The sequence below is a fragment of the Cardiocondyla obscurior genome, linkage group LG01 (genome assembly GCF_019399895.1).
Source record: "Cardiocondyla obscurior isolate alpha-2009 linkage group LG01, Cobs3.1, whole genome shotgun sequence".
In the NCBI taxonomy this organism is placed as follows: domain Eukaryota; kingdom Metazoa; phylum Arthropoda; class Insecta; order Hymenoptera; family Formicidae; genus Cardiocondyla; species Cardiocondyla obscurior.
In genome coordinates, this window is record NC_091864.1 from 12,815,325 (window position 1) to 13,762,500 (window position 947,176).

The following is a 947,176-nucleotide window of genomic DNA, read 5'->3' on the forward strand; positions in this document are numbered from 1 at the left end:
GCTTCGCATTGTTCGCCAGGCGGTTTACTGAGCTCCGCTAGAATCCTGCTGCGCGAATCGCGAATTTCCAGTCGATGGATTTAGCAAATAAAATGAATTCTCAGTTAGCGTGCCATACCTTTTTGTAACGCAAACCGGCAGCCATGCGTACGCGTATATCGCCAATACCACGACCGTCGGTTTCCATTTTCCGGCACCGTATTCTTTCAGATAGCAAAATGCAGCTCTTAAAACGTAAAAGAATTCCTTTGTAGAGACTGAATATTTTCATTTTTCCGATGCTCAAAAGCATCGGATGAGCAGAAATAGCTCGTAGGGTCCACTGAATCATGTTTGCATGGCATTGGAACGTCACACCCTCCTTCCACCCAAGATAAAACCTAATATAAAACATCCCACTTTTTACCTGAATCGACTCTGATAAAAATTCTTTATGCATCCGCCTGAGGTTTATCTCGTCTTAGAGATCCTAACGGGATGTCACGTTGCCATAAAGTAAAAAGAAAAAAAAAAAAATGGATGCTGCGTTTGACAGACATAATTATTCGCGATACGACAAAAGGAGAAATATATACCGTGGTTCCTTCTTGCCGCACGAGCGGTATGATAGCGCGCACGCCTTAGTACGACAGAAATGATGCCATAATGCTGTATTAGAAAGCGAAAGGGAACACGCGAAAAAGCGATATAAATGCGTATATTTGTTCGTATCGAAGGTTTCTTTTTTTTTTTTTTCTTCTTCTTTTTTTTCCCCTCACGACAACATTCGTCACGCGATCGATCCGCGTCGTGGAATCCACCTATTTATTAACTCTTTCTTTCCTCTGCGGTTTTGTACGGTGTCTCCTTAGCTGCGTTATTGCTCCCGTTTATTTCCACGATTCTTTTTTTTTTTTTTACCGATCCTGCACAGAGTCTTAAATCTATTTTATCTTTCTTCTTATCTAACGGTACATGAGCGTCGTCTTTTTACAGAATTTGATCCGTCGCGGAAAGTCGGACGTGTTTGGGGTAATTAAAAGTAAATCATGCCGATACTGCCATATGTATTACGTAAGAAACAGTCATTTGGTACGAAACTCTCACGAATCCGCCTTACAATCACGTTGTTTGCCATCTCGCGACACTCTCGAACTCTGTCGTCCCCGCAAGCTTAGCCCGTTAAGTTTCTTACTTGTCGGACCGATTATTACGTCCAGATGTGCCGATCACGATTACCGCTATGAAAAAAAAGAGGAAAAAAAATGTATAGAGTCCACTGACGCCTTATTTATTTTATGATTGAGTATTCTCAATATTCTAGCTCCCTCTCGTCCACGACAAATTGATTAATTCAATTTCTCAATTAGAACATGCGCCACGGCGACAAAAAGACGATTTCTCTGCGGCATATCATGACAAAATTTTAATTAACTTTTACATTAACCGATTAAAAATCACTTGCGCGCGAACAAAGTTTCGAGATTTATTAGCGCTTTAATTTTACTAAATCCAACGAGTTCTTTTTACGTAGAATCTCTCTTTTCTTTTTTTTTTTTTTTTCTTTTTAGCGTATCTAAGTTTGGAGTGGTACACATAGATCTAGTTGCCACCGAGCACTTAATTTGGTTTCGATTCAGAGTAAAAGAGATTCAATTCGGTGGAAACTCGCTTATTTTACCTCAATATGGCTCTTACTTCGATTCACTCCTGAGTCAAGTCCGATGGGTGGCCCGTCGCTATATTTGTTTCGTTCCGAAACTAAAATCAGATTGACGCGCTCGGTGGGAACTAGACCGTAGAAAATCAACCAATAAGGATAATAAAGATAAGAAAATTAGTGACGATAGTTAGATATAATGCCGATCATGATCAAAGAATTTAACTCCTGTATCTCCCCTTCATAACTTATTCAATCAATATTCCATCGTTGTGTTATTTTTCGTTTTAGTTTACATCTTTTATAATGTGGATCGATTAGACTCCTCCGATACTTCACACGAGCCTTCAATCAATATCTATGTCTAACTTTCATAAAATATAATGTTACGAGACGCTTTATGTATGTATAACGCTCCTGTTTTTTTTTTCCTCCCCTCTCCATTATATCATTTTAATCTCTTTCGTATAAACCTCTGTCCAGTGTGAAGTAAACGAGGAAGGACCTAGAAATGGGGGGCTCGTAATCTTTATTAAATAATCGTACACGATATAGATGAAATTGTTCGTTAGATAGTAATTAATTGACCTCGTGGTGTCGCCTGCCTTAGCTTTTACTGCTAGTTTACGCTTCACCACGCGGCCAATTAACTGAGTCTGAGAGAAATTAAGTGCGAAGAGAGACGAAGAAAAAAAAAAAAGGGAAAAAAAAAATAATAATTGTAATGAAATCATATTTTATAAGAAGACGTAATTCCGTAAGAACACTTATAGCAATGAAAAGTCTGTCTAATACTAGGCAAAGCCCATAGGCCAGGTGGACGAATGGAAATAATTTTAAAAGTGGATTAATATTTAATAATAACGATAATATTAACAATGTTATTTTTTAAGTGTAAGTACTGTCATCCCATCCGTTCCTCTTTCCCTCGTCCTCCTCCTGCTTCCTGCTCCTCCTTCTCTTCGTCCTCTCCCTTATTGTTCCCTCAACTGATCTAGATTACATATATGTGTATATATCTCCGTCTATGCACGAACCCACAAAATACGTATATACATGTATATGTACTTATATATAAATATATAGATATATTATACTCGCTCGCGCAACTGCGATAAAACGCATTTGTTTCGGTTCTTTTTCTCACTGAAGTGTTTTATATCATTCTCCCCACATTTTCCTCCTGAAATTTCTAAAAAATCAATTCCCCTATCGCGTACATGTATAATCGCAACGATAACGGGTTCGGCTAAACACAAGCAGCTTCTTACCGGATGCAAAAGATGGAATATATCCATGTTATCGCTGTTGCGGACATCAAAGTAATTACGTTATTCTTAATTAACGGGAATTAATAATTGCACTACATTAGTATAATAACAAACAATAATGTATGTCGTCGCTCCTATTCTGTAAATAAATACTATACCGTCTAAGGAAACGCGTTTGAAACTTCTTTGAGATATTATAACGAACATTTCTTTTATTTTATGCAATTGTGGAGTTGATGGATTCATAAAATTGTACGTCGGAGTAACGAAGGAAGATTAATTGCATTTTATTTATATAGCAAAATGTAGTGTGCATTCGTATTTTTGAGTTACAAGCCGCGATGTAACATCCTCAAAGGTTAATCTGTAAATACTAGAACATCTAACTATAAAAATTGCATTTTTCTTTTATTAATATTATCATTTGCAAAACAATACTTTGCATGTGCCTTCCATATTTCACATATACAATATTTATACTTTATAAAATATTATTATCAAAAATATTCATCTTTTTTTTTTTTTTTTTTAATTTTATGAACGTAGAAAATACTTTATACGTAATGCATAAAATAATTAATGTTAATACAGATACCGATAAAATTTCTATCAATTTCATAAACATTTCTATTAAATTGTGCTATATAAAAATCTCTTTTTTAAAAAGACAAACGCTTTAACATGGAATGTTAACGATCCAAAACAATTTTTTTAGCTGTACATCAACATTTAAGAATTAAAAAAAATTATAAATGAAAATAAGTTGTTTGAGCTTTATATTTGGAGTTACAATAATTTAAAGAAAATGTTTAAAATGTGCGTATATATATATGTAACTCGAAAAATAAAGCCTGAATAATTTATAATTATATACTCTTAACTACTTGCTTCATTCTAAATTCATTCCTGAAATTATTGGTACATCAAACCTGTATATCTTCAATATAATATCAATATTGTACGAGGTTAATTATATTATTATATTTTAAAAAAGTGAACCAAGTTATATTTAAAGCTTCTGTTTTCTCACTATAGTTGTTAGTAATTGATATGTAAACTTTTTGCAGTACGCATAATTTTTTTAATGCTGTCTCTTACATTCAATAACATGAATTGTAAAATATATAGAAAAAAATTATTTCATTATTAATCTGCATTAAGATATAATTTTATTTAAATATTCTACATGTCTAATAAGAACAGGAAATCTTGTAACGATTGATTAATTCACACCTATCAGTCTATAAACTAAAAAAGATTTTCTATATATTTTATTAATGCATATTATTGAATGTATAGTAGCACGCAAAAAAGAATTAATCTACTTCAATATATATATTATAGGAGTTAGTCTTAAAAATTTCTTAAAGTTATATTTTCATATTACAAATTCAGTATAACTACTATGAGAAAAAAGTGCCTTAAAAAACTTTACTACAGCATTTATAGTGACACTGTCGCATATTTTGTTTGAAAATCACACGGATTAATTTTTTCATAATTTTTTGTAACAACGAATGGCATTGCCATGCAAATTTATTGAATTTTAAAAATAGTCTTACCTATTATAATAAAAGTTGTTAGCTGACTATTTTCTGATAAACATAATATAACTATAAATTACTTTTAAGGAAAGGCTTGAGGTATTTATGGAAGGATTGGTTAACGCTTTCCTGATTTAAAGGACTTTTCATTGCCTCGTCAAAGAGACGTTGATACACGTTGCCGTCATACGCGCCAAGCGCGGATGCGAGAATTTCGTCGCGAATATCGAATCCATCGACGATACCGACAGCATTTGGACGGATTGCAGCAAGCATCTCTTCGAAACGTGTTTGGAGCGCCGGGACATCTTCATTATTCAAACAAGAAAACTGTAATTACAAAGTACATATTATTGAAATGGCTTAGTATTTATCGAAATTACAATAAATTTAAGTTCACGAAAAATTCACTGACCCGAAGGAAGTCTCCAAGCCGTTGTAGTACCCAATATATCGCGTACAATTCACAAAGCTGCATTAAAACTTCGTGAAGCTGTTTAGACACGGATGTCAATCCTCTAACATTTTCAACGAATCTCATCACTAAGAAAGCTCGACAATGAGATTCTGCACAATGTGCTAATTCAATGCTAGTTTGATTCCACGCGTCTTCTGGTGCCACACCACTACGTATTCTACGATCCATATTTTCCGTTGCCAGACGAATTTTGCTATAAAAACGTTATATAAATTGCAACATTGTATGATGCTTCATTTTTCGGTCATTAATATATTCTTATACATGACAGTAATTGTTCCTTTACGGATGTTTTTCATGTAGATATTTACCCTGCAGCAACGGCTTGATGCGCTTGCACAATACACGTTAAAGTATTTTTCCAAGGACGCTGTTTTACTCCACGTGAAAGAACAGCTAAATATCCAACAGTTGGCGGTAATGGTTCACCGCCAACAGCTTGCCTCCAAGCTTTCACCAAATATCTAGCCGTTTGTAAAAGTAAAACTGTGTTTTCGCCTTCATAAGTGCAAGTAGCAGTCACTAAACCATAAGTTGCCGGCAAATTGCTCGCATCCATATAACCATGGCCACCGCATGCCAATCGTAATTGTTCAATGCCAGTAGCTCCGTCTGATGATGCAACTGCCTTTAGACAGCAAGCCAGTGCATGTAGCTGCAAATATATCAATTAAATTTAAAATCATTCTTTTTAGTACAAAAAATCTAAAACAGTAAATATTTTTATACAATTTTTGTTTTTTTAAATGACATATTTTAACATACCTCTGGTAGTCTTTCTAGCTCTCCTTGATCTAATTCAGCGGTCACATTATTGTACATCTCCCAAATCCATTCGGCACACATTCGAAATGCAAAACATGCAGCAAGATTGGGAAACAATTTATATTGTTGAGTAACATAATTCATAATCTGCGATTCTGGTTCACTAAAATAAACAGAAAACAACATTTAAAAATTATATTAAGATAATTTAAAACATGTAAGACTTTTAATAAAAACAAATGTATTCCAACAACTTTACTACAGATAGCGATATGTTAAATGTTAATTAACTCGCTGTGAAAAGGAACTTGTTCAAGATAGAACGATAGAAAAGAAATAAATTAACATGAATATTAGACACATTTAAAGCAATTTACAAATTAACTCAATGTTAAATTTTTATCAAAATTTAAATATTTTAAATATTGATACTTTACGTGTACTTCTCGTTGAATATATAATCGAATATAAATTAAGGAAAGTAATAAAATCTTTAGATAAATTTTTTTAATTAATTATAAATATTAATTTATTTTTGTTTACGTACTCGGGCTTTATCTGACTCTGTCGTCTTACTGCGCTGTATCTAATAGCTATTGTCACCGCCTTCGACAAATAATTAGAAATATCGCGTACTAATACGACTCGAACGAACATCATTGTACCGTAGGTGAGTTTATCACTAGGCGCTTTTACATAAGTTCCATCCTCTAGTACCTGAAAATTCGAATAAATAATTCCTTTAACTTCTCCATTAGGTTTATTGTTACATAGTCAATCGTAAATGCCTCGTTCTCTCTCTGTTCCCATTACCTGAGAATTTTTCATCAGCATGTGCTCGCGCGGTATTCTAACGTTCTCAAAACCAAGGAAACCGTTATTAGTTGCATTCATTCCTAACTTAGTGCCAATTTCACCGATTTTTATACCTGAGAATAAAATTAAATCATTTAATGGCGAGTTTATTCGTGAAATTATGATTTTACGCACCTGGTAAAGGTTCATGCGTATCTTCGTCTCTGAGTTGCACAATAAAAGCATGGATGCCTCTGCACTCTCCTTTTGTATATAATTGTGCAACGACAATTGCATAATTTGCCGTATGGCCCACTGAAAGTATATCATTTTCTATGAACCTTGGAAAAAAATCCAAATGTATAATTATTTTGTAATAAAAAACAAAAAAAAATAAAACTTACAACCACCAGGCCACCACTTGTACGCTGTTAAGGTAGGACTATTTAATACAAATTCTTTAGTGTCAGGATCGTAAGTCGCTGTAGTCTCTAAACCTCTAATGAACGTACCATGGCCAAGCTCTGTCTAAAAGCATTTTTTTTTATTCTAAATATTCTCATTAATAAACATTTTTTCTTCTTTTATAAAACAAAATGCACAATTTAAATTTCTTTTAGTTCTGTGAGAAGTCTTAAAACGCAACGCTAGTATCGCTGACAGCAAATCATAATACGCTGAAAGGCAGATATGACAACGGCAGCTAGCGAACGTGACTTTAGCGTCGTGTGCGTCGAGTTTCACATGTACCGCATGTATATACCGCGCCGGCCGGATTGCCGATGACTGATTTCTCTCCGTTCTCTCATCCTCTGCCGCTTAGAATTACGTACGCTAGCCGCTGTTGCCACAGAAAACGAAATATCTGTCCTTCGGTGTACAACTGTTGTACTTTGGCTGATAAATAGAGATAGTGATGGAAGTCAACTGACGCGTAGTTAAAAATATTATATGACATTATATAATATTAAAAAAGTAACATGTTCGCGGCTAATAAAAAACATACCTGGGCATAAGTACCAATGATATTACAGCTCCAAGCCCTGGATATCCAGTATCCCTGCTGCTCGACAGTGCCCTGTCCCATTATAGCAGGTATGAACATCACATAATGCAAAGTCAATGGATTGCCGTCCTTCAATATCGCTGAGCCTAGCATGCCTCCTAAAATTTGTCTGCAAAACAGTAAGAATACTTCATCAAATAACGCTTCGTCAGACTTTATAAAAGAATTTCCTTCACGTGGAATATTAAACTTTGCATCAAACATTTTATTTGTGTATCTTACGAGAAAACATCCATGCCGCCTTTTCCTGAATCGTGTAGCTGTTGCACTTTCTGTAAAACTCTGCATCCTTTCATTATCGCTTCCTCGTAAATTTCTTTGTGACTTTTGTATTTTGCAGGGATCTTGTCGTGTAGAAGTGGATCGCTTAGAAAGAAGTTTTCTGCAAATAACAGTATTCAAATTACTACTTAAAAAGTAATTCAGCAAATTCTTATACTAGAACATTAAGCTAATTTAATTAGTATGCTTTAAGATATCATGCCGGAAATTAAATACGATTGAATAAATTTGAATGATAAAATGTATATATATATAGCCGCATTTCAGGGTGAAACGGTTTAGATAAATGATACAAAGCTCCGAAGTAGTTTTACGTCGATGTTTCATCAAAAGTTGCACAACCAGTTTCTAATTCGACGAACTCTCGTCATGATTATTATCGAGTCTACTTCACGTGAATTTTGAACTGTGTCATAACATCCTTGATATAAATAATTCTACAAATACGATCGTAAATTAGTTAATCAACAACTGGACAAAACAAAATCTTGTTTCCCTATCTCACGTAATTATACATGTTATTAATAGATTTATGTTTAATGGAAGAAAAAGTACAACAAGAATGTGTAAGACGTTCTGCAAGTCATTTGCAAGTATCTCTTATAATTTCCGTTAGTGTTAGTAATGGCAAGATATAAATATAATAAATTGTAAAGTCCAAGTATATGAAATATGAAATTCAAAACAATTACGCGTGTTAAGCGCGTGTAATATTTGTACAAGATGATGCTCTGCTTTTTTATGCCTCTTATCAGCTGAGATAAGAAAATCACGGTTTAACAAATTTGTGTAATCTTAATATCTTAATTTCTTTAGACATAATTTGAATTTTAAATTAAATATTTTAGTATATAAATATCTTTTTAAAGAAATATATCAAGTCATATTGAAATTTATTGTCACATATAAATTCTAATTTTCTTCATATGTGTAACAATATATGACAAAATACTATCAGAAGTGACAATCGCAAGAACCGATATACTTATCAATTAATTTAAAATTCGCATTATCCTTTTTGGAATTAAGAAAAAACACTTCAAAAAGGAATTGACAGTTACAATCACAATTTCTATCAATTATAATTATTGTAAAAACATTGTAAAAATGTTTATGCATGACCAATAACTTTAAATATGTTAATGTAAATTATTCAATTAAAAAAAAAATCGCTAGGATATTATTTGTAATGAAAATAACAAACCTTGACGCAAATAGTATTATTAAAAAAAAAATAATAATAATAATTTTCTCGTATGATGAAATAATGAACGACTGCTCGGTAAAGTATAAACTTTTTTCGCGGCTTCCACACTTTTTCCCCAGTAATTCAGCCGTGCTTGTAGGAAACGCTAGAAAGTCGGGCGCATTTCTCGCCATAAAACGAAGTGGCTTTTAACGGAATTACTTCGCGCAACGGTATAATACAAAGTTCCCTTCCTGCTTCGCAACATGACCGTTACACACGTTACATTCAATTCGCGATTAAATTGCCATAAATGTGACTCGATCGTTCCTCGCGTGACAAATAAATAAACATATCGGTGGCTCGTGCAACAAGTGACAAAATCGGCGCAGGAATAAACGCAATACAGATATACTAGATGTTATAAAATATGTAGACGTTTGGCGAGCGTAGACATCAAGATCCGGCGCGCTCTTTATCACGTAAGAATGAGTAAGAGCTGATAAAGCAAGCGATTAACAGGCCGGCGGTTGGGCGTTGACATTTCGCAAGCGGCTCCTTGAGGGCAAGGACGAAGAGCGGGGATTCTCTTGCCGATGATGTAGATGCGGTCGGGCTAATCAGAGCAGAACGACGACTACGAACCTAATTCGCGCCGATGAGACGTCTTCTCCGCGCCGCTGTCCCAGAGGCTCGTCAACTCCGTGGGATCGAAGCTGCATCTCTCGCGCTCGCGCCGCAGATCCGCGTTCACAGTAGATACCATCGTTTCCTGGTAGTTGACTTGAGGTAAAGCAAGCTCGTCACGCGGTCCAGGTCGCATCTATCGATCACCGGATCCGTGCGGCTATAACACGCGAATCAACGCTGATCAACACCGGCACCCCGATTCGGACTCGGCCACAAAGATTCACGTCGCACCAGTCTACTTTAACTTGATAACGGACGCAACGCGCCAACTGCGACTGATACATCGGCGCTTTTGATGCGATTGTCTGATCGAACGGGCTGCAGACGCGCAGACGCGAATTCAACGACCGACATCGCCATCTAAAGATCGCCTACGTTTACTTCTTCGCAATGGTCGATCTTGTAGAAGTCTGTATTTCGTTTGCCGTATCTTACCTCGTTTTGCTTTATTTTAATTTTTTTTTTTAATATATTTGGAGATTGGTTTATCGTCGGCTATTGGGAGCAAGTAAAACGAGTTATCGTAACGACTGCTAAATATTCAGTATTGTTGCTCGAAGACGAGTCAGACGGAAATTAATTTATACGAAGTCCGCTATGGGCTGCTACTTTTTTCACTTCTAATCAGACATCGTGGTATAATTGAAATAAATGTTATTTTTATCACTGACAGTGGTACAGATTCGTAGAATGTCTTTATTAATCCGAAGATGCAAATTCGACAGTTATTGGCGATATCTGAAGCTTGTTAATCGAATACAGTGTCACGAACTTCATGCTAGATCGTTAACAAACTTTGTGTTTGCTTTGCGAACATTTTGCAATACACACGTGAGATTGAACATTGTAGGTAACGAGACGAAAAAGTTTTTAGATTATCTCACGAATGAATACAAAAACCAATCTTGGAGGGACAATAACTTCATCAATTTTATCAATTTAAATAGTTCTTGTGATTTGCTGAAGGAGAGGATTCAACTTGTTGAAAATATTCAGAATTTGCATGAATTAGGTAAATGGAGTATGACTGTTACAATTGACACTGTTCACAGTAATTTAATAAATTTCCTTTATAGGGCAGCAGGATAAAGAGATGGAAAAATTAGTGGCTGAAGAAGAAGCTTTGTATATAAAGCAGCTAAATGAGCTTGACGAAAGATTATTGGATGAAATACTGGCAAACCTGTACAAAGAATCATACAGTAGCATTATTATTGAGTTAACAGCTGGTGTAGGTGGTCAGGAAGCAATGCTGTTTGTTAAAGATTTATACAATATGTATATAGGCTATTCTAAGTACTTAGGCTTGAATGCTGAAGTGATTGACATAGAATTTACTGATAACATGGGGATTAGACATGCTAGTATAGCAATATCTGGTGCCCAATTAGATAAGTTTCGATATGAGGGTGGTGTACATCGGGTACAGCGAGTACCAGTTACAGAACGCCTAGGCAGAGTACATACTAGTACAGTTTCAGTAGCAGTTTTGCCAGTACCATCTGAAATACAGATTACAATTAATGAAAAAGATTTAAAAATAGAAACAAAGAGATCGTCTGGTGCAGGTGGTCAACATGTGAACACTACAGATTCTGCAGTAAGGATAACACATTTGCCAAGCAAGCTGAGTGCTTCTTGTGAAACACAAAGATCACAAGTTAAGAATAAAAAGGTAGCAATGGACAAACTCAAAAGTCTGCTATATCAGCAGCAATTAAACAAGCAAACGTCATTCTTGAGCGAGTTACGACAGAAACAAATGGGAATGGGATTCAGAAATGAAAAAATTAGAACTTATAATTATAACCAAGATCGCGTGACTGATCACAGATTGGATCAGAATGGGACTCTGTACAACTTAACAGAGTTTATGCAGGGTGGAGCAGCTCTAGAAAAACTGGAGAATAAATTATATGATGAGATACGGAAGAAAACTCTGCTAGAAATAATTAAAAAATTAAAAACACAATTAAAGTGATACTAATTGTTTCTAAAACTATAATTTTTATATAAAAGATTGTATATAAGGTTTATTTTATATAGGCAAGTCACTGTACAAAATATAATTTAAATAAACATAAAGAGAAATTAATAAACATGTGCAGATTGGCATTAATTATTTATTTTAATAATTCTTATATTAATTACATATTTTAAAGCAATTTTACTTTATCACATTAAATACAAAAGTACAAATACAATATACAAAATCCATACGTTCATAATTTTTCTAGATCCACACGTTTTCTTAACTTATAAAAATCATGAAAAATGTCATAATTATTTTATGCATGTTTTTTTTTTTTTTTGGATTTCATATACGTTCTTTTTAGCCAGCTTTAAGCAGATTGCACACGCAATATTGCTATCTGAAGAGACTTCAGTATGCAGCACAATAGCAATCCGATCAAAAATTGTATTCATTAAAATAATCTTAACTTATCTGTACGTAATTTTAAAATAGGGACTTTTGTACTTGTGCAGATATGCGAATTTTGAAACGACTACTTATCAGAGATTAATTCCACCGTCTTTCTTTATTTCTTCATTCATGAAATTTGGTTTGTCATCCTTTTCATTTTCTAGTGAAACAGAAATATATATTTATAATTACATTTATTAACATTAATTTTGAAAATTAAAAATTAAGTTAATACCTTTCAGATCTGGTTTTATATCGTCGTCTTTTTTTATATTAATGTTCATAATGCGCATATCCATTTCTTGACCTTTTTCCAGACGTAATCGCTTCGTAGATCCCTTTAACATAAAAGAAATTTTAAGATTCATAATATATATTGTCTGTAATACAGTTTAAAAAAAAAGTATTATCAGACTAAATATCAAACAATTTAATATAAAAGTGATTACTTTGTACAATCGATTATCTCTGCGTCCACCTTCACCTTCATCTTCACTATCGCTGTATTCATTTTCTCGTTGTATTTTTTTATCTAAATCGCGTTGGGGTAATCTTTCATCAAGATTCTTTTCCTCAATTTCTGCATCTTCAACAATAGCACCATCTTCTGGTATTGCTTGAACTTGTACGCCTGGTGCATGAGGAAGCATTCTCAAATTTTCAAACAGTCTTGTTCTATAATTATAAAAAAAAAGATTATAAATTAATTTATTTATAATGCATAAAAGAAATAACGTAAAAATAAAAACTGCATAGAGAAATAGAAATTAAAACTTACTTAATTTTATCGAGATATTCGGAAGTGTTTTGATTTGTCATATTTGAAGGGCTAATATGCAATTTAAAGTCAGGGCCAAAATATTCAAAATAATCATTATATGGAAGTTCATTAGCAATTTCACATCCGAGAGCCACCGATGTTTCATATGTCCAGCATCTAGATACATTTCTAATGGTGTAACCGCCGCCTCCCACCATCAGAAAGGGTAAATTATATCTTTTCACGAATTCCACGCACTTGCCATGACCCCTCACAGTTAAATTAAAACATCCCAATCGATCCCCTGCATTGATTAATTTCTTGTATTGGTATCAAAGTTGTGCAATTTCATCGTAATAATAGTAGCTTCGAAAAAAATGTTACCTGTTAGTGAATCTGCACCACATTGTAAAACAACAGCAGAAGGTTGAAATGTCTCCATGACTTTAGAAATAATAGGAACAAATATTGATTCGTAGCTTTCATCATCCATACCATCTCTTAAAGGTATATTAACTGCATAATATTTGCCCTGTTAATAATAATAAAAGGAGGCAATATGTTTTATAGTGCTTTAATACTTTATATAAATTATAAATATTATTTTCAAATTGTTTTTACTTTTCCTGCTCCTATATCACGAAGATCTCCTGTTCCAGGGAAATACTCGCCATACTTATGAAACGAGACCGTCATGACTCTATCCGTTGTATAAAAGGCTTCTTCCACGCCATCACCATGATGAACGTCGATGTCAATGTACAAAACTCTTTGATGATATTTTAGCAATTCTAAAATCCCAAGCACAATATCATTTACATAGCAAAAACCTGAAGCTTCACTTTTTTTTGCATGATGCAAACCACCACCCCAATTGATGCAAATTTCTGAGGCTTGCTTATTGAGCTTTACAGCAGCAGCTACAGATCCACCGGCTGATAACTGACAAAACTCATACAAACCATCAAAAACAGGACAGTCTTCTCCTACATTAACTGTAATACATAAAAAAAAATTAAAAAACTTTTTAACAATATAAATCAGACATAGTAATTATATTTAGTAATAATATCTTACAACGTTGCATTTGCTTGTTATATTCTGCCATATTATCTGGTCGTATTGATCTCAGAAATCTAATATAATCATCACTATGGAACTTTGTCATTTCTTCTGCTGTAGCTTTATGAGGTCGCTAGAGAGTAACAAGATATAAATACATTATAAAAATCATATTTAAAATTAAATGTGTTTCATTAGAAACTTAAAGTTAAATAAAAAATAATTTTAAAACAGTTCTTACATATATCTCCATCTTTCTGTAAAGACCATAATTTAGGAGTAGATTGTGAGTCATCCTTATACGATGTGGCTTCATAGGGTGACCTTGGCCATAATAATAATTTCCTATGTCACCTGGAAAGTGACAGAACATACATCTAAATGTATCAAGCATATAAAAAACCTCAAATATGGCATTATTAATCAATGATTTGCTCCAATGGAACTACAGTATACCGAAATACATTTGAAAATCTCTCACAACTTTTCTATAAAAAACCATATTAAATTTCACTATATTAAACGAATTATCGATTTACACTAAAAACATCTTTCAAAAATGTAAGACAAACCGAAAAAAATAACTACATCAAAGTTTAGCTTGAGTATACGGTAACAGCAGCCTTGTATATAAGGTAATTGTGTAATTGAGACTGACGCTACGGTCGCGCGATGGCTCAGCTGAGAATCTGTCGGCTTAACGATATGAAAATCGTATTATCGAACGTAAAGATCACGTAAATATCAATTTATTGCACTGAAACAATCACATTTGGTGCTATGCTTCGTATTTATCATCGATCGAGTGAAAAAATGGGCGGATAACAGCCGAAATGTCGAGTAAGATTAAACAGAGGTGGTGCATGGACGTAAGCAGTACAGGCACAATACGATGAGCTTTCAAGGTGTGCTTCTGTAGTTTCACTCCGACTTTCTTGATACTCACTGTCATAGTAGTAACAGACGCGTTTCTTAAACGGCTGCATGGCCATCTCCACGAGTCCTGCCCAGGTTAAAATCGGACGAAACACTTGATATAGAATTACACGAAGACCATGGATAGCAACTTAGACTGATAACTGTATTGGAGTACATGTGTTTGAATTCGCTTCGATTCGCTTGCAGTGCTTCACAGTGCTTGCACCCTAATGGTCGAAACCAGGGAAAACTCCCCCTCTTTGAAAGATGCCAGTCAGTTTTTAGCGACGCCACCTGACCTGAGTTAGAACTAAAACCAGCCACATGACAGTGCGGGAGTAAGTCGCGCTACATTCAAATCGCAAATGACTTCAATATCGACTAGAAATCTCTAGTAATCACAGAGCGCACGTTACGCACGCGTTTTATGTTTAGGCATTAATTTAATTAATTAATTTTTTAAAGATAAATACGAAAATTATAATTGAGTGATTTAATTCAACGGATATCGCGACGTAATCACATTAGGTCCATATTCGCGATAGATCGACGTTATCGTTACATTACATTACAATGCACGTTAATATTTTTATCACGCCGTCACCTGTGTAGAATAAAGAAAAAAAGATGCGGCGCACGAGATGTGTAAGCGGATATGGCGTTTGCTGCGACGACGGCGGCTAGCGTACGTGACTTTCTCCGTTTCGTTCCCTCCCTCGGCCGCCGAGGACGTGCGAGGTAGTGGTGAATAGCGTTCCCTCATTGTCAGTCTCGACGACCGGCACTTCGCGACACATCTACGCGCGCGCTTCGTGTGAAATTCGACGCACACCACGACAAGGTTACGTACGCTAGCTGCCGTCGCCGAAGCAAACGCCATGTCTGCCTTTCAGTGTTACAATTCCGCGTGTGAGATTTTAATAAGTGACAGCCCACGCGCGATCATAGCTTACTATCCGCGATTTTCACGAGTGTCCTGTGCATGAAGGTAGGACCTGACAACCTGAGAGGAGGAGCAGGTCCCGGATGGACATCGGGCATCGGCGGAACAACGTTTGGGTAATTATCTTTTCTTAATTATATTAAGATAACATTAATTTTTTTTCTTTTCTTCGTAATTAATTATTATTTAAATCATATTTTGCATTGTAGTTTTTGCTTGTATGTTACAGAATATCATCGTACCATGGCATCATCATTATCCGACTCCGCCCGCGTCGCATCTAAGGTAAGTAGTTTTTTTCTTTACAAAGGCAACGAATCAACAATAAAATATTATTGTTTTTTCAAATGTATAATTCTGATATATAACAATATATTACAACTTGTAGAATTGTTGCCTACAGTAGAAGTACCGTAGTTAGAAAAGTAGTTAGTTTGCAAGTGGAAACTTTCTCAGCCACTTGCGGCACGAGATTCGTCTTTCTCGGCCACTTGCGGCACAGCTGACATTTTCGTTAATTTTCCTATTCGATACGATGAGAGTAAAAAATATTCTGTAATTCGTAAAGCGAGAAAACTAATCAGCGTTGCGAAAAAGAGACAGTATTTCGAAATAAGAAGCAATAATAAAAGTAAACTTATTCTTAACACCAATTTCTTTAGACAGGATTTTTAAACGTTCCTAATAAATGTGTGATCTAAAAGTATAAAAGTAAGATCAACAAATTAACGAGGCAATTAAACTAATATTAATATTATACAATATTAAACGGTATAAATATATCGACAAAAAAACAAATAGAACAGCAATTGGCATTATAAGTCGTGAAATCTTTTCTTTTTTTTTTTAACAATTTGTAGATAACGCAGAATAGAGAGAAGCCAAAAGAAACAGAACGCAGAACATATATGTGTGAGAAAAAAGTTTCAGGAAAAGAGACAGTCATAAAAGGTTCAAGTAAAGTCTAGCTTTCTCTTGAAAAGTTGTCATTTTGATACGAAAATGTTTTCGTTTTACATAGGCAAGCCGTTGAATATAGCAAATTGTAATAAACTCTATGTAATACAAACAACATCTCCCGTTCTTCACGGAACTCTCGTACCCGTAACGAGGCGTATCCGAGAGCAGGAGTTCAGCGGTAATATGTAGAACGTTCGGTGATTTAGTCGATAAACATACAACAAGATCTCATATTTCTCTTCTTTTTTTTTTTTTTTTTTTTTCTTTGTCTTAGCCGCGTGTCCAAAGGCACACACTTTTTTAAATACACACGCACGCACGCACGCACGCGCACATACGTACAGAACAGACACACATCTCAGTATAATACAGCGATATACAAAATTAACGTTTCGTAATTTTCTATAAATGTCGAGCGTCATCCCGCATCGGTTCATAATGTACAAAGCGCATATGCGAATGTATCGTAGTATATCTGTGAACATGCACATATTTAAGTATATACGCAACCCTGCTTCGACACTAGAAAAATCTACGATCGGTATTCGTAGTCCGTTTTTCATTTCAAGAACGTTTTAAGTAATGCCTTAAGATGCTAATACTTCCGTGATTAGTTTACAATATCTCAAGACAGTAGTTAAATTAATCTTAATTAAGAACGGACTATAAATACTAGTTTACGTCTCAACGAGTTAGAATGGAATTGTCTAGATCGAATCTAGATTATCTGGAGCTCTGTTGCATGGAGCTATCATTAAATTGTCCTATCTACATATGATGAAAATGTGAATCGATTGAAACACTTTGATCTTTCGAACGCATTCTGATGTTTAGCAAAAAAAAATTGTGTTCTGATTGTCAAAGAAACAATATTGTTTTAATAATAGATTTAGGAAAACTATTATATAAAAAAAAAGTATCAGCTATTTCAACGTTATATACTCGGTGCTAGAAGTGCCTCTAGACAGTTACGCTTATTTGAAATACATTCGATTTTATATCCAAGATATCTATTAGATAATATTACATAATAACATATATGATATATGATACCAAAAAATACATTGCAAATGTAATTTTATTAAATATTAAGATCTAACATACTTTTTTTTATTCCTTATTTTACCGTTAAAGAATCCAATCGCTTATCTTCGATATAAATGCAAAGTTTTGGAAGAAAAATGGTCGTAGAAAAAATTAATTTCAGAAATTTCACGAAACTATTTAGTTTAAAAAAAAAACAAATTTATGATTTGTTTTAAATAGTTTCTTTTTACGCGACATAATTAAATGCATTTAGAAAAGTCACACATTGAATCGCAATTGTTTCTCTATATCGTGATCAAAAATGTGTTAGCGAACAATTCTACGATAAGCGCATTTAATTCTGTTCATCTGTTCATTTGACGATCGATGACGATGGAGAACAATTTTGTATTTTAGCACACATTTTGATATCGATCACGTTCGCCACATTTGATTGATCGCGTAGAAATTATGGAAATCGTTCAAATATGCGCCATGTAACAATCGTAGTTATCGAACGAGACAACTGGATGTACAAATATTCACCGACGTCAGGCGTAGATCCGTTCAATATAATGAGTTTCATTGATTAGTTTGACACCAACTGTTGGCTACGAAGTCAACTTGATCTTAGCCAAGAAAGGTATTTCTTTGAGTCAGTACACATATCAGCAACAATATCAAGAGGAACAGATTCGATCTGATGCTTGGTGCCAAACCGCACTGATCTTTGATCTCGCTTTCGCGAGTATGCGAGCGTATACACGATATTGGACGTTTCCTTGTAAGACCGGAAAATGCCTTCTGACAGACCAACGTGTTATTTTCATAGATTACCTCTTCAGGTTTGACGCTATGTATCGGCGATGTCGTGTCGCCGCAATCAGTATTTACTACTACCAGAAGCATGCTAGTATTTGTAACCGGCTGCACTATATACCATCCTTGTTTACAATTTTCACCTACGTCTCTATCGAATGAGTCGAACGAGGCATTGCGCAAATATAAGTATACCTGTAAATTTAATGCATAAATCTTAAAGTATATCCACAAGAATTTCATCAAAATCAAAATAATAACTTATTTTAAAAGAACGTATTTATAAATATTGTAATTGTTAGGAAAGTTATCTTAAAAAAGAGCAATATTAATCATCTACAGTAAATTTTATTATAATTACAATAATTTGTTTTTAAATTTAGACTTACCTCTTGATCACACACTTCTAGATATGTACGGTTGATCACAACATGTTGCTTAAAGAATAATTTTTCATCTTTTGGTTCCATTGGCGGAAACATTTCTTCGTTTTCATGATAATCGTCATGAACGGCTGTTTCATCATCGCTAAGATAACTATACGCTTCCGCATCATCAGACTCTACTAAGCCTGTTTTTGCCCACACCCAAGCGATTTGACTAATCACCCATATTATTGCTTTTTGTAAATGCTTCCATGGCTGTAATGCAATATTTTATTTTACTATTTACTGTTAGAACGCATAAAACTTCGATATATACATATAATTAGAAATAAATAAATAAATTATTATTGCAATTGAAACCTTACAGTAAGTAGAATGTTGCCAGCATTCTTGCTCGATGAAGTCTTGAAACACACCGCCTGATAATCATAAACTCTCAATTTTTCAAAGACACCATCTCGAACTAAGCTTGTCATTATCGGTCCTCTGACATCGCCGAAGAATTTACCGACATTCCTTGTTTCGTCGCCGGCAGCGATAATGTAGCCATTATTGTCAATAAGATAACATGCCCAGACATCGCCACAATGCTTATTACCATCGCAATTACCATCGCAATTAAATGTTATATTCTGAAGAAGCGCTTGCAAAGCAGTATGCTCGAATTGGAAGCCAACGACCACGGCTGGCGCCTTTTTTTCTGTAATTTTATTTTTATAGATTTAATCTTATTCTTTTACTGTGCATATAATTTAGATTCTTTCGTTTTTTATTAAGTTTTATATGAAATAATTATTAAACTTGTACAATTAGGAAAGAAATTTACGATAATTAACTTATTTAATTATTCTACTTTAAATTCGAAAACTGGAAGCAATAGATTATATTTTTATTTCGGTAAGAATTTAAATATTAACTTACTAATAAATACAGCCCGACTAGCGGTAACTATAAGAGTGCTGTTGTCTTCACTTTCGTCTTCGATTGGCACGGAAAAAACGAAACTGTCCGGATCTATATAGTATTGCTCTACCGCTCGTTTATACCAGACTTCGTCGATGGCACGAGGATATAGTTTACTGAAATGATCTTCTGGTACCGTACCCTCATCTGGGGGAAGAATATCTTGCCACCTGGTCAGCCCGCTATGTGTGGCCATAAATGCCAGGATCACTCCGAACCGTTGTTTAAATTGCTCCCTACGAGAGAAAACACTTAAAAAATAGCGATTCAGATCATCCGCGATTTGAGCTGGCATTTACTGGTACAAGAATCATTATATTTTAAAAATTATGCCGCTTGGTATGCAACTATACATATAAGTTATACATATCTCCAAATGCATACATAAGCTAGCAGCTCTTTTGCGCCATATGCTTTTCGAAGAAAAAATTCAAAAAGAAAAAAAAAGACGAATTATATCTGACTAAAAATAAAACATAATTTTACCATATAATAAATAAATAAGATATTAAAAACTTGATAGAGAAAGAATTAGTTTTTTTTTTTTTCGTAGTATGGCGCAAACGAACGAATAATACTTTTAAAATAAAAATGCTATTATAGAATAATCAAATATTCGGGAAAATCCTCTTGCTTTCGCAGTATCGCTCACGAAGCATTTCTCCTTTTCAAGCTTTTCTTCCTGAAAGATAATAATTACCCTACGAACTAGTATGCGTCAACCTTAAAACTGAAAGATGAAAAAAAAAGCAGAAAGAAAACGGACAAAATTGTATAGCATGGTATAGGAATAATGAGTAAGTATTTTATGAAAGAGATAAAGCAAGTATAGCAAATCAATTTTAAAAACTATAAAAAATATGATCTACTTATTTTACGATAAAATTTAATATACAGAGTCTTTTTTTTAATATAAGTTGAAAAAAGAAATAAGATATAAACCTAATTATATATAATAAAATAATAAAGTTAATTTTTTTATAAAAGGTAAAATGTGGAGAAAAAAAAATGAAGGAAAAATAGAACGAAAAAGAAAAGAGCAAAAAAAATATATATATATATGAATATATAAAGAGTTAACACTCGTATTATTATATAATATATGATACAAATGATTGATAATTAATTTGTTACTTTCTAAGAATGTAAGGTGCGTTGTGATGGAGTTACCTGGTCATCTGATTCATCAGCCTAGCTAAAGGTCTGCATGGCGTCAAAGTGGTAAGTACATTAGTTAAAAGGAATAGGTGAATTTTCTATCCTCATAGAAACAAGAGAAACATGACAGAGATAAATATAAAAAAAACAGCTGCATAAAATAGAAAAATGAAATAGAACACAAGACGAAGTACTTGTGTGTAAAAATAAGCGCATGTAAATTTTGATTCTGATAAAACAATGTAGAGAAAGAGTGATATCTCCGTTCTAAAGGTTGAGTGACGATTAATCGTTCTATTTTTATTTATATCTACTATCTTTTGTTTTATTTATACAATTTTTTTATTTCCAACGGATTATTCATAATTAAATAAGTATTCAATATCGAATGTTCGCAATGCACTTGAAATTTGACTCTATCAAGTTTTTGTTATAGTTTTGATCAATAGTTCTTAATAATTATAATTTTAATCGTAATATTATCATTATAATTAAAACTTTAAATGAGAACAATGTAATCATTATAAAACGCGAGTTTGTTAGAAGATTTGATCGATTAATCGCGCGCTAATTTATGCAAGTAATAGGGAAAAGGAAAATTTGTTCGTTTCTTCAAGTAATCTAGTCATGCTGTGTAAAGCACTCTTTCGTTGACTAAGAAATAGAAATTATGCTTACTCAGAGCTTGGATCCTTGGCACCGGGTGGAGTCTGCTGAGCGAACCACTCGGTTGCCTTAGCATCGTATACCAAACTAAGTAGCAGATTCCTGTCACAATAGTACGAATTCCTATCGGCCTTATAAGGATTAGCTGTTAAACATAAAACAAGTTAAAATATTAATTATATTCCAATATCATTCGACACAACAAAAAAATACATTAATAAATATAACAAGAGATCACTTAAATAACTAAAAAAAAATCGTAACTTACGATGAGAGCTATGACTGGAACTCGCAGCGGAGTATTCCGGCGGTTGGGATCGCTTCATATCAATCCACTTCCAGCCTGGTAGGCGGGTACGCTCCAAAAAATGTAGGAGCTGTAACTCCGAGGTATTGAACCTGTGTTCACCCTCGTAGTGATACCTGACATTTGTGCAAGAAATTTGTATAATTCATAGTTATCGTATTAATTTATAGCCATATTTTTCTTATGTCTTGCATGTGTATATTTTATTTTAATGTTAATAAGAACGAACTTTACTGACCGAACTGAGAATTATCGAAAGGGCTCTTTCAGAACTTACTTGCAATACATCCAATGGGGGTGCACCCGCCAGTTACTACCCGCGAAGTAATCTGTCACGTTTTTCCCTACAATAGTTCAATTCGTTCAAATTTGATATAGACGATCGAAGACAGCGACGAAAGCCTCGATAAATTATTAAGAAGAAATTTCTTATTTAAATAAATTTACAATTTCAATCCAGTAGATAGTATTATATTATTAGAAGCTTTCGTCGCTGCAAATACTTTACTAAAATTAAAATACGTACCTTTAGCGTGAGATCGATGTATTTCTTCGATAGCGTGCACGCGGTAATTCCCGAAATGATCGTGTTGAGGCAAACTGACTACGATCGTGAATGGAGTATCTGTTATTCCTACATAATAATAATGTCTTTTCACTCTTCCGACGCGTTTCTAAAGCAAAAAACGAGCAGAGAATGTAAAAATGTTTGATCATAAGTATCTATATATGAAAATATATTTACTGTGTTGAATTGTAACAAAGAACTTACCATATCATCGTAATGATATCTTGTATAAAGCGTAGCGCTACTATTTATCTGATTTACTATTTGGTGACGCATCTGTAAAAAAAAATGAGCAACAAATTAGTAATTACTTATTAAGAACACATGTAAGTTTAAGCGACAATTTTACCTGAATAAGTCCTTCATTGAAATCTCTGGGACCCTTATCATCATCTGTTAATTCAACTTCCGCCATATCGACGCTATTATATGCTGGCTTTAAAATGCCCTGGAACTATTTTTGAATTACAAATATTATTTTCATTACTTATATTTATTCTTATTTTATTATATCAAAAAAATTTAACGTTACCACTGGTCGAAGATCGGGATGAATTAGAATGAAACCATTGTTGGTCACGATGAAAGCATACCCATTGACACCGAGCTGCTCCCACGGAGAAGATAAGAAAAAGATTATATTATCATGATTTGCATTTAATATGTCATCAATTGATGCATTGTCGGCGTCATAAAAGCTATAATGAATATTAATAGCAGTTTCATGTCACTCTTCTTAATAGAACCACCGCATTAAATGTAAAAAAAAAATTAATTTTTTATCTAAAAGTTATAAATTTTAGCGTAATAATAGATTTTATATTATAAATGATTTTCTTTTTAGATATTAAACGTTTTATTTTATGTTCCCTCTAAAATCACATTATTATTTAATTAATAGTATTAATAACTGCTAAAAAAATAATTTGTTCTTTTTAAATTAAATTAAAATGTAAAACATACCATGTGTGGAATCATATATTTTTGAATTTCTTCAATCGGTACGTCCGTGCCAGCAACTCCAAGAAGATTGGCGATCATCGTCTGCGCAGACAATTATGGATACTTTAATTAGGGAACTTGCATTATGTTGCATTGCGTGACACCTCTATCATATACCATGACAATGTTATTATGTCGAAATAAATTATGAATTATCATTTCAAGTCGCATAACCAGAAGCGTATCTACCTTCTCCAACAATATTCTATCACAATGAGTTAGTCTACGTAAACACATTTCAGTATATCAAAAAATTATGTGTCAGAAATAACCACCTCTCGCGTGTATATAATGGTGAGCATGATCCTATAATAATTTTCAGTGATAAAGAAATATGATATTCACAATATTTTTGAAAAGTAACAACATTAAGAACATTTATTCAAATTATTTGCGTAATAATAATAAATTAAAATCTATTACTGCACAATTACACTCGAGTCAGAAGATGTCGCGTAAATATTCATTAAAATTGTATAAAAAATTATTTTTATTTTAAAAATATGTAAAACGTGCGCGCGAGAGGTATGATAAATAAGAGTATGGATATCTTGCGATTAGATGTAATAACTAGTTCAACTACTTTTAATGAATGTGTGTGTGAGTGCATGTTTGTAATAATAATAATAATAAAGATACATAATGAAAATTCTATAATTAAAAAACAAATTCTCTCTATAATTAATTAACAACATTGGACGCAGGCTACCCTAAGTGTTAAGTTCAAGTAACAATTCTCCGTTATTTCAAAGTGACGACCTTTCTCTTTCGATTTTAGAAAATAATTTAATAAAATATGTAATTTTTATTATAGAAATAATACCAATTATCAGTTGCACGTAATAGATAAATGTTTTTCGTTGAGTTTGAATGTTACAAGAGTGTAATACACAAGTGTGTGACATTAATTAAGATAATCTTGAGAGGTCGTCGCTTAAATTAGTTCTACGAATGTTTTTGACTAATGAAATCTAGCACTCAATAAATTGCCAAAATTCGTATTATTCGTATTATACGTGCGTGCCTGCTGTTACTCGTAATAAAAGAAGCAAGTGCCTGGAAAAAATAATTTTTACTACTCTTATTGTTAAAACATATCATTAATCACATAATATTTTTAAATCTATGTTTTCTTAAAATTTTTTTTTAATGTTACTAAATTCATTTAATTAAAATCCACTCATTTGCTTCTTTAATTAAAAATTTTCTTTTTTATTATGTAAATATATAATAGTCACTGCAGAACGATCTCTACGAATCAATCTTTACGTGGATGTTATTTTTCACCGAACGCAATCCAACAGGCGGGCAGAACTTTGCCTTTTTTCTACTCGTCTCGACATGTTACAGGATAGACTAACGTACCTAAACCTACCTAATAATGACTTGAAATAATTCAAGTAACTAATATTAGAGATCAACATAAGATATCACAGACTCGAATTTGGACCTAAAAGAGATCTATGCGCGTCTACGACCTTGTTCCAGCATCATTTACATCGTAATATTTTTTTATACATAATAAAATAATTAATAAATTGAAATACTTCTTTCTTAATAGACAAAAAAAGTTTAGAATAATTGCAACAGAATTTAAATAATATTTTTCTCAAAGCTAGAATTCTTCGAAACTCAACGAGTCCCACGAGTAATAAATTAAGATCCGTTAAATGACAATTAAGGCTGATAGCAAAGATGAGGTCGTAGGTCGTCGATCGCACGACAACGAAAGATAAAGATAAGGATGTACTATATGCATCATAGAACAATATGGCTGATTTTTTTTTGCTTTAACTGCCAACCTCTCTTGTTTCTGTCACCCAGTATGCTTCGTTCACCAGCACCTGCCTTGTGATGTTCTGTGGACAAACAGGAACTTAAAACCGAAGCATGTGCAGCGTGAATATATACCTCAAAGGAAACACGACGCCAATTTGGTAACTTTTATCTCGTTTGTCATTTGATGATCATTAACGAAAAAAAAAATCACAATTACGCGTTTAAAATATTAAAACATTTATAAAATTGTTGCGAAGAATGTGAAAGCACATGAAAGCTTAAACAACAAAAAAAGTGAGTGATATATGATGATTTGTAAAAAAAAAAACTGTTGCTTTGTCTTAACATAACTTAATTAATCCTTTAAGTTGTCCTTTAGTTGAGACGACTGTCGCTCTTCTGTCACTCGACTTTGGACTTTGTAAAATAATAGGCAAATAAAAATCTTACCGCGTTCTCACGTCGATCAAACACCGGCATGCTGACTGAGGTCATTAGCTTGTATTCTTGTAGTCCACTGGTTTGATCGTGCAGCCGTTTTTGCTTCTTCACAAATCGTCGATCCTGTTCTTCCATATTAAAATATCTCTTGTTCCTGTGGTAGAGCAAGACACGCTCTTTTTGCTCTTCATTTTCGCGCTGCTCCCACAGCCAATCGGTCATTTTCGGATCCGTCACGTCAGCATAGACGGGCGTCCAAATGGTTGGATGATCTGTGCGACCTAATACTAAAGGTCTCGCCATCACCGGTACATATTTTAACACCTGCCAAAATCGAAACAATCAGTAAAAATATATTCTATTCATTTAAATACCTTGAAAAAAATTCTTATTTGTTATAATTTTATATATTTAAATTTTTATTTGTAAATTTAACATATATAAATTTCTATTATAATTTTAATATTACATCTTACCAGTTATTTTTAAAGACTAGGATCTTTATCAAATTTGAAAGAAATTGAATCTTGCTTCACTGACCTCTTCTCTAACTTCCGCTGCGGTGCCTAAATGTACGTAGAATCCTCTATTGGCGCAGGCCATCCACTGTACTTCTCGGACATCCGTAGCCTCCCGACCGATTAAATAAGTAAATACTCTAACAGGCATATCGGCTTTAAATGGGTCTCTTGTATTGTTTTTCCAATTATATAATTCAAAAATATCTTTGAAGTTATATGGTACACCGTCGGTGATTAACATGATTGCCTGATTGCATCTAGCACCGTCCTGTTCGTTGCGGAATGTTTCGAGCAACTCAAAAGCGGTTCTCAAAGCCAAACGAAAGTCGGCAATCATATCCGTACGAAGATTTAAAATAGCTCGTTTCAACTCGCGTATATTTGCCAGATTTGCCTGGACTAAAGTGTCATTGAAGCACGGCACTACCTGTAAATATGTCACAATTAATTAATAATTCTATTAATATAATATTAATTTTTTATTTCTTTAAATTGATAAATTCAATTATTTCCATTTGTTTTTACCTGTTTAGTAACGTTGGAAAATGTAATAATGTTGACAAAATCATTATTACCGAGGGTGTCAAGAATGTTGTTTATTACGTGTTTGGCAATCTCTCGCCGTATTCCAGTCATACTACCGGACGTATCCATTAAAATAAGAACATCCTTTGGACTAGTAGCTGCTTCGATGTACCAACTTCTCGTTCTACAATCAAATAAATCAACTGGGTCCATATACCAATTCATGGCAGGATATTGACGCATGAAACCAGTTGCGCTGCCGAAGTATTGCCAGGACAACGATGGGTCTTGTTCATAATTGTTGATAAAAGTACGATCAAGTGCTTCGGACCATTTAACTGCCCGAATAACATCCGAAGCCCATTCATACACATTTGTAGGTACATGGACCGCCGACATATTAAGATTCACATGGCCACCGAAATGAGGACTGTATTCAAGATCAATAGTATTGTTTTTCGCATTAATAAATTCGAAACTTTGTGGTGGGTCTACATCGGGCGATGATAATGCTGATGTTTCAGCCACATCCATTATTCTCTGAAAGAAAAAAACCCTCGTTATTGCATTTTAAATATTTTAGAATAAATAAGATTAAAAAAAAAACCGCACCTTGATAGCCGAGATCTTGGACTCCATCATCTCCTTGATGTCCTTGGCAATCTCTTGGACAAGAGCATTTCCATCACGTGGCGTAACATCCGCCGCTTTATAGCTATCCTCAAATTTATCTATGTTCGTCACCAATTTGCCCAACTGCGAAAGCTCGAAACCTAATTTGTCCGCCCATCCTTTTACTCTGGCAATAAAAGAATAAAATAATCATACTTTAATAATAAGAAATTTTGTAAAATAACTAAGTAAAATTATTTCGTTATTACTGTATTTGTAAACAACTTATTTCATTATTCTCATTTTCTTTTTTTTTTTTATCACGAAGTTAACATAATAATTTTGCAATATTTAATTAACCATTTTTTAATACATAAAATGCAAATAAAAATAGCATAATAATTTAATTTCAACGATCAATAATAACACGATTGATAATTTTTGCGATATAAATATTCAATAATAAACAGTTCTCGCAAAATTTTCTTTTATTTTTGAAATTTTTTTACAGAATACCATTATTACAGCAATTTTATCAAAAAATGTAGTCCTTCACGACTGACCTAAATCATTATTATCATTATATCTACTGCTTCATTATTATATACGAATACATACAAAGTGATAAAGTGTGTTATTATTCGAGAAAATGTAAAAAAACTTAAGAAATCGTGAATACGTAGGTAGACAGATGATTGCCAGACCACGAGGTACTTACATATTATGAGAGATGCTGTCGCTACAGTCGGGTGCCTCAATCAGGATCAGGATGACGACGACAGGTATGAAGCAGGGCCTCATAACTTTCTTTGACCACCTGCTGACCACTTTGGCCCGCTCCTTAGGGGGTTGTTCGTACGCGAGAACACGGTAGACACAACTAAAATTCGTGTTTCACATTAAGAATGCGGTTGTTCTGCTCAACGTCGATCGTCGCCGTTGTTGTATGCGCACTCACTAACTTGGTCGTGGCGACTCACGCGGAGCTTACAGCATTTGATGTCTATAAGCGTTTTCCAGGCATATCGATTTTCTAGTCAGACTTGCGCACGGAAAACACGAGTAAACGACGTGCGACCGGTGCGACTACGCCAACTATCAAAAATCAGAATTAATAAGATTGTTTTCTTTATAGTTATCTTTCGATATGTTTGATATTTTGATTTGATTGCCGCAGAAGTGATAACCGTATTAAAATAATAATTAAAGAATTAAACTTACTACTGTTAAATTTATTACTATCTCGAGCAATACGTTAGTTAGTTATAATCATTCGTCACAGGTTTTCTTGGGGCATCTTCATTGTGTACATGTTGTATAGTTTTAAGTGTCATTGATGATATTTATAATGCACGATGTATATCGAGAATTATTCTTCATGTTTCCAATTATAGGCAAAATGTAACAACTACAATGGATTATTATTTTGCATAAAATCTGTGAAAAAAATAAGAAAAAATCAGCTGTAAAATATTTTTATAATTTAAATATTAAATGTTGTAAATTAAGAGATACGCAACTAATTTTCATTAAGACATATTAAAAAAAATATATGTACATTGACACAAATCTGTTTAAAAAATATTTAATTACGATTTAGGGAGAAACATTACTTGTTATCATTTTATTAATAGTTTATTATTTTATTATAAAGCAATACAATTACCATGTTTGTTAAGGAAAATTAATTTGCCATCATACAAAGATGTATAGCATCTTAACGACAGTCATACACAATAGAGAAAAGGACATCATCAGTGCAGATCCTCCACAGGTATGATTCTCGTGATCTGGGATATATTCCGAAAAACAGTTCTTCAACTTGCGTTTCTTTAGATTATTTAGTGGAATTTTATGACAGGGTTTATCATCTATACCATTTGTGTATTCAAGAGGTGAGATACTAACAGGTCCTACTTCCAATCTTTTATAGCATGTTGGAAACAGGCTGTTCACTACGACCAGCACCAAATTAGTGTGTCCCACCTACAAATTATTACACAATTATTTTTTTATAATTTATAAGATTTTTATATTATACATATAAAAAGATTAATTAATTTTTATTATTCATGCCTGGCATTAAATGTGCATAATGCAATAATTGGATTTAAAAAATTAATCATTATTTAATCATATAAACTTAAATACAATGAGATATTTAAATAGCCAGAAAAAAATTGATCTCAAATATAAGAAAAAATATTTACTCCCTGAGCGTAAAAAGGGCGCGAACAGTATTTGGGATGGGTGGTAACACCTTTAGCAGCAACAGTTCTATTCAACATGTAAAGTGTGCGCTTTTGATCACAGGAATAGTGATAAAGATAGCGTTTCGGTGGTAATGGCGGAGCTGGTAGATCCTCATCATTATGAACTTTGCCGTGAATGCCAGGTAAATTTACAAATTGGGTTGCAAACCACATCAATCGTAGCAAAAACCAGAGTAACAACCTTGCAGCATATTGTAGCGGCTCCATTAAGCTATTGGCGGAGTTTTTAATTTGCTGGAACGGTTTATCTCTTTATAAAAAATTTTTTTTTAATCAATGAAATTATTAAATTTCTTTTCAACATATATTACTTACAACTTCTTGACACCATGCTTGGTAATCATAAATATCGACCGGATTATAAAGACCTTGATTGACCATAGACATCATAACGGCACCTTCTTGAGTACCCATAAATTGCCCAGTGTCGTTATACGCTTCCGAAATCACTACGTAACCATTCTGGTCTAACAAGTAACAATCGATCCAATTATGGCTACAATTCATCTTTGGATTCGTTGTTTCTGAAGTCAATGTAATGAAATGCTTGTACAGATCTTCCATTAACATTTGAAAACCTACTACGGCCACCGGTGCTTTTTTGCCGCCATCCTTAGGCGATAAACTCATCGAAACTGTTACTATTGGATCCATGCCTGCTTCCCGTGGAACTATAAAAGAAATTATTTTAATTTAATGTAATACATTAAACTAAGAAAAAAAAAAAAAAAAAATCTTACCGGATAAAGAAATACTATTAGGATTTAGCTCATTCTGAAAAATCGCGCCTTTATACCAAGGCTCATTTACTGCTCGTTTATAAAGATCACCAAAAGCAAGGCCTTCAAACGATTTTGGTAATTTACTGCCTTTCAAATAATGCCATCTAGTAAGACCGCTTTGTGTCGCGATAAATTTAACAAAAATTCCATAGCGATGTGCTAAATCTCGAATTCTTGGGGACAAATTCTCTACGTAGTCACGGTGGAAGCTATCGTTCGTTGCTTTAGCATCGAACACAAGTAACTGCATAAGTTCCTTATTGCAATAATAATCGTCATGCTTGAGTGTTTGCCTGCCACAATTAGGTTCTTCATCGATATTTTCATCTATGGACGGATAAGCCTCGTATTGTTCAGACCAACGCCAACCAGGTCGATTTATTAGTGCTAAGAAATGGCGTAACTCGTTTTCCAGACTGGTGAATTTATGTCCCTCTAGGTAATGATAACGACAATATATCCAACTAGGATGTATGCGCCAATTATCGCCCATAAAATAATCCGACACGTTTACATTCATGTTCTGGTTTTTGCGAATTTCGTCACCAACCTTGAAAAATTTGGCATACAATTATTTACGAACATATTTAATATTGATCATGTTATATTTGTAATTTTTTTATTTATAATTATGTGTTTTTACCTTAATTCTCGTAGTTCCATAATTAGATATAGCAACTGCAAGACTGAATGGTGTGCCAGGTAGAGGCGCATAAAAATAATCACGTTTCTCGAGATTGACCCGACGATGTTTATCGTAATGAAATTTCACAGGAATCCCTATCATACTACCTCGCTCGTGATTCACTAACGCTGATCTCAACGCCAGTATTTCTGGACCAGGATCTCTGTTCATTTTCAATTAGTAAATATTTTAAGCGAAAAAACTTAATACATCTTATACAAAAATATAAGATGCTGTTTCTTTTTTTTTTTTTTGTTTGTTAAATAAGTAATTCAGTATTTTGCAATTATTTAGAATTTTTTTACCTTGGTCCGCGCCCATCGTCTAGTATCTCTACTTCTGTGAGGTCAATGCTATTATAATTCAACTTCAGTTTGCCTTTGTAAACCGGGCGGAGATCTGGATGAAATATTACGTAGCCATTGTTAGACACAATAAAAGCATAACCGTCCACGCCGAGTTTATACGGCAACGTAAGTTTGCGAATATCGCTGATCGGGACATCTGTGCCGGCCACGCCGAGTAATGTGTCATTCGTTGAATTTGTCATATTGCGATCGAACACAGGAGTACTCACAGAAGTTAACAGTCTATACTCTTGCCAAGCGGTGGTATTTAGAGTGGACGGATCTTCCTCGATATTTTCATCCTTGTGCAGCTGCACAGAGCAATCACAAAATTAAAAAATAATTTTAATATCAATACATCATTCTTCTTACAATTTTCATTAAAAGGAGCGAACAAGTCGCTAAGATGGAACAAAAGCATAGGGGCACGCTATCTAAATCCACTCTCGGTCACTCCAATGCCGAGATATACAGAGCGTGTCTCGGAATTAAGAGTACAATCAAAATCTTGCAAAAATTGATTACAAACGCATGTAATAATTTTAAATTTAAAATCTAATATAAGAAATTTTATCATTAAATAGTACTTTTTTAATTTAAAGTTTTTGATTGCGCGCTTGATTCCGAATATTGTATACAGCAGCAACACTAATCTAACAACGGGAAATAAATAAAACATAACTGAATAAAAGTAAATCTGATAAAGCCCAGCCAACAGGGTACTAAACCTAGCTCAAGATACCAAGTTCTCAGCCTGCTAATAATACACAATCGGTTGGGGACTATTCGGTGCATCGATTAATCATATCCCAATACCTAGCGATTAATTACTTGCAGGTGTTTGTCCAGCTCTTCGAGTTGATACTTCGGCGAAAAATTTGAATAAAAAAAATTGCATTACATATAATACGATATAATTGTAAACAGAGCGCTTAGAAAGCTTAGGAACAGGCAGCGGGGGTACTTTCTTGATTATATCTAAACCTGCTGTATGTAGATTGAGTCCTCGTTTATTCGCACGCCCAACTGTTTTCCCTTCAGATATTTTTGTAGTCGCGACTTTTGTTCCTTATGCTTCATCACCAGCCACAGCCAAGCGGCAAGTGCCGGATTCTGATAGGATTTATGTATATTTATTTTATTCCTTCTACATATGCTTTTCTTTTACGAGACATTTAGATATTATAAAAAAAAGTTTAAAAAACGAATAATTATATACCCATAATGATAAACAAACTGCAATTACAGATTAAAAAAATTAATTTATAAATACTTTTTTACTATAAATCATAATAATACCTTCAATTTTCACAAAGTTTCTTTAAACATAATTGAAGGTTATAATTATTTAACATAATAGAACATTTTTTAATTATTATTGATAGATAGATAGTATCATAATTAAAATTTTTACCGTGATATCGGCGTAAGTATGTGTCCACATGATAGGATGAATATTCTGAAGCACCAAGGGACGTGCTACAACTGGGATATATTTGAGTACCTGCGCACGCACTTCCTTTTGCGTATGCACATATTTATAGTCGCCACTATTCACACACGATTTTTCCATCCACTGATATTCATCCATTTTTGTTGCTTCCTTTCCTATAAGATACGTAAATATCCGCACCGGTAGATAAGTACTGTTTTCTTTCATATTCCATTTTTTAAATACCTAAAACAGAATATCATGATCATAGTAAGATTTACATTAAAACAAAAATTAGAAATTAAAAGATAATCATGTTATAACCTCCATCAGATTATCTTCAAGTTTCCCTCCGGTAACATCATCAGTGATAAACATAATGAGCTGATTACATGGTGCATCAACGTCACAACCGCGCTTTTCTCGATATGTTTCGAGCAGATTGAATGCTTTGTTAAAAGCTTTTGTAAGATTAGCGATGCCCTGTGTATCAATCTTTTTCATAAATTCCTTGAATGTATCTAAATTTTCTGGAGTAGCTTGAATCAGCATATCTTTAAAACACGGCACCATTTCAGTTGGCTCGTCGGAATATTTTATTATCGTGACGTAATCATTATTCGATAAAGTTTGTAGAATCGAGCTTACTGTTTTTTTTGCTGCCGTAATATTATCATTTCATTAAAATAAAGTAATCGACACTGTTTAATAACTTGCATATTATTACTTTTTAATTAAAAAATAAATTGTTGCAATAGACCATTAATAAAAAATATATTAATTTATTAAACTATTTATTTCTAATTCTATTTTCTTAATAAAATTGATTTTCCATACCAATAGTCTTTTTCATGCCAGTCATGCTACCGCTAACATCCATTAGAATGATGACATCCTTGCTACATGTGGCCGCTTCGATAAACCAACTACGTGTCCTGCAATCGTATAAATTAGCAGAATTTTCATAATTATCGTCATCTTCATCGCTATCATCATCGTCGTTGTCGTCGTCATCGTCGTCATCATTTTTGGCGTTCATACGCCATTGCATAGCAGGATATTGTCGGAGAACACCGGTGACTGAACCAAAATATTGCCACGACAATGCCGGATCAGATTCGTAATTTTGACGAAACATATCATCTAGTGGTTCAGTTTTTGAGATATCTCTAATTACATCTTCCGTGAGATCATAAACGTCAGTTGGTATATGAACCGATGAATAACTCGTGTTTACTGGAATATTGTAGAAGTGCGAGTCCGAGATCAGTTCCATATCTCTAAAATCAGTTTATAACATTCTCTTTGTTGATTTATTTCATTGTATTTCTCAATTATTAATTCTTTATTTTCAATAGCACATAATTTTGTTATGTTTATTAGTAATAATTTATACATATTTAAAATTACATAAATACATAACTTTAAAGATTCACTTTAAGTCTTTCTATATAGTATTGTGCAAATGTAAAAAAATTTTTATTTACATTACTTATTCTTAATTCGCTAAAGTTTTTGCCGTTATTTTAACAGTTCTAAAACAAGTTTTTGTGAAAAGAAATTTGAAGACAAGAAACGTACAGAAGCAGAATAAATTGCTTACCTGTACACGTTCCCATCCCTCTTACAAGATTCTTTCTTTGCTGAATCATGTCCGATGACAGAGCTGCATTTGCTGGAAATATAGGAGAAATTGCCATCAGCGAAAGATGGGTCCCAATTCTCTGCAGCCTCCTCAGCTGCTAGTCGGATACAGGTGACCGCGTCCATCTTTCGGCGCAACATCCTACCTACATTTTCACTAATTATGTTGACCAAATCTTCTCCGGACTTATTTTCAACTCGCACGTTCATGCTTTTGTATTTCTAAAAAATTCATTAAATACTACGTGTTTAATCCTTTTTTTTTCTGCGCAACATTAGATAAATATATATTATAAAAATTACAAATAATTGTAAAATTATTTAAAAATATAGTTAGAATTTTTTTCTTGTAAAAGAAATTGAGAGATTCTTCGAATTTTCTGTATTTGATGTTTATCATTTTAAGTTAATATGCACTCACTTCTAAAAATTCTTCGGGCTGAGCTATTTCGTTTGCGAGTTCCCATAACTCGGTACCCAACTTGTCCGCCCATCTGGCCACTCTTGAAAAAAGAAATTATGAATCAATTAAAATATTTTTTAAAATACGATATAATTGTTTGAATATTTTTTCTAATTCGTTTATGATAATGTATTTATTCAAAGTACGTTCATGACTTTCACATTCTGTAGTGTATTACTATGCGGAACTCACATATGCGCGTCTTTAGCCAGACACAAGACGGACAGCAACACGAAATAAAAGATGAAACATTGACCTGCAATCGTCGGCATGAACAAAAATCACAGCGTCCGTTTTCTTTTTCTTTTGCCTCGGCAACAACTAGGTTCGTACCCCTACGTTATATTTCTAAGCTCTCTTTCTAAAACAAATACAGATTCGTATAAGCTCACGAAAACAGATTAGCAGTGCACTTGAGTAGTAGTGTCTACTGTGGAACAAACCGGCTGCGAAGTTCACCTACAGTCCGATTATTTTTGGCATTTGAGCAGCGCCGTCTTGAAGCTCTAAAGATTCCTTCTTGCTTTCTAGCGTGGATATTAATAAAATCATGCCGGTCGGTCAAAATAATATCTAGAAAGAAATTAAAAGAATTGTTAGTAATTAATATTGATCGCAAAAATATTTTAAAGTAAATTTATAATAATTTACGCTTATCAACTAAAAATAATAAAATACCTTTAAAAACATGCATATCAAAAATTACTTATATATCTCTTTACAATTTAATTATTTTTACAATTCCAATGAATTAATTAAGTTAATAAAAAAGTTGTGGATACTTATAACATTCATAATCTCGATTCGAAACATTGTAGTATTTTTCTTCATTTTTTGTCAGTACGTTTTCTTTTCATATTTCGTTTGTTATTTGCTTATTATATGTAAATTAAATTGGATAATAAGTTACTTCACGAAAGCACAAGAAAAACTAAATAAGTTTTTTTTTAATTGATCAAAAGAACGTAGAAACAAATTGTGCAATTATCCAGTGTTCGTGTTCTTGTATTATTGCGTGATGCAGTTTTTACGATTTTGCAATCATTATACACGTGTGTAATCGAAGAGCTAAAAGATCCTCAAAATTGCGAATAAACAAAGAAACAAAATTTGTCACAAAAAATATAATATGTTGCAATATACGTGTTACACTATAATATATATATATATATATATATACTAATTATAATTATATCTAAAAAAAATTTACCTTTATTTGCTCGGTCGAAGGTCGGTGGATGGACACTGCGGTATATATGGCCCACAGAGTGAGACGAGATAGGTACACGACAATAAGCCGTGAGAGGAATAAAGACCGTCTTTACCTGGACATATTAATTAAATATTAAAATTAAATTAAACCTTAAAATCGCCGACTTTACAGCTGATTTTTCTATTTAAGAAGATATTAATATTACGTTTTTCTGTTTTTAAGTCGACGTTTTTAAGTTTATGATTAAAAGATGTTTTTAACACTGAAAGAAATATTCACGATTAAATATTCACGATAGAGGTTAAACTAATTACTTAAATTTTGTTCTTCTTTTATTGTCTTAAGATATTGAAAAATGCCAATATGACGAAATGTAAAAAGAAACAGCAATGCATATCTCATATGACCCAACGTAAAAATTAAAAGCTACTAATTTGGTTGTCAAATAAGAATAATAGTTAAGAATAATTAAACAAAATTGTCTTGAAAATTGAGGTTACACTTAGAAATATTACTCAAGTATCTTCGTGTATATTATTTAAATTTTAACCTTGTTTAATATTCGGTGCATAACAAGAACAAAATAATACAGGAAGATATTCAAGTACGTTTTTAGAGTGTACTTTAACATAATAAATAATCGTTACAATTAATATAATGAAGTATTAAAATTCTTTTCAAATTTGGCAATGTCATACATGCTTACTAGCTGTAATATCTAACAGATATAACGCATGCGCGTTTATCAAGAATGACATGTTTTTCTGTTATTAGCAATCGCATTTAGCTCCTATCGTTAGTTCATACTTGTACAATTCACAGGAAGAACAGTAAAACAATAGCAGAGTTCAAAAATCAAAGAATAATTAATAAATATGAATTTAAACGATACTAATAAAATGCAGCGAGTGAAAAAGAAGACTTTCAGACGTAAAAAACAAGACAATACTGACAGTGAGTGGGAAATTGCCATCCTGGAAAACTGTGAACTGCTAATGACGCGCTTCCAGACTAATGCTAAGGGTTCACTCGACATCAGAGATCTGGCTTCTTATTACGGTATCTGTAACGCAACAATAAATGGTATTACGTATCTTTAAAATGTGATATGTATATTAGTGCACTGTATGTATAAATTTTGCGATATGTATATTAGTGCACTATACGTATAAATTTTACGAACTTTATTCAGGTCAACAATAATTATATAATTAGTTATTATTTTAAAAAAGTATTACTTATACATATGTATAATAAATTATTTCTAATTTAAGAAATAATAATACATGTAGTATATAATTAAAATGTTTCAGTTATTATTTTTATATTTTATTCAAATATACTGTTATAGTTTTACAAATATGTTTCTAATACAATTGCTTTATTTGAGAGATTCTTATAAAAAATATTACATTACTCTATATTTTTTATTGAATTAATTTTCTTTATAACTATAAGCAAAAATAATCACACGTGCATATAAGAAAGCTAGAAATAGCAAAAAGCAATAAAGCATAATGCAAATGCAAGTCTCGGTAGCAGGTGCGTGAAAAAACATTTTATTTAAATAGGATATCACTTCATTATTTCAAGACGTAATCAAAAAGAAGTTTGCATAATGTCATAATAACTTGTTCAGATCGTCAATGGTAAAAGTATTTGGCAAATATTATTTGTAAGCGTGTTTATACTGAAAAATAATTCAAGTTATGCGACATATTAAAACTCCACTTCACATTTCAATAAGTTTAATATGTTTAAGAACATAATTGCCAAAAAAGTAATATAGACAGAATAATTTCAAACATCAGTTTGTTTCGTACCGTTTGGACTGTCCGCATTGACCAAGGTGGGGATTCCTCGGTGGGGAACAGGTCTGCAAAGGTTCAGGGAGGGAACTTCATGCCGGTGTTCACCCCGGGATTGATATTGATTGCGAGCACGCGGGACCGGTGTCGGGTAGTCCGAGGTGAAGCGTACGTCGAGCAGCAGGTCGATTGCTGAGACAAATAAAAAATGCCTCCTGAGTGTGAAGAAATTGAGATTCGCGACATGTTGGAAAAGAACGACTACATCGAACGAGCTGTTCCGAAGAAGTCATCAAAGCTTTGCACGTTATGCGGTGCGTGTTTTCTACCTTTTCCTTGAAGTTTCTAAACTTTGGTATAACACAAGTACTCAGTAAAAATTTTGAATTCATATAAATTGCTCCAATTTCATGAGATTATTCAATTATTACATTATTTTCAAAACTTAATATTTCGGATTCTAACAAAAATTTTTTTTAAGTTTATTTACATCAATGTATTATTATAGTTAATTAGAAAAAATTTATAATATTAAAATAATCCAGAAAAAAAATTTTTTGCAGTATATTATGTTCTGACTAATTTCACGTATCGATCTATGAAGTATCGCAATGTATTTGATACGTTACAAATGCTCAGTTGATGAAGGAAACCGATAATAATATTGTCAATGGTATACATTGTGTTTAGTTAAATGTAAATGCAAAGAAAAGGAAACAAGTTTTATGTGTAATACATATATGAATGTGCTGTGTTATACCAAAACAGTTGGTCAAACTTTAGTCCACCATAATCAATTAATAAAATCTAGAAATGTATCTACAATTAAGATAGTCACAGAACAAATTAATATTGTTATAAAAGACTAACAGAGGCATAAAAGCGTAATTCTTAATATTAGTAACATGTTTTGTTGATAAATTAATTTTAAGTAATTGCCTAATGTTTAGTAGTTAAATAGCTTAGATCTTTTATGTGACATTTAGATATAACGTACGAAAGGTACGTTATCTCATACATGTAATAATTTACTACAATATCGACGCTTATCTTTGTAGACAGGTGAACCGATAAGTTTGCACAGATGGATCTCTCAATTCATATAGCATGAACACTTTTATTATTGGAACATATATCGTACGACTGTGATAAAAAACAGCTTTATTTTCTTCCTTCTTTCTAATTTGTCTTTCTTTTTTCATTTACTTACTTCGCTTACCTAGACTTATGCAATCGCACATTATGCTACATTGGTTCCCGTAAAACGCGATTAATGTTTATTCTGATGTCAATCTTTCATGTGCTGCTGTCATGTACATAGGAACTTCGTTTCAAAGTTTAGTTGATGATCGACGCCGGTTACGTTGGGTACTCGAACAAGTTGGGTGCCGAAATTTTTCAAATCATATTCTGTGAATAGAAAAACATTTATGAGTTATTCTACATTATTTTTATTAAAAAATATAAAATTTATATCTAACAACCTCAGTCGCAAAATTCGAAGGTATAAGAAATTTTTCAATGTGAGATTTCCTTAGATTCTTTTCTTTTTTTTATAAATTTCTAAAATTTTGTTAAAAAATAACTAAATTAGATAATATATCAACCTTCGCTCATAAAAAAAATAAAGAAGATCTATGAGGCTTGCTTCTTATATAGAAATAATGTGCATTTGGCGCCAATCAACTGACAAGTACTTAACTATTTGGACGGATATTTATCTTGCCCGTTTGATCTACCCTAGCATTTTCCTTCCGTTTTATTATCATACCTTTCAAACTATCACGAAGTAAATATATTTTTATCTTGTATGGTTTTTCGATACCAGCAAATTCAAAGTAAAGAGTTAGATAGCAATCGATTTACTAGAAAAACTGAATTACTTTTTAATCATTTGCACATCTTTAAATATCTCCTAAATAGTGAAAAATTCTAGAATTATTACATTGTGGCATTGCAAATTAGTTAATTATAAAAATCTCATATGTATTATTTGCTAAAAAAATTGTTGCATTATTCATATTACAAATTGTAAATTAAAATGTCTTTATCTTCCACTACATACAATCATGTGAAACATTGCCTAAAGCTCTCAATCAACATTAAATAACTATAATTAAAGTTTCCGCGAATCTGTATTTCAATATACATTATTTTATAATTTTACGACAAAATGAATGTAACAATTTACAAGTATTTTGCAATATCTAAACATAATATTAAACATGCCAAGACAATTCATTTTCCACTTTTACCTCCTTGTTCATAGATAAAATGATTAAAATTAAGATAAGATATGGAGATATTAGAAAACTGTCTCTGGAACAGTTTCGATCTTCGGAAAATGAAAAGTCAAACCTCAGGGAACAATACCTCGGCCTTTTTCTTTGAGTGACCTAGCCATTTTCAACTCTTTTAATTTCTTCTACCCTCCAAAGGTAGATACTCCGGCGGATAACGTTTCGCTTAAACCGCAGTCACTTGCTCGTGCCAATGTAACAGGCTGTAATAGAGTAAGATTGTAATAAATGAACGGTGAATTAGTATTGGCTGATTGACCGCACGACCTTCCGTTCGCCGGCGCGCGTTATGTATGAGCGCCGGCCGATCTCTCCTGTCACGCCGTGTGAACCTCAGCATCGCGGCGGACCAACGAGGTTAATTAGTTCAAAGTGGCCTCCCATCTGCGCTACGACGACGGCGAGGCGACGTCCGGAGAGAGGCACTCCGACACGATCCGAATACCTGAATAACGTGACAGTGCGTGAGAGACGCCATTAGAATCGAGTGCCGTTCCGCGAAATTAATCTCGGATAGTTGCAGATAACGAATCATCATCTAACATTTACCTGCACCGTGATTATTTTCCTTATCGCCAGTACCGTGCCTCCGCTCGAGGCGTTTCGTCGCGAACTTTATTCTCACTGTGCCGCTCCTAATCATAGTTTCCTTGGCGGCGTCGATCGAAGAAGCGGTTCTTCCTGCCGTAGGCAACCCCTTTGTCGGCCCGTAAGGAAGTAAGTCACAAATTCAAATCTCATCTCTTGATACACAGCGACAACCTCCCGCGATCGTAACTTCCACAAGGTGTACTTATTTTACTCCAATCAACGAAATGATCGATATTCAATTCGAACTAGATTTTTAGCGCGGGATATATAATTTTTTTTCTAATAAACCCTTTGATTGTCTTTTCAAAAACATTTACATCTGACTCTTAATTCTATTTTTTTTTTTTTTTCCTTTGAAATTATTCGGAAAAGAGGGATAAATATTTCGCGTACGAATATGGACGTTTTAACGCCAAGCCTTGAATATAAAATAATATATTTAAAACGTCGCCCGTCTCTCGAGCTCGCGCGTTTTATCTCGGCCGGTTGTCATGCGTATCAACCAGCTGTTCGTTCGGTAAAAGTTGTGTCCAGTTAGGTTAGGTGTTCCTTGGTCGCGCGTATTTGTCACGTCGCCGACCACCTCTCTCGAGGATGGTGCTCTCGTTTGCAGGATTACCTTCCTTCAAACGATTGCTGTTGTTCTTCTTACAATGCTCGTTATGTAAGTCGCGCGTAAAATATTCATTGAAAAACTTTTACGGCTACCCGGCATGTTATCACTTCTTGAATAACTTATCTTTCAATAACCGGTTATTAAAACACATCCATTTAAGACAGCGAGTAATTGTTTTTAAACTTGAAAAGCCTTCAAAGTTTACAAAGAAAATAAAAAAAAAAGAGAATTTTTTTAAGACATACTACTTTTAGCAGCCTGAATTGTTAAACTGATTGGTATTTTAGCAAAATAATTTTTATGTCACTGATTCAGTTTCTATATTAAAAAATTATGATGCAACACAAATATTAATAAAGCTCTGAAGTATTCAACAGCCATATTACTATTGTGATTGTACGTTAAACATATTTTCTATGTTGAACAAAGTTAATAGTTTGCATTCTAAATGAATTACGAATAATAAAATTTCTTGACTTTACAGCAATTTTCTTTTTACAAAGTTTGACTACGACGAGCAGAAATTAATTACGTACATACGTACGCTTGCTCATCCAAGCGCAGCGAAGCAAGACGCAGTCATTTTCGGGGAATAATTAGATTTATTAAGACGTTAATCGTCGGATCACGCTTGTGTTCAGAATAGCGTGATTGCGTGTTCCTGCTATGTACCGTTTTCAAGCTGAATCGACTGTCTCCTCGTTATTTGTTACGAGTCGTCGTCGTACAACGCGCAATTGTCAGTTATCCCTCTATATTCCGTATAATTTTTTTTTTTTTTTTTGAGACGCATATTTCGACATTTTATTATTCTAAGTATGTCCTTCGAGTCTTTTAAAAGTAATTTTGGTTTTACAAATTCAACTTGTATATTTAAAATTACTAATTCTTCATATATTTTTTTCAACACATTGAGAAAAAGAATGACTAAAAATGATGTGTGTTCACGAGCTGCCAATAAAATAAAATTTTTAATTGATAAAGACGTGTTTCGACGTGCATCGAAAAAAAAAATTTGAAGAATTAGTTTTAAATATTCGAATGGAATGTGAAACATAAAGATAACATTTAATTTGAAAGAAGGACGTACTTATTATGTAAGAAAGCGAATATGTGTATATATATATAGAAAAGAGAAATACTATTGAGCTTTTGTTCCTCCAGGTCATCGCGCAATGGTGAGCAAACTTTGGTGCCAAGAGATTGGACGAAGATGGAGACAGGCAGTGAGACAAAAACCTCCGCAAGCACGTGTATTGTCAGAACCAAAATGTCAGTCGTACGTGGCTATCTGGTATCTGTACTATCGCTGGATCATCTTCCTCGTTTGGGCCGCCTTTGTCGTGTGTTCAATATTCGAGTTCGGCAGCTACAAACCGCTGTTTCAATGGGAGAAATGGCCAATTTATTTAACCAACTGGGACATGGTTTTGGGCCTTATACAGGCGCTTGTTGGTGGTATTCTCGTCTCGAAACGATGGCGATTGCAGAAGATACCAGGTTTCGATCCTTGCGGTCTCAAATTGGAATCTACTGAGCGAGTGTACTGGTTTCTGTACGTCGTCACTACCAATATGGCCATTGGTGTAACGGTGTGTTACTGGCTTGCCGTGTACAATCCAGAGCTTCATCAAGTGGATCCGCTCAACATTATGATGCATGTGTGCAACAGCGTGCTGATGCTGATTGATTTATTTGTTACCAGCATACCGTTTCGCCTACGAAATTTCTGGTGGTGCCTATCGATCGTTCTATTCTACGTGATCTTCTCTGTGATCTATTACATCGCCGGCGGTCTCGACAAGCACGGCGTCCACTATATCTACAAAGTTCTTGACTGGAAAAAACCGGTGCGGACATCACTTGTTTGTATCGGTGGTTTCACGTTCGTGACGGTGTTACATTGCGTCGTTTGCATGCTGGCGAACATCAGAGACCGCATCTATCGCAAGACTGCCGAGAAATTCAATAAACCTGCGCAGATAAATATAATGGATGATAAACCGCTTCCAGAAAAACAAGCAGAAGTTTAGTTTAATCGATAAAATTTTATATAAAAAGAATTGTTTCTATCGATCTAATATTCTCTTAGCAAAATCTCAAGGCATTAGACTAATTTATTATTGAGCAAAAAAAAATAAACAATGCCTTTTTGACGTGGCTACATTTGCGAAGAGTTCTTTTTTGTTGAGCGAGCTTTCTGTGGTCATCTAACTCACTTGTAGAAACGATAAGTATTAATAGAATGTTAACAGTGTTTGATGAGTGATACAAGTAGGTGATATTTTGCAACGACTCCGTGAGCTTCATCTTTGACGATATATCTAACAAAATAAAAAAAAAAAACAATAATTATTGTTAATAGGATTAAAATATCGATATAAAGTTATTTCTAATTTGTTGATCCTATAAAAGTATTCATATTTATTAGAAATGGCATAATAACAATATGTACAAACCTGATATCATTGATGAGTGTTCTAATTCCATTATTAGTTCTTTTTTCTAGATGCAAAATAGAAAAAAAAAAAAATAGACATTTTATAATTATTTTAATTTTTCAATATAGTATATATATAAACTGAATAAGGAAAATCAGTATATTTTACTTCTTATTTAATGCTACGTGAAATTACTTGTCTTGTGTTTTTGTAATATTGAAAAGCATTGAATATATTTTTATTTTGAATATATCTTAATAAAAATTATCACCTTTTGCTTTGAACACTATTAAATTAATTTCAGATTACGAATGTCGTATGTAAGATATACATATTTTCATTGATATTAATAGCTAATATTAATTATAGAATCAAAAATTTTTAATATTTATATCAAAATTTAGGAAATTTAATAATATATAACGATTAATAAAATTTAATTAGCGTCATCGTTATCATAAATTATTTGGAAAGCTTGAGATGTTACTATTAAATAAGACGATGCTAATCGAAAAGTATGTAAAAGCAATATGCTTATATGTGAGGCTGCACATACAATTCGGAATGGTTAATGTAATCGTAATTTGATTTAAGAAAAATTTGTTTAGAGCTCAATGTTATGTGTTTTAAAGAAAACACAAAAATTCAAGAGTTCCTATTTAGATAAATTTCTATTTTATTGATGCGTCTATATACAATATTATATGATTATTGTATGTGCAGCCAATTGGTCGTAGCAGATAAATATTTTTTTCCAATGGTTACTGATAAACTATGATATTGATAAACTAGATTTGCGCATACGTAGCAAATAAATGCGCAGCATAAAATAATCGAGAATTGTACGCGTATAGCTTTTTGTACATTCCTTTTTGTACATTTTTTAAATTACAATTTGCTATAATAATTCTTGATGTAATTCATTATTATTAAAAAAAAACCATTAAATTGCATAAACCTGTAACATGATATGATAACGTGATAACATTATAATATTGAAGTATATTAATGAATAAATGATTTTATATATTTATGCACGTGTGTGTTTTAAAGAATAATGTATTACTTATAAATGATATACGATTTTAAAGTGCATCGAATAACGACAACAATGAAACGCACAGATAAAAATTTTTATGGAAAAATATCAACGATTTATTAATAAAATAACGATTTAAAGCGAGTACGGGCGTAGTACAAATGAATATTATGCTGAGGCCAGCTCCTGGATCACAGATCGTGTGTTAAAATTACCACGAAAGCTATGTTTAATATAATAACGATCGTTATCGTTAAAACTATTATGCCACTCTTAAGTTATATTGAAAATAATTGCGATTATCACATCATGTCCAAAATAATTTTATGATCACTTGGTCGAGAACACTTTATCACGAAAATTATTTGAGACCATAATAGTAAAGATAATCACTTGCGTTCATCGCGAAAATCACTCGAGACCGCGCAAATTACTGGTACTCTCGAATGGACTGGAGTCTAATAACAGCACCTGATATTCCGTACCTGCAACATCGTCCTGATAGTACATCGACGGCAATTCTTCTGTGAGCAACAGACCTTCGCTCAAATCACCACTCGCGCCCAGAACAACGTCCGATGTTTCCGTTATTACCGAATTCGTCAGTGCACTATTTTTTTTCAGTTTAGACCAATCAGAATATGTTAGATCTGTTCTTGCCGAACCTTGCTCCTTCGACGATACAATTTCCTTGTCAATTCGTGCATCGTTTCGAAGTATTTCCGAACTTTTCAGCGAAGTATTCAATGGTGACGGTTCTAATTCTGGTAGACAACTGTCCTTTTTTGATGAGGTGTCAAGGATGACGGCATCGCACGGAGTCACCATAACCATTTGCTCTTCGACGGCAGCAGGAGAACTAGGGGCTGAGCTGTGTACAGTATACAAGACGTAATCTACGTCGTCATTATCTGAAGATGATTTAGTCATCGAATCGTCACAATGTATGTTGTGTGCTTTTAACATGTGCTCGCGAAGATTTGTCTCACTGCTAATCAGATGGCCGCATACATCTATCGGACAACGATATAGCCACTCCATTTGATTCTCATCCTGGGAACATCCACTGGCATCTTGTTTTTCAACGTCGTTTTCTTTTGCGATCGTCTCTGCAGCATTCATCAGTTCTGTGTTCCATCGCTTTGATTTGATCGGTTTCATTCGTGAGTAATGAGATTCTCTCGTTTTCGTACGTTTCTGATTATCGCAAGACCCTTCAGACATATTACTGGTTGCCTTCAAATTTGGTTTGGTTTGCTGGTGCTTCTTAATATGTACATACAAACTGCTTTTGGCGGAAAATCGGGCAGCACACATAAAACATTGAAAGAAACGACCTTCCGTATGTGTCAATCGATGTTCCTTTAGATGTTCTGAACGCATAAACGCTTTACCGCAATCTGGAACATCGCACACAAATTTACGCTCGTTAGTGTGCTTTTTTTGGTGACGTTTAAGCTTACTAGATGATGAAAAAGCCCATTTACAGTCTTGAAAAGTACAGGGATAAGGTTTGTAGCCAGTGTGAGAACGCATATGGGCTTTAAGTCGACATGGTTTGTCGAAAATTTTGCCACAATTCGGCCACGAGCATTTAATGTCCACTTCTTTGTAACTATGTGATCGCTGATGTGACGTTAATGCATTACTACTGTAGTAACGTTTGCCGCAACCCTCGTGCTGACACACATAAGGTGCATGGCGTTGATCGTGTGATTTCATGTGCATTTCCAATGCACGCTTTGTTTGAAATTTTTCTCCGCAATCTGGCACTTGACAAATAATTCGATTAGGACGACTGTGCAGTTTTGCGTGGCTCCACAAATTGTAAACAGTGGTGAAACGACGATTGCAGCCTTCCACTTCGCATACGTAATCCTTACGCTTCAAATGTGTCTCTTTATGTCTTTTCAACTTGAATTCCGAATAAAAAGCCCAAGTGCAGCCCTCGAAGTCGCACTGTAAAAATATAGCCAATTAAGATAATCGCAAATAAAAAAAAAACACGATTGAATACTAAATAATTTCAAGAATTTCACAAAATTAATTTTAAATAATTTTAATTGCTGCAAAATTATCTCTGTAATGAACAAGGTTAAAGGAAAAAAAAAAAATATTAAAATACTTTTTAGAATATACCTTAAAGGGTCTAATTCCATAATGGCCTAATAAATGACCTTTTAGAGTATACAGTCTGCCAAATTGTCTGTTACAGCCGTCTCGTGGGCACATCCACACTTTGTCATGTTCTGTAGCACACAAAGGCTGCAAGCTATCGTCGGTGATACCTAGTTCTTCCAATGCATTGGATATAACAATTTCATATTGACTATTTGGATTATTATCAGTATTATACTCAACTGTGCCATTCCAAACTGCTGCAGAAGTATCAATTTTGGGCAGTTTTGGAAAATTACCTGTTGCTTCAATCAATTCTGAAGTCTTGCCCTGATAGATTTGCTTCTCTTTACCAGTATTAATAATAATTTGTGTTAAATTAGAAATCTTGTCGGTGGATATAGCAACCACAGCCATCATGTTGTCCTGTGAATCTGTATCAATGGCAAAACTCTTGCCATTAATGTGCTTATCCAATTTTTTCTCCAATTGCTCTGTCATTTGTCGACGTTTCTTGATAATACGAGGTTCAAGCTTCGTCTTTTTCAGTTGTTTAATTACCATACCACGCGTGCCTACGTCCATGGAATTTGTCATGGTATTTAATGAATTCTCTATCGTCGGTAAAGTCTCGACAAAGAACCCCAAGGAACTTGTTGAAGATTCTGCTACAGTCTCTTGTTCCGGTTTTATATTTTGCATCTCGTTCACGACTACGTTTATCGGTAGTTGATTGAGAGTTGCCTGAGTGGATTTCTCACAGGGCGTTTCATAACTCTGTGCTGGAATTTCTGTCTTTTGAATATTTCGTTCAATATCTTGATTTTCTACGTTTAACGTTGGTTGATTACTTGCAGACGGCAGAATCTCACCGGCCACCATCATGTCATCTGGAGTAAGTGTTAATGGATCTAATTGACAGTCCAATTGAAACTCTGGTAGTATAAATTCGTCAACAACTTTCTCACATGGTAGTTCTAGTAGCCGATTCTCGTTATGTGTCAAATCTTGTAGTATCGGATCATAGCTTGAAGACAGGTTAAGCTTCTTTGTATCCGTCAGATCGATGTCAATAGGCAAGCCATATGGATCTTTACTCAGAAAACAGCTGTGTGATAATACCTCTTCACCTAGATACCGATCTACACCCTCCACCATTTTGGCTGCATCTAAATCCATACTCGATGGTACCGGCGGTTCTGTACTACGCATTTTAAGCCATTTCTCAAAATCGGCTACCGTTTCAAAGACATCGACGCCTTTTCCAGTTTGCCAGGTTTCATTTTTTCTGATTCTTCGATCTCTCTTACTAACCTCTCCTGTCCTCGATGAGGCAAAATATGCATTCGTGGGCGAGTGTTCCGCTTCCTCGCTCTCAGAACTAATCCTTTCGCGACTACGTTGTCTTGACGTGCAAGTGGCAATAGCGGCAGTCGAGGCTCCTCTGCGAAACATTGGTGGTCTGCTCCGTGACCGGTACTGCGGAGGAAGCCCACGTTGGTACGGAGCGACAACGACATTCGATGGAGCATTATATTATTTTTACGGCAAGAAGGAACTTCTCCATTCCAGGAGTCCGAGGTGACGGCCCGTTGCATGTGCAATTATCATCGAGTACAACTGTCCCAAGGCTCCCTTCATCTTTTTTACTGATCCTCTCCACGGTAGAATGTCCAAGGTGCAACTCGTTCCTCTGTAATCTGTTCTTTACATTGGACAATCGCGAGTTATTCAGAATCGCGCGGTGCGAATCAAAGTCAATATAACCTCTTACCATGTTCTTACCATGTACGTTGCTGCGATGGGCGGGCGGACGGGCGGGCAGCAAGCAGACAGTCTAGAAAACAGGATATCGGATCGATACAGCGGTTATGTCTGATAAGGAGAGCTGTCCGGTGATAACGATAATCTGGAAAGCTTTCTCTGCAATTTATTCGTGACTGTGAGAAAAATATTCACGCGTTATTGTACGCGACACACTAATCTCTCCTTCTTTTTCTCTATAGATAACAATAAAATATAGAAATGACAAAACAACACAATACTCGTGAACGAGCGAAGTGACGCGAACGACACGCGGTTACCGCTGCCATCTAACACTATTCGCATTTAACCTGTGACGTGTTTGATGGCTACGGCCGATAACAAAGTTATTTCTTTTCCTTATTTTTTATTTAATTTTATTTCGTATTTATTATTTTTTTCTCTTTTGTTGTCTCTTCTGTAAATGTAATTAATTGTTGACAAAAAGAACCGTATCAAGAGGCACGGTAGTGCCTCGCGCCAAGTATAGGCACAGCGCACTATCGTGCCTCTTATACGCGAGTAAAAAATTATAAAAAAAAATCTGGCCCATGAGGGGATCGAACCCGCGACCTTCGCGTTATTAGCACGACGCTCTAACCAACTGAGCTAATGGGCCAACTAAAGGTAAGCGTTAATATTCTTTACTAATAGAATATGTTTTATAAATATAACAAGATGAACTTGAGATAAATTTTAAGAATTACAAGTAAAACTGACAAACAAAACTGACAAGTAAAACTGACAAGAAAATAGATTTATGATATATGCCACAAGTTTGCAATATTTTATTTACATTTATGATTTAAAATAAAATTATAAATAATTTCTCCTACATACATATTTTACATCATCGATTATTTCTAAAGTACCTCATTTCACTATACATGCATATAATCTTCATAAATATATTTTATATTAAGATAACATTGGTAGAGATATAGTTTTATCAGAAACTTTGATTCTTTTAAAAGTTGGCCCATAATCATAATCATCTTCTGACTCTGTAGAACTGACATTGATAGTTTCATTATACTTAGGTTCAACAGATAACTCTAATATTTCATCGTCTTCGCCAGAACACACATTCACATCAGATTCTATGTCGCTTTTTTGATTCTTTGAGGGAGATGCATTGATATTTAAATTATCTTCAATATCACTGCTATAATCAGAACCATTATTAACACAATGAAGGAAATTTAGCACATTAGTACATGAGGAGTCATTTTCAGTATCACTGCTAGACAGATTGCTACAATTCAAAGTAGAAGAAGCATTGTTTTTCTTAATGCTCATTATATTCTCCAATATATTTGATCCTGAAATTTCATTTTTATTGGTAACAAATAGTACAATATTACTGTTTAATATTTTAATTATAAACTAACCTGTATTGGATATTTTGGAGAATAATGAAATGTTTGTAACATCCACATTTTCAGAACCTGACGGTTTGGGATCTAATGTTTGAGTTTCATCGAATTTTTCAAACAAATTAATAAGCTGGGAACGGAATTTTATATAAGACTCCACTTTATGGAAGCATGTCTCACACAAAATGGGTTTACCTATTTCTGATATCTAAAAAAAAAAAAAAAAGTAATATTTTACGTGTTAAAATGTCATATAAACATACATATAATATACTTTACAAGAATTATTATACTTACTGTGTAGCAAGTAATTAATTCAATAGCCTTCTTCAGTGTTATGTTACTATTAGATTCTTCATTTTCTTGCAAGCTTATCAACAATTTCTCATCAAATACATTTTTATTATTATTTTTGCAGGATTTTTTACAGCAGATGCAATTAATATCAGACTGCAACAGAGATCACATACATACACAATTATTCTCTACTCTTAAATATTTTTAATTATTTTTTAATATTGATTATTTGTTCTACATAAAAAAACTTTAATTAATATCCAAGATTTATATTCACCATTTTTTCACCAGGCTATCAAAAATCAATGATGATCCAATATGCAATACAGATGCTTCTCAAGTTTTAAATTGAAGAGAGAGAGAAAAGTATATCAGCACAAGGCTCAGCCGGCTGCTGGAAAAGAACCACTGATAAAATGTGCAAAACAAAGAAAAGACAAAAGCTGCACTCGTTCAATTACGATTTTCTATGCTCCTTGTTTTTTCTTTCTTCTATTCAGATATATTTCCATATCGTTTGGACTGTTTAAAGCATAAAAAGCGTGACAGAATAAATATAGGACGTGAAGCAGAGGAGAGTGCTGGTGCTGCTACTGCTGCTGGCGAGGTCAACCTAACCTGATGCGATCAGCAGGCAGACCAAGACAGGCAGGCAGACAGTGACAGACGTCAAGCGAGCACATAGACGTACTCCTTTTGAAGAGGTCAAGCGTCGCGAATGACTCGGTCGTAACGTTAACGCGAGTTATGGCGAGCCGTAAGAGGACTGACAACTCAAGCCGTCGGTCGTCGTTGCCGCAACGTCACTTATGGCCCTCGTCGTCCGATGAGGAGGATGAGGCCAAGACGTCTAAAGAAACCAGAGGGTCGTCCCGTGTAGAGACGTGCAAAAATCTCCCGTCGACGTCTAAGAACGAAGACGTCTTTAAGCAATTGTCGCCTGACGAGGAGAAGATGGTCTCCGCACGTCCGGACGCTCAGTCCAGGAACAATCCGTCGCCGAAGTTGGACCGCTTCAACAGAAGTCGCATCAACCCTGCCGAACACTCGACAGGTTAGATTTCACTGTCATTGTATAGTACAATTATTATAATTATTATTCGCTTGTATTGATCGATTGTATTGATCAAACGCTTGTATTGATCGCCAATTGTTTCGTCTCCTTTTTGTGTTCAAAATTGTGAGAGCTAAGAATGATTATTTTACAGATCAAGACGTACCGTCACGTCGCGATAATAACCCTTTCAGCTTCAAGGCCTTCTTGAAGAACGGCACACAACAGACGAACTATCAGAACACCGGGGCAAGGCCGAAAGTCTACTCGACTTCGTCGAGTTCTAGCTCGTCTAGCAGCGTCACCGTCGACAATGACAATGTTGGTAGCGTTTATTCTGCCCGAAACCCAACAAAACTACCAGATTTTGTACAGGATCATCTTGTCATCGAACAGTGTTATTTGAATCATGATCCAGTATTACCTGACGTGGACTGTTTGCCAGATTTTGCACAGAACAGTATGCAGCAAATGCCGTCTCGCTGGCGCAATGAGACTAAAAAGAATGGCTCTGATAATTTATGTGACGATCTACAGTCGTTTGATCTCACCGATACGTTACACAAAAACGTACCACACAGAGATCATTCTGCACCGAACGAAATAAATTCGTTTGTTTCAAATCACTTGAACTTGCCCCTTCCTTATGATTACTCTAAAGAAGGTACTTTGTGCACATTTCACGTTTTTATTATATTCCTACAAATTAAATATAAAATTATGAGAAGATCTTTTAGGAGGAATTCAATCAATAGGAGAAGAATCAAGTGTACCCAATTCTCTACCAGATTTTTTAAGTGATGGTCCCATACATACAGATTCCGATCCTAATAACTCGTTGAAAGCATCACACAGAACGGTAAGACTACAATGTAATACAAAAACTTAATAGATAAAATAATAGAGAATATAAAGTTTGAGAATTTGTTGCAGCTTGTACGCGAAAACGCAACATTACGCGAAGCGTTTAACGTTGTTCAAGGCCAATTTTTTGAAACATTGAACAGGTGATTATATCTTACTACATTATATTACTGTTAAATATTAGTAGCTTACATAATTGGTGAATTAATTTCAGACTTCGTTCATTGGAGGCAGAACTGTCGTCTAAAAAAAAAGTCGAACATGAAGAAGCTGTGCACTTAGAAAAAGCAATAGAGCAAGTCGAAGATAACTTAAAACGAAGTACAGTAAGTATGAAAATCTGCATTCCGAATTGTAAATAACAGTTAATACATGTTTATGACATGTGTTATTGGGAAACGACGACAGCATGCTATTTGTATTTCGTAGAAGCGAGCAGTTGATGCCGAAAGCACTGTTATATCATTGAAGAAAGAAATTAAGACTTTAACGGTCAGTATTCTGTATTTACCCAATTGTATTCACATAAAATAAAAAACTAATATATTGGTTCATTATTCTGTTCATTTAGGCAGAGATATCTTTGTTACGGCTAGAGAACAGTGAACTTCGAGCCAGTACTTCAACAACTGGACAAAATGCAAAAACAAATGCTAGTGCTAACATGAATCGTACAATTAGAAGACTTGCACGGGATTTATTCGCGGCTGCATCGTCGGCAGAAGTATCTCTCAGGTACTCTTAAAAACAATTTGCCTGAAATAATTTATAATTCTTAATAACAATGCATGTTCTTTCGAAATCGATATTTTTTTTACAGACAATTAATGTCCGGCGTGGATAATCTGAGAGTACTCGCATCGACTCTTGAAAATGTGGACAGGATAGAAGACTGGACCAAAGATTTTTTATCTGATTCGGATGAAGACAATGCCACTGGTCCTGCAGTATAATTAGAAATAGAAATTTCTTTCTCTCTATCTATTTTATATATTCGAGTTTCAACACCGTTCATCCTTTTCTCACTTCATCATGTATCTCATCTCATAATTTTACTGCGCATTTACTAATGACAAATTGATCTATGCATTAATCGATTTAATACGTTAATGCAGCGCTCGGAATTACTAGCCCAGTTCGGCCGATTTCTGATTGTCTCCGTCTTCGGTCCCCCACTATCGTTCGAAGCTCGACGGCCGGCTGCCCGGGAGACGCTTTAACTCAGAAGCGTTCCTATGTATATTCGCGCTGGAATTATACACTTTAATAAATAATTATTCTTTTTTTTTTCTTAATTAATAACTCATATAATTACGTACATATTAATAATTTCTTATTATCATTTTTATTATTTTTATTAAATTACTGTGTGGCCGAGTTTCAAACATATAAAAATGTATTTTAATATATATAATTTTATATGTTTGAAGCTCGGCTACACAGTAAAATAATGATTAAAATAATAAAAATGTTAATAATAAGAAATTAGTAATATGTAATTATATGAATTATTAATTAAGAAAAAGAATTTTATTAATTATTTAATAAAGTGTATGATTCTAACGTGAATATAAATAGGAACGCTCCTAAGTTAAAGCGTCTCGCGGGCGATCGGCATCCGGTCGTCGAGCTTCGAGCGATAGTGGGAAACCAAAGGCGGAGACGATCAGAAATCGGCCGAACTGGGCTACTAATTCCGAGCGCTGCGTTAATGCATCGCTGCGCAATGTTATTGATGCATTGAACGGCAATGAGAAATCATTATCCAATCCACTTGTTATCCATGTTCGTTGCAGAATTTTTATTCTCGTTTTTCATGCTATCCAGATAAATATCGTAACACAAAATCGCTTCAATCTGAATATATGAATACATATTATTTATGAAATACTTGTTATATTTTTGTATTTATAACAATTTGTAAAATTTATTCAGTCGACATTAAGATGCAGAAAGACTTACAATGATATCGTTATCGTAACTTTTTTTTTTATTAAAGAAATATATTTTTTTAGTTGTATATTGTACACAATTGAAAAATGCAGATTTTTTTGCAGTAATTGGGATCTCGTATGATATTATCGCAAAGCTGACATTACATTAAAAATGTTAGCTTGCACGCATCACGCAGCAACTCAGCACGTGACGCAAAATATATTTTTTACAAAAGAGATATCGAGACTCATACCGTACATACGATATGTATACATAAAACTTTAAATAGAGATACAAAACAGATGTGTATATACATACATTTTTAGTCCGAGTTCAGTCCATAAATTATCGATAAGTTCAGATCCCAATACATATATGTATTTAAATAAACGCAATATACGCGTAACACTTTGGTATTTATATACAATAAATGAGATATATATATACTTCTATACACATACAGGGTGAGTGAGCGCGACAGGCGACGGTGCTATTCGCCTAACTTGTCTTGATTAATTCCATTTATTCTCAAAGGCTCTATACCCTGTATATACAAATATATAATTGCAGATGGTGCTCAAATTTCTAACTTTTTTTATTTGGTATCTAAAACAAAACAACAATTTAAATAAAAAGTTTTAATAGTATAAAATTAAGAAATTCAAAAAATTAGGTCTTTTTTTTCTTTTGACAAATAAAGAATTTTCAATGTTAATACTTTTTTAACATATTATACAAATTTTTTTAATTGTAATTAACGAATTAAAACATGAACTCGTAAGCAGTGAACAATAAGTCATAACGAGAACAAATATATTTAATTTATTCAAGTCCCTCGAAAATACTAAGAAGATCAGTCTGCGTTTCGGTGTGACTTATTTGTGTATTTAACCAGGATCTATAAGTTCCAATGGGAATATTGCAATCGGCTCCACAAATTAAGGATTTTGTTTGAGTCTCGGTAGAAACTGTAGTGTCATCGTGTGACCAAGCAGTCTGAGTCTGTATGTTGGACAATCCTAAATCGGAAGAAAGCATTTTGTCGCATGTCTGAGTGTATGTATTGCTGTACAGTAATTGCTCCATGTTATCTAAATTATCCGTAGTTTGCGTTTCGATGTTTGAACTCAAAGCAAAAGATCTCGATAGAGATTCGGAATAAAAGTATGAACGTGAAAAGGCTTGCTCGGTTTGCGTTTCTATGCTACTAAATCGGTCATCAAATGTCTTAGCGGTTAACATAGGATCTGCCTGACACATGCCGTCGGTCGAAGCGAAAGAATATCCTTCAACTGTCGTATCTTCGTAAGGCAACGTCATTAAAGCGACTGTACTTTTCGGTACGCCTTGAATTAAAGAATTATGATTATGGTTGTAAAATGTTTCGAATTCTGTCTGAGTCACATTATCGTTAAATGCTTCAAACATATCCTTTTCTGGTATCGTTTGTGTGCCCGAAGTACTTTTGTCTTCCCAGAAATCTTGTAAACCCACGTCATGACGCAACGGCAGCGGGCTAGCCGGAAATAAATTGGTCGACGTAAAATTATCTCCGAGATTAAGATCTCCTTTAAGCAATGTCTGCTCTGATTGTTTCAATTTTACATTGCGTTTGTGCATTTTTGATGAATTTACTCGTGGTGTTTGCGTTTCTATCGATTTTCCGGAGATCTTTTCCTTAGAAAGATTATTAGTCTGCGTTTGTTTAGATATTCGACGCTTTGCGTTATGTAAATTATTATTGTTAAATTTTGAAGGACTTGATATTTTCTTGCTCTTTTTGTAATCGTCCGTTTGCACTCCAATGTCACATGTACTTTTTGTTGTGGTACTAATATCTATGCAATTTTTTTCAGATTTATCTGGATTGGGCAATATTGTAATAGGTTTGCTTATAATTCCTCTTGATAAAACGATTTGCATGGTCTTGAATTTAGTATGTCTACAAAAAGATTACAATATATTAATAATTTTTTTATTCAATTCCATTATATATATATCGATAATTATTAATTAAATTATTAATTAAAACGTATAATATAACAAATATACCTTGAGTTTCTATATTTTTCTGTTATAACGTGCTGAAATCGTTTTGCATGTGTAAGCAATGCTTCATATGTGATGTAGGTTTTTGAGCAGGAGCATGTAAATTTAACGCCGCAGTCTGTTGCATGTCCATTTTTAGCAGACTCGGTAGAAAAACTCTTGCCACACCGATCGCACACATAGTTTTTTTCGGCATGCACTTTCAAATAGTGCTGGAAGAATATAGTGTTATACATATCCATAAAATTAATTTTTATCTTTTTCTATTACCAATGATACAAAATATTAAAATAATACATACCTGTTTCAGATATTTCATGCTGCTAAAGTATCTTTGAGAATTAACAGCATAGACGCACGACTGCACCGGGCAATGATAACGTGCATTTTCCTTCGCAACTTTATCCAAATTTTTGCTCTGATGCACTTTGAGATCGTGTAATCGATAGCTAGGCTCATTTCTGAAGACGAGTTCACATTTTTCACACTTGACATCATTGTTTATTACACTTAGTTCTTCCGGTAGCGGGCAAATCTTCTTCTCAGGTGGCAATGCATCAATTTTCATCAATTGGTTAAATACTTTCGACATTGTAAGTTATCTTTTAACGCGATTTCACGTAAACAGACTTTCGCCGGCATGCTACGCAACGTCAGTGAAAGAGAGATATGTATATACATCTACGTTTATAATCCGATGTAATCGTGACTGATAATAAAAAAATGGAATGCAAAAAACAAAGATTACTTTGTTACGCTATCATTTTTCATTTCCTCTCATTTTACTTCTGCACTGTGTTTCTTTCACTTGAGGTATCTACGATAATTAAAAAAAAAATTTTTAATGCATTAAAAATGTATTTGTTATAAAATACTTGTTGAATTCTAAATATGATAAATATATATTGCATGCATATTTTTTTTACATATGCTAGCTTAGAGTAACTTTTCCTGCTTACATGTTTTAAACTGGAGCTGCTGACATAATTCCAGATGCCGTATTTGCTGTTACATTATGGTATCACTTGAGCTTGTCGCAGCTTTTTAAAACCATCCTAAAACGAATAAAGGATTCACATTTAGAACACTGACACAATTATTACTTCTACCCGCATGCATCTCTCGGGGTGCGTTCAGGGAGACGCTGTTAACACTACCAAACGCTGTCAACTTCATTCACAGAGCCAACAACGCGATAGCGGTAGCGTTCTCTGTAAACGGTAGATAGCATAGCGTTAGGCGATACAGCACCGACTGCTAACCTCTTCGGTGTTTTCACAAATAAAAATGTAAAAAAAATTGATGATTTTCATGTTATTTAATAAAGATTGGAGCCTCGAAATCACCGTAATTCGTCCATCATTTATTTAACTACAATTATTTCTCTATATACATTTTTTAGTAATATTAACTTACGTCAGTATTTAGATTAACAATTGCAAAAAAAAAAATTGCGACACTTTTAAGACAACCGTGGGCACATTATCTTTTTGTGAATTTCACGCACTTTATCTTGATCTAAGAAACGGTTGCGACGCCGAAGCATCAAATAAGGAGTCACAGTGTTGATATGACAGAGAGAAAAATTAGAATTGGAAATTCAAGGACATGCTATGATCTCGAAGTTCTCGAACTGACCAGCTGACTGTTTATTTGCGTATGTACTTTAATCGTGTGAAACTATACATATATTTACGATTCTGTATAATTAATTTAAAAAATAATGAAAAGTACGAATAAGTGGTAAAACAGACGGGTTTAGGATCCACCAGTGTGTAACACAGTGTCGACTCTGTGTCGACACTGTGTCTCTTAGCTGGAAAGCACCCATGGACGAGGTTTGGTTCCACTTCTCGAATCAGCTCGAAACGTTACAGGTAATCAGATTTCTCTCAGATCTTTTCGCATCAGCAATTGTGCGTTATATAATATTTTTAGTTACAATTGTTTAATTGATTTCGAACTGACATGATTTAAAATTATCTTTGTTTTCAAACTTTGTTGTTATAAATAAATGATTTTAAAATGTACAGAGAAACAATATGTTTTTGTAATAAATTGTAAAAATTATATCAACTTTATATATCATTTTAGTTAAAAATGTTGTGTTATATTAGGCATTATATAAATAGTTCAATATTACATAATGTTTTGGCATCTCATACTCTCATAATGTGCCCATCACTTGGCATAAATTATAATTATTCATAAAAATCTCAATATACTACATAAAAATAATTTGGGGAAAGGTTCAAGCATCAGTAGTGGTGCAACAAGGACAACAATGGTGTACAGCATGGCTAGCCCAATTGCAACAATTCATCTTAGAACTTTGCAACGAACAACATGTCCAGTATGCCAAAGACATTGTATTAAACATGGCCACTTCTATACAAAGAGGATGGCAAGAAATACAATTTCAGTATTACAACACTCAATGGAATACAATAGATTTTTATCGCCAGTTAGGAAACTTGTGTGTTAATAAAGGTATACTGCATATTTGACAATACAATTAAAAGTAATATTTATTCTATATAGAGTCAAAGTCAATTTTAATTACATATAAATTTGTTTATATTCCAGTTTCAAGGAGAGAAGCAATATTTTGCCTGACTGGCCTAATGTTTGGAACTGTAGCTGGCTACTATATTGGTATAAATTGGAAACCTACCTCTCAACATGTACATCATATAAAAACTATTGCTTGCCATCATTATTACGGTATCGAGGTATATATCATACGATATTATAATTTTAGTTTGAATATAATGCTTTACTTATTATTACAGGGTGTGTTATTAATAGAAGACTCCGAAATGCCAGCCATTAAAAAATCGAACGATTTACTTATACAAGTTAAAGCTGCTTCACTTAATGTTATTGATACAAAGATATGCTCTGGTTATTCTAAGATTTATAGAAAGTTACTTAACTCAGGAGTAAGTTAACTCTTAATGCTCAGCGATATTTAATTGCGACACTATCGTTATAATGCATGAACATATGTATTTATTTAGAAACAGAAAGAACTACCTGTAACTTTAGGGAGAGATTGCGCAGGAATTGTAGTCGACATTGGACAGGGCGTTATTAACTTTGATATTGGAGACGAGGTATTTTTAGCCGTACCATCGTGGGCTTCTGGCACGATGGCGGAATATATCATTGTTCCAGAAACGCAAGTAGCAAAACGGCCTAAAACATGTAATTTTGAAGCCTCAGCCAGCCTTCCATATAATGGGTGCTTAGCGTGGGACGCTTTAGTTAATAGATCTATCATTAAAGAAGGCAACGCCAAAGGAAAACGGTAATATTCTTGACATTTGACACCTTCTTAATTTTGATTGTCTGAAATTAATATAATATTATCGTTATAGAGTTCTCATTTTCGGTGGAAGTACTCCAATTGGTTGTATTTTAACACAATTAATTAAGTTATGGGGTGGATATATAATAACCGCATGTCGAACGGACGCCGTGCCTATAATGAAGGCACTGGGTGCCGACGAAATTATTATAATGAACGAAACCGACATCGAAAAAGAATTACAGTTACACGATAAGTATGAAAAAGTTCTTTGCATAAAATTTATAATACATTTTAAATTTACTTATTTAAATTAAAAAAAATTTTAATTTTATTAAATTTATTTCATTTAGATATGATGCAATTTTTTTTACTGATAATCAACCTTTTCAAGAACATATTTTAAAGAAATATTTACTGCCTCATGGCTCTTATGTATCAACTGTTCCTGAGCAATTGACGTCAGACTCGCTAGGATTAATTTGTGGGAGTATATTTGCTGGATGTGTTAGAATAAAATTATTGGTTCAGGTATTGGATTATTTAAGTTTATTCTAGTTAATAATCATCGATTATAATGTACTACTGATTGATATATTCAATTATAGTATATGTTTGGATTTAACATGCATCAGTGGAAAGAAGGAGCTAAGTTAAACGTTGCATATTTACGAGCATTGTGCGAGCTGACGGATGCAAATCAATTGCAAACGGTTGTGGACAGGGTATACGCACCATACAATATCGAGCGAGCATTGCTCCATGTTTTAGATCCGAACTCTATTGGTAGTACGATTATAACGTTTCAGTGACATTATCATTGAAAAAAAACTTTATATCGCGATTATATATGTTTTGTACATAATTGTGTATAATTTTGGCAGATGATCACTGCCTAATTCTATTAATAAACCTTTATATCATTGCAAAAAAATGGTAATTTAAGCGTGCTAAAATAAAGACTGATGTAATATAATTAACAGATTAGTCATAGAAAGATGCTTTATTATTTTTTAAAGTCCTTTTCAAGTTATAATTAATAAGAAATTAAATATACGACAAAGATATACAATGATAAGTAAATGTAATGATTTTGATCATACATGAATTTAAATGATACACAATTTTTGAAATTTATATCCAGATTTTTATAAAAATATGCTGCGATATATTACTGTTGAATTCTTGCTACGATAGATTTTATAAAAGTATATTGTACACTAATATTGTATATATTTTACAAAATAAATAGAAAAAAAATTATATTACGTTTTCCAGTTAAAGTTGCAAATTGTAAGTTTTTGAAAATGTTCAAAATATGTATAAAACATTATTAAAATAATGTTTTATACAAGGCATAAGTGCGCTATTAACATTGCTGTTCTTGCAAAACTTGTAATATTATTTTCACTTTGCTTTACCGCGAAATTTACTGTTACCTGCTTTTGCCTTTTTAGCAGACACCTTTTTTTCTTCCGTCTATAATAAAATATTAAAAAAAAAAAAAATTTATTTGATTCAAAACAGTATTAAAAATTTTGTGTTTGCATATAAAAGATACTTTACCTTTCGCTTTGGAGTCGGAGTCGGGTTCGGCACTACTTTGAAGAACGAGTCTAATCGACCCTGTGTGGATGTGTTTCGAGCCTTATGAAGTTTCTTAGAGCCGTTTCTAATTCGCTCCTCATTAAATTGTTTATCACCGCATAAAAACTTCACCAGGCCTTCTTCATCTGGTTCAGACCATTTTAACTTGTAAAATAAAAGATTATTTAGTATGTATAATTTATCGAAATAAAAAAGAAAAGCTATTCAGTATAAAAATACCTGAACTTCATCTGCATTTGATACTTCAGGTTCTTGAAATAATAATCTTGCATCTTTATAATTCCAATCTTCTGGTACAATATATTTTTTGGTATCTATATTTTCAAGAATTTTTTCTATGGACTTATGATTTTTTATTAACTCTATTGCTCTTTTTGGACCAACACCTTTGATACTGTTTGTATAATCGCAACCCAACATGATGCAAAGATCGATAAACTGAAAATTATAAATTATTTTTGATCAATTAATTCACTAACAACATTATTAAATAAAATAATTAAAATGCATACCTGATCTTGGTTTAGTTCCAAATCTGCTAAAACTTTATCATAATGAATTTCTTGTACAGGTAATTTCCTGGCTTCACTTAAGGTCAAACGTCGTAGTAGCACATTAGATCCAAAAGTAAGTGCATCCATATCTTCTGTAGCAGTAGCAAAGACTTTACCAGCTTTTACCAAGGCTGCACACTGTGCTTCAGCCTCACAGGGTGCCTACATAAAAAATATCTATTAAGAACAAACAAAATTATAATTTTATATAAATACTTACATCAATGTAAGGAATGCCCATTAACTTTAATAGCTCTTTAGCTTCATCAACATGAGTTTTTGTAACTTTAACCAATCTTCTGTTAAACTTGTCTATGGCTTCCAAATTTCCTGTAATAAAAATAATATCTACTGTAAATATCTTTCATAATTTTATATAAAACATAATTTTTTCTCAGTTTTCTCATTATTCTCAGAGCATTACAATCATAAAAACAAATTAAATTTGTTAATACCATCTTCTTCAGCAGCTTGCAAAAGTTTTTGTGCTTCATCTCTTCTTTCAGCTCTCTTAGCTAATTCTCCACCTTTCAGATTTGGTGGTTTTCCATCAAATACATACACAGGCTTTATTCCTTGTTCTACCAAGCGTATGGTACGATAGAATGTACCCATTAAATGGCTACAAATAACAAAATGTACATTATCGAGTTCTTAAAGATTGTGTGTTGTTGATTACGCTAAAAAAATATACCTAGTTGTTTCACCATCCGCGGAAACAAGCTGGGACCCTTCGCTGCGCACGGCTATGAGAAACTGATACAAACACATTGATGCATCGATAGCTATTTTGCGACCTGAAGCCAAACAGAATGATATGGTGTATCATCAAAGCTGATCGTGGTTCTTGATTAAAGGTATAAAATCAAACGTACGAAAGACAATTACATACCAAAATAATGCTTCAGTTCTCGTTCTTTAATTGCTCCTGGAGCTACATCAGCTATTAATTTCGACAAGCCCAAAATACCCATGTCGGCGGAATATTTCTCACGCTCGTAGAAAATAGACGACGCGTCAAACAACACTGAACAAACACGTTCTGCGAAGAAAATCAGAGCGAACGCACCTTAATTTCCCGCCAATATACGACTACGACTCGTAGCCTACGACATAAATCTGTTATGTCGCTCTTGTGCGTTGAGCTTAAGGAATCGTCGTATGTATGTCAGTATATATTTATTTATGTCAGTTTGGCTGTCGTCAGATCATTAAATCAATTATAATTAGTTCGTCGTTAAACCATGCTGGGATAGTATTTTCAAGCCCGCTGACAATGTGCTTGCTGTCGTAAAAGAACTTGACAGGCAAAAAAGTATGTTTTTGTAGCTAACATTCTCGCAGGTACGTACATTCGCTATTTTTCCATTAAATTACTTTGAATTTAAAGACAATTTTTATAACACTGTTACGGTTTATTGCTCTATAATTATTAAAGGTAATTATTGAGGATAAGAATCCCATTTTTAAGGGCTATATCCTTCTTGATCGACTTACTCGTTTTCAGGTTAAGTGATGTGTCTCTGAGAAACGAGAGAAAACAAGGATGTTACATCGGCCCCACAATCTTGTTAACTTTATTCGTAGCGTAACATGTCGATATCATGCCGACCAATTGTGCATATTGCATGCTGGTCCAGTTAGAAGACACGCCAGTATTTTAATTGTGCCTAAGTATGGTACACAACACAAAGTAGATGAATTCCTTAATTCTCAAAAGGTTTTTTCTAATAAAAAAGTAGGTAGACATGAGGACTGCAAATGGATCTGTGTGACAAAATTTCTATCCAATGATGGGAAATCTAATAAGGATAAATCTGAGGTAAAAACTGAGGAGGTTCAACAGAGAATAATAGAGCTGAATGAAGAAAAGCTAGGTAAACTGAAAGAAAGAGTATTAGATATAGAACCAGTTGCTTTTGATGAGAAGAAGGAAGAAAAGCAGTCTGCAGAACAGCAACCAAATAAATCATTGAAAGATGATATGTCAAAAAAAGGTATAAGAATCCAAATGCTCTTTATATTTTGAATGCTAATTTTCTAATTTACAGTGAAAAGAAAAATCAGGGTTGATAAGACAACATCTTCTCTGGAACGTAACTTTATTACACCTGTGAGGGCTATGTCTGATTTTTTATTAAAACCGTCTGACTTAGAAACTTTACCAAAGACAAAAAGACGTTCTCCCTATGAACTTGAACCACCTATTACAGTGTATTGGAGGAGAGATGTTGAGGCTAAGTAAGAAATCTGATTAAATAAATTTCTATAAGTTGTTGCAATGTGAAAAATGTGAAACCAAGTATTTTAAAGTTTTACCTTTTTAGAGCTTTAGAAGTCTTGGGATCAAAAGAAGCTTTGCAGAAAGAACTTTTAAAAAAGGAAGTAGAACAAAAGATCTACCAGCAAAGTATGTATATCTAATTTGACATGTTTATTTTGCAAGATATTTTAATAGAAATACTTTTAGTGCAATAATAATTAATATAAAAATTGTAATGTAAATTTTTTGTTTTAGATGTTTTTACAGTTAAGCGGAGATTGAGGGACTACAGACGGGAAATTGGTAGTAAGGCAGAAATAGTTCAGAAGGAAGGTCTGTTTGGAAGATCGGGCAAAGTGGTATTGACTGCGATTGTTATGTATGTATTGAATTTATGCGTTTGTATGTACGTACATTTCTTTGATTAATTAATTTCCTTTTCCTTCCAGAAATTCTTTTAATTTCTTTTGCAAATTAATTGCTTGGTTATTAACTGGTTCGTATAGTATGTTTTCCGAGTGTGTACATTCTGCTGCGGATACCTGCAATCAATTGATTTTAGCGTATGGTATTCACAAATCAGTACAGGTAAATTAACTATTCGCGTAAATAGTCTCACGATCTCATTTTCAACGTTAAATTATTTTATACAAATTATTTTCGCGTAAATAGTCTCACGATCTCATTTTCAACGTTAATTTATTTTATACAAATTATTTTGCAGAATCCAAATCCCGATCATCCCTACGGTTACACGAACATGAAGTATGTCTCCTCATTGATATCAGGCGTGGGAATCTTTTGCGTCGGTACAGGTCTTTCTTTCTATCACGGAATTCACGGTCTTCTTTTTCCCGCTCCATTAGATACGCTTTTTTGGGCGTATTTCGTTCTGGGTGGATCTTTATTGTCCGAAGGGGCGACTTTAATGATAGCGTTACATTCAATAAAAAAAGGCGCGGAAGAAAAAAAGGAAAGTTTTAAGCAGTTTGTTTTGGAAGGGCAGGATCCATCTGTGAACGTTGTACTCATGGAAGACTTCGCAGCTGTAAGTCATTTTTACTTTCTAAAAATATGCGTTCGGAAAAATTATTGTGTTATTTTTTAGGTACTTGGAGTTATTGTCGCAGCTGGATGTATGGGCTTGACCTCGTATTTAGAAAACCCAATGTTCGACGCTATCGGTTCACTTTTGGTTGGTGGATTGCTCGGCGGGGTGGCGTCTTTTATAATCTACTCGAACGTTGCTGCACTTGTTGGGAGAAGTATATCGCAAGAGAATCTTGATAAAATTAATGCTGAATTAGAAGCAGATATAATGGTAACATTGATATTTTAATTAACTAGGCACTACAAAGCGCGCATTATTTATTATTTAATTTTTCTTAAAATTAATTTTTAGCAACTATAGATAGTATAGATATATATCTTTACGTTATATTTTTTGTACGTTTTAGGTTCGTGCGATTCATGATGTGAAAGGGATCGATATGGGTAATAATTTAGTGAGATATAAAGCTGAGTTGGATTTTGATGGGCGAGAACTTACAAGATCATATCTAGATAAGCACGATCTAATTGCAATGCTCGAGGTATCAATATTATATATTTTGGAAAAAGTTTTATAATAATAAAATATTAATGATGTGCAATATTTTGCAGGAAGTAAAACGTATGCAAAATATCGACGAATTAGAGGCATTTTTATTAAAACACGGCGAAAATATTGTAGATATGCTTGGTGGAGAAATTGATAGAATAGAATTAAAACTGAAGGTAAATAAATATATTTTATATAATAATATATAGTAATATATATTATGTAGAGCTATATAAATACCTAAATTAACTTAAAATTATTAATTTATTGATAATATTTTTCCTTTCAGAAAAATCACCCAGAAATACGGCATTGTGATTTAGAAATTCTATAAAGACTTATAGTATTTGAAGTTAAAACTAAATAAAGCTGGATGTAAATTTTATTTTAATATAATTACTTAGACAGATGTCTATCGTACGATAAGTTTTATTAAGTATGTAATTGTAAAGGTAATTCAACTTTTGTAATAATTTTATAAATGCTATACAGATCTTGTAAAAATTACGTATTACTCAGTATAATAAATCCACGAATTTCTTAAACAAATATGTATATTACTAAATATGTATTCTATATTTCGGAAAATATTAAAACAAATAATTATTAAGTCATTTATATCAAAATATAAATTTTCAGATAATATCTTTATGGGTGCATTCGTTATGCCGAAATATTTCACGTGTGTTGTGCAACAAATTTTTTTAAATGAGCTGATTGTCTATAGGCTAAAAACTTTTGCTTACTCCAGAATTTTACCATTTTGCAGCCAAATTGAAATATTAGCCTATCGATATCGCTCATGGAAGTGACCCCCATGATGTTGCCGATCAATAAACAAACGGATAAAATTGTTGTAAAATGTACGAACAACCGAAAATGACCGAGTACTATGCGAAAGCAAGTTCCTCGGTTTGCTACATTTTCGTAGGAGCGAGAGGTTGATTGGCTGTCGCACGCGGGAGCCAATAGAATAACACATGGCGTCTCAGACAACCTCAGCCCATTGGCGTTTGTCTGGAAATACGTACCTACTGCGCGACGTGCGGCTAAACGGTTCCTCTGCGTTTCCCTCAGGACCAAATAAACGATTGGTCATCGGCAGTGGACTCATCGCGTCATCTTTTCGCCGCACGTCAAACATTCCGCAATTCCGCACTGTCCCGCACCGACTTACCACGGCTTGCGGTTTATTGACTGGGGTAGGCTTGGGCGTACGGACGAAACGCATACGCGACGTAACGTGTGACGCAGTTTATCGGGAAATCGCTTGCAATCGCGCGGTGTCGAGCCGCAACGAAGAGCCGAGGGATCTGCTGCGCTGCGGCCAGGGTAAGTTCTCTACGCCCCGAAATACCACCGAAACGCGGCCATTGCTCTTCGCGGTCGCTCGTACGCGGAAACGCTTGTCGAGCTTTTGCCAGCCCGCGTCTCTGGCCAGACGAATTCGTTTTCCCAGAGTATTTTCGGCGCGAGAAACGTGAGAGCTTCGCCGCTTCATGGCGGAACGACGTCATGTTGCTAGCACGTCGCACTTTCGATCGACGTCGTTATCTAGTCGCACGCCACCCATTTTACCCTTAAACGATTTCTTTTTCCTTTCCTTTTGTAGAAAAATTTCGATTGCGCTCGTGGAACCGCGTCGCTCGTTCCCGCGGCTCGTCGTCTGAGCACGTCGCGCGAAGACTACCTAATACCTATTACCTTTTTCACCAAGTGCAACTCTGATAGCACGTGCGTTATACCAAAAACTATTTATTTTGTTCATAGATTATTGACGCTGTATCCACTACAGTCCCTTTCTCTTTCTCTCTGTTTCGCTCGGCGATAAGTTGCAACCATGAGCTATGGTTACAACAAGTACAGGTAATATACATTTTATTAATGCTTGTGAAGTTTTGCGGGTTTGGTAGGTAAGATTTATACAAACGCTTTATTAGATTATTTTAATGGCATTTTGTTTGAACATTTTGCATTTCAAGCGACTTTGTTACCTCTGTCACTTTACTGCATTTACATATATATTTTTTCTTTTTTTTTTTTTTTTTTAAGTATGCTTTAACATTCAAGTATTTGCAAATTCTATTTTGGCGGGACGTTCACGTTTTGCTGTATAAGATGTAATATATAGAAAGTATATCAAAATACGAAACATAAAAATTAAGAATAAATACGATGCAAGTGTAACATGGACATGTTTCGATCGGTTTTTTTTTTTATAGCTCCAATATGAGTTCTCGCGGTCGCGGATTTAGTTCTCGCGGAGGGGGTTCTTATAGGGGACGGGGCGGCGGCGGAGGAAGCGAATGGAACGGTGGGTCAACGGGAGGAAATGTATCTGGCAGAGGAGGATACTCATCTTCCAGAGGTGGCAGATTTAAGTATTCAACTACGAGCTATGATTCTAGATCCAAGTATAATTCAGGTAATAGTCATTGGACTTTCAATAATAAGATGTATTGTGTAGTGAACAATACAAGAAGGATTGTATGATCATACTTTGAAACATACAATTAAACTGATCGTGCTTTATTTAGTATTAAAAAATGTTTCGAAGTGTTTGATTGGACAATGTAAATAGAAATCTACATTTTGATGCATTAAACGAAGTACAGGTTAGGTGGGAGACTACGATACTTTATAATATGTATACATTATACATTGGTTACATTTTTAAAACAGAATAAATTAACAATATATTGACTTTTTGTAGGGTCAGAGAGATATTCAAGTAGAGGTGGTCGTGGCGAACATTCCAACAATTATAAGAGGCCTCGAGTAAGAACACAAAATTGTAGAAATTATAGAAAGTTTATTTATGTTTTATAATTTATAAGTCGTTCTAAAATATTGTTTTTTGTAGGACTCGTATTCTGGTAGAGACGACCATCGATCATCTAGTGAATCAACGCGCAAAAGGATAAGAAGTGATTCTTATCAGGTATGTATTCTCCCCTCATCTCTATAATATTCTCTTCATACGTTTCATCTTGTGAGATAATTAATAATTTGAGAGAAAAGTGTAGTATGGCATCAATATGCAATGCTTTGAAGTTGATTATGAATATTTTCTTAGTTGAATTTTTGTAACAAACAATGTCTTTTTTTTTAATAGAAGAGTCAAATATTATTTTTATTTTATTTATTGTAATTGAGAACGATGGTCCTGAAAATTTGTCGCTTATCGATTAAAGTGTAACGTATTACATGAGTTACACAGAAAAATGTTAAATGATTTCAGGACACTCGTAGATAAGAAAGATCGGTATATTTTATTTAGACGAAGCATTCATAAGTTATCATACTTTCCTTTCAAGCAACGCGAACCACCGGCTTCTCGAACACTCGTTCTTTTTGCGTTGGGACGCTACTGCGGTGGAACGCTACAAAAACGTCCAATTGTTAAAAGATGAATCGTTAAAACATGAGATATATACCTAGATGGTATTTATGATATTGCTCGCTGTCCGCATATATTAAAGTTCGAGAGATATTTGAAAAGTCGATGGAAAGTCGAATGAATATAGACGTACGTGCCGAATTGCATCATATTATTTCCCGTTAGAGAGCAGTAAGCTCAATTGCCGTAATGAAAATAGAGAGTATAGAGAAATTGTAGAAAAATAACATGTACAAAGTTCCCAGGCATTGCCTCATGGCATGGGATTTTTCACGAATATATCATCCATAAACATCGTGTAATCAAAATTATGTCGAATGCTAAATTACAAGAGTATAAATTTCGAATAACACTTATAAGTTCGTAGATCTTTCCAATTATATTATGAGACACGTTTGTCCTTTATCGACTTTACGTTAAATATGACAAAAAGGGAATTGGGAAAGACTTATTATCTAATGTATGCATACCCCTATAGAATGATGGAAAATACTTGACATGCATGATATATATATATATATAGGGAAGATAAATGAAAAATGGCTACATGGATGTACATACATATATATATACATATATACATAATGTTATCCAAACTGTCATTATCAAATGCAACCACGCACAAATATTCGTAAATGATTACGTACGTACCAACAACTTTGTTACTTTCATTCGATTATCGTTCTCGTGATTACGAAAGATTTGATGCACCTAATAAAAAAAAAAAATAATTCAACCATGTTGGAAAGGTCTATCGAGAGAAAATCGTTGAGTGGCGAGATAGAATTTATTAGCTCGAGGGAAGCGAGCGCTGCTACTACTCCCAAAATTGCTGGTGTGAATGAGATTAGCAAGTTTTTCGCACGATTACGCGAAGTCACTTAATGAGACAATTAGGGATTCTCAATTGTTTAGGGAAAGTCAAATTATATAGGTGATACGATGAACATAAAGTAACTACAATTATTACTCCCACATGCGACTGCGACGGTCATGACATGACTGAACGATAAACATTAGCACTGCATGCATGTGACAACCGAATGATGAAATGCAAATGGATTTAAAAACTGAAAATAGAAACATATCAGTTAATTGTTATATCGACAATTGTACCGTTAATCGATCAATCCAGTTTTTTATTCGGTTGAATTAGTCAGTTAGCCATTTAGTCAGAACATTCGATCAATCCATCAATCGATGTCAGTCGGTTAGTCACTTGATTAGCCCAGTTGGACAGTAGCAATTAACAGTTAAACGTAGATATATACGTGTTTGTAGAAAGATCTACAAATGATAAACGGTAGGAAAGGGAATAAGGAGGTGAGAGAGAAGGATGGTATACATAAGCCACACATACGTGTATACTTATGTATAAATATATGCATATATTTGTAGAATAAAATATAACAGACAAAAAAAAAGAACAGGAAACGAAACAAAAGACAGAAATGCATGGAAGGAGAGCACAATTAAATTTGATTTGGCAGGGTGGAGGTAGCGGTAGCGGCTCACAGAGGTATTCGTCATACGGTTCATCTACATCGGCGCCCTACGACGATAATAAGGGATCGTCATCGTCCGCTGTATACGAGGACAAGAGACAGAGCGAACGCGCGTCATCGTACCACCGCTCCGAGGATCGTCACTCTGCATCACGGAGTTATGCGCCACCACCACCTCCTCGGATTAGCGAAATGGCACCGCCACCGACTCAGAGATACAACTCGAGTCGAGGAAGAATATCGCATCAGAGCTCAAATTACAGAGGTCGGATTTCGACCCGCGGCACCGGCGGTAGAGGTGGTGCATTTCATCGCGTGAGCTCTCGATCGGACGTCCTCTTGGCTCGCAAGCGTACTCTGCACTCACTTGACTATCGTCGAAAGCTGATAGGCTCACGCTCGCGAGACTACATCCAGCGTGTCCGCGTGACTACCAAACTACGCAGGAGGTAATTTATTAATACAGTCACTTACCGAAACCAAAAAAAAAAAAAAAAATTGTACGCAAACCTTCGTAGCCTGAATATCCTTCTTCGAAGTCGGTTCATGCAAACCGACTCTCGGTCGATGACCTGAGTGTCGCAGGACAATGATTTAAGTGAATTTTAACGACGAAAACGAACGAATACACGTATGCGTGAATAAGTGCCTAGTAAGTAGATCACTTGATTGATAAAAAGTTGAAATGCGAACAACCTTGAAACAAATGTTCCACTGCCGAGAGAAAGAGAGAGAGCGTTTTGCAGGGTTCTAATAAAGAAGAAAATCAATGATGATACGTATAAACGCAATATACGTGTGTATGTGTGTATCATCTAAACGCAATCTAATAATTTCGATACGAGAGCTAAAATAATTGTACTTCATTCGTCACGAGATGTAATTCTCTTTAAAGTTCATAACGGTATGACTATACTATATTCATATAATTTTTGGCACGACCGAGAGTGTGGGAAGAAGTCAGAAGCGCGATGAAAAAAAAAAAAAAAATATATATATATATAAAATAAAAAGACAAATGAATAGACACTTTTAGCGTACACTACGAAACGCATTTTATATTTTGGGACATAAAGCCGAGATATTAAACCGATTCGCGATATTTTCTACGTATCATATATAAGCAAGTTTTGCTCGATGATACAACGAAAGACAAAGAAGCACGAAAAAAATATAAAACTGGAATGCTGGAAAATAATATAAGTCAAAACAAAATTGCTGTGTCATTAGTAGCGGTACTACTAGGCTACCCGGAAGTAAAAAGGAGTCGGGATCCGGAACCAGCTTGAAGGACAAGGATAGAGAGATGGCCAAAGCCATTAACGCAGAATTTTCCGATGATGATGAAGATGATAATAAGAGTAATTGGGACGACGAAGAAAAGGTAATTTAAAAGTGGCGTTAAACAAGCTTACGAAGTGTAGCGTTCATGTAATTCAATAGATGATACATATAATGTAAAACTTATTTTATAATTTTTAATTGCTGATTTTTAACTAAACAGTCTGATATCTGTCTCGTCAAATTCTTGCTAACGATAATTTCGTCGAAAGTTTTTATAAGTTTAACAGCATATTAAATATGTAATATATTTATATTTTTTTTAATATGATAATATTCTCTTACACAATTAAAAAAAAAAACTTTTGCTAATAATATTTGTTACGTATCAACATTATGTAGCCGCACGAACGCGATGAGGATGAGGATATCGAAGAGGAAGAGGAAAAAAAGAAAAAAGAGGACAAACGTAAGAAGGAAAAACAAGAAAGAGAAAGGCAACACACTGAAGATGAGGAAGAAAAGGATGATGATATCAAAGAGGAGGATGATGATCGAAAGCGAGAAGTGAGTTATATCAACTCAATTTTTATCACTACTTAAATTAATGTTATTATTATCATCTTTCTATTTATGTTTATTAATTTTATTGACTGTAGGAGGATGAAGATGACGATGGTGATGAAGAACGTGACGATAATGAAAAAGCGGAACGTGACAGAAATGCAGATTCCGAAGAATTGCCAAGTAGACGAGACGGTAGAAAATTCATAAAATTGAAGTGTCCGCATTGCGCTCATCACAGCGTCACATTCAAGGAATATTCGCTTCATTTATTTTCCGGCCGTCATAGTGCGGCGATGAAACGCATCGCTGCTCGACATAAGGTCACTCTTACACGTATGCGAGTTGTTCAACGGCAAGAGCAGAGACGCATCGAATCTCGTGATGCAGCACGTGGTACGCTACCATCTCGCACTATGTTCTGTGCCATTTGCAAATTAAATTACCGTTCTTTAAAAGCTGCTCATCAATTGTCCGAATCTCATCGTCAAATGAAACGATTCCTCACGCCATTCTGTCGTGTTTGCCGTGTCCAATTCCGTTCACCAATGTTCTTTGAGACACACATGTGTTCCTTGGAGCACATCAAGGTAATGGTATATTTTAACAATTAGTTATTAGACTTTTTTATTTTGATATATATTAATGCAAATCTATCTTTTTTTTTTTCTGTCTACTAGAGAAAAAGTATATTGAGAGAAAGAATGAATGCAAATGGAAGTGGTGAGGCAGAAGCGGACTCGAGCGCACCGGAAGAAGATGATAAAGAAGTGAATCTTGATAATTTTATGACTTTGGATTCTGTAGGTGATGTAGACGGTGCGTAACAAACGTGTAATAAAAATTCTAATTTATCTTTTTCATGGTCAAATTTAATATCCCGTGCATTTATCTCTAAATGTCTAATGTACCATCGTTGCTTGCAGAAGATGAAGAGTCTAGTGACAAGAAGAAAGAAAAGACTGAGGGTGAAAGTTCGAGTGAAGCGGAGAAAAAATCGAAAGGCAAGCAAATGATAAAAGTCGGTGCGGAATACATAAAACGTGTCGAAGTACAATATTGTGAGTTATGCAAAGTGTATCTACCACGGAGCGAGAATACAGAGCGGGCAGTCGCTCTACATTGTTCTACCCGTAGTCATCTTAAACGGTATGTTATATCGATATTTAATAGGATAAATCAATAGATAAGCTAATTGTTATTGTGACGTTTATAATACCGTGTACATATATTTTCCAGATACGTACGAGATAATGACGATAAGGCACTTCGACGTCAAGCAGAAAGGATACATCTGCAATCGTCATCAGCAACAAATGCGAATTCTACCAATTCTACCGTGACCAATAGCACATCGGACAACGCCAAGACTTCTCCTATTAATTCCGAGCCTCAAGTATCTGCTACATCAGCGTCTAATGTTGCTGATAACAATAGTGTTTGCGGCACAGAATACGTTAAAATTGAAGAAGAAAAATCTAATAGCATAGAATCTGAAAAGAACGTGAAAGACAGTAAGAATAATCAAGGGGATGAAGATGACGACGATTACCGCGCTCATGGTAGCGATAAAACTATTTGGGATGACGTTGACAAGGATTTAAGCGACATTTTAAGAGAAAGCGAAGCGGGGGCGAAATCGAGCGATGATGAAGATTCGCGTTACGATCGTTTTCGCAATTCGGACAAGAAACTGGCCGGAAAAGAAAAGGAAAATGATAAAAACGAAATTCTCGAAGATAAAGGCGGTAATAATAAAATTAAAGATATTAAAAATTGAGCTTAAAAAGACGGATATATCACCCAATTTATTTAATCTATTTTCAGATCGTTACCGTTTTTTCTGATAAATTTAATCTCTAACACTTGTTTTATCATAAATCAAATCAATGTATATTTTTGAAATCATCTTTTGTTTAAAATTATTTTCAATTTTGCGTGTAACATACTTCACATACAAAATATTTATTCATTATTATATGTTCTATTTTGTCCACATTCTCTTTTTTTTCTTTCTTTGGATAATTTGTATTAATTAAAATATATTTTCACAATTTTATTATTTTATTCAACTTTTAATGTATAGGTATTATCATCCGTCATATATTGTTTAGATAGCATCAGTAACATTGTCTAAACGTAATTATACATGTACACAAAACGTGAAGCAATTAAATATGCAATTTTCCGTTTTCAATTGTTAGTGTGGAGAAAAGTGTGTGCGCCCAATCAATGTGTGCGTCTTATGTAAGCACAATTTATCTATAGATTTTATTGATCGTAATAAATTCCACATTCTCTAGGATCGTTATACAATTTTTTTTTTCGGCCAAACTTTGAATCGTGATTTTACGATTTAGATGTAAGAACCATTTCTTTACGACTGCAGTGAATGCAATTAACAATGTAATTTCATTTTATTTTGCAAATAAACGAACGAAAAATTTTAGACTTGCGGTATTGTTAATTTTTAATTATGTAACTTTGGCAAAATACCTTTTTTTATCACTATATAGATTCCGATTTTACTTTGAAGGTATTATTTTAATTCTGAAAGCATCGCGAATTGAAGACGAAGGGTGAAAACGGAAATGGTTGTGTCAGCAACTCTTTATATTGAAAGTTTTAAAACTCTCACCGATTACGTCTACGTGTTTGGTAAGCTAGCTCACGCATGCGTATGGGGATCAGTTCGATGACACGTCTTTCCGCTTCCCGATCATTCCTAAATCCTGATTCGTGATGGGATCAGTCAATAGTCGTCAAGCGGTCAAGCTTCGGGTTCGAGCGACCTGCGGTGGATTATCGAGTTCACGGGACAACGTGCGAAAGTCTGAGAGGGACGTTGATGCAACGTAACCTCATCCTCTTTTGTGGTGAGTTCAGTTCTTAACGCACGAGGCGTCCAGCACTCCAGTTTCGTTTCTCCAGCATGGTTGCATTGAACTTGATCCTCGACTTGGTAAACGAGACCTAAACTACTCGATAACGATGGTATTGACACGGGGATTGCGGTCGCTGTTCGTCGCCGGAATAAATTACGCATGCAAGTACACGTCCAGCTCCGTGATGCACGTGAGAGCTGTGTCCACTATGCAACCGCTCTCCAAAAACAAGGAGTGAGTAGACAGAATTTGGAATGCTAATTGCTATTTTAAGTTAAACATTTTTTTTTAGGTGTCTTTGACAGAGTTTGGAGCATTTGGCGATAATATATCAAATATCTAGAAAATATTAATTCAACGAGCTCGCGACGCGTGGATATGTTACGCTATTTTATTCGACCGAATCGTTTGCTTATCGTTTACGTAATTAACTTTAGGAAATTAATTCTTTCAGCGCAGACAAAATTCATACAATATATAATTAGCTACGCGGGTTGATTAATAAAATATAATCAGCCAGGTGATTAACCGCAGATGCGAGCAATTCGAGCCTCAACGGTGGTGAGCACCTCGCGTAATTTCGGACCCGGCAATTTTCTCAGCCACTGGCTGTTCAGCAGTAGAGCTTCAAATTTTGCAATTTATTTTTCACGATTTAACAAGTTTAATCTTTTCTCAGCTAAGCAAAAAGTTGATTAACTGCTGCGTTCGTAAAAACAGTTGAGTAAGCGCTTTGAAATCAGTGATTTGTTATTGAGATTGGTTTCTTAGATTCAATGAAGAATTGAATGCAAAAAACCAATGGCCTTAAAGAGTCACAAAGTGCTTACCAATATTCATTTCTATGCAAATTAACTTTGATCTCGTTCCAATTTATTTTTTATTATTTTTGTTGAGTACAATGTAGGATTAAAATCAATCTACATTGGTAGAAATAAAGCCGTTTTTCTGTTCAACGCAATCATTGCTAATGAAATACTGTAGGTGCTACTTGGCAAGTTGATAGCTGATAATCAGAATTTCGTCAAAGTTACCTTTTAGACACTTTCTATTTCATGTCGAAATAATTAGTAAAGTTAGTACTGTTAAATATTGTTAACAACTTTCTCACTTTGAAAACTTTTTGAAAAAAAAATGCCTTGTGAAACCAGTTACCAAAAAAGTTATCTCTAAGAAAGATTAAAACAAAATTTTGATTAAATGGCAAATAAAATAAATACTGTATTTTATTTAGGGTTACTATAACATTTGTCAAAGCCGATGGTGAGAGAATAAAAGCAAAGGGGCAGGTGGGAAATAGCATTTTAGATATTGTGGTGAATAACGATATCGACTTGAGTGGTTATGGTACGAACATTTTACATTTATACATTATTTTTATTTTTAATACTTACGAACAAGTTTAACGATGTTTTCCATTTTTAACACAGGAGCTTGCGAAGGAACACTGACGTGCAGCACTTGCCATTTAATTTTTTCCAAGGATGTGTATGATGGTCTTCCGGACAAACCCACAGATGAAGAGCTGGATATGCTGGAATTAGCACAAGAGCGAGGCGACACGTATGTTGAAAAAATTTATTTGAATTATCTTCTTTTTTTTTTTTCTTACTATTTAAATATTTTATCTGCGAACCAAAGATCTATCCACGAGAGATACATTCGAATCTCACTTTATAATGTCTTTTCCATTTATTCATGAGTTAGCTTCCTGCATTTGTCCCTAAGGTGTTTTAAATAAAATTTGGTTTGAATAAAATTCTACTACAATAAAAAAAATCGTTTAACTTGTTATTCAATTCGATGATTTCAGTTTTAGTTTCTGTTCTAATTTTATTTTACTTCCTAAAATTTTTTTAATAACTTCTTTTATTACTTATGTATCGAATGTATCTTTTTATTTGTCACTGCATATTTATTTGTAGTTCAAGATTGGGATGCCAGATAATAATGACAGAAAAATTAGACGGTATCGAGGTAATAGTGCCAACTGGCATTAATGATGCAAGACAAACGTGATGATTCGATAAGGTCTTCAATTGATACTTAGATAATTAATTTTAGATCTGTTTTATAGTTAGTTCAATTCAAGTTTAAATTGTCTTCTTCTCTATAAATACTGCAATAGAAATGAAATTTTTTCTGTACATAACAATTAAAAATTATATTCAGATTTAAATCTGTAAAGATCTATTTTATAATTAAAAAAAAATTGTATATATTAAAAATATATAAACATACACAACAATATTTTTTATAAAAACTTTTAAATTCATATTTTAATGAAAAATATCGAAATATAAGCAATGAAACAAATAAAATTTTTGTTTGTATTCTCGAAATCGGTCAAATCCATTTCCAAAGATCAAAGTCTTATGAAAATTCACTTGTGAAATATTATAAAGTTTACGTTATGATTTTTACTTTTGTTATAAAGCGTACTTAATCTAATGATAAATGAGGTCGTATGATAACAATTTTGCAATTTTAGTTATTTTCATGGCTACGATAAAAATAATATTAAAGAATAAAAATAAAAACACATTTTTGAGATAAATCAATGAAACATTAATGAAAATATACTTAAATCAATTAGAAAAACCTGAAACCTGCCGTCGCCGAAGCAAATGTCATATCTACTTTTCAGTGTACATTATGATTAAAATTGTTTTACACCCACAACTTCATTCGCAATACATATCCAGAATAATTTATTTTTTCTCTTTTTAATTAATAACATACCAAATACATCTACTGTTATTACGTAACTATCAGTACATAAAGCTAAAACACTTTTGTACTTTGTGCGTTATATATATGAACCCAACAAATAACTTATTCACATGATTAAGTTATTACATGCTTCTTTACTTGCAAATGTATTATTACTACACTACTTACAAACGCGGTGATGTGTATACATGAACGTTATTATGTAATTTACATATATTCAATTTCGTACCCTGCCCATTTAAGTTACATTTCTAGAATATATCTCATATATATTCCTGTGCTATGTACATATATGTTTAATCGAGTTGTCTCTTGGGCTACTTAAATATCCGAAGAGAGAAAGTTTATTAATATTCTCGTTTTAAATTTCTAATTCAGTTTATAAAGACACAAGAGAGTCGCGAATATTTATATACTTTTTAAATAAATTGATTATATAAAGTCAAATATAAAAATATTAAAAAATAAAGCTACAAATAAGGAATTTAAATATAATACAGTTAATAAAAGATTTTAATTAGTTTTTAGATTTAAGTGTTCGACAAACTGTTTGAAAGATCGTGGCTAAATTTGCAGAATATTAGTAGAAGCTCCATTTCTACTGATCACATATTTTCGTTGTTAAGTGTCAGTTTGAATATCGCTATTAAAAAAAAAAAATTAATAAAGATATCGGAATAACGAATAAAGGAAAAAAATTTTTATGTATAAGATTTTAGCTTTGAATTTTTAGATCCTTTAAAAACTCTTGAATCATTTTTTTTAATATTATTTTTTCTTTTCATATTTTTTGCAATGTCCATGTATAAATTTATTAAAAGTTGTATTTGTACGTCGTGATTATGTAAAGAAGTAATATACGCAGTAATTTTAGAGAATACGTAACTGATAATGGAACTTTTACCGTATTAGTAATAACACAACGTGTTGTGTCATCCTTTTGAATTATCGAGGAGTGTCTTTATATAAGTCGTTACTACATGATTTGTATTATGACTCCATGCAACATACCATAAACGTAAATTTTCTATGCTTTCCTTTTTTCTCAATTGTACTGAAACTTTTGATTGCTCTGAATGACATGATTGTTACATATTCATATACGTAAATCCCAATTTATTTTATAATAAAAGAAATAAGATGTTTTCTAAATTTATAAAAATTTGTTGCAAGCATTTTTTTAAAATGTAGCTATGATATATTTTCTTTTCTTTGTTTAGGAAGATATATTATGATGATTAAATTACATGAAACAATGATTTGATGTTTAGGGTTTAATAAATGCAAAAAAAAAAAAAAAAAAATAACCGGAATTCTAGAATCTTAAGCTTTCACTCACACATGTGAAAATAATCTAGGACTAGAGATTCTGCAAGATAAGTACAAATAATAATAATAATAATAATAAGTGATAACATGGCAAGATTCACATACGTGCCAATTTCTCGTTTCGTCTCCGAGGCTTCGAAGGTACATACATATTGTTGCATATATGTATACTGTTGAAACTCAATTGTTTCAACAATCGTAGTTGACAATAAATTGGGGTTTGGCAAGCGTTACGCACAATTTCATGCAGTTTTGTCCATAAGTTACACTTGATATGAAAAAATTAACAAATATATTTTTAGATTAAAATTTCTACCAGAAAAAAAAAAAGGTCGGTATTTTATTCTTAATATCGAAAACTGCACGAATTTTGCTGATTGTTCAATATTCCAAGAGTCATGATAACGAGATATCGCTTACATACCAAAACGCAGCGCGTTCAATACAAGGAATTCTTTTTTTTTTGTTCGCGTTACGCAACAGGAACCTGTTACTGCTGGTTTCGATGATAATTGTAAATAAAGCATAAATCGGCAAGTTTTGGTCGGAGAATCGAGATGATTTTCGCATCGCAACAATGTGGTGTTATTTTTTTCGGTGAATATTATGTACAAATGTATATATATATATATATATCTATTTATATGCATACGCTCTCATGTACATATGCACTGGTAAAAAAAAATGAAGCAAATGAAACCTGCCTGGAAAAATTGTAATTGACGTTATACAAAAAAAAAATGTAACTCATCAAGGCCAACAAGAAGTAAACGCTATCGACCAGTCATTAAATCATGTTAGCTATAATACTAGCAGGATCAAGACAGTTCGGATTCTGGCTACGCGAGAACTATGTATCTCAAGGAGAAAAACAAATAAAAACCTTATGATTCGAGTAATACTGGTTTAATGACCTGGGCCGTAAACATGGTCAGCGGCTTTGAGAGTGTAAATTCCAAGGACGTTCAATAATTGCCGGAATAGTGTGAAGGATAGGCAAACGAAGACGCTGGTGAAATTTTGCTCGGCAAATTCTAATTGGCCATTTGACATTCCGGAAATATTTCCTTCTGAAATTAATCATAAAATCGATTTTTAAAATGTGAAATTTTTATTAACAGCAATTTGAGATGTTAAAGTTTATTAGAAACGAAAGTTACGTTAAATGATATTGAGACAGAAAAAAGCGCACTGCCATGATCAATTATCTTTTTAATTAAGAAAATAATTTTTAAATATACGTGCAAATATTTATTAAAACTTTTTTTTTATTTAATCACTTGCAATTGGTCGTTCTAGAAGGTTTAAATTTTAAAAAGTACTTTTTGATTAATCGTTAATAATTTGTAAATATTATATAAATTGTATATATGTATATTTATATATGATAGGCCGCAGATTCGCGATATAATTCATCGCTATCGAACTGACGCGGATTTCCTGGTAGATGCCTTCTTATCGGCCTTCGTCAATATCTAGAAATATTACATATCAAAATAAAACATAATCGCTAAGTAATAAAACGTTGCAATAATGACGATAACGTTACAATAATTAATAACATATCGATAACGTTTTGCGACATGTCGCAATAATAAAACGTGAGATAAGCAGCGACAGCCTTAACAATTTTTTGGTCCCTTCTTTTTCGACAATATTGAGAAGAATTTCTTTTTTAAACAATTTCAAGATCTATTTTTACATAAATATCAATCTAAGACGATCTCTTAGACTGTCTCTGTCGTTGGTCAAAAAGTACGTCTCTAAGTAGACTCTTGGACCCTGAAATCCCGCTTTTTTCGTTTTTTATGTCATTTCCTTAGGTTCTTAAACGAGAGTCGATAGCTCGTGCGGGCTGTTGGTGGTAGCAGCACTGCTTAGATCGAGCGTAGCCGCCGGCAGGCCGGGGCTCACGCTGCCGCTGGTCTCGCGCGGCAAGTGCTGCGACCTGTTGAGCTTGCCGCCGCCGCCGCCGCCGTTGGGACTCGGCGGTGACCGGTCGCCGGGCGTCGTTGGTGGTGTGGCGGTAACGGCGGCAGCGGCGGCGGCAATCCCACCGCGATGCGCTAGGTGATTGTGCTGCGAACCGGCGTGCGGCGACGACAGCAATAACGGCGGCGACATGGAGGATACGTGTCGCTGCTGATGAGAATGATGCTGATGCGGATGGTTCTGGTAGGAATGAAGACCGCGGCCGAGCTGGGCCAGACTGACGGCCGAGTGGCCGCCGCCACCGATCTTCGATCCCGCGTGCAACGCCGGCCGCAACTGCAGTTGCTGGTGATGATGGTGATGGTGCTGCTGATGATGTTGCTGATGTTGCTGCGAGTGTCCCTGCTGGTGCGACTGCTGCTGCTGCTGACGCTGCAGCTGCGCCGCGACCTCGCACTGCTCGCGGGCGAACGCCTTCACCGCATTCGTCTTCTCCTACGAGTCGTACAAGGAAAGGGAATTATTATGAACGCTTCTTTTAACGCTGAGATTTATCTCGATGATCTGGAGCATTTCCGAAACCTAAGAGGCGCCTTCGTGAAATTATCATTTAAATGATTGCTTCGAATACGAGCTTTTACTTTTGTATTTTAATTTAAAAAAAATTTAATTTAAAATTTAATTTAATTTAATTTAATTTAAAAAAAAAAAGAAAAAAAAAAGAAGTTATCGATAGGTATATTAGAAGAACCTTTGGCCGGCGACGCTACGAGCAAAGCGAAAATTCCCTTTGCCGTGTGATTCACGCAGTGGCGAGGTGACGGCGAAATTTATCGCAATGGGAATCGCAGTTACACAAAATCCTCCGCTTAAACGCGCAATTACGTAAGGCGAGTCGGAGTATCGTGCCAGGGTCACACGAGCGACATTAGGCGGGCCGTCGGCACTTTTTCGCGAGGCAGGAACTCGACGGCGGACACGTCCGTCGCGTGCACGCACACACGCGCCGCGGCATCTCGCGTACAAATCCAGTTTGGAATCGAATTACACGGTAGAATGATCACCGACGTAAATAATAGCGTGATAATGACATCGACCGTTGCGGAATATGCTAATGAGGCGCGGCGGGGAAAGATTAAGGGCGACAGGGAGAGAGGAACTGGCGGCGGGGCGAGAGGAAGAGATGTGCGCGGACCGGTGTGTCGGTCGGTGAAATACGAGAAAATAAAGAAGCGGACTGGCTACGACGCGGAGATCCGCGTATCGTGACGATCGAAAAAATTTGCACGCCGTTAGGTCGCTGGACGAAAGAAGGGCGGAAGAAGGACCAAAAAAAAAAAGAAAAAAAAAAATATATGAATGCACTTTCAGGCGCACTCACTTTCTGCCATACGAAGACGTTGTGGACCATGGCGCACCCGCAGAAGACGATGCCGAGGCCGATGAAGACCGACGTGACGATCGCCGGTGTCGAGTGGAACTGGATGAACGTGTACAAGATCATACCTGCGGATCAAAATTTGTGAGATTAGCGCGACAACTTTTTCGAGGGAGCTCCGAAGATGTTCGGGGTCGCTCTTGTTACGTGGGTCCTGACGAGTGACTCTTCAAGTGACTCGTAGACGCCCACGTGAATCTCTCCGGATGCGGGAAGAAGAAGAGACGGCGTTCTTACCAGTTAAGAAGACAGGGATGCTAATGAAGAAACCTCCGACGGCGCACACGCGGCTGATGGACGATTTTTGCAGGTACTTGTTACTCCTGGAACAGACAAAAGCCGGCGGGCGGAGATGAGTTTCGCGGGTTCTTGATAATTGCCCGAGTTACAAAAACGCCGCGTTTTCAGTGTAATTACAATTCGCGGGAAAGCCATGAGTGCAATTCGGAAACCGGTCGAAATCTTGCACGTTGTTACAAAATTATATAAAACGTTTACAAGGCAAAAATAAATAAATAAATAAATGAAAAAGAGGTCTTTTTGCCATCACTCTTTATCGCGATATCTAAAAAAAGTCGCGTCGGAGGAGCGAGAGTGCCTCTGGAGTGTCTTGTCTCCAGAGATCGTAAGTCAAAATATTCCGCCGCTCGGCAAATATTGCGTAATATTGCGAAAGTGCAGCGATACGTTCTGCATAACGGTATACGTACTCTCCGAGCAGATAACCCGCATCTTCCCGTCGCTCGTACGTTCTCTGTCGCGCGCGAGTCGGCTCCGCGTTTAGGCACGTTCTGATCGGAAAAGAGCCAGGACGTGTCGAATGGATTTATGGTCTCGGCATTAATGTGGTGCCAGGAAGCGTTTTTCTAGCGCGGCCTAATCTCTCTCATGCGCCGCAGTTAGGCGCGCCCTCGTCGTAATCATTTTAGGTACTCCATAAATAAATCCGCTGGCCACAATGCCCCCCCTTGAGGCGTACGTGGCGATAAGGACTGTTACTTAAGGTCTTCTAACAGCTCCAGCTCGCTCTCGGATTGGAACCGAATTAGAATTACCGCGGAGCCGATAACGCCGCGGCCGCGCGCGAGGCTCAAATAAATCATCTGCCGAGAAGGGGGGCCGATAATTGAATAGAATCTTAACTTATCGCCTCGGCGGGTCTAATTTACGAGAAATTCAATCTCACCTCGAGAAGGATGATAGACAAGAGAAAAATATTGTGCCAAAAACCGGTTCGGCGGTTATTCATATAAATTCCTTGCAAGCCGAGGGACTGCCGAACGTCTCAACTTTTATTTGCTCCGCGCGAGCGTCCCGGTATGAAACGTGACGCAACCCTGGAGAAAGAAGATATCAAACGAGCAGGTAATTGAAATCGTCTTCGGCAAACGTTAATTATAGTTCCGGTAACTTATCGCGGCGCAACGCCGCCGCGGTAGCTTACTCTCGGAAATAAATTACCACCGTACCAGAAGCCGCGGAACAATGGTACTTCTAATCGCTTCGCATGACCCGCTCGTGTATCCAAAGAGATCGTTGACCTCGTAGGGCGGCAGCCACGGCTGCGTGGGAATTCCTCATTGCACCTTATAGATGACGCTTATTTAGTAGCGGCACGCAGACGAAGATTCGTGAGCTTCGCGGAGAAAACACGTTTTGGTACCGGGAAGGATGCTACGCCGACTGCCATTCGTCTTGCGGGTGCGTGAGAGAAATTATTAAAGCTGCGAAACACGCGCTAAAACGATGCGTTTTAATGGTAATTGCCATTGTTAATTGTCATTTACAGTTGATCACTTTGTTATCCTTGATAATCAGCCTATTCGCTACCGTGCTTCGTTATTTCTTATCTAATTTTATCATTTTTTATTATTATTATTTTTTTTATTACACTCTGATATTCGCCTGTGCCATATTTACTTGAAAATCCTTTTCTCTCTCTCGTTTTGTTTTTTCTCTCTGCTTTATTCATTGCCTGTAGCGTTTTACAAACTTTATTTCTCAGATCGCGAGTATCGTTTGCGCACCTTCACACTCGTCATTCGTGCCGCTCTTCTTTTCTCTCGCGCACGGTGAAATTATACAAGCCCGAGGTGAATAGGCGCGGAACGCTTTTGTTGGTCCATCCTTGGTGCCGTCGTTTGTCGTCGCGTTCGTGCATCTCTCGCCGGGTATGAATGAACGTGCGCCGAACCAAAGCAACGCGTCTTCCCGCTTAATGCGCGCGAGATGAACGGGGTTTTGTCGAGTGCCGATAGAGGCGAGTCATTCCGGAGCACGAAGAGTGACAAATCACGCGCCAACGGCTGCAGCTTTTACCCGTTATACACAAGTCGAGCGGATAAACGGAGACACTTTTCTCTTTCATCGAAACGACCGAGAAAGAGTACGGTAATATCTAGTAACACTGCGTAACGCTTCGTGCACTTTCCGCGACAGCCCGTGGCAAATATTTCTCAGACACGTCACGGCATTACTGGTCTGATTTTTTTTTTTTTTTTCTTTTAAAAGAGCGGGATATTTTGCGGAGCGGCATAAAAATCTGTTCGGTTAGTTTTAACTGAATTAGGGAGTTTAAAAGAAAAAAAAAAATAAATAAATAAAAAAGAGGAAGATGGTTAGAAATCGCGTTACAAAATAGCATAAGTCATTAGGGACTTTTCCACACCTGGCATTCATAAATTGAATGTCTAAGAGCTGCAATTTTCTACTTTGCAAAGGAAAAGACCGAGGCGTGCATATGCATTTTCGCGCGTGCTAACTGTTAAGTACCATTGTCGAGCACGACGATGAGCGCGCGGGATTATACATTCCGTCTACTTTTACATAATAGAAACCTTTCGCACGAAAGCAGTTTGTAACAGACGCCGCGACCGTTTGCTCGCACTGTATTCTCCGTATCGACCGCTACAATAATTATCCTAGGACATACAACAGTTAATTGAACATTATTAGGAAATCCTGTAACGGTCGGCGTGAAAAATAGAATTTTTTTTTTCCCATCTAGCTGTCGCGTGCGAAATGCGTTTTCTTTTACGAGGCTGTCAGAGCTCTTCTTCTTCTTCTTTAAACTTCCCGATGCCTGACCGCTATACATTGTGAATTTGTTTGATTAAATTCGAGAGGCACATTCAAGAAGATCAAGGCCAGCGGACGCGTGCGCCTCGATCCCAGTCGAGTCATTTCCACTTAACATATTTCATCAAGACTACGTTTCTTCGGCAATTAGCGCAACTTCCCGATACCAATCAATTACGCGCGATTATTTCCGGGAAACCAGAAACCGCTCGATGCGAGCGTATCGTCGGAAACATTGACCCCGACATTCACCGGTGGACCAAAATATCCGCGGATATTTATAAACCGGTGAGGTTTATTAATTAAGCGCGACCAGCGCGCGTGCTGCGACGCTTTTAATGACCGTGGGGAAAATTATGCGTCTCTACGCGCGCCTTATATTCATTACCGGGGCAGAACACCCGGAGAATGCCGTTCCGGAGCAAGAATCCCTTTGTGCGGCGATACTCTCGCGTGGTCGTTAGGGCACTGAACAGAATACTCTCCTATTGACAACAACAGCATACAAAGATCTAATTCCGACGACTGAATCTAATTTCGTGGACGTCGAACAAAATTTAGATGACCGTCGTACGTCAGTTTTTTAATTTTATTTATTTATTTATTATTTTTTTTTATGAATTCTAAATTGGAGTATAATAAAACTTTAATAGTTAAAGCAAACGACGTTGATTCAAACCAATAATTACTTTTCCTTCTCTTTTTTTTTTTTTAACACATTAAACTTATTCCTTACATTTATTTACCGGTATTTGTTCGACCGCCTCAACTAGCCCGAGTTCCTTTCTCAAGCGAGCAATGAAATAAACACGACGCGGATCTCATCCTGCGAAGTTATTCTCCGGAAACGCTCTTCTCGATTAGAGTTCTTGTAGCCCCCCGAGGAATAAATGCGTCGTGCCGAGCCCCGCGTCAGTCTAGTTTCTCGTGGAATCGGAGGCGAGCTCTTTCCCGTGGGACGATCATCTCTTCAAGTGAACCGTGCGCCACGCACACGCGTGCGCACGTATGCGCGACTGGGTGCGTGAAGAGGCGCGTGATCTGTTGCGAAACGGTTAAGCCCGTGGAACGTTCCTACGAACCCGGCACCCAATCGCGACGTCCCGTGCAACGACACCGTACACACGTGCACGCAAGCGTGTCGCGATCATCGAGCCCTTCCTCGTTGCCTTTATACGGTCCGCCGCGAACCATGTGACCGATCCGACGGTGCCGCGCCGGGGTTTTACAGCCGCCCCGGCACATTTCCGGTCTTCTTCACACGAAGAGTTATCAGAGGCTATATAACGCGCCCGTTACTTCAGTCACCGCGAGAGCAAGATGACATCGTGCCCGGATTTGCAGTACTGTAATTAGAGCGCGTTTCGTACACAACACGACGACGGGAATAATTCGCAGTACCGCAAAGTACGATTGCACGAAGCGTACCCTGAGCGACAGCATGCGAGCGCGTTTAAAGACGGGTTTCTTTTATTCCCCTCGCAACTGTGTCACACTCTTACCGTCGTTTCAAACACGCCGTAGCTTCAGAACTTTGAGCATCGTGAATCTCCCCGCCTTGAAATAAATCGCTCTCCTATTTATTTTATTCGATTACCATTCCGGGACTCTAAGCGGATCTCTCAAAGTCGTGGCGAATCATCGGCCGGTCACATCCGCATAGCTTCGCGGCATCGGCATTCGCTGCGGTCGCGCGGATGCGAGCGGTTACCGGATGATGGATCATACGCTGATCACACGGCTTCGCCGCGGATGATGGATCATACTCGCGCGCGCGCGCGCGTGTGCGCTTTACAATCCCGCGATCCTTCCTCTCCCTTCCGTTCCCACCGTCCTTCCTCCCTCGTCCCGTTCCCTTCGCGCCGCCTCACCTGCGGTCCTCCTGCTGACAGGTGTTCGTAATCCGTGTCGCGGTCGGGAAAAAAAAAAAAGAGAAAAAGATTGACCGAAGGCGTCTCAACGTGCCCCGCTGAATTTCCTATCTCCCCGCTGCCGGGCCGCCGATATCGGGCAGAAAGGACTTAACGATGGGAGCCCAGAGGCCCCACGAAATTGAGGGTGCCCTCGCTGCACCGTTCCCCACCGCAGCTTTGCGCGACAACCGTTACGGCCACCTCCGTGTTGCACCTGTTCGCATCTCCGGGCACCTCTCATCTCGTCGTACTCGGGCATTGTCAGCGCTACGACCCGCGACGAGTGACAGCGTGACCGATCGCTTGTCACCGTTGCTCGCCGATTCTCTCGTATTCCGTTCGTGGGCGAGGGGATCACCCTCGCCACGGCTGATCGATCGGTTTTTGAACGAGAAATATTACGCTGATCGATATCGTGGCGGCAACCGGACGCTTCTCTTCCCCCTCCTTCTTTGCGGTTATTACAATGAGATGCGTTAAAGAAAAAAAAAAAAAAAAGAAATATATATATCCGACTTATAGTAAAAAATTTTTTTAAGGAACATTATAAAACCCGTGCTTGAAATGACTGAATTAATGTAAGGAAGATGATTCATTAAAATGTAAGGCAGTTAAGATACTCAATTTCGCGACTGGGCTCTTTCCACCCGAGATTGCGTTGGGCCGCATTAATCAACCTGAGTGTACCAAAGGCACGCCACTTAGACGACGCTGACGGTGCGAATAATCGCTCCTCAATGCGCCGTGTTTTGCCAAGATATTGTGGGTAAACGGCACGCATCTCGCCGAGTGTTTGAACGCGAAATGTATATGCGCTCACCGGTATTTCGGAGAGGAAGGTTCCAAGAACCGCGAGAAGCCCTCGAAAGCCCGTTTCGAAGCCCGCGGGGGATCGAAATTGCGCGGTTTTGACATAATCCGGAGATCTCGATTGGGAATTAAAAGCCCGAGATCGTATTTCTCATTTTTGATGCCTTTCGCGTTTACATTTCCTACATTTCGCAAAAATACGATTATGTAAACAGGCCCTGGAGGAAAGTGAAGGGGACCAAAAAGAGTTTTTCAATCGCTCGCGTTTCGGTTCTCCCGGTATTACCCGGGTATCGTTGAGCGAGGTCGTAAGGCGACACTTCACGCACTACGGTTTAATAAATATGTCGGAGCCTCGGTCGTCCCGAGCTCGTTTCCTTCCACCCCGAGGTATAGAGGTAACACGCGGCTCCACCTCGCCGCCGAATTTATATATTTCGCCTCGTGCGTGCCTCTGAAGTCGGGAGGATTTCTTCCACGAGGAGCGCGGCCGGACGAGGCACGATAACACGGGACCCAGAGATCCGAGGGCGTGGAATGCCAAGTAGTAGGTACTTGAGAGGAGAGAGAGCCGAACAACGCTGGTGTCGGCTAACGTGCGCGCCGGAGACGGCTTATGTCGGAGACATAAGCTGACGGGACATAAGCCAGACACCGTCTGAGGGAATCGGACCGGGTTGTTTAATATATATATATACGTGCGTAAGGGGATGCTTTTGCCGGTGCAGATAAGATTTCCAGAACGAATCCGCGGCATCCAATTCGCGCACGTCGCGAAGAAGCGCGCAGATTCCCAGAAGTACCTGCCCTGTAACCCACCCATTTGTACGCAGATCTTCGAAGAGGTTTTTTTCGAGGTTGACGTAATTGCGTGATTAACGCGCGCGAAGGAAAAAAAAAAGAGAGAAAGAGATAAAAGAGGGCTGGCGATTCCAATTGTATAGACGATCTTAAAAACGAATTTTATTAGTCTTCGTTGAAAACTCGCTGACGTTATTCGCGGACAAAACCCGAGCAACAGTCTCTCCGCGTTATTTTATCTCTAGGTCATCGTTCTTATTCTGCATGCGAAGAAATTTCTGAGCACGCGATGAAAAAAGAAAATAATCGTATGACTCAAGTAAGGGCAATGAACATTACTAACGTCTTGTTTCTGAATTGGCATAAAATTTTTTTCAGCAGTTTCGTTAAAGTGACACGTTTATGTGGCGATTATTAATAATCGAATCTATTTTCTATTTTTCAAATTTGACAAATGTACGTTGGATTAAAATAAATGTGCTAGCCTAAGGTGAAGATTTATAATCATTACTTCTATTAACGCTAGCAGATTTAGCTCAGATAACAAACGTTAGCCTCGATCGAAGCGTATCGACTCCGGCTCTAATGTTACGACGGGAACATTTCATATTGATGTCTGGTTTGGTGTTTGCTCAGCGGCCACGGTCAGATTTCTTGCTTGGGTCTCACAGCCGAAGGCATTTACGCCGTGAATGACGAAAACCAAACTCGGAAACCACAGCTAATTCCGAGCGTTCGTTGATCAAAGCGGCGTACGTTAAATTTTTGTGACGTACAAAAAAAAAAAATTACGAACACGACGAAATTGAGATCGAAATAAAAATATGAATAAAATACTCGACAAATTTTTGGAGATTATAAATTAAGCTTTTCTTTTCAATCTTAATTTGTATTTGTTATAGTGAGATTAAATAAAAAAGTAAAAAAAAAAAAAAATTGTTTGTGTTCAGCTCGTGTCTTATTTATGAGTTTTTGTTCACCTATATTCGAGACGCGAGGCTGATTATTCTTTCACGAAGTATAGAGGCATAGAGGCAGGGCGCACGGCTATAAGGTTTCGTGATAACGCAAGACAAAAATAGCACGTGCTCTGATCGATCGTTGCACTTATCAGTTGGCACAGAACATTGTTTAAAAAGAAGCCGTTAACCCGTCACCTACATTCGGTTTATTATGCATACAAGCGTCGATACACCTTATCAGACTTCCGTTCGCGTCTTCTATCTGCCTGCCGCTTCACTAATAAAAAAAAATTAAAAGACTCAAAACTTAGAACTTTAACGTTTCACATTTTACATTGAAAAAAAAATCGACCAAAATACTTGGTAAAATTGTAGATTTAATTCAAATAACAATCACGATAAAACAAAATAGATAAAATAAAATAAAAATATTAATTTCTAAAATTAATAAAGTTTTCACATCGTTGATGATGAAGAAACTCAATTAAAACAGGTTCCATCTTCCTGGAATGAACTATTTATGTCTTTCTAAGTGCGTAAATTTTTTCGGAGAAGATCCCAATCGTTCAAGTTAGTTATCCGAGGAATTTCCGTCTTAACCGAGATTTCCTTTGAAACTTTTTAGGTTTTATAGCCGCCTTTGTGGCGTATAATCTCTCTTTAGATATATTCCAGAAGTGGAAATTGTAGGGAGTTCGAAAAAGTGGGAAAGACGAGGGTCAACGGCGATAAAAGAAGGCAACGGAAAAAGGAGCAACTGCCGTGTTGATAAAATACTTGAGACAATTCACAAATATTGGCTAACTCACCGCGGCATGCTAATTTAACGTATTTTCTCAAGCTCCTACGTTCGGCGCGAATTCAAGCTCAAGTTAAGAGCGCTCGGAAGAAAGAAAGAAATATTAATCGCGCTAGTGCAGTTGGAAAGTTTTAACAGTGTAAAGCGCGACGCCGGTGGACAGATACCGCGAGAGAAATAAGAGGAAGCTATCCCGCGCGTTCTTGCACTCTTTCAGTTTTTCTTATTCATTCTCAAGCCGGTCATTAACGGGCATCTACCTGTTCCGCCATTCTACCAACTCGGGATTTCCTCGTCCTTTTCCGCCGCGGCGAAATGAGCCCTACGCACTCTATTACGTATTCATTATATTTTTAATTATTCGCCCGCACAAATATTCTCAGAATTAAATTAACGAAGAAAGGACGAGCGAATATAATAATATTAAAATATATGAAAATAAAAAAGAAAAAAGAAAAAAAAAAAGAAAAATACAAAATTCTTTTGTGACAAATTGCTTCATTATGAATAAAAAAAAATGCTTTAAGAAAAAAATAATGTGCATTCTCGTCTGGCAGGTGTTGCTTTTATCGCACTTTTACATTGTTCTTTGCGAAATCTCTTATACCAGCAGCCTACAGTTATTCGAGCCCTACGTTATTACCCCGGGGAAAGAAGTCACGCTTCGGAAGAGATACAAGTGCGATCGCATCAGAGTCCCTTTAACGAGGATAATTTCGGGGTGGCGCGACGTCGCCGATCTACCAACGTTTGCGTTTCGCTCTGATTCTACTCGCGTGCAATTTCGTGCGGGCATACCACGCACACACCGCGCGAAGGTGAATTTTTGCGCCTCTCCCCGTGAGAAGGTACGCTCGTACGGTAAGACACTGATATATCTTGCCAGGGAGCGCCCGCCGGTACCCCCGCGCGTCGGATACGAGATCCACCCGTTGTATATTCGAGTGCGTACACGTATGGGGCACGCATGGATGACTGGGAACTCATTCCATCCCAGCGCGTGGGGACGTTCTTGATCGGCGACGTGAGATTGCACGGGGAGGAACACCCGCGAACGACCTTGATCCGCGCAAAATCCCTCGATCCCGCGGGAAGAATTCTTTCTAAACGCGGGACTGGGTATCCCCTGTTAGATTCCATTATGCGAGTCCCGTCGCTTCCCGTGTAATTACCGCGTCGCTATTCGTACGCGAGGTTCGCAGGCACTGGCGGAATAAAACTTTTTTTTGTTCGCTCGATGTTTCGTCTTTTTTCTTTTTTTTTCTGGACTTTTAATTAGTACTCCTGAAACGTTAGATTTGCTTGAACGGACGTCAAATCGTCGAACGCAAATGCGAGTAAAGTTTGTAACAATCGCGAATTGGAGGGACCTTGATCTTACAATTTACAATCCCTGAACTGTACGGTACAAGTGCGAACCGGTCTTTAAATGGTTTCGTAACGTCGAGCCGGGCTCAGAGGTCACGAAGAAGCGACGACGGGACGTTATTGCGCGCCGATCGTTCCGGATCGGTTGTTTGTCGTCGAATGCACAGGGAATATCGTCTTCTTGCCACGTTAATTAATTGCAGATCGCGGCCGACTGCGCGGAATCGCACGGGCCCCATTACAGCTTAAAAATAATTGAACTGGATTCCAACGTGTCAAGGCTGGCGCATCGGCCTCGCATCGGTCCTTTTCATGTCGTTCATTAGTCATCGCGCTGATCTCGCGATAAACTCGTCAACGGTTGGAGAATCTTTCGGAGCCTTATTAAGGTCTGTTTATTGCGCGATTGTAAAGATATTAAAATGCCGAGGTATCGATAACGGAGAAAGCGACAATACAAACGAACCTTTGAGATATACGAATACCAAAGGAAAAAAAAAATGCGACTTACCGGTGGCCCTGGTACGAGGTTTTCACGAGCTTCACCGCGAAGAGGAACTGTATAGCGCAGACCAACAGGCAGCAGAGGTTGAGGGACAGGGCGAGGGCACACAGCGCCAAGGTGACCTCATAGACGATCACGAACTCCTCCGGGCTGATAAGGCTGTTGGACGTGACCGTAAGAGGCGAGATCTTCAGCAGGAAGATGACTGACAGCAGGGCCAAAAGTAGGGAAACTAGGCACAGCAGTCCGAGGCTCGTCAGCATCTCCTTCACCCCGGCCTCGTCGCTCCGATGGAGATTTCTCGACAGGGACGAGGACCAAGACGTGTTGAGGGGTATCACGGTCGGGCCGCCGGCCACTTGGCCGGCCACGACGGGAAGCGCGGACGTGGCGGGCGCGGGTGACGGCGTGGCCTGGCTCGGCAATCGCGACAGCCTGGAAATATCGAAGCCGCCGTTCGCCTTCGGCCTGTCGTGATGCAGAACACCCGTTTGCGAAATCACGGTGTGGCCCAGCTGGCTCGCCGAGACGTTGTGATTGTTTCCGTTGCCGTTGCCGCCGCCGTTGGTGCCGTTGACACCGCCGACGGGGCTGACGCTGTTGACCGAGTGCTTGGAGGTCGACAGGATCGACACGTTCAGCGCGTGCGAATGATTCAGGCGTTGCGACAGATTGTTGACGCTCAGCTGGGAGTGGTTCAGCGGATGCCGGTGAGTCGACGACGGGGTCGTCGCCGACTGATGCGCATTCGACACCGCCGTCGGTCTCGCCACGGAGTCGTACACGTCGACACCGCGGTGCCCGGTGACACCGCCGCGCGTCCCGGCGCTTCCGGTGTAGTGATGGTGGTGAAGGTGCTGTTGTTGCTGCTGTTGCGCCTGCGGCTGAGACTGTGGCTGCTGTTGATCCTGATGCAGCGAGCTGTTTTGCAAGTGATGATGGTGGTGCCCGCCGTGCAACGAGCCCGAGCTCGTCTGGTAGTCATTGTGATGATGCCTGGAGCCCGTTGACGACGGCTGCCCCGTCAGTATATGCTTCAGCATTACTCGACACGCTGGTGTCACGCGACGTGAGGCTTCTTCCCTTTTCTCCTGACAAGGTAATCCTCACATGGCGACCCCGTGACGGAACAGAGTACTGAATCGCACCGAGTCCACCGTGTCATAGCACGTAGGTGTTAACTTCGACCTTCCTCAGACTAGATACGTCACATCGGAGGACGTCGCTTCTTCCTTCATCACGCTGAGCGTCAAAACTAATCGTCCGTCGAGCTTCCAAGTCGCATATCACTTAACACAAAGCACGCAGCACATTAAGTTCAATTCTCTTCAATCTAGATTCTACGAGTTACGTGCTCACTCCTCTCTTCTCTCACTCTGCACGAATGTTTCATAGGAAAAACTTTTCTCCAAACTACGCGAAGATCGATCACGAACTAGCTACCACGCGGTTTCAACCTCCAAAGTTTCACACACACTAGATCCTCGTAGTAAAATAAATTACTCTTTAAGTTTATCCGGCCCGTTTCATTATAAATATATAAAAGCACGTCGTTTAGAGCCGCGGTTTAGCCAGAAGTGACTCACGCTCGTCTCTCGCGTTCGTTTCTTGCGAATCAGTCTCTTAAAACTAGAATCATGAATTGAATCAAAGTTCCGGTCGAGCGCTACGTTCCCGGGCTCAGCGAGTTGCTGCACACCAGTTGCTCCACCATGGCGACGGCCTTTACCAGGCGACGGCGATTCTCTCACGTATCGGGTTCACTGCGTGGAGTTGTGCGACAACGGGCGGCAAAACGGGTTCGCTAGGGGCATGATCGGGGGTCGATCCACGAAGGACCTTTCTTCTACAACTCTCCTCGGTTCTTTCCTTATCAACGGCAACGCGATCGGGCGCGTTAAGGCGGCTGCAAGCACGGCTTTCCACCACCGTCTTCGTCTCGTCGGGCACGCACAAGCTCGTCAGCCGGCATGGCTTCCGAGATGGTGCCGGCGGTGTCTCTGGAACAGGTAGGAGAAAATAATTAATGGACCGACTGCTCACTCTCCGCTGTCGGTCGGAATAGTCCCGCCGTAAAAATAAAAAAAAAAAAATAAAAAGGAGAGGAAAAAAAAAATAGACACGAGGTATAATCTATCTAGCGCGGTGGAACGAGCGTCTCTTTTTCTCTTTCTTTCTCTCTCTCTCTTTTCCCCACTTCGAATCTCCGCGGGCCGAAATATGCCAGTGGTCATACGCGGTGAGCTCTGTGTCGAACGGGATGGAATTTGAGGTATTTCGTAGCTCCAATGAGGAAGTAAATACACGGTGTGCTCAGACGGTGGCCAGATTAAAAGCGCCGACCGAATGGAGCGAGCGGGATTGTTGTACATTACAGAAGCGAAGAGTAAAGTAGGTAAACCACATCGCTCAAACGCGAACGAGAGGAGAATGGTCTGCGTTTTAACAGACCACAGGCCGGACGCATCGTGACAGAGCGGCTTTAAAGCGCGGCCGTCTCTACTAACACAGAATGTGATGTAAAAAAAAAAAAAAGTTCTGGAATCGAAATTATCATCGTGGTTTTTGCCGGCGTCCGCCGATCAAACCGTAAAAGCTCCTCTCGAACCTCTCCACGATTTTTGACGCACTGCTTAAAATACGTCGAAGTATCTACGTATATTTATATCTTGATAATAAAAAAAAACTACACTATAAAAATTTTGCGTGTTTCGTACGCAAATCTTAAAAAAAAGAAACCAAAAAAATAAATTAAAAAAAAAAAAACAGGCTTGATGCACGAAGAAAATTTGATATTAGTTTAAGTATTGTGGCAGACAACGGCTGGCCATGATATTTAATCTTACGATTCCATGACGGTCCGCAACTACCGTGGCACTACGATAATTCTTAGTGCATTTAAAATGTACGTTTTTCGTGCGACCGGTCCATATTACCGCGGAATCTGGGAGTCCTGGGGACGCAGCGTAATTAGATGATCACACGCGGTGGTGCGCGTAACACTTAACGGGCAGACGATGACCTTTAACGGCGCACACGGAAAAGTCTCGGTATGTGGTCGAGAGGCAGACACTTATCTGATCGCGAGGAATCCGAAGACAAATTGCCGGTAATCGAGATAAGCGAGCCGCCAGGGAAAACTGATCAATCCCGACCGGCGGCGGGCGGCCGGTCGCGAGGGACAATCGCGTCGATACTTCATTTACCGCGTGCTCGCGTTATTATCACTTTCTACAACCAACCGACGCGGAGGGAAAGAGGAAAGGTTCGTTGTTCATACATTTCCTCTCACTCGGCACGAGCGGGTCACGCGAGCTCGTCCCCTCGCTTACCTAACGGCATGCGCGCAACCATCCACGGTGCAATCGCAATTAGAAACTCTCCCGCGGATTCTGGGAAAGAATTTTCTTAATTAGAATGCCCGAAAAAAAAAGAAAAAAATTAAAATAAATATAAAAATATTGAACTCGAGGAAATGATTCTTAAAGTCGTTGGCATATCAAAGATAATAAAATGCAAATAGTTCCGACAGATTTGTTCAGTAAATAGTTTATTTGGATTTAAATTGATACTTTCACGTAACTTAAGAGTTTTCTATTGTCGAAATGTTTATTTAAAATGTTTAATTGATACGTTACGTTAAAGTAATTATTATAGTTTTCTTTTTGCGCCCTGATGCATATCAAATGAATTAGAGGAAATGGAGGGGAGGGGGACTGTTAGCGCGATGGCAAAAATGACTTTATTGTCTTGTCAACCGATTCTATGTGCAGCGATTAAATGGTCGGTATGTATACTTTATTGAACATGCCATTACTGAGAACCACGAAGGGACTGTCATTCCGGATCGATGAACTCGATTATAACGCGGCACCGCAACGCCTACATGTCGCATTGGAAAACATGTTTATAGGTGATTTTTATTTCTCGCTTCGGGAATAAAACAAGATATTTATGCCCTGCGTCACGCCTTTCTCCGAGCGACTCCGAAATTTGTCCTCGCGGTGGCAGGTTTGGGCAACGGAGCTAGTTTCCGAAACGAGTAAAAAGAGATGATCTCGGTTCGCTCGCCTTCCGTGGTCTTTTCGTATCGTTATCTCCATCTTCCGTTTTCCATTTCGCTTGGAAATTGCGTTTCGGTCGTTCGCACCAAAAGATCGACGCTATTTTCCAATCGAGCTGCTTTTACGCGCGCTAAACTGTGTGCATTACGAAAACCGTTTTGAACCTATCGTATTATACCTTATTCCGCATCGCCGTATTTTACGACACTTCGTAAAAATAGAAGAAAGCGCTAATCGGCACAGGTTCAGATCGTTACCGAAGAGGATAAATACACAAAATCAAAGCTACGTCGTTATCGCGGTTTTAAGCGCGAGCGTAAAGCAATTAAAGTTTCCCCCGTGTTCAATTTAACGGTTTCTCCTGCATTTAACGCAAAAAAAAAAAAAATTTAAAGACCTCTCGAGTAAAATTGTGGCGTGAAGTTATTCCCCGGCGAACTTTCCACCGCGTTATCTTCCAGTAATCTACTCGAGGGCTTTTCTCGCCTCGTTCCAACTTGAATGCACGTGACAATCGGTCGTTTTGCTTTCTTCGGCCGCTGCTCAGTCTACAGAACGCGATAGGCTGCATTCGACTCGCGAGAGAAATATCTCCGTCCGTACCGTATACGAAATCGACATTCGTCGTTCATGAACCAATTACACGTTAAATGTGATCCTACGTGCATCTCGTCGTCACGGTACCCTGAGTCCTTATCGAAGGAAATCTTTGTGGCGTAACATGATTCGATCCCGCAAATTCTTCCCTTTTCCCTCCTCCCCTCCCCCCCTTCTGTCTTTCTTTCTCTCTCTTTATACACTTTTATCCCTTGCCGCTGCACGATACATCGGATCGCGTGCTACGATCCAGAACCGCAAGATCGGCTATCGTGGGCCTCGGGCACCTCTCTCTGTCTTTCCCTCTCTCTTTTCGTTGTCAATAGTCAGGCTTGACTCATAGAAACGGGTTCCGCTCGCATTCCGGACGTCCAGCCTGCCGTTCGCGGCAGAAAGCGCATCGCCGCATCGATATCCGCGCACGTGATAAGCGGGATGCGGCGACTCTCGGGAATCGATCGCGGTACCGAATTTTGATAACACTTTTTCTTTATCACGACATTAGATTTTCACTTAAAACTTTCTTTTTTTTTTTTTTTTTTCGACGTTATAACTCTCGCGACCTCGAAGCTGACCTGCCTCTGATTTTTATTTAATTAATCGCTACTCCACGATTTTTGTTTCTAACTTTTGTCACGTAACCTTTTTCGTCAAGAATATACCTACGATTTTACGTTCTGAATAGCCGCCGCGTTGATCGACGTGTTCCTTTATTTGGTAAATTGATTACTCGTCCGTCGCGCAAGTATCGATGGGTAGGTTGGAAATAATCGGTAAAGACATCCGTCGTTCGCGATTGTAAAGTGAAAACAGCGCGCGGGCTTGAGCCGCTTGGTTCGCTAGACCAATGCACGATGTATTTAAGTTCGCCGACTCGTGCGTCTCTCGCGTTTATTTGCGGCCGCGTGATTTGCATGGAAACAGAGAGACGCACGGGCCCGAGGAAGTTGCTTATTAACGGTAACCAGGATGTTATCGGCACGATGCCATTGACATCATTATCGTCATTCCCATCGTTTCGCTCGGCGGGATTCTTCGGCCGGAATGGACGACGTTCGCTTAGCACTGATTACTCGCGAGTTCATTATTCCCCACCGATTACGAACGCCTTTCAATTTCCAATCGAATTATTCTGGAACGTATTGCAGCCAATTTGTGTCGAATGTCATTTTATGCACTCGACGGAAAAAAAAAACATCGATGAAAGTTTGTTAAAAACTCAACGGAAATTCGCGTGGCAATTTAAAGAAACAAGAAAAAATATATATACAGTAATGTAAAAATACATTTCACGGTACGGGTTTCTCGAAGAAATAGGAATTGAAGAACTTTGCATTTTGCCTGTTCCGTTTGCAGATATTGTTTCAGCGCTCACCGCCCGCGGTCAGCGAAATTATGAGATTACGTGCTCGTGTGAGGTTTCCCCCGGCTACGATACCGAAGTCCTATGTGCACGTTCTTATCCAATTTCACGACTTCGTCGTCTTCCACCGCGCCAGCCCGCGGCTTCGCGTTCCTTCTTTTTATTTCCCGTCGGAGTTCGCGGCCGACGACCGGCTCTCCTGACGTCCCTCCTATCGCATCCGGTGATCGATATTCCCGCGATTAATAGATCCCTCATAGGAACGTATGCTTCTGTTCTAACATACATTCGAATGAAAGCGCTGCTTTAATTGCGCCGCAACTTCATCAGCGCTTGCAAAATATAATTTTTTAATTTTCCATTATCAATCAATAAGCCGAACAATTTTAACATTGGTTCAAATTATCTCAAGTTATTTAAGAATAATATTAAATTATTTTAATTATTTACAAGGTCTTGTCTGACTCAGTAAAAAAAAAATTTTAAAAAAATTTGTGTTAAAAATTTGCGCGAGATCAACGAAGTTGCGGTAATGATCTAGCTTAAACCTCGGTGCATTCCCCGGAAGACCGTCACCGTGACGATACAACGTAATGTATGTGGCGACGACTAATATTTCCGATTGAAGAACCGATGGAATCTGGGCCTTTATACTATACAGGCTTCTTCCAGAGCACCTAATGACCGTGTATCTCGTGTGAGCCAAGTGCTTGAGTCACCGGCGCGCAAGGGGACACCATAAATACGCTCGTAACGTCGTTGTCGAAATTTATTTTCGTTGTCCTTAAGGGCGGATGGCCGAACCTGTCGGTGTACTATCACGAGCAAAGAAGACCCTTCTCTAAAAACCGCAGGCATCGGGGGGGGAAAACCTTCGGGAGTATATAAAGGACGTGGAAAGAAAGTGTCTCCCGGGGCGGCCACTCGATACCGATCTCGTCGTTTATCAGCCTCCAACGAAGATGGAATTGCGGCACAGTGCGTGTTTGCATTATACGCGCCGCGAGATCCGGCCGGTCGCACGCTGCGCGCGTCGTGCAAAAACAAACGTGTTTCAAGCCGCGGTCGGAAACGCTCGATTTAGCGCAACGCGATTTAACATTATCGCGCAGCATCACGGATGAATTGCGGCGTGGAAGGAGCAACACTCGGAGCATTTCCGTTTTCGCGTAACGGACGGTCGGCGCAAATAGCCGGCAAGGGAGAAAGAGGACAGCGGGATAAAAAGAGAGAGAGAAAGAAAGAGATGGAAAAGAGAGGAGAAGATCATCCAGTGCGGATAGATCCGCGGCAAGGTCAATGATTTTCCGACCGCGGACCGATGAACTTGCGCCGGCGTACGTACGTACGTACTATGTGCACCGAGGTCCAAGCGTGGAGTCGAGCCCCGACATGGCGACGAGAGGGCAAGAAAAAGAGAAGGAGAAAAAGGAAGAGCGAGAGAGAGAGAGAGAGAGAGAGAGAGAGAGAGAAGAAGAAGAAGAAAGATAGAGAGAGAAAGAAGAGGAGAAGGCAAGGTCGTTGCTTAGATAACAGTTGCAAGGTACAGTTGGCTCGCATGCCTGCAACGTCGAGACGAAGAGAACGAAGGGATGCAAGGAGAAAAAGGGGCGGCCGAAGGGATCGACGTGGCGAACGCGAGGGAACGAAAAAGGAACGACAGGAGGGTGGGAAAGAGGGAAGAAGAAAGAGAGAGAAAGAGAGGGAGAGACGCCGTGTGTCCCGCGCCGGTAAAGGAAGAGAAGAGCGTTCGAATAACGAGCGAAACGGGGCCGTGTAAAGGGACGGGCGGGTGAGAGGGAGATGCGGAGCGATCAGGAAGGGGGTTATGCTATCGGCGTGATATCTTTTCCTTTTTTCTTCCGTCGAGCCGCCGCTACGGTTAGAGGAACGATGCGAGAGCGCAGTGATGTAAGAGAGATGTACCTATATATACCGAGAGCGGCCCTTCTTCCTCCTTCCTTCTCCGCCGCGCACGACCGTAGGGTCCGACCTCTTCCCTTGACGCCGCACGTTTGCCCCCTCCCTTTTCCTCGCTTACCGTGCGCGTTCTCGTACCCTTCCGCGCTCGTACTCTTCGCTCTTCCCGTCCCGAACCGACCTGGGGCCCTATACATACGCGCCCGGGCCCACTGAATTTAACGTGGCAGGTGCCTGCTGAATGGACGCGGCTAGGCCGTCGCAACGGGCCCTTTTTCTCCTCTCGCCCGCTTCCCTCTCCTTATTTCATCCCGATGGCGCGTCTCTTTGCTCTGCTTGACTCTCTCTGTCTTCTCCGTTCACGGCTCCTCTCGATCTTCCTCGCATCTCTCTCTCTCTTTCCTCTGCCGCGACTCTGGCGGATGACCAGCGATCGCTCCCGCTTGCATTGTGGCGCAGAAGGAACGCTCGACGAGCGCTCTCAATCATTTAATAGAGAGTCACTTTGCGTTGACAAGATCCTCGGTTTCTCTCCCGTCATCTCTTCCTTCCTCGTTTTATTTCTTTTTTTTTTTTCTTTTATTCTTCGCCGCCCCGGCCGATGCCGGGTGTCCACGAACGGTTTTGCTAAATCTCGCCGCCGCTTCGCGGAATCGCGTGCGCGAAGCGAGGATGAGCGGATCCGAGATCGCTGTTACCTGCCGGTCGGGTCGGCATTGCTCTCTCGAGAAAACAGGTGGAGAGGTAGGCAGGTAGGCAGGCCGGCCCGGGACCCTGATAGACTACGCGGTGGCTCGCGAACGAACGGCATGTCATTCCGCGAGGCGCGGGGAAGGAGGGAGCGAGGTGGAAACCGTCGAGGAATTTGGACGTGCACGAGGTAGCTATCTCGGGACGCGTAAAAACCGGCCTTCATTAGACGGAAATTAGCGTATCTCTCGCGCGCCGCGCCGTCCTCATCCTTCCTCATCCCGCGATCTCGAAAGGAGCGAACTCGCCGAAGATGTACGGCGGCTTGAAAATCCCGCCAGACCGTTCCTTTAATCATTAATAAATCTCTTCAGCGACTTCCTAACGGAACGGACGATCGCGAGACAAACGCCGCGGTGGAGAGTAAAGGACTTGGATAAATCTTCCCCCTCCGTGATTTCCGGAGAAAATACAGATGATAAGCGAACTGTTAGCGTCGGTTTAGTGTTAGCGGTCTATTCCGTCTTCGAGCTCTCGCAGAGCGGCTTGCGCATCCGTTTTCAAACGAGACTCTTCGGCAGATGAGAAGGCACGAGCGACGGGGAAGGGCGCCTTCGCCGCGGGACCGGGCAAAGGTAAGAGAGTGCAGCGAAGAATTGTGAGAAAGGGGAGAAAATTGCAAAACGACATACCGTGCGACCGCACACGCCGGGAGGATAATTCCACCGCGCGGGACTGAAAGCCGCGCGCAGTTTGGCTGCACGCCAGCGTTTAAAATGTGTTACAACACAAACGTCTCGGTCAGAGTCGTTAAAAAAAAAAAAAAAAAAAAAAAAAAGAAAACGAGAAAAAGCGACGGGAAGGTCCGCGGTTAAATCTAATTGCGCACGGCGGACAAAAACTGTCGACACGCGGAATGAATCCCGAGTACCCGAGAAGAAGCGAGTTGTTTCTTATCGAAATCTCAAGGATGTTGCGCGAGGTTCCCGCTGCGCGCGACTATGCCGGGGCCGCAACTTTTGCGCAAAGTCCGCGTTTATCTATTTTTATCGTCGGTTTATATTATTAAGTACATCCTTCCGCCGAAACGGCTCGTAATCCTCGGCTTTCGCGCGCGATTCTCGTCCCGCGCGGTGCACGCGATCCCGGGCCGCGAAGTGTGTTAATACGCGATTTACACGGGAAGATAGAATTATTGGTGCCGTCGGTGCCGAGGTAGAGACGAGGGAACGGGCCGTTGCGGTTATCGCGTGAATACGACGCCACACGCTGCCACTTTGCGGGGAAAATCTCGCGGAGACTTGACGCGTGATCCGCGAGACCGAGGAGAAAAGAAGGTGAACGTTGAAGCTTGAAACGGAAGCGCGTCGTCTCGTATTCCTCGAGGATGAGAAGTAAAGAAAAAAGAAAAAAAAAAAAGAAAAAAAAAAAAACCGCAAATCGGATCGCGACAGAACTCGGCGTTGGTTGGGCCTTTCCTTCTCCCTGTTTCTCGCGGGATACGATCGCCGACTGATCGACGAGCTTAGGACAAAAGTATCGGGTTGCTGTACCACACACTCACGAGGGATCATCTTCGTGACATGCCTGAAACTTAATTTGCTGGCCACATGTTTATAAATTCGTGGCGTAAGATCCGAGATACGGACGGGCGCGGTTAAATATCACAGGGAGGGAAAAGAAAGCGACTTGACGTTTTATTCTAAGAATCTCGTTGGAATCTCTTCCGAGCACTGACGTCCAAAATATTCATTTGTATATCAAACGCTAGGTGTACGACAAAACGTCTCTTTCAAAACGTAAGCGTTTTCAGATCGTAACCGACTACGGGCGGGAGAACGAGCGAAAGACGAGACGACGCTGTACTTCGAGAGGGACAGATATCCGTATCGAGGAAGGAGAAAAAGGTGCCTCGAGTGTCCTCGGGAGCGCATTCCTGTTGGTACGACACACCTGCCGCAAAAGCCTGCAGATTGCGTCTGTTATCGCGATTAAACACGCGCGCGCGCGCATCATTGTCGGCGCGTGGAAAGTTAAATAATACCGCGTGCGCAGTTTTCGTTGCTACTTTTCGAGTCGGCGAGCGACGTTCGCGGCTCTCCGGTAAACGACAAATCCGTAAACCCGTCTCGTGCCTTCTTAATAATACGACCTTGGGGTCCCGCGAGCCTTCGCCGCGAACCTTCGTTCATCCTCTCTTCATCGGGACGTAGGCAGCGCGCTCGTCCGACTCTAAGACCCGGCGACTCGACCGGCGACAGCGTCTCGTCGAAACGAAAGTCATTTCCGCTTTCAAATTGAATCTGCGGCGTCGCGACGTCAAACGAATGGTCCCCGCTTGTCTAGTAACGATGGCAATAACGATGCGGGGAAGGAGAGGACACGTGGCGAAGACGCGCGGGTCGGTTCGATCGGCGAGAAATGGGTCGCGCAAGCACCGCGGTTCGGCGAAAACGACAGAAACGAGCGCGCGGAATCGCGCGATGGTGACGCAAGACACTAATCTCGTTCGTGACCTCATTACCGCGTCCTTTCTTCCCCCCGTTTCCTCATTTTCTAAATTACTGGCCGGGAGCACGCTATCTCGTGAACTTCGCCAGCCCGAGGTTCGTGAATCGCGAATTCTCCGCGCCTGCGAACCGAGAGTGAAGCCGATTAATCCCGCGATCAAGAGTCAAGCCCCGGCTTCTCCGAGTCGCGCGTAATTGAAAGAAATCGAGGAGTAATTCCGGAGATAATCCCGGAATAATTTCAGCCCGGTCTACGAGGGAACCGAGGGATTAAAAATTCTGCGACGACCGAATTTCGTTACGTCAAGGAAAAATCATTGTGTAAATGTTGATCCGACGAAGAATTAGGGCGTTGATAGGTAGTGCAGTCTATTTAATGCATATAGATACCGCGTGAATAATGGAATTACTAACCGCGTACCATTAATCGCGAAAATGACATCGGCACCGCGACGCGAGATATCGACCACCTGGTTTTTCGGAGCGGCATCGCGATCTAAAAACGTTCTCCAGAAATAAGGCGCTTTTAATTGTACTTCGATTCTGGGTCATTGGTTTAAGCGTGAAAATCAATTGGCGGCGAAAAAACCCGAAGCTTTCGATTTGAATTAAGAAATGGAAACGACTAGCGTGAAATAAGACTACGTTCAGCGGAACAAACCGCACCGCAATTTGATATAAAGATCATGACTCTAGACCGGCTTTTGGGCTAATAGGATTCTTAATCTTAACTGATTATAAAAGCATACACCAGTAAATATTATAGCATTATTACAAAAGTAGCATTTCTGCTAATCGCAGTACAGGGTTTTGGCTAAAAGAAAAAAAAAAAACGTTTTTCTAATAACGTTTCCAATCGATCGCAGAGTTACCTGCGACTTTTGCGAGCCGTGTCGCGGCCGGAGCACGCAGATTCCCCAAAAAATGCGAGCTATCTCCGGAATTCAGAGTCGAACGGCGAGGCACCGGGGTCACGGTGCTGGTTTCGCGTGCGAGCGTGCCACCGTCGGGCTTTCCCACATTCGAGGCGGCTCATTTTCGGCGCGGAACGTCCATTAATAAATTTCCCAACGAGAAGGTGTCGGCGAGCAAAAAAGAAACCCGAATCGGAGCGGGGCGCCTGACACGCGCCGACAAAACATCTTTCGTCATTCTCTCACGTTTCACGGGACGGTGTGTGACATTTCGGCTTGACAAATAAGACGTGATTGTGATTATACAGAGAGACAGAGATAGAAAGAAAGAAAAAGAGAGAAAAAAAAAGAATGGAAAAACGCGCGCGACGGACACTTAGACGGCGTTCGCGCTCGTGCATCTTCGCGGCACAGAAAGTCCTGAGCTCACCGAAATTATACCGGTTTCGGTATGCCGAGAGGAGAGGCTCGAGACACGCCGCGAGACGGAGAACGAAGCGCGAGAGAGAGGGAGAGAGAAAGAGATAGAGTGAGCAAACGAGCGAGCGAGCGAGCGAGCAAGCAAGCAAGCGCGAGACTTCCGCGCGTTCGAGGCTGCGCGGGTCTATTCGCGGCAATTTGGCGAAAGGAATCGAAAACGCGCGTTCCCGCGGGCAAGAAGAGATGGCGGGTGGCTTATAGGGTAAAGAGAGAAAGAGAGAAGCGCAGAGCGAAAGGGCTCCGTCCCTGGTAAGCGAAACCGGGCGGGCAGCTAACTCACCTCGTGCCACATTCCGCTGGGCTGTACTGCCGGCATTTCCGACGACGAAGCGATGAGGTTCACACAAATCCTGCCGCCACGTGAATCCTCCTCCGCGGCGAAGTTTGAAAGAAAGGTGACGAGACCTAATTATCTCCTGTCCGCTCCTTTTTCCTGCTGTGGCTGCTCTCGCTGCACTCGCGCACGTCGCTTTTCAAATTTTCGAACTCTCGCACACACACGGGAGAGAAAGAGAGCGCGCGGAAGACGCACGAAAACGAGGGGGCGGGGAACGCGCGCGTGGAGCGCGTGCACGCACGCACGTGAGGGGCACTGCACGAAACCGCCGACCGACCAGCCAGCCAACCAACCAACCGACTAACCAGCCAGCTAGCCAACGGGGCTGCTGCCCGCATACCGGCCGCACACACGCGCAGGCTCGGCAACGGGTTTCTCACGGGGCGAAAACGTCAACCGACACTCGGCGGCTCGAGGAGCGGCAGCTGCTGCTGGAATCCTCGTAGCCGGTAGGCAACACGTACGTCTCACGCGCGCTAAGACCAACTCTAGCAGTCCGGCCGAGCGATCAGGGCGTACTGACTCATGGCTCATGCCTCGGGCCTCTGGCCCGTTGCCGTTCGCGCGCTCCTTCACGGCGCTAGGGCCGTGCCGCGGTAAATACAAACGGGGATTATAATTCCGCAGCGTAATAAAAAATAAAATAATCGTCTTTCGTTTTTTTTTTTTTTAACTAGTTGGTTTTACACGCTCAGCTTAAAAGTTTTCAGTCTCGATTCTAGAGCCCGTTCTTTGTTCCTGTGAGAGAAAAAAAGAAAAAATAAATTTTGATTAACTAAGTTGATCGAAAATAAAACACTTTGTTAAAAAGTTAGACACGTAAATTTAAACTTTGATACGTTCAGTTCTTTTTGTAAATTGACAGCTTATACAAGGCGCGCGATAGCGGTCTCATCTCTAAATATGAATCAACCGTAACTTTATTTCGTAATATAATCGCTTTTTTTTTACAGCAAAATGTCTCCTTTTTTTCTTTCTTTTTTTTTTTTAGTGAAGTATAATGAATACACTTAAAAGATAATATGCGCATGGATATTTATCGTAATCATACATCAATCAAAAATATTAAAATTATATATATATATATGTGTATATATATAACTGTTTTGTTTTCTCAATAAAGATAATTTACAACATACATCTTTCTTTTTTTATCCTTATGTCTTAGAGTTAACCGACGATTAGGTGTTTTCCTCCGAATTGTAACATGTCTCACGATGTGAGTGCACGATCATGCACAGTCCGCTATAAACAAGTTGTATACCACATGCTTCTCAATTATCACGCTACAAATTTCTAAATTTGTATTACAAGACATATAACGCTTAATTATAGTAGTTTTTTTTACCCTACGATCAAATGAAACCAACAAGGATACAGTGCGCATCGGTATACAAGTTAAAGAAAGCTGTTACCGTCTATTCAACGCTCGGTATCTATAAAACTTATATAAGAACCATATTTGTAAAACGGATCGTCAAACCGTGCTCTTCGAATATAACGCGCGGATTCCACCGATTCTTCAGCCGTACGTCTCATTTTACGTGTGACACATATATGTAATTTACACATATACATAAAGTAATAACGAAATCCGTGCAAAAAGCATTACATTCATTCCCAACGGATTCAAATCGTTCCTTTATTAAGAACGTACAAATAATATATCTTGCTACAAGATTACAATTGGGGGAAAGCAAAAGGGATTTAACTGTACTGCGAATACACCCTCGATTGATTGACAAAGCCGAAAAAGCGATTTTGTTAAATATGGTTGCAATCTATCTTCCATGCAGACTCCGTTCATACTCCTAAGAAACGTCGTAAAGATATTACATAAATGAACTTTTGTAAATATCGTGTTATCTCCAAGCAACCCGATAGGTTTGTAAAGTAATTTACATAAAAAATGTGACACCAACGGAGCTACAGTCGATTTTCTCGTATTTCGACGAACGTGAGATACTGGATTGTAAACAGAGCACATCAAAGAGGATACGCGAACAAAGAACCAAGATCAGCGATATAAAAAAAGTGATAAACTGATTGCAAAACAAGTGGTAATGATCGTACCATCGATAATTTTCTATCTATCGTCTAAAACACGGACAAGTCTGAATCTAAATAACAAAAACTGCAAATTGAACGAGTGAGTAGTGTGTATTCCGATAAGATTGAGAAAAAGGGGATAGAAGAAGGAGGGAAGGATATAGTTCATAATTTTTTGACAGCCAGTTACCTCAAGTATCTCTTACGTACGTGAACGCAAGAGGTAAATAAGGATAAAATTAAAGGTAATATTGGAATAATAGTATTGCGGATTGGTGGTTAGCTCATAGACACTTGTCCATTGGAGAGTAATCTCTCAACGGCGGCGTTTATGTCTCCAAACGTCGCAATTAATGCTGAAAAATAAAAAAAAAATACATATATTATAACAATACGTATTATAATAATACATATTATTAAACGTTAAACATTATTCAATATTATTTAATATCAAGCATCAAAATGTAAAATAATTAAACTATATTATTTCGAAAATATATCATAATAAAGAAAGAATTTATTTCTAAAAAAGAAAAATTCTGGAATCTAACCTTGTAAATTAGCATCTCTATTAAGAAAACCCATAGCCGTAAGTTGTTCTAACTGTGCTCTGTAACGTTCCTCTGGTGGAGGTACAGATTGACCGTCAACTTCTACACCTTGATTTAATGCCATTGCAGAAACCTAATACACAAATAAAATATAGTTCGATATGTAAGTATGTGATACTTACGTAAAAAATATAAAACGTTGAGTGTTGCGTAAAAGATATAAAGAATGACTTTTATTATATCAAAATTGCGAAATATATTGCAATACATAATTTTCTTATTCTCATTGTTGAATATTGTATTGTTTTAAAAGTACATTATTACATATTTAATTAATTCAATTTAAGGAAAATATTATCTCAAAATCATTACTTAAAAAAAAAAAAAATTAAATTAAAACTAGAAAAATAAAGTGTTCTTACCATACGTGCCATAAAATGGGAAAACGTGTCTTGCTGATTGCTATCCGATGGTTGGCTGGTCGGTACACTGGTATTTGTGCCGCTCGTTGGTGTTGTCGGTGCAGGTGGGACTGTAAGGCCCATACTAAAACACGCACGCACGTAAGTAAGTTTATAATCACGTGCTAATGACACATTTAAGACTAGCTGTGCAGCATAAAAATCAAAACAATTACTTTTCCACGAGTTCGGGAGCGACGGTGCGCAATTGCTCCATACCACGTTGTATCTGCATTATAGCTGCCAGTGCGTCTGGATTGGTGACAACGCTTTGTATCTGCGGGTTTTGCATTTGTTGAATGAAAGCGGGCATCATCGCGCGCATCTGTTCTTGCATCTGTGGGTTACCGCGAAGAAACGGATTTGCCGCGATCACACGGCTGGCCATCGCAGGGTCGGCCGCCATCGCCTCCAGCATAGATCTTGTATACGGAGCATTTAGCATGTTTCGCATTAACTGTGGATTCTCCATCATCTGTGCCGTGAGGCTCTGCATACCCGGCGAATCCAGCAGACTTCTAGCTTGACCTTGTTGTTGTCCTGTACCACTTTCAGTCTGATTTTGATTCCACGGATTTGGTAGCGGATCCCGATTTTCCTGGCCCTGCTGTGGATTCTGCAAGTCTTGATTGGAACTGTTCTCCACCAGAGCGGCAAAGGGATTACGACCGTTTGTCGCCGCTGCTAGCATTGGCTCCTGAATATCACGATACATACGACGTAGCGCACTGTAACCGCCAGGTATGCTTTCTAGATTAGATAAAGCTCGATCGTGTGAGCGCATCAGTTCTTGTAGCATCGACGGGTTACGTGCCAATTCCATCGTTTGCCTGAGAATTAATTTTCATTAATAACATTGTGCAACTAAAAATATCTAGTTTCCTAACATATTAAAAAATGTTGACTAGCCCTCAAACAACTAACTTAAATATATAAATAAAACATACATTTAATATGTCGAGAAAAAACACTAAAAATTTTTAATCACAATTAATGTAAAAAAAGTTTAAAAAATAATTTAATTTGAATTAAGACTTACGTTTAAAATATAATTTTTTATATTGTGTAAAGTGTATATACGATTCATAATACGATTAATAATTCATATATTCGAATACATACAAATATAATATACGACCATTGTATTCAAATTAAGTGGATTTTGATTGTAATTTAAGGCGTTCTACTACTTACCGTAAAAGTTCAGGATTATTTAACATATGACTGATTTCCGGGTTACGTTGCATCAATTCTTGCATTTGGGGATTAGCGGTGACCAGATTGCGCATATTCTCTGGATCGTTCATCAAACTCTGCACCAGCGGATTGTCGAGCACTTGACGCATCGTTTCCGGATTTGAGAGCAACTCTCGTTGCATGCGTTGTTGTAAGTCTATGAAATTAGCCGATCCTAAGCCAAGGGATTCCATGCCCATCAGTCCACCCAAACTCCCTAAGCCAAACGGACTGGCACTGATATCAGCTATAATCAAAGCATATATGTTTATTATACATCCTTGTATAACATATTCAACTGCCTAAAAATTATTGCAATAAAAATTTCTAAAATTAAATTACGAATTACTTTTACACATTTCTAAGAAACTTTTTCAGATGTGCTATAACGTGTAATTTATAACGTGTAATTTATAAATTATACAAAATAATTGATATTTTTTACTTTATTAACTATTTACGTATTAATAATTGAAGCATTCTCAAAATAAAAAAATTACAGAACACTTCATAATCTGTAGATAACAGTTGATATGATAACACCATAATTTATTATTATTATTATTATATTTAATTAGAGCTAAGCCAAATAAATTACCCTGTGGTCTTGAGGTTGAATTGGATTCCTGATTCTGTGTACTGCTAGCGGTACGCGGTGCTTTGATCACCAGATGCACCACTAGACCATCCTTGATGTTGTGCGTGTTGAGGGTCTCGTGATCCTTCATTATCTTACCGGCGAAGATAAGACACAGCTGATCAACCTGTGCATTGAACTTCTTGGAGACCGCCTCTTTGAACTGCCGGCACGTTCAGCGGCGAAAGGAGCAGCGAGGCAAGGGAAAGAAAACGACAAAAACAAATTAAAAACGTGCCGAGCTAACCCGGTCGGCGTTTGACAGCTGATGCCTGGCGGTATGCCAAGAAAGCAGCGACAGCGCGGGCCACGAACGGCGCCGGGAAGGACGACGACGGCGGTGCCCGCCGTTACTATCGTCGCGAACTCACCTCCTTGATCGTCGCATTTTCCTCGATCTCGACGCTCTGCTTCTCTTTCGGGGTCTTGACGTTGACGGTGATCTTCTTCGAGCCGCCCTCCTGCTGGCCTTCTGCCATCTTGAATCGGTAGATGACTCGTTACTTTCGACGCTCGCGCGATACTCGTTCGCTCGCTCGATCTCTCCGTCCTACTCTATCCCGCTCCGCCTCCCTCTCTCTTTCTCTCTTTCGCTTGGCCTCACGTACCCACCGGAATTGCGCACCGTGTAAATACACACCCACGGCACACGCACAGCGCGATACCGACGGCACTCCCTCGCGCACCGAAAACGCACGTCCGCGGCACCCGCCGACGTTGCCCAACGGCGAAGGTACTGGCTCGATCTTTTTTTTTCCACCTATGAGGACTACGATTTCGGTACGGGCTACTCGCAAGAACTAGCAAGACTTCGCGACCGGACGGCAACAAACATACACACGATGCCGGATTGTTACGCGCGCGGAACGGACGTTCCGGCGCGTCTTTCTGTGCTGCACGAGTCACCCGGTTTCCTAGCGCGATCGCACCCTTCGTGAACAAGGGCCACGTAAACTAGACCACACGACGATGATGACGACGGTGAACGGCAACGGGTTGCGCGGTGAGGTTATGTCACGCTGCTGCCACCATCGCAACGCGAAAGCACCGCGTCGCGACGCGCGCGCCCACCAAGCAAAACGCGTATCCGCCTGGCCACCCCCTGCCCCTGACGATCTGAAGTCGTATGCGACACACGTACTACCTGATTTCTTCCCCTCCTACTCCTTCTTGTCCCTGAGGAATGATCGGATCGCGACCGAGGCAGTCCACTTTTTGCACGTTATTACAATGATCAGGCACAATTACTCATATCAGTACTGTCATCTCACTTCTGTCGTTTTTAAATAGTACTGGACTTTTAAAATTCTTAACACTGAAAAACAAATGCGTTTCAACAAACCTTGTCAATTTTTTTTTCTTTTTTTTTTGTAGCACATTGCACTAAATACTCAATCTGTTTGTTAATTACTTATCTTATCATTTCATGTATTTTGCTTTTATAGCATATTTTGTTTTATTTTTATAACTTTCTAAAAAACCGTATTTTATGGGATGGCCAAATATATTATTTAGTAATATTCAACACTGAAATAATTGTATAGAAGCGACCGAATAAAGTGTAAAGTTATACATATTTCTTTTCGTGCACGAAATTATAATTTGGAGTTCTTTATTATTTTAACGAACAAAAATGTGCTGAATGAAGACTTATTTGATTTTGTGTTTTTAAATCTTTAGTGTGTCAAAACGGGTCTGCAAATGGCTGCAACTAGCTGATTAAATAGTAGGGCTGGAGAGACGCGTTGGTCTGATTATTTAGAAACGTTTACTTAAAAATACAATCTTTTATAACATAAATGGCATACGAATGATTAAAAAGAGGGAAAAAACGACGTTCTATTACTCAAGGTTTTTCTGCGACAGAAAATGACTTTCTGTATCGACACCGATGTAGTAGCGGTTCAAGAGTATCCCGTCAATTATCCATTTCATATGCACGGGTTTCCAACCCCTCTTGCCATACTTGCTGTTGATCGGCTGAGAATCCGGTTGAGTAGCATCTGAGCAATGGATGATATCTCTGAATGAGATTAGCGATAGATAATCACGCAGGTGTGATACATTCCGCTCAACCATAGCTCTTAATCGATGACTTCCATTTCATTTGAAACGATTCTATATGTTCGAAATTAACACCTGCAAAATATATATTAAGTATTTGTATATTTTACTGCAAGCGTTATCCTCGAAATTCAGTTTTATTTCAAATTATAATGCTAATATTACATTACGCAATAATATTAAATTTAAATGTAATATTTACAAAAATTAATTATCTCGTGATAGCGTGATCTTAAGACTAAGAAAAAAGGCGAAAATGATAAATACCTGCACTTTTCGCTAACCCATCGGGACTGAAAGTCATAGTTTTTCTGTCCTCCGGCTTGCAACCAGTCAGGAGAGTCACAATCGGTAGCTCTCCATCACAAGTAGAATCAACGTTCACTTGATGAATAAAGTAATAGCAACACTCTATTATTTGGAAAAATAACCATGCTTCCTTATCCTTTGGTCTTGGTCCTTTTATTAATGGCAGCGCTAAGCGCTCCTGAGGTTGCTGCGCTCGTAAGAATCTTGAGCCACGTCTCAATTGGATCTCCAGCCATCGCGTCGCTTCTCTTGCCGGAGCGCTTACACGTTTCACCTCATCCAAAGCAGAAACAACTGTAAATGCGATAGAAGTATTTTTGAACAATTTATCTTTAAATACATCACCACATGAAAATTTTAATACAAAGTTCTCTCGTTTTATATTTCTAACAGTATACTCACCAACTCCAGGAATTATCACCATAAATTTCTTGGTATACATCAAACGTTTTAGAGCTGGCATATACTTGGCTAAAACCTTATGATCAGGAACAAGGATCGGCGATATCGGGACTCTTTGAGACTTCAATTGACTTTCCAGAGCTCGAACCTTGGCGTTCAGCCACAATTCGCCCATGTTTCTCATAAGCTTTCCTTTTGAACGTTCTAACTCGAAGTTTTTCTCGTCTAAACTTTTTACCTTTGGAGTGTTTGAGGAGTTCGCGTCTGTTATTACAAACACTCGTTCAGTTTGATCGTATTGTACCCTCGAATCCTCCACAGAACAAAGATAATGTCCAAATTCAGCGAGTTTCAACACCCTCAGCAATGTTTCTTCCCGCTTGCTCATTCTGTGTTTATGAAGTATTTGCCAATTGAGAGCTTTGTGAGTGTTTTCCAGCAAATTCAATCCTCGAAGATCGATATCCTCTGGTAAAGGTATCGTTTTCACGCATTCTTTCAATCTTCCTACACTGGATAGAATCGTGGAATCTCCGTTTCCCTGCACAAGAGTTTCGACGTCTACGTCGATTAAATTTAACAAAATTGTAAATCGTTTCAACAATGTCCGCGAACTTTTGGCGCATATCCTGACGATGTCGGGGTTACTTCGCAGCCAATCACAACACACTTTAATAGACACGAGAATCTCCTTCCCAATCAATATGTTCAGAATATCATCCGACTTTAAATTTTTCTTTTTCATCTGTGTTATGTAAAAAATGTCCGTGTTGCACAAAGGGTCGTTACCTTCTTCGAAGGTACTAGTAGAATTTGTATTTGTGAGGGTCACGGTAGTGCTTGAATTCGTTACAGAATCCTTGTCAACTATTACTTTCAAGTCTATTTGTTTATCGGTTGCATGCTGTTGGCCATTAACCAAATAATTAGTACCATCTTTATCACAATTCTCTGTTTTCTCAACGGCATCGCTGCCATGGCCGTTTATCACTTCTTTCACTTCTTGCGTTTCGTTTTCAACAATCTGGATCTTATTTTCTGGGAATGATTCATCGTCATCCGTATTATCATCTGACAATATATCGTTACCCTCACTCAATACGTCATCTTCCTCTGTCTCGGACACATCAGAATTAACTTCGTCACTGGAAGATGCGAGTGTTGATTGATCTACATCACTCGCATCCGAATCAGAGCTGGTTTTTCTTTTTCGTCTACGAAGTTTATTGAGAAGACTTTTTGATTTGTCACGAGATTTCTTGAGACCCGATTTATTTGCAATTCCATTATTTGATAACTTAGCTTTGTCGCTCTCGTTTAAATCGAGTATATTATTGTCTTTGTTTAATGTAGAGTCTTTTTCTTTCATATGATCCCCATTACTTCCTAATTCAGACGACGGATGATTTTCCGGTGCATTTTTCAACTTAGTGCAATAAGTATTTTCTTTTACAGCTCCTACATCAGTTATTCCTATGATTAATTCTTGCAATTTTGTTATTATAAATTCTAGCAATTGCGACAGTATCGCTAAAGTTATAGCAACGACGCCTTGTACTTCGTTGGATTCTTTGTTTTTTAATCTAGAAATTGACATTAAACATATTGTCACGATCTTAAACACCATGTCGTCTGTTAAATAAAGTGTTGGTCTGTTTTTACAATTTTGAAGATATGTTTCTATGTTATCCACATTTTCTAGACAATTTGTGTTATTTGACTCGATTTGATCCATTGTTAAACAATTCTCTATATCGGTTAAGAGATCCTGCCAAAAAGAAAGTATAATATGTAAAATGTGAAAAATGTTTGTGTCAAATGATTAAGTAATTCACATGTTTTATTATATACCTGACACTCTTGATTTATCTTGTCAGAATTTGGATTTTCGTAGTCCCATAAACGTAATAAAGAAAATAATCGTGATACACAATGGTGAATAGAATTGCTTTCATCTGTATAGCTGGATTGAGTGATAATAATTTTTTTCAAATTTCCTTCCGCCCCTTCAAACGGTTCAGAACACAAAACGCTGCAAAATAAAAACTGGTATTAATAGTTGCTTGTGTAATTCTTAAAAAAAATTAATAAAACATATTTTATTATTAAAGAGTATATCATATATCATTAAAAAATAACTTATTAATACTAACCTTCTCATGTAATGATAAACTGCATCTAATCCATAATTTTTATTGCCCGCTATAGTACCAAGTTGATTGTGAGGCATACCAATGTTTGGATCAATGGCTATAGCCATCTGATAATACCTATTTGCTATCATTGGATCCCAATTTGAATTTAATTCTAATTTGTACCTACTCAAATCTCCAAGGCATACCAAGCTTCGATGAATTAAGCGTATCACACATTGTTTGAGCTCCTTTGAATGAGTTTTAGACTGCCCTGTCTTAGTTCTTGTCTGTTACAAAATTTTTTTATTGTATTATTATAACATTATAATGTTATTTTACTTTCAAACTATTATAAGTTAAATTAAACATAAAAAAAATTTCTTACACATGATAAAATACTTTCATTGTGAATGAAAGCAAAGTCAACAACACCAACAAGATCTAAATCGTATTCTACTTGCAGTCTCATTATCAAATGATGATAATATCCCACACCACCTGCCAAATGAACTGAGAGCAGCATTTTCTCCATATCATTCCAAGTATTACCCTAAAATGTGATTATTAATAATTATTTTGTATTATTCTACATTACAAATTTATATTAATATATATTTTAAAAGAACAATTTACTACAATTTATAAATCCATAAAAAAATAGCATTCTATTATACATCTGTTAAATACTATATTATTAGTTACATTTATCAATATGTCATTATAAGTATTACCTTTCGTAATTTTTTGGCTGTGTATACAACATCATAAAAAGCTTTTCTCCACAGGAGCGCCTCTATTTTATGTACATTTCCAACTGGGTCTTTCAATATCAGTCTCTCACAGTAATCCTTAAGTTTCATGCGCTGAATTTTTCCCGATGATACAAATATGTCGCTCACTGTCAGAGCACGATTCTTTTGCTCATCCAATTTCTTCACGATCTCCGTCACGCTTCTTAACAAATAGTATATGTGTATAAGTTACATAAAAAAATATATTAAATATAGATGCAGATAAAAATAAAACCAGTGAATGCTAAAACATAGAAATACGTCGTTCGAACGTTTCGCCGACCTAAAAGCGAATTAATCGCGGTCAATATTGTCGCGAAATTTCAGCAAGAAACAAACGTGCGAACGACGAACAAGCATGGCGATCGGAATAGTGGGTTAGGATGCACGTCTCTCGCAATCGCTTTGCCTCCATTTTCTCCGAATTTATTTCGAGAGTGTTCCTCTTTCGGCTCTTGTTCAACGCGGAGATTACTTTCGCAACGGGAAGCATCACTTACTTATGCAGACGTCTCGTGACTTCGAGGCAGTCCGTCGATCGGGCTTCTGCCGCAGCGTTGAATGTTCTTCTCATTTTGCACTACTCATGACCCGCGTTCCGGCTGACTCGTCGTTACTCATTGCTCCGCGGTCTCCTGGGACGCGCATCTCCTCTGTAGACCGAGATACCTCGACATTCGTCGCTCGCACGCCGACCATACGTCGTTTCGCAGCTACCTGTCCGCAACTCCGCACAGCAGTGTCCACTCGTTCACTGTCCAAGTCCACTTCCTTTTTCCGTTGTCCTAGCCGCAACACCCTCGTTCGCCGTCTATCCATTTGTCCGTTCGCAAAGACCACGACTTTCCGCCAAGTTGATGCTGCGAGTCGTTGCGCGTCACGTAATTGAATGCAGCGAGTGGTCGCAAACCTAATTGGTGCATCCAAAAGCGTAACCGCTCATTGAGCTCTTACATTTGATTGAAACATTCTTTAAAATCTAAAAATATCAATCAAAGCAAGTATGATATATGCTTCGGCGACGACGACTAGCGTACGTGACCTTGTCGTGGTGTGCGTCGAGTCTCACACGACGCATGTATGTACGTACGTACGTGTGCGTAGTGCGCCGGTTGCCGAGAACTGTGGAGGTGGAACACCACTACGCCTCTACTACCTCAGGTACACGACCTTAGTGTGGTGTGCGTCGAGTTTTACACGTACTGCGTACTTCGTGTTAGACTCGACGCACACCACGCTAAGGTCACGTACGCTAACCGCCGTTGCCGAAACAAATGCCATATCAGCTTTTCAGTCTACGTACGAATGTATCAAATAAACAAGTGTTAGTTTTGTGAGTGTGGGTATGTACATTGGACGTTTGAAATCCAGAAGGTAAACAAAGTTTTACATACAAATAAGCATAAAAGAAAATTTATAATAAAAAACTTATGTTATATAAATGATAAATAAAAGTCTAGTAAATGTTCATCGATTTTAGAATACCTAAAAGACAATTATGCGTAACGTGGAGATTAAAGCTGTAGTTAAACAGGACCTTGATGATCTCATATCGAAAGTCGAACAGTTATCTGAAACTCCTCAGGTGAAAATTGAGCAGCATGATACGTTTTTTAAGGCGATAGACGGAAGATTAAAATTACGAAAGTTTGAGGTTGGTGTAACTATTAATTTTTTAATCACTTTTCTATTTTAGCAGATTGAAATGTACATATCACTCTGTGCAAAACTATTCTCAAGATACGATTTATATTTAAATAAATATAATTTCTTTTTTTTTTCATTATATTATATTAATATTTTAATACAAAACTTATTGTTTTATAGGATGGTACTGGAGAATTAATTTTCTATAAGAGACCTAACATACCAGGACCAAAGTTGTCCACTTATAATAAAATAGAGCTAAAAGCCAATACAGTAGAACCAATGACAGATTTGTTATCTCAATCCAATGGTGTGGTAGGAGTTGTTAAGAAAACTAGACTATTGTATACTATAAAACAAAATCGAATACATATTGACAAAGTTGAAGGTTTGGGTAATTTCATGGAGGTAGAGGTTTGTAAATTTAGTTTTGTTACTCATTATTAGTAGTCATATCAACAAGAGTAAAGACAATTTGTAACAATATATACTTTGTTATAGTGCATTATGCAAGAAAAAGATGAAAAGAGTGACTATATTACATTCATTGCTCAACTAATGAATACACTAGATATCAAACAAAGTGATTATATTGAAAATGCATACATTGATTTGCTTAATTTATAAACAAATCTAGTTCTATTCTAGAAAAGGAGTTATTTCCTGGAGTATAAAACCCCAAAGGTACTATTTTTTTAAATAAATTGTGTCTTACTGTAAAAAAGAATTATTTCTTACTGAAAGAAAAAAATAATTAATTTCTAATTAAACTTTATCGTGTTTGTTCTAGTTATACTGTAGTTTTAAACCATCCTACATACTACTCCTCTACGTTTCTTGTTTGCTCTGGTTTAATTATTTTAACAAACGAATATTGTCTTCAAGTCACAACAGTCCGGATCTTATTTTCCGGAGTCGATTCATCGTCATTCGAATACTACGAACTTGTAAACGCAATACATGCACTGCTCTTCATAATTGTGCACATCAGTTACACAATCTATTTACAATACCCGCGGTCATTGTCCTGCGATTGAACACGCTCGCGTTAGATGCCTCCACCGTTCTTTTCATCCGTCGGTGTTTCCGCATCGAGCAATCATCAATATATATTACCGATCAAGCGGGCTTGTGCGACTTGGTCGATATCGCTCTCAAACGTGGAAAACACGTAAACGATGACGGACGCAGAGCGGATGATAGTTGTGACGTTTTGAAGCGAGCGGTTCTCCCGTCACGTTTATCGAGGAAATAGAGTCCAGTGGCGGTAAGCCCAGGACGAGGAGAAGTCGCGCGATCGAAGAGACATCGCGAGGAGGGTTGTCGCTGCACGAAAAGGTCGACTCCGGCAGCGGTCCCGTGTTTATGTGTGTGTAGTGCGCGCGTGTGATATGCCGGCGCCCCACTCTCCGGCCATAATGTACGGTTCGTCCCTTAAAACCTGACTTCATCGCCGCTCACACCCCCGGCGAGTCCGAGTCGAACACGCCGCCGTGTCCATCCTCGCTATGCGCATCGCGCACTAACAGCGTATAAACGTCGTCGCCGAGGTAAGTCTACTTCTCGCATTTCTCCACGCACGCAAAAATTTATTTTTGTGCGCGTCCTCCGATGATCGATCAGCAAGCGTGCGACGAGTGCTTTTCGGCTTCGCCTTCCTCCCCCTGTCGAGGGCGGAAAATCGAGGGTGCATCTCCAAGGGTGAACCGACCTCCGGATGCTCCGAGATTGAACGCCGACACTGTGAGGAAGTCGATGTGGACGCATTCTTGCATATAGGGCTCTGAATTCGAGTGGATGATGGATCTAGTCTAGCTTGTTTATCTTGTGGTTCTGATGTAATTAATTATCTGCCATGGATTACCTTGCGGTCTAGAAAAACAATTGCGATTGTAATCAGTAGGAATTTATCGGTGCTATAATTTTACATTCAATATATAATCCATAACGTTCAAGAAGCATATGAAAATAAAGATCAATTATTTTCTACTTAACACATCACTTGAGCTTCAGAGTCTAGTTTTTAGAAAGCCTGGACTATTTATTTCTAAGATTATCTGAGCAGATAAATGTGTTGAATTGCCATTTATGTAACCACATTTTTTTTCCTTCTGTTTTTTCTTGTTTTTCTTGCCAGTTGCTTCAGCTAAAAACATAATATAATATAGATTAAAAAAGTGGGACTTTCATGTATAAGTTTATATTATTTATTCTCTTTGCTTTTCTCTAAAGTATATATTAATGAGTAAATATAATACATATTAGATTTACTCATTGATATACATATATTTAAAAGCAATTGAATGAACCTGTTTATTCATTAACTAAATAATATTATTTGAAAAAAAGTGATCTTTTGTTGTAGCCTTGAACACACATAATTTAGTGTAATTTATAAGCACTGCAGCAGGCAACATTAGTCAATGACAGGAATATAAAATAGCACAATGTACGTCATGGGGCAATAATCATTGGATTTACAAATTAAAGATTGATTTCAATTTGATATGGTCTAAGACTTTGTTATTTTATTTATTTTCAAAAGAAGATTATAATGAGCCAAGAAATTAATAATTTATAAACGTGTACATTTATTTATAAATTAAGATAACTGAAAACTTTATCCTTTTATTAAATTTTATTATTATCTGAATTAAAAGTTAGAAACTTTTTAAAATGTATATTAGAAAATAGATTGCTAAATGAGAATAAATTTAAGGCTGCTAATGCTAGTGATGCAAACATAAATTTGCATATGTTGCATTAGTTACATAAATCACTGTAAAGTTGCATAATGTTTTCAACTTTATTTGACTTAACATACCTTTTGCATTCAGCGTTTTCTGTGCCTGTGCAATCTTTAGACTTATGTTTTTGGCTTGTGATGGTTGTAGCATGTACGCGCTGCAGATGCAAACCGCTTGCCAGGGCGAGGGAACTGGTGAGCCCGATGATCCTAGCGGCCTTCATCAAGAACCAGTGCGACCTGCCACCCAAGATTGCAGCTCTTTCGATATTGTCAGAGCCACCCAGGTAGTTTATGTGTATTTTAAATTAACATTTTTAGAAGATAAAAATCCTACAGACTATAAAAAGTTTACAATTAAAAATATAAATGTAAGATAATCTTGAAATATATTTGTAGTATGGAGCATTGGAACGAGTGACACAGTTGGTGGAAGCTGGTGCCGACGTGAACCAGCCGGATTCGGAGACGGTGACGCTATTGCATTGGGCTTCTATAAACAATCGCAAAGATATTGTTAAATATCTTATTGCGAAAGGAGCCGTAGTCGATGCTATCGGTGGTGAATTGGCTTCTACGCCATTACATTGGGCCACAAGGTCAGTATTTTAATACATGTAATCAGTATTATTCAAATTAAATAGTAATATAATTTTAATAAAAATAATTAAAATTTTTACGTAATTTGTAACACATAAAATATTCTATATTTTTCTGTAGTTTTTTTAGTTTTTACTTTAAAAAACATGTTTATAAGATAAAAAAAAGAAAGAAAAGAAAATTAATCTTTGATTATATCTCTAGACAAGGCCATCTCTCAACGGTTGTAATACTGATGAGAGCGGGTGCTGACCCTACTTTGAGGGACTCTGAAGGCTTTTCTTGCATACATTTGGCGGCACAATTTGGCCATACAGCTATTGTAGCTTATTTGGTGGCAAAAGGTGTTAATCCAAATATGCCAGACAGAAGTGCTATGACTCCTCTTATGTGGAGCGCCTATAAAGTCAATAGGTACACAGAGCAACAAATTATTTTTTTATGAGTAACTTATTTTTCCAACAGAATATCTTTAATTTAGTTACTTTAAAGTCTTTCTTTTTACAGTTTAGATCCAACGCGACTACTATTGACTTTAGGCGCGTCACATTCACTTACCGATAATCTGCACGGTAACACAGCCCTGCATTGGGCCATTATAGCAAAAAATAACACTGCAATATCCACCTTGGTACAACACGGAGCCTCACTAGACCTGCCCAATTTTCAAAATGAAACGCCAATGACGCTGCTAGGTCCTCATATCGGTGCCGCGTGGCTAGGACATAAAATCAGTCATGAGATTAAGGAAAAGCAAGGTCGCACAAGAACATGGTGTAGAGATAAGGTAATGATAATATGTCGTAAGTGTGTCATAATATCTTTTTGTGTCTTCGATGTTAATACTTTTTTTAAAGAAAAAATTGAAAATTTAATCTAGATTTAATTTTCAATTTTTTTAATATTATTATCGTGTTTTTTTTTCTTGCAGAGAATTCGTTGGTACTGTATGGTCAGTACACCATTTATAGCGTTTTATGTAATCGGTATGGTTCTACAGAGTGGATGGGATTATTTATTAAAACTAGGTGCCTTTATCACCCTTTATGTAGCGGTGTATTTAATGAACCATTTCGTGTTCGATGAACGGCTGTTTCATATTTTGCCAATGTCGATTTATTTGGCAACTAAGGTGGGTGCTCCGAATTGAGTTTTAGATAATCGAGAACTTTTACGTATTTATGATTAGTTTCTGATAAGCCGTAAAAAAATGTGATAAGATACGTTGTCGATAAGGTGATACACTCAGAAAGTCAGTGTTAACCCAATATTAAGTAAATATTGCATTAATACTACAGAAAAAAATTAAATATAAAACAACGTACAATAAAAATATAAGTTTAATATAAATAATAAAAAACAATTTTTTTATGACTATATACGTTTTTAATATATTCAATATAATTTTTATTTTTTAACACACTAATGCATCACGATTAATACGTTTATTAACTGTATGTTTATTTGTTGTTAATTATAATTACTGTTTCTTTTGTTTTTTTAGATGTGGATATACTTTACGTGGATATTCTGGCTGGGTATTCATGCAGCATGGTATTTATGGTTGTTATTAGTCGGTGGATCCGTTCCTCTTTGGATATGCTTCCTGCAGTCTTGGCGAGGTGATCCCGGAGTTATCACGGCTACTCATGAGGATAAATTAAATGTAAATTAATATCTTATTATTTAAAAACTATTTTATTTGCAAGATTATGAAAAATGTATGCATATCTTTATTTGCAGACGATAATTGAATTGGCTGAGTCAGGTGGTTTTGAGCCACAATGGTTCTGCAGTAGTTGTCTAGTCCGAAGACCCATGAGATCTAAACATTGTTCCACGTGTGATCGTTGTGTAGCAAGATTCGATCATCATTGTCCATGGGTTAATAATTGTATTGGTAAGTAAAGCACTTTAATATAACACTTAATATTAACACACTTTTTTCGTAAATTAATGCATTAATTTGTTTTACATCGGTTTAGATTTAAAAATTAGTTTTTTTTTTTCAATTTTTTTCTGTTTATTTTTTTGTCTTGCTAGAAAATAATAGTTATACTTGTTTTATAAAAATTAAGATAGTAAAAAAAAAAAATATACATTATTACATCCTATATGTTTCAGGGGCGCATAATCACAAGTATTTCCTTGGATTTGTGGCGTCATTGCTAGGATTATGCATCGTTATTTTGTCCGCCAGTGTACAATACTGGCAATTTGAATGTTGGTCGAACTTAACGAACGGTCATAGCGCAGACAATTATCTAGTAGCTGCAGCTACGTGCGACGCATGGGTGATGTGGGTAGCAGCCAATACGTCTCTCCATTCTTTCTGGGTTGGAACTTTGTTGGCGTGTCAATGTTATCAGGTAATATTATAACTTGATTTGTCAAACACGTTATATTTTATAGAATATCATCGACAAAATGTTGAAAATAATTTTAGTAAATATTGTGAGTGATTATAGTTATATTTTTTGTTCTGTGTTTGCAGATTATGGTCCTGGGAATGACAACGAATGAACGTATGAATGCCGGTCGTTACAAACACTTTAAGCAAGGAAACCCGTTCCATCGTGGTGCCTTGCAGAATGCCGCTGACTTTTGCAACTTCAGTTTTTGCGGAGTAAAAGCGAAACCTAGCTCGGACTGGTTGCACAGTTTCGATCTCAAGCAAAGCATCGAAAAGTTACCCTTGCTTGCGCAAAAAGATAATTTTCAGTATGTTTAGAGATCTGTAAGCAGCCGTGAGAAGCTAATTGTACACGCATACATACACCATATCACTTATGCCTGACGTACTCCTTGGACCACCAAAGAGTTGCTGCAAACATGTAAGTGGTTTTCCAATACGGCAGTAATTATGGACATTCGCGTATTCTCTAAACAGCTCTATTATACAGCAATCGCTGAATAACAATTTTTTGACCTGTACGCCATAAAAGACTACTATATTAAGAATGTGCATATCTCACCTATTCTATACTTAAAGATATCGAATAATAAAACGATATAAATGCACAAATTTTATGATTTAAATTAATTTTTTGTTGCTGAAATATGATGGATACGAAAGAATAAATTTTTATATTATATGTTTAAAACTATTATTTTTGATAAATGGAGAGAAAGATAAAAGAATTGCAAATTAGAAAACTAATTTATAATTAATAGAGCTACGAAATTCTTCAATCGATTATTTCAATTTGTACATTCATCCTATTTGTATCTCTGATATTGAGATTTATTTTTATTAAGCTCTATAGAATAATTCTTTACATTAAACGCATATTGTAAATATTCATCTTAAATCGTATTCATTTTCTGACACTTATTAATCATTCCACATTTAATTTCAATATTGCGATTTAAAACAATAGCGTTTTAACTCAATTTTTCAAGAAGTAAACGCACTTAGAGCTTGAAAGTATATACTATTCAGTGATTATAAATCTGATATTTCTAATTGTACAAGTAACTCAGTCTACAAAATTACAGCTGTTACAATTATTTTATTATCAACAGAATAAATAATTGGAAATCTATATATTTCTTATTAATGCAAATATTCGAAGAATATTTCAGCATTAATTCTCAATGAAATTTGTAATTTATAACTGAACAAAAATTAATGCGTAAAAGTGTAAGATAACAAAATTTAATAATATACAAAAAAAAATTAAAATTAAATATTGCAGATATGATGCAATTAAAAAATCATATAAAGCGCAAAAGTAAAATAAATAATAATGATGTGGGGCCTATATGACATCGCTATAAATGTTATAAATTATGCAAATTAGAATGCGTAAGAAAATCAAATGCTGTGCGATAGAATTATAGCCAAAAGAGAACTACATAACAGCTATTTATACTGTTTAGTCTATATTGTTCGTATTTGTAAGAGAGTCTACCTGACTTAAGTGCCATGTTATGCTTCTTGAAATGCATTTATGTACACGTCACATACTTCTGTTAAGATCAACTACTATTCGTATTGGTTATTGTTGCGACTAAAATGTAACATTTAATACAACACGATATTTGCGATCACGAATCAATATTATAAATTATTCATAATATTTATTTAAGAACTGTGTTATGGCGTGTGTTATATGAAGTATATCTCGTAAAAAAGGTTTGGATCACAAGTCGCTTTTTATATGTTGAAGAAAGAATAAGTTTAGAATATCTTTACGCAACAAAGAAATTATTTAACTCAATTAAATACGGCAGAGAGCACGCTCCATGTGTATTTTAGCATTTAACTCCAAACTGATAATTCTTCCAAATTATATGTACAAATTATTGCTGAAAAAGAAGAAAATTGTTGCTTGTACATTCCGACGGACTGTAACATTTTATAATGAGAAAATGTCAATTTATAGAATATCTCATGAAATCTTTCCGAATAAGTTAATTGATGAAAAGATACAGAGTATTATTTTTTAAGTGCACTCGTAGAATTAAAACTCATAGAAGTAAAAGTTATTTAAGTGCAATGTAAAATAATTTTTTTTAAACTTTCTGTCTTAAAAAAAAAGTATATTTACATTGTTTTATGTAATATTTATTTTGTCTAAAAAATAGTTTTAATTTGACTCTTAATTTCGACGAGTGCACGTTAAAACGAATCGATCAAAGGTTGGATATTTACACAATATAGCTTTGATTTATGATTAATGTAGGTACAAATACATTTAATATTCTAAAAATGCGTTCTAAATTGCGTATACTGCTATTGGAACGTTAGTTATAGTAATATTTTCTCATTTATAAGAAAATCAGTTTATAAAAAAAATCATGAATTTGATTCTTTATTTGTATATAAATGTTGGATATTTTATTTGATGCAACTATATACAAATATTTTTTTTTTAATTTTAGTTTTTTAACGTAAGGATCTTTTATGATACAAGCAAATAGAAGTCTTCGAGGTCATTAATTGACATTTAACTTTAGGTTCGATTTATCGATTGTATTAGTTTATACAGATTTTCATGCCCGACGACTTCTTGTACAGGACGATAAGAAACATTCGTGTACAAAATGTTGACGAACATACAGATAGTTTTAATATGGGTATACTTGACATAGCAGTCGCACGATTACTTGCAAACCGAGTACTCCATGTCAATGTTGTTAGCAGAAGATATATACGTGTATAAATATTATAAAATATAGCAATATAGAAGATACAATCGATTGTATTATAATATCATTTGTCGGATTATTACATTTGTCAAAAGAGTTTACGTCGTGTCGGACGGTTTCATTCATAGATCATTGTATCAATTACTTTTATTTGTCAATCTAGTCTAAATGAGATTAGTAGCAAACAATAGCATTGATATATTTTGTTAACTATTGTGTTGTGATTACTTCCCGTATGGGAGATCTAACCGTCGAATTAAGCTATATTAATCCTAACTTTTTCTGATGTATCACGTAATATTTGGAAATCGGGATCGAAGTCGATATAATTTCGCCGAGTTCTTAATTAGTGGAACGAACAGTGTGTTTCGCGTTTATTTGTATATGGCAAACGAAACGCGACAATTGACGTGAGTGTTAAGATTCTCGGGTAAATTATACCGATTTCCATCCTCGCAAATCATGAGTATCAGTGCATCGTTAAACGAACAAAATGGTACGATACAAAAATAATAAGACGTTTTTACAACCGCGAAATATACATGTAGCACCGTAATAATGAATGTTATTAACACACACGCACGTTTCTATCGCTACGTTTTCTTAAGCTCCAAGATAACTTTAAGATTTTAAGATAAGAAATATATTTAATGATAAAAGATTACAGGTGGGTTCACAGATTATAAAGTTACGATTCACGATGCGACACCTTATGGTTACTGTGATTTGCGAGGTAATACGAAAAAAAAGAACAAAAAAAAAAAAACAAAAAAAAACAAAAAACATGTAACACACATACATTAAATGTTCGAATTGCTGTTAAATTTTTGACGAATTATAACAATATATACACGAGATGGTGGTGCGTTATTTACTATCTTTTTAAGTGATAATCGTCCTATTCTGCTTCCAGCTGTTCAATGTAAATAAAAGTCTAAATATGTCTAATACTTATTTTATTTAAGAAAAACTTTGAAGATATGCATGTTTTTTTTTCTGAAAAGCAAAATTTGTCCTTTTTTTTCTATTTCACCTGCAACATATTACTGAGATAAGTAAACCTCGAAGTCTTTCTAATTACAAGCCATTCTTGCTTTGCAATTGACTTCTCTTCGCAATAATAAATTCGTTGTTGTAATCGCCACGATTATTTCATTATGTACTTTTAGTGAATTACTTAAAAATGTAAAAGTGTTATTTTTTAATTTATTTGCAATAGGTTTCTGTTAACATTCTGTTAATGAATGGTTTAATAAATGTTTTTATTTTTAATATTATGAATGCTAGAAGGTTTTCGTCTGCGATATTTAAATCTCGTATAACTGATATGACTTGAATGCGCAACGCATATACGACTGTAGATCGCATTTGTCATCGCTTTCGTTCCGAGTTTGTGTTACAGTTCAATTTGCGTTATTTGACGTTAAGGTTATTTTTATTTTTCATGTGTTTCGTTACGAAGAAATGTGCTTAACATGGTCACCGGAGAAGATTGTTCTTGCGCTGACACGACGGAACCTTCCAATCTAACATCCTTGCGTTCAGATGACATCACTTCAGCCATAAACTCTGATGTAAATGCAATATGCACTGGAACAATCGATGTGAAGAGCGATACCGCTGCTGAAAAACCCAAAGGCACATTTTTTACATGTTCTTAAACGTTCTGCGAAATTTCTTTTCCAATATGTATAAAAAATTTGTGATTTAGTTTTAAATTTATACGATATCCCGTTGTCAGCATTTTTATTATTTATACAATTATTTGTATTCTGTATGTAGATACTGACTGCGAGTGTTCCGATGCATCGTTGGTCGCAACTTATTGTGTACCCGCGGCAGCTGAGATTCCTGTTCCAGGGAGACCAGATCGCCAGTCTCAGCGAAAGAAGTCGAGAAGTCGGCCACCTGCAGCGCAACTTAAATCGAATTTTCCATGCCTCTGTAACAAAATGTAACGCCGCTGCGCCCATTTTATCTCATTAATCCATTTATTTCTCAAAGCAGATTTATCGTTCCAGCAACGGCTACGTTTTGCCTGTGAAACTTAAGGAAGGTACAAGATGCTGTGACATACACTGAAGAATATGTGGAATAATGGTGATCACGTTTTTTTAGATAAACTGCAACGGCGTCCATTCTGGAGTCGCTGGAAACGACAGGGTAACGGCAAAGGGGACAAGATGTACGAGATAAATCTGAAACAAGTTCAGTGTCCTCACTACGCTAAGCCACGTGTAAACAGTGCGCATAAACAGCATCGCAGTTCGTTGCAACCACCACACGAATTTCAGTCCTACATCCCCTGTAAAGACGTGTCGGAGGGAATACCAAGTAAAAAAAACGAGTTCGGCAAATCGAAATCACCTAAAAATCCAACAAAAACGAAGCTTAAGGGAGAAGAAATTGCGGAGAAGATCGAGATATACTATTTTGATCATGGAAGCTCCGAGTAGGTGACAATTCGATAAGAAACTTGTTAAATATAAAAAACTTTTTTATATATTTAACAAGTTTTTTTTATATTTAACAAAAAAACGATTTTATTTCGTATGTTTTATGCACCGAGCTTTCCTCATTTTTCAGAATAAATTTAATTTCTAAATAAATCTAAAGATCAAAGAAACGATAGTCGATCACACGGATATCTCTCTTTCAGATATTATCGGACAACCGACTGTCATCCCGTATTAATTACGGACAAATGCGCCGAAAAGACCGATCAAGCGGCAACTCGCTTTTGGGCGGAAATCTTCGGCACGATTCACATCGGCATCGCCTTCGTCACGGCCTTCATTCTGCAGCTCCTGCGTTTCGTGCTTTACAGCGTGATCCGGCCGTTAACCATCGGAATACTTCAATTGATAGCGGACTACTTTCTGAAACCACTGCTGTCTATTCTATTCAACGCCTTTGTGCAGCCTGTCCTGATCTTGCTCTACAACGTCGCGACGTCGTTGAAAGACCTATGTGAACCAATTGCCGAGGCGATGGGTCTGTTCCTAAGGGAGATTGCAAATCTCTGCGCCGCATTCCGGATTGTGGAGGTGAAGCACGTTCATTCGTCGACTACTGCTTGCACTTGAATTCGTAAGCGAAAATTGAGGAAAGTCCTGAGAATCGAGCTCCGGTAACTTGACTAAAAGTTCCCGAGGGATTTTAGCGAGATCCGAGATCTCAAGGCGATTCAAATGCGGAGGAATCCACGACGCACGTTCATTCATCACTAAAAACGCCAATGCCTTAACACCAGGTATATATTTGGTATTATTTTAACTTTACAATATTATTATTGTGTCATTTTTACAGAACAAATTATCTCTTATAGCAACTAGCTTTGTCAATAATAATCAATGTTCGTTCTTTGTCACTTTCGCGCGTTCTTTTTCTAGTTCGCTCTCTCCAATCTTCTTTCTTTCGTCTTTTCTCTATCTCGTGTATTTTACCGTTTGATAAATATGTACAATCTCACAAACAACAAACGGAGGAACCTAATTACATCATGTAGTTTTTCACACTTTGCTATGTACAAGTACTACTAGTATATCTTTTCTCGTTTTTACAGAGTCGCTTTCTCACTCTCACTCTTTCTCTCTTGCACTCTCGCTTTCTTTCTCTCACTCTCTCATACTTCGTCTCTCTTTTACCGGCCGATCGTATCGCAATAAATTTTATTTTTCGCATGTAATCTACAAAAAGAAAACAAAAGGAGACAAAAAGAAACCGAATGAACGAAACGCCTATCGTCACCTAGTCTCAGGAACTGCAACCTCTGCTCACTCGCTATAACGCATCGCAGTGATCTAGGTGGTACTGCTAGTGTTCGTGGTGGTCGGAGTCTCCTGGATGGCTAAGGTCTGCGAAGGCGCGGATGTCGAGTCACCTGCAAGCCAGGAAAGGGATCAATAGATGTAAATACGAGCGTGTATCTCTCTCCGGACCGTATAACGTAATATACTAAATATACGCTTAATGCACCGTAATCGAGTTCGTCCCCTAATCGCACAATTGACCCAATAAGAGAGCCTTCTCTGTGGCCTAAATATCGACATATCCTTTTGTCAATAAATCGAGCACCTCGGGAATTGAAGCTACTCTCGCACAGTATTCCACCACTCTTTATTCGAATAAATTCTTCGCCTAAATCCGAGCTTATCTTAACTTGGTTCAATCGTCTGTTTAGTTAAATTATAGTAATGAGAAGGCTCCCTGAAACGTGACTTTATTTATCGCCAAACGAAGAAATATCCCGCCGTTCGAAATGCGCAATCCAGTCTCAGATCTCTCGCTGGCATTGCGTAATCGGCATCGATCAATACCACATCGGCGGCGGTCGCGGCGGCAACGTAGAAAACTTACCCAAGAGGGCGGCCTCTAGGTCCCCCAGGATCTCCGTTTCCTTGGGGTCTATAAGGTTGAAGCGTTGATTAAGGAGCGTGAGGTGGGCGAATACACAATTGAGGTGAGCGTGCAACCCCAAAAGCGCCACCTCCCTGAAGTGGCAGTGGTAGATGTGTGCCACTACGTGGTACAGTAGCCGCAGGATCTTACGCACTATCGACTCGAACGAGCTCGGGAATTCGTTTGCTGAAAAACATTTTTAAAATAAACATTAGTTGTTCCTTCCTTCGTGCCGCTTTGATTATATAACGCAAACGTATCAGATCGATAATAAGCCGGTCAATAAATCTATCTCAGCGATGATACGTGCTAAATTTGTAACGCTTATCGATTAATTATTTTAAAATGTGCGGAGACGAATTAATTGCATAATGTTAAACGGACAACTCACCGTACTTTGTAGGGAATATAGTTTCGTCGCTAACGGTGCGTTGCGTAAATGTCATAACGTAGTCTATATATTGTGGCGCCGCAACCCTCGTTTTCTTTCCTTTTTCGTCGAACCATAGATACGTTCTGGAACAACAAAACAATCGTCACAAATCGATCGGCTAAGCCGAATGTGAAACAACGTGACGTAAATAAATTCGATCAAAGTCGCGTTGGCGAAAGATATTAACTTCTTATCAGGAACTCAACGGCACGACGACTGGGAACTTTACGAAGATCACATTTATACAACAAAAAAAATTTTACACCAAGAATTATTATAATGTCACAATAGCTGTGGACCGTTAAGGAATTCTAAAATATATCTAACAATTGTGTACCATGGTACTTAGAGTAGGCTGTTTCAACATTCAGGTAAGTATATCTTATTTTTATCTTTTTTTTTTTTTTTTTTTTTTTTAAATAAATGAAGATAAACATATGTCTACCTGATAGATAAATTCGCTAGGACGTTGGTACAACCGGCTTTATAATTTCATCATGATAGTCCACAACTTCTGTGACACAATAATTCCTAACATAAAATTTTCCCGTGTAGATCGGAAGGTAAAAAATTACGACTTTGGTACCTTAAGCCGGGACCAGTCATGTCGGGGCAGCCCGTCATAGTGCAGAATTCGGATATCGTGCCGTAGACGAGATTAATGTGGTCAAACAATGCGAGGGTGTGCGACGCCAGCCACTCGTTGTAGTCCAGGCCGGGTGGTAGATCCACGAGCATCCTCAGGTCCAGCTCGGGGAGCTGCCTTTCGAGGGCGGCCTCCTCCAGGTACAATTTCGGATCCTCCGTGGTTCCCGCATCCTTCTCCTTTCGTCTGGCCTTTCTGGAAAACGAGAGAACGGTCGTACGGTCAGCGTGACGAGCTTCGAATAAAAGACTTTCATTCTCAAACGCTTAAGCCAATCAAGCGGAACCACTGGTGTCGCGTGTAAAAGGCGCAAATATGCACATGTAACAGCACAGCCTCGTGTGTGGGTGGTAATCGAGGGTCCAAAATTGAAATTGATCCTCTTGGAGAATATCGAGTGTTCTTCGTAGAATTTTATTGCCGCGAAAATCGAAGAGTGACTCTCTCTATCGCAATTAAGATTCGATTTCAACTGGTTATACAGCGAGAAAAAGAGAACGCAAGGGGATGAGAAATATCGGCTCTGTTACGGGAGGCTATTCTTGAATATTCTTGAAATAAGGACCCTAGCTGTCGTATGCGAAAAGCTGTAATATGTGTTAGTTATATGAACTATAGCCTTTCGCATACGACATCTAGGGTCCTTATTTTATGAATATTCAAGAACAGCCCCCTTTAACTGGTGCTGAATGTTTAATTAATGGGAAAGAAAAAACTTGACTACTATTATAAAAATATGCCAATCATAAATATAAATAATATTAAGTTAAGTAACACCGGGTGAGCCGGTAATGCCGTTAAAAAAAATCTCGGGAAAAGTCGACGGAAATGTTGAGAAATTTTTTCGCAACGCATCTCATCATTGCCGAATCGCAGGTGCGCTGCTAATTTACGGCCTTTGGATTGACCGCGGCAGATTAAACACCGAGTTTTAGTCTTTAATCAGCTGACATGAACTCATTGATCAAATCGGCGAATTATCTGATTTGCACGATTACCCTCGACGCTTCTCCGAGTCTATTCAATTTGTCTTTAATTTATCAGCGAAGCAGAGCTTGTTTCTCGCATCGCGCTTTCAAGAACGAATCAAAGTTCCTCCACGTAAATAAGATGTTAGAGAATGTTCCCGCTATCGTTTAATTAATAGTCTTTCGACGGAAAAAGCCGCGAAATAACAAAAAAGATTATAAATAATTGATAAAATCGGTTGCAATGCGTTATTACCATACATGACATAGATTTCATCTCATTTTTGGTAGAGCGATGACATAATATAAAAAACTATATTTTGCATATAAGTAATAAATGCACAGGATATTTCAACTGCATTACGATACAAAATTTTAATCAGTATATACTTTTGAGTAAAAAAAAATTTTTTTTTTTACGTTGAAACAACAGGAAGCGAGTTTTAGATAAGATTAATTAAAACTAATTTAAATACATTGATGCTGAATTTTCCGAGTATACATAGATAACAAATTTTTAATTAACGTTTGATGCCACAAGATAAAACAAATTATGAACTGAGACGTTGTTAACTAAACTCTTGCAAAAGAGAAGCGTACTCCAAGTAATTTGTTATCGAAACTTTATTCGAGAAGTACACATTCTGTGCATTTAATACATAAATAAATTAATATTGTCAGTAATATCGTTTAAAAATAGTCACGTATAAATATATATGCGTACAAAATTGCAAGGTAATATAATAAAATCTTATTACCACGCAGGTGCAAAAAAAAAAGAAAAAAAAATTTGGCACATATGTCAAAAAAAAATTTAAAAAAAGCGAACTATCCTCTTTCTACTAAAATAATCACCATTAACGTTATTATTAACATTAAATTATTATTAAGTTTCTCCCATTCAAATAAGTTAAAAGTAAAATACCGAGCATATTTCTTTCTACTAATTTAATAACAATTAAAATTAAAAAAGTGAACGACCAGTTCCTTTATCTGCGCGTGAGAGGACTAAACATAATAAACTGGCTTTCGGTTTGGAGCTTGCTCGGCACGTCGTAACATTCAGACTCCCGGCGAATGAAAAATGCAATTACATGCAATAACGATAGCAGCGAGATGTTCAGCCACGTCTACACGATACAAAGCGCTCGCACAAATCTCTCTCTAGAAAGCGCACATGCTCCTGGAAGGAAGCCGCATCTCCGCGTACAAGGAAAGAGGCACTGACGCAAGTCAGCCCAGATATACAAATTCATCATTCTCCAATGACGTGTGTCTCTAATCGCGTAACAACAAGTCATCCCGTACAATACTCTCGCATCCATATGACGCTACGCGATGCCTCGGGCATGTTAAAAACAATTTATCTCGACGGACACTCGACTCTGCCCATTTCAGTCCCGCGTACCCCGTGTAAGAAGATGCGCTTTGATTAAGGGGCTAATTCCACGTTCACGGCACGCACATATGCACATATCTACATCGACATCGTTTACGATGCGAGGAGGCGGGAGAGGAAGGCAACCGGAGAACGGAGGAGGATAGGAAACTCACGCGACTAGCTCGCCGAAGAGCCGGATCTTCCTGTGGCAGGTGTCGAGCAGAGAGAGGCGCGAGGAGGAGGCGCTGGCCGTGCTACCGGCGCCGGTGCCGGCGCCGCCGTGGTGAACCGGCGTCGGCGGCGCCGAGACGGTGGTGGCCGAGGACGCGACCGCGGCCACCGCCGCCGCTGCCGTCGCGGCGGGTACGGATACGGATGCGGATGCGGAGGAGGGCTCCCGCAGGACGGCGACGGCGCCGCGCGCCGGTGAGCGTAGCATCGCCGTCGCCCTGGCCGTCGCGATCGTCGTCGCCGAGGACGATCTCCTCGGCGCGCCGCCCTCGTGCCCGAGGATCCGCTCACGCACGCTGGGTAGGCACCAAATCTTGTTCGTTTCTCATCGAACGTCGGCCAGCACGCGCCGCACAGCTTCCTCCGGACGCCTTCCTCTCGAGGGACCCGGACCGTGTCGAGCGATTTCTTTTTTTTTCTCTCCCTCCGTCGAGAACGGCTCGAGGAGTATTCGCCGGTGACCCTTGGTCGCTTCGGTGCACCTGGCTCGGTTAACGACAGATTTGGCAATCGTTCAGATCCGCCGCGTCCAGATATTGATTTCCCTCAATGAATTTCTTCCTTCTCTTGCCCCTCCTCTTCCTTTCTTCCTTTTTCTTCTTCTCTAAAATCCCGTTCTCTCTAACGCTCGCGCACTACAAACGCGTTCAAGTTTCTTAGCAACGACACTTTCTCACTCTGTGCTGAAAAAACGAGGGAGCAATCAGCAGATCATTTAATACTCGAGCATCTCAGATTTTTTTTTTTTTTTTATTCTTCTACAGAGCTAGGAGACCGTAAAGCTGCTTAAGCATCATTCGATTCTCACGTATCTTAAGTGCGTTCGATAAGTCCACGTGCGTGAGTCTCAGATTTCCTCGAGTAATTCCTTCGACTTAACAGACCCTAATTAAATTAATCTCAATCTCTCGGCCGCCTTATTCGTCATCTTACTAGATCCGACGTGATTCATTAGTGGTGCAATGACGATTTATCCGGCTCGTGTAGCTAAAAGTACGCGGGAAGCCGATGGAAGCTGCAGAGGAGGCTTCTTGGAATTACAATGCATCTCGCGAAAGATCGTTCACCGTCGAATTGTAGGAAAATATCGAATACTCGCTTCCGGCGGCAAGTCGGAAAAGCCGAATAATAATTCACGAGTGCGACTACTCTGCGGATTAATGCACTGATTGTCTCGAGCTTCCATTTTCAATTTTCACTATCGCGGCGGGCAGGTACGAGCCCGCATACGTATCAGACTATTCTCAGGGAATCTACATTTCGGATTACCGATAAATCGCATTCCTTCCCCTCTCTCGCGTTCTCTCTTTTCCACGTTTCTTTTCTCTCTATCTCTCTCTTTCTCTTTTACGGCGTATTTTCCGGTGAGCTAGAAAAATTTGGGCAATACGCGCCGCTGGCACGACGCCAGGCTTCTCACTCCTCTATCGAGCCATCGCCGCGAGTTTGTCGCTTCGGTGTCTTCCGGGGGGGAAAAAAAAAAACGGGGTTATCAACGTGCACGTGCGTCCGCTATGCCACGAGGAGAAATATAGCCGCGCGTCGAGAGGATTAACGATTTCGGTCGGCCAAAATAGAATCGATGATCGTCTCGTGACGAGTATACCTTCGCCGGACGAAAGGTGGCTAGTTCGTGCCCCAACTTAACTTTTCGCGCATGTGGAATTACGCCACCCTGTCCCGCGATATCCCCCAAACGTGCAGCAAACTCCGCGGCTTATCGCGCGGACAAAGTTTGTTATCGCGAGATCTCGTCGGCGCTAATGGGCCTCGAATGCGGGGGATTATCGGCGAGATCTAGCCCACATCGCGATACAAAACGAAGATAAAATATAAATGTAACCCAAGTACGACAAAATTTTATTAGTCCGATAAATCGATCTCACGAACGTGAATCCTATTTACCTCATAATTTTAATATTTAATTAATACGTCTAGGCAAAGACTATTTTCCGCGTGAGGAGAGTACGTGCGATACTCCGTGTGAGGAGAGCACGTGTCGCAGCCGGTTTGTCGGTCGTTTCCGGAAGTTCCGCAAAGTATTCGGGCGTATTTTTTTGGCTTTATTCTAAACGCGAGTGCCGGACAGAAACGCGCGAAAGTGATGAATAATTTGCGCGATTGTAAAATCACGGTCGGGGTGTTCGCGAGTGACTTGTGCGCGAAAGGATGACTCGACACGTCTCATCTGAGAGGAGGAGCAGGCCTGGGAAGGGCATCATGCATCGGCGGAGCAACTTTTAGGTAAATATAATTTTTTTTTTTTTAGAAAATCTTTATAAAAATAAAGCTTTACCTTTATATTAATTTAAATACTAACATGTCTACATTAATATGTTTTATTTTATGTTACAGTCACCGGCAGAACTCTACAACTCCGCTGAAGCTCATGCAGATTGGTAAGTCGCATGATTTCTTTTTTCTTAGTTTGTAATCGGGTCTCTTGAACCGATAATACGTTGTCGACGATAGATTACTCAATTATAATAACGCGCACGAATTGGGACCTTTTGAAAAATAGCGCACGGTTTGTTCTAGTTAAAGAAAAAGAAAATTGCACGGCGCCAAGAAGCGCTCGTGGATTTGATTCTGGCGGACGCTCGTTTCGCACTTTGCCTACATTTTTATTTTATTTTTTTCCATAAAAGCTTGTTTTATTGGCACAAAAGTACACATTGTTTCCGCGAACGTTATTTCCTGCCGCGAGTTATCGGTGCAGAGGTAAAACGCAAACTTTGTGCTATATAGCGGAACTCTCATAACACACACGACAGAAGGAAGGGAGAGAAAAAGAGAGAGTAATTTATGCTTTCTGAGATTAAAACGATGCATGCGATCGCCGTATTTCTTTTACGATCTGCTTTCCAAAGAAAAATAGGCGCTCGGAAAATATTTTAAAAGATAAAAGAACATAGAAATAAATGTTGAAACCTCGAGGTCGCGCGTGTGTTCGCCACGGAAAATAGTTTCGTGATAATTCACGTGAATTAAATAGAGATCTCTCGTAAGACTACCTTCTTTCAATAATTTACAACCGCAATGCTGCAATTTGCTAACAGTAACGGAAAAAAAAGGAAAAAAAAATCATAGTGCGCGCCAGAGACTTATCAACCTGGTTACGCGGCCGAGCGGAAATTCGAGCGTCGATGCGACGCGAAGTGAATGAAATCAAGCCAAAACAACCGTCGACAATTTCGAGCAACTCGACGAGGCCGCGGCGGCGAGTCCTTGATCGTGACCCGGGAAAGGTTACGTCGGTCTTCGTCCGAAATTTAAATCGCGCAACCTGGAAGTGGGACGATTCACTGGACGAGCAAAAGCTCGGCTTTTCCCTTCCAGCGCGAAATTTATCGGCACGTTTCCTTCGATTTGTACGTCTCGAAATACAAAATTTATGCGTCGTATATATACATATATCATGTGTTGTAATATACATCGAATAACATTTTCGAGGGAGCGAATGAAGCGCGTTGGCAAATTCGGGAATCCATTTCAGGAACACTAACGTCTGTTTATCCCGTGGGATTTACGAAGTGGGACTTGCTTAGAGTTAAATTCAGCTCTCTCGACCTCGATTCTGGCAGAAGGAATTCGTCACGGCCGGCCTTTCGACGAGAATCCCGCAGGATTGAATGAGCAAATAAGGAACCACCATATTTTCTCGTTCCCCAGAGCGGGTTCTTGAAAATTTGCTTTTAAAAAATTCACGAGATTTCAGGCGGAAGGTACACGCATCGGTCTACTTAACCTCTGGTTTACATTGTCTCAATCTTCGTTCTCTCAATCTTTTATCTCTCTTTCATTACGTAATAACCACCCTGTTTAATTATTCACAAACTCTTTTGGAGGTAACTATATTCTTATTCCCTCTGCGGAAGCTTATTGAGCTGAAGTAGCGAAATTATTGCGGCGTAAAAACGCTGACCGAAAATTCTTTTTTCCATTTTAATAAATGTAAAGTGCACCGTTAAATTTTCTATAATTATGAGGAAAAAAATGTTTATCATTGTTTTACGTACGAGCTGGTAAAAAAAAAAAACCCAAAATATGGTATAACTCGATGTTTCTCATTTTCAAAAACAAAAGGTTTCTCTGAATATACATTTTTTTTTAATTTCAACGATCAGTGGTTCGTTCCCTGAAATCTACAAAGGAAATGTTAAAGTTTTATGCGGTGCAGAGATTTATGCGGTTGAATTGCGTCGCAAAATTCATTACATTATAAAATGGTTGAATTATTTTATTCCCGCCGATATTTCTAAAATTTTAATTTATAATTATTTATTATCGATACACGGTCAAGCTGTTATACTGTAAAGAAATTGCTATAGTGTCATAGTAGTAACGAAATTACATAATTAAAAGACTAGCCGTTGCATGGAACTTAGACTTATAATTCTTTGATCGTCCACAACCACGGTAACACCATAGTAATCTTTAAATACAAAACTTTCTTCGTGTAGACCGCACTAATTAGTCTGTCTAAAAAAAAAAAATTATATATACGTTACGAACATTTTCTCGAACTCGTCGCCCCCGTCCTACTCATCTCGCGCGTTTCGCCGGTACTTGTCGTCGAATCGCGCTTTGTTATCACGTACCGCATGACTGACGGCGGGGCGGAAAGGCGTTTTCTCCGCGAAATAAACGAGAGACAAAATCGAACCCTCCGAGAAGACGCGTGCCGGATCTTCCTCCGTCTAACAATAAAATTACGGCGATCGTGCACATTCAAGTCGTTCCAAGATACATTTTGCGACCGCGGGATCGACTTTTTTCTTTTTCTTTTCTTCTTCTCGAAGCTTGTTCTTCCGGAAGTGGACCTCGCGTGTCACGACCCGACTAAACCTCGTGTGATGCGACGCGTCGCCATCAAGCGCACAGACGCGACTGCCGAGATCGCGGGTTCCGATGGTCACGGAGTCGTCGTTATCGGAGGGAGGACGAAGGGAGTTGGGCTGAGGCGCGCCGAAGTGCAGCCGCGGGTTCAAAACCGATGAGCACGATAACAAACAGCGCGGCGGTCTCGTTACGCCACGCTCGCTGGAAATACTCCGGCAACTTTTAGATTCCCCGAAAGCCTGAGAGGCAACGGGGAAAGGATAGTAAATCGTTAACGAGCAGAAGAAAGCGGAACTTGCCCGCCCTGATATATTTATAACTAGAAAAACGAGAATGGCAAAGGTTACAGAGTGAAATTTAATCCTAGCGATTGCTAACTTTTCAAGTAACAGTGACTTTAGACATTTTTGTTGAGTAGAATAATATTATCCGAAGTAGACTGGTTGATAAATTTTGTAATTAATTTTTTTTTTTTTTTAAGGTATTTTGTAATATATCTGGTATGTTTCTAATTCTTAATACATTTTCCGGCGTTCGAAGATCGAAAAATGCGCGAGGCATGAAAGCGCACGAAAATAATCGGGAATTTATTCTCGACCTGCGTCTTAAGATAACAATTGTAGCTTCTGCAATTACAAGCTCGAGTGGATACCCATTTTTCTTCAATGAACGTGTTATTTATAGCAGAGAGCGATCAATCGATTGATTGCACAGGTCAGAAATATCCAAGTAACGTGTGCATGCATCGGAAAAGGACTTCGTCAAACGAACGCCAATTTTCATTCGCGCAATCGAGTCAGGCCGGATCGCGTCCGCGACGATCGTGGCCACGAGAGTGCGGCGGGGACTCATCATTTACCTCTTTTCCGGCGAGAGAAACGAGATATCCAACGAAATGTCAAACGAAATTAGTTCCGGCTGGTCGGAGCGTCCCGGCGGGAATTTCAGAGCCACGTCCAGGCTAACTCGATTTATTCACGGAGAGAACAGTAAAACTCAGTCATTTCGTCGCATTTTTCTCCTCTTTCTCGCGTTAAAAGTTCAATCGCGCGGCGCTTTAAAGGGATCAAGGTGCGAAGGGTTGAAGAGAAGCGAAAAGAGAGAAGAACGTGCGTTGGTAGGACAAGGGACCACCGTGCGGTAAGCGAAAGGGAGCGAAGCAGTGGGCGCGAAGAGCGGCAATGCGACGGTGGTTGCGCCACCGCCGAGGCGGCGTGCGTCGGATCAGCTGTGAGTCGGGTAACACGAATCAGCTGACTGTCGACTGGGTGGACGCGTGGCGCGGCAGCGAGGGGTGGCGCCTCGACTCTGCGACAATCAATATTCCGTTCCGTCCCCCGCCACCCCTGTCTTGCTCGCGGCTCTGCTCAGCGCGCGCTCTCTCACCCGCTCCGTCTCCCCCCGACCGCCCTCTCCCTCACGCGGGTTCGCGTGTCGCTTCGTATCTTTGTGTCGCGTATCACCGATGCGTCTGACTCACATCGATTCCGCTCGCTAAATCTTTAATTCCTTGTCCTCTTCCGGACACTTTCCGAACGTTTTCAGCCGTAAAAGGTTGGAACGAGACGCGGGCCTTTCAGGATGAGAAACAGACGCGCGTTTCGGTCCCCGCGGGAAATCCTACGCTGTTGCAACCGGTCGGATTTGAGCGATCCGTTTCCAGGATGTATATAATCTTTCGGAGATCAAAGAGCACGTAAATACTCCGGGTCCCGGAGTGCGAGGAAAAAATTCACGGTTCCGTGTGTTCGAAGGAGCCTTGCGGGAGAAACGATTGCGGAGCGTCTATTTTTGCGCCGGGAATTATATTCGAATCGTCGATGATGCAGCGCGCGCCTCAAAATAGCGAAAAGGAATAACTGGCTCGTTATGCCATCGCCGCCTGCGGCAAAAGCGAAAATCGTGACGCGACAGACATCACAATACGAGAAGACTGTTATCCTCGTGACTATTTCGAGCAGTGAAAGCCGCCCTTGCAACAGTAGAGTGATTTTTGATAGGCCCCGATCGAGTGGTTCTCCCCTGCACGGTTTATCCCGTACGCTTATCACGAAATACTAGCGGGCCGCGATTACATCCGGTTGAGATAAAGGGAGACGCTGTGTCGATAATCGCCGGGAGATTATCTAATTAGTTCGCCGAAATAATCCACGTCGGTAATTACGGCGCAAGGTTCTCGAGATTAAACTCCGCGGCCTCCGCGTCGAGTCCCGAAACGAGCGCGAGCCGGCGAGATAACGATTGGAGCCAAAGAGACGCGGGTCCTTGAGGCCGGATCCTGCACTTTGGCCCCGAACAACGCGCGAGAGAGATCGTAACCATGGGGAAGTAATTATCGAAACGACCGGCGAGGCGGTCCGTGGGGGAAGGAGGAAAAGGGAGAAGAGGGTGTTGGCGCCAGGCGCCATTCGGAGGCGACTAGTTACCTCGTCTCCAGGATTACATCCTTACAGGATGCGAATCGATGAACGGACGGACGTCGGCGCCTCGAAGGCGCCGCGCCGCGTGACGTCACGGAGCTACCCCATCGACAAACATTTCCTTCGCATCGTTTGTTTACCCCTCCATTATGCGCCACTACTCTCGCGAGGGCGATTCGCCAAGGAACTCTCGCGGGCGTTCTCGACCTCCGTCCTCGCGCGGCGTCTGCGAAACCGGAGCATCGCCGACACGCGTGCAAGAGCGACGTTCTATCTACGAGAAAAGAAATTAAACGAAACGGATCTTCGGTGATCCAAATTGAGCTCCGATGGGAATGAGTTGCGCCTCGCTTGTTCAGGCCGAACGAATTCCGCGATGCGTGTCAATCTGACTTCTATCGCGCGATCAATTTGCATGCAAACGCTTCTGCTGAAACGCTTTCCCACCTAGCGACGTGTGGCACGGCAGTTTGCGGTTCCCCTGTGGTTTCGACGAAATCAGCCTTCCACGTCTCACCGCACCTGACATCTCCCGTCCAGAAGTCCATTAATCGGCTCGCGTTCGCGTCGCCCATGAAAGTATCCCTCTCGCATATCGAACTTTCCGGATGAGAGATCGCGTCACGAGACGCGTAACTTTCCGCGAGCGAAGGAGAAAAGATCGCGACATGTATTTGCGATTACGCGGACGAGTAATCGCCTTCGGTGCAATTAATCGGTCGGCAACGCGATATCGAAGTAAATGTCAAGCTAACTGTGACGTCGCGAAAAAAAAAAAAAAAAAAAAAAAAAAGCAGCTCAAACGTAGGTAACTGCTGGACGGTTTCTTTTCGCCGTGACATTGTCCCAGTGTCAATGTCGGTATGTTAATCAGTCTAATGAAAACGTGTGATCCAATTCGGGGCGCAATTTGCCACGCGACAACAAAAATTGGCACGCACACGCCAAACGAAGGCATTCTCCCGTCGATCTGTTCCGCTTCATTTCGCTTAGCGCCAAATGAGCCATCAACGCCCTCACGTTTCGACAATAAATGTCACGCCGTTACGTTGACGTGTCGCTATCATGCACGCAGTGCCGCTAGATCGTAATAAATCTCATGGTTTCTCTCTCTATAACGCTATGATATTAAAACGCATGAGATACGTGCACGTATGTATAAATTCTACATTTATTTCAACATCGACCGTGTGATATTTTTTGCATGCAAAAATTATCATTTGCTTTCAAGAATAAGGTCCCTGAAATGCATTATTATTTCTCCACTAACGCGTGGCAAGGCTACAAATCAGTGTTTGCACAAATGCTCGATCACGGCCGAGTCTATATCTTCAATTGAACATGGCCATCATTAAAAAAAAAAAAGAAAAAAAGAAAAAAAAAACGGGGTCATGTCGTCGTCGCTCGTCTTAATTTCGCTATCGATCTAAGCGGAAGATATCGAAGTGTGAAACTTGCCCATCCAATAGCACGTCGTTAAATGCAAATATTGACGTAGCCTTAATCGTATACCACGCTATACGCTGCCGCAATTTCGGTAAAGACGCAGATATATTCCTGAAAGATATGACCTCCCCGGCGGGACCGCGTTTTCGCGACCAAATGAAAGAAAAAGTCTCATAAACGCGGTGACGGAAAAAGCTTTGCTTTTCCTATGTATTTCCTCAAATACTTAGCGTATCTGCATTTCCGATGTCGCGGCCTTCTTTTATTACTTCCTTCCCTCTCATTAATGACTTTAACAATCTTTTTCAAGGAGACCGCTTTTTCCTTAAATACGAAAAGTTCTATAAGTTTCTTCCATGAATTTGAATCTTAATTCACCGAGACTTTTTACATTTAAGCCACCTTGAAACTTAAATATATCCCTCGCACTAATTAAGTCTTCGGCAACTTTGCCAAGGAAACATCGTCTGCAATTTTATTCGCAAGATAAAGCACTACAGACAACGCGCGCGAATACGAGTAAGAATCGATAGTTAATCCCACCGATCCTAGTCAAGCGATAAAGTTCACGGTATGATGAAATTATGACGCACAATTCACGGCACTTTGCGCGGTGGTCCGAGGCAATACAAATATTATGGCCTTTGCTCTCGACTTTAATTTTTACTTTGAGAAGAACGCGGCTCGCACGGCTAAAAATTCCTAACGAAGAAAAGAAAAGAAAAGAAAAAAAAAAAGGGTACACGTCGGACCGCGTTACGAAAGTAGAGCGTTTTGTGACCACATCATCGTATAGTGTGACGAAAAACCGGTACGCGGCATCTTCGATGAGTTTCGAAAGCCGCGGAAGCGCCCGGTCCCTTTTTTTTTAACACGTCAAAGCGCGTGACCGAGGGGGCACGTGCTGTGACACGTCACACACATCCCGCAGAATGTGCCGGAGAGAAAAGTACACTTGTTTCTGAACTCAACCGTAATTTGAATCATAAATAATTCTAAATATTTCTAACAGCAAATATGATTAACTCGATTACGTTTATAATTATTCGACGACATTTATCGTTAGAGTATCATAAAATTATTTATCATTAAAATGATGATTGGGTCTGAGAATAGCTATATTTTCCTCCCAACATGATCACGTCGCTCGTGAAACCGCGACGTGACAGACTCTAAGTGCGAGGGAAAAACACAGCCGTCCCGAGGAAAACGGTAATGCTCAGCGTATTCCGTCTTAATATAGAAATAAATCCCTCGTATTTCCGTCTCCGGATTTTGAAATTATTTCGGGATTACAAAACTCGCACCCGTAATAGAACCTGTCTTCGTGTTAAATTTAGATTTCGTGGTAAGCGATCGAGGTTGTACCGGACGCTTTCATTGCTTTCTAAATGCGCTTTGGAAACGAATTCGCGCCCGCGCGACTAATTTCCCCGTGCGCGATAACGCGCGTTTTCCAGTTAAATCGCGGAGGATTTCTAAAGTCCCGAGAGATATTATTTAGCTGACGATTGTACAGCGCGAGAGATAACGTCGCTAAATACTGCACGTCATTAAAGTAAATAGCGAGAAGCAAGCTGTGCAAACTGAATTTACGCCAGGGAACAGTCGTTCAATAAGACGATTCATTGTAGCCCGATACCAACCCCCCTCTAGTTTTCCTTTCGTATTTCCTTTTGAGATTTATTTCGTGAAACTGCACGAGAGCAGCCGTTCGCGCTCTTAGCATTTCTATCACCTCCTCGTGGCGAGAGTGTCTCGTCTTAAACCTCGTCGGGAGGAGTAAAGCCTGCTCGTCTTTTTATAGAAACAGCTTCGCCGCTTGATAAAACGGTTTCGCGCATTTTCGCGAACCACCTCTCGAGCACCCTTCTCGTAATCCATTTTCATTATTTATTTATTTATTTTTATTTTATTTTTTTCCTTTTTCTTTTTTTCCACCCGCGATATCTCTCGCGAGCAGATCGAGAAGTATGACTAGAATACGTTTCCTTTTGTCCGAATATCTCATAGCCGCATAAATATCGTTTTGTTAAGTAGCGTTTGTCCTGCGTGCGCGCCCGTGTTGCATAACAAATTGGAGGAGAAAAAAAAAAAAAGGGAAATGAAAATAGAAGACGTTAGCATTGTGAAATAATTGCGATGACGCAAGTCCGGTTGTCGAAGAATGGATTGAAGGTAATTGCGTTATTCACTTTTGCGTTACACTTATTTTACGTTGTCGGATCGTTAACAAAGTCCGCGTATCAGCAATAGAACGACGTATCTCTATCTTTCGACTGAAGATAACGGCGACTTGTTTAAACTAAAAGACAGCCGTCATATCAAAAGACAAAAATAATAGCGCTTCGTTCTTTTGTGAAATACAACGTTTTGCAGCCGAAATCAGCACGGTAATTTTTAATCGTAGTATTAGATATTACGATACGAGAAAGACGTATAAAGAAATATGTCTAAAAATCCAAGATCTAAATCAACTCGAAATTTTAATACTGCCTTGTGAGAATTTTGCTTTATTGTCCTAACAAAGATTTCAATCGTTTCTAAGTGCCTTTCACTTTCAAATGTCTCACGTCTCATAAAAACCGAGAATCGCAATAATTATTTATACAATGATATTAAATTAAAAAAATAATATCGCCGCGAACGGCTTTTTCCATTCAAAGTAAAGCCCGATAAGATAACCCGCTACTAACAATGAGAATTGAAACGAACTAAAAATTCGTGTTTCAACTTCGTGCAAGGCGACTCGTTCCGATCGTGCCGACAAATATCGTCGACGAATGAACACTTTTGGCGAGCGTGCACCGAAATTATTGACGGAAAGCGTAACGTCGATTAGATCCCCGCAGGAACGAGAAAGAACGCTAATCACCGACGTCGCGCGCGCACATCGTCGTGAGCGTATAAAGAACCGCCGCTGATTTCATTGTCGCGGCAAGGCAAGGAGAAACTGACCTGCAGAAACACGTGACGGTATCCTCGACGTCAATGGAGAGCGACGTCTCGATGGCGGAGTACTTGAGGACCTTCCTGTTCCCCAGGCCGAACATCGGGACGCGAGCGCGGCGGTACCAGGGAGGTGCGGGCGGATGGGCCTGGGGCATAAAACAACGGCGTGGACGAACGAGGGGAAAAGGGAAAGGAGAAAGAAACGGAAAGGTGAGAGATAGAAGGAGAAGAAGGAAGAAGTAAAGCGTGCGTCTACTCCGGCTCCGGTTGATTGGTCGGAATTACACGACTGGCCGGCCGCTAGGCCAGCAACGGAGCGCAGACTGACATAGCCGTTTTCCAGGCAGCAAGCAGGCAGGCAGGCAGGCAGGCAAGGCAAGGCAGGCAAGGCAAGGCAAGGCAAGGCAGGTAAGCTACCGTTCGCCAGGTACCACCACCGACCGTCCACGTCGCGGCTGTCCTCTCCTCCGCCACCGTTGTTGTCGCCATCACCGTGGCAGACGTAGAGAAAGCGGAAGAGAGAGGGGACGAGACACGGTTTACATCGCCGGAGGGAGAGAGAGGACCCGCCGCGTTCAGGAGGAAGCGGAGGACAGGCGGGAGGCGGTAAGAAAGACGAGAGAGTACTAAGGGGCTTCCTCAGGCCGAAGTACAGCGGGGACTCGCCGCTACAATTCCCTCCGTTTTCCTCGTGCCCGGCTCGTGTCCTCGTCGTAATATAATTAACGATTGACCAAGCTAAAGCCGGACAAGTTCCCGGCGTCTATAATATTACCCCGAGCTGCGACGCAACGCGAGAGGATCCGATCCTCGGATTCCTAGTCAAGGGCTCCGCTGTCTGTTACACGACAGGGTCGTTCCCTGGCGAACGCTTGGCAAAAAGGAGGGTCGACAAGATGTCACAGGAGAATTAACTTGGATCTGGAGGACGATAGAAGCGAAGGAGGATCACTTTGTTTCCGATAAGCTATATAAAGCTGCTAAAGTACAGAAGCCGTCACGAGGAGAAAACGCTCGTTTCCAAGGTGATGCTCCAATAACGTATAAATGCGTTTGTAATACGGCAAATAAATAATAAAAATTAATTCCGCACGTACGAAAAGCGCGATATAACATGTGACCCGTATACACGTATGTCGCAAGTTTGTATCGCGCGGTTATCAAATATCCGCGCGCTTGCAAAGTTAAACCCACGTTAGAAATAATGTAAACAAAAATTGGCCGAAACGCGACAGCGTGGTGCATGCACGCCTAAAAATTTCAACAGCGAGTCACTTTTGACCCAATTTCCGTTGTCTCGGAGGATTAATCAATAAAATACATAAAGGTTTAATCGCCGACGAGTTGCCGGGCTGCTTCTTCGCTTATTGGCTTCATGTCAATACGCTTGTTTGCTATATGGAAACAAATATTGGACACTTGCGGGCCACACGGAAGAGCGCGCCGAATCACCAAAACGGTTTTCAAAATTCAAGTATAATCTCGCGCCGCGATGTTCAATTATCGGGGAAAGGGTGCGTTTAAAGCCTCTTTACGCAGAAAAACGAGTGCACAACGATAGCGCGGGGTTATTCCGGATAGATAGATATTGAAGGTGAAATATGTTTCTATTAATTGCGACACTGCAAGTGCTAATCTTGATAGCGCATCCAGGGCTCGAGACGCAACCGATATACATATACATGCATATTACAACACGTGGCGAAATTAATATATTCCATCTGTGCAAATATACGATGCAGGTTTACCAGTTTCACGCTGCAAATGTGAAAGGTTAAGGCCACTTAGCGGTGCGTGCGGAATATCTTCCCGCGCTTGGAGCTGTTCACCCCGTGACATCAATTTTTTACGCATAACCGACTACGTCCCGAGGTATAATAGAGCGTTCGATTTTTAACGAATTAATCATCCACGGCGGAATCTCTGACAAATTCGGGAACGACCTCTCTTTCCAAAGAGACATAAAGGAAACGTGTTCGACACGCACTTTTTTTTCGATCGCCGCCATCGATTTTTCTTAATTTCAGCCCGAAGCGGACGTCAAGCGTGCTCTGGTAAAACAATGGTCCTGTGGTCCAACCACTCGAGTTTTTGATTCTAATTAAACCTAAAATGAAAATTGATATTGCAGCGCCGAAAACGGGGCGTTTATTCCCGCATACATCGTGGACCAGAAATTTCGCGTCCGCCGACGGAAATTAATCACGTTTGCAACAACTCGCGGACGAATAATGCGAAAACGTGCGGTACGTGCGGTCGCAGAAGCTGCAAGTTATCGAGAGAAAATTTCGTCGGACAAGTCGGGGGATACCGAAACGAACAGCCGCGGTTTGCGCGATGGAACGTTGAAAAACGGACCAGCGGTGGAATATTACTAAGAATAAAAGCGGTAGTCAGCAGTTAAAAGAGAGAGAGAAAGAAAGAGATACAATATATATCGATGCTAATTACGTCGATAGCGGATAAATATCAAGGTACACCACGACCGTCTCTAACTGTCCGAAATACGGTCGCCAATTGCGAGCGAGTGCTACAAGGAAGCTATTATTAGCGCACGTTGGATCGAGAAAATCTGGCGACACGGTTGACGCTTAAATTCGACAGCTATTAGTAGTCGCATTGATCGAAAGAAAATCATGTGATTTTACCATTATCGCGAGAGAGAGAGAGAGAAAGAAAGAGAGATAAAAAGTCCAATGTTAGCTCTCGAAACAATATAAAACAGGTAACTTAATGGAGCCGAATTTTGCGTGATAGCCGGCTTGATGGGACGCTATTATCGGCCCTCCCCTGATTTCTTGATAACAGCCGATATCGATTACTGATAGGGAGCAGCGGTTGTTATCCGGAGGAGCGAGAGTATTCCGCGAGGCCGATTATTTTTACTCGCTCGTCCGTGAATCGGCCGACGTTTCTCTCTCCATTCACGAATATGGCTTTGCCGGCGGAGGACGTCAGACGACATTATCGTGAAAAATGAGTGCGAAGATAACGAGGGTGAGAATGAATGTCAAGTAAATGCGACGTCGACCTGGGCATTTACAGGCCGCGACGTATCCTACGGGAAACCTTTGGCTAGTCGGAAAAGGAACACGATCCCTGAACAAGTGTGCCGAATAAAATCAAGAACGCGGCCTTCAAGCGGCCCTCAAACAATGGCATACGTATATGTCGATCTAATGATACCAAAGGGAGGAAATATATTTATTCCGGTCTTATTATTCAGTAATTTATCATCGTTTGACGACATCCACCTGTTTTTTTCCCATCAGCTGATTAACTCCTTTGCAGGCCGGTAAAATAAAGCGGAAAAAGTAGCCGGAGCCGCGCCACTGAGAAAACATGAAAAGCGACCGTTTTATTACATTTCTTTCGATTCGCACGCGTCATTAAGTAAAATAAAACGCCATGTATTCTGGAATTTTGTACGGATGAAAGTAAACTCATCGAGCACCGCAACCGTGCTCTCCGATCGATCAAAAGCTTCAATGGAGCTTTAATTGAACTCTTTTTTTTTTGTGTCCCTTTAATTCTCTCCGTGTTGTATATTTCAGTAACTGGTCTCGAATAAAAAATGTATTTTTTTTAAACTGTAAGATTGAGCGAAGATTAATTTGATTGTTTAAGAAAATTAATTCACAATTTGGACGTCAAAGGGATTCACGAAGTTTATGTTTGGTTCATGGGAGAACTAGTTCGTGCTGAACTTCACTGTGATTTTTCGGGGTGCACGGTGAATGACTCGACAATGGAGCTGTGGCGATATTTTGTGATAACCACGATAACTCTGTTTACCCGGAAAAAAATTCGAGATGTGCAATCGCGAGCACCGATTGACGCAGTTACCACGATCGTAAAAAATCGAGGATCAAATACTGTTATCGTGTGAAATAAAGCTATAAATGCAATTAAATTGAAAAAAAAAAAGTAATAATAAATAAAAGAGTTCTTGTTCGTTCGTTCGTAATTGTTCCGAGCGAGGATTATTTCGAAACTCTCTCGCAACATCGAGCCGGATAAAGCTAAGAAAACCGAACGTGAAGTTAACAGTAATTAAGGTACGTATTCACTTAATTAGGATAATTTCTCACGAAACGCGATCGCTTTTTCGTAATGTTTTAAAACATTCTCGGTTAATGCGCTGCTCCGTTTTTTGCTATTATTTGAGGTTTAGCTTACATAAGTCTGGTTCCATTTTTAGAAATTGCAATAGTCGTCTTTTAATTGCAATTAATAAACAGCAAAAGAACGTTAATTTTTTTTTTTAATGTAAAAATATATAGTTTAAAATAAGAATTGATTCAGAACGAATTTCAGAACAAATTTCTAATTAATATCAAATCAAAATAAGACACAAATTGCATATCGATCTTGTGAAGACGACGGTATCGGATTTGGAATTTATATAAACTAGAAACTGCGAGCCATGTGCCTCGCAACGGTACACGAATGGCGGCTATAGTCAACAAGTAAATATTTGCGCAATAAAACACACGCGTCGGCTCTTTACATCTTTACGCTTCGATAAACGTATTGCGCCGCGTTATGTAAAGAAATATTAAAAAGATGAAAAAAGAAAGAAAAAAGAAAAAAAAAAATGTTTTTCCTGATATTTTATTCCAGTAGGGACGAAAAATTCTCATAAACAATTAAAAATTAATAAGTTGCGCTCGTGCGTTTGCGAATCCCCGGAAAATTCGTTTGATGTTAATTATGCCACATTACGTTCGACGTTATTAAACCGAATACCAATATCACCGAAGTAAAACACGTGCGAGAGCCGGATAAAACGGATTGACACGGCAATTGCCTGATACTCTCGAACGTAGAAATGAATATATTATAGGCACGTGATTAATTCACTCAATAAACCGTTCTATTGGCATACTTATACCTAATTTACCTATTATTCATGCGCTCATGCCGTTCGGATCGCACTATTATCGATACAAAATTATACATAAAAATAAAAAAAAATAAAAAAAATAAAAAGAAGATAAATATATTACGCCGATCAATTCGCTGGTTCAAAACATCTTGCGATCCGAGAGAATTTGCTTTCGAATTAAATGTTTGACGGTATAATAAAGAGTCGTAATTATCGCGACACGTGTCGCCAGCTCGATACATTGTAATTATCGCTCATTCTCGTCTGAAATTAATTCTTTCGGCCGCGAACGGCTCGCCTCGTCGCAGACGCTCGAGAGCAGGTGTAAAAACACGGCGATTCGAAAAACTAGTATTTACTTCTTTAACATCTCTTCGTTAATTGAAAACAGCCCGCGGGCGCATCGCGGCAGTTTTTCAAACGGTGATTACATCGATTAATCATGCGAGTTAAGCATCTTTATGAGTCACGTTCGCGCGGACCTTTTCCCGTGCTCGTACAAACGGATTTAAATACACCGAAATGCTAATCGAGATTAATATCGCGGCGAAAGAGCGAGCCAAGTACCGAAATCCTTCGAATTGACCCGAAAGCTGCGCGGAGCGGCAAAAGACATAAATAGATGAATTAGAAATCGGTTGATAAAAATTCCGGATGAAACGAGATCTACTTTAGATACGTTTCGCGTTATTTGGGCTGCCTTGGCCCTAAAAACTAAAGTTTACGTCTCGAGTTTTCGCTCACACGACGCTCTATCCGCGAGGGGGAGGGGTTCTCCAAGGATCGCAAAGAATCAGCACGCGCGACACGTCGCGCTGGAGACGGTTAGGTCACGAGCGCGTTTTGGCGGACGCGCAACCGTGCGTGAATCACCGAGCAAGCCAATCACACGGCGAGAGATCAAGGTGAGTCACCGCCACGTTCGGATTCGCGCCAGCGACCAGAGACTTTGCTCGCTCGCTAGAGACACTCGGACTGCCGTTTCTAGCCAAGTATTATAAATTAACAAGACACTGCCCTTCGCGAAGGTACGCACGGTACCGAAAGCGTCAGAATTTTTTATTCTTTATTATTTTCTTTTTTTTTTTTTTATTTTGTAAGAGAAAGTATATCAATTCTTTTACTTTGCGAGATAAAACAGTTCGCTGCTATAATGTTACAAATTGTAGGCGCAAGATTTTCATAATGTGTACTGAACGTCTACCGACCCTTGTGGACCGATAACACGATAACGATTTACACGATGCAGCGACGTGTTTACGCTTTAACGACGTCCGTTTAACTCCGATGGTAGATACCGCTAATTAAATCTTTCAACGGAAAGGAAAGCGCCCGGGTCTAAGAAGTCGACGGGTTTTAAAGCGATATCATCACCGAAATAAATGCGCATAAAGTGCAAAACGTCGTTAATTTTCAAGAGCTAATCGGGCTCGTCAGTTCTCGCGGCGGCGCGCGATCGGTTAGGCAATCATTCGAAGAAAGGAACTCAGGGAAGAAACTTTCTCACGAGGGACTTACTTTTGAGGAAATCAATCTCATTTTTGAGCACGGCTAATTTATAGCTCCCTTAAAGTGTTCCATCAGCTTTTCGAAACGTTATAGAGATTAGTTGATCATGTGAATTAATGAAATACCCGAGGCACGAGCGCCGTGAGGCTCTCAAGGCCGGATTTATTTGCCACCGCGAAGATGTCCGTGATTAAAATACGCGACCGAGAGCGCGGCCTTACGAGATCGATTACAAATTCAACGGTAAAGCGGAATGAAATCCTAACAATTACTCGGCTCCATTTCGTTGCGGCGGCGAAATTACCGGCGTGCAAATTTCAATATATAAAATAGTACATACGCCGTGGAAACCTTATGCATAAATTTTCCGGCGTAGAGCCCGCGCGGGGAGCTCAGCGAAGGCAAGCGGTTCCCACCAGCCGGAGAGAATGGGACCGGAGGATCGCTGTTCCATCATCGATTCAACAATAATTGTAACATGAATTCTTCTTACGTTATACGAGCGGTTCGCGTGCTCGCGGAATTAAGCTTGATAAATGCGACTCCGGCGTATTTGATATCGGCCCCTGCTATCGCCAAGTATTATTGCGTGCTTAACGATACGCGGCGAATAAGAATATGGAAATAATATTTTTCTCAAAGATCCACGGAGAAACGTATTGCCCAGCGTGTTCAATTAGTTGGCAGGCCTTTCGACATTTCTTTTTTACGCACGTCGCGCCGTTTTTAATTTAATTTAAACGCTGAAGCTCCGTAAATAATAATTGTAAAAAAAAAAAAATAATAATGTATAGTCATTACGTAACAAAATTATAAAGAAATATTTATATGACAATCGCGCCGCGTATTTATTGTGATAATTATATAATAATGTTTTTGCTATCGCTAGCTGGCGGAGGCGATTTCAAGGAATAATGACGTAGAATCGTTATAGTATACATCTCTCTTTCTCTCTCTTTCTCTCTCTGTAAATGTGTATTAAACATTCATATTTCATAATGTTACAACACACACAGATCTGTTTATTTCTTTTTGGTCGAAAGATCTCAACAGATGCACGTACGTTTCGATCTCGTGTACGTAAGCGAGTTCGCGCATCCGAAAAATTCGCGTAAGACTCCAGTCGTCCTTTGAGACGACTCGTACTTGCCGTCGAACTCGTAAAGAAAATCTGCGTCGCGGTATTGCGAGAGCAAAGGGGAAACCGCTAAGTAGTTCATGTAAACCGAGACTGCCCATGTGATTCCAAAGCCCACACTAACCCCGATTGACGCTAAGCGTGATTAAATGGACTTTCTTTCTCTGTCCACCATGTTACGGACGTTCCCGGAAAACGTTCTATCGATACGTCAATACACCGGAAAAAGAGCTAAACGCTTTTATCGCCCTATACCCCATTGATGTTTTTTCATCTTCCCGCATATATAACAATAATAAAACTTTTCAATACATTTCTGTTGTTCAAAGTAATATAAAAGAAAAAAAAAAAATTATAATAATAATAATTACGCTCTTTTTGTTTTTTTTTATTATAATGAATAATATACTTAACTTTTCGACAAATTTGAAATAATTCTTTCTCTAAAAAGTTAAACCGAAGCAATTCGTTCTCTCTATAGGAATTTAAATCAGATGTGCTATTTTTTAAATTTTAGTTAAATTTAGATGAAATATCTTTGCAATATTAAAATCTTGCTTTAAGATCATAAAATTCGTTTAAGATATTAAAACAGAATATTTTCTTGTCTATTTATGCTTCTTGTGCTTGGCGGGCGACAATGTTAATCGAGATTAAATATCGCTGTAATAACGTCGCTTGAACTATCGTTGAGGAAGAAAAGTCGGCCGCGAAGAGAATTCCGTCATTAAAGTCATTTTTCCGCCAAGGCGGCCGATGTAACGAAAGGAAAGAAGATGAAATTCGTTTATAGCGAGGTCCTCAGTTCCTTCCACGATTGCAATCTTTCGTGTCGCCGGCTGCGAGAGAACGGGAAACAATGAGCCGGAATAAGCAAATAAAAAAAAAAAAAAAAAAGCAGCACGATGGCGTTAAATTAGAAAAATCGCGCGCGTTTACCTGGTGGCAGAAAGCTCGCGAATGTTGATAAAGAAAAGTCGCTTCTGCCGGAAGCAGACCGCCGCGAATAAATACCAAGATTCCACTTTTCGCTTCGACGGACTTTGCCTCACAGCGGAACTTTGTGATTGAATTACGGAAATAAACAATGTCGGAGAAGCGCTCGTCTTCAAGTCCCGATGTAAAGTTAGCAATCGAAACTGGACTCAACGTCGAAAACGAGGGAAGGGAGGAAGGAAATAAGAGGGTTGAAGGCATCTAGGTCGAATCTAGCGGTTGAGAAGAAACGACCTTCGCCCAAGAGGAAGAAAAAGAGCCCGACGGCGCGTTGTTTTTTTGGCACCCTGTAGGTGCACGCGTCACCTCGCGCGAGCAACGATGACGAGGACGTTCTGAGGCGGCGCGACGGAAATCCGCGGCGCACGACGACGACGGAACCGACGGACGGATCCTCGGTTACTTTCTCCTCGCGAGGAAAAGGCGAACGCCGGGATAATCGCGCGAGCGAGACGGACGAACGGCGCGCGCGCTCGCTCGATCGCTCGCCCGCAGGTTAACTCAGGTTGGAGGTTAACCTCACGCCGGAGGAACGGAGCGGGTCGAAACACAAGGCCACGGACGGATCGGACGGCGCGTAAAGACGAGGGAGAAGGGGAGGGGGAAAAGAAAAAAAAAAAAAAAAAAGGGAAGTCTTTTATATCGCCTCGGTGAGAACGCGAAAGAGAGCGAGAGGGCGAGAGAGAAAGAGAGCGCGCGCGAGCAAGAAAAAGACAGACGCAGGACTTACCCCATAAACCAGTCCACGGTATCGCGGAGATACTCGGGTAACCTATCCAGCTTGGATGATTTTCGTGTGGATCACCGTCGTGAGGAAAGCAGCGCGCGCGACAGACGGGGAAAACAAAGTGTAAATCTCCTTCTTCCCTTTCTCTCACTCTTTCCCCACAGTACCAGCAGCACCGCGGTAGTAGTCAGGCGGTGATGGTGATAGTAGTAGTAGTAGTAGTAGGCAGCAGCTAGCGGCGGCAACGGCAGCAGCATCGGCGGCAGCGGCGGCGGCGGCAGCAGCAGCAGCAGCGGCGGCGGCGGCGCACGTTTCGCGATCTCGTGAAATCTAACATGGCGCGGCTCTATTGTCACCTGTTCCCGTCATGCCCCGCTGGCCGCCGATTCGCCTGCGACCCACCACCGCCGCCGAACGTCGGCGTCGTGATCGCGATCGGGCGCACCGATCGGCCCGAGCCCCACGGGCGGGTACAATCACGCGGTAGCGAGAGAACGCGCGCCCGACGATCGGAGTCACTTTGGCTCTTCCCGACGAGCGACGGCACGCACAAGAACGCAGCCACAACCCTCTCCGTCGAGATAATCGAATCCCGCGACGTGCACTGACGCGCACAGCTGATCCGCGTCTGACGTCGACCCGCGCGCCTCCGTCGTCGTCGCCCGTGCAACTTGACGTCTACGTCAAACGATCGGCAGGTAGCACCACTTACCAAGCGCACCGGAAAACGGCGAATTTCTAGAATAGACTAGTGACGATACAATTAAACGAAGTATTAGCATTAATTAATTAAATTATTTACTTTTTTTATTTGCGTAATTAATTTGAAATTATTTTCCCGAATATTTAATATCTAGTCATATCCTTGCTGTTGCACAAACTCTCGAATCATAATTGCTACAGAACCGCCATCTGAAATGTCGTGCTGCTTGGGTGACGTAGCTCCTTTGCACATTTCGCCTTGTCTCTTCCGGTGTCGGACATTGCGGAGATCAGTCGTGTGTTCGTCGTCGTCTTCGCGGTAAAATGACGTGAGTATATGATCCTGTTTATTAATCGCGATCGTTGGGGTAAAATTTGTTATCTTATTGCGAATAAACGCGTTGAACTGCATTTATTAATCGATATATATTATTTTTTAAATATTTCTTGATTTATTATAGCTATTGGTATAACCTCACACATGTGAGGTTGCGTTGCAATATTGAAATTTGTGCACGCTTTATACAGATTTGCATTCATTTCTGATATATATTAAATAAAACTAAATTAAATTAAAAATAAATGCTACGTTTAAGTTAACAAGTACTCGTCGATTCAACAGAAATTTTCTTCGTATTTGCACGTGTCTGTATGTGAGCGTCATTTTACTTGCAGGTCAAAAGTCTCTCGTGACACTCTTTACGAGTGTGTAAACGCTGTGCTTCAGAACTCACAAGACAAGAAGAGGAAATTTTTGGAAACGATTGAGCTGCAGATCGGTTTGAAGAATTATGATCCACAGAAGGACAAGCGTTTCTCAGGAACCGTCAAGTATGTTTCTACCTGACTTTGAGGCATTTTTTTTAACGAAGTATGTTCTTTATTAAGAATATGCAAAAATTGTCTCATGCTATGTCAGGAAGCTAGATTTTATCTAGCGGACCTGCACCCAGGGTCTTAAATTAATTGGGGAGGTATTTATACCGATATTTAAATTATACAGGATTATAATCCTGTTGGTAAGTTAAATCGTGAAATGTAACATTTATCTTTCAAGAATTATTTCTTTTCTGCCAAAGTGATTCTTTCATTAAGAGCAATCAATTTTCAAAGGATTAAAGAAAGAGATAAAGTAAAAAATCTTAAATTTTATTTTAATACAAAATTATAAATATATCTTTATTCTAAATCTTAAATTTATTATTACTTAATTTTATTATTTAATTTTTTATTCTTTTTTTTGATAATTAAATATATGTAACAAGCAAGTGCAATACATTATATAATTTTACAGTTAAAAGTTTGTTGAACCACCAATGTTCCATGATGTTTTATTATTGCATGTATTATCTGAACAATTTGTGTAGTAAAACATTTAAATCTGAGAACATTGGGATTCAGACTAATTGTTCGTAATTACAAGTGCAATATAAACTTTTATTTTAGCGGTATAGTTTTATTAAAAAAATTATTACAGCAGTCATAATTATGTTAAATTTCTAGAAGCGCAAGCGGGCTTATTTAAATTTTGATCATTATTGATTTTCATTACGTTAGGTTGAAGAATATTCCCAGACCAAAAATGCAAGTATGTGTTCTTGGTGATCAACAGCACTGTGACGAAGCAAAAGCTAATAATATTCCTTATATGGATGCAGAAGCATTGAAAAAACTTAATAAGAATAAGAAGCTAGTAAAGAAACTTGGTACGTTAATGTGTTTTAAATAATTATTATTTTAAAAATTACGTTACCTTCCCAAAAGCACCATCATTGCTTATTATTCAAACAATGGTGGTCGTCAAGAGGAAGGAGATTAAAGGTTCTTCACTAGGTGAGGGTAATGTGAATCGTATCATTACACCTCAATCCGTGTCGATACACTTGTATTATTTAAAACATTTATTTTTGATTATTTTGTTTTTTTTTTTTTTTTTTTTTCCACAAAAATTTGTTTAAAATTATTGATAAAGAAGTAATTTTTTTAAAAAAGTTTAATGCTTACTGTTAAAATTTAATAACGTCACGTGTTTTCTTTTTGTAGCTAAGAAGTACGATGCGTTCTTAGCTAGCGAATCATTGATCAAGCAGATCCCTCGTCTTCTCGGTCCTGGTTTAAACAAGGCCGGTAAATTCCCTGGGCTGTTATCTCATCAAGAATCGATGGTTGGCAAGATCGATGAAGTTAAAGCCACCATTAAATTTCAAATGAAAAAAGTGCGTGGAAATACTTTTAATTAAAAGCTTTTTTCTTTTTAATAGTCAATTTTGTTCATATTTTCTATGATTTCTTTTATTTTACAGGTGCTGTGTCTCTCGGTAGCTGTCGGACACGTTGAAATGACCCCCGATGAGTTGGTGCAAAATGTTCACCTCTCGATAAATTTCCTGGTTTCTTTGTTGAAGAAACACTGGCAGAATGTCCGTTCGCTTCACATTAAATCTACTATGGGACCACCACAGAGATTGTACTAAATTATACTGATACAATACATGTTGAATATATGTCCCTTGTAATAAAATCGAAAAAAATAATTGACAATTTTGTTCTCTTTTTGTTACCTTTGTAACGTGAATCGATTTCAATTCTTAGAACCTTAATCGAATATGTTTGTATAATCATGCGCCGTGCTGTAAATATTTGATATGATTTTATAACGTTTAAAGTAATATGAATTGGTTGACGGTTTGAAAAATTTATCGATAAAGAGATAAGCTTTATCGCAGAAAAGCGCTGTGTCAGAAAAATATGTTCACGTTATTAATATGAATTATTTAAAACAAAAGGAGAACCAGAATAATAGACTTAGCTTCCTTTTTTTTAGCTAAGTCTATTTTTATACGCTTTGGAAGTAAAATCAATTACAAATTGTGAATTAAAGAAAATTTATAACAATATCGCTCATACAAATCTACTTAGCGATAACGTATCTGATATATTTTAGATGAGCAATTCGAGATATTCCAAGCTTTTTTTTTTTTCTGCTTTGGAATTCTCTTTGTCTTTATCATTCACCCAGCTACCTGTGCTAAGGTTTCTTAAAACCCCGTTGGAAAAGTATGTGGTAGGTAAGGGACCTACGTGTCGCGAGACAGTATAGGCGATAAAGGATGTAGCCGGGCCCTGAATCCGGTTCACGGGATGCATCTTTGGGGACCGCGTTTGCGTGTAGGTCGCGGATATGTGTGCGTGGGTCTTACCGAGGTCTACTAAGCTTGAACAGGCACGCACCACAGCCACGCTATTTCCAACGATCTTTGTGGGGGCAGTCCGGTGGCGGTCGCTGCGCTTTGAAGAGGCACATGGTTTTAAGTTCCGCCTCGTAAGCAGATGCCTATGGAGCACGAGCAACCCGCGTTCAAGTCTCATCCTTCCTCTTTTCGTGCTTTTAAACTCGCGAATTTCTCCAGACGATCACGCGCGTGTCTCTATTTGCCTTCTCGTGGGCTTTTTTTCGGCGAATATCGATGGAGTGAAGTGTTTGGGTAAGTTGGAACGTGCTGTGATGCTTGCCTTTGAAAGCCGGTGATAATAATGGATCGTCCGTGATCCTGACACAAAATTTTGTGCCTCACGTTACTTTCAGCTTATATTTATCTATTCGATTAAGATAAAATTATAGTGCAACGTGTACGAATATGTATAAAATATATAGCTACTGTCTGTATATAATCTTTTAAGAATTAATTAAATTTAGGACAAAGATAAAAATTGTATGTAGTTAACTGTTAATGAAGTTTATAATTAAGCGGTTGAAGATAAAGGGAGATTTATTATCTTGGTAAATGAATAACGGGCCGTCAATTTTTGTTTAATTTTTACACACGAACGTAATAGAATCAGTTTAATTTTAAAAGAAATAATTTCAATTGAAACGTGTGAAAAAAGCTAAAGGGAAGTAAAAATAAATGAGATAAGTATAATTGATAAATAATAGGTGATAATACTAGTCATTGAAATGATTTACTGATACGGAGACCTGCTTTTTATTTCCGATAAAATGCGACAGCTTCCGCAAAATACGATAAGCACGTAACTTCGAGAATTACATCTAGTATTATTTTCGCATCGTGATAATCAAGGTGATAAATCGTTGATAATCGTATGCGTTATTAAATCACAACGTTAGAATTTAATGATATGGTGATCGTCACGATACAAGATTCCGATCAACCGGTCGTTTTATCAGACAGGTGAAAATGATTGACTAATATTAATTAATAATGTTAATTAAATTTTACGAAAAATAAAAGAAAACTCAAAAATTTTTATCTGAAATTAGCGCAAATGCAAAGATCACGTCTTTTGGAGGAAATCGATCGTATGCGTCGTAATTCGGGGGAGGCTTTTTTTTTTTTAAATTGGAGAATAAACGGCTTGAGTCTATCTTAAAAGTTTCGAGGATTCAGATAGCGATATCGGAATGCGGGATTATCAATGCGGAATGGAAAAATCGGCGATTGCCCGCCCGACTTTCCGTCCTTTTCCCTGCGGGGCAAAAGACAAAAATTGAATACGCCGAGGGTGAGGGAAAGGGGGGGAGGGAGATCGAACAGGCGGCGGCGCTTGTATTTGATTAATAAAGTGGCCGCAAAAGAGTGCACTCTTCTCGAACGAGTGGACTCTAGCCCGTTATCAGCGATATCAACAATTCAGAGCGGCGACAAGCAGCCAACTGGGCGGAAGGCTGTCAACGAGCGCGGTCGAGTTGGGTAATGATTATCAAAAGCGAGGAGCCAACAACGAGTTGTACCAGCTACTTCTCCACAGTTACCGAGAGACTCGCGGACCGATACAGTATCGCGCGCGGTATCGTCGCGTAATTATCGGCTCGCGATCGCCGGCGATTGAGTGCTGTTAAACTGTGGTAATAGAAAAAGAAAAGAAAAATGTAATAAGCAGACGCGATGCCTCGAAGTTTCCGCGTATAATTTCTACTCCACGTTAACGGTATTGGGTGTACCGTTGCATCGATTAAATATCAATATCGATTAAGTATACAGTATGTAATAAATATTGATAATGCGAGCGGTAGAACTTTAGAGCGCGATTAATCGGTGATCTCTTTCAAAAGCGGTCGGAGCGAGTCGTCCCGTCGCGGCCTCGCAGTTTCCATTATTGTACATTTTTATTCGTTTCAAATCCATAGCCTCCGACGGAAACGCACTTCCTTTCGCCAGTGTGGAAATGCGCGGCAGAGTCCAGAAAGACGAGTTCCGAAGAAGAAAAAAAATGCTGGATGCATCCTGTCGACGATGACGCGGTCCTCCGAGCGAATGTAAAAGGAAGCAGATATGACTCGCCGCGAATCGCGTCGCTTTCCAAATCATTTCCGCTCTGTGTTAACCGGGGATGAGTATTATTTTAATAGAAACCTTCGACTCTTGCGTCAGCAATGATACTCGAAGATAATGCGTTGTTGCTCGCCGCAAGGGAAAATCTCGGGAAGATTACGTGTTTCCGCGGCAGAAACGGCTTCTAAGTTGAAGCGGACGCAATTAAATAACTGAAAAACAAATGGAAATTATTAAAACAATATCACGAAGTGTCGACATCGCGAAATCGGATCTTCGTTAACGGTATAACGTAGGTTTTTGTTTACCGATTCAGCGGATTTGCTTACGATTATCTGCTGTTAAATTAACCGACACGCGAGTTGAGCCACTTCGCGACGGCTGGTGACGTGCGATCAGTTTTGCTCTGTTTGCAGCATTCATTAGAACATGAGCATCCTTGAGAAGCGCCCGATAGTGCTCGTTCTTGCACTCCGTTTCCTCTGCACGCTCTGCCACGATGACGCACTTACGCCGAGAGGGACAACGATCGCGAGATTGGACGACGAGCTTAACTCGATGGAGAACCGAGCGATGATCTACGAGAGGCTTAGCAGATTCGTGAAAAATAATGTCTACGCCACCGTAGAACCGCTGACCACCGGTTCTCCGGTCACTGACGGCGATAGGTCTTCATCATCTACGACGGTCGATCAAAGATCCACCGTGCCCGACGACACAACCACCGTCGACAGTACGATCAACACGACGATCTGCGATCCGACGTGGCCGATAAACGCAAGCGGTAATAAAAAAAAAAAAAAAACGATTGCGCAGATATGACAATTAGATTAAAAGATTAGAGAATTTATTTGTTAAAAACGAACGATTGAAGAAAATAGAATTGCGTATCTCACCGTCGCGCCGTAAAATTTGAAGAACAAAGGAATCTTCGTCGGCACTTGGAGTTATTAATGGAATGCAGAGTCATCAATTTGTATTCTTGCGTGATTGTTAGTAATAGTTATTGGAGAAATTTTTTTTTTTTTTTACGCCAAGAAATATATACAATAAAACTTAAATTATACCTTTTTGCAGAAATTAATCACAATTATTCGACTTTTTGAAGAGTTAGTAATTATTTTGTTACCGCGTCTCGTTCCGTGTGTGAATACACAATTCACATTTTGCAATTTTGTCTGCAGCAGATACGAGGGAGGTGGAGAACTTGGTGGTGAATAAGGACACGGAATGGATCGCTCTCTCATGGGAATCTCCGTGTAACGTGACAAATGCCACGGTGATATACTCCATCGAGAGATGCGACGAGAAAAATTGCACGTGGACGAATGAGACTGTTACTTCCTACAACGCCACTGATCTCGAACCGTGCACGCAGTACGCCTTTAAAGTGAAAATCCTTACGGAGTTCTGGGAATCTGACGGAATTAATCTATCAATCGTCACGAACAATAACAGTGAGCGTACAATTGTTTAAAAATAATACCTAGATTTAAAATAATAATTAAAGTCTTATAAAATATTGAGAGATTAATTAACGGGTTCTTACTGTGCTAACTTTTTTCAGTTGCGGAAATCGGGAATGTGGTCTCCCTAAACGCGACGACCATCAGCGTGGACACTATTCAATTGACCTGGCAGCCGCCCGCAACGCACTCGATGTGTATATCTGGATATTCGATCACCCAGTGCGACGAGACGTCCTGCAACGAGACCGCGGTCTCCAACGCGAATTACACCGCCGGCGACCTCGAGCCGTGCACGGAATATCGTTTCACTGTCAAAACGGTGACACCGTCCGTGGAGTCGATCGGCGCAAACCAGACCGCGAAGACAGCTTCGCCAAGTAAGCTTGAGCCCTTCCGGAGTTGGCGGAAAGGCGGAGAGCGAGAGCGCCTGTGAAATTTGCGACCAATTTGTTTCTCAAATTGAAAGATTATCTTATCAAGCTTGACGAATATATCTTCTCGAATGAGTTCCGGGATTGTTCTGTCGGAGCAGAGTACTCCACGTTAGGTTCGCTTTCCGCCAATTCTGGAACGATTGGCCTTGATTCTCGTCAAAACCTGTCTCTAACACACGGACAATTTGCAGAACTACCGAAGCCGCAGGCCTTTAAAATAATACCCAGCAATTTTTCATTGACCGTCAAGTGGGAACCGCCGGAGACCGGTGCAGCCTGCCTGAAGCATTACCGCATAACTATGGATTTTAACAAATACAGCGAGAACACCACGAACACGAGTATAATAATTCCGAATCTGCACGCTTGTAAAATGTATAAGGTATATATCAGTGCTGTAAACAAAGATGACGTGGACGGGGACATGATAGACAAAAGTAGTACTACGAATCAATCCAGTAAGCAATATTAATTTAGGTTTTCTTTCTGTACACGTATCATGTTAATATTTTAGCGCAAAGATCAAATCTGATGGAAAACAATATTCTTTGACATTTCAGTAACGAATCCACCAACATTACATCCTACTACAGGAATAACGTCAGGTATTAAAAGTTTGTCGATGATGTGGGTTATTCAGAAGGAGGACAATCACTGCCATTTATCTTCCATAAGAACTATGTGCAATTATACCGAAACAAAAGGAAAAGGCTACACTCCCGAAAATCGCGTGGTGCAAACGAAAATAGAGCCCGATATTGCCGCAGATCCCACTGTCGAACTGAACGTAACCGTAGAGGGTCTAAGTCCTTACACGAGTTACACATGTAAAGCACACACGACTAACGTCGCAGGATACAGTGACTTGAGTGACGGAGTCAATGCCACGACATTTGAGGACGGTAATCTAAATTCGGAAATTAAAATTCTTTGCGAATAATTAAGTATCGTTATATTGTAGAATATATTTAATAATTGATTAACGTAATGTTTATTAATTTAGCGTTAATTAAATTTTATGTCATGATTTTAGTTCCATTTCCACCGCAGCAGCTCTCCATCAAAAATGTCACGGATTCTCAATTCTCTTTATCTTGGTTTGAACCGGAATATTTGCCGGGTTACTTAGAAAAATTCGAAATCGTAATCGATTGGAATGTACGGTATTCGAGTCCAAATTGGTGCCCTAGTGAAGAACAAGATCGCCCTATAACATTCAATGTAAGTGGGAACATGTTAGAGTACCATTATTTGGAGGCAAAACCATTTACAGATTACGAAGTATATATGAGAGCGAAAACAGGGGAAGGATGGAGCAACAACAGTCATTCTCAGATATTTTTAAGCAAAAGCGGAGGTAGATTATATTTTTTTGTGTCTTGATTTTGTTATAATAGAAGATTATTTTCAATTTTTGAAATGCTAAATCACTACTTTATTGTTTAGTGCCAGGGGCAGTCTCGAAATTTGATTCCTTGTCCATCAAGATTAAAGAAAATTCAACCAATCCAAATGTGTTAGACACGATTTTAAAATGGGGCTTTCCGTGTTCGTTAAACGGTGATTTCGAATACTTTAACGTGTCAGCGTTTGGTACCAGAGACGGATATCCACCGCATCATGTTTTTGAGAAAAACAAATGTAAAGATTACTCTCGTAATAATTACATGTGCTCGACAAATCTCAATGAGTTGAAAGGAGAGTATAATTATGACTTTACAATATCCACAAAAGTTAAGGATGTCGATACACTCGGCCAACCAATTAGTCAAAGTGTGGTATACCCTGCTGGCAGTAAGTATCAGTCGAAATTTAAATTATATTCAGCTTTCATTGAATTTACAATTACAATTCGTGACGTTTTCGATTTTTCTTCAAATTTTCCACGATTTAATTAAGATTTTTTTAATTGCAGTACCGCCACAGCCCACAACTGAAGAAATCAAATCGATTACATTAAATCCGTACAAGATTCACAGATCTACGACAACCGCCACTATTCTGTTGCCCTTATTCTCAAATGCTAGCGGTGACATCAAGTATTACGCTATTATGGTAGCGAAAATGGAATATAATGAACGACTGAATACCAGGTTCGATCTGAAGAGCAAGACTTGGCCCAATGCACTATCCTGGGAGGAGGCGATGTTAAACGATTTCTCAATCGCGTATCAAGCGACAGACCTGAATTGGAGTCCTTATCGTAGGTGATATACTCATAGACATGCGCAGAGACAAATTGTTTACGAAGCGCTAAAAACCCGTAACGTAATCGTGCATTATTAAACATTACAATTTTGTTTAGCGAAGTACATCGTCAAATACGGGGATCTAAAAGCTGTCAAGTTTACGATTGGCGATGATATCAACTGCAAAGAGGTTTCGTCCAACATAAAGCAACGGGTGTATTGCAACGGGCCACTTAAACCAGATATGTGGTACCACGTCAGAATGAGGGCGTTTACTGAGGGTGGTTACGCTGATTCCGAAACATTCGCGATAAAAACAAGTAGGTATCTTGTCGGTAAATCGTCTGCAAATTATCGTCCGTCCAATGTAAACATTTTACGTAACAAAAATGCGTAAAACATACATTATTTTATCCATTTTCCTTTTAATTTTTTACAACACTAGACGCAGAACTGGATATCGCCCTCATAATCGGAGCTGTTTTCGCAATTTTCTTTCTGGGAATATTGGTGACGATGATGCTGCTCGTGCGAAGATGTTCACCGCACATGTAAGGCGATTTCTGCAACATACGTAATAGTTAAAAAAAAAAAAAAAAGTTATTAACACATAGCGATGTAAATATCTTAATCAAAGATACTAGCGACAATTCATATCATCAAGAATAATTAAAACTCGTTCTACATCGCGCAAAGCACAGTGGGACAAGATAAGGTTTCTGCAACCGTCTGAAAAAGTGTCTAAACGGAAAACAACTTAATTAAAATTAATAGCAATAATCAGGTTGGATCCGGAATTGTACGGTGAATCTCGAAACGACGCGCGGACGGCAAAAACTCACGCAGACAGGTGCCTCGCGCCTTTATGAACAATGATCGATATTTATTGTATGACTCAGAGAAGAACTATATAGTTAAAGCGTGAGCAAGGTCACGCGATACACGCACGTATATCGCACGCTAGAACGTACAGTACACTGCGGTCGGTGCTCGAAGTTCAAACGCGGAGCCACCGCGTGCCGTTTACTCCGAAAAGTCGGTCGGTATTCTTAAATAGCATACTCGAAGAACACGATCGAGCAAGACGTGAGACAATAGTGGCAGCGCTGATCGACGGTGAGATTGGCTATGACTTTGGCCTTTGCGAAGAAATCGAGTCCTTGGGTCCGTTTCTAGCCAATCGCATATGTTTATTGCGTAAGTTTTCGTGGTACTCCTACTAAGTGAATGAGCTACCCACGCAGTGCCGGTGAAGGAAAGATATGCGTATATACGAAACGCGGATGCTATTGCGCACTTCTGTACGCGAACTCTCTTCGTCGAAGTCGCTACCGGAAACATTAAACATATTCAGCGACTGGTCTTTTAATCTCCATTACTTTACATACATGTATATGTATTGCTGCATATGGTATATATTAATTATTACTATTTTGTCGTGTGCGCGGCTTTGTCATTTTATCGTGTGATATATACAGGTGCACGAAAAATCTTCTCTTCATTTTTAATTAACAGACAGCTTTTGTTAAATGTGACATTGTATTGTAGATGGTTTTAAAAAATTTTTCTCTCTCTCTCTCTCTCCCCTTCCCCCCCCCTTTTTTTTACGAGAGAAAAGTTTTTTAACACATGCATATTCAAGTGCATAGTTCTTCGTACTTATCTTATCCTTATTATTTCTTAATCGCGCGTTTATTATTAATTAAATAAACACACGATAAGATTAATGCATTTTTTACATTGTACATTTTAAAATAATTCACATTTACTGACTTTATTTCTATTTCAGAGTGTTTCGAAGGTTTCTTCACTCTGACATGCCTGGCTCGCCCGTGCCTGCTCCGTTCACCAGAAAAAAATTTATCAGTCATTGCCAGCAATTAGTGGACAATCCTGGAAAGCTAAGCAATGAATTTCGGCTGCTTCAAACACTCAGCGTTGACCTGCAAATGCCTACAAATACGGCCTGCTTGCAAGCCAATCGAAAGAAAAATCGCTACTCCGATATTTTGCCCTGTATGAATTAACTTATCTCGCGATTCGTGTTCACGGACATTCGCGACTTGTGGCAATTTATATATGATTCATGCTTTCAGATGATTTCTCAAGAGTAAAGCTGGATGTGATAGACAACGATCCAAACACGGATTATATCAACGCCTCGTTCATCAAGGTAAATATTTTGCGTACGCACGTGATTGACGTTTGCATATTAACTCGATAATCTCTCTCGCTGTTAAAGATCAAAATTATTTTTTTTTAAGCAAAAGAATTATAAATATTTGAAGGATCTAAATAAATGTAATTTTTATTAAAAAAAAGAAACGTTTACACTAATTATAATAAGATGTATATATTTAATGCAAATTTATTTGACGCCAGGGATATTCAGGAGAAGACGAATACATAGCTTGTCAAGGTCCGAAAGAGGAAACCACATATGACTTCTGGAGAATGGTCAATCAATATAACATAAACATTATAGTTATGCTGACGCAATTAGTCGAAAAGGGCAAAGTCAGTTATGATTATAAATTATAATTTACACAATATTAAGTGCCATTTGTTATATATTAACATCTTTTTCAGGAGAAATGTCATCAGTATTATCCGACGATAAAGGAAACTTTTCGATATGAAAACATGATGATACGGTGTACGAGTGAGTTGGATTTTAGGACGCATACCCAGAGAACGCTTGTATTACAAAAGGTTTCTTTTCTTTAAAGTTAAAAATAAATTTTGAGAACATTTTTATGGAAAGAATATCACTTACAAAATAATATAATTAATTACAGGACAATAAAAAAAGAACTATCACTCACTTGCACTTTAAAGACTGGCCTGATCACGATGTGCCCGAAGATTTCGATGCAATGATAAATTTTTGTCAAATAATGCGCCGCAATATTACGGCTAATAAAGGTTTCATCGTCGTTCATTGCAGGTATGAGCATATTTTCTATGAATAAAATTATTTTCCACTTTACCGTTTCAATTGTGCTGTGATTAATTAATTTTTTTTTTTATAAAAAAATGGTTACAGTGCAGGGATTGGAAGAACAGGAACATTAATAGCGATAGATATTCTTCTGCAACAAATTCGGGATAATAGGAAGTTAGATGTATTCGGAACTGTATATAGATTGCGACATCATAGAATAAATATGGTACAAAGAGAAGTAAGTAAATATACATAATCCAATCGCACAAAAATAATTTTTTAAATTGCATTTTATAAAGAGAACATTTTTATCCAATTTCAGAGTCAATACGCTTATATATATAATTGTATAAAGCAAGTACTCAGGAATCCATATTTCTTAAAAACTTGTAAGTATCTATTACATTACTACGTTTTTTCAAAAGAATTAATTTTATTTTGTATTGTTGCAGACAAACCACCACCAGTTGAGCCAGTATATGAGAACACCTCTAAGAAAGCCAAAGATACAACCAATTCAGACACAAATCTAGTCAACAATATAGAAATATGTATGTAATATATATTTAATATAAATCTTATACGTATACAAATACTCTATTTTCTATAGCAGACTAGACATTCTTTACTCTTATGGTATTATTAATAGTGTTAAAAAAAGCACGATAGAAATAACACTAATTTATTTTGTACTACAGAATGAGAGTCTCTCCAACTATCTAATACGTGATGAGGTAGGAACAAATGCTTGGATCGCGTCATTCTTTTTCGCTTTGCTTTCCTTTCTTGCTTCACACACATTTTATTTACTCATACGTCTATTTACTTTATATTTTCTGAGCTAACATATGTATAATATATTCACTGCTTCTTACTGTGTATGTGATTGCGAAAAGAATAATTTTTCAACTGATATATGCTTGCGATGATCATTTATGAACTGAAAGTAATATAATTTAGAACGATTAAATTGTGATATAGCCAGTTATTACTTTTTGCATCACGGAAAATTAACTGTTTTTATTATAGTTTTTTAAAACGTTTTAATGTTAATGTTGTTTTAAAGAAACCATAATCATCGAACTGCTTTTTTGAGCCAGTTCTATATTGCAAGTGCTTATATTATTATCTAATTCTTAAATTTCTAATGTGCTGCATGATTAATATTGTTCTAGTAAAAAAACATAACTCTATGGAGTCTCTGGAATCAATCTCTTCCAATCTTTTTTCTGGGTCAACTTCAACAAACATAACAAATAGCGGTAAGACTGAGATATAATCTTATAAGTTTAAATTATTACGTATTATATTGAAATTTTACTGTCGTTTATATAATACAACAGATTTTATTTTACATAATTTTATTTTAAGATTTGAGGCAATGCAAATCAATGGGTGCCATAAATATAAAAACTCATCACACTACTGTAGGTAAGTAACGTTATCTTGAATCAAAATATGCATTGCTATAATAATTTTATTGTAAGAGTGATGTTGACAAATGCTGTTTTCTAGGAAAATATCGAACTCTAGATTGTATCTTTAAACTACTGAGAGATTCGTCATCTGAACTAAATAGAGAAAATTTAATGCAGGAGAGTCTTCCATTATTAACTTGTTCAAGGTCTACTGACGTACTTGGCGATAGCATGCAATGCACGACAAATGGTACGTCCGTTATCTCTTAAAAAAATTTTACATTATACGATTGTTTCATTATATATTTGACAAGTTATAAATATTTTATAGATACAACTGATGACTGAACTGTATACACTTATTTATCAAGTTGATAAATATTAGACCAAAGCATAAACTAGAATTACTTGTAAATATACCTCTATAGAATATTAATGTACATATTTATTTCATTGACAATTTTTTGTAAATAATTACAAATACAGTACATTAAATGCCAGAATATATTATGTGATATTACCATTGTTCTATAAATTCATGCCTTGAATAATCTCTAGTTCAATTAAAACACATTGTGAATGCCAGAGATGGATATTGTGAAATAGAAAATACATTTATATAGGTAAATCAATAGGAAATAAAACATTTTATAAAATTCTTGAAAACATTATTATTGATAAAAAAAAACTATGTACACACTTAACTCACATAATTTTGTACAATTTTATAATTATTATTTATTTTTAAGACACATGGAATCTAAATTGCAACAAAGAACTTAAAATGTATTCTTTGTTCAGAGCTTAATTTTTTCCACTTAATGTCTTGCATTGAAATAAATACTGTCTAATAACTGTCTTCAAAATATGAAAACATCCATATATTTTGGAATTAATATCGATATTTAGTAGAGTAATCTTTAGGAGAAACAACTAAACCTCTACCTTTTCTTGCACCTCTATAAACTGTTTCAATAATGTCAATCATTTCTTGCTTGTCTTCCAACGTCCAATTAATTTTATTATTGTTTCCTGTACCTAAATCTATCATAATGTGTTTGTTCCTAAAGAAAAACATTACTGTACATGGATCGTACAGTTCATACCTACAAAATGAATACATGATTGTGATTTTATTATAGGTTATATATAGGTAAAAGATAAACTTGTAATATGTTTTAGATTTTTTAAAAGATAAATTTTTTACTTACATTTTATTAAAATCTGGCACTTTTGTGATATCCACCAAATAAATAACGGCAAAGTTCTTGACTTTCTCGGCAATGTTATAGAGAACTTCATCCATTTTCATACACATTGGATCCCAATCATGCCCAAAACGAATTACCTGTAAAGGGCGGCATTATTTTCAAGATATAAATTCTAATTTGAAATAATACATGTCGCAATCGACTAAATGTTTATTATGTTAATAAAATAAAAAGAATTTTTTTAATTAATTGAATAAAATACTCAAACTCACTACAACTCTATCTTCTTCCGATAGAATAGCTTGATCAACCTGGTAGCCGTTTTCCAAATGCGATAGCATATACGACATTTTGAGGAGTATTAAATGATAACTTATGATTATAAAATAATAGTTTTGTTGATTAAAATAATTAAAACAATATTTTGAGGTTAAAAAGAGTATCGTCTCCAGCTAGTCTTGAGGATCTTGAGTGTCGACTGTCTCAACTAGACGGTGGCGGCTCGTAACGAATTTTGTAGAAACTAAAATAAAATGCTTGCTTTTTCTCTTTTTTTTTTTTGATTATATACATATATTTGATATTTTATTTTATTTGATCTCAAATTAAAATTTGTCCACGATTAAACATACTACTGAAATCCTTTTCACCATAATTGGACATATTTTAACTTAATATAAATTATACATATGTGTTTATATAAATTAGTACAATTTTAAATTATTGTAAGTTATTGAGTTTTGTATATGTAGTTATTATGTAATACGCAGCGACTTAGTTCATCGTGATAATCTCATTTTACTAATTATAAACATTTGCTTAATTTTTTTTTTAATTAAAGAAATTATTTATGGACCACGGAGTTGAGCTAATAATGCTTCATTTTTACGACATTCAATAGTAAGCTGTCTAACTGCCGCAACATATTTGCGTTGCTGCTCTACAAGAGTAACAAGTTGCCTACTAAGTGTATCTCGTCTATTTTTTTCATCGGTACACCGTTTCTCCACCTAAATATACGACAAATATAAATTACAAAAGGTATGTAAAACGAGAAATTATAATCATATCACTGTTTCTCATATTACCATTGTCTTGTTGCGTTTCACTCCTGCAACAATTGTTTCGAATTGTTTTAAAAATTGTTCTTTGCCGCTCGTTGATGCCATAGCTCTGTAACAAAAAAAATGTTGAATTAGATATTCTTAACATTATAAATATATTAAATCTATTTATAATACTTACTCATTATAGTTATCTTGAATAGAATTTAGTAACGATAACTCCTTGCTTATATACAGTTTTGTATCATCAAGGGTATTATATAATGTGTAATATTGCTTAGTTTCTTTATGCTTAGCTGAAACTGTGACAACATGCTTCTTTAAAAATTTTGTTTAAAAAAACTTCTTTGAAAATAGTTATTTTAAAAATATATCTAATTAATTAATTAACCTTGATTATAAAGTTCCATAAAACGACGTTGATATTGTGTTAGTTCAGAACGTCCTGGAACATCGTCTAATTGTCGTGTCAAAGACGCGATAACTCTATTCTTTTTAGCCAATTGCAATCGAATTTTTGTTATAGTTTCCTTTTGCTCTTCATATTCTTTGACACAGTTCTCTTCTTCCACCGGAGCATCGTTTTCAATCTCTTGCAACATATCTCGAAGAAGATTTAAGTCTGATTTACATTGCTCTCGGAAATGATGTTCTTGTTCTTTCAGTCCCTCATGCACAGATAAAAGTTCTTCTAATCGTTTGAAAATACTGAAAGTCGAATACAAATTTTTATTTATTCCATGTTTATTAAAAAATTGTAGGAACACGAAAAAATATTGTCTCTAAGAAATTAATACTTATTTTTACATTAACCGATTATAACATTATTTCTAAATACCTGTCATTATCATTAATTTCAATTTCTCGAATTTTTCTAAATGAACGCTCAATGGTTTCTCTTCTCGCACGATATTCTTTCACTTTCTCTACTATTTCAGTAAGTTTATCAGATAAGTTATCTCTTTCCTTCGTTAATTTGCGTACTCTAGATTGCAATGTCGTTTTTTGTTTTTGCAATGCAATTAGAGCACGTGACGAATCCGTTGCTTCGCCATCCTGCATTAATACAAAAAAATGTCACGTTTTGTATAAGTAAAAATATATTTTATACTTAAACTTACCTCTATTGTAGATGTAGCCATGGTTGCATATTTTTCTGCCACTTTAGCAATTTCTTGTGCTTGTATGCCAACAATATTTCCAACTGTATTTATATTTAAACGTGTCTATATTAAAATATAAGATTATTATTTAATTTATGTTTCAGTAACATAAAAAAAATTTACATACCAAATTTTCTTCTATGACGGATAGATTAGCGGTAATTTGTTCAGTCGTGTTCTAAAAAATATGAATTAATATAAACTTCTCTATTAATTCAAGAAATAAATAAAATAAAAATTATAAATTCATAATTAATACCTTTTCATTTTTTTCGTTACTTGACTCAGTTTTTAAATCATTATTTTTAGAATCAGTCAATGGCATTGCTGACATATTTTTAACAGCCTCAAATGGAGCTTCATATTCTAACAATGTACCTATAAATTTATTTGATTCATCTTTCACAAAATCTTCTTTTTGTTTGAACAAACGCCGCGGTTCGTAAGCTTTCTAAGTAAAAAACGTGAAATAGCACATTTTAATTACATATTCAATATTTGAAATACAATTGTGCTTACAGCATTATGCATTAAAAAAAAATAATTTCCACCTTAACTAAACGTAAATTTTTTATGACGTTCTCATTAGCCGTTGCTCCAATTTCAGAATCTTCACTAAAAAAATGCTTTTTGTGAAATTGATTCAATGCAAAAGCTCTCACAAAGTCTGCCATCTCTTGTCGCATTTCCATAGAACGTTTTACTAGCCATTGAATAACTGGAAATATATGAATGCAATCTAAACCTTGTATCTGATGTGGTTCTATTCGATATGGACAGTTCATTTTGGGCAGCATAACCACAATTTTCTCGGTCAAGGAACTGTAATTTATGCAATGTCAAATATCAATTATTGTCAAAGAAATTTTCTAAATAAAAAAAAAATGTATGAAATAAAAAGACCTAAGTAAAATCTTAATGTTTCAACAAATTTACCATGACATATACATACATTTTCTGACCAATTGTGAGATTCTCTTGGAAAAGTAAATCTACATCTACATCAAAATTGCATGATTCTATGCACCAAGTCATACCTCCAACAACCTAACAAATACATCATATTTAAAATTACATATAATAAAAATAAAATAATAATAATAAATAATTTTTGAACCTTGTCAAAATTTGATAAGCCTTTGATTCTTGCCCTAAAGTAACCTGCTGCAACAAGTAGATCAATAATCTCTTGAAATTTAGTAGCCTGTTCTTCATCTTCACGTACATCAACCTAAGGACACAACGCTTAAACGATTAATAAAATATACATGCTTAAACTAGATAATAATTTTGAATTATGTACGTCTGATACATTCATATGGTAGTCATTTGATACAAATAAAATATATAATCTTACCTCCGAGCTTTCAGAACTTCTTAGCAATCTTTTCGGCATGTCATTCAGCATATTGTAATTTTTCAGAGACAAAACGCTGTTATATATACTTGCAAACAACAAATTATTATATTTTATATTTAGGAGTAAAGTTGAAACAAAAACATAACCTGTCAACGTCGACAGAGAAATTGGAGACTGTTGGAGACTCCACGGTTATCAACGTTGGGAAATTAACTACCCACCACTAGTACCACTACCCACTGAAACAGTTGTTATTATCGTTGACTATAGGTGCATCCGGAAGTGCAACCGATCATTGCTGCAAATTTTTGTCAAAGTTCTATGCGATGTAAGGCATATTACAATAAAAATACACACATAAAAAAAAAATCAAAACTAACACAAAATATATACATAAAAAAATATAATAATATTCATCAAAAATTATGTGCGTTTGTACGAATGCATAAAATAAACATCAGGTATGATACGTATAAAACTTTATTTTAAAATAAATAGTATAAAATAATTTTTAAATATGTTATTATATAACTTAAGAAAAAAATAAAATAAAATAAAGAATTTCAGCTATCTATATACTTATTTACAGCAAAGTAAGTGCTTGCAAACAACAATTTAGATTCAGTTTTATTTACGCCAATGCATGCACGCTGTATTTGTATCTAAAATAAAAACGACTAAACTAAAATCACATATTGTTTGTAGTTATGGAAACTTCCGATCTTTTTGACGACGTGCTCTCGTTACTGGGCTGCTGATGGGCGAGGAGATGCTTTCGTTCGAATAGAAAGATTGAAGATGAGTCTTTCTTTTGGGACAAGTAAGTTTTTTGAGAAAAGCCACTTGTATTTATATTATTTTTATTTCTATCCTTAATATTTTGCTGACTTGACGTAAAATAAAATATCTTTTTGGATAGAGCATTTATATGCCTAAAAAAAAAGTTTGTATAAATATATATAATTGAGCGCTTAGTAAAAAAAAAAAAGGGATTTATATTAACTTAGTAATAATATTATTAATATTAACTTAGTAATAAAAAAAGGGATAATTAATTTTTTTATTTTTGTACCTAGCAGAGCATATAATTTTTTCATCGGAATCGTTTAAGAAATCACTTCTACGTGGATGGAATTCTTTAGCAATTAACGTTTTGTCTACTAACCGTCTTGTTCTGCAGCATACCGCCTGTTTGAATGCCTTACGATATTTGCAGCTCATCAAAGTGTACAGTATCGGATTGACGGTAGTACTAAAGTAATAGAGACACCCGCTCAAAATGTAGAGCCATTCGTTTAAGTCGGGATAGTAATCAGATTCCTGTGCGTAGATGTAAACCAACCGCTGGGTATGAAAAGGAGCCCAGCACAAAAAAAACATAATAACAACGCCTGAAATTAATCACATACAAAATTTATAAAGTTATCAATATCATCATTTTATACTTAGTACTATTATTATATTTGCTAACTTTAATTTTAATTATTGCACAATTAAATTAATTATTACAAGAAAAATAGTAGTATTATCGTACTTAGCATTCTGACGATGGATTTTCTAGATTGTCGATGAGCGCCGTGAACGAAGGCATTTTCTATCGGACCAAGTGCCTTTTTAGTCCTACTCTTGATCTGCAACCCCATCCTTGTGTACAGCACGAAGATTATAAACATCGGTATTAAAAAGAATACGATGCAACTGAGCTCGTAAAGCGGAAATTTTGGCATATCAGGCAGAAGCATCCCGCAAATCGCCGAATCAGCTGAATAATTTCCTGATTCTGAAAAGAGCGTTCAACGTTTAAACGTAAATCGAATTAATTATAAAATTATTTTTAATAAATTGTGCTAATTTATGTAAAAGACAGAATTTAATAATACAATAAGCTCTTAATAACAAATTAAGACTAAAAAATTTGAATAATTTAATTATTGAATAAAAATTAATGTTTAGGTTTAACCTGGTGGATATTCGACGAAATTGACTTTGGTATAAATCGCAAACGGTATGGCTGCAACCATTGCGATCAACCAAACTGCAACAATGATTCGTGTCGATCTTTCGAGACTACTGATCGAATAGACGTGCAACGGATGACAAATGGCCAAATATCTTTGCACAGAAAAAGCGACGATCGTAAGAACTGACACGTAGGATGACCTGTCAAAATTCCGGATTAAAAAGAGTGTTAGAAATCTTTGCGAGATGTAAAGAACCAGACAAAGTAATATTTCTTACATTTCTGACACGTACGCCCGGGTTTTGCAAAGCATTGTTCCTAGAGACCATGGATATTGCTGCCAGAAAACGCCCAGCTCATTGGGTAAACCTAAAATGTAATTAATTAGCATTTAATAAATTTTTAATTTCAATTTTTGCTGTACAAATTCTTTTTTAGCATTATTATTTAAATTATTTTAATATACTACATATATTAAAATAGCAAAGAAAAATAGTCTGCTTTTCAAGAAGAATTATTATCATGTTCAAAAGTCTTGCAAATTCTTCATAATGACGTATAAATATGAACGTAGTTGTTTCCATCGGTAAACAGACCACCGTGCAGATAACAATCGTGATTGTACACATGAAACGAAGATTAATTTTAAGTTTTATCTATGTGCGTCAATGCTAAAAAGACAGGAGAGCATTTCAAGTTACTATGTGTATGTGATCACGATAATAGATAACATACAATAATTGATTTTTTTATCCTGGTGAAAGATCACTTGTGTTGCTCTTTAAAATTAAACAAAGTATTGATAAAAATTATTTTAATTGAATCTTTGAATATTCTCGATTTGTTTTCGTATTAATTGTTTTCGTATAAAATTTTATCGATAGCCTTAACAAAAGGAATCTTATATTTTTTAAATAATTTATTTTTATTTTAAATAAGCAAATAATATTTTCTGTTACTTTACTCTATTGCAACATATCTACTATTTCACGTTATTCTAACGGGAACAATTTGGTCAAACCAGTTATCGTTATCAATCTCTTTACCAATTATCAAAATCATATTATCAGTGAGCGAAGTGCCATCGACAGTTAACGAGCCGCTAATTTATTAGCCAGAGACAATTCAGTCGTCGACAATGTTTTATACTTTACAATAAAACAAATAAACTTTTTACTCGCACATACGTAATCGCATCATGTTTTTTGCTGCCATTAGAAGCTGTATTCGAACATAGATTCACAATCAATGGATTTAAAGGATTATTCTAACTAAGATGTTTTTTTTTATATTTCTTTGGCAAGTAAATAAGCATGAAAAGAACGGAGCGTAAGTTACGTGAACTAAAATTCAAATTTAAGAAATATTAGCCTACAAGAGCAAATGCTTAACATACAATCGCGATTGAAAAATTTTTGTGCCCGAATATTTACATGCTACCTTTGTTCGCTTACCTAATATGAGTAGAGTAAGATCAGATATGGCAAGACTGAAGAGGTAATAGTTGGTGGCAGTCTGCATGAACGAATTACGGACGATGACTATACAAGTAATGACATTGCCGAAAACTCCAGTGATGAAGATCATTATGTAAATAATTGTAAGCGGTATCATCAGTTTAAAAGATAAGTATTTAGGCCCCAAAACCATGCTGAGATACTCGGCTTCGGTTATGTTGCTCAGATCCCTGTTCCACCAGAAATCGAGTATATCGTTTTCGTCCTGATTCTCCATGTTCGGAATTCTCGCAAGGATATCACACTTATTATTTTTTGCTTATGTCTTGGTATCCTGCACGCAAACAAAGAAATGTTAGATCTCGATAACCCGTCAGTAAATCTTCTTTTGCTGATTGTTAATAGGTCACTCACTTGCGGCGATGTACCTCGTAGAATACTCGCGGAGCAAGGAAGCTAACACAGCGTTTTATCTTATCGAATCCCAAGGCTGCAAATGCCAAAAGTAATTTTATTTTGAATGCAATATTCGATTGGTCCTTTGAGAATAATTCTCTTTAAAATAAGTAAATATAAGAAACATATCACGCTTTTAATTAACGTTCGAATATTTTTGCAGTGTTACACAAGCTGTGACCAACGACCATCACTACACAATGCGGTAATTTTCACTTTTGTTTCTCTTTTTATTATTTTTACCTATTCGAACTTCCATGCAATATATCCGGAACGTTTACAGCAATTCCACTTTCCACAGAGTTCCACTTTCAACTGTTACAAACGAAATTGAAATATCCGTTTGGTGGTGAAAAACACGTTAATTGTTTATAATTTAACGTTCGTGGGATATCATAAATATACATGGAAAATGCACGTTTATGTTTCAGGTGAAACATGTGTCTTTACGGATTATGCAAGGACATAAAAATGAACTGTTTAAACTCTTGATCCGACACCACTGAATACTTAGATATTTATCACGAAGAAAGTATTCAAACAATCCGTCATCCGCGATAGAACGTTGCCAAGTACGAACTGAGCGTGATCTCGATGATACCACTACAAACACCTGTCAGCTGCTTCATCTGTAGATTCCACTGATAGCGAATTTTCTTCAATACAGTTTCAAGAAAGAAAAGTTAGTTTAAATATTTCGTATGTCTGTAAGTACAGAATAGTTACACTTACTTTCGAAGCAGTGTGGTAGTCTAGAGCGGGCGGCTCAAGTCTAGTAACCGCGGAATTACTGGTTCGATTCACAACGTTACGTATTTTATTTTTTTATTATTATTATTTTTTTTTAATTTTTACATTTTGGTGTAAAATTTAATAATTATATATCCTATTTTATTATTATAATATTATATAAAAAGGAAAAGTAATAAAAAATGTAATATATTTTTTTATAAAGTTAAGTATTTATTTTATTAATTACATATTAAGTCGATGTAAGTCGTTTTTGCTAACGTCTTCTCAATGCAAAACGAAATATTCGTCGCATACAGGTTTATTCTACATGAAAAATAAGAAGTAAATTATTGCAACAAAAATAATGGAGTAAAACAATTATTCCTTGCTTCAAGAAAATTTATAAACTAAAAATAATTGTTACGTTCTTTAAAAGTTTAAATTAAAATATTTTGACATTTTTGAAGAGAATAAATCACATCGATGTTGTAGGCAATAATACTTTTATTATTTAAATATACAAATATTAAAATTATTTTCTATTAAGTTGTAAAGTTTGTTATATAATTTATATGTACATTTTTACATATGCATTTTGCATATTATACGTAAAAAAAAAAGTCTTGAACTAATGAGAATCAGATTCACTGGAATCTGAATCACTTTCATCGTCGTTTATTTCTTTATTAGCAGGACATCTATTCGTATTTACAAAAAGCTCTTCGTCATCGCACGTAGCATAATTTGTTACTATTGAATGTCCATTTCTCTTTGGATCCTCATCAAATTCTGACGGCCAATAATTCTGCTCACGATACCATTTTATGTGCTCCTGAAACCACATATTTATTAATGAAAAAGTGAACTTTTTAATGGTTACAAAATAATTAATATAATAATAAATTACCTTCGTGAGAATTTTAACAATCTCTCCTTTGACTTTTTTGCCTTCCGCAATTGGTTCGACAACGATATAGTCACCTCTCTTCACCCAAATATTTTGCCTAAATTTGGTGGGCATTGAGACGATATAATGTTCTCCCGATGGTGTGACAACTTCATGAAGATTGTGACCGCGAGCCTGGACAATTCGTACGATGCTTTGCGAATCCGTAGGAAGACTCATATCACCAAGCTCTTGAAAAACGTATTTACGCTTCGTTGCTACAGACGACATTGTGATTCTTGAAACTAAATTAAAAATACATAACTTTTATTTTTTCCCTTTTATTAATTAATTTTATATCATAAAACAAATTATTTTTATTTTTAAAAATTACGATATAAAATTGTTTTTTTTTTTAAATTGTTCTTTGATTATCGTTTAAAGTTTTTTAACAGACTGTGGCGACTTTTCAACGGCGGAATTCGTATCTGATTTAACTTTGCAATTTTTCGCATTGTGCCAATAGCCTAACGAGCCGCTGGATTTTTCCAAAGCGGCCCAAATATCTAAACTCTCGCCAGGTGGTATCTCGTATTCGTTCTGCAAGCCGTGAGGATTCGATGGAGTTTTGCAATCGTGAGACGATTCTTTGCGAAGGACGGTATCAACTTCCACGGCGGCGAAGAACGCTACCGACATTGGTAAATCTCTCATGCCCAGTTTAGAAGCGCAGAACGACCTCGTTAACAAGTTGGTTACGTGCATAGCCAGCGCAGCGTTATATTTGTATCTGCTTGGAACCAGATATCTCACTTCATCGTGAAACGACAAGCAGAATCTGGCGTTATCTCTCATCAACCATCTCATGGAGACCAGCATTAGATGAAGAAAATCTACCGCACCGCTCTGCACCACCCAATTAATTTTGGTGGGCAAAAACTTATCGTCATCGTTAGTATTGGTAATCTCCAAGGCGCGACTCAATCTAGCGTTAAGAAACGGCGTGACTGGGTGCTTACTGCCAGCAATTTGTTCCAGTCGGTTGAACATAGCTGATTCCGAGCCTCCTATCCACTCGCTCTTCTGAAAAATATCCTGCAACGGTTTGCCATGCAATTGTGCTATTCGATATGCCTGAGACAGAGTGTGAGGAATATTTTGCAAATCTTCGTTCATGAATTCAGTCTTCAAGCGAAATATCTTTTTACCCTTGGTAAGAGTAAACATCTTGCGTGATTTAGAAACGGCCTCGGCATCTGTCATAGACGGATTAAATTGCTTTAACAATCGTTCGGCAAATTTCTGGCCGGCGCCGTAGATGCGGGCATAGTTGATGACTTTGGCATGATCGCGCGAGATGCCGATGGCCTTGGCAGTAACACTGTGCATATCGGTGCCGTTGGACTTGGTACCGATGAGAGTCATCCAACCAAAAGGCGTTGCTCCGTGAATACGTTTGTAGTGTGCATCTCCGATGATTGATGCAATCCACAGTTCTTGACTATCCACATCGGCGCCAACGATATTGTATCCTGGCGGTGCTTGTACCATGCATCTGAGCTCGGAACCAATTCGTTCGGCGTGTGCGTTTGACGCAGTCATCCATGTGCGCTCCACAGCGCGACGTGTCAAAGTACCTGAAACGATTACCTGAGGTATTATTGCGCCATAATGTGTATGTCGTTTCATTTTCTTGATGCTGATGGGCAGAGAATACTCGTCTAGCCACACCACCAGCTGCGACATGATTCTGTCGCGATTGTTACGCCAATAGGATAGCATGCGAGCAATTTTTAGAATTTCGGCAGCGCTGACGTCCAAGCTAGCGAGTACATTTTCAGAGAATTTGTTGAGAAAGTCTTTGGCAAGCGGATTACCGACATTGTAGTTGGCACCATCTTTGTGCGGCAGCTTGAAAAAGTAGCAACAATTATCGAGATCAACGTTGCACCATACCCCGGTACCCTTGTATGTTTCGGTGTAAGGCTCGACTTGTTTCTCCTTAAATCGCCAAAATTCTGTTTTGTGAAGATCGTTTTGTACATCGATGCTTAAAGTATCCATCGCATCGTTGGAAATGTCTCTAGATAAATTAAATGCTGGTAAAGGACATTGTGTTAAAAGATTCTTCAATGGGAGTTTAGTCTCAATGTTAGAATTGTCGTTATATGGCACTAGAATTCCCCAGCCATGATCTTTTATGTAATGCAATGGATATTTCTCCCATGTTAAATGCAAAAGCTTTGGAACCACTTGCATGGAAGTACTGATATTCTGTGCACCTGGTGCCCAGTCTTCGTCGCTTTCTTTAGGACAGAGCTTTCTGTACCATGCTGGATATCCCGGCATGTGCGGCATTCTAGCTGGTAATAAATGCCTCGTTTCCTCTAAATACGCAAATTCTTTTATCAAAGAATTTTCTTCTTCTTCTTCATCATTTGATAAATATTTAATATTTGACTCTTTAACGTTATCCGTTATATTTGTCTTTAAGTCAGTTTTTACTTTCGAAAGAGATACTTTACTTTTCATTTTAATTTTCTGTGTGCTCCAATCTTGATCCCACATCCACAAATCTTCCTTATACTTCTCAGCGTGCATGAGATGACAAACTGTATCGGCTCTCTTAGCGAGAGTAAGTTTCGTTTCATAGTTTAAATCATCGAATGTTGATTCTGATTCCTCTAAATATCTCTGCCAATTAGAATTTACCGGTAAGTACGCTGAGCCGAGTTCCAACATTCCGGCGAGAGTAACTGGATGAGGAAACCTCTGTGAAAAAAGCGGGAAGAGAATGCATAGTATATTATGTGTAGCAACTACATCGGAAGCGCAGTAAGACATTAACATATTAAAACTATTTTTAATATCTTCGATAGTACCTTCAACAAATAAATCTCTTGCTTTTTTACTTATCTCATAGCCACAATACAATTTGTGTACTTCTGTTAAGCTGTTCAACGACGTGATTGCCTGCCAGTTCTCTTTCTCTGCATTTACTTTTTTAGACAATAATAGTGATCTTTGGTAGCTGTTAAGACCACTGACGCATATGTGTAATGACATGGTGTCAAGGAAACGAGTTCCTGTGCCATTTAACCAATACTGTTCCTTAATTCTACTTCTATCATATGATACATTATGACCTACAATAATCTTTGGTGTCTTTTGATGCTGAGTTAGTTTATATCCATGTTCTTTTTGGCTACTCTCCATAGGAACAAGCATACTTGGAGTGAATAAATGTGTATCAAATGTTTGATTGATATTTTGTGCTAAAGTATTTGACACCCAACCATACCAAGCTTTATTACTGACTGCAGTAGCTAGAGTAGGTAGAGGACCTTGTTTCATACAAACTTCAACATCAAAAATTATACCCTCTTCTAATGGATAATCTACACTTTCTGTTGTACCATCTGGTGTATACCTGGTCCATCCTTCTTTAAAGAGCCACTGTGTTGGCATCTTGGGAATGTCCTTAATAATATCATTTATAATTTTTAAATATGACTTAGTTTGTGCTTTCCCAATATTATAAAAATGATCCTCTATATCTTTTCCTTCCAGAGGTGGTAGTTTCAAGTTTACATCTGGTACTCTAGTTGCATCTTCTACATTTATACCATATGTACTTAAATTTTTTTTTATATTATTAACTTCTTCCTTAAGCAGACAATCTTCTTTCTTATCTCTCTTGAACAATTGCTGGTGCAGCTCTTCAGACAACATTTGTATATTTATTTCATTAACTCTAACATTGTCTTTCTTTGAGTTTGAATCAATTCTATTTATTCTGTTTTTTAATTCCTGTAAATTTTGAGAATTATTCTGATGTAGCTGTAAATCTGATGGAGTTATTTGCACATTTACATCATCAACTTTTATACTTTTAAATTTTGTATCTGAATTGGCATCTAGTTCTGTGACAGAATTCTTTAATGCTGACACATATTTTTTTGTAACCGACTTGTGGAAGCTCTCTTTGAGATTAATAGATATCACAGGCGAATTAGAAGGAAAATTAGTAAGAGAATTGTCGTTTTTAGAGGTTAAGTCCTGTCTATCAGCTTCTACGTTTTGGTCGTTCTTCAAACGCACTCGTTTCCATTGCGTCTTCTTAAAAGTTTGAATGCCGTCCTGCGTGTTTGTATATTTGTGCCGAATACAAATGTCAATCAAACGAATCGTTAGTCTCATCGCTTCGCTTTCGGTACGAATATCATGCGGCTACAATAAGACACGTGCTTCGATAGCCTTCGGCTATCGAAACCGTATACATTAAAATATTTTGCAAAAAACATTAATAAAAAGAAAATAAACTCTTACCTAAATCAGTATCAAATTAAACAAACTACTTTTTCTTTAAGAGAACGATAATCAACAACAAAATCGTATTTTGACGAAGTGCATCAAAATATAAACTCGAAAGTGTCCCAAGTGGTCTGAAGACTGACGTCAGACGCAGTCATGCTGTTTCAAATACGTTGGCTATCCTAAAAAAGGTTAGAATTAAAAATTTTCGCTATTAAAATTTAATAAATTCGAAGGATTTATAATTTACACGAATATCATATATATATATAATTTATATATAACTTATATATATATATAGACATATATACATATATATAATTATTATCTATATATATACATATAAAAGATAGTACACTGAAAAGCAGATATGGCATTTGCTGCGACGAGCGGCTGGCGTACGTGACTTTCTCCACTCTCGGCCGCCGAGTGCGGAGAGGTGTAGTAGGCCGCGTTCCCTCTCAGTCCTCTGTAACCGGTGTTCCGCGATACTTCTACGCGCGCGCTTCGTGTGAGATTCGACGCACATCACGCCAAGATCACGTACGCTAGCCGCCGTCGTAGCACCACGAATACCATTTCTGACAGTGAATGTATGTACATTTCGTTTGAAAATCTAGCTCACATATATCGATTCTCGTATCGTGTTCGTGACGGCGACATCTCGGCGTCCGCCTAGGGAACGCCAGTTTGTGTTCATCATGGCTTCGACGGGTTAGTTGTTGCAAGACCTTAATTTTGCGTTTTGATTTGCTTATCGCGTTGCAACGGTAAAGCGTATCGCGGACAGAAAATCGTCTATTTCTTAGTTTGCGTGCCCGTAAATGCACGTCAGGATTTACTCTCAATTCTCTTTATGTTCCTGAGTTTGCATGTCGCCGCTATTTACGTGAACGTCGCAAGTGCTCGTGGAGTTAATTGCACGTTATTAACGGTTTTTTCTTTATTTTCAGAATCTCTAGTGTGCGACACTCTCGATCTGAGTGGCCAGAGCCTTAAAAAGCTCAGCCGATGCCCCTCGGATGCTGACATTAGCACGTTGATCATAGATGACAATGACCTGCAAAGACTCGATAATTTAGATTCTTACCATAGAATTACCAAGGTAATATGTGCAGCCTCAAGCGAAAATCATTATTAATTTATTTATATAGTTCTAAAGTTTTGTATTAAAGCAAGACTTCTATAATTAATTCTTTTGTTGGATTGCTTTTGATATTTAAACTTACAAAGATTTTATAACTATAGATTTGACATAAAGTTTCTAAGGTCTTTACAAGATTTATATTTCTATATGTTTTATAACACAAAAATGTGCATAAGATAAATTGTAATAGTATTTAACAATACTGTGATTTAAAATTATTTTATTTTACAAATAAATATAATGTACAAAGTTATATTATTAGACATGATTAAAATACATGTGCTACAAAGTTCTATTGCTTCCAGCTTTCAATAGTCAGAAATCAATTGCTACGAATGTATGGTGTTTCAAAGTTACATAATCTTGTTACACTTAATTTGGCAAACAATGGTATACTTACAATAGAAGGTATCAAGGATATGATCAATTTACAGACTCTCTGTTTGGCTGGGAATAATATCAAGGTACAATACAAGTGTTATATTATGTAAGATACATGCAATTATATAATTGTAGTAGTGTGTTTGTAATAATAGTATATATTACAGTCTATTGAACATCTACACACAAATATCAAACTAGAGCATCTAGATTTATCTGAAAACAGCATCAGCCATATATCAGATATATCCTACCTGCGAACTTTGAAGGTATATCAATATATATATTATTTACTTTATATATTTTTCCATAAAATGCAACAAATACTTAAATGCTTTGTTAATTTATTATTAGGAACTCTTTTTACATAACAATCGCATAATAACACTGCGCCAATGCGAGCGTTACTTACCCACATCTCTAGAAACGTTTACTTTAGCAAATAACAATATTACTGATTTAAACGAAATGTCACATCTGGGAAATTTAAAAAATCTGGTGAATTTTTCTATTGCTAACAATCCGTGTGTTAGTATAACAGGTAACAGTATGTATCCTTTTCATAAAGCACACGTTAATCACGCGTTCTTATTTCATGTAGCATTTAGGACAACTTTTCTCGATGTAATTTTTTAATATTAATTATAATTGTACAAATTTTTATTCTTACTGATATAGTATTGTAGCAGTTTTTTTTTTAATTGTTATAATTATTAAATTTTACCAATTAAATATAGCTTTTACAGTTCTTAGATATAAAAAAAAAATTAGTTTTTATTAATCGTAGCATCATTACAATAGCATATTATTCTTAACAAATGGTCTGTAGTGGATTTGACTATCGGCCTTTTGTTATTAATTGGTGTATGAGCTTAAAATCAATTGATGGTTATGCGGTTGATCCTCTAGAAAGGTGGGTTTTCTCAGAAATACATTTTTACATAGTTTATACTATATGAAAATTAATATATCGAACTTTGATGATCAAAACTGATTGGCAACAACTCACTTTGCTTAGCTTGAAAGCAGAGTGGCTGTATTCTCAGGGACGAGGTAGACAATTCCGCGTTGGTGAACACGCCTTACTTGCTCAATATCTTGCGTCTGTCTGTCCACTTTCGGGTGAATCCTTAGAAAACGAGACAGACCGCAAACTTAGACTTATATTGAGCAAAGCTCAACATCATCAACAGCAATTGAATCAGCAAAGTGATACTGGAAGCTTGAGTAGCACCATGAGTCCTTCCCCAGCAGCTAGACGTAGACTTAGCCATAACAGGACAAGTTCTCCCAGACGACCTAGTGAGTTTAATAAATCTATGATTTTTTTATGTAGTGCCATACGAAACACTCTGGAATGAAATCTTTTTTTTCGAGAATTCTTAGAACTAGATTTACTCATAGTTGCGACAAGTGAACCAGTACTGATTTAGATTGTTCGGCCGTCAAATCCGTCCAGTACATACATACACCTTAGTTATGATCTGTTTTCTCTAGTGCCAATGTTGACATACTGTGAAGATAAATACTTACAATCACCAAAATTTTATGAAGCAAAATACTGTGTCTGCCATATTCCTTGCAAAGGTATGCAAGGTTGAGGATTTATCACACATCGAATAAAATCATATAGTAGAAATGTGCAAGAATCTAAATTTATTTTTAATGTATTTTTATTTATCAGTACAAATTAAATTGAGAAAAAGAGAGGACAAGTAGGATTTACAGTTTATTTTTAATAATGTATACAGATTTTTCAAATGTATTATGTATTTAATATTAAATACATATAACATATAAACATTCTTATTTTTTTTATTACTATATTGTTTTAATAAATATTATTTAATTATTTTTAATGATTATGTATAGATTCATGCACATGCCTGTAGCTCTTTTCATGCATAGTACTTTTAACGCAATTGCTTCTTTAGGCTTATAGTGCGAACGACCATTAGCCGATGAAAGCAGTTAAAAGTATCAACGCAGAAGCGTTATATTTAGAAGATTTCGTTAGCGTAGGATAATTTAAAAGGACTTACGTCTTTTTTGAATAGCGTTTAATTTTAATTAATAGATTACACATATCGTTCGCATGCTTTTGCTAGCAATGCTAGCATCAACAATTTTTCAACACACAATTAAAAATATAAATGTGATAGAATTTTTTTATTGCACATATTAAACATTTGATTATAGCACCAAACAATATTTTACCAGCTTCGTCAAGGAGCTCCTTGAAAATGAAGTCACCAGACCGAATGGTATCCAGTTGTCATACTGAAGCTATGGTTTCTTCATGTCATGGTTTATTAAATGATCACGAAACGACTTTAATGACCCAAAGCTTAGATCCTAATATGCTGTCTGGTACACTGAGCAACAAAACATCAAACAATAGCTTACAGGACATGGAAGGTAATTATATTTATATTATATAATTGACTGAATCAAATTAAACAAGATCAGAATATAATAAAAAAAAAAAATTTGCCATCCAGAAACATCGAGCCCGCTGCAAGCGGCAACAAAGTTAGTACCAGTACCAGAATCTCTGATGAGTCCAGATTTTCGTCCACCATCTGGTCTTTCGCGGCTTTTACCAAAAACGCCTACGCCAAGTAAATTAAGCTCTCCTTGTCAAATCACAATACCTAGTAAACCATCCATGGACGGCGATGGAAAGGCAATTCCGATCATAAATACCGTTAATCCAATGGCAAAAACAAATTTGAGTAACGTAAAAGCGAATGCGCTTGTAAAAAGTAATTCCGCAACAAACTGCTGTGTTACGAGACCGAATATAGCGAAACCGATTATTACACACGCTAACAATAAGTATCCACACAGCGTGAAGATTAACAATTACGTTCAAAGCAAGACATTACCTGCGAAAAGAAGCACGAAGAGTCCCAATTTAGCCAGAAGTATACAGCGACCGAAGAGCGCAAATGAGAGATTCAAAAGCAATTTGAACAAAGACGAAAAAGATGGTGATGCGGGAATCCAAAGCAGTGATGAGGATAGTGAAGTATGTCAAGCAAAATTAGATAGCATTCGACATAGAGCTATCCAAAGAAGACAAGAAGATAGTAACAGAGGTCAGATATTAAAATTTTTGAAAATATTAGAGACGCATTGATAATCACTTTGTAAGTAATGGATATTTTTTTGCAGATCAAGATCAAACAGAAAAAGCTGCTATCTGTATTCAACGAATGTGGCGAGGTTATTTTACAAGGAACCTTAATAGAAAAGCTACTAGTATGTTAAAAACGATTGACATGTTAAGAACGAATAAATACATCCAGTAAGATTTTATATATATACATATATATAAATTTCTTTTATGTATATTATTTTATTTGTAGAATAGACATGTACATGTAAAAATATTTTACAGGAAATTGTCGACAGACATGGAAGCTACAAGAACCGCTCTCGAAAGCGAGCACAAGTTACAATTATTACAGATGCAAGCGATCAATGCGTTGTGGAAAAAAGTAGTAAGTTTGCAGCCAGGTAGTAATCGAGAAAACACCTTCGGTGATGCAGACAATACTCTACAGCCAAACGCGGATGTTGTCAGTAATCTCGCACAAACATGCAATCTACTTCATACGCAAGTAAGCTTTTACAAGCCAATTTTTTTTACTTACAAAAAAATTATATAAAATTTTTCTAACGTCTTACCTTTTTCATCAGGTTCAACAATTACAAGACTCGATGGTCGAGATAAAGCGTTGCATGTCCAGCATGAAACCGAGACCTGCTCTCGTCGATAACGGCGTCGCTACCCAAACGGAAATATCTGCCGTGCATACACCGGCAGGCGAAGAAAACACGTTTCCCTATGGACGCCCTAATAGACCGCAAAGTCTGCCGATACATCAAACGATACACGAAGGAAACGAAAATAAAAGTTTTGCGTCGAACTTAGTGGATAGTGTACTAAAGAAAGTATCACAGTCCACCGACACAACAGATGACGAAGTTAATACTGATATTTTGAATTCAAATGAAAATCCCGATATGTTGAATGAAAATCCGGAGATATTTAGAAACTGTGAGGAAATAATAGAACCTGATCTTAAGAAAGCTGTTGAAACAGCGAATGACTATGAAGACATAATCGAGAATGCAGCGATAGATGGTGAAGTATGTGAAGAAACATTGTGTAAGGAATTACATAATTTAATTGAAACGGAAAATGGAGCAAATGTTTACGAAAACGAGGATAATGTGATTAATGGGGAGGACAAGGAGATCTGTTAGATTTGATTTTGTCGAATCGAATTCTTGCACCATATGCCTTGTGAGTAACACAGTTGCAGTAAGATGGTAAGTGCAAAGTGATGAAAGCGAATGTTTAAAAAGAATGCTCATTGTAAATAACAAAAGCTAATTCTATTCGTAACATTATTACAAAACGTGATTTAATTTTAACTGTAAACCATTTTACTATAAAAGAAAAGGGGGATACTTTGAACAACAAGCTGCCACTCTGACCCAATAAAGTATTTGTATAGGTTTAATACAATAGATCGACAAGAACAGTACAGTATAAATACTATAAATGATAGTGAAATTTATAACATTGACTTTAAAACATTTGTCAGTTTGTACAACTCTCGATTTAGATTATAAGATATATTCCGTAAAACAGTGCTCGGAATTAGTAGCCCAGTTCGGTCGATTTTTGATCGTCTTCGCCTTCGGTTCCTCACTATCGCTCGAAGCTCGACGGCCGACTGCCGATCGCCCGCGAGACGCTTTAATTCAGAAGCATTCCTATGTATATTCACGCTGGAATTATACACTTTAATAAATAATTAATAAATTTTTTTCTTAATTAATAACTCATATAATTACGTACATTAGTAATATGTAATTATATGAATTATTAATTAAGAAGAAGAATTTTATTAATTATTTAATAAAGTGTATGATTCTAACGTGAATATAAATAGGAACACTCCTATGTTAAAGCGTCTCGCAGGCGATCGGCAATCGGTCGTCGAGTTTCGAGCGGTAGTGAGGGACCAAAGACGAAGACGATCAGAAATCGGCCAAACTGGGTTACTAATTTCGAGCGCTACCGTAAAACATTCATATTATATAATATTTGTGTGTTATTATAAAAAATTTTATAAATTTTCCGTCCGGGTTTTTTTTACAGTAGCACGTACAAACGCATAAAACATATAGCATGGATTTTAACCAACCATCGCGAACTATTTACGCGTTTACATTCCATTAATTTAATCTTTTTCACCTCAATATAATACTTTCATATTCTAATAAAACCATATTTTAATTTTTTTTAAATACATAAAACTGCATTAAATATAATAATATAATGCTAATAAAATATATTTTTATTTTAAAAGTTTTTTAGCTCTCTTACACGTAAAAATTTATTTATTTATTTATTTATATACAAAGAGAAATATTACTTTTAAATACAGTACATGTAATGAACATATTGAAAAAGAATAGCAAAAATATAATTGAATCTAGTCAATATAGAATAGCTTTTACATTTAGATACATTGTAGATATTTCAGAATTGTTAAAAAAATATTACTCAGCGTTATGAAATAAAATATTCATTTGAATTTGTATCGTTAAGTAGCACGATTAAACTCACAAAAATGTAACTGCATTTCTGTAACTATCAGTTCCATAATTATTGACATTTATATGCGACAAATAATTGTTGATCAAACAGTTAAATATTCTGTAAACTACGCACATGCGAGCTTAATAAATTAATATTGTACATCAGTAGGGTATTTTTGCATCTATAGTCTCAATCATCACTTTTTTTCTTCCCTCTCATTAATTTAAAACTTTAAATTTATTACGTGGTGATGTATACGTAGAATTAGAATGTATTCATGATGATTTTAAATTGACAGTTAGAATAAAAATTATTCTTAAAACAGACTTTTCAGGGTTTGTTCATTAAAAAAAAATAAAAAATAAAAAATGTATATATAAATATAATTGTGATGTTTATTTTATATTTTCTAATTTATAAATTATAAAAAAAGTATCATATTTTTTCTTACACATAATGCGCTATTTATTTCGCATTTTACATTTATATCTCGTTTAAAAAAAAGATATGCACAGCCAGAATTAAGCATATGCTATTGCTTGAATATTAAACATGCATTAGATTTTTTTGGTAATTTTTATTGCGTTTTTGATAGAAATATATTTAAAGTTATATACTAATCACAGATAATATCTTTTTATATGTACATACGTATACATTAACGTTATGTATAAATACACATATAACGTTAATGATAAGTACTATGACATATTATACATTGTTATATGACATATTGAGTATTGATTTTTACATTGATTGACTGAAATTGAACATGCTGACCTACATATAAAAGTAAATAATTTGTAAAAAAAAATCTTATTCTTCTTGTTACCGTAATTTTTATATTAATAAGAATAACAGAGTTTTTGAACCAATTTCGTATTAACTTTTACCAAAAATTTAAAAAAATAGAAAAATTAATTAAATTCTTTTATCTGTATTTACATTAAAATTATTAAAAAATATATTTATTTAAACATTTTCTGACAGGCTTTTTTTTCCTCATTTACATAAGCGGTTTGCTTTTTCTTTAGTGTGTCTATTTTCTCTAATATAGTCTTATTCCCGGATATCTCATATGCTTGATTGAAATCTCTTAACCCAAGTGTGTACTCATTTGTACAAGCATAAGCTTGTCCTCTTCGGAACAGCGCTTTACTACTCATATTATTCACTGTCAAAGCCTGATATAAATAACGTATTAAGACAACGTTATATTTGTGATTTTCTTGTAAAACATAATTACTTACCTCATTACAATTATCTATAGCTTTACGATACTCTTCCTGCTTTAAATATACAGCAGCTAAATTAAGAAATAAAGCTAATTTAAGATCCGCCAGTGAGGAATAAAATGTATCAGACATTTGTTGCTTGCCCATCCAGTTGTAATATCGTAATGCTTTTTTATACTTTCTACAAGCCTCCAAATAATTCTTATTTAGAAAATAACTGTTTCCAGAATCTTTTATTTTCCTTATTACTGTCTCCATATATTTGTGCTAAAAAATGTGAATAAATCCAAATCAAAATTTAATTTTATACATTAGCATGCAAATAAGCTTTAGTAATATACAAGTAATAATTTTACAGTGAGCTTGTCGACATGTTGAGAATAATTCCAATCTTCAGGATATGGTGTATAAATATCCTCAGTTCCATCATTTTCTTCTAATCCCCAACCTTCACCTTTCTTTATTTCTCCACAATCAACAATACTTATTTTCTATAAAGGTCGAATAAAATAATAATGTTACATATAATATATGATAAATTTAAGAAATTATTATCTATGTAATTTAACTAGACTTACCTCAATTGGTCTATCTTTTTCAGTTTTTACTTTACTAATTTCTAACACTACACTCATGCCTTTCACAACCTTTCCAAATACCACATTGGTATCATCTAAGTGTGTGGATGGGTTAACAGTAATAATAAACTGAGAACTGTTGGTATTTGGCTGACCTTCATTTACCATGCTAAGTAGTCCAGTAGAAACATGTTTCAATGTAAAGTTCTCATCATCAAAGTGAGGACCATAAATACTTTCTCCACTACTGCCATTAAAATTGACAATATCACCACCTTGGATTGCAAACTGTGAAATGACTGTAGCAATAAATTATATATAGATATGCTAATAAATTCTCTTAATAAATCAAACCTGAATCCCTTTTATCTTTAATAGCAAACAGAAATTTAATTTGTAATTTATAAATACTGATTGCAGCAACAAAAAATATGTCAATTGAGATAAATTACTATACTACTGTAACAAAAAGATTATCTGAATAATTGGCAAAGTTAAAATAAAGTTTCATCGAGCATGATCGAGTAGGAAAATGAACATTCTAGATTATAGTAATGAATACCTCTGTGAAAAATAGCTCCCTTATAATGCAACTTTGGAGCCTGTATACCGGCACCTTTTTCGCCAGTGCACAACGCACGGAAATTCTCTGCCGTTCGTGGAACGACATTTTTGAACAGTTCTATTATAATTCTTCCCACTGCAAAAATACAGATTCATAATTTATTCGACCCGGTATTTACGCAGATATACAAACCATAACCTCGCGTGTACCTTTCTCGGGACCAATTGCTAGCTCCAGGAAGACCAAAGGATTGTCAGGATTAATGAGCGATCTGCTCTTTTCTTCTTTCGAAAACTGTTGCATATTTTTGACACAAAGCGAGCCAAACGAAAAAACATGCGATCAGCTGAGCTGCAAGAAACATTCTAACTGGCGTCGACGGTCGAAGCATGCGTAATAAAGTTTGTTCTCAGTCGCTGTACTAGAACTGTTCTGAACTGGACCAGTGCAGACGAGTGCTACCTAGTGTAAAAACGTAATTCTTTGTTTAAAAAATATATGAAATTTAACGTATTATATTAGGAAAGCACACTAAAAATATGTAATAATTAATATATTTAGTTTTTATTACATAGAAAGTTGCTTAATATAAAAATTAAATTATGATTTTATATGTAAATATAAATATTTTTACTTTTTATAGTAATATTTATGTATCAATTAACATTTCAGCATATTTCCCTTTTTTCTTTATATGTCCTTATGATTACTACTTCACCGTTCATTTTTATTTAATCCTCGATTTCAAGTAATGGAGAAATCTGTAAATAAAATACAATTAAACATTTATTATATACTCAATATTGTATCAAGTATAATAAATTTAAAAAATATACATGCTAAATTTAAAAAGTATACAAAAAATATACATACAGAAATTAGTATTAAATCAATAATTTTATTGTATAATTTATTATGAAGTCTTACATAATATTCTATGTAACAGGTTTGTCCATTTTCAGTTTCAATAAGATACTGAAAACACAACAAGCCGGCTTTATTAGTTCTCAAGGAAACCTTTTTAGAGCATGATAATGCTTTCATTGCCGGTTTAATATGCATCAATTTGAATATTGATGTTGCTGTTAATGTACATTGAAAAGTGCCTATCAAATCACTGTTGTGTGGCAAGTCAATATGGCAAACACCACCTAATCCTTCTGTGCTAATTCTGAAGTAAGGTTTTTCTGGTGATAAGCACAACTAAAATACAATTATTATATTTTAATGTTTAAATATAAATTTTTAGCTACTTTAAGGGTTAAATTAATGTTGCCTATTATACCTCAACCACTTCACTAGTTGAATCTAACTCGCCCATGACATCTTTCAATAATTCTGTTTGAAGTACTACTTTATTTACGACGTCTTCTGGTTTAAAATGAAAGTCCAACATTGTCTCTACTTCCAAAGTTCTCAGTGAGCAGTCTGTTATGACACTGTCCTCTTCAATGATAATGCTTAAAGGATAACCTGTGCCCTATTATAAATAAAATTTTTTTTTAAGCTTAAAACTAATCTAAAATGATGAAAATTATCTTGATTTGATTTAGATGTCAAGTTTACTTGATAAAATATTTGTAGGGTGGCAGAATCTTCATGGGAACGCAACATGCAGAGACAGTCCACCAGGATGCTTAAACTTAATGAAAATATTACATCCTCTTTCAGGTCATACTCATCAAAAACAGAAGACGGGATGTATGCTGCACCCTGCATACATTTCGCATCCTCAACTGTAATTTTTAATCCATTTTCTTTGCCGAGACCAACAATAGCTATCTAAATAACAGCATGTTTTTCATCAAATTCCAGTAAAGAATAAAGATACACTTTTGGTTCACTGTCAGTACCTCCTTAAAATTGATAGCTTTTAACAATTGTATAACAATTTTCAAATTTGCAAATCCCATTTTTCCAACAAACACATAATTTTCTATGTTAGAAGGCATCTTGATTGTTTGACACTTGATACAACGCGAAACTGTCAAATCGTAATTGTTGATGCATCAATTGTTTTTTATCAATATTTATCAGCCAAACTGCCAATACGTGTTTATAGATGAAAGCAAGCCGATTTATTAGCTGCATCGAGTCCTAAAAAGACGTAACGAGTCACATATGTTTTTTTTTTCTTTCTTTCAAAGTTGCCAAAGTCGTTCTTTTATAACGGAATGCATTTCATACATACACACATACACAGTGAACAAGCACGAGCCGGTACTCGTTACTTCGGTACCTGTTGATCTAAATTTCTTCAGCTAAACAGAAGTTTTGCATTTGAATCTCCTGCAAACTGAAATGCTAATTAGTAATTAGTTATTATATCCTATGTGTTTTTAAAATACGATTTGCATATGTTTCTACCAAATCACAGACAAATGCAAGAAAAATAATGTTAAAAGTTTGTCAGTTAAAATGTACGATCGCTATTAGTCAATTTGGTTAAGACTACATGTAAAAAAAAAAAAAAATTAAACCGATTAATTAAAATTATGCATTTTATTTATTCATGCAATTTTTTAATTGTGATTAATCGATTTATTTATAAACTTATAATTAAACCCTTCAATATGTGCAAGAGCTTTAACTTTCTTAAATTGTTCTTGCATAACTTGTAACGGGCGCCAATTACAAAACCCTAAAATTAAACGACCGTTTGAAAATTGAATAATAAACATGTTTTCGCGAAAGACGTGGCAAAATTCATATGTGGTGCAACGTTATCAATAACAACACATCGCAGAGTTTCAAATGAATCCTCACATATATTGTCCCGGACGCGAACGCGACCTTTACTGTTTTAAAGAATAGGTTAGAATAAGCATCTTGTGCCTCAAGACTTTGATGCCCGTGGAAGATTTGTACATTATTTTATACAAATCACGATGTTGGTTCCGACAATTAGAAGAAGTGTGTCGTGTAATCTGCGACGAGTTGCCGCATGTGTCATTTATAGAAACAAAATACGAACGAAAATCACATGGCATTGCAACGAGGCGAACTTGTTGTCCATTTCACCTCGAAATATCACAGTCTGCAGAGTCTACAGCACCGATTCGGATTCTGAGTCGCCGGCTGCTTTGCCTATGCTCGTAGCCGGCGCCGATGCGTTCTCGCCGTCTCTTTGGACTCCGTTTTGTCTTTTGTATCTGTCTCTTACGACTCTACCATACATAGACAAAGAATTTCTTATATCTGACGCCCTTGCTGGAGCTAAATACGTATGAGACTTTTCAAAACTGATTAAAAGCCGTTGTGCAACTATTCTAAGGTCGATAATTATATTTTTGCATTTGTAGGCAACAACAGTAATATCTAAGGCTTTAGCAAACAAAGATTTTGATTCCTTGGAAGGCCTTGTAGCTGAAAATATGATTGAAGTATTAAGGGCAAAGATTGAAAGCCTTAGCCCTTACCAAAGATCACTGATTGCGGTAAGAGAGGAAGATATTACATTGCATTTCTTGTGCAATGTTGAAGCTAAGACAACAGGTAAGAAAATTATTAAACATTAACATTAGAGTACCATTCTAATACACATGTGTGTTGTTTACAGGTGAGGAGTCTTACATTGAAATTAAAACGATCTGCCATTATATCCCAAATAAGGCTGAACAAAAAGAAATATTAGATTCAATTACTTCATTTTCAGACCTCTCTAAGCTAAAAGAATTGCTAATATGTAATTATGTTTTTACTCGTAAATATGTAAATAATGTTGGTGGTCCTTGGATTGCAACTTTTATAAATCATTACAGTGTAAATGTCTTACAATAGAAATATCATTATTTGGAAAATAGTTGAAAGTAAAATTTGCTTAATTGTTTTTAATCGGTCATTTGTTGTTGCCTTAAAAAAATAAGTGCTCTGGCATTTATATAACGTAATTTTATATTTTTCAATAAAAACATGCGATACAAGATTATTTGCAGTGTATAACGTATTTCATGTATATATAAATTGTATTTCATTTATAATTAAAACATATTAATTAAATTTATATATTATGCATAATAAGTTAGATATTAATGGTTTCTAATATTAGTGGAATATAATTTTTAATGTGCAACAACGATGCGCCAATACGAGTTCCATTTTTCGAAACAGACACAACCAAAGATCCCTGTAAAATAAAATTCCGCAATATGAATATATTTAAGGTACGCAAATGATGAAATTTAGATATTTTACCTGAGATATTTGTGGATTATATATCCAGCATTCATGTTTGGAGCTTGCAGTTTGAAACAAATTATTTTGTTTTGTAGGTACAGAGTTAAAAAAATGTACTTCTAAATCGTCTAAATTATATACTGAAATCTTAATGATATTTAAATAAGGCTCCATAAATAAGGAGATCACAGCTTTAGCAGAAATATCAGCTTTCTTGAAGTTTATTTCAAAAGATTTAGGTGAAAAAGCTATTAATTTATTTAAATGATTAAGCGTAGATGATGGAGCTCCTGTAATCATATTGATGTACATAATATGATTTAAAAACTTGTAATTTGTATTGTAAGAAAAAAACCTTTGTATTTAATAATTACTTTTATAAACTGCATCTGTGAGGCGGAAGGGTTTGGTAACGGTTAAGGCAAACATTGGAATTTGATTACGTTCTGTCCCCTTTAATAATTTGTCTATTGCTGCAAATATAAATTAAATAATATTATTAATAGAAAATATTGAAATTATATATCAAATTTTTTCATGCTTACATTTTCCTACTTCTTCAAATACTTTGATAATTGGGATATTTTTATTAATATATTTGCTGAGATGCATAGCATATAATCCATATTTGCTATTTATTCTTTCATAACTAGGACGATGACTAGATGTCGAATATGCTTGTATTAAATTTCGTAAATTTTTTCCACTTTTATACTCTTTGACTTTTGGTATTTCGTTATGAATATCAGGATTACATTCTCTAAAAAGCATTAATTTTTTTATACAATATATTTGAATATTTATTCGTCTTAACGATATCATTATTCTTAATTTTTTAGTATTTATATAGTAATAAAAAATGATTAAATTTCTTACTTTGGTGGTACAGTTTGGCACATATCCAATATCGTTACTAAAAGAGCTGGATCATTTTTTAACGATATCGCTAGCAATTCACTCTCGCAAATTGCATCTTTTCTTAAATAAGATGCAGGCGCATCAACAGCAAGCATATAACTTTCTTGCATCTTAAAACCATGTCCAGCATAGTAAAACAATCCTACATAATAATAAAATTTTAATAAGAGAATTATATTTCCGTACAATATATTTACAAAAATTTACCATAAACTCCTTCCGTTAAAACTTCACCAAATATTTTTATAGCATTTCTCATCTGTTCAAGTGACAAATTTGCAAGGCAGATTACTTTAAAATCTATTTCCTTTAACAAATTGCCAATTTTTGCAGCATCATTTTTAGGTGTCTCTAGACACGCGTGATTATCGTAATCATCATTTGCAATAATTAAAGCTATTTTTGCAACTGCTTTTTCACGAGGAAGATCCAACTGTATAAATAGAAATTATATTGTTATAATAAGATTATAAGCAAAATTACGATTATAATTTTTATTCAGAATTTTCGTAAAATAATGGATTTATACGATATATAATTTTTACCATAATATGACTTCTTTGAGTGATTATTTCATTTATTTCGTTGCTTATGTAACAATGATATTTTCCTTCATACTTAGAGTTGAAGTGTTTTATCTGAAATATTAATTTTCTTTTTTTATTATAAAATACATCTTTGTTAATGTAAAGTATACTTACGTGTAATATATTAGATGTTTCTCCTTCTAATTGGGTATTATCTCTGAACCATTGATAGTGTGGTTCAGGATGACCATGTGCTATACATTTAATTATAAATTCTTCGCCTTCTTTAATTTCTAAGAAAGCAGGTGGTTGCTGCGTTATACCCACAGGTATACGAGATATATTTACAAAAACTGATTTTGTTTGTAATACAGATGTTACTGTCTCTTTATCATTGGCGACTTGTAAAATTTTGCAATTATACTTTCCAGCTTGGTCACAGCTATGAGAAATCATAATACAATTAACTTGTCCCATTACATTTAGGCAATATTTTTACCTGTTTATAACGATATCAAGTTCACAACTTTGCTGTTCCTGCAGCTCAATATTATTATGACACCATTGGTAACTTGGTGATGGTATACCAGTAGCCTTGCAAGAAAGACGAAGTTGCTGACCAAAAGGTATTTCTAAATTATCACCTTCTATGTCATCAGTGGGTTGTTTAATAATTATTGATGGTTCTAATAAAAATTTAATAAAATAATTTATAATTGTCATGAAATATTTTGTTCATAGTTGTGTAAATTTGAATAATGTATACCTGGATAATGTAAGACTGACAAAGCATTATTAAGTTCACAGTCCTTGAGTAAGGTGCACAGTATTCCAACTGTGCACATTTTTATATTTAGTTCAAAAAGTAAATTGTCTGCTGGTGTTTTTCCAGTTCCAGTATTTCGTTTTAATGACTCCACCCATAAGTTTCTAAGTACAGCAAATATATAAAGATTTGTTAAAAACAAGTAGTTGACTTTTATCAAGATTATTTGATGTGTTTATTGTTACCTTTGATATCCAAGTTGTTCAGCTACGTGACGAGCAAGCAGTTGCCAGGTTGAGTTTTTGTTTAACTCGTAAATTAATTGATTGTATAATGTTGATGGAATATGCTCCAAATATATGTCTTCGTTAATTTTTGCCATTTTTATAAAATTATTCTTATTACTTATCTAAGCACAAATAAAACGAGTAAAAATAATATCCTGTCGACGTTGACGTTGCGAATTTTCTGCTATCAAATTGACGTATTATTCATCGCCACTATCATTTTCCTCAATGTGAAAAAAAAACAAATTAAAAAGAAATACGCATTCCACAGGAAAAAAAATTAATTCATTATTTATGTAATTTATTTTTTTTTTAACATGTACGTACATGAGAAATGTTATATTTTATTAAAAAAATGCATTTATTAATTATATATAATTTTATACAAAAGTAACATTTTTTTTTTACTTGAGAGTTTTTAGTGGCGTCGATATTGGTATCGCCATACTACAATATGATAAACGCTGAGTTACATATCTCTTGGCGGTAAGGAATTTAGAAGTCTGATTGAGTTGCTAGTTTAGACAACGGACATCCGAGGGACCTAGTGTCAAAGAGACAGAACGGCGTCAGGAATACTTAGGAAGTGGAGTATGGTGGAGTACTTACGTCAAAACGCGTCAAAGGAGATATTGAAGTAAAGTGGATTTTCGCTAATGTTTTTGGTTATTTATAGCCGTCTCGTTCTTAATGAATTTGAATTAACGTAAGTAACATTCAATGTGAAAATCACATATTTTCGTTATTCATACTCAGTTTAAGCATGTCTGCAGTTTCTGCTCCATTTCCAAGCTACTCTCACAACTTATAAATATTAATTATTATTTTCTAATTGTATCGTTATTTTCAAGTTTGTTGTAATGTTAGATATGCTAGTTCGGTATGCAAAATCTTTTGACTATATAATAATAATTAGTATATTTAATACATATGATTATTGGAGCAAAAATAATAGAAAAACTGTTTTAGTTACAGGATTGTTAAAATAATTGGCTGAGATAGTTGAAAACTGGGTTTAAAAAGTGTACTGCAAGTACTGGAAATCTATGGTTGATGTTATACATACTGTAGATTTTCAGTACTAGCAGTGAGTTTTCAAACATAGTCATAATGTCTTCAGTACAGCGTGCATTTGCTCACAAGTTAAATAAGCAACATGCTGCTGATGTAAGGAGACAAATTGCTACTTCTACCTCTTATTCCCGAGATTTATCTAAAAGTGGTAGCAGTGTATCAGGATTTTCTTCCACAGTAAGCAGTTTCTTTTGGAAAATAATAAAATAAAAATAAAATAAAAAATAAAAAATGCAGTTAATTCTTAAGTAAATTAATTCTTAAGTAAATAAATTTATTAATTTTTTTACAGATGTCCTTATGTGAGGTATTAGAACCACTTGATTATGAAGAATTCTTAGCCCAACATCAATCAGTGCTAGATCGTGATCCTTTAAAACCAATACTAGACTTTCCACCAAGGGATGTTGAATTGAGAGTTATAAAGAGAAAGATTCGAACCGAAGAGCCAATTGTACCACATGAATCAATGTAAAAAAAAATATATAGTTAAAATAATTTTAATATAGTTATTTAAAACTTTTAATTAATTTTTTTAACGCTTGGTTTCTAGTGATACCGTATCGCCTTACGTGAAAAGATGTATTGAGAGTTTTACTTCAGATTGGGTCGTAATACATCGCAAATACAAAGGTAGAATCTCACCTATTGCCAGAGACAGATTGCTTCAGGATACACCTAGACAAGATTTCGAGGTATTTAGTACTGAAAATAAAATTAACTCGTGACAAGTAGTAAATAAAAGTAATATGTATTAGGTAGATCAAGAAGATGCAAATGGCTGTGTATCGCCGAGCGAAGAGGATGACTTGTCCAATTCCGGAGATACTCCGAGAGGATCCTGGGCAAGTTTGGATTTACGACATTCGCAACATGATCCTCTTTTACCAAGTTTATTAGATCGAGTTTGTCTCGAAACGATCGATCAGATGAACGAACAAAAGAGATTAGAAGATCGACAGGTATATATCTTAAAAAAACAACAAGTTTGTTTGTTTTATTTTAATAAAATATTTATTTTTTAGGAAGCCTTATTTCCGCTTTATTCTCCTCCGACTTCTCCTGACGACGAGTGGCAAGAAATCAGTGTTGCGCCTGAACCTACAGAGCCTTTTGCTCATAAAATTCTTGTGAAGTGTCTACAATTAAAATTAGAACTAGAAGTGGAGCCTATATTTGCAAGTCTCGCATTGTATGATGCCAAAGAAAAGAAAAAGGTATGATATTTTTATAATTAAAATTACAACTTCAAGACTGCATATAATCTTCTTTGCAAATTTATTATATTTTAGGTGTCGGAGAATTTCTATGTCGATATGAATTCAGAAGGATTAAAAAGAATGCTTGGAGGGCATATTGCTTATAGCGATGCAAGCACTTTAGCTAGGAGTTGCGTATTGAGCATTAATAAGCCCAGTCCTGATTTGTTTCTTGTTATACGGTTAGAGAAAGTATTGCAGGGTGATATATCAGAATGTGCTGAACCATATTTACGTGATGATAAAAATAAAGATAAGGTAATAAAATAATAAAATAAAATACATTGTTACTTTAAAATATGTGATAATTTGTATTCTATGTTATTTATTATTTTATTTATTTTCATAGGTCAGAGCTGCCGCCGCTGCTGCATGTGAACGCTTGGGACGTTACAGAATGCCTCTCGCATGGACTGCGATTCATCTGTCTGGTGTAATTGGAGGTGGTGGTGATACAGACAGTACTGGCAGCGCAGGTTCTTTAGACAGAAAGTCGGGCAGTCTAGAACAGTGGCGAAAGAAAGTGGAACCGCCGACTCGACGAGGTTCGCTAGAAAGACGAAGTTCAGATAAAAGGCGTAGTTGGTCACCGGACGATTTTGCGAATTGTCTCGAGAGTTTTAGGTTTGTATAATGCTCTCTCCGCGTATTTTTTTTTTAATGAAAAGACTTAAATAACATTTTATATTTTTGTAGGCCCATTACATTAACAGTCTCGAGTTTTTTTAAGCAAGAAAGTGAACGGCTTCGCGATGAAGATCTTTATAAGCTTTTGGTTGAATTACGAAGACCTGGTTCTAATTTAAAACGATTAAAATGTTTACCAGGGATATTGAAACTTGATCTTAGTCCTAGACCTGAAGAACTGCCGAGGTGTCTTGACCCTGATCTTAGAAGATTAGTTCCATATCCGGATGAAAAGAGTCGACCGGTTAAAGAGATACTTGAGTTTCCAAGCGAAGTTATTTCACCAGATTTAACGTACCGTAATCTTTTGTATCTTTATCCCAAGGTACATATTAAACAAAATTAATTCTATAATTAATAAGTTATTATTAATATATAATTATAATTCTATAATTAATAAGAAAAAATTAATTAATTATTTCTTATTAATTATAGAATAAAGCTAATATATATTTTATTATGCACAGGAAGCAAATTTCAGCTCTAGAACAGGTTCAGCTCGTAATATTGCCGTAAAGATTCAGCTCATGGGAGGGGAGCAAGAAGCTGACGCGCTTACAGCTATTTTTGGTAGATCGTCATGTCCTGAAATGACACATGAATATTTTACTTCCGTATCATATCACAACAAAAATCCGAATTTTTACGACGAAATTAAAATGAGACTACCCGCTGATTTAAGCGCAAAACATCATTTATTATTCACCTTCTATCACATTAGTTGCCAGAAGAAAGCGGAACAGCCAAACGTTGAAACGGCAGTTGCATATACAGTAAATTTTTATTAGCAATTAATAAATTTAATAGATTAAGTAATTTTATTAATATATTAATATTTAATATATAAAATTTTATTTATAGTGGTTACCGCTTTTAAGAGACGGCCACCTTCAATCAGGCGAATTTAGTTTGCCTGCTATGCTAGATCCGCCACCCGCAAATTACTCCTACATTGCGCCCGATGTTCTTTTGCCAGGCACTCGATGGGTGGACGCTCATCGAGGGGTTTTTACAGTCATACTGGAGCCTGTTTCTAGCGTTCATCCACAAGACAAATATATTGATAGGTAATAATTTTTTTTATTTGTGTAAAGTAAAATAATGTATTAATTTATGGTACAATTATATTACAGATTTTTAGCATTATGCGGTTTTTTGGAAACTGGTCAAGTTCCACCTCGTATAGGCGAAGCAGGCATGGAATCAGAATTGAAATCAGCTCTTCTCGAATTAGCGCGTGCCTCGCATTCCGCTTTAGTGCGATCTCTTCCTCAATTATTGGATCAATTGCTATGCCTTCTAGTACAACCGCCAACATTACCATCTCAGTCGTTGAATGTCGCCGCTACTATATTCGAGGCTCTCGGACTGCTTGTGCGAAATATTACCAATTTACCGGACGGTCAATTAGATGCGCATGGAAGACACGCTCTTTTAGCCACCTACATAGCATATCAATGCTCTTTGCCGAGCATGACTCATAGTGGCGGTGTTGCGCGAGCACACAGTAATCCCGATCTGCCTTTGGAAGATTTAGAAATGGAAATCCATTCGCGAGGCTTGGACAGAACAGCATCAATGCGGCAGGAATCTCCTTCCATCAACAGTCATCCCACTAGAAGACTTTTACATGAAGAACTTGCTTTACATTGGGTTGTTTCTACTGGTCAGGCACGTGAACTGGCTATAACGCATTCCTGGTTTTTCCTGGAGTTGATAATGCGTTCAATGGTTGTTACACAAACGGAAATGGCATCTTTGGAGGCACCGCGAAAAGTGAGATTTTCACCGCAGTTTTGCGATGACGTTGCAACACTCACCGCTGCATTAACGTCCGAAGTAATAACGCGCTGCGGCAAAGAAATACGCGTGGCATCCAACTTGATATCAAGCCTTGGTAATTTTTTGTCCGATTTATTATCTGTAATGGACAGAGGATTTGTTCTGTCGCTCCTTCGTGCTTCCTGTTGTTCGCTGTCGGACGCGTCAATGCATATTCAAGACTCGGCAGCATTGTACGCTTTGAAACTCGATCTCGTGAGAACGGTGTGCTCGCACGAACATTATGTAGCATTGAATCTTCCCTTTGGTACCGGTTATACATCGGGATCCGCTCCGGCATCACCTAGTCCATCGACTGGAAGTTCAGGCAGTTTAATATCCACTCTCGTACCTGGAGATAGAGCACGGTTTTCAGAACTCAGTCAAGAATTCAGACAACAGCACTTCCTGGTCGGTATCGTTCTATCTGATTTAGCAAACACTTTAGAGATACCTAATCCAATGCTACAGAACAAAGCTATTGGAACCGTTCGACATCTTATGAGTTGTCACGATGCTGACTCGCGATATTCTGATCCTGCTGCGAAAGCTAGAGTTGCAGCGTTATATTTGCCGTTACTTAGTATTTTGATGGATGCCTTACCTCAACTTTATCACTGGGATTCTAAGGACAAAAGTGTTTATCCAGATGAATCCGGATCGATCACGCAATCGGTAGCACTAGCTATTGCTGGTGGAGCTTCGGTGGACATCGCAGGTAATCAGTGCCGTGTGTCTTTAAGCTCCGAAGCTACTCGACATCTATTAATGTGTGCCTTATGGGTGCTGAAGGGATTAGAGCGAACTGCTTTAGCGCAGTGGTGTTCTGAACTCAGTGCAAGACGTATTCTGAGCTTATTGCAAGTATTAAATATCGCTACCGCAGCTTTTGAATATAAAGGCAAAAAAGCACTTAAAAGATTGCCACCTCAGGCAACAGTCACTAGCGATATTAGATCGCGATTAGAAGACGTGATTCTCGGTCAGGGAAGTGCCAGAAGTGAAATGATGCTACGAAGAAAAGAGAGAGTGACCGGAGACAAATTGAGATGGCGTAAAGATCAGATGCCTTACAGGTATAAATATTATTTAATTATAATTATATTATAATTATATTATTTTATTTTATTATTTTTTTTATTATATAATTTTAATTATAATTAAATTAACATTTATGTAAATATAAATATGTCAATTTTATTTTAAGATCTTCCGAACAACCGGAAGGAAGAGCTGTGGAACAAGATGCCCATATAGAAGGAGCTTTAGCAGCTGAAGCTTCTCTTGTCGTATTAGATACTTTAGAATCAGTAGTTCAAGCTGACGGTGGTGGAGGTATTTATCGATTTTTTATTTTACTATTTAAAAATAATAAAAAATATGACACTTATTTAAAATATTTTAGGTGCAGTTGTTGGTGCAGTATTGAAAGTATTATTAAGAGCACTGGCTAGAAACCAAAGTACATCGGTACTTCAACACATGTTTAATACACAACGGGCTTTAGTTTTCAAGTATCATAGTGCGTTGTTTGACGAGGAAAGTGAGCGTTGTGGAGATTTATGCTTAACATTGCTCACTCGCTGCAGTTCGTTTTTAAGCGCTATTAGAAGTCACGCAGCTGCGAGTTTATATCTCCTGATGCGACAGAATTTTGAAATTGGAAATGTAAGTTATCGTCAAAGTTTACTATTGTGATTTAAAATGTTGTGGTATATTGTTACTTTAATCTTATGTTTTTTACAGAATTTTGCGCGCGTCAAAATGCAAGTCACGACTTCCTTATCTGCGCTTGTTGGAAGAGGAAGAGCTCCTAGCGAAGGAGCTTTACGTAGAGCCTTGAAAACGGTGTTAGTATACGCTGAAAGAGATACGGAGCTTGCAGATACGAGTTTTCCTGAACAAGTAAAGGATCTGCTGTTTAATCTTCACATGATTCTTTCTGATACCGTCAAGATGAAAGAATTCCAAGAAGATCCTGAAATGCTCTTGGATTTAATGTATAGGTAAGATTTTTTTTTATTGAAAAATAATAATAATAATATTATTTTTAATATAATAAACTACACAATTTTTATAAATTTTAGAATTGCCAAAGGTTATCAAGGATCGCCTGATCTTCGTCTGACTTGGCTCGCGAACATGGCACAGCAGCATATGGAAAGGAAAAATCATACGGAAGCGGCGATGTGTTTGGTACACAGTGCCGCTTTGGTAGCGGAATATCTCCATTTACTCGAACCTGGTGGCGGTGGCCGACCTGTAGGAGCTGTTGCTTTAAACGCTGTAACACCTAATGCTTTAGAAGAAAGCGCTGTCGGCGATGACGTACTAGCGAGAAGGGAAGAAGGGCTTTGTTTAGGCCCTGATTTTTCAGAAAGTGGATTAGCAGGTTTATTAGAGCACGCGGCTAGCTCTTTTCACGCAGCTGGAATGTATGAAGCTATTCCTGACGTTTATAGAGTGTTGTTACCCATAGCGGAAGCTGCACACGATTATAAAAAGCTAGCTAACATTCATGGGTAAGCACATTAAATTATTAAATGTAATGTAAAAAATGTATTTTTTTTTTCTCGAATTTACTTTATAATTTTAAATTACTTGTTTTTAGTAAACTTCACGAGGCATATACGCGAGTGGAACAATTAGCTGGCAAACGTGTTTTTGGAACATATTTTAGAGTTGGTTTTTACGGTGTTAGATTTGGCGATCTTGCCGGTGAAGAATTTGTTTACAAAGAGCCAACCTTGACGAAACTTCCAGAGATATTTTCGAGACTCGAAAATTTTTATGCTGAGAGATTTGGCACCGATAATATAGTCATAATAAAAGATTCGAATCCTGTGGATCCCAGCAAACTAGAATCAGACAAAGCTTACGTACAGATTACTTATGTGGAACCGTATTTCGAAGCACATGAGCTTAGACATAGACCTACAGTTTTCCATCGGAATTTTAACATAAGTAAATATTAATTTATAAAAAATGTTATTTTATTTGTTTTAATTATAATAACTAATTTTTTAAATGGTTTTTGTTTTTAGAACGATTTGTTTATGCTACACCTTTTACTCCTGGTGGCAAAGCTCATGGAGAGTTACGTGAACAGTGCAAACGAAAGACTATATTAACAGTAGCGACACATTTTCCATATCTGAAAACTAGAATTCGAGTCGTGGCTCGAAAACAGATAGTTCTGAGTCCTATTGAAGTAGCAATTGAAGACATACAGAAAAAAACTGCCGAGGTATTGAATAATTCTTTATATTTTAATAATTTATAAGTTTTTTTTTAATTAAATACATCTAATACATTTTTATGTGATCTTAATTAGGTGGCCGCTGCGACTGCTCAAGAACCACCTGACGCAAAGATGCTGCAAATGGTTCTTCAAGGCTGTATTGGTACGACGGTCAATCAAGGACCTGCTGAAGTAGCGGTCGTATTTCTTTCTGGTTTACGCGAACAAAATGCACAACCGACCAGATTGCAGCACAAGCTTCGTTTATGTTTCAAAGATTTCCAAAAAAAATGTCTCGATGCATTGCGGCGTAACAAGAATCTAATTGGTCCTGATCAACGGGATTATCAACGAGAATTGGAGAGAAATTATCAAAGATTGACCGAAAGATTGGCACCCCTCATTGCTTGGAGGTAAGAAGTTATAATTAGAAAGATATTTATCTCTTTAAATTTATTATGTTAAATCTTTTTTTTTTTATTGTTACATAGTGGACCGTCCTTAATTAATCAACAAGCTGTATCGTCGACTTCTCCGCGCTGGTAGAAAAATTAAACACTGCCATAAAAGCTTACCAAAGACTAATATATCCAATTAATAATTGTGTACGTGATTGTCATATAGCTAATTTTCTACTTGCAATACTATTACGAAAAACATTTATATATTAAATCCTCGGTTTTTAAGACACATACAAGTTATTAAAAAATTTAAAATTGAAGTGATAGGTCTGGGACATATTTTTTAATTTTTATACTTATGTGTACTTGATATAATTACAAGTGATTTTTAATACGACCGGAAAATTGTATTTAGAATTTGTTTTTTTTTTAAATAAGTGATAAATGTATTTATATATGTAAGTGTTTTTGTAAACATTATATTAGTTTTACGTTTATTTATTAAAATTATATTCAAACATAATTTTAACATTATAATATTAAGTGGTAGTAAATATTTAAATATGAGAACGTTAGTAATGTGTTTTCATATTAATTAATTAATTAAAAGTTAGTTTATCGTTGCAAATTACATGACATATATTCATTGTTTATGTTTATTACATCTCGGCAATATATATATATCGTAAATATAAGTCTTGATATTATGTGGCCACTTATACTTTGTTAAAAAAATTTGAAAAATCTTCTCATCCCCGAAACTCAGCGTGTAATGCTTGAGAACAGATATTACTGCCTCGAAAAACGACGTCGTTCGATGCGCTCAAATTCACGTGCACTGAACGGAAACAGTAACGATATAGACATAAACGTGGATATACCGAATGTATTGAGTCTCGACCGGTAAAGCAAAAAGAGAGAGGACCGAATAAAACGTCTTAAAATGTCGTAACGGAGGCGAGAGAGAGGCTTCCATATTGGAGGTCTCAGATAAAAGGTTTACCTTTGAACTCGGGATGAGACTTCTCGAAGGATTTTCTCGAGGAAAACTTTGATCGCGTTAAGAGATTTCCTTCGGGGTACCGGGGAGACCGCGTCGCGGAAAATTCCTCTCGAAGTATTCTCTCGCGATGCGGAATCGCGCGAAGGAGATGAGGAAGGAAGGGAAAGGGTGATGGGCGCAAGGCATGCGGGGGCAAAAAGTATCTCTCGAAATTCTCCTCGTTCGCGTTCTTCTCCGGCGGCCCTGTTTATATTGTTCACGGCCCATTTAACTCGCAAATGCGCCGACAATTCTCCCCTATTCCTACGCCATTTCGCGTTCTCTACCGCGTGTCTTCTCACAATCTCTCATTTGGCAATGTATTACTATTAATCGTCGTTACTTTTCCCCGTTTGACTTTCTTTCTCGTCAGACGCAACGGAGGAAAATCTCGACGTTTCTTAATACTTGCTCGGGTGGTCGTATTATTATCTGAAAATAACACATTCAATTATACAGAATTTGCATTCGTGAGAGATTTCCTGAACATCTCTTTGCATTTGCTCCGCGGAAGTTTCTTGGGCCTCAAGGGGCTCGCGGGGGAAGAGGGGCAATTGGAAAATGCGAAATATTTGAATCAGCCAATAGCGTGCGAGAACGGGCTGCGCGAGTTAGTCTTGTGCCGGTCTCGTCGGATGATAGTCGTGTCGCGGGCCCGTTCCGGTATTTACGCATTTATTCGTCCGGAAATAGTGGTTTGTGCTCGCAAGATGCTAGCCATAGTGATCCTTATATCGGATTCATCGTCGCTGTGCGTGATTTGAGACTGGAACGTGTTCATTTACTTCCCACGACACATCGAGTGAAGGCCCCTCGATTGAGGTTGCAGCGGCACGAGCGGGGATGGAAAGCTCTGGCGCCGAACGATCACGCGAGAGGGCGATGCTGTACAGTTTGGTAAGTAATTCTATTATGGCTGCTAATTTATCGCTTATCCATAAATCGCACTACTTCATGTCGTCAAGTTCACGATTGTCTGATTTATCGTTACTCTTACGCGGCATGACGAATACGCGCGCATTTGTCATGGACCATTAACGAACCCGAAATTAAGGTACAAAACGGTGGAATCTTTTGCGATTTATTTCACAGCGAAATGCGAGTTGTTTGGGATCGCAGCGGCGGATCTCCCATTATCTCTGAGATACCGCGTGAATTTTCTTCGCCACGTTTCCCGACGCATGCCTCACGGTCCCAAAGAATCATTCCCCGTCGCCGCGAGATCGCTGCCTGAAGTCGAGCGCGGTTGTTAAATGCTATCGCGGTACGTGTATCGAGTTCGCGAGGCAGCCGCATAAATGAGAGGTGGATCCGCTTGTCTCGGAAACGCTCGCGAAATTCTGCGGTAATCTTGCACTTCGTGCTCCGCCCGCGGAGAAAATTTATTATTTCGAAACCTCCCCGAGTTAGTTAATCGTTCCCGTGGTCGCGCAAATACGACGACGGCAATACCCGTCACGAGCCAGAGGAGACTTCATTCCCACATTATCTCTCGTATTATATACCACAAATTAATGGCGTAAAGAATTCGATTAAAACGGCGCCGTAATTAACTCGGCTATTTCACTTAACTGCTCGCATCGAAATCATGTTGCTGTGGCGTATATAATTCCTGCAGTTTCTCTCTCCGGTCTCTCCCGCCATTCGCGCGCAGCCTCCGGCTCCAAATACTTGTTCCGGCTTGTTCCGCGCTTTTACGTCTCGCGAAACGCTTCGCCCGCCGCGATTATGTTATCGTCGACGGGGCTCGGGCGCGGAGGATGAAGGGCAGTAGGAGGAGAGAAGCTCTCGGTCCAGAAGGCGCGCGAGAATTTCTCTCTGTCTCGCGAAATGACGGTCGTACCTTCGTGATGAATTATTTAGCGTTATGCGCGTCGCCCCTAGGGATACACCGCGATCGATACCGGTTCCGTTTGATTACGCACTGCCGAGTGCGCGAAATTAGCAAACTTCCCGGCACGATATCGGTATGCTCGGTTTCGTCTCTCCCCCTCCCCCCTCCCCCTCTCCCTCCCTCTCTCTCTCTCTCTCGAGGCGAATGCGTTAATTACTTTTCCAACAGCGCGACCGACGAAGAGCAATTTTCTTCGTGTTGTCTTCCGCGCGGCGCCGGAGAGTTTCTCAGACGAGCGTCTGCTCGTTTCCGCTCTCGGTTCGTCTTCGCTCTCGCAGGAGCTTCGCTTTTTCGTCGCTCGCAGGCCCCATTTGCGCGCCCGCGCCGCGGCTTCTCTCCCGTAATCTTGTGAATCGCGCGAGGGTAGCCCCCGCGACGAGGTTCTCGCGGAAACTTTCGGATCTCACACCGCCGCTCGCGCGAACAACGGTGCGAAGTTCACCGACCGTATAATCCAAGCTTATAATATTAAACCTGCAACAGCAAAACTGTAGCTTCGACATTACGAATTCCTAAAAGTCGCAACGACATTTCGTAATCTCGACATCTCGAGCTCTAATCGAACGGGACGGTCGCGGCTCTATCTCGTTGAAATTTTCGGAAAGAGCATATAAAGACGTTAAAAACACGGAAACGCATTAACAGCTTCGTCATATTATATGTAGGATTTTTTTTTTTTTTTTATTGTTCTTAATGAAATATCATTTTTCGTAGAAATATTAATTTTTATTAGATTATTTTATTTCGCTATTCCGAAATTATCATACATTTTTCGTTCATATTATTTTACATAAAATAATGGAGATTTCTTTGTCTCTGAGACATTATTTGATTTATGATTAATTAAAAGTAATATTCAGTCTGTATTGAATACCGATAGCTTAACAGTACTTTCTGTGGAAATTTTTTAATACTTTTTTTTTTTTTTAATTGGTTAACTACGCGTTGATTATTTATCGATCTAGAAATATGTATATTTTTATGATAAAACAGTAAATCTACATACTTACATAAATTTAATTTTCTAACGTCGCAACGTATTTTTTAAGAAAAACGCATAGGTGAAGATAAGGAACGCGCGTAAGATAGGTCATGTAGCACTTAATCCTAATCAACTGATTGTTCGCCACGCCGAGGTGAGCGATCCGATGCGATCGCCGGCATCTCGACCAGAAGATGTAGCGATTTGAAACGGAGCATCTCGAAAAGCTGAGATTTCTTCGTAAGCTTGAAATCCTTGTCTTACCCGAGAGCTTTTTGAAAAAGCATCCGACAAGCTCTCGCGTTAGCAAATATTCCAATTGCACTTACTGTCATACTTTAATTATAATACCTACTCAAACATAATTTGAGAGAAAGAAAAAAAAAATGAAAATACAAGCGTTCGTCAGCTATACATATAGCGAAGCACGATGCAACGCGATACAGCTTTACGTCCCGCGCAACCATTGCACTTACTTGGAAAGTAATCGCAAGGCATTTGTATGTACGTGGCGGATTTCGACGACAAGTCACCCGCGATTTCATCGGGGATTTAAAACATTTTTATCATCTCTCTTCCTCGTCATAAACATACACATGTTTCGTCGAAAAGATTTCGGGACGTGACGAGTATTCTCAGCCGCGGCGCACACTCGTTTCGGGGGAGATAGCTTCGTAAGACACACGTGGAACACTTAAATCGCGTAGTCGCGTACCGATCCTCCCCTTTATTGACATTTCGCGTACGTGCGTGGATAGGAAAAGCGACGGAGGCAGAGAGCCGCGATTGTGTAAAGCTCGTTTGTCGTGCGGAAACGCGTCGCGAGGTACGACAATAAATAGCGAGATACGAGTTGCCGGCGCGAATCGTGTACACGGGCCATATCCATCGCGTAGACGATGACTTTTAGTGCACGCAGATTCTCGCGGTTAACTCAATTTTACGAAGCCATTGGGGTGCACGCGAAAGGAATATGAGTCCAGAATTCGTTTAGCGTTTCGCGCCATTATGATTTTCAACGACAATTGCAATAGTTGCTTCACCTCGAACTCTCTCTTTTCGCGTAAGAAAGATTTTAATTTAATGAAATTATAGCGCGAACAGCGCGTGCTGCTTAAGATCGATGGTGTCGAGAGAAATTTGAATAATTATCAAATTTCGTCGCGCGATCTCTTCGCCGGGAATAATGAATGCGATTCTTTAAACGGTGTAGAAAAGAACGCTAGGGCCGGTAATTGATTTTCGATGGACTATTATTCTTGGTATTTCAGAGAAGTGCGGTCGTTCGAGCGATACCTAAATGGTTTCCGATGGAGCGCTTGTTACTTCATTTGCAACGCATGAATACCATCCGCAATTTTTACGATTCTGAAACGGTGAATAAAGAGCGTGGCGTGAGAAATATTACGTGCTCATCTAACGAATTAAGCGGTGAAAAAGAACGCGCTCTCTCCTTTATCTATCTTACTCTCTCACGCGCTCGTATGTGTGCGTGCAGCTCGTTGTACATATGTAACTGTTTGCTTCAATTATAATTTACGAAGAAATATTTCTGCCGCGCTAAAAAGATTATAAATATGAGAGAGCTTGGAAAAAAATGGCGCAATAAAAAGAAATGGTATTGTATCATTAAAAATTGACGAAACATCTTACATATTTATGTTTTTGTGGACATTTTTTAATTTTAGTTAAAAATATTATCTGAAACATTAATCGATAGAAAAGATATTGAAGGTAAATTTAAAATTAAACACCCTTTTCTTTAAAATAATCTTTTTTTTTTTTTTCTTTTTGGAAAGCGCGCGAACGTACGTTATAATGGATCGCTCACATTCTACGGGTCTTTTGTCTTCGAATCTCTATTTGCGAGCGAGTTCAATATATGATTTAAAAATGCCGTCTCTCGATCTGTACGTCGCATAGATATTGACTCGGAGCTGTTGCAATCACGCGTCAAGACTAAGATCCGTTGTCATCGTGTAATCATTGCTTCTGCATGCGTTTAAATATTTGTCGTCGAGCGTTTCTCTCCCTATGCTTTACACGTATTCACGGCTACGTGTAAGGAGTACATGCATCCTACGGTGTACATTGCGGCTAGCACTGGCTCTACATTTCCAATCGTCTGTTTAGCTCGCGGTAGTCTGTTTCAATTATACGCTCGAGGAAATTTTGTGATTTTTCTTCAAAGAAATTTTCCCTGCGGATTCGTAACGGCAATCAGCGCGGAGTGGACCGCGGATGTGCACGTCGGGTTTCGTTAAAACCGTCTCTATTTTTCTGTATTCGTGCTACTTCATATAATGAGGATAATCGGGGCTCGCATCGGCCCCGCGGTTTAATATTTTACTTGACTCGCAGGCAGGTTTTGAAAACTAGCCTGATTAGACAACGAAGTGGCTCGCCGCGATCTTGCCCTAATGAAGAAATTGAGAAATTACACGGGAACGGTAGCTAACTCGATTTAGGGCATCCGTTGTATGGAGCGCTTCGTTAATCCGGGAGACGCATCGACTTCGCGGGGATTAGGGTAGTTACATTTAGCGCATCTTCAAGGCTGCTTTTACACCTATACGAGCAACCATCCACCACAGAGCTCCTACTTCCCGTATCGTATATCACGTCTCTGTATCTCTGAGAAGAGACGTTGAATCCGTCGCGTCGGAGGCACCCCTGCCGCTTTTGGGAATTTAATCATACAGTTCGAGTAACGCGCGCAACCCCGAGTAACGTCTCGAAATCCTCAATTCGAGCTCGGGAAATTGCGGGCGAAGGAGAATACCAGATTTAACCCTTTTAGAGCAAGGAGAAGTTGGAAAGAAGTTTCCCGTGAGTCAGGAGAAAAATTTTATGTTGCGAATATATTTAAATGCCGATTCGTCATGAAAACATAAAGTTGATATCTTTATTAATATTCCTGAGCGGTGATTTCCTAATAGATTTAATCTGCATTACCGTAGCCCCAGGGTGCTCTTCGAGAATTTTCGCAAATATATTCGAATCACAATTCACGATAGCTAATATTTATCGGTGGATTCCTTTTTCCCGCGTGAGCGAGGACGTAATTTTCTTTTTCGCGATGCGGCGTGACGTGACGGCAGGATCTCAGCTGTGAATAAATGAAGGTGACCTTAAAGGTCGCACCTCCACGAGATGTTTGCACGTAATTTTTTTTTTTTTTTTCCCCTTTTCTTTTGCAAGCGAGAGGAGGCGTGCTTAGCTTCGTTTTCCTCGTTAATCCTTGTGCGAAAGTCCGCGGCAAGGGAACGAGCCTCTCGCCTTCCTTCCTTTGCGTGTTTGTCCGCTCTTATTAATTTACAAAGGCGTCGGAAGCTACGAGAGAGGCGAAGATGCTGGCGAAAGGAGTACTAGGACGAGGGATGTTAAATAAATATCCACAGAGACGAAGACGAAATTCGGGATACCTGGGCACCAACCACCGCTAGCCAAAGTACCGAGCGAAGCAGAACCGAGTGGTATAAGACCGTGTTTAATTTATTTCGGCTGCCAAGGACCCAGGCATTAAACTTCCACCATTCTCTCCTTCCGCCTATCTTATTTGCCTTACATTCGTCACCGGCAGGACTGCGTTTCGCCCGAGGAAGGCTCGTGAAGCCACGGCAGCCACCACCCGTCTTTCTTTCTCCATCCCTTAGTCACTCGACACGAACAAGACGCTAAATGTCATAATTAATCTGATCTCATTAGAATTCAGCAGTCTGCGATTAGTTCCAGGATGCTGTGATTTGTCATCCGTCAGAACGAATCCCGCGCGGAAAGTATTTTCGTGGATTAACAAGGGTCGCTTAATGCCAATTTGCGGAAATTACACAAAGGATCGTTTAACGTCCGTTGGAATGGAATCGATGTTAAACAGCAATCGTTAATGCGATCTGTGACGACACGGTCTCGCAAAAAAAGAAAAAAAAAAGGGAATAAGCTTTAAGTAGTAGTCTCATGAATTTGCCTCGCCGCTTCGTCGTCTCACTTTCTTCCATTGACAGTATTTACATTCTATTGATTGCTTCAATATTCAAGAAATCAGTCTGCACGGCACCAGTTTAGACCGGTTGTTTCATTCGGAATTAGTATTCCGCCTGCGTTGCACGAGTCAGTCTGCTACGGACGACGTTTGATTTCTTTCGAAAAATTCACACTGCTGTAGATTGACGACTACAATTTTTCAGTGCTCGGCTGCGAGGATATATGTTCTATCGCACGTACACAGGATCGGATTAAGGTACGAGCCAGTCGGAAAATCGCGACGGAGATCAATCACCGGGAAATAAACAGAAATAGAATCGACGCCAGATAATCGAAGCTAATATTAAAGATCTTTCTTTAACTTCATATTAAAATATACTTTTGATTTTGGATGAGTCAAATTTACCGAAGGTTCCTAAAATATTCAAGGTAGTAAATCAATAATTTAGAATCATTGAACTGTAGTATTTTTGATTATTTAGCAGGCAAAATCAAATAGTTCAATTCAAAGGGCTTATTTGGCGCGTCTCAGCTAGTAAAGTTTGACGATAAAAATTAATTATGAAGTAGCCGTGAGAACGAATCGTGATAAGAAAGTGTAAGTTAGAAAATGCCTCCACCGTCAGGCTAAACCGCCTACGTGATGAGACTGATACTCATCGATACCACGAACTATATACTACGAACTAGACTCATATTTATTGATACTACGAAAAGCCGAATTCGGCTTCCGTGTATTTAATTTTTTGCCGATGTCACCGAGTTAAGTTTAACGCATTAACTTTCCTCTCGCAGCCAAACATCTTAAGTACGGAACACGCGCCTTGAACACGATCCATGAGAGTACTCACGAAACTTCGTAATTAACTTTATTCTCAATAAGATTTACTCGTTATTTTTTAATTTTTAATTTTTTTTTTTTTACCGGTTCGGATACAAACGCAAGTGGTTTCACGATGTGAAATTTTCTCTATCGGATGGTTAAAAATAGTGGCTATCGCGAACCCGTTTCATTTTTCACCGCGTGTATAGGTATAAGAGGTAAGATTTCTTGTCCTCTCTCGATCCCTTCATGGCCGTCGATCCTTCTTGCGCTCTTCCATTTTTTGTCTCCTTACATCGCGCGCTCGTACTTGGAATTCATCGTTCTTCGCCGTTCTCTAGCACTCGGTGCTGTTTCCGCGACCTCTTATCGTACTGTCGCTTGCCGCACATACATACCTATGTCCTGCGATGCCGTTTCTATCGCATTACGCTATGCCCTTCCGCGCTCTTTGTCCGCTTGTGCACCCTGCTGATTTGAGCTGCTAACCGGATTCGCATACGTCTGAATTTATCTCCTTTGGCAGATGTCTCTCTATCCCCACACGTGTACTAGACATCGTAAACGCTCTCTTTGTCGGATGCATTTTTTCGTGAAAACACGTCGCGTCGTGTTTCAGTGAGAGGTCCTTTATCATCGTTAGACGTATTAACAAAAAAAAAAAAAAAAAAGAAGTCTGCTACGAGACAAAAAGTGGAAATTAAAAACTGAAATTATAGTTGTCCCGCAGTAAACGATTTATCGGCAATCTGTAGCTTTTATAAAAGATGAAGCGATCTGATATTTCTCTACGGAGGCAATAGCTTTAAATTAAAGAGGCGATTACAGCTAATTGCAGCTTTGTGTCCCGTTATACGATCGTGACGTGCGCGTTCTTTACGGCCGTGAGATTTGCGAATATTTGCGAAGCGGCGTTGCTTCACCCGTTGTGTCGCCCATGTGTGTAACGGACAACAGAAAATCCCCGTGAAGAGCCCGACAAGCCAACGACGGATATTCGCGCCGGGTTTACGAGCCGTTTTATTGCGACAGTTTGCACGGGCGCTGGGAAAAAAAAAAAAAAATGTGATGAGCAGGCAGAGGTCGCCGCTTTAGCGCGATAAATTGGCAGGTGATAACACCGACATCGCTGATGCCCGCGGGAAAAAACTTTCTTCCTTGCAGCTTCAGAGAGAGAGAAAGAGAGAAGTCTTGACACGTCGCGGAAATATCAGACAGCCGAAAGTCCCGCTCGGAAACGTCACGCCGCCGAGATTTTTCTTTTTCATCCTTTTATTCTATCGCGATATCGATGACGCGCAAACGTGACCCCCGTCGCCCGAGCACGGCGAGGTCTCCCAATTCCGCGACGGTTGTTTTATCAGGTGCGTAATTCCGATCGTCACGCATCGCTACGAGAAAACGTTTCGTTTAGCACGCAAATGTTTGTGAGTTGTTGGCGAAGGAAAAGCAGGCGCGGCGCGGACGCAGAACTGTGCAAATTCAATTTTGTCGCCGGCGGTATCGGTTCTCCCGTGACAATTCGCCATGCATAACATCGCGAATTCTCGGTGCCACATGGCAACGCGCATGACTTCCTCTTTTTCCACGGTGGACGCGCGATACGATGGCGCCCATTGTTTTGGGACGACGCCAGGGGGGAAAAAAAAAGTGCTCGCCTAGCAGAACGGTTCTTCCGTGTAATTACGGGCGCACACACGTAATTCACAGGGGGGTGCGCTTTGTACGCGCCGCCTTTGTTTAGTTATTCGCGAAGCTCTCGCGAATTATAAACGTGCGCATTTACTGACGGCTCGCTCGGAAGCGCCGGTAAAGAATGGACCTTGTTACGTCTCGTTAAGAAGTTTCGCGGAAGTTTCGGCCCGCCGCAGACGCCGATCGCCCCTTAATAACCACGAGATGAGTTTACGGTGTACAAGCAACCGGATGAGAAGCAAGAAGCAACCGCCCCGGCTATGCTATCGGAGCTAATTTATATTAAATGTTAACCCGCTCGCGTTGCTGGCTCATCTTTCATCGCAGCGGCGTTCATCGTTCTTCTCCCGGGATAGCGAAATCGTGATCGATCACGCGTTACTATTATGCATTTGTATTTTATAATAGATGCGCTATCAAATTTCCGATTTACGAGAACGCTCGTGCTGCGGCACGTTGTAATTCGCGCGGGAGAAAAAAAAAAAATGCCGCCGTGGCTCGCGCACCCTGCGTTCGTTCCGAGCAGCCGCGAGTAAATACAGCTTCAAGCGGGGGTGAAATTTTAATAATGTTGGCCGTTATTGTCAATCCGGGACGAGGAAAATGTCGGGGCGGGGAGAAACTTTTATCAGGCTTAAAAATACGAATCCATCGATATTTCCATACAAGCGCGGGTTTATACAGCGATGCATGTTTTTTTTACGCGGCGAACGTCTCGCGGGAATACACGCCGTTGAAATCAATTGGGGCGATTCGTATTCTGACTTGCAAAATTTTCACGGGGCGAAGGGAGCGGGGAAGGGGAGACGCGTCGAGGGACAGCGCGACGCGAAGATTCCACCCGTCATAATTACAATTTATATTTCCCGTTATGCGCGGCTAATGGCCCGGAATGTGAAATGACGTGGCTTGCCGAGGGTGGGAGGGAGAGAACGTCCCCCTTACAGTGCTTTGTGGTGACATGTATCTTCTGAATCAATCGAAATCAGCGAGCCGCGTGCATCGAGCACCGATGGTCAAACCGGTCGGCGGCGTTCCGTGCGAATATCGCGCGGAAATCGACCACGCATTTCACGGTTTTGCACGCGCCACGTCTCCTTGTGTCCGTGTACGCGTTTGTGCGCGCGTTCCGCGATGACGGAAAATGGGCGCGTTTCGCATGAGCGCACCTACGACGGCGCACCGGCTGTATAATATACACATTATCTTTCGGAAAACCCTCAGAGATGCACGTGCATTTAATTGAATGAAGAAACTCTCTCTCTGTCGAGATTTTCTCGCTGTGTTATTTATTGCGTCACAATCAAAATCCAACATTCTCGTCAAAAAAGATTTTTTCTTTTTCACTAGATGGAACTAGATTACCGCACGGTTTCGCGTGGGTTTTCAGCTGCTGCGAAGCGAAGTCCACATCCCTCTGTGCTTTTAGGCCGAATCAAAGTTTATTATTGTACGATTCTACGCAGGTTTCGCTTGATAGTACCGGTTCTGTCTAGTAAAAATGGCTTTTGACGGATTTCGTGGGGTTCGGATGTACGTACGTATATATGTCGCTGATACATTACGATTATGCGATTGCGTTTGAACAGGCAAATACGAAATAATAGCGCCGAATTAACGTCATGTTATATAGGGAATAATGCGGCGGCATTGCAGATGAGGCGAGTTTGACGAACTACGGGGGAACTACAAATGTTATCGCATTAATAATATATGTTATCGATTAATATATTATTGTCGCGTAACATATTACGGCCACGATGCATTACCGTATATGGTATCGTATATGCGGGCATTACCATTTATTATTTACCCGTTACATTTTATTCGGTGTCACGCGCAGACCGCCCGACGTTAAATTTTATCACATGCATATTATATGAGGGATTGGGTTAGGGTTCTATTATATTTTCCAATATCGCGCACTATACGTCGCTTAATTGAACACGCGCGCCCGCTTTGCGCGGGGTCTCCCGAAAGCGTCGCTATGCATTAAATTCCATTGGCCGGCCTGGCCGGATCGTTCAGTATTTGACGATTAACTTTGGTGATACAGAGGATGCAATTACTCATTACCTAATTTACGACGCTCGTAATCTCGTCCACGATTAACGATTCCCCCGATCATCGGAAACGATAGAGAATTTATGGATCCGCTCATCAGTCGTGACGTAATCATCGAAATTTGTAATCACGCTTATCGACAAGATCGTTCTTTCATTTTCTACGTGTCTCCGTTTCCGTCGATTCGAGCTCGAGGGTGCCTTCCGCTCGTTTTTTTTTTTTTTTTTCCTCTCCCTTCGTTTCTCTTTCTTCGTCTGTTGTTTATTCGCCGCTTTCCACGTCCGACAGGCCTCACTCGTTTCCCATCCAGATACACTTTCGACGAAGTTACCGTCGTCTATTACCCAGGACGATCCTTTATAGCCGTTATTTACGATTATTATTATTGCACGGTGATGGCTACCGCTATTGCATGGCGGACGCACATCGAGAAACTATTCTCAACGAAGAAAGCGAACGGTGCACTGCGTTACGAAAGCCGCAACCTCTCGCGCGCTTTTTCTCGGCGCAATTTACAATTTGGTTAAATTGCACCGTTGCAGATAACACGAAGGCCTCGCATTAATTATTTTTCAATGATTTTCAGGCGCTCACTTATTCTTATACTGCGATAATTTGGTAGATCGTGGGCGTGGGCGCGCGCCTGTGTGCATTAACAAATATGTAAATACACTTCTTCAATCTCTCACGTCGACGAAGTAAACAGCCGTTGTAGAGTAAGTTAACACTCGAGCTTGTGGCCATATTGACAACATTCGGTGCTGCGAAGCGTGCGAAAAATTAACAGACCCCTCTATGTGGCGTTTATCACCTGGTAAAATTGGCTTTTTGTTTACACAACGCGGCTAGCTTTACTCGTGTCACCATCGCGGCTTGTTAAAGCTGATCACACACGAAACAAGTCATCGACGTGAACGGATTTATTACAAAAATTGCCGTTGCCATTTTACATCTTCGTGCCGCGCCCGGCGTGTATTTTGCACTGTTTATTTTCACATTTCTATTTTCGCAGCGGTATGGATTACCATCGGATATTTTCTTGTTTTATCCGGGGGCAACTTCGACGTTGCGCTTTCCGGTTTCGACGTGACCCTCTTCCTGTCCATTTTTACATAAAGCCGCCAAACATCCCTCGTTCCTGGAAAATTGTACGTCGGGCTCGTTATAAGTCGCACGATCGCTATCGTCGAATACGCGTGCGTGCATCCCCCTCGTAATCCGCTTAATAGCGGCGGGGTCTATCAGCAAATCATTATTTTAGGCGGACAGATATCACGCGCGATTCAAGATACCGAGTACAATCCTACGTGAATTCGATGCGTCTCGCGTGCGTTTATAAATAAGACAATGAGCGGTCGGCACGATTAGCTGGGGAACAGGGGTGATGTAAAAAAAAAAAGAGGGCGAGTTGGAATTCGAGAGGATGAAAAGAAAGAGAGAGAGAGGTAGAGAAAATGCGAGAGAGGGAGAGATTGTTACTTATGAATAATATATATTGTAAATGGAAATGTAGCTGGCAACCTTTTTCTGATCGTCGTCGTCTGCACACGCACGCGTGTATACGTGTACGTACGTTCATACGCGCGCGGTCACGCAATTTTTTCGCGCCCACGTCACTGTTGTTGCCATGCTATTGTTCCGTTGTTGCTGCGTCTGTCTTGCGTTGTTGCGTTACCCGCGATCAGGAATCAACGTATCCTCATCGCAGTCCGATTTTTTTTTTTTTTTTTTCCTCGTACATACATGTGCACCCACCGTCTGCCAATCGGGGTTGAGATCGTCCTTCCACTCGCGATCGAAAATGTCAGCCGCGAAAGAGCGAAGGAGAAAGAAAAAGGGGAAAAAAATCACTCATGTACGCACGCACCTACTCACGCACTTATTCACTCGCTCATTCACGTACGCACGCAACTGGTGAAATTTCACGCGATACCGCTATTTTTTTCATTTATCCGCTCGCCTGCGATTTCGCCGACCACCGCATATTCTCGATTCAGCAGTTTTAATAAGTGAATTATGAACGCGTCGCAGCAGTTCTCACTCGAAAAATGGCTTCTTCCGGCCATCCGGCGTCGTAATGGAAAGGTAACCATGGCAGGATAGCGATAGGAAGGATCGTAATAGCGATAACAGTTACGTGGCGTCCGGAGATGAATGATGTGCGAGCATTTGCATGGTAAACGCAGCCGAATCGCGACAATTAATTTCTCCACGGAGAAATATTAATATACCTCGTGCGACGATCAACATTTACGCTTTACCACCTTTATTTTAAATTTCATATATTAAAAAAAAAATTTTTTTTATTTTTCACAAAGTAATATCCTTTTTATTATTTTTTTATTTGCTAAACGCTTTATGAATACAAACATATTACTTGCATCCTCTGTAGTTTGCAGTTTACTTTGATGTTTATCAAAATCGTTAGATGCCTGATTACAAAAAAACGTCTTTTTTTTTTCTTTTTTTTTTTTACCTTAACATACGGTATTTTTTATCGCGACATAAGATTTTAGAGAATCATGCTCGAATATCCTCGAGTTGTTTTCTTTCTTGAAGAAGGTGAGAAAAGATAGTAAGGTGATCTTGAGAATGGCGTAAAGTCGGCGTAAAAATGTAACGTGCGTGTATGTAAATAGTGACGTTGGGGACGACGGCAACGACGGCGATGACGATGACGAGAACGACGATGTCTATGAGAGTAACCAGAATGGAAAAGGGACAGCTTTAGGGGATGCGGCGAGATCGGTGGTAGGTAAAGGGGGTTAGACTGCGGGATGCTGGGGGCGGGGGGATGGTTTTACCGCGAAGGACGACGATGGGAAGTCCTGGAGAACAACGCCCCGGGGAATCGTTTTCTAGGGAAAGCTTCGAGAGCTCACTGAAGCTACTTCTCCGCGCTCTTGGATTTCAAGCGCGATGGTGCGACTTTGATTCGATCGTACGTGCTCGAAACGCACGTGCGATTTTGATTCGATCCGCGTGCTCGAAACGTAAGAAATTAAGGGATTTCGTGGAGAATATGGTTCTTCCAAGACACAAAAAAACGGGAGTTACAGTTGTTCCTTCACGATTGCTTTCGTATAACCTTTTTTCTCGCGTCAACGACGGAAATAGAAATCGATATATATAAATTCGTACTTAAATTACTGTATGGTTAACTTTGGGAAAAAAAAAGAAAACGTTATACATTTTTTATTTTGCTACGAAACTTCGTGTTATTTTTTTTTTTTTTTTTTAAGTAAATTACTTTGTTTCAAAAATGGAAAAAAAAGTGTAAAAATAATACGTACTTTTATTTGAATTGAGGTATTTAATATAAGCTGTTTTAATAATCCAGCGGAAACGTTGTAAAAGTATCCGCGCATATAGAAATTCGGTACAAAAGTTTTTTTTTTTTCGCACGTATATTATATTTATCGCTGTACATCGCGGTATACAGTGTAACCAAGGCGTGCAATAGAGAACGCACAAATGGACTCGACGTTTCTTTGAGAGGAAATCAAGGGCGAAATAGCCAGTTTGTTGCAAACCGCTTCCATCCATCGTCCGCCCGCAAGAGAAGACGAAAGTCCCCCTATGATAACCGCGCCGTGGCACATAATTAACATTTTGACAAACCCGGAACGCCGCGTGCTTGTACCTCGAATATAGTACTCCTCGTTGTTTCTCGAGATGTCCTCAGGTCATTGTGATTCCGTTAGCTGCAGCTCAAACAGCTTAACCGAGGATACATTTCGTATGCAAATGGGAAATGTGTTCCAGAATAAGCTTACGTCTCTGTAGCTGTTACGGATCAGCACTTACTGCATAAATCGTTTTCCAGGCAGGTACGTGCGCCGCCCATTCGTTCTCGATTTCGATCGGCTATTTGACCTCGATCTGGAAGTCCACTGTCGCAATCGACGGCTATGTTTCGCTTTTCGTTGAAATCGATGGCCCCGATAATAGCGCACTGATAATTGAGCGCTGTGTTCAACTCGGTTGCATATGTGTGCTAGGTTATGAAATATTTTTACTGTGCAGAATTCCTCTCTTTCATTTTTTTTTTTTTTTTTTTTTAGATTACGTTAAAGTAAAATATTCAACATATTTTCGATTGCTCTGCAAATTTATTTTGCATATTAATTGCCGTACATTTTTTCGCTCGTATCTTTCAATGTTCTCGGAGTCTCAAATTCTTTAATTTTTATATTCCGGAATATCCGATTGACTCGGCAGCCTTCCGCTTTTGGACAGAGCTTTTCGGATTTTCTAATATTTAGTTCGTGGCGTCTTCTTCAGATTCTCGAATTGCTGGCGGTCCCCGAGAAATGCAGAAAGAGGTAGTTTCTTCGCGTTCTCGGATGTCGGTTGCACGGTTCCTTGAATCCCCGAATTGCCGCTTTTCCGGCATTTGCGGTTCTCGGTTTCTGCTATTTCCGGAATCACATGTGAAATACACACAATTTCGAGGCGGAGAGCGACGAAAAACCCCCTCCTCCGACTTTCAACCCTTCCTGTTTTACGTGGAGCAAACGTCGGTGCCGACAAAGGTACGGCTGATGATCCGACTCCCGGTGACGTGTTTTCACGCTTTTCTCGCCGCGTTTTCGTCGACGCAAATTCCCAGGGCGCGTTTCGGCTGGATCAGAATAGGGAAACTCGAGGCCACCGCTACACGCCGTTGCCGACGGTGGTCCCCCGTGTGCAAGAAGGAACTAAGTTCTAATCGAATCAACGACCCTCTCGCTTCGATTTACCGTGCACGAGGAGGACGATGCGGGGGCTGGGACACACCGCCGGGACGCGCAAGGATGAACTCGTCGAACTGTCTTCGAAGGACGGCGAGGCGGCAGCTGTTTCTTCACGTCGTCCTTTTGTCGCGTAAACCCCGTGCGCGGAAAATATTATTTGCTTTCTTGCGGTGCCGGGAAGTTTATACCGTCACCGGAAGTTTAACTGCGCGCGCGCTCTTGTCTCCGGACGCGTCGGTAAATCCTGTTTTCGGTTATATATCTTCTCTTAAAAGTGGAACACGGACGGTACAGTCCGGTGATCGCTGGTGGAATCCACATACTTTGTAAATATCTATTTACCTTAAATATTCACGAACTTTCGGACTTTCGCAATTGACGAGATTCAAACGATCCCTGTAGTCCGAAAACTCGAAATTTTAAGATATACAGCGCGCGCTGGGAGTTTTTCCGTGTCCGTCGAATGTGATGATCCGCTCTTATAGTGGGTCTTATAGTACTTGTACAGTAGGTAAAAGGCTTAACGGTGCGCGAGTCCTTTGCATCGCCGATGCAACTGGGACGGCATCGTAATATCATCCTTTGAAGGTGCTTTTTCGATGAACGGCGTCACTGTTTCCTGAAAGCCCTTATTTTTTTTTTTATTTTGCCTTCGTAACACGGCAGCGGCCGTTCAATAATTCGATATCGGAGATTTAGAAATTTTCACCCCCGAGACCCTCTTGTTATTTCGGTTTGACAAACTCCGGAAAATTGCTGCCTTTTTTTCTGACCTTTTCTCTGGCTTTTTATTTACGTCGCGAGACCCGGTCAGTTGGTCAGACGATCAAACGCTAACGCGAAATGCCGCCGAATTATAAACTGCGATTCTTTTACTCCTTCAATCAATATTCTCGCGGCCGGATTCGATAAGCGGGGCTAAAACAGCGCGATATCGATATCGATGGTAGCGCGTGACCCAGGCGTCCTCGTAAAATGTCTTTCTCGCCATTCTTCCCCCATTTCGTTCTCTCTCCCTTTCTCTCACCCTTTCTCTTTTCTTCTTGCTACTTTTACCCTCTATGTTGCCTCCCCCTCTTCTTTTCTTCTCAGCGTAATCCGACATGAAAAATTGCGTTTCTCCGGCACGCCGTACGCGATTCTTCGCTTTAAAGAGCGAAAATCTCGGTGACTGATATTTCATTCCCCTCTTTTTTTGAGGGGTCAAAAGCGCCGGTGGCGGGTTGACGTACGTAAGATAAATACACGTACGTCCTAATTGCGTCCGGTGCGATAAAGCACGATGCGCGCGGTGCAGTTAAAAATTTTCCCGGCAAGTGGGATATTTTTGTCGGACCGCTGCGTCACCGCGTACGGAAATCCTGTAAATCTTTTTTGTACGCCTGGCTCTTTAGCCGCACGAATTCGCGATTTCGTCTCGATCACTCGCGCGTAAAGGAAATTAAACCGCCGAAGTGTTCCGGGACTTTCTGTGAGCGTTCGTTATCGATCGCCCATCTATTTCTACCGTGTCCCCAATTATTCCAATGACCGCTCTTTAATATAAATTCACACCTCGGTAAGAAACATTTTATTCTTGGTGAGAGTTTTATCTTCTTAGCCGGCGGCAGGCCTGTCAATCCGAGACACTCGTAGGAACGAGGTTTCGCGCTCTGTTCGTCCAGCTGCAGTTTCTATTTCCACCCATGTCCCGTCCTAGAATCTATATACACCTGGCCGTATCTATCGATATCGATAGCTATCGGGCACTTTGCAAAGGGGCTACATAATCTGACGTGAAATATTGCGCGAACGGGTTATAGCCTTATTGTGCCCGTCGTGTGTATCCCATATATGCGTTTATGTGCACGCATATGTATACATGCACGTGTGTATGTGCATATCCTATGCTAATATAGGAATACGGGCCGCCGTACGCGTACATAAACTCGCGCACATAGTTGAGGAGTGTGCGCACATACGTGGCTACAGGTTATCTCAAAGCTGGCCTAGAGCTATCGCGTAGGATTATTGCACGCGGGAAATCAAACAAGACCTTTCTCTTCCGAGGAAAGCTCCGTAGAATGATAATATTTTTGTGAAAGAGAGATAAAAGAGAGGATTCACCGTGCGCGATTTATAGTACGTACTGCATTTACTCGTACGTGACGACGTTTGTCATCAGGACATCGGAGCGGTAAGGGCGGAAACGAAATAACATTTTACGGTCCGTGCGTGTACGCCGAGATCAACTACACATTAGAACCGCACAATTCAAACATTGCAAATTGAAACATTTGGTTTAAATTAAAATTAACCGAGCCGCAATATCAACTTTGTTGCATAAGCGTCAGTCAAGGGATTTATTGCGGAATACATTGTACTAAGCAGAATTACTGAAATTTACCGGATTAAATACATTGCTAATTTCATGCAACTAATTTTCAATGTAAATATTACATATAAACACATGCATATTTAATTATATTTAGTAATACCGAATTATATGGATATACTGCTGATAAATATACTACAGATAAACATATTGCAGATAAACATATTGCGTTGTTTGATATTGTGACAAACGAAAAACTTTCTGCTTAAAATGACTCAAGGCTGGTATACGACACTAGGGCGCGGCACTTTAATTCATTAGGCATTACAGAAAGACGCGCATCAAACAAGAAAGTTTACCTTTCCTCGAAGATGCATGTTGAAGCACCTCGAAAAAGTATTTTACATCCGCGGAGGCTCTGTATTTTCTGTGTTGCACGTAAACGTGAAATATCGTTTGCATTGGCCGACGCGACATAAAGATCTACATAGATCAACCACCGGCTCCTTTTGTGCTGCCCTTTGCTCATGTTCTGCTTACAGCCCTCTTGTCCTCCGCGTCCAAGTCGAAAAGCTGCCGGGATGTTTGCTTTCTCTCAATTTTTCATAACGCCAGGTCAACTCGTACGTAACGGTAGGCGCCTCTCGGTATGCGGCCCTTTATTCTCCGCGCGCTCTCTTTCCAAACTACCGTCCGCGTTTTCGCAGAGAAACGCGATTACGTCGCGTCGCAAGTCGAGCTACCAGTTCAGCCAGGGGCTGCTGCATTATTAACCCTTAACTGGCGCGCTTTATGCCCGCGCCGCGGCGAACTGGGTCGAAAGGATTCGGTTCCGGCAATTTTCCCTCCCGCGTCCCTCGCGGAACTTTGGTGGTCGGTGTATCGTGTTCACCGTGAAACTGTTGCGTTGCACTTTCAATTTTCTCTTTTTTTTTTTTTTCCCTCCCCGCTCGTAGAAGCGCGACGAACACACCCGACGTCGTATGCAATTCTAAGCGCCTTCACTCACCGTTACGCCGACATATGATTTCCATTTTGTCGCAGCGGGACGTGCGGCAGTGTGCGACGATATCTTCTCGCCGCTACCTAACGTACCTTGTAATTAATCTTTTCAGCTCCGACATTTTTTTTTTTTAACTGTACGTTATTATAGATTGAGAGAAATGGTGATTACGAACAAACCCGTGATACGCGCGGTACTAAAATAAAATGTACGTTTAAAAAATTTTTTTTAATACATTTAGTATGATCGATAAAAAATTGTAACGTGTCTGTTTTTTAGGAATTTGTTAATAAATGATTCTGCGATTCGCGTTAGAGATCCCTGGAAAAAAAATGTAATAAACTATCTGGCAGTGTAATTTCCCGCTCGAGTAGACGATTCGCGAGACTAATACCGCATTATATCAGTGTTACCGTTAATGTCCCCGCGCCTACGCGCCAACATGAAGATGAATTTCGATAAAAAGAAGGCGCACTCAAACGTCCAACGGCGCTTTTACGGGTGCAGTTAGCGCGCATGATAAATTGGGTAGATACGTTATTTAATTGGTGCCCGTGGTCAGTCAGTACGTGATTATTATTGATGGCTCGACGGCGGTGCTGGTAATAGTACGGTGTGTCATAAATTTCACGTTACGTCGATCGAAGCGAATAAGTGCACCTAAGAAATATCTCGGCGTCATTATTATCGATCAACCCGAATTTATCGATCGTCGAATAATCGCCGCGGGTAGCGGGTGCGTTCATCCCCCGTACGTGCTTTATTTTCCTTCTATTATTCGCCGCGACGACTCGCGCCCCTGCACGGTGGATTTGCTCGTATTACGGAGTGGATACGGACGACTAGCCTCGTATACGTGTCCGCAGGGGATAAATTTTCGGGGGACTGAAAATGGACGTCTGTATTTACTCTCGAAACCCGCCGACGCCACCCTTAACACTTGAAGCCCGATCACGATCGGCGTTATTGTGTTATATCGCTTCCTCACACGGAAGGTAAATAAAAAATAAAATTTTTTTTTTCCCTACGAACTCGTTAACATTCCAAGGCGCGTTGTTCGGATGTAAGCAATAGCTTTTAAATGTATAATTTAAAATAACTGGACATTACGAAAGACTTCGGGTGCATCATATACTTTTGCTTGTTATACTTTAAAGAGAGTCATTTTATACGTAATCAATTTTAGTCAAAATAACGAACTACGTTGAAGTTAATTTAATATTCGGCATATACAAGTTCTTTTGTAACGCGTTAAAATGTGTAGTGGTTGAGAAATGTACATACGCATACATGAACAAAGGCAGCGGCCGGGCGAGCGGCGTACGTGTCTGCCTCGCGCGACTTTGGTATCACCAAGCCAAGGGTGCATTCCTAATCCGGCAGCCGGGTAGATAACACACAGATAGCGAAGCTCCGTACATATGTTTTACATACGTGATTCTCGTGCACGCAAGTCGCGGTTCTGCGCACGTATTGAAAAATAATTCTATACAATAAGCAAGGCTGTCGGTTTAGACGGATTAACTTTTGTAATTACTTAAATTACTGAGCGTATATATAACGCGAATACTTTACACATAACACTTTTTGTTATATATAACACTGTGGTTTAATCCTTTGATTGTATCTACATATTCTTATAATATACTGATTGCTTAATTTTATAATCTAAAGTATTTTTATCTCATGAGTTTGACTTTGTCGCCGTAGGTGGGTTTATTTTCTCTAGGATATTATCTAAACCAAAGTTTTGTTCTGTTTAGGTAACAATCTGGGGAAGCTTCGTTATGATATCGAATAAACGAACAGCAGCTACATCATCGGATCAGGATCCGTTTCTCGGTAGTGCCGTTTTAAGACGTTGAGTGAAAAACTTTTATTATACGATCTTCAATAACGGAGTACCGTACAGTAACTTGTGGAAGACTTTAATCAATAATTAATTCTCGTGATTATAATTGATTCAAGTGCGGTTTTCGCAAGTGTCTTGTGCACGCAAGGAGAATACTGCCCGACATCTCAAACATCCCGAGAGGAGGAGGAGGTCTAGGACAGGCATCGTGCTTCGGCGGAGCAACGTTGAGGTGAGCATTATTCTTTAAATACATAAGATAATTTTTTTTAAATTATTTATCAGATTTTTGTACTGTTTTAACAACAATTAAAAGTAATAAAAAATTTAATTAGTAAAAATTAATAACTTGAAAAATATTTAAGTTATTAGGAATTTTTCCAGATAATAGACACCTTTGTATTTCACTATATAATTAAAAACTAATTAGAGGTGTGTAAGAAAAATTTTTTTTTTAATAGTTTTAATTATTTTGCGTTTCTACAATTTATATTTTACATTTATATGTTACAGTATCATCGTGGCTGTAACTCCGCCGCTGCGCATCGAAACGGTGAGTTCAGAAATTTTTTTATATCCCTGTTTCTTGTTATAATCGGAAATTTTACGAAGGTTTATTCTGTCGGCAAACATTCTGTCGCGGAAAAGCTGCGATTTAAATCTAAAGTAAACGAGTTCCGTGCCTTTGTATCTCAAATCTGAGTTAAACGCCGTTATCTACTTGTCGTTTTCACAAATAGGGGTTTGATTGACTTCAACCTCGAAAAAGAGGGCGCGAGATGTGGTCCATTTACTTTTGGGACAACCAGCTGCGCGCGTGAGATTTGTGTTTTTGCCGCGGACTCCCGTTCTCTTTCTTTCTAACCCCTCCCCCTCCTCCCCCGGTCGAACGTGCATAAGACGTCATTCCGCGTCTTCCAGGGTGGTCTATCGTCCCGCGCGCATTAGGGCGGCCGAAATTTGTCGGGAACGATCGGGTGGTGGGTCGAAAGAAATGGCACGAAGAAGTAGGAACGACAAGTTCCTTCAGCATTGGGGCGGTAGAAGAGGGTGAGGCTTTCGGTCAGTGACAGATGGTGGTTTTATGCCGGGGAAAAGGGCGTAAGGGAGGTGAGCAACATCATTCGACGATAAGACCACTCTCGATCGGTCGTGCAACCGTGAACAAGGATTTAAAAATATTATTCTAGCGGATGACGCTACACGCGCTACGTGAGCTCCTATTATCGTTAGAATATTCGACTTCGTTTACCCCTGGTTGATTATTTTCATGCCGGTTTATGCCGCGGACGTGAACGAAAATATTTTCACACCGCGGAAATGCTGCTCGCGTGGCGTGTTGCTTTCGATTTCTTCGACGTAACCGCGCATACGCTGAATTTTAATTGCCGCGAGACTTGCCGAAGGACTTTACAACAGTTCGACCGCTAACCTTCACCGCAATTACCTCACTTCCTTCTTTTTCTTTAAAACTGAAATTAATTTGAGATGAAAAAAAGTGATTTTTATGCATGCATTTTGTACTTTGCGTATACTTTGCTGAAACATTGTGTAGTCACCGCGCCTCGCGGATTAAACTGCGGTTAAGACCGTCAAAGTCACTGGTAGCATTGCCAATAGATTTCCGGCATATTAAAAGAAGTAAGCTTGCGGGATAAACGTAGAGTAAACTTGTAGCGACGTGCTATACGGGCAGCGATGTTGCCCCGGGATGCTGCGGGCATTAAAGGCAAACCGTTTGACAACTGTACGCTACCGTGTACTTTGTATTCGCGCGTCTGGTGAACTTACGAACTGTAGCCGCGTGTTGCAAGCCCTCGCGAACGGAATAGTTTGTTTTGACCGCGCGCGTGACGTATGTACACACCTCTTAGAGAGCCAATTAAGCCGCAAGTTCTGAAGGAATGCGATCACATCCGCTTAAGGCTGTTAGTTCGTCGCTGTAGTCCATTTGAGACTTGATACCGCAAACGAGAAATCGTATGAATTTCCTTTTCACATTATACAAGATAAATGGATGTCCGCGTATATCGTTACGTCTAACGAGATAAAATTGTAGGGACGTTTGGTTGAGAGGATAAAAATTAAATAAGAGAATTAAAATAAAAGAGGAAAGAGTGAGGTTTATAAAATATTTAGAAGAAGCTTGGAATAATGTCTACTTTCAATTTAAGTCTGCTAAGAATTTAAATTTTTATTAGAGTTTCTATCGATTTATCTGGGTTTTTTTTTTTTTTTTTTTTTAATTGTACTTTCACGGGGTTTAAAAATAACTGGGGAGTAAATTATTTATTCTAATTCAACACAATTTTCATTAGTGGAAAAAATTTTTTGTTTTAAACAGATATTACTAAATTTTTATCAAACTTAAAGTAATTTTATGCGCATAAATTAACCCGTTTATTTTTAACGACACGATTTTAACTCAACCAAGTGCATTTTCCTCGACCTTCTTGAGAATCTTCCTTGCGTGGTTCTTCGTTGTCCATTGAAATGTTCTATCGCGAATTGCAGGCAGGAGACAATTTGTCCCTTCTGCATTTCGTAAACTTGTTCCCCCGCGGTGCAATATACCTCTCCCACCTTTCGGCCTCTCGATTTTACTTTTCTCGCTCTTTCGCTCACTCTTTCTTTAGCTTTTTCTCTCGTTCCCCTCGTCGTGCCGATCTCCCTCTATCTCTCTTTTCCCCTTTCTATCTGGTTATCCTGTGGAGCGTGTACGATATCCATTTCGTGCGGATATTCCGTGGCGGATTCCAGGCACGAAAGCCGCCACCATCCCGCGGGAGTATGTCGGGGAAACGCGAAACGTCAAACGGGTTCGCCCTCTCCTTTCCCCCTTCTTCTGCATCTGCCTATCCGATCTCTCTGTCTCTCTTTCTCCGTCTCTTGCCCCCCCGCATCTATTTGTATCTCGTTCTCTCCTGCCACCTATCACTCCCTTCGCCCATTCTGTCTCTCTCTCTCTCTTTTTCTCTTCTCTTCCTCTTGCCTGCCTATCCACCGAAAGGTGGTGGTCCCGGGGATGAGACTGATCCCACGAGAATATCAGGAGCTATCGAAGCGAACCGAGGTCGGATGAGCAATGCCGCTCTCTCTCGACGTCGTTGGTGCGGGTGCTACTGGTGGGATCGATTTTTTTTTTTTCCACCCCTGCCTAGGGACTCTAAAGCACGAACCCGCCGATCTGCGATCGGGAACGAAATAAATGCGGCAACTCACGAAACTCTGTGCCTATATACCGCGCTAGCAATGCTCTCCGATCCAGTGGATCTCTCGCCTTTTGTGCGCTAATTTACGCGCATATTGAATCGCCCGACAAACAACAAAAGGCATGTAAAATTACGTGCGCGCGATTAAACTTTCAGTGCAATCATTCACTGCATTATTCGAGGGAGTGGTTCTATTAATTGCCACGTAAAAGTATTCAAACGTGACCATATTAAATTACTCTTTCATTACGAATGCTTGTCCAATTCGAGGATGTATTAATTAGTCGTTCAAATAGCATCAATAATTCACGTACTACGCTTGGGAAAGTCTCACTGCTGATAGCTTCGGCGAGGCAAGCTATGAAAGGGGATAGAGCGACTGTGCTAGGTTGCATAGTCCGGAAGGGCGAAATTAATTAAGCGGTCGAAATATTACCGGGCATAATTGGGCAGTACAGCTCTGAAGCTTTGTGAACGGACGATAAGGTACTTCTGGTTTGCGTGCACGATTTTTGGCGGTATAACAAGAGGGATTGGTGGGTCCGCGTTGAACAACGGTAATTCCGAGAAAATAGGCGTCCGGGGATGCCCGCGTCGATATTGAGATTAATGATTAATGGAGTGGCGTTCGGGGTTCTAGTGTCGTTTAATCGCGGGCAATTCCCATCGGTAGCGCATTTGCAAAAGCGCACAAGTCCATCAGACGCGCGCGCGAACTTGATTTCACAACCGACGCCCTGCAGGATACATTTAACGAGATATCATCGGTTGTAACATTAACACGATGAATATTTTAGCGATGCGACGATATCAATGTTTAATCTCGCGCCCCGGCCAGGGGGATCGAATATACTGAATTTAAAATCCAGTACTTTGATACGAAGGACTAATTATTGTACCTCGCGTAAAGTCCAAATCTCCTGGAAAAATTTATTCGACGTACCGCCGCCGGTCAATTTATTTTAAAATTCTCCGTCAAAGTGCACCTGCGATTGAAAGTCAATATGTCGGATGCGTATATTGTATTATACATATATCGGCACAGAGGTATCTTTCTCTCGCGATTGGCCATTGATAAATTTAGCGAAACTAGGTCCGCTTTAATCCCGGGATTATCTGCATATCGATCGCCTCATTGATTGAAAGAGAGTGCGGTCACGTGCGGCCAGAAATTACGGACCCTATATTCGGTGTAATGAAGTTACAGAGTCACGTGTTGTTAGGGGACAGAGATCCGTTCCGGATACGCGGGGGTGCTAGTTCGGCTGGTTTTGTTCTCAGGAATAATCGATTCGCCGATTCTTCGATCCCCGCGCTGCCAGATGGCAAAATAAATTAACCGGCCGAATTACAGATTGGCAGCTATCCCGCCGCGTGCCTAGTCACTTCCGGCTTAATTGCAACCACCGCCCCCTAAATTCCAATCCCTCGTTACTATTACATTTACGTTCGGATGAGAAGAGAATGACGTCGTACATTTTCGAATTTATTATATATTACATTTTAATTGCGTCACAGTAATTAATCATGTCTCCAGTGATCACCCGTAGGTAGAAATTAACAGGCGCTTTATATTTTCTCTCTTTGATATTTTTCAAGCTACTGAAGAATTTTTTGATAGGTCGATAAAAAGATTATTTATGAAAGATCGGAGATTAGATTACAATAAAACTAAAGGTATACATATAACACCAAAATATTTTCTCATCAAAACCAAAAATATAAATTGTATATTTGTTTTATTATAAAGCCATTATGACCAGCAATGGCAGTGCTTTGAATATACGAGTTTTTATTTTCGTAAAATAGGAAACACGCAAGTTCACTATTTACACAAGGAAAATGGTATAAATTGCTAGAGTGCAAAGAAAGTAAAAATAAATACAATATAGTTATTAATATTGCATTGATGTATCGGTTTGCAGAGTATTTAACAAAAACAAATAACGTTTGACTGTAAATTATAAGAGTGCTTACAACTAATGCACACGATTGTGAATTACGAACGACTACATTAATAGAAATAAACAGAGACAATCGTGTTTATCGTAGCTTCTGCTAAACTGAAACGATGTAAAAGGAACATCGACAAGTTAACGCTCGCCCATTCGCTTAATAACAAACATCGACGGATAAATATTGATTTATTGCAAAAGAACATTACGCATATCGAACGTTACACATAAATGTACACATGTACGCGCGAGAGCCGAGATATCGAGAGAACGAGAACGAGAACGAGAGAGAGAGAAAGAGAGGTATAGATAGAGATAGAGAGATTGGATATCTCTGCTTGACAGTTATTGCATCAGATATCGAGCGTCTGCAAAAAAATATTTATAACTATATCACATTTACTTTTTCCTTTGCGATATGTCTCTGAATGTGTATTTTTATTTTTTGCAATTTATTAAGCATAATTTGTGTAGATTTTTGAAACGAGAAATTAATATTTATTATTTTATTACATTAATTTTCTTAAAACGGACTCATATTTCTTTATAGAACTGTTGATTTTTCTCTCTGCGGATCAAAATCCACGGTTTCCGTTTTATGTTTGATAGTATCAAAAAATACCTTCGACTATAATACAAAAAGATGCATCAAAAAGATTAAAGTATCACAAATATCGTTTAAAAATATTAGGTACTTACTTACACTTGTAATGCGTATATAATAAAATCTTAATAATTTAAAAGCAACTGAAAATAAATGAGATTTATGAGAGAGAAAATAACTTATATGTCTATAAGCTACTTTAACATTTTATAATTTGTGTCATAATTTAAAATAAAGTCTTCTTAATAATTTCATACATCGTATATCACGATAAATCTATATATTTTCATTTTAACATTTTATTACTCACGTATAAAATCGATAAACATTGCTGACAATATATTGTTATAAATGTTTTTCCAAATAACACATTGAAAAATTGGTATATATTTTCTAATAAATAATATAAATTGACAAAAATATTAAACTATTCATTGATTGATTCGCATGCTTTAATTAATAGCTTGATGAGGCTGGCAATAAAAAGCTACTATTTAAACATTTATTATTTATTTTTAATAATATACATTTTTTTAAATTAATTTTTTTTTATAAATTATGTAAAACATAAAATTGTAAATTCTGAAATCTAATGCTTCTAAAGGTAGTTTAAAAAAAAGAAAAAAAAAAACTTGCGAAGATAAAGTAATAAGCGCAGCATAAAATTGAAAATATAAGAATATTTTATTATTTATTAATTTATTATGCGCTTTATTGTACGCGTTACATATTTAATTTACTACACAGAGACCGATACAGATTTTGCTCGTTACTCGCAGTTTTTACTTGCTTAATCATTATAATTATTAATTCAATCAAAACGTAATTTCTCTCGCGATCTACTTTTATGTCGAGGGTGGTGGCGTAAAATCTGTAAAATAAAGTCTGCTAAAATTGCAGGGAAATGATTGCCGTCGCGTACTTGACTCGACGGTGAGTATCCGTGATTTCGCCGACGTCGGTTATTGACAATTAACCCCTCGCCCGATAAATAAATACGAAACCGCCGTGCACTTCAGCGAGATTTAATTACAAAAATTCACCGATGCGTCTCTTGTGCACACACGTGCAAACACGGAGGTAGACAGGGCCCCCGTGTTACACGCCGTATAACATCATTGCCGTGGGTAAACGGCGGGCGCGCGTCGTGCCGAGAATATTACGGCTATATCACCCAAGCGGGCCTCGCCACTACGGTTATTGCCGGTGCAGGACTAGCAATAACTTACTGCGCCTCGATGTAGCGCAATAATTTATCGCTAATATTTTCCGTCGTGGACCGCCATCCCCTATTCTCCGGCCACCCCCCCCGGCCGTCCTCGGTGCCCCCTTCGCGGCCGCTTTCCGCCTTCTCCGCTTCGTTGAGGTCGTCGCTTTTCCTCGGGAACATAATTCACGATTCCAGCGATTCACCGCCAACGTTTTATGGAACCCTTCTATGGAAGATCCGCGCGGATCGTGGAAGGATGCTCGTCGAAAGGTACGGCGAACGTTTTATGGTGGTTGATGTGCACGCGACAGTATGGGAGGAAACGAAGACGTCTCCGCAGTATTTGACGGCTGGCGAGATATGGAAGGACGAAAAGGAGAAGCGACGTCGATGACGAAGAACGTGGACGTGTTTTCATCGGATTTGATGACTATACGGTATCTCGCGAAATCGATGAGCGGGAGGGAAAAGCCGGGCGTTACGAGGGGATGCAGCGAAAGGATGCTCCGTGGAATTTGACGAATGGCAAGATGAGACGAGACGGATATAATGCTTCGTGGCGACGAAAAAGCGAGAGAAATATGCCGAGGACGAGGAACACGACTACGGTTGAATCCATATAAGAAGAAATTAGAAAAAGTAGTGCTCGTATTAAGTAGGCTTCGAATGGTCCAGAAGACGATTTTAATTCCTTTTGTTTAATAATATTTATAGATTTTAAAAAATCTATTTCTATCTTCAAACCCGTTGATCTCGAAACATTACGTTACTTTGCGATTTGCGTTCATTTTTTTTTTTTCACACGTTCCTACCTAATTATTATTTTATTATTTTTTTTTTATTAATGATTATTACATATCTTTATTATATGTATATTATACTATAAATTACATATCTTGTGCAATGATCGAAGCACCGCGCGCGCGAGCCGCGTACGTCGTCGAGATTACCGAAGGTCCCGCGGTTGTCGTAGGTTGTGTCGTGGCCGGCCGGCTGAGCCGGGCAATGTCCTCGCATCTCGCGCGCGAGACACGCACACGCACACGCGGACACGGCTCGTTGCTCGGTCGCTAGCAGAGGTATGAGAGTAAGGCGAAAGTAGGTCACCAGCGCGTCCGCTGGCCTACCTCAACTGCGTGGTCGGCGAGGGGGCATTATGCCCGATGCGAAGACCGCGCGCGCGAGCCACAACGCTGCTCGCTACGCAGCGGTAACGCGATGGACGGCCTGGTCCCAAAAATTTCGTAGCCGTAGTTGTTAAAAACTATTAAATGTAAAATCGTTTCCTTTTACGTAGAAGAAACGAGGGTAAATGACGCGCGTGAACCGTGTCTTGTATATTAAATTTGAGATGATACATATTTCCTTTAACATTTCCTTGTTTATGCTTCTGCTGGGATCACTAAAAATTATTATCTTTATGGTTAGAAGTGGCGTCATGTGTCTCTTGGGGATGTCGCGTACGGAATTTGATGCGAGCGAGACTCGAGGAAGAATAGGTTTGAAAACGAATTGTTTTTGATGTAAGGAGATGGAGGGCGCGAAGCGGAAAAAGGGGCGAACAGTGAAAATCAAAGGGGGGGGAGATGTTCCGCGGAATTATATCCGCTTCGGGAGAGGTGATGTTGTAGAATAGAAGGAAGCGCGGGAAGCGTTTTTGCGGGATTCAAGAGAGTCGCGGGATCGACAATTGCAAGCTGCAACGCTTGGAAAAAAGTCGACGCGGGCAGACTAAGTTCCGCTGAATGGCGCGGGTTACACCGACAATATGGATGAAGAGGAATCGGAAGAAAGAGAACGGCGAAGAAAAAGAAGGGCGGGAAAGAAAAGAGAGAGAGAGAGAGAGAGAGCGAGAAAGAGAGAGAGAGGCAGGGAGAAACGTGCGGAACGACGGAGAAAGTTTCATCGAACTCGAAGGCCGTGGAGAGTCGTAAGAACACAAGGAACGAAGACATACGATGACAAGAAAAAAAGCATGCGGCGAGCAAGGAAGTTTTATGGAATCTCGGAATCTCGGGGACAAGTTGTAGGAGGAGATGACTACAAGAGAGAGGCAGGAAAAGGGAAAAGGGCGAAAGGAGTGAGAAAGAGGAGCGAAAGGGAGGGCGGGTGAAACGAATCCCGGTGAAACCGCGTGTAACTTGTCCAGTATATTATAAGGTAACTTATGACCGACCGAAATGCGCCGAACAGACAAGTTTTATAAACTCAAAGCCCGGAAGGCAGATTGGAAAAAGTGTCAAAGTGATAGTATAGGGGGAGGGGGAGCGAGGGCACTCTTGTTCGAAATTAAGATTAAAGTTGGAAATTTATTATCATTATTATATTAATTTTCCATGCTACTTTCGAGGAAACTTATTACTTGTGAGATGATCACATATTCGGCCGCTTTGCTTGACCCTGCACATTTTTAGTCAGTTTATTTTTCGACATTAAGTACTCAATGCGAGAAAGTTAAGAGCGCTATTAACGCTTGTCGGTGTCATAAATTAATCTGCATTTATCTGATATCGTCGAGTATTGTACGCCACCGGTGCGATCGAGTCTCGCGTCAGTATCTCTCAAAAATGACATCAGACTATACCGGCGTATATTCAGCTGACGCCATACATTTGACGGTGTACGACACGTGTACCTTGCAGCGAGAAATGAAAGGGAGGAAAAAGAGAGGAAAGAGGAAAAAAAAAAATCGGAAAAACGAGAAGGGCAGTCGGCGATGCGGAAGGAAAGGACGGAAAACGTGTCGTTGAAGATGAGGATAGGACGATAGATCGCCCGATCGTCGTCGTGCGTTCGATCTGCAGCAGCGAAATTTCATAATCTCCGACACGCGCGTGTCGTCTCTGTCAGGCGGGGAAGGGGTGAGGAGCGGGGTTGAAAAGAGGGAGAATCGATGGAGGCGACGATCCTGTACGTGCTCAGGACAGGGTAGATCGATGTCGTGCACCTCGCGGAAGGACCCTTCCTTTCGTCGTCCCGCCGCGGAATCTATCATCCTCATTTTCGGCGCGGCCGAAACTTCCGCATTTTAAAGTTGAGCGAGCGAAATTTCTCTCGCGATGCGCAATTTCGTCTTGTTCTTTTTTTTTTTTCTCTTTTCTTTTTTTTTTCAAGAGTTTAATCGAGTTTGAAGCTCACGCGCTGTCCTGTTAAGGAGCACCATATATAGGAAGTTTCTCAAGGCGAGTGTCGGCAGAAAAGAGTAAAAGTGCTCATCCGCGCGGAGGGAGATCGTAATCGTTCCACTCATGTTAGAAGCCTCCGTCCTCGTCAGCTTCTTTCCGAATTGCCCTCGAGTAACATTCGATATTCGATCTTATCCTCAGTTTCTCGTGGCTTTTGTCTGGTTGGACACGCCGGGTGTCTCGTCTCTCCATTTAACCGGGATATTACTATTTCACGCAATTTTTTTTTACCGGATAATACGGGGCTAACAGTTCTAATTAATAAATTATTATTTAATAATAATCTCGCACAAAGAACAGTTTAATGAATTTAATGTCAGGATTAATAAATTAATTATGAATTAATGAGAATAAATTTTTGTGGTAACTATCAATTAACGGCCAATTTGGGATATTAATTATTTATTTAGAGCCTGATTAAATAAATTATAAAATAATAACTTTTGTTCCGTCGGAGGTAACTAGATACCTTACAAAGATATGAAATAAATTTTCATATCTTTAAAGAATTTCGATTACATTGATTTGAGCAGTGATGTGTAATGAGGTAAACGGATCTTTACTTTTGCCATTTGATAATCGTCCGAAATATTCTTTGTACGCTGCCGCCTTTGCCGCGGCTTCTCTATGCTCGCATTCTTTTATTGTATCCGGAACGTCTACGGGGTGTCTCGATGCTTTGAGAAAAAGAGAAGTTATCGGGAAAGGGTAAAAGCACACGGTAGGAAGGATAGGGTGGGAAAGAGCTGAGGATATTACGTATCCGCTCGTATCTTTCAGCTCGATTTCTTCCGATATTCCTCTGTCTCGTGGAAGCCGCCCGGGCCTTTGAATGGGTATGAAAATTATTACACCCGCAGGGCAGGTGCATTCTCCGTTGGCGATTATTTATCGACACCCGTTAGATAAAGTACTGCTTCTTCGGAGTTCAATGGAAATCCGAATCATTTCGCTGGAAACGTAGCCGACGTAACAACGTATGCATATTAGAAGCTAATGTCTCAGAATCGGCATCCTCGCATTTGGAAAAGCAAGGATTATCGGTTCCGCTTGAAGACCTGCATAATTCCTTTTACATATTAGAAAAAAAATTCAATTATGTTATAACAATAAACCTTCTGTTTCCCTGTTCTTAGCACAAGTGATGTAATATTTAAAAAGTTTAGTTTGCTCGGTATTATAATAGTATTTTTTATCTTAATGAATTACATATAAAGATTTAATGAATGCAATTATAACAGATTTTAATGATTATGAAAATTACTAATTAACTGGCTTCTACATTTATAAAATGTTTATCTTTTCAGAAATATTTACGATAATGGATATTATAATTTTATTGATAATTTTTGACATTTATTTTTCGTTATAGAGTAAATTATTTCATTTATACGTAAATATACACGCGTATGTGTACGGAACAAAATATAATTTTGTTACTTTGTGCAGCATACTGTATGTTAAAACCGCTATCGAGTGTATCCCTCTTGACAAGATTTACACTTTAAAGTTTAAAGTTAAATTCGAAATTGAATTTAGTACCAAAGCACAAATACCTATCTATCAAATTAAAATTTAATTCACTTTTCAATTGGAAATATCAAGTGAATCGATGTAGGGATTGTCGTAGTCCAGATTAGCTTCGGATTTCTGTTTAGTTAATGCGGAAAAGCAGTAACGAATTTTATTTTATTTAAATATTAAAAATACATGCAAGAGAATCTACAATTTTACATTTACAATTTTACCGTTTTTAAAATATACCAATAGTCTCTAAAAAGATACTAGAATAGAAAGAAAAATATTTAATTAAAAAGTATTTATAAAATAAAAAAGCTGTCACGATTTTTATTAATATTATTTGCGACTAATATAAAAAAAATTACGATTTAGTCTTCTTTTTTTTATTGCCAGTCGCATTGATCACATATAAGTTGACATAGTACTGCGAACATTTTTTTATTTTGATATATAATAATGCAGGCAATAAATAAGCGATATATACCGCATCGATATACCGAAGCTTTTGACTTTGGTGTAAGTTCTTTATTACCTAACCGGATGTTTGCTCAAGTCGGAAGCGATAGTATCCATAATGTCGAAGCAGAACAAAGTGTAAGAGCGAAGCGTTAAATTGAGTTAAGTTAGTTCGTAAGTTATGAATATTGGCAAGATCCAAGAAATATATGTATATACCGCGGCCTTTTTTAAATCTTACATCGATGGGGCACTTAAAAAGTACTTCATATTTACGAGGTTAACATTACCGATGCTTGCAAAGCGTCATTTTCGTTCTTATTACGAACTTAGATTTCAGTAAAATTTTTGTGATCGATAAAACGGAAAAAAAAAAACAAAAAAACAAAGACTTAAGTAAAATGAAACGAAGATAACAGTCGTTTACACCACTGAGAGTGTAAATCGCGATTCTTCTGTTCGTTAATGGAGAGAATTCAGATTTAAAAAGTATGGTACGTGAATAAAAATCCGATAGTATGTAGAGACTCGGCGCGTTTCTTGATTACCAGAATGGAAATGGAAATCTGGATTTCCTCGGAATGCCGGTAGAATTAGTAACGATCGTGTCGGCGATAATGTCACCGCGATGGAGAGGAATTTTAATATTGCGACTGTCAAACGCCCGCGAGAATGCACGCTTAATTTACCTTAGCACGCCCGCGAACACGGCGATTATTTCCATTTATCCGCGAAGGAATTCGAAGACACTCGTATTACAACTGTTACAGGAATTCGTTCAATCGGCGTAACGCGTCCGCGCGATATTATTAATAACAACGGCGATGCAAATAAACCAGAAAACCTTATTCGTTCAAACTCACTGACAATTTTAATTCTATGTTAAATATTTAAATTAAAAATAACGACGGAGTCGCATTTTTTTTTTTTTTCGAACTTTTATCGAGGAAAGCACCGTACTGAAGAATCGAAAGTTACCAAAACTAGGAAGGACATGATTAGAGCACTTAATATAGCGGTAACAGATAAACTTGATAACGATTCTTTATTAGAGATTCCCTCGAACTCTGTCAAAACTTTTCGCTGATCAACTATGATAGCGAGGCGGCGGGGGCGGGGCAAACTGTGCCGAACTTCCGGCTCAACGTAATTATTTACCGTAGCGCGCACTCGGTATAAATAAATTAGTGGGATCGTTTTTGGATGGGCCGTTAAGACAGTAGCAGCAGCTGAGGCTCTCGCAGTTACTTGTTCTCGAAGGAAGACCTCGTGAGTTTAAGGGCGAGCACGGCAAAGCACGTGAGAGTACACGTGCTAATGTTCCAAGTGCAGATATTCAAGAATGACTTTTAGGAGAATCGATGTCCCAAACCGTCTCGCGAGCATCCGGTTGGCGGATATGCTCGAGTCCGGAGGGCGGGGGTGGAAGCGAACGGGTGTGATATCGGTTTAAATGCATGTGCGCGCGCGGCAGAGATGCGAACGAGATTTTCTGCAAGATTAAATGGAAGAGGAATCACCTGCGAAATATGCATCGGGAGGATACCGGGTCTCGATGCTCGGGGAAAAAAAGATCGTTCGGAATTGACCGTTCCATTTATTCGACGATAATATCTCCTCATTCCGTCATCACGCGAGCATAATCGGCGTTGTCGAGAGAAAAATGGGTTAAAAAAAAGGAAGAGGTTAAATAAAAATTACGTGACCACACATTTAAGCTCTAATTTTCAAATATTTTTTATTAAGTGAGATATTCTTAGACGAGATACTCTCGCGCTGAGTATTTGAAGGTAAATATTTAATACAAGCAGATTCCGAGGGAGATAACTGTGTTTAGTTACTTACACGTCATTTTAAAAAATATAGATGACTTTAATTGATTAAAATAATGTAAATTTATTGACATAAATTATTTTAACGTTGCACACACGAACGACGATAAATATTTCGTTCTCGGGAATATCCAAGTATCGCGTAAAACAGCAATGTGAAAGTATTCTTTTTCGAGAGTCGCCGCATCTTTATTTCCGATCGGTAGACGAAAGGATTATCTAGAAATTGATGGATCACCCGTTAGTAAGCGCATCCGCCGGGTGCAAATAGTCGCTTGTGGCTACCGGGCGGGGGTAGGTCGGGGATCGGGGGGTTGGTAACGCGGACGGGACGGGGTATAAGGTGCCTTCAGCCACGAAGAAGCGCAGTGAAGCGAACACGTGATAAGGGCCACCCCCAACCGCGCGGCTCTACCGTTGGAGTAGCGGGGCCGGGATAGCCGTAGGGTTGTTGGGGATGGGACCTCGGGTGCGAAATCGAAGGGGCCAGCCGTCAATTTATTCCAATATTTAGAGCGAGAGTCGAAAGAATTAGCCTTCCGGTGGACCCCCGGCATTTTCACCCGTACTTTCCACCCTCGCCACGTCCGCGAGGACGCTCTCTCTCCTTCCCTCTTTCTCAACACTCTTACCCCCTTCTACGTTGGTCCATCGGACTTTCAACGAGTCGTTTATACCACTGCTTTACCCCTTTCGGGTCGGTGTTCATTGTGAAGTCGTTTGGGAGCGAAGCTCACCACGAGAGAACACCGGACTTTCAACCTTTGCTACCGCGATTGGATGTTTTCAAAGTCGCCGAGGGAATTCTGTGAGTCAAATTGTAGAAAAGAGAGCGAGGGACGGCTAGGGACGAGCAGGGGGGAGGGGAGGGGAGGGAGGGTATCGGATACCTCGTGGATATTTCAGGAGAAAATGTTTCTGATGCTATTTGCCGAGGGATCAGTCCACTCGCGCGTGAGTAGCAGTTCTTGAACTCACGCAAACGTCTGATAGTCCATGCATCGATCCTCGATGAAGAGAGATCTTTTTACATTCGGTTCCGCGTACCGCGAAACAAACGTTTGCGTAATGGAATTTCTTCTTATTTGGTATACCAGTCAATATCCAAGGAGACAGTACATAACCAATAAGAGAATAAATATTTTTATGTTTGAAATTTACATTGTAGCTGGAAAGTTAAATTTTTTTTTTTAATCAATTTTATTCCGACTTATTTAGAGGTCAGACATCCACTCGTATTACTCGCAATGATACCGCGTAAGCGGGCAACTTATCGTATTCTTCTTGTCGATCGAATTCCATTATCGCGTAATTCGGCGCCGGGAATTTGAGCGTGAAATAGTATTCGCCGAAGTTATCATCCGTGGAAGAGAGTAACGCGCGCGAGTTCTTCGGCTGATTTATCCCGAGGAACGACCTTTCGAGGCCGGACCTTGAGATATTCTGCCGCAAAACTTTGCGCGTCCGCGAAATTATTACACCCTGCCGCGAGAAGAACGAAGAAACTTCCGGGAAAATTCTTCCGCCGCGCAAACTCTTTAAGAGCAATGACTATAGCTACTGGCTACTGAAACGACATTACGCATAAATAATCATTGAGTGATTATCCGAATGAGGACGAGAATAGAAAGAAAGAATATTTTATTTTATTTTATTTTACTTTACTTTATTTCGCAAAGAAATACACAACTGTAACATTAAAAATATAATACGTTTTGCAAGCAATTTTATTATCTTTATCGTTCTGTTTTTGACTTAGTACATAGCATACGCGCGTACACACATATACACACGGAAATAGCCTTTTTATTTTTTAGTTTTATTTTTTTCTGTAATTACGTAACTGTCAATTATAATGATATACAAAAGTGTTTCTTCGATATTAAATTTCTCTTTAATTAACGATGAAAGGTTGTACGAAGGTAATCTCGTTATTAACACCCAAATATAATTAACGAGATGGTGAATCAAATAGAGATATCATCGCCCTCTGAACTCCGTCATGGAAGAGACGTTGCAGACGCATTCTGACTCAGCATCCGATGTTATAACCCCAAGGTTTAAATTTATTGTCAGTCCCGCGGGAATTTTCTCTGAGCTTATTTTGACAAGCTTACACCGAGGTTAATTCTATTCGCGTACTTTCCCCGCCTTTCGCCCCCGCCGCGCGTCTCCGGCGCGGCACCGCCTCGCCGATTCCACGAAGCTTTTTTGAAAATTGCCTCGATTTTACGTGCGCCCCTGATTGCGTCATCCGTCGTGAAATCCTTTTACGCTCTTCAAATCTTCGCCGCGGGCTTTCCGCGAGGTAGCTCGCCTGAAATTTCTTTTCATGGTCACCGTCGTTTCGCGCAGACCGCCGTCACCGCATAGACCGCCCGAGGTTTTCCCACGCTATCGTTTAATTCTCTCGGTTCGCCTTTTTTCCGCCTAATAAACGCCGTCAGCTTCTTGACAGATCCCCGGGCAGCCGGCGACTCTGCTGCAGCCCGACTTTTTCATCTCCATTCTGCTTTTTAAACTTTTCCCCGTCTACTCCGCGCGTTTTTCGCCCGCGACGAACACTCCCATTTCAAGGTTGATTATACTTTCAGTGGAGCGTTAGACGGCTAGGATTCTTCAAATATGCATAGGAGCCGCTGGTTCTGCACTATTTCTTCATTCCGGTAAATCCGTTTTCAAACTAGGGCGAAGGTCCACATTGTAAATTGCAATTGAGGCTTGCGGCGGAAATGTATCTTGTATCATGTTTGCTAAGTAAGACGCAAGAAGATAACATCCCACGATAACATTCAAGTTTGTGTAAATTCTAACGGAAGAACCTTATCGCGTATCACGCAATAAAATAATTTTTATCCATTATATTTATATACATGCAATAACTGCTTATTGCAAACGAGATAAGACGCGAAAAGGTCTGCGTTTCTTTACCTGGTTCTTTCTTTAACGGCCACGTTCACTCAAATATTTATTTTTTAATTCTTTCGAAAAGTGCCTCAAGCCTTATCGGCGATCGCGGTCGTGTAATTCCCCTTCGTTGCGCCGTATAATGCAGTATCGCTCGGTAAAGTTCTCTACTGAAACCGAGAGAGCGATTTGCGTTGTTCTAAACGTCGCACTTGTCTTCGACCATTTGATAACGCTGCCTGCGGTTCCCTAGGTAACGCAAATTATAAGTTTCTGCCCTTGAGGTAGGCGAACGACTCAATTTGCTTGTTCGACACGGCGTTTGCATCTAATAGGTTTCGCTTACACGTGATCGTGTTCTCGCATTCCTGCATTCCCGCGTACGTTGTAATAGCTCGCGAATTTAAATGATACCGTCTGAAAGCTGGCGGCGACGGCAGTTTAGGACCCGGAAAGTTTCGATATTAATAAATTACATACGTATAAGTTAATTAAAAAAGCTCGAGCCCGCCTCAAAAAGGCTTACGTTAAAAGCATAGTTGATCAAGTGTGATCTACTTCGCGCGACGCCACTTTTCCCGGCAATTTAATATAATTTCAAATTGTTTAATTGATCCCGGACGATGGAATCTGAAAAAAATCGAATTAAAGCGCCTCGTCAAATAAATAATCCTTTGCTACTGTTCGACGAGCCAGTGTAATCACTTTGCCGTAATTGCTTCTCATTCGCATTCGTTTCAAAGCCTATTTTAATACAATCCACGCACTATTGTCGAATTGAAATGCGCTGCAAACGTTTTGACGCGTACTTTGATTTCGTTTCGATATCACCTCCGATTTAATTGGCACTACGAGATTTAATTAGCGTCTAACTGTCGTGCCGTCAATCATTAATTTACGATTAAACTTCGATATTCTTGAGCGTTACGGCGAATTAAATGGAAGTCCGCTCGTAATATCATTTCTACGCCAAGATCGTAAGCTGGTTCAGCAACTGCACTTTCATATGGTAATATTTGCATTCGAATTAGAAGGAAAAGCCATTCGCATTAGGTTAATTGCTACTCCACGTCGCAAATAATTACGGTGCTATCAAAGTGTTAAATGACCAACAGCATATGCAATATTTCCACATGGGAAGAACGAGAGTTAATATTCACTTTATCATTTTCCAGCTGGCTGTACATTTTTTAATTGTTTGAGAAAAACAATATCTTCAGTGAATGAGAATCACGACGATGAAGTAATTTCATTCAGGAGATCCGTTTATGAATTTAACTTTGACATTTAACGGAATTATAGATATTATTAATAAAGCAAAATTTAATAATGTGCTATTGCAGTAATCGATAATCGTCCCTGTAACTGATGTTATTTTCGATTAGCGGTTCTTCGGGAAAACAATCGTCGGCGTCTGATTTCCCGTCTACGACGTTTTGATTTACGGGTATACGGATTTATTTCCGTAAATTGGCGTAGCAGCGCGACGGAACGTTTCCGCTCGCGGAACGCCGGCGCGTCAAATCCGCGAATAATAGATCCGCCGTGTCGACTCGTCGATCTGTAAGCTGACGAGGTTCCGTTTGCGCTTTCGGGACGCGAGACTTTTACCTCCGCGCGTATTTCCGATCGCGTGTACGCGCGATCGATTCCTAATCCCCGTCGTGTCAGCGCGGAGCTCGAACGCTCGCAGCTCTCTGGACCTTGTCTAGCTTCCTCTGCCGCTCGAAATTGGCGCCGGGTGTAACGGCCGGTTTCCGTGGCACGAAATCTCGCATTACGTTTATATACGGCGGCGTATATTACGCGCACCCGCTCTCGCGTAATTCGTAACGCGAGCCTCGCTAGGCGATGCATATTGCGCGAGTAGTCGCCCCGTAGACGGCGAGAATGTCCGCGGACAATGTAATCCTATCCCGGCACGGGAAAGTCGAGAAGGAACAGAAAGAGGGAAGAAGGTGAAGGAGAAAGATGACGCGGAGAAGGTGGAGAATGAGGTGGAGGAGAAGGTAGAGCGCCGCCGGAGAGTACGGTTAAGTATATTACAGAAATTGCCGCGGGTGACTGGTCCATTTGTAAATGAGATTGAGTCACCGGTTACGGCAGTCCCTCGTCGTCGGAATATGTACTCGCTAACGGAGAGCCCGCGGCTTACGTGAAACTTGAGGAAAGAGTACGAACTATGTATGTAACCGCTGCGACGAATAAGCTTGTCGTGTAACGAGGAAAAATTAGATTTACGTGTAAGACGTTGTGGAGGGAAGGAGAGATGACGGCGGACGGAAAATGGAATGCAATGAACGAGATTTTCACGCCGAGAGTATCATCTTCGCGCGAACAAACATTTTTGCTTCAGGGATGATTGTTTAGCATTCCATTATTGTAGTTTCTGGGTTTTTTTTTTTCTCTTTTTTTTTCTTTCTTTATTTTTAAAGCCCTAGCTTTTGCAGAAACGCGACGATAAATATAAAATGTATTTCAAGCGGAAACTTTGCGCGGCTCGACTTTGAATTCAAGAGTTTTTCGCGAAAAGCTCTTTCCAAAGATACGGATTAAAGACGGTCGTATTTAGCATCAGAGCTGCATCGCGAACGGGCCTTACGTCTTTGTATTTTTTTAATTCTAATAGATTTTCTTGAATGCCTTTTCCATTTAAGTTAATAAATCCAAATGATAGCAACGCTCCGCGCGCACGGACGCTCGCATTGTGCGAATTCTGTTGTGTGTGAGAAACGCGGTATCTCTCGGATCATACTGATGGATGGAGTGCAATCTTCCCGGCCTGAGTTCTCACAGAAATAAGACCACTTTCCCTCCGTTATCGTGCGAGTCACGCGACGTCGTTTTCACTTCTTCTTTTTTTTTACCTCCCCCTCGTCTCCTTTACTTTTTATAAACATCCATTTCTCTATGTGGTCAACGAGCAGCTTGAAGCCAACATTTTCCGTGCTTTCAGCATCGAGCTACGAGTTAATTAGTACTCCGGTCTTGTTCTCCACCCTTCCTTGCGCTCATTTTTATGAAGCCGAGCATGTTTATATGAGTGGTCGTTAGTCAACGTATAAAGTCACCTCAAGACGTATTGGATTTTTGGTAAAGAAATGCAATAACCGTAAAAAAAAAATACGACCTTAAAAAAACCGGAATATCACTCGTTTCACCGTATCAAAGTTATCGTTTTAAATTATTTGAAGGATGTTGTATAAAAATGAACAGCGAAGAGATGCTTTCGTTAAGAACTATAGATTTCTAATTCTACGCGGATATACAGCTTCATCGCGCTCCGGAAGCATGATTCCTTCGTCAAATAGCGATTCTACACGCGTCGGGATCGCGATCGTCGAGATAATGGGAAATATAAAAAAGGAGAAACAAGGAGACTACGCCGGAGAAGAAAGCGATTCTCGCGGAATAATATTTCTTAGGGGCGAGAAGTGTTGCAAGGGTGATATCCTGATCTAAACGTAACTATACCCCAAGGGAGGCGGGAAATGAAATTCCTAGCTATCTCGGTACGTGGTCAAAAATAAAGTGAGACTCTTTACTCGGTCGGCCACGTGTAATGGGGTGGAAGAGGCGGAGAACTTTCGTGGAATACCGAGTAGAAAGCGGCAAGGACTTCAATCTTACCGTGCACCTGTGTGTATAGGCCGGTTCACGAATCCACGGTTGTTTTGAAATCTTTTATATCACGTCGACACCAAACAATGAAATAGATAACAATATAAAAAACGTTAAGAAAATTGTATTATTAATACTTTAATTAAAAATATAAAAATTTTTTTTTTTTTTTAATTAGGAAACATATTGCAGTAATCGAATTTTAAAGAATGCTTGATTGAAAATGTAGTATCACTGTGGTATATACGGTAACTTACGGTGCAAGCTTCGGTTGAAATTGTGGGGAAAAGTATTATCGATCCTGCTCAGAGTCGGGCGACTTCCCTGCGCGCTCATTTAAGGATAGATGAAGTCTCATCGTTGCCGGAGAACAGGCGAAATTTTTCCGACGTTAAGTACACTCGTAGATATAGCCGAGTGGTCTCGAGGGCTTGAAATGAAAAAAGTTCGCGGCACGTGCTTTCCACGCGCGAGGAAGGAAGCGCGAATAATCCGCACAGGCGATTTGCTAAATCGGATCTTTTCCTTCTGCGCTCGCTCACTCGCTCACTCGTACGGTGAGACCGATCGACCTCGCTTCCTCGGCTGCTTCAGGCGAGTGTCTCGCAGCCTTGTCCTCGAAGACCTGTACCTGAGACGTGATCGAAAATATAATGGGGTAGTTATATGCAAGTGAGGATACGCGAGGGGTATTTTCCGTCTCGCGGTGATAAAAAAAAAAAGAAAAAAGAGAAGCCGTGTTACAAGCGAGAACGATCGTTTTACTCAATCGTGCCCTTCGGTCTTTCTCTTTCTCTCTCTCTCTCTTTCTCTTTCCTCCTTCTCTCGCGTTTTCACATCGATGAAAGAGCTGAGCGCATAACAAGGATCTAGATGGTTTATAGGTGCAAAACGGGTAACGGTTGCCTGCCGTGGCATTAATGTTGGGATTAGGTCGAGGCTGTTAGTCCGCGTCGATGCCGGTGGATGCGATGCGAAACTCCATCCTGAACTGGCAGCGGCTGCATTCTAGGATCGAACGCGCGCCGGCAGAACCGATGGCACGAACCGACGGCCTTCTCTCTTACCTTCTCTTCTTCGTTCTTTCGGCACGCAATCCTCGCGGGCGTTCATCCGAGCGCCAGCGCTGGCTTCCAGCCACTCTTTAAACAGTCTAGTGGCAAACGGGTGACGAGACGAGAGGGCGCGAGAGAGGACTGAAGAAGCGCGCTGCACAAGGGAGGAGAGACGGACGGTGAAGAGGGAACCCTCTAATGGGATATCGATATATTCATGGAGGCTCATCTCCAGTAGTCTCCTTTCCTCACTTCGAGGGAGAGAAAGCACTCCCACCTCGCGATGCATGCCAGGGTGAGATAGGGTGCCAAGCTAATTGTTTTTGCCCTCCTCTCGCGGTGCTCGCCTTCGTCGCCTTTCCACTTTCTTTCTCTCTCTCTCTCTCTCTCTCTGTTTCTCTCTTCTACTTTCTTCTCTTTTTCTCTCTCAAAGATTGTAGGACCTTCTTTCGTCGCCGTCTCCGCCGCTCCTTTTCGACTTCCTGCTTATTTCTGCTCTCTATCTACTCTCTCTTCTTCCACTTGCCTTCGTCTCGTTTTTGTGATCTTGCTGCAAGGAGGTAGAACCATCCTCGGCCGAAAGGATCGTCGGCGTTTAGTAGATCACTCAATGCGCTCGCTTCTTCTTAGTTTGCAATGCAATAAGCGGGCTCCGACGATGGTTCGTCTCTTCTCTAGTAGGGTAATTAATATTCGGGCACACGGGAGGCAGGCTGCGATTGTTCGTCAGGCGATGTTACAGCTTAAACTTTTTACTGTTATCGCTTACGTATTGTTCCTGTCGCTTCACGATTTGTCTCCACGTACTTCGAGCGTAACGTGTATATCTACTCACAAACAATAGAATGAAATAAGAAATACCGAGATCATTATCTTGGCATTAAATTATCAAGAAAATTTACCTTTAATATCGCAGACATAACTAATCGCAAAAAAAAAAAAAAAAAAAAAAAAAGATACTTTACGATGACCTGTACTACTGCGCGAGAAATAATAATTTGTTGACGGTTCGGTCGCTTTTAGTAGAGGTTTTGGGCGCGGAAGACTGTAGAAAATAACGAGGAGCGTGTAATACGATGCGACAAATACATCGGATCGGGGCTTCGGAAAAGGGTATCAAGGGATTAAAAGGGAAAATCGCGGGCGCCAGTCGAAAGCGCGCAAGTTCGTTGCGCTGCGATCCAATTCCCGTCCGACTCGCGGGCATCGGAGGTATTCTACCAAGTTGATTGAATCATCTGGTTCACGATTCCTTCCGACATTCTGTTCGGATTGTCGGTAAAGCACTCTTACCGCCTGCGCGCAATCTCGACGGATTCCTAGGCTCGATCAACACTCTGCTTCAAGTTTACACGTCCTATTATACGGTGCGCGAAACAAAGCACCGACCTCTCGCTGCACACTGCCTATTATCTCAACGACTAATTGAACAGTCTCTGTCGCCGAGAAAAATGTAACGAACAACGATGCGTTTTATTCGTGAGAGCATATTACTCAAAGATTTTTTAAATTAATCTTAATCGAAGAAATGTATTGATTCTACGTGTCATTCAAAAATATCAATTACACGTTTTATTTTTAATTATTTTATTATTTTTATTCAGTTTAATTTAAGTATTATTTGAATTGAATTATTTTATTGACTAAATTGTAGTATTTAATAAAAACCGCGATCTAATTTTTCCATTATACAAATTTTTATTATCAACGTATAGCATTACAGGGTTCTATTATTTACATTTTTCTTCTGAAATTGATTTTTTTTTTTTTTTTTTTGTCATTAATTTCTCTCACGTTAAATTTCAATGGCACAAACATTAAGCGGTATACAGCTATTGTTGCATATAAACCATTGGGCGTATAATCGCATTTTCAAACACAACCGATTGTCTTAAAGCTAAATCGAGAAGTATATTAGCCTGTCGGCTAGTGGACGCGTGTACACATCAGGTTGCCGTAAATCAAAGGGCCACGCGCGCGCTCTGGAAATGCCATAGTCGCGTGGAACAAGCCCCCGCGGCTGCTGAACGCCAGCAATCTCGCGCCGATCAAAATGGAATGGATCGCTGCAACGAGGCGCGTCACCCGACTTGCCTCGCGAGCATTATCGATTGACTCCAGGCGTTGACGTCGCGTCACTAATTAGCGGAGCACATACGCGAAATTATCGCCGCACCCCCACTCGTACGTCGCCGGAAAGAGCTTCGGTGCGCTCAGCTGGCTCGGTATGGAGCGTAGCTCCGCGCGAAGGCAGTTAGCGGCCGGGAAATTGGTAGCCCCCGGCTGTTTAACTCGCCTGTTCATTCCCGCTATGGAATACCGTCTCTAGCGTGACTACCACGTGTTTGCTCTCTTTCTCGCTAGCTTCCTCTCTATTCTGTTAGCGTAACGCCATGCCGATATATTCAGGAGCGCCATCGAGCTACAGGCGGAGTCCCCGCGACGCGCCCGGCGTCTCTGCGAAGCCACCGCAGCAGGTAGCACGTTTCGTGGAATTTATGGGACTTTCGAACGGGTCCACTCCATTATTCGCGCCGGGAATTATTCTCGAGACACGACGAATACGGGGTAGAACGGGCACGGTCACTTAGATCTCCCCCGCGCACCTACCGCGCGCTCTAGCCACGGGCTTCTTGTCGCGGCTTTGCCGGAAATGCGCCCGCCGGCGCTTCAGGAAAGTATCGCGCTTCCCGAGCTTTCCGGTGACTAATTAGAATAAAGTCGGGCGCGAGCCTTGGCACCCCCCCCGGGGGGCAGAATAAGGCGTCTAATCCGCCGCAATTTCCCGCGGCGGCGATTCCGGATGATTACGCGGAATCGCGCGTGCGCGATTTACAGGAATTGCTCTCGCCGGAAATTGTACATTTCTTCCCTTTCTCGCGGCCAAAGCGACCGTTGTTATTGTATTCCGCGATAGAGCCGCCTTATTTCGCGTTACAGTCATTACGTAATGAAGCAAGTTTCAATCTGCGCAAAGAAATATTTCAACGCGCCGGTTTTCGTTGAGCCAGCGGAAAGAAAAGCCATTATCTTCGCCGCGTGATACTTTATTTCGTTTCGCAAAGTGTTTTCTCGGTAAATAAACTGCGCGTCCCATTGCTTTCGACGCGAGCGTTGTGCGCTTTCAGAGAAAAGCACAGCCTCGGCTCTGCGGTCAGGGCAATTGTGGTCCATGCGAGACGAGACACTTTGCACGGCGAGTCCTTTTCCGACCTGTCTTTTACAATCTTCCGCGGTGCGAGTCGCGAGAAAGAGGAAGCAAAGTAAGGAAAATCACCATGGACATCCCAGCGAGATTGCGGATTCGAAGGTCGCTTCGCGAAACACGTCGGGTTCAATAAGCTCGAGTCCACCCTTCCCGTAAAGCGAAACTTTATAGTTATTTCATCATTTTCTACGCCACGCTCGCCGCTCTATCTCTTTTTCGCCCCCTCGTGAGATACCACGAGCTCGTCTTTATACGCGGAATCCCACTGTAATCTTTTTGTTTCACGTGGAATCACGTGAGATTTGAAAAGATCCAAGCTTGCGAGCCTGATCCTTGAGGCTTGAACTGAAAGCCTTGGGGCGCGAATAAACATCAAAACGATGAGGAATATGAGTAGCCGAGGAGAAAATATTCTTGTGAATTTTGATATTTTACGCGCATTACTATGTTTAACATAAAAAAGAGTTTTGAGATATATCCCCAGCAATTTACGATTCAATTTTTTCATTCAAATAATCTGAATCACATACGTTATGAGTATCGTACTTAAAATTTGAATTAAAATTTTTAATACACGTGAGTTATAGACGTGTTATTTTAAAGGTGTCTTATAAGCTCGGACGTTTCTTCCTTATGCTCCAGTTTTTCCACAAACGGAAAATAGGTGTGTTATGAAAGAGGAAAGGGGAGGGGGGGGGATGGATAAAGTATATGATAAAGTTAGTCAACTCCATAAGAGTTATCGATTCGATCAACGCGTCGGTTGACAGAATCATCTTGCGGCGTATCTTCTACCAGCGGAACCCTATGGGGTATTGTTCACGCTGGCAGAGATTGTCGGTCGGTGAGTTCATTTTCGGAAAATAACTTTTTACGAGCTATCTGATAAGTTTTCTTACTCCACGGACGGCGGCGGGGAAGATTTTGCGGATACGATAAGTTCTTACTGTCGAGGCAACTCCCTGTTGGCGGGGGTACCGAAGAACGAGGGGTCATTCTTTATCATAAGGGCGAAACGATCCTTCGACATGGATCTAAAAGAAGAGATAGCGCATCGTGTCACGCAACTTTCCATCGTGGTTTAATTCCATAATTATTTCATCGGTGACATAATAATGCTGTGATAATAATGCGCTAATTAAGCTAATTAATAAAATAGCATTAAATCACGACTGACCGCGATGCAAAAATGATGCAGGATTTAAAGTTTTAGTATTCCCTGTTAATAATAATTCCGCTTTACTGTTCCGGACATTTAAAATGATAACGTCATGGGCTCGCATGCAAATCGCAATATTATATTTATAACGCGAGATATGACGACTGGAAGTTTTTCGTGGTTGATATTTCTTCATTACGAAGAGAGGAAGCTTCTTCTCTATTTTCTCGGAGACAATCGTGAAAACCGCGCGACACGTAAGATGAAAACGGAGTATATTATTGGAAGACGGGGCTAGCCCGGGACTTTGTGAAATTTCGCACCAAGTATCCTCTACTTTCTTCCGACAATAATTCTAATTCGCTCGTTATTTACTGTGAAACTTTAGCAACTGCACTTTCAGTAATAACCGCGATTACTCGAAAACTTCGGTGCTTTCTGGTCTCCCTCAGAATCCTTCTTAAGGAGATTCTTCTTAAAAAACATTCTCCGGGACTACTTGAGCGCAATGTGACTTTCGTCAAGCGCCAATCTGCGCGAGTACCGTAGAGAGTTCCTTTTGTACGTATTTTTCGCTTTCCTCCATTTTTTTCTTTCTTTTCTTTTTTTTTTTTCTGTAAAATTCAAATTATTAACATTAAGGTGTAAGGAAACCAACGGGAAAAGCTGATTTACGTAGTTTCACGAGATTTAATAATTTGATATCAAAATAACTCAACTGACGGACCACTTCCGACTATATTCCTACGTGACTACGACTGCGTTTATATTGCTTCTCTCTGGCATAATAGCGAATCACCTGAAGATATTTCGCTGGAAAGGAAACAAGGAGGCGAAGGTCGCGAAAGGTTGATTTAAACTACTGACAGGAATCTAGTTGCGTATTCAGATTCCGCGGCTCTGTTTTCTAATGCCTGTCAGAATTCAAAAAGCGTACTTTTTACGGAAGATATACGAAGCGTTTTGAATATTTATAACGATTCGGTTTCATCGCTAAAGTAATATGTGAATTGGATTTTTATTTGTAATTGGTTTGATATCGAATGAGGTATTATAAATGAGATAAAGGATAAATAATAAAATTTCAAAATAACACTTTAGTAAAGTATGCAGCTTGGCTTTATTATTTATCAGTTTAGTTCATTCGGCTTAGTTAGCGAACAAAGCGAGTGCTCACTAATAAATGAATATGCGATGCTCCAAATTTATCGATCGCATTTGCAAAAAGAACGAAGTGTCCCGAAAGGCGGAAATGGTAAAGTTGAATAATCGCAAAGTTTTTTCCTTTAATCTAGCCAATGCGGCCTCCTTTGCCTCTCGTTCCCTTAAAACTTCATGCTCTTTTCATTGGCGAAGGGCGAGTGGTTTCGACTATTTAATAAAATCTTTCGTGGATTTGTGCAACGCCGCTGCGCCACGGATCAAAAACTCGGAATTTCCCCTGTGTTGACAATTTTTTCGAGAATTGCTTTCTCGTAGTTTTCCATCAGGAACAAACTACTACCTTAAGAGAGATTGAACTGTATACTAAATCTAACAAGAACCTTTCTATCTAAGTGGCTCGCGACTTTTCAAAAGTTTTACGTATAACAATGATAACATTGAGATTTATCTGCGAGATGCATAATGCTAAAAAATTCATCGACTCTTAAAGACATGCAATTTACGATTCCGAAACAGAAACTATTATTAATATTGATTTAAATCTCGAGCGAATTAATGAAGTATAATACAATTGTTAAGAAATCTATTATATTAAAAGGAAATGAAAGAAATTAGGTAAATATCGTTCGAGATAGATATTATTTCTATAAGAAATTTCTGCCCGCATATGTCTCCCGAAGTAATCGCGTATGATTATACATTCGGCAGCGAATTTTCCGTTCGGAAATCACTCACGTGCGGCCGTGAGATGTAACCGCCAACATCATAATTCCTTATTGGTATGCGGGCTTTCTGTTTGCCAATCGCTTCCACGTTTCCCAAGTTTGTCAGCGAGAGTGAACGCAAATGTGTTACAGTGATCGTGACTTGTCACGGCGAGGGGACTTGAACGGAATCGACGACCGTTCGAACGGTTATTAATTTAATTCAGTTATTAATTCCCGGCGCACGGCAGGCAATTGTTTTTGCGGGATATTGAAAACTGCTTTATAAAATATGTGTTACGCGCCACTATGAGTTTTCTACGGTTGATAGAATATTCATTTTACATTTGCGGACAAAAGCGATTATGCAATTTCGACGCCTCGTATTAAATGCCTGCGATTAAACAGCATTCGATTATTATTCGTGACTGGCGATTTGTATTCGCGAGAACGTAGAAACCTCGGCTGAATGAAAATATGAGGCTTGATATTAATTCTGAGCAATTACCTCTCACTTTTCGTGACCAATGAAAATCTGATTTAATCCGGTTTCCATGTAAATGCGTATTACTTACGCATTACGCGTAAACAAATTGTTCATTTGATCGTAAATCTTTTTCAGCCGGTGTTTGTTGCATTTACTGATGTATCTTTTTAGACGATAATATAACGTAATTCGTAAACAATACGTACGTATACATGTATCTACGCAATAGCTTTATCAATCTTTAAAATATTAATTAACGCTATTCTGTAGATTCTTTTGTTGAAATTTGTATTGTAGAATATCGATTGAAATTTACATTATCATCTCTTTTTGCTTTTTTTTTTATTATGATTAGACATTACAAAGCGCGCGCTTTGGGCGCGTCATTTGCTCTTACTTTTGCTATGTTAAAAAATATTATTTTACATTTAATAATTTTCGGCAACAAACTACGAACTTTAATGTGATTACGGAAATTACAAACGATTAATCTCATCGACGAATACCGCGACGCGCCCTGCCAGTTTCAAATTTGTAATATATTGAAATTAATATTCGACATAATAGTTGATATAATATTCGGTGTATAAGCTCTTTTACAACGCGTTAAAATAAAGGTTACGGCCGGTCGGGCGGTCTCGCGCGACTTTAGTGTTACGAATCTCGCATTCTTTTGTCGGCGGTTGAGCGGAACGCAGTTAGCTGAGGTCCGTACATACGTGGTCTGGAAGTATTTACATTTAATTTGGAGAAAAGTTTCGGTGTTACGTTCAGATAAATAATAGTAATTAATGTTTGCAAAATATTAATAAAATTTAAGCTGACGTTCACTCTCGCGGCAAAAAGTGAGCCAAACGAGAGATATGTGAGGGCATATCTATCTCTCTAATCGGAGAGTACTCGAGTGACGCACGAATCGCTTGGAAGATCGCTGGTGCAGCGTTGTTCCTGTCGCCGGTTGACGGTGCTGTTGGGCGAATGATATAATACTGGTACGTCACGTCGCCGGAAACTGGGTTCTATCGATTTCGTATCAGTTCCTGGCATCTCTTGCGGGATATACACAACTGCGCGCACGTTTGCACGCACCCTCGCATGCCATAAGTGTGCAAGCTACCATATGTGTTAATAGCATATGATAACTACACTCGCACACGTACAAATATGAGCGTACACGCTCTCTACATTTCTCTCTCTCTCTCTCTCTCTCTGTTAGGTGAAGAGGTGACAAAGCAAAGTGGAGAAGGGAGTAATAGCGAAGGGGGGTAATGGGTGAGCCTCCACCTTCGACTTCGAGCGCTCTAAAGCTCTCCTAATGTCGCGTCGTCTACAATTCAGTTGTGAGTTCGGTGCTTGACTATTGTCCTTGACAGTCTTATGTAGGCCACCCCAAATCAATTTTAGCTAACGTTAATTTGTACAGCTGTAGTAATATATTATATTTCTTTTTGACAAAAATTTAATTCGAAATAATTAAATTACATAAAAACTCGTCAAAACGAAATTCACATATGAATACCAGGGACGTTTAATTATTCCATTAAAAGGTAGATTTCACAGATTACTGCCATAAAAGTATCGGAATAAAGTAGTATTTCTCGCAAGCCCCGAGTAGGATAAGAGTGAAAAAAAGAAGCGTAGAAGGGTCGTAGAAAGCCTCCTCATGTGGCGAGACTAAATTGAGGATTTCATCGAAGGCGCTCGTAATCAGTAAGCAGGCATGGAGTCGTAAGATAGACTTACCTGAGCCGACGGGAAAATGTCATTATCAGGCTCGGTGTCTCGTGAAACCGATTCGAATCGGTGCTCGTTACGCCGCCCCCGGGACGGATACTCGACCCCGTTGAAAGGATCTCGAGGGCGTCCTTTCAGACCAGCGATCCTTAATTAATCTGGAAATCGAATCAAGGAGAGGTAGGAGAGTCACAGAGTCGGCGTGCCGATAGATCGGATCGAAGGGTGAGGGAAGATCCGTTTGGTGAATCCGAGACGGTTTATGTGACCGCCCTACTCTTTCGATGGTTTCCTCGGGAGGATCGTTCTCTCGCTAATTTCTCCATTTATTGTTTACCCCCGTCCCTCGGCTTCTCCTCGACGTCTCAAACTGCTCTTATCTTGGCTGCTCTTAGTTACTTACACAACTAATGTATATGTATATCGAGCCGCGGCGACTGATTTTCCGTCGCATAAACGTCGGCAAAGGAAGCCGTTGAATCACGGAGCCTCGTACAGCCATGCCACTTTTGCCACGCATATCGATTTACTTTTTAATACGATAACGACGAAATGATTATGAATGTTACGTAATTAACGTTCGATAAAGTCGAATTTTACGCTAAAGAGGATGTCTGGTTAACGAAAAACGTAATCCGGTTGGTTTAAATCATCGTTTTTTTTTTTATTACTGCAATCATCTCGACAATGACGGACGATACTATCGATCGTGTAAAACTACAGAGCATAAGTATCGCGTCACCATTTACTTCATACGCAAAACTCTCGCATGCTTCGATGAGGAAGTTTGAATGTGGAGAATATAGTCGAATTAACCACATACTTATGCTACACACGTCGACGTTGAGCCGTACATAGGTTTACGACTCGTATACATTTATGTCTCTTAAACGATATTTCTGGTCTGACAAATGACAGATATATTTAACGGACGCGACGTTTCCGTTACCTTTCCTCCCCCCCAAAAAAAAAAATATAAAAAAATTTTTACTTCCGCGAGCGTTCACCGCGAATCCCGATATACCCCCACGTTACTTTCATCGTGTTCTCCATCATTCTCCACAGTCCTTCCGTCCGCTTAATTATACACGACAATTTGTAATGCTAATTCACAATTATACACTATGTACAATCGTCGTGCGTCCGCCGTTCCGACCTACTTTACGTAGTGTTATATTGCTATCTCCGACTTATATACGGTATTACTGGGATATTCTAAACACTGTGTATGTACACATATGAGCGAGGGTGTATATTGCGCGAAAATCCGGAACGCGCTGAAGTGTATGTCGCTCGATTGACACGTATAGAGAAAAGCCGGCGATGGTGACGTGAAAACGCACGGGGGAGATGGAGCGTGCACTGATTAGCACGAATTGTTAAAGATACCGGTGGCGTAAACTCTTCAGCGTTATCGTCGATCGAATCAGCACACCGGCCGTCATCAAACGCGCAAAAGTCAGAAACTGTTGTAACGAAGCGCGTGAATCACGGTCATCGTCCAGCAAGTTAAAATCGGGTAGAGTCCAACGTTTGACCTCGTGCCCGATTTCGGGGGTTCTTGGGCGAGGCGCTGGTTGCTGGCGGCCAGAGTCGCGATCTCGATGGTCTGCAGCGGCTGATAGTTGGCGATTCCTGGTAGGGTCGATTGGCAAATCAGTGTCAGGCTGCCACTGGAAAAGTGGAACCGTTCTAGACGCATCGTCAGGCCCAACCGCGTCGTGGAGACCAGCCTTCCGTCTATGTTGCCACCTCCCCGTAAATTCTTGGTCAAGGCTCTGTTAACCTGTTTAACAACGAGCCACAAAGTTTTAAACTACGATCGTACAATGCTACGCGAAATACGTATGTCTGCTGTAGCCACATGTTACCGAGATATCTAATACGATAAGCGGAAATAATGACGACACTTCTAAAACTTCGTTTAATATATTAACTTTCTTCGAGTTATACAATATTTTTATTATTTGAATATTTTCACCGGTATCGCGAGTCCGCGCGACTCCGTCCGACTTTCATCTTGAAGATTTAATTTGTGATTCGTAGCTCTGCATTTATTGAGACTTGAACGTGTCAATTAGCGGGCGAAATAAAAATGCCCACGCGAAGTGACCTCACTTGACAAATTGTCGTTGAATAAACCGAGTAGTATCTCCTCACGAATGACGGGCGCAACGCAGCATTGAATAATGGGAGTTATGTGGTTCCTAGTTTACCATTCCCGCTTAACAGCCTGCGGAAGCGAGCTTTGGATTACGTTGCGCGATTAATTATAAAATTTTCTTTTCGTTTTGTGTCTCTCGACATTACAGCAAAGCTCTAAAGCAGCCAAACAGTTTTTTAGGAATAAATATTCCTCCGATCAATTTCAATAAAATCATATCAATAAGCTTTTCGAAGCTATCGGCGTATTAAATTACTATTAAAAACTAAAAGCGTCTGATGCTAGAAATTGAAAGCGTGCGCTTGTTCAATAATTTAGACAAATAAAGAGCCGTGATTCGCGCAATACAAACTATCTGTAAAGAGCGGAAATTTAAAAACGTGTCTTGTACACGACGTACGGGATCTCGGAAAATCGTCTTCGATCGTTTCTTTCTAACTCATGTGCCCTTCGAATTTTACTAACGGTTACCCTCGCTCATGAACATTATCGACTCACCTCTTTACCGTTCAAGATGAACGTTAAAACTGCCGGGGGGTAACTCAACCCCGATGTGCACTCCGCTTGGAGGATCTCGCCAACTTCGTAAGAAGGTCGCACCCCCTCGAGTACCGGAGCACTTCTAGGCAGTACAGCCACGCTCATATTCGTCTCTCTGTAATCTGTGTCAAAACTCGGCGCTTCGGATGACACCTCGCACCCGTAAGACCCTGCCAAGTCAACTTTGCCTGTAACATTATATTAAGAAAAAACTAGACGTTACAAACTTAAAAAAAAATCAAACCATATGTTTTTTCCTTTTTTTTCAGTAAATAATTAATGAAATAACAATATAATTCTTTTTAAATTAATTATTTTTAAAATCAACTAAAGTAATAAATTTTGAATATTAAATTTAACTCCAATAATTTGTATAATATTTTAAAAGTTTTTTTATTTTATTTTTTTTTTATAGAAAACGATTAAAATTGATATATGAAAATTTTGTTATTTTTTAAATATAAAAAAATATAACAGTTAATGCAATTTTGGCTTGTAAACTGATATCGCTCACCTTTGCGAGTGTTCGAGCCCAGAAGTGACACTTTGTTGCGGTCACTCTGGCTGAGGTCGATGTAGAGTCCGCTGATATTTTGAGGTCGCTTGGGAATCGTCGATTCCGGCATGTATCTAAAGATTTCCTGACCATCTTTGTACCACGTTACTGAATACAATTCTTTACCTCCAAGATCATACTCGCATTTGAGTAGTATTCTTTCCATTCTTGGATCAGCGATGCTGGGCACGTCTAGTTTTCGTATTTCCAATTTGGCTTCTACGCAATAAAAAAAGCAAAAGTTCTTTTTCACATTTAATTATTAATATATTAATATGGACAAAACATTATAATGTCATACGTTGCTGCAATATTATACTATAAAATTAATTTAACTAATAATATTAAATTGTTAATATAGAGTTAATAACGTTAAATTTGATTAATTAATAATACGGAAACTTTTTCGTTTAAAACCAATATATTGATCTAAATAAAGCTCAATTTTAATTAGAATTAAAAAAAAATGAAACACAATATTGATAATAAAATTTTCTTAAATTTTTATTATTTAGTATTTTTTTACGTTGAAACATATTCCACGATTTAATTCATATTTCTGTGATATACGATGGTACGATAGCCTAAAGCTCGAGCAGTTTTGTAATTGGCTGGTAATTATTAAAGTAAAAATTAACCCATATTGACGCTGCACGTATGAGCGTGTGCGTGAAATCGGTATTCCCGAAAGATTTCAGAAAATACAGATATTAGTGGAAAATTTCGAACATCCAACGTAAATCTCAGCGGAAAATGGTTCTGTGATAGTTGACATACGCGCATTAATTTATTTAGTGTGCACCCGCAGAGCAATCGGGACAAATGCGGTAGTAATTAAAAATATTCGATCAACCGAACGCAATTGAGTACTCCAAAGCGGCCTAAAATTTCAAGTGGCGGTGAGAGCCAATTATTATCGTGCAAACCTCTTTAGAATGCATACAAAAATTTCATCCACGTCCATTCTCTCATTGGTTATGTGTATAGTTTATAAAGCCCGGGGACAAATTACACGCACTAAATGATATAGTAATATAAATGTATATCAATTAGATTCAAATGCACCAGTTTTTTTTTTGTTGAAGAAACTTTAAATATTTGAATATATTATAATAAAATTATAACAATATAAAGTACGGTAAATTTTGTTTTAAACGTTATTTCAAGACAATTGTGATTCCAACAAGGTTAGCAAAATGTCGAGGAACGCAAAATTAAAAAGAGGAAATCGATCGGTGCACATATTTATAGTCATTTTTTTCCCTGCGTGCGTCAATACACACTAAGCTGCAGTCACATAGTTACATGGCATTTATTGATTTATTTTGAATATTCTATTTTGATAACACTCAATTTTATGGCACATCGATGTTTTACATCGTTTCGAGCATCGTTACGTATTTTTCTGTTAAACAAGCCGGGCCATAAAACCAATATACGTCGGAATTTCGTGCTGAATTCCGTTTTGCCTTTATGGATATCCAGTTCTTGTAACACGTATCCGATTCTCACAGTCGTCCTCTAAGTTTTCGTTAATTTATATGGATGTTGGTGATTCAACGCAATTGTTTTTTCCTTTTTTTTTTTTTTTTCTCTTTTAACCGGGATTTTCTGTCAGGCTAACAAGTGGTCTCGCGGCGGTTTGACCATTCGCTTCGCAAAACAGTAACAAGTCTTTTTAAATAATTCGTCGGCCTTTCAAGGCTTTGTACTGTAGTAAGCAGTAGTTACGGGAACACAATAGAGCCCACGCGGACCCCTTTGACCCCGTCCTGTTAGTCCACAGGCCGGTCGTGCCATGTGTACTGTTGGTTTCGGAGTGCAAACTCCAGGACGAAACCGCGGTTCCTTGTTTCTTGCCAGCGCGTGCCTCTGATACGAAGTATTCGTTTCGCACAAAATAAAGTACATTGTATTGGGATACGAATGCCCATTACGTGCTACTTCAATGGCGCGTAAATATTACGGCACGCTGAGTGCGTAAATGCGCGGACAATGAATTCATTAATGACAAACAAGTAAAATAATACGAATTTATTTTTTAACGTGGATGTCCGCGTAGCTAGGTTTTGTTTGACGAATAAACGCACCTTCTAAAATAATTTTATCGTGCATAAACCCAAATGAGTGTTTAGAATAATCATTAATTTCAAGACAATTGTTCGCGTTGCGCGATAGGACGAAAATGTGGAATGAGACGATGACTGATTCAGCGTTGACTAGTTCAGTTCGTTGGACAGCCTGTCGGCTGACTCAGCTCTCCTGAAAGTATGATATCACAGCACACTAACAATAAGTGATTCGCAGGTTTTTTTTGTTTTCCTCAATTGTCTGGGTATTTTTTTTCTCCGCTTGCAAACACGCGGGCTTTTCTCGCGAGCCAATTAAACCGGCAATTAGCTTAATAATTAGCGATTTAATTAATATGCCACGCGACATGACGGACAGACGGACGGACTGACTCTCAAGACAATAGCGAGCCGAGCACATTTCGAGGTCGGCGTACTTTCGAGGGCCGTCGACTCGCGCGTACCTGATTAAAGACTCCCACGCGTATCAGGGAATCCCGAAGGATCAGAGCGGTGCGATTCCTTTGAAGTTCGAGGATTGATTCGCCTCGTCGCGGCGTTCGAATACGACGAATACGAGCAGGACACAGGGCTTCCTTATTCGTCGTGCCGCTGATCAAATGCAAAGCCGATACTTGGATTTTATTCCATGCCGTATCCGGTAAGGGTCTAATTTTACCTTTCTCCAGCTTTTTCACAATGATTTTATCGTCACACGCTGATTATTCCAGTTAAATTGTTTCAACCATTATAATTTACTCATTTTATTTATTTTTTGTGCATTAAACTCACGATTGATGCACGAAAAAGAGTATTTGATACATATATTTTATTTATTTCGAATATTGCGTTCTAGAATTAATTTAATCCATTTTAAAATAAATTTCTTAAATAAATGTATTTTAAATATATATATATATTTTTTTTCTTTTTTAATACAGGCAAACAAAAGCTGATATTTCATTTTATAATAAAGCGCATACAACTTTATTCGTCTGTCTTTATTCAAATAAATTTAATAAAAAATCGGATATGCGACACGTATTATTTTATTTGTTTATCGTTTTATATAATTCGCGGGGCTCCCAAATATTGTGTGGGAAAACTAAAGAAGACGTCAGTGATTTATTATGAATAATTTATGATTTGAAATGCCATTTATTTTCCGTTTGATATTATTTCTCGGTATATGCGCCGTCTCGCCTGCAGCTGTGCAAGTACGGGCTTACAATTCAGGCTTATAGGAGCGCAACAGCCTTCGATGCATCGAATACGGCCAAGTTTTCCTTATTCATTGCACGGTTGATCAAATGCAAAGCCGATACCTCGAGTTTCATTCCATTCCGCGCGTTTTACACCGCGCGCGGCGGCGAATAAAAAGTTTCGACGATTCATCGTCTCTCGTTTCCACGCCTTTCGTAAGTAACGGTGAGAATCGTATCTGTTCTTTATGTCTTAGTATATCTCATTGGCGGCGTTATGCAAACTTTTCATAAAGAAACGTATCATAAAGAAAGACGGCCGGTGAAAGGATATAAATCTCGCGTCGCAGAATCGATACAGGAAAGAAGCGCGGGGACACGTCCGCTATATGGTTTTAACGTGTCGTTCCGTGATAATCGTTTTTGATAAAAATTCCAAAATTCGCATTTTCTCGCGATACCGGTAACACGCCGCGATATTCCGCGTACTGAAAATAAATAGCCCGGCGCAATAACCGGCGCATTAGTCACAGCGAGCGCGTTATTGTGTTGTTTACCCTTTGTCCCTTTCGTTTTTCCGCGGCCGCGGAACCGCCGACTGCGTTTCTGGCTGTCGCGAGCAACAGTTTCCCGCACACGGTGTACAACGAAAGCCTTCCGAATTCGCGCAGACCGCGCGACAAACGCGACAAACTATCGCGCCGCGTTAATCGCGTTATTTGCCCGCTAATTAAGCACGCGCGATAAATTTGCTTGCCCAGGCGGACGGTGGGGTGTTTATTTGCACGTTCGCCACACATCCACACATCGATACGTTTTCCTCGCGATTCTTTTTTACAACCCCGCCCAGGCGAAGAGTAACCGACGATCGCAACCGAACGTATTTATACTGGATTGTTCCCTTTTTTTCTTTTATTTTCACCTTTTATCTTCTTTTCTTTTCTTTTTTTCCAAAGATGCATTATTATAGAATCAAGAGTTCCCGCGAAACACATTTTCTGTTAAGTTGGACTTATGTGCGCATCGCGATTTATGAAAACCCCCCCAGGGGTGCGCCACGTTTCCGCCCCGTAACACGGTAAAACGTTCAATTTTGGGAAATTTCTTGCGGGATGTTAACAGCAGGTGCAACCGCCGCGAGTTAATTCGAGCTCTCCAAGCTTTGTTCGGCTTGAAACGATTCGTTTCGGTGGGAACTATTTATTTGCGTGAGAGTTTGAAATAGCGGTAAACATTCGCGCTCGTAATTCGAGTTCTCATTCTTTCGTAACGAGACTATTGACCCTATTAAGATTCTAAGACGTGTCACTCTTAGCGTTTTGAATCGTTGCTTCAATTCTGTAGGTTTAAAGTAACCCATTCGTTTCTCTTGAACGTTATTTTGCTTGAATTGTATACGTATTTATTAAAAATTTTGTGTATTATTGGGCACATTGTTTAGTTTAATAATGAACTAATTTAAAAGAGAATATAAATTGCTTAAATAAAAAATTTGCATGAATACACGGCGCGGAATAAAACTGCAATACGAGTTGCTGTTAATTGCTTGCATTTAATTTCGATTGTTCGTTTATTCATGAATATCGATCATTCGTTGAACCTTTGTACAATCAAGGAAAGAACGCCGTTATGAAATTTAAAAACAACAAGTTGCACGTAATTAGATAGATGTTTAATTTTTACGTTATAATTAGTATAGACCCTCTTCAAGTCTTTTAAATTCAAATTAAACACAAACATGAGTGGCTATCTTAAATTTAGAAGCCGCTGTTATTTTCTGCAAATATGTCTAAATACTTTTCTTTTTTTTTCTTTACATAAACAACTTGGTCTTGCGTTTATAATAAAATTTTTATATTACCAAAAGACGAAACTCGCTACATAATATTCAACCCAAAGAAGGACGCGAGAAAATTAAAAATTTATTAAACACAGTTTTGCGAAAAGAAGCGATTTTGCATATTTCATTTCTCAAGATATAAAATCTTCGCTACTCAACGCAATATAGAGACAGCCTTCTGGAGGGAGCACGGCGACGAGGGACGAACTGATTAACACGAATTGCTTGAAAATTCAAGAACGGTTGTGGGAAAACGGCTGGGACCGTTTTACGAGATGTGGGCGGGTCGGGAAGTCAAATGACCAGTAACCGGCGCGAGTTCTTCGAGAAACGTCACTCCGCCGTCGAGCATTGTGCTTAAATGACTCACACGCGCGCACACGCGCGTTCAGCAAACCTCGCTTACGCGAGCAACGCTCCCTTCCGCGTGTACATACACGCGTGCGACGCATTTAATAATGCACCCACGCAGCGAGCATTCTCAGCAATCAGTTTGGGTAATCTTAAACGTCGGGGGCTGGGCTTTATCGTACATGCATATTCGCTACCGGCGCGATAAGCGCGTGTATATTAAAGCTCCCCTGCCACTCGTATGGGCAAAATGAATACCTATGCGATTACACAAAACTATCATGTGCTACACGATACGTTCGTGTAACGACCGTTGATTTTCTCGTGACGTATTGTGCAGACGATCGCCGCGGGTTTAGGAAAAACTTTTTTTTTGCATTAGTGAAACGCCTCTGCGATATCTTGATTCTTCTCGGCCGTGCAACGTCTTCTTTAAAGCTCTCTTCTTGTTAAAGACCAGACGTATCCCGGTTATCCCTTCAATAACGACCGTATTCGAGCTGCGAGCGTTACGAAGACCATGCGGATGCAGTTAACGACGTAATTGGTCGTTTTAATTGGTCATATTATTGTTTACTGCCGTCGAACGCGTCGCGGGCTCTGGCGACGTATACCTTCCTTCCTCGAGCCGTGCAATTCCCCTCGTAATAATTATCGGCGGCCGTCGCGAGCGCGCTAACACGCGTAATTCACTCGCCGCCTCGTAACCGGGCGCACGCACACGCATTTCGCTTCGGAACGTACGGCGCAGACCGAGCATCGCGGACCGGAACGTGTACGCCCGCAATTGGCTGAAATTAGTGACGACATTGTTCAGTTTACTCTCCGTCCCCTGCAATTGCCCCTTTAATAGTCGCGGAGGAGCGTTTCTTTACGACACACTCGGTCCATAATGCCCGGCTCGCCGTCAGCCGGGAGATGGAGTGTCTTATTGATGTTCATCAAAAAGCGCTGCGACTCGAGTGACGTTCGAGTATTGCCTCGCATTTTCTTTGCGAACCTCGAGAGCGCCGCGAAAGGGACTGCCCGAAAGACGCACTAATTATACGCTTGACAATTGATGGCTACTGTAATTTGAAGGGAACGGCGACTTAAAGCTTTGAGAACGTAATTCTTCCCGCCCTTTACAAATCTGTACATTAGTTTTATTTTATGCGTATATAAAAAAAAGCTATTGACTGATTTAAATCTGCTTCTTTAATATTTAATAGTAAAAAAAAAAAACTAAGACAAAAAAGAAACAAGCTCGTTAAAACTCGCTTTGTATTTCCACAAAAAGCCACGTGCCTCATATTTGACGGGTATTACCTCGTAACGCGATATGATCAAATTTATTATGGCTGCATGAAGAGAATCGCAGCAATTAGCTGATACACGTGTACGCATGTAATCAGCTTTCGCCGATGAAAACTGTTTTCTCAAGGAATGAAATGTGACGAAGAGATTGCGATAAATGGACACCTAATTAAGTACTCGTTAAATACTCAAACGAGGACAAGGTATTAGTTGCTAAGGAATACGCTTAGTCATTTCAGCAAGTAATAACCGGACGTAGTCTGCGGCGAAAATTAATTGCTTGTTCAAAAATAAAATCGGACGAGTCTCGCTCTTTAGCTCTAAACAAACTCAACACCTGTATTACAATGTCGGCAGCCCATCGAAAGACACGTCATTAGTTATCCATCCAACAAAAGTCTTTTATGGGCAAAAAAAAAAAAAAAAGAAAAAAATTTAGAAAATATAGGAGGAGGAAAGTTGTATAAAAAAAAGTTATAACTTTTAAAAAAAACTTAACAATACGTGTTTTCGTGTGCGTTAATTGGTTGTCATTCTTCACGCATGGGAATAGAATGGCGATCGATATTGAAAGGGAAGAAATCGTCTATATAGTTGGTGAGATATTACCCGGGCAGTGTTCGTCGACACGAAAAACGTGAGCAGGATTTAATTCGGAACTAACGATGGCGGATGCGATAAGCGGGAGAGGAGAGAAGAGAGAAAGAGAGAGAAAGAGAGAGAGGTGGCGGTCCGATAATTGCTTCTCAAAGCCGGGCTATTCTATGTCGCTCTCGCTCTCGCTCTCGCCGGGCGGTATTCTAGCCACGGGCTATGCATTAATTCGGGAACGATCCCGCGGGAGGAGTAAGGAATGTCGTTATGGCCGACTCGAGCCACTGCCACCGTTGTGCGCCTCGTTCCTCCAAGTTCGGATAATTGCTTACGAATTTACCCGGTGCGCGAGCGCGCCGACCTCGTGTAGGTTTTCTTGCCCAGCCGCTGTCGCCGTGATACTGACAGCACGTGGTGGTTACGGTCACTACTCTCCCGCTTGCAGCTGCGCCGGCGAAGCGGCGATGCAGGTGCACGAGGAGAGAGACCCCGGGTCGTCCCCCGGGGCGGTCCGAGGGACGCCGCAGCCGAGGAGAGACCTTTGTCGTCCTCCGTGTAAATTAACCATCGGATGCAGATCGGCGGAACGGTATTTATGGTGTCTCTTACCACAGAGCGACCGCATGATATTAAGGTATGACTCGCATACCTTCATTTACCGGTGAAATCAGAAACAAATTTCATGAAATTCGAACGATGTGAACGACGACGTGAGAGTCCACAGTTGTACCCGCTTATTAATTTAGAATTAATTTCTTATTTTTTATTTTATTTTCTTCTTTTTTTTTTCTTAGCGGCGAAAATATTGCGATGCAATAACTTTCGTCTCGTATTATATCGCAAGTGAAGCGTACGTAAATAGTTTGACGTATTTTTAATTCGATTTATATCTATACCGCTTTCAAAGCAAATAACTGAAATATTACTGGATTCGAAATGATCTCTTTTAACAAGCGACGTTCTCGCATTAACTTTAACGTTACGGCACAATGTACTTTGAATAGAATGCCACTGACACAATGTCGCCGGCTAAAAAGTTGTATAAAAATTGATGCCCGAGCAAACGGCGCATCAACTTGCATAAATGATATCGAGATACGCGACCGACTCGGAAAAAGGAAGCGAACTTGGACGTTCCGCCTGTTTCATCTATTATGCGAGCGGTGGCTCAATGATCTCTCTGCTATTCTCGCAAATTTCTCCCCCGTGCAGCAACGCGATGCAGATGCAAGCACGACGTTTGAGCAAGAAACGCAATACGGCATTATGTACCGGCATTGTGTTGTCTACTACCGCGCAAAGTAAACAGCAACGGGGGACAGAAGTAAAGCAAATTTACGGTAATGAAACTGCAGTAAAGTAAGTTGTAGCAAAAGGAAACGTAATTAAATCTGTCTAATTAATCTTTCGGTCGTGGTCCCACACGAGTCCTGTAATTCGTATTCCACCCCTGTGTGCCCATCTTTCCTCAAAGACATTTCAAATGACGACTATCTCGCCCCCGTTTGTTTCGCGTATTTGATTAAGAAGATTCGACCGAGTTACCTCCACGTTCAATTTGCCGCCCGAATAAAATGACAAAACGTCGACATTGCCAGCCCCGGCATTGTTTGCGATTGCTTCCTAGCTAAACGATTTACTTCTAGTTAAACGGCCGTGCTTTGTGATAGCATCGCAATAAGTATCCAATCGCGAGAATGGCTTCTAGTTTCTTCGCGGAGAGTGAACTCGCCAGCGCGGATAATGCTGGTTTTAAACAAAGGGATCGCAACGAGAAGCACGAGCGTGGCTTTAAATTCCATTTCAAGGTGCCTCTTCGAAATGATTTTTCTCACATTTATACGGTTCTTTTGAAATCGTCGTTGCCGCGCGCTACTCTCGCGATGCGGATCCCGGAGGGGCGTACAATTGCGGCGCATCAGACTGGCGGAATGACAATGTGGGTGGAGGGTAGTAATCACGACAATAGAGGAATAACCGTATCCGCTGTTGCCTAGTTTCATATAACGAGATTGCCGATGATAGCAATCGCGGTTGCGGCGAAAGGAGAGGGGTAACCGGGCCCTTTTGAGCCCCCTAATTAATGCTCTGCGCGCGCGCGTTCGCGGAACTCTCAATTGGACGAGCTTGATGCTCTCGAAATGTGACTATTCGTAATATCGCGTGTACATGTCAAACTTTAGGCGCGTAAAACAGAGCCGGGTTGTTCGTTCGTTACGCGAACTTTCGTCCAATTTGTTTATTGTAGCGACGAAGCCATAAGCTCGTTAATCTGCATAGTTAATAAGAAACTATCGCACGCACAACCCCGCGTTTCGCAACACTCAAATTCCCCGCTGCGTTTTATTATTTTAAACCGCGCCACTACCGACTACGTTATTTTTTTACTTATTTTTACTCTTCTCGAAATATCTATCTGGCATTAAGATGCTCGGACCACGCTTTTAGATAAAACAACATTGTATAAAGAAAAGTAAAGTCTCGGTTAATAAAATACTTCATACAAAGATTAATTCTAATTTTATTTAAAATGTATAATCGACCGTTTTTATCGTACATACACTCGAAATATTTTTACAATTACTTTCAACGTCGGCCAAAATTAAATTTTTATCTCTCCCCTGCAAAAAAAAAAAGAGTAAGAAAAACTCTGCAGCGGATAAAAATAGACTGTTTTCAAGTCAACAATGAGAGACAGGGTGATAATCGAGCTATCGTAGGTTCCACGCAACACGTTCGTCAATTGCGCTTATCTCCCGTAGCTCTTTCCACCGCGAGCGGCACTCTCGCTAGACCGTGATTTTTAATTGCGCCTGCCATCGCGGCCTTTTGTCCCGGCAGCCTTTTTTCCCTTCCGCGGCGACGGTGCTCGACATCGGGCACGATAATAAAGTCCCATCGGGACGACGAGATATACACAATTAGCGCGCTTGTGACATCGTCCCGTTGTCTCTGGACGCCCAGGCACTCGCTGGTCATACCGCATAACCACTCGAATTCCGCAACGAGAGGAAACTCCGCCGCGATTGTTTCGGAATTCGTTTCGTGCGGCCGACGTGCGGAGATACCATCCGCAGCGCGATATAATATTTGCTCTATCTTTTTCTCGCGCACTACTCATTGTGGCGCGTCTCTCGCACTCCGCAGATCCCTACGTATACTTTTCCACCTTTTATATATTTTTCCCTCCCTTTCCCCTTTCCTCCGCTTCAATTCCTCGTACGCGGCATGTGCGTTTCTCTCTAATTGCGTGGGACGCAATCCGTCGGATGATAGCGTCACGGATGCGCGCATGCGAGAGTTACCTCAGGACTCGATACGACGTTCCGTGTCTACTGCACCAGATAATAACGAGGTAAGCGGGGGCTTTAACCCCTTCCCCTCCCTCGTTACGTGCCGGGTCGCAATTATAATTTTATTGCGGCGGAAACGCGGCTTACCGAGCCCCCTTCTTGCCCGGCTAATCTTCCCTCGTGTATTTTTTTTTTCTTCTCTCCCTTTCGTGTAAATGACTTTCAACGAGACAACGCCGATGACGCTAATGGCGACCCAACAATGACCGTCGCGCGCGTTGGTATTTGGCGTTCGATCGCGACGGGAGGACAGTTTCCGTTATCAGACACCGAGGACCGTTCTACGCGAACGTTTTCGTCACGGCGCTTTTGAAAAGCATCGTTAACGGCTGCGATCCGGGTCAAACGTTTCTCGCCCCCGGATGCCGTGCTTCGCATGTACGCGCGCGTGCTGCAAGCGGCGCGTAGAAATCCGCAAACGCGTGTTTCTCGCGAGCGCGTTTGAGCGAAAGCTCTCGTCGGCCGTCGACCGCAACGTGCACTCGAAATGTAATGCATAGACGTGCTCGCGTGTACGGGGTTTGGTGCGCATTTATATGGCATGCGAGTGTGTGCGCGCGCGTGTGTCCATTCGCGCACCCGCGGGCACGTGCTTGTAATTCGATTATTAATTTAATAATCAATCATCGACCGGATGGGAAATCGCATTAGTGACGTCCGGCTAAATCACCCGCGAATCGCCCAGATGGCCGCAAAATGGTGAGAAAAAGCTACGCGTTTTTTTTTTTTAATATATATATATATATATCTCGCGCGGAATCAGCTGCGACGCGATGCGTGTATGACGTTTGTCGATTCGGGCATCAAGCACTTCGACTGCAGAGTGAAAGAGGCAGCGATGTGCGCGTTTCGGAATTTGTAAATCTCCAAAATTTCAAAACTCGAAAAAGTTTAGAGCTTTGAAGCCGAGAATTATCGATGTATGTTTTTATATAAAAAACTATGACACCGAGGATCAGCGATAATCAGATTCGCCGGCAGCAAACTAGTTTTTATTAATCGAACTAAATTAAGTTGTTTAATAATGAATTTATTTAAAGCAGAGTTCTTTGAATTAAAAATGGTACGCGAAAATCGTCATGAAAAGGTCACCAAGGTCCAGCGGGTACAAAAACCGCGTCGCTTTAAAACATTTATACAAATTACACAATGTATAATACGAAATGCAGGATTTTGTGTCCTCTATAACGCAAAACGTTTTAGCGGGCTTCCTGCATTCCCTGAACTGTTAGACGAAAATGAAACACCGCGGGGGTCTGCAATCGCGTTGCATCTGCAACTCCGTAGACTTTCAGCGCGCCGCGAAACATCCACGTGACGGGGATTGTTTTCCCGCGTCGATTATATCGCACGGATATGCCGAAATGCAGTGGCCATGCACACGGCATGCATGCACGATCGGACGGGGAGAGGGAGGGAGGGAGGGAGGAAGGGAGGGCAGGAGCTTTTAAGCGAACGCGAGATCGACAGCCGAAAGTGGTGCTCCAACGTGCCGGGCCCGCATCGTCGCTCTCATTTTCCTATTGTTTCTGCGAGCGACGTCGAGCACGCGGCCGAATAATAAATGCGATCTTCTCCTCTCGCTCGCTCTCTGTCCGGTCGTGGAAAACTCAGTTTTGTGGACGTGGACAATGGCGATCGAATGTACGAACCAAAACGGAATTTCTCCATTTTCTCTCTCTCTCTTTCTTTCTCTCTCCTTTTCTCCCCCTTTCCCTTTAACGTTGTCAATTACGCGTCTCGCTGCCACAGAGTCAGTAGAGAGTGAAAGAGAGGGCCCGTCGTCTACTCCGTCGCGATTATTGTTCTGTCTCGATTATGCTCGAGAAAGCCACTCGATTAACGTCACACGTGCGCGCGATTATGACACGAGTCGCGGAGCTTCATTAACGTGTCGCCGGCCTCTACATCGCGGATCGCGGTTCGAGTGTTTCGTTACGGCCGGGCAATAAATACGAGACCCGCTTTTCAGGAAATCGTCCGTTTAAAATCTTGCGTGAATTTTGCGGCGATAGAACCCCGCGCTTTTATTACGTTAACAAAGTGGGGACAAATGGCGTGTTACTTTACAATTTATTTCACGACATAATTTACCTCAATTAATCTATATCACGATCCTAGGAATTATTTTACGCCGCCGCGAGGCAATTAAAACTGTATCACGTGGGCTTCTAGCGTTCACTCGTTGCCTAACGCTTGCGTCATGCTTCTTCATCTTTTCATTTAACCCGGAATTGATTTGCGGGAGGAGGTAACGCGAAGTGCACTCGTCTCGATTACCGCAATTGCTGGAAGCTCACGAAACGTCACGGTGTCGCCGCGCGCGCTTAGCTCAATGGGACAAAGCGGCGTGAGAGAACGATGATCGATAGGCTGCTACGCGGTGCGACACGGTCGATTACGGTAATTAAGCGCGGAAACAAATATGAAATTAATACTTGCGCTTGTCCGTCACGAAATGGTCCCACGGGCGCTATTAACCGCACGCGACGTATGCGCGTACGCTACGCGTGTGCGTGTATGCACGTGCACGGACAACGGGCCGGCTGATAATCGCGGGTATCAGTTTGCGCACAAGCATTATGGATGCTATTGTTAATTGCGGCCATTGTCGAGTGGCCAGGTATTCCGACATTCGCCAAAGTTAATGCCCCATATTTTCGATCGGCTGCGCATCACGGGGCGATAGGCGCGATCGGGACGGAAGAGGTGAGCGCGGGAAGGAGGCGAGACAGAGGGAAAGTACGCTATTGTGCGTACCGATTGAATCGAGTTGCTCCGCATTGTCAATTCTGGCCGAGCGCGACTCGTTTGCTTCGAAACTAATAGTTGCACGCGACACCGTTTAAAAACCGCTTTCACCCGCGCGGCCTCCGCGTGCACGAATAATGGCTGTTTTCTTTTTCCAAGATTTACGACATGTGATGCAGTCGTTGTGGCAAACGAGCGGTAAGAGTTTTAACAACGTAATATATATTTTTATACACGTCGCGTCTTTCAAGGTAACGCAGGTGCACGAGTCGCGTATGATCGCCGGCACGTCCGTAAATTATACACATAATTATATCGTCGGAGATTATCTACTCCGCGCGTCAACTGATCGTCTAAGCGATTTCAATTGCCTCCCGCGCATACTTATTAACTCATTCTCATTGAATAGAATATTATTTAATTATAAAGTGGCTTTACATAAGCCGCCACGATGTAACGCAGTCGAGCGTTTTAAGCGAGTTTCGGGAGTTTCCCGTGTAAGTCCTTGACTCGCGGCTCTTTCGAATTAATCGCCGGCGCGAGATTGGATTTGCCGTCGGCTGTAACGGGAGCGGGGGGATTATCTTAGGAGCAGGCCGGAATCAACGTCCTACGGAATTGAACGGATGGGTGCCCGGGCGACGCGGCTCGGAACATGGTGAAACCGTCTGTCTTATTGTCAATGCACGTCGCTCCTGCCGGCTTCTGCCCCGTCCTTACCCCTCGCGTGTTTACGTATGAAAATGATGCACTCCGGCGTGATGGGCTCGGTGCATACTGTTTCCCAAACGCGACCGACTGCACCGAGGGTCCGACCGACTCCTCGCACACGCGGGAGTGACCCACATTATACGCGCTCAGTTAGCACGCTGTTATTATCCCTTCCCATCCGCAAGGCCATCTTGCGAGATCATTAATCTCCCACAGAACCCTCAGAAAAGCCGCCATTAAGGGGAATTATTTGAGAAGTACATTATTTCACCGACGATACTTACAAAGGGGGGAGTTCTTAGACGTGGTTCATCTACATGAGCGCCGGTGAATTATTAATGTTCCGCGGATCGATAATTCGTTGACCCTTAGGGAAAAAAAAAAAAAAAAGAAAAAGAAAAAGCACGGTCGAAAATAACATACATGCATATGTAACCGCGCGCACGTGTAAATTGAAAAGGAAAGAATAGAACGGATGCTTCTTCTAAAATATTGAGTTTTTCCAGCCCGTTGCTTCTTTCACTCCGGCTAGACAATTGCGCATTGCATAATAACGAAATGCATCGTTCTAAAATTTAATTTCTTCAAGTATCTATATTTAGAACGCTCTTTTTGCACGTCGGATATTCCCGTTTATTCAGTAATATGTTAGCCTCATAATCAATCACGGTCTAATTTAAATTCCCGGCTTAAACGTTATGGCTCTCGTGATTGTAAAACGTGTGCTTTACAAATTTCATTATAAAATGCGAAAGTTACACGCGTTACTTCTAAGTTTATTACGCGAAACGCAAGCTGGCACGACTTTCCCCTGCCCCTATCCGCGGTGGCTGCAATATTTGTGCACTTAACGTACGTACGCCGTGCACGGAATGTTATTAGGCATGATAATAATTCGACTGGAATACCGCAAACCCCTCGTAGCGACCGATCGCAGCGCGGCGATAAGAGCGAATTAATTCCCTTGATGTTAGCTTCGTTGAAACGATCCTACTCGCGTCACGCATGCATACAGCAGTTTACATTCCTCCTCATCTGCTCGCACTACAAGGAGCCGTTGGGTTTATTTTCACTTCCGCCGTTGCGGCACAATTTTGTTAAAGCTTTATAAGCCGATCCTCGGCACGGCCTTAATTTAGTTCGGCCGACATTGAAGTAATACATGGAATTAATATTTCACGGCATTTTAGAATTGCTTTAATTGGTCGAAATATTTGATCTTAAAAAGTCAAAACGGCCTTGCGAGCTGAGTGTCACGAATCTGAAATAAATGGCAAAACCTTCGCCTCAGGTGCATTTTAATCTTAAGACGATTAATGCTACAAATAGCGCGCCGTGAAATTTTCACAATCAGTATAAATTAAAGGGAAACGCGAGATTTCGTTCTTCTTCTTTTTTTTTTTTTTTAACTATTTTACCGTTATCTTCAATGTTTAATCTGCATTACGTATGTATTATAAAACTGTGAATATTACAGTCCATTCAACGCTGGAGCAAACTTTTGCCATTGGATCGTGATTCTCGGCAGCGTTTGTGTCGATAGAGTCACTTGGGCTCTAATCCGCGGGCATGAGTTCGAATCTCGCTCGCTAATACCGCCAAAGAGGCGCAGCCAGATGAGGCTATCGGCTGGTCACTCTTGAAAATATGTACTGCGAATAGGTGGATATCGCAATCAAATGTAGCTACAGCTAGTAGGTATTAACAGTAATCTCACGTGACTGCCTTTTCATGCTCCCTGCGTATTATCTGCAAAACGGTAGCGCCGAGTCGCAGCTCAATTCACTCGATAATAAGTTTTAATCAATGCATTAGCAGCCTTTACAAGCATACTTTTGCCGTGGCGCCTTTTAAAAGCGTGCACGCGCTATTCGCTGCTGAACTCGATTACGCAATTACACAAAATAATCTGCGACGAAATTTCAACTCGTCGATCAGTCACTTGCCTTCGTTGTTTTACAAATACCTATTACACTTGTATTTACAATATTATATTGCCTTGCCATATTTTATACAATTTGCGGAGTGTATCAGAGATAAATGGCTCTAAGTATCTGAATTTTTATTTGCAGAACCAAACGAGGGTCTTCGCTAAAGCGGCTTAACCGGTCCGCGGCAAGAGCGATTTCACGAACGACATGGTGAGTCGACCAATAGTGAATTTTTAATGAAACCTGGCCTAAAGTTCGCCCCCTTCCTCGACAAACACCGACGATCGGCTGTGGACGTCTGAGATTACGCGTTTGAGCGCGATATTCTAATGGACGGCAGGCAGTCGGCCTCTCTCGTGCATTTAGTCGAATGGGTTAAAACTGCGGTTATTTGCAGTGCACTTCGATCGAATTGGCTGCCGTTTGCATAATCTCCTTCCGTTTCCCGCACCGCGGTGCATTCGTCTACATCCGCACGCCTTTCTTTCACCGGATCCTCGCTCTTTCCCGTCTTTTCCTCCTTTCCTGGGCGCTTTCCTTTTTTTTTCTTTTTCTTTTTTTTTTTCTATCCGGTCGTACCCTTCCACCCACGAAAACCACGATCGCGTTTCTTTGTTCAAGGCAGGCGAGGGAAATTTAGGTTCCTTTACGATCGCGCTTGATTTATATCCGCCGATCGTTCGAGTTTCACGACGTGCACATCGCGTTTCGCGCCTCGAGGGAAGCTTGATCACGTAGTAGTCGGTGGTCAACGGCGAGACGAACGATCGTCGCGAACGAAGCGTCTCAATCGCGACTTCTTGCCGGGATTGGATTTCCGCGGATAGACCGCGATTACGCGAGCCGGTCGTCGACGACGATTTCTCGGTGGCGCGGATGATACGTGACCGGCTGCGACGATCTCTCTTTCGAGAAGACAAATGACGAGCCATGATCGCCCTGAGTTCTCCACATAACCGATTTGAATAAATTTTCGCACGAGCGTAAAAATTGCCGGTTTCGCCTCTGACAAACACGTACACACGCACACAGGTAACCTGAAATTGCGAGATTGTTTCCGCAGCGTCACGTAAAAATATTTGTTTTGAGAAATTTATACGCGTCCCCGGTTAGACATATTTTCTTTTCTTCGAAGAAAGCACTCGCTCCGTAAAATAATCTCGAAACTACTTAAGTGCCGTTTCTTTGGTATACAAGATCCTCCGATAAAGGAGACTCGCCGGCAGGCGCAATTTATGATTAAAGATCACGTATAAAATTATCATACTGTAATCACGGGCTTTTGCGCGAAACGTGACGTGCGTGAATTTAACGAAAATTCATGGCTCAGCATGAAATCATTTCGCATTACGTTATGAATAGCGCAGGTCGCGGCTCAAAACAATAACCGTTAATGTCCGCAGTAATTGTTCGCTGCATATTATAAATATAACTTAATTGCTGGTAAGCAATCTGCGAGATATATATGTATATATATGTATATATATTTGTGACAATTTCAATCGGCGCGAACGGCATTGCGTGCTAAAATCGCGATGTTCTACGAGTTCGAGCGCTTTGCACACGAATTTCGTCGGTTATACCAAGTTTGTCGGAAGACGACACGAAGTTCTTGTTAAATTGTCTTTGGTATCAAGCAATTCTGACATATATATGTGCATGTTTGTGTGCGCGCGCGCGCATGTACAATATACATACATCATTGTATATCATTCAAAGTGAAAATTTCTCACCGAGCGTTCGCTTTAAACGTCGCTGAATATTTATGATCCCAATCTCTTTTCAGCCTACGATAAAACGAGGTTTACCGCGATAATAGCGATAGGATGCGCGTGGCGTATCCGCGATGACTTTAATAACTAGTTGCCGGATTAATTGCCTCACTTTGTCACCGTTAATTTACCTATTAAGCACTTATCGGTGAAATAACGTATCACTGGCGCGACGCACGATTATTCATTATGCTAATTGAGTGCGACTCTGCTGTGAATAAATCTTACTCACTCTTTCTCGCGATCGTGTGTAAATGCGGTCATAAAGTTTACATCAGCGCGAAAGGAAAGCTGTCCCGCAGCCATTCAAACCTCCCCGTTATAATTTAAAAGCGAAGTCCCGCTATATCGCGCGAAATTTCGAATTTATTTAAAAAGATTCAGAAAATCTCAGAAGGATTAAAAGTGCGCTGCATCAAAGAATAATATGTAAATCGCGGTCTTAAAATAACAAGGGAAGGGGGAAAAAATTATACAACGAAGGGAGATAGAAAGAGAGAGAGAGAGAGAAAGTAAGTGTGAGGAGAGGTGAGAGGAGTGTGTGTTGCTTCGGCGAGATTAAAGCTGCCTTACCTGTCGTCAGGGACGAGTAGAATAGCGCCGACAGTAGTATGAGCTGCATTTTAGTCAGACACTTGCCGCACCTGGAACACGATTCGTCGCCGAGCGAAGCGGCGCTCCACTTCTTTCCCGTCTGCACCCTCGAGTACTTCATCGTTCACTTGACATTTGCACCGGGTGGGGCCAGAGATCAAAGGGGGGCGGATAATCGCGCCCGATTGTGCCGTTTGCCGGATAGAAAAGAGAGAAAAAAAAAAGAAATGAGAGTTATACCGCAGAATCCGCGTCGTCCGGAAAAATTCCGCTTGATCGAGACCGCCGCGGAGCGCGTCGCCGTGCTCTCGTTCTTCGTGCTCGAGGAGGGAGATGATCAGCGATTCGACGACGTCACGTGCTACGGAGAAGATCGTCGACGTCGATATTCCTCGATATCTTGGAAACAGTCGGGCGGCCGCATTTAAATGTTGATTTCGTTCGAATCAGCGGAATTCCTGCGCGCTCGCCGATTCGTTCCCACCCGACGTCACGTCCTACCTGACTCCGGCGAAAGGAATTCCTCGTGCTTTTTAAGAAGATTCCGAATACCAATCACGCCGTTTAGCGTGAAAAAAAATTCCACTCACTGCTCGGATGGAATGTGCGGAATTTCTCGACCCTCTCGTCGTGATTTACTTTTGCGTCCCAGGGTTGTTTTTAATCTGTTCTTTCAGAAGATCGCCGATCGAAGGCGCGATTATGATAAAAGACAATCGTTGCGCCACTCGAGTATGAAATCGAAATTGAATTATCTCGCCGGATTCCTCCGTCTAACGCGGTTTGTGCGTTCAATGGGAAAACTCTCTCGATTTTTCGCGGGCAGAAATGTTTTTCGACACCGCCACGTGTTTTTCGTGGAAAGCCACACGGGCAATAAGCGCACTTAGCCGTCGTACATCCGCGCGAAAGTAGTTTCGCTATTACTCCGGCTTACTTCGGTCATGCCACAGAGGTCTTCTCGGGCTTAACGATCCTCCTTTTATCGTCAGTTGTTAGATGGTGGGCGCTATTTCCGCCGTAAACGTTGTCCCGTAATGTTTTTCTTTCGTGCTCGCCTCCCGCAACTCTCTCTCAGGCTCCCTCGAGCGCTTTCGCGAACTTTTTACGCGAAGGCTCGTCGTCTCTTTTCTTCCCCTATTTTTTTTCCTTTTTCCCCCTTTCTTTTTGCGCGCCCGACGTTGCCCAGGTGCGCGCTACTGAGCACACGTATATTTCCTCGTCAAACGGATATCACTCCCTCACAAAACTCGTCCCTCTTTCCCTCTTGCGTAGCGAAACCTACCTTTCTTCGTATATGCGCGCCCATTAACGGTCCGCTCTCCCTGGTTTCCCCCTTCGTTAATTAGCGCGAAATGATTACTTGCCGTAATTCAAACATCGATGCGTTTCTAGAGAAGTCCGAGCTTCGAACTCCTTCCAAGATTGTATAAGCACGCTCGAAACCGAAACGAACGGATTCGCTTTCCCTTACCAGCAGCCCCTCATCGTTGATTAACCGCGTCTCTGTCGATCGCGGTTCGTTAGTAATATCAAAGCAAAAGCCTCGGCGAGAAAGCGGAGGGTAACACCACGTTGCAAATTTTATCCGACCACCGGCCGGATTACTCCACATCCGCGTTTCTCTCGTTCCGTTCTTCGTCTATTACGCGACGTGAGAGGGTGAAAAAGGCAAATCATCAGAGATCAGCGTGCGCGAATTTTTCTCTGCGTTTATTTCGCAGTTCAATGAATTTTCCTCGATTTTTTCCCACTAGCGCGATCCCTTCTTTCCCGCGAATCGGCGAGATCTTTTTTGACATTTGCAAATTTTTTCGCGTGCGAAATTGAGTTCTGACGCAAACTGCGACGCACCCACGTGACACTTTCGTTCCCCGGGCCACGTGCCGCAATCTCTATTGTTCACCTTTATTTTCTCTCAACGCGATAAAGTCCCGTCGCGAGCGTGACTTCTCGCATCGCATACAATTGTCGCTTTAATTGACACGTTTCTCGGGTTCGTCAGCTGCCGCTATATCCTCTTCACCAGTGGTTCCCTCCGTGCATCCTCGCAAACGCACTATCACACTGTTGATTACACCTCCTGCGGATTGCACCGGCAATTAAATCTCCCGGGCTTTACGGCCTTCACGTTGACAGATAATGTTAAAGTTAACCGTCACTGTTAATGTGCGTTTTTTCGCAATAATCGCTTTCTTTTCTTTCTGTTTTTTTTGTCTTTTTTATAATCAAAGAAAAAAAACGGCGATTGTTACTCTATTTCGCACCGCGGTTGATGGGACCGGAAGTTAGTCTCTGCAAACATGCGTGACACCGTGGACTCGCGGCAACGAGCACCGGCTCGTTGGTTACAGGTTACACGAGAACCTTTACCATCGGCAGTTCGTAGTTGACAGAAACCCTTGGCGGGAGCGGTGCAGCGAATAAGGTGCCACTCCCACGCGCGCATGCTCCTCCACCACTCTTCGAATCGTGATCCCCCTTCTCTCCTTCCTCCTTTTGCTTATTTTCTCCTTTCCCCCTCGTTTGAGCTCCCCGCTCCCTTCGGCCGCCCTTCTCACGCGTGATCCCCCCATTTACTGCATTTTCAAATCATTTTCTCTCGCTCCCGTTTGCCGAGGCTGCCTTCTTTCGTTTTCCTCCCCTCGGCCCTCTCCTCTCTTGGCCGCCTCCACCCGTGCAAATGCACGTGGTGTCGGCCGCGGGAGTGGGGTAATCCATAAACCAATTAATTCGGGTAATAAACTCGACCGGAGGGCGACCTATTCGGACGACCCTCGCCTGTCCCGAGAACACATCGCCAGATCCTTTTAGCGACTTTCTTCGACTCGACCCGCCTTTGTTCGACGTAGTAAATCGGCTTGTCACATCGAAAGCTATCTCTCTATCTTCGTTGAAACAAGCTTAACCCTTTGGCCGCGTATGGTATGTCAGAGGGATGTAGAATCTGTCAGAACGGAACGATGGATTTACGAGAGTACGCGCGGATTTACGGGAGCGTTGCCCTCCTTTTTTTTTTTTTTTTTTTCCCTGTTTTTTCTTTTCTTTTCAAGTCCTAATTCTGAACTAATTTAAAACTCATTCCCCCATAACTTTTCAATTGTACGTAATTAAGCGGTAAATATACTGATTTATACATCATAATGATGTTAACGAACGATAGTCGTTAAATAATTGAACATTATTAATATATTAATTTTTGGAATAGGAGAGAGACTCTTCCACATAAGTTATAAATTGTGAAGTAATTAATTATTATTTGCATTATATAAACTGCAATTAATAATATTGGATAAAATTTGAAGTAAGATCGACTATTTTATCGAGATTAATTTACAACGGGGAATAAAAGATAGGGAATTATACGCAGACATAGAAAGCTTGAGATATCGCGCATTCGGACGACCGTCACGATCCGTTTTAATTTGTTAAATATATTCATTGCTCCCGTCCCCGTTAGAGTCTAGACGCCGTTTGCATAAGTTTTCGCCCTGACGGCCGTTCTTTATTCCCCGGGCCCAATGAGGGATTATTAAAGAAAGTCGCTCTCCTAGCTGTGCTGCGTAATAAATCAATTAGTTTAAATAAGAAGGGCCCGGGCACGTAGACATCACCCGGGGAGCGGCGACGTCGCGTACCGTGAAACAACGCCGTTCAGCTCTTGCGAGCACATTATTATGGCCCGCACGATGGGCGAACCGCCGTCGATTGCGCCGATGAATTAATTGCGCGCGATCGATTAATTAAAACGCCAACTCACCGTCAACGTGATCCAAATGCCGAGCGGCGGAAATATTATTTCGACCGCGCTGTTAGCAAACCGCGAACGATGAAAGCGAGGGCTTTTAAATCGTGCTAGCCAACTGGTTCGTTCGTCGCGAAATCGCGACGTTTAACAACAAGACAGTCTTTCGCGCCTGTCGTACTTCCGCTACTTGGACGGAACTACCGTGCGGTCGGTCCTACGCCGATCATATGGTTTCGCTCTCGCTGCGTGTTTTGGCGCCGTCGTCGCGATTCGCCGAGGTAGATAGATGTCGATTCGATTTAGGTTCCACCACGGCTCCTTCGCGAACAGCTCGGATCCCTCGCGCGTTGAGAATGGAAGTGTTCGGCGCTTGCATACATTCGAACGATTCGCGCTCCGTCCCGAGAATGACAGCTGAGAATTATCCGTTGCATAATACACGCCACATCCCAGCGCAGGATGCCGAGATCCTGGGATGCGAATTGTTGGTGAATGAATTAACATACTAATTACATGGCCCGTCAAGCACGCGTTGCGCGATTTCACGGCTTTGGTAACTTTGCAACAATGATGAATCTTTCGTAACTATGCTAAATAGATCGTGACGCGCTTTTGTCTTCTCTCTATACGTCCATGCTTCTATTTTGTACAGTTTAATATTCTCGAAGATGCGTTAATAAAAATTTGAAGGTAAAGAAGTTAATAATTAATTTATAATAAAAAAAAAATTTTTTATATGAAAACTTTCCGGCCTAAAAGTTTTGAAAAATGCAAAATTACTCAGATTATTAGATGCTAAATATTTAAATAATAACACGTTCAACGTGAACGAATTCAATTAGCTGCAATATATAATGACATTAAATGCTATAACAATTGGCAGGAAAATATGTTTGAGCCACGCTTTTACCTACCTCTGATCGTTTCAAAAATTTTTAATCCAACCGCAGCTTTCACTGTGTGTTTCATTGACAAATTGAATACGAGAATCGTAAGCGAGCGGAGGCAGATTAATGCGATCCACGAGTCGCTGTCGCTTGTTTATCGTGCTATTGATTTTGCCTGTTCGATTGTTCAGAAAAAGCCCGAGAGATACGCTTTTCAATTATCCCCCCGTAGCAGAAGTTATATTTACAAATCGCTTATGTCGCATCCGATCATGCAATTCTTTGTGCTCGTACAATGGATTCTTCGGATAAGTCGACACTTAAATTCCTTTGTTATCAATTTTTCTCCGTTTTTTTTTTCTTATGCTTATTACATCATGCATTTATAATTCAGTATGAGCTTACTAGGGTCATTTTATAATATTCATTATGTCAGACATGTGTTTCATTAAAAAAAGAAACTTATTCGGATTTATTTCATCTCTTATTCTCGAATATATCTGGATCATTGTAAATCCACGTTGAGCGTTGGATTATTTGGCAATTTTTTTTTTTGTTTTACTTGGGGTATCGAGATTTGGATTTAGGGCTACATATTAAACCCCGCGTCGCCTCGTGGTGGGATCCGTCACAGAAACGGTTCATTCGGATTTGTTTAAAGCCAGCTTAATCCCGGGGCGCGTTATCGCTCGCATCCGGTATTTTTCTTCCTATCCGAGCGCAGAGACAGCCGCCTTCCTGGTGGTTTTGAACAGCCACGTCCCGATTGTTATCATCTGGTCGAGGGGACGGATGGTGTCGCGGTGTCGAGCCGGTCTCAACATCCTGAGCGAAACCCATTCGTCTCCGAGACTCATCTCGGCGGTCTCACCCTCGCGGCAGCTCGTTTATACGGCAACCAACCCCGGCTGCGGTGGGTGCTCCTGCCTGGCAGGCGCCTTCAAATTCAAGCCCGGTGCGAGGTCTCTGCCCCCAAGCCTAATCCGTTCTCCCACCTCTGTATCATGAGAGTGGCGATGCAGCGCTGGCCTTTCTAGCAATATATCATATCAGGTGTGTTTATCATCTTTTACTTTCGTTAGATATATCACTTGCATTGCAACTTTCGAATAAGATAAGTTGTACAGTTATCAGGGTTGATATTAAAATTTGACAAGAGGGCTGTTAAGCGTTAAATATGTATGCCGTCCTATATATTTCTGCTTTGTGATTAGAGAAACGTGAGTAGTTCTCGGACAACCTATAGATATCCGCATTTACATGCTGACGTTTGCTCTCGTGAAGGATCGATGCGTGATACGAACTACTTCATATTACGCGCGAGGACATGTGAGTGTGCCGTCGCTATATCACCTCTTTGCCCTTTCCTAGATGGAGGTGGCGTACTCCTGTCTAATTTGAAAAGCCCTGTAACCTGAACTAATGGACCACGCGGGAGAGATCAATCTGCGTTACCTTCGCGCGAATTATTTTTCCAGAGATACGACTGTCTGCGCGCTTTCCATCGCGTAGTACGCACGGTATTATTGACGCAAACGCTACAAAATATACGAAAAATTCAGCGTCCACGTCAGAGGTGACTTTTACGCCTTGGGCCATTCTACGTTCTGCTGGCCTTTGCGGATTCATAATTTAGCGATAACATAAATGCCAGATGCATCGGAAAACGCGAACTACGATCCCTTCATGATTAGGAGCATCGAGATCGCGTTTGGTTATTTTAAAACCGCTTGACACGCAAGTAATGAGAAAATGTCATGTAAAATCCACCGGATTAATTTTTTGGTCGAAATTAAACCGATGAATTTTCAAAATTCGCCGCTCACACCGGAAGCTATGGCCCTGAGCAATGCGAATTGAAAACGACGAAAATTTTGCTGGCAACTTCACAAATTGAGATGCAAATTACTAACGATGACCTTTCCCATAGCGATTCCATTGCAAGTAGATTCGAGTGTTCCTTAAATCTGCAAAGTTGGACTCTAAACGGGAATAAGTTTACTTAAACGATTTCTCCTCCGCGCTGTTAAACGTTTCGTGAAATTCAACGTAGTAAAATTTTACAAAAACCAATTATGATCATTTTTTTATCTTCTTATAAAATATGGATACTCATGCGTATATATGCACATGCACATATATACATATATAAAAAATAATGTATATACATATATATATATTTTTTTTTTCTATACAAGTTCAATTTACGAGAGTCCAGTTTTACACGAAATCTCTCGGAAACGCGTTAATAACATAAATCGGGAATAACGCGTGTCAAGCGTTACTCTGATACAAAGCCGTCACGCGATTTCACCGTGCTTTCCACTATTTCTATCTCTCGTTATCCTCCTAGTCTCACTCTCCCTCTCTCGGCATTGAAAAGTTATTTGTTTATCGCATAATCCAACACCGTAAAATCCAGCAAACGACGCAAATAATTTCTTCATGTAAATTGTGAGCACTTGTCATTCCGCGCGTTTTCTAATTTCCACAAATTTCGGTTTATCCGAATTACGGTTTACCCTTCGGAATCGCGTTAATAACGTGACCAGCGAATTACACGCGTTCACGCGATGCCGCGCGCGATCGCGTTGTCGTAACGCGCGGATCTTATGTTAGAGCGCGGGTCCCGCATTAAATTAGGGAATTCATTGGCCGAAACGCGCACGACGGACGCGCGTCGAATCGACGCAATTCCGAAACGATTCCTTTTTTTTTTATCTGTTTTTATTTTTGCACCCCCGATCTCGCCTCTTTCCGATGTGCACCCCGGGCGAGCGGGACTTCGGCCATTCCGAAGTTTAAAACGCCCGAAATCGAACGGCGACCAATCGCCTTTTTTATTATCGCGTATCTCGGGGATAATAGCTACACGCGGGTGTATCTCTCCCTGGAGAAGCGTGTATCTCTGCCGCATTTATTTCAACCGCGCCGAAAACCCGGCGACTACAAACCGCCCGGCTGTAAAAACCCGATATTAGAGCGGTACAACCGTAGTTGGGTGTGCGCACGAGCAGAGCGTGAACTTCCCTTTACAAATTTTATTACGATTACACATATAAATGTTATATATATGTATACACGTTATTTTATATGGCGTATAATATTTTATATGGCGATATATAATTTCATATGTAAATAAATCTCATTCATTTTTACGATTTCATAATTCTCGTGTTACAACGCACGATCGTTATACGCGCGTTTACAATTTTTGAATTATATATTATTATATCTTTTTTTTTTAAATGAGGGTTTGCTCGCATTTTGTGTTCTCGGCGTTTGCAGATTTTCGGCGGCGATAAGAAAAAATGCGATTTAATTCAATGTCGTTACCCAGTATTGGGTGCTTTCTGTTTCTTTTTTCTTTTTCTTCTTCTTCTTTTTTTTTTTTTTCCCTGCCGCCTTGATACTCGTAACGGCGCTCTCTCAGGAGTCTCTAAGCCCTCCATTTTCGTTTGTTTGAAAAATTCGCGTCGATCTACACTGCGTGGCGGCGGAGTAATGGCGGTGCTTCCGCTAAAATGTTATTTGAACGACAAAGTGGTTTGGTTGCGCGGCCTGCGGGGTGTTATATTATACACATTTACACGTTTACACAGGGCGACCGGCATCCCCCGCTTTCAGTTTACACCGGCCACGTGTCGTGGCACCCCGGCCAGAGAGCGTGAAACGTGCCCCTCACGCCCGTGTGTGCACTTGCGTTTCACAACGGTCACGTCGTGTGCACACGTATGCACGCTACGTGTACATCGAACGCGAACTTTCGTGCCCACGTACATACACATCGCGCGATGTACGCTGGGCGCACCGCGCGCTCCCCATTCTTTTCCGTATACGAATTCTTAGCTCGATTTCAATTAGAGCGATCGAAAATCCCGGAAAGCCTCACGAAACGTGGGAGAGAGATTAAAGTTCCACAATGGGATCTAATCTCGATAGAATTTTGTTTGGCGGCCAATCGCCGCAAATTACTGGAAGTGACGTTATTGGTTTTGATTTTTGCCGACGAGGTGCCAGATTGATCGGAGGTACCCCGTTGTTAAGAGCGAGGGTGTGGTTCCGGAACACCCTGTGAACCCAGACGCGGACGCTGTTGCGCGCGCGTGTGCAGGTGTGGGTGCGCGCTCTGGGGTTCCGCTCACGCGTGTATGCGAAGCTAAACAATACACAGGGTAGGTTTGTGGAGGCTGGTTCGCTGGATTTGGTAAGCTTCGTACGCAACGCTCGTGTACACGTTTGAACGAGGGTGAGGAGGTTCACGGCGGTGGAAAATGCAACGTGGCGTGGCGTGGCGCGATGCAGGATAGAGGAAGGAGAGAGGCGGTTTGGTGATAGCGGTTATTGAATTATTAATTAAGCTGGTTAATTATTAAACGATAGGTCGCGAGTGCCGGCAGTCAGCCAGCCAGCCGGAGCTTCGCCTATTTGTTTCTGGTACCGACCACTGTTACTACGACCGCTCTGCTGATTTCCTCCTGGCACCTTTCACGGAACCTCAGCTTCGATGTTGAGATAAGCCGAGAGGCGATGATGGTCTTTCCTTGACGCCGCAATTTCGCTCGACGCCAGTCGATTTTTTCGGCGCAATATATTATGTCCGGTTGATATATTGTCGCGACTATCAACTAAACTGAACGAGTTCGATGTAATGAAAATCGTGCGTCAATTTAATTAATTGCACCCGTTTGTTTAACGTTAATTACAAAAAAAAAAAAAATATATATATATATACAACAATTAACTTGGAAAAAAATCAGGAAAGGAGAAATAAAGAATTCGCGGCATGTATCGATATTTGCTGCTGAGAAGAACGCTTTAAAGTGGAAATATTTCTATAAAATTAAACGCGCTATTTCTTCGTTTATCGGAAATACCAATACATCAATAACGATAAAAATGGCAGAAATAACAGGGAAATAACATTTTTAGGAAAAAAGGAAGTCTGTACGGATCATGTACCAATATAATCTTCGTTTTTTTCCAGTGGTTTTATGAAAAAAGAAATTGTCTCTGAAAAATTTAATTTATTAATATTCTACCTGACGTGAACATTTATGTAGATGCCAGCCTTGACATTTCTTGCGAAGTAATCTTTTAGAAATTTCCTGTCAAATACGTACGGGGACGATACATCAGCCTCCACATGCTCTTTAAATTCTGTTTAGCGTTTTTTTGGCGTTGTTTTTAGCGGGTAACCGTTTGCCGTCCATCTAAAAACTAAAAAAAAAAAAAATAATAAAAAAAAAAAACTCGGAATGGACGAGACGAGGTGAAAGTATAATGATATCCCATTGGGGAAAGAGAACTATAAAAATTTGGAATACGGCCGGGAGCGATACGGCTGAACGACAAGAAGCATGCCTGGAGGAACGAAGCTCTCTGCGGGACTCGACAGAATCAAATTACATGATATGGACCGTAAAATAAATAGACGAATATTCATTCTCTCTCACTTGATCCGCTATCTTTTCTTTCGTTTTTTTCTTTCTATTATTCGCAGCTAGTGTTCGCTTATCGCTTTTATGTTTCTCCTTTTTTTTTCTCTCTCTTTCTTTACTTCCTCTCTTCGCTCTTTCGAAAGAACATTTGTTTGCTCTTTCATCATGCGCGAACGTGTGCACGTCGTGCGGATCTCATTTTTTGAAAATTAGAGTAGTCCCAGGGTGTTTTGCATTGGCGACGCATGTTGTTGAACACACCACCGACGTACAGGAAATTATAGCAGCTCGCACAGCCCCGTCACGAATTTCAAACAATAGCTGAACTGACTGAAAAAGACATTCGCGACAAATAAAAATTACAAACGCATAGAGAATAAAATTGATCTAATTCCATCTTGATATAATATTTGTTCGTATTATATAAAAAATTAAAAACAAATTGTTTTTTTTTTTTCCAAATAAAAATTGAGTAGAAAATAAAGACAAATAATTTTTCGAATTAATTAATATACAATAAGCACGTTAAACAGTAAAACGGCAACGGTTTACGTTTAATCGCGTTTGTTGCAATTAGTATCCTCCTTTCGTGATTGCGGACTTTGTCATTTTGTTCGCCGAACGAAAAATCTCCGCGGCCAATCACGATAATTGGCCCTTCTTCGGCGAGCCCGCTTACGTCCGGCGTCCCTGCGATTCGTCCTGCGGCGCAAGGAGACCATGTCGCGAGATAACGCGAAAGGCAAAACTACGATGCGGAGGACTCGAACCGATCAGGTTCAGGACTGGGACAAAACCTGTAATCGAATCTCTACCCGTCTAGCTGGGGAAACTCTCTTTTCTGGTCGTACAGTTCGACGAATTTTTTTCTATCTCGCCGGCCAAGTCCCGGGATAAACCCGGTTTCCGAAAACTACCCTCTATCGGAGTTACGTGGTTATCCCGTGATTGAGTTAGCTAACTTTTTCGAATGGGGAGAATATTCTCATCGGCGGCAAAACTTCCGGAAAAAATGGCGTACGCTGTCTTCCACGCCGTTGTTCAAAATTAATTGCTCGAAGAGATAAAACCGAGACTTAGTTACTGAGGCGGATGGATTTTATCTCCAAAGGGGTTTTTACTGACTGATTGAAACGTTATCGATAAATATTGGCTCGCGTCCGGTGTCGTTTCCTTTACTTTTATTCTGTCCCTATCGATTCCCCAGGATGGTACTATTTATTTTCCTTCTTAATTGATTACATCATTCCTATGAGCCGCCAAATGGGCATGACACGTTTCTCCCTCCCCTCCGGATCGTCCCTCGAGCCGGTCATCGACTTCCTGTTTTATACTGAATGCAGTCAAAGGATTTATTACCTTCGGCAATTATTATTTTCCGCTTGCAGTCGTTCGCTAGATGCAAATTGCCTTTTTGTATGTCCTGTGCATTGTCTCGCTGTGCACCACCGTGTATTCTCGTTTCATCCTTATGACACATAAACGCCGATAGCGACGCACGACCGATACGAAATTATCCGAGCTAGCGGGATTCTGTGCGGTGAATAAAATCCACGACAACCGCGACGAGTCTTCTTGCCCTTTTCCCTTCTCGCAATTCGCACACGTAGCCCGAAGTCCCACATTTTTTTTCTTTTTTTATCACCCCTGCCTGTCATCAGTCTATCCGTCTATCCCCCGCTTTGTCATCCTCCTGCCGCGAAGATCCCGCGGGAAATTTTAAACTGAGCCTGCCCGAATGAGAGAATAGAAGGGAGGAAACAGGGTGAGATCGTATCGCGGGGAGACGGAGAATAAGGCACGGGCAAAACGGGAGAAACGTCTTCGGTTTCGTCGCCTGCATACTGATAAACCGTATTGATATCGCCGCCAGAAATTTAGCCCTCCCTTGCGACGATGATACTTCTGTTTCAAAAGTAACGATCGTCGCAAAGACAGTACCGCTCGGCCAAATTGAACTGTCGCTATTTCGTATGCCAATCGGAACAACCGTTGTCGTTGTTATCGTTTTCGTTTTGCCGAGGAGCCCATCCGCCGCTAGTTTTCTTGCTTCGATATCGAAGTATCCACGACCGCTCGCGAAAGTAAATCAGCGTCGCAACGGCTTTAACTGCGGGGCGTGAATGGGCGTTTAATTAAAATATTTAATTGAAATACAGATTTATGTACATCACATTTTCTAACGCTCTCTTCTCTTGCAATATAATTCTTTGCAGACGCGCAGTGAAAATATCTAAGCGGGAATAATACCTCACTTCCCCTGCGGGCATTTAAATGGCGCGCTGTATTTCACTTTTAATAAGTCAAAATAATAAATTTGCGGCGAGTGGGTCGGCGTATTATAGGCGAGAGAGAGACTCGCCGGTCAGCACGAACCGGCATCAGAGTCGGCGATAGTAAAATTCGAGAACTCATTTTGGGAGATATTGTCGACGGGATCAACTTTGAGCGGACACCATCGGCCGAATACAGGCCGAAATATCGCGCCACGTGTTACCTTGAAAAATTAATCGTTCCCGGGCTCCCTCGGGGTCGGGCTCTCGACCAACCTCTCGCCATTGCCCCGTCGACCCCCTTCGGCCTAGAGGGGACTAGTTACCCGTAAATTCTAACAAACGCGACGCATCGTCCTGCCCGGGGGCATGAAAATTAATGACAGGGGCGTGACAGGGGGTGGTACCTCCGGTCTATACCCAGGGTGTACGAAGGTGAAGATAGATCAGACGGGGGTGCGGCGGTGCAGCAATAATGCATACGGACACGCGATAATCCACGGAAGGCCTTTCTTCCTCTCGTTAACGCGCCGGCCGAAAGGCGCACGTCAGTCATATCATACGTAACTACCGGCTCTGCGTGACAAGGGTCGTTTTACGTCTTACCTTACACTTTTACAGCCGGTTTTACCTCGGATAAGAACGCGCCCGTTATGCCGAGCGTCGGCGAAACACAAAGTCAACATTTCGCGTTGCGTTCTGTTATTCCACCGGGGGTGGGATAAACTTGTCACGGCAAAATTTTTTTTACATCAAACGCAGCTCTGTAAAATTATCTGTTGATTGATTGCTTATTGTTCAAATTACGTAAATGGGTAATAAGTTTTGTCAAGTTTCTTTTACACAAAAATATCGCGACATTTTCACGGATATTTAGAGCTTTTTTTTTCATTCTTCTTTCAGTGGACATTCATTAATGGATATTTGCTACCGCTTTTTTTTTTTTTTTTAAATTACGAAGAGGAATAATTGCGAAAGATCGAAACACGATATTGCACATCTGTTCCACGTATTCGTCGAGGAAATAATGCTGTAAATAATTTTGAAAAAACGCCAAGTCCGGAGTAATACTTGCGGAACAAACGCGATCGCGTAATGTGTCAAAGGCCGGCAATAGCGTTGGCGCAGCAGGAAACGCACGAAATACTTTATGTCGCGTGAAAAAAGTGCGTTATACGCTCGCACGTAATCTGATAAGTGCTACCGTCGTAATTGTGCGTACACCATGGGGCTGTATAGGTGCTCGTAAATTATGTAACGGCCGACGACTGCGCTGTATTCAGGTCGTATAAGTCTACTGCCTGATGGATTATCTTATCAGAAATGAATGAGTGCTCTATTCTTTGTTACGCTTGATTACTATTTCGTACGACGTTTGAGAAGGAAAGAGAGAAAACGTAGATCGGGCATGATTACGTTTACTGTAATAATAATAATAACCATAATGACAGTGACGAGATTAACAATAATAATTATCACTAATTCGTATGCGCGCGCTTTGATGCAGCTGCACTTCGGACAAAAGCGCCATTACGTAATGTTTGGCATTAGCGCGGCGACTATCCCGGTGTAGTCTGCGAAATTTCGTTTATTCATATATTTTGGGGAACAGAAGAAAGTATGAAAGGAACACTAACGTGGGTGTTTAGTTTCGTCTCGTGACGCCTTCGTAATACGCTTCTCGAGAAGAAGAAGAAGGACAAGAGGGAATTAAAAATTTAAAAATACTCATGTCAGCTCTTTGTATATTTCATTCCTTTAATTATGCATCAAGAACTCCTGTTGTTTGTAGCCTCCGAAAAGTGCTCCTAACAAACCCCATTACGGCGCGGCGGCGCCGGCACGAGGCATGCGAACGGAAAAAGAACGAGAGCGCGACATTGTCCGAGTGATTACGTTTGTTCATGATTAATTCAACGCGCTCGTTCGCGCTTCCCCCGTTCGCGAAAACACGCGCGGATTATGAAGTCAAGCGTGACGGAGAGCCCGAATACTTGCGGATGCCGATTGCGTGGTCTATCGAGACGTGCCGTCGTGATGCCGCGCGTACGGATGCGGAACACAGCATTCGGTTATTCGAGGACGTGTGGCGAGAAGGCGAGATGAAAAAGAGCGGAACGCGAAAGCGCGCAGGACGCAACTGGAGGATGCGAGAACTGACGGTGAGAGTGCGATGTGCCATCGCGCTTAGGAGCGGCGATTAGAAATGCTGCGGTGGCCATTGCCGATCATTCGAAAACCACCGCCCGCATAGTAATTTCCTGGCGGAGTCCTTCGCCGGAACCTCTCGCCCCGACCCCTCGAACGTATCCTCGCGGCATCCGGATAATCAACACCCGTACTTCCATCCCAGGAAAGCGTTTCATTCCGCAACTCGGCGTTTCGTCTCCTCCACCCTCCGATTGAGAACAAACCAACAAGAACGGTTCGCACCCGCTCGTCCATTCCTCCCTTCGCTGTCCTCCGGTTGGCTAATTGCGGAATCGGCCGCGTAATTTGTGTATATAAATATTTCATGTACATCGGCAAGCGGCAAAGTGGGCGGCAAAGTAATATTCGTATTTAATGCATTTAAATTAACGGAGAATATTTAACGAGCGAATGCAATTAATAGTCGAGTGCGACGCTGCTTGCACGCGTGCATCTCTAGGTCTGCGCAACCCCGCCGCAAATAAACACATGATTATTAATGAGATGTTAATATTCGCAATGCACGTACAGAATCAACATTTGAAGGGATCATAAGAATGAAGTGTGCGACCTAAATTAACTTTGCTCGCCTGATACCGTTCCTTAATCCCCTTATCTCAGATGTTCTGCGCTCTATAGAAATCTTAGTATCTCATATCCTTTGGGCTGCACTCTTTTCCCAAGTCAAGATAAAGAAAAATGGTCGAGGAGTATCTTTCGCTACTTAGCACGATCTATCATTCTACGGTTACATTTTTTTAACACTGCACTTGCAAGATGCATTTGCACTTTCTTAAATAAAAGTATAACACTAGGTAAATACATACATAAAAATTCAGAAACAAATGCGTTTCGGTACGTTTTATATCGTTAAATTACATTCTTACGTTTTAAGCTGATATGTGTCACGGTAGTCCCGAGTGGAAATTTATTTAATTATTTTTAGTTAGATAATTATTCCTAGCTAATAACGAGCTAGAAAAGTTAGATATCAAAATGTTTTTTGTCGCGTGCTGGCCTACTGCGCGTACTGATTTATGCCATCGCGCGCTTAGACTTTAGCTCACAATCAGACCTAGAGATAAGTCAAGACGCGTAGTAATCTAGTAGGTACGCGGCGAGAAAATATTTAAATATTTAGTTTTTTCTTTTAATTACATGATTCTTTATATGGGAACTCTGAGAATATTAATTAAAACATATATTAATTAAAGAAAAACTACATAGAACCTTTAACAAAATTATTTGGATTTTGCAAAAGTATTGGTGCATTTTTCGTAAAAATTGTGATTTAAAAATGATGTATGTTAAACAGTAAAGTACGTTTTTATATTATTTTTTTTAAGTCTTAATTAATTGTAAGCTACAACTAAGCTTAATTACTGGAAATTCTCTGCACAGTTGGAACCTTGAGACGGTGAAAAAGATGAAGCGTTACACGTGGCAAAAAATTATGTTTTACGTAATTAAAAGTAGTGAAGTAAAACGAATTTAAAATGCAATAACTGAGGATTGTATATAAATATAATTGTATGTATTGTCAATTCCTTTTTTTTTTAGACAAGAAATTAATTGTGAATTATGTTTAACATATTGCGTTTTAATCTACGTGCCGCTAAATCTATTCGCGTTACACATGCGCCTCGTAAATGCGGCGCGATGTGATTCCGACGCGATGTCAGGCTCTCCGAACGCACAATTTTTTAACGCGAAACGCGCTGTGCAGGTAAGGACAAGTAGTCACTTATAGTTTCTGTCGGCGTCTGCTATCGTGCTTGCGACCTCCTTTCGCCGAACCATGAAAGCTATACTCGGCGACGTTGCGAGGGTCCCATGGAGGGTTGCTCAATCATTCATAAAATGCACGTTTTAGAGAGATCTTTCCTCCCGGAGCTTAAATATTCAACGAGCCATTCCTGCCACCCTCTCCTCCTTCCCCGAGCTGATTCCCGGTGGACTTCGTCTCTCCGCGAGTTCCACCATCTCCCCTTCTTCCGCCGATGCCGACACCAACCCTGCCGTTGTCGGCCACCGTCAACCCTACCTTTCACGCCCATTTTTCGCCGGTCGGTCGCCCAGTCCAGCTCGTAAGGGTCCCTTGGCCTAGCGACGCGACACGTCGAGGCTTTATTTTTTACGAACTAGCCGACCTCACCGGCAAAATATCCCGCTAAATCTCACCAACGAGAATTTTGCAATGCACTCAGGCCGCCACTCGGTTCGTATCGTCACGATCAAACGCGCTGTAAAATAATACACCGAGAAAACTTATGAAAACTTTATGACGTCTGCCACGCGTTCGAGTAGCCGTGAAATTTTTAAAGTGCCGCCGAGATTTTATCCTGATGCTCGTGTCACGAAAGATCGGAAAGTAAACTGCATACTTACGAATCAGCGTAAAGGAAATATCACATTTGCCAGACTGAATTATTGCTGCAATCAGTGCGACTAAGATATAATTTTTTTTTTTAACTTGCGCTGTTTTTCTTGTTTCAGTATTAAAAAGAAATTAGTAAATTTATTTATAACATGTACAATATAATTTCCTGTTGCAAAGCAGTTCTTAGTTTTTTTTTGCGTTGATCGTTATTTCGCGTAAGGCCTTAAATCCTTGCCTGGAAGATAATAAATGCTCGGATCGTGCTAGAAGTTTATAGCGTAGGGTTAAATAGCGGAAAAGAGCGATCGTGAAGCGTCGGCTTTACTATAGGCGGTGGAACCAGCCACTATCTCGGTAAATTGTGCACACAAGATGTGCACATAAGATGGTGACGTCGTGCGGCGTAGCGAAGAAGCCAAACCTTGTAATGCGCCTAAAGAGACCAAGAAGCCGCGGGATTAGGTCAAAGCTCAGGTGCGAGAGAGAATGAAAGAGGAGAAGAGAGAGAGAGAGAGGAAGAGAGAAAGGAAGGAAGGGAGAGGAAGAGAAAGAGAGAAAGAGAGAGAGCCGAGCGTATACGGGGAATGCTTCTGAAAAGACAGTGTCACTTAGACGATAAAGTATATTTTTATAATCCAAGATTCAAGCGAAAGAGCAGTGTTCCTTTTAAAAATAAAGCATGTTTTATGCGTATCGTGCTTCAGAAAAGATAAAAAAGATTATTAATGCCAGGTGTGAAATTAATAACATACATGCTACGTATGCTGCGAGAAAAATAAGAAATTGATCTAACATTTTAGACAAATAAACGTATTATATTTACGGCAAAGTTTACCGAATGACTTTATCGTCATATTATTATCGCGAATAAAAATAAAAATTGTAAAAAAATATCAAAAAAGTATGATATTGTTTGCAAAAACTAGTAAAGAGTGCTTTTTAATGGCAAAGGATTTAGAAAAAAGAAATTAAGTTAATTCAGAGCTGCATGAAAACGCAAAGGTCAAAGGGAAAGGTTTCCTTTAATTGAGAAAAGTAACTTAAAAGGAGCATTCTGTAATGAATTATATATCGTTCCTCTTTTTCCTCTCCTTTGGTTATTGGTACAAATTTGATTTTTCTTCACTTCGATCAAACAAACGCCGTACTAATTTGTTAAAGCTCGTGGCGCGGGCGAATTACGCGTAATTAATTAATAACGGCGGAGTAAATTAATTTTGAGTCGTGCGCGCTACGATTCGGGATCCAGCAAGTCTCGATTAACGAGCAAATGTTTAGCCTTCTTTAATTACGCGTCCGGCTTTCAGACGCAGTTTGGTGAAAATTGAAAATTGGTACGCTGTAATATCTCTCGCCTCTGTCGATGGTACTAAAATCCACGTATTGGGATTAAATACATTTTTAACTACGGTTAAACATTCACGCGGTCTGAAATGCGAAATCCGGCGAGATTTCGACATTAAAAAATGGCGAATTTCGGTTTTTATTATATAATTTTCTCTGAAACAAAGATTCACTCATTTTTTAAATTATTTACATTCTGTTGATTTTCCAATTGAACGATACCGAATCACTTGTATTGCGCAATGTATTATACGATAAAAATGATAGAGGACGAAGAGAGAAATACACTCTTTATAGCTTCGTATTTTATGAGTTATAAAATCATGTTAACTGTGTGTTACATAGCGCCTCTGTGTATAGTTCAATATTCTCTTGAGCACAATATTTCTTGCCAAATTATTACGTATAAAGAAAAATTAACAGGCACGAAAGCTTTTTAAAACAATACTTTGTTATTATTATTAAATTAATGAAGCTGAAAGTAGAATATGCGATAAAATAAAACTAAATTCATCGCAATATATTTGCAACGAAAGTTAAAGCTATACATATATATATATATATTGCGTAAGAACATTACAGACAGTTTTTTTTTTTTTTAAATCACGAGAGAACATCGAGCGGCACGAAACTAAATTACTAAAGCGCTCATCAGCAAGAAGGGACCGAGGCGAGAAATAGAATAGAGAGGATGCGAAATTTGTCTATCGACCGGCTGGAAAAGTTACCCTGTAAGGAATTCCACGTAAGGAAGGTGCCACGGGACCCAGTTGGATAAGAAGGGGGGTTGTTTCATCTCGGTCTCGCCCAACTCCCCGTTCCGACTCCGGCGCTGTTTATATTTAATGTAGCCCATCCGGGATCCGGATGCGCCCCTATCCTGACAGAACTTCTATCCCGGTATCCAACCTGGTCTCTTCTTCGCCCGGCCGTCCCTCCTCGCGCTCCGTACGCCCTCAATTTCGTTCCCCGTTTGGACGACCTGACCCGTGAAAAAGCATATCGACTCGCCTGATCTCTGCCACCGGGGGATTAATTTTTTCCTCCCTTCTCGCCAGTGCTTAATTTAGCGTGAATGGCGAGTACCGCGCGCCCCCGGCTCGGAGACTCGTAAGGGCGAGTAGTCGCACCCTGATAAGTAAATTTCGCTCCGAAACGAAGCGTTTTGTGCCACTGGAGATTCTAGAAAACGAAAATATATTCGTGGTAATTAAAAATTGAGAAACGACCGCGAAGTCTCTCATCGATTCGAGAGAGAGAGAGAGAGAGAGAGCGCGCGCGCTTCCGGGCCAGCTTCTCTTGACGATGCGTCCGAGGAAACGGAATTTTTCTCCGGTTCTTAATTAATAGTAATTATTTCTCGGGACTCTCACGGATGTCCCGTGAGGCGTAGCAAGATCAACGAGGCTAGTGCGATTCAGGAATTAAAGCAGGTCAGACCCCCCTCCCCCGTTTGCTTGGTTACGGCTCCTCGTGCATTTCCGACTGCGAATTACGAGAGGTTTTACTCGCGGCTGGGGGCTCACGCGAGTGCGGAGCGCTAACGAGGCACTGCGTTAACGCCGCGCGCCTCGCACAACCCTGCCTTCGCCGCTGCCGATTTTCCGGAGTTTCTTTTTTTTCCATCTTCCTTCTTGCCGTGCTTTCCGTCGCGACAAAGCCTGTAAGTGCCGTGCATATTTATGCGCGGCTTCTTGCATCCTCTGCCGCTATGCACACAAGCGCGCGCGCGAGGCTTAATAAGAAAGCGGGGCGTATATATCCGCAATATACGGGCGATCGGGTGCGCATCCCGGATCGATTTTGCACGGGCCTTTTACGAGGACCTCACGAATCTCTCGGGAAGAAGAGTAATATTCTAGACGTAAACGGCGCGAGTGCGAGGGTCGCACGCGCTGGGGCTGGCTGGGCTAGCTGGCTCGGGCTGACTAGCCGGATGTACCTACGTGTCGCTGTATTTTATATCCTTAAAAGCACCCTCTTATCCGGCCGTCCGCTTTTACGCCGGAGACGTTCGAGAGTCCTGAAAGGTTCTCCTCGTTTTACCTGTCCGATTATTTATTTATATTTATTAAGTTACATCCAGACAGCGACATGGACGGATGCGTTCATGATCGACCGAGTTTGCCGTCTCACCGTAGACATATTTACGAGCTTATCTCGAAATAAAATTAATCAGTTTTGTTTCATTTACATTTTACGAACGACGACGTAATCCGTTCTCGCGTATTATAAGTACTCTTTAACGATCGGCGTCGTGTCTTCTCATAATTTTCGTCTTTTTTGTCAGGTATTTATCGGGTATTACGTGTATTGTTTTATACTTTCACCGGAGTGTTTTTTTTTTTTTTTACGAGCTACCGAAAATCTTGTGACGATCATTTCCTCTTGTTAAAAGTACATAACGACTTTAGAGAAGGGATTATCGTATCGACCGCGTGAAGAAAGGAATTTTAAAAGGACAATCATTAATATTTCACGTCCTCTTTTCCTCAGTTTGACACGTATTACATCTTCCCGGTATTGTTGTTATAGTTATGACCGTTTTACGGTTTAACCAACGCTTTTGCGTGTTCAAAAAACGTGTCTTGTATTTGTATTTGTATTTTTCAAACGTATTCTCGCGGCGGCGGCGACGGCGGCGGCGGCAATGCTTTCCTCTTTACGCGCAGAGTGCACGCCCGTTGGCCCTAAAAGCCGTCCGCATCAGGAATTCTCGGGGGCCATTTTTCGAGGTCCTGGGCCGCGCACACCTCGAGACACGACTACTGAATAATATTTCAGCGAACGCTGGCATACGTTACCCTGAGAGCGGCGTCTCTTATATATATACGTCGCTCCTCCGCGCCTGCCGCAGCAAAATATTTGATGACTACGTTACGACCTGGATGCTGCGAGTCATACACCACAGCCGTCGGAGAGAAGAAGCTACACTCCGACATATTATCTTAATTGTAGTAATACCGTTGGTCTGGCTGGGAAAAAAAAAACAAATTAATTGTCAGAGAGAAAGACGATGTTTGCCGAATTAATAACGCGCGCGGATTCCGATAATTATACTTTCGGACGTAATAAATAGACGAATAATGAAAAGTGCTTTAACTAGAAGTAAGAAACAGGACGGGGAGTATTTTCTTTGAAGGTTTCGGTGGCATATATTAACATAGTAGAGCGCGTCAGCCGCCGCTACTGAGATTTATATTCGTTTTTGGCATTGCGCCACGGGATAAAGAAAAGTAATGCATCACGCGCGCCCCGCATGGCACGGAGGTTCACGCATCTCGTGAGAGTGATCTCTCGCGTAACTCGCTTTATTCTCCCGTCAATTTCTTCAAAGCGGGGACAAAGTGGGATACCAGAGCGGCTGCTCGCAGCGAATCCGCCCTAAGTGATTGTGCGGTGTACTATCGACTACGAGACACCTTTCAGCTTGCGAGTCTCGAGGGGGTGTCGGTGGCGGCTGGCGGAAGGGTAGCAGGAACGGAGCGAACGGCCGCACGAAGTTCAAGACGGGAGATGGGCGCGGAGAGATGGAGGCGAGATATAAGGATCCCCCTAGTTATAAGGATCGCTTAGCACGCGATTGTCTTCCTGCGGAGTGCCTTTAAGAGCTTTAATCATGGAACTTCGGCGGAAACGCACGTCGTTAATATTTCGCGATCGCGAGCGAGCGCCTCGCCTTGCTTTTCAGTGGCCTTTCGTCCCTCCTCTCTTTCCCTCTTCCGCAACATTCCCTTCGCGTCCGCCTATCAGCAACTTTTTAATCAATCATCACCGCTTTCGCCTTCATCGCGTGAAACAATCGCGCGGGCGGTTCAGCGATGCGATGAGTCACCTAAATGAAGTTTCCCGGCTGCTAGACACTAATTTCTTCTCCTAGGAAACGGGAACGTCACTCCTATCCGCCGGTACCGGTTCGATTCTGCGATACTCCGGCACCGTGTTGCTGGCGCCGCTTGTAACCTGATTTATTACGGGCGTAAGATATTACGAACATCGATCGACAAACACGTTATTAAAAGCGATAAGCGATAATCAATTTTGACGGCGGAAAAAGGAGGATTATTCCGTGTTTCCAAAGGGGGAGACGTCGCGCCGCGCAAATAACATCAGCGCAACAATTAAATTAATATCGACGCCGCAACAATTAAATGCAACGTATTGCAGGTCCCTTTGCGGCCGCGAAAAAGATATATTGATATTACCGGGGCTCCAGAAGTAATCATAGATCGAGTGGGCACACTCGTACGGTGGCAATCGGTCGTTCGCACGGGCGCACCTGCAGCTTGTCACCCCCGGGCTCTTCTTTTCTCCTTTTTCCATCGAAGGTGGAAAGCAGACGACGACGACGACGACGACGACGACGCGCGACGACGGCGGGGGGTTAATTTCCTATACTGGACGTATCCAGTGGTAAAAGTGTCTGGATTTTCCCTCCAAGTGTTTCCGCCCCGTCGTCCCGCGTCGTCGTCGTTTCTCTTCGCCATTCTTCCCGCTTCGTCGCCCGCACGGACCCGGTCGTTCATCCCGATCGTCGGTAGATTCCCTCCGGGGGTTTACGTATGCCGGACGCAGTTCGGCACCGATTCATCAAAAGCACCTCCCACCCGTTTTTCGCCATTTAAGAAAAGAGCCGCCACCGGTCGCTTCCGGCAAAAAGGAAGGCGGCGGTGTCGTTAGGGGCAGACTCGCCCTCACGGTGGACGGGGATTGCGAAACGATCGAGACGCGACGAGGGGAAAGGATATCCCCCTTCCCACCCCCTCCCCCCGTCTCTTCTAATAGAGGTGTGCTCGAGAGGGCATCCGGAGATTGGAGCTTGCCAGCGAGCCAACTATCGTTTCCGCGCGTCTCGTCCTTGCCGTATCTACGACGACGACGAAGACGGCGACGACGAGCGCTGCGGCCGAATTGTCCGCAGAAAATTGTCTGTCGGATGTTAGATACCCGCAGCGGAAGTTTCTTAGTGGCCGTTACGAAGAAACGTAACATACTCGCGGCAATGATGAGTGGATACGTCCGATACGAAGCGCGATTGTGTCTAGAAATACGTTCCCATCGTTACCATCTTACGTTTACCTGATGTCAGCAGTATAAAGCACTTAAACATATAAAATATATTAGATATTTTTTTTATCGATAATAAATCTTGTCTTACTCAATTATATTTTACATATGTATAGAATACTTATGTGAAAATATGAATATGCATTTTCACACAAAAATAGTTTGCGTAAAAAAAAAAAAAAAAAAAAAGATAAACGATTAATGATTACATCTATTACGAATTATTCTTACAAATGTGGAGCTCAAAGGTGTCTAAAAAGCATCGGCTCGCTTATGTGAATTTAAACGAGTCGATTGATAGCCTCGCGCGGTTTTAACCCGCGATAGAGCACGCTGATAATTAAATGTTTGCGGCAGGTCCGAGAGACTTACCTCTGCAGAAAGTATCGATTGTCATCCGCCGTTGCCGAAGCGGGGACATCCGAGGAACAATCGTCCAGGAGTAGTCAGCGAAACTTCTTTTCCACCCGGCTATTCCCCCGTGTCTTCCGTACATATTGTCAGTTTCACTGTCAGTGCTTGCTGCTTGTAGACTCTGTAATTTCCGGCTGCCACTCGGCCTGTTCTTATTTCCCGTCACGTTCGCCACCCGCGCCGGCCCGTTCCGCTTTTCTCGCCACGAAGGCGGCGACGGCGATGCTGGTGGCAGCGGGCGGCGTGTCCGCCTCGTCCTCCAGGTGTAATGGAGCTGAGAAACAGATAATTACAACCCCTCTGACCATCCCGCGCGCGGCATGGTCCGGGCGTCAGCTTTTATTTCGGTCCCTGACCCTACGTCGCCCCGGTCCGTCGCTCGACCCCCTTCCAAGATTTAAAGTGCGGATTCGTATTCATTCGCCAGCTTAGCGCTAATATTTCTTCGTTACAGCACCCGCGTGCTTCGCCCGCAGCAGCCGGGAATGAAAGGCCGTGCGAAGCAAAATTTCGCGGAGGTGAAATTTCCCACCTGCGCGTCACTCGCGGTGGTTTCTCTATGCCGGCGAATTCCGAGCGATTAATCGTAATTTCAGATTCGCCATAGGCTTCGAAATTAAATTTGCGGCCCGGGTTGGGAGTCTAGAACTGGTGAAGCCCAAATTTTGCGACTTGTTAATTAAAAATCTGAATTACGGCCGCGTCCGTTCACGCGTGCTGCTACGCGCGCCTTCTGCATTTCATAAATTAAAAGATTAAAAATCAAGCGCGTTTAAAGAAAAAAAAAAAAAAATGAGAGAGAAGGACGAATATTATTAAGTTTGTATGAACGTTATAACACGAGAGAGAATATTCTTCGTAGAATTTTCACCGCTACTTAAAAGCACACGCGAGCGCAGCTAAAAAGTTTCATCGGGGTTATTGCCATAACGATTTTGAAAATTAAAGTGATTTGCTGGTTTCTCGTGCCCTGCCTCGTGCTCTTTACTAGCTTTTTCCTCCTTAGCTGGTACTTTAAGTGTAATAGAGCCGAGAAATAGATAATTATCCTTCTCTGACCTACTTAGCGTTCGCATCCTTCGAACCATCTTCGTCAAAGCTTAAACGATCATCTTGAACTTCAATGTCGCGCGATGCCGAAGACACCATTTCGCCATAAAAAGCACCGTGTATCCTAAATACGTTAGAAAGATGAATTATGACAGGCGTAATCAATTATACTGAATGTATCTTTCGTCCCTTTTTTTTTCTCTTTATTAATTAACTGCCGTATTTTTAGTGTCTTTTGTTCACGCTTTCGTGCGTTACAATTATTGCCGTATCTTCATGCTTAATTTTTTCTTTTTTTTTTTTTCTTTCTTTAACTAACGGTAATAACGTAATGCTAGTTAAGCCCCTTAAATTGCTGTTTTGTAAAGTGGCTGTAATTAGATTTTCCTGCAGTATAAGTTTCCGCTGCAGTCGCGAGTAGCCGTTGTCACGGCGAAATTGATTGCAATCTCAAAGCAGCGAAGTTTGATGGAAGTTGCTATTTCTTCCTAGTAATGTTAAAAGACTAATCGAGTCGTATCGGTGGAGACAAATTGAATTCTGTCTCCGGAAAGGATTCGCGCGGGGGAATAACCCCATGGCGGCAACAGTCTCGCATTATCCCGCCGATGCATTCAACCCTTTCACGACCACGAGGTCCAACGAGTGTTTCTCCGTAGGTATCTGCGGAGGGGTGCGCGGCCGATATAACTGGGAATCTCCTTCGCAACTCTGATCGACAAAGTTCCTTCTGGCGGTGCCGCGAGCACACGGACGCAAAAGTTAGCACGGGAGTCTACCCAGTATCCTTCCGCATCTCTCCCGTGCTCCCTTTTGGCCGCTGTGCCCCCTTCGTCCCCCGTCTCATCCTGCACACGTTACACATACGATCTGTCTCGTTCTTAGACAGGCGGGAGCGCTTCTCGCGCGCGAGGATCCCCCGGCGCCCTAGGAGCTGAGGACGCGAGCAAGTTTCGCGAAGATGGCCCAACTTTGATAAGATACCGGTTTACTCTGCACACCCCGATTGATTATCTTTCTCCGCGACATCGTCGCCGATGACGGATCTGCACACGGTGCCGTATTCTTTCCGCGCGGCGTAAAACGATCATTGAGGACTCGAGACCGAGAGGAGCCTCGCGTAAGACTTACCTTCGCGAGATCGCGATAAATGATCGTTGAATCCGTCGAATAAGTGCGGCTTAGAAGTAAAGAAAATTTGTGACAAAATCGAAATAAATCTTTAGCCGATTGAAAACCGAAAATAAACGCTGCCGAAGAGCATGCGGCGTTTGCGTTGAGTTTGATAAGAGAACGACACGACGATTGGAGATAGTTTGTAAAGTAACATTTTGCAGTCGACATTTTAATGCAAATAGATTACCACAATCGGCGCGTTTTACCTTTGCAGTCGCTTTTTGACGCCCGGTTAAGCGGAAACTAGGAGGCACTCGAATTCGATGCCGAAAAGATCACTTTGATCTCGACGCAGATCGGGAGAGCTCTCGCTCGTCTCATCTACTCTGAAGAAATAGACGTTCCATTCGGAAAGCCACCAGGCGCTTTCGGCGAGCAACCCGAAACCGCGACACTCTATATGTGTGCCGGCGCTCTCGTGTAAATAATGTCTGATCAAAGTTAGCCCCGAGCGAGATCAAAGCGAGACAAGCGCGTTTCACACCGGCGGAAATGATCACCGATCGCCAGTGGATGGTTCACTCGCGTCAGGCCTCATTAGAATCAATTTCCGCATGCGATATCTCTGCGGCGTTGTGTTGCGGTGTCGTGGCATTAATCATACACCTGCACGTGGTCTCCCGTTCGACGTCGATATTTCCCGATGGCACCCTAAGGGGAACTTTAACCAATACCGTCAATATATCCGATTCGCTTCGTACATATCCCGACCCAGACAAGGACAATTGTAAGCTTTTCTCTGTCCCCGCCTTTTGTCGATGACACATTAACAGATAATCTTCTTCTTCGGCAGATACATTCGATAGTTTCGTCCCCGTTGGAGGAACCCTTGCGTTGATCCTGGATTGATAACTGGTAGCGGCTGCGGCTGCTAGTATGAGGCGAGGTGCAAGGTAGACGAGAACGAGGACGAAAACGAGGATGAGAATGAGGACGAGGACTAGGACGAGGGCGAGGACGAGGACGAAGGTCGGTCTGCGAGGCGCGAGGGCGGTACGTATGCGAGGGAGAGCGCAGGATGAGTTTGCGATTAAACGCGATTATAATTAAGGATAATGGAGTTTCAGCTCGGGAGTTCCCGTCGACTCGAGTCCCTTCGCAGCTGGCACCGTTATATCGAGTTCCCGTCGTCAGCTCCGACCATTCTCTTCCCCTCTTCTACTCTCTACGTCCCGCCTCTCTTCCTTTTCGTTACTACGAAATGCTTTTGGTCACCTAGACGCACACACATTTACACGCAGACAAATGTTAAATTTTCGAAATGTGTGAGTGCACATTTGTTCACATATAGCAGGCGAAGGTATAGTGGCTTACTCACTAATGAAGACCACCATCATGGCTTCTTTCCCGAATAAAGCAATGGGAATCGCTCTTCTGGGACAGGTCTCCCCTTTCTAGGCACGTACGAACATGTCTGAGACGGTAACGTTTCCCGCGGGACATCATCGATGGCGCGACGCGATTTTCAACTTCGACGTCCTCTCATAGGATTTTTATGCGTGATAAGAGTTTGGTGAGTTTTTTTCTCGAGATAAACTTTAATTAAAGAATCACGGAGAAATAAAATCAGAATCGTATACTTGAAAATTAATTTATACATATAAGCATGCTCAGCTAAGCCAAATAAAAATTGAGTCCATACGAGTTTTAATTTTGTAATGTAAAAAAATGCAATAACATGATATAATACAATATTTTATATATCTTATTACAAAATATTTTAAACGAGAAATATATTTTTATTATATTTTCTTTATAACTTTTTTTTTATTATTCGAGACTGTCAATTAACTGTATACCGAGATCTTTAGAAATTCGGAACAGCTTTAGCAGATATTCCTTCTAACATCTGAAGATACGGAAGATACATTGACCGTGTTTCGATATTTACTGCCAGTACTAAAAATCTATACGCGACGTAAACTGGCAGTGAATATTGGAACGCAGGCAGTATCAGCATAAGATAGAACAGTCAAGTGAATGTTAACACACAATGTTAACACAATGTTAACACATTGATGTTTAACAAAAGTTATCTTTTATACATAGATAAAGTATAGAAATTTATTACCAGCTATACATTTATTATTCTTTGTGTATTAAAACACAGTGAAATTCTTATACTATACTAATACATGTATAAGAATATTAATGTTATTCATAAATATGAAACAGTTATGTGATAACGTTTGTCACTGTTTGCTGACTAAATAGATCGGATTGTACAGCATTAAGAAACATGGGAACGCTGTGCTGTCTTTGCAAATATTGTTCGATCAGACTACCCAGATTTGCAGAAAAAGCTGTCTCCAACATTTCTACACCTTCTTCACCTACGTGGAAAAATAGAAAATCGTCTGGTGACTCTGCGTATTGACTCGATAGCTTGTAACAACCCTCTTTCGTTCGATCTATCCTCCAACCGAACAGTTGATAGCATGCTTGACGGTACTCTTGCGAAGATGCTTTAAAAGCCTCTTTCAAACGTGTTATTTTTATTTCATGTGTTTGTTTCAACTCTGCAATTTCTGTATTAAACGAAAGAAAATAAATAATACTGTTCTATATATAAATATTTTAATAACGACTTTTTTTTATTTACCTTGCATCTGTAACGACGAAACAGTCGCTCCAAAATTTCCCGAGCCTACTTTGGCACGAAGCTCCTCTACCTCTCTTAACAAAGCCGCTTGCTTTTCTTCAGCTTGCTTCTCCGCTATCGCTGCGGGATTCATCGTGAAGTGCAAAATTCGTGCGTTACAGTTGAAATCGCCCTTCAACGCGCGATGTTCTAGCTCGCCTTTCAATTGCTCTATCTCTGCTCTCAATTTATTGCATTCGTTCTTCTGAGTATTAGCCTCAGCCGCTTGAAGATCTGCTTCTAATTTGTTGATTAAGTCCCTAAACAAATTTTGAAATATTTTCTTTTTTACGAAAAAATTCAATTTAAATGAAGATGTACAATGTATAAGTTAATATGCAAGAGTATACCTATATCCGTCTATAATACGTTCCAAAGACGGTATTCTTTCATTCACCGCATTGTTACAGTCCACTGTTATCTCCTTCTCGTACAAATCTAATTGCTGTCTATAACTATCCCTTTCTCTAGTAACAAGAATCATTTTTTTTTGGAGCCTGTTCACAAGTTTACTCATTTTCTCTTTGGACAATGTCATATCTGCTGCCAGTTTCTTGGCCTCGTCGTAATTTTTAGACAAATTTTGCATTTCTCGCATAACTGCATCCAATTTCGATCTGAGTTGACCTTCTTCTGCTCTTAGATCTAGCTCAGCTTGTTGAAGTCTATTTAGCTCTCGTTTTATTGCCATTGGCCCACCAATAATGCCAATTGCTTCGTATTCCTGTAAATGATGAGCAAGCTCGGATCGCTTCGCCTCTAAAACTGCTACTTGTTCCTCAACTTTTTCAGTATGTTCTAATCTGTAACAAAACAGGCATTGTTAGCCAAGTATAATATTTTATCTTAAAAATGTTAAAAGTACCTTTTTGTCATATTAGCCATTTGTTCTTCTAAAAGTAATTTCTCTCTGACTGACTCTTTTAATACTGTAATCGTTTTTTTTGCCGAATTCAATTCTTTCTCCAGATCGTTTGCTCTTGCGGCTCTTCCTACTAATAGTTTACCCTCTTCCCACAGTGCTCTTTCCGATTCGAGTTTTTCTAATTTCATTTTCATACTCTGCAGTTCTACATTTTGTAATTCGTAATCCTGTTGTATTTTAAAATAATCTTTCACTCTTTCCTCCAGTATTGCTGTTCTAGCTTCTGCAGTTTTCAATTTCATTTGCAATTCGCTTGATTCACTGACATCCTTAGGAGGTGGAGATTTTTCATTTTCAGAAGCACTTTTCAGGTTCTCAGATAATTTTGCATTTTCATTCAATAATGATGCCATTTTTCTTTCTAATTTATTTCTTACCTAATTAAATTCAGTGCATTAAGATTAAGCTCAATAAAAATACATATATCACAAAAAAATATAAATATATAATATGAAAAATAATTACTTGAGACCATTCTTTCTCTGCAGTGTCTTGTGCTTCTTTCACATCTTGAATTGTCCGGCGTGCAACATCAAGTCGTACTTCTAGCTGTTGAATAGTTTGTTTATCTTGTTCTGCTTGAACTTGCAAAAGACCTTTTTCTTTCTCAAAGACTTCTTCCATCTGTCTACGTATATTGTGCAATTGTTGTACAGCTGCTTCTTGATGCATTAGTCTGGTTTTTAACGATATAACCTAAAAGATAAGAAATGTATTTAAAAAAAATTTTTTCTAAATATAAGATATAATTTTTATATTAAAATTATCTTACTTCTCCTTTCATGCGTCGCCATTCCCAAGGACTACCCGGAACAGAATCTGATTGAGTATTATTTATAGATGTATCTGATTCATCTATTTTTTGCCGTTTGGGTGAAATCATGCTATCGTCTGAGTCCTCCTTAAATTTCGAAGAAATGTATCCAGTTCCCGAGAAGCGTAATGGCACTCCAACGCTTCTTCGATACGATTCGGCCCCGGAACGTAGATCTTTTATCATATTAATGATACTCGTCGGATCCTGGTCACTCATCTGCAAAATTATATTTACTTGTTTACGATATAAAATTGCCAAGAAATCACAACGCTAATTACAATATATATAAAACTATAAAAATAAAAGGTTTGCTTTTACATTTTAACAATGATTTATAATTATATACTCAACACTCCGACTACGCTTACATTTATCTTATCCTTTTTTTTTTTTTATTACAACTTTTACAGAAAAATATATACGAAATACAGCTGAACAATGCCGGATAGAGTTAACTAAATAATAACATATGATCGTCAGTGATACAGAGGAGAAACATAATTCAGAAACAGTGACGACTAGAAATAAATGGCGTTGTGAGTAGAATTTATCGAAAATTCCCTATATTATCAGAAATTGCCTAACGCAGAAATTCCCAGCTGCATTACGAATCCTTAAAAATTCTCCGTGATCGCAGCCGAAATGCACAGTGTACGTCGTCGCGGTTCGGTATGCACGTCTTCCTGCCCTTTTCATAATCCTCGTAGGCTAGTTTGAGTCAGCCGTTGCAGTGGTACGTCGTCGTTGGGTGAAACTAGCTCCGAGGATGTCCAAGAAACAGGACAAGGTGGACAACGGCATCGTCTCCGTGAAGAGCAAAGTGGGTGTGCACGTTGGGTCATCCATCGTGGCTGTAACGACACCGAACGTTTACAAGATTGCGCATTATTTAAATTGTTTTGCAGTTCGATGCCGACATCATCAGGTTCTCCATGAATCGTAATGAGCCCATGAGTTATGAGGACTTTGGAAAGCTACTGGCGGAACGGCACGATTTGGGAGCAGACTTCAGCTTTTCAATCTGGTACACAGATACAGATGGTGATCCACTTCCCATCAATAATGATAACAATCTGGCTAGAGCTCTGGCGAACGCCAAGGGCCTCCTCAGAATTTTTATACACAGGAAAGGTAGGATTTTTCAAGCTGCTCTGTACTTTCGAGTTCAAACAGAATATATTGTGCATTTAATTTAAAAATATTTTGGTAATTATGAAGAAGATGGACCTGTGACCTGTGGTCCTTGAAAATTTGTTTACATGTAGTTATCATCCTGTACAAAAGAAAAAGTAATTGTGAAGGAGATGGGCCTATTTTCTAGTCTTCAAAAATTTAAATATTTTATGTTAATAAAATTATTGCTATGATAGGTGATGGAGCATGGGATAATGGATATGGCACAATAAAGCCTAAAAATTTGATATCTAGTATTTTAGGTGGCACACCAGGAAAGCCAAAATCCATAGTTATTTCAAATCCACATGATTTTCGGCAGGTAAGCTCATGTGTTATTTATTTTTTGATATACAAAGTGTTCAGTTCATCTTGAATTATAATTTTCTACTTATAAATTTTGGAAGTAACAAAAATCGGATACCCTGTATTAATTTATTAATTACTTTATCATTTACATTTACTTACAGGTATCTGCAATTATTGATGTTGACATACTACCAGAAACTTGTCGACGCGTGCGTTTGTTGAAACATGGGTCTGATAAACCTTTAGGATTTTATATCAAAGACGGCGAAAGTTTTCGTATACTGCCACCGTCTGCTGGTGGGGGAATTGAAAAAGTTCCTGGAGTATTTATCAGCAGACTAGTACCTGGTGGCTTAGCGGAAAGTACAGGGCTTCTAGCCGTGAATGATGAAGTTCTGGAAGTAAATGGTATAGAAGTTGCAGGCAAAACACTTGATCAGGTACATAATATATTTTTCTTTAATGAGATAATAAAGAATTATTCTAAATAAACAAAATATACAAAGCAGAATATTTACTTTTGTTTCTTTTTTTTTATTGTATTGATGTATGAAATAGGTAACAGATATGATGATAGCAAATTCTTCAAATCTCATCATAACCGTTAAGCCAGCAAATCAAAGGGCAGCGTTAACGGCACCTCGTCGTGGTTCGTTCTCACGTAACAGTCAGTTGTCATCAGGAAGTCGACAATCCACACAGAGTGCCGGTAGTGACGAAGAGGCAGACGAAATTGTCGATCTTACAGGTATGACGATGCAAGACGATGCTTCAGCATCGTCCACTCAGCATCACCACTACCACCATCCTCATCATCCCCATCAAAATTATGATCAGGGTGTACTGCACCTGTAGGGAGTAATACGTTTTATATAATATTTACAAATATTACGAACTTAAAAATAACAATAAACGATTAATAATGAAGTATCGAGATACAAGTAATATACAAGAGAAATAATTTGCTGCGTGCTACTGACACTTTTGGGTGGTGATGTTTCGTATATTGCAGAATTAAGAAAAATACTATTTTGATACTTTGTAACCTATCGTTCATTGTTATTCTGGTTGTTTATTGCTCTAGAACATCGTATATTAGACTGTACTATCGCGAAAGAAAAAAAATTTAGGTATAAATTTTACTGTCTGACAAATAACGTATAATTCCAAAAGCAAAAAAAGTGGCCTTACATGATATATCATTCCAAGTAGTTTTAAAGAATGATACAAAGAAAAAGAAGTGTTCTCTTATTGATGCAGTCACACGACTATTCGTGCATCTACTTCGTCCACTCCACCGCATGTTTAGACTGTTAAAGTTTTTGAATTTTAATTTCATTTTATCTATGTTATCTGTTATTTGGGAATCGAAGATTAAAGAGTAACGCTTTTTAAGACAGTAAGAATCGACAAAAATGTCGCTAATAACGATTGTTACATGTGTAAAATATCGTTCTTTGCGTGCCTTCACCGAAATGGAACTAATATGTTACAAAACAATATTACATTCCAATTGTGCTTACACTGTTGAAGAGAAGGAAAAAGTAGAGTCGAGATATTGTTTTTAAGATATCTATACTGCCTTCGTAGCTACACGAGTCCATTTTTATATACGCTCAAATCCACTTTTTCTACTTAATTCGAAAAGGCGTGTACATATATAAATATATACAAAGAAATATATATTCATATATATAAATATATATAATATTTTAGATATTTTTCTATTGAATGTATTTTTTCCGTAATCGCAAATCTATCACTGGACTTCCGCAATAAGCGCTATCTTTAACGAGCCATATTGTTCCATTGCCAAATTATTAATCGCATTAATTGTATTATCAATTTCACGATCACTATGATGTACACTATATATACATTCTTTTTCTAATTTTGAATTACTTTAGGTCGAATGTCCATGCGTCATAGATTATGTATAATACCTAAAAAGGAATGTTTTCTTCAAAAGATGTTTATGGGATGTGAATCGAAGAGTGAAAGAAAAAAAAGAGAGAGAATATGTGTATATGTGCATGATGAAATGATAGAATGAATTATAACATCAGTATCATTGTAAAATAATAATTTTAAGTTTAATCTGTACGTATTTTATCGTTTGAAGTAAGAAATCACTTTTGTACTTAACTAATTATAGTATGGACTAGACACGTTTGCAAGAGGTACTTATTTGTTTGTACTAAGTGCTTTATTGAGCCGTAGTTGTTACTTGGAGATATATCAGTGCTAAATTAGCGTTTGCGAAATGAAATTAGATTATATTTTTACGCGGTTATGTCACGTTGTATTTTTTAGTACAGAATAAGAAATAGTTCATAAAATGTAAGGAAGAAAATACTTATTAACGCTGTAATTCTTTTTAATGGCAGCTTATAAAATAAAGATATTTTATTGTATTTTTTTTTACCATCCTCTTACTCACATAATTCTGTATAAAACGTTTCTCCGAATCGTATTTAATACTGATGTCTTTTTCTTTATAACGCGGTTACTATGGTGCATAAATAAAATATGGTGGAGCTCAAACGCTTCAAACCAAAATCTGCATCCTTGCATGGAAGATGACGTTTGCAAAAATTAAACACTATACAGATGTTTATATAAGTTGAAGGAATTTTTGTTGAATATTGAATTGTGAGAGTTTTAAAGCGCCAGGAAGAGATGTCTTACGCCGAGCACGGACCTCGCATTTTTTTGACGGGTGGACCAAGCAGCGACGTACCTCTGACTTACGGGGATTATGTTCTGCCGAAAAAAAGATCGGAGGGTCGCCTAAAGTTGTATGACTCGTGTACGGACATTCGAGCTTGGAGCCCAAATGTCTTGGAGAACACGCGCTACTTCCGCGAACTTAACGAGCATGGCAAATCTACGGTTCGTTTTCTTACATATGTATTTGCATTAATTTTTTTTTTTTTTTTTTTAAGTAAAAATAGTTCTCTTGATTCAAATAGCTGCTTTCGGTTCTCTTTGTGTGCAGCCAGAGAAACTGACACCATTCAGCGTGGTGATGGAAAACATGATAACACTTACGGCTCAAGCTCAGCGCGATCTTCACGTAACGCGACGAGAATTACTGAGATACAGATCCTTGAACCTCACCCCGGAGCAACGAGATCATCTGGAGAATTTTGTGAGGACTTCTCAAGTGCGTTAAGCTTTTCAGCGGAATAGTAATAGTCTTTATTCTACAGGATAGAACTACCGTCGAAACTGACAAGGTGGAAGAGATGAAAATTGGATCTATAACGAGACCACTCTCTCAAGAGAGATGTAGACTATTCAACGCAAACAACATTGTGTCCTCTCAACATTTTGACGCTTATATGTGGATATATTTTCGTCCCGACAGGTTTCGATATAGCAGAGACGACCAACCTCAACTAGCACATACATGTATCTTAAAAAATTACCTGAACGTAAAGCCATTATTGGAAAATAATGCTTATCTGGTGTCGCGCGTAACATCTTGCAATATATTACCCGGGGAAAAAGCTACGCGAGGTAAAAGTCTCACGCTGCAAAATACAAAATTATTCCATTAGAGCATATTCACTAAGTGTTTATTTTAAATACTTATTGAAAATTAAAGGACATAAGATTTTTGCTGTACTCGTCACAAGAATTTTTTTTTTTAATCTCTCTTAAAAAAAAAAGAGCATGCTGAAACGATTCGTTGCAAGGTGCAATAAATTTTGCAGACTACAACAAGCAAGAGACTTTCTGCATCGAGTGTGTAGATGCGTCTATTCAGGTCGAGCGAGATATATGCGAAATGGGTGTGCAAACAGAAGAATGCAGAGATAATGACATTTACGACAAGCAATCTAACGTTGATTCGCCTTCTAGTCAATATTACGAAACTGGCGAGAGCACATCTACTTTCGAAAGTGAGTTCGGGATAAACTTGGATCCCGAAAGCTGCGAGAGAAACCATACGGAAGTAATTATCCAAAAGGATTCGGAAATTATCGCTCTCAAGAACGAGCTTGATGTACGAGAACTGATAAAATGATAGAAACGAGCTTTCGGAGTAATGAGTGTGCCATGTACACTTTATTCATTTTCGCTTTTCAGATGAGGGAAGACGATTTGAAAGATTTGCAGGATTTAAATAGGCATTTGCAAACGTTACTGAAAGAAAAGGACGAGGATTCGAACATTCTGAAGCATAACGTTAATGTAATTTTTTTTTTTCTTTAGTAAATCGGTACCCGTTGCCGAACGTTTTAATTATCAAATTTATATTACTTGAATTTCGTATTCTCCAGACCTTGCAGGAGAAATTGAAAGTAGCGAAAACCAGCCAGGACAACAAAATCGCAGACCTAAATGCAAAAGTAATAGCGTCGGAAAGTTTCGTACGAATAGTATTTCTTTTTCAGCGGAGCCTTTATCCATCTTTTTATTCTTTTCCGCAGCTTTCTTCTGTCGAGTATCTGATGGATCAGATGAAGATGGAACTGATTAGAGAACGTCAAGTTTGTTATTCCCAGTCTAAAGAAATCCGGGAACTTAAGATAAAAGTTGAAGCGGCGGAATTACATTCTATGGAAAACCAGTCACTTATGGTACGTTTGCGTGGAAATGTAATAATAAATGCCGCGCGAAACATATTCGATTAATGAACGCCGAGTTCGAATTAATAATTATTAACATGCGTAAATATGTGATTAGCGGAAGGTGAGGGAAATGGACCGTTTATCGAGAGAGGCGGAGAGCTGCGGTGACGCTTTGAAGCAGATGAAAAATGTCTGCCTAGAACGTGATATGCTTCAAAAGCAAAATTACGAGCAGAGTTGCACGTTGGCGGAGAGAGAAAACGAAATAAAACAACTATTGACGTTGATAAAGCAAACGTCTGATAAGGCTGATACTCGCGAGGTGCGTCATTTGGCTACGTGCGTCACGTCGCGATCCATTAATTTTAACGTCGATTCAATTAATAATAGGAAATAAATTATTCGACAACGCCGCTACGATATTACGCGTACCGTACCCGAATTTATAATTAACGTAGATTAGTGTAAATATAATTAAATATCCAAATTGCAGATTACCGATTAATTTGAAGATGCTATCACGGAAAACCATAACTTTAAATAGCACGGATTATAGAAATAATTTTTAATAAAATATTTTCCTCATTTCGTAGATGCGCAGGATACATTTTCCAAGTGATCATAAAATCACAGACGACGAAACAAGATCCGTTGATCAATGAACTTCGGTTACTTCTTGTTTAAACGCGTTGTAGTTCTAAATCTTGAATCATTTTTACAGAAAAATGTACAAGTAGATATTTATATGTAATTCCTTTTTTTTTTTTTTTTTTACCACGGAAGGGATTCTTTGTTGAGATTTTGTATCTTTCGGTTGTTTGCTTACGTAGAGTTCCTCCACTAATACTTTTCACGATCAGGTAGAGATGAGCGGCGTAGTGGCCGACTTGAGAAATGAGATTCAGGCGAAAAACGACAAGATCTCGCAGTGTGAGATGCAACTGGTTTGCATGGAGCGGGAAGTTGGTAATCTAAGTGACATGCTGAAAAGTAGTCTGAATAATTTCGACGAGGCTAAGATAGCGTTCGAGGGCGTATGCGATTACACCAAGTGCGAGCACGACGCTTGCTTAGACGTGCAGAGCGCGGTGTCCGCTTTAAAAGCGTTCGTAACCGAATTGGAGGAGTGTAAACTAGAACGACGTAGTCGTCTGCAGAGGATAGATAATTTAAAGGCTTATATGGCATGTTACAGCCAAGAGACCGTTGGCGAAATTACAGACACAGATTTTGATACCGGACGCGGATCGATTCAGCTTGCTGCAGGTACGTTCTGAGACGCGGATCTTTTCGTCTTCCCGCAATTGTTGCTCCAATAATCCGACGTCGTATTCACGTCAAATCAATCCGCCGTTATTACAGTCCGGATCAGTGGCTCTTAAGAAGGAATTACGTTTTATTTGTTATTTCTTTATATAAGTCGGTCCGTTCTAATACAACAATGCCCGCCGCGAACTGAGATATCAATCTGAGGATTAGCAGTTCAATCTTTTCCATTAAACGTTTTATTAAAGTTCTTTGCTTAATTTTTAACGTAGATACCAACGTTTCACCATTTACATTAACGTTTTATTTTATTTATATATAATTTTATATACATACTTTCCTATTAATGATTTTATATGCAGTTTAGTATTTTGAATTAAATAAGCAAATAAATGATATTATAATAACGTTACACTGCATGTGGGAAATAATTATTTGTTGCTGTCAATAAAATATATGATATTGATTTACGTCAGATTTTATAATATTACAGAAGGTGTTTCCACGCACACGTCGAGTAACGGTGATTGTCGTTCGTCGAAAGAATTAGTTAACGTTCAGATTCAATCGGATGACGTTAACACTGTAATAACATGTTCCGAAAACTTGAACGAGCTTAAGTTGAACGAAATAATCTCGTATAAAGATATCGACCGTGCCCTTGCAACACACATGAAACGTTCCATTGATAAGATACATGAAATATCCGCGGTGCTTCAAGGTATTGCGTTTAGAATAATCTCGCGTGATACTTTTAAAGCGATACGTGGCGAAAAATAATATGACGAAAATTTATTAAGGTGCCGGAGATTATCACGTAAACATTGTCAACGAGTTGACGAGACAGCAACAGGAGCTGCGAAAGAGGGATCTCGAGGTTCAGGAGCATCTGAGAAAAAGGATGTTGGAGAAAGAGCAGATGCTGGAAACTGTAATAAACGAAAGGGATACGAAGATCGAGAGGCTGCGAGAGAACCTCGTTGCATTGGAAACTAACGTTTCTTCCTACCGCGTGGAGTGCGACCAGTTAAAAGTCGAGAGGGCTGATCTCGTCGATGCGAGAAACTTACTTTTGAAGGAGAACGAAGAACAGGATGAAGAACTAAGGGCGCGCGGCAACCAGATACGTAAGTTAGCTCGGCAGATAGACGATCTGAAGCAGACCGTCGATGATTTGCGTGGGGAAGCGAACGATATCAAGAATATGAAAGAAAAGTTAGCGAGTTTATTATTACTTTTGTTTCTATTGTTTCGGGATCTGTAATTATCAAGCTAACGTTGTTGATTTAATAGATTGACCAATCTGCAGATGAGCAACAAGGATCTTGCAGATACGCTTGTACAAGCAAACGAGACTATCTCCAAAAACAATGAGATGATATCAAAGCTGGAGCGTAAGGATGAGAAGAACAGAATGGCTCTCACTCACGGAAGCATTACGTACGACGCGATGATAACTCAGAAGCACAGTGATATCGTGAAACTTCAAGATGAAAATCAATTGCTACGCGATCAGTTGGAGGAGGTGGAAATTAAACTCGCTCAGAGCAATGAAACGATAGTATTGTTGAAGAGAGAAATCGACAATATGACCGCGATTAATGTCTTGCAGATTAGTCTGTCGGGTTTGGACTTAGATAAGGAAAGACTGTCAGCGAAAGTAGACTGTTTGAAGAACGAAATAGCAAGTTATCAGAATTCGACAGCATGCGTTGAAAGCAGACTGCAAACATTATTACACGGAAATGAGACATTGATGGTGGACATAAAGATTTTGAAAAGTACTAACGATCAATTGTTACATCCTTCGGGCGACACAGTAATGTCAACGCTAAAAGAAGCACTGTACGTGCTTCCCAAAAAAATTTACGAAACAATTGTGCATTTTCAATCAGAAATTAAGGAATGTGATAAAGAGACGGAAGGCGTATTCGTAGAATATTTAAATAAAGAAGTTGTCGAAATCGAGGAGATCAATAAGAAAGAAAAGCAACAGAAAAAAATATATGCCGATAAGGTACATATAAAAGTGTTCAAAATATTTTTTTTTCTTTTTTTTTCATAAAAAAAATTTTGTCAAAACTATTTTCATTTCGATATCAAGTACAATCGCGTTGATACTATTTTCTTATAGACTTGTCAGCAAGATGAAGATTTATTAAATTCTATTGCTGAAGAAGTAAATTCTAATTTTAAAAACGCTGCGCATAAGTTAAAATTTCTCGAAGGCCAATACGAAGAAAAACTGCAAGAAATTAAGAACTTGATGGATGACGTAAAACAAAGAGATCAAGAAATAAAGATCCTTCAGGAATACATTACCTACTTGCTGCAGAAAAACAACGTTCTACAAACTAAAGTTAAAGTACGTAAGTTTACGTATGTATGTATGTATGTATGAAATGCGTTACGTACATATGCATGTATTTTCTTCTCTTTTATACCATCAAACATAAAAAAAAAAAATTTTTTTACTATTTAATAGTGTCAAATAAAAGAATATCAGAACAAACTGACGTTACAAAAGAAAAAATACGACAGCAGTTTGAACGCTTTTCGTAAAGAATATAATGAAAATGTCGAGAGATTAGAAGCGAGATTTAAAGACATAAAATATGAGAAGAGTTCGTTTGATACGGAAAATTGGCTGCAGGTATCCGAAGAAATCGATTAATAATAAAAATGTGTGAATTGTGCATTTATGCCAAACAAATTTTTCGTCGAAAGTCAATTTTTTTAAAACATTTAAATTCAAATTAAGCTTAATCTTTCCCTAATTCATCGATTCGTACAACCCTAATTAATAAATAAAACTAAGTTTTTCTTTCTAAGTCGCTGAATTTGAAGGAGCTGTCAGAGCTACATAATCGAATCAATATTTTGAGCTCCCATGCGGCCAGGAATACCGAGTCAAATGCTGAACGTATCGAAACTAAGAATTCCCAGGAGCACAGGTTTTATAATAAATTCACTTTGCGTAAGCAACACCCAAATAAGAATAGACCGTCTTCGAAAAAGAAGACGAGTAAAGAGGAGTTTTATTCCAAATATTTTAATGTTGAAAACAATAAGATCGCAATAACGGAGTTATATTGTAAGGATTCAAAGCTTGAGCGGAAACATAGGTACATTTTTTAGATTTAACCGTTTAATTTTGAAGCAAACATTTTAATTACACACTATTTTCGCAACAACAATTCAGTTCCTCCGTTAATGAAAAGAAACTACCTGGCAATACGGAGTCGCCTAAGCCTAAGACAAACAGATCTGTGAGTATATAATAATTACTTTCAATTACACTTTTATTTCTACGTAACAAAGTGACAACAATACGTTGCAGCTTGACTGGCAAAGGGAAAAATTCATCTATCAATGTAGCATGCATTACAAATTGAACAACGCTCGCTGACATGCATACTATGGTAATTCACAGCAACGAGATTTCGCGAAAAGAGATGAGAAGACGAAAACCCAAGACTCTTATTTATCATCGTATTTTAGTATCGCACGCGCATTAAAGAGTAATGATGCATGATTTTTTACAAATAAAAAATATTTATTACTTGCCCTATTTTCATGACGCACATACTATATTTTTGAAGTTTATTTTTTTAGGTACTTATTAACTGTTATTATTTGTTTAACCGAAGTTACACTCGTGTTATTTCATTTGTATAAAAAAAAACACACATTTAATATGAACTTCATGATAAAATAAACTTTTTAGAAATTTTATGAAAAGAAACCTTTTTTTCCATTTCGACAAACTGTTAATAACACATTAAGTGTATACGATAAAAAGCTGCTTGGATGTAAGAAATGTCTGTATTGTATGAAAAGGTACATCTTAGAGTATGTAAAGTAAAACTGCAATATGCTTTAAGCTTTCGCTGTAATGGAAGTTTGTGTACACATGCGAGCACATCTATATATATATATATATATATATGCGTATAATAGGCGATGTTCTGGTTACATTGCTTAAATACAACTTGCAGAAACTGACAGAAACTGACGGAAAATGTTCCTTTGAGCTCGACGGAACTTAGAGTCGGAGAAAAAAATCTCTCTGTATCGTAACACACGCGTGTGGCGAATGTACGCGGACGACGCGTTTTGCGGTAGGACCGGAGGCTGTAAATTACGTCTGCAGCATACAACGCGGAGTTTACCATCACTTCTAATGCACGAAGCACTCGGTGCAATGCGCCGCCAGTTGCGCTTTACGATATTGCAAGTGTACAGACAATGGCGAATCCGATTACAGTCAAAGGAACGCATCTATAATTCCATTTTGCGAGTAGTAATGTGACTACTCTGCTCATTATCGTCGTTATGCAATTATTTCCTTTCCTCGTGACACCTATAATATGTATCCTAATATTACCGAAATACATTGCCGCACGGATTCGCGTCTTTCTATCGTGGAAACTGCAAAGAAATGTGAACTTGCAAACAAAGATATAATTTCAGGAGCTAAGTAAAACTGTAGCTTATTCTTTTTTATTTTATTTTTTTTTAATCAAGATAGAAAGAAAAGAAAATAGAGAAGAATCACTGTTTAAAGTTTAAAATATGCCCTTTTTGTTATTAACGTTAATACATGCATAATCCAACGTCAATCTGGATTGCACAGCTAATGGGGGTGTTCGCGATGTTGGGTCCAAGGTGGCCTTTTGGCATGAGCCAAACGGCAGGCAGTCAAGCAAGTAGACACAGGTAGTTCTCTCTCTCTTTCCTCTTCTACCCCTAGTCTCTACCCCTAGCTCTCTATCTCTCGTCCTCTGCTCACGAAGGGCGAGAAGGTGAGGCGCCTACGGGCAAAGGGTGAGTTTACGAGGCTTGCGCACTCGCGAGCCCATCCGGCGCAGCCTCCGGGATCCTTTCACGGGGCGGTGGACGCGCGCGTGCCGCGATATATAGGCGGAGGACGGAGCTTGTCGGTCGGTCGGTCGCCCTCGCGCGTCAGGCACGTCGCAACCCCCAACACCGTGGTATCGCGGGTCGCCGGGTCTCCCGACCATGAGAAGAGGACCGTCAGGTGCCGTCGCCGCCGGCCGTCATCACGGAACGTCATCTCCGCCAGCGTTTACACCGCACGTGTCCGCAACACCGCCTTGGTCGTATTAGAAATAAAAATCAACGCCCGCCGACTGTTGTCGAGGACCAAAGCGAGGAAACCGGTGGCGTGCACCGACGTATCTCTTCCGGCGTGATCTCGCGACCGTGGAAGACAAGAAGAGGGAGTGTGGGGAATAAATAGGAGCCGTATCGACAATTCTTGAAAGAGACGTGCGAAACGGCAGGAAACGGAAGGCGGTGGTGATAATATACGGCATGCGGTCTTGAGAGCACGCACGAACAGGTGGCGGGGTGGGATCTCTTGCGGAGGACTCGGTGGCTGGCGAAAAAGAGGGCGAACGCGGGAAGAGTGGAAGTACGACGCGCGCGACGAAATACGTGCAGGTACTATGAAAAGGAGCACACTTTGAATTTTCTTTCATCCACTGATCTTTCACCTCTTCACTCTCGTTTCACATTCCGCCCGCGGAGGAAAAAAAAATTCGAAAAGACTTTTTCGTAGACGAGAGAACGCCGTCGGTTTTTTTTAATTCGTTCTTTTTTTTTTTTTTTTGCAGACTTGCTTCAAATCTGTATTAAATTTTTTTTTCTTTCTTATTTTGCTCAATTCTTTGCAAATGCGCTTCTCGAGTTTCTTCCATCTTTGATCTTTCGCCTCTCTGAAATTTAACTATCTTTATTCAAGTATAGATAAGAAAAAGTTGCTATCACAACATTTTACTGTGCATGCAAATAATTTAGTAAAGTGGATTTTAATGATATTTAGGAATTCAAATTATATCTTTCTTATCTTATTTCACTGGCACTGTGATTAAAGATGACAATTCAGGAAACGAATACAAAACGAAAATAATTTAATGTCCGAATATTATAAAGTAATATACGGAATAGTTGATTATAAAATTGGAAAGTGTACAAAGATATTTTTAATATGATATATCCAGAGTGTTATAAAAAAAAAAAAGGAAAAATGAATCTGTATGGCCTGAGTGTATTTATCGGAAAAATTCTTAGGCTACGTGTGGCTTTATTTAAAAACCTGTCGTATAACTCAGATCACTATTTTCACTTGTAAACAGAGCACTTGCGAATCTCCTCCTACTCTAATCATTTTGTCGGCGTAAATGCAGCAGTATTTATAAACCATAAGATGGACTATAAAATATTGATTAATTTCCATCGCTTGCAGAGTATTATTATTACGCATAAAATTATGATATAGAAATAATACAATAATTATGTATAATATGTAAAACTAACAATTTTACAAGCTGTTTCCTTGTGATTTTTCAAAGATAGTAAAATCAATTTTAAATTAGGCTTATTAAAATTATTTACATGTAACAAAATAACTTTAACTTTTAAATTTTTATATACAAGTATTCTCTATTTATGCATATGTATATCAATATCATCATCAATATCAATATCAGTTCTTCATAATTTTTATAAAAATAAAGAAATATTTTATATTCTAAGGTAATATAAAATATCATGCGTAAAGTATTCACTATAACCTTTGATCGATTAATGATTCTATTCTTGCATAGACACACCAATGTATCCGCAATGGTGCAATTGTTTTTTTTTTCTTTTTTTTTCCTTTGAATGCTGTTATGTTTCTTTTTACATCGATCGATCTTTCTCCTCATTCTACATACAAAGTAAGGTCATTGTAAAATGGATATGTTCTACGGAATGTATCATATTTTATATCAGAATATAACAGAATAAATTGTACAATATTTCTTGTAGAATGTGCATTTTTGGTAAACTTACATTAACAATGTCCCATAAAAGATTGAGGAGAGTCAATTGACGTAAAAGGAAATAATTTTATTTGACAAAATTGAAAAATTTGTTTCTTTATCTTTTTCTTCCGCTTTATAGCGATAGCGTTTTATATATTGCATGAAAGGAGAATCCACAAGTGCTAGAAAAGATTTTGCTATTTCCAAGATACTGAGAAAATAGTTGTGATGCTTCTAGATTCGTGTATGTATATCCCAGAATTTATACAATTTTCTTTATTGAAACAAATATAGCACATCTTGCTTAAAAGTTATTTTATTTATTATATTTTTTTTTAATTATAAAATTATATTAATTAAAATTAACGCAATCACTATTTCTTGATTAGACTACGTTCACTTAAATCACGGTGTAAAAGATGAATACTTTAATATTTAATAAACTTATTGACACTTATCGTGAAATAAACGGAAAACGTAAAAAAAAAAAAAAAAAAAAAAAAAATCAAACGTCAAGTCAATTAGTAGGAATCGGAAGTAATCGTAACGACTATCATTGAAATCGTGTCAACGTTAAAGCTATTAAGTACTCGAGAATATCGATTTTAAACATAAATAGCTTAAGATGTTATTTCCGCAATCGTTTGCGTACGCCGTTTCAATTTCCTGCTTATAGCGGCTGCAGTTCACACGCAGTCGTTTTTATTTTGCGGAACAAATACTTCCGACGCGGCATAATGAACGAATTAAAAGCTCGGAAGCGATTTGTAAGGAGGCAGCATTGAGAATTGAATTAACGATACCGTGTGCGGAAAATCAATTTAATTTAGTCGCTATTAAAAATTTGTTGTGCTTTAAAAGATGCTCCCGCGGCATCGTCGCGCTCAGCATCGGCACGACTAGTTTTCGATGTTCATTCAGGGATGGAAATAATTTCCGTTACGCCAAATCGGCTCGACCGTAATGTTTACCCGTTATAAATTAATGAGATTTCCCTGATTTATACAAATTAATGCTATCGGTGCGTCCCTGCCATGAAACTCGATAATACCTTGTTGTACGGAACACGGTTGAAATCGGACGTCAATATATTTCCATAACGATAAACATATTAATAGATATTAATGGTATCTGTCAACAATATTTATCTCTGGTGTTCCCGTTACTACCATAAATCGGACACGGTGGTAACACGCGACTCTGCTTTGGCTAACAATTTTATTGATATAGATCCGCTTGCGCGCTATTTGTTAATCGGACTCTTCCCTCCTCGTTGCAGATGCAAACACCACTGATGTATCTGCGACGTTCCCGAAACGAGATCGTGACGCATTCTCGACACGCAACATCGACGTGTTATTTTCTACACTATTAAAACTCAAACAAGGTAATTTGGACAATCAATCACCGCTGTGAAAATCGACTGTGAGGGAGCGCCCTTTTGATAGCGACCTGTAATCATGCTCAGTCCCAAAATGCAAAAAACTGGTGAGTAAATCTTGTTTTTTATTTATTTTGTAAAATAATATTCTCTGTCAAAAATTAAATTTTTTTTCGTATAACGTAATTAAGCTTGAAATTAACAGCCGCGTATGTTAATAAATGTAAGGGTGTAGAACAAGTTTCAGATTTTTTCTCAATTCTTCGAAATAATGGAATTCAGGTCGTGTTATAATAGTAATTTTGAACATGCTGTTATGAAATAGAATAAAACCACGCGGTAAAATATTGCAGTGATTGTGGATTTGCGTATTTCTATAAAACTCCTCGATTTTATAATCAATATTGCGTAACGTTTAATATCCGAATACGCATTGCTGTTTAATAAAATTGAAAGATGACAAATAAATGTATTTCATAAATTCTCATTTAGGAATTTATTTAGCTGCTTTTAAGAGATACGACAGGCATTAATCACCATTTGTGTGATCGAAGCCCACAAAGTGCATTTAATGCATGGTGTACTAAATCAAGAAATAAAATTCGCGGCATAGATTTTCCAATGGCACTTTGTCTTCAGCAGAACAAATAGTATATATTATATTACGGGCTTATGTATTAAATATAAAAGCGTGAACATCAAAGGTTTTCATGCACTTCATTCTCGGAACTGTAATATTTGCATCACGAAAGTTTGTTCTCTCTCATCGAAATTTACTGTGGAGTTCGCTTTTATATAAATCCATTGTTTCCAGGAACATTTTTCCACACCATATCGAGATTAGATATTTCGCTTTTGTGTAAAGGTATAAAAATACAAATAACAATCAGCACCGCGGTCCCGATTCGCGTTTCCATTCTCGCCGTATCATTTTTTTTTTTTTTTTTTTTCTTTTTTTCGCGCGGTGTACGTACGACTCGCTGCGAACTTGCGGATACACGAGCAGATACGGATTATGCTAGTTTCCTCGTTTCACGATGAAACTTCGGCCTCGGTTTCTCCGAACGGAACAAAGTTTCTCAAATGTCGCGTATCTTTGCGTTAAAGTTAAACACGCGATCGCGACAGCTCGCGAGAAACGACCGCTCCATAACGGCGCGAGTTCCGGCGTTCACGTTCGCGTTGGTCGATCGAGCCAGCTCGCCGCGGCAGTTAAACCGAAGTTACATTCTCGCGGGCTGAACTGGTGACTGTATCGCAATCGGAGATTGATATCTAGTCTGGAAGTAGCTGCGATAGCACGCGGAACCGACGCAAACGATTCATTCGCGAGCGTTTAAACTTTCCATTCAACTCCCGCAGATCGATGGTTGTACAATTTTTCAGTCGCGAATCGCGAGACCGTCCCTACAGGGGTTTAATTTTCTCTCGATTTTTTTTTTTTTAATGGTACGGTTTCTAGTCGCGGAGATGTTCCACTACGCGTAGAAATATTAATTCATCGTTACGAACAAACGGTGAGACCGTCGCTGTTTATCGCGGTTTATTAATATTTACGAGCGATCCGATGCGGCAAACAAGATTTGCCGGTACTTTGAGCGCTAATATTGGAACGGTCGCATAGCAAGATAATTCGATACGTGATTGTGATGCAGCGTATTGTTGTGTCATGAAATACCGGAGATACATTGCGAGCGCGACTTTGCAATTCGGATGTAATTTTGTGTTTACATATGTTACGCTGATTTGCAAGTGACCAAATAGATCTTTGTCCATAATTAATATAATCTCGGAAACATCGCGGTGTAAGAGTAAAAGTCCAAGACGCGCTTTGAACGCAAACTCAAAACTCGTTGGAAAAAGTGTAATTAATGAGGTAACGTAAATATTTTAATTATTTGCTGCGATATAAGTGAAAATGTTTTTGCATTAAGTTTTTATAAAAATCTTCAAATAGATTTTTTTTTTCTTTTTTTTTTTACGCAAACATAACGTTCTCTGTAAAGTTTATTTCGCAAATATATTGAGCGAATTCTCGGGATAACATTTCGCACGCGTTGAATTCTTTAATATACACGTCCAGATTTGAATAATTGCGTACTACTTTTATTGCTTTATTCACAAAAGCTTCGCGCGTATGATATGTTACAGTGAGGGTAAATGATTCCCAGCTGATCATGCTCTCAGAGAAAGCACATTACGATCACTCCCTGTCAGGATATTTATACAAGCGGACAGCTGACTCCACCAAGTGGCAACAACGATGGTTCGTTCTCTATCAGGTCAGTAAATTGTTTGGGTTTGAATTACTGTCATAGATTGTGCACACGTTCCCGAGGCAGAGCGATTCAATTCGCGTGATTCAATTTGGAGATCTCCGTCTAGAATCAGACACCGGAATTTGTGTTGCAAAATAAATGCTTCTTGCTTTTTCGTTAATCATCAAATCATAAGCTCCGTTTTTTTTTTTTTTTTTTTTTTTTTTCTGAAAAATCGAACTTTGCGATTAGCATTATTTCTTAATGGCACCGAGTTTAGTAATTTTGCCGAGATTAATCGGTAAAGCTCTCCGTAAGAAGTTTACACGACGGAAAAGTTATCTCGAAGTTATCATCGAGTCCGTAGTCGAGGCATTATTTTAAATAAAACGATGCCATACTTTAACGCGGAATTTTCAATTATTAATAGCTTTCGAATTAAAATAACGACAATATCGAAGTTTTGCGTTAAACTTGTGCCTCGCACAAAGCATCCTCTCTTCGATTCTTGGAAACTTCTTCGCTCACGAGGATGCTGTCTACTCGTGGCCTCACAAACTTCGAAAATGAGGCCTCATTAACTGCTACAGCATGTTTCGCCGGGTAGCCGGCTAGGTAATACAATTAAGGAAAGAACTTACGATATTGTTCGCGACAGATATCTCATTACTTAAAAACACCTATGCCTCAAGAATTCGGGCGTCCCTTTTTTTTTTCTCCTTTCTCGCCACAGTCCCCTGAGTCAGCGGTAAATCTTCTCGTTATATACTTTCGTGATCATGATGCCGCTCAATTACGACGCAGGCACGAAACTTCTAATTATTTTCTTAAAAGTCGCGTTATCGCATCGCAAATGAGTTTCGAGGTTCTTTCTCTCTCTCTCTCTCTCTCTCTCTCTCTCTCTCTCTCTCTCTCTTTTTTCTCTCTTCTTTTTTGAAAGAAAAGTTTATTGTCCGATCGTTTAACTAATTTTAGTTTTAAAGAAAAACAATCTACGAAGTGTCGTGGGATTTGCCACGCGTACTTTACCTATCCGAGCTTAAAGTGACTTACCTATATACTGGAAACCAATAAGTAGGAACGGATAAATACAGAAGGTATTGCCGTCTTCTTTTCGTTTTTATAGGATTAGATAAATACAGAAATGTACAGCTCCATTTCTTTTTATTTAAATAGGATTTCTGATAAAGTAATAAAGTGGAATATCTCGTTGTGTTTGCAAAAAGCTCGTCGAGCGAGCGAGGATATCGTCGCGAGTTGAAACTATTGTGCTATAATCAAGTATTTTGACGAGACGTCTCGAGTAGAGATAACATTGAGCTTGAATTCGCTCACGGACTTGATAAATTTATCTTAAATCTGTGGAAAAAAAAAAAAAAAAGAAAAACGGATGCTCACAGCGTAATTTCATGCGAGAGTGCTTTCATTCTTCCGGAAAATACGAGTTCCAAAACGATAACAGTAAATGCAACGAAACTCCCTTTTGTTGCGCTCGGAAAATTAGGTACATATAATTTCCGAGATACAAGTTAAGTTAATCTAAGTGTCTTTTTTTTCCCCCTTTTATTAGTTTGGCAAATAAATTTGTTTTATAACATTTTATTTCTAAGCGCCACGGCTATTGTCGTAAAGGTAACATTGTACATACTTGTCGGCGAATGTGCAGCAGTCCGTTTTGTGATTCTCAATTAATAATTTTAGCAAATTTCCCGGCGTCGAGTTGACCTGAAATCCGAGCATAGGTAAAACTCTATGAGTATTACAGCTAATTAAAATTTCGTTTGTTTGCCAGATACTATTTAAACCGCCGATTACAACGTGACGCTTGTCGATAATGTCATGTCGCGAAATCACAAAAGCGAAATTGTGCGTTTCGAGTTTGTATCGTATAACAGCAACGCGAATTTTATCCGAGGGATTATCCGAAACGTAACTGGCTTTATGAAATGAGTGCACGTACAAATGCAATATTCGTTCCGCAAATCTTGCGCCGACAACACACGTGTGGCCCCGTAATTTGATTTAATGTAAACCAGACGATATTATTGTTTTGCAGCATTTATTTTCTAATAACGCGCCTAGTATTTGCAAAATACTCTAGTAGACATAAAATTAAACTGAACGATTTTCAACAATGCGTATTACAAGCCTGTTATTTCGGTAACGGAAGATAAAGGCGCGTTTGGATTAAATTTCGCGTTAACACACATCGCGCGGAATAAAACGCGTGAGGATAAATTTTAAAACGCATACAGTCTTAATCACAAGTTAAGTTTTAATTACTACGTTCTACCTCCGAATATCAGTGTACATTTTCACTTTGCAGGCGCAGAAAATGGTTTCGTGTTTTGCGCCGCGCCCGAATAAAGCTACGTCTCAGTAGAAACAGTCAGGCTGCGGTCAGACATTCTTGTAGGTGGAAAACTAGCAGTGGAAGTTTAAAGAGCGTTATATATTTAAGTTGGCTTAAGTCAATTCGACGAATAAAATTTTCGAGGCGCAGAGTATTAAAGTAAAATTTTAATGCGAAACTGCGACATGGTTCTATGTATTCAGATACGAAACATTAAATATTATGACATCATTATTTTCCGTGTCCGCGCTCATATAAAAAAAAAAGAAAAAAAAACCACAGATGTTCATTTTCTCACGTTTCCCTTGTTGTAAAAGAAAAGCGAGCTTTACCATATACGGCTATGACGTCTGTTACAGAATCTGCTATTCTATTATGAGAATGAGACCTGTTCACGACCCAGTGGCGTCGTTCTGTTAGAAGGCTGTTATTGCGATCGACTCATCACCGCCAAAGGCAAAGAGCCGGATAAACAGGTATGCAATGTGTTGCTTCGGCAAGCGTCTCTCTGTGCAAGAGACGCACCTCTGCACGCGAACAAAGAACTTTAGTGTTCTAAGTGTACTATTTTGCTTCCACTTCCGCTTGAATATAACATATATGTTTGCTTTCCACTTTAATATTATAAATGTGCCAGTAGAAATTCCGTACGAGCTTATCAAGTTATCGGAGTTGTCGAAGTTTATGAAGTGCATCGCGTCTTTAAGTTCTTTTCTTTTTCTAAAAACATAAATTTACATTTTTCATAAAACATGAACGAATATTGTTCCAACGTTTTACGTTCCGGGGAAGAGAAATTTTTGCGACATTAATTAAACTTTTTTTTCACTTTTCTCTCTGAAGCGCCGCAAAAATTGACTCGCATGAACCCGACCGTGTTTCGCTTTTTAAGATATTCAATTGTGCACAGCGTTATTTCGATGTTTCGAAAACCTGTGTAAAAACCATAAGTTTTTTTTTGCAACACGCGTATGCACTTTTTTTTTTAGAGATATGAAAATTTTTAAGGCAAACCACGGTTTGTAAATTAAATTTGTTGAAATGTCGTGATGCGGGCTGAAATTCTCTCTGTTATAAAAAAAAAGCGTTGCAATTAAAATTAAATGTGGTCGTTTAATTTCGAGTCTATTTTTATCCAATATTGAGCTGGCTTAGTACAGACTATACGATCAAAATTGAATGCATTTACTAGGTGGAATAATTCTTTTTTTTTATATATAAATATAGCAGGAAAATATTTCTAATTTATCATTTGAACATCCGCCATTATAAATCTGAAATCATTACGATTAATGGTTATTTTTCGAGCTTTCATGCGTGGATTCTATAAAAGACGAGCATTACTGTTAAACTAATGAATTTGAAATCCGCCGGGCAATTAAAGGGTTCATCAACGACATATGGCCGCATGAGATAATAAGGATAGAGAGCGTATCGATTTTCCCGCAAAGGTCACGTGATGCAGGCCGGCTTTCCCGCTTTTTCTAAAGATAAATCGACCGTTCAGTTATTTTCTTTTAGTCTCCTAGACAAGGAGGAAATTGTTTTTTTTTCCTTATCTACTTTTGTCGCAGCCAATAAATCGATTGCACGCGCTTGTTGCGAAAATAATGCGTAACTCCGACGGATACTTTAACAGCCCTGACTTTGTCTAACATCGCAATTATCACTGAGCGATACTACAAAGCACATCCAACGTGCCGCTACGATCCGTAGAATTTGTGTTCATTTTTCCTCATATTTCTAAATCGCAATTTTCAATTTTCAACGATCTAATAATTTTCAATAACGCTTTGACTCGAGGGTTGAGTTAAAAAAAATGAGCTTTGGCACCGTTTAAATTTTATAAGTCGACCGAATAAATAAAAGTAAAGATGCTAATTTAGTTTTTTTTTTCTTTCCGATCGTAAAGTCGCTAGTCAGAAATCGACGTCGGTTTCGACGATGCGCTCGCGTTACGTCACACTCGTTGCAAAAATAACAACACTTCCTTTCACGTCTGAATATACTCATTCCGTTTTACAATTCTATTGTCTATCGGTGGCGTTGTGAGCCTTCTGCGAGATGTGACGACACGAGATGCCGGTGGGTCCAGTTACGCGCCCTTTTCACGCGGACGTGACGCTCGTCTCCCTGCCTTATCTTTTTTCCAACGGAGAAACGTGTTTATACTCGGTAAACGTAAATTATTTAAGGACGTCGAACGCCGTTTACGAGTAAAGTGGCATGCGCGTCGCGGGAGACTGCAGCGAGGTGAGATTATCCGATACTTCGATACGCCGCGCATTTCTTCCTCATAATAGTCTCGTGCACGGCTAGAGGCCGTCATATCTTAGGAGCGGGCTTTATTTATATATTAAAGAAAATCCACCGTGTATTTCTGAAGGTATAAGCCAAACGAGACAATACATTTGTTGTACAAGAGCAAAAATCTAATTCGGTACAATTGGACGGTTTTTACACGAGACGTTTAGCTGTAAATCTTCGACGTAGCGCGAGCACAAACAAAACCGTCGATTGTTCCGTACGCGTCTACTTTTAATTTAATACATTTCACGGCACAGGTAGTTGCCAATTCAACAAGTAATCGTCAGTAATTAAAATCACCGGCTACAATAATATTTTGTATTTATTTTTCCTACTCATATATGCGTGAAAAAAAAATTATTTCCATATTGTTTGTACGAATTTTACCCTGCACGAGTAACTATTAACTGATGCGTAAAAACCGCACGGATCGAAAACTATATAGATATATATTATATAAGGTACATGTAGGTATATGTATATATATATATTACATAACGTGAATATATTTTATGTTACTGGACGAGTGAAAATGTTTCTCCGTGAAATGTTGTTGGATTTGGCGCGTTTGCAACAACAGGGATACACATACATGAGTGAGAGGATCGTAAAAAATACGGTCCACTGTACTTCCAATATATCGGATTTGTCACGGCGAACGCGGGAATCGGGGGAGACGTATATTTCATTTTCGTTCGAACGGCCTATTAATTGCATATTTGTCCAGAATTACCAAATGTTCCCTATAGCTACGACCGCATAATAATTCCATTTGTCGATCACGGTGACAAATAATTATGCAAAACCTCTGAATTAGCATTCCAGGGCCCAGGCTTAATCTGGTCCGTGTTCGAGCTATTCCGATGGCGCATTGAATGGACTTTCCATTTCCGACGTACTTTCTCGGCGTAACGCGGGCCGCTTCTATTGCGTTAAGGCTTCGAGAAAATTATGAAAATGCCCAGTGAAAGGTTTACGAAATGAACGGACCGTTTAAACGGTCCGTGATTCTGACGCGTTGCGATATTAATGTATTACCGCGGTTTACGCTTCGAGTGAACCGTGCTTGGGCGTAAACTAATTTCCCTTCCACCGAAAAAGAACGACGGTAATCTGCAAGGTACGCCGGTCACATTTTCACGTCATTGAAAATTGTTATCATTAATCGTTACAAATTACCAGTTAATTTCAAACGTTAAAATAACTTGGCTGTTATTTAATTAATTCAAATATTGCTCGGCGAATAAAACTTGCGTGTGACGAAGTCGCATTAACCCTCGACGGTCTCTTGCCTTTTTAATTTTGCTATCGCGACCTTAAGACGCGGATAAATGTGGATATTCCTTTCTAGGAGAGCACGTGCTGGAATATTCTATATCTCTGCCGGAGGCAGCTACTCTGGATTCTTTGCATTATCGAACATTGCCATTTGTTGTACGGACCATACATTTTTCTTTTGGGAAATGACTGGGTTGCTCGTTATCAAACGTAGAGCTATTTGTCTCGTATTTACCTTCCTTAACAGTAATGGATTTTGCGATTAACCTCTAATCAGGACAGTCATTGTAATAAGTTTGCGACACGGCGAACAAGAGGAAGTAATCGCGTCTTGATTAATTATTGAAACTGCTTGCGCACTAAGCGCTCGAATGTCGCGTATTTAAACAGCGTTCGCTATCGTTTTGTTTTACAAACTTTATTTTTTTAGTCTATTTCCAACAGTGGGATGTTGAATTAGATTTTGGAAAGTTTAAATAACGGTCTGATAAGAGTTACCGATAGATTACTTTTTCTCCCTGCATCAACGTGCGAGATATTTTTCGCTCGCTTATGGGGTCAAGGGTGGCGATTTTATATAATGTTGAGCGCGAGAGTTAAATCCGACGTTTCTTAATCGAGCATTCTGCACGCCCGAGCTTCTGCACACTACTCTGCATACAAAAATACCACGGCATTACATTTGATTCTCTAATTGACGCGCAAATAGCGTCAGCCGCTATTTTGTTATTTTCAAGTCACGGCCTCTTCTTCTTTCTCTTTCTCCCGTCGCGTACTCCTCATTAATATTACATAATCTAAAAATACCACGCCAGTAACTCCGCTAATAAAAGACAATGTCGCCTTTTCACATTCCGTTTTTCTATCCTCGCGGTATAAACGGGGAGATGTGAAAATTATATTTTCGCGAATAGATAATTGTAAAGTAAGTTTCATGAAAGTTTTAACAATGCTATTTTTAAAACCGGTATTTTTTTTAGATTTTATGTTGAAAGAGATCCGCCGGAAACGCCTCCATATCTGACATATCTTTGATAGCTACAATCTGCTTTCATAATCATGTGCAAGCTGTATGATTATTATCATCGATGTATGTTCTGACGCTTATCCGCTTACGCGCTCTTGAAGCACGGTAACAGATAATAGATGCCGGAGAATATCACAGTAACAACTTCCACCTCCCACATGCCGCTGACTTCTCTAATTAATTGTTTTCTCGTGATAACGCAAGGTAATGTCAGTTCTTTATCTTTATCCATTTGCGTCCTTTCCACGATCGCGATCTAATTTACGCACAATGTCGATTTAGTGACGCGACTAAAACATCTCTCCGCATCTCTTTTCTGAGAGTGTTTTTTAGAAAGTTTTTACGCGAATCCGAAAATAGCAATTGTTCTATTTCATCAAGTGATTCTACGTATTCTCTAAAAGCCTGCAAATTTCAATTTGTTACAGAGCCTGGAATCGTGTTGTGTTGTTTGACATAGAATTCTGGTATAGAAAGGTTTTTTTTTTTTTTCGTTTTCACGATTCCCAATGTTTGAGCGATCAATTTTTTAGTGGTCAATATTTGTATTTACTTAAAATATTATATTTGTGCACTGTATCCAAAAGATTTCGATTTTATAAAATGAACTTGTAACTTGAATCGTCGAGTGGATCGTTATCATTATATGGGGCTTCGAGTCCACGCATCGGTCGGTCTCATTATTGCGCTTCTAGTTTTAATTCCGGTAGCCGTGTAATTAATTATTTCCCCACTGTAATACGCAACAACCAAAGTTCGCTAATTAATGTCGACGTAATTAACATTGGCGCGTTAATGTTAATAATAAAACCGATGATAAATACGGGGCCAAGGAGTAATCGATAACCGCTATAAAGATACAACGCGATAGAAAGATTAACGCCCCGAAATTATTAAGCGCACAAAGTGTTAGATTTATAGAGGTGCAGTCAATTATTTCGCAATTTGAAAGCTAAGAATGCGAAACAGGCTATTAACGCTAAACAAATCAGAGGAAACGATTAAATCGTAGGAAAGACGATAGGTGTGAAAAACGAGCGAAATTTTCTGTCAGCCACGTGTGCGTTCGTGTTGCGAAAGATTTTCAGATCGTCGAGAAATATGAGAGCAGCGGGCGGGATATCAGAAACCCGTGTGGAATTGCAATTTTACGCGGGAGACTGCTCCGAGGGTTGTTTCTTCCAACCCTGTGGGACGAAACTTCAAAAATAGATTCCACATGATGATCGGTGTTCATTCTTCTAGAATTTTTTTGTCCATACAGAACGTAACTATAAAAAATACAAAAAAAAAAAAATTCTCTCCAGCGGAAAGCAGATCGACTGCCCTGCGGAGCGTCGATTAATTAGATTTAAAATAAAATTTCACTCCGCTGTGTTCCCGGGAAATTAAATTTTAAGTCTAGAACCGGGTATAATGATTCATTGCGTTCTCTTTTCTTTTTTCTTCTTTTTACCCTTGCTCTTCAACATTTTAGTATTAAGTTTGGATAAAAGCAAAATTTTAAATTTGATTAGAGCGAGTTTCAAGCCAACATTACTGAAGTTGAAGTCTCGTTGGATTGTTGAGAGCCTGACCATGCTACTTAGGTATAATTACCTGATGGCGACGCGGGGCAATAGCTATGGCAGGCCGCGACAAATTTGCCCGTTAATTGATTCCAGGAGAGAAGCCCAGTGACAATCGCGCCCGCTCGCTCTCACGGGATCTAAACGTCGAAGTTGCGCGGCACCACCGTGATGTGCGCAAAGTGGCGTAAATGTAACGCGTTTCCGATGCATTCGTGGTGCTTTAATTCGACGGGTGCCATGTCGCGCGATGACAATTGAACAGGCGCTGCGGGAAAAGGGCTCGAAGGGCCTGCAACCAGCTTCCCGATATGCACGCTGCGGCAGTACACAGCGCTGTGATGTGTGCTGCATCGTGAGATTGCACGGGCCGTTCTCTCACTCCATCGCGGGTTCTTATCGTCAATTCGCGGAGCTGTAACCGCCATCGCGCGCCGATAACTGCCACCCGTAACACCCCGCGTCTCTCTCCCTCCGTTCCCCCCGAGCTTTCGCCGTGAAATTAAATCTATTCGCGCGAATATATCACGGGAGTTAAATTCAAGCCGCGCCACTGTTACAGGTTACAGGAAACCAGCTCTACCTCACCGTGTTAGCTAGAGGTCAAGCGTGACTCGAATAGATTTGCGTTTCCCGTCATGTTTCTTTTAAACCGTCAAAGCGCGTTTGACGAGTATAAATATTTCTCTGGCACGGAAATTGAACCTTGCATGTACGCGCAGCGATCGTATTATGCGAAAGGCGGGTGTACCTTACGTTATTACTCGGCTTATCGCCAAATAACGTTTTACAGGTTTCATTTTATTTTACAGAAACGCTAGCTAGAATACGTTCTATAAAAGAAGAATTTTTACGAGGTGTGTAAAATTCACCGATCTACTATGCATTATAATTTACATTTCAGGATCAGCCATATAAATTAAGTAAAGAACTTTTACTGCTCCAACAGATTTTGCAACTCATATCGCATTAGATTGATTCGCGGCTGTGATCGGTTTCGACGTTTCCTCCGCGCGTGAATGACGATTACTTATACCGGTCTAATAAATTTGCAATTATTTTATTCGACACCCGATGCTCGCGCGATATTCCGACCGTAGCGAGCTAAATATTGGCAATTCGCGCGAGGTTGTATCAGAGTCAATCAATGGCGCTTCACAATACTCTTGAATGAATCCATCACCAACTACGAAGATTAATGGGCAGTCGCCGTCAGAGTAATACACTCTGACCATCCGATACATAACGATGCCATCGAGTACTTTCGTCCAATCGATCGATTTATATATGCCTTTCGATCGGCCTGTAAATTATTTCTCCTGCATATATTCGAGTGCGCGTACATAAAATTAAACGTACATTGTAATTATCAGAAGAAATTTACATGTAAATAAATGGTAACAACTGCTTCGGTAAAAATCAAGTCGCTATTTATGCAATACTTTTAATTTACAAAACTAGTTTCCTTGAATTTACTGTACCTCGTAAGAACTGGGGGTAACTTTTCCAACTACTCGCTCTCTGGTTAAAAGAGTAACGCAAGCATTACAAGTTCGTAATCATTATCGAAGTAAAAAATTCTCGGGAGGTTAATAGAACAACTAAGGATGCTTTTTTTTTTCTTTTTCTTATTGTCGCGATCAAAGCAAAGGGAATAATCAACAGGAGGAAAACGAAGCCAAAGAGGAAAGTCTATTTCGAGGGGAAAATGTTCCGGATACTAAACTGGGGAAATGCTGAATTTTACATCAGCCGACTGCCGTTGATGCTATGACTACGCGGATGCTGCATGCACACGCGCGGTACAAGGCTACGGAGTAGGCCGTCGAAAGGGGGTTAGAGGGACACGAAGATGAGAAGGAAAGAAGGAGAGAGGTAGACAGGGAGGATAGTAGAGGAAAAGGGAAAGAGCGAGCGAGTGAGCGAGCGAGCGAAAGAGAGAGAGAGAGAGAGACTGCACTCGAGACCGGTGTGGTTTGATCCCGCCTGTTGCTGCGTTGCACATAACATATACATATAAGTACACAGGCACGAAAGCATGATATATACATAAGAAATACATATATGTATACATACAACCTACACATGCCTGCTTCTTCCTCTTCTCTCTCTCTCTCTCCTCTCCCTTTCTCTCTTCCTCCTTTATACATAGATATGCAGGTGAGCGCCAACCGCCACCACTCATGTCGCCCCACGGCCTTATTCTCACTCTCACGTCCTGCCTCTCTACGGTCGCCGCGCGGCTTTGGGCTCGACGTTGCTGGTATCACCGCAGCAACCGGCATAGCATCAGAAGGGATGAATCGATTCTGTTTCTAGCTAAAAATAAGCTCCTCATGGAAGCTTACCTCGTGCGAAGCAGCTTCCACGCTGCTTATCTCGTATCTTTCTTCGCCTTCCGCCCCCTTACGCGTCACCCATCCCCTTCTGATTTTCCTAATTACGTTTTTGCGCGGTACTTATTTGAAACATGAAATTCAACTTACGCAAGTCTTCTCGTAACATTTAGCGTAATGACACTTTGCGTAGATACGGCTAGCACATTCCGTTCTGACACGCACCGTTAATTTATCGTCATATCGATTTTAACTATTTCACCGATGGCTTATTTCTAGCTGCAACGTTACTCTTCTTACAATACTCATTATTCGTTATGCAATATTTAATGTTGCATTATTTTATTGTTAAAATGTTCTACGAATTTAATGAGTTATACACATTTTTTATTGATTCCATTTTTCTTTATAAATTAATTTAATTAATACCGTTAATTCAATCTAGTAATAATTTCAATATTTTTACATAAATTTATGTATTTTATTAAATTTAAATTGCATGTATTTTGGCCAAATTATTAATACGTATATGTTTTTGTCAGTTGTTAAAAATTATTTTAATACCTCGATTCTATTTTAATGTTTTCAATAATTTATCATAATTGAAATTATTTCTTTTAATTTACCCTAACCCGGGCAGTAAATAATTTATTGACTTTTCTTTTGCGTCATCCTACTTTCATGTCGTTTTCCCATCATATCAGTATCCGGATCAACTGCAGCCAATACTTTCCCCGAGGGACACTAATTTCTGTCTGGAACGGAAATACGTTGTGTTAATAATACATAATGCAAAGGGTCATAGGAGTTACACAATGTGACAGCAGTAGATGGAACATCCGTCGATCAGTCGAATATTTTAGTAACTACGTACCACTGCTGTAATTATTCATAGTAACTTTGATAGAACTAGAGACCATGGTTTGAGGGCAATGCGAGAAATGTAGGTCGTAAGTGAGCGTCGAGTTAGAACGAAATAAACCGGGGAAATCTGAGAACAATGTTCTCAGCTCGACAAAGAACTTCGGTGAAATTTGTCCTTTTTCACATACCCAAAGCTTTGTTTCCTACCAATGTCATATAACTGCAGGACATTCCTTTCCCAACATCCAGTGCATTATACATTATTATAACAGCTAACTAACGCTTGGAAACGAAACGCCAGTAACAGCAATTCCCTCTTTTTTTTATTTTATTTTTTTTTTTTTAATATTTCGCTACTTTGAATAGACCGAAATTATTTCTAAATTACTCTGATCTACATTTGTTTAATTAAAAATTCGAATTTTTCAATCAAATTCAATCGAGTTACGTATACAATGATACATTTTCATCGTTTATATAATCAGCCAATAAATTAACTGTTACACATGTTACAATGACACGAGAGTCATTATAAAAGTTTTTAAGATAAAGTATAAATAGTGACTTGCACAATAGACGTTATACATCAAATGGAGAATTTTAATCTCTCTATGAATATGTTAAATAAAGTTCCAGTTCATTTCATCAAACCGTTTTTTTTTTTTTTTTTCGTATTAATATTTAAACATAATTAAACTTTTTTAAAAAATAAGTAAATTTAATGTAACTTGAGGATCATATTTGCAGAATCGTATACTAAAATGTATGCTAACGGTACGAGTACATATGATAATTTTATACATTCTGATAATAAAGGTCAAATTACTTACTATATAGTTCAATATTTTGATTATATGTGCACTCTCTACATTAATATATGCATCTGTAATATGAATCTGTACCTCTCCTCTTTCCTCCCCTTTAAAATACGTTAATTACAAAATAATACCAAAGTGTAAAATAGTTTGTACTTCATTAATACACGAAGTATTAAATTCAAATGACGATATATATTATTATACGCCACTTCATAATTTATTTTATCATATAAATGTCTTTTGCATTAAAATAAAAAGCATTTTGCTATTAACACTCAGGTAAACGTAAAGTGTTATACAATTGTTAGAAAGATTTCTATTAAAACCTTCAGTGGATAATTTTCAAAATTGCCCAACTCTACATGCGCCTAGCGCAAAAGCACTCAAGCGGTTAGTTACAAACTGCAAATTATCACGTGGCTTTTTAATCCATTATTAAGAGCCTGCTTTTTATTCTATTTTTTGTGGTAGCCCCTTTTTCGCTTTACGTTGGAAACCAATTTTCACCGCCAACGACCTACCATCTCGTCAATCTTCTCCACGCATTTACACGTACGCACACGTAACCCAACTCGACCCGTATACATATTACTTCAATATGTAATAATGTTTTTATTATTATACATTCGCGTTATGGCCTGCATTACAGGAGCGCGTAATTCAATAATTCTCGATTATTCTCGCAAATTGTAATTTCAATTTCTATTACATTTAATTCGAATAAATTGCAATGCAAACACTGCGAGCTAATAATCAATCGCGTTGATCATTTAGCGCATCGCTTACTATTTATTTGTGTGTACATATATATATATATATATATATATATATATATATATATATATATATTGCCCGTCGGATAAACGGGAACATCTTCGTGACCCAGAGTGAATTGTTTTCTCCCTTCCGTTCTCAAACGTCACCCCTGGCATTCATTTCAATTTCCCAACGGCCAGAGGATCCGCGCGCACGAGTCCCGAAGTACGCAATTTACCTTTGTTTCGTACAATCTAGAAATAGTGCATTAAAAAAGTTTATTAGGTGTTCACGTGAATATATTGCTTTATCGCGGTCCATTTTCTTACCGGGCTTTATTTTGCATTAACCGCGGCAGCTTCCGGCTCTTAGTATGCCGCGAGTGCGCTTTGCAATGCTTTCGCGACGTGTTGGGAATATTATCAATTGGTATACGTGGTCCTTTGATAATAGAAATTTTGAGCTTTCCCCTCTCCCTCCCCCCCCGGCTTTCTCTTTCCCAAGCGACGGAAACGTCTGTTGCATTTCTAACTGACGAGAGGTGAAACGTATCGGAAAATAGTGTTGTTCGAAACGCAGCGCATCTGCAGTGTTCGCAGCAACGAAGATATATCCGGAGATATGACGTCCGCGGCGCGAGTGATTTTATTGAAATCTCATGTCGCGCGCGAAAATCTATAACAACCCCGAACGTGTCGCGAATCGTGATCTATGGCCCAGTGGTAATCCCGGAAAGTCAGCGATCATCCGCGAAGTTATGTGAGAAAGTCGGACGGGAATGCGAAACGCAGTCATATATGACTCATTATTCATCAGTTTTAAGCCCGCATGCAGAAAATCTTTCGGATTAAAACAGTTGGATAATTTTATTCCGCCGCAAAACAACGTCGCAACGTAAATGTGAAATTCATACGTTGGAAACTGTTTTTACGAGTTTATTAAATGTAACAGAAATTCGCTCGTGGACACGTTTAAAACACGAATAAAGGATCAATAATACGCCTGTAAAAATAATAATGAACTTTACTCTTTACGTAATTTTTATTTTATTGCACGCATTATTTATTAACGGGTGCCCCGCTTTTGTTCTTGATATCAGCGAAATTTTATTCCGCGTTCAGCATGAATTATTTCTTTAGACACATTTTGTGTATACATTATTTTTACTATCTTTAGATCTTTAAAATGTTCACCTTTTATCCTACTGTTCTTTCGATTCTTTTATTCGTCTGCACGGAAAGAGTGATAGATAGACGGATAGATAGATAGATAGATAGATAGAAAGGAACTTTTCTTTTTTATTATTTCAGACACGCTTTCGATTTCTTATACGTGCACGAAATATAAAAATTGCATTTTAAGACCGTCGTGCGACCCTCGAATGGCAGTTTTTATTTAAAAATTTAAGAATGCGAGCACCAACTTTTGCAGAGATTCACCGTCGCGCAATATTGATTTTGTTTATTACACGAAGGGGAAAAAAAAGTTTTTATTTATCTGCGACAGTGATAACGTAACAAAGATAAATATCTACAATATTTTTCTAAAATTGAATTCAATAAAATTATTTCAGTTTTTGATTCATAGGTAATCGTATTCTTAGATTGTTAAAAGGTCACATATAATTTATTTTACCTTTTTATTGAAGTACTATTCAACGTAAAATACACATAATTTTATCAAAAGCCATATATTTACATTAAAAAAATGTAAGTATGTACACTACAGCGGAGCATAAATGGCATATGATGAAGAATAAAAACAAAATAGCTCGTTTTTATTGTATATTTCTGGTTTGATAATTCAGTAAAGCATTTGTTTTTAGTTCTTTTCAATATTACGTGCGTAAAACAATCTAATTCTTCGAATCTTGTTAATATGCAAAATATAAATTCTCGCGTATATTTTACCAGTGCAGGTATTTTATTAAGCGAGGAGAATTTGTCTGTTTGGTCTTTCTCTGGTTCATTATTTGAATTTGCGCTAATTAGAAAAAAGAAAAAAAAAACTCGATAACTAATTACAGTCTTGGTGTTCAAGTATATGTATAGATATTGGAATCAATTTGCGTATCTCAAATCGAGAATTCGTAATTAATAACCGAGAAGGCTAAATAGAGCGGCATAAAATACCATTATCTTTGTTGAACTTCCGGTACATAGCAGAAACGAGAGCAAATTGTTTTTATAAAACGCGCATTAAATAATAAATTAAAATTACGATTGGTACAGTCTTTTTCGCCTAACACTAATAGCTTGCGGTTAGTGGATTACTCCAATATCCTTTGCTACTGACGCAGTTCCATAAAAGAGGAAGATTTACGATTCGCCGTAATGCAATTGCAGGGTGGTATGCTATAATTCTGAATTAAGTAAACAGTTCGACCTTGATTTAAACGAATTCGTGCCGGGAGTATTCCACCTCGATGGTAATCGCATTTTAGTAATGCACGTATCACTATCGTAATTGTCGGCTTTGTAAATGTTTAATATATGTAAAATGCACAAACGAGATTTAAATCACAAGGTAAAATCTCTATTTAAATTATTTAAATAAGAAATATGCAGGAAAATATCTAAGTGTGTTAAAGAGTTAGTCGGTTGCAGTTCTCTGTGTAAACAAAGCCAAATGGAATATGCATCATCTAATTTAAATGCAAGTTGACACGAGTTTCGCTCCTTGATAAGAAACTTAACAGGTAAAGAAGGTTCCTGAATGTGCTATCAAGACGAGATGTTTCTATTTTTCTCTCTTTCTCTTTCTTTCTTTTCTCTTTTTGTTTCTGACACGATATCGCTAGAAGCTGTCTTTAAGTAACTGTTGTAAGATAGTTAACCGTAGCCGACGATAACCAGTCATGTGATGGATTGCCACTTTAATGTTGGTTCACTACGTGTAATCGACCGGCAATTCCAATCTGTCCGCGTGTGTCGTTTTAAGTATCGGATGTGAACGTAAGGAACATATCTCGTGGATTTATCAAAAATAAATTCGACAAGTTGGATACTTTTTTAATCTTTGAAAAATAAATCTTTGTATAAAATCTAGAAGTTTATAAAAGAAAAAAAAAACTTGATAAAACAATAACCTTCAATCTTTGTATTACAAAAAATTTAGAGAATATTGAATTTAAGTTACTAGACGAAACCATGCGCGTGCTACGCGCGCGCTATTATAATAAATAATATAATAAATAAAACGATAACCAAAGACATGTTGACACGTTGGGAAGAAGTAGACGGTAATTACTGCATTAGTTAAAACAGTTTCAAATAAGTTTCATTTCCGTGAGCTCGTTGAAATGTTAGTACGAAATAAACTTCTCTCATGTTGCAGTTTCGAAAGCAAAAAGCTTGTCAAATACACGAGAGAACTGCGACACATTTACGCGGTCTTACTATTATTTTCCTGTTCTCAAGAGGCCTCATCTTTTAGTCGTTTCTGTGGAAAAAGAGAAAGAGTTCTCGTATCGTCGTTAAATGCTCATGTCCCACAGAGATTTGAAAAAGAATATCTATCCTTTTATCACCGAGTAAAGAATTACATTGATCGATTACAACATTCTTCGTATAAGAATTTTCTTCAATATAAGAATTCAGTATAAGAAATTATATTATTATAAAGTTATCCGCGCGTTAATAAAAAATATAAAATTATTAGTGCGATCGGAATTTGTTAAAAAGAAAAAAAAATTATAAATTTCTTTGAATTGCCGACATATAACCACAATGTGGCTTTAGAATAAATTTTAGTAACTAAATTTTTTCGTATACATTTACGATCTGGAAAATTTATGCATGTTACAAAGTATCTAAGAAATCTTGCACGGTTCGCTCGTTGCATAGTGCCAGCATTGCAGTCTCATATATTACAATGAAATTCTAGAGAAAACGTGTAACCATAAATGCAAAAGTGTAAAAAACAGTGTGATGCGCAGAATACAAAAATGTACCAAAGTACTATCAGAATATGAGAAATAAAGAGAAAACTGAAAATCCAAAACTAACATATGTATTTTATTACTTAAAAAAAAAAAAAAATTTATTCCAGAGAAAATATATTTGACGCAGATTTACCGTAAAAAGTATGCGAAACGTTCGCCAAATTGCGTCAAATTAAATCCTTTATGTAAATCTTTTAAAAGTACATTTTTTGGATATAAAATAATTCGTTATATAGGAAATAAGATCTCTGATTAAATATAAAAACGATAATAATTCACTTACAATGTATTCATGTAGATTTTTTGTTTGTTCTGTTGCATAATATCGTCAAAGCATAGCCGATAAAATATCCGTCGGATATAGGATTACATGTAAATGAGTTCTCTTCGTCTTCAGTCGTAAAAAAAAAGAAAGTAATTAAAGAAATGAATCCATGGTCAATGGATTTGATCGAGAAACCGATTTCTATTACGAGCAAACATTTGGAACGATGGCAAGATAGAGAATCGCTTTAAATTCCTTTATTTTCTTTTTTTAATTTTTTTTTTTTCCCAAGAAAACAGATAAAATTTTCCTCATCTCAAATAATGGATTATCTGAATGACTGATATCTTTGAACATCGAAAATCGATAGCGCTAACTAATGGCGTTTTCATAATTGAAATTGTACTCTGTCTGTTCCGTGACCAGCGCGGACTCAAATTTCAAAGTAATATCATAGAAAGCACTTACTCGGACTTGCCTTCTTGGCAATATGGGTCATGAATATTCACTCGGATAGTCATTGTTATTATACCTGATGCCACTTACAATTGGTCCGCTGCTCATGTCTCATGTACATAACGCGCGCATGTCCGACAATGTATTGCGCGAGCCTTTTGTCGCGCGATTACAATAGGACGTTACAACCATTGCGGACATTTTGTCCGTGTTGGCTGCAACGTTCGAAGTGTATAACACTGAGCTACGTTAACGAAGCTAAAGTAATATCGATGTGCCTTAATTAGCCGCATCTCGCGAGCGCTCAAACGCATACACACACATATACACACACACGCACACCACCAATTATGCATGTAATGATCCCATAGAAAGTTAATGTGGCGCACACGAAGTCAATTTGAAGCATATATCTGCTGCCAGATCGGTTGACGTTGACGTAAATATCCTTCGTCACGTGAGAGGGCATCTCTATATGAAATATTACATACGTACTACGTTTGTCGAAAAGTATAACAAATTATAGAAATTTGAAGCGACAGCGCTTTACCGATTTATAGGGCGATTAATTCACATGTAATAAAATGTATAATATTTTATGTTAAGCTTGGGAAACATTTATCTCTTTTTTTTTTTTTTTTTTTAAATCATTGAATTAAGCGAGATATAAAATTCGTCGTGGTATTAAATAATTCGATTAAATATAATTAGTGATTTCTGATCGCTTATGCGGTAAGTCCACGTCGAAATTACAGATATTCGATATATGCAAATTACCGATGGAAATGCATTTAATCCGATTGTTCGAGATAACCTATCGACATATTGTATTTTAATACACTGCTGGCGTTAGCACTTTTATTTCAAACACATCGTCACCTCAAATTTTAATTAATTAATGTACCGGTGCGCAATGCGTTGTGAGCCACGTCGAAAATCGATGTAAGCCACGAACGAAAATTAACTAATGCATTCCACAATGACAAACTGCGGAAATGGGATAATAAGCTACTTTATAATTTTAATATACCTAAGGGTCATAATCACCATATCAGACTTCATCTTCTAATTGAATCCATGTAAAATATCGTTTTGCGTTTGCGCCATATAGTTCTGAATGCAAACAAAAAGTTTCCCCCCTTTTTTTTTAAACACACTAGAGAGATAGAAAAAAATCATTAAAAAAACCCAAGACAATACCATTTGTGTAATTAAATGTGCCTGTTTTATTCTAGTAGAACTTGTCATTTTTTGCTTGGTAATCTCATATATCATAACAAATGAAAGAGGCGGTAACGGCACTCTCATGTAATCACAGTTTTTAGTTTGGTTAACTTATTTATAATACTGTGCATTTTTCCCCTTGAGAATCTCTCTCTCTCTCTCTCTCTCTCGCTGTCGAGATAAAACGCACGAAAGAACTTGTGAATAAAATATTACATTATCCTGCTTTTTATCAAGGGAATATATGTATTATACACGTAATCAAATTAAAAACATATCTTGTGTAGTTATAAGAAAATCTGAATATCCAATGATTCCTTTGAAGTGCAAGAGCTTGCGGCACAATAAGAGAATAGAGAGACATTCGCGCAAAAGCGCACTGTCGAACACGCCTTGTGTATATATAAAATTGGTCCGAGAATTTTCTCTAAAAGGGTAAAAGCGAGATTCCTTCTCACAATGAGAAGACCTTTTACCCACCTTTCGGTTGTTTGCCTCGTGGAATGTTATTGAGTACAAACGAACGAACTTTACTCACCGAACTTTATCTTAGGATGGAAATTTTGCGTTACTAAAGCACGTTACACAATGTGTTCCACCCTTTAATTCAATAAATTTCAATTTTTTTTTAGATACCCATTTATCAACTTATTCATTAAGCAAATTAAAAAGATAACACTTTAAAAACTAAATGAAAGCATAAGACCACCATTTAAACATTTTATTTTAATATTTTGTTAAAAGTAATATTTTGATTTAATCAAAATATAAATTAATATTTACTTTTTAATATTTAATATTTTTAGTTTGTTGCATAATATTTATAATTTAAGATATTATTAAAACATTATAATATGTTAACCAATTTCTTTTTCAAAAACTGTTAATGATATATCTAACATAAATACCTTTTTCAAGCCTAGCGCTACTTCTGCTTTTTGAATCCTCTACGGCTTACGTTACGAAACACTGTTTTAAATAGGTAATGTAATCTTCCGCGAGGGTACATTTTTTATAACTCATCTCGCGTGTTAAAAAAAAGAACAGATAATATCGTACGAAAATTTTGTAATTCGTATCTGTTATTACTTGACTATATGTATAATAATCCATTGTTACGAAACTTTCACGATCAGTAGGTATGGATTAAAAAATTGCCGAGTGAAATCGTTCAAAATGTGGCCGCGTTCTTGCGTGCAATTCTGATTTGCAATTGTCGTCCAGCGAAATGAAATCCTGATAGGGGCCTGTATAATTAATGCTTTTGTAAAAGCTATCGTGCAAATAAAATCCCGGGATAAAGTCGGGATACAATGCGACCGTAGAGAATGGTGCTAGATGGTACCATGCTTTTTGCATTATGCGAATATTTATGAGGTAATTTAACGAAATCTACGAGAGAACGGATTTTCGGGATTTGTACGAATGCGCAAAACTAGCGAAGGTCCGTGCTTAAATTGAATCCGGCCGGGAGCGGAGGTATGCCCAGAGAGAGAAAGAGAGAGATTCCCGTTTGCCTCTCGACGCTTTAAAATTTTGTCGATTTATACTTGAACGTGACGTACCGTACGCGAACAATGCACAAATCAAATATTGCAATGGGAGATGCAGGAAAGGGTTGCGCTTTTTGGTTACTCCATCGTCGTCGTCAATACCGTGCATTGGAGATAACTAAATTTTTTATTGTTCCTATGTTGCAGCACTGTTTCGCGATATCATACAGGAGGGAGAACCAACGGCAATACGAGCTAAAAGCGGCCACAGAGACGGACTGCAAAGCGTGGATCGATGCGATACGAGAAGCTAGGTAAACGACGGCTCGCGCCTGAATCGAAGATCGGGGCCGATTAAAACCGGCATTCCGGTGTCACTTTGATTCACGGATATTTCGCGTCCCTTAAATCACCACGATCGTCCCGAGCACAGCGGGCTGCATTTCAGAGCTCTAATTAGATCCACTGCCGGGCCGTTGCGATTTTAATCTCGCATCGGTGATTAATTTCGTCCAAAGAAAATTTTATTTCCGATCGGTTATCTTTACGTCGCCGATATCATCGTTTCTGCTAGAGTTGTTAAATGTATTGAATTCGTTTCGACATTTCTTTGTAAGCCCACCCGTTTCCTTTTCTGAGCAAATTAAGCGCGACATGATTAAATAAAGTTCATGGCTTTGTTAAAGATATTTCTTTTCTTTTTTTTTTTTTTTTAGATTTAAATCAATAATACACGAGAGACCGGAAAAGTTGATCTTTATTATTGATATTTCAACTCGGTTAAAAAGTGATCCCCGACAATAACGTGAGCGATACAAAAGCACCGTTTATTCGATTAAATTACAGGCAATTTGTATAATTTTTCGGTATATCGCGTTTCACAGAGGCAGAATAACAATTTTATTAATATGGCTTTTTTTTTCTTTTTAAAGAGCGAACAAACTCTGCACTGTCTTTATTTTCGCGTTTAATAAGTTTTCTGTTTTTAATAAAGCGACAACAATATAATCTTGAGTCCTGCAATCGGAGACTTCACGCTCGACTCTATTTTACAAAATAAGAGCAAGTTAACGGAATAATTTCATAATGAATAATACATTTCACGGGCCAATAATTACTTTCGTTCTCCGACATCGGTCTATTTTATCCGCACTTCGCTGTAGTCTCTTAGTCTATTATTCAGAAGACTCCCTTAATCTCGTTGATGCGCTGATAAATACGCTTACGGGCACCGCATTAACATCGAGCCGTCTCAGCCACTACCTCTCTATTAATCCCGGTGCCGTAATTGTGCACATTAACGCCGAAGTAATCTTCATCATGCTATCAAACACGTCTTATGGGCCAGGGGGTGAACTGGCCGTAACAGCTGGTTATTGCGGAAATCTTGGCAAACAGGGTCAGCACGCGGATGTGCAGCAGTATTAATGTTACAAGTGCACCTCTTACTGTAACTAATTCCAAATAATTCCCGCGACAAATAAAAATAATTATGTAAAAGGCCGTTCACGTGTCTCTCGTATTTCTTGTGTTTCAAGACAAATGTTTTCTCGCGAATTTTCTTCGCTGACGATTTAGCAACCAGTTCGATTCTGCTTACGAATACGCTCGGCTATACAAACAATTCGACAAGTTTTTCCGCCGCAGATGTTTCTCTCGAGGGAACGTGATCCTTTCGCTGACGCTCACAGATGTATCAAATGCCACTTTAACGTTTTGCACCACGCCCGGCGTAATGCTTGCGAGCGTGCAAAAAACGACGGTCACGTACTCGTATTTTTGTCTTTTAAAAATTACTAAAGAAAAATAAGTTACACGTTTATACTTTAACCTCAAGTCAAATTTGCACGTCGTCTTCAACATTTTTACTTCGTCCGATCGTTCAAAGTATTATTTTTTAATTAAAATTAATAAAATAATTATTTTGTAGCCGTTCAAGTATTAGTTTTAAATTTGAAAAATAATGACAAACTAAATTGATTTTACGTTACTTTTTAAATCTGAATCGTAGTTCAAGACAGATAATAAGCTTTTATATTAAATTATAATATAATTTATCTGATACTGCTCATATAAGAAGTACGACGTTTTATTTTCTTGAAATATTTTACTATGAAAGACGCTATGCCCTACCGCGCAGTCCTCATTACTAGCCGACTTATATACGTTCGTATCCCTGAGGAACGGCTGCTTTCTCAGATTACTGCTATCCTGCACCATAATATGCATAGATAATGATATCCGTGTAACTTTAGTAATTTTGCCATGGCATACTCGAAAATATAGGGTTGATACTTCTTCGAGTATCCCGTATCATAGATCGATCGATAGAGCGATAACTTTTTCACGTAACGCGAGAGATCCTGTGTGATTTGCGTAGACTCAGACTTTCTCGAAATACTGTATAAGTTCGCGTTCATGGATATTCATGTTCGAATAATTCGATATGAATAATTAAAATATAAATTTAGACGCAAATCCTTCATATTTGATTAAAAATACACGCTGCGCTGTACCGGCTACGAAAATTCTAAGTTTGCGAAAAGAAATTCCGGGTAATTTTGAGAGGGCTCTTTTCATAATTGCGAAAAAAAGTGTTAGATCCAAAATAAATTAACTCCACTCTGCAAGTTTAATCGCATACTTTTTAAAACCGTAATAAGGTAATTTAATAAACGAAATTCGAACATTACCTATAAGAGCTAAGAAAATGAATAAATCCTTGTTGCTTGAAGAAAGTTATTTCTTTATATAAAATATTATAGTAATTTTTATTATAATTTTGCAGCAATAGTTAGTATAAGAAATATATACACGTAGGGTATCATCTTTCGCGACGTGTTTTTCTCAGGAGAAAGATACTTTACGGCTTGCTTCGTGTTACATATCATTTGTATCACTTTACTTACGGAATCGCTAAGTTCGGAATTTTGCACCCTCTTCTTCATCGCGGATTATATCAAGTAAAATGCAAATGTCAAATGTCGTTAGTTACATGCGACAATGAAAGGGATTCTAAGAGAACTTACTGATTATTTGATATTAGAAGATCTATTTGTTTAATTTACAATCAAAATAATCTCTTTAAAGAAGAATTTTATAAATCATAAAAAGATTACAGTGATTTTAAATATGTAAAACTTTAAAATAATTTAAACTTTTTTCCTTTATAAAAAATTCACATCCTGCACGAAAGTCCGTTGTGTATCACTGTTAAAAAAATAAAAAATACAAAAATCATAACTATACGTGCGCGTTTTGTTTTGCCGGTTTTCAAGTCAGTTAAAAAGTATTAAAAAAATTTTGTAAAATTTTCTGTTTCTCGCTCGTTTCGTAACTGCAAACGCGAAAAAAAAAACCTGTAATTCGTTTCCACGCAACATTCCCGGAATGTGCACTCCGTGCGTTTTTCCAGGCCACATACGATCGAGCGTTTTATTTTCCTTTGTATCACGGTGCTCCGTTTAAATAACACTTTTAAGCGGCACGTGAAATACAGGCGGCACGAGCGAAGTTTAACTCCTTTTTCTCGGGTATTGATTCCAGCTTCAACAAATTATTGTTACAAAAGGAGGAACTCGAGCAGAAGCACCTACACCTGTTGCAAATCGTCGAAAGCGAGAAAACGGCTAAGTGGCAGTATACTCAACAATGCGAGGAATTGGCGTCGGAAATAAAAAAGCTTCGAGCAGAGGTTAGTAATATCAGTCACGTTAGATATTTACCTTACGATATTTTTTTCACGGTAATTCCGTTCCAACCTACGTACAGTTTCGCTATAACGACTGTGATTACATTTCGATACGGTAACTACATAACTTCATAACAAATAGATTTATTTGCGAATAACCTTCCGAACGTTATCCGAGAAATTTTATTCTTATATTTCATCCCTTCGTTACTTTCGCCCGATATTCAGTTGCGATAATCAAATTAATAACGTATCGAAGCTAATGTAATTATTATGTTAAAAAAAAAAGGAAACGTTCATATTTTATTCAAGCGTTCGTTCAATATCTAAACCAATTTTGCTTTCCTCGCCGAAGCAGCGTTTCCACTTCATTTATTTAAAAGAACAGGGGATTATTATCCTTATGGGATTATGGATTTCGTGATGATTCTCATTGTAGCTGTGCGCCCTGAAGAAAGATCTAAGGCCTTCGGTAATGCCGATATACTCCAATCGACCGGCGGTTCAAAGAACCATGTCTCAAGGTACCGCGAGTTTATGCAACCATCTGTATCATCCATACGGAAGCGGTATTCACGGTTCTGAGTGCTTTGCTCCGGGATTACGCGAGATCACGGAGGGCTCTATCGAAATGCAGAAGGTCAAGAAGGTCCAGAGCTTCTTCAGGGGTTGGCTCTGCCGACGACGTTGGAAACAGATTGTTGAACAATACATCAAGAGCCCGCACGCCGAGAGCATGCGCAAACGGAATAGGTAATTTTATTGTTGCTACCTTATCACACAACCGATGACGTCTACCTTGTTCGCGCACTTCGCTTTTCCATTAACGATTTGTCGTGCCTTTGCTAGTTTCATAGTTACGTTCCACGCGTCTGCCATTGAAAATGGCAAGGAAAATTAACACATTGAGTGTAACATTAAAAACTCTATAAAAAAAAAAAAAAAAAAAAATTAATCAAAGTTGACTACCGTTTCTTTCTTTTAATATAATTTATTATTTTACTTTTATCGCTAAGAAATTTTCTGCATATTTCATTCATTTTACGATATAACAATAATATAAAACCAAGACGGTAATTGATTTCTTTTAAGTTGCAGTATCGATGAATGATCGACGCGTATCTTTCTTTTTCTTTTTCTAGCCTGGTATTTCAAATGGTGGAGGCCGAGGAGGAGTATACGGAGCAGTTAGAAATTTTAGTAAGCTGTTTCCTGAGGCCTTTCAAGATGGCTGCCAGTTCAAAAAAACCCCCATGTAGTCACGAGGACGTGAATAGCATATTTTTGAATAGCGAAACCGTGCTGTTTCTCCACCAAATCTTCCTGAAGGGTCTCACCTCGCGCATGGAAAGCTGGCCCACTTTAGTTTTAGGTACGTACTACATAAATTAAGTAGTACAGGTCGATATATCGGACGGCGCGTCCACGCTCCTAATGTATTTGGAGAAACGCAGAAGGTTTTATGATTTCTAATCTATTTATATATATTATTATTCGACTTTCTTTCTCTTTTTACGGTATCAAGTCAAGCAAATATTAATTTTAAAAGAGAATTACGTTAGGATAATTTAAACTCACGACGTGATATTAACACAGGTGACTTGTTCGACATGCTGCTACCGATGTTATCCATATATCAAGAGTACGTGCGAAACCACCATTATAGCCTTCAAGTGTTGACTGAGTGCAAGCAATCGTCACCTTTCGTAGCGTTGCTCAATAGGTTGGAGAACAAGACTGCCTGCCACGGACGATCCCTAGAGACCTTTCTAACATATCCTATGCATCAGGTAAGATTGACACGCGCGGGAACCGATGCAGCTGCTTCCACGCAAAGCGAGGAAGACCCGATAAGTGCCTTTGAATATAAATGGTATTGCTTGCAATGGTGTTGCTATCGCTAAAGGAAAAAATATCGTTGATGAATACCTCAATGCGATATTAATTTCTACTGTGCTGCTCCTCTCGTAACAACGTGAAATCTCGCGCGGGGAAAAAAAGATAGAAAAATCAAACGATTATCTCGATGACGAATACTGGTTCGGAAAAAATCGATCGTGAGAAATAGTTCGGAGGCTTCCTGAATATTGCATGAGATCTAACGATCTTATAAGATGAACGGAATCGACGTGGAAAATATGCATTCCATCTGATCTCTCCGCAGAATGCAGAGAATTCTTTCTGAATTTATTGACGAAATAATTTCCGCTTTATGAATTTGCTTTGAACGTAATAAAATTTTTTTTTTTTCTAGTCAACACTGCGATCTATTGTACGTTAGCTTACTAATAAATTTCTGCTTTGTCTTTCTGCTTTATTGATATCTCTGTTTCTAAAAAAAAAAAAAAAGAAATAATAATAAAATTTGAAACTTCTTTGACAAACTTTGCGCCAGGATCACTCTCCTAATTTTTTCTTCTCTTTTTTCTCTGATTTTAGTGGAACTTGAGCAGAAGTTCCTTAATCCAGCTACTTACTTTATTCGTTTAGATTCCAAGGTATATAATTACTTTGCACGAGGTACTGGCGCATACGCCATACGATCACGTGGAACGTAAGAGTCTTCAAAATGCCAGGCAACAATTGGAGGACCTCTCAAGACAAATGCACGACGAGGTATTTGTTGATTAATATTATATAAACGGTATTTTTAAATTCGTTAAGTTTTAAATATTTAGTAAGTGTTTCCCACTTTTTAGGTCAGCGAAACTGAAAATCTACGAAAGAATTTAGCAGTCGAGCGAATGATTGTTGAAGGATGTGATATTTTACTGGACGTCAATCAAGTCTTCGTCAGACAGGGTGAGTACTCTCTCTTTCTCTCATAATCTTTTATTTATTCTAATTATAAAAATATTTAAATATGACGTTATTTGCGCAACAAATTTGAATAATTAAAATTATTTGCGCGCAATTATTATTATAATTTTTTACTTCTACCTTAAAATTGAATCTAACGTGTCGCGTGCAGCATACGTTGATAAAACTGAAGCTGCTAGATAACTCGCGTATACGTTTTACGATTTATCCCTAGCTGGGAAACTCGCTTTTAGACTTGATCACTGTCGGTAAAACTCGGTAAGCTTCTCCATCGTTGAAGATAGGGAAAACGGAAGCCCAGGTCAAAGGGCGCAAACGCACCGTTACATGAATCGATGACGCAACTTGGTCGCGTCGATATATTTCGCACTCGGTTCCATCTCGATCCTGCGCAATGTGTCCTGCCAGGACCGACGTACTGTTTTACTACTAGCGGATTTTTGTCGCAAAAAAATTCTTACGCTGGTTGATTATACAGCTTGCAAATCGCGACGTAATAACAAACATATAAAATATTACTTAATTTGAATTGTTATTTAATTAATCCTTTCAATTTTGATTGGAATAAAACAACACTTTTGGCATTTAGTTGCAATTTTAATAAATTGAAGCTTATTCAAAATTAAATACGGTATAAAAATTCCAAATCTTTGAGATATTCATTAATAATATTAAATAAAGACTCAAATAATGAAACGTTGAGGAATCAAAAATCAAAGATTAAAATTAATTCATATTTAAAAAGAGTTGTGTATGTATTTAAAAAATTATGTTAATTATATGTGAAATATAGAATAAAAGAGAAGCGTTTTAAAAATTACGTTTTGTAATAAAATGTTGCGCACTTTCGTTAAAAACGGTATAAGTTAAAGTAGTGTAAAATCATTTTAAATGTAAATAGTAAGTCTTGGTAAACCGGTCTCATAAACACGGTCCTGGCAACCCTCGTGCTTGACGCTACATCACATGGTTATCACGTAAACGTCTCTCGGTCGCCAACGGGAAAGGAAACCATCCCCCGAACGTCATCCCTCGTTCGTCTTTCGTCGTGGCAAAAAGCTAACCGGTGTGAACGTTAAGTTGCGTTCGATAACGACGGAAGTCTCATTTTTTTTGAAAGCTCGTCTCTGTGGGGAAAATAGTCGACGATATTACGAGTTTAGGGGTCGATGAACGAACGGACGAACGAAAACAAGCGGCGGCATTGCCATTTTGTCGGCTCGTCAATCCGGCACGGCGGGCCGGAGAAAAAGAAAGTTTCGCGAGTTCATTAATGCATAATCGATGGCAAGAAAGATGGGACCAAGCAACGTGTGTGATGCTGGTAGTAGGGACCAAGGATAATCGGCTGAATCTAAGAGTCAGCTTAGTGTCTGAATGTACAGTGTAGGTAAGGTAACACGCATTCCTTTTTTTTGATGGTGTTGTAAGAGAATTTCGATTGATAGCTTAAAAATTATAAAAATAAATTCTGTACAAAAAAAATTAATGAATAAATAAATACATCACACACTGATATCAGACAACTGTGAAATTACGTTTTTCGTTTTCGGTTTCACTCGATATGTTTATAAAAATATAACCGTGTGGCTTCTCTTTTCTCTTTCTAAATAAAAAATTAAATACAAAAAATGTAATTTAAATTGACCACTGAGTCGTTAAAAAAAAAAAAAAACTGTAGAAGTTAAAGATTATTTTCTAACATTCTCATAAAATAAAAACTGTCCGGTTTTTTCTGAGTTTTTTTCACTTGGAGGAAGACAGATAAATTCGACAAATGTTGCCGGCGTAATCCCGGCGAGATTTTGGTTTACAGTTGCAAAACAACATGCTTCGCATTATCTTCGGTGCATTTGGTATTGGATACTGAGCTCCGCGAAATAACTGATTTCAATTTCCGTATGACGTCAGCACCTCAAGCACGATATTGCGTATTTCGTATTCACCGTCGCAACATGTCCGTCATGCTATTTTTAAATGCGCATCGACAGCTTTCCCTAATTGTATTGATTGTTTCAAAATAGCTCGTTACTACCGGGCCGACACGTCAGAAATAATTTTTACCGAGTGTTATTTTCCCTAACGAGAGCTACGTTTCTCGACGATTAATAACGCGAGCGACATGCATATAGTCAGTCAGCTAATTGTGCGCAGCTAATTTGATGATACGCCGGTCCTTTTAGGTACGCTTATACAACTTGTGGACAAACCGCGTGGTGCGCGAAGCAGATTAAGCGCTACATTCGGTGGCAAAGCCGCAAGCGACAGGGAAGCTGTCAGGCAGTGCTTTCTCTTCTCGAATCATCTGTTGCTCACGACTCGTCAATCCGACGATGACGGCCGTTTAAGTTTAGTCCCGCAGATTGGCAAGATACCACTTTCTGACGCGGTGCTGATTGAAGATCCGAGCGACCAGAGTGCTACCGACGACGATGGTAATTGTTCACTTATTGATAAAGTAACGAGCTAGTCTTTTTCTCTCTCTCGCTCTCTCTCTCTCTCTCTTTTCTCTTTATCTCTCGATATTTCTTTAAAACGCAAAAATGTTTCATTTAGCTATTATAGAAGCAATATTAAATTTTCGATAAATTAAGAATATAAAGAGATCAAAGGATATCATCTACAAGTATTTTGTAACTTAACGTTTTTAGTTTATTTTAGATAATATATTTGAGTGTATTTTAATGTAATTTTTCTTGATAAAGTGACTGAGTCTCTTAAAAAGGATAAAAAATCGGGAATTTATTCAATGCTACAAGGTAGCGACCGTAAACTAATTTTAGGACTGTCAGTATGTTCGATGTCAAGTGGCATTAGCGAAAACAGCGGAGGCGGCAGCTGCAGCGGGACCTCCCAGTTGCAGAATCGTGACTTCAAGATTGTTCTCGATATAAAATCCGGCGGACAACAGGTGACCGTTCACCTCGTGGCGCCTACAATACAAGTAAGCTTCAAATAGCTCGTAGTTATATTCTATAAATGGATTTTTTAAATCTTTCGCGAATACGCATTTCTCGCTATTTATTTTTTTTTTTCGTACAAATAAATTCAAAACTAAAGAAATTAATTTTCTAACAAAACTCTCCCCAGAATATAATTAACGTGCAAAATTATTTGAAATGCATATTATCACATGCGTGACGTAACGAAACTTTTTACAGGAAAAAGCAGCTTGGGTCAGTGATATTAGTCAATGTATGGATAACGTTCACTTCAACGATCTACTTCACGGATCGCTATCGGACACCAGCTCCGTCACGATGCCGCAGTCCATCCGGAACGATCCGAAGCTGTTTAAGGACGACGTGGACATCAGATTTAGCCGAACTCTAAATTCCTGTAAAATACCGCAGATTCGCTCCGCGACACCTGAACGGCTGTTACAGCGACTGACCGACCTCAGGTTCCTCAGTATCGATTTTCTCAACACGTTTCTGCTGACGTACCGAGTGTTTACCGACGGCGTCACGGTGCTGGAGGCCCTCAAGAAAGTTTTCTACGAAGCCGAGCCGCCAGACGCGCAAATACCCACCGGATCCCTCGTGTAAATATGATAATAAATGATAGAACAATTATCAAGTAAAAAAAAAAAAATTAATTTAACTTCGTGAATAAAACGCATTTAAATATTTCCTGTAATTATATTCTAGATCCCTAGATGTATTAGGAGGAAATGCAAACGAAACACAGTATTCCGAGGACCGTAGAAAATGCTTTTCGCCGAGGCGGACTAGTGGTGCAAGCTCAGTATCAGGTATGTACGTTTAAGTAATTTTTTCAATCAAGAAACTGTAATACATTGTTAACAATTAAGATATAAAATAATCACGGCTCTCAATTATTGCACGTAGGATATGGATCGGAAGTGAGTGATACTCGCGATGCAAAATCTCATGGATCCTACGATGCTAACGCGAGCGGGCACAATTCGAAACCTTACTGGCGATCTAGTTATAAGAAACGTGAGTAGACCTTTAGCGTGTGTCGCGATTATTTGCAATATAACATTATAATTAAATTTAAATTTTTAATTACAATAAAGTACTCGAGAGTAAGAAAGGGGTGTATAGAGGTGCGATTTACAATTTCTTGTGTTTAGTCGAAGAAGAACAATCGCTCGGACTCATCTCCGAGACTCCGGCAATATCAAGACGTAGTCCGACGCCGCAGGTATCCAACCCATCCAGCGCGTTGCAATCACCGGCCATGCCGCGAAAAATCAGCATTCGCGTGGATAACAAGGACACCGACGACGACGGGTGTCACCTAACGATACCAAAAGTAATAGCTGTGTCGTCTAGTTCCGAGACACTCACAGGTATTTATTGTGAATGACAGATTATTATAATGTAATCTTGTAAAGCTGCAGAATTCGAATTTCATATAAAAATAATAATGTTAAAATTAAATTTAAATATTATGATATTTAGAGACGAAAAGGGAGAAAAGTTCTTAAAGTATTTTAATACCGCGGAAACTTGAACGAAATGTTTGAATGATTTATCTCTTATTTTGTAAGAACGTAATATATTGCTAATGTACGAGAGAAAAAATTTGGAACATAAGACGTTACAGCAATTAGCGCACCGTCTTCGCCGAGCAATTTAAGCTCCGTAACGCTAGTCGGCTCAACGGAATCTGGTTCCGGTTCCGGATCAGATCCAAGCCCTCAAGAGGGTGGTACTTACTCACGCCGTGTCTCCGAAATAGAAACGCCTGTCACAACAGAAGCGGACACGAAAGGTAATCCTTGATTCGATACAAATTTGATATAATTAAATAATAAATCAAATTAAATTGAATTACGTATATGATTGCGCGCGGTGTCGCTTAATTAGCGCATATAATTAATCCATGAAAAATCTATTATAGACGTGCAATTTACTTACGACGATATATCGTCACTGTTATCGCAATCGGCCGAGTCTGTGAAATCGGATACACCGAAAACTCCGAAAACTCCGAAAACTCCGAGAACGCCAAAAACGACTAAGACGGCGGATACGGCGAAATCACCGAAAACGCCGGATAATCCAAGAACGCCCCCGAAAACACCTAAAACGCCGAAAACGCCAGACACACCGAAAACACCGGACACGGTAAGAACGCCGGAGACACCGAAAACACCGAAGACACCGAAAACGCCTATCTCTCCGTTGATAAGGGAAGTCAGGGAAAGCAAAGAAGAACAAACTATGCTAAACGACAACGAGAGCGTAACCTCTCTTAAATTAATCAGTCAATCGGCACAGCAGGGTCAACAATATTCGGAACACAGGGCATCAATTGCTTCCGCTCCAGCATCCAGTGGACCAAGAAGCGGCTCGGTCTCTACTATAACATGTGTACGTACAAAAAAAAATGTGCAAATCTTCTTTGAAGTTTTATCTAGTAAACCACAGTAATTGAGAAAAAAAATCTTTTATTAAATAAATTAATAATTTATGTAATAATCGAGAACCAATGTAGTCTAAAAGATGCTTTTAGTTACCGTTTTTTAAATATTTTTAATTTAATTTCACAGAATTATTGGGTAAGCAGACGGTCGATGCACGACGAGAGCTCCTCGCAACAAAGCAGTTATCAGCATGACGTTCAGGTTTCCAGTAAAGCCGGCGTAGTAATAACTAGCTTTCGCCAGAGTCATCGAAGGTTCGTTTTAATAGCTACGTTAAACGTGTTACCTGCATTTTATCGTGTCTCTGAAGACATCGGCAAAAATTATCTCTATTTCGTTCTTGCTGGATGTTGAGTGCCATTAATGGCAATTTTCGCCTTCTAACGCATGATAGCTTTTTCTCAATATCATGTTTTATTTATCAAAAATATAATTAAAATCATTCTCAGAGGGAGAAATTAGTAGAAAAAAAAAAAAAAAAATAAAGAGTAGTGTTTTATAGTATCTTTAGCATTTTTTGATAGTTTAGTCCATAAGATAATAAATAATTTAGAGTTAATACATAATTCCCCCGCTCTGTGCAAAAATTTATTTTCCAAAACCCGATGCAAAATTTTTAGATACGCTATACAAATTGTGTTTTTTAATATTTGAGAAAATTGTAAATAATTGTAAATACGTTAAATCTTTTATATCTGTATTGTCAACAGAAAATTTTTATAAATAATTCAGAACTCATTTCGAAGCAGTATATGCATTTTAATGAACTTGTAAATATTTCAATGTTCTCAATTTCTTTTTCTAATTAACAAATAAATGCTATAATAATTAAAAAAATCACCCAATTAATAACTTTTGCTCCACTTCTGTTTGACAAATTATATCTCTATCACGGAACTAAAGTTAAAACCCCCTTAGATCAGGAAGAACTCCCGCTGCTGTTTCTACTCAACCATGTTTCATGTATTGTTTTGTGTCATTCATAGCATTGGACCTGAACCTATCTGGTAAGTGGGCTCATTTTGAAAAGCGTCATTATCCACTTATTGCGTGTAGCATGGCTACAATTCTGCTTGCGGCATCGTTGTAAGCTAAGCCTGAAATGTCTGCCTTCTATTCTATTACTGGAAATCCGTAGCCTATCGAAATTTATTGATTCCGTAAATTAATTGTGATGTGAACCTAAATGCGTTTTCTCCTTTGCTTGGCTGTGTCGCTTATTGCATACACACGATTTAATTTATTCAGTCTATTTCTTCATCATTTAGAGAATGCACCCTAGTGAACGAGAGAATGGACCAAACGAAATAGAAATAGTTTTTACCCGATAGTCGCCTTGTGCCACTTGTGTGCTTATAGTGATGGACATTCCAAAGAACTTTCGAAATCGACAATAATTATGGTGAATTCGAATCTTGATGCTATTAAGATTTATTTCTACTAAAAATAATATTTATCAAATCTTGCCTTTAAAAAAAATTTTTTTTTTTTGAGTAAAGATTTTTAAAATAAATTTAGTACATCTATAATTAAATGCAATGTTATTGTTTCAATATATTATTTCATATTTATAGCATCGAAAATTGAACTCGCCGAGACTGTGCCACACACAGTTATAATCCTTACTCAAAATATATATTTCATAGCGACACAATAATGAAAACAGCAATTAAACAGTATCTACACAGCTGACTTATTCGATATCTTGAAGAACTTTTGCAAAATCGAGATGCACATTAAATTCTATTTGCTTAAATCACGACGCTTAGTGCATAGTACGATACAGTTCAGATATTATTTTGAAACATAGAAAAATAGCCAACACCGGATCTTTCCTCGTGCCGTTCCTTCAGCACAGTAGCATGCTTTGAAATATAACATGAACAACCTGATCGTCAGGTGAAAACGATAGAATCTTGCCTAATGCAACGTAGAGTGTAGAATAAACGCATAGATCAGCCAAGACGATGGAAAGTCGAGATTTGACGATTATTAGAATTTGATTTCTATTCTCGTGACTGCCGATGTTCGTCGAGACTAAAAGCAATTCTGAATTTAGGAGCAGCACATCCACGGCGGCGACCGCGTTTGCCATCGCGACTTCTGCCTCGAGCAATCCGCCAGACAAAGGACCGTTGACCGACGGGAATAATCGAGGCCGAGATAGGAATAGGCGGAAGGAATCTGTGATGTCGACCGCTGCGACAATGAGGGTGCTGAACGTCTTGAGGCACTGGGTGTCCAAGCACGCTCAAGACTTTGAGATGGATCAGAAGTTAAAGAGCTTGACCATCGAATTTTTGGAAGATATCAATTACAGCCCAAATCTGCTGCCGGCTGAGCACAAGGCAGCTACTCAACTCCTGCGATTAATCACTAAGGAAGAAACCGAGAGTAACAAGGTCGATCTTAAAAAATTGTTAACACCACCGTCAGTAAGTAATAATAATAATAATAATTTCCTCCGATTAATACTAATTAATAATGACGATAGAGTATTGCGCACGACCAAATTTACGAAGAATGGATTTTATTAAATTTACCCGAGTAAAAATTTATCTAGCTAATCTGATTTTGCAGCTAGTGATTAGATCGCGCAGATTAAATATATTTCTTAAGTAGTGACTAGCTTGGTACTAGCCATAAATTATAAGCGTAAATAGTTAATAAAGTATTTTTTTTTTTTTTAGATTCCAAGTAAAGAGAGCATCGAGACATTGTCTGCACTTGAGATCGCGGAACAGATGACGTATCTGGACCATCATATATTCGTCAATATCGCTAGCGAGTAAGTAGAATTTTGCTAAGTTACATCCGAGGTTACATCGTTGCTGTTTAAACACAAAGGAATTTTTATCTTGCAGAGAGTTTCTCGGGCAAGCGTGGATGAAAACGGATAAGGCGACCCGCGCTCCTCACATCCTTCTCATGACGAAGCGATTCAATGAGGTGTCGCAGCTAGTTGTTTCCGAAATAATTCGTCGTTCTAACATGTCGGCCAGAGTTGCAGCTATCGAGAAATGGGCCGCGGTCGCTGATATCAATAGAGTTCTGCATAATTATAACGGCGTTCTGCAAATTTGCGCGGCCTTTACTAACACCAGTGTATACCGACTAAAGAAAACTTGGGATAAAGTTTCTAAAACGGTAGGTTTATCGAGAATTTTCAAATAGCTTATAAATATATTTTTCGTTTATAATTTGTTCCCTTCAAATTTATGTATTTTTTTATGTGCTAAACAGCAATATTATATTTTTTATAGCTAACCGGAATTTACCGATTGTGAATTACTCATTAATTTTGTTAATTTACAGACAAAGCAGACGATAGAGAGACTGCAGCATATCGTTTCGTCCGATGGGCGCTTTAGAAATTTAAGGGACGCCTTGCACCGATGCGATCCACCCTGCATTCCTTATTTAGGTCTTTACCTCACCGACCTCTCGTTCATTGAGGAGGGCACTCCAAACGTTACCGAGGGTCTTTTAAATTTCTCAAAGATGCGAATGGTAAGCGACAGTTCTCTTTTTTTTTACAAGTTATTAAAAATTTTGAAAATTTAAGGACGATTTACTTAAAATAATAATATAATATAAATATATTAATTAATTATTTTATGCCATTATGACATTCGCAATCAATGAAGTTACGAGAAAATACTACGTGCCTTTTCAGATTTCTCACGTAATCCGCGAGATACGGCATTTTCAGCAAACTCCTTACAAGATCGAGTTAGTTACTAAAGTAACCAACTATTTGTTAGACACGACGCTCTTGCTAAACGAGAAGGATTTGTATCGTATGTCTTTGGATCTCGAGCCCAGAACATCCAGGTTGAGTAGTTCTACTTTAATCGATCTACCACCTACGGGCAGCCACGTGTCTACAAAATAAATTTATTTCGTCGTGAAATTCTACGAAGCAACCGAGCTCTACCTTCATTTCGCAATGAACGGGAAAGAAAAATCTAGGTTCGAGGGATTCAACTATTTGTTGTGTGTGTGCGGCCGATTGACGACGATCGTGAACGCGATTTCGTCGTGTAATCAGCCCCGTCCATTTCTGTCCACCTTCGCTTGTAATGTAACGTCCATTAACTTCCGTTGTCGTTTCAAACTTTGTTCTCCAAGACATATTTGTGCAGGTGTTAAGTATAAGTAAATCGTACAATGATCTCATCGTCGTACAGAATCGGCCTCCGACTCGCGAAAGAAAATCGTTATCGTTTAGTAAACTTAGCGGTTGCAGAAAATTGTGAACAAAACATCTGTGTTAGTAGAGTTGCTATTGAAACTGTCCTTTAATTAACTTTTTTTCTTCCATTATCGCTAAAATTAATTTTACCTTCTATTTTAAATTTTAAGATAATGAATGTTCTATTTATATTCGAAGTTTAGAAAGAACTGACAAAGTAAACCGCGCTGATTTTAACAGGAGCATTTAATAGCGATGTACATAGATTTCAGAAGATTAAATGCGCGTGTAATGAAATCTGCAGAAACTAAAAATACAAAATATTATTTAATAAGGAATGTAGGACTTGCTCTCGCGATGATATAATTCCGCTTAATTTCTCCGTGTTGCCGGCAAGTTAATAATAAAAATATAATTGAGGAAATACGGCCAGTTTAATCTGTCCGATAAAAGTAATTTATATTTTACAGAATATCCGAATTTTCTACAAGATAAAAGCTAAGTTAACACTGACAAAATAATCTTGATAAAAAAAAGCATTATTTATTTAGCCAAGCTCAATCGAGCCAGTATTATTGTGCGAGGCATAGAAGCAGTTCAAGTGGAGTACGTTTAAGAGAATTAATGAGAAGCGTGAAAGGTGATTGAAAATTATATTCTGACAATCAATAGCGTAAAGATCGCTGTTTACCGTTTAATTATTACTGCGAGTACCAGAGCAAAGAAAAAAAATTAACTCGTTTGACAAACAACTGAAAACAGTTAGTTAATCTTCAATTATTATTTCTCGAAATTAATACGAAAGTATAATATCTATATTTTTGTCAAATTGTTTCATTGAGATGTCTTGAATTTTGCCTCTGACTTCGATAAGTATTTATGAATTTCAAAAATCCAAAACTGTGTTGTATATATATAAATATTCTTTGTCTGCCAAGCGAGATATAAATCTTATATAAAAGAGTACACATATCAGCTATATTTAACATAATTCCAGATTAATGTCTCTCTTGTTCGCCTCTATATTTTTATTCAGTATTTGTACCAGTGACAAAACACGACCACACAATTTAGAATTGGGATTTTGTTTACACATACTGTAGAAAAAAAAAAAAAAAAAAAAAAAAAAGGGAGAGTTTTACGCGGGGTCTTACGCGAAAAATTTATACACATATTTTGTATATACAATGTATACAACCATCTATTTTTACGTTTGTTAAAAGATCTTCGGATGCATTTCTGCGTCTGTAAACTTAATGTTCCCGCCGTACAAAGTGCACACGATATTTTGAGCTCAAATCCGGAAATCATCGCGTGTAAACCGCGCGTTTCTAATAATCAGTTACGCGAGAAGAGAGGTTCCTTTAAAAGTGCCGCATTCCGAAAAGCATCGTGGGGGTACGCGCGTTTGCATCTCTTAAAATAAAGAAAAAAAGTCTCACAACTTGTGCCACGCAAATCGACATTAGAACAGCGTGTTGTAGACAATTCAATCAGGGTTTGGCACATAAAAGAAAAAAGAAAAAAAAATCTTTATCTGCGGTTGTCAAAATGATAAAACTTGATATTTATATTCTCTTATCGCAAAGTCTTCTCGAAGACGACGTGCGACCAATTAACTAAATATCGTGCTCCTTACTCTTATCGAATTATAGCGGTTGTTAAAAGTCGATTCGACTATAATCTCTTGGTGATTTACAGATCACACGTCCTATGTCTCCTAAAAGTACTTCTAATTTGCTGTTAATTTTTTTAACGAACAATAATTTGGTACCATTCGTAGGTGGATAATAGAACAGACAGAGATGATTTCTTAATTTAGACGATTAGACGGACTTTAAAACTTTTTTGCGTATAACTGAATAGATTAATGTGACCGATTTTCAATAAAAATCTTTAGACATTTTTGCTTACTGTAAGGAATTAACGATATAAATTCATTAGTGTTTTAATGAATATAATTAAATGTATATTGAGCAGTAATGTTAAAAGTTAATGATCGTAAAAATTATTTTAGAAACATTGCGTAGATTTTGATAACTATAAAGAAGAGTATAGTGAAAGAATACTAACTAATGTGAAAGTTTAAAGATACTAGAAAAAAAAGGGGAAAAGAAAAAGAAAATGAAATATAATTCACGATCTTTTTCAGATAATTTTATAATTACACGGAGCGTGTCACTGTCACAATCATTAAATATTAATGTTCTTTAGGATCTGAATATTCGCTCAAGCAGCTATACATTTTTAATACTGCATGTGATATATTTTGACTGATCTCATTTTATCGTAACTACGCATTTAAATTAATTTTATTCATAAACATAATTAAACTATAAAATTTTTTCATAACTTATAGTCACAACATTTTTAATTATTTCATATCGTATAAGTACCCAGAGTGGAAATTAAGCCTAATCGTTATCTAATGACTAGCTAGCCAATACGTGATTTATCTCGTGGCTGTCTAGCAAAACTGTCTAGGGCTGAGCCAGAAGCGCGCGTTAGCATAAATCAGTACGCGCAGTAGGCCAGCACGGGACGAAAAACGTTTGGATATCTAGCTTTTCCAGCTCGTTATTAGCCAGTAATAATTGTCTCGTTACAGGACCGGCGCAGGAATATATCTAATTTCCGCGATCTAATCACTAGCTGCAAAATCAGAATAGCTAGATGAATTTCCACTCGGGACATTTCGAAATAAAGTTTTTGAAATCTTATGAAATTTACTTTTAAAAAATCTGAAATGTTAGATTCGAAAATGTTTTAATTAAATTTCTGCATATTTCAATTTTACTAGAGATTACAATCAGCAAGATACTTTTCAAAAAATAGTATTGTTAATCATTTCTTGTCCAATAATTTTTTATCAGAACCTCGTGCCAATTTGAAAGAAGATTGCGCGAAAAGTGAGAATTGATTGCATCGGTAACCGTTGTGAAATTGATCCTAATTAGTGACATTTGTTTAAATTATTTATTCAGTTCGTGTTGAAAAAAGAAAAAAAATAATAAGAAATAAATAAAATACTCACGTAATTGTGACTAGAGTAGTGATTAGTTGAACTCGATGCAATCGATGTTAAAATGTCAAAAATAACAAGTTTATTGTAATTCAAGAGTTCCAACATATATACCTATGTAGATCACGTCGTATAGCAGAGCTATCTAGACGTTCACGAGTTAGTATTTCTTGATTATGCCCGTGTGTTCTTTTACGTGACTTTCTAAAATTAGGCAGCTCTGTCATATAATATGGAAGAATATTTTCTACAGTATACAAAACTGGAATATTGCAATTGGCTAACATCTTTATAAATCTAATAGATATAGTATATTCTCAACCATCCATTTGAAAATCTTATCGATCATTAAGTAATGTCATTAATTATTTTTGAATAGCCATTTTATTTTATAAAAAAAAAAAAAAAAGAAAAACATTTATTTAAAATGGAAATGCCAGTCATAAATGTTTAATAAGTATCTGTGTTATGTGATATAGTAGAGAAATTGTTTAGCTAGTTTAATTATTAAATTTCTATCATTTAATTAAGATTACTAATTGTTATTATACGGGGACGCAAAAATGTCTTTCCTACGTCGATTTTTTCTGTCAAAGTGCCAACAAAATTGCTATTCTGGACACCTATTTGAAATTCCGACTAAAAATGCGAGCTTTTAATTAGCAGAGTTCGTGATTGGTTTATCGCAATGCAATGAAATATTTTAAACTTATTTTCCAGTTACTTTATCACATGTGTATTCACCCGATATTAAAAAATATAGAAAACTTTAATATTTCACAAACAGAAAAAGATGAAAGGGAATTAAATGTAAACGCTTTTATGTAAAAATAAGGGTACAGTATACGGCGAGTCAATTTCAAATTTTGCTAGTTAAAAATTCACATTTGCAATCGGAACCATAAATAATTCCGGTGCCCTGTTTCGGTGATTCAGCTCCAAGTGTACCTTCAAACGTTCTAAATATCTCGTTCAGAAAAAGAAAAAGGGTTGCGATCTTTATTAATAGTGCACTTTCGCACAAACTGTAACATGTACTCGTGTTTACTCGTGGCACGCCGTTAATAATCTCACGTGAACGCTATATATAGATATGGATATGTGTCATATACACTTCCTTGTATATATCTCTAGTTACATATTGAACATGCATTGCGCTAGTCAGCCATTATCGTTGTTGATAGATCTTACTATACGAAGGTTGATGATTATCGATTGATGCGATTACTATTAATGTCACGCCAAAATGTAACATTGCATTATCGCATACGTATAAGTAAGACATAGTGCACTCAAGACATACGGGATTTTAAGATCTTCGCGTTCTCGCAATCAATATGACGGAAAGAAAAATGATATAGTATCTACCTAAAATAATTTTGTGCCATTTTACCGCGTTAACGAAGCAGCGGGATGTTCTTATTAACCGTATTTTTAAGCTATTAATAATAATCGTAGGACAATGGCTTAGCGAAATATAACACGGAAAAGTGGCAAGATTGGCGCAGAACCGCGCAAGAAGTTCCAGAATTCCGTTCAATTCTCGTGCAGGTACAAGTTCACGGGATCAAGTTTTATTAATTATCAATTATTAACAATTGCGGAATTTTTCAAAAGAGCTCGCGATAATCTCACGCCATATTTTATAATGTTGAGAAGAGAAGTGATTTAATTTTTTTGAATATTTGCCAAAAATATCATAAAAAAATATGGGATTAATTGTATGTAACTGACGTACATAAAGTGATAACTTTGAATTTTAAATTATCCTGCACGAGAATTTTAAAAACAACATGGAGGGCTTTCAAATAAAATTATTTCAAAATTATCAATTCGATACCAATCACAGATTTTTGTATAATACATACAGACATGAATCTGGACGTAGTATCAATCGAGTATAAATAAAAATCATGTGCATGAAGCACTCATCGCTATTCTAATCACAACTAACAAAATTTTTTGATTCCTGTGCATGTATGTGTCGTTGAACATTATCATGTAATTACTATGACTAACTGCGGGTGCTACAAAGTACCGTCTTAACCAAAGTTACCTCATTTCTTAATGTCGATGCGGCACTATAAAGAAAGTTGTCTGTTTAATTCTTCGACTAAAACTTATCTCACAGCTGTGTAGAACTAATCGAGCCGACTCGTCAATTGCGACAGTATCTACAATGCTATTAACATATTTCATATAATCTTTAAACATAATAGAATTTATTCCCTGCAAGACCAAAGAAAAAAAAAAAGAAATAAAAAAAATGACTTATCGGTAAATATAAGTGTAAGACAGAAGAGAGCAAGACTTGTAAAAAAAATCTTTAACTATTTCCTTATTATACATAAATTAATGATGGAGATGCAAACGCAAAGTAGAACGAATTAATAATAGGAAGAATTTCAAATTGTTATTTTTTTTTCCTCAAAAAAAAAAAAAAAAAAAACATTTAAATATTTAGTATTCAATTAATTTAAAATCTATTACAATTAATTAATATTTTTAGAAAAATATGTACGTCTAAGGAAAATTGAAAGAAAATTATATATGCAAAGTATCTTTAAATATTTTGATATACAAGGTATTATTTGTATTACGTTTAAATACGTACGAGCAGAATCTTTTTGGTCCATTTCTAGTTATTCGGGTTAAGTGCGTACAAAAGGTTAGAGAGATTCGAGCAAGATTTTTTAGTAGAGAAATACTATACACACACGCGCACAAAAGTAAAAAGTTTGGCTCGCATTCTCCGTTCTATTTTTTGAGTAGCACTCGAAGTAGACGCGAGGAGCGTATTGTTGGAAAAGAGTGCGAGTAAGGCTTTAGATCCTCTTCAAGTTTTCGCGTGCGTATCTTTAGCCGTAACTCCTTGAATAGCCACGGGATTCTACTTAGCGGACTTTCACACTTTTCTTGTTAGCTCGATGAGAAGAAAATATTAAACAACAAATGTAGATTAAAAAAAAAAAAATTTGTTTCTTTTTTAATGTGCAGCAGCGTAAAGAAATGTTCGTAAATAATTTGTGTGTAATTTTTCTGACATGAAATAGTAATTATTTAAAAAGGAAAAAAATCTCAATTTCTGGATTCTTAAGATTTCAAGTAAAAGTTATAAAAAATGATACTTTAATCTTTGCTTCCAAGCCAACACTTCAGATATCTATTTCTAATGGAATATAGCTTCTTTGCATTTTAATATGTGACTTTTGCGGATACATTTCCAATTCTCCTCGTACTAACGATTCAAAATCTTTGTATATACATAACCGCTTCATTTGTTTGTTACTATTACCTGTTAATACATGTTTAATATACGAATATTACTATTATCGCGTGTGAGTGTAAATGTAACGAGTATGGAGTTGCGTGTCGGCGTATATTTGTAAGTATGCAATGATGTTCCTTCAACTAAATTAAAGCGGAAAGCTAATCGATCACAAATCATCAGCTGGTTGTGAGTAAATGTTAACTAAGTATCAACCATACTAACGCAGAGACTTAAGTGCGCGGCGATAACTGTTGGGCAAGACGGACTTTTTTTCCACAGATGTATAGATTATGCTAAAAATAACTGCAACTGTTTAAGACGGGACGGTAGTTATTTCCTTAAATACTGTACATACAAAAGTCTCTTTACGTTCTGCATAGCGTACGAAAGCAAATTATATCGAGCTTTAGATAAGATGTAAGAAATGCGTAGCGAAGGTCATTTTGCTCAACAGCAACGACCGCGGCTCTCTCGATACTATTTTGACATGCAGTGTAAGTAATGTTATTGTGACTTGACGTATTATCGCTAATCTTGTTCGGACAGAATCAAAACTAAAAAGAAAAAAAAACAAAAAAAAAAGTCACTCAAGGATTGAATCAAAGAAGAAGGCAGTAGCAGTATCATAAATATGACAAAAGTTAAAAAAGATTTAGCTACACAAGTGCGCTCCACGTCTAAGTGCATACGCACACGAAGTCTCGTTATTGTCTTTGATTCAATCAAGATTTTAATGTTATACATGTTTGTAAGCCACTAAGAGAACTATTATAAATAGTTGATAATTCTTGTTGTTCAAAAGCAAGGGAAGAAAAAAAAAGTAAAGAAGAAAACGAGAGCGAGGAGAAAGTAATAAGAAAGGCTAATCTCTATTCTTGAATATTATACAGTAATCGTTAAAGCTGTCTATTGTCTATCAAATATTTTATATCTTCGATCTGTATACATTAAATAGAAAATATTCTTCTGTATAAACTCCTCTTGCATTTTTTATCAATTATCCACGTCCACACTTAGCATTTCATCAAAAATAATTAATACGTCACGTGATACTTTATAAAATTGTTACAAAAGTCGACAAAAAAAAAAAAAAAAAAAAAAAAAACAAAGATTTTTGTAAAATTAGATTAATGCAGATTTCGCATCCATTAGTTAACGTTGTAAATTTATCGGCCTAAATAAATTTTTACCTAACTTATTATCGCGGATATCATTAGGCTTTTTGTGGAAATTGAAGTATCCATTACTAATTTCATCACAGTAACACATGTTTTCGTGAGTATTATCGTTGGCAACAGAAATAATGACTCTTAGATGTAATAACCGTCTTAATCGGGTCACGCGGCCGCACAGTGTCATACTTCATCCGGATTGCCGGCGCTTTGGAACAAATTGCTACTTTGCTTACCGAATGTGCGGAGTAATCCAGCGTGTAATTGCGGCGACTAAGTGGATAACGAACCAAGAACCGTAACACTTAATTATCACAGCTGAACACGCGATATTGCAAAACGGACCGTACATGGGACTCCCAGCCGCCATTAAACCACGGTAAAGCCGCCGAACCATTTCGGGAAGCGGGCAGTTTCTGAACTCGCAAAGCGTACATCTATATGCATTCTAGACTCGGCAGCCTTACTTTTCCCGATCTCCACTTTCCTCCCAGTCTTCATCTTTTATTCTCGTAATTACTCGAGCAAAGCTATTGTATAACTGCGCACGTTTTCTTTTATCTTAAATTACTCACGCATTTTATATCGCTCTATTTACCCCGCGGAGATATTCCAATAAACACATTTTTACAAATTCTGATTGCCTTAGTTCAACCGTAAAGCCAAGACTTTTTCGAATTACTCAACTCTTTTAATAACACAATCTTTATTTACCAAAAAAAAAAAAAAAAAAACTCTAAGATTTGTTTTGCAGTTAATGAAAGTACTGAGTTTTAGAGAGAAAAGTTGACGCACGTCTACTGTAAAGAGTTTCATGTATTTGCATACGTGGAATGAGAAAGAGGCACGTGCACGATTGTTTTCAGCCACGGTTGCACAGCTTGCGCATCCGTTGAGGTTGGCTTGGAATAAGTCGTGCAAGAAAATTGCGACTAATTAATTACCAGAGATTAATGAGAGCCTTCCTTGAGCGCCCAAAGACGCGCTATTTCATTCTTCGCGAGCTAGCCTCGTCAGTGAGATGGCCATTTGGTTTTCTCGTGGCGCGAGGGTGGCCCAGGGAGCAACAAAATGCCCTTGCTTTTCGTATTCAAGCCTGTTCGAGCGAAACCGTTTTACACCGATGGCGACGCCTCGATGCGAGTCGCGGCTTTCAGAGTTATTAAAACAATCCATTTACACGCAGATACGACGGCGCGGTAGATGTATCTTTTTTTTTTCTTTTCTCTTTCTTTCATTTTTCTCCTATTGCTTTCCTGCTTTTATTTCGTCTGCGACTTTTCTTCGGTGACGCGTACTACTCCGCGGATCCGCGGTCGCATTCGTTCGTTCCGGTTGATTGCGATGGTAATGCTCTGCAGCAATGCGACCGCCGACGTGAAAAGACGTATCGTTTGTCTCGGGGCTGTCTTGCGGTTCCTTGAATGATGCAAGGAAGTATTACGTGGTTTACGTGTATGTCTCAAGTGCGAGCCCGTAATTCTCGCGCGCGCGTGCACGGAAATGCAAATGCAAGAACATTAATAAAAAATAGATATCGAATATGAAGAATGAAAACCGCCGCGTTATAAGGAAACTAAAAGAATTCGAAGTATTTATTTTATTAATTACTCCCTGAGTTAAGATCATTTTTAATGTATCGCGAGTTTTTAACTAATGGATACGTTGGGATACTCATCGATTAACTCAATCACTTGTACTTTATGCAATCAACATAAAAAGAACTAATATAAAAAACGTAATATAATTAACGTCCAAGGGTATATATAATTTACATTCAAAGGCACGAGGAGCGATTAAAATATCGTGTTGTAAAATACACACGTAGTATATTCGTAGTCCGTTGCTAAAAATTATTAAATGTAAATCAGCTTTCTTTAACGTAGAAGAAGCAAGAATAAATAACGCGCGCGTTCTGTGACGTCGAGTATTATATAAATTACAAATGCAATTTCACGATAATTTTAAAAAACGTTTAATATTCTATTTTTTTAATGTGGTTCATATTTCTTCGATGCGACATAACGAAACGCCAGACGGAGCAATGAAACGTCGTACGTTCGCACCGTGCCGTACAAGTATTAATTTTAAGAATCACACGAAATGAAACCGAGTGTCCAATGGAGATAAGGCTGCACTTAATTAAGCAGCTGTTAAGACCTCCACCGAAACGAGCGCGCTGAATTTATAGCTCAGCTCCGTCTTCGTCACTCATCTCGATCCCGCGAAATTTCCGCGGGAGATGTTCACCGGAAGATTGCAAAATGTATACCGCCTGGGCTAATTGGTAAAAGCCAAAGTGTCATCAACGAATATAATCCAAAAATATATACAACCGATCAAATATAACGATGAATATTGAACGTTTTGATATTAACGTCGCGAGAAGCGCGCGTCGGTAAGAATATAATCCGCTTCCTGTGAGCTTCTAATTCGAATATAATTATTGGAAACGTGAGAGCGCGGCAGTTGCTTATGTGCTCCTGTCGTTAAAATAAATGTCGAGCTATTAATTTCGGGTCGACATCGATTAACGGTCGCTACCAACCGCGAAATAGTAATGACTCACTTCATATTTTCCACACTAAATCAACGTTATCATTTTGTACATTGCGGTCGCCAAAAGCGTGCATTATGATCGAATCGCTGCATCATCGATGACATTGCAAGTGCTCATGAAAGAACCACACGTTATATTATACAGTGGCAAATCGGCATAATACTGTTGATTACAACGAATCGGTCTAACGGCCAATGCCCTATTATTTACAGCCTGGCTCTATCGCGATACGATTTCATCGGTAATCATCAGAGTGAGATTATCTCGTGAATATAAACCGGCTATTGTATTGTTAACAATAGCCGATGGAAACCCGCATTTTAATGTTATGTCAATATTATACTACAGCTGCCCAGTTTTACACTAGTATCGACGGATCGCCGGCTTTCCCGTTTAGCAAATACACATATGCGGTTTCCACGGATGTGCATAAAATGGTTTCTTTCGTCCATTAAATTGCATTTGCGACCCGGAAATTTAACGAAGAGAATTTCGATGTATAATTGATGGCCGTCGCGCAATATCGCTCACTTCGCGATTACAAATAAGTGACATTTAATATAGTTAGTCAGGGCATGCGAAAGTATTCTTCCGTGTTGGACGTACAAGAAAGAAAAAGAAAAGAAAAAAAAAAACAAAAAAAAAAAGAAAGAAAGAAAAAAAAAAGCAAAAAAGAAAAACAGGTTTTCTTTGAAACGGGAGAAAAAATATACAAGGATTTGGGTAACATTTGCGCGTATTCAGCGTGACGCTATAAAAGCGGGAGCGGTAAATGTCGCTGGACCGCGCGTTGTCGGATAACGAGAACAAATTGGACCGTTATTAATTGCAAGCTCGGCGGCGCACGCTTTTAATTAATGCTCTTTTAATTAAGGCCATGATTATGATTCTGGTATAACGGGAGCTCGTTCTGCACTCTCGTTTACATCACGCAAGTATTTTGATGTATGCAACGCGCCCTTGCCTTTCTAGGCTCTTGTTTCGATTTGATAAACAATTTGATGTAGACGAATTCCCTAAAACGGCTTTACTAATAAAAAGCGATCATCCGCAGCGATATTTACATATTTCCCAAATATTTGGCCACTGCGCCCCATTTTTCGTAAAAATCTATCTAGAAATTACTACGTACCTAAATTAAACTTAAAAAAAATACGTCGCGTAAAAATATTTTTGTATACGTGTATTTTTAACTATCGCGTGCATTCTGCCCAAATTAAGATGCAATATATTGAATGAAATACCGCGCGTTGTGAGCGTATACATGTGCCGCGACCACGCGCGTGTAATACGTATACGTATAGTGCAAAACGTGCTCACATATAAATAGAATAATTTTGCATAATAATATATAAAAATTCAGTGATGCACGCGCACACGTATACGTAGAGAGAGAGAATGAGAGAGGCAATTTAAATGGCCGCTTTTAAAAAAGTCTTTTCTCGCTTTTTTTTTTTTTATAACAGGCATAAAGTGTTCGTTCTGAAAAAATAATGATAACAATAATTAAGCTAACACAAAAGTAAGAAGAGACGTATATCAAAGCGGAAAAAAAGCTGTGAATATCACATTGTGACTGATGTCAGTAATTTATGAAATGGCTTTTAATCATTCCCGTATCAGACCCTTCGTACAGTCGTCAAATGCGTATGATATGCGCGCATTTTGAGCACTTTAATATTTATTTCGCGTAACGGGTTGTAACATTTTTCAGATGAATAAAATCTTTGAAGCTGCCCACCCGCTTTCAACAATGCGCGGCATTTGGATTTGCGCAAATGATAAAATTAAATTCTTCTAATGAGAGTCATTCCTCCCGCTTTTTTTGTTTTTTTTTTCTTTCTCTCTGGCATTTAGTTACGTCCAATGACTCGTCAATAATGAGATTCGAGCAGCCGATCAAACGGAAATCGGATTCGTTCGAGTGGGAAGGCACGGCAGCGAGTGTACGGTTTACAGTGCCGGATGCTGAATAATTGTACACTCGTAACAACTCGTACCCCAGGCACTTTAGTTTCAATTGGGCGTCGCTTATTAACTAAATATTCGGGTCGAGTACGGACCGCGACCGCGTGTTGAATCGCGCATATCGAAATGCCTCCGTAGGTCGTCGGTATCCGATTGTTTGTTCCGTCCATATCCGATTATCCTGACCAAAACGGCCCCGCGAAACGCGCCCGGATGTGCGATTTAGATGTACCCGTTACCGGTGGCCGTGCAATTTTTCACGGCACCGAGCTCTCGTAATACCCCGGGATCTTTCCCTCCCGTAATTAGCAAGGATCCTACATAGTTCTGGAAACGATGCGAAACGCCCGCGTGGTTGGACGTAATAATTAAAAATTGTCGGTTATTAAAACGCTTGCATCCTCTATTATATGCGTATTATTTTGTGTTTTTATAAGCGCCCAGTGCTTTGAATAAAACTGATTTGCGAGCATTTTACGAGAGAAAATTTTATTTACCTCTAAAGAGATACGCTCTTCTCTGTATTCCGATCTCTCTCTCTTACTTTTATTTAAAAAAAAAATTTTTTTATGATTCGTTTTTTCATCACGCCTCTTTAATTTTTTTTTTTTTTTTCGCGTCTTTGCTAAATGTAATTTTTGCCCTGCAGTGAAGGTTCTATAAAACAAATCGTACCAGCTTTTCATCTCCCCTGCGAAATAACGATCTCTGTCTATATAACTTTTTTAAAAACAAGTGAATCTATCTATTTTGATCAAACAAAATTTACGCGGATCGATGTGTACCTCGCAAATTTTCGATTATCCGAGAAAGTAAGTGGGGCGAGCGCCGTGACACCGTCTGTTCGCAAATTTACGACCAGTCTGACAATGTCGGGGAAACGGTTTGCCGCTACATTTACATAGCTATGTACGGCACCTCGAAAAACGTAGTTCCCGGACCGTTTCGGCCAGCTATTTTACGAAAACATTGTATTTACAGCAAAAGTAGGGCACCTCGAGATATTATGCGAGCGCTATAATTTTCTTGTTCCCGCGTAAATGCAAAGCACGTATTGCCATCTTCCTCGCAGTCTCAAATCGTAAAAGCAGCTACAAAATTTCGTTGCAGACTTTCGTTTAAACTTATCCACTAGTACGTATGTGTGCAACGCGTTTATAAAAACCGGTTTATCATATCCATACAATGTTTAATTAACACTAGTAATTATAATTTCTTTCATGATAGTTACAATTGAATAATGTACGGCGTGTTGCCAGTTTACTTACATTTGTGTCTTCCGGTTAGAATAAGTTAGATTATTGTCCGTCCTTCCATCCTTCCTTCCTTCCTTCCTTCCTTCTGCGGCAGTAGTCTGGATTATCCTGACGTGTTGTAGCATCCAAAATCACTTGGCACTATATTACACTGCTCTGCGTTTTTTTATAATAATAATTACAATCATTATCACTAACACTCGAGAGACAAACGACCGAAAGAATGTCCGCGACTAAACTGAAGTGACCGACAGTAATTTGGTCCTTAGAGAAAAAGAGAACAACCGCGAAGGAAGTGAGACAGTCGATATCCGACGACCGCCATTATAAGATCTGCACCTCGCCCGTCTTCTTCGTCGCGGCTGATGTTCTCATCGATGCTTTCGAGAACCCCGTGCGAAAAGGACAACGGTCAATTAACGATCGAGCCTATATCGACTGTCACTTCAGTTTAGTCGCGGACAATCTTTTGGTCGTTCGTCTCTCGAGTTCGCGAAGGAACGACCACGATTTTTCGACCGCGAGTAAGAAGTTTCGGTTACAATGCCCTTTATATATCATTTGAGTTTCACTTGCATCTCGAGAAAACGCTGCCCATCTGCGACGCCTAACGGCCGGCGCGGGCAGCTCTTGCTTTTACTCACTGTTTTAAATTGCTAGTAGGATATACATATTTAATTTTACTTCAACATTGACAATGTAGAATAGGGTAACAAAATCTGTGCCGGGTTTCATAAATAATGAATACAAAAATAAAATTAATAAATTATAAAAAATAATTCGTAGCGCGAGCGAATAATTCCTTTTCTTTCATTTAACAATTCGAAATGCGAGTAATTCCTGATAACGAATTGTTAACTGCGCGCCGAAGTAAGCGTAAACTGCGACGGCCGCACGATTCAAATCATTTCATGCATCCGCACTCGGAATTCGAGATTCGTATTATCCCGTTTAGTTCCCAAGGCGCTTCCGTTATCGCGAGGGTCAGTGCAGAAATTACTTCATTATAATTTATAGTTCCGGGAATATGCAACCGGGAAAGTTAATGCACTTTGTGCACGATTTCGCGTGTTGTATCGACTATGCGGTAGGTGTTAAATAGAGGTTCCTTTTTGCGACGATTTCAACCGCACGTGAACCGCGTATCTAAATAGCCAAAATATTCGTTAGTTAATAATAAGACCATTTAGACGTGCGCACTTCATCATGTGCGCGATATACTTTATATGCGCTCTACGACACACAGTCAACTCGCCAATTTTCGCGAGTTCCTTATCGTGATTCGTTAATTACGAGAATGCGCAACAAAGCTAAGAAACAATCTGAGCGTCGAACGTTGGTCGTGCCGTGATTAATTGATTTTATAAAACATTAGATTTTTGTTTAATTAATTTTAATGTCGAATCCAGTTTCATCCAACTTGTTGCGGGGCAAAAAATTACGTTTCACTTATCTGAGCGCCGTGTAATTCTCATTAATATAAAGAAACTTAATATGAATTTTGTGTTTAAATTTTCATTATTATAAAGCATACGTAGCCGCACTGGAAATATGAACGAATAAGAACGAAGTGTGTTGCTATGCCGGTGTTATTCTAGACACGCGAAACGTAAAGTACACAGAGCGATAGAATTAATTAATAAATTCTAAAAAATTAAAAGTACAATTAAAAAACAAAGAAAAAAAGAAAAATTATTGACCCCATAAAAATAAATAAAATCTCGCGAGCTGCAGTTAAATCAATTTTCCGAACTGAATAATTAAAACTCAATTGTCTGTGCAATTTATTACCATTACGGGCGATTGACTAGCTATACCGTCTTTGATTTCACGTCGAGTCGTTGGTCCGTGGATATTCTCATTTCATTTCCGCGGATAATTTACCATTATATCGCGAGCCAAGAACGAGAGATATAACCGTAGACAGACCATCGGTTTTCGTGGAGAGAGCGCGGTCGTCGGAGATTTTCTTTCGAATCTCTCGCTGATTCTCGATGATCCGCTTTAACGCCGCCACGTAAGAGCGGAAGAGAACGAGAGACGTGGTTTTCATCCATCCCATTCCTTCCGGGGTTTTCATCCTTCCTGTTTTTTGCGAAACCAGTCTAAATGCTAATTGGTTTCTCTGTTTCAGTCCCGTTCATCGTTCCCTCCTCGTCGTCGTTGCCGTCGTCGTTCCTGTATCTGTATATGTAATCTGTCCTCACGGTGAGAAAGCCAATTTTTCTGAAGCAATTACGATATTACCGTCTAACGGAGTTTATTCTCCGCTGTATTTGCCCGTAAAGATTGAGGGAAGAAAACGCGGCGTTTGAAAATATCTCACGCGGCTAAATCGAATTTTTTTATTCTAGACTTTAGTTATACTAAACGTTACAAAGTGTGTGCTTCGCCCGCGTTATTTACTATTACATCTTCGACGTTAAAAAAGAAAATTATTTTCACATAATTATCCAGTAACTTTTATATAACTTTTTAAGACCAATAAGCTACACATGTATGTGTCTTACATTAATCTCGTTAGGTTGATTATCTTAATTACATGTGATCGTTTTAATCAGGAAATACCACAGCGTGTCCGCCAGGTGCAAATTCGTGACACGCAAATATTCGATATAATATTTCGGATAAATTATTTTTATTACAACGTGTTGAACTTTGCTGCAGTCGAAATACACAAAGGTCGCGCTAGCCGACGTTACGTGTCTCGTGCGACTTCATCGTTACCACTCAATGCCATTATTTCTTACTCGTCAGTCGAGCAGGTAACACGCGTTCTCGCGAGTGTTCTGTACGCTGAAGAAGAATACGACTTGATACTCGAGACTGAAAGGGGGATCAGACCTCGGAGAGACATTGTGCATCGGTGGAGTAACGTTAAGACGAGTATCATTTTTATTTGTAAGATATTAAATTTTATGTTATCGCGATCGCTTTGATGTCGAGTCTGTGGGTGAAAATAAGCCGAACGATACGAGCGCCGAGACATATTCAATAGTTAAAATCCCGTAATGGATTGAAAATATCAGCGATTATAATATTTGGCGTAAATTTGTACAACGCGATGCGCGACAAGATGAGGTGTGGAAAAGGAGAAAGGGGGGTACAGATCGCAGCGCAGGCAACTTACGTGTCTCACACGATAATCAAGTAATTGAGATGGTCGCTGGTCGAGCGTGAAGTTAATCGGGCCTGTACGACGTACTATTCAGTGTATAAATTCCTTTGCGACGTGTTAATCCGTCTAGAGGTGAGTAAGGTATACATATACGCAGCAAGGTCGCGCGCTCGAGCGGCGTATGTACGTGACTCCGGTGCCTCAGGCGATGTGACGTCACGCTCCTCGCAGGCAATCGCGCGTGAGCCAGGTACAGCAGTACCTGCTCTTGCTGTAGTCGCGCTACGCACTGTGCAGAGGGCAGTACGGATCGGAGCGTCTATCGTGCGCGGTCGTGTACTGAACTTTGATACTCTTTCTTTTCCCGTTTAGATTAGACATCCGAAGAGAAGCGAGCGAACTCACATCGCCGATATTAATGAAAGAACGAACCGCAGTCGGTTCGTCGGGTTTACCTCGGTAGTGGCCGTCAAGTAAATGGGCAAGAAACCATTTGTTGAACGCGAGTGTCGCATAACGTCGCACGAAAGACTTTAATAATTAAATAGCCCACGCGCGATTGTAGATTATTGTCCGCGGGCTTCGTGATGGTCCTCTGCGCGGAAGGAAGGTACGACATCTTAATCTGAGAGGAGGAGGAGGTCTCGGAGAGGCACCTTGCTTCGGTGGTGCAACGTTAAAGTGAACATTAATTTTATTTGTAAGATATTAACAGTTTTATATTATCGCGATCGCTTTAATGTCGAGTCATCGGGTGAAAACTAGCCCAAAAGATACGAGCGTCGATTTAAAATAATTATGATCTATTTGGCATAAATTTGTACAACACGGTGCGCGGCAGGGTAAGGTGAGGAATAGAAGAAAGGAGAAAGAGGGGTACAGATCGCGGCGCAAGCGATTTACGTATCTCGCACGATGATCAAGTGAATGAGGTGGCCGCTGATCGAGCGTGAAGTTAATCGGGTCCGTTCGATATCTTTGCTACGCGTTAAGTTGCCTAGAAGTGAGTGAGGTACGCAGCAAGGTCGCGCGCGCTCGAGCGGCGTACGTGACTCCGGTACCTCACACGATGTGACGTCACACTTCCCGCGGACAATCGCGCGTAAGCCGGGTATTGCGTTTGCTGTAGTTGCGCCACACATTGTGTAGAGGGCAGTAAAGAACAGAGCAGAACGGAGCTCCTGCAGTACGCGGTCGTGTATCTAATTTTGATACACTTTTTTTCTGTTTAGATTGGACATTCGGAGAGAAATCAGTGAATTTACGTCGCCGATATTAATGAAAGAACAATTCGCAGTCGGTTCGTCGGGTTTTCCTCGGTAGTGACCGTCAAATAAATGGGTAAGAAACAATTTGTTGAACGCGAGTGTCGCATAATGTCGCGCTAAAGATTTTAGTAACTAAATAGCCTCGCACGATTGTAGATTATTATCCGCGGGTTTCGTGAGTGTCCTATGCGTGGAAGAAAGGTACGACATCCCAATCTGAGAGGAGGAGGAGGTCTTGGAGAGACATCTTGCTTCGGTGGAGCAACGTTTCGGTAAGCATAATTTTTTATTTATATAAAATTTATAGTTTTTTGATATTTATTTGAATAGCTTTATTGTCTCAATGAAAATAAAAATAGAAAGTTTAATAAATGCAGAAAGAATTTTTACATTTTAAAAAAGTTTAATTTATTAGAGATTGTACTTGGATAATAAATAACTTTATTATACATATGCATACATTATTTAATTGAGAAATTAGTCACAAGCATGTAAAATTTTTCTTTTTTTTTTTTTTAGTTTGTGGGAGTTTTTCTGAACGTCTCTACAATTAATATTTTTTATTTGTATGTTACAGTATCGTCATAGCTGCGTAACTCCACCGCTGCGCAACGAATCGGTAAGTCACGTATATTCTACAATTTTTTAGAATATCAAAAATGCCAGACGAGTAATTAATTTTGTGCAATTTTTGAAGAAATACTGTATCTCCTTAATTGGATTTTGGGAGGGTAAAACGAATATTTTCTCACTGACTATAAAATCAATATAATTAAGGAAGATTTATACTCGTAATATTTCTCTACAAAAGAAAGGAAAAAAAATATCACTAAAGAAATAATTTTACGTAGTTTAACTGCAGACTGCACGTTTTAAATACCACATATAATTTATAACGCATCGAAAATATTAAATATATAAACAGTAATTGGTTCAATTTTGATCCAATATTAGATTTTAAGTGATAATTAAAAATAAGTACTTTACTGCTAACTATCAAAATTTATACAATGTAGATAAACGTAAATAATTTTAGCGCGACAAAAAGCGTATTAAAAAAAAAAAAAAAAAAGAAACGAGGAAATAAAATCGTGACATCGCGAATTTGCACATTACCGGACTTTTACTTCGCAGTTCGCAGTCTTTTTAGCTAACGACAAAGTGCATAATCAACGTGGCTCCAACCGTATTGCGCAAAGCTTTCGGTACCGATATTTAGTCGGTACGGCAATTTTAGCTGGTAGCGTTCTTTCGCGTAATTATCGGACGAAAGTCGATACAATGAGTTTTATCGCGGCATTGCACAGCCACGCTAAATGAATGTCCACGCAGCTATGGCCGATTCGGTTAATGCAGCAGTACTTGCCGGGGGTGCATGGGTTTTATAGGCACATTACAATACGTGTATGACCGTACATATCGTGCAAATTCGCACATATCGCATTATTGGCCTAACGAGTATTCCAATTTCGAAAAAAAAAGAAAAAAAAACTGATTAGCCCGTTGCGCTCTATTCGCGTCGATGCGCATATTGTTCGATGTAATCAAAAGCGTCGGTTATTAATTATTTCCACGTCTGATGTTTTATCGACGAATGCGTTTATGGGAGAAAATGATTTGTAATTCAATTCGCAAAAAATTCGGATATGAAGTTAATTAGGAATTACCGGTATAAAAGTAAAAAAAAATATTACGTTATTCCAGCACCGCCGGGATCTTGAGTTCGTTCGGTAATAAAAAAAAAAAAAAATTTGTTTTAATAAAAAAAAAAAAAGAAAAAGGTAATTGATATTACTTCATACATACAAACGTAATGTATGTATCATATAAAAATTGATTGTTTCGTATAATTAAATAATAAATGTTTTTTGGATAGAATTATTAAATGTACATGCGTTTTCCGCTGTCAATCGTTGTTCTTCGAAAAAAAAGGGCACGGGCGCGGTAGTTTGTGTAAGATTTATCTTCGGGAGCTTAAAATACGAGTTCAACAAAAATCAACGTTTTTCTTTTTTCTTTTTTTTTTTTTTTGTTTGGTTATATTTTGACGCATATTTATTGTTTGAACGCGAGGCTCTGTTTGCTCGAAAAATAACAGACGGATATGGTTGCGTGCCAGCTTTTCCTTAAAAATAATACTAATCTTATTTTACCAATAGAGCTATTAACTTAGAATTATACCGCAGCAGAGTTTTATCCCTGACCGTCTGCTCGTAACACACCTTACACTTTGCACCTTTGATTTCACGAAGTAAATAATATTCGGTAACAATTAACGAATTTCCATAATTCATATAAACAACGGGCTGAACGAGGAATACAACAAAGCCTTTGCGTGTAGATACGGTACGTTATGCTACTTGTCAATTGCCGCAACTTCGATTAAACGATAATGCGAATTCATTATTAACTCATTTTGAGGAATATATTAAACAATATTTACTCCGTTTTCCTCATTTAATTATTATAAATTAATAATAGGTATCACTATATAATTTATTTCTAATTAATTTGCACACTCCTCTTTATGTATGCATAAGGTAATTTATTCATTATGTCGTTCTATTTTTACATCATGTTCAGAATTCGTTGCTCATTAATATAATCAATTAACAAATCAATACCGTTTTTTTGACGTTATAATATATTCAACATTAGTAAATAATGATATTAATAATTTAATGAAGGAGCGAAGATCCATTAAAGTGTTTCGCATGAGAATGTATGTATAAATCATTTTTCTAATTAAAAGTACTTTTTTTTTCTTTCTCATCCGCGGTAAATATCACACGAAGTAAAACGCATTACCCGTAAAATCTACCTCGAGATGCCGAGGGCATCCGTTCAGAGCGTTCTGGCCCTCGTTCCAGTTCAATGAATTCATTAATTGAATAATCCTAAGGTTTGAGCCGCTCAAAGACAAGCACTTATCCCCGTCCCATAGCGGCTACCCTCGATTCCGTCGCGTCCCGCGTTATATATGCAAATTCCGGAGCGAATTTGGTGTAATGGTCTCTCACTCGTTCCTCGCTTTGAGACTACTACCTCCGTGCCGCTAGCGAGAGCCCAAGTCTCTCGTCTCCCCTCTCGTCGAGGGGTAACGAGCTAATGCGAGAGCAGTTAGACGGTGCCGACCCCAATTCCGCAGCGCGCCCCCGCAAATTCATTAAGCGATTGTGATTTCATCCACCGGCGCACTTTTACGCGTCTCCGTGAAAGCACCTCGTCGTACGGGGCGGGAGGGGGAGGTGGGGGGGGGTCGTAAACGCCCCGGGCGGCCTTTATCAACTTAGCCGTGCCGCGAGTTTACGTGCTCGTACGTGCCGCATTCCACCTGAGCGTTGTTCCGGCACTTTCGCGGAAACAGTATCCCCCGATCTCCTTCGATCTCATTTCGTGCTACTTAACGTTGCGAGCCGGCTGCCCTCGCAGCGGATTCTCGGTGAAGATCTTCCGGCTGCCGCGGAAATTGTCGCCGTGGAGGACAAGCGGATAAACACGCTCGCGCGTCTTTACCTTGCGAGCCGTAACTCTGACTAATGCCGTAACGTCTCCGGAATATGCATACTACAGTCTTCGAGAATACACTCAGGCTCTCACGCTCGGGATTACGCCGCCGCGTCATGAATATTCCGCGGGCAGCTTCCCCAGCAGCAATCGCGAATACGCTCACTATTTCCTTTTTCCCCTTTCCGATGAGCGGCGTACGTTAAAGCGCGATGGATTATAACGGCGCTCGTCTAAAAATAATCAAAGAGACCCCGCGCCGTAATTTTTGCGCGAGAAAGAAGCGCATTGATCCCTTTAATCCGGAATCCTCGGAGAAAAGTCAACGCGAACCCTTTTGCAAGGTAAATGCAATTCCTGCGACAATAATTCCGATGGCTAAGAATATTCACGATGAGAAATATCGCGGCGAGTGATTTGTTTTTATTCGCATAAATTATTTGCTGTGCCGTGGTGAATTTCGCATTTTCTTCGCGCTTAATCAAAAAACGCGGATTACAATTTTTTTTATTCGCTCGTCGCGAAACGCTTTCTCGTTTCGTCGCGAGGTACCACGCTTTTATAATTAAAAGCACGACGAGCCGCGTGAAGGCGCTATTTCCCGGCATATGCGGGAATGCGGCACATAAATCCGGTTGTCCTTCTGCGCGAGAAAAACTGTATGCTCAGCTGAAAAAAGTGTTTCGCCCTAGGCCGCGCGCCGAATCACATATGTTCTAGTAGTGGAGTGTGCCGTCAAGTCCTGAAACGGCGAAACATAAAATATTCATGCACCACGAACGAAACATTATTTCGTAGCTTCAACTTAATTATTTTTCGAACGGGAAGACGGGAGAGAATGAAACGGACGGTTCCCACCGCGGCGTGATCCGACGTTTTGAGCGGCTGACAAGCGACTGGTATATATTGTCATAATGAGGCCACGAGCAGGGACGCGGTTATTGTCAGGTAACCGTATATACGACACGTCGGATACGTATGAAAAGATCGGACGGTCGATCAACGAATCTATTCATCGAATACGTTCACGTTTCGCATTAAGAGCGAATGCAGCTGCTGCTAGTACAAATTCTATTAACAATATATCGCGGAGTTTCGCAACGACGTGGGCAATACGAACATTCGCCGAAGATTTAATTAAGTCAGAAGTCAGCGCAAGCGAAATTAGAATGCCGAGTAAGAGGCACGTTTCGTCGGGGTTCAATTGTCCGCCGGAGAAATTTCGATTCGCGAGATACGGTTGAACTACTCATTGTGCTTTTTTTTTTTTTGCTCGCCTTTTTTTTGTCCGTTAATTACGGCTATCGCAAATAACCAGGCTTCAATCAAAATGTTGCTGAACGTTGCACGCGCGTAGCGTCACCGGCGCTCGTACGCCTGGCCTATGTAATGGAATACTTAAATATTTAACCAACAGATGCCAACCCGATTGCGCTCCCTACTTAATTATGCCATTAATCTGACGCTTTTATAAAATATTTCCCCTTTGCGAGAATTATACAAGTGACGCGAAACGGTACTGTTACACCTGTCACGGCAAACGCCGTATAGTTTATCACTGATACACAATATACTACGGGGAGGGCGAAACGCGCACTTGCAGATAATTTATATTGCATTTGCAATTCTCACAGACACGCCGATGCTTGAATTGCGAATGAAACCGTCCACTTTCGTCGGTAAACTTAAATATTACACGCTGTTTGCCAACAATAATCACAAGCAATTGCGGAACAACACCGGACAAGTAATTTACTGTTGAGGCTTCATATTCCAGGTTGTCCGTTTGTTATTAGCTACGTTTTATACAGACACTTCGTGCCCCTTAATTAAAAACCCACTAGTAAAATTGCATTTCTATATATTCCTGCTGATATATCGTGCTTTTATTGGGTCTTTATAAATTGTTACCAAACGATCAATTAAAATAGAACACTTCAACTTAAAAAGAAAAGAAAAGAAAAGCAGCTGCTGGCAAAGATATTTATCAGACAGCTTCGTAGAAATGATGAAAAATCGAGAAATATTTGTAAAATTGAAAACTAATACGTATTAATGAAATATGATTTAATGAGTATTGTTGCATCTTTAATTAATATTCCAAATTCGAAATTGGTTCGCAAGTTATTGTTATTATTGTTATTATTATTAATATCATCGTTATTATTAATCGCAGTATTTCAAACTTTCAAATATCATATTGCAATAGTTATACGCGGGATTTTCATAGTTACGATCGCCGCGTGCGAGTTTGCGCGACATGGATATGAATATTGGCGTCAATATTCAATTTAGACACACCGTCGTAGGATTGCGCAGTACCGAGTAGAATTCACAGTCGGGATTAATAATTTACGACCGCGTGGACATCGCGCGGAGCGAGCATCGCGGGCGTAACTATTCGCGTAATTGGCGTCTTCATTAAAACTCGTGTCTAACACTTCGGGAGAGAAGCTTACGCACGGCACAATCGATGACGGTAGGAATCCACATCGTCGATATCTTCGAGATCACTTGCGCCTTTAGTTTTAACGATTTCCGTTGCGATATCAAAGATCGACGATTTTTTTTTTTTTTTCGTTTCATCGAACAACGATACGCAAAGATATAATTATATTAAAACGGACGTTAATTCTATGCGGCGCGGTCCTTTGTTCGCGTGCGTATTACGGACATTGTCCGTGTAATTATCTCAGGCACATATAACGGTATCACGCGGATAGTATAGCTCACCGCGCGTCCGGCCATTATTGCAGTGTTAACTCGATGGCGAATGCCAAGCGTGTCTTCTCAAATGCACGCACATCAGATAGATCAAAAGGTTGCGGTATTGTATCTTGGAGTAGCCTAGCCCGCAAACCTAACTTTAGAACTGAAATTGCAAACTGGTAAAGGGATATGTTGATCCGTCGAACGGTTTGTCTCATGTACGTCTGTATATCGCGCAAACGTATTATATGATCGTGCAAGTTGATATACGATTTACGGTGTTGGTCGTTAATTAAATTAATGCGAGTTTCATTCAATTTCAAAAATATTTTATCACCTTAATTTCCAGAGACGTAAATTAATCCTATAAATAAAATGAAAGCTATGCGATCGTTAAAGTATGTAATAATGTATAATTGTAGTATATTGGCTCTAATATACTTTGGCGAAATAGAAAATATGCTTTACGGATAAGACCCGTTCTTGGTGGCGGAACTGCAAAGAGATCACATTTCTACTTACACTGTGAAAAATAGGTTGACTTTTGCGATCTCTCTTTCTCTCTCGGGTTGCTTGTATACATTAAGAATATTACTTGTTCTTAATGTCTTTGCTCCGCACATCTAAATATATGTTCTTTTTTAATTTTGCGGTGACTTCAAGAGTAACAAGATCGCGATGTATCTACGGTACAATATTTTTTTTTTTTTTAAATTAGGACCACAAGAAAATGTAAATTTTTTTTTATTTTTATTTTTTTTTTACACGAAGGAATCGTATATACGGAATACTTAAAATGCGTGACAGACACACGAGACGAAATCTAAGTAGGAAACTCTCTGCTTACAGCAAAAACTTTTATCTTGCAACATAATTTAAATCCAGCAGCACAATTTTATTTACATAAAACCAGTTGTGCAGGTCGCGCGTTTGTTTTAATAAACCTCTTCGCGGTTCAATTGACAGCTATTTTAAAACAACTGGTTAAAACGTCGGTTTAAACTTTAAACAATATTGTTGTTTTATTTCTATTCGCAAATAAAAAATATCGTTGCTGTGAAACATAAATCATGGGAGCGTATTAAGGCCCGTTTTTGTTATCTTATGTTATCGTTCGCGATAATCGTCGGTATCGTTGTCGTCTCGCGGGAAAATTATTAATTGCGACGTCTCATCAATACGTAACGCCGTCAGAGGCGACGTTGCAAAAAGCTGTTGTCGCAACGGATTACGATAGCATCGCGAGGTTCCCCGTATGAAGAGAAAAATTCAGTATCGTGCTGCAGCGGATTGGGAATGCACCCTCTCGCGTTAATATTATTTCGAACGAAACGAGTTAAAAGATAGATTTATGTTGCTGCGTACTGAAAAATCTCGTTTTTTTTCCTTCCAACGTTCTCACTTTTTACGACACTTGTTTACGGTCGCACTTATATAAACTATTATGATTTAACGCTTATATCGCGAAAGCGATTGTCGCTCTGAACAAAATTTGAGAATGGCGCTACGGCGCAGATTGGTTACTCTCGCTCGTGGTTGGTTAGAGCTAAATTATTGCCGCGCTGGGAAGTAATAAAAACTGGCGAGTCAGACGAACGCACCGGCTGTAAAGCATTACGTCGGAGAAATTGGAGCAAGCCAATTCTAGTACTTTAATTAACATTTATTATTACGTTTCATCACAATTGAATATAAATATATAACTCGAGCGAAATATATAATTCAAATTGACATTTTTTTTCGATTATATTTTCAATAGCGAATTTGCATTCTGTCTTTGGCTTAATCTGAATTGTTTATATTCTCTCGGTACGCATGAAAGAGTATGAATATATGAATATAATGGAAAATTTTTACAGAAATGCAAATTTTTTCTTTAATCCTTTTTTTTTTTAGAGAGAACATTAAAATTATACAATGCAATAAACTATAAAATAAAAATACGTATTTTGCTCTACATATTATATTTTTATAATTACAAACTTAAAATTACTAAAAACGTGATATTTAATATTTATTGTTAATAATTAGTTATAAATTAAAAATTTTGCTAGATTACAATTTTTTTTTTTTTAAATATACATTGCAAAAAGGCTTGGTCGTGCTGACAATATTGCGAGAAAGATTGATTTCTCTTTGGTCTATATGCCAATTATTCAATCTCCCAATCAGTCCGTCAAAAGCCGCGGGGCTTTCATAAAACCGCCAATGCAGTACTCGATAAAAGGCGTCGGAAAAGTTCTCACTTGTAGACGTTACTAGGTTCGCTGCGAATCGCGATTGATTTTACGGACTCGGCGCTAAACGGATTAACATTGAGCGGAATCATATTTGTGCTCGTTGTTCCTCGAGCGTGTCCACGTACTGACCTAGATCGATTCTAATCCGGTCGCGCCCGTTCGACCCAGGGCTTACATCGAAATTATTCCCGTTGGCAGGCGACCGGTAGACCGGGGAGAGTCCTTCGATCGCGTCCGCAGGTTGCGAGATATCTGGCCCGTGCGCCACTAAGTACGGTAAGATATGAGGAATGGCCGGCGTTATGTATTCATTGACCGCGCGCAGTTGAATGCCCGACGGTCCCTATCGGTAAGCGCATAGGAAGACGCATTTACGCAGTTACTCAGGGCGCTGTTTATCGACAGTGGCTGCATCGGGGCCAACTCCCGGGATGCAAATGACTCTCGTACGTCACGTCGATAGTATTATCGCATCGGCAGACAAAGGACTGTGGTACTTACCCGTCAGTGAAACGACGGACCCCCGGTGCAAACGGCGGGACGACGAAATGCGGGCCGCCCTCGCCGCGTTGTCTTTATCGATGCTTCTTCTTACGTGCTGAGGCAACCGACTGCCAGGAATTTCCGCGCGATTCAGAAGTCGCGGGTAGAGGAAGCGGATAACTAGGACGAGAGAGCGGAATTGAAACACGTTCGACGTTTCGGGACAGTGATACATTCTCGTCGCAGTAAGATACGTGCGCCAGAATATAGCCGTTATTTTTCACCGTTGAAAAATAATCACGATATCCACGTTAGTATAAGTAAATAAATGAATAAAACACGTCGAAACAAAATATCTCACATTCCCACGGTTTCTTCGCGACGAAGTCTTTTCGAGACCGACAAAGTTGAACCAGGTTATTAATTCTCACTTTGTGCACGTGGAGCTGAGCTTCAAGATAAACTCAATCAAATATTTAATCATTCAATAAAAAAAAAAAAAAATTTTATGGTCACCGAAACGAATCATTATATAAATAAACGATCCAGTTTTTTTTGTCTGCGAATTTTCGATAGGGCAATAATAGGAAATATCGCGGACGATGAACGGCAGAGGAGTATGAGTCGCGGAATAAGAGTTCGGTGTGTCTCCCACAAATAATCGTTATTTCTTCTCCTTTAATTGTCTTAGGAATTCTGGTACAATTGGATCCAACATAAACGATAAGTCGGTACTGTTCGTATATATACATTAATGGTACGTTCGATACTTTAACATCCTTCGAGTAGTGTCGCTAAGAGCGCATCGGTTGATCGCTCGTGTGCTAACAAGTAATTGATCTCGTACAATCGGGTTGAACTTATTTGCTACCAGTCATTCGCATGCAACTCTGACGCGGGCGTATTAATCGCGCCCGCGTTCGAGCCGCTTTTTTATATCTTTCCGGAATATACAGAAGCAGGATTAGCGGCATCCGCGTGAGCGAAAGCCATTTACAAGTACTAACGAGGACAGATCTCATTCGGCGTATAAAAAAAAGCACGGGGGGGAGGGGAGGGTGGAACGGAGTGGAGGGATGAGTCCAAGAGCGTAAAGGCAGGGTGGGAGCGAAGGGGAGGTGCGGCGGTGATTCTGCAAAACTCGTGCTTGACGACGACCGACCGAACGACCGTCGTCAAGAACGTGTCTCGTCGGGAACTCTTTTTCAGGAACATACAACCACGTCGCACCTTCTTCTCGTCGTAACGCAGATCTCTCGCCACCAGATATTAGACTCAAGGGTGCGCAAAATTTCATCGCGCTTCGCGTTGGAGTATTTGACCTCACCTGCTACTCAGCAAAATTCTTAATATTACCTCGGCGCACCTACCCTTACTCCCTGTAATTCAGTTTGAAAGTAAGTTAATCCTTGGCGACGTAGGGATTAATATTTCATACGTTTGCACTTCGGTGCTGCGCGTGCTTATATATTTTGGGAGAAAAGACGCGGGTGAAAACTGTGAGAGGTTTCGTATTGTTTCTTTTTTTGTGCACCCCCTGTCTCATACCGAACAAATCGTGACGCGATATCAACGCGGATCGGAAATCGGTTTCTTATTTACAAGATTGTGCCGCATTTTCGCTAGCTGTTTCGTCGAGAGTCGCCTCTGAATTTTTTTTTTCGCGATGGTCGGCTCGCTCGGTGATTGAAATCATTTCTCTAGTTTAACTATATCGATTGATTCTGCTCAGTATGATAATCATGGCGATCACACGTTTTATATTGTGTCGTCCACTATTTTTTTTTTTTTTTTTCTCTTTATTTTTCGAGACTCTTATTGATATATTCACGTTAGGAAGAGGTCATTCGTTCAAAGTGCATCCAGAATTTTTATTTGGACCACGATTATCGATACTATGATACTGATTTATAAAAGTCTCGCGTAACGATTGCATTTTAGATGACAAAGCCCTCAATCGATCTAAGAGTGTAAATTAGTAAGAGTTACATCGTGGTTCTTAATCATGCCGAAGAGAGTTACAGCGATCGCTTTTTATCATTACATTCAAAAAAGTATGTACAGTACGGCTATTTATGGGTCGATCGTGTTGCTGATAATGCGTATCCGAGGCGTATCTTTAAGGCGGTATTCGGCACGAAAACTATTTTTGCTCGACGGAAAAATAGAGCAGATAAAGACCGTCAAAGAAATTCCTTTCTATTTTTTACTGCTTTTGTTTCGACTTGTTTTACGCGAGCTCGTGCAATATTAAAAACTCATCGCATTATATATACATAATCCGATACTCAAAAAGCAATATAAATCTGAAAAAAAGAACCGTAATAAAATTATAATTGAACATACAAATGTCGAACGATCGTTCAAATAAATTAATCCAGTTACAAACGTTACGATGACATTACAATTTTGATACATATAGGATTTTTAATAGACTTCTATACATTAAATTTAATCCGAAATCTTTGTATAACATGTTCTAAATGTACCGGCAAAAATATTAATTCGCAAAAAAGGTAATACGTCAGGTTATAATAAAATAGGAATACTATTGGTAGCTAGACGTATTTATCTTTACACGGTATTCTAAATTTTCAGTAAATTCAAATATAAAATGTACTTCATGTCACAAGCACTAGATATAATTTTCTAGTTATTTATAAAATATGTCATAGGAATAAGCTATCAGAGTATCTGCTTCGTGATCTTTTATTGATAGGTCTCTCTCTTCCTTTCTCTCTCTCTCTTTCTTTTGTGGCTAAATACTTCGTTAGCGATACGATGTATATTCTTTGAAAATATAGCACGTTGTAATGCACTGTGGAACAACATAGTTCCATATCGCGCGCCGTAATCACGATTATGTGCGCGCCTCGGATTCTCCCGCCACGCCACGACCAACCCACGCGCGATCGGAGATCTATGAAAACGTATACACGGATAGACCAGTACGATACGATTCTTTAATTACTTAAAGCTTAACGTTATCTTAGCGTGCGCAAATCCGCGCGCATTGTCCCTCGCGCTTTTCCGCCGTCAATCCGGGACACCACTTATTTTTCGCTGCCGCGGTCTCCGCACTCTCCCGTCGATCAACTCACTTAACAATACGACGACGCGTCAGCTCCAAGCTGGGATCCACCACTTTTGACACGCTGAAAATCTCGTGCCGGATGCACACTCGGACGTGCGAGCGATTCGCGGAATCGAATCGCGATTGAGGTATTTGAAGACCTCAAATACGCGCGGATTTCGAATACCCGAGCTGAAATCGGCGCGTTTTGAACCCGAAGGATTCTGGGAGGAAGAGGGGAGCTTTCTATCGCGCCGAAATCCCGCACCAAGGGCTTAGCACGCGCGTCGAATTAATCGTATCCGCGGTATCGTGCCATCGCGAGCCTCTGTTTCCCCAGAATAAACTTTCCCGTCACTTTCCGCGGCCGATATATTTCCCGGCGCAGCCTCGGATGCCGCAACTGAACGCCGGATGGAACTTTATTCGAAGAACATTCCGAGCGCGTCAGCTGGTTGCGGTAACTGCGACCGCGCGGTCGACCGTCGACGTGATATAATTTCGATCATCTTGGATCAGAATGCAATCAATTTAGTACATACTTAATGCGCGCGAGATGCGATAGGTTAGACGGTCAAATTGTGACAGTCCTCTCGGCGGGAAGAATTTCAGGAAGAGTGCACGCGCGAGTGAGATCGCGTCGGAAAATAGAGTCGCATAAAACCGAGCAGAGTTGATTTACGGTACGAGAGGAAAATAATCACGCGAGATTAATATCGTTAATTAAATATGCGGGCGGAACGCGGTATTACAGCGAGAAAATAGATCGGTTCAACTCCGTATCGACCAAGCCGACATTTCCCTCTTGCGAACGACGGTACGTCGAGCTTAGTTATATAACTTATCGAGTCTATCATACACGCACACGGATACACGACGGTCTCGCGGCCGTAGTGAGGATCGACGACCCCCGGGCTCGTAAATTCGGCGTCCTGAGATGCAAATGGAACGCTGGGCGAAACTGCAGGCGTTCTCCCCTGCCAAGCCACGAATTCCGCATGGCCCAGGCCGCATAATTCAGAGATACTTCAGTGGCTTTTTCCGTCTCTCGCGATAGGTGAAAATCGATTATTGTCATAGCCGATTCCGTTAGCCAGTTTTCCGTAGTAGGCAGCGGGCACGTTCGAGGGGAAATATTTATTCGGCGAAACTTTCGCGTGGCGACTCGAGTGAAAGAGAGCGCAAGAACCTTCCGCCCCCGCGGCGAGAAAACTTGCCGGTCTTGCAAACAGCCCGAGAGAACAACGTGCAATTTACAATAACAGATTTATATTATAATGTTTTTTTTTTTAACGCAAACATGTTTTTTTTTATACATTGAGATAGATCGGATTAAAAATGAGTATTTAAATTTTGTCATCTTTGTAGCGAGAAAAGTAATATTAACAAATATAAAGTTTAAATGATTGACATAGACAATTGCGCTCGCACGTCGAAGTTGAGAAAAAAAAGAAATCGTATTTAAAGCCAGTGATGCGCAGTTTCAAGCTGGAGTGAACATTCTGCGGCTTATGAGACATTCGTATGACGCGTCGTATATACAGGGTGTTCAGTGTAAGGTTTCGCTCGCGAAAACTGTAGGTTAATCACTTGCTGACCCCGTTCCCTAAGCAATTGTTGTCATGCGAAGATTCCGCCTACCCCTTCAAAATATACCCTCGCCCTCGATTGCCGCGCCCAACTTACAGCGTTCTCCGTACTCATTCTTCAAGAGAATTAATTTTTTTTACTCGGTAACGATCGCGAATTTCACAAAATGGTACGTGACTTTTTGACTGCTAGTCTTAATATCTACCTACAGTTTTCGGGAGCAAAATCGTATACCGGACACCCTGTAGATATACTCATTTAGGAAGTTTGCACGGGTGAGAAGTAGGTACGACGAACCTCAAAAATATTTGTTCTCTTCGGGGAAGAACCGGTACCGCATCCGGCGACCAGAAATTGAGTGGAATTCCACGCGGTAGTTTTGTCGGCGTATCTAGGTCGTCGGTTAGTCCGACCGGACACGAAAACACATTGGTTCTTACCTCTCGAGATCCGCGACAGTCAGCTGCGTTCGGTAATAGATCTCCACGTCTAGGTGATCACTGTCCGGAGAAAAGAAATGCTAATCTCACGAATGTTGACGTAAGAGAAACTATTCGTTCCCGTTGAGACGTGTTAAAACGATTTCTCGGGACGTCGCTCGTCCTCGAGAAGGAGCTCGTTCTGTCACCATCTGACTTTTACATTCCCGAATTCGTCGTCTCGAGTTAATGCGGCGTTGTTTCGCGATTGTTGCATCACGAGTCCCATATATGTGACGAGGCACAAGACACGCGAAAGGTTGCTTTAAGGAAACGCGAGTCAGACAGGGGCTAGCCGGATCCGTGCTCCGGAAGCGAGAGAGCGAAGCGAGCGGAGCTTTTTTACGCGCGGCTGCTGCTAACGGTGCCGCTCGTCGTCTTCTCTATCGTCTATCCGCGCACTTTTCTACTCCGGCAAGCCGATCGCACTACGGAAAGAAGAAGAGTTGATTTATAGAGTCTGGCAGGTGATGGTTAGCGCGGATGGTGCTTCCCGCCTCTTCCTTCTCTCTCGGTCTTTTCTCGTCCACCCCACCCTCGTCGTCGCCCCGATCTCGCTTGGGTGAAACTATCGGCCGTTACTCTCTTACTGCAGCGCCTCGTGATCGACCAGTCACCTTGCGAAGGAACCGGCGTGCAGGAGCAACAGGAGCAGCGCGAGCGTCCTCGTGGCCGCTCCGCTGTTGCTGGAGTTCCCGTGCTGCATAGCCGCTGGATGCTCCCCTGAAACCCAAGAAAGCCGCATACACATAAATTATTTTGTAGACGGGGACTATGTAGTCAGTCAGGGATGAGGCGAATGGAAAATTTACATCACAGTCTCCTTGTTTCCTGTTCTCTGTCTTTTTCTTATTTTCTCTCGATTTTGCTTTTCTTTTTTCTTCGGTCGTCTTTTCGAGAAATTTGTGCAAATGCGAAATCTGTGATGAAGACTTTTAGATATATCTAAAAGTCAAAGATATATCTTTGAATTTCATTGAACGAATTTAACGTTGACACTCTTATGGCACTAAGTGCTTTGACAACGCATAGAGGAAAAAAAAAATTCGAGAGATATGGACCTACGAAATTAATTAAACAATGAACCATTAATTGCATTCAATGAAGTATATTCGTTTTCATAGCCGGAAGCGTTTTGGAATAAATTTCTGCATACGCATGCATAGTATAATCAAAGTAATACTAATGTTTATTAGAATAATCACGAATAATTAATCGCAATTGCGCAAATTAGAAACGCATTAGGTTGTACATTAATTATTGCCGGTAACAAATATTTGAGAATGTCACAACGGGAAGCAAATATAGAGATTCGGTTAACGTGCTAGATTTTCGGATTGCGTTACAACTTCTAATACTAAGCAATTATTAATACATTTAAATTGAAAATTTACGAACGGTATCATGGCTTGTCGTATCGATTTCAGAATAAACCCATCGCTCGTGAATTCAATAATTCAGGGAAAATGATCACGTTGACACAGGTATCGTAAAAGACATAAAATATGTATCACGACAGCGGTGCAAAAAAAAAAAAAAAAAATAATAATAAATAAAATAAAATAAAAATAAAAATTCCAGCGCAAAAATCCGGCATCTTTACCAAAAGTTTCCGCGTGCAGTAGCAGACCATACGGATTTCCCAAAGTGTTCGCACAGAGGGACGAAGTCACAGATCTTCCGCGTATCGATTTCAGATAAATCAAATATTTAAGCGGACATTACGTTAGATATTGCAATAGCGCCACTGTTTGTCGCTGATCCTCGCTTGCAACAAACAGCGAAATCTCAGAAACTGAGATTCCGTCCAAATGTTGACGCCAGAGGCATTTCCGCGTCGCGCGTTTCTCAAGAGTTTGTCGTAACTGCCGTCACCGATACGACGGCGTGCATTTGCTATAACGGAAACGCGCAAACGTTAAGACGGCGCGTATAACGTCGCGTTACAACTAACTTCCAATCTCAAGGCGGGTATAGATACCTGCGGATGCCACGGGAATTTCTAAACGAGAACCCTCAGGTGCTGTATCGGTAATCACTTACTGGTGGCGCGAACTTGCTGTCGAACTACAAGAGTTCTTCCCCCAGTTCTTACGTCGAGACGAACCTAGGTGCCTTATTTGAGCGTAATACCGAAGTTATTATTAATGCGGCGTGTTGCGCGCTGGTATCGAGAAAGTTCATTATCACGGCATACGTTTCAAAGTACGCGGGGATACTTAAGTGCGTTATTTATGCAGTTTCTTAGTAATATTAAATTACAAGCGGATTGCACTGCACGGCGCGCGGCAGCGACCGATTATATTGCCACAACGAGTTTCTTTACTAAGATTTGCACTAATGAACCCGGCGCTTATTTAACAAGACTCGTATTTCGTGACAACCACTCTCGAAGGGAAAAAATCGCAACGGGAAATAACGGGACGATGAAAGTCAGCGTGAGCACTCGTGTAACTAATAATTAATTTGAAATAATTTTCTCGAACTAATTTTTCCTCGTGCGAGGCAACGGGCGTAAGTTTCCCGGGAACAAATTTCTCGACAAATTGCCGCCCGTGCAACAGCTCGTTCGACGCTGATCGCGCCTAAGAGGGCACGCTGAAACTTGACCGAAGATTGATGTAAGAACGTCGCGCCGGTAAAGGATCAACGGAAAAGATCAAACGGCCGCTTGCGCTCAAGCTCGAAAAGGTCGAATTTCTTTAGTGCCCCCTACACATCGTATTCACCTACACAACCTCTTACACTCTTTCCCTGCGCGCATCCATCCAAGGGGGATAGATTTCTGCGCTGGAACGCATTTTTTTTCCTCTCTGCCAGCGTCCGTCTGGAACGCGGGCTAATTTACGACTCGCAATTCGACGAACGACCGCGCGGCCGCAAGAAGCGCTCATTTTTCAGCGAAAACGAGCATCAGCGTCTCGAGGGTAGAAAAAAAAAAAAAGAAAGTGAGAGGAGGCAAAAGGGAAGGGAGAAAGAGCGACTCGCGAAACGACAACTCGCGGAGGTAAATCGACAGCAAGTACGAAAGGGGGTGAAATTGCCCAGGGCTTTTCGATGAAAGACGACATCGACGATACACTTCACACCTTCGCGAGATGTAACATAACAAGACATAACGCTGAGTGCTCGCGCAAATTCGAAATGCATAGCGGTGTTGTGGCAATGTTTGATATTTTAATTTTTTATACGTAAGAGTGCATATAAAATCATATTTATCTATCTTTTCCTTTTACTTTGAAAGTATACATGGAAAACTAGAAATGCAGTTACTAAAATAATAATTTTTATTAAAACATTAAAACATTTTATGTTAAAACGCATGCAGGACGCTGTTTAATCGTGCACCCTGCAAAAAATAAGAAAATAACGAAGAGTAAATTAGTCTGAATGTACTATATTATAATATTACATTTTGTACACCGTAATTTTGTTACTCCTATGACTCTTACTGGCGCGCTTTAATTTAAACAAACATAATCAACGCGAATCTCGTAGTCGCGAGATCAACAAATATGTAAACGATGGTCGAAATTGATAGATAAATTTTTAAATGAAATAAAATACTGAAATGCGACGATGTTTTTGCGGGATAGCACAGCGCGGTTTTCGAAAATAACATTTAAACTTTTTAAATGTAAAAAAAAAAAAAAAAAAAAAAAAGAGATAGATTACCCAGAATAACGTGGGTGAATTTTGGGTTTAGACGTGCGAGAGAGCTTTAATAGAGTTAAGATTATTACGTCACCGTGTATTTTCTCAAGTGTTTGTAAAAACCGACCTTCCACTCAAAATTCTCCTATTGATTAAACGGCGGCGGTAATTACGCCGATATTTTTACAGATGCCACGTCACCGCAAAGTTGCATAACATTGGCCACGTAATATTGGCCGAGCTCTTGAATCTGAGCGTTAGTAACAACGGATAACGCGGTTGACGTTGATAGATTAACCTGCAGTCCGGGGGTAATAGCCGAAGAGAAAATTCCCAATCCCGATACGATGACTATGACAATCGTTCATGAATTCTCGATACGTGAAATCGTATATAATGAGTTTTCCCACGCAGGGGTCGTGAAATTCGCGCGATTACACGCGCTTATCGTAAGATCGGTTTTTGAAACTTTTCATATCGCGCACGCCATTTGTTGAACGGTGAACCCAACGTGTGCAATAGAAATATTTTACATGTCCTGGTCATTCGCGCCATTTGGTTTTGGCCTTTTCAGAGGCGCGCTCGGCTACATTTTACCCAAATAATATGATTAACGCTGTATGGCGAGTGTCATTGCCGAAAATCTTATTATTTTTGTCGCGAAATACTCCTTAGCTCCGCCAGAACACCGCAGCGCGCTGATGCAATTATCCCGGTCACACTAACCAACGCTAAGTTGAATATCCGGCATTGCGGCGCTGCAGATAGTTAAACATAGTTAAACTTTAACCCTTTCATCCTACAGTCTTGTTTAGAAATTAAAATAGATTATCATTTAAAACGACCACAATTTACGGGGCCATTTCTCGAGGTACTTTCGGGCACTGCTAGTGCCTCTTTCGACCAATTCACCTTGCAGAATTTAACGCCCGGCTCGAGCTCACGGGCCTTACGCCGAGCACAGATTTGTGCTACATTATTTGTAATGCTCGCGAGCGATCGATCATAAAAGTAGACTTCGGCTGCGCCAGCATAATCGAGGTTCACGCGAAGATCCAATCAAATTCGATTAATCGTAGGATTGGCAATTTACCGAGGCTATTTGCGGCCGCATTAGCGCCTCTATGGCGATTGTATGCGCGGACATTCAAAGGCTAGGCTCAGATGTACGGGATCAATTAGCAAATCAGCTGTCACCAATGTTTACTCGTGACTGATGAAGGCGGCGATATCTCGCAGCGGTAGCGCGCAAATCCGACGTAGATACATAATAGCGAAATCAAGGCACCGAAAGGCGGATCCCGGACGGTGATTCGGTCCGCGCAATTTCTACTTTAAGTCAATCGTTTTCAGCTTCCGCGCGCGTAAACAAAACGCTGATTTCATTATACGACACTCGTCGTTGTACTCCCGTACGTGAAGTATGTTAACTGTCAGTTAAATGGATTCACTCGCGCGGAAACAGACCGAGCGACGTTGAACGCAAATTGGGGAACATTTCTGTCACATTCAACGGTACGTCGATTATGAGCTACGATACTTCGTGACACTCACGATTTTGCGCGATATAATATTCGGTTATTTTACCATCGTTTTTAACCGCCATTGAGAGCGCAGTCCTAAAATTATACGTTGACATGACGAAAACCACAATCAGCTCGGTACGCTGGAGCGGGAATGCAAACGTGCACTCGGAGCTATGCGAAAGTTTTACACCAATGCGTAATTAACATTAAACTACTTTACATTTATGAAAATTGTTTGCGGTAAATTTGAAATTAATTTTCTCGCCCTGAATTGTTGTTCGGCTTTTCGCGTAACAGAGGAGCGCAATGAATATACACTCGCGCCACGTGAAATGTCATCGAAATATCTCGGCGCAATAATCCGCGTATCTCCGTAAATCGCGGGGATAATTCCGCGCAGTGGCGGTGTTTAATAAACCGCGAGATAGCCCGCTCTCGCGCCGAGGGAGTGTCCGCTTTTTATGTTTCCGCGACTTTTCGAAGTGCGGCCGCACGGCCGCTTAAATCACGGCCGAACTTCCGGAAGCGCGCCCGGGGCGTACTCATCCCCTCGTCCTTGAAAGTAAAATATATTCCACCTACATACGAGGTACCTATCCCGGGTCCTCTGACCTCCGGCCAGGGTCGTCAACCGCGGATCTCTCCTTTATGAAAATCTCGATCATAAAGCTCGTCGAAGTAGTTTTCTTCTACTATACCGGAAGCATCGCGCCGCAGTAATCCCATTAAAGCGGCCTTATTTGCGGCAACGTGACTGCCAGGACGAGAAAAGGAAAGAACGAGCACTGTTCTTACATGGCGTAGCGCGCGCGAGGGGAGGAGGGTGGGGAGGGGGTTCGTGGTATCCGCCAAGAATTATTGCGCGTTTTTTACGCGACATTAGCGAGCGGGCATCCGGCCCGACGGCGAATAGGCGGCACGTTAATACAATGTAGCCACTACGAGGGGCACACTGCGTCACGAACGGGCTTGTAACGCCCGTCGACCTCCTCCGGGCTATTCATCTCGAAAGGAGGAAGCACCGCGAGGGTCCAGGAAGGAGGAAAACCCGAGCGCGTCGGTGGGCCGTTAACTTCGTCCTCGCGGTAATCCCGAATGGAGGCGTACGCACGTATGCTCGTCCATTGTATATCACAAGTGTGAAACCCGCGAAGGCTAGCGAAAACTCGAACTTTAAAGAACTCCTATTCGTCGACGATTGAATTTAAAACGCCAAAGTGTCGAATTCGCCCCGGGAATTAATGCGAGCCGGAGGGGGGAAAATATATGAGACCGCGATGCCTCAGCCTTTGCTGAGCTTGAACAAAATCTCCGCGGCTCTCTTACTTGATATTTTAATGCGGAACGCGAAAATGTAAAATTTATTCAGAACGCCATGATAATAAAACATTTCTTTATCCTGAATAAGAAAAACTCAATTAGAGAGCCGTCATAAGAGACGTGATGTTTCCATTGATTATAAAAACTGATATTTTCCGTGTTTAAATATGCCGAGAGAAATTACCCAGGCTCGGCGAACGTAGCGTTACATCGAAAACGAATGTAAGTCACGGATCAGTGATCCTTTCAGAGAAATGATTACCCTGCGAAGTGCAGTTTGTTCGGGCGGGGCAGTAAAGCCACGTACGTGAACGCAATCCGGCGCTTTCTCTTTGTCTAGCACCGAAGGCACGAGAGCTGCTCCGGGTTTCCCGACTACCGTTACGACGCGGTGGAAGCTCATTGCTGCAGTTAACGCAAAGAATTCTTGGAACTGCGCGTGCAATTAGTTTCCACCGCGAATCGATCGCGGCACGTAAAGCGGTGCCGTGTTCCGTCCCAGGTAATTCGCGTGAGTTATAGCTCGAAAACCCGAGAAACGCACGTGTGATCTTGAAAAATTGCCTAGCGCAACGTATCATCAGTTAAATATTTTTCCACGAGTCTGCATTTTCGTTTTCGCGACGAGCCCAGAGGCCATCGTAAATGATGGACCGACATTATTAACAATAAGTAAAAATGATATAGAAAACATTGCTCGTTCGTAATTAAATTCACGATTAAGTGAAGACTGGGTAGAATTTTGATAAATCACGGTTGACAGGCGTACAGACGATGTTGTCGAATAATAGAAAATTTCTTCCCCCACCTATCGCCATCGTTCGTTCTTATTTTATCTTCAAATGTGCCGATGACATTTCCGGAAAGGATTTTGAGAGAAAATTCACCTCCTGCATCTCGTGCAAATCGTGACAAATGTGGCTGCATCTGACGGAATTCTTTTTGTTCGCCGCGATGTAATGGAACGAAGATCTAATTTCGCGCATTGCGCCACGAGTGGACGTAGATAGATCCGATTGGTCGACTTAGCGCAAACCGCAAATGGCCAGGGCGATCAATCTCCATCGAACCTATTTCGACCGGATCGTCGAAGGTTTCGCGCGGTGACATTAAAGTTTGATTGCTCAACTATGAATACTCGAATGACGCGAATACTTGAAGTATCAACAAAAGGTGGAAACACGTTTATTCCGATACGATAAAAGCCCTTCACTCGACATTCTGCTTCTCGCTCCTGCGCAATTTTTTATTTTTTTTTTTATTTTTTATTGCTGATCTCCCGCCTCTCGACAATATTGCGTTTATGCGCAAAAGCGAGCCGTCTGTAGCTCAGGTTCGGGTATAGATTTCAGAGCATCTGTCGACGTATCGCATTCACAGTTATCGAATGACACAATGCACATACGCGTAATTTGAGCTATTGCGGTATGGTCAAAACAGCGAACGTGTTCCGCGGATAATGTTGGATGGCGGTGGACGCTGAACGTTTGCTACATTGATGAATAGTCAGATATCTCGTTATGTTAACAAATCGAACTGCGATAATTATGCGCACTTATAATATATCTGTCAATATACTGACTCCCGTCTATCAATAATTCGGCTCCTTTTACGTAATAATTATATACCTTTTTTTTTTTTAGTCAAAGATCTCCGGTTATAATTAAATATTCACAATTCAAGAAATCGGATATCACGTGTATATACAAAATACAAAACAGCACATTATTTAATCCTCTCTCTCTCCTCCGCTCGTCGTATTTTGATTTTATCTGATTTAATTTCATTGGATTGAGTTTCATTCTTCAGCTGCGCCATTCGCACAGAGCGCATGTTATCAAATAGCCATTTGAATCCGCGATAGAAGAGGCGCCCGGGTATCGCTTGGTCGATCATAACGACTCAGCGATCATAGACGTAAATCGTTTTGAAGGCGAAGAATGGACAAAAGGGAGAGGAAGTTATATCGACAAAGGGTGCGCGGGATCGCGGTGAGATAGTCGGAAGAAAAATTTCCACGCCGAGAAACTCGCGGTGGCGGGAGAATGGATTAAAACTTCCTCATCGGCATCGGGATAATTGGTTTAGTTATCGGATCCCCCGGCAACTGTATCGTCAGCCGATGCCTCGCCGACTATCGACGTCGTTTTCTATACCTCTCCGCGTTTTCCACTTTGTGTCTAGAGAGACACAAAGCTTCTCCTTTAATCTCGCGAAGTCGCACCGCGTCTGCTCCTTTCCGGTTCGCGTAGTTCCGCAGTAACTCACGCTCGAAATCATCCATCCGACTTTTCCCCCTGGTACGGCGTTTTCCTTGACCCGATGACGGACATATTTTACACCGACGACTTTCCGCGAGACCTCGCAGGCGGAAAAATACGGGGGATGGGGAGGGGAAGATGATGCGCATTATTTTAGCCACCAACGTTTTGCCAGGCGTGCGAACCTTGCGAAACGTCTGCTCTAAATATTATACAAATGAACATCTGGCGATTCTCAAACACAATGACACACGCCGCACGTACTAATATAATTTAAAACAGAGAGGCGGCTAAAAATACATATTTAATTTGAATGGTAATTTAAATCACTGCTGGTTCCGGCGGTAATCAATGCTAATTTTAATATACCTAATTTAAAAAGACCTTTTTTTTAGAAAGAAAAAACCTCTCATAAAAAGTATGAATAAGAAATTGAGAATAAAAACTGAAAACACATTTGTCGTACAAAAGCAGCAGGGGGCGGGGTTTTAAAAATAATCCTGCATTCCGCGACCTGTCTTTTAAATTCTGTTAAATCGCGAGAACGAGTCAGCGACAATCACGGATTCGAGTGTCACTTGTTAAAGCTGCAATATTTTCTCTGGCGATAGAAACGTATAAACCATATATATATAATCAAAAAGTGGCTCGTGCGTTAATGCGAATGAGAATGCTGTTGTTAATTGGCAAAGTATCGACATGCTCGAAACATTTATTGGCCGCTGTATAATGCAACGTCAAACTGCGATATCAGGCTGCAATTTGGCGGCGGTTACCGGCCGTCGTTTTCCCGGACGTCCGTTGTGCACGATGGTCCGTTTCCATTTGCCTTTATCCCTTTTAATATCACTGCTTCCGTGTCCAACAGCTGGGCGTTAAGCAGATCAACGGTGCTGTCCGCGGAGTTAACGACGAAATGCAACGCACGTGACGATATCAACGGAATATATATGTCGCCGTTGCTTTAACGTTCGCTGCATTTTCTCTCTTTAAAGTTTGGGGGTATTATTTATTATAATTAGATCGCAAGTTTATTAAATTACTGTTTGTCAAATAAAATAAATTAACATATATAGATTTTCGTTAATTTATTATCATTAGGTTTATTACATTAAATTTGCCCAAATAAATCGTTTCGTTTATTAATTTGTTTTGCAGTTGAATCGAATAAACTATGAAATCAGCTTGCGCAAATTATTTCGATAAATAAAATGGTAAAAAAGAAAAAGAAATTGCGTGTTGTATTGTAGGTGTAACTAATGTTGTAGAAGGTCATGCTCGCATAGAAATAAGTAAAAGAACGAATACGTAACGAGAACGGAACTGGCTCCCTATCTTTCGTGGCACGATTGTCGTTGACAGGATCCATTTCTCGACGACAAAATACGGTGACCGATTTCGCATTATCGCATCGTGTCACTGCATTTACGTGGCCTTAATTATGCGAGCGACGTATCTGTCGGCACGGGGTGCGCGGTCATTTATTGCATTCAACTCGTCGTAAGTAACGACTGCTTCATCGCGAATGCATCGGTAACATGTTTTTGATAAGCCGGCAGAGTAAAATAAATGTAGGGCAAATATCCGTGCATCTCGCAGCGAAACTGTGCTTAATTTCCATAATTTATTTTCTTATACAAAATTTACGTTACTTTTGCGAAGTTCTTCAAACGTACCTTTAAGCTCTCTCTACGTTTAATATATATATATATATTTTTAAAGATATATATTTCTTTCAATAAATTTAAATGTAAAATAAATAATTTAACACTACTGATTTGTGTCACTAAGATAATCGGGTAAAATATTTCATAACTCGTTCGATTAAAGTTAAAAAATAAAATGTTCTTTGAAATTGACGACCAGAATTTTTAAGAGATTTGAAACGGTTCGTTACGACTTCTATTTCCTTTATTTTCCGTGCGAGGACGACCTCGAAGTGTGCCGGAGGATAGAACTTTATCCTTTCCGAAGCATTATCGAAACGGACGGCGCTATCGAAACGAAAAGAACATTGTCGTAAGTGTTATCGACAAACGCTTTTTTTTCTTCTTCCTCTTTGCCTTTTCCTTTTCCGGAACCGTTGTCTAGGAGTAAAATTGCGGCTGCATAAATTTAAAACACCTATGCCGTGTCTTAAGATCGTTTGATAGAGAGGGCAGGCCAGTTAATCCTCCCTCGTTCCATAATGCGGTGGTCTTTGATACGAAGACCTCAGCAACGTGGACGAAGAGACAAGTTAAAATAGTAAAAGTTTCCTAACTACGTCTGCAATCGTTACGGTGGCGAAATGAGGTAACTTTAATTGGAGCATGTAAATATACTCTGGCACCTCGTTTACTGCAAACGTTATACTTTCAGAATTAATTGCTACTTATTTATACCGGTTACGATTGTGAATTTAACAGAACTTTATTCAGCCCTCGTGAAAAGAATTTCGATGTCGTTACTTAGACAGAAATTCAAATAAAAAAAAAAAAACTTTTTTTTTTATTATTTAAAGATAACGTCAACAGTAATCAGAAGATCGAGTATGCAAATGTGGAAAATACCGGGTGTACCGATGAAAGTAATCCTCGACAAGACCTCGATTTGTCGATTCCAATGAGAAGTTTTTCATCCATCATTTAGCTTATCTCAGTAACGGCTGTCGCGCACGCGAATGGAACATAGAATCATCCTACCTATAATTCGTTGTCAACATCGGTTTTAGCTTAAAATAGAGAACAGAGTAATGGCGAGATAGTAAAAAAAAAAAAAAGCTCAACGGTTATCCCGCTTAAGAACGCGTTATATGTTGATCGACCTACCGCGATCAGGGCGCAATCCGCGGATTGCAAGGCTTCTATGGAAAACAAATTGTTTTCCCATTGCGTTACCAAGTGTAAGCCGCACTCACTCTAAGGCTGAATTCGTGGCAGCGATCCAGGCTGCTAATGAAAAAAGCGTGTTCTCGACAACACCGACCGTTGCGAAATTGTCGTGTTTCATTGCCACTCGAAACGAAGAGAAGTAGAAATCAATACCCGATATATATAAAATGCGACCAGAAAGTCTAGGAATCGTTAGACGTTTTTTTTTTATTATTTTTTTTCTCCCCGATTTCGATCGGTATTAAACCTGGCGAGACAAGCGAGCTGAAATAATAACTCGAATAATGCCGACAATAACTTGAAAATATCTAAAAATAATAATTTAAAAAGAGCAATATCAAAAATTGGCTAGTTATAATATAGTTTTAGAAAAATGTTTCCGTATAATGTGGAATAATCGGATAATTCAGCTCCTTGACGGAGCGAAATAAATCTTGGAACGGTCGTTAGACGTCACAGATTGTTAACTACAAATGACGCCGGTACTTTGCTTTTTAGTCATTGGATGTTCAAAAAGAGGTGCATTAAAAAAGTTTAAAAGAGGATTACGCTAATGGGCAACTCGTATCGTAATGTAAAGTACGACACGGCAACACTCTGGAATTAACTCTATTACCCCTAATATTATCATTTTACCTCTTTCAACGAGTATTTCGCGCTTTGCGTCAAATCACAATCAGAGATTACAAAATGTTCGGCACAAATAAACCATTTCCCTATAATCCGTTATATAAGCCTGTTATAATTCAATGATGCTTGCGTACTGTAACAGCTCGTACATTTTCCCAGGAGTTTATTATTCCGCTTGCAAATACGCCGGCCCTCGTGAATTTCTCGCAGCGCGTTTTAACGCTCGCGTTAATTGATTGTTTGCTTTATTACGTTGCGTTCTTAGCACTTGTTTATTATTGGCCCGATTGCTTGTATCGCGCATCAATATCATAAAGCGCAAAGAAAATTTATATTAAAAAGTTGCACGTATCACGGCTCCCACGATATTTTCGAACAAATGATGTATCACCCGCCGAACGTCTCTCTCTCTCTTCTTTTTTAGCGCGCGATAAAACGATGGGCGTGAAAGTTATGGTTAATGTCTATAGAAACTTTCGGCACCGAAGAAATAACAGAGAAAACTCGACACGAAGAAACTCCTGGGATCATCTTATTACTACATCGCGAGTGTCGCTTGTCGATCAAGTTCGAGACAGAATGAGGGATTACGAGTGGCAGAACGCGCTGAGCAAATCCCTACTCTGCAAACTGTCAATAACTCGTTGTCAGTCGCAGCACGTATCGTGTCTCAAAACGAGGCGACCGTATTTACGATGCGATTTCACGACGTAATAAAAAAGAAGGGGGGAGGGGTGGGAGGGGTGTACTGAAAGTAAATCGAAGAGTCCATAATTCGTCTCCGTATAACCCGTAATTCAACGCCGGAAAGTGAGATCACTCGCCGACCTTGCTTACGGCCTTTTAAAATTAATGGCGAGGTCGTATGAAGCTTAGGAAAATTGTCGTTCTCGAGGCATCGAAGGGGAGGCTCGATGAATATTTTAGATCAAGTTCGACAGGGCGAGAGTACACCGCTTAATTTGTATATATACTTCGCCCGCGCTCGATATTAATTTAATGACTCGAAGAGGGATCGATCTAATAATTGTGATCTTGGTAATAAAGCCCAGGCAGCCTATCGGTTCAAGCCAATTATTACACGGAGCACACGGCGCATCGATTCTCGTTGAAGTGGCACGAGGGTTTGATGCAAATGGCAAATAAATCGTTTTCGCATTATTCTCCTTCTGTAATTCGACAAGTTCGATTGTTCGACGTCGATGTCACATTCGTTTCTAAAGTAGGCGTTGACATCGATCGACGTCAGGTAGGAAAACAGGCGACGGCAACTCTCGATCACTGTTGCTCGAAAGGATGATTAAACGAGATTCGATGACGGTCATGCGAAAGCTCAGGATAATTGACCGTAGAACAAGACACGTTCGACAATTCGTCGATTAATCCCAGTCGCGTTTTCGAATTGCGAGATGATACCGGACGAATTTCGAGGTGTTGATACGCGAAGAGGCGGACCCGATGAGTAACGAGGCGATGCATGAAGAAAGGCGCGGCGAAGTTCCCCTTTGCGGAAGTTTGTCTTTCAGGAAGATAAATAGAAGCGAAGTGGGACATGAACCTCTTTGAACCTCGTTGTCCATCCCGCGAATGTAATGTGGAACGACGACGGTGACGGGAGAATTTTCAACCTCTCCTCTCTCGCGCCCTTTTTTTTTTTTTTTTTTTTTTTTAAACCCCTCTTTCTTCCGCCCCTTCGTCGTTTCTCTCGGTTGAAGACGGAAGACAATAAATCCTGGTGTGCAGTTACGGCACGGAGCACCGTTAACTCCCGATAATGGTTCTGTATTAGTTTCGTCTCGTTTGATCGCGAAACTTTTCTTATTCTTGCGCTGTCGGGAGAGAGTCACGTCTGGCTATAGCTCCGCGAGTTCTACTTCGCTGTTGCGCTACGAAGGACTCGAACCGAACGATCAGCTTCGATCGGTAGGTGCGCATCATTCGCACGATTGAACATACGCGATCGTGTGCATAAGGGCCTTACGTGTGCGTCGGCTCTGTCGCCTCGATTGCTCGTCGGGCAAATTGAGGATTTGTTTGCGTTGGCATCCGCGCCGGTTGTCTTGATAAATCCTTAAGCTGTCGTGTGGAAATATCGTTCCGCGTAGCACGTGTGTTTGCGAGGAATCTACATAGCTTTAGAGCGAACGTTTCTTCATATCTGGGAATTTTCATTTTGCGCAAGATATAAAATTATAATTATAATTTGCGGTTAAACAATTCATCAGTAGCAGTAGAACTCTACTTCGATCGTAACTGCACGGAAAAGGATGTCACAGAAAGCATGTCTCTTTATTGTAGTGTCGACGAGTAACTCGCGAATGATAGCGATGTCGTAATCTTAACTTTACGAGGTCCTCGGTGTGACGTACTATGCCGATAAGCAAGAATTTATCAAGATTATGTCGCGGCAATTTAACAGTTATTATATACAAATCTTAGAGGAAGCTTCTATAGACGGATATAGTTTTGAGAGTTTAAAATGGAAAAAGATAGGGAAATATTTTTATAAAACTAATACACAAAATGAAAAATATATACCGTGTCGTAATCGTGTTGTTAAATATTTTAGAGCGAATAAATGTTTTCATTAAAGTTTGGACGATGGCTTTATAATGTTTTTCCAAAGAAATATCTTCCAATAATATTTTCATATGCAATGCTATAATAATTTGGAATATTATATTAATGTAAAATATTTTTAAGAGATGCTAAAAAAAACAATACTTTTTTTTTTTTACCAAAAATCTACTAAAATAAAAGCGAGTAATAATAAAATGAAAAAGGGTCGTTTCATAATATTATAATCAAATAGTAAAAATATATTGTTTCACGTGCACTGTGCACGTTAATTATTCAGTTAACTTTTAACGGCCGGTAAAAAATATTACACAGTACGTGTATTTGAAAACAAAATAGGGAAAAAAAATTTTTATGACGTTGTATCCCATAATTGATAAATAATTTCAGTGAGGTTACAGGGAAAACGTAATTTATCGTTCTACGCCTTGTCGAAGAACTTGGCAGCGTTTCAGGTCGTTGGAAAGTTGACCGAGGTTGCACAGACGTATCGACATTTTCTGGCCGGTTGCAATCCCGCTGATAAATTACACGCTATTATTTTCGCGCAAGTTGCACGTGCTCGCCAATTTAATGACGAACGTTCGTATACATATTAATAGCTATTTATTAGAAAAACATACAAACACCGCCGCTTCGATTTGGAACTGATAAATTAAATTACTTACACGACTTCTTCTACATGTATTAAAGCTTTGAACCGTTAACTTTTATTCTGTTTAATTAATCTTGTTTACATTACGTCCCAAAAAAAAGTTTACATATATTAAAGTCCGGTAGAGAAATTAGTGCAACGAGAGGGTCAAAGTTGGAAAACTGAAGATATGAAAAGCGACGACGATGCGTTGCGATGAAAAATCGCAACTTGCGACGACGATAGCGTTTCAACGGTATAATCTGCAATTGCAAAATCATCGATTCTGCATTAGACCACATGAGTAATGATAAACAAGGTAGAAATAATTTAATCAGGATTGCGGTATGGCGTAGCGTGGCGGTTTGTCGATGCGGAATCGCACAACGTGCCGGCAGATATTTCGGTGACTGGCGAGCTATTCAAACGGACTTCCGCGGTTCGGTAGCGGGGCAGAGGAAGGTAACTTGAAAACACGTATCGCCCAGAGTTGCTTGCCTATCGCGGCTAATTACGCGTAATGCGCCCACCGGCCGCTTTGTTGTTACACACCGCGAAACTCGTTACCGAAATTTCACGAGTTCCGCGCGCGAGTTATTACGATCGTGCGTTATACGTGCTATCTTGCGCTTTAATCTCTGTGCCGACATTATCCTTCTAGTATTGTTCCGATGGGAAGTCTTCCTAGGGGAAGTCGAACTTGAATTTCAAAGAGAGAGAGAGAGAGAGAGAGAGAGATTTATCCCTGTCCCTACTTGCACGTGTATCCCTATTATATACTACTATCCTTAGACTTTGAGAATAATGCATATTCTATGTATGTATGTATAGCAACGTTCTCGTAATTTACTTCTCTCTCTCTCTCTCTCTCTCTCTCTCTCTCTCTTTCTCTCTTTCTCTCTCTCACTTATGCACGTTTCCACAATTTAACTCGCGAATATTATAGTACATCACGCAGTAACGAAGTCCTTTGATAAGTCCCACGGAGATTATGAAGACTTACATTCCTGTGCCGCTTTCTGTATGCATTGACCAGCGGGCATTTCTCGAGTACGCTCTCAACGATTCCTTTAGCATCGCATATAATTTCCGTGGAAAGATGTCGCAAAAATAAGTAAATGCGTTACGAAAAATCGTTTTCGCTTACAAATCGGTTGGAATTAATTAATTCCATTTTAAGTCGTCGAAAGATCCTTCTGTTTATTGAACTGAAAAGTTAATTGAGGCGCTCGTGGATATCTCGCGCCACAAATATTTGTTCCAAATCCGCTGCGATGCGCTCGCCGCGATTTACTTCCGATGACCGCGGTGGTAGTTTCCGATAGCTGCGGTATTGCTTCCGATAAGTTCGTATTATCGTAGTAGGAATCGAAGTCAGTTTCACCTCGAATGTCGAAAGGGCGCGGGAAAGCGTAGGTAGATATATATTATTCGTGTATAACAATCCGTAAGATTTCTTTCGCCGTCAAGCAGCCATTTGACGTGTATATCTCAAGTGGCAACTCGCGTGCCACGACGCGTAGATACGAATGTAGGAAACGTGAGCGCGATGGAAAGAAAGAGACAGCGTTTTGGCGAGTGGGATTTGCATGGGACAATATCTCGTCTGATTTATTCCCTGGAGACCAGGAGGGTGGAAAAGGGCAGACGGAGTCCGAAGGATTTATTCCTTCGGAGTTTTACGCGCAGTATCCGCGAAACACGGAGAAATAAAGAGGAGACGTTTGTCCCCACCTCCTTTCTTTGCATGGCAAGAACATCCGGTTTATTGCCAGTTGTATGTGCAGCACGCGCGACACTGGGCGCTACGCGCCGAGCGGATTTCGGCGCATCGACGCGGTGGCATCGTGCGCCACGTTAGACAATACGCGCGAGCGCGTGTTTATGGCCTTTACCGTTTAGTTTATCGGTAGAACACTTTTCTCGGGCCTCTACTTGAGCCCTCGTGGGATTTACGGCCCGGCCCGTAAAGTCCAACTCTACTTACTCTCGCCTCTACCCTTCCCTCCCCCCCTTCCCCTTCGCGTCCCGCCTGTGACGTTCAACATCGCGACGCGAGCTCGCAATCGAGGGTCGTGACTTCGCTCGCCTGTGTGCTCGTCAGCGGATAATGTCTACCGACGACTCGTCCGCGGCTCGTTTGCGATGTCGACGTAGACTCGTTTCGCGGCAATCTCAGTGAATTGCCGTAAAAATACTCGCTCCCTTTCCCCGTCGTCCCTTATAGTCGCCCAGTCCTAAAATGTAATTCTGCCTGTCACAACGGTTTAAATGACATTATCAGAAAAGCCATTTCGGCGCGATACAACACGACTATTGTCTGCGCTACTTGTAAAGGTCTGTGTGCTCAGTGCACAATGTAACCCTCGACAAAAGATTGCTTTCACACACCGCTATATCTGAACTTTTATACATACGCACATACGCGATTTCGTAGTTTGAGGTCAACGCGATAACCATCGGAACGAGGGGCGATAGTGGGTTAAAGCGGCCGAAATGGGTGACCGGGCTTTCAGAACTCAGTAATTTTTGTCCTCGCTCCATTACATTTTGACCTGAAAGTAGGGACGGTGATGATTACGTTAGTTTGAAGATAAACACCGTAGAGATATAAGCGCAGTTTGCCTTAGATATTTGGATACTGTTCCTTATTAACAAATTACTTTCGAATGCTCTCAAACTAATTGATTTGTTTCCCGAGCAAAGCTCTCAACTTTTTGTTAACAATCAGCAAATAATCTACTTTATGCGATGTAATAAACAAAATTACGATTATCTTTCGACGGCACCGGCATCATTTCTATTAGTTTTTAAACAAGGCCACGGATCTAATCTCGATGACTCTGCATATATGCGTGAGAGGTAGAAGGGAACGGTAAGAAGTTAGTTGGAGACTTCATAGTTTATCGTTAGATACATACATACATATATATATACATATAATATACATATATATTTATATATATATTTATATACATGTATACATATACATATAACTAAATATATATATATGTACATACGCTTAGTTGACGAGAGTTTCATTCCGGTAAGTTCGCGCGGGTTTCCCTGTAGTAATTACTTGTAAATCTCTTACGAATAACGGCAAACGCGAGATTAATTTCGTCTAAGAGTACATGTAATAATTGGTGTCCGCGCTGCAGAAAATATGCAGTTAAATCGTCAAATTAATTTTAAATTGTTAAAATTAAGTTCGCGTAAAACGAAACGTTGAGCGAGCTTTCAAGAAATATGAAAAGTTTATTATATATTAATACATCAGCATGCTGCGATCGGGCGGGCTAAAAAGAAACTGCGCACATTCGGGGGGGAAGGGGGGGTTTAATTTTTCTTCTCGAAATTCCAGCTGCGCTTTCTTATTTGTGTCGAAGCTGCAGAAACTTTTATTTCATTTTACCGATTCTACAAGCATCAGGATCAAATGTCTAAACTTTTTCGCCGTGTACGCATACAAATGTACATGCACAGCTATTTTGCTCGAACGTGAATTATTTATACAAACGTGATTGAATTGAAAATTGTTTCTCTCCAACATCCCGTGAAGCGGAGGAGAAGCTCCTTTATAGTAATACTTGAAACGTTTCATCGGAAACTTGATTAAAACTGATACAAAGTTGTTAAGATTAATTAATTGATTTTATGCTTTCGCGTACCTGGCAGAGTCGATGAAAAGCTCCATCAAATTTAATGATAAATGTCGTATTTAATTATATTCTACTCTTTTGATGCACGCGATGCATGCATACACATGTGTGCATACACATATATGTAACGAAATAAATTAAAATAAAATGATAGCATTATATCAATGGTTATAACCAATTGCATTGGTAAGACCGCCACTGTTCTTTCTACATTCACATGCCCAAAGCGTTTGATTTCAGAAAAGATATAATTTGCTGAAAACCCACGCGGTGAGAGAACAGTACAAAGCCTTTTTGTGGCGACACGTTGACACGGGTAGATATCGCTTTGTATTTGAATGTATCTCTCGGGCAATTTTAACGTATACAGCGCATTTTATCCACGTTGACATATTTACATGCGTTTGAAATTTTATTCGAAATGTTGGTATCGAAACCATCCAAAAAAAAAAAAAAAAAAAAAAACTGTCCCGTAAAGAATCGATAATTTTGCCGATATTGTTGCAAAAAAAGATATACGAAGACACGTTGTGACAGTTTGACGATAATATTGCGGATTTTCGATGATGTATGACTTTTTAATTCCCGACTCACCATTGAGTACGTGGACAAGAACGCTGGCTGATTCGGCTGTGGATGGCGCACAGGTATAATTGCCGGAATCGGCTGGTAGCGCTCTGCTGATCAGAAGACGTGACGTTCGCGTTTGCTTCTCCGTCACGACGCTAATGCCCCCGCGTTGGCTGTAGTTTATCACGTTATCACCTTTGTACCTAAACAATTATCGGGACGATCCATGAAGTATTAGTAACCATCTAATGTAAAAAAATTAATTAAAACCAAATTCTAAGTATCTTTATTAAATTATTTAATGAAACACGGGACGGGGATTACACTCGTGAGCATATGTATAATATTTATACGCCAAAATGTGAAACACGAGAGGAATTCAGAGCAAAACGCGAGAGCTGTGAATTCTAAAGACCGCCGCCTTAGAGGGTGGACCCCAGTGGAGATTTACTTCGTCGAAGATTCGTTTTTACGCGCGCTCGTGTTGAAATTTTTCGATAAAGCAGATTGTATCGAATGGAGGTCACTGTAGATTTGGATTTCGCGAAACTCAGCTGTATCGAAATACGGGGAACAAATTCAATCCGCGCTATCGTCAAGGGAGAACGCTCAAACTCACCAATAGATGAAGGATGGTGGTTCCGGCGTTTGCAGCACGATGCAGGTCAGATTGATGTCGCTCCCGCTTTTGATGTAGAGCTCCGAATTGCCGTTGATCTTTGCCTTCGAGACTGCACACGGGGACAGAACAAAGTTAAAGTGGTTTTTGGCCGAGGAACGTATGGATCGCCGAGTAAAGCCCGGGTTAAGAAGTATGACCGCAATTTCGTTTAAACCGCCGTAAAGCTGCAATTAACTCACGTCGAACCGTTCGAAACTGGCCACTTAAAAATTCATTTAAGAAACAATCGGTCACAAAAGCCGTTATTGAAACACAGCGGAGCTACTTGTAATTGTTTCAAAATACAACTTTCTAGTTCTCTAATTTTTTTTTTTTATTTTTTTTACTTTTATTGATAAGAATTAAAAAATTTGTTCTTTTATCGTAAAATTAGTTATGAATTTCAAATACTAATTATGACGTTATAATTTTAATTATAATTTAATTTCGTATTTTTAAATATTTTCTTTCAATCATTGAGATATAATTAAATCAAAATTCGGAATTAACTAAAGTTATCGACTACATTTTATTATGTCGTAAAAGAAGAGATGTACGTACGCACCTACTACACTCAAGTTGAAAGCCTGACTAATTTTCGGCTCTGTCGAGACTTGACATTCGTAAATTCCGCTGTCTCGCACTTGCGGCGAACTGATTTTCAGGGTCCACTCGTCACTACCATCGCTGTGTAGCGATTGGAAACGCTGGTCATTTGTATATGTTAGAATGCCGACAGTGAGGATATGCAAATCCCGCTGTCTGATCCACGAAACCTGCGCAATCAAGAGACACAAGCTATTATAGTAAAATACACCAAATTGGTCATTCAATCGAAAACCCCGGTATTGTACTACGCAAATTCTAGAGTTACAGTAAACGTACATTACGCATAATGTAAAAACTAATAGCAAAACTCAACTATATTTTAAAAATAAAACAACTATATAAATTTATATGAACAATAACGTAAAATTTTATATATACTGGGTGATAACTAAGTGATAAAAAATTAATGAATTATCGATTAAGACTTGCTTCGATCAAGCTCCAAGCAATCTGATAGATTATTAACTTTAATGCTGTTGGCCACGGAATTTCCGCGACCAGACCATGTGCGTTTGGCTATCGCGTCGCGTAGCGGGCAAGCGACAAGCAGAGGCAAGGTGCAGAACGGCGTTGTGTCTCCCGCGCGTTGTGCGAGGGCATTGCCCGGCCGGCCGGCCGGCCGGCCACGATGCGACCTACGACAATCTCGGCGGCATACATTGAAAGACGCGATGTTTGGTCATCGCATCGAGCAAGATTATTGCGCGTAGCGGATCTTTACCCGCGCCGAAAAGTAATTGTATTTTTAAAACTGATTTTACAAATCTCTTAGAGATAACATAAAAAAAAATTACGTCCGACGTTAACTCGTTTCTTAATTAATATCAAGTTTTACGTTTGTAAATTTATAATTTATTGATTATCTTAATTAGTACCGTTGTCCTTTTTTGTAATAATTGAACGTTGCAAAACGTGCAATTTGCCGTCGCGTTGGAGTAATTAATTCAGAATATTTAATGAATTTTTTCAAAATAAAAGAGATTTAACATTTTAGAAAATTGTTTTCTTGTAAAGATTTTTTTTCAGAATAAATAATTATATTATCAAATGTCTTATTAAAGATAAATATTAGTTACGTATTAAAAATTATATTTAAAATCAAGAATTATGATTTTATGCATATTTTTCATCTTAGTATTTTATTTGTGTGTTACAGAATATCATCCGATTATAGTGTCTTCGTAGCTGAACTCCACCCGCGTCGCATCGAACGTAAGTAATAAATTTTTGTTACAGAGGTAACGAATTTACAATAAAATGTTATAGTTTTTTTATGCATTTCAATATATTACAATATATCACAATTTGTAGACTCGTTGCCTGCAATAGAAGTAGCGTAGATTTGAAAAGTAGTTTAGTAGAGAGACGATTCGTCTTTCTCGGCCACTTGCGGCACAATCGACGTTCTCGGCCACTTGCGGCACAGTCGACGTTTTCATCAATTTTCCGCAAAATAATAAAAAATATCGTTGTTTTAAAATTCGTATATGTAATTTATCGTAATATATTTCATCATAATAAAATCGCGATAACTTTAATCTCGCAATAAAAATTTAATTTATAACAAAAAAGTAATAATGATTAAAACTTACAAATTAATAACAATTAAACTGACGTAATATCTACTCTCGCGGTATAAAACGAGCCAATCGAGAGAACGAATCGGTATCGCGAAACAGCGGCGGCAATAAATTAGATTCGATCTACACGGCTTTTTTGAGATAGGATGTACATATATTTGCGAATATACCTACGTAAAAAGAGGGAAATCTTTAATTGACACCTGGCGAACGGGATTCTGTCACCGGGGCAAAATCAAGGCTTAGGCGAAGCGCAATCAGGACGGTCGTGCTAATTCTACGGATCGCAAATATAAACGTCCAGATGCATGTGCGGGCGCGCGTTATTGAGGGCCGATGGCGTGGCTGTGAATGGCGGAAGCAGGGAGCTAAAGGGAGATCCGCAGAGGGGCGAGGAGGTAGGGTGCGAGAGAAATTTGATTTATCGGCGATTACGATCGGTGATTGGACTCTGACAGGTTCCTGTGCGTCATGCGGTGATGCATGAGCAGCGGCCGATAACGCGTAATGTCACCGTTCGCCCGGGTGACCTATGCGCCTACCCGCGAAATTACTTTGCATTAGGACCACGAGTGATGAATACCGGGTTAAACAGCGGCCCGAACAGTCCGCTAATCCACTAAACCGCTTGAAAAATTGGCGCCGGGACTTTTATGTTTAGTATGCACAATACTCTACCCTTTATAGCGTTTGCATGTACCCCACTTTGCTACTTCGTACGGTCGAACAATGACGGGACGTGAATTAAATGGGCAGTGGAGTACAAAAGTAGTTTATTAAAAAAGAAAAGAGAGAGGAAGAGAGAGAAATTTTTAATACAAATTTTGAAAAGGAATATAAACTATTTTTCTCGCAAAAATGAGTGCACTTTTTTATACCCTTGGTAATATAACATCAAAGAGATCCTCACACAAAGAGTTAATTTTCTTTAGCACAATTATATTGTGTAACCATTTAACGGATGTCAGTTAAATATACATTTTCTGATTATTTCTGGCTGGAATAAATGTTCCTCAGCGCGACGATCGCAGGAAAAAAATTTTTCGATGTTAACAAAATCACGTGCTAATACATGTTCGTAATTTTCTAAATTTGCCCGAGAAAACGTGGGTATTCACGTTTAACCGTAAAGAGCCATACTCTACTCTGCGAGTTTGCAGGTGGAAATAAGAAAAAAAAAGGAAGGAAAAAAAAAGGGGGACGCGAAAAAAGCGTTACAAAAGCTTTGGCGCGCGAAGATGTGAACTAGGTTACTGTAAAAGTGCGAGGCGATGTCGCGTGGGTAAATGAGGAATGAACTCGTATACGAATTGCAAGTCGCGCAAGTGCATTAGCAAAGAGAGCGACGAAGTTTGTCGAGGAACGATCACGGATTAATGCCTCGCCGACGCCGTAACTGCGAATTTATTTGACTTCGAATCGCGTGATTTCGATCGTGGGGATTTTCACGCGCCCGCACGTACGTTAAATTTATCAACGCCGCCGGAGAGTTTCGCCCGAGAAAAAGATACGCGATAGAATTTGAAAAATACACCTCGCGCAAAATAATAACGTGGCTGAAAATTTTGCGTTCGACGAACGAGTGTGCACGATTTAATTTTGCAACAACAAATTTGTTGTGCTTTCACTTCATTGAATCCCTTCATAATGGCCGGCTTTAATCACGAGAATTTGTTGACGCATAATCGAACGTTAAAACGTTCACCGAGCTTTGCATAATTCACTTAATAAGAAGATTAATCGGTTTGATAAATTTTTTTTTTTTTTTTATCTCTAATAAAAACACGAACAACATTGACCGCGCAGCAAAATTATTTACTACCGAAGATTCAAGCGAGATAATTACGTTAATTTATTTTACGTTTTACAAAACAAGCATAATTGTTGAAATCAAAGTAGTATTGCGACATTTAACAGTCTTGCGATCCTAATCTATACTCGCGAAATGCAATTGCGTTCCCGAACTTGAGAGCTGTTATTACAACGACGAGCTCTTGATAAGGAAACTTGGAACTTACCGCACGATCGCTAAGATTGCGCACCCTGCAGTGCAGGTAAGCGGATTGCCCAACGGTGGTTGTGGTCTCCCTCTTTGTCGTGTTGTCGAAGTAAGGCTGACTAAAGGGTTGATCCCAGTAAGAGGACGGATGGTGCTCCACTACAGATCGTCCGTTTTTGGCCGCGCATTCTGTCAAAAACAATAAGGCACGTTAGTAGGATTTATTTATCGACTTTTACGCTTCAATGAAATTTTTACGTGAGAAATATCGGATTTTAAATAGATCTTTTTATAAAAGCGTTCTAAATAATCGAGTCTTTCGAATACCGATAATGGCAGAATCTCCGATAGCGGCGTAATTAACCAAATTAATAGACATTTACGGTGACATCGAATTACATAAGTAAAAAGGTAATTCGTATATGTAATATTCAAGCGTTTTACCGGCGCAAATTAGAAATCGTCAAAATGCGTAATTAAGCAAGTAGCTTAATGACACATCGATAATTGCTGGGAGCTCGTGCAAATCGGATTGCGGCGCGACAATGGGATAAATTATGCGTTAACCGGCGAGATGTGTACAAAGCGGAATTTCTGATCGAAACACGTAGCGTGATTAACTACACATATAAAATCTCGGTCACGTCGTGCTTTTGTAAGGAAATCGATTCTTCCCGCTCGATGATTCTCATTACGGAGGAGTTTCTGCCAAGCTCGTCCGGGTGAATTTGAAACGACTTGAACTCACTCGGTACGGGAATTCAAATTCGAAACCGGTTCGACGACGTCGAATGAACTGAATGAACTATACCCGGGACACCCTTCGAGAGTACCACCTCGAAAATTTCTGACGTACTACTGCGAAGTATATTCGTAAAGTTCTCACTCGAAGGAAAATCTATGCGTAGACACTGCGTGATTTACAAAGCCGAGTGATCAAAGCCTATTCATTAAATAAAATTAAATGTCGTAAAACGACTTGACTGCCGCTGTTCCTTTTTATATGAATTTAATTACGCTTTACATTTAATTTGGAGCGCGAAAGACTGCAGTCGTAAAAATTCTTATGCTATTTTTTTTTCTTTTTTTGCAAGTTTTTTCAGATCAGATTTAACATTGAATATAAATAAACCCGTTGACAACGGTTCATAAAAAAGATAACGATAAAAACACAAGATACGAACTGAAAGAGATAATAATAAAATAAAACTATTATTGACGTATCAAAATTGTCGTCTCATTAAAGATATTTAATAGACTTCGAGGAAGAATTTTCCAGCATCGTCCCGAGTGCAGCTGTTTTACAAAGTAACGATCTGCCGGCGTGGCGTAAAATTCATGCAACAGTCCCTCATCAATTTTTTTTCCACCCGCGTCCTCATCTTTCTTCGACCACTCGCCTCACTGATTACTTTATTCCGAGAAAACGATACTCTTGGTGGCTACGTAAAATCTCCCGAGAAAGCCTTTAGTGCATTATAAGACGAGCAGAGAAAATTTACGGAAGATACCGCTAAAGAATCTTTATTTTCATGTTGATACTCTATAAACGAAATATATCCTGGAAGCGGTTGTTACGAAAACTTTAATTCCTCTCTATAAAAAATTGACGCGTTACGCATTTATTTAATATGTCCAGGTTTAATTAATATATCTAGGCAAAGACGGTCTTCACGATTTTCGAGATCGAGGACGACATGGTGGAAGCACCGTCTTTGTCTGGACATACTAATTAAATATTAAAATTAAATCGAACGAGAGTAACGAATAGATAGGCGCGAGGGGGTCGGGGGAAGGGGGGAGGGACGGAGTGAGAGCGAGCGCGAGCCTACGTGCCGCGCGCCTAGGTATATTCCCCCACTACTCCCACTCTCGCTTTGTCCTTCTCCAGCGGTCGCGCGAGCACACACGTACTACGCACGGCACAGCAAGCACATGTCTCCGTACCGAAAGTAATTCGCACTTCCGTTTAACGAAAAACCCTTCCAGCACGATAACTACGATTAAACTTGATATTTCTTTATGTTACAGATCGACGCAGTTGCATCCGCCGTCGTCAACGAGTGTCGTCACCGCCGATATTAAGATATATACGAACCGCAGTCGGTTCGTCGGTCGTCCCGGGAGTTCCGCTAAGTATTCGGGCGTAGTTTTTCGACATACGATTTTCTTCTAAACGCGAGTGCCGAACATGGGACGCGCGAAAGTAATCATAGTAAATTTTCGCGATTAAAACCACGGTCGGGGTGTTCGCGAGTTACTTGTGCGCGGAAGGATGGCTCGACACGTCCCATCTGAGAGGAGGAGCAGGCCTCGGATAGGCATCCTGCATCGGCGGAGCAACTTTTAAGTAAGTATAAATTAAAAAAAAAAGATCTTTTTTTTTATTAATCTCATTAATTAACCGACATGTCTGTATTAATAATTTCTTTTTTATGTTACAGTCACCGGCAGAATCTTACAACTCCGCTGAAGCTGCAGATTGGTAAGTCGCATGATTTTTTTTTTGTAATTTGTAATTAGGGTTTTAAAATTTTCTCTGCTCCAGTGCATTACTCAATATAAACGAAGTAAAAATTTCATGCAGCATATACGCATCTGTAAATATCAGTAGCGATGGTTACGCTGCGCATATTATTTTACGTCATAAAACAAGTTCTCCTTTTCCTCTTTCGTTAATACATTGAGCGCTCGGTATGTTTCGCGTGATTGATGTATTATTCAAATTAACAATCGTGAAATTCTTCGGCGTCAAAAGGGGAAATCCGCTCGGAAATCCCTAACCGCGGAGTCGAATCGTCGATATTTTCCCCGCTCGAAATACCGCGCGAAGTTCCGCAATGCAGTACAAAAAGCAACCGATTCCAATCGCCGACTGTTAATCGGGTTTTTCGTGTTGCAGCCGGCACGACGAGCGTGGCCGGCAAAAAAAAAAAAAGGGCTTAAAAACTGTAGGACGGGTCAGAGCGCGCTTGAAAGGGATGAGTTTGTTAACCCCGACAGTGCTCTTTCTTCTCTGCCTGAAAGTTCGAGGCGAAGGAACTCCGACGGGGCGAGAAGCTTCAGGTGTTTGCTAATGGCTCGCGGCGCTGAAACCAATCATTCGTCGAGAGCCGTCTTTCTCCATTTCCCGTTTGTTCAAACGTGACGTATTTTTTATCAGTCTCGTCGTTTGCTTGGCTTACGTTTCCATATTAAACCGTGAAAAAAAAAAAATATCCGCCGGTAAGCATCGCCGGGTCCAAATATTTTAGTTTAACGTCAAACGTCGACTAGCTGCTATTAATTTCTTTTATAATTTAAGAAAAGACGTGACGCAAAGAAATTTAATTTAAAATTTTCACGCAAAAATCTCGGCTTTTTCGCGCCGTGCAAGCTAAAAGTTGTTTTCGATTGAACAATAAATGACAATGAATAATGCTTTAAGCCGCGATCGCCAAATTGGAACGGAAGTGTCTTTGAAGTTTAATTGCAAAATAAATTATAAATTAAAATAAACAACTTTCGTCTTGGTGAATCACGCTTCATTTACGGTATAATTAAATCGTAGAAATTGAGTTTCCGAAAAGGTTTTCTTTTGATTTTCTTCAAGGCAAAACTCCCCGTTTCTCAAGGCAAAGTAGCAGCTGTAGTCTAGAGTGACGATCGAAATGCAAAAAACTTAGGTACCCTAAAGCCATATCTCTACTATTTTGTCGTTGCGCCGTTCTTAATGTAACTGACACAGCGAAGACGTACAAAGAATCGTCTTTATACATTGGCACAAAGGGCTTTTATCCCCTTCATGTTTCGCTTGTGATCGTTTTTTTAAAGTATCGTTTAAAGTCCAGCTATGTCACAGAGATAAAGTCCGACTAAAAATCAAATCGGTTGCATTAACAAAAAGCACTATAAACAAAGAAGTAAGAAAGGGAGAGAGAAAGATGAAGAGAGGACGAAGTAGATTTGTTTGTTTAGCTCTTCAAGACAAACGCGACGGTCGCTCAAATGTATTTGTTAGCTACGGGTGCAATCCGTTTGAAGAGATTACGGGACGAAGAACGCGGAGAATGTTGTCGAGGCGTCTGCTTTTCGCGAAAGTAACGCAACACTCCTCGTTGAAATCCAAGTAGCTTATGTTCCCGGCCTCTCAGCCTGTTCCGTCGCGTGGAGAACTTGAACGGAGCAATGTATCTTTGGATTCAGGACGTGCCCCGTCGAAAAAGACAGAGACAAAGAGAGAGAAAGAGAGAGGGGGGAGAGGGGAAGGTACGCAAAAAATTTTTCCTACATAATCTGCAAAAAAGTTAAGAGAAAAGTTTTCATTTAAGAATGTGGGCTGCCTTTGACTGTTCCCACTCACGTTTCTTTAGGTGGCGGGAGTTTGTTACGTTAGTAACTTGTTGGACAGGTCATTTTTTTGATTAAGTATCACACGTGTTCTCCCGCGAAAAATCCATTAGGTGTAAATTAAACTCATTATCCGCAGGTTCATAAAAATCGTTTTATTCCGATATTAATCGCGACGAGTTATTTAATAACATCGTGGTTGTGGAAAACCGCTGTCGTTTGAAAGATATCAATTAACTTTTCCAATATAATAGCGTATCTATCGAATAAATTGAATACCAATTGTCATCGGTATTATCGGGAAACACTTTCGAGAGATTAAAAGCGTAAATTTTGACTTTAAAACAATATGTAGCGATACAATTTTTACAAAGGCGAGAACGCGAAGTGAAAAGAATTAAAAGTTGAAATTTAAGTAAAATCAAATATCATCAAATAACATTTAATGAAAACATTAAAGAATTTAAATATAGAAAACCTACGTGGTAGAAATTTAAATAATTACAAAAAACGTATTTTAATTAATCGTAATGTAGCATCTTAAATAAAAATAAAGAAAAAAAAATTAAATAGTTTGCCGTTGTTTTTCCACGACGTTGTTCTCGAACATACGAAAGTGGAACGTCTTCGATCTATCGAAAGGCGCGGGCACGTCTTCTCTTTCCCGTTTTTTACCTTTTATTGCATCGAGTTACTGTACTGGAAAGTTACATCGAATTACACCGCAGCACATCTTTCCTCAAGTGAAAGGTATTAAATATTGAGTCGCAAACAATTATTTTCTAAGCACAGCTTTGCAATCGATATCAACGAGAAATAGCTAGACACATGCTTTAGGCAACAGGATTATAATTTATTAGAATAAATTCAACCTATTTAAAAAAAAAAAAATTGATTACTTGTTTTTACATACTTGTACTTAACTTTTCCAGAAAAGTTTGTTGTAAAATTTATTTTTAATTATAAATCGTTATAAAAATTAATAACGTTCGGAAAATTTGTCAAGTAACTTCAACACGTGCACGTGTTTTTAATACAAATGGAGAGGTGCGCTTGTAGCTACGATCGCTAAGAGCGAAGGAATTAAAGGTGGGATTGCAAATCCGACGTTTTTAGAGAATAAAATCCATGAAGGAATGGAAGTAATTATAAATGTCAACACAAAATGGTATCATCGCGAAACGGGGACGGTTTAAAGCGCTTCATTAACAAGAATGGATGAGAAGAATGAGAAATCTCCCAGTAAAACCGTAAAACAAAGCACGGGCCTTTACTTATACTATTTTGTAAACTCGCGAAAGCTGCGGTCGGGCGAGTTTTGCAGGAGTTTTACGGTTCGACGAGTTGAGAAGCAATAGCAGGCCGTTTTAAAAGGAGAGTACGAGCGTAAAGTAAAATGGAAGAAGGTAGATTAATTCTTCCGTTTAAGTAACGCCCGCAAATGTTTACGGCTTCTGAATTCTTAATGTATTTGAAACTAATTGCCAATACCACGTGGTAAAGAAAGCATTTTATACATACATCTTTTTAGCGAATATTCGAGTTATTTCACATTTCTTTTGTGATTAACAAGACAAAACGGGGCTGCAAAGCAACAAGTTTATAAAAAACCTGAGTTGCTTTATCTTTAATTAATGAGATTACGCGAAGTATATCGGCGGGTGGGCAACAAATATTACACGAAAATATATATGTCGTACGTTCGTGATGAACATTGTCATAAATTTTCGCAGGGAATAGGCCGTTGCCTGTTCACCCTCCTTGCACTCTAACTCTCGTATCCGTCGTATGTCCGCGCATCTATCAACGATTTAAGGGTCGTTACTAACCGTAAGCGAACCGTAGCCTATTACGATGCAGATTCGGGCTCGCTTGCAACTAAAGTGACTGGGATTCACTGATGAAAATTTTGTGGCGACACGCGTCGGCAATTTTAAACGCGCGTATATCCATCATTAAAGAGGAGATGTTCGTTTTCGTTTTCAACGGCCTAATATTCCCAATGTTAACCGAATGCGTAAAGGGGAGAGACGCGGTAACAATGTTTCATCGTTTATTAAACGGCGAAATATTCGGTCTTCTATTCAGCGCGCATTAACTCGACAACGTGGAGCGGGAGTAGTTAGAATCGTCCCGTGAATCGAGATGGGAGATGTTACGAGTAAGATGTTTCAACATTGCATCTATTCAAGGAGCATTAACTCGATATCGCGGAACAAGAACAGCCAATGTCATCGTGCGACTCGAGAGCGATGAGAGGAATGTTAGGTGCACAAGATGTTCCGCCAGTCGCGCTCATTTATCGAGTATTAGCTAAAATGTCCTGTGACTTCGCGGCATTATGGGGGATGGGGAAACGCTTGGCGGCAAGATGTTTCGGTTTCATTCATGGGGGAATTAACTTGATTCCCCGGCACGAAAACGAGCTGCAACTGAAAGAGAAACGCCCCCCGCGAACGTAGAACAGAATGTAAAAGCTGGAACGCGGAACTTCCACCGTGCAACGGTAGTTTCCGCGTAAACGTTGGCGCCTCTAATAGACATTTAGAAACGGAAAGTTATTCAACGAATTTACGTAATAAACTCTCATGGAAATCGTATCTATTCGTCGCTATGGCCCGCCGCGCCTCGTGATATTTCGCGCGATCAACTTCGGGCGCTTATGTCGTTCTTCTCTCCGCGACCTCGAAGATAAAGTACCGAAGGGAAGTTAAGCTCCTTATCGCGCGGGCCAGCAAACGCCGGTCGCAACCGGACCGATCCCCCGCACGGTCCGGCGAATCCGAGATTCTTTTCCAGGCAACGATTTTGCGAATGGATTCGACCGTATTCATCTCCATCGCGACAGCGATCGTTTTAACCGCGCGAGAATGGAACGGCGCCGTCCGCAAACAGAGGACGGGGGCGGTTGCTTTTAAGTAAGTGGAATACCCGTGGATGCCTAAACTTCCGGAGCGTTTGTCGAATAGAAACGTCCGCCGAAACTTTTCCAATTTCTTGCGTCAAAGGGAATATCCGATAAACACGGCCTCTCCGCCGTAATTAAAAGTACGCAAAGCCGCGGAGCTTCGAAGGCGAGCCGTGCGAAACCGCGGATCTACTTAATCCCGCAGATCGACAGAGACGCGAGAATCCGCAACATGGTTTCTTCGAGTTGCGAAACGAATCCCTTGTTGCTGTACGATTGAACAACTTTCCCACGAACTGTGTCACCAGATCGGGTCGGAAAGTAGCAAAACGCTTATGTAAAGATTTCTAATATTTAAATTAAATCTGTATTCAATTACTCATTTTACATTTTACTAAATTATTACGTTGATATGTAAATTTAATCGCGTAAAGCCTACGTAAAAATGATCAAGTTTAACCATTAAAATGTCGTATCCAATTATTGATAATCCTCGGGCTACTGAGCGTCGTAATTTCACAGTCAAGTCACAATCCCATAAACTAGCGTGTCGTAAAAAAAAATGCGTTTTTTTGTTATGCATTAAAAAACATACATGTAAATGGACGATGGTTTGGAGATAGTACGTGGCGAATATTGTTTACAAATTTAACGGCGAGTTTTATACTTTGATTGATACACGGATTTAAATCCGATATGCGGATTTGACTCATAGCGCAATTTAATATTACACACATATATATAAAAGATCAAGTGATATTCGTTATTTTTGCCAAACATATACGTTATATGTATTTATTTTACGTTAGTTCTCAAGTTGAAACAATCATTATACGCGAAAACGTATTGGAACGCGCTCTGACAATTCACAGTTTATTTTATTGTAGGTATATCAACGGCGCGAGTTGTTATCAATTGCTCTGCCGAAATACAATGTTACGTTTTTTAAGAATTTCCTGAGAACATTGATTGAATACTATTATTAATTGCCGCGATAAATAAAATATAGATTTTTAGATAAAAATTCCACCAAAGTATAAAATCAATTTGATAACACATAGAATGCGCGTTTATTTAAGCGCGCGTTCGTGGAATGTAATCGAGACGATGATATTGTCGAGATAAATTCGCGATCGATCGGCTTACAATGGGGACCGGTCGGCGGGCGACTTTCTTGAAGTTTTATCAGAGCCAGGCAGCGGATGAGAGCGCGGTTTCAGTGTATATACGTTGCAATGATAATAATAATAATAATAGGGTACGTGCTGGATTTATTGCATTTTTCGGCTGCGCGACAATGGCGGGGTTAAGTATAATAGTCCATATCCATATTGACGCGCGTAGAACTTATGCAGAAGCGTTCCTTGCCCGTGGTAACACACTTCCAGTCGGATCTTCGACAATGGGTAACGTCAGAAATATTGCTTTCAATAACGCGGCAGAGGGCGGAGGACATTTCCCGCCCAACCAGCTCTCTTTCGATCGGAAGGAACTTTAATAAACGAGCTTTCGCATCCGCGAGAGTTACAATACCACTCGCTTGACGTAAACGCGGGCATGCGCGCGTACGTGTGGGTTCTCCTTTGCCTTGCAAATTTCGTAAACTTGCGCTCTCGTTACACGCGTCGTACGTCAACGAGCTCGCGCTAGAGACGAAAACGATATCGTCTCATTCGAAATTGTATTATTGCGAGCAGGAAATCGTTTCCTCGCGTGGCTCCGCCTTTCATACGGATCGGGGAAAGAAAGTCCGAAGTCACGCATAAACGCACGTGATGAATATTCTAGTATAAGCTATCAGCAATTCATTCCGCCGGGAATAAATCTGAATTTCTCCGAGAAAGAAGAATGATTGTTCTCGAAGGAAGAAAATTTGTAATAAATCAGATACTTTTGCAGAAATCCTATTTCACGCTGTAATTGACGAAAAATATAATATCAAACACATTGGAATTGTATTTGCGAAAAATGTTTCGTAAAGGATAATGATAATTATTTTACCTTTTTTTTCATTTTTACGTATCTATTAATTTTTTTATTTTTCTTTTTTTTCTTTTTCTCTCGCGTTATTCTCTCGCGTTAATGTTAATGCACGGCGACTAGGGTGTGCGCGTTTCTAACTAGTGCGTGCCTCAATAGTCATCCATAAAATTTTACTTGGCCGAGAGCAATGCAAATTCCGAAGTATCGAATCCCACAAAAGCGTTGCATGTCGTGCGTCATTAGTCGCGTGGGACACGAGAGTTTCTCGTTACCGAATCAGTGGGCTCTAATCTTCGTAACGTAAAAAAAAAAAAAAAAAAAAAAAAAAGCGTGTCTTTGATGATCGAACACCGGAGGACGCGTTGTCACTGCGTGGCATATAGATTTTTGCACGAACTGCTGGATAATCCTATCGATCTAAAACGCGTCGCCGCGCGACTCGATCGCGATCAGACTAACGGCGCTTTTATCGAAAACCTGAAAAACCCTTCATTAATCCTAGGCACGTTTTTTACAAGCGGAACTTGATTGCTCGACACGACAATCGTAAAAAAATGGCAACGTAAACATATATATACGTATGTATAAACATATTATTATTTCATATATTTTACAGCGTAATTCTGATCGCAATAATAATTATCTTATTATCGTTACCGAGGGCTGTACGGCGTTATAATTAAAAATTCCAGAGCGCTTCTCAAAAAAAGTTCAGATCAACCTACGATAAAACGTAATTTAATTGCGAAATCACGTCCCACAATTACAACAGATTTTACGCAACACATCGGCCATTAATTAATCCAATAAATGATTGGAAAGAATTGGAATTCACGTCAACGTGAAATGAGAAATGTGCAGCCGCATTTAGCACTGCAGCAAAACGCGGTAAGATTACATACAAGCCATTGTACCGTATTGTGTAGCAGATATCAAATTAAAGCTGTGCGATAACTTACGTGGAATCCTCCACGTCGGCGCAGCTGCGAGATGTAACTTCGCCGTTTCGATTTTTCAGCCGCAAATCTTGCGTATCGGGGAACTAGTTTACGCACTGCTTTTCTTTTTTTTCTTTTTTTTTTTTCCTAACGCGAAAGTTTTCACTTAACCGAGCAACGCGTCGATTTAATAAATTTCGAAACTTGCTACGTTATACCATTGAACAAATTGAACGTGACGTAATTGCGAGCGACAAAGGAAAACGTAATTGATTACGACTACTTAAACGTATCTTGAATTAAATATACTGGCCGGTCATCGAGTTGACCGTACGGCGTAGCTTTTTTTAAATGAACCGAAAGGCGCGGTTGGAAATTGCCGTGGCAAAGTGCCTCGGGTCGTGTCTACCAGGGTAGAGCAATTTCGTCGATTCGCGGCACGAAGAGGGAGGGTGGAGTGGAAAGGCCGTGTGATAGAAAGATACGGGGAAAGAGAGCGAGGCGAGGTGCCGCAGCGCGCGAGAAGAACAGACGCGAAGGAGATATAGAAACGAGAACTGTCACGGACAAACCTTCGGTCAATTATAAGTTGCTTCAGGACGTGCCTCGCTTACGAAAGGCGCCCGGTATATCCTTAAACCGAGGCGTAGATAAGACCGTTCGTTGCACGTCGAAACGCAAAAGGTTGCACGAGAGGGGCGGGCGCGGCGCGATCACGCAAACAGATCGCAACGATGCAGACTCGAATAGTCTTCTTCTGATCTCCCTCCGCTTTCACGTTCAACCCGTGAGAAATATATATCTATATATATATATACATATATCTTCCTCTACTTTCTTTCATTTAATATTTTCCGACAATTCACGAAGATTAGCGATAGTTAAACAGAATGAAGAATAATGGTTCTCATTAATTATAATCAAGATTACTCGTGATGTATTACGTAAAAAAATTTTTTAATTAATAAGTGGCATGGAGTTTATAGCCGCGTATCGCAATCTGATATCGCGATAATGATTATAATATTGTGAAAAATAACTTCGCATAAAACATGATGTATTAGGTATAAAAAAAAATTTTTTTATTAAAAGATTAAATAAACGAGGGTGCTAGTTTACTTTAAGAATTTCAGTCTAAAATAATTGATAAAACAAAGATAAACTTAGATGCTCCGTGTCGATAATTTTACTGAATATTATTATCACACCTTGCGATACAAATCATTTCGCTCCTCTTCACACGCAATTTTCTACAAAATCTAAGTAAATAATATCGCTGTGTACGCAAGTCATTCCGCCGAAATGCTCTTTCTAGGAGGCAAACGGTTAACGTAAATGCGATTTTATCTAAAACCTCGATACCGTCGGGCAATACAAAGAAGAAATGGAACCACCGATCTATCGAATTGCCGAATAACTGTGTCGAGGTAGAATCGATTTCATTGGCGTTGCACCGATTTCTTCGCAAACTTCATCGATATCCTACGTTTTTCTTTTTACTTGATATTACTTCGCAACTAAACGACGAACTTAAAAGTGTATGGGAAGAGAGAACGAGTCTTCGTAGATCGCCATTATCGTATTCTCTGCTTCCTACCAAAAGCTCTGCATAAAGATCCACATTATGTTCGGTATTTTGCGAGAATACTTTATCAGTTAATAAGATATAATAAAACCGGAGAATAATCATTGGATTTAGTCTCGCTTCTATAATCATATTCGATAAAATATCGAGTAAGTCACGTAAACTTATGAAATAGTAACAAAGTACATCTTCTTATAAGATTGATTTTTTAAATTATTTTTTTTTATTAAATAATTACATACATAACACTTCTTGTACGACGCATTTAATCATGTAAACATTAATATAATTGTTCTCGTAATTTTTTTTTTTTTCAAAATAATACTAAATTGATTTCGGCAAATAATATTATTATCGCGATTTTTATCATTAATTAATCTGTGCAAGAGTTTCCAACAACGAATACTGAGTGGTTCCAATTGACTTCGAGGAAATCCGATAATCAAAGTTACGATAAATGGCCTTTCAACCGGACAAGAACTAACTTCCTCATTAAATTCGATTGCAATATGAATTACCGATTGTAAAAAGATTTCGATAAATTTTATTGAAAGTTAATTAACCAATGACACAAAGGAGCACGACTACATTATGCCAACTGAAACATTCGGCAAGACGTATCAGCGGGAAATTGGGGAAGAGTCGATTTCGATACCCTTCGTTTTGCCGACTTTAATACCGCTATTTTATATGACCTCTTCTCGATAGCGTATAAAGATGGGACGAACTGAGATGTAGTATAGATTCGTATCGTTGGACTTCGGCTGCTCCTTTGAACGTCGACAGCCTCCTAAGGGTACTATCGTCATAAAATGTTTCCTTCGTTATTTTCGTACCGAGTTTTTCGTATCAAGAATTGCTGACGCTTATTTCTTTTCTAGTCACGCGTGTAAATTATTAAAATCGTAAACAATTCGAAAGATGCTCACAAAATGTATTAAGTAGAAGATTTAAGTACTGCATTGGGAAGCGATATTTTGTTAAAAGTAAAATTAAAAAAAATCTATTTAAAGAATGACATTTTAAGGAGAATGTAAAAAAAAAACTATGAGAAGTCTGTTCTAACAAATTTTACATCGCACCTTACGACCGTGAGAAATGATTTAAAAGATCGAAATGATAACGTAAACGTTATACGAAATCAGCATAGTTCATCGCGGTTGTCGCGGAGCGATGACAAATTTTGCCGGATTATTTTGTTAAAATTCAGGAAAAATCCGCGCTTGAGGCAACGCCGTAATTGCCACGGTGTATTACAAGCTCAGTATGACATACCGCGGCAGTTAGTAACATTTTTCCAAGCCGTTGGAAACAAAGCTGGAACAGTTTTCCGAGCGCCCCAGGATTTATTTCTTGTTACTACTGTTACCACATGGCACGATATGCCATTTTCGAAGCACACGTGTCACAAAAATAACTGTTGGCCTTTGAGACAAAGCCCCGTCCGTTTATTCTGGATCGCAGTAATATAAGCAATACGGAAAATAATTTGCATGTAAAAATTTTACTCACGCGCCAAAGGAGTGCCAGCTTTTAATACTCTTTTTGCGGTATAATAGTTTTAGTTAACTGAGCAGAAAGCCACGTACACGTTACATCATTTGAGTATTGCTGTCTGCATTGATATCCGGTTTGCATATCTCATCCGCAATTGTTGTAATTGTTTTAATTGTGAACAGCGAGCGCTTTTTTTTTATTCCTGACCGTATAAATTAATTTAAAAAGAAATTGTTGGAAAATATTACCATTGACAGCGACGTTTGTGACATTTGCTCGAAGCTAGTTATGCAAATGACTCAATTTCGTGAGTCAATGCGAAAATCAAGTGGATTCTTCGGTTCGTACAAAAGTTTTGTCACCGCGCCGCGTCGAAATCGTGACGTGAGAATTGATGTTACGTCAAATGTAGAACAGAAAACGATGTTGCAGCTGTTTCCCTGACTGCTATTTGCTCGACTTCATCGTCACTTATTTTTTTCTTTACGCGGCGCATCGGGACCCTGTTGTATGAGAATTAAGTACATGCGCGTTGCTTTGACTATATTTCTACCGCGACATTTCGATACTCTACATCCGTCTGGAATTCAAAGGTAGTCGACATCGCGCGCTCGTCGACCGCGACGTAATCGTACAAGTAATGCAGTCGTTAAAGCTGCTCCGTACAGTATTTCAACAATTCGACGCTAAACCAGGAACGTTAGTTGGCAAATATCCAACTAGCCTTCATACGGTATATCATTCCCGAGGTTCACGTTCACCGCATACGAATAAAATAAGCGATTGGCAAAGATAGACGACATCAACAATTGATACCCGGTGCCAGTTACTCCGATTTCGTTTTAAGCAGGAAACTGTTAATGTGCCAATAATATTAAATTAAAGAGCTCATAAAAGTTGCCTCGCTAAAACCGAAATGTTTTCGCAAGGGAAGTTGACTTAATCATAGTCCACGTGCCGAGAACCTAGTCATAACGATTATTTTAATTTTAAATAAAAAGTATGACACATTAATTAAAGCGCCGGACTTTTTAATCAGAGCCTGGGTTTTCTGTGCTGTTAATAATAATTATTATTAATTTTATTTCACCGTACATTAGTATCTCAACTCAGTGAGTTAAAAAGTATGGTATTTTTTTTATGAAAGTTAATTTTTTCTTTTTTTTTTACGTTTTCTTTTTTCTTTTTGGCAAATCCAACATTAGCCGTTTGAGAGAAAATGTTTCGTTGATCTCATGTCGAACTAATTGCTGCAATGGTAACGGTACAAAGAGAAACATTTTAGAAATACGATACATAGAGAAGTAATTAGACGAAACATCTAGTCGTTAACGAACGGTCACAATAGAGACAAATTAGAGTAGAATACGGTATTTCGATGTTAGTTAACTAACTTTACTCTCTTTTTTGCTTGGCATACCCGTCACTCGTTTCGAATAGTAAACGTTCCGCTAGCAGGTTAAATAGCGAGAAAAATGCAGTTACATTTGACTACTGTTGTAGTTGAGTATGTTTTTTTGCTTGTACTTTTCAGCATATTCATGATACAGATTGATGTTATTTTACCAATTTACATTTAACGAACGTATTCTATTATTTTGATAGTGAATAACGTATAGATGTAACAATAAAATATCTGAAAGAGTAAAAAAAAAAAAGAAAAAAAAGTAAAATGATAAAAGTTTTAAATATCTCATATTCAAATATCCTCATAAATTTTTAAACTTGATTAATGATTCAAAAAAGCTATTCGGTCTCGATTAAAAACCCAGCATTATTCATTCCATAAGCTGCATTAATTCCTACCACAGTTTGTGCATTAATAAAGATGACAATGCGCTATAAAAAAAATAAAAATGGATTAAATATAAGTACATCTCAAAGTGATGCAAAAAAATAATTGTTCGAATTCGGTAATTATTCAAGTTAAGCTTAACTTAAGCTTAATAATTCATTCATATCTCCCAACTAATCGCACCGTTTAGATAAAGGTCGCAAATGTAAATTAAGCTATTTCTAATTAATGAAGGATCAGATTACGCTTTACGGGCTACCTAGAGTGAATGCGGTCTGTAATAAGACGTGCATCAGCCCGGCAAAAGTAAACCTGTCTCGCACAAATATAATTATGAAGATAGATATATACGGCGAAGGAGCCCTTAAAGGAGGCCATAACTGCCTCACGATTGACATTCTCCGGTTAGGAAAGGCTGACCTCTGTAAAGCTAATACCTTAACTTCTACCCAAGTTTTAGAGTTTCGGATAAGGTGTTCGATAATTATGTTCTTAAATTATCTATTTAGAGAAGTACCAAACGTTTTATCAACAATTTCTTTTTTTAATCGACGAAGTATTTTATTCGGAAAACGAAAAATTAGGTTTATTCACGTAATGTAATTTCGGTGAAGCAAAAACGTTAAGGTTGACCAATTTTTCTAGAATAAACGTATTTTTACTGAGATTGGGCGATCTTCTCCGTCTTAGAATTGAACAAATAAAATGTCGGCCGAGCAAGGACCAGCGAGCATAAACTTTTCCCTCTCTCCCTCAACCCCCGCGAAACGGAGAATTGCATGTAATGTACCGTGGCACATACCGTGTATACGCTTCCCTCGCGAGGCTACGATAGGTGTTAAAGCCGGCTTGAATATTCCCTTATCGTGATCGTTGCACGAAGAGCACGAAGCTTATCAGTAATCGGCCCTTGTGTGGGACACGGAGTCGTGTCGCGCGCGGAAAACGGAGGTGCGGAACTTTTTCTGCTTTTATTCATCTAATTTTTTTTTTTTTTTCTTTTTTTTCTTCTTCGTTCACAATGAGAGAGGGTGAGTCATGCGTTTGCGCTACTTACTCCGAGACGTCGTGATTTAACGCCGCGACGCCTCGGATCGCGAATGACTCCACGAACGAGACTTTCTTTCGGTCGCTGAACGTGGAAACGCCATTACACCGCAGTTCTCGTGCATTTAACGCAGTTTTTTTTATTATGACTTTTATTCCCTGATTTATTTCAAGCTCAAATACACCGTGAAATAGAGACGTTGCGTTGAACTGAATTAATTTTGCAACAGAAGTGACGGCAAACTCCGTGACACACCGGGTGAGATAGATATTTCCCGCGGAGAAAGGTCAATAATAAAATAGATTCGAAAAAGAATACCCTGCCTTACGCGAAGCATAAGTTTATGATTATTCTGTATTGTTGATAATGTTAACCGAGGCGAACATTTTATCAGCGGTTATCCTTAATAAGCAAAAAATAACAAATGAAAAATCCCAGCGGATGATAACTGGTTTCCACTTTTCCAACCTACGAACATTTCTCAAAACTGAAAGCTGATTCTTTCCTTGATATTTTTCACCGGCTAAGAGAAATCTATAACTCTCATCACATCCTTGCCGGTCGGTATCTTTTTCCAGCGAGCTCCCGCACGTAAACATCTCGATGATTTGAACACTAATAAATGTTCTGTTTTTGACGATGCGCTCCATGTTGCAACAACATTCTTTTGATGCGCGTGTGCAGTAATAAATTGTAAAATAACAAAAAATATAATTGTGCCCGCTAATCAACAAACGTACATTTTCCCGTTGAAACATAACGGAGCTTACGAAAAATTCAGCTCGCATTGTTTTCCACCGCGTGATAATGCTGAATTTATAATACACGTAAGATGATATTTTAATTTTTAATTAAACATATTGTAACGTCGGGGAAGATATTTAGAGAACTTTTTGCAAGCATCTCTTTGAAAAAACCGTAGAACCGTTTTAAGATTGTACGGTAACGAATAGTCCGCGTTACGCTGTGAGCTTGCATTATAGATGCCAGCGAGTTGCTGCACTATAGTCGTTAAAATTCGAAACTTCGCCTATTATCCATAAATATGTTTAATTACGAACACGCAGCTGCATCACGGGCAACATGCGAGTCGTACGAAATGGGTCAAAACCTGTAACGGGGTAATGGAATATTAGAAGATCGGGTATCGACGTGAATTCAACAGGATCATAATTTCGCGTTGCACACATTCGCGTCGACGAGTCAAGTTCTTTGTGAGATAAACCTTTTACGAAACAAATACCCGCCGAGTATTTTTTTTTTTCTTTTTCTATTTTTTTCGCGCCGTTAATCTCGACGCGATATTGCAGTCGAAATTGTCTTAGCCCGGCCGACACTTTACATTTATTATTAATTCAAATTACGTCTCTCCGACTGGCCCGAATTTCCAGCACAAGTCCGAGTGAATTCTGTTTTAACAAGAGGAATTCTTAACCGAGTCGGTATCGCGTTGTCAATTGAAACTACGGAGACACTTTCGTTCGCGCTGGTGGCCTTTATAATTTATTGTGGGTAAAGTGTAATTTGCGGGAAGTGCACTAGCACAATTTACCTCTGTGTACATGTGTATACATGTATGATTTTTTAATCTCTGAATTTAATGTTATTATCTCGGGAACCTATATACTTGCGAGTACGTAAGAATTCAGGATCAAATCTTTTTACAATCTCAAAGTGCTCTTCATCATTACCGATAAAACGGCTTTATGACGGCGAGACTTATACCAATAGTGTTATTTCGTTTCGCGTCGTCTCAAGCGTAGGTCGCTGTGACCGAAATATAGGTTTGGAGCATTGCCAAATTTAGACCTTCCACGGAGCTAGCGAAATTTAACGAGCCCGGTAAGACTATACGGGTCCAGGTCGAGATTTAACATCTCCGTGAATTTTCTTCCTGCGAGATATTAAAAAGAAGAATTTCTTTGTCTCTGGGAAAAAAAAAGAAAAAATAATTTAAGATATGGTAATTTCTTCGCGCAGCTCTTTCGGCATGATTGATAATGCGACGTTAAGACGGTTAAATTTGTTATCAGAAAGGAAATATTTTAAATTATGAGTGACAATTTAAATTAATTTTGTGCTATTAATCTACCTGGGAAGTTGTGTACGAGAAAATTCTGTCCTCGATATACTCCAATTAATGCCGGCCGTAAACACTTCGAGATCCGTATCGCGATAGTTTCACGCTACGCCAACACGAAATAAGGATAAATTAGTATATTATTAATCAGTCTGCACTTCGCTCGAGGGCCGTCATGATTTCGCGTTATCGATGGAACGCCAGTAGATCTCAGATTTCCGGCGCCGCCGCGCGTTCTCACCGGCAAGTACCGATGTTTCTGCCGGATTAAATCCCGAGGTTTATCTTAACACTCGATAAATTATGCAATTAATTAGGGGCCGGGCAATTAAGCGGAATCAGATGGTGTACGAATTTAGGAGGGCGTAATTCTCGTCGGGTGGGTGCGTGCGTGAGTCGGAAGCATAAGGCTCAAGCCTTAGGTTGAAAAAAAAAAAGCAATTATCTTTCCCGAGGGTGGCCGGACACGGAGTGGTTTCGTGCGGCTAACGTTTTATGATCGGACGAAATAGGAAGGTGGCTCGCTGCTGAGAAGTGGACTGCCGCGTCGGAATTTCGCGAGAGCGTGCGATACGTGGGGTGTGCCGACGCAGATAAATTAACGAGCGTCACGATAATTAGAAACGATGGTCTTGGCGGTGCGAGGAAGCGGGTCGTCGCCGTTCCCGGCGAGTCGGAAATCGTGTCAGGCGATTAAAGCGAGCATTAAAATTTGTTTTGCGCTATATCAAAGGTCTCGTCGTTAAACGCGGATTTACCGCTGAAATCACTCTTTTCGGAATTAACGGTGGCATCCCGCGAGACCGCGGATGCCACCGACGTAATTTACTTTAATGCAACATTACGTTTTTTTTTTTTTTTTTTTTTTGGGGACGGATGAATCAGTGTTTGAGCACAAAACTAACTCGGTAACGTCGAGCGGTCGCCAATTATGCAAATGCATTAGTATTAATTGAGAGAGTTGCAAATTAAATTTATATTTGGACGATCTGATAGAATACTTTTTCGTACTTTGTTTAACACGCGACGTGCGCGACATTCGGGCATCCCATGTCGTTACCTGACGTAAAATATGTTCGTATCGCTTCCCACGCGATTGTATTTCACCGTATGCGAAGTAATTTGGAACAGGCTAGGCATAAACTTGGGATGAATTCTCCGGAAATGAAATAAAGAAGTTTATGTATATATCGCTCGTAAAACATTTCCAAGATAAAGTCCTCCGTGGGCAACTCCGTTTCTGTTATTCTCCGGTTCAGCTGCGAGTCTTTGTATAGCGTGATAATTTCCGAAAGCAGTAACACGAGTCATTGGGTCAATAACAATCATCGCTGACCGTCGCAAACATACTCCGATTCGTCTTTTGTTACAAAATACGTGAACACAGAGATAGGCTGAATTATCGCGCGCGACATCTTCAATTAAAAAAAAAAAAAAATTGCCGCGTGTTAGAGGTCAACTTTACTGTCAACGACGGCTAGTAGCCATTCGGGATTCTGTGCCGCGAATCGATACACGCGTCTACTGGAAATTCGCTCGGTGCAACGCATCCATTACAACGTCAAGCTCATTCTCCGTATGTAAAGCAGACAGCGCAGCGCGGTGCGGAGCTCAGTCAGTGGCGAGGAGGGCCTTTATTGGCTGCCAGGCAAGCACACCGGCAACGTGCGTAAACATGAGAGCGCGCCTGGGCCATTGCGTGGCAAACAATGACCGTTTCCCGTCAGAATTTTAGTGGAGAATTCCGTCCGCCCTTGGTCCACGACGAGAGACCCGAAGAATCGCGCCGCGCGCGAAGTAGCGGGAGTTCATCTATCGGTTTGATTCTTCCTTCGCGACCGACGAGTCGCATCCGCCGGCTCGGTGACCGTAAAATCGCATTACAGTCGCCATCGGAGCTATACGCCGTTAATACAATATAACCCAATCCCGGAGTTACCGAGCATTCGGTGAGAGCCCGAGCGACGGACCCGCGAACGAAATTGACCCTTCGCGAGCACTCCGAACGCGTGTACTCCGAAACTTTGCGGCGCGCACTGCATCCGATCGCATTTACACCTTCAGAGGTTTGGCACAGGGGATAGAATGGATAGCGAAACTCCAATGTAACTCTTACGTAACGGGGCGGCAATTCTGGCAATGACCAAAGTTAAATCGTATGTACAGGAAGACCTGGGTGCTATATTTGTAATTCGTGCAAGTAAAATATATTTATACTTTTCAAAAAAACTAAAGAAAAGGAAGAACAGACAGCGTCTAGCAACGTGTATTTTTAACTTTTACGTATGTACCTACAATAACGCGATTTAAAAAATATATAGCTACTATCCCATTTCTCTCGAAATACTTTTCACTATATTTATAACACTTTATACGTATGTTTAAAAAGCATATTAATGATAGATATAATAAATATAGAATTCAGGAGTAAAAGCACACGCGCGACATCCTTCTCGCTTCGCATGCTTTATGCTGTAATACCTCTACCACGTAACATAATAATATATTGGTGTTAATATACACATCGCCAGTACATCAAAACCCGTCTAAAATCACGGCAGCCTTTTCTTTAACGGGAAAAACTACTGCAGGTGCACCGCTCGCGTCACGCATGTTCCGAGCCGGCCGTTTTTCTCCGCGTTAAAACTATTTACGGCTGACGTACGCGGCCCCCTCGTCTCGCCGACAGTTGCTCGATGGATCGATGATGGATGCAGGTTTCTATCAGTTTCCAGAGATCACCCGGCGAAGTGAACAATGATCGATCGCGCGCGCGACGTGAAAAATGAAAGAGCGCGCAACTAATTGCGAGCGCACGAATAAATTCGTGTCCCTATCATGCGCACCGTATGTTCGCCAGGCATAAAAAAAAAAAAAAAAAAAAAAAAAATACGACACCGTAAGTACGAGCTCGGATGTGTTGGTGAGCATGTGCGATTCCGCGTACATTAATTTTCCACGCTGCCGTGTCGCGTTCGGCTCCGTCCCCGGATAACTGTGTAACACTGTGTTCATGAAACGTTCACGCAAAAAATGTTTACGACACGTGATCGGTCACAAAAGTTCAACGGCAGAATGTCCCTGTTCCGATTGAAGTACGCGTATAATAATAATAAACGATACGTAATAAATAATTTTAACGCTTCAAATAATCGTGCGTTAGTATATATATATTTTGATTACTAACAGCGTCCAATTTTGATAATGATTTGAGATTACAATTGCGTTAAAATAAAGTCATCGTGTAATTTCACGGTGTCATATAAAGTAAATACGAGCTTAAATGATTTTACACTCGCGCCTGATCGAGGATAGAAAAATCTGTTATTTAAAAAGAGAAAATTTTATCTCGTCGGATCTTTGATCTGTTAGATCCGCAGATGTTATTACACGTTCGTTGAACCTGATTAAAATCTAGTCTACCAGGTGGGTGGATTTATCGATAAAGATAAGTTTTATTCGAAAAAGAAAAGAAAAATTATGTTCTGTTCGGAATCATCTTGACGTGTCGAATAATCTCAAACCCATTCATAATTACAACATCGCGATTTTCATGCCGCAAAGAGCTTTGTAATGGTGAAGCATCTATAATGATTTAACATCTTCCTGAAATGCCAATATTCTTATGATCGAATAAATAACGAGTCTTGACTGGCAAATAATGAAGACAAATTACTTTTCTTTGTAAGATAATGTTGCGGAAATTACAAATTAAAAAAAGATCGCGCTGCAAACATTATATTAATTTGATAAAATTAAATACGACGCAATACATAATGCTAATAATTATTTCAGGCAAATTATTTATTTATTCGCTAAAACACATTGACGGCTAAAATGTAGTAAAGCGTATTTATCGTTTACGAATCCTTTGAGAAACGAGAGCAATATTAAAAAAAACATCTCGTAACACCTCCTTCGATTTCTGAGAAAGAGTCTATTCGCCAGACGATTCCCTTTGATACTTGAGGGCTCTCAGTCAGGAAATACCCTGTTCCATGCATTCGAATAGGTATTGACTAAAGAACCGACTAGCGTCCCAATGCAATTACGATTACATTTTTCCTCTTGCTGTTTGAAATGTTTTCGTTAGAGAACCACTCAAAAGAATTTGCAGTAAAGCCCCTACATCCATTACAGATAATACCGAAAAGCGTTAATATCTCGACTTGTAATTAAAAAATTTTTAATATAAAAAAAAGTTTTTTTTTTATTATATATATTAGTTACGTGATCGCGCTATTAATTTTATGGAATTAAACTTAACATTAATAGGGCAGTGTAATTGCTTCGCTTGAAATACCGTTTTCGCGAAATTTACAACAGATTTTTTTAACGTTTGATGTTTCACCCTGGGATGTTTCTCTTAGTAATTCAAAAATAATAAATCTAAAGCGCATCGATTTTGTTTTACTTGTTTTACATAAGATATCAGTGTATACATGACTAACTGATTCAATTTCAAAACTAGTATACTCGTAACTCGGCTACACAAATTGTCTCATTTCTCATGCTATTCAAAACGCGATTAAATTTACGCTGCTAGAATTTCAGTTAAATACACGTTTTAATTAGACAAGTTTTTAATATTCTTGTTTCATTATTTAGCGTGTACATACACGTGTATGCATACGATAAAAAAAAAAAAGTAAAGAAAAAAAAATTATAATTTAAAAATAAACATTTACCGACGTAGAAATATTGTTTTAATCATTAAATGTAAAGAAATAATAGCCATCAAACGGTTTTACATTAGAAGACACAAACTTACGATTATTAAAAATGCTTGCTTTTCGAATCAATATTAATGACATTATTAATGTAACGTGCCTTCAGTTACATTAAACATTAGCATATTCCAACTGATGAATTTTTCGCCTGTCGTCTCCCAGAATGAGACACGACTGTCTATTGGGACTTTAACAACGAACTTTCTTATTATCCTGCGCACTCCCTTGCGATCCGGCTGACTCTCTTGCGGTAATTAAGCTCGGTGAACGAACTTCTCGCTGTGCGAAACTCATATCGCGCAAGTACATTCCCTGCCTCGGGATTATCGTCGCATTTTTATGAGCCATCAAACTTCCATATTTCTAAAGTTATCCAATCCCGGAGGAATATTTTATTGCAGTATTGTTTAGCATTTAATTTTCAATCGTTATTGAGTGCTATTAAATATTTTCAAATTAAAGAGTACCGTAAAAAATATAAACTTTTCGCTAGCATTTGGATAAATTTCCATACATATTTTTAGCGAAATAATAGAATAATTGGGTTATCTTCAAGCCATTTTGCGTGCCAACACTTGTACGTACAATGGCGTTGCTGCTAAACCGACTGAAGTTAAACTGGCTTTAACTGTCTTTTCGCATGCATTGACCCGGAAATGAATCCCTCCAACCGCTGTACATACAAATATCGCCATAGAATTTACCGCAGAGTGACAGTACTGTTGAAACAGTACGGTAAAGCTTGCCGCTTATACGCGCCTTTCGAACGCATTTCCATCGATTTCGAAACGCTCGCTAAGTAACTCATACGTACTCCCGCGACACGGACACATTTGCAAGGCAATGTAATCGCGGCATAATGAATCATTTCGCGCTTACGAGTTCCCTTTTCATGCACGATGTGTGATAGGTGCCCGCGATTGCGTGTGCCCGTAAAGTGCACACACCAGATGGTAGATTCTGTTGCTCCGACAAGTATCATTAATTCGAACACGCATTTCTTTTTTAACCAAGATTATTTGTTCCGTGATTCCAGCAGAATTCTTTGACGATCCGAGACACGTTTATATACTTATTTTACTTATACAATCCTGGCGGATTGTTTAATTGTGTCGAAAAAAATAAGAAGAAGCAGAAGTAGCTCGGTTCTCTTATTTAAACGAGAAGCATAAAAAAAATTGAGACTGAGAAAATTCGTTGTAAAATTCATTAAATTCATAAGTTTCATATACACGTAGAATATATTTGAATTAAAAAATGTGCATTTTTTTATAAGAGAATTTTATAAGAGAGTTTCTTTGTGCAATTATACGACTTGAAACAACGTCTCCGAAGTATCTCGATACCAGGCAATGATATAAGTCAACGATAAAGTAGACACTTTAAAGATATAACGAGTTAAAAACATGTATCTTTTATAAGAGTTCGTTGGTTCAATTATACGATCTAAAGTATAACGTCTCCGGAGTAACTTCATACAAAGCAGTGATATAAGTCAACGATAAAGCGGACACTTTAAGAGATATAATTCTTAAGTATCTTACTTTACGATAAATTTTTTTTTCTTTTTTCCTTTTTCTTTTTTTTTTTTTTTTTTGTATAACCACGGGAAGACCATTCTTCAAGATCAAAGAGACGGGACCACAAAGTGTCTTCGTCAGTCTCGAACCGCGCGATGATAAAAGAAACCGAGCCAAAGCCACACGAGTTAAAATCGAGAACGGTACGGTGGAGTTTCGATGCGCTCGGGACAGCTTCATTAGCGAGAGAAACACGGTGCGAAGATACGGATATGGCGCAAGGCCGGCTCAAAGCAGAGTCTCGTTTCTTTTCGAGAGAATAGCTGGCGCGCTTGACAAGGAAAATTTCGTCGACGTTATCAACAGGAATCACGCGAGGGATGCACACGCGCGCGTTCAATCCCGCTCTCTACACGGTCGTGCTTAATTGTCCCACCCGCCTCCGTCTTACACGCGTCGGTCTCGAATGCCGAGCGTGGTGGCTCATTGGGAAACAACGGCAAGTTCCATACGTACACGTACGCGAGGAGGCGGCGGTACGTTTTCCTCATTCGGGATATTCTATGCCGTCCCGCTACCATGAGTTCGTTAAAGCGCACGGGCATTCCGTGCCGTGAAATCGCAGCTACGGAACGTCGCGAGCGTACGGAAATCCGTGAAATTTCGATTTTATTACAAAAGACAACGGGACGGGTGTCGCAAAGGCCAAATTACAGTCGCCCAACGTGTTTTTTTTTCTGATGTTGTTTTTAACCATTTAATTTTTGTCTACGTCCCCGCGCATACATCCGGACTTTATTAAATCTACTGTTTTCATATGTATATTGTAAACGCTCGAACAAACTGTTCGTACTTCTGCCTGTGATGAATGAGTAAGTGCGATATTTGTGTCCGAATCAATCTTGTGCGGTAAAACATATAAATGTTTTATTGTGCGAGTTTAAATTTTAGATTTTACATCAATATTAAAATTACTTGAGGTATACGATTCAGCGGTAGTTAAATTACGCACTAACTTCATATCGATTTAATTGCGCATGCTTTATTAAAACATGATTTATCTATCACATTGGATTACTGATAATTATATGGAGCGTTTCCGTTCAGCGACACGTCGATTAATGAGTAGTCATTTCATTAATGAAATACTGGATAACAAGCGGAAAAACACACGCCCGTCAATCAAAATGTATAAATAAATTGCTTGAAACATTCGATTAAAGAATGTTCTTTATTATATAAATCGTTGCCCGGTTTAGTGAAGTTGAATTAAAATATTGATCCCCTCGTTCTATTTCTGGCATTCGTAATTAATGATTAAAAATAAAATTATATGTAGATGTAATAAAATATTATATCTTTAACGTGCCACGTTATATTTTAAGTAAAATTGAAAATTCTTGATTAAATTTAAATTATTCAATTTGGTATGCGTCGCGGGTATAATTTGTCAGGTTTCGTTATTATGGACACACCTTCCCCAGTTCACGATAGATACTAAATTGAAAAAGCTGAAAGGCATTAACATGAAAAATGCCGCATGCTATTAATACGAGCGTTCCGTGCCGAAAGCCATAAAAAGCGAAGCCTCGTAATATCAGTCGTCGTCTTCCTCATCTTAACTCAACGGGGCACGGCTTCAATAAAGAATAAATAAGCGTCATTAAGCCGCGGAAGGAGTTCGCCGATCGCTCGGAGATGGAAAGGGCGATCGCGGGTTAACGAAGTTGCAGAGCGAATTATTCCGGTTGTTTCACAGTCCGCTCGTCGACACGAATAGCCTCATCGGCCTCCGTCGCGACGGTAGGAGAAAACGGCGGCCGCTTGTTAAAGCGTGAGATACGGGCCGCTTCCTCGCGAAATAAAGTCACGATGCAAATTCAGGCCAGAGCGTCGCGGGGCGTAAAGAGCAGACGCGTCGGCGGCGGAAGCAATTTCCATGAAACATTCCCCCGAATGAATGAGGGCCGGAGGGTAGAACGACTTCGAGTACTCTGTGAGAGAGCCTACCTATCGTCGACACTTTTATTTTCGTCGCTTCTCTTCTCCGCGATTTTCCATTGTCTTCCTTTCTGATTCCACCGTCGACCTCATCCGCTGTTTCGCGCGTTCTTCTCGTTCCTCCCTTATTGATCGCCGCCTCTCTCTCTCTCTCTCTCTCTCTCTCTCTCTCTCTCTCTTTCTTTCGCGAATGAATCTATAACGTTTCTCGAGAAGAAACTCGTGGCCTCGTTATCCCATCGCTCCGTCTTCTTTTCGTGATTTGATTTTCTCGTACCGCAAAGAGGTTTTTCTGAAATTTTCGAAATACTTCGCGGTGCGTCTCTTCTTCCGGGATGGTGAAAGTCGAGAGTCGTCGAGCCGCAAATGCAACTCGACAGTCGACTACACGAGAAAAATAGCGCTGGATGGTCCATCCACCGACGTTTCAGCCGAGTGCATGCACTCTAAATGCATAGGCTCGAGGACGTATATACGCTTTCTCCACAGTTGTCAGAACGTACGACATTATCGCAAAGAAAAGCGATGTACTGCCATTCTCGATCATCACTGACACGTAAACGTAACAATATAGTAATATAATTTTAAAATGCAGATTTAAAAGTGTAATGACTTTTTTCAAAAATAATTACACAAAATAGTAGTATTTTTAATACAAGCGTGAAATAAATGAAAGATGTATTACATCAAAAAAATAATTTGTTAATCATCAAACTTGAAAAATATTTATCGAGTATGTTATCCGAGATGCGTATCTGTCCGTGAACCATTTAGTCGTTAGCAGATCCCGGTCATTTAAAGCCATCTTGAAGAAACTCGCGCCACGGCCGGAACTTGAATGTCTCGAGATCGAAAGTTTCCGCGCTTCCTCGAGAGGAACTTCGGATTACGCTTCGACGGGAAGGTGAAATGGGCTTGAATTCCACCATCGAATTCCGGTCGAATCCGGATTGGCTCCCTTATCGCTCGAAGATATCGTTTGTCTTTTAAGGGACATCGATATCTGTGTTTGCCTCCGCCGCGCGTTTGTCGCACGCCGGCAAAAGCAATTGGAAAATCTGGCAGAGGATTCGCCGAAGAGATCGACCCGACGAGATATATCCGACTTCATCTCGCGCAAAATCATGGGAGGCGTTCTACGTTAAGTACACATCTCTCTCTCTCTCTCTTTCTCTCTCTCTCTCTCTTTCTCTTTTAGACTCTTCTTCAAGCCTGCTCGAAATTAGTCACAAAGGGAACATGATTTCCAGCGCAACAATATGTACCAAACTGTTGTCGCGTTTAAATACCGGGGCCGGCATTAAATTTAATCGCGTTTAACTTTGTTCAACTTCGCGACTCAGTGGACGCGCGCGTTTCACCAACCGAACTTCCCCGGCGAACAATAAACTTTGCGTGTAGACCTACGACAAAACAGGAAACCCAGGACGCATCATTCTTAATGTATTACGTGACGGAGTCACAGATCGAAACGCAGCGCGTTTCCGGAAGGGCGCGGCGTCGTCGGAGCGACTATCAATCCCGAATTTAGAACAGCACGCTGGGGGCACGTTGTGTGCATGTGAGCGCGAGTGGATGTGTTGGCGAAACGCGCCCGTCGTTCCGGTCGAAGGAAGTCGTTAGTCCATTAAGATTCTACAATGCAGCGCGGTGTTTCCAGCCGCCGACCGCAGTAAGCCCGAGCAAGTTTCTGGCGCAAGACGCGGAGTCAGCCGTACGTTTATGACGGTGGTGTTGCGGATAGCCGACCTCTTGACCCGGCCGGTGCGCGGCGCGCATCGGCGTGGGAAGCTATTAAGTCTATATGCCGCGGATATTGATTCGTGATAAATTGAATTGCACCAGTAAAAGCCAACAGTACGCCGGCCAGCGTCTAATTACCATTACGAATAATTAATCGGTTACTTAACGTCGATTGTACCTTCAACTAGCTCGCCATTCTTGGTACAATATTTGATGTTAAGGTGCTGGCTGCGCCAAAGATCGCACATCGATTAAATATCGCGCGACACATACATATAACTCTAGTATATTCACGTCACGCCTTGTTTTTCGTAAATAACATTACATTAGTTTTTTTGCTAAAATATCTATTACAAATAATCCGATTTGATTTGAAAGACCATCGCGAATATATTGTTCGCATATACCGGTTCATTTGAATTTAATTTAATCGCCGTGAATATTATCTCGATCGTCATTAATAATTCGCGTCACACACGAATTAACGTACGATGACTTCTCATTGCTCTCGAGAGTATTTGAAATTCAAACGTCTCTCGCACGCTTTTTCGCAAAGAAGGTCGAATTACGTTTCGTTCCGAAAATGGAGTCTTCTCGAACATTCCGACATCGGATCTCACTGTCCAGAATATCCGAATCGACTCCCGTTGTCGTTTAAGAAAATGGCTTAGCCGTTAGGAAACGCCTCGGCCTGCTACCCAAAGCAATTGCAGTGAGCTCTCTTTTCACCGGGATGATACTGCCGACGTGTAGCCAACGGGCGCGGTGGACCAAATACAATATAAAGCCTAGGAAGGCGTTTTTTCGTGCTATTACGGAACCCGTGCGATTCCAATACCAATACGACGGCAAATCGTGTGTTTTCCCTCCACCGTATCACATAATATTATCCCTCGGGCTCGTGCAGTTGCATAAAAACATTCTGACGGTACGATTTTTCTGCACTACGGGGAACGGGTCACAACTTCGTTCTAACTTAACCAGAACTTGCCAGACGCATGTATCTTATTCGCACCTCATATACATATATGTAAGAGGTGACAAACGACCCAAATGACATTCGACCTTCGAAGTTTCGTAGTTTATAACATCCCCGCGAGATGAACTTTTCGTTACACTTTTTTCTTGTCCCGTTGCAACTGCAACGGCGAATAAATCTGTATAAATTTTGATAAAGACATAACGCTCCCTTATCTCCGCTTTTAAACACTAAAAAGACTCGACATAATAAACCTTTTCTAGCACGTGCAGATTATTATAAATAACGGTGATATCGACATTCGCGCGCGCGTACACGTGAACTACGACGTATTCGAAGTATTTGGATTAAATCTCCCGGTATCTACGACGATCCGATATCCCTTAGGAGACGTTTCGTCCGACCGAGGCAATCAGACGAACTCTCTCTTTCACGTAAGCGATACTCGTACCTCTATTCGCTTATGGCGCCAGGTGATGTTCCAGATACAAACGGGACTTCTACCCTCTCAGCAGTTTTCGCAGATAGGTTCTCTATTTTAACCCCTCGCAATCAAGACTATGTCATAAACACCGATGCTGTTAGAAATACAACACAAAAATCGCGAATTGCATTTTATAGAAACAGCAGAGAGCGCAACATATTTTTTTTTTTTTTTTTTTTTTTTATTGAATTAACGAATATCAAATAAATCCGTAAAATCTATAAAAATAAAATCGCGCTTTTACAAAATAACTTTCAGCCAAATGGAGTCGAACCGGCGAATGCAAAGATTGAGGCGACGACAGAGAACGCGAAATTTCGTCCCCAATATGTGTCGCAAAAAAAATTTTTGCCGCTGATTGCTACGAAAACCAAAACGAGCGCATTCACGATGTTTCCCGCGGGCACAGCTCGTTCGCGCACATCGTTGCATCGACATTCTATTCTGTGCTGGCCTCAGCACGTCACGTCTTTCGGGTTATTTCGGAGAGGTTGGCGATTCGTAAGTTCATCCAGGTACCATTAAACCTCGCGAGGGTAATCGAGAATTTTCTGTGATATCAGTGACATTAGTGGCGACACTTCTTCAGTCGCCGCCTCGCGGAATTGTCGATCCGCTGTTATCGCGCTATAGCGGGGCTATTAATTTTCGACCATCACCAAGTACCATTTTCCAACGCGACATTTTGCGAAGCGATTTTATTAATTTGCAAATACGCCGGTTTATATCCTAATGAAATAACGCTCTGTGAGATAATTGTAAAAGCAACGGTTTATGTATTGCTGCGAAATTACACAAGAATCGTTACGGTAGAATATTTCCGCTGGAATAATAACGCGAATAATGTATCACAAAGTGGACAATTGGATTGGGAGATCAATGATGCGGGCATACGTGACATGCATGATCGACTTCAATAACGCAAAGCAAACGAGATTATGAAATCTTCGATAAAATCCACGAAAGCAAGAATCGAGCACTCGCTTCGACGCTATATTATATTTGCTCTTCTAAGAGAAAGAACCCGAGTTTCTCCTCTTTCGTCATGAACTAGTTTCAAATCGCTGGCGCATGAATCAGGACGCGTATATTCGTTTCCGGAAACCCACTCTGAGTTCCTCAGTTCGTCTTATTTTTCCCCTCTCGCCCACTCATCTCACGCCCAAGAGAAAGTTTTCGTGTCTTCCGTGCGCCCTCTCTATATACTTTGACGTGCTTCAAGAAAAACCAAAAGACACATCGCCCTGCACTTAGGTATTATCCTTCAGCTGAAATATTTTCGCGATACTGATGGTAATACGGTACGTAATCGCGTTTTGATTGCTTTAAAACCAATTTTATTCGGTTAAATCGGTAAAATTATGTTAGTTAAAAACTTGAAGAAAAAGAAAAAAAAATGTGAAAATAAACTGCGCATTCGAACAGTTGTCAGATTTTTGCTAATTAATGCATTTCATTCGCGTTTCGTTCTAATATATTGCTGTGTGTAATCAAACGGTTGTCGAATGTCGCCATTTTCACGTGCTAGCACTGTCGCGTCCTCGAAAAAGCATTAGAGCTGTAGATCGAGAACTATTTGTAACGCGCTATTTGCCGAACGAGTGATTGGTATTTATTGAAGTTGCAGCAAACAGAACAGCTTGTCACTTCCGAACACAATAAAATACCAAGAGCTCCGCATACACAGGTACATTTAATTCATCCAAACGTCTTTAAATAATCGATGGGACATTCAACAACCTTCCGACACGTGTCGATTCCTCCCAGATCGGCGAAATACACAAAATTTTCTGAGGATCGCAGTAAAGCGCACGACGACATAAAAGTCAATACGCGAACGAGCGAAAATAAAATATTTTATACAAGCTGCTTAATCAGCTTAATGGCCCGTATGTAATTTTGCGAATGGTTACTTCTAACTGATCAAGAATAAATTTTTTAACGGCTATGAGTTCATGACCTGAAAAAAAGCATAAATAACAACTTCATAAAAAAATATCGAAATTTTGTCGCACGGTAAACCCTCTTCAAATTTACAATTTCGTGTGCAATTGTGCGCTTGAACTTATCTTCCAGCCGCCGGGAGAGATGTTCGAAAAATATTTACACGATGCAAGGTAAAAATCCTGTAACACGGTACAAGGCAAAAATCCTTTTACAATGTTAGAATATCCTAGTAGGGAATCGAACAAATCTGAAAGCTACGACTATTTTTGCCGCGTCGCGCTGCGGCGAACGCGCAAGCAAGGAAAATCAGTGCGTATGGAAATCTATGAAAGCTCGACTTCCGCGTGCTCGGAGAAAAAACTCACTGCATTGTACGACGTAGCAGCGGAGTCGAAGCAAAGACGGGCAAAGCTGACATCCCGGGCGTGGGTGCATGCACGTAATAGGAAAGCGTACGCGCGGAGAGGAGTCAGAGAGATTCCTAGAGAGCCAGGGGAGAGGCAACAAAGAAGCTCGAGTTCTGTCGAGAGGTTGGCACGCGACGCACGCAAACGCATATCTACGCAGGTGTTTCACGAGTTCGCCGTGCCGGCCTTACATAGCAACGATTTGCGGCCCAAACGTGAAATGCGTAATGCGATTGCAACGAGAAGCGAAACATTTCGACCGGGGCTTCCTTTGGCAGCTGCTAGCGTTCCCTGCTGAAGAATTCGATACGAGAATGCGCGCCGAAAGTTTGTTAAATTTTTCATAAGATAAAAATTTATATTGTACAGCTAAATTACAATTATCGTTCTGTATTTTTAATTATTTATTTATTTTATTTTATTTTTTTCGTATCTATGTAACATTCGTATTATATTTTAGAGCAAAAAAAAATTTTTTTATTAATTCTAATTGATATTCCATAATGCTTTCGTCTTTCAATAATCGTGGATCAAATTATAATCTATGGAAAATACGGACTGACAATTTTTGTAATTATCTGTACCCGAATGTCGCTGCGTCAGGAAATAGAAAAGGTCAACGGAGCTTTCATTCGTCACGATCAGAATCTTTGATGTTTTGATAGAAATGTCGACTGCCACGTGTGTCAAACATTACTTTTCTATCCCGATATCCAAAATACCGTACGCATATCTTGCTACGTCTTTTTGCCTTTACTCGGCATAGATTCACATCGCACCATCGCATGAATAAAATAGGGCGACAGGTGCGTGTGGGCGACAGCACGCGACGCTTCGAGAGGGTGGTATAACACGAAAACCAGAGCAATGGGCACGAACGGCTGCCAATAAATACCTCGCGACTTGAGAATTAATCGTATGTAAATATAAAGAAATTCATATACTAACGTGAATAAACGTGAGAGTTAGTTGCTTAAGCTTACAAATTTTTTTTTAATATAATAAGAATTTTAAAAAAAGACGTATAACCAAAAAATATGCACATGCTTAAATAACTAATTTTTTTTAAATCGGATTATTTTAAACAAAGTGATTAAATCATTCTATTCTAACAAATGTAACATATAACACAAAAAATTAAATAATTAAATTTTTTTTCAAAGAGTTAAATTTAATACTATTAAATTTTATTGGATTAAATCAATATTCAATTTTTCGCAATTTTTTTTATAAACCAGTGGATTAAATTATGTTTTAAATTAAATTCTTCTATTCTTCGCTAAAGAATATATTTTTATTTATACTCATATTATTTCGTTTTTAATTATTATTGGTGCCATTGAGTATTTTAGGTTTATGTATATTTCCGAACACAGTGAAAAATAGTACCTATGTCTTTACACTGTTCTATGTACCATTCATTGTACCATACTCGTGAGCATGATAAAAAAGGCTATCACAGAAGCCTGTTATACATATAGCAATATTTACATAGAAGTTTATTAAAGGGAATCGATTAGGGGGTCAAGGAATGTCCAAGTAGAACGACACTATACATATTGCAGCTACGTTTATATACATCTATCGCTTCCGAGCTGACAAGTATGAATAATCGAAGTGCTATTCGCGGAAATGCGACGCCATTCTATTTTCCTATTCTCGATCGAGGCGAACTTGCGACAAGAACGGGTTATTAAACCGGTGCCAACCAATAGTTTAATCATTCACGAGACTGTAAAGAGACGGCGAAGAAACGGAGCTTCTCGCGGCAAGTACGTAACGGCTCGGGCGCAAACGAGACGGAAGTTAAAAGGATTCCGCTCGTGTGCTAGACGGAATTAATTACGCAACTTCGATCCAAGTGGTCCAGGACGCCGCCGTTACGGAACGTGCGCTTTTATGCGGCCCATGGGAGAGTAGACACGCTTTTCGCTAAACTTCTAACACGCGGCACTTTAGCTCCGACGATGAAACACAGCCGCGTGCGTCTCATCTCCCGCGTGAATATGCAAGGCCACCTTTCTCCCTCGTGCCCCTCAACTCACGTCGTGAAAGCGATATATCTCGTTTGCAGGATTGATAAGGGATAAACGTCGCCGGAAATATTTTCTCGGGTAAGCATTTCGACAGGAGGTGAGCGGCCGAAGCATCGTTCCCCGACTTTAATCTTTCACGAGATCGGCACTTGAGTGGCGGGGACTCGCGATATTCGTGGTATTTATTCCTATAAGTTCTTGACAGACGCGGATCTATAATTCAGCAACCGACAATCAGAGAGACGAGGCGCTGGCTCGAAGCGCGGTTGAGGTACATTTATTTTGAGGCGCTGTCAGAGCTCGCCGCCTCTTCCTCCTTCCCTCCTGATTCATCGGCAGTGAGAAAAACCAGAAGCTCACAGCTTGGAATATTTATGCCAGACGGATTTCAAGGATCGAGTGTTTGAACCGATATTGAGGGGACGGACGAAGGGAAATACATACGAGATACGTCGCGAACCGAGCAGCAGTATAAATGACCGTATAAAACTTTTAAAAGAAATGCAGCTCGTGTCTACTTTCGCGTTGTAGATTAGAACTACTGCTTCTTGGTATTTGAATACGAATGTATAGCCATCCAAAAACACTTTGCTCTAAGCAGTAGCGCCATTACTTTCGATAGTATATCGAATATTTATTATTTGCTTTAACTAAAATAAAAAAAATAAAATAAAATAAAAATACATATTAAAGTGTAAAATTGTATCTAACACATAGAAAAAAAATTGTAAGTGAGCCATGTGAAAGAATTATTTTTTTTAATATTTTTTTACATTTAATGTACATAATAACATAATTTTTGACGATAAATGACCACGGAATTTTCGGGACCATGCCGTACACGTTTGTTTATCGCGTTACGCTGCGTAGCGGGCGGCGTCGTGGCTCACGCGCGCGGTTTTCGCTTCGGGCACAATGTTCTCGACTTACCAGCCACGCAGTAGTTGAGGTAGGCCCACTGGTGACCTACTTTCTTCCTACTCTCGCACCTCTGTCTGCGACCGAGCAATGGGCCGTGTACCGTGTACCGCGTGTGCGTGTGCGTGTCGTGTCTCGAGCGCGCGGTACGAGGGCATCGCTTGGCTCAGCCGGCCGACCACGACACAACCTACGCAACCGCGGGACCTACCACACAATCTCGGCGGCGTACGCGGCTTGCACGCGCGCGGTGTCTGACGTTTGCACCTAATATTTCAATTATATTAATTATTAATATTTTTTTTGCTCTTATTTTTTTATTCAAAATTGATCTTCGAATCTCTTAAACACATCTAATAATAATAATACTAAAGATTAATTAAAAAATAATAAAATAATAAATATTAAAAATAATAAAAATTAAATTGAGATTTTATATGACAAAGCTACCCATGTCTTTACAAAATAATATCTTTAATCAATACCCCACGATAATATTGAGAAATAGAAAGAACTTTCCGATAAAACAAAATGTGAGCTCGTTGTAAGGAAACTTCGATAGCTCAAAAAAAAAAAAAAGTAGACGATATCATGTTAAAAGTAAGGATAATAGAGTGACGCGGAAGTCTTTTGATGCGCGTGCACAATTTTTTTTTTTTTCCTGCCTCGAGTTATTGAATATCTGCTCGAGAAGTCGGCTCGGTCGGGAAATCACGATGCCGACTAATTGCTAATAACCGGCGAGCAAATATTACTTCAATCACGGTTCCTCGATAACGTCGTTAAAGCCCGGCGACTGCTGATTGCGCGACGAGAGCGCGCGGAGTAGAGCGCTTCGCTCGCTCGCGAGCACGGCGCGTATGACGAATGAATCGAATCGCCGAAAATAACTGGATAAAGAAATTTCGCCGGCCGAGTTCGCGAGCTGGTCGCGACCACATCGATTCTATCGCGCCGGCGTTCTACCAGCGGAAATCCCCTTTTCCGCCATGCACGACGTCGCGAATTGATAACCGATAATAATTCGGGGAGGCTCGCTTACCAATTTCGCGTCTACTCTCTCGCCACCCCCTCTTCCTCTCCTTTTTTCCGTTATCTTTTCTCTGCCTCTTTCTCCCAGCTGCTCGTTATGTTTGCTGTCCCTTTGAACACCCGCGTGCACCGGCTGAAGCGATATCTACTCGGGATTATAGCATCGCATATCCTACGTATGCACTCGGCTGTGAACTGCATATTGCTTTGAACGTGACGCGGCGCGACAATAAACGGACACAGCGCGAGGTATCGAGCTGCAGGCTACGCTCGTCATGCAGTTATGCACCGTGAGAGTCTGTTACTTTACGACGCTTGGATATAATTTCTGATACTGTGTCACGTAAACAATGGTAATCTGTTCTCCCGCACCGAGGACGTGCAAGTTCGACGCGCGATGCACGCAACGCCGCGCGACGCAAGTCAACGAAGTAAACAACTAATGCCAAACTATTAGCCAACTCTGAAAGCGCCTGTTAGTATATACAATTTACTTCAACTATCGCACGCCTAAGACTTACAGCGTTGTAATAAACTAGCGGTACATCCGAGATTTTTCTATTGCCTCGTTTATTATTATTATTTTATTTTTATTTTTTTTCCGTGCGTCGACATATACATATAAATTTAAAAACATCGCGGAATAAAATTCGAAATATTAATATAATATCCCAGTCAGATTTTATACAAATGTGCACCGTTATAAATGTTTCGGCCATATCCGCAATTTTTAATTCGTAAAAACGTGATCAGAGACCGTGTAGAATTTTTTTTAAAACCACTGATTGTGTTGTCGTTCTCTGAAGCGTATACATAAAAAGCATCATCGTGCAAAATTTTGGGAAAGCTGCGAGACACCGCGTTGTTTCATCGTCGAATACCTACGCTGATGTGAAAGTGATATGATTTCACCGTGATTTTCATTTCGCCCGTTATCACGTCGCGCGTAGCGTTTGCAGGTCGAAAGAGATAATTTAGCAACGGGGTACGTGGCAGAAAATTCAATTACGCGCCCGTGGTAATTCCACCAGGTCGCATATCATTACGAATTTCGACGCGGAGATTGTCTAACTCGCTTAGTTGAAGATCCGACTGCGCTCGATGTGTTTCGTCAGTATCTCATTATAAATTTTCAATGGGAAGATAGGTACCGTTGTGGCGCACTCATAACACGGAAATGTGATGCATAGCGACGATAAGCATTAAAAATACTGGCACGTAAAATAGCATATTCCTCGTAGCAATTATAAGCATTAAGTTTCGATTTTTTTAGAAATAAAAATAAATATACATTTCTGCGCTAGATTCATGCAACGTGTGCTAAATCATATAAATAATAAATGTCGCGAATAAACCTCAAAGGTATAAATGTTATAATTCGATTATGTATCAAATTTTGTTTTACACTTCGTTTTGTAACTCATAATTTTAAATGTCTCCCCCCCCCCAAAAAACAAAAAAAAAATTGGTTTGAAATATACATACGTGCATTATGTATACGCGAACAAATACACTTAAAGCACCTTAGATGACGATTGTGCCAATTAATTTTGCAGTGGCAGCGCGATTGAGACAACGATAATTTCTTTTATTATCATGCTTGCAGCTCTAGCACAATAGAATACTATATTTGGTGTGTATTATCGCGTGCGCGGATAATAGAATTCGCGCGCGAACAATCGCGATCGCAGCACAATAGCATAAATCCCGGCTTTTCGATTAAAATCCAAATGGCTTGTGGTCCTCGATCGAAGCAAAAAGGGGAACAAGAACAAAAAAAAAGAAAAAAAAAGAAAAGAAAAGAGAGGAAGAGATAGAAGAAAAGGAAAAACCGATCGTTCTAAACGCTCTCGTCGTATTTGCTACACGCGCGGTGGATGGCAAACGCGGCAGCGCTCGGTCGCGCGCTGATGCAACGCGCATTTTCACAATACCGACGTAAAGAAATAGATTTTCCGCCTAACGAGACGGAAACTAACAAATACCGCAGTGTGAGGTCGTGGCACGCTGCCAACCGTACATGATAAAACACACCATGCGCGCATTTTTTATTTTTACTCGCTTTCTTTTTTACATAACATGCGGGTGCACCGAGCAAAATCTTTTTCGTCCACCGCTCGTCACGCGTGCACTCATCGCCGCGCACGACAGAAAAAAATCTCCAATAGAGATAGGGGAATAAAAAGAAAAAACAAATTTTGTTTCTGACTAGCTCTCGTTTCCGGTCGTCGGCCAAAAGCAATACATTACGATGGTAATTTGAAAAATTCGTCGACTTATAAATGCGGCATGGTATGCGAAACGACGCAATGGTACTTCTTTTCATTCACTAGCGACGAAGGTAACAGTTTGTGTGTAAACTCTGAAAATCGGTGAAAAATTTCCACAAAAAGAGTTTCGTCGATGAGGAATTATTCTCTCGGAAATAATTTTTAACGTGAAATTTGTTGGCCGGGTTTTTTTATTCTACGACTTATAAATATCGTAAATATCGTTCTTTTTTATTATTTAGGTGAAAAGTTTACTTCCGGTATTGAGTACCGAAATGAAATCTCAGCGTCCGGCAACCTGTCGTACTTCGTCTGTATATGTAACGTCGTTTCGTCGACTCGGCAACTTTTGCTGCAGAATGACAGAGCACAAAACTTGCATGCATCGTCGCGCACGGGGTCGTAACATTTGCATAAGTGTCAACAAGTAGTTTGAAAAATGCAAGGTGAATGATGTGGTAAAAGTACAAAGGAAGAAAGGGAAAATCGTGATTTCGTGGATTATCGACAAACTTCACGGATGAGATTGTCCTTCAAATTCGGCAGAGAATTTATTTTTCAATATGTCGAAGTACATCTTATTTACGGGAGGGTAAAAAAAAAGAAAACTTCTTTTCTTTGACAGAACAACGAGCTAACCATTTTCCAACAAAATTAAATTTTTAATGAATTAATATATAAAAAATACATATATTATAAATAAAGCATTTTTAATACTTTTATAAATACTTTAGTTTCTAAAATGGAAAGATCGAATGTAACACGTAGAATTAACGTGAGTTCAATAATCTATTGAGGGATTAACTACATGCAAAATCAATTCTGAATGGTATAGCGTGTCTCGTTTTATCTAAAAATCATCTCGATCCATCACGGTTAATACAGCATTCTAGTCGGTGCAATTTAATCTTAATCTAGTTCATTACCCACACACTTTAGCGAATGAAAAGTATACCACAGATCGAAGTGGCTTCTCTCGAAAATGCGGCTCGTCATTTACACGCAATCCCACGAAATCCGTTTCTTTCAAGATGAATGCGAAAAGCGCGACACGCCCACGTTATACAAAAATCAATTGTGCTCGGGTCAGTTCGGTCTAACAATTGAGCTGACGATTTAAGAGCACAATACAGACACTCGGAGCAGATTTCAAAGAAACGGTTGTAAGAAACATTACTTTTATTTTCTCTGATGTACTGAATTACATAGTGAAGCAAAATATGTATTCAGAAATTTTTTTTTTAGTAGAAATTAATATTTCCTACGAATTAACTGACAAAAATCTACAATACTTAATTAAACATAGGTTAAATCCCGTTATTTTCCGGTAAATTAAATTTTTCAGAATACGAAAATTATGTCATCAGATATTTTTGCGAGTTATCAGCTGCAAATTCCAGCCAAAAATTAATAGAATTATTTTTTATGAAGGTATGCTGATAATTATGGTTATGCAGTTAATTCTAATTAGATACGTATTATACATGTATTATACATATGTGCATCAAAATATGCAGACATTCGGGTTTTTTTTTTTTTTTATATTCTTTAATCGATAAGTAAAAAAGAAGTAGGGGGAAAAGGAGGACATTTGTACCGTGTACAGGAAAAAGAAAAGTGCACACAATACTGCCAGGGACAGTTGTTTTGCTAAAAGGATCCGACGGCTTGACACGAATTGCCCGACATTTTTCTCGATACATGCGGATGTTTTTATGCACGGCATGCATGCGCTTTACGTGTTTCGTAGTGGAAGCATATCTGCTTCCATGATAAATATAATTCAACGTACACTCTGATTTACATAGGTCTTTTATTATGCAGCCTATTCTTTTTCCCTGCGTAACAAATGCGGGGACCTGCACTCGCAGGCGTCGTAAAAACTACGAAAGTTATGTGAACCCATTGCCGCTATTATGAGTACCATCAAAGTGACGGGTTTTATTCCGAAAATAGACGCTGGTCTTCGTGATAAAATGTATCTGTATTCAGATCGTAGAGCCCAATGTACGGCCCAATTTACTGGACTTTCGGTTTTGTTATTGTGTCGACCGCGCGCGTAGTACGATCTACTTTTTATTTTATTTTTATTTTTATTTTTTTTTCACAAAGCACAATGGATTAGAAAAACTTCAAAATAATGAGTGCATTGTATATCGTGAAAAATAGCGTTTGGTTTTTCTGTGATATTTCGAATTTGCTCCGGGCAGTAACCTACTTTCCCCTTATCGACTTATATTATAATGAAGTCTACAACGTGCAACGCCTTCGCACCACGCTCCATTAATCACCGGTTTCAATACTAACGCGATAAAAATTAGCAACCGGAGGATGCTATTTATATATTGACGAGAATTCTCGATAATTGACATCGCGTGAATTCCCGACGTTATTTTCAAACACATGCAAGCGCGTTTGCGGCATGCCTTTCACTCCAGCGCGATATTAAATAGCGGAAAACATCGTTGCACGTCTTCATTAGCAGAAACTTTATAAAAGCCGTATATCATTTCGCGCGCCGTGTCAACACGAAATTCGCGAGAAGTGAGTTTCGCCTAATATACCTGCAAAGAGTAAATCTGTAGTGTTATTAAATTTTCTTTTTAGTTTTCTTTTTTTTTTTTAATCCCCCTTTTAACTTTCTTCAGAACCGAGATGACTTTAGCACGAAGTCTGCTCCTTTCTCTTTGTTTGTAAAATTCGATAAGCCTGTCATCCACATTTTCTCTCTTCTTCTTGATTGAGAAAATCCCAGGGTGGAGTAGATGTCTTTGAAAGACAGCTTTGCAATTATCTCCAATGTTCTATATTTTACGCGCTAACGAACCGCTTTGTTGCCGGACATAGTAGACACCGTCACGCGTGACAGTTCCAACTTTGAGACCATATTGCAATTTCACGATGGTCATGGGAATCGTGATAAGAATTCTCGTTACCGTACATTCGCAAATCGGCAATAAAGAACCATATACGAAGATGATAAAGCTCAAGAGAGATCTTCACGCAGGAAGCAATTTCTGTTCGTATTGAATTCCGAGAGTAAAAACGCGCGGGGGGAAAAGAAAAAAAGGAAACTATGAAAAAGTGAATCCATTTTTATTATTGGCAATTCTGTTTAAAAATTCATATCGTCTATTATACAATAAATTGCTTTTAACAATATATTATTATTTTTAAAAATGATAAAATTAAAAAAAAAAAGAATTTTAATACTTTTTCGAAAAGTTTTATTTCATCAAACTGTACGCTAAAATATGCTATAAAATGTCTATCAAACTATCAATTTATATTAATGGATATGAAGCTATATGTCTATATGTTGGATATATGTATGTAGAATTATATAGATTACGTATTTTTATGCATATTAATAAAATCAGACGCTAGTTAAAACGTCAATGTATGAATAACGTATAATATTTTAATTAAAGTTAAATCTCTATACAGTATTAATACAATATTCGTATTAGAGTCTAAACGATTTCAGATTTTCGTAATAATTCACGATACTTATTATAGAAATAGTCGTTGCATCGATCTTGGGATCGGCATAAAAGCGAGACAGCCCCTGCACTCACAGGATAACGTTCCGGGAAAAGTTTCGCGAGGAAAGCAATTTTCCGCTATATCGAGTTCGTGAAAGCGCGCTGGCGAAAAGTTCGCGTCCGGAAGTCGCTACGAGGTGGTGCGGAAATAAATCCAAAATATGGTGCGCTCTTTGCGAGGTGAGTAAGGATCTTACGCCGTGGTGCGGACCGGAGTCGGCCGAATGCGGGTCAAAGGATTCGAGAAGATGCTTCAAGGACTGTTACCATTCTTCAGGCTCGATAAGAAGCGGAAAGAGTCGCGTTTGCGGAATGCATGCGAGGAGTACGCGTTATTGCACCGATATCAAAAGCATCGGAAACGTAGTTTTGTTCGGACGATATTTACGATACGCGGTTGATAATCTTTAAGAGAGAGGGAGATAGGAAAAACCGATCTTTTAAGAGAAACGAACGTTAGATATATCCGGAAAACGAAAAGACGGACAATCGGTAGCAACAATTTCGCCGCAAACCGTTCGCGCGTAATCGACGCGTCTTTCTCGATAACGTTTTGCTGCACAACCTATTTTCACGTAGTGCCACTCGCGAAATGGATCGCGCAAAACGCGAAAATGTTTTATGGCTAGTGGCAATTTTTCAATCGCAATACCACCATACCACGCGCGTATTATTACCGTACGATATACCGCGTGGCTGACCAGTTCGATCGTTTCGCTAAGAATATTATTTACAGAACTAGAACAAAAAAAGCTTTGCACAGCATCGCTGTGCTCGGAGAGAGATACTACAATTTTCGATTACAAGTGTACAGGATGTCGCACAGATGGCATATTTTCATTGAATTAGTTTAGATTTTTAATAACGTTTTTTTATTATTTTATTTAATTAAAATTTAATATCTACAATATAATTTTGTAATTTATCTGTTACAGATCAAGACGAACTCCGCTCCTGTGCATCGTTCAGTAAGAAAAAGTGCCGCACGTCGATATCAGTAATTATACGAACCGCAGCCGGTTCGTCGGTCGCTTCGGGAGTGCCGTTAGTTATCGAGCGTTTCTTTTTTACGATTATCTTTTTACGGGAGTGCCGAAAAATAACGCGCGACAGTGTTTAATAATTTTCGCGATAGTAATTGATCCGGGCGCGTTCGCGAGTGTCTCGTGCGCGGAAGGATGGCTCGTCACGTCTCATCTGAGAGGAGGAGCAGGCCCGGGAAGGGCATCATGCATCGGCGGAGCAACTTTTAAGTAAGTATAAATTAAAAAAAAAATCTTTTTTTTTTTATTAATCTCTGATATAACTGACATGTCTACATTAATATTTTCTTTTTTATGTTACAGTCACCGGCAGAATTCTTCAACTCCGCTGAAGTTCATGCAGATTGGTAAGTCGCATGATTTTTTTTTCGTAGCAAATTATTATATATCCTGCGTTATTGAACAGTCGATATCCTGGCGTGATGATTAAATATCGTAGCTCTTGATATTTTCGTAACATACCATACGTTTGTCTTCTCAATCAAATATCGGGGACTCGAAAGTGGTTGGACATAGAATCGGATGTTTCAGAATTACGGGCGTATCTGCGCGCTGATAAGACGAAGCGATTCAATCAGATGAAGCGACGTCGGGTTGTAGCGCGAAACGTACTGTGCACGGACTAACTTATTCCCGCCTCGATCACATCAGGGATCGTAAACCAGATCGAACGGCATAGATTACTTTCGTAATTCGAAAACGTTAACGTGAACCGATTGTCGATTAACGTTGACGCTGTTTTACAGCTGGCGCAAGCACGGGCTTGAAGCCGGGCACAATCAATTCCACAGCGAACGATCCGCGTGCCCATGCACTATAAATAGCGTTGTGAATTATACTCAGAACGAGCGTAAGTTCGAATTAACTTAAACCCTGCAGCTTTGATGATATTATGTTATCTACGAGAGTATCTAACTTATGCAATTAACTTTGCAAATAGGTTGTTCATTATATTTTAATTTTAGTAATATTATATACATATATAATCGTGAAAATTAGTTTCATAATTATTTCTGTAATCAACAGTAGAGAACAAGTTGCGCGTATTCTCAAAAATTCTCCAAAAACAGTCCTTCTATATATAATGCATATTATCGTAAAAACGAACTCCGTCTAAATTTACCTACCAGCAAAAGCGTTTACGGAGGAAGTTAATACCAGTTGAAAAACGTGCCCCGCCGGGAGGCAGCCAGTAATTAAGCCTGACCAAATTAGGTAATAAAAAAAAAAAAAAAAAAAACTTTGCTCGAATATATAAACAGTGTCAACTGCTCGTCGTCGCTGCGAGTGTACACTGAAAGGCAGATATGGCATTTGTCGCACCTCACTACTTTTTCCATCCGTCCTTTCAATCTCCTCTCTCGGCCGCCGAGAACGAGGGAAAAAGTAGTGGAGCGCGGCAAACGCTATATCTGTCTTTAAGTGTACACGTATTTATTCCCGCGGGTAGCTGTGCGCGCTGCAGTTTAACTGCAACGTGTGGAAGTATCTCAAGCGACTGGTCTACAAACGTCACGCGTGAGTTCTCTCGAGATCATCGCGATTCACGCAAATGCGGCGATTCATCGGGCTGTAATGAACTACAGTTTGCACGAGTGTCAGCTGTGAACGAACGAATTTATCTGGGGGGGACTGAGTTATGCCTGCCTTTGAGCGTCCTGCTTAACGGTCAGTTATACGGCGATATGACCTCGCTCGAATTTGTTCGAGAGGGCGAATTCGCGAATTCGCCGAGATATTAAACGCGTGATTAACCGGGATACCTTGTTCGATACGTATCGTAACTACTTATCGGCCCGCGCGAGTGGCATTATCGTCGCCGCGAAATGATGTTCCGTCATAACGCGCGGTAATCGAAAGTCATCCTCATCCATCGAAGTCTGTATTAAGGTAGTAAGTACTCGCGCCTGTGTGTGCCACCCTCTCTGTGCACGACAGGAAATCCTTTTGCCGCCGTACGCTCGCGCGCACAATCTCGATCAACGCCGTCGAAAATCTTTGATCCAATTTTAGAGCCATCGCTCTCCTCGGCCGCCGTAATCCCCTTTCTGTTCTGGAAGCGATATAGGTGCACGCCCGTAGCTGCAGCTGTCTGCGCGTATATAAATTTACCGGACACATTCGTGACGGCCATTGAAGGAATCGCTTCCTGTTTCCTCGGCCGAAGTGGAACGAAGACATTGATAGCTTGCTAAAAGGCATACCGGACGGAGGCTGCCACCTCTTGCCTGTCAACTATTCTACTTAGATCATTAATCCTTCGCCCCGATAATAAAATAAGAAAAAGCATTTCCGCAATCTCCTTTAATAAACTCCCAATAAAATCATAATGCAATCCTCACGCGAGGATTTATAAATTTTATATAATACACGTAATCAAATATAAATCAAATTAACTTCTATAAAGTTTAGCGCTAAAAATTTATTTTATGTTACTAGACATTACGGAGCATTACTTTTGTTTCTTTTACGTTAAAGAAAACTATTACATTTGACAATTTTTGGCAATAAACTACGACATATTTAAACGCGTTTCGTTCCTCTAAATTTAATTTATATATTTATTCGATCGTTAATTATATTCGTCTTTTTTTTTAAATTAATTACAAGTGCAAATAATTGAATAATCGATAAATACCGCAACATATCCGCCAGTTACAGATTCGTAAAACATCAAAGTTAATATTCGATATAATATTTGACATAATTACACGGCATATAAATTTTTTAACAGCGCGTTAACCTGCGTAGGGGTGAAATACACAAACAAAGGTCGGCGGCCGGGCGAGTGGCGTACGTGCCTCGCGCGACTTTGCTATCATCAATTTCGCATTCCTTTGTCGGCGGTCGAGCACCGCCGTACACATTTAACAGAGCTTCGTAAATACGTAGTCGAAAAGTACTTACGTACATTAAATTTGACGGTACGAGCTATTAGCTAACGCGAATTAGCTTTTACGATTGATCTTTACGCGGAGAATACTTACTGTGCGAGTACTTGGCACGAAATTAACGATTACTACTTTAATTACGTTAGCAATTACAACATCAATTCGATACATTCGATTTCTGATTACATTACTTTACAACGCCGATTATTTTATGTAATACGATAAAGTTTACAACGTGTAAAGATAGAACGTGTCTACAAGTGATAATCAAAGACAAACTGAGTTTGCACCCATTGAAGAATTATTATGTAATCTTAGCCTTCTGGAGCTGATATCAGTTGTAACTATAGTTATAGTAACGTACTCTGTCACGTATAATGGAAAGTTCAGGTATTCCCTTGCCTGGTGAAGCCTGAAGGCTACGATAATTTTACGGCTCATTTGCATAATACCGTCGGCCAGTCACGTGAATCACTTTGATAAGCTCAATAGTAATGGTTTGCTTTCTCTCTCTCTCTCTCTCTCTCTCTCTCTCTCTCTCTCTCTCTCTCTCTCTCTCTCTCTCTCTCTCTCTCTCTCTCTCTCTCTCTCTCTCTCTCTCTCTCTCTCTCTCTCTCTCTCTACGCCCGTCTCTACGTTCGATTGTACTGGGATCTCTGCGGGGAGTTTCGATTTACTGTTCGGTCGTGCCGACCGGCTACACCGCAATTCAATTTTTCAGCATTCGCTATGATATAAAGTAGAATATAGACAAAGAGTTGCCACGGATATTCTATGTGTCCGGCGACAAAGGAAATTAAAAACGCGTCATCGTTATTAAAAAAAAAAAAAAAAAAAAAAGATACGTGGACGGTATCAAGTGTTTGAGCGACACAACATTCAGATGATGCTGTAAAACTAACTGTCTAAAGGACTATTCGATTTTTCAGACGTCTCTTAAATGTCTCACGGATATCTTTTGCACTTCAGTGACATTGCGACAGTCTCGATATAGTATTGTACAATAAGCTATTAAAATGCGAATATTAAATAAACCGTTGTTCTCGCTGTCTGTAAACTACGACTATTTTTAAATACGTACAATATTAGCGTTGCGCAATTAATCTAATGCTTTTGGGAATAATACGTGTACGCCGGGCGCATGGAAAGTTAAGCCGATACCGAAGTTAATAGCGTGCGTGCAATTAATTTTGACGTTTAGGGGTGACGGACGACACGCCGTGCAAATCCGCGATACATCCCCGCTTCTGCATAGATTATACGTATACGCATGTAATAACATCGACTCTCCTCTCCCTACAACTTGAATGGAACAGCGTGGCGTTCTTGCGGCGTCTCGTCCGCCCGCCCGTGACGAGCTCAAGTTTGGCAAATTGGCTTCTCAACTTACTATCAACCGCATTCCGCAAACGTGTTACACGTCCGCTCGATATCTATAATTCTGTGGTGCAATGCTCGTCGGGAGAGACGTCGAACTATCAATGTTACAGCATTTACATTCTATGTGCATTTAGCTGTATCGCGCGAATCGATGTATTAAGAAATTCGTGGCGGGTCTCGTTGAGATATCCTACGAGTGAATTTACTTACGAAATCGATTCTCTTGGCAGTTTGTCAAGAGACGGAGAGGGAAGGTAGGGGGGGTTGATAAGAGAAAATTGCGGAGTCATATACATATACATGCATGAGATGAAAATAATCGTCTATAGAGTGGTACAAATCCGACATCAGTATAAAAAAAAGCAATTTGTATTTCTATGTCTCTCATTGTGGGATGAATTATCGACTCTTTCATTTCATCGTAATAAATATTACCCATTTTACCGCTTCAATGAAAATACCTCTTTCAAATAAATTCTGATTTCATCGATATTTTCGAAACACGGTTTATTACAAAAAGCTGTAATTTATACAGTTTCCATTGGCGATACGTAACGTTTAGCAAATAAATAAAGGTGAAACTTTTCGCTTAAATTACGAGCTCAGAATGCAGAATCGCAACAATAGATTTGAAGGATCGTTCAAATTTGCTTGGTTATAACATTATTGTGTTGCCGTAATTAACTTTCGCTCAACGGTAACGTGCAGAAATCACGACGAAATCGGAATGACACACGGATAAGTCAACAAAAAACGGAGTCAGAGTCAGTCGGCTACTCGCAAATAACCTGTCGGTTAAAAATTCAATTTTCCATGACGTTCGTAAGAAAGTTCGCGTTCCTCGATGGAATTTCCGGACACCTCATTCCTCGATTTACGGGCCAGAGGTGGCATACGATGAAAGTCACCCGGAAGAGCGAGGAAACGCCGTTGGGGAAACGAGGGAAATTTGTTCTGCTAATTCGGGGCGATGTTTATTCTCCCAAAGCTAACAGCCAGTAGAACCTAGACGCGTTAATTACAGAACATGTCTAATTCGGTTTGTAGTTTTTCGAGGTCTAACGGTGTCGCGAAATTATATTAAAGTTTTTTCATTTATATGGAAATATTATACATATAAAGTTACGTGGCTTGTATCAAACTCGATAATTTGTCTCAATATTTACATTAATCGTCGCATTTATTTACAGAAAACTTGTGATAAATTAATTAGTTAACTGTAATAAATTTATTTTAAAATTCTTACAGCAAATCAGTAGTGCTATAACTCCAAGTAAAATAATTTTAAGTAAATTATTCTTAAAAAAAAGAAGCAAGCGTTATAAAAATTATTATAAACTATATATAAAACTTTATATACATATAAGTTTTCAATAATATAACTGAGTAATCTGTGCCCTTAATACCTAATAGAATTTCTGTTTGAAATGCAATTTCACGATGCAGGAAAATACCGTAAATAGAATTTCCTTGCATCGGCAATGTGTCTGTATATATGTAACATTATGGCCCCATATTATTCATCATTCCTGGACGTGGCAAAATTTCACGTAATTTATATACGGTTTACTCGTGAAGCGTGTTTATGACGAACGAGTGAATTTCCGTTACATGTCCGATACGACATACGATCGATATCTTCTTTAAGGAACGTGCTAAATGGCGAATCTTTCAACGTTTAAAAACTCAAAAAGAAAAAAAAAAGGAAAGAAAAAGAAACAAAGTTACTTGATCTCTTAACGGGAAAAATGTTAGATCACTGAAGTAAACCGCGATCCGCAACTTGCACGACAAAGTTACAAAGGGACGTAGTTTGGTATAAGAACAACTTGAAATTCTTGATCTCAACAATCAAACTGTTCATTGCTCCTACCGACTGTTCTCGATTTAATGCAATTCAGAATACATATAGCGAATTATGAATAACTCGGTACGTCGATAGAGTTCGCTCTGAAATTATTGGCAGAATGCCTTTCGTCGAACGATCTCGAGCGATCTGGTTTAAAGCGCTTTATTCATGAGTCCATTCATTGCATGAAAATCAATCGAAATGCGATAGCAGGCTACAGTATTTAAGAATACCAGAATATACAAGAAATTATTCTACCTTTTGGTCATCGTATAAAATAGAAACTGTACATTATCACTCGAAATGTCATAGCGACATGACTTTCTCACAGACAGTATTTTCGACTAAAAAGAAGCATAAATATATGATTAAGACGTGGTTTCGTCTTTCTTATAAATATCCAGCTAATTATTTTAAACTGTGAAAGTCCCGATCAACCTACATCGCGAAACGTCGCGCAGTAGAAAACAAAAATTTTGGTCTTACACTTGAATTTAAAATGCCAATACATTCAATACGTTAATAAACCGCATCCTATAAAAGCTGGTTATCTCGAAGCTCATTAAATCGCAATATTCTGTCGAAAATTGGGTCTCCCTTACAGTATTTTATTCGTGATATATATTTCGATATAATCGCGTTCGCGTGTGTGGAAAACAATACATCGTATCGGTGTGGCCCATTTTACCGACACATTCACGCTTTGTTCGAATGAGCGACAGGGTGTCGTTACACCGCTTTAAGTTTATTTGGGCCATCAGGAAATGGAAAAAAAAAAAAAATTATATACATATATGTATATATTCGTTTATCCGTCGTGCACTAAATTATACGCGCCAAACTTTATTTGAATACTTAAAATGTATTTGTGCACGTGCATCTCGTAATAATCGGTTTTAAATTATGATTATCAATGTAATCATCTACTTTATTCAATCGTGAAATTACGGAGCGTTGATGCAAATTGAAAAATTTATTCAAAAACGAGGGCGTGAACCGTTATACGATATTCTAAAACTATTAAAAAAAAAAAAAAAAAAAAAATTATACCTCCTGCTTTCTACTTTATAATTTCATTTTCGAGGAACGATCCCTCTCTCAAGTTTTAATACGTTTCATAATATCTTCTTTAATATACAAGATTTAAAACTTTTAGAACTTTTTTTCACTATTATTATGCCATTTTTATAACAAATTTCTCACTTACTGCTCATAAAATAAGTTCTTTCTTACACAAGTAAATTTACATGTTCGCCGTCAAAGAGAACAATTGACGTGAAGTAATAATAGTTACTGTAAGATCGTGCTCACCGATTTGATGCGACAGGAACGTTATTAGGGACAGCACGACGCACAGCCATCCTCCTCGATGATCCTTCATGCTGGGCATTTGTATGAACGATATCGGACGGCTCTTTTCTTATCCTCTTCCGCGAGTGACGAAAACGCCAATGACAGTGACGACGACGACGATGATGACGACAACACGACGAAACTGATCTCGTTGTGTCACACTCGCCGCTCTTTTATTGACAGTTACTCACTGCAGCATCCCGGCACTGAACAACATCCGTGAACGACGTACACATCACCGTCATTCTCTCGTATCTAATCGCGTATACACCACTCGTTTTTCGTGCGTTTTATCACATGTCGGCACCGATAAGACCCGTCATTTGCCCCGCAGCGACGATCGTCGACAATGTCGATTATTGTTTTCAGTGATAACTGCCCGCGAACGCAACCGCACTTCTCTATCAAATTTTTATTTTCAAGGCAACTCCCTCCCGATGACGGGAGATTCTTTTCTCCTTTGTGGAGATTCCTCTTCGGCGGGTCTCCAATATTCAAACGAATCGACAGGCTATCAATGTGCTACTTTGATAAGGACCGTCATGCTCCGATAATCGTCAATGAACGAACCAATGCCCGTTTTCCTAATCTTCTTTGCGTTTTTTTCTTTTGAGATGACTCATGAATAATCTGCTTTCGAATCTTAGACCTCGTTCGTTTTCTCACAGTGACGATTTTACTTCCCGTCAGGATCGCGAAATCCTGTAAGGGGACAGGTCGACTTTTCGCGCGTGTATTAATGCTCGGGCGAGCTCAAATCACGAAAGGACGTCATCGTAAGCGCGCACGGCCGGAATTTCATTTGCGAACACTCGCTTTCCCACGTACAAGCTCGTGACACGGCGGCTGACAATTATTGTCAGTTCAAGTAAGTACATACGGCGCCGCCCGCATTCTGGCCCGCCCGAAAATCACCGAGCGCGAAACTAGGTTGACTTTCACGGATTTAGAACCGCTTCGATTCACGGGACTTTTCGTTGCTTCTATACTTTAAAGAGTCTCGCGAATTCGCGCCAAAGGACTATTCGCGACCGTGCCAAAGTTCATGCAGCTCTGTTGTGCTCACGGCAATTAGGATTGTCCCAAGAAATTTATTATTAGCACCGTACGCTTTTATTCACGAGTTACGTGCCATTCTTCAAGTCCGTGTAATGATACCTAAGGGATCTTCCGACTTTTCTAAACTCACATTGAAAGTAATTAATTACCGTGAGACATGCGCGTCTTCGTACTTTAGATACTACGTTAATTACCTCTCTTCCAATTTACTTCTTAATTGCTCGTACAGTGCGATTTATGCGCTCTGGCACGTATTCCCCGGACTTTACGCGAGAGGTATGTTTGATATGGCGTGTCAATATGGAAAGGCCTTTTTTTCCGATTCACGTCGAACGAGCCTTGAATCGCGATGAGATGCTACGCGGCGCGTTAAACTACTCGATTTCGAAGCACCGACAAATATTTACGAAATCTGACACTATTCCGAATCGTTTTTTTTTTTTTCCGCCAGCGGCGTTACGAAACTCGATCTCGTCCGCAAAAAAATGTAAGGAAATCCGCACTCTTTCGCGTACCACGCACGATCACTTGTTTCGAATAACACACTGGTTCTTAATTAACTCTTGCCCTTAGTTCCGCCAGAGATCCAAGCACTTCACGAGATCGCACAAATTAGTTTTCGTGTCGTAATTGACACGACGGCGTATCCTAGATCTGTTCGAGGCACTGAGAATGATCCAGCGCTTTTCCGCTTCACACCTTAAGACGTCGACCCTCTCGATAGAATTGCATTATTTATCGGACACGGTGCGCGCCAAGTTTTACGACCCAGCATTATCGATTGTCCGAACGACTGGCCGAGGGTACACGCTTTAATTCGTCGGCGGGCTCATCGTTTACGCCACAGCCTCTACGCCGCGACAGTCGGTCTCTCAAAAGTTCGCGAGACATAGAATAAATTTGTCCTCAGAATCCTTTGATCGTCGGAGATTAAGGGAAACTCCGTTTTTTCCCCCTCTCTTCTTCGTTGGTTCCACCGTCACGTGAATCACCGTCTCAGATTCTCTCAGATTTGTTGCCGCGCGTGATTGAAGCAGCCTCCGCATACGTTGAATCTAGTACGCGAAGTTTAAAGCTCCTTAAGGAGCTCACGTCAATGATTTGATCGATCTGAGATGAGGACACGAGCGCTGGATTTTAGGCGAGCTTCTAATCCCGGCTTAAGAAACCTCCGTCTTCGGTTGGTAGCGTGTCATCGCGTACCTTTCCATGAGTTGCGCTCCATTAACTCGCAGCAAGGATGTAAATTAATCGCAGATTAATCTTGAATCTTCAACTTCGTATAATTTCTTTCATTGTTTTCGCTCACACTTCGTTGTACGAACATTACTGTCCCGGAAAGCGGGTAGCGTCTTCGTAATGTACCGGCCTGTAACAAATTGAAAAAAAAAAACAAATTAATTCATTATTTTAAATACACAATTCTAATATCGTAATAACTGTACGAAATAGCCGAGATAAAAAATGATTTAAATCCGAATCTCGTTATCGCAAATTAAAATAAATCTAAAAAAAAAATACGCAGGTTTCATTCGAGATTTATTTGTCACGGTACTTGTACCGATGGATTTATAGGTTTGATGGAAATCCTCGGTGGCCGACGAAAGTCCGGCGTAAGGTATTTAAACGAATCTCGACAGTTAGAATGTAGGTACAAATCCCAAGATAGTTAAAGCGTCTTAAGCATCTTGTATGTATTCGTCCAATTCTGCACGAACGAGATGTAATTGGGTCTACCTTCTCTCCCCCCTTGTGCTTCCCTAACGCCCGTCTCTCTCGCGAGCTAACCCAAAGTTCGCAGCCGGGGAGAGATATACCAGCGTCGTCTACCAGGTGCACTCTCAAGTCCCTCGGATTAAAGTGCCGGAGCGCGAGTGCCGCAGAGTCACTCGTATAACTCGGTAGTTTAAGATTGACCGCGGAGTGACTCGATTACGACATACCTCGGAGCTTCGAAATTCAGTGGATTTTAGGATTTACTACACCCTCCCGGTAATCAGCTGCATTCCCTCCCCCTCTCGCTCTCAAGCCTTTTTCCGTTCTACGGATAATTGGGCCGACTCAGCTAAAATCTAACCAAGTGAATTCTTCATTTCAATCTCTCCGGAGAGCCCTAGAAGCTTGCTACAAAAAAAAATTTTTAATATACCGAAAATAAATTTTTTGAACGGATTTACATGTTACCGGGAGACATAAAGTTTAATGAAATGTAAATATGCACCGATACGACGAATGTGCGCGGGAAAGGTTATAATAATTAAACCCCATTTGTTATTGAATTGTTAGCTCGCCGAATGTATTTCTGCGCAATTATATTTCATGACAAATCAAGAATTTATATGAATATACGCGAATACAAATGTAAATATATATAGTATATATAACGTCACGGGATGAGCATTGCAGGATTTGTACATCCAATTTCCAGACGACAGGGCTTAATAACCAAGGAACTTCATACGTATGCGTGTTAATTAAAGTACACACGCGTTACCCGAATTTCTCAAACTTTAACTACTCCTCCGTTGACCGAAAGTTTAAATAGCTCGCTGCACATTCGGCTGGTACGAAAGCGAGGATATAGAAAGCATACTAAACCAACGGCAAGAGACATGACCGTTTGCATTAGATTTGTAATATAAACATTAAACGTTCAATTTTGTAACTATGCACGAACGCGTTAATTAATATATCATTATACGCATAAATGTTGCATATAATTAGGCCAAGTGTGCAATTTCAATTAATTGATTAATTGACTGAAATTATTTATCGAGGCGGCAAATGGTCGTTGCTTTGCGAGGGGGAGAGAAGGAATACATTTATCCGTTACGTAAAAATGATCGAAAGAAGATACGGCGGAGTTGACGAGCGATATTTCGACGTTAAGGACGTTAAAGGGGAGATGAGAAAAAGCTAACTGCTCCGCTTTGGAGCAGCTCGGGAATTTCTGTTGAACTCGAGAGATGAAGCAATATAACGTCTCGTACGAAAGCTAACGGGAAGCGAGAGCTAGTTCGATTACCCGGGAATTGGTCTTTCATCGTCGCTCTAATTCAACGGTTACGTGGCAGCTTTCCGGAAGACTCACGCGGTTACAGCTTTACAAGCAACTAACGATTGCAACGGTTGCGAAGGAATATACCGGATGGAATACGTTGACCGCTTTGGCTCGCGACCAACCAAGCCACGTGAAAACGACTGGATGCTGTGTTGTGTAACTCGTCACGAGGGTGAAACAAAGATCGTAATAATGATTTAAGCGGGAGAGTGAAAGAAACAATCTTGCGACGTGGCAGCAACGTAATTAACAAATTTTGTAAACCGCGAACTTAATTTAAAAAATCTGTAATTATCTACGTTTCGTAATCTCTTTCCTTAAAAACTTAACAAAGAATATTTCTCGAAAAGTTATTTAAAAATATGTAGAATAATATTTTAAAAGTATTTTTGTTTACATCCAGCACATTTTAGAATTTAACAACCAAAGTTAATTTGAATTAGTTACGGTGTGAGGTAAAATTTCAATTTTGTTTTTATCAATAAGCGTATAATTCAAGAAAAATTGTGTAATTAACTGGATATTTTATTCATAGAAAGATCCGAAAAAGAGAGCAATTGGTAAAACGGACAAACAAATTTTGCGCACATATTTCATAATTGTCGTATTTATCATTGTTTACAACGGAACTTTCGCTTTGTTAAACACAATTACGGCAGAAAAGAATCATAAATAACTTAGCCACCTGCAAATCTGACCATCCGGTTGTCATGAATATTTAACGACTGTTGCAAGCACGTCGCGCAATGCGAAATCTTTCTCGTTCGCGCCGTGCTATTGCACTTTGCGTTGGTTGACCTCCTTTTTATCCGCAACGCCCACAATTGCCAGAAATTGGAAACGACCCAAACGTTACAAATGATAAGTGCACTAACTTTTCACTTTCTCGGAAAAATTATTTTTATTGGCTTATTCAATGAGGCCATCGCGTAAATTAATGAGCTTGTTTGCAGCACCGATGAAAGTCTCTCCAGTATTTCGGGATCGCATAAAGAAAGCAGTTTCACATTGAGATTTGGCAAGGAACGATGAGTCAAAGTAATTTTTTGCGCGTATAAAATTATTCCGAAAACAAGATATGCGATATCGCAGCACGCAATCCGTTTCTCGTTATAACACTTCGCGAATTATGTCTGCGAAGTGCGAGCTTGCATGTAATCGACGAATGAAGCAATCCTCTCGTGCTGTATAATCATAAAGTTCGTAACTACCTTTTCGCACGGTCAATTGGAAACTAACCGCTCATGCGGTTGCCAAAAACCAAGCCGCTATATCGTTAGCACGGTCAGCTCAAAGAGAATTTCGTACGTCTAAGGAAATCTGTCATGCTTCGTTATATGTATATTTGTCACTATTGTGCTTTCCCAATTCTTTGAATCAGTCTCATTTTTACATTTTATTTAATTTCAAATTTAAAAAAAAAAAATAATAAAAGACTTATTATAAAAATTCTTTATATTAATTTAAAACAGTCTATCACGCTACATTAAAATTGGATTTTTTTTTTAAATAAAACAATTAAAATAAAATAAATGCTAAATATTGCAATATATTTTTATATAATATTTGCAACAGTTAAAATATTAAAAATTATAAAACTACACCGTTACTTTTTGCTCAAATATGTCTGTAAATTGTAGATACAAGAAGCAAAGAGATAGATATAATAAACCTGAGGTCGGCGAAATACGATGCGAATGTATGCACGTTTATTACTTTAATCGCCGGAGATGATAGTGCGGCACGAACCGCGGTATCCCAACAACGATATAACGATGGTGCAAATAAGAGTACGGTTTCTCGTTAGTTGCGATTGTAGCTGCGTTACTGTATGGTCAGCGACGAAGTGCTTTTTGGTACAAACCGCGATATGGCTCTTACTTAATACAATTTCTCGTCGCTTGTACTTGTCGCGCGCACAAAATTGTCGCGAGAAATAATTAAGAGAACAAAAAAAAAAAAAAAAATTTTTCCCCGGAAGAAACTTTATGCGAAGCAGATGACACTCATTTAAATATTAAATACTGAAACTTCCAAAGAAATGTTTCGATGTTATAAATCCTCGATCCACCACGTGGATCTAACGTTTAATTTTTGGTCGTTTATTTAGCACAAGTTCAACTTTGTAATTCCGATTGATGAATTCAATTTAGACGTCCGTATTTTCACTAACAAACTTACGCTCTTATCAGAACGGGATTTTAGCCGTTGGACGCGAAGCGGATTTAAGTTGCCCGGCGATATATAGGGTGATATCACTACGTGGCGGCTTGCCCGCGACTGAGAGAGCTTTCGGACCAACCCCGTACGAGTTTCCCGGATCGGCCGCGGTAGCGCTGCGTAACCGAATCCACCCCCGTTTTCTCTCTCCCCTAACCGTCTCACCGTTCTCTCTCTTCCGTCGTACGTTTCTCTTTCTCGCACCCCATGTCCCAGCTTCCGTTGCCCCCACGACAAAAACAATTGCCTCTCTCTGCACGCCGCTGCTTCCCCGTTCGTACTGTCCGATACGTATCTGCATTCTCTATGTATTAGATAGTAAAGTGGCTCGACTCTCACCCTCTACTGAGAAAATCTGGAATTCTTGTCGTATTTAAATTAGCGTTCTCGGCGACAGTGCTTAATGCCGGAGAAGGTGTGTCTGTTTCGCGTACGACATCCCGAAGCACTTTTTCAGCTCGTCGCGGGCGATAAAAGAGGCAAAGTCATATGGTAAATTGTAATTAAAAGCAAACATCGCGAGCTTACCGAAGCTGTAGTTTTATTATTTAAGATACTTAACATGGATTAATTGCATCAAATGTACCTTCATATTTTTTCATCAATTAATGGTATTACCGAGGTACGGAAAAATGATAGATTTACGGAATTAGCAATCGCTTCGTTTAAAACTTGATAAAACGGAATAGTTAATGATGATTACGATGTATCCAATTACGAGAAAATCGTGCGATGTTGCGGATAAATCGATAATATATTTATTTACGCAAAACGTTCTTGACAATGATATTCATTGAGAAATTTAAACGGCAAATTTCATCGGGGAATTTAAAATACGCGTTATTGTCAGCGGAAGATCCAACAGCGGGATATGAGCAACTCCTCTTAGACCGATCCTTCAGCAGAATATTTTTTTCGAAATTGAATTGAACCGGTAGCAGAAGATACATAATGCATCAGAGGGCAAATATCTCGCGGCTGACAGCTGTGATTTATTCGTTTGATTTCGTTAACAGAACGCGCACTGAGGTATCAGAAATAAAACGTTATATACTCCGGCAAAGAAAAAAAGGTCAATCGAATGATGTTTCGTGCCGAGATAATTTAATACGAGCTGTTGTTTTCCCTGTCATCGTAAAAGACATTCGAGTGGCGGTGGTTTTGCTCGAATCCGATAATTGAACACTTAAGCTTTTACGTCGGTACGACCGACGCAGCGTCATCTTAGATCCGAGGACGTACGTAATTTTTCCCGGGGAGAGCATTTCCGCCAGAAAAATCACACGGGCTTTATATGCGTGCTCTAAAGTGTACTCTTTAACGCGAGCGTATCAGGAAGTGAGCGCCCGGTCTCTTCACAGGTATTGACTTTCTAACAAAAGCGCTCTTCCGATAAAGCGTCAACTACACGCCACCCCGGACGACTCACCCTACCTGCCTATGCCATGTTGTCCTCTCACCCTTCCTTCCGCCAGTCTGCTAAGCCTGCAAGCCCTACAGGTATTTCGATACACTCACACCGTTTGCGCCGACCACCTTCTGGCGTAAAATAATTAATTTTCAACGGGCAACAAACCATTAAAGTACTTGGACTGCCGTGCGCATGTAATTATCGGCATGCGTTAGAAACGTGATATTCTTTTTGAAGCCGGCGCACCTTTGTGCCGAATAAAAAAACCGAGATCGAATGCTAATTGAAACCGAGAGTCGTCAACTCGATGATAAAAGTTCGGTTCGCGGCTCGGGCGATTCGATTCGTGTCGGTGGTTTTATTCTTTTTGCTCTCTTAAGAATTGAATTTCTGAATCAATTTTAATTTCTCTTTTTTGTTTTTTTTTTTTTGTATGAATAATAGATGTCAAAGAGGAAATTATGTGTCGTACTTTGATAAATTATTTGGTGGGTGTGCAAATAAATGTTCATGATTTTAACAGAAGTAAAATGATTGAATATCCGATAACAAAATAAAGTGTTTTGCGCAGATTCGTGCTTTAGGATTTGTTTTAAAGTTGCACGTTACAGACATCTGATTCCATTTTGATTAACGTTCTGCATGGTTAATGCTTCGTACCGATATTTGATCTCTTTCCTATAGCATAAACAGTCGGCAATCGCATAGCAGTCGATTAGATTTTACGCTTGCAATTATTGATTAATTGTCGACGATTAATAATCTGTCATTCGTGCTAATCATGATAATTCAATGAATGTTTCCTGTCAACGGTTTCCTCGAGGCAATATATTTCACTTAAACATCTGTATACAAAATGGTCAGTACGTTTGATAACGTTTTATGGAAAAATGATTTATGCAAGCTGTGTTGGTGGTCTGTACTATGTCCAAAAGCACACATTCTATGCGGGATAAATGAGCTTATTACATTTTGTTGCCTTCCCTGCGAGTACACAATTGCGGCACACGATATTTCCATATTACCCTGAACAATGTATTGCCCCAACATAATGTATGCGTATATATACAGAGCATTACTGTTCCTGACAAAATACTTGTTAAAATCATTACTAGCTTCGTCAGAAACAGTAATGTTATATGCGTGCATTGTATACACCAACATTGGCGTTTCGGCTCGTATTGACATTTTACCCATACTTGCGCAATAATAATAATAATAATGCACCCACATGTTCAAATGCATTTGTCTGATTTTGGATTATTTCTAATTAAAGGACTGCCTAATTAAAATACTTAATTAACTCTGTCTCCACTTTATATTATTATACTCTATATTATATATACTATATCTAAAAAAAAAAGAAGTTATTGTACGTAGGATTTTAGACATGTGGGTGACGTTACATGTAAAATCAATACTCGTTATAAAATTAAGTCATCTTTAATAGACAGAATAAATAGTGCATATAGACAGGTACGATATAAGTAGATGGACTATGATATAGAAAAAAATTGATGGCTACATATTTCTTATATGTGCACGATATATTTTTAAATAATTGTCTTTCTCTTTTTATCTGCGGATGTACAGCCACTTTAAAATAAATGGCTTATCTATACACATACGAGTGCAGAGGCATATTAATATCCGTGTATGTACGTATAGCCGCATAGCAGGTACATGCGAAATTAATTCGTAAAATCGATCGCAATTTCTTTTTAACAGATGCGATAACCAGCAAATGCCATTTAAGTGTTAATTGCATCGATTTCGCTCGCGGATAATTCGATTCTCGTATCTCTTTCATTATCCTCAACCTCGTACCGTATAATTCATTCCGCAGCAAACAATTCCCGATATGAGATTCTCTCAGGTTGATAAAGCGAGGATATCACGCCCGTGTTTTCTATAGTAACAGATTAAATCTCCAACGCGAGGGAAGATTTCTCTTAACTCCAATTATGCAACTTTAAATCGCGCCGCTAACAGTTGTGTTTTGAGCAATGATACATTGCGCGTACGATAACTTTTGAACAAATAGTTTTCTATTAATTCCCCTCGTCAAAAACTTCGCGGCGAGATGTTTCGCCAATACGCCGTTTGAAAGTCGCGAGTACGGCTCGCGAGTAAATCTTGGATTATGTAAAGGATTGTACTGTAAACAGTATAATTTAATCTTTTTTCGATTTTCCCTGACCTACTTCGTTTCTCACGCAAGCCGTTATCCTTGTTTCTTTTTCCTATTTATTTTTTACCTGTCTTACTGCAAATTGAAGCGGAACGGATAAGTTAATTCTCTTGTTTGCCATTTAAGTTTTAGCGGCCAGGAGTAAAAAAGCTTATTAACTTATCAGTAACATTGCTTGAAAAATCATAGCTAATGTACGAAATTGCTTGAGATATATATAATGGTACATCACAAATATAATGAATATAATCTATAATTATAAATACTCTAATAATCTAATTTTTTTTTATGCATATAATACGATCATGGGAAATGTAATTATTCTTTTTATAAAACGAATAATTTTTGCTAAAGTTAGTAAAAATAATTTTTTAGTTAATAATTAAAAATATCTCGAATTATCGGAACTGAGTTAAAATATAAATATAGTTTCACCAAACTAAAACAGACTTCGTTAAGTTAAAAAAAAAAAAAGATTGAATTTATTCTAAAATATTAAACAAAATTGGACGTAACTTAAAAAACCAGAGATTAGTCCCTTTTCATTAAAATCCCTCAGTGTCTATTTTTTTTTTATCGCTGTGCAAACAGTAAGTTCTATAATAAATTGATGTGAAACGTGCGAATACAGATTATACGAGATTAAACCCGAGCAAATTCGGCGTTTTATACTTTATTTCTAATTACGCCACGCTCGCAATTTTCTCAAGAGGAGGCCAGTCGGTTGCTTCATAATCAGACTTTCTTCGCCGTTATTCCTCTCGCTATTTCTCGTTATATTCGCTCGCTCCGCGCCTCCTTATTTCTGTGATGCGTCCCCAACCCCCACGGTACCCTGTCGTTCTGCTTCTGCGGCACTGCATAATACCACCGCGAGAGATTATCTTAATGGCGTCACAACTTTCCGACGAGCATCATGTTATCGGGCCTTTAATACTACGTTAAGTACCGCACTTCTCGCAGAATCGTTGGGGCGCTAGGACGACTCGCAAAAAAATCTCCGCGCCGCTGCTGACGCGAAACCTACGTTAAGATTATTTTGCACTATCTCGTCTTGGCGTTTATCCGGATGCGCATTTTGTAATCTCCATTAGTTTCTTAACTTGGCGAATTCACTTGCTTCGGGGTAATCATTAAGTCCGCCAGTGGCATTATTTTCATGTTAAATCGAGTTACTTGCGCCGAGAGATATCACCAGTGTGAATTAAAGCGAATAAAATTATTTACATTACATCGCAATGAAAATGCAATATTATCAGACGAGATAAATCAATTATTTTTGCGAACATTAAAATTACATTAAAATAATCATAATACGATAAAAATGGGATAACGCGATTGAGATCGTATACGTAATTTATTACAAAATAGCTGTAAAATTTATAATCATAATGTAATGTCGTTAAAAAATATAACATGCATTAAATGTTTTAATAATCGTTAATAGGAAATAATTAATAATACATATGACAAATCTAATTATTAAATACACACAAACGGATTAAATTAATTCAGATTTATAAATACATAAATTTAAAATCTTAAAATAGAGACAAAAAGTTTAAAAACATTTTAATAATACAAATTGAAATTGTCAAGCTAAGAATTTAAGATTCGATCAGCGTAACATTTAAATTTAATATGTAACGTAAGCAAAATAATAAATAAAATTGAAACTATAATAATAGTCGGGCTTTAAAATTTTCATGTTTTCTTTTAATAATTAACATGGTTACTAATATGTGTATCGATTTAAACGGAACAAGAAAACTGCAAATGCACATAAATTTGCCTGAATGGCAAAGGCCATCAATACTGGTTAATAAGTAATTCATTCACATTTGTTCGAGCTTGCTTGGTCTGACATCGACCTGATTTTGCTTTTTTTCTTTTTGTTTCGTTTTTTATCCGCAGAACATCTGTCATCTTTTTCTTGTGACAACCGTCATGCACGGGAAAGAAAGCTGGTCACGACTTAACACTGCCGCGCGGTACATACGATGCATTTATTAACGCTCGAGTAACGGCGGGCGTGGTGTCATGCACGAGATTACGTGTCGGTTGTTATTTTCCTGCGGTGAGGCGCGATAGGCGGTATACGGAATCACCTGGCGATAATAAGGTATGTCGTGACTGGAAAGTTGTAAACAGCCCCCGAGTATGATAACGGCGACGAGATTCCTGGGTGCACTAAACGACACTCCGCCGCTAACTCGTGCCACGCGTCTCAAAAGGCAACTCTGAGATAACGATCAATCCAAAAGGTGGATGAAACGGGGCCGATCGTGCTCCCCGGTGGTTCTATCGGGACTTTTTCCGCGACGGTCTTGGAACGGAGATCGCAGATAAGCGATACCTTCTGTACTCGCGGACCGGCCAAACGACTCGCGAGCTCGTAATTCGCGATTATCAATACGAAACGCAAGCGACGTTCTCTATCCGATCGAAATTTCCTACTTCTTGCCAACTCCCGTGTCACGCGATAGTCTAATTACCGTCTACCTGCCCGCCGCACCTGACGTTACAACGGGCAAGAACGGATTACGCCGGTTCCCTGCGATTTCGCCGGTAATATAAGCAACATACCCCGTGCCCTCGTCGTTGTCATCGCCGACGACGAAAGTTCGGTTTACTCACGACTACACTCGCCTGGCTCTTCTTCACCTTCGCCGCAGAACTACGGCTTTAAATCATAACTACGTACCGTCGTTTAGAGTGGCGCAAGAAATGAAGACAAATGCACGGAAGTGTTATGAAGAGGAAACGCGATAGCTGCGGACATGAAGATTCGTTGCGTGCGCGCTTCTTGACGGTCTTCAAGCGGCGCGACTACCGACCGTGCGAAAGATGAGCGAGGAGAAAGCGAACTTTTCAGAAAGTGAGCCGGCAATCTCTTTCTTTCTCTCCCCGGCATTGTTGATGAAAATTTGAACGGTTCTACCCGGACGGTCGTTTCACGTCGCGCCGCTTCTCCGTATCTCCTTCATTTCTCCCCCGAGGAATTTTCCGAAAGTGTCTATCCGAGAACGTTGTACGGAAGTTCGGTCGTTCCCCAATGAACATCGGTCGGTCGATTAATTTTAAAACGAGCGAGCGGCGAAGTCCGTCGTTCCGTTTGCAGACGCGTAACATCGTCGTTAACTTTCGGGACCCCCAGACTCGAGCGACGTTATTATTACCGAGTTAAACCCTAAGCGACGAGACTACCACCGACGTACGAAGTTTAATCGTCGATTTACCTCTCCTGCCCGGAATCTCGTATCCCGTGAACCTCGAGTATCAACGTGTTATACGACCGTAAAGTCTCGTTACGCGCGGCTACCTATTTTTCTCCCGCTTTTTTCTTTTTTTTTTTTTTTCTCATTTATTTTTTTACGACAGACTACACTTATATTATAGGTGCATAACATGCAAGTATTGTGCACTGTCCTGTAAAAGTTTTATATCATAGATGTCGAAGGATAAATTAAGAAAGATATTACAATTTCCAGATTTTTAATTGAGTTTAAAATATAAATTATACATTTTAAATCAATCCAGACATGAAAGTAACAAAGTTTCGAATGAAAATCAAATGGCCCTTGTAACTTCACAAATACATTTAACATTATAAATACAAAAGGGCTCCGCGGAATTTGTCTTGCAGAAGTTTCCGTTGGAAGCTGATTAATCAAAACTTTAAATAAAGAATAATTGATTTTACTTAAAAGAAAAATAATTTTAGAATTACCCCCATATTAAGTCGTTATCGCAATTATTATCGCACGAAAGCTTCGTGCTGACGTAGATAAGCCGTTCGTAAAACAGAATCGCGCGAGATATTAACCACTTTTCGTACAGTTTACAGCCCGTAAATGAGCTGCAGCGCAACGGGGTAAATGATTTCGAATATGCCAAATAGAAAGTTGCGATTGTTGGGCAAATCAATTGCGATCGAATGCTGCTAGACGGTTCATTATCGGAGGGAAAGAGATTCCCGGCGCAGATAATAGATAAGCTACATCGAGTGCGCTTCAGCATGAAATTCAACGTGAAATACACCGGCAGACGAAGACCTCTGCCATTTGAATGTGGGGACACGCGAAAGGGGGAGAACAATGGTGCCGCGTGAGTAATGTTTCAATTTTTTTTCCTAGGATCCTTTATGTATATAACCACGAATATATACGCCGGATCTAGGAATACAAAAGTCGTCGTATATATCCGAAGACAGTACGGTGCAGCCTCCGATCCCCACTCGATTATTCGCTAAGTAAATTTATTAATGGCGTAGGGCTCGCTCGATGTTTTGTCTCGATAAAAAGAGAGTCGTTCCGCGCGTGATACGGTAAAATCAATTTCCTGCAGGCGCGGTAACGCCGTAGCAATTTTACGAGTTGCAAAAATAAAACGGCTTGTACGCGAAAACAATTATTTACCGAGAAAAATTCGTACTTATTCCCGAGGGTAGGGAAAGAGAGAAAGAAAAGAAAAAGTGGAATAAAACAAAAAGCGTCGCTTTAACGTCGATACGTTTGATTTTTACTTCATAAATAATTTAAGAAGCGTAATAAATATTAACAACGAGCGTCCGTTCTGCACAAATCACCCTCTCGGCTTTCCGTATGAAATTCTCTCCGTTGAAGAAACAATTTTCCGAAAGTGTGGCACTTACACAGCCTTTTTTCTGTCGCGGTTTCGATTACAGTAATTTTCACACCAGCGATACGGCAAGTTTCAAGAGTGGTGCGTGATTAGCCGTCGGCGCGCGGGAAAGAGAACTTGATCGGCACTTCTTGTTTTCGGCGCGTGATCGTTAAAACGCGAGCGTGCACGCGACGCATAAATTGTGATCCGCAATCGCGCTTATCGGATTATCGAGCGTAACGCAACGCATTAGCTTACTCGAAGCGAGTGCCCCCGCAAGCCCGATCCCATAAATATTGGTTAAAGCTGTCCGAAGTTACAATTAATCCTCCCTGACTTTTTGAAAACGGAAAAAAAAGGGGGAAGAGAGAATAGGTGGCGAGATCAATTACGTCCGCGTCTCACGAGCCGTTATATTTTTCAAATACAAAAACGAAAATATATCACGCGCTGCTTATTAATGACAGCGGGGAAAATATTTATCATTTCGCAGATTTATAATGCAACGTCGATATACTTAGAAATAATCCTACGTACAGAAAGAAGTCTCGTGAATTTTACAGAATTACGGATCCGACGTCGAATTTTCACGTTAAATACGGCGGTGTAACTTTTTAAACGGATCAAGTCGCCGGTGACTAATGAATTTTAAATTTCGAGAGAGACAAGATTATAAGGGCTCGCGTGAAAAATTGATTTTCTAAATTGTGCTTTTTCTCGCGAAAGTCGAATAAGGTACGGGAAAGAAATTATATCATAAATAATTCACTCACTAGTTGCATATGGCCGCGCATCGCTATTTCCATCGACGTCAATTTCTGGTTCGCTTCGAAATTTCAGAAAGACGATTCACGGTGACGCACATCGGCGCGCACCCCGCAAATTGTGAATTGCGTGAAATGCAATCAGCTACGATCGCGCGCACAAATTTACACGACAAGCAATTTAACATTACGCTGCCGACGTGTATTTACCCTCCGCGCGCACGTTGGCGGGTTCATTTTTGGACGCGCGACGGGAAGAAGGCGGGAAACGGGCGGCTGATCGTTGGGCCGATTAAAAAATCGTCGGTAATATTTCAATTTTGATAGGCACGGCGTTCGTAATATCCGCGCAATAATCCCTTCGTCGATCGCGAGCAATTAACAAATACCATCGCATTATCGAGTGAAAGCGCGTTATCGTCAACGTGTCGGACGCCTTCCACGGCAATGCTTCCCGATTACTCGGCTGTCAAAATGGAAAATATCGAAAGGAAAAAGTACCATGCGCAATTTTAAGTCTTAGACAAATTTTTTAAACCGTGAAAATTCTATTCTTCGCTCAACGTTTTGGTCGATACACCTCGGGAATCGAAGAGGCACTAAAAAGAAAGCGGTAAAACAATTTCGAAGATCACGTAATTTTTTTACGCTCGCTTTGTGTCACTTTAACTATGTTAAAGTGTGAGAAATGTGCCGTTACTGTTCTTCGTGCCACGAAGGAGTTTGTTAGAATCCTCGTTTCCGCGGAATGCAAATTAGGGAACATATAACCGTTAATGCAAGTCATCGATGTAAGCACGTGGTTTAATTAACAGTTACAACCATTAATTGACGCGATATTGTTGCTGCAGTGTGCAATCTATTTATGAGCAGATCGAACAATTAATGCTATTAATATACGCTAATACATCATAGTAATCACTTATTTAATAATAATAGATTTTGGATAACACTGTAATTAATGAAATGCAGAATTTCCTACATAGTTTCTATGTATACAATTGAAAGTCAGGACAGGTGTGCACAAATATGCACGTTATTTCTCGAACAATTGATACAAACTGTATTCAAAGAATAATTATAACTAATAACATTTTTTTTTAATATTCCATATTTTATTTCTATTAAGGATATTTGAATTAAATAACAATATTAATACATTCATTAAGCGATCTCTTATTTAATGATATTCAACAATTATCTTTTAAACTTTGTCAAAGTTTTTCTTGATTATTTCTACAACGTCTTTTTATCGTTGAATACGATCAGATAAAACGGTGGAAAGATTTCAATTCATTCGCTTTAAAGGGCGTGAATTCGCGAAGGCGTAAAGATTTATTCATTGAGATCAAATAAAGCCCGCACGTGCATTTTACGGTTAATTAAAGACCTGAAACTTTGCGCACATCTCCAAAATTAATTCGCACCATAGAATGGAGGGTAATTAAAAAAAAAAGAGAGAGAGAGAGAGAGAGAAAGAAAGAAAGAAAAGAAAAACACGCGAACAGTTTAGATTTCGTGAAAGGTCGGCCGGCAATCGTCGAGCGTCAACGACAGGAGGGTACTTGCGTTGCGATTTAAAGAATGGAGTTTCTGCACAGCGGCGTGATATGTGAAATCGACGAACGCGCTCTCTCGGACTCGGGAATCGTTTCATTATTCAGCGAGCCCACATGCAGTAACACGCGTCCTTCTCAGAATTCACGTGCGAGCTAGAGAAGCGGGTAAAGCAGGCTGGGCTTCATGTACGTGCTCGAGGGTTTTTTTTTTTTTCTTTTTTCACCTTTCTGTAGCTTCATTATGTATAAAGTGGCGGTCAAACTGCTCTCTCGCGACTCTCCACGCAGATTGCTTCCCGATTAGAAATTTCCACCGATCTTTTGGTCGTGTGTTCTTCGCTGGTCTTTTTCTTATGAAGGTTTTTCACGTATAATGCGTAATTCAGGAGCTTTTAATATTACATTTAATTCTGCACTGCGAGGCGATAGATTCAGCTTCCTTCCTCTTCGTACACTTCCATCTCCATAGTAAAATTTATGTCAGCGATTTGAAAAATTCCGAGCGTAGCAATTTTCAATATAAAAATTTCACGAATTCGAATATTCGGGCATTATCAGTAGAACGTCATTTTCATCGTTCCATTAATACGGCCGGCTATTTTCAAACGGCAAGCGAGGCGAAATATTCCGTAAAGCGACGTTCTTGAACACGGCGCTGTATTATAGACAGTGTTGTCCCGTGGTCCGTCGGTTATCTTTTCATTGCCGCGTCTAAAGCCCCAACCACCATTGCTTTGCATTTTGTTCTTTTTTTTTTCTTCTACGTCGATGCTTTTCATTCAACAATATCACTGACCACTGCCGTGATATAATTCTATTACGTAAGCGAATAACCAATAGATGGTATCACCCGAACCAGTATAGCAAGCAAACTTCAAAGTATCGAGCAAGTCAATAGTTAAAGAGCTAAAGCCATCGACAAAAAAAAAGAAAAAAAAATCGTAATAATATCATATTCATTAAACGACTGTATAGATTACTTATTGTGAAATAAAATTCTAAATGAACTGACGTAAGTTATGCGAGAAACGGAAAATGAGATTGTCACTTATTTAGCCACGTTGTAGAATTTAATAATGCACGCGGGAAAGTTAGTAGGGTGACTGAAGTTATTAATACAGTAATATTTTAATTGCACTTTTGCCGAGCGCTTAAAATCATTCCCGAATGATTTTTTTAAAGTCTCGGTTAATTCGAGATTCTTACGCTGATTTTATGGTTATTTCAATTTTTCGGGAATTAAACGGGGCTACCGAGCTGCAGCGGCGGGGTATTTCGGAAAGTTTCCTCGCCGCGTAAACGAGAGGGAAGTTATTAATCTCTAGGGCAGGACGGCGCGGAAACGATGTCTCTTAGTTTGCGCCGCGTTAATGTGCCCGGCCGGAAAAAGAGAGATCAGGGAGAAATGAAGCCTGGGCATAGGAAATTCATACATTTCGTGCTCTTGTATTCGACCACTTTTCTGCTGTTCTTCTTCCTTTTCGCTCTTTTTTTTTTTTTTTACCGCGGTCCCTCTTCCCATCGTTTCCGTTGATTTTTCTCGCTTCTTTTCCACCGCTACTTTCTCTTTTCTCGCTCCATTCTTACCTCGAAAATCGATAAGGGCCTGAGTTTACAAACATACTTTTACCTCCTCACGATTACATGCCTGACGTAATATTGCAAATAAATCCCTTTGAAGGGAAGATTGCGACGGTTTTTTTGAACTCTCCACTCTCTTTCTAATTAAAGGTGATATAACGTTAGCTCGAATTAATAAAATGACACATCTTGGTGAGCGTGAGAATTGACAAGCGTGACTTTTAATTATTTTGATTAATTGTTTTGTACATATCTCTCCACGCGTCTCCCTTTAATTGGACGAGATCGTTATTTTAATTGCGCGATATGCATTCGTCGGTTCGTCATGTCTGGCCAAGATCACTTTGGCTATTATTGCCATACGAGTAGCATTGATTTTATAATTAATTAGTCGTCGTGTCCTATGGACGCTAGTGATCACACAGTGTAAGGTTTGACTAATCGTCCAATCAATTAATATAATGACAGCAGTTGATACAAAGTCCCTCCCGGGGGTGGGATATTCGTTCGCGTGTACATTAGCGATTTCCGTTTAACTAGTTTCAAAGCAGGTGCAAGATAGTGTGTACGTACAGCTATGATTAAGCGCGTATACAAAGGCCGCCCTACGCGGTTGATAAAGGACTAATGCTCCTGCAAAGTGTACGTGATCGACACACCCGGCGTGCGATAAAATTAATAACGGTTTTTCGATGCTCGTTACGTCGAAGGATTTTCGTTGGCACGATGACATAAATTATTCGAGGTCGTAGGGAGGCGTGTTTTTATCCGACGCAAATTTGCTCGCCCGGCTACATTAATTGCGCCCTGAAAGAAACATTGAGATGTCTCTAACTAGATTGGGCTGGGTTTTATGATAACGCGTTTTATTTTATTATTCGTACGTGCTGCGCGCCGGCCGCGAGCTGCAGCGTCGCCGTGGAAGTTTTTAAACGTGAATTAACAGTCTGCCGGCACACCGGCGTGTCGCGAGAATAAGAATAACAAAAATTCAGATCTGCTCTCGTTCTCGGTCGCTCTCATCTACCACGAGGCGCGCGGGATGAAAAACTTGGCGCCAGCTTTGACCATTAAGTCCTCTCCGGCACCGAGGAAGAATACTTCGGTATACCTGTGACCCACTTTTCGCACAAGTCTCTGGAAAAGTTCTCCCGGCGTGTCGGGGACTCTTTATAATTCACCCGATTCCGCTCGTTCGAAAGTGTTTTCGGGGGCGCGATCGTTATCGCGTAATCAAAGGACCCTGTTTCCCTGCGTGCAGCCGCGATTTAATAATCGCGCTGTATCAGATTCGGGGCTCGCGCGCGCGTGTGCGCTCTTTGAAGTCGAAAAGTCGCAGCGTAATCGCCGCGTATGTTACGCATGCCGCACGGTGAAACAAACGAGTTTGATCACGTAAACATGCGGGCGACCTGGCCCCTTTGACGTCCATTTCCATCAGAAGTTTCCTCGCGAATACACGTAACATTACGCTTCTCTCACAGGCGATCGTATCAATGTACGAGCTTGATACAACTTCGCGAATTCGCCTCGTGTTTTTCATTAAAGCTCAAGGATGACTTTTAGGTCAACGAACGCGCGCGCCGGTTTTCGAGATTACAGCTGCCCCCGATGTGTCGTTAATTCACGCGCATACGTAAATACGTAAAGCACCAGCGGAAGAGATTTGTAAGGTGCTCGGAGTTTTACATCGCCGCCGGACGAAAAGTTCCTTATTAAGACGGACTGAATACTAACTCAGTTGGAAAATTCCCGAGCGCGGTTAAAACATTCGAATAATTTTTGTTGGACTTATCTGGGACTTTAATTTCCGCTCAATTAATGATTCAATTTCCTTTACGGTAATTCCGATTCACTGATATTCGTTTGAGAGCGACGAGAGATTTGTCCGCCACTTCCGTTCCGCCATCCGATCTACGCGCGCTTGCGTCCCCTACTTCCTCTCTTCGTTACATCAAACTTTTGCAACACGATGTTGTATTTGTTTTAATTAATTTGCTCTGTCACACGCCCGTGGACGGTGGGGCGAAACGAAAATCCTGCATGCGTGGCGAGAAGCGTGCGTTTGATACGCGTGTTAATCGAGCCGCTGTCGCTGCCAGCCAAACGGCTAGTAAAAAGGGATCGGTCGCAGCTACATCGCGTAGCAAATTTAATTTTTTTCGCCTGTTAGCCGCCTTTTGGTTTATTTTACGCTATACCGATATCTACGTGCGTTGTTTGTTACACACAAATGTTAGGTATAGCCGCGATGCATCGTGTTTGCTCTATTGCTTTTCCAGTATGTCGCATCGTATTGCACAACGCAACGTGTCCACTGACTGAAAATGATTAAAAAAATGCCCGTGTCATGATTTTTCTCTCCCCCCCCCCTTCTCTCCCCCACCCGTGGCCTGTATATTGTTCCGTAAATGACAAACGCGTGCGTGTATGCGTATTGTACGTGTATCGGATAGCTAGGCATATACATATACTATGTACACTATATGTGAATAATCTGCTGTATGCGACCGACTGCAGATAGGATTTCCAATCCGTTTTCAGTTATCCGTGAGACTAGATTTTCTTGGCTATTTTTTTTTTGGTTTTTTTTTTTGCGACATTACTTGAAAAAGAAAGGTAACCGACTTACACACATGCGTTTAGTTTTGCGAACATCAGAGGACGAATGTTTCCAGTATTGTACGTACATATTTATATGTCTTAAAATCTGAAGTTTACTACTCACGGAGAAAACTCGTTCAATAATAAAAGCCATCGATTTTCGCTTTCATTGGACTTTCAATTATATGCCGGATGCGATAAAGATTTATTTGATCCGTCTCGCGACGTAATGCGAAAACGATACAGGATACGCTCGCGTAGTGGATTGCTGTCAGATTCCGGAGAGACGATTGTAGCGTAAAAAAGTGCGCGTTGCGCCGGCTACCACACGGTCGATATACACCGGTACCGCTGACAGGTTTCGATGGAAACGGAAGCGCAGATAGTCCGCCTCTTTACGGAAATGAAGCAATCGCCGAGAGCCGGCGCGGCGGTCTTATTGCCCTCCCGGGCTGCCGTAACGCCGAGATGCCATTGACGCCTTCTCCATCACGCGAAATAAGCTCGAACTTTTAACCGGGAATAGAAATTTATGCGCCAGAACGGCGGCCCATAAACCTCTCGACCGACCAATAAAAACTACGTATCTGGTCATTTCAGAAAAATGTAGCGTACGAAGCGTCATGAAAGATGATGCCGTCGTTGGTAACTGCTACGTTTCCCCGGACGAATTGATTTAACGTATTTGCATCAGTAGTCTAACGATGATACTGGTTTTTCAATTAACAAACGTCGATTATTTCGCAAAGGGGAGAAAGTTCGTCGCTGCCGTTTTTTCCCATTAAACCGGATTCGTCCGCGATTTGCGTGCACAAACAAGGGATCACCATTCGTTGTTCGTATTCGCTGAAACGAGGTCACAGATCTCTCTCACTTCTCTCTCTCTCTCTTTCCCTCCTTTATTTTTTTATTATTTTTTTCTTTTTTTTACTTTCTCGTTTTTATTTTTTTTTTTCTCTACTCCGGTTATTTTTGCCATTTATTTGTAGAATATGTAAGGAACCAGGGACACAAATAATTTTATCCCAGGAATTAATGAACGAGACGGAGAAAATTGAGCGCGAGATATTGTAGACAGGTCAGGGTAACGTGGATAAAATTTTCCTTCGATAGAGCGAGAAAATCTCGGCGATTTTCACGACAACGTTGATCGACGAATCGGTCACTATGACATGTAATACATTCACCGCAGTGCTACGAGCGTTTTCTTTAATTCCTTTTTCTCTCGCGCTTCTTTTACTTTTATTGGCCATCGGCCATGACGGGGACGAAAGAAGTGGAGGAGGGAGGGTCACCGAGAATGTGGGAGAGATAAAGAGGAAACTTTTCGAAGCACTTGAAATACTTGGCACTTTGGAATTCACTGATCTCCACGCGACGAGGTAAATCTGTCGGCTAAAGAATCTTTCATCCTTCGCCATTCTCCACTTCTGTCCGACCGGAGTTTAATCAAGATTTACCTTTTAGTAACTGGGGATCTCGCGGTTAAAAGAAAATCTCAGTTCAATTCTTTTTCACATTGTATACATTTGTTATTTTTCATTTTCCACCATCTGGAAACTGAAATGTCTTATACGTAAATGAATTATGCATTAATTTTTCTTTTTCTTTTCTTTTCTTTTTTTTTTAATTTACAGAGAGTTTTAAATTACATAAGTTTATAAAATTACGTGGGACGCTTGGTTAATTTTTGCGCATATTTTTATAACTTTGTTATCGACATCGGTGAGCGTTATTACTATCATTTTTGTTACTCAGTAACGCGGAAAATGGAAAACGCCAATTTACACGAGACTTATAGCAGGGAAAATTTTGTTCATTAAGTTGATCAACAATTTAACTTTTTTAATTTAATTTTCCGCTGTGTGTGTTGGAAACGATACTTGCCGGCTGCGCGAAATAACTTCCAATTTTGATTGTGGGATAAAAGTACAATTGAATTTAATAATGGCAATGGAGATAATCCATGAGTTACCGACGCATCGATTTGCGAAATATATTTCGCGAGTTTTAAATGCCGGACGGTAAGTAAGCGGAGAAATTTTTGTTTTTGTTCTGTATTCAGCGGAGTATTTAAAAAAAATCAAATGAGCTGGATGTTCAATCATGATAGTCGTTTTCGTTAGAGGCAAATTGTTTGTCTCTTTTCTCTGGTAAATCTAATATAAAATAGATCTATCTTGAGGCTCGGGGTGGCATTCTCGATAAAAATAGATTTATCTGGTTTAGCACGTGAACCATTCATTCATCGTGTCCGGTGACTACCGCCAGATATACGTCTAGACATGTTTAATCGATTGTCACTTTAGGGAAGTTGCATCGCGCATATGTGTCGATTAAATGTCACCTGGATATACATTCGCCGTGCGAATGATTGTACCGTCCTAAATGTTATACGCTCAAGACGATTTTAGAGAGCTTTTCTCGCAAAATGTCGCCGCTACTGGTTGCATCGTAAAGACGGCCGTAATGTCTATCCAGTGGACACAATGGGCCATATTCCGCGTCGCGAGCATTTACCGTTAAACGTGTGGCTATTTTCTCCTAGGTTTTAGTGCCACATTTAGAATCGTCCGCGGGCCGATCGTAAATAAAAACTCAGACTCAGGTGAGAGCGTTCACGGCTCGACAGTCTAAATGCCTCCGTGTCGTAACAATGAATCATCTCGCGCCTCGAGTCTCCGCGTGAATTTTTTTTTGAATATATATTATTTTGGGCCGTATATAAAATTATACCCTGGTCGATAATGTGATTTACCTGTCACTTACCCCCGGCGGAGCAGAAATGTGCAATTTATCAGATTCAGTGACTATCAATTACTCGTGCAATTAGTTTTCCTACAATAAACCAATGATAAGTCGTTCCTCCGTTTAATAAATCTTAAAATTATGAACTCGCTATACGCAGGTGTCGTGTAATCAATCATCCCGACCGTTCTTAATAACAATGTCTTCTATACGCATTGAAAGTTTAAGAGCTTTTCTCGATCGTTGATTGGGAATATTTACAAGCTGGGATGAGTTCGCAAAAAATGTCTAGGAAACGGAGGGAGGGGGGCGAAGGAGAAATGCGAGAAGATAGGGAGCTAGAAAGGAATGAGATCAGAACGAGACGGGAAATAGGAAGGAAAGAGAGTGAGGGAGAAAGGAGAGAGGAAGGAGTTGCATTAGTTAATTAGATTGGGCAGGAGGCGTGACGTCGTAATTATTGCAACGTGGCTTTAGCTACCATGCTTGCCTGCTTGCCTGCTTGCCTACCTGCCAACGTTCCCTTCTGCCTACAGGTCTGCCTGCCTGCCTGCCTGCCTGCCTGCCTGCCTGCCTGCCACGACAAAGTTATTAATTGCTTCCTACCATTCTAGTAGCGCTTCGCGCGAAGTAAACCCTCGACCCCAACTCCGCGAGGCGTTTGTTCGACGCTTCTATCCTCTCCTCCCCCGCTCCGTTAGCTTCAACATCCACCTACACTCGTGTAATCGCTATCGCTATTCGTCATTGCGCTCTCTCGCTCGCAAAGGGTATTCTTCCAGCAGACAGCTTGCCGCTGCTTAATGGTAACGCATGACTGGAGCTCGCGCGAATTGTCTGCGCAGTTTTCAAACTGGCAATCTATCCGCATGAATCTCGCGCCGCGGGTATCTCTCAACCGTGTCCGTTTCAACCATGCTTCACTCGCGCCACCGTAAATCTAAGGAATATTTTTATATCACAATTTTTACAGAGGCTCGCAGTTAATTCCGCGCATATTTTCATTTCGAATCTCTCCGCCTCCCTGGCGGACGGGGAAAACGTAAAAGTGTCTTAGTCCGAGAGGTTATGCAATTTTATTCTAGATAAAGCGAAAGATTAAAATGCGCCGAGTTTGTTACGCAGCCGTAATAATTCATCGCGTTCATCTCGAGTAAGTGTACCTTTGATATTGCGTCTTACTTTCGCGCGACGAGTCCGCGAAACACACCTTTGGGTGATCGTGATAAAAAAAAAAGAAAAAAAAAAATGTTGAAACTGAAGTGCATACGGTATCCTAACTTCCGCTTATTATTATACAGCGAACTCGCCGAAAGTTGCCTTATCAATCATCACGCGGCAGAAACTTATAGAAAACGCTGTGCGCGTCTGCATCGTGATTTATAATCTTCGATAACTTTTGCGTAAAAACGGAAGGTGGCCTGCGCTTGAGAAGCCCAACTTCGCTGCACGCGCTTCTCCAGAAGGTGTAGTCCGTCTTTGTGTCCTTTTTTGGTCTCCCCTATTTTTTTTTTTTTTTTTAACGCCACCGGTTAAGGCAAACGCCAGACCACCTGCGGGATCGTAGATAAAGTGATAACGTTGACGGGCGAGAGCTCGGCGATCCCGCCGCCGAGTACATCGCCGATCCGAAGGTAATTTTAACCGTCAACTGCAGCCAGCAACGCCGGTATCGCCATTAAAGCGCAATTTTCAGTAGCCAGGTAAAAAGACGTAGGGCTTTTTGTGACGTCGCCATCAGGTGTGCACTCAGGTAAGTGGATAAGGATGACGTCGCGGAAAGGTAAAAGCGCGGATCCGGCGTGTAGATATTACAACGTGTACTTTTTGCGGGGGTCCTTTTTCCGCACGGAAAAGCGGAGGGAAAAAAAAAAGAAGGACCTTCCTCGTTTATCCCGTAGATGAAATTTTATCTGGTATTTCGGAATTATTAATGGCTCGTCGATTAACCGCGCAATCACGTGTTAAAAAATACACAGTTTCGTTAAATAATTACCGTATTGTTTGTACGGACATCAATGATACATCGCGGTTTTCGCCCATTACGAACGCCCCGGAAATAATTCAGTAATTTAATGCTCTATGAGATACCATGTTTAAATGATCATTGCATAGTTAAACGACGTAATTTCACAATAAATTGCTAAACGTACGCGCGAATATAACCTGCAAATGTACACATCTATATTCAAACAGGGCCCGTATAAAAACTGTAATGACGTATGCCGGGTATGAGCAAGAGTAATCAAGTAAAGTTCAATTCGATCGATTTATTCTGATCGATCAGCCGTCGCGCGCCATGTAAATTGAAAAACAGCGCTGACATACATGCGCAACGAGCCACGTAGAATACAATACTCCATTTTTTACACGGTTCGATCTCGGTGCGGCATGGGGGTGGCATTCCAATCAACAAAAGGACAGTTTCGAAACAATTCACCCTCCTTTTTTGCCGTTCAATTTTTGCCGGACTTTGCCATTTCCATCGCGCCGCGTCGCGCGCTTCGGCTTGTTGGCGGGACCGGCGCGGGACACGTTGCAATCGTACGTGACGTTGGCGCGATTGGCACTTACGAGTACCTCGATTGAGTATCTCCGCTCGCGCGGAGATCGCGCGCACGAATAGGAAAACGACTCGCCAGACGTATAACATAACGAAAACCAATATCCACCGCGATATCCGCGCGTGTACACGCACTATGAATCCAATTCCGTGTAAATTCGCGACTGAGTAGAGAGCATCATTCCACGGTTCGGTTCTCCGTGACAAAGAGCCACTACGTGCAAAACTGCGCTAAAATCCCGCTAGGCGGGACCAACTATGTAAAATCCGTCGCGGATTATTCGGCAAATTGATGTAGAATGATTTTCTCAATATTTTCGGACGTGTGCAATTTTAAAGCCGAAGCCTGCAACATTTATCGTTAAATATTTTCAAATAATACACGTTACATAACGCGCACATTTTTAACTTTTATTATGATATTGTATTAAAATAGACTGGCACGCGCTTCATATTGAAAGCTCGCATATTGCATGTTTCAGAAGAAAAAAATTCAATCGTATTTATTGCACTTTCTCTTTCTCTCTCTTTCTTTCCCTCTGATATAGGAATTATGTGCGTCAACATTTCACATAAGGGCTGCTCACATTTTTCGCTGCAAATAAAATGATATTTCACTCGTGATGGATCGTCGAAGCGACTCGCAGTGATTGTATCGCGATTTACCCTAGTTAAGAATTGAGCAAAATTCAATATGCCGTAATGTCGCACGCGTCGCTTCTCGTCGCATCCGTAATCTAATTTTGTATCATTGCGCGGAATCAGGAGCATTCTTTGGCATTTGACGTTGCGAATTACTAAAAGGCTGCATCCAGCTATATCCGATAAATCGAATTACTCTCCGTGAATAACGCAGCCAATGACTATTTCCTCATTGATTGGATTATTCATTTTAGAACAATGTCTTTATTAATATAGAAATAATAATTTACCAGTGGACCAATAAAATATATCTTACATTACATTTTCAATACGTTAAACGTTTTCATGGAAAAAAAAAAAAAAAAGATTTGCATAATTAGAATTTTAATTTCCATTAAATATCCAATTATTTTGTATTAAAAGCGAGACCTGTACATTACAGCAAATTTAATAAATACGGACAATAAATTTAAATTACTTTTTTTTTAACTAATCGAAAACGAAATAAAATAATTATTGATGTATGTTTTAATTTTAATCGATTGTAATTAAATTTAAAAAATTTTCGATGTACATATTTCGCAAAATTGTTTCATTATTTCGGGTAAACGTACTACGTACGTCCTACTTTGCAATAAATATAGTTCTAGGACGATACTGTGCCGCGCGTTCGATGATCGAGGGATAGTGGGACAATTTTCAAATGGCACGGCACGCGCCGTGCACGCGGCACACGTCCTATTTCACGTTTGACATCGGCGTCGTCACGCGTCGGGTCCCTTCGTGTAATTGCAACACAACGCGGAAAGCGGAGGTGGGAAGAAGAGCGGAATGTAGAAGAAGAGAACTGCCGCGACCGAATAGTGATTTACTGCGCGCGAGGAAGCGTAGCCAAATATCGATGTAAACGGTACTGATGCGTTGGAAAACTGGATTTACGCTCTCTAACGGAAGCCGTAAATAAACGCACCGCTCGAAGTGTGTAGACATACGTATATACGTGTCTACGTCGAAATATAAAATGGCGAGTAAATAAGGGAAATCGGTCGATCGTCGATGCCGAGACAATAGCGTGTGCGCGCGTGAACTATCGTATGAAAGTTTTTGTCTCGGACGAAGTAAATTGTATTTTTATATTCGTCAAATAGAGCGGTTAAAAAAAAAAAAAAAAAATTAATAGTTTCTCTTCCGCAAGCGAGTAATGACGTTTATTCGACAACACGTGATCGACGAGAAAGAAGTTGTACTAGTTTTAAATACGCTCGCGCGATCGCAAATGCGATAAAAATGACTGAAACGTTTTGTTATCAAAATGGTTATCCCCGTTTACAATCTGCCTATCGATCGCGACGTTATTAATATTTTAGCACATTTTTCGATGTTTATATCAAGATTAAATGCTTGGGAATTTATTAATATATTATTGCTTACATCATTTGCGATAATTTTGTAGTTAACTTGTTAATTTACACGATCGCTGATGAACATTTTAGCTTATATTCTCATTCCGCGAGTTCGGCGACCTTTTAACTTTGGGCTTTATTGATTTAATGTGAAGATTACGTTTAATGTCAGCGTGAAATGAAAATTATACGGCCATATTCAAATATAAATGTTCTCTAAATATACGTAAAGGAATATGAAATAACAGTTCGTCTTTGTTTCGCGTATTCCGAGCTAAATGTAAATGTCTGATTTTAACGTTGCGTTGACACATGCATATAATATATACGTATAAAGTCATCTGCGTATTAAATTTCTAAAAGCCATTGTTTAAAGTTATGAAATAATTCTAGTAAACTCGGTGGCGAAATATTTAATCTGTTCGGTAACAAGTCTTTATTATCATGAAAAGCTGAAAACGAAAAAAAGAAAAAAAAAACGAACGTGGGATATAATCTTATCAGCTTTCACACTGGCGGTGCAAAAGTCAAGCAGCAAGTCTAAAAAAAAAAAAAAAAAAAAAAAATGTAAAACACATCCCTAACAATAATCGCTAGCGTGACAACTTGATTTAACTCTTTTACCGAGAGACGCGGCGGAGGTCTTTTCGCGAGAAACATGATTTATTGATGCAATTCGGGGCACAATTGCGAATCGTCAGCGGCAAGCTGTCGACTCTCGGTGGTTGCAGCGCTGTGAATCGATGTTGAAGCCGGTTGGCCGTTCACTCGTACGGGCGAATGTTATAAAAAGTCACAAAATGTCGCGTGGTCATGATTCGCGCTAAAGGCTTGGATGTATCGGTACACGAGTAAGAAATTTCGATACGGTAATGGACGATACTGTCGGAGCCGGCTGGCATGTAAGCGTGTGCATGTGTTGTTACGTGGCCAACGTCGATAGGCCAGCAGCAACAGCTGCTAGCAATCGTCCCCGGGAATTGGGGGTGAGTACCATGGTCGCCTCGATTCCCAAGAGTCCCGCGCCAAGTTGAACCGATATGAAATTTGATAACCTTAGGTTCTCGTCAGAACGCCGTTGCGAAAGGGCCCCGTACTTCTTCGCCACCCTCCGCAGTTCTTTGCCATTTAGGTTTATCTTCCCTCCTCCGCTGCGCTTCCCCTTCCGGTTTTTCGCAGAAGACACCGATTTCTTGCCAAAATCAATTTCGATAAGTAGCCGGCCGCCAATCCTTGCGAGACGCTCCGACCGCGGCACATCACCTTCGGGCAGTCCCTCCATTATTTCTAAATCGAAGTGGCTTCGTAATTTACTTTACACATTTTATGAGGAGGCAATTTTCTCAGAGCGAAGTAATAGATAAGGGTGATTCGGCATGTATATTCTAATGCGACGAGTCGGGTCCTAATCTGCTGAGAAGTTATCTCTTTCGTATCCCATAAAAATGTAAAATTTTAATAAGTAAAATTTTAGTACTTGGACGCGGATATTGTCAGCTGTCAAATACCATTCTTATATAGTATATTATATAATTTGTGTTATTATCTATAGTTCTCGTGATGAAGAACCGGAATTAATTAAATGAAAAAAAGTCGAATAACCCAGAGTACGCCGTACCGGGGATAAGCTTTATCCCGCTCGCTGTATGAAAGTGCTTCAGCGATGGTTGCAAAGTTTTTCCCGGGGATAAAGGACCGTAAAAAATTTCATGGGTTTGAGCGGTCGGAAGTCCCTATGCACGTTTTAAGCGCTACGCTCTAAAATTCACTTCCAACACTGGCCCTGCTTCTCTCAGTTCTTATGACGCTACGCGATGCGATATTACGACCGTGCAAATGAATTTCTAAGGGTGCTTGGTTGCGTAGGATCGTTTAAAGTATACTTTATCTTTTAATTTGGTTGAAACTTTAACTTGCGTTTCTTCTCTCCTCTTTGATTTCGCGATCGATCGAGTGGTTCGGAAATACCAAGAGAAACACAATCTCCTACGGCAATACGTGTCAACCTCATCGGTAACAAATTACGTTATACAATTAGAGAAGTTAGAGTAATTAGTAGTATCACGTACTAGCAGTTAGTCAAACTGCATACAAACATACCAAATATTGTTATATTCTGTGTATATATATATATATATATATATATATATATATATATATTAAATATTAAATTGTATTTATATTATTTTACAAAATAGTTTAAAGTGTTAAAAAAATTCACATTTTTAATAATCCATAACGATATGACGCGCAGGAATACTGATATTTATATAACCAAGTAATGAAAAAAAAAGTTTTAACAATTTTTTTCTCACACATTCTATTGAATCTTTATAACGATTTTCGAATGATTCTAAGCTCACGTAAAATGTCTCGATTAAACGTTGACGTATGTGCAAAAGTCAGGTCTGTTATGGCTAACATTCGTTGGGATATTTCGCTAGATTGCTCCGGCGAATCGATACGTATGCGTCGACAGCTATATGTATAACGTGCTCGTCGTTTCGTTGCTTCTCACGAGCTCTCTAATCGCTCCCCGCGGTCCATTCGCAAACGGCACGAACCTCGCGTGGAGTTAACCCATATATTCGATTTATTCTAATACGAGATTCCGAACACGGCTCAAAGAATGCATAAGATATAAAGCTTCGCGGGTTTCCCAAAAGCCTTGATATTCGGAGCCGCGTTGGCGCTGAATAGGAACCTTTAAGTGCCAGGGGTAAATTTCCTCTTGGTGGCCGTATCGCTCAACGACGATGAAAATCGCATGGTCCCGCTCCGATGCAATATTTATCGTCATCGCGAAAACGCGAACGTTTCCCATTTACAAGCACGCCCCCGAGAAATGCACGCTCGAGCTGTGTACTTTGTTTAGTCGATATCTCATACGTTTTCTTAATTTAACGCGCGGTGCTTTCGACGTAATTCATATGATTTTCTTAATTGGTCAGTTTCTTAGCGATCGTAACTAAACATTTTGTATTGAAATATCGCTGCAAAAATTTTTTTTTTTTACGTAAGAAATTTAAATTTGTTTGAAAATAATTATGAGAAACGGGATGTATTTTTGAAATATTTATTTTAAAGCGTATATGTTTTTGAGATATGCATATAACTTCTTTTTTTCTCGACGTATTTACAACCTCGTTCAGTTATAATGATTTGTAAACATTTTTTAAGCTTGATTTTTTTATGCCGTGAGGCGAGCCGAGCGTCGCGATAGCGATACAGTTGGACTGAGATATTACATCGTCAGTTTGGATATTTAACCACGTCGCAATGAAGCTTTATCCACTGGCCCTAACTCGCCCTATATTTCCCAGTTGGTCCATCGTGTAACTCCTGTCTCGCGTGCGCGATTTTCCCCCTCTGCCGCGCCACGTCGCCGCATTTTGCAACGTTTATTAAATCGCTGGTTTATCCACGCGCGTGTCCGAGCGATTGCGATCGGCGAATTCGACGCCAATTTTGTGAAAATCATGAGAGGGAACGTCGGCAAGCCGCCACCCGGCGGCGATTTGCTGTTCAATTTCGTGATCCCCGCGAATTTCCATCGTTTATATTTCCGCAAAATCCGCTATATCCTTGCAGCTTCGTAATATTTTCAACTGGCGGCGGCACGCACCATCACGTGTGCACACCGCTACGTTGGTCACAGCAAAAAATAAATACGAACGGAATTAGAGCGGGGGCGCGACTGAGATATATATATATCGGAGTGTGACAAAGGGGGATCGCAATAAGCTCTCGTCGTCCCTTCGCAGCCGTGTGGTTATCGAAATAAATAGCGTACGAATAAAGCGAGGCGAAATCCTTGGCTCGGCCGTGCGCTTTTTACGCCGACCGCGCCGCAACGGGTTCGGTAAAAAGGCCACGGGTGAGGATCCAGGGAAATCCATTGTTGTAATCTCCGTTTAATTACATTGTCCGGCTCAATGAATAGCCCCTTCGCCGGTGGCTGCCGGTCCCTTTGTTTTCGTTTCGCGGTTTTACAGATTTGCGTGTGCCGTATGCCGCGCTAAACACCCCCGCTTATTTTTCGGTTACCGCGGCTTATCATAATTTATATTCGGCCATTTCGGACGTCGCGCCCGCCCCGGATCGATCCGGAAAATTAGCGCCGCGACGTATTATCGGTCGATGTAACGATATGCCATTTCGGGATTACCACGGTTGCACGTGTACGTACGTATCCGCCTGCGCCCCACCCGACGCCCGATTACGAATCAACGCGCGCGTGTACATTCGAATGTAATAATTCCCCCTAGCTTCGGATGCACTCTCGACTGGTCCTCGCGCGGTATATCCGCCTCGGCCGAATTATTACACCGGAGTATAACGTGTACGAGGCCGCATTGTTACACTGCAATAATGATAATCTCGCGGAGCACAGCCCTCGCGATCGAGAAAGCCGCGTTTGCCGATATGCCGCGCCGATGCAGCCTCCGCGAGGATATTCGACGAGGTTCTCGTAGGAAATGAGGACCCTCATCCCCCTCTCTCCCGAGAGAAGGGAAGAAAAAGGAGACAAAAAGGAAGAGGGATAGGAAAGATCTGACCTGCGGAGTAACGGCATACATAATATAACAGAAACCGGGGCCGGCTCGCGATACATCACTCGCTATAGTCACGAAGGGGGAAAGATACTTTATCCTTTCGCGATGACGTTGTATGGCGATCCACGACAGGGAAGCGCCTCGAGGGGACGGTCATGTCTCTCGCTTGTTCTGTTCCTTTTTCGAGCGGCGTCAACACGACACGAAGTGTCTCACCTACGGGAGCGTTTTGCTTGTTTAATCTCGGCGTCGTTGTTACTGATCAAATTAAAAGTCCTTTCAAGCGTTTCAGCAGAATTTTAAATAACCTTCTGACATTTAAATGACCGATAGAGCCTTTCACTGCCCGGCTGATTTTCAGTGATCAATCTCATCAGAATCCTGATTCTCTTCAAGCTATCGTTATACGGTTGTTGAACATATCGAACGTACGGCACCGATTCACTCGAGTCCGCCGTGTTATTCGTGAAATTAGTTGCGGTCACATGTTTCTTCGATTTGCACGTACGTCAAAGGCGAGCGGTAATGCATGTCCGTGGCATGTGTAAACAGCGAAAGGCATAGAGCGTAAGATAGAGAGACGGATGAGAAGGAAATGCTGCGAAACTCGAGCAATTAGAACTAGTAAAGGCCGAGTATTCAACGAAACTGCGCTTAAACTTCCTCCTCTGCGTCCGTTTCCATTGATTACACTCGGGCCACCAAGGGAGATGAGTGGTACACCTCTGCTAAAATCGTGATTACCGTATCAGAAATTTTACCATCGTTCTAAATTAAAATATCGAAACGCTGTGCAAACGTAGCTTAATACCGTACAAGCGGCATCGTTATTTTTATACACGTTCGGATATATTTTGAAAATAAATACTAGCAAATGATATACGATAAACATTGAAAGTTAAACTATAAAAAAAAGTTCGTTCTTAGATGTAAATATACCGCCGGACATTTGCTTTCGGTAAAATTATTAAAAATTTACATTAATTACTTAAGAGGTTTTTTTTTTTTTAATTTGTTTAAAACTGAAATAAAACGGCAAAGAATAATATCGTCGTAAACATCTGTCTTCTTTTTGCTTGGTGCATCGCACCATCGCGAACAAATGGTGGCAAGTAATACGTAACTGGGCGCGGATTGCCCGAATAACATTACCGAAATGTTTATGCGGGACGGAAAAAGCGAGCGTATGCTTCCGAGGTGCGGTCGTGTACGCCGAGCCAAGTTTGCAATTAAAATTCCGCCGCGGCGATATGCACAAACGTGAAATTCATCGCGCGCTCGCGCTCGCGCGCCAAGCCTTTACGCGCTGATCTGCTTTATGGAGCGATATCCAGGTCGGTACTTATGCTTGCGGTATTATCCCGAGTAACCGTCGCGCGATGCAAGAACGAAAGACGGAAATCCGCGACGGCGAGACGTACACTCGGACGTGAAAGTCGTTGGAGCGTCGCGCGGTGTAAGCACCGCACGGCTTTGGGTCACTTACGCCGCGGTAAATTGTACCATTTATTACGTGCAACGACTGCCCATTTCCGCAACACTCAGAGGTTGACGTGACGCACGACTTTGCAGCATCTGCGTTAGCATTACGTGAATGCGCCTCTTAGACAACATCTTAACGAACCGCGGCGCGCCGCCGTTTAGAGAAATTCTTCGAGTAACAATCGGAAATTAATACGATATATTAATTAACATTAAAAACAATCTTCATAAATTAAACGGCAAGCGTGAAGTAAGTTTCGCTCGTCACTTTGGTTTTCTTCGAAATTGGTATAATGCCAGAAACGTTTCGTTCTAAAACGGTTGAAAAGTTCGTTTAATGAAATTTGTTCGTTGCCTGAACGTTCTACATGTCCCGGCTTAAACTTGGATACGAAAATACATAATCAAATCCGCGTCAGATGCTGCAATACGTCGCAGTGTATCGTTGATCTAGTTTGCACCGTGAAGTCTGTACTGAGTAGATAGTTAAGCGCCGGTGGGATGCAGAAGGTGAAAGAGCATCGGATAGCGCGGATAACCGAAAATCCAGAAGCTCTGTCTCTTGACGAGGCTTAGACGCTGCTGCGTGCGCATGCGATAGCACGCAATTATCCGAGTTAGGTTGCAATAAATTATACGCACGCTATCTTAATTAGCGAGCATGTAACACTCGTGCAGAAACGTTCGCGATAAATTATACAAGATCCGTGCTTGCGTATTAAAAAGTAACGAAATAATCAAAATTACTCGGGCGTATATCCAAGTTTTCACTACGCTTCACCGCGTCGGTTTACACGCGAGGCTCGCTGCATTAAGAAACTAATGTACAGCACTTGCGTTTTATCACTTGCCCTCCCGCATCAATTGCGTAAATGTATGTTCACGCAATCGAATTCATCGCGCGTTTAAACGCGTCCTTTACGCGGCGATCTAGTTTATGGAGTGATATCCCAGTCAGTAGTTAGTCGATGCATTAAGTAGGATAAGCGTCATAATGCAGCGTGGATAACTGAAACCCGACGCGGCGATGGTCCAGTATTCTCTCGTATGGGAAAAGTCGTTACATTGCGCATACGTACTTGCATACCTGCCCCGACTGCTTGCCTGCGTGACGCGCAACCCACACATTGCCGCGTTCGTACCGCCGCCGCCACCCGCCCTGCGTGCGTTGTGATAAATTATACCGTTTATTACGGCGCGATATCAGACCATCCACCCACCCCCCTCTCTCCCCACCTCTTGGTAAACCCGTGTACACGCTGAACGCTACCAATGTATCGCGTGAATTTATGGTAGCGCCGATACCACGGTTACGCTAACCTACTTGCGGAAACGTAATGCCTATTACGAGTGGCTTTCGTAATGCATTTTTTATATATTATTACGATTACGATAGATTATTGTTATATCCGACAGTGAAAAGTAACGAAGAACTCTTCAGGGATTTCAAAAAAAAAAAAAAAAATTGAGTAAATGATTTGTCACAGTAGGCAGAAAATTCGAATCCTGTTTTCACGTGCATTCTGATTAATTACAGTAAAGTACGTACACCGGTATATACTATATTCAATGTATTAGGCGTTATTACGAAAGGCATGGTGCTGCGACTGTCGGTAGAAACGATTTAATATCCCGTTGCTGTGGAATCCTTACCGTTCCGAGTCGCGAAGATTAGAGAATAGTACGGGAGTTAGAACAATCTTCGTCATGGCAGTAATGTCGTGGAAATAAGGGCGTAGGTCGTCGCTGTGCGACACTTGCTCGCAATTGCGAGCATGACGGAATCGCATAAAGCACAGTGGCAATGTGCCAGTACAACGCGACTGGAATGTCACGTACGCGGGAGCCGCGTGGAGCTTTCTTACCGGGATTCGCACTGCCTCGCTTATTCCCGCGGGTAAACCACTTTAGCGAGAGAAAGAGAAAGGGAGGAAAAAGGGATGAGTAGCCGCGCGTGCATGAATCGCAAATGGCTTTCGCGCCGTTGTTGCTGCAGGTTATTCCGTTTATCGTGCACAAATATCGCGAGTCCCGATGATAAATTTATTCTCATCCGGAAAGCGTGCTCGGCCGTTCGGACAATGTTATTGGCCGATTTGCCGTGCGACTCGCGGGATAAATTGTTGTTTCCGATATAGGAGGCTGGACTGGTGGCCCTGACCCCCGTGCCACGTGTATTATTTCCGAAGCGCAGAACATTATTTCGCGATGCCAATGTCTCGCCTTGCTTCGATAAGCTTATCACGTATGTTTCATCGTTACCGTGTAGATATTTAAACATTATAATTGTTTTCTCGTCGGCTCGCAAAACAGATTTCTGACGATCGTTTCGTTAGTAATTTAATTCGCACAACGTTTGCACAATTTTCATAAATTTGTTTTCTATCGATTAACAATACGGGGGGAGGGAGACTTTCCGCCTGCGACTTTGAGGGTATTAAATTATAATATTGCATTTTTACGCGGCGATAAAATAAAGTAAAATTTGATGCCATTGATGCAGAAAAAATTATTCAGTGCGAGATAAGACGTCACGAAGTAGAAATGTATGGAAATATTACGCTAACCGAGTTGAACTTACGTAGTCGTTTTATGCAAGCACGCTCTATTTCACTGTATTGGAAATCGAAGAATCGCTGTTACCGGCAAGGAACGAGCTGCAGAAATGAAACCTCGAATCGAGCGACGCCGAAGGATACAGAGGTGACGCTTAATTGCGAGGTTTCGCTTGTTTGCAGCGGTTCATTGTTTCGAACGCTGATAGAAGTTACAGCCCTTTTATCCGCCGTTTAAAAGCGTTTCGCAAAAAGTACTCAAGAACCGTCATCGAAATTGTCTAATGAGCGCAATAGCTTTTATTTTATCGCTCATAAATATTCCATGCGACAACAATAACTTGTCTCCACGCGGTATAATAGGTAGAAAAAATATTACAAAGTTTTCATCTTTATTACGCCTCGTAAAAGTATGGCATTACGGTGTTATCAAAAATCAAGTATTTTATGCATCTGGTGTTTTATGATCGCGCGGAAACGGGATGTTTCGAATGTTCGCAGCAGAGATACATTTTGTTAAGGTAAATTACATTAGAGTACATACAAGGAAAATGCGAGCCGCGGAGCCAAAATCTCTGCGCTTGTCGTGCGCGCATTGCCAGCTTTTACGTCGGCCAGATTGTGAACCGTATAATACGGGGTTAGGGCGAGAATGTTACACGAAATGGAAATTGTACGCTGTTTACGAAGGGCGCACGCCTGGAATATTATTCCGCTTGCACTCCGATAAAACAGCGGGACGCTTTTACTGCGCCGGATAAATATTCGGGCCAAATTAAAAGCACTATTTTATCACGAAGACACGCCGGGCACGCTCAACTAGGCCGAAACGTCATAATTTGCCGAATACACTCATTTCTGGATTTACGCGCTACCTTTTTCGTACGATTTTGCTTTTATGCGGTGAAAAATCCCCCGGGTAAATATCCTGAATATTGGTTATCTCGCGGACTTTTTTTTCGAAATGAATATGTACTATCTGTACCGCAGAAGCCGAAAAATTATCCCGAAAATTTTATCTCACTGAGAGGAAAAAATAGGTGATAAAAAAAAAAGAGGAACTTAATAAAAAGTTATTCATTGTTGGCATTATCGGATATTTAATCAAATACTGACTCTTTGTGCGCATTAAAAGGACCGTACGTTGACAACAGATCTCGAGTAAAGGAAGCAGGTAAAGTCGACGAGTCGGTGAGAGTAACTTTGTAACTAACGGCGGATAATCTATTTCGAAAGATACGAAAGTAGAAAATTCTCGGTTAGATGGTTCGGTAACTAGTTGAAAGGCGTATATGTGGACGGGGATAATCCTGTCGCCGTAGAGACGCGGATATCCGAGAACGAAGGAGACGACGAAAACTGCCAGAGCCCACGCCTCAGCGTCAAAGGGATTTTCCTATATTTTTTTTTTTTTTTTTTTGTTTCCTTTCTTTTTCTTCCTTTTTTTACACCCGCTCGCAGCTCGTTGCAATATAGCGAGCACTTCAGGATATATTGCCCCGCTCGCGCTGAAAGAGAGACCGTCGAATCGTATCGCGTTCTTCGTTGGCGGGCAGGGAAATGCGAACGGGATATATGTGCGCTCGACAGTAACCCGAACGAAAATGTTTGCACAGCCGGCAATTAATAACGCCGATGGAATAAATGCACGTGCGGCAGCAACTGCGGTGCCGGCGGTCGCGGCAAAGCAGCGGCAATTCGGTCGCCGCCCGTTCCGCGCCGCAAATGCCGACGAAAGACGACTTCTTTTTCGGACGTAGCAAAATTTATTTCGCCGCTAAATCGGCTTGTTTACCTCAAAGGCGGCCGGGAAATTGCGCCTCAGCTAGAAAACGCCAGTAACTGGATGCTATCTTCCGTGTCTGTAATTTCCCCGGTTATTACGACCCCTTGACTACGTCGAGGTCGGGATAAAAGAAGATTTTGCAAATTTATGACTTTCAATCAAGGCTATTATTAGCAACGACGGAGAGGTACGAGTCACCGACCTGTCTCGTGTAAAATGGACCGAATTGACTGCGTCTTAAAAGTTGTACAGTGGTAACGTCGTTTACTCTACGTGATAGGAATTTCCGCTGCTTTTATAAATGTGAAAAAACGAACAAGGGAGTATCGAGAGTATCTTGACGCAGTTACGCCCCCCTGATTGGCCATCGAATTTTGTGTTTGAATTTCGCTACGAAAGACTTGGCTAAAATGCATTCTCACGTTGACCCGCGAATTAATTTATTGTCCGATGATATACCGAAAGTTCCGCGAGTTTACGTCAGCTAGAACTGTCATAGAAGTAACGCGCTTAGCAGCCGCTTTCTGGACAGGTAATAAATGGTCATAAGTTGCTCTTCGTCGGCATTAGTACAGCAAATTCAATGGACCGTATGTCTTGATGTATTATCTAAATGTTCGTTATATTTAATGCCACGAGTTAAATTATTTCAAAGAAATAAAATTAAATGTGATAAAATTAAGTAAAATAAATGGAAACAGGCTACGATTGGTAGGTACGCTTGGAGTTAATGATATAAAACACGATTTTTTTTTTTAAGTATTTAATTGTGAAATTTTTATCATTTTACGGAGGTCAGTTTCCTTCTTTTTTTTCTCACTTTCTTTGCTAGATAAATAAATGTAAGTTCCGCGAGATACCTATTTTCGCGTGTCATAAATACACGGTGTTACATGAAAAAAAAAAAAAAGAATAGCTATTCCGTCATTTGAGTCTTTGTAAACGTCGTTGAAATCGTTTAAATATGCAATGAAGTTTTCTAAGTAAAAGTACGCTTGTACATACGTCCCCTTTCTCGCAAAAGAATATTCGCAAGCCTATCGCGTCTCCGGTGATTTCTATCTTCCGACTCGCATTCCACTGCCTCGCCGTTCTTTTTATCATTTGACACGCGCTTTTCCCGTGCGTTTTCTGTCGCGTCAGACTTTGACGAATGACTTCATTCGCTTTTTACCGCGACCGCCGGTCATCCTCCAGAATGCGCCCTCTTGTTCCCGGTTTTTTTCCTCGTTTTTTTTTTTATATCTCCCTTCCGCGTTCTCTTCCTCTTGTCTCGCTTCGACCCTTTCTACTCGGTCGTTTATCGCACACGTCGGTTATTTGCATCTTTTCTTTGTTTCATGTTTACTCTACCGCACGCGGATAACACGAAGATTGAAAATGTTGATTCGCCGAACGAACCGCTATCATTATCGGCCTGCTATACAGCTGTTTACAGGTAGATAAAATGCCACTGATTATCGCGACCTGACAGACGCCATTTACCATACAGTCGCTTAAAAGTTGAATCGCAGAGTCGGTCTGCTCTTTCATGACGTCGTGTTAACCTCGATCGGTCAATTTGCGTGGATAAGTAAATCGTGGCTAAAGGAGTCTCTCCTCTTTTTTTTTTTTTTTTTTTTTTTTTTATATTCCATCAACGTAACGCTTTCGTGTTTCGGACAATTAAGATACTTTCGATAACGCTGCTTATGCCGGCGTGCTGAGAAATCATTGCCTCGTCCCATTTACTCGACAATCTCAATTACACCGCTTGATCTTACCTTACTGTCGCCAAGGATTTAATACCACCTCTGCCGCCGTGTGGGAGGACCGAGGGCTCGAATTATCGCGAGTGTTACAATTGTCCCTTGTTACAATTGACCCCACAAGCTTCTCTACACGTAACCGCAATTTCGAGTACGGGCAGCGACATAAATTCCAATCGGGCTTTGTCGCTAAATGCACGACTCGTTCGTTCTTTAGAATCCTGCGCGATAGGTGGCTCTCGAAATGATATCCTTTATCCTCATCTCCTCCACCAACTTCGACTTATATATAAATCTACCACAGCTATTACATCGATCTATTCGCCGACGATGATTACCGCTCTCAAAGTCGCGAAAGCTCCCCCAGCTTTGTGTGCTCTTGGCCCTTTCTTTCGCGTATGACAAAAGCTAACGCGATTGTAAAGTTTCTAGTTCGCGAACGATCGCGCGACAATCCAAAACCGGTACGGAAGTTTGCGCGAGGCGTTTAATTCAATCATTCCGCTGGCTCTCTTTGAGAGAGCTCTTTGAGAGAGCCAGCGGAATGATTACTTAGAAATATTCATCCCCCAGGCATTTGATCATTGAAAGTAACGCAGCCACGGCGGTCACGAATCTGTACTATATTTAAACGCATTTGTTTTAAAAATAATTCCCTTTCGAAAACTTCGGCAAAAATCGGTACGTTTGTGCTTAAACAGTGCACGTTGTAACGCCTCGGAATTGAATTTACATCACTTTCAAATTAAATTATCATAATCGCTTTTTCTCGGGCCAACCGAGAATTTACAAAGTTGCATTGTTTCGAATATATATACATGCATATTTATATATACATATTTCCTAGTTTGCACATGGGAAATAATTTCGTTTCACCACTACCTCAATAACCGTACTTCAAACATATCTTTATACACATGCATATATTATCCAGGCATAAATATTAGATCGGTTGAGCGGCTTTGCTCTTGGGAATAGCCCACCTTGTTTGTAGTTGGACGGTTCCTCTGACTAGTATATACTAGTAGTACATACTTTAGGTATGTATTACTCATCTAAGTATCTCTATGCATAAAACATTGCTCCGTCGTAAACGCTAATTAATATTATTGATGCGCAACGAAAAGTACCCCCCCACTAGTTTCCATAGTAATCTTTAAAATTACTCGAAACTCTTACGATTTTTTTGCAAGCTCACTTAATTAAAAATATCTCCCGCCTTGAATCCTGCCGTGTGATTTTATATTAAACTGTTTCCGAGCTTCGTATGCACTTTACAGGAAACGGTCACTATATTAGATCTAAACACAATAATGGATCACTAATTGCTAATGAAAACGGTTTTAAAGCAATCGCTCTATTGGCGATATCATCTATTCGGAATGTCGCATTCATTTGTTACTAGCCACTGGCTTTTACGGCATATATTCACTGCATTCCATCTAGTAGTTTTCTCTTCCTCTTGGAGAATTAATGCTTCCATTCATTCCTGGAATTTCAGGTAATGAGAGATATTTCTCTCTCTCTCTCTCTCTCTCTCTCTTTCTCTTTCTCTCTCTTCTCTCTCTCCTCCTCTCTTTCTCTCTGCTTTTACAATTTTCTCTATTTCCCCATTTCCCAAACCTTTTCTCATCCCTTTCTGTTCTCACTCCGTATCTATCTACCGATTCTCCATAATAGCGCGATATTACAAAACGTGAAATCGTCATTACGTCCTGATAACATTGTCGCTTCAATGTTTTTCTGCAATGCCGCCTTGAATACTCGGTTTTAATTTCTCGAATGAGTTAGGAACAAATACATTTTTTTAATTGTTTTGTAATTTACTAACTTTCATAATCAATCAAAAAAAGAAAAAAAAAATGATTAAGTTTATATAATGAAAGCAAAATCGTAATTTAAACGAAAACGTGACTGTGTAAAGATTCGGCTTTGCGTTACGTGTTACGTTGTCGCTTTCAAACGTTAAGGAGAATAGTTTGGTTGTAACTACCACGCCTTCAACACTCGTGAAACGTGGAAAATGACCAAAAGTTAGATTACCGCGGACAAAGCCGCGCAATTTATTCCGAAGTTATTGCGCAACATCGTGAACACATTTTTCGAAGGAGTGATGGAGCTAATAACTCAATGCGCGCACGTTCTATCGTTTCGATAAAAACGCAGTTACGTGAAATGCAAATACAAGATTGAACAGTTATATATTTTCGTATCGAGAGCTTCGTGTACGTCGTTGACGTATTTTTCGCGAAAGTAATGACTTAGCCGTCGGTGTCAGCTCGTTTGCGCGCGCTAATTGGTACGGCGTAAACGGGGTACGTACAACTCGTTCCATGGACACCGCGAAAAAATACAAGACACGATTTTTGGTGGGCATTGCATCTCCCACCAGACGCCATTAAAATAACTATTCGTTATAAAGAAAGGGAATGAAGAATCAGAACGGAAGAAGAGACGAGCGATATAAGTTAACGATAATAATGAGCGATCTTCTATTGCATTGAACTCCGCAAAGATGAGGAACAAAATACGTGTTTGTGCATTCGGGATGAATGCGTCGCGTGCGCGCTGCGAAGATACGCATGGTCGAGTCTTTAGTAAGAGTAACGAGAAGACAATATGGAAAACCGCGCGGCGTGCACATTGCCACGAGACGATATTACACGGTGACCCCGTTTCATTTATTTGCTCTCTGAATAGCCATGTGTCTAGCACGGACAAATACTCGTCACGCGTACAGATTTTCGTTTGTACGTTCGCGGCGTACTGATGGACGTCGCGTTCCGATGCGCATTGTTTCATCCGTCCGCGGATTAACATTAGGGCGCGCGCGTGCGATTACACACCGCGGTGACCGCGATCGGCGTAAGCTGGTTTACGGCCGCGCTTTTATTTTCTTCGAATGCAAACGAGCGATAAGGTCGGTGTCATGAACGCATCTCGACGTGAATGTTCGAAAGTACCACCAGACGCGAAAAGTGGAGCGCGAAGTTGCGTTGCTGCGCAGTGGCAATAAATTTGAGACGATATAAATGCAAATGCACCATTAACCGACGGAAACAAAAATGCGTGCCGAATGCCGAGAACGGTTTAGCCGAAACTCCGGGAGCGATTAGCTGTTTCCTACGCGCGCGAGAGAGAAAGAGTAAGAGAGGGTTGGGGGAGGGAGGAAGAAACGCCCGAGGGATGCTTTTTAACGAGACACTCCTCCGCTTCCTACGTATAGCATCTATCATCGTTAAGAAGCGCGGCACAATTTGGTTTAATTAGCTCTTAATTTAATTCAATACCAACTGTCATGACGTAATACGGTCGTTGATGAATAGGGGGAAGAAAGAAAGGGGGAGAGAAAAAAGGAGTGGAGAATCAATCGAGAAAATACGAGTTACATCCGTAACACGCGCGAACAAGGATTTCCGCTTTTATCATTTTACAATGAGTTTCACAGACGAGTCACAATTTTCTTTATTGAGGAAGGAAGAAAGAGAGAGAAAGAGAACCGCAGGGCACCGTGTCGCTGAAAAGTCCAGTGTACCCGGCGTAAGACAAGCATAGCGCGGAACTACTCACGGCGATAGAAATGAAAATACGCGGAGATTAAAATACACGCCCTAGTTCTTCCGTTTACTCTATACGCGCGGATTGTACGCGAATCTCCATCCGAGCCTCTCAATATCGTCTCCCCCTCGATAAACATACACATCCTTTTGCTTCGCAATAAACATTCAGCTCTCTCCGGAGAGTCATAACATTCGGCGATCTGCGTTATTTGCTACGGTTAAAAAAAAAAAAATAAAAAAAAAGTAGACAAACAGAAAATAAGCGAACTACAAAACCTGCCAAGCTATCAATTTTCACGCAGTTCAATTCTGCTTTATATGAGCCGAATATAACGCGACATAACACAACGTAAAAATGTTGTTATTGGCGAATTTGCCGTCGAGTTTCAAACAACAAGTTCAGTTTGAAATTTTTTCTCCTCTTTTTTTTTTTCTTTTTCTCTTGCGACAAAACGAAAATAATCGTTTCAATTGAAAAATTTTTCAGAAACCAGATGTATGAAATCACAATTATTTACGGCGAGGGTAGGTTAACGCAGGAGAATCGGTTTCTATCGGTTAACGTGATTCTTCCTATAGAGAAATGGTCCTGCGCGAGATCGTTAGGGAAACTTATTACTATTCCGGAAGCGGTACGAAATTTATGTCCGGCGCGGTTAGTCTCCGTGAAATTTTCACTTATCCCGCTCGTCTGCACCGTATCTTTTATCCCGAAGGACAAATTGGATAGTCCGACGAAAGGGTACGACAGGGGAGAGAGAGAGAGAAAGAGGAGAACTCCATCCAATTTGCAATGCACAGAAGCGGTCATGCTTGCTCTGCTCGCCGTCTAACACATACGCATTACGTACTCGAGTTTGTGCCAGTCTTGATAATAACTTTATGTCACTCGTGCACGGTTTTTTTTTTTTTTGTGTCAATGAGAAAATTGGTCCACGTGCTATTTATATTCTAAAAAACTCGCGCTTATTTCGTCTCGCTTCGTTACCGACTCAACCCAGTGATTTCGTCCTTTCCCGACAATTTTTCTTTTATAACAATTATTAGAAAAAAAAAAAAAAAAAATTGCAACATAAAGTAAACTATTGTCGTTCTTCTTGTACACGGAAAACAAACTGTAAATCTGGATAATCGATAAAAAGAAAAATTAATTATCTCGCGGCTGTTTAAATGGAGAGAAAGAAAAAGCAAGTAGCGTGCCTTTAAAGAGGATGGAAATACGTGAATGGATGTTAACGGCGTTAGGGGATTTTTTTTTCTTTTTCCGCGTAGCGTGTTCGAGCGTGGCAATCGCGTTTCTTAATTTGCCGCGATAGAGAATTTGCCGTTAAACGCGCTGCCGCATACGCAGCTTGACTACGACGGCACGTACGTATACATGCAAGCACAAAACGGCACGTCAGGCGCACTAAAAGGTATGGAAAGTATGCACACGTGGAAGAAACTACTGCATCTGCTCGCTTGCGTCTGGGACGCGGACGCGCAGATTTACGGAACGGCCGTTGGCAGAGTGACCCGAATATGTACGAAGTGATGCATTACGCGGCTGCTACTGGCGTATTATGAATTTTCAGCTTTTATTACGACGCGTGTATCCCCGGCGACGGCATCGCGAGCGCCGGGACACCCTGCCGACGACGTTTAATCCATTTCGAATTCCGGTGGCCCTCTCTACAAAAGGCGAAGACAGAACAATCGCGCGCGCGAGGCAAATGTTAGCGGAAGCGCAAGCGACGTGAGATAATGGAACTTCCTGCAGTTATATCAGACATAATTCCCCGCCGCATGAGACGTCTGATGTTTTAACGTCTGGGAAAAAAAAAAAAAAAATACATGGAACTGACTTGAGCGAGGGAAAAATTCTTGGGATAAAACGGAATTTTTCCTTCGACCGGCAGCCGCTCGAAGAAAGAAAGATCTTTTACACGCAATTAAATATATCATTTATTAAATCGTGCTTGCTTTATATAACGGGGTACGTAAAATGTGAAAATTTCACTTGACTTCGCGGATGTAATTCATACCTGTACGGCAGAGAAAAATGTATTTATAAGCATACTTTTTAATCGCGTCGCGATCTAAATGCCATCGAGTGCAACGCGGAATTATGTTGGATGTTAGTCGCCGCGCGCAGCAATCGCGCTTATTCACCGTTCCGGTAATCTTGATATCATTTCGCGACAAAGCGGCGGGACGCACGCGAGCTGCGAGTGCATTCGGTGCTCGAAGCAGTTTGATACTCCTACACTTATTAACACCCGTGCGCAGTGCCGAGTTACGCTTGCCGAGACTTTATCACGGATGTCTTGCTTTTCTTTTGCCGGTCTAAAATCGATCGATTTGAAAACGTATCGCGGCGCAGCCCCGTCACTGTTTGCTAGATGGAAATACACGCCGGTTCAATTAGTATCGTTTTCGCTAATGGCGCCATACCGTGCCGGCGAGGATGACGATGGAAGAGGGAATTTTGATTGCGCGTTTTCGCGAAGGAACTGAAACTGCGCATGAATAATCATGAACGTCCCCGTCCAGCGAGCCAACGGGACCGGCAACGATCGGAAAGCGCGCGCGAGTAGAATCCAAATATATTTACATATTTTTCATCGCGCCGGCGTTACCCGACCAATTCGCTCGGGAGTGGCTTTTATTCGCGTCGGTCATACACGCCGAAGTGCTTGAAAGATCGGAAAAATAAATATCTGCGTGAGATAAATATTTTATTTACCGTTTTTAATTTGTTTTTATTTTATTTTATTCTTTTTGTGGGCTACCCTTTTTACTTAATTGTAAGTCAAAAATGAGTTATCTGAGAGAACCCGCGAGCTTTAATTGGCCTTTAACAGCTAGTTCGGCTAATGAATTATTAACGTTTCTGAACATAGCCGACAGGCTCGGCGGTTTTCTTGTTTTAACGCTCAAAGCACGGACGCGGAGATAATGCATAGCGAACTATTTCTTAAGAGTAAAACGCTCCGCGTACAATGCTGCGTTTGACCACAAGTTCTCCGTCTGTCTCGCGACATGATTACTGCTTCTCCTTCAAAGCATTCGGAGAACACTTTCATCTTGGTCTCTTTTAGACCGAGTAAGAATTTGTACTCGCCCTTTGCCTGGGAGCGTCATTCAATGTAGATCCCGATTTCCACAGTCACGTCCAGCAATCCTTATAAAGTGAGCGAAGTCGGGATACTTTCTGGATAATCTTCCTTACGACATGAAGTTTACTCTTCCGCTCTGAAAGTTTCTCAAAATTTCTCCGACGGTGTTAGTATTTCGTTATTTTCAATCTGAACTGCGCGAAAAGTGTTCCCTTAACTTCCCTCAACTCGCCGAGAATTCTTTAGTCGCAAAACAGAACGCATTCTGCAAATCGACGTGACGTAAAGAAAAAGAAAAGGGGAGCGGGCAATTTTACTAATATATAATTTTCAAATTTATGACCTCGGTATCGCCGATAGACGTTCAAGTTCGGTCTCAATTGTACCGAGGAACTTATCTATTGTCGACGGAATATTCGGCGGCGGAGGCGTACCTCCGCCTCGAGTATTCCATACGTTCAAACGTGCACATAAACAGCAGCGTAGCCGACAAAAGGGTGGTATGAGCTGCTTCGTTTCTCTCGCTCCCCTTCACCGTCGTGGAAGGAAAGCGGCAATATGGAGGATGAGAAGGCGGAGGAGGAAAAGGAGGCGGTAGGTCGGAGGACTACTCTGTTTGCTAATTACTCGGCGTCGGCACATTTGCATCCACGTTCGCGCCAGCTCTCGGCTCGTGGCGTTAACCTTCTCATTAAACGTAATTGTTTGCAATAATTTGATGCCACCTGTCTCCCTCCGGCCGTTACTATACCGGGCAACTTCTACACTAAGTCTCTCCGCTTCGCTACCTTCCTGACTGTTGCATCGCCGTTTCTGACTGTCTTTCGGTTTTCCCTTGTTGCTATGTGTATATGCCCGACTTCCTCGCGCGTTTAGCTCGGTGGACCGCCCGCGCACATGTTTCCAGAAGCGCGAATATACATGTGAGAGAAATTCTGATTGCACACTGCCTCCTCGAAGACGGCGCTGTGGCGCCACGCGGAAGTCATGACGCGTCCGCCACGACGCTTCACATCCGTTACGTTCTATATATCGCACCTTGATAAATCAAAACGTATAATGTGTGTGTAGTCTGCGAATGAAATTTGTCAACGGCGTTAACGTACGAAATTTTGATAACGAAAACTCCGTTAAGTTTATTTAATTTCTATTTTCAACGGGTTTAATATTTTTTAAGAGAAATAATGCTTAATATTTGGGAAAGAAGACCGTGACGTTTTAATTTAATTAATATATTAATTTGACTTCTTCTTTGTTATTAAATACGCAAAAAAAAACTACAAGATAAAATAATGATGAACTGCTATACGATCATGCGAAGTGCTGTTAGCCGTCGCTATCGGTGCGTCACGACGGGCGTATAACTTTTGTGAAACTTGGCGAATCTTCACTGTTTGCCCTGCAAACTCGATATAGCTTGTATCGTCTCACAGCGCTACGGCCAATAAGTATTCGCAAACGATAAATCCTTCTCCTCGCTTTCGTTTCCGCTGCTTCCTGACAAACTTTACTCCGCCGCGAGAGAGACGCGCCGAGGAATCCTCAGAACTTTTCTACATCTCCGTAAGTCCCGCGAATACTGCAGCGAGCTTTAACGTATGAATCACAATGTTTTGTATCGCGAATTATGACGCGTCAATCAATATCGAGCATGCTTTTAATACTACGCCCCGGAATAACAATCGTAAATTTTATTTCGCGATGTTCGCCCTGTGTAATTTAAATTCACCCTGCGTGCGAATTATCACCAAGACCGACGAGCGCAACGCTACTTAATTAACCCGTCGCCGCCAAAAACTCGCGGTATGAGACAACAACGCTTCTGACGGCCGCATTAAAACTACACGGGCACGCTTTTATGTCACAGTTATCGAGTGCACAGAGTCATCCAGCCTCGACGCCGGGCGTCTGTTTATTTAACGCAATATTTCGTCGAGCACGTTGTCGCCTCGCGTCGATGAACCGTGACGGTAGATAACGGCGTTAGGGAGACAGACACGGTAGGCAGATAGGTACCAAAGGGTGGACGGGGGTAGAAAGGAAGAAAGATGGGAAAAATGAGAGGAGGAGGAGGAGGAGAACGAAGCGCGAAGAGATGAGAAATTCAGAGAGATCGTAGAGACGTTCGCGTAAGACCCGACCTAAGCAGCTTATCTGTTGATGATGCGCTGTATTTTCCGCTGATACTCCCGCGACCTCTCCGCCTAACTCAGTGGAGTGTTCTCGTTTGATAGCGTATCGTTTTGCTTCGCATAACCCGACCTTATCCCCACCTGGCCCGGCGCGGTCCAGAAAGTGGAGTGTTCTTAGCCTTCCCACCTCCCCTCCCCCGACTCTTTCGTCTCTTGCCTATTATAACCCAGGTCTAACTCCGCGTTTTCCGTTTCTGAGAAGTTCACCACCGGCGTCCCCAACGTACATCCACCGTATCCTCTTTTCAGGCAACCCTCTTTAGCAACATGCCTCATCGTCAACGACGACATTATTTTACCGATTTCTGCCTCCTCGACTTTTCCGCTCGATGCGTATTTGACAATGTACGAAGCGATCATTACGAGGGATTACTGCAAAAATATCGTTTTATACAGGAACATTTATATCCCGGTATGACGACACGTAATGCGCTGATGTCGAGATAAGATTCGTGAATATCTATCAGCGATTAAATGTTACGTTCGAAATATCGCAAAAGGAAAAAATTAATAACGCACGTGTAACACCTCTCTTTAATATCCGGTCGGAATTAATGAACGATTGTCTATTGAATTGAGATAATAGTCCGTAGTAATATTAATGTATCGTTAAAAGAGGTTAAATTAGGATTACTCTCTTTTCTTCTCTCTCTTTTTACCTCTCAAATTATTTAATCAGTGATACATTATTAGCGTCGAACATACATATATTAAATGAACACTATTTAATCAGAACTTACATAAGAAAATTAATTAAATTTTATAATCCTATCTTAAAAAATTGGTGTGACGCGTAAATTAGCTGTTAATTGTTACGATTTCATTTTAATATTTAATTAATATGTCCAGGCAAAGACGGTTTTCGCGATTTTCGAGATCGAAAACGACCTGATGAAAGTACCGTCTTTGTCTGGACATTCTAATTAAATATTACAATTAAATCGAACGAGAGTGACGAATAGATAGGCGCGGGGGGTCGGGGGGTGGCGGGGGGACAGGGTGAGAGCGAGCGCGAGCCTACATGCCGCGCGCCTAGGTATATTCCCCCACTACTCCCACTCTCGCTTTGTCCTTCTCCAGCGGTCGCGCGAGCACACACGTACTACGCACGGCACAGCAAGCACATGTCTCCGTACCGAAAGTAATTCGCACTTCCGTTTAACGAAAAACCCTTCCAGCACGATAACTACGATTAAACTTGATATTTCTTTATGTTACAGATCGACGCAGTTGCATCCGCCGTCGTCAACGAGTGTCGTCACCGCCGATATTAAGATATATACGAACCGCAGTCGGTTCGTCGGTCGTCCCGGGAGTTCCGCTTAGTATTCGGTCGTAGTTTTTTGGTTTTATTTTAAACGCGAGTGCCGGACAGGAACACGCGAAAGTGATCGGTAATTTTCGCGATTGTAAAATCACGGTCGGGGTGTTCGCGAGTGACTTGTGCGCGGAAGGATGACTCGACACGTCCCATCTGAGAGGAGGAGCAGGCCCAGGAAGGGTATCCTGCATCGGCGGAGCAACTTTTAAGTAAGTATAAATTAAAAAAAAAATCTTTATAAAAAAAATTTTACCTTTACGTTAAGTGAAATACTAATATGTCTACATTAATATGTTTTATTTTATGTTACAGTCACCGGCAGAACTACCCTGAAACTCATGCAGATTGGTAAGTCGCATGATTTTTTTTTCGTAATTTGTAATTGTAGTCTTTTAAAAAAAAGCGATCTTTTAAAAAATTTTTGATTAACAATATATTTAATATAAATCCCGAGTGAAAATAGAACCTAATCGTTATCTAATGTCTAGCTCGTTATAAGCCAGTAATAGTTTTGAGCAAAAAATAAAATTAATTTTGACAAACGTATCATACTGCACTGTTTTGATTAGATATAGTGTTCGATTAATATATCCACGTTCGACGCTAATAATGATACAAAATTTATCTATCCTAAGGCATATTTAGTGAAATCTAAAGCGCGTTTACTATTTACGAAAATTAATAATCGTCATTGACACCGGTGGACGCTCGAATAACTTTGTTACCTAATTTAAATTGACCGGTGACTAGATATTTATCTGCTCTTGTCGTTAATTACTTATCTACCTCACGTATTGGATGCCGTCAATCGACTGTTCTATTTTACGTGTCCTGCGGTAATTATAAATAAATACCGTTTCTGTTTGCGTCAGGGAAGACCTATGCTTTGAACTTTTCAAGCCGCACACGTATGTAATTAATTAATCTCGCGTTTATAAATTGACAAATATCACCCGGCTGGTTCCGTTTAGAAGAAAATAATTCGGTCTCATTTCATTTAACGTCAAATATGTAATGTGCACGTTCTAATGTATCTTATAAGTTAATGCAAACGTGCTCGGGTTAATCATAACTAAGGTTAATCGTTGAACGTGTAAATAATTACGCTATATTTTGACGTAGCAGCACAAGTAAAGCCATTACCTTGCTTGTAAAATGCTCTGCGCGGCGAAATCGTTCTCAGAATAGCAGCGAGTAATCAGATTCGCTGCTAAAGAGAATAATTTCTCTTGTTCGAGATCGTTCTTGTTTTCGATAAATAATTACGGCCGCTCGTGTAATTTTCACTGGCGCGCGCACTGCCGAGTTTGGAATTATGCGACAAATTCTCGTGGCGTAATGAACCCGTTTCGCATATGCCAAACCATCGTTATACAAGATTATAGCACCGAAACGCGTGGAGCCGAAAGGCGCCTTAACCCCGTAAGCTTCTCAAGTGCCACACCGTGTTTCGAATGTCGAGGATCCTGTATTAAATATTTGCATCGGCATTTCGACTTCATATTTCTCGAAAGCGAAAGAGTATTTCGTAATAAAAGTCGCGGATTTTATTCCGGCAGATGACGCAAATAAAAAAGTGAGCACACTGTCAGAGAAATAATGAAATGCTGATTCATTAACGGTTAATATGATTCCGTTTGACGATCGGCGGATACTTTTCATAATAATTGCATCGATGTACGCGAACACAAAAGGAAATTGCATTGAAAAATACCGACGAGGCATACCCTGAAGTAACAATTGAATAATACAATAATGGCATGAAGAGAAAACGCGCCTGTATTTATGGTTAATGTATTTCGCTTGGAATATACAAGCGGATTTTCAAGCGGACTTCTACGCGGCCGCTGGTATCGGGCTAACAATGCTCACATACTCAACCCCGTCGCTTCGAATAGATACTGTTACGGTACAGAATGAAATTATGACACGGTCACGGCATTGTCCGCGTAAATGCAGAAAAATGTTTACGTACTAACAGATATGAAAGTCTGTAAGAAATATCTTACAATCGGCAGGGTAATGGTTATTACCGGTCGCACATATCCCTATTTCATAAAAAGGAGTTACTCGGTAATTGCATTCTTGTGCCTAATTTCTGAAACTTAACTTTCACGAAGAAAAACGGAGATATGCAAAAGCATAAAGCTTTTATTATTCTATTAATTTGCAAATATTATGCTCCATATAAAATTATTCAATTACAGTAACGATGCAATTTTTGTAAATTAAAATTACGTGTGTAACATTCGCGTATAAAAAAAGAAAAAAAAAAAACACAAAAAGTGCAATATCAGATAAAATTACCGTACGTGCTTTATCTACGCACAAAAACGCTGTGCATACAAAGGGGAATTAATTAAACAATGGCTCAATTATTAAAACATGCAGCTTAATAAACGAGTTATTACGCACTTCGCCAATTGCCGCGCCAACGACGCAGTTGTCCTGTACGATCTAGGATAGAGCGGGTCTGCAACGCGACGAAAAATCCGAATAATTGACATCGCAGTGGTTAACGGTGTATGATATGAGGTGTGCGTGAGAGGTGGAAAAAAAACCCTCGTATGAAATGAAAAAATGTATCGCATAACTGGTAGCGGAGATTGCGCGCGCATGCGAGGTGGAAACACGCGTCGGTCAAGAGAGAGGAACGTCAAAAGCAGCCGTCGAAATTGTCCAGAATAAAAGTGGGTTTTGAACGCGTGCGAGTGTGGCAGGGTGCCGGGATGGGGAGAAAAAAAAAAAAAAAAAATTACGGAGGAAACTGGCACGCGTTATCGTATTGGGCCGATCGATGCACACCTGCCTGTCCCTCGCGTGTAAAAGGCCGAAAATGCACCGCGACCTGTCCAAAATCGAAACGCACGGTTGCACGACGCCGGTACAGACCTGCTGTAGGCAGATTTTGTCATTCGTTTGTAGAGTTGGTATACCAATGTGCGTGACTTTTTTTTTTATTGTTACTAGAGATTACAGAGCGCGCGCATTGCGAGCGTCATTAGCTTTGCACGTTAATTGATTATATTAATTTTTTGGGGATATTTATAATTCAGTGATCTACAGTCGACGGCGTGTTGCCAGTTCACTTACATTTGTATCTTCCGGTTAGATTAGGGTAGGTTAATTTCCATCCTTCCTTCCTTCCTTCCTTCCTTCCTTCCTTCCTTCCTTTCTTTTTTCCTTTCGTGGCAGTACTCTGGATTATCCTGACGTGTTGTAGTACTCGAAATCACTTGACGTTATCACTAACACTCGAGAGACGAACGTCCGAAAGACGGTGGATTATCGCGGCGATTTTTTACGATTCAGAAAAAAGCGCGACAAACGATCATGTGTTGATTACATTTACACTCTCGATGTTTTTAGCGTTGCTTAATTACTTTCTTCGGGTCTGCACTCGAGTCGTCCTCGATCTGAAATGTTCTCCGCGCACTTTATCTTCTTCAAGTTCCTCAAAAGTCACTCGTTCGAATCGGATGGGAACCTCTGTCGCGACGAAGAAGACGGGCGAGATGCAGATCTTACGTTCTGACAATAATAATCGCCGGAACCAGCTGAAGATCGCGGCGAGCGAATCGAGTCAGTAATGATGGTTGCCGAGCTCGATGACGTCACGCGGCTAATGTCAGGTCGGAAGCTCCGTGCACTCCGCCGGCACCATAATCTTGTCTTTCCGAAGCATTTTTTCGAGGCACGAAACGAACTACAGAACGATGAGTAGAATAGCACATGAGTACAGAAAATGATCGTTCGTTTCCGAGTCGACGTCGTCGACACTTATTTGTATGCAGCACTTTTTATCCGTGGTCGAAAATACGCGTCAGTTGCGGTGCGATTAGCAACACGTCCGCGCGCCCGAGTTTCCGCAACTAGACTAAAATGCCCGTTAGAGATTTCGGCCCTTGGAAGAAAAGAGACAACCTCGAAGAAAGACTGAGACGGACGATAGACTCGATCAGCAGGTGAATGTTGTCCGTCTCGCGACGAGTTCTCGGAAGCTCCGAGCTCGACGCCGAGCTAGTCTGTTTACGTTTTTTTTATGCGCTCGCCGAGGTGGAGGCATCGTCCACCAAAATAAATAAACGAGATTTAAATTCGCGACTCCGAAGCACAACCAATATTTTCGAGCTCCCAAATCGTCGTCGTTATAAAAGTCCTGTTGGAGCAAGCCTTAAAAATAGATTAATAATCCGAATACTTTTCTGTTTCGTAAAAATGTATATTTCTTAAAAAAATCACACATAGTAACATTGATAGCTAACGTTGACTCTCGCTTAACACGAAGCAAACCAAGCGAGAAAACCAATCAACGTCGCGGAAGAGCGGCACCAATTTACACGTAACACCAATTTTTTTTTTTTAGGTTGAGAAAATTTTTTTCAATTTTAATCTGCACACTACGAATGAGATGTGTCATGAATAAATTGTTTTCTCGCTGTTTGTTCAAATCAAATACTTTTTATTTTGCCATTATAAACATGTAATAACAATTTGATCAATTAATTTTTTTTTATATTATTTTTTTTTAATAATTTGATATTATCGATAAAAGAACCAAACCATTTTGCTTTGTATAGTAGTTGGAATTGATACAATAAAAAAAAATTTTTCGCGCAATTCAATGAAAATCATTTTTATCTTTATTACGAAATTGATTCTGAATTTATATTTATTTCAAACAGCCCAGTTGTTTAAAAAATTTTTCACAGGGCGTATTGTATGTTTTATTCAACGATTTTCAATTAGTATATCTTACTTTCGTGGGTGTGATCGTAAGAGCGCTGTAACAATGGTCAATTACGCTATCCGTATTTATCAGCAAACACGATTAGACGGTAAACAGTATACGATTGCTATTATCACGCATGTACATCGATCCATTCACGCGTCTCTCGCCTCCAGACATTGGACGTGGACAAACATATTTATACGGCACGGTACAAGACGGGGATGTTAATGATAATGTAAGTTTGCGCGTACGCTATTCGCAAACTGGACCGAAGTATCAGCATGCGCGACCAGCCGCATTTGTATTGGCATTAATCCAGCTATCTGTTTAATCTGCAGACGTGACACATTCCGTGTTATCCTTCAACTACGTGCAACGTTTGCAGCTGCCCGCCGCCGTACATATAACGAAGTATAAATACGCGCGGTTGTTTGTTTAACGATTTCGCGAAATGGCGATTTCTTATTGACTGGCCCCGCGGGCGCAAAAGTTTTTAATTTGAATTTACGGGTTCTCGAGCTGCCGATACTTCGGTCATAAATGCGCCTCGCAAGTATCTCAGCGTCAGTTATTCCATTGAACGCAAAGAAGGCGAGATAGGTTTTCCGATGCGGCGTAAAAATTTTCATAGTCACGTTACGTATGAATTTTATTGCGGCCGCGTTATTATGACCGCGCCGCCGCTCGCGTTTGATGCTTCCTCCACCCTCGTAATGTTGCATTTTGCGAAACTTTTGCAAAGCCGGATAATAGTTCGCACCGGGGATTGGTTCCATCGTTGCGAGACAGGCTGCATTATCCCCGAGTGAGGTGGATCCCCGTTACTGATAAGCGTACACCATAATATTATCTGTATATTGTTCTGATAAATTGCTAACTGTTGCGTCCGCAGCCTTGTCAAGCGGGACGCGCCTATAGAAATTACAGGTCGCATTTTCGAAGTGACATTATGCTGAAACCGCGCCTCTCCCTTTACCCTCAACGTCAACAAAATATCTTCGCCCAACCGTTTGCTTTTCCGCCCTTTCATTACCGCCGGCGGAACTGAGACGCGGCATGTCACGCCCGTAGATCCGCGCAGTTACTTAACGACTGCACACAAGACTTGCATAAGCCAACAAATCCCCGTCTGGCACCGAGTTACGGGTGTCGCGAAGGTGGCTTGTCAATTATAGCAAGCATTCGTCGAGCCCGCCGACGATGTAATTCTCGTAACGAAAGCGCGGATTGCAATTATTGCGTAGTTTATCGGCACGTTACGTGAGGACGAGCGTGAACGGGGTTGGTACGCGCAAATAAAATACTGCACACGGCACATTTATCGCGAACATTCGCGGTAGCCAATGAGCGTGTTAAATCCGACGATATCTGAGGATATTAATCTGGAACGAGAGTTGCATATCGTCGCAGGCGTTACCGCTTCATTTCCCATTCAATTACTCGCGACGGTGGAATGTTTCTAGGACAGTAGGACGGTGCGACGAACATCATGAATTTCAGTCCTATATTTGTGATGTCTATACATCTACGTAGAGGAGATGATAAATTATGGCCGAGCTGGTAATGCGAATGACATTCTAAATCGATAAGTCTGATGATTAATAGCCTATTAATTGTTAAATATTATTTAGATCCGCTTTTTTAAGTAAATTATACGATAATGCGCGACTGATTTGCCCTAATGGCGATAAAAATATTTACTTGCCTTTTTTATAAGTAGTTTTCATTACGCAGCAGCGCAAGAATTTTTATTTCTACGATTTACATACACATCTCTTATGGAGATCTTAACGTCAGTCTTTCTGCAGTATATTAACGTCTCGTAATTAATTAAAAATGCAATTATTAATATTGCAACATTCATCCGAGAGTGTCTTTGCTCCTTGACGCGAAATAATCGTAAAAACGTAAATTAATTGCGACAGAGCAAAACTGCCCTATTTTACTTCGCATTTGAATGCGGCAGCTTTGTGACGGCACTCGGAGGGTGGCTGCTTATTGGACCCTCAGCTTTGCGAAATTACGCGTGTTGCGCTATAGTCCCGTACCCTCTCTAGACAAGAAAGTAAGAGGTCGGTTGTATTTCTGGGAAAGGAAAACCGTCGAGTGCGCTGCAGTTTTCTCTGCGACGATTAATTTCCGGTAGCTTGGACACTGGCACTTTATTACTCCTCGCCGGCCAAGGAACAAGAGTGAAGTAACTACACCGAAGGCTCTATAGGATTTCTTCACCTCGCTTTACACGTACTTTCACGGAGAACATTTATTCTTGCGGCCAACAATACGGTATGGAGCGTGTCGTTTTGCTGCGGCGACTATCTACTTATTTTTGCCCGTCATTTCTCACACTTTCTTTTAGCTCCGGTATCTCAGAAACGATATACCGCAACCTTGCCGTACGCGCATTTCGTTTGAATAAATGTGCACGTACACCGCCGGATTCATTGTCAATTTATCTCCGCCCGCGCGTTACTCGTAACGTGAATCAACGTGAGTTCACGTAACACGAAACGTGAGGCTCTGATTAACCGTTTAAATATCGTAAAGTAATCTCATTTCTTAACTTAAAGACTCATCTTTTCACTTGACACGCTTTATTTTCTCGGCGTTCTTCTCATCGGTTGTTACGCGTAGGTTAGTTAGCCAATTACATTACGCGCTCCCTTTTCTTTTTTCCTCGCCTACTTCTGGTCGTTTCTTAACAAGAATGCTGCGTAGAGGTGCGTTGTAGCTCAAGTGTTCTTGTCGCTCGGAGAGTTCATGCCCCTTCATCTCGTTTAGACTTTACAAAGAAGAACGCCATCAGAACCCTTTGCCTATACAGGAAGGTCTCCCGCCGCATAGCGCGAGGTATGTCTTCATTCTTCGAGTTCCAGAGAGCAATTTGTCCCGTCTACTTTGCACTGATGAATGTCGCGTATTCATAAGACCGTTAGCCAGCTGAGACGCCGGAATGCTCGACAGTTCGGAGGGATTAGTCGGTACGAATTACTGTAAAATATGACGGAGATGAGAGCTAAGAGAGGAGAGCGGTCACAATCGCTGCGTCACGTGCAAACTCATCGCTCGTTTACTTAAGAATTCGTTTGTTTGCATCGGATGTTATTTGCGGCGAATACAATTGGATAAAGGCATCTTAACTATTGAGCAATGCGGCGTGGCGTCGTTTATATGCCATTTATAATTTTAAGATATAAAAGCATCTGTAAAATACATAATGCAAAGCATGAAATATTAATAACAAGAATGGGTGAAAAAAAAAAGTAGAAAAAACCCTTGATTTAATATGAAACTCGTTCACCGAGTTATTTATGACATAACGGTTCATTTACGTTAATTTACAGGCTTTTATAAAATTGTGGGAGGAAAAAAAAAATTTATAGTTATAACTTGGGTTAGTAACATATGTTACGCGTCATTAAAGACTGTGAAAAATAATCACAGCGTCAAGAATCTCCCACGAGGTCTTGTTAGTCGTAACAATTGTATGGCTACTCTATCGAGCGGTGAGATTGAGCTTATTGTCGGAGGGTGCGAATGCTAATAAAATCATTCGTTTGAACGACCACTCTCTCGAGCGATGAAATTAGAGGGTGCGAGTGCTAACAAAATTATTCGTTTCAATAAAGACGCGAGATTGTTACGCAAACAGTCGCAAAGTTTTACGACTTAATAATTTTTATACGTTTGAAAAATTGTATGAAATATCGTGGAATGTTCAATTTCTTTGTATGGACATCGGAATGCATCTTATTATATTTTATAGAAACGGCGGACAATAGCGTACAATCGTCAACAGCTACGTTTGATCTCGCGTGTTTTATCAAAAAAAAAAAAAAAAAAAATTGGTATTTTGCATGATATAGCTGTTTATTGTTATTGTCGCTAAGCGAAAGTAAAAGTCTAGCTATCTATCAATATTACCGTGTGTGATTTTTTAAGAAATATAAATTTTTACCAAATGGAAAAATATTAGGATTATTAATCTATTTTTAAGGCTTGCTCCAACAGGACTTTTATAACGACGACGATTTGGGAGTTTGAAAATATTGGTTGTGCTTCGGAGTCGCGAATCGAAATCTCGTTTATTTATTTTGGTGGACGATGCCTCCACCTCAGCGAGCGCATAAAAAAAACGTAAACAGACTAGCTCGGCGTCGAGCTCGGAGATTCCGAGAACTCGGCGTCGAGCTCGGAGATTCCGAGAACTCGGCGCGAGAAGGACAGCAGTCAACTGCTGATCGAGCCTATCGTCCGTCTCAGTCTTTCTTCGCGGTAGTCTCTTTTCTTCCAAGGGCCGAAATCTCTAACGGACACTTTAGTCTAGTTGCGGAGACTCGGGCGCGCGGACGTGTTGCTAATCGCTCCAACAGGACTTTTATAACGACGACGATTTGGGAGCTTGAAAATATTGGTTGTGTTTCGGAGTCGCGAATTGAAATCTCGTTCATTTATTTTGGTGGACGATGCCTCCACTTCAGCGAGCGCATAAAAAAAACGTAAACAGACTAGCTCGGCGTCGAGCTCGGAGATTCCGAGAACTCGGCGTCGAGCTCGGAGATTCCGAGAACTCGGCGCGAGAAGGACAGCAGTCAACTGCTGATCGAGCCTATCGTCCGTCTCAGTCTTTCTTCGCGATAGTCTTTTCTTCCAAGGGCCGAAATCTCTAACGGACACTTTAGTCTAGTTGCGGAGACTCGGGCGCGCGGACGTGTTGCTAATCGCTCCGCAACTACGCGTATTTTCGACCGCGGATAGGAAGTGCTGCATACGAATAAGTGTCGACGACGTCGACTCGGAAGCGAGCAATCAATTTTTGCACTTCAGAGTTATTCCACTCGTCGTTTTGTGCCTCGTTTCGTTCTTCGAAAAAATGCTTCGGAAAGACAAGATTATGGTGCCGGCGGAGTGCACGGAGCTTCCGACCTGACATTAGCCGCGTGACGTCATCGAGCTCGGCAACCATCATTACCTACTCGATTCGCTCGCCGCGATCTTCAGCTGGTTCCGGCGATTGTTATTGTCAGAACGTAAGATCTGCATCTCGCCCGTCTTCTTCGTCGCGACCGAGGTTCTCATTCCGTTTCGAACGAGTGACTTTTGAGGAACTTGAAGAAGATAAAGTGCGCGAAGAACATTTCAGATCGAGGACGACTCGAGTGCAAAGCCGAAGAAAGTAATTAAGCAACGCTAAAAACATCGAGAGTGTAAATGTAATCAACACATGATTATTTGTCGCGCTTTTTTCTGAATCGTAAAAAATCGCCGCGATAATCCACCGTCTTTCGGACGTTCGTCTCTCGAGTGTTAGTGATAACGTCAAGTGATTTCGAGTACTACAACACGTCAGGATAATCCAGAGTACTGCCACGAAAGAAAAGAAGGAAGGAAGGAAGGACGGAAGGATGGAAATTAACCTACCCTACTCTAATCTAATCGAAAGATGCAAATGTAAGTAAACTGGCAACACTCCGTCGACTGTACATCACTCGATTATAATTATACCAAAGAAATGAATAATTAACAAATGTTCGAAATAAATAACACGCGAAGCGCGCGGTCTGCATTCTCTAGTAATATAGAATTCTTAATTTTATATATCTCAATAAATCGTAACGTGGATTTAGGTATTGTGACTGAGTCAAAAATTCAACAATACAAAATCTAGGCTTGATGTGCATTAAATTAAATCTTCCTCTGTTAACGATGAATATCGAGGGAAATCAAATATATCGCGTGACAACATTCTGTAATTTATAATTCTAAGTTTATGTCAGGCAAAAATAATAATTGTAGCCGTGTACGTTGTATTATAAACGAGCGACTGTACTGAAAGTTTGAATGTTCTTTTAATATGTCACGCGCACAATAAACAATTAATAGAATTCAGACAGCATTGCGCGATACATAATACATGTAATTATTGAAAATGTGAAATTTCCCGGGCCTTAATCTTTTGTGCATGGGGAATAATTTAATTAATTAAACATATTTTATTGGCATTCGATTATTGAACATACTCTTTCATATTGTTTGACACATTCTGAAAAAGACTACGTAATGCTTGTTAGCTTATAATTTATGTATTACTTGATAATTTTGCATAAATTCCATAAACTGATTTCGAGACATCCGATTAATTTCGTAATTGTCCGAAATTTTTATTTGAAATGTAGACGTTCGTCGTTTAATTCCCGAATCGGCATCGGGGGTGTTCCTGACGTATAAAACCTTCCGCGTTGTTCTTCATCGGCACTCCTCATTGGCGATTAGAAAGCAACGGGGCAAAACGGGATAAGGGCCAATCGAAAATTCTATCGTGAACAGCGCGTCGAGACGTTTCTTTACATCTCGGGACGGGCTTTTATCGGCACTCGTTCGCTCGCGCAACGCCCGCCCTTCCCCTCCCCTCCTGATAAATGCGGGCATCGTGCAAACTGGCAATCGATTAGAACAAAAAGCACCGCCGAGAACATTTTTCCACCTCTCAAACTTTTCGCATTACCGGGAAAATAAGTTTACTTTTGTTCCTCCCTTCCGCGCTTGATCCCCAAATCGAGCTTCCTCCTCGTTTCCTCTTGCCGTTTCCCCGACATCCTTACGGCAGCCTTAGGGAACTTCTACGTGGACAATCCCTTCGCCAACGCCCGATAGCATCGAGTGAAACCCCTTCCTGGTTCCGCTTGTGCGCTTAAGTGAAAAGTTAGAAATATCTGTTCGGAAAAGAACGTTTTATAATTCATTGTACAAGAGAGCGTAAGATTTTTTTTTTTTCTCTCTCTTCCGGAACTTCTCGATGCTCTTCGACGAACTTGTATTATTTGCGAACCGTTACGTACGAAGATAACAATTTCGAATACCGTCGAACGTTATTAAATGCTCGCATAATAATTTTCGATATTATTCATTCGTTCGTTATTTTCAAATATGCATTATTGATTTCATTTATTAAGGCATCGTACTTTCGGAAAGGTCCGATATGCATATACGCGTGTTGGCCACGCATGCGCTAGTTGATGACACAGGTCGTGTACTTTTCGCCGGTATAACAACCTGTTCTCGTTTGACCTGATTTCGCGAGCAGTCTCGTAACAGCCGTCCGATAACTCACATATCTGTGCAGTATTGCCTGATTTATACAACCATTTCCATGCAGTCTAAAGTTAATTAAAAATATAGACGTCAGAGCAATTCCATCGCGGTACACGTTACATTAAATTTGCTTTCCACATGTCGAGCGGCAATTTATCATTTTTGCACGGTAAACATTTATCTCAGAAGTTACAATTATTGCCGCGCGTCGTAGCGAGCGATAACTTACGGACCTATTAAAAAGCCAGCTCGCGGTGCTATTTCTGTCGAGCGCGTGCACATTGCGTGTATTTACACGTCTAAGATAATTCACATTTAAGTCGATGCCATTGAGAACGCGGATTGCGTTGCACTCGCGGCACAATGGCTGTTTGCACGCGTGTACCCCGATAAAATCGGATTATTATTTGGCACGTGATTGCAGTACGTGTCTGCGGTATCTATACTCGCGCGCGTATTTTACCCGCGCTCCTTGTACAAGATACATCACTCCGTACGCCGAGGAACATCCTCCCCGCGTATGTAATTCTTCGATGACGCTGGATCCTATTATGCATCCGACTATGGCGTGCGGGGGATTAATGAGGGTAATTTCAACGCGGCCTGCCCGGCGACGAGCGGCAGGGAAGTTGATTAAGTCATTCGTTCTCGCGATCACTGTGATTTCAAGGGGGAAGGAAACGAAAACCGGGACTATAGACCCGCGGTGCCGCGAATCAATGCGGCAAGGAATAAACGCGAGGAAGCGAACGGCGCGCTGTTCCATAGTCATTTCGATTGGGTTGAAAGAAACAGAGAGAGAGAGAGAGAGAGAGAGAGAGAGAGAGAGAGAGAAAGTGAGGCAAGCGGCCTAAGTAAATGGAAGGATTCTCCGGTTGAAAGCCCGGGGCCGTCCGCTGGTAAGATTGGCATAAAGTATAGATTCGAGACACGCGAGAGACGATTGTGCCGCGCCGCTATGTCATGCCGTACCGAGCCACGCCACGCCACGCCACGCCAACGGCAACCATCGTGCATCGGCGTGAAGTTTTGCGTAGGTGATCTCCGATAGGACATAAATTTCCGCGGACTGACAGACGTGACAAACGCCTCGGGATCGCCGCCGCCACGCTTGGCGTCTGTCTACTCGGCTACATCTTTCAAAAGCGACGTTAGATTTAATACGGAGGGGATGATCGCCACGTGTTACGACAGTTTTATAATATCGCGCCGGCTTATCCCGCGAAATCCCGCGCCACAACTCATCCGCGGCGACATTCTTTTATAGACGTCACGTCGAATCGTAAAGGATGGCGGCACGTCGTGAACGGGCCCCGCAGTAAGGCTCCTGTTGCCGCTGACGCGGCATCTTCGGGATATATTATTCTGGCGCAATAATTTTCTTTAGTAAGCCGATAGACAGCGATTCCCGGTCTTTTTCGGCCCCTTCGAATCGCGATGCTCCGTTGAACCCTCTAGTACTTACAGACGAGTTATCTCGTCATTCCCACCCTTTGTCAGGAATATTTCAATGTCGCTCGCTCGATAGCTCCCTACGGATATAAAGAGCATCTTTTCTGCAATTGAGTTTTTTTTTTTTTTTAGCTTTTTTTTTCTCTCCCCCTCTTCGAACAGATAGATACGTAGGGAACAGCACTTTCCGAGATTTATTGCTTTGTGTTATCTCGTATTTTTGGCAGCCATTTTTACGTCGAGTCTGCAATTGAATCGGACAATATACGTCTTGCTTCAACCGCGTTTATTTTTCTGACAAGCGGTAACGGGAAAACGAGAACGTTTTCATAAGAAGCATCGAAGTTTCGCTCGTCTTCGAGCTAAATGTCTGTTAACGTCAGTCAAGGCGTGTCGATAAATCGCGGAGGCCAGTCGCCGAGGATCATTACTCTTCGAGTTTGCTGCGTTGCTCGATTAGATCTGTCGACCGAGCAAATATGACTTCGTGTTCGCGGCCGGTCTTTTTGCAAGCTGCAATTTGCTGCTGACGTAAAAAAAAAAAAAAAAAAAAGAAAAAAAGAAAAACGTGCGCGTATGCGGCGAAAGAACGATCTCTAAAATTGTACGACCCATTAGCCGAAATTGCGTTCCATTGGAATGATTGTAAAAGTGTTGCTGAAAAATGTAGCTGTATTCACGGCATTCTGCCTTGTAATTACAAATTGGTGGAACAGACGGCAATTAAAAATACTCAAGCGGCGCTACTTCACGTTTCGTTGAAGAATTTCTCGGTGATATAAGGAACTGAGATAACCGACAAAGTTCAAGATCTGTTATGTCCCTGTGTGTAATACAAGACTCGGAATGCGCACGAGTACGAAGTGCATCTCCGAAGTAATTTGCAAGCTTCTAGGCGGCACGTATACTTTAATGTCGAGAGCTTGACAAAGTTCGACGCTTAATTGACCCACGACCGTCCTAATATAACTTGGCTTCTGTCCACATGCGTGCTCCTCTATTTGGACGAATTAGAGAAGCCAGACGTTCGAACTTGGCGTAATTAAACGGCGGATGCACGCTGACCGAAAATTAAATTTCTCCACGTTGGCACGTCGATCTTGCTTGGAATTAGTTTGTGACAAATTATGACGTAACTCCGTCAAAACTATATTTGACGTGGCGCCCCGCTGCACTTCGATCGAAAATTCACTATTAATATTTGCACCTGACATTAATTATTTTTAATATTTAAATGAAAATTTAGCTTTAAATTACATGTGTGCGATACAACGTAAAGTAAAAGTATTATTATGATATTGCACTTTGTAATTGATTTTATAAATTATTAATAATTTATTTTGCATAATTTTTTAAATGTAATTATTGTTATATTCGTTTTGTGTTTATGCAATTTTAATTAGACTTTAATATAATATTCGTTCTGGCATATACACATAAAAGATAAAAGCGTGGCGTATATCCCATTCTGTTAATATAAATTGTATGTATATATATTTAATATCAAGCTCGACGCGTGCATACGTTGAGAAAAACTTTATATTAACTGGCAATAATTTTATTTTCTATTTACTTTATATTTTCAGTATTTATGCCGCATCTTTTCTTGCGGAAACTTCTGCTGAAATATTAAACGCTTTTTTTTTTTTCTTTCTTTTTTTTAAATCGAAACCTTCCAAGATACGAGATCATAAATTCAAGGCGCAAACAACAAACTTAAAATGAAAATAATATCTCACGTACTTCGTTTTTAAGTGCATGAAGCGAAACAATTTGAGGTACGATCCTCTTTCTCGATACATAACGCGAAAAATGAGAAGCGTATCAGATTATTTATTCCACACTTTGAATAAAATTTACAACTTTTATATTTTATTTTATTTATCTTATATTTTAAACGTCTTTTGTTTCTTGAAATGTGATTTATAAATCTTTTTAATATAACTAGTAAAAATATTAAGTTTAATAATTAGTGTAGAAAATATTTGTAAGTCTTGTTTAATTTATAAAAGTTTAGTCTTTTATAAATCTTTTATGGATAATAGATAACTTTGTTTCTAGTTGTTCAACTGAAAAATTAATTAAAAGCGCGTGAGAATTAATTTTGAACACAGTAAATATTATTTTGAACGCCTCATTAATTAAATTTTATATTTTTATGTTACAGTATCATCGTAGCTGCAACTTCTCCGCTGCTGTAACTCCGCCGCTGCGCATCAAACCGGTGAGTTTAAAATACTTTTCTTTTTTACAAGCGTCGCTAACGCTACGGGAGGGTTACACATTGCATATATGTACATTGCGTTACTTTTCGCGGCACGAAATAAGTCCGGCGATAAAATCAATCGTCGCAGTAACGCGTGAAAAATTAATATTTCGTCTACGTCTCTTTTTTTCCAAATACGATATTTTCTACTATATTTGAACATTATTATTTAAGAACAAAATATTATTTACGGAGTTAAATTTTTTTATAATCAAACTTAAAAATTTTTAATATAAAATCACTCGGTTAAAGTATAATTTAAAAATATAATACAAATAAATTTTAATGTACAATATAACAAATTGCGCATTAATTCCAATTGAAAGAATCTGACAAATTTTCAAGGATTAAAGACTGACAGTTTTAATTTTGCACTCCGAATTGAATGGAGTCTCAGAGTCAGTGCCGTTACCATGGCAATTACGCGGCCTTTTTATACGATCGTTCGCATTTACGGTCGTTCGCTTCTGGAAAGACTAACGAAGTGTTTTATGTTTCCTTCGACATCCTACGCGCGAATTGGCGGCTGTGTGAACGAACTGTCCGGTGCATTGAACAAAACGACGTACGCATCCACTCGACCGGGACAAGAAAGAGGTTTTGTCGATAAATCGAAACACTACGGCGATCCCATTTCCGTCGGATAATTGCGCGCAGTAAATTAAAATTCACGTTTTATTTTTATTTTTTTTTTTTTATTCGAACGTCTGAAAAAGTATATAGCAACATCGTAAACACTTTCGGAATATTATAATCGTTATACCGGTTTTGTAGGCGTTTATTTATTTGTAAAAATCTGGATTTGTCAAAAAGTTTTGAGTACGATTTTTAATATAAATTCCTTAAAATTGAATTCAGTCAAAGTTTGTATTTTTATAATAGGCGTATGATTAATTGAATTTCATTGCCTTGTTCTTTTTCCTTTTAATTCACAATAGGTGACATAAATTAGCAATTTACCTTGAAACGAGAGTAAAGTTTCACGCTAGAAAATGTCTGCGTTTTAACGATTAACTGCGCCGGAAGAGAACTCGTGCCGTAATGACCTGAAAAAAGAGCATCGCGCGGACTTAATCCAAGCATTGTCCGAACGTTTGCTCTGGAACCGACGAGGCGGTAAATCTTCGGTCTTTGGGGCGCTCTTCGATCGATCATTGCGAAGAAACTTTCCACGCACTCAGCAAGTCTCAACGAGAGTCGTTCACTTTGCGAACTTTATCGCGATATTTTTATGCAATGATACGCGACACACGTGAAAGGATATACAAGTTTTACACACACACACACACACACCACGCGAATTGCTCCAAGCGAACCGGTCTGGTTTACGTAAATCGTTAGACACTCATTTTCTTTTATCCGAGTGAACGATCTTTTTAAGTCGCAGCAAATTAGTCTCAACGAGTATTACTTATTTATGCCGTGTAGTTAAAAAGAAAGTTAGCCAGGAAAAAGTTTCACATCTGTACACATAGAAATCTTTGCAAATTATTTACAGAGGCTTTTATACTTATACGCGTTTACTTCTCTTTATCTGTTTTTTTTTTTTTTTTTTTTTTTTTTAACAGTTAATTTGTATCAGATTACGCGCTTTGCGCACGATGTTTTAATCGTAAGCTACCGAATTATCAAGTCTACTATTAGTTATCCGCAGTTATCGCAAATACAAGTATCACGTAACGTTTATCCCAATAACATAGCACAAATACATGACACAATACCATTCGTTTGGCTGTACCGTATCAGGCTCATGAATTTTAAAGCGCGATGATTCGCGAGAGATACCATTTCGCGCTAGCTAGCTTCTATATGCAACGCACAATGGTTGGCGAAATTAATTTGTTTACAATATCTACGCGCAAATACATTGGGTAACGTTTCCGTGTTTGTCCTATTTATTCGTGGGCGTTTTATAGCGCTAAGCAATTTTTTTTCTTCTCCCTCCTCCCTTCTTGCCCCGTCGCCGCGTTATTTTGAGTGACTTCTTTATTTCGTCATTATTCACGCAAAAGCGTCGCTTCGTAAAGATAAGGTCCTTCGCTCGCGTGCGAGGCGTAAGCGGCATTTAAACTGTCATAAACACGCTCCGGGGTTTGACAGGCGAATTTATGAACCACCGCATAGAACTTTCGACGGTTCCAGCTAAACATTCTGGTGCATGTTTTTTGCGGGGATGATACGCTGTATGCGCCTTCAACCACCCTTAGCGCTATCCATTCACGTATATATGTATATATGCATACGCTTGAACCGTTTGCGTAGAAATCTGCATAATATCAAGAATAATATTAAGTCGTTCGTCTCCAAACTGTTGCATCGCTTCAAGGCTCACGGTATATCTTCGTTCGTAGTTGGTAGTGAATTTAGATAATAGAGAAAACCGACGAGGTACAGAGAAAAGGAGAGAGAGAGAGAGAGAGAATGTGTGTGTGCTAGAAGGAGGAAAGGGCTGCCAGGATATTGCAGCGATATGAGGCCGCGATACGAATTTCACACGTGCCCGTGAAAATTCAATTTTAATCTCGGAACGCATCAAACGATGTTATCTGATACATTTCACTTTGCAAATGAAATTTTATATTAATTAACACCTCCATTTGGCAGACGTAACTCTTTGAGCGTGCGCTCTTAACGGAAAATCTTTTAACAGAAATGTAATTTATAACGCTTACGTGCACGAAATGTAAGTTTAACAATTACGTATAACGTCGTAATGAATTGATGGCGTATATTTGATGGGAGAGCCGAAATGTCATTCGATGATGCTGACTTAGTACGCGACGCAGTTAAAATTGCTAATCAAGCGGCATTGTATGCATTTCAGCTAATATCAGGAAAACGATATAGCTCTCGTTAACGCACATGCAACGAATTTGCATCGCCGTCTGATTGATGCACACGACGTGGGAGTTCTATCGCGTTAATCTAACCCGATCACGATCACGCTTCAGCGCATAAATTATAAATTAGTCTCGGCGCCACCATTGTTGCTTAATAACGTGTCACTCAACGAATATATACCTGAGCTGATCCAATAATCGCATTTGAACCGAGTGGTTGGTCTTAACACGTTATTGCGCGCCAAACATCTCGATTAGCAATTATTTTATCACTCGAATAGCTGGCGCTTCTATCTATGTAATAGCACGATTCGTCATATTTTTCGAACGTGGATCGAGTATTATATTAGATACAACGGACTATAGATATTATTATTCATTTTGGACTCTATCGATATTAATACGTTATGTTAAAAGGGAATTGTACATATACGAGTGTAATTATTTTTAAAAAATAACAATGGAAATTAATCGTAATAATATCGAAATAGTATCATCATTATACTATTGCAATTACTTACTAGAATTTGCCAATTATTTGATATCGAATACTTTTCATTACTTTATTCCCTACATTAACGTTCATAATTAAATTACATAATTCTTAACGATTAACCAATTTCTTTTTTTTTTTCTTTTTTTTACTTATATTTTTGTCATTACACCAAGTCGAGATTTTTAATATCAACGCTAATGTAGTCTACGTAGTTAACGCGGATATATTTTGACAGATATTCATCGATTTATGCTAAACTGATTAAAATAATATACGCAGTATGCATAATCAAAATCGCCGGAAATTTAATCAGAAAGAGGAATATTATGGGAATAAACACATACATTATTCGCATTCATATAATAAACGGGGTTGAAATTTCGCGTCGACTATTCGCGGTAGCTGCCGTCGCGATCCAGATATACTATCGGTCGTAGACGACACTTCGGGGCGTACGATTATAAATTAGAACCGAGTGCAACGGTCATCGAACGAGCATCCGGGGTATCCGAATAACTGTGCCGGGTGCGAGGCCGCGATGTAAACGGGAGCGGGCGCGCCACGTGTGTGCACTCGCGAGAATTCGCTCGCTCGCGTTGTCGCCGCCGCGTTAATGAAATCCGGCCTGTCAAATCCACAGGGCGGCCCAGCGGGTACGATCGCGAATAATAAACTGTAGCCGTGCGACGCGAATCAGAAACCGATTGGGCGCGTGTGCGTGCCTATGATTGATAGATAATCGCTCGCCCGTCGATCTAACCGTCGCCGGCGCGCCGATGGCGGTGGATACACCTAGACGGTACAATGCGCGTGTAACATCGGGTAAACGTCGATGGCGGTACGCGATTGTTATTTACGATCATAATCAACACCGCGCGCAGCCTCGCACGCTCGTCCCGTATCGCGTTTCAGGGATAACGCTTCCGCTTGACACGCCCATGGTGACGGTCCAGTTGCGTCGATAGTGGACCGTAATGGCCGGTGTGATTTACATACACTTGCCCAAAGAAATCGTCAAGTAGTTCTGTCGTTGACGAACGTGGCGCGGTTCTACCGTGGCGTCATTCGATTCGAGTCGCGAATCGCGCTCGTCTAACTCGAGAAAAATAGTCACGCGTGATAAAGTTATATTTTTTGTAAATATATTCATCGAGACCAAAAGCCGCACGCGGTTTGCATATTGCGTGGCAAATCAGAAAATTTAATTACGAAACTCTAGGCGCGAAGGGGTTAATTCAGCAAAATCGGCGCTTAGCCGTTACAAATGAGAACTTTACGGCCTCGGACGCGATAACGTCCCGCGGCGCGCTACGCCTCGTATTTATTGCGTACGCGATGTAGATTAGTTACTGCTCTCCGTTCAACGGACCGTAATCTCCGCATTAAGTAATCCCAGGTCCCCGCGCTCGCGCGGAAACGCTCGCGAAACGTTCCTTCCTTCATTCTCGCGGAGGCATTTATCACGGTGCCGCTTCGTGCCGCTGCGGCCCTCGCGGCGGTCCCGGCTCGCCGGTGCGTTATTGCCGGCTTTATTTCGCGGGGATTTATACGTTTAACCCGGTCGCGAAATACGCCATCGCCGGGTTTTTCGCGGCAGATCGCGAATTAATGCGAGTCGCCGCGCTTGAAAAAGATAAGAAGCCCAGAACGGGCTCGCCCGAATCTTTTCCGCATTAGCGGGCATCGCCCACACTAACGAGTGTACTTAATTTTGCGTTGCGGCGACTGCCGCTGACACGAGATTAAAAACGTTTACGCGAGTGTAACTGCGGCGTAATTTCCAGGCCGCGTTTATCCTGCGAAACCGACCGCGGGCGCGTGCAGGCATTCGCACAGTTTATGCGCGCCGCGAGAAGAAATGAACGCCCGAGCAGAAAATCGGGGCTGCAATCAGTGGCTCTAGACCGTCCGACTAAGCACAGGGGCTTTAACTACTTCGGGCTACGCTGGTTAGTGACTCGTCTAATGCGTGACTCCGTTAAGGCCAAGACGCGAGAAAATACGAAATGAAAAGGAGCTAAAACGAACATCCAATTAACGAGAACGTCAAAATCTATAAAATAATTGTTAATGTTTTACATTAAAAAAAGAAAAAGTAATTGAATAATCGTGGTGGTATTTCAAGTAAAAAATTTTTTAGTTACACCAATCCGCTTCTCAGCAGTTTGTTATATCGAAGGATGGATATTAATTTATATTAAATGCAGGGAAATAAGGAGAAATAAAGCAAACCTAATTTAAAAAGTAAAAAGATAACTTTACCGTAAAGCTCTTACAGCTTTATTACATTTTTTACATACATTTTCATTAAAAATTTTTTCTACCGTATCTTCACATTGGGATAGCGATCCGGCAGATAAAGAGCGGCTACTGCGCTCGTTAACATTATTTACATAATTTGCGCAGAATGTCTTCGTTCATTCCGTAAACGATGTATGGTGTGCATAAGGCAGTGATGGCAGTGCAGGCGGCTGTTTAGCGTCATTCCGCCGAGCGACGAGCCCGTAATCGCCGCTTAGTACAGTTTGCAGCCTTAAAACTGTCGTATTCCCGTAATTTAAATGAATCTACCTAAGCTATATGTGGGAGCGCGTTTGCTCGCGCGTTACCGAACGACGCAAATTATTTTATCACACTTATCTGTGCGGATAATTTTTAATGACTGTGCTTAATGAGCTGTTAAGCGACTACATTATCGCGAATAGCTTAGCGGGATATTTCGCGCGAACGTGAAATAAATTTGGAACTCAAAAGAAGCAGACTATTCGCAAGCAATTTGCTTTACGCCGGATTACGTTTCACAGTTAAATAGAATCGCATAATTGGTCTCGTGTCGTCGCGTTTATTTGTAAAGTTGAAAAAAAAAAAAAAAGCTTTACGATATCGGCGAATTTTCCAAAAAACTCTCGTTTCGCGCGCGCATGGAAGCAACTCTCGTTACACTCGACTGTCGCCCGGGCTGAAATGAAATCGGACAGTGTCAATACTCACGCCGGTCGACGCGAAAGTCGTTAAGTCGAATAATATAAACGTAATGCTCGTTAGCCGGCGAAAGAATCGTTAAGTCGAGTCAACCAATAGAAAATGCAAATTGCAATTTTCGTCTCATGTACTTTCCGCACGCGTTTTTGGCCTCGCGGACCGTGCCCGGATGCGGTCGCAGCTACTTCAATTATTTATGATGCGCCTGTAAATATAACAATTCAATTTAAATTTATTGCTATTTGCTCCTCTCTCCCTCTCGCCTCGCGCCGGATCCCGCGGCATGAATATAGAGCCATTTAACTAGCAAGCGGGTTTCGCGCGAGCAACGTTCAGAATAACATTCGATTCGTTATGACGTGATTGTGAATTTGCGACGCGCGTCCGCCCGCTATATTTACTTTGCATTACGCGGTCGTTGTTGTTTCAACGACACGTATGTACGGTCGTTTCCATCGAGTCGGCTGCAATTCCAACGCCGACACACATATCAATGAGTGACCGTGATAGACGATGAAAACTTGGGGCGCGTAAGATAAAAACGCGAACCGCGACACGAACCGTTCATCCACAATTGAAATGAATCTAATATGGTAATAATGGAAAGAAAATATTTTTGCGCTTCTCAAGATTTTTATTAAAAAAAAAAAAAAAAAAAAGAAAAAGAAAAATCCCGAGTCCTTCGATAATGAAAAAGTCAGTATGAACCTCAGACATCGCAGCTCGATATCGAAGATAAAAACACATTGTTAAAAATGATGGATAATTAAAAATATTGCTAGACATTTTATATTGTAATAATTTTCTTTATTAGGTTAACGTTAATCTTTTAATGAATTAGCTGGATTAAAATATTTTTAACAAAATGAGGTTTATAAATACAGATATTTTTTTGTACTTGCGTAATTTTCGACATCGTCATATATCGCATGATTTACAAGTGCCAAAAGGGTATTGTAAATCGAAAATGATTTTCGCGATCGATCGTTTAAACAATCGTTTCAGCATCGAATATTCACGGTACATTTAAAAAAAAAAAAAAAGAAAAATGAAGTGACCCAGTAACGACCAAAGTGTCAAGTTTAAAGTTAACTAGATTCGCCTTTCACGAGCCAGGTCCCTTTCTTCCTTCCTTTCTGCTTTTCGTCATCTCACCCGTATTTCACCGCGAAACTGCTCAGAATCAAGCGACGAAGACGGAAGCTATTCCCGATGCAACGCGAGCATCGCAGATTGCTTTTGCTTTCAGCAACGCGAGCTTTGTGCCGAGACACTTCAGCGAATTCCCGACATTTTCCATTTCCGCCGAAATGCTCGTAAACATAGGAGAAAGGAAGGAAAAGGGGGACTTGGTGCCGGTGCTGCGGGTAGAGGCTTGCCGAAGTGTGAAATAATGTATAAAGCGGGGATGAATAATGACGCGGCTGTAATCCATTGCGGTCGGGATGCTTCAGACATCGGTTTAGTATCCAACAGAACATGTCCTATAAAATATACACGACGGGGCCCATAGCGGAAAATGCCGGTATCTCTATTGTCAGTCTCAATCTATATAGAGCCATCGCAAGGCGATTAGCTTGCACAAGAAAAGCTATATTACATTTTTTTTGTCTATCATAAGATATTCCGTCGCTTCGCAATTTATTTGATATCTTCTTTTAAAACTGTACAAACCACATGGATGTTATCCACATTCATGTTTAATATCTCCGAAATTAGAGACGGATTAGTCTTGCGCAGGTGAAAAAGTTTCTCGATGGAGTAAAATTTCGAAAGGGAAGTTAGGGAAGAATCGATAGCGCGCGGTTTCGCATATGCGATGACTCGTCGATTCTCGGGTGAATTGAATATTTGATTCGCGTTTACTAAATTCCACGCTGCCGGGCTTTTCTTCCGTCGCTTTTACCGTGGGCGGCGCTTATCTACGCGCCGTCGAAGTACCCCTTATAATTTTCACATGACGTTAAAGCCGTCGCTAACGGTAAGTCGCGTTTAGCGCCCGGAAGTTCCTGATCTTAAGCGAAGGATTACAAGATACTTAGCTCTCCGCGCTGCGCGGCATTAACGTGCAAGCGGCAGTGACGGCAGATTGTACCTGAAATTCTTCTTAAACTTTCTACTCTAACCGACGTGGTTATCGCGGATCTCGCGTCTTATTCTTCGGTGCGCGGGATAAACGCGTTTATCCCGCTTAATGCTACTTATTCAGTTGGCAAACTATTTTGCGAATTATAACGCGTCGCGGCGATGAATCGTGCCGCCAATTCAGGATCGCCGCGATTCCGGCGAGTTCCGCGTCATCGCACCGGGGCAATAGATCCAAACGAGATAACCGGTACGTTCGGTATGTTTACCATACGTGCCGCAACATGCAGTATTGCGTATCTGTCACGATCAGCTTTGTTAATGAGTCATTACCCCAACGAGACGACCCATTTCTGCGCGAGGGATACGCCAGGTGATCGTTACAAGTAAAGCTTGCACATGGGATCGATCGTCGTACGTCAGCCTGGGCGGATTTCACGCGTCCTCCCATGGAGCTCTGTCGGGATCGCTGATAATAGCCGTGTGTAGCCACTGGAAAGTAGTTCGTGATTACGCTCCTCTGTGTGGAGTTAATAACGTTACGGGCAGAAACCGCGACGACGGAACAGAAACGGTTGTTTTCTCTGGAAATCCTGACTGTTAATTTAACAAATGGAGCATTTCTCACACGCGTCGTCAAGTATTTTCAACAAATTCCGATGGCGAGAATTTACTATCGCAAGAAAGAAAAGCGTTTCGTTTTATTTGTAAATTAATTCGTTCGGCGAATGACGGAAAATTAAATTACCTTACCTTTTATTTTTCTTTTTCTTTTAAAAAGTTTTTTTTTTTGAAAGGAAACATTAAAATTGTCGAAGATCTTGCAATATCTGAAGTAATACATGTCAACCGTACATACGTAACGTATATTACTATATCATATATCATAAATACACAACTTTTTGGAACGTAGGAAAGTGCAATATGATACTTTATGATGGATTCACATTTCGAAGACGAATGATGGTCCGCCTCAACAATGTTTCTTTCATGTGTGCTCGTTTTATGATACACGATATGCAACCCCGAAAGGGGTCGAATACCTGCAGCAGTAGCGATCGCATGTACGATATGATCGTACCGTACAATTGTACAAAAAGTAACATTCCTCTTTAGGAGGCGCGATACAAAAGGCATTTTCGAAATTCAGCTTACGCGGATACTTTTTGGTTTTACGAACGCACTTTATGACGAGCCGTAACGTTCGCGCCGTAATAAAGCTCGAATTTTTATCAGACTGTCAAAGAATTTATTTGAAATTCATATCTCGATTTCGATTATTCTCTCGGAAATGTCACGATGATGTTAACGGTTGCGCGCATTGATGTTAGTATTGAGAAACAAATGAATAACAAATGGTTATTGGTGACAACGAAATATTTACTTTGCAATTGAAATTATTTTGCTTAGCAAAAATTAGTTTGAATTTGTGATACGGGTGGGATAAGAAAATAAAGATTGATTGTTTTGACTGAATTAAACATTACGTTATAAACGCGAATAAAGGGAAAGAAAATGAAATGCAATACGTATCGAAGTAATTACTTTTCTGATTAAATATTTAGATGGAAGAAAGAATAAGAAATGACCACTTCGACCTGCTTTTAGGAGGATATCCGTCGGGTTTATTCGATGAGATTATTTACTTGTTATCTAGAAATTTATCTCGTCCAGATGAGACTAAAGAAAATCAAAGGAGGATTATAACGAAGTGTTCTCGAGACTCGATCCTTGTAATAGTATTACGTTGATAATTTATCGCGTCGCTTAATAATGCCGAATGACGTAACGGGTAAAAGTTTCCGCCTGAAAGCATAGTTGGAATTAGGCATTGATTATGATGTAATTAATAACCAAATCTTTTAATTACGAGATCACGTTTTTCCGTCTCGTAATGCCGGTTGCTACAACGCTTTTAGAACAGCTTGGAAAAAATAAAATATAACTCGATAGGTAGAATACTTGCGACGTCGATTTCAATCTGTCAGATTAACTTTTCCAACGTCTGGAAAGCTTAACGTCATTTTTAATTTCATCGAACGAGTTTCGGAATAGCTAAAGAGGATCATTACGAGAAACTGTCAGCTGTCGATTGCTATTTTCTAATGGCCGTACTCAAAATCACCGTGCGAAAGATTATTAACAAAAAAAAAAAAAACATAAAAAAGTAAAATATATGCGTCAACTGAGAGAACAGAAAAAAAATCGTAAAAAAAATTTTACGCCGAATTAAAATTTAAAAGATTTAGTTTTATATAATTCATAATTATTATTTTTTTATAATAAACAGAATAACGAAAATTGAATCACGAGCCTTAATTTACTCGCGAGTATTCTCAAAGCGGAAGTTCAAAGACCGCGATGTGCAAAATGCGATTGATGTCACTTAAGGATAATCGATAATCGGTGATTCGCAATAACGCGTAATCGTGATTCGCAATAACATCGGCAGCAAGGCGAAACCGGGTGCGAGACGGTTCTCGACAATCGGGACTGAGAACTGCACATTGTAGGAGTTAAGGCGATAGATCACGGTACACGAGTGCTTTCGGACGAACGGATGGACGGTTGCCGAGTGGAGACCCTCCTATATGTAGCACCAGAAGTAACCCTTCTCGGTTTCCGACTGTTTCCGGGATTTCGCTTTCTCTCTTTCTCTTTCGGGCTCTCTTTCCCTCGGCCAGGCCACGAGGCGCCCATTATTGCCCGCTCGGCGACGCCCGCGCGACCACGCGCGATTTATCGCCACGTGTGTTTTATTGGCTCCTCCCTGCCACAGTAGCCAGCCGCCATACCGTACCATCGATGTGCTCACGTCCAGATTTCGGGCCCTCGGGTTATCGGCCAGAGATATCGCCCGGCGGACATGCTCACGCTAGCTACCGTCCTTGTCCCTTCGTGATGTATCGACAGCTTGTGATACTTATTCGACTGATGCACTATGTGGGTCACGAAGAAAATGTATACATCAAAGAAAGCGGATCTTTTGTGGTAGAACATTTTTTTTTTTTTTTTTTTAATAAGACGGTAGCATCAATATTGAAATTAATACTTTCTCCCTTTCTCTCTTTATTGTTTCTAATTTCGAAGATAATTTTCAGTATTAGATTGCTAAATCTAATTTATTTCTCCAATCAAAATTATACGATGCAAATTTGACGCTGGTTTTCGACTCACGTTATGCAAAGTAGATTTAACGGATATAGTTTTCTTGTTAAATACAACTTCCAGGAAATAGTACGTTCAAGAAAGTGTCGCGTGAAACGTAGTATGCATTTAGTTGGTATGATGAACGCTTCAAGATGCCGCGTAAGTATCATCCTCTTTAACATTCATGAAGACAAGCTATTACTTGCGACGGGTTACATGTATATGTCGCGTTTGAACCGTTTACGATGTATACTTCCCGGGGCTATTGCTAGTTCCTCAGTTGCGTAACTTCTGCAATAAAAATGATGTAAGCACACCTGCGCAACGAGCAAACGAGGAGAAGGGGGGGGGGAAGGAGGGAAATTGCGTGTCAACAGTCGATAAGCAGTTAATATCGGATAATCGGGAATATTCGCGATCGTCAATAACTCACAAATATATACATATATATTTAATATACTAAGTGCTCAAGAAAAATCCGTCGCATCGCGACGGCGCCCGAAAAGTTGGCAATTAAAAAAGTTTCTTTATGCCTCCCTCACCTCCACGTGAGAAAGAAAAGTTTGGACGCGAGCCGGTGTACCGAATCCGGATGGTCACTTCGTTATCTACGTGATGAAATTGCAGTCATAGTTGATGATTAATGTCCCGCTGAATATCGAAGTTTCGCAATTACTCTCGACTCCGACAAATCCCCAGCGATGCGCCGATAACAAAGACGCATCGCACTGCCGCACATTTTCTTAACTTTAGTATTAGCTTGCCGGATTGGACAAAAGAAACGTTATTATTAACGTTAAGGATGTTCTCGTCGAGTCTTGTTGCGCGAAAGTGAAAAAAAAAAAAAAAAAAACAGGACATGAAAGCGTTGTTCTTTAGGGTCTCTCTCTCCCTCAGCTTCCAGCGCACAAAATTTCGCGTCGCGTGCTTTCTGAAGACGCGTATAAATGCGAGGAACGTGAGACATGTGTCGCTGCGTGGTGGGTAAAAGACCACTCGTGTACGGGTCAGCACGGGATGCTTTAATAACGTTTCTGCTGCCGCGGAAAAATAATCCCCCGGCGATTCTGCGCGAATTTACTCTATTAATACAGAGCTGCGTACAAATATCTCGTTAAAACGAATTTTCTTTTTCAAGAAACCTGGAAATCTCGTATGTTAATTCTCTTCTCGCGGAAGGAAAAGATTAAAAAGGATCGCGTTGCGTGGATCGTTTTTCAAGCGGTATTAGAGTTCGAGTTTATTTCCTCTAATTATCGCGCGCGCTTCAAAAATTGATAAAGCTACGTATCTACCTTTAAAGATTCACCGGGAACGCGGTGGCTTGTATCGCGGGCAAATAAAAAATTAAGGTCAATCCGGGCTGAAGCTATCGTTCGCGATCGGAGCGTGTCGTCGTCGGGCTGTCGACGTGAGCCGCGTGCTCGTCGACAACTATGCTCGGCACGCTCGGGGGATACAAACTCGCCGCGAATTTGCACGTGCGGATTAACGCGCGCGGTGCGACGCGACGCGGCGACGGAGTACGTAAAGCCCGTGGAACGGCGGGTGGCTCAGGTGCTGCACGCCGCGTATGACCTATTAGGCAATGAACGTGGAGGAGAGAGGTGTCCTATGGCTGCTATTATCGCATGTATATCGATCCTGCCAATAGCAGATGCATGCCTATACGCGGCGCCTATCCTTTCGCAGTATACCTCGACTACATAACGCGGCGCGACTTAATACCACAACGATAGCGCCGACTGGAACGATTCGACGGGAGGAGCTAATTGGCTGGAACGTAAATCGCGCGGTCGGCTGCCCCGTACATTCCCGAATTCGTTTGCGCCGATCGCAGCTTTTTTGACCGCAAATCGCGCCGATTGATCTATCAGTTAAAAGTCACGCGAATGTTCCGGCTGTTATTTTCGGCCGAACTGGCCGGCAAGCCGGCTTTCACACCTGATGATATTGCGATAAAAGTGATTGTAAATGGGGATACGGCGCAGTAAAATTTTCAGCTTACTCGAAAAGTTGTAGGTGCTGGCTATAAAAAAAAAAAAAAAAAAAAAACCTACAATGGTAACTAAATCTTTATATCGTCCCGACGCAGCCGCTACGCGTTTAAACCTTCCCTTCGGTCAAAATTTTTATTATTTTTTGCAAAGTGTCGAACGCAAAGCGCGAGAGATCATTCCGCGTCGCTCGAATACATCGTAAAGTTGAGCTCGGATTTCATGGAATACCAACTCAATAGGCGAGTTTACGCTACGCATGCTAAGAAAGCATAGATTCGAGACGCCACAATGCCGACATATTGCCCGAAGGAAGTTTATCCTGTCGCAAGGTGACAAAAGCACATAAGCCTTAATTGGTTTGGCCTGCATGCGCCGGGTAAATAGTATCGCTCTGTAAACGGGAGGCGCGCCGACCCAGACCCGGCCATAACCATAGTGTAATCGCTCTCCCTATATCTGTCGTATCTGGCAGTTCGCGTTACTACGAGTACCGTTCGTGTGAACCGTTGGGCGAGGACGGTTGCCAATAACCCTTTACTTAGCGGTGCGTCCGAGCGGAATTACGAGGCTTCTCGCACACGACATAGATTATCCGTCCGGTGACCACGCCTACGGTGGCTCGAATATTATGTACGTATGTACACGCGGGCCCGTATCAGGGACATATAGACGGTGCCGTCCCTCTCAAATCCCTCCCCATCGCCGATCCTCTCATCCTCCAGCCTGCAGTGAGCCTGTCGAGCTAATATACCAATCGATAAGACGCTCTCTCCGGGATCACGCGATCCAGCCAAGTTACCCCGCGTTCCTCTTCGAGCGCGCTATCAAATACGCCTTGTTTGCCCCGCGTACACGCGGAAATACACGGTTGCGCTGGTATAAATTAATAGCGTAACGTTAGGATCGATTTGTTGAACATTTTCGTAAATCGGGAGGGAAAAAGAATAATTGTCTAACGTAGGTACAGAGCAATCGAGTTAATAAGAATACGATCGGTTGCCGTGTTCTCTCAGAAATAAAGTATTCTGACGGGAAATATAACAATGCAGCAATGTCGACGAGTATAAATTAATTGCGCTGATCCAATTCGTGGCGAGCGCTCGTTTCCACGAGGAATCAATGAAAGGGTATTAATATCGTTAATAAAATAATGGCGTGTTAGGTACAAAAGGCTTCGTTATAACAAAGTTTATTCCATCGATGTGATTGATTGGTCGTAACGTGACGGGACTCTGTAAAATCGTGTGTCCACCGTTTCGATCGACTAACGAATCTGTATAAGAGTAGATATCGATAAATCGCATCCCTTTGAATTCTATATAATCGCAATTTGCTGCACTTACGTTATTGACAGTGTCGGACGTCCACATCAAAGCGTGCGTTTGCGTCGCATGATTACGGGGGCTAGGACAATAATAATATACGCCGCGCTTGCAGGACACGATAATGGCAGTGGACACGGGAGTAAAATGAATACTGTGAATATTATTTTGCACGATAAACTACAATTCCGCACGCTATTTGGAAAATATATTAAACGATTTAGCAATGACAATTCTAATTTATTTACTTAGCTATATCCGGGCGATGTAAAAATTTTTTTTTTCCCATCAGACACTGTCCTTTCTTGCGCGAGGTGAAAATAAATTTTATTCCCCGCCCCTCCCTTTCTAAAAAGAATTTAGTTTCCGCAGCGTGTATAAATTCCGAAGTTTGTGGCTTCACAGCCCGTGATCGACGGTGATGAAACGAGTTTCAGATGTACGTCGATCAATCATAATCGTCAAGAAAGACGTTAATGGCCGATCTTTCAAAGTTTTAATTTTGTTAACATCGCACAACTTCATATTTTTTAATTCAATCGCGAGCTCGCGATTATCGTAAAAAAGCCGTTTATCGAGTTTAACTGTCAATATTCTCTATGCCCTACAACCGCGGTATTCCCACTAGGTTCAATCGATTCGATTCCGCTTTTGTGCTTCGGTACAAATTGTTTGCGGTTAATTTGACAGGTGTCCCGCTCGTAAGATTTTTCGACATGCCCGACCGCAGACCCGGCCGGGCGTTGGATTCTTCGAGTGTATCGCGGTCTCATCTCCGCAGAAAGAACAGTGGCAGCTGTGATGGATGGACTGGGTGTCCGATGTGATAGCGCAAATTTGCGCCTTCTTTCTCGAGTCTGGCGCAATAAGATCGAACGGAAATTTCTCGTCCCTCGCAGCGCAGAAAAGGGCGAAAAATCCGCCATTCGATGCGGCATTGCGAGATGTCATCTTGTGTGCCAAGTCTGTCTTCCCGCGTTACCGAAGTTCGATTCTTTTCCAGTGAACGGGGCGCTCAGATATCGCGCAGGATATTGCCAACCTTTCTTACGCTGTTCCTTTGCCATCGTTTCACAAACCGCCATTATCGTTACGGCTTCTTGCAAGCCGTCTTCGCGTTGTCATACCTTGAGTTTCATTTCCTCGTCACGTTAATCCGACATTTAAACTCTCTTCGGTATCGATCGAGAAGTATTTTCTTTCATCTTTGTCTTTTTTTTTTCTTTTATATTCTTGCGTTGATTATATGTATAGGCGGCCGTGAATTTAATCAACCGGAATCGTCACTACCTTTCCGCCACTGCTTCCGAAAGGCCTTTGTGCATGTGAACGCGTTTGCTTTTGTGATGCAAAGCGGCATCAAAACTAACGAATAAACAAGTAACTCGTTATAGTGACGCATACTGCGACGACAACGAGGACGACAAATATTGTGCGTGACGGGTCCATAGAAAAGTTTTTCGGATCATCCGTATTCATAGAATCGTTCTCTTCCCGTTCACTCGCTTTTTTTTTTTTTTTTGGCTCTGCGTATTATTTTTTATGTTATATTTAATTACCTCAATTATAATCGACCAAATTATTGCGTATAACCCCTCGCGTAATCTCGTAGATAAAAAATAATAAGTTGATTCCATGACAGAATTGATTTCCGTTGCCTAGTGTTCTCCAGAGATTCAAAGCTAATATAAACGGTTTTAACTAACTGGACATTTTTAATTATTTATCATTGTTATGGCAAATAAAACACAGTTTATGTTGTTTCAATTATTAATTTCTATCGGAAATACTTTAATTTATAATACAACCTGTTTATTAAACGCAAGCTTTTCAACTGTAAGTGCCTTATACAGCTTGCTAAATCATTTGCGCTTACATATTTTTCGAACAGAAATCCAGAAACAAAATCTCAACGCTGTAGAAATATTCCGTAGTCGATTTTATACCGCGTGTCGTTTTGAAAGCAATTCGATTAAGGAATCTGTACCGCGATTGACGAATATTTCACGGAATCTCAGCACCGAGATGCCGGGCTCGAAGAATAATAGGGCCATTCTTTTCAACTCGTTTTCTTTCATAGCGTAATTGCAGCCGGCGCGCTTGTTCGCGTCGCGTATGTAAAAAGATAAACAGCCATAACGAGAACGAGAAAGTTTTCAGCGTCGCAGCGCAGCTGTGTGCTTGAAAGCTCCGCGGGACAGCCCTGCAAGTGCTAATTTCGTTTCTCTTTTTCCTTTCTTTTACGTCGGGAGAACATAACGCTTCTTCACTTAAAGTACGCTAGTTACATTCTTTTCCCGGGAAACGCACGTGCTACGCGTATGTGTGCGCCGACTTTTGCGCTCGAATGAAAATACCAAGGCGAAACTGCGTACCGTTATGGCCCCGCCGCTCGTATACCTACATACGTTAAATTCCGCGAGCGAAAACTCCCGCGGAAAAGAAACGCCGCGCGACGGGTTCATGCAATTTGTAAATTGACGCGCGAACCATGACGCATTTCCGCGCGAATCCCACGATATCAAGAATTCCGAAGTACGTATTTAGCATAAATTTCAGGGTACAGACTGTATCTTAAACAGCCGTTTACATTTTTCCTCGCCTGGCGCGCGCGCGCTAGGCTGCCCTATCTCCGGTCTTTTCAACGCATTCGTTTTGCATGCGCTCATTTCTTTTGCATGCAACCGACCCTCTTTCTCAAAGAGGGAACCCGGGCTTCGGCGGAAGACGCTTTTCTTATCTCGCCGAGCATGCTCTTTAACGAACCGAGTTTCCTTTCAAAAATGTCCGGCCGTCATCGGACGACAATATAAAGTATTCGGCGCCGAATATACTTACGCCACGCGAATGTACTCAATAAAAGTGCAAACTTGTTAGACCGAAAGTGTACTTTTGAAGCTGCGTCTTGAGACGGTTCTTTTAACGTAACGTTTCAGAGGACGAAAGCGTAGTCGTTGTAAAATTATTAAACTTTTGCTTGCCATACTTGCTGGAGAAGAAAAGAAACAAAACTTGGAACGAGAGAGATATTACGTAATGATATAAAGCGGTGGCTGTGGAAATTAGGGAGAGTAGAGTTGGTCGATTACATTTATTTATTTGCTTTATTTTTATTTTTATTTTTTTTTTAAATACTTTTGTACTGTAAAATAATCTGTTAAAGCTTAACCACACTAGTAACTTGTAGCTGCAACATAAAAGCGATTTCTGATTGGCTGAAGCAATCTCCGGGTTGTCCAAACGAATTGCCTACAGATCCGAAACATTCTCGGAACGGCCGAGGAGCAATCAAAAGTGAAAACAGAAATGAGAGGTCAGAATGATGCATTGTTCTCGGCTATTGTCCTTCTCGCGAGATATTCTCTTCATTTTCCTGCATCTTTTTACCCGTGAATCCACGAGCGCTTGCATTCCGTCCTATTGTCGCCTCGTAAACAATTTGCTGGCATATCGCCCGGCTGCAACTACTTCCTTAAATTTCCCAAAAAAAGAAAAAAAAAAAAGGGAGGAGTCAGCCTCACAAATTTTCTCATTACTTGCTTACGTAACGACACGGCTGTCGTATAGTCAATGTATGTGGAATCTTACCCGTTTATAGTTTGATCAGAGTTTAATGAGCGCGTGATATACTAATAGTAACCCAATTATGAGTTACGGTTCAACTTAACAGAAGTAGACGTTAGGTTTTAGTAAATTATCTCGTGCAAAGTTAAATAGTCGTCTAGGTAAACATGCGAGAGCGCGAATCATTAATCAACGTGGTCTGAAGGGTTCACCCAAAAGTATCAACTTCATTTAGAATTCGGTAATAATTTGATATTTGATCTGTGACGCGGAACACTTCGATTTTAGACGCGAAACCACATCGTTCATCTCTGGTACAATCTGCAATTTCCTCTCGCAGCTCGCAACAATTTGGCGTCAATTCCGCGCTCCGGCTGTCAGACGCAGCGGTCTGGTCGGAGATGTTAGCATGATCCGGCGCGTAATCCTCCGCTTGATTTTATGCTAAATTACATTAACGGGATAAATGGAGCATCCAAGACACCGCGTTAATTTCGCCGCGCGCTCGCCGAAATTACAGGGACGTCAGGGGAGATTCTCGAGTGCACGAGCAAACTCGCTCTTGACTCCGGCGTATATATTCGTCCCGGTTCTGCGACTCGTGCCCGATAGCGCTATATCGAAATCGTCTCGACTAATCCTCGAGGCGACACCGGAAAATGCATCGTCGCCGAGTGCGAGAGTACAAATCGTGCCGAAGTGCACTCCGTGTCAATTGACACGCGGCGAGCGATGAAAAGAAGGATCGCAATTTTCCGGGCGGAATCGAACAAGTCACGCGCCGCGACGACGTTCTGCGATCGGGGTATGCACGCCCATGTATGTATATACGTACCGTACGTGCGCGGCACACGCGCGAACGCGCGTGCAGATGCGACCGAGGAGACACGGGTCAACGAATTTACCACCGTCGTGGTCGGGGGAGGGCGAAGGCAAACTTCCCTCGGAAACTTGACTCGCGTCGACGTTCCCTCGCGACGTTTCCCGCAGTTTCGCAGAGGATTTCGACGATAACTTTAAATATTTGAAGATCCGCGCTTTCCATCTGGTCGGCTTCCACTCGATACGCGGCTGTTTATCCGCACGAAGGATGCTCTCTCTGTCTTTTTCCCGCGCGGCTCCGTGTTTCTTGAAGAGCAGTCGAAAGAGGCTTTTGTTAACGACGGATCGAAGGAGGATTTCAGCCGGGCTGTTTCTTGTCTCTCCGCGACGCCACGTTCAAATAGACGCCGAATGAAAATCTAAGCCGGGTCTGGTCTCTTTGTGCTTTCGCGATAGATGCGCGCGATATCTCGTGCAGTATAAATCTCACGCTGCGTTAAAGCCGATCGCAAACAACGTAATTCCAAAGTAAACGCATGTTGGAAGAAGAAGTTAGGGGGGCAACAAGTAAAACGCGGGATGATACGGTACTTAGGCGGGACACGAGATCTCCCTTTTATTTTAGAAGAGCGAAAGAGTATTCGATTTACATGGGAAATATCGCGGCACAGTTTCAAATTAGTAATTACACAAAAATGTAAAAACGGTCGGGGTAAATATTGGGCATCGCCGTAGCAGGGAAGAAAATTATTCCTTTCTCGAATCCCGAAGTAAAATCGTGAAATTTAATGTTACTCCCGGCGTTCTTTCGCCCATTCGAGCGTATAATCGTCGAGTTTCTTTCTCCGAAATATGGTAGTCGATAAACAGTCGCCGGAACAAGGAATAGCGAACACGGAGGGAGAGAAAGAAAAGTCCGAAGTAAATTCAATACCCGGCGGTGCAGGTAATTTAGCGGCGGGACATGGAAGCCGAACGGGAGAAAAAAAAAAAAAAAAGAAACGTGAAATCCAATTACGCAAATTCAAGCTCGTCGGCAGTGTAGCGAGGCGATGCGACGCAATGGGAAATGAGCGTATATCCCGCGTGGCTGGCAAAATTTACCGTGAAACGCGGCTAATAAGCTAAGTATTTGCCTCGAAATAGCTCGTAAGGTCGGCGGACTCGCAGGAGGATTTGGAACCGTTACGCGAAATTACGCGAGCGTGCGCCGCGGATGACGTTCGTTACAAGCGGAGCGTGACTCGCTGATATCGGGACGCGCTCATCATTTTTGCCGCACTCTCGAGCGACTTACTTACGAGCTGCAGGCTCCGCGGGATGAATAGTCGGCTTAGAGCGGAATTTTCGTCGAGCTCCCGGAATAATTCCCATCCGACTAACATTGCCTTGCCGGAAAAGGAAAAGAGGAGGAGCAGAAGGGCCTTTTTATTCCCGCCGCTTTGCGATTCTCTTTCTCGGGGGGAGGGAGTGGGGAAATTAATGCCGTTCGAGCACGCGGAAACAACAGAACGCGATAACGTCTTGTAAAAGAGCGTTAAATGTGCTTCTAATTCCTAATTTGCCAGCTACGCGCCCTTCTCGAGACGGTTTGCCGGCGTTTTTCACAATTTTATACAACTCCCTACATTCTCGATGATGCCGTTGTAGCAACTTTTTCTCCCTGGCTTCTTTGTCGTAGATTATATCGTCCCCGAGTAAATTTGCTAAGGATATTACATTTTCATATGCAAACAAGGGGGCGTCGCGTGCTGCTCCGTTCGCGTTTGTCTCAAGCTGGCTTTATTCCGTGGAAAATTTCCTGTTTACAACCTCGCGGGAAAAAAGCTGGGCACCCTTTGATCTCGCGCCGTAGCCACGACCTACTTTACCATGACTTCCCCGTTTCCATGCCCGGAATTTTCTTTCCTAATTTTACAACGACGGGCGTGCGCGCGCGCGCCCGCACGTGATACACAATATATTCGCCAAAAGATCGGTAAAAAAATGTTGTTTTATATTAATCTTGTTACGTGACATAATGCTCTTAAAGCACGGGACGGCGTGGAGTTTGGTTATAGTTCGTTATTAAAAAAATTCCAGCAGATAATGCAGCAATTTCTGTTAACAAAACTATGCGCCTCGCCTATAATCTTTATTTAACTAGATCTCAGCGGAGGCGGGCCACGGTAATTATACCTGGTAATTAAAACGCATGCTATAAAATTCACAGGATTTGCATCAGCGTCCTACCTACGCGCTCGATTAATTAGCAAAAATTCCGGGCGCAGATATTTTATTCCAGCGTATTTTACGAACGTTCGCGTCCGAACGCGCTTCCTTCAGGGCGAGCGAAATTTTTCGTCGGTGTCACGTTAGAATATAGAATACCGCAGGATGTTTCCGGTTCGAAAAGCTCACAGAAGTCGGAGAATGGCTTCTTTCCGACGTTTGGGAAGATCAGCGGGGTAGCTACTTGATGCCTCGGAAGGAAAAAAAAAAAAAAAAAGGATGCCTTCGGAAAAAGGGATGTAGTTCCGGGACGGCGAGCACCATAACTATCATAGTATGTCCTACTCGTTGCGAGCTCGTAGGCAAGATCGCGAGATACGTGCGAGCACAATTAGAAGCGAGTACGGAAAGTAGCGTCGGGGCGTATACCAAGCCGCGCTGTTTACGTCGGACGTCGGACGAGTTCCAGGTTGGAAAATGTAGTCGCCATTAGCGCTAATACTTCGGCCAAGACGTAGGGCGTGCCGAGCATGCATTTGCAGGGTCGGCCGTGGCTCTTACCGCGGCAAGAGAGGAGATAGGTACGGGGGGCGGGCCTTGAGGGGTGACGGGGAGAATAGATTCGCTTCCGTTGTGCCCGGTTGTAACTATGCGCCGAGTAGTGCGTATATTACAAGACCGAGGCTCTCCCCCTTTCGCCGGGAGGGTAATTCCGTTTCGCATGACCGCTGCAATGGATGTAGTCCGAGAACCGAGAGTTCGCTTAGGGCATGTAAGACTTGGGCAAATAGCATGCTAAGTTGCGTCAGACAAATTTGGCGAAAGACGATATATGCATACTTCATAAACGGCGCTCGATATTGAACGTCCATTTAGCGGGCGGATTAAAATACCGTTGAAATAAATTTTAGATTTGTTAGGGAAACTTTATTTTTATCTACGAAATTTCGTTCGTTGAGTAAAACTTTCTAAACGCAATAAATTATTTCGATTAAATTAAATATAGTAGAAAGTAATTGACGAATAGGCGAAATTATTTTAGTAATTAATAATAGTTAATTGCTTTAATTGTTAAAACGATTTGCGTTGTTTATTATCTTTATTGTGATCATCCGTTAATTTATTGTTTTATTTGCTGTTAATTTGTAAAATACCTCTGACCCAGTAATATGTAATTACATGTATATTGCAATATAGTATATTATCTATATGTACTTCACCGAAATATATGTGAAACTTTACAATGTGAATTAGCGAATTCGCTTGTTCGTACATAGCGTTTACTTGTAACCCGCTCTGTTAAGTGGGTGGACGTGGTTCCTCCCTTTGTGAGGTCAGAATCCTACACCTTTCGAGCGTCTGTACAAGCGTGGGAAAGGGACTCTCGGATTTCTATTCAGTTCAAAACATCGGGGCAGGGATGTGGCGACGGCGGCCTATCTTGCGCAAAGCGTCTCGGCCAACATTCCTAGAAAGCTCGGTTCTCTACGGCGCTTAGTTATCGAGGTATATCACGCCAAACAGAGTTCCAGCAACATATAACACGGACGAAGAGAGACGTCGATTCGGGAAACACATTCCAGCCAAGTGAGAGGTGACTCCGAGCCTGGGGGCTTCGGATTCCATCGGTGCCTGCGGCGCACGGACGGCCCCTTAGAGCACTTTCGTCGTCCTTGTCATTGTCGTCGTCGTCGTTTACGTTTCGGCCGCGGCGAAACCATACAGGCAAGAAAAGAGCGCGAATCCGAAGGAAGAGAGGCTTTAAGGGTCATCCGGAGAGACGAAAGTCGAGACCAAAGGCAAAAAGTCACCGCTGACAGCTGAGGTAACAAGAGGAAGAAGATCCGTCGTAGCTATCAAAGCCATGCAGTAAAGAATCTTGCAGTCGGGGGGTTCGTATTGGTATTGTCGGACGCGTATCACGGCGAGAAGGTGAGAAAAAAAAGGGGAAGAAGCACCAAAGAAAGTTAGCGAAACGATTTTAGGCTTTTACAAGTCGTTAATTACTCAGCCCTGCGTGCGGCGGCTCTGCGAGAGAAAGCCAGCGAAAGAGTTTTACGAGCGTTACCGATGTAACACGTCCTGTCGATCTCCCCCCCCCCAAAAAAAAAAAGAATTTTACAGTTGCCAAAGCCGAGGAAACGCGGACGAGTACACACGCGCACATATCAACGAAGTTATCTTCCTGCGACGAGCTCGTCTGCGAAGTTACGGCCGCTCGTTGACCGATTTTTCAGTAACGATCGTCGCTCACTGCCCAACAAGCAAAAACGAATATATGTCCTGCTATAAACAAGCCTCGTAGCCGTATGCTATATTTTTTTTTTTAGGCGATGGTGTTTATTATTTTCAATATATTACAATATTCCAACGTAATTCGATAACGTAACGCTGTCCGTATAAAACGAGCTCTGTACGAAATATATTTGGTACAATAGTTACTTTTAATGCTATAGGAGTATATGTTGTATTGTGCCAGCAGTTACTTCGCCGTTATTATAAGTTTCATTCTGCAGACTTTTTATTTCGTTCTCAACACCATTCGAGACTTTTCTCGAAAAATTCTTATCGCTAAATAATCTCGCGCGGGGCTGCGAATACACGTTTGCAAAATTGCTAGAATCCGTCATCATCGTGTACATCATCGTTTCTTTGTCAAACGACTGCTTCAATGCACATGTAGAAAAGTACGATTCGTGACTCTCGAGAAATCCGTAAGTTTTTTTTTTTATTTGTTTTTTTAACTATAAACCGATCTCGCTTGAGACTCGCAGCTTCGTTTGACGGTCGTTAAAACTTTGTAGAATCGTCTCGAGACTTTATAAACTGTCGCTTATATCTTCTAGAGAGCGCCCATTATATTAATATTTCCTGTTGTTGTAAGGATTTAAGCTACCTGTTACAAAGGGACAGCTTGCAAAGAGATTAGCTCCATTGATGAACTTTATACGATAACAGGATCATTTCGCCGGCCACTAATTATAATATAACTCTATCGATGTGCTCTTTGTACACACCAGCATACCGTGCGATTTTCATACTTCAGGCATCGCGTGCGACTATATAATTAGGGGCAAACGTGCAGTTGAAGACAATTGGACGCCAGGGATGATTACAAGAAACTTGTTATAGCTTCCGTTCTGATGAGCGTGCTGAACTAATGGCGGTATCGTTCTCCTCGGCGATTATACCGCTGTTTGAGTGAATCTTACTATAAACGAGGAGTATCCGGAGACTTATAGAGAAACTTTCCGTCTGAGCAAACTAAAAAAAAAAAAAATCAATCGCGAGAATGCTGAGCAAATTAAAGAGCCGGGAAGAAAAAGCAGTTAAGTTCGAAAATGTAAACTCCGCACTGTAAGCAAAAAAGCTCTTGTTAAAGAATAATCAATTGAAACTTTTGCATAATAGAGAGAGCTAATTATTCTAACACAGGAAAGTGATATCAGCGTTTTATATCAATCTAACATAAACGCTGAAATTTATTAAACCACGATACAAGTTTTTTGTTAAAAACGAAAACGTTAGTAATCCGAATACTTATAACTGTCTAGATTTTCGTATTCTTAATTGAGTAGATTTAAATAAAAATAGAAATTGAAAATAAAACAGTGTTATAGGAATTAAATGTAAAATAAGTACTTTAGTTCAAATTGAGCTGTTACTTTTGCCGATGTGACCATTTCCAAAGTTACGACCGACAACGAATTCGAAAGCCGTATCGAAGAAAGACCTATGCAGATCGCGATTAAACGCGTTCCACGAATCCAGGCACAGAAATTTACATAGAAAATCGACATTAAGTCAATTCCCCGGAATACGTGATTAGGTGCAAAAACGACCGACGCAGCCGCCGCTCGGGCGCATTATCCTGATCTATATATGATCAAACACGTCCGCGGGATATCGGCGTCATTTCCATAATTATCGCGGCTAGCTATAAAAATAAAAAAAAGAACATTCAACGAACGAAATTCGAAAAGCTGCCCTGCGTACACCAACGCATTCAATGCGGCGATAACAATATTACTTGAGGAATTTTTATTGTTTAACTTTTCACAGCCCAGAGATTTATCTCTCGCTCGCTTTCGTTTCTTTTTTACTTTGCACCAACCACCGCCCCCTTGATCGATGCGATCGATTTCGCCCGATCGTATAAAATATCGACGACGATGGATGCAGGTCGATCGGCCTAGACGAGCTACTTGTAGCCCCGCGTATAAGGTCGATGGGGTACCGGCATTCACCCAGATGCATATCCCACTCCTTTCGAATGCCCCGGCTCCCCCCCTCCCCTCCCCTTCCCCCGGGTATTTGCATAGCCGCGTGTATTTCGCCCTGAAAGAGCTTTCCGCTCGGCTGATCCCCGCCGCCGTCCCTCCATCTCAGACCACCGCGTCTTTTCCTCGTCCGTATCCGCGATGATGAAATCTTCGGTGTTACGGCACCGTAAAAATGGAATGAAACTATCGAATTTTTTCGTGGACTCCCGCGTGCACGGGGGAGAGCGGCGAGTATTTCAAGCTTCCATTGTCATCTTAGTCGTCGGTCGCGGTACGTATTTCTTCCGCCACGATGCAATCTCATATACGTCTCTCGTGAATTTCGCCCTCCGCCCTAGACGGGCGACTTACGTCATGTGAGATTGTTTTAAATGCGAGCACGGCTCGGATGCCGCGCGTGTGCGACGTGTAATACCGAAGTTACCTTGTCGGCGCTTGTTCGAAATCAGTTCATGAATCTTCGTGCACGCCGCCGTACGTGCCGCGTAAGTCATCTTTTGTATGCATCCTACTTCCGTCTTTCCCTATTCTCATTTCAACGTGGCGAGTATGCTCGGAATGATGAGACGGCGCGGCGTACTCGATCCTTTTCCGTTACGCGACGCGGTTTTTATTCGTGCCGCTTAAACCCTTTGATTAATAAATAGTTGTTGTACATGTAGAACGTCGGGTAGGAAAATATTCAGTCTGTTTAAATAAATATGTTTATTGAGAATCTATTCTGCATAAATAACAACGTGCGCGCTGTTTTAGCAATATGTCAGAATTCATAACATGACTTGCACGACGTTTAAAATTTATATCTTCTTCCATCTGATCAATATCCTGTTTTCATATTCTTCTATTTTATTTAAATGTCCCTTTCTCCCTTTCTTTCTCTCGCTGACTCACTCTCATGCGCATCTGTCAGAAAGATATCGATTCAAATGTCGAATGATATTGAACTAAAAAAAAAAAAAGAAACGTTTTCTTGTTGAAATGTGAAAGGTTTAATGCGCTCCTTGTTCTTATTCTTCGCATCTAAATGTATTATAATTCTCATTTATATTCCTTTTTCCCAATGCTGATGTTACATCGTTATAGTAGTCGTAACTGCAACGCAGCCATTGAATTGGCATTTGAATTTTAAGCGCTATTCGTCGATCCTAGAAGATCGATTGTTAACCCCTTGATCTCTCTTTCTCTCTTTCTCTCTGTTTTTCCACATTAAGGTGAACAGTTTTCGGAAAGAAAGACATTTCCCCTAACTCATTCATATATTCCTCGCTTTACATCTAACCTTGTTCAATTATAAATTTTTGTGCTATGAAAGTCTTAAATATTTAATCAATATGCATATAATTTTGAGATTATACGTTCCATTAGCAATATTACAAATGTACATACGTAATATTAATATAACGGATTTTGTTATGAGCTAACAACGACAAAGTCAAATTAACAATTTAACGCGATATTTATTAATTACGTTTAACCCGCTGCTACTAATTATGATGTCTTTTAAAATATAATTCAAAATAAATTGATAAAGATTGAAAAAAAAAGTATACCGTCAAGAATCGCTCAATTCGACATTAATGCGTAACGATAATCCAAAATATCGAATATGAACCGCGTTTATAGTCAGCCAGCTATAACGTAATTAGGATGAACGTCATGTTCCTCTGCTGAGAGTGATGATTTTCAAACTGGATGTGTATTCCTGACGAATGCGTTCATATCGCGTGTTAATTAACTCGCTCGACTCTTTAGCTGCCTTGTATTGTTGCAAAACACATGCTCTTAATTATCAAGTGGTTAATACGCCGCAAAACTTTCCATTGTTATCACACTAGAATCCCGATTATCAGATTTATGATCTTTGATTCGATGCAAACGTATATGATGTTGCAAATAGTCTTACGCGTGCTACGGATCTTTTTAGTTTACTCTGAGTTTCGTATAAATTTAAACTTGTAACAATCCACATTGCTATTCGCAAGTATATATTTAAAAAAAAATTTGATATTTTACCTTGAATTTAAAACGCATAATTAAATAATTTTTTATTAAACTGATGTACAACGTAATAACGTATTTAGCTCTTGTTGTCAAGTTAATAATATTTTTTTTAACGCTTAAATTCAAGCTAGAATAAATTACAGTTAACATTAAATAATGAGGAAACGGGCGAGGGAGGGAGAGTACTAATTTGCGTAACGAAACGTGGTGACATCCGTGGAAGAGAAAGAGGGTCGTAGAGTCGGAATGAAACGCGCTGATGTTTCTACAAGCACCATAACTATCGGCCATTCATTACTGAAACCGTTTCAGTGGCTCTGGAGCCGCATCGCCGCAATTCATACTGTGACATGATGCTTGATAACAAAGGCGGGCCCGGAGATCTCCGTCCTTATTAATAGACGACCGAGTCTGCCATAACTAAGGGGTGGAATGGGTTAAAACCGCCTCGCCGGCGAACGAAGATCGAGAATAATGTATGACGCGCGTCCCGCGGCTCAAAGCTTACGCGATTCCTGAGGGACGGAAACGGCGGTGCGATAATTAGAAGTGCATCGCGAAACGATGCGTACACAACCGCGTGTTAATTCGTACCAGTCATTAGCGCGTGAATCGCCGATCGGCGAGGAGATTAATTACGACGTTAAGCAGCGTCTTGGAATTAATCGGTTGAGCGCATTGTTTTGCGGATGCGCGGCCCGTTACTCACGAGCGACAGAAAAAGAAAGGCGCCTCCGTTCTGAATGACGTCGCCGCGACACGCCATGATCGATTGTGACGTATCACGTTCATCAACCGCGAAAGGAGGACGGCACATATTGACTTTGGCCACTTGGAATCGCTTTTCGACGTTACGATCGCGTTTATCTTCGAGCAGCGATCTTTTTCTCCCTCCCCCGAATGTTAAACTTGTACACATCGCGCCGTGTAATTAACTAAATTAATTCTATGTCCGTCGATGTGTAGCGACTTACAAAGCGATAAGCAATCTTTGTAATTGGGTCACCAGCTTATACGTCGACGATACGTCGAAGTTTGTATAATTATGGAATGTTACCGAACAAGTCACCGGGTTGTAACGGGGGCGGAAATCTTCCCTCGGTCTTCATTCGTCACGTCTATGAATAAATATAGATATATATTCGCGTGAAGACTACCGAGGGAAGATATAATACACGTGATCCGTCGAGTCAGCCCGCTCGTTTACGTCAACACGAACCGCCGTAGGAAGTAGCACTTTCCCGACGTCGCTCTTTACTGCATACGTATCCCGCTCGTGTACACGAAGTTTGTCAAGCCTATTACGAAACACGTTTATCTTCTAGTCGATGCTATTACGCTTATAGATGCAAAAAAAATAAAATAAAATAAAACAAAGAAAAAAAAAATAAAACAAGCCGCGTTGATAGAGCACGGAGAGAAGAGGGACTCACCTGTTAGGTCGCCGCTTACGAAAAGAACCCCCTTGGCGTAGCACTAAAAACTGGAAAATCTCTACCCACTGATCACTTGTCACCACGCTGGTGTTCCTCTCACAACACTGTTGGCCCTCGCCGGCCGTTTCATATCGCCGCCGTTCTACGAACGCTTGCCGGGGCGAGATCTATCGATATACGGCGGGAGAGAGATACCTCTCGGGCGATTCAGCCCGCGGAGAATTCCCACGATTGATCCGGGTGCTCTCGGGCGCAGCGGGATGCTGCGGTCGTCGGGAGAACGAGAGCGAAAGGGAGAGGAGGAGAGGTTGGTGGAGTCGCGCGCGCGGCAAAGGCGCGTGCGGTCCGGACGCGGAACGTGAGTGCCGCTTGGTAGAAGCGACTGAACCGCCAGGCCGGCGGAACGCGCAGGTCCTACGGTTGCGTCCCACGTCGAGCTCCGGCGGCAGAGCCGGCGGACAGGTACTCGTCGCTCGGCGAGGGAAAATACTGCCGCCATGCAGCCCCCGGAACGTCGCCAAGAATTCGCCGCTTAATACGTTCGCCCCGAACTAAAGGCCACGAGCTCTCCCGGCACGAGGGGGCCGGATATGCGCATATGTGAAGGCTTCGGATAGAGGTCGACCGGATAGATAGCTCGGACGGATAGGTGAAGATATTTCGCGTGTTCTGAAAATTAAATTCCCCCGAAGAATTATCTTATTGTTAGCCACACGGGAAACCCCGAGAAGTCCCCCCGGGGGAAAAATATGTTTAAATGCTGATTTTATTATCGCAAGGGAGTTATGCGTATATTTTAGGATTACGTTGCGCGGTACGAGTGGAATAATTGAGATACGGCGTTATATTTTATTAAAAATTGATCGCGTCCGCGGCGAACGTTGAAAAACGATATAGACGAAAGCGATATATGATACGCGATTATGGTAAGATTTAATGAAGGATTATTAGCTTAAGTGCGATATCCGAAAAAAATTTTAATTGAGTAATTGAATTTGTGACGATAATCATATTGAAAATGGTAACGAATTAAGCTCCGTTTGGGCTTTGTAACGACTTATGAAACAAGTTCTGCATTGCCGCGGGATTTTCGAGCTCCGTTTCAAACTTATTCAATTAATTAGCGCACGTAATAATCGGTGACAGATGATCCAGTTGACGATCAGTATAATAGCGAGTATCACGCGATGAGAAAATATTTATATTCGCGTTTCGCGAAATTCGTCTTTATGTTGCTATCTCTCTCTCTCTCTCTCTCTCTCCCTCTCTCTTTTTCTCTTGCAGTCCTGGCGTCGAGGAGTCGAGACCGATTTCTATAAAATATTGGAGGTAACATTGCCATTTTTCTGGGCATCCAATTATATCCAGCACGCATTTACGGGCGAAAATTTCGTGCTCTTCGTGATTATCGCGTTTCTACGAATGTTCTGGAAAAGCTCCTCGCAATTAGTCAGCCGGTCGATATCGCGACTACCGCGCATTTGCAGAGGTATGAAAACAAATTTGCGCTGGCGTGTCTCGGAAAATAAAAAAAAGAAATAAAAAAAAAAATTATTTCCTCCGATCTGTATGTACTGCAAATTATACGACGGGGGTACTATTTACTCGGCAGAACAGGTACGCCTCCGTAATATAGACATCGTGCCGAATGCGGGGTTCGCGGCGGAACAGGATTTCGCCGGTATAAATCTCGTGTAAATGAATTAGCCGTTTCGGATCGGTTTATTCGCAAGTGTATCCTCTCCCTCGTAAAACTCGAGGAGCTTATTACTGGCTAATACTACTTCGCTCCTTATTTATGGCCGGACAAGGGCGCGCGTCCCGCCGCGCTGGTGTAATACGTGTGGCATGCGAATATCGAGTTGCGCGATTCACCATGCATAATATTAGCACGATATTATAGTCCCACCGTGGATTACGCCACCGAGCTGGGCCGAATACCTAATAAGGATTTTACGACTGTCTAGGAAATCTGTGATTATGTTCTCGACTATGGGAACGGAGTCGCAGCGTAGCTATCGCTTGCGCGTGTTTGAGCATTCGTATCTCATCGAAATGCCGCCGGCTTCTGTGTCCGGATATATTGATCCAAGACGAAGATGAAGCTTCAACATATTGTCAGGGAAGCCTTTTGGACGCGCATAATACAAACGAAAATTGAAATTTTCTTGTAGAAAAATCGATGCAAAATTTTTTCCTTCAATATACCCGAGTGGAATATCGCCTAGTTATTCTGATTTTACAGCTGGTTAGATCGCGCAGATTATAAGTACACGCATATTATAAGTATGCGTAGTAAGCTAGTTTCGCGGCGAAAAACGTTTAGATATCTAGCTTTTCAAGCTCGTTATTAGCTAGTAATAATTGTACAGCGACTCGGATAATATAATTTTCTGATACGCTCGCCGTATGAACGTAACACCGTGCGTTTTATTATATATATATATCTGATTATTAAATTAAAAAGTTAATCGAGTCGGAAGAAAATTTCGCTTTATTCGTGTCACTGGTGGATTTCTTTTGTGGCAAGACCAGAAACTAGCTCAAGAATGATAAAGCCTTTACCCTCCACAATTTGTTCACGGCGCACGCGTACGGTTTGCGTTTAAATTTTATGCCAGGGGGTTACCTCGCGGGCGCCTCATTTCATGTTCTTTACCTCGGTTTAAAATAAAATAAGAAGCGAAATTTATAGAGCTCTCGGCGACGAAAATTCGTCCAATTCATCATGCATTACCGTTCGAGATAAATAAAGATATCTTTTTTATATTGATTAATTATTCATGAGCCGTCAATATATCTCCGACTAAAGCTCAACATTACATTATCTTTGGTGTTACTTTAATGGATACTTTAATAGATAATTATTCTATTTTAATAATGTCTGAAATCGGTTTCAAATTAAATTGCGAAAAATGCACGGATCTTAATATACGCATGGCATTAATGACATAAAAAATCTTAATATACAGATCAATAAACGATGAAATTTTTTTATATTAATATGCGTTTTTAAAAATTATTCTCAACGCGGGACGGCACTTTACTAATTTCATCACTGAAGCATGCTACCTTTGACAGAGTTAATAATTTCCCATTTATACATGCGACATTCACATGGCCAAGCTTTGCTTCATTAAATTGATTTAATTAAATTTATTATGTAATACTAAAAATTAATTATTACAAAGGCAAGAACGATTCAAGCTCGAGTGTGCTCGATACTGTAAAAGTGTGGCTCATATGAAAATCTCAATAATACTCGTACTATCAGGTAATTGCCCAACGAAGCATTTCGTGCGGAAATTGCCTAGAAATTGCGGAGAATACGGTATGATCTTACGGCCCGTCGGTTACGTTTGCTTGGAAGCTGTTTCACCCGCGGCTTATTATTGGATTTTCGACAAGTTCGAATACTTATTTAATAAGATTATTCCGGTGGGCGCCGCGATTCGTGGCGCTCGGGATCGTCAATACCTTGTTTTGCGGGTTAAAGAGGTTCTCCGTAACATCAATACTGAGTTCACGTTTATCGATTCGCGTCCGCGCTTACGTTTTTTTTTTCTCACGTGTGATTTATTAATGCGCGTACTACGAGGCGCCCCGCGTGATGCTTTGTCTCAATTAGCGTCACCCATTCTCGCAGCGGTGGCTTTAAAAGTGATCGACATAGTCGGTCAGTTAGACCAAGAAATAAACAATTTAGCGTGAACTAGCTAACGAAATATTTTAATATTACTCTAACGTAATTAATTTTTGTAATAAATATAAAGTATATTCAGTGTTCAATTTTACTGAACTGTGAAAGAAACTCCCGGTGTACATTGAAACAGTTCGATTTTTAACAACTTAATTATTAAACTGAAAAGTTTTAAATGGGGTTCGAAACTTCGGTCTTTGGAAACGTGTTCATGGAGTTTCGAAAAGTTAAGATACATTATGAAAAAAAATTATCGATAACTCCGCGAAAGCGTGCAAACATTCCCCGAGCAGCGGAATAAGCGAAGCTGCCGCCTCTTCGTGATAAACGACGCGAATATCTCAGCGTCACTTTCGCATACTTTCTCTCGCGCGCACGGGGGGGGAGGAAGGGCTGGTGGTGCTTATTTATGACCGTCGCGCCGATGATTCGTCATGCACAGGCCGCGGGTGTAATTAAACGCAATTCCGCCAGTGTGTAGGCGTGTATGCGTGTGTGCCTGCAAGCGCAGCAGTTGCAAGCGCAATCATTGTCGCGCCCCGAAATTGCAAGCCGCACCTCGCACCGGGTTAGCTGCGCGGCGAAACTTTCGGCACGATTCAACGATTTCACTGGCAAACGCCGCGCCACGCGTTGCAATTACACCCGGACGATGCACCCCGAATGTAACGGCAACGGCGATCGCCACTTTTCGAATTATTACGTGCCCGCTCCCGACTCCGAAATACTTGTGACACGTGCGCTCGTTGCGCCCGGGAACACGTGCGACCTACTACCACCGTGAACCAACGACGATGCGAGCACTTCGTCCGCCGTCCCGATATCTCGATCCGCTGCCGCCCGAGGCAAATAAAATCTTTCGCCGTCCCGTTATAACTAATCAACTCGATGAATGTTTCGGTCCTCGACGATTGATTCTTGAAATTTGCTTGAAAAGTGATAACTCCCGACGCCGGGAGCGCTGATCGAACAATGCTCCATTCTAGCCAGACGTTTAATTTTGCTGTGACCTGATATTTGCGTACGCCAATACACCGTGTAACCGCTTAACCTCACAATTGTGACGTTATTTCACCATGCGAAAGCTAGGCGCGCGGAAATTATTTATTTGACGGATAAAAATCGTAATAATTGACGATGGCGAATAAATATAGTATATCTGGAGGTGATTTAAGCGAAACGTGACGGCGGCGCGTCAGAGCTTGCCTGCGTGATAACTGTTAATGTTCATTACCGCGTTTGATTTAATAACTCCGTTGCAAATTCGTCGAATATTAAAAAGACATTATGACATAATGGGGTGAAGCTATTTTTGACATGTATAATATAACCGTGACGCCACGTGCATAAATGCACGGCGCATTGTTCGTTCGGCGCACTTGACACCTCTCGACGTACGTACAAACGAGAACGATTATTGAATCCGAATTAATGATTAATTTCGCTTGTAAATGAAGATATACGTTGGTGATGCATTATGTATTAACATTATCCGGCGTGAGGTCGGAACAAAAACACGTTCCGGCTCTGTGACGAGCGTGGCGATCGGTAATGATGTTATCGGTGCCGGGCGGCAATGGAAGCGGCGGCGCGCTTTTAGTTTATAAAGCTGCGAATTTCGAACAACGCGACGGAAGCAATTCGACCGCTACTAACGTTGCCGTTTTTCAATTTATTACAGAATGATCTGGCGCGGTGGTAACGTATGCAGCTTCCCCTCTTCTGCCGCTTGAAATGTGCGTTATCCCGCGGCCGCTCGCGAATGTGCATCACATTTGCGCCGCATTCATTCGTACGTTTCCGTGTAAACAACCACGCGCGACTGTGGTCGGCGACCGGCATAGTTTAAACCCTCATTTACTGATAAGGATTAATAATTAATTTAGAACTCATAATTGATACCACGTCGCATATCGCACGAAGGATTGATAAATTCATCGCGGACAATAATAAATTCAATACATTATTTGGCGCGTCAACAGTCTTATTTAATCGCTTGCTCATTTCATCAACGCCCGCATTATCCCTGACGAGAGTGGCAGAATGGGATTTTTATATCTTTTTTTCTTTGGTTTTTATTTTTATTTTTTTATTTTATTTTATTTTTTTTTTTTGTTTTTTTGCGCGCGACACCGACACCGGATGAATGCGACGGAAATGTGCGCGCGCAACAAAGAACGTTTTATAACAAATCCGGTTCGCTATTTTTCACAGTTATAAATTGCGCGAAATACATGATAACAGCTGCCGGGTACTTGTTATTTTGAATTCCCTCGAAATTCGCGATTCAATCAATTATGATTACACACATTTATGTATAAGGATTATTAGGTTTATATTACATTTGCATCGCGTTTAAATAATGCAACGAAGAGAGAAAGATTGATCAAATAACGTCAATAAGTTAATTTTATTATTTGGTTAAAAGTGATCCTTTAGCAAGAGTGTGATAGAAATGTACCATGCTTCATTTAAAGTACATAAACAGAAAAAGCATACACGAAAAATTAAGGTAAAATTTAGCGCGTCTGATATCGACTGCTTCACTCTAAAATAAAATTAATACTATATTGCATTTCCTCTTTTAACACGATTACCGTTTTCTATTTTATTCTTCGAGGTAGCGCGTTAAGATTAGCCAATTGTAAGTCGCAATGGAGAAATTGAATTACGCTTTGATGTGTCATCGGTCACGATGACAAGCGAGCCGAAAGCGTTTTCGCAATGTTTGAAAATGCGACGCAAACGAATCGTGCAACACAATCCCGTCGAATAGGAATGCACGCTGTTTTTTTTTTTTTTATTTTTTTATATAGAAAAGGTCATCGAATTTCACCGGGAAAATTTACCGCCCGCCGCTTTGCCGAATACCTGACGGCTTCCGCAACGCATCGCGCGGCATCGTCGAGACATTGCACGCGGATTTTGGTATTCTAGCAATGCGAAACTCTTCGAGCATGTGTAGTTATGCTGAAAAACCGTGTTTGCAGTTCGAGCGCGTCTAAACGCATCTTAGAGATTGTTGTTGCTGGAGCTAGACAAACGCGGATAATATATTTCTAAAAATAAAAACCAAATTCTACGCAAACTAAGACACTCGCCGGTAATCACGCAACTTTATACAATTTTATAAAACTATTTATTTCCTTTTTTTTATCAACGTGCTCTTTTTTTCGTGCAATAAATAAATTTAAAGATAAATTTTGTATAAGATTTTTCCGGCCATAAATCGTCGTTGCAGCGAATAAATTTCTGTCTCGTAGGAACGGACAGAACGAGAAGAGAGCATGACGGTGGTGCGTGTTACAGTTCGTCACGCAATATTGTTGTCGTGAACGAGTAATCTCATTTAACGTTGCTGCTGGATGAGCGGAGGAATTTTTGTGGCCGGGGGAAAAAAAAGAAAAAAAAAGAAAAAAAAAAGAAAAAAAAAAATACGCGACGTCGAAAGCTACGGCAGCAGCAACGTTCTCCTCGAGATATTCGAGATTCGCCCGGAGAAGTCCAAACCCTCCGCTATCCTCGGGTTTCCCCGGTGTGATTCTGGACGACGACAGAGCGGTAGGGCAGAGGGAGGGAGGGACAGGCGTAAACGTACTCCCGTAGGAGTACGGTTACCTGCAACTTATGACGTTACGGTTCGACAAGCGAGAGTACCTAGTCACTCTTTCCGCATCCTTGAGCCACGAGACTCGGGCTCTCTTCCTGCACCATCTCGTCGTATTCAAGAGTACCGCGCCGTGTTACAGATGGCCCATACGTGTATATGTGTGCATAACGTGTCCCCGTGTTCGTTCACGCAGCGGGAAGACGAGAGCGCTTCCGGAGATTTCGCCGAGCGAGACTTTACGCGAAAACCCTCGTCCCGACGAAACTTCGTATAACATTGCAGCGCGGCGTTTTATTGAAGTCTCACGTAGTGTTATGATTACGTATATGTATAGCTGTGTATAAGTAAGCCTCGGCGGCAGCTTCAAAGCTAGAAGTAGCGATATAATTGTCGAACAGACGTATCTTCTCTCTTTTTGATATCACAGCCTCAAATTCCGAACTTTCGTTTGAGCTGAGTCCCACCGCTTTCTATCAAAATATTGATCCCAAGTTTGTTTTACTATCAAAATACGTTTAACACGTGGAATCTAACATCCCGGTGTAACACGTTGTAATGCGTCTTCAACCACGCAGGATATGCTTCGCTCATAAGAAAGCAATCTCAAATAAAATTACGAAAATGTCCGACTTGATTGAGTTCTATAAATCCCATAAAATTGAATACAAACGCGTGTTCAGAAAGAGAGAGGGGTGGGAAGGAGATAGCGAAAGATAGAGAGAATTTACTTGGCAGAGCAAGAAATTCGGTTGCACCTGCGAACGACTTTATCGCTCCTGGAGGAGCGCAATTACCGTGCCAACATCGCCCTTCAGACTCCACGTCCGGCAATCTAGAAGAGTATTTTTTCGATGGACGAAATTGATTCTGAGAAAACTAGAACCCCCGGAGGCTTATCGGAGGTCCGCATCCTTACTTTCCTTTCATTTCTGCTACTCTTTCTCTCCTTGTCTTTTCTTGTTCGTGCCTTGTTCAACAACTAAACGAGTTACCCTTTGAACAATCGGCTGGCGGCATTATAGAACGAGCAAGCACGATGAGATTCCTTAACCTGGATAGTCTGAAGAAATCGATTCGAGCGAGCGAAAATAGAACGATGCAGGGCCCGATAATTTATAAATATTATTCAGGATTTTTTTTTTTTGCACTTAATATCTAGTTAATTGGTTTATTCAACTGTAATCACGTAGATCTGTTTTTTACCAGTATTTTAACTAAAAAAAAAACTTTAGCAAAATGACAATAAATATAAAAAAAAAAGAATAAAAAGAACCAAACGAGAAAATAAATAAAACAATATCCTGAAAAATAGATTCCATTTTAACGATATATTTGAGACGGCACTACGGAACGGGGTTTGCGAAGCCGTAGAAACTAACAACCAATTAAGTGAACATTATGATAATTGGACGAACGAAGGATGAAGGAACCGCGACAATCGATATTACTTCCACGGCGAATGAACATCGACGTTGCATGATGCGGACCTATGAGCGGACGAGCATTTAGCCTGGGCTTATCCCGAGATCTCGGTATATTCGCGGTAATACTCGGCCATTTATAACCCCGCAGTTAAAGGGCATAAATCACGAGGGAAAGTAAATGTACGCACATTTAAGTTACTACCGCGGACGCGTGGTATACGTGCCATTTCGCCATTGTTCCGACGGCCAAGATTCACGGCGCCCTGCTTGCCCGGCTTTTGGAATATGATCTTGCTCTTTAGTACATCGAGAGAGGAAGCGGAATGAAGAGAGAGAGAGAGAAAGAGAGAGAGAGAGATAGAAAGAGAGGAGAGCGGGATCCGCATTTGCTTGAAGCTTTTCCCCGCAAACAACGTAACTCGTGGTGAAATTGTACTCGACAATTTAATGCGATCAGCGGTACGATGAAATGCTTCTAATAGATCCTTCATGCGCATATATTATTTAGTAAAATTGTGGCTGACGAGAAATGGAGTTTTAAATAATTGTTACAGTTCCAAAACTGCATTAATGGGACAATAGGGGTATACGTATAGCGCCGAAAATTTATTTTCCGATTGTAACAGACGTCGAGTTTTCTAATGGTTGCGTAATGACTTTAAGTATCAAAATTACGGTAGTTTGAAAATTGATCTCTACGTAGAGCGGAACGACGTAGACGTGTCTGCGACCAGGTTGAAAATGTATATTAGAGCAGCAAAAGTTACAGTGGAACTAATTTGACGCAGTGGGCTCCTTTGGTTTCACGGCCTGTGAATCTCAATTTTATGTACGAACTTATTCAGCAAGTTGCTCATTCAAGTTAGAATTAGGTGCGTTCTTAAAGAGATATTTAAGGAACCGTGATAGACGTTCATTACGACGCAAAGATAAAATAGCGTAGAATAGCGCGTAAGTATATTTTTACAAATATTTAATATGCGACTAACATAAAATATACATAATACATGTCACGAGAAAAGATTTATCAAATTTTACGATCGCCTATTTAAAATTGATTTATCTGTAGAATATTAAAAGACGAGTAATTGTATCATCGTAATTCGATTATTCCGTAAAATGTAAATTTCGATAATTCAAATATCCGAAATATTTAAATTTGTAATCGACGACGTGAGGTAGACGTCGAGCGAAATGGCGAAGAAACATTGATCTCGTACGAAAATAATCGAAATACTTAAAAAAAAATTTGGCTCGGAGTGTTAGGTAGTCGGACTAATGTCACAGTGGTGCCGAAATACCGCCGATTTCATAGAACAAAAATACAGTAGCTTTTCGTGAGATGACCTTTACGGGATATTGATCTGAGCCTGGTACCGGAGAGCCGAGGCTGTGAGGCTTGCTACAGTATTAAATGTTGTTGTAGGACCGCTGACATGGTACACGGCGACGTTTCGCGACGCGGAATATTACGGAAAATTTACTCCGACTGCCGCACACGGAACGCTCATACGTAGCTGCGTCATGCGGCCCAAGTCATTCGTTAGAGAAATTGCTCCACGCGGAAGAGGGAAAAGAGAAAAATAGAAGTGGGATAAAAATTTATTTTATTCTGGGAAATGTAGTATCTCTGACAATAGAATATAACGCGGGCTGGTAATCGGGGATGTTGATGTCGCAAGACGCGCTCGCATTTACCGTGTAACATACAACAAGAGCCGTTGACTATTTCTTCGGAACGGGGTACTTGAGTTACCCTGTTAATTGCACAAGCGAGAAAATACATTTCTTAAATGTCACAAAGGAGATAGCCTAGTGCGAACTCGCTGAATGGCATTAACTCTCGCGTTTGTACGGCTCTAAGTAGATAAATATGACCTATAACCCATCCATTTCAATCGAGGAATTTAATTTAAAAACTCTTTACGTTGAAAGAGCGAGAGAGGAAAATCTTACTAAAATGAGGGATGCAGATTCCGATGCACTGCATATATACCAGTATATATTAGAAAGTACACAAGACAAAAGTACGCAAGGCAAAAAAATAGGGACGCTAAAGGTGGAATGATATTTTAATTTCACGCTTGAAATATCGCGAGTGAAATGCATGGCGCTTTGATATTATGCGCTACTTCGGGTACAGAAAAAAAAAAAAAAGAAAAAAAAAATATGATGTAATATACCCGACAACGGCACAGTTGACATCGTGTCGTGTTTGTTAACGGAAAAAAAACAAACGGGGCAAAAGTAATTCTTATTAAATTGCCAGCCTGTTGCGGGATTTTCGATAATTCGTTTCGCACGCGATACACGCGGAATTATGAAATATTCCGAGTTAAGCGGCAAATTAAAAAAAAAAAAAAAAAAAGAAAAGAAAAAAGCGCAAAATCCTGTGACCCATTACCAGGACACGCGTTACCGTGCATTTTGTATCGCCGCGAAACGAGCGTCGCGAAACGAGGAGATCGATAAAATGACAAATTCCCGGTGTAAATTCCGGACCGGGGCATTCTCCATGCGCGAGACTCGAATGGACTCTCACCACGCTTCTTCATTAACCAACATTAAAATTAATATCCTACCATATCGGACGCTTTGCATATTTGTCTTCGCGATGCCTCGTGACGTTGTTCGCAGATCAGCGAGCGGTCTTCGTTCGTTCTATCAGTCGCGTCGCTGCTCTTTCAATTGTTACATCCTCTTTCGTGCGTTATTCATTTTGATAATTAAGAGTTTTCCTACGAGCAATGACATTGCGACTGCACTGACGACGGTTAACAATGGAAAAGCTTTTTCGACGGGGTAATTAATGACTCGCTATTCTTCACGAGACAATTAGAACCTTCGGCGAAGTCCAATATTGCACTCCACTCTTTGTTTCTTTCTAATCATTCCATTCGTTACTCCTCATAATTTTATTTTACTCCGCCGCGTTACTTAATTATTATTATTACGGATATAGTTTCGCGGTGCTGTCAATAATTTTCCGTCCTCCGAGTGTTTCGCGCATCTCGGTGAAATTTATACGGTATTCAGCGTTTGGGATTTAAATCTGACGCGGGCGCGGATGAAGGGGGGGAGAATAAAGTTTGCTACGGCGAAGGGTGTTTACTCATTTCGTTGCAGGTGCATACCTGCGTAACTAATCAAAGGTACTTCGAGTTAGCGCGGCGTTTACGATTTATATTCATTAAGCGGCAAGGTATACGGCGCGAAGAAGTTGCGAAGGAAAGTTTGACGACGAGATCGTTTCATAAATCGCTTCGTCCGAGTTTTCCCCTCCCTCTCGTTTCCCTTTGCCACTAGGCAAGGTATAGCAATTCTTTCACATCGAACAGTCAATATTCAAGAATGCACATCACGCGCCTTTAATTACTTGATTTTATTGATTTAATTAAAACGCCAGATCGATTTTTGCGAAGAAACCGCATTCGTACGTGGAAGCGATTGAAAACTTACTTTATTTATTGGCACGTAAAAGTACGGACATCACTTTAACATAATTATGTAAAATAATTGAATGGACGGCTACTCTATCTCAAAAAAAAGAAAAAAAAAATACGTCACGTCGAGTTAGTTCTCTTGTAGGCCATCAAAACTGCCGGCTATAAATGACATAAAATACCGGCGAGCCGCCGTTGCAGAAGGTAAAAGCTTTTACGGGAAATGAGCGTCGGGGTTTCCCTTCCGGTTTGTTGGCTTGCCAGTAGGAACGCTTACGCCAACGCTTAAAAGCAAGCGAGTGCAACTAGGCGGTGGGTATTAAGCGTAATCGATAATAGGTATCGACGGGCGACGGGGAATTTCCGCGATCGTAGGAATAAAGTCGGACAGTGGTAAACGTCGCGCTATAGTCAGACGGTGGCCAATAAACGCGGCCGGGCGGCTGCGGCGGCAGCCGCCAGTAACAACGGGCCCCCGTAATGGCCCGCCGTGAAGTTGTAACGTCGGACTAATGGCGGCGATTAGTAGAAGTCAGTACGTTTTATCCTACGCCGCATAGAATTTCAATAAACTCCCGGGCGGGTGCCGGTAAGCCGAACCAGAGGAAGAGAAGGTGGCGTACCGCCGACGATTCTCACATAGTTATAACCGTAGATGCCTCGAATCCCATTTATTCGGCCTTATCTAGAACGGACGTGTCCGTTCGCGAATAGCACGCTCCCACCGCGAGATAATTAAAATTAGCTTATCTCGCCGGCGAACGGCTCGCACGCGGGGATAGGATCGACAATAACATACAAGCGCCGGCGCGAACGAGGTTTTCTTTAATCATCGGCTCTAAAGGATGGGCCGGCTGCTCTCCGCCGTCGATGATAATCGCCAGGCGGACGTGCAGGCGCGTTATTTCACCGTGCTTGACGTAACTTATTGTTAGGATCCCGTTGCAAACACGCGTTACAGTACGACGTAACGCGCGCCGTTCGCTATATATACCAGCGTCGGCTATATCCAGTCATCTGAGAACTTACATTAAAGCCGCGCCAGATAAAACGTCCTACTTGTCAGCGATTTTTCAGCGAGAGATTGCGCGGGATTAGCGCGAAAGCGTACAATTTCCATTTATGGTTTAGTGTCATCGCGATATTTTTGTAGACAAAACAGCGGTGTTTTGATAGCACGCTTGCATGGTCTGTGGGTAGAAACACACGCATATCGAATCGATATTTATTATATGGTATTCCCCGTGTATATTAAAAACGTGTACGCGTCTGCAAATCCGAATTATCCTGCGAGCTTGGCAAGATTCAACGTACGTTCGGTATATCGAGCTAAGGTGTCACGGGACCAAGACACGGGCTGACCAGAATGCGGCTGGCGGAACCAATGTGTATGTATAACAACTGATATTCGACAAATTGGCGGAGGAACCTGTCAAGGAGATGACAGAAGCGCATAGATATATTGACAATCACATTTATCTCCGAACGGATAACGGTAGAAATTTCGTGACGTGAAAACCGAACGCAAATTAAATAATAGCTGTCGATTAACGGAAACAGTCGACGCTGACGTGTTATCGTATAATCATATTAATTAATTTAAAATTAATATTAAATTAAATTTATATGTTTACATTATTTATTTATTGTTAAAGTATTTTAGTAGCATTATAATTTTTTTTTTTTAATTATAATAGTTATGTTAACAATGTAACGTCGTTTAATTAATTTTCTTTCGATGATGAAAAAGCTTAGCAGTTTTTTTATTTTTATTTTTATTAACGAATGAGCAGCAGTAATTATGAAAATAACCGCTCGTATATTATTATGATGGATTTTGAAGAGATGGCCTGCAAAAGAGGTCCGTGAATCCCTTTTAAGAATGCTACTACGCTCTTTTATGGCTCATTTTCTGTAGAGAATTTGCAGCTTTTCTTTCCCCAACGCGCATACAAAAATGAGCGAATACGATCTTTTTCTGGTACAGAATTTTAATCTATTTTAGATCCTTTTGGAGCTTACATTTGAATATTTAGCTGGGCGATAAAGTTAATAATGTATATTTTAATGTACTTTAATTACATTTGTTTTGTGAGATTAATTTCTTAAACATAATTTGAGAAAACAATTTATTTATTGCGGAAAAGTAAATTAACGAATTTTTTTTTTGAAAACGTAATATACTTTTAATAAGAACATAATTTACATAATTTTTTTTTTTTTTTTGGAGAATTAATTGTGAGAATAATTTTTATGTAACATTTTAAATTATATGTGCAAAAACAAGATCTCGTAATGACATCTTTTAAAAAGCTAGTACAACGTCTGAAACTCGTACAAAGTTTCCGCAAAGTCTCAGAACGTGCCGATCCAGCGCACCGCTACGAATGCTGTTATCTCGCAAGTTTGTGACTCCGGAGTGTAGTTAGAGCAGGATACAAGCGATGAAACAACGAAATTTCAAAGAGATTTTCTTTCTTGGAAAATCTTCGTAAAAGGTACGCTTCTCTGTCGCTTCGGAAAATGGAATATAAACGGAATAAACCTTTCATTACGGAGAAATAAAACACACAGGAAATAGGACAAATTAAAAGTCCGGGTATTACTGACTATAATATATTTATTTAATCTTTTCGCCTATATACAAAAACGAAATGGTGCTCCTTTATGTTATTTAGTAAAAACAATATTTGAAGTAGAAGTTTGAAATATTATATTATTTTAAATGCATAAAATTGTACGTTATTAGCTTGTGATAAAATATCAGTTTCCGTAGATACGTTACACCGATAATCCTCTTCCAAAAGTTTTCTAATTCGACCCATTTGCGCAACTTTAGTTTATTTTATGTACCTCGATGAATATCTCAAACTCAACCGCTGGATGGCAAGCGAATAAAAATCGGGGCGAGTCGAGCGTTCCAGTAAGAGACCGCGGTGTAGCGCAACATTGCACTTCGCTCGGCGCAGCAAAGTAGCAAACCTCCGAACCCGCCGCAGGTGGTACTCCGGAGCGTGCATATCGCGGAAGTCCGTCCAGTGCCAAAGTTAAATTACGTCCAGAGCCAGTTCGACATCCTTCTGCTTCGATCTACGAACATAACGAACAAATTGCTCGGAAGTTAAGACGACTTTAACTGATTGCCGTGCCACTTATCCTCCGGGAACTGATATGGAGAGTTTAAGAGGCGGATAGAAAACGGAGGGCCCCTATAAAAGAAAAAAAAAAAAAAAAGAACGAGAAACGAGCGAGTCGACGCGGGCTCCCGACGAGACGCGGCGTCGAGCTGGTGCATAATATTGGCAAGCAGAAATACGAATTGTTGGAAAAATTCGACCCCGTCGGTCATTTAATTATTCGGTGGTGAGTGCGGTACAATGTATGCAAGTATGTTTCCATTAGTCGCGAAATTAGCGGGCGGCGCGTTGCAATTTTCGATATTTCACGTCGGGATACTTCCACGCGCGCTAATTCGCTACCGTAATGACGCTATTACGAAAAATTTGCCAATTATAACGTGTCTGCTGGGTGCTTACGGTCGAATGTTCTCTGAAATATCGTCCCGCTGTTGAAACGAGCGGACCCGCTACTTTTATACCGCTTGTACATGGTCAATTATTATGCGAAATTTTATAACCGCGTCCGCGCGCTATGAGAACGCGTCGAAATAAATGGGAGCGAGTCGGGAGGAGGGTGGGAAAAAGCTAAGCAGTTTAATCGCCGTGGAGGACTCGCCCTCAACAAGACAGGTAACATTCCACCGGTGATTGTAATTTAACGATCGTCTGTAGTCGCTCTTTATTACCGCGCGCGGTGGACGGTCGACATCTACGGTATTTCATCTCGAGTTCATTAATATTCCCGTCCGGGAGCGACGGGCAAAGGCGGCGAGGCGAGGCAAGGGAAGAGTAAGAAGGCCGTCGCGCGCGCAATTTTATACGTCGGGACACGTGGCTCACCTGATGTACGCGCCAAGTTCCGTTGCGCGTTCATTGTCGGGAATCGGTAACACATCGGCGTCCTGTCTGCCGCCGCTAAGTGAAATTCTTGAGAAGTTTAATTTAATTATACGCGACCTCGGCCGCGGAAGGCGATTAATCCCGTCCTACCAATAACCCTCTCGTGTAAGATCGAATCCCACTCCTTTCCTTCGGCACTTGCTCCACGATCACCGACGTTCCATCCCTCGTTCTTTCACGCTGGCGTGTCGTAGGCGGAAACTTCGATATGGGAGAACGTTTCACGAATACGGTCGATGCATCCTTGGGAATGGCTATATGTGATGAGATGCGAATTACGACGACGCGCAAAAATTATCACGTCGCTTAGAAATTGGAACGCAGATAAAGGCATACTTTGGACTCAGGATTTAGTGGCGCGCCGAGTGGAGAAGGGTGCTAAGAGATTGGGGGCCGGCACACCGTTGTCTGAAGGGCGAAGGGTTCGCATAAGAATGTACAGGCGCGATAAATTTCGCGCCCGTCGCCAACTCGCCTCTCTCGTCGTCGTTGGCCTTAATATGCGTGACAAACGAGCGATATTATATCGGCCAAATGAGGATGATCCCGTCGAAATCTCACGATTTATTACTCTCTCACGCTCACGCCGGCTCTCGCGGCCGTTGTCTCGAAAGGAACGGTAAATTGTCCGATTTTTAACATAACTCACCGAACATCCACTGCGACCGTCGGTATACCTGAGGTCGATTTTACGAGGCGAAGGGTTCTCGCGTCAAGTTTTAAGGGCCGGCCGGAAAAGTAACCGCGGCTATACGAGATCGAGCATCGCGACCTGAATTTGAATTCGCGCAGTGAGAGTCCTCAAAATTTCTAAACAACCCATGCACCGGTTCCATAAATATCGCTCGACATCATTTCGCGTTTAATATCTATCGCGATGGTGCACATTAAATCTTCATTTACAACGCGCAACATTTCTGAAATCCTCGCTTGAATTTCGAGCACATACAAATCCTGCGGCTCTAATTAATTGTTATTCACAGTCCTCAAGATATAGAATCCGCGAGAGAATTACTGAATGTATCTTTCAAGAAACAAATCTGATTATGAAACGAGTAAAAGACGCGATTGAGGCAGTCAGAAAAAAATAGAGAGATAGGGAGTACGGCAAGAGGGGAAAGGCGCGGATTTGCACAGTTAAGACACGGACATCATTCGGGATTTGGTGCGCTCTCTCAGTTGGGCAGGTTGTGCACACAAACGCCCGCATGAGGCTTCGCAGTACCCGCGCACGTGTCCCAGAAAGCCTCACGGTATCTCAGTTTGACCGTCAGTTTAGCAGTAAGCGATGTTAAATGAGTTAAGCTCGTTCATCAAGCAGCTCAGCCCTCGCTCGCGCTCGCGCCATTACGTCGTTTAAAGCCGTTTACAAACGTCTACCCGAAAACTCTGCTCCTCGACGTGGTCCTTCATACGACGAACGTGCCGGAATTTTCGTGACGTAGCTTAATTCGAGCCGGATCTTACTTTAATAAAAGTTAGGAGTTACTGCATGCACCCCACGAATATTCGCCGCATCGCTTATTACTCGCTGTAATATATTTTATATTATTATTATTTTAAACCCTCCGCACTTCCCATTTTCCGTATAACGGCACTTTGTTACCGCACAGTAGTTTTCTAATATGCCTGCGGAAATTTTAACGAGCAATCCGAGCTACTATATATTCATTATTGAATTATTCGCGATACCAGGAATTTTTTTTTTTTTTTTTTTACGAATGATTAGCAATTATTAATCTATATCTATATCTATATCAATTAATTAAACCTTCCAATTAAATATATGATTAAATATATGAGTATCAAGTTTCTAGAGGTACATACAACTAATCAGACATAATCGAATAACGGAAAGCTGATATATTGAATGTTTATTATTAATTGCATTAGATTTCATGGCATATTAATCAGAAATGTGCAAAATCACGCGATCATTTCAATTTGATTAATGTGCGCGCGAGCGTAATTGTATTTTTACGTAAATATGCAGAATAGAGTGGAACAAAAATGTTTCGATAACGGATAAAGAGATACAAAAACGACGAATGCACGGCGAATGTTAAGCTTTATTATAAACTTATTATTCATGCAATGCTTACCGTACGTTTGTGAAATTTCCCAGGCCGTTCGCTTCCATTAGAATTTTTAAGCGACACCACTGCACTTTTCATCTCTCGGGCCATGCGAAATTCTGACAATGCAGATACACGTTATCACAGAAGAACAACGAGTCAGAAGAACCGTCCGTTGACGAACGCTCCCCAGCAATTTACCGTCGCTTTGTTTCGTGCCCGTTTAATTCCGTGAGAATTTGACTAGCGGTGGATGTAAGCGTTAACTTTAATGCCGCTTCACTATGTTCTTCCGCTAAAGTAAACGATGACGCTGCGTAATGTATAAATTTCGCTCTCCGCTTTCGCGCGCGGCAGACGAAGAGGCATTTCCGCGACGAACGCGGCTGAAGACTTCCACTGCGTGTTTGCGCCGTCGAGATGCAGCCGTCTCCCCGGGGTTTATCTAACGAGCCTTTCTGATGACGCGCGAATTCCCAGATACTTTCGCGAACGAGCGAGAGCAATCTTCTCCCGTCCTCTTCAGAGAAGGGAAATTACGCGAAATAAACCGGTTTAATGCTCAAGATACGCATCGGTTCAACCGACCGATTTATTCGACGCGACTCAATTATCCGCCGCGCGATTTTCCGCCGCCAGCCGTAAATTAATTAAACGCACCGCTGTACGCGTTGCACACCATATCGCGACGTTTTAATCTTAATCTCGCTTTCGGCCACGTTTCAACCGGGCTACGCATAATCCCCCTTCCCCCCTCCCTCCCTCCCTCTCGAGCGAGGGTGCAATCTTTTGGTCGGCGTTCGCGCTATTATCGGCTGGCCGTGAAGCAGAAACGCTCACGTGCGTGCGGACCGGGCGAATTATCCAGATCACCGTATGTTTGTAGATTACAACTGGTAGCTCGCGTCGTTTTACGCGATACGACCGATCTACAGCATGTAATTCACGTATAACGCTGCAGCAGACCATATCACGAGGGCGACACAATGACCGTTGATTAAACAACGTGCATACATACGACCGCGAGCCGTGCGTGTTGACCGCGGGGCGCGCGATTATTTATCGTACGCACTCGGCCGGTCGAACTGTCGTTATCGAAAATTAATTTCTATCCACCGCGACATCGAACTTCGGGGCGAAAGTGCGGCGGCGACACGTCTCATGAATATCGAATCCGCCATTTACGCGCGACGAGTTTTCGCGATTACGCCGAATATTTGTCCGCTTAACTTGGAAAAATGCGACGATTGGATTTCAATTTCGGGGCTAAAATTACGCGCGAAAGGTTTTTAAAGCAAATACATCTTTTAATCGCGGCGCGTGCTATTTTCGCGCGGTTTATAACAGCAGGGGTGATGAAAAATCGATAATTTTAATCGAAGTCACACGGAGTTATTAAAAAGTCGTTACGCTCACTTGGCCCAGCTCGCTGCACGCCGTTCGGCAGTGGACAGTAGTGGAGTCTCGCTAATTCGATATTGATATATTCCTTTCGCGCTTCGTATCCCGTTTGCTTCACTTCGCCCGCTTTATCCGACGTCCCGGCAGGCCGTGTGAATTCGCCTCTGAAACTGCGAAATGGAAACACGACGTTAAAACACGGCGGCGGGGAGGAAGAAAAAAAAAAGGGACGATTCGTAGGGCTTCGTGGCGCATTTTTGTGACGCCGCTGCCGCTGCAACGTGACTTCTCGCGGTGGTGTCCCGTCTGAATCGTTGAAATTGCATTCGCGTCGCTCCCCGCGATTTCAGCCGGAGGGACAGCGTATTGCCAGCCGACGTGCGCGGCACGTACCTACATACGTACGCGCAGTCAGCGTGAACATGACAGAGTCCTGCCGGTATAATCTGACATCGACGCAAAGCGCGAAACAATACCGCCACACGCCGGACCCGCCGTGACGGAGGACTATCGTGACGTGCGGTGACGTGACGAACTGCGTGACGTGCACTGACGTTCGTTCGCGGAATACCCTCGCGTCGAGCATTTTTATCGAGATTTATAATCGAAACACGAAATGATCGGATATTCCCTTTTCTGTCTATTCTCCTATTTATTTTTCCTCGCGGTTCCTCTCCCCTCTCCCCTACCCTCGTATATCTCGTCGAGGGAAATCGGGTATCTGTTTCGCCTCACCCTCGCCGTCGCGTAGGAGCACTTTATGAATGGTAACGTGAACGCCTCGCGAAAGTTATTTTCCCCGTGGATAATTCGTGCTGATTGTTTCGTCGCGTCTTATTATTTGCTTCGGAGAATTTCTCTCGGAGTGCGATAAATTATATCGCCCGCCTCTTTCGCTCTCTGCGTCAGCCCAGTTTTTCTTTTCCTCTCTCTCTCTCTTTCTCTTTTTTTTTCTTCTCCTTACCGTCGAGATTTCGCCGAGCTCGGCACTTTGTTGGTTCACCTCGCACTTCCACGAGATACTGCTTAATGCGTCGACAGGATAATTCAGGGAGCTTACACATCTGCGGCAGTATAACAAGTTCCCAGAACGAAAGTTTGCGCGATGAAGTTAAGGGGAAATTACTTAGCCGCATTAAATCGCTTTAGCCCGCGGGATGATGGATATTCGGAGCGGAGGCGCACTCTTTCCTACCTCGTAAACCTCGTACGCTGCATAACAAGACTGCTGGGACGAGGATTTGTTGCATCGACTACACGCATTGTGTGCATAAAGTGGGTATCACGCAGGATAACCTGTTGCAAATTGATGATTTCGCGATAGGAAACTGTGCGTCTTTAAGAGATAAAAATATTTCTTTACGTCCGAGTCGTGACTTTGACCGTGAACCAAGTTTTATCCATTTTTTTTTTTTAATCTTAGAAAGATCGAGATTGAAAGAAATTTGTTCTAAAAGTAAAGTTATTAATCTTTTTTTTTTTAATTTTAATTGCTCATCGCGTCGATTATTTGACAAAGAAAATCGTTTCTTATAAATTATTTCTGCGTCTAACTTATGAGTGGTTCCAGTCTATGAAAAATACCTCAAGTGTTATATTACAAATTTTTATTGAATTGTAAACGTTGTTTTTCTCGAGTGTAACAATGGTTTGTAAATGTGTTTCGCTTCCTTCCGGCGGATATTGTATAATGCGCGCACTATAAATTGGAACGCGACATGACACGTTGACACAAGGATATAACATTGCGCGAGAAGACGTTTACTATGCTACCTCGTAACTTTGTGATAACGGAGAATCCAAGCTTTACCTTGCGGCGTCAAAAATGCACCAGCACGTTATGTACGGGATGATTTAAGAAGAGAAATTTCGGAAAAGAAAGTTTATTTGTAATAGTATTAATTATTGTAGAGAAAGAGTTTTCACGAGTCTTAAAAGTTAAAAATAGGGTTGTGCTGAATTATTTGCGAATAAAAAGAAAAAAATAGCAAATAAATCATTGCAAAATATCCGTCGATGTCTACGAATTTTTAAACCATGTTCTAAAACAACGCGTTATTGTTTTTGAGGCCATGTTATTATTCGTTCATGAATATTTTACCTTTATATAAAATTTATAACAAAACTGTTAACAATATTAATTTCTTTTTTTTTTTTTATTCTACGTGTATCGCAACGTGAATTAAATTAAACTTTTGAAATTTTCTCGGAATCAAAGTGCACAACGTTTTATGAAAATGTAAAATGTTTCTTAAAGGGAATAATACTTTTTGCAAATAGGTGCCTCGCATATTATACCGTATCGGAAAAATTCTTTCCCGTAAAATCTCAAACGTATGCCAATCCTCTTTCAAGCGTTTATCGTCGGCTCGGATCCTTATGGTCGATCATCCATTCGATGATGCTTACAGGACCGAACGCGGAGAATCGATCCGTACATCTCGCAGGTCGGAGAAAAGGGGCCGCGGAATAGAAAAGCCGCGAGATCGGGAATGCGTTTTGAATGGGGGTCGTGCCGGGGCAAGTCAAAAGCGATGCAGCCGGAAGTGTGTAAGTTTGCACGCTCAATGTGCCCGCGGCTGGGCGTGTGCGGCCGGATTAGATCGCTTAAGCCGGACACACATAGGAATAAAGGGGCCAGGATGGTCGTGACGAAGTTTATTTATAAGGAGGGGGAGGAAGGAAGTTTCCGTGGCCGAGCACAACGCGCGCCACAGCCACGCTAAGCTCTTTGCCCGGATAAACTTTCCAGACTCCCTGGTATTGCTATCGATTGTGGCCTCGCGCCAAAGCCTCCTATCCTACATAATATTTTACGAATATATACCTTGTTTTGTGTTCTCGCGTAAGCGCGAGGGGAGCGATGGAGCGGCCTAGCAAGCGCGGAAATGCGCAAAACTGGAACACGTTTTTTTCTCTCTCTCTTTCTCTCTCTCTCTCTCTCTCTTTCTCTTCCGGTCCTCAATCGCGGTGTCTAAATAATTGCGCGAGTAACCGGAAGCATCCGTCGGTCAGTTTGATCGGAAAGCCGGCGACAGGGGGGAAAAAAAAGAAGTAGCCTACATACAGGGCTCTCTTTCGCTCGCTGAACTTGAACGTTTTTTTCCACCCGGTGAAAGCCACGTTCGCGAAAGACTCGTCAAAGGAGAAACGTTGCGTTTCACGGTGAAACGTGAATTTTGATCAACTCCAAGGCAAAAATAGGTCTCGTCGCGCACGCAGACGTTATTATTCGGCAAGTTGCTCTCGAGTGTGCGCACGCTCCGTTCTCGAGAGCGAAACTTTTAGGCGTTGCAGTTCTAAAGTTTAATATTTATGGAATCGATCTTAAAGCGTGATATTTCCTGCATGATTATTTTATTCGCGCATAATGCATCGATATAGGATATCAGTGTCTCTTAAAAATTGTTACGCAAGGACAAAAAAAGAAAAAAGATAGAAAAAGTAACACATCAAAGTTTAATGACGATACGCATATAATGCATATTGAATCGCATTTTTTACCCGCCGGGGACACCCGTTTTACTCGAGTGCAAATAACGGAGAGCGTAGACACGTAGTAGAATATTCGCAGTACCTTAGTCCAGATCTTCTTCCATATAACAGCGACGGTTTACGATGCGATGCCGGTGTAAGCTCCGCGGATTTTACTGTCGCCGGAAGTCTTGACGTCCGACCTCTCGTCTCGGGGAACATCCGGAGTGTCCAGCCGTAAATGAAACTATCACGGAGCAGCCTAGTCTGCAGATCGTTGTTACTCGTGCTGTCTTGAAGAACAATCGGGAGGGGGAAAATTACCATTGCGACGAGCGCAAAATAATCTTAGTTTTTTTTGTTTGTCTCTCGTCTGGTGAATCTTGAGTGAAATCTTTGGATATAATTTTGTATTGTAATGGAACGAAATTACATTCGATGCTCGCTGACTACTCTCACGCTGATATTTTACATTACAATCAGTTACATTACAATCAGTTAACTCGTTGAAACGATTTTTGTTAAATAAAAAAAGAGAAATTTGTCAATCTTTGTAACATTAATATTACATGCCGAGTCACGAATATCCTGTACGTTCCGCTGCTCCGCAAACGTCGCGGGTGATTTTATTTCGTACGCGAAAACGTCCGTAGGCCAAGTAAGTTGAAGTGTATAATAGCGGGAGCACTACCTTCCAAGTGTATTAATTAATCTTCCGCTAATCCTGCTAAGTATACACCGCTTCGAAACTTCCTGACAATCCCGGGGCCGGGTTTATGTTTACTGAAAGATTACGCACAGTAGGATGGTAATTGCCTTAATACCGTTTTACATGGCAAAGCTAGCCTCAGACAACGACTAACGCGATATGGCAGTAGAATGAGGCAATAAATTAAACACGACAGGGTTTGTCTAGAATGTGAACAATGTATGTTGCGAGAGACGTAACGTAAATACGTATACTCCGCAGTTATAGTATTCCAAATGCATATCGATGAATACATCAGTGCACGGAATTCCTTACGTAATTTAGTCTGATGGTAAAATAATGTGTCTTCAAAGGCTTCTCTCTGTTTACACTGAAATATTAAATTTTGTCTCGTGGTGTTAATTAACGCTTACCAACCAGAATGCAGTTCCTTCGGTTACAACAACGAAAGATTTTCAAAGAGACGTAATTAATTTAATTTACGTCACGAGACCGAGTACCGATGTACACGATAAATCAAAGTTGATTATTGGGTAGCTCGGGCTCTTTCTTTTTAATCGAGCTTTTCTCCAAGCCGTTTAGCCACGGTCTCTTTTATTTTTAGCGAATTGTCTGCTAAATAAGAACGTTCGGCTTGAACTACGTTCGTAGATATTTTCCGCGCACGGAATTGGGGAAATAAACCGGCAGGAAGCCGCTCCGTGCCACGTTTATGTCACTGCAGACTGTGCAACCGGTTGGATGCAAATGCGGATGTTAATTCGTGCTATCCGGCACGGAAGAACACTAGCTCATATTGGCACGATTCTTGCTCGAAATATCGCTGTCGCTGCCGCAGATAATTCGCAGCAGAATTTCTTAGACCTGCGGTATAATTACACCGTAATGAACTTATTCGATGTGAACGTTAGAAAACGATGCTCCTGAGTTCCGTTCTATTTTGCTTTAGTTTCAAACGAAAGAAGATATTGAAAAATGTAACGACAGATGAGAAAACTTCGATTATGAAAAATAGTGAAAAGATGAATTAAAAAAAAGAAAAAAAAAAAAAGAACCAATTTTTCAATGCGAGTAAATTTTGAAAAAAAAAAAAAAATCAATGCACATATGATCGTGAAATATTTGGAATTCTTCAGCCGGCGTGAAATGGAAACGTCAGTCAAATGTCGGAAACGAGATCTCTTTTGGTTCTTAATAAAACCGAAATAAGTTCAAATTGAATGAATCAACGGGTACATAAAGTTATTCACGGTAAAAATAAATATCATTTTTTTTTACAAATCAATCGAACATATTGAGATATCTTTAAAGTGCTTAACAAACAAAAAGTACATTATTGGAAATCAAATTTTTCTACCTAAGTTTTGATAACCGATCATAGTGTATTGTTGTCCAATTTATTTTACAATTTAGTTATTTTATCCTATAAATGTTTGTTACTCTAATAAACAATATGGATTGATAACGTATTTTTAAAAATAAAATAAATGTCGATATTTCCCTTATTGTTATTGATAAATAAAAAAAAATAGAACTAAATTTCTCTGTTAATAAAAATATTAATATCATAAAAACTGTAAAGCGAAACTGCTTAAAATTAATGAAACTTTGAATTTTCTCCTATTAAACAAAAAAATCTGTGTTAGATCGAATCGAAATTTATTGTTACCGCTTTTCCGTGATGCTAATATTTTTTTTCGCTGGCTCACTTTGTACCACGAAACTATTAATTTTTATTAATTTTAATATCTATTTTATTATTACATATTTTGTGCGAAGCGATGACGGAACACCGCGCGCGCGAGCCGCGCACGCCGCCGAAATTGCTGTAAGTCGTATCGTGATCGGCCAGCTGAGCCGGGCGATGACCTCAAACCGCGCGCGCGCGCGAGCACGCACACGCACACGCACATGCGGCACACGGCCCGCTGCTCGGTCGCAGGCAGAGGCGTGAGAGTAGGAATTAAATAAGTCACCAGTCCGCTCGCTGACCTACCTCAACTGCAGCGTGGCCGGCGAGTTGGGGCATCATGCCTGATGCAAAAACCGTGCGCACAATACCGCCCGCTACACAGCGTAACGCGATAAACAAATGCATACAGTATGGCCCCGAAAATTCCGTAACCGTAGTTTCTTGTTGAAAATTATTAAATTTAAAACCGTTTCTTTACGTAAAAAAAAAAAAAACAAGAGTAAATAACGCGCAAAGCGCGCGCTGTGTATTATCTATTAAAAAAGAAAAGAAAAATCTATTTCAAGTCTTAATCTGAATCAGTGTTATACGTTCGTGAAACATTAAACTATATATATGTATATTAAAAAAAAAAAAGAAAGAACTAGACACAAAAGCGAGGCGCTTGGAATAAAATTTTCTTCGGAACGTTAACTTTGTACCCGTCTGAAAATTCATTACACGCTTTTTACCGCCGTGCTTTCGACTCGATATGCTTTCTCGGATCGTTGAAAGGGGCTCTCGGCGGAAGTACGTTGCGATTCAGGCTAGGTAGATGGACGGGGCTCCTCGTCCATCGGCAAAGTAATATCGGGTGGTCGCCGAACGTGCCGGAAGTTCCGTTCCGCGGCGAAAGAGTATCCGTCGTGATCGAAAAAACGAAACGCTATTCTCTCTCGTTTACGTGTGTATCGGCGCGAAGCGCTCGTCCTGGTTGTCGTCGTTATTGTTTCGATATTCATTGTCGCCGTATTGTCGAGGAACGATAAATTATAAACGTCCACAAACGATCGCGGTGATCGCACAAAGAATATTGAATGTATCGAGAGAGACGTAGGAGGTATGACGGAAAAAAAAAGAAAAAAATAAGAAAGCATCTACTGGCCGGTCGTTGATACTTTGTGATTTACAACGCTAACAGTCCGGCGGAAGTTCCGCGGCGTCCGAGAAGATTCATCGCGCGGCGATGAACGGTAGATTATATCGGATTTATGAAATAAATGAATAAAAATGTAAAAGCGGGACAAAACGATCGAGAATGTGGAAATTATAATTGGAATATATAATGTTGTAATTTAATTTCAAAAGGTACCGAGGAATTTAAATTCAGTATTATTGGTTAACATCAGTATTTCCCACTCGATCGACTTCTATTAATTATGCCTTTTGATTATTTTCCTATTAGTTACTCTGTTCTTTCTCCTTGGCGGAGAAAACTCCGGTGCTTCGCGAGCACAAAAAAAAAAAAAAAAGAAAAACTCGCGATATCTTTGCATAAATGGAAATCAGTTTCGCCGTGCTGTTTCATTTATTAAGTAAGACCGTTGTTTAACAGCAATGAGATTTATATCTGCGTTACGTTAAGTTATTCATGCAATTTTATATTTGCAGTTTTGTATTTATGGATAAACTTTTCCTTAAGTTAATGCAACAGTTCTGATTAAGCGCCAAGGCGAGCTTTCAGTCGTCTTCTGAGGGTCCCGTCTCGTGCTCGAAAGGGATCGTTCCTCGGAGTATACGAAACGAAACATGATAATTTCGTTAATGGAACGATGCATCATGCATAACGCGAATTCCATTAGATAGGCCGTATCGCGAACTTTGCCGACGATATTTAATGTACGGCCGATTCAAGAACGGCGGATAGGGAAAAATCAATTTATTTCGTTTGGCGGGAGGAGGGGAGGGTAACATTCTTTTCGAAGCGTCGCCGGTGGAATACGACTTACTGTGTCTATGTGCCGGCGCTTGCGACATTGTACACAATGCGACGTCGTATTTAATTTCGCCGTCGTCTTCGGCATCCATCGCCGCTGAAATTGCAGCGCGCTGTTTGCCGTGGGCCCAGCGTCGACAGTTGTTGATTTATCGCGACCGAACAACCGAACCGTTAACGCCTGCCTCGACACGAAGCATCCCCCATCGCCATCGTCATTCTCTCTGCGTCTCACAGCCCCCGTCCCTCCGTTCCCGATCGACCTGTCCCCGCGGCGCTCACCATCAAATTCGTTCCGAAGTGGATTTATCGTTGTTACCCGTGACGCTGGACGCTTTTTGCCCCGAGGGGTACCCCCGAAGAATTCCCGAATGGGTTTACAGGCGCCTCCGACAATGTCGGGACTCGATTACGCCGCCCGCGAATATGCCTCGCACGCATGTGACCGCGCGTTAGGAAATTGATTCCACCTGGACGAGGCAATCCCCGCAAACGATGCAGGGTGTACAATTGATTTGTGTCAATTTATATGCGAGAAGGAAAAGGAAATATTTTTTAAATTTTGTATTTGCCTCAATCAGGAAAATTGTGTGTACTTTTTGACACTTTTTTTTTTATTTTTCACGATTCGGGGGGTTCTTTTTTTTCGCGTGTAAATAACCTCTGTGATCAAGGAGTATAATAGGCGGTTTAATCAGTATATTAAACGGGTGTTCCGCATATAGGAGATATAATCTATTTGGTGCGAGGGACCATAATGCCGCCGCGGTCTATCTTGTCGCTCGAAATAGCCGCTGAGAAAATCTGTTCGGAGACCATTTTCGAGTTAACATGCCCGCCGCACTGTCAAACTATCAGAGTGGAACAAGCGCTACATGACGTAGACGTCGTGCCCGCGCTCAATCAAGATTTAATGAAATTATAGCCCGGGTCGAGAATATCGCTCGCATTTTGCTCGTCGAAATATCCTGACCGTTACAAAATTAGTAATTGCCCGCGAGACGCGGGAAGAACGACAATTCCAGGACGTCGGCCGTCGTAACACAAGCAGACGCGTGACATCTGGCCGCCGCGGACAAGATCGAGCGGATTCGAGCGTTCGAGGCGGCTCTGAAAATTTTAGAGGCAGAAACGGCGGCGCGCACGATACCACCGCCCGCCGGCACCTCCGTGACAAATGAACCGTGGAACCGAAACGCGAGTACATCAACGGTGATTTTCGAGTCAACCATTTATTACGGCGCGGTGGCCGGCGTAAATCGCAATGAGAGTAATGGGCGCGGCGGAAGAAAGGGCGGACTTAGCGTGGTCGATCTATTTTCGTCAGTGTTCAAAAAATTTATCACGCCACATTTTTTCCCTTTTTTTTTTTTTTTAATACCATCTCTCGCGGGTCGATGACATTTCTTTATTTTATTTTATTTTATTGTACTTTATTTTTTTTTTTACGTTTAGGAGATAACGGCGTATCGCAGATCGTGCCGGTTATCGCGCTTGGCCGCCTATGGATCTTGCGGAGAATGCTTTCGGTGAATTAAACTTTATCGGCGAAAAGTATAAAATAACGGCGTAACGCGCAAACAGAGCGGAACAATTCTACACGGGACTCCGCTATCGCGCCGAGAAATTTGTTCTATTTTGTGTGACCGGCGTGGATCCGGTGATATGGCCGGCGGTCGGTGATACATAGCGTTTCCGTCGGGGCCATTTCGTTTCAGCACGCGTATCGCGTGCAATCGCTACTTTCGTCGTACCGGCCCCGTGTGTGCGTGCGCGTGTATGCCCGTAGAACACGCGTCCCTCGTATACCTCCACGTGTGTGCCCGGGCGTATATATGTCATGAGCGAGTTTCAGGTTTCAGTAGCTGACATGTTCCTTCGACGCTCGCGATCCAGAGGCAATTACTTTGGAAGCATGGCCCGACACGCGCGGTCCATTATACATATATCCTCGATTCGATTTCGATGCCGGAATTTTATTTTGCCGCGAGAAGTTTTCGGGGTCGAGGTTTCCCTCTCGCGAAAAGGCGTAGTCATTTTACTCGAAAAGATTTCTATTCTGACCATCTCGCCACGAGAGTCGCGTTTATCTTCAATTTTTCTGTATAAATAGTAAATTCTTTAATTAGAAATCTACTGATTAGAATACGAGATCAATGTGTCATCGGCGTTCTTCAATAATCGCTAGATTATATTTCAACTTTGCAAGACATTTATTTCGTACCTTAAATATCGAACGTTTAAAGCTTCTTCGATCGATGATAATAGTAATGAGTGCTTTTTCACTGGTGTTCTCGTTTTGATAAACCTATTGTCTGGTCACTGAATTTGAAGGCTCTCTGCGGGATTCAAAAACGAAATGTTCGAGTGCAATTTCTCGCGACAGCAATTTCACGCGAAACGTCTGATGCGCCGTCTCGATTGGATTCTTTCGAACTGAAATCAAGTGGCCGGGCTACTTCGGCAATAGCACCTTCCACACAACGCCAAGGGCATTGCTCCACGTAGCCGACGTGAGAAGACATCGGACCGCACTTCCGGTCATCACGCGTTGTCCAAAACACTCTCGCGTCGTTCACTCTCTCGCTTTTTCTCTCGCTCTCTTCTCGGTACCGATCTTTGTCATAAAATCTTGGGATGCGCGTCACGAAAGCGATCGAACAGGCGGAAATAATAGAAAATTGGTTGACTAACTTTTTTTTTTTTTGAGCAAGCTTGAGTGTTAAACACGTTCCTTTGTTGCTCGTTCGATTTAAATATCGATGTGTTCTTAAAGACAGAAAAGTGATAGAATTATCAAAGTATTTGACGCGGTTTACTTTATCTGCGTGCACATCGGTCACCTCTCTAAGTTTATTTTGCGTATGGTAAATAATTCTCTAGAGGGTACACAAAATAGAAAAGAAAGAAAAAAAACATACAATATGTGCACGCGAAAAAATATAAAGAGAAAATATATATATTAAAATTCAGGAAAGAAGCAGAAGTGGGAAGGGGGGGAAGGGTCGAAGCAAGGGGCGAGCGGCAGAGAGGAGGGAATGCAGAAATCACACGCCAGTGATGGTGGCGGTTCTGGAACCGAGCTTCCATTGAATTTGTCGCAAATAAATAGACATTGTATATAACGCTGCCCGCCCTTTTTGAGTCGGACGACGGCAGTGACAGCCGTGGTGGCAGCGGGGCGGCTGGTCGGTGTCGACGGACCGCGAAATCCACGCTGGTCGGCACTGTGATGCACGAGTGAAACGATCGAGAAATACAGATCGAGATCGGAAATATAAACGCGGGGAAAAAGAGAGAAAGAGAGAGTGTGCGTGTGTGTGTGTGTGGGAGCGAGTGAGGGAGGGAAATAAAAAACAGTCAACGAGCTGCACGTAAACAGGGACGCGAGTTCCTGTCGCTGGTCCACGCCGGTGTATCTCCCTCTCCCTGTGTAGAACTCTCCGTTACCGCGATGCCGTTTTTTTGATGGAAAGAGACTGAGCGATTTAATGTTTTAACGAGCTTTTTTTTTAAGGACGGACTCCCGCTCATAGCTTTGCGGCGCAGATGTTGGACCACGAATAACGTGCATAATTGAGGATATACTAGTTAGTGCTAGAATTGTAAATTTTGTAGGAATCGTAGGAGACATTTCTGCAGGACACGAGATGAGAAATTTTCCCAAAGCGGCTCTTCGCCGAGCAATGTGATTATTGCGCTCAGTACCAGGTTAATAATAGGGAATAAATTGCACGATATTCCCTGTTACTAATTTACCACGGGAATAACGTAAAATTATTACCGGCAAGGTATATTTTATCGTTTTGGATTAAATATTCATCGAAACTCCGTAGGAAAATTAACAGAAACGCGCGCGCCATTGACGTAAGCGATTCGTGAGCGGTACTCATGGGACGACAGTTGGAACTTACGAATTACGGTCTTATTGACCGGAACGGGCAGCGATGCGCGTAACGACGCGGCATTAACATCCTCTTTGATTAAGTATCTGCGATTTAATCAGATTGGCGCGAGTTCGCCGTCTCTCTGTTGCGCTCTTGAGAATTCGGACGTGGCTCGACTGCGCGAAGGCATTTCTCACAATTTACCCTAATGGTACGTCGCTAGAATTCTGATGGCCATTATCATTCCGCGAGATGCCCTTGCTATTCGCGGCGTGCGAGCGCCAGCCTCCTTCCTTTCCCCCTCTTCTCGTTCCCGCGAACATAGCCGTGTCATAATTAGTAAGTGCATTTAATGTGCTGTACAATGCTGGTAGCAAAGCGCGGGGAGCAGCGGCGCGAAAAGTTCAGACGGAGGAGGAGGGAAGAAAAAAAAAAAGAAAAGGCGGTAGACGAAATAATAGCGTACGAGATTAAACTGCCCAGCGCTTTGCGAAAAAGCTCGTGTTAGCTCTCGTTAGACAAAATTGTTTCTTCATCGCGAGTGGGAAAATGTCGGCTCTCTTTCTATCATAATAATGAAACTTTGATGTTCGAAATATCTTTTTGCATTTTATTTTAAACAGTAGATACATTTATTAGACCACGTGATTTCTCAATTATATAATTATATTGCGAAAACATACGCACGGTGTTAATGATACGTTTACAGGAGAAAGAAGATTCATTAATTTACTATTTGCGGTAATTAGATACGGCCAACTATCACATTCGTTATAGGTGAAATTAATTTGTATTCACGAAATATAGCAACAGGTATATGTATAATAGAGTTATATCTCTGCAAGGTTTGATTATCGTTTTATCTATTTCATTTTTGTTCGTATACTTTGTATTCGGTAAGTATCTCGCTTATTACGCCGGCTGTTGCGTCACGTATCTTGACATTTCATGCAAGCTGACGGGTGCAAAAAAAAAAAAAAAAAAAATTATTTCGATGATTAGCTATCAGCAGATGTGTCTGGCGTGTAGAGATCGAAAATAACAACGTGATTTATTTATTGTCCCGTAATCAAAAACTCGCCAGCTTTTACATTCGACATGGTATCTCACTTAAATTATTTTCATGCTGTTAACGACACGTAACTATATATACATATTTTTTGTTTTTATCGCAGAAAAAAAAACAGGTCGGTGCGCGCTATTGTATCGCCGAGCTTCCTCGAGGGTTTTACTGTCCGAAATTTTTCAAAAGGAACTAGGTCTTTCTGTTTCCACCTGCTCGCAGCACAAACGCTCGAATCGCAACGAGACCGGCGTGTGACGTGAATATCGTAAATCTGTCATTTGCAAATTGCAAATGCGTTTACCAAGGAACCGGCTTCCGATCTCACCCGCTTACTTTGTAATCCGCATAAATTCCGCTTCTTGTAGAGACGTCGGTAAAACTTTATTTTCGAAGTACGATTTAACGTGGGGGCCGAGAAATTAGATAAGAGGTGTCGTGGTTAAAAGGAGAGAAATACGGTTTTCGCGTACAACTTTCACGTGGCCGGCAATTTAGGTACGTCTGGTAGTCGGCAGCCTGGGAGCGCTTATACTCGAGGCTCGCGATTCCGAGGTGTCGAATTTTCGACGTAGGCTTCCGTTTGCGCGGCCCTCCAGGGTTTTGCGGGTATATTCCACCTCTCGCGAACGGGGCCGCCGGCTCATATATTTTACGGCGGCGCGCAGTAACTAACAATTCGTAGTTTGCGGCCCGCCGCTATATTTTCGTCAGTTCATTCCCGCGGGGCACTCGAGAACCGCCGATTTATTACCACGGCTCCCTCCCCCCTTAGCCACCTTTTCCTCCTTCTTTCTTCCTTTTTGCCTCGCCGACATCCCGACTCCCCGGCCTTCTCAGTTAACACGTAAAATCGCTTCGTGTCCAATTATTCCGGGATAATCACGTACGAACGTGAGACCTGGCGAGCGAGCAAAAATTTTCCCCTTTTGTTCACTTTGTTTAATAAATGGCTATGTTCACTTAGCAGCCTCAGTTCGCCTATTAGCGCTTAATACGCGATATCAATGTTTGAATAAACGGCAGGTAGTTTCAAAACGCGAACAACTCGATAGCTATGGAAATATAATACGAAAAATTAAATAATATCTATAAGCGCGCGCGTACAACGCCAAATTAATACGATCGGGCTTGAATCCCATATCTGTCGCTGTGCAGAATTAATATCGCGAACACATATATTTGCCGGAAGTAAAACACGTAAACTGGGCGCGTGCTAGATGAAGGTGTTAGCTCGGCGATTGCGCGACATTAATATCCCCGCGAGCGACATTAGTCGGTCGTGGCGGAAGTTTTCCGTATCCTTCCGCTTCGATCCTCGAACTTTTCAATTATCGATGCGACAGCAGAACGAGTGACGTTCTTGAGAGTCATCTCCGAGAAGTATCTCTACCGGCGTGGAGGAAAAAAACCCCCCGTTGGATTATTTAGGAACGAGGCTTTTATCGCGCCGAGGGGAAGATAAAGTCACGGGGATGGAGCGGCGAGTAGTAGAGACTCGTGATCGACCGGCCATAACACGATACCTCGTCCCTCCTGGGAGGGACTACGGCGAAGGTGGTAAATTATAGGCTCGGCGAGTCTGGCGGGTGGCTCTCTCGCGGGCTTGAAGTATTTGTTGAGCCGCGCAACCGTCAGCGGTTCTCTTTTGCACGGGCGAAGATCCCGGTGGCCGCTCTCGCGCCGCGCGAACGACTCCATGCCGGAATACTTTGGCATAATTTATGAGTAAAATAAACTCGCCAACGAGCCATGAATATCTTCGGCGGTGTAAATTCCGCGCTGCCTGTGTAGGACGCGACGACTCGCAGTTCGCCCTTCGTCGTCGTTGCGGCAACGGGTGCATTAGGACGTGAGTATATCTTCACCGTGTCGCGACGATGCGATCAGTTTCGCTGTATATACGAAGAAAAATAAGTAATAGTGTTTCCAAAAATCAACACGAAAGTCATATAAACTACGTAACTCACGTAATAAAATTCTTTTTTTTTTTTTTTTTTTTTAATAAAATGTAATATTAATTCTTATTTATTGTTGCGGATACGAATTAATTTCATATTTAAAAATTGTTACATACAGATGTAACAATTATTATTGTATAACAGTATTACTTAGAGTGAGACCGGACACAGTCGTATTTATGGCGTTACGATCCGCGACGATGTACTCCGCAACAGCCCCCTCGGGTCCCTAAAGCTAAGAGAAGTGATCCATACGATCCCTTTGTATCTAGATATATTCCCTTGTCACGTTTCGTCGAGTAAAACCGCGCGAAAAGAACGGAACGCGGCTACGCGAAATATGTAAGCGACTGTATTCATAAATTGCAAACTAGACGAACCAACGGGCGTTTCTACCGGCCGCTATCGGTCCGACCCCTTCGCTTCGGAAAGTGTTACGGCGTAATAGAAACCGACGCGATAACGTTATCTGCCACGCGCTCTGTCTGCGGCGGAGTGATTAATACGGGGCCGCCACCGACGTCCATCCCGCTTCTCGATTCGCCGCAGCCGGCAGGAGAGAGTGAGAGAGAGAAAGAGATAGAGAGAGAAGGAGACGTTTATTTCCAAAAAGGAGCAACGAAGGATTATCGGGAGGGGTCATAAATCCTCAGTTTCAGAGCGGTGAGGAACGGAGGGCAGAAGTGAGGGCGAGCCCGTACCCTGCGAATCCTTTGGGGCACTTGCTCGCGCTACACCTGGCGCTGAAAAATATTGGAGCGAATTAGCGCGCTAATTCAGGTCGTCTCTAATCGCCCCTCTCGTATTCTCGTAACGGAGATAATTGTAGCGATAATTCCGTTACAATGACGCGGAATTAATTTGGCGCATTCGCGCTAATTGGATCACTCGGCGCAGCAGGAACGCGAGACAACTTTCTCGCGGGCGTTAGCGGAAGTGAGAATTAATCGGTCGGGCACATTTCGTAAAATTATTTTGCTGAATCTCGAAATGTAAAAATAGCCGGAGGTAAAATTTCCAGGGCGTTTAAAGTGCTTTTGTTTGCGAGCTTATCGAAATCGCGGGGTATTTCTACCGTGATAATAAGATGGTTCGAATAGAAGCTCAATCAAACACGCCGCGATCGAATGCATGAAATGGATCCTCTCGTGATCATCACGCTATTCGCGGAGCGAGCAATTACGGGGGATAACGATAATCGCGTTAAATCGCAGCGCGTGCTCGTTTGATTAGCTTCCGTTTGATTCCTTCTTCCTCGGCGGGTGATCGTTACTACCCGCGATCTAAACAGCCGTTCGGGTTCACTCACGAATTGTCAACACGCAAACAGACACGAGCGACGTCAGCGTCGTATCTGCAACCTTTATGTTGATCAACGATTGCAATTACATTCGCTCAGTTTAATGGTCCGGCTACTGATCTACGAATCGCTAATCATAGAAAAATGGTCGGACACACGCAGAGATTTATTTACGTTTTGCAAACGCGCGAAATAAATACACAAGTACATATAAAATAAAAAATATAAAAATACAATTTTTTAAGTCTTTATAAAATTGCCAGAAAAAAAATCAGCTGGTCGATTACATTTAGTTAATACTGAAACATTTATTTATTGATCACGGCAAAATAAAAATTTTTATCATTAATGTTTAAAATTTCTTTTTTTAAAACGATTCAATTGTTTTTAACTCCTTTTTTTTTCTTTTTTTTTCTAGTACGTTAAAACACTTCTGCGGATAAAACTTCGCCATCGCGCACTGCGAAACCTATTCACGATGAGTACCTCGACAGGGATATGCTCCACCACCTCGTCCGCAAATGCAGCTGGCCTACTCAAACTGTCCTCTCGTGAGCACGTGTGCAGCCCGGCTGCATCCGTAATGTGTACGTAAGTACATACGCGCAGTATTTTCAGAGGGGTCGGCGTTTGGAATTCGGTTCTCTCTGTGCCGCCCGTCGAAAATCAATGGCGGAACCCACGCGAATGGATTGCGCCCGCCGCACACGCAATTAGAATCCAATCGTGTCCGTTTTTGTGACCGCGCGTTAATGCCTTGTTTTCTGCGTTCCTCATTTATATTATTTTCCACGAACGCGGCCGCGTGTTGCGAACCGCGGCGAGCCCTCTGTTTCGATGGCGGGTGCTATTAAAGAAACATTTCTCCCTCGGCGTTTCCTCGCCCCAGCCTCGTGAAATTCTGATCGGGATTTTATTCGAATTTATCGTCGGTCCCGGGCAAGATTAAATGTAGATGATACGATATTAAATTCTTCTGCATGGGTCTCATCGTCTTGCGGCTCGGTGTAATACGCCGCCGCCTGATTCCGCGCCGTTGCACATTGAAGATAACGAGAATTGTGTTCGGGATTGTCTTTGGCGAAAATAGGGTCGTGACTAAAAGAGTTTGTTTGAATACATGAATCTTTCATACACGTGCTCCGTTCTCGAATATGTGATTTTATCGTGTATAACTTAGTCCAGGGAGATATTGATAAACACTTGTAGATACAACATAGTCGCTACCTAGATCCGCCGTTCTTTGTAATGCCTTATGCTTTATACATTCGCAGAAGAAAAAGCTCAGGAGGCACACGGTTCCCGCCTTCGTTTTATACAATACAATCTGCCCGGGATGCGAAATATCCTTCCAGCGTTTCATGCTTTACTTTCGCTGTGAGACGTTCTTGAAACTCCGACGAATGAAATCATACTTTCTTTGCTGAATCGCAAAAACTTATTCGATTTATTTAGCGTATTCTTTTATTCGCCAAAAATATTTAACATATAGTGCAGGATAAAAAATTATTATTAAAACAGGACTGCGCCAACAAACGCAAACGAGTCCATTCGCTGTTAAATCGCTCGGCGGGAGAAGATTTTTAACGGCAGATATGTTCTTGGGAACGCGCAAAAAAAAAATTTACGGTGGGTTATCGCCGGACTGTGAAATTCACGAAAGGGTCGAAAGAAGAACGGCGGACAAGGACTGTCCGAAAGCATTCGGTGACGGGGATACCGCTGGCTTTCGCAATGAGGTGCATTATTATCAGCAACGCTCACGTTGTTTCCGCAACGTCAGACGCGTCGTACAGAGTAGTTCATCAAAGTAACGAGCCAGAAAGAGAGAAATAGAGAAGAGTGAGCGAGAAAGAGCGGCGCCGAGATACGCGCATGCAGCATCTATTCGCGTTGCGTGCGCGCATCCCGCGGCACGTCCGCAGCTCGCGATTTCGCCGACGATTCCTCCCGGATTGCGAAACGCAATCAAAAAGTTTTCGCGCCGCGACACGGTTGCGCTTCCGGCTAATATCCGCGCGGGCAATGGAGCAGAGATAGTTCCGCGGCAGTGACAATTTCCAATCAGCGCGCGGAAATGGCGTGGGCGCTATAATATTTCGCGGCGGAGGGGCTGACGTTCGCGTCTCTATGCGAGAGAGGGCCGCCCCGGCCCTCTCCTCGTTCCCGTTCCCGACGACGTTGCTCGCAGTTATCAGGCGTCTCAGACGGATATGAAATCCTCCGGGCCGCGGTCGCAAAATGGTATCCTAAGGGTAAATTATTCCCTCGGCGTTCCCGGTGGCGCGTCCCGTTGCCGCGCAAGCTCACCTTCAAATATATTATGTAATCTTAATCGATACGCGCGAACGAGACGGTTCTACGTCGCGAGGCGACGCAACGTGTCTACGGGCAGGGAATAGAATCGCGATCAGACACGAGCTCTCTCGCGGCCGCGAGAGCGCCATTATTCAATCGTCGGAACGGGGCCTCAGATAATACCGTGATCGAGCACGTACAACCTTTTTCCTCCGGTCGTTCATCCCCCCCCCCTCCTCTTTCGCTTCCCCTTTTCACCCTCTCACGCGCCTTACATATGCCGGGGATGCGATGGTCTGACCAAGGTACGACCCAGAATCAATATCCCAAATGTTAGGTCTGATGGATTTATGACCGTGAAAGGTGTCCAGGTCGCTTGCGAGTTTCGGCATAAGAATTATCGAGGGAGATATTATGTCACGTCGATGTTACGCGGCCCGACGAGGGCGAGCGAGTGGCGGGAGACGTGGAGGGACACGACGGAGATTTGGGGCTCAACTCACCAAAATCGAGAGGGGAATCGACTTACATCACAAACGCCGCCGCGTCGCTTCCCACGGAATAAATTAGCATCGGCAATTTAAACGAATACCTCCAGTCACGTTTTATGCGACTCAACGTCAACAGCGGACTCGTGCCAAGGACGGGAGGTGGGGGCAGGTGGGCAAAAAGTGTCGTGATTTATCGGCTCAACGATTAATTGCAACACTTCGTTAATTAGCGGTCGATTAGCGTAACGGTATTAAAGGGAATTTATGTTTAATATTCTCGATCGTGCGCGCCATGTAAAACGTTACTCATTACTATTTTAATTGGGCATAACGCGGGCTAACGCGGCAAATTTGTCAGATTGCCGATGTAATTTATGAAGAGATTATGGTCGCGCGGAAATTCGCACGGCAATCGTAGATGTCATCTCTAAGCTCGTCCTCTCTCCCGCCGGATGTGAAACAATGTAATAAAATTATTACGTTCAATATTATCACGTCATTGGCCGTAAATGTTATCTCTACATAAGCTTTTCCAACCGTGAAACAACGCAACAAATCATCACGTCACACGCCATAGCCGTCACCTCTAAGCTTTCGTCGACGAGAGAACAATGCGATTATCGCATCCAGCGTCATCGGACCGTGCATTAAGCGACTCGCTTCTCCGTATTCACAGAACATTAAAATCGAGATATTTCCCTTTTTTTTTTACTCTTCCAACAATTCGATTCACCGTTTTATTGTTGTGACTCGTAAAATTCGTTAAAGGTTCCTTCGCAGAAGCTCAACTCGTCGACGCTCGTTCAAGGATAACGCCTGTAGAGATGAAGAGCGACATTTACGGTGAAGTGAGCACGCGTCATAAAACGAGATAACCATCACGGTGCTTTCGACACAATCCAGCATTACGCTGACGTTAATCGTTCAACGTCGCCCCGACGGCGTCCTCGTCATCGACACGTCGTAAAAAATCTCACGCCGCGCCACGTCCTTTCTCATCTTTCCTCGTCGCATCTCCGTCCACTTTTCACCGTTCAGACAACTTAGCCTCCTCGCCTGCGCCACTCGTTCTTCCTTCCTTGCACCTGCTCCACCCTTTATCTCCCGATTTTCTCGTTTTCTCCATTGAAAGCAAAGGTGCGAGTGATTACTGTCGGCAAAAGGCGAAGAGAGGAACGGCGCAGGTCGAGGAAAAGGCAAGAGACGGTGGGCCGGGGGAGGGCCGAATAATTAAACCCGGTAATGTCTAAGCATTAGTGCAGATGATGACGTCATCAAACGCGCCCGATCCTCGGCTTGCCAGCGTTTCGCCCTCCATCCGCCAAAATTTGCTATCCGTGCTGCTCTCGACCTCCCCGTGCGGAAGGAGTTCCATGGAGTATTACCGTCATTACTCTTCCTTTACCCCGCTTCTCCTCCTGCGCTACTCCCCCCCGTTTATCGCCGGGTTCCTTCGATTTAATATCCCCCGAGTTAAAAACGTACGAATTAAAGATAAAGCCATCGAGATTCCTTATCTCGCGGCGGGATGGGCGCGACGACGTAATCCTCGTCTGTGTTGCAACGATCGTAGGAAATCGAAAGTTCCGTTATTACGCTACCGGCGGGCATCGGCGAAGAGGGACAAAGTAAGTGAGATTGAGGGACCGAAGAGAGAGAATAAGAGAGCGGAAAGAGGACCTCATTCGGAATTGTTAGGGAATAATTAATTTGAGCCCTTCGTCCAACCAAGCCTTATGTATGCTTCATGGTCGTACCGTATGGTAATGCGCTTCAACCCCGCGTGACATTTCGCCCTTCTCCCCCGCATTCATTCTCTCTCTCCCTGGTCTCTAGTAACGTAGAGGGCAGCCTTTCGTGTTCCACCAGCTTGGTCCGCGATCTCTGCAAATTACGGTCAACGACGAATTTCTCCTGCGCTCTCGACGTACGTAACATTTCGACGCCGGCTGTCGTGATTTAGAGATGTCACCGGACGAGAGGTACTTTAATCCTGACGCGGTGCACATCGTGATCGTTATTCTAATATTTAGAGCGCTTCTTATAAAAATACTCACTCGATTAATCGTTCCCGTTTCCGCACCGCGCGATAGCGATATCGACGTCTTGGCGACGCCCTGCGAAAGAACGAACTACATATTTTATTAAATCTAAATCGCTCGTAACGATCCGAGCGGCGCGCGCGAGACGTCTCAATCGTGAAAGGTTGACATCCCTTGACAGTTGATTGCCGGGTGGGACTGGTGCTCCGCAATCAGAAACTCCTTGACTTTAAGCTGCCGTGTCAAGCTTTAAAAATAACCAAGCTAGGCTTTAGAGATGTAACGCCGACGTGTTACGTGGATTATAAATTCCACGCCGCGTTGAGTCCTGCTTCAGCGTATTGAAAAACTGATAAAGTAATTAGCAGAGTCTCCTTTTGAGATCAGCAAAGCTAGAGGGAAATGCTTTTGCCAATACTAGACTAGCTAGCACGGACGCAAAAGTTGGGTCCCCGGGTTAGGATTGTACGAATGAACTTCGGCAAAATGTCACGGTTCATCGGCCGGCTGGCTCGATCGATCCAGCTTATTTCTACGACGGTTTGACGTCAAGGAGGTAAAAATCACCGCGGCGTATTGTACTCGTCTGATCGCGCGGGATACATTACTTCTAATTACGTTTAAACTACGTTGTCGGTAATTAGTTTCGTTAACATTAGAGGAAATTGGCCATTTACGGTCAATAAACCATTTCTCGTTAACCGCTGAATGTTATGCGCGACGAAGTTGTAAATTTAAATTTAGGGAAATTGAGATATACATATTATCTCGCGAACGAAGGTATCGGTTGACACGAATTAACTTTCCCTCACCTTCGCGATCAGTGATCTGCACGCGGAGAGCATTTACGTAGCCAGCACTTCGCGCGGAATATTTATAACTACTTAGAAAGCTTCGATTAAGTCTTTCTATCTGAAAATATTCTTGAAAATATACTTTCGATTTCTTTTATATTATAAAGTAATTCCCCGGATACGAACTTGTCGCGGTAGATAAACCCAGAGGATATTATCTAAATAAATTACTTCTGTTCTGATTTTAGATAAAAATCCGAAGCTACGCATCGTCGCCGCCGATAGTGAATAAACGAACCGTAGCCGATTCGTCGGCCGTTTTTCTCGGGAGTGCCGTTCAATCAATTCGGGCAATAGATTCTTTCTTTTTTTTTTATCTTTGCAAACGAAAGAGTGATAACTACAGTGCCGCGTAAAATATTTCAAGTGATAATTAGTTCGCGTAATTTTAATTAATCCGGACGAAGTTTCGCGAGTGTTCTGCATGTGGAGAGAGAACGCGACCCCGGCATCCCAGACGTCTGAGAGAAGGAGGAGGCCTCGAAGAGGCATCTTGCATCGGCGGAACAACTCCAGAGTGAGTATTATTTTTTTATTACACGAAATTAACACTAGCTTTGTTTTTTCGTTAACAGATAATTTTATTTCTAATTTTTTTAATTGAAAATATAATTAGAACCGTGTATAACTTAATTTTTTTAATGGTGCAAATTATTTTTATTTTTTATTTAACTCATCTACATTAATATTTTTATTTGTATGTTACAGAATCGTCGTAGCTGCAGAATTCCGCTGCTGCGCATCGAACGGTGAGTCAAAAACATTTGTTTTTTTTTTCTTTACAATAGGCAATATTAAATTAATGATGAATTTTAATAATTATATATTAATTAAATATATAATTAAAAATAATATTACTACAACTCGGTACTTCGAGATAATCAATCAATATCGCGATAAAAACTGCACAAATCTTAACACGCTTCTGTCTTAAATGACAAAAAATAAATTGTAAATTAAAAAATATTAAGCAATTAGATTTATTACAAGATTGCGTAATTAAACTAAAAGCACATACATTTTTATATGAATATGGGAAAAAAAAGAAATTCGTGTTGCTTTCTCCGTACGTAGAAAAGATTTTCGTAAAATTTGACTTTTATGCGGGATGTATGACAAGTCACGCCATACGTACTTTTTTACTTTACTTTCTTCGAGTCCGACTTTGAATTCAGCAGGGAATTGATAAGTAGAAAGAATATACGAGAGACTCCTACCGCATATATATTCCCATATAGACATACCTCCTTTATGACAGCTTTAATGTTCGTTCGACCCACTTGGGCATCGTCCAAGGGACGCCGCAAAAGTATTTAAAAAAAAAAAAAAAAAAAAGAAAAGAAAAAACACGGACGAACGGAAAGGTTATTGTTCTCGGGTTCAACGAAATATCTGACAAGTACAACGTCTTAAGTATGCAAAAACAAAATACTTGAGGGATGATAGTCATTTCTTAATAACGTATGAATGCGCGGAATTTCATTAAGCGAAGGGCGGCGCCCACCGACCTGCGACACACTCGAAATGTATTTCGGAGCGTCGACGTAGTTCCGGGCGGCACACAAAAGCGAACCGTGTTCACCGAACTGTCCCAAGCGACAGACCCTTCCTCATCCCTTCACCGCCCTTCCGGCCCGCATTTTCCGCGAGATACGAAGACCACCACCGATGTCGGGCATAGGTGGAGGTGGTGGCCGCGGAGGGTAGCCAGGGAGGTCGAAATGGGGTGCGCGAGATTACGTGCGAGCGGATCCGACTGCACGGTCGGTCGCTTTGGTAACGATCGACGGTGACAAACGGGTCAGTGGAGCGGGAATCGTTTATCCAAGCTATTGTGGCTCATGATTTTTTTTTTTTTTGTGCACACCTGATGGGAGAGAGCCGTTAGCGGCTCTACAGCGGTACGGAAGTTACGAACCACGTCGCAACGAGCCGTCCGGTTTAAATCGGGAAATCGTCAGAGCGAGTGTAATTTCCCGCGTTCGCGGATTTTTATTATCGGCACTTAGTATGGTTGTATAGGCAAATGCCGCGGAGGTCCGGCGAGGGAATTGTCAGGCCGCGGATGACGATTTCAAAGCGGCGCCCGCGGTTAAAATGCAAATTACTCTTTGAGTCTACTTATTAATTCCATTTCCTGCTGCGATCTCCGTGCCAGCGCGGAATTCTTTAGTATGGCACCTAACGTAGTTTGCTATTACAATAAAATAAGCGGTCTTTTTTTTTTTCTTTTTTTATTTAATGAAAACTTTTTCAGCGGTCGCGCGCGTGGTAAAAATTTTTAATTGATGAACAAATCGGTCTCTCGATTTTCATTACCGGGATTTCACGTTTTACGTCAAATGGTCGGTAAGAATAGGGGCACAAATGTCATTGTGACGCTGCAACGATGAATATAAAAGACGTCAAATCGCCACGTAGAGGCTGAAGAGGAAGAATGCGCTTCAGGTGGAAATTTTCTACTTCTGCTTTGCTTAAGAATGTAGTCGCGCTGAATTCTTTAAAAGTTACGGTCAAAAAGTTACACGCCGAGAATGTCGCGGCACGTATTCAACCGTGGAGTTCCGAAAATTACTCGCGACGTCCGAAGTTTCCAAATTTGCTGAGATTCGTGCGACAACGTCGTCAGCGTCGCCTACAAAGTTATGAGGATACGTGAGATATCCCACGGACCTGTGTTGCGCGAATGATTGTGTACGTAGGAAGACGGCGATGCTTTTGTGCATCTGCGCTGAATACGCAACGACAATCCGTTGAAATTATATTAGTTATTTTATGGAATCGTTATGATATATGTATGCATTGTATACAGATGCGAAATGGGAAAGAAATATTTAGAAAATTTAATGGTAAAATATTTTTTTTGGAACTTTTATTTCTAAAAGAAATATTTTCCATCTGTTGTACGAATACGTGTTACACTTGTTACGTGGATATTACGGGAGCTGCTATTATACGACATACATACATATCTACAAAAAGTATTTAAAAATATTAATTAATTTAATAGTCGCTGCTTTAGGAGCATGTTTCACTCATAAAAACGATCAAAAAGTTCATATAAACATATGTTTTAAAATACGTTCTTTGTTTTTAAATAAAACAGTAGAAAACAGTAATTTCAGCTTTTCGTGACGGTACTTGTTGAACCAATTCCTTTAAATGTCAGTTTGATTAAAATTCACAACTGTTTGACGTCATATATTTTGTTTTTCTAGTGCTTATTTTGTGAATATAAAACGTACAAATGCAAAAATGGTGAATATACATTTAATAAATAGATATATGGACTTACGTATGCATGAATTTTTTACCCATTTTTATGAGTAGAGTATTTAGCCTGAAGTAGCGCTCCAAATTTTTGTTATACGCTGAGAGTGTGTAGGTATGTAGAAGCATGCACGTGCACACGTACATAAAACTTGACCTACATAAATTCTGATATTTCAAATTATACCTGGGTATAACAATTGAAATTAGTCTGCAATTGTAATATCCATTGTAACGCCTGTAAGTCTTAATTAAAACGAATATAACGTTAAATAACAATAAAATTTGTATAAATCAATTTTTGAATATGCATTAAGTGTATTTAGAATTTTTTTTTTTAACGCAAATTAATTAACATTAACTGTCGCAAGATATTTCATCGTGTTTGTAACGGTACTTAGACTGCCTCTATGCGAAATGCGCGATTGTGTAATTTTTAGTACAACTGAACCGAATCAGAACACTTCACGGCTCGGCGTAACGAGACTTCGTACCAAATTAATTTCCCCGTGCGTTTCTGCCAATTAGTGACGCGGCGTCTCTTCCCGTTGTCAAGTCTTGCATGTACTCGGGAGAGAAGTGCCGTTGTTAGGGCTAACAGAAATTGAATCGGTACTTCTCGATCGCGAGCCAATTTGCGCGTCGGCTTCGTTTCTCGAGCTAAGTGACGCGGACACACGTCGTCGTAATCGCCGTATTTGATGACGGTAAAATCAGCCCCGCGAGTGAAGCGACTGGAAATCTATCCTATCTCTTTAATCCGATCGAATAAATCTTATCTTACTGCTGGCGCGCACGCTACGTTTGCCGAGTGAAAAATGCACGTCCCAAATTTTTGGACAACCTCGAAGGAAATAAATTTGAAAAATTCGTAGAAGTGCCGCTGCACGCTCTCGCGCGTTGTCGCCTGCTACGTCGTTCGTTGATCGATCGGTTTCGGGGTTATTGACAATTATGAGATTTCGCACCGGATCAATTTTACGCACCGCAACCGTTAGGTTGACCGCATCGCAGTCAAGCTAACCGACATGTCGATACAGTTGTAGTGTTACGTTGCAAACGATCGCGAGTCGTGTAACGCGTTACCGTAGCGCGGAAAATATTTGACAAGCTCGCGAGCGGCGAGTATCGTCATTCGCCTGACAAATGAAACAAATTTCTGTTTGAAGAGGCGCATTGTACTTTTGCGCGTCTAGTAAATAGAAATTGTACGCTCGGGGAAGTTTTTTTTCTTCTTAAGTGCGACACGCGACCAGAAAGCGGGTTAGGTACTAGTAGAATGCGATTTTAACTCGGGGAAACCGGTGACTTTATTTCATGTATAATAAATTTATTGATCAGGTTCACTTGACTTTTCACATTACATTGTTTTTTTTTTTTACTTTTTTTTTAATTTTTTTTATTACGTTTGAGAAGATAAGATTGTACGTGGACGATAAATGATTCGAAATACAATTAACGCGTCCAGAAAATAAGCATTCTCGAGAACGCACTTGCGAAATGAAAATTAAATCGGGTCGGACATTGCACTTTTCTGTACAGTTAAAAGTGATTCGACTTGAATTAAATTAACTCTACTTTTTTTTAGAATTGCAAAATATTTTAAGTTAATCATTTTGTCACCTAGATCTAGATTTACAATACAAGATGTATAATATAAGAATACTAAATTTAATTTACTAAAAGTAACAAAAATTGATATTTATTCGCGTTCGCGTGAATATCAATTTTCTATAAAATGTAGCGCGATAATTTAAAATGAATGTACCACTAGTGTCTCTTCAAATAGAAAATAAATTTAGCACCGCGACTGCATTGTTTATTTCTACTGTCACAGGTATGGTGTGGCAGAAAGATTTAAGTTAAGAATTAAATTTGAAACTTCTCCTAGACGAAAATGAAAATAGCGTCACTTGGTTAATATTCAGCACACCTTTACGGAATGCGTTTTTAAGACTTCACGGCGCGAAGATCGTCCCACGAAGACGGGCATTTTAATCAAGAATGTTCAAAGTAAAACCGGAATTTCTTTGGGCATCCGTAATTAGCTAATGGAACAAGATTAAGCACCTTCTTATCCTGAAAGAAAAATACCTTTAAATATTCATGTCACGCGAACGAATTACTGATACACGGCATTCACGGCGTTTCACGATATTCCTATCGTAAAATTTTCAAATGGGAAATATTAAGAAATGTAATAGTTGTTAAATTTTTGATTTCCCGAAGTAATAGCGGATAAAGTTGAAATCTGTGTCATATGGCGAGAGTAAAGTAGCTCGGTTTTCTTTTAGAATCGTCACAACTACGCAGACTGACTTTTGCATGCATACGAAATTAAATGGATTATCATATAATCTCCCATTCCGTTTGATCTTTGGAAAAAGACTTATTTAACTATGGACAAAAAAGTCTTATCTTTTTCATAAAAAAAAAAGTTTTTAAGCCTGTCAGATTATATAATAAATATATAATGTTCTTATCCGTAGAAAAGAAAAAAAAGTCCGCCTCTTTGAGATAAAATACGACATAACGAACTACTCTGCAGCATAATTTTCGTAGGATATAATTTCAGTGTATTTGTCGTGGCAAACGAATAATAAAATAAGTTATTTTAATGTTACGTATCGCGTAGACGCGCAATTTTTTTCGCGATACACCGAAAAGCAGATACAGCATTTATCGACGGCGGCTAGCGTACGTGACTTCCTCCTCCTCTCGATCCTTACTTACGCAGGCGAGACATTCCGTGTGATTGCGTTTATTTCGCACTACGTTAGATATTCTGAAAATGCGAGAAAAGACTCGTGGGTTGAGCGCCTCTTCCTCACTCTTTGGGTCTTACTCGCACTGCGCGCCGCGCGCCTCTAGCCAGTCCTGCCATCTACGCAACGTAGTTCGCGTCAGTCGCGGCGCGGGGACCGCATTTACCTTCTCGCTCTATCACGTCCCGTAATGGCGTCGCATCGAGCTCCGATCTCCAAACCTTGTTCGTAATCCATCACGATCGCTCATCCCGCACGATCCACTCGAGTCAGAAAGGTACTCCCGCGATACCAACTGTCCACGCAGGTATATTGCGCGATATAACTCTACCGATAAGCGCTTGATAAAAGCAAGAGAACGAAAACCGCAGTTCGCAGTTTCGCAACGACAATATCTCGAGCAATTCGACGCGTTCTCGGGTAGTTATTTCTCGTCAGCGGTGCTTTTGTTGAACTAATTTTCGTATCGCGCTGCGAATTTTGTAACTCGCCTGATATTAAGACCGTGATTGTTATAGCAGCTGCCGGATTGGATAACTCGAGTAACGAAATGCTACCACGTACGTACGGGTTGTTCGCAGTGACACAAGGTCGTGACTATTCGTGCAAGTTTTATACGCGCTGGGTATTTTAAGGGAGAAAGAATTCGGTGTCGGCGCGTGGCCTTGGTACGCTTCGATACTTTCTCCTCGATATTATTTAAGTTCGCGGTACTAGATTTCCTGAATTTAATATATATAATTTACAGACATGAAAGTTAACGAAAGAAAATTATTTTATATTATTTTTCACAATAATCTTTTGAATAAATTTTTCTTTTTCGAAGGAACGGATAAAAGATTTAATTTGTATAGTAATAATTTATTTAAATATTAATGTTTTGGAATGTATAATAATTTGAGAATATTTATATGTTACAGATCAACGCCAGTGCATCGTAATTTGCTGCATAAACGAGAGTGCCATATGAAGAAACACGCGAGGGTGACAAAAAAAGAGAGAAGGAGAAGGAGGATTCTGGGAGGCATCGGGCGACAACCGTCGATAAGGTAAGTAATTTTTTATTCACATGTTAAGTTTGCGATATATGTATAATGCCAGTAGAGAAACAAGACCACTGCTTATAAGTCTCATGACGATAAAATTACGTCAAAAATTCCTTCTTTCGTTGTACCAGCACTTTAATTTGTTGATTAGAAACGAGTTTGAATAGCGATGTATCTCGCGAACTTTTAGACAATTGCCAATATCCAAATTGAGCCAACTTTAAATATATGTACAGGGTAATAATTTCGAACGTATTGTTAGCCGTTTCCGCGACCGGTTCCTCGTTCCTCCAGCGATCTCGTAAATGATTACACTCGTTTTACGTACGTAACGCCAAAATTTACAAGAGTTTAAGAAACAGGCGCGCTTCGGCGGTCCGGTTTGCGAAGAATAATGGGAGAAACGACACACAGATGCAAAAGTCATGGGAAACGCGCCCGGCGAAAGAAATACATCGTCGAACGCCGGACGTGCTTGCAATGCAAAGATTACTGAAGTTACGATCTACTTTCCGGATAAGAAAGAATTCCTGGCGGCAGAATAAATATTAACATTTTATCCGGTGCGACGCGGGGCGGCAACGAGGAAGCGCTCTAATGCACGTCGCGTTGGCGAAAAAAAGAAGAGATTGTCGGGACGAGGGGAGGGGGAGAGGAAAAAAATATAATACATTCCGCACGTGTACTGTCTGCCGTGCCGTGTTTAGTTTGCAAATCGCGAATTTTATTATCGGTCGAGTAGCCGGGCATCTACCTCCTTTTCTGTTTCCTCGGTGTGTTCGGAGGGCACACACGTGGAGAGACGGACAAACTGGCGGCATTAGCTGAAATACCGTCGCGTGACCACCCTGGGAGGTTTAATCTTCCGCAGCACCCGGAACGATAAAGATAATAATAATAATACAGTCGAGGGACAGGATAAGATATGATAATAGTTAAATATCGAAACGCGCATAACTGCACATAATTATATTTAAATACTTTTGACTTGCTGAACTCGTTAAGCCTCGCAAGCTCGCTTCCTCTGTTTTGCTAGTATTCGGAGATTTATATTTAAGATTGCTGTACATTGAAATTCGGGGAGGGGGGGGGGAAGATATTTCTGGCGCTCCATTAAGCTAATAGAAGAAAACGCGTCATTCGCTTGCTAATAAACGTATGAATCTTAATTTAAAACCGCATGTGCGGTATCATTTATACGCAAATGCGTCTGAATATACGCTGCGACGCCAGGCATCCTCCTCAGTGATTTCCGGCTCAGAAGTTTTCAATGGCCCATAACCAACAGAGTGTTGTTCGGTCAGCAGACGTGTACTAATTAAAGTACCTTTACAGCTATCGCTCTAGTCGCTTCGCTCACGATCGGGTATAACGTGTGCGTACATGGTGCGCTAAATTATTAGAGATAACGACCGTCGCCGATATACGTTCCCTCGCAAGATACCTCTCGCCGCGTCATTCCGTTATTATTTCTAACGTTCTAATCGATCGGCAAGATTATTCCAGACAGTCGCGTTTTATGAATGCCAACTTAAATTTAGTAAATTTATTAAGCTTCTGCTTTACAAAATAAAAAGATTTGCTCTTTCGATATCAATGGCTCGTAAGAAGATGAACTCAATGGAGACGCGGGATGAAAATTGAATTGGCTGTATTTTTCCTATCAGCATATCGTGCAATTTAATTCATCGCGAATAACGTGACCATTTTTTATTGATTTTCCAACAATTTTCTTCCTTTTATTCGGGAGAAATTTTTTTTCTTTTTCCTCTTCGTTGAACCGAAATGCAAATCAGCATGGAATATACCGATTTTGCACAACCACACTTCCGACAACAGCTCGCATTTACGGGGTGAAAGTTCTGTAAGCTGCCTCGGTCTCTTCTCTTTCGTATCGAGGGCTTCATTGACGGGTCGGGTTGTTCTCCGAAACTTCGACCGAGATACGCGAATAACTTTCCCGTCGGTTTTTTTTTCTTTTTCCCCCCTTTCCCATCATGCGGGGTCAGGCGAGATGTGTAGGAGTAACACCGCGATCGTGAAACTATGCGGCGGGCTACGATAGCGTGGATGACGAGTGAATTTCACGCCGATAGGGACACGGAACCCGGGCACCGTAAAAGGATGGCGCCAGGAAAGAATGAAAAGGAAAAGAAAAGCTTGCATCTTATAGCGCGCCTTCGCGTCGGTCCCGCTCGGCTTTATTCTCATTCTCGTTTACCGGAACGCTTCATTCGCAACGTATCGTGCAAATCAATCTTTAGGAGATATCGGGCGGGTGGTCCGGTGCATTTCGAAAGATGAGGGCGAAGCGGGCTAGATTTTCGAGAAAAGTAGTATCGGCGTGGCACAGTTTTCGCGCAGCACAATTTCTCGTGATTACACGCAACGATCATACACACGGGGTAACATGCTTTACGGACTTTGGATCGTATAATTGACACGAAAATAATTAATTTTAGACAATAACCGTTTTTTTGCTCGTAATACTTTTGCGTATATAAGTTACTGCGGCGATCTGACAAAAACGCCGTGCAATCGCGTAATTAAAGTATTTGCCGCGCGCGCCTGGTTTATTAAGCTTTTTCATTCTCATCGGAAACGACCGTGCTGCAAGAAACGTCTCCGTCCCATGTGTTGCCCGCTACGGGCGTCTCGGTATTATGAAAATGCGCGGCTGGTGCCATGCCCGATCATAACTTTATCAATAAATATGCCTCGCATTTTTGGTCGCGCGTTTGGACGGTAAATCGATCTCGTCTGCAGCGCATCGATCTACCCTATACAAAATCTCACCGGAGCTTCGAATTCAGTGTATTTCTTTCATATCGTAAGACGCTGCAGAAAAATATTCAAAGATATCCTTTCCGTACGAATATATACTTTAAATCGACTGTAAAGAAAAATAAATTGTTCGTATACGCCTGCAAAATTATCTAAGTGCACCTAAATGTCATAACAAAAACATATAAATATATACAAAATTTAAATTGACATTAATAATTTTATTTAAAGGTTAATTAGACTCAATTATTTGTTACATTTATGTAATTACATAGATATTAAATTATAAATATATGCAAATACAGAACAATATCAGGTGCTCTAAAAATGAGACCCACCTCTCGAAAATTTCGCTCTCGCTGCTTTATCCACGGCGATCTCGTCTCGGATGACGAGAATAAATTCACCGCGAAAGCCGTAATCGACACATGGAATGTTGGCGTTAAATCACGGAGATAGATTTTTGGTATTGCCGGTGCTCGCCTAAAGTTACCTGTAGGAGTTAGAATCCCGCGCGCGTGGGAGCCCAATTCCCTTAACACCGGCGGGGGAAGGGGGGGGAGGGGATCTTTCCTCTCGCGGAAACTAGATTTCTATGCCGTGGAAACTTTTGTCTGCGACTCGTAAGAGCGTCTCACTACGCGCGCATTGCACGAGCGTCTATTTTATATAAATTTTCGTGCCGCGGAGTGACGATACAAGTCTATCCAGACGTGAGTTTACCTGTGCGCGCCGACGTGACGGAAAAGAAGGATACTTTGTCGTTTGATCCGCAGCACGATATTCTATGTATTTCCGCTCTAAATAACAACGAAGAGCGGTCGGCGAAGAGGAGGAGGAGGTAGGGGGCGACGGGAGGGACAAGAGGCCGGAATATGCTACGCGATGGCGAGAGATCGACCGCTGTGAAGCGCATTAATTGCCACCGATCTGACAGCGTTTTCCTACAGGGTTGCACAAAGCGTACTTAAGAGAGCAACCCAGTTTGCCTCCAATTCGAACAATGTCGCCCGAAGGAATCGACCTCATTTTCTTAGCGTTTTACGTCTTCCACCGTCGCGACTTTGCCTTTTCGCGAAGATCGTCATCCTGCGACCCGTTTTTGCGCTATATTAATTTAAGTATCTTGAAGAGCAGTTTCTATTCCGCCGTTTAAGAATATTTTTCTACTACGGCAGAATCTTATTTACATCTTATTATTAAAATCTAAATCATCGGCTTTTGGAAGCACGTTGGGTTAATCAGAGCTTGGGAAACAAATATGAGCGGGACGCGTTTTTAGATAATGAATTTGCAAACAGTTACGCAAAAATGAATGGCGGAAGACCGGGCGGCTCGGTAGTCGATTATCTGCGCGACGTGGGTATATCGTCGCGGTTTATCGCGCATACACAAGGAGTCGTAAAAGCTAAGAGACGCATCAAGCGACAACGCGATATCTCGTCCAGACGCTTCCCGCCTGTCATTTCGACGATAGAATCAATCACGGGATAACGGCTGCGCTTTCATATACACCTTTCGGTCTTTGTGAAAGAATAGCGTGGCGAATAAGACGTGCCGTCGAGGGCGTCGTAAACGGGCCGGCATTGTCAGATATTTCCTGCCGACGAAGCCGCAATCTATATTGTCACTCCGCAAATTCCCTTTATTACCGAACTAATAAGCGTATATCTCGGTCTGTAGGCACCGAATCCCGGGAATAGACGCGATAATAACCTTTAGGTTAATATCGCTGAAGGGCGCGCGAAGCTCTCCGATAACGAGCAATCTTAGCCTCCGGACAGGTCGAGCTAGAGAGAAGACTGCCATTTACACGCCGCGGCCAGAGTCCTCGTGCCTCGGCCAGATAACACAAACGCTCAGATGAATGAGACCCGGGGTCGGCACGAAAGACGTTGGTCTGCCGATAAATTCAGCAAAATGTGTCGGGGGGGATAGCAAGCGGTGGTGTATCCACTTCCGTCGTGGACATTCTTCGCGAGTGGGTCAGGAGCCTGAGGCACGTGTGTGAGCACGTAACGTGCACTCGTGTGCGCGATAGAACATTCTCTCGATGAAATTTCTTGGGGAAGACGAACACGCGACGCAAATCTGAATATATTACATCGACAAGAGTAACAAGTAGTAACAAATGTCGTTTTAACTGACTGTCGCGATTGAAAAACTCGATCACGAGAACATATGCGCGCGAGTCATTAACGAAGAACGATGCTCCGGAGCTCGTGATTTCATCTCGCGTGACGAAACGAACGTTGGGATACAGTATCACCGCTGAGATCCGCGACGGAAATGCATTCCGAGAAGAAAACCGTAGGTTGCGATGGCCTAGTCTACGAAACGGCGATGTGGCAAATAGAACCTTGTCGCTCTGTTATTTTACACGGCAAAAGTTTGCGTAATACCGCGCGAGATAATATTCGATGCCGCGAAACGATGGTTTCAACGTCGTCAAAATATTTAAATACAAAATACGACAGTCTTGCCTGTAAAATGAAGTACTTTGCGGTGAAATCAGAGCCGAGTGGGTACAGTTCTTACTTACATTATTATTTTCCGTAATTTTAAGAACGCAACGTTAAATTATCTCTACTCCTGATAATCAAGAGTGTATTACGCTCCACGAGAGAGAAAAAAATATAATATATATATAGCCTTTCGCGACAATGGCACGACGTGTAGGGAAAAGTTCACGATGAAGAGTACAAATATTACCATAATACGATAAAGGCATCCGCGTTCTCTATTCTGCGAGCAAAAATGTGTATTTCAAGAATTTAATATTTCAGGAGAAATTATACTTTTAGATGAGAATAGAAGATCGGAGGTCGCACGAATCAGAAATGCAAATTCATTTTAAACGATACTCCCTGGCGAAAATGTAAATTGATTTCGTGCCACTGCAGGTCTTAGTTCGAAGTATATCGATCCCCCTCCTTAATCTTTATTGCTTCTGGACTGTAACACTTAGAATAATTTTATTACCATCTTCCTGTCAACACGGTGTCGCCGACGAAACCAATTTCGCCGAACGTTAGAACGTCACCGTTTCATGTAAATTTTCTTGCGCGTTTTTCATTAGACATCTTTTGAAAAATTAGTCTGAATAAAATTAAATAAGTTTGAAGTTACATAGACAGCATTTTTAGTGGGCGGGATTACGTATAAAGCAACGGGTGCACAATAAACTTTTAATGATTCGCGTCGCTTAACATTTTTTCTATTAAGCTGATTATGCGCTGCGTTCCTTTGATTGCGTCGAAAAACCGTTCCGCCAGCGAATTAATCCGAATGCGAATTTGATTATTTTCCACGCTGCTCGCGAAATATAACAAATCGTGAATGCACGCATAATTTGGCTCCGGCTTTACGGTACCAGATTTCACGATTATAATCGCCAACTTTTACGTTTTGCTATTTGCCGTAAGGTTTTATAATCGCGACTGTAATTCGGCCACCCCGGCTAAATTAAACGGACGTTTATTTAATTCAAAGGAAGTATTAGCTTATTCGCGTTTTAGCGAGGGTCGTGGCTCCGTTAACTTCGGTGGGAACCTCCGACAAAATTCGACGCCGGGGAGTATCAATGGGTACCTGAAGCCGAGTTGAGTGAAAGAAATAGAGAGAAAACGGAAAATAGAGGAACGGAATTTCCATTTTAAGGCATCCACTGAATTTAAACGACAAGGGCGCTTTTACTTAAACGAATTTCAATAATGATTTTCTTTAAATTTTGTGCCTGAATTGCGATAAGGAGGCACCGCCTCTTCGTCCCGGCATCGGACTCTTTCGTGAAACAAATTGACTTTGCCGGCGGATAGAATCGTTAATCCGGCCGAAGAATGATCTTTCATCGATCGTGCCTTCGCGTTTATTGTTCGCGGAGGGAAAGGCGGGAAAGAAAGATACGTCGCTGGTCCCGTTCGTCGAAATGCCCGCGATGAGAAACGTCGAAAGAGCCCGGAACGATCGTTGTCGTTGGCGATGCTGGCGGAAAAATAAAGCAGAGACGTGAACGCGAGAGGCGATCGCCATAAAGCGTCAATGACAAATGCGGCGTCTTATCTATTGCATTAGCCGGGTCGTACATCAAGTAGAACGGTTCCCGATAGGAAGAAATTCCTATATTCGCGGGCGTATATCTGTAGCGGCGCGGGGGATGATCTCTTGCCGGTCGAAGAGAAAGTGCAAAATGTGTGCTCCGTGCGCGGAAGAGAACGGAAGATAAGAAAGTGTACGCGCGGTGTATGTAAAGAAACTATTTCCTTCGCGTTTCGTCTTATTGCAGTTTACGTATAATAAAATTGAAGTACATAACGCGTGCGCACTCGTGTCTCGCGCTTTACAGCCTGGCAATAAAGCTTGGCAGGGTGCATATGTTGATGCACCTAGAAAAAAAAAGGAAAGCACATAAATGAAAAGCTTATTTGAAATACTTCCTACGACAATGCTCGTGCGAGGGCTGTCGGCAGAGTTGGCTTTAATGATTCTCTCGCGTTTGGGCCGAAAAATTGACTCTTCTGCCTTTTAATCAAAGCGCATGCCAAATTCTGCTCGAGCGAATTTCTTGCGCGAATTTGTTAACTATATCAATTTTCCGCGTCGAATTGATAACGTTTGCGACCCCTTCTCCCTCCTTTTGACGTACAATAATGCAACGTTCGCGCGTGTTTGCTTGATAAACACTCGCTGCACGGCGCAACGCGCCCCGATAACGGAAATAGAGGATCATGCGGTCGGCGGCTCTTTGTTCTTTTTTCGATAATACGTCTACGTCCCCTTTCTCGTCCGTTGTTTTTTTGCACCATACATTTGTACCCGCAGTGTTCGCCGTTGAATCATGACCGATTCCCACTTGCCGCTGAATAAAGAGGGTCGCTTTAATCGGGAGATCTTTTAAAGGGCGCCTTTATTTTTGATATCTAGAAATAACTTCATAGGAATTCGATAATCCTCTTCCCCTTCCCTCCTCTCCAAGTTTATTCAGGATGGCACCTTGAAAGCAGATATATAGGCTGCTGACGAACTAAGAATAAATTACCGTGATCAGATTTATCGCTGCGAATACTCAAAGGGTTAATAATAGTAATCAGTGCACCGAGCGCTCCTTTCATAACGCAGGCGGCAATCTTTCTCTTCAAAGAGAACGAGGAGAGGAGGAGACGACAGACTCGTAAATTTTCGTGGTCGGTCATTCCGCTCATCGTTTTCAACTCGCGCTTCCTGCCATTAGAGCAACAAATGAATTCCAACACGCGGGCGGCGGCGGTATCCGTTTATCAGGGACAGATGTGGAACACCTCCCCGGAAACATTCCTCCGCGATTTTGCAGGATGAATATTCATTCGTTCTGAGCCTCCGAAGCGGGGGGGCTTGTATCTGCCTCTCCCCTGTCTGCCTATGGTGCTTAGAATCAATTAGAATGATACATGATTCGCGTGCGATGGCCCCATTATGAATCGTTACGTTCAGCGGCTGTCGGAAGGCAGCTACGGATTATAAATTTATCGAGTTATCGTCGCTGAAGAGGGATTGCGCGCGAGCGTGCAACCCTTTTACGTCTTATATTCCGTCGCCGCGTTATCTTTCGTTTCTTTAATTAATTACGGGGAGCGTAAAGGCCTAAAGATCTCTGTTAACCAGCGAGTTCTTCCTCGCGGAAAAGGCATGGATTACTTCCGTCGAGCGACGTGCAAAGTGGAACAAATATAACAGCGCGCTTTAAGAACGTAAACGGTATTGCGTTGGATATTTTAGATCAACGTTTATTCGGCAAATAAAACCGAATCTATCGTGCGGCGAAATCCGTCGTATCCGCAGCTTTCGGTCTATTTTCCGCGTGCGCGGTAGCCGGGAGATTTTTATTTCATTTCCCTCGTTCCGGGACTGAAAATCGAGCTCCGCGAGGAGAGGTTCGGCCGCCGTGTACCAATTAGTCGCTGTCAAATAAAACCTTAGCGTGCGCGCGCGCGCAAAAGGGAAAGGAATCGAGTTGTCTTCGGTACAAAAAAAAAAAAAGAAGAAAGAAAAAAAAGAAAAAGAACTATTATTACGCTTTAACGTTTCCCCTCACGTATGCCGGTTTTTCTAAGCGATACGTAGCCTCTGATAATAGCCAATTCAATTTGATCACGTGCTTGATATAGATTCCCCGCGATATAATGATATCGCGAACACTTTAATCGGTCGGCGCGAAATCGAGTCGGCACACGGTTAATCGGCAGCGCAGCCGCCGAAATTAGTCGCAGCCGCGGGGACATTGTGAAAATTGTGGAAATCCACGCGCACCGTACATCACCGATGTTCACGATAATAAAGTACATTACGCATTTACGCGCGGCCACATTCCGCAATCCGCCGCGGCGCGCGCGATTCGCGTTGCGGAGCTTGCGAACTCTCGGGGATATTGCGAGGCGGTTTTTGTCGGCCCGGCCGTTCTCGGTCCGCACCGCCGCCGGTAATCAGTTCAATTGTAATTGGAAATCGGCCAAATGAACTGTAATCCGAGATCGAGGGCGCTCGCCATAATTTAAACCGGACATTCTAGATGTGCTGAAACGCCGACTAAGAGTGAACGGTGCGCGAACACCGTGCTCGGGTCGGATTTAAAATTCAATCGTTCTGCAAAGTGTGACGCCGTCAAGGCATTACCTCCGCCTAATTGCATTATCGGCACGTTTTTGAGCTGCCCGCATTTAGTTTGCAGTCTTCTTTTTTTTTTTTTTTTCTTAATTGCCGTAAAATTGCGCGGTGGAAACCCTTTTGTTCACTAATAAGTAATAAAATTTAATTCTAAATAATTTTTTAGCTGATTAATCTGAAATGCGTATAATGCATATATTATTTTATTACCGTAGATATTTTTGTGTATATTTTACTTTTTATTTTATTTTAATTCTACGCATGTCGTCGTACATTAAAATATAAAGGGACCACATTAGCAGCAGCAGTATTTGAAATTAATTCGTGCCCATTCGAACGGTTTTAAATAAACCGCTATACATTTCAAAAGAGTAGCAAACGGCTGTCGCTCTGTCACGTGAATTTAAATCCACGTTTGGTCAATTGACTTCCTCATGGGCCGTCACCGATACGCGAGCCAGAAACTTATTGCCTCGGTCCAGATTTGCACGCGTGGATGCGCAACGGGGTAATGATTGAATCTCGAGGGGCAGGGAGACGGGTGATACGGAAAAGGGATGAGGTGACAGAGAGGAGGAAACGGCGGGGGCGACAGGGGGAGGGATGGACAGGCAGAGCGAATGCAACCTTTATTGTCGCCAGGTGCCTACGATATTGAACAACAGCGGCAATCTATCCGATCGAATATCCAACAAGCCCCAGCTCAATGGATAGTCGCAAGGGGTCGGCGGGGAGTCGGGACACGGGGGTGGGGGCACCCGCACCCGCGATCAAAAGCCGCGCATGCAGGATCCCCCTGGATAACGGCATTAATTGAATCGCTATCGGACGTGCCGTGGTCTCGCGTTATTCTATTACCGAAGCAGCTATTGTCTTCCGTGGTTTATAGTCACCTCTTCCACCCCGCTGAACCCGGAGCTCCAAAACCCCGGGCCGACACTTCACACCCTCCCGTCCTTGCCCCCCGACTTCCGACACGTACGATCTCGCACGATCTCCATCCGCTTTGCCCTCGTATCCCACCTACCTTCGGCCAAAATTCACACCGGTTAGTCATTCGATTTTATCGGCTAACGACGATTTCGCAGCCCGATCGATTTAATCTAGACGATCATAATCGAGATCCGTTCTTTTGTCTTTTCCCGTTAAGCCCAGCCTTTCACGAAACATACGGTCCGCGTTAATAGTCCGTAATTTAAAAAAAAATAATTGCTTAATGAACAGTGAATGTTTCTTTCATGAGATTTCGAAGAATTGGCTCTGAATCTATCCCGGGGTTTGACGTTAAAATAATTGCGAAGTTTACGGCACTCTATTATGCACGCATGACTTTTTTTAATATAAAATAGCAATTATTTGATTCATTTTAATCGTCCGACGAATTATCGATGGTCATTAAAAAAAATTTATTCGATACTTGCGTTGTGCGTAAAGCATTTCTCTAGCTAGAATTCTTGTCCCGTTGCGGAAACGGTCGCGCGCATACCTTCGCTCCGATAAATTATTAACGTTCACATTAATTTCTCTATTTAACGAGGCTAATCTATATGTGTGAAATATATGCCGGTGCGACCTGTTAGTGCATTTAAACATTACGCGGACTGTTGCCTCGCCTATGGTAATCGAATTATATAATTGATTGAGTATACAATTATGCGCCATAATTAATGTAATTGACTAATTAATTTGATAATATCTTTATATACCTGCGCGCAAATACTTGGAACGCGGTGCGTGAGCATATTATATTACCTCGCAGCCGTGTAACTAGACCGCCTCTAACGGACTGTTTCTAAATATTAAATAATTACCTCGTACACTGCACTTGTCATTATTACCTTTTCGCCGGGACATTAATTATTAATACCCGCGAGGTAGCCTATATTATTCCAGGCGAGATGTTGAATGCCAATCGAACGCCGCTGGCGAGATTCGCGTATTATTATCATAATTTAATCCACCGTGCCGGAACCGTATGTTTATTTTTCGTTTGCAGCCTGTGCGATTGTGCCCTCCGTTCGTCGCGCGTATCTTCGCTCTCAAATCCAATTTCCGCTTCGCGCATTCCCGCGCCGGCGAAATGTCATTTCCGGATAATCGTTAATCGGCCGACGGAGGTCTCGCGTTCGAGCCAGCTAGGCGCCGATGGCCGGAGAGGTCGCGGCGAAATGAGTACGCTCGACTTAACCCCGGCGTAAGGATTGTCAATTTGCGGCGGATAATCCTATCCTTAATGTGAGCCCTGCGGCCTGCGACGGCGTGTATAAACTCCGGTTTGCACTCGTTAAAGTCCCTTATAATTTTCCGGCGACAAGAGGCGCACCACCTTCCACCTCGGTATCGAACAGAGACTCGGAGAAGGGGCTCTGCCGGGTGCAGCTAAGAGGATTGCGGGACACCATCAACGCCTCCCGGCTGTCATAAGCGCCCCATCGGCCTCTCTGTTCGCCCGCTGTCACTATACCCGTCCCGTAAACGCATTATTAATAGAGACGCTCTATAAAGCACGTGACGTGTATGAAGAGCGACGTGTAACGAACGGCGATTCGATTGCTCGTTTGACTAGCGGTAAAATTTTCACTTGGAGTTAGAGTCCGGAGTAGCCGGTCGTGCAGATGCAACGTGAATCAATTTTATACGAATTACAAGCTCGTGGCTTCTCGATAGATTTTCATCAGGTCCCAATCTCGTCATTTAACGCCGTCGTAATCGGGAGTAAAATGTTTTGTTGGGAGAGATAAAATGCCAATTAACGTAAGTTTAAACTGCGAGCACAGTAAAATGGGCGTCGTTGCAGTTTGTCAGCCCTGTCGTATCGGGTCTGCCGTTGAAAAGATACCACTGCAAAGCCAGAGCCGGAAGATAAGTGGCTCTCGCAGCCAACATCTCTCGAGTGAGTGGCTCGACTTAGTTGAACAGGTGCTTCGGTTAGATGTGTAGATAGGGTAAGAAGAAACTGTTTACGACCACGCTTTAGCAACCCGAAGTAGTGTGCGAGCGAAAAACTTTGTCGTAACGTGGTGTTTGTATATTTTCGCGTTAACGGGTTAAAAATATATCTTGAACAACTACTTACAAGTATCGCAAAAGTTGGCACTGAGATAACTTTGCGAGTTGTCAGATACATATTTTTATTCGCCTCGGTTTTAAATTACCTTTACCAGATTTTATCAAATCTAACAAGCTTTTTAATTACTAAATGTAATAATGCCGAGAATCAATGTATCATAAATATAACATGAAAATAATCGAATGACGTAAATCAAATTCATTAGTAAGATAATAAAATAATTTGAGCTTGTTGTTTCGGGTACTTTCAACTTCACCAGATATCAAGTAATAAATGTGTTTACCCGATAATGTATTTCACGTAATATTCAAACAGATTCGATTTGTCTGATTGCAATTACGAGTCCGCGAAGGCGCACGGCTACGCGCCACCCCCGTCGGCCAGTTTCTCTATCGAAGTACGTCATCTGCTGGCGGGCCGTTGCGCGGCTTTTAAAAGTGTGATACCGAGCGTAAGATACGACCCAGTTTCGTTCCGGTATACGCGCGGCTGTCAAAGTTGTCGGTACACACGGAGAAGCGGGCGAGTCTCGACAGGAAAGCGGAAACTCTGTCCCACGAGGGTCGCACAGTCACCGAGCGTCCAACAGTCCTCCACTCGCGTCAAACCTCTCCGTTCTGTACGATAACGACCTTCGTGCCGGTGTTAAGAGTCGAGAGAGTTCTGAAGAACCTTTTCATCTTTAGCTGTATCCTTGTCTGGCTGCTCTTCAAATGGCAGTCTTCTCTGCGAGGTCTTATCTTATATTCATGGCTTCGCCACTCTATAATCAGTTTTATATCAATGTATCATATACATACAGCCTCGTCTAATCTACATTCAATTACCTTTGTGAAGCCAGGAACGAAGAGCCAAAATGACGTTTGTATTAAAATTAAATGTTTTAATTAGAAATTAGTACTTATAAAGCAGTTAATTTCGACGTATTATGGCCTCGCAACGGAAACACTGACTTCACAAAGGTTTCAACAATCGTCCCGGTGTAACGATATTCGGGTGGGATGTAAAAGAAAAGAAAATTGACTACGAATGGAGCGTAAAATTGATTTCGTGAATAAAAACGGCTAACGGAAATTGTAGAGCTAAAGTAGTCGAGTACCGTTTCGCAAGCTGTTTAACGAAGATTTAACAGGCAATTACGCGTAACAAGAGCGCGGCGATACTCGGAGAAATAAAGAAAAAGCGCGCATAAAGCAAATACTTGGCGGGATAAATATAACGATCTACCTACAATCAAATTAGAGAAACGCTGCGTCGAGAGCGCAGAGCTGTCGTCTTTAAAACCGCGCACGACGTCGGAACGCATTACGAGATTCACGGGACGCTTTATATTGTATGAGAAATAATATAAGCCGTGGAGTTGAGTGGCGGTATCGCAGCGAACATTTGCGGCCGAGCGAGAATGCAAAATCTATTTGCCGGGCACACAACGGACTTTTCTTTGCGAATTCCATCTTAGACCCCACCTCCCAGCTCTGTCTTTGCGGCTGCAATCTGCTATCTTTGCACTGAGATGCGCAAGCGAGAGAAAACGTGAAAAACGCTAGCTAAACGAGAGCTTGTCACGTGCAACAATCACTGCGAAATAATTCTTCGTGACGCGCTCGAGGTCCTTGAAAGAAGATATAAAGGAAGGTACCGAGGAAATGAGAAGGCCAGGAAGTTTAGCTCTCGCTTAACTTTTAACATCTTTATTTCTGTGCCGACTAAATTGGTGGCTTATTTATAAATAATTTGCGCAGTCCATTCAACGATTGAAAAACACATTGCACGTTTGCAATTTTTTTTTTTTTAATTCATAAATTGCGTAAATGAAATGCGTTCTATATTGTTATTTCTGTTAAAAATAAAATCTAATATTTATTTTTTAAATAACATTTTTAGTTCTATATGTGAACTCTTATTTTCAGTTTTATATAAATTTGCATATCAATTTTTATTTTGATTTTATAATCTGAAAGTAATTTATATATATATTTAAAAAAAATTTAGTTTGAATACATATCATTGGGAGCCAGACTTGTTTTCTTTAGGCTTCTGGAGCTCTATATCCGTTGCTACTTGTTTTTCCCAGCATTTCGTCGAACGACACGGCGACGAGATGCATGTGATGCACCAGCAGTAGCACGCATCGTTATGTAAGAAGAGCTTATTCCCCTCTCTCTCTTTCTCTCTTTCTTTCTCTCTTCTTCTTTTTCCACCGCAAAATCCACGAAACGCGGGAATTGAATATCGGAATCGAGCACTACGCTGAAGGCGCAAGAGCTTATAGCTACACCTGGCCGCGGAAAAGCCCATTGATATGGTATTTCGGCGACGGCGGGAGGGAGGGATACGGAATGGGGGAATTGCGGTCTATGATAAGCAAAGAGACGGATAAAAACGGAAATCTGTTTCCGATATGCGCGCGGCTGGCATTAAAATGCAATCTCATCGCCGGTTAACTTTTTTACGTTCTAACCCGCAGCCCCGGCCTTTTCTTTTCGCCATTCTCCCCGATCGTTTCCGGAGGACCATCCGCGGGTCCTCCCGCTCTTCCAGGGCGGGCGCGCACTTTTATCCGCCGTTGTATTCGCCCTCGGGATTAGCTGCCAATCTGTCGCCGCCACGAGGGATGAGGCGCGAAAGACAGGGGAGGGGGGAGAAAAATTCTCGCATCTTCTTTTGCGGACGCGCGCCACTGCGAGAAATCGATCCGGAAAAGAGGTCACGCTGATACCCGTTCCGAATTACCGATGCAACCGGGCTTTGTTGGCTCGGAATATACTTCCATTCCCCCTCTTGCTTTGCACGCGCGTATATCGCTCTGCGGTATGTGTGTTAAATATTGCACGCGCACACGCACACACGCGATATTATCTGCCGAGGTGCAATTTATCAAAGTGTAGGATAAAAATTTAAAACGTTTGTAATTCGAATATCGTGATATTTGACACGTGTTTTGAATGCCGATCGATGAGAGGAAATTCGACGCGAAAAAGAGATTTTATTGATTTCCAAAGCGTCGCGATTTTAATGATTAAAAACGCTATTCTTTTTTTTTTTATTTTTTTTATTTTTTTTTTTACAAACGTTTTAACAAAAGCTAACGTTTAAAAAATTATTATTGCCACGAAACGTTGTTACATATTTCTATAGAAAATTCATTAATTTATAAAGAATATCAAATAGCTTTGTGAAGGTAGTAAAACGTAAAATTTTGTAATGTCGGCCGTTACGGAATACGTACGTGAACGTTTGTCATGTCGCCGCAATTTTTGCGAATTGCGCGAATAGCACCGACGATTAATAAAATCGCATGAAATTTTTTCCAACGGCGGACGATTACCGTTGAACGCGGATATAAATTCATCGCTTAATTCGCGCGCGGGAGACTCGGCCGTGCCCCGTTCAAAGCGGGCAAGATCGGACGAGCGTAGACTTCAAACAGCTGGATAGCCGGCCGCTGGAACGCGGCAGCCCGTAATTTCGAAAGCAATTAACGTGGCTCGACTTGGCCCGGAGCGCGCCCGTAAAAGTGCGATACTTGGTCCGCGCCACCCCTAAGTTTGCGCATCCCGAAGCGGAGGGCCGTATTTCGCAGATGCGCGAGAAACAACGTTCGTAGAGATACGCTGAAAATTCCGGAAAGTAGCCCTCCACGTCGCCATGATTTAATTGTCTTCTCTCCGCGCGTTCGTTTCCCGCGCCGTGGATACGCGGATAAAGTTAAAGTGTCGACCGACATCAAAGGAGAGAGGAAGAGAGGAGAAGAGGCACGGGTAAAAAAAGGAGGAGTAAAACAAAACGGCTTAATTTTTTTAGCGGCGGATTTACAGGAGGGGGAAAAAAGCGGTAGACTTTTTATCTTTGACGTGGGAATATATTTTTCGTCGTGTCTGCAGAGAGGGTATAATGGAAAATTTCCAGTATTCAAAAATTAAAAGACTTCTCCCGGTCGACAGACGCGTAAATGACGTCGTCGCGCAAAGCACCGCGTTTTTTTTTTTTTTCTCTCCCCCTTTTTTCTCTCTCTTCTTCTTTCTCTCTTGCTCAGCGCTTGCCCTCGTCAGAAATCCGACACTTTGCTCGCCGAGCGATTTCCGGCATTACTAACAATTTACGTCAATTCTGCGAGACTGACGCGAGACGTTCGCCCTACGGTATGGGTTTTAATCGCGACTCACGCCTGTTTATTTATCGGGCTGCATATAACTAAGCGAGCGACGATAAAACGACCATCGGGTCAACTGTCGCGATGAGGAGAGGCGGCCAGCGGGGAGGGAAGGGTGATAACGGCGCCCTTTTTTTTTCCGGTCTACACGCATCCCCCGGGGATGCTTCGGTGGACACGCCAGCCGCGCGCGCTGTATTTTCTGTACCCGCCGCGGCCGTTCGCGTCTACCAATAGTTTAACAGATTCATGGTCGCATTTGCAATGCATCGAAAAACGACAACGACGTACGTTCAATTCGAGCCGTGTGTTTGGTCGAGCCAGATATTGAATTCTACGCGGTCGTTTGGCCGCGTCGCTCCGTGTCGAGACGGCCCCGGCGGATCGTCGCGACGCGAGAGCGGAAGCGAGAACGAGAGATGCACGGCCCGATTTAACTTTTAAAACGTTAAGCGTCACGGCTGCTGCTCTTGTGTTTGCGCCCGCGCTCCTTTCGCGCGACGCGCGACATAACGAACCGATGTTATTTAGTTATTTCGGCGGGGGAACTAGCGCAGCGGATCCCGGAACGAGTGTACGGTTCCGATTGTTATGTACATATTCGACGAATGAAAAATACACAAGCGGACGGCGTGGTTACGCGTTTTACGCCACTTCCGTCTGGAAGTGACGTTTCCCGTCTCGACTTATTTTAATATTCCGGCGGCTGGCGTGTGCGTACCCGGCCCAAATTTGCAACAATGACGAAAATAACGGCCGGCGTGTAAATACATCCGCAAAAAGTCGAATTAAATGTTGCGCCGAAACGGAGTTATTTACTTGATTTAATAACTCGTTTTTTTTTTTTTTTAATTTTCTCTCGTTTAAGAATTTATTTATTTATTTTTTTTTTTTAATGACCATTTAATCAGGCGTGATTGTCGCTCTATCTTATTTTTACTTCATCTGTTAAACATTTCTCTAACAATAGAAGTATTTGGTGATTACCGCTAGTGGAGTAGAATCGATAGCTGCGTCAAAATTTCGCTGAGATTAATTTGAAGAGAGGCTAACCTTGGAAACATGTAATTTCATGTTTCGGAATATCCATACTTAACGAGAAACGAAGTATCGTAACTAGAACCGATTCTATGTATATTCACCTTGCTTACCCAATCAGCCGAGATAACTCGTACTTTGTGAGAACCCTCTTCCACCTTTCAAAGCTTTCAGTCAGCGACTGCTGCAAATGGATAGTTTACCTTCGGAAAGCTGTCCCTCTAATATTTTCAACGAAAGAAATCGATGCTCAAGAAGCGTTTAAGGCATTTTTATTATTCAATAAAAAAAAAAAAACGTAACGATTACGTAGTAAATATATAACATTTCTCAAACATTACAGTGCACGTTTTGTTTTATGATACGCTTAAATCATCGTATGTTGGATAATGCACCGTGTTCTTCTGCGTGATCAACTCGCGACGTCTCTCATTCCTCGAAATGTTGCGGAAATAAACGCCGCCTCGCTCGATAACGCGGTCCCGGGAACCGAAAACACTCCCGGGCAAACGCGTATCGCGAAAACCCGTAAACGAGAAATCGGAGTTATAAAGAATCGGCGGGCGAGGCGAATTCGGCCTGGCGCAGGGCTGAAATGCCACCGCGCGCCGCATCGGGCAGCAAACCCGGCGCAATATAACCGCCCAGCACTCAGCGGAGCTTTTACAAAGCGGGGCGTGGGTTTTCTCGAAACAGAAAGTTATCCGGGATTACTCTTAAACGTAGCGGCCCGCGTAAAACACGCTCGCAAACGAAAGAATACGGAAACGGGGAAAAAAAAATTCCCCGAGATAAGAATTACAGTCCAGAGCCGTTGCGCCGCGATATTGAAATCGTTCTTTGTCACGACTCGTCAATGCTCAAATATTTTACCAATTAAACATCAATTCAAACTTGAAAAGAGGTAAGGCAAGCGCACCCTCCTCCCTCTGTTTTCTCATTTCCAATATTTGTACTTCGTTAAAAATTGAAGTACGCTTTACGTCGAGTTCGTCCTTTTATTTAAATTTATTTAAAATATCAATAATATACTCGATCTCTTGCGCAAGTCGCTTCGAAATTTTTTGCCTCTTGTCCTTTCGACAGAAAATTTGCGCGCGAGTCCGCGGTGTCCGATTAGCCGACAATCACGGGGCATTAACTTTATTTGAGAACTTTATAACGCTCGTAACGCGCGCGGAAAAAGATTGTCAGTGTCGCACGCGCCCTTTTTTTTTTTTTTTTTTTTTTTTTTCTTCTATTCACGAGCAACTCTCCATGGTGCAAACGGAACGGAAACTTCGGCTCTGCTGCCAATGCAAACGTTTAAATTTAGTCGTGTTTGCACTAACTATTATTGCGATATTCTTGCGCTCCCGTGACCGAAGAGTTAAAGCGGGGGCGCATTCAGTACTTCATATCCGTTTCTCGAAAAAGTTTCTTATAAATTGTTAATACTCGTCTGGCGAAAAATCTGACGGATTTCTATATCCCATCTTTTTCTTTCCCGCAGAAAAGTCTCGTGCAAGTAACAGTATTAATTGCACGCGGCAAAAAGTTGTAAACTCTTATCTAGCAATGTAATTAAAGAAACCGTCGCGATGATTTAGCGTCATGTGGCGCTTTTAAACGGAACGAAAACTTTTAATTTAATTAACGGTTTAGAAACAGCGGTGCTTACGCAGTATAAAATTCAGCGTGCTTCCGTGACGATTAATTTTATTTTCCTTTACCTCTGAAGAATTTCTTGAAGAGTGGAAAGAAAACGTGGGCTGCAAGATCGGCTAATGACGCGCGTCGCGAAAATCGTCGATCGTGTAAATTGGCTGGCAGATAAATTCTGCGGTTCCGCGACGATTAGGGGGAGAAAGAAGAAGGAAGTAAAATATGTAGAAACATTTCGCGCGGCCGATTGCCGGTGGTGTGGAGATAACGATGGAAAATGTTCGGCGCGATGTTCGGGGAGGGTGAAATATCGACGTAAAACCAAATAATACCCGCGACATTCGACAAAATATCGCCTCTTTCACCAAGCGAGCCCCACTTCGTCTCGATCTCCCCTTCGTTCGGTTGCTCGGATTACGTATTTCCCGCCTCGTCGCCGACGCCGAAAGCCACCCTCGGCGAAGCCAACTTGTTGAGTAGCAACTCCCCTCGATTTGCTGATAGTAAATTCCGTTATCGTTCCGAGTGGGCTTTCACAAACCGTCTCTGATTTTCCCCTCCCCCCCACTTTTTTTTTTAACGATAACGAGGACGATTGGAGAAAACCTCGGCCACGATAAGATAACAAAGATGCCGCGATGCTCCTTGGGACGGTGCTACAGGAGCTTCTCGACGGCGGCTTTTTGCGTTCCTAAATTATTGGCGCGAGAAGAGTACTTCCGTTACAGCGACGTTATCGGCAATGTTCATTGAGGCTGTTTTTCCCCGCGAGCAGCGGAAAACGGAGAAAGAGTGGTCGTTTCGAAAATTACAGCATCGGCGAGGAGGGGAGGAAGAGAGCGGACGAACGCGGCGTGCACAAATCGATACACGTCGGTAAACGATTTAGAGATTTCTCCGGGGAGTGCTCGCGAAGTTCCTGAAATTTGCGGAATCTGCCGTCGAAGCCTTTTACTTCTTGTTGGCATACGTAATGCGGCAATATATTTATGATTCACGACCGTATACGTACGCGCGACTAACGTATTCCGAAGGTGTATGTCATTACCTCGCGTTACTCGAACTTCGTCGTTTCGTAGTATTTTCTCGTGTTTCATCTTATAAGGTTTGCCAAACGCACGGGGAGACGTTCCTTGAGAGACAGTTTTTTCACACGCTCGTATGAAACGAACCTGGAGTTCACCCATCCTTTCTTTTGATTCCCTCCCCGTATAAAGTTTGCATCGCGGTAATGGATGCACTTGTTAATTATTACATCTCGCTTTTTTTGAGGTATCCCGCAAGCATGATCAATACTTTATTTTTTTATACCTCTTTTTCTCTTTTTTTCTCTATCTATCTATCTCTCTCTCTCTCTCTCCTTTTTTCTCTCATTACTCGACTTTTTCGATCCTTGCTTAAACGTGTTATACATTTCGGACCAGCCACGCAGTTTAACTATCGGCCGAGAATTACCGTGGCCCGGGGAAAATACTGAATTTGTTAATTATTTTATCTGTAAGCTCGTCCGAGCGCGGGCAGCATCGGGAAGATGATTAAGTGATTCTCGTTAAATGTTATCCGCGTCGTTATTTATTACATCGGCATCCGGCCGGTGGGTGAGCCGAGGCATTTGAATAACAAACTTCCTTTGTTCGCTATCTGAGCTAAATGTGCACGCAAACATAGCGCGCTCATAGAGCGACGGGCAATTAGTCTCTTGATGGCGTAGAGAATGCTGGTATTAAATTCGCAACGATTCTATCGGCAATCGTGTTACTTATATTACGTTAGCCCGTTCGACCTGTGCGTTGCGCCATTCCCATTTCAAAGCAGTTACCGCGCGACCGTTTACTGCAAAACGCCTGCGACCTCGTTTGCGCTTCTAGCACGGAGTCGACTCGGCGGATGCCCCTTGACTTTGCAAAAACCACGCACGCTGTCCCTAGCTCGCTTGCTCAATTTACAATTAGTAACAATTAGTAGGTTTGAACGTGCATTAATTGAGCGATATACAAGCTGGAAGTTCGATATCTTAATAATTAACGCGTCGCGCTGGACGTGTTCGATTTTTGGGAGTTCACCGATTGATAGACTAGAATTTCGTTCTGCAGAACTTGGGGAAAACGATGTCTAAGCACTTTCCGGGCGACCCGGCAGAGCTAACGGATAAGTTTTAGGAAGATGCCATTGTAGTCCAGTTACGGGCCTGTCGAACGCACTGCATTATTTATATCGTTAAGTGGCAAACTTGATTTAGCATCGTTGCTGGTCGCTCTTCTTGCTGCACGAGAGGGATTACTCGGCGATCTCTTAGTTCCCTTCGCTTTTTACTGCAAGCACCAAACTGATTTATTACTTCATTCGCTTCAATAATCTCGAGAACTTCCTTCGCCGATTAACTCTTTCCATTTCGGCGATCTTTTTTTTTCTCCCCCGCGAGACAAAGGTCTTTACGACGAGTCGCAATAATAACGCGATAAAAAAAGAGGGAAATGAAGCCATCGCGAGACAAAAGCCTAAATCTTTGTACTCACAGTATTACAAGTAAAGCGTACTCAACGAGAAATGTATCTATGAAGTAAACCCTGGAACGACGAAAGATACTTATATCTGAAATGTTAGGAAAGTTTTCAAAGGAGTCAGATTTTAATCTTTCTCCGACTCTTTGTTTTCGTTTCTTTTTTTTTTTTTTTTTTTTTTTTTTCTTTTCTGCGAAGGTATAGACGTTTTGTAGGGAAAGTTCCGCGAGAGAAATAATAAAACATTGCGTGGGTCACGCGACGAGGCGAACGACGGGGCTGAGAAAAATAACAAATCCAGAGGTAGGGGTGGCGATGCTGTGACTTTCGTTACAGCGAAATGGGAATGGGTTGCAAAAACGTTGCGGAACGTGGGAGCAAGAACGTGCATTTTCGCCATGGGGCAAGAGAGCGAAACGCAAAAACCGCGGCACGATTACGTGAGCGAAACAAGTGATTCAATTTCATATATTTATTGCGCATGTTGGGTGGTAGGAGAAGGTCGCTACTTTCTTCGATTTCGCGCTATGTCGCGAGGGGGACGCGCAAACTAATTATCGTCTTCCGCCTTGTTCCGGACCGCGCTGCGTTTTTCGATCGCGCCCTCGTCTTACTTTCCTCATTTCCGCGTCGCCGTTAAAAGTTCTCATCTCGCGTGGCATCTTATATTTTTGCGGGAAGATACATGAACTCGAGAGAGCGAATGAGCGTAAAAACTGACGCTAAGTGCGGCTTTTACGAGGGCAATAATATCTTTATGCGCGACCGGCGCGGCGCTTTAACTGCAACGCGACGCGAAGAACGCGTCGCTCGGGTTAACAAAACGGAATTAAAGAATCTCGTTTGTGGAAAACTCGTTTACTCTGTGACTAATGAATTCTGTTTCACGCGTGAAAGGTATTATTTGCGCGCGGCGAATGTACAAAGCGGAGCCTCGGTTTCAGCGTGCAAGAGTCACCTGTTCGCTTCCTGTTCGGCGTACTTTTGGCGAAAGAAAAATTATTTACCGTATGTGTTGGTACAATATTTAATTTCACAATGGATAATAATTATATTAATCGATATTACAAATATTTATTAATTGTCGGTTAATATTTTCACAAGTGAAATATGCACATACATTTTACTTTTATTTTCGAAAATTATAAAATTTTAAAAGAGAATATAAAAAAAAAATGTACAGAGAAAAAATTTGCGATTGCTTCTTGTGCGATTAGGAAAATATACTCTCGCGTATCGAGAAATACGTCACCAGCAAACAAGCATTTCCAAAGATCGCCGAATTTACGATCTCATCGTAGTAACGTCGGACAATCGTCGCTTCTGACGTGACACGTAGATTCTCGTTTCGTCCCGAAATATTCTCATGAAATATTCGTATCGTTGTACACGATCGTAGGGGCAAGTTCTCTCCGTCGACTCCGTAGAAGCCATTCCCAAACCGTGGTCAGTAAACTTCGAGTACTCTCATTCTCCCGCACGAGAGGGAGTTTGCCGAAAGTTGCATCGGGGTTGTCATACCCTCAAACGACGGTGTTGGACGTTTCTTCGCGCGTAACCGAACGGAAGTTTGGACGATCCCGAGATCGAAAAGTGAGAACGAGGGAAGCAGGGAGCGAGCGAGGAGAGCGAGCGGGAGAACGGACTAGGTGTAGAGGTAGGAAGAAACCGGCTGCGCGAGACATACCGTACGTACATCGATCGGAGGCCGGCTGTTTGCGAAGAGCAGCCTTGTTAAATATATACCGCGGAACGGTTCAATTTCCTCGGGAGGGTCGGATGATCTCGGGGAAATATGGGCTCTCCCTGAGTTATACGAATACGATACGTACCAAGTCAGCGCGATGGCCGCACACGTGTTGTAAGTCGGGTATGGGATCCACGTACACACGCGGGACGTGTTCGCGAGGGCGTCCCATGGTCCACGACGCAGGACGTTTCTCGCGACAGCGGTGGTCATCTCAAACGTGCGCGCGCGTGCTGTACTCGTTTCCGCGTGTTGACGCACATACGTGAGCGATAGATCGCAGCCCCGGGGGCACCTAAACCGGCAAGATTGCAAATATTTGTTGTATTATGGCGCCTATAAATTTCGATAATCAATAACGGTCGGTCTACCACTAGCCCAGCCCGTCGTCGACGCGGTTAACCGCGCTTATTGTCCATTCCGTTTGCCGTGTACGCTGCTGGTCGACGCCGACGCATATATTACGCCCTGTATAATGTATCAAATATATGCACGTTTACGTAGATGCGCGAGAAAAGGGGGATATCTGGGTGGGCAATATGAGAGACGCTCCGAACTTGTACTATTCTACTCGCGTGATCCGCACTGAGCGGCGGACGATCTTCTCGGAATACGAGTCGCTTCTGGTTGAATATTCGAGCCTTGTAAACACCAAAGGCGGCTTCATGTGCATCTGCGACGACGTACCCATATGTGCGTGTACAGATGTGTGCGTTCTCCTTCGGATTACGCCCGCACATATATGTATATGACCGTTCGTCGGGCCCGGTATTTGCCAAATTGATAAAGTCTGCGGCTTCGCTTCAATTTCTCGAAATAAAAAAAAATACCCTTCCGGTTGCCGTGCACGTTGTCCCGTTGCGTCGTCCACGCTCGAGATTTATCCTCCTTCGATTCTGCTTCTTACCGATTATTTGCGTGCCGTCAGCTTTAAGGTGGCCACGAGTTCTCGCATTTACGCGGGTGAGAGATACCTTCGTCTCCGCGTCGCATTGTTTCCGTGCTATTACCGCCGGGGCCGCCGGTATCGGCGACGGGCGGAAATTAAAAGTTCCCGATTTGATTCGCCACCCAGTGTCACACAAGACGCGACACTTTCAACCCGTTCCGACAGCTGATTCGCGAAATAATTACACCAGCAAATTCGATTGACAACGATGCGAATAATTAAAGCGATACATTTAACCGCGACAGGCTGCTAGAAAGAGCTGTCAGTCGAGCGCGCTTTTTCTTTAAAAAGGAAACTGCGTTTTCCTCCCGGATTCACCCATAACGTTTACTCACGCGTCTCTGTCACGGGCGCAATCGTGTGTTGCGTATCTCCCTCCGCGAACGTTCGGTACAGCGGCTCTGCGCTATACATCTTCTAACGGAATAAATCGATGAAATTTGTTTTTTTTTTTTGAATTCAACAACAATATTTTGCAGACATCAGTTGCCGGCACGTATCTCTCGATATTTTTCTCAGGCTTGCGCGATTATCTTTACGTACCTTACGTATGGTTTCTTATAAAACGGGTGAAAGAGACTCGCAGTCGCGGATGTCAAGGAGAAATTTAAGATACGAACGGTAAGATACTGATTCGCGCTCGAATAGCGACGAGTTCCTTCCCGACTATATACATAAGCCGTGCACAATACATGTATGTACAAACTCGCTGCCAGTTACACCTGATTCCGAGGCGAAACGGCTACGGAGGAGATCGAGAGAAATAAGCTGTTCTCGCGTGCACTCGCTCGACAGCCGGCGCGAATCGTTTCGCAGCTCAGCGAATTTCGCAATTCCGGTCTATTATTTCTGACCTAATATCTGCCCGCGTATATTCAGCCTGAATATTCGGAGGAAGCGCATAATTGATGCGGGTTAAGTTAAATTGAGAGGCGACAGGCTAATACTCATCTGGTTTGGTTTATTAATTCGTAATTATATATACGCGCTCATTGACGCTTTCGATAATTCCTAATACCGTTTTAATCATTTGCGCGTTGCAATAAATTGCGTTCGCGTAATTTGTAGCACGGTGCGCAGTGCTTATCGATAATGCACTAGACGTAGCCTCAAAACACAGTCATCTCACGCCCCAATAAATATCATTTGGATAAACAACGTTTATTTTACTTTGTTAGCAGCTTTCAATGGAAATAGTTTGCCAGGCGGATAATGCTGAATTACAGGATAAAATACTAGTAAATTGTAGGCTGTAATATATCAAAAATGTTTCGACAATTATAAACATATTTTAATTTTCCCAACCACAATGCTTTGTGAATAATGTGAAAATTACTGTTTAACGAATGTACAATAACGTTCGCTTTTTGACGAGTATGTTTTGTCTCTTTCCTTTTTTCCGTTGCACGCCGTAACGTTGCAAATAACTCCAATCACTTAATGGATCCGAACACACGAGTATCAGAATCTATCCGGTTCAGTGATAAAGGACAGGAGAGAAGGACGTGGAAAGGGAGAGGAATTGACGGGTCGCGGCTAACCATCGACCGACTCTTACTACTGCGGTTCTAAGCGGTCCGGCTTTCACGATCAGCCGCGCGAGCTGCGACCCGATATCGGCCTCGTCTCTCTTCCCGTTTTCGGAAGACGAAAGAGATCATCCTGCACGCGTTTAACGTGCGCACGTGCTCACGGTAACGGCACACGGGGAGTGACTCGGTAATTTCGGAATGCCGTCGGAAGCGCGTCCAACAATAGCACGGTAATGCGAACGTCAGCCGTCAACTACTTGATTGCGTATTGTTGTTTGCATTGTACAAGCCTGGGCCCCGCGTACAATCGCCCACTTTCACGAAGCATTTGCGCTCCCTCGCGCGAACGAATTCAACCCCCCGTCTCTCTCCTCGGCCTTCTCGCGGATTTCTTATTTTCACCCCCGCATTTGCAACCATCCGTCGGTTCATTCGTGCGTTTGCTTCTTTCTTTTGAGCGCTTCTTTCTCGCCTCAATCTTCGCGTTTCTTTTCTTCTCTTTTATTTGCGTCCGCATTTTTGGCATATCTGCGAAGTCGAGTAGAAATACGAAAGTTTATTAATAATCGACATTATGAATAATTACGCGGTAGTCGAGGTAGAGATACTTCATTTCTATTCTCATTCTTCTGCCAGAGACCGAGCAGAGCGGGCCGTATGCGGGTCTCGCGCGCGCGGTGGAAGGAGCATCGTCCGGCACAGTCGGCCGGCCGCGTCGTGACCTACAGCAATTTTCGCCGACGTATGGGCTAGCGCGATGTTTACGTGCTCACTTGCGGGGACAACGGCCGCCGGTCGAGAGCACGTAGTCAGCTAGGTCAACTACGCGCCGAAAAATTACTTCATTGCTCAATCGTAAATAGTTAACTAATGCGAATTTTATTTTTACCATCGATAAATTCATACATTCCGAATATTTATGAGGCAAATTTTTGGTACGAAAGTTATAATTAAATTACTTAAATTATTTAATTCTCTTTTATTTATTTGTTCTGGTACATTGGTCACTTGATTTTTTTAATGCAAAGTAATTTCTTCATAGTTATGATTTTATGACGGTGGGCGAGCTCAGTATCTGGAGATTATTAATCATGATACTAATCACGATAAACTTTTTTTGTTTCAGGTGAGAGTTTCAAAGAGTGTCTTATGTGCCACAAGAGGATCTGGCCCAACATCCTGAGAGGAGGAGGAGGCCTCGGAGAGGCATCTTGCATCAGCGAAGCAATACCAGGGTAAGCATCGCTTTTTCTTTACACAAATTTAATAGCGTTGCTCTTTTGATAATAGAGAACTTTATTTTTAATTATTTATTTAATTAAAATTAATTGAAATGCATAAAAAAAATTTTTAAGACACTAAATATTTTCAGCACGTCTACAATTTAAATTTTATTTTTACTTGTTACAGATTATCGTAGCTGTATCGTCAACTTCGCTGCTGCGCATCGGTCGGTGAGTCGAATGTCTTCTTTTTTTAATATAAAAACTTTGAGTGGGAAAATTATTTTGCTACACCCGTCCAAGTTATTCCCTGGCATATCTACGATGTCTCTTGCCTTTGCTCCCATTAGACCGTACGTCGATGCGCGTGCGATAGACATCTTGCATGAGATACGCAACCGCTCGTTTCGACACGAGTTGTCAGCTATGCCTACAAATCAATGCGTTTGTATATTATACCCTGCATTATTCAATGAGAAGTTTTGTGGGAGCAGAACTTTACAATACTAAGAATAAATTAAACAAAATCGTTAACGCAACTCTTTACTTTTAATACACCGGTCGTAGTTAATTAAAAATGTATATCTCGATATTCTAGGAGTATTTCTTCAACGGTTCTTTTAAAATACCGCGTGTTTTACGTCTCCATATATAATAACAATCTTTCCATAAAATAATCTGCAGTTTATGAAAAATTCCATCTCGTAAATCACGGGTTTCGACTGAGGCTCCGATGAAACATATATTACCTGTGCTCATAGTGTGAATCCTTGTTTGCTTATGAGGTTGCAAAAGCACACGCGAGCTTGTGCAAACGCGTATATAAGCACAGACGGGCGAAGACACGCGCGGGTATAGCCTCTCGAGAAGAAAGGAATACAAGAAAAAAAAAAAAAAAAAAAAGAGAGAGACAATGTCGCGCGGTGGCGTTTTTCCGCGACTTCAAAGAGGGACGGATCTGAAGCGCGTCAGGCAGAGTATCACCTTCAGCAATTATATCTAAGACTCGAGCGAGGCCTGCGGGGATTCGCCCTTCCCTTTTCCTCCGTTTCCATCCCTCGCTTCGTAGCCACTGTCTTTCGCTTCGGTTTACCTTTCCGCGTCATGATAGCGATGGTGATGTAAGGTTTAATAAAGCCCCCGGGATGTCGTGCCACGTTATGCATAGTATAGCGTGCGAAATTTATGTAAACACGGCCATTCGTTCCAGGGAGTCGGTATCCTCGCTCTCTTTCCCCCCCGTTCCCCGCGCGTCACGCATCCTCGCCGCCTGAAATCCTCACGTGGCAGGATTAAGTCCCTTCATGACTTTTTAATATTGATCCTTGCGCCACCGCCACGTAGCAGCCGCGTTCACATGACGGTTGCGCCTGAATGCCACGTGTGCTTGATCGCAAAACGATTGTCTCTCCAACACTCTCATATCTACGACGTGCGATTGTAACGCAAAGACACGTAGACGCGCGCTCGCAATCAGATACATCGGTACCAGCCGTGCGCGTTATTTAAAACTCGAAGAAATAGCAGCGTCCGTCGTTACCTGATTTCTCCTACGCTAATGATAGAACGTGATTTTATTAGCGCACATTTCTACGTCGCTTCTCTAGGCTTCTATTATTAAACATTTTCGCTTTTATTATCGCGAAATCGAATGATTAACGTGGATGATTAACGAAAATAGAACCGGCTGCTCTCTCATCATACAATAACGCAAATGATTACAAATCTATTAGAATCACATTGGTAGAATTTAACCACCGCGCTCTGCTGTTGAGAATTAAAACGTGTAATTATACTCCGAATAGTTTTGTAAATTAATATTATGGTAAATGCATATAATTATTCCCGCGAGATATGCAAAAGTTAATAATGTACTATTATATTATGCAAAGTTTATTCTAATAACAATGATTTTTTTATTTTTCCTTTCTTTTGTGTATTTGTAAGACATCGTTTATTTATCTTTTTTTTTTTTTTTTAAGTAACTGCACCCTAGAAGTGGCATTAATAACGCTGCTAATGCAACATTATCCTCTTTCTTAGTTCGTAATATTTACAATGTAACGCCGCGGACTTTTATACTGCTATTTCCGCGTGTTTCAAGAAAGATATTGCCATTGCAAGAATGCGCAAGAAGAGACAGTTCGCTTTTATATGGTCGGACTGCCACGGCGGACACGAATAATATACACGAAACGACGAAACTGCGCCGGAGAAATACTACGAGAGTGCTACTACGTTCCCCGCGCTCGCGCCATTCTTAAGTCTCCGCAGGAAACGCGTAAACAAGCACCGGAGGAAATTGTAGTAAATATTTGAATTGCGTTTACTAAACGTTCCCTCGTCTCCGCTTTCCTCGCGACGGCGTTTTCGCGGTGTAAGAATGCGCAAGAGCGCTAAATCGCGCACGAGACGGTCGAATCGTGCATTGCATTCATATCTCCATTCTGTCCGCTACCGTGTGCTTCCGTTTCGTTAATTTGTCATAGATAACGTGCGCGATACAATTGGAGAATTTCTCGAACATATTTGCTATACGTCGAGCGGAGACCCTATGCATAGCTTTACGCCACGGCATTCCGTTATGTAACGTTATATTATGAAATAATTTAGAAATAGCAGACATTCCAGCTTCCGCTATTGATTTACGAAAACCACGTTTCTTGGTTTTCTTTTGATTATTATTTGAATATCGCTTGCGAGCACTTATCTATTTGATTTCATCATATTTGTCGACTAACGTCACGGATTTTTCCACGTACCCAGCATCTTTATTCATAGGAAAAATATGGAAAATAATAAATCAATGATAGAAGCTGGTGCTTGTTAATGCTGCGAGGTAGGATTAATAAAAGCTCGATATTGGAGATCGCGAAGATATTATCTCCGGCGAAACAAAAGCCGTCCAAGTACGTGTGCTTGTGTGTGCGCGCCCGCGCGCGCGTCTTTCTCTCATCTTCCCCTCTCATTCCCGCCCTCTCTTGCCCGTGGTTTTAGTCGATCTGATTTTATGCGCAGCGGCGACGTTGGTCGCGGGCTAGAGAAACTTTCTGATTTAAAGCCTTTCGAAAAGTGGTCGACAATATCGCCAGGGATATTTAAGGTTCGAGTCGTCAGCGATTGTCTATGAGCGTTCTTCCCGTCTTTCTCCGCCCCGAGCTTTCTTTCTCTCGCTTTCGCTCCTCGCGGTCCTTCCTATGCCCCGAGTTGCGGAATACGGCGGAAAGTGGGCGCGCTCCGAGTTAGACGGGACAATGGAAACTTGCATCGTACGTTAGGCAGCAGACGTGCCGTGACACACACATGCCCGCACATTACAACGGCGTGAGAGGGCGGCGGACATCGTCGACACAGAGGCTAGGCAGCGGCGGTCCCCGGAGATCATGTACACGGACTTCGGGATACACATACGCGTACCCTTATGCCCGCGCGCATCCGCGCACACATACTCGTGTTCTCCCAGGACGAAGGTCCCCGGGTGTAAAGCAGGAGAAGATAGAAGGAGCACCGGGTGGCGGTGGGCCGGAAGGGACTTCCGCGGAAATATGCGCTTGCCCATTGTCTGCAAATATTAATCGCCGACCGAAGTTCGAGTTCGGTCGTCGTCCCGTCTCACCCTTGCTCCCCTTTACCCCGTACAGCGCCGGTCGACCCCCTGTGAAACTTGGGAGCGTGTTCTCCCGCGGCCCCGTCCTCTTGCCCTTTCCCGAGTCTTCTCTTCTTCTGTATTAAAATATCGCGGATAAGAAAGCGGGGGAGCGAGAAAATGCACGGCGAGAAAGCCGAGAAAGAGGAATCGAACGCTTCCGCCGCATGTAGATGGGTCTTCGGCTCGACGTTTACCGCTACATACATAGATGGATACATACATATACGTGTTCCCCGCGCGCGTACACGCGCTTCCCAAGTTGAGGTTGTAAGCGGATGTAACATTACCGCGCGCTTCCTTCTCCCGAGTTCTCTGCGTCCTCCTTGGCAATTAGGATACGGCTGTCTCGAGGATTTTCAAAGCAAGTTTTCAGAAGAGCACTTGTGCATTCTCGCGCCTCGATATAATCCGAGATTTCCACGCCGAAAACGTGTTGCGAGAACAAGCGGCTGTTTATCTTCTTCGGGTACGAGATGAGATAAAAGAAGGCGGGAGTTCTATCGAGAGGGATACCCTTGGAAATCAGGAAAATAGAATTTCCGCGGCTATCCCGGCTTATTTTTCTCGATTTTTAAATGATTTTCAAGACACCGCGCGACTCGATTACTGGCAGGATCGGATTATTTACAATTACATTTATTATCTCGTCCGCGACGTGAAACAGAGATTTTTAGCACAAATTATAAGGATCGAATCTAATAATAATATCACATAAAGGCAGCGCACCGAACGCTCTCAATTATTAATGGAATTAATTAATTAAACAGGACTTGTAATCCAATCACTGATTTATTACCTAAATTCTTAATTGGTACTATTGTACAGGGAATTATTCCGGCGGTATAAAATATTCTTTTCTCCGGCGAAAGCTTTAAATGTGGAATCTAGGATTTAACGGCGGGAGCCGGTGCGAACAAGGCTCGCAAAGTTAGGGAAAATACAACACTATAAAACATAAGCTTCTACGAGAGATGATGATAAATGAGATGATGAGTCGTGAAACTATAGTTCGGCGAAGTCGGAAAATGCATACGCCTCGTGCATTATCAATCAGTCGGGGGCTGACGTAACGGATATACTCTTTCAAACTTATTAAAACACGGACAGGTAGTTTGATTTGATTAACGTATTCATCATGCGCCCACGGAAATCTTCACGTCACATTAGACGCCGCGAATATTAACGATTAATCCGTAACGTGGTTATTTAAAACGTGTTTAAAAGTGTTTTAAAAACAAGCGCTGGATTATCGAAGGCGATAAAGCTTTTCATAACTTCTTTTCAATGGGGGCGGAGCTTTTTCGTTTTTAATTAAACCCAGATTGAATGGAATATCTTACGGTTTAGTTCAGAAGTTCGATGAATGCGATAAACGCGCTGCAAACGGAATTGCGTTAACTTCCGCGCGGCAGTGACGTCTGTTTGCGTAACTTTGCGAATTACCGTGCCGGAACTCCTTTCTCGGCTGAACGAGCAAAGGTGCATCTGAATGGATACCGGTTTAACCGGAAGTAACGGTAGTTCGGCCAACACGTGCATCGTGCTTACGCGAGCGCGCCGTATTTGAAGGGAAATTAATCTGTGGCAATTAAATCAGGACGCTACGAAGGTCGTGGAGTTAAGTCGCAGATGAGACACGGCCATGTGCCGGCATGAAGGGCGTTTATCGAAGAGGAAAACGAGAGGCATGCGGGGTGTCCGGAAGGATCCTGTGCGGAATCTAATTCCGTCCTGAAGCACAGCCAAACCCCCGGTATACTGCAACCGCAAAACCACTCTCCGTCGCTTACATTCCGAGTCGCGATCGATAAACTAAGTCCGTACATGCGACGCGTGTATTCGTATCATCTTTAGCAGTTAAAACCAAACCGCGACCTCTTCCCCTTCCCCTCAGTTTTATTATCTTATCGATGTTAAAGCCCGCTGCGAGGATAAATTGTTCAGCTCCTATTCTCTTCGCTTCCGACAGGTGATTGATAACTCTTTCTATGAACGAATATGTTAAAAATCGTATTTCCTTCCACTTTTTATTTTCATCCATCGGATCCTTTCTGTCTCGTATAATTTTGCGCAAAAAGATTTTTCTAGTTTTCATAAAAGTTATTTTTATCACCCTCAAATCGATATAGCGTATTGTTACGATATTTTACAACGAATTTCCGAGCCGCTTCACTCGATCGGGTTTGGCAAAAATGTTAAAGTATATCGCTATCAGCTGTATTGCGTTTCAATGGAAAAATTTTATTGGGAATTATTTTGTCCTCTAATATCGGTGTCTAGGTATACATTATTAAAATCGTCCGGAGCTGCTTTCAATTTTATGCTAAATGAAGCTCTTTCTCTCTTCCTGGACCACAACCGCAGACTGTCGATCAGTGAATATTGAAAACCTGAGAACGCGGCTCTTTCGCATCCCTCTCGCGTCCCCCCCCTCGTCTCGCTTTCTCCCTCGTTCTCTCATCTCGCCGCGATTTCTATCCTCGTTCATTGTTAAACCAGTTGCGCGATTGGACAGCGCGAGCCCGGGCTGAACGCTCCGAGGGAATGACGTAGGAAGCATCTCCCAGGAATTTAATAAAGAACCGGCGCGATCTCTTTGTTCTGAACAATCGTGTAATGTGTTCTCGGGGAAAGAAAAGCGCATCGTCCAGCCCAGAGAGATTGGGAATTCTGCAGCGCATTATTCGTGCCCGAGTTATTCACCGCTGCAATAACGAGAAGTGGCTCTTAATATCGCCGGCTAGTATCCCGCAGTCGCAGTTCACGCACGATTAACGCTCGCGAATACCATCGATAAACGGCGAACGGTAAATGCATTCGCGGCGAACGTTTGCACCGCACTTATTCTCTGGTCGATCCGGCAAAACTTTTTTTTTTGTTCTCCCGATCGGTCCACAGTGAAAATCAAATTTGAAAAAATTGGCCCGCATTTTTGCGGCAAGCGCGGGATGTGACCTCGCGGAGATTTCACGCGCATTATTTTTCGTAAAAGCTCATGTCGATCTTTTCCTTCCCTCTTTTTTTTTCTTCTACCTTTTTAAAGGGACGCGACAAGGTCCGCGGCATTTTTCGCGACGGTATCGCGGTGCGAGCGTGATTGCGAATATCGACGGAACTGGCGGCTGGTTCACGAAAGCCTGACCGTTGCCGTAAGTGGGCAATTACGATTTGAATAAAGCATACCTCGGTTGTAACTGGACGAACGCGGGCGAGGAACGATGCGAGGAAGGGTTGACCCGTCTAATTCTCCGCGCGAGCCGACCGCTAATGATACGGCGATACCGATCCGCAACAACTTCATCCCCGATCCCTTCGCGCGGCTGATAATAATAAGCCATTAGGCGGCGCGTTCCGCGAGTTATGCCGTAATCGATAGATGTTAACACGCCAACGCATCGCGCGACTGCAAAGAGGGAACGCGAAGCGAGGAGGGTAGTCCGGGGAGGGGGGTATATTCGAGAATCGAGCAACCACGGAACGTTTCGTGCCGTGCCACGATTCGCCCCCTGAGGTGCTACCGATCTAACGATTACTGGCCACGCCAGAGCCGGGGCCGCCGCGGCGGTGGAGGCCGCGCATCCGGCGCAGACGGGTAACCCCGCGAGGTAAAATCCCGTTTGAAGGAAGGTATTATATCGGCTCTACAACGCAACAACCGGACCGCAGAAGCTTCTTCTACCCGCTTCCTATCCCCCCGCTCCTCTTTGAAATACATTCTCGTAATGGGTGGTAATTGTTCACCCCAAAGATCACCACGCCGACGTTTACAGATAGCACAGATTGTAACGGCGTAACTCGGTTTGTTTCGAACATCGTCATCGTTATTATTATTATAGATTATACGTCTAGACATTTGTTAAATTTATTTCATTGACATAAAACGCGACGGAATTTTAGTTATTACTAATTTACAGCCGTTAATCAATTATAAAGATAACATATGTATATAATTTAACCTGAAAACTGAAATAGTATTTAATTACGATGCCAGCTTTACTTCGCTTTATGCTCCCCTCACAAAATCGCCGAAGGGGAAAATGAATCTTTATGGCGTTCGTGATAATTATCGTAACGCGATGCTATTTCCGGGGGAATTGAGGGAACCTTTAATCGCACGAATTGAACTTAAGGCAACAGGTTCGACAGCGTAAAGGATCCTATCGAGAGAAGGACGTCGAGCCATCGGCCGTCCATTACTCATGAATCGCGGTTTGCAGCCGGAATCCTTGCAATCCCGTAACCGTCGAGGCGGCTAGATGAAGAGGTGGCAGACTCAAAGGCCAAAACAGATTGCGCACCTTGATAGCGTCGTTCTCGATGGTCGACTACGAGACTAAAGCACGAGAGATAGATAGCTAGACAGATAGATAGAGAAATATAGAATAGGAGATAGAAATTTGCGCGCACATACACACATACAGGGGCGCGAGCGAGCGCGCGCGCGAATATTGTATGGATCAATAATGCAATTACATTATCTCTCTTCAGCTTACTGTAATACAGATTTAATCGTGCATTCTCGTAGCAAATCCCCGGATTTAACACGATAAAATATTGAATTCTTACAATGGCAAAAAAAAAAAAAAAAGGGAATAAAAGAATTAGGAGAACGTTTAATAGATTATTATTTGAAGATCGTCGGAAGAGTGTTTTTGAGTGTCCGGAGTATTTGCTAGAATAAGATGTTATCTTTAAATATTAAAAAAAATACGTTTTTCTTTAGCATGGTCACGTTTACATTCTTTCAGAACAACTTGTTTCTCTTGCATCCCTGTAGTATCTACTTATAAAAAGAATAACAGTTAAAGAATTGTACAAAGAAAAGATGCTTCGCTGCAACTTTTGCTTCAAATACGTTTCGTAAAACGCTTACCGTTACACTCTACGAAGAGCTTTAAAAATCATTTTTTTTTTTTTAGTAATTTTTAATAATACAATTCACAAAAATGTAATTAAATTAATATTAAAATGCTGTTGAATTTTATATAAATGTAACATCAAAACAGCGCTGAATTGAAAGCATATCAAATGTATTTTAATTCATTGTCACGTTAATACGGGCGCGATATGCGATTCAACGATTAAAATGTAAAAGGGAAAATAGAAACCGCGTATATAAATTCATACTCGTGTGAGTTTACTAACGTTCTATACGTTTTCACACAGCCGCGTATACACGTCAGCTAAAGCTTTATAAATTCACTCTTATTTACGGAGAGAATCTCTCTCTTTTTTTTTTTTTTGTTTGCCCGCGGAAATTTACCTCGTGAAAGAAATATCCACGTGCCCGGTAATCGCACGCAATTCTTCCTTTTCCGCGTGACCGATTGTCAAGACGACAACGACGACGAGAGCGGCTAAATAAAGACGCCGATGACGATGAAAGAAGATGACGCGGTCCGGGTAATGGAGGGCTTCCGACGCCCTCGAGGGTGTGTATACGTGGGAATACGTATGAGGGGAACGCTGAGACGGGTCAGTAGCTCCAGGCGACACGCGAACGAACCAGGGTTGACTTGTAACCGTTGCAAGAGAATGGAGAACCGTAGAGTATCAGAGGCGCACGTTATCTAAGCGGGAGTCGCGCTGGGTCGTAAGAATTCCAGTTACGACGCTGGTAGGAAGAATGCAGTCCGACGGGTGCTTGACGCGATATCTGTTACGTAATCTCGCGAGATGGATCGAGTCGTTCATTCATCTCGCAGTTAGAAATGGCCTTCATGAAGGATTTTACGAGCACCGCGGATACGGCGCGCGTCGAAAAGATACGCCGCGGATTTCGAGCCGCTCGAGTTACGATCTCATTTGATTACTTTCTTTCTACGGTCACTCACGCGGTGGGAGGGAGGGGGAGAGGAGGTTGGGTCGGATAAAATCGCCAGTGTCGCGGGAATCGCCGGAAGGTGAAAGATCTCGATGCGCTACCGCTACGTGGACGCGATGCCGTTGGCGAACGTGTATAATTCGATAGAAAAAGAACATCGTGTAACATCGTTTGATTACCAAAGGTGCACTTAATAATTAAAACGCGATGCAGTAATAAATATTTATATTTGAGGATTAAAATTAGACGTCACATCATTGGGAAGCGTGTTTTAACAGCGCATTTGAAATATGACAATTACATTATAGTCGGAATTATCGCAAATATGACAAGACCGTTTATTGAACCGCAATTCGCGCAAGATATCCAATCAGTTGACGCGGAAATGACGTCTAGAGACATCGGAGATGAGATTTTCCAAGCCGGATCGCTCCGCCTTCCCAAGTCAGATGCATAATCTAAATTTCTTGCCGGCGCTTTGAAACTGCGGATGGAACCAATTTTTGCTTAGACCGACAAAGCTCGAGAGTTAGTTCCAAGCCACCGTCTTCCGCAACGTTGAACCGTGCTAATTAGCGATTTCGCGGTTTTCCCCATCCGCCTTTCCTCTATTTTCTCTGCGTCCTCAAGTAGCTTGAGTTTCAAATCTTTACAAGTTTCCGACGGAGCGTCTCGTTAGTTTGTCAATCTCGGCGAGGTAAATGTGCTTTCCGTACCGCGAAAGACCTCCAGGCTCTTCAAACGATAGAACACAATAAATTATATGTATAATTCATTAACGTAACGTAGATTGTTCTAATCTTGCAACAAATTTCACATTCTTTGAAACAGTTGACAACTAATAGACAAAAGCAAGCATAACGTTGCTCCAACAGGAGGCTCTCGTTTGCCGCATTGCGAGTAAGTTTTTACATTTAAAAAATATCATTAAGGAAAAAAAATTAAATAAACAGTTTTACAACGTATAGAAATTACAATACGATTAGTAGATGATCTTCCGCGAATATTAATCAGAAACGACGTCTGTTGAAGCAAGAAGTACGACAACGTTCACCAGAATGCATGCAATAGTCGCATTAATAACCAACCAACGATTTCTCGTTTATAATGATAACGTAACTTAACGATAACATTCGCACGTAACAGATTGAGTATTTTTTACAGAAAATCATAATTTTATCTCCACGGCGGTAACGAATTAATCGCCGGGGAGGGGAAAAGAAAAAAGAAAAAAATCTACAGGCACACGCTTCTAAACGTATCGTGATTAATCGACACTCCGGCTATAACGTAAGAGCGGCATTTAAAAATTCACGTGCAACTTCTCCGCTTTGCGAATTTAAATCTCTTTGTCGTTGCGAAGCGCCCAGCGCGGATCACAGCGGCGACGGGCGAAATTACGCATTCGTCTCGGCTCTCGTTTCTGAATGGCGAAACAATTTGCAACTTTAGCAGGCTCCGGCTGACGGGAGTCGGTTGCTCGGTAGCAGACGCTCTTCTTTCGATCCGCGCGAACAATACCGTCCCATTAACAGATGCGATCTGCAGCTGCTAATACCCAGTGCCGGGCCGATCGTTCGTGATAACGAGCAACTAGGTCGACGGCCGCGTTCTCTTCTCGCTCAGCTGACGGCGAAAAATCATTACGTTTCTCGACACCGCGGTGAAAATCCGGGAGGCTTGAAAACGCGGGGAAAAAGAAAACGCGAGAGATACGGGGGGGTGTTCCGCCGTTCACCGTGCTTCAACGTTGCTCAATGGAAATTTAAATATTATGTTTAAAATATTGCAATATAAACAGCACTCCAATTATGAATGTTTAAAAACTAAAGCTTTCAGTGAATTGCATCCAGTGGACGCGAGTAAATAACAAAACTCGGTATATGGGCAATTTTGTTCAATATATATATATATATACTAATTATTAATTTGCAAAAATTGTGAAAGCGTGCGATATTTGGTTAAACCTCGGCGAAGGAAAAATAATATATATATATATTTTTTTTTTTTTTTGTAACAAATACTATTGCTATCGCCTACCAAATGCCAAACGTATTCTATGAAAAGCGAAAAAGGGAGCGAGATAAAGGACAGAATGAATGATAACAGAGACGTAAATCACAACGGATGCGGAAGTGAAATGGAAAGGTAGCGAGATACGAGGCAGCGGCGATAAAACAGCTTCGCGTAGTCGGTGTTTTCCATACGTCCCAAAACCGCCGCGCCTATTCTCTCAGTTTTTATTTTGCCTTATCTGTCTGGACGCGCTGATTTTTATTTCCGACCGTCTATTTCCCGCTCGCGACTCTTTCCTCCGTCCACGTTGGCTCGGCGAAAGGCACCGAATCTTAGCCTACGGTTGTGTAAATAGCGCGAAATTGCCGGACCGCTCGCTGAGAAATCATCAGATCTCGTTTATCCGTGTCGTCGGCACATAGATACGACGCGCAGCCCACCGCTGTGCGACGAAGACACGCGACCTGGGATGATCGACGATGTGTTGGTGACGGCGTGGCGTGTCTGCGTTCGCGCGTATGTGAAAAGGAGATCGGTGGACGTGATACAGCGGTGACCCCGGGGTTAGGTGAGAGTGCAAGCGAAGAGAGCGGCGACGCAAGTAAAGGACGGGATGAAAAGGAGCAAAAAGAAATAGGGGGAGGAAAAAAAAAAAAAAGAAAAGAGAGAACCCGGCGGCGGCGTGGCGGCGCAGCGGCAGAGTCGATTGGGAGGCTTTGAAGGAGGGACAGTCCGACTTTGATTAACCCTTTGACGCCGTTCCAGCGTTCCACCCCACGTCGCTAGGGATATATCTCTCGCGCGATGCAGTTTCATCCCTAATGGAAATGCCCACCTCCTCTCCCCTCAGATGAACAGATAAAGACAAATCTCCTCATCCGCGGCGTCGACGTCGCGAGATCACGAGCGAGGATAATTGATTTTCGAGATGTTAATCCGGCCGCCGATAAGTCCCTAATGGAATTTCGCCGATAACGGCCATTGACTGTCGTTATTACGTTTTTTTTTTTTTCTCTTTTTTTGGAGATTTTTTAATCGCTCTGAAACACGGTGTCGATATAACGACATAATTTACGTTTCGATTAAAAACGCGGATTAAACGACAAACGGCCGCCGTTAACCGATACGAGTCAAAGAGACATGCGAATGATATCGGCGTATTGTTGTAGTTTTCCTTTTTCAACGACGTGCGCCGCGAACCCAGTCTTGCTCGGTTACAGCAAGCCGATTTGCGGAAAGCGGGAAGTTTCGACGCGTCGTCATTAAAACGCGTCCGCACGCACAGTATTAAATAAAAGCTTTTATGTAAAAGCCTTTTTATTAAACGCCATTAACCGCCGATATCGAGTGTACTCGCGGCGATACATGTATATTTTCCCCGTTAGAGTAACGCGGAATATATTTTTCGCCAGAGCTTTGATGATAACGGGTGATAATGGGAAAAATTACCACGCGTAGATTTTATTATTTGAAAACTCAACCGTTAATTGTTAATGCTTATAAAAGGATCAATATTTGCGATAGAAATAGAATAATTCGCCGTTAATGTCGGGATGACATGCGGCGGAGTTGCAGAATGATTATCAGCTGCGCGTGTTTATGGCCGTTCGAATCGCAATTATCTTGAAAAAGGAAGGCGGAATAAGTGATAAGAGACGTTCTTTTCCCAGTCAAGCCGTCAAAGTACTTAAGTTTCATTATTCTCGGCGCGCTCCGGGATAATCGGTGGGTAAAATTAATGATTATTGAATGAATAATGAAATCACGTATGCGCGGCTCGCCAAAGCGAGGGTGCGTTTCACACGCGCGGTTCTCCACAGCGCGCGATACAAATCTCTTTTATGTATTTTATTTCGCCGATTTGCGGTCCGCGCTTTTGCACCGGCGAGACAAATTCGTAAACAAATTAAATTTATTAAATAACAACGCTCGATCGTGAAATGGATATTGTGCGGAAGGTACGTCGCATTCCGCGGAGTTCGGGTAAATTGACTTTTGACGTATGTTGATTGCATCTACAAAAATTAACTGGACGCGGGCGCCGACGGAATCGCGCTCGTTTCATCGGCTTGATGCGTTATGACGACAAATAAATACGGTGATTCACCGATGCAGCAACATCGAATCATTATGAACGAATTACGCATTCAAAAAGCCGTAAATCCAGCTATTCTGCTCAGGCCATTAAAAACTTTTACGGGGAAAGAGATGGAAACACAGCCGACATTGAAAGCGTCGTCCTGCGCGAATAAAAGCGCCCGCAATATTACGGAAAGAAAATGTGAGAACTTCCACTTTAAAAATTGATCTTTATAACGATCAGGAAATGACGCGGCATTCAGAGGCGAACACGGTCCCTCTGCTAAATAAAATTAATCTATTACACCGATTAACTATTGTTGTTTCGCGAAAAGAGATATACTTTTTGTGCTTTTTGGAACACGGTTGATAAATCTTTTTACTCGTTAGCCACCATTCGCTACATTTTTTTTCCTCTCCCTTCTTTCGGAACTCTCCAGGATCTTCGAAATGGGATTATCGTTCCTTTTTAATTGCCGCCTAGATTTGTAGCAGCTCGGACAGGTCATCCGTGAGTAAAATCGCAGCTAGGCACGTCAGAATTAATATTTCTTTCGCCTCGGCAGTACCGTGTGAGTCATCGAAGATCAATAGGGAAACACTCGAACGAATAGTTGTGCAGTGACCGTCCGAGGCGCATAGATACGCCTCGTACTCGTAGTAATAGGAGTCCTGTTCGCGCACGTATGTCCGAGGGTCTTCGGACAGTGCTACTGGCAGCATTGTACTGATTTCTCGAGGGATATAACAGAACTCGGAGCCGTACGTAATGTCAATCCAATCCACGTTCTAATGCCTGTACCCGACAGCCCAGCCCAGCCAGCCAAGCTTCCCGTGCTGCAGAATCGCAGTCGTTCCTTGCGCGGCCCGTGTAGAAGCGCGCCTCCCCCTTCCTCTGGGGGATAATTCTCTCCGACGCCGGTTAGACGCGCGCTTCTCAATAACTGTGAAGGAAAATAATCAGCCGGCCGGGGTATATCCGGACGGCGCGACCGAACAACAGGTCGTCCACCCACGCGAAGTATTCTCGCAGAAGTGCTCGCTCATTTTTAAGAGCCATTAGATTATCGCGATTTCGCGTAGAAGTACACACGCGCGCTGTCGTACCCACGTGAGACCACACGCGACACGCGGATACCGCGGGTCCAGCTACCCCTGGGACTGAAATGGAAATTAACCGACCGGCAAGTCCGAAAGCGTGTTCAACGAGGGCTGAGAGGAAAAGGGGGGGAGGTTGGTACGAACGCTTTCCCACTTCAGTTTCGTAACTAATTCGTTATATTCAACTTTGAATAGCGTAATCCGGGAATCCGGAGTTTCGTAATTGCTAGGCAATCTCCAAAGGGGATAACCGCCAGTCTTCATAAGGAACTCATCGCAGGAATTACCACTGCTAAAGCGCCCGCGCCGGCGCTCATTCCGAATGATTGTTTTCAGAGTTCGGCGACTATAATGCGTATGCATTACGCGGAATACACAGCGGTGTAAGCAAAAGGGCGGAGAAATCAAAACGTTGAGGAGGACCGCGTTGCGATTTGCACGTAGAGCTGAAATTAATTGCGCGCGATACGTATTGTCACAAATTAGACTCGTCGCGAGATTCTTTTGTGGCGCAGAGGGATGCTGAAACTCGTAATTCTCGACGACTTTGGTGCCCCAACCCTCGGCGTGCTTTCAATCCTCTTAAAGTGCGCGGTACTTAACGCCATATTTCTGCCTTCTTTCTCTTTTTTTCTTTTGCAATTCGCGTATTTTCACGACGAAAAAGATTCTACGCATACGTATTCATTGATGCGAATATCAAAATTTATACTACACATGAGAAATGTATGACAAATGAGACTATTTTTTTAATTTATGTCACAAAAGTTAATATCACAAAAAAAGCCTAATTTTACGAAACCGGACATTACAAAGCGGCACGATTCGCGCGTCTCATATACTGATTTTTCTTTCACGTTAAAAAAAATTGTTTTGCACTTTATTAAGTTTAATATATTTTTCTAGCAATGAACTACGAATGTATGCGCATATTTTATATAGTACTTCAAACGCTTCTTGTTTCTTACAGTATTATTTTCACATAGAAGCGGTCTAATGTCGAACATAATTTTTTTAATATCGTCGTGGAGGTTCAAAACATTAGTTTTAAGTCGCAGATAGAGCCGAAAAAAAAGTTATAAATAGGATAATCGAAAAATAAAATCGACTGGAGACTTTACTTATACATATAACGCGGTTATTTTTCCATAGTCAATTATCTCGGGCGGAGATTGTTTTCAGTAGGATCGAAGTATCGATATATAGACGAGCGAAAACATAGGTGGAACTTAAGATCAGGAAAGTCCAATATTATCCTACTTGCCTTCGTGGCTACGTTGACAGGCAAAACATCAGTAAAAGTAGTGCTCTCGTAGTGAATCTTGAAGACATAAATCAGTAAATTTTTTTTTTTTTAATCGAGTACGAGTTTTGTTTTCCCCTCACGTAGGATTGTTCTAATGAGACGATATCCTTCGAGTGTCCGAGTATAGAAGGAATATACGTTCTTTTAATTAATTTTTTTTTTGGACGAGAGATCCGCAAGGCGATACGATAATTGTCGGTCTCACGAGGCGCATTCTGGACTCTTTTGTGCGTGTGCTATCGAGTATTTTTCTAGACGCAAGATGAGCAGGGCCCGAGTCCATTTGTTTCTGACAGACAGGGTATAGAAAAGCCTCAAAAACTTCGCTGACTGGATTTCGCGACTGACAATCCCACGAAACGAGCGGAATTGTCAAGCGTAAAATTCGCTCGGACAGCGACAGGGTAGAACGGCGTGGGGGGAGGATTGGCCGGAAATGGCGGATGTCACGGTTGCCCGAGCTCCGAACGACATGTTGGTAATCGAGAGAGTATTCAAATGCTTGGCCGATACGTGACCGTTCTCCGGAAACGTACTCGCCAATGTAAAGCACCTAATGGCGTTTTGGATAACGTAGTCGTGTGGCCCCCCGCGCAATCGCTTTGTCCAACTTAGAATTAAATGCGCGAACGCGCATCGTTTAACAACGCCGGGAATACTGTATGGACGTTAATACGATTCTCTTCTCACATGGTGCAACTATTTACTCTTGTTTGTATTAAATGCCAGTCACGTTCAAGTTTATTAATAGGAACGAAAATCCATTTAATTTATTCCCGTCGACGGGAACGTGGAGATGTGTAAACGTCTTCTAAAATAATTATCGATCGCGTGATTAATAGGTATAGATATATATATTTTTTTATAATATTTGTAAATCGTTTAAATTTATTTAGGCAGCTTGTGCTTATTCAAGATGACAAGTTTGAGTACAAAAGTTTGACTAGATAAATGTTAAATTTTCGTATTATGTACCCACACACATATTTACGCAAGATATGCACAGATATATTAATATATTGAATTATTCACTAACGTGGACATTGGAGAATTCGCGAGGCGAACGAAGATTTATGGAAATATTCAAGTTACGCGATACCTAACGCAATTTTACTCTTGCGCATCGCCGATCGATGGAAAGCAATCAAAAAAGTTTATCATTAGTTTTCGATTAAATGTAATTTAACTTGTTCTCGTCTAGCTCGCACTCGTGCTTTAACTTAATTTCTTTGATGTTCGCGTTCTGACCTAACTTGCAAAATTCGGTACAGCCCGAGGGTGAAATTACAGATTCAATCTAGACGGTTATGAAAATAGACGGAACTCCTTGATACTGCGTGTTGCGTCAAAGTGGTGCGTCTATGCTGTCGAATCAATTAATTAACGATATAATAATCAATGTGCACGGCGAAAGATATACCGTCCGACAATACAATTTTGACCTTTTGCCAATCGGCCGCGTAATAATCATCACGAAGCGAGATATAAATTTCCGAATCTTTCTCCCGGTTTACCGTAAATCAATGATCGCGGATACAAATCTTAATTACTTTCGACATCGACGCGCGATCGATATCCGGTGAAAATGCGCGCGGTCTCATATACGAATGGCTAATCTAAAAATCCATCGCTAGAAACCGTAAATCACGGCCTTCCGGCGTTTCGCATTATATGAGACACGTTCCAATAATCGCGAATTGCTTCGAAACGTAATATACCGCGACTCCTGCCAATAAAATTCCTTTTTGCCGTCTGCGATAGTCCATATACGAGTCTGCAACGTGACGAGAGGGTCCTCCCATAGAAACCGGTACCGGATATAGTAAGAAATAAATCTTCCGCCGTCATGTGATCTATTCTTGGAAATAGATCGCGAGGTCGGCCGAGCCGAATTAAATCGCGCGCATCGTTTGGAAGGATCCACTCCCCAGAAAAGAGGAATCGTTCTGAGATATGATCAAAATTTCGTACCATTTTCGTTTAAGTATTCTGAAACTAATTAAGTAATTAGATTTCTCTAACGCCGCGTGAGTTATTTAGCATATCGATGTTCGTTCTCTTTCCTTCTCTTCACGATCGAGAAATACGACAGTGGTCGCAAATTCAAATCCAAGCGACATTCGCACACGAAGCAGAAGCCGCGTCTGTTTGTGTATGTTGCTAAAACTATTATCATTAGCTTGTTTGTGTATCACACCTCTACGAAGTTTAATACGGAATATAGGAATTATGCAATATACGTTAAATATTATGCCGAATATTAATTTCAATGTATCACAAGTCCGTGATTGATAAATAAGTCATGGTATTCGTCGACAAGATTAATTATTTTTACACAGTTTTCTTAATAATTTTAAAGAAGAGAATGCAGTTAATGTTTGAATGGATATTTAAATTACATTTAAATGGACGGGAAATTCTTGAAGTCTCGTGTTAGATGCAAAGGGTGTGGCACGTTCTGTGTTCAACATCGTGTCACCCGGGTTCTCGCGATATTGTTATTCTACGACGTGGTCATCGGGTTCTCCTTGGTAATTCCATCACAAATCGGTAGCGCAACGGCCTGCCGCGGGCGCATATTCTGAATGTACAAACACAGATACCTAACGCGGCCTACGCACGTCGCCGACCGAACCAGCCGAGCGACACAAGTGCAGCGCCTAGGTCGGGATGACCAGGGCTTCCTCTTGCGCTGTACTGTACATACAATTGTATCATCAAGGCAAACACACCGACGCGATAGCCCGGCACACGTGCAGACCCGCGCACAAACGTCCGTTCCACAAACAACGTCATAGCGTCGTGAAAGCGTCGATGCTTCATATAATACGATGCATCCCTTTATCAACGCGCTTCTCGAGGGATGGGGCCTTACGATTCTCCGTTTCGCGTCGCAACATAATTAAGACATTAAGGCAAGAGATATACCGCAGATAACATTTTGTCGAATATCAAAGCAAAGAAAGGGAAAAAAAAAGAAAGAAAAAAAGAACGATTGTCCTACGGTTCTGTAGAATATAGAAAGATTAATCTCCCTCTGTCTCGTTCGGAGAAATCTCACTCGAAAATAAAATGTATAACAATTTCCAGGATCAAGTGTTATTCGCCGCGGTCCTTCGCGACAATGTCGATAATGTCAGAAATAACGCAAATTAAAAATTTACAATATTATGCGGACGGCACTCACGAAAGCGCGATGCAAAATCAGCATCCTCTTACGGACGGAATATGTATATTTGATTGCATGTAGTAATCAAAGCGATATTAGTAAGGGCCTTTGCCGTCTCCCGCTAATTATGCACATTAAAATAATTATGTGACACTTTAGCGGAGCCCGTCGAACGGGGAACGTCGCGTGCGCCCCGTCTACCGCAATCCTCTCGCAATCTAATTACCGATTTTCCCTCGTTGCTATGCAATCGGCATCGGGCATGGCCAGAGCGCGCATCATTGAGTTTCACTTTTGTCAGCGACGCTAATTGGGAATTCTCTGTGCGTTGCGTCCTTGTCCCATCCGCGCGCGCTACGTATCCTTTCGTTAATAGAGAAAGAGGTCTGGGATGCGGTACTACTCGACGCACGCCTCTGCGCCGAAGCTTGTTAAAACGTTATCTGCGGTTGTAAGTAAAGCGCGAAAGCAATTAGTTCCCATTTGCAATTTGCGGCGCTGTTTGATTTAGCTCGCAGTGTTGCGGCGCGCGAGCTTTAAACGTGCGCGCTTAAGTACACAGGACACCTGAATTAAATACCGTAACACATTACGCAAGCGCTCTTGGTGAGTTAAGAAATGTCCGGCGATGGGAAACTAATCGGGGGAAGCGAGCAGTTGCGTGATACCGCAGGTTCGATCCGGAATCGTATTTTCGATCCTTTAATTATTGATTATCTTGGACGGACACAGAATATAAACAGATACAGAATCGATAACGTTCGGAAATGTGATATTTTCGGGTACAATGGACGCCGGGATTTGCGCGCACATCGTCATCTTAGATCAATCATTTTTCATTATCTTTCGGCTATTAATCACGCCAGTTTTGATTGATTATGAGGCAAGGACAGTTTGGCGCGAATCGCTCTCGTAAGTCAGCGATCAAACGCCAATTACGGAGCTTAGATCTTTATTCCCTTCCTCCTCCAGCTGTTCGCCTTCCCATCAGTCGCGATTAGAAACGTCTTCTCCGAGGGCTTTAAATACCGACTTTTACGTCGTGAAGTATCGGCTACGGGGGGGACGAGTCATTTTTATTCTTAATCTGTTACTTATTACTGTGATTAAAGGAACGGTGATAGGGACAAATTACCTTGCGATTCGCAATGAATACGAATTTGCACGTCGGCGAAGCGCGGTGAGATATATATTATTTAAATACAGACGGCGTGATATCCTCTGATTAAAACGTAACGTATAATTTAATGGACCAATTAGTTAAGTGCAATAGCAAGAGTAATTCGCACCTGAATAATCTAAGTGACGAACTCGACGGTATAGCCGACGTTTGCAATTTGTATTAAGCGAATTGAACGTTGCCAATCGCTTTTTAATCACTTGCATTTTCAACGGGCCGTGAAAAATGTATACTGCCAATTTATGACAGATCAATAATTAAATGAAATCAGTTATAAACCCCCCTCGTCGGATGAATCCGCGAAGCAATTCCGCGGAATATTAAGCGCCCATTATTTTGCCTCCGCGATCATCGCGAGCGTAACGCGGAGCACAATGGAACGTATAAAAGTCTCAAAAGAATTGTCGTGTATGGATTATACGAGGCATTTCCGATCCGAGCGCGAGCACGATGCGTGACTCGGCAAGGTAAATGAATAAACGATGAAGCGCTTTAATCAGATTACTTTCGAACTATATGCCATGATCGATGTAAACCATAACGAATCCTTTTCACCGTCGACGCACATACGAATCGTACGGTTGTAAAGTCGACGTATCGCGGTCGACGGTTACATTTTTATTTTTAACGTATCAGGGGTTTGTTCCTCAAAAATTATGCAAAACAGCTGCAAGTGAAAACACGGCTGTGTCTAACGTACTCGTTGCATAATAACGGAGACAGACGGCGTGCACTTAAAAAAAAAAGGAAAAAATTAAAATAAAAGAGGATAAACCCGGCAGATGTGTACCTACCCCGTTACATCCGCGATAATGACGAGTTTACAGAACGAGGGGGAAGGGGGCACTAATGGAACGTTGGGTTGACCTCGCTCGCACGCTTTTGTATGAAATATCTGACGTTCTCGTTTCTTTTTTTTTTTTTTTACAAGCTACTCGCGCTGTTACGTTGACCCCCCCTCCCGAACAATAAAGATATACGCGGACATTTACGAAACGAGGGCATAAAAGATATAGTTTAGCGCTGGTGGATTTAATACACCTCAGGGAGGGCGCACGTACACATGCCGCAACATGCAAATCTAAATGCCATAGTAATTTTAATGATTTCTCTAATCTCGCGTATTTTTCTCGTGTCGATTACGATCACGCTCGTGACATAAATGAATTCCCGCTCAAAGCCCACTCCGCGTCGCATTTCTTGCTACAACTTTTGTCTCGATAATTGTTGAATTTATATCAAGTGCTTCTTTTTAAAAATTAAATTGTTTATCGACAATGTTCTTTTTAGAAATTTTGTTTTATCTCAGAGATAACTCGTTTATCAATACGATAATATCAACGGTACTTGTGCAAAATTAGCTCGATACGAAGCATAAAGTTATCATAATAGACCTGTCGTTTTCCACTCCACGCGTATTTCAAAATTATTATTTGATTGAGTTTTCAAGGAAAATTTGATTTATAGCTCAACTTATTATATTAAATTTAAGTTTAGCTCGTTGCCACGGTGAATTATCATGCATCTCGCGTGCGCGGAGCGTTGTCTAATTGATGAACACGACAGAGAGATTCTCGCGACAAGCTAGTGCAAATGTTGATCGCGCGCAAAAACTGTATTCTAAAAAATGCACGGAAGGGAAGTGCGATGGATTTTTGTACTTGTAATATTCATTGTAATTAACGGTATCTCGAAAGTTGCCAGTCAGTGCCAAGTCACGTATCAACAATCTGTTTGATGCAATTTCCACATTACACTTAACGAAGCTCTTAGATTTATCTAAGTTACAATTAAACGACGAATTATTCATGTTAATTATTTGTATTAATTATCTCGCGTAACTGCACGATATCGTCGCACGGTACAACTGACTCGGAACACTATCGTGTCTCACCGTTTCCACCAACGTGGCTTAAGAAATTTAATCCCTAATTAATTATTGAATTAAGCGCCGTTAATTTTTCATCTCGCTATTAAAAATTATTTAGATCGAACAAGATTTTTCTCCGTGGAATCTTAAAACTTTTGCATTTTGAACGATTTATCACGATTAGAAAATTTATGTCGGTTAATTAACAAACCATTATTAATACAATGCAATTTTTTATGTTTAAAATTTTCTTTCTTTGTCCGCTCCGTAAAATGTTAAGGGTCCGTATCGCAGCAGCGTCGATATACCGATTCGAAAAAGCGGGCGGTGGTTTTGAGAACAGGCTTCCCGTGAAATAAGGAAGCAAATGGAGTTGGCGGAAAGTATTAATGCGAGGTATGGAAGTAAGATAAGTGAGCCGAAGCGGCCGTTACGCGCCACGGCCGCCAGATATATCCGGGATCGCGAAACTAATTCCAGCCTCTAATGGTTCTGCCAATAGCAATTTCTATAAGACTGAATAGTGATTCTCAGATATTAAGAGAGAGCGTGAAACTTTCTTTCGAACCCCTTTCCGCACGGGGTGAGATCCCGGCGGCCGTGTAATTTCCGTCCGTTTTCGTCTCCTGGTTCCAGCTCGGATTCATTTACCTGTCCCTGACCACCCCCCGCGGTATAGAAGCATTAAACGCCTAATGGACGCGGATTTTCGTCACGGCGAAAACGAAAAGAACTACAATGATTGATTTTCGTTTAACTAACGGTAAAACTTTTTTTTGTTTTTATTATTTTGAACGAACGCCGCGGAGAACAATTCAATTTGAGTCAAATAGACTCTAAAGTTAGAAACCTGTTTATGAAAGTCTGTTTTCATCAATCGCCACAGATTGATTAATAATTATTATAACAAATACTTTTCGTAACAACAAGAAACGAAGTTTAATAATAAACAGAAAATCTCTCAAATAAACCGAACTCTTTCTGGTGTCGAAGGAATAATTTATTACACTTAATACATTTTTTACTAAGCTGGTATAAAAATTGAAACTTGTATATTTACGCGATTGTTTTATTATTTATATTATCGATTATTTCCTCCCGTATCACACAGTGATACAGATAAACTGGGTGGGCGTTCGATCTTATTCCCATTTTAATCTCTTTCAGCGACGACGGTGCTTTACATTTTTAACTCTTTGTTGCATTTAGAAGCGCCTGTTTTTAAGAGTCGGTTTCCGGCACGTGATATTTAATATCGTCACAAATGTAGGGTGAGATATCTTAATAATTTTTATAAAATCAGACTCGATTGGAAAGGTGAAATGTACGGCTTTGTTCTAATTTGGAACAATGGGCGATATGAACGGATTAATGCAGACACTTCTTCCTCAGGTTATTTTGATTCGTATACATATCTATATATCGTACAGATATATTATTTCTCTTGCGAGGTATGTACGACCTCGAGCAGTCGTCGTAATATCGACGAATCGATACGACGCTATCTACTTCCGACGACTCTTGAGATACTGCGTAAACTATCGCTTCTATCACGAGGACCGGCATCGCGAACAGTCTCAATGTCGTTGCTCAAAAATTCGTTCGCTCGTGCATCTTGAAAGGTCATCTCCTTCGACTTTCCGCCCGCGATTTTCAATTTCCCTCCTTCCTGTCGATCTCCGTTAGGAGCGAGCATCGGCGGGCGATAGAGATTTTCGGCGAGATCTTTTATAATGCCAAATTATCTTTCTTTAAGACGCGCAATTTATGAGGGGCAATATGCTCTTTTAGTATCCAATAGAGGATCCTTCTCCTGCGGCGCCGGATCGAAACGGAAGCGTCGATTCTTCGTCCCTCAGTCGCTTCGATCGCTCAGCTTCTTTTGTATCTGCACAAAAGGTCTTGCCTTTCGTTTCGGGGCGAGAGGCGGAGAATCGTGGCGGTGCATATCATCACGATCGCAAAGAACGTTAGATAAGGTTCCGAGTGGTTGTAGTTCCACGTGTCGGTCGCCAGTATGTTGATCTTTGGCATTGTCACGGAGAAGCAACCGTTTATAGGTAATCGTGACGAGATTGATAATGATTACGGCACGGCAACTGATGCGCGCGATTAACAGCTTCTTTACTTCGATTTTTCGCCGCTGTTTACCGTTGGACATCGACTCGACGATTATCTGTAATTATGTCCGTCTTACCGCGCGATTTCACCAACGATGCCACCACCTGGTCTGTTCGTTCCTTCGTGACCGAGATAGTGCGGCGACCGGCGTAAAGCAGAGAGCGATCGTGAAGCCGTCGGACACAGTCAACCAAATAACCTCCGCTATCGGTATCGACAGGTACAGCGCGACGATGAACATCTCGAGAATGCCGAGATTGAATATAATCGCTTCCGTGGCACCTAGGGCGCCTCGCGTACTCGGCGACGTAATTTCTCTGACGTACATTGCGAATACACACCTCAAACACATCCCACCCGCGAACCACACTAGAAAGTCTATTACAAAGACAAATTTGTACCGCTGAAATAAACCGTGAGATTCTTTTTTCTCCGTATTAATTTTTGTTTCAAAGATTCCGTACGTTTAAAGAGAAATAACTGCATTATTAAAAAAATAAATTAATATATTAAACTGAACGTGATATTAAAGAAACAAGAAATTTCTCGCTAACAAATTGCATTCAAACGTCAAAAAATACAATTGCAATTTTCCGTCTACGGAAAATGTGGAATAAATCTCGGAATAAACTTTTCACCGCGCCGGTAATTTACAAACAGAAGTACTTGCTAGAGTTTCACTAGATCTGCGTTAACATTACATTCATACGTACATAAGGTAAGGATATTTTTACTCAGATGCTCGCGGCGATCGTAATCAGACCCCAGCAGCGATATTTCGCTGAATTGAACAACCTTTTTTTTACATCTATTTATTCTGCCGACAATTAATTGAATTATTATCGGTCCGAGTGTGTAATATGGTTATGATCACCAAAGTGGAAATGTTGCAGGCGGTAACCGAGATCGACAAGTCCCAGCCTACCACCGCTCGAATGCACACGCTCATAATTGAACCTAGATTTCGCATAATTGCATCACGTGATCGTGATGTAATTTCGGTCGATCCGCAATTCGGGCGAAAGATCGCCGACGGTGGCGAAAACGGCAGAGAATTATCGTTGAAGCGACGGTAATAACGATTGCCTCGCGCGAAAGTAGAATAGAAATGACTCTTACAATTAAAGGCGTTCTCCGAACGTCTTGAAACCATCCGGCGTCGTGTATTTTTCTCTCCCGGGCGACCATTTCGATGAAATTACGTCAAAATCGGCGATTTGTGGCACAGTAAAGCGTAACGAGAGTGTGGAATAGAAACAATTTAATATTTTCTAGTACGTACTTTAGCGAAATAACAACAATAGGCGGGTGTGGTAATATATAAACTGTGGTTTATGGGATTTATAAGGAATTATAACGTGGAAAAATATATCCGAAAAATTATCAAGTGGCTTTCGTATCTTCGACTTTGCATAATTCGAACATACCGGGTTCAAACATTGTATACAATTTGGAAACTGTTAAAAAATTACATTTAATATTTAATCGTGATGTCAGTGCTTATGGCATATTCGCTTATCATTCATTATTCGCTTGTCGTGTACTTGATAACTGGCATTCATATTTTAATGTATGCTTTATGCATACGTGGTCTGAGTCGATAATACTTCACATATTACAAGACGAGTAAAGTAATAAAAAAGAAAAAGAATTCGATTTCGATTTCGATATGAATTTTAGATCGTTTAAAGTGAGTTTTGTTTCGCTGAATGAAATTTGAGCAGGACGAGTTGTTAATTTCTATAATACGATAAAAAGTTTAATGAAAAGCTTAAGCGGAAAGGTCAAATTTGAATTACACGCTCAGATTTCTATTAATTAAGCATTAATTAAGTTAGCAGAGTCAACTAACAAAGCCGATATCCGTAGTTCACGAGACTGAAATAGAAAGAACAAAAGTTATGTCGAAAAATCAATACAAACCGTGTAAAATATACAAGCGACAAGCTATGCACTTTTCACTACATTTTAGATTTGTTCGCAAAAATCTATTTATGAAAAAAAAAAGGAAAATACATTTTTTAAAAGAAATTATTAAGTTTTTAAAATCACATTAAATTACTATCTCTATATAATTAATAGAAAAATATTCAACTTTGATTTTTACCTTTATACATAATGGATTATATATTTAATGCATCTGTTATTTTTTAATTTATTTACGGTTTATATTACAGTAATAATGAATTTCCATATAAATGTATAATAAAACAAAGATATACATATTTTTGTAATAAAAATATTTTTAAATTAGTAATAATAATAATAAATCACCAGCACCTAATTAATCATGTGGACCTAATCCGTGTGTGATTTATTTAAAAATGATCTTATTTTACAAATAAACATGAAATTTAAAAAATACATTTTAATTATCTATTAATGTATCATAATTACAGTAATTAATTCTGTTGAATTAAATAATGCAATACGCACACTGCTATATTTGGAGAAATACATAATTAAATCTTAATCGAAAATAAGTAAAACTGAATTGGAGTAAATCTCTCAAACAGAGAAATGTTTTTTTTTTATTTGGCTTATTCTTGATTGTTCTAATAATATTTCTGTACATGTTTTGAAATCTGTGAATTCTGAAATTGTATTATTGGATTAAAACCTATTAAAAAAAAAAAAATTGTAATAATCGTATACAGTTAGTTACATTTGAACATTTTACCCATTTAATTTATGCAACTATGTTTATTGTATTAACAAATGGACATCTCTTTACATTTCGTAATGTAGAAACGACACGCACACCACGATACTTACACAAATTTTAATAATTGAATCTGATTTGTTTCTTCCAATCCGAACAGATAATATTCATTGAATAGTACTAATTAATCAAGCGTTAATTTACTCTCCAAGCATTGGGATTGTTATTCTTTTACATCATTTAACAATTATTAACTTCGTCATATATCGACAAAAATAGAAGCTCAAGATCGGGAAATAACGTTCGGGATTCGAGAAATAATCCGGAAATGTACAATTACATATTTAAATACCGTAGCATTCGAAAATAAAAACTAATAGGATCAAAAACGGATGGAATTTTATAATTTTATTCTTCTCTTTCTTTCGCGCAATGCGCACGATTGTCGCTATTAGCTCGTCACGTCGCAACGTATTGATGGGCGGCGATTACTCCCGGCAAGCAATTTTACATACTTCTCTGTAAATGCGCCGCTTGCACTGATTCAACGTTTTCGTTAGCGAAAAAACATCGATCTGATACCGCGCTGCCATTGTTTGCGCGGACGGGGCTCTGTTTTTAACTCGGACGCGCTGTTAGGAGAACAAATATTTTCACGTGAATTGTACATGAAACCCATCCACGCTGTTTGCGACATTTCGTTAACCGTGAATTTCTTCTTTCGGTGGGCACGCTTTTCTTCGCTGTCGAGCACGGGAAATTACACACGTGGTTTAACAATCGCGTAACTCCGCAATAAATCTGTATAGCTGCATTGTAAACCAGAAACCATTACCATCGTGGAAACCACAATATTTTTTAAGGCCTCGTCACAGTCCAGCTACGTTTACTTATATTTCCAATCTTTTTTTCTCGAACGTTACTTAGATTATTTAATTAATTTTTAAAATACTTTTCCACTACGATCTTAATCGAGATCATTTTGTTGAGTCCTTGGAATGATTACACAGTTTAATTTGATAATATTTTTATTTGCTGATTTACCGACTTTGAATTTTGTTTGTTAAAAAATGTATTAGATTAATATCGACTTTTAATGTATCATTCCGTGCACAGCAGATAAAAATATTCGAATGGGTCAAAATCCATTTTTCTGTATGAAGTGATAATCTATTTTAATACTTTTATGGATTTTTCTCTCATCGCACCATCATTTTATTTGACTCGTATTGAATGTCATTTTTCTCTGTTCTTGGTTTATTAACCAGTATTTTTCAGCATATCCCCTTTTATATATATATATATTTCTCTTTCAATTTATTTTGTGTATAATATTTGGAATTAATGTGTGTGTACGTTATGATTTATATAGACACATACAAGAGAAACAAAACAGTGCTGTAAAATTTTTTAATATTTTTTTTTTTTAACAATTTTGATATTTAATTATTTAGGGTAAGTTTATGAAATTACAAAAGCAATTTTAAGTTTCCGGAGAAAGTACTCTACCATTTTTATTCACTTGTGAACCCGAATCGCCTCGCGGCCAAAAGAAATTTTCAGTATATCGATTGTCCTTGCGCCGCATGACTTTTCGCGAAAATGTACCTCTATAGTAATAACGTTACATTTGAGAAGAACCCGAGAGGGATAAACGTCGCGCGGAGGATGGCATGCCCTAAATCCCATCACTTTAGCGAGGGTACCACCACTACGTCCCCAAAACAACCACCGCAGGAATCGATTGGCTGGTCCTCTGGACGGCGATCGGTGAGACAGGCGAGACGTGCATTGATATTCAGCAGGGGTCCCCATCTCTTCGAACCGTCAAGAAATTTTACCCGGGACATTGCAACACGCGCGCTCCCCGTGGAATCGCTAAGTTCTCGCCGTCGTCGACGCCGGGCGGTTCGGGTATCGAATAATTATACAAGTCGAGTAAGTAGCCCGGCGCCGTGACAAGCGTGACGAGTTTCGGAATTCGTTATCCGCCGTGGTTCGCCTTTCGTCACGACGAGACCCTTCGAACGGTTCTTCCCGTCCCGCGGCGAATATATCGATTCCCTTCCTTACTTTGCTAATTACGTCGCGAGACGCGCTCCAAACCACTCGGTGCGAAAGGAGGTCGCAGCGTTACGACATTATTTCGGCTTTATCTCGATTACATTTACTCAAAATTTGCCTCGGCGTTATATATTATTTTGAATTTATTTTAGTATTATTATCCAAGCTGACCCCGATAGGTATCTGTTTCGGAAAGAGCTCATATTTTCCCTTCTAGTTGATAAATCTATAATCAATTACCTGAAAAAAAAAAAAAAGATAAAAGAGAAAAGGAAAGAAAGAAAAATATATATTGCGCATGCAATTTCGACGATAGTAAAGCCGATTGAGTGGTCGATTTTTCTATTTTGCACAACGAAATTCACATCTATAACGTATATCTATATCGATATACGTTTCAGGGCAACAATCAAAGAGCAGAACGGGCTTTGCAGCGGGAATGGCTTTGATCGTTCTATTAAATATCCCTTGTCTATTGAATAAATCCATATGTGGGCGCGATAGATATTTCTATTCGCCGATGAAAACAATTGTTGATATTCCGGTCCACTTGTGATATCCCCTACTCTCCTCCTCCTTCTCCGCCGATTTGGTAAAACCGATGCATTCAGGTATTAAACTGAAATATCAAATCAACAGCGGAATAACCGTGTACCTCGGCGCGATTTTATAAATCCGGCTCGACCTGCAGACACGTTCCTCCGCGAAAGAGGAAACTGTTGCGCGGTGAATCCCGAGCGCATCCTGCAATGTAAATATATTTATCGGTTTTCTCATACATCCTCAAAGAACCGGCGTTAATAAACCGTAATACCGAAGAATCGATAACATTTTCATCGTCATTCGTCGAAGGCGCGTATTTGGAAAAAAAAAAAAAAAAAAAAAAAGAAAAAAGAAAACGGCACGCACTCTTGAATACCGGAGTATTCCTATCCAGATTTGTCCGCCAGGTCCATTCATCGATCTGCGCCGTTGCGAACTTATACGTATATTAATTACGCGGCGATGTGAAAGCAATTACCGGTAGAAATCAATCTGTCCGCGCTGCTTCGTCAATTTTCGCTAATCCGATTAATATATCGGCTTTGAAACTGCCGGGTATTCAACTGGTGTAAATTAAATTATTTATCGGGTATTATGTTGCTGAATGAGAATTTGTGCGTCGCTCCCTTTCTCCCCTCCCCCTTCCCTCCTCCTCCGGCTGGGCTTAATGACAAAACCGTGTCCGTTACGCAAGTTCTTACGGGTGAATGTAATCGCGGAGCGGTCGATAGCCGCGCACCTGAAAAATATCGACGCGTAAGCATCCATATATACCTGTCTGCCGCGGAATATTAATAAAGTAAGCGACGAGGAACGTGGGGGAGAGACGGGTAAAAAGAAGCAGGCGCGCGCGAAAAGGAAATCGACGAAAAGTTAATAGAATGTGAAACGTTTGCGAGTCGTAAGGAAATCTCGATTGGCACTTGAAGCTTCGATGGCGTACGAACGGGCTTGTGATATTAAATTAGAATATTCTCAGCGTGTACATGTATATGTATACACTCGATGCGCGCGGAGTATATACTCCGCGTAAGACGCTTCTGTAGAGACGCGAGGCGCATCCAGCCGCCTTGAATATCAATTCCTTTCCCCGGTCCCGGGGAAAAGAAGAATCTACCTATATTCACGCGTCCCTCAGACACACTTGAGGGTTGTATTATAATGCGCTGCGTCGAGTTCTTTTCAATTTCAACCGGCCGATCGATTATCATCGCTTCAATTGATCCGTCTTTACTAGCGCGGTAAAATATTAAAAATTTTTCATCGAGGACAGCGACGCGGGAAGACTCGATTGTTCATAAACAATCGATCTCGGATGTGATCGATAGACTTATCAGAATTAATTAAATAATCTCGCATGGCTTCAGGCGCTCCAAGTTGTACGAATGAGAAATAATAATCGATAAAGCGGCACCGGTAATCAGATCGTAAGATTCAGGACGAGGTTATTGATTTTTAACCGATAAACTTTTCATATCGCGAAAGCGGTTTTTTATAAGATCCCACCCTTTTTGTCAGCGAAGTGCAAAAAACGTCCGATGACGAATAGTACCGCGTGCGTTAGCTACTTGACGTTCGCGTTCATCGTTGCGCGGAAACTCAACGGGAAGCTTGGCGTTCGACCGGCCCGTGTCGTTAATTCCGACTCGGCTCGGCTTTGATTCGACGTAGCTCAATTTGGCTGGATAACGTGCCTGGAGGCCGTAAGAAATGATAAGCCAGCCTCACCTTTGCGCAGCCCCGACACGCGCGAGATGTTCTCGCGGACGGTGGGCGCCTCGAAGGGGTAGCATATTTATGCCCGCCGTAGCGTGAGCATAGAGCATCGCCGCGGCTCCTTTTTAACTCAGGCAGGCCCTCCCCCGGAACCGTAAACACGCACACGTGTGTACACCGGGCACCTTCGGTGGCACGTTACTTCAACGAGTAATTCGCGAGATTGCCATCGGATTGAGTAATTTCAACGTAATCGCGTATACCGGCCGAATCCTTTTCGACCCTTTCGACGCGTGTCGAATGCACGGCATGCGACGCCGAACGACCGTAATTTCTCGCTATCGTATCGTTTAATAACCCCTCCACGGCGAATCGCACGGGAATCTTGGAGGCGGGCAAAGGCGGTCGTGGCACACAAGCTGCGAACATGCCAATACTCGCGGACGTATGTACGGTACGTAAATCCTACAGAGCGCTCGCGCTTAGAGATTCGTTTCGGTCGTAACCGTAAATGAGCTTCCGGGAATTAAAGGATAATGGTTTCACCGGAATATCGGGGAGAGATAATCGAGAATTCGATTAAACCGGAAAAAGAACAGCGATTCTCGTCGCGACCCCACAGCATTGATCCTTGACACGCCAGAACTCGTCTCGCTCATAGTCGCGGGGAAGAATAACGGATCTTAAAAAATATATCGAATTCTATTTGTTGGAAACTGTCGAGCGATCGCATCGAGTAATATTTCACCTTGAAAAATTACGTGCTGACCAACGGCCCTCGGGATTAACGGAACTAACGCCGCGGGCTAGTTAAGCGAGCACCGATAAATCCCGGATCCGCTTTCTTTTCAGCGGGCATCGATCGCGGGGTTGTTTCTTCGCGTGCGGAACGATCGGCAGTTCGGGAACCGCGACGGTGGCCGGATAAACTCAATTAAGTCGCGAGTTTCGTTAACAGCTAACAAACGCCGAGTGGCTCCCCGACTAACGCGGTTACGTCCAATTTCGATTTGTCACCAAGAAGCCGCGACGAGAAGCGGTAACTTCCGTTCTTCCACGGAGAAGAATACGGAATCGAAGTCGCGAACGAGGGTGGCGGACAAATGAACGGACCGGGGGGGAAAAAGCGAACTGGGTCACAACACCGGCCCGGACGGAGTCGCGAAGTTCCGAGTCTCGTAGGGTTGCCGCTGACCCACATAGCCATCGAATCCCCCCGTATTGTCGCCAAACTGAATGGCTGACAAATTCACACCGACGAGTTCTCGTGAGTTCACGCCGAATGAAACGCGCCCGCTTCCCTACGCGTACATGCACATCTCTAGCATTTATTGCCTGTCTTCCGGTTGCACCGGGACTTCGGATTGTTCTCATTTACGACGTCGCTTTATTCTTGTCGTTTAATAAATTTAGAAAAAAAAAAAAAGAAAAAAAAAACTGACTGACACTAAGAATTGTCTCTTTTCGCGATCATGCAGAGCAAAACTGTACAATACGCAGGTTACTTTTAATACTGTACTCACGTTTTAGGAGAGTTCCGTAATATGACACTTGTTGTTTGTTACAAAAAGATCGAGATGAAAAGAGGAATGTTTTGAAGGAAGTTTCCTTGTTTCCACCGAGATCAGAAATAACGCGATTTTATGATTATTTATAAGTGCCGAAGTGTCGGCGAATTCGCAACCGTACTTGATCTACCATCTAACGGCGCACTTTCCCAGGTTCGACTTAAAAATTAGACTGATGTACCGATAAAAACAGGCACTGCAAGACCGTCGTATCCACTATGATAGTAAAGCTGCTCTTGAAAATTCCGAGATATTTCTCTAGATGACAGTCGCGTCGAGCTTGCAGACGCGATCTACTTTCCGCGTACGGTCGCGTCGAGTCGAAGACCGTGGACGGAACAAAGATGAAGTATCGGGCGTCCGTTTGAGGTTAGACAAAGAGTGTCGCGTTCGCACTTTCGCGCTCGTGAGTTTTTTCGGCTGCGAGAAGGGACAAAAAAAAGGAGAGAAAGACCAAACAGCCGTGCATGCGACGGTAACCACCAACCCGCCATCATGAGTAAGATGTACTCGACGGCGAACCTGTCCGACAAAGAGCTCAAGGAACAGGGGAACCGTCTCTTCGATCTGCACAAATACGAGGACGCGGCCAGTTGCTACACGAAAGCAATCGTGAGTGCAACGGCATCCCCCGGCGTGTCGCCCACGGGAATCGTAATTGTCGATGGCGCATCTCCCGTGCGCTCCCTCGCTCGCTCTCGGCCACATTTATCGTCAGTAAAATATTTTTTGTTTTGAATCGAGAATCGCGCAGTGTGATGATAATCGGATGGACCTCCTTGCGTCCGGCCCCCGAACTAGAATTCGGCGTGCGCGAGGGAAATTTAAATCCGATCGCACGTAGAATCGAACGCGGAGATAGCCGAGCTGAGAGTTCAGGAGAGCGTCAGTTTTGCTTAGAATAACGATTCTTAATTATCTTGATAATGAAAGTATCGACGAAGAGTATTATTGAAAATTAAAATTGTTTTTGGTACGTTGATTTTTGTTTAAGATGAAGAATCCAGGACAGGCATTGTACTATACAAATCGAGCGCTATGTCACTTGAAGCTGAAACGATGGGAGTCGGTGTGCAAGGATTGTAGATGGGCTTTGGATATAGATCCCTGTTTGATGAAAGGTCATTTCTTTCTAGGGCTAGCTTTACTGGAGCTAGAACTTTTTGACGAGGCTGTAAAGTATTTGCAAAGAGGTAAATATAACGAGACACACTTTCTCTCTTCTTTTTCAAGTGTAGAGCAAGTTTTTGATATATACTTATCTTTAAAAAAAAATACAGCTGTAGATTTGGCGAAAGAACAAAAGTTGAATTATGGTGACGACATCACTAGTGTATTGCGCCTAGCTAAGAAACGTCGATTTCAAATAAGAGAGGAACAAAGAATTACTCAGGATATAGAACTGCAAACTTATCTGAATCAGCTTATTGTAGACGATGCGAAGCGTAACTTAGCAGCTTTGCAAGAACAAGAGACTACAAAAGATTCCGACACTGAAACGAATTCGGCTGAATTTGCCAGAAGGAAAGAGGAGATTGAAGAGAAAAGAGATACTTGTATATCAAGACTTAATGATCTCTTTGCTAAGGTTGACGAGAGAAGACGGGTATGTTAGCGTTTTCAATTATTATTTCTTTTCGAATAATCTTTTAATTTTATATACCATCATTTCGTTAACGCAATTTATGTACAATAACGTGAACTAATAACTATTGTTACAATATATTTCTCACAGAAAAGAGAGGTGCCTGATTACTTGTGCGGTAAAATTAGCTTTGAGATTTTGCAAGAGCCAGTAATAACGCCTAGTGGAATTACATACGAGCGGAAGGATATCGAAGAACATCTCCAACGAGTTGGCCACTTTGATCCGGTCACGCGTGTACGTTTAACGCAGGATCAGCTGATTCCAAATCTGGCGATGAAGGAAGTAGTCGATACTTTTCTGCAAGAAAATGAATGGGCCTTGCATTACTGATGCCGATGTGTAGCTTACTGCCATAGGTTTAAGTTAAGGTGGTGGCGATTTTCATCAATGGAAAAAGATGTGAGCTTTTGATAAAGTGATGTAGAAAAAAAAACATCTAAAAAAGAAATTTCGAAAGAGTGTAAAATAGTAGATTGTACATGTGAAGGACTAAGTATCTTGTTACCGTAAAATATTTTTACACGCCATATGAGACGTGGAAGCTATTGTTATCGGGCGTAAATATATACTAGTAAATAGTTAATACTCATAAGAATTGTTTAAACACAGGTTATAGATATATATGTTACAATCAAAATCCGAAATACAGTCAAAATCTTTTTTACTAGACAAAACTAGATTATTGCATCGTGTTTCATAGATTTTAACTTTCCTTCTACTTTTAAGTCGAAACAAAGTGTTTTTATATGATATTACATAGATTTTTTAATTTTTTACGCGAAGTAAGGTCCTACATTTTCCTTCATCTCTTTTCTACTTTCAGAATAAACTTGAATCTATTATTGTTATTGTTATACATATATAAATCTAATACGATTATTAAATTTTTGTCTAATAGAAACGATTTTTAATGGATTTGGAGTTTCGACTGTAATATATATATATATGTATATGTATAATTCCATAAGTGCTACATATATACAATTATTAATTATATATAGAACTTGTTAATTTACCTGTTTATCAATAATCTCTGATTTGTAAATATTAAATTTTCACAGTAGTTGCATTCAATAAAAATTTAAAGTCGAAATTATCAAGGGTTAAACGAAAGCTCAAGAGTTGACTGAAAGTTCCAACACATACAGTGGCTCAAACGAAAACATAGGATAATAAGCGCTACGTAGCATCTGTAAAAAAAAGTTCTTGTTTTACCATAAATAATAAAATTATTTATTTTATCACCAAAATCTTACGCTTTCAACTGTAATAGTGCATGTTAGAAGAAAATTTCGATTTCTTAAGTATCACTAATGAAGAAAGATCTGAATCCACTCAAGGTATTTATTTTTAACATTCAACTGACAACAATATATTCATGTATGTATATATATATATATATGTACAGTTTTACGTATACGCAATATTGTATATATGTATCGCAATCGTCGCAATTATATGTAATAATTACTACCGTCCGCCGTCGGTATATTGTTCTGAATTATTGCGTAAGCTACATCGACAATATATGATTAACAAAAGTACGATAGGATAGATCACTCTTTTTATAGCTCCAACATTAATTATAACAGTCATCGCGATAATGAACTGCTGCAACATTTTCCTTCCGTTTCAAGTACATTTTCTAGACTTACCCTTTTAACAAAAATAAATTCGAGAGATTGTCGATTGTGTTTTAAAATATTAAAACGTAAAGAGGTTTAATGGAAGATAATCAATTTCAGTCGAGAAATACGTAGCGTTCACTAAAGAACAAAGAAAAATAATATCTAATTCATATAAATAATATCAAAATTTTTAAGAATACGTTATAAAATGCATCTGATCTCTAAAACATTTTCCCCCCTTTTTTTTTCTTTTTTTTTTTTCTTTTTCAGGAAGATCGAGCGACTATAAGATAAAAAACTAGTATGTGCATTGTAACAAATGATATGATATCAAGATATGATTTATCGTTCGTCATTAATTAACCGATGACGATTTCGCCATTGGTTAATTGAAGACTCCTATTGTTTATTATTTACGTCGCTTAACGATTGCTAATGCAATTATTTTTCTGCTTACTTTTGCTAATAGATAACTCGAAGAAACGAAATTCTACTTATTGTCCGTGTTAACATTTGTACGTTTTAGGCGAATACTCCACAACCGAGTAATCAATTCATTAACTCTTTGCACTAGAATATCTTGTTTCAACAAGTGTCTATAAATATTTGTTAGTCTTATCTGTGCATTCTACCCCATAAGGAACTCATTTCTCTATTCCTATTCTTATGCCTACATTATTACAGAAAAATTCAGTTTGTATAATTACATAACAAAACTTATATATAACTGGATGTATAATAAATTTTTTCTTTCTAAAATAATATAATAACTATCCTTTCAACGTGATTAACAGAAAGATGTTCAAAGTGCAAAGAGTTAAATTTAAAATATCACTGGAAGATATATCAGGCCATTTGAATATTGTCGCAAATGCGAGCAGGAAGATTCCGTGGAATATTCGGAAACACCTTTAATGTTCAACTTCGACCTAGACTTTAACTTTTTCCTTTAATTAAATATAATGTTGCGCTCATTTTATGTATACATATCTTTTTTTTTAATATATTTTATATTAGGTCGAACTTGAACATGCGCAATAAGATGAAAATCAGAATAATAATTGACCTACGTGAAACTAATTAATTGATTAATTATAGCCGAGATGATAGTGCTTCTTAGTCCGAAAAACTAATTCTATCGGTCGAATTAACTGTCTTTCGGCTTTCCAGGCATCCTCAAGTGCGCATCGTATATTGCACACTTAACATTATTGTCGAGCATTAATTTAATCCAATTATTATTGTCATCAATTTTATCTTTTTTATTGTCACATTATCAATCCACGTAATCAATCGTGGATTCTTGGATCCTTAGATCTTTGGTAGGATGTTACGTTCTCTCGGACATTTATGTCTCAGTATACTTGCATTCTTAGGTTTTAACAGATTCGTCCTTGTCCTATACTTTTAAATTATATACCTGAAATATCTCCACCTTATATATTTACTTAATTTTCATTCTTATGTTCTTAAGTACTTATGGAATTAAGTCTTTAGATCCATTGATGTTCAAAATCTCGAATTTTCAAATATCCATAAATCTGAGGATCCATGTGTTCTCTGATCCAAAGCTATCTATCTAAAACAATTTCGGGTATACCCACCCAAGTCCACTGGACGGCTCCTACCACTAATCTTATTAAATCTGACGTTAATCGCAATCGCTAAAGAGTAAATGTTTCATCGTTAACTTGTATAATAGGCAATTTTCTTCGCGAAAGATTACCTTTTATTTTCGTTCACGCGACGCGCGATTATGTTGTTTGCTCGAAAACTGTGCATGTAGATGGTTATCTAGTATTCTTTATCCGCGAAGCTTCAAAAGCTATTTTATATAATTATTACTTAAAAAACCCAATATAGGAAAAAAGTTATATACTCGTAAATGGAGATACATTCAAGTGTTTTTCAAATAAATCTTTTATATTTTTTATGAAAAATGCTTTATGGGTATAAGATACTTAAATTCAAGATGCTATTTTTAAATCAAAGTTTTTTTTTAAGTATCATTGAAGAAAAATGTAAAATTAACTGTTGATTGAAAAAAAGAAAAATATAATTAATTTTTATTACGAATATATCTCCATCTTTATATTATGAAGAAACGACTCCTATCGCCGAAGCTTATGTTAATTGACACAATAGATAACATCCTACCGCGCGGATGCGCTGACTACAAATCGACCAGATTCACCAAAATGGATTGTAGATATTTTCGACCAAATAACAGCAGTCGAAAATGATCGTCACAGGATGAAATAAAGCGTTTCTCGAAACAAAATCTTCCACAGAAACGCGCGTCGCGATCAAGATTGTTCCTAGGTGAGGTCCTCATCCTCGTCATCACTGGGACCTCCTGTAGGACAGCATAATCCTTCGGAACCATCACTTCTGATGCAAAACAGCAGTGTCTCAGCTACTGTCACTTCATGCGGCACTATTCCATGAAATTCTTTCAAATCCGCCGCGGGGAACCAAGCCTTTTCGTTGTCGTCAATGATAAGAATTCCAAAGTATCTAGAAAAGATAAATGAGAATCGATATAAAATACACAAAGTAAGATAAGGTATTAACTAATATTATTATTAATACGGTGAATATTAGTATTAAATATAATTATTAACGTTATTAAATATCGAGTATTAGTTACATTATTATATGTATATTGTTAAGTGAAAAATAACTGATACTTAGATGTTTGCTGAATAAAAGGCCAACCTGCAAATAGCGACTGCGGGTATCCATAGAACGGAAGTAAGAATGAGAATAGCGATGAGAACTAAAGCCCAAACGGGCCATTCGTGTCTCTCCGTAATGCCTTTACTTGCCACCCAGGCCGGATAACCGCTTCCTTCGAAAAATATTTCGACAAAAGACGCGATTAAAATACTTAACATCGCCAATGGACTGAGGTACTTCCAACATATCAGCCAGTATAGGCCAGGCCGGTTGCCAGTCATCAATTCGATATCATCAGCAAATCTGAAATTGTTCGATGTTGATACGTGTGATCTGATTCCTGAAATTCCCGTTTTTTTTTTTTTTTTACCTTTTTAAACCGTAGACATAAGAGACTCCTATACATTCGAAGAACGCGATTATGAGCAATGGGAAGTTTCCGCTGAAGTTATCGAACAATACGAAAACATAACTGCCAGCTCCATGAGCGAAGGCCATAGAGATAATGCAACACACCAAGCAAATCACACCTATGCACAAAATTAAAATTATTCACACTATCTGCCATCGTTCTTTTCATTATTGTAACCATTACCTGTTAAAATTTCCTTTCTTAAATTTGGAAAGAGTTTCATATCAACGATGCTAGTGACGACACCTTCCAAAGTACCAAATTGAGAATCGATTCCTAATGTGAATAGCATTAAGAAAAACAATATTGACCAGAATTGAGCACCAGGAAACTGATTAATTGCCTCGGTAAAAATGATGAACGCTAAGCCTGTACCCGATGCTGACTGCAATCATTGTTAGTTGTTATTAGAATTTACGCAAGCTTAACATCTATTCATACTTACATTATCTAATTCTTTTTCCAAATCGCATTCGGGCAGTTTTGGCATTATCAAACTGTCCAACGATCCGTTACTATTCGTAATATTCAGTAATGTGCCGGCAGCTGGAAGATTTTCAGGTATTTTGTCGGCTTGACCGTATATACTCATCAACGTGTTATTCTTTTCTGATAAGCATTGTTCGTAAACCATGGTAGCTTTAAATCCTATTGAAACAAAATTAGAAGCGTAAAAGATTCCGAACAAAGAAATATCTAAAGAAAAAAATCGCACATACCTATAATTGAAAAGACGACGATTCCTGCGAACATGGACGTGAAGCAATTTGTCAGGCTGACCATGATAGCGTCACGATAACAGTTATTATTCACTGGATTATACGAAGAGAACGCTATCAGACCCCCAAAAGCTAGCCCTAAAGAGAAAAATATTTGCGTTCCAGCTTCCAGCCAAACCACAGGATCGGTCAACGTCCACCACTAAAAAAAAAATTAAAAAAAAAATTTAAAAAAAAACAATTATTTCAAACTTTTTAAAGTTTTATTTATAATAATAATGTAGAAAATTGTAAGAACGTACTTTTGGCGTAAAGAGATGCCGCAGACCATCCGACATACCCGTCAATGTCACACCTCGGAAGAAGAAAATAATCAGTACGATATACGGAAACGTGGCAGTCACGTATACGACCTAAACAAGTTCGAATAATCGTCAGTCGTTTGAAGGATTAAAAATTAATAACTGACTATAAAAATACTCATACCTTGCCCGAGGATGCGATACCTTTAATCATGCACATATAAACAAGAATCCATGCGATAATTAGTGCCAGAGCAATTTTCCAATTAAATACTTCCGGTGTATTGATATCTTTAGATATCATCAAGGTGGTTCGATACCAGAAATATTGTGTAGGACTGCTGACCTGTCGATCAAATCTCGCATTAGAAATAAAAGGAAAACTTAATGCGAACACATACACACGATGGAATAATTTATTTTATATTGTAATTAAATTTTAACATTACCAAACACTCGGGTTCGGGCGCGTAAGATCCATTTTGGAAATATCTATTGGGACACTCCGCCCAAGGTAACTGTGATTGGAAACTCTGCGAACAAATTTAGATTTTCGTCAGCGACTCGCAATATCATATGAATAAACAAAATTAAAGTAAATCCTGTTTACCTGAACAAAATAAAATAGGCACCAGGCGATAATTGTATTATAGTAAAGAGCCACATTGAAAGAAACTACGGCGCTGCTGACTCCGATACCACCCATGTATGGAGATACCTTTCAAAGAAGAAAGATACCATATATAGAAATACAATTTCAAATACTCGTTTAAATTTATTCATAAGCAAGTAATGGATTCTGTATTCGTATATTCACCTGATTCCACACTCCGATGGCGCCCTTTCTCAGTCTCTGGCCGATTGCCAATTCCAGATAAAATATAGGAATACCCTCGATGGCCAGCATCACAAAATAAGGGATTAGAAAAGCGCCTGCAAATGTTAGACATTATATATATATATATATATATATTTTTTTTTTTTTTTTTTAATTCTATAAAATCTAAATAAAGTAAACGCACCTCCCCCGTTCTTCTGAGCCAGATAGGGGAACCGCCATACGTTTCCAAGGCCTACTGCGTATCCTACGGTCGCCAGGAGAAATGTGAGTTTGCTATCCCAATTTTCACGTTCATCTTCGCCCGCCTCCGGTTTAAAAATCGCCTTGCCATCATTGTTGCCGGGGCCGTTTCCTATTTTGCCCTAAAAATTTGCGAATTTTTTATTGAAATCGGTGTTCAATGGACCTTGCACAAGTAAAAATAAACAGACGTATACCTTGCTAGGACTAGTGTCTTCAAAGGCCGCATTAGTGGCCCCGTAATTGGCAGTGGCGATGTTCTTTCGATTATCCACCACTAATCTACCACGCATCTCTTTCATCTCAAGCTTATCGATGCTTTTCTGGGGCTTTAAATCGCGGGAGCTCTGCCGGCGAACGAGATGAGCCGTGTTCGCCATATCTTCTCTTTTTTCGTCTTAGTCTTTTTTTAAGTTCAATTTTTATTAAACAAAAAGGTCTAAGCGCTTCATCCTATTAAGACAGAAATTAAATTCATTATTTAAAAAGATTGGAAGAAGACGTTGAACAAAATAATTAATAAAAATCGTTTATGAAAGAAGTAATATTTTTTTTAATGTAATAAATGATAATTGAGATAATTTAAATTATCATAAAATTAATTGCAATATAAAACAGCGTTTTAATATACGTTAAAAGGCTGCGAAAAGATAACTTTATATGAAATAAAAAATATTCTAATGCGTTAATAATATAATATATTTATGTTAAGTCATTATCACATATTTTCACACGAATTTAATTCGCTGTTTAATTAATTTTCAATTTTAATTCTCATATAAAAATTATTTACGTGTGCAACATTCTCACAAGTTTAATTTATATTGATGTACGTACGTGTATATGTGTGTGTGAGTGTGTATTTTCTCATACGAGTGTCAATTACAAGCGCACATATTAGCAATTTCCTCTCAATTACACACACATGTCCTTTTTACATCAAACTTGTGTACGTATTTGTTACACTAAAAAAAAAATTGATTAAAAACTACTAGAAATTGATTTTTCCTTTGACGTAAGTGCACGTTATAGCGCGCGTGTACAGACGCGAGTTTTATTAAAATTTCTACACACATCCGCGAGAGTAAAAAAAAAAAGAAAGAAAAAGAGAGAGAAAAAGGAAATAATTTTCAATTTCAATAAAAGAAATAAATATACATGTGTGTAGCTTTATACGATACATATGTAAAAACATCGTCTTCGTACAAGTCTTCCATTTCACCCTGTGTATTAACGATTGACACAGAAAGAAAACCTGGACTCCTTCCCTCGCTTAAGGATCCAGGCAGCTTTATTCGGGTGATGCACGTACACGTCGTAGCGCGGGATAGGGATATCCGTGGAGTTGGTTTGCGATCGTTCGCGTACTCCACGGCGAGCGTAAACGTCAAGGAAAGCGGAATTACCCACCTGCCGGGGACCAAAGGGGGAAACGCGCGAGGACCTTGTCCGTGGTCGAAGAGCGGTTCGCCACTGGTGACACCCCCGTGTGCGCTGGTGATAGTAACTTTTGAAACCACGGATACATCTAAAGGAATCAATAGCTGGCGCCGGCGCTTCAACGCATCTCTCTCTCTCTCGTCCGCTACTCTCTTCCACAGAACATGAAACCGCATGCGAACCCTTTTCTGAGAGGAAGACACACCGAGAGTAGGGAGAAAGCAAAAGACAGGTCGTGATTTATCGCCACCCTAGAACTTAACGCATAAATCGCAACATTATACGTGTGAAGTATATAAAACTAAAAAAAATTTTTTTAACAGCGAGATTAAGATAGCAGTTATTGATTAATGTTAAAAGTCGCAATTTAATACGAGACGTTAAAGTACGTGAGAATTTATTTACCTTATCTTATCCCAGTATTTAATTATACCATTCTTCGTGTATAATAGAAAAAAGTTTATTAAAAGTAGATCTCGAATAAAGAAAGAAGTTATAATTTATCGGTATGTATAAAATATCCGCGTGTTCGTATATTTTTTTATCTTATTTAAACTCTCTTGTTGCCACCAGATCCATTTTCGTCTCACTAATGCAAAGTTTCCTTAGCTAGAAATTGCGTAAAAGCGAGGATCCCTGAAACATGAAATTTTTATTAAGATCTTTTTGTTAAATCTTTTACAATAATAATTGAATAATTGGGCAAATATGTGTAAACGAGTGAAACGGCAATGCCGTGCCGCTCGAAGCGGCTGCACCAACAATTTCGATGCACTTCACTTTGAAACAGCGATCGAAGGCGCAATTTTAATCACTATCGTGTACGTGCGTGTAACGATAATAACGGTAGACGTAAAAATCGAAGTGGCAAGTGATAGAAATGTACCGAGAGAGCGTGCTATTGCATACGAGGAGCAGCGTTTCTATATCTTGAATATATCGATTATAATATATTGACTATAATCATACGTGTTGAATATATGTATATGTATATTTCTTTAAAAACCGATTACGATACGAACAGAATAAAGACGGTCGATGCTTACGGTTTATATTTTTCCTGCCGCGCTTTTCTTCTGTGAAAGACGAAACCAGATTATCAATGGTCTCCTCTACTTTGTAGTCAATTGACTTCATGCAATCGCTGATACGGAGATACCTAAAGTGCATAAATAATATAGTAAATTATTTTAAAACAATCACGCTGTTTTAGAAGAAACGTGTGTATAAATACATATTATGGTAAAATTGAAAGCCCTCAACGGCCCACTGCAGAAGTAACTCGAGTTTTGGTCGGTAAGGCGTTTCTCTGAATAATTCCAGTATTGTTTCGTCATTCAAAGATACTTTGCTCCTGGCGTTTTCCAAGTTAACTAAGTGGTTCTTCAAATCCTGAAAATACAGATTTAAATGACGGAACTCTCAGGCTTTCTATATTCGCTCATGGAAGGAAAGTAATACCTGATTGGCGTCATTAAATTGCGTCAAAATGTCCCGAAGGAGCACAACTTCTTCTTCGAGTCCCATGAGGATTTTAAATATCAATCTCCCCCGCGTTTCTCGATCCACACTGTCCTCCGCCTCGTCTGTTTCTTCACTGTGGAAATATAAGAAAATCCACCGATTAATCAACGCTTAAAAGTAATTATTTAAATATTAACGAAAACTTAAAACATATGAAAAAGAAAATCGTTTCTCAATTCTTAAAATCAAAAGAAATTAATTTTTACCCTTTTTTTTAAATACATATTTCTTTAAAAGAATTTCCTTTTTAATCCATTTGAAACAAGCTACATCGATAATACATACAGAATTTAAGTAATTACTTCTCCGCAAACACACCATCCGAACGTTAATTAATATTCTTTCAAAACTGCTCCTCCATTACGTCGGCGGCGGTCGCGCTATCTAACCTACCTTTGTCGAAACTACACGCAGTGATTCTCTGATATTTTCGGGCAATCAAAAATCGTCACTCGACGTCCACTTACTTCATGACATGGCGCAACTGCTCCGTTCGATTAGCCAGAACTTGAAGCGGTCTCTCTGCCCTTTTCGACAGGTCTTTCCATTTCTCGTCCAGTCTGTCAAGGCGCGCGAAGTAGCGGATAAGGCACGCGTGCAGCTCCCGTGACATTCTCGGCAAGGATTCGCGAGAATCGAAAGATGGCAAGATCTCGTGTTGCGAACTGAAGACGTTGGGAATTTTTCGGCCGCCCGGAGAAAAGTCGTCACCTCTCCTGACTCCACATCTCCCTAGGAAGTCGCCGCTGACAGTTGGCGGCATCGTTCACCGACGGTGGTAGTGTCAGGTATATCAGTGAACGCATTGAACATAGGCTTTGTAGCGCACATGCTTGTCGTGACGACGTGTCTTTTAAAATTTGTATTCGTAACAGCGAGGTGAGGTTAAGTTCCTATAAGTTTGTGAAAAATCAAGCGACCCAACAGGATTGCCATGGAAGTTGAATCCGTCAAGAAGAACCGTCTTAAAACGAAATCTAAAGATAAATCGAGAAATAAAGAAGACCAGGTCCATATACGCTTTGTAACTAAGCTGAAGAAGTAAGGAATTATTTCAATCTTTGTAGTCTTGTCTGATTTGTGGAAATTTTTATATTGATTTAAACAATTCTAGGTATGTCTTACCGGATTCCTTGACAGTGGACAGTTCATTAGTCCCTGATCAATTAAATACTTTGTTAAACGAAGTTTTTAAAGGTAAAAGAGTACTCCTTTCATGTGCTGCACTGTTATCTTTTCCAAATTATTTTCTATTGCTGAATTTTGTATGTTAAAGTGTGCACTGTTTTCTAGTAAATGTATATATATTTAGAACTAAGTTTACATATACTTATTTAATTCTATGAATTATAAAATAATTTTCTGTTCTTAAAAATTTAATTAATTATTTATATTTACAGCAAATAATATCCAGGAGCAAGGCGAGTTTGATTTCCTTATTTCGTCATGTTTTCTACGTAGTTCTTTATCAAAACACTTTGCTGAATGGGAGATTTCTACAGAGAAAGTAGTAGAAGTAGAATTTGTAGAAAAGCATCCTCCACCTAAGCCAAAGGATTGTCTAATACATGACGATTGGGTATCAGCTGTTGATGTTTGTGAAAAATGGTTGGTTTTTAATAAGAATAAATGTTAAAAGAAGAAAGTAGTTTAAGACATCTTTTGTGTGAAGCTTAAGAAACATAGTAATAATTCAAACTATTTTCTTTAGGATTTTAACTGGTTCTTATGACAATATGCTACATATTTGGTCACTGAAAGGCCAACATCAACTTACAATTCCTGGACATACATCACCTCTCAAAGCAGTTGCTTGGATATCTCTCGATGATGATAATGCTTCCTTTGTTAGGTAATTTGTTAGAAAATCTTGTACTTTTGAATTTTTCGTTTGCATGTAGTTAATGAGCTTCCTTGAAAGATATTTTATATTAATATATATTTACACATGTGTATAGTGCTTCAATGGATCAAACATGTATGATATGGAGTTGGGATATAACAAGAAATACTGCCGAATGTGTATACATTTGCGAGGGACACAGAAGGGGCATTGAAGCAATCGGCATTAATCACGATAAAAGTTTACTGGCGAGTGGCGCCTGGGATACAATGTTATACATATGGTCAATACGTAAGTATTAAGAATTAAATTATTATTTTTTTTTTTGCATTTTATATAATTTATGGTATTATTGCTCTTTTAAGCTGACGAAAATGATGGAGAATCCGTGGCGAAAAAGGGAAAACCAGGATACGTAAATAAAAAGAAAGTATGTAGATTATCGATAGATATTTATCAATACTAAAAAATTTATGAAAAGTATATATTATATTGTTACGTTGATTTTACGCACAGACACCAAAATGTGGCATGAAAGGACACAAGCAGGCGATTAGCGGAATTGTCTGGTCTGACAAAACGGAGATAATTACGAGCTCGTGGGATCACACCATAAAAATTTGGGATGCTGAATTAAACGGTATCAAGCATGAACTCCACAGCGACAAAAGTTTCTTCGACATAGACTACTCACCATTATCACGCGCTGTAATAACAGGATCAGCTGATCAGCATGTAAGACTGTTTGATCCGAGATCTACAGGTATTTGAAACATCTATCATTGATTTTGATTTAACTTTTAAATCTCATAAAATTACACGATTCTATTAAAATTAAATATTTTAAAATAAAGAATTATCTTTAAATTTTTAATGTATCTAACTTTTTAATCAATAAATAATTTACTATACATGAAAAAAGTACTTCAAACTGTATTTATGCACTATTATATATTTTAAAAGGAATAGCTATGAAAACAAAATTTACTTCTCATACACAATGGATACCGTCGGTGCGCTGGTCAACCGTAGAAGAATATCTTTTTATCTCAGGAGCATACGATAATATTGTCAAACTTTGGGACACTAGAAGGTTTGCAAATTAAAATTTTACATTAAAAAAGCGTTATGCAAAATTAACTTTGATAAGTATTTTAAATTTTTTCAGCATTAAGGTACCACTGTTTGATCTCCTGGGACATGATGACAAAGTTCTCAACTGCAACTGGTCAAATCCTGAGTTGATAATGTCCGGTGGTGCGGATAATACGCTGAGGATATTCAAATCCAACTGCGTAAAGCATTAATTATAAACACAAAACAATATATATATATAAAAAATATATATATATATATATATATTGTTATAAGATATTGTGCGTAATCACAACGATTGAAACTTTTCCGATTTCATAAGATTATGCATTTGAACTTTTTGTATAGTTTCTGAATTTTTATATTAGAAAATTAAAAATAATAAATAATTATTAAACCCAAGAGATTTTTATCTCTTGTATAATAATATAATTTTTATTTTCTGTATTTAAGAATTTCAATTTTATGTCAAATGTGCCTTTTTTATATCGATCTTCGGAAACAAAATTTGTATGTAATTATAACTCCATTGACAAAAATGACCATATTCGAACGTAATAACGTTATACGTAAAAAAAAAAAAATTTGTAATGCGAATGCAATAATTCATTTCTTATAATAATAAAAACTGATAGGATCAAAAATACTAATAAGCAGTTAGAAAAAAAAGTTGCTTTTTTTCTTCTAGATTAGCAATTGCCTTTCTTGTTGAAGTTCTCTAAGGGTACCGTACCAGATAGGAGAAGTAAGAGTCTTGTCGGTCGGCGTAAATCCCCAAAAACAGATCGTTTATTGATCAAAAATAAGGGATGATAATCGTGACGAATCCGGGAACTCGCTCTTCCCGCGCATCGCGAATTATTTAATTATTTACCAAACCGTTTCTTCATTACTCGTAAGTAATTCTAAAAAGACCACCGATTCAAGTGCACGCCCCTATAAATAGAGACACACATAGGGTGTTACGCGGTAATAATACAGGAGCAGCGGAGAGCGCGGATCCTCTCCGCAATAGCGCACGCACATTTTTTTCCCTCTTTCTGTACAAGTGTTGGTGTTTTGTGTGTAAATGTGTGTCTGCGTGTTTGTCTGTCGGTTTGTATGCATGCATGCGTGTATTTCTTATAAGCGTGTGCTGTGTGTAAAATAGGTAGATGACGGTTCTTCGAGATTACGCGCTATTTTCATTTTTTCTTCGAAGTTATGCACACACCTACGTACACACATGCGCACACCTTTCCTCTCGTACACTCTCGTCGGCCCCTCTCTTTCTCCCTCTCTCGTCGTACGATTGTTTTTAAAATTCTTTTTCCATTTTTTTTTCTTTTTTTCTTTTTTTTTTCTTTTTTTTATATTTGTTTGCTTGTTTATTCACCGAAGATCCTATCTAAAAAAACCCCCCACATTACTATCTTTCTCACGTTCTCTCTCGCTCTCTCTCACACACAAAGACTAGCGTTTTTTTAAACGATCCAAAATAAACTAAGGGCACTTTTTAGTGGCTTATGCCCCTTGTGTCGTCGACGTCGCGTGTGTTCCTTTTTTTTTCCCTTTCATTACGTTCCTCTTATCTCGAGCTTTTTTTTCATTCATTTTTTTTTTGTAATTTTTTAAATTTACTTTATTCATGAAAAATCTAATTCTGACTTGTTTCTTGTGTTAAACTTTGTTTTATTACAGCACCTATTCGACTTCCTAAGAGTCACCCTAGATTTCTTAACTAACTATGACACAACTTGCCTTAACGTCTAAAGATTTTTTTCTTCACATTACATGCTAAAACGCCTTCGTTTCGCCTCTGTCTTAAAAGTATTTCTCGAAATTCTACAAATTGATCCTCGCGCGCGGATTTAAAAAGATACCTCAGCGTCCGACGACACCGTTCCCCCCTGTTTTTTTTTTATTTTTGTTTTTTTTTTATCTTCGGTTCTTTCCTTCTCAATGATCTTGGAAAGATAAGCGATACGCACGGGGTACGTGTCTCTCGTTCCGTCGTAGTTACATTACAAATTCCGCTTCCTTCGTTGGCTTTGTTCGCCGTCGAACACGAAAGACGAGCGGTGTACAAATGCAAAAAAGAAAGAAGGGACGGGAGAGAAGGGGGGTGGTGGTGTTGAGGTACATCGGAGGAGGGAGGAAGAGAAGGATGTGTGAAGGAAGAAACCCAAGATGTCTCGAGTAATTACAGCTAAGTCGCTTAACAAACACGTGTAAAACAATGACTTAAAAACTTGGAAAGCTAAAGACTGTACAAGCCGAAGTACAAGACAATGATCTAGTCACCTCGGACCTCGCTTTTATCGCTAATTCATTCTCTCGCTCTCTTTCTTCCCGCCTATCTCGCACACACGCAGGTATACGCAATTCGCCGTTCACTCTCTTAAGCCGATTTCGACTAATGTTATTTTACTGTTAAAAACATTCTATATTTCGTCTCGCTTCTCGCTCAATCAGTTTCTCGCTCTCTCACATCTCCCTTTTTTTTCTACAATCAGTTTATCAACTACGGTACGCCTAATCTAAAGAGTGTGTCTACGCGAAAAACTCTAGAGAAAGCTTTACGGAAAGCAGCATTGTCCGCAGAGGCAAGAACCGTTTTCCTGCCCGGAACTTGTTGGTGGCCGGGCTGCGAAAGCCCTGAAAACTCCCGCGGCGAGTGGTTCGCGTTAGAGACAAAGAATCGCGTAGGAGAAGAAAAAAATATTCGTATGATTTTTCGCAACCTGACGTTCGTACGATCTAACGTGGGAGGGAGGAGGGGGCGACCCTCCGAGCGACCAGAGTCGGGGAGGAATCGTTTCCGTGCGTTTCCAGCCCTCGGACAGGGGTAAGCTTTCCGCCGCGGGAACCTTACGAGGCCCCACACCCTACAAACGAGTTTAAAAGTTCACATCCGGCCAGCCCACGCACCTGACCCGCGGTGCGCAGCAAGCAAATAGTTCCTTACTATTTATACAATTATACAAATAATTCATATATATGTATACATACATATGCACGTAAAGATGACATATATATACATATACATTTATCAATATGAATAGCCAGTCAGTCTTGACGGGTGCGAGGTGCATAGGCTGAACGGTGCCCCACGCCCGTGCCCCCCGTGCCCGCGACAACACACAGAGGGAGGATAGGGGACACGGAGGATGAGAGGCATATTCGTATCCTAACTACTATGTAACTAAACTATTGTTCTACCTATCTACGTCTATTTATAAACTTAGCCGCTTCTTAATCCGATAAAAGATCGCCCCTTTCCTATTTATCTCCTAGTCTGAGCGAGTGCTCGCTCACTCGTCGCCTTAGCCTACGGGTTTTTTTTTCCTTTTTTAATCATCAAAAGTTCAACTCTACCTATGCGAAAAAACACGTCGCCGCAAAAGAAAAAAAAAAAAAAAAAAATTACGCGTCTCCGCGCGTTCTCTGTACATTAATAACTATATTCTCGCTCGCGATCGCTCCTCCTTCCCTCATCTCTCCATCCACTCCGGCTACCCTTCTTTTCCGGATTCACTCTCGTGGAATCTCTTTTCTCGCATCTGGGGATGCTGGACACATGGCAGATTGCATCCTCCCCGTCCGCATCCCCTTCCTACCCCTCGGTTCGTCCCCTGAACCAGTCGGCGCAACTATTACTGCTGCTCTGTTTTTCCATTTCTCCGTTTGGTCAGTCACGATAATTACTTTAGTTACTTTTTTTTTTTTTTTTTTTTTTTTTTAGTGTATACAAGTCTCTATTTAGTAAAATTCTCAAAATTTACTATTAAAATCACATGTGGATTTTTTTGTCAGTCAAGTGGTGACAATCTCGCCTTGTGTAACAAATACACAATATGCACTCGCTAACAAGTGCTCTTCTTTCTCACTCGCCTTTTCGCACTTCCCTTTCAGCTTCCCGTGGTTTCTTTCATTCACTTACTCTTTCTCGCTTCTTTCACACCCAGTCACTCTTCCTTTCGCACTTATTCTCTGCGCTCGTTTTTTTTTTTTTAACTTTTTACCTTAATGCATGGACTCAAATCGAGTAATAAAGTCTGCCTCTTAAAAAATAGCTCGTATTCCGCTTTTCTACCTCCCTCACCTTCGGTCTTTTTATTTATTTTTTTATTTTTCGTCAATTTATCTCTCGTTCTATTTCTCACTCTCACTCTCTCGTCATCGTGATGTACCAAAATAAACTAAATATATTATTTACTTCAAGTCTCAACAGTGTAAAAATCTTTCATACGTTTAGATGACGTCAATAATAGTAAATCGTTAATTATAATAATACAGCGTCGTTATTGTAATATTATAATAATAACTACGCGACTCGTCTCCCTTTCTCTCTCGCTCACTCTTTCGTTCTCTCTTTGCTAAAACTCTAACTATCTGCTCGCCTCGTCACTATCTTTATCAGTTTCTCGTATGTCGCGCGAATAGTCTGCGTGTATTTTTTTTTTTTTGGTAAAAAGCTTTCTTACATTCTCTCCCTCTCTATCGCTCCTTCACTCAATTCTCAGCTATCAATCCTAAATCGGACAACGTGAAACTCCGCCGGATGCACGGATAATGACGATGATGATGATGTGATGATAATGATGATGATGGTGATGATAACAGTGATGGTGGCCGATATGGGAGAAGAGGCATCCAGAAGAAGGGGAAGAAATGGAGATTCGTTGGGCGCAGGTTGTAACGTTGAAGAATAATCAAGACTAAAACGGGACTCAACACGAAGGTATTTTAATGAATTCAAGTAATTATAAGCGTTCACTTTTTTAGCGAATTTCCAAATCCTTGAGAAAATATACTCATCTCGGTAAATATAATTATCCGCGCTGTCGCAACGACGCCCAGGAAGCTCAATCTTTCTTGATAGAATTTTTCGTTTGATCATCCAGACGAATACTTATTTTATTTACAGCCGTCAATTTCAAACATCTCGAAAGATGATAGAGTGCCGTCCCGATTACTCTCCTCTCGATCTGTCAGCACGTGCGTGTATCTTGTGTATGCGTGTGTACGTATACATGTGCACGGTGTAAATCGACGTGTCTTTGCGTATTTTTACTTTTCGCCTATCTCTTTTTTTCTCGACAGCATATATAACGTGTTCCTTCGATAAAATAAATTAATTTACATTCTAGTTTTTAATCATGTAACAAACCTACTCTGCATTTTTAAAAATCTTTCTCTCCCTCGCTCTCGCTCTCCACTTCAGACATATTTTCAATCATTCTTTATCTCTCTCTCTCTCTTTCTTTCTCTCATATCTTACATTCCGTTTTTTAACTTGTCACGATTTGATTCTCTTAGATTTTTTCTTTTCCCTTTTTTTTTAATTATATATTACGGACTGTTTTTGTGTTGTGTGTGGATGTCTATTTAGTTTTATCTTATATACAGTCCGATACAATTCCAATTCAATGCATGTAAATTACATACAAAATCTATCAAATTGATAACGAAAACAAATGTATAGAGATATTTAATACAAAAACAATTGCAGATATATTAATTAGAAAATTAAGATTCGCATCTGTGTTCAACGATGCGTAAAAATATATTATAACAATTTTCTCCTGCATATACATATATCTTTTTCTTTCTTTCTTTCCTTTCGCTCCTTTTCTTTTAACGGATCTGTGTGAAAAGGCACAATTTAAAAAAAATTTATATTCACTGTCAATTAAAAATTGATATTGATCCGTTTCTAATCCACAATTATCGTAAATATAACTCTAAAAAGTACCCTTCTAATTTTTTTTTTGTTTCTCATACAATAATGTACGTAGATTGCTCGAAAACTGCATTCCTTCTCTTGCCTGGTTTAGAAATACTTTTTATCGTCGTATTTTTCTTTTTCTTGGATTGTCTTGACATTTGATCTCTAATAAAAGCTAAATGTGTCATTAAAAAAAATAAAAAAAAAATAAATAAAAAAGAGGAAACACAACGCAATAGATTTATGCGGTGTTGCTAGAAAAATTGATGTAATCTCCATATTCAATGATTAATAAAATACCTTCGAGTAGATATGTGCGTCATATACCCGATGTGGAATGTTTCTGAACATAAAAACGGAAAGTGGAAAAGAGAAAAAAAAAAGATATCAAAAAGACTGTAAATTCCGAAGAGGATGTAGTGATAAATGTCTATTTTGTATATTTCGTGTAATGTGCACGCGGGAAAACGGATGAGGTGGAGTGCGCGCTGTCACGGAAGATGATTTGTGTTGACGTGCATGTACTCTCAAACGTAGCATCTTTGCGAACGAACACCTCCTTCTTTTAGTCATAATTCCGATTCTCTGAATTTCTTTCAATATTATATCGTCCTGGAAGTAGTGCATCCTGTCTCCTCTTTCATACACACTTTTGCTCTTTCATTCTCACTTCCTTTTCTCCTTTTTTTTCTTTTTTCTTTTTTTTTGCTGCATATTATTATTATTTACTATTATTTCTTCGGGAAGAATTCTCCTTTGTATATTTCTGAGCAGTATGACTTTTTACTTCTCCTTTTTTCCTTTTTCTTTATAGTTAACACACTATACATGCATTCTTCCTCTTTCGTTCTCTTTTCCAATCATTCATGTAAATACTTATTCATGTCGCACTGTCGTAGCACTGTCGAGCTCTCGAGATTAGCTTCGATTAGCTTCTGTCATCTGTCCGTAGTAAACATAATACCTAAAAGTTACATCATGGAAGCCTATTAGCTTGACACTAAACTGTTGTTCGTAAATAACTTGGTTTTTTAGTTACTGTCGTGTATGATGTGTGTATATCTCTCTTTCTCTTTGTATTTATGTATATGTGTACATAAAAATGTACGTGTTGTTTGTTACGGAGCCACACTAGTATGGAAGTACGTGCCACTCCACGTGGATGACACGCTCTCGTACTCATCTTTCTATACTTCAGTTATGTTCTTTCTCTCGTACTCTCTTCCTCTTTCTCTCTTTCTTTCTTTCTTGCTCACTCGCTTTCTTTCACTCATACACATTTTCTCAACATTCACTCTGCCTACTCGTTGCAAAATATCATCTACTTTTCTCTATTTACTGTTGGATAAAACGTATAAAAACGCTGGCAAGTCAATTTATCGTGAGGAAGAATCTTATTCGTTACGTAATGTAGTTTTTGTTTCAAATCTATTCTTCTTAGTGTAATCCGCTCTCGTATCTGTTGTTTTTCCTTCATTCTGCGCATATCTTCATGTGTCAATCAGTAAGCCTTTCTTAATTCATGTAACCCTTAGCGCGATCGTACATCTGTAATCGAAATATTCTTTTATCGTTCGTTTGCCGTTTATTGCGAACAGAGAGATTTATAATTCGGCACATCTTGCATCGTATAATATAAAAAGTGAAAAAGAATTCTGACCTATTATAAACCGTGGCCTACTTAGGCTGTTGAGCCTGGTACTGCTGGTAGGAATCGTCGGGGGACGCTGCATTACTCGTCTGCTCCGACTCGCCTAATGGCATGGTGTGAATAATGCTAGGGGGATAAGTATAAGGGTAAGGATGTGGGCTCGCTATGTACTGAAATAAAAAAGACAAAAAATGGTTAATTATTATTCATCCGAATATATGAGGGTTCAAGTAAATATTTAAAATGTTTTTCGACGGTTTGTTCGGAGAAGACGGTTAAAAAATTACGAGATAACTTACGGAACCAGTGCCGAGATGCAAAGTGGACATTTGCGTAGTAAGTTGAGGAATCATACTGTATTGTGGATTACTAGGATCGGCCGATGGTATCATCTGTAAGACAGATCAACAAATTGTAATAAAATAAAAGCATCAATCAGTAAAAATAAGATTTAAAAAATAAAAAAGAGAAAAATTTATAAAATTAAAACTGAAATGCAATTCTTCTGCAACAAAAATTATGTATATAAAAATAACAGAAATATATGTACATGCATATGCAAAACAAAAATATATGTACATGTGTATGCAAAATTATATTTATTTCTCAAATAAAAATTTGATAAAGACACTTTTGACATGCAAAGCACTGAAAACAAAATGAACGAAAAGAGTGTAAAAACTCACGTCAACCTGTTGCATATGTGGTGGGGAAGGGTGCACGAGGTAAGGAGCCACCCAGGGAGTGCCTGGTACACTGTAACCAGGCAATGCCTGGCTGTAGTGGCGACTGTATTGTGCCGTCAAAGCTGTCGCGGGAAGCATATGAGTCGTAGCAACGCCGTTCTGGCCAACGCCGCTCGTGTCGTAGTTCAAAGTCATATTCTGAAAGAAAGAATAAACATAATATAAAATTATAGCAACCAATGCATGATTTTATCATAAAAAAAACGATTTAAAAAAGTATATACTTCTCCGGTTTCTCTCCATATTGTACTCTTGAACAACGATTTCTTTTTGTTTCCACCATCGGCAAACTTAACTAATAATGAATCCTTTGCACCTGTTAGAACCTTTCCATTGAACATTTGGATGATTTGTTCGCACTTCTCCTTTGATTCCATTCTGTAATGCAATCACAGAAACATTACTCGTAAATTCTAATATATTATTTCTCTTGTATGAATGTTATTTATACTTTAAAATCAAATATGTAATAAAAAGTAAATAACGCAATAATTCTTTGTATTTTCTGGCGATTAGAATCTCACGCAAGTAGCAAAGATACTATAACAGATTTCGTGCGAACCTTGCGAATCCAACTCCTTTGCTTTGGCCGGAAGTGTCGCGCAGGATACGGGTAGAGATAACTTGTCCGTATTGAGCGAGTAATGCCTCAACATCGTTCTCTTTGAAGTTCAGCGGCAAATTGGCGATGTACAGATTAGTGGGATCCTGCTCCTGTTGCTGGGAAGAGAGTAAAAACACTATGCAATTACATATAACAGGGTGACACGGTGGATATAATAACTTTCAGGATATATAATGATTTTCAAATAAATCTGAAGCGGATTATCATTTTAACTTCCACGACTGTCGTTTTTATCGCCGCTCTCTGTGAGTCTAATTGATTGATTAGAAGGATAGATACACACGTAAGTAACACGAGACGATAATGCATAGACGCGATTAAACACGCTTGCAAAATCTGTCCAATTGTTTCCTTTAATGACATTATTATGCTGCTCGCTATTTTCAAAAATTGATCGCGGAGCAAGGAACGAATGATATAATCTTGTAACAAACGAGAATGCGGCGCGACTTCCTTGCTTAGTCTGGAAATTAAAATGATATTCGCGAGTTTACTGAATGACGATCGAAATAATAATATAATAATAATAATCATAATAATGATACACGGAAAGGCATTTACTTTCAAATTGAGACGTTTCTAACGCGGACACGTGCAAAAGACAAAAAAAAAAAATAAATAACTAAATAAAAATAAAAAAATTAAGAGAAATGAATTCGAATGCCGTACGCGTGAAAAGTATCAATAGCACAACGTAAAAAACGGTTCTACCAACATTGACACTACGAGGAAACCATTTAAGCCGTCTAAATTTCGAAGAAAGAGTGCAAAAACAGGGAATAAACGGGTACTGAAAGACCGGTATCGGAAACGTGGAACCGACTGGACGATTATTTAGTCTCAATGTCGGAAGGTAATCATGCTTCATGGCAATTACGTTACCACATTCTTGGTGGCTCTCTAAATTTGCTTGCTTCTAGGGATGCATTCGATTTGCCTTTCCCGGCTAATTTACTTCTACCTCTAAAAGAAAAATAAAAAAAAAGAAAAAAAAAAGAAAAAAATGCAGCTCTCCCGAGACCCTGCGCCTCCCGCGCGCAGAGAGCATGCTGACGCGAACAGATATTAAATAATATTCCATACACAAACACATCGCTGTACACAATAACGATTATCGCGATAAGATATTCGGCTCTGTCGAAAGATTTTGTCGTTTTTCTACGATTCTATGAGTCCCAAGAGGTAGACACGACAGAGAGATAAGAGCAAGTGGACGTGAATAAAAATCAAGACGGTAGAAGTAATTCCAGCGAAGATATAATACAAAACGAATAAAAGGATCTAGTAGGAACGTACAAAAGTATCAAATTGTAATGACATAAACGATATAAATTTAAAAAAGAAAGATAAAAAAACCATTAATTATTCTCTATTCCGGTTATCTGATAAAATATTAGTCAAAATTCTAAGCGAGATATTCTATTATTTCCTAGTCAATTTTTATAGTATAATAAAACACACACTTCGCCTGTACATACACGTTATACGCGTTTCTTCCCCGTAACGCGGAAATTGGACAAATTTTTCCATGTATTATGCACATGAGATGAAATTTGATTCAAAACGCTCGTTTGGGCAATGACAATCGTCTCGAGTTACCGTGGCATTTCAAAATTTTGTGACGTATATGACAAATACACACTGTAACAGTATCACAGAGCGTCCGCAGAAAAAAAAAAAAAAAGTAATTAAACACACGCGGCCAAATTTCTACACATCGGCAACATTAAAAAAGAAAGTCGAAAAAAATACCTACAATTTACATATGCCTATCTTTAAATATCTAATATTATTTACATGTGTCGGGAATCGCGCATCGCCTTCGTCGATTTTTACAAATAACCATTCAAAGCGGTAATAAAAAATAGGGTCAAGTAACATTGTGACATTTCATTGAAGGAGAAACTGAGAAAGAGAAAGAAAGTAGAAAGAGAGAAAGAGAGAGAAAGAGAGGGGGGTAAGGGGAGCGAGAGAGAAAGAGAAACAGAGAAAAAGAGAGAAGCATGATAAAGAAAAGCACAGGCATTTTTACATATACATATATATACATACATATATATAGTGTATATACATTTATATACATTTATATACATGTATATACATTTATATATTGTATATGAATAATAAACGAATGGAAGAGAGCAAACTCTTGACGAGTATCGCAAAAAACACATAATATATGTGAAGTATATGGGCATACATATACATGTGTTCATGCTCCGATTTTCTGTTTATCATGAATTCCACAGGAGAGTATGACGAAAGTAAAACAGAGAACAGAGGAGAGTAGGAAGGGAAAAGAACGGAAAGCAAAGAAACAAGAAGATTGTAGAAAAGAACGTGTGCGTGTCTGAAGACTGATGAGATATTATGCACCCTCAAGCATATTTCGAGATCCACCATTTTTGTCAACGAACCAATCAAAAAAAGTATTCTACGATTACTTGAGTATATACTTATACTTTACGACAATTTACTTCAATCTTGCGAATGCATTAAAACAAAAAAACGAATAATGAAAATATCATGATATATAAGCCAAGCTGATGGCATTTAAGTATATATGTATATATATATATTTAATACATACATACATATATGTATATACATGGCATACATGTGTGCGCACTTAGATCATATCCATGTGCACATATGTATGCAGGCTGTCGCGAAATGAGACAATCGTTAAAGCAGAGCTTTATTTCTTTTTCGAGCAAATGCATGCGGATTCTTAGTCAGTAGACTTTCCGCTTTCATTATCCGATCTAGTATCAATCGCACCATCGTCCATTTCGCAACATCCTGTATATATGATTAGATACAGTAGAACCTTTGATTATACGAATGCTATTTGATAGAATATCCAACCATTCAAATGGCACAGAAGAATGCGACTGGCTTGGACAATCGTTTAACGTTTCTCACGCCGTTTGAATAGTCGGATATTCAATTAAATAAAATTCGAACAATCGAGCCTCTGCCGTATTACGTCTTAATTGTACTTTCGTATTCCGATAGGACAGTTCACAGATTCGTCGAAAATACGACCTATGCTATCGGGAACTTTTCTATAAGATTCAACAGCTTGATTTATCATTGACATTTTCTCTCGAGCAGTTCTGTCCGTTTTTTCATCTAATTTTAATTATTTCTTTTATTCCGTATTTATGGCTCTTTGAATTCCTCTGTAATAAACATTATTTTATGATTACATTTGTAACAAATTTAACGAGTAACATTCATTTATAAGATTAATATGAAATATTCAATTTAATTTCTTTTTTTGTTTTTTGTGTAATACAAGTAATGTTTAGTTACCAAACGTGAAGTCCCGTACTGTCTGAATCTTACGACGGGCTCCCGAATGCACTTCTCAACCTGTAGGTGTGTCGTGATTATAAGTCTCATTATACATTCGCATATATATGTAAGACAAGTGTACGTGTGAATTTAAACCACCCAACACCCTTCCTCCGAAGAAAGACAACGCCTATATCTGGATATAACCGCGTAACCCTATGGGTACAAGATTAATCGAGAATATAGCACTGTATCGCTTTTAGTTATATCATATATCACATGCGATGGACATCATTATCATTATCATTGTCACACAGCTGCTGGCCATCACACCCCGTGCTTTTTACCATGGTCAGCTTAGAGGAACTGATCCATTGGAGTTAGTCGTATGAGGACAAATGGTACAAACAGGCGGGAGGCCAATACTTTCTCGTTCGGCAGTGTGCTTTTTCTTTACTTAAAGTTATATCGAGCAGGTACGCGATTTGACAGTGCAAGAGAACGTGAGATTGAAGCGACTGTCGCAGAGCAGGGTCAGGCGAAATGCAATCGAGTCTTCGATCAGCCAATGAAATGAAATTAACATGATTGCCGAACGACAGATAGTCGCGCATTTTAATCAAATTATAAAATACCAGCATCAATATGCAAAGCGTCATATTGATTCGGTGAAGAAATAAACGATCACACCGCCGAACACTGCTATCGAGTCGACATTGATAAATTCAATTTAATATTATAGTCTGAGGTAACAATCTTTCTTTTAGACTGCTAACATTACACGAAAAACATAATGAATATATTGCACAATATATCGATGTACTATGCTAGAGCTACTACTGATACGTCGTTTATGCTGCCATACTTCAATGCAATATCTTTTTTTTTTCTTTTTTTTTTTGTTAAAATATTTACTAGATTGGCGAGCAACTTTTTTAAATTAAACCCTATGAGCAGTATTCATAGATAAAAATAATTAAAAAATATTTTTCTCTCTAATAATAAACGTATGTCACAATTAAATACAGATTTGAACTTATAAACCATTATTATAAACTTATATAAATTTTTTTTTAAGTTTTAAATTAACAAAATTTAAATTGATATCATACTATATGTGAAAACTAAATGTAAGAATAAAAAAATTAACGATAGAGAACTTGTAAAGAAATTCTGTGTAAAAAAAGATCTATGAATACAACCCTAATTTTATAAAATGTTGACGGGTTATAAAATTGTCATAAAAAGATTTGAAATAAATGCTGAAATTCGCAGAATGCAATTGTCATGACATGACGTAGACATAATGTCGACATAGCATAGTATAGTATCGGCAGTATTTGTGGCCGAGGTATAGCAGCAAGCACCGATAGAGGTTTGGTAGGTAAGGTATGTAAGATGGAATGAGAGACAAAGTATCAGAGAAAATTTCTAAGATAAAAAAAATTAAGAAAAACGAAGACAGGCTCTCGATAAAAAAAAAAAAAAACAATCCCCGAAATATTCGCAGAAAGATATTACACAATTTAATTGGAAATGTAATATACGTGAAACATAGAATTTTTTCCGACTAGGTCAACGTTTGCAACAGTTAAATTTTATTTAAAATTAATGAAAATGTAAACTTGTCCAACAAAAAAAAAAAAACCAAAAGAAGAAAATTACATCGCAACTAAATTAACATTTGCATAGTAGAAAACATTTATAATAAATTTTTCTGCAAAATAAGAACTAAGTAAAATTAATCGAAGATACTTTTTCTAACTTTAAAAGCTCAACTTTTATCATTATTAATTCATAAAATTAATTTATTAAGAATAATATAAAAGAAATAAAAAATTTAAACAATAATGTATGATACGATTGATCGAAACACACTCTAGAACACTTGTTTCGAATGCCAATGGAAGAGAAATCGATGTCGAAAAGGCGTCGTATTTCGCATCCGGAAACAACGTGAGATCTATCTTGATCGGCTCTTCGACGAAACGGCTTCGCGAATAAAACGGGGGCGACAAGAAGGGAAAATGAAGAAACAGATGGAGAATATAACAGAACGACAGAACGGGATAAAAAAAAATGATACAGACAACGGAAAGAGAAAGAGAAAAGAGAAGAGTGAAAGAGAGGTTTACTGTTACTTTGGTATTACTCTGTACTTGCATGCACAACCACGTACACTGTCCAGTCTACGGAGCAACCAGATACCCACTTTCGCCATCTGCGCTTGGATGCCCTTGGCGACCAGTGCTTTCACAGCACCCTCTGCCGCCATCGGTGACTCGAAGTCTACAAATCCGTAACCTGCAAAATCATTACAACGTAAAACTTAATAATTTTAACATGTAAAATAAAAAACAACTATTTCATAATAGCGTTATAAAAATTCAAATAATGCCAATTAAGTCGCAAGATAAGAGTATTAAAACAATTAATTATGTTCAAAAAAGTATAAGAAAGTATTGAGAAGTGAAAGCATAATTACCTTTACATTTGTTTGTATTTTTGTCTAAAATTGCCTTCGTGGAAGTTATAGTTCCGTACCTACAAAAATATAGTCTTTTGGTCTGACATATTTGCATTATTAATACAATTATAAACTATATTTATTACAGCGTTTATATGTGATATTTCTACAATTTAAATTTTTATCTATAATTAAATACATTATAATAAATAATATCAATTTGGTACGCAAAAGAGCAGTGTCAGGGTGATTTGATCGACAGCCAAGAGATTTAGATTTAACTTCTGGAGAATTACCATGCTTCATATATATGACAATAATAATTTCAAAGAGGAGGTTTGTTTCAAAGCTTTGTGTAAGCGCGAAGAATACTTTATTTGTATTATTCACGACAGAGACCTGTGAATCACGCGTACAACGTTACTTACTGAGAACACATGTTAACGAGGTCTTTGTCAGTCGTATTCTGGTTCAGGCCACGGATGTACAGATTCGTTTTGGACAGCTGGTCCGCTTGTTGACCCTGCATAGCGTTGCTGCTGAGATTCGTGCTCATCGTCCCGCTTTGACTGCCGGTGGCACTACTGGAGCTGCTATTAGTATTCGCTGGAGAAGATGCTGTAGGCACCCGTTGTCCACCGTACTGCAAGCACCATTAATACTGTGCGATAACTGAAGATGTTCGACAAGAGCCAAGGACAATTGATTTTACAAAGAACGCGCTACTTTTATCGAACTGCCTATCGATCGACGCAAAACGCCATTATCTTTAATTTCTATTTAAACAAATTAATTATATGTATATTTCTACGTGAAGTTAGTTGTCATATTTTAATTATTATTATATGACCGATAATTACTTATAATCCGAATGTAAAGTTGGAATATAGTTTTATTGTTATCTATACAGTTTTATTGTTAGAGTTATTACTTTTGCTTAAACTCACTTGAAATGTAATGGAAACTTTTAATAATTTTCTTCAACTTTATTACTCGCGTAGGATGTAAGCTACACCCCCCCTTACTAAGTAGCTATTAAATTTACAGAGTCAAAGTTTTTATCGATCGAATGCCAAGCACAATATTTCACGATTAAAGAACTTTTACACTTATTTTTATTTAGAATAATTAAATTACATATTAAAACTTCAGATACTAATTTTTCGACATCAAAGTAAATCATCGAAAGCGTTATATATTTGCTAATCACTTAAATTTCTTTTCCCAGATTCATCATTTATAGTGGTTTGTAATTATCACATCCTGAGCGCCATTAAATGCTTATCGAAGTGACCTATCTACTGCCAGCTCTCCCGCGTGACGGTTTTGTGTTTACCGTCACGCGGGACAAGGCTCGGTGACGCTCTACAGTGGACAGAAAATCAGAATATACGGCTGGCGAACTCACCGTCGCGTGTTGCGCGTACGTGGCGGTGACGAAGGGATTCGCGGATGCCGGTAACTGCTGAGGACCGCCTCCTACCGCGGCGGCCGCCGCTGCGGCTGCCGCCGCGCTTGGATAACGCGTGTACGGCGGATACGCAGCAGCCGCTGCCGCCGCTGCGGCCGCGGCAGCGTGAGACGGTGCCGTGCTCCAGGCAGCCGCACCGCCTCCACCTCCGCCGCCGCCGCCGCTGCTCGCACGGTACTGCACCGGATTACCGCCTCGTGGTCCGCCACCCGTGTTGCCCTTTAATCCGTGGCCGCCACCGCCGCCACCGCTACCTCCGCCGGCCGCGGGTCCCACGACGCTGCCCGCGTTAGCGGCTCCGCCGCCACTGCTACCGCCGCCGGTTCCGCCGCCGCCGCCACCTCCTCCGCCACCACCGCCGGCGCCGCCGGCGTTACCATTGTTGGCACCCACGTACGTCGGCCTCGGTCCATTCGTGTTCTGAAAATCGGAAGGTCTTGGTTAACAGTCTTTTCTTTCCTTGCGTTCTTGGTAAGTACATGGGGCGGCTTTCTTTGTGACGACAACACGATAAAATGTGTGCTCGTAGATTGTATATACAAAATATAATTGAGTATTTTTTTTTTAGATATGCCAGAAAAAAAAAGAAAAAAGAAAAATGAAGAGTGAACCGTTTGGCTACTTTAGGTTCGTTAACAATAGTTGTTAATTGAAGAAAGAAAGAATAAGTATAACGTATGCTATCAGTGTAATACCACCGTTCGAAATAACTTGTTGAAAACGTCAAGTGCGCTTATCAGTCAATTCTCTTGTTTGAGGTTCAATAGTTGGACGATGATGAAGTCTTATCGTATAATAAGTTGATTGGTCAACGTTACCACGTTAATTTAACTTTCAGAAATACAGTCGTTCCTCAGTTTACATTCCTAAAATAATTACCGCTGCTTTTGTGACTAATTACCGAATGACAATAATTTCACAGGTAAATATGTCATAGTATTCTTTTTTTTTTTTTAGTTGATAAACAAAAAATAATTTATGTAAAAATAAAAAGAAAGATAAACTGTTGGAAAAGTAGTATTTTAACGAGTTTAAAACTTTTCTTTCGTTTAGAATCGAGTGCTCGAACAAAACTGTTCTTCAACAGATTAAATGCAAATCAGATTTAAGACAGTGTTAAGAACAACAAGATTGATTATCGCAGGCACGAGAAATAATAAGAAAACGACATATCGCCCTGGATTTTTTCGCTTCTGACGTCACAGTCCCGTTGCAGCTGCAGTAACCGAACCTTTTAATATCGATGCAACCATTGCGTCAGTCTCTATCGATTTTCTCCAGCGAAATGGCGTACTATTTTAGAAAGCGATCGCGTTTTGCTGGCCCCCGCATTTCCCGCACGTCGGCCGTGTACGTCGATAAGAGAAAGAAAAAGAGAGAGAAAGAGAGAGACCCCACCCGTTATCGTTTATCAGTGACCTCGTACGGTCACGCCTCCCGATAACAAGGAAGAACGGCCGTTCGGTCTCCACCTCGCCAGCCTCTTCGTCTTCGAGCATTCTCGCGACGGTACATTGGGATGCACCTTTCCGACTAACATTGAGGAGCGTCCCATATCGATCGCGTTATCTATTGACCATCCTGCCTTTTACGTCGGTCGTCACTTGTCGCGCAAACCTTTCCAATCTCACAACCCTGCTGATGGGGAGAAAAAGAAATTTTACATCCCGGCGAGAATTTTAGCGAGGCCAATTCACGTACAATTTAATTAAAGACGATTCTATCTCTTCACTTATGTTTCCAAGAAGCTAGTCTCCAAGCAGTTTTACGTCATCCTGCTTGCAAAGGAGTCGGCGGCTGGTCGACTTGGCGACCTGCGGAAGGTCCTGCGGTTCAAAGTACGTTCGGCGAGGGATAGTATATGCAGCTAGATACGACACGTCGTGACGCATCGACAGCGCGATATCAATCCTGACTTCGACACGATGACTCGGCCGTGGCAAGACCGCCTGCGGTCGCACGCCGTAAAGCGGCCCTCGACAAAACGCATCGTGATCCGGCCGGAGATGGAGCGACCGATTGATCGGCTAACCCGACCGGATGCCGCTTCCTGCTCGCTCGATCCCGTCCCGTGCGTCGTTGTATTGCGAATTTTCGTCTCTTTTTTTTTTTTTTTGGTCCCTTTTCCGGGTCCGCGAATTTCGTTACATTTCGCGACGCTGCGTCAACACGTCCGGGCGTTCGGAAGCGAGAAGTCGCGCGAGGGATTCCTTTTTCCGCGTGCTATCGAGATAAATCAGTTGTATCTTCGACGTAACGTACGCTTCGTGAGTCGTGTATGTCGTAAATTCAGGTCGCCTTTGCTGACCTTGCTCCCCCTTATCGCTCCGGTCGTAGTTGACCAGATTCGAGGTACGCCGGGACGCCTCGGATAAGAAACCGGCAATCTTATTCCATAACTTTTAACGATAAGCGTCGTTATCGTAGCATCGTCGGTGTAACGCGCGATAAAAAGAGACAGATAAAGCAGCGTGACGATAACGCCGTCGTCAAGTTACAGTACGAGCCTACGGGGATTCCTGCCTCTAGGCGACGTGTAGTTTCCATTTTAATATATCGTTCTGTACCGGCAAGACGCGAGAATACTTTTATCATATCGGCCGTGCTTTATCGTGGCGCGGCCGCTAATTGGACGCGCTCCGCGAGCGTGTATCTCGCGCTTTCTTCTAAGGATGTCGAGAGAGGAATCGGATCCGGGATGTGCGCCACATATCAGAGAAATATACGTATGCGCGATCTCTCGTCTACTCTCGGTGTCATGCTCTATTAGCAGGCGGACACGCGCCCGTGATAGCCCGGAATGTGCGCGCCGAACCTTTTCGGTTTCCTTTTACTGTTACTTTAGAGAAATTCCCGCAAGGTCCCCGCCGGGAATTTCACTGAGAACGGAATTGGCCTCGTCGCGAATTCAACAGGCTCGCGAAAGAAATTTGTGTACGATTAAATTCGAATTTTTATTTTTATAATTATATACGTGTCTCATAAGTGATGATCTCCAACTTTTATTTTCCAGGCTTTTTTCTCGAATTTCAATTAGAAAAAAATTAAAAAAAAAATATTAAAAAAAAAATTAACACCGCGGGTTTCGGCGATTTTTTAAACTTCTCGTGACTGAGTATCACTATTGTTATTGATAATTCCCAGGCAGTGCTTGGAAACATTTTAGATAATATTGTACGATGAAAAGATTGCTCTCACATGTGGCGTGAGAGGTACTCGGACACCCGGTGTGTCATGTGGCTGCGCTTATTCTTCCAAGGTGAAGGAACGGTATGCGGTGGCATGGGCGCACTTGTGAGTGCATACGACGCGAGAGCTCGTAGAAACCAGCGAATGCACCACCCGACGGTGCGTTTTTCCAAAAAAGTACCTCTTTCCGGAACAAACAAAGATAGAAAAATAAGGAGAGCGCGAAAGGTGATCTCGCCCGAAACGTCTGATCGATTCCGCGCGGCGGATTCTCCACTTTGGTCCTGAGCAAGAGACTCGAAGCGAAATTCAAATCGCGCGGAGCTGCAAAATCGCAGAAAATAAAATCGACCTGATACGCAATGTCAACATTTGTCACGTTTGATAAGAAGACAAAGTGGGCCGCGTCTCGCGCGTGCAGGCACTCTCGGCAAATGGCTGTAATTCACCGACGTTTACACACGTCCGTCCTCGAAGACGGCGGCGGTTCGTAATCGAGCCGGGCAAGAGTCCTCTCGCTGGTGCATCCGTCGCTGAAGAACGGCGGGAAGGAAAGCTACGCACGTAATGCACGTTGCCCGCGTTTCCCGAACGTCACGTATCTTCTACGTGAGCGGTAGCGTGAATGCGCGCGCGGCTGCTGCATCGGGTCGTAAAACGTGCCCGAGAGATGCAACTTTGGCGATCGATCGATCGATGGGCGGTACTGACGATAATTAATCCCTACGATTCTTAAAACGACGATTTTATTAATTTTTTTTTTCTAAGAAACAAAGCAGCAAAACTGACGGCGGCATTAATCAACAAGCACGTAATAAATTGTCATTAGTAAGTATCTGTAATATTTTCAACCAATTTCTAATTAATAAAAATGAAGAAGACTTTTAGAAGTCTTTGCTTCAGCGGAGGATAATGATTTTCCGCGTATTCGTTGTTTTCCCGAACGCAAAATGTTCCACGGAATGATAGAAAATTAATCATTTACTGTAATCGGCTCTCATAAATTAGTTTCGTTTATAAATTAATAAACATGCGCCTAGGCTTCCGTCAGCTTATCATTCGAAAAGGCGTTATCGCGCGAAAGAAGCTAAAAGGTCACGTGCGCTGCAGCAGCTTGTGCGAAATATTATAATCGTCGCGAGACTTTAATCTAAATTTTGCTTCGACATAAATTTTTTTTTTCTTTTAATTAACTCTCCACGATTAGGGGTCGGCATGCACTGTCTGTTCAAGTCAGGTGTGCTTTCGTGAGAAATTAAAAAAAAAAAAAAAACCTGCAGTTTAAAACAAGAAAGTGAAACAAAGAGGGTCGTGACCGGCTGACTGCCCGAATGTCTCGGATTATACACTTTATCTGAGTTTAGGCTGACGGTGGATATTATTAGACGGCGTCGCACGCTTCCGTCTCCTTATAGCGCGCAAGGAACAATGTTGGCCGAAGATATATGGGTAATGAAACGGTGGAATACGCCGGGGGCTCTCGTCGATTTTGCATGCCGGCCAAAACCGTAGGTAATTACGAGTCGGATTTCAGTGATATATCGGAGACCAAGACACCGCTTCGAGCTCAATTCCGAGAGACTTTTGATCTTGTGAATCTTCACGGAGGGCTCGGAAGACTCTTCGAGACTTCTCTTTGACAAAATATTCACGACATGTGCACTCGGGACGAATCGGCATCTTGTGCAAGTGCGTGAACGACGTTACAATTATAAATCGAACCCTATACAGTCGATCTTTATACAAGCAGTTTGGAGTTTGTAAATATGGTCAGCGGCCCCGTTGTATTAATTTTTTACAATAACATCATTGCTATGTATTTCGTTATTATTAATCATGCAATTTATTACTTTACGTGTGATGCTAAGCTACTACTTCACTGTTCTAATAACGGGGTAACTAAATCTCAAAGCAGAAAAAAGCCCAAAAGTGAAAATAATATTTAATTGTTTAACCGATTCACATAGATTTATTCCATCTCGTTAAACAAGTTTCTATTAAAAATATGTTCATTATTAAAGAAAATATTATTTTGTCAGTTAAAAAATATTTTTGCAAAAATTGACTTCTTGTTAGCAGTGGAAATTAACAAACGACATTGTAAAGACAAAGTTTTTTTTTATGTCATAAAGCTATATAAATGAAATGCAATGAAACAACATGCGTTAGATATTATCAATTGTAATGAAACAATTTGTCTAATCGTAACATTTTAACACAGAATGATTTACCGACATAAATATACATGTAAATAATACCGACACAAAATCTCACAATCGAAAACTAGATTGTTTCACATTGTTACACCTTGCGCGAATTAGCATGTCGCGACTCCTAGAATTTATTAGCTCATACAAGTTAATTTTATTAGTACAACGTGACGAGCACGATAACTCAATTAATACGTCGCGAATATATTTAAATTTTATAAATATACACTTTATATTCAAATAAAACGGCAATATAAAGAGATTTTCAATTCACAAAAATGTTCTTTACCGTAATTTATTTTATCTTTTTTTTAATATAACTCTATTATTATGGATAGATATTTCGTTCTAATCTTTTACTCTCTCAGACTATAGAAATTCTGTTTTTTGTCGATAATGAATCATGCAGATACGAGCGCTATGAATCACACCATTGTGAGTCAAATTCTCAAAGCAAGTGTGTTTCTATATAGCATCCCTATTTAAAAAGGAGATGTAGAGGTTTCATTGTTCCCAATTGTTGCCGCTTTTCCGCGATGTCGATTGGATCTCTCGTTTGGTTCACTTTATGCTGCGAGAGTAACCTAAATCTAATATAAGCACTTGAACGCCGGCGAATAAACGCGTGAATTACGACGTCACGGTAATACTTAATTTGTTAAAAAAAAAAAAAAAAAAAAAATTATTATATGCTAAAGACTACGATATCTCTTGCTACGTTTTACGATAGCTTAGAAACAACATTGTTCCCTAGCATAGACCTCTAGCTTACACAATTAATATCAATCGGCAGGAAAGAAGGATATTTCTACATGATCAAATGGAATTCTATTGTTCCTTTTATGACGGGCAAGTCTCACCCTACGCAGCGCGATAAAAAGCGCTATTTCTTGTGCTTAGATGATGTAACGGAGGTGCACGTCGTGTAGACGATAGACCTTGACTACGTGTATCTAGGCCAGAGGCCCCTCTCTCTTTAACCTCAGACCTAGATCGTCTCGCCTCGAGCACAACTGCAGAAAACCGAGGAGAGAAATTCCTTATCTAGCCGGGATGCAGCGCGAGAATTTTCCCAATTTTCGTAAAAAAAAAAAAACCCACAGAATAATAAATTCCGAGTGTTTTTCCACAAAAAAAAAAAAATGAATCATAAAACGATGAGCGATAACAAAAGGGTAATCTTTTTCGTTAAACCAAGGAATTTTTTTTTCGCGTTTTTTTTATTTTTTGAACCGTTCAAGAGCGAGTAAAAGAAGTTTTTTTTTTCCTCCCTAAATGTCAACGATTTTTAACCGGAATATTGGTTAGGTTTTTCTTCACGTTGGGAAGACTATGGATAGATGGACGGACGAACAGGCGGCCTTGACACCGGCGACCGGCGTCGTCATCGGGTACCGTTGTGCACCGCGTGCCGCCGGCCGGTAAACTTCGTGAATGGCGGCCGCAGAGGATGTGAAACGAGGCGTCGAGCCCATCCAAGTATGCAGGTGGAAACGATAAAGTTGCTCACGTTCATTCGCGTGGACTTCATTGCGCTGCGACCAAGAGATGCCCGTACTACTTTCAGCATATTGCAGAAAGCGGTATAAAAAAAAAAAAAAAAAAGAAGAAGGGAGGAATCAATACCCGCGATAAAACGAATTATCGTAAAACATTGGAGGAGTATTGCTTCGCGGAAAAGGGTTTTTTATGTCCGGAATTTTTTATGTCCGCGCATTTCCTTTAAGTTTATGACGATGCATTTCTTCTGCGTAACTTAATTTAACGTTTTCTCGGAAAAAAAAATTACTCGTGGGGTTTACGTAATCGGTTAATGCAATTTTTCAGGCTTTGAAAATGACTTTTTTTTCGAAAAAGATAAAAAAAAAAAAATCTTATTTCTTCACAAAAGACCTTCCCTTTTGTTCATCGTGACTTCCGTCGCACCGATTGCGTAATTATGCATAAACACCCGTTTCCCTGAGGATTCCGTCACGTGAGCGATTTGCAAAATCGACAGATCCGAGTGCGAAACCGGAAGTCCTTTCTGGAAGCTCAGGAAAGTCGGGCCGGAAATACCTCGCGAATAGACGTTGTCGACGAGATAATATTGCCCGTGACGCGGAAAAGGACGGCAAGCAGTCACAGGGGGTTGCGTCACTGCGGCGACGGGGGTGTGACAGGGTGGAGAATAGGCGCAGCAAGGATGATATCGATTATCCACGGCCGCCGACGCGATGCCGAAAGGACGAGGCCCGCCTCCACCGGAAATCCCTCTTCGGTCTCGTTAATCTCGTTTTCGCACGCCTTCCGGTCTCGAAATAATCTCCAGACAGCCAAACGCGATGGGGTGCGGAATAGAAGCAGGAGGGTGGGGTAATAATGACACTAATGCGGTCATCCCGCGGCGCCGACAGGATTTTCCTTTCCGAGAGCACGACTCCCTCGGAAAATACGTATTAAAAACCTGCCCCTCTTCCCTCCCACTCCACCCGCTCTCTCCACCCGAGCTTTCACTCGCTAGCTATTTATTATTCTCATAATACTTGTATTAAATACCGTATACTTTTTAAACGCCCGTGCCAATACTTGCCTGAACCAAGCCACTTTTACTTATTAATCACAATCAGTTCAGCCTATTATTTGTAATTAAACGGTATCGAACTAACCGCAAATAAATTGGGAATTCTCTGCCGCTTACTTCCTCGGTCCACGTTATTTTTTGAATTTAAAGAAATCAGAACTAATAATTTAATTCCGCCGACCGTATGTGCGGTGAACTGAGTTCGAAAAGGAAAACGGATAGGCTTAGATATTAAAGTCACGACACTCGATAACTAGAGTACGGCTTCGGTTTTGTTCCCGCTCTAGTGGCCACGGCAAAAACTTTGGTGCGCCGCAAAAAAAAAGAAAAAAAAAACGAGGAGAAAAAGAAAAGTTTTGCGGTGCACGTCGAGTCGTTCACTCGGTGCAATGACTAGAATGCATCGTGGCTGTCAACAACTCGAGCACCCGATCGGTTTTGAAGTCTGCTCGGTCGCCTACCGCCTTGCCTTCTGATCGTTAAGAAAGTAAATCGCCCGACGTTAATTATCAGGAGGAATGTAAAAATAGTATAAAACATATAACAAGTGCAGATATCGGAAGATTATTAAATATTCCACATTGAAAGTGCAGCAATGTTAAAATATTGAATATCAATAAAGCTCTCGCGATGAAGATAACGCGGACAGCCCGCGTCAAATTTTCTCCTTCCTTTCAGGAACTTCATCGGAAGTCGATAAATTCTTGATAAATGTTTCGCGTAAAATATTCGACGTCCGGTTGCTTTCCAACAAAAGACGAAGAAAACTCCGGAATAAGTTAAATCTCGATAGAATTATTTTGTAAAAAAAAAAAAAAATTCTTATCACCCAGAGGACTTCTATAGCGAGAGAGAATTCTGCGATACGCTCGGGAGATATAAGATTTTCCTTCCGAGGATTTCGTTCAATCCAGGAAAAAGTAATATTAATTCCAACGTAAACCTCTTTGTTCACGTTTCACGTGCAAAACAGAAATATTATTTCAAGAAATGCATTTTATATAAAATTAATTTCACGGTAAAACAAATAAAAGAATAAAAAAATAATAAATAAATATCCTTCAACGAATTTGAATGTGAATTTAAAATTTACGCGTGTAACGCAGAAATAATCGATGCCACTCGGTCTCAATTATATTATTTTAGATTACGAGACGCAATAGCGTTGTAACGTGATGAACGCGTTAACGATTGAACGGCGCATCGACCTGTCGTTCGGTCCGAGGAATCGCTTCTTGAGAATCTTGATTAAATATTTGACGAGCAAAGTTTAAAGTACGAAAAGATGGCTACCATCTTTCCAACTATCCCCGTCGGTTTCATCGCTCGTCGCGATTATGCAACCGGACAAAAAAAAATCAATGAAGCAAAGTGCGGATTAATCATGCCGAACGTATTCGTATGCGCGCATTTAACGGCGACGAAAACGAACGATTTTAGAGATTTGCAGTCTCCGACTAGGAAATTCCCTGTGCAATGTTGGACGAAAAAGTACGTTCCGCATTGCGCGCAGCGGAAGAAAGAATCTGATATAATAAAAAGTTAAGAAATTTAATCAAAACTTATTTAAAAAGTTATATTAACATTAAAATCGCGTTTAGTTAAAAAGAAAAAAAAAATACTTGAAGTTCGAGAAATTTATGAAATAAAAGATGTTCCTGTTGTAGATAAAGAATTAAAAACTGTTTTTCTTCCAGGTATAACCATCTGGTCATTTATCACCATTATGCATCGGCATGCGATAAAAACTGCATAGCAACGACGAACGTGTAACAGTCCGTGCTATAAGAATATCGGAAAATTGGGGAGATAACACGGCTCGAAAAGACATTAACACGTCGTTAGGCGACTTTCAAACTCGAAGGAAATCCGCGCACGTTCGCTTTCTCCTTTATCTCGCGCGTTTATTTAGTCAAAGCGTGATTACATTATCAGCACCTTCGATAAGGATACAAACAAAATGGCACGGTTATCAGTCTCTGAAAGAGAAAAAAAAAAGAAAAAGAAAAAAAGAAAAAGAAAAAAAATAAGGAAAAAAAACCCGATAAAAAGAAGACGGAAGGTTTTGTGCCTGGTATGTAATACACGGTCAATCTTATCCGGCAGTTTTTTAAATCTTATTGTTAGTATGATTTCGATGGCAATTGATTGCCGCGTTGTCCGAAGAAACAAAGTGCATTCGCGCGATAATGTTTTGTTCTTTCTCTCTCTTTTTTTTTCTTTTTTTTTTTTCTCATTAATATAATCTGATGATCGCAACTTCAAACTCCGATTTTTCTTTGTTCGGCCGCTGTTATCTAGTCCATTTTGAAGCCGAGACGCGCGCGACAAAATGGACCTCTGCATTTATTTCCGCGATATTTATTGACGTCATGCCCGACTCGACCGCTCTCGGATTAAAATGACATATCTTGTACCTCTAATTTGCACGCTCACACGTGCCTGCATGTGCGACAAAGGGCAAGGTGCATCCCCGACACAGTACTCATTAAGCACCGCGCATTATTTCGCGGCAATTAATGCACGATCCGAAACCAATTACGCGCGAGTGAGGTGCAAAGTTATTTAATTAAATTCGACCGAGACGTGCCTTACTCACGGAAAAAGGAAAAAAAAAAAATTATCCGGTAATCGTCACGCGCCACGGTTACTCCCTGAATGTATATACTGCTCGATCGTTCGAGGATTATTTTTATATCGTACGTTAAACTCTTATTTATATTGCCTTATATTATTAGTCGTTGCATCATGCAAGTCCCGACCCTTTTCGCACATACGCTATTTATACAATATTATAACATGCATTTAATTAATTATGGACGTTTTTATTACTCGCGCGTGGGATTTCGGTTGGTTTCTACAGTCAGTAGGACACTTGTACAACTGCAAATTAAAAAATGCTGACACACGAGACATTCAAAAGCGCGACGGGTAACGTTTGGTCACTCGATAGAAGAATCGGCCAATTATTGCACCATGGCAGAAACCACGGGCATAAAAGATATCTAAATCGAGACAAAGCCCGTCACGAGAGATGAACAGCTGTTTTGTACAATGACTTCCCGGCGACGATCAGCAGCTTGAACCCGTTCATCGCGCACGATAACCTCGCCAACGACGACACTTGTATTAAACAGCAATAAACCATCTCGCGTGAGTCCTTTCGTAAAAGTACATATTTATTTTCAATTAATAATTCAAAAAATAAAAATAAAAAATTGAGCGTTTTTTTTTTCATCATAGAAACTTAAAATACTCGAAAATGTCCCATACATTTCTAAAAATTCTTTTTTAGAAAGGAGAAATTTTTTTTTTACGACTTTCGATGACTTTCTTGATTTCCGGAAACCGAGCTTTTCAAGGATTAACTCAGGCCTTCCTAAGGAAGACGGAGCAAACTGCCCATTGAATTTCTAGCGGCTGCCTTCTCAGGTTCCGGACTAAAATTAGCGGCCTGTACAACCGAGAGAACGCTGCTGCAACTTGCTACACGTCGCCGTTCGTCGCCGAATTCCTGTTCTCGTCTAGCGAGACGCATACCTTACCAGACATCTTTTTCGAAACCCCTGCCCGCTCCGGCGCCCCGTTCGCACTGAGAATTCGTTTTTAACGCTCATCTCCAAATTATCGAGCGCTGCACGTTGCATTCGTGAGATACCATAACGCCGTGTACCTCACCCGATCGTTACATCTCGCTGATTTCTCTCTCGTTATAGAAAAACGCGAGGATATACTCGACGAAACCCTCGTACCGTCCTTTAAATCGTTGCACGTGCTAGAAACGCGTGCTAGAAACTTAGATATTTTTCTACGAATTGTATTTTTTTCCTCGACTGATAAAAATAATTTCAGGCAAACGTGCAACTTAAATTTTTATTCCGAGCCGGAATTACACGCAAGTAGGTACGCGCGGTGTGCATTATTACTATCCCCCTGGCCGTTTAATAATTCGATTTAACGGCCGACACTCCAACCCGGGTATACATTTGACATTCCAGAATTTGTATCGGTAACAGATAGTCGATAATAATGACGTGCTTCGCTATGCATGTGTTGGGAGATAAGCCTCGTGCGCACACAAGTGCATACAATACACGCCACGTCGGGGCAATCGGAAAATATCATTTGTCTAAAAGAAGCGCGTTTTAAGAAAACAGAAGATTCGTTCTGCTTTCTCGATAGAAGCGGACTATCCGGCGCGTTATCGGTCCACCGTGGAACAATATATGAACAAGCGTCAAATCTCATTTATACCGAAACGGGATCCGGAGTCAAACGCCGGGCCTAGGTGTAGATAAAAACCCTGCGGACGTCCGATATCCCAAGCGATATCTGCATGGCTCGCGGAGTTGGGTTCGTAGGGCCGCGCTGACACGTTGGGATTACGAGGAAAGAAGGAAATATGCAGCCGAAAGGGTCGGACGCGGTCCGGAGTTGGCGAAAGAAAAAGAGTAAGAGAGAAAAAAGAAGCGCGGCCGAGAGTGAGAAAAAGAGAAAACGCGGACGGTATAGGGCAACGGGGGGAGGCTTGTGGCAGGAACGGCGAGACGGTCGAAAGAGGAACGGACGGACGGACGAACGGACGGACGAATGGCCGGGGCGGAGGAGAAAAGAGAGATAGAGAGAGATGACTGGGTGGGGCAGCAGCCAGACGCCCCGCGGCAAACTGTCAAACTACACCGGCGGTTCCGCAAGCCATTCCCCCATGATTAAAGCTCACCATAGCTTTTCCGCGACCATGCATGCGCGCGGACGCTCACCGACGCCACCGCGCGGAAACGCGATTTCGGGACTGCCGTACCACGGTTAGCAAGAGAAAGACAGAGCGAGGAAAAAAAAAAAGAACTCCCCCCCACGAGAGATTAAGTTAGGTTAGGTTATGCGTTTCTACGATATATCGTGCTCTGGCGATATATGCCCGAAGAGGGTTGACGGCACGACTGGCCGTTCCGTAGGGCGATTATCTATCGAAGCCGGGTTTAATTTCGTCACCGTCGCGTACAAGAAATTTCTAATGGAAACCAGTCTTATCTGCAGACAAGAAACGGAAGCGCACTACCGGGGTGACTGGACAATGAATCGCATATCGCGTCCCTCGGGGAAGGGGAAGGAGCGGAGGCGACGAGAGAATCTGCGGAGAGTTTTACGCGAAGCAGCGATCCCGAATTAACCTGTTTCACGAGACGCGAACAGCATCTCGATACCCCAGCGGCGGTATTCGCGGAAAAGCGACGCGGAGAATACGATCGCGGGAGAAATTAGGCGATTGCCGCGACGCGAGAACGACGAGGGAGGGACGGCTGAACGAGGCGAGGGATACAAAGCGTGAACGCGGCATCGAGAGGCTCGTCGTCGCCACGCCACGTTAGCACGCGCTCGCGCGCGCACGACGGAGCTGCGCGAAGCAAGCGGCAAGTTGCACGCGCACTGCGCACCCGCCGTCGCTGTCGATCGGCTGAGAGTCGAATCGGGAAGGCGTGAGAAAGAAAGAGATAGAGACAGAGAAGAAAAAAAGATGCGACAGGCACCGGAATCATGGGTACTCACCATCATCTTATAGTTGATCTTCCGCGCGGCCACGTTTTCCATTCTCACAGACATGGTCGCGAATCCGATGTAGCCGTTGCCGTAGTAAGCGGTGGAATCCGTCACGTCGCTGTGTGGGAGGAATGGGGTGCACAACTAGCCGCTGGTGACGACGACAATAACAATAACAAAATAACGCCGGCGCGACGCTGCGCAGCCTAAAAACCACCGTCGTCAGCCGTCGCCGCCGGTCGCTTTCGCGCCGCCACTCTGGTTCCTTCACCTCCCCCTCCTCCTGCGCCGCCTTCTTCCTTTTCACCTCCCGCACAGCCGCCGCCGCTTCCTCCGCCTCTTCCTCCTCTGCCGCTGGCGCTTCCTCGGCCGTTCCTTCGTACGTCCTCGTCCGCTGCCGCGGCCGACGACGTCGTCACTTGCTGCACTGCAACACCGCGCGACGAGTTTCCTCGCTCACCGGCGACACTGATGGGACAACTGAGCAGACAGAGAAAGAACCACACTGTAGCGCGCTCGCACGACACGACACGAGACGAGACGAGACGAGACGAAACGAGACGAGACGACACGACACGGCGCGACACGGCGCGACGCGGCGCGACGCGACGCGACGCAACGCAACGCAACGCGGTATGCACGCACGCACGAACGACGGACGGCGGACGGATCACTGGATGTGAATTCTCGCGCACTCTCTCCCGGTAGAAACCGGAGTAAAACGGAGGGCAGAAAGAGAGAGACGGAGGAAAGGGTACGTGCGTGAGGCCGGCGACGTAATGTAAGAATACCGGGCGAGACGCTGCCGCCTCGCGGCGTGCAGCAACGAGGGATAGCCCAATGGCGGCGTAGGAGGGGACGGAAGGGGGGGGGTGGAGGGACCGATCGCACCGCGCCGCGTACTTGTAATTTTAACGGGTCAGCCGTCCTCGTCGCGAAATCCGACGTGATGATAAATCACTTTGCGCCGTCGACCTGGGGGAGACGGGTGACGCGAGGAGTAAAATAAAAGAGAGAGGAAGAGAGGGCAACCTCCGCGAGAAAGAACGAACGTGTGCACGGTTAGAAACGAGGAAGAATGCGGGAAGAGGGAGGGGTGGAGGGAGATAGAGCATACGTTGGCAATTCTGTGAGTGCGCGGAGGAAGAAGCGGGACGGGAGAGAAAAGGAAGAGAGAAAGAGAGATACGGGGATATACGAAAGAGAGAAAGAGAAAGAGCGAGCGAGAGAGGCCGCTGCCGATCCGATGGCGATGCGAGCGACGGATGTCAAGAGGGTGTGTCGTGATCGTACGGAGCGAACTTTTCACCTTTGCTGCTTCACTTTTTTTTTTTTTTTTATCGCTATTAAATTGCCGCACGGAGCACACCGGCAGCCGGTGCACGGTCGGCCTGACGATCGATCGTCGTGCTACACTCTCGCGGTACCTTTTTTCCCCGTGGCTCGACAACACCGCCGATTTCCTTCTCGTTATCTTTAAACACGCGTATCGAGCGAGCGATGAACGGGCGTCAAACGGACGGGACGGACGGACGGACGGACGGACAAATGAACGAGCGAGCAAGCAAGTGAGCCAGCGTACGAATGCACGCGCGCCACGCATGCACGCATTGCACGTACTTGAGGGGGGTTTTCCCCGGAGAGAAGAAACGGAGAACGGAAAGAGATAGAAAAAAAACGCACGCCGTCGTGCCGCAAAACAACCACGGAACCTGCACCCAAGAGTGCAGAAACGAAGCCGCGACCACGCCGTCCGTTTGCTAGCTTCGGGCGCGTTGCCGTTGCCGACGTCGCTGCCGCCCGGCCGCCACTGTCGCCGAGCACCGAAGGCGGCGTCGGCAACCAAGCTGTCTCGGAATCGGTGGCACGACGATATCTTTCTCTGTCGCAGAGCTTCGGCGGGCCGTCTCTCTCGCGTATCGCTCGCTCGCTCTCGACGCCGACGTCGTTGTCGCTAGCCGCCGCCGTTAGCAACGATCTTATCCCTCACTCGACTGAACCGGCCGTACCGAACATGCATACACACGCGCGCACATACACAACGGCCGGTCCTTCTTTTCCGACAATCACCTCCGTCGCTTCCTTGTAGAGCCTCCTCTGATGATCTCGGCTCCGTCGTTCACCTCGTTTTTCCCGCGCGGTTTCTCCACAGGGCCCACGTAATCACTTCTCGCCTCTTCCCACGACGGAACGGGCGCCCCTCGTTTTCCACTATCTCCAACGGTCGTACGAATTACACCGCGCTGGCCTCGCGGGGTGAGCACACGCACGCATGCACGCACGATACACACACACTTACGGGCTTTTTTTTCTTCCTCCTTTTTTTTAATTTTACGGCGCGTTATTACAAAAATAGAGCTTGCGTGTGAGAGCGTGTAAGTGTACAGAGCGTGTGAGCGTCTTTTTTCTTGTCCCCTTCTTCCTCTCTGTGTGTGTTTCCCTTAAATAAGATTAAATGTACAATTGGTTAATTGTTAACTATAGGAAACATTTAGTGTGTGTGTTGTCTTGTAGGTAGAGACTAAGCTACTGCCCGGCGAGGTGCGCCCATCTTGCCCGAAACTGACCGTGGCCGCCGACGGGCGGCGTCACCGTCGCCCGCCACTGAACGCCGAGGGGCTCCGGCGGCCGCGCCCGTCTGCACGACCGCCACTCAACACACGCGCGCAATTTCACGTCGCTCGGCGCGGTTGCGGGGGCGCGAGCGAGACGGACCTAGCGACAGCGTCGTCAGCGCGACGAGAACAGCTAAACCCGGCGCACGTTGGACGAGACGCGCGAAGAAAGGGGCGCGCAAACCTCCACATTTCCACGGTTGGCAGTCGTGCAAAACGCGTCGAGCGCCGCGACGACGGCGGGCAGCTGGAGGGGGAAAGATGCGGCGACCGTGCGGGATGAGGAAGGAGCTGGTGCGAGAAGGGCAGGGGAGTAAGAGAACATTCATTACGTTCCTCTGTGGGTAAGTTCTATCAAATTTTATCCCAAAACGGATCGCTTTCGGCTCGCAACGAGAGGCCCCGATGCCCCGTCGTTTGTCTGTTGGGAAAAAATTAACTGAAAAATCCAGGAGAAAAGTAGAGATGAAAAGTAGCTTTAACGATACGGGTGATCGGGTACGTCAAGTGCCGCGCGTTGAAAGTCTTGAGTGGACGGTAGCACGTAGTTGATAATTAGAAGTCAGGAAATAAAGCTGCGAAGTGAAAACGTAAAGAAAGCCAGGTAGAAGGGGAACGGAGGAGCGAGAAAGAGAGAGGAACGTCGAAGAGGGTTGGGTGGTGGCGCGTACGCTCACCCCCGCTCGTCCATTCACTGTAGCCGAGCAAAGATCGAACCGCGTGTTTAGTCTGCTCGCTCGTATGTAAAAAAAAAAATAAAATTAAAAAAATGAAAAAAAACCTATTTCGAAATGGATGGGTATCGATAACGTCCATTAATATGATGACAAATGCGGAAACAGTCCCCGAGAAATAGGAATTTTTTTTGTAAACTTTCCTCGACAAAGGACGATTTGTTTGACTCATGATTTTAATCTTTCTAGCCAAGTTTACCTGATTTTCGTGCCACGGACATTCGTACACGTTTACTCGTCGTGTAAAGTCCGTTTCACTAGAGAGTTTCCGGAATTTGCAGCCGGCTACCTGAAATGGACGAGAGTCGTCGGGAGAGAGCGAGACGAAGCGCGAAGAGACACGGAGCGAGGAACGAAGAGAGCGAGAGGAAGAAGCCGGCCCTCGCGCTCTCTTTCCGCAGACCGAAGGATCGATTGTTCCGGTCCTCTCGCAGTCTCCGCAGGGGTGCTTCGGAGCGAGATTTTGTACCGAGCCAATAGAAACTCGCATCGCCGTTGTTTCTGTTCTTTCAATTGCGAGAACTCTGTAACGTGAGTATTAAAAGACCTCTAATACGATTATTTTTCCACTAATGAGGAAAAAAAATTCAGTTTCAGGGAGAAGAATGCGGGGAAAGAGAATTCGGTGCTTTTTGTCGTGTGCCAAAATAACAGAAACTCAGGTAAAATAATTAGAACTGAAAAATGAAAGCCGTAACACGACTAATAATCATTCCGTTCTCATTGAAATAATTAAATGCTTAATATTTTGCGCGTTTTAATACGCTATGCGCATTCGAAAATGCACGCGCGTACGAGTAATAATTCAGCTATCGCTCATTTCATCTTCGAAATGCGAGCGTTAATTAAAAGCGCGAATATGTCAAAGTCGAAATGGCCATTTTGACGCGCGTTTATTACTATAGCTCCAAAAGAGAGGTAATTGAGGATGATGAATAATATTCCAAACCCAGTTTGCCGGACATTTGTACATGTTAGCGACACGTCGCGTGCGAGAGGAGAAATCGCATTTATCAGATGACAAGGGCGGTTTCCTTCTCAATCTCCCTTCTCTCCATATGCGCCTCCGTTTCTCCTTCCTCCCCCTCGGCCCTGCAGTTCTCGCTTCCTCTCCCTGCTGATTCCTTTCTCTCTCTTTCTCTCGCCTCCTCTTCGTATGCGAAGTTCCTTCGCACCTTGGTCGCGGAGCGTGAGCGCGTTTATCGATCGATCGCAGAACGACCTCGCTCACGTCTCCTACTCCTCCTGGAGGTCAGGAGTCGGCGGGCTGGATTTTCCCTCCCGCCCGTCCTGCCGCGCGATTTTCTCTTCTTTTCCTCGCGACGCGATGCGACGCAACGCGACTCGGTGCGGACAGCATCCGCCGCCGCGACGCCCCGCGCTCTTTGCCGGTCGTCGACTCGCCTCGTGCGCGTCTCATTGACGAGCCGGGTGCCACGCGAGTGAAATAATCGATGCGCAATTGTCGCGGAGAGATAGGACTCGCACTTTTATCCCGGCTATTTAGATCTCGACGAAAAATCGAAAAGACGAATAATCTTTTATTCATAGGTACCTCTTTTTATATGACAGAGACTAGGCTTACGTGAAATGCATTAAATTAATAAATTTTGTTCATGTCCTTAAAAAGCGACTGCATTTCGGACATTCCATCGTGCCGAAGCTTGTATTTACAGTTGCATATCAGAGGAACTCGACCGAGACTAGTTTTCAAATGGATCTCTAGAAATCAATCGGATACTCGTGGTATTCACAGCTGTGATAGCGATTCTGCCGGCTCAATCTCGGGACAGCCTTGAAGTTTATTTTACATGATTCAATAATCAATTCTCGCAATGTGTGTCTTGACGTCGTTCGAAAAAAAGAGCATGTCGCATGCTCATCAGAACCGTAATCGCAAATCTAAAAGTTCATAGAAAATTTTATCGATCGGTTTAAGTAAAAATCTAACTACACGCCGGGGGCTCGAGAATATAAAAAAAATTTTTTATTCCAAAACACCTGATGAAGAAAGACTCGCTGTTCGCCATGCGTGGTGTGTCACCACGCGGTCGTTCGCCACTCACGAGAGTCCGTCATCGAGGACGCCTGGCGTCGTTGTCGCCTTAGTCATCGGAGAGTGTCCCGTCCATTTAAAATCTCGCTGGATTCGTTAACCGCCGCCGCCTTCGCCGGGAAACACTAACGAAAGCCGGCTGTCAGCTTTGACCGATGTCTTTTTTTCGCATCCCTGTCTTTATATTCCCCCTTGCCTCTTTCTTCCACCCTCTCCGTCTCTTCCTCGTGATCATGAACGCACACAGTCCCACGCATCACGCACAAGGTCAAGGTTGTTAGCCTCTATTCCTCCTCCGCGATCTTTTACGAATGCAACTTGCTTCGCTCTTTCTTACGTATTTTAATTAATACGCTCTCGCGATAATGTTAGTTATATTTTTAAGTTTAGTCGCAAAACCAGAAATCGCCTGCTCTGCGCCTAGCAGATTCACGTTAAGTTAACTTTAAGCGGATTACCGCGTAGTTCGGACAAGCATATTAGCGTTTCTCAACTTACCCGGATAATTGGAGCCTTTTAATGTTAGCGTAAATCAACGTTTTATATTGAACTGTAAATATCGATACTATCAGTAGTTAACTGACATATGGAGTTATTTGTCACGTATTAATATCAATTTTTTATAACGTATTGCAGGATTTGGAAAAAGAGGCCAAAGGCTGATAATCCAGTTTGATAAACGCGCGAAACTGAGTGAAACCTTTGCGTATAGAACGACCGCAGCGACTCAAGATCGGCCTGAGATGAGAGCGAGCAGCACTTGGGACATTCCGTTGCTGCCACTCGTGCGAACAGGTTTCCGAGCGATTGGAAAAAAGAAAACGGTGAAAAAAAAAAAGGTAGGACGAAAGACGCGGGATGGAGAAAAAGGAAGCGACGCGTGATGCGGCGAAGCTAAACAGAGTCATTCGCGGCGGATCGTTTGATGTGAATAACGAAAATCGCCGGACCAGGTTGAGCGTCCACCCTTATTACCGAGAATCCCCAAGAACGGGGGAGTCGAAGTCCCGATATCGTTTCCAGCGGGTTCGATTTTCAGATATGAGAAAGTGCACTCCGCGCAGCCGCGAATAAACTCTGAGATTTTCGTTTATTTCTGTTGAATCAATTTCTCGATATCACTTATTATATTTCTCTATTACCTAATTAATTTGTAAATTAATCTATTTATTCGGCGATTTAAATTCTGACACAGAAGTCCTTTTCACGTTGAGATCACAGATGATAAAGTCCATTTGCTTATTTATTTAATTTTCTTCTTTTGTAAAAAAAAAAAAAAAAAAAAAAAAATAATAATTTAATGCACTTGTCTCTATTTGCGAGAAGTTAATTTAGCTGACTTTCAAACCGTTTCGCGTGAGTATCGCTAAAGTACAGTTTCGGATTATCATCGAGTCCTAATTAAAGGACGGGTTCGGTGGGTGTTCTCCGGAAAATTTTGCGAGTCACACCGAAATTCTCTCAAGAAGGGAGGGAACAGCCGGGTCAACCGGAAGTCAAGGCCACGCGGTCAATCGCCCTGTGATCCGTCGCCGTTATAAATAGATACCGGGCGACCTGGTATCTCTGCGTATCTGCATTCTGTATATCGCGTGTTCGAGTGTCTTGTAAGTATGCCTCGCGAATGTCATCATTTCCCCCTCCCTCCCGGAGGAACATCTTGAAAACGTATCAACCTGCCTATGTCGCTTCCTTTTTTACTTACGTGAGCAAGAGAAAAAAAAAGCGCAGCCCCGGGTGACACCGAGGACTGTGAAATTTACCGACTCTAAGGGTACAAGTTCGGTGCTATTATACCTATCGAAAAAAACCCTTGACACAACCCGCATGGTCGGATCACAGACCGGAACCACGATACAATAATAATGTCAAGAGTGGGTTGTCTCCGCCACTTAAAAATTGCATTTTTTTGGTTTTTTTTTTTTTTTTGTCTGTCGAGCAAGCCTTTTTTAAAGCTGTTAACTAATTAATTGTAAATACGTAAAACTGATGGAAATATCGTGAGAAATCCGGAATGCATCTTCAGCGCAATCTTCGCACGTGTTATATTGATCGGCGACTGTTGCAGCGTGTTCGAAATGTCGCGAAAATGCCTCCATTAGCGTAATTAATCGGCGGAGAGAGATACATGTCGCGTGGCCGCGTTCCGCATTTGTTTTTTAACAATTATTCGCGGCCAACCCTTTCAATTTTGTCCGCCTCCCCGCCGTCATCCCTTTCATTCGACAAAGCTTGCGCGTGAAATTTACCTGGTAATTTGCATACCATTAAAGCGACCGCGTCGGTTCACCACACGACGGTAGAGTTTGACACTGCACAGAGTGGTGCGGGAAGGTATCGGCCGATTCAATCATCTTAATTATCCGCATTATTTTCCGCTCTATTTACGTCGTTTATTTGATGGTGGCTTGAGAATCGGTACAACGAGAGGAAAATGTGACGTCGCTTCCATACAAAAACACCCCGACGCAATTGCATCTCGATCAGGTCGGAGTCGACTGAATATTAAATTCTTTTATATTAATAAATCTCTATTTTTCGACATATTCTGCGTCCTTTTTCCAGACGCGGAATTTACAATACGAATACTTCTTCCAGTGCTTGAATCCAAGAAATTTGTGACGCAATGTCGTACAATTTCTTTTTTTATTTATCTTTTTGTACTAGCATGCATTCCAGGGCGAATATATTTCGCGTTAGTACAAGAGAGTATTTGAAAAATGTCACGTCGCTATGATTCGTACTGTTTTATGTACTTCGCAAAGGCCGAACCGCTTAATATATATCGCGCTCTGAAACGATCCGACCACGGTCGACTGTTATCCGCTCTTTATTTTCGCATTTGTTGATACGTTATCGTCGGGACGGTCAAGCCGATGCGCGCCATTACGGACTCGCGTTTTTGTCTTTTGGGGAAAGTGGTGGTCGATATCCGCGTCCGGTATTCCGAGGCGTCTCTCACCCTCAGTTGCAGGCACCACGGTGGTACCCCCCAAAGATCGTTCGGGCAATGACCTCGAGATTATATATTCCGCCGGTGTGCGCGGGGTGGTGGGCCGCAGAAGGGGGCTCATGCCCTCCGAATTCGCTCGTGGATTCGCACGGCGCGAATCAGCTCCGACGTAACAAGAGCCGCAATTCTTTCTTCTTCGAAAATTATTCGACACTTTCTGATATAAATATCCGCGATAGAGCCGCGCGGAAATATTTCGCGTAAAAACCTGCCTCGAGGTTCCGAAATATAATTTGGTTATTCTGAGCGCGAGAAATATCGGGTATAATTCTAGAATTCAATCGATAAACGACAACGAATATTGCGCTAGAATATGATACACGTAACGTTCAGGTAATACATATTAGTTTTACAATAAAATAAAATCACACGTATAAATCTAAATTATTTTAGAATATATTTAAAAAAAATCGTGTTGAAAAGCGGCTGTTAACGCTATTCCCGTTTTTATTTTTATTTATTAAGCAAAATTCGAGTTTATCTATCTAACAATCTATTCGCAACAAACTAACGTGCTTGCCTTTTTTTTTTTCAGCCTCGAATCTGTGGAAGGTACAGAGCCAAGGTGAGAACAATGGCAGGAGTAAAATACGTTTGAAATTTTCGAAGATGCGTCTCTCAATGCAGGTGGTGCATTATCCGTGTCTCGGAAAGGTTCTCCCGCTCGCAGCAGACCGAAGGGAGAGAGCCGAGCGCAAAGGGACGAAAGGACGAGGGCGGAGGGCGGAGGGTAGAGAAGTCGGGGCCGGAGAGAGGACGGAGGGACAAAGAGAGGAAGAGAGAAAGAGGATCCGCGCACTTCGTCGGGGTGGTTGCCCTCGTCTGCGCTTTGTGGGAAATGGCCGCTCAATAACGCGTAGGTCCTCCTCGTCCGTCCCTCCTCGCCCTGCCTCGACGAGGCAAGGGCCGATGCCCCAAAAGACAGGCGTCGAACCAACCCTTGTCCTACCCGTCCCGCCATCCCCTCGGAAAGGTCAAACCTTGCCCTTCCTCCCCGTTCCTCCTTCGGTTGCGAAGCCCTGCGGGTCGCAGGGACAAAGGAGTGCAGGATGACGATTGGCCAAGAATCTAAAAAGCGTCGCGAGTAAAACTCCTGCAGATTGCAGCGAAAATCGCTTGAGGAGGTAGCCCTGGTCTTTCGAAAAAGTATCCGAGACTGCAGCGTCTGAAAGAAGATTTGTAAGGAAGTGGCCCGACGGTTGCATCCACGTTGAACTTGTCCTAGGTCAAATATCAACTAAACGTGCACGCAGGTATTGATCCGTAACATTAGGTTTTGGGAGCCGTTAAATCTGCGTACAATAAATGTAGGTTTTACATACTTTTTTAAATAACGAAAGCATTTTTTAATATTTCAGACGTAAACATCAAGAAGTATTCAGTCAATCTCAAAAGAATTGAATGTGTCAAGTGGTGCAGCCTCTCAGCAGCAAGTTTCACAAAGCGCACAGTTTACTACAGTTGGAAGTTGTACAACAGCAAACGATCAAAATTCTCAGAGAAGAATCGCTTAACTTCGATCTTTAATCGTAATTCGTCGTTAATCAAAGCATAATCTCGACCAAATTCAGCAGTTTCCTTCTAGATCCAATATTTAAATTTCGCGATTTTCCAAGCTGAAATGTGCGAGATCGTCTAGTATGCGGCGGAGAAGCGAGGGCTTTCCCGTTTTTTTTTTTTTTTTTAATTTTTTATTTTTTATATATTTTTTTATTTCTCCGCCCTTTTTTCGTCTCCGATGAGAGTTTGCCGAGCGAGATCGATGAGCGCGCTAACCCGTCGCGCGCGAAAACACGGGATAGGGCGCGGCGGAGGGTGGTAGTCAGGCAAAAGGGAGGAGAAAGGAGGAGGGAAAGGGAAAGGGAAACGGATCGCGGTGTGTATCGATCTCGCCCCTAGGGACTCGCGGTAGGATTAGGACGTCACGGTAGCCACCCACGACGAGGCACAGGAGCGGCGCGAGGACTCGTGGCCCTTGGTAACCGGTTGCCAGGAATCGCGCGCGAGCGCGTCGTTCTCCTCTTCTCGTCTACTCGTCTCTCCCGTCGCTCCTGTTTTCGCCTCTCGCCGCGCCGAAGGGCTAACGGAAAAGCGTCCCCGCGTACGAGTCAGCGATCGCGATTTGCTCTCGCACGCGAGCTGGACGAAACGAGCGGTGGAAAGAAGTATACGCGAATGAAAGAAAAGCCGGGACTTTATATTGTAAATGAGTTGGAAAAATGTTAGAGAAAATCGACGGGACAAGATGAGAAAAGCTTTGATCAAGATTAGAAACTTTACTCTAAACATGCGAAATTAATTTCTAATATTAGCCTTTTATAGTTACTTGTTTTCAAGCGCAATTGAAAGCGTAAAATCAGAGCTTTCCGTATAATACGCGATTCTTTTTTCCTCCCCTATTCGTCCGAGGGATGGGGTCTATTTAATTCGAATACAATTCGTCTACGTCTTGTCAGCGGCAGCTTCTTCACTAATCCGATTGGTACCCTCGAAATCGATTTATCCAAAAATAGTCTCGCTCGAGCGGGATATCGTATTTAGAAACCTGACAGACCAGATGGGGATATCGGATTAGCCTCTTCGAGGTAAACGCGAGATTCTCGCGTGTCGCTAGCCCCCCGAAAAACATTACCAAAACGTAACGAGAAACATCCGTTTCTGGACACCTCGCGTTGTTCCAGCAGGCGCGCTCAGTTGTTTGCTCGGAAAGCGACCCTTCGCGACTTCGAAGCCCGCGCGTATCATGTTTATCTATGAGAAAATGCATCTGCGTGGTGAAAAAGACGCCGGTTAAAACAAGAGAAGCGGATCCGAAGCAGAGCGGGCCGCGAGATTCGCTCCTGCGCGACACCAAGCATCCGGTGACGCAACTCGCGCCACCCCCGCGACTCTCCACCCTCGTGCGTCGCGTCACACCCATCCCGCGTTTCCGCATACCTCGCGCGCATACCCTCAACCTAACCTATATCACTTTCCTTAGGTCGTTGATCCTGCGGCCGCGCGCGCGATCGAACGCACGCGGCGTCGCGTATTTTCGCGGGCACGCCGAATAGAGCAATTGGATCCATATTATTTCATCAGTTTCATGGTAGCGAGCTGAAAAAAAAATTAGAGATAAAGCACGGAAATTTTCCAGAAAACGAAAAATGCCATTGTTATCTTAATTCGCTTGATCTCGTCGGCGTTACTTTATTGTAGAGCAAGTGGCTCTGCTTTTTAATCAGTTTTACGTTACAAACTTTCACGATTCTTTCTTTTCCGCTAAAAATCTTTAAAAGAACGCTTATTTAATTTTAAACTTCTGTCTCTAATAATATAAATTCCGCCACGATATTTTGAAAGTAAAATGCAATGAAATAACCGGAAGGTAAAATTAAGTATCTCTAAAGTATAATTGAATTCATAACGATAATTACTTTCGCTTGAATGTAGCGAATTAACGGCAGCAAAAATGTGCGAGAAAAAACTCGAAAGTGAGGCCTAAACTTTACAAAGTGGTCGGAAAATCCACGGCTCGTGAAAAACAGAAGTTTAATTTCGGCTCGATGGGACGTTTATACATATATATATATTATATATATAAATATATATATATCTAATAAAATCGATACAAAAATTACGTCGATAATATCTTACGTTTACTTTGAACTTTATATTTCACCGTTTCGTTCTCGGCTATGGTATGAAAGCAGGAGCTCTTTCGCGGGAGATAAAGAGAAACGGTTAAAGATTTTCAGCATTTTGCATGGTCATAGCCGACGGAGATTCATCTCTCGGTGTGCAAAGGGCATGCCGAAGATGCCTTTTTCAAGGCTCGTCTACAATAGCTGTAAAAATAAGGCTGTAAGATGCGGTTGCAAGAGTTTATTCTCGGTGTAGCACAGGCTGTAACGAAATGAATTATTTTTCAAGGCGTAAGAAATGAAAATAATTCATTTCGTTATAGCCTATGCTACACCGAGAATAAGCTCTTGCAACCGCATTTTACAGCCTTACAGGGTTATTCTTACTGCCATTGTAGACGAGCCTTTAGGAAACATTCGTTCTCGTACTTCCAGGCATACTCGGTGACCTCGGAATTGCGCCGGACCTTGTGCGCGACCGCGTAGTTTCGCCAGCGCGTGTTCGAAGATGGCCGAGATGACGACAACCGTTGATCTCGACCATCCAGAATCGCCGGAGAGACCGCAGTTTGGCACGCGGTATTTGTACAACTACGAGAATGTTTTCGACCACAATACATGGTACGCGCGTGACACCCGGACTCGAACGTGGGTCCGACCTAACCTCAAAATAAATGCACTTGTAAAAAGTTAACAGAAATCGAATAGACACATGCGTTAATTTCGAGGATATTACGACTGGTTTTCCAACGCGTACAAATTCCCACAGTTCTATTCTGTTTGGAAAATACTTATTTATATAGTTGTTGATGGGTTTTATCTGTTCCTTTTTTGCATGACAGCTTAACCTAAAAACTGACCTTTGGAGTTGGCTAGATTTTTGTAATATTATTTTGACGTTGTTTAATACAGCATAAATAATATATTATGGTTTAATATAATAAAATATTATTTGTTGCATAATTTTTTACTTTTTTTCTTTGTTGAATTTTTCTTACATGTTCTATTTTGTATTTAAAGTAAAAATTTAATGTTTATTTTCTTTGCATTCAATGTATCCATTACTCTAATAGTTTGCTTAATTATTAAATATTTGCTGTTTTAATAGGGATGATATTACATGGACTGAGGAAGAGAAAAAGAATGCCCAACAAAAGGTGATTGAGAATTCTGTGGTTACTATGTCACCTGAGCAACTTTCGAAATATGAGATTGATGCTAATAAATATTGGGATAAATTTTATGGAATACATAAAAATGGGTATGTGTAATTTAATAAAATTATTATTATATATATATTTTTTTTTTGTTAAACTGTTTAACATGTTAGGTAACATTATCTGTCTGTAAATATATTTATTTCATAAATCAGAATAAGCTCTGATCTAATACACATATGTTGCTTTAGGTTTTTTAAAAACAGACATTGGTTACTGACAGAATTCCCAGAATTAGCTCCCAATACTATAAAACAGGATGTGTTCAGACCTATGAGAGCTGCTTTGCCAGACCAAGATAAAAGCCATGGAGATAAGCACATAAAAATTCTTAAATTACCATGTGAAGACAATTGTAGAATATTGGAAATAGGATGTGGTGTAGGAAACACTGTAATTCCTATACTTACGTATAATACAGACCCAAACTTGTTTGTATATTGTTGTGATTTTTCAGAAAAAGCTATCAACTTGTTGCAACAAGATCCTGCTTATAATGTAGATAGGTACAGGGATTTAAAAAATTTATTTAAATTTATTTAATATTGCGTGTAGTAAATTATAATAAATTTGCAATTACAAATAATTTATAAATTGATTGTCCGTTTTAGGTGTAAAGCATTTGTCCTAGATGTAAGTCAGGAAACATGGACGACTCCTTTCGAACCTGAAAGTTTAGATATCGTTGTTCTTATATTTGTATTATCCGCTATTCATCCCGATAAGTAAGTTTTATGTTATTAATATATTTATTTAAACAAATTTTATATTACAGAAAAAATTTTAAGTCATTTAGAAATAAATTACGAAGAGTTAGCGAATTATAAAATTATGCGAGAAGAAAAGACAAAAAATTAATATATTTCTTGATTATAGAATGCAACATGTTGTGAAGCAAATATATAGATATTTGAAACCAGGTGGGATAGTTCTATTTCGTGATTATGGCAGATACGATTTAACACAATTAAGATATAAAAAAGGTAACTGCCTTGGAGAAAATTTTTATGTTCGTGGAGACGGTACCAGAGTATACTTTTTTTCACGAGGTATGCAAACTTTTTTGAAATGTTAATATATTTTAAGGCTGTAGAATTATTTCTTTAATATTCATTTGCTATTTTAAAAAAATCATTGGGATCAAATCGAACTTTATGCTATTGGTTTTTCAGCAACGCCGATTGTTCTCTCGTTTAGTACATTTTGTGCCGCGAGAGTAAATGTTAGTTTGTTTTTTATTTTGTATGTTTTAATTACCATTACGAATCTGTGACCGATAGATTTCTATAATATGACCACGTAAATTGACTCTTATTACTTCCTCGAATTCACCACCATCGATGATTGTGGCGTCGCGTTTTGGGATTTCCATGAAACTAAACGAGAATTTAAACTTACCGTCAACGCTGCGCGACAAATTAAAATTTTGTTTGAGAAAATTAAAACAAAAGTGACGAGCGCAAAATGCGCGCTTCGTAATATTTAGTGTATTAAAATATCAATTTTTTCAGAGGACATTAGAACATTGTTTACCGGTAACGGTTTCACTGAAGAACAAAACTTCATGGACAGAAGGCTGCAAATTAACAGAAGTAGACAATTAAGAATGAATAGAGTATGGGTGCAGGCAAAATATCAAAAGCCGTATTAGAAATTATTAATACAAATATCGCTCAGAGTTTTTTAAACATAAATCCTTAAGTCTAATAAATGAAGTTTATTGTTAACATTATGTAATGTTGCAATGAAATAAAGACTTCTTTTCCCGCCAATCGAAGGTGAAATGCAGAACATGGATTCTATACAAGTTGTAATAATAACACAACAGTGTAATATTAAAATAATTTAATTGTACATTTCGACAATTAGATTTTGACAAACCTATACATATCTGCTGTCATTTGCAGTCGTAGCAACGTTGTTCCTTTTTTAAAATTAAAATATAACTGTCAGAATCCATGAACAACGAAAACTATATCATAACCAACTTGTGGTTGATTCACAGATATTATTTACACTTACATAATTATCACATTGGTTCAAAAGCTTTGTCATCTATTCATTAGTTTCATTAAAATAAAAGATGGAATTTTCAATGGTGTTTGAAGAAAGATTTTCAATTTTGCGAAACATTTTCAATTAATAAAAATAAAACTTTAAATCTAAAGTTTTAATTTTATTTGATGACCAAGCTTTGGCGCCAATCCAATATTAATTTCTAATATTATATATCAGAAATATATTCGCAATGATTTGTTAAAATAGATATTGACCGAAAATGGTCTACTTAAAAACGCCACGTCAGGTGAACTATACTATTTAAAAAATATGGCGAACATGAAGGATTTCATTTAATTTCACGCAAATTCGTTATAACGGTATGAAAATAATGTGGTGGAGGTGCGGAGGATAAAAACGCTAGTATGCGTAAACATGTATACGTTAATTAAATGGTTATTATGCATGAGTGAGCTTACCTTAAGTATTAAAAAAGAGAATAAGTGTAAGTTATGTGTACTTAGCGCCCACTGTTGTGTCCGCAACATGAAATTCAGAGTTTCAGACTTAATTTATTCAGAATTACTGCTTCGGCAGGTGAACTCGTTTTTGCATAATTTGCCTCGTACATCAGAAGCAAAACACCACATTTAACTTTGAACAATTTTCAAACTTTGCGCTGAATTATATCCTCCTAGACCGACCAACCAGACATTCTACAAAAAGAAACAGAAAAGATAAATTTTCATACCTCTTATTCTCCGTATGTTTAAAGTTTTTCTCTCGCTAAATACTCTAATGCTTCTCTTTAAAATCACTGGCCGTTGTTGGTCGATGTCATCGTTTTAATAAGAGAAGGCCGAATATGTTTTTGCGAATCTTAGCTTTTTACAAATGCGTAAAAATGATTCTCATATTCTACGTAATACAATACAACAATTGACGTAACCATGCGACAATTGAAAAAGATTATTCTTCGTACTTGTCTACGGTATGACTATAGAATTCACCTTGAAATGATAACTCCTACCATAGAGTTCGATTCGTCGTAATACAATAACGTTCGAAGTTATTGAATCACATCTCACGCTTATTGTTCTCGATGACTATAGATAGTGGACAATATGGATACCGTCAATTTGAGGTCTATCTCATGTAACATGACAATGCTGAATATTTACGGATAAAATAATGCTTGCAAAAGACAATTCAATGAGTAAAAAGTATTTTAGATCTTTCAATTAAAATTTTTAAGTTTGTAAAAGATATTTATATATAAGATTATATATATAAATTTAAGTATAAGTTTAAAAGATCCATTTAATAGTAGGTTTAGGCAATAATTTTTTTAGATTTACATTAAAAATTTTTAAACTTTTAACATATATAAAATATATAAAACGTAAACTTTGTCTCGTTTCTTGTATTAAATTTGTGGAATTAATATTTTAAAAATATTACTATGACTATTATAGTTATAGCGGTAACATACAGAATATTTCAGAAATAAACGACCAAACATTGGAAAATCTTCTATTCTTAAGAATGAGAAAGTTATACGGTTATGTATGCAGAATTTTTTTTTTTTTTTTTTTCTGAATTATGGATATTTTATCTTTATAGTTTTCATCTGTGATAGAATATTGCGAGAACGTCGAAAGGACATAAAAATGTAATTTTAAAGTGAATCTCGTTCTTCTTTTTACTTTAAGAGATATGTGTCGCAGGTGAAACGCTCGGCATCGATGCTGCATATGGAACGTATCATCTGTGATAACGTTAGACTAGCACGTCTCTCTTGTTTGGTAGCTTATTTCCGACGCATCCTATTTTCTAGTCACGGCCTAGAGTATTACGTCATCTGGTGTCGCGAAGGTCCTGATGCGAATAAACAAGCGTCACGAGGAATGATCGATTGATCTATCGTCGCTGGGATGCGATAACGGAGAAGACTGGGAAAATACGACAAGGGCGATTAATTCACGACACGACATTCGCCATCGTGTGAGACCGAGTTTACTTTGAAAGTACAAGGGGGGTGATTTCCGCCTACGGAAATCCTAAATCGATGTGACTTAGGATAGTAGTCGGTTACGTGTCGCTCGCGCCTACGAGAATCACGTGGGGTCACGCGATTGGGGGTGTGCTGGAAGCAGCCTCCTCGTTGCTGTTCTCGATCGGCCTGTGCGATAAATGGTACTGCCGCGCCTTTTCCTCCCAGTGTTTTTCGCCAGCTAACACCCTGAAATTAAATGTACATTAATCGAACAGTTCTAATGATAATAACGTAACAGTAGGAATAAAAATCTATTTGCCTGGAGCTTGTATCGTCGAACAACCACTTTCGCTTTTGCAAAGAACGTTTTAGCGATATTTCGAAATTATAACATGTTACAGAACACTCCCTGAATGAATAATCGATATAGATATTTTTGATTAATTGAATTCAAAGGCTCAACTGTAATATTCATATGATTTGTATCCTTACACAATACGCTCAAATCATTTCGTCCTATTTCGGTTTAATTCTGGCTGACTGTATACACCGTTTGAATATAGATCACTCGTGAGCAATACTGCACGTAACAACTGTAACAGCCATGTAGCGTAACAAATGGGCACGTACCGTCTGGTGTTGTCGCTAACTAAACTGTCCGGTGCGCCATAAACGGGTGGATTCGCGTAAGGATCGTAGCCGAGCACAGAGAGCATCGGCGCGATGTCCGCCATCTCCCTCACCACGTCCTCGGGAATGTTGCCGACCCACTTGGTCAGCGCCGCCAGATTTACAGGCTTTATGATTTGGTCCGACGACCTCTCGACCCTGTCGTCGAACGTGATTTCAACGTTAATATCGTGAAACGTCATTGTGCACGCGCGCACGTTCTAATAATTTCGTTACGTATTATTTTAGCAGAATGACACTTCCACCGTTATTGTAAATATTATCTCGGTAAAAAGTATTACACTCATCGGCAATGTGAAAGAAAAATTAATTTCTTGTATTATAATACCATTCTCGCATTAATTATAAAGCATTATTATATCACCGTGTTATTATTAATACGAGAAGCAGCGTTTTGTCGCGTTACATTATCACGTTATTGTGTCAGTTCAGGATTAATATTGTATCATAACGCGTGACTTTAACATATGCGCCGGCGGTACATGCGCCGCGCTCGATTTCTGGAATACTGTTAGATCTAAATGCGCTGCTATTTCCACCGTTCTTCTCTCTTACTTGCTCAGAGGCACTCCGCCAGGTTTGTTAATGAATTCCTCGTGATGCATGACGGACTCATTCCACGGCACGTCCAGATAGTTTAATATCTTCTTCATCCATTGACGCGGATGCAGCACCAGCTGTTCATAAGGGACCATCAAACATCTCTCGGGTCCTAATTCCTTGCATTGGCCGTACATTACAGAAATTGCGTGATTCCACCTAATGAGAGACTGCCGGTAAGACGATAAGTCAAATCCCGTTATGGTGACCTATGAAAAGAATTTACGTCACTAAGAGAATCATATCTTTTGCATTATATGTATAAGTACATTCAGAAAAAAAGGGTAACGTGACATATACGATACGACGTGTACGGATTATAAAGATCAAGAATATTAAAAATGAGAAAAAAACATTGCAAAGATGATTAATGAAAAAGCTCCTCAACTTAAAAAAATATATATAGTCAGCAATTTTGTTTAAAACGTGACTCGATAGAGGAATGACATAACTGTCGCGAATAACTGAATATATTTTTTAGAAAAAAAAAAAAAAAAAAAAAGAAGCGTGACGTTACGCGAAGCTTTTTTTTTACCTTCCTGGATATGATGGAATGCACCGTCGCGCGTCCGTCGCGTACCATGAATATAAATTTTGCGTTCGGGAAGAGCTCGAGGATGTACGAGCCCATCTTCAGCGTGAGTGGATCCTTGTTGCACAACCTCGGTGCGGGCTCGGCATGTCGCGCTATTATTTCCAAGCAGAATGCCGCTATCGCGCTGTCGATCACCTAAAAAAAAGTGGTATACTCTCAATATCTTAAGCTTCGTAAAGTTCTCCCCTTTGTTCCAAAGGGCGAGACACCGCTCTCCTCCCTTCGATCCTCGCACGCGCAAATTTTAATGTTAAGTATTCACGAGAGATGAGAGTTTGGACAAGTTATCGCCGACCTCTTACATCAGCTCCGTAGACCAACACGCGGCCCGGCTTTACACAGATTCGCACGGACGGCAAACTTTATAATTTCACGTCGCGGTGATATAATTATTCAAACTACGTATGCAAATTTTTAAAGCCTTCACTTAGTTTCAGCGGAAAGAGATGAGCATTTAAATACCGAGCAAGCGTCCGAATAAATATGCCGCGGGAACTTTTGCGGAGTGCTCCTCGTCTTGTTTTCCAAGTGCGGATGAAGAGAAGTGTACCGCTTTCGATAAAATAGAGGGGGAAGGGAGAAAAACGCCGGAAACTTTTTCCTACCGCGAATTTTTTCGCGATACTTAAATTATTCAGATCCGCCGCCCCATCCCCTCCTCGCGCTGAAATAAATTCTCCTCTGTGCTCTTCAGAACGCGAACTTACCTCTTTCGAGATCCCCGCCTCGGTGAGCCGTACGTTTTCCTTCTCGGATTTGGACCAGTGCATCTTCATCTGGAGAATCCGAGGTATTACTCTGGTTTCTTGACCGCACCTTGAACAAACACCGCGGAAATAAGATTCTCAGTTCAAGATTACTTCAACCGATTCCCGATTCGCCACAGATTTCGGCTCGAAGCTCTACTTTTGCGATACGTGTACGTATTTTAATTTAATGTTGCCGCGCGCATATAGAATATACATATACGTAGAAATAGCGATCCGCTGTGGAAAATTAAATCCGGGTCAACGCATATTTACAAGTGTTGACGTGTGTGCAATAATATAATTATCCGCTCTTCACTTTTGACGCTTTTCCACTTTAATGAAATTAAATTATAGTTTTTATTAAATTTATTTAATGTAGCGAATATCAATTGAGATGACGATTCCACTTACCTCACGTCAGGATGCGCGTCGAGCATGGCACGCATTAGGGTTGTACCCGATCGTGGTACACCGCCGATGAAAATAAGCGGCATATTACGGTCGTACGTGTACGTCTTGCGATCAAACGGCCCGATGACGAATTTCTGTCCGGCAAAAAGTAAAGATTAAAAATTGAAAATATTAACGAAACAATATCTTACGTCTGCTTTCAACAATCTATTCGCAATGCCGAAGTAATATTACGCATGATAACTTTACGTAAGAGTTAAAATATTGTATAAGCGTTTACAACATATTTTTAGGAACTTACCTATGTCAGAGTACAAAAAAAAAAAAAATAAATGTTATAAAAAACGTTTCACGAGCGAATCGACGTGAGTTACCGTCTAAAGCGAGCTCCAACGTTAGTGAATTCTATTCTTTGTGCGGGTCTTCGAAATAGACTATTGAAGAGTAGTTTAGTGAAAATTCGCGACCCCTTTTCACGGCTTGGTGAACTTTTAACATTGAATACCTCCGCACGGCATACATGTTTGGACTAAAACGTGACTCAAAATTAAATGAAAAGTGGGAAAATCTGTCATTTATTCGCATGGAGATTAATTTCACGGAGAGCATTTTATGTTTTATGCCGTTCAGAATTTGGAGGACCATCGATAATCCAATTTGTACCAAAAAAAAAAAAAAAAAACAAGTTTCACGCTCGGCCAGTTCAGCTCGCTATCTTGCGACATAACTGATACAAGCGACGTACTTAGAAACACTTTTTACAAGTTACGCTCATAAGTAAGTGGGATATAAACTCTTGCTCGTCGTTTTCGTTCCGGCATTTTACCGTAACTACCTTAACGCAATTAAAGTAAGTCTGCAAGAAAATTAATAAAAGCGCCTGCAAGTCGACGGGCAGGTAGCGGAAGTAGATCGGGAAAGGCGCGGAGAGTTAGCCTGGAAGTTAGACACGTCGTCGTGTATCGACTTCGCCGGTGAAGGCAAGTTTGTCGAACTATTCTTCAGGAACGTCGGACATCCCTTTCTCTACGCTCAGCAGCGGCAGTTTGGCGTTGATTAAGGCCAAGACGAAGCTTCAGGAGTTGCAGGCTGCCTGCCCGCTAATACGTGGCCTGACGGTTTATTAAGTTCGTATACATATATATACATATATATATATATATTTCTTTTTTTCTCTAATTTGTCAGCTGCAGAATAAAACAAGATGCGAATCTAACGAGTCCTATTTTTTTCCCTTTTCTTCTTAAACGTAAACGTTTTGTACGTTGTCTCTTTAACGATTTTCTTAACAAAGCAAACTGGCTGGTGCAAATCTTAATTTATTTCGGGCGAACCTAAGTAATACAGATGTTTGCGCTTAAACATATGTATTCCACTCAGCGTCGGAGTTAATAAAGTACCTTCAGCGTCACGTAGGAAAGGCCGGGCAATGTTTTGAGACGGTCCAAAATCAACAACAAAGTTTCTCGTTAAGAAATACTTGGGGAAAACTAATGATGGAAATTATAAGAGCGCCGAGGAGAGACCGGGACGTTTATCGAGTTGAGAAAAAGTTCCCGGGCAACATCTCAGCTGCTATTTCAATAGAAAGATTGTACTTTTAACAGCGGAGAAATATCGAGACGGAATAAATGTATAAGAAGACGCGTAGAAGGATTCAATTTCGCGGGGTGAAGAGATAACGTTTAATTTAAACGTAAAGTATGTATATTCGAATTTAAACGAGCTCCCCGTGAGCGAACCTCATTGTCGAGTCCGCGTAACATATATCGCTCGATTGGCAAACCCGGTCGAATTCGATATTTGCGCGGAAACGAAGCTTTTAACAACTGGACGCAATTAATACTTTGACAGCCATTAATTGCCGATTAATAATGTGGAAACCTTGCCGCACCAGCCGCGATAATACACTATACTAGTATTATATTATCGCTATTATTATTCCGATTAATTATTATTGTTATTATCGCGTCGGGGAGACGGAACGGAGAAACGAGGGACCCGAGGGAGCGAAAATGAAGGGCTTCGGCAAAGTAAATAATTAAAATTTCTCGCTTAAATAGAGAGGATAATTTCTGACGGAAATGGTTACGTCACGATATATATTTCCATTCAATTGTATACGTTTAATATTTCCCGATTGGTTTGTTCACTCGCGAAAACGTCTCGCGCCCATTATCTTTATCGGGAAGGGGTTGGCTGGCGATTTTTATTAGACGGAGATAGGCTTTTTTTTCTTTACCTCCTTGCTGACCATCACGGCCGTGGGCATGTTCCTGGTAGAGCCGCAAATGATGCCCAGCTGATAAAGAGCGAAGAGAAGGAAAAGGCCCACCAGGCAGGCGATGGGCCCTTTTCGGCCGCCGCGGCTCGACAGCAACATATCGCCCCCGTCCCACTAAAAGCCGCCTCTCACCAGGTTCTCCGTCAACAGTCTCCGTCAACTACCTCATTGTATCTGCAATGAAAATAAAATCTCTCTTAATTCGCTTCTTAGTCGTCCGGCCTTTTAATCCCTCTTACTCCACGGCACCGGGGCTTGCTTACCTCGGACGTTTAAAGCACCAAAAAGTTTGTGCGATTTCCACGGAGATGCAAGATTAAAAATTTTATTCTCGCCGGCCGCCGATAATCTCAGGGAAAGTACGAATGCAGTTCTTCTCCCCCTGGTCCCAGGGCGTAATAAGTTAATCTCCAATCGTTTACGGGATTTTAAGAGAGAAACTCTTTATGCGATACTTACGGAGCGCGGCGATCTTTATCGAACGCGAAAGTTGCGCCTTTATTTTCTCGCGTCATTAATTCCGGCGTATTTTTGGGATTAATTTGAATTTAAAACTGGATAATTAATCAAGAATTCACCCGCTATTAAACGGCGATCCTGACGCGGTCGTTAATCCGGCTCGCAAAGAATTAATCGTTCGTCTCCGCTCTTAAAGAAAGAAGATTATCCGTTCTAGATAAAAATCGGATCGAGACAGTGGAATAATGTGACGCGGGGAAGTTTCAATATTCGAAATTCACTTATCCCATCGACATCTCCGCGTAAAACACATACCTCGCTTTACCGCGGGCTCTTCTCGCAGCCCTTTTCTTTCTCCCCGAGCCACTTTCCAGCTTCCATGAATCTTGCCCGATTCTTCGGGACATGTGCCGTCGATATTGTTTTCGCGCTCGGTACCTAAAGCCCCGCATTTGTCTAGCCCGTCGAATTGTCGTAAAATTGATATCCGCGCAGCATCGGCGAATGCAAGGGGAAAAAGGAGAAAGAGGGTCAGCAATGAGGTCGATGTTTACGACAACGTCTCGGCGCTCGCAAAATATCGGTCGCTTTTCGTTCGCTCGCAACATCTGAATGATATATCCTCGAAATACGCGCTTAGCCATGCGATTGTATGCTAATGGACGGATATAAAGAGCCCCGAGTATCGGGCGATCAACGTGTTGCGAATTCCAAGCTCGAAAAAGGACGACTTCGCAGAACATTGACAAATGAGGTGGCGAAAATGAAATGTCTATAAGATAGGACACTCTTCTCGAGAAATCGTCGGTGTCTCGAAACGAGACTGCGAGCTTAAAGAAATAAAATAAAATAAAATAAAATAAATATATACTATATACATATATGAAGAGAAGAAATTACAAGGAGGGAATTTCCGAAAGTCTTATCAGTCTCTCATTTTAAAACAAAAATATATAAATGAAAGGGGAAAAAAAGAAATTACACCTTCTTTTTTTGGACTAATTTCTCAACATTCTTTTTCGTGGAAGAAATAACCTCTGTTATTCCGTTATCAGGCTAGTATAATTTGGACAACGATGTTTAAACGGGGGGTAAATTAGAGTACGCGCGGTATTGACTTACGTAGAGACCTGCAATTTACGGCTGCGTCAGGAAAGTGCCGAGAGTACCGGATCCAGTTCTCTCCTTTTTCCCTTTCGTCTTCTTTATTTTTAGAATCACGATGTGGCCTGTAATCGTATGCCGTTCATCCTTGATGTGTAAGTTTAATGAAAGTTCAACATGCCTTGGAGTAATCTGGCTATTTTAACCGATACCCATTATAATCGACGTCGCTGTTCGATGCTGGCGGGCTAACGAGAACGAATCGATCGCAGGACAAAGGGCGGACCTCATTTGAGTTTCCAGGAAAGTTATTGATTCGACCTAAATCGCTTGATTCCAATCCATAGCAAATTCTTTGTTAATACCCTGCAAGACGCGCAAGGAAATTAGAATTATTGTTACAATACTGAATCTCGCGATGTTCATTTCTGGTATAAAAATTGTCGATATTAAAAAAAGAAAAAAAAAGAGTTACGCGATATTTTAAAAAATGCATTTATAAATACTGAATACTTTTTTGATAAAAAAAGAAATTCTATACAAGTTTTAATAAAAATATCATAGATAAATGTGTAAAATTGTTAAACAAATTAAGAAATAATTCGAAAATGCCGAAGAATTATGTATAATGTTAAAGAAATAATTTTACAATAGCAATATCGAATAATGTTAAAATTCTAAACGACAGAATTGCTGAAAAAAAAATCCAATTCTCGACTTCGTTTTTTAAAGGCTCCGATAGAACTATTATTTCGCTGTACATTTCGAGGTTTCGATTTTGCCAAAACGGTAACTTACGATTTGACATGCAATAGCGAGGGAAAAAATGACGATTTTTGTTTTCCAGCGCGGTTGTGCGAATTCAGCTGAAAGTTACGATGTCTATCAAATATTTGCCTTCCACCTTTCACGTTTATAATCGCGAACGGTCCGTTTCTCCATCACGTTCATCCACCGAACGCCTCCCCCTCTCGCAATTTAAACTTTAATCGTAAAAGCTGGGAACAATAGCGGCCACGATACAGGGATGCGGACAAAAGATATTTATCATAGACTGGCTTTAGAGAAAAAAACAAGAACAAAAAAAAATTATCTATTCAAAACTACAACTACAATATCAATTAAACGCTCGAGACATCGACACTTCGGGCATCAGAGGGGAAACATAAAAAAAAAAAAAAAAAAGAAGTTGAGGGAAGAGAAAAATACAATTGTTAATTGAACAGGGGACTTTCATAATATTCAGCCGTAATTGATGTGATCTTTTTAAATTGGATAGATTTACGTTAGGACGTTCGTGATTTGTTGCACGACAGCGCAATTGATATTCATCGACGCATGATGCATGTAATAATAATTGCAATTATAATAACAATAATAACAGCAACGACAATAATAAGGGATTCCGCAATTTCATTGCCCAGTGCGTTATTCTAGTTGTGCCGGCTCTCATTGTATTTGCAGCGTTTATTGCAAATTCAGTCGAGAGCTTTTACATCACATCGTCAAATACCCATGGGCTATTTTGTGTGTAACTTGCGTTCTCTAAATATCTCATGTCAGTTACTCGATTTTCTGACTGCTCGCTAGGAAAAAAAAAACACGCAAAAAAAAAAGAAAAAAAAACAATGCACGTTGAGAGGACGTGCCGTAAATGGCCGCGTCTTTTTTTAATGCGATTTAACTCCCAATTCAAAGAGGATTCGCTTCACTTTAGCCGTATCGTTCATTATCACATAGATGAGACTTCACTTAGACCGGGGGGGCCTCCCTAGTCGCCGTAGTTTATCGAGAATTCTCTTTTGTTCCCCGCTATCGCCATCGAAAGTCGATCGTGGCTGTGCGAATTCTGGCGGAAACTTCGTAACTGTACGTCGGGAACAGAAAGCAGCGGTCAAGCTTACTTAGCTCGACAGTGGCCATTCTTTTCTGCTTTTTATCCCAACGACAAAAATTCCTTTATTACGCCGCTTCTGAAAAGCGTCGATCCGTTAAAGCGGTATTATGGCGACAGTGCAGCGCACCGGCGAAAAAGCGAAGGGCCGACGGTTTTTTTTCTTTTTGTTTTTTTTTTGTAGCAGCTACCTCAGCATGATTCACATATGGTAAAATATTAAAGATTCATGCTGAGATTATTACGGAGGTGCAAGAATAAAAGTCGAAAATTCATCGAATTTTTCGGGCGGGTAAAAATTAATCCTAGTTCACTGAGGAATACCGTCCGTGAAATTGTATTTCACGCGATATCATTTGAAACGCTATTTTGACTAATATAAATTTTAAATTTATCCATTGTATAACTTCGGAAATGGAAAAACCTTTCATTACACGTTTTAATTAAGGGCAAAAGCCACGGCTGAGAACTCACAGAACGACAATAAATCGCTCGGTCTACTGAAACCGTATTCTCTGATTCGCCAATTTTTAAACCAGGGAAACTGCCGGGATCAGCGGTCGGAAACCGAGCACCGGAAACTGTGAATCCGGAAACGCGGATGCAACATCGGTTCGCGCGTGAGCTTGCACGCTAATTGAAAGCCCGCGTTCGTATTTGCACTCGGGCGCGATCTAAACCGCAACGAGTTAAAAGTTAAACAAATGTCGAATTTAATTTGACTATTCATCGAGGATGTTATACAGGATGTCGCGAAATTGGCGGAAGGTAAGCGTGCTTCCCGCAAAGTTCTGGACTCGTGTTTTGTTCGCAAAGGACAAACAACAGCGGTATAAATTATTATCAAAAATATTTCAAATTCGAGACAAATTTCAGTCTCCATTTTGTTCGCCGTGAAAACTTTTTGCACTTTTAAATACTTTTTAACGTTTTACTTTATCTGTAATATCGCGCCCCCGAAATAACGGAACCCCCCACCCGTACATGAAAGTGATGATAAAAGTTGAATGAAATAATTATCCCTTTGATTTTATTCGCACCAGAACCGCCTGCGACAGTTCGCGATGTATGTGAATTTTCCCGGCTCGTGGCAATTCCGATTGTCTTCTCGGAAATAAATTCTCCGCGAAGTCCTTCCACTCTTGCGGGAGTACCGCCGCGAATTTTCTTCTTCGGGGGATTCGGTTACGGCGCTCTGGATGTTATCGATCGTCACAAAATAATGTCCTTTCGGGCGATTCCTCGGTTCGTCGAGGAGGAAAGAAGTTGCCGTTTGGCGGCGAAGGCGACAAAGGTGAGTTAGGTACACTGGGACCGCAGGAGTGTTTCCGAGCTGGTCGAAAACTCCATCTTACACGCGGGATGCATTATTCCTGATGCAAAACCCGCCGTTGTGATGCCGGCGTTGCTTTTTTCAATCCCATTCTCCTACCAAGGATCAGCTATTTTTATGAACGCTCGAGAAGACATTTTAGTTGAAACGACGACGGAATAACATTGTAACCGACGACTCGAAGGATATCACGAGGAAGGGATTCCAGGCAACGTAACAGCGGCAACATTCAGCAGCACATAAAAATTCTATTATCCGATCTTCGTAGAAAATAAAAACAAACCGTGCATATAATTTTTTTTTTTTCTTTTTTTATCGTCTCCATATTGCATCTGATTTTTCGCAACAACTCTGCGCAACGTGCTGGCGAGAAAATTTTAATTACGTTGTCTACATCGTATTTGCGAATTTTCGGAATTCCAAGCCCGCGGCTATGTTCGTGTAACGCGTTTTGTAACCCTTTTAATTCCGCTTCGGCGCGTACATTTTGGTCGGGATAGATTTCGGCCCTCGAGCGAGATTTAATCGTTCGATTTATCGTCTCGCAGCGAGAAATAATTCGGATTTGTCGGGCCGCCGAAGAGAGAGAGCGACGTCGGGAGCCGGCATCAGCATCGACCGTGCGGATTCATCGCGGGTGGACGTGAACAAATATCGTGAAAATGAAATTCCGGCTCGCTTTTATTGCCCCGTGTCATTTGATTACGTCGATCTCATCGGCCGGTTTATTATTGATGGTACAAATTTTCACGAAAGTTAACCGCCGCGAAACTCGCCCCAGCCACTCGTTTGGCGTCCCGACACCGGGGGATGAAACCAGGTTAAACTGGTCGAATGTGGGCTCGCTTCAACAATACTCACTTAATTGCGTATGAAATATCACTTAGTCCTTGTGTTGTTAAACATGAGCAAAAAAAAAAAAAATATTTATCCTCTAATTTTTCCAATAAATATCAAAATGTATCCCGAGTAATCGAATTAGCAATTATTGATCACGACGGACTCCGCTCTAGACGATATCTATTCGCGACAAAATTCAAAACAGGATTGCATTTACGATTTTATGTGTCATGCATCGTGATTTGTGCGTGTACACTCTCTAGCTGATATACGGGTTCTGCATACACTTGCATTTCAATTCTGCAAATGTTTTTTCTGCTTTGCACGGCGCGCATAAAATTACAAATAAAACTCTGTCGCGCGGGGCATGATTTGGCGATTTAAAATCGCTGCGCTAATTGTTAAAACAAGAAAGAGGACTTAAAAGCTTCATGACAATTTCTAACAGCGACATATTTCACGAATCATGTCACAATAAATAATATAACGCGTTCAATAATACATGATAACTCATCAAATTATGGGTAATTAATAAACCATGCTAATTTGACTGTTTCGTGATTAATCATAATTTAATAATCTTCTATTTGTATTATATATAGATATATATATATCTATAATCATAACGTTAAATTGAGCGGCGGCTCGCGTGCGTAACCGCCAACAATTTTTCTCGTCTAGAACGTATCATAATTCAAGACCACTCCACGTATTGGAGAATTATTATCCGCCGGGATATTCCCGCATCCCGAGACGGCGCTCCAAATGAAGTTAAGCCACGCGATCTCACCGCGAACGCAACCGATCGATTCTCCCTCCGCGTCGAAACGGAAGATCGGGGGTCTTGCAGTTTCATCTGCCATCTCAGTCCAGGACCATTTTAGAAGATCCATTATTCCCGACAGAACTCGCAGTGGTGCTCTTACGTACAAGGTGTCTCAGAACTATTAGGAACGCGCAGCCGAAATTTACGGGAGATAATAATGAGTTTATGCATTATCATCTTCGTCGTATACCACGCGAAAGGAGTTTTCTATATCAGCAACTCCGCCCTCGGGGATAATTCAACGGCCCTCGCGAGCACAAATATAATTTTCCCGCGATGAAGATCCCGAGATCGGATGCACTGCACAATATTAAAATTTGATACTTAAAAGATAAAAAGAAAAAAAAAAAAACCCATTTACGAAGGAAGTTAAAGGGATATCTGGGGCACCGTTATCGAACGCGGTTATCGAAGAAAGTGGCTCTTGCATTCTTTTTAATTTCTGCAAGTCGGTAAACACGCTGTGGAGACGGACAAATCGAATTTTATATAAAAGCTGTCCAGTTCAGTTTGTCGGTCACATGCTACAAATAGAATTTTTTTTTTTTTTTATATATAACGAACCCGTCGTTTGCATGGCGATCGTTCTCAATTTATATCGAATGCCCGCGGGCAATGGTTCGTAACGAAATTTTAAACGGTTTTTTAAATAACCTATGTATATTGCGTTTCACCCCATTACTTCAATTGAGAACATAATTTTTCAGCAGACGTCACGGTATTCTTGAATCGGTCAGGGATATCATATATACCTCTCCAAATACGGCTAAATAAATCTCGATAAATGTATCGTGGTAAAAATCACATATCTATAATAAACGACAAAATTAAATATATGTATACGTACTATATTTATTTCTGCCGTTTACTGCATGCGCGTAATTTATTTTACCAACACACTCGACGTAGCTCGATATTACGTTGATGTACCCGTGCGAGAGTGTGTGTTAAACTATATTGGATAATTCAAATTGTGTAAAGACTAAACTGATTAATTTGAGATTAATGTTACGTTAAAGACCTGCAAATTGAAAGGCGGATGATGTTCCACTAATTATTTGCGGCTTCAGAGTTTAATCCGCGGAAATCGCTTGCCTTCGTGTCTTCAATAGCTTATAACTCGAGAACTATATCCTCGATGTTTTCGCCGATAAAAACCGACATTTTGCAAGAGATAACGTTATATACGAGTGATCTCTCTAGCATTTCCGGATATCTCGTAATTTCATTTTTAAAAATTCTAACTAATTTCTCGCCAAAACGGATTAAGGCGAGTATTACAAAACGGTAGGAAGAAACAAAGAAAACTCCTTATTTCTTTTTTTTTTTTTTTTAAGCTTCGACTACGAAACTCGGCATCTCTACTTAAAGTTTGCGATAAAGCAAACAGGAAACGTCTAATGCAATTTCCGTTTAAATGCAACGCTCGAGCGGGATACCGAAAGAAAATCGATAGTCTTCAGAAATACATATCTGTAAAGAAATATCTCCTATTGCGCCTTTCGACGCTTCAGGATATTAGAAACGTGCGTGGATTGCGACGAGGGCCGGAAATGGCCAGCGGGCATTTGATACTGCGATCGAGAACGACCCGAAAACCGAGGGAGCACTCTTCCCGAGGAAGGGGGAGGGAGGAGAAAATAGATTTAACCTCCTTGCATCTAGCTGCAGGCTATCGCAGACTCCTGCCTGAAAATGCAACTTGCCGGGTTTGCAAAAGCGGCCAGGTGGATGAATAAACATTTACAGAACATCAGGTGTTACTACTACCCATACCTTTTGTGCAATGTTTGCACAACAATTATTATCTTTACCCTATTATGTTTAGTTAATGTTTCGCAAGGATACTTAATGCGCGCGGGTATTCAATAAAAAATCGCGAGGAAGTCGGCACTCTAAACAGCCTTTCGCGACAACGATAACGATCGACGAGTATTAAACAGTTAAAAAAAACATCGCGAATAATAGAAATAATAAAGGGCAAGAAAAAAAAAGAAAAAAAAGCGGGCAGATAAATCAGATAATATTTCAATATTGCCGACGCAGATGCCTTTAGATTTATCGTTTGCCGCCACTAATCTTCAAAATTTTTCCTCCGCAAAAGTTAAATCTCTTCGCGGTTTTCTCGAGCAAGTTACGATGCATCGCGGCAACTTCGCGAAGATATACTTGTTGTCGACAAGTTGATTTCGCATTTCGTCCGGAGTGCTCGTGGGAAACCGATGATTTCATATTTCACGATCGTAAATTTTCTTTCCGCCGATCGCGAGAGCGCTATTCTTCCGTACGCGCGCCGGCTTTTTCAATCGTTTTGTTTTCGCTTTTGTCGGGCGTATCGCGCGCGAAATGTAACCTACATTCGACGAGAGACGAGGCGATAAAATACGTATATAGAGTGCGTATTGTATCTCCGTGACGTCGAGAGGCGAGAGTCGGGAAAAAGAAGCGTAAAACGGGAGGCTGAACGAGACGATACGATGAATGTCGCATTTAATATATCCGCCGCGTTTAATATATCCCGGGCCCGACCTTTTAACTTAACTTAAATCGACGAATCTACGTCGACGTAACAGGTTTTTCACTTTTTCGCTAGTCTTTATGATTAAAGCGAGGAAATTGAATTCGATTTACACTATAACGTAAAGAGAGAGAGAGAGAGAGAAAGAGAGAGAGAGATGATGGAATGTACGAAGTAAAGTACTCACAAATAATAAGCGATTCTTTGGATTTTCCATTTCGCGTAATTTTGATTTTTTTTTTTTTATATACTTAATTTACCGAGATAACAATTTAATAAACCGCTACTTCCGGAAACTTATCGTCCAATAAATGAATTAATTCTGGAATCAAAATGACGACTTTTATCGTAGCTTTTTTAAATAGGATTCAAAAATTAAATGAGAAACTACGAAGAACTCGTATATATCGGCTACTATCGACGTGCTGTCGTATATCTACGCGGGATCATATATCCGCGCAAGGATAGGTCGATATTTTCCAAGCGACCTTTCGGCCCGGAAAACAGTCAAAAATATATAGAAACGACCTCAAATCCTCGCTGTAGAATGGGGAGCAGGGGAGCGAAAGAATGGCCACGAGTTGGGAAGCCGCGTACCCAAGCTTTGTCGGAGCACTCAATTTTTCAATACCGTGAGCGAAAAATACGCGCCCCCTTGCTATTCGCGTTATTTGTATTTGCATCACTCATCTTTTTGTTGTCGCTTTTACTAGACGAGACAGTCCCTCCTCTTCCTCACCCACACTTGGAGAAATAAACAGAATGCCGTCAAAAAGAGGACAACGTAATTAAAGACCGTTCGTGTTCTAAAACTAACTACGTTCGTAGCGAGCGCGCTTTTGTAAAATTGACTTTAAAAATAAGAAAAAAAAAAAAAAATAAAAATAAAAGAGCACGCAAAGCCGACAGAAATGAAAAATAAGCGCAATATTTTTTTTAACGCTTTTTTTCTTCACAGATGCGCTTTTCATATTCATTCTTTCGCGATAAAACAGCAAAACCAATGATAAATATTAACAATGAAACATTTTAATATTCGCGATTACTTCGCCTTTGCAAAATTTTAATATAATCAGGCGTTATTAATTCGGTTTAATAACATAACGTATCGTACGTATTTCTATATTATTTTAGAGGTGGAATCGAATTTTTTCGCTGAAAGACTTGGTCCGGGGATTTAAATAAACACATGAGGAAGATCAGGAAGCGCCGGTAAATGTGTTATAACACAGATCCCGGTTGGGTGGTTTAATGCAAACGATACTATAACGATTATGTAATATAACGACGCGATTCCTCTTTCGAGTTTCGTAGCGAAAGAAATGGAAAATCGATACTATCGCGAAACATCCAGGGGTACCGTTCTCGCCGTTTGTAAACGAGAAAGCGAGGAAAGGAAAATCGGCTGCATACGGCTGATAATATTCAAACTTTACGTCGTTTCTTCTTGTCGACTTCGTACTTCGGGACGTACTACAAAAATGAAATAAGTCCCTCTGCCTCCGGCTTATAAAATGTCTTTCTTGCGAAAATGTTACATTAATAAAAGGTGCATTTAATTAAAAATTACATAATCTTCCGGACTTCCCAGTCGCCCTTCCGTTTCCATTGAAGTTATAAAAACAAAGCCATTAATTAAGAAACTGCAAACACATAGTCGTGTATTCACATTGCGTAATCCACGAACTTCTGTGTATTCGTAGTTAAGTGTTGGAAACTAACGTTTTCGTTTTGAGGATCGGCACCGCGATGTTCGCGCGAGTTACAATACCCGCACACAGCACACACGGTATTCCGGCGGAATCTCCGTGATCCCAATTTATAGGGCATCCGGGATTTCGCGCAGAGGATAGGCATTATCTTCCGTGACTTTTTCGCTAAGGGAAAGATTACTACGAGAAATACATAGTTCGAGCAGACGTTCAACGATTTGAGGACACTATGCGCCGCGGCTTTTCGTTCGTTGTTAACAAGCAACTAGTTAAATTTTTGCCGAAAAACAAAAGCGCCTCAAATTTTAAACGTATTGGAATAAAAAAAAAAAAAATTTCTGCAGCCGCTAAAAAAAGCATCGGCGTGCGGCAATATCGCGAAATTGCCGATAATGTCGCTCGTCGTTTAACGCCAAGAGAGAGAGTTTGCAGGCCGGTTGAGAAGATACGAAAATGCAACGCAGAAATCCCTTAATCGCTTTATTCATCTACGCGCGTTTACGCGCAATCGAGCGTGAATTAAGTAAATGCGACAAGTTCGGTACTCGCGTTATGTTCGTACGTTTTTAACGAGAAGCGTTTTCGGGACAGTGACTTAGTCGCCGTTTTCAATTGTAACGAGAAAGGAGAGAGGAAAGCGAACGAAAAGTGTATTGATACTGCGAGTGAAAATCGGCTTAAGCGTCCGTTGCATTTTAATTGTATTGAGCTATCAAGCGCGTCCCGTTTCGTTATTTTTACTTCGCGAGAAAACGAAAAAACGCTCCGGAGCGTATATCTAAAAATACAAGTATAAAATCAGATATAATCAATGATAATATTATTTAATTGCGTTTTATAATGAATCAATCAATTTTCATCCTTTTTAATTTCTTTGCTTTTCTTTAATGCGTCGCGATAAATACAATTGCAAGCTAATGTATGCGGTCCTTCCTCTTTCTCTTCTCACCTCTCGTCGTTGCTCGCCGGGAAGAGATGCCTATCCGTCTTGCCGTGCGATGCAATACGATAGACAGCTATTGATTTTGGATCTATCGAAAGAGAGATAGAGAGAGATCTACCGCATGCTTTATGGCACGTCGCAGCATTCTCGCGAGGGATATCCGGCGCACGTGTGTCAGGAATAGTCGCCATAAATAGGGATTTCCGTCCTAGATCGATCTCTCGTCGGAAGGTAACGTTGTCCTTTTGTTACTTCCATCGTGATTTCTCTCGTGAACAATGTGCTGAATTGTTTATCAGACTTGTTTCACAAAATATAGATCTGTCACCTAATAATTTAGCAGCTGCACTCGACGTAGAAGTTGTCGACGTTGTTTCCCGATGTGCTTTCGGTATAAGATCAATGTATTACGGTCAAGCGAGATTTTCAGTTTTTTTTCTACTTTTTTTTAATTAATTATTAAGAATCTATATCGAATATAGTTGTATGGTATTTGACAGCAATGTGGCGTATTTTATTGCAATTCAAGTGGTTCTTAAAATGCGTAAAAATAAAACTTTTCAAAGAGACTAGATAACACAATGGAAGCGAGTTACGCGGCGACACCATCGTATGGGAATTTACTTATTCACGCGGTTCATAAAAATTTTCCTTCCGCGCACAATAAATATGTTAAGCGACACGGTAGTTGAAGAGCGTTCTACACGTCACATCCCGTAAATCATATTTTGATCAGCAGCCGCGCGTTTTATCGACCGATCAATTCGCGTGTGAGCAAACGGGAGACGAAACAAGGGCACGAATGACATTTTAAGGAGGGCAACGGCACCGTACGCCGATGAATAATTCAGCCGTTGATTTGCACGACTCAATGGAAACGTCGGATTCGATTTCGACATCGGTTCAGTCGTTTTCCCCCGGTGGCGTCGATCGGTGCGCTTGAAACGGGCTTCCCTCCGCGATCATAATTCGACGCAATGAATAAATGACACGGGGGTGTGCCTGTCGCCTAAAGTTGCCGAGCGGCGGGTTTCAGCTGCGAGCCATCGGCGACAAATTGGAATCGATTTTTTTTTTAACGATGGTTTTTTCCCCATCGGCATCGCCGGCCAGACAGATTTTAAAGCGACGGTAAGAAACAAATAACGTCACACGCGTCGCTCAAAAGGTTAAAATTTAATAACCACCGGCCAATTTAATTTTCCATCTTTTTCTCCCAATCTGCAATTTCTCTGAAGAAACGCGCGGTTAAAGAGAAATACGTCGTTCACGCGGAATACCTGGCGCGCGAGCTGCGGGCTTCAGCGACACGGGGCGCACCGGAAATTAGAATTCTAATTTCCGTTTGATCAAAACGCGAGGCTGACAAGTATATACTCTCGACCCCGCGCGTCAATGCGCGCTGCATATTTCAGCAGGAATATTCACGCGGCCACGATATTTTACGCGCCCGAGGGACGGGCGTTTTCACAGAATTTTAACGCATCCCGAGATAATTAGGTCCTGAAGAGTCGGAAGTCCGTGACGTGGGGTTTTTTTTTTTTTTTTTTTGCGTCCTTCCAAGTACTCGCGCCTCAGTTCCGCCGGATTATTCGTTGCCGCCCATTTATCTCGGCAAAATACGCCGACAAATATAAATTGAGGTAAGCCCGCTGCGCGCCTAACGTCGTGACCTTCTAATTTTTTAATGTTACGTGTCGCGTACCGCGCGATTTCGCGCGGCAATTTATCGGGCGGTATAAATTTGTCGCCGAAAAAACAGGACCGTCGGATAAATGTAAATTTGTTAATAAGTTCAACAGGTGAATGGAGAATGAACATCGACTGGAGATTGAAGCCCATTAACTTCACAGTTTGCTTGACAACAGCGCGCGCGTGTTTGTATCAACCAGAGAGATCCATTTTTAATGAGATTACGCATGTTTCGGCCTTTCAGCCGTGAAGTCAAATTGCTTTGTATCGCGGACGAAGGAAGCGAGAAAGACCGGAAAGTGGACTCGGTGGATTAAGCGCGGAACCATCGCGCGAGGGCGAGATCAAAATGAAGGAATGCTTCAATCCCTTCCAGAGGAAATGAGAACCGTGGAAGTGAGAAGACAAGGGAAGAAAACGCGCTTTGTGCTCTTTGAGCGAAAAGGAATCTCGTTGGAAACGCGCACCTCTGCGAGAATACGTTTGACATGAGAATACGCTTCTTCTCCGACTTATTGCATTGACTGCTTCGAAAGTTCAATTCGTTCCTATTGTAATTATAATACAAATAAAATTATAAACAGCGATCTTCGACAATTAAAAAAAAAAAACATTGTACGCGACAAATGTTTAATTTTCATTAAAATAAGTACACCATCAATATTAAATAGAAATTTTCGTTTGCGGATCAGATATTTTACTTGTATATTTCTCAAAAGAAATTGAAATATTAAATTCTTTTAAGGTGTAACATTTTTCTTTCTTTTGTATTTAATAATCCGTGGTTTATCTCGTTGGTTGTCTAGCAAAACTGTCCAGCACTGAGTCAGAAATATAACGCTCAAAACGTCTAAAGTGTTATACTATTATTATTAACTAATAACGAGCTAGAAAAGCTAGATATCTAAATGTTTTTCGTCGCGTGTTAGCCTATTACGCTAACCTATCCCTACGTGCGCTCGACTGTCGCAGCCGCTGACCTCCGGAGTCCGGACCCGCCGGCCGCGCGGCCCTCCACCACGTAAAGGTGCCGCGCGCAAAATGATCGCCGACCGATATAAACACGCACGTGCTCACAGCTGACAACTGACGCTGGCGGCGGCCAGCGGGCCCGGCGGACTCGGCAGTCGAGCGCGCGTTAACATAATCAGTACACGCAGTAGGCCAACACGTGGCGAAAAACATTAATATCTAGCTTTTCTAACTCGTTATTAACCAGTAATAATTTTCTCGTTACATGATCCGCGCTGAACAGTAGCTAGACGGATACTAGACAGATTTTTTTTTTTTTATGATAAAAGCTCACTTTTTGAAATCTGTATACAGTAAAGGTTAGACCCAGCTAGATCGTTGTTAAATAACAAGCTAGTTACTAGCCGAGGAATATATCTAATCTGCGCGATCGAACTATTAGCTACAAAATTAGAATAGATAGACGAATTTCCACTCGGGAATTAGTCTGACAAGCTGGAAAAATATATAAACTAAAATGCTACCATATGTTGAAGTATATTAATTGAAAAAAAATTATTATGGCTTAAAATTGAAAAGAATAAATGTATTAAAGTATATATATTTTCGGACTGACGTTACGCCTCGCGAGTTAATCTAATAATTGATTGGCTTAATCGAGTAACTTTTTAATTACACTCGCTCCATTTCGAGCAATCTGACCGCTGGTCTTGGATTGGCGCCGGAATAGTTGGTAATCGCGAGACAACGGCAAACAACGGCAATTTCGTCGTCGAGAAGCGGCGGCGCAACCTGCCGAGAGATTTAATTGGCCGTTAAACGATCGTTCGCTTCGAGCCCACGAGCAAACCAGGACGGCTCTCACTCTTCGTTCAATTAACACTAATTACCCGTAACCGTGGTAATAACCGATATATACCGAAAGGACGCGCGTGGTAATCGTTGCCGATAAATCGATAAGCCGTAAGACGACAGAGAATTGCGAATGCAAAAAGGTACGTTAACGTTAATCTCGCGAATATTCAATCCGCGGATACTGCAGACGTGAGTCTGACTGATGTGGAAATTTTTCGCTTTGAATTCTTTTTTTTTTTTCCCAACCCCTCCAGCTCTGAAACGTCCCGCGTGATATCGAGAAATATCGTGCACGTTCAATGCGAAATATAATTTTCTGGCAACGATCGTCAACGGATATTGGATCTTACAGAGAAGCAGAGAGCGAGAGGGACGCGCAATGTGCACGCAGTTTTGAAACAGAAGCACACGCGAGTGCGTTATTGCGTTTCGGATACAAACAAGACCGGGTATGTTTGGTCGAGCCCGATCAAATGCTGCTGTGACCAATTAACAAACGTTGCGCGTACTGCACGGTATTCTCGGATCGCGAACAATGTCGAAATAATTAGTACAGCGTATAACGCGCCGCGTCGAAGAATAAATACATTTGTTAAAAGCAAGATGAGCTTGGTTTCTTTGTCTATATATGCTTATTATGTATTTATGAACGTGTGTATATAATCAGCGATATATTTATATTAAAGGAAGTGGAGCGATAACCTTTTCTTTTTTTTCGTACTGCATGCGCCGCGTATACATATATATGTTTTCTTTTTTTTTTCTTTTTTTTTTTTGCAACTTTTTTAACGTCGACTATCTTGCTCCAGGCTTATTTATTAACTTTGGTGGTGACACAGCCAGAGACGTGCATTGAAAGAGCATTTCTCTCACACAATAGCTTTTTAGCGGGTAATTAATATACGGACAGCGCAGTCACAGGACAAATGCGTTCGTTAGAAAACGAGAACTTTCCAATCCTTTTGAACGAGACCATTATAACCTAATGAATATAAACGCAAACATAAATTTTACAGAAACTGTATGAAAGAGCCTGTGTAAAAATAACCGGGACATATTATATTACCTTATCTGGAGTAAAAAGAATACGTGTGAGTAGGTACTCCGTGCGCGTCTGAACGATGACGTCAAAGGACTAATTTTTTTTTTATATATATTTATTTTTTAGTACTGTCATTTTCTATTCGTCTTTCATCTTTAATACAATTTACCGTAACGCACGCGTGAAAAAAAAGTCAGTCTTTTGTGCGTTCATGTGAGATAAAAAATTTTTTTCATCACGGATAATAAATGTACTCTATTTATCTATCTGAAAGAACACTACTGTTTTTTTTAGAGCACAGTTTTTTTTAAGCCCGTTATACGCTCGCAGGGTACCAGACGTCGTTTTATAATATCTCTTTTATAACAGTTCTCTTTTACGAGCGTAAGTAACATAGCCGTAGATCGTTTATGCGCCATGGATTATAAGTTAGCGGAAAGTGCTGTTTCGAGGATCGAATACATTCCACCACGATGGATGTGAGGAGAGTAGCAGCGGCGGCAGCAGCCGGAGAAGAAGAAGAGGAAAAGAAGGAAGAGACAGGCGGCTTATTAAATTCTCTAGCGAAATACATACAGCAAAGCGAATACGGCTACTCTCCTCGGGCTCGAGTTAATAACTCTTGTATACGGTGTCCCAGACCTTAGCGAGGCCACTTTTCATCTCCGAATTCTTTGACCAATTCCGAGTTGATCTTCCCTCGAAGCGGAAATGCCGAGAAAGATTATTATTCGTCGTGAATTCACAATTTTTTAGTTCTGGCAAGCGGAATATTTTAATTAATCTCACATGAAACGTTTCTCAGTCAGAGCACTTTTTAATATTGCATTCGAAAAATTTACTCGTTCTAATTAATAATCAATTACTTAATGTATAAATATGTACACTTTCAAATATTCTAATTGTTTATATTTCCCTATAAAGAAAAAGAGCTGGCAAAATTTTCTGAAAACAAGTAACTTTTTAATATTAAAATGGCTATAAATATTCTATTAACGATTAAGATACGCGACAGATTTTTCAGGCATAGTTTAACATAGTTCACAGTCGATGTTTCTCGTTAGCAAGTTTCTTAATGGAATTTAATATTCTCGACAAAGAAACCCTCTTCCCAGAGGCATTAAACGTAATTGAAAGAAAATGCGTTTCGCTCGTATGTTGTCGTTTCATCCCACCTTTGCGCGCTACGCGTGTCGTAACAAGCATAAGATTTACACTCCATTTAAAAAAAGCTTCGCCCGGAGTATGGAATATCGCGTTGCACCGATAAGAGAGGCAGCGCCGGCGTCCTAAAAGCTGTTTGCACGCCCTGGATGTACACATGAAGGGCTAAAAGTATCTATGTAAACCGGATGAAGCTGAAAAGTGCGCCGTAAAATGCATGTATATGAGAGCGTTTCGAAATTACCTGGATATTCCCCTAATATCGACCATATTTGGGTAATTTCTGGCGGGTTATCTCGAAAAAGCAATGCGCTCTAACGGTTTGGAATAATAAAATCATGTCGAAAAATCCTTCCCTCGGAAAATATTCCCACCACCGTTGCAGCGATACAATATATCACTGGTAGGGTTACGCGATCTAAACGAAGTTAAGCGTACGTCACCATCTTACCCTCTTAATTTATCTTTTAATTAATCCCTATTTAGGCGTGCGTTACGTAACGATAATTTTACTAGCCCGGACACGTACACACGTAGCTGCTTCTCTTATTTCGCATTGTGACCTACGAAAGCTCATGCAAATTTAATATGCGCACGTACACGTCATTGTTAATGAAAGCAGCTAAAAGATAAAGAATGAAACACGACTGATAAATATTAACTGGTTCCATAATAAGTTAGTTGCCGAGTTGTCAACTCTTTTTCGAAAAAGCAAAAACAGTGGGTATTTTTTTTTTTTTTTTTTTTTACTGAAAATGCTAATGGAACGATCTAACAAACATTTTGTGATTTTTAATTAATTTGTGTGACAATACGTCAAATAATAAAAAATTATTAAAAATACACGTTGAAAATATAAAGTAAATTTTGTACGGCAATCATTTAAGTTTAAGAAATTGTTGGAACACTGAATCTCGCGAGTCAATATGTTTAAAATTGATAGGTGTTATAGGAATACGGGATCGACCTAGTCTTAGCGCCCTTAGTTGTAAACATGAGAATTCAAGTTTCGGTTTCAGTTTGAAGATATTTCATGTGTTCGGGATATCCGCGTGTATCCACAAATTTACAATGCGGCCGCTCCGTTATCCTCGGGGGAAATTACACTCGCAGCGGTACGATAAACTTCGAGCCAGACGCTAATTATTACTCGGAAAGGCAATCTATCCGCCCGTGTAAAAGTCGTATCGATTACCGCGTTAGACGTACCAAAGTTCCCGGCATCTCTACTGGTACATAACGCAGAGGGTCTCCTCCTACGATACGTTTAAGCAGAAAGAAATAACTCGCGCGAGAAACTCGATCGATCCATCGGATTGTGGAAATATGATAACGTTAATTGATCGTTGAATATTTAATTACGTGCTTGATTGAATATTAAATTGTTTGCGCGAAACGGCGCCCGAGAAGTTTATAAATAAATTCACCCGTCGAGTGGGATTTTTATTCGCGTATCCGATGAATGTCACGCTCGCGAGAGGACGTGGGAAAATGACGGAAAGTTGCGGAAGATCTAACGCGCGTATATAACGTTACCCTTCACGGTTGAGCTTCCGCTTTGTCTGGTGGGAAAGCCCGTGGTAAAACTTTTTTTCCGCTATACGTTACGAAAAATCGGAAACTTTCGATCGTTTGCGCGGCAACTTCTTCGCGTGTAAGCGCGTGTTAGGGACAATTGCGAAGGCGCCGTATCGCCTGGGCGGCGATAACAAAAATGATTTATCTGGTGCAGTTGGGACTCGGTAATGGTTGCTGCCGCGTGCGCGACGGTTGTTGGATGCAACGCTAGATTACGGCAACGTATTTCCCAAAAGGCACGCGATATACACCGACATGGGTAGCCAGCCATTTCCCCCGGGGAAATACGGATTGAATTGTTGATGTTGAGTAATACCCGACAACGCACTGTTATCGAAAAGCGATGCGGCAGTAGAGCGGCTAATCTCATATCGACTTCAGACGCGAATACGCGTTGGATCTCGGTCACATTTTTCACTCCTTTTATTTTATTTTTCGTCCGGTTTTCTGGCGATTAATTCTGCCTCTCTCTCTCTCTTTCTCTCTCTCTGCAAAACTCGCCGCAAACCGCACTCGATAGCCCGAGACTACGTCTCCCTGAAATGTAATCTCCCGCTTAGCTCCTTGTATGAAGCAACAATAAAACGAAACCGCAAGAAATCGATTTGGCACGTCAATTCAGAATCAATTCGACGTTAGGTACCTGAATTTATTATTAACTGAAAATCAAAACCATAAAGAAAAAAAAGAAAAAAGAAAACTCCATGTCGCTCGGACGTTTGCGACGTTAGATAACGCGAACATAAAATTAATACGTCGATATAACATTAAATATGATTAGTTTTCAGTAAATTTAACGAGAAGCAAGCGCGCTAAAATTGTTTCCGGCGTCATTCAATATTTCTCGATTAAAAATCATTTTAATTATAAATTGAAAATTATATATAATTGAATAGGGGTTCCTCCGAAAGATGTGCGCGCGGGCCAGGCAAATAACGCATTTGAAAATCATGCGAATAAATGAGAGTAATTAAAGCCAGCCGAAATGTACATACACGTAGCACGTACGGATCGAGGTTGCAATCTCATCCTCGTAGAATGCAACGTCGGGATCGATCGTCGGAGGGGAGAAATGGAATCGCGCGAGTTATTTCCCCGACCACGTACCACCGGGATTGGATGCTAATGTATTTGAGCTTCTTATTAGGAGAAAAGCTTCACGATTCAATTAGCGCCGAGTTTGCCGTCGTGTCTACCCGCGTGATGAATTCGCGGAGAACGGAGGGCGCACGACGAGGGGAGGGAAAGGGCAGGTTTCGCACTTGGTTCGTCGTAGAGAGAATAGTCGTTCGCCAATTAAACGATATGCTCGCCGTCAAAGTGGCCGGCGTGTTTAAGCATCTCTGCCAGTATATTTTTTTCTTATCAAAGTAGAAGTTTGAGTTGATACTGGCGGACTGTACGAGCTGGAGAAACGCAATCGCGTTCGCGAGAGATGCAATTTTTAATATCTTTTATCGCGGCGCCATGGCGTTTGTCGATGATTAATTCCGCGGCCCCGATTCCGTCGGCGGCCGCCACGGTGTCGTAACTAAATTATATTACGCGAAGTGTTTGCCTCGTCGTCCGATTGCGAGTGTCCCGCGTGCCGGACGGTGGAAACGAACGAAACGAGGTACCAGCGTTACCGATGTAACGCCGGGAGTAAACGCGGCGCAAAACTTACGGACTTACCACTTCCCCCCGGCCACGTTTGCATTGTAATGAAAGCACCGGCGAGCCGCGGGATTGAAACTGCTGCAATTTCTCTGACAAGCGGCGCGGGAGAGTATCTTTCGAGCGAAAATGAAAACACCGGCGGTGATGCAGATGCTAGGGGTTTATTTTCCCCGTTCATTTTGCATAACGTCGATAATTAAACTCGTCGAAATCATACCCTCCACGAGCTTCGGTACCTGTCGCCGCGGTATAACGGAGTGTAACATGTGAAATATCGCATTTCGAAAGTATCACTTTCCCGCGCTCTCGTAAAGAACACGTTTCTCGATAATCAGATATCGCGAGTCACGCGAACGACGGCGTGGTGTTGCGACTTGTGGCTTTTGCAAAACAACCGCGACTTTTACAAGTCGCACCGCGAATTAATTTTGGATATGCGGATAACTAATAAAGCCGTAATTTGAATACAAATTTAATGAGATATAAAAATTGATGCGTAACGCAATAACGAGCTAAGACCGCAGACGTTTTAGAAGTCGCGCGCAATACGCATTCCATTATACCCTTAAGTTCCGAAACTTGGTCTTTCGACTTCAATTTCCCGCGACCCGTCACGTCGCGTCGCAGCGCGAATTTTTCAACAAGTTCATCCGGCAATTTCGTTACGGCGTAGTTCGTCTAACGAAAAAGTTACTCTCAAAGTTACAGCTTTACAGCGTGAAATTGCGGCGTCGTCGTTGTTTCCAGTTCCCGCATGGCGGGCGGAAAAGAAAAAGAGAGGGAGGGGGGAAAAAAAGAAAAAAAAAGAAAGAGAAGAACGGCGGAAGCAAAAAAAAAAAAAAAAAAATTGTACGCTGCCCTTTTCCTTCTCTTTGCCACGCGTGTCATCGACCGTAGCAGTTGTCGATAATCTTTCCCGACCCTTCGGGATACAGGGCTCCGGCTACCGTTTTTATCAGGGGCGCGTCGCTTGAAAGTCCGATAATCCAATTTGCGGCCGTCGCGATTTCCGTCCCCGCGAACCTACGTCGTCGGTTATGTACGAGGACACGTTAATGCTTCCGCGCTGGGGTTTTACATCGTATATGTTAATGAACAATCTCGTTACAAATTCAGTTCCGCTGCGGCTCCCTCCGTGCGGGAGGGAAGGTCTGATAATAATAACTCGGCGCAAAATTCTCCGATCTGCGCGTCCTAAACGTTTCATCGTAATTAATACAGTTAAAATTAATACGGTTAAATTCCGTCCGAATTGTGTCTACATGGTGCGCCTGTCGCAGAGGCGGTGAAAACATCCGGAAAAGGGTGAAATTTCCCGTGGATTCTCGCGATGGAAGAGCACGGTCGACAAAAGTCGGATTAAAGCGAGACAGTTTCGGCGAATTATACTCGCGGCGCATTCGAAACGCCGAGACAATGCAAGGAACATAGGACCAAGGAGGAAGAAGTCAGGCGGGGAAGGGAAAATCTTCTCTCGACATCTCTAAATAGCTTCCTTCCGCGTTAGTCGCGCGCGCGTGCGAACATAACTTTCCGCTCCTGCGTTAGCAAACCGGCAAAGGAACGAATGTTCGCTGCTTCGAATGCGGCGATAAAGGCGGGCGCGAATATTCCTGGATCTCCCGCAATTTTCCGGAAGAATGCCGCCGGCCTCGTCTCTCCTCCGCGCCGAGATGCGAATCGGATTTCGCACCGGGATTTCCTGCCCCCGCGATGAAACTTATTTGCGCGCGTATTACCTCTTTTGAACAGATTGGTAACGTGGTATCAGGTTTCTTGGACACGACAATTTGCGCGAATAGATGTACAATTTCTTTTCTCCTCTCAACACCTTGGTATTCTACTTTTCTTTCACTTTCTTTTTCATAAAAAGAAATTTTTTTTTTATTTTTTCTACCGTTACTTCAATATCGTTCGCGATTCTGAAAGACATAAGTTAGACGAGTGTAACATGGATTATGTGAATTGCAGATCATACAGGTTGAGTGCTGTAAAAGCATTTCTACTATTCTACACCAAGAGATATGGTGCTAAGAAATTATTAAGCGAATAAAATCTTAATGCTATGGGTGGGTTGAAACCAGATATGTTTCATGGTAAGTATCCCATAAAATAGTCACTACTTAGAAAAGAAGATACGGAAAAACTCAGCAGAACTCTGTTTCCACCTCCCCTTTGCCTTGTCATTTTTTACGCGGGGTTTAACGACAAAAACAATTTTTATTTAATCCAAGTCATTTGGACCAGTACGAATTTTTATGAACTGACGTAATTTATTTTTGACACAGATTTTTCAAACGTAATTTTCATTTTTATTCTACGATTTTTCTTTCGTTGTTTTTACCCTTCTAGTATTTATTTTATAATAAATTATTTTGCATTCCGTTCCGTCGGAATGCATTAATAAATTTATTTTTGAGATTTTGTAACAGTTTATAAAAGTATATGTTACAAACTTGATACTTAATGATGTAGAATTATTTATTAATTCGACTTCTAAATTCACATTATTCCTTTCTTTTTTTAAATATAAATTCATATATATAAGCAGAAGCTAAATTATTTGAATGTTTCCCGAGTTTTCTCAAGTAGAAGACAAATAATGACGGAGATCGTCCATTTAGACAGCGCATATTATTGTTCCAAATATACGAGGATAAACTACAGTAAATTAGGAAACAAAGTTGAGGAAAATGTAATTGAGTTAATAAGCGCTGAGTACAATTACGAAATAATGAAATTAGCGTCTAATGGTAATTACCGTAATAGGTAATTGAAAAGGGATTAATCAAAAAAAGGCATTCGAATAAAATCAACGTAACGTCTCAAAATTTATATACTGTAAAACAAATATATAAATTAAATCTCGTACTTTACATCCCGCGTAAAAAAAATTTGTTATTATCCTTAAGAATTACGTGAATCTAAATTACTCGTTGCAATATCGTAATGCGGATGATAAATGCGTTAAAAACAATTAAAAAAAAATTAAAAAAAAAACGTACTGAATATATTCTAAGGCGAAAAGTATACGCCGCGCAATCGTTATGTGGACGATTTACAGCAATGGTTATTTGCGCGAAATGTTGCGCATACATTTTTCTCAGTTATCGCAAAAACGTTGGTCGACGTGATAAAATATCGAAGTACGCGCGTTATCTTCACGCCGCCATTAATGCTCTCTGCGCGGCCTCGTAAATATTCCGGCGAAACTTTCCTCTCCCATACGAAAATGGGAAATTATTATACGGACACGTGGGACTTCCCTCCCGGGTACTCCCATAGATCGAACGGTTTTTCTCCAAGAAGAGACAATATCGACGTAGACGCCCCTTCGATCTTCACGGCACCGACTCGGCGCATTAACTCGCGAACTTTATTCGGAATATCGCGCTTAATCTTTATAACATCTTTATAACATCAAAAAGTTTCGACGCAAACAATTTGCATAAAATTTTATACTCAACTTTACGTTTTAATGTTTTTTTTTTTTCTAGTTAAAGTATTCCACGGATGGAAGAAAAGTAATAAAAAACTTCTCCAGTAGGTATTTTTCAATAAAGTTTTTTTTTTTGCAGATGTTCTAAAAGAATATTCTTAGTATCAGCAACAAGGGAGGGATACGTTCCTTTGGGGAAAATTTTTAAAAGCTAGATTACCCGGCGCTTCGAGAGAGCCTGATGTTTAAGGGCGTAAGTAGGTGAGAGCACGGGTTAAAATTTCGAAAGAATCTGTGAATGTTTAGAGGCAAGTTAACCTCTTGCAGCCCTGTATCGAGGGTGCACTCGACACTGTGATTTACGAGAAGCTTGTATTTTTCCCAACGTTCGAAACAGTGAATGATTACACCCGGCAAACTACATTGCTCGAATGTTTATAGAGTACTCCAAATGGAGAAGATCGATCATTGTGTCAGACTATTCTTGCGTAACACTGGTCAACTTAAAATAAAGACAATATTTAACATTCGTCGATCGACCAGAATCACCAGCTACGCGCGAATATTGATTCCGAAACTTCCGCGAAACGCTCTTGTAAGCCAAACATATCGATAATTAAAATAATTTCATTAACATAAAAAATTAAAAATTGTAATTTATTAATACAATTAACATTATCACGTTACAAAGCGTAAATTTAATATTTAGTAATTATAATATTTAGTAAGAATAGTATTAAAATAAAAAATAAATATTCATGTATAAAATGTAATATTAATAAGAAAGTAAGTTCTTTGTAAATTCCAATTAATTTCTCTGAAATTAATAAAACGATCTGTTCATGTAGAAAATTAATAAAATTACAATTTTATCATAAACAATTCAGAAAGTAGCCTCATAATTCTGTTCCCTGAAAGGTTATTTGAGAATTAATTGAAAATAAAACCGACGATGTTTTTTTTTTTTTTTTTTTTTTTGGGAATAACCGAATAATTCGAAACGATGTGGAAAGGAAATGTATTGCGGGCCACCGGAAACGGCCGCGGGTGCTGTTAACGCGACTGTATTTCCGTTACAATGATCATAACGATAATGGGAAGGTCGAATTTGGCAATTACGAGGCGCGAAGTACGTCGATCATAGTCGCCGACGGCAAACTTCCTAATTGAACGCCGCTCGTTAAACTTACTCGCATCTGCCGCGCGGTGTGCATCCGCTAATTAACGGTAGCCTGGTATTTTTCGAACCCGACTCGCTCGGCTAAGTTGGAGCTTCTTCTCCGGCGTTAAATACGACAAGTTAAGATCGAATTTCATAATTGGCCACGGATACCTAGCAGCTCGTTTTTTACCTGCTCGAGATAATAATCATTCCGTAAATTGGAAGGAGAGCTCGTGATCGTGTCGCGACGGCAACTCGTGACCGCAAGAGGAACAAGAGAACTCCAAGAAGTCGAGAATGAAGTAACAGCGATTCTATATGTATAACGCTGTTGTACAATACTTAATCCTAACAAACTGAAAGCGCTCAAGTATACCCAGAAAGTCTTTCAAGAGTCAGGAAAATACTGAAACTAAATAACTATTTATTTTAAATTAAAAACAAACAGAATTAATTAAATAATTTCAACGGTGAAGATCTCCGTCGTTTTTATAAGTCGCATTAGCGCAGAAAGGATATAAGTATTTTGGCAAGTTTCAGGCAATTTCCTAATTGCCGGTACGTAAATGAAAGTATCAAACTCTTGGCTACCGATGTTAAACGTCAGATACCAAATTCGTTACAAGCATAACTAGAGTGTGAACGCCGGTGGAAACTCGGTAACTAACGGTGCTCGTGCAAATGCAAACGGGACCAATCTGCGCGAGTCACGGGGAAAATGTGGTCGTGCATCCCGGCTGTCCGCATTTGTGCCGGCGATGTAATTAAAATGTCAACGTACCGCGGAGCAGGACTAGGCGCGCCAGTCGTTTGCACGGTCTTCGCCGGTACATGCACCGAACGGTGTTACGCATGGGCTTTTACGGTTTGTTTCCTTAAGTCGACGGAAAGCTCGCGACGACGGGCGCCAACAAGCGCCGGGGCTCCGCGCCAGGGTGTCGAAAAGAAAACAGACCACGTAGAGCTCTCTCTCTCCCTTTCGAGCAACCTACTCAGCGAGAGTACACGTCGCGAAGCACGATTGATATGCGCGAATATTGACACAGGAAATTAGTTGCAAAACCACGGACGATATTTTGCAATCCGCGAGCGAGAATCGCGAGAAAAGACACGATTTTGCGCCTTTCATTTATGTATTTTTTTCTTCTTTTTTTTCCGTCGTTGAAACTCCCGCCTATATAAATGTAAACTCGTACAGAAAAAGCGTGTAAATAATATTTTCTTATCAAATACCGACTGTTTGTATTAAAATATAAAATGTGGACGTACGTACGGTTCAGAAATCGTGATATAATTTGTCTAAAGGTTAGAAAAGTAACGACCAACGATGCGCAGATGGTTTAAGAAGGTTAAAGAAAAAATAAAAAAGACGGAGGAAAATGTTTTTTCAGACAGAATGTGAAGTGCAGTTTTATACAGTATTCTTATCCCTCTCCCCCCTCCCCCACCGTTCTCTTGTCCTGTCCGAAGAAGAAATTTTCTAAAAAGAATCTGGGTAGAATTCACAAAGATAGTGTCTACTGATTTCCCAGGGGGAGTAATCCCTCTCTACCGTCTTTCTTCTTTTCTATAAAAGCTACTTCTGTACCTTCTTCCGAATCTCTCGGAATTGAAAGGCGACTATTGTCATTAAGAGCAAAGCTTGATCGATTTTCAAAACCTTCCCCCCTCAAAAAAAAAAGTTTGCGGATTGCTTTTTTTAAAAAATCCCTTAATTCGTTTATCTTTAAGTCGATTTCGGTGGGATAATCTTCAAACGGTTTGAGAATCCTAAAATTTTTGTTATTCTTACAGTAACTACTTGATTTATGAAAGATTTAACTGCTCGAAGCCGGATTCTAAAGCAAGATATATGAGAGCGGGGGACATTACAATGTACGCATTTTTTTTTTTTTTTTTTTTTTTTTTCCAACATCCACGGGAGGTTCGTTTGAGATATCTTTTTCATTTCGAGTCCAATGAGCGGCAGTATTTTTATGATTGTCAGATCGCAGCGTAATTTCCCCGTTCAATCGAGTTTCCATCTCCCCATGAAATTACGTAGATCGTTATTGCCAATTCTGTTCCGAATCAAAAGTTGCCTGGCTGGGCGATTCGTTAGATCGAGATTGAAGAATTTGTTAGGTCTCACGCTTCAGCGATCGCGAGGGGGGGGAGGGGGAGGCTCAATCTATGGCGACGAAACCGCGGTTATTTGTATGCAAAACGCCCGGGTCGTTGGCATGGCCAGCAGCCGCCTTCCCCGGGGATTGTCATCGCCGGTCTAAAGCTTGTCTCGGACAAGCGAAGCGAGCAACGTGTCTCCACGAGTTCTTCTTCCCGTGCAAAGCCGCTGGGATAACTTCCGGACAACGCGCGCCATTGTTTCGCGCCGGAGAACTTGGCCGAATGAAGTAGGGTAGACTACACAGAGAGACCCTTGTCGAGAGATGAGTTGGAGAGCGACATAGCGGTTATGATTAAGAGGAAACAAAGGTGCATCCAAGTGGCTACCTCTTCCCATCTTTTCATAAATCTGGACTGTCGCCATTGAACGCGAGTTTCCCCTTTTTTGCAAGTTATATACTTTCATAAAACATCCGAATGAATTATGTGAAAGCCGCAGGTGAATGGGGATTCAGTACAGAAGTCTTTCGCGCACTCAGTCTCTCTTTGTATTTTATGATATATATTCTTATGCTATTCGTGTACACATAGAAAATTTTAATAATGTGCAATATTATAAAGGACTGTAATAAATATCTTTAATTAAAATAATATCAAGTGATAAAATTGTTAAAGTGTAGAATAATAAAAAGAAGGAACAAGAGACTTTCATTTCTTTCCAATAGAAGCGTTAATCTAAAATAAAAGAAAAAAGTTAGGTACGTAGTTTTAGTGATTCGTGAAGATTTTTCAATTTTCCCGTTCCTAAGTAAAGGGCGAGAAAAAGAGAGAGAGAGAGAGAGAGAGAGAGAGAGAGAGAGAGAGAGAGAGAGAGAGAGAAATTTCTTAATTTCTCCTGATATTTCAGAAGAGTGACAATCCCAATGTGAGTAGCAAAGGAGAAAGGAATGTTCCCGTTTTATACTCTCCGTGTTTCAAGTAGAACAATATCGTTTCGAAGCGAGGCGGAAGAAGTAAGTCAGTGCGATCCGGAACAAACGTTAAAAATACCCGCCGTTTCCAAAAGCGCGGAAAGAAGCGAGGGAGGAACTTTGCGCTCCGTAGTACCCACCGATACAACAAATGCATCGACCCGAGAGGAGTTTATCGCCCGTGGGAAATTCGCAGAGACGCGTCCCCCGAAAAAATACCTACGGTAAAAACCGTAACCGGAAGAGCAAAAGGGAGTAAAACGCTTTCCCGGGAGGAGTGACGACGAGGTAAAAAGCCCAGCGTTGGTCGTGGGGGGAGACAATTACGGCCTGGGTCGGGAAAAGAGGGCCCGGTGGTATCTCGCCTGTTCCTCCACGGCGCGTCCGACGATTGAATATTTCAGCGGAGCCATTAAGAGTCGACACGGGCACGGCTCAACGGAGCACCGGAATAAGGATCGCCGAATTAACAAGCATGCCGTCGCAGCGGATTTCTGTCCGGTGCATGCTAGCGTCGCGCGGACACGGAACACCGTGCCCGGAAGGGAAAAACGAAGGAAGCAGAGCGTACAGCGAAGAAAGTGGTTAATTTAATTCGTCGCCGAGACAATGACGACTACCGGCGAGGAGAGGGGGGAGCGGGGGGGGGGAAAAGAGAGGAATTGTAGTAGATATACATAATTATGTGCGAAGTACTTTCTATCCGAGACGTGCTCGCTAGTGGTGCGCTAAGTCCAGACACTTGAAGGCTGCAGACAGCTCGATTAATACGTATGAGATATGCGAAGAAAGATCTTATTGCATTTTCAAGTTTAAGTATAATGTGCAATTTTTATGTATGCGGGATAATCGATAGGAAGCACTTGAATACGTTTATATATGTATTTTCTTTTCGTTGATATGTATGCGACTGTTTCTCAAGCTAGGAATTTATATTGAAAATTATTCAGGTTACGTTTTCTGAATTAAAAAATTTACAGCACGGCGTAACGTAAATTTCTCCCAGCATTTTTTTCAATAACATTTTTAAATAAAAATTTACGGTAAAAAAAATACCTGGCGGGCACGAGAGCGTTTATCGATTAACGATGCATCTTTTTTCATTTTTCTTTTTTTTTATTATGGCAAGATGGCACTTCGCTTACTAATATTTTCACAGGAGTTTAATATTCGACGCGCAAAAGCCTCCCGCGGGAAGGCGAATATCTAAACTCGGCGTGTGATTGCGAGATGACAAATGAGACGGAATAAAACGCTGACAGACACAGCGATTTGAAATTAAAAATCCACCGACTTTCGCGGTTAACGTGTTGATGTGCTTTTTTCACTGAGAAAAGAGAGAAATAAGACAAACTGACGGGGAGAATGAAAAGCGCAACGTTTTAGCATGCGATGCGGAATAATTGAACATTTTCAGAATAGAAGATTAACTCGGAGAGTAAAACGCACTAAATTAGAGTAAAAATAAAAGCATGTGCGACAATAATTTTAACTTTTTCAACGTGTTGGTAAATACTTCTATTGCTTACGGAATTCAAATTGCGGAACGATCGATCCCTCGAACGCGAGGAGTTCAATTTAAATGGCGTAGTGAGAGAAAACTTCTGTATTGTTCTTAGCGACAATAATCATCTCGATAAAACCTGACTATTCTTTCAACGCTTCGTGCCACGTCTCGGTATGCCACTTCAAAATTAATATTCAGAGTGTAAAGCTCCCAGGAAAGACATCGAAAGTAACGTTTCGCAAGCTCGTCGAGTCGCTCAGTTGCTCTCAAAGATATCTATTATCCCATTTAAAAATTAGCATCGGAAAGACGGTCTTTATTCGTCGCCTTTATCCTGCTTCGTCCTTCGGGCCTCCGTACTTTCATGAATACCAAACGCGTATCTCTCTCTCTCTCTCTCTCTTCTGCTCAGAAGGGTCACACAGAGAGTCAGCCCGAAGCTTTGAAGGGCACGTACGTATGCTGGTAAATCGGGGGATGCACCGCCCCACTCGCGAATTCCGTTTCATCTCGTTAATGCACTTTGCCGGAGTTCGGGGACGAAGTTACAGCAGCGTCGGCGTTACGTCCGATCGAGGTGCTTGTATCGAGAGGCAAATCGAAAGGGCAAGGGAGAGAGAAAACGGAAGAGAAGGGAGAGAGAGAGAGAGATAGAGAGAAAAGCTCCCTACACATATCTCCATTAATATTCGTTTGAATTGCGAAACGGAAACTTCACGCACGCACGTGCACATGCAAAGTGTATGCATTTCGACAGCTCATTCGGTTCCGCTACTTGCGGTGCATTTTGTGCGAGTTTCAACAGTATCAAGTTTTTACTATGTACATATGTAAATTATGGTACGGCAGCCGAAGTTTAAAAATGGTCTATAACATGTCGAAATGAAACAACGTTATTCTTGCATTAAACAAATGTTTAAATAAAGTTGCGCCAATTTTTGAGAGATATGACATTGTGTTTTTTTAAATAATAAACTTACTAAAGTGTAAAAAAAAATTTGAGACTACTTGCGTTACGTATTAGTGTAATATTTAAAAATAAATATAACATTTAAAAAATAATTAAAAGTCTTTAGGTTGAATATAATGTTCCAAAAATTCGCACGGTTCACGTAAAATGTATCGCTGTATTAAAAAACGGGTGATAATCGTTATTTATTTCTGTCGCATTAATGTGTACATCGTTAGTGAATTTATTGTGAAAGTAATCTTTAGAGTGTTTATTACGGCGCGAAAGAAAACGCGCGAAGTGGCTCCCTTTTTAAAGAGAACTCGAATTTAATTAGCACAGTCGATTCCACCCAGCCGCGACGGTAATCCTCAGCTAAAAGTTTCGCGCGCGATTCCTGTCTGCGGGCGCGTTTAAGCGAGAACTTTAATTTCTCAAAAATTGCTCGAGAGAGGAGACGCGAAAGGGTAAATAATAAAAAGGGAAGACGCGCACACCAGGAGACGCGTCAGACACCCGGGGTAAAAAAGGGAGGGAGGGAGGAAAAACGAAAGAAACCAAAGGAGAAAGACAATATAACCGAGTTATATTTTCCGCTCCCGCGAACGCACGCGTGGGAACGGGGGAAACCTTTTTCGTTTCCGCTTGTTTCTTCTCTTTGCCGGGACGGAGAATATTCAGTGCACGGAGGAAACAATAACTCGCGCGTTTTCAGCGGCTGTATTCCACTCGTGCAACTTCGGCCGGGCGATTAGGGAAAAAATTTATAGGGTACACCTCTTCGTTGTACTTCGCACAATTGAATCAGCAGAAATACAGAAACGAAACATTTTATGAAAAAAAAAAAAAAAACATCCCGCGATAGATTCCAAAAATTATCCTACTCTTTTTTCTTTCCTCGCTTGACAATTGTTACGGAGCAAAACACGACCTAATTATCGCGACTCTCGAATTTCGCATAAAATTTTTCTAGTAGCGAAATATTTCGCATCTCTAATAAATATATGTATGTAAATCTCGATTTAATTTATATCCATCTAAAAATAGTTAATTTATGAACTAAAATTGGAATTTATAATTCAAAGTCCATGGGAAAAATACACATATTTTTATACCATATATGTATAATATTTGCCTATATAAAAAGTTACTATCATATTTCTCTATTTATTAATTTTTTTTTTTCTAGAAACTGGAGAAATTATAAAATTCCTAACAATTTTTCCCAATTAATCATAGTTGAAGTAAATAAATTGGGGCCGTGAAACTCAAGCGCGGTTGTTAGCAAAAAAGTAATATTTATTAATTTAATACTTGTTACAATTATACAACGGCAATCTCAGGCCCGATTTATTTACAAGTAATTAATTTTAATCGTAACGATTTATCCAATATATAGATGACTCTAATTGTTATAATTATTGTTTCAAATTGTTACCGTGCGATATGTCGAGACGTAATTGGGCTAACTAAAATTTTCATTTTATTGATTGTACGTCGACAGATTTTCTCCTAGTAAGGGTGGGAAGTGTTTCCAAGGGTGCGACGATTATCGGTCGATCGATAAGACGACAAATGACGGTGGCTGAACAAGACGAGCCTGGGATACCATCCGTGTTAGTTCAAGGCAGCTATGTCTAGGTTTACATTAGGTCCACTTCCGTTCGATTGATTATTCCGAATCGGTTTGCTCGGTGATTTCTACCGCTTCGCCAAGAGACTTCTATCGATCGCCGGCTCGCTTTCTCATTAACGAACTACTGTGCTACCGTTGCGATTCTCAAAGAGCTCAGGAGTAACTCATCGCGCGAGTTTATCTTTCCCTTAAACTTTTCGGAGTTATCAAACAAAACGACGTATGTAGTAGCATTATGAAAGAAATATAGAAACGAGGGATATAAAAAGTATTGCTCGTTACTCCCCGACGAGAACGTAGCCGCATTTCTTTCGCACTGACGCTTGTAAATACTCCATTATATCCCGAAAGAAAAATATTGCGAGGATCACGTTTGATCCACGAACGAGCGCCCGTTTTCAGACTCGCGGAGGATTAAAAGCGGCTGTGCACGACCGAGTCGAACAGGTGCACTGGCTCAACTCGTTATTCGCGCTTAACTCGTTACTCCTCACCAAACGCTCGTGTATTTCGAGACGAACGAGAGGAAAGGAGCATTCACTGCGCTACGGAGAAAAGAAGCCGGCTGGTCCACACCGGGTTGAAAAATAATCTCATTCCGGTGGCCGAGAGGCCGTGACCGGTCGCGACCGTCCCGAAAGCACGGACATCATCCACCCTACCCTCCCCTCACCCTCTGTCTCTCGAGCAACATTTATTCCCGGGGAAAAATATTTTTAGTCACCGACGACAGGCGGCAACGTCTGCCCGTCGTCGTTACGCCGATTAATAACCCCTTCTTCACGAGCTTCCTTTTCTTTCCGTTCCACTTTTCTCCTTTTCTCGCTACTAAAGTTTCCGCGGCCGCTGCCGGGGTCCATTTGTCTGCGGGACTGTTCGGGGCGACCACATTTCTCCGCGTCGTGCTCGAACAATTGGCGAGAAAACTCGAGAATCTTGCGATTCGTCAAGAGGACAAAATCGGAACACTTACGTCTTTCTTCTTATCATCAAGAGACATTTTGTCAAATTATTTTATTATCAGTTATTCGCCAAGTATTCGATGTGAAAACTAAATTATTCCGATTCGGTGCGCGTTTCTTTTTCCCTTAACCGGATATCATAAAAGAAAATCCGACACCGGCATTAAATTAAATATTCAATAAATACAATCATTATGGATTATTATTAAATATTAAAAATTAATAATCGTAATAAACTGCGAGATAAATGGCGGAAATATTGATTATTAATGGTGCAATTTTTGAAGTTATATAGAAATAAAAAGCAAATAGCGTATATAAAGACCGCTTTTTAATTTATCAAAGAGTATATTTTTTAAAGTAACACAATCACGGTGAATTATCACAATCGTACGTAATATTAATGTTTCACGATATGTAAAATTGAAAAATCAATTACAGTTTAACGAAATACGTTTTTCTATTAATTTATTATTTCTGCTATTAAAACTGCATTTGCTAGTATACTTTATAATAAACATGTATAACACAAGCACATAAAAAATACTAAAAATTTAATGAACAAAATTAAAGTAAAAACGTTTTTTTTTTTTTTTTTCAACAAAATCCGGATTTTCAGAGATTATTACAGTGGTACTAAAGAGCTTTAACAGCAGAGGTTTTTAAATTTTACGACCTGAATATATAAAAAATTTAAGGATTTTGTGTGTTTTACATAAATAAATTTTTCCACAAAATAATTTTACGGACCGATAAAAATAAAAGATAGCCGTGCGCCAAGTTTCTCTGTTCTCTTCCGCGGCTCTTAATTCAAAGCTCTTAGTGCTTTGAAACTTTACGCCGAGAAAAAGGCACGAAACTTCAGGAGACATACGTGCCCGCTTTCCACCAATTTCGAGACACTCTGTGCGCTCGCCAGAGTTCGCGGTCTTTCTCTGCAGTGGATTAAGTTAAAGGCGCGTTAAATAACGAGGGGGAACAAATGAAACCGGAAAGAAAGCTCTTTTCCTCCACCATCTCGTTTCGCCGCTCTAATCGCGTTAATGCAAGTTCAATGCCGAACGACGAGAACGTTTAGCGCGCCGCGAACGGAACTCAATCACTTTGATTTTTCACTCTGGGAAATTACCGCTCGCTGCCATCGGGAGCTTTCCCGCTGCAGAAAGCGAAAGAAAGAGGAGAAAGAGGAGGGGAAGTGCGAGAAACTCGATTAGCCGCGGTAATTCCCCTTCGTTTTATTCGGCGCCGAATTGCTTTCGACGCGCCTTTAAAAGACCTTTATTCGAATTTATCTCGCGCTAATAACGAACGATCGCACGCTATCATCTCACGCCAGACGTATATACATAGCGTCCTTTTGTAGGACAGCCAATTTCTTACTGAATTCGGAATCGGATTTTCCTTACCAGGGGATACTCGCGAACAATTCCTTTTCCTTTTCGCCACAAAGGACGTCGGTACTCGAATACCTCTGTTCTCATTCGATTCCTATTATTTCTCACATTTTCCTTTATTTTCTTTACCCTCCCTCCCGCCTTTCTCACTCGCTTCTCTAATCGTTCTCCGTTTATTTTTCCCCCTCTCCCCACCCGCATTATCTCACATCGCTCATTCTTTCCTCCCGCCTTCTTCTTACTCCAGCGAATTATCTTCAACGCGTTTTCAAAGAGCCTTTATTTGAATTTATTTCGCGCTCACATAAGTAATCCATCGTGTGCAAAGAGTAACCCTTTCACGACGCCATTCTCCCGCTGGGTGGTTCATGCATAATGCATTCGCGCCAGCGGATGCTGGCTTACGCCGCGGATAGAGCGGTATCATTGTTTGCGAATCATTGAATCGACCGAAAGCATTATCGTGTAGCGCGATACAATTGTGTACCGGGAGTTACGAAAAGTTTGGAAATGCACTGCATTAAACCTGCAGTATTAACCTCGGCAGCATCGACGTTGATACTACGTAAAAATAAATGACCCTATTAAAAAACAGTTTATAATACATTTGAAGCAAAAGGTATATGTGTATCTTCGTCGAGAAATTATGCGCGATGAAGCTACTATGTTTGTAATAATTTAATTTCGAGGACAAGTTTAAAACGTACATTGCAGAAGTAATTGGAGAAATGCCGGAAAATTCAGCCAAATTATACATACCCCTGGATGAATTTTAATGATGTACGCTATTTTCTCGAGTTGAAATCTTAAATGAAGTAATTTTCGTCTGAAGTCTCACGTAAGAATACCAGCGAGCTTACCAAACTTATTTGCAAGATAAATCTTGTTTCTCTTATGCAGAAAGACAGAAATTTCATTCGTCGCGCCTTGTGAATCGCTAATCAAGCGGTAGTTCCTTGAATTCATTAGCCTCACCCGAATACGAAGTATGAAACTTCGTTTGCGAAGTGGCTTTCAAAAATGAAAGAAAAACACCGTAACTGGTATTTCGTAACGGAAACAATATAATCAAATGCAAATTGCAATATGATTTTTTTTTCGAATAAATATTGCCGTAGGAAATCACGTTTTCTGAATAAAGTGATTTCCTACAAAAGTAACGTTGAATAAACGATAAGATCGCTGGTTAATGAATTTACTGAACTCCGCTATAGCTGATATTGTTTTGAACCGGTCCGATAAAGTGCATAAATTATCTATACCCGGTAATGCGCGTGAATATCCTTTAAGCAGCTTTAGATAGCCGGTTTGCCGCGCCGGATAAAGCTTCATCGGCATAGAAAATCACAACAAATTTCACAGTATGCAAATATATTTATTTGTTCGCATATACCACGAAAGTCTGGCAAATAACTTTGATTCATTCATTCAACGATCTATTACAGATGAATAATTTTCGGGACAAGATAAACTCGCAACGTTGAATAATTTCCAGCGGACTCTTTATGTAAATTTCAAGAAAAGTAAAATGGAAATAAATATTTCATCACGACTTTAAGGAAATCGGTTTTAAAAATATTCTTTAGTTTTTTTTTTTTGTTTTTTTTTTTCAATCCCGCGGGACGGGAGCAAGTTTTTCTCGAGACGAGAGTCTCGAAGCGTATCTCTCCGCACAATTTCCCCACCCATTTCGACATCCCACCCGTGGAACCGAGAGATAAATTAGTCGACGTGTACGCGGATTGAAATATAATACAACTGACTTTTGGACACCCCGTATGTTTGGTCCGCCGAATGGAGAAGTAAGAAAATCTTCAGTTCCTTAAATCGTGGAATACTCCTATCCGGTAGAGAACGATAAATCAGCCCCAAAGTTTTTCCCGCGGCGGAAGTTCTCGCGGCGCGACAGCGGATCTCGTCTCGATTAATCAAAAAAGTGGGCGCTTATCCGCGAGCTGCGAATTGCCATTAATATCATTCGGTCTAGTCGCTGCGCAACGTCAAAATAGTGGTGACGCGCGATGCGCTAAAGTAAGTAAGTTTGTACGCCGGGTGAAAAATGACCACCTTCGACCGACAACTTGAGGAAAACGGAAAATTGGCCGAAGTACTATGAGTTCTGAGATTAATCGATCAAAATGGGAGGGGTGTCCCAGATCGTGGTGAGAGTCATCTTTCATCCGATTCTTTGATCGAAATTAGGGAGATTCAGTTTTAGTTCCGAACTATTTTAAATTTATATTCACGTTCCTATCATTAATCAATCTTTTATCGAATTAACACGTTATTAAAAAGTACTTCAATTTTTAATTGATTTGTCTCTAAAAGTTTCCTCTCTTTTTTTTTTTTTTTTTTTTAACATTTGTCGTATATTTTCAATTTGCAAGCGTCATATATTTTTTTTCTAAAACTTCCAACTCTAAACAATCTAACCAAAGTTTATTTAAATTTTGATAAAAAATAACATTTTGGTATTTTTGAAATTTAGTTTTTGTGATTGCTGGATAAAAAAAAACTGAAAAAGCGTCAAGTGAAATTCTTTCACACCGATTTTCTAATTTACGCAATTTTCTATCGCGTGTCGATCAAAAACCGTAATGCATACATCGTGTCGTTCGATAGGTCGTTAAATCCTTTTACACCACATTAACCGGATACAATGAGAACATTTAGCATATTTTCTATACTCTGAAAGCTTATAATAACGCATGATGCGACCTCGTTTCGAACGTTATTAATGATACTTGTGAAAAACATTTTAAACAACTAATATTAATTAAAATCGAGCAATTTCAGAATCAATTAAATTTTTCCTTTGGCAAAAATATCAAAAGGAATCGTTTCTCGTGATTTATTAACGTTCGACGTTGTCTTTCTTTTTACATCACGCAAAAGTTAATAATCGGAAAACGCTGTTTATTTCCAAACGTTGGAGTTCGCGCGAGTAAATTTTTCAGCGTACAACGTGTCTGCAGTGTATCTCGATTCGGGGTGGCAGTTTAAATCACTTACCGCGGGACATTTCATTGTCTATCACGTGTGTATATTCTTTCATTCAAACTCTGCCCCAATTGTAAGTATCAGTTTTAGTTCGATCGGCCAAACTGCAAATTCAAACGCGAACTCGGTCGTCGGAAGGATGGAATGGCACGCGATAGTTGGGGAAACTTTCGCCGAGTTTCCGAGTCACGGGAGCGCGCGTTCGACGAGGAAAAAGAATCTGGAAAGATTCGTCCAAGTTTATCGCGCCTCTCATGCGCGACAGAGGCACGCGCATTCCGATCTCGCGTATCGCGATCTCGGCCGAAATTTCGCAAACTTCGACGCTAAAGACGATAAGGACCAACGCTATTACTATAACGCGAGGAGAATTGGGAATTTCCTGATTTCTCGACGATCAATATCGCCTGCTTTCCCGAATCTTCGTTCAGTTAAAGTTTAATTACACTAGATGAAACGATGCGTATTATTATATTCGAGATAATTTAATTATAATTTTTTTTTATAATCACAATTGAATAATCTACGGCCGAACAGCGTGTTTCCAGGTTACTTACATTTGTATCTTCCGGTTAGATTAGATTAGATTAGGTTATTGTTCATCCTTCCATCCTTCCTTCCTTCCTTCCTTCCTTCCTTCCGTGGCAGTATCCTGGATTATCCTGACGCCTTGTAGCACACAAAATGTCTTGACATTGTATTACACTGCTTTGATTTTTTTTTTATAATCACTATCACTAATTAGTAACACTATTACTTGAGAGACAAACGACCGAAAGGATGACGGTGAATTATCGCGGCGATTTTTCACGATTGAAATTAAGAAGCGCGACGAACGATCGTTGCTTATTTCCGAGTCCGGGTCCTTTCTCGAATCGTCCTCGAACTCGACGCAAGAAACTGGCTACGATTCTGGCTGATTCTTCGATCAATTCTCGTCGACAGAATGAACGACTTTGAAAACTTGCACCAAAGCGGCGAATGAGACGGACCGCGATACGTCGAACACCACGTTTCGGATAAAATGTTCCCCGCGCACTTAATCTTCCTCAAGTTTCTCAAATATCACTTGCTCCAAACGAGATGAGAGTCTCGGCGCCGCGACGAAGAAGACGGGCGAGGTGCTGATCTCACGTTCTGACAATGGCGGTTGCCAGAACCTGACAAAGAAAATTTTAATCGGACCCGGTCGGAAATGCCCGACGCAATTCCCGCGCAATTCACGTCGGACGCCCCGTGCGCTCCGCCGGCGACATAACCTTTACTTTCCGGGGCACTTTTTCGGAGCACGAAACGAAGCCCAGAACGACGAGTGAGATAACTCAGGAGTGCAGAAAATGATTGTTCGTTCCCGAGTCGACTATGTCAACACTTATTCGTATGCAGCACTTCCTATCCGCGGTCGAAAATACGCGTAGATGCGGAGTATTTATCAACACGTCCGCACGCCCGAGTCTCCGCAACCAGACTGAAGTGGCGGTACGAGATTTCGGCCCTTGGAGGAAAAGAGAAAACCGCGGAGAAAGTAAGACAGTCGATAGATCCGATCGTAAATGGAACTCTATCCTTCTCGCATGCAATTCTTCGAAGCCGAGTTGACGTTTTCTTAATGCGATTGGCGAGCTCGAGGCGTCTTGCCCTCAAAATAGTTTAAAGAAACATTGTTTCGCGACTTTATAATTAACCATCACTTTCGTGTTCTGAAATTGTCGTCGTTATAAAACCACCTTCACATTTCTATTCTCTACCGAGTCTATCGGGCTAACGGCTCTGTCGGTATAATTTTTCTTTAATGAACATCTCGGTTAATGTATACTTGCGCGAGCTGAAAGTCGGCGCTGTATATTTAAAACACTAAACTAGTGTAACGAGACATGCCAACGGTTCTCGTTTACCGGAGGCTAAAGAGAAACGCGTGCCGGGAGACCGACAATTACAATGGAAGCGGAAATCGCGCCTTGTTTCTCTCGGCGCATAGTTACACGTTCGTTAGTTCCATTCTTTCTTTCTTTTTCTCTTCTCTCTCTCTCTCTCTCTCTCTCTTTTTCTCCCGTTCTATTTTATTCTCTTTCTTTTTCCGTGCCAACTTCCATGATGAATTAGCCGGTGTCCTGTTAGTGCACTCGTCTACTATTCATTTGTTATTTACAAGTCGAATGGGACTTCTTTTTTATTACGCCACGTTATGTCTCGGACAACTATGGATCTCATCGATCAAGTCGCTTTAACCGTTACATTAATCTCATTTTCGCTTGTACACCGAGAGACGGAAATGGCATTTTCCGCGGCGACGGCGATTAGCGCGTGACACTATCGTGATGTGCGTCGATTCTCACACGAAACCCATAATTAATATATTGCGAAGTGCCGGCCACTGAGAACCACCGAGAACTGAGAAAAAAAAAACAGCCCAACACTTCTTCCCCTGCCTTCTCGATCACCACCCCCTGAACCGAGCCTAAAGGGTAATGATTGACTCTCGCGATAAAAAGTAAGTCAAGCCGAGAGAATTACACGGCATCGCTGCGAACCGGCAAAAACCAGGGCAACAACAAAATCTCCGCATCATCTCTTTAAACAAGAAAAATAAAATTTAATTTATGAAGAGTAATAATCTTTTCTGCCATCATTCTCCGTCAAGTATTTGTATTATAATAGAAACGTAACAAAGTTTTAAAGTTCAAGAATGTGCTTCGTGCAACTTTAAATCAAAGGAAGAAACGGAGTAATGTATATTGTTTTTTTTTTAAGTCATTAAAAATCACTGCTTTGTAAAAGTAAGAAAGGTCTATTCCGGTATATTCCGTCGTAATGTCGTTTAAGATATATAAATAACAGGGTGCAAAAGTAGATATATATTTACATATAAAATCAATACGACGAATTGCGAACAAATACAGTACACTTGTGCTCGAGATTTTTACATAATGCCAAAATGTACAATATGTTCGAAGTCGGATATGCGGAATAAAAGGGAATAAGAGGAAAAACGGCGCGCGGGGAATTCGAGAGGCAAAAGAAATCATCATACGGCTGTCACATATCTGGACCGGGACCGAAGATGGAAGATGTGTGCGATGCGATACGAATGTGCGCCTCTATCCCATCGATCAGAAGCACCGACTCCCGGCTCCGTACAGGAAACGCGTGAAATGGAGTGCGCGCGATAGTGCATAAAATACGAATATCATTCGCGTGCGACGACCCACCCAGTCTCCCTCGAATATTCGGAGCCGCATGGATATCAATCTACCGATATATTATCGGTGTATCGACATACCGGGACGCGGCATCGAAATATCGACACGCTCATCTCGCTTTGTTGCACAACGGCGACGCGATATTGGCCGCGTTAACGTTGCCCGCGTACCGCGTCTTTCTTCCAGAACGCCGCATTGTGTCGAGTATAATTCACTTCGTTTCAATCGTGCCATTGATGGATTAGAAACCATGCCGTATCTCAAGAGAGAGGGGAGAAAAAGTGTGCACGGCATTGCCAATCAACCTTTTTTCCTTTCTCCGGAAAGGACGCGTACTTCCGCTTTTATAAAAAGTGCACCACATGCAGATTATGCAAAGTAACACGATTTAATTGCATTCCGCCTATTGAAACAATTTGCACTTTTTACAATTGACTGAATGACTCGATGATGAGGTGCACTCATCTAAATTACGAATGAATTTCGAGAGAGAGAAAGAGAGATTTTCCTGTATTAAAATGATTAAATTACCGAGATATTATCCACGAGTGCGCTTTCCGAATATCAACGAAAATTAATTTGTGACATGGAATACGCTATTAACTGCCGCTAATGTGAGTGAGGTGAAAATCCGTGGAAGTACCTAATCGAAAAATATCTCACTGCCATTTCCATTAAAAGATTGCCGATTTAATCCCTTGAAACACATAGCATCGGATATCCACACGTATGAGTAACAATAATTCAGAAAATACGTCATTTTTCATTTTTTTCATATAAGGATTAAAAGTTTCGAGAAAAGCTTTTTAAATGTATTTGAAGATTTGTAAAAATAAAAAAAGAAATAGATATCTTGGAAAAATGTGAATCTGCGAGAATAAACGTTACGTGTTTTCCCGCTATGTCCTTTATAGGCCGCGCACGTCACTCTCGTTCGTCGCATTCTCGCGTTACAGATATCCGGGCTCAGTTTGCTGACTTTTTGCAGCGAATTGCGCCGAGGCAATAGGCAAGCATGCCGTACCACGAAACGTTATTACGTCCGACACTTTATTCGCTCTATCGCTGCCGGCGCAGATGAGGGCATCCCACTGAATTCCGCGAGTGCCGCGAGCGCCCGCGCGATGTAATTTACTGCGGCTATGTAAGAGTAACGCGCGCGCGGGCTTGCGTTTGTATTTGCATTCGATCGTACGTCGAGATAATTACAATGCGGCACGTGTGAGCGTCGCGTCTCCTTCCACTTTGATAAGAAGTGTTTCGCGGATTGCAATCGCGGACCCCGGCTTACAATAGAAACGCGAGCGCGCTCTCCAAAAAGGACGGAATACCGCACCGTGCAAATTAGATTCAGCCTCGCTGCTGGTTAATCCCCTTGGACATCCCGTTATTTAAACCCCGGGATACTCGAGCGTTTCAAATTAGCGTAAAACATTGTACGTGCTTTTTCGAAGGAGTCCATTGCTTTAATCAATTAATAACGATCAGGGAAATAGCACGATTATAGTTCAGCGATCGCTCCTGTCGTCTGTTTAATCAGCACTTTTCTTATTTTTATTTAACTCAAAGTTTCAATATTTTAAATATGCTTACAGACGTTTCAATTTTTCGATATTTAAATTTAGTATTGTTTAAACTGTTACAGAATAATATTATTTTAGAATGAAATTCGTATATAATTTTTTTTTTGCCTAACGTGGATTTTTTCTTTTGGTCGCCGATTTTCTCAAATTATCAAAAGTAACGTACGGTCCTTTGTGCGCAGTGTTCTCATGTATTTGTCTGATATGCGCCGTTGGATGCACACATGTGAATACACGGTGGTCTGTCTCCGGTTGTATACAAGTATCCATGCAACTCGCGCGCGTCCAACAAGTCTCGCTCAAAGGGGACGTAACAGTACGTATCGTGTGCGCCTGAAACACGTCGCGACAATCTCGTTACCCGACTAAAGACGTCTCTACCCCTCGGCAACATTCGAAGACGCCCGGACCAAAAGCAATTTCGCTTAAACCTCTCTCGGCACTGTTCTTTCTCCTTTTCCCTTGCGCCATTTTCGGAAAACTGTTCCTGTACGCCGAAATAGCAGTATTCGCCAAGAGCAACACACCGAGTGATAAGAAAATTCAATTGCGTCACAATGTCGCACGTCAATGGTGTTAAAAGGGCCGAAAAAAAGGGATGTACCTTGGTACATTCGCTTTTTTTCTTTTTCTTTTTTTTTCCTCTCTCTCTCTCTCTCTCCACCAAAAAATTTAAAAAAAATTCAGTCACCCGTGGAATATTGCGTATCAAAAGTTTCAGTTTCATGTGATAGTCCGGTAAAGTCAACATTTTCCAATAATCGAGTGTTATGTATTACGTTAAAGCAATATTTTTCTTTCTACACAAAATATTTGCGATTTTAAAAATTATATTTACAAGAGGTTTTAAAATCGTCGATAAATTCGAATTTTTTTTTAATTTTGTGTAAAATTATTTAAAAAATTTCACATTAATTGCTGTTAACTGCAACTTTAGAGATTAGATAAGCGTTTCTAGCTTATATGTACTAAGACAAAGTTCAGTGTATTAATAATAAAATTAGTCGTCCCGTAATTCCCTTTTAACGAAGACAAATTTTCTCTTGTGTAGACGCTTTGGCAGAATCTTCTTGCTCTTATAATCGACGTAGATCGAACGGGATTAAAAAGCGATTACGCGATAACGAGCAGTTTAACATCAATGCACTTTTAATGATTCTGTAATACGATCAAGCCTTGACATCAATAGAGTGTGACATGCTCGCGCGTGTTAAACACTTGTAAAGACGTTCCAAAATTTAATTCGATAAGTAAAATTCTTTTAAAGATAAATTAAAAAAAAAAAAGAAACATGAAACAATTTCTCACTTGATTATACGAATTACCAATTTAATAAAATTTTATCTATTATTTCATTCGCTAATCTCAATACAATTTGCACTTCGTTCATTTTATAAAAGTTATAAGTTCTAACAAAAATATGTGAAAAATATAGTTTTACGATTAAGAAATTGTGTAGATTAATACCAGCAGAAATAAATCGAGCAATGAAATATATTCTGCGAAACGTGGAAACTGTTCTACGTTTCGTTATGCAATAATTCCTTAAGCGCTTAATAATAGTAACCAGCAAAATTGTAAGCTAATGGCAAGGTAATTAACGCGATAGCAATGCCGAAATGTCAGCGTGCTGGTTGTTGCATGGTATGTTGCATGGTATGTTGCATGGTGTACTAAAAAACAGATTTAGCGTTTGGTGCGGCGACAACGGCTACCGAAGAAAGTAGTAGTGGAGCGGATTTTCCCTCAGTCCTCAGCGGCCGAGAGAGGAGATCAAGAGAGAAAGAGAGTCAGGGCTAACTACACGTACGCCAGCCGCCGTCGCAGCACCACACACCATATCTGCTCTTCGAGCGTACATTTAATTCGCGCGTTAAACCGGCTGGAATGGAGCTTTATCCACTTTGCAAAGATAATGAAAATTACATGTTGGACTTGCCCACTGAAAGAAGAAATTCAAACGAACGAAATGCAGCCACGTATTTCAAGCTTAAATAAATAAATGTTGTGTGTGTCGATCAAACAACGATATATAAATTCTACCTTTTAACACAGCTGCAGTACTAACCGTTCCTGCTGGATATTATACAAAAATATGTCGAAACTCTCATCAGTTATGTGCTTTATAATTAATATTAAAACATTACTCGTCGTAAATAATTATGAAATTAAAAGAAAAAAAATTTGCATAATGCAGGATGTACACTGAAAAGCAGATATGGCACTTGCTTCGGCGACGGCGACTAGTCATATGTGACCTTAGCGTGGTGTGCGTCAATCACACACGAAGCGCGCTCATAGACGTGTAGCGTAGTATCGGTCACCGATGACTGAGGGAAAAGGATCGCGCGCCCTACTACTTTTCCTCCCCTATTCGGCGGCTGAAAGAAGAAGAAATCACATACGCCAGCCGTCGTCGCCGCTCGTCGCAGCAAATTCCATCTCTGCCTTTCAGTGTACTTATTAAAATTAAGTTGATATAATATTTGGTGTCTAAATTTTCTTATAACGCGTTAATTTGCGTAAAAGTAGCCGCGCGAGATACATACACAAAGATCGAGCTACCTCGTCCGACTTTGATGTTATGACAGCCGTGTTTCTTTGTCGATGGTCGAGCGGTGCTGCAGTTAGCAAAGATCCGTGCATACGTGACCGAGATGTGCTTATATTAGATTTAGAGAAAAGTATATCACACGCAAAAATTATTAATTAAAATTTACGAAATTTACAATAATAAAAATTCAACTGACATTTACTTTTGTGGCACAAAGCGAGAGCCATACGAAAAATCGAATCGGCATCGCGGAAAAGTCGCGATTTGGCAATGAACAATGAACGTCTTTTTTTTAAATAAGGACTCGGCAGACTTTGTCTTTCTTTTATCGTGTCATCGTTAATCGAGAAGCTAGTTCGACCATTTCGTTCTATTTGTCTTTTTTTTTCCGACATAATCTTGCCTTGGGGAATGAGGAACTATCGACGGACGAAATTTCGCAGGATTTTAATTACAAGCGAAGAAATCGATTTCTAATTCCCGCTCGGGTGGTGCGCCATACGGGACAATTCCCGCAGGTTTGCGAGATGGAAAGGGTGAAAAGGGAATTTCCCGTTGTAACCGGCCGATTCTACTCTTAAGTGGAATGTTTTGAAATTTCTCACTAATGACGAAGGGAAAAAAACGCAGTTTGGCTAAAAGAGAAGGGGGGAGCAGAAGGGCAAAGCATGCACGAATTCGTGTAGGTATGCGAGCTTTTTACGCGCCTTTTTGTCGTGGCGAAAAAGAGCCAGCGTAACGTTCTGGTAGTGTTATTTTTTTTTTTTCCTCTCTGACAATCCAACGGCGGTTCTTTCTCGGTTTCACGTGAAATAATTTTCAATGGAAAACGCGCAATTAAAAAAATGAGACGTGTAAATGATATTTGATGATATTGCAAGTTTCGTCGCGAAATTGTCGCATCAAGTTGCCATGGGAATACAGAATGCAAAATTTCGTAAAGGCAATTGTGAAACTCACCCTCGAACGCTCCCTCGTTGCACAGCTTCCACAGGGTCGTTTAATCTTAGGATGAGATGCGCCTCGTCGCGGATGATCAACGACGCTTTAACAGTCACCTGTAACACAAACAGGTACAACTGTTATTCTCCCGAGGCCTTTTCCATTTCTCGTTCATACTATACAATATAATAAAATAATGTTTTCAATAAAAAAGAAATAAGCATATCATATTATATTTTAACATCGCTAGATATCGCATTTGTATTATACCTGTTTATTGATTTTCAATTATTTCTTGTCACATTAAAGAAAATAAAAGAGTAAGACCGAGCGCCCGAGTAAGAATAACTAAATTGGGTGACAATGAAGCTGTAAAATGTAAAATGAGTAATGATGTATTGCATTATCTTTTAATTTTTCCTTCTCTCTCTTTATTTTTTTAATAAGAAAATTTATTGCAGACAATATTTTAATGTGATAGCATCATGGCGATTTCCCGATTACTGACCGAAAGCTGCTGTGACTTGGTTTGGTCCTTCAACGATACATAAACTAATCGGCAAATTAGCGATACGATTCTCCGCTGCTGCAAAGGACGCGAGATAGGGCTCCGGGTTATGCGACGGCCATACGACAGTAATGGCGCTCGCAGCTGACGACGTTAATAGAAGGATTTCGGGAACGTCCGCCCTCCTGCCCGTCGGACTAATTAACCTCGTTATATCGCCGGTCCGACCGACAGGACGGTACTCCTGTTCCCGATGTAACGATCGTAGTATCTGTACGAACCGACCCGATGCGAGACATCTCTCTGTCGAGAGAGAGTTTAATTAATCTAATGACGGTCTCCGTAACATCCTTGAGTGACCGATGTAACCCAATGTGACGTAGATGCACGAGGGTAGCGGATGTCTCCGCTCTGGCTCGATTCTTTATTTAAAAGGGCATCGCGGAGTTATTGTCCATGAAATTAAGAAACAAAGGACGAGTATTCATCATTTATCTGGTTACATTCATCGAAGTTCAAATATATAGTATATTGTCGTGTAAGGATCAATATTGGACCAGCATTCGTGTTGGATTCTAAATAACAGATGTAAAATATCGAGGCGCCGAAATGCAAATAGCATTTCGCTAAAAATCGAGCCTGAGAGAGCAGATGTTACGTAGATCGATGGTAACTTCAGTTTTAGCAACTGTCGTGCATTTGATACTGTTCCATCACTGGATGTCATAACAGACGATCGATGGATCCGATCGAAATATAAAAAAAAAAAAAAAAAAGGGCAGCAACACGCGATGCAGGCACGGCGACCGCTGTCACAAATCGAATTTTTACCATTCGAGGCAACGTGGACGTTCCAAAAATCCGCGAAAAGCCACAATTTTATTTCCGTCGAGCGAAGCGGGATTCATATTTCACCATCCGACCTATCACTTTTTTTTATATCAAAATGATCAAGTACCCAATGTATCACGAGTACCGGTAAAGTATTAAAGTATTAACGCAAAACAATGATATTATATTCAAAGATTTAAAAAAAAAAAAAAAAAAAAAAAAAAAAAAAAAAAAAAAAAGCGATAAAAATTACGTGATGAAATTCTGTATAAAGCTTCGTTTCCGAAAAAAAGAGATCATTATCAACCGATAAGCGGAAGCCCGCACGATTTGAAGTAACGAAGCCCCAACAGTGCATCGTTGCGATGGGAGACATTAACCGGAAGTAACTCCGCCTCCATCAGGTGCCTCGTCATACTGTTCATTACCTATCGATCCGACCGGCGAAATTGAATTTAGCGGGAGAGGACGTAAAAAAGGAGGTCGACAGAGTATCCAGAGAGGAAAAAAAAATGAGGTAGCAGGCCGGGGAGGCAGGCGAAGCGTTTCGAACCGTCGGGAACGGAGGGTAGAGGGTGCAGCGGCCGGTCGAAATAACCGAGATGAGGATCGGAGTCGCGCTCTCTCGTGGAATTTATCGCGTTAGTAGCTGCGAGCGAGCGAGGCTCTAACACTCTCGACACCGGGATTTCAATTAGCCACTTTACCCATTTCGCGAGATCGAATTCTACCGATTCTCGTCGTCTCGCTCGTCTCCTCATTCTTCCTCTCGTTCCCTTACTTGGAGAAACGCCACGTCGATCTTCTCGCAGCAGCGACGCTCGAAGACTTCGCTTCCGAATACTCAATTACATCGAGCATCACGAGTATTAAATGTCTACTAATTCGATATCTTCGATAATGTAGTACAATAGAATCTTCATTATTTCCATTATCCCAATGTTCTACCGTTTGAGCAGAATATTCAATGTGCGTAATATTCGGTGTGTACAGTACCGTTCCGGTTGCCGGATCGTTGAAATATTGCGATTGCTTTCCCGCGAAAAGTTACTTCCTGACTTTCCTACGTTAAACAAAGTGCTTGAAAAAGTGATATAAAATTAACGCAATTTTGTTTACGAGCCGCAGGCCAGTAGAGCTGTATAATTCAGCAAATGCAAAAAGATCGATGAACGTACAAACAGTCAGCGTCGCGCTTTGAATTAAATAAAGTTGAGTGTCGTGAAGGCGATTTTTCTCGACAACGACAAACGAAATCGAAAGGACGAGACAATTTAGGTAACTATAAAAGATTACAGAAATATTCCGCGACAGTCGCATACTTGGTGCAAAAAGTAGCTTGTGCATTAGTAATATTAGCAGTAGCTGTAGCTGTTTTTATATCAATTGTATCAACTGTATATTTTATTGTGCATTATGTATAATAATATTCTTACAGCTCGTCGCCGATCAAATAAACAAACCACGGTCGGGGTTCGTCGCGAATACCGCATAATTATTATTTAATCTTTATAACCGGGAGTAACGACAGTTTCGCGGGAATAATTTCAGCTAATAATCCGCGCGCGTATTCGCGAGTGTCGCGAGTGGATGACGCCGAACCTGTGGAACTGAGCTCTGAGAGAAGGAGCAGGATTTTATCGAATTTGTTTTTTCCCTTGTGTTGACGGTGTTAGAAAAGCGAGCCCGGCCATGTTGTCGTTGCGCCCGAACTCATCGTATTGACTCGTACCGCGGGCATGAAATTCCGCCGAATGGAATTCTCTCCGACGGTGCGATTTCCGCTCGTATAAACGAGCGCAATCGTTAGACCCGCGCGCACGTTCGCGTAAAATAATAACGAAGAAGCGCGCCCCGGCTTTGCACGTGTTTGCGATGCCTTTCTCTTCTCCGCCCGACGATTCCTTTTCCCCGACGATATTTCGCTTTTACGTTCTCATGCAGTAACGAGGTGTTGCTGCATTTCATGTTCGCACTTATTCTCCCCCCCCCCTCTCTTTCTCTCGACTTTTTTACTTTCTCCATAATGTTTCTTCTCCGTGTCCGTCGTCGACTTCCTTAACTTCGCCGCGCGAAGAACACTCACCGCTGTTTCGCGTCTTGCGTTTCGTTCCGCGGAACGAGCTCGCGACGTCGCCGGCGGAAAAAAAAAAAATTAAAAAAAAGAAATCATCTTCATCGTGACGCGAAAAAAACCGGCGACACGAAGTAATTCATCGCGGAATATTGTTGAGCGCTGTGTGTGACGTAACGCGGACGAGACGAAAAGGAAGACGTAACATGGATAAAATTGCGGGTCGCGACAATATTGAATGTTTCATATTTCAAACATATCCTTTTCCGGAACGAAATTCGAAATGCGAAATGTATATATTTCGCATTCGAGCCACGTTTTTCGAAGTACCCTGCGTCTTGCATCCATTGAACAAAATGCTTTTTTATTTTTCCCCCTTTTTTTTTTTTAACAATGTCTTCTCCAACGGCCCGGCTCGTGAATGATACCTACTCGTGCAACAATCAAAATGAAAAACCCTACGCGTACGTATTTTTTTTTATAGAAACTATCTAGTGGGCGCACTTTATAAAAGGTGAATTATCCGGGCGGGCTCTAATTTGCTTTTAACGAGAAGCGATACGTACACATCGTGCATCATTCGATTACGCGAAGTGTCCCGCAATTTGGTAGTCGTGATATTGGATGGAATTGTGGTACGCGCACGATTGTACGGACGTAAACTGCGTTTGTTGACGGATGTATTTAGCGCGGGGGGTGACTGGGAGGGAGGCTGACGGCGGCGGCGGAGAAGAGTACGAACACGCATATTGTGTCGCGCGCATACCGCGTCGCCGTTCATCGTTTTCATTCGAGCTCGTTAACCATCGTTAGCGCTCCCGTCCGTTCCCTTGTCAACCGGTCCGGCGCGCGGCACGCCGCAAAAACCGCGAAACGCGCGCGACAAAACTGTCCCGGAAAACCGCAACCTTAGCGGCAGCTACGGCACGGTTGCTTCTTCCGCCTAGCGTTAGTAACGGTAATTGCGCTTAACGCTCGCGCAAGCATTCGAGAACCTCGGCGCGGTTCGCGAACCTCGTCCTTTATATCTGGTCCACGTCGCTTCTTTCGCTTGGACGAGAGAAAAATAATTTTTAACAGGCCCGCTCGCTATAGCGCACTTAATATTAGCGAGAAATAAAAAGCCGAGATAATTATATTAATTTTTTTATAAAATAATTATACCCCATTGCGGGGGCTTTTTGTGGCTCTTTTCGATCTTCGTTTCGCTTTACGGTTTCCACAAGATGCTGCATTCGCGTTTTACGACTCGGGGACCGAAACGAGGGTCGACGAAAGAGCGGCTACTCTTTGACTAAGTACCCTCTTCGGTGCGCACAGCGTGCGTCCGTCGACGTCGGTGTCGTCTCACTTGCGGTCGCGGAGACTCTCGCAATCATTGCCGCAAATTGCCCCGCAAACGTCTCGCGGGGCGCCTCTGTAATCTCACCAGGATACGGTCGAGTACTCGCGTCTGTCGCGCCGTGGGAGATCGTAAAGTATAAGGGCACCAACACCCACGTGTACACACGCGCGTACACACACGTTCGCAGCCGGACGGAAATTTAAGAAAACACGCGACGCACTTTCCGCAAGAGGGATCTTGCCGAATCCCGCCGTGCAGCCGCGATTTACTCGCTGATAGTTAGTTTGGAATATTGTCCCGTTGTTTGAACGATAATAACAGGGAACTCGGGTAAACTTGGTCTTTAACGGAGGGGTGAAGGGAAAGATATCTCGCTGCCACGCGTCTCTGTGATCACCGACGTTAAATACCTCCGCGGTGAAACGTCGAGTTTTTACATCTCGTTTGAGTAAAGCTTTGCTTTAAATTAAACGGCGAATAAAATACCGACGTTCTCAGCTAGTATACAAACTCCATTTATAACGCGCCAATACTTTTAAGCTCGCAGTATTTTTTTTTTTTTTAGAAAATGAGAAGAGTCGGTTTGTATAAATTTATATTACAAAAAAAGAAAAAAAGAGAGAAAGAAAAAAACGTTAGGAAACGAACAAAGAAGCATTAAGATTTCATTTTAATCCCAGAACAGGTCAGGGTGAAGGTATGACAATCAATTTGTGTTACTGAGTTTTATGGAGACCTTATAATACAGAGATCGTCAACTGTGTGTAATTATCTACTGCTTCGAGTGTTTGGAGAACGCGGAGGGTTGCCCTAAAGCGTTATACGGAGTCCGTCACAGCCACCTCTAGGTTTACAACCCGAGTGGTTCGTTATGCCCGAGGAAAATCAGATTGGCAAGCGTCAACGGATGCCACTGAAATCCCTTCGTCCCTTTGTCTAATATTTGTCAGGCAGTGAGCGGGACGTTCGTGGTCGGCGGATCCCGGAAACGATCTGGCATTGCTCCAAGATAGGCGCACGTAACAGAGCTTTCTTGAGACGTATATAGTTCGGAATGTCGTTCTCATTATCGTTTCAAACCGCTACCGACGAATACGGGTTCGGATACCCGGAAATTCGCTAACCCACGTGATCCCGTGTCGGCGGCGAGAGGGTAGGAAAGATCGACGAGAATTTCTTCGGATTCGTCGAAATTCACCGGCGATATTCCGTCGAATCACGAACTTTCCGAGGGTTTTGGGATTCTACAATCTGCCCGGAATTGATGCCTCCTGACTATTGAGGTCGTTGCATACGAAATGTCGGAGCCCGAAAGTTTCAGTTTTATGGAACGCCCCCGCTTATAAAGTAGACGTCTTCCGATAATCAAATATCGCGTGTCACGTCAAAGCGACGCGATTCTTTTACGAAAGTGCGCTGCAGCGTTTGCGAGATACTTTCGAGGTGCAGTAAATACATGGGAGTACGTGTAAAAAATAACAAGTTTGCACAAAATTATTCCGCGACCTTCTAATTTGATATATTCGCTTTACGTAAGAATTGGAATTAAAAAAAAAATATTTATAAAAATATTTTAACATTTTTTTTTATATAAACGTTGATAAAAATTGTATTTAAAAAAATGTAAAAAAAAAATAAAAATAAAAAGAATATTTTATCAAAAGAGAAAATGTTTCGTACTAAAATTACGTATACTAATATACTATTTAGCGTCAATCGGAAATGCGTAAGGTGAGTCACTAGAAACGAAACGGCAGTTCTCGGGCACTCCCAACACGAAACGGTCTTGTCGATTGAATCATAATAGCAGACCGCAATCCGGTCTCGCGTGGTCGAGCGCGGAACAAACAATCCATTGGCAAACGCAATGGATGGATATTGGTACCGCGCAGGTTAACGATCGGTTGTTACATCACACATTGATTCAAGCATTGGTACGCGCGATCTCGAGTTTAAGGTCAAAGACTTTATTTGCTCCTCTCTCGGTCAGCCGGCGCATAATGAGCGCTATAGAGCACGACCGTGGAGCGGTGCACGGCGTTTAACAGCATAAATCACGGAAGCGTTACCTGGAACGAGATTTGCCGCAATCCCGGTACGATATCCCGGCGCTACAATACCGAGTTTTCACTCCCTTCGTTCCCCCTCTCCCTCTCTCGTCCCCCTTTACACGAGACGCGATAGACGATCTCTTCACCGCGCCGAACAGAATCCAATTATCTCGCTTTTTGCCCATCGAATCACGGTCGTGAGCTGCCGCAGGGTGAGGCAAACGGTGCCAATTTTCGTGCCGCAAAAACATCTCGCTCGGTATGTCGCGGAATCACGGCAACTAGAAACGAATAAATCTTCAACTTTCGTGAGCCACTAATCCGAGCTGTTAATTAAATGAAACTAGAAAGCCAGGTTTTTGCGATGTACTCGTATTAAAACGCGACTCGTCACGGTATTTTTTAACGACGTCCCGCGCGTAGATGTTATCTCGTAACATTTCACGGATCTAAATGTAAAATGACCTGACGCAGAGATATTTATTAAAAATATTTTTCGTGATTATCCGCTCGCTCGTATTTTGCAGATTACAAATTTTGTTTTTTTTTTTTTTTTGGGACGGGATCTCCGATAACCAAGATTTTACGAACAAGTCTTTCCACCCTGCAAGTGCTCTCACTCTCGTCAGCTCGCTTGAAATTTTTACAATGTCCGCGACGTTCCGTTTATCGTCTTCGCTTCGTTCGTCATTCATGAAACATCCCGAAATCTCGTCTCTCTTCCGCGGCGGAGATTGAAGGCACCGTGTCCCGAATAGCTGCTTTCCGGATTATCTCGCGCGCATACTAATCCCAGAATGGGCGCGATGTATGGAGCCATTATTCTAGCCCGGGTGTAAGGTTGTGCCTCGAGTAAATATATCTTAAAACAAAGGAGTTTCGCAAACACGCGACGTATACACGAAGCGTAAGTCTCTCACGCAGATTTCAGTGCATTTCGCGGAAATCTGTATCAACGACCGTAAACACGGGTCGCCGCGGTGAAGTTTCCAATGAAACTTTAATCAGGTCAACCGAATTTACGCGCAAAATATTTCACCGCCAAAAATATTAAGTGTCATTCCTATTTATCTGCAACTACAAATACACTTTTACCCTAAATTACTTCTCCCCCGTTCGATAATTCATTAAAACCCCCTCGAGGTAAACCGTCACTCAAGCTTGATGATTTATCACAGTGCACTTCGACACGTGCGAAATAACGCAATAACAATTTATCCTCCCTCTGATCGCGCCAATATATTATATAAATTTCACGAGTGTTTATTTCGTCAATTACTAGAACTAATTGATTATATTCGCTACATCATCGAATGCACCGCAGTTGATAAATTTAAATTTTTCCGTAAACGCGAGAGTGATCCGCAATTAATATTCCGCGTGTTTCGTGGGCTCCGAAAATTAAAACTAAGAGGCATTAATTGGTTTCATTCAACAGCTTAGTACAGCTCGAAACCACGCGGGAGCAAAAATGTGTGCCGAAATATTTTCAAACATCCTTATATTGTAATTCCACCTGCATACTTCCCGCGGACTATTCATAGAAACTAGGTACAATTTTTTTCCGGCAATTCGCGCGCACTACGTACGTAAAAGTATAAAAGTGAAATACTTTCGCGCGTTGCTACGACGTGGAATTCAAAAATTTCGCAACGTTGGCGAAACAAAATTCGCGAAACACGCGCTAATTCGGACATTTATTTATTTCCACCGCAGAGAGAAAGGAGAATAAATCAGTTTTTCGCCACGAAAACGCGCGTGCGGGTCGTAAAATGTCGTCTAGACAAAAATACAGGACCGTCGCGCAGAATTTCTGCCTATATCTTTTTGTAATCTAATGACTGATAATCTTCCATTTATCACGCCTAATGTGTGTACCGCTCGCTTTTTCCGCGTTCCGCCTCGCTTTCCATGTCGCCCACTAATGTTTTCATTTCATTACCGCGACGATAACGAACGGGCGCGATACTTCCACGGTCTTATCTGTAATCCGACGCTCTCTGCGCTGCAAGAAGATCGAGAAACGAAGGGGACATGCCGTGCCGTATCTCCCGCGTTTGCATAACATTAACGTTTAAGAGACTTTCTTTCGGAAATGCGATCCGTCTGTTTTCTCGCAAAAAAGCAAACTCAGCGTCTCGTATTGCTCGTTGATGTCGTTACATTAGCTCCGTACATATAGCATTCTCTGCAGCGCGCGATATACATGTGGCGCGGCAATGTCCGCGACGCTTTGAAACTCGCTCTATGACGAGTGTCAAGCAAAATGAATTTACGCGAATAACGGACACTTTATATTTTCTACTACCGAACTGACAGCCTACTGGTAATTTTCACGGAGAAATATCAACGTACACGTTTCGCGCTCGTTCTTTTGCAAGTTCCGTTTAACGACATCGCATGCGACACTTGGCAATAAAAAATTTACTTATTTTAGTTTTCTCTTTTTTATTATTATTTTTTTTTTTTTATAATTTGGTACTAATTTCCATTAACAAGAATCCGGTGGCGTTACTGACTTTTCTATCGCAAAATATGCAAAATCCTGTCTAGTTTTCTACTTTCAATCAATCGCCGAGAGAACGTATCCTTTCAATCGTGGATCTGTCGACACGAGTGTGTAAAACACCACCAGCTAGATTTGCGCGAGTTTTTCACACATCACTGCTTTTATCTTGATTGCACATTTTATCGAGATGTCGTAAACGCGGCTGTTTACCTCGGAAAAAAGTTTTTAACGTTGGACAAACTCTTGGTTACTCGGAGTTACATAAGACGCCTCATAATCTGACCGTTCGTTATCCCGCCGAAAGCTTGTCTATTAATCCGAGGCAGCAAAGAGGTAAACAAGTGGGTCGCGAATCGACGAGTCATGAACCAAAGAGGATTATTCGGATGATGATTAACCGAACAGAATAGAATCGTACGGCGGCTTTTAATTGAGAAAGGACCGAGTTGATTAGAGAGTCATTGCTCGCAAATCGATTCTCAAGCGTAAATTTCGTTACGCAAGATAACGTCATACCTGTCGCAACGTATGACAACATTTCTCCTGTGACCATGAACACTTTCGAGCGGAAATTAGTGGAGTGGAAACTACGCTAGTGGAAACTGGTTTCGATGCGCGATTCGCGGCACGCGCGTCTTGTACATGTAATCAAATTAAGTAACGCGAATGCAATTATACATTATTGCATTTCGTATCTGCTTTGTCGTTACCTCGAGAGTATCTCTAATCCGCCAGCAGCCGACGGGTCTGGCTAGCAATAATAATTTGCGTCAATTCAAACATTAAATTGCGCGCATCAAAGAAAAAAAAGAGAATGAAATTATCTGTAAAATTATTAGGTCGTGAAGCTCTTTATATCGCTATAAAAGCTTTGTAAATCATGAAACGAGATGAGCTCTTCGAATATACATATACATATATATATATTCTGAATAACTGAAGCTGCAGAATATTGCGCGTGACGTTTAAAAATACCACTGTTTATTTAATATAAATACTTTGATTATATAAATGCACATTTACAATAAAAATTAATTAAATTTGTATAAATTGTGCTTTTCAGATCAAAACATTTAATTCAGAACTTTAATTAAAACTTAAATACCAAAATGTTCGCTGCGAGTCTGTAAAGAACCTCACTCAGTTCTTTCTCTTCATATACGCATATATTTTTAAAATAAACTAGAAAAGTAAGCATAGATAAATTCCATTAAACTGAAAACCTATAGCCGGGAACAATGTAACAAGTGTTAAGGAAAAAAGGACTCGAGGTATTTTTCTACCTCTCGAGGGTAGAATTATGACGTGGGCAGAGAATTTTTTTTTTTTTTGCGGAACTCGACGGTGAGCTTAAAAATAAATACAGCACGATTCCGCCGACGCGATGAATATTTCATGACCGCCCTCCGCATGACGAGCGGTACATTTAACGCTATGACCTATTTGACAGAAACGCGCCGTACATCGTGACCGTTCGTTGACGACTCATTAACAAGCTTAACGACCGCAGGCATGTTCCGAAGAATTTTAGCGCGGAAAACGGGATGCATGCTTCGCGTGTTATTGCAGCGCAACGTCGGCAAATTTTGCAACGGTTGCCAGTTTCTTTCATTTAAATTTCGGTCACTCGAAAATAAAAGGGAGAAAAAAAAGAAAAAAAAAAAAACTTGCAGCTGTGAAAGTTAATTAAATTCAACCAAATTAGTAATATAAGAGGATAGAGGTCTCAGCGAATTTAATTAACTTCAGTGAAATTAAATTAAATTTGCCGTTTATAAAGCTATTTATAAGATTAATCTGGCGTTTACGATTGTAGCTCAGCCCGTATGGAACAATACTCGTTACTGGAAGCTAAAATAATTTTTCCCCCGATAAAAGTATCGGGGTGGAAAAGCTAGTTAGAGAGCCATCAGACCGACCTATTTTCAAGCTGTACAATTTGCGAGGCGCGCGAGCCGAGGTCAAACCTAAGTTTTCTATTTTTTTTTTATATATATAAATTATTTTCCCCAACTTTTTTCATTTACGTTAGTGCTCCTAACGAAGGCGCGGCCGTGTCTTAACGCTATGTCACTCATCGCTGATAAACAGATATAATGCGGACGTAAGAATAAATAGAAATAGTTTGTCGCGTGGGCGCAAAAAATTCTCAAACATCACGGAGAACACTCCCCAGGGAAAATTGGGAAGGAATTACGAGAAGGAACGAAGAAAAACAACGGCGGTGCACCTGCCGTGAAAATAGCATCGGGAAACCGCCTGTCCTTGGAGTATTGTGTAACACGCTCGCCGTCACTCTCCGTCTTAAGCTGAGCGTTGCTGAGAGCCTTAAAATTTTCCTAACCCTCTTTTCACATCACCCTGTATACCCGACCTCGCAACCGGCGGGCACGAGGTCATTTACCCCGTAAATTACAAGATACCGAGATTGCGCCCCCGTGATTTACGTCATGTGCGTAAGGCAAGCACCGACGAATTTAACTATCGGAAACAGAAACTAACATGAGTGATCGTCGGCGAATACGCGCGGAACTCGATGGTTCACGTCGAGATCCCGCCGTGCATCTCTTTGCCACACAAATTCGCGAATTATTTCGGCTCGATCGATCCCTAATCGAGACATAATTCGCGTGGGAACCGCGCTCGCCACCGATTGACCGACGACAATTTTATCTCCGCGTCGAAGCGAGGCATGCGAAAATCGATCAGGTTTAGTCAGCGAGCGAATTTTCACCGCAAGAAATTTCTTTTTTTTTTTCTTATTTCCTGGATACGAGTGCTGATAGCGTTGATGGCGCGCTATTATACCTGTGCCATTCGTTACGTTGCTCAGTGCCTCGTTCACGTCTTCATTTACGCGCGATGTATCTCGCGCGCGGATAATGGCTAACAGGTGCACCATTATCTGCCCGCGCAGATAATGGACGTCTCATTGTGCCGCGGATAATCGGAAGCTACGGTATCTCATCTCTCCGCCGCTCCTTTCATAGGTAAGATCCAGACAGACGGGTATCGTTAACGCGAAACTGGAATACCGCCGGGGACTCTGGCTTCGGCGGAGTGACGTAAGGACGAATCCTGACGTTCGATCCGCCCGGGCCGCCGATGTCGTCGTCACCGCAACAAGTTGCACGACGAACTCGCTCTCCCGAGAACTCGTCTTCGAGATGCCGCGGTGCCATTTCCCTCCCGCGGGTGCACCCCGGGGTGCTGTGCGCGTGTGTCGAATGCAAAATACACGGGGACCGTGTCGCGCGGAGATACGCGACGTTAGCGGTGCACCACGTCGGCGACGATCGGTCTTGATTTATGAAGCGGGCGGCGCGTGTTCAAACGTCGGAAACAAGGACGCTGCGGGTTTTCGCGTATACGCCGTTAACGATTCGAAATAGCCAGCTACCGTATCCAACGTACCCGGCGAGGTCGCCTATTTTGCCTCGTCGCTTGGTATCGGGAGCAATCTCCCTATATCACCCCGGAACGATCGCAACGATTATTCGACCGGCGTAGGAAACGCTCGCAGCACCGGCCGTTATCAGGTAACGCTCAGGTGAGATTGATCAAGCTAATTACGAGACGAGCGGAAATCTCTCGCGATGATAAACGGAGGCTGCGGATAAGGGAAAACGAGTAACGCCCATTTACCTCGAGCGTATTGTATACTTTTCGAGACGTAAGACGAACGAGAATCCTCTACTCCCCGTGCAATATATTACGGCAATTGTTCCCCGGCGATAGGGCAACATATATAAATTGCACTCGTCACAATGCAATTTCCGAAATACAGATTATTTAAGCGGCACCGAATTGCCACAGATAGATTTCGTTTTAACGTTTTTGTTTTATATGTTGTACGCGATTAAATAGGTCAATTAGTTACGTACGCTTGCAGGTTTCACGTATCCAGCTAGACGCGCACTCATTATTATCGTTGTGTCCATAATAACATTTCGGTGTTATTGACCTACCAATTATACCGGTTCTGCTTCGCGGATATTATTACGTTACGCAAAGTTGAAATATGCGCAGTCATAAATTTTATCAAATAACAAGGCTTTTTAAATAAACGTATATTTAAGGGGCAGAGCGTAATAAAAAAAAAAAAAAAAGACAATTTATCTATATTGCGTTTATAAAATCGCGCATGCTAAAGTAGAACGCATCGAAATAATAAAAAATATTATTTCCATGCTCATCGCGATAAGCTCTTCACGACACATATAAATGCAGTTAATTATTTTTATCGTCGACGAATAAAAGAAAATGTGGAAATGTAATTTTTATATATTGAACATTCTATGTATATCAACGACATTAAAAACCTTGAAAGTTTTTTATTTCCATTTTCCACGAAACATGAGAAGCATTATTGAATTTTCTTGTTTAGTGACGAGCGTATGGTTTTCCTTAGAGTGAAAATTATCTTTACAAAACTAAAATTTTGTGTACAAAATCTATGTGAGCGAGAAAACGACGTCGGAAGAGAGAGAATAAAGAAAGAGAAAGAATGAGGAAAAAAAACCCATCGTGTAGCAAAAAGGCAATGAAAAAGGAAGAGAGCAAAAAAAATGCACCTAGCCTCGTTTCGCAAAACGGATGAACTCCGATAAAGAGCAATAAACGCAATTACATGTTACCCGTAATCAGATGAGATACACCTCGTAATTGCGCTTCCTTTGCGGACTAATCGCAGGTGAAGATACAAAGATACAGATACAGCTCTGATAAGTCTGCGGAAACTGGCGGTTTTCCGTTTGGATTATTTCACTTCTTTTCCCAGACTGACCGCTATTGTTTTCGCTCGCCAGTCCGTATTACGTGTATGATACTGACACACTGTACCGCAGTGTTGATAGGGGTTTGTGTACGTGTGTGTGTGTGTGGTTTTGTATGCTGGGTTATGTACCGCGTATATTTATTTCGTCCGAGGTTCGACCGCGTCCTTCACACGACGTGCGAAATTGTAACGGCGGAGGCAACTCGACTTCCCGGCGTGGAGAATAAATTTACGATACTTTGCTTTGGCACCGCGAAAGATGCGTCACCGAGCTTTTGTCTCGTATAAGTCGAAGTTACACGTACTTTCAATTAAATCCTTGATTCCCCGACTAACAGATCACTGTCCTTTTATTTCGCAGCGACGTCCAATGCCCATTGAGATAAATTGGAAAGATAAACTAACGCGCAGATAATAACCGCAGTTCCACGACAGTGCACATCTAATTTCCTGCGAACTGATCCGTTTAATTGTGAGCATGCACTAGCGCCGGTCTAACAGTAATTTATACATATGTATATTCGTCTCCTCCTACACGATAAACGAAGGTATCTCTTTTTAAGTTTAAATGATAAAGATAGTTTTGATTTTTGATTGAGATTTTTTCATGCGCGAAGAATGCTAAAAGCTATTTCTAATGACTAAAATAATGAAGTTAATTATCGGCAACAATTGTATTATTTTCCGACAAAATGGAATTTAATTCGTGACCCCTGATAAAATTGACCAATTATTAATTACACTAATTACAGTAAAAAATTAACGGATAACGTATGTGTAAACATTTTCCCCGTACTACAATCGATTAACATCGGTCCTGCAACGGTATGTTGGAATATGCTCAACAAATGTTTGCAGAAGTGTCTAAAATGCTCGAAATATCTGCATGAAATTACTTGCAAAATGGTAATGTAATATCGTAAAATAGCTTTATTCCAAAATTCTCTCGCCAGAAATTAGCAACGTTACAAAATCAACTGAAGAGTTTGCCCTACAATTATTAAATTTTGTTCGCGCGGGATGTTCCGTATCGCAATTTTTAGCTTTTACTTATGAATTCTTGAATAAATTTGCATTTATTTTATTTTTAATTATTTTTTTATCAACCGTTCTCTTTCATTCCGTCAGAGAACTTCCGAGAAAATCATCACCTTTTGCTACAATTATAATATTTAATGCCAACTTATCCCTGTGATTAAACGTTGAACTCAAACTTCCGAAAGTAAAGTCAATTTGGATGAATAATGAAGTTTCATTATATTTAATTTAACGTTCGCGGAAGTTTCGCATCTTCATTTACAATCGTTCGCGTTTTAGAACCCTATTACAGACTGCTACGACGTTTCAATTAAGCCACGATCAATTCTGATAAGCAAAGAAATAAAACTGTAAATATTTCTTACGTTTCAATTATTCTCACTTATTAATGATCCTTTTCGTTTGCGGGCGTGATTAACCGAGATTTTTAATCCTACCATAAAAATTGATAAAAACTACGCGCGAATAACAATCTCGAAAATAGAGTCTCAAAATTCGGAGCGTGAATGAAAAATACATATAAATTACTTGGCGTGATATTTAAAAACTGATAATTATTATTGATGGTTATATGTAAAAAGATCCAGCAAAAAAAGCTAACGAGAAGATATAAATGTTCAATATCGTTGTACTTCAATCGTATTAATGATATTATTTTACGTTCGCAAGTACGCGTCATTTAAAATATTTAAATGTTGCGCTCGACATTGGAGCTTTTATATACGAGGCCGCGCATTTACAATAACTGACAAGCCATATGCAGCGTATTTTCCAGGACACGCCCGTTAGAATTTAAAATTTCGAGAGATAAACGTTAGAATTTAAAATCGCAGTGCACGGCGACTACGCGCTTCACCCACCCGTCGTTGAAATATACAAATACATATATGTATATTTCAATACAAAAGATTTATAAACAGCGAGAAGTGCAATTTTAATTGTTTATCTACAAATCCATTAAGTGAAACGTACGGGCTTGCGAAAATACGTTCCCGGGATGATTTCTCGCGAATACGCGTCTCACCGATCGGCGACGCCCCGCGGTTATCAGGAAGTCGCGCGAGTCGTCCTTCCCGGAAGGACGCGACGCCATCTGATGCTTTCTCCAGATCGCGCGTCTTCTTTTCTCCTCCACTCCTTTCGCGCGCGGAAAAAAAGGACGCGCGCGCTTACGTAAGATGGAGATTGTCGCGCGTCGAGATTTTGTTGCCGGGCAAAAATAAGCGCGACGCGCGATCCATCTCGTACTTCAGGAATTCGTCTTTGAACGCAGGTTACGGACGCCATTCGGCGGGCAGAAGCTACGTACGTTTCCACGCATGGCACCGGTCATCGACGCATCAGGTGTCAGTCACCTCGAACGTCCCGAGAACGCGAAAGTCTCGTACGCGCACACTGATCTGTCGCACGCACGCATCGTTGTTTCCCACGAGGGAAAACGAAAACTTGGACAAAACAACCGTGCCATCACGTCGCGGCGACGGACTCGCGAGTGGAGCGTCATGCGATCGTACATGCCGCGTTGGCGAAGCACACGTAGGAATAGAACGACGTGTGTTACTCGAAACTTTCCGAGGTAATATGACGACGATTGCTTCCCGCAAAGATCGAGAGTCGCCGGCGATCGTGCAAGGAATGAAAGAGAGATAACGATGGACGCGATCGGTCGACGGAAGGACAACGGAGTGAAGTTGTACCGCTTACCTGACGTTCCGTTGACCGTGGCAGCTCCAGCCGTGACCCGTGGTGACCGTCGCCAGCCGCAGCTTCGCCGTCGTCCAACGTCGTCTTCGTTCCGCGTGGCGTGCGCGCCTTTCACTAGTTTCGCAATCGATGTAGAGGATGCGGCGTGGATTCCTCGCTGACGTCCTCGCTCTGCGCGGCGCCGGTTTCAGCGTCTCGGATCACACGCGACGCGTGTCGATCGGCGCAAATGATCGACAAACTTCACCACAGAAGTGATGAGATTACACCGCGCGCACAAACGCGAGGACTGCGAAGCGGAGTAAGGTGTAAGTCCATCCGAACGCCCCCATCGGTCAGCTGCTACTGGCCGCCCGACACCGACGTCACCGACAACGAGGCGCTAGACGGGGTGGATGGTGGGTGCGACGTTCCCACCATCTGGCGGCGCATACGCAAACCACGACGCCAATTGTTGGCCATCGTCGACGCTATTCCACCCGCGCGAATAAAAAGGCAAAAGGGAGAGAAAAATAACCACAAAAAATAATCAACTATTTTAAGTAATTCGAAGTAGAGGATTTCTGAAAAGTAATAAACATTATGCGATTAGGATGTGTATCTCTTTCTTGTAGCGCAGTTACTTCTTAATTACTTAATAATATTATGTACCTTCGAATATAAAGTTTCTGCCGAGGTTCCGATAAAAAATAAACATTGAGTATAATGCGGACTCAATACAGAATTTGTTTTTCACTATGAAAAGCTTGTCACTGAAGTACTTTATCAGTTGCCGATGTAAAAATCTACGGTTCTAAACAACTCTCTTGTGTACCCGGAGGTGCGACTGCGACCACTACGACTAAATTGTGAGTTTCTAACTGCGACCGTGCAACTGCACTTTTGTGATGTGGAAGCGTAAAACAATATGGCTGCCCATTGAGAACGTCTGTCAAAGATCTAAGTGTCCTGATTGCGAATAATTATCGGGATACTTGGTATCCCCATTTCGAAAGATTATCGTGAGATAAAACAAAATAATGTTGACGGCAGCCGCGAGTATGTCCAACAATGGTGGCTCCTACAGCGTCGAAAGACCACCGACTCCAGATGCGGATATTTTCGATATGGAAATCTCTTCCTTCATGAGCGGATTATTTCACTCCGATTACAAGAAGTAATTAATTTAGAAGTGATTTGCGTAGCTTTTTTTTTATTTGCACAATTAATTGTTTCGTTAAATGCTGGATGACAGTTAAAAGCTAACTTAAAACATAAAACCTGTTATGAATATTTAATTAATGTTTTGTTGTCTATGTATTATTGCTAGCTGATTGTACATAGTGGAAACATATTTAATTATGTAAATGAACATTTTCATAAAAACGTATGTTTCAGACATGATGATCTTAAAGAGATGCTGGACAGTAATAAAGATGGACTTAAGTTGGAAGCAATGAAACGTATAATTGGGGTAATTACATAATTAAGATCTATTAGAAAGTAATATTTGTAATAATTGGATCTTTTCTTTAGATGATAGCAAAAGGAAAAGATGCATCTGATATGTTTCCGGCTGTTGTAAAAAATGTAGTATCTAAAAACATTGAAGTAAAAAAGTTGGTGTATGTCTACTTAGTTCGTTATGCAGAAGATCAGCAAGATCTAGCACTTCTATCTATATCAACGTTTCAAAGGGCTTTAAAAGATCCTAATCAACTAATAAGAGCAAGTGCTTTAAGGGTATTGTCCAGTATACGGGTTTCCATGATAGTACCAATAGTAATGTTGGCCATTAAAGACTCAGCCAGTGATATGTCGCCGTATGTACGCAAAACTGCTGCTCACGCTATTCCTAAATTATACTCATTGGATCATGAGCAGAAGGAAGAATTGATAAGTGTACTAGAAAAACTGCTTTCTGACAAAACCACTTTGGTGGTAGGTTCAGCAGTAATGGCTTTTGAAGAAGTATGTCCAGAAAGAATAGACCTTATCCACAAAAATTATAGAAAATTGTGCAATTTGTTAGTAGACGTTGAAGAATGGGGCCAAGTGGTTATTGTTAACACACTCACTAGATATGCTAGAACACAATTTGTTAATCCAAATATAGACGTAAGTTTATATTACTAAAAAATGCATAGAGAGAAATAATTCTAGCTAACATAATAAATTAAATAATTACAGAGTTTAGAAGAAGATGATAATCGGCCATTTTACGACTCGGATTCCGATTCTTCTAATACAAAAAAACCGAAATTTACATTAGATCCTGACCATCGTTTATTATTGAGGAACACAAAACCTTTATTACAAAGTCGAAATGCATCTGTAGTAATGGCAGTTGCTCAATTATACCATCATGCAGCGCCCAGAAGTGAAGTTATGATCGCTGCAAAAGCACTAATAAGATTGTTAAGGGGCCATAGAGAAGTACAAAGTATTGTACTTCATTGTATCGCTAGCATATCGATAACGAGAAAGGTGAGTATGACATTAAAGAATTCATTTACAATAATATAATTTATTTACATAATATATATAGTATATTTTTAATATAATACTTAATATACTTTAATATACTTTTTGTATTTAACAGGGAATGTTTGAACCTTTCTTGAAATCGTTCTTTGTACGAACTTCCGATCCTACTCACATAAAACTTCTGAAACTTGATATATTAACGAACTTGGTGACTGAAACCAGCATTAGTGTAATATTGAGAGAATTTCAAACATACATCTCCAGCAGTGACAAAGAATTTGTCGGTGCCAGCATTCAGGCAATCGGCAGATGTGCAAGTAATATTAAAGAAGTGACTGACATGTGTCTTAACGGGCTGGTATCATTACTGAGTAATAGAGATGGTAAATTTTTATTGCAAAATTGTATAATGTATTAGGCTTCATATTATATAGTACATCATATTAAATATGCTGACTTATTTTTCCACAGAGGCTATTGTGGCGGAAAGTGTTGTGGTGATAAAAAATCTCCTCCAAACGCAACCGAATGAGCATAAAGATATCATCGCTCACATGGCAAAATTAATGGATTTTATAACTGTTCCACAAGCTAGAGCATCTATTCTGTGGCTTCTAGGCGAATACTCCGACAGAGTTCCTAAAATAGCACCAGACGTACTTCGAAAAATGGCGAAAAGTTTCGTGAACGAACAAGATATTGTGAAACTGCAAACTTTGAACTTAGCTGTAAAATTGTGTTTGAACAACCCCTCACAAACAAAACCGTTTTGTCAATATGTCTTTCAGCTTGCCAAATACGATCAAAATTATGACATTAGAGACCGTGCGCGTTTTCTACGGCATTTTATCTTCGAAGAAGAAGGGGACACAAAAATGCTTTCACAGTTTGCGAAAAAAATTTTTCTTGCGCCGAAACCGGCGCCGACCTTAACGTCCAGATTTAAAGAATCAGAGTATCAATTAGGCACTTTATCTCACTATCTGGATATGCCATGTGTGGGATACCGTCCTTTACCGCCTTTTCCAGAAGTTACACAAGATCCATCTGTGCGAGACGTCGCGCCATCCACCGCTCAAGAACTCAAAGAAGAACGTCATAATAGAAGAGAAAAGGAGAAAAAGAAAAAAGAAAAGGAGAAACCATTCTACAGTGACGAGGAAAGCACTCCCGCTGAAGGTAATTAACTTTTATGTTCGACAATCAATATTTATACATGTACTATATACTTAAAATGCTTTAAAATTTCAGACTCAGATAATCAGTCATCTGATTCTTCGTCTAGCGAATCTTCAAATGAAGATAGCGATTCTTCAGAATATACAAGTGATTCGGATAAATCCGAAATGGGCAGCGGAAAGAAAAATGAAACTAAATCCGATGATTCCGAAAGCGAATCGTCGAGTGATGAAGAATCAGATTCTGAAGATGAGGAAGAAGAAGAAGAGAGCGAAACTCAGGAAAATGAAGAAGAAAAGCCGAAAGTTATCAAGCAAGAAGTAAAAGAAAAGCCAAAAAGTAACTTTGATCTGCTATTGGATCTCGATGACGGTTAGTTAATTGACAAAAAATTAATTGATAAAAACATTAGCATTTATTAATTAATGCATTTATTATATTTTTTTCACAGTTGTTCCAATGACTCCTGTAATGACGCCTAGTTTGGGTGGTTTTCTTACTCCAATTAATTCAATAGTTACAGACGGTGTCCGAGAAGTATCGACATCGTATGTTCCATTACAAAAAACTATTTTGTTAAATAGTATTACAGGGCATGGTTTAAAAATTGAATATAGATACACAAGATCGCAGCATTTAGTTAGCTCGAATTTGGTTAGTATTGAGTTAACGTTCTCTAATGAAAGCAACGATGTCATTAAGGAGATACAAATAGGAAATAAAGTAAGTAACGTTTCATGTACGTAACATATAAATGTTATTAATATATAATATATTTTATCTGTATTTTATTTATTTTATTTATTTTCAGAATTTGCAAAAGGGTATGTTTATCCATGATTTTACACAAATATCGTCTTTCGAACCAAATGCCTCGTTATCTTCGACGTTGGGTGTTAATTTCAATGATTCTACTCAATCGGCAAACTTCAACATCGATTTTACAATTAATGATGAAAAACATTCATGTCCGGTTAGTATCAAACCACCGATTGGAGAGATAATAAGATCTGTAACTTTACCTGAAAGCATGTTTAACACTGAAAAAAGCAAATTAAAAGGAATGAACGAGCATATAGCGAAAATACCGTATTCAGGGAATAAAAATGCTCTTTCTCAAAAAGTGTTCGAAACTGCAAATGTTGCAAGAGTATCCAACGAGGATGAGATTATGAGGTAAGACGTGCATTGATTTCACAGTTATATTTTCACAATTAAATATCTTTTAATTAAGTTTAAAAACTAAGCATTACAATTGTTGACAGGTTTGCCGCTAATACTTTAGCATCTAAATCGTTGGTACTGGTGACAATAAAATTCATTGACGCCGAACAACTGGAAGTTTGCGTAAATTGTGAAAAAATGGTTATAGGATCAATTTTGTTGAACGAATTTAAAAGTAATTTAAAATAAAGCGGATATATACTAATTACGGGAATAAATAATACCGATTCCTACGTTTATGAGGCAATTTGAATACTCCTTTCTTCGTTACGTAATGGTAAATTTTTTAAAATAATCTATTCCATTAAAATTTCATATATATACGTATATGCGTATAATGTATGTATATATGTATATGCATTTATTAAGATGTGCAAATGTATAAATAAGCATATATAAGTATTATATACAATACAACATCCTGTTATGCCACTGTGATGGCTTTTATAATAAATTCTAACTGCTTTTTGTCATAAGGCTGCTCTTTTCAAGCTACACCATACCAATTGCTGAGATCCACTGATATCGCAGTCCGCTACCTCCCAGAAATGTAACCGGTACTCCTTGCGACTCATCAGGAACGTCTTCAATACTGTAAGAAAACAAAATTTCCACGTGTATATCATTATAAACACGTTACATCGCTGGATCTGGATACTCACTTTTCAACATCCCGTTGGAGATCGGCTTAGAAAAACCAATGTCCTCGTTCGGAAAGCGAGTGATCACGTCGAGGAGGATTCCTGTACCGAAACCTTGATTCCTATACTCCGAACGAATGTACGCCGTATCTACCACAGGCATCACGTATCTCTCTTTCGTTGAAAATACTTCCGTACCTTATTGAATAATTAAGAATTTTATACCTATATTTTTTTCCGGAATATTTCTTAACATTATGTAATTACCTGTAGGTTTAACAGTGTAAAACCCGATCGCCTTGCCTCCTTGCCACCTTAGAAACACGACATCGAACTCATCCACTAAAGCATACAACGACTCGAGCTTGTCGGGCTGTGGCGTATCAAAGTCTGGATAGACGATTTGACTTAGTACATAAAAGAGCACCTTATCACGATTCGTTTGGACCTCCCGCCATTCATCGTCAAGTCGATCGTAGTAAACTCTGTCAACGTCGATTACCTCATCGTTTAACGTTACTGCCACAAAATGATCACCGTCGACGCAGTCTATACGACAGACATCGCCCTGAATGTTCAAGCTCGGTAGATCGAGTCGGACCGATTTCGTTTGTACATATCGTCTGCATCTATAAATTGATCGCGTTAATATATTTTATATAAAAATATTTCTCTCATATAGAAGTGCGAATAGCAAGTGTAAGCTTATATTTTACAAGCGAAAATTGAGGAACAAGCACAACTGAAAGATCATTACGTAATCGATCAGTTTTAATATTGATCACGCGACAAACTAATCGGAAAACGGAATCATAAACCGAGTGACACAAATTCGATAGAAAACAAATAACCTCGAACATATCATCTCGAGCGGACAGAACGCGGATAACACGTCGTGATAAGAGAAAAAATGCTTGTTTTAGATCGCTCTGTGAAAAAGTGCACCTTATTAACTGATAAGAATAATTCAGTTGTCGCTCTTGGACTGCCTTATCGGTGAAGTATGCGCATGTGACAAGTGCGTTATTTCCAATTATGATATACGCGGGAAGCAATGCTTAAATTCGACACAGAGATTTTCACAAATCGATATATTTATTTTTCAACATAAAACGTGAGACATATTTTCTATATACTAACTGTTTAAACCTTTATTCTTGCACAGCTCAATGTTTAACTCTAGACTGACATTTAAAAGAGGAGCAATCGTAAAGTGAAAGCAAGTAGCGTTTTTAACAAAAGTCTTATTATCAAGAACTTCGAATACATATATTACGCAATCATCATTCGACTCGAAGAAAGGAGTTAAAAATTTATCGGTCAGTGTCAGATGACAACGTCGAAATGAAGGTCAACGATCGCGACTTTTTTCGCTGTCCAAGACGCGGATGTGCACACGTCCGCCGTTCTATTGATAACGCAAGAGCATTTCATTGAGAGACGCGCCTCGATAGCAATTTGATACGGCATGGAGCGTGTCACGCGTTCGCCTATATACACCCGCGTGCGCGTCGCGTCGCGCAGTCGGAGTTGGTCATCGTCCCAACGGAGTCTCTGATGCATGTGTTGAGAGCCCGAGGTCGACCACCCAGGACCCTCGGAGGAGCACGCGTGGCTCCAGTCAGCCGCGCCATCAGCTGAGCGTGACCTGTGTGACACGGGCAGGACTCGTTCCTCCTCTGATGTCTTCATCACGGGCTGGCGAGCACGACGCCGATTACCAGCGGTTCAACGACGACGAAACGAGCCTGCCTCTCGACCAGGAGATCACCAATGGCTCGAACCGACGTGAGTCCACCCGCTGCATTCACTTACTGTCCCAGATCCATTTAGATTTCCCGTCGATAATGTGCCTAGCGTTGCGAAATGGCTGCTACATTATAAATCGGACTACACTGACAGCAAGGATATTTTGCGTCTGACAGTCTCTTTCTCGAACGGGGCAGATCGCATTTCTATCCCAAACTTCTTGCCGATAACGTGCGGTCACGTACAATTGTTCTTTCTCTCGAGTAGGGAGTAAGGACACCCAACTGTGCTTTATTAATTTTGTTGACTTGTGAAAATACTCAATTGTAATATTTATAAAAAATATTTTAATACTTTTTCTAAATATGATGTGATTATCGAGTTAACTGCATATGCATATGTTTTTTTTTTCCTTTTTTTACAGAGTATGGCTCTATGTTATCCTCACCTACTTCGGAAAGTCACGTAAGGTCATCATTTGGCAATGCTAATAGTGCTAATCAGCTGAATCATAAGTACGAAGCAGGTGAAATAAGAACAGGAAGCATGACTGACAATACCGGGTTTACCACGCGCGACGCAATACTCGATGTAGACCTGCACTGGGAAATGAACTATCACGAGGCTGCAATATTTTTGGAGGTAACTATATGTTGATTTCATAAATGCATCAAAAATAATAATAGATAATAAAAAAAACGCAAAAATACATGTACACAAGCGGAAGATTGAGTAACCAATTATATTTTTTTCAAGGCAATCTATTGTGTTTTATAGTACATACATTTTACAGCTCATCTAGATGCGTTATATAATATAATGTAGATGTATAGTTTGTTGATTCTCACAATATGAGCATTGAATGATTGAGCAGTGTCGTACGAAAGTTTGGAATATACTGTAGCTAAATAATTAAATATGATTAGCATATTCTTTATTATTGTCATTAAAATAATTATTCTTTTAGGAAGGTAGAAATAATGAGAAATTCGATTCTCATCCCAGACATCCCGAAGATTTGCCAGCGTATCTCTTAGTTCACAACAGCTGGTACAATGGATTGGACTTAGTGATTTCGTTAATCCTGCTGTCTCTGGCATTTGTAGAAGAGCCTGCCCTACCATTGTTCAAAGTACGTCATGCATAGATAAACAGCATCATGTTTTTTTACCGATATCTTTTACGTATATGTATTGTTTTGTATAGGTACCAGTGTGGGTACATGGCTCGGTAGAATTACTCGCGTTAATCACTATCGGTGTGCAATTGACTTTAAAACTGAGGTGGACTGGATGGGCACCTATGTTAAGACACAAACGTACGATGTTGAAGGTGAGATTATCTTTATTCAAAATAGTCTACGCAAAATTTTTATTACAAATGTATTAAACAAAAAACTGTATTGCAGTATAACAATGTATTTACTCGAGACACGTATTGATAGAAAAACAGATTAATAGTATAATGAGATCATCCGCGTAGTTGCTCGTTCGAACACTTGTAACTGATAATTATTATGCAACGATGAGAATATCAGACAGTGCCCGTGTATTCATTAACGATCAACGATCGCATTGTCTGAATGAGTAATGACTACTGCAATGAATGTGTAATGACTTATTAACTTACTTACATAATGAGTTGTCGAATTAGTGCAATGTCAGACGCGATATCCCTTATGAAATTTAAATGAATGGAAAATGACGTACGATTTGAAATAATTGTAAAAAAACGTGGCCAGCCGGTCATTGATCTTTTTGTTTTTTAAATACTATTATTCACATTGAATTTTTGTTACAGTGCACCACATTAGCAATCATGTTTCTTGAAGCAATGACAGTCTTAGTGCGGCAATCCTCGCATGTTCGTGTGACACGCGCGTTAAGACCTATCTTTCTAATAGACACAAAATATTGTGGCGGCGTAAGAAGATTTATAAGACAAATACTTCTCACATTACCACCTATCTTGGATATGTTGGGGCTTCTCTTTTTCTTGATAACAGTATACACTGTACTTGGTTACTACATGTTCAGCGAAATGAACAGGAATTTCTCCACAATGCAAGATAGCTTTGTTAGTCTATTTGTTCTTCTTACCACTGCTAAGTAAGTATATAATCATACGTAAGTATATTTAACTCAACAATGTAATCTATTGATAATGCAATTTGTAGTTTTCCGGACGTAATGATGCCGTCGTATTCCCAAAATAAATGGTACGCGATATATTTTGTATCTTATTTGTGTACTATGCTGTACGTGATGATGAACTTAATGTTGGCTGTGGTAAACGAAACGTTCACATCTCGCGAGCGCGATAAATTCAAGAAATTATTTTTGCACAAGAGGAAAGCTTGTCAACACGCTTTCAAGCTTTTGGTTTCTAAACAAGACCCTGACAAATTACGATTTCGTCAGTTTGAAGGCTTGATGAGATACTATTCTCCAAATAAATGTGCGTAAATAAAATTATTTTTTTATTGAATATATACAATTTATATGTCATGTGTAATAATTTTACAGGCACGCGAGACATTGTTTTAATGTTTTGCCATATGAATGTATCGGGAAGTGGTGCTTTAAATTCTGAAGAATTTTTGTCAATTTATGATACCAATACACTTCAGTGGGATTTACAATACTCTAATATACCGTGGTATCGAACTGCATGGTGGCCTCTACAAGCGATATGCACAGGCGCCCATACTGTTATTAAGTGGTCATATTTTGAAACTTTAGTATGTAAGTAAATGATATGTGTAGATAATTATGTGTATAAGAAAATCTTGTATTTCACATTTATAATTTTATAGGTGTGATCATTGTCGGTAATTGCATCGCTATGATAATAAGAATCCTTCAACCGAGTAATAGTCTTGAGGAATCAGCCCATGGATTTGCTGCGTGTTGGGATACTTTACTATTTGGAGGACGTATGTAAAAGCTTTTTAAAATTAAAATAAATATTTAAAAATGGAGGAATTTGTAATTAAAATATATAAATTTACAGTTTTTGTAGCTGAGGCACTAGCAAAAATATTAGCTCTTGGTACTAAGTATTATTTGAGCTCTGGATGGAACTTATTTGATTTGGGAACGTCAGTAATGACTCTCATCGCTGCATGTGCTCTCGTTTTATTTCCGTCGGCTACATTTCTGGTTCTATTTCGGCCTCTCAGAACTCTAAGATTATTTAAGATTAAAAAACGTTATCGAGACGTTTTTGGCACCCTCGTAATTTTATCTCCACAAATGTGTTCGACAGCAATTGTCATGCTGGTTTTGTATTACTTTTTTGCGATTATTGGAATGGAATTATTTGCCGGACACGATATGCGCAATTGTTGCAAGTTAGTATTAATTATAAATTTAATTTTTTTCTTTCTTTATATGTATAATGTAAAATATTTCTAAATATTCTTCAATATTTTAAATAGGAATACAACTGTTGAAGACTTTTACGAATATTCTGTCAATGGTAGTACAGCGTTGGGATATTACTATCTTAATACTTTCGATAATCTCATAGCGAGTGCCATTACTCTTTTTGAATTAACTGTTGTTAATAATTGGTTTATACAAATGAATGCGTACGCATTTACCGTGGGCATGTACACGAGGATATACTTCATGATATTTTATTTGGTGACCATGATTGTTCTAACTATTGTGGTATCCAGTTTTTTGGAAGCTTTTCGATTTAGGATACAATATAAAAAATCAACTTCAAAACATGACGGTAATGAATATTTAAGTAATAAACTTCTTTTTCGTAAGCTTGTAATTTTTATACTTTCTTGTTTTATTTTTTAGAGGAAAAAATGCTGCACGAAGAAGTGGAATTAAAATGGTACGAGTTGCAATGTATAATCGAAGATTTTCAAATTCTTGAAAATCTACGTAACTCTGTAGTTGTCGAAGGAAGCACTCTTTTCATTGGCTCGCGACCACGAACACGAGAGGTTTTACAAAGGAAAATGTATACACATGAAATAAACGAATGGATAGCCGAAGCAAAGTCTGAAGAGAAACAATTCGTATCTAATGCATCACACAACGTAGAAGATGGAAGCGGCGACAGTATCTCTGATACTGATCATCTTGTATTAAACGGAAATTTGCATCAGCAAAATAACAGTATACCGACTCAGTAAAATGGGTAACGTAACTTAGACCATACTTTGGAAATTAATTTATATAACTCTGGCTTACATACGTGTAAGTGCATTTTACCAATCAGTAATGTAGTTTACTTAGGTATTAACGAATATATTTTAACAGTAGGAAAAAATAATGTATTAAATATTGTATTAAAGATTTTAGCGATTGATATAATTCTAGGAGATATGAAATATTGACACGAACAAATAGCTTCCTTAATAATTTTGATATTACAAACTAGTCATGGATATTACGATCTTTATTTTTAGAAAATAATGATCATGTTTCTATTACGAGGTATATTAGAAAAAATAATATCGTACACTGGATTATATCATTTTGATATTTGAATGTTGAAGATCAATTTAGTTGTCATTATCATTTTATCGTATTGTGAAGGGGTTATTTTGACCAAGATAAATGGTTAGGGCGGGTTGAAAATAATGTGGCATCTAAAACAGGATTATCTTGCTTATATTTAGTAATTTTTATTGAAAATAAACAAACTTAAATCTACTACATTTAATATGTAAAAATAATAGTTCTTTCACCTCGAGTCGGTTCTGCGCATTCGCAAATACAATGTTTAAAGATATCTAATGCTGTTATGTATTATTAGCGCGAAAGAATATTTTAGCATAATTTTTTAATTTTTAATGTTATAATCGATATATTTATTTATACATGCTCTATTTATCCTGTTAAATACACAATATATTATATAAAATTAGATATTTCTTCTCGTTTACTTTTTATTAAAGATTGTAATTAATTATTTTAATGTATTATGTTTAGATATTAATATATAAGTTATTCATTTTTATTTATTAACAATTATTCTTCCAGTCGTACTCCATTGCCACCTAAACTGGTCCTCACAAATTTGTCGAAACCATGTTCTATTAAATCGTTTATCAAAGAAATAATACTTTGCTCATCCTCGTTCGGTGGCAGCAAAACGAATACATATCCACCTCCACCAGCACCCGTAAGTTTCGATGAATATGAATGTTTATTTGCTAATTGGCAAATCGTATCTAATTGCGTATGTGACACACCTAATGTGTGTAATAATTTTTGATTCGTGTCAATAAGAGTCTACAAAATGTATATTGAAAATGAGCTATAATTTTCAACAAACAGTTATACAATACATACATACATCTTATGAAACAAAGGTAACAAAACAATATATTAAAGTGAGAAATCAAACTTACCTTTAATTTTGAGTACCACTTTGGATTCTTAGAGTCTTCGCCTTCGCTGCTCATGTTATTGAACGTTTTCCAACCATTTTTTGCTATATCATCGATGCTATCCAAGATGGAATTGAAAGTCGTAAGAGATGTATTTTTTACGTCTGCCACTCGTTTCACTAGATCTTTTGTGTTTCGAACAATACCCGAATTGACTAACAGAATGTTCAGTTTCGGTACGTCTTGTAGCATATCTACTAGCTTTCTGTTTTCGAATCTTATCATCGAACCATACGTGCATATGCTATTGTCGATTCCAGATGGAGACTCGTGCATAATTTTTTCGCTGTCTAAAGCGTACTTTGAAATTTTATCAAGATCACTAATAAACGTATTTCTTTTGTCTTTTTGCAAGTTTGACCAATGTAAAAAACACCCTGCAAGGCATACCGCAAACGATGCCGAGCTGCCTAAACCAGCCCCAACCGAAAAATTGGTGGACACATACACGTGGAAGGAAGTATCTTTAATATTGAGCTCTTCATTGAAAATGGTGCAACTAAGCAAGTAAAAAAACGCTCGTAAACTTGATTTTTGCCTGTTAATAATATCCTTGTCATCGTTTTTTTTTAATAAGTCCGCGATTGACTCAACAAAGTCTTTCACGTGATTATGTAAATGAACACTGTTTTCCGGTAGATAAGTGAAATTATCGTTAAAAAAATAATTCAAAAATGCGCTTAAAGGAACAACAATAAGTAAATTGATATTAGGAAACTCTATTTTAATACTATGCTTGAAGTCTGCTGAACTGGTCAGTTCGGTGAATCTAAGAGTGGTACGTAAGTTTAAGCTAGTTGCTACTGCAGTTTTCCCATACACCACCGCGTGTTCTCCAAATAAAATCACTTTACCCGGTGCAGATATTTCGAACTTGATCATTTTTCTTGTAAATCAAAATTTCTTTTATCCGAAAACTTGATGTAACGTCGAACAATCAATTTGTTATTGATTCTCTATCTACAAAAGTGATATAAGATACGGCTATCAGTTTTTCGTTTTTTCCACATGTTCTTCTGGCGTTAATGCTGTTATTGAAATAGCATGAATTTTTTTCAGTTCTTCTTCCAACGCTCCATATACAAGTCTAAATCACAAATGTTCAATTAGTGGAATTTTATGTTGTGAATCTTACTATTTTTATGATAAAACATAAATTATGCATAATCTCTAAATTAAATGTTACCTATGCCGATGCAGTATAGTCTTTCCTTGGAATAAGTCAGAGACGATAGTTATTGAAAATTTAGCACCGCAACCGTCGGACTGATCCTCTACATGCTGCAACACACAACGCACTGCAGACAATATTTCTCTAAAGTAACCAATGAATATTTAATGAACGCGAACAATGGACTCATTTTTTTTTAGCATTAATATTCAGCAGACACTGAATGTCGCATATATTACAATTTATTTGTACAAATCTAAATATATAGACGTTTAAAGCGATATTAAGTTAATGGAGTGCAATAGTGATGCAATTTCTGATATTTTATGTGTTTAAAAAATTGGGAAAAAAGTTCAATTTTATCGTCGAAATTTATTATGAAAATCTAAGCGTAAAAATGACGTTGATGCAAATTAAGGCAGACCCAGATTTTGGAGTATACATATAAATTTTGCTTAGCATTATGGAAAAACTCGACATTATGGAAGAAGGATAATAAAAATTTATTTAGCTTTACATACCGTTTTTTAAAGGTAAATTTATTCACTATTATAACAATTTATACATTAACTAATGTTTAAACTTATTTAATGTGACTTTACTTTACTTACAATCTCTTTTCTTAATACAAATAGCTGAATGTAATTGAAATATATGAAAAAAATTAAGAAATGACCGCATGAATATATCGATACCAAAAGTGAAAAAAGATCCGGGTATCTCTCAGGAGGTTTTACAAATTTACTGAAAACAGACAGAACCAACGCACCTAAAATAGATCCATAAAACGCGACGAGGAGCCAGGATCTTTTGTTATAATTTAATAAATCTAAGAAAACATTACTTTTTTTACGTTGTTTTAGCCTAGCTTTCGATTTTGAGTTGTCCTTATTTAAGACGCTGTTTGTTTCATAAAATAGGTCGGCCCATATCCAAGAGACGGCAAAAAAATAAAAAACAATTGTACCAAAATAAGCAAGGTACAGTTTATCGTTTATAAACAACGGCAGCATACTAAAATGCGAAATTATCAAGAGCCAGAAGCAAGGGAGAGGATCATTGTGAAAGTACAATAAAATCGGAATAGCGACCAAGAGAATGGATTTCTCGTGAACTTGAAACGAGAAAAGGAAGAATGCTAGAGCGGAGTTTATCAAAGATAGTATAAATGCTTTTTTCGTAGGTGATAAATATAGACTGATGCAACTGGGTAGAACCATGCATGTTGTCACCGCTAAGCAGATCTTAGCTAATTGCGCATTTGTGAAAACCTGCCGTAATTTGTAGACAACGTTAAACGCGCACCAGATATTGGCAACTTTGTCCTCGAATACACCTCTGGAAAAGGGGAACAGTCTAAGTACCGCGCTAAAAAGCAAGTCGCTGCTTTTGAGAAATGGCATCCAGATAACGTAGAACGTTAACAGTACCGCAAAGGACACACATGCAAGCATGCGAATACAGTAGAGCCAGGACCTCGTTTTGCTCGGTGTATGATATCCGAGTATATAGAAGAAAAACGGCAGAGCGTGATACAACTCCATTTGTTTATAGTTTAACGCTAGGACAAATAAAACCGAGCTAATGACAAATGAATTGTGCATTATAAGAGCTACGGCGGCGACAAAGAAACCCAGTGACACGCAATTGTATTGAAAATGTCCGTGGTCTATCAATATCAAACCTGGATAAATCAGTGCCGTAAAAACGATAAAGTCTTTCCTTGTAAATTTGAATATATTAGACTCGTCAAGCTGGCAATTGTTCCACGAGCGTGAATTGACTATAAAGTATATAACCGCTGGCAAGTAAATTAAAATATCTGCAACTAATACAGACAGTCTCATAAAGTGCTTGTGCGTTACGCTTTCGAATCCCTTGGATTCTCTCAGTTTCACAAAAGAAGGGTCTATTCTATTTGCAACCAGGCCTAATAGAAAACTGTGATATGCTGTTAAAGGGGGATAATCTAGGCCCCAATACTGCAGATCATTGTCCGTGGTATTGACGTACCACTTGTCAACAGGTAGATTCACGGTAATCTCCTGCCAGTGCCGTTGAGCCTCGTAGTCTCCATACATAGGAGGATTGTTCTCTCCACTATGGGGATGATACATAACACAGCATCTCAAAAGAACGGCAAGAGAGATGATCGAAGCGAGCTGCAACTTTCCCTGCATTCTCTCCTACGAGTGAAGTCCACGTCGCTTCGAATATCTATCCTTGAATCGAAACTAACTCGTCAGAAAATTCAGAAAGAGGTTCCTGGCAAAATGAGTCACGTCATCATGCGCTTTCATTACGGAAGTAATCGGAAGAGAAGTAGGAATTAAATAATAAAAAGTCGATCTACGTACCACATATACCGCATCCAGTTCCTCGAACAGTTTGTTTTGAATGTACTCCTCGCCACACATATTCAACCGTGGTATTCTTTCAAGGACGAGTGCGTCCCGTTAATCTGGAATGATTTGAGCGCTACTGGATAACAGGAAACGAATAGAATGCAGAAGCAGGTTCTCTTCAGCATTTATCAAGGTAAACTTTGCTAAGCTCCAGTGAATTTAACTGAGCAGAAAACTCGGCAGGATACTTTATTTCACGTAAAATTGACTTTTTATTTTACCTCTTGGCCAATTTCAACTACCGGTCTGGCATAAATATGGTCGATGAAACTAGTTCTTGATATCTACTTTAGTTATAATATTCCACGTGTACGGAAGTTTTTATAACCTATTCAATATCGATGTTGAAGCAACTTATCGATACTACCATTAACGTCATCTGCATGTGCACTTTCAAAACCTTCGCTTCTTAAAGACAGATTGTCGATAAGATTTTTTTTCGTTTGCGTTTCAGTTGCAAATTATTGCTTATAATTATTTAATATTCAAGGAATTTAAATTAAGTATAAAATACTCAATTTAATTGAAGTGTCGAAATGTTTAAAACATTTAGGTAACTTTCTCGAAGTGCCTATCTTGAGAGAAGTGATCTCAGGCAATTCGGCGCCACGATGTGCAGTACGTCATTGCGCAAGTGTCGGCCATCGCGCGGTGGCGGGATGATGGAAGAAAGCGAAGAGGCGAATCAGAGCCGCAGCAATGAGCGCACACCTTCGCCGGCAGGCCAATGAGAGTGGCGAGCGCGCGGCGGCGTTGGCGGCGCGTCGATCGCGAGGAGCAAGGCGCGTCGACGAATTCCGATCGACGCGGCGCGTTATATTTAAGCCGTGGATCTCGGTGACGGTACGTAAGTCGGAACTGTGGCCGTCCCCGGTGAACGAAAATCAATATTTCTGTCGCGTCGCGAGGAAGCGAAGAGAGCCACAGCGCGGCCATTTGCTGCCAGTGTGATCGTCGCACGCGTGCTCGCCGCCCACGTCACGCGGGCCGCATCTCTACCTTTCCTTTCACGCTCGACGGCGTCACGGACGACGACGACGACGACGGGGCCCCTTGCCGTCGTCATCGCCGGTCAGTCGCGCTGCCGCGTCGTCGTGTGTCGCACCTCACCTCTGCGCACACGTCCCACCGAGTGCACCGCGAGAGGAGCCCAACGTGAGGACGAGCAGTCACCGAGCCCGTTTCCTGCGCATCGGCACCGATAGCTTCCCACCGGAAAGCGATCTCGGTAGGTCCTGACTCGTCCCCGAGCATCGCCATCGGCGGGTCGACCGTCCACACGGTCGCTCGCGACTTGCCCTCAGCTCTCTCCCATTCCTCTCTCTTTCTCCGTCCGTAACCTGAAGGATAGCCGAGCGGACAGCCTCGGTGTGAACGCGGTATTCCACACCGGTGGCGCGGAAGCCGCGTCGCCGACGGACGGTCTCCCTCGCTCGTCAGTAATTCCCTCCCGCCCTTTCTCTTTCTCTTTCTCTTTCTCGCTCTCTTCCCCCTTGCAGCTCCGCGCGCGCCGAAAACGATGGCGTTCCTGAGGAGCGTGCCGCGACGATGCTGCAAGAAACTGACCAAGTGCGGAGCGTCGCCGCTGACCGTGACCGGCCTCCTGGAGAATATCGGGGCAACGACGGCTACGACGACAGTCACCAGGGCACCGCCACCGTTGCGGCTGGCCGCACAGGTGCGTGGGTACGCTTCCTCCTCCGCCGCCGCTGCCGCGACTGACGTCAAGAGGCAACAACAGCAGCAACAATCGCCGGTGCCGCGGCAGGTCGACCCGCTCGATTTGCAGTTTAACGACCCGATTGCGGCGTTCAAAAGTAAGACCACCATGGAGCTGGTGCGCGCCTATTTCGTCTATCAGATGTGTTCCATCGAGTACGTCGTAGAGAACAACATGAAGGTGAGAAACTACACTCTTTATATATTTTTTAAGCGCAAAACCTGGCGACCGAGTTCCGATTAATTCGATCCACTTGCCAGGTAACACTTCGACGTCGGTGTCACTTAACTTTTTCGTCAGGAAGTTATTAAATCGGGAAAACTGCATCCTTAGACCCGAAAAAAAAAAACTAAAAATCTCACTTCTCTGACTGAGTACTTAACAATTGCTTTTTTAATAAAATTAAAATAATGTATAGAAAATCGTACAAGATACAAAAATATTTTTTTAAATTTCGTGTAAGAACTAAGAACTCAGTTGCATTAAACTGGCAATGGTTCGAAATTGATTGAATGCGTGTCATAGTTTATTATAAAACGTAAGGTACGTGTATAAAACAAGTCTTCAATGTAGAATACATTTTAAAATTTGAACTTTGTAAGAGTGCAGGTAAAGACTTTGAATAGATAAAAATGTTGATAAACGCTTGTATTGCTCAAATTAAAGGTAACGTTAAAACTACCGTTTATTTATCACACTAAATGTAACTTGAGTACAGAATACATTATCGTCAAGGTAAACCAAAACTATGGCCGATATTTAGTTAGTTTTTATATTTGAGATTATTTTAAATAGAAACTTAAAACATTACTTAAGACGATTTTGAAATGAACAAACTATGAATACCGGCCCATAGAATTTAATCGGTTTTATTTACGTTATTTGCTTATCGCACTAGACTGGAATTTTGTTGGTTTTATTTACGTACCTATCGCACTATCTGCATCTCTTTCGTTAAATCGGAAGCCGATTATTTTAATTTCCTGACAAACTTTGTCTGATAAATATCTGTTATGTATTCTTTTTCCAGAGTAAAAAAAAATTAAAAAAATAAAAAAAAAAAAGATAAGGGCAATCAAGTGTTTACTTGATAGTCATAGTTTATCAAAAAGTTAAAACAATCGGCCCTAAAACAATTGATTTCCCAAACATAATATGCCAATCGGCGGAAATGGTTAGATCTTTTAGTACTTTAACAATATTATCAATAATCTGTATTTTGTTTAATAACATATGATGAAATATTTATGTACTGAGGCTGTTGCTCTATCTATATCTAATCGATATAGAAATACTAAAAAATTTTTTTCTGACCGGTTGATCAGCAGCGTGGTAAACTTTGACAATCTTGTTAATTTGGTAACCAGCGTTCTTGACGTATTGATTGCACGCACTTGTCGCAGGTGCATTTCTTTCTTTTTTTGCTCTTTTTTTCTTACTCTCTTTTCCTCTCTCTACGTACATTTGACGAAATATGTTTAAATGATTGAAATCTTCAGCAGGTGACCTAATTAATTTTCCGGTTTGAGTTCCACATATCGTATCGTGTCCAGCTCGAAACAAACGAGAGAAAATGGTTCGAAACAACGTTCGCCTTATAATTAATTATTGTACGTTGTTTGCTAATCCGGCAGGATACTCTAATTGACTCGAAGAAGCGCGAAATCGGCGCATATGTATATGACGTAATTGTCACAAGGTAAATAGCCAGTCGCGACGGTATAAGCTTAGCATTGACCTTGGTCAACGTACCTCACCTGGGATATGTAATTATCTCTGAAAAGATATCGCTCTAGCGGTTCCACCGCGATCTGAAAGACGGGGGTCAAAGATTGATCGAGTTGGATAAGGGTTTCCGATATCGAAACGGGTACAAAAATTCCCGTGGGTGTCGCTTGAGATTTCATCCGAGGCGAATTCTCGCATTACATCTCGTTTCTCGCGTTGGGTCACCCCGGTCTTTTAGAAGGCGATCAAATATCGATCGTCCCGTCTTTCTTTCTAATCACGTCGCCCAATCCTGTTCGCTCGATAATCGCGATTCTGAACGTAACATCTGATAACGCGGATCTTGCTCGAAACCTTAAAAGAACGTAAATATATTTTTTTCTTATAATTTCCTACAATTACAAGCTCTCTCGGTCGGGATTTACGTAACATTGGCAGACGATTTCCCGTCAGGTCTCTTCGCTGATGATGTAGCACACGGCGCGACGGTTATTGATTTCTCTATGGACACATCGCCGGAATCGACCTAGGAATTTTGCCGCAAAGCATCGTCCGTCGTCGGCCAATTACATAACCGTCGGGTCTAAGGATAGACATGCAGTACGCTTCGGCACGCGGAATTCAATCGCGTTTTCCTTAATCCGTTTGAAGAATCCGATTTCGTTGATTTTTCAACCGCTAAAGCAAGATACGACAAATTTATTATGCATTTATGCGCGCTTATGTTACGACTTTGCTGAATTCGAATTTCCGAATGGGATCGTTTAATTAGTCTAATTAATCGTTGACAATCATTTTCCTGCATTTTTGCAAAATTTCTGATCGAATAGAATTACTTGTTTTTTTAGTTTATCGTTAAATTGAGAGAGTACTGTCTATTTTGTCTAGCGTTACCTATTCAGGTGCGAATTATACTGTAAGAATGCTTTGACGCACAATAGAATTGACGTGATTTTGAGTTTATACGAACAGCTCATGAGAGAGACAAACGTACCTATATTTATCTTCATTTGAGCATACAAATAGCGGAAAATTATAAAAAATACATTTTGTTGATCTTGCTTTATTGACATTTTGACATAACCTGACGTTAAGAGTTCTGAGACCGTATAATTTGTGCAAATGCTCTGAAAGAATTCGAAAAACAAGGAATACCATTTAGATACTTATTTTAATTAGGAGTTCTAAGACTCGCGCATAATCGCGCATTCATCGTGTGTAATTGCGAAGAAGTAATTGAACGTGTATTTAGTTTTTTGCATCACATTCGAAGGAAGGTGCAAAAAATACGGCAATTGTCGCTCGATATTTTGCGGAAAGCGTGACGAGTACTGTTCTTATTTGTACCTTTGTTTTAAAAAACAAAACGAGCCGCAACGTAAGTCTTTTGTGCCGCATATGTGTCATACATTCTTGGTGTCGTTAAGATATACATCTGCCTAGCTGTCGAACTTTACATAACGTAAAAATTTATTATGTCCGTCGACCGCATGCAATCGCACGCGGTAAATCATCTCGGCGGATGTGAGCGGTGTTTGATTAACGGTCTTTGTCGTTCGGCTCGGCATAATTCAATAACGCGACGCTAATTGCAAAACGTCACGTTTTTATGGAAAATATTTTCTTCTCTCCACATTTCCCACAGTGAAAATACAATTTCCCTTTTCTTCTCTCTGGCACTTCCGGCATATCGATTGCACCTGATAAACACATCGCTTTGATATCGCGGCTCTTCGCGAGTCGTAACAGTTTCTGTCGCGCACTAATGATACGTTGGCAAACTCGAGCATATTCTCGATGTGTGAAGACACCATAAATGCGACATAAAATAAAATGATAATTGGTTGGTGGCAATTACTTGAAACTGAGATAGTCGGACGGTGACTTTCGTTTCACAATAGCTTTTTGATTCGTTATTACGAAAGATAAACAATTTAATTTTTACTCAAACACGATATAATATTAATAACATTTACTTTAAAGAAAGAAAAAAAAAGATTTTTGTTGCATTAAAGTATTTTATTTTGCTTTTTTTTTAACTCTTTTCTATTTCGGCGGGCAAAGTCTAAATTTAGATCAGAATTACAAGGAATGGTGCGGCTTGTCGAGGTGCTCCGTTAGCTCCATGAGAAATTGTAGAAGAATTCGCGTGCAGAGTTTCGTGGACAGAGTTTCATGGATCGCGAGTTAAATCTGCACGACGAAAACGTTACGACAGAGTCACGGTATCGTTTACTGACTGATACTGGGGCAAATCTAAGCATGTGACCTGACCTTAGGAAACGCGACACCTCTCATGCGTTTTCCATAAATACTTCTAGCAGTCGCAATTAAAAAATAATTTGAAAAAAATCAAACTAGCTTTTAAAAACACAAATAGAAGGAAAAGTCTAGCATCTTACGCAGACAAATTCAATGTGACGCTTTAACTTTAAATAAGCGAAAGCTCATTTATCGCATCTCGCTTCTTGATTAGTAGATTACAATCAGACTACAATCAGTTAAAAAAAAAAAAAATAGCTTTTTCTCTTTCTTTCTTTAATGTAATTTTTTTCATTATTCTCTTACGCGTGTAATTATGTTTTTTTTCTGGATAGAAAGAAGCTCTGCTTGTAGAATCGATATCACTCGACATCTTCTCGTGCTAAACGTGAGATTTTAGAATGTCTTTGAAGTTAATTTATGGAAAAGTAAGAGAGGTACGAGTGTGTGTTTGGATAAATAGTTTGTCAACTTTGTCAATCGGTTTGGTAACACGGAGATCAACTGAGTTGTTCTGATTACATCTCCTGGAAATCAATTATTATGCATTCGCGCTGTTTTCGTTATGCAATGCTTTACGATACATTAACCGGCGTCGTTGAGTCTGTTGTTCACGCATTGATTGCACTTTTATTCGCCTTCTTGAGTCCTTTGATGGTCTTCGAGTGGCATTCATTGCGTCTTTCACTCAAACTCTTTGATACATCTTCCTTTATTCGCACCCATTGTCTAACGATATTAAATTACGCCCGTCTTTCTTCTCGTTTGACTTACATAAAAATCGCAGCGTTTAATTTCCTTCAAAAGTAAATTGAGTCTGTTACGGAACGATTTCCTCACTTCACGAGATTCTTCGTTTCACTTGCGAGTTTAGTAACACACTATTTTTTCAGACTTTTTTTAAATTGATGTTGCACCGCATCTCAAAACCCAGCTCCTTCCGACAGTTGGGTAAGCAGACTAACGCTCTGGATCTCCCTTTCCTTCGGTCTCTCCTGGCCGATGTGTCTGTTTTAAAAAGTTTCACATGCTCTTGACACATCCGGATTTCGGTTAGCTCCGAACGGCGCACACACGTGAATTTTCTAGCCGATATGACGTAGGAACATCGCGAGAGTGATCACATGTCGTGTCAATTACACATTCTGTTCCACATGTGTGCGCGAGCCGGTCGATTGGTATAACAACGCGTACAAGTAATCCCAAGGCTGTCCAGTTCGTCTGGCGCCTCTTTACGCGATCAAGGACAAACGGGCGGATAGATTACCTTCCAATTCGCTCTCCTAAATGCCAGCACTTATACCACTCAACCCTACATAATATTCCATTTTTTACTTTTTTTTCCCCCCCTAAATTACGATTCTAGACATACAGGGTAGGATCTCGTCAGCAAGTAGTAACGATTCAAGAAACAAGCGAAAAATGTGGCGACACGTTTATTTCCTGAAGTTTAAAAGAAATTACTTATTTGAAGAATGATAGAAATTGATTAAAAAATTTTATTCGAAGAAAATTGCTGAGTATTAGTCCGACTTTCTGCGCAACTCGAACGAGGTGAATAAAGATTAAAATGCGTAGCTAAAATTTATAAATAGACGATTTCGTCGGCGTAAATTTCTGAAACAAATCGCCATTATCGACATTATTCAAGTACGTTACTTCTTATCTGTCTCAGGGTTTTTCCCTGGTTAATTACAGTCGCACAATAATGCGTATCACTTCGCAGGATGGCTCGATCTCTTTGGTCAGATAACTCGTCGAATCTCAAGTGCCAAAGAAATGAATTCCTGATCCGCATCATTTGCGGTATCTCTCTAATGAATCGAAGATCACAGTGGTCACATGTGGAACTTCGAAATAAGGTATTAACATGTGTACTTGAGAATTTTCTAGATCGATCATCAGGTCGAATTGCAACGTATCGTCACGCACATTCTCCAATTGCACCGACGATGAGACATAGATAATGCACAGTTCGACGAACCGTCCCGGCTGCCGGGAACTACATTTATCACTGTCAAACTGTGACATACGTACGTATCATATGCGATAAATGCACTCGAGGTATAAGTAGAGAGTCCGTAGTAATTCAATTTGATCGAACAATTTCTCATCAAAATTATATCTAAGCCGTAGGAAGTGGACTCGGATGACTGGTCGTACTTGTATAACGTCATTCAAACAATGCGTCGGAGAATCGAGCTAGTCCGAGTTGGTTTTTGGCACGCAGAGGCTACTCCAATTAATCTTGCAGCTACATAACGCGACGTCGGTGACAAAGTCGACTTTTAGAGACCCTCTTTAGATACGAGAGCGGCACCTCAGCCGAGACATACTCGCGATTAACGTAATCGTTTTCGTTTCTGGGCAGAACTTGAAAAGAATTATGATTACGTCGTACGAAGAGTTAGTCATTGCAGGCGTGAGAAAGTTTATTAAGCGATTTATGCAGGCACACTTTTTGTTCAGGCTTATCAGTAGGTATATAGAACGTTGGCAAACGGTTCGGTGAGCCACCGGGGACCCTTGAGTTTGACAAACATAACAATGACTTAAGTGGCGACATTAAGTACACCCTGTCATTTGCGTAACGTGTATCGACCTGTCTATCTGTTTGCCCAGCACTTAAGTATCCACATTTTTAGTATACTTTGAATTATCTCTTTGACTATAAGCTATCCTATTAATTGTAACTGGTATTATGTGTCTACGTGTAACGAATACTTGTCTTAACGTTTCAATAGTTGAGAAAAATTAAATTACAGAATAATTATTAAATTTAATCGCAAAATAAGAATGTAAATTTTATTTAGTATTTATCACTGTTGCAGTTGAATGGAAACATTTTGCACCGCGCGGACTCGTTCATTCTTATACGTTTTGTAAGGTGTATAAAAGTTTCCCGAAGTAATGAAGAAAAGAACTCTTATGAATGACGGTAAAATTAGAATCGCCCGCCAGGCGCGTCGTCACTTGGTCTTCTTGGATCCCTCCGGCCTCATCTCAATTTTATTTCTATGATTTCGTATGTTGAAACCCGAGGTGGGTAGATAATAGAGAAGCGATCGCAATCGGTCTTCTCTTCCTGCTGTCATAAGAGTATTTTGGTTTAACAAACTGACTAATCACACTTCCTCTCGCTTGAACCGGTGTTTCATAGCAGGATGCCTTTGCTGCTAACTTTACATCAGATCCGGCAAATCTGATGAGAGATAACGCGTCTCGCCGATTTATATCACGAACGTTAAGCTTATTTTTATCTGGGAACTCGTTTCTCGCATATCAACCGCTTCCTTCCTTGAAGAGTGGCAAATTTTTATAATCAGTTCCTATATCTTTTCTTTTTTTTCCAGGAGTATTCGGATACACTCATTTTTTTATGCAAAGATAAAAGTAGATATAACGTGTATACATTTGTGGAAAATAACGCTCTGATCGGAGATACGAATGGGACCGCAATTCGGCACACCGGCGAAATAGCACTTTGACATTTCCACCGCTTATTACATCCAATAAAATTTACATGACTGACGTGTGCGGTGCGTTCTACAATAGCGATTCTGCAACGCCACGAATCACGGGGTGTGAATTATGATGGATTATTGTTACCGCACGACGTCGATGTTGTTAACGAACAATTAATGTTATATCATCAGCCTTCGCAAATACACCTACGCGTGTTTTACAATATTTGCGCGCGTGTATACCGTAGATTTTCACACGTGTAAAAGTTCATTAATCCGGCCTGTAGCAATTTATATCTTTTCCTATCGTGAATCGAATTTTATTTGCCACGTGCGAGCGAGGAAATTGTTTTTATCTTGTTAATATCGTTATATTTTATTTCTCAATTCTCTGAAATGCAGAATTATTGAGAAATGTTATCTTATCTTTCTACATCAATTATTTCTCGCCTTATGGGCGCAACCTTTTATATTTCATATTCTTTTATTCAATTCGGTTGTGACTTTTGGCGGTGGGATGAAAGGACCAACGGCGTACTGCCGGGAGAATACATTTTATTCCCCTGGAGAATCGATATTCGGATCTCAACGTTAAGCGCTTGTAACCCACATTTTTATCGCGAGGGCGTACTGTCTACGGCAACTTTCCTCTTGTTACATAACGCTCGCGCCGACTTCCGTGCGAGGAATTGGCTGCGATTATATTTTTGCATTTCTTTCCTCCTCGCGTTACATTATTAATCAAGTCAGCAAAACGACAAATAGATTTCATGGCTTGAATTTTGCAGGTAATGAAACTGGCGAAAGCAGTGCTGGGCGAGAAGCTGTTCACGAAGGTCATGAAAGCAACGTTTTACGGTCACTTCGTCGCCGGTGAAGATGAGGTGCAGATCACACCAGTCTTAGACAGGTTGCGGCAATTTGGTGTCAAACCGATCCTTGATTATTCCGTTGAAGAGGACATTTCCCAAGAAGAGGCTGAACGGCGCGAGATTCAGTAAGTATTTACCTTATGTATTTTTTTTTTACATCAAAACCATTACGTCATTGCAGTTTTTATTTTTTAACGATATCCTTGCAAAAACAACATGCAATTTCGTATCGTGAGTTCCTTCGAGTGTGAAATTGAAGCCTCCGTATCGTTTTACCACGTTGGACTGATATTGAGTGTAATCCTCTATTTACATTCGCTTATCTTCAACTCCATTCATGGAGAGGACATTGGACTTTAGTTTTTATTTAACGTACGATTGAAGAACTGCAGTCCATAAAGTTGGAAAAAAACCAAGAAAAAATTAAGCATGCGTGATAAAAAAGCAGGAGACGCAGATTGCGATGATAATAAGTGTCCAAACAACCGCTGAATATTTGGTGTTTTTCCATTTCAGAGCCTCCGTGTCGGAGGCAGGTGACGAGAAGCGGGAAGGCCCGTTAAAAAAGTATCACGTGGAGAAGTCGTTCGCCGATCGGCGATACAAGGTGTCGTCAGCCAGGACTTATTTCTACCTAAACGAAGCATCATGCGAGCGAAACATGGACATATTTATCAGGTGTTTGGAGGCTGTGGCGAGTGAGTCACGGATTTTATTTTTGGCTCTTTGATAGCATTTCAAAATCCTTCCTGATCCTTAAGCCAGACGCATTTTTGCGACATTGAGCGAACGGATGTTCATCGATCCGCTTTAAAAAGTTATTTCCGTTGAGTCTCCTGAACTTGAAGTTAAACAAACAGAAATATTTTTAGCGACAAACATATTTTTGCCGATATGTAAATTTTATTGTAACAAAATCTATATTTGTTCTTTTCTATCGATTCTCAACTTAAATAGATGTACATTGACGACGAATATTTAATTCACGTGAAACGCCGATCTCTTTCCCAACATTCGGGCTTTTTTACAGTACCTTTTAATCTTTTTTACAAATTTAAACGATGTAATTGGTTGAATAGGTCAATGGGTATCTTTGCCATTCACGGATATTGATATTCCGATTTATTATCTCGTCAAGATTATCGAATTGCCGTGTAAGTTAATCTTCACGTGATTACTATTACACGATCGCTGTTCTCCGATTACATGAAGATTAATATTCGCTGCGTCACACTTATTTGAGTACTGTACTTTAATAAACAATTAAGTGAGGAAGGATAAAATTAATGAAAAACTTAATTAATAATTTTAATGAGCGAGTTACACATATACAACTAAAAATTGAAATAAAACAAATATGACGAAGACTGCTTTTCGTGGAAGGGGTAATAGCGTAATTACGTGGGGCGCGACTCCGACGTCACGAAGTCGCGTGCAACATCGATCGCTGGCTTTAGCAAATTTTCGGTTCTGTTGACGCAAAGCACACACCTCTTCCTTTCTCCGACAGCGCTATTACATTTAGTAGTATTTATGAAAACGAATTGTTACGAAGAGAAGGGGAAATGCTCGTACTGATGACGATAAACATTTCGAAATTTCGCGAGTCAGGCGCAGACCAAAGTCCTTCACTCGGCTATAAATATCGGTACGTTAGCAGATCACCTTTCGCGCTTTTCGCCCAAATTATGTGACGTAACGTTGGAGACAATAAAAAAAAAAAAAAACTCATATTAGCCAATTTCTAAGAAATGGGAAAATGAAATAGATACGTATTGTGACATTCAGATAAAAATATTGCTTCGTGAACTTTTACAGAAGATGAAATTAAGACTCTACAATTGAAATATTTCTCTCAGAATATTACCACTCCCGTCCAAGTCGATCCCAATCTTGGTAAGAAGACACTACTTCCTTTTTGCTCCTTGAAACATTTTTCATGTGCATCTCGTTTATTATAATCCTGAAATATTATTTTTCTGCTTTTTATTTATTTATTTATTTAATTTTTTATATAGAAAAATAATTAACTTAGCATTGTAATATAACGACGTAATATGAAATATATTCTTGCAGGTGCTTCAATGGGAATGGGAATCACAGCCGTTAAATTAACAGCACTTGGACGGCCGCAGCTTCTAGTTAGTAACTTAATTTTATTACTGATTTTAATTGTTTATTATTTTTAAATTCATAATTGTAATGATATGATTTCTATTTCAGTTGCAATTATCAGAAGTAATTATGCGCGCGCGACAATACACTTCAGACGTTATCGGCGGTGAAGGTGCCGTTCTCACTCATCACGCGAAGCCTGATGATTTTAAGAAGAAGTTTGAGGAGGCACGCATCAAAGACGAGGAATCGGTGCAAAAGTTCCTTCAAAAAATACAATCGGATAAAGAAGGGTATAAACTTTAAAATCAAGAATTTCGACTTTTTTAAAAATACATTACATACAATAGATATTTTTATTCCCTGCAGTGTGATTCATCTTTTTCCGTGGAGCGGTATTCTAGATGAAAATTATGAACTGAGCGAAACGTTCCAAGTACCTGATATTAAGACGGGCAAGATGGTTAGACTGATGTCGCAGCTCACGTCCAAGGAAGAAGAAATGTTTAGAAATATGATCAGGCGTTTAAACAATATCGTCACGGTATGCTACAGCATTAAGAAAATTTTCTGTCGATATTAAAGTTTATGATTATCCATAAATCACTTTTTGTTTATAGGTAGCTGACAGTCTAGACGTTCGTATAATGATAGATGCGGAGCAGACGTATTTCCAACCGGCCATCTCTCGCTTGACACTGGAGATGATGCGCAAGTACAATACAAAAAAGGTAATGCCCTAACGTTCTCAGGCGATTGCGACGTTATCACTTAGCTACTTTTCAGTGAATGATATTCTCACTGCCAAATGTCGGTCTACTTCTCAGGCTGTGGTATTCAACACTTACCAGACGTATCTGCAAGAAGCGTATAATGAGGTGAAAACGGATCTAGAACAGGCGGAGCGTCAAAACTTTTATTTCGGTGCTAAACTCGTTCGAGGCGCGTACATTGAGCAGGTTTGTTAATAATTTTCGTATCGGATACATTTTGCTGAATGGCGTGAATTACTGAAAAACTTTTATTCAGGAAAGGGCAAGAGCGGCAGCTATGGGTTATCCAGATCCTACGAATCCAACATTCGAAGCAACAACCGAATCTTATCATAGAACACTTATGGAATGCCTCAGGCGGATGAAACAGTATAAGGATAAGGGGCAAGATCCCAAAAAAATAGGAATTATGGTCGCCTCGCACAACGAAGACACCGTGCGTTTTGCGATTGAAAAGTATGTGTCGCCACGATTCAGCTCTATCTTTATTTTTGCTTTAAAAAAATATACTTGTATGTTCTAAACAATTTTTATGTTTTCCTAGAATGAAAGAAATCGGTATTTCGCCAGAGGACAAAGTTATATGTTTTGGTCAATTGTTAGGAATGTGTGATTATATAACATTTCCATTGGGTATGTAATTATTCTTTAAGCTCAAGTACTTTTCTTGCGATTAGTATACATGCATTGATTTTAAATATTTTCCAGGTCAATCCGGTTACTCCGCGTACAAATATATCCCGTACGGGCCAGTTAAGGAAGTGCTGCCATACTTGTCGCGACGTGCGCAAGAGAATCGGGGCATACTAAAGAAGATCAAGAAGGAGAAACGTTTATTACTAAATGAAATCACGAGACGTATAGTGCGTGGCAAGATCTTTTACAAACCTAAAGGCAATTATATTCCGGTTTGAACAGTCGATCCGTTTAGTTGCACACAGACAGAATTTTAAGTATCAAGTTTAAGTAGTGATTGTAAATTATCGAGAACTCTCCTGAAGGAATTTGATGCGGACACTTCGAATTGAAGTGATTGAAGCAACTTGACGGACCTGTTACTGTGGTACTTGAAAGAAAAAAAGAGAACATCGTGCGCGCATCTATGCGCGAGAGTGGTTACGTGAGACTCGAGGGTATACACAGAGTTATCTATTACGTAAAAATTGCCTTAGTGTTGTATTGTCGAATGTATCGATGTTCAAAGCTGCTGACGATGAGTAAATCTATGATGTGTATTCGTTGCTCATTTCGTTGATCATGTTAAAAAAAACGCCAGTGATTGTGCTATAATTCAATTTCACTCAAAGCGTTTTCACAAGTCGAGTCGAGTAAAAAAAAGTTTTAAATTAATTAACTTTTGCTATATAGCCAGTGTATTAATATTCTTTTTTAACAATATTTTTTATACACTGTATTAAATGATCGACCAGCAGCTTTTTGCTACGAGATGATGATTGAAAAAAAATTATACGTCAGTGTTTTACCATGCGTTCTTTTAAAATTTTACAATTTTTTTTTTAAGAATCTCGTCGGATAAATTTTTCATGTGTATATAATACACGCAATTATCCATGATTCGTGTTCACTTAAATGTCTTATCGTTCATAGTATCGGTAAAATTAAAAAAAAAAAAGAATAAAAGAAAACAAAAAACGTACGTAAATCAAGGTATAATAGTACGATTTGTTACTAGTGCGATAATTAATTACTGCTCGCAGCGAACGTAAAACACGATCTACTTAGGACATTCGCGATGCATACAGTTACCAAAGAAAAAAAAAAAAAAAGGGGGACAGTAATTGCATCATGTGTGGTTCCAAGTGTATAACGTATGAACGTTTTAATATGCAATCTGCGGAACAACGGATAAAATGGATATTTGTTAAGGAGAAAAGACAAATAACATGCGTATTACAAAAAATAGTTCGTAGGAGTGCGACGATATAACAGGGTGAAAGTATAGTAAAATTCTGGGGTATCTTAGAGAGAGAAAAAGACGACAGTCGTTCTTTGTAGTGCACGCGCCTCGAGTCGCAATACAAAAGAGAATTTTAGGCTGTCAATAACGGAAGCCGGAGAGATTTACGAGAAACGCGATATTTCTTTTGTGATACTTTAATAGCCGTAGTTAAGTCACGTACGTACGTACACGATATATTAGTCCCACTTCGCTTCAGCCTAAAATTGCTTTCCGCGTTACAATAATTCATAAGAGCATACGGCGCTGTTAAAGAACACCGCAAATACTGTCGATAAAAGAAAAGTACGTGCACTCAATCGTTCTCGTTGTTTCTTTCCTCCCAAAAAAAAAAAAAGAAAACAATTAGGGCCGTTTCGAAAAAAAATTTATGCCGCGATTTAATATAAAGAATTTTAAGTATTAACGAATTTTTTAATTTGTTATGAGAAAAACTTGTATCTTAAAAAAAAAAAATGAATCTAGCCGAAGTTAGGCGACGATCTGATTAATGAAAGAGAATTGCGTCCAGTCTGATGCGTACAATTTAGCATTACTCGTCGATATCGATGTGGGGCCGTAATTTGCGACTTCGAAAATCACGATCATGCAATCAACGATCAGCAAGTTACGATATAATTTAGTCTGTAAGATTGTACACTGGAAAGCAGATATAGCATCTACTGCAAATACGACGGCTAGCATACGTGACTCCTGTCCCTTACTCGATCTCCCCTCGACCGCCTAAGATCACGCACGCTAGCAATCGTCTTTGCAGCCAAAGCCATATCTGTCTCTCAGTGTACAATCGTTTATTAAAAAGGTTGCGTAGCGCATTCTGATATTCTCAGGCCAGTATTTCCTTTATACTCGCTGTAAGTTCAATAATGTATTTCTTCGGTCGGTAATATTACTGTCACTTTTTTTTCTTTAGCTCGTAAATTGTCATCTGATTATACTCAATAATTTCGTTGCTCTGGACGATCTATACGCGAGTGCAGTCATTTGTGATCTCCTGTCTTTTTGCAGTATACGTTACGTGAGTGCGTTTACGTTCAAGGCATGTGTGTACGTAGCCTACATTTATACACGATTATAATAATCCAAACGAGATGCGTTTACGTAGAGTATTTACTCGCTTTGTAGAGAAGCACTGCGTGCGCGACATTGATCGATTCATGAGAAGAAAGATATAAAAAAAAAGAAAAAAAGAAAGGGTTATTAAAGCGAGTTTTAAAATGTCATTGTGACTCATGTGTTAAAATTGCTGGAACAGAGAGAAAAGAAAAGTTGAGAAACGTAATCGATGAAGAAATAAATAAAGGGGCATTGTTACAAGTTATATGGACTAATAGCTAAAATGTTTCCATATGTTTATGTAGCGTGCTGGATGGGTGTGTGCGTGCGTGGGCGTATGCGTGTATATTTCTAAATGTTATACATTTACAAATTCGATTGAGATTCAAGGCTTTCTTCAAAGCTGACTAATTCTGTGCCCTGTCACGCTCTCGCGAGAACGCGAGTTCCTACTCGCGGTCCCGTTAAGACGTAACACGCTGACAATAACTTAGGTAGACAATGTTGACGTATATATATATATGTATATATATATGTACATTATAGGTGTTCGAGTTCTGTCACTTGCATTTATGTCACTCATGCATTGGAAGCTGAAAGAGAGTGGAGTGAAACCGATGCGTCCCGAGGATATGGAGTATCAGAACCGATAAAGAACCGTCGCGAGACTTCCGAGTGCTTTAAGTCCGGGTACTCGGCATTTTACTGCCAAAGCGAGTTCGAGTCGCGTCGAGATTCCTACTGTTCTTTTTTAGTCGAATTCCCCCGTAGTCCTGCGTTCTGAGAGTTTGAAATAATTTCGCCGATCTTCCTTTCTCATTTATTGACGATTATTCTCTTTCACTTACTTACGTGCAATTTTTTTTTCTCTCTTCAGATCAACGTCGATAGTCAATTAGTTTACAATCCTAACGAGCTCTTGAATCACTCATATCGTCAGATATCAACGTTCGTTAACGAGGAAGAGAAGCTCGGCGAGATTTGCCACGGGTCTCGTGGCGATTAGCGCTTTATATTAATTTATGAAGTACAAAAGTGAATAGGCAACCAACGATCTCTACGATGAAAGTAATTCTAAGGATTAAATATAGAAGAGAGAAATGATAAGAAATGCGTGAAACTTTAAAGGGGTTTCAACTTTTCCTTGGGGGGACGTTCGTGGATCGGCCGGGTAATCACGGAAACTAGCGATTTTGCGCATCGCACACGAAAGTGAATTAAAGCATCGATCGATATAAAATAAGATAATATTTATTATTTCATGAAATACAGATAATATATGCCTTTCCCCAATGACGATATATACATTCCTTACACCGCGTCCCGCTAGGACACCCAAACGTTTTATTTTAAATTTCTCTTCCGTTCCCTTTGAACTCTCCTGCCTCCCCCTTTTTTTTCCTTCGCCCGCGATCCTTGGCGAGCTGGAAGTAAGCGAGTTCGTTGCCAAGTAAGTAAGAAGTATGGTTTTGTCAACGAGCGATTTTTTTCTTTCGTCCTAGCGGTTTTTCTCTCCTTACACACTTCGAAACCTCGCTTCTCGTTCATTTTACTTTTTTTTTTTTTTTTTGTCCCGTTATCGTCCTGCGATCCTTACTCTCGGTCAAGCGTAATACGGTTAACTCGGAACATCGGAAAACATGTATGAGGCGCATAAAAAACTTTACCGTAAAATGGGATAGGTTTGTGCCGACGGAAGCACGGGTCCTGGAATTAATCCGAGGTGCACGCAACGATTAAACGCCTCCCTTCCGATAGACAAAATTATTATCGATTTAAATAGATTCCCAACTCTTATTCGAGTAAATTTGATTGTCGTTGAAAATACAAGAGTAAATTACGGGACGTGAGAGTTAGAAATTTTACAGATTATTTTTTTTGCGTCGAAGGCTTTCGAAATTATTTTCTTTTCACGGTGACGCAAAAGTGACTTTCCTTCTTCGTCACGATATTTCTGCGATCGTGCAAACAATACGCTGTGTCCCCGTCAGCTGGGGAGGCGGATGAAAACCAGGCCCCGTTTCCGCCGGATGATGTATGCCAGTGATATGTTACCCCCGACCGTTCTAATATAACATTCGACTCGCCTACTTGCAACATTAAACAAGATAACACTTATTAATCTCCCTTAAACTTTACGCGATTATTACAGTGTTTCGCATTACTTAACTCCTAAGATTTGTAACAAAAAACGTCAAGAGACGGTCTGCGAACCGGGAGACGATTGCCGCTAACACAAACCGGGAAGATGCGTGTCCTAAACGTCTAAATGCCTCGTAAACAGGCCGCCCATACTTATCTACATCAGCGGAAGTCATCTTCATTAGTCTTTTCCGGAGGATGAATCATCCCGTCGACAAATTGTCGTAAAAAAATTTTATTCGAATTATCGTGATACTTATGTCGTTAAAGGCGCTTACAATTATCGTTAAACTCGCTCCTAGGTGTCGATTTGCTCGCTCGCGAGCTTCGCTCGACGCTTTCGAGGGTGCAATCAGTATACAAAAGGATGCGGGGAGTTGTTTCATTCAAAAAATCGATACGCCCGCGAGGGCTCGGCACACGAGCATCTACGATAGATAGGGAGACTTGCGTACGTGTGGGTACATGTATATATATATATATGTAATATTTATATCGAGAGTCGCGCGGAAAGGGTGGCGGCTATACTTTGTGTAGCTTGGTTGTGTTGGCTTGAAAGACATCAGGTACATCTCGACGTTTCGTTACGTCAAACTGCGGATTCGTTCGAGTGATACAAAACGGTACGCTCGATATTAGAATACGATATATGTAGATTTACGTACGTGCACGCGCGTATGTCGTTTCTTCGCTATTCAGTCATGTGCATCGATCGCACTGTAGCAAGAAAACATATATGTATACGTGCGTACGCGTGTATGTATATAGTGTCCGTATACATAGCCGTTCCATCCAGCTTCAGAAGAGTGATCCTCATTAATCGCGGCTCGAACGCGCCTAGAGAGTAAGAGAGAGAGAGCTTTAAAGCGCCCATCGATCGTCACCGTCCTCGCTCCAAATTTGCACGAGAGCGAAAGAGACAGAGAGTCGAAGCTCTCTCTCCCGAGTCGAGTGTTAAATAGGACACTGTAATAGCTTCGCAATGTTCCGCGTTCACATGAGATACATCGAATATCGTATCGAGGCTTGCACGCTATCACTAGATTATCCCGGTGACTAACTCGAGAAATAATCCTCTTTCTCTTCCCTTCTTTTCCTCTAAAGCTGAGAAGAGCGATTTCATTCAAAGTTCTGTGAAGCTCTGCGTTCAAGAAAAAGAAAGAAATATCGTTTGTTATCCGAAACTCAATGCAGCACAGAACGTTGCGACACTATTGCAATTAGTGCGAAATTATTGTAATACTCTGCTCTATGGGAGCGGTTCGTATGGAAACTCGTTGCGGAGTCTGCCATATGCTTTCGCATGAATCCACTAACACTCATCTCGTCTATTGAACGGCGCGACGAAGCTTGGGAAGCAGCACGTTCGCGAAGGGACGCCTGCCTCACGAAAGCGTGAAGATCGAAGAACGCTCCTTCGAGCCTTCCTCGATGGCACTCCTGCGACGCTCGATCTTCGAGCTTTCAACGACCAGCAGCACCGGATTCTTCGGCGGAGTGTTATCATCGCTGTCGTCGGGCAGACCGTAATCGGTGCGGCAGGCAAATGCGACGCTGTTCGCCCTGCGTCGCGTCTTGACTTTTAACGTCGTGCCGCTGGCCTGCGCCTGATGCTGTTGCGGTTGCTGTTGCTGCGGTTGCGGTGGCTGCTGCTGTTGCGACTCCTGCGTCGTCAGGCCGCTGCTGCGGCGGCTACCGCGTCTCGGTATTCCGGTCCACGATTTTATCGTGGTGCCGGATGGAACGGCTCGTTCTCAGTCTCCCCGGTGTCTGATCTCGGTCGTTGTCGCAGTCTCGACGCTGGTGGATCCGCGTTCGCTCGCGGTCGAGTCGCCTGGTCATAAGGGTGCCAACGTCTTGCCGCGGCGGGCGAGACGGCTCTCCAGCCACACGTACGGCACCACCGCCAGCACCAAGGTGGCACCGAGGCCCAGAACACGGTAACGAGTGCACACCGCACCGTGTAAACTAAGCGCGAGAGTCAAGCCGAGCCAACGCCAGAAAAGCGACGTCGACAGCGGTCCCTGCCATGCGTTCGGGTATAAGCCCATCACCAGCGCTGGAAAGTAACAAAATGAAAAAGTCACTCTCTGACATTTCTTAATTATTCTCCCTTTTCATCTCGGGAGAATCGCCGCCTTAAGAAATATCTCGTCTTTTTGTTATTTTCCCTATCCCTTCGCCATCGATTTGTGTTTCAATCAATACATTTTTAAGGAAAGTATAAATTAAGAAACGCTATTTTTGACACTATCTCTGTCTCTCCGCGCTTTTTCTTCTCACGAATACAAAGACGGTCTCGGTTGCTTGTTTCACACGCCCGCATGATTTCCCGCGGTGTGTGTGCACAATTGGCGAACGGCGCCCACATTCTGACGAAATACAGACGCGCGTCGGCAAAGCAGAGTCTGCAGCCTCGCTTTTGAAACCTTTAGTTTGACTTGATCAACGTGAATTCGTGATTTCTACGAACGATTGTAAATACGTGACTCACGAGTCGTGTTCTCGCTTTGCCGCTTGACGTCCGCGTGACGTAGAAATCGAGCAAGATACTTACTGTAAATCAGAGTTTCCCAGATGGAGTTACAGACTCCCCAGGCAGCTGATATGACGTGAAACAGAGCCGGGTCGTCTCCCGTTGGTCTCCAGGTTACCAGGACGAGTAAAAGACAAGCGTGAAAAGCGAACCCCACAACTGAAAGGGAAAACGTCTTGTCTTATTCGGAATTAACACAATCGAGCTAATTATCTTTATGCATTTCTAAATATAATTGTAAACAGTTTGTTGAAAATCACTTACGCACGACATAGCACCTTTTAATGTGCCTCAGCAGCATCGAGAGCGTCGCTGCAGCCAGAGCTTGCAACAGAGCCAAGCTCAGGAAGCTTAAGGTCACCATACCGGCGCCGCCTAAGGCGCATACCACATATGCCTATGAAAAGTACGATATCTTTAAGTTTCTTGAAAAGAAAAGTACATCATAACTATAAATCAATATAATTTTTTTGAAATAATTTCTGTGAAAAAAAAAGGTTAATAATTCCATCGAATTTAATCGAATTAAATTAATTTCGTGACATTAAATGGAAAGCAGATTTATCTTGATCATTTACCTCCATAAAGTCGGCGTAAATGAAGCCCTGCTCCAGCCCGATAAAGAGCGTGAGCGGCGCTGCGAGCTGGAGCTTTGGATCTTGAAACGCGCATTTCACCGACTTAAAGATATCTTTGACACTGGCACGGTCGTGATTTGCTTGAGGCTCTTGCAGCCTGGAATCAAAAAATCCGCAGGATATGGCGAGACCAAGCATCGCCAAGCCGAGCCAAATGCTGACGAGGATCCTCGACGTACCCGACGTTAGTGTCGGCACGTAGAGCGATTCGTTGTAAAAGTACATTTCCTTCGAACAGTAGTCGCCTCCGCAAACGTCACTGTTTATTACGCTCGACGGTATCGGATCCGTTAACCTGACGAGGATCGCGGCAATGAGGCAGCCTAAAATAGAGAAATAATATTAAAAAATTAAAACATTCGTATATACTTTAATCATTGTATGAAAATTCGGAAAAATTACAAACAAAATATTCCAACCCACGCGTTGAGTAATAACGTGCTTCTCAAGTAAAAATGCTTGAAGTCGAGAATGAATTAATTTTGAATTTCTACGAGAATTATATGTAGCGTCAATCCAGAAAATAACATCTCTGTACCGATTGCAAGACCAATGTCCTCGGCCAGTTTGATTCCCCGGTTGAGCCTCCTCAGCAAGCATTCGCGCCGCGTTTCGTCGGGATCTTCCGGATCGACGCAGACCAGCGCAAGGTTGGTCGCGGACACATTAATATGCGACGTCCTTGCCAAGAAACTCGAACTGGCGCAGCAGCCCAGCATCACGTAGCTGGGCGCGAGTATGTACCTAACGATACATAAAACGTTATCTCTGTTCGTTTCGATCCTTTCATTATATCTCAAGTTATCTGTGATATCTGAGCTAAAGTTCGCCAGTTGAAAATTCAGAATAGAAATGAAACGGCGACTACCGTACCATTTGGGATACAGGTGCACGCCAACGAAGATAGCGGTGACGACGTGGCCCGAGGTGATAGCGAGATTCGTGCCGAGCCGTTGCACGACGATGGGCGCGAAGCAGCTGGTAGCGGCTGCCATCATGTAGAGATAGGCGAGAAGAATCGGGCCCATGCGGGGCTCGAACGCGCCCATGCCGGCCTGCAGCGGGAAGATGGGCAGCGTAGCAGCTGAGCAGCTCGCGTGGCCGAGCAGAAGGGCCGCGATATGGCGCAGAATGACCCTACGGGGTGGCCTGGGACCGGACGGAGCCGCGCGGACCGCCGCGATTAGGCGGCGCACCGACGACGCGCCCGCCGACGAGTTCATGGAGTCGCGACGTCTCCACGATAACGCCGAGGTGCGCGTCGACCGACAGGAAATTGGCGAGTACGCTGCCATGTGCTGCAAAGAATGAGAAAAGTTTAACAAGAAGAAATTACACCGTGAATATATATATATGTATATATAAAACTATTACGATGAAGACTAAATACGGTAGAACTTTTTAGGTCTTTCGACAAGTACCTCCAACATGGCATCGTTGTCGCACAGGGTAGAGTGATGATGTCCACTGCTTCTCGCGCGTTTATGCGTGTGTGCGAGCGGCGGTGGCTGCGGTGGCAATCGTATCGGGCCAAGGCCACCGATCGGCGCCGGTTTGTACACCGGGCTGCCCAGCTTGTCCTTGGACAGCTCGTGAAGATTCGGCAAGGAACCCATCGTCGTTCAGCCCGCCGTCGTTCTATCACTTAGCGATTACTCGTGTGGTACCTTCTCACGCGAGATCAGGCCCCTCGCACGATTTCATTACGATCGAGGGTAGCCGTCGTCGCGATCGACGTTCTCTTCATCCGCGAGTCGGTCACCTAAACAAAAAGAAAAATCTCACTTTCTTTGTGGATGTCTCTTTACCTTGAAGGGCCGAAATCTCTAACAGCTGATTTAGTCTAATTAAGCGTATTTTCGACCGCGGATGAAAAGCCTCACATACGAAACAAATATCGACGTCGTCGACTCGGGAATGAACGATCATTTTCTGCACTCCTGAGTTATACCACTTGTCGTTCTGTGCCTCGTTTCGTGCTTCGAAAAAGTGCTGCGGAAAGTAAAGGTTATGTCGCCGACGGAGCGCACGGAGCGTCTGACCCGACGTGAATTGCGCGGGTATCGCATCGGGCATTTCCGACCGCTTCCGATTAAAATTTTCTTCGACAGGTTCCGGCAGCCGTCAATGTCAGAGCGTGAGATCCGCACCTCGCCCGTCTTCTTCGTCGCGGCCGGGATTCTCATCCCGTTTCGAGCAAGTGATTTTTGAGGAATTTAAGAAAGATTAAGTATGTACGCGGGGAACATTTTATCCGAAACGTGTTATTCGCCGCTTGGCGCAAAACCTTAGCGTCGTTCATCCTGCCGATGAAGAATTGATCGAAGAATCGAAGGTGATACTTGGACTTCGCTTTACAATCGCGGCCAGTTTCTCGTGATCGAGGACAATTCGGACGAAGACCCGGTGTAAATGAGCAACGCTAAGAACATCGAGAGTGTAAATGTAATAATCACATGATCGTTCGTCGCGATTTTTAATTTTAATTGTAAAAAATTTGCCACGATAATCCACCGTCATTCTTTCGGTCGTTCGTCCGTCGAGTGAGTGTAATAGTGATTGTGATTATTAAAAAAAAACAGTGTAATATAGGGTCAAGTGATTTAAAGTGCTTCGAGATAATCCAGAACACTGCCACGGAAGGAAGGAAGGAAGGAAGGAAGGAAGGATGGAAAGACGGACAATAATCTAACCAAATCTAACCGGAAGATACAAATGTAAGTAAACTGGCAACACGCTGTCGGCCGTAGATCATTCGATTGTAATTATAAAAAAATTATTATACTTAATGTCTCCAAATATAATAATGCACGCGAATTAAGATCTATAGAAAAACAGCGCATAGTTTCTTCTAACATAAAATCCACATAAACCAATTTTCTGAATTTTTTAAATAAAATGTTTAAGATTAAAGTATCTTTTAATTTACAACTTGGCAATGCGAAATTTTCGCCAACTTGTATATTAAAGTCGCTTTGTTCTATTCAAGGAACTACATCCGTGAGTCTGGTTAAGTGGTTTATTATAAGGTCCACGTCTGGGACCACTGAAACAATAATTATCCATTCCCGCAGCGATCTCCTTCGAGCGTCAAATACGGAATCGCTCAACGTCGCAGATAAGGAAGGTAGTTCGTAAAGTTTCCGCGTGCTTTGCATAATTCAATCGAATGATACTCATTACTCGCGCTAATTACGACCGGGGGGAAAAAAAAAGAGGAACAAAGAAAAACAATAAAAAAAAATGTAAGATAAAAATCATAGCAGTCACCCGCGGCAACCTTGAACGAGAACTTGCTGAGCGAGCTGGCCATCGGCGCAATTAAACGGGGAACGTGCGGGTGCGGCCTTCGTCAAACGGTTCCGTTCGCCAATCGGCAGTGATCGACGATCGGTGATCGGATAGAAACCGGAAACTCCGGCGATTGTAGATTATTATTCAGATTATTTGCGTATCGAGCGGGTCCGCGATCGCGTCACCCGCGGTTTTTCAGGCGGCCGAAGCATGGGCGACGGGGAGAAGAAAGGGAGGGTAAAGAAAAAAGAACAAAAAAAAAAAATAAAACAGAGAAACCGGAGTGCGATTGCCACGCGACATCGTCATCGCGAATGCGTAGATTGTTATCTGCTTACGCAACGCGAGCCTGTAACGCAAAGTACCTGCTTTACGACGCCGGTATACCCGTTATCGGGCGATCGGTGATTAGAAAACGATCGGATTTATCTCTTACCGCCGCCTGTAAATCAATTTGCAGATGTCAGACCTTCGCGATTCTGGGCTCGTCCGATCTACTAATGCCCCGGGAAAATTCAGATGAGGACTGAAACGCTGAATTTTAAAGCTGAATACGAATCGGGGCAGCACCTTGGGGCGAGACAATTAATTTAATCTGTTTGCCGTTTTATTTCTGTGTCAGACGTCACGAGATGATCCGATTAAAAGGAAAGTTCGTTTAATTTTACGTTCCTGGAAGCGCAGAAGGGGTCATTTTAATCCGCAATAAAAATGCATTAAAAGCTTCGCTATTCGATTCGAGAGGGATGGAAATACGGGTCATTACAATCTTTTTCATTATTTATCAATGTTAAAAATATTTAATGGTTGAATCTTTCGACACGCGGGATTTGTACGTGCAAAAATAATCCGCGAGCGCTTCTTTTGAAAAGTAAAAAAGGAATTCTCGATTGCTGGGCAAGAAACTTCGAAGGGTTTAATCGGTAGATTCGAAAGTGATTTGGCTGGCGATCCGAGCGATTAACCGGAGCTCTTCGCACGTCCGTTAATTACGGATTCGTTCAGTCGGTCTTCCGTTATTTCCACGCGCGTGTCGCATGCGATCAAACTCCGACGTGTGGAAATCTACCGAAAAAAATTCCGCAGCATAGGTGGGTGTAGCCAGCAGGCCGAAGGTGAACTAGTTTTCACACGTAAAACTGTACCTGACGGCGCACAGCTCATTGCATATAATTCCGCGCGTTTGCGGAGTCTGCGGGCGATGCAGGAAAAAAAAGGAGCGTAATTAAATCAGCGGAATATCTTCACTCCGATAAAACAAAAAAAAAAAAAAAATCCAGCGAAATCGAACGATTATTAAACCCTTCTAAACTTGGAGAATCGGCAGTAAAAATTTTTGTCAAACGCATGGGCGCGTATATTATTTTTTACGTAAAAAAAATAAAAAAAAAGTAAGCAAAGTAATTCATATTATTTTAAATTTAATAATTTTAACAGCAGGACAAACACGGCGACCTCGAAAGGCTTAACACGAGAAAGAGAGAGAGTAAGAGAGAGAGAGAGAAAAAGACACAATCGACAATCGATGAAGAGGAGTCGCGTGAATTTTTTTAGAGGGAAAGCAGGCTTTGATAGTCAAATACCCTGAAAATCCGACGGCCGTGCGGCGTAACTGCGTTCTGTGTGCGGCGGATGCTGCGTGGATGCTGAATGTATCTCGCGGCGTTGCAACGACGTGCGTCACAGGGGAAAATGCGGCCGATGCGACACGGTGCTGAATCGATATTTCGTTTTTCAGCACTGTCCGCGCTCCTGACCTTGATTATTATTCTCGCGTCGGCCCACGTAACATTAAAGCTGCCGATAATTACGTGGGTTTGCGTTGCCGGGCTCGTGCGAGAAGTACGACGATTGAGAACAAAGAGAAAAAAAAGAAAAAAAAGGGAAAAGAAAAGAAAAATACCGCGCATTCGATCACTCGGCGAAATCTCGGAGCGATTCGACGGCCAATCGGAACAATCGGACGCGAAGTTTCATTCTCGAGAAGTAAGCTCGCGTCGCAAGTAATTCTCCCCCGTAGGGAAATTACTTGGCGGTTCGCGACGTCGGCACGGATCTGAAGAATATCGAGATAATTTTATTTCGCCGCCTTTCAACTAGAATATGATTATTTCACCACGGAGCACCTGATCGAAGAGGACAGGGCCGCGCGCAAGGCAGAGTTTATTTTTCACGCTACGTTATGCACGGCGATAATAACGCGGCTGTCGGCGAGCAAAGCCGAAGACGAAGAGACTTATCGTACGCACGTACCACTGAATGCCGTATATTTAGACGAAAGGATGAAACGCTTTTAAACAAATTTTTTTAATCTTACCTTAAGAAAGGAGAGATAAAAAAAAAGGGATCGTAGGGATAGCGATGAGAAGAAAAGCGAAGATTGCATAGAGAGAGCTTACGTTTTCGCGTTTACGCTGCTGCGAACAATCGCCATGGTCCCCGGTGACTAGGAGCTAACGAAACTCGACCAGGTTTTCTGCACAGGATCGTCGTGGAGCATAATCACCTCTCGCGAAGCCGAAGTAGTCGCTCTCATCCCGCGCGGCCGCGATGAGTCCCGGTCATTCGCGACGCAAAACGTCCTCGCACAGATCTTTGGAGCCTAAGCGACAACGACGTAAAAGCGCGACGTTAGATCCGCGAGATCACTCGCGAGATCCGAGGGTCAACGACTCGCATTTCCGACGAGCAGAGATCACCCTGAGATTGTGACAAGGATAGCCGTGCGAAACTTAAACGCACTTATAACGCGAACACTGTCGAGATGGGTACTCGCGCGGAGATTGACGGTCACTCGCCCGTGATCAAGATCGAACGCGCAAAGGGAATCGCGTGACTTTCGGCGCCGTCGTCAGCCGATGAATCACGGATTTCAATCGCCACCAGCCACTCTGAATTGTCACTGACACGCGGTACGGACGACGCGACGAATCCGCAATCGAAAATACAAAATGCGGGACGAAGACGCGAAACTCGAGGGACCGAGCACTGTTCATAGACGAGCGCGAAGATCTCCGTTCCAGCGGATGCTCGCGACGGTATCTACGCGAGAGAGTGCGAAACGTTAGATCTCCCTTCGGTATCCCCACGGGAGATGTAAACACAGAACCCGACTCCGGAGTATTCCGAACTCTCGCGTTCGACGCGAAATGGAATAGCTCTTCCCGGCCTCGTTCCTTGGCGTCTTTCGGAGATGCGAGCGGACCGCGAACGCGAGGTTCGACGGCGACCTAGGATGCCGATCCGCGACAGGATCCAGATCCTGGGCCGACGAAGGGACGACTCGCGGAGCGGAGGCTCGCCTCTCTGTGTCCGCAATTCGGTGTCGCTCGGTTCTGCTCGAGCCAGCTCGGCTTGGCCTCCTCTTCTGATGGTCGATAACAGCGAGAGTGCGTACTGAGAGCGCGCTCCTTTAATTCCCACCGAATCTCCCCCAAGAGTGATTTTCCTCCGAATCCGGCACTCGAAAACTCCCGTCGCCAATCGTAATTAGCTAATTAACCCGCGAGGTCGTTATTAATCCGATCGGTAAAACCAACGACGAGCTCCTCCTTCATAACATAAGAGCCATCATCTTCCCCTGTTAATTTTTTTATTCTTTTATTTTTCAGCACGCTGAAATATTACAACTTGCCAAAAAGGGTCAATGAACAACGAGAGCTATAGAATCATTAAGAGATTAAGTCAACGTTGGTGCATTATTTAACGGCAATCCCGAGGGCAATCCGCTTTAGCGCCTGGTTTCTATAAGTAAAGCGTATCGGATTTGGAATTAATTGGCATCGAAATCCCATGTCGATTAAAAATCAGGTCGGGGTCACTCGCAAACGATATTAAATCCCTGTAATCAGTCTCCATCAGTCGCTAATTATCCGCTTCTATGGGGACGAAGGTTTCCGCGAATCTAACGGCCTTCCATGGATATACGCACGCGCCGCTGGCGTGCGGCTGCATCTTTTGATACCGTCGCGGGTATATGTATATCGTCAACGGTAACGTCGATTGTCTCACGTGTCACGCGTAACTGTCACGTTCCACCGTGAGGGAGAATCGAGCGCAAAGCTGAAGGCGATTCACGGTATCGGCAGCTCGTAAAACTAATAGAAACCGGAGAGCGAAAAGAAGGAACACTCGCTTAACAACCGCTCGCTGCAGCAAAAAAAAAAAAAGAAATCAAAACAATTAAATAAACCGGTAGCTTTTCTGACATTTTTCTCTTATCATTTATCTGCTCGACAATCGGAATGAACGGTCGTTTAAAATCACTGTCGCGAGCAAACCTTTCTGAACTACTTTCAAACGACTCAACGCTACATTTAATTCTGAGCTGTATTTGACTCGTTAAAAAAAAAAAAAAACTTGGTTGGTTGGACGTCCCTCGATGACGTTCGCAATTAAAGGATTAATTCGTTGGTACGTTAACGCGATTTACGGTGAACGAGCACGTTATTCTTAGACAAAGCCCATATCCCGCGGACAAAGGCGCGCCGAGATCTTGAAGAAATAGAAATAAATAATTATGCCGCGTGTATTATCTCAATTAGTATCACCCGAGGATCACGCTCTCCGATTGCGATCGCGATCACGACAGCAGGACATGGGCGTCCTGTTGTCAAGGCGAGACGACGAATCGCTTTTGTCATTATCCTGCGTATACGCCATGACAAGCGAGATAAATAAAGAAGTATGTCAATGTTACGATGATCGCCCGCCGCGTATCTGCGTGCTTAGGCACTTAGGCACTTGCGTGCCACTCTTCGAGCCGCAGGGTTAATCACCTCGTGCTGTTGGGTTCGTAGCGATCGGCGCCGACCGGTTCCTCTCAGGCTAACAGAAGCGGGTCCAGGGACCACCAGGGACCACCAGTAGCTGCCCGATCATTTCGCAATCTTCAAATAAAATTACGGCAGCAAGGTCGAGCCGAGAGAGTGCCCTACGAGGAAGCCATTGATATAATTATTCGTTCAGGTTAGAACAATTACCGCGTCTTCAAGTACGGCCGCGCTAATAGTCCGATGAAACGTCGTATCGTGTCGCCGCGATAACGCATCCTCCGCGGCCAAGGCGCGTGACTTCACGGGCCCGAAGGACTCCGCCGTGACGTTTCCACGACGAGAGACGCGCTCGAGCCGAGAGAGTGCCCTACGAGGAAGCCATTGATATAATTATTCGTTCAGGTTAGAACAATTACCGCGTCTTCAAGTACGGCCGCGCTAATAGTCCGATGAAACGTCGTATCGTGTCGCCGCGATAACGCATCTTCCGCGGCCAAGGCGCGTGACTTCACGGGCCTGAAGGACTCCGCCGTGACGTTTCCGCGACGAGAGACGCGCTCGAGCCGAGAGAGTGCCCTACGAGAAAGCCATTGATATAATTATTCGTTCAGGTTAGAACAATTACCGCGTCTTCAAGTACGGCCGCGCTAATAGTCCGATGAAACGTCGTATCGTGTCGCCGCGATAACGCATCTTCCGCGGCCAAGGCGCGTGACTTCACGGGCCCGAAGGACTCCGCCGTGACGTTTCCACGACGAGAGACGCGCTCGAGCCGAGAGAGTGCCCTACGAGGAAGCCATTGATATAATTATTCGTTCAGGTTAGAACAATTACCGCGTCTTCAAGTACGGCCGCGCTAATAGTCCGATGAAACGTCGTATCGTGTCGCCGCGATAACGCATCTTCCGCGGCCAAGGCGCGTGACTTCACGGGCCTGAAGGACTCCGCCGTGACGTTTCCGCGACGAGAGACGCGCCTCCCGCTGATCTCTCTTTCTCTCTCTCTCTCTCTCGCTCCCGCCGTTTTCCACCGGCGATGATGTAACGATAAAGGTGCAAGCGGTCAAGTCGCGAGGCGACCTTGAAAATCGAAGATCGAGAGTATCCCCGCCGTCGGATGGCGACCGGTGGTGGTGGCACCAGGTGTAATTGCACGTGTGTACACCATATCGCGAGTCCTGTCCCCTTCTTCTTCCTGCCGTTAGGCGCTCAGAAGGAAGGTCCGATCCTTGGAAACTTTCTTATAAATGTACGTTGGCCACCGGCTCGTGCTTCATTTGACGCTCCACCCTCTGTTGCGCGCGAAGGGATCGATCCGCGGATCCGTTCTCTCGTTTTCCGCCGGGCCGCCCTTCGACGTCGCGTGTCGCGCAGCCGATGTACTAGTGCCATGTGCATTCCAGTCAGTTTCCCAAGGAGTTCAAGAATCACATCCGTACATCCCGAAGGATACCCGTGAGTACTCTTCTATTTAAATAAAAAAAAAAAAAAAATTAATTTTTACCAAGATTTTAAAGCTAGCTTTTATAGTCACTTAAAAAGGTTTTTTTTTTGCAGTACTTAATTTTTGAGTTGTTATTTTTATTTTTTATTCTACGAAGAACTTCAATTTGAATTTCGAAAAATGTCTCTCCAGTGTATTACAAGGTTTCTAAATGTCTTCTCGAATAAATCTCTTTTTCAGAAAAATAAAATAATTAAATCTGATATATCACGTGTTTTTATGTAAAGAAAAAAAAAAAAAAAAGAAAAACGAAACGGGTCTAATTAGCTGCGGGAGTGATAATAATTTGAAACGATTCTGTCTAACGTTCGGCGAGCCGGATTTTGACAATTGAAACGAGGCTGAATGCGAAAGAGAACGGTGAAAGTACGTAACATGCAAGACAATACGTAGGACTGAGCGTGCATAATGCAACGATATTCCATACGAAGAACCGTTCACTGTCTCGCTCCATACTTTATAAAACACTTGGAATGTCAATGGGCAGGAGCATAAATCCGCATATGCATCTATACATGAATTAAATTAACGCGTTTACTCCACTAGTTATTTTACAAAAACGTTGTATTACCATGTAAGACGGATATTAATTGTTAAAAAAAAAAATTTTCTCTCGTAAAGAGAAGTTTTTCTTTAAACAATTGTCTCGGGAATTTTTTTTTTGCGTTGAAGTCTCGAAGTTCAAACAGAGCCGGCTAATGAATTCGCTCCGTGCATGCAATGTAGCTCGCACATCTCAAATCACGCTCCCGATGTCGCGCAATCTCGCACCCGGTGGCCCTACCCCCGCCGGTAGTTAATTAATTAATACGAGCGCGATTATCGTCCGTGCCGCTAATCCATCGTTGTTCCGCGCTATTTGCAGGTGCTCGTAACTCGCGATATGCCTCAGAGGCCCGTTAGATTCGCGTCCAATCCGGAATGCCGACGCACCCATAACGTCCATTCAGCCTTCAACTTTAAAGCAGGCCTCTAATTAAATCTCTCCCACAACCGTTCCGCTAATGGCTCTGCGAATCGCGACATATCGCACGCGTCCGTGTAAAATTTGTTTTTTTCTTCTTTTTTTTATATTTTTTTCGTGTTTCGCGACGTGGATTGATCGCTTTAATTTCCTGCCTCGCGGTTACAATCACGTCGCGATCGTTTCAATCTCGCAGCCTTGTGAACGCGCTTAGGTCTAGATATCTCCTAGGAATAACAAATGTGCGTTTACAGGCGGAGAAAACAAGACAAAAGATCAGGCAAAAGGCGCTCCCGTTAGGTAACGTTTGCGACTCGCGGCGATTACAACGCTAATGATCAGCAAATTGTTCGTAACTAATCGAATAATCGCGGCTGATAAATGCGCGCGTAAGTTCATTATCGGCATGTCGGATTCGTGCGATTATGAATCAGCCGATATGTAGCGATCGGCGACTGTCGCGAACAATTTGATAGATAACGCGTTGCGTAACGTATGCTTATTAGACGCGGGATTTCAACGCGGCTTATTAATTGATATTTATAATAATTATGCCACTTTAGTTGGCAGTTTCTTTTTTTTTTTTTTTTCCCGTTACCGCGTCTAGTTTCCGACTGCACGTGTTTACGGGACCGTGTGCGATTATTTGTAGAGGATGACGCATGTGCGCGATTAAACGCTATTTTATTTTGAAGAAAAAGAACGGGAATCGTATACCGCGGTGTCGGGGAAACGCCGGTTTGATCAAGATTTATATATATATATTTTTTTTTCTTTTTTTTTTTTTTCTTTACTTATTCCCCGGTGTGAAACTTTCACCGAAGAAAGGTCGCCGCCGGAGACTCGTAAGAGCTCCCGCTTTGCACGCTTCGCGGAACGCATCCCGTATAAACGGCGACGGTGTCCGTCGCCCCGCGACGGAATCTCTCTCGAGTGACGCTGGAAAAAATCATTAAATCCAATCGGCCGGAAAACACGGGATGCTTGTGTCCCTTTTTCCGCTCCCTTCGGGGAAAGCGAGACGGCGAATGGCTTTTTAATCGATCGCCAGCGCGCGCGAACTCTCCTCCCAAGACGGTGTATAAATAATATATCAAAAGGGACGAGCCGCGGGTGAATCGGTGCCGTGAAAATTCCACGCCCGCGAAAAAAAAAAAAGAAAAAAGAAAATTGTACGAACCGACGACGTCTCGAGTTCGCACCTGCGAATTATGATCGAGTTGTTATATTTTTTCGTCGCGATCTCGGTGAATAATCAAGATACGTATCTCCCCGATATACATGTGCGGTTCGAATATGAATTGCGCATTCGCATTCTAATCGCTTCCGTGCAGCTCACTGTTTGTTGTCCGATATTCTTTGCGTATCACTCGCGTTTATTCGTGCAGGATGTACCGTTTCGCCTTGACGCACTTCCCGCTCGCCCTCCTGTTTTTTTTTTGTTTTTCATATATATATATCTTTGCTAATTACTAGTAACGCGTAAGCACATAGCGCTGAATACCGGCGAAGTTCTCGTGTCGCGGACCATAAATGGTTTATCGCGCGTGAATTCTCCTTACAAAAAATATCCGCGAATATTACGCGGAAAGATACGCGGATATATCACCTGGGATTATTTAAAACAACGATATTCTATCTATAAACGCGAAGTAATAAAGACGAGAGCCGGTACTTTTTATCTGGGATCTGCAAGTTTCTGCAAACCTGTAATTATCCGCGGCTGTTCATTAACGATAAACAGTTTTTCGACCGCTCGTTTCCGATCGCTCGGTGATGTCACAGAGGAATTTTTAACCGACGTTAAGTATTCCCTTTTAATCGGTATTGATGTAATGCGAACTAAACGACACTTCTGAATAATAAATTCAGATGTATTTTACGACGGAAATTATAGCTGCTCCTCCCGTCGGTTCACGAGACGTTACGACATCGTACGTTCTCTCTATTATCTAAACTTCGCGATTATACTGTATAATCTGCAGAACCACCTTCGAAACGCAATAAAAGTTCGACTTGGAAATTGAACGTGCGGCTTCCTGAGTCTCAGTTTACGTTGCGGACGATTAACTTTGAGGAACGTTGAAAAATATTGGCCGAGCGAAAGAATCTACTTTGCAACTGTTATAAAAATTGTGAATATGATTGACGCGTGCTGCTAAATTCGATCAAAATTAAGACCGCACGCCAGTCAGATTTACAATTATTACAAAAGCTGCAAAACAGCTTTTCCCGCTGCACGTGGCCATTGATCAAGCTGTTTATCATAATCTCAAATTAGGTGTTGGACTTTATTATTACTTCAACACTTCAACTTCTTTTTGCGTGAAATTTCAATCAATAAGATTCCGCGAACAATGAGACACGTTTTCAATCTACCGTGAAAGGCAAATCCGGTTCGATCTCGAAGATTTTAATTGCGAGATTTAAAATAATCCACGATTGATGGGTGACATTTTAGCAAGTATGTCCGTCAGATTTTTTTTATCTCCTCAAGGATACGTTTTACTCGAATTTACCGTCCGGTGGAATCGTTGGGACTAATTGCACATGCACGTGTAATGTGCAATAATACGATAATGTGTGTGACAATAGCAGTAATTTCGCACAATGAAGATTAATTATATGTATATACTCACCGCACTGTTCACTGTGCAATAAAAAAAAACAAAAAAAAACGGAAAGAAAACCGCTTTGTAATTGTCGAACATCAAACAAATGGATTCGCACAGACGCGCGCTGTAATTAATGAGGAATAAAAAAAGAAGAATAAAAAAATCGCACGGTATCGCTCGCGTCAATAGATGAGCAACATTTTTCGATTACCGTATCGCAGATCACGTCACGCAAAATAAACGCGGTTCTTAGATCGTCACGGAGACAATTACGAGAAATTTTTTTTTAGAATTATTCCCGCGGAATTTTTGTTTGGTCATTTTCATTCCTTTTTTTATTCGCATCGCGGAAAGATGCATGAAAAGACACATCATCGACGTAACTCGTTACGTCGTTTAAACGTCTGTTTTTTACGTTATCGGCATGAAAATTGTCCGGGCGGCCTGCTTCGCGAGTCACCCCCAATGTATTCCTGCCACGATGAAAATGTGAGCGCACTCGTGCCCTTCGAGCACAGTAGTGAGACCACAAATCATCAAGACAGACAACGACTATTCCCATTGACTAAGGCAAATAGCTATGCTTCGCTCGCTTATCGCCGGCTGTATCAGCGCGCCGTTCGCGCGTGTAATTACAGCGGATTGAATTACCGATTCCGCGATTCATACACCGAGGCTCGGGCCTTATTGCTGACAGAAGCGGTTTTCTGCAACTTCGATCGCGAAGTGATTGCGAAAAAAGGCCGCAATTTGTCGTTGCTGACGCGAATATTTCGATAATGAGACTACCGTAAGACACGCCATTCCATTGCCAGCCTTAACACCTTGGCATTCGCCGTTGATCATCGGTTAATCACGGCTATTAACGAATTCCTCGGGCGTGTCTAATCGCATGTTTCTTTTTTTGTTTCCTTTTTTTCTTTCTTTTTTTTTTTTTTTTTTTTTTTTGTTAATGCTTGTGTCATGCGAGACATTCGACAAACGGTCACGGCTCCTTCGTTTCTTCCGATCTCCCGTTTCTTCAAAAATACATTTGTCATCTCTTCCTATTTATCGCCTTGTCCGGCGAAGCGTTACGGTTTTTACTCAAGTTCGGTTTTACCTACGACGTTCTCGTTTAGTTTCGCCTGCTTCATCCTCGCTTCGCTCGTCTTACATAACTCGTCAAATCAATCGCGCCGTTAACGCGCGACATTAAATCGAAATAGAACGAAACGTTTATGGTTAAACATAACGTTACAGATTAATTATCGATAAACTAATTGACCCTAAAGCTTTATTAGCCCCGCGGGTTAAAGTGCGCTCGTGGCGAACCGGCGCGCAGCGTTGTTGTGGCAAGCGCTGCGATATTAACGATATACACATGATAATTTTCGTTCCATCTCAACGATTTTGGTTCAAGGTAATCCGGCACGAGGCTTGTGTCTTAAGCTTCTCGCGCGCGTGTTGCACGAGAGAGCTTTTCAATCCGCGGCCGCTATCACAATTACACGCGATTCTCTTCCCACTTTGTCCTCCTACGAAGACGCAACTCGTGCGCCTGCGATAAAACGCGACGTCGACGTGAAATTACGATAACGATGGCGATCATGTAGTTTCTGCTATTCGAGATCTCACGTGTTAGCCGTGACACGTGGCGAGGCACCGCTCATCCGCCTAGCTCCGGGTCGACGGTAATCACCGTTGTTGATTCCTTAACCCGAACCCGCGCGGCGCGACGCTCTCGCAAAATGTCACGGTGACGCGAAGAGAGCTATATAAATCTGCGACACAGAACAACGTCCTCGATGTAATTCAATATTTGTCATCCCCTTTTAGCCCGCGCGGTGTTTGCGCAACTGCCGCTGCCTCTTGATCTGCATCCAGAGCGTTGCTCGAAATTAAATCGTCAGCTGATAAGCCGGCGCTCGCGAGGTAAACGCAAATTTTCGTAAGGTTTGTCTGAAATATGCGGCGCCCGGCGAAATAACGTCCGCGGCGAGATTAATTTTTGCGGAGAGCATCTGCATCCGATTAAAACTGGTATATCCGCCTGTCCCGGATCCAGTTGGCGAACGTGTCACGCGGAACTCGCTCGCGTCATTCGCTCATTTTTAGGGTCGATGCAACGTACCATTCTCGCGGCAACTGCATTATACGCAAATTGCACACCGGTGGAGAGGCCTTGAGTGAGCGCGGCGCCGACCGGCGTAGCCGCGGCCAGGATATTGAAATTAGAATGCTACCGCGCCGATCGATCGTAAATAATAAAGTGCAGTTTCGTAACGGCAGTCTTCTCGCCGCGTATCCGATCCGCGCCGTACCCGTTTCGGCGATGAGCGCACCTGACAGCCGCGATCGGAGTCGTTCATATTCATAAACAACGCAGGCCGACGTTGAACACAATAGTGGATTTAATTCTCTTAAAAAAAAAAAAAAAAGAAGGGAAAAAAAGAAAGAAAAAAGATTGGACGTAATCGCGTTCCGAGAAAACTACACAGCGGAGGTCTAATTTAACGTAATCAATCGAGAATTTCATTCTATGGGAATCCTTAAAGGATCGCAGGATTCCCAGGCGAATCGCGGCTCGAAGATGCCACTCCGACATGTAATTCAATCCATTGTAATTTATTGCGTTCAGCGTTTATCCGCATTCTATCCGAATAAATGCAAGATCGCGGATAAAACCGTCGATTGCGCGATGCCTGATAAACTTCGCTGACAACTGCAATTCTCCCATGCTAATTACATAATCTTCCACGGCGCGCGATCTTGCGACATGAATGGAAAAGGATGCGCTTTTAAGATTGTGCGTTTTTCAGGCCAGGCAAGATGCTTCGCTCGGTAATACAAAAATTTCTCTACAAGCCCTACGCATTGGCCATAGTGTCGGTCGGTTATGTCCTGGCAGAGCTGGGCCACTTTTTGATAGGTAAAATCTATTTAATATTAATTTCTATCTAATCGATCGCGCGCATTAATCAGCTTCGAACGAATACACGCATGTTTGTAAGTTTATATTTAACAATATTAAAATAGATAAAGGCTGCGCGATGCTGAATAGATTATAAGCTAAACTGGTATAATTATACATTTACTGAACTTTGGTATCTGGTTGCAAGGTGTGACGAGCAAAGCGATCGCCGAGGACCTGCACTACGGCGACATAGCCTGCCAATTTAATTCGACGACGCTGACGGTGGACGAGCTCCCGGTGCAATGCGAAACCGCCAAGAATTCGTCCGAGTAAGTCTCGTTGAGCCCGCGATCCAGAAAAAAAACTCGGTGAAAACGCAAAGAAAACCCGCCGTGGGAGAATCGTGAATAACTGTAAGCGCAATTAACTCAGATTGCCGTTTCCTCGCGCGACAACTCGATTTCCTTGCCGGTGATTGATTCACCGCGGCTTTAATACCGCTAAGTCACGCGTCGATAATGAAACGAGATACCGTCACGAGATATCTTGCGAGAGGACACGCGATCTCATGATCGGTCGCGGGGGCTCGTCGTTAACGATCCGGGAAAAAAAAAAAAAAATAAAAGAGAGAACTGCCGAGCCCCGCGAATGACTCTTCGCACGAGTCGCGACGCGAGGAGGAGCGCGAACGAATTTCGCCGCGATTTGCACGAAGCATGCGGTTCGAGGTCTCGGCACGGGCAATTATCACGTTCGTCATCACGCCGCTCGTATAACGCCGCTCTTTGTCACCGCAGTTGCCGGTCCCTGGAACTGAACGGGTCTTATTACTGCGAATGGAATTACAACGGCCTTGGGCTGGACTATCAAATCCTGGCTGGGCCCAGTTTCATCGCCGTTTACACAATTCTCGGCATCGTGCTGGGCATTGCAGCCGATAGGTACCACAGGTAATCCGATCGAGATAATTTAATTAGGTTTCTCGAGGTGCGTTTTTAACGTCCGTTTTTTTTTTTTGTCGCAGAATCAGACTGCTGACAGTATGCACTGTGATATTCAGCGTCGCGATCGGCCTGAGCGGGGCCGTGTGGCATTACTGGCAGCTCGTCATTTTGCGAATGGTCCTGGCGGCGGGGTAAGTCCTGACAATAACGACGGCTTCCGTTTCCGGCCGCGGACAGGGGAACGGATCGCAATTGGTTGCGTTATTTATATTAGAGACCGATCGAACGTTACAGGGAGGCGGGATGCAATCCGCTGGCGACCGGTCTTCTGTCGGACTGGTTTCCGGAAGAGCAGCGGGGCCTCGTCATGTCGATATTCAATTGGGGCATTTACGGCGGTTACGGCATCGCCTTTCCGATCGGCCGCTACGTGACCGAGCTGAATGCCTGGGATCTGGTGAGCTAATATCCGATTGACATTGCCCTTTTTGTATTATTTTTCCTCTCTCGCTCTTGCCCGCGACGAGACTTTCAAAGCCTCGCGCGTTCCGACGAACAATTGCTCGATATACATCCCGAGATTATTTCCGAGCGGAAGAAAAGCACAATGAAGGTCACGGTGAATTGCACAGGATTGTTTCAACAAATGCCGGCGATATATTTGCAACGGTCGCGTGGAAGAGCTGAGTTTTTTTTTTTTTTTTTTAATACCAAGACCACGCGATAAATTTAAGCCGAAATAAATGGTAAAAGTTAATTAAATCGAGTAATTAAATTGAGTTAATTGGCAGGGCTGGAGGGTGTGTTATTACGGAGCCGGAGTGATCGGCTTAATCATCGCCGTCCTCACCGGTCTAACATTATCCGAACCGGAGAGGAAGGCGTCCAACCACGAGGAATCGGCAGCCAACGACGAGGAGCCGGTATCGATTTGGAAAGTGCTACTGCAACCGCGCATTATTCTCTTATGCCTCGCTGCCAGCATCAGACATTGCGGTAATAAGCGTGCCTCGAAGCGAAAGGATTGAGATACATATCGAGGGAATATCAGCGATTTAATCGGGTTTGCACTAATCCGACGGATTCACCTCGCCGTGATCACTCACTTGCCTCTGGCGGCTTTATCTAATAAGACTAAAATCTCTACTCAAATCTCGTCGCTCTAAAGAAGGGAGCAAATCAAGTTTAAACCTCTTCATTGCTCGAGATTACATTTATTTCAGTTGTTCGAAATCACTTCGTTCGTTCGTGACTAAATTGCGAATTATTCCGGGACAATAAAATAGAAGATTTTATTCTTTCGAAAGAATTCTGTTAGCAAATTAATTTTTCTCCTCGATCGAGCAAGTTTCATCCAATCGGCATATTTTTAATCACACGCGTCTTTACGCCAAACAGAATCAAAATTGTCTATTTCTTTTTCAGGTGGCTTGTGCTTCGCGTACAATTGCGACCTGTACTACAGAGAATACTTTCCGGATTACGACCTCGGCTGGTGGCTCTTCGCCGTTACGATTGTTATCGGCAGTATCGGCGTCGTTATCGGCGGATTCGTTAGCGACAAGTTCGTCGCGAAAATGGGAATTCGTTCGCGGGTTGCGTGTTTAGCGATCAGCCAGATAATCGCGACTCCAGGCGCCTTCGGTTCGGTGTACTTCAATCCTCTTTGGGCTATGATCACGCTGGCGTTTTCCTATTTCTTCGGTAAGTCGCGTCTTTTATACAGAATTAACAGCTCCGGGGTCGGCTGTGACACACGATGAAATACCGACACGCATTTTTACGTTAGTCACGCCGTTTTCCAGCTGAAATGTGGTTCGGAATAGTGTTCGCCGTCGTGGTGGAGCTCGTCCCACTGAAACTGAGATCTACCACCGTCGGCGTCTTCCTGTTCGTTATGAACAACATCGGCGGAAACTTGCCGATCCTCGTCGAGCCGACCAGAATGGCCATCGGCTACCGAGAATCGTTGTATATTTATTACGCCGGCGCTTATGGCATCAGTAAGTAGCGGAAGGAAATTAATTCTTATCGCGGTCGTATAAGCTTGCATTTTTTATTCGCTCGCGTCACCGGACCTTTTCATAGAAGTTTCGGTGACATTTATGAGCCTGATATTTTTATCGCGCGCTGACGAATCTAAACGGGCCAATTGCTCTTATGAGTCTCGGTCGCGGAAGAGAGCGCGTAATTGGACGATCGTATCATGACGCTTTGTACGTAGGTTCCATTATGTTCTTCTTCACCATGTTCCTAATGGACGGTTCCGCGGAGGTGGAGAGAACAGCAGACAAGGAGGCTCCGCCGGCGTACGACAATAGCATGTTCACCAACGACGATGGCCAATTGCCAGCGGTGGAGATGCCGACGTTTCCGGCGCGGCCGCCGATCTATGAACATTCCCGGTTATGAGCCGGAAGAGGCCCTTGTTCCAGCAAGTGCAATGTAAATAGCATCTCGAGTTATATCGAGCCAAACGCGAACCGCGCGGCCGAAGATTGGCATTAATCCATTAAAGTCAATCGGAAATTTGTTACAGAAAGGCTGTTCCACCGGCGCGATTGACAAATTCAAGATGCCACGAGTCATTTTCTCGTTTACGGTGGAAAGACATTTGTGATATTTTTTTTTTTCCTTTTTTTTTTTGTGTTGTACGTGTCTTTCATCGATCAGATGTTGATGAGATTTCTCCCACCGAGACTTACGAAATTACGCGAGAACGCGATTTACCAAGCGACAACAATGATAATTAAGAGCTTGGTTTTATTTGAACTGTGTTGCAAAATGTTATTTCACGCGCACATGGCGGATTACGTAAGATTCTTGATAAAGCTTATTTACAAAAGCCTGATAAACTCCGACAGTCTTCGAGATGCGTTCTTAAAAAAGAAATGCACAACAAAGAGTGCACCAAGTGTAGCTTTGTAAAAAACAAAAAAAAAAAAGAAAAAGAAAAAAAATTTAATGTTAATTACAATTAGAGAGTGTAAAAAAAGAGTGTAAAAATAAAAATCTTACTATTAACCAAAAGATTAAAAAGGCAATTTGCATCTTTCAGGATCAATTGGGATCTATTAGGATTGACCTAAGTGTCTAAGTGACTTGAGCACACACGTGTGCATTAACGAACTCGGCGTGAGTTGCATTTGGCAAAAGGTGTTTTATTGAGAAAGTCACATAAATTAATATTAAGCTAATATTAAGTGGCTAATATTAGTTTTGGTGTTATCACATGTCATAAACAGCCTGTCGAGTTCACCATGGCGGATAATACAAAACGGTAATAATGTACATCATACGCTTTGCTGTATGGACCACGATGAAACGCCACACACAGGATGCGAGTAATTTTACGGGATGCGAATTTAACGGTGCTTGAGATTCGCCGTCCGTTTCTCTCTCTCTTTCTTTCTATGTACAAATTATTTAACATAAATAAACGTATTCTCTACACTTGTAATGTACAAAAATGACAACTGCGGAGCAGAAGTCGCGGGGGGTGTTCCCCTCGCCGACGAGGGTTCCTGTCATGAGAAATGCTGTCTACAATATCTACATACGGAGCCGCGCGGATGACACACGCTCGGCGTTCTGCGAATAAATAGCGCAATGTAAATAGTTTAAGAGTGTACGCCGCTGCAACCAGATTGATCCACCTGCGCGCGCCGGATGATGCTGCCGCAATATTTACGTCGGCGGGCACAGATGGGAAACGGGAGATGGGTGAAGAGGGGAGAAAGTACGGAGTGGATGCAGTGCGTAAATAAGCGTAAAGACTAAAGACTAAAGCCTCCTTTCGGGTTCGGCGAACTCTAATACTCTCGAGCCGGTTAACACCTGACGACTTAGCGCGATAATGCTCTTAATATTAAAACGAGTACGTCCATTTAGCGAATGTCAAATAGCGGTTTTGCGCGTCGATTCGCCGATGCACGGCGACTTTGCCCTGTATATTTTAATTATTTAGTGCGAGGCAGTGCCACGCGGCTTTCCGTCGACGTCCCGTTGTGTTTCCAAATACTCGGCCGTTTACGAAATCAGGGCGCTTTTATTCCGTCAAGTAAGACACGCGAGTTGAGAATGTGTTGTCGAAAAGATATATTTGACGCAACAATCGGATTTGCACGTAGGAGATTCGAGGACGCGCGAGGCGTCGACTGCTCGGAATATAAACGCTCCGCTCGGTCTCATTTACACCACATTGTCTGAAAATAAAAGGTATCTCTGAAACACAAAGGCTATGACGAGCCGGAAAAGCACGCCGATACGCGCATCGAAGCGCACGCAAGCCGCGATTCTTTCTTCCACATCACTTATTTCTATTTATTTATTGTCTCGATCGCACGAGGCCTCTCGCCGAGCTTAAGCCAAGCGCGTAAACGCAGCCGTAATTCGAGGTGCTTTCGGTACCGCGCGTATTTTTTTCCCCGCACAATCGCGATTATCGAGGGGATCAGTTCTCTCGCGATTTCGACGCGCAGAACTGCGCCCAATCTCACGAGATTCATCGCGATTCAACACTCCTCCGTCGACGTGCTGGAGATCTGCGTGCTGGCGCCGCTGGAGAAGCTGCTCCTGCAGGTTTCCACGGCGAGAGCGGTGTCCGGTACCTGAACAAACTGCACCTTCTCCTTAGGCCACCTGCTTCTGCCGTAGACGCAATTGAAAATATTGTAACGGTGATCCATCTCCAGCTGGCTGAGAGTGTTGCTGTGCCGGCGCTTCAGCACCTTCTTCGCCATCAGGCTGCGGTTGTTTCTGTACGACAGCTCGCGATGGAAGCAGAAGAACTTGCGCAGCTCCCGCTTCACCCGTCGAGACCGGTAGCCGAAGAGCAACGGGCTCGCATAGGCGGCCAGGATCAGGAAGCTGAGCGCGAGCACGTCGTACTCGTGCGGAAAAAAGTGGTCCGAGTACTGCGGCAGATTCTTGATGACGCTCAACAGCACGTACGGCGACCAGCAAATCAGGCCCATCACGATCACCAGCGCGCTGACTCTGGCCGCCCGGGTCTCCTCGCGGTACCTGAACAAGGAGCCGTTGCTAATCCGATGCTTGAGGGAGTTGATGTAGCTGCTGGTGCTGCGTACGCTGGCCACTCGATGTAAGGTACCCGGCCTGCCGGGCGCCGGCGTGATTGTGACGATGGGCGGTAAAAGGCAAGACGAAGGCTCTACTAGACTGTTGCTGCCGATAGTTTCGGCGGCTTTGCCGTACGATTCCGCGTTGACGTCGAAGATGCCGGGACGCGACAGACGGCGGCTGGGTCGCCTCGACCTCCTGCTCTCCGAATTACCGAGACTCGGAAGCTCGTTTTGTTTCACCATCTTGGCCGCGACGGATATCCCCTCGTCGTGAGTCGCAAACGAGCCCCGTTCGAGATCCACGTCGTCATGCGGCTCCTCCGTTTCTTCGCATCCAGCGACCGTAGACGGGAAACAATCGGAGGTCCTTCGATTCGCGAGCTCGCGAGATGTTTTAGGAACTTTTAATGAATCGTAGTAATCGTAGCGCCGCTCGTCTTCGGACTCGGAGCCGCTGGTGTCCACCCCGGCGAGCCACCCGGAGGATTCTCCGATGTCGTCCGTCAAGTCGTACGAAGATTTCCGCCTACGGTCCGCTTCCGAGTCGCGGAACTTGTTCGCGACGAGGTTTTCGTAAGACGAAACCCCGCGCTCTTTCTTGAGGTAGTTTATCTGCAAATCCGCCGCCTCCGTCAGATTATTATCGTCTTGGTCCCGCGGTAACACCTCTACTGGTTGCAGTCCTACCGTGAAGACGACTCCCGTCGACGCATTATCGTCGCTTGGTCCCGTCTGCACCGCGTCCGAGGATGACGAAAAGGACCTTCGACGTGATATCTGATTGGCGCTGTGCGCTGTCTCGCTGGTCTCGTCGATGGACGAGAGACTCGAGATCTTGGGTATTCTGCGAAACTCTTCGGGAAACGTGTCTGCGGATTGATGATGTGGCTTGCCGTACGGATCTTCGCTGAAGCTACCCGAGGAAAGGATCGGCCGCGAGCCGGTTCTACGTGTCCTCTCCGAGTTTCGATGCGCGGCCGAGTAAATCCTGACGTAGATCCAACAGACGCCGGCGAACGGAAGTAGGTACGCGAACACACTGTGCACGATCGTGAAAACGAGCCCGTAAGTGATAGAGTCGGCGCTCGCGATACGGAGGATCACGGTGGAGTTTTCGAAGAAGTCGAGGCTGTCGTCGGCTGGCTCGATCGCTTCGAGCAACGTCGACGTCGCGCCGACCATGTCCTCCTCTCCCTCACCCTCGTCGCTCGTCTCGTTGCCGAAAAACGCGAATGCGGACTCGATCGACGTTTCCGCCGTTGTGGACACACGCGGCGCGAATACGTGCTCGCGATAGGATGAGTTGTCCGACGACACCGCTGTCGTACTGCAGGACAGCCACAGGCTGCGCGGGCTTGGATTCAACGCGGCGATCAAGCCGAAGACCGCCGAGACCAACCAGATGGAGACGATCAGCACGGCGGACTTGAGCTTGTCGACTCGTGCCCGATAACGCAGTGGGTCCACCACGGCGAAGTACTGGTCGACGGCGATCAACAGAACCGACAGTACCGACGACGTGGTGACGAGCGCGGTGGCACCTTCCGATATCGCGCAGATATTGCCAGCGGCGGGCGACGCCGACGTCGACGTCTTCGGATCGAATGCGATGTCCGGCATCGACGTGGACGTCGTCAGCGTGTCTGTTACCACCGGGCTGTCCATCATCAGCAACGGGTTCAGCACGGCGCACGTCAGCAAATTCGAAACGGTCAGGTTCATCACGAATCTGGAATTGAGATCAAACAGGCCGTTTTCAACATCGAACATTATGTCCGACACCTGCGGTTGCTTTAAATTAATGGACCGATGATGGATCGCGTGATACTGAAATGCGACGTGCAATCTTTCACGATTAAATACATCGATGAGATAAAAAGCACGCATTTGCATAATAAGAAGCGGGGTGAAGTATAAAATAAAGAGAAGAGAGGAGGAGAAGTGCTTTATTATTTTATTTTATACACGTTAATTTAAAATTAATATAATTTAATAAATAGAATACAATTTAATAGCAAAAAACAACATTACAAAAAAAAATTAAATAAAATAAACATGCAGTTGCAGAAAACATTGAAAGAAAAGAAAGCAGAATCAGCTTCGTACTTTTCTGCTGCGCATTTAATTACAGGCCACGTGCAAATTTTAACAAACACGCGTGTTTTCGTGCGAGTCGTGATATCGTGTCGCCTAATTTTTACTTCTCGTCGACAGATTATATTTGCCGTTTCTGTTAACGTGACAAACAACCGTCTCGGGGAACGGGGGCCGGGCGTTTTAAAGAACTCGCGGTGTTCCATTTCACTTGTTTGCGCTGTCAATAGATCAACGAGCGAATTCCGTCAACTGTAGTCCGCTTTGATCTAAGTATAGCCGAGAAATATCGCTACGCGTTTTACTTTGCGAAACGTGGGCGCGCGATAATAAATGAATTTTCCTTTTTGCCGAACGGGTTGTAACACAGTCGCCGAGGTGTACTGTTAAACAGCGACGAGCTGTTCTCAAAATATGAACCGGTTTATTATTACATTTCGTTGCATCGCTTGCCAGTTCGGTACTCGAGTAATTGATTTCCTGGCTCAGCAGGTGGAAGTCTACGTAACAACAATGATAGATCCAGTGGCGAACGGGCTCTATTAATACAGCTTACTAATATCTAACCGCGAGCCGTACGTATCCCCGTGGAACCTCGGCCCGGGTCCATCGGGGGTTTCAATAAAACCAGACTGGACGGTTCGCTTCGACCCGAGTAACATTATTTATGACCCTTGCGCGGCAGGAGCCAGGCGCATCGATTCGCACGACAATTTTTTTTTTTTTTTTATTCGCACAGTAAACGAAGATACACCGCAAATTTTGAATACATAAGTCGCTCTTACGTCTTGCGCGAGCGTGCGGCTATTTTTGCCCCGGCCACAAATAGGCCTTTGAGTCATTTGCGTGACGGGATCTCTAATGAAAATTACATGAAGAATTGCCTACCTACCGCCGTCTTTTCCGCGTTACGTCGCGTCAACGGCGACACGGCGAGGATCGTGAGCCGGAATATTTAGACTGGCCGGAGTCCCACGGCGGGGGCACTCACGCGGTCTGCTGAAGCGACGCTTCGAAAACGCTTATTTATTTATGAGCACGACGGAAAACACATCCGCGTGCCCCATATGTGGAAGAAGGGACGCGGGGGAGAGAAGAAAATAATATTCCCGCGGTCCGACGCCTGCGACCCGAGAAGCAGCGGCGTTCCACGCGGAAATCGCAATTTTAATGCAACGCAGATTTTTCCGGGTTCCAAGAAGAAGTCTGGACCACCGTTTCCGAGAAGTTTCCAATTCAATTTTCATTTCGACCGATACCTACGCGAGCGATTCAAAACATTCGTCGAAGCGCTCCCCGAATTTCCTCGCGCGGCGAGTGGCGAACGTAAAGCGTGCGACGAGTTTCTATTTATTTTATATTACGCCATTGCCGCTCAATTTGCGTTTCATCGCGGCGAAGCTGTAAAATTCGATTGTCAACTTGAAGAAGGAGGATAAAAATGTAAATGCCGTTGCTATCGAGGCGCGTATGAGGTTATTAACCTTGGCACGGAACGTAACAACGCGTGAAATAAACGCATAATGCATTATTTATCGCCGGGCTGCGTCTCGATGGGCATTGCGTAAAATTACGGCCCGAATATATTATTTCCATCGTGTCGTCTCTCGCGCACGCCGGTTTTATTTCCGATTTGGCGCGCGACACAGCGACTGTCTAGGAGCTCGCAGTCGTGTTGCGTCGGTGTATCTTTTGCGGTCTCCCGCCGTCCGCGAAAGCGATTTACGCCCATCGTCGCGTACGTCAACGAGCTCGTGCTAACGAATTTCGAGAAAAAAAAAACCTGCCGCCCACGTAAAACTGACGTCGCTCGCGTGACTGACGAGGACCGCCGGCTTATCGGCGGTAATGCGATAGCAAATTTTGCAACCGCATTAACGTCAACGATATTATTTATGCATTATCTCGGTGGGCAGATAAGTGCGTAAACATTCAGAATTAAAACTATTTCCCTTTCGACACCGAATAACGAAACGTTTGGGAAACACATACACACGAGATGTTACGAGATGGTTAAGCATCGAATGATCAGCAGCGCGACAGCGAAGGTCGATAATGATGAAAGCGAGAATTTTTAATTAAACCATGCACAAGATGAAGTAATCGGGGCCTCACTGACCTGTTAGAGATGGTGCGCAGTCCCGGCCTGACGAGAAACGCGAGCAAGAGCGTCGCGTTGAGGAGAAAGCAGCCGAAAAGCACGAAACTCCAGGCCGCGATCCCCGGATTGTACCACCATCTTTCCAGATTTCCCAGATCCGCAATCGGTCCTCTTCCAATTCCCGTCGCAGCTCCATCCATTCACAAATGATAACTGTGTCACGGGCCTGGAACAGAGAGCGACGTCGTCTTCGTCAGTAGACCGTTCGCTGCCGCGAGTTGATCGTAATCTATCCTACAATTATTAATCTACCGTGAAATTAATTTCCGTAGCATCGGCGCGACAGGCCGCGGGTCAAACGAGTTAATTGACTTTGAAAGAATTCCAAGAGAGCTGTTTAGATTGTCACGCGGCAAGTTATCTCGGTCTAATTTAATTATTTCATCGCCGGGGAGGGGGAGGGGGAATATCCGGTTGCGATATACCGTGCTCGCAAAATGGGTCAATTTCGCGCAAAGTGGCGAGAAAACGGCGCGACCCCGACGCGTGACGCCTCCAGGAGTTCCCGTAGACAGGTATTTTTAGACGGACTTCCCCGTACGCACGTGCTTCGAAAATATCCGCGTGGACGTGCCACACACGCGTCAAATTGCACGCGTACGAACGAGATCTCCATCGAGATTTTGCGAGAGACAAGCGCACGCGACGAAAAGACGCGCGCCTTTTGTACCCGGCAATGCGCGAGATAGCTTCTCCACAAACGTGGAACATTTAAATAACAAAAAGAGAGGCACTCGCAAAGAAAATCGAGATTAATATTGTATAATAAAGATATCTTCTGGGCACAGCGTTTGGTTTCTTAGCTACGTTTCCGCCGCCTCCGTCTTTTGTCGAGCTCGAAGATACCCTCTTCTTGCTGATAATACCCCAGTACCATCTTAAAAGAAAAGAAGAAGAAAGAAAATAAAAAGAAAAGAAAATCAGCAGCCTGCGTCACGTAAATGTAACGTTAAACGGAGAAAAATACGCTTTTGTACGCCACTCGAAAGGAGATATGTAACGCATTTTGAAAATAAAGTGACGAATGCCTCCCTATCTCTCTTCCTCCTTTCCGTCTTTATCCGACTGACGTCAACTAATGTTTTTCGATCGACATTATCGCGTGCTTTTTCCACTGCTGTTATTTTAATGATCTACCGCGATTACATCGATAATCTTTATCACGCGCATCTCCTCGTTTATTTCCCGACGCGTTAAGTGCCCGTTAGCTTTTCGAGTGTCTGTTTAGACGTGACGGCGCGACTTTTAACACGATACATCATCAAGATAATTATTTCGAGATCGAGCCGATACTAAAACTCCTTGTGACACAACGCTGTAATCGCGACAAGAATTACTTAATTAAACAAAGATCTTCCAGATTTAGATTTTATATCACCCGTTTCGAGACGGCTAATATTTAACTTTGTAAGCACCAATGTCACATGACAATGACCTAAATTCCATCGGTCTATCTGTAAAATACACCAAGATTCGCGCAGACTAAAAAAAAAAAAAAAAAAAAAAAAAAGGAAAAATAAAATAATTACTCCCGCGATAGATTCTCACGCGGCACATATTCTTCTCGCGGATAAATTAAAAAAAATGAAGAGATATGCGTCCGCGCGACGATCTTTACGATATAAAATAAGGATCTTAAGCTCGCGCACAAATCTCTTCGATAATGAAGAATAATGGAAAAAGGAGGAAAGCCAACAGAAGTGCTGTCCATCATCCTAGCGTGCAGCGATCGACCTTACGTTCGCTTGCTGCAAAAGCTGGCAGAAGTTCAAGAGCTCCGTCGTTTGAAGGAACATACAACGCGCGTAAAAGAGTGAGCGTCTCAAGCGCGTAGATTCTGCGACGACTCCACAGACGGTCGTTTATTTCCATTTGGCGGAGGTTCACGAAAGAAAAGGAGAAAAAAAAAAAAAAATTTCCGTTCAAAGACCCGACGATTCTGCAATCGATCGTAATGATTTATTGTCTTTGCTGATCGCTTCCAAAATCGCATTATCGCGTTACCGGCGAGATGACAAGAACGTGCCAACGGAAACAAACAGAATCCCCCTGCGATTTTATGGAGCGAGTGATAACAACAGGCGGGAAGACTATTCCGCGAGGATACGACGACGGTCGTTTCCACGTTGCGCAACGAATGTGCAATCCCATTTTTAACTCGCTCTTATTCTACGGCAGTCTATCGGACTTTGCCGCCTCGACGAGCGAGGGGAAAAAAAAAATTGCCATTTCAAGCGCGCTCTTTATGACCGGCGCCGAGTATTACGAGCGAGAAATCGTCGCGATATATGCTCCGCGGTAAAAATTGTAGGCTTTATAAATGTAAGATATTGCGAGAGAACTTGGGAAATAAAAGACGGGCTCTCTCCTCGCCCGGAGTATTCAACGGTATAACGCGCGGTTGGGTTGTTAATGCCTTTTCTCTTTTTAAATTGCAAATATCCGTGTTTCTAATTAAGAGAAAAAAAAAATTAATTTATATTCTGCATAATTTAACTAAATTAAATCTTCAACATTTAAAAATACCGAAGAATGACAAGGTTTCTTTCCCGCTATCTCATTCTCTTTCGTTCGATTTTTAAGCCGATCCAGCACTCGGAATTCTCGAGCGCGCCGCTGGCGTGCTAGAAGACCCGGGACCATACGTATACCGATTACGCGAATTTCGCTGCGTAACGCACGCTCGGTCTTGTAACGGCCGCTATTTTCGCGCTCATGACTCGATAAAGCGCGAAATCGCTTCCACGCGAACGACCGCGACAACGTTCGCCATTGTATCGTCCCGCCAGGAATAGCGCGCAAAAATCTAAACAGAGCCGCGCGCGAGTCGCTCATTATCCGCTTGCCGTTATTGCCGGCGCGATAACAGGATTCGTCGCCGCCGGCGAATCCGAAGCAGATGTCATTGTCATTCTACGTAAAGCGTGCCGCTCACGTGAGCCGCGGCCGACGAGGACCGCGATATGTCGGCGCGTCGCGATGCGGGTACGCGGAAATGTACACATTATCGAGAGGGGAAATTGGCGACGTCGCCGACGTGGGGTACGCCTCCGGCAACTGCGATAACGTTCCGGCCGTCGTTTTCGACGTGCCCCGGCTCGCAACGCTGCGTCGCAGCCGAAAGATCTTGGGCTAAAAGCAGGCTAAAGTCGCCGGAACTATCGCCTGGCGTATCGATGCAGCGCGAGACGTCAAACGGTCGCTTCGAAAGTCCTCCCCTTCGGTTTTTTATTATCGCGTTCTCTCAACGAATATCGGACACCGTCGTTCGTGAGGACACGATTTATCAGACCCAAAGACAAGCATCTCGGAAATCTATATCGTTCCCCGAAGGCCGCTCGAAATTGGGTTAAGAAGAAATTGGGTGGAGGTAACTGACTAGAGATACATGAAACTTAGCTGACGGTAATCTCGACTGTGCAAGGGCGTGAGACGGCCACCGCGATCCGCTCCCTTCGCCCTGGCACCGGGTCGGCGTTTCATTCTCGGAGACTTTCAAGATAAAATAGACACGAGAAAACATTATTCTTTCTGTTCCTTCGTCTTCCGATAAACATTTCTTAAGTGTTTTTTATCAAACATCGCGGTCACGCAACGCCGGAAACAGCCGCGGGACATAATTTGTTATAAGTCTTGCGTAAGAATTATTTTACAATCACCACTTCAATATAAAAAGAAAACATTTTTTTTACACAATCAGAGGAAATGTAACGTACAAATATGCTTCGCAGTTTTATCTTTCGTTTAAACGCAAATAAAAAAAAAATAAAAAAATGTACATGTTGACGCCAAAGAATGTAATGAAGAGAAAAATGATAAATAAAGTCAGAATTACATCAGAATTTAAATTCTGCGATTTAGTTTGCATTCCAATCTCTCAATAATTATCAAGTTTCGTTCTCAATAAATATGCGATAAATCGACAGGTAGATTCATGAATCAGACTTATCGCGGTGATAAGCGACATTCCGCGTATCGCGTACTGACAATATTCTTTCCGAGCCTCTCCAGATATCGCTCAATGCCGCATCTTTCATCCGCGATTAATTGATTCCGGAAGCCGTTATCGCGCATCCGCGTGATCGACACGACTTCCTATCGCGTGTCGCTCGAACTGAAATTGATTCGAAAATTTATCAGACTGAGAGAACATTCGGCAAGATCGCACAGGGCTTTGAAAACTCTCAAGTCACGACGTTCGAGATCAAAACGAAATACTTGGAATAATAATTATTGTTTCCAATAAAACGTCAGAGACGCGGTGGAATTGTTTCGTTCTGTTACGCGTGTTAAGATAAAAAGTATACATTCAGAGTGTGCTGGGTAGTTATTCCTGCTTTGTAAGCAGGAAGATACAACTCGTTAAAAAAAAAAATAAACTTGACGAAAGAGAATTCGCGAAAGCGAATCCTCTCGTACCTCCTGCTAACTCGCGATGGTTTCTCGTACGCGGATTTATAAAATTTGCTACACTCACCCCGCGGTAGCCGCGTAAATCAGAGTCTGTTGGCGAGCGAGATTCCCCCAAGGCAATCTCTCATCCGAGGTTTTCGTGATGACCGCGGATGAATTATTCACGGACGCGAGGAGTCACTCTAATTGATAAAATGAATGAATCTTCCTCGCGAGAAGAGTCGGCGGCGTTGAAAGTCTGCCAAACGTGGAAAAGGTGGCGGCGACGTGTGTTTCGGATGTCTCGCGAGAACCAACTGGCACCATGAGCAAACAACGTGGGACTGAGGGACCCCGCCATTGACGAAATGTTTAAGATCACTTTACGGAAGAGAGCATGGAGGGGCACGTCTATATTTAACGCTAATGTTAGTACACCGCGAGTATATCGCATGATTGCCCGAGAGAGCCAATGCTATAATCTTATCGACCTCGGATAAAGAGTACGCCGCGATCTTATTGCAACGCAATCTCGCGAGATTGTCGCTCGTGCGATTATCTAGTCGAGGGACGTTACGCGAGATAGAATTAACATACCAAGAACGACAACAGGTGTAGAAAGTGCGCGCGTGGCTGGAGTAAACGTTAAGACCCTGCGTCGTACGTACAAAAGTGTCCTTAATCCTTGCTTGAGCTTCACCGCCGTCAGTGATACAGACGCGTTTTCGCATCGCCGCATTTTAAATCGTGTCGCCTCGCGTTGCCCTGGCGTTAATGAAACGAACGCTAGACACTTCCTGCGTCGACGATCGTAATTAAAATTAATTAATTTACCGCCCACGGACGTGGAAACAATCGCCTCTCCCTTTCTCCCCCTCGTCATCCTCTCTCAAATCCCCTGTCTTATCTTTATGTCGTCTCTCGGCACTTCCGCATTACCTCGAGGGGGAAAGAAAAAATGTTTACGACACGGAATTTCCCTGATATCGCTGCTTTCGAATTCACGGCGCCTTCCTGGTAAAAAGGATCCTATTCTCCGGCGCGACGAAAAGAGTGCGTAGGCGAAACGAAGCTATCGCCGGGCACAGCTTCATTTCCCGGACGGAAAGTGTGGACGGAAGAAGAGCTGTACCAAATTCCTCGGGCGTTTACCGTTCTTTTTTTTTTTTTTTTTTTTTTTCTCCTACGCGAGTTGAATGCAGACGACATTACGTTCGCTAAATCTGAAAATATACTTTTTAAAGAGTCAATAAATTTTTTTTTTCTTTTTTTGCCAGGTCGTATGAATAATTTTAACATAAATTGCCGCGGTGTCCACAAGGATTTTCGACCACTGTCCGACGACCGTTTCGTGTTTGTCAGCAAAAGCGTTTGCAAGCAGCTGATACTATTACTGCTGACGACAGACGCCGTAAAAGTATATCTTTATACGCGCATGACGCTGCTTATTTTTTTAACACGCGTTAATCTCCGTCTTCCAAGTCTTATGCCACTTTTAACGCCGATAAGCGTAATATATCCGGCGCGATAATCGAGTAAATAATGTGATGTTACAGTTGCCCGCAAAAAAAAAAAAGAAAAAAAAAATCCTCATCGCGCACCGTTACGTGAAGCGACTACTCTTCGTCAATTATCCCATTAAGATAATTATATCCGTTTAATAGAAATGACGCTTATGCATCGTATTCCGCGTCTAAGGTCGCGATATATCACTCGGGATAATACTTCTTACAAAGTCTAATCACGTATAAGTAACAGCGACCTATCTGCTACTCCGCTGCACGCACGGATTCCGTCGAGGAAGTACGCTGGAAATATCGCGGGTTTTCCTACCGCCGCCGGATAATTTAATTTCCGCGTGGAGCTTTTGTTTTCAAAAATCACCGCGAACGAGCCGCGAATTCGTCGTCGACTCTCGGTGACTTAACGGTACCGTCGAGAAAGCGCGATAATTCCGACGAACTCGCGAGTCCCCCACGGCGAACAAAGAAAGTCAAACGGGAGCTACTTTAAATATCCGCTTCGTACATTTCAGCCGTATAAACTGGAATTCCAGGCTTCTCCCAGATAAAACGACGTTTATCGAGAAAGCGCATTAATTTCAGAACAAAACTCTCTAAGCGGCGAACAAAGAGAACTATGTAGGAGCGAGCTCGGCGGGCGGTCCTATGCGGGTTTCCGACATCGGCCTGCTTACGACGTCGAAACTTTTCCCCCGCGTTTGCTTCCGAAACAACGCAGTTCGCAAACCGCAAATATTCCTTATGCTGCCTCATCGAGCGAATCTCGTAACGAGCGGCGTTGTTTTCAGCGAATTATTTGTAAAAAAAAGGAAAAGAAAAAAAAACACCTCCACCGTTTTATAATTCTTTGCGGTTACATGAGTTATTTATACTTTACTAGACGTAACACTTTATTTTAATGCGCATATCAGAATCAGACTTCTAATTGGCTGATTAATATATAAACGGATGATGCGTTGCGACATCGTATAACAAAGATCGCAGTAGCTTCTTGAAATTATTTTGCAATTTCAGTGAAAACGAGCGAAATATTAAGTCGGCATGAAGCGGACGTTGAACTACTCCGAGAGTCATTCGAGATGGGCTCGGTGACTCTTTAACGTGTTACCCGCTGCAATTTGTTCCGAGCGGACGCGCTCTACTTTTTTTTTTTCTTTTTCTTTTTTCACGAGAATTGTCGCGTTTGCGAAGGAAGGAAGGAAAAAAATAGGATCAACTCCCTGTAATCGTACGCCACGGCGGAACTTCGCGACGCGATTTTGCCGCGGGAAAAATTAAACTTTCCGCGAACGGCTCTCTTCCTCTGAGCTTTCCGGCGAACGTTGCGCAACGCCTCGAGCTTGTGCATCTCAAATCTCTCAATTAGCGAATTCCACGGACAGATATCGGCGGACGAGAGCGTTTCATAGGCTTGTTAGCACCTTGGGCGCTGGCTCGCGGCCACTCGCGCGTAACTCATGTTGCAATCCGCGCCGGTCGGCGCTAGATCCGTCGTGTAACGAGCAAAGATCAGCTCGGGGGAAAAAGTAGTAGGAAACAAAGTGCGATTTTAAGGCGAAATACATTGGCACGACTTCCTGAAGAGTAAAGGTCGTACTCGATATTTCTGCGACATTAACGGCGGCAATTAATATCTGGCGAACCAGGATATGCGACAAACGTGACACATGCCCGGTCTTGCGCATCAGGATTTTCATATGTTTCTTTTGTCGCCCGCGTATTCACCTATCTTTATACATTATTTTTAAATTCCTCCCATTGTCAGCTGGCAGCGCGGCCGCTGCTTATCCTTTGGCCGTGCCGTGTCAACGCCGACACCAAGGTTGATACTTAACAGTTTGGTACGGCTCATCGTATTGGTGATCTTGAAATATCGTCCTGGCGTGCCGGTCACGTCAAATGTAAACGTTTGACGAAATGCAGGAACTGTTATTAATAAGCGAGGGCCCTGAGCAAACAGTCACGGGCATAACCAAAGTCCACCGCGAGCGAAAGCGCTACGTGCAAAATAAAAAAAAAAAAAAAAAAAAAAAAAAAAAAAAGGGGGCTACGCGAAATCGATCCGATGCGAAGCACGAGTTCGAGCCGCGTTAATTACTTCGTGCGCGCGATAGCGATATCCGCGCGCCGGCTATCTTTCTTTTTTTAACACTGAGGAGTACGTGCAAACCGTTCCACGCTAATTTTCCCCGCTAAATCGCAATGACACGTGCATGAGGAGTACGTCGTATCGCGCGCGAAAGATCACACGCATCAAGGCCGCGGGTGCACGTCGAGGAGCCGTGAGCCACCTTTAGTACACGTTATCTCCGCTTTATGAAGGAATTCACATCGATACTTGATGCCGAAAATACTCGACGCGTTCTCTTTCTTCCTTTCTCTTGAAATATCGCCGGCGACTTATCGAGTCGTGCGAATAATAACTCGCGAATAATTCAACCGGGAGATCACCTTCAATAACGGCAAAGGTATTTCGGCCTCTCGTCCGATTTTGAGATATACGCCTACGTTATCTCGGGGAGATAATTTCGAGGGAAATAATTACGAGTGCTCTTGATATACAATCGGGCCCCGCGACGCGATTGCGATTGCGATCTTCGACGTTACGCGAGTAATAACGCCTAAGGGTCACCTCCGGACGGTTATTACGTCAGAACGTGTTCGCGGAACTGTATATTCTCAGGTGACTACTTGCACTTTGATGTTCGAGCGTTACGTGGAACGGAACCGAATACCGAATACCAGGTGACCTGCCGCGGAATGCACTAACAATGTTCTAGCGTGCGACATTCCCATCTTAGCCGTGTATACCGAATGATTTAGCGTCGGCCGAACGGTCAACAAACGCGGCCAACAGTCGCATTAATCCCTGGCCGGCTATAATTAGCGCGGCCGGAGCTTAATAGCCAGATTAACGCCCGATTAATGTCCTGCCCTCTCGTAAATTCTTTTATCCGAAACGACCGCGAGGGTGCTCGGATATTAGGTCCCTCCCCGTTATCGCGACGGTGTCGTCGACGTGGCGCGATGTCGCGCAGACACGTCCATCCCGTCGGTTTTCCATCTCGCGAGTACGTTAGACGTGAGAGAACCAACAGCCGGGTGGTTTTATCTCGGTATGCAACTCTCACGGATTAGTTACCTGGGCGTTGCCGAATTAACAAGCCGTGCGTCATCATCGTTTGCGCGCCGGGCTTCCACGTCTCCGTACGTTTTTTACGTATAATCCTCGGTAAACGCGCTGATAAGCCCGGTAGAGTACAGAGAGCGGTAAATTCGTGGAATCCGACGCGTCGCAGAAGAGCAACCGGAAAGCCCCGTCAGAGCTATGTAGGCCCTCGAGGCCTACTTCGCGTATCCGTCGAGCTCCACGGTGAATTCGTTATTCTTGGACTTTGTAACGCCGCGATTCAACCGTCGCGCCCACCGGCCGCCTTGTTCTCGCGGCGATCGCCGCTATCGAGATCGCGCCTCGTGTTATTCCAAGGAAAGTTCCCTAATCCAGCTTGAATCATTTAACAGCCGTATCGCGGCCGTTTCGAGAAAAATTACGCGATTTATCTTATTGGCGTGTACCACACGTAACCCTCGTTGCTCATTTAACGCGACCTCTCGACCCCTGCATTGTCACTTCTTTTACGATACAGCCGATAGACCGTTCAATTAGAAATCGCGAAGCCCAGAAAGCGCGCGGATATCATTATCAAAAATGTCGCTCTTAAATCAGCTCGCCCGCATAATTTCACAAAAATAATAATTCAGTGATAAAACGTGATATGCCGTATATTTTTAAAACGAGACGTACGTATCGCGGGAATATGTTAATAAGTCACTCAAATGGCGCGGCTACGTGAAATAATTTTACAACATTTGAATCGCGATTACTTCGTACGTTCTTAAAAAGCGCTCAAATGGCGCGGCTACGTGAAATAATTTTACAACATTTAAATCGCGATTACCTCGTACGTTCTTAAAAAGCGCTGGGGAAGTCGCCCGGCACCTTTCATTATCAGCAACGCTAACGCGAAGCGCGCGCGCGGTTCCGAATTAATGTTGCAGCAACAGTGACACGCCGGTGCTGGCATTGCGCCGGTTATCGTTATCATTACCGGCACGATTTACGCCCGTAATCATGGCACAGATCGGTCGTGCGCCCATCGGACCTGGCCTGTGCGAACTGGATTAAGGCGAATGAGAATCACTGCTGACCGGGTCAGATTTTTATCAGGCATTAGCACTAACTGCATCAGTCAGCGGGGGACCAGCGGGGCGGGAGGGCAGGGTGGGGGGATTCTCGCCAACTTTTCGAGATAATCGCGGAAACGTTGGCGAACGGTACTTTTCCGAAGCCCCTTCCTCTTCCCATGGAAGTCGGAGATAAGCCGCGCCAATCGGCGCGACGTGTGTCAAACGTCAGATAGATAATTAATGTGCTCGATAGCGGCGGTAACAAACTCGCGAACGTGCCGCGCAGAATTAGAGCGAGCTTAGAGACTGAGAGGTCCACGGGGCGCCGGAAAAAAATGCGACTGGAACGCGACACCGCGGGCGCGGAGTAAAACGCCTCGCGGTTCGCATGCACGCGTTACGAAGGTAATCTATTAAAGCCGCGCGTTACTTTCACCGCGGGAGCTCTCGACTTTCTTGCTCGCCGGCCGTAATTACGCACGACAACAACAGTAAAACCTATCGGGGGCCCCGATTTTTGTCGCCGCTGGAAAATCGAAAAGAGGCGGAGATCTCGCGTCGCGGATTCTTGGCGCCGAGAAGCCTTGGCTTCCTCGTTCCGCCGGACTGACTCCTCCGCCGAGGATCCTTGGTGCCGCATAGATCCTTGAATTGGAGAGTTTTTCTATCCGACTGTCGATCTCGAGGACTTTTTTACGCGCGTATCACGCTCCGTGGCGTATATTTCGCGCGAATATAAAACGAAATAACATCGCGGTGCCGATATGCCTGCGTGTACAGAGACCGGCGGTGCGCGCTCTATTAAAAGACCATCCGCAACAAAAATAACGGGGCATCGGGCGCTGTTCCGCCGTGATTCGCAGCCGCTCCGAATTTCGGCACCGACCGACGCGTGTCCGCCGATCACTTTTGGCCATGTCCGGCGCAACGGAAATTTTTCAGGAGTCTCCTGACGTCAGACGGCTGGCGGAGGATTAATTCCGAATGAGATCCGCGCCTTCGGCTGTAATTATTCGTCGCTTGCGATCACGAGACGAGGGAACAGTTTGTTTTTTATAGTCGAAAGTGACCACTATGTTATTTTTTTATTTTTTTTTATTATTATTTAACGTGTAAAAGGGCTGCTAACGATGACATCAGTGAGCTACAATAGCAAACACCATGTAAAAACACCGTGATTCATCGTGCACCTTTCTTAAGTGTAAATGGACATGTCGCAAAGTCGTTAAACCTCATTTGACTTGTAGAGAATACCGCACATCCGCGAGACGACGATTTGTACAAGTCGATAAGTGCGTCGTTTACGCACACAGCTAAACTCGTGAGAGGATTAATCATTTTCAACGGAAATGATACATAAAGACAACGATGAGAAAATAGCTGAATAACCCTGTCGTTACAATTAGTGGAAGCAATAATATGTCACAAGTTCTTAAAAAAAAAAAAAAGTATTTAACTATACCCTGTCGTGTTTTTTAATCGCGCTAGCAAAGAAATATGTAAATCGAGATTCACGATAAATTTTTTTTTACAGAGGAGTCAATTTCCAGATACTAATATTTCAAAACCTGAATTAATCCGAGAGACTCTAAGTAAATACAAGAAAAAAAAATCTGAAATAGAAACAAATATATTGATAACCAAATATAATATATTTCTCACGGTAAAGTAAATTTTGTTTTTTCCAATTCGTAATTTGCAGACTGTGCTACTCCGTCGGTCTTAAAGCTCGGCTTTCTTGCTGGGACAATAAACGCCGCGTATTTGCATTTTAAATAACATCTACGGCCACGCGAATCGCCTATCGCGAGACGCGATAGATCACGGAGTTTGATTTTTGTTCCGCCGCGCGTAAAAATATACCTGCGGCCGCGGCGCGTTCACTCGCGGCCGCGGCGCGCCATAAACTTTCGATTGCGATACAACGAAACATAAACGCGCGCCGGGTGCGCGATCCGGCACCGAAATAAACCGCGAAAATTCCGCGGGGGCCAGGTACCGGGATATCGAAAGGCGACCCGGGCTATACCGCGCGAAGCACAGGCCCGTCCGAGATTCCGCACGAAATATATTACGTAAGCTCGCATAAATCCGAACTTTCTAAACGCGCGCCGACGCGTCGCGCTGTCTCTGATCCCTAGTCGTCCCCGGCTCGGTTCGCATTTCCACGCGGATTCGCGCCGATGATCGCTGATGGGGAACCCACGCGGAATCCGTCCCGGCCTTTCGCAATCCAGCGCGGACGGAATATTTTTTTTTCTTTTTCTTCTTTTTTTTCTCTCTTGCACGAGTCTATCACGCGGTATTTTGAAATGCATATCTCTTGTCCGGGCGAATGTGTCGAAAATCGTGGCGCTGCTCGATAATGCCGCCGCCGGCGCGACCAACGGAACCTTCCGCTTCTTATTTTTGCGTCGCGCGCGAGGGGAGAAGAAAGGAGAAAAAAAAAAAGAGGGGAAGGAAGAAAAAGGAACGGCCGTGGAGAAACGTCGATCGCCGCGGATCGTTGCGCCGCACCGCGCGGCTAGAGCGCGCTGCAATGGAACCGAGAGCGTTTCGAATGTTAACTCTTGATGGATTACGCAAAGTCGGCGCGAATAGAAACATTAACGTACGCGGAATGAGCCGAGGTTGAGGCGAACACGCTGACTCGAGTGTTTTACATCTGGGAGCTCTCCGTGTCATCGATTCTATATCAATGCGCGTCATAAAAGTAATTATCTATTATTGAACGTATGTACGTCAAATAACTGAAACTTTACGATTGTCGAAGGCAAATCGAAAACATGACGATCGTTCGCGTTAAAATTACCTATTCCTTTTGTTTTTTATGCTCCAACTTAGTCCGATACGCGATATCCGCGTCGTAAAAATGACATTTTGCTGGAAGTCGCCGACGCAGCCTCGCGTGAATTCTCGAATAGAAAACTCGGCGTTGAACGAGACGCCGCGCTTGTCGGTGGCCTTTATGGGATACGGCAACTCACCACTCACCGGAGGGAAAACCCCGCCAGTGAACTACAACACCTGATGACATCGCGGCCTCGCATTTGCATAGCCTAGGCGTGGACGAGGAAATTTGCGCGCCTTCGTAATCGTTTCAACAGCGGGAAAGTAAACTCGATCGACCCGAAATCAATGCGCACCAAAGAATTTTACGAAACAAAAATGTCGTCATGATCCGGTTTTAGTTTCGAAAAATGAGGAATGAAATAATTTCTATTCCCGCGGTGGAGGGTAACCTTTGCTAAATAAAGATACCGCGTACGAGCGAAGGGAGCGACAAGATTTGAATTGGAGGCGTCGGAACAAACTTGAGCCCGATGCCGGCACGTCCGTTGAGCGTGCTGGATTAACAATCAAGATGCGGTACTCACCGTGGGGATATTCGCAGTTTGGTGGCCTCCTGGGTGCGTCGGCGGGGTGGCAGGTAAGCCTCAAGCAGACGAGTCTCGCTGGCTGCGGGGAGAGTCGGCTGCACGGCTGGCCGTTGCCCCGAGTATCAAACGGTGCGGACAATGGCTCGTCCTGACGCTCGCCGGCCGCATGTCAGGGACGCGTGTTCCGGACGCTCGCGATAAGGGCGGTGAACGAGGACCGTGTGCGTTCAGCGGAGGCGAGTCTCTGGCGTTTTCTGCGCGCCCTTCGATCGCACGAGAGACGCCGTTTCCCCGCGTGCACACGCTTCCAGGGGACAAATGAAAACGCGATATACGCGTCACGCGGCGTACCGTAACGGACTGAAGCAGGACTGAAGTGAGCGCCTAATAGTTGGAGCCGGTGGAGGCGCGAGTCGACCGTATCGTACGGTACCGAGCGCGCCCGATCGCCGCGCGACCGGCCGCCGAAGTTGGCCGAAACGCGCGGGATGTATCGTCCCTCTCGTTCTCACCGGCTCTCCTCTCTCTATCTCTTCGCCCGTTGGAGTTTCTCGCTCTCCGTCCCTCTTTGTCTCGCCCGTATATGGGATGCCGCAACCTAGCAACGGCATCGGCAGCGGCAGTGGAAACCTCCGACGAGCTGCACTCTTACCTCCGCCCCCACTCTCGCGATCTTTTAACCACGACCAGACCACGCTTCTCTTCTGCCCTTTAGGAAAAAAAATAAAATAAAATAAAATAAAACCGATCGCCACCGTAGGTGAAAGGGAAGGTCACCGTCGCAGCCACCGAGGCGTCTGCCGCACCGACGATAAAAAAAAAAAAAAAAAAAATGTTGAATTCTATAGTCCTCTTCTGTGCACCCACGGGAGGATCCTTCGTGGTAGACGGCGCGTCATCACCCCAGCGTCCCTCTTTCCCTCTCGCGTCTCCGACTGCCAACATCCGTTTACCTTTTCGGAATCTCGCGATGACGTATTCCGGCCGCCTGTGCAAATCGCGAATTTGTACGTCGGCACAAATTGTCGGTCACATGAGCCGGCGTAGACTGCATGCGGTCCGGTTTAACGAGCGCCGCAAACACGCGTCGAAGTGCAAATGAGCAATTTCAGGCAGGCGGTTTGTAGACGGGCACGTGAGAGCGTCGCATCGACTCGCAGAAAACTAAAAAAGAGACCGCGTACGCTTTTAGATGTCGTTCGGTTTTATCCGGTTAACGTCACACATGACCGCGAGACATCGGACGCGTCGCGGAAAACTTCCCTCGGTGGAAAATCCATTTTAACGCGCAAAACGCGCACAGTCACAATCACTGCTTACTCGCGTTTTCTTAAAAAAGCAAGGAAGGAGAAAAAAAATATACTAGAGAGTAAACATGACGCTTAATGATACGAGGTCCATTTTCTCCACGCGATAACCGTTCGATTTAATTGCCACGTTATTTAGCTTACTGACGGCTCGACGCGAGGATGTTTGTGCATTGTATATATATGCTTCTCCAAGCACCCTTCCGCAGGGTGTCGAACAGTCAACCTCTGTCTATACAGAGCGAGTTATTTCAAGTATCGGCACGTGCGTCGATTACGGCATTTTGCTGTTGAATTTCTTTTGCGCAGGCTCTACTCGCTGACACATAAAATTGACTTAATTTTAAAATTATGTAGACCATTGGTATAATTATTCCGCGTCTCCCTCTTTCTTTCTTTCAAAAATCTTATATTGCTCTCTTCGACAAGAATGCTAGTATGACGAATAACGCTTGATTAATATCAGCAACAAAAAAAAATATATATATATATATAATTTCAATATATATAATTAAGAAAAACAAAAGAAAAAGGTTTCTCTCGCGGTGGCGGAATATAACGATCGGCGAAATGAAGCGGATTCGCCGTGGTCGTAAAGGTATCTTGGGGATGGAGAATTAATTGGCTCGATAGCGCGACACGGCGCTTATTTCGAGCGTAAAGTAAATTCAAATGTAATCGCTCGCCGTGCGAGCGGGATCATTTAATAAGACAGATTACGCGCCAGGCACCGGCCATGTCAAATTTACTTCTCATTGTGTTCTATCGTTTGCTCCGCTTATCCGTTTATGGCGTTTACTCACCGCCGGACCACGTCGCTACTCGCTTGGCACGAAACGGAACGTACCAATGAACGTTTGCTCGAGCACTTGTTAAAAAAAGGAAAGCTAAGCTTCCGATAACGCAAAGAAAAAATTTCTCTATTAGCAGTCGAATAATTGTGTACTTTATCGAGCACCATAATTTCTAATTTCGATTCTCGTATATTCGTTAATTCTCTTAGCCCAGAACGTATAAATAGACTAGAGAAATATTAATCAGAAGAATTATATTAGAGTAATTTTTTCCTTTCTATTCAATGATTAAATATCTTTATCAAATATCAATTAGGGATTTACAAAATTTGTCGAGAAAAAATTTCTAACAGATGCAATTCAGAAATGCCTGCTTGCAATATTAATTTTGTTGCTTGAAATGCTGGTGAGAGATCTCATTAATCAACGTTGCGACGTCAACGACGCCATTTAAGAAACGAATCGAAGAGTTAATTTATAATGTATACGAGCCTTGTGGCTCCTCAGTTAAATATAGACGGCTATTAAAATTTCTGGATCGAGTAATCGTTTAGCCAAATTCAATAAATGCTTGTTTCTGATATAATTAGCTCTGGAGCGAAGCCTCGTAACGTTTCACGATATATTTTTCGTCTCTGACCCGATTAAATGGGCGGAAAATAAACTAAATGCGGCACGATGAAGTAAGAAGCCGACATCAATCGTTCACAATAACGTAACAATTATAATGGTATTATCCGCTAATTTTAAATCGTTAAGCTTCTATTTCGTCCTCTTTTATGTCGATCGACGTCAGAGGTATCCTTTTAGTCTGGCTGTCGCGTGCGATTCCTCTTTGTGCGACCGTGTGATGCGACTCGATCGTTGATCCTCGGATCAGTTTCCTGCTGCGTTTCCTCGACATGTGCCTCCTCGCCATTCCGACCTGCTTCTGTTGGTTTCGATCTTTCCGGTTTTCGCTCAGCTTGTCGTCAAGAGGTGTTTTCAGCACGCTTAACTTCGTTGTCTTCCTATTCTTAAAGTAAAGCTGAGTAGGTGATAGACTGCGTAACTTCTTGCTCGCGATTCGCTCGCGACGACGCGACATCGTCGGCCTGAGGATGTCGACGCGTGACGTCGTGACGACGGCCGCCCCAGCGCTGTTCGCCCGCATCTTCGCCAGCCGGCTTTGCTGACGGCGATGATAAAGATCTCGGATCTCACACATGACAGCGCGCCTCCGCGCGTTTTCGAACTTTACATCAAGCAACGGCACCTTTGACTTCGCGCAGTCCTCTTCGCACGACGAACTCTCCGTCGAGCACGCCTGAGTGCACTCGGCGCTATTTTCTTCTTTGGTACATCCGCAATTTCTCTCCATTTCGCATTCCGAAGATCCCTTAGACGCACTGTCCCCACCGGCACTGTTCTCGTTGCAATCGTCCGTCACGGATTCGCAGCTTGTCTCGCAGGATCTTGCCGATATCTCGAAGCTGTCGCTCTTGAATCGGCAACGTTCTAAGCAGGCCTTCACGCAGTCGCCTGTGTCGTGTGTCATAGTATTAATCTTGAGGATTTATTTACAACTACGTGCGTTTAAAGTGCTTTAAAGTCTGTCAATTTGCAATATGTTTATCAAATGCGCACGACGAAGGATTATTATTGAACATTAGATATCGTAATTTTTCCTTAACATTGATTTGAGCAAGCTAAATCACCATTTATCTCATATTATATAAAAAACTATACAAAATGTAATATAATGCTATTTTACCTTTTGTGACCGATGTTTTGATCGGCTCTGTCGTCGAAGAAACTGCAGGCTCACTGTGGAAGTTTACATAAGTTGTAGGTCGCGCTGAAGACGTGTCTCGAGTGATTTCAACAGTAGAAGTCGGCGTCGTCGAGGGCAGAGTTGTCGTGGTCGCCACACGTTCGGTGATTTGCTCGCATTCATCGGATTCGCAAGGTGTCGTCGTGGATGTTATAACAAATTCAGTGACATTTTTTAATGACTCTGTAGTTTCTACGTCATCATTATATGGTATCCTATGTGTCTTGATTGTTGAACGTTCTAGGTGTATTTTTAAGTCCGCGATTGACTCTGTCGTAGGCCATGTTGTACTTGTCATCGTAGGCAATATTGTGGTGGTTGTTATTGGCTTTATCGTCGTAGTCGTCGTAGATGATGTTGTAGTGATCGTAGCAGGCTCTGTCGTCGTAGATGATGTTGTAGTGATCGTAGCAGGCTCTGTCGTCGTAGACAATCTTGTAGAAGTCATTGTAGGCAATACGGTGGTCGTCGTGGGCAATACGGTAGTCTTCGTTGTGGGTAACATCGTTGTAGTGGTCATTCCAGATATAGTAGTCGTCGTAGGCAATGTAGTCGTAGTCGATGATAACGTAGTTGTTGTAGGCTGCATCGTTGTGATCGTAATTGTGGGTAATGTAGTTGTATGGAAGGTGGTCGTTGTAGGTGCAGTACTCGTCATGGCTATGGTTGTCTCTCTTTGAGTCGTTGAGATCGGCTTCTGCTCGGTCGTAGTCGATGGCACAGTCGTCGTCGACGTGGTGCTCGTAAATTCCGTGGTTGATGGAAGTTCTTCCGATTCAGTAGACATCTCAATAGTAGATTTCGTTGTTTCGATACGTTGAGTCGAGGTTTCGGTAATGAGCGTGCTCGGACTGTGTAATATCGTGCTGTAACGCACCTTCGATATCTTGAACGGTATATCTACCGAGCGTCTTAACTCTTCTATCGTGTGCACGGGTTCCGCACATACGTCGCTCAACTCGAGGAAACTCTTGATGAGATTTTTTATTTCAGAGTTTATTAATTTGCAACGTAGGACCATTTGCAGACCTATTCGTAAGCAAGCTCGCGGAGCATTGCAGAGAATCTCAACGGGCACGCTCCTCATGTCTTGCAGACTTTCCTTAATTTCGTCAATTTTCAACATCATGCTCACATAGCGCGGCACTTTTCGCAGATTTTCATAAGTGTCGAACAACTCCAGTAGGTCATCAAGGCTTTCGATCATATGATTTCTCTGCCAAAATTTTGCGTGTATCCGCAGAGACGTCGCAATATTTTTAGCAAAATTAATATCCTTGAGCTGCCCGGTGATCTCCATTATCAGCTGTACGGGAGTGATCTGCTGATACATTTGCACTTTGAGATATCTCTCCACTACATTGTATTTTTCCAATTTCATTACTAAGTACTTCTTAGCCTCGATGACGTCGGTTTCTAGTAGGTCGTCGGACAGCACGAGATCGAAGAGATATTTGACGTGAATCGTTTGATTCTCGTACACGTTACCGAGTAGATGAATGTTCTCGTCGATCGTGCCAATGTCGTCGGCGATACGCCTCACAATCAGAGCTGCGTGTTTTTTCAAGTCGTTGTCTAGAAGTTTCTCAGCGTACATTTCGATGTAGTACTTGAGGAAAGAGTTCACCGTATAGAAATTCTTTAATTCTCTAGTCGTCACCGAGATTTGGCTCATGTCCGTGATTCCGTAAAAGTGTTGTACAAGTTCTTTTTCAGCGAGACGGACGTCATCGTCGTAGTTCTCGTACTTGACGTTCCAGATAAGTCCAACGAGCAAGTTGGGCGTTATCGTCAGCACTTCTCGTTGCAAGAACCTCAGCATCGTCGCCAGGGAGAAACCTCCGGGATATTTCTTCGATATCTTGGACGAACGGTACATCCGATATGTGACGTTCACCGCAGGCGTGCCGTAATCGTCAGGATGCGGAAGATCGTGCTGTTTTCTAATTCTTCGACACATATTCGCGCTATTCTTCAGATAGGAATCTGTAGCGCGATCGTAGATCTCGGCACAGATCCTGGATGGTCTCGTGTCCGGATCTTTTAAAACGCTGGGGACCAGGTCGAATACGTCGTACCGTCGCTCGAAGATCTCACGGTATACCTTGCGTAATGCCTCTACTTCCGTGATGCCAAAGTCATCGTAATAAACGTACAAAAGGCTGCCAAAGGTGTCAAGCATTCGCGCTCGCAGAAGTGCACCGAACTGCAACAGATGCTCCGTGGCTTCTTGCAGCGTGTAACTCGTTTTCGGCATTACAAAATTCAGCTGCTCGAGAAAATCGCGGGTGGTCAAGATTACGGCGGTGTCGGCGCGGCTCGTTAACATCACATCGCGTCTATAGTAGACCTCGTAGTTGATCGTCTAAAAAAATCAAAGTATTAAACATTTATTGTAAGCATACAAAGTTATCTAATTTAAAATAAAAACTTAAAAAAATATGCCGAGAATTGAATAAACTTCTAACATTATTAGTCAATTCTCTAAAGTTCTACAGACATAATTTTTTACTTTCTTTATTTTTCCTCTTCCGCTAGTTACCAAGAATTTAATAACTGATTAAACATCGTTCTTATTGTTATCCTGTTCGACAGTATCCCAGTGATATTCGCGTATCATACCATTATTTCGATCAGAATCAATTTACGCGCTGACAGCAGGCGTCTCTAGTTTGATAAGCGATAACCCAAAGAAATCTTTCAAGAAATAAATGAATACAATTATTTATAGATACATCACAAATCCACCCGATAGACTTCAATCTAAATATTAAATATTAACTAAAATATATATTTTATTTAATTTTTAAACTTATTTTACATTTAAATTTATATTAAGATATCAAAGTCGATTGTTATCTACTTCTGTTCTACTTTTTTTTTTTATTTTCCTGTCTTCGACCTCTCAGCTTCCTCTCGCGCAAGATCGGTACGTCTCACCTGCGCGGATGACAAAAGCAACAGGGTCAAAGTGAATCCTATCCCCCATACTGCGATTCGCGATGACATTGTCGGTGCCATAACTCACTCGCGAAACGACGTAGACTTCGCTTCGACAACAATGCAAACCGATCAAGTTGTCGTCAAGCTTATATAACGTGAACGTCTTTATGACGTGCACGTGGGTGAGGAGGTGGCGGTCTGTGCGGTGGTGCTGTGTGGTCCAGCTGCACACGGCGAAAAAGAAAATTAATCATGAACATGACGTTACGAAGCGCCTTGAGAACTCGAGTCTCACTTACGGCTATCTCGTCATCTAACATCCGGTTTCATTAATTTACATGTGTTGACGCGAAACCCTCTGATTTTATTTATTTATTTGTTTTCCTTTTTTATACATCTACATTTTCTAATTAATATCGTTATCATTATCCTGTTCTCTACCCAATTTTCGTCGAGCCTCTTTAGTTTCTTTCTCCCTTTCTCTTGTGCTCATTCACGTGTTCTTTCTTTCGCGCGTTTATGTTCGGCTAATGCACCGATGATATCGCGTTCGCGATAGACATTGCGTAGCAGAATCGGATTACACGTTCACGTGCGGCTCGTCAGATCGTCGGGAATAGTATATCGCTCACGTCGCGAAGTTCATCGTGGGGTTCATTAGCGTTGACGATCGTTCGCTACTTGTGATTTTCCTCTCTATGATGCTCTTATCTTTAAGACTCGAATTACGTGAACGGGCGCATCGGCGGTGGTCCGAGTAAATCGACCACTGGCCCGAGAACCATTCGGAAGAAGCTCAAGAGATTCAAGGTGACTTGGGATAATTAATTGCCCAGCGGGCCCGTGCGCGCTTATTTCGCATGTTGAATTAATTATTATTTTGTCATAACGATAGCGCGGAATTTTTACGACCAATACGACGGGCCGCTTTATGTCCTTACCCGGTCGCTAAATTGATAACGCTTTCCTCCTGCACCGCCGACTCTCCCCGCTGCTAAGCGAATTGCTCGTCATGAGATTTGTAAACTCCATTTTAACAAGTTACAGATAAATCGCAATTGCGCTAGTCGCTTTTCCGTTTTTCATCAAGACAAATGGAGGTCCTCCCGTTTGTCTCTTCATCTTTCGCTCTTTCTCCATTCGTCCGTCTAATTTTTCTTCACGGCAAGGCCGGGACATTTCCGTCTCATCTGTACGAATGACACGAGCAAGGTCGAAAAGAGCGAGCCCGATCTCGACGATTCATGAAGGACACTGCAGATACTATAATTCACTTGCAAGACGACATCGCTTTGACAACAATACAAACCGATCAAGTTGTCATGTAGCTTATATAACATGCGCGTGCAGGTCTTTATGACATACACGTAAGTGAGAGCGATTTATGTAATCCGCGCGGTGAAAAAGAAATTCATTGTGAATATGATCATATTGAGTCCATCCTGAATATTCGTGTCCTACTTACAGTTCTCTCGCGACATAATACCATTTATTATTATTATTTTTTCTTTATACTAACCAGATCGTTTAAAAGAAATCGCTTAAAAGTCGTTTCCCTGCTCCACAACTTTGAATCCAACATCTCTTATCGTTATCTCGCATAAATCTCGTTGATATTTGAGATTTCTCGGAGATCCTTTTAATTGTAAAGTAAACGGTCCATTTTTAAAAGGCGTTTGAAAACTGAGTCGAATCTTTTTTTTGCCGCAGTCCTCCTAAAAATTAATATTTGATTGGGATTGGCGCAAATCGAAGTCGAACTGTTCCCGACGAGGGTGTCGCGAGTAGCTTTATCTATATTTTACCCACCTTCGGTCGGGCTTGCGCAGTTACCACCCCAATATGGATTCTTGAAGTAATGCATGCCTCGCGCCAAGGGCGCAGCGATTTCCGCGGAATTCCGCGTCCGGAATCACACGCGTGCGATCGCTCGTGACGGCCGACGTCTTCAGGTAGTGGTCCGTTGTCGTATAGCCAGGGTTCGGGGCCATGTCCGAGGATTATCAGCACGCCTGCGAAAGGGCGGAATTGTTAGGGCTGCCGAGACCTAGCGAGGAAGAGTGGAGGCAGTCGCAAGTGGCGCAGGGTGAGAATCGTGGCGATGATGATGACGATGCTGCATTACAGGTAAATGCGTTACGTTTCGCCCTCCGTTAGAAACTCAAAATTCGAAATTCTTCCATGCCTAAAATGTTAAAATTTCACATTTAATCGAGTGCATCCTTCAACATAGTTGTTATCGATTGTAAATCGAATGTTTTTAATTACTACCGTAAAACGGGGAGGAGGGTGAGTCTCGACCGACGTACTTCGCAATTTTCTAAGAGCAGCTTTCCCGAGCTTGTGCAAATTCTTTCCCTTCTCTGCAATTAATTTTTTTCCCCTCTTTCACGTGTTCGTGAACGATTAAATACACCTACGACAATATCATGTTCGCGATAAACATTACGCAGCAGAATCGGGTTGCGCGACCACGTGCAACAAGCTAAACCGTCCGGAATGAATCGCTGAAGCCGCAGAACTTATCTCAGAGGTTCATTAGCGCCAACAATCGTCCTGGCGTGCCAGCAATATGATTTTTCTAACGGTGACGCTCTTATCTCTAGGACTTGGATTACGCGGACGAGACGGCTGGACGCATCAGCGGAGGCCTGGATGAGCTGAACAGCATTTTGAGCACCACGCAGAAGAAGCTCAATAGATTCAAGGTGACTTGGGATAATTAATTGTCGAGTGGACTTGCGCGCCGCTCATTTCGCATGTTGCTCGAATTAATTATTATTTTGTCATAACGATAGCGCGGAATTTTTACGACCGATACGGACGAGCCGCTCTTTATGTCCTTACCCGCTTCTAAATTGATAATTGCTTTCTCCCCCCTCCCCTTGGTTCTCCTTCGCGGCGCCGTGGCTAAATGAATTGTTCGTCACGAGATTCGTGTTCGTAGACATTTCTCCATTTTTTTTAAAACATAAAAGTTAGAAAGAATGAAGGCCCCTGTATAATATAAAAAATTTTACAGACAGTTTGCGGTAGTCTTGGAACGTTACTGAAGGGAAAGGTGAATTCTCGTGGTGGGACACCACGTCATAAGGTAGAGGAACCGAATCCGGACGCAGAGAAGGAAGAAAGCCAGAAGCTAGAGTCCGACGAAGTGATGACGGTGGAGACGTCGGGTGACCCTGTCGGGGATGATGCTGTAAATGAGTCGGCGGACACCGGCTTCCAGCCGAAACAGCTTGATCTCAGCCAGAAGATGGGTTCTCATTTGGATAAGCTGGACTCTCTGATCACAAAAGCCGAAAACGCACAGTACAGTATGCAGCATCAAACGAAGCAAATGAAAAAGTTCCTGAAAAAATAATCGTAATTAACGAGATGTACTTAATTAACGAATTAACTTATTGGACGATAAGTTCGCACGAGGTCGATTATTAATCATATCTTCCATTCCAAGTGAAAAAAAAAATCGTACGAGAGTATTTTACATATATATATATCTCACGAGCGTAAATTAATTCCGAGGTGTTTCTTGGCTTCTTAACCGATTAAACAAGTCCTTATAAGTATCGTAAGAAAATATAATAAGCAATCTCGCAAGCAGTCAATGCATATGGGGGAATCGTGTTAACTTAAAATGTTACATTGCACATATAAAGTTATAATTATTGCATCGAATAACGGTACCTTTCCCGCGATATATATTTATCAAAATCGCGGGAGATATGTTGCGAATAATTGTTAATTCTTTTATATGTCACGCGACGTTTTCTTTGTCGCTAAAGCCCAATATTATTACGATAACACGTATATTGTCAAATGTATGTATATATACATAAATATTCGTATATACCCTTACTATAATTAACTTTAAATTGCACTTAAAAAATAATTTTATGTATATGTATATACATATACATATATTATATACTATATATATGTATATATGTATATGGATGTTGTTGAAAAATGTAGTACTGTTACATAGAACACGAATATATTTCCGGTAATATTGAGGCTTTATGCTTGAATCCATGACAATACCGACATATAAAAGTGTAAAAAAAAAATATGAAAAGGCATATGGGCAAGCCAGTGATAAGCATTCCTATATTGGAAATAATGTGATATTGTTTTACATCGATCTAGGGATATTATTATGACTTCCTACAATATATGATATATATTCTAAACATTACACAACACACACGCCTCGCGAGTGTTACTTATCCTTGGTTCTTCTAGGTTAAAGAAAACTGTTTTACATTGTATATAATTTTCGGCAACGAATTACGAATGTACGTACCTGATATGGTATTTTATTGGGACAATAATTTGGAGGTAAAGTAAATTTCGTTGAAACATAATAAATTCATTTGGTTAAACTTGAGTTGGAATGGGGGTGTACTGGAAAATAAAACGACTGTTTGGCGCCGGTTGACTCCCATCACTATTTCGATTTGCCGGTGATGATAGACTCCCGTCAATACCTCGGTTTACCATCGTCGGCGATAGTGGTGTCGCGTCTTGGGATTTCTCGATACTAAAAGTAAATTAATTTTCTGCGCGGCGTTTGATGGCAAATTAAAAAATTTGCCATCGATAAATCAAGGCAATGAGATTCAATTATTTTATTTTTTAGTAGTATATCTCAATTCAAGTTTAATCAGACGAATTATTGCAGGTGAGTACATATCCAAGTAGTAATTAACATTTACGAAATAATAAAAATTAACCTGATATTCATTCTCGCGACACGAAATGAACCAAAATAAAAGAACTTAATCGGCATCGCGGAAAAACAACACTTGGATAATGAAATCTCAACATCTCTTTTTTAAATAGGGATGCATATATATTGTTATTAAATAGCTTGCTATGTTTCTAACTCCAAGTTATAACTGCCGCGTTATGGAACTACTGGAACTACTAACTGGAACAAATAACGAGTATATAGTTTGCTTTAAGCCTCTTGTACGTACTTAAGTTTGATAACACTATAATTATTTATATAAAACTATTTTCGTAATAGAAATTAATAAAAATTTAACTCTTATTTTGTATTTTTAAAAGTAGGCAACAAAGTTCCATGACGGTACAATCATTGAATTTATTATAAAAAGAAATAAATTGTCTACGATGTATTATTCTCGAATAAAATTAATCACAAACAATTGCAGTCTCACTTCTTTCATAAGAATTTTTTTTTCTCCAAGATCCTTTTCCAAAAAATCGGCAGTAAGAACTTAATTTAAAACTGGGTATCGGCTTCAAACTACTGGCTATTGGCTTCCAAGTCCATATCTGACCAAATAGCTTCAGTCTCGCTCTCCTCGGGTGCTTCATCATTATCTGTGTCTGGTAAACCATCACCAACGTCATAAGTTGTATCAGCCTGTTCCTCACCAACAGTCAGATAATAAGTAGAATCTAGTTTGCTGGAAGAATTATCCAATCGATGCATTCCTTCTATAGCTCTTCTATTATTCGGATCCAAACTGAAAATAAAAAATGTGTTTTATCTAGATTCACAGTGTGTAAATCGAGAATTACAAAAGGGAATTACATACTTTAAAGCTATCGCATAATGATCTAGAGCCTTCTCCTCGTTGTGCATCCTTGCCCATAAATCTCCTAAGGTTTGATGAAGCGTGCAGGTAGAATTGATCTCCACCTGTCTCTCGAGTAATTCAATAGCTGCTTCTAAATTCATTTCCTGTTCGTATATCTCAGCGAGCAAGTACACTGCTGGTAAATAGACTTCATCTTGTGACAATGCTTTTTCAAGAAGATTCTTAGCTTTGCTTACTGATACAGGATCTTTCATTAATACATTTGCGTACAACTGCAAATACATTGTTGTGCTTAGATTTACATTTATAATTTTTTAATTTTTTTAATTTTAACTTACTGTCAGAACTCTCGCAGTATGCCCAAGCTGTTTACAAGAGCTACTGGCAATATTCAGAGCCTCCCGCAACCTGTGCATTTCAACGAGGCACATTACCAATCCTTTATGTGGCTCGTATCTATACGGTTTTAACTGTACAGCGTGTCGAAAGAAGTACAGCGCGTCTTGATACTTCTTTTGCTCGATAAGAATATTACCGCGTAATATGGTGGCTTCTATATCGTTAGGATTCAAATTCAATGCTTGAGCAGTAAGAGTATTCGCCCTGCTAAATTTTCTAGCAGCGTACAGGGAATACGCCATCGCGACATAAATTTCACCAGTGCATTCGTTGTTGGCAGTTATCACCGGTATTAATCGCTCCAATTCTTTAATGTGATGCATTTTGTACAGCACTGCAGCATATATGTCCACTCTATAAAAAATAAACGAATAAAAATATTTTTATATAAAATATATACGAGTCTCTAAAAAATATTGATTAACTTACCCTTTCGTTATATCTGGCTCGATAACGCGAGTTCTCCTGAGACATAGTAAAGCATTCTTGTCATCACCAGCATAGTAATAACACTCACCCATAACAGTTAACAGATTAAAATTATCCCTAAGCAAAACAACGTTATCCAATGACCTTAGAGTTGTTACAGCATGAGTAAATTCTTTGTTATGAATGTGAGCATGAGCTTTGACCCACGTGTTGAGCCATTCTAGGTTCATTGAGCTAGAGGTGGAACTAACAATCAAAGAATTTACTTCTACACCCTTTACCCCTAAAGACAGAAGACCTTCGGCGGCTTCCAAAGCCAATGGGCATTCCTTTAAGACTTCTTTGTATGTGGTAATAGCAGATCGTTCCATTCCCTGCTCATGAAACATCTTGGCTAGTGCCATGTTTACTTTGGCAGTGCGCTGCTTGCCAGGGATGCTCTGTAGTACTTGTAACGCTTCTTGTAAATTTTTGGACTTCACCAGACATAAGTGAATCTGATATTTAATGTTAACATCTGATGGTAGATCTTTTTGTCCATCCAATAATGGTTTTCCAGTACCTTTAGACTTCAACAGACACTTCCGAAACTGCAGAGCCTTTTTGTAAAGAGTTTCTGCCCTACGATACTTGCCCAGATGAAAGTGAGCATCTGCATAATACACATATACATGAAACTTGCTATAGCCAGGCAGCAAGTCGGTATTATGCTCGCTTAGAGAAAGCACCAAGTTAGTTAGAGAGATCACATTGCAATATAAGGCCTGATCATAAAGCAGTTTAATCTGTTCAAACAGTCCTGACATGATTGATTTAGTTTCAAAACAATCTTTGCCTTGGATCACTGATAGACTTCAAATCCTACGATAATACTGAAAGAGAGAATAAGATTTCAAAATTAATTTTACAAAACATAAAAATTATAGAAACAATGTACCTTACAAAATTAATTTTATCTTCATTCAAAAACTATTTTTTTTTCTCTGCATTTTTTAAACTAGCACTAGAATGGCGTAAACGTTCGCTTTTATTTAGAAGAGCCTCAAAATACTATTCCCACGAATTCCACTCCACGTTTTACCTATGTTTTACCTAGGTCCACCCAGATAAACATAACCAAATAAAACGATGTAAACATCGACTCGAAGTAGCAGTAGATCGTGATGTTTGCGAGATACGCCAACAGAGTACGTTGCAATAACCCCCCACGCACGACGTGCGATACGAAGTAGCGCTATAATAATTACAGAGTACTGTATTGTTTTCTTTTTCCAAGAATAAATTAACGTGCAACGCTCTTAAAAACTAGAATATTTAACAATTGAAATTTTCACAGCAATTATAACATACATGTTATAACTAAAATATAAATTTTTTCTTTTTAGATAGAAGCACCGACTTGAAGTTACTTCGTTAGATTTATTATTATGGCACTTGTTTTTGCAATAATACTCACAGATTTCAGAGGTAAGGTAGAATCTGACGATCGAATCGAACTTGTGATTGATCGAGAAAAAGACGTAAAAATAAATAAAAAATAATGCAGAAGGGTAAGTTTCGTCATTCATTTTTGCACAATTAAGTTTTGGCGCTGTATAATTCTATTAATCCTCTCGCGGAGCTTGCAGAAAAAGCTTGTAAAAATATGCAGAGCAGCGGCAAATTCATCGATACGCTGATCGAACATTGGGTGAATCGAACGGGAAACAATATTCCGTTGCAGCAACAGGAAGAGGTGCGTATTGCTTTGAGGAGCCTCGCTTTCTTTTGTCGAGTCTAATTTCTAATTAGACTTCGGCGAAATTTCATTTAACTTAATCGGTGAACAACTTGTTGGACAATAGCCTCAACGTTTTGCCACGAGTAGAATTATTAACTCTGATACTATGCAGTTTCAAATTCTATCTTGACTTTTCTATTTCTTCCCAATTGAATTAATCGCTGCATAAGTTAATGAGATTTGAATAAACTTTAATAAAAAAATAAAGAAAATGAGACTCTATGAGTGCTTTGTCAGAGCAGCAAGTAGCCGAAGGTTCGAACATAAAAGGTGGCAAGGAGCAGGCCCTACAGAATCAAGAACGCGTGATTCAAAGCCTGAAACGGAAATTAAAGGAGAGCCAGGAGACGGAGGCCTCCTTGTCTAACTCCTTGGAGGTGGAAGTACGCAACAAGGAGGAAATACAAACGAAGTGAGCCTTGCATCTTTTTTTTTTTTTTGTTATGACGAATCTATCCTACTTTCGACGAATTGACTTTCATTTTTGGCAACAACAGACTGGACGCCACTTGGGTGTACATTGAGAATATCACGGAGTATTTCAATTACATCAGAGAGAGCCTTGCCAGTTTTCAGCAACATTGCGATAACTTGTCCACCATATATGATAACGTGATTCAAAAGCAACAGGAAACTATTCAAAAACAACATCAGTATGACACAGGTACAATTTTATATAAACGTAAAAATTATTGATTCTAGAGTCATATTCATATTATAAAAATTATTGTAATAATTCTGTAATTACAGATCAGGAAAATCACGTCGTGCAATTAAAAAATAAGTTATTATCTCAAGAGGCAAGGTAATTTTTACTACACTTTGAATAAATACATGGAATATATATAAAAATTTTGTTAAAACTATTTTTTTAATTAGATTACAAGATGCAATGGCAGAGCAAAATAAATTGCAAAAACAGTTGGAAAACACTCAATACAAGTTGCAGTTGCAAAATAATGAATTAGCAAACACATATGCTGAAGAAAAGCAGGCGCTTGTTAAAGTCTATTGTTTTAAGCATTTTTCAAAGAAAATTAATTTAATTTTATATATTTTTTTTTACCTATAACTTATTGTATTTTAACTTTTCTAATTTAGGAACAGCAGCGATTATTATTAGAACATGAACATTTACAATTGCGACTACGGACAGTCGAAAAAGAGAAATGTGACATCGCGAAATCGGCCGCACAACTAGAAAACAAATTGCTATTTCAAGAAGAGAAGTAAATTATTATGCCAAATGCAATATATTGCGCGAATAGCAATAGTATTAATTAAATAATTTTGTTTTAGACTAGAAAAAGCGCTGACAGAGCAAAATAAATTGCAAAAACAGTTGGAAAACACTCAATACAGATCGCAGTTGCAAAAAAAGGAATTGGCAAACATACATGCTGAGGAAAAGCAGGCGCTTGTTAAAGTCTATTGTCTTAAGCATTTTTCAAAGAAAATTACTTTAATTTTATATTTTTTTTTACTTGTAATTTATTGTATTTTGACTTTTCTAATTTAGGAACAGCAGCAATTATCATTAGAATATGAAAATTTACAATTGCGACTGCAGACAGTCGAGAAAGAGAAATGTGACATCGCGAAATCGGTCGCGCAACTAGAAAACAAATTGCTACTTCAAGAAGAGAAGTAAATCATTATGCTAAATGCAATACATCGCGCGAATAGCAATAGTATTAATTAAATAATTTTGTTTTAGACTAGAAAAAGCGCTGACAGAGCAAGACAAATTGAAGAAAGAGGCAGAATATGCCGAACGCGAATTTCAATTAAAGGAAAATAAGTTAATAAACACATATGAAAAAGAAAAAAAGAAACTTATCGAAGTGCGTTATAGACAAATTTTTTAATATTTTATAAATCTACTATTCTAATTTTAACATTGATTTCAGGAGCTAGAGAAACTGCAATTGGAATCAAAAAGTATGCAGTCACGATTGAATATGATAGAGCAAGATAAAATTGATATTATAGAAAATGCTGCACAAAAAGATATACTTATATCAGATCTTAAAAACAAAGTTTCTATGTATAAGTGAGTATTTATTAATTAATTTTGTTAAATGCTTTGTATTTAACATTACTTTTGAGATTGCGTTTTATTAAAGTAAGTGTTATCAAAGTTTAAGTAATTGCTTTTTTTTTTGTAACAGAAATCAAACTGATACAATAATGGCAAGATATAATGAGACAAATACTAATTATGATTCATTAACTGAAAAGCAGAATAAACAAGAGAAAGAATTACTTACAAAAACGGAAAAGGTACGCTATGTAAAATTTATTTGTTAATTTTTATTAATATTGATCTTCATTAATATTATGTTGTTACTTTTCAATATTTCATTTAGATTCAGAATTTAGAAGGAATGTTAAACATGATAAAGCAAAGGGAGTCAGGTCTCGTTAACGACATAAATAGACTAGAGAAAAGATTAACTAACGAAATGGATTATACCAAGACTCTCGAAACTAAGCTTTCAATCGCACAGAAAAACTTGGATCTTGCACAAAAACATAATACTGATATACAGAAGAATCTAGACAAAGCTTCTAAGCAGATGGAAACTTTTACAAAAGAAAAAGAAGAAATTATAAAACAAGAAAGCACAAAGATTAAGGTAATTCCTTTAAAAAAAAGACGTAGAGTTTCATTGTTGTCAGTTTTCTGTGATGCCGATTCATTTTCTCGCTTAGCTCACTTCGTGTTGCGAGAGTGAATATCATTTTAATTGTAAATTTTAATTACTATTATTTTTCTTCTTGAATTTTTACAGAATGCAGAAACTTTATATAAAAATGCACAAGCCAAACATATTGCAGAAATGTCAAATCTGAAGAATACTTACGAAACACAATTATGCAACTTGAACAAAACTATAGACTATTTAAATAATTCGATCGATGACGTTAATAAAGAAAATACCGAACTGAACAAATCTTTAAAGGACATGAAAATGGATAATATTCAATTAAAAAATAATTATGAGTATATTATAAATTGCAACGAAGATCTTCAGAAGAAATTAAACGAAATCTATGTTACGAATTTAACACAGACGAAATCGATTGATGATTCAAATCTCATGCATAAATTCGCAAACTCTCAACACAATGTAAGCAAATGATTAAAGTAATTATTAATTATTAGCCAGTCAGCGGAACATAAAATCAATTGACTGAGATATAAAATTCCTTAAAAAATAAAAATTGTTTTAATATAAAATCTCTACGTTTGTACTTAATTACGAATTATTCTCATTCTTCAAACTATGTTTTTTAGGTAAATAAATTATTGAACTCCAATACTGATGAAGATACGCCATTATCACCAATAATAAATCGCACACCATTGAAGAGACAAAGTCAGAAAGAGGTACATATTTTTATACACTATTAAATATAAGTGCAACATAAAAAAGAAATAAAATATTAGAAGTAAAATGTAAAGAATAAATAGCATAATGTATTTTCGTACGGGAGTGCTATTAAAATAAGTGAAAGTGAGAGTACGAATAAATGTGCTTTTTAATATATAATTTTATTCATCCTCACGCGTTCACTTACGTACGTAGTTCTTAGGGATATCAAGATAATAAAAAGTAGAAGGGTCTTATTAACCTTTTTTTTTGTTTTCTTTGCACAGCAAGAAGCGGAAATTACATCAGCGAGCAAAAAGTTTTTCAAGTCACGTTCCGTTCAACCGCGTACTTACATCAACCGGCGCAAGAATTGATCAAATTTAGGTAAAGATTATTATTTCGAACGGAATGCATATAGAACTATTAGATTCTTTTTACTTCTTTCATTATTATTATTATGCAGTATTTTCTATTTCTATTCAAAATTAATATAAAAATATATTTATGTATTTATACATAAGTTTTTCACTAAGAAATTATAAAGATAAATGAAAAGTTTATTCAATGTAGATTCATAATTAATATCGAGCAAGCAAATAGTCGCATAACGTTGTGAATTTAACATCTCATCATCGCGCTTTTAGAAAGAACGCCCACGCACCTTCGAACCATGAAGCAGACAAGATTGTAGCTAGTGTGGAAAGCGCGCAGAAAACTTAAATTTAAACATGATTCATCGGTTTACCATTCGGCCAATAAATGATCCCCTTTGAATCGAACTACGAGGCCCAAATTACGCAATGCAATGGAGTCACGCAAATCTTACTATCCTGCAACTAGAAGATATCGTATTCGTTATTTTCCATTCCGTAATCGCGATCTAGAACTTTAAAAAATATACTACGTTCGTGTTGCGTGCAGCAATTAAATAATTGCTCCCAGTTGATTGGTAATAAGATCGTTTTGTCGAATTTCGTTACGTTTTACACTTTCTAAAGCTCTCGTATTAGTCCAAGTACATCAGCGATGAACTTTAAGAGCCTCGTCCTCGGGATGTCTATAATTTTCTGTATTTTTTTTTTTTTTTTAACTTTATCTTATGTTCGCACGGGAAGCAAGTATCTGCAGCGAAATCTGGATCGCGCAATAATAACCCGAGCCATATGACAGAGAACTATTTAAAAGTGGCACGTTCCACTTTCCACGAGGGCAATCATTTTTTTTTTCCTCCTCTTTTTCCTTTTGTGTGAGGACCTCGACACGTGTTACGCCCTATACCGATGAGTTACGTATTGGAATATGCAATATAATCAAACTGAGAACAACACGAGTCGCTTTGTTCGATCAGACAGATCAGACAATCTGACATTTCTTTATGCCTCCCAAAAAGGATCCATTCAAATCATTTAGATTCAGATATTGAAGTATAGAGTATAAATTATGTTGACGAACATTTAATCGAATTAAAATAAGAGATAATAGAAATTGTAAACGATCAACTGTTGTATCAGATAATCAATTGTAAAGCTTAATAAAAATAAATAATTTTTGCATTGTATTGTTTAAAATAGTACAGATGCGTAATGAGTATATGAAACCTTTAATAGTCGCTTTTCGTAGCCAACGTGAAAATGACATAAGCGAATCTTGTTTCGGCTTATTTACCGGATACTATAATCATTACTAAGCTGCCCAATTTTCACAGCAGCTGCGTCTCTGTGATTTCGGAAAACCTATTTCTCGTTTAACTGAATAAGCCGCTAATATTAGAATCTCGAAACGTGTGGAATCACGCACTCCTGCTTATACGGGGTGTCGCGTTAACCATGCGAAACAATAAAACATTTTTTCCAGTACTATTTTATTTATTGATCATCGAGTCAATAAAAGGAACAGAAAACGTTAAAGATACGTTACCACTCACCTGAATGTTGACAAAGAATTTTCGACTGCGCCTTTACCATGACAAAAACTTTCGTTGAAACGCATTTTTCACAAGACACCTCGTATGCAACCCTCTTACGTTGTTGGACGGATTCCTCCCCCGACTTGGCCCACGACGGTTCCGTACTCCTCCTGAACATATAAAAAGCCGCGCCTAGAAGCCGCGCCACTTCAGTCTTTTCAAAATACCTTAAGGATGGCTTTAGAACGTCAAGTGCGCGCTAAGGTACATATACACAATATACATATATTTTAATGACGTGTATTATAGTGTAATTTCCTTCAATCTCTTTACGATTCGGTGCATCGTACAGTGTTCTAGTTCTTGGAAGTTTTTTATTTTCTTAATTTTTGGATTAAAAAAGATTAATTGCTTGATCATATGTAATAAAATTTTTTTTTTTTCTGAAAGAAATGTGTACTTTGTGATATTACATAGGATATTTAAAGCATCGTAAAATTTAATTAATTTTTTGGAGCCTATTACTTCGAGATGTACTGACTTAAAGATTTCTATGTCATTTCACAGATTGCGGCGAAACGCAATCCTGAGCAGGAGAGAGAGGCGCAGGAATGGATCGAATCTATCATTGGCAAGAAGTTCCCTCCTGGTGAAACTTTCGAGGATGTACTCAAGGACGGTCAGGTCCTGTGTCATTTGATGAACAAAATTTCTCCTGGATCTGTACCAAAGATCAATACTACTGGCGGACAGTTCAAAATGATGGAAAATATCAATATGTGAGTAGTGACTATTGAAAATTTGGATCAATCGATAAATTTTGCGAGAACTAACATATTGAACACGTTATAGGTTTCAAAAAGCGCTAAAGGATTATGGGGTGGACGACGTTGATGTTTTCCAAACTGTAGACTTGTGGGAGAAGAAAGATATACCTCAAGTAGTAACGACATTGTTCGCGCTTGGTCGAACGGTATGTTTTTTTTTTTATCGCCACTAACTTTTACGAGTTTTTTAACTTCCTTTTTTACACAATAAATATTTCTAACCGATATAAATATTATTGCGATGAAGAATATTGACACCTTTGTTCATTTACAGACGTACAAGCACCCTGAATGGAAAGGACCTTACTTAGGACCGAAGCCGTCAGAAGAGTGCAAGCGTGAATTTTCGGAAGAACAACTGAAAGCTGGGCAAACAGTAATCGGTCTTCAGGCAGGTTCCAACAAGGGTGCGACCCAGGCAGGCCAAAACATCGGCGCTGGCCGTAAAATTCTTCTTGGAAAGTAAATTAAAAATTTGGCACAAACAGCGGCTTGCGAATCCTTTTTTCCAGTCATTAGAGCTAAAATATCTCATACTTTTTTGTATGTACAACATAAATACGTATATATATTTTTTTAATTTTACTTTTGTAATTAAACGATAAACAGCTGCTATTTATTCCCTTTTATTTTACTTGTTAATAATAGCCGATGTATCATAGTGAGTTCTCTAATCTTTCTATAATCAATCAAAAAAATATATCTAAACCAATAAGCATACTTGATAAATTAATTTTTATGATTAAGAGAGATAATGTCATTGTTTAATCAACTTTCTTATCTTTTCCGCGCTTCGAGATTTCAGTCTCGAAAAATGTGAAGTCAATGACAGGCGTATCAAAGCAACAAAATAATTTATCTAGTCGGTCATGCGCTTTAAAACAACAAAATAATTGTTATATGAAGAATTCCAAATAAAATTAGTTCTATCCATCCAAAAAAAAAAAAAAAAAACGTGTAGTTTCTTTTCCTTTTCCAAAAGATGAATTTGCGTTAAGTCAATTCTATTGGATAATCCCATTCGTAATTTCTTTTTCCCCCTTGTTTCAACGATCGCCATTTAAGGATGCGAAAGCGACGTCGCGCTTCGGTGCTGGAGATGTCGAAAATAAAACTCGACGGCGATGCAAATTGCGTGCAACTTTACTGAAACTGTGCCAAGTTTAAGCTAACGCGATGCGTGGGATCTGTTCTATTGATATCCGAAAAGATGCTTTACTTCAATGTCAGTTTACGTTTAGGAAAATGCTCTTCGCGGAGCATACTCAGATTGACATGTACACCTTTCGATCGAAACAACGATAATTCGTTGTTTACCGTTTTCGGAGTCGCTCGCATCTTTAAAGAAGCATCGAGTAATCCAATCGTAAACTTTATCGACGAAGATATGCCTATCGAGTAAACAGTGCACGATAACAAACCGAAAGAGGACGAAGAAACGGGACTGTCACATACAATCTGAGCTTTCAAACACAAATGTATATTCGTCTATATTAATAGAATGGGCACATCTACCAGTCACTCATATATATAGGGTACATATATTGGAGCGCGCTGCAATAAAATAACACTCTCGTGCGACACGTGGCTGATAAAAGGTATGTCAAAGTCTTTTTTTTTTTTTTTTTTTTTTTTTTTTTGTTCTTTGTTTGAATTATGCGGGAACATTGATTGCGTGTAAAGACCACCGCTCGGTTCAACTTGCGAGAGGTCTGCGTTATCCGCACGCTTGCATGCGCCGTTTAATTCACTGCAGATACAGATTTCTATTGTTTGCGATTAGAAGACGCGTGAGATTTTTTAAGAGACCGTCCTTTCATGAAGAATCTAGGAGACTTTTTATTTCTAAGGTAACTCTCGAATTGGGTTTATCTGAGTTTTGGCATTTCGATTTCTCCTTCGGAAACGCTATATATAAGCGGAATCAAGAGGAGCGCGGGGGAGAGCAAGAGGAAGGAAGGGAAATGCAAATCATGAACGTGATGCTGTGGTGGTGCCGGTCGCGACAATTCCGCGAGACGAATGAAGCGTGGATGTGGATCATGCCAGGGTTACGATAGTAGAATACGAGAACCGATGGAAATATTTCATCGACCTCGACCCGCCGCTCTCTGACACATCTCCAAGACTATCCACTAATTAGGATGCGACGCTAATTCAGTATCATTATTGTCGACAGTCTTGCTTCTCTTGGTAAATTTTTTTTTTCTCTCTCTATTTGAGATAGAGAGCAGAATTAGTTTGGCGGAGAGACGCGAGCGTGCAAGAAATCAAACTCTCCATTCTATGGTGAAGGGAGGAGGGGGAAATTAGAAGGTGAGAAGCTGCGCTCTTTTATGTCTTTCTTCGTAACGAAATGTGAGGGAGACGGGTGTACAGCGCGAGTTTTCATGAGGAGGATTTATCGCGACCGTTTATAGCTGACGTTTAGTGCAGACATTTGATTTATGGTGGCTAAAACATTTGTTATTCAGGTATAAAATGCATTTAGATCCGTTATCATATCGCAGTCATCTGTGATATAACAAATTTTCATTCGATTACTCTTGTTCTAGATTACATAAAAAAAAAAAAAAAAAAAAAATCGTTTATGCACTATTAATCTTATTACGCAACAAGATATGAATCAATTTCGCAAATTATCAAAAGCAGACATATATATGTGATACAGAACTCGTTAAAATCTTTTGATAAACAATCAACAAATTTAAACAAGTCCAAGGTCTATACTCTGTGGTTAAAAAAAAAAAAAAAAAAAAAATGTTGCAAGTCTAGCACACGTTTTTCCAATTTCTCAGATAAATTCCATACTAAGTTCTTACGGCGTCCCAGAAAATCAAAGAACGTAAATGAACTTAATTATTTTTTAATTATCTTAGAATCTCGTCTATTCTTTCGCCGGCAGCGATTGTACTCGGAGTGACTGTTTCCGGTACGGCTCTCGAATCGCTAATAATGCACAATCTATGTTTTGAGCTAAGACTACAATCTATTGAAACAATCAACATAAACGAAACGTTCAACGATCAAGTGCGGGAAAGATTAGTTGGCGCGATTAAGATTTATACGATATAAAAACGTTGGCATAAATAAAAGAGTGCTACTAAAGTAATAGTATTTGACGCGACTTGTCCTTTTTCAGCGATGTGTCCTCACATTCTTTCTCTTTTTTCTCCGACTCCTCTTTCTCTTTTTTTCCACGGCTGGGAGGATTGCGAACCGGTTCGCATCTATTTGGCTACTTTCTCGGCTCGCGTCGCGGCATGCCGCCCGCACTATATGCGGAAATAATTTGATACACGTTAATTCAAGTAGTAACAACGTGATATAATCGCAATAATAATAATAATATATTAACTCTGAGAGTAAAAGAAGTAAGAGAAAGAAAAGCTTGGCTGTGGCACGCTGACAATAATGATTCTTCGTAACGACAATGGTAAATCAAGACGCGAGTGTCCAGGCTCTAAAAGAAGTCTGACGACTTTTGGGACATCCTGTACGTGAGTTAGCACAGTTGCGAGTTCAGCACGTCTCTCCCACTCGTGATATTACCATTGCCTGTCGTTCTTTCTCCGTCTGTCGAGTCGTTCGACCGATCTCTTACCAGTTTTCTCGCTTTGTCTCCTCTCGCTCTCGTGAACGCCGTCCACGTCACCGCAATCCACGAGCCACGATGTGCTTTCATTTTTATCGGTGACCGAGCGTAGCCAGTCTAGCTCGGTCGACCAGATCTAGCAGTACAAATCGGAGCTTCAATGAGAGCTTGGCATGAAGCGAGGTGGTTTAAGCCTACTTTTCTGTATGGTAGAAACTTTACGAACCTTGACTTCCTTGACAATGCTCGCATACGCTTAGATATGAAGCCTTGAAGCATCCATTTGATATACGAAGGACGCATAATGATCATTGTTTAGCATCTTCCAGTAGCCTTCGGAAAAGCGTCTGACACTCCATGCTCGTGGTTCTCACACACAGAAAAATCGTAGGACTCACGTTTTCGCCTGAAAAATAATTTAGAAATTGTAGCATATTGGTGTAAAAAGAAAAAGAAAAATTAAACACTCTGAAAGGTAAATAATTTTTTTATCATTATTTTCTGAAATCATAAAAAAAAGCAGGGCATATTTCTTTCATTTTTTTATTATTATTTTTTTTTTTATTGTAAACGTTTTATCTATGTGCATTTATCATTTATCAGTATATTTAAAATTCATAGACAGTAAAAAATTACTTGACACAAAAAGACAAGGATTTGTATCAGCTGTTTTATACAAGTGTTTAAAAATAAAACATATCGAGATGATAATAAGACATATCGTTATCAATTAAATTGCGAGTTTCTCTCGGCAGTTTTCAATAATGTATATAATAAATACGAAAAATCTTTCGAAGGTTTCACAAGGCCGGAAGGGCGATCTAACCTTTCTCGCGCGCGCCGTTTGGTCCCTAACCTCTTTGCCACACAGCGGCACATCCGCTCGCGCAGGAAACTCTGCGATTATGCCCGCGTAACACCAATCGAACCGGTGCATGTACGTGCGACCGCGTGTTGTTGTTCGTGCGGGCGGACGCGCGGATCGGCGGAGGCAGGCGCGGCACGACGCGGCGAGTCTCGACGACGGTGATCGCGCATAAAAATGAAATGGGGCATTGGGTGAAAGTACTCGCGGCAGCGGTGGCGGCGGCGGCGAGCGAGCGCGCGAGCGAACCTACCTCTTATATCAGATCAGTACGGTAGGCGCGCCTCATCATAACACCGCGTCTACCTCGCGTCGTTTCTTCTTAGCCAGCGAGCTCTCCTGATGACCTCTCGTCGACTGTTCTGTCACGGGAATACTGCTGCATTTCACGTCCCCGGACTATGCTGCCTGAACCTGGTAGCAGCCTTTTCGCTTTCCTTAATCACTGACTGAGAGCAGCTTTTGTTACCTTCCTGCAGAATGCTGCGCAACCTGTGGTCCCTTTGTGCTCTCCTGTCGCTGGCTACTTTAGTCCCGGCGCTGGAGAATGGCCTGGCTAGAACACCACCAATGGGTTGGTTAGCTTGGGAGAGATTCAGATGCAACACTGACTGCAAAAATGATCCAGAAAATTGTATAAGGTGAGCCTTGATACTCTGGACAATGTAAGGATTAAATACTTGGTGCAAGTGTTGAAGAAACTACAGTGATTGTTTCTTTCTGTGATTCACAGTGATCGTCTTTTCCGGACCATGACAGACATAGTGGTGGCTGAGGGGTATGCTGCAGTGGGATACGAATATATTAATGTGGATGACTGCTGGTTGGAGAAAGAAAGAGATTCGAATGGGCAACTTGTACCGGATAGAGAACGATTTCCATATGGCATAAAGAGCTTATCAGATTATGTAATTCACTGTCAATTGCTCTAAAACTATTCTTATTTCAATATTTGCCAGTTGCATGAATATTATTAATCTACACTTGGCTCATTTCTCAAATTTACAATTTCTCTTGTAACCAAATAATGCTCTTTTGTAATTGAATAATGTTTCATGAAATGCTTTGCTGGTTTGTTTATCAGGTGCATTCAAAAGGTCTCAAATTTGGCATTTACGAAGACTATGGTAATTATACCTGTGCTGGATACCCAGGTATATTAGGCTACTTGGACATAGATGCTGCTACATTCGCTTCCTGGGATGTGGATTATGTCAAGTTAGATGGGTGTTATTCACATCCCATTGACATGGACAGAGGTACAGCTGTATTCTATAAATAATTAATAAGTTTTTTCTTTCTCTTAATTAAATAAATCAATAAATTAAAATAATGTTATATATTTATGAAAGGTTATCCCGAGTTTGGATTTCATCTGAATCAGACTGGAAAGTCTATGATATACTCTTGCAGTTGGCCTGTTTATCAAATATATGCTGGCATGAAGGTAAGCACTTTGATGCATTTTCTTTAATTTTATTTTTATCAGACACTCATTGATATAGTTTATTCAACTTTTAGCCAAATTATACTGCAATTTTGGAACACTGCAATCTCTGGCGGAACTTTGACGATATTCAGGATTCCTGGGCCAGTGTAGAAAGCATCATTGATTATTACGGCAATAATCAAGACGCCATTGTGCCCAATGCTGGTCCTGGGCATTGGAACGATCCGGATATGCTGATTATCGGTAACTTTGGCCTGAGTTACGAGCAAAGTAAAACGCAAATGGCGATCTGGGCTATATTAGCAGCGCCGTTGCTCATGTCTGTCGATCTTAGAACAATTAGGCCGGAATATAAAGCCATTTTGCAAAACAAAAAAATTATTGCCGTGGATCAAGATCCGCTAGGTATTCAAGGTCGACGGATATACAAAGTGAGTGAATTGATATCTAAAGTAGCAGTGTTTATTTGCGTAATATATACCAGTTACTTTAAAATAATATTTAAATGTAAGATTAATTGAATCATAATTATGATAATTATTCATTCGAAACGATTAGAATGTGTTGCATATAGTGTTATTTATTTGTTATTTATTGATAACTTAACGATTGCAGCACAAGGGCATTGAAATTTGGGCGAGGCCCATTACCCCACTTTACCAAAACTACTACTCGTACGCGATCGCATTCGTCAACAGGCGGACGGACGGCACGCCGTCGGACGTGTCCGTCACGCTAAAAGAACTGGGTTTGCAGTATCCCGGAGGATACCGAGTGGAGGTTTGTAGTGTCATGTGGTTATTCTGGAAAAAAAAAAAAAGATTTTTAAGAAAAGAATTCGAAAGTGACCGTGGGTCGATGTACTTTTCAGGATCTCTACGAGGATGTGGACTATGGAGTTTTAACGCCACAAACTAAAATCAAGGTCAAGGTGAATCCGTCAGGCGTAGTGATACTTCGATGTAATCTGAATATAGATGACGTGTTTCGCTACTCGCCGTATTCGCCCTATAACCAAGTCTTTAAAGTTAGGCCAAATTCGTTTGAATGATCGTAACGTCTAACGTATTACTTTAATTTCTATTGGCAATTTTATATGCGCGCACGTGCGCGCGTATTACGTTCTATATTAACATAATATATAATATAAGGAAGAATAGGAAATAAAGAATTTTATAAACTTTATTCGCCCATGTTTTTTAAAATGATATTCTGTACTCGAATTTACATTTTACTTTCACGTTTCGCATTAAATTTGTATTATTGCCTATAGAAAATGTTACTTTTTATCGAACAGAAATTTGATTTGTAAAAAGCTCTCTTTAGATATTGATAATTTGAGAACAAGCACATTAACGTTATCAACACATTAACGAAGAGATGAGTTATTTCAATTTTTGACAAAAGAAGAGCAACTGGATCTAACACACGCGTCTTGCCGCACGTGCTAACGCCAAATGTATCTCTTTGTATCTCGTCGTATCTAACTCCCTTTGACGTCTGTAATGCGTCACGAAGACGCGCAAAGACCAGTACAAATGTGCAATCGCAGAAACATTCTCCACGGAGACGTTCTCTATTATAAGTTTTGTTATAGATATCGCGAGCCACACGTTTCTCGCGCATCTACCTACACTCTCCCGCATTCGCCCGGTAGCAGGAGAAACGTATCTCATTACACCCACTCTCTTCCGCCCTTTCCTCCCTCTTACACTGGTAATGCGTCACAGCGACGCCCGCGTCGCGTCGCGTCGCGTCGCGTTGCCTCGCGCGTGCTCCCTTCAACCCCCAGCGGAACCGCAGCCATTGTCGGAGGGTCGGTCGGTCGGTCGGCTCGATTCTTCGCGAGACTCGAGTCCATCGTGCGTGTAATACACCCTTTCGTTCGCGCGAACATTTTGTGTGAAATAAAAAATATACAAGCAAGCGTGAACGAACGAAGAAGCGAACAAAGAAAGGAGAAAGAAAAAAAACGAAACTCGACGACGCAAGGCGATGTGAGAGAAATCTGCTCGTCGGCGCGATGAGACGCGAACATCCGCGCGACGCCGATTTCGCGCGAGCAGTATCAGCACCAGCACCAGCACCAGCACCAGCACCAGCACCAGCCGACGCTGCCGCCGTTGCCGTTGCCGTTGCCGCTACCGCCGACCCCGACCCCGCCGCCGACGCTGTCGTCGTCGCTATCACCGCGCTGCTGCACCCTCTCGTCGCCACAGCAGCGTATCTCACGAGCATGAAGAATCCGCTTCTCTCATGACCCAGGTAAGTCTTGGGAGAAGAAATCCTTTTTAATATTGCAACTGTCTAAATGTGTCACGATATGTGTCTTTGATCCACGTTTTCGTTATTGGTGATTCTCTGTAGTAGGGTAACAGTCTCGCGCGACCAGCGATATGGCGGCCGTCACCGGCCCCAAAACAGATACGCGTAGGTAGTCTCTTGCGACGAAATTGATTTTGCCTATTCAGGGATGCAGAGATCCTGTTCGTTTTTCACGATAAACCTGATACAAATCTTATCGGCATCGAGTATAAAGTAATCGATAATTTGAGCTTAGCATTGACGCTACTTGCTCTGATCGAAACGGTTGCTTCAACTCGTTGCTATTTACCTCTGAATTGCTGCAACTCTTTCGGTATCCGGAGTCCTCGCAAAGTCCCTCGATTTATGTATGCTGGCGATCGGCAAATTGACGTTGGTAGCTCGAAACGGCTCTCAGTCATTGACGTAGAGGCAGCTCGTATGAATGAATAATGGCGCCATATCGAATCGTTTTGAACGGTGACGCGTTTGGTGCTGTGTTACAGACGAAGTCGATAGTCCACGGTCTGTTCCGCGTCGATTACACGCAATCGCGAAATTCCATATCCGTTTCCAGAATTTTTCTTTATTTGAGCGCATCTTGCAGCTTACATTTCTGAAATAAAAATCAATAAATGTATATATTCAATATTTGGAATTTGAGAAAATGTAAATGCGCAAATTCCATAATTTTTATTATGTAATTTGTCATGTTACTTGTACGTTGTACAACATATATTTGGTCTTCGTGTAATTTGCTCCCACAATTAATTATATCGCTTGTTTACTTGACATTACGAAACATAATGCCGTCTTTATTTTCCCTCGCCTATTGTGTTCTCGTTGAAATAATCTCTGATCTAATCTCATTATACTCGTATTAGATACGCGAGATAACGAATGCTGTGTCTCGCACGCTCAGTTAACACATAACCGGAGCCGAAATGAGAGAGAAAGAGAGGAATCCGTGTGCGTAAGTGACGTGGTGATTCCAAGTGTCACCGTGTAAAATCAGTAGGGACACTCTCTATTTATCATATTTCGTATGTAGGGCGGCGCAGATAAATCGATACGCGGCACTTTCATTCATGGCTGCCTCTCTCACGGTTGGCACATTGCCGTTGCTCTACGTACCACCCACGCCGTTGAGACCAACACAGTTACAACCCAGCCGTTACGTAGTGCATAGTCTACCCGTGGTGGCACAGTGGTTCTCCGTCCTCGTCGAAAAGGGGGTGGAAAGCATTTGTCATGTGCAATTCCACATTGCGGAAATCTCTACGCCACAAAGCGCACGACTTCTCGGTCATTTCGTGCCCTTCAAAGATTCAGGCAGCGAAAAAACCTGTAATTAAAAAATAGAAAGTTATTAAAATGCGCTGATATTTTCTCGCGTGTTTTTATGTTAAGCGACGGACAATTAAATAAGTTTGCAATTTACCTCAATCGGCCCTTAGTCCTTGAACAGACAGGTTTCATGACGTAAACAGTCGCGTGGGATTCATTTCACATTCTATTTATAAATCGTTGTCATTAGTAACATGTAGACGAGTCTCTCTTTCTCTTTCTTCGTGACACAGGCTCGTGGAGCCTGACAATAACTCAATCTCTGAAATTGATTGGAAAGTGAGAGGTGGCAAACGTAGATTACATTTTGCACGTTATTTTTATGTATAAAAGATTTTATGTTCTCTCAAGTTCGAGAGTCTAAAAAAGAGGCGTTTAAAAAAGAGAACGTTTACTCTATTTTTTTTTTTTTTTTTTTGAGAATGAGTTCCTGTAGAATTCTTTTGCCAATTAATAATCGCATCTCATGCACCATTGCTGCTGCACCGCCGCCGCATCCCTCGAAAGCGGGAGCAACAGCGCGCACGTCGATATTACGTCGACGTACATCCGCCCGCCCGCCCGCCCGCCCGCTTGTCCATCTATCCATCTATCTAGCCAGCCATCCGCCGGCCGTTCGTTCGTTTGCGTTGAGTGACGACGGTTGACATTAGTCGTCGCGCACGAGGCATCTGGTGGCATCCTTAAATTAGTTAAACTAGTGCATCAAGAGAGAATAACCCAGTTATGCGAAAAGGGGGATATCGAATAAATTCACCGCGCAGTCGCGTATTGGAAGCCTGTGAACGACAACGCACACATGTACTTGGCCCTTTCGTCGCTCGCTCGCTCGCTCGCTCGCTCGCTCGCACGCGACAAAGATGAAAAAAAAGTACCGCGTCGCGCGAGGGGGGAATCGCGGGATGGTAACTGTGGGGAAGGGTGTGCTCTTTGAAGTCGGTCCACCTGCCTCCGACGGCGTTCGCCACATCACACAATGCGGGGGTGGCGGCGATGCAAGTGGAGAGTAGCCCTCGCGCCAGGCGGATTTTCCGCTCGGTGACACTTGCCAAAGGATCTATTTAAAGGATCGGATCGGTCGCTATTTTTGATCGCGATTTTTGACTTCCGATTTCCCTTTGAAACCCCGTAGATTGGTGCTCCGGTGTTTTCGGTCATCGAATTCGGAAGAGCTCTGTGCAACTTTCAATTTTCGAACGTAATTCTCCATGGAAAGGAGCGTCGTTGATCTCATGACGTTTCTGGATGTTTGCCAGCTCTATCTGCACACCAGAAAAAAATCTCGAAATCTCTGCACTCTCTGGGCAATCGTGACGTTCATCCGCACGGAAGATACTGGCGGCTTTTTGCGATGGTGCCGAGTGTATACGGTGCCTCGTTTGCGGTACCGCTCGGATCGAGTCCAAAAAACGGAAAATACAGAGAAGTTGAGGCCCGACAAACTGATACTCAGATTGCTGCAGGAGTTGTTCTATTGTGGATGTTTGCCGCCTTGCGAGATTGGTCTTTGAAAGAAAATGCGACGTGCGTGCACACGTACTGTTGTGTCCGAAAATCGTGCATAAGACAATTCAAAAATCATATGCGTTATTCGACATCCTCCCAAGTAGTTGTAAAAAAACAAAATAATTTATTAACGTTTTGATATCCGGAGTTAATATTGAAAAATAATCCATTTAATTTAATACCTTGATATTTTATTAGATCTTTGTGATCTTATCTTACGATTCTTGTTCTCCTAATCTTCGAGTGCTTTCAGTCTTGAGATTTTAATTACTTTCTGATTCTCTTAATTAAAAAAGTAAATGTTTTTGTGCAGCATCGTGAGCGCACATGTGGACGAAGGTAAATTACCTTAGCGAGAGGGATGTCTGAGAGCGACGGAGAGCATGCAGCTCGCTCGGTGGCCTTAGAGCAAGCCTATGTCCACGAAGTATACGAGCAATGTGCCGAAAAGACCACACAAAGCAAACACTGGCCACGAGTATATCAGTTTCTTCAAGAACTCGAACCGGGTGCCCTCGTCTGTGATATCGGTTAGTTAAAAATATTTTTTGTAAGACAATCTTTCTGAAAAATAAGTTTTACTTGTATTGTAATTGCTTGTCAAGACATAATTCTGGCCAAGTGTTCGTGGCAAGTAATTAATACAGTTTATATTCCGTTTAATAAGATTGCTTCTCCGTGTAATATTATATATTACGTTGACACTATTTAGGTTGCGGCAACGGAAAATATCTCAGCGTAAATCACAGCATTTTCAAAATAGGAGTAGATCGATGCAAGCGTTTCACGGACATTGCTCGCGAGAAGGAAAACGAGGTGCGTGTACATATAAATTATATATAGAATAACTTATTGAATATAATACTCACAGAATTACTTGTTTATGTGCAATAAGGTTCTAATCTGCGATAATTTGGCTCTACCGTTCCGAGAAGAGAGCTTCGATGCTGTACTGTCGATCGCCGTGGTGCATCATTTTGCTACCACGGAGAGAAGGGTACTCGCGTTGAAGGAGTTAGCGCGGGTCCTTAGGATAGGAGGCCGACTCGTCATATCCGTTTGGGCTATGGAACAAAAGCATAGAAAGGTGAAAAATATTATCTCTTAATCAATTTTAAAAAATCTCTTTCAATTTTTTTCCTTTAATAATTAATATTTTAAATGCCTGAATTATATTATTAATATATACATTTGCAGTTTGAGTCGCAAGATGTTTTAATACCGTGGCCCAAATCGTACTGTATGAGTGCAGCATCAGATGGGACGAAGCAATCGAGTGAATCGGACGGTAACGAAAAACGAGAGGATGATACCGCACAGAAACATCCATCATTCTCCAAAAAGTAAGTGTTTGATAAATTATCTCACCAGGGATTTATTAAGATTGATATAACACGTCCAATTTTCTATAGATGTCGTATATAGATCGTAACTATCACGATTACTTGTTACAGAAATAGCCAACGAAAATGCAAAAGCAAGAGTTATTGGATGGATCCGATATTCAGCTTGTCACCATCCACCAGCAGTCTCTCTAGTCCGAATGAAACCTGTTATAGCTGTTTCCGTCGAGCATTACAGGTAATTGATGAGAGAAAAAAAAAAAAAATTAAGAAAATAATTATCTACAAATATAATTTTAAACTAGAATACTTGAAAAATCAATTAAAATATGTGATATTGTTTTCTTGTTTTTTATTTCGAAACTAAATATTGGATAGAAAATTTAAAAGTCTTATATTTAATTTCTACTTTAAAATTATATATAATGCATTGTTGTCCATGATGAGCAGATTTGCATGGTTATTTCAGAAATTAGCAAGAAGCAGACGCGGAGGTAGTGGTCGTGCATGGCTTCCTGGAAGTTGGCAAAGCAGTACAAAGAGCCGGCCTCGGCGCTACGACGCTGAGGATACGACCGATGTGGACGAGCTACCGATCGAGCTGCGCCGCGTGGATACGACGCACACGCTAACTATGACGAATAAGCATTCCACAGACACCCTAAGTATCAAATCTAAAAGCTTGGGCGATATCCTTGAGATTGAGCGGCTCGATTTGGTGCGTTCCCGGTCCAGCATCCCAGGTTTTTACTCAACATCGGAGTTAATCCTGGATGAAAGATCGGTTTCATCGTCGTCGAGTGGCTCAAAGCCACGGTTAGTGAAGCAAAAATCATACGTAGAGGAAATTGGTTTGGAGAATCTTGAAGACACTGCCATTGAAAATCTGATCAAGGACCTCCCGGATTTCTCTTATCAGTCGTTGCGAAAGCGTAATATACCATTAAAGCAAAGCTCGATGAACGAGGAACTAATGTCAACGGAACGACTGGAGGAGAAGGAGCGAGTACGTCGAAATATCATGAAGCAAGCGTCGCTGAACGAGGAGCTTATATGCAAGTGGCGAACTTTCGAGGCACTCAAGGATTCGATCAGCCCGGTTAGTGCCAGTCGGCGCTTCCAATTGCTAAAAGATGGACTCACTAATAAAATCAAGCGTTCCACAACGAATATCGAGAAAGTTTCTAGTATGTCCATCAAGAATGGCTTTGTTCGAATGCTGCAGGGATGGAAATCATGCGAGAACGAATCGACATCTGCAGCGACGACGGAAACGGCAGCGTCGAAGCTAACGGACAATAAAGTACAACCAGTGACGTTGGTAAAACGTAGCATTGAGGTTGTCGAACGTCGTCTTTCACGTGAAGACGGCTCGGATTCATCCAAGGACAGCAGTCTGCAGAGTGACACCAGCGTAGACTCCGAAGACAGTTTTGCATCTGTGATTTACGTGCCGAAACAGGACGTTGTTGTCCCGGCATCGCCAGTGTCGTCTTTGGTCAATGAAATTCCTTCCGCGCCGCGACCGGCAGCATTGCAACTTAACACGACGTCCGCACCGCCGTCGCCACGTATGAAGCAGCCGCTGGACAGTCAATCGTCTAGATTAAAAATGATCGGCGTATCACCATTACTGAAACAGCAATCAGTTACGATAAATTCGAGTGCGATCACGCATCACGGTGATGTGATAAAGCCTAATGTGCCGACTGTTTGCGATGCGTCTGATAACTCTTCACCGGTGTCGGAAGAACATCTCATGCCAGAATCGACGGAATTAGACACAGAACTGGACACCACGGCGTTGATACCTACTGTTTACGATAAGGATCTGACCGTTTGTGAGTCAGTTGTGAGTGAGGACGACAGTCGAAAGGCTAGACTGAATCAGATCAAAGAGCTACTAATCGCGAAACCGGGCTTTGCAACACGCTCAAAACCGGCAATTCCCCTGGTTAGGCGTGCTTCCACGGCGGCTACGAATCGTGTGGATACAGTCTCGAGAATACTACCACGTTTGCTATCATTAGAATTGTTCAATCCGGAAACTGATGACTTGGATAGCGATTCCAGCGGTGTCTCGTCTCCGGAATCAGTCGGCTCGGTAATTAGTGTCACGTCAGATGAACGGTATATTGCAAAGAAGGAAGCAGAAGAGAAGAAAAACAACGCACAGACAGACGAAAGTCTTATTAAATCTAACGAAGACGACGTATCAAAAAGCACGAAAAAAATTGAAAGTAGTATATGCGACGATGAATCACTGAGTATAGGAACAATAACATTACTCGAAGATTTAAACACATCTCTGAATCTTCTGCATAATAATCTATCTGCGGATATTGAAAATAATACGCCTCTTGTGGAAACCAAAATGCGAAATACTTCTCAAGATAATTTAAAAACCAACACAATCTATTCTACGTCGCGCATTCCTCTAGATAACGGATCGATTTCCTCGCAGTCTATGAGGCTTCTGGAAGCCGCTGCTAATGTAGCGAGTTCACTAGAAGATGCCGTTGAGACAGCAATTCAACATAATCAAGCCCAAGTAGAACAATTCTCACAAGCACAATGGCACAATAACGATGATTTTTGGTCACAGTCAAACGCGCGAACGCGAGCGCATTTAAAGCAGGATTGTAAATCTGCTTCGGTAGATCTAGGCGGTTACGCTGACGAATCGACCAGCGATCTTATACGAGATATCAGTCGGTACTGCCAGAACTCGTCGTTCGATTTTCTCGATGCCTGCCAGACACCGAGAACAACGTCGTCGTTATCAGACGTCGCGGAAAATAACACAAACGCGGAATCGGACATCGCGACTTCTTGGAATGAATATAATCAAGTACCCAAGGAGACTTCATGGATCGTGAACAAAGCGTATGATAGCAGTAAAAACAACAAGTTTGCTAATGTGGCTAAATCTAAACCGATATCTAAATCTTCTAGAGCTCTCTGCGAGGATGCCGTTTTGAAGTCTGAATACGACCAAAAAATTCCATGCGATTCTAAATACGAAACCGAAACAAAGTCCAAAAGTACATTCATATCTAAATACGATAAAATGTTCAGACTCAATCGCGAATCCGAAGAAAAATTAAAAACTGAAATTGATCTTGTATCTAAATTTAATCTCAAATCCAATAGTAATCTCGAAAGTGATACCAAAAAATCGTTTATTAATGCCGAAAGCACGATTCGATCGGAAGCAGGACGTAAAGCCAATCAAAAGCACTGTTGCTCCGCTAATACTTCGTCGTTGTTACGCAGTAATTCGGACGATGCAATGGACTTCGTGATGGTATTAAAAACAGGCGAATTCGAGTGCGAAGATAAGACAGCTGGAAAGTGGCGATCTTCTCAAAGCAGATTGTCGGGAAAATCAAATGATTCTCTGCTAGAAAACGCGACGGCAAGCTTGAGCGATGGAAGCCAAACGGAATCTACAACAAGATTATTAACTGGCAGCACGGTGTCATTGGCATCAAATCCGAATATGGAGAACATTCGTCGGTGTTCGGTGGAGCGACGAAGACTGCAAGAGCGTGGCCGTTCATTAGACGAGATGTCGAGTGAAGCAAAAAAACGAGATACCGCGGGCTGTTTAGTCACCGCGAGCACCGACACCTTGAGCAATGCCTCGTCCCAGGAATCGTTACCCTCTGATCGCGGGGGCGGTTCCATTACCTATCACCAATATTATCACGTCTTTCGGGAAGGCGAGCTGGATCAACTTATTAACAAGTACGTCGAGAACCTGCATATCATCTCATCATATTATGACCACGCCAGCTGGTGCGTTGTTGCAGAAAAAGTGCAGGTCTGGACTATATGACTTCGAATACGGATCATCATATGAAGGACCAGCGGCTGCCGTGACTCGTTCTCGGCCGTCCTCGCAAAGTTGTACCGGGTGTCTCTATAGGAGATGTCAGAAAGAAGGGATCAACTAGGTTCACTTTATGAAAATTCGCGTCTACTTAGTTTCACTTATCAATCGAAAATAGTTTCTGAATTTTACCTATTAAAAAAAAAAAAAAAAAAAAAAAAAAAAAAAACAAAAAAAAAAACAAATCGCAAATCTAAGTAACTGGTAATATACATTCTTAAATCTTTTCAGTTTTAATTTTTAACATGGTCCGCACCATTTAGAATTTGGATTTTGAAATGACACGTTGGAAAGAATTTTTACGTTTAAATCAAAAGTACTGATTCCTTTTTTGGGGGCACACAGTACACTCCGGTGGATTAATTAAATATGGTTAAACGCGAGAAATCTCGGTTCGAGTGCGAGGTTTACGACTCTAAATGCGTAGAACTAAGAGTCCAAGGATCTCAAAATTCAGGGGTCCAAGAATCCAAGGATTTAAAGGCTCAAGGATTTCATAATAATCCAAATTAACGAGTTGAGTTTAATCACGAGCTGACTTTCTAATGGTTCGTTCTCAAAAACTCTGTAACGACCTATATCGCTATTGAAATATCGCTTTGTGCTCGTTGAACATTCTTTTCACGTTTATCTCATGAAAATATCTGTCTATGATGTCACTGAAGTGATACGATACAAAAATTTAAAAATAACAAAGATTAATATATAATATATTACAAATAAATCGACATAATTAAATTGTTATATGTATTATGTTGTGACAAATATTCAGCAACAAAATAAGAAGCATTTAAAAAATGCTTATCAAATTTTATATTTTATTAATTAGCTTTTATTAATTACTGCAATGACTTTTTTTATATCTATATCCCTTGGCCGTAACTTCACTTCAGGGACATTTACGACTGTCCATTTCATTTATCAGATTCGCACATCTTAAAACAACGATTACAGAAAGCATCATTCTTCGGAGACAATGTAAAGTAAAAAATGAGAAAAGTATTATTTGCTCGAAGGATGTTTGCTTTCTCGAAGAGTGATGCGATCTGAATATACATTGTATTAAGCATAAAAGTTCAGAAAAAATTCAGAAACGGCAATTGACTCCCGGCTGTGGAGCGTATTTTCTAGCTTCTCGAGGAACCGACAATATCCGAACGCTTGAACGTAGATATACCTCAATAATGCGAACGTTCCACTTCCAAAAAATGTATACATGCATACGTTTACACACGTGTCTGCGTACATACACGTACAAGGATATCCTTTATTTATAAAAAAATTTTTGTGCAGTGATAAGAACATCGCATTAGTGAATTAAACTTGTTGGCATCAAAGTTGACAACAAAATTACATTAAAGCGAGTAATAGCATTTTAAATTTATATAATTATAAAAAATATATATCGTGAGATATTTGCAATAATCGGTCATAATTAAATAAGGGACATCCTAATACACATACATACACATACACGTGGAAACACATACGGCATACGTACGTACATACGTGATACATATATATTAGAATATAAGGATTCAAAGATCCAATGATCTAAGATTGAATGCTTATATTCTTGGATTCTTCACCCTTTGATTCTTTAAACTGCTTGACTTTATTTAATTATAAAATATTTTTATTACTAACCTCTTGTTCGATGAGTGCTGAGAAAAATGTATTTTTCTAGATATTTTCAATTTCCTCATAATCCTCACTTAAAATTCCATAAATCCGTGAATATTTCAGTCTATACAGTTTCTAGATCGAAATTCCTTTTTATCCTGAAACATACAGAAAATATTTGCACGTTATAACGTTTGATGAGTTTTAAATTCGTGCAGCAAAAAGAGCATTCGGTGATTGAAGATCCAAGGATCCAAGCATCCGTTTACGGTACCGTATACTCACACGTCGCATAGAACAGGGCATAAATATGTAATCTATAAGCTTCGTTATTTTTATTATCTCAATCAATTAATGTAGTTGAGAATTAAGTTTTTATTGCGACCCTTTAACCGGTGAACCAGCGCAACTTCTTGCGTCAGAAACGGACACCTGTAATGAAATTATCAATGAATTTTACAATATCATAAAATATATTCTCATGAAGTTCATATCGAAAAATATAATAGATACTCGCGTCAGGTATCGCTAAAGCTAATCACAGTGTTACACTAAGAACTTTTTAAGAACTGGGCGGGATATCGTGGTTTTTGGCGCATAATGATGTAACGGAGCACATTAAGATATAATGGATAAACTTGGAATCACTGGTTAAAGGGCGATTTGATCAAAAGGCACAGGCTACTATTTTGGTTTACGGAGAACCGTTTGGTTAGCCAAACGCATTTAACAAGTAGTCGACGATGTTCTGTTTTTTTCTAATTTGTGAAATGATTTTCATTCGTACCCGTTTCGAAGAAAGAAACGTGTATCAGAAGCGTGAATGCATGTTTGTATGTGTGTGAGTGTGTGTGAGAGAGTGAGAGAGAAAGAACGAAGGAGGGTGAAGGAGAAAAAGAGAAGGTAGACCAAAGATGCAATCTCGTGAAGAGAAACCAGTGTAAATATGTAAAATAAAGTGTTCCTGACGTAAACGCACAGAAAATCGTCAGAAAGCATAGTTCCAACAAGCAAAAGTATTCGCTTGATAATTAATTCTCTGTTGATCACCTTATTTCCTCATCCTTTTTCGTTTATTCGTATACAGATTTTCGTCAAAGCTGCAGATAGTCGAGAAAAGATTCATTTTTAGATAACCTTACTGTGTTCGACGTCCGAAAGGCTGCGGAAACAAAACAGGATTAGAATCAATCAACAATGGCCGACGAGCGCTTAGCAGAGTGAATATTAATACGTGTTATTAGGCACGAGTACTTTTTACTCAATAAGCTCTCTGCAGCAATAATCCAAACTATACGTACTTATACTGAAAGACAGATATGGCATTCGCTATGGCGACGGCGGCTAGCGTACGTGATTTCCCCCTCTCACGGCCGTCGAGTGCGGGGAGGTGTAGTAGGCCGCGTTCTCTCTCAGTCCTCTGTGAGTCCTCTGCGACTTCCCCAAAACTCCGGATGGTCTCGTTGGTTAGCTGCCGTCACGTATCTTTTGCCTATAAAATTTAAAGCCTGAAAAACAAATAGAAATATTTGTTTTTCAGGCTTCAAACTTAAACCTATTACACATACCTGTCACTTTTAATACTCTTATAAAAAATAGTTCCCGTTGATGTAGAGCCTTGTAACTCTTTGGGCAGCAAGAGGAAGGTTTGAATTTCATAAAAAATCCAACGGGACCGTCGTGAATGCTGCAGAACATTTTTCACAGAGTTCTGAAGCACAGGAAAACTTTTCTGACCCTCGCAGCATTCCAGTCACCATAAAACTGAAATATAAAATTATTTACAGTTAAGAGAAATATTACATTGTAATTACAACACTCTACTACATTAAATAAAACCGAATTAAAGTTAAAAATTGGACTTGAATGCCTGAAAATAATTTTTTTAAAAGTAACACTTTTTTTAACCTATAACACATACAATTTTCTCACTTTTTAATTAACTGAGATTTTCGGGCAATCTAAAATCGATCCCTCACGATAGAGGAGGGTACTCTAATTAAATTCTAACGCATGACATACTTGAATTCACTCTGCAAAGTGTTAGTGCTATCTGGAGTACTGGGTAAGTCGAGGATTTTTCTCTTGCACCAGGAATGGTCAGAGAGATTTCTGCGGCTTCCCCGGGTCTCCGGACGGTTTCTTTGGTTAGTTTTTGTCGCGAACCTTTCGTCCCCAAAGCGCCAAACCTGTAAATAAAGCAGAAGTATTTTTAAATTAAAACTAAAAATCTCATAAGTGACACATTGAGGTTAAAGTTATATTTTGACTATTTTCTCACTTTTTAATTAATTGAAGCTCTCGAGCAATGTAAAATCGGTCCCTCACGATAGAGGAGGGTACTCTAATTAAATTCTAACGCATGACATACCTGAATTCACTCTGCAAAGTGTTAGTGCTATCTGGAGTACTGGGTAAGTCGAGGATTTTTCTCTTGCACCAGGAATGGTCAGAGGGACTTCTGCGGTTTCCCCGGGTCTCCGGACGGTTTCCTTGGTTAGTTTCCGTCGCGAACCTTTCGTCCCCAAAGCGCCAAACCTGTAAATAAAGCAAAAGTATTTTTAAATTAAAACTAAAAATCTCATAAGTGACACATTGAGGTTAAAGTTATATTTTGACTATTTTCTCACTTTTTAAGTAACTGAGGCTTTCGAGCAATCTAAAATCAATCCCTCACGATAGAGAAGGGTATTCCAATTAAATTCTAACGCATGACATACTTGAATTCACTCTGCAAAGTGTTAGTGCTATCTGGAGTACTGGGTAAGTCGAGGAATTTTCTCTTGCACCAGGAATGGTCAGAGAGACTTCTGCGGCTTCCCCGGGTCTCCGGACGGTTTCCTTGGTTAGTTTCCGTCGCGAACCTTTCGTCCCCAAAGCGCCAAACCTGTAAATAAAGCAGAAGTATTTTTAAATTAAAACTAAAAATCTCATAAGTGACACATTGAGGTTAAAGTTATATTTTGACTATTTTCTCACTTTTTAATTAACTGAGGCTTTCGAGCAATCTAAAATCGGTCCCTCACGATAGAGGAGGGTACTCTAATTAAATTCTAACGCATGACATACCTGAATTCACTCTGCAAAGTGTTAGTGCTATCTGGAGTACTGAGTAAGTCGAGGAATTTTCTCTTGCACCAGGAATGGTCAGAGAGACTTCTGCGGCTTCCCCGGGTCTCCGGACGGTTTCCTTGGTTAGTTTCCGTCGCGAACCTTTCGTCCCCAAAGCGCCAAACCTGTAAATAAAGCAGAAGTATTTTTAAATTAAAACTAAAAATCTCATAAGTGACACATTGAGGTTAAAGTTATATTTTGACAATTTTCTCACTTTTTAATTAACTGAGGCTCTCGAGCAATCTAAAATCGGTCCCTCACGATAGAGGAGGGTACTCTAATTAAATTCTAACGCATGACATACCTGAATTCACTCTGCAAAGTGTTAGTGCTATCTGGAGTACTGGGTAATTCGAGGAATTTTCTCTTGCACCAGAAATAGTCAGAAAGACTTCTGCGGCTTCCCCGAATCTCAGGACGGTTTCCTTGGTTAGTTTCCGTCGCGAACCTTTCGTCCCCAAAGCGCCAAACCTGTAAATAAAGCAGAAGTATTTTTAAATTAAAACTAAAAATCTCATAAGTAACACATTGAGGTTAAAGTTATATTTTGAAAATTTTCTCACTTTTTAATTAACTGAGGTTTTCGAGCAATCTAAAATCGATCCCTCACGATAGAGGAGGGTACTCTAATTAAATACTAACGCATGACATACCTGAATTCACTCTGCAAAGTGTTAGTGCTATCTGGAGTACTGGGTAATTCGAGGAATTTTCTCTTGCACCAGAAATGGTCAGAGAGACTTCTGCGGCTTCCCCGAGTCTCCGGACGGTTTCCTTGGTTAGTTTCCGTCGCGAACCTTTCGTCCCCAAAGCGCCAAACCTGTAAATAAAGCAGAAGTATTTTTAAATTAAAACTAAAAATCTCATAAGTGACACATTGAAGTTAAAGTTATATTTTGACTATTTTCTCACTTTTTAATTAACTGAGGCTCTCGAGCAATCTAAAATCGGTCCCTCACGATAGAGGAGGGTACTCTAATTAAATTCTAACGCATGACATACCTGAATTCACTCTGCAAAGTGTTAGTGCTATCTGGAGTACTGGGTAATTCGAGGAATTTTCTCTTGCACCAGAAATAGTCAGAGAGACTTCTGCGGCTTCCCCGAATCTCCGGACGGTTTCCTTGGTTAGTTTCCGTCGCGAACCTTTCGTCCCCAAAGCGCCAAACCTGTAAATAAAGCAGAAGTATTTTTAAATTAAAACTAAAAATCTCATAAGTAACACATTGAGGTTAAAATTATATTTTGAAAATTTTCTCACTTTTTAATTAACTGAGGTTTTCGAGCAATCTAAAATCGGTCCCTCACGATAGAGGAGGGTACTCTAATTAAATTCTAACGCATGACATACCTGAATTCACTCTGCAAAGTGTTAGTGCTATCTGGAGTACTGGGTAATTCGAGGAATTTTCTCTTGCACCAGGAATGGTCAGAGAGACTTCTGCGGCTTCCCGGGTCTCCGGACGGTTTCTTGGTTAGTTTCCGTCGCGAACCTTTCGTCCCCAAAGAGCCAAACCTGTAAATAAAGCAGAAGTATTTTTAAATTAAAACTAAAAATCTCATAAGTGACACATTGAGGTTAAAGTTATATTTTGACAATTTTCTCACTTTTTAATTAACTGAGGTTTTCGAGCAATCTAAAATCGGTCCCTCACGATAGAGGAGGGTACTCTAATTAAATTCTAACGCATGACATACCTGAATTCACTCTGCAAAGTGTTAGTGCTATCTGGTGTACTGGGTAAGTCGAGGATTTTTCTCTTGCACCAGGAATGGTCAGAGAGACTTCTGCGGCTTCCCCGGGTCTCCGGACGGTTTCCTTGGTTAGTTTCCGTCGCGAACCTTTCGTCCCCAAAGCGCCAAACCTGTAAATAAAGCAGAAGTATTTTTAAATTAAAACTAAAAATCTCATAAGTGACACATTGAGGTTAAAGTTATATTTTGACAATTTTCTCACTTTTTAATTAACTGAGGCTTTCGAGCAATCTAAAATCGGTCCCTCACGATAAAAAAGGGTACTCTAATTAAATTCTAACGCATGACATACCTGAATTCACTCTGCAAAGTGTTAGTGCTATCTGGAGTATTGGGTAAGTCGAGGAATTTTCTCTTGCACCAGGAATGGTCAGAGAGACTTCTGCGGCTTCCCCGGGTCTCCGGACGGTTTCCTTGGTTAGTTTCCGTCGCGAACCTTTCGTCCCCAAAGCGCCAAACCTGTAAATAAAGCAGAAGTATTTTTAAATTAAAACTAAAAATCTCATAAGTGACACATTGAAATTAAAGTTATATTTTGACTATTTTCTCACTTTTTAAGTAACTGAGGCTTTCGAGCAATCTAAAATCGGTCCCTCACGATAGAGGAGGGTACTCTAATTAAATTCTAACGCATGACATACCTGAATTCACTCTGCAAAGTGTTAGTGCTATCTGGAGTACTGGGTAAGTCGAGGAATTTTCTCTTGCACCAGGAATGGTCAGAGAGACTTCTGCGGCTTCCCCGGGTCTCCGGACGGTTTCCTTGGTTAGTTTCCGTCGCGAACCTTTCGTCCCCAAAGCGCCAAACCTGTAAATAAAGCAGAAGTATTTTTAAATTAAAACTAAAAATCTCATAAGTGACACATTGAGGTTAAAGTTATATTTTGACTACTTTTTCACTTTTCAATTAATTGAGGCTCTCGAGCAATCTAAAATCAATCCCTCACGATAGAGAAGGGTATTCCAATTAAATTCTAACGCATGACATACTTGAATTCACTCTGCAAAGTGTTAGTGCTATCTGGAGTACTGGGTAAGTCGAGGAATTTTCTCTTGCACCAGGAATGGTCAAAGAGACTTCTGCGGCTTCCCCGGGTCTCCGGACGGTTTCCTTGGTTAGTTTCCATCGCGAACCTTTCGTCCCCAAAGCGCGAAACCTGTAAATAAAGCAGAAGTATTTTTAAATTCAAATTAAAAATGTCATAAGTGACACTTTCAGGTTAAAGTTATATTTTGACAATTTTCTCACTTTTTAATTAACTGAGGCTTTCGAGCAATCTAAAATCGGTCCCTCACGATAGAGGAGGGTACTCTAATAAAATTCTAACGCATGACATACCTGAATTCACTCTGCAAAGTGTTAGTGCTATCTGGAGTACTGGGTAAGTCGAGGAATTTTCTCTTGCACCAGGAATGGTCAGAGAGACTTCTGCGGCTTCCCCGGGTCTCCGGACGGTTTCCTTGGGTAGTTTCCGTCGCGAACCTTTCGTCCCCAAAGCGCGAAACCTGTAAATAAAGCAGAAGTATTTTTAAATTCAAATTAAAAATCTCATAAGTGACACTTTCAGGTTAAAGTTATATTTTGACAACTTTCTCACTTTTTAATTAACTGAGGCTTTAGAGCAATCTAAATTCGGTCCCTCACGATAGAGGAGAGTACTCTAATAAAATTCTAACGCATGACATACCTGAATTCACTCTGCAAAGTGTTAGTGTTATCTGGAGTACTGGGTAAGTCAAGGAATTTTCTCTTGCACCAGGAATGGTCAGAGAGACTTCTGCGGCTTCCTCGAGTCTCCGGACGGTTTCCTTGGTTAGTTTCCGTCGCGAACCTTTCGTCCCCAAAGCGCGAAACCTGTAAATAAAGCAGAAGTATTTTTAAATTCAAACTAAATATCTCATAAGTGACACATTGAGGTTAAAGTTATATTTTGACAATTTTCTCACTTTTTAATTAACTGAGGCTTTCGAGCAATCTAAAATCGGTCCCTCACGATAGAGGAGGGTACTCTAATAAAATTCTAACGCATGACATACCTGAATTCACTCTGCAAAGTGTTAGTGCTATCTGGAGTACTGGGTAAGTCGAGGAATTTACTCTTGCACCAGGAATGGTCAGAGAGACTTCTGCGGCTTCCCGGCTCTCGGACGGTTTCCTTGGTTAGTTTCCGTCGCGAACCTTTCGTCCCCAAAGCGCGAAACCTGTAAATAAAGCAGAAGTATTTTTAAATTAAAACTAAAAATCTCATAAGTGACACATTGAGGTTAAAGTTATATTTTGACTATTTTCTCACTTTTTAATTAATTGAGGCTCTCGAGCAATCTAAAATCGGTCCCTCACGATAGAGGAGGGTACTCTAATTAAATTCTAACACATGACATACCTGAATTCACTCTGCAAAGTGTTAGTGCTATCTGGAGTACTGGGTAAGTCGAGGAATTTTCTCTTGCACCAGGAATGGTCAGAGAGACTTGCGGCTTCCCGGATCTCCGGACGATTTCTTAATTAGTTTCCGTCGCGAACCTTTCGTCCCCAAAGCGAAACCTGTAAATAAAGCAGAAGTATTTTTAAATTCAAATTAAAAATCTCATAAGTGACACTTTCAGGTTAAAGTTATATTTTGACAATTTTCTCACTTTTTAATTAACTGAGGCTTTCGAGCAATCTAAAATCGGTCCCTCGATAGAGGAGGATACTCTAATAAAATTCTAACGCATGACATACCTGAATTCACTCTGCAAAGTGTTAGTGTTATCTGGAGTACTGGGTAAGTCGAGGAATTTTCTCTTGCACCAGGAATGGTCAGAGAGACTTCTGCGGCTTCCTCGAGTCTCCGGACGGTTTCCTTGGTTAGTTTCCGTCGCGAACCTTTCGTCCCCAAAGCGCGAAACCTGTAAATAAAGCAGAAGTATTTTTAAATTCAAACTAAATATCTCATAAGTGACACATTGAGGTTAAAGTTATATTTTGACAATTTTCTCACTTTTTAATTAACTGAGGCTTTCGAGCAATCTAAAATCGGTCCCTCACGATAGAGGAGGGTACTCTAATAAAATTCTAACGCATGACATACCTGAATTCACTCTGCAAAGTGTTAGTGCTATCTGGAGTACTGGGTAAGTCGAGGAATTTACTCTTGCACCAGGAATGGTCAGAGAGACTTCTGCGGCTTCCCCGGCTCTCCGGACGGTTTCCTTGGTTAGTTTCCGTCGCGAACCTTTCGTCCCCAAAGCGCGAAACCTGTAAATAAAGCAGAAGTATTTTTAAATTAAAACTAAAAATCTCATAAGTGACACATTGAGGTTAAAGTTATATTTTGACTATTTTCTCACTTTTTAATTAATTGAGGCTCTCGAGCAATCTAAAATCGGTCCCTCACGATAGAGGAGGGTACTCTAATTAAATTCTAACGCATGACATACCTGAATTCACTCTGCAAAGTGTTAGTGCTATCTGGAGTACTGGGTAAGTCGAGGAATTTTCTCTTGCACCAGGAATGGTCAGAGAGACTTCTGCGGCTTCCCCGGATCTCCGGACGATTTCCTTAATTAGTTTCCGTCGCGAACCTTTCGTCCCCAAAGCGCGAAACCTGTAAATAAAGCAGAAGTATTTTTAAATTCAAATTAAAAATCTCATAAGTGACACTTTCAGGTTAAAGTTATATTTTGACAATTTTCTCACTTTTTAATTAACTGAGGCTTTCGAGCAATCTAAAATCGGTCCCTCACGATAGAGGAGGATACTCTAATAAAATTCTAACGCATGACATACCTGAATTCACTCTGCAAAGTGTTAGTGTTATCTGGAGTACTGGGTAAGTCGAGGAATTTTCTCTTGCACCAGGAATGGTCAGAGAGACTTCTGCGGCTTCCTCGAGTCTCCGGACGGTTTCCTTGGTTAGTTTCCGTCGCGAACCTTTCGTCCCCAAAGCGCGAAACCTGTAAATAAAGCAGAAGTATTTTTAAATTCAAACTAAATATCTCATAAGTGACACATTGAGGTTAAAGTTATATTTTGACAATTTTCTCACTTTTTAATTAACTGAGGCTTTCGAGCAATCTAAAATCGGTCCCTCACGATAGAGGAGGGTACTCTAATAAAATTCTAACGCATGACATACCTGAATTCACTCTGCAAAGTGTTAGTGCTATCTGGAGTACTGGGTAAGTCGAGGAATTTACTCTTGCACCAGGAATGGTCAGAGAGACTTCTGCGGCTTCCCCGGCTCTCCGGACGGTTTCCTTGGTTAGTTTCCGTCGCGAACCTTTCGTCCCCAAAGCGCGAAACCTGTAAATAAAGCAGAAGTATTTTTAAATTAAAACTAAAAATCTCATAAGTGACACATTGAGGTTAAAGTTATATTTTGACTATTTTCTCACTTTTTAATTAATTGAGGCTCTCGAGCAATCTAAAATCGGTCCCTCACGATAGAAAAGGGTACTCTAATTAAATTCTAACGCATGACATACCTGAATTCACTCTGCAAAGTGTTAGTGCTATCTGGAGTACTGGGTAAGCCGAGAATTTTCTCTTGCACCAGGAATGGTCAGAGAGACTTCTGCGGCTTCCCGGGTCTCCGACGATTTCCTTAATTAGTTTCCGTCGCGAACCTTTCGTCCCCAAAGCGCGAAACCTGTAAATAAAGCAGAAGTATTTTTAAATTAAAACTAAAAATCTTATAAGTGACACTTTGATGTTAAAGTTATATTTTGACAATTTTCTCACTTTTTAATTAACTGAGGCTCTCGGGCAATCTAAAATCGGTCCCTCACAATGGAGGAGAGTATTTTAATTAAATTCTAATGCATGACATACCTAAATTCACTCTGCAAAGTGTCAGTGCTATCTGGAGTACTGGGTAAGTCGAGGATTTTTCTCTTGCACCAGGAATGGTCAGAGAGACTTCTGCGGCTTCCCCGGAACTTCGGATGGTCTCGTTGGTTAGCTGCCGTCACGTATCTTTTGCCTATAATGTTTAAAGCCTGTAAAACAAATAGAAATATTTGTTTTTCTGACTTAAACTTTAATCAATAACACATACCTGTCACTTTTAAAACTTTTATAAAAATTAGTTTCCGTTGATGCACAGTTTTGGCACTTTGTGGGAATAAAAAAGACGATTTAAATTTGTTAAAAAATCCAACCGGACACTCGAGGAAACAGTTGATCTCCTACAAACGAATAAAATAAGCATAAAATATTTTGCGTAAAATATTCACCAATGGAGAAACAGCATTAATACTGGCATTCATGAAACGACTCGATTAATAAAATAATGTAAAAATACTTAATAAATAGCATTAAATTGTTGTAAATTAACGAGCAAAATACGATTAAGTATAAAAACTTATAAATAACGCCAAAAACAAGTTTAAAATATCACTCAATTTATTTCAACCAATAGGAACACAGCATTAGTACTGACATTCATGAAACGACTCGATTAATAAAATATTGTAAAAATAATTAATAAATAGCATTAATTGTTGTAAACTAACTTGCAAAATACGATTTAGTATAAAAACTTATAAATAACGCACAAAAGAGGTGTAAAATGTTATTCGATTAATTTGAACCAATAGGAACACAGTATTAGTACTGACATTCATGAAACGACTCGATTAATAAAATATTGTAAAAATAATTAATAAATAGCATTAAATTGTTGTAAACTAACTTGCAAAATACGATTTAGTATAAAAACTTATAAATAACGCCAAAAACACGTGCAAAATGTCACTCGATTATTTTCAACCAATAGGAACACAGCATTAGTACTGACATTCATGAAACGATTCGATTAATAGAATATTGTAAAAATAACTAATAAATAGCATTAAATTGTTGTAAACTAACTTGCAAAATACGATTTAGTATAAAAACTTATAAATAACGCCAAAAACACGTGCAAAATGTCACTCGATTATTTTCAACCAATAGAAACACAGCATTAGTACTGACATTCATGAAACGATTCGATTAATAAAATATTGTAAAAATAATTAATAAATAGCATTAAATTGTTGTAAACTAACTAGCAAAATACGATTTAGTATAAAAACTTATAAATAACGCCAAAAACACGTGCAAAATGTCACTCGATTATTTTCAACCAATAAGAACACAGCATTAATACTGACATTCATGAAACGATTCGATTAATAGAATATTGTAAAAATAATTAATAAATAGCATTAAATTGTTGTAAACTAACATGCAAAATACGATTTAGTATAAAAACTTATAAATAACGCCAAAAACACGTGCAAAATGTCACTCGATTATTTTTAACCAATAGGAACACAGCATGAATACTGACATTCATGAAACGATTCGATTAATAAAATATTGTAAAAATAATTAATAAATAGCATTAAATTGTTGTAAATTGACGTGCAAAATATAATTTAGTACAAAAATTTATAAATAACGCAAAAAAAAAGTGTAAAATGTCATTCGATTAATTTGAACCAATAGGAACACAGCATTAGTACTGACATTCATGAAACGATTCGATTAATAAAATATTGTAAAAATACTTAATAAATAGCATTAAATTGTTGTAAATTAACGAGCAAAATACGATTAAGTATAAAAACTTATAAATAACGCCAAAAACAAGTTTAAAATATCACTCAATTTATTTCAACCAATAGGAACACAGCATTAGTACTGACATTCATGAAACGACTCGATTAATAAAATATTGTAAAAATAATTAATAAATAGCATTAATTGTTGTAAACTAACTTGCAAATACGATTTAGTATAAAAACTTATAAATAACGCCAAAAACAAGTTTAAAATATCACTCAATTTATTTCAACCAATAGGAACACAGCATTAGTACTGACATTCATGAAACGACTCGATTAATAAAATATTGTAAAAATAATTAATAAATAGCATTAATTATTGTAAACTAACTTGCAAAATACGATTTAGTATAAAAACTTATAAATAACGCACAAAAGAGGTGTAAAATGTTATTCGATTAATTTGAACCAATAGGAACACAGTATTAGTACTGACATTCATGAAACGACTCGATTAATAAAATATTGTAAAAATAATTAATAAATAGCATTAAATTGTTGTAAACTAACTTGCAAAATACGATTTAGTATAAAAACTTATAAATAACGCACAAAAAAGGTGTAAAATGTTATTCGATTAATTTGAACCAATAGGAACACAGTATTAGTACTGACATTCATGAAACGACTCGATTAATAAAATATTGTAAAAATAATTAATAAATAGCATTAAATTGTTGTAAACTAACTTGCAAAATACGATTTAGTATAAAAACTTATAAATAACGCCAAAAACACGTGCAAAATGTCACTCGATTATTTTCAACCAATAGGAACACAGCATTAGTACTGACATTCATGAAACGACTTGATTAATAAAATATTGTAAAAATAATTAATAAATAGCATTAAATTGTTGTAAACTAACTTGCAAAATACGATTTAGTATAAATACTTATAAATAACGCTGAAAACACGTGCAAAATGACACTCAATAAATTTTAACCAATAGGAACACAGCATTAGTACTGAAATTCATAAAACGACTTGATTAATAAAATATTGTAAATATACTTAATAAATAGCATTAAATTGTTTTAAATTGACGTGCAAAATAGCCTAGCTCTTCTGGGTCGCGAGATATTTCACATTTTCCGAAAAACTTTGATCGTTAATATCTCGGTCCACAGGCGTCGTAGGGGTCTGATCAAGCTCGTTTTGAAGGGCGAAGCCCTTCAAAACAGCTTTCAGACCCTACGACGCCTGTGGACCAGATATTAACGATCAAAGAAATGTGAAATATCGCGAACCAAAGAGCTAGGCTATTGCGCTTTTTTTTGTTCGACGCGGGCTTTCAAGCCCTTCAAAACGAGCTCTCAATCAGACCCCTACGACGCCTGTGGACCGAGATATTAACGATCAAAGTTTTTCGGAAAATGTAAAATATCTCGCGAACCAGAAGACCTAGGCTATTGCGCTTTTTTTTGTTCGACGCGGGCTTTCGAACCCTTCAAATCGAGCTTTCGATCAGACCCCTACGACGCCTGTGGATTGAGATATTAACGATCAAAGTTTTTCGGAAAATGTGAAATATCTCGCGAACCAGAAGAGCTAGGCTATTGCGCTTTTATTTGTTCGACGCGGGCTTTCAAGCTCTTCAAAACGAGCTTTCGATCAGACCCCTACGACGCCTGTGGACCGAGATATTAACGATCAAAGTTTTTCGGAAAATGTGAAATATCTCGCGAACCAGAAGAGCTAGGCTATTGCGCTTTTATTTGTTCGACGCGGGCTTTCAAGCCCTTCAAAACGAGCTCTCAATCAGACCCCTACGACGCCTGTGGACCGAGATATTAACGATCAAAGTTTTTCGGAAAATGTTAAATATCTCGCGAACCAGAAGAGCTAGGCTATTGCGCTTTTATTTGTTCGACGCGGGCTTTCAAGCCCTTCAAAACGAGCTCTCAATCAGACTCCTACGACGCCTGTGGACCGAGATATTAACGATCAAAGTTTTTCGGAAAATGTGAAATATCTCGCGAACCAGAAGAGCTAGGCTATTGCGCTTTTTTTTGTTCGACGCGGGCTTTCAAGCCCTTTAAATCGAGCTTTCGATCAGACCCCTACGACGCCTGTGGACCGAGATATTAACGATCAAATTTTTTCGGAAAATGTGAAATATCTCGCGAACCAGAAGAGCTAGGCTATTGCGCTTTTTTTTGTTCGACGCGGGCTTTCAAGCCCTTCAAAACGAGCTTTCGATCAGACCCCTACGACGCCTGTGGACCGAGATATTAACGATCAAAGTTTTTCGGAAAATGTGAAATATCCCGCGAACCAGAAGAGCTAGGCTATTGCGCTTTTTTTTGTTCGACGCGGGTTTTCAAGCCCTTCAAAACGAGCTTTCGATTAGACCCTTACGACGCCTGTGGACCGAGATATTAACGATCAAAGTTTTTCGGAAAATGTAAAATATCTCGCGAACCAGAAGAGCTAGGCTATTGCGTTTTTTTTTGTTCGACGCGGGCTTTCAAGCCCTTTAAATCGAGCTTTCGATCAGACCCCTACGACGCCTGTGGACCGAGATATTAACGATCAAAGTTTTTCGGAAAATGTGAAATATCTCGCAAACCAAAAGAGCTAGGCTATTGCGCTTTTTTTTGTTCGACGCGGGCTTTCAAAGCCTTCAAAACAAGCTTTCGATCAGACCCCTACGACGCTTGTGGATTGAGATATTAACGATCAAAGTTTCTCGGAAAATGTGAAATATCTCGCGAACCAGAAGAGCTAGGCTATTGCGCTTTTTTTTGTTCGACGCGGGCTTTGAAGCCCTTCAAAACGAGCTTTCGATCAGACCCCTACGACGCCTGTGGACTGAGATATTAACGATCAAAATTTTTCGGAAAATGTGAAATATCTCGCGAACCAGAAGAGCTAGGCTATTGCGCTTTTTTTTGTTCGACGCGGGTTTTCAAGCCCTTCAAAACGAGCTTTCGATCAGACCCCTACGACGCCTGTGGACCGAGATATTAACGATCAAAGTTTTCCGGAAAATGTAAAATATCTCGCGAACCAGAAGAGCTAGGCTATTGCGCTTTTTTTTGTTCGACGCGGGCTTTCAAGCCCTTTAAATCGAGCTTTCGATCAGACCCCTACGACGCCTGTAGACCGAGATATTAACGATCAAAGTTTTTCGGAAAATGTGAAATATCTCGCAAACCAAAAGAGCTAGGCTATTGCGCTTTTTTTTGTTCGACGCGGGCTTTCAAAGCCTTCAAAACAAGTTTTCGATCAGACCCCTACGACGCTTGTGGATTGAGATATTAACAATCAAAGTTTCTCGGAAAATGTGAAATATCTCGCGAACCAGAAGAGCTAGGCTATTGCGCTTTTTTTTGTTCGACGCGGGTTTTGAAGCCCTTCAAAACGAGCTTTCGATCAGACCCCTACGACGCCTGTGGACCGAGATATTAACGATCAAAATTTTTCGGAAAATGTGAAATATCTCGCGAACCAGAAGAGCTAGGCTATTGCGCTTTTTTTTGTTCGACGCGGGTTTTCAAGCCCTTCAAAACGAGCTTTCGATCAGACCCCTACGACGCTTGTGGACCGAGATATTAACGATCAAAGTTTTCCGGAAAATGTAAAATATCTCGCGAACCAGAAGAGCTAGGCTATTGCGCTTTTTTTTGTTCGACGCGGGCTTTCAAGCCCTTTAAATCGAGCTTTCGATCAGACCCCTACGACGCCTGTGGACCGAGATATTAACGATCAAAGTTTTTCGGAAAATGTGAAATATCTCGCAAACCAAAAGAGCTAGGCTATTGCGCTTTTTTTTGTTCGACGCGGGCTTTCAAGCTCTTCAAAACGAGCTTTCGATCAGACCCCTACGACGCCTGTGGACCGAGATATTAACGATCAAAGTTTTTCGGAAAATGTGAAATATCTCGCGAACCAGAAGAGCTAGGCTATTGCGCTTTTTTTGTTCGACGCGGGCTTTGAAGCCCTTCAAAACGAGCTTTCGATCAGACCCCTACGACGCCTGTGGACCGAGATATTAACGATCAAAGTTTTTCGGAAAATGTGAAATATCTCGCGAACCAGAGAGCTAGGCTATTGCGCTTTTTTGTTCGACGCGGGCTTTGAAGCCCTTCAAAACGAGCTTTCGATCAGACCCCTACGACGCCTGTGGACCGAGATATTAACGATCAAAGTTTTTCGGAAAATGTGAAATATCTCGCAAACCAAAAGCTAGGCTATTGCGCTTTTTTGTTCGACGCGGGCTTTCAAGCCCTTCAAAACGAGCTTTCGATCAGACCCTACGACGCCTGTGGACCGAGATATTAACGATCAAAGTTTTCGGAAAATGTGAAATATCTCGCGAACCAGAAGAGCTAGGCTATTGCGCTTTCTTTTGTTCGACGCGGGCTTTGAAGCCCTTCAAAACGAGCTTTCGATCAGACCCCTACGACGCCTGTGGACCGAGATATTAACGATCAAAGTTTTTCGGAAAATGTGAAATATCTCGCGAACCAGAAGAGCTAGGTTATTGCGCTTTTTTTTGTTCGACGCGGGCTTTGAAGCCCTTCAAAACGAGCTTTCGATCAGCCCCTACGACGCCTGTGGACCGAGATATTAACGATCAAAATTTTTCGGAAAATGTGAAATATCTCGCGAACCAGAAGGGCTAGGCTATTGCGCTTTTTTTTGTTCGACGCGGGCTTTCAAGCTCTTCAAAACGAGCTTTCGATCAGACCCCTACGACGCCTGTGGACCGAGATATTAACGATCAAAGTTTTTCGGAAAATGTGAAATATCTCGCGAACCAGAAGAGCTAGGCTATTGCGCTTTCTTTTGTTCGACGCGGGCTTTGAAGCCCTTCAAAACGAGCTTTCGATCAGACCCCTACGACGCCTGTGGACCGAGATATTAACGATCAAAGTTTTTCGGAAAATGTGAAATATCTCGCGAACCAGAACTAGGCTATTGCGCTTTTTTGTTCGACGCGGGCTTTCAAGCCCTTCAAAACGAGCTTTCGATCAGACCCTACGACGCCTGTGGACCGAGATATTAACGATCAAAGTTTTTCGGAAAATGTGAAATATCTCGCGAAAAAGAGCTAGGCTATTGCGCTTTTTTTGTTCGACGCGGGCTTTCAAGCCCTTCAAAACGAGCTTTCGATCAGACCCCTACGACGCCTGTGGACCGAGATATTAACGATCAAAGTTTTTCGGAAAATGTGAAATATCTCGCGAACCAGAAGAGCTAGGCTATTGCGCTTTTTTTGTTCGACGCGGGCTTTCAAGCCCTTCAAAACGAGCTTTCGATCAGACCCCTACGACGCCTGTGGACCGAGATATTAACGATCAAAGTTTTTGGGAAAATGTGAAATATCTCGCGAACCAGAAGGGCTAGGCTATTGCGCTTTTTTTTGTTCGACGCGGGCTTTCAAGCCCTTCAAAACGAGCTTTCGATCAGACCCCTACGACGCCTGTGGACCGAGATATTAACGATCAAAGTTTTTCGGAAAATGCTCTCGTGCGCGGAGGAGAGAAAGATAGAACAAAATTTTATTAACAAAAATGTTTCTACTGATTTTCCCCATCTTTCTACCTGCGCAGATTTTTTTTTTTTTTTTTGGTTTTTGCCCTCGTGCGCGCAGGGGAGGAGAGATAGAACAAAATTTTATTAACAAAAATGTTTCTACTGATTCCCCATCTTTCTACCTGCGCAGATTTTTTTTTTTTTTTTTGGTTTTTGCCCTCGTGCGCGCAGGGGGGAAGAGATAGAACAAAATTTTATTAACAAAAATGTTTCTACTGATTTTCCCCATCTTTCTACCTGCGCAGATTTTTTTTTTTTTTTTGGTTTTTGCCCTCGTGCGCGCAGGGGGGAAGAGATAGAACAAAATTTTATTAACAAAAAATGTTTCTACTGATTCCCCCCATCTTTCTACCTGCGCAGATTTTTTTTTTTGGTTTTTGCTCTCGTGCGCGCAGGGAGAGATAGAACAAAATTTTATTAACAAAAATGTTTCTACTGATTCCCCCATCTTTCTACCTGCGCAGATTTTTTTTTTTTTTGGTTTTTGCCCTCGTGCGCAGGGAGAGATAGAACAAAATTTTATTAACAAAAATGTTTCTGATTCCCCCATCTTTCTACCTGCGCAGATTTTTTTTTTTTTTTTGGTTTTTGCCCTCGTGCGCGCAGGGGAGGAGAGATAGAACAAAATTTTATTAACAAAAAATGTTTCTACTGATTCCCCCCATCTTTCTACCTGCGCAGATTTTTTTTTTTTTTGGTTTTTGCCCTCGTGCGCGCAGGGGGGGAGAGATAGAACAAAATTTTATTAACAAAAAATGTTTCTACTGATTCCCCCATCTTTCTACCTGCGCAGATTTTTTTTTTTTTTTTGGTTTTTGCCCTCGTGCGCGCAGGGGAGGAGAGATAGAACAAAATTTTATTAACAAAAAATGTTTCTACTGATTCCCCCCATCTTTCTACCTGCGCAGATTTTTTTTTTTTTTTTGGTTTTGCCCTCGTGCGCGCAGGGGAGAGATAGAACAAAATTTTATTAACAAAAATGTTTCTACTGATTCCCCATCTTTCTACCTGCGCAGATTTTTTTTTTTTTTTTTTTTGGTTTTGCCCTCGTGCGCGCAGGGGAGAGATAGAACAAAATTTTATTAACAAAAATGTTTCTACTGATTCCCCCATCTTTCTACCTGCGCAGATTTTTTTTTTTTTTTTGGTTTTTGCCCTCGTGCGCGCAGGGAGATAGAACAAAATTTTATTAACAAAAAATGTTTCTACTGATTCCCTCTTTCTACCTGCGCAGATTTTTTTTTTTTTTGGTTTTTGCCCTCGTGCGCGCAGGGGAGAGATAGAACAAAATTTTATTAACAAAAATGTTTCTACTGATTCCCCCATCTTTCTACCTGCGCAGATTTTTTTTTTTTTTTTTTGGTTTTGCCCTCGTGCGCGCAGGGGAAGAGAGATAGAACAAAATTTTATTAACAAAAAATGTTTCTACTGATTCCCCCCATCTTTCTACCTGCGCAGATTTTTTTTTTTTTTTTTGGTTTTGCCCTCGTGCGCGCAGGGGAGAGATAGAACAAAATTTTATTAACAAAAAATGTTTCTACTGATTCCCCATCTTTCTACCTGCGCAGATTTTTTTTTTTTTTTGGTTTTGCCCTCGTGCGCGCAGGGGAGAGATAGAACAAAATTTTATTAACAAAAAATGTTTCTACTGATTCCCCCATCTTTCTACCTGCGCAGATTTTTTTTTTTTTTTTTGGTTTTTGCCCTCGTGCGCGCAGGGGGGAAGAGATAGAACAAAATTTTATTAACAAAAAATGTTTCTACTGATTCCCCCCATCTTTCTACCTGCGCAGATTTTTTTTTTTTTTTTGGTTTTTGCCCTCGTGCGCGCAGGGGAGGAGAGATAGAACAAAATTTTATTAACAAAAAATGTTTCTACTGATTCCCCCATCTTTTGGTTTTTGCCTTCGTGCGCGCAGGGGGAGAGATAGAACAAAATTTTATTAACAAAAAATGTTTCTACTGATTCCCCCATCTTTCTACCTGCGCAGATTTTTTTTTTTTTTGGTTTTTGCTCTCGTGCGCGCAGGGGGAGAGATAGAACAAAATTTTATTAACAAAAATGTTTCTACTTATTCCCCATACCTGCGCAGATTTTTTTTTTTTTTTTTTTTTTTGGTTTGCCCTCGTGCGCGCAGGGAAGAGATAGAACAAAATTTTATTAACAAAAAATGTTTCTATTGATGTCCCCTTTCTTTCTACCTGCGAAATTTTTTTTTTTTTTTTTTGGTTTTTGCCTTCGTGCGCGCAGGGGGAAGAGATAGAACAAAATTTTATTAACAAAAAATGTTTCTACTAATTCCCCCCATCTTTCTACCTGCGCAGATTTTCTTTGTTTTTTTTGAAATCTGTTTTACCGACCAATTTTAAATTAAAAAATCTTTTTTACCGACCGATTATAAGTCGGTAAAACAAAAATCTGCATTACCGACAGTCGGTAAAAAATTTTCGCGCAGGCCTTCGGCCGGCGGCAAAAACGAGAATTTTTAGCTTTTTGGCGCAAGAAATTTTGATCGTCAAAAAAAAAAATTTTTTTTTTAAATCTGCTTTACCGACCAATTTTAAGTTAAAAAATCTGTTTTACCGAGTGATTATATGTCGGTAAAACAAAAATCTGCATTACCGACAGTCGGTAAAAAATTTTCGCGCAGGCCTTCGGCCGGCGGCAAAACAATTTTTGCTTTTGGCGCAAGAAATTTTGATCGTCAAAAAAAAAAATTTTTTTTTTTTTTTTTTTTTTAAATCTGCTTTACCGACCAATTTTAAGTTAAAAACCTGTTTTACCGACCGATACTATGTCGGTAAAACAGAAATCTGCATTACCGACAGTCGGTAAAAAATTTTCGCGCAGGCCTTCGGCCGGCGGCAAAAACGAGAATTTTTAGCCTTTTAGCGCAAGAAATTTTGATCGTCAAAAAAAAATTTTTTTTTTAAATTCTGTTTACCGACCAATATAAAATTGAAAAACCTGTTTTACCGACCGATTATATGTCGGTAAAACAAAAATCTGCATTACCGACAGTCGGTAAAAAATTTTCGCGCAGGCCTTCGGCCGGCGGCAAAAACGAGAATTTTAGCCTTTTGGCGCAGAATTTTGATCGTCAAAAAAAAAAAATTTTTTTTTTTTTTAAATCTGTTTACCGACCAATTTTAAGTTAAAAAATCTGTTTTACCGACCGATTATATGTCGGTAAAACAAAAATCTGCATTACCGACAGTCGGTAAAAAATTTTCGCGCAGGCCTTCGGCCGGCGGCAAAAACGAAAATTTTAGCTTTTGGCGCAAGAAATTTTGATCGTCAAAAAAAAATTTTTTTTTTTTTTTAAATCTGCTTTACCGACCAATTTTAAGTTAAAAATCTGTTTTACCGACCGATTATATGTCGGTAAAACAAAAATCTGCATTACCGACAGTCGGTAAAAAATTTTCGCGCAGGCCTTCGGCCGGCGGCAAAAACGAAATTTTAGCTTTTGGCGCAAGAAATTTGATCGTCAAAAAAAAAATTTTTTTTTTTTTTTAAATCTGCTTTACCGACCAATTTTAAGTTAAAAACCTGTTTTACCGACCGATACTATGTCGGTAAAACAGAAATCTGCATTACCGACAGTCGGTAAAAAATTTTCGCGCAGGCCTTCGGCCGGCGGCAAAAACGAAAATTTTTAGCCTTTTGGCGCAAGAAATTTTGATCGTCAAAAAAAAAAATTTTTTTTTTTTTTTAAATCTGCTTTACCGACCAATTTTAAGTTAAAAAATCTGTTTTACCGACCGATACTATGTCGGTAAAACAAAAATCTGCATTACCGACAGTCGGTAAAAAATTTTCGCGCAGGCTTTCGGCCGGCGGCAAAAACGATAATTTTCAGCCTTTTGGCGCAAGAAATTTTGATCGTCAAAAAAAAAAAAATTTTTTTTTTTTTTTTTTAAATCTGCTTTACCGACCAATTTTAAGTTAAAAAATCTGTTTTACCGAAGGATTATATGTCGGTAAAACAAAAATCTGCATTACCGACAGTCGGTAAAAAATTTTCGCGCAGGCTTTCGGCCGGCGGCAAAAACGAAAATTTTTAGCCTTTTGGCGCAAGAAATTTTGATCGTCAAAAAAAAAAAAATTTTTTTTTTTTTTTTTAAATCTGCTTTACCGACCAATTTTAAATTAAAAAATCTGTTTTACCGACCGATTATATGTCGGTAAAACAAAAATCTGCATTACCGACAGTCGGTAAAATTTTCGCGCCAGCTTTCGGCCGGCGGCAAAGACGATAATTTTTAGCCTCTTGGCGCAAGAAATTTTAATAAAAAAAAAAAAAATTTTTTTTTTTTTTTTTAAATCTGCTTTACCGACCAATTTTAAATTAAAAAATCTGTTTTACCGACCGATTATATGTCGGTAAAACAAAAATCTGCATTACCGACGGTCGGTAAAAAATTTTCGCGCCGGCCTTCGGCCGGCGGCAAAAACAAAAATTTTTAGCCTTTTGGCGCGAAAAATTTTGGTCCGCAAAAAAAAATTTTTTTAAATTCTGTTTTGACCCATATAAAATTGAAAAATCTGTTTTACCGACCGATACTATGTCGGTAAAACAGAAATCAATACCGACGATCGGTAAAAAATTTTTTAGCGCCGGCCTTCGGCCGGCAACAAAGGTTAAAAATTTTTAGCCTCTTGGCGCAAGAAATTTTGATCAAAAAAATTTTTTTTTTTTTTTTCGGCTTGCCGACCAATTTTAAATTAAAAAATCTGTTTCACCGACCGATTATGTCGGTAAAACAAAAATCTAATTACCGACAGTCGGTAAAAAATTTTCGCGCCAGCTTTCGGCCGGCGGCAAAAACGAAAATTTTTAGTTTTTTGGCGCGAAAAATTTTGGTCCGTCAAAAAAAAAAAAAAAAAAAAAAAACCAAAATAAACAAAAAAAAACAAAAAGCAAAAAACAAAAAAAACAAAAAAAAAGCAAAAAACAAAAAACAAAAAAAAAAAAAAAAATAAAAACCTAACCTAACCTAACCTGACCTAACCTAACCTAACCTACCCTAA

General features: G+C 40.5%; 64 protein-coding genes, 7 long non-coding RNA genes and 1 other non-coding gene across 135 annotated transcripts; 36 read left to right on the plus strand and 36 right to left on the minus strand.

Moving 5' to 3' along the window:
• Nucleotides 1–2,054: 2,054 nt before the first annotated feature.
• Nucleotides 2,055–10,004, minus strand: LOC139101387 (acyl-coenzyme A oxidase 1). Its single transcript, XM_070654534.1, has 11 exons — nucleotides 9,672–10,004; nucleotides 7,781–7,940; nucleotides 7,499–7,667; nucleotides 6,897–7,020; nucleotides 6,688–6,807; nucleotides 6,511–6,626; nucleotides 6,245–6,414; nucleotides 5,698–5,860; nucleotides 5,244–5,587; nucleotides 4,870–5,125; nucleotides 2,055–4,784 (listed from the first exon to the last, which is right to left on the minus strand). The coding sequence occupies exons 1-11, from the start codon at nucleotides 9,847–9,849 to the stop codon at nucleotides 4,524–4,526; spliced, it is 2,061 nt and encodes a 686-aa protein (XP_070510635.1). The 5' UTR covers nucleotides 9,850–10,004; the 3' UTR covers nucleotides 2,055–4,523.
• A 75-nt stretch (nucleotides 10,005–10,079) lies between these two features.
• On the plus strand, nucleotides 10,080–11,807 carry Mrf1 (mitochondrial translation release factor 1). The gene is made up of 2 exons (XM_070655879.1): nucleotides 10,080–10,728; nucleotides 10,793–11,807. Exons 1-2 carry the CDS (start codon nucleotides 10,368–10,370, stop codon nucleotides 11,695–11,697), a joined length of 1,266 nt encoding a protein of 421 aa, XP_070511980.1. The 5' UTR covers nucleotides 10,080–10,367; the 3' UTR covers nucleotides 11,698–11,807.
• Nucleotides 11,808–11,815: 8 nt separating this feature from the next.
• Nucleotides 11,816–15,110, minus strand: LOC139101960 (histone deacetylase HDAC1-like). The gene is made up of 9 exons (XM_070655542.1): nucleotides 14,910–15,110; nucleotides 14,205–14,317; nucleotides 13,979–14,096; nucleotides 13,523–13,896; nucleotides 13,286–13,433; nucleotides 12,920–13,205; nucleotides 12,591–12,816; nucleotides 12,377–12,479; nucleotides 11,816–12,301 (listed from the first exon to the last, which is right to left on the minus strand). Exons 1-9 carry the CDS (start codon nucleotides 14,953–14,955, stop codon nucleotides 12,231–12,233), a joined length of 1,485 nt encoding a protein of 494 aa, XP_070511643.1. The 5' UTR covers nucleotides 14,956–15,110; the 3' UTR covers nucleotides 11,816–12,230.
• A 1,683-nt stretch (nucleotides 15,111–16,793) lies between these two features.
• On the minus strand, nucleotides 16,794–28,979 carry Stj (voltage-dependent calcium channel subunit straightjacket). Of its 5 annotated transcripts, none has more exons than XM_070674584.1 (20): nucleotides 28,779–28,979; nucleotides 28,276–28,652; nucleotides 27,558–27,744; nucleotides 26,946–27,485; nucleotides 26,440–26,847; nucleotides 25,909–26,223; nucleotides 25,482–25,538; nucleotides 23,641–23,721; nucleotides 23,210–23,284; nucleotides 23,027–23,131; nucleotides 22,882–22,953; nucleotides 22,636–22,783; nucleotides 22,387–22,438; nucleotides 22,071–22,225; nucleotides 21,815–21,947; nucleotides 21,149–21,181; nucleotides 19,937–20,214; nucleotides 19,381–19,715; nucleotides 19,019–19,270; nucleotides 16,794–18,824 (listed from the first exon to the last, which is right to left on the minus strand). In XM_070674584.1, exons 2-20 carry the CDS (start codon nucleotides 28,356–28,358, stop codon nucleotides 18,441–18,443), a joined length of 3,693 nt encoding a protein of 1,230 aa, XP_070530685.1. In that variant the 5' UTR covers nucleotides 28,359–28,652; nucleotides 28,779–28,979; the 3' UTR covers nucleotides 16,794–18,440. The 5 variants fall into 5 exon arrangements, with proteins under 5 accessions (XP_070530685.1, XP_070530602.1, XP_070530846.1 ...); XM_070674501.1 differs by having other exon boundaries at nucleotides 22,387–22,453; XM_070674745.1 differs by lacking the exon at nucleotides 25,482–25,538 and having other exon boundaries at nucleotides 22,387–22,453; nucleotides 28,779–28,978.
• Nucleotides 28,980–29,126: 147 nt separating this feature from the next.
• On the minus strand, nucleotides 29,127–38,357 carry Ca-ma2d (Ca[2+] channel Muscle-specific alpha2/delta subunit). The gene is made up of 16 exons (XM_070674939.1): nucleotides 38,220–38,357; nucleotides 36,394–37,459; nucleotides 35,627–35,756; nucleotides 35,376–35,544; nucleotides 35,142–35,223; nucleotides 34,680–34,942; nucleotides 33,914–34,356; nucleotides 33,401–33,735; nucleotides 33,059–33,322; nucleotides 32,629–32,757; nucleotides 31,603–31,955; nucleotides 31,256–31,460; nucleotides 30,571–31,162; nucleotides 30,146–30,501; nucleotides 29,768–30,064; nucleotides 29,127–29,543 (listed from the first exon to the last, which is right to left on the minus strand). Exons 4-16 carry the CDS (start codon nucleotides 35,453–35,455, stop codon nucleotides 29,253–29,255), a joined length of 3,690 nt encoding a protein of 1,229 aa, XP_070531040.1. The 5' UTR covers nucleotides 35,456–35,544; nucleotides 35,627–35,756; nucleotides 36,394–37,459; nucleotides 38,220–38,357; the 3' UTR covers nucleotides 29,127–29,252.
• A 21-nt stretch (nucleotides 38,358–38,378) lies between these two features.
• On the plus strand, nucleotides 38,379–45,185 carry LOC139102327 (protein rolling stone). The gene is made up of 2 exons (XM_070656209.1): nucleotides 38,379–38,518; nucleotides 42,876–45,185. The coding sequence occupies exons 1-2, from the start codon at nucleotides 38,413–38,415 to the stop codon at nucleotides 43,742–43,744; spliced, it is 975 nt and encodes a 324-aa protein (XP_070512310.1). The 5' UTR covers nucleotides 38,379–38,412; the 3' UTR covers nucleotides 43,745–45,185.
• On the minus strand, nucleotides 43,889–49,394 carry LOC139113756 (uncharacterized). 6 transcript variants are annotated; one of them, XM_070675327.1, is made up of 5 exons: nucleotides 49,095–49,394; nucleotides 47,331–49,009; nucleotides 45,677–47,150; nucleotides 44,171–44,216; nucleotides 43,889–44,035 (listed from the first exon to the last, which is right to left on the minus strand). In XM_070675327.1, the coding sequence occupies exons 2-5, from the start codon at nucleotides 48,762–48,764 to the stop codon at nucleotides 43,960–43,962; spliced, it is 3,030 nt and encodes a 1,009-aa protein (XP_070531428.1). In that variant the 5' UTR covers nucleotides 48,765–49,009; nucleotides 49,095–49,394; the 3' UTR covers nucleotides 43,889–43,959. The 6 variants fall into 6 exon arrangements, with proteins under 6 accessions (XP_070531428.1, XP_070531483.1, XP_070531288.1 ...); XM_070675382.1 differs by having other exon boundaries at nucleotides 47,331–49,014; XM_070675187.1 differs by having other exon boundaries at nucleotides 49,084–49,394.
• Nucleotides 49,395–49,657: 263 nt separating this feature from the next.
• On the minus strand, nucleotides 49,658–49,731 carry Trnai-aau (transfer RNA isoleucine (anticodon AAU)). Its single transcript has one exon. It is a non-coding gene; the product is annotated as a tRNA-Ile (tRNA).
• A 123-nt stretch (nucleotides 49,732–49,854) lies between these two features.
• Nucleotides 49,855–51,378, minus strand: LOC139102633 (uncharacterized). 2 transcript variants are annotated; one of them, XM_070656727.1, is made up of 5 exons: nucleotides 51,247–51,378; nucleotides 51,063–51,176; nucleotides 50,786–50,938; nucleotides 50,504–50,696; nucleotides 49,855–50,434 (listed from the first exon to the last, which is right to left on the minus strand). In XM_070656727.1, exons 2-5 carry the CDS (start codon nucleotides 51,063–51,065, stop codon nucleotides 50,031–50,033), a joined length of 753 nt encoding a protein of 250 aa, XP_070512828.1. In that variant the 5' UTR covers nucleotides 51,066–51,176; nucleotides 51,247–51,378; the 3' UTR covers nucleotides 49,855–50,030. The 2 variants fall into 2 exon arrangements, with proteins under 2 accessions (XP_070512828.1, XP_070512910.1); XM_070656809.1 differs by having other exon boundaries at nucleotides 51,063–51,179; nucleotides 51,247–51,375.
• A 154-nt stretch (nucleotides 51,379–51,532) lies between these two features.
• Nucleotides 51,533–55,353, plus strand: L(3)04053 (lethal (3) 04053). Of its 2 annotated transcripts, none has more exons than XM_070655357.1 (8): nucleotides 51,533–51,839; nucleotides 51,994–52,503; nucleotides 52,568–52,698; nucleotides 52,773–52,846; nucleotides 52,918–53,029; nucleotides 53,133–53,195; nucleotides 53,275–53,438; nucleotides 53,524–55,353. In XM_070655357.1, the coding sequence occupies exons 1-8, from the start codon at nucleotides 51,533–51,535 to the stop codon at nucleotides 53,654–53,656; spliced, it is 1,494 nt and encodes a 497-aa protein (XP_070511458.1). In that variant the 3' UTR covers nucleotides 53,657–55,353. The 2 variants fall into 2 exon arrangements, with proteins under 2 accessions (XP_070511458.1, XP_070511532.1); XM_070655431.1 differs by having other exon boundaries at nucleotides 52,577–52,698.
• Asciz (ASCIZ zinc finger protein) lies at nucleotides 55,216–58,242 on the minus strand. Its single transcript, XM_070655110.1, has 5 exons — nucleotides 58,104–58,242; nucleotides 57,647–57,742; nucleotides 56,989–57,504; nucleotides 56,691–56,899; nucleotides 55,216–56,580 (listed from the first exon to the last, which is right to left on the minus strand). Exons 3-5 carry the CDS (start codon nucleotides 57,277–57,279, stop codon nucleotides 55,461–55,463), a joined length of 1,620 nt encoding a protein of 539 aa, XP_070511211.1. The 5' UTR covers nucleotides 57,280–57,504; nucleotides 57,647–57,742; nucleotides 58,104–58,242; the 3' UTR covers nucleotides 55,216–55,460.
• A 9-nt stretch (nucleotides 58,243–58,251) lies between these two features.
• Nucleotides 58,252–61,260, plus strand: LOC139102020 (reticulon-4-interacting protein 1, mitochondrial). Of its 2 annotated transcripts, none has more exons than XM_070655754.1 (9): nucleotides 58,252–58,344; nucleotides 58,440–58,564; nucleotides 58,937–59,177; nucleotides 59,274–59,419; nucleotides 59,480–59,629; nucleotides 59,708–59,997; nucleotides 60,068–60,253; nucleotides 60,351–60,528; nucleotides 60,606–61,260. In XM_070655754.1, the coding sequence occupies exons 2-9, from the start codon at nucleotides 58,517–58,519 to the stop codon at nucleotides 60,807–60,809; spliced, it is 1,443 nt and encodes a 480-aa protein (XP_070511855.1). In that variant the 5' UTR covers nucleotides 58,252–58,344; nucleotides 58,440–58,516; the 3' UTR covers nucleotides 60,810–61,260. The 2 variants fall into 2 exon arrangements, with proteins under 2 accessions (XP_070511855.1, XP_070511777.1); XM_070655676.1 differs by having other exon boundaries at nucleotides 58,254–58,344; nucleotides 58,419–58,564.
• On the minus strand, nucleotides 59,315–63,280 carry Fen1 (flap endonuclease 1). 2 transcript variants are annotated; one of them, XM_070656083.1, is made up of 8 exons: nucleotides 63,052–63,280; nucleotides 62,854–62,956; nucleotides 62,615–62,781; nucleotides 62,380–62,489; nucleotides 62,118–62,321; nucleotides 61,825–62,043; nucleotides 61,564–61,749; nucleotides 59,315–60,038 (listed from the first exon to the last, which is right to left on the minus strand). In XM_070656083.1, the coding sequence occupies exons 1-8, from the start codon at nucleotides 63,131–63,133 to the stop codon at nucleotides 59,970–59,972; spliced, it is 1,140 nt and encodes a 379-aa protein (XP_070512184.1). In that variant the 5' UTR covers nucleotides 63,134–63,280; the 3' UTR covers nucleotides 59,315–59,969. The 2 variants fall into 2 exon arrangements, with proteins under 2 accessions (XP_070512184.1, XP_070512093.1); XM_070655992.1 differs by lacking the exon at nucleotides 59,315–60,038 and adding an exon at nucleotides 60,982–61,476.
• Nucleotides 63,281–63,705: 425 nt separating this feature from the next.
• LOC139101639 (proton-coupled zinc antiporter SLC30A9, mitochondrial-like) lies at nucleotides 63,706–66,571 on the plus strand. Its single transcript, XM_070654986.1, has 10 exons — nucleotides 63,706–64,156; nucleotides 64,211–64,400; nucleotides 64,487–64,569; nucleotides 64,678–64,801; nucleotides 64,872–65,010; nucleotides 65,147–65,470; nucleotides 65,531–65,743; nucleotides 65,880–66,014; nucleotides 66,085–66,198; nucleotides 66,312–66,571. Exons 1-10 carry the CDS (start codon nucleotides 63,706–63,708, stop codon nucleotides 66,354–66,356), a joined length of 1,818 nt encoding a protein of 605 aa, XP_070511087.1. The 3' UTR covers nucleotides 66,357–66,571.
• Nucleotides 66,572–67,164: 593 nt separating this feature from the next.
• On the plus strand, nucleotides 67,165–75,221 carry LOC139101228 (myb-like protein X). 3 transcript variants are annotated; one of them, XM_070654331.1, is made up of 12 exons: nucleotides 67,165–67,354; nucleotides 67,793–67,888; nucleotides 68,245–68,447; nucleotides 68,736–68,800; nucleotides 68,886–68,963; nucleotides 70,913–71,376; nucleotides 72,161–72,311; nucleotides 72,611–72,775; nucleotides 72,868–73,362; nucleotides 73,453–73,591; nucleotides 73,699–73,921; nucleotides 74,012–75,221. In XM_070654331.1, exons 2-12 carry the CDS (start codon nucleotides 67,863–67,865, stop codon nucleotides 74,550–74,552), a joined length of 2,550 nt encoding a protein of 849 aa, XP_070510432.1. In that variant the 5' UTR covers nucleotides 67,165–67,354; nucleotides 67,793–67,862; the 3' UTR covers nucleotides 74,553–75,221. The 3 variants fall into 3 exon arrangements, with proteins under 3 accessions (XP_070510432.1, XP_070510383.1, XP_070510505.1); XM_070654282.1 differs by having other exon boundaries at nucleotides 67,166–67,354; nucleotides 72,158–72,311; XM_070654404.1 differs by lacking the exons at nucleotides 67,165–67,354; nucleotides 67,793–67,888; nucleotides 68,245–68,447; nucleotides 68,736–68,800; nucleotides 68,886–68,963 and adding an exon at nucleotides 69,394–69,551 and having other exon boundaries at nucleotides 72,158–72,311.
• Nucleotides 75,222–75,499: 278 nt separating this feature from the next.
• On the plus strand, nucleotides 75,500–77,907 carry Fdx2 (Ferredoxin 2). 2 transcript variants are annotated; one of them, XM_070657147.1, is made up of 5 exons: nucleotides 75,500–75,648; nucleotides 75,704–75,891; nucleotides 76,892–77,004; nucleotides 77,088–77,220; nucleotides 77,583–77,907. In XM_070657147.1, the coding sequence occupies exons 2-5, from the start codon at nucleotides 75,764–75,766 to the stop codon at nucleotides 77,674–77,676; spliced, it is 468 nt and encodes a 155-aa protein (XP_070513248.1). In that variant the 5' UTR covers nucleotides 75,500–75,648; nucleotides 75,704–75,763; the 3' UTR covers nucleotides 77,677–77,907. The 2 variants fall into 2 exon arrangements, with proteins under 2 accessions (XP_070513248.1, XP_070513330.1); XM_070657229.1 differs by lacking the exon at nucleotides 75,500–75,648 and having other exon boundaries at nucleotides 75,656–75,891.
• Nucleotides 77,908–80,088: 2,181 nt separating this feature from the next.
• Nucleotides 80,089–107,109, minus strand: LOC139101459 (uncharacterized). The gene is made up of 5 exons (XM_070654653.1): nucleotides 106,144–107,109; nucleotides 93,332–95,325; nucleotides 83,327–83,412; nucleotides 83,033–83,157; nucleotides 80,089–82,146 (listed from the first exon to the last, which is right to left on the minus strand). Exons 2-5 carry the CDS (start codon nucleotides 94,366–94,368, stop codon nucleotides 81,547–81,549), a joined length of 1,848 nt encoding a protein of 615 aa, XP_070510754.1. The 5' UTR covers nucleotides 94,369–95,325; nucleotides 106,144–107,109; the 3' UTR covers nucleotides 80,089–81,546.
• Nucleotides 107,110–107,218: 109 nt separating this feature from the next.
• Ubqn (ubiquilin) lies at nucleotides 107,219–112,153 on the minus strand. Its single transcript, XM_070655228.1, has 7 exons — nucleotides 111,506–112,153; nucleotides 111,096–111,297; nucleotides 110,456–110,744; nucleotides 109,438–110,091; nucleotides 109,223–109,346; nucleotides 108,801–108,933; nucleotides 107,219–108,605 (listed from the first exon to the last, which is right to left on the minus strand). Exons 1-7 carry the CDS (start codon nucleotides 111,611–111,613, stop codon nucleotides 108,529–108,531), a joined length of 1,587 nt encoding a protein of 528 aa, XP_070511329.1. The 5' UTR covers nucleotides 111,614–112,153; the 3' UTR covers nucleotides 107,219–108,528.
• A 730-nt stretch (nucleotides 112,154–112,883) lies between these two features.
• On the minus strand, nucleotides 112,884–117,677 carry Smg5 (Smg5 nonsense mediated mRNA decay factor). Its single transcript, XM_070675059.1, has 8 exons — nucleotides 117,336–117,677; nucleotides 116,776–116,998; nucleotides 116,430–116,594; nucleotides 116,063–116,331; nucleotides 115,761–115,941; nucleotides 113,910–115,677; nucleotides 113,466–113,801; nucleotides 112,884–113,273 (listed from the first exon to the last, which is right to left on the minus strand). Exons 1-8 carry the CDS (start codon nucleotides 117,407–117,409, stop codon nucleotides 113,206–113,208), a joined length of 3,084 nt encoding a protein of 1,027 aa, XP_070531160.1. The 5' UTR covers nucleotides 117,410–117,677; the 3' UTR covers nucleotides 112,884–113,205.
• Nucleotides 117,678–118,036: 359 nt separating this feature from the next.
• Nucleotides 118,037–119,359, plus strand: LOC139102810 (uncharacterized). 2 transcript variants are annotated; one of them, XR_011545780.1, is made up of 5 exons: nucleotides 118,037–118,209; nucleotides 118,316–118,489; nucleotides 118,663–118,896; nucleotides 118,984–119,166; nucleotides 119,273–119,359. XR_011545780.1 is itself a non-coding variant. In XM_070656988.1 (4 exons), the coding sequence occupies exons 2-4, from the start codon at nucleotides 118,334–118,336 to the stop codon at nucleotides 119,107–119,109; spliced, it is 516 nt and encodes a 171-aa protein (XP_070513089.1). In that variant the 5' UTR covers nucleotides 118,037–118,209; nucleotides 118,316–118,333; the 3' UTR covers nucleotides 119,110–119,251. The 2 variants fall into 2 exon arrangements, 1 of the variants encoding a protein (XP_070513089.1); XM_070656988.1 differs by lacking the exon at nucleotides 119,273–119,359 and having other exon boundaries at nucleotides 118,984–119,251.
• Nucleotides 119,360–119,504: 145 nt separating this feature from the next.
• Hip14 (palmitoyltransferase Hip14) lies at nucleotides 119,505–127,837 on the plus strand. Of its 2 annotated transcripts, none has more exons than XM_070654772.1 (10): nucleotides 119,505–120,032; nucleotides 121,377–121,515; nucleotides 121,628–121,827; nucleotides 122,033–122,242; nucleotides 122,321–122,615; nucleotides 122,760–122,960; nucleotides 123,333–123,494; nucleotides 123,572–123,728; nucleotides 123,953–124,197; nucleotides 124,323–127,837. In XM_070654772.1, exons 2-10 carry the CDS (start codon nucleotides 121,378–121,380, stop codon nucleotides 124,557–124,559), a joined length of 1,845 nt encoding a protein of 614 aa, XP_070510873.1. In that variant the 5' UTR covers nucleotides 119,505–120,032; nucleotide 121,377; the 3' UTR covers nucleotides 124,560–127,837. The 2 variants fall into 2 exon arrangements, with proteins under 2 accessions (XP_070510873.1, XP_070510960.1); XM_070654859.1 differs by having other exon boundaries at nucleotides 122,336–122,615.
• On the minus strand, nucleotides 127,450–128,862 carry LOC139103013 (uncharacterized). The gene is made up of 2 exons (XR_011545823.1): nucleotides 128,773–128,862; nucleotides 127,450–128,605 (listed from the first exon to the last, which is right to left on the minus strand). It is a non-coding gene; the product is annotated as an uncharacterized lncRNA (long non-coding RNA).
• Nucleotides 128,863–128,897: 35 nt separating this feature from the next.
• LOC139102527 (uncharacterized) lies at nucleotides 128,898–130,235 on the plus strand. 2 transcript variants are annotated; one of them, XM_070656603.1, is made up of 3 exons: nucleotides 128,898–129,038; nucleotides 129,101–129,434; nucleotides 129,642–130,235. In XM_070656603.1, the coding sequence occupies exons 2-3, from the start codon at nucleotides 129,166–129,168 to the stop codon at nucleotides 130,066–130,068; spliced, it is 696 nt and encodes a 231-aa protein (XP_070512704.1). In that variant the 5' UTR covers nucleotides 128,898–129,038; nucleotides 129,101–129,165; the 3' UTR covers nucleotides 130,069–130,235. The 2 variants fall into 2 exon arrangements, with proteins under 2 accessions (XP_070512704.1, XP_070512619.1); XM_070656518.1 differs by having other exon boundaries at nucleotides 128,898–129,434.
• Mob2 (MOB kinase activator 2) lies at nucleotides 130,222–146,848 on the minus strand. 2 transcript variants are annotated; one of them, XM_070656397.1, is made up of 5 exons: nucleotides 146,709–146,848; nucleotides 132,403–132,657; nucleotides 131,775–131,899; nucleotides 131,342–131,569; nucleotides 130,222–130,865 (listed from the first exon to the last, which is right to left on the minus strand). In XM_070656397.1, exons 1-5 carry the CDS (start codon nucleotides 146,801–146,803, stop codon nucleotides 130,786–130,788), a joined length of 783 nt encoding a protein of 260 aa, XP_070512498.1. In that variant the 5' UTR covers nucleotides 146,804–146,848; the 3' UTR covers nucleotides 130,222–130,785. The 2 variants fall into 2 exon arrangements, with proteins under 2 accessions (XP_070512498.1, XP_070512418.1); XM_070656317.1 differs by lacking the exon at nucleotides 146,709–146,848 and adding an exon at nucleotides 134,985–135,265.
• A 10,025-nt stretch (nucleotides 146,849–156,873) lies between these two features.
• Nucleotides 156,874–159,196, plus strand: Rpl10ab (ribosomal protein L10Ab). Its single transcript, XM_070666745.1, has 5 exons — nucleotides 156,874–156,991; nucleotides 157,338–157,493; nucleotides 158,220–158,368; nucleotides 158,706–158,878; nucleotides 158,966–159,196. The coding sequence occupies exons 1-5, from the start codon at nucleotides 156,987–156,989 to the stop codon at nucleotides 159,134–159,136; spliced, it is 654 nt and encodes a 217-aa protein (XP_070522846.1). The 5' UTR covers nucleotides 156,874–156,986; the 3' UTR covers nucleotides 159,137–159,196.
• A 133-nt stretch (nucleotides 159,197–159,329) lies between these two features.
• On the plus strand, nucleotides 159,330–170,915 carry LOC139108419 (receptor-type tyrosine-protein phosphatase H-like). 5 transcript variants are annotated; one of them, XM_070666678.1, is made up of 22 exons: nucleotides 159,330–160,147; nucleotides 162,373–162,740; nucleotides 163,141–163,413; nucleotides 163,524–163,802; nucleotides 164,051–164,317; nucleotides 164,420–164,761; nucleotides 164,893–165,216; nucleotides 165,306–165,653; nucleotides 165,775–166,062; nucleotides 166,165–166,368; nucleotides 166,494–166,599; nucleotides 167,838–168,064; nucleotides 168,145–168,221; nucleotides 168,431–168,565; nucleotides 168,638–168,760; nucleotides 168,847–168,995; nucleotides 169,095–169,230; nucleotides 169,315–169,543; nucleotides 170,168–170,254; nucleotides 170,364–170,423; nucleotides 170,508–170,660; nucleotides 170,742–170,915. In XM_070666678.1, exons 2-22 carry the CDS (start codon nucleotides 162,386–162,388, stop codon nucleotides 170,756–170,758), a joined length of 4,179 nt encoding a protein of 1,392 aa, XP_070522779.1. In that variant the 5' UTR covers nucleotides 159,330–160,147; nucleotides 162,373–162,385; the 3' UTR covers nucleotides 170,759–170,915. The 5 variants fall into 5 exon arrangements, with proteins under 5 accessions (XP_070522779.1, XP_070522770.1, XP_070522789.1 ...); XM_070666669.1 differs by lacking the exon at nucleotides 159,330–160,147 and adding an exon at nucleotides 161,326–161,664; XM_070666688.1 differs by lacking the exon at nucleotides 159,330–160,147 and having other exon boundaries at nucleotides 162,162–162,740; nucleotides 169,315–169,381; nucleotides 169,445–169,543.
• Nucleotides 170,916–171,056: 141 nt separating this feature from the next.
• Nucleotides 171,057–172,096, minus strand: Dim1 (thioredoxin-like protein Dim1). The gene is made up of 3 exons (XM_070666760.1): nucleotides 171,894–172,096; nucleotides 171,622–171,758; nucleotides 171,057–171,516 (listed from the first exon to the last, which is right to left on the minus strand). The coding sequence occupies exons 1-3, from the start codon at nucleotides 171,969–171,971 to the stop codon at nucleotides 171,303–171,305; spliced, it is 429 nt and encodes a 142-aa protein (XP_070522861.1). The 5' UTR covers nucleotides 171,972–172,096; the 3' UTR covers nucleotides 171,057–171,302.
• Nucleotides 172,097–172,188: 92 nt separating this feature from the next.
• On the minus strand, nucleotides 172,189–175,533 carry Fidipidine (coiled-coil domain-containing protein 93). The gene is made up of 12 exons (XM_070666720.1): nucleotides 175,206–175,533; nucleotides 174,966–175,079; nucleotides 174,801–174,895; nucleotides 174,400–174,670; nucleotides 174,108–174,299; nucleotides 173,976–174,026; nucleotides 173,807–173,911; nucleotides 173,524–173,741; nucleotides 173,077–173,393; nucleotides 172,867–172,987; nucleotides 172,710–172,794; nucleotides 172,189–172,631 (listed from the first exon to the last, which is right to left on the minus strand). Exons 1-12 carry the CDS (start codon nucleotides 175,254–175,256, stop codon nucleotides 172,470–172,472), a joined length of 1,782 nt encoding a protein of 593 aa, XP_070522821.1. The 5' UTR covers nucleotides 175,257–175,533; the 3' UTR covers nucleotides 172,189–172,469.
• A 123-nt stretch (nucleotides 175,534–175,656) lies between these two features.
• Nucleotides 175,657–179,529, minus strand: LOC139108443 (neuropeptides capa receptor). The gene is made up of 8 exons (XM_070666733.1): nucleotides 179,325–179,529; nucleotides 179,040–179,115; nucleotides 178,623–178,959; nucleotides 177,447–177,537; nucleotides 177,169–177,368; nucleotides 176,743–176,988; nucleotides 176,374–176,599; nucleotides 175,657–176,140 (listed from the first exon to the last, which is right to left on the minus strand). Exons 3-8 carry the CDS (start codon nucleotides 178,900–178,902, stop codon nucleotides 175,897–175,899), a joined length of 1,287 nt encoding a protein of 428 aa, XP_070522834.1. The 5' UTR covers nucleotides 178,903–178,959; nucleotides 179,040–179,115; nucleotides 179,325–179,529; the 3' UTR covers nucleotides 175,657–175,896.
• Nucleotides 179,530–180,299: 770 nt separating this feature from the next.
• On the minus strand, nucleotides 180,300–185,156 carry LOC139107553 (probable RNA-binding protein EIF1AD). Its single transcript, XM_070665248.1, has 3 exons — nucleotides 185,029–185,156; nucleotides 180,721–181,004; nucleotides 180,300–180,645 (listed from the first exon to the last, which is right to left on the minus strand). Exons 2-3 carry the CDS (start codon nucleotides 180,988–180,990, stop codon nucleotides 180,442–180,444), a joined length of 474 nt encoding a protein of 157 aa, XP_070521349.1. The 5' UTR covers nucleotides 180,991–181,004; nucleotides 185,029–185,156; the 3' UTR covers nucleotides 180,300–180,441.
• Nucleotides 181,011–185,157, minus strand: Tam (DNA polymerase gamma, catalytic subunit tam). 2 transcript variants are annotated; one of them, XM_070665108.1, is made up of 2 exons: nucleotides 184,590–184,756; nucleotides 181,011–184,509 (listed from the first exon to the last, which is right to left on the minus strand). In XM_070665108.1, the coding sequence occupies exons 1-2, from the start codon at nucleotides 184,614–184,616 to the stop codon at nucleotides 181,138–181,140; spliced, it is 3,399 nt and encodes a 1,132-aa protein (XP_070521209.1). In that variant the 5' UTR covers nucleotides 184,617–184,756; the 3' UTR covers nucleotides 181,011–181,137. The 2 variants fall into 2 exon arrangements, with proteins under 2 accessions (XP_070521209.1, XP_070521201.1); XM_070665100.1 differs by adding an exon at nucleotides 185,029–185,157 and having other exon boundaries at nucleotides 181,012–184,962.
• Cep97 (centrosomal protein 97kDa) lies at nucleotides 185,112–192,165 on the plus strand. Of its 8 annotated transcripts, none has more exons than XM_070665141.1 (14): nucleotides 185,190–185,204; nucleotides 185,634–185,727; nucleotides 185,967–186,118; nucleotides 186,466–186,624; nucleotides 186,709–186,810; nucleotides 186,896–187,092; nucleotides 187,371–187,454; nucleotides 187,560–187,843; nucleotides 188,039–188,128; nucleotides 188,741–188,959; nucleotides 189,043–189,642; nucleotides 189,719–189,851; nucleotides 189,945–190,167; nucleotides 190,247–192,165. In XM_070665141.1, the coding sequence occupies exons 2-14, from the start codon at nucleotides 185,715–185,717 to the stop codon at nucleotides 190,814–190,816; spliced, it is 2,826 nt and encodes a 941-aa protein (XP_070521242.1). In that variant the 5' UTR covers nucleotides 185,190–185,204; nucleotides 185,634–185,714; the 3' UTR covers nucleotides 190,817–192,165. The 8 variants fall into 8 exon arrangements, with proteins under 8 accessions (XP_070521273.1, XP_070521242.1, XP_070521258.1 ...); XM_070665157.1 differs by having other exon boundaries at nucleotides 188,762–188,959; XM_070665172.1 differs by lacking the exon at nucleotides 185,634–185,727 and having other exon boundaries at nucleotides 185,112–185,204.
• Nucleotides 192,166–192,539: 374 nt separating this feature from the next.
• On the minus strand, nucleotides 192,540–195,239 carry Cyp40 (Cyclophilin 40). Of its 2 annotated transcripts, none has more exons than XM_070665215.1 (7): nucleotides 195,177–195,239; nucleotides 194,752–195,004; nucleotides 194,540–194,677; nucleotides 193,978–194,265; nucleotides 193,756–193,890; nucleotides 193,415–193,666; nucleotides 192,540–193,348 (listed from the first exon to the last, which is right to left on the minus strand). In XM_070665215.1, the coding sequence occupies exons 3-7, from the start codon at nucleotides 194,645–194,647 to the stop codon at nucleotides 193,133–193,135; spliced, it is 999 nt and encodes a 332-aa protein (XP_070521316.1). In that variant the 5' UTR covers nucleotides 194,648–194,677; nucleotides 194,752–195,004; nucleotides 195,177–195,239; the 3' UTR covers nucleotides 192,540–193,132. The 2 variants fall into 2 exon arrangements, with proteins under 2 accessions (XP_070521316.1, XP_070521306.1); XM_070665205.1 differs by having other exon boundaries at nucleotides 193,978–194,276.
• On the minus strand, nucleotides 195,194–196,523 carry LOC139107540 (cell cycle checkpoint protein RAD1). Its single transcript, XM_070665228.1, has 5 exons — nucleotides 196,396–196,523; nucleotides 196,109–196,324; nucleotides 195,828–196,022; nucleotides 195,470–195,745; nucleotides 195,194–195,303 (listed from the first exon to the last, which is right to left on the minus strand). The coding sequence occupies exons 1-5, from the start codon at nucleotides 196,492–196,494 to the stop codon at nucleotides 195,274–195,276; spliced, it is 816 nt and encodes a 271-aa protein (XP_070521329.1). The 5' UTR covers nucleotides 196,495–196,523; the 3' UTR covers nucleotides 195,194–195,273.
• Nucleotides 195,631–196,411, plus strand: LOC139107562 (uncharacterized). Its single transcript, XR_011546537.1, has 2 exons — nucleotides 195,631–195,718; nucleotides 195,792–196,411. It is a non-coding gene; the product is annotated as an uncharacterized lncRNA (long non-coding RNA).
• Nucleotides 196,524–197,430: 907 nt separating the features above from the next.
• LOC139107544 (m-AAA protease-interacting protein 1, mitochondrial) lies at nucleotides 197,431–199,262 on the plus strand. Its single transcript, XM_070665241.1, has 3 exons — nucleotides 197,431–197,766; nucleotides 197,845–198,037; nucleotides 198,102–199,262. Exons 1-3 carry the CDS (start codon nucleotides 197,431–197,433, stop codon nucleotides 198,320–198,322), a joined length of 750 nt encoding a protein of 249 aa, XP_070521342.1. The 3' UTR covers nucleotides 198,323–199,262.
• LOC139107520 (mucosa-associated lymphoid tissue lymphoma translocation protein 1) lies at nucleotides 198,530–201,644 on the minus strand. The gene is made up of 12 exons (XM_070665192.1): nucleotides 201,625–201,644; nucleotides 201,175–201,338; nucleotides 200,930–201,093; nucleotides 200,663–200,849; nucleotides 200,338–200,605; nucleotides 200,182–200,274; nucleotides 199,844–200,069; nucleotides 199,595–199,778; nucleotides 199,264–199,478; nucleotides 199,093–199,191; nucleotides 198,737–199,008; nucleotides 198,530–198,668 (listed from the first exon to the last, which is right to left on the minus strand). Exons 2-12 carry the CDS (start codon nucleotides 201,309–201,311, stop codon nucleotides 198,564–198,566), a joined length of 1,950 nt encoding a protein of 649 aa, XP_070521293.1. The 5' UTR covers nucleotides 201,312–201,338; nucleotides 201,625–201,644; the 3' UTR covers nucleotides 198,530–198,563.
• A 58-nt stretch (nucleotides 201,645–201,702) lies between these two features.
• Nucleotides 201,703–210,406, plus strand: Zir (dedicator of cytokinesis). Its single transcript, XM_070665088.1, has 20 exons — nucleotides 201,703–201,922; nucleotides 202,186–202,467; nucleotides 202,583–202,761; nucleotides 202,844–202,985; nucleotides 203,049–203,252; nucleotides 203,316–203,507; nucleotides 203,583–203,807; nucleotides 203,899–204,173; nucleotides 204,246–204,561; nucleotides 204,704–205,009; nucleotides 205,098–205,303; nucleotides 205,370–207,133; nucleotides 207,265–207,392; nucleotides 207,463–207,725; nucleotides 207,804–208,063; nucleotides 208,145–208,579; nucleotides 208,669–209,021; nucleotides 209,102–209,304; nucleotides 209,392–209,711; nucleotides 209,790–210,406. The coding sequence occupies exons 2-20, from the start codon at nucleotides 202,327–202,329 to the stop codon at nucleotides 209,842–209,844; spliced, it is 5,967 nt and encodes a 1,988-aa protein (XP_070521189.1). The 5' UTR covers nucleotides 201,703–201,922; nucleotides 202,186–202,326; the 3' UTR covers nucleotides 209,845–210,406.
• A 954-nt stretch (nucleotides 210,407–211,360) lies between these two features.
• LOC139106146 (uncharacterized) lies at nucleotides 211,361–311,764 on the plus strand. 2 transcript variants are annotated; one of them, XR_011546305.1, is made up of 6 exons: nucleotides 211,361–211,638; nucleotides 232,000–232,320; nucleotides 232,602–232,641; nucleotides 281,602–281,670; nucleotides 310,590–310,789; nucleotides 310,864–311,764. It is a non-coding gene; the product is annotated as an uncharacterized lncRNA (long non-coding RNA). The 2 variants fall into 2 exon arrangements; XR_011546304.1 differs by having other exon boundaries at nucleotides 310,590–311,764.
• Nucleotides 260,777–286,591, minus strand: LOC139106135 (uncharacterized). The gene is made up of 4 exons (XM_070662701.1): nucleotides 283,806–286,591; nucleotides 265,321–265,581; nucleotides 264,765–264,994; nucleotides 260,777–263,888 (listed from the first exon to the last, which is right to left on the minus strand). Exons 1-4 carry the CDS (start codon nucleotides 283,945–283,947, stop codon nucleotides 263,562–263,564), a joined length of 960 nt encoding a protein of 319 aa, XP_070518802.1. The 5' UTR covers nucleotides 283,948–286,591; the 3' UTR covers nucleotides 260,777–263,561.
• Nucleotides 311,765–311,813: 49 nt separating the features above from the next.
• Nucleotides 311,814–314,890, minus strand: Mad1 (Mitotic arrest-deficient 1). 3 transcript variants are annotated; one of them, XM_070662654.1, is made up of 7 exons: nucleotides 314,765–314,890; nucleotides 314,135–314,395; nucleotides 313,828–314,058; nucleotides 313,303–313,739; nucleotides 312,788–313,240; nucleotides 312,399–312,697; nucleotides 311,814–312,324 (listed from the first exon to the last, which is right to left on the minus strand). In XM_070662654.1, the coding sequence occupies exons 1-7, from the start codon at nucleotides 314,873–314,875 to the stop codon at nucleotides 311,972–311,974; spliced, it is 2,145 nt and encodes a 714-aa protein (XP_070518755.1). In that variant the 5' UTR covers nucleotides 314,876–314,890; the 3' UTR covers nucleotides 311,814–311,971. The 3 variants fall into 3 exon arrangements, with proteins under 3 accessions (XP_070518755.1, XP_070518764.1, XP_070518773.1); XM_070662663.1 differs by lacking the exon at nucleotides 314,765–314,890 and adding an exon at nucleotides 314,548–314,687; XM_070662672.1 differs by lacking the exon at nucleotides 314,765–314,890 and adding an exon at nucleotides 314,498–314,516.
• Par-6 (partitioning defective 6 homolog gamma) lies at nucleotides 314,838–318,075 on the plus strand. Its single transcript, XM_070662687.1, has 5 exons — nucleotides 314,838–314,999; nucleotides 315,085–315,310; nucleotides 315,550–315,674; nucleotides 315,823–316,101; nucleotides 316,220–318,075. Exons 1-5 carry the CDS (start codon nucleotides 314,946–314,948, stop codon nucleotides 316,514–316,516), a joined length of 981 nt encoding a protein of 326 aa, XP_070518788.1. The 5' UTR covers nucleotides 314,838–314,945; the 3' UTR covers nucleotides 316,517–318,075.
• Nucleotides 316,014–382,184, minus strand: LOC139106155 (uncharacterized). The gene is made up of 2 exons (XR_011546306.1): nucleotides 382,033–382,184; nucleotides 316,014–316,510 (listed from the first exon to the last, which is right to left on the minus strand). It is a non-coding gene; the product is annotated as an uncharacterized lncRNA (long non-coding RNA).
• LOC139108232 (uncharacterized) lies at nucleotides 318,146–322,388 on the plus strand. Its single transcript, XM_070666336.1, is given in 7 exon segments — nucleotides 318,146–318,557; nucleotides 318,664–318,834; nucleotides 319,363–319,687; nucleotides 319,690–319,881; nucleotides 319,976–320,027; nucleotides 320,101–320,250; nucleotides 320,357–322,388. Coding segments are annotated over 7 exon segments (1,389 nt in total). The 5' UTR covers nucleotides 318,146–318,340; the 3' UTR covers nucleotides 320,639–322,388.
• On the plus strand, nucleotides 321,108–325,896 carry LOC139108237 (putative leucine-rich repeat-containing protein DDB_G0290503). The gene is made up of 8 exons (XM_070666350.1): nucleotides 321,108–321,507; nucleotides 322,001–322,228; nucleotides 322,308–322,722; nucleotides 322,801–323,524; nucleotides 323,642–323,902; nucleotides 323,993–324,160; nucleotides 324,340–324,776; nucleotides 324,848–325,896. Exons 1-7 carry the CDS (start codon nucleotides 321,108–321,110, stop codon nucleotides 324,643–324,645), a joined length of 2,502 nt encoding a protein of 833 aa, XP_070522451.1. The 3' UTR covers nucleotides 324,646–324,776; nucleotides 324,848–325,896.
• LOC139106095 (ras-specific guanine nucleotide-releasing factor 2) lies at nucleotides 326,466–376,186 on the plus strand. Of its 4 annotated transcripts, none has more exons than XM_070662617.1 (26): nucleotides 326,466–326,973; nucleotides 329,620–329,828; nucleotides 331,873–332,003; nucleotides 334,692–334,808; nucleotides 352,875–352,981; nucleotides 356,214–356,361; nucleotides 356,798–357,111; nucleotides 357,501–357,730; nucleotides 357,955–358,148; nucleotides 358,849–358,974; nucleotides 359,058–359,160; nucleotides 361,362–361,613; nucleotides 361,962–362,122; nucleotides 362,340–362,722; nucleotides 362,829–362,932; nucleotides 363,030–363,140; nucleotides 363,278–363,496; nucleotides 363,745–363,921; nucleotides 364,051–364,523; nucleotides 364,703–364,830; nucleotides 365,563–365,583; nucleotides 366,636–367,011; nucleotides 367,267–367,364; nucleotides 367,441–367,723; nucleotides 367,892–368,086; nucleotides 368,253–376,186. In XM_070662617.1, the coding sequence occupies exons 2-26, from the start codon at nucleotides 329,801–329,803 to the stop codon at nucleotides 368,469–368,471; spliced, it is 4,698 nt and encodes a 1,565-aa protein (XP_070518718.1). In that variant the 5' UTR covers nucleotides 326,466–326,973; nucleotides 329,620–329,800; the 3' UTR covers nucleotides 368,472–376,186. The 4 variants fall into 4 exon arrangements, with proteins under 4 accessions (XP_070518718.1, XP_070518736.1, XP_070518726.1 ...); XM_070662635.1 differs by having other exon boundaries at nucleotides 363,754–363,921; XM_070662625.1 differs by having other exon boundaries at nucleotides 361,971–362,122.
• Nucleotides 382,185–386,993: 4,809 nt separating the features above from the next.
• On the plus strand, nucleotides 386,994–470,050 carry LOC139106278 (uncharacterized). Its single transcript, XR_011546326.1, has 6 exons — nucleotides 386,994–387,025; nucleotides 422,621–422,676; nucleotides 427,075–427,393; nucleotides 427,488–427,528; nucleotides 467,754–468,071; nucleotides 468,165–470,050. It is a non-coding gene; the product is annotated as an uncharacterized lncRNA (long non-coding RNA).
• LOC139106263 (opioid-binding protein/cell adhesion molecule homolog) lies at nucleotides 397,124–571,115 on the minus strand. Of its 4 annotated transcripts, XM_070662894.1 has the most exons (7): nucleotides 570,796–571,114; nucleotides 475,293–477,762; nucleotides 425,063–425,232; nucleotides 421,421–421,631; nucleotides 420,814–420,925; nucleotides 420,219–420,397; nucleotides 397,124–401,210 (listed from the first exon to the last, which is right to left on the minus strand). In XM_070662894.1, exons 2-7 carry the CDS (start codon nucleotides 475,369–475,371, stop codon nucleotides 401,101–401,103), a joined length of 861 nt encoding a protein of 286 aa, XP_070518995.1. In that variant the 5' UTR covers nucleotides 475,372–477,762; nucleotides 570,796–571,114; the 3' UTR covers nucleotides 397,124–401,100. The 4 variants fall into 4 exon arrangements, with proteins under 4 accessions (XP_070518995.1, XP_070518972.1, XP_070518983.1 ...); XM_070662871.1 differs by lacking the exon at nucleotides 397,124–401,210 and having other exon boundaries at nucleotides 416,906–420,397; nucleotides 570,796–571,115; XM_070662882.1 differs by lacking the exons at nucleotides 397,124–401,210; nucleotides 570,796–571,114 and adding an exon at nucleotides 528,480–530,524 and having other exon boundaries at nucleotides 416,906–420,397.
• LOC139106284 (uncharacterized) lies at nucleotides 525,747–607,942 on the plus strand. Its single transcript, XR_011546329.1, has 4 exons — nucleotides 525,747–526,273; nucleotides 526,377–526,412; nucleotides 541,508–541,564; nucleotides 606,951–607,942. It is a non-coding gene; the product is annotated as an uncharacterized lncRNA (long non-coding RNA).
• A 38,539-nt stretch (nucleotides 607,943–646,481) lies between these two features.
• Nucleotides 646,482–682,638, plus strand: Stub1 (STIP1 homology and U-box containing protein 1). Of its 3 annotated transcripts, XM_070662388.1 has the most exons (5): nucleotides 646,482–646,590; nucleotides 646,766–646,809; nucleotides 680,441–680,639; nucleotides 680,727–681,052; nucleotides 681,182–682,638. In XM_070662388.1, the coding sequence occupies exons 3-5, from the start codon at nucleotides 680,441–680,443 to the stop codon at nucleotides 681,422–681,424; spliced, it is 768 nt and encodes a 255-aa protein (XP_070518489.1). In that variant the 5' UTR covers nucleotides 646,482–646,590; nucleotides 646,766–646,809; the 3' UTR covers nucleotides 681,425–682,638. The 3 variants fall into 3 exon arrangements, with proteins under 3 accessions (XP_070518489.1, XP_070518477.1, XP_070518480.1); XM_070662379.1 differs by lacking the exons at nucleotides 646,482–646,590; nucleotides 646,766–646,809 and adding an exon at nucleotides 679,751–680,058; XM_070662376.1 differs by lacking the exons at nucleotides 646,482–646,590; nucleotides 646,766–646,809 and adding an exon at nucleotides 679,742–680,058 and having other exon boundaries at nucleotides 680,441–681,052.
• Nucleotides 682,425–689,940, minus strand: LOC139105945 (sodium-dependent neutral amino acid transporter B(0)AT3). Its single transcript, XM_070662309.1, has 15 exons — nucleotides 689,761–689,940; nucleotides 689,326–689,612; nucleotides 688,113–688,368; nucleotides 687,857–688,037; nucleotides 687,652–687,767; nucleotides 687,445–687,552; nucleotides 687,284–687,367; nucleotides 687,019–687,180; nucleotides 686,835–686,945; nucleotides 686,533–686,734; nucleotides 686,259–686,461; nucleotides 685,997–686,198; nucleotides 685,772–685,931; nucleotides 685,441–685,704; nucleotides 682,425–685,239 (listed from the first exon to the last, which is right to left on the minus strand). Exons 3-15 carry the CDS (start codon nucleotides 688,293–688,295, stop codon nucleotides 685,041–685,043), a joined length of 2,175 nt encoding a protein of 724 aa, XP_070518410.1. The 5' UTR covers nucleotides 688,296–688,368; nucleotides 689,326–689,612; nucleotides 689,761–689,940; the 3' UTR covers nucleotides 682,425–685,040.
• Nucleotides 689,941–691,352: 1,412 nt separating this feature from the next.
• On the plus strand, nucleotides 691,353–694,470 carry LOC139105965 (ribosome biogenesis protein WDR12 homolog). The gene is made up of 10 exons (XM_070662365.1): nucleotides 691,353–691,667; nucleotides 691,755–691,920; nucleotides 691,994–692,076; nucleotides 692,280–692,487; nucleotides 692,591–692,731; nucleotides 692,838–693,013; nucleotides 693,088–693,152; nucleotides 693,239–693,485; nucleotides 693,686–693,815; nucleotides 693,891–694,470. Exons 2-10 carry the CDS (start codon nucleotides 691,814–691,816, stop codon nucleotides 694,027–694,029), a joined length of 1,296 nt encoding a protein of 431 aa, XP_070518466.1. The 5' UTR covers nucleotides 691,353–691,667; nucleotides 691,755–691,813; the 3' UTR covers nucleotides 694,030–694,470.
• A 114-nt stretch (nucleotides 694,471–694,584) lies between these two features.
• Nucleotides 694,585–725,825, minus strand: Shep (alan shepard). 4 transcript variants are annotated; one of them, XM_070662330.1, is made up of 13 exons: nucleotides 725,358–725,825; nucleotides 723,297–723,767; nucleotides 709,725–710,207; nucleotides 708,745–708,959; nucleotides 708,335–708,393; nucleotides 708,062–708,153; nucleotides 705,868–705,927; nucleotides 702,487–702,644; nucleotides 702,149–702,302; nucleotides 701,865–702,062; nucleotides 701,478–701,570; nucleotides 701,188–701,348; nucleotides 694,585–701,075 (listed from the first exon to the last, which is right to left on the minus strand). In XM_070662330.1, exons 2-12 carry the CDS (start codon nucleotides 723,348–723,350, stop codon nucleotides 701,205–701,207), a joined length of 1,710 nt encoding a protein of 569 aa, XP_070518431.1. In that variant the 5' UTR covers nucleotides 723,351–723,767; nucleotides 725,358–725,825; the 3' UTR covers nucleotides 694,585–701,075; nucleotides 701,188–701,204. The 4 variants fall into 4 exon arrangements, with proteins under 4 accessions (XP_070518431.1, XP_070518423.1, XP_070518441.1 ...); XM_070662322.1 differs by lacking the exon at nucleotides 705,868–705,927 and having other exon boundaries at nucleotides 708,002–708,153; XM_070662340.1 differs by lacking the exon at nucleotides 705,868–705,927 and having other exon boundaries at nucleotides 708,029–708,153; nucleotides 725,358–725,824.
• LOC139105991 (uncharacterized) lies at nucleotides 710,154–710,807 on the plus strand. The gene is made up of 2 exons (XR_011546274.1): nucleotides 710,154–710,258; nucleotides 710,356–710,807. It is a non-coding gene; the product is annotated as an uncharacterized lncRNA (long non-coding RNA).
• Nucleotides 725,826–735,738: 9,913 nt separating the features above from the next.
• On the plus strand, nucleotides 735,739–738,317 carry Mettl2 (methyltransferase-like protein). Of its 2 annotated transcripts, none has more exons than XM_070659365.1 (6): nucleotides 735,739–735,949; nucleotides 736,437–736,589; nucleotides 736,737–737,051; nucleotides 737,157–737,270; nucleotides 737,422–737,594; nucleotides 738,057–738,317. In XM_070659365.1, the coding sequence occupies exons 1-6, from the start codon at nucleotides 735,837–735,839 to the stop codon at nucleotides 738,194–738,196; spliced, it is 1,008 nt and encodes a 335-aa protein (XP_070515466.1). In that variant the 5' UTR covers nucleotides 735,739–735,836; the 3' UTR covers nucleotides 738,197–738,317. The 2 variants fall into 2 exon arrangements, with proteins under 2 accessions (XP_070515466.1, XP_070515473.1); XM_070659372.1 differs by lacking the exon at nucleotides 735,739–735,949 and adding an exon at nucleotides 735,976–736,210.
• Nucleotides 738,318–738,375: 58 nt separating this feature from the next.
• Nucleotides 738,376–809,465, minus strand: Tpst (tyrosylprotein sulfotransferase). Of its 2 annotated transcripts, XM_070659347.1 has the most exons (11): nucleotides 809,353–809,465; nucleotides 808,702–809,264; nucleotides 791,883–791,980; nucleotides 784,143–784,254; nucleotides 745,827–746,042; nucleotides 743,585–743,718; nucleotides 743,132–743,240; nucleotides 742,365–742,559; nucleotides 741,785–742,038; nucleotides 741,170–741,367; nucleotides 738,376–740,785 (listed from the first exon to the last, which is right to left on the minus strand). In XM_070659347.1, the coding sequence occupies exons 5-11, from the start codon at nucleotides 745,965–745,967 to the stop codon at nucleotides 740,671–740,673; spliced, it is 1,146 nt and encodes a 381-aa protein (XP_070515448.1). In that variant the 5' UTR covers nucleotides 745,968–746,042; nucleotides 784,143–784,254; nucleotides 791,883–791,980; nucleotides 808,702–809,264; nucleotides 809,353–809,465; the 3' UTR covers nucleotides 738,376–740,670. The 2 variants fall into 2 exon arrangements, with proteins under 2 accessions (XP_070515448.1, XP_070515453.1); XM_070659352.1 differs by lacking the exon at nucleotides 784,143–784,254.
• A 118-nt stretch (nucleotides 809,466–809,583) lies between these two features.
• Nucleotides 809,584–814,046, plus strand: Rb (adaptor related protein complex 3 subunit ruby). Its single transcript, XM_070659244.1, has 10 exons — nucleotides 809,584–809,857; nucleotides 810,079–810,154; nucleotides 810,217–810,798; nucleotides 810,871–811,167; nucleotides 811,283–811,550; nucleotides 811,639–812,346; nucleotides 812,419–812,718; nucleotides 812,798–813,069; nucleotides 813,158–813,522; nucleotides 813,612–814,046. Exons 1-10 carry the CDS (start codon nucleotides 809,721–809,723, stop codon nucleotides 813,757–813,759), a joined length of 3,153 nt encoding a protein of 1,050 aa, XP_070515345.1. The 5' UTR covers nucleotides 809,584–809,720; the 3' UTR covers nucleotides 813,760–814,046.
• On the minus strand, nucleotides 813,406–815,165 carry LOC139104133 (soluble lamin-associated protein of 75 kDa-like). 2 transcript variants are annotated; one of them, XM_070659395.1, is made up of 4 exons: nucleotides 815,063–815,165; nucleotides 814,479–814,840; nucleotides 814,233–814,409; nucleotides 813,406–814,162 (listed from the first exon to the last, which is right to left on the minus strand). In XM_070659395.1, the coding sequence occupies exons 1-4, from the start codon at nucleotides 815,074–815,076 to the stop codon at nucleotides 814,041–814,043; spliced, it is 675 nt and encodes a 224-aa protein (XP_070515496.1). In that variant the 5' UTR covers nucleotides 815,077–815,165; the 3' UTR covers nucleotides 813,406–814,040. The 2 variants fall into 2 exon arrangements, with proteins under 2 accessions (XP_070515496.1, XP_070515487.1); XM_070659386.1 differs by having other exon boundaries at nucleotides 814,928–815,154.
• Nucleotides 815,166–815,178: 13 nt separating this feature from the next.
• On the plus strand, nucleotides 815,179–821,077 carry Tpcn1 (two pore segment channel 1). The gene is made up of 11 exons (XM_070659251.1): nucleotides 815,179–815,999; nucleotides 816,385–816,602; nucleotides 816,928–817,092; nucleotides 817,167–817,292; nucleotides 817,761–818,068; nucleotides 818,137–818,417; nucleotides 818,486–818,704; nucleotides 818,776–818,895; nucleotides 818,973–819,312; nucleotides 819,400–819,701; nucleotides 819,776–821,077. Exons 1-11 carry the CDS (start codon nucleotides 815,894–815,896, stop codon nucleotides 820,114–820,116), a joined length of 2,526 nt encoding a protein of 841 aa, XP_070515352.1. The 5' UTR covers nucleotides 815,179–815,893; the 3' UTR covers nucleotides 820,117–821,077.
• On the minus strand, nucleotides 820,587–822,261 carry LOC139104102 (mevalonate kinase-like). Its single transcript, XM_070659336.1, has 2 exons — nucleotides 821,341–822,261; nucleotides 820,587–821,221 (listed from the first exon to the last, which is right to left on the minus strand). Exons 1-2 carry the CDS (start codon nucleotides 822,259–822,261, stop codon nucleotides 820,958–820,960), a joined length of 1,185 nt encoding a protein of 394 aa, XP_070515437.1. The 3' UTR covers nucleotides 820,587–820,957.
• Nucleotides 822,262–822,328: 67 nt separating this feature from the next.
• On the minus strand, nucleotides 822,329–825,396 carry LOC139104077 (probable dolichyl pyrophosphate Man9GlcNAc2 alpha-1,3-glucosyltransferase). 4 transcript variants are annotated; one of them, XM_070659313.1, is made up of 4 exons: nucleotides 825,177–825,316; nucleotides 824,908–825,011; nucleotides 822,566–822,660; nucleotides 822,329–822,466 (listed from the first exon to the last, which is right to left on the minus strand). In XM_070659313.1, the coding sequence occupies exons 2-4, from the start codon at nucleotides 824,965–824,967 to the stop codon at nucleotides 822,367–822,369; spliced, it is 255 nt and encodes an 84-aa protein (XP_070515414.1). In that variant the 5' UTR covers nucleotides 824,968–825,011; nucleotides 825,177–825,316; the 3' UTR covers nucleotides 822,329–822,366. The 4 variants fall into 4 exon arrangements, with proteins under 4 accessions (XP_070515414.1, XP_070515424.1, XP_070515408.1 ...); XM_070659323.1 differs by having other exon boundaries at nucleotides 824,908–825,312; XM_070659307.1 differs by lacking the exons at nucleotides 822,329–822,466; nucleotides 822,566–822,660 and adding an exon at nucleotides 822,667–824,815 and having other exon boundaries at nucleotides 825,177–825,396.
• Nucleotides 825,397–825,826: 430 nt separating this feature from the next.
• On the plus strand, nucleotides 825,827–842,217 carry Slga (proline dehydrogenase slgA). 2 transcript variants are annotated; one of them, XM_070659284.1, is made up of 12 exons: nucleotides 825,827–826,183; nucleotides 826,455–826,855; nucleotides 834,918–835,126; nucleotides 835,518–835,699; nucleotides 837,078–837,142; nucleotides 837,225–837,409; nucleotides 837,486–837,660; nucleotides 837,737–837,847; nucleotides 837,944–838,075; nucleotides 838,146–838,345; nucleotides 838,434–838,522; nucleotides 838,598–842,217. In XM_070659284.1, exons 2-12 carry the CDS (start codon nucleotides 826,475–826,477, stop codon nucleotides 838,801–838,803), a joined length of 1,935 nt encoding a protein of 644 aa, XP_070515385.1. In that variant the 5' UTR covers nucleotides 825,827–826,183; nucleotides 826,455–826,474; the 3' UTR covers nucleotides 838,804–842,217. The 2 variants fall into 2 exon arrangements, with proteins under 2 accessions (XP_070515385.1, XP_070515379.1); XM_070659278.1 differs by having other exon boundaries at nucleotides 825,827–826,855.
• Nucleotides 842,218–842,470: 253 nt separating this feature from the next.
• Nucleotides 842,471–853,306, minus strand: LOC139104071 (UNC93-like protein). The gene is made up of 8 exons (XM_070659297.1): nucleotides 851,933–853,306; nucleotides 847,661–848,001; nucleotides 847,113–847,537; nucleotides 846,778–846,983; nucleotides 846,180–846,562; nucleotides 845,866–845,998; nucleotides 845,623–845,760; nucleotides 842,471–845,124 (listed from the first exon to the last, which is right to left on the minus strand). Exons 2-8 carry the CDS (start codon nucleotides 847,853–847,855, stop codon nucleotides 844,904–844,906), a joined length of 1,701 nt encoding a protein of 566 aa, XP_070515398.1. The 5' UTR covers nucleotides 847,856–848,001; nucleotides 851,933–853,306; the 3' UTR covers nucleotides 842,471–844,903.
• A 727-nt stretch (nucleotides 853,307–854,033) lies between these two features.
• On the plus strand, nucleotides 854,034–866,277 carry LOC139104060 (probable sulfoacetate transporter SauU). 2 transcript variants are annotated; one of them, XM_070659292.1, is made up of 11 exons: nucleotides 854,034–855,762; nucleotides 862,192–862,301; nucleotides 862,492–862,615; nucleotides 863,084–863,236; nucleotides 863,311–863,421; nucleotides 863,525–863,687; nucleotides 864,022–864,226; nucleotides 864,656–864,934; nucleotides 865,036–865,233; nucleotides 865,455–865,675; nucleotides 865,749–866,277. In XM_070659292.1, the coding sequence occupies exons 1-10, from the start codon at nucleotides 855,425–855,427 to the stop codon at nucleotides 865,640–865,642; spliced, it is 1,869 nt and encodes a 622-aa protein (XP_070515393.1). In that variant the 5' UTR covers nucleotides 854,034–855,424; the 3' UTR covers nucleotides 865,643–865,675; nucleotides 865,749–866,277. The 2 variants fall into 2 exon arrangements, with proteins under 2 accessions (XP_070515393.1, XP_070515390.1); XM_070659289.1 differs by having other exon boundaries at nucleotides 854,036–855,762; nucleotides 865,770–866,277.
• A 93-nt stretch (nucleotides 866,278–866,370) lies between these two features.
• LOC139104040 (uncharacterized) lies at nucleotides 866,371–886,827 on the minus strand. 2 transcript variants are annotated; one of them, XM_070659258.1, is made up of 3 exons: nucleotides 886,050–886,827; nucleotides 872,528–872,735; nucleotides 866,371–870,043 (listed from the first exon to the last, which is right to left on the minus strand). In XM_070659258.1, exons 2-3 carry the CDS (start codon nucleotides 872,707–872,709, stop codon nucleotides 867,745–867,747), a joined length of 2,481 nt encoding a protein of 826 aa, XP_070515359.1. In that variant the 5' UTR covers nucleotides 872,710–872,735; nucleotides 886,050–886,827; the 3' UTR covers nucleotides 866,371–867,744. The 2 variants fall into 2 exon arrangements, with proteins under 2 accessions (XP_070515359.1, XP_070515369.1); XM_070659268.1 differs by lacking the exon at nucleotides 886,050–886,827 and adding an exon at nucleotides 877,047–882,754.
• A 100-nt stretch (nucleotides 886,828–886,927) lies between these two features.
• LOC139106820 (uncharacterized) lies at nucleotides 886,928–894,860 on the minus strand. Of its 2 annotated transcripts, XM_070663803.1 has the most exons (5): nucleotides 894,719–894,860; nucleotides 894,429–894,624; nucleotides 892,907–893,133; nucleotides 889,907–892,331; nucleotides 886,928–889,674 (listed from the first exon to the last, which is right to left on the minus strand). In XM_070663803.1, the coding sequence occupies exons 3-5, from the start codon at nucleotides 892,985–892,987 to the stop codon at nucleotides 888,908–888,910; spliced, it is 3,273 nt and encodes a 1,090-aa protein (XP_070519904.1). In that variant the 5' UTR covers nucleotides 892,988–893,133; nucleotides 894,429–894,624; nucleotides 894,719–894,860; the 3' UTR covers nucleotides 886,928–888,907. The 2 variants fall into 2 exon arrangements, with proteins under 2 accessions (XP_070519904.1, XP_070519915.1); XM_070663814.1 differs by lacking the exon at nucleotides 892,907–893,133.
• A 38-nt stretch (nucleotides 894,861–894,898) lies between these two features.
• Nucleotides 894,899–896,273, plus strand: LOC139106870 (uncharacterized). Its single transcript, XM_070663915.1, has 3 exons — nucleotides 894,899–895,036; nucleotides 895,516–895,617; nucleotides 895,932–896,273. The coding sequence occupies exons 1-3, from the start codon at nucleotides 894,899–894,901 to the stop codon at nucleotides 896,271–896,273; spliced, it is 582 nt and encodes a 193-aa protein (XP_070520016.1).
• A 1,226-nt stretch (nucleotides 896,274–897,499) lies between these two features.
• Apc7 (anaphase-promoting complex subunit 7) lies at nucleotides 897,500–911,129 on the minus strand. Of its 5 annotated transcripts, XR_011546433.1 has the most exons (7): nucleotides 910,808–910,929; nucleotides 906,395–906,546; nucleotides 899,311–900,182; nucleotides 898,821–899,235; nucleotides 898,480–898,754; nucleotides 898,096–898,407; nucleotides 897,500–897,842 (listed from the first exon to the last, which is right to left on the minus strand). XR_011546433.1 is itself a non-coding variant. In XM_070663860.1 (6 exons), exons 3-6 carry the CDS (start codon nucleotides 900,114–900,116, stop codon nucleotides 898,185–898,187), a joined length of 1,719 nt encoding a protein of 572 aa, XP_070519961.1. In that variant the 5' UTR covers nucleotides 900,117–900,182; nucleotides 906,395–906,546; nucleotides 911,025–911,129; the 3' UTR covers nucleotides 898,036–898,184. The 5 variants fall into 5 exon arrangements, 4 of the variants coding, with proteins under 4 accessions (XP_070519961.1, XP_070519950.1, XP_070519981.1 ...); XM_070663860.1 differs by lacking the exons at nucleotides 897,500–897,842; nucleotides 910,808–910,929 and adding an exon at nucleotides 911,025–911,129 and having other exon boundaries at nucleotides 898,036–898,407; XM_070663849.1 differs by lacking the exon at nucleotides 897,500–897,842 and having other exon boundaries at nucleotides 898,036–898,407.
• On the plus strand, nucleotides 900,493–905,560 carry LOC139106828 (putative leucine-rich repeat-containing protein DDB_G0290503). 2 transcript variants are annotated; one of them, XM_070663835.1, is made up of 18 exons: nucleotides 900,493–900,560; nucleotides 900,696–900,860; nucleotides 900,939–901,045; nucleotides 901,333–901,502; nucleotides 901,588–901,754; nucleotides 901,841–901,895; nucleotides 901,970–902,096; nucleotides 902,192–902,319; nucleotides 902,390–902,516; nucleotides 902,610–902,737; nucleotides 902,808–902,934; nucleotides 903,001–903,143; nucleotides 903,262–903,373; nucleotides 903,460–903,729; nucleotides 903,886–904,224; nucleotides 904,392–904,484; nucleotides 904,755–904,854; nucleotides 905,115–905,560. In XM_070663835.1, exons 2-17 carry the CDS (start codon nucleotides 900,851–900,853, stop codon nucleotides 904,842–904,844), a joined length of 2,193 nt encoding a protein of 730 aa, XP_070519936.1. In that variant the 5' UTR covers nucleotides 900,493–900,560; nucleotides 900,696–900,850; the 3' UTR covers nucleotides 904,845–904,854; nucleotides 905,115–905,560. The 2 variants fall into 2 exon arrangements, with proteins under 2 accessions (XP_070519936.1, XP_070519927.1); XM_070663826.1 differs by having other exon boundaries at nucleotides 900,560–900,860.
• Mp20 (Muscle protein 20) lies at nucleotides 906,515–907,822 on the plus strand. The gene is made up of 4 exons (XM_070663929.1): nucleotides 906,515–906,640; nucleotides 906,944–907,155; nucleotides 907,229–907,349; nucleotides 907,478–907,822. The coding sequence occupies exons 1-4, from the start codon at nucleotides 906,611–906,613 to the stop codon at nucleotides 907,667–907,669; spliced, it is 555 nt and encodes a 184-aa protein (XP_070520030.1). The 5' UTR covers nucleotides 906,515–906,610; the 3' UTR covers nucleotides 907,670–907,822.
• Nucleotides 908,599–914,298, plus strand: LOC139106861 (alpha-N-acetylgalactosaminidase). Of its 2 annotated transcripts, none has more exons than XM_070663892.1 (8): nucleotides 908,599–908,801; nucleotides 912,143–912,304; nucleotides 912,397–912,571; nucleotides 912,748–912,922; nucleotides 913,016–913,110; nucleotides 913,185–913,544; nucleotides 913,729–913,893; nucleotides 913,985–914,298. In XM_070663892.1, the coding sequence occupies exons 2-8, from the start codon at nucleotides 912,144–912,146 to the stop codon at nucleotides 914,162–914,164; spliced, it is 1,311 nt and encodes a 436-aa protein (XP_070519993.1). In that variant the 5' UTR covers nucleotides 908,599–908,801; nucleotide 912,143; the 3' UTR covers nucleotides 914,165–914,298. The 2 variants fall into 2 exon arrangements, with proteins under 2 accessions (XP_070519993.1, XP_070520003.1); XM_070663902.1 differs by lacking the exon at nucleotides 908,599–908,801 and adding an exon at nucleotides 911,131–911,273.
• Nucleotides 914,299–918,631: 4,333 nt separating this feature from the next.
• Fid (fire dancer) lies at nucleotides 918,632–923,693 on the plus strand. Its single transcript, XM_070663790.1, has 6 exons — nucleotides 918,632–918,800; nucleotides 918,983–919,086; nucleotides 919,166–919,357; nucleotides 919,468–919,613; nucleotides 919,725–919,851; nucleotides 920,083–923,693. The coding sequence occupies exons 1-6, from the start codon at nucleotides 918,632–918,634 to the stop codon at nucleotides 923,452–923,454; spliced, it is 4,110 nt and encodes a 1,369-aa protein (XP_070519891.1). The 3' UTR covers nucleotides 923,455–923,693.
• The last annotated feature ends 23,483 nt before the right edge of the window (nucleotides 923,694–947,176 follow it).

Bases quoted from the DNA above. Each gene is read 5' to 3' on its own strand.
- LOC139105965 (XM_070662365.1), top strand. From the start codon at position 691,814: ATGGAAGTTGAATCCGTCAAGAAGAACCGTCTTAAAACGAAATCTAAA. The intron at 692,077-692,279 runs GTAAAAGAGTAC...TTATATTTACAG, and splicing joins GTTAAACGAAGTTTTTAAAG to CAAATAATATCCAGGAGCAA. The intron at 693,816-693,890 runs GTTTGCAAATTA...AAATTTTTTCAG, and splicing joins AAACTTTGGGACACTAGAAG to CATTAAGGTACCACTGTTTG.
- Fidipidine (XM_070666720.1), bottom strand. From the start codon at position 175,256: ATGCTGAATGACATGCCGAAAAGATTGCTAAGAAGTTCTGAAAGCTCG. The intron at 173,912-173,975 runs GTATGTAAATTT...ATTTTAATATAG, and splicing joins CCGTCATAGAAGAAAATTTG to ACACGTTTAAATATAAATAC. The intron at 173,394-173,523 runs GTATTTAGAAAT...TTCGACTTTCAG, and splicing joins GAAATTAATGATAATGACAG to TATTTTCAAACGATTAGAAG.
- Tpcn1 (XM_070659251.1), top strand. From the start codon at position 815,894: ATGTCTTCATCACGGGCTGGCGAGCACGACGCCGATTACCAGCGGTTC. The intron at 816,000-816,384 runs GTGAGTCCACCC...CTTTTTTTACAG, and splicing joins CACCAATGGCTCGAACCGAC to AGTATGGCTCTATGTTATCC. The intron at 818,418-818,485 runs GTGCGTAAATAA...ATAATTTTACAG, and splicing joins ATACTATTCTCCAAATAAAT to GCACGCGAGACATTGTTTTA.
- Fid (XM_070663790.1), top strand. From the start codon at position 918,632: ATGTCTGAGAGCGACGGAGAGCATGCAGCTCGCTCGGTGGCCTTAGAG. The intron at 919,358-919,467 runs GTGAAAAATATT...ATACATTTGCAG, and splicing joins TGGAACAAAAGCATAGAAAG to TTTGAGTCGCAAGATGTTTT. The intron at 919,852-920,082 runs GTAATTGATGAG...TGGTTATTTCAG, and splicing joins GTTTCCGTCGAGCATTACAG to AAATTAGCAAGAAGCAGACG.
- Apc7 (XM_070663860.1), bottom strand. From the start codon at position 900,116: ATGTCAGGACTGTTTGAACAGATTAAACTGCTTTATGATCAGGCCTTA. The intron at 899,236-899,310 runs GTAAGTTAATCA...TATTTTTTATAG, and splicing joins GAGCCAGATATAACGAAAGG to AGTGGACATATATGCTGCAG. The intron at 898,408-898,479 runs GTATGTAATTCC...TTTTATTTTCAG, and splicing joins CATTATGCGATAGCTTTAAA to TTTGGATCCGAATAATAGAA.
- LOC139101387 (XM_070654534.1), bottom strand. From the start codon at position 9,849: ATGCGACCTGGACCGCGTGACGAGCTTGCTTTACCTCAAGTCAACTAC. The intron at 7,941-9,671 runs GTTCGTAGTCGT...TGTTATTTGCAG, and splicing joins GTCTCATCGGCGCGAATTAG to AAAACTTCTTTCTAAGCGAT. The intron at 6,808-6,896 runs GTAAGTTTTATT...ATATACTTTCAG, and splicing joins CAAGTGGTGGCCTGGTGGTT to TGGGCCATACGGCAAATTAT.
- LOC139113756 (XM_070675327.1), bottom strand. From the start codon at position 48,764: ATGTTTCGCAGAGGAGCCTCGACTGCCGCTATTGCCACTTGCACGTCA. The intron at 47,151-47,330 runs GTATATTCTAAA...ATATTTTTACAG, and splicing joins ATGGAATTAGACCCTTTAAG to TGCGACTTCGAGGGCTGCAC. The intron at 44,217-45,676 runs GTACGGAATATC...TTTTGCATCTAG, and splicing joins CTATCAGGACGATGTTGCAG to AAAAAAGAACTAATAATGGA.
- LOC139104133 (XM_070659386.1), bottom strand. From the start codon at position 814,965: ATGATCTTTCAGTTGTGCTTGTTCCTCAATTTTCGCTT. The intron at 814,841-814,927 runs GTAAAATATAAG...ATCAATTTATAG, and splicing joins TTGTTCCTCAATTTTCGCTT to ATGCAGACGATATGTACAAA. The intron at 814,163-814,232 runs GTGAGTATCCAG...GTTTTCTTACAG, and splicing joins CTCCAACGGGATGTTGAAAA to TATTGAAGACGTTCCTGATG.
- Zir (XM_070665088.1), top strand. From the start codon at position 202,327: ATGTCTTCAGTACAGCGTGCATTTGCTCACAAGTTAAATAAGCAACAT. The intron at 204,562-204,703 runs GTACATATTAAA...TATTATGCACAG, and splicing joins TTTTGTATCTTTATCCCAAG to GAAGCAAATTTCAGCTCTAG. The intron at 208,064-208,144 runs GTAAGATTTTTT...TATAAATTTTAG, and splicing joins CTCTTGGATTTAATGTATAG to AATTGCCAAAGGTTATCAAG.
- Mob2 (XM_070656317.1), bottom strand. From the start codon at position 135,250: ATGCTACGCTCACCGGCGCGCGGCGCCGTCGCCGTCCTGCGGGAGCCC. The intron at 131,900-132,402 runs GTACCAAAGTCG...TTGTTGTTCCAG, and splicing joins ATGACTGGTCCCGGCTTAAG to AACGTATCTATGGTTCGACG. The intron at 130,866-131,341 runs GTAAGTTTTCTA...CCTGGCTTGCAG, and splicing joins CCTAGAGGCCGCCCTCTTGG to GTGACTCGACATCCGCGCCT.
- Stj (XM_070674501.1), bottom strand. From the start codon at position 28,358: ATGAGGCCCTGCTTCATACCTGTCGTCGTCATCCTGATCCTGATTGAG. The intron at 23,132-23,209 runs GTAACGTTAAAT...ATTCAAAAATAG, and splicing joins ATCCCGATCTTCGACCAGTG to TTCCAGGGCATTTTAAAGCC. The intron at 19,716-19,936 runs GTAAGTTAATAT...ATAAAATTACAG, and splicing joins TAGTCGGGCTGTATTTATTA to AAAAAAAGGCGCCAGCCGTG.
- Fdx2 (XM_070657147.1), top strand. From the start codon at position 75,764: ATGGTATTGACACGGGGATTGCGGTCGCTGTTCGTCGCCGGAATAAAT. The intron at 75,892-76,891 runs GTGAGTAGACAG...TATTTTATTTAG, and splicing joins CCGCTCTCCAAAAACAAGGA to GGTTACTATAACATTTGTCA. The intron at 77,221-77,582 runs GTATGTTGAAAA...ATTTATTTGTAG, and splicing joins GCACAAGAGCGAGGCGACAC to TTCAAGATTGGGATGCCAGA.
- LOC139101960 (XM_070655542.1), bottom strand. From the start codon at position 14,955: ATGGCCATGCAGCCGTTTAAGAAACGCGTCTGTTACTACTATGACA. The intron at 13,434-13,522 runs GTAAAAACAATT...TATTATTAACAG, and splicing joins GTGATATAGGAGCAGGAAAA to GGCAAATATTATGCAGTTAA. The intron at 13,206-13,285 runs GTAACATTTTTT...TAATCAATGCAG, and splicing joins TGGTGCAGATTCACTAACAG to GGGATCGATTGGGATGTTTT.
- LOC139108237 (XM_070666350.1), top strand. From the start codon at position 321,108: ATGAGCGGCGTAGTGGCCGACTTGAGAAATGAGATTCAGGCGAAAAAC. The intron at 323,903-323,992 runs GTATGAAATGCG...ACTATTTAATAG, and splicing joins TTACGTATGTATGTATGTAT to TGTCAAATAAAAGAATATCA. The intron at 324,161-324,339 runs GTATCCGAAGAA...TTTCTTTCTAAG, and splicing joins ATACGGAAAATTGGCTGCAG to TCGCTGAATTTGAAGGAGCT.
- LOC139106870 (XM_070663915.1), top strand. From the start codon at position 894,899: ATGTCCGAGGATTATCAGCACGCCTGCGAAAGGGCGGAATTGTTAGGG. The intron at 895,037-895,515 runs GTAAATGCGTTA...TCTTATCTCTAG, and splicing joins ATGACGATGCTGCATTACAG to GACTTGGATTACGCGGACGA. The intron at 895,618-895,931 runs GTGACTTGGGAT...AAAATTTTACAG, and splicing joins AGAAGCTCAATAGATTCAAG to ACAGTTTGCGGTAGTCTTGG.
- LOC139106095 (XM_070662617.1), top strand. From the start codon at position 329,801: ATGCTCAGTCCCAAAATGCAAAAAACTG. The intron at 362,723-362,828 runs GTAAATATGATA...ATTATATTCTAG, and splicing joins ATACCCACCGGATCCCTCGT to ATCCCTAGATGTATTAGGAG. The intron at 367,724-367,891 runs GTAGGTTTATCG...GTTAATTTACAG, and splicing joins GGGATAAAGTTTCTAAAACG to ACAAAGCAGACGATAGAGAG.
- Mp20 (XM_070663929.1), top strand. From the start codon at position 906,611: ATGGCTTTAGAACGTCAAGTGCGCGCTAAG. The intron at 907,156-907,228 runs GTGAGTAGTGAC...AACACGTTATAG, and splicing joins ATGATGGAAAATATCAATAT to GTTTCAAAAAGCGCTAAAGG. The intron at 907,350-907,477 runs GTATGTTTTTTT...GTTCATTTACAG, and splicing joins TGTTCGCGCTTGGTCGAACG to ACGTACAAGCACCCTGAATG.
- LOC139102810 (XM_070656988.1), top strand. From the start codon at position 118,334: ATGCGTAACGTGGAGATTAAAGCTGTAGTTAAACAGGACCTTGATGAT. The intron at 118,490-118,662 runs GTTGGTGTAACT...ATTGTTTTATAG, and splicing joins TAAAATTACGAAAGTTTGAG to GATGGTACTGGAGAATTAAT. The intron at 118,897-118,983 runs GTTTGTAAATTT...ACTTTGTTATAG, and splicing joins GTAATTTCATGGAGGTAGAG to TGCATTATGCAAGAAAAAGA.
- LOC139106861 (XM_070663892.1), top strand. From the start codon at position 912,144: ATGCTGCGCAACCTGTGGTCCCTTTGTGCTCTCCTGTCGCTGGCTACT. The intron at 912,305-912,396 runs GTGAGCCTTGAT...TGTGATTCACAG, and splicing joins GATCCAGAAAATTGTATAAG to TGATCGTCTTTTCCGGACCA. The intron at 913,111-913,184 runs GTAAGCACTTTG...TTCAACTTTTAG, and splicing joins AAATATATGCTGGCATGAAG to CCAAATTATACTGCAATTTT.
- Dim1 (XM_070666760.1), bottom strand. From the start codon at position 171,971: ATGTCGTATATGCTATCGCATTTGGAAAACGGCTACCAGGTTGATCAA. The intron at 171,759-171,893 runs GTGAGTTTGAGT...CGCCCTTTACAG, and splicing joins CGGAAGAAGATAGAGTTGTA to GTAATTCGTTTTGGGCATGA. The intron at 171,517-171,621 runs GTAAGTAAAAAA...TTCATTTTGTAG, and splicing joins GTGCCAGATTTTAATAAAAT to GTATGAACTGTACGATCCAT.
- LOC139104071 (XM_070659297.1), bottom strand. From the start codon at position 847,855: ATGGGTTCCTTGCCGAATCTTCACGAGCTGTCCAAGGACAAGCTGGGC. The intron at 845,761-845,865 runs GTAAGTGATTTT...TTTCCCTTTCAG, and splicing joins TAAAAGGTGCTATGTCGTGC to TTGTGGGGTTCGCTTTTCAC. The intron at 845,125-845,622 runs GTAAGTATCTTG...GTTACTTTCCAG, and splicing joins CTGGGAAACTCTGATTTACA to CGCTGGTGATGGGCTTATAC.
- LOC139106135 (XM_070662701.1), bottom strand. From the start codon at position 283,947: ATGAAGTACTCGAGGGTGCAGACGGGAAAGAAGTGGAGCGCCGCTTCG. The intron at 265,582-283,805 runs GTAAGGCAGCTT...TTTATTGCGTAG, and splicing joins CTACTCGTCCCTGACGACAG to AAGCCAAATTGGAAATACGA. The intron at 264,995-265,320 runs GTGAGCGATATC...ATAATGTTACAG, and splicing joins GGGCTCGAACACTCGCAAAG to GCAAAGTTGACTTGGCAGGG.
- LOC139101459 (XM_070654653.1), bottom strand. From the start codon at position 94,368: ATGCTGAAGCATATACTGACGGGGCAGCCGTCGTCAACGGGCTCCAGG. The intron at 83,413-93,331 runs GTAAGTCGCATT...TGTCTGTTCCAG, and splicing joins ACCTCGTACCAGGGCCACCG to GAGTAACAAGTACCTGCAAA. The intron at 82,147-83,032 runs GTGAGTGCGCCT...TACGACTCGTAG, and splicing joins ACGTCTTCGTATGGCAGAAA to GAGAAGACGAATGCGGTGAA.
- Shep (XM_070662330.1), bottom strand. From the start codon at position 723,350: ATGTCTGTGAGAATGGAAAACGTGGCCGCGCGGAAGATCAACTATAAG. The intron at 701,571-701,864 runs GTGAGTTTTTAC...TCTGTCTTACAG, and splicing joins CACATATGCAACAGGTTGAC to ATGATACCATCGGCCGATCC. The intron at 701,349-701,477 runs GTAAGTTATCTC...TTTTTATTTCAG, and splicing joins TGCATCTCGGCACTGGTTCC to TACATAGCGAGCCCACATCC.
- LOC139107520 (XM_070665192.1), bottom strand. From the start codon at position 201,311: ATGGCAAAAATTAACGAAGACATATATTTGGAGCATATTCCATCAACA. The intron at 201,094-201,174 runs GTAACAATAAAC...TGCTGTACTTAG, and splicing joins GAACAACTTGGATATCAAAG to AAACTTATGGGTGGAGTCAT. The intron at 200,606-200,662 runs GTAAAAATATTG...GATTTCTCATAG, and splicing joins CTTGATATCGTTATAAACAG to CTGTGACCAAGCTGGAAAGT.
- LOC139104102 (XM_070659336.1), bottom strand. From the start codon at position 822,261: ATGATCAAGTTCGAAATATCTGCACCGGGTAAAGTGATTTTATTTGGA. The intron at 821,222-821,340 runs GTAAGTTTGATT...TACATTTTGTAG, and splicing joins AGTGGTACTCAAAATTAAAG to ACTCTTATTGACACGAATCA.
- Hip14 (XM_070654772.1), top strand. From the start codon at position 121,378: ATGTACGCGCTGCAGATGCAAACCGCTTGCCAGGGCGAGGGAACTGGT. The intron at 121,516-121,627 runs GTAGTTTATGTG...ATATATTTGTAG, and splicing joins ATATTGTCAGAGCCACCCAG to TATGGAGCATTGGAACGAGT. The intron at 124,198-124,322 runs GTAATATTATAA...CTGTGTTTGCAG, and splicing joins TGGCGTGTCAATGTTATCAG to ATTATGGTCCTGGGAATGAC.
- LOC139101228 (XM_070654282.1), top strand. From the start codon at position 67,863: ATGAGCTATGGTTACAACAAGTACAG. The intron at 72,776-72,867 runs GTGAGTTATATC...TATTGACTGTAG, and splicing joins ATGATGATCGAAAGCGAGAA to GAGGATGAAGATGACGATGG. The intron at 73,363-73,452 runs GTAATGGTATAT...TCTGTCTACTAG, and splicing joins GTTCCTTGGAGCACATCAAG to AGAAAAAGTATATTGAGAGA.
- Slga (XM_070659278.1), top strand. From the start codon at position 826,475: ATGGCGTTCCTGAGGAGCGTGCCGCGACGATGCTGCAAGAAACTGACC. The intron at 826,856-834,917 runs GTGAGAAACTAC...TGAATTTTGCAG, and splicing joins TCGTAGAGAACAACATGAAG to GTAATGAAACTGGCGAAAGC. The intron at 838,346-838,433 runs GTATGTGTCGCC...ATGTTTTCCTAG, and splicing joins GTGCGTTTTGCGATTGAAAA to AATGAAAGAAATCGGTATTT.
- LOC139102020 (XM_070655754.1), top strand. From the start codon at position 58,517: ATGGACGAGGTTTGGTTCCACTTCTCGAATCAGCTCGAAACGTTACAG. The intron at 58,565-58,936 runs GTAATCAGATTT...ATTTGGGGAAAG, and splicing joins ATCAGCTCGAAACGTTACAG to GTTCAAGCATCAGTAGTGGT. The intron at 59,630-59,707 runs GTAAGTTAACTC...GTATTTATTTAG, and splicing joins GAAAGTTACTTAACTCAGGA to AAACAGAAAGAACTACCTGT.
- LOC139102327 (XM_070656209.1), top strand. From the start codon at position 38,413: ATGCCTCCTGAGTGTGAAGAAATTGAGATTCGCGACATGTTGGAAAAG. The intron at 38,519-42,875 runs GTGCGTGTTTTC...TTGTTCCTCCAG, and splicing joins AAAGCTTTGCACGTTATGCG to GTCATCGCGCAATGGTGAGC.
- LOC139107553 (XM_070665248.1), bottom strand. From the start codon at position 180,990: ATGTCGTCTGTAGCAACGAAGCGTAAATACGTTTTTCAAGAGCTTGGT. The intron at 180,646-180,720 runs GTAATTTATTAT...ATGTGGTTTCAG, and splicing joins TTGTTAAAATTCTCACGAAG to GAGCACATAAAATGGTATCG.
- Stub1 (XM_070662376.1), top strand. From the start codon at position 679,942: ATGAGTAAGATGTACTCGACGGCGAACCTGTCCGACAAAGAGCTCAAG. The intron at 680,059-680,440 runs GTGAGTGCAACG...TTTTTGTTTAAG, and splicing joins GTTGCTACACGAAAGCAATC to ATGAAGAATCCAGGACAGGC. The intron at 681,053-681,181 runs GTATGTTAGCGT...TATTTCTCACAG, and splicing joins AGGTTGACGAGAGAAGACGG to AAAAGAGAGGTGCCTGATTA.
- LOC139104077 (XM_070659307.1), bottom strand. From the start codon at position 824,730: ATGCAGGGAAAGTTGCAGCTCGCTTCGATCATCTCTCTTGCCGTTCTT.
- Ca-ma2d (XM_070674939.1), bottom strand. From the start codon at position 35,455: ATGCCGACGATTGCAGGTCAATGTTTCATCTTTTATTTCGTGTTGCTG. The intron at 34,357-34,679 runs GTAAGCAATTTA...AACTGATTTTAG, and splicing joins AGGGATGGGAACGTGTACAG to AGATATGGAACTGATCTCGG. The intron at 33,736-33,913 runs GTATGGAAAATC...ATATTACGGCAG, and splicing joins TGGCATGAAAAAGACTATTG to CAAAAAAAACAGTAAGCTCG.
- LOC139105945 (XM_070662309.1), bottom strand. From the start codon at position 688,295: ATGGCGAACACGGCTCATCTCGTTCGCCGGCAGAGCTCCCGCGATTTA. The intron at 686,735-686,834 runs GTACGTTCTTAC...TTTTTTTTTTAG, and splicing joins GGCATCTCTTTACGCCAAAA to TGGTGGACGTTGACCGATCC. The intron at 685,932-685,996 runs GTAATGGTTACA...TTTTGTGCATAG, and splicing joins AAGAAAGGAAATTTTAACAG to GTGTGATTTGCTTGGTGTGT.
- LOC139101639 (XM_070654986.1), top strand. From the start codon at position 63,706: ATGTTACATCGGCCCCACAATCTTGTTAACTTTATTCGTAGCGTAACA. The intron at 64,570-64,677 runs GTATGTATATCT...TTTTTGTTTTAG, and splicing joins ACAAAAGATCTACCAGCAAA to ATGTTTTTACAGTTAAGCGG. The intron at 65,471-65,530 runs GTAAGTCATTTT...GTTATTTTTTAG, and splicing joins TCATGGAAGACTTCGCAGCT to GTACTTGGAGTTATTGTCGC.
- Cyp40 (XM_070665205.1), bottom strand. From the start codon at position 194,845: ATGCAACAGTTTTCGAAAGAAGAAAAGAGCAGATCGCTCATTAATCCT. The intron at 194,277-194,539 runs GTATTCATTACT...TTATTGCTACAG, and splicing joins GGGAGCTATTTTTCACAGAG to TCATTTCACAGTTTGCAATC. The intron at 193,667-193,755 runs GTAAAATTATTA...CACATTTTTTAG, and splicing joins AACATGTCGACAAGCTCACT to CACAAATATATGGAGACAGT.
- LOC139102633 (XM_070656727.1), bottom strand. The intron at 50,697-50,785 runs GTAAGTATAATA...TTTTTTTTTTAG, and splicing joins AATTAATTACTTGCTACACA to ATATCAGAAATAGGTAAACC. The intron at 50,435-50,503 runs GTTAGTTTATAA...ATGAAATTTCAG, and splicing joins CTCCAAAATATCCAATACAG to GATCAAATATATTGGAGAAT.
- Mettl2 (XM_070659365.1), top strand. From the start codon at position 735,837: ATGGCCGAGATGACGACAACCGTTGATCTCGACCATCCAGAATCGCCG. The intron at 737,271-737,421 runs GTAAGTTTTATG...TCTTGATTATAG, and splicing joins TCCGCTATTCATCCCGATAA to AATGCAACATGTTGTGAAGC. The intron at 737,595-738,056 runs GTATGCAAACTT...CAATTTTTTCAG, and splicing joins AGTATACTTTTTTTCACGAG to AGGACATTAGAACATTGTTT.
- Asciz (XM_070655110.1), bottom strand. From the start codon at position 57,279: ATGTCGAAAGTATTTAACCAATTGATGAAAATTGATGCATTGCCACCT. The intron at 56,900-56,988 runs GTATGTATTATT...ATATTCTTCCAG, and splicing joins GCATGAAATATCTGAAACAG to CACTATTTGAAAGTGCATGC. The intron at 56,581-56,690 runs GTATATTTGTTA...ATCTTTTTGTAG, and splicing joins GAAAAATATAGAAACTCAAG to ACATACTAAATTCAAGACCA.
- Ubqn (XM_070655228.1), bottom strand. From the start codon at position 111,613: ATGGCAGAAGGCCAGCAGGAGGGCGGCTCGAAGAAGATCACCGTCAAC. The intron at 109,347-109,437 runs GTAATTGTTTTG...TGCGTGTTTTAG, and splicing joins GCTCCCGAACTCGTGGAAAA to TATGGGCCTTACAGTCCCAC. The intron at 108,606-108,800 runs GTTAGATTCCAG...TTTATTTTTCAG, and splicing joins TAGAGATGCTAATTTACAAG to CATTAATTGCGACGTTTGGA.
- Mad1 (XM_070662654.1), bottom strand. From the start codon at position 314,875: ATGAAAAGGGCAGGAAGACGTGCATACCGAACCGCGACGACGTACACT. The intron at 313,241-313,302 runs GTACTTTTAACA...GTTTTGTTACAG, and splicing joins ATGGCTAATATGACAAAAAG to ATTAGAACATACTGAAAAAG. The intron at 312,325-312,398 runs GTAAATAAAAAA...CGTTTAATACAG, and splicing joins TTCGTCGTTACAGATGCAAG to AAATTGCAGAGTTGAAACAA.
- Par-6 (XM_070662687.1), top strand. From the start codon at position 314,946: ATGTCCAAGAAACAGGACAAGGTGGACAACGGCATCGTCTCCGTGAAG. The intron at 315,311-315,549 runs GTAGGATTTTTC...TTGCTATGATAG, and splicing joins AATTTTTATACACAGGAAAG to GTGATGGAGCATGGGATAAT. The intron at 316,102-316,219 runs GTACATAATATA...TGTATGAAATAG, and splicing joins CAGGCAAAACACTTGATCAG to GTAACAGATATGATGATAGC.
- Cep97 (XM_070665122.1), top strand. From the start codon at position 185,870: ATGTTCCTGAGTTTGCATGTCGCCGCTATTTACGTGAACGTCGCAAGT. The intron at 186,811-186,895 runs GTATATCAATAT...ATTTATTATTAG, and splicing joins CCTACCTGCGAACTTTGAAG to GAACTCTTTTTACATAACAA. The intron at 188,960-189,042 runs GTAATTATATTT...TTTGCCATCCAG, and splicing joins TAGCTTACAGGACATGGAAG to AAACATCGAGCCCGCTGCAA.
- Mrf1 (XM_070655879.1), top strand. From the start codon at position 10,368: ATGTTATTTTTATCACTGACAGTGGTACAGATTCGTAGAATGTCTTTA. The intron at 10,729-10,792 runs GTAAATGGAGTA...TTTCCTTTATAG, and splicing joins TCAGAATTTGCATGAATTAG to GGCAGCAGGATAAAGAGATG.
- LOC139104060 (XM_070659292.1), top strand. From the start codon at position 855,425: ATGGCGACCGGTGGTGGTGGCACCAGGTGTAATTGCACGTGTGTACAC. The intron at 855,763-862,191 runs GTGAGTACTCTT...TGCGTTTTTCAG, and splicing joins GTACATCCCGAAGGATACCC to GCCAGGCAAGATGCTTCGCT. The intron at 863,422-863,524 runs GTAAGTCCTGAC...CGAACGTTACAG, and splicing joins CGAATGGTCCTGGCGGCGGG to GGAGGCGGGATGCAATCCGC.
- Tpst (XM_070659352.1), bottom strand. From the start codon at position 745,967: ATGTTGCTGTCGAGCCGCGGCGGCCGAAAAGGGCCCATCGCCTGCCTG. The intron at 742,560-743,131 runs GTAAGTTCGCGT...ACTTTTTTTTAG, and splicing joins AGGCGGGGATCTCGAAAGAG to GTGATCGACAGCGCGATAGC. The intron at 741,368-741,784 runs GTAAGAGAGAAG...GTTCGACGACAG, and splicing joins GGCGGAGTGCCTCTGAGCAA to GGTCGAGAGGTCGTCGGACC.
- LOC139108419 (XM_070666678.1), top strand. From the start codon at position 162,386: ATGAGCATCCTTGAGAAGCGCCCGATAGTGCTCGTTCTTGCACTCCGT. The intron at 163,803-164,050 runs GTAAGCTTGAGC...GACAATTTGCAG, and splicing joins CGCGAAGACAGCTTCGCCAA to AACTACCGAAGCCGCAGGCC. The intron at 164,762-164,892 runs GTAATCTAAATT...TCATGATTTTAG, and splicing joins TGCCACGACATTTGAGGACG to TTCCATTTCCACCGCAGCAG.
- Rb (XM_070659244.1), top strand. From the start codon at position 809,721: ATGTTGACGGCAGCCGCGAGTATGTCCAACAATGGTGGCTCCTACAGC. The intron at 809,858-810,078 runs GTAATTAATTTA...CGTATGTTTCAG, and splicing joins TTTCACTCCGATTACAAGAA to ACATGATGATCTTAAAGAGA. The intron at 811,551-811,638 runs GTAAATTTTTAT...ATTTTTCCACAG, and splicing joins ATTACTGAGTAATAGAGATG to AGGCTATTGTGGCGGAAAGT.
- Smg5 (XM_070675059.1), bottom strand. From the start codon at position 117,409: ATGAGAAGAACATTCAACGCTGCGGCAGAAGCCCGATCGACGGACTGC. The intron at 115,678-115,760 runs GTATATAATAAA...TCTTTTTGGCAG, and splicing joins AGATAAATCAAGAGTGTCAG to GATCTCTTAACCGATATAGA. The intron at 113,274-113,465 runs GTATTTATCATT...TATATTTTGCAG, and splicing joins TGGGTTAGCGAAAAGTGCAG to GTGTTAATTTCGAACATATA.
- LOC139107540 (XM_070665228.1), bottom strand. From the start codon at position 196,494: ATGCCTTCTAACATAGAAAATTATGTGTTTGTTGGAAAAATGGGATTT. The intron at 196,023-196,108 runs GTAAACTTGACA...TATTTATAATAG, and splicing joins CCCTACAAATATTTTATCAA to GGCACAGGTTATCCTTTAAG. The intron at 195,304-195,469 runs GTAAGACTTCAT...TTTTATTTACAG, and splicing joins CCTGTTACATAGAATATTAT to ATTTCTCCATTACTTGAAAT.
- Tam (XM_070665100.1), bottom strand. From the start codon at position 184,899: ATGAGACTAACGATTCGTTTGATTGACATTTGTATTCGGCACAAATAT.
- LOC139102527 (XM_070656518.1), top strand. From the start codon at position 129,070: ATGTGGAATAATGGTGATCACGTTTTTTTAGATAAACTGCAACGGCGT. The intron at 129,435-129,641 runs GTAGGTGACAAT...TCTCTCTTTCAG, and splicing joins TTTGATCATGGAAGCTCCGA to ATATTATCGGACAACCGACT.
- LOC139108443 (XM_070666733.1), bottom strand. From the start codon at position 178,902: ATGGAGAATCAGGACGAAAACGATATACTCGATTTCTGGTGGAACAGG. The intron at 176,600-176,742 runs GTACGATAATAC...GATTAATTTCAG, and splicing joins ATCCATCGTCAGAATGCTAA to GCGTTGTTATTATGTTTTTT. The intron at 176,141-176,373 runs GTTAGTAGACAA...CTTTTTTTTTAG, and splicing joins GTATGCTGCAGAACAAGACG to GCATATAAATGCTCTATCCA.
- LOC139106820 (XM_070663803.1), bottom strand. From the start codon at position 892,987: ATGGCACCGACAATGTCATCGCGAATCGCAGTATGGGGGATAGGATTC. The intron at 892,332-892,906 runs GTGAGACGTACC...TGATTTTTTTAG, and splicing joins TGCTTTTGTCATCCGCGCAG to ACGATCAACTACGAGGTCTA. The intron at 889,675-889,906 runs GTAAAATAGCAT...CACACGACACAG, and splicing joins CAAAACATCGGTCACAAAAG to GCGACTGCGTGAAGGCCTGC.
- LOC139104040 (XM_070659258.1), bottom strand. From the start codon at position 872,709: ATGGATGGAGCTGCGACGGGAATTGGAAGAGGACCGATTGCGGATCTG. The intron at 870,044-872,527 runs GTCAGTGAGGCC...TCTCAATTCCAG, and splicing joins CTGCGCACCATCTCTAACAG to ATTCGTGATGAACCTGACCG.
- Fen1 (XM_070655992.1), bottom strand. From the start codon at position 63,133: ATGGGTATTTTGGGCTTGTCGAAATTAATAGCTGATGTAGCTCCAGGA. The intron at 62,490-62,614 runs GTATTAACAAAT...TTTTTATTACAG, and splicing joins GCAAGCTGCTGAAGAAGATG to GAAATTTGGAAGCCATAGAC. The intron at 62,044-62,117 runs GTATGCATTTTA...TATAATTTTCAG, and splicing joins TGGAACTAAACCAAGATCAG to TTTATCGATCTTTGCATCAT.
- LOC139106828 (XM_070663835.1), top strand. The intron at 901,503-901,587 runs GTGAGCCTTGCA...TGGCAACAACAG, and splicing joins AAGGAGGAAATACAAACGAA to ACTGGACGCCACTTGGGTGT. The intron at 903,374-903,459 runs GTACGCTATGTA...TATTTCATTTAG, and splicing joins TACTTACAAAAACGGAAAAG to ATTCAGAATTTAGAAGGAAT.
- LOC139107544 (XM_070665241.1), top strand. From the start codon at position 197,431: ATGTTGGTTCCGACAATTAGAAGAAGTGTGTCGTGTAATCTGCGACGA. The intron at 197,767-197,844 runs GTATGAGACTTT...TTGCATTTGTAG, and splicing joins CCCTTGCTGGAGCTAAATAC to GCAACAACAGTAATATCTAA. The intron at 198,038-198,101 runs GTAAGAAAATTA...TGTTGTTTACAG, and splicing joins TGTTGAAGCTAAGACAACAG to GTGAGGAGTCTTACATTGAA.
- LOC139106263 (XM_070662871.1), bottom strand. From the start codon at position 475,371: ATGCCCAGCATGAAGGATCATCGAGGAGGATGGCTGTGCGTCGTGCTG. The intron at 425,233-475,292 runs GTGAGCACGATC...TGTTTTTGACAG, and splicing joins GTTCCTGTCGCATCAAATCG to AATGCGCGGCCAAAAACGGA. The intron at 420,398-420,813 runs GTGAGTTTGAGC...ATAATTGTTTAG, and splicing joins CCACCATCCTTCATCTATTG to GTACAAAGGTGATAACGTGA.
- Rpl10ab (XM_070666745.1), top strand. The intron at 157,494-158,219 runs GTATGTTTCTAC...TCATTACGTTAG, and splicing joins CGTTTCTCAGGAACCGTCAA to GTTGAAGAATATTCCCAGAC. The intron at 158,879-158,965 runs GTGCGTGGAAAT...TTTATTTTACAG, and splicing joins TTAAATTTCAAATGAAAAAA to GTGCTGTGTCTCTCGGTAGC.